At 49.3% G+C, this 1079437-nt stretch overlaps 392 protein-coding genes and 1 non-coding gene across 393 annotated transcripts in view; 173 read left to right on the top strand and 220 right to left on the bottom strand.

Annotated features, from left to right (window-relative positions):
* ACHE_60511A (acetate uptake transporter family protein) overlaps positions 1–107 on the top strand; it is a gene marked incomplete at both ends in the record, with an annotated part of 964 nt that extends 857 nt beyond the window's left edge. Inside the window, one exon of the mRNA XM_043281693.1 lies at positions 1–107. This exon is cut by the window's left edge and continues 434 nt beyond it. Coding sequence (XP_043139147.1) covers positions 1–107 — 107 coding nt within the window.
* A 192-nt stretch (positions 108–299) lies between these two features.
* Positions 300–2162, bottom strand: ACHE_60510S (uncharacterized protein; the record flags this gene model as incomplete). The annotated part of the gene is made up of 1 exon (XM_043281692.1): positions 300–2162. The coding sequence occupies one exon, from the start codon at positions 2160–2162 to the stop codon at positions 300–302; it is 1863 nt and encodes a 620-aa protein (XP_043139146.1).
* A 9169-nt stretch (positions 2163–11331) lies between these two features.
* Positions 11332–12980, top strand: ACHE_60509A (MFS transporter; the record flags this gene model as incomplete). Its single annotated transcript, XM_043281691.1, has 2 exons — positions 11332–12611; positions 12665–12980. 2 exons carry the CDS (start codon positions 11332–11334, stop codon positions 12978–12980), a joined length of 1596 nt encoding a protein of 531 aa, XP_043139145.1.
* A 272-nt stretch (positions 12981–13252) lies between these two features.
* On the bottom strand, positions 13253–14533 carry ACHE_60508S (TauD/TfdA dioxygenase family protein; the record flags this gene model as incomplete). The annotated part of the gene is made up of 4 exons (XM_043281690.1): positions 13253–13410; positions 13472–13846; positions 13908–14240; positions 14299–14533. 4 exons carry the CDS (start codon positions 14531–14533, stop codon positions 13253–13255), a joined length of 1101 nt encoding a protein of 366 aa, XP_043139144.1.
* A 912-nt stretch (positions 14534–15445) lies between these two features.
* ACHE_60507A (putative MFS transporter) lies at positions 15446–17483 on the top strand (the record flags this gene model as incomplete). Its single annotated transcript, XM_043281689.1, has 7 exons — positions 15446–15875; positions 15925–16142; positions 16196–16369; positions 16420–16526; positions 16586–17022; positions 17091–17219; positions 17269–17483. The coding sequence occupies 7 exons, from the start codon at positions 15446–15448 to the stop codon at positions 17481–17483; spliced, it is 1710 nt and encodes a 569-aa protein (XP_043139143.1).
* Positions 17484–25586: 8103 nt separating this feature from the next.
* Positions 25587–26039, bottom strand: ACHE_60506S (extracellular guanyl-specific ribonuclease RntA; the record flags this gene model as incomplete). The annotated part of the gene is made up of 2 exons (XM_043281688.1): positions 25587–25967; positions 26025–26039. 2 exons carry the CDS (start codon positions 26037–26039, stop codon positions 25587–25589), a joined length of 396 nt encoding a protein of 131 aa, XP_043139142.1.
* Positions 26040–26760: 721 nt separating this feature from the next.
* ACHE_60505S (zinc-dependent alcohol dehydrogenase) lies at positions 26761–28210 on the bottom strand (the record flags this gene model as incomplete). Its single annotated transcript, XM_043281687.1, has 9 exons — positions 26761–27129; positions 27179–27293; positions 27343–27442; positions 27493–27573; positions 27620–27641; positions 27695–27776; positions 27826–27874; positions 27931–28016; positions 28071–28210. 9 exons carry the CDS (start codon positions 28208–28210, stop codon positions 26761–26763), a joined length of 1044 nt encoding a protein of 347 aa, XP_043139141.1.
* A 4110-nt stretch (positions 28211–32320) lies between these two features.
* On the bottom strand, positions 32321–33931 carry ACHE_60504S (trehalose-6-phosphate synthase; the record flags this gene model as incomplete). The annotated part of the gene is made up of 5 exons (XM_043281685.1): positions 32321–32369; positions 32418–32760; positions 32810–33183; positions 33233–33602; positions 33649–33931. 5 exons carry the CDS (start codon positions 33929–33931, stop codon positions 32321–32323), a joined length of 1419 nt encoding a protein of 472 aa, XP_043139140.1.
* A 4099-nt stretch (positions 33932–38030) lies between these two features.
* Positions 38031–39531, bottom strand: ACHE_60503S (putative nuclear envelope protein Brr6; the record flags this gene model as incomplete). The annotated part of the gene is made up of 3 exons (XM_043281684.1): positions 38031–38390; positions 38443–39347; positions 39414–39531. 3 exons carry the CDS (start codon positions 39529–39531, stop codon positions 38031–38033), a joined length of 1383 nt encoding a protein of 460 aa, XP_043139139.1.
* A 605-nt stretch (positions 39532–40136) lies between these two features.
* Positions 40137–40781, bottom strand: ACHE_60502S (uncharacterized protein; the record flags this gene model as incomplete). The annotated part of the gene is made up of 2 exons (XM_043281683.1): positions 40137–40533; positions 40588–40781. 2 exons carry the CDS (start codon positions 40779–40781, stop codon positions 40137–40139), a joined length of 591 nt encoding a protein of 196 aa, XP_043139138.1.
* An 838-nt stretch (positions 40782–41619) lies between these two features.
* cwc26 (putative cell cycle control protein (Cwf26)) lies at positions 41620–42624 on the bottom strand (the record flags this gene model as incomplete). The annotated part of the gene is made up of 1 exon (XM_043281682.1): positions 41620–42624. One exon carries the CDS (start codon positions 42622–42624, stop codon positions 41620–41622), a length of 1005 nt encoding a protein of 334 aa, XP_043139137.1.
* A 4983-nt stretch (positions 42625–47607) lies between these two features.
* Positions 47608–48744, bottom strand: ACHE_60500S (metallophosphatase domain-containing protein; the record flags this gene model as incomplete). The annotated part of the gene is made up of 1 exon (XM_043281681.1): positions 47608–48744. The coding sequence occupies one exon, from the start codon at positions 48742–48744 to the stop codon at positions 47608–47610; it is 1137 nt and encodes a 378-aa protein (XP_043139136.1).
* Positions 48745–49740: 996 nt separating this feature from the next.
* DSK1 (serine/threonine-protein kinase) lies at positions 49741–51695 on the top strand (the record flags this gene model as incomplete). The annotated part of the gene is made up of 5 exons (XM_043281680.1): positions 49741–49916; positions 49983–50782; positions 50836–50908; positions 50970–51207; positions 51258–51695. 5 exons carry the CDS (start codon positions 49741–49743, stop codon positions 51693–51695), a joined length of 1725 nt encoding a protein of 574 aa, XP_043139135.1.
* A 446-nt stretch (positions 51696–52141) lies between these two features.
* Positions 52142–52674, bottom strand: ACHE_60498S (MGMT family protein; the record flags this gene model as incomplete). Its single annotated transcript, XM_043281679.1, has 3 exons — positions 52142–52292; positions 52352–52478; positions 52560–52674. The coding sequence occupies 3 exons, from the start codon at positions 52672–52674 to the stop codon at positions 52142–52144; spliced, it is 393 nt and encodes a 130-aa protein (XP_043139134.1).
* Positions 52675–55126: 2452 nt separating this feature from the next.
* On the bottom strand, positions 55127–56782 carry ACHE_60497S (carboxylesterase/lipase family protein; the record flags this gene model as incomplete). The annotated part of the gene is made up of 1 exon (XM_043281678.1): positions 55127–56782. One exon carries the CDS (start codon positions 56780–56782, stop codon positions 55127–55129), a length of 1656 nt encoding a protein of 551 aa, XP_043139133.1.
* A 2579-nt stretch (positions 56783–59361) lies between these two features.
* On the top strand, positions 59362–60520 carry ACHE_60496A (uncharacterized protein; the record flags this gene model as incomplete). The annotated part of the gene is made up of 5 exons (XM_043281677.1): positions 59362–59382; positions 59442–59668; positions 59719–60065; positions 60117–60417; positions 60478–60520. 5 exons carry the CDS (start codon positions 59362–59364, stop codon positions 60518–60520), a joined length of 939 nt encoding a protein of 312 aa, XP_043139132.1.
* A 1473-nt stretch (positions 60521–61993) lies between these two features.
* On the top strand, positions 61994–62509 carry ACHE_60495A (uncharacterized protein; the record flags this gene model as incomplete). The annotated part of the gene is made up of 1 exon (XM_043281676.1): positions 61994–62509. The coding sequence occupies one exon, from the start codon at positions 61994–61996 to the stop codon at positions 62507–62509; it is 516 nt and encodes a 171-aa protein (XP_043139131.1).
* An 897-nt stretch (positions 62510–63406) lies between these two features.
* ACHE_60494A (ferric reductase family protein) lies at positions 63407–64569 on the top strand (the record flags this gene model as incomplete). Its single annotated transcript, XM_043281674.1, has 2 exons — positions 63407–63516; positions 63567–64569. 2 exons carry the CDS (start codon positions 63407–63409, stop codon positions 64567–64569), a joined length of 1113 nt encoding a protein of 370 aa, XP_043139130.1.
* A 104-nt stretch (positions 64570–64673) lies between these two features.
* ACHE_60493S (uncharacterized protein) lies at positions 64674–65661 on the bottom strand (the record flags this gene model as incomplete). The annotated part of the gene is made up of 2 exons (XM_043281673.1): positions 64674–65336; positions 65404–65661. The coding sequence occupies 2 exons, from the start codon at positions 65659–65661 to the stop codon at positions 64674–64676; spliced, it is 921 nt and encodes a 306-aa protein (XP_043139129.1).
* Positions 65662–66029: 368 nt separating this feature from the next.
* CYB2 (L-lactate dehydrogenase (cytochrome)) lies at positions 66030–67637 on the bottom strand (the record flags this gene model as incomplete). The annotated part of the gene is made up of 3 exons (XM_043281672.1): positions 66030–67109; positions 67164–67477; positions 67535–67637. 3 exons carry the CDS (start codon positions 67635–67637, stop codon positions 66030–66032), a joined length of 1497 nt encoding a protein of 498 aa, XP_043139128.1.
* A 1724-nt stretch (positions 67638–69361) lies between these two features.
* ACHE_60491A (molybdopterin oxidoreductase family protein) lies at positions 69362–72505 on the top strand (the record flags this gene model as incomplete). Its single annotated transcript, XM_043281671.1, has 4 exons — positions 69362–69636; positions 69691–69924; positions 69977–71721; positions 71772–72505. 4 exons carry the CDS (start codon positions 69362–69364, stop codon positions 72503–72505), a joined length of 2988 nt encoding a protein of 995 aa, XP_043139127.1.
* Positions 72506–72685: 180 nt separating this feature from the next.
* Positions 72686–74005, bottom strand: ACHE_60490S (CorA family magnesium transporter; the record flags this gene model as incomplete). The annotated part of the gene is made up of 1 exon (XM_043281670.1): positions 72686–74005. The coding sequence occupies one exon, from the start codon at positions 74003–74005 to the stop codon at positions 72686–72688; it is 1320 nt and encodes a 439-aa protein (XP_043139126.1).
* A 363-nt stretch (positions 74006–74368) lies between these two features.
* On the top strand, positions 74369–75055 carry ACHE_60488A (molybdenum cofactor guanylyltransferase; the record flags this gene model as incomplete). Its single annotated transcript, XM_043281669.1, has 1 exon — positions 74369–75055. One exon carries the CDS (start codon positions 74369–74371, stop codon positions 75053–75055), a length of 687 nt encoding a protein of 228 aa, XP_043139125.1.
* Positions 75056–75093: 38 nt separating this feature from the next.
* ACHE_60489S (molybdopterin molybdotransferase MoeA) lies at positions 75094–76452 on the bottom strand (the record flags this gene model as incomplete). Its single annotated transcript, XM_043281668.1, has 1 exon — positions 75094–76452. The coding sequence occupies one exon, from the start codon at positions 76450–76452 to the stop codon at positions 75094–75096; it is 1359 nt and encodes a 452-aa protein (XP_043139124.1).
* A 310-nt stretch (positions 76453–76762) lies between these two features.
* ACHE_60487S (uncharacterized protein) lies at positions 76763–78011 on the bottom strand (the record flags this gene model as incomplete). The annotated part of the gene is made up of 3 exons (XM_043281667.1): positions 76763–76864; positions 76918–77680; positions 77743–78011. 3 exons carry the CDS (start codon positions 78009–78011, stop codon positions 76763–76765), a joined length of 1134 nt encoding a protein of 377 aa, XP_043139123.1.
* A 4515-nt stretch (positions 78012–82526) lies between these two features.
* On the bottom strand, positions 82527–83632 carry ACHE_60486S (DUF3431 domain-containing protein; the record flags this gene model as incomplete). The annotated part of the gene is made up of 2 exons (XM_043281666.1): positions 82527–83154; positions 83223–83632. The coding sequence occupies 2 exons, from the start codon at positions 83630–83632 to the stop codon at positions 82527–82529; spliced, it is 1038 nt and encodes a 345-aa protein (XP_043139122.1).
* A 554-nt stretch (positions 83633–84186) lies between these two features.
* ACHE_60485S (Rab family GTPase) lies at positions 84187–85323 on the bottom strand (the record flags this gene model as incomplete). The annotated part of the gene is made up of 2 exons (XM_043281665.1): positions 84187–85190; positions 85278–85323. 2 exons carry the CDS (start codon positions 85321–85323, stop codon positions 84187–84189), a joined length of 1050 nt encoding a protein of 349 aa, XP_043139121.1.
* A 911-nt stretch (positions 85324–86234) lies between these two features.
* On the bottom strand, positions 86235–86777 carry ACHE_60484S (uncharacterized protein; the record flags this gene model as incomplete). The annotated part of the gene is made up of 1 exon (XM_043281663.1): positions 86235–86777. One exon carries the CDS (start codon positions 86775–86777, stop codon positions 86235–86237), a length of 543 nt encoding a protein of 180 aa, XP_043139120.1.
* A 9-nt stretch (positions 86778–86786) lies between these two features.
* Positions 86787–87933, bottom strand: ACHE_60483S (uncharacterized protein; the record flags this gene model as incomplete). The annotated part of the gene is made up of 3 exons (XM_043281662.1): positions 86787–87084; positions 87138–87786; positions 87837–87933. The coding sequence occupies 3 exons, from the start codon at positions 87931–87933 to the stop codon at positions 86787–86789; spliced, it is 1044 nt and encodes a 347-aa protein (XP_043139119.1).
* A 3637-nt stretch (positions 87934–91570) lies between these two features.
* On the bottom strand, positions 91571–92682 carry ACHE_60482S (short chain dehydrogenase/reductase family protein; the record flags this gene model as incomplete). Its single annotated transcript, XM_043281661.1, has 3 exons — positions 91571–91882; positions 91938–92523; positions 92585–92682. The coding sequence occupies 3 exons, from the start codon at positions 92680–92682 to the stop codon at positions 91571–91573; spliced, it is 996 nt and encodes a 331-aa protein (XP_043139118.1).
* A 1708-nt stretch (positions 92683–94390) lies between these two features.
* Positions 94391–95905, bottom strand: ACHE_60481S (cytochrome P450; the record flags this gene model as incomplete). Its single annotated transcript, XM_043281660.1, has 1 exon — positions 94391–95905. The coding sequence occupies one exon, from the start codon at positions 95903–95905 to the stop codon at positions 94391–94393; it is 1515 nt and encodes a 504-aa protein (XP_043139117.1).
* A 1738-nt stretch (positions 95906–97643) lies between these two features.
* On the bottom strand, positions 97644–98425 carry YKT6 (palmitoyltransferase YKT6; the record flags this gene model as incomplete). The annotated part of the gene is made up of 4 exons (XM_043281659.1): positions 97644–97679; positions 97745–97829; positions 97887–98347; positions 98405–98425. 4 exons carry the CDS (start codon positions 98423–98425, stop codon positions 97644–97646), a joined length of 603 nt encoding a protein of 200 aa, XP_043139116.1.
* A 463-nt stretch (positions 98426–98888) lies between these two features.
* ACHE_60479A (RNA helicase SLH1) lies at positions 98889–104891 on the top strand (the record flags this gene model as incomplete). The annotated part of the gene is made up of 1 exon (XM_043281658.1): positions 98889–104891. One exon carries the CDS (start codon positions 98889–98891, stop codon positions 104889–104891), a length of 6003 nt encoding a protein of 2000 aa, XP_043139115.1.
* A 333-nt stretch (positions 104892–105224) lies between these two features.
* ACHE_60478S (uncharacterized protein) lies at positions 105225–106937 on the bottom strand (the record flags this gene model as incomplete). Its single annotated transcript, XM_043281657.1, has 2 exons — positions 105225–106061; positions 106110–106937. The coding sequence occupies 2 exons, from the start codon at positions 106935–106937 to the stop codon at positions 105225–105227; spliced, it is 1665 nt and encodes a 554-aa protein (XP_043139114.1).
* A 2319-nt stretch (positions 106938–109256) lies between these two features.
* ACHE_60477A (uncharacterized protein) lies at positions 109257–109508 on the top strand (the record flags this gene model as incomplete). The annotated part of the gene is made up of 1 exon (XM_043281656.1): positions 109257–109508. A coding segment is annotated over one exon (252 nt), but the record flags the coding sequence as incomplete, so codon positions are not given.
* A 3706-nt stretch (positions 109509–113214) lies between these two features.
* On the top strand, positions 113215–113820 carry ACHE_60476A (uncharacterized protein; the record flags this gene model as incomplete). Its single annotated transcript, XM_043281655.1, has 1 exon — positions 113215–113820. The coding sequence occupies one exon, from the start codon at positions 113215–113217 to the stop codon at positions 113818–113820; it is 606 nt and encodes a 201-aa protein (XP_043139112.1).
* A 2082-nt stretch (positions 113821–115902) lies between these two features.
* On the top strand, positions 115903–116599 carry pfy1 (profilin; the record flags this gene model as incomplete). Its single annotated transcript, XM_043281654.1, has 5 exons — positions 115903–115930; positions 116002–116017; positions 116122–116206; positions 116273–116407; positions 116468–116599. 5 exons carry the CDS (start codon positions 115903–115905, stop codon positions 116597–116599), a joined length of 396 nt encoding a protein of 131 aa, XP_043139111.1.
* Positions 116600–117011: 412 nt separating this feature from the next.
* On the bottom strand, positions 117012–117679 carry GOT1 (Got1 family protein; the record flags this gene model as incomplete). The annotated part of the gene is made up of 5 exons (XM_043281652.1): positions 117012–117311; positions 117390–117405; positions 117460–117508; positions 117565–117591; positions 117649–117679. The coding sequence occupies 5 exons, from the start codon at positions 117677–117679 to the stop codon at positions 117012–117014; spliced, it is 423 nt and encodes a 140-aa protein (XP_043139110.1).
* Positions 117680–118453: 774 nt separating this feature from the next.
* Positions 118454–119017, bottom strand: ACHE_60473S (uncharacterized protein; the record flags this gene model as incomplete). The annotated part of the gene is made up of 1 exon (XM_043281651.1): positions 118454–119017. The coding sequence occupies one exon, from the start codon at positions 119015–119017 to the stop codon at positions 118454–118456; it is 564 nt and encodes a 187-aa protein (XP_043139109.1).
* A 337-nt stretch (positions 119018–119354) lies between these two features.
* ACHE_60472A (DASH complex subunit DAD4) lies at positions 119355–119803 on the top strand (the record flags this gene model as incomplete). Its single annotated transcript, XM_043281650.1, has 5 exons — positions 119355–119357; positions 119418–119474; positions 119528–119572; positions 119641–119725; positions 119775–119803. 5 exons carry the CDS (start codon positions 119355–119357, stop codon positions 119801–119803), a joined length of 219 nt encoding a protein of 72 aa, XP_043139108.1.
* A 399-nt stretch (positions 119804–120202) lies between these two features.
* On the top strand, positions 120203–122695 carry ARP5 (actin-related protein ARP5; the record flags this gene model as incomplete). The annotated part of the gene is made up of 5 exons (XM_043281649.1): positions 120203–120398; positions 120471–120791; positions 120847–121787; positions 121836–122612; positions 122666–122695. The coding sequence occupies 5 exons, from the start codon at positions 120203–120205 to the stop codon at positions 122693–122695; spliced, it is 2265 nt and encodes a 754-aa protein (XP_043139107.1).
* Positions 122696–124361: 1666 nt separating this feature from the next.
* ACHE_60470A (uncharacterized protein) lies at positions 124362–124983 on the top strand (the record flags this gene model as incomplete). The annotated part of the gene is made up of 3 exons (XM_043281648.1): positions 124362–124511; positions 124563–124666; positions 124734–124983. 3 exons carry the CDS (start codon positions 124362–124364, stop codon positions 124981–124983), a joined length of 504 nt encoding a protein of 167 aa, XP_043139106.1.
* A 1171-nt stretch (positions 124984–126154) lies between these two features.
* On the bottom strand, positions 126155–126684 carry ACHE_60469S (uncharacterized protein; the record flags this gene model as incomplete). Its single annotated transcript, XM_043281647.1, has 2 exons — positions 126155–126338; positions 126407–126684. 2 exons carry the CDS (start codon positions 126682–126684, stop codon positions 126155–126157), a joined length of 462 nt encoding a protein of 153 aa, XP_043139105.1.
* Positions 126685–128092: 1408 nt separating this feature from the next.
* Positions 128093–129496, top strand: ACHE_60468A (uncharacterized protein; the record flags this gene model as incomplete). Its single annotated transcript, XM_043281646.1, has 1 exon — positions 128093–129496. The coding sequence occupies one exon, from the start codon at positions 128093–128095 to the stop codon at positions 129494–129496; it is 1404 nt and encodes a 467-aa protein (XP_043139104.1).
* A 2141-nt stretch (positions 129497–131637) lies between these two features.
* On the bottom strand, positions 131638–136304 carry nte1 (lysophospholipase; the record flags this gene model as incomplete). Its single annotated transcript, XM_043281645.1, has 2 exons — positions 131638–135862; positions 135943–136304. 2 exons carry the CDS (start codon positions 136302–136304, stop codon positions 131638–131640), a joined length of 4587 nt encoding a protein of 1528 aa, XP_043139103.1.
* A 1627-nt stretch (positions 136305–137931) lies between these two features.
* Positions 137932–138297, top strand: ACHE_60466A (uncharacterized protein; the record flags this gene model as incomplete). The annotated part of the gene is made up of 1 exon (XM_043281644.1): positions 137932–138297. The coding sequence occupies one exon, from the start codon at positions 137932–137934 to the stop codon at positions 138295–138297; it is 366 nt and encodes a 121-aa protein (XP_043139102.1).
* A 1263-nt stretch (positions 138298–139560) lies between these two features.
* Positions 139561–139892, bottom strand: ACHE_60465S (uncharacterized protein; the record flags this gene model as incomplete). Its single annotated transcript, XM_043281643.1, has 2 exons — positions 139561–139619; positions 139679–139892. 2 exons carry the CDS (start codon positions 139890–139892, stop codon positions 139561–139563), a joined length of 273 nt encoding a protein of 90 aa, XP_043139101.1.
* Positions 139893–140102: 210 nt separating this feature from the next.
* Positions 140103–140335, top strand: ACHE_60464A (uncharacterized protein; the record flags this gene model as incomplete). Its single annotated transcript, XM_043281641.1, has 2 exons — positions 140103–140223; positions 140289–140335. 2 exons carry the CDS (start codon positions 140103–140105, stop codon positions 140333–140335), a joined length of 168 nt encoding a protein of 55 aa, XP_043139100.1.
* A 366-nt stretch (positions 140336–140701) lies between these two features.
* On the bottom strand, positions 140702–141165 carry ACHE_60463S (uncharacterized protein; the record flags this gene model as incomplete). The annotated part of the gene is made up of 2 exons (XM_043281640.1): positions 140702–141066; positions 141144–141165. 2 exons carry the CDS (start codon positions 141163–141165, stop codon positions 140702–140704), a joined length of 387 nt encoding a protein of 128 aa, XP_043139099.1.
* Positions 141166–141686: 521 nt separating this feature from the next.
* On the bottom strand, positions 141687–143600 carry ACHE_60462S (putative MFS transporter; the record flags this gene model as incomplete). The annotated part of the gene is made up of 4 exons (XM_043281639.1): positions 141687–142302; positions 142357–142424; positions 142486–143147; positions 143213–143600. 4 exons carry the CDS (start codon positions 143598–143600, stop codon positions 141687–141689), a joined length of 1734 nt encoding a protein of 577 aa, XP_043139098.1.
* Positions 143601–146970: 3370 nt separating this feature from the next.
* ACHE_60461S (uncharacterized protein) lies at positions 146971–147922 on the bottom strand (the record flags this gene model as incomplete). Its single annotated transcript, XM_043281638.1, has 2 exons — positions 146971–147491; positions 147544–147922. 2 exons carry the CDS (start codon positions 147920–147922, stop codon positions 146971–146973), a joined length of 900 nt encoding a protein of 299 aa, XP_043139097.1.
* A 334-nt stretch (positions 147923–148256) lies between these two features.
* Positions 148257–149185, bottom strand: ACHE_60460S (GILT family protein; the record flags this gene model as incomplete). Its single annotated transcript, XM_043281637.1, has 2 exons — positions 148257–148767; positions 148827–149185. The coding sequence occupies 2 exons, from the start codon at positions 149183–149185 to the stop codon at positions 148257–148259; spliced, it is 870 nt and encodes a 289-aa protein (XP_043139096.1).
* Positions 149186–150452: 1267 nt separating this feature from the next.
* On the top strand, positions 150453–152349 carry ACHE_60459A (hexokinase family protein; the record flags this gene model as incomplete). Its single annotated transcript, XM_043281636.1, has 2 exons — positions 150453–151093; positions 151143–152349. The coding sequence occupies 2 exons, from the start codon at positions 150453–150455 to the stop codon at positions 152347–152349; spliced, it is 1848 nt and encodes a 615-aa protein (XP_043139095.1).
* Positions 152350–152929: 580 nt separating this feature from the next.
* Positions 152930–154465, top strand: ACHE_60458A (MFS transporter; the record flags this gene model as incomplete). The annotated part of the gene is made up of 2 exons (XM_043281635.1): positions 152930–153409; positions 153458–154465. 2 exons carry the CDS (start codon positions 152930–152932, stop codon positions 154463–154465), a joined length of 1488 nt encoding a protein of 495 aa, XP_043139094.1.
* A 123-nt stretch (positions 154466–154588) lies between these two features.
* On the bottom strand, positions 154589–155776 carry ACHE_60457S (MBL fold metallo-hydrolase; the record flags this gene model as incomplete). The annotated part of the gene is made up of 2 exons (XM_043281634.1): positions 154589–155372; positions 155421–155776. 2 exons carry the CDS (start codon positions 155774–155776, stop codon positions 154589–154591), a joined length of 1140 nt encoding a protein of 379 aa, XP_043139093.1.
* A 777-nt stretch (positions 155777–156553) lies between these two features.
* Positions 156554–156990, bottom strand: ACHE_60456S (uncharacterized protein; the record flags this gene model as incomplete). Its single annotated transcript, XM_043281633.1, has 2 exons — positions 156554–156804; positions 156861–156990. The coding sequence occupies 2 exons, from the start codon at positions 156988–156990 to the stop codon at positions 156554–156556; spliced, it is 381 nt and encodes a 126-aa protein (XP_043139092.1).
* Positions 156991–157170: 180 nt separating this feature from the next.
* Positions 157171–157659, top strand: TOA2 (transcription initiation factor IIA subunit gamma; the record flags this gene model as incomplete). The annotated part of the gene is made up of 3 exons (XM_043281632.1): positions 157171–157211; positions 157291–157438; positions 157513–157659. The coding sequence occupies 3 exons, from the start codon at positions 157171–157173 to the stop codon at positions 157657–157659; spliced, it is 336 nt and encodes a 111-aa protein (XP_043139091.1).
* A 382-nt stretch (positions 157660–158041) lies between these two features.
* Positions 158042–159325, top strand: ACHE_60453A (uncharacterized protein; the record flags this gene model as incomplete). Its single annotated transcript, XM_043281629.1, has 3 exons — positions 158042–158201; positions 158258–158300; positions 158356–159325. 3 exons carry the CDS (start codon positions 158042–158044, stop codon positions 159323–159325), a joined length of 1173 nt encoding a protein of 390 aa, XP_043139090.1.
* Positions 159326–159395: 70 nt separating this feature from the next.
* ACHE_60454S (uncharacterized protein) lies at positions 159396–159779 on the bottom strand (the record flags this gene model as incomplete). Its single annotated transcript, XM_043281628.1, has 3 exons — positions 159396–159540; positions 159592–159647; positions 159702–159779. The coding sequence occupies 3 exons, from the start codon at positions 159777–159779 to the stop codon at positions 159396–159398; spliced, it is 279 nt and encodes a 92-aa protein (XP_043139089.1).
* Positions 159780–162775: 2996 nt separating this feature from the next.
* On the bottom strand, positions 162776–164242 carry ACHE_60452S (aldehyde dehydrogenase family protein; the record flags this gene model as incomplete). Its single annotated transcript, XM_043281627.1, has 2 exons — positions 162776–162886; positions 162953–164242. 2 exons carry the CDS (start codon positions 164240–164242, stop codon positions 162776–162778), a joined length of 1401 nt encoding a protein of 466 aa, XP_043139088.1.
* Positions 164243–164512: 270 nt separating this feature from the next.
* Positions 164513–167360, bottom strand: ACHE_60451S (DUF323 domain protein; the record flags this gene model as incomplete). The annotated part of the gene is made up of 6 exons (XM_043281626.1): positions 164513–164579; positions 164631–164712; positions 164767–165894; positions 165965–166180; positions 166329–167008; positions 167065–167360. 6 exons carry the CDS (start codon positions 167358–167360, stop codon positions 164513–164515), a joined length of 2469 nt encoding a protein of 822 aa, XP_043139087.1.
* Positions 167361–168415: 1055 nt separating this feature from the next.
* Positions 168416–169661, bottom strand: ACHE_60450S (DUF92 domain-containing protein; the record flags this gene model as incomplete). The annotated part of the gene is made up of 3 exons (XM_043281625.1): positions 168416–168721; positions 168777–169421; positions 169476–169661. The coding sequence occupies 3 exons, from the start codon at positions 169659–169661 to the stop codon at positions 168416–168418; spliced, it is 1137 nt and encodes a 378-aa protein (XP_043139086.1).
* Positions 169662–169893: 232 nt separating this feature from the next.
* On the bottom strand, positions 169894–171388 carry ACHE_60449S (uncharacterized protein; the record flags this gene model as incomplete). The annotated part of the gene is made up of 2 exons (XM_043281624.1): positions 169894–170321; positions 170374–171388. 2 exons carry the CDS (start codon positions 171386–171388, stop codon positions 169894–169896), a joined length of 1443 nt encoding a protein of 480 aa, XP_043139085.1.
* A 1852-nt stretch (positions 171389–173240) lies between these two features.
* ACHE_60448S (putative pyruvate formate lyase activating enzyme) lies at positions 173241–174405 on the bottom strand (the record flags this gene model as incomplete). The annotated part of the gene is made up of 2 exons (XM_043281623.1): positions 173241–173951; positions 174010–174405. The coding sequence occupies 2 exons, from the start codon at positions 174403–174405 to the stop codon at positions 173241–173243; spliced, it is 1107 nt and encodes a 368-aa protein (XP_043139084.1).
* A 5981-nt stretch (positions 174406–180386) lies between these two features.
* Positions 180387–181426, bottom strand: ACHE_60447S (uncharacterized protein; the record flags this gene model as incomplete). Its single annotated transcript, XM_043281622.1, has 5 exons — positions 180387–180528; positions 180584–180754; positions 180825–181019; positions 181089–181266; positions 181315–181426. 5 exons carry the CDS (start codon positions 181424–181426, stop codon positions 180387–180389), a joined length of 798 nt encoding a protein of 265 aa, XP_043139083.1.
* A 463-nt stretch (positions 181427–181889) lies between these two features.
* On the top strand, positions 181890–183200 carry ACHE_60446A (uncharacterized protein; the record flags this gene model as incomplete). The annotated part of the gene is made up of 1 exon (XM_043281621.1): positions 181890–183200. The coding sequence occupies one exon, from the start codon at positions 181890–181892 to the stop codon at positions 183198–183200; it is 1311 nt and encodes a 436-aa protein (XP_043139082.1).
* A 167-nt stretch (positions 183201–183367) lies between these two features.
* ACHE_60445A (uncharacterized protein) lies at positions 183368–184159 on the top strand (the record flags this gene model as incomplete). The annotated part of the gene is made up of 1 exon (XM_043281620.1): positions 183368–184159. One exon carries the CDS (start codon positions 183368–183370, stop codon positions 184157–184159), a length of 792 nt encoding a protein of 263 aa, XP_043139081.1.
* A 1377-nt stretch (positions 184160–185536) lies between these two features.
* Positions 185537–186868, top strand: ACHE_60444A (F-box protein; the record flags this gene model as incomplete). The annotated part of the gene is made up of 1 exon (XM_043281618.1): positions 185537–186868. One exon carries the CDS (start codon positions 185537–185539, stop codon positions 186866–186868), a length of 1332 nt encoding a protein of 443 aa, XP_043139080.1.
* A 4816-nt stretch (positions 186869–191684) lies between these two features.
* ACHE_60443S (uncharacterized protein) lies at positions 191685–191944 on the bottom strand (the record flags this gene model as incomplete). The annotated part of the gene is made up of 2 exons (XM_043281617.1): positions 191685–191867; positions 191915–191944. The coding sequence occupies 2 exons, from the start codon at positions 191942–191944 to the stop codon at positions 191685–191687; spliced, it is 213 nt and encodes a 70-aa protein (XP_043139079.1).
* Positions 191945–193053: 1109 nt separating this feature from the next.
* Positions 193054–193376, bottom strand: ACHE_60442S (uncharacterized protein; the record flags this gene model as incomplete). Its single annotated transcript, XM_043281616.1, has 2 exons — positions 193054–193235; positions 193277–193376. The coding sequence occupies 2 exons, from the start codon at positions 193374–193376 to the stop codon at positions 193054–193056; spliced, it is 282 nt and encodes a 93-aa protein (XP_043139078.1).
* A 555-nt stretch (positions 193377–193931) lies between these two features.
* Positions 193932–194789, bottom strand: ACHE_60441S (uncharacterized protein; the record flags this gene model as incomplete). The annotated part of the gene is made up of 2 exons (XM_043281615.1): positions 193932–194452; positions 194531–194789. The coding sequence occupies 2 exons, from the start codon at positions 194787–194789 to the stop codon at positions 193932–193934; spliced, it is 780 nt and encodes a 259-aa protein (XP_043139077.1).
* Positions 194790–196762: 1973 nt separating this feature from the next.
* Positions 196763–197122, bottom strand: ACHE_60440S (uncharacterized protein; the record flags this gene model as incomplete). The annotated part of the gene is made up of 1 exon (XM_043281614.1): positions 196763–197122. The coding sequence occupies one exon, from the start codon at positions 197120–197122 to the stop codon at positions 196763–196765; it is 360 nt and encodes a 119-aa protein (XP_043139076.1).
* Positions 197123–197360: 238 nt separating this feature from the next.
* ACHE_60439S (uncharacterized protein) lies at positions 197361–197654 on the bottom strand (the record flags this gene model as incomplete). Its single annotated transcript, XM_043281613.1, has 1 exon — positions 197361–197654. The coding sequence occupies one exon, from the start codon at positions 197652–197654 to the stop codon at positions 197361–197363; it is 294 nt and encodes a 97-aa protein (XP_043139075.1).
* Positions 197655–198749: 1095 nt separating this feature from the next.
* On the bottom strand, positions 198750–199225 carry ACHE_60438S (uncharacterized protein; the record flags this gene model as incomplete). Its single annotated transcript, XM_043281612.1, has 2 exons — positions 198750–198978; positions 199017–199225. The coding sequence occupies 2 exons, from the start codon at positions 199223–199225 to the stop codon at positions 198750–198752; spliced, it is 438 nt and encodes a 145-aa protein (XP_043139074.1).
* Positions 199226–201153: 1928 nt separating this feature from the next.
* Positions 201154–204025, bottom strand: xlnR (putative C6 transcription factor; the record flags this gene model as incomplete). Its single annotated transcript, XM_043281611.1, has 3 exons — positions 201154–201297; positions 201354–203650; positions 203701–204025. The coding sequence occupies 3 exons, from the start codon at positions 204023–204025 to the stop codon at positions 201154–201156; spliced, it is 2766 nt and encodes a 921-aa protein (XP_043139073.1).
* Positions 204026–204777: 752 nt separating this feature from the next.
* Positions 204778–205972, bottom strand: ACHE_60436S (uncharacterized protein; the record flags this gene model as incomplete). The annotated part of the gene is made up of 4 exons (XM_043281610.1): positions 204778–205281; positions 205343–205617; positions 205719–205734; positions 205919–205972. The coding sequence occupies 4 exons, from the start codon at positions 205970–205972 to the stop codon at positions 204778–204780; spliced, it is 849 nt and encodes a 282-aa protein (XP_043139072.1).
* A 6805-nt stretch (positions 205973–212777) lies between these two features.
* Positions 212778–212995, bottom strand: ACHE_60435S (uncharacterized protein; the record flags this gene model as incomplete). The annotated part of the gene is made up of 2 exons (XM_043281609.1): positions 212778–212905; positions 212959–212995. The coding sequence occupies 2 exons, from the start codon at positions 212993–212995 to the stop codon at positions 212778–212780; spliced, it is 165 nt and encodes a 54-aa protein (XP_043139071.1).
* A 3164-nt stretch (positions 212996–216159) lies between these two features.
* Positions 216160–218623, bottom strand: ACHE_60434S (anoctamin family protein; the record flags this gene model as incomplete). The annotated part of the gene is made up of 5 exons (XM_043281607.1): positions 216160–217416; positions 217463–217894; positions 217972–218260; positions 218320–218473; positions 218542–218623. The coding sequence occupies 5 exons, from the start codon at positions 218621–218623 to the stop codon at positions 216160–216162; spliced, it is 2214 nt and encodes a 737-aa protein (XP_043139070.1).
* Positions 218624–219697: 1074 nt separating this feature from the next.
* ACHE_60433S (putative vesicle-mediated transport protein (Imh1)) lies at positions 219698–223374 on the bottom strand (the record flags this gene model as incomplete). Its single annotated transcript, XM_043281606.1, has 4 exons — positions 219698–219740; positions 219802–222766; positions 222836–223265; positions 223366–223374. The coding sequence occupies 4 exons, from the start codon at positions 223372–223374 to the stop codon at positions 219698–219700; spliced, it is 3447 nt and encodes a 1148-aa protein (XP_043139069.1).
* Positions 223375–224359: 985 nt separating this feature from the next.
* ACHE_60432S (putative short chain dehydrogenase/oxidoreductase) lies at positions 224360–225144 on the bottom strand (the record flags this gene model as incomplete). Its single annotated transcript, XM_043281605.1, has 2 exons — positions 224360–225039; positions 225111–225144. 2 exons carry the CDS (start codon positions 225142–225144, stop codon positions 224360–224362), a joined length of 714 nt encoding a protein of 237 aa, XP_043139068.1.
* A 2447-nt stretch (positions 225145–227591) lies between these two features.
* ACHE_60431S (putative gamma-tubulin complex component GCP4) lies at positions 227592–229943 on the bottom strand (the record flags this gene model as incomplete). Its single annotated transcript, XM_043281604.1, has 1 exon — positions 227592–229943. One exon carries the CDS (start codon positions 229941–229943, stop codon positions 227592–227594), a length of 2352 nt encoding a protein of 783 aa, XP_043139067.1.
* Positions 229944–230807: 864 nt separating this feature from the next.
* ubaA (E1 ubiquitin-activating protein ubaA) lies at positions 230808–234146 on the top strand (the record flags this gene model as incomplete). The annotated part of the gene is made up of 5 exons (XM_043281603.1): positions 230808–230813; positions 230868–230956; positions 231022–231107; positions 231168–233949; positions 234008–234146. The coding sequence occupies 5 exons, from the start codon at positions 230808–230810 to the stop codon at positions 234144–234146; spliced, it is 3102 nt and encodes a 1033-aa protein (XP_043139066.1).
* Positions 234147–234404: 258 nt separating this feature from the next.
* Positions 234405–235730, top strand: ECM4 (glutathione S-transferase family protein; the record flags this gene model as incomplete). The annotated part of the gene is made up of 4 exons (XM_043281602.1): positions 234405–234542; positions 234608–234776; positions 234832–235097; positions 235149–235730. 4 exons carry the CDS (start codon positions 234405–234407, stop codon positions 235728–235730), a joined length of 1155 nt encoding a protein of 384 aa, XP_043139065.1.
* Positions 235731–236371: 641 nt separating this feature from the next.
* Positions 236372–238586, bottom strand: ACHE_60428S (calcium-binding mitochondrial carrier protein; the record flags this gene model as incomplete). Its single annotated transcript, XM_043281601.1, has 9 exons — positions 236372–236891; positions 236950–236982; positions 237032–237135; positions 237196–237257; positions 237321–237545; positions 237816–237940; positions 238010–238217; positions 238307–238387; positions 238457–238586. 9 exons carry the CDS (start codon positions 238584–238586, stop codon positions 236372–236374), a joined length of 1488 nt encoding a protein of 495 aa, XP_043139064.1.
* A 626-nt stretch (positions 238587–239212) lies between these two features.
* On the top strand, positions 239213–240230 carry ssn8 (cyclin-dependent protein serine/threonine kinase regulator SSN8; the record flags this gene model as incomplete). Its single annotated transcript, XM_043281600.1, has 3 exons — positions 239213–239372; positions 239426–239635; positions 239692–240230. The coding sequence occupies 3 exons, from the start codon at positions 239213–239215 to the stop codon at positions 240228–240230; spliced, it is 909 nt and encodes a 302-aa protein (XP_043139063.1).
* A 6716-nt stretch (positions 240231–246946) lies between these two features.
* On the top strand, positions 246947–247655 carry ACHE_60426A (DUF4452 domain-containing protein; the record flags this gene model as incomplete). The annotated part of the gene is made up of 2 exons (XM_043281599.1): positions 246947–247216; positions 247341–247655. 2 exons carry the CDS (start codon positions 246947–246949, stop codon positions 247653–247655), a joined length of 585 nt encoding a protein of 194 aa, XP_043139062.1.
* A 2432-nt stretch (positions 247656–250087) lies between these two features.
* Positions 250088–250611, top strand: ACHE_60425A (transferase family protein; the record flags this gene model as incomplete). The annotated part of the gene is made up of 2 exons (XM_043281598.1): positions 250088–250184; positions 250265–250611. The coding sequence occupies 2 exons, from the start codon at positions 250088–250090 to the stop codon at positions 250609–250611; spliced, it is 444 nt and encodes a 147-aa protein (XP_043139061.1).
* A 3005-nt stretch (positions 250612–253616) lies between these two features.
* ACHE_60424S (proline dehydrogenase family protein) lies at positions 253617–255076 on the bottom strand (the record flags this gene model as incomplete). Its single annotated transcript, XM_043281596.1, has 2 exons — positions 253617–254424; positions 254475–255076. The coding sequence occupies 2 exons, from the start codon at positions 255074–255076 to the stop codon at positions 253617–253619; spliced, it is 1410 nt and encodes a 469-aa protein (XP_043139060.1).
* Positions 255077–255719: 643 nt separating this feature from the next.
* On the top strand, positions 255720–257431 carry ACHE_60423A (Zn(II)2Cys6 transcription factor; the record flags this gene model as incomplete). The annotated part of the gene is made up of 5 exons (XM_043281595.1): positions 255720–255759; positions 255806–255826; positions 255885–255986; positions 256035–256256; positions 256305–257431. 5 exons carry the CDS (start codon positions 255720–255722, stop codon positions 257429–257431), a joined length of 1512 nt encoding a protein of 503 aa, XP_043139059.1.
* A 46-nt stretch (positions 257432–257477) lies between these two features.
* Positions 257478–258819, bottom strand: ACHE_60422S (NAD(P)/FAD-dependent oxidoreductase; the record flags this gene model as incomplete). The annotated part of the gene is made up of 2 exons (XM_043281594.1): positions 257478–258560; positions 258610–258819. 2 exons carry the CDS (start codon positions 258817–258819, stop codon positions 257478–257480), a joined length of 1293 nt encoding a protein of 430 aa, XP_043139058.1.
* A 407-nt stretch (positions 258820–259226) lies between these two features.
* Positions 259227–261089, bottom strand: ACHE_60421S (L-glutamate gamma-semialdehyde dehydrogenase; the record flags this gene model as incomplete). Its single annotated transcript, XM_043281593.1, has 4 exons — positions 259227–259399; positions 259449–260398; positions 260447–260919; positions 260970–261089. The coding sequence occupies 4 exons, from the start codon at positions 261087–261089 to the stop codon at positions 259227–259229; spliced, it is 1716 nt and encodes a 571-aa protein (XP_043139057.1).
* Positions 261090–262820: 1731 nt separating this feature from the next.
* Positions 262821–263280, top strand: ACHE_60420A (uncharacterized protein; the record flags this gene model as incomplete). The annotated part of the gene is made up of 3 exons (XM_043281592.1): positions 262821–262944; positions 262996–263108; positions 263182–263280. 3 exons carry the CDS (start codon positions 262821–262823, stop codon positions 263278–263280), a joined length of 336 nt encoding a protein of 111 aa, XP_043139056.1.
* A 353-nt stretch (positions 263281–263633) lies between these two features.
* ACHE_60419S (syntaxin family protein) lies at positions 263634–264443 on the bottom strand (the record flags this gene model as incomplete). The annotated part of the gene is made up of 1 exon (XM_043281591.1): positions 263634–264443. One exon carries the CDS (start codon positions 264441–264443, stop codon positions 263634–263636), a length of 810 nt encoding a protein of 269 aa, XP_043139055.1.
* A 642-nt stretch (positions 264444–265085) lies between these two features.
* On the top strand, positions 265086–266496 carry ACHE_60418A (putative TRAF-like signal transducer; the record flags this gene model as incomplete). The annotated part of the gene is made up of 2 exons (XM_043281590.1): positions 265086–265607; positions 265672–266496. 2 exons carry the CDS (start codon positions 265086–265088, stop codon positions 266494–266496), a joined length of 1347 nt encoding a protein of 448 aa, XP_043139054.1.
* A 488-nt stretch (positions 266497–266984) lies between these two features.
* On the bottom strand, positions 266985–267057 carry ACHE_t60001S. Its single transcript has one exon. It is a non-coding gene; the product is annotated as a tRNA-Lys (tRNA).
* Positions 267058–267477: 420 nt separating this feature from the next.
* On the bottom strand, positions 267478–270007 carry ACHE_60417S (Het-C domain-containing protein; the record flags this gene model as incomplete). The annotated part of the gene is made up of 4 exons (XM_043281589.1): positions 267478–269443; positions 269503–269661; positions 269721–269868; positions 269920–270007. 4 exons carry the CDS (start codon positions 270005–270007, stop codon positions 267478–267480), a joined length of 2361 nt encoding a protein of 786 aa, XP_043139053.1.
* Positions 270008–271241: 1234 nt separating this feature from the next.
* On the top strand, positions 271242–272162 carry ACHE_60416A (phytanoyl-CoA dioxygenase family protein; the record flags this gene model as incomplete). The annotated part of the gene is made up of 1 exon (XM_043281588.1): positions 271242–272162. One exon carries the CDS (start codon positions 271242–271244, stop codon positions 272160–272162), a length of 921 nt encoding a protein of 306 aa, XP_043139052.1.
* Positions 272163–272360: 198 nt separating this feature from the next.
* Positions 272361–273780, bottom strand: ACHE_60415S (class I SAM-dependent methyltransferase; the record flags this gene model as incomplete). The annotated part of the gene is made up of 3 exons (XM_043281587.1): positions 272361–272600; positions 272659–273375; positions 273742–273780. 3 exons carry the CDS (start codon positions 273778–273780, stop codon positions 272361–272363), a joined length of 996 nt encoding a protein of 331 aa, XP_043139051.1.
* A 1172-nt stretch (positions 273781–274952) lies between these two features.
* ACHE_60414S (putative importin beta-5 subunit) lies at positions 274953–278180 on the bottom strand (the record flags this gene model as incomplete). Its single annotated transcript, XM_043281585.1, has 3 exons — positions 274953–276723; positions 276773–277302; positions 277362–278180. 3 exons carry the CDS (start codon positions 278178–278180, stop codon positions 274953–274955), a joined length of 3120 nt encoding a protein of 1039 aa, XP_043139050.1.
* A 3139-nt stretch (positions 278181–281319) lies between these two features.
* ACHE_60413A (putative mitotic spindle checkpoint protein (Mad2B)) lies at positions 281320–282210 on the top strand (the record flags this gene model as incomplete). The annotated part of the gene is made up of 1 exon (XM_043281584.1): positions 281320–282210. The coding sequence occupies one exon, from the start codon at positions 281320–281322 to the stop codon at positions 282208–282210; it is 891 nt and encodes a 296-aa protein (XP_043139049.1).
* Positions 282211–284296: 2086 nt separating this feature from the next.
* Positions 284297–285595, top strand: ACHE_60412A (uncharacterized protein; the record flags this gene model as incomplete). Its single annotated transcript, XM_043281583.1, has 1 exon — positions 284297–285595. One exon carries the CDS (start codon positions 284297–284299, stop codon positions 285593–285595), a length of 1299 nt encoding a protein of 432 aa, XP_043139048.1.
* An 82-nt stretch (positions 285596–285677) lies between these two features.
* On the bottom strand, positions 285678–287040 carry ACHE_60411S (putative sister chromatid cohesion protein Dcc1; the record flags this gene model as incomplete). Its single annotated transcript, XM_043281582.1, has 4 exons — positions 285678–285839; positions 285887–286053; positions 286103–286860; positions 286922–287040. 4 exons carry the CDS (start codon positions 287038–287040, stop codon positions 285678–285680), a joined length of 1206 nt encoding a protein of 401 aa, XP_043139047.1.
* Positions 287041–287402: 362 nt separating this feature from the next.
* Positions 287403–289003, bottom strand: ANP1 (ANP1/MMN9/VAN1 family protein; the record flags this gene model as incomplete). The annotated part of the gene is made up of 4 exons (XM_043281581.1): positions 287403–287741; positions 287789–288108; positions 288170–288852; positions 288939–289003. 4 exons carry the CDS (start codon positions 289001–289003, stop codon positions 287403–287405), a joined length of 1407 nt encoding a protein of 468 aa, XP_043139046.1.
* A 547-nt stretch (positions 289004–289550) lies between these two features.
* Positions 289551–290876, bottom strand: ARC1_2 (putative cofactor for methionyl- and glutamyl-tRNA synthetases; the record flags this gene model as incomplete). The annotated part of the gene is made up of 1 exon (XM_043281580.1): positions 289551–290876. The coding sequence occupies one exon, from the start codon at positions 290874–290876 to the stop codon at positions 289551–289553; it is 1326 nt and encodes a 441-aa protein (XP_043139045.1).
* Positions 290877–291371: 495 nt separating this feature from the next.
* On the bottom strand, positions 291372–292776 carry ACHE_60408S (pepsin-like aspartic protease; the record flags this gene model as incomplete). The annotated part of the gene is made up of 3 exons (XM_043281579.1): positions 291372–291505; positions 291568–292331; positions 292394–292776. The coding sequence occupies 3 exons, from the start codon at positions 292774–292776 to the stop codon at positions 291372–291374; spliced, it is 1281 nt and encodes a 426-aa protein (XP_043139044.1).
* Positions 292777–293994: 1218 nt separating this feature from the next.
* Positions 293995–295074, bottom strand: nbp35 (Fe-S cluster-binding ATPase; the record flags this gene model as incomplete). The annotated part of the gene is made up of 2 exons (XM_043281578.1): positions 293995–294941; positions 294990–295074. 2 exons carry the CDS (start codon positions 295072–295074, stop codon positions 293995–293997), a joined length of 1032 nt encoding a protein of 343 aa, XP_043139043.1.
* A 1898-nt stretch (positions 295075–296972) lies between these two features.
* Positions 296973–300104, top strand: CHO2 (phosphatidylethanolamine N-methyltransferase; the record flags this gene model as incomplete). The annotated part of the gene is made up of 4 exons (XM_043281577.1): positions 296973–297144; positions 297246–299829; positions 299887–299977; positions 300048–300104. 4 exons carry the CDS (start codon positions 296973–296975, stop codon positions 300102–300104), a joined length of 2904 nt encoding a protein of 967 aa, XP_043139042.1.
* A 1781-nt stretch (positions 300105–301885) lies between these two features.
* Positions 301886–302905, top strand: MTR3 (3' exoribonuclease family protein; the record flags this gene model as incomplete). Its single annotated transcript, XM_043281576.1, has 2 exons — positions 301886–302021; positions 302085–302905. The coding sequence occupies 2 exons, from the start codon at positions 301886–301888 to the stop codon at positions 302903–302905; spliced, it is 957 nt and encodes a 318-aa protein (XP_043139041.1).
* A 274-nt stretch (positions 302906–303179) lies between these two features.
* ACHE_60404A (uncharacterized protein) lies at positions 303180–305053 on the top strand (the record flags this gene model as incomplete). Its single annotated transcript, XM_043281574.1, has 2 exons — positions 303180–303332; positions 303458–305053. The coding sequence occupies 2 exons, from the start codon at positions 303180–303182 to the stop codon at positions 305051–305053; spliced, it is 1749 nt and encodes a 582-aa protein (XP_043139040.1).
* Positions 305054–308304: 3251 nt separating this feature from the next.
* ACHE_60403A (uncharacterized protein) lies at positions 308305–310407 on the top strand (the record flags this gene model as incomplete). Its single annotated transcript, XM_043281573.1, has 1 exon — positions 308305–310407. One exon carries the CDS (start codon positions 308305–308307, stop codon positions 310405–310407), a length of 2103 nt encoding a protein of 700 aa, XP_043139039.1.
* A 574-nt stretch (positions 310408–310981) lies between these two features.
* On the bottom strand, positions 310982–312975 carry ACHE_60402S (proline--tRNA ligase; the record flags this gene model as incomplete). The annotated part of the gene is made up of 4 exons (XM_043281572.1): positions 310982–310992; positions 311068–312323; positions 312398–312567; positions 312625–312975. The coding sequence occupies 4 exons, from the start codon at positions 312973–312975 to the stop codon at positions 310982–310984; spliced, it is 1788 nt and encodes a 595-aa protein (XP_043139038.1).
* A 283-nt stretch (positions 312976–313258) lies between these two features.
* On the top strand, positions 313259–315268 carry CCT1 (chaperonin-containing T-complex alpha subunit TCP1; the record flags this gene model as incomplete). The annotated part of the gene is made up of 6 exons (XM_043281571.1): positions 313259–313301; positions 313362–313409; positions 313465–313550; positions 313622–313726; positions 313788–314822; positions 314882–315268. 6 exons carry the CDS (start codon positions 313259–313261, stop codon positions 315266–315268), a joined length of 1704 nt encoding a protein of 567 aa, XP_043139037.1.
* A 539-nt stretch (positions 315269–315807) lies between these two features.
* On the bottom strand, positions 315808–318088 carry ACHE_60400S (WD40 repeat domain-containing protein; the record flags this gene model as incomplete). Its single annotated transcript, XM_043281570.1, has 3 exons — positions 315808–317213; positions 317265–317375; positions 317428–318088. The coding sequence occupies 3 exons, from the start codon at positions 318086–318088 to the stop codon at positions 315808–315810; spliced, it is 2178 nt and encodes a 725-aa protein (XP_043139036.1).
* Positions 318089–318741: 653 nt separating this feature from the next.
* On the top strand, positions 318742–324305 carry RRP5 (putative rRNA biogenesis protein RRP5; the record flags this gene model as incomplete). The annotated part of the gene is made up of 3 exons (XM_043281569.1): positions 318742–319200; positions 319252–323712; positions 323778–324305. 3 exons carry the CDS (start codon positions 318742–318744, stop codon positions 324303–324305), a joined length of 5448 nt encoding a protein of 1815 aa, XP_043139035.1.
* Positions 324306–324497: 192 nt separating this feature from the next.
* Positions 324498–325612, bottom strand: ACHE_60398S (uncharacterized protein; the record flags this gene model as incomplete). Its single annotated transcript, XM_043281568.1, has 2 exons — positions 324498–325506; positions 325575–325612. 2 exons carry the CDS (start codon positions 325610–325612, stop codon positions 324498–324500), a joined length of 1047 nt encoding a protein of 348 aa, XP_043139034.1.
* A 756-nt stretch (positions 325613–326368) lies between these two features.
* AIM6_2 (uncharacterized protein) lies at positions 326369–327777 on the top strand (the record flags this gene model as incomplete). Its single annotated transcript, XM_043281567.1, has 2 exons — positions 326369–326637; positions 326700–327777. The coding sequence occupies 2 exons, from the start codon at positions 326369–326371 to the stop codon at positions 327775–327777; spliced, it is 1347 nt and encodes a 448-aa protein (XP_043139033.1).
* Positions 327778–328010: 233 nt separating this feature from the next.
* On the bottom strand, positions 328011–329081 carry ACHE_60396S (urease accessory protein UreD; the record flags this gene model as incomplete). The annotated part of the gene is made up of 1 exon (XM_043281566.1): positions 328011–329081. The coding sequence occupies one exon, from the start codon at positions 329079–329081 to the stop codon at positions 328011–328013; it is 1071 nt and encodes a 356-aa protein (XP_043139032.1).
* A 943-nt stretch (positions 329082–330024) lies between these two features.
* Positions 330025–333701, top strand: ACHE_60395A (cohesin subunit IRR1; the record flags this gene model as incomplete). The annotated part of the gene is made up of 2 exons (XM_043281565.1): positions 330025–330508; positions 330562–333701. The coding sequence occupies 2 exons, from the start codon at positions 330025–330027 to the stop codon at positions 333699–333701; spliced, it is 3624 nt and encodes a 1207-aa protein (XP_043139031.1).
* Positions 333702–334702: 1001 nt separating this feature from the next.
* Positions 334703–336694, bottom strand: SRP1 (karyopherin alpha; the record flags this gene model as incomplete). Its single annotated transcript, XM_043281563.1, has 3 exons — positions 334703–335614; positions 335692–336201; positions 336458–336694. The coding sequence occupies 3 exons, from the start codon at positions 336692–336694 to the stop codon at positions 334703–334705; spliced, it is 1659 nt and encodes a 552-aa protein (XP_043139030.1).
* Positions 336695–337314: 620 nt separating this feature from the next.
* ACHE_60393A (telomere-binding alpha subunit central domain protein) lies at positions 337315–339341 on the top strand (the record flags this gene model as incomplete). Its single annotated transcript, XM_043281562.1, has 4 exons — positions 337315–337575; positions 337632–338535; positions 338607–338997; positions 339053–339341. 4 exons carry the CDS (start codon positions 337315–337317, stop codon positions 339339–339341), a joined length of 1845 nt encoding a protein of 614 aa, XP_043139029.1.
* Positions 339342–339745: 404 nt separating this feature from the next.
* On the bottom strand, positions 339746–341429 carry ACHE_60392S (CCCH zinc finger protein; the record flags this gene model as incomplete). Its single annotated transcript, XM_043281561.1, has 4 exons — positions 339746–340578; positions 340734–341070; positions 341146–341289; positions 341355–341429. 4 exons carry the CDS (start codon positions 341427–341429, stop codon positions 339746–339748), a joined length of 1389 nt encoding a protein of 462 aa, XP_043139028.1.
* A 426-nt stretch (positions 341430–341855) lies between these two features.
* On the top strand, positions 341856–342785 carry ACHE_60391A (putative translocon-associated protein, alpha subunit; the record flags this gene model as incomplete). Its single annotated transcript, XM_043281560.1, has 3 exons — positions 341856–341927; positions 342000–342433; positions 342494–342785. 3 exons carry the CDS (start codon positions 341856–341858, stop codon positions 342783–342785), a joined length of 798 nt encoding a protein of 265 aa, XP_043139027.1.
* A 340-nt stretch (positions 342786–343125) lies between these two features.
* Positions 343126–344055, bottom strand: HNT3 (DNA 5'-adenosine monophosphate hydrolase; the record flags this gene model as incomplete). The annotated part of the gene is made up of 2 exons (XM_043281559.1): positions 343126–343880; positions 343959–344055. The coding sequence occupies 2 exons, from the start codon at positions 344053–344055 to the stop codon at positions 343126–343128; spliced, it is 852 nt and encodes a 283-aa protein (XP_043139026.1).
* Positions 344056–344339: 284 nt separating this feature from the next.
* ACHE_60389A (RNA helicase) lies at positions 344340–348523 on the top strand (the record flags this gene model as incomplete). The annotated part of the gene is made up of 3 exons (XM_043281558.1): positions 344340–344576; positions 344650–348190; positions 348243–348523. The coding sequence occupies 3 exons, from the start codon at positions 344340–344342 to the stop codon at positions 348521–348523; spliced, it is 4059 nt and encodes a 1352-aa protein (XP_043139025.1).
* A 1724-nt stretch (positions 348524–350247) lies between these two features.
* Positions 350248–352392, bottom strand: ACHE_60388S (cyclin family protein; the record flags this gene model as incomplete). The annotated part of the gene is made up of 3 exons (XM_043281557.1): positions 350248–351036; positions 351096–352187; positions 352381–352392. 3 exons carry the CDS (start codon positions 352390–352392, stop codon positions 350248–350250), a joined length of 1893 nt encoding a protein of 630 aa, XP_043139024.1.
* Positions 352393–356176: 3784 nt separating this feature from the next.
* On the top strand, positions 356177–358247 carry ACHE_60387A (putative C6 finger domain protein; the record flags this gene model as incomplete). Its single annotated transcript, XM_043281556.1, has 2 exons — positions 356177–356920; positions 356982–358247. The coding sequence occupies 2 exons, from the start codon at positions 356177–356179 to the stop codon at positions 358245–358247; spliced, it is 2010 nt and encodes a 669-aa protein (XP_043139023.1).
* A 1067-nt stretch (positions 358248–359314) lies between these two features.
* Positions 359315–361174, top strand: ACHE_60386A (putative DNA-directed RNA polymerase III RPC4; the record flags this gene model as incomplete). The annotated part of the gene is made up of 1 exon (XM_043281555.1): positions 359315–361174. One exon carries the CDS (start codon positions 359315–359317, stop codon positions 361172–361174), a length of 1860 nt encoding a protein of 619 aa, XP_043139022.1.
* A 1075-nt stretch (positions 361175–362249) lies between these two features.
* On the top strand, positions 362250–362594 carry ACHE_60385A (uncharacterized protein; the record flags this gene model as incomplete). The annotated part of the gene is made up of 1 exon (XM_043281554.1): positions 362250–362594. One exon carries the CDS (start codon positions 362250–362252, stop codon positions 362592–362594), a length of 345 nt encoding a protein of 114 aa, XP_043139021.1.
* Positions 362595–366605: 4011 nt separating this feature from the next.
* Positions 366606–367397, bottom strand: ACHE_60384S (uracil phosphoribosyltransferase; the record flags this gene model as incomplete). The annotated part of the gene is made up of 2 exons (XM_043281552.1): positions 366606–367033; positions 367094–367397. 2 exons carry the CDS (start codon positions 367395–367397, stop codon positions 366606–366608), a joined length of 732 nt encoding a protein of 243 aa, XP_043139020.1.
* A 374-nt stretch (positions 367398–367771) lies between these two features.
* ACHE_60383A (FluC/FEX family fluoride channel) lies at positions 367772–369007 on the top strand (the record flags this gene model as incomplete). Its single annotated transcript, XM_043281551.1, has 1 exon — positions 367772–369007. The coding sequence occupies one exon, from the start codon at positions 367772–367774 to the stop codon at positions 369005–369007; it is 1236 nt and encodes a 411-aa protein (XP_043139019.1).
* Positions 369008–369890: 883 nt separating this feature from the next.
* Positions 369891–372495, bottom strand: ACHE_60382S (C2H2-type zinc finger protein; the record flags this gene model as incomplete). The annotated part of the gene is made up of 3 exons (XM_043281550.1): positions 369891–370032; positions 370085–372311; positions 372363–372495. 3 exons carry the CDS (start codon positions 372493–372495, stop codon positions 369891–369893), a joined length of 2502 nt encoding a protein of 833 aa, XP_043139018.1.
* Positions 372496–380566: 8071 nt separating this feature from the next.
* Positions 380567–381584, top strand: ACHE_60381A (intradiol ring-cleavage dioxygenase; the record flags this gene model as incomplete). The annotated part of the gene is made up of 2 exons (XM_043281549.1): positions 380567–381185; positions 381238–381584. The coding sequence occupies 2 exons, from the start codon at positions 380567–380569 to the stop codon at positions 381582–381584; spliced, it is 966 nt and encodes a 321-aa protein (XP_043139017.1).
* A 1953-nt stretch (positions 381585–383537) lies between these two features.
* On the top strand, positions 383538–385397 carry ACHE_60380A (fungal specific transcription factor domain-containing protein; the record flags this gene model as incomplete). The annotated part of the gene is made up of 3 exons (XM_043281548.1): positions 383538–383631; positions 383686–384889; positions 384941–385397. 3 exons carry the CDS (start codon positions 383538–383540, stop codon positions 385395–385397), a joined length of 1755 nt encoding a protein of 584 aa, XP_043139016.1.
* Positions 385398–385545: 148 nt separating this feature from the next.
* On the bottom strand, positions 385546–387330 carry ACHE_60379S (uncharacterized protein; the record flags this gene model as incomplete). Its single annotated transcript, XM_043281547.1, has 2 exons — positions 385546–386331; positions 386383–387330. 2 exons carry the CDS (start codon positions 387328–387330, stop codon positions 385546–385548), a joined length of 1734 nt encoding a protein of 577 aa, XP_043139015.1.
* Positions 387331–387595: 265 nt separating this feature from the next.
* Positions 387596–389119, top strand: ACHE_60378A (acyclic terpene utilization AtuA family protein; the record flags this gene model as incomplete). Its single annotated transcript, XM_043281546.1, has 5 exons — positions 387596–387659; positions 387717–387791; positions 387845–388664; positions 388713–388916; positions 388969–389119. The coding sequence occupies 5 exons, from the start codon at positions 387596–387598 to the stop codon at positions 389117–389119; spliced, it is 1314 nt and encodes a 437-aa protein (XP_043139014.1).
* A 377-nt stretch (positions 389120–389496) lies between these two features.
* ACHE_60377A (uncharacterized protein) lies at positions 389497–389715 on the top strand (the record flags this gene model as incomplete). The annotated part of the gene is made up of 1 exon (XM_043281545.1): positions 389497–389715. The coding sequence occupies one exon, from the start codon at positions 389497–389499 to the stop codon at positions 389713–389715; it is 219 nt and encodes a 72-aa protein (XP_043139013.1).
* Positions 389716–389993: 278 nt separating this feature from the next.
* Positions 389994–390879, bottom strand: ACHE_60376S (M50 family metallopeptidase; the record flags this gene model as incomplete). The annotated part of the gene is made up of 3 exons (XM_043281544.1): positions 389994–390248; positions 390300–390662; positions 390715–390879. 3 exons carry the CDS (start codon positions 390877–390879, stop codon positions 389994–389996), a joined length of 783 nt encoding a protein of 260 aa, XP_043139012.1.
* A 3158-nt stretch (positions 390880–394037) lies between these two features.
* Positions 394038–397827, top strand: ACHE_60375A (putative cell division control protein Cdc25; the record flags this gene model as incomplete). Its single annotated transcript, XM_043281543.1, has 3 exons — positions 394038–397004; positions 397059–397543; positions 397800–397827. 3 exons carry the CDS (start codon positions 394038–394040, stop codon positions 397825–397827), a joined length of 3480 nt encoding a protein of 1159 aa, XP_043139011.1.
* Positions 397828–399116: 1289 nt separating this feature from the next.
* Positions 399117–400196, bottom strand: RRI1 (Mov34/MPN/PAD-1 family protein; the record flags this gene model as incomplete). Its single annotated transcript, XM_043281541.1, has 2 exons — positions 399117–400096; positions 400172–400196. The coding sequence occupies 2 exons, from the start codon at positions 400194–400196 to the stop codon at positions 399117–399119; spliced, it is 1005 nt and encodes a 334-aa protein (XP_043139010.1).
* Positions 400197–400847: 651 nt separating this feature from the next.
* Positions 400848–403349, top strand: ACHE_60373A (putative microtubule associated protein (Ase1); the record flags this gene model as incomplete). The annotated part of the gene is made up of 4 exons (XM_043281540.1): positions 400848–400964; positions 401030–401082; positions 401137–401351; positions 401401–403349. 4 exons carry the CDS (start codon positions 400848–400850, stop codon positions 403347–403349), a joined length of 2334 nt encoding a protein of 777 aa, XP_043139009.1.
* A 643-nt stretch (positions 403350–403992) lies between these two features.
* On the bottom strand, positions 403993–406060 carry MSE1 (glutamate--tRNA ligase MSE1; the record flags this gene model as incomplete). The annotated part of the gene is made up of 6 exons (XM_043281539.1): positions 403993–404584; positions 404635–404801; positions 404854–405525; positions 405584–405621; positions 405679–405751; positions 405806–406060. The coding sequence occupies 6 exons, from the start codon at positions 406058–406060 to the stop codon at positions 403993–403995; spliced, it is 1797 nt and encodes a 598-aa protein (XP_043139008.1).
* A 309-nt stretch (positions 406061–406369) lies between these two features.
* On the top strand, positions 406370–407927 carry ACHE_60371A (putative DnaJ domain protein (Mas5); the record flags this gene model as incomplete). The annotated part of the gene is made up of 6 exons (XM_043281538.1): position 406370; positions 406435–406458; positions 406511–406569; positions 406624–407089; positions 407140–407317; positions 407369–407927. Coding segments are annotated over 6 exons (1287 nt in total).
* A 319-nt stretch (positions 407928–408246) lies between these two features.
* ACHE_60370A (transcription factor domain-containing protein) lies at positions 408247–410101 on the top strand (the record flags this gene model as incomplete). Its single annotated transcript, XM_043281537.1, has 5 exons — positions 408247–408658; positions 408714–408789; positions 408840–409265; positions 409324–409470; positions 409525–410101. 5 exons carry the CDS (start codon positions 408247–408249, stop codon positions 410099–410101), a joined length of 1638 nt encoding a protein of 545 aa, XP_043139006.1.
* A 367-nt stretch (positions 410102–410468) lies between these two features.
* On the top strand, positions 410469–411232 carry ACHE_60369A (putative DSBA family oxidoreductase; the record flags this gene model as incomplete). The annotated part of the gene is made up of 3 exons (XM_043281536.1): positions 410469–410581; positions 410631–410796; positions 410849–411232. The coding sequence occupies 3 exons, from the start codon at positions 410469–410471 to the stop codon at positions 411230–411232; spliced, it is 663 nt and encodes a 220-aa protein (XP_043139005.1).
* Positions 411233–411248: 16 nt separating this feature from the next.
* Positions 411249–411605, bottom strand: ACHE_60368S (uncharacterized protein; the record flags this gene model as incomplete). Its single annotated transcript, XM_043281535.1, has 1 exon — positions 411249–411605. One exon carries the CDS (start codon positions 411603–411605, stop codon positions 411249–411251), a length of 357 nt encoding a protein of 118 aa, XP_043139004.1.
* A 17-nt stretch (positions 411606–411622) lies between these two features.
* ACHE_60367A (IlvD/Edd family dehydratase) lies at positions 411623–413709 on the top strand (the record flags this gene model as incomplete). Its single annotated transcript, XM_043281534.1, has 3 exons — positions 411623–412201; positions 412282–412436; positions 412494–413709. The coding sequence occupies 3 exons, from the start codon at positions 411623–411625 to the stop codon at positions 413707–413709; spliced, it is 1950 nt and encodes a 649-aa protein (XP_043139003.1).
* Positions 413710–414517: 808 nt separating this feature from the next.
* Positions 414518–415015, top strand: ACHE_60366A (uncharacterized protein; the record flags this gene model as incomplete). The annotated part of the gene is made up of 1 exon (XM_043281533.1): positions 414518–415015. The coding sequence occupies one exon, from the start codon at positions 414518–414520 to the stop codon at positions 415013–415015; it is 498 nt and encodes a 165-aa protein (XP_043139002.1).
* A 364-nt stretch (positions 415016–415379) lies between these two features.
* On the bottom strand, positions 415380–415940 carry ACHE_60365S (acyl-CoA thioesterase; the record flags this gene model as incomplete). Its single annotated transcript, XM_043281532.1, has 2 exons — positions 415380–415806; positions 415861–415940. The coding sequence occupies 2 exons, from the start codon at positions 415938–415940 to the stop codon at positions 415380–415382; spliced, it is 507 nt and encodes a 168-aa protein (XP_043139001.1).
* Positions 415941–416265: 325 nt separating this feature from the next.
* Positions 416266–417897, top strand: ACHE_60364A (pseudouridine synthase family protein; the record flags this gene model as incomplete). Its single annotated transcript, XM_043281530.1, has 2 exons — positions 416266–416508; positions 416560–417897. The coding sequence occupies 2 exons, from the start codon at positions 416266–416268 to the stop codon at positions 417895–417897; spliced, it is 1581 nt and encodes a 526-aa protein (XP_043139000.1).
* Positions 417898–418655: 758 nt separating this feature from the next.
* On the top strand, positions 418656–420286 carry ACHE_60363A (uncharacterized protein; the record flags this gene model as incomplete). Its single annotated transcript, XM_043281529.1, has 3 exons — positions 418656–419159; positions 419191–419362; positions 419943–420286. The coding sequence occupies 3 exons, from the start codon at positions 418656–418658 to the stop codon at positions 420284–420286; spliced, it is 1020 nt and encodes a 339-aa protein (XP_043138999.1).
* A 659-nt stretch (positions 420287–420945) lies between these two features.
* RPL32 (60S ribosomal protein eL32) lies at positions 420946–421692 on the bottom strand (the record flags this gene model as incomplete). Its single annotated transcript, XM_043281528.1, has 4 exons — positions 420946–421054; positions 421111–421232; positions 421306–421430; positions 421653–421692. 4 exons carry the CDS (start codon positions 421690–421692, stop codon positions 420946–420948), a joined length of 396 nt encoding a protein of 131 aa, XP_043138998.1.
* A 330-nt stretch (positions 421693–422022) lies between these two features.
* Positions 422023–423341, bottom strand: ACHE_60361S (Gfo/Idh/MocA family protein; the record flags this gene model as incomplete). The annotated part of the gene is made up of 5 exons (XM_043281527.1): positions 422023–422537; positions 422592–422878; positions 422927–423150; positions 423221–423246; positions 423299–423341. 5 exons carry the CDS (start codon positions 423339–423341, stop codon positions 422023–422025), a joined length of 1095 nt encoding a protein of 364 aa, XP_043138997.1.
* A 523-nt stretch (positions 423342–423864) lies between these two features.
* Positions 423865–424739, bottom strand: ACHE_60360S (uncharacterized protein; the record flags this gene model as incomplete). The annotated part of the gene is made up of 2 exons (XM_043281526.1): positions 423865–424466; positions 424526–424739. The coding sequence occupies 2 exons, from the start codon at positions 424737–424739 to the stop codon at positions 423865–423867; spliced, it is 816 nt and encodes a 271-aa protein (XP_043138996.1).
* An 875-nt stretch (positions 424740–425614) lies between these two features.
* On the bottom strand, positions 425615–427325 carry ACHE_60359S (MFS transporter; the record flags this gene model as incomplete). The annotated part of the gene is made up of 7 exons (XM_043281525.1): positions 425615–426133; positions 426183–426537; positions 426589–426874; positions 426931–426990; positions 427044–427101; positions 427157–427177; positions 427227–427325. The coding sequence occupies 7 exons, from the start codon at positions 427323–427325 to the stop codon at positions 425615–425617; spliced, it is 1398 nt and encodes a 465-aa protein (XP_043138995.1).
* Positions 427326–428356: 1031 nt separating this feature from the next.
* Positions 428357–429783, bottom strand: ACHE_60358S (translation initiation factor 4B; the record flags this gene model as incomplete). Its single annotated transcript, XM_043281524.1, has 3 exons — positions 428357–429321; positions 429380–429661; positions 429726–429783. 3 exons carry the CDS (start codon positions 429781–429783, stop codon positions 428357–428359), a joined length of 1305 nt encoding a protein of 434 aa, XP_043138994.1.
* Positions 429784–431067: 1284 nt separating this feature from the next.
* Positions 431068–431866, top strand: ACHE_60357A (uncharacterized protein; the record flags this gene model as incomplete). The annotated part of the gene is made up of 4 exons (XM_043281523.1): positions 431068–431143; positions 431218–431331; positions 431383–431499; positions 431559–431866. 4 exons carry the CDS (start codon positions 431068–431070, stop codon positions 431864–431866), a joined length of 615 nt encoding a protein of 204 aa, XP_043138993.1.
* Positions 431867–432075: 209 nt separating this feature from the next.
* ACHE_60356S (uncharacterized protein) lies at positions 432076–434316 on the bottom strand (the record flags this gene model as incomplete). The annotated part of the gene is made up of 3 exons (XM_043281522.1): positions 432076–432135; positions 432185–433449; positions 433500–434316. 3 exons carry the CDS (start codon positions 434314–434316, stop codon positions 432076–432078), a joined length of 2142 nt encoding a protein of 713 aa, XP_043138992.1.
* Positions 434317–434845: 529 nt separating this feature from the next.
* ACHE_60355A (uncharacterized protein) lies at positions 434846–435817 on the top strand (the record flags this gene model as incomplete). The annotated part of the gene is made up of 2 exons (XM_043281521.1): positions 434846–434915; positions 434982–435817. The coding sequence occupies 2 exons, from the start codon at positions 434846–434848 to the stop codon at positions 435815–435817; spliced, it is 906 nt and encodes a 301-aa protein (XP_043138991.1).
* A 243-nt stretch (positions 435818–436060) lies between these two features.
* On the top strand, positions 436061–437666 carry ACHE_60354A (uncharacterized protein; the record flags this gene model as incomplete). Its single annotated transcript, XM_043281518.1, has 3 exons — positions 436061–436408; positions 436516–436746; positions 436797–437666. The coding sequence occupies 3 exons, from the start codon at positions 436061–436063 to the stop codon at positions 437664–437666; spliced, it is 1449 nt and encodes a 482-aa protein (XP_043138990.1).
* Positions 437667–438542: 876 nt separating this feature from the next.
* ACHE_60353S (uncharacterized protein) lies at positions 438543–440001 on the bottom strand (the record flags this gene model as incomplete). Its single annotated transcript, XM_043281517.1, has 4 exons — positions 438543–438622; positions 438671–438844; positions 438905–439738; positions 439797–440001. 4 exons carry the CDS (start codon positions 439999–440001, stop codon positions 438543–438545), a joined length of 1293 nt encoding a protein of 430 aa, XP_043138989.1.
* Positions 440002–442387: 2386 nt separating this feature from the next.
* Positions 442388–443529, top strand: ACHE_60352A (putative oxidoreductase, 2OG-Fe(II) oxygenase family; the record flags this gene model as incomplete). The annotated part of the gene is made up of 3 exons (XM_043281516.1): positions 442388–442662; positions 442722–442788; positions 442855–443529. The coding sequence occupies 3 exons, from the start codon at positions 442388–442390 to the stop codon at positions 443527–443529; spliced, it is 1017 nt and encodes a 338-aa protein (XP_043138988.1).
* Positions 443530–444095: 566 nt separating this feature from the next.
* Positions 444096–447884, top strand: nrps6 (putative nonribosomal peptide synthase; the record flags this gene model as incomplete). Its single annotated transcript, XM_043281515.1, has 1 exon — positions 444096–447884. The coding sequence occupies one exon, from the start codon at positions 444096–444098 to the stop codon at positions 447882–447884; it is 3789 nt and encodes a 1262-aa protein (XP_043138987.1).
* Positions 447885–448745: 861 nt separating this feature from the next.
* On the top strand, positions 448746–457604 carry ACHE_60350A (FMP27 family protein; the record flags this gene model as incomplete). Its single annotated transcript, XM_043281514.1, has 4 exons — positions 448746–453344; positions 453410–457342; positions 457396–457493; positions 457550–457604. The coding sequence occupies 4 exons, from the start codon at positions 448746–448748 to the stop codon at positions 457602–457604; spliced, it is 8685 nt and encodes a 2894-aa protein (XP_043138986.1).
* A 1190-nt stretch (positions 457605–458794) lies between these two features.
* On the top strand, positions 458795–459046 carry ACHE_60349A (uncharacterized protein; the record flags this gene model as incomplete). The annotated part of the gene is made up of 1 exon (XM_043281513.1): positions 458795–459046. One exon carries the CDS (start codon positions 458795–458797, stop codon positions 459044–459046), a length of 252 nt encoding a protein of 83 aa, XP_043138985.1.
* A 2038-nt stretch (positions 459047–461084) lies between these two features.
* On the bottom strand, positions 461085–462390 carry ACHE_60348S (uncharacterized protein; the record flags this gene model as incomplete). Its single annotated transcript, XM_043281512.1, has 6 exons — positions 461085–461363; positions 461414–461763; positions 461820–461845; positions 461896–461957; positions 462025–462143; positions 462213–462390. The coding sequence occupies 6 exons, from the start codon at positions 462388–462390 to the stop codon at positions 461085–461087; spliced, it is 1014 nt and encodes a 337-aa protein (XP_043138984.1).
* Positions 462391–463381: 991 nt separating this feature from the next.
* On the top strand, positions 463382–469217 carry ACHE_60347A (putative TFIIIC transcription initiation factor complex subunits Tfc3; the record flags this gene model as incomplete). The annotated part of the gene is made up of 3 exons (XM_043281511.1): positions 463382–463448; positions 463642–464717; positions 464769–469217. 3 exons carry the CDS (start codon positions 463382–463384, stop codon positions 469215–469217), a joined length of 5592 nt encoding a protein of 1863 aa, XP_043138983.1.
* Positions 469218–470422: 1205 nt separating this feature from the next.
* On the bottom strand, positions 470423–471376 carry ACHE_60346S (ubiquitin-conjugating enzyme E2; the record flags this gene model as incomplete). Its single annotated transcript, XM_043281510.1, has 1 exon — positions 470423–471376. The coding sequence occupies one exon, from the start codon at positions 471374–471376 to the stop codon at positions 470423–470425; it is 954 nt and encodes a 317-aa protein (XP_043138982.1).
* Positions 471377–471595: 219 nt separating this feature from the next.
* On the bottom strand, positions 471596–473283 carry PFA3 (DHHC family palmitoyltransferase; the record flags this gene model as incomplete). Its single annotated transcript, XM_043281509.1, has 2 exons — positions 471596–473019; positions 473085–473283. 2 exons carry the CDS (start codon positions 473281–473283, stop codon positions 471596–471598), a joined length of 1623 nt encoding a protein of 540 aa, XP_043138981.1.
* A 689-nt stretch (positions 473284–473972) lies between these two features.
* On the bottom strand, positions 473973–475658 carry ACHE_60344S (rhomboid family membrane protein; the record flags this gene model as incomplete). Its single annotated transcript, XM_043281507.1, has 3 exons — positions 473973–474035; positions 474095–475125; positions 475181–475658. The coding sequence occupies 3 exons, from the start codon at positions 475656–475658 to the stop codon at positions 473973–473975; spliced, it is 1572 nt and encodes a 523-aa protein (XP_043138980.1).
* Positions 475659–476891: 1233 nt separating this feature from the next.
* Positions 476892–477344, bottom strand: ACHE_60343S (serine palmitoyltransferase small subunit family protein; the record flags this gene model as incomplete). The annotated part of the gene is made up of 1 exon (XM_043281506.1): positions 476892–477344. One exon carries the CDS (start codon positions 477342–477344, stop codon positions 476892–476894), a length of 453 nt encoding a protein of 150 aa, XP_043138979.1.
* A 1203-nt stretch (positions 477345–478547) lies between these two features.
* Positions 478548–480583, top strand: ACHE_60342A (uncharacterized protein; the record flags this gene model as incomplete). The annotated part of the gene is made up of 2 exons (XM_043281505.1): positions 478548–479444; positions 479492–480583. 2 exons carry the CDS (start codon positions 478548–478550, stop codon positions 480581–480583), a joined length of 1989 nt encoding a protein of 662 aa, XP_043138978.1.
* Positions 480584–482123: 1540 nt separating this feature from the next.
* Positions 482124–486005, bottom strand: pld2 (putative phospholipase D (PLD); the record flags this gene model as incomplete). Its single annotated transcript, XM_043281504.1, has 5 exons — positions 482124–482810; positions 482861–485121; positions 485180–485323; positions 485375–485726; positions 485799–486005. The coding sequence occupies 5 exons, from the start codon at positions 486003–486005 to the stop codon at positions 482124–482126; spliced, it is 3651 nt and encodes a 1216-aa protein (XP_043138977.1).
* A 2889-nt stretch (positions 486006–488894) lies between these two features.
* ACHE_60340A (uncharacterized protein) lies at positions 488895–489804 on the top strand (the record flags this gene model as incomplete). The annotated part of the gene is made up of 2 exons (XM_043281503.1): positions 488895–488986; positions 489063–489804. 2 exons carry the CDS (start codon positions 488895–488897, stop codon positions 489802–489804), a joined length of 834 nt encoding a protein of 277 aa, XP_043138976.1.
* Positions 489805–490400: 596 nt separating this feature from the next.
* Positions 490401–491516, top strand: ACHE_60339A (uncharacterized protein; the record flags this gene model as incomplete). Its single annotated transcript, XM_043281502.1, has 1 exon — positions 490401–491516. One exon carries the CDS (start codon positions 490401–490403, stop codon positions 491514–491516), a length of 1116 nt encoding a protein of 371 aa, XP_043138975.1.
* A 3369-nt stretch (positions 491517–494885) lies between these two features.
* On the bottom strand, positions 494886–495598 carry ACHE_60338S (uncharacterized protein; the record flags this gene model as incomplete). Its single annotated transcript, XM_043281501.1, has 3 exons — positions 494886–495061; positions 495111–495296; positions 495352–495598. The coding sequence occupies 3 exons, from the start codon at positions 495596–495598 to the stop codon at positions 494886–494888; spliced, it is 609 nt and encodes a 202-aa protein (XP_043138974.1).
* Positions 495599–497510: 1912 nt separating this feature from the next.
* ACHE_60337S (uncharacterized protein) lies at positions 497511–498008 on the bottom strand (the record flags this gene model as incomplete). Its single annotated transcript, XM_043281500.1, has 1 exon — positions 497511–498008. The coding sequence occupies one exon, from the start codon at positions 498006–498008 to the stop codon at positions 497511–497513; it is 498 nt and encodes a 165-aa protein (XP_043138973.1).
* Positions 498009–498933: 925 nt separating this feature from the next.
* cyn1 (putative cyanate hydratase) lies at positions 498934–499523 on the top strand (the record flags this gene model as incomplete). The annotated part of the gene is made up of 3 exons (XM_043281499.1): positions 498934–498954; positions 499000–499451; positions 499502–499523. The coding sequence occupies 3 exons, from the start codon at positions 498934–498936 to the stop codon at positions 499521–499523; spliced, it is 495 nt and encodes a 164-aa protein (XP_043138972.1).
* Positions 499524–499601: 78 nt separating this feature from the next.
* Positions 499602–501061, bottom strand: ACHE_60335S (acyl-CoA dehydrogenase family protein; the record flags this gene model as incomplete). Its single annotated transcript, XM_043281498.1, has 4 exons — positions 499602–500107; positions 500157–500246; positions 500296–500523; positions 500581–501061. The coding sequence occupies 4 exons, from the start codon at positions 501059–501061 to the stop codon at positions 499602–499604; spliced, it is 1305 nt and encodes a 434-aa protein (XP_043138971.1).
* A 263-nt stretch (positions 501062–501324) lies between these two features.
* ACHE_60334S (putative protein kinase) lies at positions 501325–503604 on the bottom strand (the record flags this gene model as incomplete). The annotated part of the gene is made up of 1 exon (XM_043281496.1): positions 501325–503604. The coding sequence occupies one exon, from the start codon at positions 503602–503604 to the stop codon at positions 501325–501327; it is 2280 nt and encodes a 759-aa protein (XP_043138970.1).
* A 1017-nt stretch (positions 503605–504621) lies between these two features.
* POL3 (DNA-directed DNA polymerase delta POL3) lies at positions 504622–508038 on the top strand (the record flags this gene model as incomplete). The annotated part of the gene is made up of 3 exons (XM_043281495.1): positions 504622–505005; positions 505057–507239; positions 507300–508038. 3 exons carry the CDS (start codon positions 504622–504624, stop codon positions 508036–508038), a joined length of 3306 nt encoding a protein of 1101 aa, XP_043138969.1.
* Positions 508039–508260: 222 nt separating this feature from the next.
* ACHE_60332S (uncharacterized protein) lies at positions 508261–508487 on the bottom strand (the record flags this gene model as incomplete). Its single annotated transcript, XM_043281494.1, has 2 exons — positions 508261–508390; positions 508447–508487. 2 exons carry the CDS (start codon positions 508485–508487, stop codon positions 508261–508263), a joined length of 171 nt encoding a protein of 56 aa, XP_043138968.1.
* Positions 508488–509286: 799 nt separating this feature from the next.
* ACHE_60331A (uncharacterized protein) lies at positions 509287–510081 on the top strand (the record flags this gene model as incomplete). Its single annotated transcript, XM_043281493.1, has 3 exons — positions 509287–509382; positions 509439–509597; positions 509668–510081. The coding sequence occupies 3 exons, from the start codon at positions 509287–509289 to the stop codon at positions 510079–510081; spliced, it is 669 nt and encodes a 222-aa protein (XP_043138967.1).
* An 814-nt stretch (positions 510082–510895) lies between these two features.
* ACHE_60330A (uncharacterized protein) lies at positions 510896–511793 on the top strand (the record flags this gene model as incomplete). The annotated part of the gene is made up of 3 exons (XM_043281492.1): positions 510896–511039; positions 511095–511334; positions 511392–511793. The coding sequence occupies 3 exons, from the start codon at positions 510896–510898 to the stop codon at positions 511791–511793; spliced, it is 786 nt and encodes a 261-aa protein (XP_043138966.1).
* Positions 511794–513882: 2089 nt separating this feature from the next.
* ACHE_60329S (uncharacterized protein) lies at positions 513883–514428 on the bottom strand (the record flags this gene model as incomplete). Its single annotated transcript, XM_043281491.1, has 1 exon — positions 513883–514428. One exon carries the CDS (start codon positions 514426–514428, stop codon positions 513883–513885), a length of 546 nt encoding a protein of 181 aa, XP_043138965.1.
* Positions 514429–515292: 864 nt separating this feature from the next.
* On the top strand, positions 515293–515646 carry ACHE_60328A (uncharacterized protein; the record flags this gene model as incomplete). The annotated part of the gene is made up of 3 exons (XM_043281490.1): positions 515293–515433; positions 515485–515552; positions 515601–515646. The coding sequence occupies 3 exons, from the start codon at positions 515293–515295 to the stop codon at positions 515644–515646; spliced, it is 255 nt and encodes an 84-aa protein (XP_043138964.1).
* A 311-nt stretch (positions 515647–515957) lies between these two features.
* On the bottom strand, positions 515958–517236 carry ACHE_60327S (putative C2H2 finger domain protein; the record flags this gene model as incomplete). Its single annotated transcript, XM_043281489.1, has 3 exons — positions 515958–516180; positions 516241–516902; positions 516979–517236. The coding sequence occupies 3 exons, from the start codon at positions 517234–517236 to the stop codon at positions 515958–515960; spliced, it is 1143 nt and encodes a 380-aa protein (XP_043138963.1).
* An 843-nt stretch (positions 517237–518079) lies between these two features.
* FIG4 (phosphatidylinositol-3,5-bisphosphate 5-phosphatase) lies at positions 518080–521112 on the top strand (the record flags this gene model as incomplete). Its single annotated transcript, XM_043281488.1, has 1 exon — positions 518080–521112. One exon carries the CDS (start codon positions 518080–518082, stop codon positions 521110–521112), a length of 3033 nt encoding a protein of 1010 aa, XP_043138962.1.
* Positions 521113–521185: 73 nt separating this feature from the next.
* ACHE_60325S (Tti2 family protein) lies at positions 521186–523131 on the bottom strand (the record flags this gene model as incomplete). The annotated part of the gene is made up of 4 exons (XM_043281487.1): positions 521186–522184; positions 522241–522692; positions 522752–522920; positions 522973–523131. The coding sequence occupies 4 exons, from the start codon at positions 523129–523131 to the stop codon at positions 521186–521188; spliced, it is 1779 nt and encodes a 592-aa protein (XP_043138961.1).
* Positions 523132–523371: 240 nt separating this feature from the next.
* CCA1 (tRNA adenylyltransferase) lies at positions 523372–525376 on the bottom strand (the record flags this gene model as incomplete). The annotated part of the gene is made up of 2 exons (XM_043281485.1): positions 523372–524246; positions 524302–525376. 2 exons carry the CDS (start codon positions 525374–525376, stop codon positions 523372–523374), a joined length of 1950 nt encoding a protein of 649 aa, XP_043138960.1.
* A 445-nt stretch (positions 525377–525821) lies between these two features.
* ACHE_60323A (TRAPP III-specific subunit 85 family protein) lies at positions 525822–528141 on the top strand (the record flags this gene model as incomplete). The annotated part of the gene is made up of 2 exons (XM_043281484.1): positions 525822–526902; positions 526958–528141. 2 exons carry the CDS (start codon positions 525822–525824, stop codon positions 528139–528141), a joined length of 2265 nt encoding a protein of 754 aa, XP_043138959.1.
* Positions 528142–528371: 230 nt separating this feature from the next.
* On the bottom strand, positions 528372–529996 carry ACHE_60322S (uncharacterized protein; the record flags this gene model as incomplete). The annotated part of the gene is made up of 2 exons (XM_043281483.1): positions 528372–529481; positions 529538–529996. The coding sequence occupies 2 exons, from the start codon at positions 529994–529996 to the stop codon at positions 528372–528374; spliced, it is 1569 nt and encodes a 522-aa protein (XP_043138958.1).
* A 339-nt stretch (positions 529997–530335) lies between these two features.
* ACHE_60320A (putative vacuolar sorting protein SNF7 family protein) lies at positions 530336–532002 on the top strand (the record flags this gene model as incomplete). Its single annotated transcript, XM_043281482.1, has 5 exons — positions 530336–530385; positions 530466–530712; positions 530788–531009; positions 531062–531256; positions 531322–532002. 5 exons carry the CDS (start codon positions 530336–530338, stop codon positions 532000–532002), a joined length of 1395 nt encoding a protein of 464 aa, XP_043138957.1.
* Positions 532003–532119: 117 nt separating this feature from the next.
* Positions 532120–533507, bottom strand: rad18 (E3 ubiquitin-protein ligase RAD18; the record flags this gene model as incomplete). Its single annotated transcript, XM_043281481.1, has 3 exons — positions 532120–532753; positions 532816–532936; positions 532988–533507. The coding sequence occupies 3 exons, from the start codon at positions 533505–533507 to the stop codon at positions 532120–532122; spliced, it is 1275 nt and encodes a 424-aa protein (XP_043138956.1).
* A 919-nt stretch (positions 533508–534426) lies between these two features.
* Positions 534427–536201, top strand: ACHE_60319A (uncharacterized protein; the record flags this gene model as incomplete). Its single annotated transcript, XM_043281480.1, has 8 exons — positions 534427–534483; positions 534546–534601; positions 534654–534901; positions 534957–535135; positions 535201–535500; positions 535566–535590; positions 535648–535800; positions 535864–536201. The coding sequence occupies 8 exons, from the start codon at positions 534427–534429 to the stop codon at positions 536199–536201; spliced, it is 1356 nt and encodes a 451-aa protein (XP_043138955.1).
* Positions 536202–536621: 420 nt separating this feature from the next.
* ACHE_60318A (glycoside hydrolase family 125 protein) lies at positions 536622–538382 on the top strand (the record flags this gene model as incomplete). Its single annotated transcript, XM_043281479.1, has 3 exons — positions 536622–536755; positions 536832–538051; positions 538114–538382. 3 exons carry the CDS (start codon positions 536622–536624, stop codon positions 538380–538382), a joined length of 1623 nt encoding a protein of 540 aa, XP_043138954.1.
* A 149-nt stretch (positions 538383–538531) lies between these two features.
* Positions 538532–540074, bottom strand: pex12 (ubiquitin-protein ligase peroxin 12; the record flags this gene model as incomplete). The annotated part of the gene is made up of 2 exons (XM_043281478.1): positions 538532–539940; positions 540017–540074. The coding sequence occupies 2 exons, from the start codon at positions 540072–540074 to the stop codon at positions 538532–538534; spliced, it is 1467 nt and encodes a 488-aa protein (XP_043138953.1).
* Positions 540075–540463: 389 nt separating this feature from the next.
* ATP25 (RsfS/YbeB/iojap family protein) lies at positions 540464–541408 on the bottom strand (the record flags this gene model as incomplete). The annotated part of the gene is made up of 1 exon (XM_043281477.1): positions 540464–541408. The coding sequence occupies one exon, from the start codon at positions 541406–541408 to the stop codon at positions 540464–540466; it is 945 nt and encodes a 314-aa protein (XP_043138952.1).
* Positions 541409–541660: 252 nt separating this feature from the next.
* Positions 541661–543298, top strand: NMD3 (ribosome-binding protein NMD3; the record flags this gene model as incomplete). Its single annotated transcript, XM_043281476.1, has 2 exons — positions 541661–541722; positions 541783–543298. 2 exons carry the CDS (start codon positions 541661–541663, stop codon positions 543296–543298), a joined length of 1578 nt encoding a protein of 525 aa, XP_043138951.1.
* A 187-nt stretch (positions 543299–543485) lies between these two features.
* On the bottom strand, positions 543486–544595 carry ESF2 (RNA-binding ATPase activator ESF2; the record flags this gene model as incomplete). The annotated part of the gene is made up of 1 exon (XM_043281474.1): positions 543486–544595. The coding sequence occupies one exon, from the start codon at positions 544593–544595 to the stop codon at positions 543486–543488; it is 1110 nt and encodes a 369-aa protein (XP_043138950.1).
* Positions 544596–545139: 544 nt separating this feature from the next.
* ACHE_60313S (coenzyme A transporter) lies at positions 545140–546472 on the bottom strand (the record flags this gene model as incomplete). Its single annotated transcript, XM_043281473.1, has 2 exons — positions 545140–546120; positions 546176–546472. The coding sequence occupies 2 exons, from the start codon at positions 546470–546472 to the stop codon at positions 545140–545142; spliced, it is 1278 nt and encodes a 425-aa protein (XP_043138949.1).
* Positions 546473–547351: 879 nt separating this feature from the next.
* ACHE_60312S (DDT domain protein) lies at positions 547352–550876 on the bottom strand (the record flags this gene model as incomplete). Its single annotated transcript, XM_043281472.1, has 7 exons — positions 547352–548423; positions 548486–550155; positions 550218–550234; positions 550300–550402; positions 550469–550612; positions 550684–550749; positions 550874–550876. The coding sequence occupies 7 exons, from the start codon at positions 550874–550876 to the stop codon at positions 547352–547354; spliced, it is 3075 nt and encodes a 1024-aa protein (XP_043138948.1).
* Positions 550877–553250: 2374 nt separating this feature from the next.
* On the bottom strand, positions 553251–555056 carry ALG8 (dolichyl-P-Glc:Glc1Man(9)GlcNAc(2)-PP-dolichol alpha-1,3-glucosyltransferase ALG8; the record flags this gene model as incomplete). Its single annotated transcript, XM_043281471.1, has 6 exons — positions 553251–553775; positions 553826–553965; positions 554017–554510; positions 554575–554768; positions 554825–554903; positions 554965–555056. 6 exons carry the CDS (start codon positions 555054–555056, stop codon positions 553251–553253), a joined length of 1524 nt encoding a protein of 507 aa, XP_043138947.1.
* Positions 555057–555662: 606 nt separating this feature from the next.
* Positions 555663–560309, top strand: ACHE_60310A (uncharacterized protein; the record flags this gene model as incomplete). The annotated part of the gene is made up of 1 exon (XM_043281470.1): positions 555663–560309. One exon carries the CDS (start codon positions 555663–555665, stop codon positions 560307–560309), a length of 4647 nt encoding a protein of 1548 aa, XP_043138946.1.
* Positions 560310–561054: 745 nt separating this feature from the next.
* Positions 561055–562633, top strand: ACHE_60309A (putative lectin family integral membrane protein; the record flags this gene model as incomplete). The annotated part of the gene is made up of 7 exons (XM_043281469.1): positions 561055–561146; positions 561211–561277; positions 561333–561403; positions 561453–561633; positions 561687–561881; positions 561930–562452; positions 562506–562633. The coding sequence occupies 7 exons, from the start codon at positions 561055–561057 to the stop codon at positions 562631–562633; spliced, it is 1257 nt and encodes a 418-aa protein (XP_043138945.1).
* Positions 562634–563406: 773 nt separating this feature from the next.
* Positions 563407–566045, bottom strand: ACHE_60308S (putative PHD finger domain protein; the record flags this gene model as incomplete). The annotated part of the gene is made up of 3 exons (XM_043281468.1): positions 563407–563728; positions 563785–564609; positions 564670–566045. The coding sequence occupies 3 exons, from the start codon at positions 566043–566045 to the stop codon at positions 563407–563409; spliced, it is 2523 nt and encodes an 840-aa protein (XP_043138944.1).
* A 2819-nt stretch (positions 566046–568864) lies between these two features.
* Positions 568865–570514, bottom strand: CDB4 (curved DNA-binding protein (42 kDa protein); the record flags this gene model as incomplete). Its single annotated transcript, XM_043281467.1, has 5 exons — positions 568865–569067; positions 569128–569928; positions 569998–570102; positions 570167–570250; positions 570475–570514. 5 exons carry the CDS (start codon positions 570512–570514, stop codon positions 568865–568867), a joined length of 1233 nt encoding a protein of 410 aa, XP_043138943.1.
* Positions 570515–571025: 511 nt separating this feature from the next.
* ACHE_60306A (endonuclease/exonuclease/phosphatase family protein) lies at positions 571026–571907 on the top strand (the record flags this gene model as incomplete). Its single annotated transcript, XM_043281466.1, has 1 exon — positions 571026–571907. One exon carries the CDS (start codon positions 571026–571028, stop codon positions 571905–571907), a length of 882 nt encoding a protein of 293 aa, XP_043138942.1.
* A 309-nt stretch (positions 571908–572216) lies between these two features.
* Positions 572217–572441, bottom strand: ACHE_60305S (uncharacterized protein; the record flags this gene model as incomplete). Its single annotated transcript, XM_043281465.1, has 1 exon — positions 572217–572441. One exon carries the CDS (start codon positions 572439–572441, stop codon positions 572217–572219), a length of 225 nt encoding a protein of 74 aa, XP_043138941.1.
* Positions 572442–573693: 1252 nt separating this feature from the next.
* Positions 573694–573957, bottom strand: ACHE_60304S (uncharacterized protein; the record flags this gene model as incomplete). The annotated part of the gene is made up of 1 exon (XM_043281463.1): positions 573694–573957. One exon carries the CDS (start codon positions 573955–573957, stop codon positions 573694–573696), a length of 264 nt encoding a protein of 87 aa, XP_043138940.1.
* Positions 573958–574762: 805 nt separating this feature from the next.
* ACHE_60303S (uncharacterized protein) lies at positions 574763–574960 on the bottom strand (the record flags this gene model as incomplete). Its single annotated transcript, XM_043281462.1, has 1 exon — positions 574763–574960. One exon carries the CDS (start codon positions 574958–574960, stop codon positions 574763–574765), a length of 198 nt encoding a protein of 65 aa, XP_043138939.1.
* A 2376-nt stretch (positions 574961–577336) lies between these two features.
* On the bottom strand, positions 577337–577516 carry ACHE_60302S (uncharacterized protein; the record flags this gene model as incomplete). The annotated part of the gene is made up of 1 exon (XM_043281461.1): positions 577337–577516. The coding sequence occupies one exon, from the start codon at positions 577514–577516 to the stop codon at positions 577337–577339; it is 180 nt and encodes a 59-aa protein (XP_043138938.1).
* A 1517-nt stretch (positions 577517–579033) lies between these two features.
* Positions 579034–581412, top strand: SNF5 (SWI/SNF chromatin-remodeling complex subunit SNF5; the record flags this gene model as incomplete). The annotated part of the gene is made up of 2 exons (XM_043281460.1): positions 579034–581025; positions 581080–581412. The coding sequence occupies 2 exons, from the start codon at positions 579034–579036 to the stop codon at positions 581410–581412; spliced, it is 2325 nt and encodes a 774-aa protein (XP_043138937.1).
* Positions 581413–582550: 1138 nt separating this feature from the next.
* ACHE_60300S (uncharacterized protein) lies at positions 582551–582739 on the bottom strand (the record flags this gene model as incomplete). Its single annotated transcript, XM_043281459.1, has 1 exon — positions 582551–582739. One exon carries the CDS (start codon positions 582737–582739, stop codon positions 582551–582553), a length of 189 nt encoding a protein of 62 aa, XP_043138936.1.
* A 144-nt stretch (positions 582740–582883) lies between these two features.
* ACHE_60299S (uncharacterized protein) lies at positions 582884–583300 on the bottom strand (the record flags this gene model as incomplete). Its single annotated transcript, XM_043281458.1, has 1 exon — positions 582884–583300. The coding sequence occupies one exon, from the start codon at positions 583298–583300 to the stop codon at positions 582884–582886; it is 417 nt and encodes a 138-aa protein (XP_043138935.1).
* Positions 583301–583771: 471 nt separating this feature from the next.
* ACHE_60298S (sister chromatid cohesion factor PDS5) lies at positions 583772–588403 on the bottom strand (the record flags this gene model as incomplete). The annotated part of the gene is made up of 2 exons (XM_043281457.1): positions 583772–587926; positions 587987–588403. 2 exons carry the CDS (start codon positions 588401–588403, stop codon positions 583772–583774), a joined length of 4572 nt encoding a protein of 1523 aa, XP_043138934.1.
* Positions 588404–588886: 483 nt separating this feature from the next.
* On the bottom strand, positions 588887–590473 carry MRR1 (MFS transporter; the record flags this gene model as incomplete). The annotated part of the gene is made up of 2 exons (XM_043281456.1): positions 588887–589794; positions 589849–590473. 2 exons carry the CDS (start codon positions 590471–590473, stop codon positions 588887–588889), a joined length of 1533 nt encoding a protein of 510 aa, XP_043138933.1.
* Positions 590474–592498: 2025 nt separating this feature from the next.
* ACHE_60296S (putative PHD and RING finger domain protein) lies at positions 592499–594690 on the bottom strand (the record flags this gene model as incomplete). Its single annotated transcript, XM_043281455.1, has 2 exons — positions 592499–594081; positions 594138–594690. The coding sequence occupies 2 exons, from the start codon at positions 594688–594690 to the stop codon at positions 592499–592501; spliced, it is 2136 nt and encodes a 711-aa protein (XP_043138932.1).
* A 596-nt stretch (positions 594691–595286) lies between these two features.
* RPL43 (60S ribosomal protein eL43) lies at positions 595287–595982 on the bottom strand (the record flags this gene model as incomplete). The annotated part of the gene is made up of 4 exons (XM_043281454.1): positions 595287–595350; positions 595519–595683; positions 595858–595888; positions 595964–595982. The coding sequence occupies 4 exons, from the start codon at positions 595980–595982 to the stop codon at positions 595287–595289; spliced, it is 279 nt and encodes a 92-aa protein (XP_043138931.1).
* A 2004-nt stretch (positions 595983–597986) lies between these two features.
* ACHE_60294A (uncharacterized protein) lies at positions 597987–599454 on the top strand (the record flags this gene model as incomplete). The annotated part of the gene is made up of 5 exons (XM_043281452.1): positions 597987–598188; positions 598245–598392; positions 598449–598521; positions 598572–598696; positions 598746–599454. 5 exons carry the CDS (start codon positions 597987–597989, stop codon positions 599452–599454), a joined length of 1257 nt encoding a protein of 418 aa, XP_043138930.1.
* A 1755-nt stretch (positions 599455–601209) lies between these two features.
* ACHE_60293A (uncharacterized protein) lies at positions 601210–603450 on the top strand (the record flags this gene model as incomplete). The annotated part of the gene is made up of 1 exon (XM_043281451.1): positions 601210–603450. One exon carries the CDS (start codon positions 601210–601212, stop codon positions 603448–603450), a length of 2241 nt encoding a protein of 746 aa, XP_043138929.1.
* Positions 603451–603679: 229 nt separating this feature from the next.
* ACHE_60292A (cysteine-rich PDZ-binding protein) lies at positions 603680–604146 on the top strand (the record flags this gene model as incomplete). Its single annotated transcript, XM_043281450.1, has 3 exons — positions 603680–603823; positions 603883–604006; positions 604061–604146. 3 exons carry the CDS (start codon positions 603680–603682, stop codon positions 604144–604146), a joined length of 354 nt encoding a protein of 117 aa, XP_043138928.1.
* A 243-nt stretch (positions 604147–604389) lies between these two features.
* MRPL17 (mitochondrial 54S ribosomal protein mL46) lies at positions 604390–605543 on the bottom strand (the record flags this gene model as incomplete). The annotated part of the gene is made up of 3 exons (XM_043281449.1): positions 604390–604689; positions 604752–605425; positions 605498–605543. The coding sequence occupies 3 exons, from the start codon at positions 605541–605543 to the stop codon at positions 604390–604392; spliced, it is 1020 nt and encodes a 339-aa protein (XP_043138927.1).
* Positions 605544–605973: 430 nt separating this feature from the next.
* On the bottom strand, positions 605974–607764 carry ACHE_60290S (CAF1 family ribonuclease; the record flags this gene model as incomplete). The annotated part of the gene is made up of 5 exons (XM_043281448.1): positions 605974–606359; positions 606410–607046; positions 607102–607331; positions 607384–607476; positions 607524–607764. 5 exons carry the CDS (start codon positions 607762–607764, stop codon positions 605974–605976), a joined length of 1587 nt encoding a protein of 528 aa, XP_043138926.1.
* Positions 607765–608175: 411 nt separating this feature from the next.
* pex26 lies at positions 608176–609562 on the top strand (the record flags this gene model as incomplete). The annotated part of the gene is made up of 2 exons (XM_043281447.1): positions 608176–608633; positions 608692–609562. The coding sequence occupies 2 exons, from the start codon at positions 608176–608178 to the stop codon at positions 609560–609562; spliced, it is 1329 nt and encodes a 442-aa protein (XP_043138925.1).
* A 1767-nt stretch (positions 609563–611329) lies between these two features.
* Positions 611330–612470, top strand: SFC1 (putative succinate:fumarate antiporter (Acr1); the record flags this gene model as incomplete). Its single annotated transcript, XM_043281446.1, has 4 exons — positions 611330–611396; positions 611449–611546; positions 611605–611803; positions 611857–612470. 4 exons carry the CDS (start codon positions 611330–611332, stop codon positions 612468–612470), a joined length of 978 nt encoding a protein of 325 aa, XP_043138924.1.
* Positions 612471–612967: 497 nt separating this feature from the next.
* Positions 612968–614158, top strand: TWF1 (twinfilin; the record flags this gene model as incomplete). The annotated part of the gene is made up of 4 exons (XM_043281445.1): positions 612968–612986; positions 613042–613673; positions 613734–613985; positions 614042–614158. The coding sequence occupies 4 exons, from the start codon at positions 612968–612970 to the stop codon at positions 614156–614158; spliced, it is 1020 nt and encodes a 339-aa protein (XP_043138923.1).
* A 290-nt stretch (positions 614159–614448) lies between these two features.
* On the bottom strand, positions 614449–614775 carry ACHE_60286S (PHF5 family protein; the record flags this gene model as incomplete). The annotated part of the gene is made up of 1 exon (XM_043281444.1): positions 614449–614775. One exon carries the CDS (start codon positions 614773–614775, stop codon positions 614449–614451), a length of 327 nt encoding a protein of 108 aa, XP_043138922.1.
* A 302-nt stretch (positions 614776–615077) lies between these two features.
* ACHE_60285A (uncharacterized protein) lies at positions 615078–616340 on the top strand (the record flags this gene model as incomplete). Its single annotated transcript, XM_043281443.1, has 4 exons — positions 615078–615088; positions 615147–615681; positions 615760–615828; positions 615897–616340. The coding sequence occupies 4 exons, from the start codon at positions 615078–615080 to the stop codon at positions 616338–616340; spliced, it is 1059 nt and encodes a 352-aa protein (XP_043138921.1).
* Positions 616341–616835: 495 nt separating this feature from the next.
* On the top strand, positions 616836–618222 carry ACHE_60284A (alpha/beta fold hydrolase; the record flags this gene model as incomplete). The annotated part of the gene is made up of 7 exons (XM_043281441.1): positions 616836–616914; positions 617019–617071; positions 617130–617237; positions 617289–617398; positions 617450–617780; positions 617830–617881; positions 617939–618222. The coding sequence occupies 7 exons, from the start codon at positions 616836–616838 to the stop codon at positions 618220–618222; spliced, it is 1017 nt and encodes a 338-aa protein (XP_043138920.1).
* A 1277-nt stretch (positions 618223–619499) lies between these two features.
* Positions 619500–620210, top strand: ACHE_60283A (uncharacterized protein; the record flags this gene model as incomplete). Its single annotated transcript, XM_043281440.1, has 1 exon — positions 619500–620210. One exon carries the CDS (start codon positions 619500–619502, stop codon positions 620208–620210), a length of 711 nt encoding a protein of 236 aa, XP_043138919.1.
* Positions 620211–628063: 7853 nt separating this feature from the next.
* On the top strand, positions 628064–628743 carry ACHE_60282A (uncharacterized protein; the record flags this gene model as incomplete). The annotated part of the gene is made up of 2 exons (XM_043281439.1): positions 628064–628360; positions 628477–628743. The coding sequence occupies 2 exons, from the start codon at positions 628064–628066 to the stop codon at positions 628741–628743; spliced, it is 564 nt and encodes a 187-aa protein (XP_043138918.1).
* Positions 628744–629504: 761 nt separating this feature from the next.
* Positions 629505–631328, bottom strand: ACHE_60281S (uncharacterized protein; the record flags this gene model as incomplete). The annotated part of the gene is made up of 1 exon (XM_043281438.1): positions 629505–631328. One exon carries the CDS (start codon positions 631326–631328, stop codon positions 629505–629507), a length of 1824 nt encoding a protein of 607 aa, XP_043138917.1.
* A 435-nt stretch (positions 631329–631763) lies between these two features.
* ACHE_60280A (Zn(II)2Cys6 transcription factor) lies at positions 631764–634088 on the top strand (the record flags this gene model as incomplete). Its single annotated transcript, XM_043281437.1, has 2 exons — positions 631764–632399; positions 632454–634088. The coding sequence occupies 2 exons, from the start codon at positions 631764–631766 to the stop codon at positions 634086–634088; spliced, it is 2271 nt and encodes a 756-aa protein (XP_043138916.1).
* Positions 634089–634561: 473 nt separating this feature from the next.
* ACHE_60279A (uncharacterized protein) lies at positions 634562–635836 on the top strand (the record flags this gene model as incomplete). Its single annotated transcript, XM_043281436.1, has 1 exon — positions 634562–635836. The coding sequence occupies one exon, from the start codon at positions 634562–634564 to the stop codon at positions 635834–635836; it is 1275 nt and encodes a 424-aa protein (XP_043138915.1).
* A 2031-nt stretch (positions 635837–637867) lies between these two features.
* Positions 637868–640162, top strand: ACHE_60278A (ATP-binding protein; the record flags this gene model as incomplete). The annotated part of the gene is made up of 5 exons (XM_043281435.1): positions 637868–638285; positions 638347–639095; positions 639198–639505; positions 639555–639991; positions 640053–640162. 5 exons carry the CDS (start codon positions 637868–637870, stop codon positions 640160–640162), a joined length of 2022 nt encoding a protein of 673 aa, XP_043138914.1.
* Positions 640163–640605: 443 nt separating this feature from the next.
* Positions 640606–640893, bottom strand: ACHE_60277S (uncharacterized protein; the record flags this gene model as incomplete). Its single annotated transcript, XM_043281434.1, has 1 exon — positions 640606–640893. One exon carries the CDS (start codon positions 640891–640893, stop codon positions 640606–640608), a length of 288 nt encoding a protein of 95 aa, XP_043138913.1.
* Positions 640894–641886: 993 nt separating this feature from the next.
* Positions 641887–642863, bottom strand: ACHE_60276S (uncharacterized protein; the record flags this gene model as incomplete). The annotated part of the gene is made up of 2 exons (XM_043281433.1): positions 641887–642037; positions 642106–642863. 2 exons carry the CDS (start codon positions 642861–642863, stop codon positions 641887–641889), a joined length of 909 nt encoding a protein of 302 aa, XP_043138912.1.
* A 2715-nt stretch (positions 642864–645578) lies between these two features.
* On the bottom strand, positions 645579–646340 carry ACHE_60275S (uncharacterized protein; the record flags this gene model as incomplete). Its single annotated transcript, XM_043281432.1, has 1 exon — positions 645579–646340. One exon carries the CDS (start codon positions 646338–646340, stop codon positions 645579–645581), a length of 762 nt encoding a protein of 253 aa, XP_043138911.1.
* A 1439-nt stretch (positions 646341–647779) lies between these two features.
* On the top strand, positions 647780–648946 carry ACHE_60274A (uncharacterized protein; the record flags this gene model as incomplete). The annotated part of the gene is made up of 3 exons (XM_043281430.1): positions 647780–648006; positions 648075–648507; positions 648557–648946. The coding sequence occupies 3 exons, from the start codon at positions 647780–647782 to the stop codon at positions 648944–648946; spliced, it is 1050 nt and encodes a 349-aa protein (XP_043138910.1).
* A 145-nt stretch (positions 648947–649091) lies between these two features.
* Positions 649092–649817, bottom strand: ACHE_60273S (GNAT family N-acetyltransferase; the record flags this gene model as incomplete). Its single annotated transcript, XM_043281429.1, has 1 exon — positions 649092–649817. One exon carries the CDS (start codon positions 649815–649817, stop codon positions 649092–649094), a length of 726 nt encoding a protein of 241 aa, XP_043138909.1.
* Positions 649818–651271: 1454 nt separating this feature from the next.
* Positions 651272–652534, bottom strand: ACHE_60272S (uncharacterized protein; the record flags this gene model as incomplete). Its single annotated transcript, XM_043281428.1, has 1 exon — positions 651272–652534. One exon carries the CDS (start codon positions 652532–652534, stop codon positions 651272–651274), a length of 1263 nt encoding a protein of 420 aa, XP_043138908.1.
* Positions 652535–652987: 453 nt separating this feature from the next.
* On the bottom strand, positions 652988–654666 carry ACHE_60271S (glycosyl hydrolase family 79 C-terminal domain-containing protein; the record flags this gene model as incomplete). The annotated part of the gene is made up of 4 exons (XM_043281427.1): positions 652988–653487; positions 653538–653791; positions 653841–654353; positions 654401–654666. 4 exons carry the CDS (start codon positions 654664–654666, stop codon positions 652988–652990), a joined length of 1533 nt encoding a protein of 510 aa, XP_043138907.1.
* A 1141-nt stretch (positions 654667–655807) lies between these two features.
* Positions 655808–656179, top strand: ACHE_60270A (uncharacterized protein; the record flags this gene model as incomplete). The annotated part of the gene is made up of 1 exon (XM_043281426.1): positions 655808–656179. One exon carries the CDS (start codon positions 655808–655810, stop codon positions 656177–656179), a length of 372 nt encoding a protein of 123 aa, XP_043138906.1.
* Positions 656180–656894: 715 nt separating this feature from the next.
* ACHE_60269S (Zn(II)2Cys6 transcription factor) lies at positions 656895–659102 on the bottom strand (the record flags this gene model as incomplete). The annotated part of the gene is made up of 4 exons (XM_043281425.1): positions 656895–657142; positions 657198–657697; positions 657743–658405; positions 658459–659102. The coding sequence occupies 4 exons, from the start codon at positions 659100–659102 to the stop codon at positions 656895–656897; spliced, it is 2055 nt and encodes a 684-aa protein (XP_043138905.1).
* Positions 659103–660887: 1785 nt separating this feature from the next.
* On the top strand, positions 660888–663189 carry ACHE_60268A (uncharacterized protein; the record flags this gene model as incomplete). The annotated part of the gene is made up of 10 exons (XM_043281424.1): positions 660888–660942; positions 660998–661219; positions 661275–661471; positions 661529–661709; positions 661771–661947; positions 661999–662211; positions 662273–662480; positions 662532–662653; positions 662736–662925; positions 662982–663189. The coding sequence occupies 10 exons, from the start codon at positions 660888–660890 to the stop codon at positions 663187–663189; spliced, it is 1773 nt and encodes a 590-aa protein (XP_043138904.1).
* Positions 663190–663568: 379 nt separating this feature from the next.
* ACHE_60267S (uncharacterized protein) lies at positions 663569–664472 on the bottom strand (the record flags this gene model as incomplete). Its single annotated transcript, XM_043281423.1, has 7 exons — positions 663569–663645; positions 663698–663788; positions 663845–663975; positions 664033–664147; positions 664199–664270; positions 664322–664387; positions 664449–664472. 7 exons carry the CDS (start codon positions 664470–664472, stop codon positions 663569–663571), a joined length of 576 nt encoding a protein of 191 aa, XP_043138903.1.
* Positions 664473–665085: 613 nt separating this feature from the next.
* On the top strand, positions 665086–666461 carry ACHE_60266A (putative oxalate/formate antiporter; the record flags this gene model as incomplete). Its single annotated transcript, XM_043281422.1, has 3 exons — positions 665086–665353; positions 665412–665504; positions 665554–666461. The coding sequence occupies 3 exons, from the start codon at positions 665086–665088 to the stop codon at positions 666459–666461; spliced, it is 1269 nt and encodes a 422-aa protein (XP_043138902.1).
* Positions 666462–667567: 1106 nt separating this feature from the next.
* On the top strand, positions 667568–670794 carry ACHE_60265A (PT repeat family protein; the record flags this gene model as incomplete). Its single annotated transcript, XM_043281421.1, has 2 exons — positions 667568–667817; positions 667898–670794. The coding sequence occupies 2 exons, from the start codon at positions 667568–667570 to the stop codon at positions 670792–670794; spliced, it is 3147 nt and encodes a 1048-aa protein (XP_043138901.1).
* A 625-nt stretch (positions 670795–671419) lies between these two features.
* Positions 671420–674083, top strand: ACHE_60264A (uncharacterized protein; the record flags this gene model as incomplete). The annotated part of the gene is made up of 2 exons (XM_043281419.1): positions 671420–671522; positions 671616–674083. The coding sequence occupies 2 exons, from the start codon at positions 671420–671422 to the stop codon at positions 674081–674083; spliced, it is 2571 nt and encodes an 856-aa protein (XP_043138900.1).
* Positions 674084–674226: 143 nt separating this feature from the next.
* Positions 674227–676275, bottom strand: ACHE_60263S (nuclear export protein Noc3; the record flags this gene model as incomplete). Its single annotated transcript, XM_043281418.1, has 1 exon — positions 674227–676275. The coding sequence occupies one exon, from the start codon at positions 676273–676275 to the stop codon at positions 674227–674229; it is 2049 nt and encodes a 682-aa protein (XP_043138899.1).
* A 219-nt stretch (positions 676276–676494) lies between these two features.
* Positions 676495–677162, top strand: NIP7 (ribosome biosynthesis protein NIP7; the record flags this gene model as incomplete). The annotated part of the gene is made up of 3 exons (XM_043281417.1): positions 676495–676932; positions 676984–677085; positions 677139–677162. 3 exons carry the CDS (start codon positions 676495–676497, stop codon positions 677160–677162), a joined length of 564 nt encoding a protein of 187 aa, XP_043138898.1.
* Positions 677163–677631: 469 nt separating this feature from the next.
* On the top strand, positions 677632–678877 carry DCN1 (defective in cullin neddylation 1 family protein; the record flags this gene model as incomplete). Its single annotated transcript, XM_043281416.1, has 5 exons — positions 677632–677715; positions 677811–677854; positions 678101–678174; positions 678222–678396; positions 678445–678877. The coding sequence occupies 5 exons, from the start codon at positions 677632–677634 to the stop codon at positions 678875–678877; spliced, it is 810 nt and encodes a 269-aa protein (XP_043138897.1).
* Positions 678878–680125: 1248 nt separating this feature from the next.
* Positions 680126–680446, bottom strand: ACHE_60260S (uncharacterized protein; the record flags this gene model as incomplete). The annotated part of the gene is made up of 1 exon (XM_043281415.1): positions 680126–680446. One exon carries the CDS (start codon positions 680444–680446, stop codon positions 680126–680128), a length of 321 nt encoding a protein of 106 aa, XP_043138896.1.
* Positions 680447–683725: 3279 nt separating this feature from the next.
* STE50 (adaptor protein STE50) lies at positions 683726–685253 on the bottom strand (the record flags this gene model as incomplete). The annotated part of the gene is made up of 3 exons (XM_043281414.1): positions 683726–684705; positions 684766–684927; positions 684989–685253. The coding sequence occupies 3 exons, from the start codon at positions 685251–685253 to the stop codon at positions 683726–683728; spliced, it is 1407 nt and encodes a 468-aa protein (XP_043138895.1).
* Positions 685254–686848: 1595 nt separating this feature from the next.
* Positions 686849–687520, top strand: ACHE_60258A (uncharacterized protein; the record flags this gene model as incomplete). The annotated part of the gene is made up of 1 exon (XM_043281413.1): positions 686849–687520. One exon carries the CDS (start codon positions 686849–686851, stop codon positions 687518–687520), a length of 672 nt encoding a protein of 223 aa, XP_043138894.1.
* A 381-nt stretch (positions 687521–687901) lies between these two features.
* Positions 687902–690608, bottom strand: cdc48 (AAA family ATPase CDC48; the record flags this gene model as incomplete). Its single annotated transcript, XM_043281412.1, has 5 exons — positions 687902–689974; positions 690038–690287; positions 690358–690410; positions 690471–690498; positions 690559–690608. 5 exons carry the CDS (start codon positions 690606–690608, stop codon positions 687902–687904), a joined length of 2454 nt encoding a protein of 817 aa, XP_043138893.1.
* Positions 690609–691401: 793 nt separating this feature from the next.
* On the top strand, positions 691402–692091 carry ACHE_60256A (gamma-glutamylcyclotransferase family protein; the record flags this gene model as incomplete). The annotated part of the gene is made up of 1 exon (XM_043281411.1): positions 691402–692091. One exon carries the CDS (start codon positions 691402–691404, stop codon positions 692089–692091), a length of 690 nt encoding a protein of 229 aa, XP_043138892.1.
* Positions 692092–692175: 84 nt separating this feature from the next.
* ACHE_60255S (uncharacterized protein) lies at positions 692176–693123 on the bottom strand (the record flags this gene model as incomplete). Its single annotated transcript, XM_043281410.1, has 2 exons — positions 692176–692926; positions 692975–693123. 2 exons carry the CDS (start codon positions 693121–693123, stop codon positions 692176–692178), a joined length of 900 nt encoding a protein of 299 aa, XP_043138891.1.
* A 515-nt stretch (positions 693124–693638) lies between these two features.
* Positions 693639–695633, bottom strand: ACHE_60254S (uncharacterized protein; the record flags this gene model as incomplete). Its single annotated transcript, XM_043281407.1, has 1 exon — positions 693639–695633. One exon carries the CDS (start codon positions 695631–695633, stop codon positions 693639–693641), a length of 1995 nt encoding a protein of 664 aa, XP_043138890.1.
* A 1029-nt stretch (positions 695634–696662) lies between these two features.
* ACHE_60253A (Mpv17/PMP22 family protein) lies at positions 696663–697626 on the top strand (the record flags this gene model as incomplete). The annotated part of the gene is made up of 4 exons (XM_043281406.1): positions 696663–696818; positions 696885–697160; positions 697217–697483; positions 697531–697626. The coding sequence occupies 4 exons, from the start codon at positions 696663–696665 to the stop codon at positions 697624–697626; spliced, it is 795 nt and encodes a 264-aa protein (XP_043138889.1).
* A 411-nt stretch (positions 697627–698037) lies between these two features.
* ACHE_60252S (uncharacterized protein) lies at positions 698038–698205 on the bottom strand (the record flags this gene model as incomplete). Its single annotated transcript, XM_043281405.1, has 1 exon — positions 698038–698205. The coding sequence occupies one exon, from the start codon at positions 698203–698205 to the stop codon at positions 698038–698040; it is 168 nt and encodes a 55-aa protein (XP_043138888.1).
* A 296-nt stretch (positions 698206–698501) lies between these two features.
* On the top strand, positions 698502–698861 carry ACHE_60251A (uncharacterized protein; the record flags this gene model as incomplete). Its single annotated transcript, XM_043281404.1, has 1 exon — positions 698502–698861. The coding sequence occupies one exon, from the start codon at positions 698502–698504 to the stop codon at positions 698859–698861; it is 360 nt and encodes a 119-aa protein (XP_043138887.1).
* A 43-nt stretch (positions 698862–698904) lies between these two features.
* On the top strand, positions 698905–699499 carry ACHE_60250A (uncharacterized protein; the record flags this gene model as incomplete). Its single annotated transcript, XM_043281403.1, has 3 exons — positions 698905–699229; positions 699280–699414; positions 699468–699499. 3 exons carry the CDS (start codon positions 698905–698907, stop codon positions 699497–699499), a joined length of 492 nt encoding a protein of 163 aa, XP_043138886.1.
* A 171-nt stretch (positions 699500–699670) lies between these two features.
* On the bottom strand, positions 699671–700332 carry ACHE_60249S (uncharacterized protein; the record flags this gene model as incomplete). Its single annotated transcript, XM_043281402.1, has 2 exons — positions 699671–699988; positions 700045–700332. The coding sequence occupies 2 exons, from the start codon at positions 700330–700332 to the stop codon at positions 699671–699673; spliced, it is 606 nt and encodes a 201-aa protein (XP_043138885.1).
* A 287-nt stretch (positions 700333–700619) lies between these two features.
* Positions 700620–701154, bottom strand: CAR1_2 (arginase, catabolizes arginine to ornithine and urea; the record flags this gene model as incomplete). Its single annotated transcript, XM_043281401.1, has 2 exons — positions 700620–700866; positions 700919–701154. 2 exons carry the CDS (start codon positions 701152–701154, stop codon positions 700620–700622), a joined length of 483 nt encoding a protein of 160 aa, XP_043138884.1.
* A 2499-nt stretch (positions 701155–703653) lies between these two features.
* Positions 703654–706887, bottom strand: ACHE_60247S (Na+/H+ antiporter Nha1; the record flags this gene model as incomplete). The annotated part of the gene is made up of 1 exon (XM_043281400.1): positions 703654–706887. One exon carries the CDS (start codon positions 706885–706887, stop codon positions 703654–703656), a length of 3234 nt encoding a protein of 1077 aa, XP_043138883.1.
* A 1149-nt stretch (positions 706888–708036) lies between these two features.
* On the bottom strand, positions 708037–710475 carry mvp1 (sorting nexin Mvp1; the record flags this gene model as incomplete). The annotated part of the gene is made up of 5 exons (XM_043281399.1): positions 708037–708246; positions 708303–708896; positions 708967–709109; positions 709173–709898; positions 709962–710475. The coding sequence occupies 5 exons, from the start codon at positions 710473–710475 to the stop codon at positions 708037–708039; spliced, it is 2187 nt and encodes a 728-aa protein (XP_043138882.1).
* A 394-nt stretch (positions 710476–710869) lies between these two features.
* ACHE_60245S (uncharacterized protein) lies at positions 710870–714548 on the bottom strand (the record flags this gene model as incomplete). Its single annotated transcript, XM_043281398.1, has 3 exons — positions 710870–711598; positions 711650–714444; positions 714497–714548. The coding sequence occupies 3 exons, from the start codon at positions 714546–714548 to the stop codon at positions 710870–710872; spliced, it is 3576 nt and encodes a 1191-aa protein (XP_043138881.1).
* Positions 714549–714938: 390 nt separating this feature from the next.
* On the top strand, positions 714939–717782 carry ACHE_60244A (uncharacterized protein; the record flags this gene model as incomplete). Its single annotated transcript, XM_043281396.1, has 2 exons — positions 714939–715103; positions 715155–717782. 2 exons carry the CDS (start codon positions 714939–714941, stop codon positions 717780–717782), a joined length of 2793 nt encoding a protein of 930 aa, XP_043138880.1.
* A 792-nt stretch (positions 717783–718574) lies between these two features.
* amdX (putative C2H2 transcription factor (AmdX)) lies at positions 718575–722152 on the bottom strand (the record flags this gene model as incomplete). The annotated part of the gene is made up of 2 exons (XM_043281395.1): positions 718575–722011; positions 722071–722152. The coding sequence occupies 2 exons, from the start codon at positions 722150–722152 to the stop codon at positions 718575–718577; spliced, it is 3519 nt and encodes a 1172-aa protein (XP_043138879.1).
* A 2419-nt stretch (positions 722153–724571) lies between these two features.
* Positions 724572–726171, bottom strand: RRB1 (ribosome biosynthesis protein RRB1; the record flags this gene model as incomplete). The annotated part of the gene is made up of 3 exons (XM_043281394.1): positions 724572–724596; positions 724649–725909; positions 725973–726171. 3 exons carry the CDS (start codon positions 726169–726171, stop codon positions 724572–724574), a joined length of 1485 nt encoding a protein of 494 aa, XP_043138878.1.
* Positions 726172–726908: 737 nt separating this feature from the next.
* Positions 726909–727973, top strand: SPG1 (Spg1/Tem1 GTP-binding protein; the record flags this gene model as incomplete). The annotated part of the gene is made up of 4 exons (XM_043281393.1): positions 726909–727350; positions 727407–727699; positions 727749–727823; positions 727875–727973. The coding sequence occupies 4 exons, from the start codon at positions 726909–726911 to the stop codon at positions 727971–727973; spliced, it is 909 nt and encodes a 302-aa protein (XP_043138877.1).
* Positions 727974–728402: 429 nt separating this feature from the next.
* On the top strand, positions 728403–729677 carry ACHE_60240A (wax synthase family protein; the record flags this gene model as incomplete). The annotated part of the gene is made up of 2 exons (XM_043281392.1): positions 728403–729133; positions 729182–729677. The coding sequence occupies 2 exons, from the start codon at positions 728403–728405 to the stop codon at positions 729675–729677; spliced, it is 1227 nt and encodes a 408-aa protein (XP_043138876.1).
* Positions 729678–730001: 324 nt separating this feature from the next.
* ACHE_60239A (uncharacterized protein) lies at positions 730002–732041 on the top strand (the record flags this gene model as incomplete). Its single annotated transcript, XM_043281391.1, has 1 exon — positions 730002–732041. One exon carries the CDS (start codon positions 730002–730004, stop codon positions 732039–732041), a length of 2040 nt encoding a protein of 679 aa, XP_043138875.1.
* Positions 732042–733885: 1844 nt separating this feature from the next.
* On the bottom strand, positions 733886–735386 carry ACHE_60238S (uncharacterized protein; the record flags this gene model as incomplete). The annotated part of the gene is made up of 5 exons (XM_043281390.1): positions 733886–734198; positions 734254–734650; positions 734708–734818; positions 734878–735148; positions 735198–735386. The coding sequence occupies 5 exons, from the start codon at positions 735384–735386 to the stop codon at positions 733886–733888; spliced, it is 1281 nt and encodes a 426-aa protein (XP_043138874.1).
* Positions 735387–736264: 878 nt separating this feature from the next.
* Positions 736265–737601, bottom strand: ACHE_60237S (NAD(P)/FAD-dependent oxidoreductase; the record flags this gene model as incomplete). Its single annotated transcript, XM_043281389.1, has 2 exons — positions 736265–736454; positions 736505–737601. The coding sequence occupies 2 exons, from the start codon at positions 737599–737601 to the stop codon at positions 736265–736267; spliced, it is 1287 nt and encodes a 428-aa protein (XP_043138873.1).
* A 508-nt stretch (positions 737602–738109) lies between these two features.
* ACHE_60236A (aromatic ring-hydroxylating oxygenase subunit alpha) lies at positions 738110–739508 on the top strand (the record flags this gene model as incomplete). The annotated part of the gene is made up of 4 exons (XM_043281388.1): positions 738110–738449; positions 738502–738973; positions 739027–739252; positions 739314–739508. The coding sequence occupies 4 exons, from the start codon at positions 738110–738112 to the stop codon at positions 739506–739508; spliced, it is 1233 nt and encodes a 410-aa protein (XP_043138872.1).
* A 1546-nt stretch (positions 739509–741054) lies between these two features.
* ACHE_60235S (uncharacterized protein) lies at positions 741055–741565 on the bottom strand (the record flags this gene model as incomplete). The annotated part of the gene is made up of 3 exons (XM_043281387.1): positions 741055–741096; positions 741152–741413; positions 741465–741565. 3 exons carry the CDS (start codon positions 741563–741565, stop codon positions 741055–741057), a joined length of 405 nt encoding a protein of 134 aa, XP_043138871.1.
* A 1081-nt stretch (positions 741566–742646) lies between these two features.
* On the top strand, positions 742647–743795 carry ACHE_60234A (putative sarcosine oxidase; the record flags this gene model as incomplete). The annotated part of the gene is made up of 1 exon (XM_043281385.1): positions 742647–743795. The coding sequence occupies one exon, from the start codon at positions 742647–742649 to the stop codon at positions 743793–743795; it is 1149 nt and encodes a 382-aa protein (XP_043138870.1).
* A 1706-nt stretch (positions 743796–745501) lies between these two features.
* On the bottom strand, positions 745502–746755 carry ACHE_60233S (fungal specific transcription factor domain-containing protein; the record flags this gene model as incomplete). The annotated part of the gene is made up of 2 exons (XM_043281384.1): positions 745502–746622; positions 746683–746755. The coding sequence occupies 2 exons, from the start codon at positions 746753–746755 to the stop codon at positions 745502–745504; spliced, it is 1194 nt and encodes a 397-aa protein (XP_043138869.1).
* A 1347-nt stretch (positions 746756–748102) lies between these two features.
* ACHE_60232S (FGGY-family carbohydrate kinase) lies at positions 748103–749987 on the bottom strand (the record flags this gene model as incomplete). Its single annotated transcript, XM_043281383.1, has 3 exons — positions 748103–749158; positions 749213–749773; positions 749847–749987. 3 exons carry the CDS (start codon positions 749985–749987, stop codon positions 748103–748105), a joined length of 1758 nt encoding a protein of 585 aa, XP_043138868.1.
* A 322-nt stretch (positions 749988–750309) lies between these two features.
* Positions 750310–751492, bottom strand: ACHE_60231S (NAD(P)-dependent alcohol dehydrogenase; the record flags this gene model as incomplete). The annotated part of the gene is made up of 3 exons (XM_043281382.1): positions 750310–751236; positions 751303–751425; positions 751487–751492. The coding sequence occupies 3 exons, from the start codon at positions 751490–751492 to the stop codon at positions 750310–750312; spliced, it is 1056 nt and encodes a 351-aa protein (XP_043138867.1).
* A 475-nt stretch (positions 751493–751967) lies between these two features.
* On the bottom strand, positions 751968–754030 carry ACHE_60230S (uncharacterized protein; the record flags this gene model as incomplete). Its single annotated transcript, XM_043281381.1, has 7 exons — positions 751968–752303; positions 752360–752547; positions 752605–753142; positions 753207–753310; positions 753369–753575; positions 753627–753725; positions 753781–754030. 7 exons carry the CDS (start codon positions 754028–754030, stop codon positions 751968–751970), a joined length of 1722 nt encoding a protein of 573 aa, XP_043138866.1.
* A 1375-nt stretch (positions 754031–755405) lies between these two features.
* Positions 755406–757452, bottom strand: ACHE_60229S (glycoside hydrolase family 32 protein; the record flags this gene model as incomplete). Its single annotated transcript, XM_043281380.1, has 2 exons — positions 755406–755526; positions 755582–757452. The coding sequence occupies 2 exons, from the start codon at positions 757450–757452 to the stop codon at positions 755406–755408; spliced, it is 1992 nt and encodes a 663-aa protein (XP_043138865.1).
* Positions 757453–759100: 1648 nt separating this feature from the next.
* ACHE_60228A (uncharacterized protein) lies at positions 759101–759937 on the top strand (the record flags this gene model as incomplete). The annotated part of the gene is made up of 2 exons (XM_043281379.1): positions 759101–759203; positions 759264–759937. The coding sequence occupies 2 exons, from the start codon at positions 759101–759103 to the stop codon at positions 759935–759937; spliced, it is 777 nt and encodes a 258-aa protein (XP_043138864.1).
* A 20-nt stretch (positions 759938–759957) lies between these two features.
* On the bottom strand, positions 759958–761145 carry ACHE_60227S (uncharacterized protein; the record flags this gene model as incomplete). Its single annotated transcript, XM_043281378.1, has 5 exons — positions 759958–760196; positions 760250–760324; positions 760381–760507; positions 760562–761010; positions 761073–761145. The coding sequence occupies 5 exons, from the start codon at positions 761143–761145 to the stop codon at positions 759958–759960; spliced, it is 963 nt and encodes a 320-aa protein (XP_043138863.1).
* Positions 761146–761488: 343 nt separating this feature from the next.
* ACHE_60226A (NADP-dependent oxidoreductase) lies at positions 761489–762785 on the top strand (the record flags this gene model as incomplete). Its single annotated transcript, XM_043281377.1, has 5 exons — positions 761489–761664; positions 761713–761828; positions 761889–762059; positions 762114–762245; positions 762298–762785. The coding sequence occupies 5 exons, from the start codon at positions 761489–761491 to the stop codon at positions 762783–762785; spliced, it is 1083 nt and encodes a 360-aa protein (XP_043138862.1).
* A 389-nt stretch (positions 762786–763174) lies between these two features.
* ACHE_60225S (uncharacterized protein) lies at positions 763175–764193 on the bottom strand (the record flags this gene model as incomplete). The annotated part of the gene is made up of 2 exons (XM_043281376.1): positions 763175–764028; positions 764079–764193. The coding sequence occupies 2 exons, from the start codon at positions 764191–764193 to the stop codon at positions 763175–763177; spliced, it is 969 nt and encodes a 322-aa protein (XP_043138861.1).
* A 2350-nt stretch (positions 764194–766543) lies between these two features.
* On the bottom strand, positions 766544–767845 carry ACHE_60224S (uncharacterized protein; the record flags this gene model as incomplete). The annotated part of the gene is made up of 4 exons (XM_043281374.1): positions 766544–766967; positions 767027–767443; positions 767516–767682; positions 767750–767845. 4 exons carry the CDS (start codon positions 767843–767845, stop codon positions 766544–766546), a joined length of 1104 nt encoding a protein of 367 aa, XP_043138860.1.
* A 1556-nt stretch (positions 767846–769401) lies between these two features.
* ACHE_60223S (sugar porter family MFS transporter) lies at positions 769402–771221 on the bottom strand (the record flags this gene model as incomplete). Its single annotated transcript, XM_043281373.1, has 4 exons — positions 769402–770159; positions 770212–770597; positions 770653–770853; positions 770920–771221. The coding sequence occupies 4 exons, from the start codon at positions 771219–771221 to the stop codon at positions 769402–769404; spliced, it is 1647 nt and encodes a 548-aa protein (XP_043138859.1).
* Positions 771222–775311: 4090 nt separating this feature from the next.
* On the bottom strand, positions 775312–776121 carry ACHE_60222S (uncharacterized protein; the record flags this gene model as incomplete). Its single annotated transcript, XM_043281372.1, has 1 exon — positions 775312–776121. One exon carries the CDS (start codon positions 776119–776121, stop codon positions 775312–775314), a length of 810 nt encoding a protein of 269 aa, XP_043138858.1.
* Positions 776122–777138: 1017 nt separating this feature from the next.
* ACHE_60220A (TLC domain-containing protein) lies at positions 777139–778604 on the top strand (the record flags this gene model as incomplete). Its single annotated transcript, XM_043281371.1, has 3 exons — positions 777139–777264; positions 777325–778062; positions 778122–778604. 3 exons carry the CDS (start codon positions 777139–777141, stop codon positions 778602–778604), a joined length of 1347 nt encoding a protein of 448 aa, XP_043138857.1.
* Positions 778605–779218: 614 nt separating this feature from the next.
* ACHE_60221S (uncharacterized protein) lies at positions 779219–779912 on the bottom strand (the record flags this gene model as incomplete). Its single annotated transcript, XM_043281370.1, has 3 exons — positions 779219–779266; positions 779318–779699; positions 779767–779912. 3 exons carry the CDS (start codon positions 779910–779912, stop codon positions 779219–779221), a joined length of 576 nt encoding a protein of 191 aa, XP_043138856.1.
* Positions 779913–780452: 540 nt separating this feature from the next.
* On the top strand, positions 780453–781495 carry ACHE_60219A (uncharacterized protein; the record flags this gene model as incomplete). The annotated part of the gene is made up of 3 exons (XM_043281369.1): positions 780453–780682; positions 780758–781430; positions 781493–781495. 3 exons carry the CDS (start codon positions 780453–780455, stop codon positions 781493–781495), a joined length of 906 nt encoding a protein of 301 aa, XP_043138855.1.
* Positions 781496–782024: 529 nt separating this feature from the next.
* On the top strand, positions 782025–783555 carry ACHE_60218A (chitin deacetylase CDA6; the record flags this gene model as incomplete). The annotated part of the gene is made up of 2 exons (XM_043281368.1): positions 782025–782241; positions 782306–783555. 2 exons carry the CDS (start codon positions 782025–782027, stop codon positions 783553–783555), a joined length of 1467 nt encoding a protein of 488 aa, XP_043138854.1.
* Positions 783556–784026: 471 nt separating this feature from the next.
* On the bottom strand, positions 784027–786139 carry ACHE_60217S (uncharacterized protein; the record flags this gene model as incomplete). Its single annotated transcript, XM_043281367.1, has 2 exons — positions 784027–785723; positions 785779–786139. The coding sequence occupies 2 exons, from the start codon at positions 786137–786139 to the stop codon at positions 784027–784029; spliced, it is 2058 nt and encodes a 685-aa protein (XP_043138853.1).
* Positions 786140–786544: 405 nt separating this feature from the next.
* ACHE_60216S (tethering complex subunit PEP5) lies at positions 786545–789777 on the bottom strand (the record flags this gene model as incomplete). The annotated part of the gene is made up of 8 exons (XM_043281366.1): positions 786545–786922; positions 786975–787373; positions 787422–787925; positions 787977–788312; positions 788365–789222; positions 789285–789581; positions 789644–789712; positions 789763–789777. 8 exons carry the CDS (start codon positions 789775–789777, stop codon positions 786545–786547), a joined length of 2856 nt encoding a protein of 951 aa, XP_043138852.1.
* A 282-nt stretch (positions 789778–790059) lies between these two features.
* ACHE_60215S (uncharacterized protein) lies at positions 790060–792129 on the bottom strand (the record flags this gene model as incomplete). The annotated part of the gene is made up of 2 exons (XM_043281365.1): positions 790060–791243; positions 791331–792129. The coding sequence occupies 2 exons, from the start codon at positions 792127–792129 to the stop codon at positions 790060–790062; spliced, it is 1983 nt and encodes a 660-aa protein (XP_043138851.1).
* Positions 792130–793235: 1106 nt separating this feature from the next.
* Positions 793236–798805, top strand: ACHE_60214A (uncharacterized protein; the record flags this gene model as incomplete). Its single annotated transcript, XM_043281363.1, has 2 exons — positions 793236–797542; positions 797599–798805. 2 exons carry the CDS (start codon positions 793236–793238, stop codon positions 798803–798805), a joined length of 5514 nt encoding a protein of 1837 aa, XP_043138850.1.
* A 5239-nt stretch (positions 798806–804044) lies between these two features.
* ACHE_60213S (TIP120 domain-containing protein) lies at positions 804045–807265 on the bottom strand (the record flags this gene model as incomplete). Its single annotated transcript, XM_043281362.1, has 3 exons — positions 804045–804461; positions 804519–804857; positions 804908–807265. 3 exons carry the CDS (start codon positions 807263–807265, stop codon positions 804045–804047), a joined length of 3114 nt encoding a protein of 1037 aa, XP_043138849.1.
* Positions 807266–807510: 245 nt separating this feature from the next.
* ACHE_60212S (ribonuclease P Rpr2/Rpp21/SNM1 subunit) lies at positions 807511–808083 on the bottom strand (the record flags this gene model as incomplete). The annotated part of the gene is made up of 1 exon (XM_043281361.1): positions 807511–808083. One exon carries the CDS (start codon positions 808081–808083, stop codon positions 807511–807513), a length of 573 nt encoding a protein of 190 aa, XP_043138848.1.
* Positions 808084–808276: 193 nt separating this feature from the next.
* Positions 808277–810878, top strand: ACHE_60211A (RNA lariat debranching enzyme; the record flags this gene model as incomplete). The annotated part of the gene is made up of 3 exons (XM_043281360.1): positions 808277–808579; positions 808641–808742; positions 808809–810878. 3 exons carry the CDS (start codon positions 808277–808279, stop codon positions 810876–810878), a joined length of 2475 nt encoding a protein of 824 aa, XP_043138847.1.
* Positions 810879–811234: 356 nt separating this feature from the next.
* ACHE_60210S (RTP1/Tango6 family protein) lies at positions 811235–814947 on the bottom strand (the record flags this gene model as incomplete). The annotated part of the gene is made up of 3 exons (XM_043281359.1): positions 811235–814022; positions 814077–814636; positions 814912–814947. The coding sequence occupies 3 exons, from the start codon at positions 814945–814947 to the stop codon at positions 811235–811237; spliced, it is 3384 nt and encodes a 1127-aa protein (XP_043138846.1).
* Positions 814948–816270: 1323 nt separating this feature from the next.
* On the bottom strand, positions 816271–816594 carry ACHE_60209S (uncharacterized protein; the record flags this gene model as incomplete). The annotated part of the gene is made up of 1 exon (XM_043281358.1): positions 816271–816594. The coding sequence occupies one exon, from the start codon at positions 816592–816594 to the stop codon at positions 816271–816273; it is 324 nt and encodes a 107-aa protein (XP_043138845.1).
* A 992-nt stretch (positions 816595–817586) lies between these two features.
* Positions 817587–819052, top strand: zpr1 (zinc finger-containing protein ZPR1; the record flags this gene model as incomplete). Its single annotated transcript, XM_043281357.1, has 2 exons — positions 817587–817715; positions 817775–819052. The coding sequence occupies 2 exons, from the start codon at positions 817587–817589 to the stop codon at positions 819050–819052; spliced, it is 1407 nt and encodes a 468-aa protein (XP_043138844.1).
* A 799-nt stretch (positions 819053–819851) lies between these two features.
* On the bottom strand, positions 819852–820292 carry ACHE_60207S (uncharacterized protein; the record flags this gene model as incomplete). The annotated part of the gene is made up of 1 exon (XM_043281356.1): positions 819852–820292. One exon carries the CDS (start codon positions 820290–820292, stop codon positions 819852–819854), a length of 441 nt encoding a protein of 146 aa, XP_043138843.1.
* A 5875-nt stretch (positions 820293–826167) lies between these two features.
* ACHE_60206S (uncharacterized protein) lies at positions 826168–829878 on the bottom strand (the record flags this gene model as incomplete). The annotated part of the gene is made up of 1 exon (XM_043281355.1): positions 826168–829878. One exon carries the CDS (start codon positions 829876–829878, stop codon positions 826168–826170), a length of 3711 nt encoding a protein of 1236 aa, XP_043138842.1.
* A 7442-nt stretch (positions 829879–837320) lies between these two features.
* Positions 837321–837833, bottom strand: ACHE_60205S (uncharacterized protein; the record flags this gene model as incomplete). The annotated part of the gene is made up of 1 exon (XM_043281354.1): positions 837321–837833. One exon carries the CDS (start codon positions 837831–837833, stop codon positions 837321–837323), a length of 513 nt encoding a protein of 170 aa, XP_043138841.1.
* Positions 837834–838802: 969 nt separating this feature from the next.
* ACHE_60204S (glutathione-independent formaldehyde dehydrogenase) lies at positions 838803–839973 on the bottom strand (the record flags this gene model as incomplete). The annotated part of the gene is made up of 2 exons (XM_043281352.1): positions 838803–839566; positions 839634–839973. 2 exons carry the CDS (start codon positions 839971–839973, stop codon positions 838803–838805), a joined length of 1104 nt encoding a protein of 367 aa, XP_043138840.1.
* Positions 839974–841042: 1069 nt separating this feature from the next.
* On the top strand, positions 841043–841240 carry ACHE_60203A (uncharacterized protein; the record flags this gene model as incomplete). Its single annotated transcript, XM_043281351.1, has 1 exon — positions 841043–841240. One exon carries the CDS (start codon positions 841043–841045, stop codon positions 841238–841240), a length of 198 nt encoding a protein of 65 aa, XP_043138839.1.
* Positions 841241–842794: 1554 nt separating this feature from the next.
* Positions 842795–843536, top strand: cyp5 (putative peptidyl-prolyl cis-trans isomerase; the record flags this gene model as incomplete). Its single annotated transcript, XM_043281350.1, has 3 exons — positions 842795–842806; positions 842857–842922; positions 842973–843536. The coding sequence occupies 3 exons, from the start codon at positions 842795–842797 to the stop codon at positions 843534–843536; spliced, it is 642 nt and encodes a 213-aa protein (XP_043138838.1).
* Positions 843537–846578: 3042 nt separating this feature from the next.
* On the bottom strand, positions 846579–848901 carry UBA2 (E1 ubiquitin-activating protein ubaB; the record flags this gene model as incomplete). The annotated part of the gene is made up of 8 exons (XM_043281349.1): positions 846579–846852; positions 846909–847365; positions 847420–847875; positions 847925–847989; positions 848042–848166; positions 848230–848466; positions 848579–848749; positions 848842–848901. The coding sequence occupies 8 exons, from the start codon at positions 848899–848901 to the stop codon at positions 846579–846581; spliced, it is 1845 nt and encodes a 614-aa protein (XP_043138837.1).
* Positions 848902–850223: 1322 nt separating this feature from the next.
* On the top strand, positions 850224–851514 carry ACHE_60200A (queuosine 5'-phosphate N-glycosylase/hydrolase; the record flags this gene model as incomplete). Its single annotated transcript, XM_043281348.1, has 2 exons — positions 850224–851046; positions 851096–851514. 2 exons carry the CDS (start codon positions 850224–850226, stop codon positions 851512–851514), a joined length of 1242 nt encoding a protein of 413 aa, XP_043138836.1.
* A 379-nt stretch (positions 851515–851893) lies between these two features.
* On the top strand, positions 851894–853156 carry ACHE_60199A (M20 family metallopeptidase; the record flags this gene model as incomplete). Its single annotated transcript, XM_043281347.1, has 1 exon — positions 851894–853156. The coding sequence occupies one exon, from the start codon at positions 851894–851896 to the stop codon at positions 853154–853156; it is 1263 nt and encodes a 420-aa protein (XP_043138835.1).
* A 495-nt stretch (positions 853157–853651) lies between these two features.
* On the bottom strand, positions 853652–855068 carry ACHE_60198S (uncharacterized protein; the record flags this gene model as incomplete). The annotated part of the gene is made up of 2 exons (XM_043281346.1): positions 853652–854822; positions 854884–855068. The coding sequence occupies 2 exons, from the start codon at positions 855066–855068 to the stop codon at positions 853652–853654; spliced, it is 1356 nt and encodes a 451-aa protein (XP_043138834.1).
* A 2605-nt stretch (positions 855069–857673) lies between these two features.
* ACHE_60197S (SDR family NAD(P)-dependent oxidoreductase) lies at positions 857674–858641 on the bottom strand (the record flags this gene model as incomplete). Its single annotated transcript, XM_043281345.1, has 3 exons — positions 857674–857831; positions 857890–858274; positions 858333–858641. 3 exons carry the CDS (start codon positions 858639–858641, stop codon positions 857674–857676), a joined length of 852 nt encoding a protein of 283 aa, XP_043138833.1.
* Positions 858642–859106: 465 nt separating this feature from the next.
* Positions 859107–859492, top strand: ACHE_60196A (elongin C; the record flags this gene model as incomplete). Its single annotated transcript, XM_043281344.1, has 2 exons — positions 859107–859230; positions 859305–859492. 2 exons carry the CDS (start codon positions 859107–859109, stop codon positions 859490–859492), a joined length of 312 nt encoding a protein of 103 aa, XP_043138832.1.
* A 504-nt stretch (positions 859493–859996) lies between these two features.
* Positions 859997–861476, bottom strand: SEN54 (tRNA-splicing endonuclease subunit SEN54 family protein; the record flags this gene model as incomplete). Its single annotated transcript, XM_043281343.1, has 3 exons — positions 859997–860439; positions 860494–861272; positions 861358–861476. The coding sequence occupies 3 exons, from the start codon at positions 861474–861476 to the stop codon at positions 859997–859999; spliced, it is 1341 nt and encodes a 446-aa protein (XP_043138831.1).
* A 5393-nt stretch (positions 861477–866869) lies between these two features.
* Positions 866870–867676, top strand: ACHE_60194A (uncharacterized protein; the record flags this gene model as incomplete). Its single annotated transcript, XM_043281341.1, has 4 exons — positions 866870–867066; positions 867117–867238; positions 867292–867415; positions 867478–867676. The coding sequence occupies 4 exons, from the start codon at positions 866870–866872 to the stop codon at positions 867674–867676; spliced, it is 642 nt and encodes a 213-aa protein (XP_043138830.1).
* Positions 867677–870846: 3170 nt separating this feature from the next.
* On the top strand, positions 870847–871488 carry ACHE_60193A (uncharacterized protein; the record flags this gene model as incomplete). The annotated part of the gene is made up of 1 exon (XM_043281340.1): positions 870847–871488. One exon carries the CDS (start codon positions 870847–870849, stop codon positions 871486–871488), a length of 642 nt encoding a protein of 213 aa, XP_043138829.1.
* Positions 871489–871930: 442 nt separating this feature from the next.
* ACHE_60192S (nucleotidyl transferase AbiEii/AbiGii toxin family protein) lies at positions 871931–872530 on the bottom strand (the record flags this gene model as incomplete). Its single annotated transcript, XM_043281339.1, has 1 exon — positions 871931–872530. The coding sequence occupies one exon, from the start codon at positions 872528–872530 to the stop codon at positions 871931–871933; it is 600 nt and encodes a 199-aa protein (XP_043138828.1).
* Positions 872531–874240: 1710 nt separating this feature from the next.
* ACHE_60191S (uncharacterized protein) lies at positions 874241–875702 on the bottom strand (the record flags this gene model as incomplete). Its single annotated transcript, XM_043281338.1, has 2 exons — positions 874241–875371; positions 875424–875702. 2 exons carry the CDS (start codon positions 875700–875702, stop codon positions 874241–874243), a joined length of 1410 nt encoding a protein of 469 aa, XP_043138827.1.
* A 2127-nt stretch (positions 875703–877829) lies between these two features.
* ACHE_60190S (uncharacterized protein) lies at positions 877830–878633 on the bottom strand (the record flags this gene model as incomplete). Its single annotated transcript, XM_043281337.1, has 1 exon — positions 877830–878633. The coding sequence occupies one exon, from the start codon at positions 878631–878633 to the stop codon at positions 877830–877832; it is 804 nt and encodes a 267-aa protein (XP_043138826.1).
* Positions 878634–881145: 2512 nt separating this feature from the next.
* Positions 881146–883534, bottom strand: ACHE_60189S (uncharacterized protein; the record flags this gene model as incomplete). The annotated part of the gene is made up of 4 exons (XM_043281336.1): positions 881146–882392; positions 882488–882846; positions 882913–883340; positions 883391–883534. 4 exons carry the CDS (start codon positions 883532–883534, stop codon positions 881146–881148), a joined length of 2178 nt encoding a protein of 725 aa, XP_043138825.1.
* Positions 883535–883651: 117 nt separating this feature from the next.
* Positions 883652–883834, bottom strand: ACHE_60188S (uncharacterized protein; the record flags this gene model as incomplete). Its single annotated transcript, XM_043281335.1, has 1 exon — positions 883652–883834. One exon carries the CDS (start codon positions 883832–883834, stop codon positions 883652–883654), a length of 183 nt encoding a protein of 60 aa, XP_043138824.1.
* Positions 883835–887794: 3960 nt separating this feature from the next.
* aclA (putative ATP citrate lyase subunit (Acl)) lies at positions 887795–889319 on the bottom strand (the record flags this gene model as incomplete). The annotated part of the gene is made up of 2 exons (XM_043281334.1): positions 887795–888808; positions 888879–889319. The coding sequence occupies 2 exons, from the start codon at positions 889317–889319 to the stop codon at positions 887795–887797; spliced, it is 1455 nt and encodes a 484-aa protein (XP_043138823.1).
* A 1304-nt stretch (positions 889320–890623) lies between these two features.
* ACL1 (putative ATP citrate lyase, subunit 1) lies at positions 890624–892708 on the top strand (the record flags this gene model as incomplete). Its single annotated transcript, XM_043281333.1, has 3 exons — positions 890624–890766; positions 890828–891134; positions 891185–892708. 3 exons carry the CDS (start codon positions 890624–890626, stop codon positions 892706–892708), a joined length of 1974 nt encoding a protein of 657 aa, XP_043138822.1.
* Positions 892709–893110: 402 nt separating this feature from the next.
* ACHE_60185A (Rpp14/Pop5 family protein) lies at positions 893111–893800 on the top strand (the record flags this gene model as incomplete). The annotated part of the gene is made up of 2 exons (XM_043281332.1): positions 893111–893354; positions 893430–893800. The coding sequence occupies 2 exons, from the start codon at positions 893111–893113 to the stop codon at positions 893798–893800; spliced, it is 615 nt and encodes a 204-aa protein (XP_043138821.1).
* A 48-nt stretch (positions 893801–893848) lies between these two features.
* ACHE_60184S (GTPase GPN2) lies at positions 893849–894997 on the bottom strand (the record flags this gene model as incomplete). The annotated part of the gene is made up of 3 exons (XM_043281330.1): positions 893849–894502; positions 894555–894655; positions 894709–894997. The coding sequence occupies 3 exons, from the start codon at positions 894995–894997 to the stop codon at positions 893849–893851; spliced, it is 1044 nt and encodes a 347-aa protein (XP_043138820.1).
* A 199-nt stretch (positions 894998–895196) lies between these two features.
* ACHE_60183A (WD40 repeat domain-containing protein) lies at positions 895197–896384 on the top strand (the record flags this gene model as incomplete). Its single annotated transcript, XM_043281329.1, has 3 exons — positions 895197–895206; positions 895266–895521; positions 895583–896384. 3 exons carry the CDS (start codon positions 895197–895199, stop codon positions 896382–896384), a joined length of 1068 nt encoding a protein of 355 aa, XP_043138819.1.
* Positions 896385–896541: 157 nt separating this feature from the next.
* On the bottom strand, positions 896542–897779 carry RKI1 (ribose-5-phosphate isomerase RKI1; the record flags this gene model as incomplete). Its single annotated transcript, XM_043281328.1, has 3 exons — positions 896542–896984; positions 897032–897564; positions 897745–897779. The coding sequence occupies 3 exons, from the start codon at positions 897777–897779 to the stop codon at positions 896542–896544; spliced, it is 1011 nt and encodes a 336-aa protein (XP_043138818.1).
* Positions 897780–898048: 269 nt separating this feature from the next.
* On the top strand, positions 898049–899788 carry ACHE_60181A (NEDD8-activating enzyme E1 regulatory subunit; the record flags this gene model as incomplete). The annotated part of the gene is made up of 2 exons (XM_043281327.1): positions 898049–898423; positions 898475–899788. The coding sequence occupies 2 exons, from the start codon at positions 898049–898051 to the stop codon at positions 899786–899788; spliced, it is 1689 nt and encodes a 562-aa protein (XP_043138817.1).
* Positions 899789–900204: 416 nt separating this feature from the next.
* On the top strand, positions 900205–903201 carry ACHE_60180A (putative ubiquitin-protein ligase (Asi3); the record flags this gene model as incomplete). The annotated part of the gene is made up of 2 exons (XM_043281326.1): positions 900205–900678; positions 900733–903201. 2 exons carry the CDS (start codon positions 900205–900207, stop codon positions 903199–903201), a joined length of 2943 nt encoding a protein of 980 aa, XP_043138816.1.
* A 479-nt stretch (positions 903202–903680) lies between these two features.
* ACHE_60179A (uncharacterized protein) lies at positions 903681–905104 on the top strand (the record flags this gene model as incomplete). Its single annotated transcript, XM_043281325.1, has 2 exons — positions 903681–904215; positions 904275–905104. The coding sequence occupies 2 exons, from the start codon at positions 903681–903683 to the stop codon at positions 905102–905104; spliced, it is 1365 nt and encodes a 454-aa protein (XP_043138815.1).
* Positions 905105–905525: 421 nt separating this feature from the next.
* ACHE_60178S (CFEM domain-containing protein) lies at positions 905526–906135 on the bottom strand (the record flags this gene model as incomplete). The annotated part of the gene is made up of 2 exons (XM_043281324.1): positions 905526–905857; positions 905916–906135. 2 exons carry the CDS (start codon positions 906133–906135, stop codon positions 905526–905528), a joined length of 552 nt encoding a protein of 183 aa, XP_043138814.1.
* A 1862-nt stretch (positions 906136–907997) lies between these two features.
* ACHE_60177S (putative DNA polymerase delta subunit 4) lies at positions 907998–908661 on the bottom strand (the record flags this gene model as incomplete). Its single annotated transcript, XM_043281323.1, has 2 exons — positions 907998–908141; positions 908200–908661. 2 exons carry the CDS (start codon positions 908659–908661, stop codon positions 907998–908000), a joined length of 606 nt encoding a protein of 201 aa, XP_043138813.1.
* Positions 908662–909543: 882 nt separating this feature from the next.
* Positions 909544–910889, bottom strand: ACHE_60176S (arrestin C-terminal domain-containing protein; the record flags this gene model as incomplete). Its single annotated transcript, XM_043281322.1, has 3 exons — positions 909544–909786; positions 909855–910739; positions 910812–910889. 3 exons carry the CDS (start codon positions 910887–910889, stop codon positions 909544–909546), a joined length of 1206 nt encoding a protein of 401 aa, XP_043138812.1.
* Positions 910890–912073: 1184 nt separating this feature from the next.
* On the bottom strand, positions 912074–913474 carry ACHE_60175S (uncharacterized protein; the record flags this gene model as incomplete). The annotated part of the gene is made up of 5 exons (XM_043281321.1): positions 912074–912405; positions 912462–912869; positions 912933–913054; positions 913110–913346; positions 913398–913474. 5 exons carry the CDS (start codon positions 913472–913474, stop codon positions 912074–912076), a joined length of 1176 nt encoding a protein of 391 aa, XP_043138811.1.
* A 246-nt stretch (positions 913475–913720) lies between these two features.
* ACHE_60174S (FAM50/XAP5 family protein) lies at positions 913721–914984 on the bottom strand (the record flags this gene model as incomplete). The annotated part of the gene is made up of 3 exons (XM_043281319.1): positions 913721–914035; positions 914106–914646; positions 914713–914984. 3 exons carry the CDS (start codon positions 914982–914984, stop codon positions 913721–913723), a joined length of 1128 nt encoding a protein of 375 aa, XP_043138810.1.
* Positions 914985–915323: 339 nt separating this feature from the next.
* Positions 915324–916409, top strand: fip1 (cleavage polyadenylation factor subunit FIP1; the record flags this gene model as incomplete). Its single annotated transcript, XM_043281318.1, has 3 exons — positions 915324–915467; positions 915524–915576; positions 915644–916409. The coding sequence occupies 3 exons, from the start codon at positions 915324–915326 to the stop codon at positions 916407–916409; spliced, it is 963 nt and encodes a 320-aa protein (XP_043138809.1).
* Positions 916410–916946: 537 nt separating this feature from the next.
* HSP10 (GroES family chaperonin) lies at positions 916947–917595 on the top strand (the record flags this gene model as incomplete). Its single annotated transcript, XM_043281317.1, has 4 exons — positions 916947–916949; positions 917115–917339; positions 917457–917515; positions 917568–917595. The coding sequence occupies 4 exons, from the start codon at positions 916947–916949 to the stop codon at positions 917593–917595; spliced, it is 315 nt and encodes a 104-aa protein (XP_043138808.1).
* Positions 917596–918088: 493 nt separating this feature from the next.
* On the bottom strand, positions 918089–920817 carry ACHE_60171S (uncharacterized protein; the record flags this gene model as incomplete). The annotated part of the gene is made up of 2 exons (XM_043281316.1): positions 918089–920146; positions 920203–920817. The coding sequence occupies 2 exons, from the start codon at positions 920815–920817 to the stop codon at positions 918089–918091; spliced, it is 2673 nt and encodes an 890-aa protein (XP_043138807.1).
* Positions 920818–923919: 3102 nt separating this feature from the next.
* On the bottom strand, positions 923920–926193 carry ACHE_60170S (uncharacterized protein; the record flags this gene model as incomplete). The annotated part of the gene is made up of 5 exons (XM_043281315.1): positions 923920–924029; positions 924088–924524; positions 924574–924878; positions 924984–925717; positions 925779–926193. The coding sequence occupies 5 exons, from the start codon at positions 926191–926193 to the stop codon at positions 923920–923922; spliced, it is 2001 nt and encodes a 666-aa protein (XP_043138806.1).
* Positions 926194–930310: 4117 nt separating this feature from the next.
* Positions 930311–930694, bottom strand: ACHE_60169S (uncharacterized protein; the record flags this gene model as incomplete). The annotated part of the gene is made up of 2 exons (XM_043281314.1): positions 930311–930552; positions 930604–930694. The coding sequence occupies 2 exons, from the start codon at positions 930692–930694 to the stop codon at positions 930311–930313; spliced, it is 333 nt and encodes a 110-aa protein (XP_043138805.1).
* Positions 930695–932462: 1768 nt separating this feature from the next.
* On the bottom strand, positions 932463–934111 carry ACHE_60168S (uncharacterized protein; the record flags this gene model as incomplete). Its single annotated transcript, XM_043281313.1, has 3 exons — positions 932463–933396; positions 933461–933871; positions 934041–934111. The coding sequence occupies 3 exons, from the start codon at positions 934109–934111 to the stop codon at positions 932463–932465; spliced, it is 1416 nt and encodes a 471-aa protein (XP_043138804.1).
* A 697-nt stretch (positions 934112–934808) lies between these two features.
* ACHE_60167A (uncharacterized protein) lies at positions 934809–936227 on the top strand (the record flags this gene model as incomplete). Its single annotated transcript, XM_043281312.1, has 4 exons — positions 934809–934957; positions 935019–935081; positions 935130–935998; positions 936049–936227. 4 exons carry the CDS (start codon positions 934809–934811, stop codon positions 936225–936227), a joined length of 1260 nt encoding a protein of 419 aa, XP_043138803.1.
* Positions 936228–937300: 1073 nt separating this feature from the next.
* On the top strand, positions 937301–939462 carry ACHE_60166A (uncharacterized protein; the record flags this gene model as incomplete). The annotated part of the gene is made up of 4 exons (XM_043281311.1): positions 937301–937404; positions 937464–937904; positions 937966–938665; positions 938725–939462. 4 exons carry the CDS (start codon positions 937301–937303, stop codon positions 939460–939462), a joined length of 1983 nt encoding a protein of 660 aa, XP_043138802.1.
* A 658-nt stretch (positions 939463–940120) lies between these two features.
* On the bottom strand, positions 940121–941146 carry ACHE_60165S (haloacid dehalogenase superfamily protein; the record flags this gene model as incomplete). The annotated part of the gene is made up of 3 exons (XM_043281310.1): positions 940121–940822; positions 940900–941059; positions 941133–941146. 3 exons carry the CDS (start codon positions 941144–941146, stop codon positions 940121–940123), a joined length of 876 nt encoding a protein of 291 aa, XP_043138801.1.
* A 3097-nt stretch (positions 941147–944243) lies between these two features.
* Positions 944244–944504, top strand: ACHE_60164A (uncharacterized protein; the record flags this gene model as incomplete). Its single annotated transcript, XM_043281308.1, has 1 exon — positions 944244–944504. One exon carries the CDS (start codon positions 944244–944246, stop codon positions 944502–944504), a length of 261 nt encoding a protein of 86 aa, XP_043138800.1.
* Positions 944505–945072: 568 nt separating this feature from the next.
* On the bottom strand, positions 945073–950265 carry TAO3_2 (cell morphogenesis protein PAG1; the record flags this gene model as incomplete). Its single annotated transcript, XM_043281307.1, has 1 exon — positions 945073–950265. One exon carries the CDS (start codon positions 950263–950265, stop codon positions 945073–945075), a length of 5193 nt encoding a protein of 1730 aa, XP_043138799.1.
* Positions 950266–952184: 1919 nt separating this feature from the next.
* TAO3_1 (cell morphogenesis protein PAG1) lies at positions 952185–953166 on the bottom strand (the record flags this gene model as incomplete). The annotated part of the gene is made up of 2 exons (XM_043281306.1): positions 952185–952993; position 953166. Coding segments are annotated over 2 exons (810 nt in total).
* A 2266-nt stretch (positions 953167–955432) lies between these two features.
* Positions 955433–957577, top strand: cprA (NADPH--hemoprotein reductase cprA; the record flags this gene model as incomplete). The annotated part of the gene is made up of 2 exons (XM_043281305.1): positions 955433–957217; positions 957281–957577. The coding sequence occupies 2 exons, from the start codon at positions 955433–955435 to the stop codon at positions 957575–957577; spliced, it is 2082 nt and encodes a 693-aa protein (XP_043138797.1).
* A 647-nt stretch (positions 957578–958224) lies between these two features.
* Positions 958225–961889, top strand: ACHE_60160A (DDB1/RSE1 family protein; the record flags this gene model as incomplete). Its single annotated transcript, XM_043281304.1, has 5 exons — positions 958225–958319; positions 958394–959061; positions 959127–961036; positions 961086–961532; positions 961587–961889. 5 exons carry the CDS (start codon positions 958225–958227, stop codon positions 961887–961889), a joined length of 3423 nt encoding a protein of 1140 aa, XP_043138796.1.
* Positions 961890–962152: 263 nt separating this feature from the next.
* ACHE_60159S (uncharacterized protein) lies at positions 962153–962719 on the bottom strand (the record flags this gene model as incomplete). The annotated part of the gene is made up of 1 exon (XM_043281303.1): positions 962153–962719. One exon carries the CDS (start codon positions 962717–962719, stop codon positions 962153–962155), a length of 567 nt encoding a protein of 188 aa, XP_043138795.1.
* Positions 962720–963074: 355 nt separating this feature from the next.
* ACHE_60158A (CENP-S family protein) lies at positions 963075–963747 on the top strand (the record flags this gene model as incomplete). Its single annotated transcript, XM_043281302.1, has 4 exons — positions 963075–963107; positions 963176–963299; positions 963395–963428; positions 963621–963747. 4 exons carry the CDS (start codon positions 963075–963077, stop codon positions 963745–963747), a joined length of 318 nt encoding a protein of 105 aa, XP_043138794.1.
* A 940-nt stretch (positions 963748–964687) lies between these two features.
* ACHE_60157A (uncharacterized protein) lies at positions 964688–965122 on the top strand (the record flags this gene model as incomplete). The annotated part of the gene is made up of 1 exon (XM_043281301.1): positions 964688–965122. One exon carries the CDS (start codon positions 964688–964690, stop codon positions 965120–965122), a length of 435 nt encoding a protein of 144 aa, XP_043138793.1.
* A 21-nt stretch (positions 965123–965143) lies between these two features.
* ACHE_60156A (uncharacterized protein) lies at positions 965144–965878 on the top strand (the record flags this gene model as incomplete). Its single annotated transcript, XM_043281300.1, has 2 exons — positions 965144–965696; positions 965748–965878. The coding sequence occupies 2 exons, from the start codon at positions 965144–965146 to the stop codon at positions 965876–965878; spliced, it is 684 nt and encodes a 227-aa protein (XP_043138792.1).
* A 4202-nt stretch (positions 965879–970080) lies between these two features.
* ACHE_60155S (uncharacterized protein) lies at positions 970081–970821 on the bottom strand (the record flags this gene model as incomplete). The annotated part of the gene is made up of 1 exon (XM_043281299.1): positions 970081–970821. One exon carries the CDS (start codon positions 970819–970821, stop codon positions 970081–970083), a length of 741 nt encoding a protein of 246 aa, XP_043138791.1.
* ACHE_60154A (uncharacterized protein) lies at positions 970420–970827 on the top strand (the record flags this gene model as incomplete). The annotated part of the gene is made up of 1 exon (XM_043281296.1): positions 970420–970827. The coding sequence occupies one exon, from the start codon at positions 970420–970422 to the stop codon at positions 970825–970827; it is 408 nt and encodes a 135-aa protein (XP_043138790.1).
* A 3326-nt stretch (positions 970828–974153) lies between these two features.
* Positions 974154–974978, top strand: ACHE_60153A (uncharacterized protein; the record flags this gene model as incomplete). Its single annotated transcript, XM_043281295.1, has 2 exons — positions 974154–974596; positions 974657–974978. The coding sequence occupies 2 exons, from the start codon at positions 974154–974156 to the stop codon at positions 974976–974978; spliced, it is 765 nt and encodes a 254-aa protein (XP_043138789.1).
* Positions 974979–976023: 1045 nt separating this feature from the next.
* On the bottom strand, positions 976024–977367 carry ACHE_60152S (putative extracellular protein; the record flags this gene model as incomplete). Its single annotated transcript, XM_043281294.1, has 1 exon — positions 976024–977367. One exon carries the CDS (start codon positions 977365–977367, stop codon positions 976024–976026), a length of 1344 nt encoding a protein of 447 aa, XP_043138788.1.
* A 1182-nt stretch (positions 977368–978549) lies between these two features.
* MUS18 (UV-endonuclease UVE-1) lies at positions 978550–980784 on the top strand (the record flags this gene model as incomplete). Its single annotated transcript, XM_043281293.1, has 2 exons — positions 978550–979149; positions 979204–980784. 2 exons carry the CDS (start codon positions 978550–978552, stop codon positions 980782–980784), a joined length of 2181 nt encoding a protein of 726 aa, XP_043138787.1.
* A 1362-nt stretch (positions 980785–982146) lies between these two features.
* On the top strand, positions 982147–984549 carry ACHE_60150A (phosphatidate phosphatase App1 family protein; the record flags this gene model as incomplete). The annotated part of the gene is made up of 1 exon (XM_043281292.1): positions 982147–984549. One exon carries the CDS (start codon positions 982147–982149, stop codon positions 984547–984549), a length of 2403 nt encoding a protein of 800 aa, XP_043138786.1.
* A 2154-nt stretch (positions 984550–986703) lies between these two features.
* ACHE_60149S (T6SS phospholipase effector Tle1-like catalytic domain-containing protein) lies at positions 986704–988254 on the bottom strand (the record flags this gene model as incomplete). The annotated part of the gene is made up of 3 exons (XM_043281291.1): positions 986704–987050; positions 987105–988025; positions 988080–988254. 3 exons carry the CDS (start codon positions 988252–988254, stop codon positions 986704–986706), a joined length of 1443 nt encoding a protein of 480 aa, XP_043138785.1.
* A 1084-nt stretch (positions 988255–989338) lies between these two features.
* ACHE_60148A (peroxidase/cytochrome P450 family protein) lies at positions 989339–994301 on the top strand (the record flags this gene model as incomplete). The annotated part of the gene is made up of 12 exons (XM_043281290.1): positions 989339–989423; positions 989483–990084; positions 990148–990312; positions 990371–990479; positions 990533–990622; positions 990674–991016; positions 991071–991919; positions 991972–992448; positions 992502–993006; positions 993065–993295; positions 993350–993626; positions 993682–994301. 12 exons carry the CDS (start codon positions 989339–989341, stop codon positions 994299–994301), a joined length of 4353 nt encoding a protein of 1450 aa, XP_043138784.1.
* Positions 994302–997920: 3619 nt separating this feature from the next.
* ACHE_60147S (adenosine deaminase family protein) lies at positions 997921–999814 on the bottom strand (the record flags this gene model as incomplete). Its single annotated transcript, XM_043281289.1, has 4 exons — positions 997921–998115; positions 998172–998689; positions 998738–999610; positions 999661–999814. The coding sequence occupies 4 exons, from the start codon at positions 999812–999814 to the stop codon at positions 997921–997923; spliced, it is 1740 nt and encodes a 579-aa protein (XP_043138783.1).
* Positions 999815–1000823: 1009 nt separating this feature from the next.
* ACHE_60146A (acyl-CoA dehydrogenase family protein) lies at positions 1000824–1002460 on the top strand (the record flags this gene model as incomplete). Its single annotated transcript, XM_043281288.1, has 3 exons — positions 1000824–1001430; positions 1001484–1001709; positions 1001755–1002460. 3 exons carry the CDS (start codon positions 1000824–1000826, stop codon positions 1002458–1002460), a joined length of 1539 nt encoding a protein of 512 aa, XP_043138782.1.
* Positions 1002461–1003993: 1533 nt separating this feature from the next.
* Positions 1003994–1005106, top strand: ACHE_60145A (proteasome inhibitor PI31 family protein; the record flags this gene model as incomplete). The annotated part of the gene is made up of 2 exons (XM_043281287.1): positions 1003994–1004180; positions 1004244–1005106. 2 exons carry the CDS (start codon positions 1003994–1003996, stop codon positions 1005104–1005106), a joined length of 1050 nt encoding a protein of 349 aa, XP_043138781.1.
* A 558-nt stretch (positions 1005107–1005664) lies between these two features.
* On the top strand, positions 1005665–1006976 carry ACHE_60144A (serine/threonine-protein phosphatase; the record flags this gene model as incomplete). Its single annotated transcript, XM_043281285.1, has 6 exons — positions 1005665–1005826; positions 1005907–1005948; positions 1006031–1006136; positions 1006190–1006723; positions 1006776–1006848; positions 1006904–1006976. The coding sequence occupies 6 exons, from the start codon at positions 1005665–1005667 to the stop codon at positions 1006974–1006976; spliced, it is 990 nt and encodes a 329-aa protein (XP_043138780.1).
* Positions 1006977–1007281: 305 nt separating this feature from the next.
* ACHE_60143S (MFS transporter) lies at positions 1007282–1009002 on the bottom strand (the record flags this gene model as incomplete). Its single annotated transcript, XM_043281284.1, has 5 exons — positions 1007282–1008549; positions 1008598–1008657; positions 1008707–1008764; positions 1008821–1008841; positions 1008892–1009002. 5 exons carry the CDS (start codon positions 1009000–1009002, stop codon positions 1007282–1007284), a joined length of 1518 nt encoding a protein of 505 aa, XP_043138779.1.
* A 529-nt stretch (positions 1009003–1009531) lies between these two features.
* On the bottom strand, positions 1009532–1011284 carry ACHE_60142S (putative carboxylesterase; the record flags this gene model as incomplete). Its single annotated transcript, XM_043281283.1, has 4 exons — positions 1009532–1010146; positions 1010200–1010737; positions 1010786–1011064; positions 1011118–1011284. 4 exons carry the CDS (start codon positions 1011282–1011284, stop codon positions 1009532–1009534), a joined length of 1599 nt encoding a protein of 532 aa, XP_043138778.1.
* Positions 1011285–1011727: 443 nt separating this feature from the next.
* ACHE_60141S (uncharacterized protein) lies at positions 1011728–1012720 on the bottom strand (the record flags this gene model as incomplete). Its single annotated transcript, XM_043281282.1, has 3 exons — positions 1011728–1011826; positions 1011876–1012496; positions 1012553–1012720. 3 exons carry the CDS (start codon positions 1012718–1012720, stop codon positions 1011728–1011730), a joined length of 888 nt encoding a protein of 295 aa, XP_043138777.1.
* Positions 1012721–1013254: 534 nt separating this feature from the next.
* ACHE_60140A (uncharacterized protein) lies at positions 1013255–1014490 on the top strand (the record flags this gene model as incomplete). The annotated part of the gene is made up of 3 exons (XM_043281281.1): positions 1013255–1013417; positions 1013499–1013689; positions 1013756–1014490. The coding sequence occupies 3 exons, from the start codon at positions 1013255–1013257 to the stop codon at positions 1014488–1014490; spliced, it is 1089 nt and encodes a 362-aa protein (XP_043138776.1).
* Positions 1014491–1015463: 973 nt separating this feature from the next.
* Positions 1015464–1017632, top strand: ACHE_60139A (putative RNA binding protein MSSP-2; the record flags this gene model as incomplete). The annotated part of the gene is made up of 6 exons (XM_043281280.1): positions 1015464–1016437; positions 1016495–1016585; positions 1016640–1016729; positions 1016792–1016886; positions 1016945–1017221; positions 1017300–1017632. The coding sequence occupies 6 exons, from the start codon at positions 1015464–1015466 to the stop codon at positions 1017630–1017632; spliced, it is 1860 nt and encodes a 619-aa protein (XP_043138775.1).
* A 522-nt stretch (positions 1017633–1018154) lies between these two features.
* ACHE_60138S (FAD synthase) lies at positions 1018155–1019084 on the bottom strand (the record flags this gene model as incomplete). Its single annotated transcript, XM_043281279.1, has 1 exon — positions 1018155–1019084. The coding sequence occupies one exon, from the start codon at positions 1019082–1019084 to the stop codon at positions 1018155–1018157; it is 930 nt and encodes a 309-aa protein (XP_043138774.1).
* A 443-nt stretch (positions 1019085–1019527) lies between these two features.
* ACHE_60137S (uncharacterized protein) lies at positions 1019528–1020292 on the bottom strand (the record flags this gene model as incomplete). Its single annotated transcript, XM_043281278.1, has 3 exons — positions 1019528–1020065; positions 1020123–1020166; positions 1020230–1020292. The coding sequence occupies 3 exons, from the start codon at positions 1020290–1020292 to the stop codon at positions 1019528–1019530; spliced, it is 645 nt and encodes a 214-aa protein (XP_043138773.1).
* Positions 1020293–1020534: 242 nt separating this feature from the next.
* On the top strand, positions 1020535–1022946 carry dbp4 (RNA-dependent ATPase HCA4; the record flags this gene model as incomplete). The annotated part of the gene is made up of 1 exon (XM_043281277.1): positions 1020535–1022946. One exon carries the CDS (start codon positions 1020535–1020537, stop codon positions 1022944–1022946), a length of 2412 nt encoding a protein of 803 aa, XP_043138772.1.
* Positions 1022947–1023656: 710 nt separating this feature from the next.
* ACHE_60135A (amino acid permease) lies at positions 1023657–1025502 on the top strand (the record flags this gene model as incomplete). The annotated part of the gene is made up of 5 exons (XM_043281276.1): positions 1023657–1023979; positions 1024029–1024230; positions 1024278–1024319; positions 1024364–1024512; positions 1024563–1025502. The coding sequence occupies 5 exons, from the start codon at positions 1023657–1023659 to the stop codon at positions 1025500–1025502; spliced, it is 1656 nt and encodes a 551-aa protein (XP_043138771.1).
* An 825-nt stretch (positions 1025503–1026327) lies between these two features.
* Positions 1026328–1027737, bottom strand: sclB (putative C6 transcription factor; the record flags this gene model as incomplete). Its single annotated transcript, XM_043281274.1, has 1 exon — positions 1026328–1027737. The coding sequence occupies one exon, from the start codon at positions 1027735–1027737 to the stop codon at positions 1026328–1026330; it is 1410 nt and encodes a 469-aa protein (XP_043138770.1).
* Positions 1027738–1034434: 6697 nt separating this feature from the next.
* DBP10 (ATP-dependent RNA helicase DBP10) lies at positions 1034435–1037230 on the bottom strand (the record flags this gene model as incomplete). Its single annotated transcript, XM_043281273.1, has 1 exon — positions 1034435–1037230. One exon carries the CDS (start codon positions 1037228–1037230, stop codon positions 1034435–1034437), a length of 2796 nt encoding a protein of 931 aa, XP_043138769.1.
* Positions 1037231–1037707: 477 nt separating this feature from the next.
* Positions 1037708–1038606, top strand: RFA2 (putative replication factor-a protein; the record flags this gene model as incomplete). Its single annotated transcript, XM_043281272.1, has 2 exons — positions 1037708–1037803; positions 1037860–1038606. 2 exons carry the CDS (start codon positions 1037708–1037710, stop codon positions 1038604–1038606), a joined length of 843 nt encoding a protein of 280 aa, XP_043138768.1.
* Positions 1038607–1038728: 122 nt separating this feature from the next.
* VPS15 (ubiquitin-binding serine/threonine protein kinase VPS15) lies at positions 1038729–1043656 on the bottom strand (the record flags this gene model as incomplete). Its single annotated transcript, XM_043281271.1, has 3 exons — positions 1038729–1043202; positions 1043256–1043376; positions 1043443–1043656. 3 exons carry the CDS (start codon positions 1043654–1043656, stop codon positions 1038729–1038731), a joined length of 4809 nt encoding a protein of 1602 aa, XP_043138767.1.
* Positions 1043657–1044325: 669 nt separating this feature from the next.
* Positions 1044326–1047638, top strand: ACHE_60130A (uncharacterized protein; the record flags this gene model as incomplete). The annotated part of the gene is made up of 16 exons (XM_043281270.1): positions 1044326–1044447; positions 1044506–1044643; positions 1044693–1045217; positions 1045265–1045545; positions 1045648–1045735; positions 1045792–1045834; positions 1045894–1045914; positions 1045981–1046029; positions 1046136–1046220; positions 1046287–1046305; positions 1046439–1046453; positions 1046563–1046591; positions 1046792–1046867; positions 1046919–1046953; positions 1047024–1047087; positions 1047192–1047638. 16 exons carry the CDS (start codon positions 1044326–1044328, stop codon positions 1047636–1047638), a joined length of 2037 nt encoding a protein of 678 aa, XP_043138766.1.
* A 3293-nt stretch (positions 1047639–1050931) lies between these two features.
* Positions 1050932–1052203, top strand: ACHE_60129A (putative C2H2 finger domain protein (Ezf); the record flags this gene model as incomplete). Its single annotated transcript, XM_043281269.1, has 3 exons — positions 1050932–1051942; positions 1052004–1052077; positions 1052155–1052203. 3 exons carry the CDS (start codon positions 1050932–1050934, stop codon positions 1052201–1052203), a joined length of 1134 nt encoding a protein of 377 aa, XP_043138765.1.
* A 2700-nt stretch (positions 1052204–1054903) lies between these two features.
* idi1 (isopentenyl-diphosphate delta-isomerase IDI1) lies at positions 1054904–1055904 on the top strand (the record flags this gene model as incomplete). Its single annotated transcript, XM_043281268.1, has 3 exons — positions 1054904–1055222; positions 1055276–1055614; positions 1055669–1055904. 3 exons carry the CDS (start codon positions 1054904–1054906, stop codon positions 1055902–1055904), a joined length of 894 nt encoding a protein of 297 aa, XP_043138764.1.
* Positions 1055905–1056877: 973 nt separating this feature from the next.
* Positions 1056878–1057569, bottom strand: ACHE_60127S (DUF3237 domain-containing protein; the record flags this gene model as incomplete). The annotated part of the gene is made up of 4 exons (XM_043281267.1): positions 1056878–1056916; positions 1056968–1057035; positions 1057092–1057301; positions 1057356–1057569. 4 exons carry the CDS (start codon positions 1057567–1057569, stop codon positions 1056878–1056880), a joined length of 531 nt encoding a protein of 176 aa, XP_043138763.1.
* Positions 1057570–1057927: 358 nt separating this feature from the next.
* Positions 1057928–1059901, top strand: ACHE_60126A (MATE family efflux transporter; the record flags this gene model as incomplete). The annotated part of the gene is made up of 2 exons (XM_043281266.1): positions 1057928–1059043; positions 1059095–1059901. 2 exons carry the CDS (start codon positions 1057928–1057930, stop codon positions 1059899–1059901), a joined length of 1923 nt encoding a protein of 640 aa, XP_043138762.1.
* Positions 1059902–1063471: 3570 nt separating this feature from the next.
* Positions 1063472–1065130, bottom strand: ACHE_60125S (allantoate permease family MFS transporter; the record flags this gene model as incomplete). The annotated part of the gene is made up of 4 exons (XM_043281265.1): positions 1063472–1064068; positions 1064119–1064433; positions 1064485–1064822; positions 1064884–1065130. 4 exons carry the CDS (start codon positions 1065128–1065130, stop codon positions 1063472–1063474), a joined length of 1497 nt encoding a protein of 498 aa, XP_043138761.1.
* Positions 1065131–1070299: 5169 nt separating this feature from the next.
* Positions 1070300–1071136, top strand: ACHE_60124A (uncharacterized protein; the record flags this gene model as incomplete). The annotated part of the gene is made up of 1 exon (XM_043281263.1): positions 1070300–1071136. One exon carries the CDS (start codon positions 1070300–1070302, stop codon positions 1071134–1071136), a length of 837 nt encoding a protein of 278 aa, XP_043138760.1.
* A 2490-nt stretch (positions 1071137–1073626) lies between these two features.
* On the bottom strand, positions 1073627–1074569 carry ACHE_60123S (DUF3632 domain-containing protein; the record flags this gene model as incomplete). The annotated part of the gene is made up of 2 exons (XM_043281262.1): positions 1073627–1074093; positions 1074176–1074569. The coding sequence occupies 2 exons, from the start codon at positions 1074567–1074569 to the stop codon at positions 1073627–1073629; spliced, it is 861 nt and encodes a 286-aa protein (XP_043138759.1).
* A 400-nt stretch (positions 1074570–1074969) lies between these two features.
* aspf1 (major allergen and cytotoxin AspF1) lies at positions 1074970–1075542 on the top strand (the record flags this gene model as incomplete). Its single annotated transcript, XM_043281261.1, has 2 exons — positions 1074970–1075053; positions 1075114–1075542. The coding sequence occupies 2 exons, from the start codon at positions 1074970–1074972 to the stop codon at positions 1075540–1075542; spliced, it is 513 nt and encodes a 170-aa protein (XP_043138758.1).
* Positions 1075543–1076768: 1226 nt separating this feature from the next.
* Positions 1076769–1076987, bottom strand: ACHE_60121S (uncharacterized protein; the record flags this gene model as incomplete). The annotated part of the gene is made up of 1 exon (XM_043281260.1): positions 1076769–1076987. The coding sequence occupies one exon, from the start codon at positions 1076985–1076987 to the stop codon at positions 1076769–1076771; it is 219 nt and encodes a 72-aa protein (XP_043138757.1).
* Positions 1076988–1077320: 333 nt separating this feature from the next.
* On the bottom strand, positions 1077321–1077692 carry ACHE_60120S (uncharacterized protein; the record flags this gene model as incomplete). Its single annotated transcript, XM_043281259.1, has 2 exons — positions 1077321–1077620; positions 1077687–1077692. The coding sequence occupies 2 exons, from the start codon at positions 1077690–1077692 to the stop codon at positions 1077321–1077323; spliced, it is 306 nt and encodes a 101-aa protein (XP_043138756.1).
* Positions 1077693–1079437: the final 1745 nt, after the last annotated feature.

The raw sequence follows: 1079437 nt of genomic DNA, 5'->3' as shown, positions 1-1079437 counted from the left end.
ATAATGCGTTTGCGGGATTGGCGGATAATACAAATAGTTTCTTTGTTGTGCCGGTCGTGCACTTTCCTTGGAGTGAGAAGGGGAGGCAAGGAAGGAAGTCGGAGTAAGTGGGTTTTCCTTTGTTGTATGGTGTGGATGTAATGTGTTATGGGTATAACCCGCCTGCGCGCAGGTATGATGTGATTCGATTTGATATGGCATGGTATGATGTGGGATATGATTGACTTTTATTTACTTAATACGGGAATAATATAAGACTTTGTCATGAATATATATCACTTCTTTCATATACGGTACAGCTAAGTCCCATTAGCCGGCTGCTTAAACACCTCCCCGTCAATCGTCGTCGTTAAAGTCCCATTCGCATTAAAAATATTCGTCATCGTATCAATCTCCAAATGGAAGTCCCCTGGACCAGTCTTCTTGGTGCCCTTCTGCTTACCCGTCGACACGATATCCGAGAACCAGTCAACCCGGTTCAAAGTAACAGAGACCGGCGTTAACTTAACCTTCTCAGAACCACTGATAAAGCTCCATCCATCGTCAGAGTAGTTGTGATACGTAGCACCGACGGTCATAATAGATGGGTTATTGTGGCCGTAGGCGATAGACACACTCGCCGAACCAGACTTCTTCCCCGTGAGCGTGTAATTCCCGGCACCAGGATACGACCGCTCGGGTGTCTTATCACCAGGTGTATAAGGCGTACCCCACGGAACCTCATCAGACACAGTTTCGACATCCTTCTGTTCGATAGGTTCCCGACTAGTCAAATGCGCAACCATAACCCGACTCGTCCGCCCACCCTGCTCCGTCGAATTCGGACAGGGAAGCGGATTCCTGCCCCCACACGCAGGAGCCTGCACCAGGTTCTGAAAATAAACAATCCTCGTCCCATCAGGCGACCATCGCGGATCCGCACCAGCATTCCAATTCGGATCATTAATGCTCCCTGGGCTGCCATCCCCAGCGGCATTGATCTTCTGCCCAAAGTAACCCCCTCGATCACCGTTGTGGTCGAGAAGCCAGGGTTCGAAGAACCGTCGCGCGCCATTGTTGCGCGTTGATGCGGTGATGGTTACAGATGCCATGTCTGTGACTGGGGGGATACCGCGCAGACCCGCGAGGAACATCTGGCGACCTGTTCCGCGGGTGTCGAGGATGACTTGCCATTTATCGTCTGGGGAGACGTCGATGGGGTCCGCGTATTCAGGGTGGCTGGTTAGTCGGCGTACTTTTCCTGTCGTTAGGTCTGCGGCGAAGAGGTCGATGTTGCATGATTCAACTGGGCTGCCGACGTATGTGACTTCTTTGCCCGAGCCCGTGAAGCCGCGGAATTCGCCGACGGTGATGATATTGGGTTCGAAGATAAGGTTGCTACCATTCACAGAGAATGGTAGTGAGGCGTGTTTGTCAAAGAGGACTGTCACGTTGACAATGTCATAGCGAGGGGCGCGAGGCGTGCCGATGTTCGGGGAGGGGTTGAAGCGCAGTCGACCGAAATATCCATACTCGTCGATCTTCCCGCTTGAGATTCCGAAGGAGTTGAAGCCGATGTGTACGTTGTCTGGGTGGATTCGTAGTTCGCGGATCGTGCCGCCAGGCCCGGATCCATCGGCTTTGTTGTCCCACCGGATGGGGTAAATATGGACCTTTTCGGGTGTGCATTTCTCGCTAGACAGGAATTCCTCCCCGCAGCTCACGATGCCTGTCTCAATGAGAATCCGCTTCCCGTCCTTGAATGCCTGCGGATACGAAGTTCCCAGAGTGTGGTTCCTCGGCACGCCGCAGGTAATGCATTTCCATGGATCGCCGTTAGGAAAGGTCGTGTTGTCGGTTTTGACTAGGATCAACTGGACACCCGTGTAGATGCTTGCTGGATTAGGGGAAGCCGGGGCACCGGTGAAGTTCGAACTGGCAACGACGTGCTTGCCGTCTGGCAGGAAGGTTCCGCTTTGGACGGAGGAGGTGCGGTCGAGACAGCCTGTTCGGTGGGTGCAGGAGCCTGGCTTGGTGTTGGGAGCGACAGGGGGAAGAGGCAGCTCAGTAATGACGATGGGCTCGGGTTGTGGTGCAATGTCATTTCGGTGGTTGAGGGCTGGATTGGCATTGGATGCAATGGCCCAGGCGATAGGGCCTAGCAAGGTTGTTTGGAGTCGCATTTCGGTGGTGATACGCCTTGACTATCTTCAATCATGTTGAGTGATACTGCGGGCTCTTATATTCTGGATCAGGGTCCAGAAAATCATTTTTCATTTTGCATGTTTCAAAATACGCGGGTAAGACACTGGATGTTCATGATGATTCCTCATTTAGAAAAGAATACGAACACGAACCCGATCCCGAATGGATATGTGCGGAGTTCGTACTCGTACCGTTTGCCAGTTATGGTGTAAGATAGGACTACTTTCCCGATATGGTATTGTGTTGCAATGCCCAGGTCAGTCCTTGGGAAAGCCTCTATTTTTCCATTGGATTTGAGTGCTGACAGTCGACTGGCAATAGTTGTTCTGGGGCCACAAATAACCCAGGATGCATGCTATTAAACAGAAGTACGATCCAGATGGGATTCTCTGGTGCCGCTAGTGCGTTGGTAGTGAAGCCTGGGTTGAGCAGGATGATGGTGCTTTTATGTCGTGCGTATTAAATGCATTGGTCCGTGCATCGGATTAATATCATCGATTGATCGATGGCTTGTTCTGATATAATTGATGGAGGGAGGTTTCTTCTACTTCTTTTCTTACTTTCCTTCTCTTCTAGGGATTCGGCTTTTGCCTGGTGGTTTTTTGGCATTTCAGAGATCTTTTACATTGTTTGCAGTATGACTTATAGAGGGAATAGAATGGGTGTACGGCATGAGAGTGTTTCATATCAAGCGCGGAGTACGTATGTCTACATGTTTGCTGTTTGCCCCAAGTACCAGGTATGAACAACCACACCTCCGCGCGTAATATCTTCATGGCCATGTCCGCCATTCAAATCCTGCTTTCCAGGTGTTTAATTTGAAGCAATGGAAGCAAATGGATCAGGAGACCCTTCACTCGACCACAGGGTATAAATACCCCTTCAGCCCAAGCCGAAGAATTTCATAATCAACAACAACAACAACAACAACAACAACAACAACAACAACAAACTCTTTTAAAACAAACCTACTATCTTCTACTTTCAGTCCAGCACTACATAACACAATGCCTTCATTGTAGCCACCCTTTTCCTCGCCGGTATCTGCCCTCGACATCCCCCCGTCTCCGATTCCTATTCCCGACAAAAACCCTGCCAGCCGGACGGTTTCATGGGTAACTGCGTGAGCAAGACCTGCATTGTAAATATTGTCAAATACAAGCAAGCTATAATATGGGACGGTGCAAACCGGGCTTACAGCAATTGCCGGGCGAGCCCCAGGGCACTTGCAAGCCTAGCAAGTAATGGTTTCCTGAGTGAGATGTACGCTAATCTTTTTTAACGCGTGAGAAGGTGTTGGAGGCTGCATTGTATTTAGGCGATGATATTACATTTGTTGCATTTTGCTTGTCCAAGAAGTTCGGTCGTATTTTGTAGTTTATATGTTACATCTTTTTCGATTTATCTGAATATAAGACTTAGTACATCTTGGTGACGGTCTATCAATGTCATCTCAAGGGAGATATGCAATTTCGAATGCCTCAGGCATATTCCTCAAGAATGATCATCGGTCATCCCGCATTCGCCGACTTCTCCAACTCCAACCACGACGTTCGAAGCCGACCATGTCCTCTCTCTCAGCAGTTTCAGTTCTTGTCTTCGGCGCAACCGCCCTTCTGACAGGAATATGTACCCTGCTTTTTCCCACCACTATGCTATCAATGTTATTATTACCAGACGCATCGCTCCCAGCATTACGCGCGAATGCGTTAGCCGCCATCGCAATGGGAATATATTACACCCTGGCATTTGTTCAAGATAATCGGGCGTTCTTTGTCGCGACCGTCCCGATGAGGATTCTTACTGCGGTTGTACTTGGGCTACAGGGAGGACCTTGGATGTATGTGGCGCTTTGGGAGGGATATGGGGCGTATTTTACTGGAGTTGTGTTGGCGCTCGAGGAACGCGATGGGAACGAGATTACTAGGGAGAATAAAGAGGGTTAGAGGAATTGTGTTTAAGGGGTCCTTTACGGTTGTTATTTTAAACTGGTGATTGCTTAAGGGAGATTAATTGAATCCCGCTTGTTCTGGTGCAAGCGGATTTTATGGTGATTGGAGGGAGGGTGACTCTTTGATTGCTGACACCTTCTTTTTGCTATAGTTAACAAAGATTTTAATCTCAACCGGGTGGCTCTATCCTTGTCTCTTCTAAAGTTGCTTCGTTGACATCCAAATTTATCTGCTGATTTGTCTTGAATCCAGGGGAAAGTTCAGATGTCAACCATTATTATTATTATTATTTAATCAAGTTTATTGTCCATACCGAGCCCTAGAGCTATGATAGACCATGATCCGTGGACTCGAGGTCAGTGGCTATTCTACAGTCTCTTGTCCCCATAGGTTCCTGAGGCGTTAGCCCCCTTCTGTCATCTTTCCGATCCTTTTCCTCGCCCCAGACCGCCTGTATGCGCAGGGCTTTTGAGCACAGTGCTCTCCTTGTGTTTTGGAGCAAGATGGGTGTGGCCTAGGCTGACTCTCAGCCTTGGGCTACCCTCCCTGCTACCCCTCTCCTGTTCTAACTGCTTCTTCCAGTGCTTCCAGTCCCCATTCGTCATCTCTTCGGGCCCTTTCTGCCGTCTGCTGTAGGTGCGCCCGGGGTAGAGCTATGCTGGCGCTGGCTAGGAATTGTAGCAATCCCCTTGTAGCTTTGGGCTCTCCTAGGAGTCGTCCTTGTGGGTATTCTTCTGCCGTAGTGGGCCTCATAACTCCATCTGTCTCCAGGTCCTTGTAGAGCCTGTTTCGTTGGTGTCGCCATTCCCGACATTCAAAGAGAAGATGGTGTATTGTCTCCCTTGATATACCGCATCCCTCACAGGTTGCATCCTCCCGGACCTGGATCTGATGTAGGTATGTTCCTATGGCTGCATGTCCTGACTTCAGTTGAAAATAACGGCTTGCTAGGTGTTTGGGAGCTATTGCAGCTGCCGGGTCGAGCCGCCAGTTCCTCTGTGGCCTGTATGTTCGTTGACCTTGTTGGGATCGCTGTCCAAGTTCTTTGCTGAGCCATCTCTGCCTTTGTGCTATAATGGCTTCTGTTCGGGCTCTACAGGTGAAGGCCAGGGATATCTCTCTTGGGCCTCTTCCTGGTGGCTTACTGGCTGCCTGTTTTGCTGCCTGGTCAGCTCTCTCATTCCCTTCTATTCCTGCATGTCCCGGCACCCATTGGATAGTGGTTTGGCAACCTCGGGCATGTAGTCTCTTGGCTATAGCATGTGCTTGGATCACTAATGCTTGACCTGGCCCTGGCTGGGTGTGTTGCATCCTTGCAATGGCTGCTTGGGAGTCCAACAGGATAGTGACTGGTCTTTGATCTCCCACTTTCTCTACTAACTGGAGTGCTCGCACAACTCCCAGAAGCTCTGCATCAAAGACCTCATATCCCTTGCCTAATGGGAACCCCCGGGTCCTCCATGTTCCTCCCGGCTCTCGCCAAACAATCCCTGCCCCACTTTTGCCATTCTCTAATCTTGATCCATCTGACCAGATTGCTAGCTCTGGAGGGAGAGATTGCGCTGCTGCTAGGGCATCTGGACCTGGTAGCATCTCTATTTGGCCTGGGAACTGGCTACTGGTTGTCTGTGTTGTGCTCTCAAAGCCCCCAGATGGGTCCACTGGTAGAATATTGGCTAGTTGTCGAGCAAGGTGTTGTCCCAGGGACCATCGGCCTCGGTTGTTTCTCTCAGCCCATTGTCGGTTCCCTGGGGTCTGTTCCCCAGGTTGGGTGTGCTGATCCCCTTCCCGGAAGCTCACTGGGAGGATCTCCTTAGCTGGGTGGTTCTCCGGTAAGCTGAGCAGCCGGGTAGTGTATTTCAATTGTCGGGCCTCCAGTAGGGCCTCTGCTGGTGCCAGGCCCGCTTCGCGAGCCAGTGGCCCTACAGGAGTGGATTTCAACATGCCGGTGATTGCACGGGCCTGTCGATTGATCATGAGCTGTATACCCACTAGCCGATCCTTCTGGCCCTGCCACCAGAGCTCTGCTCCGTACAGGGCTACTGATTGCACTGCTGCTACTTGAACCTGACGAGCTAGCCCTGGGGCAAGTCCATGACTCTGGCATAGGCGTTGTACTCTGTTTTCTGCAGCCCGTGCCTTGCGCATACAGGTCTGATAGTGGGCTTTGAGATTCAGCCCAGAATCAAGCCAGACACCAAGCCATCGCGTTGCCTCTAAGTTGAAGGGCACACAGTGGCCATCTACCTCCACTTGTGCTCGTTGAATCTGATCTTTCAGTTCCCGGCCCCGTTTGCGAGTAAGTAGGACTGCTTCTGTTTTCCCTGCATCAAACTGGACCACATTACCATGCCCCCACTCAATGGCCACCTTGGCAGCTTCTTGCAGCTTCTTGCGGACCTCTCTAACTGAATATCCTGGAGCGAGCAGGCCTATGTCATCTGCAAATGAGAGACACTGGATACCAGTCACTCTCCTCTCAATTGCATCAAATACACCGCTGAGGTAGATAATGAAGAGAATTGGTGACACTGGCGAGCCCTGTGGCACCCCTGAGTTAACTGGGTGTGCTGGGCACTGTGTGCTGTCAATCTGTAGCTGTACCCATCTGTCGGTCAAGAAGGACTGTACCCATCGGATCAGATCCCCATCTAGGTTGAATTCAATCAGTCGGGCTATCAGTCGGCTTGGGTTCACATGGTCGAATGCTCCCTTCACGTCAAGAAATAGTGCTCCCATAAGTTGTTGGAGTTTCCAGGCTTCATGGGTGTTCTGTATTAGACATGCCACTGCGTCAATTGCACTCCGTTGCTTGCGACTTCCCATCTGTCCTGGGTGTAGTACTCCCATAGTCTCACAGTGGTGGGAAATAGCATCTGCCGCTATCTTTTCAACCACCTTCCCTAGGCAGTTTAGTAAGCTAATCACCCGGTAGGCCTTCACAGCTGTGTAGTCTGGTTTATTAGGTTTCCTTAACAGAATACCCTTTGCTACCTTCCATACTGGTGGATGTAGACCCAACCGGAAACATTGTCAGGCCAGAGCAACAATTCTAGGGCTGTCCCATTCCCACAAGAGCCGGAGGGCTCGAAAATTCAAACGATCGATTCCTGGAGCCTTCTGTACTGCCTGGTGAAACAGAGCATGTCTCACTATTTCTTCATCCACCTGACTATGCCAGGACCCTTGGGAGATCTCAACTTCCTGGCTATCTCCTGGTACCCGGGGGAAGGCTGTTTCCCGAATTAGGGCCTCCTTTTCCTCAAGGGAGCTGGCTAGCTGCCCCTGGGGTCCATGCAGGGTTGGCGTAGTTGTAGCTGTTCTGGGCTTTGTGTATTTCAGAGCTTGCCAGCATCTCACAGTGTCCACAGAGCCAGGGTGGGTAGCTGTCCCTTCCAGGAAGGTTTCCCAGCAGGTGCGTTTCGCTCGTCGGATGACTCGATAGTAGTTATTTCAGACTTCTCTCAATTCTGTTGTAGAGATCTCTTGACCCTACCATGCCCGTCTTGCCTGACTGTAGGTCCTACGGGCCTCTTTAATCTCCGTTCCCCACCAGCGTTTTGATAGTGGAGTCACCTGTAGCTGTTTTGCATGTCGATTTAATACTGCTGTCAGGGCCTCCTGGATCCATGTGGCTTCCCCAGCTAGGTCTTCTGATGAGCAAGAGTCCCCCAAACAGGGTCTAGATTCTGTTCTTGCTTGCCAATCCCCCTTGGCTTCTTCCAGGGCTTGTGGGTTGGCTTGAAGCGTCTGGATCTGCCACCCTGTTACATCCTGTGAGGGCATTATGGGTATTCGCTCCAGAGAGGTCCATTCCATGACTATCAGTTCATGATCGGAGCCAGTTGGGTGTTCTTGGTCAATCACCCATGTTTCCAGAGGCCCCATACTAACCGTGGTTAGAGCCAAGTCGATAATTGAGATCCCTGGAGTTCTTTTCGGTCGAGTGGAAACTCCTAGCTCATTGTTGATGTAGAGACCTGCTTCGTCTATCAAGTTCTCTAGCGGTCTGGCGTTCACACGGGCTCTTGCTAGAGGGTTCCATAGTGGGCTATGGGCGTTGAAATCTCCCACAAGCAGGCATCTTCCCTCAAGGACTTGGTCCCATTGCACATCCTCTAGTGCTCTTCTCTGTCTCTCATTCCCCCCATGCCAACAATGGCTGATTCCTAACCAATTGTCATAGCAGTTGATTATCCTGGTTCTTCGTGCTTTTTCCCGGGCCCGATTTAACTCCCATACATCCATTACCATGAGGTATGGGTGATCAAGGAGATCTGTTCGGGCCTCCACAATCATTTCATTCAATATATCCCGCCGGATTGCTACTGCCACTCGCCGGTCTCGAAGAGATCCTGCTTCTGGCCAATATATCTGATATCCTCCATGTCGGAACTCCATATCAATATATGGTTCCTGTAGGCATGCTAGTCCCACCCCTAGCTCCAGTCCTGCCTCCAAAGCCGCAACAGTGACTGCATAAGTCTTGCGGCAATTATGTTGGAGTAGTCGCATTAGTGGGCCATTGACTGCCCTGGGGTGTCAGTGCCCCTCATCTCAGTGTCCTCTTGGCCTGTTGTCAGGCTGGGCCCCAGATATTGCTGGGTCTGGGGGCTGTTAGGAGCTGAGCTGCTCCGTGGTCGTGATTGGTGCTGGTTTCGGTTGACCACACTGAAAGCGAATCCTGGTGAGCTCAGAATAGCTGGTTCCACACCGGTCATTTGCTGAGGTCTCTCAGCCAGTTGGGATATGTCCTTAGACTCCACAGTTCTCTTTCTCAGTTCCTTCCTCACTGCTCGCTTGGCTGGGCAATTCTCTACTGTTGCGGGGTGTGGGCCTCCACAGGTGCCACATTTGGCCGGGATGTGTTTACAGGCAGTTCCTGGTTTGGCTGGGCAGTCTACCACCCGGCAGACATGTTCAGTGCCCTCATGGGGCCCCGCGCATATAAAGCAGCACGGTGGGTGGTCACCACAGGCCTTGAAGCTTCGGTGGCCTAGCTGGCAGCACCTGGGGCAGACTGTATCCACTCCTGTTTCCCAGTATTGCTCCGTCTTATATCGGGACCCCCCAAAGCGAATGCCGTTGATAAGAAGCCTTCGAGCCTCCTCTAGTGAGCCAACTGTAATAACAATAGTTGAGCACTTTTGGTTGCTGGTGTGTAGCTCTTTTGAGCTCCGGAGCCATGTTGGGTTCCTCTTCAGCTGGTATTCAGTCCCCAGCTCAATCTCTTCACGGGCCAGAGCCAGGCCACAGGTGAGATAACGTTTAATTGGGACCCCATGGACCTTGACACGGTACCATTGCTCAGGTAGCTCGACCGATATCACTGCTGGATCCGCCTGCCGAGCTGCGGTGACCAATAGGTCTTTATAGTCAGGTAGGAGCATAGAGCCTAGGGTACCTTTCTCCAAAAGGATTGTGATCGCTCCAGTGTTGGTATATCCTGCGTCCACTACCCGGATGAATGCTGGGAAGTGTGCCTTTGCTACTGCTCGGTTGATGGCCAGAATGATATCCTCTCTCGATGTCAACCATTATTGATTTATCATCGATGCAGGCACAGGCTATATGATGCCTGGCCTCCGGCTCCGTGAGGCCAAAGAGGCTCAGAAAAAGAACCCGTCATGTCCAATCACTGACCTTTTTCACGTGAACAGTCGCATGATCATTGATTTGTGTCCATAACTAACCTCTGGCGTTGTAGGAGAATGCGGCATAGTTATTACCGACGCGATTCTCGAAAGCGGCGCTGATGTTATCGGAATTTACGTTATGGACGGCGAGCGAAGCCTTTGGGAAAGGGAGCCAGCACCTGATGGCTGGAGTACGTCAGATCCTGGTTTTAGACTAGGTTCATTGCTGCTCTATACCTGAGTCTGATGAAGCCACTGCGCAAAAGTATTCTCGAAAAGTCGCATATCACCGCGTGAAGCTGGCGGATGAAACCAATGTGGATCCATTATTTTCCAAGTTTATCAAAGACCTACGATATCCCATACGGGGACTGGGATTTGGCACCGGCTTCGCTGTCGTGGGTTCGTCAACGACCGTTCCAGCCACTACCTTCCATCACATGTTGTATTCCACCCCCAGAAGACAGTCCTAGAATTGCAGAGGACAAACCTCTCCGGGAGTATATGTTTGTAGGGTGCCTTAACGGATAGGTTGCCCAGAAGGTATTGTCACCTTATAATTGTCCGTATCATCCTCACGATCCTAATAGATACTTACGACCCGAATAATTGCAGAGCCACGACACCGCTGCTCACAACGCCGCAGTGCAGCACTCCATCAACTACCGCGCTCTCTCCCTGCAGTTTGGGGATCCCGCGTGGGATGCTTCTTGTTCGAGTCAACACGCTTTCTCCGAGGTATATCCGCACGTCGGGTGGGGAGGAAGAAAGGCTCAAGAAAAAACTCGGGCCTGGAAACACAGTGGGTAGGGGAAAATATGTTGCTAAGGTTGAGTACTGTAAATGAGTATCGGGCTCCGGTTGTCTTTATGCTAGGTGGTGGCAGCAGCTACATGACCGGTGCGGATTTACGGGTTGATGGAGGACATTGCGCGTGGTGAGGGCTGGTAGGGCTGACTTTACTAATATTTTTACTCTGTATTAAGCTCATCTCAACTCTATAAAGGGAATGAAACATGAAGGACGGCGAACGTACAGGATTTCGGGATTTTTAGCATGCTTTCTCCGAGATTATACGGATACCGTGGGATTTCAGATCCGTGCACGCTTGCCGGTGTATGAAATGGAATCTATCTGGTGCAGTATCATTCCACGGCCGACATATGAATTATCTTCCCATTCGCGTCGCAACCGAGGTATCTTGCTTTATCGCGGACTTTATTACCTTAAAGACATGAACAAGTGCTTAATGGAATGATTCTAGAATTATCTCATTCGGGTCCGATATGATATCACTGCCAAAGTCCGATCCTGATTGATAATTTTATATCCGTAAACCCGACATCAACCGCCATCGCCGAATCTTCAAAGGGGTGGGGGCTGGCGGGGGCTTTCCAGAATGATCATTGAAAATTTTCGCTGCAGATAATGCCGGACCCATAATAGCTTAGATGGTTCAAAGCCCGATAGCGAGCCGAGACTTGAGCTTCTTTTTTTAAACGAATCAATTCCCTGAAACATGGACAATCAACCTACCTGTCACCCATCCGGCGCAGACGATGGCCTCCGCTTCGTCAGTAACGCATCATCCTGCGTCCGAGGCGCCATATGATGAATCGAAGGGCAACCACGCGCAAGGCGCCGACGAGAATGAGCCTGAGCCCCTGACTCGAGCAGAAACGTCGCAGTCGAATATCGGCCCTCCGAAGTCAGTATGGCACGAGATCATCTTCGTCACTATCGTGTGTATGGCGCAGTTCATGACCCAGGCAGCCCTGGGCATGGGTATCGTCCCTGCGCACATCATCGGGGCTAGTTTCGGCACAACAGATCCTGGCGAGCTTTCCTGGTTTCCGGCAGCGTATAGTTTGACGGTTGGCACATTCATCTTGGTCTCCGGACGCATGGGCGACATGTGGGGCCACCGGCTTATGTTCGTTGCTGGATTCCTATGGTTTGCGCTCTGGTCGCTACTGGCTGGATTCAGTGTATATTCGAACCGGATTTTCTTCGACTGCTGCCGCGCATTCCAGGGTATTGGGCCGGCGATGCTGCTTCCCAACGCGGTGGCAATTTTCGGAAGGACGTACCCGCCGGGGTTGAGAAAGGCTATGGCGTTTAGTTTGTTTGGTGCAACGGCTCCAGGAGGATATATTGTGGGAGCGGCGTTTTCGTCGATTTTCGCGCAGCTTGTTTGGTGGCCGTGGGGATATTGGGTGTTGGGGATTGTGTGCGTGGCCTTTGCTGCGTTGGGATATATCATTATTCCCTACTTGCCGCATTCCAAATCTGAAGATGATCATTTGCCTGTGATGGTCCAATTGGACGTCTTGGGCGCCACGGCGGGTGTTATCGGTCTTGTGTTGATCAACTTTGCATGGAACCAGGCGCCGTTAGTTGGGTGGAGTCACCCATATGTCTACGTCTTGCTGATCATCGGCTTCCTCTTCTTGTTTGCATTCGCCATTGTCGAACGCTCTGCCAAGTGCCCTCTACTCCCTCGCTCGATCTTCACTGGTGACCTTGCCTGGGTACTTAGTTGTATTGCGGCAGGCTGGTCTAGCATGGGTATCATTGTCTACTATTTCTACCAATTTATGTTGGTGATCAAGGGTGATACGCCTCTTCTTGCGACGGCCAAGTTCTCGGGTGCTGCAGCTTCGGGTGCGATTGCATCTATCACAACTGGTATTCTGCTTGGTTATGTTCCACCGAGCGTTATCATGTTTTGCTCCATGAGCGCGTACACGATTGGCCTTTGCCTCGTTGCAACCTTGCCCGTCAACCAGATCTATTGGGGACAAGCGTTCTTCGCCAGTTTGATCACCCCTTGGGGAATGTAAGTGTTCGAATCCTTTGCCATTGAAGAGAAATTGATCTAACAATGAACAGGGACATGTCCTTCCCCTCAGGCACCCTTCTTCTTAGTGACGCCATGCCACGCAAACACCAAGGTCTAGCCGCCTCCCTTGTCAGCACAACCGTGAACTACTCCATTTCTATCGGACTCGGTTTCGCCGGCACAGTGGAATCACACGTCAATGACGGCGGCACAAACACATTGAAGGGATACCGCGGAGCACTCTATATGGGTGTCGGCCTTGCCGCTGGGGGTCTGGTGATCTCCAGTTGCTATGTCCTTGTGAACTGGCTGAAGCATCGGAAAGAGAAGGGGGAGAAGGAGAACGAGAAGGATGCTAGTCCATGAGGCTTTCATTCTCTCTGACGCGTTGTTTAGTTACCACATAATACCCGTATATAATATCTTTGAATAGAGTCAGAATATGTTTAGATAGACGAAATAATGATCATATCTTCTGCATGCCAGATAGCTGCATGAACGTATTCCCTAGTTTGGAAGACCTCCAGTTAAGTTCGCTTCCCGGATACCTACAACCAGAAATAGTTCATCTCAAAGGAATGTCAATCGGGAGTGATCCCCATCGTTCTGGAAAAAACACGCTCGGTTACGTTAACTACCTATGCTTCCTGCTGCTCCAGTGCCTCCCGCCGGCTTGTGCTCTTCGGATCAAAGTAGGGCTTCTCCCCTAAGCCAACTACACGATGGCCCGTTCTCGGACCAAGACCATCGTAGTCGAACGTCGCCGCATGGTAGACGCTGCGGTTATCCCAGATAGCTATACAACACCATCGCGTCAGCCCCTGGTTTGACATATGGAAGGAAAATATACTGCTTACCCAAATCGTTCGGATTTTGCCATCTGAGACGAGCCTGCAAATCATGATTCTCGACGATCAAGGTCACAAACCATCTGAGCAAATGATCGCTTTCCTCGTCAGAAAGGTCGTTGATTTTGGCAACATGATGTCCCACAGCAAACACGCTCTTCCATCCCGTCACTGGATTAGTACGGATGACAGGATGAATGGCCTCCAACACCTCCCCTACATTCTCTGGCGCACCCCGAGGGCCACTGAATATCTCAAAGTCGTTCTCCTTGGCAACCTTGTTGAACTCGGGTTGGGCATATGTTGCCGTCAAACCATCCAAAAATTTTCGGTATGGCTTCGAAATACGATCGTATACCTCGTATCCAGAGGCCCAGAGTGTATCTGACTCGGCTGTTCAGTACTATACATCTTCACTAGCGACGCTCGGGTTGACTTGACTTACCGCCACCAGTCTTGGGCAACTGCGTCAAACGTAACACTGTGTAATCACTAGGAATTGGCTCAAAGGTGATATCACTGTGCCACTGCTTTCTGCCACTCTGCCCTATTTTACTATAACGATCCCTGTACAGTTTCCCATTATCCTTGGAAGTGATGACGCTGATCTCGTCATCCTTGGCAGCATGTTCACGGCTTGAGTTGTGGATTGGGTGCACGTGGAGACCGGATGTACTGGGTTTACCGGAGAGAAGACCTAGGCGCTGGAGGAGTTCCTTCTGCAAGTCATCGTCTAGGTCATCTTGCTTGCGAAAGAATACGACACCACGTTGGGAAACTAGAGTAACTTATTAGTTGTGCTTTTTATTGATGTGATTTTGAGTGCATTTACTTACTGGTGATTGCAAGATCCCGGAGTAACTCATCGGAATTCGGGGCATGCAGCCACTCTTTCAAGTTGGCTGTTGGAAATTCCCGGCCAATGACAGTGGTAACGTCGAAGGAGTCGAAGGAGTCCAGGGCGCCACTCAGCTTCAATGATTCCCTTTGCGGAGACTTCACTGCTGGGGCAGCATCTTTCACGATTGGAACCACTGGGGTTGGGGGGTTGTCGACAATAGCGGGAGCCATCGGGAATGTGGTATATATCTAAGGTCTGCGGTGATATTTGGTTGACTGGATCTATTGAGCCATACATGGAGTTCTGACGACCTCTATTTATATGCACTACCGGTGCATAAAGTTGGTATGTAAACTGTGCCGTACTTCCGGACCCCTCATGTCAAGAATATATATCCATACAAGCGCAATTGATATTGAATTACACGCACGATAAGTGTTTGAAGCAGGGAATGCGAAGTTGCAACCATGACTGGGGATTATGCAATATCTCGCCATTCCATGCTGCTGTTTGGAATAATACGCTCTCTTGTCCGATGGCCGATCAAATCATATGCTGCTTCAGTTACGCAACCCTTGGCATCGCTCACATGACTGAAAGGCTCCTAACAAATGTTCTCTAAAGTATGTCACCATGGTCTAGTTAAATTGTGAGATTGGGTTTAAGGGTCTTTGTACAGTGTGGAAAGTAAACATTTAAGCTGCCCTAATTGCATGGTCGCTTGTGCCCGCCAGTTTAACACTAGGATTGGACCCTCCACCCCTCTCCCAAACGTTAGTTGTTATCTCTGTCCAATAATGTTAATTGAATACTACTACTCCGTACCAGATGTAACTGGGATTTTGCCTGCGGGGAGGATGATATACACCGTGCTTCAGTGTCACGTCTGGTATCGTCTATCCCAGCCACATGAATCGCTTTCTACAACTCGGCAGGTCATGTATTGCTTTGGTGTCTTCTGAATGATGCAAGAGCTTGCCAATAACATGCAAGACGCTAGCATGGGCTAGATTACCCTCAACAAGGTGACTTCGTTCTGAATGCGATAAACTTACGAGTATATAGTTGTATGCCATCGTCCAATATGGCTCATTAGTACATACCCTCCAGAAACAAAACCTTGTTTGTCCGACCTTTCAAAGATGCCTACAGTCTACCTCCCCAGCGCATCCAAGAAGACAGCTACCCAAACAGTCTCGTCATTGTCGAATGAGACAGACCGATCCAGCGACCGAGATGTCCCAGCTCTGGGAGAGCAAGGAAGCGGGCGCAGGTTCTGGTTCCAGAAAGGCAAGAAATATGACCCTGACGCCATTGCAACCCAGCCATCAGTCTATGACAATCCGGACACTGCGAAGGAATACCGACCAAGGGATGATTGGGAAAATTTGCACCGGTTCGATCCGTCGGCAAGATGGACCTGGGGAGAGGAACACAAATTGATCCGCAAGATTGATCTTCGGATCATGGTGTTTACCTGCATTATGTTCATGGCTTTGGAGTTGGATCGCTCAAATCTGCAACAAGCATTGACCGATAATTTTCTCGATGACTTGGGTCTCACTACCAATGGTTAGACAACATCATCAGCCTCGGTTAAGATCACTTGCTGACTCTCCAGATTACAACTTGGGAAATACTGTCTTTAAGCTCTCCTTCCTCTGCGCTGAATTGCCCTCGCAACTTGTCAGCAAGTGGATGGGGCCAGATAGATGGATTCCCTTGCAGATGACTCTGTGGTCAGGGGTTAGTATGGCCCAATATGGGCTCAACGGGAGGTCCTCCTATCTTGCCTGTCGGTCCCTTCTCGCAATTATCCAGGGAGGATTCATACCTGACGTAAGTTTCGCAGTCCACTCTCACAAATCCGCCTTGCTAACTTGCTGCTACAGGTAATCCTATATCTATCATACTTCTACAAGTCTCATGAGCTTTCCATTCGGCTTAGCTTCTTTTGGACAGCTTTACATCTGGCCGACATTCTATCAAGCTTTTTAGCATTTGGGCTGTTGCATCTACGTGGTGTCAATGGCCAATCAGGTTGGCGATGGCTATTCCTCATCGAGGTAAATCACAATGTCTAGCATGCTCGACTGGAACTAACAAAAGCTCCAAGGGTCTCATAACGTTGGTAGTCGGTCTTTCTGCATTTATCCTCATGCCGCCAGGACCTTGCCAGACTGCCAGCTGGGCCCGGGGCAAGAAAGGCTGGTTCACTCCACGGTGAGTCTTCTTTTATGCCCTAACCTATCTTCCCTATACAATATCTTGACGCCCACCAGCGAAGAAACAATAATGATCAACCGTGTCATCCGTGACGATCCAAGCAAAGGGACAATGCACAACCGTGAGCCAATAACACCTAAGCTCTTGTGGAAGAGTTTATGTGATTTCGACCTGTGGCCATTATACGCCCTGGGCCTCACGTTCCAAATTCCCCAGCAGACACCCCAGCAATACTTGACACTAACATTGAAGGGCATGGGCTTTGGCACGTTTGTCACTAATCTCCTCACAATCCCTAGTCAAGTCGCACAAATCTTCACCATGCTGGCATTGACGTATGTGTCCGAGCTACTCGGCGAGCTAACTTTGACCGCCATGTTTCCTCAGTTCTGGGCTTTGCCGTTTGTTGTATACTTGTATGCGGTTGATATCAATTATATCAATAAGTGGGTCGCATGGGTTATCATGACATTGTTTTTATCGCTTCCTTATGGTAAGTTCTGGTCTAGTACGGCCTTTTGGATTGGCGAAGTTGGAAATTAAACAAATTGATTGCAACAGCACATCCGATCCAGGTTGCGTGGAATTCAAGGAACTCGAATACTGTTCGCTCACGGACTGTATCTGCTGCCATGTATAATATGTGTGTGCAGGCCTCGGGTATCATTGCTTCGAATATCTACCGAGAAGGTAGGAACACATTTGTCTCATCACTGGGCCTTGATCTAACTGGAAATAGACGATTCACCTCGTTATAAGAGAGGAAATCGTGTTCTTGTCGGCTTGGTAGTTATGAATATTTTTATTTACCTGCTAACCAAGGTATACTATGTCTGGCGTAATGCCAGTCGCGATAAGAAGTGGGACGCGTTGTCAGAGGACGAGAAGATGAATTATTTGGCTACGACCAAAGATGAAGGGAATAAACGGTTGGACTTTAGGTTCGCGCACTAGAGATAGATTCCTCCATATGCCATTTCGAGATTTATCACGATGACCCGCCTATATCCTATTCTCCGAATGAGACCATGTATCGCTGTTCAGAGTCCAATTTCGCTCTTCGGGAGAGGTATAATGTCAGATATATGAATTCACTCATACATTGACAAATATGGCCTTAATTGGTATTCTACATCTCGGGTACGCCATTGTTAGTACCAGGACGGCTGGGTACCATGATAGACCCTGTCTTATGCGTCGACCCGTCTCAAATTCATAGACCTTCAAGAACTGAAAAGGCCAGTAATTGCCATGCTTCAAATATTCCAAACGGTCTCATTGCTGAGCATGATGATGATCATGAGCCACTCTACGGCCGTCGTCCAGCAGATGTCTTTTGGAAGAAGATTTGCTTTTTATCACTCATTCCTGACTCTCACCAACCTGCTCTTCTCTGAGAGTTAGTTATTTGAGTGAAAGCATCTACTAGAAGCTCACACATCAGATGGATTTCTTTGACAGTGAGCTGGATCGAAGCACGAAGCTGCACCATTTCGTTTTTAGCAACCCTCGCAACCTCGCCTGATGTTTCCATCCAGTATACTACACGGTGGAAGTCGTCATGGATGAGTGAGTCTGACAGGAAAGATGATTTTATTGCGTTCCTTTCCTCGAATTCAAGCCATCTTTCCTGTGTTTATTCAAGAATGAGTTTGCGCGCCGCGTAGTATCTGAACGCACTTGGCTTGTTTTCCAAGATATGCATGGCTCTCTGAATTTTTGAGCCGTAACGAATGATGAGTATCTTTGGTCTCGATTTGAGATGCAGGAACCATGTGATTGATCTCGACTTCGTAAATGTGCCTCTCATTTTCCATCGTCAATTCGGTGTCAAGCCACGGGGGCTGGCCACTGTAGAATGCGACTCCCGACTCATTGAGTCTTATAATTATTATAGACAATGATGTCTTTTATTGATGGAACAGCAATATCTTCTGAGAGACGAGCTGGCGAGCTCCTGTAGGCAACATTGGTTATTGATTCATCCAGAGGCCCCCGTCTCCTGCATTGAGACATTTACTCGTACCATATCCCGGCTTTCGTGCTTGCGCATATAAAAGTTACAGTCAATGTGGGCTAGCAGGGTACTCATTTTCCCGAAATGTGTCATTCAATCCAAATCTTCCTCGCCAACCCGGCAACTTTATCTCATTGGACTCTGCACGCCGTATTAAAGTAAAGCCCATTCTAGTGTTCTGGATTAGTCTTTTGCCATATTTGCCTACGAGTTCATTGGTTATTCATTATCTTTACCACAGATTCATCGTCGGGTCATGGCTTGATCAGTGGCCTTGCGACTACGCTTTTGTAAGTACTGCTCCCCAAAGATCCTGCCTTGGCTGTAGCTCTACTGGCAATATTTATAGGCTCCTTACTGGCATGGGTGCAGCTATAGCCACGGTTCGCTTGATACCAACTAGTATCTTCCGCCCGGTAGGCTAATAGCCTAAAAGAAAAATTTTTATCATTTGATGTGCATGACATCTTTTCCAAAGGATTTGCCAACAAGGCTGAATAGACCCGTGCATTTGCACAAGGAACCTTACTAAGCCACTGGCTACCAGCGATCCAAGTTCTTACTGTGCTTACTTTCCTCCCCCTTATCCATTTCCTTTGTCGTTCCATTTTCATTTTGACAAATGGACTGCTCATGATGGAGGAGGCAGTTACACCCGGATTTGGAGGTTCAACACCATCACTTCCCGTGGAAGTTGCTGCACATCATCTTTTCATATTTTGACTCCCTTGAACTGTCTATCTACCGAAAATGATGTCCCTTGATGCTAGTCTGCAGGTCGTGGAAAGCTGTTGCTGAGATGTCCATGTACTCTTGCCTTGCGTATAAGAACCACCTTCGCGACTTCAAGGCTATGAGACAGGCGGTTGAACAGATGAGAGATAAGTCGCATCTCCAACGATATATCCGTATATTGGACATGTCCCCGCTGTGGACCCTGTAGCGGCAGAGCTTCTATTCCTCTGGCCTGCTAGCCTACAAAGCATCACAATCACCCAAATGATGCGGTCGCCCTATAGCAGCGCCTATACCTCAGTGGTGATTCAAGGGTTCTTGGACATACATCACGAGTCTCTAAAGGCCATCAAACTGCCCGCTCTGCCAGACGAAGGCTTACCTGACTTGTCAGCCTTTGCCAGTTTACAGAGGCTCAAAGTTCATGCCTCATCTGTGGTTAAGAGGACACCATACGAAGCTTGGAGTAAGCTGGCAGCGCCCAGCCTTAACTCGCTCACAATCGACTTCTTCGGTACCATGTTTCTCGAGAGGGAAAAACAGCTTGCGTTCACTATTAAGTCTGTCACTCTTATGTGCAAGCTATGTGACATCTTCCTTGAATTTCGTCACGGCCGTATAACAGAAGCACTTAAGAGGCGCGCTTTTCCGATGAGTCCGTTCGAGATTGGTGATAACCCAATATGGCCCTGGCCGTTGGGGCATTTGGAGGAAACTTGGTCCGTTGTGGCGTCTTATGGCATGCATCTAACCTACAGTAAGCCGCGGCCGTCGCAAGGCGGGTTGTTGCATGCATATCTTTCGCCTGCTGCACTATACTTGCGCGATATTATGGTTTCCTTTCTATATTTCTCTGGAAGCGAAGTGCACGTTGAAAAAGTTGCTGCTAGAGTGAGATGGTCAACGGCCGACGTACGATTGATAGGGTCGGAGCCGATTCAGGCTGGTTTAATTTCGAGGAAGTACCGTAACCGGGATGTATGGTATCGGGATCGCGATTGAGATCGATGAATCTTCCCAATGGTGTAGACACTCATTTTTGCTTCTTTTCGGCATGGGGCTTGTCGGAACTAGTTTATCAGGTTATCTACGGGAATGACAACTGGCTAAACGCATCTAGAGAAGTCACCAATTTAAGCCATAAGTGACAGCATATTTCGAGCCAACTCTTCTTTTTTCTTACAATTCATGCCAGTAATGGCGCCTGATGCTACGTAAGCCGGTATGCTTAACTTTCATTTCTCTTACATTAACTGGACAAACAATATGAGTGCTTAGCATGCTAACCAGACCCATTAACTGTCGTAACGCTCTGCATAACCGCTGTGCTGAGATTAAATGCATGATGCACGAGTCTGTCACTGAAGCTAGCTATGTAGCCTATCACAGAGCCGCTTGGAGAAACACAAACAGATATTCAAATTTCAATATGTAAGTTAATGGAAGTGGTATTATGAGGTTGTGGTTTGCTCCACCGTATGTCTTCAAATTTTGCCCTCGATCTTCCATTCGTTATCCTCCCGACGAGGCCGTTCTACCACTAAATCGGAATGACTCTCACTAATATGCTTTCCGCCATGCCTGAGAACCTCGGTGAACGTATTCTTCAATTTCATGGAAAGGAGAACACCTTGAATCAACAAAAGCTTCATATCCTTAGGCGTGCTACTATGCATCCGGACACTAAAAAGCCTTTCTCGCGTAAGGACTCTGACAAGACGATGCAAGCCATCATCATGTATGAACACCTTGCGAGGTACGAATCAATTGAACGTGTAAATGACGCTTGCTTCCCACGCCTGGTCCTCATCCCTAATATATACTAGGTATGGACGTGATGAGCTTCGCCTCATGAATAAACTCGACAAAAATAGACATTGGACAGACAACTGGGGTTATGGGTGAATGTTATGACAGATGTTCTCTGGAATGAGTCTCCTATTTTAGCTTCGTGTTTTTAGACATGATTCAGTGAAATCAAGTTTTATTGTCTTAATAGACCAAACAATCAGGGTAGCCTTCATCCTTGACACGATCCCGAGAAGAATTAGTATGGATTACCCGGTTACCAAAACTTTGGGCCCTGCGTTTCCCCTTGTCACACATTCAAATTTGATCTCAATGCACAGCCATCCTTCAACGGGCGCAATATCCCATCACAGCCTCATCCGACTTGGCGTCTACTTCGGGCCAGTTACCGGTAAGTACATTAGATCCCGGCATTCTTTGCATGTTTAGGGTTTCTCACGGTATCTATCTGAAACTACTATAAGCGAACTCAGACCACTAGATACTGTTTGCACTCTGACACGGACTTTTGTGTTGCATGGACTTCCGGTCTTCCGCATCTGAGTGCCCAACGTTGGAAAAAGCAAACATGCTAGGTAGGGAATCGGAACCAATCATCATGTATATTACAGGAACCAGGCAAACAATCTTGAATACTCGGAACGGTCCCCTGGACTGATTATCTGTCTGGATGATTACTTTACAAGAATCCCAGAATAGCGTGCATGGTATCTGACTTTTGAACTAATTCAATTGACTATTGCGGGACCTTCTGGAATTGAGATGGCGACAAATGCAGGTTCCCGAATGTCAGTTATCATGAATCTATTGTTTGTCCCGTTTATAGGTCTATATAATGTACACTCTCCTCTCCCCTCGTTTATTCTTTCCTTTTCAAATAGACATACATCCTCCATTCATCTCGAACTTCAGCCTGCCCACTACTGAACCGGTCTATACCACTTATATCTTCTTGTCACCATGCCTACAAGTAAACGCAACGAAGCACCATCCGCACGGATTCTCCGAGAGTTGGGGAAAGAGAACGCATCACTTGAACAAAGACTCGGTGTTCTAATGCGAGCTGATCGACACCCTGAGCATTATCATTTATCGTCTCTTCAGCTCAGAGAGGTTCGGGAGACAATCAAGCAGTACGAGAGCGTTTTGGTTAATCCTTGATACTTATTGTAAGTATAACCCGCTCGCTACTTCTTTTCTTTCTTTTACTTCTTCCTAGCTAACTTGAAAGGTCATTTCTGTTCAGGATTTGGATCCATCCGATGCGCGCGATCTTGCCTGAAATCCGGGATTGGTACCAACCGTCAATCCGCGGACATCGCATGGCTTTTCTGACGGTCGGATTACGCACATGTACTGAGGGCGAGGGAGAGGAGGGAAGATATAGCTTCGACAGGAAGCTTGGGTTATTTTGTTTGTTGATGTGAATTAGGGTTGTTATAATATGATAGACTTTAGAACATTGGCTAGTAGCCTTCTAGTTAATGCCCTTTTTATGAATAGTTAGATTGCATTCATTTTGCATTTAGGGGGACAAAGGGCCCACTACTTCCGTACTGAACTTTCTAAATACCTGTATCAATTCTGTTTCTCATTCGCCAAGTCACATCCTCTCTAGCTACCTCTTGAGTTGGTCACAATTCAGTGTTCCTTTTGGCCTGTATCCATGTTTGTACGTATGTCAACTACTGATGTCCTCTAAATATCCCTTCCCCAAGGCCTCCCTCACCGGGTTCTCAGCTGATAATACCATTCGTTTCAAACCTGTACCTGTTAACTTACGAAAGTAGCGATATATGATTATGACTTAAACAAACAGCCGCTGTGCTTCACGCTCCTTTTCCTCATCCGTCGTCTCAGGACATCATCCTCAATATTTTCCGCATCCCTCCAATGCCCCGTCACAGGATTAACATCATTGGAAACATCCGCGCTCGATATGGCCCGAAGTAAGCGGTACACCGAGAACATGCAAAAACCCAGCCGCATACCCATATCCAACATTGCGCATGAGAAATTGCGGGGCATTATCCGATAACTAAAACAACAGAGCAGGAATCAGTATCCTTAACCAACCCGCAGCTATTGATGCAGAAAGTCACAGCGATTTCGCTGACGATGAGTGTCCCGTACCGAGTATATCTTCGGATCATGTTCTGTTGGTAGAAGGAGTTCTTGCATACGTGCTCTGGCGTGTGGGGGTGCGATCTGCGCAACCTGGAGAAAAGGAAGTACGTGTATCAGCCGATCTACGATCCCTTTGTCGGCAAAATGCGAAAATAAAGTCTTGGACGTATCCGGATGTACAAGGAAGACTAGGGAATTTACGAGGACCGATATTGGAAAATTCAGTGGCGGCGAAGATATTTTTATAGTTCTGAACATTTAGAGTATCGGCGGCAGGAATTCAAAAGAAAGATGGAGCTTGCTGTTCATGGGAGGCTGTTATCGCGCTCAATAGTATCAGGCTTTCTTTACAAGCGTCCATGCTCATTATTGGCAGAGACTCGGTAGGTGCACCGGTAATATCTCCGGTATACTTTCTAGAAACGTTAATTGATGTCGAGATAGACGGAACGATAGATGGATCAGATGAGTTCGGTTAAGGAACGTCAGCATACAGTACTCAGGATATCGCCCAGCAGATCCATATCAACGTCAGGATTATCAATTCTGAGCATGGTGACTGTGAGAAGCCTTGCCGAGCAGAGATTCATCCTCAAGGTCATTGCTCTATATCAAACAAGCATTGAGACGCGCAACATATCACATGGCGTCCTTGCATATCTTCATTGTAATGCTTTTTGGAAGAGCAACATCCGCAAACGTATCGCGCACTGACTCCGAGCGTACTATTATGTTATAAAGACAGCGCAAGGCGAGATGCACGCGTTCATTGATGGGCCATTGAAGCCATAGTGGCAAAGTATAGATATGGCGTGGTTCGTGGTGTGAGGTCTCAGTTTGGCACTGGGTCTGTCCGCGGTATAAGATCGAAGTTGTTCCAGTGTTTTGGAAAGATCTGTTCAGCATTTTCAGATCCAGAAGTATAGCGTAAAATGCCAATATCAAGATTTTCCTAATTCCATTTGCCGGGACGCTACCATTTTGAGCCGGCTTACATTCGGGTGAAACACTGCTACTCGATGTTGCAGTCAAGCTTGTTTAACCGTTCTCCCACGTACGCCATGTTTCCGAAACATGATGGTCGCCAATTACCCCTCCTCGCAGCCTTCGTTGGTGATTCAAAGGATGACAACACAGGATGATTTGAAAAAAAGGGCGGCTCCGAGAAAATGTCTTCGTGTTACTTGACATCTGTCTGTCATTACTATCTCTGAATCCGCGTGGGGCTCATTCCATGCGATCCACACACATCAACTAGCATAACAGAGTACACAACAATAATAGCAATATATATGGTTGATGGCCGGTGTTCGTGCGTAACCCGTTCGAGAGACGGACTTCGCTTTTGGCGCAGCAGTGGGTGTAGTATTGATCGGTGCAGGGCACGTCGTCTGGTGCTAATTGATTATCGGGGAACCAGCATTGCCTGTCATCTTCTGCTGCCAAGGCAATTTGGCTTGCGAATTGTAAAAAGAATCCCAACCAGATCAAACAACGCATCTTCGAGAGTATGCCGGGCCTCAGATATCACAAGGAATCGGACTGACGTCTATTAGAATAATCCACTAGATATAGCAGAGAAATGAAAGCAAGAAAGAGAATAAACAAAGGAGAACTACTTGCGCGGCTGCGAGCATTCCTCAGCGCAGCCTCGCCAAGATAGACAGAAAATTAAAAATAAAAATAAAAGCAACTTGACGATCACTTGGATACGAGGCTTTACATATCACGAACAGATGCAGCACACGGCAGTCAGCAAAATAGAGATATCTCCATCGCGATAGACCCGGAAAACAAATAATGTCATACATTAGCAGGCGCGGAGTATGGCATAATCGTGCCCAGAGGCATTCGCGTGGAGCATTATCTTGGCTGCTTCAAGTAAGTTTGCGTGGAGGATAATGTCATCTATCACATATTTTCATGAAGTAAATCGTACACTATAAGAGAGTTCACGTCGCTGGGACGTTTCCAGACATTCAAGAGCTTAACATATATTTCACCGCGGACTGCAATCTCATATTGGGAACTTGAGTGCATATTCGGGCCATATTACACAGCCCGTTCTTATGCATCTATTATTCAAATATGTCCAGCGGTTCCGAAAGAGCCATTAGTGTTTTCGTGACTCACATAACTTTTCATTTTTCGAAGGTGACCAAAGCATGTAGAGAAAAACGAGCAGATGGTCTTGGACGCTTTCAATTCATCGAAGGACTATTGTGGTTTAAAAAAGGGTTCGGCATGCTGGCTGAGCGACTCAGAGCCACGCGACAATTTGCCGTAGTACTGAACCTTGAGCAATCCAACTGATGCAATAGTATCGAGCCCATATAAACCATTCATTCCACTATCTCTGCTATCTCACTCTACTGGCAAGCGACAAAGTTATTCCCACTAGCCCCCGAATGCGTGATCAACCCCGCCAACTGCCCATCCTCATTGAAAATCACCCGATCAGCACCTGGCGAACCACCGGAGTACGTAGATCCCGAGCTCAAAATCGGGAACTCATAATAAGTCGGGTCCACCGGGAAGTCAAAATCTTCGTAGTTGTTGTAGACGTGTGGGTAGCTGCTGCTGCCGGCGTGGCCGCCCTGCTCGACGTAGTTGTAGCCAGAGTTTTTGGCGGCAGAGACGTCGCTGCTGGAGTAGCAGTTGCTGCCGCAGGTGTAGTCGCAGACACGTTTGAGGCCTTGAGGGGCGGCGAGGGAGGTTTGGATGAAGAGTAGGGTCGTGAGGGTGAAGGACTGTGGTGGTGTTGATTAGTGAACAAGATTGGGGTTGGAGAGAGGCCTGCGGCGTACCTTGATGAGCTGCATTTTGGCTGGGGATTGTCAAATTGCGCAGGCCTGCTTGTTTATGTATTAGAGTAGGTTGTTCCCGATCAATGCACTATGCAGTCATCGTGATGCCTGGACTTCGTGTCACAATGATCAGCAGAGGATGACGGGGTTTAAGTATGCGAGCACCCATCTCCCAGCGTCCGTACCCTCCGTATCCTAAGCTGCCCAGACTACGGTGTACAATTAGCTATCTCGGATATTTAATAAAGGTTACATTGTTTTCGCGCATCCCCGCGGCCATCACAATTGGCTGCTCGGTTGCTGTAGATCCCCGCCCGGGTGTAGATCGGCCAATCGTCAAGTCGGAGGATCGTGTCTGATGAATCGATTGGCGGGCAATTTGAGAGTTTCCTAAAAGGGTCCTTCGAGGTTCAAGATGTTATTGGCCAGGGTGAAATCGACCCCGGCCCCTGAAAATCTACTTGCATGTATATCGGCCAATAACAGGCCAATTCTGTATCACGCTTTGCGGGTTCTCCGGATATCCAGGCGGATATCTCCGTCTCCATAGTTGTGCCTGATACGGAGGGATATCTACTCCGTTTCGTCTTGCATATTCATATTAAACCTTGGCCAATGTCTCAGCTGCTATGACCTATCAGCCATCGGAGTACCCCGTTGCACCTCTTTATCAACACTATGCTATCTAATATGTGATGTACCGCACGCTGTCGGTATCAGACAAGCATCACACCCACTACGGAATTCGCAGTACCGCCCTCCCCTCAACCTCAAACCGCTGCAATTTCGCAGCAACCTCATTTATCTGTCTGAACTCAAAAATTTCATACTCCGTGCTCACTTTACCCTCCGCCGCCATCTTCAAGAGTGCCTGCATCTCGTCTTCTGTTCCCACTGCGCTACCCACAATGTGGTATCCGCGGTTGACACAGTCAAGCGGCGACAGAGGAATGTGGTAATCCGGGCGCGGCAGACCAACGCAGACGAGGGTCCCGGCGGGCCGTAGGAATTGGACGCTTTGCTCATAGGCCTTTTCGAGACCGACGACCACAATGACGGCATGGGCGCCTGTATTGTCGGTTAGGGAGGTGATGCGGGATTCCGCCTAGCATTGTTAGCATCGTCTTACATATGGTGAAGAGTACCGGGCGTACGTTGTCTTTAAAGTCAATGAAGGCAGTCGCGCCGGAGCGCATGCAGATCTCTCTTTTCGATTCGCTGTCAACTGCGATGATCCGGTAGCCCAGCTCCTTACCAATTTGCACTCCCCTGCACATGGTTAGATATGGAGTAGCACTGGAAGCCAGTGTAGACATACAAATGTCCTAGTCCACCACCAGCACCCATGATAACCACCCAATCGCCTGCTTTGCATAGCTTTTCCAGCTTATTCAAGGCGCCGTACATCGTCAGTCCAGCTTTACATGTTAGTCTATGCCAATGAGACTCTCAACATATAATGACATACCGCATAGTAAAGGCGCAGCAGCCTCCGGCTTCAGATCTTCCCGGATAATAGACACAAAGTCCGCAGGCGAAACAACATATTCTGGACTCGTCAATGCCAGTACAATCAGTTCAAACATGAGACCTACGTTGAAAGGTTCCAGGGACATTCTACCAGTCATTAGTGCTCGTCTTCACCAAACCAGTGAGCCGCAAAGACTTACTCTTCCCGAATTACTTTGTTTGGCACAATTCGTATACTGTACCTGGCATGTCGGGCACTTCCTGCAGGTACTGTACAGCCATCTACTGCAATCAGCAAGGATCTCGTGTCATCAGATAATTGAATACACACTTTACTCCAACTTGCTTCCCCGCCATCTCCGGTGCGGTATCGGGACCAACTAATAGCCTCAACATGAGCTTCCAGTACACAGGCCTGAAATAAATAACGACAAACCTTTAACCACTCTCCCAATTCCTTCATGTCCCGGAACATTTGTAGTCATGAGTAACTCGCCGGTGAGATTATGTAGATCAGAGTGGCTGTCGATCAGTACCTATCGACAAGGAAAGGAACAGGTTCATTGCAATGCGTACCAAAACCCAGTCCATTCCATCTTGATTAACACCTCACCAGATCCCGGCTCCGGGACAGGGACATCATGGCGTATTTCCAGCTGTGCGCCGGGGCGTGGATGGTCGATGCACGCGGCGGTTTGGTACTTGGGGATTTCCATTTCTTCAATCAGCGGCGGTAGAGTTCGCTTGGTTCTCTGTACATATGTTAATCAAACAGGTTTTAAAGCGTTCGTTTAACCTGTAAACCCTTCCACGGTTCAGCTGAGGTCATTGTGGGGGTTTTCCGAATGCTACTCCAGTATTCTCAATTTGGACGCTGATTGGCTCAATCCATAACTCATCGCGTGATATTTCTGCCTTGGTATTCTGGCAAAATAAGCAGACGGCGATCAACTTCTTCCTAAGAAATTGTCGGTATCCGCTATTGACAAGAATGGATTATCAGTATTATTCAAAGTGTAAATGCGTAGGTATTCTTCCTGCCTTTTATGTCTCCTTTCTTACAGCCATTAGCCCTAATTTCGCGCATCCCCTTCAGCCATAGAAGTTACGATCAGAGGTATTCCTCTACTTCTTTCCCTGCCTTTTCCTCATCCGGCTCAATTTCATACGCGGCGCGCGAGAACGCCAGAGAATGAACGCCATTGTGTCAGGAACTATAGTACTGATGTTTTGTGGATAACTCACAGCTCATTGGATAAAGAAAATATATATCTGGAAAGTTCTATACAGCTGAACAAAGAACATACATCCCATACGAGTACCAACAGATATATACCAAACAATTACCTTTATTCACTCTATCACACTACTGCTAGCCACCATGCGCTCATCAAGCATCATAACTACTCTCTGTCACATTTGATGGTCCTTACCTCCGCGACACATGCGCCCATGGATCAAGTGGCTGGGACAACTACGGAAAAAAAAAAAAAAACCCAGCAAATATGACCTAGCGCGAGACAGCCGCGCTGTAAATGGCACACTGCAAAGATTTGCTCTAAACAGAGCATATCGTCATCCATATGCTCAGCCTAGAGGCTGTTGGACATCACTTGAGCATTGCTGAACAGGATAAGCGGTCCTGGCACATAGAGACCGTCGCGTGGTTCGCTTATCAATGCCTCAGTGAGTGCTCATGGCTTAACTTGTCGGGGGTATGCTAACGTTATTAGACTATATATTGGAGTTTTACGGTGCATTCCGTCATTCTGAATCGCATGAGCTAAAGGCCATAGCGGAGGCCAGCAGAACGGTCCATGAAAAAGATCAGAAGACCATCCAAAAGCAAGAGAACCGTCGAAATGATGGAGTGTCTATGGAGGTACAGCGTGCGACTCAATGCTTTCAGTTGATAGTGAGTAAAATATTTCGATATTTAATGTGTTAGAATTTCTAGGCTACGAAAGTGTTTTGAGGAGGCTGCTGTTCTCTCACCACTGACGCGTTTTGACCCCAATCAAGCCGGGTCAAGTTTAGATCTATGTGTCCAACCCACGTCCTGATCCGTCATTGAACTGGGAGCAGACAGATCCGGATGCAGCCAACCTATTGGGTTTCCCGAGTCGCATATGATGAAGATTTGGCGGGAGTGTTAATCTATCCAACTGCTGTCGTTCAGTGTGGTCCTTGAAGCAACCACACAATGCCAATATCAATCTTTTGTATCTCCTTGTCAAATATGTTTCAGTAGCAAAGAAGTCATCCACCCCCTGTAAATTTCTTCAATCACATCCTCCATTTTAGCCGTCCCCCCAATAACATGATGTGTCTTCCGGGCGTCTTTCAGATACAGCGCTGTGGTAGTCCTGTTGGACAAGAAGCCTTTGCCAGTTCCATCAGAAGACCGTGCATAATAAGATATTTACGGAATTTCTTGCGATATCAAAGGAGAGCAGGAACTTGGGGTTTTCATACAGTTTACCCTTGTGCGGCAACATCTATCGGATCGAGCGCGACGACATTTTTCGTGTCGTCGGGTGTCTCCAAGGGACCAGTCGACAATCCGAGTCTGTTCTTTTCGCACCAGAGAACAATATACAATATAAAATTAATCCATTCAAATCCATCGCGATTGGAAATCTAAAACTAAAGTAAAACCCAATATTTGACCTCAGAGGGACCCGAAATGAGGAAAGCGCGTTCATCGCTCCGTCGTTAACGGTAACATCACACACAAATAGAGCTGTATAATATCCAATCATCATCAGTCGAATAGTTGGGTTATTTATATCCTTCCAAAAAAGGACTAGAAATAGCAGAAAAAGGAAAAGCGCCGGAACAAAAACAAAAGCCGCCAATAAGCAAGCACGAGCAAGGTCTATATTCCGGTTGGACCAATCATGTGTGAACCTACATAAAGTAACACAGACATTTTGGAAGCATTGTGCGCTCATGGCAATGCAATTTCCGGCGAACTGCCCGAGAGGTTGTTCTTCAGATGGAGGGATTTATTCTTTCCGCGCCTAAATACGGTGTTGTGGAGCCTAGGGCTATCAGGAATGCTAAGCGGTTCTTGGCGTTGGCCTTCAGTACAAGGCATCAACGAAGGGAGATTTAACTATGGGTCGATACAACCCTAGTTGAGATTTCTATTGACATGATACGGGCTCCGACTTCAGAGGGATGGAAGGTATGCGAATGCGGTCATAGCGATGTCGTATGGGATGCATAGTAGACAGCGCTCGATATGTCCTGTTTTCATCACTAGTCGTGCGTAGTGAGATACGGCGGCATGAAAAGAATGGAAAAGAACATGCACTTCAATTCGCTCAGCCAATCGCCTATCGGACAGTCTCTGTAGTCACCTCTCGAGAAATGCCAGTCATCGCGCGGATCGTGTAGCCGTAAGGGAATACTAGGTGTATCAAGAGAAGTAATAGTGGAAAGGGTGGAATAATCATGTCACGGTGTTTGACTTCAGAGGACTTACTCATAGCACTGCCTGTATGGAGTAGACAAGTACTCCGTATGTAGTTCCATCATCACCAACCTAATTGTCACCACGCTATGGATGACGACAGGTATGGTCGTATCTTGATCAGACTCCAACGGGAATTGACATACCGGATTGTTCTTTCGCTCAGCTCAGTCCAATCATTTCTCGAAGTTTGAAGTTATACCTGCTGTCAGACTTGAACAGAAGTTCCGTTAATCAAAACGCCATTATTGCGGAAAAGAGGCTTAACTTCAGATAGAGATTTGACTATGATCATGGTGCCCTCACAGGGTGCCGGATTCTGCCATCACTAGTCAATGGAGTCTCGTGGATTCTAACAACAACTTGAACAGATGTCACGGTATCCAACAGAGTACTGATATCCTATGGTGCTCACCCTCAGCCGAAACTGGTCATTCCTTGAGGACATACCTGATCTTCAGTGCCGTTAATACAAATTGTCACAATGTTAAACTGCTGCCACAGCGATTCGGATTCAGAAAAAGGAAAGCAGCCAAGATCATAGAAGCATCATATTAGATGGATCTTCTGGTCATCACTAGTCGAGTAGGGTCATGGATTCAAGAATCCAGTGTAGCACGATGTCAAGTCGTTCGTTCACTCACCTGACCACATCTCTCCACACGTTCTGCGACTCAGAGTATTTGTTCTCGCTAGCTGATTTTCTTCGAGGAGAGGAGCGCCCAATTCACCATGCCAACGCCATTGCACAACCAAACTAATGCCATAGGAGGTACGCCGAAGTTTGGGCCATAGGTCATGCCAGCCACGCTAAGAGATTAGATACCATAGCCCGTCTTCGCATTAGGATGGATTTTCTTCGACGAGCACAACTCTTCATTAGGGGCTCAGCATTCCATTTGCGTACTAACGATACTAGTGAATCTGTCAAAGAATGTAAGTGAGTAGAAGCTGTGTCATGGGAAAAAAACGGCATGAAGAGGACGAAGGTGATGATGACGGATCTAAGGCTATGGGGCTGAGAAGAAAAATGGTGGGAGGGAACGAAGGGCCATGGTAAGAAACTCTTTTTCGCTTGGAAAGGAGGGATGGTGAGAGTTGGGGAAAGTAAGCGCGTTGACCTTGTTTATGTGGGGAGACTCGCTTACAAGGGCTTGAAAAGGTAACCACAAGCAGGCCGTAGCCTTCTTTTTGGTTGTAATATCGTTGTTTGCAGGGTTTGTGGTGGTTTTCCAAGAGTACAGTGAATTTAATGGTCTAGAGTACTATACACTGACAACTATCAAATGCCTATTGGCTTGGTGGACAAATCTAGTCTATGTACAAACAAGCCCATCCCTACTGATAATCACAGCCTTTTCGACAAGTTCTCAATGAACTTCTTTCCCCATTCAGCACTAAAACGGTCAGCATGGCCCATCAACTTGTCGTCGTGTAAAACTCACCTCGTGTTAGTATTGATAAATTCACTCAATTTCTCATATCTCTCCTTACGCTCCTTCCCATCCATAGTCACGGCCTTGTGGATTGCCTGCGCGAGTTCAGCTGTATTTGCCGGGTGCAAATTGACGCTTCCGCCTTTCATGAATACGGATGCTCCGGCGAACTCTGAGAGAACTAGGACTCCGTGGCGCTTCTCCTGGCAGGCGACGTATTCGAAGGAGACGAGGTTCATGCCATCTCGTGAGGAGGTAAGCAGACATACATCGGCGACGGAATACATCGCCGTTAGTTCATCGAAGGGAATGGAGCGGTGCATGTATAGAAGGGGGGAGCCGTCAGGGGTCGCTTTCGGGTGTTAGTATTCTAAACTTCGTAAGGACCTACGATAACATACCATGCTTCCCGTTAATCTTCCCAGCAATCGTACTAATCTCCGTCTCTAGATCCTGATACTCCTTGACATCCTCACGACTTGGAACTGCCACCTGAATCAACAGAACCTTATCCTTCAATTCCGGATGGTCGTCAAGGAACCGATCATATCCTTTTAGTTTGTGTGTCAATCCCTTGATATAGTCAAGTCGATCAACACCGATAATCACATGGACGTCCTTGTATCTTTCCTCCAGTTCCTTGATCCGTTTCTGTACCTCAGGCTTGCTCAAAGTATCATCGAACTTCTGCGGATCGATTCCAACGATGAAAGTGCCCGCCTCGACCAACCGGTCCTTGTACTGAATCCTATTCGGTACCCCGGTTTGAGCACCCCTGTCAAGTCAGTTCAGTCCGATCGAGTCATGGTACAAAGGATACTCACAACAAGTTCACACAAGTCCCGATAAAGTTCTGCTTATATTCATCCGTATGGAAACCAATCAAATCGCTCGACAACAGTCCTTCAATCATGGCATTCCGCACCGGAAGCGCTCTCCAGAAATCGCTTGCGGGAAACGGCGTATGTAGCGAGAACCCAATCGCACAATTCTTTCCCTGCTTGACTAAACGCTCGCGGAGAAGCTTAGGTAGAAGCATAAGGTGGTAATCGTGCACCCAGATTAGATCTCCCTTTCTGGCTTCTTTAGCGACTGCGTCGGCGAAGAGCTCGTTCACTTTTTGGTACGCGTGCCATGGCGCATCGTCGAAGGTCATGCCGGATTGGTAGTGGAGGATTGGCCAGAGAATGGAATCTATACCGTCAGCGAACGTGCTAAATCATGCAGGAGAGAGACATACTAGAAAAGTTGTTATAGTGCGCGTTCGCCAGCGCATTATCCAGGAAGATCCCCACGGCATGATGCTCCGCCAAGCTCTTCGATACCTCCTCACGGTCCTTAGGATCATTTACCTCGATACCAGGCCATCCAAACCAGCTGAATTGTGTCGATTTGGTCAGACCGGACAGCGATGTAACGAGACCGCCACTTGACAAAGAGGATTTATAACCGCCATCTACCCGTTTCACTGACACAGGGAGACGATTAGAGACGATAATAAGGCGTCTCTGCTCGGGTGCCATTGTCTCTACGCGCGTTTATTGTCGACTGGTATATACCTTTGTCGTGTTAGATGAGGATGTGGGCGAACTGAGAGATGCCAATGCGATGCGACCTGCCCTATTATATTTTTTTTTCTCGCCTCTTCCATGTCACCTTGTTCCGACGTCAGGATGAATAAATACTCAATGATTGACCGGCTACTGCCAGGAATAGTAGAGGCGATGTTGTAGTCGAGGCGACGTCATATCGAATCATCGCCAAACACGCCAAGAAGTACACAAGCGTTCCCAATTATCTGAAACGAGTAGCCGGTACCAGGGGTATGACTTTATTTAGTATGATCCCTTGGGTCAATTTGTATATACAGGATAGAGCTGTCTTTATCAGTATCTGTTATGTGATGTGGTGGGATGCATTGTGGGGAATATATAAAACGGGTAAGCAGTGGCCACACCATTGCAATTTGACTAGAACCACGAGAGATTGATCACAGTGAAAAAAAAATACCATTGACTAGACTAGGAATTTAACGAACTTCTCCGTATAAATCGGCGACGGAATTTGGTGGTTGTAGAACTCCCTGTTCATAGGCAAACATCGCGCTTTAACGCTAACCGCTGCATAACCCCACGGCCATGACAATCCCCATAAACCAACCATCCACCTGTATTCCATTCATGTCATGGCCTCCCTCCTAAAATCGACTAACAATATATTCTGCAAGCCACCTCTTCAACCCCTCCGTTTCCCGACCACCGGCTGGAAAACAGTCCCCGCATCGCTGATCCTCGACGAGGAACACATCTCCGAATCCCAGGAAGGACATCATTACCCCGTGAATATCGGTGGTGTCTTTCAATCCAAATACAGGTAATCGGGAAATTGAGATTTGGGCACATTTCAACGGTATGGCTTGCGTGGGATCTGGAGTAATCATCCTCTCTTGACATTGGGGAGAATGGATAAGTTAACGTGGTTAGGGGTCACGGATATGTGACGCTGAAAGTATACAAGCGCGATCAATATACTTTCGACGAATTTCATACCTACAGGTATCTAATGAGCAAAACAAACTAATGGCATCATGGCTACGCCCATGTGCGAACGGCAATAGACCTGTTCACAATTCCTCGTCCCGGGGGCAACCATCATTGTCTCGTCCAGCAGCCTATGTGGGAGTTTCAAAGACCTATTGTACCGGAACTCCAGACAAAGGTTCACTGAAGACTTACTGACAGGCGGTCTAATGCAGGTGTTACTGGCGCTTGACTATCTGCACATCGAATGTAAGCTTGTTCATATAGACATTAAGGCGGATAACATCCTCCACGAATAGAGGGCAGAGGAATCCTCGGCAGCTTCACAGAAAAAGAAATGAATGATCCCTCAACCCGAAAACTTGTCCATGGTATGCCGGTTCATGTACCCTGACGTTTTCGATCGACCGAGGATATTCCAATCGCAGTTCTCAGTGATTTCGGTTCTGCTAAGCGAGGAGATGAAAAGACGAATAATGACGCACAGCCGAATGTGTACAGATCACCAAAGGTGATGCCGGGGACTGAATGGAGTATCCGGCTGATATTTGGAGTGTTGGCGCAATGGTATGTCTACACAACTCATTTGATGGCAAATGGTGAAGTTTCCACCATTTCAACGTTGACACCACCCCTGGAGCTAATGTAGAACCCGAGCTTAAATGAAAAGGTATGACAATAAACACGCCAATTTCGGAAGCCCTCGAGCTTGTTCATAGATTTGACCACGCTCTTCAAGTGTATCAACTAGAATGCAGAGTTTCCCATGCATACGCTGGTCTTGCGTTGCCGTACCCAGACACAGTGCCTGACTTCGGGCTACATTTCCCTTTTTCATCACATCTGCCATCGCAAAGTAGAAGGGAGCTTATGGTCCATGTTTCAGACTACCTGATGCATTTTTATAAAAGAGATCTTTCAAATTATTAGTGGCTGTTGTACAAGTGCCTTCTAAGCAGTTGTTGAGCGATTGCCAAGCAATTCTCAAGCACTTACCTTTTTAGTATGGATTAGTGGCATAGCAGGATTCTTTTCTTTACATTTAGAGTCTTTAGGCAAGGACAGAGAAGACTCAGAGGCTTCAATATCGCCCTAAGTCTGGTAGAGAGGAGGAGGGCTGTTAGCAAAACTAGAACTAGCAACATACCCAGAAAGCTCTGATTCTAGCAAGCTGCCTGTCCATAGCAACAGCGACGTATAAATTTCCGGCTTAGTCGAACAGCGGTATACGGTCGAGCAGCAAGAGATGCTTCAAACGTGCAAATGCGAGAGAGAGTGCAGGTGTAAGGTGGAGAAATATCCTCTTTCCCACACCTCCATTGGAGCAGTGAAGCAAATGTTCGGGGCAATGGCCAGTTTATTTAAACGGCTTTTTTTTTTTTTGTTAACTCTGTTGTAATTCGTCTATAAGACCAAAGGCGTTTAAGATATCGATGAGGTATAGAGCCGCTCTCGGATTGCATTTTCGGCTTAGCTTCCAATACCACCTCACTGCGACTATCAGTGCGTGTCATCGAACAGTGGCATGACTCGTCGAAACAAAAGTTTGGAGGTGACTCGATGAAGTATAAAACTGTGCCTATTGCCCCGTCGTGAATGTCCTATTGTTGGATGTTTCTGAATCATATGTAAGACATCAGTTATGCCTTCTTGAACAAACGCTCTTTCCCACCAGGCGCTTTCAGAAATGCCTTGAAGAGGCGTAATAATATGTGACACGGGATGGCCGGACTGGAATTCGTGTATGAGGGATCTTTCCCCGGAACCCTAACAAGGGCCATTGACACCAAAGTCCAGTATCCCCGTCCGGTTTCTTGATTTCTTGTAAGGATAAAGGGCTATGGGTCTTTTAATGTCCGCTCCGACCCGGACGGCAATACTCAGTACTTGTTCGTGGTCTCTACCCCTGAAAGAAATGTCCACCATGTTGTAAGTACTGAGTATAGACTTGACAGTAACACCACACAGGTCACTTTTATCTCCTGGCTGTTAGAAGCCAATAAAATTGCAAGGAATTTTGAACGATGCGGTTTTCGCCGCGTTTTCCATGGTGGTTTGGCATTGCTTGTTCGGGTGACAGATCAGTAATCTCTCCATTTATTGTGCACGGAGATGCTGACGTATATGCAACATAGGAATCAAGTCGTTTTGGTCGAACGAAACACCATGCCACCGTCCACATGATCTCTGGTAAATATTCCCGTCCTTACAGTCGGCATCTATAACACTTGTTGTGCTGTTGAGCATACTATCTCCTAAGATGTCTCCATGAATTCGAGGATGCAGATGGAAGTTCAGTCCTGAAACTTCCCACAAGGTCAAGCAATTATCTGCGCCTGCCCGGCTTGGATTCGTTGCTCGTTACGGCCAGGGGCAATTTTTCCATAGCCAAGTAATACCAGCGCGGGTATCATTTCTTGCAATTTGCTCTCAGCAGCTTCATGTCATCATAGCTCTGTTTCGGCTGAGAATAGCCGGTTTCTCTATTTTTTACCATTGAAAAGGCCGTGAAGAATTCCATGAATCCCAAGGAAAAGCCGTTGAATCAATGATGGGATTAATGTGGTGTCTAAACGTGGACTCTTGATTTTGGTAGATGGAATGTGTGAAATTAGACACAATTCTTGCCAAATTAGTATCAGAGCACTTTTTGGTCGATTGGTTAGGTCTAGCAAAGATGGTGTACAAGTTTCTGCGTGTGAGAGGATAGTGACAAAAGCATTAGCATTTTCTACGGGCCTATTTACTACATACGGGTGAGGCGATTTGGTTATGTTGTGCCATTCACTATATATCAGTAATACCAGCCGGTGCTTGGTCGATATATAAGACGAAGGTTGTGCAGGTGGGGATGCCCCCATACAGCTGGGATGCCAGTACTTGTAATAGGATTTTATCTCTAAAGTATATTCCACTGTATACACAGAGAAGCCCACGCGAATTCTATAGCCCATGGTGGCCAAAAGCTTGAAAAAAATACATTTGACAGAAAGGTATAATATAAGATAAAAAGTGACTATAGAGTAAAACGAACGCCATATAAACCCCTACCATGCTTCACATTGTGTCGTACAGAAACGCGTCAGAGCAGATTGCGCCGTTTGACAGGACTAGGAGACCGCAGTTGACTCTCCCGATCGCGATTTCGACCCGTCACATAGTTCATCCTGGGGTGCTCCAGTAGCATTGAGCCATTCTGCTTTTCGTCCAAGTTCGGGGCAGGTGCGAGCTTCTGCTCCTGATGGTCGAGATATCCATATCCAGAGCCGTTTTGATATTGCCCTTGTGATGAGGAAATGGGAGCATATTGGGCGGAGCCCTGGCGCGAGAATGAAGGGGGATGAGGATGTGGGTATTCGTGCTGGTTCAGACGGTTTCTGAAGGAGCGGAAGGACCAGTTGCTGACGACGGTGACGGTTGATATCGTAGCGAGAAAGAAGAGCTGCAATCGTTAGCATAATCCAGAAGGTAGTATGGAGAAGGGGTGAACGTACGATTGCCTTCCAGCTGATAGGATCAATGAAGCTGTTAATGATAACCGCCATCGTATGTGCCGACACTTTTGCCCGTCCAACCTTGGCCGGATCGCGGTTCATACAACGCTCCCAGTTCTCGCACACCGTTTCCAATGCCGGTAGTCGATCGTTTCCAGCGCACCTGTTGTCCACATAACTTTTTGCGCATGTAGCCATCTCCGCCAATATCCCATCTGACACTTCCTCTGCAGCCTGCTCGAATTCAGCCCGGATGGCTGACACGAACCCGAAAACCACGTAAACAGCCAGCGAAAATAACGACAGATTCACGACCAATTGCGCCCACCACGACAAAATGCTCGGAACGTAGGGATGCGCTTCGAGAAGAGCGAAAAAGTCGGAAAAAGACGACATTCGTGACACGGACGACTCTTGCTGATTTGATTGTCCCGCATGTTGCACCTGATTTTGCTGATTGCTCTCACTGCTGCTAGGCCGATCATCATCCTCATCGTCACTATCCCGTCGTAACCGCATATCCAACGCCTTATCCCTCCTGCGACGCTTCTGAACCCGTCTTGCCAGCGCATTCGAATAGTGGCTCACCCGCGGAATCTCACCGCGGCCGGGACTAGGCGCAGGCGCAAACCGTCCGTACATACTGAACAGCGAATTTCGGTGTGCGCCGTTCTTCGCGGGCGTCGGCTCGGGGGTATCTTCGTTATCTGCGTTTTCTGGCGAGGACATGTTTTCTGCGCCGGAGGAGAAGTCGAGATCGAATTTGCGGGGTGTCATGAAGGCGGGTTGGTTGAAGACGGATTTGGGGGTTCCGGGCGGTTGAGAGAAGAGGAAAGGTTGGGAGTTTGGTTCACGGAGGGCAGGCATGGATTTCTTTTCGGGGGAGTCGAAGGTGCTATGGGGGCCTGGTTTTTTCAGTATCTTGTTCTTAGATGGTGGTTTGGATGGAGCTGTAAACATGGGTCACGCACGCTTCCTCTGGTTGTCATGTTGCATGCTGAGCTGGTAGAATGGAGAAGTGACATCGCCAGGAGCTCTGGTTTGCCATTCAAAGTCCATAGGACTCTCTCCGGATCTTTTGTCCATCATGTGCGATGGCTGGAGAGTGCGAGGGACCGGAGGTGGTAATGGTAGGAGTGTGGAGGAAGAAGCGGCGATTTTTTTTCTGTTTTGGTTTGGGACGGAGTAAACAATCACCACTCAACTATCCAGTATGGACAAAGAGCATAGCAACGTCTATATTTTGGGTTCAAGAATTACAGCATTTTATCCTGAATTATTCTCCAAGTTCTTGTCGATTGATTTGAGCACAATTTGGGTCATGTCAGGAGTTGCGCTGCCTGTTGCTGCAGCCCACCACATTCGTAAAAAGCTTCAAGATTCCCCAAATGGTCAAGTCGCTCTACTTTTCACAAGATGCCACAGACGATCGATCAATACCGGAAGCTCACATATATCAATATAACAGACGACTTCATGTCGAAAGATTCATTATGGTATAACCAAGACTAATAGTAAGATAATAATAGCAGGATGCAGTCTAGGAATGGAAACATCGCAGAAACATCATCGAAGTCATCATCAGCGCCGACGAGAAATCACCAAAACCAGAGCACTATCCACAAAATGAGCAAACCAACCAACTCCATGCCGTGCCAAAATGCAGATGAAAAGGGCAAAAGACCATGACCGGATCATGCATGGACGTGGACATAGTCAACCAACTCGAAGCCTTCGTCCTCCACGGGGTATCCCATGCCCATCTCGCCATCATGCGACACAACTTCATACTCTCTGACCAACTTCTCTGTTTCCTTCGTCTCGAACTTCTCGAGCGCCTTGTCCACAGCGTCGCACAGGATCGTCTGGCCGGATACTTCGTATGGGACGGGGGCGCCGTCGTCATCTAGAGCGGTGGTGTCGACGTGGCCAGGGATAGCGTTCGTGGTGATGGACTCGTCGGCGGATGAGTCGGAGGACTGGCCGTCATCATCGAGGACCTCGCGGGTATCCCAACGCATGGCCACTTTGGCGCCGTTGGCGATTTTGTTCAGGTTGTGTTGGTTGTCGCGCTTCAACGCTCGGTTCATGCTAGTATGGTCAGCTCGGCCTTGCTCCCTGGCGGTTGCTGATAAGGACACGTACCCCGCGTAATGAGACCAGGGCAACGCCGGACGTGCTGTGAGATCGATGTATCGTTCAATGGTCGGAAAGGATGTCGGGCGCGGCAGGTGTCTCGCACTGCGGCCTCCATAAGCCCATTTGGCTTTCTTATCATGGTAGCGCTTGACTTCGACGCCGGGACGACGGAAGTCACCGGTGATGGATAGGGATGCCATTATCGGATGAGTACACGATACGGTGTATGGTGTACGGTGTACGGTATAGAGCAAGAGTTGGGGACTGTGTTTATGAGGAGGCAAAGAAAGAGATGGACAGGGGAAGGAACAGCTTTGTTTGCGTAGGACAACAGAAGACAACCGTGGTTCAGTTAACAGGAAGGAGCGAGGAATAACAATGGCCAGATAATATACTCCGGGGCAGTAATAGTAGTAAGAACCCCCTACGCATTCACCTAATCGCATGCGCCCCAGCCAGCACGAGGACGCGAGGTCATCTTATACAACTATTGAGTTACTATTCCCTATCAGTTGGCGCCACAGCAAGTTCCAGTCCGGATGGATAGGACTGTCCGCCACTTTGACTCACGCCTTCCACGGTATTCCTTTTTGAGTCCCCGAGGCTCATCCATACAAAGAGGCACGTTGTAGTCATCGCATTGCGTGACTCAGGGTACGGCAATCTAGCGCTTATCAGGTTCCTTGTCCGGATGACTGACTATTACTCTGTCACCTGCAAGGTGTCCTTCACAGTGGCCAATCTGCTGCTGTTATCGGTGGCCTTGGTTCCCCGTGCTGTACGAGTCTCAGTGATAGCCGAGGTACTCCGCCTGAATGTTCTGGAGTGCAGAGTATACGAATACTTTCTGATGTCATGTCCAGGGGTTGTTAGAGTGAGCTATGCTGACATCAAGCAAGGCTTATTATAATGTGCCTTTCATCATGACATACCGGTATCTACCAGGGTAGTAGTACATTATCTATGCAATTATTAGGTGCCAGCACCTGTAGCTTATCCCGGAGTGCGGAGTACAGAGCACACCGTAAGTCGTGGTAACTATTCATCCATCTGCCACTGGTACTCCAACGACTCGATTCTCCCCTTCTTATTCCTCGACGCAAACCACTCCTTCTCAAACCCATTCCCCCGATCAACCCCATCCCACCGGTGCCCCGGCCGAATCCCATACCGATTCGGCTGGAAACTCCCCTTATACAAAGGCTTCCCCGTAGTACTCGTTCCACCTCCTCCAGTATTGGTCAAGAACGCCGCCGCCGGATCATCCCATCGCTGTCGTGCCTTAAGCTCGTCATTCAGCGACTCATCCTCTACCGTCCGCGCCACCGGCATCGATCGCACTTCTTGTAATTGTTGCTTGCGCTCCTCACGCTCCTGGCGCTGCACATCACCCATAAGATCCTCCTTAGCCTTCTCCTCCTTCTCACGTTTCTCCTGTTCCGCGCGCCGCGCCTCCGCACGCTTCATAGCAACGTTGATAATCCGACCCGATGCATCACGGTAGATAGTCTCCTGCGCTTCCTGCGGCCTGTCCTTATACTTCGCAGCCTCAAGTTTTTTCCGCCGTTCCTGCTCCGCGACCATAGCGGCCGTCTGCTCGGCAGTCTGTAAACCCGCCCTTGCCCCAGACTCCATCTTCATCCCCCCATCGTCCTCTTCCATCTGCCCCTCAATCATAGGCTCGTCCTCATCATCCCCAGCCTCTTTCCGCGCCGCATCGCGTTCCGCCGCGGCGGATGCCAGAATCGCATCTGCTGTGTCTTTGTCCTCTGTCGGTCCACCGATAGTCTTCCAGCCGGATTTCTTCGCGCGTCGAAACTCCGCGCTCCGCGTTCCCGTTACCATTGCGGGCCCTTCTTCATCGTCATCAATGCCGGTATTGGTGCTGCGTAGGTCCGGGGGGTCATCGTCGGCGATTATGAGGCCGGTGCTGGCATCTTCGGTGGGTTGTTTGGTCTTCTTTCGCTTTTTCTTGGGGCGTTCGGGGACGGGGTCTGCGGTGAGGTAATTTTTTGCGAGGTAGTCGGCGAGGGAGGAGGGCATATTTTATTTGTGGTTCGGGGGGAGTGTGTTGGTTTGTTTTTTTTTTTTTTTTTTTTTGGATTGGGACTCGTCTTGAGCTTGTTGCTATCGGAGGATTTGATAACGGAGAATCAGTTCGGCCGGTATTTGTGTATTATATAGTTGCAGAGTGATACGGCTAAATACATGTAATGAATGAGGTGGTCATGGACCTATCCCACTCTGGCAAGCACCGAATGCTAATATTCGTCCACAGCCAACATGACAAGGATGGGAAACCTTTTGGAGCATTTCGTAATATGGTATTTCTGAGCCTGTTGTCGTCTATGTATAATGTGGCCCCCTTCGAATACCTCGGCACCCAATCTATAGTTTCCTTCAGGGAAGCTATTTCTTGTACCAAGACTCGTATGGCTGTATACCTCCATTGTGTGGTGGCAATCTACAAGCTCGCGAGTGGATGAGTTCGGAAGAACGTCTTTTGATGTGCTACATTCTAGTATTATGTGTGGATAATGGGGAAAGCTGGTCTTCCGCAGCTTCAACTTCCCAATCAATGCACGAGCCACCACGGTATCTTGCTTGGATTCTCGATGATAAGAAGATCAGGTCAGATGGGTTAAATTCAGTCGCTGTACGAGCACACATTCATTAGCCTGGTCCTTGATGCGATATACTTAGTTGCAAATGGATCTCCAAGACAGGAGTACATTGATTATGCAACAAAGCACTCTGCTGATGGTCAGAAACGCTACAACGGAAATGAATATTCCTCAGGAAGACAGAGGAGACCGATGATGTGTTTGAATCGGTATTTTAGTTCTTAAACGCAATCTTTTAGGGAATAGACAAGCAGTTTATATGGACTGCCCAAGAACTGGGGGACTAGCTTCGTCAACTGCTCCTGTTACGGGATTCTGGAAAGACGGTGTGATTGTAAATGCATCCCCTATCCTATTCATCACCCCTGCCAATATGGTATTGTAGTTAAGAAAGCTTGAGTAGGGCACTCTTCAACCTCTGCTGCTATCACTAGACCTCACTTTAGTATCTCATAGTGGTAGATGCTGCTATTCTATCTTGTAGCTGTAAAGGCACAACCCGCGAAGAGATGATAGCACATAGTAAAGACGCACCCTTATTTGTAACATGTGGATATCACTGGAAACAGCCAATCCCCGACTCAGAGTTCTACTTCCATAATGTATTGAAATAATACCTTGCTTTAGCTGAAAGCCATCTGCCGTGATGACTTAATGACCTTGGATAATAGATTCCATGGCCCTCAATCCTGGGTAGTGTGTTTAACTAGATCGTCTATCTCTAGTGCTCCGTGTGCTAGCACTCGATTCCAGAAGACAAAAGCTTAGGAAGGATCAAGTGCTCGCGCGTCTGTTGACCTGTAGCTGCGTCTATAAAAAACTACTGGCAATGGTGGCAATGTGTGGATATTATGGTGTCAAGCCCTGAGAGGTGGTAGACGAGGATGGTCAAGTCTTAGCTCCATCGCTTGCAGACATAAGATTTTGTTTCAGGGCATCATGGAACGGAGTTTACTTCGCGTAGGCCCATTTCGAACTCTTCCGTTTCCCGTTGCAAGTAATGGGTGGGTAGGTTTCTCAGCGCGAAAAAAAAAAAAAAAAAAAACGGCGGCCACCTCTTGTTATACATCATGCCTCTCAGACTTTCTGACGAAATCAGTCAAATCAGAAACCTGCGACTATATGTTATCACATGGTACTCGACTCCTGAGAGTACCATCTAGCGTACCTGGACGAGGTTCCACCAACACACGTCTCTCAGGTAGTTACACGCTATAGGCCAGTCTTGTAGGCAATAGGCAGAGACTTGTTCCGTAGATATGATAAGATGGAACCAGTGAACGGTGACTGAAATTAACAGTGCATCTTGCACTCGGTCTGTTGATGTAGGATGATATGGCGGTGCTTGCTAGGGAGAAGACCGTGTTGTTTGGCCTCGAAAGGTACAAAGAACAGAGGTATCATGCTTCCTATTGAGTATACAATGCTGTTAAAAGCTTTCACTGATCCTTATTAACAATTGGAAGCTCATTTGATGAAAGGACGAATAGGTTTCAATTTTTCTGGCGCATTCGCACGGTGGATAGAAATGGGTCCCGATGGCGCATCATTCAACGGGGCGGCAATGAAGGCCCATTGTTGCTTTCCAGCCAATGTTTGTAGTCTCGTCGGACCTGTATGAAGCTTCCTGGTGCATGTTCGTAGAACACCCAAACAATCCGACTTTTCCAAACACTGTAGGGAGCCTCCTATGTCTTTGACAGGCAACTCGCTAGACTGATGTCAGAAATAGCTGGTAGAATGGCCAATACTACTCAGACATTCCACGAGATTTTGCGATCTCTACCATAGCTTGAGCACCATCACAGAGCGGTCACAAACCGACACACATGGCTATTCTAAAATCACCAAGTGGCATCTTCTCATAGTTCAAGAACAACATAAGGGAGCACTATGCTGTAGGAAGGCTCATGTTTGCCAGAGTGAAACCACCGGGAACATCAGCCTTGCGACAACCCGCGAAGTACACAACTAGCATGAGGCATTACGAACAAGTGGGAAGCCAAGAGGTCAGACCGATACCTGGCAGCTGGATACGAAACCCGATCTGATTCTATATCCAGCCCTCATTCAGTCATTCAAAGGTGCGGGATGGACAGCGCGCTTATAAAGCATTCTCTGCTATTAGCATCGCGACATCCATCGACCGAAGTTCGTCATATAGAAAAGCCACGTACAGGACCCAGAAAGTCATTAAGAACAAGCAAAATGAATCACGATAAATAAGAGTAAACATGCCAGTCTTTAGTTTCATCCATTATTTTTGAACGGTGAAAGATCTGTTGCGAAGATTGGTGGCAGTTCTCTTTTACCTATGTTTGGAGATGCGCCAGATTGGGGATTGTCAGCCAAGAAATTTCCTAGCAGATAGGGTTTTGATCATAGGATAGCCCGAGAAGAACGGGCACACTTGCTTGGATAGCCTCTGTGTTATAGAAACGGGCCAGCAGAAACAGACAGACAATTCACTGGCAGGTATGTGTCCTCCACGCAAAACTGAGCCAGGCGTGTGCCTGGTACGCCAGGCAATTTAGACTAGACAGACAATTTGAAGGCAATGCCACTCTCTTTCTCTCTCTCTCTCTCTAGAACGTTCGAAATATGCTCCAAGCAATGAAGATTGCTTGGAACATTACACTTCATTCGTAGATGCGAAGAGGTGCACGGCCACTATGCCTTCGGTTCAAACCTTTAGACAGTATACCCTTATTCGTGGACCTCATGGCGACGCATCCACTAGCGGGTCCATATTTGACAGCGTGTATAACACGCGTGTTGAGTGTTGTAGAGGGCACGATGCTAGAGCCGTTCATTCATTGAGGGAACAAGCCAGTGGGCCGCGGACGACATCGTGCGACAATATGCTCATTTCCAAACATTCGGCTTCGCTCCTGTGTTGTTGACCATAAAACCAGGCTCTTCTTAAAGGGCCAGGTTTGTCAAGGCGAGAACAGTCCTCATCCAGAGGTATAGGAATGATGATGTTGTTGTGGGCACCGGGACATTCATGAAAACGCAACTTGTCGTATAGAGGCGAACGTCAAGGCGAATCTTCAGTTGTTGGAGGAAAGGCCCAGTTTCTAAGTTTTTTTCTTTTTCTTTCTTTCTTTTTTTTTTCATTATTGAACGGTAAAAAGCATATCCCAAAGAACAGCTCAACTCTCCCGGCTTTTCGTGCCTGGTGTGGCATATTGTCGGTATAGCCAACCAACCCATTCGCAGTAGATAGGGTTTGATCATGGCCCGACCCCAAATTATTGCGCGCACTTGGGCTTTCTCTCTGAATAGCTCGTTGATCTGAATGGGTCAACATAGAAATAGACAGATATACGTGAGCCATGTTTGTTTCTCTAGGTGGGATTGAGCCAGGCGTGTATCTCATCCGCCAGGACACTTAGACAAGCAATGCTCAGAAAATGCTGCCGTAGAGAGTGCGCATCTATCCCTCTCGCTCGTTATCTCCAAAACATTCAAGATATGTCCCAATCCACGTGGAATTTACTTTCCATGTTTCCCTCTGGTTTTGAACGGGACTGTCCGCCATTGCGATGATGGTTATTTGTCACTGTTTCAGAAACCTGGTTACTATCAACATTCTGAAACAGGAAAATTGAGATAGGCCTGTGCTTTGGAGAGATGCAAAGGGTGCATGGGGTCATCAGGTGAAGACCAGTAGTGCGTCTTGGTTTTCAAACACTAACATTAACATGGCATCTTGCTAATTGATCTTGTGCAATATTGCTGTTATTTCTGACGTTTTATAGACATTATATGCTCATTCGTGGCTCTCATTGCGGCTGCTTCGCGAGAAATGGGTGGTGTTCGTTATTTATAATGAGCCCCGTGTGCGTGCTGGATTTTTGAACAGGATACGATATCAGTATCAATCGTTTGTTCAGGGCACCGGGAAGTGTGTCTGTAGACGGCGTTGTGCCACGTTATGCTAGTTGGGTTTTCGTTCCAGTCTTTCTGGGGAAAGATCCAGTCTCTTCATTATGTATCAATATTGTCAAGGCGAGAACAGTGAGTTATGATACCACGTTGGGCTGCTTGTAGCAGATAATGGAGGAAAGTTGATATGGGTGAGGGAAAGTTGTATATAAGCCCCATGGAGCTTTGCTTTGATGTAAATCTTATTGTACCAATAGCAGTGAATACAGAGCGTTGAAATGAAGATGAAGCAGGCTTTCAAGGTAGTATTCACAGCATCTACCTAAAAGACTAATAAAGGCGACTCCCAGGATAGAAGAGAATGCAATTTTGATATACACATAGCCCATTATATACAAACTAGTGATTACAGTACAGGCGCGTTCGGAACTTCATTCAGTCAATGTACGGGCATCTACATCCTACAGTCATGGGCATGCGGTGGAAAACCGGGAGGCAACCGCAGGGACGCTTATAAGTCCACCACAAACGGGTGATTGCCCAATCTCCCCGAGTTGCGATACATACAAGCCGCGTTCACAAACCACCCACACCCTCGATTCTCACCACCCCACACCTTAGCCCAGACGATGCCCAGCACGCCATACACAACGACACGAGCAGCGTCGACCCACGCCGTCGGATCGAGGAGATCACGAAACAGGCCGCAGAAAACGGAGACGAGACGGCCGTCGCGGGCGCGCACCCGTCTTGTAGCGCAGAGCCGCTCCCATGCCTGTTGTGCTTCGTCCCAGTAGACGGGTTCGTTGCCATAGGCCTCGTGGAGGTGGCCGAAGACGTGCAGGGAAGGGCGGACGCGCCAGGCTTCGGAGAGGAGGTATGGGCAGCCGGTGGAGAAAACGGGGGAGAGATCGAGGTGGCCTTGCGGCGGGGTATGGGTGATGAGAATGTCGGTTTCGGGTGGTACAGTGCCGGACCAGGCGTCGTGGTGGGGAGAGTAGGTGAAGGCGTGCTCTGGACCGAATGGGACGATTGCGGGAATCTGAGGAGCGCCGTAGAGAGTTAGGGTGCGGACGGCATTATTAGACGTAGAGGTGGTACTAGTGGATGATAGGGAGATGGCGCTAGTGGGCGATGATGGTTGGGGTGGGAATGAGAGGGTCACGGAGGTGTGCTGGAGGTAGTGGATATCTCCCCAATCGATTCGATGACTGTCAAGGTCTTCGAGAGAGTGCAGAGACGCTGTCGATGATGACACTGCCGCAAAAGACGACGAGGACGGATGATCGCGATCCTCGTCCCGACGAGATCGGACGTCAAAGTAGCTGTCGTGGTTCCCGCAGACAACGACCTTTTGAGGATGAGGGAGTTGTTGTAGCCAATCTACCGCTTCTTGAATCTCCTTGATACTGCCATCGTTGCACAAATCCCCTGCGTGGATAAGCAAGTCGCCGTCAGGGATGTCGGGATATTGTTGGGAATGGGTGTCGGAGATGCACACGACGCGAATAGGCCGGACGCCAGGAGGAGGCAGGCGGGGAGGCCCTCGCAGACGCAGGAGTGCCTGGTGAACGGGATAAAGGAGAGCAGTGAGAGGAGAGGCGAAGAAATAGTCCGGAAGTGGTCGACGATGGAATGGAGAGGACATTTTCTTGCTGGGTATGAGAAGAGGGGAAGGTGAAGTGAGGTCGAAGTTGAAAAAGAGGAGTGCAGGGAAGAGGAGAAAAGAAAAGCACGTGAGAAGAGGTCAGTGACAGGGAATTGACCCCATCAGGACAAGGAAACAGGTTGAATGGTCAGGGTCAGTGAAGGATCATGCAGTGAACTGTTTGGGTGAAGAAAAAGACGCAGTGGGAGATTTTGCCGACGGAGGTTTATATGGCCTCAAATGCCAACTGGCATGTACATAAGAACCATATTATGAGAACTGCACAACAGGGATTGATCTATTTGAAGATTATTCTCGGTCTTTTTACACCATTCTATGCCGTTTTCTATATGCAATGCCCGTCCAGTGCATAATACCCTGTCCGTATATGTACTCTCCACGCTGCTTTCGGACATTCCAAGATTTCCTAATTCAGACATCTGGACATTTATATTCTGATCTCACAGACTCGTAGCGATTTTCTATTCTATTCTTTTAATCTGTAATTCTACAGAATTCGAGTCCGGTCTTAGTACCCTCTGTATACCGTCCCATACAACCAGTTGCGTCATATCCACCACTGCTGGTCTGTTCTCACTCTTCTCTTCTGTACTCACGAGGAGTGTACTCATTCTGATATTAATCTCACTCACTTTCCTCTTTCTACAACTATTCTCTGCATATTATTATTCTCTCTCTATATCTATTCTTATGCTGTGCGGTCACTGACCAACCAACCCCTCCAGATTCGCTTCTCCGCCCACACCGTCTGGACTCTTCGCTTTCTTCCATCTTCTCGCCCCATCAACGTCAACTTTTCTCTTCCTCTTCTCCCCTCTTCTCTGTATTATTTCTTCTATACCCATCACAATATCTATTTCTGCTTATCCTCATTCTTTTGACTATATATCCCTTTTTTTCCCGTATCCCCCTGATTCCTCCGTCGACTCGATCCTCCTCCCTCTACCCGACCTCCCCCCTCCCGCCACCAAAACAATGGACGGCGTTGACATCACAAAAGCCGTCCTCAATAAAGGAAAGCAAATGGCCACTGTCGCGGCTTCTGCTGCCAATGGCAATGGTGGAAAAAAGCGCAGAAAGGGAACCGATCTGAAACCCATCGTCACCAATGATCCCAATTCCCCGGCCGTCGAGCAGCCCACCTCGGCTGAGTATGTTTTTTTTTTTAACCCTCCCGCACCCATCATTGATGTGCATTTTCTGACCCAACTATACAGAGCCGCCTTAGCAGATACCGCGTCGCGCTCCTCCTCCTCATCATCCGAAGAAGAAGAAGTCGAGACTACCGCCGAAGAAGAGGATTCCGAAGACTACGTCAAGGGTGGTTACCACCCTGTCAGTGTCGGAGAAACATACAACAATGGTCGCTACGTGATCATACGGAAGTTGGGCTGGGGTCATTTCTCAACCGTCTGGCTGTCGCGCGATAATATTTCCGGCAAGCATGTCGCTCTTAAAGTCGTTCGCTCCGCCGCCCATTACACTGAAACCGCCGTCGATGAAATTAAACTGCTCAGCCGCATCGTCAAAGCCAATCCCTCTCACCCAGGTCGAAAACATGTTGTGAGCTTACTTGACTCTTTTGAACACAAGGGTCCCAATGGCACCCACGTCTGCATGGTCTTCGAGGTATTGGGTGAGAATCTGTTGGGTTTGATTAAGCGCTGGAACCACCGCGGCATTCCCATGCCGCTGGTTAAGCAAATCACAAAACAAGTACTCTTGGGTCTGGATTACATGCATCGGGAGTGTGGCATTATTCATACCGACTTGAAACCGGAGAACGTTTTGATCGAGATCGGCGATGTCGAGCAGATCGTCCAAACTTATGTCAAGGAAGAAGCCAAGAAGGAACAGAAGGAGAAGGAAGACAACCGCAACGGCAGACGGCGACGCCGCACTCTTATCACGGGAAGCCAACCGCTACCCAGCCCGCTCAACACCAACTTCTCCGAATTCAAACACAGCTCGCAGCATTCCCAAAGTAGCCTCAGTGCGATGATCGAAGAGTCGCCTGGTAAGTTACTTTTACTATGCCTGCTTTCGGCATAACCTGTTAATGCGTCATAGATCCATCAGCGGACTCTGCGAAGGATGCGCCAATTAATGAAGATGAAAAACAAAAGCAAAGGGAGAAGACCACGTATGTGAAAACACTTTTGCTTTTGTCCCCCACTAGTGCGACTGACCAGATGCCTAAACAGAGATTTGTTGGAAAGAGAGGTATCCGGGATCTCGCTAGAAAAGACGCCGTCCAAGAGCTCGAATAAAGAACCTGAAGGTGAGATGATCATCTCAGTGAAGATTGCCGATCTGGGCAACGCATGCTGGGTCGGGCATCATTTCACCAACGACATTCAAACTCGGCAATACCGCTCGCCTGAAGTCATCTTGGGGTCCAAGTGGGGTGCGAGTACGGATGTTTGGAGTATGGCCTGCATGGTAAGTGCCAGTGAATCAGTATGAAGCCACATTCATACTAACAGAAACAGGTCTTCGAACTTATCACCGGAGACTATCTATTCGACCCTCAATCTGGTACCAAGTATGGCAAAGATGATGACCACATAGCTCAGATTATTGAGCTTCTGGGGTCATTCCCCAAGTCCATGTGTCTCTCCGGGAAGTGGTCGCAAGAGATCTTCAACCGCAAGGGCGAGTTAAGAAATATCCACCGACTTCGCCACTGGGCACTGCCGGATGTGTTACGCGAAAAGTATCAGTTCTCGGGCGAAGAGAGTATGCGAATTAGCGACTTCTTGCTCCCCATGTTGGAGCTGCCTCCAGAGCAGCGCGCCAACGCCGGTGGAATGGCATCACACGAATGGATGAACGAAACCCCGGGAATGGACGGAGTTACGCTTGATATTCGCCCAGGAAGTAGGGGAGAGGGGATTGAAGGATGGGCAAGTGAAGTGAAACGGAGGTGATTTTTTGACTATTCTGCGATTATTTTGAGCGATCTCGCGATGAATTGAAATTTCTTCAACGCTCTTGATCTCCGGCCGGCTTTTGTGGATTTATGTTCTTTATTATCTTTTGGCGTTTTACCTGGGTTACTTCCTTTGATACGCCCCCACTTTGATCTCATAGACTCCGATTATCCCCGAATTATCTTGGAGATTGATTATGAACCCTCCACTGTTAGACGCAGCCGTCTCGCAGACCATTTTACACCGCGATGCCATTTCTTTCTTTTTCTTATTAATTCTTGCGTGTTATTTATCTTGTTTGGTCGATTTCTGATTACGGAGTCACTACCAGTGGGATCTGGTGAGGAGTACTTGTTCCTGGGCAGTGGAATACGGACGCTTGGGTCTTAAACGAAAGGAATGGAACGATGCGCGTTGTACGAATTGTACGAGACTTCTTCTTCTTATCCCTCTTCTTCCTCACTCGCATCCTCCGGATCAGGAAACCATCCGTACCGGGCTAAATCTACGTAGAACTCGCCCATGGCGTCTGTATCTACCTCCACACCCTCCCCCCAAAGGACGTCTGCTTGTCGCTCTGCGCCGCCGGGTTCACTGCATCATTAGCCCATATTCAACCAGGACAGTAATAGAGATACACGAGAAAGATATACCGATGCGAAATCATCCCCTTGGAATTAATAACCCTCTGCCACGGCACATTCCCTGCATGGAAGTGCTCCCCGGATTCCTCCGCGGGGAGATGTTTCAGTGCGATTCCGACCTGGCGGGCTCGTTTTGCTGTCCTCACCCAGCCCCAGTTAATTTATTGATCTGATAGAGCATACAAGCAAACGGAAGCGAAGGTAAAAGAAGGCGTACGTTCACCGAGATATAATGCTATATGCCCGTAGGTTGTTACTGTGCCGGCGGGGATGAGCTGGACGGTCTCGTAAACGGCGTTGGTCCACCATTCGGCTTCGTCGGAGCGGGGCATTTGTGTTGATTTTGGTTTTTTGTTGTGAGATATGTGCAGGTAGTTGTTGTAATTGCAGGGGGTGTATGTGCATGGGTGTCGAGTTGGATGGAATGTTAGCGGATGGTCCTCGTGGGGTTGCGTGGGTATATCTTTGTGTCGGGGTTATCCTAGTAGACAATGTTCTAGGCCAGCAACCCTAACACCATTCGAAAAGCTTTCAGGTAACAGGGTATATAGTTTAGTGAATACCCTTTTTAAAGGATATGCCTCCTTTTAGAATGTATGTATTCACTGCCGCTGCTACAATCAGACGGATTACCTCCATCATCCTCATCCATTCTTCCTACATACAACAATCTGATTGCAGTCCTGCCAGGACGAACTTTACAGACTAATGTTATTTCGCAGTTAGTAATAATTTCAATCAATCAATCAACTGAGAATCTGTTTTATTTCTACGGGAAGGGGTCATTACATTCTCGCTCGCATGGCTGTTGTGTCCTCGAAGTACCAGATAGAGGCATGCCACAAGGAAAGAACATGCACATGGTGACCACAGACAGAGGTATGGCGAAAGCGGCGACACTTCAATTACTAAACCCAGTCAACATTGTTGCAAGTTCTACATTTTCAGAAACAGCAGTATAATTTTGCAGCAAGAAAGCAGATTTGTCGCGATTTTCGGACACAAGGTACACTGTCGATAACATACAGCAACAGACTAAACATACGGAAGTACTTTCTGGTGTTCCTATCTGTTTCAGAATACGACCAGGATGAAGAATGTCGCGCACCATAATCCAAGCACCAGTCAGGCCAAGTCTACGAACACAATCCATATCGAAACCAGGTCGCTTCATAAATGCACCTCCAAGATCAGTTTACGACGAGCAGAGACAAAAAATCGCGGCAAAATAAATCACAAGAATATTGGCTGGACATGTGAGTGAAGCACAAGCTAAATGCGAAAACGCCCGAGAGTTTGTGCTGGGACGATGAGCATCTCAACCAACCGTGGTGATATTTTCGGCAAATCTCGCCATCGAAGTAATGTCAAAGCGAAAGGCTTTGTTAGTATTCTAATCAATATACCAGAACTAACTCAAGCTCACAACACTAATCTTTACCATATGTTTGCTTAACAATCGCACCACGTTCAAAACGCATTGGAAAAACGTGGAAGAGATCACCACTAAAATACCGCTAAACAAGTGTCAGAGCCTAAGGAAAATGGTTGAGAGCTTGCCGAAGTTCGTGCGGAGAGAAAAAAAGATAATCACCTCGGCACTAATACGTGTCTCACAGGACAAGAGAGGAGTTAGCTGGATCAGGCAGGCATCGACTCGGCTATATGGGAGGATCTCTAACCTTTACAAAAATCAATTTTATTGGAAGTAATCACTCAGCGGAATGCCGACTTCTTGCACCCGTCTGCAAGAGAGCCAAGGTATATGTGACTTTCCAGAACATGGCAAGCTACAAGTCACCAGCACTCATTCAACATGAGCCATAAATGCAATGCAGCATCATCAACTCAATAGCATACGCTATACTGCCTCAGATCTCCAGGGTCTGGGATAGCATAACTTGTCTCTCGCTTTCACTTGGTGGACAGGTCGCTAATGTGACTGCTGTGACTTTTCTGCAAGTGTTGACAATGTGGTGCCCCGAAGCAGAGCTAGGATGGAAAGTCCGCTTTGGAAACCACTTTCCAGACAATGTGTGGAGATCGAGTGATAGCAGATAACAGGGGATAGCAGGGAATCCATGGATGTCCTGTTATCTTCGGACAACCTGATTTCTCGTAGTTACATACGTTGCTTTGAAGCGATGCATGTAGCTAACTAGCATTCGAAAGCTGTACTTGCGATTCTAGAAAGCTTGAAATTGCCGCAGTTATCAATATCGGCACATGATTTTCAGTTATACATGGGAAAACCTGGGATGTATGCGGCACGCTATAACGAAATCGCACCTAAATCACCCAATGCCGGCTCAGATTATCCATGATATGTTCTACATATGAACCATCGTTGTTCTCAACGACTAACGGACAAGTTATAGTGCACGTTAATCGCTTGGTCTGGAGGTTTAAGTAAGTGGAAGACAGATCAGGGCAGCGCAGAATTTGTGTAGGCCTGTCACATAATACCCTTCAGGTTCAATTACAAACACGAAATGTTAGAACCGTGGAAGCCGTGCTGCTGCATACTTCCTACAGGTATGGTACAAATTGAGGTGATTCCTTGCAATAGCTTAGTTCTGCACAAATATAGGTATGTACTCATTTTATGTTCAAACAGGGGAGGAGATAGGTCGAATTGGGAGTATGATGTGGGTTCCTAATATTTGAGAAAGGTCTAACCAGATGTACATAAATGGCTGTACTATCATACAATGGTCATACATACAACCCCACTTCAGCTATGGTCAATAATTGATCTCTCTCTGTACTTAAACTCCGAAGAAACTAGTAAGGTACCTGCTGATGAAACCACTCCATCAAAAACTCCACCTGCTCCTCCTTCGCAATATTCACATCCTCAAACGCATTTCCCAACTCCATAACCACCTTCGTCCCCTTCTTATCATTAGGGGTCCACTTCGGCAACTCCCCCCTCCCAGTGTACGAGTCACCCTTATTCGGATCCAACGTCTTTGCAAAGTTCGCCCAGTATGCGCTCATCTTCTCCTGGATTTTGTAGTCCGCGTCCGTGAAGGGGTATCTATCACTGTTCGCGTAGAGAGCGTTCAAAGCGTACATGATCTCGCTCTGGTGGAACGCGCCCTGCGACTGGCCCGGAGGAGCGTGCGTCCAGTAGTATGTGTAGAACGGGGAGGAGGCGGACTTGTACCACTCTGTTGCGTAGGCCCAGGAGCCGACGAGGGAGGCGTCGCGGGCTGCTGCGTTCCAGGATCGATCGGCCGTGGCGTTTGTGCCGTTGGATGGGTAGAGTTTGAAGTAGGTGGAAGAGAGGTTGCCGTATTTCAAGGAGCAGTATTCGTTGTATTCGGAGACGGAGTAATCGGTGGTGGTCATCGCGCCGGATTCGTCTTTCGTGTTGCCTGTGATGACTGGGACGTCGTTGGCAGGGCCGTCGTGAAGGGTGTCGATGTATTTAGAGGGGAGGACGTAGTCGTCGAGCACGGGCTTGAAGATTAGGGGGTATTGAGCGGAGAGGGCGGTTACCCAGTCGATCCAGGTTCCGTTGACGCGGTCCTGGGAGCCGTTTAGGAGATCTTCCATGGAGAGGGTGCGGAGTTCGGCGATGCTCGAAACGTTGTGGAAGGTTGTGTAGTTGGTACCGTGGGCGATAGCCGCGGACATGTTCACGTACGAAGTAGCGAGACCAGCCAGGAGGGGATCATAGGGGTATCGGATACCGGACTCAGAGATGCCACCGTGGAAGTAACCCTTAAAAAGAGGGGAGTTTACGGCGTGGTAGACCTGGGAGGAGCCAAAAGATTGACCCGCGACAACCACGCGGTCTGGGTCACCACCGAACTTGGCGATGTTCTTCTGCACCCATTTGAGGACTTCGAGTTGGTCGAGGACACCATAGTTACCGGAGGTGCGATGGCCGGTAGCCTGGTAGCCCTCTTCATTCAACTCAGGATGCGCGAGGTATCCGAATGCATCGTCGCGGCGGTTGAAGGTGATGAGGATAACGTCCTTGAGGGCCATGCCACCACCATACCACCAGGCGTTGTCGCTGCTCTCGTCAGAGCCTTGGTTCCACACCATGACTGGGAGTCTGGCATCCGCAGAGCCGGCGTTGGTCCAGAGGTTCAGACTCAGACAGTCCTCGCTGATGTAGGAGCTGTACCCACTAGGACACGCAGGGCCAAACGAGGTGGCTTTCAGTGTTTCGTTCCATGGCTCGCGGGGTTGAGGTGGCTTCCAGCGATTTTGGTAGCCAGTATCGGCAGCGAAGGGAACGCCCAAAAACGCGGTCACGTTGGATTCGGAGATGTCGAAGAATTTCTCGAGGGTCGACTCGTTGAAGTACTTGAAGCCTTGCACGGGACCGTAGTTTGTTTGGATAACTTTGTCCCACAGTTGGGCTTGGGCGACTGCAGCGCCCAAGACAGCAGAGACAAGGCCTTTAGTCACAAGGGAGGCCATGCTGGTCTAAAGAACGAATGAATTGCAAGGAGTGTGATGGGAAGACAGATAAGGTGGCGATCTTCCGGTATATATACTCAGCCAGCGATGCACGATTGTACATAATCACCCGAAATAGTACCTTGAAGAATGGGCTAACAATGGTCTCGGAGGTAATGAAACTCGGACGATGACGACGACAAGCCTAGCTCTATGAGCATAGTATACCAACCTCTATAACCGTCACTAGGGCCATGGACTCTAGTATAATCGGCGTATGAAGTCGTCACCCCTGACGATCGAGCCACCGGAATTGACGCGGATATGCAAGTCCCGGTGCATAATGCAACGCTTCGAACACATGGAAACATCTTGAACATTGCTCATGACAGCAAATATTGCCGATAATTAGTGCTTATGGGTCCCGAATCTCCAATCGCTGTTGATCCCCGAAGCCCCATCGAACCGTGGGTGTTATCTCCGATCTCCCGAATCGGTGTCGGAAACTGTGTGAGCCTGTACAAAATCTTCAATGTTTTGAGGTGGCCCTTGATAGAAATTTGAGGCAAAATAACGGAGCAATTACTCCTTGAAGTAGAGGAAATGAGAAGGCTGTGTATGTCTATAGTGCATCCATGGACTCGTCGGCGGAAGTTCTTGGAATCTCGGCGATGAGTGAAGGCTATGGCTTTGTTTGGTATGATAAAATCGTGATTGCCTGTTGCTTCGGACACTGTAGTCGGAAGGGAGTCACTGGTAGACTGCTTGAGGCAGAGTAAAACTGCACAGTTTATTCAGTGGGAGATCAAGATAAGATAGGTCATTTTGCCGGGCTGATCCGCCTTCCCTATGTGTAACAGTGTTTCTCATGTCTCTATTGTTTTCTCTTCTCTTCTCTCATGCCTAGTGCTCTATATGCTGTTGAGCATCTAAATGAAACTACTTTTATTATCTTCGCAAGTATTACCCCGTGCTATATAAATTCCGTACAACAGACCAACTTTTTGCACACCCCAGAACTATCAAGAGAGCAATGAAAGAGTTCCACAGAATCTACGCCAGCTTGGTCATGGCGGGAGAGAAGTATATCGGTATTGACACGCAGCAGGCTGAGTCGCCAAACAAACCATGAGACTCTCAATGGCAGTCTCTGGACGAACTGACCATTCGTATACCAATGCATGAGGAAAGTGGTTTCTTATATTTGAGCATGTGGATATGCTCAAACTTGGAGGCGCGTGGTAATTTGATCGATGTTTGACGTTCGCTTTTCACCGATGAAGTGAACAAGTAGAAGTGCTAAATAGTAGACAGTTTTTCCATGGCGTAGAATTAGGGAGAGGGATATGCGATGATAAGTGCCACGTCAGACATGTAAGGCTGTGAAGAAGAGGGGAGCGCAGGATTAGACTAAATATCTGACGCAGTGGTTCAGCAAACCACCAGTTCATCCTAGCCGCTGTTCATAAGAACGCCAAAAATCCTGTCTTGTCTCCTGTGACTAACATGCTGGCATCGACATGTTGTTCACGAGTCGACGTAGTCAGAGAGTACTGAGTCTCTTCTTGGGGCGATGAACTTGTAGGAAGGTTCTCTTTCAGCAGATGGTCATGAATCTATCTGCTTCGTGTTGTTCTTGTCAAGTACTGTCTCACACTATATGTATTCCCCACGGGTAGACTGTATGGAACCTTTTCACTCCACGACAGATCTATGCTTCATGCAAATCCCTGATCGCGACCTGTGCCGGAGCACCACTGACCTCCTTGTTCTCTTCGACAATGCCACCACTTGTGTGAGCACTAGTCTCGCTCTTCCTCTTTTGCATCGCCCGTCTCCAAAGCTTCGACAATACAGGAATGTACCCATGCCTCTCTTGGTACCGCATGCAAAAGTACGATATAATGATAATGATCCACTAGAAATTGTATGACAGCACCGAAGCGTACGTCGCCGAATTGGTCCATCCCAGCAGAGCATTAAAGATACCCCAACCTCCCCCTCCGCCCAATTCAGGGTTGCAACAATTGACGTGCCAGACACTTTGGCGGATGTCATATGAGCCAGGTCCGGAGCCCGTCTCAGAGGCATCGCCGCCGATGACATGGTTCTAGGTGTTGTTCTCAAAGTACCACACTGCACGAGAGAATAGGCCAGCAGCGACGAGGTAGACGAAGCAGGTGGAAAGGATGAGGAAATATTGGAGGGATGCTGAGCTTCCGCCCCTGTAATCGGTCAGCACGAGCCCAGGTAATCAAGACATCTTTAAGGGTAAGGGGACAATTCATACTTATACATGATATGTTTAACTGCAATACCGGCACAGAGTCCACAGAATACCGCTAGAGGGAACGACGAGGCTGGCAAGCCCAGTCCAACACCCCCGACATACACAATGGCCGAAGAAATACCTTTTGAGAGTTGCCAATATTGGCGCGTTTGCTGGTCACTACTTCTGGATTGAAAACCATGAAATGCAGATCGTTGAGGTCGATGGAGTCTGGACTGAGCCCGCGAATGCCTCCATGATATATATTTCTTCGGCGCAGCGGTATAGCGTACTCGTCACGACGAAGAATGAGACTAATGCTAATTATGCAATGGTGGGCAGTATGGACACGGTGAGTCTCCTCCCTGTTGTAAAAGTTGTTCTGGGTCATACTGATATGATTCTTGTCAGTCCCTATTTGACACGCTCCTGGACACGTTAAATTATAATGTCACTGGGTGGCTAGTATATGATTCAACGAACGACAATGCGGAAGCGAAGACAGTTTCCGACTTCGATAAAGTGGTTTATAATGACTACGGACTTGTCCTTGCTGACGGTATCAAGCGATATGGGGATGCGGATATCACTATCACTTTGAACCTGACCATGGACAATCTTGGAGATGGGGCAAACTAGTGAGTATATCTATCATAGTACTAGTTGACCTCTTGCTAACTACCTACAGTGCATTCTTCAACGGAAAGTCGTACGTTATGCCCAAAGTCCCAGTCCTATATTCCGCTCTCACGACAGGCTCCGCAGCCAACGATGCCAAAATCTACGGCACAGACACCAATGCCTTTGTTCTGAGCAAGGGCGATGTAGTGGACATCGTGCTTAACAACGACGACACAGCAAAGCATCCCTTCCACTTGCATGGGCATAACTTCCAAGTTCTCTGGCGCAGCAGTGAGAGTGAAGGTTATTTCAATCACAGCAACGTGACATTTGCATCTGTGCCTATGAGGCGGGATACTCTTGTTGTCAATCCTATGGGGAACTTCGTCATTCGCTTTGTCGCGGATAACCCAGGTATGCCATTTCACCATGCTCCCTGACCCATATCATAATCAACCTGTACAGGAATCTGGTTCTTCCACTGCCATATCGAATGGCACATGGACGCCGGCCTCGCAGCCGTCATGGTCGAAGCACCCTTCTACCTCCAAGAGCATATGACCATTCCTCAAAACCATTACGACGTATGTAATGCCAGCGGAACGCTCACCGCGGGAAATGCTGCCGGCAATATGGTCGACTTCTACGACCTTGCAGGCGAGAATAAGGAAGTGGCTCCGCTTCCGGCCGGATTCACGCCGCGCGGAATTGTGGCTCTTGCTTTCAGTTGTGTGGCGGCTGTTCTCGGGTTGGCGTCGATTGTTTGGTGAGTTTGATTACTATCGAGAGGTTTGCTGCTCTTGAGGATGGCGCTAACAGGTGATAGGTATGGTATTGCTCCGGTTACGGCAGGTCGGGTTGCAATATAGAGGGATAGGTTATTTTGACGGGGGACGGCGTCGCCGCTGGCCAGTGTATGGCAGGGTTGAGGATGTATTTCGATATCAAAATATGCTATTCTAGCTAGCAGTCAATCTAATTTCATATAATCTCATTTCTACTCGCGTAGCCGACACATCCGAGCAGTATCAATATTGAAAAAACACAACCTCCATTGGAATGCCATTACCAGACTGCGACACATGACTCACCATGTAGAAAAATCTGCTATCACTACCCACGCGTATTCGTTTAAAAAACTGACATGGTGCACTCCGTACTTAGGGTTGATTGATAAGATCGGAAACGTCAGTGCTAGCTCCGCCAAGCCAGGTTAAGCTTCGCAAACCTATCCTGAATCCGGTATAGTGTGCCCACGGTCCCCATTAAACCCGAGATGAGATGGATCTTTGTCGCCTGCATAGCCCTATGCCTTTTGATCGTGAGCGGGGCCGGATTCGCGTGGTGGGTGTCAGAGTATTTTGGGTGTTCTCCGAGGATTCCGGAGGAACATCTCATCAATGTGAACGGAAGTCAATACGTGGCTGCCACCGCCGGAGCCGATGGAAAGATTGTACTGGTCGTCTCGGTCTAGCTAATTTTACCAAGTATGTTTTCGCGTGGTGAGATTGATCGGCCATCACTTCCTGTTGTGGCAGAGGGGCCTGGCGATGCAGGGAGCTAGGTTCAGCGTCCCATATCATCCTTCCGGGTTTTCGCTTACTCCTAGGTAGTAAATATACAGTGCGGGTATAATCGTACTTAGCTAGTACGGCTATAGTTATCAATCTAGTAGAATATTCTCTACAAGGGAGGGGGGAGACATGGCTCGGAGCTCCCGAGATGACGTTTTTTACCCATGCAAAATTGGTCTGGTCACCTTGCTATTATCCAAGATGTCATCTTAATTACAGTCTGACTCCGACAGTCTTTTATGTTCAGATGCCGCGACAGCCCCCTTATCTGGAGTGGTGAGGACTAATGACGTTGTCTATATGCGTCTCCGGTGGATGTCACTCAATCAAATCTCGGCACCATGCGAAACCAACATGACTAGCTTGTTGACTTTTTGCGCTCTCGGCTACGATAATAGAATACCATGGTTTCCCGGTGGTCTTGTTCTTATCCCACGTCAGTCTTTAGTATCTTGATTGTTGTCCTCGCATTCCGTAGTACGTGCGGAAACAGCCGCCTGAGTGCAATACGAAATACGTATTTCTGCAGCTGGAAATCTGTGGTATAATGTTTTCTACGTTTGTAGCATTCCGTTCGGCGTGGAGAATCTCTACAAATCCTGGCGTGCCGTTCCCTTCCGCAACGTATCAATATAAGTAGGGTTAAGATCGTCCCCCGATCAATAATCTTGCACGCCTCACTATCCAGAAACATGTTCCCCAAATCAATCATCCTCTCGTTATTCCTCACCAGTATTCCCGCCCTAGGCGGCCAAGGCGGAAGCCACAATGCCGCCGACAGCCTGGACGAATACTGCTTCTACACCATCTACACCACCCTCTCCGAATACACCTTTACCGGAAGCACAACAATCTCCTCCGGCGATGGCACTCTCCTCCGACGATGGCTCCTCTGGCGGAAAGTCTCATGGCTTGACTGACAAGAAACGATCCCCTCGAGTAAAGCGCAGCCATCATGGAGGAAGTTCCGGCACATCCACCGGGCCGTGCAATAGCACCGTGGAAGTGACATCCATGTACGCTAGTGCGAAGGCACGGTGTAGTGAGACGGGGCTGAAGGCTACTGTGCCGCACTGGCAGAGTTTGCGTGCGGAAAATAGTCTTAAGTTGATGGATCTGGCTGGGGTTGAGGCGAATCTTACAGATTTGTATATTGGGAATTTGCCGGAGATTGATCTGGATGTGAATAGTACGGAGACTACTGAAACTATTCAAAAACCAGTTTTGTCCAGCGAGGCTTACTATAAGAGGGCTTGGAAATCTTATGTTGATGGTCCTCGTTGATTTGTGTAATATACAGCTGACTATTTTAGGTTACTCATGATTATGCCCTGGCAAAAGACAAACGGTTTGGCTTGGGGCTGATGGGGTACTGGGGAGGTGTGTTGGTCCTTGGAATGCTTGCGAAAATGTGGGGTTTCTGGACTAGCAGACGGCATGCTATTTACAAAAGTGACACGGAGGGCAGCAGCACATTACAGTCCGCGTCGCAGAGGAAGCCTGGCCTGTTTGCTTCTGCTTTGCATTATCTGAAGACCTATTTTGCTATACCCGCCAGCTTTATTCCGTTCCTGTCGCATCATCATCAGCTTTATTATAGCCACACTATACCGAAGAGACTTGATCTTCTGATAGTCTTTGGGTTCTGGGCTGTCTGCATCATATTAGCTTGCGTTGACTACCAAAGCTTCTCTGGCAATATCCAGTAAGTCCAAGTCATAATCACTATCCTCACAATAATCACTGACAGATAAAACCAATCAGAAAACCCAGCGTCATTCAGCAAAACTGGCAATATTCGTCCGACCGTACCGGAATCCTCTCATACGCCTGTCTGCCCTTTCTGTGGCTCTTCGGAAGCCGCAATAACATCTTTCTCTAGGCTACTGATTTCAGCGTCCAATCGTTCAATATCTTCCATCGACATGTTGCGTGGGCGTGTACGATTCTCGCAGTGTTTCATTCGATTAATTATAGTGTTGTTTTTGCTTATTACGGTATGTCATCTAAACCTGATGTCTGTCTGCATACCATACTAATATGATCTGCTCGTTAGACGGCAGATACGCATCGGTTTGGAAGCAGGAATACTGGTACATGGGCATCGTGGTGAGTCTCTTTCGCAACATTTTCTATTGATGCTCCCAATCCTAATTGTCTATCCAACAAGCCACCGTCGTAATGGCCATCATGCTCGTCCAATCCATTACCCTCCTCCGCCGCAAGTGGTACGAAACATTCCTCGTAATCCACATCGTCTTCGCCATTCTCGTGGTCTACGCTCTTTTCAGGTACATCCCACACCATACACTCTATTTATTACAATCCTAATGCATGACAGACACACAAGCTTCGACGGCACAAAATGGAACGGCTATCTCTGGCCCATGGTTGCGATATGGGGCTTCGACCGCACCGTCCGGCTCGTACGGATTGCATACTGCAATCTCAATGTTCGAACCGGGAAGTACTTTGCATCTACAACTTCTTCGACTGTCAAGTACTGCAAGGACAGCGATTTAGCCAAGATTGAAATGTATCCGGCTCAGACCACCCTGGTCCCTCGACCAGGACAGTTCTACTACATTTATCAGCCGATGTCGTTGAAGGGCTGGGAAAATCATCCGTTCACACTCGGTGCTTATAATGCCGACTGCAGAATGAAAAATGAGGGAAGTCAGCAAAGGTCAAAGTTGATCTTCTACATCCGGCCATACGACGGCTGGACCAGGCGTCTCCGTGATCAATGCTGTAAGACAGACGGAGAAGTCCATCCTACTCTGCTTCTTGAGGGTCCGTATGGACATGCAGCTCCAGTTCATACGTTCGACACTGTCCTGATGATTGTGGGTGGGACTGGTATCGCAAGCGCAGTGCCGTATATCATCGATCATGTTTCGCGCGCATCCAAGCCACAAACCAGGACGACAAGGATTCGACTCATTTGGTCCGCGAGACAGAGAGGGATGTACTATCAAGTCTTCTGTGATGAGTTGGCTCAAATATTGGAAAATCCTGACATTTCGACTACGTTCTTTTGCACTACCGACATGTCTACGTCGGGGCGTGCTTTTCAGGGAAGCGTCTCAGAGAAGATTCCCAAGACTGGTGCTGTTGATACCACCAAGCCTCTCAGTACAGGGATTGAGTTTCTTCCGGGTCGTCCTCACATCCGTGGGACTGTTATGGCAGAAGCGCGGGCCGCGCAGGATAGTTCGACTCGGTTGGCTGTCTTAGCTTGCGGCCCGTCTCCGATGGCTGATGAGTGTCGGGAGTCGGTGTATGAGGTTATGAAAGGGGAGTACCAAGATATTGAATACTATGAGGAGGCTTTTGAGTGGTAGATGTATCTCTCGATGGGGGTTGTTTTTTTTTTTTTTTTTTCACATGTGTTTGGAAAGAAAATGTATTAAATTAGTTGTACGACTCGAAATATACTGAACAAAAGTTACTTCGTCTCAAACCCACTCTCAATCTCAAGCCACGTCCCAAAATTCCTCATCTCCGGATGTAAATTCCTCAACGCCTTAATATCAGCCCCGTAACCTCTGTCATAAAACCAGCGAAACATTTCCCCGAAATCCGGCATCAACCACAGCAATATTCTCGCCACAAATTCAAACGTCAAGGGAACCTCATTGCCTGTCTTCGCTTTGAACACCCTCCCCATCTCCCCGAATGTAAGTTCATCACCCGCCAGCGATAGACATTTCCCTTTATATATCTCTGGATTGATAAATGCCTGCGCACCGAAGAAGCCTATATCTTCCACAGAAATAAGCTGCAACGGCTTATCTTTGACAGCAACCTTCCAAGCCGTCGTAAAGACCTTGCCAAAGAAATCCGGCGTGAAATTATCCATAAACGCCACAGGGCGGAGAATCGTCCAGGACATGTTTGTACCCCTTGCCTGCTCGACAAGGTAGTGTTCGATATTATGCTTGCTGATGAAGTGCGGGATTGGAGTTGGGTTATCGAAGGAGACCTCGTCGCCGCCACGGTCGACGGAGGTGTAGACGAAGAGTTTGACGGAGTTTTTCAGCGCTGCGTCGACGAGAGCTTTGCCTTGGTTTTCCTCGGCAGTTTGGTCGGAACTCCCTGGGTTGGGGGACTGTTGGCTGTTGATTATTGCGTGCACTTTGGAATGGCTTTTTTAGGTATGTTATGGTGTGGCATACCTGGACACTGAACACACCCCAAACAGGCTGTGAGGTGACTTTTTTCACATTCGCAAAAATACCCTCCGGTTCGTCCAAATTGCCACCCACTAATTTAATCTTCGAAGGATCCTTTTGCTGCAGTTTCTGCGCACTGCCAGACGAAGTATTCCGGGTTACAGCGAGGATCTCGACGTCTGCGTCTTGGGTCAGGAGGGAGTTGATTACGCCTCCGCCTTGTTTTCCGGTGGCACCGATGATGAGGATCGTTTTGGGCATTGTGGTTTGAATGTCATTTATGGTTATTTAGAGATGTTGGTGGTGGGAGTAGTATATATATGGTGGTTACGGCATGCATAGTTCATGCAGATTAGCTTATCTGTTTTCGGTAGTGATGAGGTCATTGGGTGGGTGATTGATAAGCTCGGGCTTAGGGTCGATGCCGATGGGGTTCGGGGTCCGAGATTACCAATGGGACTGGAATGGATCAAAGTGCAGACTGTATCACAGACTAGAAGGAAACAGACATTATCTATCTTGTTTTAATCGAAAAAAGCAACAATCGATATCTGGGGAAAAAGTAGGATGGATCAGATTTATTACTGAAATCGGGTATTCGATTAGGTATATATACAGAGTGAACATGATTACAGCTTAGCCTTCTCACTAAACCGCGGTGCCTGCAACGGATCATACGCCCCCATGCTCAGCGAATCCGCCGGCACGGGCGCATGATGCCCACCGGTCAACCCCCGAACATCAATCAAGCTGGGGTTAAGGTCTGCGATGGAGCTTGCACCGATCAACCGCATGTTCATTTCCATCTCATCCTTCAACAGCTGCATGGCACGGTCGACACCAGCCTGCCCATACGCAGACATGGCGTACAAGAATGGTCGCCCGATACCGACACCTTTTGCGCCGAGACACAGTGCCTTGAGGATATCAGTTGCGCGACGGACACCACCGTCAACGAAGATCTCAATACGATTTTCCCAGTTGCGAGCGCGGAGCGCGGGCATCACCTCGGCTAGGACCTCGATACCAGAGCGGGAGGTGTCGAGTTGACGACCGCCGTGGTTGGAGAGGACGACACCGTCGCAGCCGGCCTCGACAGCGCGTAGGACGTCTTCCACGCACTGGACACCCTTGAGGATGATGGGCATCTTCGTGATAGATTTGAACCACGGGATGTCTTTCCAGGAGAGGGCAGGGTCGATGAAAGAGGAGATGGCGCGGGCAGCGCCCTGCGAGCGGTCAACGGTGTCACCACCCTGGGATTGCACGTTCGAGCCGACGTCGGAGAACTTGGAGCGCATGTCCTTCTCGCGACGACCGAGTTGGGGCGCGTCGACGGTGATGAAGAGACCCTTGCAGCCACGAGCTTCGGCGTGCTGCACGATGCGCTTTGTGATGTTGCGATCCTTGTTGACGTACAATTGCAGCCATTGAATCTGCTCGCCCTTGCGGGCGTCAACGATCTCGTCAAACGAGCACGATGCCAACGTCGGGATCATCTGGATGGCGCCGTGGTCGTGCGCTGCGCGGGTCAACACGACTTCTCCTTCAGGGTTACCCAGCTTGCCAAGTGCTGTTGCTGTCACGTAGAACGGAACTGATGTCTTGCTGCCTAGCATTGTTGTACTCATGTCGACGTTTTCCACATCCACGAGGATCCGTGGCCGGAACCAGACCTTGTGGTATGCCGAATGGTTTTCACGCATAGTCTACTATTGTCAGTAATTCGCCCTCTTGCATCATTTCTTGTAGAAGCAACGTACAATCTCATCATCAGCACCACTGGAATAATACCCCCACGCAGTCTTCTTCATCACACTCCGCGCCACGGTCTCAAAGTCGAACAAGTTATAGCATGCCGCCAACGGGGGCATGCGCTGAATGCGCTCCTGACGCGCTGTCTCTTCAGGGTCATGCGCCTTCTCCTCCTGCTCCACAGTCGTCATGTCGACTTCGCCGAGGTGCTTCGAGGAATCGAGGTACTTGTCGAGGGTGTCGGGAGGATGAATAGGGTCGAATTCTTCTGTCGCATCTTTCCCTGCATACTTCAGGATAATCTTCTGGCCACCGGGGTGTTCTACAAGTCCAATTGTCAGTAATGACCGGCATAATCCCTGTTCTCATAGATGCTCACCTGGCAAGAACTCGGTGACATCGTAGGCCTTTCCATGGACAATGACCCAGCAGGAGTCCTTGGAGTTGTGCTCGGCAACTTTCGCGCCTGTAAGCTTCGACATGATCGCAGTATCTGTACAATAATAAAGAGAATGAATGGCTACCCGGAAAAGAGTAGAAGACTCCAATTTAAGGTCGCGCAAATGGAAATCGGCGGGCGGTGAGTGGCTGAAATCGCTCTTTTCCGCCCGGGGAAATTTGCGGGGATCTCGGGCGATAGCTCTCGGCCGATTCTATCCCGAGATGAACTCCGACTACATGTGCTTCTACACCAACTATGTACTATGAGCATAAATTACTTATCTACTAGTTCAGGAATACATTCATCTATCCGGAAACATGGAGGAAGCCTAATACTCATGCAGACTCGTGAAGATGGTCGCATTCCTGCCTCAGGCAGAATCACATGCCGGTGGCAATGCCCTAGGTTTCTGTTTTCGGCAGAGATGCCATCACCCGGCTAGGGTTGTCACGGTCAGTGCTTTCTTCACTTCACAATAGACTGCACCGCACCAGACATTGACTGAAACATACCGTCTGTCTCTGTTCTGTACCAATTGTTGTTGGCTAGAGAGTGCTTCGCAGGCAAGGCTTTATATTAACAACCCTCCGACGAGGCTCCCGAGCTCTTGGAGCAGCATAATGAGAAAGGTGTTGACCATGGTTTCGCCTCTGTGCCTTGAAAAGCGCTTGTTTTTATACTTGCGTCTTAAACATTACTCCTTTGCCTCCTGAGCCTTTTTGTATCCGATTTCGATTTCTCCTCCCTATCGTTCTTTCCATAACACCCCCCCCCCCCCCACGAGTCGTCCGTGTCTCGCTTTTCTATCCTCACACAAATATTTAATCGACTTCGAGGTCGAATAACGCTCTATATTATATAGCAAAAGTTCGAGCTTGCCCTCTTGTTGATGTCGTTGGGACATCGTACGACCGAGGAAATATCTCTTGGCCATTCGTGGCCGTCTTCGACTCTTTAATAGAAAGTTAGAAATCGCTTGAATCCCTCGCATCCTTCCAACGGTGTCTTGACTTCCTGCTACTAATGCTTCTCTCTATACTCATTCGGTCGTTTTTCATATTCTCCACGCTTCTCGTCAGCGGGAAATATGCTCGTAGCAGCGTGAAATCACTGCTCACTTTGGACCTGGAGCTTGCAGACTGATAAAGAGATGGTAAGATGCTTAGCTATTTTGTGATGGATGGTGGAAAGTACAAATAAAAGGTCACTAAATAGGGAGGAAGATGCTCTTCTGAAAGATCCACCGTGTAGCTTAATCATATTGGTTGTTTAGAACAACCCTACGGCGGAATAAATATCATCGTGCCGCGTTCCCTACCCATTCACTATATCCCAGCAGTTTCTTCCTAGCAACGTGAAACCTGACCAACAACGAGTCTACATAAACCATTCAATGTCTAAGCACCTTTTGACGCCCAGAAATATACATTTATTTCCGGTTTTGGAAACCATGAAGCATGTATGATGTCATGTCAGGGTCAACGCCAGACTACCATTTCGAATCTTTCAACACCGTTGGATATTCAATTGAATCTAAATCTGGAATTTTTGACTAGGATTATATTAATCCCGCTTCTCGAAAGACAGGCACTGTGCCCATTCCAGGTGCGGCCGCATACAAGTCATCGCCTCGCCTTTTTGACGGGAACGGCAACTATAGCAAAGTAATTCGGAATTAGAAACTCTCAGTCTGTCTGGGATTTGCAAAGTCGATAAGCATGGCTGAAAGAGTAACAGAGACGCGCGATTCAGTCCAAGATATCTATGGTCCTCGCACGCCGTACCAACACCAATGGCCAACCCGGTGCGATGTCCACACCATTGACACGCCTGAGAAATGGGTCCAGAGCGCGTGTGTACTTTGCAGGTAAGGATGTGCTCCAAATGGAGGCTACTTACTCCTTGAACCATGTTAATGACTTCTGTAGTAATGGATGTGGCATGGATATCGGCGTGAAAAATGGAAAGGTTGTTGGTGTCAGAGGCCGCACAACGGACCGCGTGAACAAAGGAAGATTGGGACCGAAGGGGTTGAATGGGTATGTTTTGATCCTTGGAAGAGGAATTGTCACTATGTTAATATTGATGATCAGATGGATTACTGTCGGCCACCCAGACCGACTAAAGTACCCGCTCATCAGGCGAAACGGCAAGCTCGAGCGCGCAACATGGAATGAGGCAATGAGTCTTATTGTTGAAAAAGCCAAAGAAGTTCGCTCTCGTTTGACAAATCATGGCATCGGGTTCTATACCACCGGGCAGCTCTTCATTGAGGAATACTACGTCCTTGCTATGATTGGAAAGGCGGGTCTAAACACGCTGCACATGTAAGTCATTACACAACTCGAACTGCTCCGCATACATCGCTAAATGACTTAGGGATGGTAATACGCGACTATGTACCGCAACTGCTGCAGCAAGTATGCGCGAGTCATTTGGCTGTGACGGCCAGCCCGGATCGTACGCCGACGTGGACTACACAGAATGTCTGTTCCTGTTCGGTCACAACGTCGCAAACACTCAGACAGTCCTTTGGTCTCGTATGCTAGACCGCCTAGACGGTCCAAGGCCACCGAAGGTAATTGTGGTTGATCCCAGAAGGTCTGAGACGGCTAAACGCGCAGATGTTCATCTCACACCCAGGAGTGGAACCAATGTGGCCCTTTTGAACGGGATACAGCATCTTTTGTTTAAACATGGCTGGGTAAACGAGGGGTATGTCTCGAAGTACGTTGTTGGAATAGACGAGCTTCGAAAGACAGTCGAAACGTACACGCCAGAGCATGTGCAAGAGATCACGGGAGTTCCTCCAGATCAACTGATGGAGGCTGCCAGAATAATAGGGACAACGAGGAGTCTCCTCTCGACGGCTTTGCAGGGAGTGTACCAATCCAACCAGGCCACCGCAAGCGCGTGCCAGATTAATAACATCAATCTTCTCCGTGGACTAATAGGCAGACCTGGTAGCGGCATCCTTCAGATGAATGGACAACCAACGGCACAGAATAACCGAGAGACAGGATGCGATGGCGAATATCCAGGATTACGAAACTTCCAAAACCCAAATCACGTGCAAGATATCGCTGATATCTGGAATATTGACTACATAAAAATGCCACATTGGAACCAACCCACGCACATCGAGAACATGCTCACATATATCGCGGGCGGTTCGATTGAGATGTTCTGGATTTCAGGCACCAACCCTCTAGTTAGTCTCCCGAATCTGCCTAAGGCCCGTGAGCTCCTTACAAAGCCCAATTTGTTCGTCGTGTGTCAGGACATATTCATGACCGAAACAGCGGCTATTGCGGATGTTGTCCTGCCCGCAGCGCAATGGGGAGAGAAGACGGGTGTCTTCACGAACGCGGACAGAACAATGCACATTTCACTAAAAGCCGTGGAGCCACCGGGAGAAGCACGTGCAGATATGGATATCTTCCTCGATTTTGCAAAACGAATGGACTTCAAGAACAAATATGGTGGCCCACTGGTCCCATTCAACGGTCCCGAGGAAATTTTTGAAGCATGGAAGCGCATGTCCTTTGGACGACCCTGTGACTGTAGTGGGATCAGCTATGAAAAGCTTCAGGGAGGGTCTGGCATCCAATGGCCGTGTACGGAAGCGTACCCGTTTGGCAAGGAACGACTATTTCAGGATGGTGTCTTCTTCACAGACCTAGAATACTGTGAAAGCTTCGGCCATGATCTCGAGACAGGAGCCCCATTGACGAAGGAGCAGTACAAGACTTTGAATCCTGCGGGACGGGCAATCTTGAAACGCGCGCATTACAGGCCGTCGTTGGAGGAAACAAACGAGGAGTATCCATTGAATCTTTCCACGGGACGCAATGCTCTCCACTTCCACACGAGAACGAAAACAGGGAGGAGTAAACGACTTCAGGAGGCTGACCCCGAGCCGTGGGTTCAAGTGTCGACTGAAGATGCAGAAGCGTTGGAATTAAGCGAGGGCGAAATGGTTGTTGTCAAGTCTAGACGGGGAGAGGTAGAATTACCGGTCCGGGTTGGAAACATTTCTCAAGGCCATATCTTTATTCCTTTTCATTTCGGATACTGGGATGCAAAGGATGACCGGTCTAGAGCAGCCAATGAGTTGACGATTGGTAAATCGCCCCTTCTCCAAGTTATGTGACATCAACACTAATTAAAGTAGAACAATGGGACCCTGTCTCCAAGCAACCAGCCTTCAAATCTGGCGCCGTGCGCATTGAAAAAACCGTCCAAAAAGAAGGCCAAGAGAAGCTCCACGCCAAAGAACAACAGACAGCCGTCGTCCACAGTGTCGAGATGAAGAAGAAACAAACAACCAGCATCCCCCAACAACCACAAACCGACCAGGACAGCCCACCTCGTGTCCGCAGACTCGAACTCTGGCTCGGTGCCACCTTCGAAGCCATGAAAATGCTAATCGACTTCTACGACCACCTTATACCGCGCCTCATCCACGACTTCGACGTGCAGTCGGGCCTACTAGTAATGCACCGCATCGCAACAGAAACCTGCAAACGCTTCAAACCCATAGTTGAGAAATACCACGAGAGTAAGCAATACGGCCGTTCCGTCTCTCAGCGTCTTTTGGACACCATCATTCCCAAAGATATCAACAAATCGGATCCCTACGAGGCATTGGCAGCTTTGCAGTCGCTGCAGCTATTCCTTACGTATATCGATGATCACTTAGTTGCATTGCTGCCGGCTAGCCAGGCACTCTGGGACAAAGACTTTCTGGGCGCTGTACAGTTTGGGCAAGATTCCATTATGAGGCAGAAGGCGTGGGCTTCGAATCATATCAAGACAAAAAGTCCGCAGACGTTGCTTGTGCCGATGACTATACCGGAGGATCTGAACTCTCCGGATTCGAGTTTGGCAGGGACTTTAAAGTGTTAGTCTAATAGCATTTCATTATAATAGCAGTATTTTGCTATCTCTATTGTAATGAGGATGGCTACCGTGTGAATTATGAGGATCTACCGAACTGCTATTCATATTTTCGTGTGAAATGTCCACTTGGTGTATGTAAATTATATCTAGCAATGCCTTGACAAATCATTGCCAAGTAGCTCGGATTTATAACCGTAACTTGTTGATACGTCGTAACTTCCGCATTCCATACCATGAAGCCGAGAGCACGCCAGTAATTGAGAGCGAGACTATTACGGAGAAAGCATTTGCAGTCTCCTCGGAATAGTTGATCACATTCATGCCATACCAACCCGCAACAAGAGTGGCCCACGCGAGAGCCAGCATAAGAATCTCAATCTTTGCTTCCAACACCATAATCTGGTTCCGTCGCACGCTCAGGGTGGACTGAATTGTTTCTTCTGTGCGATGAATATTGTCCATCAGACTCGCTGCTTCCTGGACAACGGCGTCGCTTGCTTTGAAGTAGGCCTCGAATAAATACTCGACATCCTGGTGATCCTCCAACGCATGGGGCTTTCCGGCCTTCTTATCGGTCAGGTACATGTTGGCCATGTCTTCATCCTCATTTAGTACTTCCTGCACGACATCCCGCACCTGGCGTGCGCGTTTTTCAATACTTGCGAGCTTCCGCGTAAGGTCGAGGATTATGCGTAGTTTACTATGGATGACATTTTCTTCCTTGTCCAACGTATCCAGGTCACTCTTTTTCAGAGCATTTGAGAGTTGTTGCTCGATCAACATGTATTCTGCTTCGAGTACTGATGTTACTGATGCAAGTGCAGCTTCTACCACCCGTAGCTCGTAGGGCTGGATCAATGCCAAGCCCAATCCATGGCCGCCACGTAGCTTTCCTTCGAGGTTGTGACTGAAAACGCGCGACACACTATGGTCATCGCCATCAGTGATGCCTCGTGGCCCGTTGCTGTTGCCATTGTCGTGGCCGGGATTGGGCGATTCGGCAATATGAAACAACAGCACCTGATCATGCTGCACCAGTAACCGCAAGTCAAACAGATGGATTACTATTGTACTTTCCCGGACAAGGATGTACGGGAACCCAATGGACGGCAGGTCAAAGACGCGCAGATCACGCGTACTCACGCCATACATGTCCGTAATCCCGAGTTTGGTCAGCTTGCTGACGAGCGCTGCAGCGCCATTACTGTTATACAGTGTGTACTGCATCAATGCGTTTCCATTCATTGGTCGTTGTGAGAGCTGGAGAGATAAATCATAAATCCGCCCTGAGCCCGGATTTTTGTCCTCTAGTCTGCCAGCAGTGTGAATTGGTTGCAAGTAACCCGTGCGTTTATTGTGCAAAACCCGCCAAGCAGTAGTGTTTCCCATGAGTCGTGATGGGCCGGCCATCACCGGTCGCGGAGGTTGTATATTGCATCGTTGGATGATCTTGGACCAGGTCTTGCTTCGACTTGGGCGGATGAAACATGGCGGATAGAATGACATTGCACTTGAACAGGCCGGACAGGCCGGATATACGTTGACTGGAGTCCTTGATTGCAAATGTTACGAAGAGGAGTGCAGACACTGAGTCTGAACTTCGTATTTACATTGGGAAAGCGGTGGTGGGCGGCCGGGCTGCTCAGTGAGCGTAAAGCGGCGTGAAGTCAAGCCAAAAACGGAAAGAGAAGTCCATGGATGGCCTCCGAGGAGAACATCCAAATAGGTGGTGTTAAGTATTCCTTGTATACGGAATACTGCCCAGGTTCATCTCCTACTGCGATCTTACCAATCAACAATGACGTCATCGTAGCCGCATACCATCGTCTTCGCCCATCCATTCTCTTACGGGACAACCATCCACCAACCATGGCAACTCTCAAGCCTTTATTACTCGCGGGAGGACGGTCCTCGCGTATGGGCACGCGCAAAGAGCTTCTTTGTATAGAGGACAACGAACCCATGTACAAGCGATTGACCTCTGTCCTGCGCGACGCATGTCCTGAGTCCGACACAGTATATATATCGTTAAGGGACCGGAGCGCTGCGCAGGCGCTTTGCGATTTTGGCGATGTACCATGCCCACATGGTGATATGCTAGAGCTGGATGTCAGGGGGTCAACAATAAGCGTCCAGGTAATTCACGATAATGACCACGGCAGTCCCCAGGACGAAAATGCGGACATTGGACCGGCAGCAGGACTCCTTTCTGCACATCGCCATGATCCATCGGCGACATGGCTGGTAGTGGCGTGCGATTACCCATTCTTAACAACTGCAGCGTTGCAGTCTCTACGACAAGAGTCTAAATCCAGCAGGGCACCTATTACATGCTTCACTAATGCGGAAGGATTCAACGAGCCTCTTCTCGCCATCTGGACGACAGATGCCCTGCATACCCTCCACCAGAACGTCGAACAAGGGATATTTGGTCCGAGTGCAGTGGTAAAGCGCCTACGTGGCAGGACACTACGACCGGAGCACGAGCAATGGCTATTTAATACTAATAACTGGGAAGAGTGGCAGCAGGCAATGGACATGAAGCGGATGCATTAAGTTTCTCTACATCTATACACACAAACGAAATTTGGTTGTCATTCGTTGAGGAAGACATCGACAGTATCCCCCTCATGCAGTTCTGATTTGCCTTGGGGAATATGAATCCAGCAGTTGGATTCGAGGAATGGCTTAATCTTTCCTGGGCTGTGATCGTTTATGAGCATGACGTCTGATTCGCTTGTTGGTTGGCGTCGGAATATGCCCGGACGAAAGACATCTTTGTCGGATGGACATTTTGATACAAGGGTACCAAATCTGTTTGTGTCATATTTGGTGGTGCCGTTGGTTTGCGGTTCCTCGTGGTCTCGTCGTATTGTTGCTTTAATTGCAGATTCCGGCGAGTTGCCTTGAAGACGTTCAATATACGGCAGGACAAGGAAGCGGAGACAAGCAGCACTGGCGACGGGATTTCCGGGCATGCCAAAGAAGGCTGTCTCGGGTCCATCTGCATCAGGTACAGGAATCTTCGCGAAAAGAGCCGGATGACCAGGACGGATAGGGATTTTGTGAAAGATGACTCGTGCAACAAGATCTTCCAATGCAGCCGGAATGAGGTCGAATCGCCCTGTCGATACCCCGCCGGTACTGATGATGATGTCGTATTTGTTGTCGCGCAGATGACTTTCCAGCGCCGATACCATCTTCTCAGCTCCATCATCTAGCACCCCCAGAAAATCGACATCAACACCCCAATCCCGCAAACAAGTCGTGACATACGGCCCGTTGACATCGTGAACTCGACTGCGTGCATCCGCTGACAATTCATTTCCTGTCGAAAACACCCCAACCCTTACTCTCCTTGTCACCTCGACTTCTCTAACCCCAACAGCCGCCAACGCCATGACATGCCTGGGTCTTATCCTTTCCCCAGCTCTAACGACAGCATCCCCCTCCACGAAATCAGTCCCCGCCACCCTTCTATTTTGGCTTGCATCCACCGGCTTGACAACCTGTATATACCGATTCCCCGATGGCCTCTCTCCCTTCCCGACCAAGACCTCCACATCTTCTAATTTGACGCATGCATCAAACGGTCTATGATCACCTTCAATCGCTTCCGGGAATCTCGCGCCCGTCATGATCTCCACGCACGGATATACCGAAGCATCAGAGTCGGGCTCGCCAGAGATGACCATGGGTAAATCGCCGGCGGCAGTTGTGCCTGCGACGTGGAAGATGATGGGTGTCGATGGGGAGGCTGTTTTGGTGGCGGCGGAATTCAATGCATAGCCATCCATGGCGGAGGTATCATGCTTGGGGTTCGAGGAGGGACTGTTGTATGTGCAATTCGAGACGCGATTGAGGGCATCGCATAGTGGTACTCTCTCTGTTGTTGGTGGTGTATGTTGTGCCTCGGTAATGAGGAGGCCTAGGGCTTCGTGGTAGGATGGCATAGTGCGGTGTCTAATAGTAGCGTAGCTCAATGGAATTGGAAATGGTCAAATAAAGCATAACGCTCTTTTCGACAATCAGGTCACATTTCGAGGTCACATTTCGTCAATATGATGTATTCATGCCAAACTATTTTAGCCTCGCATGGGAGATCCGTGGCCTCGTCCTTCCTGGCTGTTTTTTCCGGCCAATCAGATAACCGCCCTGGATACAAGTCACCTTCCCGATCCGGACTCTATGCACATCTCCACGTCAAGTATCCACTGTGTCCACGCATGGTACTTTGTACTACTATTAAACATTGAATACTTCTCATAGAACTTGATTGTACCGCATTTCATGTTCCAGACTCGCCAATGTGAACGCCGCGATCCCGTGCAGGCTGTTATAAGCCACCGGTTCATTGACATAATACTACAGCGGTTAGCGCCACCGGGCTCTCAGTTTGGATACGGATAGGAACTTACCTCGTAAGTCGCGCTTGAATTCAAACTACACACACCAACAGTGCCGTTGAACCCAAGCAATCCATTGCCCTCATCGACCACATACTCCCGCAGCATATGGTTATAGCATTTCTCCGCCATCCCTGTATATTCCTCCTCGGGAGACAACAGTCCGAGACGTGAACCTTTGAGCAACCCATAAACAAGCATTCCTGACCCGCTCGTCTCAATATAATTACCTTTTGCGTGGGGGAGGGTCACCACTTGCCACCAGCAGCCGTTGTCTTTGTCTGCAGCGGAGAGAACAGCTTTCGCCAATTCTGTGTATCGTTGACGGATATATGACTCTAACTCACTAGGGAAGATATCGTGCGAGCGTACAATATCGAACACATCAACAAGCGCCATGAAATACCACCCTAGCGCTCTACTCCAGACATACGGACTTCCCCCAGTAACGGGGTTAGCCCAGGATGCTTTCTTGGTGGAGTCGTAGCCGTGGACTAGCAATCCACTGCCAGTGGTGCCTTGGTCCTGACAATACGCCCACAATAACTCCAATTGATGCATCACATCCCCGGCGACGGCCGTAGCATTCCCAGGATCGAACCGCTGCGTATACTCTACCAGAAACGGAAGGAGGGAGTATGTACCGTCGAGATAGCTCCAGTTCGGGTATGTATAGAACCAGTATCCGTCGTATTGGTTTCGGGGTTGGAGATTAGCTGACTCGCGGAGGGCGTGCAATGCATTTTTGATTGTGGTGTTTTGCGATTTGTCGTACCTATATATACGCGCTCTATTAGCATTCGTTCTCGTTATATTGGGAAAAGGAAAGGAGCGTACAAATGCGTAAGCCCATCCCCCGTCGCAAATCTATCCAGCGGATACCCCGTATCTCGCGTCGCATTGGTCAGATAGGGGAGTAATCCCTCCGAGCTAGACACTAGATATCCCTCCCAGTCCGTCTGTGTATCAGCGCATGCGCTTTCAGTCGTTTCATGGTAGTCCAAGGCGCGCAAGACCGCAGTCTGGAAAAAGCCGATTTTGAGGTAATCCGAACTCCCTGGGGTAGTGGTTATGGCGTCCTTACGCGCGATGACACTGTCGGCCATGCGTGTGGAATATGGGGGAGGGCATGTTGACGCGACATTCTCGACTAGGAGCAGTATACAAGTAGATATGCTGAGTAGCATGGCTGCGGTTTTGGTGGAGTGACTTTCCGGTAGCGAGCTGACAGGTAAACAAATGGTCTCCAACTGTTCGTTGCCTTGCGAATCTGGCAGCAATAATAGGGGGCTTTAGCGACGCTTTCACGACTACAATTTCGAACACAGCTGTATCCGGATATAGCAACAGGTCTTAATATATCTTATTGAGGGGCAGTGAAGATGAAGTCGTACAAAGTGTTCAAATCGTTGCAGCCCTGTGCAACATCTTCCACCGCACGGCCTAATCCAACCACACTTGGAGTCGCCAACCTATATCGCGTTAGACCCACGATCAACAGATCTAATCTTAATGGCAGATCTAGTGGGGTTGCGATGCCACTGCTAAAGTGCCTCATAACACCGGGAAAGTATCACGGTTCACAAGGCCGTTGCGGGGCGCTAAAACGTCTGATCCTGGCATCTATCGGACCAGATGAGTAGCAAGCTATATGTAGTATAGCTATCAATGGCCACCCGGATCGAGTCGGTAAGTTGGGCTACTCTTCCGGAAAAAAAAAAAAAAAAAAGCCCTGCAAGGAACATACATTATGTGTCGATCACATGATACAGTTAGGGTTATCGGTCAATGTAGGTCCCTGCATTCCGAGTTATACACAGTAGCGAGGCTACAACATCCAGAATGGGTATATTACACTACGGTGCTAACCATTACCCATCGTCAGGAGTCAGTATTGTCTAGGACCGGTGTTTGACACGGGTCGAAAAAACGCAGAGACGTTAGACCATCGTCCTGCTATCCCGACTGACCCGTATCTCTTCCTGGGCGAACAAAGAGACCTAGCAGACTGGTTGTTTCCGTCGCGTATAGCGGGATTTAGACAGGTTGACTCTTGCTCCATGGTGTACGAATCGTAAGCCGTGTGTTACATCACGATAGCTGCGAACTATGTATACCCAAGTGAGTTATTCCCGCCGCCAACACGGCCCAAAAGGTAGTATGATTGAAGAAAGAACAAAAGGATAGACATTCATCAACAAGGAGATGTGCAGGTAAAAGGGCATGATCAGCAATTCAAAGACCAGAGTTCGGGAATTCGCAGCGTCCTATGTTTATAGTGAGTTACGAATAATGAAGAACCGCTTGATGGCTTGAACTGTTGTTTCTTTGACTCCGTGCAGGTAATAGGTTGTCTTCAGACAATGCTAAGTGGGCGGGTATCGTTCTACTGGGCTTGGGGTCGAAGAATTACGAGACCAGCTGATGAATTCTGCTCGACTGCTACACAAAGCACCGCACTAGAAGAAGCACATTATACTGTAGCCTATAGCCCTTTAGTGAGATAGTTCCTCTCGTACACAATTGCTTTGATTGGTGTATCGCCCATACAGCACTCACCTGATCTCTACAGCATGCGAGTAAGTTTGAACTCCAGTGCAATGTGAAATATCGCACGGGCCGCAATCCATGAACCAGGTATCAAGCGGCGCTGCATCAAGCGAACAGTGCTTTTCCTACGAGTGAGCCGCAGAAACTCTAAGATACCACGCAAGCAACCCCCGATCCCAATATGGGGATGGATGTTATTCGCTAGTGAGCCTCCATGCTCTTCAAATGTAACCTTGGAAAGGCACGACGCTTGCTATTTTCTCACAACATTCAAGATCCATGCAGAACCCAATCAATCGACTTGGTGTTGGCTTCTGAGGAGGATTCAGTTTCTTCGGTTCTTGATTCTCAATAGCACGCTACTACAGGATGTTCGAGATGCTACACTCCATGTCAGCTATGGATATGTATGAAGCATGCGATTCTCGTCTGTATACCTGCTCTCGTCAAGATACAGAGTACACTTTCCTGTGTTGTGCTATCTTGCAGTCAGATCTTTCTTGTACAACTTCAATCACGAAGCCTCAAGACGATATTGAAAAGTCAATCCGTGTGAGACCGGTGTGTCACGACGTCGATGTACAGAAATTTCCATAGCTAACATACATAGTGCTGATCATGGCGACGCTTATTGGTGACAACGTCGTGCGTAAGTTGTGGCTCGAAGCTTAACGCAAAAACACGGATGAATCAGCATCCGTAGCACTGTGGAATCACGTCTACAACAAGCACCCCTTCTCTGGCACGGAATTGCTTGTTACTCCAGAGTCCCCTCCGCAGAGCAGCGGGCGTCGACGGGTTGATATCACATTACGGTACATCACACAGCAAAACATTCTTGCGACTCTAGCCTTTCAAGAGGCCAAGAATAATGCTGCAAGCCGTGGACAGATTACTATATTTCGGGTTTTTATGTTTGTACTGCAATTATTATTAGACCTTATGTTTATTTTACTTTTACTATAACATGGTCCTGTTCTTAGTGATTTATACACCAGAACCGCAAACAATCAGGCCTTTAATACCAGCTTCAAGCTTGACCAGATAGAGTTGAGCGTTACGTGTCTTTTCTTTATCAGGTTTCATGGGTTAAATTTTGAAATGTGAGGGACGCTCCATGTTGAATTTTGCGGACGGGACTGAAAACCTCGAACAAAGACCCTGTTTGTTTAGTCAATGTATACACAGGACAGACTGTCGAGCTTACATTATAACTGAGATTGAAACGTCTGAGAACGGTCGTTCCACATTAAGCAACAGTTCATACCATGACGATCCATCTGGTGATGCGTCCATCTCCGACTCAAGAAAGTGCACCCGACGCACATAAATATGGTCGGCAGACAGAGCAATCCTGTTGATATTAGCCGATATTCCTACCCTTAGACTGTTAGAGTTGAGCGGTTCGTTGCTAATTCGCGATACATAGGAATAACCCTGATAATGTACTCTGTCGATGAAAATATTCCCCACAAAGCTGAAGTTCAAACTCAATTGTTCAAACTCACGCTCAACTACACGCTCACTTATTTGGTCCAGCTCATACTCATCTTCAAAAGCAAACTCACTATCAACCTCACTCTCGCCGTCACTCTCCTCCCCACCAAGACCCAGACTCTGCAACTGCTCAATCAACGCATGACTCTCCTTACGCACTGTCAAATACTTGCACGGCCCAACAAAATCCAAAATCATACCCTGAATCTTCAGCAGTAAGCAAGTCAGCAGCTCCTGCCTGAAACTAACTGCCAAAAGCTCTTTCGTATAGCAGCTGAAGGGGCCTTCCCGGACGGAGCAAGCAGTCATCCTATGTCTTTATTTACTTTGCGGATTGAATTTTCATATAGATACTTGGTTGCATGAGCAAACCTCCGCAAGTCTTTATCACTTGGTGTCTCAGAAGGACCGTAGCTAGCGTCCAGAATGTTGCAGCAGGTACAGTGATACCAGGTAGGCTTGCTTCGTCTTCTGCAGCATTTTGTGCATTTAGGAAACCCCTCACACGCTGGAACTGTGGTTTGATTTTTATCCAGATCTGATAGTCGGGTGAGCTGGTCTTGCCTCTGTAAATAGGCTGCCCTTAACAATGGGGGACACGTGCCAAAGATGATATCCCCAGGGATCGCTGGTTGTCCGCAGAGCAAACACGAAGGCTGCGGCAGGTGGATATTGAATTCATGCCAGGGTATTGTAAGGCTATGAATGCTCTGAGAGCTTGCTAAAGGGAAAGGGAAAGCGAGAAAGCAGAATTATAGTGGTCGTGTTTTTCTTTGTTCCCTTACCGATTGGACCACAGCAGGTCAGCAGGATCAAGGTAACTATAGGACTAGCAACTTGTAAGTTGTAATTAATGCTAGCTATATGTATTTGTTGATTTGGGGGGGGGGGGTTTGATTGCCTTTTATAGATAATGCAGTAAAAAGTACTGTTGACTGTTATACTTGTCTTACTTGAGATGCACGCTGCCATGTTTGATTGACAATAGCGCCCTAATCCTTTATTTTTTGACTTCATTTGACAATGAAGAATAGATAGAATAGATTTCGATTTGCTTCTCTCTGCAAGAAACTGTGGCCCAGAAACTGCTTTGGGAAAGACAGTACATTACATGCATATGCTTGATTGATCGAGTACATAGGTCGCACCGAGCGCGCCTCTTATACACCCAACTCGTCATTCCCAGGAGGTTGTATCAATGCCTATTCTCATCCAAGCATGCAAGCGCCAGTTGTACGGGCCCATGGAGCTCAGCATGCGCAGAAACAACCACTGAGTCAACGAAACCTTTGTTGATTGAAATCCTGCTATTTTGTTGTCTATCAAGTCTCCGAGCTGATCATCAAGCTACCACACTCTACAAGTTCACATCTGCGAATTAATTGACGACCTCAGTGTCCATCTTTTGTACGTTCTTCGCGCCTTGGGGCATGTTATCAGCTTTTTGTGCGCTCTGACAATCAATAGCAGGTATCTCTACTTTCTCAATCCTCTGTAACAAACACATCCATAACAAACCTATATAATTAGAAGTCGTAAATATTATCATAATATCCCCTAAGTCGGGTGTCTAACTACCAAAAATAAGCACTCCCATATACATCCTGATAACACTGAAACGTATCCGGACAATAAACAGCCTTCTGCCCAAAAATAATATGCCAACTGTACTCCATCACCCTCGCACTAAGATCATCCGGCAAATCTGTCGTCAACACCCAATTATAATATCGCTCATAGTCACTCTTCGGCCTCTGCAGCACCTGATCCCTCGACACAGCAAACTGCGAACAACACGGCGCCGCCACGACCTCGGGAACGTCGGTGTTGTTGTGCAACTCTTTCCACGCCTGTGCGTAGAATTTCTCGGCGGTTTTGCCGGGGCGGGGTGGGTTGCGGAAGGGTTGGATTTCGTCCGGGCAGCCGGGGGATTCTTGGCAGCGGAGGTTTGCGAAGCCGTTTTTCTGGATGAAGTCGATTTGCAGGGAGCGGACGGATTCGACGTTGCTGTAGGAGAGGGTGTCTGTGTGCCAGGCTTGGGGCCAGCCGTCTTTGTGGCTGTGCAGGAAGATGATTGTTGCGGGGAGGTCGTGGTAGTGTTCGACGATGTATTGGAGGTAGGCGAGACTTTCGCGGCCTTTGTTAATGGGGGTGTGGCGCGAGGCGAAGGGGTCATCGACGGTGTAGATTACGTTGCGCCATCTGCAATTACATTTCCGTATATCAGATTTGTCCCTTTTTAATCAGGGACCACGGTGGTTGTAACTCACTCGTTCAAATCGTTGCTCACCCACGACGTATCCTCCCACGACATCTTCGCCATGACAATTGTGCGGTCATTGGGCACGATGATCGGCGTCGTCTCGTACTCCGGCTTCTTCGACAATACCTTCCTATCGCCCGGCTTCGTCCTTAAACCGCCCACCCCTGGCCGTGCTCTATCGTGATAGCTTTCCGGAGCAGCAGGAGCATCCTCTTTCGCAGGATTATTGTCCGGAATCACGGGCGTCTCGGGGACGAATTCGTTGGCGAGCGAATCAGCGGATGCAGGAGCGGGTGAACTGATCTGCCAGAACGGCTGGACGCGCGAATCATCCTGGACGTGGTCGAGATGGCGCTTGATGAGGATGATGGCGAGGATCAGCAGTGCGGCCGAAGCGACACGGTATGTCAGAGTCATTTCATATCTTGTCGCAGAGTACAGCTAGTATATAAAGAAAGTAGGAGTGAGGAAAGGAAAGGTGTAAAGAAGAGTCGGTCGGTCGCAAAAGAAAAATCTGGCAAAGACGGGTGGAAATTGGCAACGCCGATCAGTAGGGGTCGAGACAGCGACTATCTATGGTAGGCAATATCCGATACGAAGAATTGGTTATTTGTGGTCTGTTTGAACGAGGTATATTACTTGTGCTTTGCCTCTACCTCTGGTCGAGTGACGATCGTATGCGGTGATGTCTCTCTATTTCAGACGTTCCGGATATATGAGGGATGACACGTGCTCCAATCGAGCAAGTCACGAACAGTTGTACGAGTACAGCATGTACTTTCGTATCGGAAGATATCTCTGCTACTACTATGTACAGGATACACCTACGAAATGCAAAGTAGAGGTCAGTAACGAAGTGACGTATTCCATCCATATTTACCCAATGCGGAATCTGCCCACCAGCATGGTGGAACTTCCACAATACCACTTGACGCCATACCAATGCAAATCATTAACCATGCCCATCCCCGTCAACAACACCTTCCCTTCCTTTTACTACCCTCTCCCTGCTCTTCCCCATACGCCTCCAGCGCAACACTACTCGACGAAATCCCCAACCAACTCCTCCTCTTCGCATCCCCCCCAGCACCACCCAACCCAGCAGGCCCCAACCGAAAACCCCCATTCCCATCAACCCCAAGCTTCCTCGACGAAGCCGACCCCTCCGCAGCAACCACCGCCGGAACATCCTCCACACCCTGCCTTCCCCTCCCTCCCCGATTCCTCAACCGCACACCACCACCACCGCTACCGCCAAAAGACATAGCCAACGCCCCCGACGACCTAACTACCTCCCGCCGATTCCGCTGCTCAACCAACTTCCGCGCAATCACACGAAACACCTCCTCAATGCCCTCCCCATCCTTCGCACTGATCTCATGACAACAGTCCCACCCGATATCCTGCCCCCAGAACCCGCTGCTGCGCTTACTATCAGCGCTCTGCAGGAACAACGTGCTGCTGGAGCGATGATGCATGAAACTCGTCGTCGACGTCGTCGGCGTAGCAGTAGCCGTAGCCGTCGGCGGCGGGGTGGACGCCTGCGTGGGATACAACTGCTCCGCGACGTACGCGATCGTGCGCTCGAAGGGGACTCGGCGACGAGAGGGGTCCAGCGTTACGATATCCGATTTCGTCCCGACTACGTGGATGACAATTCCTTCCCCGCCGTCGCCTTCGCCGAAGGCTAGGTTGTCTTTTAACTCCTTTAGCCATCCCGCCATCTCCTCGAAGCTTTTCTCGTCGGTGATGTCGTAGCATAGTAGACAGGCGTGCGCGCCGCGGTAGTACAGGCGGGATATACTCCGGAAGCGTTCTTGGCCTGCTGTGTCCCAGATCTGCAGACGGACGATGGTGTCGGAGGTGCGGTCGAGGATGCGTTGGGTGATGAAGGAAGCGCCGAGCGTGGGGGTTGTGGTTGTGGGGGAGAAGGTGTTTTGGACGTAGCGGTGGACGAGGGAGGTTTTTCCTACGCCTGCGGGCGTAGCGGGCAGATCATTAGCATGGTGGTTTGTTTTGGTTAGGGGACGGTGTTTGAGGGGATAGACGGGAGGGGAGATACCTTGGGAACCCAAGACGACTATTTTGGCCTCGAGAGAGGAGCTCATGGTGCGGTTGGGGTAGGGAGCATGTCAGTATAGTTTCTGTCTGTTAAAAACCCAGTATTTCCTAATGCAGGGTAAGATACAGAGTAGACTGTGGTTGATAGAGTGACAGGTGAAGTCAAGTTCACTGATCACTGATCACATCAGTGACTGCCAGTTGTTGGACCCCCCATGGTCAGGCTGACTTGTCTCACCCTTACTCCGCGCGCCTGAATTCTCGTACTTGCATTGGCTCTCTCTTTGCTCTTAATATATACATACATCTTCATGTCTATCGAGGTAATGTACTATACTTACAAACTACAAACTACGGATACCGCAACCAGCCGACCCCACTGCCCGAAACATTTCATGCCTCAGGAATCAATAAGTTACATCCATTACAACCCCTCTTACGTTCTTTACATTCCAGGTCTCAGATCCGATCAGATCTCACGGTGGTCCACGCATTCTCCACGACAGCCACTACGGTTACATTGACAGCGAAAATCAGTAAATCATGAACTTGAACATCAATGCATCATATATTCAGTAATCAAGCTATCCAATCTATCATCACTCGGGTATAGCTTCCAATATTCCAACTGTACAGCAATCATAAGCAATAAGATTTCATCGCAAAAAATATTAAACAAACCAGAGTGAATCTGGGAATGACAAGCTTGTGCAAGATACCAGCGATGCACCATCTATCATGCCAGCCACAAACAAGTAAAGGGTATCAGGTATTTGCCAGCGAAAACTGTAAGAGATCCCACTAAATGAAAAAGAGATTTCAAAGAAAAAAGAAAAAAGAAAAGAAAAGCCATTAAAACAAACCACAGCACTCCCATAGGTGAATTGTACATTCAGTGTCATCACACTTTTCACATAACAAAACAAACTGGAAAAGAAAAGGGCAAAACGAAAAACCATTAGGCCTCCTGCTGGTGCTGAGCAGCCCCCTTCTCAGTGGCAACCTCATCAGTAGAACCACCGGTACCACACGAGTCGCCGCTGCCAATACCAAACTCGTTGTTCATAGCTTCGACCTCCTCGTCGGACAACTTGGGCAGCTCCTTGGCAGCCTTGACATAAGACATGTTCTCGACAAATCCCTTGGCGAAAATCAAGTCAATCTCTTCCAGACTGCGGTTTGCTGTCTCAGGGTAGAAGAAGTAGATAACGGGAATAAACGAGGCGTTGAGGGCTGCGAAAAAAAGATAAGTTCCCCACTGGATCCGGTCAACCATGACAGGCGTGATCATGACGACAGTGAAGTTGAACAGCCAGTTACTGCAGGTGGAGACAGCGTTGGCCTTCGCGCGGGTCTTGATGGGGGAGAGTTCAGCAGGGTACAACCAGGGGAGAGGGAGCCAGGTAGCACCGAAGCAGGCCATGTATAGGAACAGACCGAACACAGCACCCTTCTTGGCGCCGTCACCACTGGGGATGAGACAGGCGAAGGTGATGGTCATGGAGATGAACTAAATCCAGGAACCGTAGAGGAAGAGGTTGCGACGGCCAATCTTCTCAATGAAGAACCAGGAGAACGTGGCGAAGATGGCGTACACAATCATGTTGACACCACCAATGAGCAGGGCAAAGTCATGGTCTTCACCAAGCGAGTTCTCCAGGAGAACGGGCAGGTAGTAGATCACTGCATTGCAGCCACTGAGTTGCTGGAAAATTTGGGAGGAAGAACCGATGAGCATGCGACGGAAGTGTTGGGAACGGCCACCCGTAATCAGATCCGAGAACTTGGTCTCTTCGCCAGCGCCAGATCTATTCAAGTTAGCTTGTATCCTTTTTGTTCTCATGTTTTTGGAATGACTCACGCTTCAAGGGATTCCAAAACCAGCTGCTTCTGAAGCTGGGTCTCGTGGTCATGGATCTCGCGACCACCAAGGGCAGCCAGCACCTTCTCACCCTCCTCAACACGACCACAAGAGATCAAATACCGAGGAGAATCAGGGAGATACCACATGCCAACAATGATAATAATACCAAAGAAGATCTGGAAGGCAATAGGGAAGCGCCACACCAGGTCCGATGGTCCATAGTGAGCGCCAAAGTCAATCCAATAGGCGATCATAGTACCAATGGCAATGACACCACCCTCAATACAGATCAACAGACCCCGGTTGGTCGTCTTGGAGCACTCAGCCTGATAGGTGGGAATCGTCGACGTATTCATGCCGTTGCCGATTCCAGTGATGACACGACCGATGAAGAATTGTAGGAGAGGAATGTGGCCAACAAACGAGGTAACCTGGATAATCACACCAATGATCATAACGATGGCGCCGGAGAAAATCATCCATCGACGTCCCATCTTATCACCGAAGATCAGGGCCCAGATGGCACCGGCCAAACAACCCAGTTCGTAGACGGCGGTGACCAGGGCTTGCATAACACTGTCGTCCTTGGTTGCGGTGAAAACGCCGTTGAAGGCAGGGTCACTAATGATACCGGACATGACGCCCTCTTTGGTGTGTTAGCTATCTTCAGTTTCCTGTTAGGATGGAGAGATTCACGGTCATAACCGAAGAGTAGGAAACCCATGGTCGCGATGGTCGAAACCGTCAGCGACAAGGGCTTGCCCGACATGCCAGCGAATGTCGGAGGAGCCATGGTGAGAAGCTGTGCCAGCAGACTAGGTCACAAAGGCAAGAAGGTATGTGCACAGCACAGTTGAATTCAGGACGATAGATCTCAGATCTCTTCTGAAAACGGACAATTGACTTGACAAGAGGAAGTGTGAGGGAAAATCAAACAAATACAGCTCAGGAAGAGGCTGGAGAAAAGGGGGACGCAGGATATATCTACCCCAGGCGGGTGGCTTCAGACTGTGGCTTCTGTATTGGAGTATCGATGCAGTGTACTTGTAAGTAATCCACGCTAGTCCCCTTTTGTGCAACCGACAAGTGGATCCCAGGCACGGTGGGTCTCGAACATGCGTCCGAATGTGACACGACGGTATCCAAGCAGCGCTCAGTCCGGGGCTCCAGACGAATCAGGTCGTTTGTCTCCCAACACAGCTGCCCTTTTCCCATTCACCATTTCTCTCCCTCAGAGGCAACGTCGTCATACTCTTCTTCTTCCTAGGCGTAGAGCATATGGAGCCCCGTGGCTACCCGACCAGTGTGGGCCATTCTCCAGGTTCGCTTGAGGGTCACCTGTACGGAGTATTGTATTGTAATACAATAAATATTGAGACAGATTCAAGGTCTGTTATGTTTTGTCTCATTTATTCATTCTCCTTCACTCTCGCCAAAGCACTTGAGTCTGCAGTAATTGGAACTGGTCTTGGTAATGCTTGGTCGAAACAAGCCTCGTGTATAGATGGATTTCCCGTCTTGTCGTCTTGTCCTCGAATCCCATGCACGGCTTCTCTCCGTACAGGGCCCAATCTCAGGATACAACCATCGGGAAGCCGTCAGCCTCTTCGCCCGATCCGCTTAGCCTAGCCAAACGAGGTAATATGCATGCCAATCACGTCTCATGCTAACAGTATTACATTACGTACAATACTACTTCCTAAAACGGCAACGGGCTGTCCGGGGCCGAACGTCACGAGAACAGATGAGCCACCTCCATATGGATTACCCCGGATCCTTTGTGGGTGGGGAGGCATAAATTATGATGTCTTCATGGTACGGAGTTGCATTATACAGTACTTGTACAGAGTACGTATAGGGCAGAGTGGTATCTGACATACAGAGCACATGCAACAACTTGCCCCGTACTTCATCCCCACAGCTAATCAACTGTTAAACTGTTGGTCCACTGTCGGTTGCTCTCCGTCTAGGGATAATATGGAGATGATGAGATGATGAGATGAGTTCCATAGGCAACACTTTAGAAATTCTCCTGCTTGTATACAGGGATACCCGCAAATCACCAATGAATGAATTCTAGACTTGTCTCATAGAGCCCATTCCAGCTACAAATTCCACAAACAACAGGCAAATACAAAGTCACTGTGTAGCTGGCTGCAGCGAAGCTCACCAAACAAAATACCAATACCAATACCAAATACCAAATACCAAGAAACAATTACCCATTATTCCCGTGAGCAGCTGACCAAACCTGCATCATCATCCGTGCAACAGAAGCAAAAAAGAAGCCTCCCTTTTCCTTCTCGGTTTCGTTTCCATTGCGTGACGCCGGCTGAATCATGGATTTCGGTCTCTTTACGGAGTACTCTGTATCCGTACTCCGTCGGCATCTTCGTAAAGAGCCCTTCCTTTTGAATGATAGTGGGAACACCGGTGTTCACTGGGCTCATCCTTGTAAACCTATTCGGCTGTTTATTCGTGCTTGGCGATGGGCTAAGCTGGTTTTTCTTTTTTTTTTTTTTTTTGCCTGATATATTTGGGGCGTTGCGTTATTTGCATGCGCCAATAGAACTGTCGTGCCGAGGTGTGGGATATTGGATTTCGAGGGTCGGTTTGTTGGGAGTAAAACCGCGTGCTTAAGGTAGTACGGTGATACTCATACTATGTTTAACTGCGAGTACTGTGAAGTAGCACTATGAGTAAGATCTCGTGGCAGAGTCAGCATTTACGTTGTAGTTTGTCGCATCCTTACTCGTTCCCGCGGGTTTGTGGACCGTCGGGTGTCGGAGAAATTCCTGTCATCCGTTTCCTCCGTACAGCTTCCCAAGTATTAAGTACTGAGTATGTATGCCTCCATGCATCTACAACTGTCGCTTCGCCACGGACAATCCTCGATGTCAGACAACAAGCCGAAATCACGGCTCCTCCGGACCAACTGACGCCGCCGGCGATGACAAAAATGCGCCGCAGAGATAATCCTCCTGCAGGCTGACGTGAGAATAGAAGCTCGAAGAACTCAAGATAGAGAATGAAAAAATCCAAATCCTAGACATATCCTATCACAGTGAGTAGCCGCCGCACAGCATTCTGTGCATAGATAGTACGAGGCCTGTACGAGGCTGTACAAGAACATGGTCTGTAATACCTTGCAGGGTGAGCAAGTTAACCGAGGACTCGGATTCCACGACATGGTTGATTTCAAATCCGTTCCTTTTTTTTTTTTTTTTTTTCAGATTCATTTCCATTCCATGGACATGCCACCCTGGAAATGGCAAAAGGAAAAAGTAGTGGGAAATCTGCTTGGCGAAAAAAAAGAAATGTGGGAAAAAAGGTCGCATCCATGGAGCAATCAATATCACTAGGCAACGATTGTCACTTGTCACCCCAGAGTTGTACTCGTATCCGATTGATTGTCACATAAAATAGCAATCAATCACTGGCAGTCAATTCCAGCCCCGAGGTACTCTGTACTCAACTCGTACTATGTACTCCGTACTGCGGAAAGGCAACCGGTGCCCCGAAAAAGAAAATAATAGCCCACATTAAGTTGTATCCATATAAGACAATCATCATCATCACGCGTCCGTATCTCGACTCACGCCGTACGAGTCCAGTACAAGTACGTACCCTGCAAGCCATGCACCAGACCCATGACATGACACAAGAAGCGCCGCAAAGAAACCGCAATGATCCGGGCACCAACGGCCATCGGTCATGGTCCAGTTCGAATCCTAACCAAGCTTAAGTCCTTCACGGACACGGTCTTGGCTTCAGCCTGCCGGCACGGGAGCACAGTTTGTTTTGAGTGTCTGGGCCGTGTTCAATGGGTTTAGCTTTGATGACCGAACAGTGGACACGCAGGCTGGTATTGACTGTATTGAGAGCGTTGAAGGTCGAGACATTGTGCGTGTAGTTTGCGGTTCTTGGTCAGTTGATTGTCAGTTGTTCTGCTAAGGGGAGAGTAGAAAAATATCTCGATGAGATCACGTGTTCGACAAGCGAGAGATCGGCGCAGAGCGGCCCAATTGCATTCAATTACACTGTAATGAAGGCGATGTTGGCGGCAGAGCTATGTGGGACAGCGCACTACTTATATATTTACGGGTTTCTTTATCTACCCATGCTCAGGGGTCATCTGACGCGAGATGCCATATAGATAGTCCATATAAATAGTGCCAACACTCCTTTGGCCAGGCCCAGACCCGGCGATGCTGCGATGCCGCTGGCAGCCATACCAGATTCAAGCAAGCGGCTTACGGACGGCAGATTGAGCACCCGCTCCTTTGTCGACACGTTTGGTAGCTTCCATAGGTCCAATGTTATCTAGCTGACTGCAGATGGAAAAGAACCTATTGTGGGCCAGACCAATCCGTTTTTCCAGGAATAATGGATTACTATGAACATGGTGTGGTATCTTATGTACATTCATTTCAAGCGGCATTCCAATCCGCCAGTGCATCATCGCCAACCTTGTCCTTGATAGTCCGCTGCGTGAGATCCCACAGCGCAGACCCCAACTTCGGATCAGATGCCTGTTTCGACTCCTTTCCTGGCTGGCAGCTGTCGGAGAAGTAATACCCGTTCCATCCTTTCTCTTCGATTTCGGGGCTTGTTGCAGCCCACAGAGCACTGAACGCACCTTGCTCGGGGTCTCGGCCAATCGCCAGCATCATTGTTGTCAAAAGCTTTCCGAATAGTCCGGGATATGCATCTTTCCATTGCTGCTGCATTGAAGTGTTGACCTGGGCTATTGTCAGCTTAGGCACAACAGAATTTTTCTATTGAGGCGTCACTTACAGCGCCGGGATGCACGGAAAGCACATAAATATCGTCGTTATTGGGCTTGATCACTCGATCCAGAAATCCATACTTGACTCCCAGAATAATCGCCAGCTTCGTCCGTCCGTACAGCTCGAGGTTCCCGACTTCCGGGTCATTGATTTCTTCCATCGACCCAAAATGCACCACCGACGGCGCCATGCGATGCTGTTCAGACGTCTCCCAAACAATCCTTGGAGCAGGAGTTTCAGGCAACTTGGATGTCTTCCGCAAAAGCGGATACAGCAGGTTACACACGTAGAACTGTCCAAGCCAGTTAACCTGAAAATGGCGATCAATTTTGTCATGTGTTTCGCCATATTGGTTCACGTTGATACCCGCTGAGAGGATGAGCAGATCCAAGCGCACTTCCCGCTCCCGCAGACTTGTAAAAGTATCCTTGATTTGCTTGAAATTGCCCATATCGCATTCCATCCATTCGATCTGCGCCGTTGGGCCGGCTTCTTGCTTGATTTTGTCGATAGCATCTTGGCCTTGGTCTTCTTTACGGTTCACCATGATTACTCGGGCGCCGTTGAGGACGAATGTGCGTGCGACTTGGTACCTACACGTAAACAATGTTAGCGTTTGATCAATTGAGTAGTGAATAGATTGCTGAAGCTAACCCAATGCCCAACGCGCCGCCTGTGATCAGTGCGACTCGACCGCCGAGGTCGTGCATCTCCTTCTTTGGTCCGATCACTGGTTTCAAGATGGATTGCATTCCGACTTTCTGTATCTGTATAATTCGTTCTTGTTTGTTCTTGCAATTGAAATTGACGGAATGGACAGTGTAGATATATATTTGGTGAGCAATGTCAATTGTATACTTCACGCCAGGCTGATGTCATAGCGACTTCAACGCAACGCAACGACATCAAACCTGAATATGGTTGCAATCGTAGAATCAATCAGTTGACTCATTTCAAAAGATGGAGAAGATAGCAGTAAATATAATCATAATAGGTGGTGCCAGCATAGGTGATCTATATATCCGGATCATGGACAGGTATCAGTGTGCCAAATCAATAGTCGCTAACATTCCACAGTATCACAATGTGGCTAGGAGCACAATTTCTTCTTCCTTTTTTCTTTTCTTTTCTTTCTCCTTCCATTTTTATCTTCTCTCTCTCTCGCTCTCGCTCTCTATTTCTGATGTGATTCTACGCTCCTCGACTATAAAGAGGACCGGGCATTGACGAGAGTGTGTTTACCACTCGTAGACGTAAGTGTAGGTAGGTTGCGTTACTAAAGTAATGGAAGGAGGTAGCCGTTAAAAAACAGATAGCTTCATCATGTGACAATATCGTCAATGAGTACTCCGTAAAAAGAAAAGAAAAAAAAAGCTATACTTTCCAAATAGGAGAACCCACTTAACTGGGCCACAGATATAGACTGCATGTTTATGTTTGTTTTTCCGTTAACCTACTTCAATAATACGTCTTCATCATATAACCTATACCATTCTCGATCATAAACACACACAGGAGCAGAAAGATAAGAGGGAGAGAGAGAAGCGCGGCTAAAGGATAGAGGAATTTTGGTGTTGGATAGGCAGTAGTATACATTGGACCATACATGTTAACCCTGATGGTTGATGATCATCACAACAGAGGCTGAGACACGAAACCAATTGGTTCTTTTTGTTCATAAACGAAGGCTCAACCACCATACATCAGAAGTGACACTGAAAAAAAATTAAAAGCCCCATATTACGATGCCGCTCGTTCAACTGCATGCGCGCCAACTTTTCACTTTGTGAATCTCCTTCAACTTTCGATAGTGTCCTTGATCTGCTCATGCGATAACTGACCAGATTCAAGAACGCGTTTTCGAGCTTCTGAGAGAATTGGGTATTTCTTTTGGAGGCATGTTTCGATGCATTGAGTTGCTGTAGGAGATGTTTTCGAAGGGAAGAAGAAAAAGAAACAAGAAAAGGAAAGGGGAACGTCAGTAGGGCGCGATAAACTGTGAGAGTAGGTGGTAAAGTACGGCACGCTTCATGGTTTCCAAAAGCGGAAATCTAGATGGGATTGAATCCAAGCAGCAAATGCGATTACTACGAAACGAGTCTACAGTAGGGTCTGCTGCTAAGTATCGTGATATTAACGCGAAATGATTGCTGAGATGTAGTCATAGTGAATTGACAGTACACCCAGCACGATATATATTCCGCCGCTGTAAGGCTAACTTGATCAACCACCATGCTCCAGCTGGATTGGGCTCGCCAATAAATTCAACATGTTGGCATGTGAATTATGTTTACAACTGATTGGTTCCTACTCTGCAACTGCGGAAGTTGCTCAAATCTAATTTCATGCTCCATTTTCTTTTCTTTTTTTTTTCTAAATACGGCCATCTTGCCTGCTGTTCCCATAGGTAGAGATACATAACAACAAAAGGAATAATATTGCAAAGATCATCATGGTTTTTCAGGCAGACCGCCGGCTCACACTCGTTTCGAGATCCGCCATAATCTTGCCCTCGTCCTTCTCAGCCAATAGCTGCTCTTCTTGGATTATCTCGCGACGCTCTGGACTTCGAAGGCGGAACTCAGCATTCACCATGGGGATGCTAATCACCGAATTTCCACTTTCCTGTTTCTGTCCCTCATTGAACTCAGGACCGGGAACAATGTCGTAGCCCCAGACACATCTAGCGAGAACGATAAACAGTGAAGCACGTCCTAACCGCTCACCCGAACAAGCCCGGCGACCGAATCCAAATACAGCCACGCGCGAACCGGGTCTCTCAATCCACCGCTCAGGCCGAAATTCATCAGGACAGTGAAATCGATCTTCATCTCTGTCAAGACCCCAGTTATTGGCCACAATGATGGATCCTTTCGGAATGCGGTATCCCATGTATTCATCATATTCCGTTGTAGTACGAGGTACGCCCATAGTGACGAGAGGGTAATAGCGGAGTACTTCGTTGATGAAGCCTTTCAAGTACGGTAGATTCTGCTCGTCGTCAAAGTTCGGGAGTCGCTGGTCGCCAACAACACTGTCGATCTCGATTTGCATCCGTCTCATTGCCTCTGGGTGGAGTGTGCAGGCTTTGACTAGAAGCTGAAGGAGGATATGTGTTGTTATTGAACTGGCGAGGTAAAGTTCGAAAAGGAGGCATTGCAATGCTTCAGGTGACAAGTTTGAGGCTTCTTGGCGATGAATGATATGTTCGACCCAGTTCCAACCTTGTCGTTGTTGTAGTGAGGTATTCATGATTCTTTTTATCTCCTGGTTGATCTGCTTTCCCTTCGCTTTCCACGACGCAAGAGGCTCGGGAAGGTGGTTTAGGAAGGGGAAAATATCGAGCAGAGAGTCTGAGAGTGCATTTGCTTCGACAAAAAGACGCAGAAACCGGTCGAGCTCTTGTTTCTCTTGCGCATCGGGATGAACGATGCGTTTTCCGAATAGCAGAAGGTACGTAATACTCGACGCATACCGCTCGAAATGCGTCTTGAAACCCTCCGGCCGGAAGACCAGCTCATGCAACACCTGCTTGCTCTCCAAATCCTGAACGCAGCGGTACGAGTCCGTAGCATTCTTGTTCAACACAGCATGTTGTAGACGATGCAAGGTCCTCAGATTCGGACCATCGGGCTGTGCCGCCGGAAAATGACCTTCGAACATGCATTCATTGAGGAATGTCATCCGTGGACGAGAGCTGTAGATCCGGCCTCGCCTTTCGTACAGGTCTCGAACGACATCGTAGCTACCGATGCAGATGATGGGTATGGGACCGACTTTGATCGTGATAAGAGGACCGTACTGCTTGTGCCACGCCTGGATGACTTTCCACGGAACTGGGCTCCAGAGCTGATGGATGTTTCCGATCAGAGGTAGGGGTCTAGGGCCGGGAGGAAGACGTCGTGAGGCGAACTGGCTCAACATATGCCAGGAGATTAGGGCGATGAGGAGATAGATGACTATTGGGACAGCCATTTTGGATGGTAGTGATCGTGATGAAGATAAAGATAAAGATGGTGAGGTTGGCACTGACAATTTAATAATACAGCAGCACATTCACTCGTATACTTCGTATACTCCTCGTATGTCACGCTAACCGAATAGGGCTAGCGCATCTGCAAGAAACGGGGTCTACTGACCGTATTTGGTATAGTACAAGGCCAAACGCATAACTATGAGGTTGGAGTCAAAATGTCAGCAAACAAACAATTGCTCTCTGGAACATGGACACTCACTTAGACTCCGTATCAATAAGGGGGAGCTCGCCTCATTCGCTGCCAGTTGATTGTTGGTGGCATGTTTTCGATTACCTGTCGTTTGATGACGGTTTGTCCATTTCATGCGTATTGAGAGCTCTCAATGTGTAAGTGAAACCTCTCATCTACTGAAATGTTTCTCTGAACTGGGAGCCTATCCCTTGGGTTTGTGTATTGCAGCTGCTGCAAACCATTATAGAGCACCCAGAGTGTGTTATATGTGACATGTTAGCATTCTTCCTGAGGACTCCAAATATCTGTTAAAATTGAATCCCAGCAGAGATATTTCTAACCTCAATGACACCCTCACAATTGTTGACTACAGCAGCAATGTGCGCACGGCTTCAGCGGTAGAAGAAAACAGCGAGGCGCTCACTGCGAGATATTTGCCCTGCAATGAAGACCAATCCATAGCTCGGTTTTATGTACAGTCGCTTCGTTCTCTGACGATCTGGCCACCGATCCGTCAAATTGTGCTTGTGTCGGAAGGAAAACTAACTCGGAACAACTGCAAACGCTTGCTGTTGCTCGAGCTACGATTGGAGAAGAACGGGCTTCACGCCTGTTGTCCGCAGCCACCATTCAGAAACTCCATCTGGGTACGTCTTATAGATGGGGAGAGGAAGTCGCCATAGAGAACGGACCTGCAATTCTCCAGGGCCTGAGTGCAGCCAACAGTACCGTCACAGACTTATCCATCGACCTGGAATACTACCCATGGGACGGTTTGGAAGACAGAGGAAAATGTCATCTCCCCTTCCACGGCTCGGCTTCCTGGGCAATTTTCCAAAGCTCAACTCCAAAGATACCAGCACCTTTGCTCCTCGGCTGGGGCTGGCAGTTGACGCATTCAATCGACGTGACTAAGGTTCTGCCATTTGCCGTCCAGAACCTGTGTCCGCGAACGGACGATGGAGGACGCCGGTCCAGTAAATCATACAAGCTAGTGATAACAGAGTTCGTAGAATATAATCTGCGCAGACTAATATCGGACACACCTAATCTGAAGAGGATCTGTCTGCGACTTTTTCGGAGAACCGGTGAAGTTCAGTGGCATAAGAGGCAATAGGCTGTGCGGGATGTGTGTACAAGGGAGAGTATCTTTTTCAACGTGGTGTTGGATAACGTATCCATCGATGTGTGGACTTTTGATCGCTGTCCATTCCAACAGAAAGCTCCATGACATTCAATGGATCTCTTAAGGATTCTCGGATGCCTACTCTCGGTTTATACAGAACAGCTGTCATTCCTATCTCCATATGCCAAGTCTGTAATTACTGTCAAGTGTGAAGAACATGTGCATTATTAGAACTTGCGTAACATATTTGGTTCCGAAATGCAAAAAGCGAGGGTACATCAGTCTAACAATATCTGATTCGTAACATCCAAAAGACTAGCGCCAGGTTGATATCATTAGGGAGCGAAAGCGACAAGGGTTGAAACTGCTCATAAAGCATTCACATAATGGTGCAGCACGAGTTTTGCTTTTTGGCCTGTTGAATCTGTGAGTCACCTGCCCATATACTTGAAATATTGCAGGATAGAGAATAAAGCATACCTGAGTATAAAACATCTTGCTCTGTGCGCTCAGACCATCACTCTTCTGGACAAGACTGTCAATCTTCTCGCCTCGCTCTAGGACACTATATCAAGTCAGCAAATTTAATCCTTTTCTCCGGAAAGCAACCCTTGTGACATACCCCTCAATAGTCTTGTGAAGCACAATCTTCGTCTCATCCAACTCCTGCTGAATCTTCATAATGCTGTCCGCCTGACCAGGGTCCTGGAACTTGACAATGTAGTCCTTCAACTGCGGCAGCGGGCACGAGTTCTCGCGCGCAGACGGGTCCGAAAAGCTCGTCCGGGGGTATTTAGCCAAGAACTCATCGACAACCTTCGACAGAAGCTGGTGCGCAACGAGCGCTGGGTAATCGCCGTCCGAAATGATGATACCAGCCACGCCTTCGGTCCGGCCGTAGGCGTGGAACGTGTACGACTTCTCCTCAATGTCAAGTCGTTGGCCGGGGTTCGTACGCTCCGCCACCGTCTTGCAGAACAGCATCATGAACTCATTGTAGCTGTCACGTGTGAATCGCGAAAAGGAGCTGAGGTCTCGTTCGCCGCAGAGTTCGAGGGCGGGTTTGCTGTCGTTTCGCAGGACCTAGGCGCAAGAGTAATATTAGTAGGAGTTTTCTTCTTAAAGCGCTATGAGACATACACCGATGTAGAAGATCTTCATGGTGGTAGCGTGGGCGCTGTTCAGCCGTGAGATAAGGAGATTTGGTAGTTTGTCGGTGTCGGTGGGGGGTAGACACGCTGTATAACAATAGCAGAAAAGAGCGCTCCTGTGCTAGGGATCTCGGTATGTTGGGAAACAGTATTAGGGGCGAGTCAGAAAACAGAGCGGCTCCTTGGGAGAATAGGTGGCTTCAACAGAGGTATCATGGAATGACAGCAACGTCGCCTTGTTCGCCGCTCTCCGCATCACAGCCTCAGGGTCGTCAACGCCTTGTGGCCTGAGGCGGGATGGCCCACCGATTGTTTGCCCCAGGCAGAACCACCTCGTGGGCGGTCAAGAATTCTGCCCGCGATATCCAATATCTAGCTGCTGAGACTCTTGCATATTCCTCTCTAACTCTTTTTCCTCTTTGTATCAACTTGGTCTACAGTATACTCGTGCGTATAGAGAGATGAAAGCAAAGATGGATGATGTGGGCTCCTCAGAGTCCCAGTGGCTGGTCCAGCTGGCCGCAATGCGCGAGGCTATTGCAGATTTGAAGCTTCCCAAGGACCCCGCCCCAGAGCAGCTTACTTACGGTAGCGATTTGGAGTTGGACCTGGATGACGATTATTCATCCCCCGGAACGGTCGATGATATTTGGGACGTGATCAGCTCCGATGACGAGACCAGCGATGACCTTGACGATATCAATGGTGTACCTCTCCCCTCGACGACAGGCTATGATCAAATCTGGTTGGAAGAGAAATGCTATGATTTAGCTGCACGACAAGGCCTTGACCCGGCCGATATTGCTCAGCAAATTACTGCAGTGCTTGCATCGGACAGCGGCGATGACGAGCTACAAATGTCCTTGGCTGAAATAGTCGGATTTGATGATCTGGAATTGGTCATAGATCTGATCGCCCACCGAGGAGAGATTCTGGCAAGTAATGGTAAGGGATCTCAGGCTCAGACAGATGGGCTGGCAGCAGGAAAACTGCAAACCAAAGCAGAGCGAGAGCAGGCTCTACGGCAACAGGATTACGAACACAAGAACGCCGCCTTACTACCAGCCCAGACGAGATCGGAACCGAAATATCCTCACGTCTTCAAACAGCACGACTCGCGTAACACCCTTGCGCTAGGAGGAAAGAGGTACGGACTGCCACTAGGAAGCGAGCAATCGGAGGAGAAGAATTATACCGAAATCAGTGTCCCGGCAACTAAAGTAGGCACATTGGGAGTCAACCGGAAGCTTGTGCAGATTGCGAGTTTGGATGGGCTATGTCAGGGTACCTTCAAAGGATACAAGACCCTGAATCGGATGCAAAGCTTGCTCTACGATGTAGCCTACAAAACGAACGAGAACATGCTCATCTGCGCTCCCACCGGTGCAGGTAAAACTGACGCCGCCATGTTGACAATCTTGAGCGCGATTGGCAAGAATACTGTTCCTAACCCGGCCGAGGAACCGACTGCGACTGAATTTGCTGTCCAGGTGGATGATTTCAAGATCGTCTATGTTGCACCGATGAAGGCGCTGGCGGCTGAAGTCACGGAAAAATTGGGAAAACGACTTGCCTGGCTAGGAATCAAGGCTCGTGAACTTACTGGAGATATGCAGTTGTCGAAACGGGAGATCATGGAGACTCAAATTATTGTGACAACCCCTGAAAAATGGGACGTTGTGACACGGAAGAGCACGGGAGACACTGAGCTGGTTCAAAAGGTGCGCCTGTTGATTATCGATGAAGTTCACATGCTTCACGACGAGCGTGGTGCAGTTATCGAGTCATTGGTAGCTCGGACCCAGAGACAAGTTGAAAGTACCCAGTCTCTTATCCGCATAGTTGGTCTATCCGCCACTTTACCGAACTATATTGATGTTGCCGACTTTCTCAAAGTCAATAAAATGGCCGGTCTCTTCTATTTCGACCAGTCATTTCGACCTGTACCTCTCGAGCAGCATTTCGTTGGTGTCAAAGGCAAACCAGGTTCCAAGCAATCGCGTGAAAACTTAGATGTGGTGTCTTTCGAAAAGGTGCGCGCCATGTTGGAACAAGGGCATCAAGTCATGGTTTTCGTCCATTCCAGAAAAGATACAGTCTTGACTGCTCGCATGCTGCGGCAATTGGCTATTGAAGATGGTTGCGAAAATTTATTCAGTTGTCATGAGCACGAGGACTATTCAACAGCTCTCAGGGACATGAAGCACGCTCGTGCGAAAGAACTGAGAGATCTGTTTGCCAGTGGGTTTGGTACTCACCATGCGGGAATGAGTCGGAGTGACCGTAACCTGGTAGAACGCTTGTTTGGCGAAGGTCTGATGAAAGTGCTCTGTTGTACGGCCACTCTTGCTTGGGGTGTTAACCTTCCGGCTGCTGCTGTGGTAATCAAGGGGACGCAGTTATACAACCCGCAAGAGGGTAAATTTGTCGACCTCGGAATCCTCGATGTCTTGCAGATCTTCGGTCGTGCTGGTCGTCCGCAATTCCAAGATACTGGTATTGGATTCATTTGTACGACACATGATAAATTACATCATTATCTCTCAGCGGTTACCTCGCAGCAGCCAATTGAGTCTCGTTTCTCCAGCAGGCTTGTTGACAATCTGAACGCCGAGATCTCGCTTGGTACCGTCACTTCTGTTGCTGAAGCGGTTCAGTGGCTGGGATACTCCTATCTCTTTGTGCGTATGAAGCGTGAGCCGCGCAACTATGGTATCGAGTATGAGGAATTGCTGGACGATCCCATGTTGGTTCAGAGACGTCGTCAGTTAATTATTCAAGCTGCGCACGTTCTCCAGAAAAGCCAGATGATTATCTTTAATGAAAAGACTGAGGAACTTCGAGCGAAGGATGTCGGGCGTATTGCAAGCCAGTACTACGTTCTGCAAACCAGTATCGAGATTTTCAATGAGCTTATGCGCGCCCAGGCCGGTGAAGCTGATGTGCTGAGAATGATCAGTATGAGTGGTGAATTCGACAATATTCAATCCAGGGACAATGAGGCCAAGGAGCTTATCAAGTTGCGTGATGAGTCAATTGCAACGGAGGTAGCAGAGGGAGTCGATACCCCTCAGGCAAAGACGAATATCTTGCTCCAGTCCTATATCTCCCGCGCTAGAGTTGAAGATTTTGCATTGGTGTCTGACACTGGCTATGTGGCGCAGAACGCGGCGCGTATTTGCCGTGCTCTCTTCATGATTGCCTTGAATCGTCGTTGGGGTTACCAATGCCAGGTGCTGTTGTCCTTGTGCAAGTCTATCGAGAAACAGGTCTGGCCTTTCAACCACCCCTTCCATCAATTTGACCTGCCTCAGCCCATTCTCAAAAATTTGGATGAGAGACTGCCTTCTTCGTCCATTGAGTCGATGAGGGAGATGGAAACTGCGGAATTGGGACAACTTGTTCACAATACCCGTATGGGAAAGACACTGTCTAAGCTCGTTGACAACTTCCCGACTCTCAGCGTCGAGGCCGAAATTGCACCTCTGAACCGGGATGTCTTACGCATTCGCTTGTGCCTTTACCCCGAGTTCATGTGGAATGATAGGCACCATGGTGCTTCCGAATCTTACTGGATTTGGGTAGAGAACTCGGAGACATCAGAGATCTATCACCATGAGTACTTCATCCTTAGCCGGAAGAAGTTGCACGACGACCACGAGCTGAACTTCACCATTCCTTTGTCCGACCCGTTACCAAGTCAGATTTACGTTCGTGCTATTTCAGACCGATGGTTGGGCGCAGAGACCGTGACGCCAATCTCATTCCAGCATCTGATCCGCCCAGACACGGAGAGCGTATATACGGACCTTCTCAACCTCCAGCCACTGCCAATTTCTGCCCTTAAGAATCCGATTCTTGAGGAGCTCTATGGGCAGCGTTTCCAATACTTCAATCCTATGCAGACCCAAATCTTCCATGTTCTTTACCACACCGCAGCCAACGTTCTTCTCGGATCACCCACCGGTAGTGGAAAGACCATTGCCGCAGAATTGGCTATGTGGTGGGCATTCAGGGAAAGGCCGGGGTCAAAGGTTGTTTACATTGCACCGATGAAGGCACTTGTCCGCGAACGTGTTCAGGACTGGAAGAGTCGTCTCACAGGACCTATGGGCCTAAAGCTGGTCGAGTTGACTGGTGATAACACGCCTGACACGCGGACGATCAGAGATGCTGATATCATTATCACGACTCCTGAAAAGTGGGACGGTATCTCTCGTAGCTGGCAGACAAGAGATTATGTCCGGAAAGTCAGTCTCGTGATCATTGATGAGATTCATTTGCTGGGTGGTGATCGAGGTCCGATTCTGGAGATCATTGTGTCTCGTATGAACTACATTGCTTCGCAGTCGAAAGGCTCCGTTCGTCTTATGGGAATGTCGACCGCTTGCGCTAATGCGAGCGACTTGGGAAACTGGCTGGGTGTCAAAGAAGGACTTTTCAACTTTAGACATTCTGTTCGACCTGTTCCGCTCGAGATCTTCATTGACGGCTTCCCTCACCAGCGAGGCTTCTGCCCGTTGATGCAGTCGATGAATCGACCCACCTTCCTGGCGATCAAGAATCACTCCCCTGAAAAGCCGGTCATCGTTTTCGTTGCGTCCCGTAGGCAAACACGGTTGACCGCGAAGGATTTAATCAACTATGTTGGAATGGAGGATGATCCGCGTCGTTGGGTCCGTATGTCCGAGGACGATCTTGAGTTGAACCTTGCCAGGGTCAAAGATGATATCCTCCGGGAGGCGCTAAGCTTCGGTATTGGGCTGCACCATGCTGGTCTGGTGGAGTCTGACCGTCAGCTGTCTGAGGAACTATTCGCAAACAACAAAATTCAAGTTCTCGTGGCGACGAGTACTCTTGCATGGGGTGTCAACCTTCCCGCGCATCTTGTCGTAGTCAAGGGAACGCAGTATTTCGACGCGAAGATCGAAGGGTACAAGGATATGGACTTGACCGATGTCTTGCAGATGCTTGGTCGTGCGGGACGTCCACAGTTCGATTCGTCTGGTATTGCTCGTATCTTTACGCAAGACTCGAAGAAGGCATTCTACAAGCACTTCCTGCATACTGGATTCCCCGTCGAGTCTACTCTGCACAAGGTGTTGGATAACCACTTGGGAGCTGAAGTTTCGGCGGGAACTATCACGACAAAGCAAGATGCTCTTGACTACCTGACTTGGACATTCTTCTTCCGTCGGCTGCACAAGAACCCGTCATACTATGGTCTCGAGATATCTGCAGAGGAACACAACACTATGGCTGCCCAGACTATAGCGCAGGACTTCATGATCGACCTGGTTGACAAATCCCTTGGCGATCTGGCAGAGTCATCATGTGTGGTCTTCGACTCCAATACCGGAGAAGTCGACGCCACTCCTTTCGGCAAGATCATGAGTTACTACTACCTTTCGCACAAGACCGTCAGATATCTTATGACACACGCGAAGCCGAACCCAACGTTCCAGGATGTTCTGAGCTGGATGTGCTCAGCGACCGAATTCGACGATCTGCCTGTTAGACACAACGAGGACCTGATAAACGCAGAGCTAGCTCGCAACTTGCCTCTGACGGTCGAGTCAATGGGCGATCTCCCTATGTGGGATCCCCACGTCAAGGCCTTCCTGCTGCTCCAGGCATACATGTCGAGAATCGATCTCCCGATTTCCGATTATGTAGGTGACCAGACATCCGTCTTGGACCAGGGTATCCGTATCATCCAGGCATCCATCGATACAATGGCCGAACTGGGCTACCTTCCCGCTTGCCGGATGTTGATTGCTCTGCTGCAATGCATCAAATCAGCCCGCTGGCCCGAGGACAACCCGCTCTCGATCCTCCCAGGCATCGACGTCGGCGAGAAGCCCCACCGTGCCATTCCGAAATCTCTCGTTGCGCTCTCGTCCCTTCCCGCGGGTGCTATCAGCTCATTAACCAAGGAAACAAGACTCCCAGTTGCACAGTTCAGCAAGGCTGCTTCCTTCCTGCCGCAGCTCTCGCTTTCCATCTCGAAGGTGTCCTCGACTGGTATTACCGTCTCCCTGAACCGCCGCAAACGCCACCCCGACTCTGAGTTCCGCATCTACGCGCCCAAGTTCCCCAAGCCCCAGACAGAAGGATACTTCCTCATCATCTCCACCGCCACACCAGACGGTAAAGACGGCGAACTCCTCGCTCTTAAGCGTGTATCATGGCCGCCCCAGAATGGCTTCGGATCTAGATCCGGAAATGGCCAGGGCGGTAGCAACAATAACAGCAACCGCGACAAGAACAACAATGGACCCTACGTGCGATCGTCCGTCAAGTTTCCCGAACAGTTGTTGGAGGAGTACATGGCTTCTGGGAAGGGTGTTAATGTGAGAGTTATTAGTGACTCGTATCTGGGGATGGAGTGGAGTCTTGATAATGTGGAGGTTAAATTGGATTCTGGGAAGGGGAAGCAAATTGTTGAGGAACCGAGTGTTCCTGAGAAAGCTTAATTGTTGAGGTCATGGATCTATGTATTGATTTGATTCGATAGAGTGCAGAAATATATGTGTTTCGCTTGGTGTATTGTATATATCCTGATGGTGGCGTGTACTCAACAATTTATGGTAAAATCCGGGAATCTTGGAAGAAAAGAATGAGAGACAAATGAAAAAAATTGAAAGACAGGGAAATGATGGCTCTACCATCAACAGTGAGAAGAGAATAACCAAAACAACAAGAACAAGAAACAGGCACAACAGGGTATGATATAACGCAACAAACAATACAATGTAACTCTCCCCCGCCTCCCAAACAGCCGAGAAACAACAAAATGATATACGAAATCAAGCACTCAAAACACTCTCAATCCTCACATCCTGCGACGTCCCCGGCCGATGTCCAAAATACCCATCCATAATCTGCGGCGTCTTCCCTTTCCTCTCACTGACCCCAAGCCCATCAGGCGTCAAACGGTCATTCCTGGGCCCGATAGGAACGAGAATTTGTTTCTTCTTGCTCTTGGAGACGGAGACAGATCGCGCGACTGAGATTTCGATTTTAGGGATGTTTTCTATGTCGTTTTCTGGTTCGGGGTCTTGACTTTCGGCTTTGAGGTCGATTTTGTTTGTGTTTTCGTTGTTGTTTTCGTTGTCATCTTTTGGCGTTGATGCTGGGGAGAGGATGCTGTTGATTTTGTCGCGGGTTGCATCGAGCGGGGAGAGGACGGGGGAGGATGCTGTGGAGGGATTGTGGGTATTGGGGGAGTGAGGTTCGAGATCTGTGTTAATAGAAAATTGTTTTTGTGGTTTTTGGTTGTGGTCGTTGTCGTTGTCTGAGAAGGGGTTGGTGTCTTTGAAGACTGTGTCTTTGCCGATGTTGATAGAGACTCTTTTTTCTGGACCGTTGGACGCGATGTTGGATGAGACTTCGGAGGCTCGTGATTTGAATGACATTGGCGACGGCAAGGGGCTATGAGCGTTTAAGAGGGATTCTTGCTCTTGGCCTGCTGGTGAGGTCTGGCTCCTGGCTAATGGACTCGGTCCGCGGGGGATGTTTGATGTGCCCAAGACTTTTGATGCTTTGCTGACTTGCGTTGTTGGAAACAGAGAGAAACTTGGTGTTCTGGATCGTGTTGGGGAAGTAGTTCGTCTGGGTCGTTGAGTATCTGGAGATCCATTTATCTGCACTCTTTAGCACCATTGTGTCATACACAAAGGCAACAAACATACCCTCGACGACGCAATCACCTCATCCATAGTTTTACTCCTCCTCGCCTTTCCCTGCCCAAACAACCCCCCAAACATAACACTATACCTCTCCATCTGCGCATCGGGAATCTCAACCTCTAGCATAGGCGCCGAATCATCTCCCTTAGACCCATCATCACCCTTGGCTGCCGACTTTGCGTTCGCGCTCGCGTGTGAACTTGCGTTCTCTGCTTTAAATTTCCGTTTAGCCTCTAGACATGACTTGATTTTTCCACCCGTTGGACCCCCGAAACAATTACCCTTGTCCTCGACGCCTGAATCGGGCTCGCCTCCGCATCCCGGGGGCTTGTGCTTGTGGTTGCGAACCTGGTTTGGGGCGGCGTTCTTGTGCTTGAATAGGCCGCCGATTTTGCGCCATTTGCTGGGTTTGCGCTGAAGGGGGCGCTTGGGCTTTTCGAGGGCCGGGTGGTAGCGTCGCTTTTCGGATTGGTGGTGCTGTTGTTCTGCCTGGGCGCCGTTTCTCCGATGGACGAGGCGGGGGCTTCCCAATGCGATGCCAATTAGGTTACTCCCGTCAGACTCATAACCGCCGTCATGAATGACGGGAGGTAGTGGCAGGTCGTCCATCGATGGAATGGCTATCCGCAGGTTTGGGCGTCTGTCGCGGCCCTCTGAGGTTCTGGGACGCTGCAAACCCAAGAGTGATATAGTTCGGGGGTCTGAAGCATTTTGATCGCCCATGGTGGTCGCGGCGAGAGTCTGTAAGTCGTTCCGCTGCACTGCATTTGTATAGTGAAGGACCGGGCTGGATACGTCTGGTGCGTGGTGGCGGTGTGGTCTTCCCAGCATGTTGCAAGTTAATTGAATTGCTTGTACCGGACAAGTAGAAATGAAGGCGAGACGCAGTCTCGGGTGCGGATAGAAAATAATAGAAAAGAATGGAAAAAACAACCCTCCAGAAGGTGTTTTGTTCAAGAATACACAGAAGGGAAAGAGAAGAATTGAAGGCATGGTGTAGAGGAAAAGGAGTGGTATTATAGAAGAAGAGCATCCAGACAGCCCGCAGTGGAGCCGGCAGTCGCAGATGTTGTCTCGGATTTTTAGATGAGACACAGGGTCAGCATCACGGGCCAACTGCCGGGAAATAACGCTGCCGCTAATGTTTCGGATAGGGTGATCAACAGTGCCCTATTTCGCGATCCATGGTGGACTTTATTCATTGCAATGCTATTTCAGGCGAGTTCGGTGTACTGTTCAAGGAATACTCCTGAATGCCTATTATCCAACTATTTGACGCTTCATAGGTATTGATTTAATATGTATATGCGAAAACATTCTAGTAGAATAGATGACACTATTCATGTTGATGCCGATCTCCAAATTGATTGAGTGCAATAGAACCTTCTCTCCGTCTGCGATTCAAGCTCATATCTAGAACTATATCTCGACTTGCAAGTGAGGAACACAAGCAATTCAGAGCGCAGAATACTCGGGCACGGCGTCCCTTTTATCTTATGGTGGAGGAGCGATCGCATCGCGCTTATTTGCTTGTTCTAATGTCGAGAGTATTGCCTTCATACCCGAGAGGCCCGCACGCCTCGGACAGTTCCTGGTAACTTTATATTTAATGTTATCACATCCGGGAGCGTCTCGCTGTGTGAGCTGGTCAACACACGTTTGCCAGGATTAACGGGCTGTCTCATCTTCCACATCTACAAAGGTGATCAGTACGAGTTGCTTTATGGTTTGTATCATTACAGATGCAATGTACTCGAGCTTTGTGGGTATTGATCTCCCCTTCAAGAAGGAAAAAGGGTCCCGGCCTTGTTTCCATCCTCGGACTTGTTGCTTTTCGTAGAGCTCCCGTCCGTAAGAAGCGGGTTCTCTTGCTTGCAGGGTGAGCATGAAGTCCCATTGGATTCGAGTGCCAACAAACCTGACATCAAAGAAATTTCCAATATCATCAGCAGAGAGTTCATCGGCTCGGTCGACGTGTCGTCTGGTGTGGTCTAGTTGGCCGCGCCTGTTCTAGGCCGGCTCGTCGTCGAAGTCAATGCATACCGTCAGCCCAGAGGTCGGCGCTGCGTAGGGAGACACGGGTGATGGCTTTATAAGACATGATACTATGTCATTCGGAAACATGACGTATGAATACGCACAAAACCGTAGTCGGGAATGGATTTGATTCTCTCCTTTCCGCTGCTTATGAAACGTTATATAGCGCTGGTCTGCTTTCCAATGCGTTCTCCGGCGTCTCCAAGGAGGGCCATTACTTGATCTTCACAATTGCAACATTTTGCGTGAAAGGGCTGGTGGGCCGATCTTTAAGCCAATTTTCTGGGTGTTGCGGGCAAGGCTATTTAATTTTGAACCATATTCCAGCTTGTGAGTAAGAAAAATATATGAAAATCTGGGCACGGGATATCCGGCTTCATACAGGTTTGCATACGGTATCCTTTCTTTTTAACCGTTTCAATCCCATCAAGATCGACAATGAAAGTAAGTGGAATCTCGTACTTGCTGCCTTCGGTGTATCAAATTCTTGTCTATCACTGTATATGTGAGATAGACGAAGCTTTATCCGGCAGGGACATATCAAATGTCTGATCAGGCCAGGCAGGTACTGTTGGCCATGCCATTCATGGAAACTTGTCAGCAGGTGGCTGACTGCACAATCAGGGCATGCAGCCGGATTATGCTCTAGACCGTAACACGATGTACATCGCCAGAAAGATCCCTTCAAGCTCGCCGCCTTCGCCCACGGCACGACTGGTGTCTTCCGTGGCTGCGCCCCATCCGCCTCGTTTTACCTATTTGACTATAACAGCTGGGCCCCCTGCTGCTTGCAGGCTATGCTGTCGTGGCCACCGACTACGCAGGGCTCGGCAACAACATGGCCAGGCACTAGTATATTGCTAGTGCCACAAACGCGAATCACGTTTACTGTCTGTCGCCGCCGCCCGCAAACCTTTCCGAATGACCTGACCCGTGAATGGGTATCGATCGGCCACTCTCAGGGCGGCGGCGCTGCCTACGAGTTGTCAGAGTATAAATTGGTTCAGGATGACTCCAGAGGCTACCTAAATGATGTCTCCATTGCTCCCATCACCAAGCTCTACGTATCGATGGCTATAGATCGTTGCCGGCTACTCTCAAAAGGTGCTCCAGGAATACAACATCCTCGGAGAGGTTGGCTCGGTGGTGCTCGGCGTTCAATCTGTTTTCTCCAACTATACGGCACCCTTCCTGGGTCATACCATGCGCCAGAGGATTGAACTAGCCAAGATAGGTCAATATTGTGGCATTTCGCTCTCCGGCCGCGCCAGAAACCTGCCTATGCCGGGTCTCATTGGCAAGATCAGCGCTACCGATGTCACGGTTCTTCAAGAATCTCAGAAGATTAATGCCTGCTCAAAGTAGCAAGGCCTCCAAGCCGTTGTTACTGATCCAAGGTGAGAATGATACCATTGTGTTGAGTCAATGGTCATCAAGGCGCACAACGCCAGTTGCAGTGCCGGAAACCCTGTGCGTCTGAGTCTCTATCCCGGACTGGATTATCCTGCAACAGTAAAGGCATCTGCACCTGAATAGCTGTCATTCATTGAGGGTCTTTTCTTTTCGACTATCAACGTCGATGGCTGTGTAAATGAAACATTTATACCTTTTTGATTTAGAGCATGCAGCTACTCCCGCTGATTGATGTCTAACGTATCGTAATCAGACATGTCAGATTTGGTCCAAAAATAATCTGCTGTTATTTGTACTGTATTCCAGCGCCATATTCATTAAGAGTGTTAGCCAAGTGACTTGCCTTTGCAGTGACCACAATCCAATATGTTGTCATTTCCAAGTGCTGACTGCCGTGTATTTGCATAAACCAGAATGGTAGTGAGCCTGTTAGATTAATATAGCAAATTCGATTGAGCTATCTGGCTACTAAACACAAGTAACACTGAGCCTCTGGGAGGGCTAGGAAGCACCCTCCACCATGGCCATATAGGGATTCCTGCCCGACCTGGCTATATCACGTCAGGGAGAAGACCCCATGTGGGCAAATCTTGAACAAAATGAGGCATATGTTGTCGGAAATATGCACGACTGATCTACCACATTCAGAATAAACTGCGACAATTCGCTCAGCGGAGTGATGATTTAGTCCTCTCATGGTTGGGGTTCATTAACGGCCTGGAGAACAGAGAATGCGACTATACTGCATCAATTGACCATGACCCATTCACACAGTGGCGGCATAACCTGAAGCGATATAGTTGAAGTTAAGTGTAGAAAATTGGCCCATCATAACACTGCCTTCGTTGTTGACTAAGGAACGAAAAGCGAAGGACAAAGTTCATTCAATTGGCGGTCAATATGACATTACCATTAGCCATGCTAAAAGGTGGCAATAAAACGTTAGTATTTATGCACCATCGAAGTTCCATGGCAAACATGTACTATCACAAGGTAGAAAATAGGGCTTGCTGTCTGCTCAGTCGTACTCGTACCGTAACTCGCAATTACCATTGACAATTCATGCACCAGTACCACTTCATAAATACAGTCCCTCATACAGAATTTACTAATGGAAACTAATCTAAATTCTCTCTGCTTCTTTCCAACCCTCTCCAGCGCAGATAAGCCCGGTCCTGACTTCACATTTCGTTCGGAAGCCAGTCCCGCCGAACGATAGTGGGACGTTATCCACGGGCTCGGCACGGGATAATCTGAATGCGCGTTTCTTGTTTTCCTTGTTGTCGAAACATGTTCTGTTGATTATGAGGGTCATGGGAATACTTGCCGATGCAAGCATGGACTCAGCGATTTTAGATACGTAGCCCCAGTCCTTTCTTGCATATTCAAGAGTAAGCGCTCTTCCATCTTCACCTGATACCCTTAAAACCCAACCAATACCAAAGATTATCGCGTCGGTACATGTTAAGTAAATTGCGCTTATGCAGCAAACCTGATGGTGGATTACTAATGCATCTTTCATCAGCATTGTGACTCTGACAGCCACCATCGCTACCATAATTTCCATTGGTGTGCAAGCTCTGGATCATGTCGAATCCCATGCCACTCCAGAAGCCAGTTTTGTAGATGCTTTCCCAGCAGTGACCAACATTGTATTTGCCTATGGTATGTTTTTATATAGCACGTGATGCTTTTTGTTTGATCCTTCACTGATTTGAATCACAACCAGTGCCTCACAAATTGTTTCTCGGATTTATTCTGAAATGGAAGACCGCCGCGACATTCACAAATCTTTGGCTATGCTCCAAGTAATGGATGCTACGACGTACGTGGTCATTGGGATAGTTATCTATTGCCATGCCGGACCGGACGTAGCATCACCGGCTTTCGACTTATTCACCTAATGGAGAATTCTCGTAGAGCAATAAAAGTATCCTCGCCGAAAAATTTTGCGGACTGTAGACAAGTTTTTAGCAGCGGCCTCAGTTGTGTGCGGACAGTGAACTCTCTGTCTTGTGGCTGCGGAGGTTTCTCTAACCTCTTGATTAAGAAGTAGAGCAGAAGCGGACGAGCTGCTAATATAATACACTACCGTCAATCAGTAATGGGTACTTTTAGAAAGCATCAACATGGCATGGCATTTACCTGGTGGTACACCAAGTTGAGATGGCTTGTCATGGTGGAAACAATACGGATCGTTGAATGTGCGGCAGTTTCGCAGATTCCTTCAGTGTCACTGAGAATGTCAGCCATGTCCCTTAACGCGGCATGTAATATGTAATGAGTCCTTGCAAAAGTCTGCACAGTATCTGGAACTTCGTGAACTATTGAACTGCCCAAGTCAGGATTATGTGACCCAGATGACACTTGTGTTATGATGAAAGGGCAGCCCATATAGATCAAAGTTGTTGTGTAATAGATCTCAATGTGCACATTGCAACAGAAGAATGGCCCATCATGGTCAAGGTTTGGCAATGGATCTCAGTAGGAAGGCTGTTTCAACATGAATGTAGATAATTGTGGGTAGTGGCAAGTTGCTGAAGATACTGTTTTACTGGCCCTCTGACAACGCTGCGAAGATCTAATCACTTATGATGCCTCTGTTGAATATTTGTCAGGAAAATTGCAGCAATGGAGTATGGTGAGTTGGTCAATCAGTCCATCAGTCGTAGAGCTGACATATGGAGTTTTCAGTTATACCATCAATTCTTACTACATCGAGTGCCACGAACTCGTTCTAGTAAATACTGCGAGTAACTAGCACCTGTGCTTATCTATCTGTAAGCTTTTATTGGCTATGGCAAAACCAGACTCAAATCAGGATCACGATTAATGCGTCTAGATATTGTCCAGTGCCACGAGTATCTCTGTATCTGTACTATCCGAATACCAGTGGAAAAATAGCCAAGTCCTGGTCAACACAGGATCTCAACAATGAGAAAAGGGTGATTACAGTGATGCATAACTGAGAGATACTTTCAGTAAGATCAACATGGCTGCAGTGTGTCAATGATCCAAGGGGTTTACTTGATCTGTGCACTTTTGAGGTGACGATCTATCTCCTCTACATGTCGAAATGTTTATATTATCGACTGAGCTGAATGTCGTCGCGAGTAAACAGAAAAGAAACACAGTTCTTGGTTCTTCATTTGCCATCACATCTATAGACCTCACCAGCGCCCTGCATACTATCGCCAATTTCCCCAGAAGATCTTCAAACGCTGCATGACTCGAATGACTGATCTACCTCCAACTCCAAGCGGGGATTGTTAATACAACTGACAATCCTCGCTTTCACGCTGCAAGAAAATGAATCAACCTCGGAGGAACCATCCACCCCGCAAAAAACCTCTCTTCACCCCGCAACTTTATACAGGAATCGGCCTCCTTTTGGACCAATGTAGTATGGGATATGGGGTTAGTAACACGCATGCAGATGGGTCTGGAAGTATTTCATTTGCTACACTGTATGATTGAAAATCGTTGATTGTCGATGATGACGCTGCACTGCAGTCCTTTACGGGCTACAAAGAGGTATATAATAAAGTCGATGTTCTGAATGAGAGTTGGATAACTATTGGCCTTGTTTATTGCTTATATTTCCCCTTTAACAATTGCTTCACGTCAGCTCCACTGAATTCACAAATCAAAAGCCACAATGAAGATTTTCTCCTTCTTCGCCATGGCGGCCATCACCCTGGCCCAAACAACTCTCTTCCCAATCTTCAACGCTGCCCCGACAACCCTCCCTATCACCGGTGCAGAAGGCAGCATTGTCTCCGCCGACTCCTCGGCAACCACCATCGCCATCCAATGCGTCAAAGGCAACGACCTCTGCCAGCTCAACCAGGCCGTCACCGTCACCGAGGGCCTTTCCACGCATTCCATGAGTGCGGTTTTCTCAACGCACACACTCGCTCTAGATGGGGTGCTTACCATGATCGAAGACTGCACCATCACATCCAGTACCGTCGGCGCGTCGTGCACGGTGTCGCTTACTTTAGAGCTGACATCGCCGCCAGCAACATCATCGGGATCAATGACTGCTTCTGCCTCGGTTTCCACTACAAGCAGGAATTGGGAGACGAGTTGTGGATTACACGGTATCTATTATAAGCCGTTGACGGTCACGGCGGGGATGGAAAAGTTAAATGTCCCCACTTCACAGCCAACGGATGCGGGGGCGGGAGCGGGGGGGGAGGATAATCTGGGGATCGGGAGGGCTCTGGCTGCAGCTGTGGCTGCTGCGGCTATGTATGTATAGTTATTGTTATGGTCTAGTTCTATAGCTACGAATTTATTTGTATCTGGGACGGACTGTTTATGAATGAATGCCTTTATTGGATAATCCCTTCTTGAGGACTTTTCTTCACATGGTGGCTCAGAGCCCATGCTTTACTCCGAAGTCCGAGTACCGATGCGGTCCCCTACTACGCCAGATTGATTGGTAACATTCAAGGTAGGCCTTTGGATTACTATAATAATGTATGGGGCTATCAGATACGGTTCCTGGTTGGATTTTGCAAATGATTTTGTGAGCGAGGGAGACCAATAACCGAGTTGCCCTACCAGGATTAGGCCATAGAGTAGTAAACACGAATAAGGATAAGTCCTGACGGAGATGCCGGGTCGATACCAGTGGGTTGGTATAGTGAGAAAGGACGAGAATGGAAGGAGACAACAAGAACAAACAAAGACTGGGCAAATACTGACTGGATTCTAGATACTGGTTATTGGATCATACTGGAGTGCGTATTTGATTGGTTGATATGTCTGCCGTACTACTGCAAAAAATCGATATACGGGAATTAACTGAAACCGAAATAAAATTCCTCTGGTGATATCCCGGGACACACCATTATAGTATCTTCATAGTGAAATACTGGATATAGACCTCGCACTCATGGCTGAGTTGCAGACAATTTTACGAGCTCAAAGACTTGAAAACATTTGCACTGAAGGTAGCTCCAAACCTTGGTACACACAAGCTCATGCTTGACTGACTGGGGTATTCTCATAAAAGAAGTCCCTGAAGCGCTGACCAATCTCATCTCCATTTTGGTAGAACCAGGCACGTCCAAGTGTCTGTCCGGTGGATCTGCTTCTACTGCCGGCTACTGTTGCAATTGCTTTGCCGGGCGCATAAAGAATGTTACTGGGATCCTGGATCCAAATATAATATCAATGAAAGAAGAGGGAAGGAACGACTTTTTTCAAAAAGATGGGTCACCTGGGACATGGATGAACTGCATTGCTTCCACTGCAAATGAGCGTTGCTCCCCTATATCTTGCCATACTCTTTCTAGTAGCCAGTCTAGTAGAGGCGAGAATATTTCGATCATAAAGGTTTGGACATAATTAATTGCCAACACTGTCCGCAAGACATAGACTAGAACCTTCTGTCCAATCTTAGATGATTCCGCCTGAGAACAGAGGGTGACCTGGAGATTCTGCAACTCACTCATCTCTGCTATAACAGACTATGCAGGATCATAGAATGTGAGGGCATTGTTTGGCCACCCATCGATTCACCAAAGATATCGCCATGCTTCCATTGATCGTGCAGAGGCATGTCGATATGGAGGCAGCGGATCATGTGGAGATGATGGGCCAGCAAAGTTTTTCGCATGCCTGCGATGGTCTTATTTAAAGCATTGGTAGCATAGGTGAGGCATGTACTTCGGTACGGAGAAACGTTGGATTTGAATTGTAGTCCCGAAAGGGAAAGGCGTCATGATCCGCAATGATAGCACGTGATTCAATATCGAAAAGACCAATTGAGCTCTTTTTGGACGTTCCAAGCGGCTTTGACCTCAATCAGGAGAACAAGCGGTAAAGAAGGAAACCATGGTTAGCTCGACCGACAGTCACTAGCAGTGGGGAGCTTAATCCCACCGCCTTTAGAGGCCGAGAGTAGGATACCCGTCATTATGAGGTTGGCAGCATTTGTTCATACGGAAGAAAATGGAGAGTAGATAGTGCAAGTAGGGTATCTGTATTGTGTAGAATACAAAAAGAGCATTGCTGCAGTCTATACAGCGGATGGTTGCAGATACCGTCGGGGAAGAGATAACTGTACAATTAACTAGTTGCCCCTCTGTTGTTTGTCCAGCACAGGCCACCCCACCTCTCCTCCTCTTCCACTCTGGTCTCTTCCTCCTTCACCTCTCCCTCTCTCTCTCCCTCTTCAACGCTTAAACCCACAACAAAACTCCTTCCGCCTTCTCTTTTCTTTTCTGCCCCTTTTTTCCTCTCTTTCTTTTAAAGCCCTGTCGGTGGTTCCCTCCATCTGTTTCTTTCTCCGGTCTCTATCCTGTCCTATCCTCCTATCCGAACAACCGTCATCATGGGTGCTCACTCTGCGATCTGGCAAGGTACGATTGATTGTTTTGCTTCAGCATGGATTACAACACTGTGATAGAAATTGGATGCTAACTGCTCTTAGGCTATGTTGACTCCAGGTACCATATCCCGCAAAACCGTTACCCCGCTCCCGTCACCTCCGTCCAAAACCGCATCCCATGAGATTCATATCGCTATTCTGACACGCGACTTTCTTCTACAGCTTGATGGGCTCCGGCCAGTTTGACAAGGCCGCCATCCTCAGCCACGACTGCTCCGGCGTTGAGGCCTCTTCCCCCGGTTTTACGGTATGCCACCCGCTCGGTCTCATCTCGACCATTACCGGAATCCCCATCACATATTAACGAGTTCAGATCTCGCCCCAGGAGATCAGCGCTCTTGCCGCTGGCTTCGGCGACCCTAGCTCCGTCCAGGCCAGCGGTTTCACCGTCGGTGGTGACAAGTTCTTCGCCATCCGTGCTGACGACCGTAGTCTGTACGGCAAGAAGGTAGCTCTTCATCTCCTACCCAACACCGCGTTGACCAACGAACGTACTAACAATGTGCAGGGCAAGGAGGGTATCGTCGTCGTCAAGGCCGTCTCCTGCGTTATTGTCGCCCACCACGGCGAGGCCGTGCAGACCCCCAACGCCGCAACTGTTGTCGAGAACCTCGTTGACTACATCAACAACCCCCGGTAGATGCAGCTTTGTGGGAAATGAAAATGAAATGAAGATTTAAAGCAGTTGCTCTTGCGCTGTTTATTGTGTCAATATGAATTACGATGGTGGTTCCTTTTCTTTGTTGTTATACAGAACCGTAGATATTCAATGGTACTGAAAGCAGTACATTACAGCTAATCCAGATTCCTTTTGGAGCTTAGGCACTCAGTGTCATCCAATCCATTTAACGAGGAATACAGAAATATACATTAATGATTACTATTCTATGCGTCACGTCATCTCATGCAATCCACCACACCCATTTGCCATATCAACATTCAGGTGCTCAGTGGCCGTGTCAATGCATACATACAATACAATCTATCCACTCCATACAGCTCCCACCCCAATCCGAATGCAATGCCTTATACCTCCTAATCTCCGACTAACACTAAACCGGCAACTCAGCATTACTCCTCGTCCCCCCCGCCAAAATCTCCAACCCCCTGCGAATATAAGGCCCCACAACCGGGATATTCCCTGCAAACTGCCCAATCGTAATCAAGAAGTCGCCGAAAAGGATAAACAGACCGTACAGCTCGACTAGGAAGCCCGTGAGCGGCCAGCGCAGGAAGATGAGGAGGATGCCGGAGGCGAAGGCGATGGTTCCTTTGATCTTTTGGCGGCGGGTGAAGAAGGCGAGGGTTTTTTCGAGACCAATTATTAGGGAGAGGCCGATTAGGAAGAGGATCTGTTTGTTTGGTTTCTCGGTTAGGATCGCGTTGGGTAGGTTAGGGTGAGTTGGGATGGGTTGCTATGGGGGACGTACGTTTCCCATGGCAAGTCTGGGGACTTGTTAGTTCTCTGTTTCCCAGGATTATGAGGCGATGGGAACGTACAAAGCACGATCGAAGAACATCAGTACTCCTCCGAAGAGAAACAGTCCGCCTATTCCAGGAGTCAGGGACCCGGTCAGATCAGATAACCGCAGCGATTGCACCTACCAGCCGAACAAAATACAGCGCCGACTTCTATACCCAAACCTCAGTTAGCCATAATCTGTGATATTCCAGAAGCGAGCCACTGACTCTGATTCTCTGATAACCACATGGTAGGCATTTTGTCGATTTAGAGATCCAGATCCAATCCAAACAAGGCTGAGCGATATGCGAACGACACGAACGGGAGCGGCCAACGCAGGAGGTAAAAGGAGTATTGAGCTTGACGAAGTATAATAACGCAGCTGCGATTATAAGGAAGACTTCCTGCGCACGTCCTGCAAATAAGCATGCAATGCCGTCGCAAAGAGCAATATTATTGACTTTCCTATTCTGCCACGTTCCTTCTAGGTGTGGAAGTGCTAGTCTACATGAGGAAGGCGGTATGTACGGCTTTGGTCAAAAGCGCACACTGCAGTTTCTTATGCTCTGTTCAACATCTGTCAAGAGGGATTGGGAATCGCCAGTTCTACGCTGAAAATGATGAATTGCTTAATTGGATGATAATATGCGCGCGGCAATAATTATTAGACTAACATTATAGCTATTATTCCCTCAGGGCTCGACATGATACCCCTCAAAATCTCAACATATGACAACGCCGCGACGACAGCACCCTGTGTGCTGTAACTGATGTTCCAATTCGGTGGAGCATCGGTACTAGTCGAGTGCAAAGCACAAGGCGAAGAGCAATCTTATTTTTTCTTAGGTCACGAATAAGCCGGAGCGTTTTCTTGAACCTGTCTCGAGAGGGGCACGGTGGGTGGAAAGGGCTTGACTGTGTTGATCGTACATTCTTCTTAATTATTAGCTTAGCATTAAATATCAATTCAGCAAATCTCTCAACTTACCTGTTGTCGTGGATTCCCGTAGCACAGAACCGGTAGATAGAACACTACTTGAGCACAACCTGCGCCCCCCTAGCCTCCAAGTAACTCTCCGGCACACCCTGCGCCAACGACCGAATCACCCCAAAAACCTCCTTATCATGATACCGCAGCCTCGTCTTCGGATCCGTATACGCAGCCGGCAACCCCGTAATATCACAATACCGCTTCTGCTGTGCAGGATGCAACGACGGCGCAGACTCGATGTTCGTCCATGTCACGGATGGCCCTGAGCCCGAACTCGCCATCCTCGCATTCCTCTCCAAAACCAGCGTTGACAGGTTCTGCGCTGCCTGCGCGATATTCTCTCCGCCCTGTGCTCCTTCGGCTGGTGTTTCTGTGCCGGTGGTTGGTAGGAGGGGTGTTGTTGCGCCGGAGTTTGCTTGCGTGGCTAGGACGGATGCGGTGGCTTCTTTTCTGGAGTTTTCGGAGAGGAGTTGTTTGACGTTTTTGTTGCGGCGCTGCGAGGGACGCCAGGTGGAGGAGCGGAAGGGGCGGGGGATTTGGGCGATGTCTAGGGTGTCGAGGAGTTTTTGGTGAGCTTCTGTTTCGGCGGGGGTTGGGTTTGGCATTTTGTTGGGTTCTGTGAGGTGGAAGGATGGAATGGATGCAAGGTTGTTAATGGGATGGTTGTAGAGAAGGGATTCGCAAAGTTGGTACGGTAGATCGGAGGATGAGGTTGTCACTGTAGTTCAAAGAAATAGTAATGCTCATAGCAGCAAACGAATCCTGTTGTAACAATCGTAAGTTTATGAGAGTATGCAGATCAAAGCTGAAGGTATTTAGATAAAGCGCGACAACTCTGTTCGTCTCCGATGCAGTCTTTTGTATAGCTTCACGTGACCGTCGGGGTGGTGATGCGGTTCGGCAACAACAAACAGACCTCTTTCACACCCAACAAGCGATAAGATGGTAAGTTGGCTACTGGGTACTGTTCTCTTTCTATTGAATCGCGTTGCTGACACACAACAGGAGAGCCCTCACGAGCACCAGCAGACCCTGATTCTTTCTCGAATAATCAACAACATTGTATGTCGGCGCTGAAATCTACACTGGCAGTCCAGGACTGACAGGTTCTACAGGAAAAACTCAATGAATCTGTGACGGTTATGAACAAGAGCCTCCAGGTATGCTTTTTTTTTTTTTTTTTTCGGCGCAATATATGCCTATTTGGACTGATGCTAACTGCCAACAGGAGGTCAACATTCAGAACATGAACGTGGAATTAGTCGCGCAGATGTTCAAGAACTACCAGTCGAACGTGCTATTCCACTTGGAAGGTATGTCCAGAGTCTATCTGTTACCTAGATTACTAGCTAACCTGAATAGCCACGGAGAATCTGAAGGAGCCGTCATAATGCCCGGTCTCGCGTTGTATGTTTGATATGATTTGTTACGAGGCATGACGGATAGTAAATGGGGATTCAATCAATAGGAATTTGCAAATACATATTTATTTTCTTCAGTTGAATTGCTCTTAGATCCCAATAGAATGATGCTGTATCAGTAGCGATATCTCTGATTGTAGTCTTGGCGGCATCAAACGATCTCCGGATCTTTTCCTGCGGAGCGCGGTGGACTTCAACCTTTCAACTCCCCATTGTCATCATCCTTTCTTCCTTTTCTTTTATCCGATCAGCCTAATTCCCTATATTCTCGCAACTGCGACCGCCTGCAATGCGCTTATGATCATCTATTCCCGACAGCTTCTTAATCCCTCCGACCTACCTCCGATTTGATACCACCCTCCCGTCGCCATGACCATCACGTCGGTTCAGACGGTCCTCCCCAATCGCCTCACGATCGATCCCTCCGAGCGGAAAGCCGCGAAACCTCCTCCGCAGGTATACAATGCCAAAGACCATCCGTTCAAGGGATACCACCCACCGCAGCCAGAGGGATACCGGCAGAGCAAGGCAAATCCGGACAGTAGTGCAATAGTTATCGATAATGGTGGGTTGCCTTTCTTCTCACAGCCTGAATATCTGGATATCTTGTGAAAACTAACAAGTGAATTGTGTACAGGCTCGAATCTTATCAAAGCTGGCTGGTCCTTCGATAAGAGCCCACGTCTAGTCTTTCCCCCTGTAATGGCACGATACCGTGACCGAAAACTCAACCGAGCATGTCAGTTTATCGGATACGATTCGTACGTCGATGCCACGACAAGGGGACAGCTGCGGAATGCGTTTGACCCTGGTACGAGCGTGGTTGGTAATTGGGACGTTATGGAAGGGCTGCTGGACTATACTTTCATCAAGCTGGGTGTTGACGGCGCGAGTGGCGGTGTTGATCGGCCTATTGTTATGACGGAGCCAATTGCGAATCTCAGCTATCCGAGACGAAGTACGTTTATTTCCCAGGGTGGGTGATATATATGAGTGTGACTGACTGGTGGTAGTGATGAACGAGATTCTTTTCGAGTGCTACTCTGCGCCGTCGGTCGCCTACGGAATCGATTCGCTGTTCTCATACCGGTATAATAATGGGAGGAATGGGTTGATTGTTGATTCGTCCCATACGGCTACGCATGTTATTCCTGTCCTCGATTCCAAACCTCTCCTTTCGAACTGCTCGCGACTGAACTGGGGTGGTCTGAACGCTTCCGAATACCTTCTCAAGCTTATGCGTCTCAAATACCCGACGTTCCCTGCGCGGATGACGGAAAGCCAGATGCAGGATCTCGTGCACAACCACTGCTACGTGTCTAAGAACTATGACCAAGAGCTGAGCGGGTATCTGGATTGGACAGGGCTCGAAGATCGGGACCACGTTGTCCAATACCCCTTCACGGAGCATGTCGTACCGGAGAAGTCAGAAGAAGAACTGGCGCGAATCGCAGAGCGGAAGAAGGAAAGCGGCCGTCGACTGCAAGAACAGGCCGCCAAGATGCGTTTGGAGAAGCTTATGAAGAAGGAGCAGGAATTGGAATACTACAAGGATCTACAACAAGGTCTTGCCTCTGAGTCGAAGAAGGAAATTAGACGCATCCTAGAAGCGGAGGACTTGAAGGATGAAGCGCATCTAGATCGGTTGATCCGGGATCTGGAACGCTCCATCCGACGATCGAGGAATAAGGATCTAGGTATCGAGGAGAATGAAGAAACGGCGGAAGAGATGTCCTTCCCATTGTTGGACGTTCCGGATGAGGAACTGGATGAAGCAGGGTTGAAGGAAAAACGACACCAACGGCTGATGAAATCGAATGTTGAGGCACGGCAACGTGCAAAGGCAGAGAAGGAAGCTGAAAAGGCTCGTCGCCAGGAGGAAGAGCGATTGGATCGGGAAAAGCGTGAGAATGATTTCGAGAATTGGATTGGCGAACGGCGACAGGCCCGACAGGTATGTCCATCGATGCAATGTATGAATGACGTGTCTAATGACGGCTAGAACGTTCTGCAAAAAATGAAAGAACGCGATCGGATGAAGGCCGACCTTGGTAACCGCAAATCCCTTGCCAGCCAAATGCGAATGAAGACCCTCGCAAACCTAGCCGCAGAAGGGCCGAGGAAGCGACGCCGAGGCGGAGACGAAGACGACTTCGGCGCCAACGATGAAGATTGGGGAGTCTACCGCACCGTCGCAACCGGCGACCAAAGTGACGAAGAGGAAGAAGAAGACCTAGGCGGTGCCCTCACCAACCTGGAAAATGAACTCCTCGAATACGACCCCGACTTCACCGAAAACCACACCCTAGCAGCCCAATCCGACTGGACAAAGAGCATGGTGCATGTCTTCCTGCGGGGTCCTTGGCCCTTTGACCCCGAAAGCCAACGCGAGGCACACCAGCTGCACCTAAACGTGGAGCGCATCCGGGTGCCAGAGGTGGTGTTTAAGCCGTCGATCGCCGGGATCGACCAAGCGGGGCTGGTCGAGGTGGCAGCGGATATAGTCAATCAGCGCTTCTCGACGGGCGAAGACCGACAACGGTTGCTGCGGGATGTGTTTTTGACAGGTGGGAACACGGTCTTTCAGAATTTCGATGAACGGTTTAGGCAGGATTTCCGCGAACTTTTGGCGGATGATACGGAGTTGGTTGTTAGACGGGCTGGGGATGCGGTGCTGGATGCATGGAGGGGGGCGGCGCAGTGGGCGTCACAGGGGCAGTTGGGGAGGGTGTCGATATCCCGGCAGGAGTATTTGGAGAAGGGGAGTGATTATCTGAAGGTGAGCACCGTGCGTTCGAGTATGGAGATTTTGATCGAAGCTAACTGAGCCAGGAACACGAACTGGGCAACATGATGTCGTGAAATTTTACTCTGGGTGATACCTGTATGAGCACTTTATTTCCGAATAGGACAGAATAATGACCAATGGCAAAGTCACTGAGACGCATGCAGACATCCAGAAATAGGCGTAGTCTCTTCTGTATCACAATATCGGCGTGCTACCTGCCTCGAAGTTTCACGATTGTTTGAAGAATAGCTACTACTGTCGAGAATCACCCAGAATCACTTGACTACGCCCCATCTAACAGTCCCCGATAACATCCCACGGCAATTAAAAGGCGAATGCAAGTCCCGCAACGGTACTGTACGCCTGTATGGTTCGATGCATACAACGCTCTTCAGGATACCCCGGATGGTAAGTATTATGTCGATCGGGAAATACATGGTGGCTGCAATACATATTATTGACTCTGGGCGTACTTGCGGGTCCAGTATTGTTCGGGATTCGGGACGTGCGCCAAAGTCTTAAAGGATAAGTAGCTACGTACACTTGTTTGCTAGGATAGTAATCGGTCTCCCCCTAGCATACATAGCCAAAAGCATAAGCATGAGCTCCGGTTGTCGGAATACACGGGAAGAATATACCCAACCGAGTCGACAACCAATGGCAAAAACAACACGGCACATGCGATGACTCAAACTTGGGTTGGGTACTATTCCACAGAGTACTCCTGTTTGTAAAGCTATGTATCGAGTAAGTCAGTCCGAAAAAAAGTCCTTTTGATCAGGTGGCCTGCATGCCGAGCATTCCGATGTGCATTGAATAAGCATTTTCCCTGCTAGTTATAGTACGGGTGATATAGTCGCCTGATGATCATGAGATTGTCTACAGGCATGTCCGAGTACTGACAATCCCGTTAGTATCATAACAAATATCATGATACTAGCATTCACAGTATCAATATCTACAGTATGGTGTGGATAAGGTCACCGAGAAACCCCCGAGGAGAACCCCACAAGGCTGAACTCCGTCAGGTTCTCTCAAAGTATACAGAGCGCGGTCAATTGACCTTTTCGCTATATAAACCATACTCATTTGGGTAACTTCCGCGGGATGCCGCAATATCTTGTTTGTAGCTCTGTCCTGCGGTTGTTCCGGGGATTGAGCTTCCATGATGATTGGTCGTTGATATCGATTATGGCATAGATGTAAATATACAGAGACCACAACTAAACAGCAATGTCGGAAAAAAGAAAAATTTTTAAACCACCCACCCCAAATAATGTCACAGTGCTTCAACGGATGTAGTAAGACACTGTCAACTCGTAGTACTCTCCTGGTCCTGCCCCTCCGGAAATCCGCAGATCCTGATTATTCGTGACATCCGGGATATACAGGATCCATGCATCGCACTCTATTCGACAGTGAGGGGAACCTGTAGTACAAGGGCATACGTGTGATGATTTGGCAAAGCTAGTTCTGTACTCTAGTCTCTCGAGGAATGACCTGACCCGTGGATCCGCCACTGTTTCTGGACTGACGCAAAAGTCGGATCACAGCCCGATGTGATGTTTGTTTGATGTGACTCGGCTGCTGTACTAGCACATAAATTGGGTGGCTTTTCCTGCTTTCCCTCGGTTCTTTCTTTTTCTTCAGACATTGGAGTCCAGCCAGGTTCGGTTGACCTTGATACCCCTTGATACCCTTGGTTTTAATACTCAGCAGAGTATACTTGTACAGTGCAAAATGGTGGCCATTTCCAAAACAATTCTTCGTCCTTTCCAGCTCATCACTCGTGTTCTGCAGTGGTGCAGCGCCGTTATTGTGATGGGTATCACGTCCTACTTCATCCACAAGGGGCCTCGTGGGCAGCACATCATCTACCAGGAAGTCATCGTACGCCCTTCCCTTCCTATACTGCTGAGCTATGGATGCTAATTTGTACAGTCCACCATGTCCGTCGTCTTCTTCCTCCCCGCCTTCCTCTCGCCTTTTACTCCCAAGGTTGTCTCTGGCTTCGTATTCTTCATCGACGTCATCTTCTCCTACCTGTACGCCTCCCCCTCCTCCCCGTCCATCCTGTATGCAAGTATGTGTATTTGCTAACAAGACTCACAGCTGGTTAACGGCTTTCATCTTCGCGGCCCAAGACTACAACTGGCTCAAGTGCACCTTCTTCTCCCCTCCCGGCCTGGCCTGCTCCAGGAAGTACGCCAACGAGGCTTTCATTTTCCTCGCTTTCATCTTTACCTTTTTCGGCATGTTGCTTGAGATCTTGTCGCTTTGGTCTCAGCGTGAGGGCACCCCGCACCGGGAGAAGGACGGCCATGCGGCTCCGGCTCCGGCTCAGGCGACTTCGACGGTTTGAATTGTTTGCTATATCTGTAGCTGGCTGGTTGACTGGTGGGTGGGCAGTATAATTGTCCAGTGGAGGTGCGTTAGCTGCAGCTGCATGCGTGTGAGCGTGCATGATGGCTTGGGCGTTTAGTGCCTTTAGGTGTGGTTTATTTTGTTATGCCGTCGTCTTATCGTCGATATCCCTATATTTTCAGGTAATGCTTACGTCGATTCATGACTACGACTATACGAAGGAATGTCATCGTGGAGGATTGACTGACTTGGCCATGTTGATTTTATATTGGTTCGATCTAATACTAATCTAATATTCCTGTCGTTTTCTTGTTTGATGCTTTTTGTGTTGGACATAAATACTTTCTACTGTAAATGTACTACAGACTATCGTGAGAATAATGACTTTATTGTACATTCTCCTTTACTCTAGGATAAACCTGATGACCTAATAATATGTAATTACTACGACCCCTTGCTTTCGACAGCTGTATCCTATTTGTATGCGAACCCCCACACTGCGTACTCCGTACTCTGCCTCGGAATTCCCATATTCGGAAGGCAAAAGACATGTACTATGATGGTCTCCTGGGATAGTTCCGTTTGCCGCTTCCTTGTTTCTTTTTATTTCCTCTGCGGTATATTCGGGATGGCTACATTGTTATTACATGTTTATGACATTCAATCTGGTAACCTGGAATCTATTTCCATAATACTCCTCATTGGCTGTTGCCCCTGAACTATTCTCTTTTTCCATGGTAGTAGCCCTAGGTTATGATTGTACCATGGCATTGTTGAAGTATGCCAGTACCGTTGTCCATGCAAAAATAGTGGACAGTAAATTTACAAGCGGTTAAATAGAAAATGTCAGATCAATTGTACACTAATTGATGACTCCGAGATATATCAGTCAGACCCGTCAGGTCTACCGTCCACTTCATTTCAACGAATGATTCATGCACTCAAGGTTTATTCATCGACTGCACAAAACTTGATTGCACAAGGATATTATGATCCCGTTTATCACCTCCATTCCCATCCCCAACCGCACCAATCCTCCCACCCACTGTCACATCATTCATCAACCCAATCTCATCATCCCCGTACGCTGCCACTGTCCCCGATAAAAACCCCCAATTTTCCACAGCCTACTCGACGACGCAGAGTTCGATTTCCCCCTCAAACCCAGACTAGTTAAAACGGATTGGTAAACTTGCCGCGCAAGAGGCACTAGTTGTGGTAGACAGGCGCAGACGATTGCAATGCACGGCTCGATCGTGGACCAGCAATACCGGGCCCATGAGCCAATTGACGTCGGCTGCGTTCATGAAGAGGGAAAGGTAGTAGATTCGGACAATGCTGGCGATGCAGGCACTGCATGTGTTAAGAGACTGGTTAGCTTGGGCGGGTCAATGTATATACATCGGGATTGGGTCGCGTACAAAACGCCGACAGCCATAATCCCACAAATAGCCATCTTTTTCCGAATGCTCATTTGCGGCGCCACGATCCGCGGGAAGGGGATCAGGAGGACGATGAAATCGCTTAATATGTTGATAATCCCTAGCGCGAGAAAGAGCTGGTTGGCATTGATATATGTCCCTTTGGCGCCGCTAAACTTATTCCAGAAATAAGATACCGGCCGGCAACAATTTGCCATAGTGAACCAGATCGTGAGCGGATAGGAAATCGTGATGAAGAAGCCGAAGCAGATGGTCATTTTGAGGATCGGATCGAGTGGTGTAAAGACATGGCGGTAGGACGGATGGGAGTTTTGGTGGAGGCGCAGGCGGCTGCGTCGATGAAGGTGTATGTATATAGGACCTAGATATTGATGGTGTGAGTGGGATGGGCCTCGTGTAGATCATTTGGTTGACTGACTTTGAATATCATGGTCAGTTTAAGGTGTTCCCCCAAATGTGTTTTCCGGCTCCTGCGGCGCCGCCTGAGATACTCAGGCTGGCTGTTGCACCTAAAAAAACCTATTCAGGCAGCTCGTCAGCAGAATACCAGAGAACCAAAATTGCCAGTCATCAGCCATCAGAGCATTCCGCAGCGATATCCTGGTGACGAATCGCAGGATAACAGCTACAGCCGCTAGGCATAGAAGAGCAATGACTGCGGCATTGTTTTCACCTACACGGCTGTCCACTACGTCAATGCTATCCAACAGCGGACCAGAAATGGCTAGAATAGCTGCTTCCAAAGCCATGCCATGTGAGAGATATCGTTCCGTGGAGCACGCGACATTTCGCCTTCATACATCCACCCCAGGTCACTTCTCGTACATGTATATTTTGTGCGGCTAGATTACAGCACATGCCAAAAAAAAAAAAAAAAATACCAACTATGGTGCTAATAACAGCGGCAACACTCGAAGCAATACATAAGCCGGTTTCGGAGAGTCACACTAAGCAGGGTACGTATATTATATACGGACCCTCTTCTCTCGTCCATGGCTCCTAGAGCGGCCCTTGTTATTTGGATATACATAGCGCAAGTACTCATTTGACGGCAAATGGAGCTGACAGCTCAAAGGAACCCCCGCAATTGCTGAGCGATCTTCCGTTGGCGACTGCAGCAAGTGCTGTGGCAAGCGCTAATGCTCCTAGGCCTTTCTTTAGTCCAACGGTCTCCAGGACGGGATGCGACGTTCACAAAGTCCCGATCGGCACGGACCGGAGTATGATCCCATATGGTCAGATTTCATGCTAACCTGGAAGTATCGTGGGACACTAAGCGACTATTTGGTGAGGGAGAGGGGCACGGCATATCCGGAGCTGTCAGCACAATCCTTTGAATTGATTAGCTGGGAATGAGCGAATGATTGTTTTCCGAATACGAGTCATGGAACGGAAGACAAAGAAAAGAATAAGCGAAGTTGTTCATCATCCCGGACTGTTACAAGCCTAGAAAAAATACCTCGTCTATCGAATGCCCGGGTATGTTGTCTTTCCCATCCGGTTCATTAGCTATCGTACTTGTACATAATAGGGGAACTAATTCATCAGAACTTCCTATGCGAGTACTAGCTGTAATTAAGATAAAGACATAACTAGCGGTTCCCCTGTCTCGTAGCCGAAAACTTCGTCTGCTATTATCAATTTCCGCAAAGAACAAGACTCACAATGGGTTCGATATTAAACTACAATGACACCTCAATCCCAGCCCTCACATCACTGGAACGTATCGGCCCCAAAGGCTACCTCCGCTATGTCTTCCCTTTCCAGCTCGTCGAGGACTATAACATCGATGAAGTCGCCACAGTCTTGAGGACAGGATACGACGCCCTCAAAGACCGCATTCCAGTCGTCGCCTGCGAGGCCATTCCCGATGTCAATTTGAAGCAAGCCGGTGTCCTGAAACTGCAGAGACTTCATGGTTCAGACATCGAAGATATCGTAGTGAAAGATTTACGAAACTCGGATGCCTTCCCGCAACACTACTCAGAGCTCAAAAAGAAAGGCTTTCCCGTGGCCGCTTTCGACGCAGACATCCTATGCCGCCGGTCCGTTTGGCCAAGTCCAGGAGAGAGACTACCAACATCCCTCGTACAAGCGAATTTCATCCGCGGCGGCCTGGTCCTCACATGGTGCATCTTGCACATGGTTGGCGACGGAACATCATTCTACACCTGGACAAAGGTATGGGCCGACGAATGCCGGCGTGCGCTACAGGAATCCATCGAACCGGTCCATCTCGACGAGGCCATTTGGTGCGACAGAAGTCGCATGATGATACCATCTGGCCGGAATCCTGGGTCCCTGAAGACGCATCCAGAATACACTCTCCTTCCCTTCACTCCGGCAGGTGCACCGCCGAAGATGCTCTCTCCTCATCACCGCGGTCAAGTCTTTTATTTCTCACCTGTGGCGCTCAAAGAACTCAAGGCAGAGGCATCCCCGGCTCGCGCAATAGTGCCGTCGGATCAGTCCTGGATCTCTACCAACGATGCCCTCTCCGCCCTACTCTGGCGCACAGTCATGGCGGTACAGTCACCGCTTGCCACTCTAGAAGGCGATCCAGTATCCGTCTTCAACATCGCAATAAACGGCCGCAAATGCACAGACCCACCCGTCCACCCAGAGACCCAAGGCTGCTTCCTCGAATACATCGCCGTCTCTCTCCCTATCCGCGAAATCCTGGGTTCGTGCAACCTCGCCGACTTAGCAATCCTAATCCGCAAAGCTGTCCTCCGCGCAGACAATCAATACACAGACGACGTAATGTCTCTCGTCGAGCAACTCGAAGACGTTGACAGACTAGTTCCAACTGCATTCCTCGATGTGCCTGGGTTCAATTGCATTCTGAGCTCGTGGGTAGGGTTCGAGTTGTATGGGTTAGAATGGGGCTCGTTGCTTGGGAGGATTAAGGCCGTGCGGACGCCGAGTGTGGGTGCTATTAATGGGTTGCAAATTGTGCTTCCCCTATTGCCGGATGGGGGTGTCGAGATTTTGATGGGTGTTGAGGAGGGTTGTTTGGGGAGGTTGTTGGAGGAGCCGTTATGGATGAAGTATGCTGTGGCGAGGTAGTTTTCATTTCCTGGAGTTGATATATATCTAATTGCTTATCTTGAATGTGACACCCAACTGATTCCAGTGCATCAGTATCATCGATATCTACGTATACTAGGTGAATACAAATACCTCGGTCTATGGCAATTCACTGCCCTTGCTCGGGACAATCAATTAAGTATCTATCAGTTTTCTGAGCGAGATTCCTGAACACACACACACACACACACACACACACACACACTCTCTCTCTCTCTCTCTCTTTTGTCCCACCTTGGCATCTAAACCCCCATCAAAATAGGTCACTTCATCCATCTTCCTTTCAAATAATCCGCTCAGTGATTCCATCCAAAGTCATCAATTCAATTTCCTACTCAAACTCCGTGCCTATTCCGTACAACACAGTTCCCAAAGTCCCAAACCTCGTTTGAAATGGCAATTCCCATTTTCCGAACAGACATCATGCTGGTTTCATCTACAGAAATGGACCCCCAAGCGAATTGGGAGCATGCTGATATCGCTCCAAACCCTGTATCACCGAGAAAGCGCATGGCGTAGCCCAGCATGAATAACATGCAGAAGCGAGGGGCTGCTAGCATGTGCCCACGGACCCCATCAGCCTTGGCCCTTGAGTGATAGCAGACAATCGGTCAGTCCATGGAAACATGTTGCAGCTGGGAAGTGCATCGGAAAGCATGTCAGAAGTCCCGGGAAATGTCCCCAGCGCATCTGGAGAGGCGCTTTTTGGACGAGGTGTGATAGACTGGGTCCTAATAAAGCTAAAGGAGAATGCAGAGAAAATTTCTTGCACAAGCAAGAGAGACCATACCCTCTTTAGCCCGATTTCGAAACCACGGAATCTGGATCCCTCAGAGAGAGCATGTGGTATACCAAGCTGTGAAGAACTGAACGAACAACCAGCACTAGCGATGGTACGCTAGCCTGTTGTACCTGGAATAAACAGACAAAAACCAGATACAACATGAATAGTAAGGCAGTCGATATGCAAGGTCTCTCCGAGGAGTTTTTTATCTGCAGGAAGCCTGGAGCGTATCCCATAAGCAGGACTTTTTTGCGCATGTTAGAAACCATTCTCAATGATCGGAGCATGGTGTCTGGCATGTTTTATGGCGCGGTGTCCGGTTTATTCGACAGTGCCTATTTCCTTGAGGATGTTGGCTTGTCCATGGATATGACAAGCTTGGTGGCGGCGTCGAAAGATAAGTAACGGCGATGATCATTCGGTTAGAATTCTCCTCCGACAAGGTGTTTGTCCTTAACAGCCGTCTTTTTTTTTTTTTTTTCTTGACTCTTTGATCACGCCGTATACTCTCCCAAATGAGCTTTTCTTTTTGCTGCGTCAGCAAGGAATGCATTGCTATGGCTCTTTCACGACTGGGTTTTCAACACATCATCCGTGAATGATAACCCTCGCGATTTGACAATGTACTCTGAGCCACATTCAGCGCTGGCTCAAATTCGAGCCTGGACTACAGTCAGGTTGGGGCGGTATTTATATCTGCTCCTTCGGACACGAACACAGGGCATTTTGTTCAATGCTTGAATGAGACCCAGCGCATTCTGCGAATATATGATTATACGAGCCGTATAATGGAATGCAAACATGGCAGGTAGCTCAAGTCGACAGCCGAACAAACGATACAAGATGCAAATGCAGAGGCAGAGAAGCCAGAACAGCAGGGTCTACAGGTACAGGTCCCTGAGCAGTCGCACGTCAAAAACACGGAGCAGACGGAGAACGATACCTGTATAGAACAAGCACTAGATCAGAGCAGCATTTGAACTATCGTGTGCCTTACTTGGGTATATATGTGCATATAGATCTCATATGGGGTGCAAGAAATGTCCATTCTCGACCCAGCTACGAGCGGAACACAGATATGTTGCCGTCAAGGTAATCATTGCTAGAGCTGGTCTATTTACCATGTACAAATACCACTCTATCACACATACAAATTGGTATCATGTCTTCATGCAATCAGCTAATCAATCAATGTGTTGAACAAAGTCAAGTCAGTCAAGCAGTGCCCTAACTCCGCGCTTGCATATATCATAACAGCATTTCGCCAGTACGCTGTACTGGACAGGATATTGATGTTTAGAAAGAAGCAGGGGGATAATCGGTAAAAGAAAGGGGATCAAATACTAGCCCTCCTCGGCGCCATAGTTCTCTGCAACTTCTTCTTCTCCTCTGTTTCCTCGGGGATAGGCAACGATCCTTCATTCCTGAGTCTTTCCAGGTATTGTTTTCCAAAATTGTACCCGAGTTGGTAGATCTCGTCGAACTTGCCAAATTCCAGTGTTCCGTACGGGTCGATCGGTGGCCGCATGTAAAGACATCCAGGCATCGTCTTCGCGCGTTCAAGATTCTCAATAGACGAGACATAGGCAAGCCGAGCCTGGATTTCAGAGAGTGTAGGCGGGTTTGGAATCGAGGAGAACGGGTTCCAGCGGTTGACGACGCTCCAGAAGCCAGATAGAGAGTCACCATAGGCTTGCGGGGTGTTGTCATCGATGGAGCCAACGTCGACAGCGAAGATGACATCCGCGCCTAGGCCTTTCATGTGCGAGACGGTAAGGTTGTCGATGTAGCCGCCGTCGACGAGCATGCTGCCTTCATCGCAGATCGGGGGGATGAGACCGGCTAGTGTCATTGAGGCACGGATGTATCGCCACACGTATCCCGAGGAATGGAACTCTGCCCGTGAGCGGCTGAGATTGGTCGTGTTGCAGTAGAATTCTAGCCAAAAGTCTTCAATCTGGCTATCGCCAAAGGTTTTGAAAATACCACGGTTGAACTCGTGGCCAGTAGTGTAAGAAACAGTCGGATAGGTTAGATCCAGCGCAAATCGCCACATACTGCCCATACGACCCGCGAATTTCTTCGCTCGACCGTACATCGGAACGACATCTGCATCGCGTGCATACAGGGCACCGATGAACGAACCAATCGACGTGCCACCAATAATATCAATAGGAATACCCGCCTCCTCAAGCGCCTTGATCACACCGATATGCGCGATACCTCGAGCACCACCTCCACCAAGCACAATACCAACAGACCGACCACAGAGCCGTCGCGCCAGACGGTGAAAGTCACCCTTGAACGGCGTGTGCGCAGAGTAGAGAGGTGTCTGGCGAATTCGTCGGGAGGTGTACTTTTGGATTTCCGCTTGAATGACCTGGACACGCTGCTTTAGAACAGTACCCAGGTGCTTGTTTGACTGGGGATGGGATGGTTCGGTCGTCAATCGGAATGCCATTTGGATGTGGTGGTGGCCTCCGTTGACCCACACCCGGTTCTTCAGCCACCGGCGAGTTAGTCCTGGAGGACAGTATCGTTCAGCATGTAGCAAGACGAGCTCCTTGCGGGCCGTTGTTTTCATTCCCAGTAGGAACCGCTCGTATTCTCCGATGTTAGGTGATGCCTCTGCCAGACCAACCAGCAGAATACAGTCCGCTTGCGTAATGCATGTTTGAGTCCACGGCGCATTTACATTGGTGTCTGCGATGTACAGCACCATACCATACTTCTCTTCCAGGTCCGCCAGGTACTGAGACAGCTTGAGCTTGCCCATCTTCGTAAACGCATGTCGACCCAGGTGGTTCAGGATAGCCGCCTGGTTTAGCGACGTCACTCCATTGGTCACACCAATCTGATGAAGCGCATGCAGCAAACGGTGTCCGAACTCCACCACTGGAACCCCAGCAGTCACTGGCAAGATACAAACCGTGCGAAGGTTAATCGTCGACGTCGCGGTCTTGACACTACCGGCGTTGCTCTGCTCCATACCCTTTTCTGACACTGGGTGCTCGACCAAGTCACGCATCCGCTGCGCAATCAACTTGGAGACCTGAATCGTGATACCTGGGTGCTCTTGCGCTAGACTATTGAACAATGATCTGGGGAATTTGGCCAATTCAGTAGCGCGAATGGCATGTAGCGTGGCAGGACGGGTCGACTCTGTCATCACTTCCAACTCGCCCACACTCTCTCCTTGGCCATACTCGCCAACCACGGTCATCTTGCCATCCGCGCCTTCCAAAACAGACCGCAGACGGCCATTCAGCACAAGATAAATCGCGTCACTCTCGTCACCTTGGTGGTAGATGACCTGTCCAGCGTTGACCTGCACCCACTCAAGGGCGAAATCGATATGAAGCAACAGTGGCGGCAGCAGACTGGTCAACCGCTTGGCCAGAGTCATTTGGGCGATTGGATGCCGTTCCGCAATCCTCTCCAGGGATGAACGCGGGAGGAAACCCACATAGACATCAGTCTTGGCGACTACATCAGTGTATGACCGGTAGGATGCAACAGCACCCACGTATCCCTGGATTCCACCGGGTTTGATCATGTATAACGATTTCCGTGATTGCTTCTTCCGCTTATTGCCCTCAGCCGCGCCAGTAACAGCGAAGCTCCGCGTTGTGCCAGTCGTAGTGCGTTTGAGCGTCGGAAATGGCTCCTCGGACGATCTGGACATGAATGTCGGTCTGGAGGTTCCAACCAAGTCTTCTCCCTTGTCGCTCACGGGAATTCCTACGTCTAAGAATCCGTCGACGACATAGTATAGTCCGGGGTGTCGCTCTCCCTGCTCAACCAAAACCGATCCCTGCGGGAAGTAGACAATTTCAATATCGCTCCGAAGCTCCTCTTTCAGGTTGACAATAGGCGAAGTACCACCAGCGCTAGTCACCGACATCGACATCATCGACTCCGTTTCGCCTTCTCCAGCGCCCTCATACGGATCAATGAATCCAAATGCATTGCTGAACACGGCCTTCTGACGCCGGGAATCATACGAAAGAAGTCTCGGGGATGCATCGCCTGAGTGACTACTCTTGCGAAACGCGTCACGGGTACTACCACTGAGTCCAATGCCCTTCATAATACAATCAAGAATGGCATCCCGGAACAGAACATCCTCATCAATTGACGATTCCTTTCGGTGGAGATGTGGTGGCCGGAAAGGCGATTGTTCTCGTTCTGCCAAAGGAGTCTGCAATCGTGGGGCCAGATGCTCATATCGCGGTCCAAATCTAGAAAGCTGAATAGTGGACAACAGATCACCAGGGCTGACACCTGTGTCGCGTTCACTAGTCATATTCAAGTTCTCCTGACCAATCACCGAAGCAGGACGCCGTGAAGACGCTATTTTGGCATGGAGAGTAGCCTCCTTCCGTAAACTAGTCGTGGAGATACGTCTTCGCCCGAGAGAAGGATTATGCAGCGCAATTCCCTTTGTGATCTCCTCTGGTCCCAATCGATCTCTTTCTTTAATGAATTTGTCCTTCAAACGATCCAATGCGGTGCCTCGCATCTCATTGGGTAGATCGTAGTTCGTAAACTTGGCCATATGTTGCTCAATGCCCAACACTTCGCTGCTGAGACCCAGATATGAATGCGCGGTGGCGAAAGTGACGCGCTGCAGACGAGTAAGAATGACCTGGATAATCTGTGCAGTTGCTCGAGGATAAACTCTTGTCAAGCGGCGGAATGCACTGGCGGGGATTATAGCAATCGTCGTGTCCACCATCGCACGCGCGACGATATCTGGATGGACCGATTTCCGCCTCTTCTTCCCCGGCAGTCTCCTGGGCCCTCGCGGAGAGTCTTGCGCACTCTCATCCAGATTCAACGGTGGCACGGTTGGTAACTCTCCACTACCGTTTAAATGAGGAGTAGAATCACTGCGTCCTCTTGACATAGCCAAGGGACTATCCAGCGGGATCGATCCATGTGGACTGGCAGGAAATGAATCGGGCTCGCGAGATGCGCCTGCGCTCATTGGAACATTACTAGGGGTGCTTGATCTTGTGCTCTCTGATGCGCGGAGTTGAACATCTTCGGTGAACAGCGACAGAATCGAGAACAACGACGACATGGATGCGCCATTCTTGACCTCTGTGAGCAATTGATACCCTTGTTTCCCTCCAATGTTGTGGCCTTCCTCGTCCGACGATTCATTATCCATGTGATGCACGTCCTCATCGATTCCCGGTTTGCGATCCCGAATGGATTTGACAAAGATCTGCACCAATCCATCCACCACTAAGCAGAAACCCTTTTCTTCCTCCAACATGAGTGTCTCTCCAGCGACCAATTTCCGCGTCTGCATCGTGCGGGTCAACTCGTGGAAAACGGGTCGCTCCAGATATCCGAAGACTTTGATCGCGCTGAGGAACTCATCGAGGTAATTGGCCAAACCGGGCTTCGAATCGCCTTCATGGACATCGGGGAAGAGGTCGAGTTGGGGTTCTTTCCGTTGTGGTTCCGGAGGAAGACGGCTGTACATGTTCAGGAACCGGTAACGAATGAACCAGCTGATGGTCGAGACGAGGACCAACAGAATTAGAAGTCTATAGTGCATTATATAATTAGCCAATCCGATTCAATTACCGGTCGGAATTGGATAAGAAGAAAAATAACTACGACTTACAAGGTCGTGAAGTTCATGGTGAAGGTCAGGCTCATGGAAAAGAGCGTAAAGAGCCATGTTGGCAGGGTGATGGTGCAGAAGGTGATGATCCAGTAAAGTATGCTCGGGACAACCTGAAAAAAGAAGGTAAACAACCAGCCAATCCACCCAGCCATGGTTGAGGGCGTTGGAGGCGATGACAGAGGCGGGGGTGGTAAATGGGAGGCAGCAATGCCTGTCACTCCCGATAGACTTGCGGTTATGGCAGGGGCTCGAGCAGCGCGCGAAAAGGCCGAGGAGAAAGTAAGCTGGTTCGGAGGTTCCTGCACTGAGGAGGAGGGCAGCAATTGCGGCAGATTGTCTAGGCCTCCGCCGTCGGCCATGGTGCCTCGTAATCCCTGTTTAACCGAATGTGAGGGTTATTGTTTTCCCTGGCAGGTGGACCGAATGTGCGAGAACCGGGCGACGAAGGCGGCAATGACGTTAAATCCTGGCGGAACTTGGCAGTCCAATCTCGCACTCCACAGCTGGTCGAAGCAAGCTCAATGTCTCACAGAATTGATCATGACCCTGGCCCTCATTGCGGCCAACGTGCGTGCAGAAGGAATATTGGCTGGTGGGTGTCTGTCAACGGCCCGCGCAGACAGCCGAGCAGCAGCCAATCCGGGCCGGCGATCAAAGCGTCCGGATGGAGATCGTAAGCGATGGAACGGGAGTCTATTCGGAAGAACTTTCAAATTGCGCGACAGAGGAGGGTATGGAGAGTTGGAGGGTTGGACGGAAGGTGAGATGGGGGAGGACGGTCAACCGCGACAGCCGGAGAGCGTGAAGGCGGACAGGAATGTGATTCGTTTTGCGGTGGCTGGGAAGGTTCAGCTGATCGGGTCACGAATTGATCAGTTGTACATAGTACAGGCAGTGTTCAATGTGCTGGGGTGACTTGGGTTGTTGGAGACTTGGAGTACTTCAATGACTTCTGAGATGTGAGTATTCTGTCTCAATTGTCCCGTGACTCGCGTGATGCAATCGGCAGTCAATTCCGGATCTCACCAGCATTTTCCTCAAATATGCAGTCTCATACTACAGGGTAGTCTAGTACTACTAACCAATCCTCTTGTCTTGTGCAGGTAGCTGTCTGTACTGATTGGCCTTCATCTTTCTGGTCTGTTGTGGCCTCAGGTGTCTATTATCACGTGCTACAATTAATGCCTGAGGAACACTAGTTGCCTACGGGACCCGCAGTTCTCGGTTGCTCCCGCTGGTACATATCTAGCTGCCTCCACCTATCTAGTACATACTCTTCTATCTTCTATGTACTCCCTACTTCCACACTCATCGATCATTTCTTCTCCGTACACTGTCCTTGACATGTGAAACTCACGTTTCCAGGAAGTATCCTTATCGATACCACGCTACCTATTCCCGTGCCTTTTCCATTGGCTATGAAGAGCGCTCCTGAGCTCGAACGTTGTCTCCAATTTCTGCAGCCTCAGATTTACCAACTCCTGAGCACCAACGGTTTTACCATTAGGGCCAGAGTGGTTCCATACGTGGTGGACGATCCACTTTTTTCTTAATGTACTAAAACTAGCATAAATTACATGTCCCTGTTACACCCCAGAGCATGCTCTTTGTGATATTACACGGTAATAAACACGCCCTACGCTTGTTCGGCCGCACGAGGGACAAACTTTTGGCCTCTTTCAAGCCCATAACATCTTCGACATCCATGTGGAAATACGAGATGTTGACCTCTGTTTCAGTGCTTCGTTATTCCCGATGCATCGGAAGACATTACCCTAGTCGCCTGGCGGATATGGATCGTCAGGCAGGCTTAGCGCAATCTGATAAGACCATGGGGGTATACGTCATAAGCTCACCGTTACGCAAGGCAGCATCACCAAGCACGAGTCCAGCGGCTTCAATTCAATATACGAACAGCTGCGCATTCTAAAGCGTAACCAGGAGAGTCTTGAAAGGTTGGAGCAAAAGCGGAGCATACTCAATACAATGCTGGGAACAATCGGGGATGTGATCGCCACATCTGGTAAGGCGATTTCGGGAAAGCGGATAATGGATTGGGCATTGATCAGGCTGGTCGAAAAAAGCTCAAGTTCTCTTTGCGTCCAACAAGATGTTCGCCGTCCCAGAAGTCCAATCCCTATCACATTATGGCGCCATCGCGGATCCCGTACCGCCCGGGTTCCCGATTGCTCGATTCGACTCCCTGGAAAGGGCTGGTATGCAAAGCTAGGCCGGACAACTGGCGTGACGTCTGGACTATGCAACAAGGCTCTGACCTATTACAACTGGAAGGAGAAGAGCACGATCCAGTATGGTTACCGTGGCAAAGTGTACACACGACCAATATATTAAAGGGGTTCGTGATCGTGAGCAAAAAGACGTCGGGCAAGCAGGCCATCTTCTCTGAAGACAGTGACTCGGGAGCGTTTGTTTTGGACCACGAGGGTCACATTTGTGGTCGTCTCTGTGGAGGCCGTAAGCGATGTTTATGACCGGGATAAATACTTTGTCAATGCCGTACTGGTTATGAACATGCCTGAACTCATCAACTCCATGAAGCTCAAAACCATGACTAGATGTGACAACGGCGAGGTTCGCTATGCTGGAGATTTCAGCCTTCCCTAGGGTCATGAATAGTCTGTCGAGGTGATCTAGCGGATCTCTTCCCTGTTGAGAGAGTCCCTCAGTAACCTATTTGTTTACAGAGTGATATGATAACTGTACAGCAGATCAGTGGGTCCCGGCAATTCTGACAGGATCCACATCTTTGCGGGGATGTTGAGCATGTCATTGCATATAGAGATACTTCCTTTGAGAACTTCCCCGCGATCATCCATCTATCTAACATTCTGTCTTCGTAATTCCTCCCCTCATTAGTTCGTGTTAGCTGCTTGATTTTGACCTTTCCTTCATCAGCACGGTTTGCATAGCACCAGGAAGTCGTTGAAGATACTTCTTTTTCTCGGCCAAAGAGCTACTATTGAAGCGTTGACAATGGACCATCAACACAGCGTCCTGGGAGCTAAGTGCAAATCGCTCACAAGAGCTCTCTTTATTTTGATCAGGGAGTCTCAGCTGTATTTCCAAGACCGAAAGCGCGGTACGTGCAAGTCGTAAAAGCCAGTTGGCTATCCGAAGGACTGTTGACTGACATAGCCTTTCTCGCCAGATCTCCACCATCATGAGCCGTGTTATCAAACGTCCAAACTACAGGATCGTTGAGCCTCAGGAATTATCCCTCCATATGATGTACTGGCTGTGAGGCCGGCTGATTTTAGGTGATTATAAGTCGACAATCCGCCGCCGATCCACCTACAAAAGCGAGGGTTGAATTCCTATCCCGTATAGAAGCAGAGAACTATGAACAAATCATTCACCCTTTATATCCGTTACTGTGACATTCCACGTGTGTTGCTGTCGTTGAAGGTGGACTGGTTGGTAGACCACTTTGGCTAGTTGAAGCGGAGGATTCTGAAAAAGTTCGGCATACTCATGCATAGAAGGGTTGGCATCAGTCTCCTGCTGCGCCCGATTATCCGCCTAATTATCGTTCTATGTGTCATTATTCGGATCGGATACCGACTTGTAGAATGCTTGTTGAGGATGTGCGTAATCTCATTGGTCGTCAAGAGCAGTATGAGTCACTGCATTTTGCTGCTTGCCCAAGTAGTAGCCTGCAAATCTCGAGCGTAAGTATATCGTGGCCTCCAAGAAAGAACAGGAAGTAACTTACTCGGCATGCACAAAGAGAAAAGCACGGGTAATGCAGCCAATACCGTCGCAGTGATGAAAATGATCCCATTGGTACGCTTATACGCCTCAATAGCGCCCTTCCTGGTTGGATCATTCCAATCATAACCAGAACGAAGAATCTGAATCGACCCATAGATCTCCTTGAGCGTTTTCTTCGATGTCGCCGGCGGGCATTCCTCCCGCATGTAACCCATCGTCTTCCCAGTCCAAATACCAGAAGCAATAGCGTCCCCCACGAAGCTACTCAGGAAACCTCAGAGAGAAAATGCAGCGATAACAGACGCCATGTCTTGATGAGGCACGGAAGCCTGTAATTCAACCCGTGCACCTATCACAATGAACGCGCTTCCTCCTATAAGGATGTGGGCAAAAGCCAGGACAGCAGTGCTCTGCGTGCTTCTGTTATGTCTGCCAATGCATATAGCACGGCCAACGAGCTTTATCAGCGTCCTGAATACCATGAAGCCTTTGTAACGGTGGAACTTGGCTTGCAGGAGACCGGCAAGAGGACTGGAAACGCAGAGCGTGAGTGCCATGATCGCCAAAAATACCGTCCAGATGTAGTTGGACCAGTTTCTGATGATGTATAGATAGGAAGAGTAGTAGGTCTTACCTGCTGCTGTTGCCACTTGCATGAAGAAGCTGGTGAATAATGCAGCAAGGAACGCTCGGTCCTTGATGATACGCTTTGTCATGATGGGTCGTGGTGCGATGAACGCTTCTAATAGAATCCATAAGATTAACAGGAAGCACCCAATAACTTTCATGGTAACCATGCTGTGATTGGACCAACCGTGCTGGGCTGATTTGGCGAGCGTAAACGGAAGTAGGATCAGGTAGAAAGCGAATCCCAGTAGTATGATCTACGCATTGCAGAGTTCTCAGATCCCCGATGACAGCTTCGCTCAGCAAATCAAGTCCTGGCCTCCCAAACGAAGTCAAGCAACCACCAACGACGTAGGCTTCCAGGTTGGTACAGCTGGCAACAATGGCAAATCCTACATCATACGCCAACAGAACCACCAAATATGCTGTCGGCCGAGATATGATATCCGCAATCTTGCCGATAAATGGCTTGGATACTGCGTTGATGATCTGACTCGCCGTATTGACTACTCCAATTTGCGCGTGTTGGCCGAACGACGGAGGTCGCCATGACATCGAATTGTGGGGTGATGCCTTGGCCCAGGGCATAGGTGAACATGGTCAGGCCGATGGAGACGACGATGATGCCGCGCAGGACCTTCCCTGGTTGGCCAGACTGGTTCAGAACCTTGTTGAAAGCTTCGACCTTGCCAAGTGCGATATTCCGGCCTTCACGGATGGCCGACTGCTCGGGGTGTTTCTCGGGATCATGGGCTTCGGGATCTGAGGTGTGGATGCCCCGATTTCGTTCATCTCAATGTCTGCATTCTTCCCTTGAACCGGTTTCGATCCGGATGCACCGTGACGCTCGATGCTTGACATCTTATGGATTTGAATAACACAGAATATAGAAGCTGAAAGGAGGAACTGCCATATGTACCGGGTAGTGCCCTATTATATATCACCGAGTTGAAGAAGTCGGCAATCGCCGATAAGATCCCTTCAGCCTTATGATCGAACTCCATAATAAGCATGCCGACATCCGACAGACAAATCATCGACTGCATAACAAGTATAGTTTGCCAATTTGGCCGACATGACCATACTGAAACAAATAGTCAACTAAACGCCGATGCAAATGCATATCCAGGGGAATATGGTGGCAATTGAATCAATGTTGCACCAAAATATTCTGCCGCTTGGTTCAGATATATTTCAATGGCTCACTCACATGCTTGAGGTCAGGCACGATTATTCTGTTAGCGCCAGCCCAAGCTAGAAGTTTTGGCCGTGTAGTTTATTTTCGAGCTGGGTGATCGACACTTAGACTCTTCGAAACTGCGGTGTGGTATGAAAAAATATATATTGAGAATTTGACTTGAGATCCACTGACGCCATCAAAATTATAGAAGATAAGTGAATTTTTCCTCTTGTACGTGGTCCACCCCATGATCGCCCATTAGAATCTCGCGTTCCTCACCATGAGTCTCCATCTCAATATCCATGCCATCTCCACTCCCTGCTCGATTAGCCCGCCGCAAGATAGTCCGTAGCGCAAACGCCAGGACAGCAACCAGCAGCATGAAAAACGAGCAAACCGCCATGCCCCGTATGTACCATGGTCCATCACTCTCGGGATACAACCTCGTTCCCAGAAGCGGACCACATTGGCCAATAATGTTTAGAATCGCGACGCTAGTACCCTTTCCTTCGTTGGCGACGCGGTTGTCCATCGTCCAGGCGAGGATTAAGGATATGGCGGAAAAGAAGCCGGACGTAGCTGGATAGACGCAGAGATAGCGGATGACGACGTGGGTTTTGGTAGATAAGTGGGTGTGGAAGTGACCCGTTGCTGCGATTGCTAGGTAGGATGTGAAGGAGAGGAGAGCGTGAGTGATTATGTATGGACTACGGGTGCGATTGCGGTCTGAGAAGTATGTGGTGACCAGCACCACGACGAATGCGACGAGGAACGGAGGTGCTGACAATGCCTGAGAGGCAAGGGACGAGTATCCCATACTGTGACAGCATGTTAGCTTTCTGGCGGGCGTTCAGTGGTTGAAAGGTACGTGCTCCTGAATGATAGTAGGCAAGAAGACTGGCATGGAACTAAACGCGATATTGCAGCTGAAGAACATGAACTAAACAAAGTATCAATACTTTTGCTATTTGATTTAGTCGGGAAGATACATGAGCACTCACGGCTGTAATGTACGCCTTGGGGTCCGCCAGTGTTTTCTTAACCTCTTGCCAATTGAATTTCCCTTTCTGCGAATCTTGATAAGCTCCTGTTTTACGGTTACGCTGCAGTCGTAACTCGGCTACCATCCTCTCTCGAGAAGCAAGGAAATGGGCCTTCTCAGGCGAATCAGGAATCAATGCCCAAGCAAACACAGCAACCACGACACTCGGAAATCCTTCTACCAGAAATAGAGTTCGCCATGGTGCTATTGGCCCATCATGACTGAGCTTGACAATAACCCACGCCAGGGTGCTGGCAAAGGAAGTAGCCAAGGGAGCTGCGGAAATAAACAAAGCAATCCGAAAGGCGAGCTCCTCGCGCTTGTAGAATAAGGATAAGTAGAAAGGGACACCGGGACCGAACGCGGCCTCCGTAGCTCCAAGCAATATCCTTAGAATTAGCATGCCCCAGAACGAAGTCGCGAGGGACTGGAAAGATGCCACAAGGCCCCAGCCGCATACGCACAGCGAGACGTAAATATGCGGCGGAACGAGGCGGTACATCAATGTCATCCACTCGAAAAGGACGTATGTTATATAGAATGCGGTAAGCAACCATTCATATTTCCAAGATGGTATATCCAAATCGTTTGTGAGACCAGCGATCTTCGCGTTTCCAATGTCTATTAGCCCGATTGTTAGATTCACTCTCGAAAGTACAAAGAGTTTAGTTATAGGAACGACTGACTTGAGCGATCCAGAAAAGAGAGTAAATACAAGAGCGCCAGAAATGGCACGAGTTTGCGATCGAACTTTTTCACCACCTCCGACTCTTCTGCAGCCGAGTATTCCAATGAAGACCCCGTCCTAGGCGGCTTGTTTTCTCGAATTTCCGGCCCAGAATTGTACCCATTATAGCTCTCATCCCCGTCGGAGAATATCTCACTGATATCCGTGTTATCGGCGCTCCCAAAATCAGTCTGCACCCTCAGGGATCCCTTTTCTGGGCGCCTCGAGTGCGAATAGGAGGGCCCGTCATCTGTTCTGTCCGAAACGGGGGTATATCGAGCGCTCGAGGAGGGCGTCGCCGAGTCGGACGCGGAAGTGAACTCCGCAGGCTGGACGGCCATTGTCATGTCATATGTGGCTGTGAAAATAATACAATCAATGAAGCACTATTGTTTTCGAATGTGCTATGCTTTCGCTGCCATTATCGAAAGTCGGCGTCGGAGATACCAAGCTTATCATGTCCAAACAAGGAAGCCCATATCTGCACGTGACCTTGGTATCCCGGAGAGTTGTAAATCCGAGCCGGACAGTAAATACAACCCTCAAAACAGTAACAGCCTTCTTTCACTGCGCCAACTTTCTTTGATGAAAATCTGGAGGACGAAACCTTTGCAATGGAACCTTATGAATTCGGTGTCCACCTAGGGCAGACCTCACGTCTTAGACAGCCAGCAGAGCCAGGACCACTCATCTCCACTTAGATTAGCATTAGCAGGCGCTAATCTAGCCGAATTTACGGATCTAAGTCCAGTCAAGCTTACAGTGCCAAATTGCGAAATCCGATGCCGACGCTGTGTCAACCATCCACGTCCGTCAGTCTGGTTCCACATGACTTGCTGCGAGGTCCTAAGAGCTAGCTACAAGTCATCTGAGAAGCCGACTTTTAAGGACTTGCGGAAGTTTGCAGATGCAATCACGTCTTTATACGAGCCCCTGAGAGAAGAACGTCGAGATGCTGCATTTGTTTTTTGAGGGACTCTTCAGTGGCTATATAAGAGACGTCATGGCAACTAGCTTCACGCAGGATTTGTTGAGGCGGTTAGCACTGGAAATTTAGCTCATGATCGCGAAGTTTGTCAGTCCCTGCTGGTACTTGATTGTTTTTGGTGAGACACGTTGGCTGCTTGGGCAATCCAGGAATGACTGCAAAATTCGGTTTAAATGGCTCAGCTTGACTCAAGATGTATATATTACCCGGACAAGATACCAAGGCAACTCCTACATATTGAGAATTGATAACGCTTCGTTGAAAACACCAGGTTTCCCTAATTAAGAACGCATTGAACTGCTGGATCGTGTCAGAAGGATCATTCTATCGATCGACCATATGGGCATACACCATGTACAGTTCGTGGACCGAGGGGATCCTTCACGTGATGGTTCACCGTGGTATGAAGTCCGCGAGGTCCAATATTTGTATAAGGATGCCTACCTTAACTTTGTGTGTGAGTTATTTTACCACAGTTCGATGCACAGCAACTAAAACAAACAGGACTTGTTTCTCAGAAGCATCCGGAACCGCTCCGATATTTCAAAACCACACAAGACATGGAGCTCTCCTTGTCCGCCAAGATCCAACCCGTAGAATGACTACCATTTTCGAAGGTATCCGCGCTTACATCACGTGAAGCTTGATATTGAAACCCAGGGCCTCGTCGTCTGCTGCTGCCATTCTAGCCTATCGGGATTTACGGATTCTCAGGCACCTCAGGAAAATTCAGAGCATTCACTAACTCGATAAATCAGCGCTCGATCGTCAATCACACCTTCCGGCTCTATTTTCCAATTAATCATAGGAGTTTCATCAGAGCAGCATAGGTTCGAAGAGTCAAACGTATGGACGGATCGGGCGCGATGCCCATACTAGTGGTAGGTCCGGCACACCCACTTTTTCTCTTTAAGGCTATGTGTGGCTAATGGGTGAACAGATTAAAACCTCGCTAGGAAGGACGATGACCTTCGGACACCATGTCCCCCGCTCGCTTGAAGCATTTCTACGACTACCTTCCGTTAGTAAAGAATGGGGATGGGGCTATCACTGGGATTTTCCACAATGGACTATCCGAAAGCCTCCAAATTCAGAAGCGGAAAGATTTCAGTATTTGGCGTGACCTGCAATGAGAAGTAGTACCGCAGCCAAGCCCTAAATCCAGAGCCTACCCCTATCCACTTTGATGCACCCCAAATTCCTCGCTGTAATCCAGGGTTGGCTTGGTATATAACGAAGGCCCGACTTGAAGATTTTTGTAGAGTGCGTATCTGCAGAGATCGCGAAGAGCTCTATCAGTCATGTCTTGGTCTTTCGCTTTATTACGAGGACATCTTGAAACACTCGGGCAAGTCCGTTGGGACCATGATCTGGAGCACGAAGTCCTTGCACCTTTTCGCGTCGAGAACGTGGTCGTGGGTGGAAAGAACTACATCAAAAATGTTCCAGAAGGTGCAGCATACACTGGGAACTTTTTGAAAGAGAGTAGATGGCAAGCGTACCGCGTTATGGGACTTTGATCTGGTGGTTTGGCCATATGGGCAACAGAATAACGATATATAATGACTGATCTGTTACTAATCTTACGATAATAACGAATAGGATAAAACCAACGATCTCTGCACGTATTCATTAGGTTCATTGTGTATCAGACAGAGAGAGAGAAAGAGAATAAATACCGTCTCCAAGAATCTGCTACTGAGGCCTGTTATTTCTCATCCAAATGAACATCTGAACCAGGTCCTGCCCCTCCGTAGAGTACAGGTCGATATAGTCCGAGCGCTTACCCAGATTCTCCGACCCAAAAAAACGGCTCCAAGTGGTCACTGTCCCGTATAAACCGCCAGGCCCTACCCTGGTACAAAAGGTGATAATGGCGTACATCAACCCGAGATGCGAATTCTCGGGCTGCTCTAGGTACCGCACACAAGCATCGAGGGCCTGGTCTTCCGCATTTTCCACATCAGCAGGGCCGGCATCGATCGCCTTCGCCTCGTGGAAAGCAAGAACAGCAAGTCCAAAAACCCACGCACACGTATTTAATTAATGGTCAGGTCGACCCGACGCCGGCCACTGCTTTCTGGGAGAACTTGGGCGTGATGACCCGCTCCCTTTCCCAGAAGACGTCTTTGGTCCAGAGGTAGTTTCATATGACTACTGAGGCCCATTCGTCCGTGGTCTTCCTCTGGGCTCCGTCAAAAGTCTGCTTGTATGCTTTTCGCGAAGAGGTTGGAACCCACACACGCACATGGGCTGGGAAGCTGCCTAGTTGCCGCAATGGAGAATATTCAGCCAAATTTCCGTTAATTTGGGTTATCTCGTGATTTTCAACAGAATGATGGGTGCGTCAAGATGTTGGAGAGTACGGTAATCATGGAATGTATGTGGCTTTGGAAAAAGCCGATATATATATTAGAGTGACGGAAAACAGAAGTAGCTTGAAGTGGTCAACAGCGATTATGCGGAGATATATAGATCAAAATGATATAAGTTATAAGCTGATAATGAGTTGTATAAAGCCCAGGTAGAGAAGAGGAAGATAGTTTGAATACGGAGAATTGTCTAGCTTTAAGAGGGAGGGGAAAGGGCAAATTCGCTGCAAACAAAGCAGCCTTCTAGACGTGAATACCTGCCATATCTGCAGATTATCATAGAACTGAAAGACATTTATTATCCGCGTTGCACTGTAAATTTTTCTGCATCTCCTCGTCACTATGAAAAGCCATGACCTACTTAGATAAGTAACCAGGCCGATACGAATCAATAACCCTCCCACTCCTACTCCTCTTCTCGCCACTCTCCCCCCTCCTATTCCAAACCCTGTCCCTTTCTCTCTGCCTCTCCCGATCATCATCAAAATGCCTCTTCCTACCCCCCGAAAGCTGCGCCGCTTTGTCCCTCGCATAATCAAACATACTCTCCAACTCGGGAATCAGCTCGTGGTCGAAGAATCCATTTGCCCGCAGATACAGGATCGTGTTCTCGGCCGTGTCGCGAAGGAAGCGGACGGCGTGGAGGGGCTCGACGTTGTCGCGGCGCTTGATGCGTTGGTAGTCTTCTTTGGCGCGGTGGTAGACGGCGAGCATGCGGGTGACGCGTTCGTTGAGTTGGGGAGAGGTTTTGCTGCTGCTGCTGCTGCTGGTAGTAATAGGGCTTGAGTGGGTTTCGGATTTGGTAGGTTCTTCGTGTTTGATGCGTGGGCTGGTGGGTTCGCGTTTAGAGCGGGTGGTGTAGGGATTGGATTCAGATTCTGTAGCAGTATCAGCAAAGAGGCCTGCGACGATAGCAGATAACTAGCTTACCTCTCGTACTCAACACATTCTGCAATGCGACATGCTTCCCCAGCGCATCCTTGACATCCTCAGTCTCATCCAACCCTAGAAACTCCGCCAGATACAACTCTACAACCCCCGTTTGAATCGGATAACACCCCTCCATAGACAACTCCAGCAAAGCCTTGTCGTAGATAGTGATCTGGCAATCCTCAAGTGCTTGCGAGCGGCGCTTGATCAGTGATATCTGGCGGTAGAGAGCGTTGACTAGCAGAGCGTATTGATCGGGCTTGTGGAGAAGGTCAAGCAAGACGGGACTTGGTGAGGCTCCTTGGTATTTCTGGACGAGGGAGTCGACGAGGGTTTGGAGAGGGGGATTGCAATTGGGATTGGGGGGTGAGGCGGGCATTTTGTGGGTTTGGGGATGGGATGAGAGGAGACAGGATGGAGGTCAAATTTGTATTGTTGAGATGGGAGGAGAGACATTTGGGCACTAAGCTTCTAGAGAGGAAGTGAATGACTGGCATAACAAAGAGTGTGGTATTTCAGTGAATGTTAAACACGCCATATTTATCGAGGATAAATCAGAATAGATGCTTGCAGAGGAGCTAGCTCTGTCATTATGATTATGTTAGGAGCAATCAAGCATAAACTATATCCGCTATCGTATGCAGAGACAAAACCAATTTAGTGCCCATTAGCCATAATTCATCATCAATCATCAATCGAAAGCAGCCTGGAGATCAATTCTTCCCCTCGTATCGCTTCTTCACCTCTTCAGCAAGCGAAGACACCTTGCTATTTTCCTCACCTTTGCCACAATCCTTCCAGGAACCATCGTCCCGGACGCACCAGACCGAATCATCCACTCGAACAGTACAGCTGGTAGTCACGCCAAGTTCTGCGCTGTGAAGAGCACTTTTCCGGAGCAATGCAATACCGCTGAGCGGCGGGTGCTGACCATCACCCGGATCATCTTCTTGTTGGCTTGCGCATTCATTCAGGGAATGAAAATCGATGCCGTGCTCCAAGGCACATTGTTCGACGAACTCTCGCTCGGGGATGCGGGAGTATTCGCTGATGAGGCAGGTGGCAAAACCCAGGGATCGGATTGTAGGTGTGCGAGGAGTATCGGGAGTGATTTCGCCGGCGTCAGGGGGGAAGGGGAGGTTTGCAGCACAGAGGATGAGGATGTCGCCGATGCACTCTTCGGGGCCGTGTTTGCATTCGATTGCGGAGGATTGGTTGGATACACTAGACACCGATTCAGTTATGGACTGATAAATGAACCCCATGAAAGGCTGACTGCTCACCTGGCGATGAAATTCAGCTCGAAATCCACCAAATCGCTGACTTGCTCCATTGCCGGCACGACCAGCTGCCGTAGACAATCCCGCGCGTCCGGGCATTTGCTCATGACGTGAGCTTCCAGAGGAACCTTTTGACTGTCGGATAGCTTGGGTTGTGATTCCAGACCTGTGGAGGCAGAATGGAAGAAATCATTTTCGCTTCCAGATTCAGGGAATGTCTCGTTGATCCAGACGTAGGCGCAGAAGCAGAGAAGGAGCGTGGCCAGGCTGCGTCCGAGGCCTGCGATAACCCGGTGGCGTCGCCTAGTTTGGAAGGAGACGGCGGTATCTGTCGTAGGGACGTCGTAAGCGAGTTTTTCCATAGTGAAGGTCGTTGTTTATTTCCGTTGTGGGTGTGCTGTGTTGGACAGCAGGTGGTTGAAGGAGGGAGAGCTGCAGTGGTGAGATCAAAGACGTTGCGGAGAAAACACCTGACGCCAACCACCGGCAGACACTTTGGTTGAGATTTCAAATCCTGAGGCTTCCCTGCAGACTGGTAATGTCATCTATGTACATTTAATGTGAGGTTGCATTGGCGGAGTAGAAGTATATAGCTCTCTGGAGTACTACTATGTAGATAGTAGAGGATGGCTGCGATTTACCCGATCGGGAAATGCGCATCTCGCTGTTCGATAGGAATTCTTTGACAGCTGGTTGACAGCAAAGAAGTCGGAAGTACTCTATATAGAGCTTGGAATTATATGCCTGCTCTGCTATAACTACCAATCCCAGTCTTCTCTGCGCTCGCCCGTCCAGCGTCACATCGTCTCGTGCCGATCAAAGGTCGTATCTGTTGTCCTCCGTCTTCCCCGATATCTCACTTGTTCTTTCACCTCTTTCCTCAGTTCTATTCTCATATTCTCACTTCTCTGCCTCTATTGTTATATTATATCCTTATCCTATTTTCCCTATATTCTCTCTGACTATAGCGATATCGCAATTCCGATCTCCGGCTGGGCCTGATCCTGATCCGATAATCTGATAATAATAATAACGTCTTCGACGCCGTCCGTTGCGATATCTGTTAAATCATCTAGTTCTTGCTCTTTTTCTTCGTTCTCGCGACTATTGAGTCCGTCGATAACCGGCGACAAAATTCAGTCCCGAATTCCCCTCGTCGGTTAATGCTGGTGCGTGATACGAGAGTCTGCAGTCCACAACGGACAGGACTACTCTATGCCTTCCCCACGATCTTTCTATCACCCTCTGCTGCATAATCTGTCTCAATCATTAGTAGAAGCGAGATGTCTTCTCCTTACTCCCCTGGCGGAATTGCGATTGCGCTGCATACGCGCGTCATTGCATCAACAACAATGTGGTTTCCCCGTTTACGGTTACAGTTGCTAATCAACGTTGTATAGACCAGGCGACGGTATAATAATTGACACGAGTCCTTCACATTACAACCTTTGTTACTCAGTTAGCTGGGGTGGCGAGCTCTGTCGCATCCTGCGAGACTCCATTACTCCTCATCCGTTCCGTCGCATACTCCCCGAGCCAAGACCATTCCGCTGCGCCTTCACGAATCTCCTCAATAAATTACATGGTATCCAAAGATCAGCTCGACTCGATTTCGATTCCGGAACCTCTATGATGGCATCAATCCCGCCCATTCGCACGGACATCGATAATGACGAAGCACACGAACATCTGCATGATGAGGATCCAATTGAGGATGATGAATATGAGGAAGGCTCGGAGATAGATCCGGCCGAGAGAGAGCTTCTGGCGCATCATCGGATGGTGGATGAGTTCTTATCACCCCTTTCCCTCGATGAGGCCGTCCTATATCAGCTTGCCCGGCGATTTTCCACGGTATACCGCCATCTGGCCTCGACATCAAGACAACAGTTCCTCCCAACTCCGGTAACTAGACTGCCCAATGGTAACGAAACTGGTCGTTATCTAGCAATTGACGTCGGAGGGAGCAATTTGCGGGTTGCTTTCATTGAATTGCTTGGTGAAGCCGCAGATGCGGACATTCGCTCTACAGACGCTTCTGAGAGGTCGCGGGATACCATTCGCAAAGCACAGAGACAGCGGGTACGACGCACCTTAGAAAGGGCATGGCCAATCCAGGAGCATTTGAAGCTAGACAAAGCAGAAGATTTGTTTTCTTGGATCGGAGACTGCATTGCAGAAGTTGTAGCTGAGAGTTTATCCTCAGATACCATGAAAGGTGATGTTCCTCAGGAATTGGACATGGGCATCACCTTTAGTTTTCCAATCATGTGAGTGTTATTCGTTGAGGGTCCAGTACTGTTAACTAATCGACAGCAGGCAAGAATCCCTTGCAGAGGCTACGCTTATGCCGATGGGTAAAGGATTCGCCATTACGTCTGACCTCAACCTTCGTAAGATCTTATTGAACGGGTATGAGAAGCACACGAGGCGCCTAGACGATGATGACGAACCTTCAAGTAAACGTCGGAAGCTCTTTTCCTTGCCCAGACTCAAGATCGCCGCTATCACAAACGACACAGTCGCTACGCTAGCATCGCTTGCTTACGCCGTGAAATCCCTGCCCAATAGCCGGGTTGCTATGGGCATCATTGTGGGCACAGGTTGCAACGCGACGATTCCCATGAAACTCAGTGCTCTGCACGAATCTAAGGCCAAGCACGTGCGATCAACTAGTCCCGAAGCAGAGGAAACAATCGTAAACACAGAATTGACCATTTCGGGAGCAGCATCGCCATTGAAAGAGCTTGATATCATCACCAAGTGGGACACTGATCTAGATCGGGAATGCGCTCGCCCAGGGTTTCAGCCATTTGAGTACATGACTGGAGGTCGGTATATCGGCGAACTTATCCGCCTTATTCTTTATGACTACATCACGAACCTTGCAGGGGTCTCAGAAGGCGACCTCCCTGCTACCCTACTCCAAGCTTACGCTCTCACCACCACCTACATATCCAATAATGTGGCTCGCTCACGGTCCGACCCGGACCTCGCCGATGAACTGAATCAATCCATGCCCCCGCCCGAAAACAGCCAATGGGCCTGGGATGCAACGACTGCCGGAGTCTTCCGCAAGATCGCCAGAACGGTACAACGACGATCCGCTGGTCTGATCGCTGCCGCCGTTGTTGGACTGCTAGCATGCGCCCGAGAGATCGAACTCAAGGTGGATAGCAAGGAGAACTCGCCACAGAATTCGCAAGCCGCCACTCCCGAATATAACGGCAATACACACTTGCCCTCCGAAGTAGAAGAAGGTTCTAAGGTTCAAGGCCCGATTGTTCCTGTCCTTACACCAACCCCGGCAGATTGGCAATCTGGCCCGGAGGAATTGGTTGTTGCGTATACGGGTGGTATCATCCAGAACTACCCCAACTTCAAAGAATCATGTCAGCAATACATCGACCGGTTAATCATGAGGACCGGCCCACAGAAGAGCGGGAAGTCGGTGTTTCTGCGAGAGGCATCGGATGGTGGAGTAATTGGTGCTGGGGTGTTGGCTGGAATGGTGGTGGACAGTTAAATGTTTTCTTTTTCTTGCTTATCCTTGTGACGACGTGATGACTTTTGATGATGTATGTCTTCGGATACTAACAGCGGTGGTTCTCTGTTAATGTTTGTGTTCTGGCATAATTTTATGAGACTTGACGATTTTAAGTGTCTAAGCTTTCTTGGCTTCTACGGATCCTCGGTCCTTAGTCTTTAGTATACCGGATTTCCTGAATGACCAGATGTCTTCTCTTTCCTGCTCACGCCAGTACAAGACGCCAAGATCAATAGCCCCCTCTTCCTGTATGATTTTCATTCTTACATGCTTCAATGCAGTTTTCTTTTTCCTACGGCTGCCAGCATTACGAGTGCAAATTCTCGGTGTCGGTCTCGGTCTCTGGCCGGAATACGGCACCGGAGTTAATGTCACACTAATTCCGATGCATTTTTTTTATTATATCTGGCTGTCCCGGTCAAATTCTGAACCAAATCATCCATGATGAAAGAAGACATTCTCAACCATGCATCAGGGTCGAATACTCCGTCGTCGTTGCCCAGGGATGAGAAGTCCGAAGGGGTAGATCTGGAACGGGGCGAGCATCCGGAGTTGAAAAATGCCAGGCCGGATAAGGACGAGCATGATCCATATCTCGTATGTCTTCGTCTCACATTTCAAGAGGGTTCGGTCGGTAACAATCGAGCAGGTAACATGGACCGGTCCCAACGACCCCGAAGACCCCAAGAACTGGTCGTATAGGAAGAAATGGGGCGCCACAATCACTGTTTCATGTTTCACGTTTATCTCGCCAGTGAGCTCGTCAATGGTAGCGCCGGCTTTGTCGACTATTGCTGCAGAGTTCAATGTGGATGATGAGATTGTCTCGCAATTGATGCTGTCCATCTTCATTCTGGCGTATGCAATCGGGCCGTTGATCATGGGCCCGCTGTCGGAGATCTATGGACGGGTTATAGTGCTGCAGTTGGCGAATTTGTTCTATCTGGTGTTTAATATTGCTTGTGGGGTCTCGCAGACGAAGGTGCAGATGATTGTGTGTCGATTCTTTTCTGGGTTGGGAGGGAGTGCGCCGCTTGCTGTAGGTTATACACATCCATGCTATACAACAGAACTGACGAAGGCATAGGTCGGCGCAGGCCTTCTATCTGATTGCTTCAGAGCCGAAGAACGCGGCAAAGGCATCGCAATATACAGTCTCGCACCCCTCCTAGGCCCAGCCGTAGGCCCAATCATCGGCGGCTTCATCACCGAAAACACAACCTGGCGCTGGGTCTTCTACGCAACCTCCATCGCCGACGGCGTCATCCAAGTCGCAGGCCTCTACTTCCTGCGCGAGTCCTACGGCCCTAAAATCCTGCATGAGCGCGCAAAGCGCCTCCGCAAAGAAACAGGAGACAACGCCTACCAGACCGAGTCCGAGCGCCAGAACAAAAACCTCCCCCAACTCCTCCGCGTCTCCCTCGTCCGCCCCTTCCGCATGCTCCTCACCCAGCCTATCGTCCAGATCATCGCATTGTACATGGCCTACGTCTACGGCATCATGTACCTGGTACTCTCAACGTTTCCGTCCCTCTGGACAAGCCCGGACTACTACAATGAGTCGATAGGCATCGGCGGCCTAAACTACATATCCCTAGGCCTAGGCTTCTTGCTCGGCTCACAGTTCTGTGCACGCGCAAACGACCGCATCTACCGGCGTCTAAAGGCCCGCAACAACAACACCGGCAAGCCCGAATTCCGCGTTCCTCTCCTCTACATCGGCTCCTTCCTAATCCCCACCGGCCTGTTCATATACGGCTGGACAGCGCAAAAGCACACACACTGGATCGCGCCAAATATCGGCGCTTGTCTATTCTCAATCGGCAACATTGTCTCGTTCCAATGTATGCAGACGTTCATGGTTGATTCGTATACGCGGTATGCGGCGAGTGCGTTGGGGGCGGCGGCGTTTTTGCGGTCGACTTGTGGGTTTGCGTTTCCGTTGTTTGCGCCGTATATGTATCAGGCGTTGGAGTATGGGTGGGGGAATAGTGTGCTGGCGTTTGTGGCGGTTGGGTTGGGGGTGCCGGCGCCGGTGCTTTTGTGGTTTTATGGGGAGAAGTTGAGGGTGCTGAGTCCGTATGCTGCTGGATAGCTTTCACTTTCTTGCATCTGCTACACATGGGGCATATATAGATTAATCTGTAATAAATAAACATAAATAGTTACAGGAGTATCTCTCATAATCCGTCCGTGTCTTAAGGCAATACGCTGCACCCTAATCTCGCCCGGCCACCTCAACAGCCCTCCCAAAATCCCTCAAAAATAGCCAATATCCCTCCTCCTTCCACCCCCTCTCCCTCCAATCATTAGCAGACTCTGGAAAATACTCAAGGACTCCATACAGAGACATATCATGCGCCGCAATCACAAAGACCCTCGGATCGGAATCGAAACTCTGCACTGCTTTAATGGTATCCCTCGCTACAGCCAGATCCACAGCCATCGTCTCCCCAGACTCTGTCTCGGATAAGGTGTGGAAGGGGACTTTGTTGGGGTCGTTAGGGACTTGATCGTAGTATCTTTGGTAGTGCTCAGGGATTCTGGAATGGTTGAGAGGGTGGATTGCGTGGAATGTCGAGCCGGAGCAGGGACAGCCGAAGCCTGGTATTTTCATAGATAGTGGAAGAGAAGCGCCATGACCGCCATGAGGCCGTAGCTCAGAGGCGTGGTGGAACGAATCACCTGCGAAATGGATGAAACTGTCGCTAGTCGTGCGTGCTAGAGCATTAACATGGCCTACTGCGTGCCCTGGCGCGGAAATGAGGTAGAAACTTCTATCTCCAAAGTAATCGATAGCCTTTAGGGTACCGATTTCGAGATCTGAAGTGCTGAAATCTAGTTCTCTGACTTCGCGGCCTTCGAACTCACAAGCCAAGACCGGAGAGGCCTTGTTTGCTGGGTATCCGGGAAAGTAAGACGTTTTCACGCCCGGGCCGACAAGGAGGGATGTTGATTTGGGAAAGAGAGAGGGGTGGCCGACATGGTCGAAGTGTGCATGACTTATCTCATAAGCATCTATAAACCATGCCATGGAAGAACTGACATACCTCCATATCACAGCCTCAATACTACCCAACCCAACGCCATGCTCCGTCAGCGTCTCCGAAACATCTTTACTGGCTTTTACATATCCCCCAAGTCCCTTGATTAACTGGGCAGTGCTTGGAGGAAAGTCGTTATCTGGGTCTTTTGGACAGCCAAGGTCAAATACGATTCTGCGTTCTTTGCCTGTTGTGTGGTCTTTATGGGTAACGAGAAAGGCGTAGGCGACGAGCTGGAAGTTTTCGAAGCCGGTGATCGTTGGGCCCATGAAATGGGCCGTTGGGAGGTTGGAGTCGAAAGTAGTGTCGATTATGGAGACTTGGACTGTGGAGTTGGAGGGGGGGATGTGTAATTGAGACATTTTGGGCGTTTATATGAGATTGGATGTTGGTGCAGATACATACTGGGTGGTGGTTTTTATTGTCTCGGAGGATATTCGTCCGTGATATAATCATTGAACCGTATTACACTATTGGATAGTTGCAGAGCTCCTCTCCGCAGAAGCTCCCCGCAACACCCCGCAACACTTCATATGTTGTAGTATATATACCGTTTCATATCGTGTTTCTCTGGCCGGGCTCGGGGCTTGAATGTACGAAGTATGGTTGTTACTTGTAACGACAAATCAGGAAGGCCAACCAAGGAAGTTTTGCTTGTCAATGTCGGGGAAGAGGTCTCACTAGCTTCTGTAACCCAGCTTCATCTTTCTTGAAGACATGGTGGCCAATGGTTATAGTCTAGCATGTAAAAAAAAGTTCCCAACAGACATCGGTTTTGAGTGATAGTTGAGCTATTGGCTTTCCTGTAAATGCTCTTCGTAGCCAATTCCCATCCATTTTCATCAGTACTCCGATGCGAGGATTGCTTTTGGTTATTAGGGTTATGCATTCGATATGGAGCTTTACAGTGCGTTCAGCCAATGCGAAAACATTTATACATTTCAATGCCGTACGAATTGGGGCCGCGGCACGTTAGTATACAGCATGGCCAAAGACTTGAATACGTATGTCACTGGGTTTAGTATTTCCATTTCTCTATTAAGTTCAGTATATAAATTGTTCTACCTGGCGATAATGATTCGAGCCACTGCTAGCTCATCACAAAACCCCCAAGGAAATACATGCGGATGGCCAGATGATCAGATGTACCGGAACATGTTGTTCCTAACACTCCGCTTCATGGTACTCGGTTTCCCATCCTCGTACTCAATTCCAGATGCTCCACCTCCACCGGACATTCGCTCAAGCTTCTCGCGAAGTTCTTCATCGGATTGACCGACCGATTTGGCTTGTGTTGGTTGTTGTTGTTGTTGCTGCCGCTGGGATTGTGTGTTTGCCGAGTCTGATGCTGAACTCTCGGACATATGCTTGTTTAACAGTTCATTTTGATCTTCTGTACCGGGTTAGCAGTGCTCGCTATACTATGCATGTCTGGACTGAGCATACCTTTCTTGATATTGTCTGATAATCTTTGTGTTGTCGATGAGAGTGTTCGGGCAGTATTCTTCAGTGTCCATGTCGGTACGCCTCGCACTAAGGAAAGTAATGGCGCATTTGGTCTCATATTCGCCAACATCTTCTGAATGTTGTTTATCTGATCGAAATCTGTGGCGTGAATTAACTGATGTCACTTCCTGCCTCAGGCAGAGACCCACGTGATACAATATCACGTGTGATCACCGCCGGGGTCCATTTTCTCCAAAGGCAACTGCTCCATCACATTAACACCTCGGTCTTGTCCATCGGCACCGTCACCATGAGCTCGCAGGCGTACTATGAGCTCTACCGTGGGAGCAGGTATGTCGCATATTCGATTACAGAATAATGAATACGATTATCGTTCGATGCGCAAGGCTGACTCACATCTTTCGTTTAGCATCGGGTTGTCCCTCACCGATACGCTCGACGACCTGATCAACGAAGGCCGGATCGAACCCCAGCTGGCGATGAAGATTCTCTCGACGTTCGATCGTGTCATTACCGAGGTGCTGGCGGATAAGGTGCAGGTTAAGCTGTCTTTCAAGGTGCGCTTAGTCTCCAGTCGGAGGTGATGGTCTGCGGGAATAATAGGAAGGCTGACACACTTGGTCATGAATAGGGACACCTTGATACCTACCGATTCTGCGATGAAGTCTGGACATTCCTTATCAAGGACGTCAACTTCAAATTGGACAACCAGAGCACCGTCTTTGCGGATAAGGTGAAAATCGTCAGCTGCAATAGCAAGAGGCCTGGAGAGGTTTAAACTGCGTCAAGAAGCAGAAAGATACCGTGGCGTTCTTGGGCTTTTTGATCTATATTTGTGATTCTCTTTGAGGTTATGGTCGCTTGGGACAGATTGGCTAGCATTTCGGATTTCGTTGGCGTTTTGATTTAGCGTTTGTTTTTGCTTTGTTTTACTATATTTTAGTCTTTGAGAAAAACCAGATACCCAGAGTATTCAAACACACTGCAATAAAGGTTGATTGACAGCGACCCTATTATACCCTTAGACATTCTCATAACACTTCCTGATTGAGTCATGCGGAACGGAACGTCATCCGCGGTCCGATTTGATCTTCAACCGCCGCGAACGCGACAACTTCAACCGCCAGTCACCACTACGGAGTACTGCTGCAGAAGTCATCATGCCACGGACTCTGCCGTGGCTGACTGGCGACAACAAGGCTGGGGGAACAGGAGGCTCCAAACGAGAGATAAAGCCGCAACCAGACTTCGACTCCAACTTGGATCGCACGCCAAAAGCGACTCAAAAAGCTTCTAAGAATGAAGATATCTTCCGATCTTGTGAGTATAACATTATAGCTTTTCGCGACAACTACCTTACTGACTACACTTTACAGCTAGTCCTCCCGTACCACCCACCCGACAATGTCCATCCGAAGAGTGAGTCGCAGCGTACAACCTAGCGGAACCCGTCACTTTCTAATAGTGATAACAGATACCTAATCGAAGGCTTCGACAACGACGACATCTACATGATGGTTGAAGATGAATTCTACGCCGTCGCGCAATCCTTCACCAAACACCTCCATTTCGCAGAATACGTCCGACAAGCCAAAGAAGCCAAATCGCAGAACGGTTCTAGAATACAGGATCTCGCGCGCCCCACGGACGGAGTGACACCGATAAGCGAAGAGACCAAGAAGAAGAAAGAGGCAGAAAACCTTGCTGAGAGGCAGGAGAAGGGCTTGGGGGTGTTGGATAATAATGAGGGGTCGCGGGAGGGTAAAGAGGATGACGATGATGTGTTTCAGGATGATTCTTGGGCGGGGACTTCGTTGTATGATCTTATGATGAGTCCTAGGAAGTCGCGGGCTTTGGTGGGTGCGCAGAGGATTAAGTCGACCACCAGGGCGGCTGCTGGGTTTGTGCAGTCGTCGCAGAATTCGAGTGCTGGAAATAGGATGACTGCTCCGGGTTCGGCACCGACTTCTCTAGGTAGAGAACAGGAACGTCAGGGCTCTATTGAGGAAACGGCATCCGAAGACGACGATCTGGACGTGCAACCGACTACGACATTCAAGCGAAGAATCGAGGACATAGAAACACCAAAGACCGAGAAATCAGATGAATCCATTACACCGACACCGAGGCGTTCTATGTCACATGCACCGAATAATCCCATCAAGAAACCAAAGCCAGAGCCAGAAACGAAACCAACACCAACACCGTCTATCAATACTGCTGGAAACAAGAAAAGACCGTCACCGTCACCGTCACCGTCAGTACCCAAACCAAGGAGAAGAATGCTTTTTGATGATTTCGACAGGCTGCCAGAGCCCACATTCAATATTTCCATGCAAGAACAGAAAAGAAAGTCGTCGTCGTCGATAGAAAAGAGTGCAAATGGACGTGATGAGAGCAAGAAAAAGTCGCGGCTTAATGAAGTGCCAATGTTCGTGCTATGAGCTGCTGCGGAGTGAAGGTCGCAGAACTTTTACTCGATGTTTATTGCAAGCGTGAGCCGCAAGGAACCGATTAGAGGTCGTCATTCGATCGCGAGAGCCGGCCACTCATTCGCCGGACGTGGTGTCTGAACTTCTCTCGTGCCGATGGGAGGTCGATAGTGTTCATCACACTGTCATTGTCCATGGTCGAGCCAAGGCTGTGCGATGTCAGCGTGCTGCGACGAAGTCAGATCATGATTCCCATAAGACTCTTAACGGGAACTTACTCGTCATCCGAGAAGAAGACCGGCGTCTTCTCTTTGCGAAAGTTCGTTGGAGGTCCCTGCGACTCATTAGCTATAGGCCTTTTCATTTGAGTTGAAGGCAAGCGACGTACAATTTCCAATCCTTTCGGCACTTGCTTGCGCTGGAATGGCGACTTGAGGCAGCGGCCGATTTGTCGGAAACATTCCATTTTGCGATTTGTGTTATTAAACTGTCGTGAAATCGGTGATGGTAAAGACCGTAATGGTAACGAGTCGTGGAAGCTGGTATTTATCGGATATAATCAGGCGACAGCAAATCAAAAGAGCGGAACTGAGAGAACGTCTTTGTGGGTATGATAGCTCTGCAACGATGGATATACCAAACGAAGGACAATAGGTTCAAACACCTATAATAAAGCAAAAAGCAAGAATACCAAAACGAATGGATATCGAATGTTCTATGACACAGAAAGAAGATACAAACACAGACCTGTTCAATGCCCGGCGATGGGAACATACATATATGTATAGCAGCCAGCCAGTCCAGCCAGCCGCCGTCATCCACGATGGGCAAATGACGATCTATGCACGCGCGCGCGTACTATGTACAGATACAGAACATTCGCCGGCTAAGTTGACCCAGCACCGACCAATTACAGGCCCTGACGATCCGTCATCAGCCTCGTCTCGCCTGTCTTGTCCTGTCAACCCGCCTGATCTTCGTGTCGGAACGCACGTACTTACTGTATTTGCAGTAGCGCCGCGTTGGTAACACATTCCTTTTGGCCCTTGACACTTTCCCCTGGCGGCTGCACGGTCAAACCGGCAAATCCGGCAAATGAAAGAGGCTGATCCCCTTAAAAAAAATAAAGAATTCAGGGTGCCTTTTTGCTTTTTATCGGTTTCTTTTTTTATCGTGTTCTTTTCTTTGTTCTCTCGCGCCGGATATCCACAGGGGTGGTCGAAAGGCTGTTGCGGGCTTGAGGCTATTGGAAGCCTCTTCTGCACATGCAGCCGTGCATACCGTTCAAAGAATCCAGACTAGTATCTATCTCACTGCACGGAGTATGACGGTACAGGTACACTGTACAGGGGTATGTACGTTGCGTCGACGGATTCCTTCATGCGGTACGGAGTACAGAGTACGCGCTACTCTATATTGATTCGGGGAGTAAAACCGTTTCTTTTTTCTGCTGCAGCGGTTAAACAGCAAACGGAGGTGCATCATTAATTAATGTTTTCTTTTTATGGCTACGGAGTACGTAGATCGCTTTTCTCGGAATAGTAGCAATAGCGTCTCGTCTCGGGGCAAACTTGCATAGGAGTGAAGCATATACAGTCAACTACCAAGACAATTTCGAGTTCTACACTGTACAGAAAGTATACAGAACACACTGCCACTTGTATTTATTGAAAATGTCTTGCAATGGAATGAATGCCACGAAATTCGATGATCTGTCTTCCATACCACTCCTCTGCACAAGTCCCCATCCCTTGCAGCGCAACTATGTCAACCTCAGATAGTGCAACAAAGCCGTACATTCCTCAACCTGCCCGAATAGGAGTAATGTGCTAGACGCGCTACGAAAAGGGTAAACGGTGCTCCATTATGTCGATTACGGAGTACTCCGTACAGAGTACGGGGCTCTATCCCTCCAGAGTAGTTGTAAGCTATTGTGTAACTCTATACTTGTACTTGTACGACACTCCTGCGCATCCGTTTTGATTATCACCTTAATTTCTGCAGGGATACTCGTATACTTGTAGCAACTTCAGGGGTCGTAGGGAAATCTCCCGGATACCCCGGGCTCTACTGCCTAGAGGCTGGCATGGAATGGTCGATCACACTTAAAACCCCGTTTTACCCCAAATTAGCTGTCAGTAATGGCCTAAAGTATGGTCCGGGAGGCGGGAGGTCCGCATTCCGAGTTTAATAGTTTAATTTTAAGAGGAAGAATTGCTAGATACCATATTCCGTACAAGGGAGGTAAGAAATGATCGGTATGCGTCAGATATGTATCTGGGAATTCTTGATATTGACAGGTCGCGTCTGGTTCGCGGAATGACAGTGGTCATGAAGAATGAATGATCGTATCTGTCTGCCATTGATGCATTTCTATCTCTGATGACCTCTGATAATCAGTTGATAATCAGCTGATTTGACTGATCAAGGATGAACCTTCAGCATATCAACAGCCGCTGGGTTATACGCCTGGGGATTGAAGATAGAAATGCATTGCTCTGCACAAGTTTTTACGATTGAACCATTTCGGAGAGATCCCTCTTCACTCAACTCAATGATAACTGGGATCGCAACTAGTCATTCTTCGTACCAGACTGAAGAACAAATGGAACAGAGACAGATGTCTGGTCCACGAGAAATCGCATCACAGCAACCTCATTCTCGACTTTCTCCTCGGGGGAAAAATGGCGCCGGGCTGCGAGAAGCGTATAATGGTGGCATCCTTCCGGTACTTCATCCGCAAGAGATTTTATAAGAGCCTTTTTTGAGTATAGTAAACTCGGTGGCATTGCCTCCGCTCATCTGAGGATGAAGTCTGCGATCGATCTCAAGATGTCAAGCTCAAGAAATAGGGAGCCAGTTGTCGGATTTTTCTTCGGCTTGTTCCAGGATATATCGTCGGGGCGCATTTGTAGGTGCATGTTTGCGTTGTAAGCCAAATGAGATAAGTTAATGTACAGGAAGGAATGTCTAGTTGATCTTCGATGGCAAGGCGTACTTATAAAAGGGAGGCGGGGGAAAACAGGACTTCCTAGTGCGTTTCTTCAATCGTAGTCTCGGCCAACAGCCATCTAACGAGTCTCCCAGGGTGGATTATGGGAGCAAGATGGAGACTGGACAATACAGTAGGGGAGCTATAACTTGCATATTCAATTTGTTTTACCAGCTCTTTGACCGATGACATTAAGCCAGGATAATATGGGCCAGACCTAATACATAATCGCTTCTACACGGTCAAGGATTGTGGTACTGTCATGATTGGTGGTCTTCATTGTTGTTTCCATCGTTGTTTTCTATTCTCGTTGCATGGTGTCTTTCTGTTCTATGCTCCTTCAGCGCTTCATAGCGATCAGAGTCGACGAGTTATTTCGAAAGGATTGTTTATTAGCTTTGTCGAAAAGTAAACATGACTATACGTCGGACGCCGCTAATCCCCTTCCCCTCATGAACAATTTTGTCTGATTAAGGATGAGCCTTGATATGGTGGCTCTTCAACTTGACAAACTGCTCGAACCCGAAGCGACTCAGCGTAACGCCCCGTCCGGAGTTCTTCCAGCCAGTCCATGCAAGGTCCTATACATGCCATATTAGCCTTTACTCCACTTTCTCAGTCAAAGGAAGCTGTGCGAGGATGCTTACCGGACTAGGATAATCCGACCGGTTAATATAAACCGTGCCAGCCTCAACCCGGTCAACCAACTTCTCAGCACCCTCAATATCCCTACTCCAGATACTAGCCGTAAGACCAAACTCGCTATCATTCATGTACCGAATAGCGTCGTCATCGCCCTCAACCTTCATGACAGGGATAACAGGACCAAAGGTCTCCTGCGTCATAACATCCATGCCATGGTTGACGCCGGTCAGCAGAGTAGGCTTGACATAGTTACCCTCAGCGGGCGTATTCTCGAAAGTCGCATTTGCAGGCGTCTCATCCTTAGCACCCTTGGCGACAGCATCTGCGACATGCGCGAGAATAGTCTCCTTCGCGCGCTTGGAGATAACAGGACCGACATGCGTCTTCGCATCAAACGGGTCACCAACAACATAGTTGCTCAGGACCTTTTTCACCTCCTCTACAAACGGCTCGTAGATATTCTTATGCACATACACGCGCTCAATAGCACAGCAGCTCTGTCCACTGTTAAAAACAGCCCCATCGACAATCTGCTCCGCAGCCCAGGGGATATCCACATCATCCCGCACGTACGCAGGATCCTTCCCTCCAAGCTCCAGGCCCACATTCACGATCCGATCAACAGCGGCCTTCTGCACAGCAAGACCACCAGCCACGGAGCCCGTAAAGCAAATATGATCCACCTTCGGCGACTGAATCAGCCCCTCCAACAACGAAGGCTCACCACAGTGTACAAACTGAATCACATTCTTCGGAAGCCCAGCCTCCTCGAATGCAGATTTAATCTGCTCCACGATGGTCGGTGTCTGCGGCGACGGCTTAAGGATCACGGCATTTCCAGCCAGAATCGCGGGGATCAGGCTGTTGACTAGGATCAACCAGGGATAGTTCCAGGCGAAGATGATAAACGCGACGCCAATAGGCTGCCGCTTGATGAAGCGTCTGAAGCCTGCTTCTTCTTCGCCGGGGACGACTTCATTCAGGACGGAGTTGCTGACGCGGTTTAGGAAGTGGCTGCGCTTGATGGCGGTTGCGATTTCGACGGGGGAGAAGCCAATTGGGCGGCCCATTTGTTCGGTGAGTTCGCGGGCGAGGACATCTTTCTTTTTCTCGAGGATATCCATGGCACGGGTTACGAATTCCTGGCGCTGGGCGAGGGTGGTCGACTGGGAAAATGACCGGAAGGCCTCCTGGGCGTCATCGGCCACTCGTTTCAGGTCATCGGCCGTGACACCGGTGCGAGTGACGACCGGCTGATTCGTAGAGGGAGAGATGGTAGTAATTGTAGACATTGTGGTTTTATTCTGGTAATCCAATGCTGAGAGGTATGTACAAGTGTAAAGAGGGAGCGGGAGGTAACTACAGAGTACGTTACCGGAGCTCCCCCGCTGTGGCGGGGTAATGGCGGCGGCTGGCTGATAAGGCTTGATAGGGATCTACAGCTACGATAGGGCCATACAATGCTAAAAGATACAATTCCGGTTCGTAGCTCATGATACGGAACGATAGTTGCACTAACGTGTAGTCTAGGTAAACACAGCTTCAACACATTACAGGGATGCTTAGATATCGCGCACCAAGCGTGCTCCTACCCAGGCGTAGGGGTAGTTATGTTGGTACCAATTCACACTGCAGCAAGTTAGTGATGCCAGATCGCTTAAACGCCAGGGGAAGACTTACAAGGTTGTCCTTCCTGCAACTCGGGGGTGGGTAGCCCAAGAGCCACCCTGGATGACATTGTGCTTTCCATCGAAAAAATCCGCTGCTCGAGTTAATTCACTCGAATCTAAAACCACAAGATCAAGCAAGCACTTACAAGTATATCCTGGATAGATTTCCATAGACTTGAAGCCGTCATGAGGAGCCAGCGGTGTGCTCGTCCACTCCCAGACACCTCCCAGTTCACTCTGGCCGGCGAGTTTCTCGCCGTTCTGAACGACGGGCGTCGGATGCCAGTGCTTGAACCCAACATTGCAGCCGTCGAGATCAATATATACTGGCTGGGAGCTCTTGGTATAGCCGTTTCCATTTACGACACCATTTGCTCCGTTGCTGTAGCCATTTGCCATACTGTGTTGCCTCTCTTTCTTCAACCGAGCCGCGTAACTATAGATACTCCTAGCCTCCTCAAAAGTCGGGATCCTGCAACCCGTCCACGAAGCATACTGGGAGAGCTCATCATACGAAGCAATCACCGGCCAGTCCTGAGCAAGCTCTAGAGGTACAGAGCCATAGACAGTGCGCACTGCAAAGTTGGACATCAAATCCTCCGTGGCAGCGACGCTACTTCCATTGACTGCTTCAGGGATCGGGTAATTCTCATTTCCATGCGTCAGAGTCCAAGATGCTGGCACCTCGCGGAGTTTGTTGGCTTGCAGATACTTGGCATATTCGCCGTTTGTCACAGGGCGGCCCTGTGCTTCAAATGCATGTACTGTCACGATCCGCGAGGGCTTCTCATTGTCCCATCCGAAAGAAGCACGGGGTACGGTGCTCTCGTCAGGATCGTCCAAGCCAATGGGCAGAGTCTGCTCGGGAATAGTGAACCACTTGTTCGGCTTCGCTTCGTTCCTGGCGTCGAGGAATATCTTTTCAAAATCCGGCTGGCCGGCAGCGGGAGGGGGAAGTGTTCTTTCGCTCTGAAGAAGCATGTAAAGGAAGGTTTCAAGGTGCATGATCTCGTGTTCAAAGCCGATCCAGAGAGCTTCGGCAAGGCATCTGTTGTGGGCCAGATCCTCCCGTTCCAGAATTGATTTCACTCGGCTCCTGACTCTCTCTTGGTAATCCAAAATCTCACCGAGAGGCGGCCATTCGTCCGGAATTTCGCTGTGGGAGTGACATTGCTCAGGGTCTTCCACATCCGGGTCGATGCCGCGCTCGAAGATCACCTGATAGCTCTTGGGCTCAGTGGGTTTGCTTCGCAGCGCCCGCGTCAAATGAATATCTACGTAGTTTGTTAACTATTACATCCCCCTTTTTTTTTTTTTTTTTTTTTGCATACAGAAACCACTTACCCGAAAATGTGGGGATATGGCCCAGGTAGAAAATGAGCGCATTCCGCAGCTTAATGGGCTTGGATAAGAGATCCTCGCGAGGAATCATGGACTTTGTTACAGTGTCCCACGCAGTCCATAATGATTGATAGTCGCTTAGGCTCGGGATTGTATGTGCAGCATACTGGGAAGGGTGTGTCGGTAAGTCAAGCGCTGCTGACGAAAGCACGTGAATATCTGTCAACGAATCATAAGAGTCAGCATGACCATGCATGGATTTTACTGAGCAATACATAACAGATAATTTATGCCAGGCATTCTTGCAGATAACCTGCAGGGCCACGCATCCCCGCTGCGGGGTTCTGGCACAGGCTGATTAACTTACGGTAGTCATCTGAGCGATTCGCCAGCTCTGCCCCCTGGATCAGACCAGCAGCTCTCCATAATTGATCTCGCTCCTCGGGGCCATATTTAGTCGCTTCTTCAAAGACAAGTTTTTCGCCTTTGGGCAACAGAGTCCCGTTGATAGTGACATCCTGGGTAGGAGAGTAAAAGGCCTGGTGTCGTCCTGTGACAGCATCAAAATGGGTCACGATCTCCCACTCAGACGGTTTGAACGCTTCATATCCCAACACATCGTTCGCATGTGCCAGACCGTTCTCATAGAATCGACGAGTGATGCCCTCCGAGTCATTATAAGCTCTATATACTTTGTTCGGGTCCTTGCAGCCATCCAGCCCGATAATCATCACGTCAGATGGCGTCATGAGCTTAGCGAAACGTCGTAGAAACTCGGCTGCTTCTATACGACTAAAGTTCCCAATAGACGAGCCCATTGACATAACCACTGTTGGTCGTGTCCGATTCTCGGGGGCGCTTAACCAAGTGATAGCATCGTCGTAGGTACCATGCAGACCGTGCAATCCCACATGTTCGTATTCTTCGGTCGAGACTTCGGCAAAGGTACGCTGGAGCTCAGACAAGGACAGATCGAGCGCGAAGTAGTCGACATGCTTGCCCGCACGCTCAAACTCCTTGAGCAGGATTTCAATCTTCCGGAGATTTCTGAATATGTTACTCTGCCTGATCTTTCCCGGAACCATTGGTGAAAGGTAACTTACCCACTTCCCAACTCCAACAATTGCGCATCACTCGGAATCCGCTCAACGAGCCTTCTAGCATTATTCGTCAAGACCTCAATCTCCGCGTTGGTCAGGTAGTATTCGTCCAAGTAGGTAATGCGCTCAAACAGCTTGAGCCCTTCGGCGTCGTAAAGCAGCATGGTGGGCATTGACCGAGGTGTACCCTCAGGAGGATTGATGCTCTTGTGGATATCATTTGCCAGAGAGAAGCTGACGTTGCTCTGGCGGATATCGACAATGGGGACATCCGTTGGTAAGCGTAGTGACGGAGACATTTTCAAAGTGGGCGTGTCAATTGTCAACGAGGGGAAAGCGGAGAAATTCGACTTCAGGTACAGATCATATATGAAATTGGAACCGGAGAGGACGCCCTTCTTTATACAAGACACAGGACGCAGGACAGGTGATCTATCAGAAAGTTCGAGTTCAGACTTTCATTAAAACCGAGTGGAGCGGTACAGAAAATCATGCAGTTGATACACGGGAAACTCCAATCAACGGCAGTAACAGATCCACAAGGGAGGAGAAGGAGCCGGAAAGAAGAGAGTTAGATACAGACGAAGGGGAAAGAAAAGAAAAGTAGAGGAAAAGTATTCCGTCCAGGAAGGAGCCCTTTCCGGATATGGCCAGCCAAGTCCGAATGCAAACATCATGACACATGGGACCTTGGTTTGCAACGAGAACTTGCTCTACACTACCATCCGGTCTGTTCCTGAAAGCTGAACAGTCAGCTGCGTCAACATTGATATAATGCCCCGCAGAATGTTCGGCAGTGGCATAAGGGAATACTACCCTGTCTGGTATCAGATTGGCGGTTGCCGATGCACCGCGGCCGGTGAAGCGTCCGTCTCCAGCCGATATAGTTTTATAGACCAGTAAGAGCAACAGGACATGTTTTCAACTCTCAACAGACTTTGCAGTGCTCCACATAATGGCATTGGTGGTGAGCTGAATATGTAGAGAAGCCAATGACGTGAGGATTGCGCAGTGTTTGCAGTGTTTGAAGTGTTTCGCTGACTTGGCTCCCCATATTTGCATGTATTGTCGTGTTTGTCGCGTTTATTTTGTTTGCTCTGTTTGTGATTTTGGGTAATTTATTTTGAGTCTTGCTGATTACAGAAAATAAAACTACCATTGTATTAACAATTGGCCGGATGGTGTAGTTGGTTATCACGTATCGTTAACAGTTCCGTAACTGATTCCGATAAGGTCCTGGGATCGAGCCCCAGTCTGGTCATTTTTTTTAAGTGTTTGTTTTCTCGATTTTTTATTTTTTAATCCCCTCCTCCCATTCAGTCAATCCAATTCAACCTCAAGACTTGTTACTGGACTATATCCACAACAAACTAGCAACGCCCATTCCTCCCAAACTCATCAACACAGCCATCAACATATTCACCCCGTTATTATCCAACCAGTCCCTTCCACTCTCCACTCGCCGACTCTCATGCTCCTCATCATGTGCCCTTCCCGCCGATTCTCCAACCGATGACTGCGTAGCCCGACTACCCCTCAGCGTTGCGGTGTTGGCGAGGGTTTCTGTCTGGCGCAGACGGAGGTTCTCGGACGAGCCCTGTAGGCCGGAGGATGCTTCGCTGGTGCCGCCTGGTAGGGAGGAGGAGGGATGGATGAGGACCTATACGGTCTTATTAGCTTTGCCCAACAGAGATAATGAGGATACGAAACGGTACCTTCCGCCCACCAGTCCCCTCAACGACCTTGCCCGTCCTCTTATCTACAACACTCGCCTGCAATAATCCTCCGAGAACGCTATCAAGAAGACTACCCAGCGCGCCCCAGCCAGTCACGGCCAGAACCCACAGCAGCCGCTCCTTCACATAGAGTTCATCACTGCCGGGTAAACGAAACGGCAATAACACCGCAGAAGTTACAGCCACCGTGAAAGCCCCCAAAGCACCAGCCTGCAGTCCCTTCGCTGTTACGCCGCCGTTTGTCCCCGGTGGCACGACGCGGAGGGAAAGGGAGGTAATCAAGCGCGGGGGAGATTTGGAGAGGATTCCTAGTTCGGAGGAGTAGGTGTCTGCGGCGACGGCGGCGTAGTTGCTATGCGTAGACAGCGTTAGCACATATATAATCCAAAGGTATGGTATGGGGCCATACGCAACTATCCCAACAGCCACCACATCCGCGATAGGCGTCATCCGTCCAAGACTAAACCCATCGTCCCCAGAACTCTTGAGTATCCAAGTATGCCACAAAATCAAAACCGACGCAACGATCGAGTTCGCCAGGACCTGTATGTGATTCCGTTGACCGTCGCCGCCCCCGCTCCCGGTCGCGGAGAGTGTTTTCCTGGCTTTGATGTCATGCTTCACCTACTCTCGTTAACTTTTCTTATCAGATAACATAGTAGACACAAGTATCTGTACCTTCGTAGCCTTAGTCCCTCCTATATAAAACACAACGAGCAGGGCGAACGGCGCTGACCAGGGATGAACGGCATGGGCGACAGCTGTCAGCGCGGCGGCGATGAGGCCCAACGGAGTGAGCGACTTGCGGGACCAGGCGCGGTAGACGAGGAGGGAGATGGCTGGGATGGCGAGGATGGGCTTCATATCGCGTTTTCTGGTGGTAAAATATAGCAGTGTTCAAGTTGCCCCCGGGGGCAGAGAACCTGGTGTCGTAAGAGGAGAGGTTGAGAGAAAGTGGTGAGATTCGATGAGATCAGATTAAGTTATCTGTGATCTATACATAGTAGTACAACACATGCATAGTAGCATAACACATAGGCATATTTATGTTTCTATTCATTTATTCATAACTATATACAGGGGTATCATTCGTAACTCATAACTGATGAACATGATAATAATTCATCATCTCGCTGCTCTCCAGCAACGAAAACGACTCAAACCGCAAACCTCGTTCCACAGCAGGCTTTCCCATCCTCGACAACGAATCTGTCGCATTCGAAACCTGCTTATATTCGTCCCATAATGCGCGCCAGTAGCACGCTTCAGCTGCTGGTGTCAGATATCGCTCCCGGAACGTGCGCACGTTGTTATCGGCGATGCGCTCAGCGGCTCGGGGGTTCTGGAGTAGTTGGTTCATCTTGCTGGGGAGATCTGAAAAATCGCGCTCGACTTCGACGTAGTTTTGTTGCGGTCCAGACGAGACCAGGAGGTAGTGATAGTGTTGGATGAATTGGAGTTTATGCGCGAGCACGACGGAGCGGCAGGCTTGTCGGTATTTGAGCGATGCTGAATAGGAGCGACCTGTTTGAATCAGCTTCTGTCCTAGGATATAACCAGGGCGGAAAGAACTTACCCTCAACATGTGCAATGAACTTATACCGACAATGATCCTCCAGCGACATGCAGTTCTCCTTGCTGCTCCAGTCCAGTGCCTTGACATCGCTCCAAGTCTCATTCCGCGCCGTATCAAGTAACGCTCGTCTCAACTTCGGCGCAAAACTCAACTTCCCCCGCCAGACAAGCTTCTTCTCCTTATCTTCAAAGCCCAGTTGAGATTCCATATCCCGCACCCGGTCAACAGCCTGCGAATACGGCCCGATGTGCTGCCTCCAGTGCTCCCAGGCCCAGAAACCGAAATCAGGCATTAACCACGCGGACTGCTCAGAGGCCTTTCGCGCAAGTACCCAGATCGGATGGCTACCACCGTAAACATCGTCGACGCGATCTTCGACCGAGAAAATGAATTCGATGGTTTCGGTTGCACGTTCCGGACTAGCTGTTAAAGCGCGGTACATTGACGACAACGCCGCCAGAATCTTGCGACGGTGGTCATCGTTCTTGGCCCGCGCAGCGACAATATACAACTCCCCATGCTGGATAATCGCGCGCGCCATCCCCGGTTCCAGTGAGACAGCATCCAAATCCTCTTTCGTAATACCCCCCTGTGCGCGCCAGTAATCCCCGGCACGGACGACATCCTGAAACAAACCCGGGAAAGCAGAGTGGCACTGTTCCCGCCCAAGACCCATGTTGCGATCGTCGCGGCCGTATTCGAATCTCCACCTCGACAAGGCGGACTGCTGCTGGTGCTGCTGGTGCTCGTTTTCAGCGGGGGATGGGGCCGAAGATGCCAGGCAAGTTAGACAGTCGGCGCATTGGAACGTCGTCGAGGTTTGGCAGGTACAGTGGCCGGCGGGAATCATCTGGGTGATTAATGGATGTACATTGTCGCGATCCGAATTCATGCCAAACCACATGGTGAACATAACGATGCCCCAGAAGCACATCGTAGAGGTCCAAAGCATGCGTTGTAATGACCATGAGTGGCGGGTTGGATGGCCCAAATCGAAGAGCCGATAGCGTTTCATTATATGCACCGATATTATTATGCCTTTGAATAAGAAAGAAACAGTTGAAAAAGACCAAAACAATCGCGGCCAACCCGTCCCAAAGTGAATATAAATACACGGTCACCGATCTACATGGTGGTTTGGCTGTGTGTCGATGTTTACTCTTTCGAGTATACAAGCACAAGGCTGAGCCGAGCCGCACTACCGCTTAGGGAAGGTGCCTTGCCCCGGCAACTCGACGATCGGGTCAGTGACTGTCGGGTGTCGTAATGTTTCTTCTATTCTTATTTTCATGTGGCTCGATTTTCCACGGTTCGTTTGACTCAAAAGGCAGTGTGGTTTAAGGGGATTCTTGGCAATGCGCTTCCATGTGCGTACACCTGGCGAAGACTTTTTAGGCGAACTTGGCGCTCTGCTAAGTTTTTGGGTGAAAATCCTCTACGGACGGCGCCATATAGTATCGCCGTAGCGTGAATCTTGTATTCTCGCTATGCTACCACGAAAGGGTAATAGTAGCGAAAGAGGCTGAACTTGCGACTACAGTACAGAGTACTACGTATTATGTATATAATATCGGACGTGGTGTCCGCGCTTTGACGCCACCAACCCTGTTCATCATAATGATCTACATTTGTGACGCGTGGAGGAACTGGAGATATCAGCTTGGGTTGTAACGTTCCTTGTGGTCCGTGTATACCCAATCTGGAATATGTACAATTTGTTACAAGCCGTTGGCCCTCGTTGCGCTTGAGCTCCTTTTTGGTCTTCAGCCGGGCTAAGCGATCCCGTAGTCTTAGGCGGAAGGTTCGCCTGGAACTGTTAGATAGCCAACTATCAGACAATCGAGCATTCGCAAGTCATATGGCCAGACAATCACATTGTAAATGCTAATCAACGAAGCAACATGCGGGGCTAATAGGTCTAGATTCATCAATATCAACCAGTCAAGGAAGCCGGACTATAGGCTATAGGTCTAGGTAGTCAGATATGGATTGATCGAGCAAGCATGAACACTCCTATTTCTACCACAACAGATCTTCAGAAACCGGCTAACTCGACTATTCCACAGGGGCATCTGCGTCGTGGCCAAATCCAAACTGTTAACCTCTAATACCGCCCCAAAGTTAAGCAAATCCGATCCAACCTCCTGCATGGCAGCGGATGGATTCAGATACGTGCTTTCCTGGCAAACGACAAACGCATTTCGGAATATCGTCCACAGTAAACTCTTGGGGCCGGCAACGAAAGACAATATCTTCTAGCATAGGTAGCATGTGAGTCTTTTCAGCGATACGAGAGAAATACATCAGGATTTCGGATACCATTCGTTTCAGATATCCATCATTGACCATCTCTGCCATCCATCTGCTCTTCGGAAGTTTGATAGCAACCCATAGACAATCAGTCCAGGCTGAATGAAAAAGGTCGCCGTTGTACCCCTTCGCCATGTCCTGGATTGTCGGGAGAAAACTCTCATATTCGAGCAGTTCGTCCAAAGTGTGCCGGGCAGGATCAATCAATCTTCGTGCCACTTCCAACATTCCCTTCTCCAGAGCAGTCTCCAGTATCAAAAGCAAAATTTTTGGCCATTACTCTGGCACGAGTCCAGTTTTTTGCTTTGACAATCACTCTAAACTTGCTCTCGATGATAATCAATCATGTCGAGAACTTGGCGGCCCATATTTTGGTCAATCAGGTTGTCAAAGACAAGAGTAGTCTTTATTCCCAAAAAGGATCAGCAGAAACTGTGGGTCAATTGAATGCATCTGGTCTGAGTATGCATCCTATTGGTAATCGATCGGTGGCGAATATTAGAGTATTGCAATGCCCAACATATTGCCGAAGAATATTCATGGACGATAGAGATAGTTCACAGATGAAAGGCACTACTAGTTTCATCCACTTCGCAAAACCGCCACAAACCTGCCGCGACGGCAGCGTCCCTCACACTTCCCAATTCCTCGTCTTTTATAGCGCGATTGATCTCTGCGTATCTCACTTCTTCTCTCTCCCCACCCTGCGTATTCTTCGCGAGTCGCTTCTTCTTCCCCACATGCGCATCCGGATGATACTGCTCCATAATATGCACATACAAATCCTTGGACACATTCTCTGCCAGCCAACGCATAATTTCCCGCCCCTCGTCTTCCTTCCCGGGCATGACGAGATGTCGCAGCAGGACACCCTTCTTCGCGATCCCGTCTGATGTAAATGACAAATCTCCAACCTGATCATGCATGGCCTTAATACTCTCCATTGCGGTTGCAGTGTAGTCATCCGTCTTCAGTAATCGCTTCGATGTGCTATTCTTCCATACTTTGAAATCGGGAAGGTAAATATCGACAAGTCCGTCAAGTAGTTCCAGGGATTCGAGCGAGTCAAACGACGAGGTGTTGTAGATAATCGGTACCTTGAGGCCCATATCGCGCGCGGCAAGAATCGAGAGCGCCACCTGGGGGACGACATGTTCCGGCGTGACAAGATTGATATTATGCACATTTCCTATCATCTGAAGCTTCATATACCACTCCGCGAGTTCTTCCGGCGTAAGATCGAATCCTTTACGTTGATGTGCGATGTCCTAATAAACATCCCGTCAGTATGCGTCAATCTACCAAACCACACAAGTGGAGACATACATGATTTTGACAAAAAACACACCGCAAATTACAGCCCGAAAAAAACACCGATCCACTCCCATGATATCCCTGAATACACGGCTCCTCCCCCCGATGCGGTGCAATCACATTCACTTTCGCCGTTTCCGCCCCGATCAAACACACCCCTGTAGTCTCATATCGGTTGACGCCGCACTTTCGCGGACAGAGATTGCATTCGCGGAGGTGCGCATATGCCCGCGACCGTTTCTTCGCTGCGTCGACGGAGGTTAGGAGTTGGTAGCGGGGGATGTAGTCGTCGAGGAGAAAGGCGGGGGGGATGCCGACGAAGCGCTTTGGGATTATGGGGGATAGAGGGCGTGGCCGAAGAGGGCGGGAGCGGGAGAGAAGATGGACTGGTCTGCTTATGGTGTTCATGCTGGGAATTGGTTTGAAGCCATCGCAGTTGAGAATGAAGAGTATAATGTTGCTGGAGTATGAAGCCGGAGTAAAGGAAGGCAAATCACTTATCGCCGAGACGCTGTCATCATACATATTAGTAAACAGAGTTTTATGCATCGAATAGTCTGCGCATAGGTCAATGCATTCGTATAGATGCATAGTTATACGTTTACCAAATTAGCACAAAGATTAGCAGCCCTGAACACTTGAATTAACGGCCATCTATGGTATCTCTTTACAACTTCTTTCACCACCGAGTGGTCCACTACACGCGTTTTCGCGTGTTTTCTACCCTTTCTTTAAACACCCACCATGCCACCAAAACGCTCCCGAACCTCTCGAAAACCTTGCGAACAAGAGGCTAGAATCCTACTAGCCATTAGAGAGATTCAAAATGGCACTATTGCGTCTATACGCGGGATTGCAGAACATTTTCAAGCCCTAAAAACTACCCTACTACGCCGCCTGGACGGGCAGCAATTTCGCGCTGATACTCGCACTAGCAGCCATAAATTGACTGAAACAGAGGAGTATTCACTTACACAATGGGTACTCTCTATGGATGCATGTGGAGCAGCACCTCAGCCTGCTACTGTGCGAGAAATGGCCAATCTTCTCCTTGCAAAACGTGGTTCTGCTACTCCCCTTGGCCCAAATCGGGTCAAGATTTGTTAAGCGTCGAGCTGAGCTTCATACACGATATTCAAGACGCTATGGTTACCAACATGCCCAAAATGAGGATCCAAAGGCCTTACACAGGTGGTTTGGCACCGTTCAACATGTTATAACCGAAAACGGTATCTTGCCAGAGGATATATATAATTTTGATGAGACAGGCTTTGCAATGAGCCAAATTTTTACTGCTAAAGTGGTTACTCGTGCTGAGTACTATGGTCGGCGAGTGGTTTACAGCGTGGAAATCACGAGTGGGTGACTGTAGTTGAGTCAACTAATGCATCTGGATGGGTGCTTCCACCATGCATGATTCTCAAAGGCAAAAGCTTTATCCAAGGATGGTTTGATGATCTTCCAGGAGACTGGCGCTTTGAGGTCTCTGCAAATGGGTAAACTACTGATGAAGATAGACGATTGTTTCAAAAGCTCTTTATTCCAGCCACTACTTAACGTACGAAAGGAAAATATCAACTCATGATTCTTATGGCCATGATAGCCATCTTATACCACAATTTGATCAAATCTGCGGTGAAAATGCTATTATATCACTCTGTCTACCAGTACATTCATCTCATCTCCTACAACCACTTGATATAGGGTGTTTTGCTATCTTAAAACACACCTATGATCATTTAGTGGAGGACTAAGCACGCACAGGTTGCAACCACATTGATAAGCTAGATTCCCTAGCAGCATATCTTGAAGTGTGCAGAGAGACCTTTAAATCAAAGAATATCAAAATAGCTTTACAGCAGCTGGTTTAGTACCAGTTAATGCAGAGCATGTGTTTTCAGAGCTAAATATATCTCTACGAACGCCTACACTCCCTGGTAGCCGACCAAGCAGCAGATCAAGCGTTTTCACACCAATTTCACACCAAGAACACCACAAAATATTGTTGAACTACACAAGAAAGCTTCTTCGATCAAAGCATTCCTAAATCAACGTCCAACAGCCCTCCAAGTCCTACAAATCCAGCGCTAAATCAGCACATTAGAGGTTGCCAGCTTGCAATGCATATCGCTGTGCTATTAGCAAAGGAAAATGCTAATCCATGAACCATGAATGAGAAAAAGCTGCAAAAACGCACCTGTTCGAATCAGCAGATACCCTATGAAGATGGTTTAACTGTGGAAGAGGCCTCGCAACTAATACAATAACCAATTCCATCAATTCAGCCAGTTCAACCAGTTACACAGCCAGCTAGACCTCGGCATGGGTACTTAATGGGTAGAGGTCTCTGCCCATTACCCATGCCCATAGGCCCATCGGTACCAATGTAGCACCCATTTCCCGCCCATGGGAGTGAACCCACTACCCATGGGTAACCCATCGAATACCCATGCATGCATAACTTTTCAAATTAGAATGTATAATTTGCTGATTCAGCTTAATAGGTTAATTAGTTACGTATCAAGCATCTATGGTCGAGGTCTCTGATTCCTGTGAAATGAAGCTATCTGGGATCCTATATAAGACCGTCGACTACCTTATAGAGTATACTAAGCGATTGCAATGATTGCAATAAGAGCACGCCATATAATATCAGCGAACAGCTGATGATCAATCGACAGGCCCGTGCTATTACTGGCATGTTGAAATCCACTCCTGTAGGGCCACTAGTTCGCGAAGCAGGCCTGGCACCAGCAGAGGCCCTATTGGAGGCCCGACAGTTGAGATATACTACCCGGCTGCTCAGTTTACCGGAAAACCACCCGGCTAAGAAGGTCCTCCCAGTGAGCTTCCGAGAAGGGGATCAGCATACCCAGCCCGGAGAGCAGACCCCAGGGAACCGGCAATGGGCTGACAGCAGCAACCGGGGCCCATGGTCCCTGGGACAACATCTAGCTCGACAACTAGCCAATATCCTACCAGTGGACCCATCTGAGGCTTTGAAAGCACGACACAGACAATCAGCAGCCAGTTCCCAGGCCAAATAGAAATACCACCAGGTCCAGAGGCCCTAGTGGCAGCTCAATATCTTCCTCTGGACTAACAATCTGGTCAGACGGATCAAGACTAGAGAATGGCAGGTGCGGAGCAGGACTTGCATGGCAAGAGCCAGGAGGTGCCTGGAAGACCCGAGAGGTCCCAATGGGCAAGGCACATGAGGTCTTTGATGCGGAGCTTTTTGGAGTCGTTCAAGCACTCCAGGTAGCAGAAAAGGTGGGAGATCAAAGACCAATCACTATCCTACTGGACTCCCAAGCCGCCATTGCAAGGCTGCAACACACCCAGCCAGGGCCAGGTCAAGCATTAGTGATCCAAGCACATGCTATAGCCAAGAGACTACATGCCAGAGGTCACCAACCCACTATCCAATGGGTTCCGGGACACGCAGGAGTAGAAGGGAATGAGAGAGCCGACCAGGCAGCAAAGCAAGCAGCCAAAAAGCCTCCAGGAAAAGGCCCAAGAGAGATCTCTCTGGCCTTCATCTGTAGAGCCCGAACAGAGGCCATCACAATACAAAGGCAAAGATGGCTCACTAAGGAGCTTGGACAGCGATCCCAACAAGGTCAACGAATATACAGGCCACAGAAGAACTGGCGGCTTGACCCTGCAGCGGCAATGGCCCCCAAGCACCTAGCAAGTCGCTATTTTCAGCTGAAATCAGGACATGCAGCCATAAGAGCACACCTACATCGGATCCAGGTCCAGGAGGATGCAACCTGTGAGGGATGTGGTATGTCAAGGGAAACAACACACCGTCTTCTCTTTGAATGTCGGGAATGGCGACATCAACGAAACAGGCTCTACAAGGACCTCGAGACAGACGGAGTCATGAGACCCACTACTGCAGAAGAACATCCACAAGGACGACTTTTAGGTGAGCCTAGAGCTACCAGAGCGCTGCTGCGATTCCTCGCCAGTACCAGCATAGCTCTACCCCGAGCACACCTACAGCGAACGGCGGAAAAGGCCCGAAGAGATGATGAATGGGGATTGGAAGCATTGGAGAAGGCAATTCGAACAGGAGAAGGATAGCAGGGAGGGTAGCCTAAGCTGAAGTCAGCCTAGGCTGCACCCATCCTGCTCGAAACACAAGGAGAGCACCACGCTCGAAAGCCCTACGCATACAGGCGATCTGGGGCGAGGAAAAGAATCGGAAAGATTATAGAAGGGTGTTGCCTCAGGAACTCATAGGGACAACAGATTGTAGAATAACTACTAGCCTCGAGTCCATGAAGCATGGTTTGTCATAGCTCTGAGGCTCGGTATGGACAATAAACTTGATTAAATAATAATAAAATGATATCAGCGAGGCATCAATCAGGCATCAGTTGGTATTGTTCGGTAAGGAACCTCTATATTCCGACACCGTTAAATGAGTCATGTGACTCACTAGCGCGGCATTGCCCGATGATTGCCCTTTTCCAGTATGGTGCCGTACGTCTACTCCCCTCTCTTCATCCCCTGCAGCTATAGGGTGGCACGGGTCATCTGAACAATTGAGACCTTCTTATTGTTGCTTAATTGGAAATTGCGCGATCCACTTTAACTATGAGGCTGGCTGCTGCTTACTATTGCAGTTATGGGTCCCTTTGTCACGGGCTCGGTAGCTAGTAGATAAAACGAATGATATTCATATCTAAACTAAATAACTAGTAGCCATCGACGAGACTATCGAACCTGGAGAGGAAAAGAAAAAGGAGGGATTTATCCACAGGCGAAAAGGGGTTTTATCCATGGGCTGTGTGGCCACGCTAAGTGCTTCTTTGTTTGCTCACCTGGATGGCAGGCATTTGTTGACATCAGTTACTGAGGCAGCATTGAAGCGTTGAGCCATCACAGTGTCGCTGCTCTGAATTTAGACCAGTAATGTAATTTGCTTGGTGATTTGCATGTCTCTGAAGGAGCTCATCTGGGTAGTGGTCAGTATAGTTCTGTACTGAGAACCAGAGGAAACAAAGAAGATACCGCGAGTTTGAAGAGGAGGAGACTCAAATTCTTCCAGCTTGGCTTTTGACTGTAGTAAACCCGTCACTACTGCTTTTCACTTATTGTATGATAGGTATGAATTGAACAGGGAGAAGATGTTAGCTAGGGGTTTGTTGTCCTTTATACCATCAGACTCTGAGAAATCAGCCTTGGACACTGCCCCAGAGAACGTGTGTGTGTATCTATTTAACGTCGAGGGTCGGGTATCTCCACGCTTCCTCGGAAGTGGAAGAAGAAAATCCCTGGTCCCGAAGCGGGACATTACGACGGGCAGATCAGAACTGCCTGTAACTACCATCATCATCTAAATACAGGTAGTCCCCCGCGCGGGGGCTGCTCGGGTTTTCATGGCTGTCAGACAGCAAATTGGGCTTTGGGTTTGAATGGGAAAGCAAGAAGAGGAAGAGGGCAAAGAGAGGACAGACAAAGGGAAATAGAGAGAAATGAGGAAGGGGGAACCAGAGGTAAGCCTCATGGTCCCTAGATTTGATGAGGCTGACAGTTTAATAGCGTCGGTACTGTATAGAACTGGGATCTTCAGCCAAGCTGAGAAGGTGGTGGCACCAGCCTTTGTGCTGAGGATCTCTGCCACAGACTGGCGCCCCCATGGGTGTGCTGCTGCTTTGCGGCCTGCACAGCAGTAGTAGGAATAGGAGGGCTCCTTTCTGCAGCTGCATGCGCATGTCAGTAGGGCTTCATTGTGTTCAAAGCGCTCATGATATTCTGCGAAGTCGCCGTAGCCGCTCCTGGCAGTCAGGAGGCAGCGGTGTGTTTTTTTGAATGACCTGTTACAACCAACGCCTAGACACGTGCATTTATCCGCTAGGCTATGAAGACCTCTTACAATGAGTATCTGCTCATCATGGCCCAAGAACAGTATATATGGTAGCGTACTATGCTAGGGGGCGCTGCACCGCGCCTAACATGACCATGATAGTGAACTCATCGCCATCAAACTCACCATCTATCTCAACAATGACGAACTATCAGCTAACGCAGATCAATTACATCAGGATCTCTTGAGAGTTGCTCATGGATTGAGAACAAATGAAATGTATTCAGAAGCGTCTTAGCGATCAATATTTCAGGATAGGGCCACTTAAATGACTATCAATAGCAAGCTTAAATTTGGATTAACGTGTAAACAAAATTTGTGATTCAAGATATATGTCAAAATATGCAAAACCCAATGCAATAGAAAAACAACAAAACAAGCAATAAACGCCAAATGCATGCTAGTTATACAAAAGGTATCATAATAAAATGTAGCCCACGACTGTAGGCTGTCTGGATGTCGGTTTAGTCACAAGAGCAGCAGCTCAGGCAATCAGATCAGGAACCAATCACTTCCCTTTGTATTTGAAAGTGCCTGATGCGTGATCATAAACATACGCGTACTCGCCAGGGTCATAGCCCCACCGGGGATCTGCAGTGTTTTTGTGGCAGACGCTGATATCGTCGTCATTGTAAGCTTTACAGTAGGGTCTGTTGATGCTGCATCAGTATATAGGCCTCTATCAAGCACGTTCAAGTGTCGTACCCTAGTTGAGCTCCTGCAAACTTCTTGATAGTGAACCATGTTCCATCCTCGGCGCCAGCTTTGCCTTTGTCGGCTGGATTGAAACCCTTGATCCTGTTAGAGGAATAGAATGTAGAAAGCGCGGTCGCCTGCTCGTCCTGCGACTTTTTGTTCACCGGGAATAGATAGGCACTATAATGGACCATAATATCAGCAAACCCGGCTCAACTCATCAAATGCAGTGGATCTCAATTGAACATACCCTTGTCCACCCCCAACCGTTGATGCAAATGGAAATTCTTCAGCGGAATTCCAGTCTTGGTTGAGACCCCATATAGTAGTGGGTGGAAGGGCCTTTATTCCGTGAGACAAGGGGTTTTTAAAGGGCTGCTTGGAGGCGGCGCTTCCAGTGCCAACATAACGATTCTTGTCGCTCAACTTTGCTGCAATCTTTTGCCTGCATTTTCCAGACCAAATCAGCCAATTTGGCTTTCGACCGCCATGTCACATATGTTTCCCCACTCACATAATTGGATCTTTTCCTCCACACAGCATCGCCCAGCAGTCAGCATCGAAGGTGAGAGCATCCTCACCGCGGACATTGAGCGTTGCTTCAATTGGGTCACAGTCGCTGTTTCCAGTCCCCGTTGCTCGTGTCTGTAGTTCGCCCACCGGGGCGGCAATGGTCTGTTTGAAGCCCGCAACTGAAAAAAGAGCCAATAAGCCTGCGCAGGTTTAAAATGCAGGCTCACCCAATTTATCGGAATCTTCAGCAAAATGCGCCTGGTCTTCATCTCGGGCGAGGCATTCATTGTTCGATAGGGCTCTATCACCAGGCAGCATGCCTGTCGAAAGATTAGGCATATTCCCCAATATAAACAGGTGCTAGAACTAGTGGGAAAAAAAAAAAAAAAACTTGCTATAGCTCTGGGTCAAGTTATGTTTAGGGTACATCACCAGGGAGTGGAGAGTGGGGGCCAGGGCACCCCCAAGGCTGACAGCCCCCACTAGACTGGTTCGGCTGAATCTCAACCCGCCTGGCGCGTGCTGGGCCCCTCCTAGTGATTTAGTTAGTTTTATTTGTTTTGATTATTTATTTTATCTATTTTAACTAAACCCTGGGGCGGTACAGCGATCAAGTAACGCGAAAGAAGATAAGATTTAGCGTATGCAAAATTTTCTTCATTTCTTGGCGCGATTTCGCGCCAAACATACACATGTATACTCTCTAGTTCATTTACCCCGTTAGACACACAATTTAAAGAGCTCAAGTTGCCTAATTTGTCCAATCTGAAGCTATTCAAACACCTGATATTCTCTATCAGCCATGCCACCCAAGCGAGCCTCCCGAACACCGCAGCCAGCCCCCCAACGCGTATATGACCTTCGGAAAACGCACATTCCTCGCATATCCCCCCCTCCGGAGGAAGGCTATCAAGGGAGGAAAAATACCAATGGGGTATATGTTCCTCGTGCTGCTGCCACTAAAGCTGCAGCCATACGTCGACGAGCAGCTGCCGCTCGAGCTGCACGTGCAAATGAAGAAGCCGATGCGTCTCCTGGGCTGCCGCAAACACGTTTAAGAACTCTGAATAGACGCTCTACAACCCCCCAGGCACGCCGTTCAGCTACTCCTGGAAAAAGAGTGCAGTTTGCACTGCAAAATGCCCAGCCGAAGCCATCATCTGCAGCCAAATCCAACGCGTCATCTCAAAAGGAAGCCTTGCACCGTAGGGCTGCCTCTACGAGTACTGAGCCTGAAACCACTGAAGCAGATGAGGCATCAGAGGCCTCATATGATGAAGAGGAAGTATATGAAGAAGGGGTGAATGAGGATCATGATGAGAATGGTCCAGAAGACGAAGAAAGTGGACAAATGGATGATGAGGGGAGTGCTGATGAGGATGACAATCTACCCTCCATAGATGACCGGGATGTTGATACTGAAGAGGAGGCCTCTGCCCGGGCGCTCTATGATGCCAAAGAGAAGTATAGAGAGCTTATTGGACGACGTGTTCTAGATGAAGCCCGGCGCCGCTATCCAGAAGGCGTACAACGGCAGCCTCGAGAAGTTGAGACTTCAGATTTGGAAGCAGCATTAGAGGATGCCATGAGAGCTGCAGACTATCCTGTAGGCATCATCCTGAATATTCGCATCAACAAGAAGCCATATGTGAAGAAGAGCTTGCCTGATAGTCAGCGCCGTTCCTTCAATATGGAGGATGTTGAAAAGGCCTTTCTAAGTGCCATTGCTCCAACGGTTGGAGAGGAAGAGTATCAAATCATGGCTCGGAGAGTTACCGTCAAACACTCTTCTGGGCGTGGTGGCACCACCCACCATGATTTTGATGATTTTGACACTGCTAACGGCAGCCATATACTATCAATTATAGATAAACACCATAGTCGCCATCGGACAGGCATGATTGAAGCCCATTTCGATATAAACGTCCAGTGTGATGCCATCTTACCAACACCGAAGCGTTCACGGCAGCCAGAGCCCCCTTCTTCAGACATACCGAGCTCCCCCCTTCCTTCCCTCCAAAAAAGCGCCAAAATCGATCAAGTCGCCTGCAAGAGCAGCATAGTACTCGGCTTGATACCATTCGTGTTGCTGGCAACTTTCAACGCCAGTTGATGGACCGTTGGCGTTGTCACGATCCAAATTGCACAAACAAGGATAACTACTGCTTTCCTGATCCAACCGAGCGTACAAAGCACTTTAATATCACTGCTGTACAGCATGAAGCATGGGCAAATGCTATATCAAATGGTGAAGCTACTATTCAAAATCCTCCGGTCAAAATGCTTCGCTATTGGGAGGAGCATCAGGGTGCTTTAAATAGACAGTCCCGCCAACCAGCCCGCCAAACTTTTATCCAACAAACGAAGTCATCACTTGAGCGATTAGCTGAAATGCAGCAGCAAATGCATGAGCGGATGTTGGAGGCTCGTATGTATGATCAAATGGATGCCCTGGAGGAAAAACAGGAGCGCAGGGAGGAGAGAAATGAGCGAAGGCGTATGGAGCAAGAACGACGTGAGCATGAGCTGGCACATGCACGCTTGATGTACATGCCTCCCCACTATGCAGCCATGCCATACAGCCATGGCCAGTCTCCCCGGCCAATGATGCCTATTTCAGGCCAATATCCTGCAGCGCAATATCCTCGCGCTCCAATTACTCCTCAGGCGGCCTCTCGGGCATCCCAAAAACGCCGTTCTAGCCCAATTGATGAGACAACAGATGAGTATGAGCTGCTTGAGTCTTTTTTCTATTGGAAGAATGTCAACACGCCAAATCCACGCCAAAAAGAGAAGTGGAATCAAGTGAAGGAGATTGTATTTCAAAATGATTGGACGATACAGGATTTAAAGGACATGGAGGATGACGCCAGCCCCATGTATCAGCGTGCTATAAAGGCAGGCATCTCAGATGGCTTCACTCGCCTTATTCAGCGGGAGCTGCAGGCATTCAAACGTGATGTTCGGCGTCAGAAAGAAGCTCATGAGGAAGAGCTTCAAGCTATTGCCACTTTGGGTCAGCTAGGCCATCAAACAGACATTGAAGGATCGGAATTTATGCGATATACCTGATCTATTCGCTCGGCTTCATAGTCAGCTAGAAATCGACGAAATTCATCAAGCTTTTCAGTTTCAATATACACGCCTGCAGCAGCATGTTGGAACTGGCTCCTAGCATATCGACCGCAACGACTATCTCTAATAGCCATCTCCAAGAATTCACCATAGCTTTGACATGTACGGCGATAAAAGGGCCAGTTTCGCTTCATCCATGCCTTTAAGACCGAGAATGTCAACTCAATCGGGTTATAATCAGGCGAATATGGAGGCAGATAACGGATTATATGGCCAGATGATTCTATCAACTGTGTAACCTCCTCTTGTACATGAATGGCGACGTTATCCATCACTATCACCATAGGCCGCCCATGACCATGCTGGTTGACAGCAGGAATCAGATGATTCTGGAGCCAATGAATGAAGTTTTCAGCGCGATAATAACCTTCTTTTATCCCAGTACATGGAAGCCAATCATCTAATGACATGGCAGCGCATATACTCCAGGTTTTGCCTCGTTGGATGTCAGTTTCATAGCGAGCTTCATGCCCGATAGGGGCATAGGCATGATGACGCCAACCAGTCTTCTCATTGAAGATAGACTCATCTATAAAGATGAGATCTTGAGCGCCAAACTGCCTAATATCATCAATATAGGCCCGCCGGAGCTCATCACTGCGGTTTAATGATATTCGCTGGAGTTCTTTTCGAGTCCATCCACGCCGTCTGAATACGCGGGAGAGGGTTGACTGATTAATATGCACCCCTCGCTCATTATATAGCCACCAAACGAGCTCATCCTGCTGGTGCCAACCCTGACTCAAGAGATATTCAAAGAGAGCCTCCTCATCCGCATTTGACAGCTTCCTTGCCCGGCCTAACTTCCGCAGCTGGGGGGCCGTATACTGCCATATCGGAGTAGGTTGGATTGCATTTTGTACACTGTACGGACAGAAACCTGACACTCCTCGCTTATATCCTGGAACTTCCATCCAAGCAGCATAAGACGTAGTATTCGAGCACGTGTTTCAGCAGGTAGACCATGAGAGGAAAGGGCCGCATTGCTGGGGGGTTCGTCTGGAAAATGATATTTTCTGAGAAGTGAGCAAACTAACCACCGAGAAATCTATATGTATGAGTTACCTCGGCATATTAAAGGCTTTATTAATTCTAAAAAGAGTATAATATGGCAAATAGAGTGCAATCAATAAGTTGGAGTAGACATGTGTGTGTTTGATGTGAAAAAGTGCCAAGAAATGAAGAAAATTTTGCATACGCTAAATGAGCGGTCATGCTCAAACACCAAAACCCACACATCACGATCAAAGACCGTCCTCACTTGATCCAATACTTTTTTTTTCATTACACGCATAAACTCCTACGAGATACAATATGACACGATTCTTTCGCATTCCCGTGGAGATTCTCTATTCCATAATTGGTCTCCTGAGCCCATCTGATCTTTCGTGCTTATCTCGGACGTGCAAACAAATCCACCAACTAGCCACCCCGCGTCTTTGGAGAAGCTACCGCAAATACAACCAGCAACCTTACAACCCATTCCTGCGGACTATACTCATCAACCCAGGCCTAGCCAACCACATTGAAGAACTTCGCGTGGCGGATGTAACCCAAGATGACCCTCGCGAAATCTCAGAGGAAGATATCCAATTGTTCCAATCAGCAGTCTCAAAGCTCCCACTTCCTGCCGAATTCAAAGATCGCCTGAAAGCAGGGATCAGAGAAGGATACAGCGATCCTATGCTTGCTGTTATACTCTGCAAACTACCCAATTTGAAGAATCTGTTCCTAGACCGGCCTGAGAGCTGCGAGTTGATATGTGAGCTGCTTGACCACGCCGATTCGTGCGAATTTTCCAGCCTTGAAAACATCCGACGATTCTCCATAGAAACTGAAGACTATGCGTTTCCCGTGGGACCTTGTCATGAGTATGGGGGCGTTCTTAACATGACACACGAGGTGCAAATCGTGCACCTAAACGATGATAGTATGAGTCCATCTCGACTCCGAGATGGCTCATCTGCAGTTGAGCATCTTCACATACTCGAGAGCGGTATGGGAATGGATGCCATGCGGGTGTTTACGCAGGGCTGCAGAACGCTCCGTACGTTCAACTATACCTTTGGGAAAGTCCGTGATCTTGAGGAACATTTCAGGCCGCAGGAGGCTGTGAAAGAGCTTCAGCGCCATATAGACACGCTTGAGGAGCTCACGATGCTGTACAACGATGACCATGTGAAGCTGCCTTTGTACGATTTGACGGCTCGCGAATGGTACATGGGGACAGAGCTGCGGCAATTTACCAAGTTGAAGAAGCTTCGAAGTGGTATGCACAGTCTGCTTGGGCTACTGCATCCACAGTCAGACGCGATGGAGGCGTATCCCACAAATCCTCAGGCTGACAAAGAAAGACCAGAGCTGGTGGACGTGCTTCCGACGTCAATAGAGCACTTGACTATCTTGTACGCTGATGCACGGATTATTCCTCACTTACAAAAGGTTGGGGATGTCCGCGAGAAACAATTTCCCAATCTGGAAAAGGTTATTGTCGGATTTTGCTCCGAGTCAACGGAGAAGGACGTTCAATTGGAAATTCCAGGGCTGGAGTTGGCAGTGCTATATCAGACTCAGGAGGAAAGAGAGGCCTATGTAAATGGCCGAGAGCGCTATTCGTGGGTTGGGTCTCCGGTCTTCAGGGACTGATTTATATACATGGGGTTTACTTACCCTTCGGCGACTACTAGCTCAATGTTCTCTGTCAATCTGGATAAATTCCACATGCCTCGGTAACCGAGGAGCCTCCCAAGTTTGCAATTAGGAAGAATGGAACTGTGTGTCAACAATGATATTCATATCATGGGATGTTGCATTTCCCAGCCAAAGCCATTTCCCGAGACGATGATTGGGGCGGGAGAGGGTGGAAAGATGCTTTTGGAACACTTTGTCATCATGAACAGCGACTTTGTGCTGGCTCAGCTCAGCGCCTTTATGGCACACAATGCCATGAAAGCAATCAAGACAAACAACTGCTTAGCGAGGCTACACACAACCATATAAGATTTCTTCGTGTAAATAGACTTTTCTTTTCTTTTCTTCAGATTCGATATTCTTGTCGACGGCTACACCAGTTTAGATAGAAATATCATTTCGTTAGTATCTACTAGTCCGAGCCCGTGACAGAGGTGAGTAGGGCCAGACCGGGGAGTAGGGACGGACTGGAATGTAGGTACAGACTAGGGAGTAAAGATAGATTTTAAGTGGGAGTCACCAAAAGGGTTCGCACAGCTCGATGGACAGATGAGATTATTCACGGAATAAAAACTCACTAAGAAAGTATGGAGTTTGCTAGCAACTCACTTGGCAAAAGGGCCAATCTACTAGCACAAAAAAGAATGCGATTCTATTATGGCATGCTATCATTGAAATACGCCACCTTGCATTTGAGAGTGATTGTGACAGTCGACATTTCCGTGGCTGATATCGACAAACGCCGCCATCTGAGCAAACCAAGAAGGTACCCAAACATCATATAGATAAAGCCCCCTTTCCTGTAGATAGATTTCCTCGTCTTTTCTTTTCCAGATTCGATATTCTCGTCGATGGCTACAATAGTCTAGATAGGAATTCAGTTCTTTATTATCTACTATTCCGAGCCTGTGACAATTGGAGAATATATCTAGTGACTTTGTTATAGAGACGCCCTGTCGGAGAAATGAAATATAAGAACCCGACCTGATTGACATCTAATGACCATAGTGCTCGATGTAATAGCTGAGCATGACAGGCGGTACTCTGACGGCAGCCAGATCATGTTCTGACCATTGCTGGTGATCCATGTTCCATAAAGTTCAAACCATAAGTGTGATACTGAGGTGTCTCACATTTCTTCTGGATATTGGATGTTTCTCTCCATGCAATAATTTCCAACTTACCTGCGTCAAATATCCCAAAACGGCCTTGGCCTTCCAGGGTTTGGAGGTAGGCTCCATTGCCGGCATCCCGGAGGGCCAACAGCTCAATCAACCCTATGTTTGTGTAAGTTGAAGTCTAGTATGATCACCCAGAAAAGAATGGTTTCGCTGGCTTTATTTAATCTCTTTTCCTTATTATGAGCAAGTGACTTTGTGGGAGAGTTGGGAGAAGAAGCGCAAGCCGGGGAGTGATTCCTGGAGAATACATGGAAAGCCTTCAGTCCTCTATCGATTACATCAAGGACGTATGATTAGGCTCCTTGAATTGTGTTTGATACAGATTGCAGGAATGGATACCATTGGAAGTCAAAACAGTAGTGGCTGCTGGGATAGGGGGATTGCGGCATGGACAACCAGTCAAGGCGTCATACTTAGAATGGCAGCCGTCAAAGTCTGTCTTTTTTCGGGAACATTATCTCCTGCGTCGGTGTCTCCCGACGGTTGCATGGTGTCGATAGTTGAAGGCCTCCACGCCAGCGTAAGCGTCTTGGTCGCTGGTACTTTGGGCTAAATGTGCATTAACCTGAAAGCCCCCGACACGCAACCAGAATTTACGCCAATACAACTCAGAGATGTCACAATTGAGGCGACCCGTACGGCAGAACGGTATTTAGGGTTCTGGCTTGACCCAGCGCTAACCTTTAGTGCGCACTGAAAAAAGATGGTGGCCAAGGCTGGTAAAAGCCTCGCGGCATTACGAGGTTTGTCCGGCTCAACGTGGGGCACATCGCTTTTGGCGATGAGAAAAGTCTATCAAGCGGTGGTTATACCACAGATGCTCTATGGAGTGGCAGCGTAGTTTCAACCTGGGATCATGTCAGCCAAGGAAAGCAACAATATTGTCCGCCAATTTGTCTCGGTACAGAAGAGGGCCGCAGTAATGATGGGGGGAGCGTTCCGGACAACTGCAATGGCGGCGTTGAACGTGGAGCTCTATCTGCCACCAATGAAGGTACAGATGGAGCGAATGGTGAGAGAGACTGCAGTGAGAATCCGTACCGGACCAGCCCACGGGCTGGACGGCATCCTCAACAGCCGACGGGAAGATGAACGCATATTAGGGGGATGGATCCTCTTGGAGGTGCAAGCCAGGAAGAGGGATGGATGCCTACTAGCTCCCCCAAAGATATTAACCAAGAGTGCTGTCTTCTGGAGGGTGTTGATTTGGACGGCCAGAATGTCTCTGGATGGTGGTCTGAAAGGAACTAGTTCTGCTTTCAGGTCGCGGCTATGGAGCTCACAGAGTGGACGAAGTTCTTGGCAAAGTGGTCACCACAACTTCCCCATGAGTCTTTGCAATTGAGAAGCTCACAGTTAGACACACTCCTATTTACAATTTGTCAGATTCGACACACAGCAGTTCACCGGCAGCCAATCACAGCAACCAGCGTCAGTTTGCTGGCCCTCGCAGCTAAGAGACTGGCAGAAGCTTTGCAAGATCCTTTACGCACATCACAATTGGAAGACCTTCACATCGACATACAAAACAAGATCCAGGCAATGGAGCTGAACAAGAACGCCCTTGAAGATAATCACGCTCACGAGTTTAGAGCCATTCAGCTCCAACGAAAAGAATTAGACCAGAAGGAGGAGCAGCTTAGAGCCAAAATTATCAACAGCGACAAAGAGAACAAAACCCTCACTGGTCTTCTGGTTAAGGAATCAATTAGAAGGATATTTAACAACAGAAAAAGCGCCCTTGATAATGATTCAGTTGGGCTTGAGGCGGAGGGAGGATGACCGAGCAAATAATATCATCAGTCCAGGTTGTCAGCTTCTATGAATAGAGCAGACTATGGCTCGCTGACCACGACATCATTACCTAGCAAAACCGGCATGGTATCACTTGTATATTTTTAATTTTTTTTGTTCTGTCCAGGCATGCATGACTAATGTAAGCGCATCAAGCAGTATAGTGAGGCAGAAAGTGTTCCATACAGTGCTGTTAGAAGTCTTGGAACTTGCTAACTTACGACTCTTGACTGCCTTCGCATAAGCCCAATTAGTTGCCCGACGGGCCACCCATCCAATCAAGCATCGCCTACCCAAAACCAGCACGGGTAGCGCCCGGTGGCCCATCCATCAGAGAGTTTGCATGGCTATCAAGACGATGACAATGTAGACGGTCATGGATGCCAACCATGTAAAGTTGCTGTGGAGGAAGTCTCTATACTGATGCTAGTGCGTCACGTAGCCATACAAGGTAAGCAATATACTTCGTAGTTCGATCATATACTGTACATTGTTAAAAAAAAAAACGCTTTAAGCCAGAATAGAGATTCGTCAACAATCACTGAGAATTGCTTGGATTACTCTTTATTAAGATGACACAAGTCCAGCTTAGTGTTCTGATGCTAGCCTTCCCTGAGTGGAACCTCGCACAACTGTTCCGTGACACCTCTCTGCATGATTTAAAAGATGAACTTTCTGTTCAAGCAACTTCGCCCTACAGATATTACACTCAACCCCTTTGGTTGGCCAGGGAGGATTGACATGTTTTCGTAGAAAATGCCTGGTGAGTGAACCGGGTGTTGCATGTTCCGCAATCTGATTCTTTAGCGGGAGATTAGCATTCCCCAGACAAAGAAAGCAGAGCTTAGGTCGCTCTTCTGGAGACTTGATATGCACGGATTCCATTGCTTGGCGCAGGGTAATCTCGGTCTCATCCTCCAAGAAATGCTGTTGCCGTTTGGCAGGAGGACAGGGTTCATCATCGTCAGGTACAGACTGGCAGCGAGATTGGCTGGACCGAGGCGTGGGCCGCCCCTCTTCCACAGGGCAGAATGCAGTATCACATTAACCACATTGATCTGATGCTGATACTCCGCTTCAAGGGTGGCACCCGGCATGCTCAAGGTGGCGTCAATCACCGTTAGATGCTGTGGAGACATAAAAACCCTTGTTCTCCAGAGCCCCCATTACCTTGGTATCCACCAGCTGTCACGGGCTCGGGATAGTAGATAATAACGAACTGAATTCCTATCTAGACTATTGTAGCCATCGACGGGAATATCGAATCTGGAGAAGAAAGAAGAAGAGGAATTCTATCTAGACAATGAAGAGGTTTTAAAAGGAGCATTGGCGACATGACTGGGTAGTGTTTGTAATGTATCATCCATTGCCGTAGTGTTGAGCCGCCATATATGGGCTGTCATATCTGAGCAGTCACACCAGCTTCCCTGCCAGTTGACATTCAAGTCGATCACGGGTTGCCCATTCTGATACCATTCTAGATTCTCCCAGATCCGTCGGTTCCGCTGTTGTTGCTTCTCATTACGAAGTTCACAGACAGCTTTGTTATACTTCCGCTTTGCTTCCATCATCCAATCCTGGAAAAGTTCCAGCTTTTCCCATAGATGACAGTGGTGCTTGGAAAGCGCTCCTTCATCAAGGTTGCAAAAGGCAGCTTGACATGCCATACTGGCATGGTCTAACTTGGCTTTGTGGTCATCCCATTTCCGCTTGTGTTTGTTTACTGTGTCCTGCCGTGCACGAACCACAGGAAGCCAATTGAGGGATTTTGATTCTTCAGGAGAGAGCTTATACAGTCAATTCAGGTCAATTGAGGCGCTCAACGAGCATGCAAATCGCACTAATGGTGTTTGAGAACCTGTTTTGCGAATAATTCCCTGAACATCAAGATCAACATCCACTTCATAATGTTGGACGAAGGTGCGGATATCTGCATGCTGTAGAATGACGTTTTGGAGGGCATCAGTAACTTCTTCTATCTATGGGGTTAGCTACTCAACTAGCTGAAGGGCTCATGAATACTCACCACTGCTGTTGAATTCCTTGGCTCCAGCATATTGAAGGAGGTACAGCCTGGTAACTTGATCAAAGCCTGTGATCTCGCCTCCTCAATGCATCCGTGATCACACCACAGACGCCGTCAGCCTCTTCTCCAAGGCAATTCAATATCCAGCAGTTTCCCACTCGACCTGGCAGAAAATGTATTTATCTAGTATTTCATCCTTTAGTTTCAGTTCCTGCTGCCCCTTGCCATCCAAAACCCCAATGCTGTAGAGTTTCTCTGGGCTATCCAGTACTGGCCCAGTTGTAGAAATTTTCTTGAAGCCTTTGATATGAAAGAGCATACTCAGCAAGCATACATGCAGACTGAGGACCAGAGTTGGATCAAAGACAATTTCTGGAATCTTAAACTCATTCCTATTCAACTCTGTCAGCCTGACTGGCTCCTAAGGACTACAAGAATAAGAACACCTACACAGCCTTCTTCCCAAGGAATCTCTCCATGAAGTCCAGCTCCAAGAAAATAAATAATTGAGGGCATCTGCCTTCCAGATCACAGATCAGGGTGAGCACTATATCCCAATAGTGAAGGTAGAGGAGCGCCCCTGGATGGCTTGCAGTGATGGCTGCGAGCTGGCAGAAGAAAAGGATCTGAATGCACTGCCAGCTGCAGTCAAATGTCATCTCAGTAGTAGTCAACAGAACACATGTGAACTCAGCAACATCTTCAATATACATGTTCTCCTTTGGTCGTTGGTTGAGCTCAAGGCTCTTCTCTTTGGCAATAATGGCAATGACCTAGACATTCATTGGCGGCTGTTCCTTCTTCGGCCAGAGCAGAAGGGAGATTATATACTCACATCTTGCACCTTGACAAATATATCTTGGCTCAGTCCTGATGCAGTCTCCTGTTTCAGAACAAGATGCCAACACTTCCAGAATGACTCAAGTGAACTCTTGTATCTAATGCCTGGGCAGTGCCGACCATTCTTGCCACGACGGATGTCACACCGCCAGCCAAAAATACATACAGAAAATGGATCGTCTCATCTGAGTCTGAGATCCATTGCCAGTGCTGTACCGGGTCGACACCAATATACTGACAATATCTACCAGGAAGCCACTAGTGAGCTTTCAACATGATTTGGTGGCCAAGAGAGTTATTTACCTATTCCAGTACATGTAGGTCTCATCGAGTCTTTCCTGAGTGGTGTCGCTGTACCGCTTCTGTTGAAGCTGAGAGATATTCAAGCTCTCTGCTTGGGCCAAAAAGTGTTCAGGAGGCAGCTGGCCCTCATCATTGGAGATATCGTCATTGGACTCATCTTCATCTTCATCTTCATCACCTGAATCCTCACTATCAATTTCCGGTCGCTAATGGAGTCACTATCAGAGCTGTTGTCTGAAAAGATCTCAGTCAGGTCGGAGCTGGCATCAGTCAGATTCTCTTTGTCGTCAGATCCGACTGGTTGGGAGTGAGGTGCCATGGTTGACACAGCCTGCAGAAAGCTGGCAAACAAAAAGAAAGTCTGAGTAGAAGATAAGAAAAGTGAGAATAATAGTGGTTCTGTGGATGAAGAGACCTCAAAAGAATGGGAAGTGCTTCAAGAGATGCTCATGGGAGGATGGAAGCAGGGAAGAACACAGTCGGCACAATGGGATTATAAATTCGAGAAAACATGACGGTCAAGGGGAGCCAAACTGGCTATCTTTTGCGACCGCAGCGAGAGCGATTTGATAGATGATGTTAACAAAATAGCAACAAAAGTCCCATTTGAGACTAGCGTCAAGAGGCCTGGCGTGGAGGAAAAGCCTGTGGCCGTGGGAATACCCTCCCCTGATGCCAAGACGGGAGTTGGTTAACAGCACTCCTAAAACAGCCGCCGGAGTAGCCCTTTTTGGCCGCCTGCTAACCGTCACATCAGTAATAGGACAGGTTAATTGCTTTTTGCTCATTGATTTGTAAGCCTATACAACATTAGGCATCCAAATATTTGGTCCCTGTCTCCGTCCTAACCCGGGAAGGTAATCCTGTCAGATATCTACCAGGGAACGATCTTCATCTCGTTATCTACAAACTCCCAGTAAGAGCCCCCATCGTACTTGTTGGTATCATCGGCAAGGAGATGAACGGCCACCTCTGCTCCATCCTCAGGAGATCTGCCATTCGGCCAGTAGTTGGTGAATGCAGTCTTGAGAGCGCCAGGAGCGCAGGCGTAATATCGAATACGCGGCTTGCCGCTAGTCCCATCTGTGTCAGCTTCAACGCGGTCATTCTCAGCAACCTGCATGTGGACTGTGAGGCCGTTCATTCCGATCTTGCTAGCACCGTATGGCGGGGAGCGGCCCATTTTTTTGGTCAGGGAGTTCTGGATGCTACCCAGACCGGAGGAGATGTTGATGACCTTGGGAGCTGAAGACTTGTAGAGAAGAGGAGTAAACGCAGTGGTGATAAGGGCAACAGAAGTAATGTTGACATTCAAGATTTCATTGTAGGTGTTGCGGGCTGCTGAGAGATCATCTTTGGATGGAAGACGAATGATACCGGCGTTGTTGATCAAGACTGTTTAGGAAGAATTATTATTATGATGATAATGTGATGATGTTGTGGTTGGAATAGGGAGCAATGAGATTGGCTTACCATCCAGTCTACCATAAGTGTTGGTAACATGGTTGATGACTGCAGTGATCTGCTGGTCATTGGTGACATCCAGCTCGACCAAATCAATCTTAGCAGTCACACCTAGATCTTTGAGCTTCTGGACCGCCTGTTGACCAGCATTTAGATCCCGGCTGCAAAGGATATAGGTGTTTGTTGGGTGGCGCAGACCAGCAACCTGGAGGATGGCGAAACCCAAGCCTTGGTTGGCACCGGTACAGAGAATCACTTTTTCAGACATGGTTGAGAGAATATTCGCAACTGCTTAGCTTAGACAGGTGGAGAGAGGAATGAAATAAGGAAGAGGCTGGGTTGGTTGCTCCTTCGCATGGAGGACTGTCTCTTTAACAGCAACTAAGGAGAGGAGAGGATGAAAGTGGCATGACGGAGTTTAGCGGAATTAAGCCAGGAAGGGACAGACGGAGGAGGCGGAGATAGGCATATACGCCGTGCAGGGGGACAAAGATACGGAATCGAGGCTATTTCAAACATCCCATGCAGGCCAGATGATCAGTTACCATATCCAGAACAGTCATGGATATGCAAATATTAAGCTGGATATGGTAAGCCACTTTTTACCCCATAGATGTCAAATTTATTTCTCACAAGGATCAGGATTCAGGATTCAGGAGTTGGCATCTCCACTAACCCATGATATAAAGACACAGCAAACGGCTGTCATGAACCAGTCAAAATGTCATCTTAATCACTCATCACTAGCCCGTGGGCCTGCTGAGGTCTACAGCCAGCTAGACGGCGATTACCAACATGTGGAAAGTGTAAGGATATAGGCCATAGGGCAAATGCATGCCCTGTTAAATAGATCTTTGAATATAACGACGTTTTGGTTATAAAAATCTACTTCAAACATAATAGTGGTGGCGGGGTGATCCACTCGGTGGTGAAATACGTTAGCCCTTATTCCGCCAGTGTACAACAAGTCATCTGCATCTGGTGGCACATAATCTTAGAATCTACCCTTCTACCCCCCCCCCCCCCCAAGCAATGTAATAAGTAGAAGAGACACCGTTTGTTATCACATGACTCATTGCTAGTATTTCGATGAGCTCTTTCACCAATCCAATTACTAGCCGACTAGTTATCCAAGCGGTCGAACACCAACTCACCCTCCTCCACAACAATGAGCACAAACACGCAAGAACCAATTCATACATCGAGTACCTACCTCCTACCTCCCAAAGAAGCCTTAACTGAGCTAAACTAACCACACCACCAGCTTCCTCGACTCCGATATCATCATCATCGAGGCAGAACACTCAAGCTGATTTTTCAAAATCCACCACAAACTCCTCAGCTCCAAATGCAAAGCTATCGCCTCAGCACTCGATAGATTCGAAGAAGGCCAGAAAGGAGCATACACCTTCGAAGACCCCAGAAGAAAGAACCGTACGGTCCATCAAATGGACCTACAAGCAGATACCCAACTATTTTAACTTTTCCACCCAAACCTGCTGCACAACCACTAAAGACGGAGAATGTCCAAGTCAACGGGGAGGGGAAAGTTAAAAATACCGTGGCCACAGCAGCGGCGGCGACATAGCTAGACCTCGCCTCCGAAAACCACCCCCTACTAGCACACATTCACCTCTACATCTTCTGCAGCATCTACCTCATCACCGAGCTCCAGGATATGGCCTCCAACAAGATGACGTAGTGTTATGGATTTGAAGATGCCAGAGGCTCTGGACACGCAGCTTGCAATTGTTTCTTCGTTGCGTTTAGCATTTCGCAAGCTGCCGCCGCATGATCCGCGTTCGGATTGGTTGGCTCAGTATGCTTCGCACTGTGTTGATAAGTTGCGGATGCAGGCTTCATTTCATGATTTGTTGGGAGAGTCGCCGGTGGTGTTGAGCTCGAGGATGGTGCTCTTACTGAATCCGGCTTCACAGGCGCTATGGGATCTTAAGCTTCCAAAGAATAAGTATCTACATTCCGATCCTGATGCTGGTGATGGAGATGGGATTGACTACTATAACAACTAGCTTGGGAGCTGGTCTCTATTACTTAGGGGAGTCAAGTTGCTACAGGCAAGAGATTGAGGCAGAATGCCGTGGATATCATTAATTATTCAACTCCTAAATACTATCAGTCAAACCATGAGCTATGGCCTAGGTCTAAATCAATGCCTCAATCTCACTATCCTGCGTAGCACTCTCCCCCATTCACCATCTCCTCATTCCCCTCCCTATAACTTTACCTCTTTCCCATAACCTGCTTAAACGTATCAGCATCCATGTCCCCCCTCTTAACCATATCTGAAAACTTTCTAACAGGCAACACACCCTCCAACGGCTTCAGCGGCACGTCGAGATCCGGCGCAACAAACAAAAAAGCGCTCAATCTCCGCACACCAGGAACACGACGGACACGATGTCTGGCTGCGGAAATATGGCCACCGCTCAAGATGACGGCGCACCAGCCTGTCAGGATCACGGTAGCGTCGCCGGACACGGGCACCCGGGTACCGAGTGCGTTTGCGTCCTCGAGCTTGAGACCAGAGGTTCCGATCTTGGAAGATAATTGTGAATGGCGTGGTCCGTGTGCGAACCGCATCCGTTGTCAGATTGCGGCGCCGCGGTGTTGGGGTTATAATCACAGTCTGAAGTTCATAATCCAAATTTTGTGTGCCTGTCTCAATTCCACGCCCGCAAGAACATTAAGTGAGTCCAGCACATTGGGGACACAATTATTGCTAACGGTGTCAAAGAATTCAAACACTTCGTTCAAACCATGGTCAGACAATGACTGCTGTAGCAAAGCTGGGATTAATGCGTTCCGCTTCGGCGAGAGATCAATGGTGAACTTCTGGTTTGAGATGGTCTTGTGCATGGCGCTGGTCTTCAGGATGCCGCGGAGGGGGTATGTTGCGTTGAGAGCGGTAGCATCGTGCTGGTGGGTGTATAGATATCAAAAAGAGTGCGGATAGAAGTAAAGGCGCCTTGACGCCCAGATCGACAGAGGCAATGGTGGAATTGAGGCCCAGAAAGCGGATGGTGGGGGAGGACGGGGCAGTCACATTGGGGATTGCGCCTGCGGTGATTGGGAATGCCTCGATACGGTTGGGACTAACATTCGCAGCAGCCATGATGCTTTATACGTGTTCAGTTCAGTAGGTTGTAAGAAAGATGAGGGGGGTGAATGGGTGAGGGGCACTGACGTCTTTATGTGTGACGGCTCAGCTCAGCGCCTTTATCGACAAACACCGACACGTCAAACGATGCTACGCAACTCCTACAAATTCCGTCATGTAAATAGGCCTTTTCCTCTCTTCTCTTTTCTTCTCCAGATTCGATGTTCTTGCGATGGCTACACTAGTTTAGATAGGAATACCATTTCGTTAGTATCTACTAGTCCGAGCCTGTGACATAACATCGAACCTCGCCTTTCTTTTTCAACACGCCTACTTTATTGGTTCGATCCAACGATCATGAAGCCATAGTAGCGTGTCACCCACATTGACCGACCGACCGACCGACCGAACGAATCAGATTGATACCGATAACCGACTGATATGAAGACCCTGCCCAGCATGGCTCGACTGAATGACACCATTTCCCGTCCTAGGGCAAACCGAAACGGGACGAAGGTCCTATTCCTTTGTGTCTGGTGGTTGATAACTTCAAGTCAGCTTGCAGTCTGGGAGACAGCACTGGAGAACTCCTGGAAAGTGTCATCCCTGATGCTGTCACAGATGTACAACTTCTGGAGCTCAGTTATCAGTTTGTGATAGAGCTCATCCTTACAATCATCTTCAGCCACGCTAGCTTTAGCAGCAAGGTACAAGAACTCAGAGAAGAAATCATGGAACTTGTCACTAACTTTCATGTGCAGTTATTGAAACTGGTACTTTGCAGTGGCAACACAGTTTGGGTTGCTATAGATTGTCTTCAGATGGTCAAGCATATCCTTTGAGTCAGTGTACAAATTCATAGCGTTGTCTTGCATGTGAGCGGTGATATGCTTTTAGGCCTTCACAGCGGCTAGCCACATATGCCATTCAAAGTTGGGAAGTGTCAAAGTGGTCCCGCGTTGGCAGCGAGTTTCTGAGTCATCAGGAGCAATTAGTCTTCAAATCAGGCTCCTTTCCATCAGTGAGCATCAGGGAATCAGGAATCTTGGTTGACTTGCGGTTGACAGGCGTTGGAGAGGATTGACAGCCATTGACACCATCCATCACCAGTCAAGCAATCTGGCTACCAAATGCATCACGCTCAGCCTTCACTTCAGCAAGCTGATGCTTGACAAGCTCCATTTCCTGATGCAGTCCATCTAAGCCTTCACTATCTGTCTGTCTCTTGAGTTGGCTCTTCATTTCGACCATCTCACAGTGCAACAGTGCAATCTCTCTATCCTTGACTTTGCCATGGGGCTCTTCTTCGGCGAGCTGAGCTTCGCGTTCATCAACACATCTTCAAAGCATTGGCAGATCGATCGGAGCTTCTCGTACAACCACTCAGGCTTCTCAGCAGCATATTGCAGGAACTTATTGAGAGTTACCAGGTGTCGTTCTTCATTCTCGTCTCCATCAATGAAGACAGAGGATCGTCGGTTTTCTTGGTCGGTGTTGTTGTTCGCTTCATCTCGGTTGGTACCATCATCGTTCGTCTCGTTTCGGTTGGCCCTAGGACGGGAAATGGTGTCATTCAGTCGAGCCATGCTGGGCAGGGTCTTCATATCAGTCGGTTATCGGTATCAATCTGATTCGTTCGGTCGGTCGGTCGGTCGGTCAATGTGGGTGACACGCTACTATGGCTTCATGATCGTTGGATCGAACCAATAAAGTAGGCGTGTTGAAAAAGAAAGGCGAGGTTCGATGTTATGTCACAGGCTCGGACTAGTAGATACTAACGAAATGGTATTCCCATCTAAACCAGTGTAGCCATCGCGAGAACATCGAATCTGAGGAAGAAGAAGAAAAGGAAATCTACCTAGGCGATGGATGGTCTTTATAGACACTTGTGCGATGAGGCTTAAGCCCTTGTTTGCCCAGATTGCTAGTATGGCGTCGTTTGACATGTTGGCGCTGTTTGTCTATATTAACCGTTTGTATGACGTCGAGTCGCCACACATATGATGAATGAATTAGTCCCCAGCGAGCTCACGACACTGCCAAACAAATAGAGAAAATGTGGACAGCAGTAAGCAAGCAAATTGGACAAGCCTAGGACCAGCAGAAGAAACAAGCAAACTGACAATGACGGCCCATTGACTTCGATGTTGGTGATAAGGTGTGGCTCTCCCTTCACCACTATTGAATGGACCGACCAAACAAGAAGCTTGATAGCCAGATGGCTGGACCATTCCCAATACTTAAACAGGTGGATAACTCCTACCAATTAGAGCTCCCTGATTCAATGATGATACACCCTGTCTTTTCACCTGACAAGCTACGACGAGCAGCCGATGATCCCTTTCCTGGACAGATAAGCGAGCCCCTGAACCGATTGTGGTGGCCGATGAGCAGGAATGGGAGGTGGAAGAGGTGCTTGCTTCACATTTATATCAAGGTTGATTGCAGTATCAAGTAAAGTGGATAGGATTTGATGAGGATCGGGCGTGATACCCAGCTTCCAACTTCAAGGGTTCTCCACACCGCATACGCGACTACCACCAGCGATACCCAGAACGATCAGAACCACCTAATCGCCTACAGGAATGGCTACGAGCATGGGAGGATGAAATCGATGATAGAGAGGACGACCCAGGTGATGACTTCTGCCTGAGTCTGAGGACAGACTCCGTCTAAGGAGGGGGGTTATGTGACGACTCAGCTCAGTGCCTTTATCGACAAACAACACCGACACGGCAAAGGATGCCATGCAAGAAATTAAGACAAACAGTTGCTTAGCGAAGCCACACAACCCTTACAAATTTCATTGTGTAAATAGACCTTTCTCCCTTTTCTCTTTTCTTCTCCAGATTCGATATTCTCGTCGATGGCCACGCTAGTTTTAGATAGGAATATCATTTCGTTAATACCTACTAGTCCGAGCCCGTGACAATATGTCCCGTTTGGGCGGTATGGTGAAGAAAGAACTGGGCCATCCCACTTTCATATTCAAAAAGGAGGGGGATCTTCATGGTCCCCTGACGAAGAGATAGCCTCTTCAAGGCCTGGGAGCTTTGGATGGTGTTAGGGCTGGGAAATGGTTGTAGAGGGCCTAACCGTTACCTGGAGATGCATGGATATGCAAGTATGCCCTGACTTGCAGAGATTGACTGGTATTAGAAAAATGGCCGATACTTGCTTGAGGAATGGTGGTATGAAGAAAAAAATCAACAAAAAGGAAAAGAGAAAAAGTGCGAATGCCGCTGATATATACTCATTACATTGAATTATGTTCTGCTGATGCAGTAGCCAACAAAAGATAAAGTCATAGTTACCCTGGTACTCAGATACATATACATATGTGCGATATGTGCGTAAATATACAGGAGATGGTTCAATCAAAGCTATAAAATACAGTGTTCAAAACTCTCCAAACTCCCGACTGCCTAAACCAGTGGTATCACATCGCAGTATCTAGAAAAACAAGAAAAGAAAGAAAAACACAAGATTGAAACAGATGACAGTAGACTCCACATCACAACGCAAGTCCTCCGCCATCCCCAGACCAACGATAGAGCGACAAGACATCCCGCCTTCGTTGCTGCTGCTCACCAAAGTCCTCAGGTACTCGTCCCCGAACCTGTGCGAGAGCCGAGCGCATCACCTTACGGAAATTTCTCTGCAAGGCATTAGCAAGAGATACGACGACGACAAAACCAAGGGAATGGAACTAACCTGATATTCCGTATTCAACGTCACAACACAAGCCTCATGCGCGCGGACAATAATCTCACAAGCCCGTACAACACTCGGACTAGCATCACCCTGTAGCTTATCCGCCGTCAACAGCAACAAGAAACTACCTTGCAGAAGATATATTCCAAAGAAGAACGGCATGAAACTCAGGTCTGGATCATATTCGAGGATATCCGCCACTGCCTCTGCGCCGCTGACTGCATGGCCTAGGGCTGAGATAAATGAATCGGACGAGATCCAGAGGTCGTTATCGTCTAGTAAATTGATGGGATCCCATTTCCCTGTAAGCATAATGTGGAGGACATGCATGATGTGCGTGCCGTAGGCGACGACTGTCTTCGTGTGCACTATGGACTCACTAACTCGCGTTCCGACGGCGCTGCTACTTGATCGGCCGGATGGGCTGACGTGGTCGAGATGCGTACCGTCAACTGCCGTGGGCTCGGATTCTGTCCCTAGGACTAGGTTGCTGGTGTAGCGCGCTTCGAATTCCTTTAGGCTCCGGTTGTACCCGTCAAGCTGGCGGGTGATCTCCAGCATCTGGGCATTGCATTCGTTGCTATTGCGGAACGTTGGTCCAAATCGGGGATGATTCCTTGCGTGCTGTAAGTCGACTATCTCTCCTAGAATGGTCATCAAGGGAAGGAAGTAGCCGAACATGCTGTGGCCAGTGCATTCCAACGGCGGCCCTGGCGTACGGTAAGCGGCATTGGTAAAGTCTCCCGCCTGCCAGAGGTCATCGTTCATCGGCTGGAGTAGCCTTGCACATTCCGTGTCGAGTAGAGTCAAAGGACGGTTATAGCAAAGCGCCAAATGGCGATCTGTTGCATATAACAACCACCAAATCCGTCGGCGCTCTTCTCGCTCTTCTTCCGTAACGTCGACCCCATTTCCCATGGGCGTGACTAAAGGCGGTTGCTGCTGAGCATTTTCTGCCATATCACGACCATCTTGTCCCTCTCCGTCTTGTCGTGAGTTGAGATCATTGGGTGGTAACTCACGACCGAGTCTGAGTTCTCGCGCCAAGGCCCAAGCTGCAGTCCACCATCGCATGCTAGCTGCTTTGTACTCACTCGCAGAGACAACTGTAGCTAGATGCACATAGGTCGCGACATCATCCACAGCTCCTGTTGCGCTGCTCTGTGCGCCTAATTGATCCATAGAGACGCCAAAACCGCCTAGAGCGACGCCATTAATGACCATGTTGGCAGCATAATTGGGAGACGTCTCTCCCGCAGCGGGACCGTGTATTAAAGGCCGTAGCAAGCCAACGGTAAGCTCAAGCAACTTCTGACAGATCCTCCCTCGTGCTGACGGGGGTGATGTCAGGAAAGCAGCATCGCTCGTCTGCGCAGCTACCCAGAGCATGCTAGCTAACAGGGCGGGACTACAGACTCGTGGTTTTGTTGGGTGGAGGAATGATTGTTTCCGGAAGACATATCCCACCACATATGGCGACTGAGGCGAGATATGAGAGGAAGAAGAGCTGGTGAAATAGACATCCATAAGGTCGCAAGCCAGTGACTGAGGTATTATAGATGCGATATGAGGTAGCACTGGTTGTAGCACGGGGTATCGTAGTGAGCTAGGGAATGGGTGTATGCTGAATGATGGGAAAGTGGCTGGAGATGGAGGAGGAAGAGGTAGCCAGCCAGGCGACGGAGAAAGTCCCATGAATGGGGCCGAAGGGTTTTCCGCAGAGCCAGCGAGACGAAAATGATTGAGAGACGACTGATTCGGTTCTTGTGAGTTCATCAGCGGGTATGCAGTTTCTGTATAACCGAATCCATTCGGTGGCAGCATGCTTGTCGATGGCGAGCGGGGGTTCGTATTTGATGGGTGAAGCATCTGTAACGGTCTGAGATCAGAAACAGACATGGGCCGGTTCGAATCGTTCAATGTACCCTGTATCCCATCCACAGAAGCTCCCAAGTGTGACTGCTGGGCCTGAGCCTGGGTACCTTGCTGCACTTGATTTGAATTCTGTATCCCAACCATGCCTGGTATCTCCGAAGTTGGTAAATGCGATTGCGCCGGCATGCTGGCATTCCGAGCAGCATCGAACGTCGTCGTAGTCTCCCGCGACGAAAATCCATCCTGAGAATTCTGCTCCCTTGCCACCACACCATTATTCACTCTGTCCGTATCCATATCACGATCAGACGGTGGATTCGCAGCTCCCGCGGTGGCCGCAGCCGCAGCTACAGCAAGATCCTTCTTAGACGCTTTCCCACGTTTCTTGCGCGCTCGAGCATATTCGCACGTTAAGCCAAATTCTGCGACATTAGCTCAGCTCACCACTCTAGAAAGTAAAGAAAACACTTACCAACGCAATGCGCACACGGGTTCTTCCCATCACACTTCGTCCTCAACTGATTACACTGATCACACGCTCTGCTAATCCTCCTCCGAACAGGACCCGAGGCAGACTCCATAGACGGCCTTTTGCGACTCACACCTTCCACGAGGGAATCCTTTCGCGACAAATCCCCAGAACTTGATGCGCCATTGGCATTGTGCTCGTTATTCCCAGAGAGCGACGGGTTCCGGGGGGATTTCCCGAACGCATACTCCGAGCTTTCGGCGAGGATGTCCAAGCCGGAAGGTGGCGCGGGGGCGTGGTTGAACTGTTGGAATGAGGCAGTCGACATTGTCACATGTGACCGAAAGGTTTTAAAAGGGGGAAGAGGTCATGCTGGTCGTATCGGGTTTAGGAGAGGAAGAGCGCGCGCTGCGGCGCAAGTGGTGCGACGGGTGGACGGAAGTCAGGTCGAGGGTTGAGGTAGGGGGGCAACGAGCATCGTAGGAATGGGCTGCTCGTCTGCAAAAAGAGAAGTAGGAGACAGTACAGAGTAAGTAAAGATATTCAAGAATTAACGTACGATTGAACGGGTGGAGTTCAGGAGAAAAAGAAAAAGACCCCGAACGGAAGAGTGAAATGTGGAGAGGAAAAGGCGGGGAAATTAGATCGAGATATCTCCGAGATGTCCGTAGGGCAGAATGCATTCTACAACTGTATAGCATATCTGTACAATTATTATAGACCGTTTAATTCAATAGATATGGCATTGGCCCTTCCTGTATATAGACCAGGCATATACAAAACTCGCAAGTGATAAGAACTCAGCAACAAAAACATGTGAAAGATATCAAACGTTCGAAACTAGGATATTGTTCAATGCCATAGAAAACAGATACCAGCAATAGTACAGCTACAATTCCCCTTCCTCCCATCCATTCAAATCCGACCAGAAAACACAAAAACACACAAAACACCACCCACCGAAACGAACGAGAGCTTCAAACTGATCCAATAAACGCGCAGAACACCGAAAAGCAAGGAAACGAGGCAATAGTCGCTAATGGTATGTTATTATCAACAAAGACCCGAACCAGGCCATGTTCACGAGACAACGGGCAACCCGTGTGTTGGCTCTGTTTTGGTGACATCGGAGTCATGCTGACCCTCATCGCCACGGAGGCGTTTGTTCTGGAACTGGGTGTTGGCCATGTAGTTCGGGTCCTCGTTCGGGTGTTTCCGCATTCCCAGACCGGCGACTGCTATCCGGTTCAGCGAATTCATATCGTCGTTCGATGCGGCCGCATTTTGGTGGGGTTGGGGCTGCTGCTGAGGGTTCCCTGGAGGAGTAGGACCAGCAGGGTTCTGGTTGGATACACCCGGTGGTACCTGCATTTCCGTTCGGGGTTGGCTCAGATCAATGTTCCCTGGAAGTTCGGGCACTTCGCCCTGGGTGTCGAGTAACCGCGATTGCAGGTTGATGATGTATTCTCTGAGCTGGTAGTTCTCAGTCTGTAGTGTTTTAATCCCCTCGGACATGTTTTCGAAGTCCTTCACCTGGTCCTCCAATTTGCGAATGTAGGTTTCCTTTCGTTGACGGAATGCTCTCTGCAGAAACACACAATCAGCAAGAGAGCCAAGAGCACCAATGGAAATGCATCTCCCATACCTGTGCAGCACGGTTCTGAGCAGCCCGCTTGGAAGTCGACAATGGCCGCTTGCCATAGCTCTTGGGAGACTCGGGACCGGACGGATCCTGCTGGGGAGGCGTTTGAGGAGGACCGGCAAGCATCGAAGCACCGGAGATAGCCGGGTCAATGTTGTTCTGGTCGCGGGGGCTAGCGTTCGGCTGCATATGCGGAGGTTGCGCAGGTGGAGGTTGCGGCGGACGGGCCTGGGGATGGGACAGGTGCTGCTGGGCTGCTAGAAGCTGATCATGGAGCACTATCGCGAAATGTTAGTTCTGCAAAGACGTCCGGGCACCGGCTGGTTGGGATATATCGGATGGAATGCGTTGTCCCTCTCGCGAACAAGGGGCGACTCACCCTGATCCGCATGGTCCTACAATGGAGTCAGCATCGCCTCTGCTATGGTCAAGTGGCAGTGGTGAAGAACCCCCGCGCGACACCGCCATCGCGTTGCGCAGTAAGCATCAACGCGTAGAGATCGATGGCGGGGCCACGGTCGCAGAAGAGGAATCTCTTGTACGGGGAAGGAAGAAGGGTGACGATGACAAACAGCTTACCTGAGCAGAGGTTTGCATGCTTGGATGCGGCGCTGGGGCTAGTGCAGGCTGCATAGTAGCAGGAGTTATCGCAGAGCTATTATAGAAAGCCAATTCGACGACGACGACGACCGGCAGGAACCAGCTGAATTCCTGCGTTCAATAACACAAAAACGCGTATGATATCGTGAATACAAGATCCAGTTGATACTGTAGACGGCGATGAGGTAAGCCTATACAGCAGAGAGAGAGTGAGTAGTAATGGATTAGGTCAGGCAAGGCTGGGGAGGATTAGTTAAAATATGACTGTACAGGAGAAAGAGACAGGAGGAGAGTGGCGGCAAGCGAAGTCTTGGCGTAACATGCCGTGGTTGCAGATGACGAGGCCTCGTTTTTTGGGTCGCGTGTCACGTTCCTGCTGATTAATGGCCTTGGCGGTCATGTGACTAAAATACAGACGGAAACGGCCTGTGTAAAGTTTCAGTCCGCGTCACTAATTTCAACTACCTTACATGACTTCCCTATCCATCGAAACGTCTATGGATTTAATAAAAACCAATGTACATGCGATTGGAATATAGATTCTAATCAATTGATTCAGAGGTGCTATATTTGGTACCTGTATGAGACAGCCAATAGCTACCTGAAGTTGTTTGCCGGCAAAAATATATATATTTGTTGCGGAATAAATTAGGGTCACAAATCTCACATATAGATTGTTCTTCAGCACTTGCTGGCTACTGATAAAAAGATACAATGGAAAAATAAAAGGCAGTGAGATGATGAAGGCTCAACATTACTATATAAACAGTTTCTGGATGCTTGTTGAGTACTTGCTAATCAGTTTGCTGCTGTTCCTGAATTTGAATCCGCTGCCTCATAAGTGTAACGGGCTAGGCCCGAAAGGCACCTCGAACCATAAATGGTTCTCGATTGAAGCTATTCACAAGAGCGTGCCGAAGTCAGGTGATCGTAGATCACCTGATCACGAGTATATAAATCCACCGCCAGCGTGTCTTTCTTTCTTTCTTTCTTTCCTTTCCCCAACGAGTTCTTTTGTACATATCTATATATTAGATAGCAAGGCTTCGGCCCATTACATTAGAACTCGTTCGCCCTCATCTATCTACTTATTTATTGAACAACGGATTACGCATCGGATTGAACGCGCAACGGATCGTACATCGCACACTGGACACACTGGACACACTGGACACACTGGAAACACTGGACACACTGGACACATTGAACGATTGGACATACCGGATAACTGGATACATTGGACATCGGATATCAGACATCGAAATTCACGGATAGTTGAGCTATTTACAAACAAATCAATAGTCAAGTCAGTCATATGACCACATTTTCAGCGGAAATCAGCGACCACGAGTCAAACGACCAAACCGACGGCAACATGGGAGACAATATACACTCAGGAGGGACCACCACTCCTGTCCCACAAGATCTTGTCGCAGTTATTGCAGGACTTCAACGACAACTGCAACAAATGGAAGAACGGCGGATTGAAGATCTTCGTCGTCTCAAAGAAGAGTTGACGAGCCCACCCAGAGAGCCCTTGCCACAACCGACTATTGAAGAGATAGCCCCCCAACCAATGGCGGACCCTGTTAGGAGACCTCGACCCAAGCTGACAGACCCAGAAGTCTTTGATGGTCGAAACCGAAGTCTCTACCGTCCGTTTCGAAGCAAGCTGCGCGCTAAACTTGAGGTCGATAAAGAAGCCTTGGGCAATGCCTATGATCGTATGTGGTATGCTTTTGGCCGTCTAACAGATGGGGCTGCTATGCAGGTGCTGCCCTGGATGGAGCGGTTTGCTAAGAAAGGAGCTACTGAGAGCCAGCTGGACGGAATGCTTGATCAAATGGACTTCATCTTTCTGGACCGGAATCTGGAGGAGAAGGCTGTACGAGACCTTGCAAGCTTGAAACAGAACAACAAGCCCTTCACAGTCTTTCTCACTGAGTTCAACCGACTACTCATGGAAGCTGATGGCCATAACTGGCCTGAAAACACAAAAAGGTCCTACCTAGACAATGCATTAAACCGTGAGATGAACACACGCCTTGAAACTGTTGAAAAGAAAAATGGATTTGAAGACTATTGCCGCCAGCTACAGCAGATTGCGGACCGGATGGAGAAGAACCAATTGCGGTACTCACGGAACAATAAGCATACCACCTCAACTTCTCCAGCTCACCCTGTGAATACCACCCGTGCTTCCTCTCCACCCCAAGATATGGACTGGGAACCCACAACAACAACTTCTGCACGCAGCCAACCTCGACGCGTGGCTAAGCATGTATCACGAGAAGAAATGGAACGCCGCAGACAAGAACGACGTTGCCTTCGTTGTGGTGACTCCACGCATTTTATCTCCCATTGCCCCTACGACAGTCCTAGGAACAGTACCCGCATGGCTCGCTCACACATTCATGGGCCGGAACTCGAAGATGAAGAAGAGCAGTTGAGGGAACAACCCAAGCTGGGAAAAGAATAGCTCCTGCAAAAAGTCTCTTGCAGGAGCACCACCAGCAGTTGATGGATCTACCTACATGGCGACCGGCCCCAGCAGCTCAGATAGACCTTCAGAAGGAGTGGAACGACTTCCGAAAAAGAGTCAAGTTTGACAGACCTGAATTCAGAGTATCCGCATTAGTCAATGGAGAACAGGTCAGCAGAACGTTAGTGGACACCGGTTGTACTACATATGGTATGGTTTCTGAGAATTTTACCCGAAAACATCAACTGGAGCGTGTAACCATCAAACCACGAACTATCGACGACTACAAGGGCCCAACGGATGATTGTATAAGGGAGGTAGCGAAAATCTCATTGAACGTGGGGGAAACCACCAAAACACTGCATGGCTGTATGTTGTTCCTAAACTGGGTAGGGGACTCGACATGATTTTAGGCCTTGCATGGATAGACGACCAACAAGTGTTTATCGACCCGAATGGTCCGAAATTGCGCTTCACAAATGGCATTGTTGTTAGTAGCATGGAAGATCAACCACAAATGGATATCCAGCCCATCGGGGCGAACGCTTTTGCACTATGGAACCGACAAAAGAAAAAGGACAGCAGCGTACAGATTTTCGCCGCAAGTTTAAAGGACATTGAGAAAGCATTACGACCCAAATTGCTGACAGACCCCCGCACCAAACTACCACCTCATTACCATAAATTCCTATCAGTATTTGACCGGAAGGAAGCTGACAAGCAACCACCATATCGAGGACCAAATATCGACCATAAGATTGAACTCAATAAGAACGCTGATGGAACGACCCCTGAACCTCCATGGGGCCCCCTTTATAATATGTCAAGGGATGAACTGCTTGTGCTACGGAAGACATTGACAGAGTTGTTGGAAAAGAACTTCATACGTGTTAGCAATTCGCCTGCTGCAGCACCTGTATTGCTTGTCAAGAAACCTGGTGGAGGCTTGCGATTTTGTGTTGACTACCGAGCACTGAACGCCATTACAAAGAAGGACCGCTACCCCCTACCACTAATTAATGAAACATTGGAAAGAATTGGGAAAGCAAAATGGTTCACCAAGTTGGATGTTATTGCTGCTTTTCACAAGATTCGTGTCGCTGCCGGCGATGAATGGTTGACCGCATTCCGAACTCGATTTGGGCTGTTTGAATGGCTTGTAACACCATTTGGACTAGCCAATGCACCGAGCACCTTCCAACGCTATGTTAATTGGGTCCTACGAGATTTCCTAGATGAATTTGCTTCTGCTTACCTTGACGACATCTTGATATTTACGGATGGAACATTGTCAGAGCATCAAGAGCATGTCTGCAAAGTATTAGGCCGTCTCCAAGAGGCTGGCTTACAGATTGATATTGATAAATGCGAATTTGAAGTGAAGTCAACAAAATATTTAGGATTCATTATTGAGGCAGGAAAAGGTGTCAGCATGGATCCAGCAAAGGTTGAAGCAATCATGAACTGGGCTGCCCCTACCACTGTGAAAGGTGTCAGGTCATTTTTGGGATTCGCGAACTTCTACAGACGTTTCATCCGAAACTATTCTGAACTTACAACTCCACTAACAGCGTTGACTCAAAAAGATAAACCCTTTGTGTGGGATGATAAATGCAAGGAAAGCTTCCAACAGTTAAAAAGGATGTTTACAACGGCACCAATCCTCATGCAATTTGATCCAGACCGCGAGACTGTCGTCGAGACTGACTCATCAGGGTGGGCCACTGGTGGCGTACTTTCACAGTATGATGATGATGGTGTATTACGACCTTGCGCGTACTTTTCCAAGAAAAACACTCCTGCAGAGTGCAACTACCAGATTCATGACAAGGAACTTTTGGCGATCATCAATGCATTGAAAGAGTGGGAATCAGAGCTCATATCAGTGGTAAATTTCCAGATACTGACAGACCATCGCAATCTCCGTTATTTTACTACCATGAGACGACTGAATGAGAGACAGATGAGATGGGCAGATCTATTGAGCCGATACAACTTCACACTTCATTACCGACCAGGGAAGCTTGCAGGGCGCCCTGATGCACTGTCTCGACGAGAGCAGGATGTTCCTGTATTGGGTGATGAACGGCTAAAGCATCGCGAACAACGACTATTCGATCCTGAGATCCTCAAGGACGGACCAGTGGAAGGAAGCAGCAAAAGAGGACTAGTTGAAGAACCCCATCCTATTAATGTGTCCCGGATCCTTCTAGCACCAGTCGGCATGGAGCCCTATAACAGTGAGCCAAGCGCACCTCAAGGATATGAACAGGCGAACGAACCTACCAATCTCAATAGTGAGCGACCATCGTTGGAAGAGCTACTGGATATGACTCTTGATGAACATTGGGCTCGGGTAGAGCCACTAGATGAAAAGTATGGTCGTATACGAGAAGCAGTGCAAGTAGGAGCACATCAATTCCCACGTGAACTGGGGATCAAAGCCTCAATCTCAGAATGCTCTATTGAACCGAACAACCGCTTGTGCTACCGAGGCCGGCGATGGGTCCCTGACATTGAATCTCTGAGGACAAGGTTGCTACAAGAAACACATGACTCAGTACTTACAGGCCATCCAGGGAGGAGCGCAATGTATGCTATCCTGGCACGAAGGGTCTACTGGCCTGCAATCTCTGAGGATGTCAGACGATTTGTACGGAACTGTGACAAATGCAGTGCCAACAATGTATGGAGAGACCGCCGACAAGGCCTACTGAAGCCTCTACCAATTCCAGACCGAAAATGGAGATATATTGCAATTGACTTCATCGAGAAGTTACCAATCTCAAATGGTTATGAAAACATCATGGTTATTGTCGATCGCCTTGGAAAAGGTGTCATCCCCATACCCTGTGAGAAGATCGACACCTACACAGTAGCACAGAAGCTTATTCAGAGTTTCATTGGCTATCATGGCATTCCAGCCAGTATTGTATCAGACAGAGGAAGACAATTCACCAATGAGATGTGGAAGCGTTTTTGTGAGCTACTGGGGATCAAACGACAATTATCAACTGCCTACCACGCTGAAACCGATGGCCAAACTGAGCGAATGAATGCTACTATTGAACTATTCTTGCGCTCATTCTGTGATCACACACAATCGAACTGGGCGTCATTGCTACCAATGGCACAGCTTGCAATATGCAGCCGGGATGCTGCCTCCACAGGTGTCAGTCCATTCTTCCTTGACCACGGCTACCACGTCGATCCCTTTCAGTTAGAAGAGGATGTTGAAATCAACCTTTCAGCACCAGACCTGGGCACCATGCGTGAACGAGGTGAACGAATTGCAGCCAAGCTAAGGGGAGCTCTTGACATCGCCACAACAGAACTGGCTGTCGCCCAACAGAAACAAGAAGACTATGCCAATCGTCAAAGAGATGTCGCCCCTGAATACCAGGTTGGGCAGAAAGTCTGGCTTGACCTGCGCAATATACAAACAGAACGCCCTAGCAAGAAACTGGGAAGCAGGCAGGCAAAATTTACTGTGTTGGAAAAGATTGGATCCCACACCTACCGCCTCAACACACCAGGCACAATCCACAACGTGTTTCATACAGCGCTCCTCCGCCCAGCGGCAATGGATCCCTTCCCTAGCCAACGGAAAGATGACTACCAACCTCCTGCAGAAATGATCAATGGGAATGAAGAATATATGGTCGAACGAATACTAGATGAGCGTTTTCGACGGTGGGGACGAGGCGAAAGACATGAGTTTTTAGTCAAATACATTGGCTGGCAGGAACCGGAATGGAACGATGCGAGGAACATGGAGGATACCATAGCATTGGATGACTGGGAAACCTACAAAACGATGAATGGGATTGTTGTCCAATCGGCCTTGAGTATACCAAATGAGCCACCCCACGCCGGGGGGCGATCGCGGAGGCGACGAGGAAGGGGGTAATGTAACGGGCTAGGCCCGAAAGGCACCTCGAACCATAAATGGTTCTCGATTGAAGCTATTCACAAGAGCGTGCCGAAGTCAGGTGATCGTAGATCACCTGATCACGAGTATATAAATCCACCGCCAGCGTGTCTTTCTTTCTTTCTTTCTTTCCTTTCCCCAACGAGTTCTTTTGTACATATCTATATATTAGATAGCAAGGCTTCGGCCCATTACAATAAGTTCCAGCTCTAATTGCTCATTTTGAAGCTGTTTCAAGCGAACTTCTTCTTCTTTCCTTTTGACTTCTGCCTCCAGGTCTCGTAATTCTAATTCTTGACGGCGTTGTTCAATTGTCAGTATGTTTGTTGAAGCCACTCGGCGAAGATTCCGTGATGAGGTTGTAGATCTAAGTAGTTATCAACTAGTCAGTAACTGCTCAAGAAGCACTTGACATGAAAGTATACTTACTCATTATCAGCAACCTGAGAAGAAGAACCTCTTGAATTTTCATGTGAGATTTCAAAATTTTGACTGCTTGCTTGCCTCTCTGATTCAGCTGTTGAAGATAATCGCTGACGTTTATGGCCTCTTCCTATATTAAATTAAGTACTTGTCAATTACTTAAGAAGTACTTATATAACTTACTTTCCCGACTCATGTGTCGCAGATAGTTTGCCTCCATTGTAGAAGCTCGATATGAATGATGAATATTGAACTGCTGAAAATTATGATATTGAAGAATATCATCTTTGTCAAGTTTTGCAGAACTAAGATAGTTAGTGTTGTATCAAGCAGTTGATGAGTAGTTGGTAAGTACTTCCGAGCTGCTTCAGCCAAAGTCAAATATTTCCCTGAAGCATATGATTTTTGGTGTGATTGCTCAACAGCATTTGTATGGTTTCGTAGAATATTAAAATAATGTGGCTGAATTTTTGAGCATGATTCATTTAGACCTGCCTTAATAACTGCACTCTTTTTTTTGTATGGCCCAGGTCTGGACTGCTGGCGATTCATATTCTATTCGATAGTTAGCAAGTACTTATTGAGTGGTTTATTACCACTTCAATACTAACGTATCAGTAGTTTAATCAACTCATCATACTCAGCCTCTGACTGGCAATCTAGGAGACTCATCATGCGACTCCAAAGGCCTGATCCTTTATTTTTAGTCCCAATTGCCTTTAAAATTGAGCGTTGAAAATGAACACGACAGAATATGATAATATGCTGTAACTGCCATGTAGGATCTTGGTGTTGAGGATCAATTTCAGAAAGATATTGCCCAAGCCCTGATTACTTAGTAACTGCATCAAAAGTACTTCAGGAGTGCTTACCTGTGTACTGTTTTGTGTCCATATCAACAATAATACCATGAATCCCAGATCCATGAATTGGATCAAATAGAACTGGTCGTCCAGAAACCTTCTCAATAAGATGGAATGCTCGCTTGAAAAGTAAATAGTAACCTTCAGTAGAATCCTCACTGGTAAAGACTCGAAGTAAAGTTATGACTAGTTGCCAAGTGGTTAGCAAGTAGCTCTCAAGCAGTTATGCAGATACTAACTTTTGCATTGATCTGGCATGAATGTTGCAAAAAGAACCTCATTCATCTCTTTGGATCGAATTCGCTTGAAAGACATATCAATTTCAAATGAAGATAAAGTTGATAATAAGTCAATCTGATCCTTGAAGGCACAAAATACCATTGTACCTTGAGAATCATGATATTTCTCTTGAATGTATTCCTAGGCACTTCATTAGCATTCTAATAGTCATTCAATGAGGCAATGGATGATTAGAACCACTTACATTGATTAGCGAATCCCGGTTCTGTAGGAATAGCAACCCATTAATATCCTGTCCATTAGGGTATGAAAGAAGTCGTTGTTTCTGGATAATTGTTGCAATTCGGTCTTTATTACAGAAGCTAGAGTGGATCTCTGCTAATGTAGAAGCACCATACTGCTGACAAAATGCCTCTAGTTGTGGACTTCGAAGAAATTGTGCTAACACTAGTTAGTATGTATTATTCAATCACTTGAGAACCAACCACTTACCTGTGGTCAAACTCGGATCTTGTATTTGTTGGATAATCCTTTTAACCCCTTGTAAAATTCGTTCTGGTGCCTTGCTTGGTGGTGGAGGTGGATGCTGGTGAATTCCATGGGATGTAAAGAGGATATATGGACATTCATTGATATCAACTGGCACTAAAGCAGTAAAAATAACACCACAGGAAGTATGCTGTAGTCTGCCTGGCCCCTGAAGGTGATCTCGATCTTTAACCAGTTAATAGGTGATTGACAATCACTTAAAAAACACTTACCGCAATACTTTCGTCGGGATGCTAATGATTCAAAAACACCACATTCTTCAGTTGGTGGCATAATATCATGATTAAAAAGGTCCTCAAGGAACTGTAGATCAATTGATGTATGGCCTTGAATAGATCCTCGATGATGTTTTGTTAAAAACTCATTGGATCCATTACTACAGCCAATATATGGTGGAAATTCACCATGGACATTCTATGACTAGTTAGAAATCACTTGGAGCATTGTAAAAAGATTTAACCAACCATTTGGGTATGCCGCTTAAAAACTGGCTTGCAAGTTGGAAGCTGGTCAATGCATGCATAACCCTTATTGAAAAATTCATTTTTTGACCGATAATAGCTAGAAGTACTTAGTAATTGCTTCAAAGCTGTTTAGGAGATGTTTAAATACCTGTATGCATTTCGTTTTCCAATATTTGCCTCCAGGATTTGGATATTCCTCTGAGTATTTCGAATCACATCCCAACAATCCTCATCAACAAATGTATGATGATAGGATTGAAGAAATGGATTCAAAAATTCACATGCGTAGATACCAGAGCATTTCCAAGTCCATCTTTTAACTAAACAGTTGAAAAATGGGCATTTGACTGGTCTCCTTGGTCCATGTTGTTGACGCCGTGAGTATTGAATCTGTAACTGATTAGCAAGCACTTTAAAAGCAATTAGAAAGTACTCAACAGTACCTCATGAACAAGCTGCTCCATTTCATTCTGTGATCGCCCTCTAGATGCAACAACATATGAATATCCATGAATATGACTTGTCGGATACTCTGGTAAGTCATCAATATATTCAATTTTTGATGTCTGGAGAGAATGGCTTTTTGAATTTGTGAGTTGTACAGGAATGCCCTATTTCCGCATTGAGCCGTTAGCAATCAGTTAACAAATACTCAATTAAAATAAATACCTCGACATTGGGATCAGTCTCTGGACTTGATGAAGTAAAATCTTCTAAATTGAAGATTTCAGGCTGAGGATCCATAGTAATGAGAAGATCAACGTATACTTTGAAATCACATACAACTGTAACATAAGAAGAAAATTGAAATTGAAATTCAGAGTAATGGGTATTGTATTTGAATAAATCGCGTGTCACGTCCTCGCTGATTAATGGTCTTGGCGGTCATAAGTGTCACGCGTCCACGTTTTTGAGGTGGCGTGATCTGTGGACACTAACATGCCATAGTGTCATACTTGTGTACGGCTTAGTCATCTGCATAGCAGCTCACTGCAGCACAGGCGGTGCATAATCCTCCCAAAATTTTCCATATGCCTGGTTCCCGGATAGTACTTTGTACACAATAATGTCACTCTACAGTTACAGAGACAGGGGTAGCATCGCAGCTCTTACTGTCTGATCCTGGCATGCCGGTTTCGGAGATTCGGAATACTAATACAAGCTAACCATATCAGGAAATGTCTCTGTTCACTGCTATCTACGAGTACGACGAAACGAGACGCGTACTTTATTAATACATAAACAGTCTCTAATAACATGGAACCAGCTCACTGTTGTTTCTTACCCTCCTTCCCAACCTGTGCCTGGATAATGCTCTGACCAACCCGCGCAGACTCCAACCATCCCTTCTGCCGTCTCCAGAATCGATCGGCCGGATCCGTCTCATGCAGACTCGACTTCCGAGCATCATCTTCCAACGTCTTGACACTGATCTCGTCAAGCTCAGAACCCCGGATATCTATCTCGTCATCAGGTTCATCGCCCACCACGTCAGTGCGCAGCGTCGACTCCAGGTAGCGTTTGCGCATGAGGTAATGGTTCGTGCGGTCCTGGCGGGAGTTTGGCAGTTCTAGTTTATCCATGGCTGCGCGAACAGCATACCGCACGATGAGATAAAGGTGTTCGGAGAAGAATATTGTCAGCAAAAGCGCCCAGCCCTTGATGACAGATGGTTCGCCGTTCGGACCTGGGTGGCCGTTGCTGAACATGTAGATGAGGGCAGAGCTTGTGATACTGCCAACCCACGACAAGAAGCCCAGGCTCTCGAGCCAGGGCCCGATGGTGTCCGCGCGCAATGGCAGAGGCCGACGACATTCCATGCAGATCTTGAAGAAATCCGAACGAAGCTCGACCCAATTGTTGGCCAGGAAGGAGACAGGAACAAGTGGCCAGACGGGGGAAAAGAGAGCCAGATAACCAAACTGGATGCACATCTCACGCAAGTCATCGGTTACGTCGTAATCCGAGAGTTCAGCTTCGTTGCGAGCTCGGGTGAGGAATTTGACCTCGTCCACAGGGTCGTCGAAAGAGACAGATTGGTCATTCTCGCTTTCTGAGTCGCTTCCGGTGGCATCAATTTTGCCCTGTTTCTTCTGATATTCCTTGTACTTGCGCAAAAGGTTCTGCTTGAGGTACGGGACGATCGTCTCCATGGCAAAGCCCACAATCTGCGCAGTAACGGTGAAATAGATCACTTGTTTACGTAGACGGTCGGGATCAATGCTGAAATTGGCAGTACGAGCCGTCGTTGCGTGTTCCTTGGACACAAACGGACGAACAGTCACTTGGAAGATATCGAGGTAGGGGACAATGAGGCTGGCGAAGGGCACGTAGACAAACGCGGTGAGAAAAACGGGGAGGTAAGACGTGATGAAATTAATGACGAAAATCTTCTGTGTCAGGGCGATATCATATGTATCCTTGGTCTCGTAGTTCTCGTAGTCATTAAGTTTCGTAGCGACGGCCGTTAGAACCGCACTCATGGTTGGCACGAGCGAAGAAAGCAGAATAGTGGGAATAAAAACCTGACAATTAGTCTGCTGTAGTATGATAAACGAATAGCTAACTTACCAAGTACGTCTTGAGAGGTCCGTTATACACCTCCGAGATGAATATTTCAATCGCAAAACACGTAGCGATGATCACTCCCAGAGCAACAGCGGACAGCAAAGCGAACGGGATCTGGAGCAGCTGGCGACACATCCGCTTCTGAGCCGGAAACACGCCCCGAACCTCACCCGTTCCCTCATCGCGAACTTCCTTTTCAGCCATGAACTCTCGTCTCTTCGTCCGCACGACAGAGACGCCCTTGGTCTGCCAACGACAACTAAGGTCGACCTCCTGGCGCTTCCAGTATTCAATAAAAACGATACACCACAGTGAGTTGATGACAGTGTAGATAATCGAGAATGATCCAAGCAGCAACCAGCAAGAGAATCCGAACAAGGCTGGAAAAACCAGGAATCGAAAGTACGATTGCAGAAATGCAAAGTATAGAGCCACCTGCACCAGTCAGTTCACCTTGCATCACCCCGCATTGCACTGCATTACATTGCAAGCGTAGAGTCCATCGCACGTACACTTTCACCAAGCTGACCGCGAATCTGATCCAGATCTTCTGGAGACAAGAACGTCTTCCTGCTCCATTCCCTCATACACCGATTATTGGTCTGTTCGTCGTGCAACGAGAAAATCGCATCGATGTGCTTCCACTCGCCATGACCCGGAGAAATTCCTGCACCACCTTCTTCCTTTGGCACTGTGATCATATGGTAGATTACGCGAAGGCGCTCGGCTTCTGTCTGGGCTTCTGCGGTGGAAGCTGATTCGGGTTCGGTGTTGCGGACGCCATGGAGCCAGTCGCGGACACTGTCGAGTCAGCACCCATTATCTGTTAGCATTGCAGTAAAAAAAAAAAAAATACGCACCGAGAATGATAAACCCCACGCTTGACGCTCTTCTTCGTCGCCCGCACAAACACCAACAAAGTCGATTCATCCCCCTGACGCACCTCGGTCTGTAATCCTATCTCAACCAGCGTACGGAGCAGCAATTCCAACTGCTTCCCTGCCTCCGATGTATCTGTAATCGTCAATATTCATCACCTTCTGTGATCCGACCGACCATCTTCGAGTTTCTTAAAATCTTACCAGCATCGCCAAATCGATAGCGGATGACGTAGTCCACATCATTGTTGTGGTGCACGGCGTGGTCTGCGGAAGCAGATGCCATTATCGCAAGAACCGTCCACCTCTCAAATACTATGAAGGTAGAACACGATGTAGCAGCTTAGGAATCGCCGTCAGAGAAAAAGGACATGGGATGAATGAAGTCGGTCACGGCAAGCTTTGGCCATGATCGAGAAGACGTCATCAGGAGAAAGCTTGGCGGGGGTTGTGCCCTGGTTCTAGACTCGATAAGGTAGGATCTGCCGCTAAGTCGGATAGATCGAGATCGTGTCAGATTCGGCATATCGAGGAATGCAGCGCTGATAGAGATATCGATGCGGTTAATCCTCTACATTGGCACCAACAGCCTCCGACAATTGACCCAACCTCTCCTCCTCCAGCATCATCTTCTCTCACTCCTCCCAGCCCTCCGCTCCAACCCTCGTAAAACCGAACACTCTTCTCATTCTCCCTCAACACATTCCACTCCAGCCTCTCACCCCGAATCTCAACAACCTTCTTCGAATTCAACAATTTAAACCCATACTGTCCGTCCCGGACACTAGACAGACTGCACGTACACTGCTCGAAGTAGATCCCCCGGTGCGGCGCGCCAGGATGCGTAGTTGTAGTAGAAAGAGGGCCATGCCGACGGGGGGCTGGGATGGGGCTTTCGGGGGTTGCGTGGGCCGTTATGAGGGCTGTGTAGGCGCTGCCTGGTTTAGGAGAGGGTTTTGAGGAGGGAGTCTCTGGAGTTGCGGTGACTTTGTGGAGGGAGGATTGGTGGGAAGCTAGGTCGAGGATGAATTGGTAAATGATAGGGGCGTCTGGCGGCCTAGTAAGTATGTGTCCAGCGGTGTATTATTTGATGGATTATACACTCGCCCTCCGGCGTCGCCAGGCGAATGTCTGGTTGGTCAGACATGCTTGGTAACTGGTAGACATATAACGTCAGACTTGATATTTCGTGAGACTATCGAGCAATGTGCATCTATTTCAAAGAACTTTCTACGTTAATCGTAACGCCGGTTGCGAGACGTGATGAACCACTGTTATAATCAAATATGCTTCAATGGACACAGTAAAATATACAGAAGACAACAATAGAGTTACAATGACATCAATAACCGTAGACAGCTCATCTGGACGCGATCGCGGACATCCATCGTTGTTCATCAGTCCTGTTATCGTTAGCTTCCACTGTTTCTACTCTGCTGTAGTTCGTTTAGATGGGAGACTCACCGATCAAAATGGAGCAACATCGCCAGCACAGGAATAAGCTGTTTTTGGTAATTCTTATCCCTTTGCTCCAAAAACTGCAAAAGCACGTTCTTCAGATAGATGTAGTCGATATTCGGGCCAGTAGGCGTTTCAGTTCTCCGAACAGACGGACTACGGTCACTAGACGAGACAGGCGTCGCAGACGGCCGTCTTGACCCCGAGTCCATGGACGATCGCGACGACCGCGGCCCTTGACCCAAACGCGCTTCATCCACCAGAGCCCGGTTGGATTTGCGCAGCTTCTCGAGCCGACTGTTCGTCTCCTCGACTGACCGACGCAGCTCAGCTTTCTCCTTCTCCAAGTCGCGAACTTGCTTCTCGCTCTCATCGAGGGAATCGCGCAACCGCGTCATGGCCTGGCGCATCTCGTTCAATTCGCTTGTCGACCGTTCCCATTGACCTTCTAGTTCATCACGACGACGCCTCCAGTCTTTCTGCGAGTGCTCCAGATCTTCTTTGTCGTTTTCGGCAGTGCGCAGGGCCTTTTCAGCTTCGCGGACCTTGCTCTTGAGGTCTTCTAGCTCTCGGGCCCGACGACGACCTTGTGTGCTGGCGTCCTCCTCAGCGCGGTCTCGCTCCTCAATGGCTGCTTCCATTCGTTCCTTGAAGTCGCGGACCTTGCCCTCGGCGCGGCTCTCGATGTCGTTCAGCAAGCGGCGCATCGTCTCGCCTTCGCGGGTGCGCTCACTCAGAAGTCGATGAGCATCGGCCAATTCTTCCTCCAGGCTTTCGCAGCGCTCGCGTGCCTCTTTCATCTGCATACCCATTTCCGCACCTTGGTCGCGCATGCTGTTCATTAGACTTTGGGCGCTGGCATGTTGAGCTGTCTTCAGTTCGATCTCCTCCTTCAGACTGTTGAGTTCCTTGCCCAGCTGGGCGGCTTGTCCCTCGACATCTCGGAGCTTGGTCCGCGCTGATTTCAGTTCATCTTGAGCCTTGGAGAGCTCTGCTGACATCTTCTCCCGCGTCTCAAATGCCTCCTGCTTCTTGCTTTCGGAGTACCTCAAGTCTGACTGAGCAACTGACAATCCTTCTTCAGCCTTCAAACGACTATCAGTCTCCTGTCGGATCTTCTGGTTAAGTGTTTTGATCTCAGAATCTCTGTCGGATATGGTCGACTTGAGGTTCTTCAAATCTGCACGCAAACCATCATGCTTGCTTTCCAAAGATTTCAAGTCAGCCGACTTGCGCGAAAGAGTATCCTGCGTGAACCTGAGTTCAGATGACTCGGATCGCAAGTCCCTCAACTCCGGTTGTAGTTTCTGAAGAGTTTCCCGTAAGTCTGTCATATCCTTGAAGCGGGTAGCAGCTAACTGCTGTGCCGCGGAAAGGTCCGTTTCAAGCGTTGCAGCTCTCGATTTCAAGATCTCGAACTCTTCCTTCAGACCCTTGTGTGCCTTCTCGGAGTCTGCTGACTGGGAGGCAGTGCTAGTGCGCACTTCGGCCAGCTCCTTCTCCAGCTTGGAAATAGTCTCCTCGAGAGCTGTCTTCTCCGCTGAAAGCTCCTTGATCTTGTCCTTTGATTCAACGTGCTCCTGGCCGATGTTGAGCAGATCGTCTCGTAGTGACTCGATTTCTTCTTTCAGGTCTTCCTCGCCCTTGAGCTTGTTACTCAAACGGTCGATGGCTGCTTCCTTCTCTCCAAGTTCACGCGTGAGAGATTCGATCCTCGCCTCCAGTTCGCCGAGTTTCTTAGAGGTTTCGTCAGACTCGGGCTTGGATGGTTTGGTTCCCTCGGGCACCGGAGCAGCAGCGACTGGTGCTGGTTTAGTTTCCTCTCCAGCTTTACCGCCCTTCTTCTTCTTTTTGTTGTTCTTCTTCTTCCCACCTCCGGTATTAGGGGCAGAGGCAGCTGTTTGAGCAGCCTGGGTCTCTAGCTCTGCCTCTAGAGCTGTTTCCGGTTCCTTCGAAGGTGCCAGGCTCTTTCGGAGCTCTTCAAAGTCTGGCTGTTGACCCTTGGTAATTTTGTCCTTGGTCAACTGCCATTCTGCGTTGTCCATCAAGTTACCATCAAGGAAGGTAACGAGACTCTGAAGCTTGTTCAACTCTTCTGTCTTCTCACTGACGTCGGTCTTGAGACTCGAAACTGAAGCTTCGGTTTCCTTGAGCTGGGATTGGAGCTTATCTACCAGACCTTGCAAGACACCCAGTCGCTTCTCACGGTCCTGCTTTTCCGTCTCAGATTCCTCGAGCTTCGAGCTGAGTTGTTTAGACTGATCATCGTTGCCCTCGGATGTCGAGGCTTGTGTGCGAAGCTTCTCTAGTTCTTCGGTCTTCTGTGTCAAGCCTGTCTTGAGCTTCTCGACTTCAGCGTTGGCTTTCACCATCGTAGTCTCTGAGGTTGTTAGTTTAGCCTTCAAGTCGTCGATCTCCGTCTTCTTGGACTTCTTAAGTTCTTCAACCTCGGTGTCCTGTTTGTCCTTGGCCTCACGCAATTCTCCCAGCTCGCGAGTCGCGGTTTCCAGGTTCTGCACCATGCCTTCGGTAGACTCGCGCGCAATAGAAAGGTCACGTTTAAGGTTCTCCGTCTGCGATTTGAGTGTTTCAACCTCCTCCTGTTTCTCCTTCAGCTCGGACTCGATACGTGGAAGTTCGTTATCGAAGGAAAAGAATTCTTCGGTTTCGCCCTCTTTCGTGGTATCCGCATCTTTCGCAGAATCACCAGTCTCTCCTCCCTTCGACGGTGCGTTTTCGTTCTTAGACCTCTGAGCTTCCTCCAATTTCTTCTTGAAGTCATCTCTCTCGGTTGTAATCCGCTTAAGTTCCTCCGTAACCATATCCCCCTTCAAGGAAATCTGGTTCAAGTACTCCGTGAAGGCTTTCGGTTCGCTGATGGACGTCAATGGGGTATTCTCTCTTAAGGCTGCTTCAAATGGTTCGATCGAGAGAACTCGTGAATGCGCGGTTCGGTAAGCTTTCAGGAGGTCTATCATGCGTCGCATATCATTAGCATCATCCCCTTATCTCCCCCATCACCCAAATACAATTGCCCTACCATGATACCGCGTCTCCATCTTATCCAACCTCCTCAACTTCGCCCTAACCTCCGGAGGCAATTCCGACGGCGCCTGGTTCTGACCAGTCCCCTTATCACCAGCAGCCGCCTCCTTCCCACCCGACTCTACTGTAGACGCCTGTTTCTCCCCGACATTCTCATCCGCAGCGCCATCGCCCCCCGTCGCAGGCTCCGGCTGCGGGGTCCCCGATCTAGGCGGTGTATCATCGTCGCCGATAGCAAAATCTGCCTCGAACTCTTTCGGGTCCGGGCCGCGGACGGGCGTTGCGGTGTTGCGGCGGGGGCGCGCAGGTCGTCGGCCGGGGCCTTGGGGCAGGCGGGCGGAGTTGGAGCGGGAGAGGGCTTCTTGGCTTGATTTCTGGCGTGCTTGTTCTTCTGCGATGCGCGAGTCGATCGCGTCGCGGAGGCGCTAGATTTCATGGGAGATTTGTGGTTAGATGGAGTGTTCAAGTAATGCATATATGGCCGTCCGGGGTCGGATTGAACTGGCCAACTGTCCAACAACGTACCTGAAACATGGCCGTGGCAGGCCTGTGGACTGGGACACAGGAAGATCAAATTAAAGAGAGACTGAATATTAGAGGAAAATGCAAGTAAAGAAAAAAAAAAGAGTGAAAAGGGGATAGTAGAGAGGGAAAGAGAGAGTTGGATAAGTGCCGCAACGGAGATGTTGTTCCGTCTTGGGAACACTTCGGCGGCTGTCCGTCGATGAGCGCGGACCAGTCTCATTCCGTGTAGCGCTGGATATCGTTAAGGGTGGTAGGATTTTTTATATTCTTGCTTTTACAATTTCATGCTTCAGCTTGCTCATTTAGGGGTATTGGTCGAATGTGCTGGTCTTCGAGTTCAGTGGCATATAACTAGGCGGGAAATATACATATAGAGTAGGGTATGGCATCGAGCAGACAACCCCAGAGACAAAGAAGACTTGGGCAAAGCGACTTTGAGCATCTTTGGTTGTAATAACAATTCAAGTCAACCATAATCACTTTTCGATTCTACATGTCTTTTCCCAATACAGAGAAAATAAGAGGTTTCGTCTGAATTTTTAACCAAGTCTTCCAGACACAGTCACGAATCGTTGCATCCTTTATAGACATGACACTACATGATCAGATGTTGAGTGCATGCTGTCATCAATTGTGTGTATTGCATCTTCATCAAATTCCAGAAACTCCCAATCCGGCTAAGCAGTAGCATATTAAAATAGTGCATCTCGGTATTATTATACACGAAAGAAAATGGAAAAAGAGAAATTTTCATATGCATCCACTTTTTGACTTTTCGTCGTCCCAAATTCCCATATGTTACTCCTTGTTTGGGGTGTGAACCAAATATGCAAGCCGTTAAGTCACGTATGCTCCGAAGGACTGCACTTTGCATGCGTGATCCTTTCACCAGCAAAACGATGTATCCCTTGCTTTGGCACTACCCCTAGATCACGGATACGGATTGTTCTTCTCAAATCCCTTGTTATCGTCTAGTTGAACAGTCATGGCAGACTCACCATGCAGTGTGGCCACCATCGATGAGCATCGTGCTTCCAGTCATGAAGCTGCTAGCATCACTCAGAGTGAAGAGCGCAGCACCCCGGAATTCCTCTGGCGTAGCCAGTCGCCCGAGCATGTTCTCAGCTTCCCAGACGGCCCGCGCAGCGGGGTTCTGTTGGAAGACCTGCTCAACCATCGGTGTGACAATGTGCCCCGGACATAGACTGTTCACGCGGATACCGTGACGTCCCCATTCCATGGCCAGGGAACGGGCGAGCTGGATAACAGCAGCCTTAGAGGAGTTGTAAACGGGAGAAGTCATGCCCTTGTTGGCGATGAGGCCACTCATGCTAGCAATGAGCAGGATTGAGCCCTTTTGTTGGTAGTTGAACATCTGGCGGGCTGCAGCGGTTGCAGAGTTGAAGACGCCGTTGTAGTTGATCTGCATCACTTCGTTCAAGGCCGTTTGTGAGTGCTCCAGGGCGCTCTGTAGGTAGTTGATTCCGGCAGCAGCAATCAGACCGTCCAGCCGCTGGTTGTTACCGGCAATCTCGGAGAAGACGTTGTTGACTTCGGCATCGTTGCGGACATCGAGGCGGCGGTATTCAAGCAGTCCACCGAATTCCCGTTCTCCATGCTCTTTAGCGGCCATGAATTCGGGATCCGGACTCTCGAGACGGTCCAAGCAGTAGACTGGATTCAAGAAGACTTCAGTTAGCCTTTCTATCCTGTCGCTTCGAAGCTCTGAACGAGATATTAAGTACCTTTGGCGCCGGCCTCCAAAAGCGCTTCAGCCATTGCAAGACCCAGACCTCTGGCACCGCCGGTGATAGCATATACCCGGTCCTCTAGGTCAAATTCTTTGAATCGATTGCCATTCTTGGATCCTTTCACCGAAGCCAACTTGGTCTGGATAGGACTGTAGGGACCGGGGCCAGTGGAGTGTAGCCGGGTAGAAAGAGAGTAAGAGATGGCAACAGAAGGAAACTTCGACCGTGCTGGAGCCAGCACACGGGAGAGTGCGAAAGACATGGTTATGGAGAGGGTATAGAAGAGAGGAGACTACGATAAGGAGCGGATATCGGTGATAGAAAGTGGAACGGAAGAAAAGGAAGAAAATAAGCAAAGAGAAGAGTTGGATGAAAGATGATGGCTCTTACCATCCGCATCGGGGGGTACCTGGGGTTTATAGATCCGGGGAAGGACAAGATGTAGGACTGACCCAAACGAATTCAGCATGCCCCAGAAAGGACCGATAAGCCAGGGTTAGGAAAGAAAAGAAATAATAAAAAAATAAATCGTCCGCGTGATGTCCTAAAAAGGGGTCTAGAGCTGTTCTCACAATGACTTCAAGAATCACTTCAGCGCCAGCATCCACGGAACAAACATCGTCTGCGGACAGACAGATTCGCAACAAACCAAAGAGGTATGCGCGTTTGAAGACATCGTGAGATGTTCCATGTTCCGATTTTACTTTTTTTGTCCCTTTGTCGCTGAAGACGGTAAGAGCGAAAGGGTCACTTGACCGAGGGATGGCGGCCGATCCTTGGTCGATGGATCATGGAATGGTCCACATTGGGGGAAACGGGATTCCCGAGTATGGGGGAGCCGACAGCTTCGCTAACTGTCTAGAGTACAGAGCGGGTACCGCAAAAGTCGGACAGATCTGAATCTCTTGGTCAGCTGCCCATCGGTCCCGACAGCGGTCTGGCAAAATTAGCATGTCGGAGAATTTTTCTCTTTATCTAGGACCCTAGAGATGCACAAACCCACTTGGTGTCGAATCGAGACTCTATACATGTATGCATGTGTGCCGTACGAAGGCCGAGGGGTTGTCCTCTATTGCTGTTGTCGCAAATAACTCAATCCGCGCAAGAACCCCAGAGTGGACCGTGGGGAGCTTCCCCGGTTTTTGCTCCGTGTCTTCCACCGGAAAGGCCTTCCCTGCCAATGACAGCTTCGGCATCGTGGTCATGGTGTAATCTGGCCTACCTTGTCCCATCTGCAACCTATTTTTGACACAGAGCAGACCAGAATTCAACCAGAACCTGGGAAACTGTCAAATAGAACCCGAGCCCAGTGTATGTAACTCCTCCGGTTCCCGGACTCCGTATTGTACTCCTTACTCCTCCTCCACGCTCCCACATTCATAATCCTCCAACACCCCATATTCTCAGAATAGTACAGATTAGGACGGTCATGTGTTCATCTGAAAACAAATGTCGGTGGACTTGCACAAACCCGTCCGTCAAAAAGGAGAAATGGGAGGGAAATAGCGATGTTGCCACAAGGAGTCTCGCATTTCCGAAAAGCGACATCCCGAGCGGATGTTGGTGGAGTATCGTGGCCGGAGCATTCCAAGCGTGTCGCAGAATGGAGACGTGAACGTGATCATAAAGACAATAGTTTTTGTCCTCCTTACACCAATAGGAGCAGGAAGTCAGTCAGCTGTTCTCAGACATAGACATTAGCCAGTTATCCCAGTCATGTTGAAGATCTGTTAACCGTGTGCTGGACTCTCTTCAGGCTTGCTGGTTTCTCGGGTTTCCTCTTTGGGACAGACCAAGTAACCTTGTTAATTTTAATTTTGATTTCTTCTGCAGGAGTGATCATGTGCAGTCTTTGCTTTTTCGAACGCCCTTCTGGAAGGTCATTTGAGCATAAGAGATTTCTTAGCGGTATGCAGGAGTTGAAGTGGTGGTGCTTGGGACTTATGCGAGGCGAGTTGGCAAGTCATGTGCTTCTGTCTCCTCTCCCTCTATCTTGACTATCCCGTCTATCTACCTTCTTGCCCCATATTCTTCTACTTGTAAATTTTGCATTTCCTGCTTATGTCTACTACGAGACGACAAGAATCAGATCAACATTCAAACCAAACGGGTGACGGCATCGTGATTCGAAAATCAACTAATAATCAAACTGAGCCTAGCTCTAGGCAAGAGACAGAAACACAGGATGGGCGTGCAAGTCCTCCATGTCCTACAAGCTAGCTATTGATTTAGTCTGAAGATCTGCAGAATCGCTGCAGAGACAGAGAAGAGCAGTATGATCAATGGAACGTGCTGAGATGATCAGGAATTTTGCAGATGCCTCGATTGGACATACAATGAGTTTGAAAGTAAACATTACATGACATACATAACCGTGCTGTATCCTGGTTTCGTGGATTTCATGAAATAAGCCCTTGAATAGCGAAGGGGGCGGTGTAACGAGCAATAATCAACCGCCAGGCACAAGTTCCAGTATCAAGCTCCGTCGTCGTTGACGTTACCGAAATCCAGCTTCATCAGCAACTGATCAACACCAGCTGCTTTGCGTGGTACATAGTGGTTAGCATTCGGCAACTCCGTACCTCCAATGCCATTATTGTTTAGCGCTGACGACCAGTTCTGATTGGGATTTCTCGCGAGGTCGAACATCCGTCGTCCCTCTCCAGACCGGCTGTCATCGATGTCTCTTAACCGCGCTACAACGTTCTGGATTCCTGCTTTGACTTCCTTCTGTGTGCCATTAAGTTCTCGTAGGACTTCACGCTCTTCGCTAGCGTAGTCTGCCCTCTCGTCGACGACTCCTTCGTCGGTTTCCAGATCCATGTTGCGCTGGATACTTTCCAGCCGGACGACCAGGGCGATGAAGCGGTCAACTCTTGTAAGGAGAGATCGGAGAGCACTTGTGAATGGCGTATCAGTCAGGAACAATGACTGGACGAGAGAGGAAAGATGTCGACGGTGTGCGACTGTCAAAGTTTCTGGGTCGTGGGCAGGTGTAGCATTATGAGTTGATTGACTCAAATCGTCCACAGCAGCAAGATGCGCAGGTGTGAAGCTGGTAATTTCCTTTTGCTTCGACGATGATGCCGTACCCGGTCTGGAACTTGCCCTTGACCCCACGTGAGATGGACCACCCTCAATCCATTCACGGAAATGTTGCCAGGAACAATTGATTACTTCTCCTTGGAAAAAGCTTCCGATCTCAGACAGTACATAAAGGGCCGCACTGCTTGTCGCCCAAATTGGTCTCATTTGAACTATTCGAGCATTGTCTCGGTCTCTACCCCTCTTCAGTCGGTTTTGACCGGCACGCGTACTGCTCCGCGGAGGCCCCCACGGGGAAGGATGGCATCTTCGGATGGATGTGTGTTTCCAGAGATCACTAAGACGTATTTGGGCGCGGCGTATCCCAAGAAGGTAGGAGTGAATTTTTGAATAGACGGAAATATCGGTTGTCGATAGGAATAGATCCATTGGCGGGCGTACTTGGATAGTTAGGAATGTGGGGATAGGGAATAGCAAGTCAGAGAAGGAAATATTGGAAATTTCATCAGCCAGGCCATATCCAGCTGTATCGCGTGAATGACCACCCTTCTTCTGGTCGTCAATAGATAAATGTAATAGATCTCGGGCAAGATCAAGCTTATCGTCCCCCGAATCTTCCGCGTTTTGTAAAGCGTAAAGCTCTGTCCATGCCTTGGCAAGAGTATTCGCCAAATCTCCTGGCTTGAGCCCAACTAGTCCTCCAAGAACTTTCCCTCTCCGATGTCGCTCACTTGTGCGAGCGTCTGCAAGCGCCACGAGAGCAGTTACAAACTCGCCGCGTTGCAACAACATGAAATCATGAAGGACAGATAGCATCTCGAGGATCTTCGGCAGCGGAAGTAACTTGGAAAGTGTACTCTGTGATAATGCTAGTCGTATAGCGTTTACGGCGTTGGATAGCTTCGAACTGGACATGGGCGACTCTAACGCCGCAAGGCTCTCGATATGCTCCGCATGCAAAGTAACGGGAGATGTTAGTAGACTTGTAGACCTGCCCGTTGAAGACGCTTTGCGCTTCGCTCTAATATGATTCAAAGATTTTCCAATGAACAAGATGGATGATGCTGTGCTTGCAGAGATAAATTTCGGTAGCCGGTCCGCATGCATCGCAAATTGCGTTACGCCAGAATCGTCACCGTCGTTGGTGTTGGTGTCATCCTCCTGAATGAAAAAGTCGTCTTTGCCAAATGTCGGCAGAGTTCCATGCAACAGCCACATCGAAAGCTGCCTCATCCATGCCCGTTCCGCTGCCGTAACCAATTGTAACGCCATCTCCTCCAGGTCAGCATATCCAGTTTGTGACTCCGCTCGAAGGTGATCGATCAGCGCAGCACCCGTGCAGCCTCGATAGGATTTCTTATGCTCTGGATAGACGAATCGAGCCACTTCCCATAGCCATTCCAATCGTCGGGTCCATGGAGCAAATTCGCCCACGATTGTCGACAATGGCACGATACCGTATCCGCCGACATATCCGCTATCCTCGACCAAGATCGCCTTCTCCACCTCGAGTATTTTCTTTTGGAATTCAGCCAGATGTTCCGTAACAATCGCAGTTGATACGGCTCGGCAGATGACAGATGGATGCGACGAGGAGATTACCGAAGTATGGTTTCGCAGTCGGACATGCAACCGGCTCAGTCGCGCGAGGGATGTGAGGAGGGCTTTCTCGGGAGGTGCCAGGAGCGGAAAAGCATCTTGAATGACGCCATCCTCCTCACCCTGGAGGGCGAAGAGGGGCGACGGCTGGCCGGAGAGGGAAAGGAGGATCTCGTGGAGCATTCTATTTCAGATTCTCTATCGATTGGTTCCTGCGTTAATTGACTGGTGCGGTGTATCAACCGGCGACGCAGGACCTACTCCAGCGATAAATTGTTATCAGCCTTTGACTTCCGACGTTGCCAGTACAATAGTCCACGACCCAGAAGTTCGTATCGGCACATATGAAAGAACAGGTTGAATACCTGCGTCACGGTTGCCGTTGTCGTTATCGCGTGTAATGAGCGCGTCGGAGATGCGGCGGAAGTCGAACTGAAGCAGTAACGGTGAATTCCTCTTCACAGCAACAGCGCAAACAAGGGATCAATTGCCAATGCGTGTTCTCATAATGGCATCCACCTCCCACACCGTCAGCAATAGAACATATATCGCATATAGCAAAAAGATAAGTCTCTCTTAAGGCTGTCGTGGGGCAGTTGCTAATCAGCACGTGCCTCGGGCTGAGTCAGCACGTAGCAACTGGTCCCTCTCTCTTACGTCGCTGTTCTCTTTTCTCTCGCTCTCCATCGCTTTCTCTCTTCTTTTGTCGTTTTACCATTTCTTGTCGTCTTTGCTTTCACGCTCTCCCACTGTTACTCTTGTATAGTATCTCCACTGATCTCGAGTACGCTATAACGTCGTACTGTTGACCACTCTTACCCCTCTTCGTTCCTGTGATTCGAATAGCTCCCCCGGGAAGCTCTGGACAACTAGATATACATCCCTCTTTCGTAACGCCAGGTGGAAAGTCTTGCTTGGAGGCAAGGCTTTCTCTCGGAAAAGCCGTTCACCATTCCTTCCAGTATCCCTGTTCGTGAAGCTTCGCAGCTGGGAAAGCGAAGAGCATCGGGCGACGACACGGCATCTACACCAGAGACGAAAAAAATCATGACGGTATGCTGGACGGTCTAGTTGGTATCAATAGAATTAGGGCTGACGATGTGGTAGGACGCTAAGATGCAAGTGGACAACCCACAGGAAACTGTGGAGGCGATCAAGCACGGGGAGATCGACGAGTCTCTTTATAGTCGGCAGCTGTAAGTGTTTGGAAGCTCCATTGGTGGCGGGAAGGACCAGTTACTGATGAGGTTCTCGCTTATAGGTACGTGCTTGGTCATGAAGCTATGAAGCGTATGGGCTCTTCGAATGTCCTCATTGTCGGATTGAAGGGTCTGGGTGTTGAGATTGGTAAGTCGTCATACGGCCAGAGTTGAGATTTGCATTGTCCTTCTAATCGTTTGAATGCAGCCAAGAACATTGCCCTCGCTGGTGTCAAGTCCCTTACCCTCTACGACCCCGCTCCCGTTGCCATCTCAGACCTCTCCTCCCAGTTCTTCCTGCAGCCCCAAGATGTCGGCAAGCCGCGCGCCGAAGCGACTGCTCCAAGAGTAGCGGAACTGAACTCCTATGTCCCCGTCACGGTCCACGGAGGCGGAAAGCTCTCAGACAACCTCGAACAACTTAAGCGTTACCAAGCGGTGGTTCTCACCTTGACGCCTCTGAAGGAGCAGCTTGCGATTGCCGACTTCTGCCACAAGAACGGTATCTACCTCACGATCACAGACACGTTTGGTCTTTTTGGATACCTCTTCAATGATTTCGGAAAGAACTTCACCGTCGGCGATCCCACCGGTGAAGAACCCGTGAGCGGAATCGTGGCGGACATTGCTGAGGATGGTCTGGTGTCAGCATTGGATGAGAGCAGACACGGTCTTGAAGATGGAGACTTCGTAACGTTTACCGAAGTCAAGGGTTTAGAGGGCTTGAACAGCTCTAATCCTCGGAAGGTGACCGTCAAGGGCCCCTACACGTTCAGCATCGGTGATGTTTCCGGCCTTGGCTCGTACCAGGGCGGCGGTATCTTTACGCAAGTCAAGATGCCCAGATTTGTCGACTTTGAGTCGCTTGATCAGCAAATCAAGAAGCCGGAACTCATGGTTTCCGACTTCGCCAAATTCGATCGGCCGCAGCAGCTGCATATTGGTATCCAAGCCCTGCATAAATTCGCAGAAAACCATGATGGCCAACTTCCTCGTCCTCACAACGAGAGTGACGCTCAGGAGGTTATCAAGATCGCAAATGATCTTGCATCAAGCCAGGAGGAGAAGGTGGAATTGGATGACAAGGTTATCAAAGAACTGGCCTATCAAGCCCGTGGTGACCTGAATCCCTTGGCTGCGTTGTTTGGAGGTCTTGTTGCCCAGGAAATCCTCAAGGCTGTGTCAGGCAAATTCAACCCAGTTAGTCAATGGCTCTACTTTGACTCTTTAGAGTCGCTCCCTGCGTCTATTACTCGGTCCGAAGAGAGCTGCAAGCCGCTTGGAACCCGCTATGATGGACAGATCGCCGTTTTTGGAAAGGAATTCCAGGAGAAGATTGCCAATACCAAGCAGTTTCTTGTTGGCGCAGGAGCTATCGGTTGCGAAACCTTGAAGAACTGGGCCATGCAGGGTTTGGGAACTGGTCCCAACGGCAAAGTCTTTGTTACTGATATGGATCAAATCGAGAAGAGCAACCTCAACCGGCAATTCCTTTTCCGTACTAAGGATGTCGGAAGATTGAAGAGTGAATGCGCTTCTGCTGCCGTGCAGGCCATGAACCCTGAGCTGGAAGGGAAGATCGTTACACTCCGGGACCGTGTTGGACCAGACACCGAACACATCTTCAACGAAGAATTCTGGGAGGGCCTCGACGGCATTACCAATGCTCTGGATAACGTCGACGCAAGAACCTACGTTGACCGTCGCTGCGTCTTCTTCCGGAAGCCCCTGCTCGAGAGTGGAACCCTTGGCACCAAGGGCAACACTCAGGTTGTCCTTCCCCGGATCACCGAATCCTATTCAAGCTCCCAGGACCCTCCGGAGAAGACCTTCCCCATGTGTACTTTGAAGAGTTTCCCCAACCGAATCGAGCACACTATCGCTTGGGCTCGGGATCTTTTCCAGACTTACTTCGTTGGGCCACCGGAGGCTGTCAACTTGTACCTGTCTCAGCCTAACTACATTGAGCAGACGCTCAAGCAGGCTGGCAATGAGAAGCAGACCCTGGAGAACCTCCGTGATTTCTTGGTTACAGACAAGCCATTGACCTTCGATGACTGCATTATGTGGGCTCGCCACCAGTTCGAGGCCCAATACAACAATGCAATTCAGCAATTGTTGTACAACTTCCCCAAAGACTCGAAGACATCTACCGGTCAGCCTTTCTGGTCTGGTCCTAAGCGTGCGCCGACGCCTCTGAAGTTTGACAGCACGAACCCCACCCATTTCGGCTTCGTCGTTGCGGCCGCGAACCTTCACGCCTTCAACTACGGCATCAAGAATCCCGGTGCGGACAAGGGATACTACCGCAAGATTGTGGATAACATGATAATTCCCGAATTCACACCTAGTTCCAGCGTCAAGATTCAGGCAGACGAAAACGAGCCCGATCCGAATGCTCAGCCCGCTGGACCCAGCGATGACAACGACGAAATCCAGAAACTCGTCAGCTCTCTTCCATCGCCTAAGTCGCTTGCCGGCTTCCGCCTCACCCCAGTGGAATTCGAAAAAGACGATGATACTAACCACCACATCGACTTCATTACGGCTGCTAGCAACCTCCGTGCGGATAACTACGAAATCCCTCAGGCGGACCGACACAAGACCAAGTTCATCGCGGGTAAGATCATTCCTGCTATTGCCACGGCCACTGCGCTCGTTACTGGATTGGTCTCGCTGGAGAACTACAAGATCATCGATGGCAAGGACGATATTGAGCAATACAAGAACGGTTTTGTGAACATTGCTCTTCCTTTCCTTGGCTTCAGTGAGCCCATCGGCAGCCCCAAGGGCAAGTACATGGGTAAGCAGGGTGAAGTGTCCATTGACCAGATCTGGGATCGCTTTGAGGTCGACGATATCCCATTGCAGGACTTCCTCAAGTACTTCTCCGATCTGGGCTTGGAGGTGAGCATGGTTAGCTCGGGTGTTAGCTTGCTCTACGCTAGCTTCTACCCTCCAGCGAAACTGAAAGACCGTCTTCCTTTGCCGTATGTATCTCCTTCTTTCTTCCTGTGACTTGACTCTGGCTAACATTTATTTCTACAGGATGAGCAAGCTGGTGGAGACCATCAGCAAGAAGCCAGTTCCCGAACACCAGAAGAACATCATCTTTGAGGTGACAGCTGAGGATCAGAACGAGGAGGATGTTGAGATTCCGTATGTGATGGTGAAGCTGAGGAAGTAAATCACACGCGCTACAGTTGAACGCGTATTAATGTAACGAACGGGTCTCCGACTTTTCCTATGAGTTTTGTCATGTTTTTTATAAGCACATAGCAATTATATTTGAGGTTCTTGATAAATCCGTTTTACTCCGTACTTATCAGTGGAGACCCTGCTTTGTCAGGGTTATGCGATCTCTCCGTAATCAACGTCATCGCCTCCCCCGCCGCAATTATTTCAAGCCTTAATCCCCGGCCACTACGTTATTCTCTCTTTTCTCATGTTCTCTGCACTTCTCCGAACCCAGCAGGTTTCTCGTCATATCACACATCCTCGGGTTGTCTCAGCAGGGTTCCTTGCGCTATATCCGACTCGCTCCATCACCCCTCAGTTCACTTCAGCAACACGCAACATGGCAGTAAGTTCCTCCCCCGAAGTTCGAAGTCAATTTCCTATGCTAAGCTTCCTACTTGTACCCTATAGACTGGAAGCTCTGGCAAGATCACAGACTGGGTGAACCCCAACGACAAGTCCGGCGAATTCAAGCGCCAGCAGTCCGTGTTCCGAAACTGGATCTCCAGAGAATCTGGCGCGGAATTCCCCCCTGAGAAGGGCCGCTATCATCTCTATGTATCTTACGCTTGTCCTTGGGGTATACCATCCTGCTTACAGATCCGAGGATGAATGCGATCGCTAATATGCCGCAGCGCACCGGACATTGATCACAAGAAAGCTCAAGGGCCTCGAGGACTTCATCTCGTACACCTCTGTGCATTGGCATCTAGGAGAGAAGGGCTGGCGCTTCGTGACTGCCGATGAGAAATTGCCTGGAGCGAACACCACCCCGGACCCATTGCACGCCGATGTCTCGCACCTCCGCGACATCTACTTCGCGCAGGACCCGGAATACGCGGGCCGGTTCACAGTCCCTGTGCTCTATGATAAGAAGGCCAAGAAGATCGTGAGCAACGAGGTATTTATCTATTACACAAAACCATCATTCTCGGATAACTGATCGCAACAGAGCTCCGAAATCATCCGCATGCTCTACTACGAATTCGACGACCTCCTGCCCACTCAATACAAATCCATTGACCTCTACCCGCCCTCCCTCCGCCCCGAAATCGAATCCACAAACGAATGGACCTACAACGACGTCAACAACGGCGTCTACAAATCTGGCTTCGCAACAACCCAAGAAGCCTACGAGCGCGCCGTAACAACCCTCTTCTCCTCTCTCGACAAGATCGAATCCCACCTCTCGTCCTCGGTAACTCCCGAAAGGCCCTTCTATTTCGGCTCCAATATCACAGAGGCGGATATCAGGTTGTTTACGACGATTATCCGGTTCGACCCTGTGTATGTGCAGCATTTCAAGTGTAATATCCGGGATATTCGCTCTGGGTATCCGGCTATTCATCGCTGGGTGAGGGGCTTGTATTGGGATGTTCCTGCGTTCCGGGAAACAACGGACTTTGAGCATATCAAGTTCCATTATACGAAGAGTCATAAGCAGATTAATCAGTTTAGTATTACGCCTGTGGGGCCGGTGCCGGATATTCTGCCCAAGGATGAGGAGGTTAGGGCGGTTGCTGCGCGGAAGTAATAATCATTCGATGGAAAGAAAGGCTGGATACTTCGGAATGTATGCTCGAACTGATAGACAGTTTTTGAATTTCTATTTACATAGCTCTATCTGGGTGAATGCTGCCACACAGCAGTCCTGAATAAGTACAATACAACGCATCTCAAACAAAGACAGATAAACCATCCTCCTGAAGTTTTACAGGGACATTAGAAGCAAATACCAAAAAACGAAGATGTCAAAAAGTATAAAAAAGAGGGGGGAAAAAAAAAAAAACTCCGCAGCATGCATACATTCGTTCCCACACGACGCCTCGCCATGCTAGTGTGGTGCTCAATGTCCTGACCTTTTTTTCAAGATACCTTCGAGGTATCGATATATTATAGATCTCAAGATGAATGCTCCTGATAAGGTGATGCGGAGCTTGCGGGATGTCGAAAATCATGTCGCAAACAGAACGAGAAACAGATCGTGGATCGTCAGTTGTAGCCGTGAATAAGGCAATGGGCTTTATGGGTATCTTGACGAGAATATTCAAGGTCAGATCAAGTATAGAACAGAAGAGAGAGAAAAAAAATGAATAATGAAGATAAAAGCAGAAAAAACTCCGGTTATGTGCAATAATAATGTAGAGCTGTACCAGTAAGCTCGAGCGCTGGCTATCACTTCAAGCCGAGGAATCTCTTCGAATTTTCATATACAACGTAGCTGATCGAAACCGCCGGTACAACTTTCAGGAGATTGGGCGTAATTCCCTTGTAGAGCCCTCGTGGGCCTTCGGTTTGAAGTGTTTTGCGAGCGACATCGCCGATGCTATTATACGTAGCAGGATGGAGAATTGTTCCCTGAGCTTGGAGTCTCGTCCGGAGAACATTGAGTGGATAGACGACAGATGCACCGAATGCTCCACTGAATGCGCCAATGGCTCCTGTCGTGAAGTTGTTCAGAGGAACATCGTCCTCATGGCAATGGTTGAGACGGGCCTTTCGGCCGATTAGGGCCCGTTTGAGGTATTCGAATGTGGTCAAGTCGATCGCAGCGTAGGGGAACATGCCCACAAGGCCGAGGGGCAGTCCGCGGAAGAATCCGAGTATGCCGTTTGTCTTAATCACTTTTTTTGCCGTCGCTGCTATTAAGCGGTTTCCTTTCAGACCACCTTCGACCGTTTCGCATTGCATCCGACTGTCGAACCGATCAGTTATGAAATTCGAATGGACGGTAAAGGCCGGGTAGAACTTACAACTTTAATGTGTCAAGAGGGTAGACGAAGCATCTACAAATAATTAGACTATGATGCAATTGCCAATATAGCGCGAACTTACTGAGCAACCATTCCACCGCATCCTCCTGACAGGAACTGCGATACCGGCATGAGCTTTTTAGGGTCATTGTGACCTTCAAGTCGAGCAAATGCACGTTTTGCGGACTGTTATATGTTAGTTCATCCGCGACCGAAAGGTTATTGTTCTTGGATTGGCAATCAGACCTCATAGGCTCCAAACTTGATAGCCGATTCGGGCATGACCTTGGCCACGTTTAACCCGTTCCCTGTCCATCATCAGCACGTCCATCCAACCAGCCAACCAGAGGTTATCACGCATGTAAACTTACCTGCGAACAAACTCCGGATTCCACCTGCACGCCACAGCTCCTTCATGGCATCAACGAGCGTCCTTGATGCACTTCCCGCTGCTTGCAATGGAGCACCCTCTTTCGCCGCACGCACGGCCGTTGATTTCACGCCAGTCTGAGCGATGAGATAGACTTTGAGTCGGTCCAAAGGCGCGGTGGCTGTTCTCGATACGACGCCTGCGATACCACCCGCAACGAAGTAACCTAATTGAGGAGTGTTTTCGGTCAACTTCCGTTCATAATATCGAAAGGACATCCACATGGCGACACTCCTGGGTATGGGCAGCCATTCCAGCTCGAACTCATTGTCTAGAGGAACAGAGACATCTTTTAATGCGACCGTTGACTTTGAGATCTCGCCGGATTCCGCGTGGGCTATTGGGATGAGGGACGCCAAAGCGTGCAGAGGAAGAATATTGTACAAAAGGTTCTTGATGGCCAAAAGATAACGTCTAGGAAACAAGTGGTCTGTACCTAAACCCTGCAGATCATTGATGTTGACATCTCCTTCCGGGTTTAGATTTCCCGTGGCCGTATAGTATGAGAGAATAGCGCGCAGGTCGGGGGATGAGCGAGAGGGCATAAAGAGTAGGAAATCCCTAGAGGTCCCATTAATGGTTCTTAGCCAATGTCGAACAATTGTTTGGAAGAGTCCGGTATCTACCCACCTCCATTCCTCATAGGTGATAACGCCATCTTTATTCTTATCCACATCCGTAAAGAACTCGTTCAATTTGGCGCTCGAGACGGTCACCCCGGACTTGGAAAAGGCAACCTTGAGATCGGCTTTATCGATTTCGCCGTTGTTATTGCGGTCAATGCTTTGGAAAAGTCTCCACAGTCCGCTCTCCGTATGGTCGACAAAGGCCCGAAATTCTGAGGACGATTAGGTGGATAAGGAAAAGCTGGCGGGAAGGCCAGTTACGCTCGCGCAAGGCGACAAAGGAACAACGTGGTGACCTTACCAGAGAAGTCAATGTGTCCATCCCCGTTGGTATCGACAGCCACTAGAATACTCCGTAGCATATCATCCGCATTTTTAAGTGCTGAAGGAAGGAAACCATCGAGTCAGTCAGCTGGCAACGGAGATCGGAAGTAATGACGGCGAAGCTCACGGTGATCGATCTTCTTCAGCCCCCTTTTCAACCCATTGAGATCAATATGCCCTTCCTTCCGGGCGCCCAAGGTCTCCCACAGCTTAGCAATTCTCTGATCACGGTCATTTTTCGATTCGTTGGGTGTCATATTCGATATTTGAAGCTTTTCCGATGTTTGCTTATCACACGCCCGTCATTATTTTTCTCGGGAGAGAAAGGACGGTTTCACGATCGTAGGATGTCCCTGTCGCAGCAGGGGAGAGCCGGGAGCGGTGTGGTAATGAACTGTGCATCGAATCTAAATAGCTGAGTCGACAAGAAGGGAGGATCTGCTTATCCCAACTGCACCCCGGAAGTTTCCATGAGAAATCAAGCCGCGATGATTTGCTTTGCGCTTGACGACATGGTCGGATAAACTATAGTCACCGGGCCGGCGGCACGGGACCTGAAGGGCCCAGCCCTACCATTCCCGATCGGGCAGGTCTTGAGAGAGCCGCCCGATCACCGCTCTGGCGTACATGTGTTTATCCGGAGGAACAGCCCACGTTGATGAGAGAGGCATACCAGTTGAAGTAGCCCTGGAGGCTCTTGTCAGTATCAAATTGAACAAGGTGAGTTTCAGTACTGTTGGTATTGTCATGTCATGGAACTGACGGAGAATGTCTAGACCGCTTATTCCGCAATTCTCCGGAGTATACCTCCATTATCATGAATAGATCAGTGCTCCCTATTTGAGACTGATTTAAAGGGAAATATACGGTCTCTGCTACCATTATGGCTGCCAATTATTGGGCATCGACCCAGCGTCGACATTGGCTTTTCACCCGAGAGAAATTGGCGGAAGTGCGCGACAAGCAGCGCGAAAAGGACATGGTTGCGCATACGCAGTTCCCTTTGCCAGATCAAAGGATGCTCAACATATATTTCAGTCAGCGTGAGCTCTGACAGAATGATGCAAGGTTTTGAGTTGAATCTAATGCTTCACAGAACTCACAAAGCTCGGGAAGAAGATGTCAACCAGACAGCAAGCCCTAGCCACGGCCCAGATCTACATCAAACGATACTACACGAAGAACGAGATTCGACATACAAACCCTTATCTTGTGCTTGCGACTGCGTTCTACCTTGCCTGTAAAATGGAGGAGTGTCCTCAACACATTCGGCTTGTAGTTGGTGAGGCTCGAAGTCTCTGGCCAGGTATGTATTTCGATGATTGTCTTTATTCACAAGCAGCTATTACTAACAGTCCATAGATTTCATCGCACCGGATGTCTCCAAAGTAGGAGAATGCGAATTCTCCTTGATATCCGAGATGAGCTCACAGATGATCGTGCATCATCCATACCGAACCCTCACCGAACTCCAACGAGAACTAGCCCTCACCTCGGACGAAGTCGCCCTCGCATGGTCGGTAATCAACGACCATTATCTCACTGATCTTCCACTACTCCACGCGCCCCATGTCATCGCAGTAATGGCCATCATCGTTGCTGTCGTATTCAAACCCAGTCAAGCCGGTTTTCACGGCTCTGCAGCGCCAGCTTTAGCCGGTGCCATGAGGGAAGGTGGTATGAATATGCTCACAGCACTGGGCGATAAAAGTGGCAGTGGTCCTCCTCCCCGAATCCAGAAGCTTATCGGATGGCTTTCCGAGAGCGAAGTCGATATTCCTGCTGTTGTCGAGTGTACGCAGGAGCTTGTGTCTTTGTATGAGCTTTGGGAGCAATATAGCGAGAAGAATTGCAAGGAGCTTCTTGCAAGAATGGTCAAGACGCAGCACCTGGACAAATGAACCATGTTTGGGAGCGATTGGTGAATCGATTAGGGAAGATCCATAGCCAGATCCACGGTACTTCGACTTAAGCTGTGATTCGTAAGGCACTGTTACAGCCACCACGCTATTTCCTTCTCAGATCACATGGCCTGGTTCATAAACTCAGGCTACGGACAATTGAGTTTATCAAGTCCTTATGGTCAGCTATTCCTTGGTTCCTAGCCGGCGCAAATGTCCTACTTGCAAATTTTATAGTCCATGCAAGCAGATCTAATTGGATACGTTTTACACAGGAGGACTAGTAGCCTCACAAGGCTCAGAGATAACTGTACTATTCCACAATTGGTAAATGGTGTTGTGGGGCACGTTTTGCAAGGATAAGGTTTAGCGTTATCGAATACTCCACATTTGTAGCCCGATTGGGTAACATGCATTTCTTTCACGGTTCCCAGCCATCAAAACAGTAACCAGCTGTACGACTCAGGATACTTTACGGATTTTTAACAAGTACCGCCCGTTCCGAAAGAATTAAAGAAATAAATAAAGAATAAGGTTGGGGTGAAACGCTATCTTCTTAGGGTATAAAAATAGCAAAGTAAAGTTCGAGGCTTCATGGTGTGCTGGCAATACAATTTGTTGGCAGTCAGCGGATTGACTTCCCATACGTTGGCTCAATGTGTTGTAGTTTTCTCCCCAAATTGGCATATATAGTAAACAGTAAGGTATGTTATTTGGTTTATTCTGATTACAGAACTGAACGCGACATAGTCTGTTGGCGAACATGCCCACATAAATTGACCACTTGCATGTAGTACTATTTATAACGTCCTATGTCTCTTGGTTCACTTGAATAAAGACAACATCAAGTCGAGACCCTTTAAGTATCCGCAGCACCCCGCTGGCTCTCCTCCACAACCAGCATCACAGCTTATGACCATTCTGCACTGCGCCTAAGTCCCACATAGGGCGAATCACCTTGTTTATTTTGTGGGGAATCAGTTTTCCTAATAATAAAATGTTTGTTTCGCTGAATGTATGTTTGTTCATTGAAGATAGCTACATTGAACTTGCATTGACTCTTATTCGGAGGTATCTCCAGGTTTATGTGTTGACGTAAGATCAAAGATGATGTCTGCAGTAAATTTGCGGGAAGCAATTCCCAATAGACCTCCGGGTTACACGATTCACACTAGCAGGCAGTCGATTGGTTTTGGCTGTAGCTGAGAAGAGACTATCCTAATCCCGCTTTGATGACGCGGCTCTACACATGAAAGCAGCAATATTGACGGAAACACTGCTACATAGGAAAAATGAGAATAGAAAAAGTAGTAAAATGCCTATACGGTATTATTATACGCTTACTCTGTGCCATGGAATAGAGAAATAAAGTGCGTTGTATTTTACGTTAAATTGAACACGTCGCTTCGGATATATCATATATATAGGCGGCCAACCCCTGAGTACGAATACGAACACACAATTGGACCATACCAATCCATCAACCGCGCAGAACCAACCAAAACCAGATGGGCCCGTTGCATCATGACGATTCCGTGTAAGCCATATGATACGAAGCGCGGGACTCCGCAGAAAATCATTCTACATCTAGACCTCGCTGCGGGCGGCTATAGGACCACCCTACGGTGTACTCCGTACTCTCCGATATTAGGGGCAGGGACCCCTCGGTGAAGGATAAGGGGCATTCATATTCATCTTCATCAGGGTGTTTGTCATCAAGATACTTGTATAAGCGCTAGACCAGTCCAATCACAACACCACCACACGTTTCGGATTCTGCAACCCCCGTCTCAAGTATATGCTGATGCCCGTGTGCATACGCCACAAGACGCATACATCCGAATCTCAAAATCAAGCACAGATGCAAGGCTGTTCTAGGTGTAAGGGTTAGTGTTTCAAGAAGCGCACTGATGATGTATCTGTGCAGTGCTGTACAGAGTACATGTACGGAGTAACTCGGAGTGACGCTGGAAAGGCCATAAAACGTCGTGGCCTTTAAGGTACATTTTCATGGCATTCCCGTCGGTAAATTTCTTGAACATGTAAAGTGCAAATACACTCATGAGCAAATAGAAGAGCCGTAAAAAGCATATCAAAATAGGCTAACCAAAGCAGCTGTCAGAGCAGGATGCAAAGTGCATATTGAGAGCCAAGGAGCAGATAGAGAGATTGAAGGGCATGGCAAGGATAGAGACTATTGAGAGATTCATGAAACAATGAAAGAAAATTGCAGATTGGCTCCCAGAGAATGAAGAAGGAACTCGAAGGCGTCGACAAAAACGGCAATACCGGGAAAAGGCAAAGAGAGAGACAGGGACATAGGAGTAAGTGAGCAGAGGATAAAAGAAAGACTAGAAAGTGAACAAGAAGAAATAGGCGTAGAAAATAGGAAAAGAATGATATTTTGATTGGACGGAGGCAAAGGTGCCCAAAAAGGAAAGAGCAGGTTACAGGTCGGGTGGCATTGTTCTATAGCGAAGCTATCATGAAGGTTGTGCGGAGTGATAAGGATCGATCGGATAAATAGTTGGCCCCGAGTAGCGAGGCCAGGAGATTCTTAGTCACATATTGTAGATCAAGCACTCAATCAGCTGTGTATGCGCACATACGCTCGTTAGGCAATATATCTCTACCTTCAGCTAATCCTCTCCATATAGAACTCGTCCGTCCGGAATAATCGACTCCCGATTTCCCGCTACGATCCGAGAGACCCCGCTTCATGGAGGAATGGAAAAGCCAAAGGCCGCGGGAGCAGAAGCCAAACAGAAATACAGACAAAATAGACATCTTTCGATAGCGAAAAATGGCCCTATAGACTTAGGATGAAGAAGAAAAAGAAGAGAGCGAATATGGAGGGCAGAAGCGACAACAGAAGTGCTGGACAGTCACGAATGGCTTTTCGTACTGGTGGCGTTTCCTACCTATATACATAGTTGAAGTTGATCCTTTCTTTCTCGTCCTACTCTTTCGCTCCATTCTCCATTACATAACTATCCACTATAATACCAGGTGCTTATCAACGCCCAACCTGATTAAAAGTCAGTCTTCGACAAGTTTTAAGGATCTAACTTCTAAGCAAACATTGGACTGCTATACCGGCGCCTACAACTCGGCTCCTTCCCTAGAGAGTATAACGGCGCCTACAACTTGGCTCCTTCCATAAAAAGCTGCAATTAATTAAGCATTAACGTACATGCCCACCATGATTCAACTTCCTCTTCACCACCATCAGTGTCCTTTACCCCTCCATCCTCTTCACCTTCATCTCTTCTCTCACAGTCATCTACATTACTCTCTGCCACACGACGGCAATACACTGTACTCATCATGCTAGGTCCACGTACCTTTCAACATAGCAAACTCAAGTGTATGTGCACCCAAGGGAAAAGTCACTGGGGTCATTGACTCAAATTTCAATGATTCTCAGATCTGTGAGGATTGCGAGCATTCAATAGCCATGCGCCTTGACTATGGTTAGTTCCTTATACCTCCTATAAGTTGATGGTCTATGGCTAATAGTTATTGTACACTTAGCTCCCCCGGGCCCTTCTGCTTCCAGTGCTATTACTGGTCCTACTCTCTCCAGCAACACTTCTTCCGGCATCACCATTTCTGGCAACATTCGATCGAAGAAGATAACCACATCTTACAGTAAGTCATGCCTTGTTGAAAGATACGTATGAGTAAACAGATATTTCAACTTGGGTTCATCCCCGGGCGAAATTGGTCAATGAGTTGATAGATCGACTTCATTAGTATCATATCATTCGAGTGCGCGGCACGCCAGCTTCTGGGAAAACAACTGTGATGAACCTTGTGGTCAATCGGTTGCTTGAAAAATACGGCAAAGAAAGGCCAGTTTATGTTCTTACTGAATGGGATGAGAGCACAGTTAGGGGAAACGGCGCTTGGGGTGCATACTTAGACCACGAGACAGGCGTCCACGGTAATCAGTCGCTCACCTGCCCGGCCTACCTAATTATAGATGAGGCACAAGAGTCGTACTGGGATGGCGCACTTTGGGCAGATCTCTTCAGACGTATTGAGTGTCATGTCAGCCCATACATCCTACTCTTTACATCATACGGCTCACCAGGCCGGAACTTTGTGGGCTTCAACGAGAAAAAGCATACAAAAACACCCCTTGATATTTGCCGCTGAAAAGCAGATATCACTACAAGCAGATGAGAATGTCACAGATTATGACCCGTTTCAAGAACCTTAAATTAATTGACGCCAGTTGGTCTGCTACTTGACAGATGAAGCACGTGAAATGGTGACACTAACCATAGAACAAATGCAGCCACATCCATCTTTGACAGAGGACCTAAAGGGGGGCCTGGTTTCACTCAGTGGTGGACACATAGGGTTACTCATAAGCCTCCTAGATGCCCTAAGTGGTGTACCAGTCAGTATAGTAGCCCTTTTTTACCGTTCAGATATAGAATGCCCTCTCACATGGATGTTTCAATAGGACATCCACGACATTCTGCGAAAAGGCAAGATGCTTGATTGGCAGACCATGGCTAGAATCCTTTTCGACCGGCCTCGATTGTTCTTTCGACACCTTTCTAACCAGCCATTTGCTAGAGGCATGCCTAGACCCAATGAAACACAGTCAAGCGATACAATCAGAGTTTTTAGAAAGACTATTCTCTGCCGTGGTCTCTTGAAGCTAACAAAGAAGATATAGAATTCAAACAAGCTCCTGAGAACATTTGTCGCAATGGATGGCTGCATGAAGAGAATTCAGGTCAGGATTCTCACTATGTATTTGCCAGTCCAATACACTGGTACGGGGTACAAGGAGGGAATATCGATAGCGGAAGAATAGATCTTCCTACCCCTATCACGGGACAACGATTGAGTTCAACTAATCCGGCAATCCTCGAATATCAAAAGAGCGGTGACATGAGCGGATGACATGCGCAGGGCACACCAGGAACAACTCGTCGAAAAACGCCACCGTTGTGTGGCCATGAATCATGGGGGCCATGTGTGTGCTCCATACAGACGCCAGAGGATTTGGAGAAGAATTGTGTATGAGGCGATGTTTTGGTAATCCGGGCCAATCAGGGTTCCCGGAGATCTTCGACCCCATTTCCACATTCCAGCCTTTCCAGGCTCATTCCATGATCCATTGGAAATGGTGACAACGGGGTTATCCAGGGTGCTACTTCGACTACTTGTAGACCATTCCGTACGTACTCGTGGGTGATGTCTTCTCCTGTTTCATCTGTTGATCATAATGTCTGGGGAAATGGTTCGGCGCCCGGACACATGGTGACCCAAGTGACTCCTTAACTGTATCTGGAAGAGCACTCCGGGAAGACCGACTCCCGTTGACGCTGAGAAATGTCCGAATTCGGATCAAAGCAGCACCTGAATAGCGCCGGTTCCTGATTCGACAGGATCAAGATGCCTGACAGTCTCGCCACACTACTTTCTAGGAGGCGCTGCAAGGCGTGCAGAGATCTGCTGATCCAAGCGCCGTCATTGGCCGCGGTCCAGGGCCAAGTGGCACGATGATTTGGAACGAGTCCGGCGGGGTGTACTAGCCACTTGCGTACTATCTAGTCTGCCCTGCCACTCTACGGAGGACCGAGTACTTTGTACTGCCTCCTACATAGTATAGTGGAGGGCATACGTGGAAGCATGCCAGTTCTCGGAATAATGCGACATGCCAGGTCAACACCTCTACCCTACATAGTACACTACATTGTACAAGTATTTCGTACTCCGTTCTCCGTACGGAGTGCAGAGAGGATTATTGAAGACATGTCTCCCGTAATAAGGCTCATATTGCAGTCGTATTATCATCTCCACAGTAAATCCAGTCTAGTAATGCTAGTGCATAAGTACGGGGGAGTACGGAGAGTATCGTCATTTCAGGGGCGAGGCACCTACCAGACTAGTCAACGGCCGTAAATAACACCCTGCATGACAATACCATACGTGGATGCTGACGCTAGCGGGCATCGACCGACAGGCGCTAGTCCTCGATCAGAAAAGCCCTGCCTCCACCAACGTCATTAATTACCACTAAGGTAGCCGCCATATCTCCACTTTGCATCAGTCGGTTTCCCCATTGGTAGCCCGATGATAAACTTGCCACTAAGGCAGCCGCTATCTAAATAATGATTGGCTGTTGTTTGGTTCCTAAAACTGGTCGAATACCTTAGCGCAGAACACACAGCAGACAAGAGTGGAGATACAATGACAATACCATACCCGCCTTCAAGGAGACATCAGAATGGAAGATAGGCAGAAGAGACAGGAGGGTGACGGTAAGGTATGGTAACGTGCTGGTCATATTCCTTGCTGGGACCCGCTGGTGACTCCGCCCCAGCCGAAAAGAATAACAACATTACCGGCAGCCCCTCTTGGTGTCGTTCTCTTTTTCCTCTCGTTTTTTTTCCTTTCTTTTTCGCTTCTTTTCTGTTGGTCCCGCCATTTTCTTCTTAATTCGTACGATCTCCATCCCACAACGCTGCCTTTCGTCTCTCTCTCTCTCTCTTTCTTCTCTTTTCTTACCTTTTCACTTCCTCGAATTCCATCCTTTCCATCCTTCGCTTATCCATCTCCTTTTGTCTAATTCTTCCCTTTCTCGGACTCTTCTCCTTTTCTTCTTGCAAATATCTTTCCGTATATTCTAACGTTGTTCTCCCGCTGTATCTTCTCTCCAGTTCGCCTTCAACGCTCGACCACTACTACACATGTTCAATATGTCGACCTTCTTCTACAGCCAGCAACACCAGCACCCTCACGTCGCCCACATGCAAAATAACCACCACGGAGGCCGCTCCCGGAGGGGACCCAAGATGGCTGCCCAGAACACTCAGCGCCAGTTCCGCGGTGTCAAGAGCATGAGAGAACTGGCTGAGGCGCCCGCAGTGTCTGCCTTCCGGGCTAGATTCGAAGCTGGGCGGTCTTTTGACTTGGATGACGACTTGGAGTTCTGCCCGGGTCTCCTGACCGAGGATGATGTATGTGCTTCACCGACCAGGATTACCCCCCTACATTTTAGTAGAGAATGGCCTCTTTATCCCTTTTTAAGGAAATATAAACAAAGGGAATTGGTGAAACAGTTTATTGATATTTGTTTTGCAGTTGCATTCCATCCATTCTTCCGCCTCCGACCGCTCGTCGATGTCTAGCGGCTCTCCCGACACCTCTCCCCTCCAACACCAGATCCAGCCTGTTCAGCAGCAGGTCACTCCTTCCATCTCCTTGTCTCCTGCTTCCGCCAACTCCTATGTCCACTCGGGTGTTACTGGTAACCCCGCCCAGATGAACTTCCAGCAGCCATCTTCCGCCAGGACCCGCAAGGTTATCCCAATCGTCAACCCTGCCACCGGAATGACCTTGACTAGCCCTCCCACTTCCATCTCTCCATCCATGATGCACAACCAGCGTCGGTGGTGAGAGCGTCCTAGGTGCTAGTACCAAGCTGGCTTCTGGTTGGGGACGTATTTTGCCCTTGTGGCGCCTCCTGCATCATCGGGTTTCTATCAACCGCGGGTCTTGTTTTTCACTTTGAATTCGTTTCAGTCGACATAAATGTCTCACTATACCACGACTTTACCGACAGATTACTCTCGCCCTCGTTTTTTCACGAAAAAAAAAAGATAAAGCAGTGTTTCATTGTATATACACCCTTTTATTCCGGATGACGACCTCTTTTTTCGCATTAGATTATCTGCGATATCTCGGCTTTCTGCGAGCGACGGCGCCTGCGACTTTCGATTTTGCTGCATTACTCAAACTAAGTGATACCTTGTTTTTTTCGGTTGGCAACCTTGTTCTTTTTGTCTTTTTTCGACCTCGATGAATACCGCGATGATGCTTGGAGCGTGTGACAGTGCGGGGCATGTGTATCCCTAGCTTGGAGTTGTCTTGTGCTCTCTGGCTGGCCACCATTTTACGATTCTTTGCTAAATATTCTTTGGATCTTGGGTTGCTTTACTTGGGCGGAGTGGATTTTGTTTCTTTTGCATTGGGAGATATCTAGAAAGGCGGAAACGATATACGTCTGCATTGCTTTGGGATGTGTTGACCTTTTTGACTTTGCTATTCTTGCTTTTGCTCTTTGCATACCTTTCTGTTTTGGTTTGTTTGTTTCATTATGGATTGGGGATGGGTGACAACGATTGCTCATTACTTTTCCTGCCACCGGTTCCGTGGCAGATGGGTCTGGTTTGTTGTGAGAAAATCCTGGTTGGATGCGGAGTTGATTGATGTCTTTTGGGGGTCGCTCGTTAATCGCGAGTTTAGACCATTTGCACTAAAATTGTGTTGTTTCAATTTGATGTGTCGTTGGTCGACCATCTCTTTCGATTCGTCTTCCGCGTTGACTCGTTTGGATTCTTCATGGTACATTTTTTTTTTTTGTCTATTCTTTTATTTTTTTTCTTTCCTTCTGGGAACTCCCGGGGAGTACGATGCAGTGTATGATTCTTTTATATTATTTCTGGCAAATCTGTCGTTCTCATTGCTTCTCTTTTGTCTATATTGCTTTTTATTTGAAATATGAGGAAGCAATTTCATACATATTGGAATTCGCCATCTGTTGCCTCTTTGCTCGGAATGTAGGGCCTTCTCGTCTCATCAAGAAGCACGGCTTGCAAACACAAGGCCATAACCAGGATATTCAGCTCATGCTTATACGACCTTCATGCCCATCCGATTGCCGCTGCCTTTGTCTCTGAAATCTTGATGTCAACCGCCATACGCAAATCAATAGCCGCAGGTTCAATAACCAAACACAAGTCGCAGGGAAGCAATTGCAGATTGATCCTCGCCAATGATGGCATCGTCTATGTAGCCATCAATGATCGATTAAGTCTGTAAGTATTGTATGTAGGGCTGGGCTGGCTGTTCGGTCCAAACTCTGAATCTCACCGTGCGTCTGCTCGATCAACGAACGATTTGCGCTCGATTGGGTCCAGATATATATCCATCGATTTGAGATTATTGCAGCCGGTTACAATCTCGGCTGGCGTCCCATCTCTGCCCATCTGACCTCATATGGGTTTATCAACACTTCTGCAGTGTTTGAGGCATTCGTGGCCAGCTTGTCGACATTTCTATCTCGTTTTGCAAGGGCTAACTTGAGCTCTAGTGATTCAAAAAGAGTCATTATGAATCGTTCTTTGTTATCATCCCTAATCTAAACAAAGAGAAGTGGCCGATGTGTAGACTTGAGACATATAAATGCATCACTGGAATATAAAAACCCGTCTCTTCCCTTCTCGTCCATACAGCCCATTTCAACACCGCTTTTCATCCTCGATGCCGCTGTTTCTCGATCCTCTGCCACGGGTGCAATCAGCTCTTCTATCACATCCCCAACGAAATTACCGACTCTGATTTTCTTGACCATCTGCGCTCGTCGTTGGTGAATGCCCTCAAGTGACCTTCCACAAGGGGCTGGCCAGCTGCAATGGGCACCAGTACGACAAGGCGGGTCGCACACCGAATGCTTCAACCGGTCCATCATCGTCCATGGTAGCGAAAAGGATCCCGGTATCAAATGGAGCGTTGTTCGACATGTCTCTGTGTCGGTGCAGTCGTTTGTACCAAGCGCTTCAGAACGTGCAGCTGGGAATGGAGTCTGGATAGGGATGGATTCGTGCAGAGACTGTTCCTGTCCGATACACTGCTGACATTGTATGGTTTACACGAGTTTCAAGGTCTTTCCGCTATGCAGGTCCAGCTCAACCTGTTCAATGACGGCGGGTACGGCCTTGGTATCAAAATGGTTCATTGCTTGGCTGATGCACAGGCGTTGATGGCTTTTGCGAGCACTGGGTGGAAAGTGTCGTAAATCGTTCCATTCCATTAATGTATCTTCTCTAATGGGTGCACCCACCTTCAATCCGAGACTCCTAGATGCATGCGCTGCAGGACACATTGATGGACCATCAGCCAACCCCATCTGCATATCCGCAGCTCGTCAGTTCCCTCTACCTCGGTTTGGCTGGTGGCGCGTTGACGATCCCGGATTTTCGCCGTCTTTGATTCCGATGACGAAGAATTCCAAGCCACTGCTGGAAATGCTCGCCTAGATCGGACTAACACCTCCGCCCCTGGCCCCTGGACGACGTGTGACTTTTCCCGCTTGGTCCGGTACACGCAGCCGCACTATCCAGGACCCGAGCTCAGCCGACTCAAGCATCAGACCCGCGCAGATGGCCGTCCGGACATATCCCGGTTGGGCGCATTGCTGGCTCACATCTTGGCACCGATCAACCGGGCTCGCGGCCGTGGCGACTCGACTGACGGAGTTTTCCTTGACTTCACGCTGGGGGCGCGCAGCCGCGTATCGTCCCCATTGTCCAATTCTTTCATCGGATCGCCGCTGTTCCTCACACATATCTAAACGTCCGGCTCTACCGCTTGCACTTCAAGCGTAGGCGAAACGGTGAATCAGATCCGGCAGACGATACTTTGCTTCACACCTGAAGCAATAAGTGCCATGTTGCATGATGCCGCGCATGAGACCTTGCCACAGCGACTATGGCAGGCGCTTTTGGTCTCGCGGCATACATTGGCGTCTTGGTTACGGCTTGTTCTATTTCAGGTTGACTTTGTGAGTTCTGGACAGAAACCGCGATATGTGCATGCGGTAACCGAAGACGGATGGTTGTCTTCAGGTGATGGATTCGGGGGTGGATGATGGGGGGATAAATTTCGCTTTGTATCTGGATGCAGAGGCGATGGAAAGGCTTCTGTTATATGGACAGGTACATGTTGATCAGATAGGACTCAATTATTGGTTATATTCTACCTTTTTGATCAAGGCAACGAGGTCATAGACTTCCTTTTGGGCCCCATCACTGGTTTCAGAATGGATTGCATTGTGTTTTTTAGTCTGATCCTTTCTGTTGATAGTGCTCTTGTCAATTGAATGAAGAAAATAGGTATGTATTTGACTGTCAGTTGTATATGGTAGCAACTACGATGCATTGCCGACTCAGCGGTGGAGGGGAATAGTTAACTTATCCAAGGAGCAATGCAGTTCATTGAGGCTCTTTGGCAGTATCCCTCTCACTCCTTTGCTTCAAGTCAATATTTCCAAGATGACTGATGCCGATCATTACAAGAGACTTTGGGAAGAGTCCAAGGCCAAGCTAAAGGAGCTTGAGGACCCAAGACAGATGAATGCTGTCACCTTTACTTCTCAAAGCCTCTCCAATTTCAAAGGGACTCGGCCTTTGCTACCCAAGGACCCTGGACAAACCCAGCAAACCGCTTTCATCCGATTTACCTTCGCCAGTGGACTGATTTTCCGCGTCTTCAGCAGGAGGTATACAACAACGTGTTCGCTGTTTTATAGTCATTAAGAATCCCCTTTGGCGCCATTCACTTCGCGCATGGCTTAAAAGAGCTAGAGCATTATTCTTGTCGCCGCACCTTGGCCAGTGAGAGCGAAGTTCAGATCCTCGGACGTATGGCCATCGAGAACTATATCAGAAACATCCTCGCCAAGTTACAGTCTATTCCAGGGTGATCAAACATATTTCCAAACAATGTCAGAGTATCATTCGATAACCACTTTAAGTATGTTAAGTTAAACTCTCGAAACGATCCAAAACCATGCCATGTTGCATCCATAGCGAGATGAACGGTAGAAACGAACTGCTCACGGTCATAAAATATAAACCACCACACAAACTGTCTCCTGAGCACTTGCGCGCTGGCCATCGTCTGATGAACCCGGTAATGGAAATCATTCAGAACCCAGAAGTACATGCCAATCGTGAGGAAAGATTGCAATATGTCGCAGATATGAAAGTCGCCATTGTTGCAACTCAAGTGTTCGAGGCTAGTTGGACAGGTGTTTTTCTATATAGCAGAGGACGGCTCTCAGACTCTATACTACTTCTTGGTAGAACCTAGATTTAGATATTGAGTCGTTAGAAGCAACGCATGGGGGTAATGTCTGAGTCTCACAGTCAGTTATTACAGTGGGTCGATTGCTCGCACTCCGCCTTATGAGTATGAATACGTCGTTACGGGACCAGAATTGGTGCAATAAAGCTATGAGCTGGCTTCGTACGTGGACAGGTGGCATTGATCAAATCCTTGCAGAGTTCTCTAACGAGTATATTAACGCAAGTCCTTTTAGCTCAGAAAATATTCCTCCCCCATCTGACGGTTCAATGCCGTTCCGGTGTCGAGCACTGCGTTCACTTACTACTTCATCATCTGGTCATCCCATTGCATTCTTCCCCGGCCATTGATTCAGATAGCTACACCAGAATTGAACGGTGAACCCAGCATCCACCCCAGGAAACACGGGAAGAATTGGATTACTGCACGCAGAGCCGTCTTCTTGGCCTGCAGACCAAGGACGAACTAGACCCTCAATGCCAAAACATCGAACGCCACCGCCTCACAGCGCACAGACCGGCACCTAATTGATCAATCCGACCTGGTACGGCTCTTGAAGCAGCAACTAGGCGCCCGTCCAGATCACTACTGCGAGCCGCACAGTCCCCGGGCAGGAAGGGAGCCCCTTTCAAAACAAGTCTAATGCCACACGGCTACACACTCGTCGGCAAAGGCACAACCAGCACCCTATGGCCCGAAATACGTCGCGTAGACAATGTCTACCAAGTCCTATGAGCATGCCAAGGCTCTGCAGTCCCCGTGTTCCTCGGCAACCTCGATCTACAAAGAAACTTTCTTCATGCACCTGAGTACATGTATCAAGCACATGTTGTTGTTATCGTATGCGGATGAGCGGGTCGACCTCTCTCCATTTAATTCTGATGAAGTTTTAGTAAAGGAAGAGAAACGATCGGTACGTGAGATTCGGAAGCATGAGGTGCGGTATCGGAGTTTGTTGCTTGGGCTGTCTAATATTTTGTCGAATTCGAAGTTAGGGCGTATTCAGGTTGTGGGGTTTAATCGGTCAGAGTTGGCTAATAAGAGACTGGACTCGAGTGGTTCTGGGAAGTTGAGGAAACGGTCGTTGGGGGAAGGTGGTTCACGCGAGAAGAGGATTCATGGTGTGTAAAACTCTTATTATCCCATTTCATAGCGGATAGATCAACGTGGTACTACGGGATTAGACGTTAGTTTACGCGACTGCTACTGGTATCTTTGCGGAGTACATAAACGAGTAGCGTCTAGAGTAGGCGTGGCAAGTTGCAGTTTGCGGGGTTCGGGTTATACATCATATCAAAGGACTTCATAGAGATAGGATGTCCGCACCGGGAAGTTTCCCTATTGGCACGTCGTTAACTGCCAGAAGCAAAATCCGGGGAAGATTCTACGATCTGATAGCTTATTTGTGGGGCTGCGGATAGACTAACCATGTTTTAGCGTCTGCGCTAGTCCAAGTTTATCTATTTACTGTCTTGTACAACTTGTTATCTACTAACCACACAAAACCCCCAGAAATCTCCTCTTCACTTCTGCCTTCAACGCTTGATGTTCTGAATCGGTCCGTGCCACTGCATCCTGGTTCTCCATCGCCCGTCTCACGAGATACTGCAAACATTCTCCAAGACTTCCCCACGTCAAGCACTTGTAGACTCCCGGGGACATATTGTTGTGGCCCTTAACTTGCAACAGCCCATAACTCACCCCATCGGCCATTCCCATGAGCTGCCCGTACTCCACCTGGACTGTGGGGAGTTGTGCGCTTATCCGGGTCTGGTGCAGATTATGAGCAGCCATGACACTCTTGTAGTTATGAGATGCTAGGAATAGATCCGTAGGCGGGAACACCTTTTCGTTCTCCCCACCAAAACCGTTGAACCGTCTCGACAGCACACTTTGCACAATGGTATCATATGCCGTATCAGTCTCCTCCTTAGTATCATGGATCAAATGCCTCGGGTCCGAGCCCATGTACGCCCCACGAACCAGCTTCAGACCGAGAATAAATCCTTCACTTCCGGCTGCCTGCATGTGTGCCGCGATAACGTCCGGTGTAGCTTTTAGATAGGCCTGGTAAGTGTTGTACACGACGGCCCTGCCGTCTCGGTTGTACTTGCGCATCAAGTCGAGGGTCCATGAGTAAATTCCGTCGAGGAAAGCGCGTTGTTCGGCGTCCATTAGAATACGAGCATTCTTTTGTACGATGCGGCGGCATATTTCGTCGAGGGCTTCGAGCATTTGGGGTGGTGGGGGTGTGTTGCTGGTTAAGGCGTGTGTGACTTGGGGACCGGCTCCAGTCAACCTACTACCATTAGCGAACATCAGAGCAATGAGGGAGACAAGGGAACTCACTTGAGTGCTAGGTAATCACCTTCGCCAATCATGTCTATTGTTCTCAGTACGCCGTCCGTCCAAGCTTGGATCATTTCGTCTTTGTCGCTTTCCAATGCCTCCATTCTTTCATTGTTTTCTTCCTTTTGTTTTGCTAAGCGGTCATCCCGGGTGGTCTCTTTTGCGTATGTCAAGATAACACCCCGTAGCCCTGTATCCTTAAGTTGTCGAATAGTATCTCGCACCTGACCTTCCACCTCACCGGCACAGAAATGGTCATACAGAGTTCTCTTCAGAAAGCCGTGGATGAACGGATTCCTGTCCACATTGAACAAAGGACCTTTTGCCTTGGCAAGTAACAACAGAATTGACAGAGATGGAACTCGAAGGATCCAATTGGATGATATTGTGGTAACTAGAAGTGACCGTAGTAGCACGTTGGTCGGGAGGATGGAGTGGGCGGGCGGTTTGGTCTTTTGGTCGATTGCGGAAGGCTTGGATGTCTTGTGCGGGAGACCTGCTCCTGGAATCAAAGGGGATGCAGTTGAGCCTCGACGAACTTGGAATCTTGAGACATGGTTCTTGATTGCTGTGAAGGCGGCTGCGATTTTGTTTCTGAGCATCTTGCCGTATTGTTGAAAAGACAATGGATGGAATCAAGATGGCCAGGCGAGGAGGGCTCTTTTTCAATGTATAGTTTCATACATGCTGCGGGGTACGTGGGGACTAGACTAGGCGACAAGGCGTTGCATTGAAGCACTAGGGTACGCGTGATAGCAGTGATAGTCACATTTACCCTGATATGTCAGGTATGGAATCCGACCCTAGTTGCGCTTCGGATTCGCTCCCGAGGGAAGTTCTCTCTTTGGCGGACTCTGAGGGGCTCACTACTCCATAGTGTCACTGATAACGGCTTCTTTTGGTGGTGGGATTGGTTCCGATACGGGAGCTACGCCGAGTTTAGGGTCATCTGGAGAGGGAGCTGATACCCTGATAAGGAAAATGATTGGAGTACCGGGATCATCTTGACCTGATACCAGGGTTCGTCTGTCTCTAATCTGGACACACAGAGAGAGAAAGTAAGAATTGGAGCAGCAGGATGGATCAGTGCAGCGTACTTCCGTATAGATCAAGATACCTGATTCGGTTAGTGCAACCCCGCACATGACCACGATAAGTCAAGGATTCCACAGCGATGCCGTTCACTTTTTCTGTTACATCTACGGCAAAACATTAATCATTACCAGATAGAAGAATTTACCTACAATGAAACTGCGCAGTCGAACCGGTTGCTTGGCTTGCAAGAGTACGTCTGATCCATTGTATCAATGGACCCTGCTAACAGTTGACAGGTAGAAAGCGTCGATGCGATGGTACTGTTGTCCCTGGCTAGCGTCGGCTACATTGAACCAAACTGACCACTTGAACTAGAGGAACGGCCAGCTTGCAGGAACTGTCTGGTGCGAGGGGTCGTGTGTCCGTATCTTACTGAGTCGTCGCAGTCGATCTCATTAAGGTTCAAGATTAGCCGGTGTATGCATGTCTTGTGCTTGGTGTGTGTCAGCAGCTGATGTGGTCTAGGTGACGTTCATTGGAAGTCACGTCGGGGAGATCTACCCTGGCATTTTTTGAGTGTTTCGTCCCGGGATATGAGCTTGTTTTCTACCGAGCATGCTCTGTCACCAAAGGATGGGTCTGATATCGACGATGTCTCTCAAAGTTTCATTGGCGCTATTAGGCCCGAACTTTCAATAAGCCCGTTTGGAGGATGCGGGAGTCTTGAGAAGCAGCTTTTCCAATATTGTATGGAGGCCAGAGGACATCTATAAAAACAAACTAACAGGTTTACAGACTTAGAGGTCATCTGCAAGGTACGAGTTTTCCAAGACGACCAAAGCAACCACTTCCGATCACTGGTTATCCCATTCTGCTACGGACAACGACCATTATACTACGCTGTCCTTTCCCTAAGCGCCAATGACCGTCGCGCAGAGACATGCTTTGATTATGAGAAGGTCTCACTATCATACAAATCCCGAGCGCTCCGGTTGCTTCGCGAATCATTGACCGATATGCACTATGCAAACGAAGCTCTCATGACATGCGTTATTCTGTGCTCTTTAGAGATTGCTTCAGGCTGTCGACCAGACTGGGTTCAACACGCCCAAGGCGCCTTTGCTATCATCGACAGTTTCGCCAACCTCCTTGACCCACAGATACTCTTCTTCGTGTATAGTTACTTTCGCTTCCGGGCGGTTTTCTTCCTGACAACGAGTTCTCGCGAGCAGGCTGATGATAGTTCACGCAACATGTCAGCTCTACAATGTCCTCCAGAAATAGGATTGGACGTTGACCTTGGCTCGGATATTCGGGACAAAATCCAGCCTCATATGGGCTGTTCCCTCAGCTTACTCGATATCATAGCAAAGACCACGCACCTGGTTCAACGAAAGCGGCAATTACGCCAGAGTGGCCGCAGCTCACTGCCCTGCGAGGAGGACTTACGATGCCAGGCCATGTCCATCCGCAGCCAACTGGACTCGCTGACTGAGGAGAATCCATCCGCTAGCGACTACCTAGCAACATGTGCTGAATGTTTCCGCATGGCAGCGGATCTGTTTCTACAACTGGCGTGTGATATTCCGCCATGTCAGCCGGCACTGCAAGAGCAACTTGACCGCTTGTTAAATCGGATTGGGCAGGTGATCCATGAGGGTCAGGAGAGGCAACTGTTTCCCATGTGGCCGCTGTTTCTGGCGGGTTGCCTATCAACTACAGATGAGGATAGGTTACGGGTGCTGGACTACTTCTCTGTTCTTTTGCATCAATGGCCTATCAGTAATATCCCCATGGTACGTGAAGCTACAAAGACAATTTGGAAGTCGCGGGATTTGAATGTGGAAGAGGAGCAGAGTAAGAATGGATTCGATTGGCAAATAATCATTGAACAGATGAATTGGAAGCTAGCGTTGTCATAATGAATTAAACAAACAGTCTTTCAAACTCAATCAAGTCTGTGAAGTATCACAGCTTAGACGTCTTCTTGTTGATATCCGCAAACTCCCTCGTCGCCCCAAGCCGCCAACTAACCTCCCCCTTCCCATCATCCTGCCCCTTACCCTCCTTCCACCGCCACCTAGCAACTTCCTGCTCCCCCTCCTCCACCAACCTCTTTACCCACTCCCCCGCAATCGGCAACATCTTAAACAAATGTCCTGAATCCCCAGACAACATCACAACAGACCCCTCCATCCCAGGTACATAATCAATCACAAATTCCGAATCGTTCGTATCCGCAAACCAACACAACTTCTTCCCCACAAGCTCCCTCCCCTCCAACCCGGGCAATGCCTCCCTCAACAACTGCCGAATCCGCCCCTCGTCCTCAACGGGCAAAACATCGCTCTCCGCAAGCGTCTTGGGAGGCAACGACCGTCCAGACACAGGGTCCGTGTTGACATACCCACCGCCCATAGGACAAATCTTGAGCCAGTTAGTTACTGGGTCCGGTTCGAAGAAGAAGCCCAGGTCGCGGGCGTAGGTCACGGGGATGTTGCGCAGGGCGGAGGTCTCGTCGTCCGTCAGGTGGATGTGTGCTAGGGACCAAGATTTGGCAACGATTTGCTGCGCTGCGGACGGGATCAGGGTTGCTGCTGCGGCGCCGGTGGCGACGATTGTGAGAGTCGTTGGGATTGTGGTGCCGGAGTGCGTGCGGAGGGCTGTTACTTGCTTGGTGTTGGGGTCGTGGATTAGTTCGGTTATCCAGCCGCGGTTCTTTCCGAGGATGAATTTGACGCCGTTGGCTGCGGCGGCTTTGTATACGGCGAGTAGGGCGTTAGAGGCATGGGCGTAGCCGGCTTGGCGGTTGAAGTAGCCTTTCCAGCCGGGGAATTGGCCGTCGTATTGCCAGGCGATGTTGCGGATGTCATCGCGGGTTTTGACGTCCTGGATCTGGCCTTTGTATTTGGGGTGGTCACGGACTGTCGCGAGGAAGCGCTCAAGCGTATCGACTGCTTTCTGGGGCGCGGAGCCGGAGACTAGATGTAGGAATCCGGTCTGGTGGTAGTGAGGTGCGTAAAGGGGAGTTTTCCACGCTTCAATTGCTTTCTATGCGACATCAGCATTTGTATACTTTTAGCGAAGAAAGAAAGCGTACAATCGTCAACTCAGTATACCACGGATCCTCATACTCAGCCCTTACGATCTTATTAAGATCATAACCGGCCGACGAGCGAGGCGGAATCTGGTCATCCTTTTCGAAAACAGTAATATTTGTATACCCATCACTGGCAAGCTGGAGGGCAGTGGATAAACCGAAGACGCCTGCGCCGATAATGGCGATAGGAGCGGATTTGGAGATGGGCATTCTGTTGCGTGTAGTAAATTGAAATTGATGCAATGGTGAATTCTGTGTTGGATGGGGAATTGTTGGTCTTTATATGTACGTTTAGCTAGATCACACCATATACAAAGATTAGTTCGGTTCCATTATCCGAGTGACGATAACCCATGGCGCAAGTTGCGGTGGGAGGATAGTCTATGCGACGCATTCCACGATGCGGAGATGCAACGTTGTCTATGCAGAGGACTAGATTGATTAGCGGGATGGGCAATCTGTAGTTAGATTATGCGATGGACTATTAATTGGCGGTTAATAATTAATGTTTTACCCGATACGGATGGAATGAAGCTATACAACTGAAAACGGCTGACAACTGCATTGCTAACTGTTTGCATCTATGTACATTTAATTTTTCTTTCTAAGCTAGCTAATTACTGATTGCTAGGGTACTTGTATCCATCCAGCAGGAAAAATTCCTCCTTAATCGTCCGAGGACTTGTGAATCGCAAGAGAGCATTCGGACTACCGGCCTTGTCATTTGTTCCACTGGAACGGCTTCCGCCAAATGTTTGCTGTCCGATAAGTGCGGCTGTCGTTTTGCAGTCTACAAATGTTAGGAGATAGTCCAAAGAAGAGGGGAAAGATAAACTTACTGATATAGAAGTTTCCTGCCGAATACCGCAGCGTATCCTCAGCCTCTCGGACGGCCTTCCGATCCGCCGCGAAGACAGCTCCCGTTAGGGCAAATCCGCCGCCGCTCTTGTCAATCTTTTGCAAGATAGATGACCACTCGTTGTCTGGGTAGACGTACACTGTCAGCACGGGGCCGAAAATCTCCGTGTTGAACAGCGCGTGATCGATGTCGTTAGCCCGGTAGACGGTTGGGTGCACGTAGAAGCCCTTCGAGTCATCGTAAGTCCCGCCCGTGATCAATTCCAACGACGAGTCCTTGTTGCTGGCATCGATGATGCCCTTGATCTTCTCAAAGGAACCCCGGTGGATGACAGGCCCCATGAACGCATCCAAGTCCTGGTCGGGAGATCCAATGGTGATAGTCTTCGTTTGCTCCTTGAGCTTGGACAGGAACTCCTGAGCCCGCGACTCAGGGAGATAAAGTCGCGATGTAGCTGAGCATTTCTGTCCCTGGTACTCGAATGCGCCCCGGATAGTGTGGTAAACGGCGCTGTCGACGTCAGCCGTCGGATGAACGAGGTGGAAGTTCTTGCCGCTGGTTTCGCCAACCAAACGAGGGTAGTCGCGGTAGACTTTCTTGCCGATATTCTGTCCGACCTGACTATACAGCGAGCGGAAGACGTCTGAGGAGCCTGTAAAGTTCAGACCTGCAAATTCGCGGTGGGAGAGGACCGTTTGGGTGATTTGTTCGGCGTCACCGGTGACGAACTGGATCACGTTGGGGGGTAGGCCTGCTTCGAGGAGGATCCTGTACACCAGGGTGCTGGCGTAGACGTTGGATGGGGAAGGCTTCCAAACCACAACGTTGCCCATCAGTGCGGGAGCGGAGACTAGGTTACCTCCAATGGCTGTGAAGTTGAATGGCGAGATTGCGTAGACGAATCCTTCGAGGGGTCGGTAATCCACTCGTCTAAGACGAATTAGCACCGTATAGTTCGAGGATATGTAAGAGACTTACGTCCACATCCCCGGGCTCCCACGGTCCGGCTGCTTCTCCAACAACTCAGCAGCCAGATTACAGTTCAAACGGAAGAAGTCCGCCAGTTCGGCCGCGGCATCAATCTCTCCTTGCCAGATATTCTTTCCCTGTCCCAGCATCGTCGCAGCAATCAGATCATATCGGTACTTTCCAGTCACGAGCTCCGCAGCTCGCTGGAAGATAGCAACTCTGTCGACGAACGGCGTGTTTTCCCATTCCTTCTTAGCACCCAGCGCTGATTCAATCGATGCATTGACTTGTTCCGGAGTCGCAAGCGGATAGTTGGTGAATGTGGTAGCGTGCTCGGATGGAATTGGCTGTCCGATGGTATTCGAAGCCGACTGCGCTTTGCCGTTGACGAAGAATGGGCTTTCGAGCGGTAATTGAGACTTGAGGGTTTTGAGTGATTTCTCTAACTGTGCTCTTTCGGGTGATCCTTTGATGTAGTCAAACTGTGCTGGTTAGTCTTCACCCCTTTCTCTGGCTTAGCCATATTACTCACATTCGGTTCATTCCTGGCTGCTGGTAGTCGAAAAGGCACGGTTGTGACACTTCGTGCTTGAATTGATGGCAGGCGCAATGAGCGCGCAATTGGCAGCTTAGGAGGGATTCTAGACAACATTATCGAGTATACCGTGAGCTACTTGAATGTAAGAGGGGGAAAAAGAAAGACAACTTGAGACATTTGACTCGCAGCAGCAGCTCTAATATAGCGAACCATGCAATCGCATAAACTAACCAGAAGTGATCAGATCCGCTAGATAAGATACAAGTGGAACATTCGGGTAGTCCAACCGAGAATCCACTAACCGCATTGTTGCGGATGGCTTTCCGTCACGGATGACCTTCCGGAATAGAATCCTCTACATTATTCTTCATAGCTTTCCCCGCACGGCTTCCTTTTCAGTAGTACAAGTTCGTCCGCTGTAGTCCATCGAACACGACTATTCAAGGAATAGAGGATCTTCAGAAGCGTTCGGGGACCAATGTAACAGTCGTGGTACATTAGTATCAATCCGGCCATATCTGCAGCGTAGAGCTACTTTAGTGGAATTCCATATGGCACGATAGGGATTTCATGCTCCTTGGGCTGCACAATGCAACATGCTCGGCCATCTTATAGAGCTGCAGGCACAGGATGTCGACCCGGGATACTGGAACATAAGAATACTTTTAAGGCGTAAAGTCTAGCCACCTATTTATATTAAATGATAACGGCATTTATTTCACAAATAGCCATTTTCCGTCATGACCTTGGTTCTCACCCCCAGCTATGTCCACGGTGGACTTGAGTTTCGTTATGTCAGAGGCTTATTGTAGAAACACAACAACGCAGTGCTCCGGGCTGCCGAAGGGTTTGATAGTACGAAGCGAAAATAATTGAGTGTCTTTCAAACTTAAGTCTCTTGCAGGACTTCGGAGGTATCTGGCTGTCAACAACAAAAAGATCCAAAGCTTTTTGTTCTAGAAGCCCGGGTTCTTTCCTAGTGCAATCTCAGAGCATTTGATATTCCTCTCGCTTTCCTATTGTGTTATAGCATTCATGGATGTCTTTTGCCAAAGGCATGTCCCAACGGCCATGTAGCAGCAAGGATCGTCCATCCTGAGAGAATCTTGGGGGCGAAACACGATGCTTAACATAGTATGCTTTCACCCGCTATCGAAGCAGAATCAAGAGTATATATGTCTGGGGCATCTTCATATGCCTGTAGTAAAGCACTTAGACAACCCACGAGGCGGATATAGAGCCCACTCTCGCTCTTCAATGACATCTACAACCCCATAATAAGTCGGATATGAATATAGCAGGCCATCAATTGTAAAACGACAATAAAATTCATTCACTTCGTGTACGTTCTCCCTGTACATCTCCCACTGCTATTCTCGGCCATAGACTGATGATGTCATGTTTCTGGGCGGCCTCAACCTCCAGCAGAACAATAAGCCACAACACACCTACTCTCAAGGGGATAAGGGGTAACCTAGGTATAATTGAAGCTTGTTTAACAGAATGTTAGCGATAATAACCGAAAAAGAAGAAGAATCGCATATAAATAGACGTTCAATGGTCAAGAACTCCGTCTGCCCGGCACCGGATGTGTATGTCTGACGTCATGCTTGACACCACGGCGAAGATTCGTAATAATCGATTTTCTCCTGGTTGACCTTGGATCCTTCCTACCTTAAATTGGGCTTTTCGCATAATCCTACTTGTTGCTATTTCTTTGCATACGAAACCCATACAAACTACGCCGTTGTTGGTATATCAACACTAATCCATGATCTATACAGATCCGGGACTGACCATTCACGACGCAGATCTAAAACGTTTTACTATATTCCAACACTCACAATGTCCTTCCTCGCCTCTGCCCGCGCAACTCTCGGTCCCCGTCTCACTTTCCGCCCTGTCCCCGCGTCCCTCTCTGCCCTCCACAGCTCTCCCGCGAGGCTCTCCTTGAAGGAGTCGGATACCAGTGAGTCGAACAACTGTACAAGAAGGAGGCAATGCTAACAATTAGTGTTAGACCGTGATAACCTAAACAACATCTACGAATCCGAAAAGGAGCACCAAATCAAAGATCTGAAAGAGGGAAAGGCACACTGGAAGCAGGAATTGGCGAGTAACAGTGAAGCTTCGGTATGTGCTTCTTACATGTGCTATTGGGTCTAAATGCGTATGCATAGGAATGGCGTATGCTAACAATGCTTAGGTCAAAGCGGACCGTGAAGAAACCCAGACCGACGCCGAGAACATGGAGAAGCTGCAGCAGCGTACAAAGGATTCTCCCAGAAGTGCCCATGGCCCTTAAGTCTGAATGGTTAGGGTGGTTGTTATTGTATCATTGTATTATAGTTTGTTTCTTCTTGGGTCGGTCAGACTGGCATCTTTCTTAGGAGTCTGAGGTTTAATCTCTACGGTTTTCTGGCAAAGGCAGTCTAAACAGAGTAGTATCGGTGTATTGACCTTGTAGAAACGGAGTATCAGAGTGGCGTCATAAAGAGCGTATCAGTAAATAGCAGCATAACGTTCCCAACGCCTATTTCTCCCATACATAACCTCTTCAGAATGAACAAACGCAATGAAAAGCAACTCTCAACGCCGTACGCCCGTCCAGAATCACGTAATAGAGTAGATCGTATCATCAGAGTCCGAGACACGAACTCACTTCAAAATAACAATCAGGATAATCAGAATGATAATCAGACCAACGATTGTCATCAAACTCCAATTATCTCCCGCACTTCTCCGGACCTTGTCCAGCCCTTTTTTCGCACGGTCTAACCGGGTCTGATGTCTGTCCACCCCTTCATCAACCTCATCCAGCAATGCGATATGTCCATCCAGCTCATCACCAATCTGAATACTCAATTGATGCTGTCGTCCGATCGACTCCCCCAAACGGTCCAATTGATCATCCTGGTCGCGAAGCACTTGCGAGTGGTACGCATGTATCTGCTGATTATCCATACCGGATTGATCGACTCCCGGGGGCGATGGCGAGTCACGATATGGCTGGAACAAATTGCGACGGTCGGGCTCCTCATCTTCATCTGCGGCCGCGGCCATGAATCGAACGTTCTTGGAAGGCGGGTGCTGTGGAACGGGCTGTTTCAGGTCTGGCGACGTATTGTTTGCTCTGGCAAAGTCGGAAGCCAGGGTCGGGTCATTGGGTGAATTCAATGTAGTACCAGCACTACCTTCGCCGTGAAATTGAACCGACAAGTCGCGGAATTGAATGCGCAGCTGATCAAGTTGGTCTTTCCAATCCGCCGCGTCCTCATCACCTACCTCCTCCAAGCGCCGATGTTCTGCCTCCGATGCTTCGATTCCTTCTCGTAGAGACTCTAGTGAGCGGGAGATCTCCCCATCTTGACTATTGGGCTCGAGGCTTAGCGAGATAGCCCGTTGTCGTTCCAGAAGCGAGAGCTTGATGTGATCTGCGAGGAGAAAGAGCTGAGATGGGTTCGTCATCGCGGAACCTCGGGATATCGCAGGTTGGCGGGCAGGATTTGTATGCGACAGGTGGATGAAAGGGAGTGAGTGGGTTTGTGACGGCTCGAGTCGCACTGGGCAGCGATGTGCGCGGTAAGGCTCCGATGCAGCAGGAACAAGGGATGGGAGGTCGTTGGCGGAGGGACACGTCGAATAGTCAGACCTGTATATATTATGGCCTCTAGCAGTAAGCAACAAATAACAGATGTAAACCACGACTCTATGGGGAGATAAGATGGTGAAGATGACGCCGGAGATGATGCAGTGCCGGCGACAGTGATAAAGCCGTGATGATTGGCCGGGGATTGATTTGCCGCCTTCCGCTTCCGCCGCCGCCAAAACCCCCCCGCAAGAGACCGGAGTTGCTCCATCTTCCCAACTAACACACCAACGACGCTCTACTGCAAAGTTGCTGCAAGAACAGGGGTCTTGCAGAAGTACGCCTTGTATGCCTCGTTTTGGGTACTTCTGGGTGTTCATGATCTTGTGTTGGCCTCCGCCACCAGCCCTCGGTACCCCTTCGATATAGATATCGACTACACAACAAACAGACAAACTTCTATCTGAAAAACAGCAGGGATTCCAGATCTCAATTAACGCCCCAACATCTGATTCGTGGCGATGAATCTCGAAGAACTCCTCCTGGTGGAGTCGAGCTGCACCGACGAGATCGTTGATCTCCGTGCATTGGACTACGTCTCCGGCTATGACACCCATCTCATGTGTCCGATATGTCACTGCGCCTTAATACGCCCAGTGCGCTTGCAATGTGACCATGTGTTTTGCCAGAAATGCCTGAGTTCCGCCATTACCAGTTCCTCTAGCACAGACGACTTTACATGTCCGACTTGCCGCACACCGACACAGACTGTCTACACGGATGTACCTCGACTTTTGATCAACATGTGTGATGATCTCCGGGTGAAATGTCCATTCTCAGAGGAGGGGTGTATGGAGGTCATGGCTAGAGGCCATGTCGAGTCACATGTTGACAAGTACTGCGGCTACAAGCTTCTGGATTGTCCGAGTGAGACTTGCGATAAAAAGACTCGGAAAAAGGACCTTGACTCGGATGGGAAATGCGTGCATGAGCTCCTTCAATGCTCTCATTGTGAGGAGGAAGTTATGGAGCAAGATTACGAGGTGCGTCATACTCTTGTAACCAACACCCTTTGTGTCTGCACTAACGGAATTCTTCGGGATTTAGGACCATCTAAACAAGATTTGCCTGCGTTTCGAGACGATGTGTCCACACTGTCAGGTCATGACATTGCAGAAGGATTTAGGAGATCATATCGATATTTGTCCAGATGCTATCCATTCCTGCACGGCGTCGAAATATGGATGTCCCGTTAAAATCAAACGAGCCGATATCGCCATGCATGAACAAGCATGTCCTTTGATCGCGATGGGACCATACTTTGAAGCTCAAAACTCGCGACTCAACTCTCTTGAGTTAACGATGCGGCATCTACAACAACGAAACGAGATTTTCGAGGACGGATTCGCCAACATCCGCTCAACCTTGGTCGACGCTTCTCGTGTTCCGCCTGGGCAAAATAGCAGAGATCTTCCGGCCGAAGGTCAACCAGGATCATCCGAATCACAGGAGATGTCCAATGACGGCTCCTCCCAGTCCAACAACCCAACAACCTATCTCCTTTCCCTTCACGAATCTCTCCGAGAGGAGGTCGGACAGCTGTCACACGCAATCACCGACCTCGACGCACGTGCCAGTATGGCAATCATGAACGAGTGTCTACGAATCAAAGAGGACATGGCACATACCAACGCCGCTGTCAACAGCATCCGGATGCAAGTGCAATGGCTCATGAATCCGCGTCTCCATCAAGGACAGCGAACATCCAACGTACGCACCAACGATACGAATGATTCTGGAACTGGGCAGCTGGGCTCGTCCACTGCATCTACTACATCCGCCTCGCCTATATCCGGGCCGAGTAATACATCGAGACCGGGTCTTCGGCCACGGAGACTTAGCGATAGTGCACGGGAGGGGACCAAGCTCTAGCGTTTTCTCCGGCTTGCTTCTATTTGCATTCTTGATCTTCTCTTTTTCTACGACACCTCATGAGTTACGACGATGTATACGATAGATGGCGGTTCCCCGGGTCGGGAGCAGGAGTAATCATGGCATATTTGTACGCTAGCATCGAGTTGATACAGGAATATATGCTCTGTACATATATTGACAATCTTGATGTATTGCAAATGGGATATCATCATTAGAACCTAAGTTTAGAACACTTACCGTATTCTATAATGCTAACTGTTGATCATGGGGACTTTCAAATATATATCCGCCGCTGTAGTTTCAGCAAATTTCTCCCCAGTGGACCTAGCTAGTACCATAACTAAACCGACGAGATGAATTCTAGTCGCTAGTAACAAGAAAAGAAAAGTAAAATAAAAATGGAAGAAAACCAAAAAAAAAAAAAAACTAAAGAGAGCAAAAGCGAAACACAAAAAAAGTGATCAATCGTGATCGTCTTCTGAAGAAGCCGAACGCGGGGGTCGAACCCGCAACCTTGAGATTAAGAGTCTCACGCTCTACCGATTGAGCTAGCCCGGCTGGGCTTGTTGAAAATGGTTTCCCAAAATTATACAAAGCCAAATTCGCTGGGCTATGAATTTTGTGGGATCGTAACAGACATGGAATCAAGAGTTGAAAGTTAATACTTGAAATGAAGTAGTTATTAACGAATCTCCCGTGTATCTCGTACGCTATAACTACATCTACATACACATAAATACAACGTGTAGGTCATCATCATCATCATCTGTATACATGCCAGTCATTTCATGTCGTCGTCAAACCCAACATAAGCCAACATAAATCACTCAGCCGCCCAAATTCATAACGTCCTCACCTATCTGTATACTAGATACAGGATCAAGACCGAAGATTCCCAAAAAAATACCCAAAGAATTTCATCAGGTCATCCAATATCAATCAAGCAAAAAGCAAACAGTGAGCAGCCACGGCACTGGATTAGTATCCATACCCACCATAACCACCTCCATAGCCCGAACCATGATGATGGCTATGGGAGTGGTGCTGGCGCTGCGAGTACGGATCGTGGCTTGACTGGTAATAGCCCTGCGAGTGCCCGTGGCTGGGCTGGTGGTGGGAGTGCGAGTGGCTATATTCATGCCCATGTCCCGAATGGCGGCTATGGGAATGACCGGAGTGTTGGTGGCTGCTGTGGCCGTCGTATCCTCCATGGCCACTGTTGTGACTGTGGGTACTGCGGTGACCACCGCCGGAACCGTAGTACGACGATGACTGGCCGTGGGAGGTGTGCGACGGGTTGTGATGGCTGCTGCTGGAGCCGGAGTACGACGGCTCGTTCGTTGCTTCCTTGGTCAAACCGCCCGGGATGAAGTTTGAAAACTTGTTCAGGTTCGAGATACCCGGGATGGGCAGTTTAGAGATCGAGTCCCAGGGCATTCCTCCTCCGCCGCCACCACTGGATTGATGCTGCTGCGATTGTTGCTGGTGATGCGGCGCTGAGTACTGATGCTGCTGTTGATGAACACCGGTATTCTGACCTCCCATAACAGGGAATCCACCAGATCCGTGCGAGTGGCCGACCTGTCCGCCGTTGTTCTTGCCCGACTTCACACCCTCAGAGCTGAGGACATCGTTCAGGCTCGCGCCTCTGTCCTTCCGGGCGTGAACCCACGATTCAACCGCTTCGAACATGGTGCGATGGGCATCGTTGCGCATGTCCCGAATAGCGGGGTGGTGGAACACACGCAGACAGTCGTGGATGACCTCCTGCTCAGGGACATTGGGGTGTTCCCAGGCGTACAAGACGCGAGGAGCGACATACTTCACGATCGCGGCTGCGACGTGACCGGCAGGCTCGTTGAGAATGTTGGAGAAGTGGTCCTTGGAGAGGAGCGAGTGCGTCGGGTCAGTGCAAGTAGGATCGGTCCAGGGTTCATACTGGTGCTTGCCCGATGCATCGATGACGCCTGCGGAACCAGTCTGGAGCGAGTTGGAAGCGGCGTTGATGAGCGGGCGAATGAACGGAGCCAGTAGTGACATGACGAAGATGGTGAGAGTATCCGAGATCTTCTCCACGGCGGCTTCGAGACCAGGGATCTTCTCGATGATGGAGGTGAGCTTGCGCACGACCTTGTCCCGGAATGCGAGGATGGGGTAAATCTGGGCGATTGTCTTGTTGGGGTCGAAGTCTGACAGCACTGAGGAGCCACCACCAGACAACGATTGCTGGGTTGGCTCCGATCTGCTCGTCTCTCCAAGGTCCCGGGTCGCGTAGCCAGATCGAGAACCCCGGCTCCGGTTGGAAGTCTCCTGCGCCTCCGACTCACGCTTGAGGTTCTCAGCCTCTGAGACGAGATCCCTGGTTCCAGGAATCTTGCCCAACAGCCCCGTAAACGCACCCAAGGAACCACCCGATGAGTTCGCCTGCGCATCACCCAGCGCAATATCCATCTCGTTAACCTCCGACTGGGTGAAATGATCGGTAGCCTCACCAAGCACCGAGTGGAAGAAATCCACCATACCAAAGGTACCAGTCACAAGCGGAAAGACACGACGACCATGGAGGTTAATCTCAGTGCGAACACCCGTATGCGGGAAAACATTATGAAATCCCATCTCGCGCAGCGCAAGCTCACAGTAGTTCGTGTGCGCGCCAAAGTCCTCCAGCGTATGCAGAGCCTGGCCCATGCAGCGCAGCGCCTCAGCGAGATCCTCCTCATTTCCCTTGCGCCCCGAACTGGTATAGATGCGTCCGTAGTGGATGCTGCGAGACAAGCTGTGCTTGACGTAGGCGGCGCTTGTATCCCAGTCGCCGCGCTCGTTGGCGATGTAGTTCTTCATTCCGGTCTGTGGGTCGATGTCGAGCTCGACCTGGCGCACGGGAGGACGGAGGCGCTTGTCGTACTGGCGGGCATCCATGTTATCGGCGTAGTCTTTGGGGTTGCTGGAAGCAGGTAAAGTCAGCGATGCTCGATGTTGTCCGTGGGGAGCGTAGGGACGTACTCTATATGCTCCTCCGGGCGATACACCCCCAACCTATCAGACGTAACCTCAAACTCGCCCGTCGCAAACCGGAACGACATGAACGAGAGAATCCAGACAAGAATCCGAATCGTATCCGCAGGAAGACTCTTAAGCGTGCCGACATCCATAGCCTGGGAGCTGTAAAGCGCGTCAGTTCATCGCACACCCAAACTCAGCACCAGCTGACAATGACGTACTAGTCCCTCAACCAATTTCCAAAATAAACCCTCTTGATCATAATCGACGTCCACTCGTGGCCTTTAATAAAGGCGACGGTCTTGAGCACATCTTCGATATCACCATGGCGCCAGTTCTTGCCCTCGACGGCGGAGATGGAAGCGATGTCTGCGCTTTCTTAGCAAGTCAAACTAAGACTGATTTCGAGTGGAAACATACTGCCAGCACCAAAACCATGGACCTGCGCGGGGAGGACGACCAGCAAGAGGCCCAGAATGAGTAGGGCGTTGAGGGCCGAGTTGGCCATGTTCGTTTTGTTGGTTGCGGTTTTTAAAGCTCAGCTGTATGTATAGTCTGTAGGGCGTGGGAATGCGATCGGAGATGAGTTGTACTATTGGAGATATGCAGTAGCCAAAAGACGACGATGTAAGAGAGACGCTACTAAGAGGACTCGATCTGCAAATGAAAAATACAAACAGACATCATCAGATCAACAGCAGCCCTACTAAGAGGGGTATTACACACTGTATGTTACCAGTATATATTACCAATATGACATGTATAGATTACGTAAATTACACACAGTTGTACATACATACAGTACATACCACAATACACAAATCAAGTGAACATCAAAAATAGAATGACAACTATCGACCAGAGAGATTACTCTGGGGAGAGGGTATCGATAAATAAATAAAAAAGCTCAAGTCCCCTATTTCGATCGACAATCCGCGAATTATTTTTGGCATTGCGCCCTCAGTCCCTGATCTATATTTAACACGGTAATATCCGGGTTGTTGATCATTATGAGCGGACATAGCAGTCAGTCATAAGAGCACTTAGTTATCGCCTACATACTCCGTATTGAGTATTGAGGCCTCTATAGTCTGCGGAGCAGGGTGATTTATATGGGTTCATGGACGCGTAAATAAGGGTTCAGGAGGTTGGTGAACAACAAGTTAAACCATGGAAGCGCTTCTCCTGTCTATCTGTCTTTGAGGAACGCATTGATGTTCATCCATGGATCGTCGTGACCTCTCACTCTATCAAGATCGACTCGAGTCATTGCGATTGCTCTTGATTGACAGTGAGTATTTATAGCAGATTGTTTTTAGCATATGACGATAATAATACTGCTAATTATGAATGTCACTGACTCTTATTACTATTATGTACGGAGTAGTATGGATTACCCCTGGATCACTAATTCACCATTTTGGGCGATACCCCGCCATGTCGCGGGGTAACCCAGTGCTGATAGCTATGGGTATGTCTACGCGATACGGCGCTCTGGCTACTGCTGGTATCGGCTATCAACGGCACATAAGTAGACAGAAATCGCACACAGAGTAGTATTCAACTGTCAGATCATCCATTCCCCTCAACAGGGTTACAATTACTACATTCCTTCAGCCTTCAGCCTAGTAGATATAAGTAAACCCCACTCTAACTTCATCCTCACCATACCAACCAGCTCAACCAAAAAACCAACCCAAACCAAATCAGCCCAACTGAAAGAAACACAAAGAAAATCCACAATGACAAACAAATACCTCTCCTCCCTCCAACGCGATGGCTACGTCCTCATCCCGTCCCTCCTCGACCCCACCGAATTAACCAACCTCCGCAATACCGCCTCCCGCGCCGCAAGTCTTGCCCGCACCGGCTCATGGCCACACTTTCGTACCGTGCCCAAGCAATTCCCACCATGGCCGAAAGACCCCCCGCCAGCGGAGGAGGGCGGTATCTGGGGCGTGCAGCATCTGCTGCATCCCGACATTGAGGGAAGGAATGAGTTTGCGGGTGTATACTTTTCGGAGAAGGTATTGGGGGTTGTGGAGAAGTTGCTCTTACCGGATGGTGATAAGGGAGAAGGGGAGGCGCTGGTCATGGAGTTGTTTAATATGCTTGTCGCGCCTGAAACGAGGGACTTTGAACTGCGCTGGCACAGAGATGATATCCCCGAGACCGCATCGGCGGAGGAAGAAGAGCGTCTACTACAAGCCAAATCCCCACAGGGCAGACAATCGCATGCACAATATAACCTCGCGCTGTGTCCAGATGCCTCTCTAGTTGTCGTGCCAGGTTCGCATCGCCGGGTGCGCACTGAAATCGAGCGTAACGCTGGCCCCTATGAACCCTCTCTACCCGGACAGAAGGTCGTGGAGCTGCAGCCGGGCGATGCGGTGTTTTACGATAGTAATATCCTGCATCGCGGGGTTTATAAGGGGAAGCCGGCTGAGGGTGCGGAGACGCGTTTGACGCTGCATGGAAGTGTTGGGTTGAAGGCCTCTGGGGATCAGAAGGTGAGGGCGACGGCGGTTTTGCAGCATGGGGTTGGCGCGTGGGTGCATCGGGAGGATGCGGCGTTTGAGGTGGGTGAACGGGCTGAACGGATGAGGGCGAATCTGGTGGCTATGGGGACGGGGGAGGGTGTTGGGTATTCGTTGCAGGGGTAGTCTAGCTTCAGAGTACTCTGTATATGATGAGCCATGAATGCATTGATTCAATTCTACCAGACACCAGCCGGGGTATAAGCAACAACAATCAGCCAACAACCAAAAAAGGGTATGTATCCCCGTCAAATCGCTAAAACTGTATATATCAGAAGCATGGAGTCGTAATTCATAAGTCCAAAGAAGAGAAAGCAGCAGTAGTCACCCGTCCACCGGCCGCTGCGCATATACATAATGAAACATCACATGGGTATGCAACGAGGTATTGAGCAACTCCGCCCGAACCTGGTCCACCCATTCCTGAGCTTCCTGCGAGGAATAACCCAGAACCCGTGTCCACAGAGCCAGGGTATAAGGCTCAATGGCGTCGTATAGTGTCACCTTGCCCACCCGTCCGATCTCTTTCAATCGGGGGTTCTTGGGCCATGAACCGACGGGGCACTGACATGAATTAGAAACCTGAGAATAACAAACAGATAGTGTCTCATGTTTGACACACCTTGTAAATGTCATCCGTCACATTGGCATACCCCGATTCCCGCATCCATCCAGCAAGAGCAGGCGCTATATTCATGTGTCGCCCAAACATCAGGCTAGAGCTATCCAGTAGTTTCTGCCACTCCTGAAGCTTCACAGCGTGCTCATGCGTCCCGTCATCCGACCACACCCAAGCCTCGTACTCCTGCACCTCCACCCACCCACCCGGTTTCAGGTGATTATACGCCTGCTGCAGAAACCGCTTCCAGTCCGCAATGCCCCCGCACAAAGCCCGCACATGGATATAATCAAACGCCTCGTCCTGCGTGAAAGCCCAATCGCTCTCAGCATCATCAACAAAGAACCGGCAATTCGGCGGCGCAAAGTTCGGCTGGATGGGACTTAGATCCGTCCCTACGATCTCAGCGTCGGGGAAATCTTCCGCCATTTCCAGGGCCCAGACTCCCGTTCCCGTGCCGATGTCGAGAATGCGCTCCGGCCGTCCGTAACGAGTGATCGGAGCACGGTATAAGTCGCCACCTATTAGCAAACGGAAGAGATGGTGGATGAAGGTGAGTCGGTCCTGTTCTTCTTCGTCGTTGGGCAGGGGGTATAGACCCTGGCGGTAGGCGTGGTATCGACGGCCATTTTCGTAGTAATAGTCACGGACGGAGGAAGTTATGGAAAGAGTAGAATCCACAATAGAGTCTGCGTCGCATACAGAATCTTCATCGCTTGTCTGAGAAGAATTGTTAGCACCCTTTCTCTTCCTTCTTGCTTCAATGTGTGTGATATAAATTAGCAGCAACAAGACAGACCAGATCAGAACACATACGAGCAAATATAAAATCAAAACAGCAAAGCAAATACAGAATAGAGGAATCAATCAATTAATATAGAACAGCCATGGAGCACCTCCGTACGTAAGTATCAGCATCACCATATCTTTCCCTCGTCTCAGCTCCTGCAGCTAGATAACAAAGCGAAAACAAATCATTGATAATCGCAATTTATATCCTTTGATTGCTTGGATGCGCGGTTTTTGTTTCAACTGGCATGGCATGACAAGGGAATTATTAAGAAAGAGAAAAAGTGCGTATCTTACATCCACTTGGATCCGTTCATTGGGATTGGGCTGGGACATGCTCGAACAATCGAGCCACTGACAGAACAGAGAAGGAGAGGGTGAGATGGCTGGGACGATATCAGCAGAGAAAACGAGTGAAAGAGACAGAAATAACAAAATGGAAAAAAAGAAACGAAGGGGAAGCAGGGTGTTAAGCCAGGATATAATACTACAAGCAAGTAAGAAGTAAAAGAGGAAAATAAAAAAGCAGGGATGCGACCCAAGAGAGAGGATGCCGGGTCTGACTGATGGGCGGTGTGCCACCCGCATGGGTGGTATTGTACCGTATTTCATTGGGGTATATATTCTACAAGTAGCTAATATACACATCAAGCAATATACCTGTATGCATACATATTAGTACATGAATTAAAGAACGCATTGAATTAGGATTGACAACCACATCTCGTTACCCCTGGTAAAGAGACATAAGACCCTCGAATACGAAGTACTCCGTACAGGAAGTATGGGGACAAAGTACGTATCATAACCCCGCAGCCTCGGGAATTTGACCTGCAGCCTCGCACCGCAAAGAAACAAAAGAAGCGGAACAGAAGCAGAATTAGAAAGGAAGAAAAAGGAAGGAAACGAAGGAACCAAAGTTAATGTTGGACAGACAAATAATTACCGAGCTAATGGCTTAGTCCTGCATACTGTACTTGGCAGCCTTTACCACCGGGTTCTACCGGGCACTCTGCCCTACTGTACGGACTACTCCATACAAAGAACACCGGTAAGACTCGAGGATCAAAGGACGGTTTCTACCCAGGGGTTTTACTCTCCATTAACCAATCCCTGAAATCCGTCTGAACACGCTCTCTTTCTGAGGTGGCAATCAACCGGGCGCCAGCAAAAACATACATACAGCCTGCAGCGGAACCGCCTGTCCGGCTCCAGCACCACAGGATTCTAGTCTCAGAGACAACAGGCCTTAGCGTTGTCCCTTCCCGAAAAAGAAAAAAAAAAGAAATAAAACCGGTCGTACAGAGTTCTAATGCATTCGTTCCTTCATCCTTGTCCGTCCGTTTCCAAATCCTGCCTGTCGGATACATCATTCCATCCCATATGCTTGGGTATGATAGATCATCATCGAATCATTCAAGAACACGCTTCCAAATCACTGCGTTAAGATTGAAAAAAAAAAAATTAGGTCATGATATAAAGCAAATCAAATCATGATCAATGGTAAATCAACCCAAACTCCGAAGCTTCTCCTGCTCGTCCGGGGCCAAGGCCGCGAATAGCTCCTGGAAGCCCGCCTTGGTCGACGCTTGTCGGAAGAATTCTGCCAGGAAGCCCTGGGTCTCATCGTCCCGCTTGCGCACACCAAACACCCCCTCAGTGCCGCCTTGGCCAAAAGACATAAGCTCTTGCTTAGTGACGCCCAGACCGAGATCAAGGACGTTGCTGGGCATGTCCTCCCATTCGTCATCATCGTCACTGCCCTCTTCCTCCAAGGCGGCGGCGGTGGCAGCATCGATCTCTTTGTTGCCTGATGCGGCAGCCAACTCCTCCACCAGCACTTTGACGATCTTCAACGGTGCTGTCACCGTGGTATATCGGTCTGGGTTCTTGCGTGCTTGCGACCGTGTCTTGATGCGACCAGTGTCCTGGATGATAAGATCGCCCTTGACCTGCACCTGCGACAATCGTGGGTCTTCCAAGTTATACAACTGGGCCAGAGCAATGATGTTTTGCTTGATCTCATCGTAGCCAGCGAAGTTGACCGAATTCTCCAGCCATTTACTGATGACCACGGGGAGTCCACTCTGTCCGCCAATGTCGACCTGCGCCAGGAAATCGACTACTTCGCGGGCACTGATGAGGGTAAGTCTAGCAAACACAAGAATCAGGCTTTGAATGAACTGGGCTTGTTCGGCGGTAGCCAGTCGCTGTGCAACGGCCCGAAGAAGCTGTGGAAGGTACGGTCCCAGTCGCTCGGACCCCGCACGCTCCACCAGCTCGGCCGCCAGTTGGCCGACCTCTGTGGCCGCGTTGTCATCCACCGAAGGTCCCAGCAACCGATCGATAATCACCAACGCCACCTCAACGGCTTCCTTTCCGGATTGCGGGTCACGCCAAAGCACAAATTGGTTAAAGTCGTGCGCCATGATATGACGAACCGCCTCCGTAGCCGGCCGGATCAGTTCGCCGTCGGCGGAGTCTAATAACAACCGTGTGAGCTTAGGCATAACGGTTTCGACGAATCCTGTAGGCAGAGGCTCCAAGGCTCGTTCCGACAACGCACGCAAAAGATCGGTCGCAAAATTCGTCAGAGCATTTTCCTGGGTTAGATTACCCACATCAATGGCACCCGTAATAGAAGGCAGCACCTTTTCGCAAAGGTGAACAAAGACTTCGGGACCCTGCTCGGAAATATCGTCGACAATGTCCTCGAACGCTTCCGTGACGGTCATGGTTAATTGGAAATTAGTGGCCCCATTGCTGGCCACGTTGAAAAGCACGTCAATGGCGGTCGACGATAGAACGACGTTCGTGTTGACCATGATGGTATCACGGAGCGTCTCAGCCAGCGTAACCTTGAGATCATCACTGTCCGTAAGCTCGCGCAGGTCATGCGCTGAGACAAACTCGGATACGGCCGTGATGATTGGGATTTGGAAAGGCACGCTCACATTGGAGGGCAAGGCCGACACAAGATCCTGTAGGGTCCGTAGACAGGCAACCTTAACCACTTCCGACGGGTCATCCACGATGGCCTTTAACGTAGCTTCGAGGTACGAGGCAGCGGAAGGGTGGAAGGCTTCACCCGCAACGCGGGCCAGGATACCGGCTATGATATAACCCCGGGCTCGAAGGAAATCCTGCTCTTGTTGAAGCGAGAATTGAACAAAATTGTTAAAACCATTAGCCAGCTCGGGTGCGATCTGGTGATCGACTTCGCTGAAGTCCCGAAGTAGCTGATTGGCGATGAACAGAGCCGCCTCGCGAGCTTTCCATCTGCTCCATGTTAGAACGATATAAGACAGACAAAGGAGCAGCGACATACGTAGAGGAGTTATCAGCAAAAAGGACATTAATGTAGGCAAGGAGACCTTCGACTGAAATGTTCTTCAGCCACTCGCCCAATTTAATTACCAAGTCTCCGCTGCAGGTACGCGGCGTGTAGTTGGCAGTAACCGACGTCTCCTCAGAAAGGAAGAGATTTACGTCGATATCCCAAAGTCCCTCTTCCTCGGACGTGATCTGAGCATAGGAGCTGGCCAGCTTCAGAATTTCTGGCAGCCATGTACTGGTAGTTGCCGCTTGACCGGCGTTCTGCAATTGCTGCTGAAGTTCCGCCTTGACCGGAGGGGCTTTCAAGAGAGCCTGCAGCAGATCCAGCTCCTCCAGAACCAGGAAGTCTAAGGTGTAAGGCAATCCGTCCACATCCTCCAAACGACCTTGTCTTTCATCAAGAATGTAGAATTCGGAATAGGTCTTCTGGATGGTGGAAAGTTCGGTCCAGATAGTGGTGAAGTAGACGGGACTCTGGGCGGTCAGAAGGCCGGGGAAGACCATTCGGATTTTCATCAGTGTCTATAGAAAGATATGTCAGTTAAGTTCTTTTTAACAATGCATATAAGCATAATGAATACCTTGACCACTTGCAGCTTCAAGGCAATGGCACCCCGCCATTCTGAAGCTACTGCGGTTTCCTTGGGCTCTTCTTGCTCCGTAGGCGCCTGTGGTAAGGGAGCCTTGAGGGTCGAAGTGAAGAATGGAGACCATCCTCCCAGCACCTCGTCCATGAACTCTTTCACAGCGGCCTTATGTTGCTCCATGACCATCTCCAGGGTATCAAAACATGAGCGGAAGACGGAGACGGCCAGGGCCCGCAGAATGGGTTTCCGGGACTCACTGGTCGCGACATGGAACAAAGTCGAGACAAGATCGCGAGCGACATTGAAGAACTGTTCCTCATTGAATCCAGTATCGACAAGATCGTGTAGGACCTTTAAGGCACCGTGCACTGCACCGGCGGAGCTGGCGGGATTATTGAGGATCTGGAGCAGTGACGGGAGAAGTTCCGGCCACTGATCGGGGAAATCGGCGCTAGCGATCTTACTGACCGCGTAACTGGCCGACGATTTGATCTTGCGTTCAGGGATATCCGCGGTCGTGCTGAGCTCAAGCAAGATGCGGCGGATCTGAGTCTTATTGGCGTCATTGATCAGGACTTGGCCTCGGAACTCGTCAAGATGCGGGGACCAGGCGGAGATAATGAAAGTGCGCAGGACGGAGAGGGCGGACTGGCGCAGATGGACGGGGACGGCGTCATGGGAGGCAATGGCAGTAAGGGAGAGAGGGAAGGACTCGTTGGGATAGAGACGTAGCAAATGAAGTTCGGCAGCTCTTCTGGTATCGGCGACCGGCGACTGGGTATCAGCCAGGAGGGGGAGGAGCTCTTGCTCCATGACGGGCGGGATATTGATTGTTAATTGACCAGTCAGCAAGTAAAGAACATAAAAAAGAAAAGAAGAATAGAGAAGAGAAGAGAAAGTGAGGCAATTGACACAGGGAATGAAACAAATCTATCAGAAACCCAGCCAACCTGTGTCTCTCTCCTCTTTCTGTATGGTGGAGGGAAGAAATGATGGATTTGGCCCGCGAATTCTCGCGTTTCTTTTTTTCTGGTGGAGGAGGGGCAGAAAATAACAGGGATGGCAGAAAGCAGGAGGCGGTCAGGAGGCGGTGTGTATGCACAAGTAATTTCATACAGACATACATACCATACATAATTATACCTTACAATCCATACGAGTACGAGTCCATACAGACAGGGATCTGTATTCAGGAGTATACACAGTGACCCCGGAGTATACGGGAGCATAATCAGCAATATATCATCATAGACATTGAATTATAGCGTGGTACAAACAACCTATCAAGATGATTATAAACAAGCTGTACGTACGCTGTAGCTATTCTGATCTGCTCGGAAGTGAATCATTAGTAGAAATGAGAGACTAAGCAGGTACTACAGAGAGACTATGGACGCTACTATTGTCATTCTCTACTCTCGGCAGTGGAGACGGATCTGAAATCATTAATTATTTTTTTAATTGTAAGTACACTTTGATTTTACAATTAAATTCCACAAGGTTCAGACACGACAGTTCCGTTGGGAATGCATACAGTACGGAGTACGTTGACGTCGAGGGGGGCAAATGATTTGTTGGAAATGAAGCTGCATAGTACTTTTGCCATGCTCTGGTATTCATACGGAATACTGCAAATTGCACCGGAAGAAGAGTAGAATACAGCATCATCTCATCATGAAGTGTTGCTGTTGGTCCCTCATGATATGGTGGGGTTAATGACCGAATGCAAACCCTGAGCTGAAAGATGTTGGTTTTAACTTGAACGGGAATAGTAGAGAGGGGTGAAAATACTTACAGTATGGTACGGAGTAATTATGGTACAGGTGATTGATTCACTAGGTTTGCCGCCGCCGCCACTGCAGCGGATCTCAAACAATCCATACACCGGTCCATTGGAATAGAGGTTGTATTTCTGACCAGGATGACAGCATTGTTCTACGTGTTCATTCCCCCGGTATGGGGGAAAGGTTTGCATTCGAAACCGGACGTTATGTCCCTGTCTGCTGTACAGAATACAGACAGCGTCTGGTTTGGATTTGTTCCTCGATGAAGATAAATATAGTCTGCATAACCCATGATGTGCCACGCGATGGTCCAATGTAATGTGCCCATACCGATTTGCATACGTATGGTTTGTATTTTGTACTTGTACCGTTGTACTGAGGCTGCGGCTACGGCTGCCGACCACGCGGTATGTAATGCAGACAACCATCTCTTCATGCTGCTGTTCTCCTGTTCTCCTGCTGAGAACTGCTTGAGATGATTAGAATATATCATTAAGCTATGGCAAACTCCTTTCCATGGCTCTTCTTCTATCATCATTCTGCTGTACGCCGTAGACGTGGATGTGTTAATGTGTTACTGATACACAAATACACAAACCAAAATACACAGTACTACAATACCGTACGTACCGATTGATCAGTGTCTCCTATCGGCCATCCACTTTTGCTTGTTGGTCCTCCCTTTTTTTTTATTTTCTTTTCTTTTCACGGAGAATATTTATTATTGAATTTATTTATGATGAAACTTCTTATAAAAAGAGACGAATAGTAAGAGACAAAAACTAGCAGGAGGGGATGATGCTAACAGAGAATTAATAATCATTGCCAGACAGATTGCAGTGGTAGTCAAGCCAGGAACAAAAACTTCCGATCAAAATTTACCCAAAATTTCCCCAGCAAAAAGACCCAGAAAGGGAAAAATAATCAATTCCCTTTTTTTTTTTTTTTTCCGTCGTCATTTTACAGTATTGGCGTTTTACATCGCTTTCTTCTTCTCGCCTTTTCCTTTTCTTTTTTCCCCTTCTTCTTTTCCTCTGCTGTCTTGTCTGTCTCTGTCTGGCGGCTATCTTCTTGTCTCTCTCTTTTCCATCCTTCCTCTCTCACACTCTCATTCCCTCTCTTCTTCCTTCCCCCGAAAAAAAAATTATATATATATAAAAAGTACCCTCTATCAAAAATCAAACCAATCCAATCAATCAATCAGTATTGACTGTTTCTCCGTTGACGGATCTCTCGCTTTATCCAACCTTCTCTCGCTATCCGCCTTCACTCTCTCGTTTTCTTACTAACCTCACTCACTTCCTCCCCTTCCCTCCTCCTCTTTCCTCTCCTCACTTTATCGACCTTCGGACTGATTGACACGATCCCACCGCCATCCATGCTCTGAGGTTCCGCCTGTCGCGTTCTCCCCCTCCTCTCCTCGTCCACCCTACGTAAGTTCTTCTTTTTCTTTTTTTTTTCTATTTTCCGGTCAACTGTATCTGTTTGTCTATCCGCGTCGCGCATCACGTGTTTCTCTCTTTCCTTTTTGGTCTCTCCCACTACGGACCGGTGTCTGCACACAAGTCTCCGGCCGAACTTCACCTCATCTGAAAAAGAAAAAAAGAAAAAAATATTGAAAAAAATTTCCCTTCCTTCTGTCCTTCTCTTACTTCCACTCTGATTGAATGTGTTAATCTTTGGTTGTGTTGTTGAGCCCTGTTGCTTTGTCTCTTTTTTTTTTTTTACGCCCCTCTCTGCGCTATTCTCAAGCTCTCTCTCCCCTTCTGCCCGTCTTTTCCACACAACCACAATCCACGCCCACTTCTTTTACCCACCAGCACCACCTCCATCTTTCTCTCTTCGTCTTCTCTCGCTTTTTTTCTACGTTATTCTCATTTCTGTATCGATCTGCTTTAGCGTTTTTTTTTTTTTTTTTTGGCTTTTTCTTTGCTTTCCTTGATTTCTTTTTTCTTTTTTGTTGAAATTTTCCGTTTATCACCACCCCTCTTCCGCGACACATGTTCTCTTAAAGAGTGTCCAGAAAACGACCAAAAGATCAGCTGGTTGACCCATCGTTCAAGAAGAAGGCAGAGCGATGATTAGCCTCCGGGTGGAACAGCACTCAGATTCTTCGAGACTCCGTCACAACCGTTCTTCCCGTGGAAACGACGACACCAGAGCCTTCGATGGCAATGCCGATTGCCAGTGAGAGCACTACCATCAACTCCGTTACTACCACCATGACAACATTTTCTACTCCGGTCACCGCACCCAGATCGATGCCCAACAACCAATCTGCGTTGGCGGCATCTTTTACGAATTTCCTCACCGTTTCTATCCATCAGATCCTTTTCCTCCGATCGGTTTATCCGCGAGCTACCTTTTTACCTGTTCGGGCCTACAACTATCCGGTTCGGCAATCCCGCCATCCCAAAGTCTGTGACTATATCAATGAAGCCTCCATCGCGGTCGGCACCGAGATCTTAAAGGGTACCATCACCGCTGTCAGTATCATTATCTCCTCCCTCCGCACAAATCAACCTCTGGAACGATATGCCTTTGATCTCTCGGGGTTCCCCCGTGTTCCCACCGGTGAGGTGAACACCACATTTGAGGACAGAGAAGAGGACTCTTCCAAACCCAGTACCCCCGTTTCCGATCGGGGTGCTCCTTCGCCTCCTACACCCGATCTCGAGGCTCAGTTTCGTGCCTGTCTCGCCCGGCTGGCTTCCGCCTGCGCGCGGTTGACCCCTCTGCCCCGAGATGATGAGTTCAGTTTTACTGTCTGCATCGAAGTTCGAGAAGATGCTCTTCCTCCCGCGGGAACCACCAAAGAAGAACAGACATGGATTGTCGCTGAGCCGGGCAAGGTCCACCTCCGCTCTTGCACGGCCCCCTATTCCGTCTCCAAGTTGAGAAATGGCGAGCCACAACAGCCGCCTCCCCGAGTGTCCAATGGCCGTGCCAAAACAGTGCCGGTACGACGTGTCGAAGCCGGTGAGCTTCGTCTGGAATTATGGGTGGAAGAGGCACGACAGAAATTTAATGAACCGGTGGATTCAGAACATCCGCCATGAACTCCTCTCAAGTCAGTTTGTTTCTGATTTTCTGATGGTTTCTTGTCGTTTCCTCTTTTGCAACCACTCTCGAACTTGTTTTTCTTAACTCTACCCCGCACATGTTATCTTTTCCTCTCAACTATCTCTCTTCTCTCTCCGTTCCTCATTCAAATTTGTTTTTCTGTGTCCTTTTCCTCTTTTTCACTCATACTCGTTCTATGTTTATCTCATTCTTGATTTAGCGTGACCAATGATCGAACATACATGATGGATGAGGGAAATTAAAGGTTATTGTCGTCCAAAACAGTGGCGCACTTATTATAAAATGGGGAGCGGACGATTTTTGGGACTCGCATGGCATTACATAGAGATCTGGTTCATATCTTTCCTCCTTCATCTTCCTCTTTTTTATTACCCTATTGATCCTCACGCTCCTTTACTGCCTCCCTCCTTCAACTTCTCCCCCTCTCATCTATTATCGTCTCTCATATTCTCATCCATTGTTCTTTTTTCTGTGATTGACCGTTGTTTATTTCTTTTATTTCTTTTATTTTTTTTCTTTTCCCATTCATACCATTTCCGATTTGTACTTCTCCTGTCTCGTCTGTTGATCACTCTCAAACTACATGATCCTAGCGAATTGAATACCTAGCAGCTACTACTAGCTACCCGAGGTCGCCAGCATCGCCAACACCCGCGCCGCGCTAGTGGGGAGAAGTCGTTTTTTTCGAGTCCTGTCCGTAATCGATAATATGAACCACCCTCATCCTTCATTGGCATTTCTCGCTTCTTGATCTGTCCGGTTTTTGAGTTCTTTTGATCCTGGAAAAAGAAAAGTGGTTTCGTGTTCTTCATGCATTACAGTAAGTGAGCCTAGAGACACCGTTGATCTACAGACTCGTTGACGATGGCAACACAGGGAGCTCATGGAGAGGCCAGACATTTGTTATGTGTGTGGTTACCGTGCAACTGGGGCAATTTGAGCCAATGTGCCGACAACGCAAGGAACTGGATTAATATTGCATGAATCAGGTTGTACAAGGCTTTTTATCTGTGACTAGAACAATAAGGGGAGGGAAGAGAGCATTAAAAATACTGTCTGTTGGCCTGTACGTTTGTGGTGGTTGTGCGGTGCGATGCGATGTCATGTCCTTGTTGCATCCGTTCCTTTCGCATTGGTCTGATATGTATTTTCGTTTTCTTATGATTAATGGCAACGAGTTATTGACCGACGTACATACTCTAATAACATGAGTTCTGGTCTGGACATGGAGTGTTGGTTCTTTGATAAGGTCACGTGGACGCAGTTGAATGGATCCAGTTCACCTGCATTGCCTGCGTGGACGATGAAGATCAGGCCCAAGGCCCTAGCAGTCCATAGTTATACCTGTACTCTGTAAGCCCAGCCAGACCTGCCCCTAACCTCACAGTATTTCCGGAGCACAGCAGTGTCATCATCACCTTCCCAATATATTGTACCTGCCTATCTCGTCCCGCCTTATTATCACCTGACCCGAGTTTTTTTGTATTTACCCCGCCTTTTTCTTCTTTTCTTCTCGTAAACAGCTGGCTTTCTTTCCAGTTCTTTTCTAGCTTAAGCCCTAAGACTCATCTAAGCCAGCCAATAAACATTCATCTTCATAGGGGGACTCGTTAGGAGGTGGACAGATAGAGTTACGCCATATAGTTACAGTACATAATCTATGCATAACCCTGTGCTTCCTTTGATATCATCATCGCTTGTCATCGCTTTCCCTCGGAGATTCGAATAAGTGGGACAATGACTGGAATGGGCAAGACCAAGACAAAGGAAGGCAAGGAAGGAATGGGAAGGCGAAAATTGGAGATCGGTTAGAGATAACTTACGGGGAAATAAAGTGGGAATATATATCCGGGGAGATTTCCAGGGTCCGGTCCGTTTTATTTTTCTTATCCGTCAGCTGTCAAACCTTCAAACTACTACTATCACTACTACTTCAGACTAGTTTTGTTGAATACCTACTTTGACTGAAGAGCTATACTACTTCTTGGTATAGAATATATTATTCTCTTATTCTATCCTGTCTACTCTATTTCTTTACTTCCTACCCGTCCATCGATCAACATGGTCTTCGCCGCTGACGTTTCCTACCCCCCGAACCCCATCCCCTCAAACATCATAACAAACGGCACAGACTCGCCCACGATAACCGATGGCACTACCAGCACAGCCGCAGACGCAAACACAATCACAAACACAACCCCCCTCCCCCCAGGCGACTCCCCCTCCCTCATCCTAGCCCCCGCAACCCCCACCGAACGCATCACGGTCCTCAAACTCAACAGCGCAGTCTGGAAAGGCCCCCTGGAAGTCTCCGCATATATCGCCCGCGAAGACCACCTCAAGCAGCAGCAACTCACAGGAAACCGCCTCACATGCTGGATCCTGGTCGACCGCACGCAGGAACCCGACCACCGCACGATCTTCGCCTCGTGCGAGTCGTTTAAGAAAAGCGCTGTTGTGGCGTATGGCGGGAAGGTGGAGGAGACGGCGACGCATGGGGTGGGCAGTGTTTATTGTCGGCCCGAGTTTCGGGGGATGGGGTATGCGAAGAGGATGATGGAGGAGTTGGCGATTGAGCTGGAGACGTGGCAGATTGATAAGGTGAAAGATGGGAGAGAGAAGGCGTTGTTTACGGTGCTGTGGTCAGATATTGGGAAGGAGTTTTATAAGCAATTTGGGTGGGAGCCGTTTGACTCGGCGCATATTGAGTTGGTGCCCATTAATGAGAGGGAGTTTAAGCGCGAGTTGCCGGGGGTGGATTTGCCGTGGATCAGGGATCTGACGGCGGAGGAAATCAATGGTGCTATGTGCAGCAAGGAGGTGGTGAAGAAAGAGCGGGAGTTCCTGCGTGCTGCGTCTCTCAAATCCCCCGGTGCAAAGGTCGCTGTCAACCCTGACTTTGAGCATTTCACGTGGCATTGGGCCCGTGAGGAGTTTTATGCCGAACGACTCTGCCCGGAAAAGGCCGCTCCGGTAATAAAAGGCGTCGGCCACGATGGCGCTGGTGTGTATTGCGCCTGGAACCGAAACTTTGGCGAAACGCCCGAGGAAAACACCCTGTTCATTTTGCGGTGGGTTTACGATGAGCCCACGACCCCGGCGCAGACGGAGGCCACTATCGAAGCCATGGCGGCCGTCCTACGACGTGCTCAGCGCGAGGCGCATGAGTGGGGCATGGCAAGGGTTGAGTTCTGGAATCCGGCTCCGTTAATGCAAAAGGCTGTTTCCTTGTTAGATCCAACTGCTGAGGTTATTCATCGCGAGAAGAGCAGTATCGCTAGTTTGAGATGGATCGGTGGTGAACAGGGATTGGGCGATGATGTCGAGTGGTTCTGGAATGAGAAGTATGCTTGGTGTTGAACTACTCGTTGTTTTATGCATAGCCGTTATAACTAGATTGTCGAGAGGAGCTCGAATAGCATGATGTTATACTTTCTTTGGCTTAACGCCGTCGCTGGTTTCTGAACAGTTCATGCCAGTTCCTCGATTTCTTGGCCGTAGTAGCAGCACTGGCATCTGTCGATAGGTTCTTCTTCACCTTTTGTCGATCACCTTCTTTCACATAGCAAATCGACGTCGGATCAGGAAATTTGTACGATCCCTCCTGTAGCTTGTTAGAACTGTAGCAGATAGGAAAGAAGTAGAACATACAGGCAACTTGGAAAATGTAACCTCACTCCTCCACGACTCAGGAAGATGATCTTTCCACGCGTTGAGAAACTCGCTGCGTCCGAGTGCAGACGTTGCAGTGGGCGCTTTGGCTTCTAGATACGTCTCGCCGATCCATTGTATACAACGGGGTTTCTCAATATTAGTCCCTGTCAGTTGTCAGTTACTTTACCCTCTTTCCAGAGTGAAAGAACTCACATTGCATAACCTCCCCAGAAGCAGTAGAATCCTCACAAACCCTCCTCACAACCGCCTCGAACAAACCCGCCGGGAACGGTTCCTCGCCGTTATCATCGAGGACCGACTTCCATAGATCATTCAACAAGAATTGTTTCTCCAGGTTGATCCCCTGCAACACCGCGCCCTCCACGACTCTCTTCCAGACATCAACCTTGACTTTCGCAGAAGGCCGCCAGCAATTGGCACTGGGTGTATTGGTGTTGACATTGGAGCGAAGGACGAACGCACAAAGCTCTATCCAACCTTGTTCACATTGTGCCTTGGAGACGGGGATATCCGCGAAAAGCGCATTCATCGTAATTCTCGCACACTCGCCCTCATCACCATCAACCATATCCACATCCACATCCGCCCTATCCTGACCCCCCGAATAGAACCTCAGTTTTTTGACCAAAAAGGGGATCGCAGAGAACCCTTCCTTCGGCATATATAGTTCCAGCGTCGAGCCGCATTTCGCAATGGACGTCACGGTCTCGGTGTTCATGGCCAGTTCCATGTCCATATCATCGTCGCCATTATTATCAACCTCGTTCTTGTTTTCCTCGATAGCAGCATTGGTACTTGGTCGGAGGATATGTAGTGAATTCGAAGACTGGACTTGTCGGACTTGGTAGGTTTTATTGGGTGTGCAGAGGTGGACGTAGTCGCGGGCTTCGTCGGGCTCGGATTGGGATTCAGTTTGCGATTGTGAGGGAGGGAGGGATTTTAGTTCGAGTCTTTGTTTTTATCGAATGGTTAGTTTGGAATATGGAGTAGTGTAGGGTGTGGGGGACGTACGTGGGCGCTTCATTCGAGGAGATCAGCTCCATTAGTTCCGGGGACAGTTCGAGCAGTCTGAAGCCTTGCTGGGGAGTGGTGTGTGTGAAGGGGATGCTTCGGGCTGCTTGGGTAGACATTTTGAGAATTGGTATCTTTATATGCGAATTGTCGACAATTCTGCTCTGGAGATGAAAGAATTGACTTGACGCGGTGACGCGCCGGTGGATCGGAGATGCACGGACCACTGCTTATATACGGACAAATTTGGGTGTATGAATAACTTCAGATTTCTATGCTGTTTGACAATGGCTCTAGTCATACAACAAGGATAAGTAAGAATACATATAGTGAGATAATAACTTGACACAATAACACCATAAACACAATAACAATGATCCCATCCCTACGGGAGCGTAACTCATAGCCATATTCATAGACGACGGTGACTCAAGAATAGACATCCAGCCTGCTGGAGTGTCTTTGCCACCGGATTACTCGCTCACTGCCTTTCAGCACCAGAGCTCTCTTTCACCGGACTAGCAGCAGGACCCTCTCCAGAACCCTTCTGAGCTTCAACGTTCTTCGGGTCTTGCTTCTGCTCCTTCATTACGGCATCGTGGATAACTGCGCCGTCAACCTCCCACTGCGACTTGGGGTCCTGGAATAAAGAGTTCACGCGCTCGTTCTGTCTAGCCTCTTCTTTTTCTTCTTTCTCGCGCTGTTCTTGCTCGTGGGCCAATTCTTCCATGTGCTTAAGGTCGTCGACGCTTGGTTCGTACAGATGCCAGATTGTGTAGTGAGGGAGTCCAACGACTGAAAAGCCCATGCGGCGGGCCATCTGACTGGTTAGCGCCATGGTAAGCTGAATAATTGGAGCGGACCTACCTTTCCAAATGCTTCCGTCTCGGCATGTCTCTCGAAACTGAAGGCAGGGAAATGGACACCCGCGCGGAATACCTTCGCCTTGGCCAGGATACTGACACCGCCAATACCATCAAGATCCATCTCCATTTCAGAATCACCAAATGGATCACGCAGATAGGCGAGGTGAGGCCGCCATGTGGCATACTCGGCATATCCCTCCACAATGACTGCATCCTCATCTAATGACTCAGCAAGAGCCAGCGCCGTCTCAGACTCCTGCCAGGAGTTCAAATCATACGGCTGCTCTCCGCCCAACCAGTCAGGCAGGGGTCGCCAAACATCTGACATCTTGTTAGCCACCGAACACGAGAACGCAAACGCAACAAACCACTGGAAACTTACTAGGAACGATAACATCCTTATCATGTCTCATAAGATCCTCAATGATAGTAGCCGGCGCAGTCTCCACATCCGCGTCCCTCCAATAAACCCAGCTATGCGTCGGCCGCAAAGTAGCCGTCAACAGCCAATTCCTCGCCTGCCCCATCCTCTTTCTCCGCCCAGCCTGCGCAGCAAAACCATGCCGACTCTCAAAATCCTGCGTCACCTGCTGTCCGAAATCCTTCTGAATCACCGAGATTTCACCAAACGTCATCCCTGGATCCGGATCCGTCTGCATCTCCTCCAACATCTCCGACAACATACCAAGTGTCCCGTCTTTCGAATCTGAAACCAGGAATGCTAGGTCGACGAGGTTATGCGGGTAGGTGAGGTTTCGCAGATGCGAAAAGAACATGGGCAAGTGCGCAGTCGCATCTCTGAGTGGCGTGCACAACAACACCCGCTCCCCATGCTCCCAACCACTTCCTGATCCCTGCACCGCAGAAAGATCATAATGTCGAACGGTCTGGAGCTGCAAGTCTTCGCCGGAGGAGAGGAGGCCCACGGTTAACGTGGGGAGGATCGCGGCTCGCCATGAGGGAAAGATGAGGATGGATATGAACAGGGAGACGCCGCCGAGGAGGATCAGTCGGTTGATTAGCTGTCTTCGTCGTCGCAGGGCTGTTTGTGGACGTGGTTGGAATCTAATAAGTAACAGAAGGGCCAATCAGACTATTGAATTGCGGACAAGGGTTGATAGAATGTGATCTGCAATGGGTTATCGGCTTACCGGTAACTGCTCTGGCCGCGGGGGTAGGCTGGGTAGCCGCTCATCAAGGCCTTGTGCCTGTCCATGTCGCTAACGGTAGCATGCGCCTAGTAGGAGTAAAGCGGAATGAGAGAAGTAGGGATAACGAAGAACCACCGAAGTTCAGGGTCTCCAGATCCGATCCTGGGATCCTGGAGGGTGGCCTCGTCCGTTGCAGATTAAGCGAACGCTTAAAGAATATTGAGGATATTATTGGAATTCAAATAAATGAATAGAGAAATTAGAAATAATGGGGCTCTATTACCCCTGTATATAGGCCAATTAATTGCGGGTAGAGTTAGTCGCAGTCGGTGTTGAAGTCCGATGATGTCGCAGGTGGTCTTTTTGCCGCTTCTGGCGGAAGCGGAAAAGCTCCAAAGTATCACTGCGACAGTTGCACCGGAGGTACTTTGAAGTTTCAGCATCAATACGGGAAGTAGTATAGAACTCAACTTTGTGATCTACAAACGAACAGAGGGATTAAGAATTGAAAATCAAGTTCCATGCTCATCCTAAGCTGCTTTTTACACTAAAAGTGAAATGCGATCCATTTCTCGTATAACATTCAACACGTAAGATAATCAGTAACCAGCTCTACCGAACAGCAGCATTCTTCAAGGTCTTAGCCTTGCAAAGACCACCGGACGCAGTGAGCAGCTTGCCCAGAGCCGGCTTGCCCTCCTGGCCCTGCACAGCTGGCACAGCGCTGCTATCAAACGCAACCTCCAAGTCCTCCGTAGTCGTGAATCCAGGCTGGAAAGTCTCCCACACCTTCTTCTTGGGGTTCAGAACCTTCTCCGGCTCACCCTCACTCCAGCCGTCGAAGGTGACACGCTCACCAGCCGGTGCGTCCTGAGGCGGGCTGACCAGCTCGACGGGGCCGGCGTGCGAGTCCTCACCCTCAGCGACGCGGGGAGAGGCGGCGAGGACCATCGCGCAGGACTTGATGCCACGCATGGTCACGGGTTTGAGGTTGCAGACGGCGACGATCTTGCGGTTTTGCATCTCCTCCAGGGGAACCAGGCCGTTCAGACCGGAGCACACAGTTCGCACGGTTTTTCCTGTGGCTTCATCCAACGAGGTGTTCTCAGTGCCGGGGGCATCACCGCAGTCGATGGTCGAGACATAGAGCGAGTCGGCGTTGGGGTGGTTCACAGCGCGCAGGATATGACCAATGCGCAGGTCAATGATGGAAGGCGATGGCGGGGCAGCAGGTGCGGGAGCAGCCTTGGGCTGCTTAGGCTGCTTCTCCTTCTTCTCTTTCTTGTCCTTCTTTTCCTTCTTGCCTCCAGTGGCCTCCTCGCCCTTGGCCTGCTCAGACTTGCCCTGTCCGACAACAACGGTCTTCGACTCGCCAGCGGCAGCAGGGTTCTGAGCAGCAGCCTTCTCCTTCTTCTTCCGCTCCTTCTCCTCCTTGGGATCAACGGGCTTGGGGAAGAAGCGCACATCGTCCAGGTCAACGCCAACCTTCTCCTCATCGGGGATCTGCAATCCAAACAGGCGGCTGTTCTGCACAAAATCCACATGACGAACAATGTGGTGGTATCCCTTCTCACCAGTACGCTCCTCGGGGGTCCATTTCTCCACTACAGGGCCCAAAAGCGCATACGCGGAGATATCAGCGACAGAGGGCTTGGTACCGAGCAGGGTCGTCCGCGAGGCCAGGTGCCCGTTCAGTTGCGAGAGGATCTGCGAAACAGCGGCCTTGTCATCACTGGTGAGGGCGCTCTGGAGACCCGAGATCGTCGCCAGCCATTGCTTGATGTCGGCGTGCTCGGAGGTGGAAAATTCGGTTTGCGGGAAGATCTTGGGGCTCGCGTGCAGGAGGTCGGGCTCCGTGGCATCAGGCGAGATGGCGGCGGGGTAGGACCGGTAAAGGAGGGAGAGGAGGGAGGTCTCAGGAGCTGAGTTGATGGCCATGTTTGCGAATGAGCGGGTTGGGAGGTTGCTGGTGTTAAGCAGGGGAGATAGAAGACGAGGGGCAGTTGCGGTAGTGGATCGAACGAATCGCGGGGTTGTTGTTCGGACGGCTGCCCGTCGCCCAAGGATCACGATTGGCTTGGAGAGCGTCTTGGGCTATGAAGAGATCCCGTAATGACAGTGGGATCTCAAGAGATAAGATATTGAAATTGTGGAAATAGATATGGGCTTCTCCAATACCGGTACAAAGCAAACAATTCCCTTGGGGCGCTTTTTGCTGCGGGCGGTCAAGGATTTTTTTTCCCTCCTTAGGGTTGCGAGGATGAGTCATCCAGTAGTATGTAGTTAGTACATTTGCATCGATAATGCTACAAGGAATGTTAGAGAATGCGTATATTCGTGCTATTTAAACTCTTGTTTGCAGTCGATGAATATAGAATAACATGCAAAAGGCCTGAAGATCCTTGTATCCAACAATCCCTCAGAATCCGACTACTATTCCCATACAGGAGACGCGAATGAAATGGATGGCCCTCTCTTATCAAAGACAACAAACATAGACTTCATAAACACATCTCCAAGGATCTGCAATGAGGTGTCTTGGTTCGATTGGATACCACCATAGCACACTGGAATGAGATTAGACGTCAGTCAATCGTCAATCATATCAAAAAGAAACTGCAGTACTTACGGTCTTCACCTGTTGTGCTATTCTGGCCCACCCCCGCAAAGTTAATCAACGACCCCGGGACCGTGGCCATATAGCTGTTCCCAACCGCAACCGAAAAGTTTGGGAGTTCCGAGCTGCAAGGGTAAATCCATCCTCCAGCACTGTTGGCATACACTGCACGATCAACCTGAGCGTAGTAAGCGGCAGCAACCTCGGGACTCATCAGCATCAGCGAAGTGCCAGAGTCGACAATCGATGTAGGTGCTGTAGAGACTTGTTCCAGAGGTCCGTTTCCAACCGAGAAGAACTTGGAGTCAAATTGCCAGAAGCCAGCAGACGGATCAACGGTTACGTTGATCAGCTGGCCCGAATATTTGTTGGGGTCGATGGTCCCAAACTCGTATTCACCTTGGCCGTCACTTTTAAGGAGGGCGGTAAAAAGAGGCTCGTCTAAGTTATCGGCGACGTTGTCAAAGAAGGTTTTTTGGGGCTCGGGTTGGACCATGTTGAGGACCGAGAAGCCCAGTCCCACCAGGCCGTTCGAGCAAGTGTCCCCTACGAAGTAGCTGGAGACTTCGGTTGGTAAGCCGACTGCTTGCCCCGTGGCCGTTGCGCCGCCGATGTCAACTGTGTCTTGCCCCACACCGCCGTATGCATACGAGGAGTCGCCGTAGGTGATGTTGAAAGTGTAATCCTTCATTTCTTTGTAAGTAGATGATTTCGAAGGGTCATAAATGGTGTGTCCTTTCGTCTGATCAGATGGAAGCTGTGTGTTCATCACCCAACTGTGTCAAGCTCGTTAGTCATCCATGCTACACGCAGTAAAAGGAGCTCAATTGGAACCTACAAGTCTGCGGAGCCAGTATCAAAGTTCATGACAATCGTCTGTCCACCAATTGTAACTGGCGAGACAAACTGAGCGTCTCCCTGGACAGACACAGCGCTAACCTCTCCGGTTTGGTCATCGTCTGTGTTGGTTTGGCTGTTACCAGAGCTCAAGGGCTTGATATCCAATAGATCATCAATGCCTAAGTCCACCGCCGCAATTCCATATTTCCTGTATGATCTCTGCAGAGCAGTGGCACCATCGAGGACGGAGGCACCTTGGCGGACTCGCTCAATTTTAAAGGACCTGCCTTGTAGTTGCGAGCGAGTCGTAGTTGGTGTGGGCGCAGAGCGCGCCTCGCAGCTAAAAAGCAGAGCAAACACAAAGGACTGTAGGAGCTGCATTGTACCAATCCCGAACTTGTTCCTAGTATATAAGTTAAAATGAAAGATAATCGAAGAGCAAAAAGAAACCAGCCTTTCTTTCCTGAAGAAAAAGATCTATATCAAAAAAAAAAAAAGAAAGAAAGAAAAGTAAACGAGGTCCAGTCCAGACTAGGACACCCGTGTATATCAAAAGGCGTGAAGAGAATGTAAAGAGGCGACCAAGCACCTCCAAGAACGAAATGAGAAGAAAGAAGGAAGGGTAAATCAAAGCATTTTATGAATAGAATGTGCGGAAAAAAGGAAAAAATGACAGGAAGATTTCAGTTAGCCACAATGGAGACAAACCCCTATTGAGCACAAGCCAAGTAATAGACCTGGTTAACATACAATATAATATAAGTATGGTAAGCCAAAGCCACTTATTAGAATGAGGATATCGTATTGCTCCTTTAATATGAATTGTTTTGCACAGTGTGTAGCAAATGGCCCACCTTGGCCTCCTCAGATCCGCAGGGTTAGAGAAGATAGATCCAGCAAGTCCCGACTGTCTGTCAGAGAAAAGGAACGGTAGTCATATTTCTGATACAGAGGACTGGCGCCGGCGCCTGTTGCGGAGATTGAAAATATAGTAATGACAGCCGCCGGCCGTCGCAGACGGCGTTAACGAAGGGAAATCAGAAGCCATGACGCCAATCAGGGTGGATTGAAGCTATACTGGTGAAACAGTCCCAGTTCCGGCGCTGCAACAGCTCGATTTAACATGTTTGAGGAGGAGGAGAGTTGATGATGGTGCTTTGCGGCGGGACAATTAGGGGCATCGTTTCAGATTCAGAACAAGCGTTAGATCATGATTCGGTGCACAAATAACACAACATCATAAATCTAGCATAATGTGAGGAAAGTTATTTGAAATAACAGTCTATCCCAAAGTTGATGTCGGATGAATCTTGCTAAGATAGCAACTCTTCTGCTGGCTGCAATGCTTCCATAAGGGGCAGATTGCGGGAGGTGATCGACATGTCCATACAGTGGCCGTTGGACAATGCTGTGGACGAACTCTTCATTTCAGTTAGACTTGGATGATTCTAGTTGCATGTCCATTCATTCGTAATTGCTGGTATCAGAAATATGTGTGCTATGTCCAAAAACGCCAGAATCGGGAAACTGGCAAAAGAAATAAAAACGCCTTGAGATGCATCCAAGAAAGCTGACAAAGTGAAACGATAAACGGCTTCATCACTCAACCATATCTGCAGGCAGAACCTGATCTGGGTCCTCTCCGATCAGCTGACCGACCGAGCGCACGACCTGTTTGATCGCCTGCGACGCCGGACTATCCGGAAAATTGTCCACAAAGCTCTCGCCAAAATCACAGGCCATACCAACCCGAGGGTCCAAAGGAACGGCCCCCAAAAAGGGAATACCCATCTTCTTCGCGAGTCGTCGACCGCCTCCGGTGGTGGCCCGGTAAATCTGAGACTCGTGGGTGCATTTGGGGCAAACAAATCCCGACATATTCTCTACCAAGCCCAGAACACGGATGCCGGCCTTGCGACAGAAGTCAATTTCTTTGCGGACATCCAACAGTGATACTTCCTGGGGAGTGGTCACCACCACGGCCCCATCAACACCGGACTCCTTCAGAAGCGAGTTCACCGACAGATGCTCGTCTGAAGTACCTGGGGGAGTATCCACAATCAGATAATCCAATTCGCCCCAGTCCACATCTTTCAGGAACTGTTTGATGAGCCCGTTCTTCTTGGGACCTCTCCAAATGACCGCGTCATCCCGGTTAGGCAGCATGAATTGCACACTCATAGCCCCCAAATTATCCGTAACCCAAACTGGACTCCAACCCGCGTTGCTCACATGAATTGTTTCCGCCTCAACGCCCATCATTTTGGGAACGGATGGTCCACAGATGTCGGTATCCATAATTCCTACTGTCGAGTCGGGATTTGCCGCGAAAGCATGGGCCAAGAGGGAAGTAAAGGTCGATTTTCCGACACCGCCTTTACCAGAAAGCACTAGGATTTTGTGTCGGATTTGCGAAAGACGTTCGGTGATAATCGGGATGTCTGGATCGGGGCCTTTGGGCGCGGAAGCACAGATGGATTGATTGGGACAGCCAGCGCAGGCATCCCCTTGGCCTGCCTTTTCGGATTCGGGGCCCGGACAGTGCTCTGCTCTGTGTTAGCAGTTTCACTAGACATGATTGCCAAGCGACATACCTGGTTCGGGGGCCACCAGATTTGGCGCCATCTTGGACGGCGCTGTGATGTATTCAGCCGTTGGCTCCTCAAATGAGGGTGCCATTTTGTTGATTCTTCTGCTACTAATCAAATAAGACACAAAGATCTGATAAAAGTAACGAAGAAAGACCTCAATAGCTACAGTTCACGAATTTGATAGACGATGGCAAAGAGTGCTTGATAAGCATCATGCTGCATTTTTCGGGATGACAAAAAGTCCGGTGGCGATTGGCGGGGATGAGAGCGGTGTCGGAGGCTGCGATAAGATACCGGATTCCTGCACTTCATGTACAAGTGCTACTCCGTACAGTATACGGAGTACAAGTATGTACGTTACTCTGCTATGCCGGGCCATTCTAATGCAGCTGCTATGACCACCGTTTATGGCGCCTTAATGCATATGTATCATCATTTGCAGGAAATGCTGTGCGACGGACCAGGGTGCATTCCTTGCAATGTCTATCATCCGTGGTGCAATGACGCTAGACTACGGTAGTTGAGCATGCGCATTGTTTCTCTGTTGAGAAGAGTCGAATAATGTTATTGCGGAATTGATATTCTCATTAATATTACCATTATTAGTATGATTTCTGGGCTTTCCACATAAGCTTCGGGCTCTGATACCAGAGGCCTGTGAAGATCCCGTGATATCACGACTGGGGCTGTGGCCCCAACGCAACCGGTTTCCCTCGTTCTGGCCGTGTGCTACTCGTGTGCCTCTTCGGATTCAAGTTCCTGGCATGTGCCTGCATTGAGAGGTATTGTCGAGTACCTGGATCAGTTGATGCTAAGGCCATTGTTTACATGTACATTAGAGAGTATAATGTAATTCTTCTACTAGCACCTTTGTATTGCACCTCTACACAATGCGGCGTGGACAGTACTCGACTACCTGTATGTGATGTCACCGGCTCCTCTTCCAGCCAATACCGGAGAATGCCACCTTTACTCTTCTAGGAATGGGTGTTAGCATCCCCCCCCCCCCACCCTCATGCACCTTCAATTGAAATTAATGAAAGATTGACTGAGCGCATACTGTACATAGACACTGAATAGCTACCCCTCAATCATCTCATTTGTTCAGGACATGCTCGAGCACCGTCCATGAGTCTAGTCCTTCTACTCCGGAGTACTTCACGGATACGCATTGCGCGACTGGTCCGACGTGCAGCGTTAGTCTGCTCTCGGTTAGTGCTAGGCCCATTGGCCAATAACAGCCGCGCAGGTCAGAGGTATCCGCAGTTACCGCTACGTACAGGTATGGTAATGTACTTTGAGAATGGTCGAGGCATTCCAGACTCGACTCTTATGAGGGACATTGTTCGTGATCGAGTCAATTCCGTGGTAAATTCAAAGTCAATTATGAGAGCCGCACGATACTAGACCAGCAATTACCATCAAGTGGTGTAACTGCTAGAATAACAATGACGCTGTAGTTGTAACGATGTGACAATACATGTTCTGTCTCCTTCGGCCTGATTCGCTCGCCAATCGTCTACCGCCAGCCTGATTGGTCAATGCCAACCCGGTCTAATTCCGTTCCCCCAGCGTGCACGGGACTCCACCAGAGAAACGAGCCCCAAAGAGACAGTGAGAGAGGCAGAGAGTCAAGAGTCGTTATTAGAGGCAGAGACTCAGAGAGGGTGAAATGAAGCGAAGAAAAGCCTCATCATAAATACCCTCTCATTTCTTGTTTGTAATTTCTTCCCCTTCTCTCTCTTTCCTTTCAGCCTTCTTTCTACCTCAACGTATTGTCGAAACTTGGTTATTTTGTTGAGACAAAGTTATCCATGGTCTCAGAGCTCAGGCCTCTCATTGGACCCTGAAAGCCAACTGTCACATGCTTCTGTTGCTCTCTTCCTCTTCCCTTTTCCCTTCTTTTTCTTCCTCTTTTTCTTCTCTCTTAACTCACCCTCTCATATTGTCCTTTTGAAATCTCTTGCTTCCACAGCTTTACCCGCTATGGATCGTGGCCTTTCAACAGGCACCCATCAAGAACATGATGGACTCCGCGAGAGAAACGTCACCTCTCAAACCAATCCTGCTGCCACCACTGAGGCTTTGACGGCCACGGGGGATGCAGAACCCAAGGGAAAGACTGGGAAGGCATTTGGGAGAACTCCGGGTGGCACTGGTATGTCTTATTCTACCTTCTAGAATAGTTGCATAGCTTCAACCATGCGTTGCGTGGCCTCACCCAGTATCACGCCTGCTAACGGGAATCACGTGTTACAGTGTTTACAGTACCGGAGACTCACGACATGGTTTCTCAACTTCTGTCGCCCTCGGAGCCTAAGAACCTGTCCGATCTGGTTGTGCTGGCCATCCTCGGGGCGCACATCCTGCTTCTCTGGCAACTCCCCGCAGGAGCCAGAGTTCCCGTCTTCGCCGCGGTCTACCTGTTCTGGCGTGCATGTTACAACGTTGGGATAGGTTGGCTCCTTCACAACCAGTCACACCATAACACCTTGGTCCGCTGGGCGGAGAAGACCAAGGTCTTTGTCAACCCGGCGACCGGCAAGAACCCTCACCCTCAGGTATACGACCTCATCAAGCGAGAGTTGGAGACTAAGATCAGGGCCGATTACTCCTTCGACAAAGCCCCTATTGAGTACAACACTTGGCTTGTCTTCAGACGCCTGGTGGACTTGATCTTGATGTGCGACTTTACGTCTTACTGCCTCTTTGCGATAGCTTGTAGTCACCACCCCGTCAGCGAGAGTATTCTCATGAGCACCCTCCGCTGGTCTGCGGGTATCGTCTTGGTCCTGTTCAACCTCTGGGTCAAACTAGATGCCCATCGTGTGGTAAAAGACTATGCTTGGTACTGGGGTGATTTCTTCTATCTCCTCGAGGGAGAATTGACCTTTGATGGCGTCTTCGAAATGGCCCCACACCCCATGTATTCTGTCGGCTACGCTGGCTTCTACGGTATTTCGTTGATGGCCGCAAGCTACAAAGTTCTGTTCATCTCCATTATCGCCCATGCAGCACAATTCGCCTTTCTGGTCCTGGTCGAGAACCCTCACATCGACAGGACGTACAACCCTCCGCCGCCTCGCAAGCGAGCAACGGAACAGGACTCGGTCTCCGCAGTTGCGTCCCACCGATCGGACTCTCCCATTGCGCCAACCTCTGTCGATGAATCTGTGCCCCAAGCGCCATTGGACCCCAGCGCTCCACCGGAGTCAGTCCACAACCTGCTCGGTCCCCACAATTTGGATCTGCACCGAAACACAGATGCCTCTGTGATGCTCGTACAGTTTCTCGTATTCGCTCTGGCTGTCTTGACGCCTTCAACTCCGGGATATCAGTTCCTCTTTGTCGCAAATGCGGCCGTATGGCGTATCTGGTTTTCCGTCGGTATCGGATACTTGCTCAACCGTCAGTCTAATAGTAAAGGGTGGACCCGGCATTTCGTCAAGTATGGTGAGAGTCCGCAAGAGGCTTGGAGCCAGTGGAAAGGCACCTACCACCTGAGCATGATCATGTGCTATGCTAGCTTCATTGCTGCCGTATGGAAGCTCTATACCTTCCCTGCTGATTGGGGATATGGTCTGGTTCTCCTGCGACACGTCGTGGGCGCGGGTCTCGTCGCCTTGCAAGTCTGGACCAATGTCAGCATCTACGAGTCTCTCGGAGAATTCGGTTGGTTCTATGGTGACTTCTTCTTCAATGCGTCGTCCAAGTTGACCTACGATGGTATCTATCGCTTCTTGAACAACCCCGAGCGTGTCCTGGGTCTCGCAGGCGTCTGGGGTGCGGTCTTGATCACTAACAGCGCCGCCATTACTTTCCTTGCTCTGTTGAGTCACATCCTGAGTCTGGCATTCATCCAGTTTGTAGAACGTCCACACATGCAGAAGCTTTATGGCCAGAGCCTGCGTCGCGATGCTGGATTGGTAAAGAGTCTGAAACGGTCTCTGCCTCCTTCCCTGCAGCAGCTGCACGGAAGTGTCGACAAGATCTTCGATGAATCGTTTGAATTTGTCGAAGAACTTCTTGAATCTGCTCGTCCCAAGCTCGCGGCCGGTGTTAACACATTTGTCAAGGACACCACTGCCCTGTTCCAGAAGTACCCGGCCCGTGTGACCATCACGCGTATTGACGCTGACTTGGCTGGCTATGACTTGCATGACTACTCACTGGAGATTGAAAGCACTAACTCGTCTTCTATTGATGAACCCGACCAACCCAGCGGCCGCGAAGGAGCCAACGCGCGGATGCCTCTGGACCGTCGCGGTGACCTCAAGAACCTGGTGTTTGAATATGGTGCTCCGGTTAAGATCAGGTGGACTGCTCCTCTCAAGCACAACAAGAAGGACTGGATTGGTCTCTACAGGGTCACTGACAACACGTCTCGCGAAGTAACCCGTGTCTCGTCCCAGGGTCGTTGGGTGGCTATCAACCAGGGCCACTACGACAACTCGACATGCGAAAAGGGAATTGTCACGAGCGACGAGGTCCATCACGAGAACGGCCGTGAGTACGCGACAGGTGAAGTCGTCTTCTCGGGGGACAAGCTCTTCTGGACTCAGGGTGTCTTCGAGTTCCGGTACCACCACAACGGCAAGCACAATGTCATGGCCATTTCTCGTCCCTTCGAGATCCGGATCCGCCGGTTCAACGAGGAGGACATGCTCCTGCAGAACCCGGCTCTGGCCGAGACATCAGTGGAATCTGCTCTATTGCCTATCGTTCGTAATTGTTTCGATCGGGATCCTGAGATTGCCCCTGAGAGTGTGGACGAGTCGTTTGGCAGTCTCGTGGAGCGGGATGGTAAATTTGCCAAGCGGGTCGTTTTTGCCGTGCACCAAACGTGAGTTCCTTTTGTCTTTCTGTGCTAGAATTCTAGCAATGCTAACCTGATTCACAGATTTGGTATTGAATTGGCCCCTGAAGTAGTTCAGGCCGATGGGAACGTTCGCAACTTGGCATGGCGGGTGTGCAACGCAAAGAGAGTCTTGGTATGCAACTCCTCCTTGGTCAAAACATATATATCCGTTATTGGTGGCTAACACATCCCCCCTTCAACAGGCCCCCTACAGCATGTCGAGGAACGGTGCTACAACCCCGACTGAGGAGAAAATATAAACAGCGCAGAACCTTTTACGATCCTTTTCTTAACCCCCCCCCCAACTTGCACTTCCGCCGCTTATGCTTATGAGAGCTACGACAGCAACCTGATTATATCATTTTTACTCTTCGACTGACCCTGGAATTCTTTCTGTTAGCTCCTGGTCTTTGTGCTTTATAACTGCCTTTAACTCTTTTTTGCCTTCTATGTTCTGATTCGGTTCCGAAGAAAGAAAGAAAAAAAAGGGTCTACTGGAAAGAAATCGAAAATTCAGAAGGATACAAAGAAAGAATACGATGATGCTTATAGATGAGATGATGACTACGAACGTGGAAATAGATTGATATCCAAGATGGTGGGAGGTTGGGCCTTTTGTTCTACTGTACATACGCGAGAAGCAATTCAATCAAGATTCTTCATATGAAAAGTACTCATTCGCATTTCAAACTAGGACTAGGATGCTATTTCTAAACGAGAGTAAACGGTAGCCCTACTATCAAGTAAAACGTCAGCACATGCTACCAGACGTAACAAGTTGAATCGTAACTCGGAGCACGAATGCCTCGTTATCTCACAAAAAAGAGAAACGAGGCAAATCAGCCAAGCCGGGTAATTCATCCCATCCCCTGCCGATTCCACTTCCTCAACATGTCGCCCAAAACGGACAACCAGCCAACGAAGTGATATCGACACAAGTCAAGCGTAACAAACCACAGCCACAGAGAGCCAGCTGAGAACAAAACGCACCAACGACTGAGTCCAACCTCAAAGAACTCCACAACCAATCATCCCTGAAGCCGTCAAAAGAAAGCCATCGGTATGGTATGAGGGAGGAAGAGTATGGATCGCTGGACCATATTTCATCCCGTCTGGATTGCAGCGCGGTACATTGCTCGAGGGGCGGTTCTCCGAAGAGATCATTGAATGGATTGACTCGTTGTCATCATAAAGGAAACGCGATGGGTGCAAGGCACTGCTGTGCCTTGAGTAGCGCATGCGCTCTTACCTCTTGATAACCAAGTAAATTCAAGCAGTGATGACCGTTATCAAGCAGACTGGTTACTATCTCGCTGTTAGTCTCTCTTTCGAAACTCGATATGGCAGGTGGCAATTGAGAATGAGTCGAAATCAGAAGGTTTGGTAAGGTATTTTGTTTTCTTCAACAAGTTTGCAGAAGCAGAACTGAATAAAATTTTCTTCATCATGAAAGGTGACTCGACCCGTGGGAAGGGAGAGGGAGAGAGAGAGAGATAAAAGAACATACCCATTCACTTTTCCCGTCCAAAAGGAGCTGGCGACGATTACACTGTCTACATTGACTGATAGCTTGTCAGTGATGTACAGCAAGGCGATCAATTGAGTGCAATGAAGCAAAATAAAAGCTCGAATTGTCTTCAGATGGTGATGCATGTTTGTTCATGGCTCATCTTGCGTCGCCGGAACAGAATTTGGATAAATTTCAATCATGCAGACAGGTGTGTTCGTGGGGAGAGAAGAGAAATACTCACATTACAGTCTATTAGTACTGAGTCGGTTAAGAGATCATCAAAATAACCAATTCCTTTACCATAAGAAGGAGGGTTGACAGAAAGCAAGTCGAAGCTCTGTATTTAAGGAGGGAAAGTGGGAAAGAAGAAAAATCAACAAGCGAAGCGAAGGAAAAAAAGCGCTTCACCGCCTAGCGCCAACCAAACAATGCAAACTACCCTCCAAGATTTCCGTTTATGGACTTTGACGACGACTCTTTTGCTTGTTAGTTCTAAAGCTCGCCCAGTGGATTAAGATATATTACTGCAATATGGACAGACGAAGAGTCAATGGACCACCTAGCGGCACGAGGCCTGCTGTTTTTGCCTCTTCCATTAAATCCGCATCAGCCACTGCGACAGAGAGACCAAAACGTCAAAGGCAGTCGAATGAGCTGCGAAAGATATGTGAGTATATATAATCCTCCCATTGAAACCGATCCACCATACTAACGAGCCTCTCCAAATTAGTCCTGAAAACCGGTATTATTCCTACGGCCTCCGGCTCCAGTTATGTCGAATTCGAACCATCAGCCTCTCTCGCCGCTGCGCGCTCGTCTCCTCAGTCTTTGATTCCCCCATCGTCTTCCCTAAAACTGGCTTGCACAGTCCACGGCCCCAAACCCCTCCCACGATCTGCTACATTCTCGCCGAATATCGTTCTTACAACACATGTCAAATACGCCCCATTTGCTGCCCGCAAGAGGAAGGGCCATATCCGCGACACGAGCGAACGTGATCTCGGCGTACACTTGGAAACTGCGCTGCGCGGGGTGATTATCGCTGAGCGATGGCCAAAGAGTGGATTAGATATCACGATTACGGTGCTAGAAGCAGAGGACGACCGCTGGTGGGGCGATGCGGCAGATTCGCACGATGCGTCCTGGGGCTTGATGAACGTTCTGGCTGGATGTATTACGGCTGCATCTGCTGCCATTGCAGACGCGCGGATTGATTGTCTTGACCTTGTAGCGGGTGGTGTGGCAGCTCTTGTTTGTGATGAGTCGACGAAGGACGAGGAAGAGCCGAAGCTGAAGCTGGATACGGACCCGGCAGAACACCGGTCAATTCAATCTGCTTGCGTGGTGGCGTATATGCCTGGGCGGGACGAGATTACAGAGCTTTGGCTTAAGGGTGATAGTTCGAAGGCGTCGTTAGGCGATGGTGACCAGCGTGCTGGGCATGAGGCTCTGATAGACGGCGCGGTGGATGCAGCTCGAGGGGCTCATACAGTTCTGGCAGAAGCAGTCAAGGAATCCGCCGAGCGGTTCATCCGTCTGGCTATGGGGTAAGGATATACTCTATGATGGTTGATATGTCAAATAATGAGAATATAATGCCATAAAATTTCTAAGTCATTGCAGGTGGCCTTGTTTGAGTCAACCCTAAAGGGAGGCATCAAACAGTGAATGGCACCACACCAACAACCCTTTCACTGAATGAAAGTGCACACTTACACACACTTCAATCTTTTCAAAATCGCACATCAACGACCTACATTTTGTTTACTCTTGCCTATAACATTTCTAACCTCCTTGACCCTGTTCGTCTCCCGTTCTCTTCGAGATGTCCGAATACACCCAAGAAAGGCTTCGATCCCTACTTTATAGGACTCAGAAGAAGAAAGGACCCCTCATGCCACCACCGGTTTACCCTGTCACTATCGACGATAATCTCGTCTTCCTCTGGAGAGCTATCCAGCACTCGAATTACACGAAGGTCGGTTTTTATCTTCGTTTCCGCCACTTCTAGGATAATAAGACGCGTCCCTGTTGTCAAACAGCCATCAAAAGCCACAAAACCAAGTGCCCTATCCTCAATACTAACTGGGTCAACTACTCCAGATCGACTTCAACCTCCTCGGAAACGATTTCGAACTAGATCGTGAAGAGGCCCTCGAATGCTTCAGAGAGCTGAGACGAGCCATCGAAGACGCAGTCTACAACAATTACATGGAAAAATCCAACGAAAAACGCGAGAGCGCTGGCCTCACGAACATCCTTGGGCTTGCTGTTCGTCGTCGAAGGGAAGCTGCCAAAGCAGAGGCTGCTGCCGCTGCTGCTGAAGGAGAGTATGACGATGATGAAGAGTATTATGAGGAATATGCTGAAAATGAAGCTTCTCATGCTGCTTCGGCGATGGGTGATTTTTCAGCTGCTGGTTCGTCTAGGGCTGGAGCTTCGGAAACTAGAACTTCCAATATTTGCTCTTCCAGCGCTGCTTCTTTGCCCGTCGGTACCGGTACCTCGAAAGCTAGTCCTTCCAACGCCAATACACCTAAAGCTGGTCCATCGCGTGTCAGTACCCCAGTCACTGATAATCCAAAGACTGGCACTTCTGATGCTGGCACTTCCAAAACCGGTCCTACGCATACTAGTCATCAGAGTTCTGGTTCGTCGAAGCAAGTCTCTGGCCAGCCTGCCTCTGGGCCTGGTCCTCTCAACCCTGGTAAATCGAACACTGGCCCTTTCAATGCTGGTCGTCCAAATACTATACCTTCTAGTGCGGCTGTCTTGCAATTCAGTGCTCGTCCTTCCAATGGTAGTCATCTGAATGCCGGTCGTCCGAACGTCAGTCCCCCTAGTGCTCCGCCTTCCAATGTTGGTCCATCCAACGCGAATATTAGCATCTCGAGAGCTGCACCTTTCAACTCTGCGCTTTCCAACATTTCTTTGAACGCTGGTCATCAGAGCACTAGCCATACCAATGCTTCCAAGGCCGTCAATAATTCAATAATGAACTCGGAGGCTGGACAGGCTTCAGAGAGCGTCAAGTTGGCACCCATAAGACTCGATCAGACCGTCAATTTGCCCCTTCCACGGCTCACCAACCCTGCTAGCCTGACATACAGTGCTGGATCTTCAGTCACCCAGCGTCCAAACGTTGGCCCTTTAAGCACCCTCCCTCCCAGCGCCATTCCAGCTCCTGGAACCCTCTCTGCTCCTCAAATCGCTCGATCTCCAACCGTTCCCGCCATGCGTTACTTCCCTCCAAGCGCAGCCAGAGTTGCTGCAGCCACCAGTCTCACTTCGATGATGGTACCCCAAGCCCCCCAACCCTCCAACCAAACCCCGAGCCAGACCGAGGACGGACCTGTGGTTCTCGACATAACCAGTCTCAGATGCTTCTTTGGTGTCGTAGACCAAGGCGTCGGCCCAACTTCGCTTAACGATAAACTTTTCTCCCGACCCGATTTTTTCTTCCCTATCAGAACCCCGACATTCCCTCCAGACGCCTCGAGAGTGAACGAGTCACAAGTACGGGCGCCCAGGCCTTCTTTGCCTTCTTTGTCGTCATTATATCCTGTGCCGTCTACGTTGGCTGGGCGCGCCTCTAGCCCCGCTACGATAAATAAAGGGAAGAAGCGGAAGAGGGCATCTGTATCTAGGAGTGATGTGGAGGAAGATAAGTCTGGAAAGGATAAGGATCCTGCACAGTAGGTCGGTTACGGCGTTTGCTTGCGGGTTATGTTTCTGGGTACGGAGTATTACATGTGCATGCGGTAGGAAAGGACGGGATAGGATAAGATAGACTGGATATGATATGACAGCATGTATGTCTGCCATGGCTTGCGGGATCGGCGGAATAGTTTGCAGAGATGATGTATGTGTACGCATAATCCAATAGAATACCTTTTAACGTATTGGCACTACGCAACTACCGAGGGATGACCATGTGTAGATCGAGCGATCTGAATGTATATTTATTTATCGCGGCAAGGATGGGTGAGATCAATAAGGGGTTGTACCATCCTATCCACCATGTGCTTGGTATTGCAAGAGTAAAGCTTTCTTGGTATGTTGCCCTACAAGTACATTGCTTCGTATTCATTGTCAATGGTTCCGAGTAGGGTGCCCCTGTAAAACTATCTGTGCTCTTTGTTCTGATCTGCCGTACGTTAAATGTCAAAAACACACTTTACAGGGATATGGATACGCGAATCACATCTGCAACGCCTACTATTCGTACTCTACTCCGGAGTATATCGAGACGGTTCAAACAGAGTTCAGAGTAGGCCGTTATGAACCATAATTTGAGGACGTCACTGTCAACTGTGATAGCCGCCAGAAACAAAGATGCAAAGACCAAGTCACATTTACACTAACCAAATGGAGAAAGAGCATACGATATGAAGGCTGAGTATCAATCAGTCTCCAAATCAATGGCATTTGGCACTCACTGGTCCGGTCTTCTTCCGTCGCCTGCTTCTCCTCCTTTTTCTCTGTCTCATAAAAAGTACGGAGTGCGTACGTACTTGGCAGGGCACGTCCCGGGACGTCGGATATCGTAAATAGATCAGAGCAGGCATTGCTCGCTCTAGTACCAAATAGACCAAGCCCCAAGAACTGATCCGGTACTTAGGCGCGGCGATTAGGATCTGTTGGTCGAGATTCCCGATTCGCGGCCATCTACAAATAGAATCAAAGAGATCTGAGCCCAATTTACTTGACTTCGTGATGGGCAAAATAGACGAATGGAACGTTTATTATTATGCATTTTTGTTTTTGCGCATTTTCGTGAAAGTGGCCGCAAAGAATAACTTTTCGGGGCAGCCGGTCACAGTAGTTGAGGTGTATACTGACTCGCATAACACCATCACTATGAACGGACCAATATTCTGTCACGGCTGTCAGCTTGCCGGAAACTCTTCAGACTTGACTATCCATCCTCAAGTGGGAATATGGACTAATACTATTCTGGTGCTATACTTTGTACTCCCGGTGATTCTCCGTGGATAGTGAGGTCCCTGGAAAACTAGTCCGTCTATCCGGGTTTAGGATTGACGAGAATCTAACAGTTCGTGCCGTCCCAATGGAACAGACGGACTAGAGGATTGATCAATAGTTCAACATCGAGATGGGGGTGAATTAATCGTAAATGGGATTGACTCGTGTGCTCGTACTTTTTACTTTCGGAAGCGTTTCAGGGGATCAAAGCCGATGACATCGGTAGTGGTGTTTACGGTAATTTTACCGCGGAGACGGACCGGGACTCCGTTCGGCCCGGACAAACGTTCGTGCGGCGGGCAGTTGGGATGATCGCCGAGGTCAATTGCTTTGCTTGCTTTTCCTCGTTTTGCATGCTAAGGTGCCGATAAACGAAAATACGCTGCTTGAAGCTAGTCATGAAGGATATCCGAAGATCAACTGCTGCAGTATGAAAGGAAAAGCAAGCAGTTCCTCGTGACTGTAGAAGAGGAACTCTCCGAAATTGCCCCGTTAACTGACGGCCCCATACGGAGTATGTTGGTCTTCATTTACCGTCCCCGAAGAACCACCCACTAACACCGTCAATAGATAGATAGATCTCATAGTGAAATCCAGCCTCTTGGCTCTTCCTTGTTAGAAAGGCTGAGGGACCAGTCGTTCGAAATGGGTCAAATAAGAAAAGAGACCACTGGACCAGTCACCAACGCTAATTCGGTAGCAAGCTCGGGACACACGTTCATCTCGCGACATAGCCAACCGAATTGTTTGTTGTGGGACGATCGCTGGTCTGGCTGTGTCAATAGCATGCTCAATTCGTGAGCTCTTCATTTCGAGGCAGTTCGTGGGTCCCAGACTGCAATTTCCCGCAACTGGATTTTTTTTTTTAAATATTTTTGCTTCTCCAATGAAATCCGAATGCCAGTGTGCGGAGTCCCGAATTGGCTCCAATTCGGACTTCACCCCCTTTTAATGGACTCGCCTCTCTTTGTTTCTTTACCTTTTCCCAGCACCACGAGATGCCCGATCATCCAGTACGGAATACGCACTTTTGTCGTATGAATTCTTCGTCCAGTGAGCATCGCTACTATTGCTGATTCCCCGTCATATTGCGCGGTGGTTTTGAATGAATGAAAACCGCAGATCGAATTCAATAGCAGCATGTCAAGTGGAGCCCGGCTGTTATGACCATGCACATGTAATCCATCCTATGGGTACTCTCCAATACTCGACGGCACAGTGCTCTCTATGGCAGTGAAGACGTTAGGGCCTGGCTGCACGTTCCATCGGGTGTGTTCACAATACTCGTCGGAGCACACACTTATTTCAGGCCTCGGGGGATCGGAATAAGACAAGACACGCATGCATAAGCTTTGTGAATTCGGGCATTTCCCGTCTCGAGTATTTCGTCAAGTGTGCTCCGCGGCCACTAGGAGCCCGTCTAGACTAACCTTTACGGTTGATGTGCCTGTACATCACTCTTTCCCCTCTCAGCGTCTCTCTCCATCGGTTCGGCCTTCAGAATTTCTTTTTCTCGCCCGTGATCCCATCACAATGGATCACGGAAGACGGACCAATTCCCAAGCCCCATTTGTGCCCCCCTGATCCAGATGCGACTGTTGGATCTACGAAGCCGGCCCAGGCAGATAGTTTTGAAAGTTAAACTCGTCGTTTCCCTCTTCTCTTTGTTAAAAATCTGACAGCGCTCCTCTCGATCCGAGTTTTTGAATTTATTATTTGCTTGTCTTCGTTGTTACGAATGACACTCGACGTATAACGGTTAACACAGACCACATTTGACGGGATCATGACATTGCATTGCATTTAAAAAGACTTGCGAATCGCCTGGCTTAAGCTTCTGAATTTTTGAATTTTCGTCATTTCTTAACCTAAAATTCCACTTTATATTCAAATATCCCGCTTTCCCAACGGCTTTTCGCATTCCAACGGATAACACCAACATCTCTCATACTTTCTGACCAACTATGGTTGTCTTTAGAAAGCTTTTCCTAGCGGAGAAATATCCGCTGCAGGCTCACAACCAAGGGGCTGCAACGTGTGACGTTGGTCTTAGTACAACGGACAGTCACTCCGAGCTGCACGACACACAGACTCGCCCTCTATCATCTCACACCAAGAGTGTCAAGCCATCAGATTCGCAATTAGAAGTGGATCGCCACTTCGAGAGAATCGAAAAGCAGCTCCAAGAATTGCAAGGCAATCTGCAAAAAGGTCCTTTGTCTCCAAAACGCCCTACGTCTCCCAAATCCCAAGTACCCTCTCGTGCTCCGAGCCAACGCACAACACAAAGCCCTCGACATGTCGACCTGTTAGAGGCCGTTTTCGCTTCCTCGCAGCGGCAGCAAGCGCAGACACCGAACCAAACATCACCACTGTCCCCCTATAACGAAGATGTCGCGGAACGGAACATGACGCGGTTTTTGCAACAACGAAAACCTCGCAAGCGAAGCATCTACTCCCGCTTTGTCTCGGCTTTGTCTCAGGATGATGTGGCAGACAAGAATGCCGGAAAACATAAAGATGATTTCCGTCCTCGATCTCGAGCCACAAGCATACGATTTCGGAATGTTTCGAGTGGTTCTGGAAGAACCACCAAGGGCCACAAGCGTGCCAGCAGTGGTCGTTCGGACATTGGACCGAAGGAGAACAAGACGGCAAGCCCGGCCGCACAGGAAGCTTCTCAGCCTGTTACATCTGCCAGGGAAACCCAGGCACGTGACAGGCCCCGTCTGCGGACGCAGAGGTCAGCACCGAATTTGTCAACTGATCAGCCCGGCTCGCCGCCGAAGGGACCTGCTCCTAGTCCTGCTGGAAGTCTGATTGTTCCGCCAGCCTACAAACAGGGTGATAGCTGGAGCAACACCCCCATTCCGGACAGCCCAACACTGCCGACTCCAGGAAGAAGCGTGAAGGAACCAAGTCCGGACCGGGGAACGCCATCCACAGCAGATCGGCGTCCATCAACGACATCCCGCAACTATTCCCTGCCAGCCCGCCCTACTCCTTCGCGAAAGAACACCCTGAAGCTCTCGATTGACACCGAACTGGCAACTCGCGGGAGACAGGGTAAAGTGTCTCATCGGGCCATCCAACCACCGACCCCCAGCAGCAACGACATGAAATGCAACCCTAGCATTGCTGAGATCATGAACAGCCCTCTGCCGTCGGCTACACCTACCTCTATGTCCCCTCTTCCCTCTGCGAACCCAAAGGTCGCAGAGATCATGGATATGTTTAGACAAGCATACACCTCCACCAAAGCCATCAGTCCCCACCCTACCTTCGAGACATTGCAGGATGCAATTGTTCGTGAGATCAACTCCCACGAAGCCTTCCAACGCGTGCCTGTTCCCGAGCAGGGACCAGCTTTTACACCCTCTCCAAACCAGCAATCGTTTGACAGTGTGACTAAGCCTCCCAAGACTGCTGCTCCCGGAAAGGATGGCCAATTCTCCAAATTGATCAAACCGACTTCCTTTATGAAGCACCGCAGAAACTCTGACGCGCGCAGAAGCATTTCCACGAGTGTTCCTTCGAAGGTTCTGGGCCGGGTTTCTACATCTGGTAGCCGACGCAGACACACCGATGCTCCGCCACCATCTCCTTCTCTCCTCGACACACCACCACTACCCCAAGGAACCCGCAATGAGATGCCTCCTGTCTACACAGACATCCCTCTCCGCTCCCAAACCGCCTCCCCTGGCGCTTCTAACAAGAAGCGTTCAGTCTCCATCTCCAAGAGCCTAGCTCCCTCCCAATCGGTGAACACACTCTCCTCGCACGGATCATCGTCCAACACAGCGCCTTCGGTCTACTGTCTCCGCGCACAGACATCCGCATCATCGGGCGATGGCTGCAACAGTTACTTCTCCGACGATGGCGATGACGATGTTCTTCATCTTCCTAGCCCCGGTTTTGAGCCTCGTCAACAGAACTATGACGCGGCCTCGGGCAATGCGTACAGACCTATGAACTGGCAAACGTCATCTACTCGGAATGTCATCTCTCCCTGCTCGTCCAACAGTGGATACTGGGCTCGCGAGATGCGTTCGGTGGAGACTTGTTGATTTCTCATGTTTCATACGCACACACTCTCTCATCTTTCTCATTTTATGTTTTCGCATATGCATACAAGCGCTCCTTGCTTCTTTCCTTTTGCATCATTATACGGACTTCATTCCTTTCCTTTTTGTCTCTGCATCACCTTGCATACCATGCTACTTGACTTTTCCTATATCATCTAAGAACTACTGTCATCAATCATTCGCAAGATATACTCTCCTTTTTCTTTAAAATTGTTTTCGTGCTGTCCATTAGCGAGTCATCATTTCTATCTTGTATATACACTTCACACTTGGCTTCTCATCTCAGTGATTTGCATCGAACTACAAAACTACATCAAGAATAAAAATTACAACATTATACTTACGAAAGCTGGTTACAGTCTGCTTCTTGCATTGGTAAATCCATAAGGTATCAAACACATTTCACATCATCGTCAAACTCATCAGGAAAACAATTTTTTTGACGTCCCCGGTTTTCTCATTTTCTCTTAAGGACATATAATCCATGACAACCCGTGTCGTAGTATGAACAGAAGGGGGTTCAACATGTATACATGTGGCTTCGGCGAGAAATTGCTTAATAGGAACCTGTTATGAACGTTAGTCGTTATCCATTTTCCAGCAGAAGAGGTGAGAAAATAATGAAGAGGAAGGGGAACTCACGGCCGAACAAACACCACTTCTCTGCCGTACGGTTGCAATGAGGGTTCGTGCACTTGGTGACACCGGGCTCGATACCCTCCGGCTGGTCGAAGGGAATGCACAGCGACTTAGCGCCCATGCTGGGAGCCTTGGCATCCTGAGCGACGCCAGAGTCCTCCTCATGCTTGCGAGCACTCAAGTCCTTAATCTGGTCCTCACACTCCTCAGTGAGACAGTGGGGGATGAGGCAGACGTTCTTGTCGTTGAGCGCAGGGACAAATTCGTCCCAGTTGGTGATGCTCTTGCGGTGGGTGCGGAACTCGTTGTCTGCGCGGTTGAAGAGATCCTTCTGGATGGTCTCCAGCAGGGCCGGGACGGCGGTGGAGAGTTCGGGGATGGGGATGGAGGACTTGCCGTCCTTGCCGGGAACGTCACGGCGGGCGGCGGTGACGAAGTGACCCTTAGACTCGCCAGGACCGAACTCGATACGGAGAGGGACACCGCGGAGTTCCCATTCGTTGAACTTCCAGCCAGGGGAGTAACCCTCACGCATGTCGCTGACGGCGCGGATACCGGCAGCAGTGAGGACGGCGACGAGGCCGTCGATCTCGGAGTAGAGCTTCTGGCGCTCTTCCTCGGTAGTCTTAGCGGTGATACCGACAGGGACGACGACGGTTTGAGTCTCAGCAACACGAGGAGGGAGAACCAAGCCACGGTTGTCACTGTGGATCATGACCATGACACCCAGTGTACGGGTCGACAGACCCCACGAGTTCTGCCAGACGTGGAGAGGTGGCTTCTTCTCGTCACCCTTGGCTGAAGGATCCTCAACGGTGATGTTGAACATCTTACTGAAGTTCTGGCCAAGACCGTGGGAAGTGCCACCCTGAATACCACGACCAGTGGACGGGATATAACCCTCAACAGTCGTAGTGTATGCACCACCAGCGAACTTCTCCTTCTCGGTCTTCTTACCCTTGACGACAGGAACAGCCAGGAGTTCCTCGTAGATGCGAGCGTACAGGTCAAGGATGTACAGAACTTCCTCATCGGCACCTTCTTGAGTCAAGTGAGCGGTGTGGCCTTCCTGCCAAAGGAATTCTCTGGTTCTGAGGAAAGGCTGAGGGTGTTTAAATTCCCACCGGACGACGGAGTTCCATTGGTTGAGCTTCAGAGGCAAGTCACGGTGGCTGCGAATCCACTTGGCGTAGTAGGGGTACATGACGGTTTCCGATGTAGGACGGATGGCAATCTTTCTCTCAAGAGGGGTCGAGCCTCTTTAAAGATATCGTCAGTATAACCATCGAGTTAAAAGCATCAATGAATCAAAGCCCAGGAAGAGATTTCATACGCATGAGTGACCCAAGCGACTTCAGCAGCAAAACCCTCGATGTGGTCCTTCTCTTTTTCAAGTACATCCTCAGAGACAAACAGCGGGAACGAGCAGTTCTTGACGCCAATCTTCTTAATGTGCACATTGAACCAGTTTTGGATTTCCTCCCAGATGGAGTACGAAGCGGGCTAGCAGTGTATCAGTACGATGCGAAAAGAGAATTTACTGAGAGCATGATATCCTACCTTGAGAACAAAGCATCCAGAGACATTGTAGTAGTCCAGCATATCACCCTTGGTGAGAACCTGCTGATACCACCCGGGGAAGTCCTCCTCCTTGGTCACATCGATACCGATCAGAGCAGGGCCATCACTCTTCTTGCCCTGCACTTTGGATGTGGGTTTCTTGGCCTCCGATTTTCCAATACCCTTGTTCACATTCTTCTCGGCCTTGTCAGATGCCTGCTTGGCCAGCTTAGCGGCCTTCTTAGCAGCGTTCTTGGAGACTTCACCCTGAGGAGCGGCGTTATCGGCGGTGCGATCAGGGAGGGTAGGGTTGGTAGCGACCGGGTTATCGGCGGGGGTCTCGCTGGTCATTGTTTCGATGAGGTTCACGAGAGCGAAGAGGATGAGAGATTGTAAAAAAAGCGAGGGTCGCTGAAGGTCACAGAGCGCAAAGGCAGAGCGTCGACTCTTCCCCTCGTGAAAAAGTGGGATGCATCTCGAAAAACTTCACCGCCCCGGGGCCGGCAGAACTTTTAGCGCAACCCGCACGCCTCAACGAACCAGAGGCTACTGAGTGTCGAGCAATCCAAAAAAGTCCCAGCAGTCGGAGCTTTGATATTGTTTTGAACACGTTTTCTCCGTCTGTTTCACAGTCATGGCAGGCATTTTCGAGGCACCGCGAAATGCGGACACTCTCTGTGAGTTCTCACTTCGCCAGGTGTTGGCTCCGAATCTATCAAACTGACCAACTCGCACAGTCTTGGGTGGGCAGAAAATCACCGGTGCGGACGTCCGCGAGCAGAACGGTATGTGACGATGATATTGCCTGGGTCGCTCGATCGTCAAATTGACTTGTGATAGTGCTCGCAACCCAGGCCATTGCAAATGTCGTCAAGAGTTCTTTTGGTCCCTCGGGCTTGGACAAGATGATGGTGGATGATATAGGGGTAAGGACCTTCGAGCCCCGCGCTCTATATTGGACCTTTTGGATCTTTTCTGACATCTGAAATCCTTCTAGGATGTTACCGTGACCAACGACGGAGCGACTATCCTCAGTCTTCTCGACATCGAGCATCCAGCTGGCAAGATCCTCGTGGATCTGGCCCAGCAGCAGGATAAGGAGGTGGGTTCTGGGATCTCAACAGATATTTTCTTTGGATATATATGTCTAATTGGATGGATAGGTCGGGGATGGAACCACGTCTGTTGTTCTGATCGCTGCCGAACTTCTACGCCGCGCGAACGAGCTCATGAAGAACCGGATACACCCTACGACCATCATCAACGGCTACCGGTTAGCCCTCAGAGAAGCAGTCAAGTACATGAACGAGAACATCACTGCAAAGGTCGAGACACTCGGAAGAGACAGTTTAATTAGCATTGCCAAGACGTCGATGTCCAGCAAGATCATTGGGGCCGATTCTGGCTTCTTCGCAGACATGGTGGTGGATGCTATGCTTTTGGTGAAGTCGACGAACCAGAGGAACGAAATTAAATACCCTGTTAAGGCTGTCAACCTGCTGAAGGCACATGGAAAGAGTGTGACTGAATCGGTTCTCGTCAACGGCTACGCCCTCAACTGTACCGTTGCTTCCCAAGCTATGACAACCCGGGTTACCGATGCGAAGATCGCTTGTTTGGATATGAACCTGCAGAAGGAGCGGATGAAGCTTGGTGTTCAGATTACCGTGGACGACCCCGATCAATTGGAGAAGATCCGTGAGAGAGAATCTGGTATCGTCTTGGAGCGGGTTGAGATGATCCTCAAGTCGGGAGCCAATGTCGTCCTCACCACCAAGGGTATCGATGACATGGTTCTCAAGCTCTTTGTCGAGCGTGGTGCTATGGCCGTGCGGAGATGCAAGAAGGAGGACCTGAGACGGATAGCCAAGGCCACCGGTGCCACTCTTGTGAGCACACTCTCCGACCTTAACGGAGATGAGAAGTTCGAAGCAGCCAACTTGGGTCATGCAGAGGAAGTCGTCCAGGAGCGGGTATCGGATGATGAGTGTATCCTTGTGAAGGGAACCAAGGTTCACACAGCAGCTTCCATCATCCTCCGTGGACCTAACGACTTCAGCTTGGATGAGATGGAGCGTTCGGTTCACGACTCTCTGTGCGCCGTCAAGCGTACTCTTGAAAGCGGCAGCATCGTCCCTGGTGGTGGTGCTGTCGAGACAGCACTTCACATCTACCTTGAAGAATTCGCCGTCACAGTGGTACGTATAGCACTTGTCGTTCCGCTTACCATGCCTACAGCTAACATCAACTTTCACAGGGCTCCCGGGAGCAACTCGCCATCGGCGAATTTGCCCAATCCCTCCTCGTCATCCCCAAAACCTTGGCTGTCAACGCAGCCAAGGACTCCTCCGAACTCGTCGCCCAGCTTCGTGTCCGCCACGCCCTCTCGCAGCGCGTACAGGAAGGTGACGCCAACGAGGAAGAGAAGGCCATCGCCAAGAAGAAGACCTACAAGAACTACGGTCTCGACTTGATGAAGGGGCGGGTCCACGACAGCCTCAAGGCTGGTGTTCTCGAACCTAGCATGGGCAAGATCAAGCAGCTCAAGAGTGCTGTCGAGGCTTGCATTGCCATCATGCGTATTGACACGATGATTAAGCTGGACCCAGAGCCGCAGCAGGATGATGGACATGGACACCACTAAGGATAGGTGGGGAAATGGTGTGCATGTGCATTTTTAGTTGATGATTATTTTGTTTTAATCATGTGCTGGGTTAGGGGAGATGACCATAGGAGAGATGGAAGGGTTAATAAGAAAAGAAATTTTATTCACGAGTATAAATTTGAATTTGATATACAAGGCCTGTACGTACATTGGAGATGGCAGTGATTCAACATTACAACAGTGAACACTACGAAGCATGTTTCTTGAGCTTAAGCTTATACGGTTTTCAACTGACAGCAGTTGTTTCCATTGGCCACTGTATTGAACCAAAACTAAGTAGATATCTGAATGTGTATTCCACCTCATCCGTTGAGTACCTTTAACATGCAATGTATCCCGCTTGTATAATTAACACAAAAACCCCACGATAACTAAACGCCCTGCTAAATGATAAAATGAGATGAAACCATGCCTCAGCGCCCCAAATGCTCACAAATATGAAACCGAACCCGAAATCAGTCAGAACAAATCACCCGAAAACAAAACAAAGAGATCCCAACCTCTGGGGGTATTTCTGTTTATTCATCATCTTCATCGTCATATGAGTCTTTCGTATCAGCCCAGCCGCAGTGCCAGCGTCTGCCCTCCGTTTCGCCTCCCATGCGGAGGTCTCGGGCGTCAGACCCTTCCCGCCAGCATCTGGCGCTGCAGTCATCACTGACAGTTACCAGTTCACCGTCTGCTGTCCACGAAACGCCGGAGACTTCTTTCTTGTGGCCCTCGACGAGTGGTGTTCCGGATTGGTAGATCGGCACTGTATCTTCCAGCTTTGCGTACGGGCCTGTTCCTGAGAAACTGCGACGGAGGGCTGAGCGAGGGGTGGAGAAACGAGGTGTTGGTGGGAATGAGTCGCAGTCCTCAGTATCTGCGTTCTGGATGGAGGAGGAATGGAGGAATCGCTCGTCGGTGGGGAATAGGACGGCGCAATTGTCGCTGCTTCCGACGGCCAGCATCTCTGGCTTGTCGCCCATGGCTTTCCGGACTCCGACTTTGAGGTAGAAGGAAGCGACTTGTAGGCGTGGGTGTCGGAATCCGTACAGGGGACCAAGGCCTTCCTTGTCAGAGCCGCCTGAGCGCCGTGGACGGGTATTGTTCAGAGAGAGTTCCGGTGCATGTCCCACAATGAGATGCGATGTTGAGTGTGCGTAAACGGTGCCATCCCGGCATAGTGTGTAAAGTCGCGAGCCGTCTCCGTTGAATGTCATTGAGGTAAGCCCAAAGCGCCTGTACTTGACATGGCTATCTGGTTCTTGCGTAGTAGAGACCGGAAGGACGCCACGCCCACGGCGGTTACTATGAGCAGTACGGATATCCCATAACCTGACAGATGCATTGGCTTCAGAAGCCGTAACGAAGAGGTTCTCGCGGCCTGGGGGGAGAAACGCCAGGGAGGTCACAGTAATGTCGGAACGACCGAGCTGAAGTTCTGATTTGTCGGAAGCAGACCCTTGAGACATGCCGGAGTGGGCCCCGTAGATTGTATTTAAAACCTGGGGATAAATCATTCTGGACGTTGGAGCGGCGTGGTATTCCGAGTCGGAATCGAGTGAGCACTGAACCTGCAAAGAGGGCCTTTCGAAGCCTTTACACCGCAGATCCCAGATGTTGACATTGCCATCGCGACTGCAGGTGGCGAGAACCTTGTTGTTGGAAGCTGGTTGAAATTGCACTCGTTTGACAGAAGAGATGTGGTTCGATAAACAATATATCGGTTTTTGCGTGGCCATGTCGATAACCAGTGCTGTCTGATCCCCTGAAGCCGTTGCCAATAACATATCATCCGAGGAAAATTCAAGGTCCATTAGTGCGTTCATGTGTGGGCGAAATGTAAGGTATGCGTTAGAGAATCCATCTTTGTCGTCTTTCGCAGAATCTAGCAAGCGGACACCCCCTTCTTCATAACCGACTGCAACGAGGGAATTCGCTGGTAGTGTCAGTTAAAGAGCCCTAAATGGTGACTCAATAAGATACTCACTATTGCACGACGCAGTACATAACGGAAGGGCGAGCCGATCGCCGGCGTAGTTAGCACACGCATGGATGTCGTCTGGGCGAGAATAGAAGTTCGATGTCAAATCTTGCCAACCTGTGACATGGTTAAAACATATTCCTAGGTCGTCCGTATAAGGTAAACCAACCAGCTCCAGCATTGGCTCTCATGGTCACTCGATTTGCCATTGGCCCCAACACACTTCGCATGTACAACCCCCCAGATGTTTGTAAGGCTTGCGATCGACTGATAGGCGCAATTGGTTTAGGAGGCTGTTCGTCTTCGACAATAGAGGTCGTCTCATCATCCTGCACTTCACCACTAACTTCCAACTCCTTGACCGACACCCCAATTTCTTCTTCCTGGAGCGGTGCACTGATCCGAACTTTTCTCAACGGCGATGATTGAAGCGGCGAACCAATGGACGAAAAGGAGAGCTTTCGTTTCGTGCTAGGCGTCCGTGTGAGGCCGGAAGGGGCTGGTGCTGGTTCGTTCGGAATTGATCGGCTGGCAGTCGTCTTGGATGCCCTTGCAAAGGCTGGCCCCAGGCGGTTGATCGCCGGGGAGCTCAGCGTCTTCAATGCCTGACGATTCGTCTTCACACCCCCATTGCTTCCGCTATTGAGAATCGAACGAGGCGTAAAGAATTTCCGAAATGATCGGGGGGTGACCGGAGGTGGTCTCTTTGGTTTGCGTCGGATGCCGACATCTGAAGCTATCGAGGGTGGTGAGGACGGAGGTTCTTGCGAGGACGGAGGAAAAACAGGTTCAGATTGAGGGACTTGCGGGAGATCATGGCCGGTATACATGGTGTGCCGCGAATAGCAAGACCTTCAAAAACATCATAGAGGTAAGAGTGAATAGGAGAGAAGTTCAAGATTCTTGGGGGCCAGTGGGCCTTCGCGTGGGATCGCGTGCGGACGCGAACTTCGCGCGCAAGTACTGTAATGAGACGGGTATGGGAGAATGTTGGCCCGAGACGGAACGTCCGTTTCAATTAAGCCCAATTTGTCAACTTATGCTTCTTCTATGTTGTCTATAGAGTAATAGAGCATATAAAAATAGACAAAAGGGGACTGAGGTGCTGTATTAGAGGCATATGGTCACGAGTATATACTACCAGACAAACTGTCACCTTTAATCGTCCAACTACACATACCAGGGCGATTGTATGAGTATATCGATCATCTTTAGTATTCCATTCTTCTTTTCTATTCTCCTATCTCTCTTTTATCGTTTTCCTTTGCCATTGACCTTGTCATTTTCCTTTAAGGAAGATCGCTTATCGATAAGGATCACGTGCACCACCATGTGGGTCTAATGTGCGGGCGGTAACATTTTTTTTCCTCATTCCTCTTCGAACGCTTCTTTGCGCCTGTACATAAAACCACTCAACATTGGAGCTCTGGAGCAGCTCAAAGAGTCTGCGCTAGAGTCTCGAATTCGCCAAACTTTAATTATCATGGCGCCTATCAAGCGCAAGGGCAATGTTGCCGAGGAAGCAACAACCCAGAAGCGCGCACGAGTCGGAGCAGACAAGAAGGATAACAAGAAGCAAAAGACCGACGCTTTGGACGATACCAAGTCGAAATCTGAGGCTACGAAGCCAACGGACCTTTCTGTCTTGCGCGACGACGAACCGGCTTTCCCTCGTGGTGGATCCAGCATCTTGACGCCTCTTGAACGGAAGCAGATTCAAATCCAAGCACAGAAGGACGTTCTGTTCGAGCAGACGGGTTCGAAGAAGTCGCACAATGTCGAGGACGATGACGATGAAGGAAATGATGATATCGACATGGGTGATGCAGACGACACTGCTGCGAAGAAGCCTCGCAAACAACGCAAGACCAAGGCCGCAAAGAAGAAGGCAGACAAGGAAGCTTCTAAGAAGGTTGTTCGAGTTGAAGGATTGAATTTCAAGGTATGTTGGGAAAACTTTGTCTGGTGTCATCATTGTGACTAATTTGAAAAGCGTATTGTCCCTGGGTCCATGGTCTTGGGTCAGGTCTCGAGTATCAACGCCCACGACATCGGTCTTTCGCTCCCTAATAACCTTACCGGCTATGTTCCCTTGACGGCTGTCTCGAGAGGATTGGAGCAGAAGATTGAGAAGGTTCTCAACGAGGAAGACAACGATGACGATTCCGATGACGACTCCGACGAGGGCTCTTTGAATTTGAAAAATTACTTCTACCTGGGACAATACCTACGGGCTCACGTTGTATCTGTCGGGAGCAACCCGACAGATCCCAGCTCTCGGAATAGGAAGCGCATCGAGCTTGCAGTCGATCCAAGGCAAGCGAACTCCGGGTTATCCAAGTCAGATCTTGTTGAGAATACAGCCGTTCAGGCGTCGGTTGTGAGTGTGGAAGACCACGGTCTGGTCATGGATCTGGGTATTGAGGGCTCTGATGTCAAGGGTTTCATGTCCTCTAAGGAAATTGACCGCAAGTTGGAGTACTCGAGCATCAAAGAAGGAGCGGTTTTCTTGTGTATGGTGACTGGCCAGAACGCTAGCGGGAATGTTTTCAAGTTATCTGCTAACCTCCGGAATACGGGGTCTATCACCAAGTCGCATTATCTCAGCACTGCACCTACGATCAACTCCTTCCTTCCCGGTACCGCAGCTGAAATTCTCCTGATGGATGTCACGCCCACCGGGCTGGTCGGCAAGATCATGGGCATGTTGGATGCAACTGTGGATTTGGTCCAGTCTGGAGGAAATTCGCTGAAGGAAGATCTTACGAAGAAATACCGCACTGGCGCAAAGGTCAAGGGGCGTCTTGTCTGCACTTTCCCTGCATCCGAGCCATTCAAGGTTGGCTTCTCGCTGCTCGATCATGTCATCAAGTTCTCTTCCGATGACCAAGGACCTGGTTCATCTGAGGAAGCGCCGACTATCTCAGCAATCGTGCCCGAAGCAACAGTCGTGAAGGTGGACCCTGGGCTTGGTGTCTATGTGAAGATTGGATCTACGAAGCATACGGGATTTATTCACATTTCACGTCTGTCAGACGGCCAAACAGAAAGCGTCTCCGCTGACAAAGGACCATTCAAGCTCGGCACCACACACGAGGCAAGAGTAGTCGGCTATAATACTCTCGACAACCTCTACTTGCTTTCCTGTGAACGCAAGGTTATTGACCAGCCGTTCATTCGTCTCGAAGATGTGACCATCGGCGCTGTCGTGAAAGGAAAGGTCGAGAAGCTTTTGATTGGCCCCAACGGAATCGATGGATTGATAGTGTCCCTGGCTGATGGTATCACGGGTCTCGTCCCATCCATGCACCTTGCGGATGCTGCCCTTCAATTCCCAGAAAAGAAGTTCCGTGAGGGTATGACTATCTCGGCTAGGATTCTGTCCGTCAACCTAGAAAAACGCCAGATCCGTTTGACTCTGAAGAAGAGTTTGTTAAACAGCGAGTCTGCCATTTGGAAGGATTACAAGGATATCGTCCCTGGCGCTCAGTCCCCTGGAACCATCGTGAATATTCAGCCCCACGGTGCTGTTGTTCAATTCTATGGCTCCGTCCGGGCTTTCCTCCCTGTCTCTGAAATGAGCGAGGCCTACATCAAGGACCCTTCCCAGCATTTTCGATTGGGCCAGGTGCTGAGCGTCCACGCTCTGAGTGTGGACGTGTCTCTTGGCAGGTTGACAGTGTCGTGCAAGGACCCCTCCACATTCACGGAAACCTACAAGAAGGCATTCGAAAACATTCGCCCAGGATTGCTCGTTACAGGTACTGTTTTCGAGAAGTCTGGTGACGACGTCCTTCTCAAGCTTGACGAGTTTGGCCTTGTGGCTCGGTTGGACCTTCACCATGTTTCTGACGGATCTACCTCCAAGCAGAGCTCGTTGCTTTCGAAAATTCGTGTCGGCCAGAAGCTCAATGAGCTTCTCGTACTGGACATCCAACGAGCCCATCGGTTGATCAGAGTGACAAGCAAGGCTAGTCTGAAAAAGGCTGCCAAGCAAGGCAGTCTCCGTGACGACTTCGAAGATCTCGAAGAAGGTACTGAAGTCACTGGCTTCATCCGGAATATTACTTTCGATGGTATTTTCGTTGAGATGTTGGGTGGCTTGGTTGGATTGGTCCCCAAGCGTCTTGTCAGTGAGGAGAATGTTACCAAGCCTGAGTTTGGCATGGCTGTTTCTGAGACCGTTACGGCAACTGTCCACTCCATAGACACTGATTTCCGGAGATTCATCTTGAGCATGCGGCCGGATGAGGCGACTAGTGCCGGTCCCAAGAACCAGACACCTAAGAAGGCAAAGGAGCCTCGAGCTTCCGATGACAACGTCGCCGTCGTCAACGCCGTCGATGAGAGTCTTCAAACCATGTCTGACTTCACATTTGGTCGCATTGTCAAGTGCAAGGTTCAGTCGGTCAAAGCAACGCAGGTCAACGTTCAGCTCGCGGAAAACATCCAGGGTCGGATTGATGTCTCCGAGGTCTTCGACAAATTGGACGACATCAAGGACCGCAAGCAGCCATTGCGACACGTCCGCCAGAAAGAAATCATATCTGCCCGAATTCTTGGTGTGCACGATGCTCGGAACCACAAGTTCCTCCCCGTCAGCCACCGCACTGGCAAATACCCCGTGTACGAACTCTCCATCAAGCCCAGTTTCTTGCAAGCCGCCAACCCTCAGCCGCTCAACTTGGAACAAATTCAGGTTGGCTCTTCGTGGTTTGGTTTCATCAACAACATTGCCGACGACTCGCTCTGGATTAACCTGTCGCCGAACGTGCGAGGTAGAATGCGTTTAATGGATGCATCCGACGACCTGTCGCTTTTGGCAGACATCGACAAGCATTTCCCCATTGGGTCTGCCATTGAGGCTCACGTCATAGCGGTTGACACAGAAAAGGGCCGTTTGGATCTTTCTGCCAGAAAGCGCTCTGACAAGCTCTCGCTTGATGATTTGTCTGTGGGCATGGTTGTTCCAGGCAGAGTCACCAAGACTACTGAGAAACAGGTTCTCATGCAACTCAGTGATACGGTTGTCGGAGCGGTCAACTTGGTCGATATGGCCGATGACTACGAGAAGGCCAACCCGACCGTTTACCGCAAGAATGAGGTGCTCCGCGCATGTGTTGTCGGAGTCGACAAGGCTAACAAGAGGGTCTCGCTGTCTCTCCGGCCATCAAGAGTCCTCAGCTCGTCCCTGCCGGTCCAGGACCGTGAACTCGCATCGATGAAACAACTCAAGGTGAACGACGTTGTTCGTGGTTTCATACGCAGAGTTGCAGACAGCGGGTTGTTCGTGGCATTGAGCCACGACGTCACCGCTTATGTCCGTATCTCTGACCTGTCCGACTCTTACCTCAAGGAGTGGAAGGAGGCCTTCCAGGTCGACCAGCTTGTCAAGGGCCGTGTCACCCTCGTTGATCCTGAGCAGAACAAACTGCAAATCAGTCTGAAGGACTCCGTCCTGGACCCCAACTACAAGGCCCCCGTTACGCTTCGTGATCTTAAGCCTGGTCAGATTGTCACTGGTAAAGTCCGCAAGGTCGAGGAATTCGGTGCATTCATTGATGTCGATAATTCCGCCAGAATCAGCGGTCTTTGCCACCGCAGCGAGATGGCTGAGAAGCGGGTGGAGGATGCTCGGACTTTGTTCGAGGAGGGTGATGTTGTGAAGGCCAAGATTCTCAAGATCGACCGCGCACAGGAGAAGATCTCGTTCGGTCTGAAGGCCTCGTACTTCAAGGATGCTGAGGATTCTGAGAGCAGTGATGAGGAAGAGGACGGCTCCGAAGATGGCGTGAGTCTCGATGGCCTTGGCGGAGCTGAGGTGGAAGGAAGCGACGACGAGGATGAGGACGAGGACGATGATGTCTCGATGGGCGGTGTCGACCTGGAAGATGGCAGCGAGGGCTCTGGATCCGAGGAGAGCGAAGACGACGAAGAAATGGAGGACGCCCCGTCGAAGAAGACAGGCGGTCTCGGAGACGGCGGCTTCGACTGGAGCGGCAACGTCAACAACGATGAAGACGAGGCAGCTGCATCCGATTCCGAAGGCGAAGACGACAGCTCACGGAAGAAGAAGAAGTCCCGTAAGCCAGAGATCCAGGTTGACCGTACTGGCGAACTTGACGCAAATGGACCCCAGTCCGTGGCCGACTACGAACGACTTCTGCTTGGTGAGCCTGACTCGTCGCTCTTGTGGCTGAAGTACATGGCCTTCCAGCTCGAGTTGGGTGAGATCGAGAAGGCACGGGAGATTGCCGAACGGGCTCTTCGCACTATCACCATCGGTCAGGACACCGAGAAGTTAAATATCTGGGTGGCATTACTGAACTTAGAAAACACCTATGGTGATGATGAGACCCTTGACGACGTCTTCAAGCGTGCCTGCCAGTACAACGATACCCAGGAGGTTTACGAGCGGATGACCAGCATCTACATCCAGTCTGGAAAGATCGAGGTAAGATATCCCATCCCGTATGTGTGACTTGTAAAGTATCCTATTCTAACGCTATTGTTCTACAGAAAGCGGAAGACCTCTTCCAGACCGCTCTCAAGAAGAAGATCTCTCCGACCCCTAAGTTCTTCGTCAACTACGCTTCCTTCCTCTTTGACTCGATGGCCGCCCCTGACCGTGGCCGTGCTCTTCTTCCCCGCGCTCTCCAGTCCCTTCCTTCCCACACTCACATCGAGACGACCTCCAAGTTCGGACAACTCGAATTCCGCTCTCAGAACGGAGACATTGAACGTGGCCGCACCGTATTCGAAGGTCTCCTGTCCTCGTTCCTCAAGAAGATCGACCTGTGGAACATCCTCTTGGATCTGGAGATCAAGAACGGCGACGCTGAGCAGGTCAGACGCTTGTTCGAGCGTGTCCTTGGTATCCAGAAGGGCGCTGTTGCGGCTGGTTCGGGCAAGAAGCTCCGGCCCAAGCAGGCGAAATTCTTCTTCAAGAAGTGGCTTGATTTCGAGGAGAAGGGTGGTAATGAGAAGACGATTGAGGAAATCAAGGCTAAGGCTGCGGACTATGTTAAATCTTTGCAGCAAGAATAAGGGTTGTATTGTGATTGTTTGATATAGCAGAAAAAGTCCTCTTTTTAATTTGGGACCTGGTGTTATGGGGTATTAGGTACATTGTATATAAAAAGCAGCATAAATACCTTTCTTTCTTGCCTAGATATCAAGAGATGCAGATGTAATCTTCTGAACATGCTCCCAAAAACAGAACGAATAAGAAGGAAAGCGCTATTGTCGTTTCTCGGCCATAAGTCGTCTGTACTGCTCCACGATATTCTTTCTCTCATCGGCCAGTTCTTCTCTCCGCCTTAAACTTCCCATAGCAGTCGGTACGTTTGCAACATTGACCTTGGCACCGCCACGGACCTTGAAGATCTCTCTAGGTTTCGTCAACTGCGGCGGTGCCTGCGCGACATCCTGAGGATTCATCTGCCTATTAATGCGCTCCGGATTATTCAATTTAGCCCAGGGATCTGCGCCATCATAGTCGTCGTCCGAATCATCAGCAGCAGCAGCATTCCCCTTATTCTTCTTCTTTTTCTTCTGCGCCTCAGCCTTCTTCTTCGCCTTTGCCTTTCCAGCCTCCGTCTCCCATTGCTTCCACAATTCAAGCTGCTCCTCCATTTCCGCCTCCCGTTCCTCGCGCTCAGCCTGTTCACGCTCGCGGATCTTCACGTCGTCCTCGCGCCATTGTGCCTGCAGCCGGCGCAGACGCTTGTCGTGTTTGGTGAGACGCTGTTCGCGGATCTTGGGGAGGTCGCCCGGGGTTGCTTTGGTGGATCGCTTCATTTCGGATAATGGCATCTCGCGATCAACTCGTGCGGAGAAGTCGGACAATTTCTCACCAGGGAGGATTTTCGGACCGGTTTGGGATTCAGACTTTGCGGCGGTTGCGCTGGCGATGGCATCCGTAGCTGCACCAGCTGCACCAGCGTTCTTCTTCGGTGTCGATTCATCTTGTCTATCCTCTATACCTCTCTTTCTCTTCTTCTTGCCGCCTTCTGCGCCGTCCGTCTTGGTGGCCGGTTGTTGCTTTTGCTTCGCGCGTTCTTGGAGCTGCATCAACTGACGGAATGCTCGCGGGGTATCATCTTGTCCGGCCTTCTGCTTGGTTTCATATTTCCGTTTTAGATTTTCTTGTTCCTCCTTCTTCTTCCTCCCGGTGGCTTTGGATTTGGCGTTGGGGTCTCGCGCTGGGAGAGGTTTTGCGACTAGTGACGGGGGGAGGTCGTAGAGGCTGTGGGAGGTGGGATCCAGGTTAGTAAAGACATGCGCAGGTGTATACTGGACTGAATTGCAGCTTACTCCTTGTCATTTTGGCGTCTCTTGTGCTTGTGAGGCATTATGGTGGTTGTGGTGTTGTTTAACGGTGCTCGTTGACGTCGGAAGGTTTTTTCTCTTTCTTTTTTTCTTTTTTTTCCCGCGGTCGCAGATCTAATCGTATCTGATAAGGACAGGGATCTATAGTCTGTATTTGAAATATTGTTCTTTATTATAGCAAAATTTAGAAAAAAGAATGTTGATAAGAACGAGGAATAAAATTGGAATCAACTGCCTTGTCTTTTCCTTTGCTCTGGTCTGATAATGCCTTCTTAGCGCTCATACAAGATGCCGTAGAGACAGATCGCTACAACCACTACTGAATAGCCCTTACTACTACTTCGTATCCCGGTCACAACTCCGTGTTCTAGATTGCTCAATCTCCAATATAAGTCTTAATCTCTACACGCGCTCGAGTGCATTGGCCGTTCCTCTACCATTTCCAGAAACGGAAATATCCAAGTGATCCATGAGTTGACGAAATCTTTTGCCTCTCCGACTAACCGAGGATATGGAGAAGGATTCAGCAAGGGGATCGACTGGATTTTCTCTTCTTTTGCAGACAAAATAGAACGACAGAAGTTCTAAGAAAAATCTCTGACTCGACGACGCACTACGCCATCATTGAATATCATGGCCCGGGATGCCTCGCCGTTGTTCGCTTTCCGACAACCTCAGCAGCAGCACCTTGTCGCACGCGACTTTTTCCAATAACAGCCGAGAGACAGACAATTACCAATATTGTGAAGTCCATTGCAGGACTTGATAAATCGGCATTCATGGCGGATTCGCCTGTGGGCGACGAGCCGAAGAAATCGGATTTGCGCTGGTCCGGTCGACAATCTACTCCATGGGTGAGGATCAGAGGGATCTTCGCGTCGTTTTCTTCACGAGCCAAGAGGCCAAGATCTGACACTGACGATGCTCTTCCTTTACTATCATCCTCTGAATCGTCTGAGCAGTTTATTGAACGTCCGCGGAGACGAGTCGGGAAATCCAGAATACTCCGCTGCTTGCTGTACCTCCTCGTGGGCATTTTCGTCATGTTGTGAGTTCTCCCCTGCCAGAAATACACACGAATCTAGACTAATACATAGGGCATGGGTGTAGAGGAATCATCCAATTCGTATCAATCCTCTTTGGCCTCTCCTACTCCTTCTTCCCTGACGAATTCGACCGCGGCGCCACCAACTGGCTAAACCCAGACCACAACCCCAACACAGACGCACCCGGATCGCATTACCCAACGGACATCTCGCGCGACATCATCCCCGTCGGCTGCCACTCCCACAATGACTATTGGAGGCGTGTTCCCCTCTTCTCAGCCCTACAAGCAGGCTGCATCGGCGTCGAAGCAGACGTCTGGTTCATCGACCAAAACGACCACCAAGATCTCTACGTCGGACACACGACCTCGTCACTCACGCCCGAGCGCACGTTGCGAAGCATGTACGTCGATCCGTTAGTGAAGATCCTCGACCGGCAGAATCCGATTACGGGTTTCCATGAAAGCGTCGATCAGCCGCGGAATGGGGTTTTTGATACAGATCCCGGACAGACGCTTATTTTGCTTGTTGATTTCAAGACAGATGGGGTGCTTACTTGGCCAAGTGTGGTTGACGGGCTGGAGCCGTTGAGGGAGCGGGGGTATCTTACTTATTTTAATGGAGAGGAGGTTGTTAATGGCCCTGTTACTGTTGTTGGGACGGGAAATGCGCCGTTTGATCTGGTGACAGCGAATTCGACCTATCGAGATATTTTCTTCGATGCACCGCTTGACTTCCTGACTGAGGGTAGCCCTCACAAGGATAGGAAAGCGAAGAGGCAAGCTGTCCAAGACGGTAGTAATCTCGGCCAGGGTCTCTCCGGTATGCCAGCCGATATCACGCCCGACGTATTCAACTACACAAACAGCTTCTACGCCTCCACCTCCTTTAAGGACACTATCGGGTTCCCGCGGCCCTTCCATCTCACAGCGCAGCAGATGGATTCCATCCGGGCTCAGATACAAGGCGCGCACCGTCACGGAGTAAGGGTGCGATATTGGGGACTACCTAGTTGGCCTCGGGAATTGAGAAATCACATCTGGAGGGTTTTGGTTCATGAGGGGGTTGATATTTTGAATGTGGATGATCTGCAGGGTGCGACGAAGAAGGAGTGGACACCCAATGTGGGTGACTGGTGGTGATTGCTGGGTATAGTTGCTTAGACTTGGCTGTACAAATTTACTAGCTTCTTGTATATAGATGATAACGATATGCTAATGATGCATTGCTCAATCGAGTCTGATACTATGTTGAAACAACATGGGGTATGATGAGTTCCGTCACTCGTAGCCACATTTCCATCTCCCACCAGGAGAATGGTCAAAATAAGGATATTAAAAAGACAAGAAAGAAAAAAAAAATCCTAACCCATCCATCATAAGCAAATCAACGCCTCTTCCCCGAACTCCCTAACCACACTACCCTCCTCCCGGAGAAGGTCACCAAGCCAGCTCTTAGCAGCTTCGAAGTCAGCCGCCCCAAACTTCACCAGCGTAAATCCTGCCCTCACGCGGGCCGCCGTCCAGGTGACATTCGTTTTAGTAGTACTCGAATACGACTCTGTGGCACTCTTGGCTGGCGACACAGACGTTGACCAATTGCGAGCTCCAATCCGCGGCTGTGTTGTAAAGCGGTGCAAGATGAACGACGCCAGATTTTCATAGACGGGGCCGTACAGGATCAGCGTCCCAACAATACCATGGGGATGCGTGCGTTCCCGGATCAGGTTGGGATGGCTATCGTCGGCATCTTGCTCTGCATCGTCGCACTCGTCGTCCAGGATGATCGAGTCCCGTAGCAGCAGTTTCTTCGAACCAGACCCGTCATCTGACCATACTTCATTCTTCCCTTTCCAGAAATGGAAATCCCAGGTCTCACCTCTCGAGCTGCGGCCCTCTGTCACCCAATCTAGGACACATAGACTGCCTCTCTTGCTATCTGGGGCTGTCCCGTCTACGGTAAAGGTTTGGACCTGCTCGTAGCGACTGTCTTTGAAAGGTACCGCAGGATCGGGTAGGTAGCAAATTGCAGCTTCATTGTCAATCCGGACATCTAGCACCTGCCGGCTCATGTCTGTTGCTATGTGTGCTGGTGTCCCCCGCTGCCCCTTGACGCTTGCCGTGGGCTCTGTCTTGAAGATCTTGGTGCTTCCTTGTGGTGTGCTGACCACCATCCTTGTCCGCTGCTTCAATATTATCGATACATCGATATGGTCCCCCGGGAGCAGTCCGCCACCGTATGTGAGAAGGTAGAGATGAACCGGTCGAGAAGGGCATGTTTGCGCGGAGGTTCGAGGGACGAAACCCGGTGTGCGGGCAAGCAATTTCAGAGGGTATTTGTAGGTCAACGTGGTCAAAGTCGGTATCGACGGAGGAAGAAGGTCCAGAATGACCTCTCCATGCCCGGCCTTAGCAACATCAGTCTCGAAGGGTGATTTTATCGGCATACTGGGCAGTAAATCAGTTCGGTACTTCGCAGGTGAAGCTGATTGTATTTGCACAATTCGAGGGAAAAAGATCAACGGGAGAAAGAATTGGGCCGTGGTTAATATATAATTTTTCCTGCAGCAACATAACGTTCACTATCGAGGATCAACCGAAATAGCAAATTGTTGTTATAAAAGAACGTCATGAGCGCCACTTTTTTTGACCTCGCACCGCTGACCGAACAACGCACTTCCACAGCGCACAATCCGACCAGACCGTGGAATGAGTGGTCCAGAATCGTTCAAAAGCAGAAATTGACTGCACCAAGCGGGGATGCGACTGTGGCCGTGAAACGCTTTAGAGACTTGGCTGTGAGTCTTGATATTTTCCATGCCGTAATGGGAAACGCCATTTTGCTGCATCGGCGTGGGGTTTTCCCGATTCCGGAAGGTGCTTCTCCGCATACTATTTAGGGCCGGTCTTGGCACAGCGGCCTTGGCAAAAGTCAGATGATCAGTCATTGTTACACTAGTATTGTGCAGGGTAAATTACAACCACGTGATCTGCTGCCTAGTCACGCCTCAGGCATCATGCGCGTACCAGCGGAGCCCGCTCCAAGCAAGCATCTCCCCTCTTCGAAGTCCCGCCTTGACGCTGCTGTTAGAATCATCTGTTGACGCTTGGGCTTCTCATTGACTCGAAGCATTGTCGGTTGTCTTTTACTTGACCGCTGCTCTTTCTTTTTTTTTTTTTTCAAATACCAGTCGAGTTACGAGACGCGCGCGCACAGTAGAACCTCGAGGTCGGGTCTCTGCGTCGCGTTGTTTGCATTGAAAAGGAAAAAAAGGTACTCGACACCATGACATAATGTACTGATAACGATGTTGGTACTGACAGAAGGGTTCTACTAGGAATATATGACCTCTAAAATTAAGCTGCACGGCCATCTCGCGATCTTAGAAAATGGAGAATGAATCGCGTCTGTCTAGTTCCCAAGCGGACATGACCCAAGATCCGCCTTCCACGCAAGCAACAGACAGAAGAAAGTCCGGTCGAGCGACGCGAAAGCCCGAATTACTCTCGCAAAGTTATAACGATGGAACCGGGTCCAAGCGCAAGCGTGATACTGCCGGCGAAGACGATGAAGATGCTGGCGAAGAGGAAGACCAAGAGATAGACGACGCGTCGGAATCCGACAGCAACGAGGAAGATGCAGACGAGGAGGAACTCCGTGAAAGGAAACGCGCCGCGCGCAAAAAGTCGACCAAGAAAGCGTCGAGCACACCGAAGACGAAAGCAAAGCCTCGGACAACGAAGAAGGTCAAGGTAGCTGGTAATGGGATTGGCGGCCAGTTAGCATTGCGCCCTGCTGCCATTAATGGGAAACGGACAGTCAGGAAGCCGAAGGTGCGACCCAGTTTGGCTGCTGGTGAGCACGGTTTATACGGTACGTAGCTTCTTTGCATTCTGTGCATTGTACGTTTGCTAATGCTCTGTCAGCGGAGGTCTTTGGCAAAGCAAACTCGTCCGATACGGTCGCCGCGAATTGGCTGTCCCGCTACCAAAATGATCAGTCGACTGCCATGCGCGATATGGTCAACTTCATGCTAAGATGCACCGGAACCGACTTGGAGATTGACACATCCGAAGTCGAAGATGTTGACAATGCACCAACGCGTATTGACGATTTGCAGACTCAATACCACCAGCTTGGAATTTCGGAATATCCTCTTATCTCCAAAGCCAAAAAGTTCAGGGCATTCCAGCCGGTGTTGGAAGAGTTTTTCGGCGCTCTGATCCAGACATTGCACCACTCTTCGGTCCTATACAACGATGAGAACTTGTTCGAGAACATTCAGATTTGGATTTCTGCTCTATCCACGTCATCATGCCGGCCTTTCAGACATACATCAACGGTCATTTCCTTGGCAATCATGAACACGTTGTGCGATGTTGCCCGCGAGATAATGACTAGCGTCTCGTCTTCGCGCAAACAGGTTGAGAGTGAAAAGAAAAAGAAGTCTGTGAATCAGGGACGGGTTGACGCCATGCAAACGTCTGTCGAAGAGGGTGAGAAGAAACTAGAGATGGTTGACGAGTTTCTCAAGGACGGCGTTAACATTGTATTCGTCCATCGTTACCGGGATATTGACCCGCGCATCCGTTGTGAATGCATGTCAGCCTTGGGACAGTGGATACGCAACTACAGAGAATACTTCTTTGAGGGCCAATTTCTGCGATACTTGGGCTGGATCTTATCTGACCCAGTTGCCCAGACGCGTGCCGTGGTCGTCGAGCAGCTGCGGGGTCTTTACGAAAATAAAGATAACATTGCTGGTCTGCGCTCGTTCACGGAACGCTTCCGCCAGCGCATGGTGGAGATGGCGGCACAGGATGCGGATGTCGTGGTGCGCGCATCAGCAGTGGAACTGCTTGATCTCATTCGGGACGCCGGCCTGATTGAGCCCGGTGATGTTGACGTCGTGGGTAGACTCGTGTTTGACGCAGAACCCCGAGTTCGGAAGGCAGCTGGCCGTTTCTTCGTCGCGAATGTCCAGGATGTGTTCGATTCTACCACCGAAGAACTCGGTGACGAAATCAATGAGTTGTTCGGTGACGAGGACGAAGATGACTTTGCATCTCCGAAACGTTCATGGATCAAGTTCAAGTGCCTGGTTGATATGCTCCAGAGCTACGATAGTCAGGAGAACGACCGGAAGTCTGACCGGTCTGTTGCTACATCACGAGACGCATTATCAGGCACTTCGATAGACTCGCGCTTTGTGCTCGCAACCGAAGCCATCTACCCCCACCTTGAAGAGCTTGCTCAATGGCAGTCTTTAGCCGGTTACCTTCTTTACGACCACTCGCAAATTGCAGAGGCCACGGACGATGATGCTACTGGCACAGTGCGAAGCTTGTACAAGATGGAGGAGGGGCAAGAGGTGACCCTTCTGGACGTTCTATGCTGCGCGGTCAAACTGCGTGTCCTCGATGTCTCCAAATCAGATGTCGACAAGAGAGGACGGAAGGTCAAGGCACTGACTGAAAAAATACCCGAGCTGCAAGAGGAGATTGCACACAGCCTCGCGCAGATCATTCCGCAGCTTCTGAACAAGTTCGGCTCAGTACCAGAAGCTGCATCGGCAGTTTTGCGACTTGAACACCTCGTTGATCTTGACAAGATCCAGGACCTGCAAAAGGACGCCACTGCCTACACCACTTTGCTGAACGATATCAACAAGCAGTTCCTCACACATTCCGATCAAGATGTTTTGACCGAGGCCAGCGTTGCATTCTTGCATGCGAAGAGCTCTGATGACATGAAAGAGGCGCTGGAAAGCAAGGTCCAGGAACTGTGGGACGACATTATCGACGCACTTAGTACTCTATCCCAAAACGAAGAAGTTCAGGACGAGAGCTCTCTTCCCTCTGATGCCCTCACTGAGCTCATCAACACAGTCACCAGAGTCTCAAATCTTGCTAGCGTAACTGACTGCACGCAAGTCCTGGAAACAGCACCGTCTTCTCGTTCCAAGAGCAAAAAGAAGACTACCCTGGAGGCACCATTCAACACCCTTATCCACCTCGCCAAGCGTGGTCTCCGCGGACAAGAGGAGGACGAGGACGCTGCAAAGGCAGAGACTGAGTTGGTGATCAACAGCATCCGCACCCTCCTGTTCTTCTTCATGTGGAAGGTGCAGTCATTGACAACCGCCCTCAATGCTGGGAAAGTATCATTTACAACATCCTACTTCGAAGCCCTGGCAAAAAGCCGCGAAGTATTCGTCGAAATCCTCGTCTCCATCATGCAGAAACGCACTAGCCTAGACGACATCCGCTTCACAGCGACCACAACCCTCCTCGACCTCCAAACCCTCTTCAGCACCCTCCGCCACGCCGGCCAGACCGCCGAAAACAATGAAGACACTCTCACCCAAACTCAAGGCCTCGTCCACGAAATCAACACCGAAACCCAGAAACTCATCGCCAAGATCCACGGGATAACAGAACGCATCTACGCCAAGAAAATCCGCAAACCCCTCGAACCTGCCGAAGACGACCTGCCGACCTCAGACGAAGACGTCGAGAAGGAGCCTTCCGACGATGAGGAGAACGAGTCCAACGCTGATGAAGATGAGGAGTCGGCGAATATCGAGCGTCTGCGGTCGACCATCTTGGCTGAACAGCGTCTGTGCGAGTTGACCGGCAAGATCGTCCTCGCGATTATTGGTCGTGTTATTGACACTTCGGGGCCGCAGCAGGGACAGCTGAAGAAGAAGTTGGTCCAGCATAAGTCCCGTCTGGGCCCTAACTACCGTGAAGTTTTGTCGTTCCTTGACGAGCGGAGGGCGAGGGGTGGTGCTGGGTCTCGGAGTGCGAAGAGCAAGAAGACTGCCGGAACCAAGAACGGGAACGCGGGTTCGAAAGCACAGAAATCCGCTAAACGGATAGAGGACGACGACGAGGATGAGGAAGACAGTGCTGCCGAGCGTAATGAGGTGGAAGAGGACGAAGACGAGGATCTGCGGGCGAAGGGGCTCGTTGAGGATGATAATGCAGATCAAGAAAATGGTGACGAGGATGACAACAATACCGTTGCTCCTGATCCGGATGAGGATGATGTTATGGGTGACTGATTGGGGTGGAAGTAAGACGGAACACTTGATGCCTTTCCTTTTCTCTTTTTCGTTTATGGGTGGTCTTTCTATCAAAACATTTCCTTCCCCAACTGGACTGTAAGTTTCCCTTGCTCGGTGTCACATACGGATTTCTTGCTAACGGTTTCTTCTAAGCTGTCCTTGATGACTTATGTTTCTACTTTTTCTTCCACTCGTCGCTCTTCAATGGTACATTTAGTTTATTTATTTTCTGTTTCTTTCTTAATCGCTCTTGATTGTTCACGGGTGTTGGTATGTATGTGTATGGGTATTGTAGGCTGATTCCCTGTATATATCCACGGAGTTCCTTAAATTTGCTGATTACTTGCTTATTACACTCTTTTTCATCGTTACCTACGTATACATTTATGGGAAGATATGGATAGTAGAAGCAATAATCGTGGAGCACTTCGACTTTTATTTATTTGCTTCATAGACGCCGAACCAAGCAACTTCCAGGGACTGAGTCCCTTGACGAGCAAAAGGCAGAGGACAACAGACGCCAGGGCTTGTGAAAGCAGACTACCGCAACGACCAGTAAGCAGAGGGGTAAGGAAAACTAACAATTACGCCAGTGTATGAGGAATGACGCTACGGGGCAGATGGCGTGGTGAGGAGAATGGGGAGATACATGATGGGCATGATACACGAATCTATCATCATAAGGAAAAAGATCTCATGGCATAATGGGGACGAAGAAGGAAGCAATTATAAATTGGTCTCAAAACTCAGGGCAGGGAATCAGGGGCTTTGACCACGAAAAAGAATAACGTATCAAAAGATGCCGAGACTGAATGTGCGAATCCATCTGTGTTATCGGTCAAATATCCACGAGGTGGAGTCGGGTGCCAGGAACTCCACGAATCCGGAGATTGAGAAGCTTTCTCAAGTGGCGGGGATATAGTGAGCATACTGAAAGCAGCAAGTCAACGGCAAGAGTTGAACGTTGTTGAAATTAAATTGTGATTGAAATCCCAATTTTACATATCCATCGAATCACCGCCGTTGGCAAAGTTGAATCCACCAGGCTGTTGCTGAGCAGTTCCAAGGGTGAAACCTGCTTGTGTCTGCTGAGGAGCAATTTCATCAATGTCACCACCAGCTTCTTCCTCATCAGAGAAGTACTTCTCGATGATGTTGTATGCCTTCATGTAGATCTCCTCGTTTGCGTTGTTCTGGCAATCGTGAATCTTCTCCATACCGCCTGCCTCTTCAATGAACAGGGCGTAGCGGTTGACACGGGCGTCGCCAGTCTGGGCAGTTTCCTTGTCCATCTCACCAACCTTGAGAATGTTCTCCAGGCCGTCGAGAGCAACCTGGATGATCTTGTTGTCAGGGCAGGCAAGGAGGTCGCAGAGGGGCTTGATACATCCTTGAGAGACAAGGTAGCGGATCTGGTCGGGTTTTTGCAGACCACCGGAGGTGGCGTTGGAGATAGCCCAGCAGGCCTCCTTGCGGGTCTTGAAGTCACCGTTGGCAAGCAAGTTGATCAATGGGGGGATAATGCCAGCGTCAATGACAGCCTGGATCTGGCTGGAGTTACCAGCGGTCACGTTGGAAATGGTCCAGCAAGCTTCCTTGCGGATACCGTCCTTTGTCGAGCTCAAGAGAGAGAGAAGGGCAGGGAGAGAACCGCAGTTGATGATCACCTGAGTCTGGACATCGTCACCGGTCACAATGTTACCAACAGAACGGAGGGCGGGAGTCTGGACGGAGGTAGAGGCGTGCATGAGGAGTTCCACCAAGCGACGAGGAATGCCAGCTTCGATAACGGCCTGGATCTTGTCGTTGGCGCCATCAGACAGATAGGAAATAGCCCAGCATGCGTCGATCAACACTTCATCATCAAGCATGTAAATGAGTTTAGCGAGGACGGGGAGGGCAGGGGCAATCTGTGCAGGCATTTCACGTTAGCGATAGATCCTCTTTTATATGCAAGAAGATTTTCATAAGGTGTAGCTATACGCACAGTGTTCCAATCGGGCTGCGGTGTCTTTCCACGGCAGAAGTTGCTCAGAGTCCATGTTGCGTTGCGAAGCATGCTCAGCTTGCGGCCGTCGCTGATGAGGGTCAACAAAGGACGGAGGGCGCCGGCACCAAGAACGAAGTCACGGCATTGAGGGCTGTCTCCAGCAATGTTACCCAATGCCCAAACTGCTTGCTCCCTAACATCGGGTTCAGGGCTGCTCAGAAGCTCGACGAAGATAGGCACAGCACCAGCTTCGATAACAACCTGGGTCTGCTGGGCAGATCCGGAGGCAATGTTGGTCAAAGCCCAAGCAGCCTCGAACTGAACCAAAGTATGCGCGGACCGGAGGAATTCCACGAAACGGCTCACGACGCCTGTTTCGATAACACGCTCGATGGGAGGGTTGCGCTCCTTGGAGAGCAGCTTCCTGAACTTGGTTGTGCAGGCAATCTGTGACTCAATCTGGTTGGAGAAAACACCCTTGACCATCTCCGGAAGTTCCACATTGAGCTACAAAACATATTATTAGCCAATCTATCCTTGTAAACAAACATGTTTGCCTGACACGACGGATCTCCCGGATGATCGCGTGCCTTCATGACGCGAACAAAACTGGGATATGCAGGGAAAAAAAGCAAGAGGGCGGTGAAAAAGTTCGTTGTTGGGGTGAGTGATAAACAACTCGCAAAGACCCTTGGGAGAGAAGGGTAATAGGACAGAGGGAAGACAATAATATCACAAATATAGAAGAAGATAGCACACATACCTCACTCTCGATGGCACTGGCTTCATCATCGCTCTCAGTGGCGGCCACGCCGCCTCCAACACCAATTCCACCATCCCGGGTCTGAATACCTCTCCTCTTGGACAGGTTCTCCTCTCTCTTTTGCTTCCGAATCTCGACTTGCTGTTCCTCACGACGACGACGGAGTTCTTCGGGCCGGAACTGGTTTCTGGCCTTGAACTGGGTGCGACGATGCTCGGGGATGTAACGCTCCGCCATGGTTGCTTAGGACAGAGGGGTGGGAAACAAAGCCTTTAAGTGATGTAGAACGAAGGGAGTGGCAGGAAAGGTAAAGGAATAAACAACAGGTCAACCCAGCCAGTAAAAGGAAGGCCAACAGAAAAGTATGCGATGACAGGGGAAGAAACCGCGAAGTTCTCGCTCTGTCTGGGCTGAAGCGAGCTCAAAGGAGGGGAAAAAATCATGTGGGATTTCCGCCGGTCACGGGATATATCCCCGCTGATTGGCTGCTTGCGGTAGACGCCACACCCGCCCAAGCGATTGGCGCCAGGCGCGTTTTGGTCGATCGTATATGGTAGGTCCGGACAACGACGGCAACAACAATAACGTTAAGGAGAGTATTAATCTCGAAATTCTTCTGCTGCTGTATTGCTGGACTTGCTGGATATCCTGGAATGTATCTCGGCCAGTGATTATTTGCTCAGATTGACCCTGGTTTGGGAAGCTACACGTGATATTCCTGTTCGCGGGCTGTTTTGGATCTCGGGTGATTACTACGATTTGCCAATATTTATTCGGGAAGAGGACGTATTATGCTCTTTTAGATGTGCCCCTGGCCGTTTGCATCATAGTCATCTCGTCTCTTCCGAATGTGAGCAATGGTACCACCAGGCTACGTGGATATTACCACGGCCCTATACTCCAGAGGCTCCGTGAACGTGATTGGGGTTGTTGTCGATGTCTTTGGCGATGTCTTCAAGACAGGTGGTTCATCCGTGTGTATCACATTTACCCTAAAAGACATAAACCTGGACAACGGGCATTCTTGGGACGGACTGAAAATCAAGTATTTCAATGATGATCGAGCATCATTACCTCCGATCAAGGAGCGCGACGTTGTGCTCTTACAAGGTCTCCGAGTAAGCTGGTGCTCATAATCCTTTTATTATTATACGTGCTGACTCTTTACTCGTAGGTACGGACATTCAACGGGAAGACAATCGCAGTTGCTTCCCAGCATGAGACAGTTCCGTGGGCCATTTACCGGCAAGAGTCGGACGCAAGAACCACCGCGTCACCAATCTCCGGTCCAAAGCCTTTTGAGCCATCTAATTTGGAAAAGAAATATGCACTAGCGCTGCTGAAACGCGCCTCTTCGGTTGATGCCACTGGCCATCTGCGTGCTGTGGAGGCTTATAGGAGCTCTCAAGTGGTTCAAGCTTCTGTGTCCAATCCGAAACCTGGCGGGAAGCAGTTTGCTCTTATCAAGGACATCGTGGCGCGCACATATGTGATCCTCGTTTGCGAAGTTCTCAGCATTAGCGACAATGACAGTGAAAAGGTTATCATCGATGTCACTGATTATACTCCTAATGATGGTTTGTCGGATGGAGGGGCAGATGATGGCGACGGCCGTGAAGGAGACAGCTTTAATTACTTGACACGCCCGAAGAGGAAGCGTAACGGGCCTTTAGGACGTATGACGCTTCGGATAACGCTTTGGGACCCGCATGCTGCCTTCGCTCGCGTAAACATCCGACCAAATCACTTCGTTTACTTAAATAATGTGCACGTTAAGCGGGGTCGTATCTATGATAATTTGGAAGCCAGTATGCATACTGATCGTCATTACCCGGACAAAATCTGTATCACGAAAGTGAGCCCTTCAAGCGACGAACGAGCGCGTGCATTACTAGATCGCAGGAAGGAGTATTGGGCAAAATACTACAGCAAAGAAGATGTCCAGGAAGAAAATTCAGAGAAGTCCGCGGGCTCTAAAAAGGCCAAGCAGAACAAAGGACAGAAAAAGCAGGAAAAGAAAAAGGAGGAAGGCCAGAAGCCGCTTGAGATTAGCAGGAAGATCCGCTTGAATGAACATAGTGAGCCCTTGAGAACCCCTTTCAGCTCTAATAACCCTGAAGGAAAAGAGCTAATAAAGCGCGTATTTCAGTCAAAGCCATGAATGTTTCTGTCAAATGCAAACGACTGGAGGATATTTTGACAAACAAATCCCACGAATATAAAACCCCCGAGGGCATCGAATACCGTCTTCCATTCCAAAACATTTGCTACCGATCAGATATCCGCGTGGTCGACTTTTTCCCGCCCAACCTGGAAGACTTTGCCGTGCCCGAAGAACCCGATAACGGTAAATTAGTTGCATCTGATGGTGAAGAACTTGATATTTCCAGTGATTCAAGAAGTTTCATTAGGTGGGAATGGCGATTTTGTCTTCTCGTCGAGAATTCCACCCCTCCGGGCCCAGGTGTCCCTAATGAGAGGATACGCCTTTATGTCTCCGGACCAGATGCCGAGTGTCTACTGGGTCTAGATCCCGTCGAGTGAGTATTCACCACTAGTCATATATACAGGCATTACTAATCTCTTCTGCTTCAGTCTACGAAGGAAGAAGTCATCATTGCGTGAACTACGAGAAAGGCTTTTCATCCTATGGGGCGATCTCGAAGAACGTAAATCACAAGCCGCCGCTGAAGGTAAAACTGACCCCCAGAGCTGGGGTCCTGTGTCCTCCGTTCCATTTACGTGCTGTATCAAAGAGTACGGTGTGAGATGCTCGCATGGCGATGGTGAAGATGCAGATCACTCTCAGCTTGGTTGTAAGTTTGAGGGCTGTTTCGGTTGGGAGAGGAGATTTGGAATGTTTCAGACAACAATCCATTCATAGGCATTCGTTTGTCGTTGTTTTTTGTCGTATATATACGCGCGTCCTCGTTGTTTCCTACGATGTGCTGCATGCCTTAATTCTTACGGCCAGCGGATTTCAGGAACTGTCTGTTATGGTTTATGCTATTTTCGAGATACCATGTATACTTTGTTTTCTTTGAATCGATCCACAATTGCGACAACTTCGAGAACAATACTATGTATATTGTATCGTCAGGGAGCATTGTAGTTATTGTGCGTGAATGTCAGTGGCTCATGGGCAAGCTGCCAAGCCACAGTATATGAATATGGACACGAACATTTGATATATGCAAGCATTCGAGCATGATATAAGCGGCGCGGGCTGAGAAGACACGACGTCACGGATGAAACCATTCCCTGACCGTGGTCATTGCACAGACATTGTTAAACCTTGGTCAGTTTGACGATAGTTGTATCAATTCCATGAGTTTCCGGTTCGAATCGACAGCTCGAGCCCCAATAACAGTCCTTTTTGCCAGGTTCGCTCTGCGGACAGCGGTGCCCGTACATACACTCTGCATCGTCACATTCCAGTCCGAAGCGACATGGAGTCATGCGAGCAATAGCGGACAATATGAAATAATCATTCTTGCTCAGCTTGCGCGTGTGATCATGATGGCAATTCTCGTTGGGGCATTCGCCTTGCAGGTAGTAAAAGTTACAGAGTTTCAGTTTCTTAAGACGATTCAGGTCTTCTCGTGGAATGCTCTTGAAATCAAGCCGATCGACGCGTTGACCATATCTATTTCGTTCCACTGTCTTTGGACGCAATGAATTGGACGCCTTTGGACGCACAACCTGGAACTCGTCTGTGGTAGGCGTACTTGCGGAAGTCGTAGATACTGTAGGCAAAATGATAGGTGTGTTATTGCTGGCCAGGGTTGTATTGGTGGATGTTCTTGAAAGGGGAACCGCGTGTTGAATTGGCGATGGCGTGAACAGGGGACGAGGCTTTGCGGTTACAGCTGCCTTGTAAGGTGCCAAAGCAGAGGTAATCTTTGCAGTTCGGAAGATATCTGGGAAATTAGCAACCCGATAGGAAGGCTTTAATGATTCCAGATCCTTATCGAATGTGATTCCTTCAATCAATGACACTCGTCCGATAAGATCCCGGTCTGCTAGTATATCTTCCAATTTCTCAGAATATCCGACTTCGGGTGAGCATCCGAGCAAGATCTGGTGGCAGTGGCAGTTGTAAATATACAAGTCGAGCATCTCTGGGAGAAGCCAGCAAGTTAGCCCATGGACTGAAGTGGCGAATGAAGAGAACCGCCATGTCGCGGACATTGCCATCTCGAATCAAAGGATCTTCCAGCAATGAGGGCCATTCCAATGTTATAGAAAGAGAGAAGTCAACTTCCAGACCGCATACCTCTTATCTTGTCGTACGGTTTCCCTTTTCCAATATCCACCAGGTCTAACAGTGGCATAGATCCATTGAAGCCGCGAACAAAATCGTCGAGAACGGACTGCTCATTTATAATCTGCCCACGCGTACAGATGTCGCTTAATCCCTTCACATTCGCATATATCTTGGTCATTATTTTCGGAGCGGAGATACCGGGGAAATTGTCGTCGACATAAGTTTGTAAGGCGGATGAAAGTTGCGACGCTGCATTTCGTCCGCCCTGCCCTCCTTGTTGTAGAAATTCGTCCTTGAATATCATACCGTCTCCGTCGAGGAGCACGACTACAAAAGGTTCACGATCCTAGATGGGAATAACAGGTACGATTAGTTACTGGTTTTCGCCGGGAAGAGGGAGACGGAGAGATAGCAAGCACACCATAATCGTTTTGACCCTCGATAGCTTATCCATCAACTCGATTTCGTGAATCTGAATGTCTCGATTAAAGCGCATTTCCCGCTCATGGTCGAGTTTTTCTCTTGAGAAGGCATCTTCGAGGTCCGTCACGCGTTGCAAAAGTTCCTAAACAGAGAGTTGGAATTAAGCAAAGCTGACAGCTGAAACTGAAGCCAAGACAGGATAGTTACCTCGATAAGATTATTCTTTCTCTGTTCTATGGACACTATCTTCTGATAGCGTTCGAAATAAGCCGAAACTTCCATGGTTGTAAGGCTGGATTTCCGGGGTAGACTAGCTCGCGGAGACGAATGGCAATCGTAGTTCAAATATGGGAGGCAAGAGGGGTATCAGAAATGAGGAAAGATCAGGAAGTATGGACGTAAGATGAATAATATATTTGTCCAGATATGTACAGGGCGCCAGCGTGAATGCGCTTTCTCGGCGCTTGCTTTTTATATCGGGTTCTTTCGTTCCCCGATTTTCTTCCTGTCCCGTTTTGGAAACACCCACGCAGTGCTCGGAGTCAGCTGACTAAGACATCTAAACGCCTACGTGGAGAAAAAGGTCCAAGATTCCCCTTCATTAATAGCTCCGATTCTAATTCTCTCTCTTCTTCCCATTGGGTTCTCTTCCTCCTTCCTGTCCTTTTCCTTTTTGTCCCTCGTCCTTTGCTTCGGTTCTGTTTCGCAATGGCTCGCTTCGGTTTCGTCTCGTTGGCTCTGCTCTCTCTCCAGGCCTTGATCGGCACCAGCTTCGCGGCAGTATGCTCACACCCCCCGGTCTTGTCTCATTTAAATGCCAATTGTTTCGCTAACGTGACTTCCACTAATTAGGAGGCTGCCGAGAATGCCGGAGAGGAAGTGGAAGCGCCAAAGCTGGCTGTCTCGGCGCAGGCGTCCTTCCCTGATGCTGAGATCTTCGGCGTTAAGCTCGTCAATGGCCACCCAACTCGGGCGCTTATTTCCGTCACCAATGAGGAATCCTCTCCCGTGACGCTGAACTTCATCGGTGGTAGTTTGTCGACTCCAGGCGAGGAGCAGAGCGCCATCATCCGCAACTTGACCACCACGCGATACGGCGTCGAGATTCCTGCTGGCCAGAAGGAGGAATTGAGCTACAGCTTCGTGAACGAAATGCACCCGCAGGACTTGAGATTGACCTTGGCTTCCATCGTTTCTGATGCTGAGGGACGTTTCTTCACCATCAACGCGTACAATGGAACTGTCAGCGTTGTTGAGCCTGAAACCAGCATCTTCGACCCCCACATGTGAGTATCAAAGTGTCACTGAGGGCTATTATAAGAAGCAAGACTAACTTTAATGAACAGCCTCTTCCTCTACTTCGTCCTCCTTACCTGTTTCGCTGGTGTCGTCTACTTCTTCTACACCGTTTGGATCGCGCCGTACTTCCCGCAGAAGCGCAAGTCCGGAAAGACCGACTTCTCCAAGAAGTCGTCTGGTGCATCCAAGAAGGAAGAGACATCTCCCGTTGAAACCGCCGGTAGTCCCGTTTCCTCTGCCACCACTTACAACGCCGATTGGATTCCGGCTCACCACATTAACCGCCCCGAGGCCCGGAAGGTGAAGGGTACCGCGCGTTCTGTCAAGAACCGTGTCTAAAGCGCATTGAAGGAAAAATATAGTGTCGCAAGAGGATGAGGATACTCCTGGTCATGGCTCCGTTTGGTTCTGAAAAGGACCTTGGTACATGGTCTTGACCGGGAGACTCGGGGTTGGCTAGCTGGTCTTGGGCAATTGATCGCTGAGAATGTGATCGGCCAGACAAGGTCACTGGCATGTTATATTCGAAATGTGTATATTTACGATTACTTGAGGGTTTCCTTTTTGGTGCCCAGTAATAGATTATCTTTGCGGGTCACTGACTAGCTAAGACCAATCAAGAATAACGCTTCCCATGTATTCATTCTTTGAGTGAGCTAAAAGTCTCCCAACGGTTAGTTCATTGTCGTTTCCATTCGTTGAATTCTTTCTCCAAATGCCCCTTCAATTCAGCAAACTTGTTGCCAAAGTTCCTTCCACAGCGCCAGCAAATATAGTCCGATTGTAGGTAACCTAGTTTCCTAAAATGCCTCCTTGGATCGTTTTTCGGCAGAGGAAAATCAGCAATATCAACGAAAAACGGCGTAGAGAAGCTATTATAATGCTTCTTACTCTTCATCCGCTCGCTATACCGATCCACGGACATAACATGGATATGCAAATGGTTCATCGACGGACCCGAATGTATACCGCACATAATCTCCTTCTCCCAATCCCTTCCCGATGGCAACTCGTCCGGCGGAGGATCTGCGTCAAGCGCATCATATCTCCTCTTCTCCTGCGCAGACTCCTTCCCGTACATCCTCCTTAGCTCAGTCGCGGCTAGAGCACGGATTTTCTTCACCTCCATCCGGACTTTTTCTAGGAATTCGGGATTGTCAAAGGCATCGAACGGGTGGAGACGGGTTTTGGAGAGATCGCGCGGGAGAAGGAGAAGATGGAGCGTCGATTTGGGGTATCGATCATGGATCGCCACAAAGTTCTCATTATGGTATATGACGACGTTCGAGGAGAAGGATTCAGGGTCTTTGATATATGCGCCTAGTGCATCTCGTGGGCCTCCGGGGGCTCGTTTCTCGCTCTGCATGTAATCGTACCATGTGTGTGGGGTCTTGGACTTCTGTTGCTTATTCTTAGGGGAGAGGAGTTCTGTGACTTTAGAATAGAGTGTCAGTAAGTAACTGCATACTGCATGTAGAGTAGTTCATAATCAATCTCACTAGCAGTCCGTACAAGCATCTCTTTTCTCTGCTTTTTGGGGTCGCGACATGGTGACGTCCGCAGTCCGCGCGCTCTTTCCCATTTCAGGACCAGGTGATTTGGACATCATGAATAGTGTATTGATCAAGAGTATTTCTGTAGCAACAATTGATTTGAAGGAGTGTCGAAATTCCAAGCTCTTGCTTAAAACTAGGCTTCTATCGCCTTGCTTATGCGGAGAGCACTATGACTCCCCGCAGTCGGCCGCCCAAAAGAGGCATAGCGCGGACGGCCATTTTTATCGGCTACAGTCGTCACTTTTTACCTTGGCCAGCACTTGTATAGTCCACTCCACGGGCGTCATTTTGAATATACTCACAATTATATAAATCAATTCTTTGGATATATTGCATAATGCCCCCCAAGAAGAAGGGAGACGCCCGTGGAGGGCCCAAGCCCGGGACGAAGCAAGCAAAAGCCACGGCCGAACGAACGGCGGAAAGCACGAAGGCGCAACCTCCAGCACAAGAGCAGAAGAAACCGTCAGTGAAGGAGGTCATTGGAGGTGCATCATGGACCGGAAAATTGCCAGTCAATATGTTGTCGGAGCATTGTCAGAAGCAGAAATGGGAGAAACCGGAGTATACCATGGTATTATTGCAATTGATATACTCGCACCTACTACATAATAGCATTCACTGATTGTGCCATTGTTTTACTGCAGTATAAAAACCGGGATGGATTATTCTCATCGTCCGTTATCCTGAAGAAAGTCGATCCCAAGACTCGAGAAACAATCACCCTTCCTCCAATGGAGCTCCCTCGATCTCATAAGCCTCTCGCGGCCCAACCGACGGCGCTCGAAGCTCGTCATTTTGCTGCTACCTATGCGCTGTATCGAGTTTGCAATATGCGGAATCTGCAAATGATGATGCCTCCCAACTATAGAAAGTTATGGAAAGAGGACTTCTCGGATCTCAGAATTGCGGATATAAAAGAAGGGAAATCTTGGATGTACGAAGCAGATCCCTTCTTGGCTAAGCAAGAGAGAGAGAGCGCAGCAGCCGATATGGAAAAGGAGCGAAAGGATCGCGTGACTGCACAGACGAAAGAGAAAGGAGGCACAGTGCAATTGGGATTCGGGCCGTCCAGTGGACAAGCTCAGAGCAAGAAATTCTGGTCAAACGCGCCAAAGGTCGATATGGGAGCTAAAGTACGGCGCGAGATTGAGACGCTGCTGCGACAACATACTATCTGGAATCCTTATAACGTGCAAATACCCGAGAACGAGCGGAAAACCATTGTTGAGGATTTTGCGCAGTTGGGCTTCCGGCGTAGCCACGTTGAAGAGGCAGCTGCGGCATGTAAAGACCGCGAAGAAGTACTTGAATGGCTTCTAATCTATGTTCCAGAAGATGATCTTCCTCAATGGTGTCTACCAGAGGGCTATTCCGCCGGTGTAAGCTTGGCCAGTGATGACCTTGCTCGGGAGGGTAAAATCAAACGACTCGCATCCGCTGGATATCCAGCTGATCTTTGCTCATATACGTTGGATAGCAAGAAGGGAGACGAGCTTGCGACAGCAGAATGCTTGCAAAACACATTGGTGCACGGAACAAGTCGTCCCTCAGAACCTGCGTCCGAGGATGAGGATTCCTGGGCAGAAGAACAAGATACCTTGGAGGCCATCTTTGGCGAGCGCCACGTTCGGTCTTCGCCTCAGGTTTGTGACATCAAAAGTGAAACTCCAGGCTTGGAGGGATCGGTATCTTTTCGGTTTCAGAGACCTTCTGGCCATTATCCCTCTGTACCCCCGATCATATCTATTTTGGCAAAGGGCATTCCTTCGTATATACGACTCAGTGCGATTCGTCAAGCAATTAAATATGCCGAAGAGGTGTTCGTCGGCGAACCAATGATATTCAATATCATGGACTGGCTGGAAACGCAATTACCAGAGATAATAGAGAACCCAGGGAAGCTACGGGACATATCGACAGTCACAGCATCTCCATCCACTGCCGAGAGAACCTCGGAGCTTCCACTCCGACAGTCCAGAAAGTCACGCAAAGGAGTCGACTGGCAACCGGGCACGCCGCAGAGCATCTTGATCAGAGAAGCGTGGGAATCCAAGAGATCAACCAAGGCCCAACTTGAGATGCTTCAAAAGAGACAAACACTCCCTGCCTGGAATACACAGGATGCCATTATACACGCTGTGAACACCCACCGGGTGACAATCATCTCTGGTGAGACAGGTAGCGGTAAAAGTACTCAGTCTGTTCAGTTCTTGCTGGACGACATGATCAAGCGTGACCTGGGTGCTGCGGTTAACATCATCTGTACGCAACCTCGAAGGATTTCGGCTCTTGGTCTTGCGGATCGAGTAAGCGATGAGCGATGCGGTACTGTGGGTGACGAAGTTGGTTACGTGATCCGAGGAGAATCCAAGATGAAACCCGGGGCGACCAAAATCACCTTTGTCACCACTGGTGTTTTGCTTCGCCGTATACAAACTGGCAGCGGGCCAGACGGCAACGTCGCAAGCTCTCTCGCGGACATCACGCATGTCGTGGTCGATGAGGTCCACGAGCGGAGTCTCGATACTGATTTCCTTTTGGCATTGCTAAGAGATGTTCTTCGATACCGCAAGGATATCAAGGTTATCTTGATGAGTGCAACTCTGGATGCGGATATCTTCATTAACTACTTTGGTGGACACCAAAATGTTGGATTGGTGAATATTCCCGGGCGAACGTTCCCAGTCGAAGACTACTACATGGACGATGTCGTCCGTGATACCGGATTCTCGACAGAACTGACTGAGCGCGACTTCGACGAGGATTCAGCCGTTGGTATAACAAATGACAACTCGCTAGGCAAGGTTCTTCGTAAGGTTGGCATGGGTATCAACTATGAATTGATTTCTGCCACCGTTCAATACATTGATAGACAACTTGGAGATAACCCTGGAGGAATCCTGATTTTCCTTCCGGGTACACTTGAAATCGACAGGTGTTTAGCCGCTGTGGGCAGACTTCCCGGCGTCCATCCGCTACCATTGCATGCCTCTCTCCTTCCAGCAGAGCAGCGGCGTGTCTTCCTCACTCCGCCCAAGGGAAAACGCAAGGTCATTGCAGCTACCAACGTCGCGGAGACATCCATCACCATTGAGGATATCGTAGCGGTCATCGACACCGGCCGCGTGAAGGAGACAAGCTTCGATCCCAAGGACAACATGGTCAGGCTTCAGGAGGTGTGGGCATCGCAGGCCGCTTGCAAGCAACGACGAGGACGTGCTGGTCGTGTTAGGGCTGGTACTTGCTACAAGCTTTACACACGCAAGGCTGAGGCCAACATGGCGCAACGGCCGGAACCTGAAATTCGCCGAGTGCCATTAGAACAGCTGTGTCTCTCAGTCAAGGCAATGAAGGGCATCGACGACGTTGCCAACTTCCTGGCAAACACGATTACACCACCAGAAAGCATTGCCGTCGAGGGGGCATTGGGCTTCTTGCATCGCGTGGGTGCTTTGGATCATGACCGTTTGACGGCCCTCGGACGTTATCTGTCGTTGATCCCTGCCGATCTGCGATGCGCAAAGCTGATGGTTTATGGTTCCATCTTTGGCTGCATAGACGCCTGCGTTACTATTGCCTCTATCCTGACCGTGAAAAGTCCCTTTGTCTCGCCGCGGGAGAAACGCGAAGAAGCTAATGCCGCCAGAGCAAGCTTCTCACGGGGAGATGGGGATCTTTTGACAGACTTCGCGGCTTACCAACAATGGTCTGAGCGCGTGAAGACCAATGGCTACTGGCAAACTCAATCCTGGTGCTCAGTGAACTTCCTCTCCCATCAGACCTTGCGCGACATCTCGTCCAACAGAGCCCAATTCTTCACGTCACTAAAGGACTCCGGGATTCTCCCCGTCAATTATTCTGAAAATAGTAGCAACGAGACTTCATCCCGGTTGAACCGCAACTCTAAGAATGCGAATCTCCTCCGCGCGCTCATCGCGGGCTCCTTCCACCCTCAAGTCGCCCAGATCTCATTCCCAGACAAAAAATTCGCCAGCTCCGTCACAGGTACCGTCGAACTCGACCCGGACGCGAGGACAATCAAATACTTCAATCAGGAGAATGGTCGCGTCTTCATCCACCCAAGCTCCATCCTCTTCTCGGCACAAGGCTACACCGGCGCAGCTGCATATATCAGTTACTTCACGAAGATGGCCACAAGCAAGGTGTTTATCCGTGACCTAACTCGTAAGTGAACCTTATTTAGTTTGAAATAAATTACTCTAACCGTATTCTCCAGCGTTTAATGTCTACTCTCTCCTGCTCTTCTGCGGTTCTATCACCCTCGACACCACAGGACGTGGTCTGATTGTCGACGGCTGGCTTCGCTTACGCGGCTGGGCTAGAATCGGAGTCCTCGTTTCCCGTCTACGTATGGTGTTGGATGACATGTTGGCGGCGAGAATCGATAATCCCAACAGTGGTAGTACTAGCACTACTACTACTTCATCTGATCGTCCGGATGAAAAGGTGATTGAGATAGTGAAGCGGTTGGCTGAGTTTAACGGGCTGGATCAGTGATTAAACCATGGCAAATTGTTTGAAGGAGTTGCAAGCTCCGGCAATGTATCACAAGTATAGAAACACTTGCAAAAAATGATTTCTTTGGAATCCATAGAGGTGAAAGAATAGCCTGGTTGCTATTAGGATGGCTTATTTATATTTTTTAGTTTTTGGTTTAGCGTGCCTATTGGTCATGGGACTCTGAATCCTTCCTAGGGATGTGTTGCCTTAGAGACATTGCATACACACTATTTTACATATTAGCTCACAAGCTCCTATCATCGGGCCTACAACAAACAACCTTAAAGGAGAGAAAAGCGGGATAATAATAGAGACAGCAGTAGACAACCATGGGGAAATGGCAATCATCCATTGAGCGTCGAAAAAAAATTGAGAAGCTTAAGCAATTTACTCCCCCGATCCAGACCCGCGGTAATAATGCCTTCTCTACGTTCGTCCTGGATAAACCATTGACAACTATCCAGATAAACTGCTCCAGACATACGCCAGAATGTTAGCTGGGCTACATAACATAGGTCGAGATCAGAGACGCTGGTTTTCAGAAGTGTTCAACGAGTTCTGTACCCAGTCAGAGTCAACAAAATGTGAGTTCGCAAAACCAGGACAAGAAAGCACCAAGGAGAAAAAGAATTAAGTAATCTTTAGTCAAGAAAGTCGAGGACAACGGCCAGCCATATAATGCGACTGGTCGACTTGGCCATACCTGTATCACTTATGTGGAGGCTTTAGCCAAGGCCACCAGAGAGGACGAGGCGAAGCAGGAATAACAATGTATATTTATTAACATGTTGTACATGCTTAGATCCATATTATCACAAGGGAGAATAAAAAAGGCCTTGAATGGACCATTAGAGGACTGACTTCTATTTACAGCGTTGCGATTCATGAAGATAATAGTTGAGTAAACGACCGGAGCCCTAATTCATCGAGCCGACACGTGACTACAGGGCCAGCCAGAAGGGAACGAGAATAATAAATAACTATTATCTTTATTGATTTTCATACCATGCATCATTCCTTCAAGTAATAACTCATAAGCAACAATAGAAATAATCCGTCCAAAAGGGGGAAATGAATACGGGGGAAAATAGCCGATATTAAGGGAGTGCGATATGTTTCGAGACAAGTTGAACATGGTAGGAACAAGTGGACAAAAGACAGAGGACGGGGAAAGGATGAGGGATGCGAGTAAGATAACACAGGTAATTGATTCATACAAAAATGTTTTTCGATCATAATCTTCGAAAAGCCGGATCGACGAGCGTGTAGTAGTACTTCGTGACAAAAATTCCACCCATGGAAACAATACAGAATCTGATTCACTGTCCCGCCATGAGATTCCTTGTGCCTTCATGATGCAAATTCGAAGCAGGCATTAACAGATGTAGCCGAAACATGCAGCCGCAAATTGAGTAAAGTGAGGTTAGAGACGGCATACTGCAGGGAAGTAATATTCAAACTAGCCAAAGTCGCGTGTTCTTCGTGTCTTCTTTATCAAGTCGAGCCAGCCGATCAAAGGTAAAGGTAATTCATTTGCTCACTTGCGAGTCGCCAGATGATGCCGTAAAAAGCCGACTGATACAGGCAGGAAGCGCAGAGTTAGAAACGAAAATCATCGGTAGGCTGGGTAGAAAAATGAAAGGGGTATCAAAATTTAAACAAAGAAAAGAGGTATTAAGAAATAAGAAAGGAAATAAACCAGCCACAGGCATGACACACTCCTAATAGTGTGCGGCGCCAAAAAACCTGTTGCGCTTGTGGACGGAACTGTCTCTCGATACTTGGGGAAGGCGAAAGTACTGCATTTCCGCCTGAACGAAGAGAGATGCTCGCTTGTATCGTTTGTCCGCATACTTTTCGAAGATGAAGGCATGATGCCCGCCAGGGTTCTCACAGCACTCCAACAGCACGGAGACGAGAGGTAGAAGCTGAGAATAGGTATAACCAGAGTAATGTATATGAGCTGCAGACCAGTCACCCTTGCCAAGCATCAACCGCGCTAGACAATGAGCACCTGCAGCGAGGAAGCTTGGAGGGCTGCTGACAAACCGCTCATCCATAATGGTGAGTTCCAAGAAGTACTTGGCCATAGTGCGCGTTTCCAAGTCGTAGTCGTCGGCCTTGCTGATTCTTCGCAGAAAACTCATAGGGCCAGGCCATCCCAGCTCAAACCGCAGGACGTACAGCATCAAACGCTCGGCTTCGAGAATCCTCTCTGCGGAATAACGTTGCTCGACCATGAAGACAACCTCCCAGACAGATGGGCAGTTGATTTCTTCGTACTTGGCCGCGATGAACAACGCGGTTGCACCCACGAGCTGGATTCTGTCCAACGAGATGATTTTGTTGGATAGGAAACGATCGACGTAATTGACACACAAGTAGAGGGTTTCCGGAAGGAGCCCAAAGCGATGGTGGACCTGCACCAGCCAATCCATGAGAATAGATCGCATCGACCATTGAATTTCAACCTGATAGTCCATGTAATGAGCGTTCGGAAGCATTTTGAGCTGTCGAAACGATTAGCAAGGGCGCACAGGTATATGACTCATTTGAAGAAAGTGCTTACCTCTTGTTCCTTCATAAAGTCGAAGATTTCGTCGCTATACTCAGCAACCATGCTAGTATCCCAGAACTCGTCTTCAACATCCTCCTCCGGGCGGGTGGCGTCGACAATCTCCTTTGCCAGGGCCAATTCCCGTCTTACTTGTTGATTGTACTTGGGGAAAAGTACAGCAGTTATTCCACCGGTAGTGTTGTCTCCCCGGGAGCGATAGGAGCGCGCAGTAACATATCCATCATCCTCCTCATTCTCGTCCTCTTCGTCATTCCAATATTCCTCTTGTTCCTGCTCATTCTCCGTTGGAGGCACTGAATGGGGATGACTGTGCACGACTGCATAAGAATCATGACCCTTGGACTCTACGAGCTCTTGTGCCTTGCAATCGTTTTCGTCAGCTGTAGAAGAGGTTTCCACTTCAGCGTTAATTGCATCTGATTTCATGACGGCACAATCGTCGGTATCATAGTGTTGGTGCAGATTCTCTGGTGGCTCTTGTGCCGTGTTATCTTCCTCCTCCTTGTCGTCGAGTGACAGTGCGGTTGACGGACGCGAAACGTCCTCTGTATTCACGTTCGACGCGTCGGGTTTGGTTTCCTTGGATGCAGTAACTTCGTCTTTGGTTTCATTCATTGACTGGGCGGAGTCTTTGAATATGGCAGTTCCTCGTTTGTTCAGCATCTTGCGGGTGTTGGCAGTCTGCTGCGGTAGGGTTGTCTGTTTACCAGCTGGTTCAAGGGACTTCTGTTGAGCCTTGGACTGGTTGAAGACACCCTTCAAGTTCGACACGGACATAGGACGCTGAGGCGGCTGGGCCAGCACATTAGACTTCCTCTCGGGGATCTTGACTGTGGGCTTTGCAGCGCCTTTGGTGATCTGCTTCTTGCCCGCCAAAGCGACGCCATCGCGACTTCCGTGGACCGGGTTAGCGGTATTGCTGACGTCCCCAAACGCAGCGCGACGCGGGCCATTATTCTTAGGTGCGCCATCCTGAAAAGTTCCAGCGAGAGCAGTGGCGGATTTGTTTCGCTGGTGAACCGTTTTGTTGGCCGTGAAGGCCATCGGGGCGTTCTCGTCGCCGCGAACGCGAATACGTTGTGGCTGTAGTTTCAGAACAAACATGTCAGCTTCACGTGCTTGATCCTGGCATATCGAAAACGTGACAAGATCAAGGGAATGACTCCAGTCACTTGGGGAAATGCGCGTCGATTGTGGTTGAGCCATGGTAAGCATCACCCAACCATACACAAGGCAATCGACCGTCGGATATCCAAAAAAGGGAGAGATCACGTACCTTTGCGTCCATATTGAAGATGGGTCCAGCAGAATATGTCTGAAAACGGTGGACACCTGCCTGGCTGCGAAAGGCGACTTGCTTTTTCTCTCGTTAAACCAAATAAACAACGGCCGCGCCAGGAAGAATCAGACGAGAATTCGATTCAATTGAAGCCCAGCACCATAAAACACCAAGCCCGAAGGGAGAGTGGGATGGAATGAAGTAAGAACGAGTCGATGAAGACGAGACCTGCTCAAGGGGTGTTTATTATGGTTGCCATCGGGGCCTTCATCTCTGAATGAATGCAGCTGCTTCCCTTACTTTTTGCCTTCTTACCGCTTTCGTTACCGTAAACAACGGCCGCGCTAAGCTGCTTCGGGCGTTGCCGTGGCATGCTTATGTCACCCGTCCTGATCGGGAATTGTTTGCAGTGTTTGTGCGATTGAAGCCAAATGACGTCACGCGGCGCGTCTTCCGTCGGCACTTCCCAGAGCCATCGAAGCGGTTAACACCACTACAGCGAGACAAAAACATCGCAAAAATTGGTTTCAGATGCGCTGTGAGGATGCGATTTGATCTTTTTCTTTTTTCCCCGATTATTGTCGCAAAAAGGTGATGAGAATGGAGTTGAACCAAAACCCGCTTCGGACGCGCGGGATCACACGCGATCAACGCCAATTAAACACGAAAACACGTGACCCACGACGGCCGCTTTTCGCCGTCAAGACCGGAGCAAACGCCATATCACAAAGTCGACATTGGATGGTAAATGAGATCTCCCCAGAAAGGGTTCGAGACTAAAAGTCCATTGGCAAATCAATTGCTGGTCAGAGATGGTCTGCGACGAGACTATTGACTCCGTTCCTTGTTTTCTTCGACTCTCGCTCGCTGTCTGCTGGTCTCCGTTTGCACCCGTCATCGCAAGGCAACCACACGCTTTTTGCTCTTTCTGAGTGGGACGCCGGATGTTAGCGGTTGTCCATCATGGGTCGCATTGGCTTGTCCTTTGGGCGGATAAATTGAGAAGAAGAAAAGAAAAAAGAGGGAACCCCCTTCGTTTGGGTTCACTTTATGCTTTTCATTAAATATCTCAAATTCTTTTGAAGAAAAAGAAAGAAAATTTACATTACAACTGCCCTGCGCAGGAAAGGTGTCGCATTTCATTCCATCCAATTCGAAGATGCGCAAAGTTTCGGTGTGTGTGTTGTCTGTCTCCAGTCCGGCGACCACTCATGATGATTCCTCGGAAGACGAGGCGACGGTAGTGAACTATGATGAGGACGGACCAATTCTGCAACACACCAAATTTCCCGGCTATACAAGCAAAAATCATTCTACTCCATACCCTGTACTGTACTGCTACTTGTTCGCGGAAGTTGTGAATCAATGACCTTTTGCGACGAGCAGTCCTGCCTGCTCCTGTCTGACTGGTTGCAATGCACGCAAGATACCCCCCCCCACCGCAAAACAAAGCAGGGCGGACTTTAATTGATCGGATGGACTGCCAGCTGTTCAATGGAGGGGCGTTTGATTCTTTTGCTTCGGCTTTTACCTTTCTCCGCAGGCACCTTGTCGCGTTATCTTGCTCCCTTGCGACCAGTCTCGAGTCGCCACTCACTTGATGGATTATCTGTCGCAATCGCTCATTTTCCGTATTTTGTGCTTTACCGGGACATATCTGGAGATTTCTATGATCATAACGAGGACCCGGGAGATATTCGCCGGGGCTCGGTGTTCTGTGTGGGATTTCCCACCCCCGCCCCAATAGGTAGATCGCACAAGTACCAGAGCATGTCACTTTGTGCCCAAAAGATATTGCGCATCCTTGCGCATGTACGGAGGGAAACTACGAGTCAGTTGATTAGCTATTTAATAGTCAGTTTCCGGGTATCTGCCTCTCTGCCTGCCTGTTGTCCATCGTGGCCGAGGAGGGGTAACAGAAAGCGACCAAGAGTCTGGACGCAGATCATCGAAACGAAGGCCGCATCGGGCGCTGTCGCAAACTTGTGCAGTGGCCATTGAGCCCATGGAAAGTCATCAGGATGATTTTCCCGATAGAAAAGCACTGTCCATTTCATAATTAGAGAAATAGAGAATGTAGCTTCTCCCGTAGGCTCTTTCATCGCATCCCCGGAAATCAAATGGGCGAGATTCGGAGTCCCGCAAACAATCGGTCTGGGAAGACATATCTCTTTTTCGTTATTATCTAGCTACAGGATTTGTTCTCGAATTAACAGGGTGATTCGCATGACTGCTCCTATTTCAACCCGCACTGGGGTTCAATAATTGGCCTTGGTTTCTCGCATGGGACGTTGGGCGCCATTCGACGTGGCCGCGCTGGATCCAAACCCGTCCGTCGCAGCCACTCATGCACCCATGAATTTGTGGGTTCTGCTGCTATCTGCTGGAGAGGAGAAACAAGGGAATGAGAGGGGATTCGAATGAAATGCAGAATTCGCAAAGAAGTGTCCAAGGGTGGTCTGCTTCATTTGCGCCAACTCGAGCATCGCCGATCCGCAATCATGGACTGGAGATATTTCCCTCCTCTCCAGGGCGCTCAATGTGTGTAGAATTCACATAGAAACTAAATTCGCATAATGTAAAACGGCTTTCTCATCTAACAAGCCCAAAATTACTGAGCAGTAGGCCGTAGACCAGGATGCGCATCCGATTTGCGACCAGATGGATTCCGGCGCAAATGCGACAAAGACAGCCCGATGCAGTAATTCGAGTTCTGGTCGAGAAAGAGACTGTTGGATTCGCAGGCTTTAATTTGTTCATTTGGATAATATTACAACCAGCGACTCGTTGGCACTTACTTTTAGAGTAGGTGCGACCATTTATCGGCCATTTCTGTTGTCTTCTTCCCTCGCTCTCTTCCTCATCCTTTCTCACCACCAAACATCAACGCAATCGATTTCTCCAATATCTCTACATTCTACAAAAGCAATTATCTGGTAAGTAGAACTATTTCATCCTTTTTATATCCAATGCAATTTAGATGGTTGTTTTTCTTTTGTCCCCCTGAACTTGTCGCTTCGGCTCTGACCACCTGCTGTGATGCCACCGCTGACATATAATATAAACCCATTTCCCAGCGCTTCGTCTTTCTTCCCTCTTCCTCCCACCCCTCAACAACCAACCTCGACACAGTCGCCCATCAACAGTTCATTGCTATTCTTCTCCGAGTCTATCTTCGATGAGTGCGACTGGGAACTCCTAGACTGGGTTTGTTATTAGGTGCGTATTCGCTCACTGCTGTTCCGTCATCTCCCACTCCCACTACCACCCACCAACACACTCTGGCACAACGCACACCACTTGTCTGCGTCGGATTTGACCATTCATCATCCCGTATTCTTCCTGTGCTTCTTCTCATCCATCTGGCTGATGGATTGATTGCCTTTGGAACCGATTGTGCTAACTTGTGGTCGTCGCTCTTCGCCCCAGGTCCTCTCTCAAGCCAATTTTTCCCTTTCTGGTCGCTTCTCCCGGCTGTAGCGACCCCCCCTCGTGCCAGAACCCGTCCCCCTTTCTACCATCGAATATCTTCAAGAGAATAATCGCGGGTGGTCTAACTACCCTTCAGTGTGCTTTCTGGTTTCTTTTTGTGGTAGGTAGGATTGGATTAACCCTCTTCCCTGCCCTCCCGCTCAGCCGTCGGGTTCCTTTCCCACGCACACAACATACCACTCATACCCATCCATACATCCATATATACTACAGAACAAACTTAATTAACGCTTTTCCTCTCTACATAGCAGTTAAACTGTGGTCGTTAATACCTCGTCCGGACCGTCCTCCCTCCTTAACGATGCAAACTGCTCAGTACGGACGGCCTCAGGAATCTACTTCCTATGTCGCCGCTTCGGCAGAGCAGATCCAAACGACACCCGTACCTAAAAACGTCGCCTTTGAGCTGCTTCTTGATGAAGAGTCCAAGGTTCGAGCACGGATACCCATGCGAGTGCAGATCTATCCACATGACACTACCGACTCCATCGTGACAACCGTTAAGAACTTCTATGGGATCTACGACAAGCAAGCCAGCGGTGTTAGCTTTGAGGATGAGAATGGCATCACTCTCATCGCCAGGTATGAGAATTTGAGAAATAACATGACGGTCTACGTTCGGGTGATCCCCGCCCAGGCATATGGCGAAGGCTATAGTGAGCGCTTCTATGGCTCCTATCCCATCGAGGCCCGTAAACGCCCTAGTCTGGGGGAGCCTTTTCAGATGCCTGCCATGCCATCTACGCATGTAGACCATGCCCAACCACCATCCCGTCCCACTTCGAGGCTGGCCAGGAAGCGCAGCACGTCGCCTTCATCCCGGAGTCGTCGTAGCGCTTCCCAGAACAAGCACTCTAAGGCGGGGGCCAAAAGCAGAAATCCCACCAACGGCGTCCAAGACGATTATGATGACGATAATACTGATAGCGAGGATGGCTACGGGTCTGCCAATGGTACCAAAAAGGAGATATTTGCCAGTTCCGACATCAGTATGGAGAACATCCTCCATGACGGTCGTCGGAAACGGCCAAAATTTGACAGTTCGGTGGGTTTCATGGCGATCTTCTCTTCTTCCATCGCATCCTCTAACCATACGTATATTATAGGAATTGCCCTTGTTCGCTCCCCCTCAGGTGCCTCTAACTACATCTACCTCCTCGATCTCACCGCAGCGTCAGTCGATCGGCCAAGAGGGAGCTGGTTCGCCCTTCGCTCGTCCCACCCAGCGGCCCTATACATACCCACCCTTGCCATCGCCACAGAGCTATGGCCATAATGAACAGGCATACAGTTCTCGAAATGCGTATGCTACTCCCATGGTCCAGGAACATGGCCATCGCCTGCGCGACCGGACCACTACACAATCGTCGGGGCAATTTAGCAATGGCCGGACCAACGGGCCTGGCATCCTACCCACCCCAGACCCCACGATTGCCAGCTGTATCTCTGATGAAGATGTCGCAATGCAGTTGATTCGTCTGGGCGATGCGTCCAACTTCTCCCATGGCCGCACATCCACGTCAACTTTGGACGATGCCTTCAGCGGCGCAGCGGATGCTGCTTCCTCTACAGGCGCGACCAGCGACGGGGAAGACTTTAGCGAAGACGATGACGAACTCCCCGCACGGTCGAGACAGCGGTTGGATTCGAGCCCAATGCTGCCTCCAGGCACCACTAAACGCACCCACAAGCGTCTGGACGACATCCTTCCCAGCTTTGACAGTTCGGATGCCAGCTGGGATGAGGATGACTATCGGAATGATGATCCCGCTGACAGTGTGATCAAGAGCGAGGTTGATGATGACGTCCCCAAGGCGAAAAAGGCCAAGACTCGTGCCATCAGCACGACCTCAAACAACAACAGCACCAAGTCTCGGGGATCCAAGTCGGCAACCGCGCGCCCCAAGAGCACCAAGGCTTCATCTACTGGCAACCCTCGCAAGAAGTCGTCATCGACTACCAACGGCATCCATAAGGCTAATATCGCCCCTATTACCACTACTGTCACCGCCTCTCCCGGGATGGTCAGTCCTGCCCCAACCCGCAAGACTTCGATGTCGTCGGTCAACTTCCAGCATCAGCTCGCTGCCGATGAGGAAGACTTGTCGACCAAGCCGCGCTGCCAGCGCTGCCGGAAGAGCAAGAAGGGTTGTGATCGCCAGCGCCCTTGCGGACGATGCAAGGATGCTGGTATTGGTATCGAAGGGTGCATCAGCGAGGACGAAGGGAATGGTCGCAAAGGCCGTTACGGTCGCCACATGGGCGTCCCGGTTAAGAAATCCATTGATTTCTCTGATACGAGCGAGACTCATACCGCCGTCGCTGCTGTTTCTGCCTCGATGGCAGACAAGAACAAGAAGCGAAAGCGGTAGAGAAGTCGCTGCCATAGGACTGACTGGATTTCATCGCGAGACACTTGCTGCATCTTCTTGTGATCATCGACGTCCCTCCTTTGCATTGCCATCTATCACATCGTTTTCTCTCCTTGAACATCTGGCATGGACCCTCCCTTCCTTCTCAAACCCTCCCGTTGATGGATCCTTGCCATCCACATTTAACACTGCGTCAAAAGTCCGACTTGCGGTTCTTCACTCCTTTCCTCCATCCACGTATCGCATCCAGCAGTCCTCGTCCCATTGCGCATTTGAGTTTACTTATTCATCGTTTACTCTAGCGATCGAATTGAGCGGGTTGTTTATCTGATTTTCTCTTTTGGCGTTTGAGATGTTACTCCTATCTACTGTTTACTTCTGCTGTCTACCCTCCACACTCGATCCTCTCCCCATACATACATGCACTCTTGATGAAAATGCGCTTAGCCCATGTCTGTGTTCCCCCTTTTTACATTGCAATCCAATTTCTTCCTGTTTTATATTTCACTGCCCAGTGATGAACTCTTATACTATAGCTCGAGTGAGGTAGCGACAGCAAGTAGGAAATATATATTGACATATGATTGAAGTTTGTGCATTTTCTAATTTACTAAGAACCTCATCGACTAGTGATTCTTTGTATTTGTGCCTAGAACATTACATAAAAGCATAACTTTTATTCATCTCTTAACACAACTTTTATCCAGATTTGCACTCTTTGCTCTTGTATGTTGTACCAAATCAGGCTTAGCCTAATTGCCCCGCAGTTGCATTTTCCGCCGTACACGCGCGTTTGCGCCTCTTTTATCCGCCGGATCCAGAGAAAAAGAAAATATGAGTCGACGGTCTTTGCAGCGACGTTGTCCGAGATTTTTTTTTTCTTTTTTTTGTTCTGAATTTCAATATCCCCTTCTCTTTAAATACCTGAATCTCTGACAGACGTCGTCAGAATAGCCTCACGGGATAGGGGTGATTCCGCAATCTGACCGATGCAGTCATAACTTTTTTTTTTCTCTCAAACGAGCACCGAATATCACCACACCACCACCACATCACACCATAACACCATGCCACCAAAAGCTGCACCCCGCAGAGGGGCAGCAAGTGCATCCTCCTCATCGCGCCCACAAACCGGAAACGCAAACCCATCCGCACCCAATGCCTCACGACCGACCCCCGCAGGCAGAACAACCGCCGGCGCAGCACAAACTCGCGCACCCGTCCAACGCCTCCAAACCCTCAACAAACGCACCCCGACAGGCAGCATAGCCCCCGCCGCCCGCTCCTCCGCAACGCCCGGACCCAGCGGCGTGCCGGGCGAGCCCGCGAAACCAACATTAAAGTACAAGCCGCGCGCCGTCGGCCGTCGAAGCAAAGAAGAGCGCGAGGCGATTGAGAAACTCGAAGCAGAGCGCCACCGCGAGAGACTTAAGGAAGCTGCTGCTATTCAGCGCGGACGGGGCGGTTCGCGCGGGGGACCGTTTGGGCGCGGACGAGGCGGTGGTGTTGGTGGTGCGGGGGTTGGGGGGCCGTTGGGAGCTGGAACCGGGGGTGGGGGGAGAAGGGGTAGGGGAGGACGGTTTGGGGGTGATGGGGGGAGGGGAGATTCGCGGGCGTCGTCGATGGGGCATCGGAGTCGGACGAGGTCTGTTATTGATATGGGGAGTGCGGCGGCTAGTCGGGATGTGTCGTCTGATGAGAGTGATTCCGGGATTCTGGTGGATATTGACCAGATCAACCTTGATAGTGATGAGGAGGGGTTTGTTGCTGATGATGAGCCGAAGAAGGGGAAGGGGAAGATGACGATGGCGGATGCAGATGTTGATGAGAGGGGGCTGCGGCCGATTCGGGTGGAGAGACATGAGCATGCGGAGCGGGTTGTCAGTGTGAACATGGAGTCTAGCTCGAGTAAATCGGCAGAGCTACGGGAGCAGGCTCAGGCGAAAGCCAAGGATGACGATGCCTTATTTGTGCCCCAGGAGGACCAGGTGGAAGAAGTGCGCGTGAAGGAGGAGCCTACGGACGACGGCGACCAGGTTATGAAGGATGTCCCTACCGCCGCGGCAGATGACACAGCTACGGACGCGGATGATGAATTCCTCCCGGCGCAAAAGGTCAAGGTACGACGGAACTTGAGCAAGGAACCGACGAGCAAAGAGGCGACACCGGCACCGGCACCAGCGCCGGCACCCACCAAAGATGCGAAGAGTTTGCTACGGACTAAAGAGGATATTGAGGAATACGAGCGCCACGAGCAGGATCTAGTGGCGATCAAGGATCTGCTGATCACGGAGCCCAAACCGCTCAAGGAGAAGGAGCCTCAACCGGGAGAACCTACCACTGTGGAGGGTGAAGGAGATAAGCCTGAGACGGCGGCGGAAGAAAAAGAGGGCGAGGAAGAGAAGCCAGAGGAAGAGGAGATTGACGATAAACTCTCCGGCCAGTTATTCCTCATGCAATTCCCTCCTATGACGCCTAATCTGGTTATCCCCTCTGCCACCACCGATGGTGAAGGCGAAGCACGCACCGAACCCACCACCACCACGAACCCAGAACCACAACCAACCGAACCCACCGTCAAACACGAAGACACCAACGACCCCGAAATCATCACCGACGACACCACCCAACCCCGCAAACTCGCCACCGCCAACGACCAACAACTCCCCGCCGGCCGTGTGGGCAAACTCAACGTCCATGCATCGGGCAAAGTCACATTGGACTGGGGCGGAATAAGCTTTGAGCTGGACAAAGCAACAGACGTAGACTTCTTGCAGGAGGCGCTTATCTTGTCGACGCCGCCGACTCAGGCGGGGATGACAGCGGAAGACATCAAGGCGTCGGAAGAGGAGGAGAAGAGAGTTTGGGCGATGGGGCAGTTGAGTGGGAAGTTTACGGTGACACCGGATTGGGCGAAGATACTATGATGGCATGATTGTACAGAGAATAGCGTAAATATGGAAATGAGGTGGTTGGACGTTGCATGGTTACGAATGCCAATGTATGTGCGGAGAAGCAGCGACCTGATATGTCACCTGTTGGTGACGCGGTTTCAGAATGTTGGACTTGTATACCGCATACTTGTACAGGAAGTAGTTCGTGCTCTACATACATACTGGCATACTAGTAGTAGTACGTGGTACGGTACCTGTCGATGAACCGCTGTATGTGCTTGTGCCAGCCGATCAGCTATATATAGCATCGATTCGAAACTCTCATAACAACCAGCCTTATTAATTCCACCAATCACCATCGGATCAGCCATATTTTATGCAGGTTTTCAGAAGTTACATCATCAGCCACAAAATACCGGGTTCAGTAAGAAAATGCCCTGGGCATTTTCCCTAAAGGGAAGCACCGAGGGTCGATGAGCCGTCTCTGATTGGGTCCAGCCACCGGATAAGCTTTGGCTCGCAGCCACGAGTCCCTGACACGGCACATTTCACCCAATCAGCATTCAGCAAATACAATGAAAGCCCACTCAGGGGCTTGTGTGGGTACGCTAGTCTCTGGCCTAAAACGGCTTAGTCCATGCGCTTCTGGCCTGTCAAATACTGCGCCAAGACCGGTGTCGTCCAATAGGAAACTCGGGTTGTTCACCAGTGGACACGGTACGGGGTTTTTCCTCGTCGTTTCGCTTTTTCGCGGGCCCTTCTTCCTCTTCTTCCTGTCTTCTTCGTTTCTTTTCTTCCGTCACTCTTGTTTCTTGGCTGTTGCTTTTGCGTTTTTTGCTTGGTGTTACTGGTTGCTGTCGTTTATTTCTGTGTTGCTGTCGTGGACTCGTGGCTTGTCGCATTGCATTACATCTGCGCTACACTGCCTCTCGTATAAACGTGCTGCCTCCTGAACCTTCTTCTGTACGGAGGTTCACCCCGGACAACGTCGCTACAGTCCGCTGCACAGCCAGCGCGTCCAAATAACAACACCAGTCGTCCTTCCAATTCCCTGCAACGGACGATTTTTCCTTATCGCCTCTATCTGCCGTTATCGCATTTCGACAAGATGAAACCTTCCACCGTCCTCCTCTGCCTCGCGCCCACCGCGGCCCTCGCAACACAACAACCTTCTGCAGTCCAACCCTCCCCCTCAGTACCAAACATTACTCCTCCCGCGCCATTACCCGAGCTCCAACAACACCAGTACCAATACCAACAATCACCAGAATCAGTGCAAGAAGCCGGTGTCGACATCGCCGCCGCACAACCCACAGATGCATTTGACCTGGGGGAAACAACAACGACCAAGTCGCTGCAGGCACGGAGTGAAGGAACACTGGGCCAGTCACCCTGGATCGGAATGGCCATTGGGTTGACGTGTACGGCTCTTGCAGCAGTCATGTTGGGATAACGCTGGTTCTAATCCATGGCTATGCATGTCCATGGCGGCTTGATGCAGGCCATGGACGGGTCGATTGCCCGACTTGCCCTGCATTTTCATCGTTATTTGAGCACTCTTAAGATTTTCGATCCGATTCTCTTCGCCATTTCTGCGAAAGCGCATTGATACCTTTCGATTCTTGAGGCATCGAATCTGCCTCGCGACGCTTTATTGTGGTATATTATTTTTTTTATTACCTGACCTTTTTCTTCTTCTGCATCGTCATCGACTCAACTTTGACTTCGACTTCGACATACCCAGCACCGAGAGTGAACTCGACTGCTACGTGTACATGATTATACCTTGAGCGCCTTTTGCACCTTTCTTCTTCTACTTCTTATATACACCTCTTACACTTTTGCATTTCTTGTGGATCTTGTGTGTTTGAGTTCAGGTGATTCATGTTATTTGATTTCTTGATGTATTTAATATTAATTCAGGCTTGAGGCTTTATACTCTTTTTTTTTTTTTTTCGTGATACTTCTTTTCGGCTTGATTAACAACGCATCTACATGACGATCACAGACGACCAAAGCGCAGGAGGATATACTGATCTGGCCAATCACCATAGCCCATACCATCAAACCATATCCATTACTATCCCTCAGTCATGCGCAGATCATCAGATGGTTCATACTCAACAATCTCTAAATATGTAGTCAATGACTTGGATTATGCTAAGTGTCAGCGTAGGAAGCACATATCACAAATTATGCTTCATGCAACCAATAAATCGCAAAGAAGGCAACCGAAGGGAAATCAACTTCGCTTGCTCTTGCCAGACCCTTTTTATCCATGCGGTGATAGTCGGATTGTTGGCGACGATGTGTACCGGTTGGATAGATCGCATACATAAAGCCCTGGCAGATCCCTCCGGAGAGGCAAGGACTCTATACCTAAAGAGGAAGAAGGCCAAAAGTCCAATGAGTTCTTCATGTCGAAGTGGAAAAATGGCAAGCCCGGAGAAATGCTTGCTGTATTCACCCATTTCTGTTTGGTTGCTGGGATCTTCATGATTAAGGGCCGCTATAAAGACTTCAAGGCTCGAGCATGGCACACGGCCAAAGAGGAAACTACTGGCACCAGCCTGATATTTCAGCAATAATAGGGAGCTGTAAACTTCAGAAGACCCACAAGCGACCAAGTGGTACATTGCACAAGTCCGGTATAAGCTCCAACGGGCTGCGTTGATCGCATTCGATGATTTTCAAGTTGGAAAAGTGCCCAGTACCCTTCGTTATGCCAGTGCATCTTCGTGATTTCGACAATGGCAAGCAACCATGACAAGGGATTTTGGTCTTTCATGGCGAGGCAGAGGGGAACAGATGTTGCTGCCTCTCAAACTTTATGAGCTATCGCTAAATAAAAGCAAGCCTCGGACAGCTTGCGCCGATATTGATGTATGCGGATTATCTTGTCTTTTTTTTCCAGCAGTCCTGGTTGGCTTCATGCGCATGCTTCAAGGGCCCCAATGCCTGTTGTGTATCGAGGGATCAATTACTTCTACTCAGAAATGTTCCAGAGTGTCAACCATGGTGGCGTTGGAAAGTTTTTTTTTTTTTTTTTCAATGGTTGGGAAGAATTTTTTGCTCATCTTACACGTTCAGGTCTATATGTAGCTGTCATAGAACACATCATTATTATTATACTATTCCCGGGAAACATCATTAAAAAGAGCCCAAATAGAGGGATGGAGAATGACCCGATACAAAATTCCTTGGTCAATCACCAGCGAGAAGCATTTCCCGTAAATAGCATCACTGGAGATTTGGTTTATCATCATGCATATTTATTTCCCCAGGGCATACTGCAGTTTCCAGCGCGTTAATTCCTGACCGTATGCCAATTCTATCACTTCGCGCCTTGTGGTGGTGCACTAGCACCTCGCCCCAGCTCAGTTGCGCCCCGATTTTGTGATACCTTGCCACGTCGCCCTTTGTTTGAGCTGACGAGGCTTCAATGTCCCAGATGCCGAAAGAACGAACATCTATACTATCCTTGTCAATAATGCGAGACCATTTGTGGTCGGGGTCAACGAAGGTCATGAAGGAGCAGTCTATAATATATCTAAAGTTGAATATCTATTAGTATCAAAACAGAATGAGAGTTATGTTGGGTTAGAAAGAAGACTTGCAATTTGTTGGCTTCCTCATCATATCGTAGGAAGCTGGGGTGATGTTCGATCAGGGGCAAACTGTCGCTATCTCATATGCCTGTTATTTAATAAGAAAGCGAAGATTAGCAGAACTGTAGTCGTCGTCTCCAACAAAGAGCAAAGAAAGACATACTCCAGTATGTAAGCCAGCTGCTATCGAATGCTGTCCAGCTGCTTACCAGTGAGGTCCTTATAAATGTAATAGAGATCATCTCCTGGCACGCGCGACATGATAATATGATGAATATTGCCATTGGGATAAGGGAAAGTCAGGCCTGCACGCTGACTGGCGTGGGCAATGTATTTCGGGCCATGTACAATTTCCTCAACCTCCTCAACCAGCCTAATTTCTTTAAGGTATTTATTTCTGCCTGCCTTTTTTTTTTTTTTTTTAGGTCGCCTAGGCCGAAATACTCCGTCGCAGACTAGTCGAGTGGATATGTCAGTAGGCAGGAGTCATGACTACTGTATAGTCAGGACTCACTCATAACGAATCTTGAGCAGGATAGGCTCCTACTTGTCGTCGTAATGGGCCAAAGCTAAGACTAGTCGTTGGCCATCCGTGAGGTGCTCCTCAATCATGACAGGTCTACCTTTGATAATGCGGCCTCGACCAGTAAAGACAGAGGCCCAGATTATGACGGATACAATATTTGTATGTGAAGAGAGTAGAAGAGTGAACTAGGAGATAATGTAGAGGAGACGATGTGAAAGGTGAGAGAAGTGAATTTCGTTTTGCCTGATGAATGCCTGAGGTATTACTCTTTGTTTACTAACTAGGGCTTTTTGTTTTCTACCAGCACAACCGTCACAATTTTTTCTCCGTTCGCTCAAATTGCATTCTCACTTGCGTCTGCACATTGAGGAGTAACAGCAAGATGTTGTCTCCTCCCAAGGGCCCTAAGCATCGCACCTTCTATAACCTGAGAAGCCAAATGTAGTCTCCGTTGCCGTGCCTTCGTATAAGGCAAAGAAGATACACGCACTGGCTGAGTGACTCCCTGCACCAACTCCCGCCCTCGCAGGTGGAACATTGGGAAAGATTCGAAGAGACCGTGATGGATAGGGTCAAGCCATTAAGCATTCCACCCAGGAACTTCAACCTGACGCTGACGAATGAATATGGACAAGATACGCGGAGCAAATTACTCGTGTTCTGTGCCCCATCTGGGAGCAACTGGATGTTAATATCTACATGGCCGGCTTTTAACACGGTCAAGGCATCGACAAGACTCTGGTTGATAGATCTAAGTCCAGGGCGTTTCTTCTTCAGACGTATAATCAGGCATAGCTCGCCGCGAGCAAGGAAGAAGATGCTTACTATCCCATTCGGTATGGACTCTCCCTGGTGAGCACGCACCCTCAACTTTCCAGACTTCCCTTCCTACAAAGCTAATTCCTCATAAAGGCCTCTCGCTCCCTTGGGAACTACATAACGAGACAGCCATTCCGGACCGGCAAGAGACAGAACATTGCTGAGTGGGATAATTTGGAGGGCCACTACGACTACGGCAAGGTTGGGATGTTCCTCGAGGACGTTGAAACAACCTCAGCCCAAGAAAAAGCGGACGAGTGAGCATAAATCTCCGTGGGTATGCGCATTCTTATGGTAAATTTGGCAAATTTTTCTCATTTGTGTTCTCCCACTCATAACTACATGCTCAGATAGTCACAATGAAGAATAAAAGTATAATGCAGACTACAAACCCCGTCAAACAAACAGGAACATTCAAACAACAGAAGACCGGTAGAACAAGCTAGCAAATCATATCTTATGTCACTCATCATTCATACCAACCTAACCTATCAACCATCACGTCGCACGCTCACTTCCCAACAGCAACAAACAACCGATCCCCAATATCCCCCAACCCAGGCACAATCATCCCCCTCTCATCACACTTAACATCAACGCCCGCAACCCAAACCTCAACACCCCCATCCCAGCTCTCCTGCACTCTCTTTACCCCCTCCTCGGACGCAAGCACGCTAATCATAATCACCTGCTTCACGCCCCACTCCCGCAGTAGATGGATGGCCGCTTCGGCGGTGGCGCCCGTGGCGATGACCGGGTCGAGCAGAATGGCGGTTTCGGCGGCGGCGATGTTGGTAGCTGTTGGGGTCGGGGTTGTGGTGGAGGTGTGGCGGTGGTAGGGGAGATTGTTGTAGTATTCGACGGGTTGGAGAGTGGAGCGTTCGCGGAAGAGGCCGAGGTGGTAGATTGGGACTGGGGTGGGGAGGAGGGAGGTGAGTGCTGTGCCATGTTAGTCCCTGGATGTAGACAAGTAAGCTTAGTAGAAAGGGGAGGGGATACCATCGGTCATGCCCAATCCCGACCTGAGGATCGGGACGATGGCCAGGTTGGTGGGGATTTCGCGGGTTTCATATTCGATTCCTAGGGGTGTTTTGTCCTGTTCGATTAGCATCTTCATTGAGATCAAATCAAGTAGACTCACTTTCTTCCCCGGAACCGCAGATAAGCTGGCTAGAGCTTCAACGCCCAAGATGGTGGAGATCTCGGTGACGAGCTCGCGGGTTTCGCGGGTGGTGGTGGTATGGGAGCGTAGCTGAGAGAGCTTTGTCTGGAGACAAGGATGGCTGGAAATGTGGATTGTCATTTTGACAGTATATCGATAAAATTGGGATGATCTATAGAGGGGGTGATAAGTGGTGATGGTGAGTTGTAGGTGAGGTTGGACACAGCTTGCAGATGGGGAGAGAGGGGTTTTATACGACCACGTGCAGCATCCCTTGTCTACAGCTTACTACGGCTGTCCAGCTATGCTGGACTGTACAAGCACCAGGATATTCAGCATTACTCTGTATTCTCTATCAATGGTCTATTTAACCCCTCCCTATCTATTTACACCGTATCTTATCAGATATCTTCGGAACCGCCCGATTGCCTGTCTGACTAATCATATCAATCTTGAATTCTTTCTCCAACTCCTCATGTTTATACAGGGCTACAGGATACAAGTCCACCGGCAACATGACATCCCACGACCACGACCGCGACCACGACCATAAAGAAGAGTCCGAAATCCCCCTCTCCGAATCCACCGCGCCCCCTCCAATCGAACCCGAACCTCACCAACGCACCTCCCAACCCCCCGAACCCGAACTCGAACTTCAACCCAAGACCAAAGAAACAGTCCAACCCCTCTCCAAACATCCCTCCACCCACCTCTACACCCTCTCCTATCTAGTCTTCTTTGCCATCTTCGGCACCCTCGCCCGCCTTGGCCTCCAATCCCTAACGTTCTACACGGGCGCACCAATTGTCACGGGCGTACTATGGGCGAACGCAAGCGGCTCGCTACTCATGGGCTTCTTTCTAGAAGACAAGAATCTCTTCCGCGAAGAATGGGGCGAGAACCGAGAGACGATAACCGAGCATGAACGACTGAAAGCGCACAAAGCGACTAAGAAGACTATCCCGCTTTACATCGGCCTGACAACCGGTTTCTGTGGCTGTTTTACCTCTTTCTCCTCGTTTATCAGGGATGTTTTCCTCGCGCTCGCAAATGATCTTCCAGACCCCTCCCGTGATTCGTTTTCGGGTCCTGTTTCGAGAAATGGGGGGTACAGCTTCATGGCGCTCGTCGCGATCCTCCTCATCACCGTATCGCTATCCCTCGCTGCGCTGGTCGCGGGTGCGCATCTAGCGCTTACGTGTGACCGGCTCATGCCTGTCCTTCCATTCCGATTTACACGACGGATTCTGGACCCTGTTATCGTGGTACTTGGCTGGGGATGTTGGCTCGGCGCGGTCTTCATGGCCATCTGGCCTCCAGACCGTCACAGCCCGGGAACCGAGACCTGGCGCGGAGCTGCAATCTTCGCGATCGTTTTCGCGCCGCTAGGCTGTCTCCTCCGGCTCTATCTCTCGCTATTTCTAAACGCCAAACTTCCCAGTTTCCCGCTGGGCACGTTTGCGGCGAATATCCTTGGCACGGGCATATTGGGCATGTGCTATGATCTGCAGCATGTTGGTGGGATTAGTGCTTCGGTGGTTGTTAGTTGTCAGGTGTTGCAAGGGGTTATGGATGGGTTTTGCGGGTCGTTGACGACGATTAGTACTTGGGTTGCTGAGTTGAATGGGCTGAGTAAACGGAGGCATGCGTATTTTTATGGGACGGTTAGTGTTGGTGTTGGGCTGGGGTTGTTGATTGTTATCATGGGGAGTTTGCTTTGGACGAGGGGGTTTGATACCCCGATGTGCTAGTTTGTATAGCGTTTGTATAGCTTCAGTATCTGCAACCTGTAAAGTAGTAATACGTAGTGTCTAGTACCCATACATACTCCGCTCGGTATACGAGTGCTTTAAATGATGGAACCTGAGTATCCCCGCGAATATTTTCATTGTTGCAATTACTTACTTATAGTACAAGGTACTACAACATGCATCAAAAGAAAAAAAAATAAATAAACATAAACATTATCAAGAATCGAATCGAGCCAAATCACTTTAAATCAATCAAATCAAATCCAAAAGCACAAGCATAACATAACACTAGACAAAACATAACACATTGCGGGGACTGCATAAACACATAACAGCCAGGACAAAAACACATTAAATAATCCAAATGGTCCAAAAGTTGTAAGTTAAAGTGGTATAAGGGAGTGACTTGAAGAGTGAAAAAAATGCATGGGAAGAAATGAAGATGTAGAAATGTACAATGAAAAACAAAAGGTATCAATCAAACAAAGTCGACAAGCAAGAAAAAACACAAACAAACATGCTGATGCGCGCAGATAAAGGAAAGCACTAGAAATTAAGTGGGCGTAAATGTCAACGAAAACGAAGAAAAAGCAACGGAACTCCGTCAAGTGCTAGGGGAAAGACCACACAGGACCAGCCGGGTGTCGAGTTGTTGCTTTGGGGGTGAACGTGCCCAAGAAAAACAGAAAATGACCACACCGGACTCCTGTGAGTTCTTGCAAAATAGAAACTCAAGCAAAGCAGAAAGCAGTAAACCGTTGCAAATGCAGGAATATCAGCAGATGGCGTCTGTACGCCACATGCCAATGCTTCCTACCCTGAATCCAAATCCATCAACGACCAAATGCATGAAACGAGTGAAGAAAAAAAAAAAAAAAGGGCACTAATAGGCAGTGCCAACGCTGGCCAACGTCTTGGCCGGCATCGGGTGGATTGGTTGATCCTTGGCAATGCGCAAAGAGTCCTCGTAGCCAACCAAGGCTTGCGAATGCAGTTTGAACGACTCGCCCATGAGCTTTGTGATCCTGTTCTCGTTAGCATCCAATGGATATACAGGAATATGAATGGAAGACTTACCCCCAGACTACGACACCGTCAAGGATGTTACCCCATACACGGGCCACAGTAGAGCTGAGTTTACCAAAGGAGTCCACGGCTTCATTGTCAAACAGGTTGCGCACTTTGTTGTACAGGGCCAACTCCTCCTCGGTCGCTGGCTCTTCGTCATGTTCCAGGCGGTAGAGCCAGAGACTTAGGATGACCATCAGATCCAATCCACACAGCGGATGCTCGACACTCCAGTTGGTCGCAGACGTCTTGGCCACCCAGTTGATGCCCTGGACCGCGGCGATCTCGATACATTCGAAGCACGACTGGATGACCTTGTTCATCTCCTGTCCCCGCTTAACCTTGTCACGCGCCACAGTCATGGCGGCAGCAACTTCGTAGGACGAGTGGTAGCGCATGGCTTCTTGGATCGACTTCAAGTCGACTTCCAAACGGGCGCGGGTGTTGCGGTAGACAGCCATCGAGTTGAAGATCAAGGGATGGCAGTTGTGCGGGGTGCTGAGAGGCACGACGACGGTCTCAGGTTCACACACGTCCAGAGAGCTTTCCCATGTCTCCAAGGCCAAGCGAAGTTTGAACTCGGTGACCACGTCCTGGAGAGCCTCGAAGCTCCTCTTGTGGTTCCAGACCTGCAAGAACAGGGCGTTGATCAACACGCGAGTCGCAAAGGCACTGTAGCGCGTTTGCTCGCCCTGGAAGAGGCAGTCGTGGGCCTCGCGAACAGTGAGCGATGGGCTAGCAGCCAAGTTGCGGCGCCAGGCCTCACCATCACCGCCCTCCCAGTTCCAAAGCGATTCCGACGAAGGCAGTTCCATGGTGTCGAACTCATCGAAGCTCATCGCTGGAGTGTGGTTGTAGGTCAGCGTGAGCATGCCGAAGAAGATGTAAACTGCGTAGTATGTCCGACGGCACGACTCGTCATCGATCCACTCGTCGCGTGTGGGCGGAACTCCTTCCCGCGCATCGCAGCGCACCTTGAGTTGATAGCGGTTACCCGAAACCATGTTTGCCAGCAGACTCTTGATGGAGCAAGTCCATTCAAGACCCTTGGGATCACCACTCCAGCTCTCGAAAACCATGTTGAGGAGGGTACTCTGCATGGCCCAGAGAGGGCATTTCCGCGAGTCAAAGTTGTCCTTGTGCTGCAAAAATTGAGTGACCAGCATCTTCGATCCCACGTGCATCATGAAAGCCTCCTCACGCTCAAATGCGTACAACGCACCGATGGAAAGCACAGCAAGCAGGAGCGGTGGCGAGGTAGACGTGGGCTTGAACGACTCTTGGTGCAGGAAGGGCAGGTGTGCGTGGTACAGGTTGAAGTAAGTGGAGAGGTACTTGTTCAGCGCAGCCGTCGTCGGCAGCTGGAATGCGCTCGGCAATGCGCCGAGGGAGTCAGCGTTTCGTATCCGTTCGACCAACATGTTACGCTCGATATCGTTGGCGACCTGTGGGGCCTTGGGCAGCGTCAACATTTGGCTGGGACCAGGGGACTTGCGATAGTTGACAGGGCTGATGGGACCAGTCATGGAAGGAAACGGCGACAGCGCGTTCGGAGTCGAATTACCCGACACAGGCAAGGTGTTCATGAGCGATGGTCCGAGCATGTCGCCGCTCATGTGCGACATGGGACGGTCAATCATGGAAGGCAAGGGCTGGTGCGAGTCTGCGATCGCGTCGGTGGTCGCGTAGCTGGAAGCCATGGACGATGTGGGATGCTTGACATCGAGGGAATCCCAGGGCATTTGCGGTAGCGTCGCGTTGCCCGACAGATACGACACGGGGTTATCGAGTATCGAACCGCGACCCGGTGAAAACGAACGGTCGGATTCCGCACGATCTTGGGCAGCAGCAGTGCTGTTGTTGTTATTGTTGTTGGAAACGCCCGCGGTCGCGGCGGTAGGTGTGGTGGTCTGGCCCGTTGCGGCAGCTGCGGCCTTATGTTGGAAATCTGTCATCAACATGGCTGCAGTTTCAAGGTCGACCATACCATCGCTGCTTGCCTCAAGCTGTTCCAGGGTGGTTGGGTCGATGGTGATGTTGGCCTTGGAAGGAGCGGCCGGAGCAGGGGAGGACTTCTGAACCCCGGCGTTACTATTCCCACCACGCCTGCGCCCTTCAGCCACCAAAGGGACCCCACCATCTTTGGCGTGAACAGTACGGTCATGACGGAGGAGGAGATCGCGACGGACGAAAGTACTGCGACATTTCATACACTTGAAGGGTCTTTCTTTTGTGTCTTTGGAACTGTTAGCTTGGGTCAACGGGGGCAGTATAAAAAAGCACTTACGAGAACGTTCATGTCTGCTGCGATGTTCACTTCTGCTGAATGCGCGATTGCAAAATTGGCACTTGTATTTCTTCTCTGGTGCGGAGGTCTTTTTTGCCGGCGAGTTGGATGCCGGAGCAGCGTTGGGTGCCATTTCGATAGCGGACAATACCAGTTATTGCGTGAACTGTAGGCAGAACTGCAAAGGAAGGTGCGATATTGTTCCCTCAGTAAGTTCAGACCGGTTCTGGAGACGAGAAGACGACAGAAGTTCGGAAGGGAGTCTGATCATTCCTTGGGAGCGGGGGAGGCACAACAGCAGTAGTAGTATTATCTAGGAGGTTGAATCCAAAGGGGAGTAGAAAGAGTCCAGCCACAGGCGGACAGAGATAATAGTAACAGTATAATAGTAGAAACAGGAAAGAAAATATTCTATCGTAGGGTATTGAGGGGTATCCTTCGTGAAGCCGCGGGGAGAGGGGGAAATAGGAATATTGCGGCGGGATGTGCTGCGGTGGTTGAAGAGGAGAAAAGACGAGATGAGGAGGGGAGAAGAGGGGGATGAGACGGAAGAAGAGGGAAGAGAGGTGGTATTTCAGAGGTCGGAGAAAAGAGAAAAGAAATAGAGAAGGAAAGAAGAAGGAAAAAGGAAAAGAAGGGGGGCTTATGGGATAAAACGAGAGAAGGGAAAAAAAAAAAAAGGAAGAGGGAAAAAAAAAGTGGGAGATGATTCCTGGAGGGGGAGAGGAAGTGGGCAGCGTGCGTGGGCATACTGTATGGACAGTGGCGATAAGAGTCCCTCGGGCGACGATGATCGGGGCGGTCGCGAACAAGTGAGGCGGGTGTGGAGTCCTCCTCGGTTACACTCATTACCGTACGACGAGGGGCTGCCAAGATTACCACCAACACGCACGACACGCGGTACCGCCACGAATGCGCGGCCAATCGTCGCGTTGATAGTAGGTATGGTATTGTATGTATTTACGAGTATCGTCTTGATGTATTATATACAAGTACAGTGTACATGCTCGGATTCTCTTCCTGAGTTTTGTCTATGTAAGGATGTGAGGGACTATTCACCCGGGTGTGAACAGTAAAACATAACCCCTCGGCCCCTCGCGCCCCTCGTTGCCCCTCGTCAGGTGGGTATGTTTACTCAATGGTACTGTTTTCTAGCGTGTCATCTGACAGAACCACAATCTTGGTTCGGCGGGGCCGTACTTATCTGTGTTTTTACTTTGTACTTGTAGAATGCTTTGTACAAGTCTCAGAGTATCTAAACTTGTACAAATATTCTGACTATAGAGAGTAAGAAGTACAATTAATATACAGTAGCAGGGATTCTACAAGTAGTATCCCTGTCTCCCGTACTCCTCTTGTTGATTAATTGTAAGAATGCAAACGACAAACAAACAAAGTTAGGGCTCATCGGATCCGGCTTTCCATGCGCTAGTCCTGATGGAGTTAGTTCCCCTTCATTAGATGAGTACATCGCTCATAATAATATTGTACGGAGTACTTGGACACAAGCAAGTGATATTCTATTGGTGATTATAAGTACGTGACTGGTCTATTTCCTTTTTCTCTTCTATCATATATCGTCTCTTATAGCCACGGCACCAATCTTCAAGGCTCAGCTGTGTCTGTACAAATAGTGAGCTTACTAAGATTGACGTGACCGGTGCCCCTCGATCTTACGTATTCTTTCCATGCGCTCAGTGGACTGCATCGGCGAATAACCATCGCGCACGATCAATAATTCGATTAGCGGGTGATCTCGTCCAGGATGATGTAGCTGCTGCTGCGCGCTGCACAGCTGCCCATTGACGGGATACTTGTACCGCTATTTATGGAGCGGTACGAAGTACACGTCTGTACTTGTACACAACAGCGTGGTGTACTTATACGTTGATGATGTATACAACGATCTGTTCTCTATATCTCCTAGATATTGACGCTCAGATATCTACAACTCTTTACTCTAACAATACTAGTCTACCAGTCTGTAAGTCTACAAACCGGATAAGAGCAGACAGTCTGTGCGGTGGACCCATCCCCATTCCGTCTAACACGGTAGTTACTTGGGTAACCCAATACACCGACATTATCCCTGGGCTTCACTCAAAATCATCGACTATTAGGAGAATATGTGTCGCTGATTTATGCATCTCATTCCCAACATTCTGCACATGTACCTGAGTGTGTACACCGATGTGGCTTCTGCCTTTGATTGGTGTATCTGTACGGAGACTCCGTGGTTGTAATTGTACTTTTACCGTACCCGGGTGTGATGTTCAATGGATCCGGAGTAGACGAGTGTGTTTGTATCGTAGGCTGCATGGACTAGTCGAAATCCATCTGTTATTTTAGACCTTTTTGTGAATATCCACTGCAACGGTATTTGTTCCGGGGTATGTATGGATTTTGCATTGTGTTGGTTGGATATATATCACCGTTCCGTGCACTCTACTCCGGACTCGTACGAGACTTGTACCAACATGCGAAGTCTCTGTTATCTGGTCATATGAACTACCATACAAGCACATCATAACCTGGCCATTAATCTACCTGCGCCGTCTATTCTGTAAATCAGAATCGAACACATGGAAAAATCAAAGGACAACAACTGAAACAACATCAAAACAATACCTCATGGCTGCAACGTGAACCATGTTCCTGCCATTTCCTCCTTGCTTCTTCAATCCCAGGAATGAACTCTCTTTAATCTGAGCCAGGAACTCTACTCTGCGCATACATACTAAACAAGTGGATATCTGAATTATGAGGACTTGTATGGAGCTGCCAACGTCGATCAACGTGTGTTAGACTGTTTGATATGGCGTTCCATACTCTTGGGGAGGCATTCTAGTAGAATAGTTTAATCATTGAGGGGCATGTGGGCTATCGCCTCCATACAGGCAGCATCGCTACCAAAAACCGGGAAGTATGAATACATCCGACAAGATTTTCGTCTATCGCTCATAAACCGGCCCCTCCGTATACAGACGCACTCATGAAAAGCTGCTGACTGCCCCTCACAGACAAGGGATAAGATAGATAGTCAGTCATAGATCCATGGGCAACTCTACCAGTCACTTCCTCATGTCATTCGCAAAAGCAAAAGGTACGGCCCCTCCCCCTTTTCATTGCTTTTTCTTGGACGGATTGTCGCAGATAAGACCCCACTCGCGCATTCGAGAATGTTTCTGGGCCAATCACGAGGGGTAGCGGGGTTCTTTGACTCTGCTTGCGATTGTTGTTCCTGGAAGGAAGCCTGGGAACGTAAAGTAAAAGTGGCTGGCTATTGAGGCGAGGGAGTGATCCGATTGAGTAGCCGGGCTGGGTTGAATATTCCGTTCCGTAGGTCGTAGAACAAGGTTGATGAGTCTTATTATTGGGTGTACGAGTATTTCCATACGGGTTAGTAGTTTCAAGATTTATTCACGAATATGCAGATTCTTCACGCAATTCGAGATTCGAGAACGGATCTTCGCATTCCACTTGAGTGCTCTTCCTTCCATGCGTACAGAGCATTTCTACGGTGTGCTTGTACAGTCTGTATATACAGAACCATGGAACAGACCCGTCACCCCGGATAAGTCCCATGGTTCTTCTATCCAGAGTCCCAGTGGAGTTCAATTGTTATCATAGTTATCATAGCCTGCTTCTAACGACTACAATTGTAAGCCATCAAAATGAAAAACACGTCCTAGCGACACGCGAAAAGGGAACTAAAACCCCCAAACAAACAAAGGGATAACTAGTGTATCATACATTACATACCATACACCACCAATACCAGTACGAGCACTCATACATACCGTACCAGTTTAAATACATAACTACACGCACAAAAAGCGGTCAATACATCCACCAACCAACCTAGGTCCAAAGCAGAGCCAGCCAGGCATAGGGCAAGGCATAAGTAATAGCCGGGCCTCACCGACTCGGAATCGTCGTCGACATGGTGGATTCAGGTTCGGTCTTATGTCACGGATTACTCATTCATAACTGGGATAATACTGGTTTTTCAGTTTGCGGAACGGGGCCGCGGAAGGGTTCCTGAGTTAACGGTGGGTACTAAGTACTTTGTGCGCTTAAGACATGCCTAGAGTACCATGGATACTTCTGTAGAGCACCGTGCAAAAAAGATTGTTATATTAATTGAACCCTGCACGATGGCGGTATGCCATAGCCATTCCCCTCCATCTCCATCCGGTATCCATACCCTTTCGATTCTATTCTATTTTATTCATTTACTTACCTACATGTATGCAGTCAACGTTGACCCTGGGACGGACCGCTGCATGGTCCGGGAGAGTGGATCGTCCCGACTTTTCTTCTCGAAGAACCGAGTTAGTAAGAACAAAGACAAGTAAAATAAGAGGGCTGGACGTGTGAGAGACCAAGAAGCCGGCGGCGTCACCGCTTTTAGCTGAAAAACGTAACCTGGCCGAGTTGTGCGCAAAAGGATTCCTTAGTGCGTGATACAAGAATAATACAATACACGGACGGAGGTCTCGGAGGCTCGGAGCGGACGGTCTGTTTTGGGTCATGGAGAGGTTGTTTGTGATTGGTTGGTGGGGCTGGGTTTACACGTGATTGTGCGTGATTCTTGAGTTGCGTTTTTGGGATGCCAGGTGACTTGTGTGGGTGATGTCAGCAAAAGCCGAGGGATTATGCATAACGTATGTATATTTTATGTTGGCAAGATGAGCTGGAGCCCTAATAGTTACACTGGCATGCTGTTTGCCGTGATAGTCCTATTTATACGATTGATTTGACAGCAGGCAGACAGATAAAGACATTTCAGCATATTGTCTGCTGGCCGTGTCCTCCATAATACGACTCTCTATCATGACGGGCATAGATTATCTCTAACATGTTTATTTGAAAGTGGGCATGAAAGCTTCAAGTCGTAACTAATCTTGCTGACCAGAGAGTGACAATTGTCAGGGTATGTTGCGCAATAGTAACTGACAGTGCCATTATAACATGACGGAGCGCGAAAATTAGGATACTTGTCAAGGTATTTATGTTTCACATGACATAGTAAGCCAAGCGATCCAGCATTTTTCCACAGTTCCTCATCAATGACAGTTCACTACGGTGCTCTACTTTTGTACAGCAGGGCCCTACTGAGACGAAGCGAGGAAAGAGTCGAAACAAAGCCTTAGCGCCGCAGCTGGCCCTGTCAGGTATAAAACGAAGCTCTCATTCGGCTATGATATCCATCGCTTGAAGAAGTTCATCACCACTGCGGGACGTACCACAGTGGCCACACCTCCCATTTAGTCTTCGATCTGGACCGCCGACACTCCCTGCCAGCTAATATTACTGGCAATAGAGGATGGGAAGAACTTCGGGCAATGATGAAGATGGGGCGCATCGTAATCAAAGGAAGCCTCCCAGGACGCATATCTAGTAATACTTCAATCCAGGAAGGCGACTAAGTAGAGTTGATTAAAGTTCTAGATTCATTACTTCAAAGTGCACGGCAGTGTCTTTAACTTCCCTAGGCGTATAAGGATATCCCATGAGTCTAACACATAGGAATATTAGATGTTTGAAGAAACCAGTTCTCCACAGACTCCTCAGCTTCAAACCAAAGAAAAGAGAGCCAAAAATATTTAGGAGAAAAAACGCCACAAGCATAGACACCAATGCATAGTGGTATACTTTCCACAGAGATACAGTGAGCAGATCTCGGCTAAAACCCAGAGAATTCCCTCATTCTGGATTTTTCACCAAGAAGAGATGCTCGAGTAGCTTGGTAGTTGGCATCCGCTTCTGAGGGTCTTTCTCCAGCGTCGACGGAGAATGCTGAATATTCTGGGCACCAATGTCAGGTAGTTTTTTCTTCAGGTATTTCGGAAGCTCTCTTGCACCGGCGCATGAGTGTTTAAACTGCGATTAATACGATTCCAATGAATTCCAATGATCTTTGTCAGCTTCCTCGTCCGTGAGACCCCAACTCGTACAGGGAATATTTGTTCGTTCGCTGCAAGATAGAGTACCTTCACAAAAAGTTAGACTGGACGAAGCTGAGTCCGATGCAGAGGCCAACCTACCAGGGCACTTAACGCCCAGACATCAATACTAGCGTTCCAGGTCCTTTTTTGGATTAACTCCCGCGAAAATCGCAGATCTTAGCTGTGAGCATTCAATGTTCTGCATCTCTTAATTGGTTCTTCAAAAGAGCGAAGTTTTGGTAATAAAAAAGGTAGTCAAAAGCATGTCATGTTGTCATGAAGATCGCAAAATATTAGTGATACTCCTATAGGCTAACAAGATTTCACAGTGTGAAATTCTCTGTGAATATTGCTTGGGCACAGTCTTATGGATTTAAACAGCCTCTGTTTGTAGACAAACATGGCCCTTTATAGCACATGACAGACCTCATTCTCACGCTACTCTTCGCTCCCTCTCCTACACATCAATCACACCGGTCTTCACAACCACTTACAGTCCATGATGAACGAAAAGGCCAATAAAAGTCACATCATTGACAATGACGGCCGGGTAATCATAATACTACAAAGTGCCAATGCCCCATTTGCAATCTGGAGCTATAACGAGCAAGACAGCGAGCCCTTTCACCACACGAAACAGAAACCAAAAGCGAAAAAGAGGAAGACGAGCACCTATCCAATTCTCTGCAAAACATTTGATGCTTGCCTCGCCTGTATTCAAAAAGATACTCACTGGAGGATGGAAAGAATGTTATACGTTTGTCAAGGATGGATTGGTGGAGATCAGAATGGATAGCTGGGATGTCAATGCTCTCATACTTTTCTTCAAAATCATCCACTGTCAGTATCATGATGTATCGCGCGTGCTTGATCTCGACACACTTGCCAAAGTAGCTGCTCTGGCGGACTTCTATGGATGCCCCGAGGTACTAAGCATCTTCAAGGACATGTCGATTAGTAATTCACGAGGAAAATTCCCCAGATCGTACTGTCGAGACTTACTCCTGTGGCTATGAATTTCATAGTCGTTCCGACTCGATGACCTTTTTCAAAAAGCAACTTTTATCGCAACGATGCAAAGTAATGATTGGTTCACAAATCTGGGTCTGCCGATTCCAGAAAGGATTCTCGGTAGGACACCCTGACCAGTTATTTGTATCTATAGACACTGACTGGTACTGCTCATCAGATGCAGTCAATAAACAGCGGCAGAGTGCAATTGTAAATATGTTCGACTCACTTCATCGAAGGATAATCTCTTCGCTCGTTTCAAAATCGGTTGCTTCAGGCGCATTTCGATGTCACTTGGCGCTCTCATGATGGAAATGCATTCAAAGGGTATCCTTTTACCAAAACCCGCTGCTCCGTTTCCGGGAATCCGTCTCTGTGAGCTCGAAGAAAAAAAGTACGTTCTTTCAGAAATCCAGTTGATCGTCCGATTTCTCGACATATCGAGGGTCATAATACCAAGAAGCTTCTGTCTAATCTGCTGCCAGAGCAACCGAATAGCACCAAAAGCAGGTTGGAATTGTTGCCATTTAACATTCAATTTTCGGTTGAGCGCTCATTTATCTCCTATTTGAAAAGAGGGACTATGGCGGACAAAGCTAAGTGATCTTTTGTACGGAGTACAATTCTCAAAAAAGGAATTAAATGGTAAAACATCGGCAATTCTTCAAGGACCATAAAGTTACCATGCTTTGTAAGCGGAGGTAGCAAAAATTCCCGAGTTCCGACATCCGTCCGGGGATTTGCAACCCCAGGATGGGACAGTACAATCGCCAACACCAACGGAACAGTCTATGCTTGTTGAGCCTTTGGCTTGCAGGATCTTCAGGTACGACTGGCTGTTAGGAATATCTCTCAATCTCTGCTATTGGCCAGCTATATCTCTCTCATTCCGAAGTTTCATACTCTTTATGCCTCAACGTTCTATTCGGTCCTCTCCGCTCCTCAAGAATTGGCATTCTGGGTCTACTTGTAGGATGCCGAGCCACTAGTGCTTAAATGCATTACTCCGGCCAAGAGGCTTGTAGTCCTCCCCCGAGCCTGATCGCAATTTTGCCCTTTCGGATGTTTCTAGTCCCACAAAAAACCCGCAGCAGTTTACGCAAGTCCCTCCTCATGATGGGAGGTTTTCAACGAACGAGATGGCTCAGATTACTACCATGGAGGATGAGAATTGTCTATAAAAGGGCTGCCTGATTCTCCCCTCTCTCGTCTACTAGTAGCAGCAGCAACAGCACTCCCACGATGCAGCTTTCCACTCTCCTCACAGCAGCGACTCTCGCTTGTGCGGCGATTGCCCACCCCGGCCCTCACGCTCGCATCCCCCGCGCAGAGGTGGCCCGCCGCGCCGACCTATCTTCAAGGTGCTCTGACAAGGTAGCCCGGTTCAACGAGAAGCGCTGGAAGCGGAACCTCGCCAAGCGTTCCGGCAGCGGCAACTCGACCTTCCAAATCACCACGGAAGCGCCTCACTATCAAACCATCCAGAACGAAACCTGCGTGCTCGCTCCTGAAGTGACAGAGGGTCCGTACTGGTGGCCGGAGTCGCAGACCTTGCGTCAGGATATGACCGAGGACCAGCCTGGTGTTCCTTTGTGGTTGGACGTGGGTGTGCTCGACATGGCAACTTGCGAGCCGCTCGAGGGCGTTTTGGTTGACTTCTGGCACTGCAATGCCACGGGAAGCTACTCTAGCTTCACGGGATTGTCACCGAACACGCCGTTCGAGACACTGTTGAAGCAGCTAAATGTATCGGACTATGCAATGGGCTCGACAGATCTGCACACGGACGACACCACATTCTTGCGTGGAATGTGGCCGACTGACAAGAACGGCATGATGGAGATGAAGACCGTCTTCCCTGGTACTCCCCTATATACTTTTCCAAGTACTGAAGAGTTTTCTAACCTGACTAGGCTTCTACGTCGAACGTGCCATCCACATCCACGTCCAAGTCCACACCGACTGGTCTCTCCGCGGAAACGGCACTATGGCCTACGGTGACACCATCAGCACCGGCCAGCTCTACTTCGATGAAGCACTCGAGCGCAAGATCATGGCGTTGGAACCCTACGTCTCGCACACAGAAATCAATCGGACTACCAACGCTGTCGACTCGGTTTTCTCGCAGGGTCTTGATGGTGGATACAATCCTGTCGTGTCTGTGGAGCCTGTGGATGGTGAGGATGTCACTAAGGGGATGATTGGGTACATTACTATTGGCGTTGACACGACTGCGGTGGAGAGCTTTAAGAAGAGATAAGGGATGTGCTGTGTGCCAGAGACTGAGTATCATGTCTTACTATGTGCAAGTAGTAAACACCACCCATCATCATCGACCGATCACTCAAGTGCTCGGAAATGAGGAATTAATTGCCTTATTCGATTTACGTTTCGAGAAAGAAATTCATATTATTTTGAAGGTCAAAGCACCAACTCAGAAGTCCCCAGGAATGGCGATTGGCGCTCGATTCGTGAAGAATATGGCAAAGTATTGAATGACTAGGTAGCCGACCGCCCGCACGACCATCGCCTGGCAATCCGTAAGGTTAGACAGTACTACAAGAATGAACTCCTGCCTGAGATGGCCTTCGATTCTTCCATCGTGTTGTAAGGACCCTTCTATTCATCCGGTTCCTGGAGTATAGCTGACTTGTCATGTAATTGCAGTAATTTTGGCACCAGTCGAGTGCTGACATGACGATTTGTCTGACATTTTGCTACTACATTGAGGAGTACTATGAGACCACCCACGTCTATTGGGGTGGAAAGCATAGTATTCTCTCAGCCCTCTTAGTGTTGCTTGAAAGAAATGAATGCTAAAATGATGTTGAATTAGGGGGCTCGTTTTTTTCTTTTTGGTTCTTTTTCATACCCGGCCCCAAAACCATGAATCCATGCTCCTTCCCAGATTGGCCGTGCAAATGGACTCATTGCTGATTTCTCCATGACCAGATTCTTTACCTGAACACCCACAATGCCCCAAACTGCGCTTTCCATCCTGTGTGGAACCTGAAAACTAGACTCAAACCACATATTTCAAATGCTCCTCAACAGCAATGGCATAAGCAAGATATGTACCCCCTTTCCAGTGCCCCAAACATCAAAAATCAACTCCCGAGATCGTCATGCTCAATGTGTCCGATATTTGGACTGCCGCCGAAATCCAATGGCAGCCCTCAAACCCCGAGCCCCTTAGCCGGATCGTCGTCAAGAGTATCACCATTAACCAGCAGACCGAAGACGAGAAGAATGCCCTTTAAATAGTTCAATCGATACATCAATCAAAACCCCAGAATCACCATTCGCGCACGAGAACTGATCGACGAGCACATCCTGATGGGAGAGATTGACGAGCGTCCGGCTAAGATTTACTCTTTTCGCTCGACAAAGGGGGTGTTTTAACCGGCTTTTGAGCGTCTCGGTGGACAAGCACCGGTGCGTCTAGCACACCAGTTCTATGCGTAGCAACTGGTGTTCGAACCGCCACTCCGGGAGAATATTGACTGGAAGAAGTTCTGTCGCCGGCCGATCCCTCGTGATGAACAGGCCTAGAAGGAACATCAGGGAGAATTGCTTTTGTATTGATGGAATGAATTGAAATAAATTGACCATTTTCCATTTTCGGAACCGCGGATCCACAACTTCTTTTTTGCCCGAACCGAACCGAGGAGCGTCCGGTTGTTAAATCTGACCACATACCAGCAATCGCAAGAGATTAGCAACGCTCTACAAAAGCCATGGGGACACAGTCCGATAAAACAGTCCGCCGTGCTAAGGTGGGTGTTGCTATCCGCCGGTGTTTCATTCCCCTAACCTAATTTAATACACTAAGGCATGTAATACATGCCGGCGGAAGAAAGTAAAGTGCGATGGGAAACGGCCTATCTGTTCTTCATGTAATACGTTCAACCTATCATGTACTTTCCAAGACGCTGTGAGGCAGTCGAATCGCTCGAGCTCGTATGTCTTACCGCTCATTTCTCAAGGTGTCAGAGCTAACGAGCTTGTTTGCAGAGCGTACACCGAAGATCTAGAGCGCCGGGTCAAGAGCTTGGAGCAGCAATTGCAGCAACAGGTCCGCTTGGGGCGTGAAGCTCAAAAGAATGCAGATTCCCAGGAGCTGGCCTCAATAAGTACTGCTGCGACCGCCATAACTAGCCGTGAACGTAATAGTTATGATGCTACAGGAAATACCTGTGAAGGACTTGGTCAGATGCTAGAAGAAGGTGATTCTAGTCCGGATGGCGACGGAATTGATCAAGCCTCTAGTGTTGTTGAGTCTAATGATGGCAAAATGCGATTCTTCGGTAGGTTCAATTTGCCAGGATCTTAGGACCGCTGCCAAAGCTGACACAAATTAGGAGCATCTTCCGGATTTTGTGCACCTTTTTCCGCTCGTGAAGCTGACGAACAGGAAAGCAAGGTCTGGACAGCGGCATGGCGCACAGCAACACAGCAGAATGCTAGTCGATGGCAGCTGACAAGCTGGATTCCTCGCACGTTACAAGATGGGTTCGACCAGCGCATCTTCCAGCCTTTACCATCCAAGCAAACGGCAGTTCAGCTGGTAGAGGAATTTTTCGCAACCTTCAACCAAGCAACCCCACTATTTGACGAGTCATCCGTCAAGAACCTACTCGAGAGACAATTCTCCTGGAACCCCGACGACAGCCCTTCGTGGTGGGTGTCGCTCAACATCGTCCTGGCCTTTTCGTATAGAGAAAGAGCCCATGCATCTCCAGACGCAAGCAACAACTGGCAATTATGCTTCGGACACGTCCGCAACGCAATGAATGCCGTGGTCGAGCTGTTCATGCGCAATACAGACCTCCTAGCTGTCCAGGGGATACTAGGATTGGCTCTGTTTTTCCAAGGCACGCCAAATTCGCAAGCACTCTTTATGCTTGCAGCTGCCGCGATGCGCTTGTCGCATTCTATGGGGCTGCACAGAAATAACACTTTACGATTGACGGCGTCGCAAATCGAACAACGGCGTAGGACATACTGGATTGCGTTCATCTTAGATGCAGATATCTCCCTTCGAGTTGGCCGTCCGCCGATTCAAGATTTGGAGGATTATGACACACCTTTACCCGCTGAAGTTCCTCATGACAGAAAGGGTATCATCTGTCTCGAGGGGATTGAGATGAACTTTTTCCTTCTCCTTGCGCAGTTTGCTCTGGTCCAACGGCGTCTCTATAGAAGCCTCTACACGGTAGCCGTGCATCGACAATTTCGAGTGAATATAATAGGCGAAGTCAAAGCCTGTGAAAGAGCGCTCCAGGAATGGAAGGACTCAATTCCTCTTCCCATGCAGCCTCAGCGCGCATTCGTTGTTGTCGCACCCGACTACTTCCTACAGCATCTCCTACGGTTACACTTTGCATACCATTTCTGCTACGCCAACCTGCACCAGGTGTGCATGCTCAGGGGCCAGACTGAGATATCCACAAGCCGAGGTGCTGGAGAAGGGATTAATTCGACTATTGTGCAGTCACTTGAATCAGCACGGTCTGCTGTCGAGTTACTGAGCTATATTTGCTTGTTAGGATCTACATATGAGTGGTAAGTCTTTACCCCTATAGTAACCATTGACCCTAGCTAATGCGTCAACAGGAACGTGCTTTACTTCCCCGCAACAGCTTCAGTGGCACTAGCCCTACATATAATGGTATACCGGAATCACCAACATGCCCAAGCAGATCTTTCCGCTGTTCGTGAGACTGTCGATTTTCTCTCCGATGTATCGTCCCGGGAGCCAGGTACTTACGTTGATTATATCCTGGGTGTATGCTCTGATTTACAAAGTGCTGCTGCGCGGGCTCTTACACGGGGCCAGACTGGTCATTCCCAGGAGACATCCGTAGATGACAGTAACGGTAGGGATAAGCGCAAGGATATAAGCAGCCATGTGGATATTACGGCTTCTACAGCGGGCTTTATAAATGACGGTCCTGCGAGCAATCTTGCGAATGGAGCCTTTGAGAACGCGGATTTTGGGGCTCTGGATGACTTGGCTGTGAACTGGCAATGGTCAATGTCTCCGTTTTGGAACTGGCAGGATTCGAATTGATAGCATGTGAACAAAGAATGAATATTATTAACTTCTGAATGACCGTACACGTATATTAATATAGCAACCCGGTATGAACAAGAGCTCATCATTTTTTATATATTATGGAATTCCTTATCCAGAATTATTCATGATAGCAGTTGCCGATTTATAACCAACTGATACCCCGATCATGATAACAATGCGGCACAGGGGGACTCGTCCACTTCGGCGTCGCCTCCTCAACCCCAAGCCTCACAACCGGTTTCAGTAATGTCTGCCTCCCCCAAGGCCCCTCCTCGAAGGTTGTCATCAACGATGAATCCTCATCCAAGTACCCCGGAAGCCCCTTCTTCCATCCCAGAACCACATTGACCAAGACCTCCGAGACATACTGATCAGGCGTGATTTCCTTGAACCCGCACCGCTCATTTGTCTCCTTTACAACTTCAGGAGGATACAACCCAACCTCCTTCTCCAATGCAATCGTATCAGCCGCAACCAACGAGCTGGTAACCTTGTACGACCCGCCCTTAACCGCCCTCTCTCTCAGAGCAATCATCCCCGCCAACGCACCAACCAGTCCAGTTATCATATCAGAAATCGGCAGCGGTGGCAACACACTCTTCCCTTCCTTATACCCCTGGGACCTCCCCATAACATACGAACTACCCGACGCAGCGTCACCAATCTGCTGCCATCCGGGACGTTCGTGAAACGGGCCATTGGGGCCGTAGCAGTTCTCGTCAATGTAGATCATGCCCTTATTGCGTTTTGCGGCGATTTCGAGCATGTTCTTAAGACCGAGGCCTTTGCGGTCGAGCGTGCCAGGGCGGAAGCCTTGGAGGAAAATGTCGGCTTCGGAGACGAGCTCGAAAAGGCGAGACATGTCCGAAGAGTTGGCGATGTCGAGGTCTATGGTTCGTTTTCCGGCGTTGAGGGTAAGTTGCAGTACCTGTTGACAATGTTAGCCCTTAAAAACGTGGGAGGGGTGAGAGGGACGTACGTTGAGATCTGCAAGTCTGCTGCAATTCACTCTGATGACATCCGCCCCGTAAGACGCAAGCATGCACCCGCACTGCGGACCCGCGATAATGCGCACCATCTCCAGCACCTTGACACCCGCCAGCGGTCTCCGATCAGCGCTAGGCAACGACAGCGGCACAGGTGGCGTAGGGCTAGTATATGTCTCCTGAGAAACATTCACCAACGGATGCTCTGCCAACCGCTTCCCAAACTCCGTTTTCCTCCACCCTTCCGGCGAGTAACAGATACTTCCGCAGAGGCCGTGACGTACGTTGTGCATCTCGAGCTCATCGGGACTCCATTGGCGGACGTGTCCCTGGATGTAGTCGTAGTACCCCTGGGGCGTGTCGAAGGTGACGTCGGGGTTGATACCCATTGTTCGAAGGGCCGTGTTCGCGTCTAATGACCCGTGTAACTGGTACCAAACGCGGGGGTCTTTGGTCTGATAGATTGCCGTCGCCCGGCTGGAAATACCCTTACCAAAACCGTGTTCGAAGTCTTGCTCAAATAAGTTGTCCATTTTCTTCGATGCTCCCAGGGCCATGAGATCAGACCCGTTAATATACGTCGTGAACACAGACCCAAGCCAGATACCCGCATGATCGGTATCGACCTTGACATTGTTTTCCGTAACAGGTTTCCCATCGCGAAGTTCGAGAAGCTCATTCGCCACAAGACCGGCCATACCGTGCAAAGCGGCCGCCACGACGGGTGCTTTGATCGGTCCTGGGATCATAGGATCCGGACGACCTTCAAATTGAACGGTGTTCCATGCTGCTTTGTCCTTTGTAAAGCCGGGTGTTCCCAAGGCGAGGAGTTCAAATACCCGACGAGCATCTTCGGGGACTGGTAGGGGGGTTTTGTCGATGAAGGTTCCGGGGCCGTAGATCTCGTCTCCGGGGACGGTTTCGTGCATTTCTCGGCGCATATTGATCAACAAAGGATCAGCAGGAATTGATGAAAATTAATCGAGTAAACGAGTTATAACCCCCTCTTATAGACGGGCAAAATTGTAGGTATACACTAGTTCGGAGAATGCGTTTCCACGTCCCCGTGGAGTTTATGTTCCGTGGTCCGCGGGGATCGTTTCCCCTCAATTCTATACCGACCTTCCTGTATGGAGCAAAAACCTCGGTCCCCGCAGTATAAGTAACCGAATGATTCTTCATTTAGTCTGCATTGGACCACAGAACATGTCGCAGTCTAGCACTAACAACACACGGCCGGTAAGAGTGGCCAATTGCTCTGGTTATCATGGTGAGTAGTCTTCAATGTCGCATCGCATGTCCGATGTTTGCTAATCACGTATAATAGGCGACCCAGCAGAAGAAATGTACCGGCAGGCGACGTTGGGAGACGTCGATTTCATCACCGGGGATTATCTCGCAGGTGAATCTGCGCAATCCCGATACTTGCATATGCGCTGCTGATACGCTGTGCAGAGGTCAATCTGGCCAACAACGCCCAGGCATGGAGGGATGGGACACATCCCGGGTACGAAGAAACTGCCTGGGAAGGCCTCCAACAAACAATCGAAGTCATCGCGCAGAAGCATATCCGAGTCATAATCAATGGCGGTGCTCTGAACCCCAAGGGTCTTGCGTGGAAAACCCGGCTTCTGGTCAACGAGAAGAATCTCGATCTTCGCGTCGCATACTTATCCGGCGATGATCTTTACCCTCTTGTCGGACCCAATATGCCTTCCACTAAAGAGGAACTCCAGCATCTGGACTCCAGCAATTCATCTGCAGTGCCGTCCGAACTGACATATGCCTTTCTGAACAACCCTGATGCAAAACCAGTTCCCATGGTTTCTGCACATGCATACCTAGGTGCCCGCGGAATTGTGGACGGCTTGCGCCGTGGAGCTGATATCATCATCTGTGGTCGTGTAGCTGATGCCAGCCCGGTGATCGCTGCCGCTTGGTTCTGGCATAACTGGTCCGAAACGGATTATGACCAGCTTGCAGGGTCCCTTATCGCGGGTCATTTGATTGAATGCTCCGCGTATGTGACTGGTGGTAATTTCGCGGGTTTCGACAGCTATTCGTTGGATGATCTTGTTGTGCCGGGCTTTCCTATCGCCGAGATTGCTGCAGATGGGACTTGCGTTGTTACTAAGCATTCTAATACACAGGGCATGGTTAATGTTGATACGGTTCGCTGCCAGTTTTTGTATGAGCTGCAGGGGAATACGTACCTTAACAGTGATGTGAGCGCCTATATTGGTGACATTGTCGTCGAGGATGCGGGCAAAGATAGGTAAGGAATGCTGTTTCTCGTTTTTGCTCCGGTGCTGACAGAAAGTAGGGTGCATGTATCTGGCATTCGAGGATCACCACCACCTTCAACCACGAAGCTCGCAGTCTTCTACCACGGAGGATATGAAGCCCAGATCCTTCTCAACGCAACAGGATACGCGACAGCGAAGAAATGGGATCTTCTCGAGAAGCAGATCCGCCATTTCCTTACAGAGAACGTGAAGAACAACCTCGAGACACTGGAATTCCAACGGTAACCTCGCCTTTCTGCCCCATTTCTTATACCCTTGCTGAGACTGTATCAGCATCGGAGTCCCAGCACAGAACCCAGCTTCCCAGGCGGCGAGCACCACCTATCTTCGTATATTCATCACCTCTCGCTCCGAGACCTCCGTGCTGTCAGTGTCGAAGGTCATGAGAGATATCGCCTTGAAGCACTTCTCTGGTATGCTTTAGTCCAACATCTTCGTATACGGACATAGTTGACCAACAGGCTTTCACTCATCAATGGACTTCCGCACTGCCATCCCCCGCCCCTTCCTCGCCTACTACCCAGCACTCATCAGCCAATCTTCCATCCACGAAAAAATCAACTTCACCAGCCCTAACACCAACACCATCCAATCCTTCCCCACCGGCCATCCCCCCCAATACTCCGCTCCCCCTACCCCCGCGACAACTACAACCCCACAAACCCCCAACCACTCACCGGCCCAACCAAACCTCTCCGTATAGGCGACATTGTTCTCGGCCGCTCCGGCGACAAAGGCGGAAACCTAAACGTCGGATTCTTCCCTAGGAACCCGGCTCACTGGCCGTGGTTAAGGTCGTTTATGACGAGGGAGCGGATGCGTGAGCTTATTGGGGAGGACTGGAAGAAGGGGTTCTTTATTGAGAGGGTTGAGTTTGAGGGGATTAGGGCTGTGCATTTTGTAATTTATGGGATTTTGGGGAGGGGAGTTAGTAGTTCGAGTCGGTTGGATGGGTTTGGGAAGGGGTTTGTGGATTATGTTCGGGATAAGGTTGTCGGGGTGCCGGTTGGGTTGGTGTAGGTGGTTGTGGTGGTTATGGCGGCATGTAGTTTGTCATGATGATCGTGATCCATTGTCTTAACAGTCAGATGCAGGCTATTGAATGGTGAGGGTTGAGAAATGTCATATACACAGGTGCTTGAGCTCTACGGAGTACAAGGGTCCTCGATCAGGTACTATTATTGCCTTCGCTGATTTATACTTTGGATTAATGTATAGTCAACAGAGCTGGTATAGGAATTGAGACGAAACATGATCCATAACTACAAACTTTTCATAACATCATCAAACCAGCATGATCACCGGGTGGGTAGAAACTTCTCCGAAGCAGACTGCTGTTCGCTGAAAGACTGCGGGAATGCAGCTATGCCAGCAATGATTCCCACGGCCATGAAAGCCAAAGAGATGAACGACCAGATGATACCCCAGCACCGGGATGAGCCACCATATCTCTCAGCGAAGACGCTGGCATCAGAAGTATTCACCTTGCGAATGATGAGATCGTCACAGATATCCCAAACACTGTACAATGCTGACATTACGCCGATGAAGAGCTAAACTCATTAGTTCCGCGCCGTCAAAATGCAGGAAGAAGGTGCACTTACCACCACCCATCTCAACGCCTCCCCATGCGCAATAAACCAACAAGCCACCAACAAGCCAACCGCAAGCAAAACCGTAACAATGGTCAACCAATCCCTCCGCGCCCACCAGAGCGTGAGCAGAAAACAAACGCCCAGCACAATACTAGCGACCTTGCTCGCGACAATATCGAAACCAGCGAAAATCAACAGCGCACCGATAATCGAAGAACCGAGGTAGCCGGCGGGGAGTGTGACTGCAGACATCCCGCCTTGCATGTGAGTGACTCCACCTTCGTGGGGATCGAGGGAGATGGACTTGACTCGCCCACCGGTGCAGCAGGCGGTTATGGCATGGCCGAATTCGTGGAAGGCGATGACCAGCATCTGTTTTATTGGTATTTTGCATGATTAAAGGAGAAAGCGGCGGGAAACTCACCTTAAAAGGCCACAAAGACCAGCGCACATACGGCAAGTTCCAAAGCAGTGCGATTGCGACGACATAGGCAGCCATCACCCCTAGAGTGACGGCCTGAGTATGGTTGACAGTGAGATCGCGCTTAAGCAAGTGGTTTGCCAGCGTTGGTTCCGATAAAGGAGCCATATTGAAATTCTTGCATTTGTCAGAACTTCGAAGAAAAAAAAATATAAAATGGTAGGGCTGAAGAAATACTTATTTATGGCAGGCACAAGTGGTTGGGCTACGCGGCCGTTTCGCATGCCGTTCCACTGCGCCTCAATAAACATGCCTGATTGGGGCTAGTGCGGTGGCTGGTGGACCTATATTTAGCTGTTAGGCGTTGTGGTGGGGAATCACGTGGTTATCTTGATAAGATCGTGAAAGGCTGTTAGTATTAAAGAATTCTGTGCCCGGGGTATTTTGTGGGTATTGCCAGGGGTTGGGAGGTTATTTGGACGTGTCTTGTTCGAATACATTAGCATGAAATAATAGATATTCAGGTGTATAACCGCCGTACTCTGGTTGAGGTTACCGTTCAAGGGTCTCTGTAGCTTATTGCCCGCAGCATCTTCGCTTTAAATAGTAACCTTCCGTCTTTTAGCAGAATAGAAGGGAATGGTATAGATGCAAATTAATGTTTACCTAGGAAGACTACTGTTTTGCATTAATTTCCTGATAGCCACCAGGGTATATGAAAGCCTCGGACTACGCAAAGTGAGATATATATTCCTGGACTACCACACTTATAACGATATTGAAGACTGCCACATTAAAGACCTCCAATACATGACAATGCCCCGCTTACTGAGATAATTATATTCTGGACTAGACACGAACATGAAGAGCACAGTCTCGCGATACTGGGCTCAGGTAGGGCCAGACCGTTCTACACATATGACTGGCGCTTGTAATGACTTAGTGAATTCCGCGACGACTAGTAATGACAGGCTGACAATGGTATATCAAGCTCATTAATAGTGTGTTCTTGCAAGAAGAGTCATGGTATGTTGCTGTTCCTCGTGATGCAGTCTCTTTTGCAAAATTGGTGTTACCAGAGCACAAAGACAGCCTGCAGCATAGAACTATCGTATATACTATCTATCGATTGGCACTAAAACCTTAAGGTTATTCGTGTTATACAAGAAGCCATAATGACCTAACAAAGGAACAGACTTGATATTATCAGTAATCAGGGCAACACGGCAGGAATTATGGAGAGTGAGGTCAAAGACCCTGAATAAGGAGTAAAATTAGGAGGACATCCAAAAGATGGGTTCAGACTCCGAACGTTAGGACAAGGGGCATCCAGCATTAACCAGCCGAAATATCGCCGTCATTAGACATCAACGCAATGACCATCGGATACGCCTGAGTAGGGCTATCACAAGACATGATGTCAGTATGGAGCCGAGCCACTCAGTACGCAAGCGCGCGCGTGAGAAACCAGAAACGGGGCGGACGTTGAAACACAAGCAGAGACATGTGCATTTCCGACAGGGTCCAGACTGCGGACAAAAGGACGAATGGAGAATTCTGACTCGTTCATGGCCCCGGATTGGACAGTGCTCGATGTCTGTGATGTGGATATGGTCTGTGATGCGTGATGCGAATGACGCAAACCGATAGCTCCGATGTATGTACGCAGTACTCGTACGACAAAGATGTACCTGCAAGAACTCTAAAGAGGAGAATGGCCGCTTCCGATATGACGACAGGCCCGAGGAGAAAGGAGAATTGACCCGAGCTAGGGTATACTCTGGGTAGTGCAGAGTATATCGGAGCAGGTATTGGACTGCGCGAGTCAACAGCGTCCCCTGAATGATCTACGAGCAAGCACTCGGTCCCATTGGCGGTTTGGGATCTTCCATAGTTTGGCTAGTTGAAGTAACAGTAACAGAAGAATCAACGGCGGATGATCATAAGTTCAAATTGATCCCGACGATTTGGTCTGACGTGTTTCTTCCGGCAGATGCATCGAGTACATGCATGCGCATATGTACTTTGACGAGGCTGAGTACGGAGTACAAGTACTTTGATAGATCTGATGGGAATGTGATAGATGGTCACACACAAAGTACAGAGTATTCGTAGACACTCTATTCCCGACAGTAACAGAGTACTTACTACTTTGTCTCCTCTGACCAAAATAGATGTTTATTGTGGGCGTCAACTGGTAATGTTCGATAATTACCATCCCGTACCAAGCTGCCCAATCACAGACCATGCGGGATGCTCCATCAAGTGGACGGGCCATGGACCGGTATTAGATACCCCTATTCTGTATCGACTCATATAAAAGCCCTATGAAGAAAGTTTCCCAGGAATTATTGACGCGGTCCCGGTAGAGAATTAGTGCTCGGGGAAGCGCATCCGGTGGGATTCAATTGGATTCTATCGAGGCGAGATCGAATCACAGCGAGGCTAATAAGAAGAAACCACTCGTGCGGGATTTGGATGTTGGTAATGGTGTATTGTCAGTACTGTATTGTATAGGCCCTGGCTATTCTGTACATAGAGAACAGAGATAAATAAAGGTAAGGCTTATTAGAACCGAAGGTAATTATTGATGAAATATGAGACAGTAGTTCTCGTCTTTTTTATCCGATTATCCCAGTGTCCTTGTAGTGGCAGAAATGGTAATACCGATACCGTCATCCCACCTCCTGTTTTATTTCCCCCCTTCAGCGTTGACCACCTCTCACTCTCCACCACCACTCCTCTACTCTCGCATCCACCCTCTCTCTTTTTGACTTTCATTCTCTCTTCATTATTTTTTTTTCTTCTTTTCTTCTAATATCGTTTCTGTCTTTATTTTTCGTTCTTCATTCTTTTTGCCTACGCGATACTCCGTCTGGCACGCTGCAACCGGGTGCCACCACTTCTTCAACTCGCGATAGCCTCACTGATCTCCCCCTAAATTTACCTTGAACTGACTTCCCTCCTATTGAATCCTTTCACCCGGCCTTTCAGCTGATATCCTCCTTTGAGAAATGCTACAGACACCTCTATAAATTCGTCCAATCTTGTTGATCCACGAGGAGCGTTGAGGAAAGTCGGTCAGCTGCCGGTCAACAAAGGAACCGCTCTCTCCATCGCCGTGACACGGACACATCCACACCATCCACATCCTCACACACAGACCGATGGCAGACGCCCGGTAGATCTGCGCATTGATTGCCGCGGCTGATATTTTGCTTATGCGACCGTTTTTCGACTCTTCATCACTTTCGCGCAGTTTATATTCCCCCACCCGATTAATCCTTCTACCGTAATCTCTAAGAAAGGGAACAATCATTGTCAGAATGAAGTACACCAATGCTCGGGGCTTTTCGCCAAGCCCAGAACCCCCACCGGCTCTGTTCGTACGGGCCATGTACGATTATGATGCAGACGACCACACCAGTCTTAGTTTCCGGCGAGGTGATATTATCCAGGTTCTCAACCAGCTCGAGACCGGCTGGTGGGACGGTGTCATCAATGGCAAGGTTCGAGGCTGGTTTCCTAGCAATTACTGTTCAGTCGAAAACGAGATGAGTGAACTGGATGACGAGAACTCGCACGCCCACGAAGAAGCGGACATGAGTGCCACCGAATCAGGCATGGAGGAGGCCGACGAGGACCAAGATGAGGACGATGCCGACTCAACCGGGAACCCGCGCGATTCGCAGCCGATTTTGCCCATTGAGGGTGTTGGTGGTGCTTCCAGCGAGCAGGAAGAGGCCGCCTTTTGGATTCCCCAGGCCACACCAGATGGTCGTCTGTTCTATTTTAACACTCTCACTGGCTACAGTACCATGGAGTTGCCGTTTGAGAATCCTATGGTGACTGATGAGTCTGGTCCGCACGACCGCACGAACTTCTCCGTGCCTGACCAGTCCCGTCCACCGCCAGAGATGATGGCACGTGGTTTTGAGCGCGACGAGGATGACTACGATGGTTCCGCATCTGAAGCGGAGGGTGAATCTTTATTGTTGGCTTCTCACGACTCCATGTCGCGCAGACGCCGTTCTTTTATTGATGGCGTGTCTCCCGCCACCTCCATGGACTCGTTGCATCCTCCGTCGGCCGCCAAATCCATCAATGGCGCCAGTCGCAACAGCCCCCAGAAGGGTTATGGTATTGCGACCTCCACCAACAACTACTCTGGCCTAGACCAGTTCCCTCGACTCTCGATTTCGGTCGATGCTCGACCACGCTTTGCAGACGACGGTTATTCGCACCTCACCTGGCCGCTACTGGTCGATAACATGCGTCACGCTATTGACGCCTATCGACAAGCACTTCTCAATGGCGACCGCTCGGAGTATGTGAGACGAGCTGAAGATATCTCGGATCACCTTCGCATGCTGCTGGCCGCAGGATCGGACACTACGGACAACCACTCAGGAAACCCGTCTATCATCTCGACGAACAAGGCCTTGTACCCCCACTTCCGGGATATGATGTCCAAATTCTCCAAGCTGGTTCTCTCTTCGCATATTGCGGCGGCTGATTGGCCTGGCCCAGATTCCGTTAACAAATGCCTTCAGGAGGCTGATGGTGTCCTGCATGGTGTTTACGGCTATGTTGACGTAGCACGTCAGCAGCGGGGAGACTCGATCAATCGCATCGTTCCCGGTTTCATGATGGGTACTGGCTCTGGCGGTTTCTGGCAGAACAATGGGGTTTCTGTGAGCGAGTCCGGTCCTACCTCTTTCTTGGACCAGGACGGTAGTGATGCTCGAGTGGAGCCATCCGTGACCCTTGATGCGGCGCATCTAGATCATATTGACATCCTCCGTCGGTCTTTTGTTGGCAGTATCCGTCGACTCGAGGAGCGATTGACCCTTAGTCAGAGGAAGGTTGTGACTGCCACAGAGCAGCAATCCATTGGCGAATCAGTCGCTGCCGCCGCAATCAAGGTTGTGGAGCAATTCCGTCCCTGGCTCTCTGCGGTCGAGTCGTGTAACCTAGCACCCTTGGGTTCTAGCTACCAAAGCAATCCGCAATTGGTAGACTTTAGCTTACAGAAACAGAGAGTCTACGATGCCATTGCGGATTTTGTTCTGGGCTGCCAAGCCGTATCCGCGCCACTGGGTGATGAGTGGGCGGAGCTGCGTGGTGATTCGCTCGAAGATCGCCTGACTGCTGTCCGGAGCATCTCCAGACAACTCGAAAACTTCGTTTCGCAGATCGGATTCTCGCTGTCGCTGCTTCTCGAGCAGGTTCCCGAGCCGACTTCGACCCTCCGCAGCGACAGTCGCCTGGGTGGCGGGAATGAGCCTTTCATGGGCAATGGCGTGCGTAGCCGGGCCAACTCGCAGGCAAATGTCCACCAATCGGCGTTTCCGATAGACGATGGCTCTGAGAAGGTGCGGCGCAATAGGGACAAAGCCCAGAGATTTTTTGGCCAAGCTCCGCCGGCCGCAATCCCTCGCGAACCGATTCGTGAGCCCGCCAGCGCACCAGAAGAAACTCCTTGGTTCTTGAAGATAGACCATGAGGGTGAAGTATTCTACGACACCAAGAACGATGTGCCAACATTGAAGTGCGGAACTCTGGCTGGATTGGTCGAGCATCTGACTCGCCATGACAAACTGGACGCGTCATTCAACAACACGTTCCTTCTCACCTATCGTTCGTTTACGTCCGCTTCCGAACTTTTCGAGATGATGGTGCAACGCTTTAACATTCAGCCCCCATTTGGCTTGAATGACGAGGAGATGCAGCTTTGGGTTGACAGAAAGCAGAAGCCGATTCGCTTCCGTGTGGTCAACATCATGAAGAGCTGGTTCGAGCATTTCTGGACGGAACCGAATGACGACTTCAACATGGATATCCTACGCCGCGTTCATGCCTTCACGAAGGATTCCATCACTACTACCAAGACCCCTGGTTCGCCTCAACTGATGTCGGTCATTGAGCAGCGCTTGCGTGGTCAGGATACCACCGCGAAACGGTTAGTCCCGACGCAGGCCACCGCTGCTCCGACTCCGATTATCCCCAAGAACATGAAGAAGCTGAAATTCTTGGACATTGACCCCACGGAATTTGCTCGTCAACTCACTATTATCGAGTCGCGTCTCTATTCCAAGATTCGGCCGACTGAGTGTTTGAACAAAACGTGGCAGAAGAAGATCGCGACCAATGAGGCGGAGCCTGCTGCTAATGTCAAGTCTCTGATTCTCCATTCGAATCAGTTGACCAACTGGGTGGCAGAGATGATTCTCACGCAAACTGATGTCAAGAAGCGTGTGGTGGTGATCAAGCACTTCATCACCGTTGCAGATGTACTAGCTTTCTTGTCCCCGTTTATTGGTATATGATTGCTGACAGATTCCTAGAAATGCCGTCAATTCAACAACTTCTCTACATTGACCTCCATCATCTCTGCTCTCGGAACGGCGCCTATTCATCGTCTTGGTCGGACATGGTCCCAGGTCAGCGGTCGTACGTCTGCTGTTCTCGAACAGATGCGCAGACTTATGGCAAGCACGAAGAACTTTGGCGAGTATCGTGAGACATTGCATCTTGCTAACCCGCCCTGCATTCCGTTCTTCGGTGTGTACTTGACCGACTTGACTTTCATTGAGGATGGTATTCCATCTCTCACGCCTTCGGAATTGATCAACTTCAACAAGCGCGCCAAGACAGCTGAAGTCATCCGAGACATTCAACAATACCAGAACATCCCGTATCTGTTGACGGCAGTACCTGAGCTGCAGGACTACATTCTTAGCAATTTACAAGCGGCGGGCGATGTGCATGATATGTACGACCGGAGTCTTGAGCTGGAACCTCGAGAGCGCGAGGATGAGAAGATCGCAAGGTACGCTACTATCGGTGGTAGAGACATGGGTAGCTTGATCATCGCGAGTATGGCCCTGCCAGGCCGGTGATCAGCGCCCTAATCTCTGTTGCTCCCCCCCCCCCCTCTTTTCTTTTTTCATTCAAAGATACTGAGAGGTTTTAACTCGCTGAGCGATATCCACACCTCTTTACGGAAATTTTCTATTCCTCGTTTATAAGCTCCGATTCGTTGAAAGGATACTAGAGACTAACCCTTGGCACTTTGTCTTGCGTAGACTATTGTCTGAGTCCGGGTTCCTGTAAAGCGATCAATGCGTTATACCCCACGAGAGCTTTATTAAGATGCTATTCCACATTCTCGTCAGCCTGCCAACGCGCTGCATTTGCTACGGAATCACCGAGGTTATCGCCACATCCCACGGCAAGCCGAGACAAGATTGATCTCGATCAGCCTATCGTGTGTGTCCGAAGCATTTAGCGGCTGTGATTGGTGATGGGCGAGAATCCTGGGCGCTTAGTCGGAGAGGCGATCGGCAACTACTGTCCCCGTCCTGGAGGGAAGTAGGAATGACTCGTCGCATTTAGATGGTCATTCGCTCGGAATTTCCGACGCTATTTGTCGGATCGCTGATCCATTTTCGTCGGCTCGTCCCATATTTGGCCCGCTGTCGTGACAATCGCTCCACGTTCTTCGGCTCGGCCGTGGTCTCGTGGTGTCCAATTCCGATTTGGCCCACTGTGATCTTGATTCAGGTCGGTAATTGTTTCCATTTCTGGCTCACTGCCGTCCTAGCTGCTGTTGGACACCGATTGCAAGTGGACGAGCCAGGCGGCATCCGTCTATGATTAATGATTCCCCACAGAGTTGGGCTACCATTCTACGCATGACATTCCTTTTCTTCCAATCAAATCCGGCTTGATTGTTTATTTACTTCTGAAGCTAAACAACCGTCGACGCTTGACATGACTGTGTTGCCACTTCGCAGCCCACAATGGCTTCATGTGACAAATGATTGGTTTGGATAAATGCTACATACTAATGTGTCTTAAGGGCGTCGTTCAATATACCCCCCTCCTTTCAGAATTGTGCCGATCCTTTTGTGTTATATTTTCTTTTTTCTTTTTTTTCATCTGGACATCAACTGACATCCCGCGTTACGATGTGGGATTGGACATACTCGTTTGATATCCCTGCACATATCACTCCTATGCTGTACACATTTTTACCGCGGTCTGTCATTTGTTTACTTTTGTCTGTCCTTGTGCATCCTATGGGTTTTATTTTCCGATTATGGTCTTGTCATGACATGTGCTACTTTGCTAGCATTTCTTTTCTTGTCTGTATCTATCTCAGGTCTATCATGATTGATTATATCCTGGTCCTTTTGATACTCTACTTTGGTTTGTCTGGTTTGGGTTAGGGTTGTGAATATCATACTATTTTGCAACAATTATTCCATTCTATATTGAATAGTGTAGGCGTAGTATGAAGAAACATATCATCATAATGTTGGAATCAAAATTCGTGAGCGAAAGGAATTTTCATGTAATCATTCTCATATCTCATTCCAATCAGACTGAAGTCCACGCAATCAAGTCTCTGTCTTCGTCGGCTTCTCCTCAACCCCTTGGAAGAGCTTCATTTTCACCTCAGCGGCTAACAACCCCTTCACCTCCTCTGAGACAATGCGCTGGCCATCCCTCACAACCTTATCCAACTGTTGGTCCTGGCTCGAGCTAACCCCGCCTCTCGAACCACTGTTCTCGATCCCCCTCGCGGCCCGCTTGGCCTTCTGACTCAGATCCATCATCTGCTTACTTCCGTAGTCGCGGGTGGTGAAGAGAGGACTCTGGCTGAGCGTAGCGACCCAGTATTTGTTCCAGAGCAGTGAGAGCAGTTCGGTGTCAAGCGTGCTCTTAAAATGCGACACTTCAAGCCCGTAGTACTGCGCAGCGTGCGCGCCAAAATCCTCCACCTTATTCAACGGAATAGCCTGATACTCATCATCCTCATCCCCCATCTTCGGCGGCGTATAGTCCTTAGGAAATGTCCGGAAGGCACCAATATCGACCTTGCCCGCCGAAATAGTTCGTTCTGGATCGATGACCACGGCGACGAATGGCCCACTCAATTGCTGCATATCCTGCGTCATCACATCAATCCCCGACAACCAACAGCCATACCCTGGATGACTATGATACCACCCCACCGCATTCTCCATTCTCCCCGCATCCCGACACGACTGCAAATACCCCACCATATACTCATTCGCCTCATCCTGTGCGTTAACACGAGTCTCCGTCCCCTCAACCGGTAACCGAAAGGCATCCGTCACCACGAATGTGTTGGGCAGGATGTACCCCTGCATTAGGCCCATGACTTCGAGCGAGCCGCCGGAGCGCGCGTGCATGGTCATTTTTAAGAGGGCGACGGCGGAGATGCGGATGTGTTTGAAGTAGTGCGGGTCTTTGGCCCACGGGCGGGAGGCATTGAGGGACTTGTGGGTTTCTTCATCGTATTGATAGAGGGCGTCGCGGGTGGGGTCGAAGAGGGCGATGGTGTTTTCGAGTTCTGTTGTACTTGGTTAGCCGGCGTCATCTGAAGTGGATTGTTTGCTAGATGAATTATCGGTTTGGGTGGTCGTACCCCATGATTTTTGTGCTGTATCCATAATGGTGGCTTGTAATAGAGAATGTATTTCCCTGTTTCTATTAAAGTATTCCTGGGTATCAAGCCAATCGAATAGGTGGATGATGATGAATGAAGCTATCCAAGTCGTTATCGAGATATATAAAGGCGGTGACCACAGTCCGGCAGAAACAAGCGGTCACATTGCTGACTCAGCCGTTACCGCAGCGACCTCCAAACCCCCCAAACAGCGACCGGAAGCGGCAAGTGCGCAGGTTATTATTCCCTCTTTTCCCCTCAGAGCCTCACCTCCTCTCTGTCTATCACTTCGATCCCACTTTCTTCGCCTTTCTTCCTTGCATGATTTGCGCCGGCTGTTTCCGGTCTCACTCACATACACCGCTGCAGGTGGGAACATTACTCCGCTGCACTGTGTGTTGGTTTTCGGATTTCTTGCGCGCGCGCTCCGTGACTTCGATCCCCCGCCCTGTTTTGGTTCCATCCTTCGCTTCCTCGTCGCGGTTGGACTGCCAGGCGACTGTCGCCAATTGAAAGACGAAGTTATTGAGCCCTCGACTGGGGCTTTATTCTATCTTGACAAAGATACCCGGGGGTAATCGCGAGAAAACGACACACAACCAACGCTCGTTCTACTACACCCCTCCCCCTTGTCTTGGGGACGTAATAACGCAAAATGACCGTCGATACGAGTTACTTGACCACTCAGGTCAACAATATTGTCTCTCAGCTGCATGGTGTCTTCGACGATATTGGAGTTCCGGGCCATGAGCGCGACTCGCGCGAGGCAGAGGTAGGTTATCGCGACTTTCTGCGTTGGTGCGTGTGTTGCAAGATTCGAAACTAACAGTGGTGCAGCTATTCAATGCTTTGTCGGATACGTTAAATAATCACCTCAAGCTTGTGGATAAGTAAGTTACTTATGACGCGCGAAACGTCCGAACTTGCTGCTAAGACCGTGACAGTGAGAAAGCGGAAATGGAAGAAGAGGCATACAGCCTGATAACCGCGATGCAACAAATGGAACGGTCACTGGCGGATGAAAGGGCCAATGGGCAGTTCCACTTGGATCGTGATGAGCTGCAAGTCACGTATCCACTCAACCGCTGTCTGGTGTCTTTGCGCGAGAAGCATAATGCTATCAGCAAGCTGCACGCAGAACGCTTCGAGCAGGTCAAAAGTAAGTGATTCTGGATCATGCCCCGGGGGATGAGTGCTAAGAGCAGCAGAACTGGTCGAGGCCCTCGAATCGTACGCGTCCCATCTCGAACCGTCGTTTGTCTCCATTGAACTCCCTCCAACAGCTCCCGGATCCTCCGTTCCTCCTAGCTTCGACCTTTCCCCGACTTATGTTACTGCATTGGATAATGAATTTACGAGAGTTTACGAAGAATACCACCGGCGGCTTGAATTTGTTCAGACTAGCTGCGAGGAAATCATTAAGCTCTGGGCTGAGCTCGGAACTCCCCAAGCGCAAACCGATTCTAATATTTTGAAGTTCTATCGCGACTCTCCTGAACAGCTGGGCCTGCACGAGTCCGACTTGTCCAGCTTGACTGGAAAACGCGAGAAGCTCCTGGATGAGAAGCGAAGCCGCGAGCGCAGACTGAACGAACTGCGCACCGCGGTGGATAGCCTCTGGGACCGCTTCGGCGTTGAACAGGCTGACCGGAAAGCTTTCCTGAATGCAAACCGCGGCTGCGGTCTTAGAACAATCAACGAGTTCGAAGAGGAACTGGACCGTCTCAATGAACTCAAGAGTCAGAATCTTCACCTTTTCATCGAAGATGCTCGTTGTCGACTGCAGGAACTCTGGGACAGTCTTTACTTCTCGGAAGAGGAGATGCTCGATTTCACGCCCGCTTTCTCTGATGTTTCTAGCGATGCCCTCTTGGAGGCTCACGAGGCTGAAATCTCGCGATTGGAGGCTTTGAAGCAACAGCGTGCCCCTATTCTACAACTTATCGATAAGCATCGCAGTCTGCTACAAGAACGCGATGCATTGCAAGCTTCAAGTCAGGATGCCTCCCGCTTGATGGCTCGCGGAAACAAGGGGGAGAGACGTGATCCGGGCAAGTTGTTGCGTGAAGAGAAGATGCGCAAGCGGATCGCAAAGGAACTGCCCAAGGTGGAAGCAGACTTGAGGAAAGAGCTGGAGATGTTCGAGGGTGAATATGGGCGACCCTTCCTTGTCCATGGGGAAAGCTATCTCGATGAACTTGCGCCAGCTCCTGCGAAGCAACCACCGCCGCGTTCGAAGACGCCTTCTGGACCGCCACCAAGTGCTTCCAGGGCAAGCGCACGACCGCAACCGCCATCTCGCCCGGCCAGTTCAATGGCAAACCAGCCGATGTCTCGTCCCGGAAGCTCTATGAGAGGGCCACCTCCCCCGCGGTCTGCCACGAAGACACCAACTGGCGGCCAACCGAAATACAATACCATCGGAGCGGTGCGAGGTGCTGGCGCCAAGTCGCCCTCCAAGATCCCTGCTCGTGTGCCTCTTAGCAACATGCCCCAGGGCAACAACACACCCCGAGTAGGCCCAGGTAACTATTCCTCGAGCACGTTGAACAGCAAATTCGCGTCAACTAGGATGCCACCACCGAGGATGAGGGCATTGACTGCTGGAAACCGTGATGACGGAGGTAGTCTATTCGAACCTCCGCGCTGTAATAGTGCGCTGTCAAACAGCCTTGTGCGGCCAGTCAGTCCAGATGACTACGACCCCAACCAGCATTCTTTTATCAGTTCCTCTAGCTTGTCCCAGTCTCAAAGGTCAACGGGCTTCTCTCATTCTACTCATTCTACTCACTCATCACTGTCCCTTAACTCATCCATGCAAGGATACCCTCGACCAAACCCTTATCTCTCGCACGCACCTCCTCCACCGGCACCTAGACAAGTTTCCAACTCGTCGACAGTCATCACCGGAAACTCTGGTGGCTCAGAAAATTGGGAGACGTTCGATGATGACGGGTCGGAGTCTGAGCCGGATGCCAGCGAGGTGTATTATGCCAAGCTTCGTGCTGCCCATGGGAAGCGCTTCGCCCCTGAAGAGCTGGCTAGTAAGAAGGCAAAGGGCATTAGAAGTGTCAGTCCAGATGAACCCGTTGCCGCTTATGACAGCCATATGCTTCGAGCGGATGATGAGTGGACCGACGATATGGAGCCTTATTGATTGCTCGTCTTTCTTCCAAGTTATAGAGTTTACGACCACGAGATCACTCACAATAATGACGACTCTCATGATTGACCTTGACCGCTATTAATCGGATTTGACATCCTTGAGCTATGCAGGCTCAACTGCTCCAACCCGGACGACTGCAAGCAAGCGTTACCCTTTCCTTTTATCTCTTCCTCTGGCAAAAAAATTCTTTTCATTAGCGATCATATGCTGTCCCTCAGCTAATTGTACAGAATGGCGCGCTCCATATAATACTATGTATGCGAACTACCTGTTTCTCAGCCGTTTCATTGCAACAGTATGGGACCGGCAGGTAATAGAGGGACTTCCTGGCTTTTTTGCATTATTCTTTTGTATGTTTGGGTTGGCCTTTGTCTGTTCAGTTATTTTTCTCTCCTTTTTTTCAGGGTGCTCTTCTGGTTTTGAGTATTTTCCATTGTATGAATGGGACGGCATATTACGTTTTTATTTGTTTAGATATCAGCGCAGCGTACTTCTACTTTATGGAATTCTGGTTTGTTTGCTTTCGTCCACTGCGTGAAGTAGCCTCAAACAGCATTGAATCGTAGATGAGACATGTCAATGATCTATTTATTCTATTGTACAAATATACACCCATTTAAGGTAGTATACGAGCTTACCTCGGCGCAAGAGACCCCATCCACGCCTTATCCTGATTATTTCCATCAGAACCTTCGCCCTTTTCAACCCCTTCTCCCTCCGCTAACTTCATAGTCAATTTCCTCCCCTCATCTAACCTCTTCACAGACTCCTGACGGCCCAAAATCGCCATCGTCTCCGGAATCCCCGGCCCAGGGGCACCACCCGAAAGCGCCCACCGCAGGTAATGATACAATTCCTTCTTGAAACGCTTATCGGCTGCAACGCGTGCTTTCTCAGCATCCTTGGGTTGCGGCTGTTCTTTGTTTGGAGGGGCAGGGACAGCATTACACCCATCATATGAAGAGATATTCGCGCGGTGCGTGTCGACTGTCCAGTGCGAGTCTGGGACGAGGGATAACGCTGCGGCAGCGGTATGCAGAGCGTTCATTGGGATTGGTTCTTTTTCGTTGGCGGGCGTTGGGATGTAGGGTTGTCTGGTTAGAGTTGTTGTGAAGAATGTTGCGTTGCGTTGTAGGAATTCAGGGGCTGTGGTGTAGGATTTTGCGTCGGCGTGGAGGATCGGGATTATGTAGTCGGGAATATTGCGGGATTGGAGGATTGGTTTTCTGATTTTTGTTAGTGAGTGTGGGTTGAGGTTGGTTGGGGTGAGGCATACAATTGGGCGGTAGGTATGGTCTCTTGGACGAGGTTGGAGAGGCGGGTTATCATGTCTTGGAAAGCAAGGTTGTTGCTTGCGGCGGCTCGTTGGGCGTGTGCTTTTTGGAGGAACCAGAGTTTCTCGAAGGCGACGGTGGTGTTGCCGCGGGTGATTTTTAGGTTGAACTGATCAGTTAGTATTGCCGGTTGAAACTGTATGCGAGGGAAGGGGGCGTACGATTTGCTCCAATTCTTCAAGGTTAAAGATGTCCGACTTCTCGGTATGAGACCAGCCCAGGAGCGCAGCAAAGTTGACCAGCGTCTCTGGGAAGAGGCCCTGCTTGTCTTTGAAAGATGACAGGTCGATATCGGCATTCCGCTTGCTGAGTTTTTGTCCAGCCTTGTCGACTAGTAGAGGAACGTGGCCAAAGCTCGGAGGCGTCCAGTTGAAGGCATTGTACAGCGCGACGTGCATAGGCGTAGAGGGCATCCATTCCGTGCCGCGGATGACATGGGTAATGTCCATAAGGTGGTCATCCACCACATTCGCAAGGTGATACGTCGGGTGTCCATCAGACTTGACCAAGATCGGGTCATCCCAGACACGCTCGATCATATTCAATTTGCTCTTTGGGCGGTTCTGTCCTGTCTTGCCGTAGACTAGGTCGTTGAACATGGGGTAATCATTTGCCCGCAATCGAACCACATGTGTCTCGCCCTTGTGCGCTCGCTCTTCGGATTCAGCTGGAGAGATGTCAGCGCATTGTCTATCGTATCCTGCGGATAGACCAGCAGCGTTGCGGTGTCTGGCGAGGGAGTCGAGTCGTTCTGAGGTGCAGAAGCAGCGGTAGGCATGGCCGTTGGAGACTAGGTCGTGGGCGCGGGTACGGTAAATAGCGGTTCGTTCAGACTGAACATGGCATAAAAATATCAGCACTGTCCCACAATGACTCTGAATTAAGTCTCACCTGTCTATAAGGACCATAGGGACCTCCAACCGTCGGACCTGTCCTCCGCGTTAGTATACTTCATTTCACTGCGCCAACATTGAGCAGGGACCAACCCTCATCCCAATTCAACCCAGCCCACTGTAAATCCTCATATAACCGCTGTTCGGCATCGGGAACCGTCCGTTTCTACAACACAGCACGTCAGTATCCCAATTCCCTCCGCAGCTCCGGGCCGCATACCTGATCCGTATCCTCAATCCGCAGCAGAAACTGTCCCCCGGTCCGTTTCGCAAGAAGGTAGTTGAACAACGCAGTCCGCAGAGAACCCAGATGAAGATATCCCGTAGGCGACGGCGCAAAACGAGTCCTGGCGGGCGTCTGCGGGAGGTTCTTGGATTTGCTGAGATTCGCGGCAGAGGAGTAGCTGGCTCTGGCTCTGCACCCAGTGCAGACCCATGAGTGGCGCACAAATAGGCCGGGGGAGGGACGTCTCATGAGGATTTCAGAGAGATAATATACAATAATATACAAGTTCAATTGAGGGAGGAGGGGAGGTTGAAGTCCGATAGAAATGTGGAGGATCAGCAGAAAAAGGCGGAAAAAATAAGAAATTAAAAATAAAAATCTCGGGGCCCGACGAGAAACAACCACTCCTCCCAGCACCGTTTTCCTTTTTGCTGTTTTGTCTCCGTTTCTTATTTTCCCTGTGATTCTCTGTTCCTGGAGAAGTTCAGTTTCTTCTGCGTTCTGAGGTTCATCCTGGTTGTGGTAGTTTGTTGAGCTTGGGCTTTCCCCGCGCTAACCAGTATGTGATTGCCCATTCGCGCGGGCCTAGATTTTGTTGTTTTGACTGACCTTATATTGTCTAGTGGCTGAAGAAATCGACCTCTACGGTAAATCCCATATACTGACCGACGGTGACAGTGACGCTAATCAACTGCGCAGAGGTCCTAAGCATCACCCGCGACGCAAGCAAGGAAGACGTCCGGAAGGCCTATCGCAAGGTAAGAAGATTGACAATAAAGTCATACAAGGTGATATCTGACTGAACTCAACAGTCTGCCCTCGCCAGCCACCCCGACAAAGTCCCCGAAGCCGAGCGTGAAGAAGCAGAAGTTAAATTCAAAGCCGTTCAAGAAGCCTACGACATCCTTTACGATGACGACAAGCGACACCTCTACGATACCCACGGCATGTCCGCATTTAATGGCTCCGGTGAACCCGGTATGGGAGCCGGCCCCGACTTGGACGATATCCTTGAGCAGATGTTCGGTATGGGGGGTATGGGCGGAATGGGTGGTATGCCCGGGATGGGTGGCATGGGAGGTATGCCGGGAGGAGCGCGCCAGAAGCCGAGACGGACGCCGAATGAGGAGCAGAAGTACGAAGTGAGCTTGGAGGACCTGTATAAGGGCAAGACGGTGCGGTTTGCGAGCACGAAGAACGTCCTTTGTAGTTTGTGTCATGGGAAGGGTGGAAAGGAGAGGGCGACGGCGAAAAAGTGCGGCACATGCGATGGACACGGTACGTTGCTCTATTTGTGAGTACAGAGAAATCTTGCTAATGCTGGGTAGGCTTCAGAGAGGTGTTGCAACAGATGGGTGGATTCCTTACGCAGTCATCGGTGCCTTGTACCACTTGCAGTGGAGAGGGCAGCTACTTCAGCCCCAAGGATAAGTGCAAGAAATGTAAGGGGAAAAAGACGACGGAAGAGAAGAAGATGCTGGAGATCTGGATCCCTCGTGGTGCCAGGTGAGTAGCACTTGCATCAAGCAAAGGTTGATCAGCACTAACTCTGAACAGAGAGGGAGACAAGATCATCTTGGAAGGCGAGGCAGACCAGAAGCCCGACCAGGAACCAGGTGATATCATCTTCCACATTGTCGAATCCGAACACCCGACCTTCCAACGTGCCGGAGCTGATCTGACCACCACCATCGACGTGACCTTGGCCGAGGCACTGACGGGCTTCTCTCGTGTGGTGGTCAAGCACCTCGACGGCCGCGGTATTGAAATCAGTCACCCCAAGACCCCGGGTACTGTTCTTTCGCCCGGCCAGGTCCTCAAGGTCCCCGGAGAAGGTATGCCGATCAAGCGTAGCGACTCCCGCGGAGATCTGTACCTGGTAGTCAATGTTCAATTCCCAGATGGCAAGTGGAGCCCCAGTCCGGCTGTGTTGGAGAAGCTCCGGGAGATGCTTCCCAAGCCGGGGCCGCGCATTGAGGCTAACCCCGTGGATGATGTCGACTATGACCCTAAGGGGAACATGGAACAGTTTGGTAGCAACGATCCTCAAGGGGGATCTGCCTGGGAAGACGACGAAGATGACGAGCCGACGACGGCCCAGTGCGCGACGCAGTGATTGTGCTTGGTATCTTGATAAGCTTTTTTAACTCCTCTCTGGCATTACCGGCGTTTTATTTGCTGTTTCTGGGTTTAATGACACTTATGCCAATATATGCGTTATTGGATGAGAAAAAAGGGGTTTGTTTCATGTTTTCAGGATCCGGTTTATATGGGAAGTTAGATAGAAAATAGTGGACGCCAGTAAATGTCTAGTATATCCTCTCAAATAGATACCCTGAATTATCCTCTATAGAAGGGAAGTCATGTGATATCGCCTCCGTCACAACATAACTTTAATACTACCACTCTCCAACCTACGATTCGAACCATTCTCAATGGCACAACCAGTAATTCCACCACATCCGGCTGATTTTGATCCCCTCGAACTGGATATCCTCAAGCGAAGGGAGGCGTTTAGTCTTCCACCAAGAGATGTCTGCGATACACTGGTTAAGATCTTCTTTGAGTGGATAGCACCAATCCTACCTGTGGTCAACAGACAAGAATTTATGCGCAAATATCACAGCCCGAATGGAATAGGTCCGCCGATTCTGCTACTTCAGGCAATTTTTATGGTGGCTGCCAGGTTCACAACGAATCAGCAGAGCTCAGATGGCCGGAGTATCTCCACCCCCCGCGTGTTCCACAAGAAGACGAAGGCGCTTTATAATGCGGGGTATGAGAAGGACCCGGTGACTATTCTACAGGCTGTGATACTATTGGGGATGTACTGGGACGGTCCTGATGGTATTTCTTTTTCATGAGACTTAGAGACTTAGGGGATTGATACTGACCAAACCAGACCTTACAGAGTGTGGTATTTTCTACTGGAGTCGACTCGGGACTGCTTTGGCACAAGCATATGGAATGAATGATAAGCTAGTAGTCTCTCTCCCGATTTTATTAATGATTTCTGACCATAGCATAGGGAGAGATATACGGATCTCAATCATTCAGAGAGAAGCCTGCGAAAACGGATCTGGTGGACGCTATATACACGTGATCGATCTGTAGCAGCCGCTTTTGGCCGGCCACTACATATTGATTTGAGTGATTTCACCGTAGATCCGCTGACTGAAAGTGACTTCATCGAGCGCGATGAGCGATTGCAGATCGAGTACCCATGCGACATGGCCCAAGCTCGATTTTTCATTGAATATGTCAAGCTCTGTCAGCTTATGGACCTAGGGTTATGTCTCAAGCTATCGGCGAGATCGACGCAAGACAATAGACGCGCTGAAGCTGCTCAGTGCGAACTGGGATTGAGTGAATGGCTTGCGTCCTGTCCTTTAGAGCTGCAATGGAGACAATCCAGGCATACGTTCTTGTCAGGTGTTTTATTTTCTACATTCTAGTGGGTTTGAGTCTATCCTCATCGACAATTGAAGGACGGCATGCTAAATGGTATCTAGCACGATTGTATGCCAATTGCAGCTGCTGCAGGAACCGGGATCCTCTAATAACGCCCAGAAATCATCATTCCATGCTGCATCAACCGTCATATCAATTCTAGAGACTCTATACTCTCATGGGCAACTCCAATATGCTCCTTCATTCATGTCCGTAGAGTATCCTTGTGCCATTAGTATTCAGGTCGAACTAACAGTGATTAGAATCTGCCACGCGGTCGTCTCCTTCGTAACCTTACAACATCAAATGGAAGCATCAATGCCTTCACTCTTACACGCAATTAGACTTAAACTCGATGCGAACCTCGAAATGCTAGAAGTGTTATCGCAGACATGGCCCATCGCCAGGATGATGCTAGAGCTATTCCAGGCCACCGCCACTTCAGCACATTTTGACCGGCTGTTGATAGCAGCAGTAGACGACTGTCGCCGTCGCTCTTTGGGGGAGATAAATGACACGAGCAACGGACCTCGATCGTTTCAAAGATCGAGACTTCGACAGGTCGTTCTCCCGCAGAGCAGGGTTGTACTTCAGCTTCTGGCAAGGACCAGTCAGAATCGGATGACTGCAATTTCACGTCCAATGCCGGATGATATTTTATCGGATACAAATGTTGAAAATGAGTCGTATGAATTGCGCTCAGGGGATATTGACTTGAACGAGTCTCCAGATGCATACTCGTCAGCACTCGAAACAGACCCGTCTGCGATTTTACAGAATCTCCAGGAGGTTATTCGTATAGGCAGATCGAACTTGTATAACACGGATTACTCGTTTTGATTGTGAGCCCTTTTTATGTTTCCAATTGCATTCGTGAATGGAGAATGAAACCTCAGGAATCGAGTTTCTGGAAGCCGACCCGAGCTCGGCCATTTGAGTATGTATACCTCGGCATTCCGCGATACTCGGTTAGTCCATCGAGCGGTAAAATGTGCTTTATTGAGCGTATACAGACATAGAGTTATTCGATATTCCACATCTACAACCTCCAGCAGTAATAGTTACAACGTAGTAGGTAAGATCTTATCTTATCAATCTCCGACAATGCCTCGGCATATCAGTCGTCCGCATCGGCACCTGAAGTAATAAGAAAAGAAAACCCCCGACATATCCTGAGCGATCCTCTTCATCTCTCTACATATACAAAATGGACAAGAAGATTACGTGCTATCTCGATTGCGTCTCGCCGTACAGCTACCATGCATTTAGCTACCTACAGAAGAACGCTGCTGCTTTAGCGGACTTGGGGGTGGAAATTGAGTACGTTGTTATCCCCAAGCCGTCTAACACGGGATTTCTAACCAAGTAGGTTCGTTCCCATCTTTCTGGGAGGAATTAATGTAGGGAGTGGTAATAAACCCCCGTGGACTCTCCCTGCCAAAGCCGAATACGCCAAGTATGACGGCAAGCGAGCGCAGGAGTATTTCGGAAATCAATTCGAGGTTCCCCCGTGGTTTCCAATTCTCTCTCTTCTGGTATTCGGCGATTTCCTTAGGTACCAGATCAACGGCTAACACAAACTGATAGCCCCAGCGAGCACTAACCTATATCAAAAAATCAACATCCAAATCCGACTACGAAGCCGCCTACCTCGCCTGCTTTGAGACCATGTGGAAGCGCCAACTCGACATTTCGAAGCCTGAGCATCTCACCACAGCACTCCGCCGCGTCTTCCCTGAGCAGAAAGTCCAAGAGATTCTCACCGGAGCGTCCAATCCCGAAATTAAAGCAGATTTGACAGCCGTCACGGAGAAAGTCGTGAAAGAGCAGGGTGCTTTCGGGTGTCCGTGGTTCTGGGTGAGAAATGCACAAGGACAGGAGGAACCGTTCTTTGGGAGCGATCGATTCCATTACATGTGGAGGTATCTGGGGTTGCCATTTGAAGACGTCAATTTGAAGAGTCGGATCTAGACATGCCGGAGTACCTTTACAAGCCCGGCTTATTAGTTTCCGGACCGAATCCGATTCTGCCGGTTATGCGGGTAAACTCCGGCGTGGGGAAGATCATGTGGGGGAATCGGGGCATTTCAGGCTGTTGTGGCTTCGGGTTCCTTTTTTCTGCTTGGTTTTTGTCAGATTGTGATTGACTGCTTTCTTGTATCTGCAGAGTAAATCCCTCAATTTGGTCTCCTTGTCTCGGTTCAACCATTGTACGTCGGGTTGTGTCCGGAGACTGTCCGACTGCGAGGACGCCATATTTAATCTCACTTGCGCCTTTCTTCTTTGATAATCGATTTCGAGCGTTCAATTGCATTGTACTTGACTTTCTTTTCCTTCCCTTCATATTAAAGCGCGGTCAAAATGACATGCGCAACTAAAACGTCCTGCGAAGGCTGCTCCTGCAGCAATATCAACACCCCCATCAACATCGAAGACTGCGAATCCGAACTCCTCGCCCTGCGCCAACGCACCCGCGACCTCGAAAAGACCCTAGCCTCCGTGACGAAACAAGCCTCTGTAACCCCAACAAAACGTCTCCGCTCCGCCCAATGGTTCGACAATGACGACAACCCGGGCATGACAGCCCTCTACATCGAGCGCTACCTCAACTACGGCATGACCCGCGACGAACTCATGTCCTCTAACAAACCCGTAATCGGAATCGCGCAGTCCGGTTCCGACCTGAGCCCTTGTAACCGGTACCATTTGGAACTGGCGAAGCGGGTGAGAGAGGGGATTCGGAGTGCGGGGGGTATTGCGATGGAGTTTCCGACGCATCCGATTCAGGAGAGTACGAGACGACCGACGGCTTGCTTGGATCGAAATTTGATGTATTTGGGACTTGTGGAGTTGTTGTATGGGTATCCGTTGGATGGAGTTGTGTTGTTGACAGGGTGTGATAAGACGACACCGGCGGCTTTGATGGCGGCGGGGACTGTGGTGAGTTTTTTTCTTTTCTTCTTCTTCTTTCTTTGTGGGGATATATGCAAGGGATTTGAGGTTGATGTCTAATTGGGTAGAACATCCCGGCGATTTGTCTGAATGTTGGGCCTATGATGAATGGCTACGTGAAGAGTGAACTGGCCGGGTCCGGCATGGTACTTTGGAAGGGGAGGGAGATGTATGCTGCTGGGGAGATCAACAAGGAGGAGTTTATCGATTATGTTTCCAGAGGGTATGTGTGCTGCGCGTCCAGCGTCGAGCTGTATGAGATGTATGCTAACTCGAACAGTGCACCATCAGTTGGCCATTGCAACACCATGGGAACAGCATCGACCATGAATGCGCTGGCTGAAGCACTGGGAATGGCGCTTCCCGAGTCAGCTGCAATCCCAGCACCATATCGCGAAAGAGCGCAATGCGCCTACGAAACCGGTCTACGGATCGTTGAGATGGTCCACGCAGACCGCAAACCCAGCGACATCATGACCCGCCAGGCCTTCGAGAACACCATCGTCGTCAACACGGCCATTGGCGGCAGCACCAACGCACCAATCCATATCAATGCGATCGCAAAACATATCGGAATCGATATATCGCTAGACGACTGGGATCGACTTGGCTTCCATATCCCGCTGCTACTCAACATGCAGCCTGCAGGCGAGCTGCTGGGCGAAGAATACTATCGCGCAGGAGGTCTCCCCGCTATCATGGCCGAGTTACTGGACGCAGGCAAGTTGCACGCCGATGTGCTGACCTGCAATGGTCGCACAGTCACTGATAACGTGCGCGGTCGGCACAGCTGGGACCGGCGCATGATCCGCGCCTACAAGGATCCTCTGGTCGCTGATGCAGGCTTCGTGCATCTGCAGGGTAACCTGTTCGACTCAGCAATCATGAAAACTTGCGTTATCTCGCAAGAATTCCGCGAGAAATTCCTTGAGAACCCGAACGATCCGAATGCCTTCGAAGGGACCGTAGTCGTCTTCGACGGTCCTGAGGATTACCACCACCGCCTCGAAGACCCCTCTACCCCGATCAACGAATATAGCATCCTTGTCATGCGTGGCGCAGGACCCCTGGGCTATCCCGGTGCCGCAGAAGTGGTCAACATGCATCCACCAGGTCGTCTATTGCGACAGGGTGTACACTCACTGCCATGTATCGGGGATGGACGACAATCGGGAACCTCGGGGTCACCGTCGATTCTCAACGCCAGTCCCGAGGCTGCCGCCGGAGGAAATCTGGCACTGCTGCGTGACGGCGACCGGCTGCGTGTCGATCTAAATCAGCGCCGCGTGGACATTTTGTCGGTGTCGGAGTATGAGTTGCGACAGCGGAGGGAGGAATTGGCAATACGAGGAGGATACGATAATCCACAGAGTCGGACACCGTGGCAGGAGATGTTCCGGAAAGAGACTGCGCAGCTGAATGAGGGAATGGTGTTGCGCGAGGCTGTCAAGTATCAGCGATTAGCGCAGGGGGAAGAGCCTCGCCATAATCACTAGGGCCCATAGAGATGGCCACGGGATTGCACGATTGACTCTGATTGATAACAAACGCGCCTTGCATATGTATTCTTAAACTAAATAATAATAATAGCACAACTGTGACGCTGTAACTGCACCAACCGGATAGGGCAGATTCCTGAAACAGCCTAGACTCGCCCGTGACTTCATCTGGTCTGTTCGTCAGACCGCCTCAAAATTTTTTTGACTTGCACGTACTTATTTCATTTCCCTCTCCTTTTTCTTTTTTCTTTCTTCTTTCTTGCATATTTCTTTTTTGCTATCATGTCTGTCTATCTCCGTCCATTCAGCTCCCTCGTGGCTCCCATGCGCGTTCTCTGAGGCCCCTCAACCACCGCCGGACTCCTGCATTGCGCTTTGCTACCTTGCAGGCTATCTCACTCGAATTCCGTGTGACTGAGCGCGATCTGGGCTCATTCTCGGCTCTGATAGTGCAAATTTATCACGATCTATCGATTTCCTCCTTATTCTCCGGCCCTTGGCGCACACCGCATTGTCTTGGTTGTGTAGTTGTCTGGATTGCGACAGGCAGACACGGTTACTCTTTCGCATTCCTTCTATAACCTACGGATTTATATTTCAAGTCTGCCTCTTTTCTCATCATGGATGCCTTTTTATAACATACGCTTCTCGGTCCTTTTCTGCCTGCGCGTTTGTCCTTTGTTTTTTGCGCCAAAAGTTATCTGCGGTTAAGCGTCAAAAGTTCTTCAGCGTTGCATTTCTTTTTACCTCACCTAATACTCCCCATCCTTCTACTCGACTTGGATTTATTTGAACTACTGCGACCATGTCTCCAAACCTCTTTCTCTGTCTTCGAACCCTCTTCTGCCCCGCCTACTGGTTCCAGCGCGGCGAGCGCATCAGCGGCTCCATCCATCGCGAAGAGCACTGGGAGTCTCCAGTGCCTGGTATCTACAAATACATCCCTGGCCGCGGCTGGCATCTCATTTACCGCGACGGCAACAAATACGATGAAAAAATGCCCGTGCCACTGATCTACTGCCGTATCCTGCACCGCTACATCTTCGAGGATGAGATGGAAGAGCGCTGCCGCTGGCACCATTTTTCCCTTGAAGAGGGCGCTGCGCCTGTCAGGCGCATGTTCTTCCGTCTCGATGACGGTTACACCTGGGTCGCTGGATGGGATGCCAAGGGGCGTTTCCTGCCTGGGCCATACGTGAAGTGGTCCTTTGACACTGAGACCAACGCCATGCGTCGTGTTTATGAGCCGGAGAGCTCGAATGTCTCGCGGTGCAGCAGCATCGTGCCGTCGAAATTGAATTGATCGAATAACCTTATTTTACTCTGCAAACTGGCGTCTCCTCGACTCAGCGATATCAACGTTTGCGAGCGATCTCGATTCATCCACACTATACCGTCGCAAGGTGTTCAGCGGGAGTTTGTTTTGTCTTTTTCTTTTTGTTCATTCTCCTATTTGTTCGGTTACTATTCTGTTTTGACACATTGCCATTGCATAAAAAAGTTTCTAGCGATGGCGTTTTGGATTTTGCGTTATAGACCTGCTTAAAGGTTGTTTCTTTCAGCGTTGTTATTATTGTTTGCTGTTTTGTATTTGCTACTATAGAATTGGGACGGTCTGGTACTGGACATTAATATAATCATCTCTGCTATGCTGCTGTGCAAGTGAATTACAACTTCGCCTTTGGTTCCTTAACCAACGCTTCCAGTCCCTTCCGTACAGTGCCCTCCATCCCCTCTGCCGCAGGCCTCATCGTCTCCCTCTCCACGAAGACATGCGTATACCCTCCAACAACCTTAACATCTTCTTCCCCTTTCCGGAACACACCCACTTCATACGTAACGCTCGACTTTCCCAGCCTCTCCACACGCAAACCCAACTCAAGAACGTCCGGGAATGCAACAGACGCGAAATAGTCACAGTACGAAGTCGCAATGATGGCAATCTGCTTCATCGCCGGCCCGGATGAGTCGTCTTTGTTGTTGACGGTGAACGGATCCATTCCGCAGTGGCCGATTAGGTATGTGTTGATTATGGAGTCGAAGAGCATCGTGTAGACAGTGTTATTAAGGTGCGCGTACATATCGTTGTCGAACCTGTACTTGTTAACCTGCAAGCACTGGAAGTATAATCGAGTAAAAGGAAGATACCATCTGGTCCGGTATTCCTGATGGAAGGCATAGTCTGCGCGACTGCGCGCCTTCTTGGCTGCGAGTTCTTTAGGGGCCATTGCAGAGTATATATAGAGCAATTGGGAGATTTCCGTCGATTGTCGTGGTTTATGTACTTCAAATGAATACGATAATAGCCCGCGGGGAAACCGAACCGAGGCTTATCTCCGCTCTCCGCTTACATAGCAATTATGCCTCAGGCAGCACAAATTTTCGATAAACCTCAAAAAATACTTTCGCAAACCCCACGAGACATAGCCTTACATTCGTCGCACAACTTCCCCATCTCGTCTCCTCGACGAAAAAAAAAAAAAAAACACCACAACGCCATCCCCCCGACTCGTCGCCTACCTCGCCCGGCGAGGTAAACTCTCCCCGACAACCATGTCGCTCACACCCGTCGACACAACCCTCAAAGCCCCTCCCGCCGATCCAGTTCAGGAACCGCCCAAGGTGGCCATCACACCGTGTGACCCATGGCCTGCGCCGTATTACTACGAGGGCGGACTACGGAGAGTTCGGCCTTATCATTATACGTATAATACGTACTGCAAGGAGAGATGGCGGGGGAGGACGTTGGTGGAGATTTTCACGTCGGAGTTCAGGGATCGGAGGCCGGAGTATTATGTTCGTACACTTGGGTGATTGCTTGAGGGATGGTTGCTGACTAGGTGGCAGAGAGAAGCATTGGAGAAGGGATCTGTGACTGTTAACGGCCAAGTTGCCGGCCCCGACACGGTCATTAAGAACGGCCAGGTGATTTCGCATACGCTGCACCGGCACGAACCCCCCGTAACCGCCAACGAAATCGGAATCATTCACGAAAGCGATGACATGATCGTCATCGACAAGCCCGCAGGTGTCCCGGTACACTCTGCGGGACGGTACCACTACAACACCGTCGTCGAGATCCTGCGCGCCCAGCGCAGTCCGCATTTCCTTCCTAGGCCGTGTAACCGTCTGGACAGGCTCACATCGGGTGTTATGTTTATCGGGAAACATCCCAAGGGCGCGGAGGTGATGGCGGACAAGTTGAAGCAGCGGACTGTGCAGAAGGAGTATGTGGCTCGTGTAAAGGGGAAGTTTCCAGACGGAGTGGTTATTTGCGATCAGCCGGTTATGCAGGTTAGTCCGAAGTTAGGACTGAATCGTGTTCGCGCGACAGGTAAAGAGGCAAAGACCAAGTTCCGTCGACTTGCATATTACCCGCCCCAACCTGTCCAGACAGTCGTCGACGAGGCAAACGGTGAACGTGCGGCAACACCACCTCCGGCCCTCTCCAACGAAGACGAAGGCTACAGTATCGTCCACTGCCTCCCGCTCACCGGCCGCACACACCAAATCCGCGTCCACCTGCAATTCCTCGGCTACCCCATCACCAACGACCCCATCTACTCCAACCGCCGCGTCTTCGGCCCCAATCTCGGCAAGAACGAGTCCTCCGCTGACCGCGACGGCGAGATCATCGATCGTCTGTCCACAATGGGCAAGACAGAACTCCCTGACACAGTTCACTCATACCGCACGCATCTCACCGCCGCCCCAGACGTCCCACCAGGCACAGACCCTAAGTTAGTCAACGAGATCATGACTCGCGAGCACGAAGAAGCATCCATAAGATACCTTCGCCGCAAAGGCGAAATGCTCTCCGGAAAGACATGCGAAATTTGCGGAACAGAATTATACAGTGATCCCGGTGTACATGAACTCGGTATATTCCTGCACGCAGTCGCATACGCTGATCTCGAGGGTGACTGGAAGTATCGTTCTAAGATGCCTTCCTGGGCTCTGCCTCCGCAGGGTTGTGAGGGGCCGCAGGAGGTCCCGGATTGGGTGTTTGGGCCGGAGAGTGAGGAGGTTGTTTATGGGCATGGAGTTGTGCCTGAGAGTTTGGATGATGAGCCTAAGGGGCAGGGTGGAAAGGATGGTGTAGTTAAAGGAAAACAGGGCGTGCCGAGTCTTATAAGGGGAGTTGGGATGGTTGATGTTGAGAAGGATGGGTTGCCGGAGACTTGATTTGGCTTGGATTGCTTGAGCACAAAAGTTTTGCATTACAGATATAGAGATATCCATAGATCTTCTGATGTGATAATGAATTGACGTTTTGCACATAGGGTTTAACTCGGTACAAATTTGCAATACTATACAAGCAACGTTAACATATCAAATCCAACCCAAAGCGACAGAGAAATCATGACCAATGACAATAAAATCCCATGCTTTCCCAAGCCTCCCCTTTTTCATATTTTCCTCCAACTTCTCCTTCAGCAGTTCTGTCATCTCAATATCCATGACAAGCCAATCATGATGTCTCAATATGATAGATAGGTCCTTCAGGAAATGTTTGCGCACGGTCAAAGCCAATCATGATATCTCAATATGATAGATAGGTCCTTCAGGAAATGTTTGCGCACGGTCAAAGCCAATCCAAAGCATTCGGCCCGTCTCCGGCTGAACCATCATGTTCCTAGGGCACGGATCACCATGGCATACGTGAAGTCGATTTGCTCGATGATGCCCGGGAAATCAGGGACGATTCCTTGTTCACATAGGCCTCTGTCCTTGAAGCGGGTATATGCTGCACTCTCGCATTTAAAGGGATCTGTCTCGAGGTCTGTGGGCTGCTGGTTACATTCTGCCGGGGTATGATACTATTTTCAAGGTCATCAAACCATCCTTCTTCAATTTATGTTCTTCGATTCAGTACTGCTACCGTTTTTAAAGCCTGCCATAGACAACGCCATTACCTTGCTACATCTTGCTATATTGCTGCAATGGTCACCTCCCTCATTGCCGATTGGAGATTATGGTCTCTCAACGACAAACACGACGAATACGAGTTACAATCCCCGAAAATCAGTTCCTGGAATGAATGGAAAGACTTCAACCTCGATACAATCATGAACGAATATCGAGACCTCCTGTTGTTCATCAAAATTCTTTACGACCCCATGCCCACTCCTCCACGGCCGATCCGCAATGAAGAGCTGTTCAAAACCAGTTCAAGTGCTTCTTGGACGGACGAATTCGACGTCCTTTCCGCGTGTGCTTCCTGGCTCTGGTCGAACAAGACCTGTTGGGAAACTGTGCCGTCATCTTGTTCGATGAAGGAACTCGCGCCAAGATCATCGACAAGTTCGATCCAGACACTGCGTATTTTGAGCCTGATCTCCCCGAAACTTCCAGGCCGCACCGTTCCCGGTGAACTCAAACCATCTTGGAAGTGGTCGTTGGAGCTGCAGCACGGTAACATCAAGCAGCGGACAGAGTTTCTGAAGGTTCTGGCCCAAATGAATCACTATATGGTAGACTCGCCATGGCTTCCTGCTTACTGATGCCGCACTCGTTGCTATTCGCCGGGTGAACGATCTGGCTGAGGTTGACGACGCTCATCTGCAGCTGTCGAAAACGATACCTTGGACTGCGTACGGCAACGAAAAGGAGCCACAGCTGGCCATGCTTCTTGGTCTCTGGTATCTCGGTATGCTGGCCTCTAGCAATGACAAATGAATGGTTTGGTCCAAGATTCGTCGCAAATGAATTTTTCCCCCCTTCCTTGTTTGGTCTCTGCTATTTTGTTACGCAAAGTTCATATACTTTTGTGGCGTCTCTTGTCTCTGAGGGGTGTGAATTCTATGATTCTAGAGCACCTCATCAGTTCAATGCATAAAGTTTCGATTTTAGGATTATATACTTCCTTCAACTCGCATGACAGACCAACTAGTAAAACTGGACACCAAAAAAAGAATATCAATTTACATCCATGGTGGTTAGATCAAAATCCAGGCATTTCGCTGTCTGATAGCATTGCCCTGTTTCTTGGCTTTCTTCATTCTAGTCATGTAGCCATGCATAGTACACCGTTTTTCAGCTCAGTCCAGCGCCTTCTTTGATCTCTACATCTACCAACAAAGCTGACGCTGAGCCTCGGGCAACATCACTTTCCTCAAACTCATAAAAGGATCAGATTCATCCAGTATCTTCCGTGCCCTTATGAACAACAATCCATATGTTCCGAAAGTAATATGTTCATGACATATACTCCCATGCTTGATCCCCAGTTGACGGCAGACAAGTACCACACCCAGCTATAACCAACGCAACCAAAACTCTTCAAACACAACCCCTTCATCTGTGGGAGCAACGCCTACGCACCTCTGAAGGAACACTCTGCGCACAAGACATCGTCCCTGATTTTCTAGACGTAATTAAAAGTATTGATCCCAACGATTGCAATGAGCAATGGGCGCTGCATCCGAAGCGGTTTAGAGAAGATGGATTACCACTCAATGCTGTTCTCATTGAGTACATTCCCAACATCCAAGAACTCAATCTCGGCACCTATACAGATGAGCAGGCGAAGGCGTTCTATGAGATTTTGCAGGAGACCCATGAGGCGCTGTGATCCATTCAGATCTGTATCCAAGGAGTATGATAGTGCAGATGGATACGGGGAGGGTGCTGTGGATTGATTTTGATCGTGCGCAGACGATGTCATATGGGCCTATTGAAGAGCGTCATGTTTGGCTGGTTTGAGGTGGATAGGGCATTTGAGGGAGCAGTCGATGGGGAAATTGAAGGATAGGAAGGAGGGGAAGCTTGTGAAGGCTTGAGGTTTATTATCACTATTCATGACTTGGGAAGTCATGGTCAATGGAAGGGATCGAGATGCAGTGGCTTTGCGCAGATCGTATAGATGGATGGCTACGCATATAGATGGCGACAAGTAGGGCCGTGGACAGACAAATATCTTGATATCGAGACCAGTTGAACTTTTCCCTTCCTTTGTCGCGCCGTACTGTCATCATTTATAGGCCGGACGCCATGCCATACCATGCACATGTCCGATGGATTTGTATCTCACACGAGAAAAAGAAAAAGAGGAATGGATATTTGGCTTCCACACGACCGTACAAAAATGGAAAAAATAGATTGAGATAAAACACCCGACCAGTACCCTTTATCACTAGCGACCCGTGTAATCCGTCCCGGAAACCGCTTTCCTTTTTCTCTTTCTCGCGCTTTTCTAATTTTTCATTTTGTCGTTCGTCACAGGGGAATAATTTAAGCCTCAGTGGTGACACGGCCCTTGGGGTTGGTGACCTTGACACCGAGAGCCTTGGCCTTGGCGAGGATGTCGACACGCTTGCGGGAGGAGACGGCGTGAGCGATCCTACATTCCGTATTAGTATCGAATTTTGCTGCGTTGCTCATAATCGGTGGACATACTCAGCGGCGTAGGTGCGGTTGTGCATGAGCAGAAGCTCAACGTCCCGGGGGTTGTGGACGAGGAAGGCCTTGTGGCCAGAGGGCATCATGTGCTTGGTCTTCTTGTTGGAGCCGTATCCGATCTATCCATCACATCACATATCAGTATATTGTGTTCGATTGACCGTGTATATCTTTCCGGTGGGTGAATCGTACCGAGGGCATCGGAATGTTGCTCTTGAAGCGTCTACGGACGCGGTTGTCGATACCCTTGGGCTTGCGCCATGACGAAGGGACACACTTGAAGCGGTCGGACTGGTGGCGCCAGAAGGTCTTGGTGCCTATCGATTGTCAGTTGTCGGTCGTGTCTTGCGTGTGATCGTCCAGCTATCGATTGTCCATGTCGCTCTTTTCCTTCCACCCCGCCTGACTGAATGTAAATTCTGCAATTCCCCGTAACCAAGCCAAACCAATATTCCTCAATCCAATAGACTGCGTCGATGGACAAAAACCGATAGACTCAAAATCGAACTGTGCTCGGGCAGGGATTCAGGATCACATACGCTTCTTGACGATAGGGACGTGCTTCTTTGCGAGGACCATCTTCTCAAAATTAGCCTTCTATTGAATTCCCCAATTCACAGAAAAAGAGAACATACCTTGCCGGTGTTGTAGGGTCTCGCTGGCTGGGCGCTCGAGAGTTGTCGTGACGGTTCGAAATCTTCCTCAAAATTTCGCGCGGGAGGTTTGGCCGAGCCCAGTTGGAGCGAGTCTGAGTGGCCCGCCGCGCTAGTGGCTCGCTAAGCGACCACGGTTGCCCGATCGGGATCCTAGGGCTTGAGCGGGAAGCCCTGCCAAGACACGTGATTGGTTGGTTTCTGTTTTGGGAGTGCATACATCATCTAATTACTTGTAACCATGAAATGTTTTTGTCTAATGCCACACTTGATACTTTAATGCCATTTTCTCGCCGCCGTGTTCGCTGCTCTGGATCATCTTCTCCATGACTTCCAGGTCCGCTAATGCCTCCTCGGGTGACATGCGCTGGTGCACCACTCCGCTCCTGTCCAAAATCGAACAGGCAAATGCACGCATCTCACTTGTGACACCCCGGCCGGTGAAAGCGATTTCCCCTCGATCTGTGAGAGTATCGCCATCAAGCGTAATTGAACCCGAACTGTATATGAAGTCGTAAATTTGATCGTTGGATTCCGACCCATACGACAAAGATAAAGTGCCTTGTGTCCCGTTCTTGGCCTCTATGGTTGCTTCGATCGTATTAATCGGAGCAAGATGTGGCTGTTGCAGACTACACTGCGCGGAAACAGTAGCCAGGGGGTTATTATAAGCGCTATCCTTCAACATCAACCGTAGAGCAGCGACTACATGGACACCGCCATCTAGGAGAAATCCGCCTTGGTATTCAGAGTTTCTGCGCCACTCCGTTTCTGGGACAGTTATTATCTCTAGAATGAGGATTAGAGATCGTCGGAGGAACTCACTGTGGTACTTAGAATTAGGCTTGATCATGCTGTGCACTTTGACCCGGAAACTCTTTGGGCACCCTTGATTCGCAATCACGGTCGAGGTTTCCTTGTATTTGTCCATCCATCGCCAGTTCTCTCCCACAGCCCACAGGATCTTCCGGTCAGGACCTGTCTGGGAGCGATACCATCTTATCAATTCAATCGCCGTAGCAACGTCTTTGGCAATAGGTTTCTCGGAGAAAACATGTTTCCCCGCCTGAATGGCCAATCGAATATACTCCGGCTGGATCGTAATCGGGAGACTTCAGCAGATTAGCGACTGTAATAACACTGAGAGATGGCAGATATACGCAATAGTCACAGCCATGATATCGTCACGGGCAAGCAAGTCCGTATACCCCTTGCCCGGCCCCGAGTCATCGGAGTAAATATCGACGTCTGGAACTGGAAATCCTCTTTTTATCTTCTCCACTGTAGCTGGGATATCCTCTGCGAGTTTCTCGGCTGATTGCAGAGAGCGGGAGTAGACGGCTTTGAGGATGCAGCCCCAATCACTGGAGTCTATGATAGATGACTGATAATGACATCGTTAGATGTGAAGAGGAAACGGGATGTTCTTATTTCTGGATGGCTCGCTTGCGTACCAGGTGTTCCTCGCGGGCAAAGTTCCCTGATATGTATTAGCATAGATGTATTTCTCTTTCTCTAATTGAGATACCTACCGCTCCCTACAATGGCCATGCCAATCTTAAAGTCGTGCTGCATGATGGCTGCGAGTTGAACTGGTCTGATGTAAATAGATGACGGATGGAAGAGGGCACGATACGGAATAAAGGTTCCTTATCAGAATCCGGGGTCAGGTGGGGGTCCCGTGATCTGTCAGAAAATCGTGCATATTAGAATCAACTATTGAATGACGAATAGATTGTCTATACTATATCCTTGTACCTCAGGAGAAATAATTCGATCAATGCGAATCGATCTGGGTGTTGTATACATGTAAACGGATACCAAATATCAGAATATGCCGAAACCACAATTTGCGCCAGTAACAAAGTGCAAAACAAGTCAAGATAACAAGAAAATTAGATAAAACAATAAACACGATGCGCCTGTTTCCTGAATATGCTGATCGTATCGTTCATCGCGCCGTGACCCATCAAAACAATCTGGTCATGTCCCATGTCGAGAAGAATAAACGCAGGGGGTATATATGTAATCGATGCAACCAATGCAAACTGGGATATGTCAAGGAGAAAAAAGAAAGCAGAGGGGCAGATAAAGAGAGCTATCCGACCATCGCCCTCAATCTCTCCACCCTCTGCATTGCCTTCTCCAATCGATCAAGCCGCGTCCGCTTCTCAACATCTCTCCGTTCCAACACCGCAACTCTCTCCTCCAATCGTGCACGTGCCTTTCGCTCCTGTGCTACCATTTCATTCGCCTGGCTGAACAATTGTGCCGTCAAATCCTCCAGTTCTGTATTCGCCTGCGATAATTGGTTCTCTGCCGCTTTGCGCAAGTTCTGTTCCCGATTGAGCGCGTTCTGCAGTTGCAATGTTTCTTCGGGATCGGGACCAGGATGCGGGGGGATAACGTGGGATTGGGTTTGCGGAGGCGCTGATGCTGGTGGAGGCGGAGGCGTAGGTGTAGCGCTAGGTCGACGGCCGTACGGGAAGAACGACGTTAGTGCGGTAAAGCGGCTTTGCTGCTGGGGCAGTTGTTGCGGTTGTGGCTGTACGGGGCCATTGGACGCCGGGAGTTGGGTTGGTGATAGCGATTTATCCATGTCGTCAGATGATCGAGAGGATCGCGATGTTCGCGGTGTGTAGGCGCTCGTCTGGGAGCGTAGACGGCGGACTTCTTCGTCGTACTCGGCGAGTTTTTCGACTGTCCAACCGGTATGAATATGATTGTAGACATAGGATAAAAGAGAGGTTTGGACTCACCCGACCCCGTATTTTGCAATTTCAGAAATTGAACCTGCGCCTCCAACTCCTTGATTCTCCGCTGGGCTTCTTCGGCCGCCATTTCGCCTTGCGACAGGACTCCCTCGTGGCCACAAGATGCACAGTACTTCTCAGAAGCTGTGATATCAGTAGGGACGCCGATTAAAGTCGTATTCAGGGCGGTGGTAGTCGTGGTCGTTGTTGTTGTTGACATGGTTGTTATGCGGAGGGGGAGGGAATTAAAAGGATTCTTGGTCGGGCAGAACCACGGAACGGCCCTGGTTACTGCCGGATGGAGGTTGAACGATTATTGAAGGCTGGACACTATTTCAAAATAACAGCGAAGAGAGGGTCAGAGAAGAAAAGGAAGGAAGAAAGGGAAGATGTAAGGATGACAGGCCGGGAAGGCTGACAAGAGTACCGTCGGGGATGGAGACGGCGGGTCTGGTGGGCATAATAATAATAGTGCTGCTGCTATTCTTGTAGATATATAATTATTATTGGATTCTGGCATTTATTATGAGGCAGTCTCCTGAATTGTTCCTTAATCTTCCCATTCTTTATGGCTATTCTTTATAGTCCTGGACTAGTAGAAAGAATTGTCCGACACGTGTGGATCGCGCCGTTGCTGCTACTGTATGATAATGCATCTATACAATGCTGATGTGACGAGTCATCTGAGAGCCATATGTACTCATTCTGCGTATTGTCATGGTCATACCATAGCCTCATAATACGTATCCGTATACCGTAAGGATATAAACTTGCAAAGACCTCTGGCAATATATATCGGCCCTGTGCAGAGTGCTCCGTATATAAATTCTCACACAACCCCAGCCACGCCAACCACCAACGAAGGACAAGACCCTTTATCCCCGAAAAATCCCTTGCAGCATATATTCTCCCTCGATTAAGTTTATCTGATCCCGATCGTGCCTCACATATGTCGCAGAATAAGCGCCGCCGCAATCTGAAACCCAGCCTTCGCATACGCGTGGTTGGTGGATGTGTCTACAATATCCGTCGAAGAAAGCCCTGTGAAGATCGCTATCCTTGAATTGGCGCAATTTACGACCTCCCAAGTCCCTTTCACCCATACGCCCCCAGAAAGACCATAGCAGTCACCCCGCTCATAGCCCCAAACACAATAACCATCGTCTGCCATCCGTTGTTCTCGACCAAGAAACCAGCAAGCAATGGTCCTAGCACCTGTCCACCGGACCAAGCTACATTATACAACCCATATGCTTGAGCTGTACCGCCCTGATGTCCAAACAAACCGGGTTGCTCGCTTTCAATGCTCTCGACGATATAGTGCACTGCAACCATGAGAGACACCATTTGCAGGACATGAGCAAGACCGGCGAAGAAGAGGGCGATGAGTAGGAGGACTTTGTCGTGGGTGCTGTTTGTGGTAATCATTCGTAGAAGGACGAAAATGGGAAAGCTTATGAGGAAGCCTAGGACGGCGATCGTTCGGGCGCCGTAGCGGTCAACGGTGTCGCCTATCACTGCTGAAAGGAAAGATGGTGTGAATAGAGGAAGGAAGCAGAGTCCGACGCCTTGAGGACCCCAGTCGAATGTTCTCATGATATGGAGGGGGAGGACCTGAGATGTCAGCAGCGATACATAAGCCACCAGAAACTAAAGGATATACCGAGTCAAAAGACGCATAGAGACTGGCATTCACGACTGTCGCTGCGAAGACGAGCAGCATATTACCGGAACTCACCAACCGCACTATTCCCGGTAACGGTGATGACTTCGCATCCACAGGCTCACCATCATCTCTGATATGATCCTCGCAAGACGCAGATGGCGATGAAGCATCATCCTCAAAAGACTCGTAATGGGAGGCAGCGCCAATTAATGCGTCCGTCTCTGCCACTATCTGTGGTTGAATCCATTTCCTCGCGCTTCTCTGCTCAATCATGACCAATCTCAGCAGAATATCAATCCCAACCAATGCGATCGCAACCGCAAACACAGCATGATAACCAGCCCAAGACAACCTATGCTCATTAGCCATCCCCATATAACCCCAGTCAAGGCAAAAAGCTCACAGAATCCCTCCCATAAACGGCCCAAATACCGTCCCCACCGTCATCCCCATACTAACCCACCCCATAGCACCCCCAACCTGCTCCTTCCCCACCGTATCAACAACAAGCGCAAGTCCCACCGTCCACACCACCGCGGCAGATAAGCCCTGCAAGACCCGTGCGATGACTAGGGATACGATGGTCCGCGCAAACCAGAACATCACTGTTGAGCCGGCGAGGGACAGCAGGCCGATTATGAAAGGGGATTTGCGGGATGTGCCTTTGTCGGCGAAGTAGCCGGAGATCGCTGTGCTTGTTAGGTTTTGTTGCGATGAGTACGGTGCGGGAGAGAGGTGGGCTTACGGGAGCCGATGAAGATGGCACAGCCGAATGCTGCGAGGAGGATAGACATCCATGCTTGTACTGTCGCTCAGGGTAAGTTATCTATCTTGTCTGACGCAGAGAAGGAGGCATACATTGCTCATCCGGAATCCCAATGCGCGCCTCCAGTACGACCGGCAAAATAGGAACGACCTGAAATATTCAGTCAGCTCTCCATCTATATAAGGACCGAAGAGTGCAATCTCACCATGCCATATATAAAAACATCCTAAACATATCAGCGCCGCCCATTCTCTGAACCCGGACTACAAACATACCGTAAAAACCCCAACCGAAACCACCCAAATCACAAACTTCTTCGACGAGCGAACCTCAAGCTTCCACGGCCTTGCTAAGTCATTTCCGCAACTGTCCATTTTGCACCTGTACAGAGAGAGGGTGTCTGTATCCCAGGTTACTGTGTTTGCCCCGCACACAAGAGGCACAGATTCACGATGAAAAATAACAAATAAAATAAAGTTATAGATGCGGTGCCCGCGGGCTCCATTTGTCTATCTATGTACGGAGTACATAGTTCAGCTCAGCTAGCCCCTCCGTCAGCTCGACTCAACCAGTCAACCTCGGTGAATCATTTGGTTGGCCTCAGTTCCGGAAAAATTAAAGCCTTTGTACTCTTACTATATCAAAGCTCTACTGATAGATGACTAGTTTTCAGCTCGTCAGCCTAGTTCGGTATATCCGTCGATCCGTGTGTATATGCTACTTGCATATGATGCAAGTGACCCTGCAGCGATCATGATGCAGACACTTGTGCACGTGCTTGATTTATTTTATGCAAAGCGGAAATCCACGGCAATCTGTATAGAGTAGAAATGGAACATTTATTGCATGCTGTCTCGTCAACAGGAAGGACATGGAACAAGAACAATTAGGACTCCACACGCCATCTCCCACCCGAACATGACAAGACAGACAACCGAAAAAAGGAAAAGAGACAAGGAGATAAATTGACAGCTGTAAAACGGACGAAATCTCATAAGACAACATAGAATACGAGTTCCTCCATCATATCGGCCATAATGGTCGTCAAGTGCATACATAACATCAAGAGAGCTAGAGTCAGAACACTCAAACACAAAAGAGAATAAATGAGAAACTTTTCGACGTGCCCGGAACTGTAGCAAAGGATTAAAAACCATCCCCAGCCCAGCATGAAAATCGTGAACCAAGACAAGGTCGGAGAATCAGATAAGAGCGCAGATGATCGGAAATGTGAACAAATAGCCACCAACATTAACCAAAACCTCCGCCATCGCAGACAGCAAGAGCCTTTCGGAAAAACACCCCCGGACGATTGAAGAGAAACAACCAAAGTGTGTTCTCCGCGTTCTGGAATCAAATGGCGACACTGTTCAGGGTATCGAAAAAGTTAAGGAAATGAATAGATCTATGCAAGTGCGCGACCTCCACGGCGGTTATTACGCTTTTGCGTGCTAACGGTGCTCCAGCCCTCGTCGTCACCAGCAGCTTCGGCCTCGGCCGGTCCGCTTCTCCAGTTGCCGTTGGATTGAGCGGCAGGAGCCTCCTGCGATGCAGCAGCGGCTTTGGCAGCTTCCTCGGCGGGATCCTGATCAGCGGCCATTCCACTCTCATCCTCACCGGCGCGTCGGAGGATGTCAAAGTTCTTGCCACCCTGAGGCACCTCGGCACCGTCCTTTCCGTTCGAGTCGGGCTTCTCAGCCTTAGCCTGCTCCTTAGCAGCTTTCTGCTTCTCCGCCTTCTCCGCCTTGGCCTTATCATCGGCTTCCTTTTTCTGGCGGAGCGAAATCTGGCGGCGCTCCTCCACCTGTTTCTCGCGAGTAGCAGTGTCGATTGGCTTCGCACCGCCAAACGGGCTTGCCTTAGATTCGGTACTGGCAGCGGGGCTGAGGACTTCCTGCGTAACGGTACGCTTCTGGAGATTCAACTTGGGACGAGTGGCAGGGGCCGCAGGGGCCGCAGGAGCAGCAGCGGGCGAAGGGGGGTTGCTGGGTTGGTCGGGCCGCATCCTCGATCTCCACGAGTTGTCAAGTTCGGCGGCAGTGGGGGTACGTTCCTGGAGTTCACGGCGCGGGGGTCTGGAGCCCTCCTGAGAGCGTCCTTCGCCCCAGGCAGGCGAGCTGCGACGGCCACCCTCCCTAGGAGCACCACCGACGGGAGAAAGAGGACCCTTACGCTCCCAGTTGCCGAAATCGCGAGGCTTGCCGTCAGATTCAAAGTTGCGGCGAGGTGGACGGTCGCTGCCAGCGTCGGAAAGGTTGTCCAAGGCGCGTCCGAAAGTGGAGCGGTCAGGAACACGGCGCTGAGTGGGCTCGGGGCCGGGCAGAGGGCCCTTGCGGGTCCAGTCAAATTCCTTGACATCACGTTCCTTGGCTATCCGTGCTGTTAGTATGCAAAAATTCATCGGAGAATGCCAGATGTAGATACATACGAGGCTCCGCAATGCTGACACGGATCGATCTGCCCTGCAGCGTAGCACCAGACAGGTCCAGGGCCTTCTTCAAACCATCAACGTTGTCGAATTCGACGTAGCCAAATCCCTTAGGACTCTTTGTCATTTTATCCTCCACAATACGGACGTTGGTCACATCGCAACCCGCGAAGAGATCCTCAACATCTGCGGCAGTCGCATCGAAGGAAAGGTTGCCGATGTGCGCGGTGTACGGAGGCTGGGTAGGAAGAGGAAGAGGCTCCCTAGTCGCGAAAGGGCGTTCTATTCAAAATTTTATCCCCGTCAGCCAATGCCGTCTCATGGGGGGTGGGAAGAAGTCTCATACCAGCAGGATAGCCGTTGAAACCCGTAGCAGACGCAGACGGAGTCGGACGAGGGCCCATGGCCGGAACGGCTATATAAACCGTTTAGACCGGAACTTTCAACAAAAGATAGGAGGTGGGGAGAAGAGCGGATCAAACATACCAGCTGCAGATTATCATTTGTTAGCAATTATCATCACCTTTCAGTACATCATTGTGGATGCGACTTACCAGGCAAAGGGAGATCGTCCATTTCATCAGCCCAAGAGCCAAGGGCTAAAATAGTCAGCACCGACCTTCTGTCCCATCCAGTCTCGCAGGAAACTTTTTTTTTCCCTCACTTACTCTCATCGGCCAAGAAAGTCCCTATGGACATCTTCTGGGCCTTCTGCTTGGAGGGCGCTATAACCAGACCAGTCAGTACAACTCCTGCTTCGCATACCGGGTTCGATAGAGAGGTGAGATAGACGTACCCATATTTGTAGCTGTTGGATGGGAATCTGGACTGCGCCGGAGATTCTTTGTGCGCGTCTCGTTCAGACGCAAGAGGGTTGGAAACTAGTGGAAAGAGCGACTCCCGAAAAGGAAGACGACTAAAATTATTTCAGAAAGTGAAATTCTGGTAAGATCTGTTAGGACGACGATGCGCAGAGCAAAGGAAAAGTAGAGAAAGTTGGACGAAGGCAGACAGAGGGGTGCAGATTGGTTGGCCGCTTATGTAAGCCGGGTACAATTTTTGAATGTATGATGTTACGGTTGGTGCGATAGGGCTTGGAGTTGAAGACCAGCTCTTTATTGTAGAGAAAATAAAAATAACTATTTACATTCTGTATATAAATCTGTATATCTCTATTTTTAAGGAAGAGAAAGCCAGTTGTTGGCGCGGTCGATGTGTGGTGCTCGCCAATGACGGGCCATTTAACCGACATAGGAACGCCTGAGAATGTACGGCGGTTTGACGGATACAGAGAGGGACATATGCATGCTTATATTCAGAACTGGCAGGCCAGAGAGAGCCTTATTGCCTTATATGACATGCTGTTTGATTGCTTTATTCTCCGTCTGGGATTTAGCGAACCAGAGCATATAATTGGACTCTTAATCATAACCCCCTGGATTATCTTCCTTAATATTGTTATTTGTTCTTTAGACCTGATCAAGCCAGCATTGAAAACTATGCATCCAGAGACATTTTGATACACTTTTCTCCGGCAATATCAATGAAATGCCCATAATGCCTGCCAAATCCGGTATCTTACTAATAGCACGTGATATCACGTGCACATTTTATGTCGCCAAAATCGACTCCAACGCTCAGCGAAGAACCGATGTTCTCGACAGGGGATGTGATCCAACAATCACAAGATGAGTGGAAAACAGAATCAGAACCCCAACCTTGAAGATGCTTTGTTGTCGTCATTAAAAGTGGGAGCCGTGAGCGGTTAGTTTTCGTCTCTCCATCTGTGCTTGTGGCTCTGGGAGTCAATTTATATATGGTCATGCTTACTCGGGTAGGTTCTGCCGGTCTTGTCTATGGAGGTGCTGCTGGTGTTATCCGCTCTCCACATCCGGTGATCCATTCCCTTTCATGTGGTATTCATTGGTTTGCCTGTGGGACTACCTTCTGGTGTGAGTTCTATTTCCCCTCTCTATTGCGTAGACAGTTACTAAAGCTAGCAGGGCTGAGGAGTAATATCCTAAACATGCACTATGAAGACAAGGCCACCGCGAAACATAGGTCATATGTTAGTGCCCTTTCCGGCGGGATCGCCGGAGGAGGAGTGACCAAACTGATGGGTATGCTTCTAAAACGATAAATCCCATCGAGGCGAGAAATGCTAATAGAGAATAAATAGGAGGCCGTCTACTCCCAGGAACCATTGTATTTTCACTACTAGGATATGTCGGTCAAAGCGCCTACAACGCAATCGACACATGGCAGATGGAGCAAGCAAATGTATCATCAAAACCGTTTCTTCAGCGACTGGCGGACTCGAAGTGGGTTCCTTTGAAGTCGCTTTCGGATGATGATTACCGGGGGATCTTGAATGAAAAGCTGTTAAGCATTGAGGCGGAAGTCGCACTCCTTGACGAGAAGATTCAAGAACTGGAAAAGGCAAAAAGCGTCGGGCCCGAGAGTGTGTCGAAACTGCGGGGTGCTTAGACTGGCCTTTAGCCATCAAAGAATTTGGATGTGGAGGTTAATGGCTCTATGTATAACTTGGAGCATTATCTTGTCTGATGGCATGGGTCTAGCAGAAACTCGCACGTATACAATACATTAATGACGATAGTGACTAACGATGACTAGATGTACAATAATAAATGTAACGCATAGAGATTTTTCTTACAGTCAAGTAGGCGAATCGATCACTACCCTTCCAAAAGGTCGATTGCAACCTCTATCTTGGATTGAATAATACCCAACCATTCCTAATCCAATGTTAATACTGATATTTTCTCGATTAGCGAACGAACTCACCTCAGTGCCATCCAAATCCCCCGACTCGACGCTGTTTGCCAGCCCCGCAAATCCAGGCTTATTGAGCTTGTATGAACTATCCTGGAAGACAATATTCTTGTTACTCTGTACCACCCCGTTGCCCTCCTCTCTGTAGAATTGGCGCTCGAACATGCGATACTTGCCATTCACGATTTTGACTTCGTGGTCGAATGCCGTACTCCCCGATTCCCGAAGCTCCGCGGCGAGTGTATCGAACTTTACAGCGACAGGATGAAGTCTTGACAGAGCATCATACAGCGTTTCAAAACTGAGATCAGACCCAAAAGTTTCATCCATCTGTTCCTCAATAAGGTCAATATACTGTCGCAGAGTGACAGCATACTCAGTCACGTTGAACGGGAGTACGGGACTATCCACCAATCGCGCCGTCAGCAAAGCCCAAATTCGCGCAGCCGCCATGTGATAATGGAACCCAGGGTCTCCAAACTGGTCCATCCAAGCTACCGTGTCAAAGCTGCTGTGCCAATGGAACACAGGATCGTGCTCTCCCTGCTCGAAGCCAAAGTCTCCTGTGGTGATGCACTGGCGTACAAACATCGCGGCGTCACCGCCGCCCTGCGGCCCCAGCGAGCCACCCCAGAGGTCCAGTACCGATTGGCCGGGTATAGTCTGATTGGGAGACGGGATCTGTGCTGTGACTTCGCGGAAAAGTGATCCCAAGAGAGGACTGGCTTTGGTGAAGTAATGGCGGCCCGAGACGGCATTTGGTGCTTCCACGTAGGCTACTGTTCGGTTGCATAACCAGGGGAGATTCTCCTGCACCCATGGCATGGAGCCCCAGAAGCCCATCTCGTGGCCGTCCCAACTAATGAAGACGAGGGTTCGGAGGGGCCGCCAGCCAAGCTGGACGGCTAGGCCAAAACCTCGAACAAGTTCGTTCAGGATCGCGGAACCGCTGTTTGGATCTGCGGCGCCAGCGCCCCATGCGTCGCGGTGGTTGCCGATAACCACTACGTCTTCAATCTCGCCTTTGATGGTGCCGACCACGTCGTAGGCTATGACCTGGCTCTCTTCCATTTCAATGTGCATGTTCAGTGTGATGTTGGATGGTGTGGGGCCAACGTTATATTCGACACCACGGTAGCCCAGCCGGCCGCCCTTCCACGAATCTCCTAATTCGTCAGCTCGAGGCCCGTGGCCGTTGAGAGCTCGCAAGATTGGGATTGCATCTGCGTATGAGATTGGCAGTATTTTTATTGGGTCGGTGGATGATTCATTTGGATCTGTTCCTGTTAGAGGGGCCCGCAAGTCAACAGGGATAGAAAATACTTACGAGTGTGAGGTCCACTCTGCCGAAAGACACTTGCTGGTGCTCGAGCTGGGCCATCTGGGTACGGCATATAACCATTGTCTTCAGTAAATTCCCCATCCTGCTGGGGGTCTGGGTAGGTGATGTACCCCGCCAGGCCCGTTTTGAGAAAAATATCTTCCAAAAGGGCACCTTGTGCCTTGCCGGCTTTGATAAGGGCCAATCTCCCTGTGACGTTGATATTTATGCGGGACAGATCTTCAAAGTCTTTCTCTGTCCCAAAATTCGCATACACTACAGACGCGTTGAGGTTGCAGCTTGGCGAAAAACTCAAAAACGGGGGCACGATTACGGCCTCCCCGCTGAGGAGATTCACGTCCGTGGAGTTCTCAACGAGGCTCGCCTCATAGAGCACGTGTCCTCCTGCATCCCGATCCAGGAGAGCAAGACGGCTATGCTTGGGCACGGTGAAGGGGTAACCAGGGTTATCGACAGGGTACTCCTTGATGTACGCGTCGACGCCAAATTCTTGCCATTTGTTCTGGGTCCAGAGACTTTGAGGAAGGCCAAGGCTCAAGTAATGCGGTCCAGAGGTGTAGTAGATGCTCCATTCTCGGGTTTTGGCGGGGTCTGGGACGGTGAGTAGGAATTCCTCGAGGGCGAATGGCTCATCCCAGGGAGGCTGTGCTCGGGATGAGCGATGCGCAATTTGAGACTTCTTTAAGAGCTGAGTAGGGTGATGGTATATGGATAGCCAGAGCAAACATGCAATGCAAGAAGATACGAGGATGGCCTTTAGCCTATTGCCCCGGGAGGCAGCATCGAGGACTCGTCTCATCATGGTGCAGGAGGTATTCGTGAGTTAGGATGTTGACCGGCCGAAGGTGACATTCGAGACTACATATACATGTACATGTGCATATACATATACCGACCCAGGGTTATACATTTTCCTTGTTTTTTTTTTTTCCTTTTCGAGATATTTGTCAAATATCACATTTGATTCTGCGGTTTGGTCCTGTGACCCACTCAGCTGGAGATACCCACACCATAGATCGACAGCTACCGCCATATTGGGTTAGTTTAATTACTAGTGCATATCGAATCTGACAGTCACACACAGAATGATAGAACGATACGATCTATACGTGTATATTCAGCACAAAAAGTTCACAGCCAGCCACGGAGTAGATATTGCGACATTATAACTAATGAATCAGGGATCTGAGCTGAATCCTGAGTAACCGGTGATCAGCAAGATCTTGTATGGATATTGTGTATTTAAAGAACCATGAGATAAAGCATTACTGTTGAGGACAAGTAGTAATATTGCAATCTTTCCTGCTGTATTGCTTCATTCGATTGTAAAAATGCAGCGGCTTGTTCGCTCCCTCTATACATCTAGTTCCTGGGCTGCAAGGAGCGTTAATATTCCCATAAGTAAGCCTGTTGAAGTCGAAGACTACAAATTCATATGCATTAACATACTGACCAATCGATTGACAGGAGATCAGAGGATCTCCGATATAGTTCCTCTGATCAATGTCTCTTACCCAGAGTGTGCCTCTCAAGCCGAACATCTGAGCATCATCCACAAAGCCCTCAAAGACAAGGGAGTGCTTCAATTGCATCTCGGCTTCGCAGACGACAACAGCCACTTCCTCCAGACTCTGCTCTCAAATCTCAACGAACACCATAATCACGGCCTACCCATAACCCATAGCGCGGAGCGAGGCTGGTTCTGGGACGTCCGTCCCACCCCGGAGAGTTTCCAAAGTCATGGCCACCAAGCTCGATCAGAGACGATGCAGGAGTTTGATTGGCATACGGACTGCAACTACGAGGAAAGCCCGCCACGGTACTTTGCCCTGCAGGTCTTGCAGCCCGATCGGTACGGTGGTGGTACGCTGTCGGTGTTGAAAGTGGATCGTCTCCTGCGTCTGCTTTCCCCGTCTGCGCAGGAAGGGCTTTCAAGCCACGATTACCGGATTACAGTGCCCCCAGAATTTATCAAAGAAGTTGGACAGAAGTACATCAGGGGCAATTTGCTTGCGGTGTATCCAGGCTGCAGTCAATTGCGGTTTCGAGATGATATCACGGAACCCCTGACAGACAATGCAGCCAGGTCATTGGAGGAGTTCAAAGACGTACTTTCTGGTAATCGTGTAGAGGAGCAGACTCTCAACTTGACACCACAGAGTCTTCCGCGGGGCTCGATTATCATGATGGATAATAGAAGGTGGCTGCATGCCAGAAATGAAGTGAAAGATCCTCTTCGTCATTTGCGGCGCGTGCGATGGGATGCGACGCCATTTGGTCCGGCTGGCTTGTCTTGCACATGATGTACAGGTATTCCTTTGTTAAGCGCGTTTATTAGGAATGGATTATTTGTTATTGTGCAGTAGGATGTAGGCAAGCGTGAAACTTACAATACCCCAATACAAAGTTGTAACTGTTAATAAAGCAAGTATACTCTTCATTGTACTACAGGCTGGCCTAGCAACTTATATAAAGCCCTCCTGGACATGGTCAACTTGATCTTTTTTCTTCTAACCAAGAATCTACCAGTCTGAGTTTCAGTCAACATGAGAAAGCCTGAAATAAGTCGCCACCTCCAACAAATCTGTCTGCCCCAGCAGACGAAAGAGTATCTCCTTCTATCAGCAGATACCGATACCAGCACTCACGAGGAGAATCGCCAAAGATATGTGTCCACGCTCAAAAGTTGGTCTTCCTCCTGGCCAAACGGATCACTTGATTCCGCCAGTCCCCATCCGGTGCTGGTGATGAAGCAGCATCTGGATCAACTGAGCCAATTGCATGAAGCTCTATCTCTTGCTATTGAGGATATTATTGAGCGGTGGTGGACGGACGATGGAGCACGGTTTCCGGAGAGAATGCCCTTGGAGGCTGAGGAAGAGGATCTTCTGCGCGTGAGTGCTTCTTTGATATGTTTTTTTTTTTTTTTTGCTCTTTCGTTGTTTCTCTAGAATTCCTAAAATGCATTGATAAAAATTGACATCTGAATTTTAAATCATAGTGGCTGCACCAGAACAGACTACTACGATCATACAAGGAATGTCAAGGATCCTGGAGACCGGACTTCCTTTTGGAGCACGATGCGGACTCGGGCATTGAGAACTTCCGCATCTGTGAGATCAATGCCCGATTCTGCTGGAATGGATATATGCATGCTGCGTTTGGTCAAGAGGCATACTCAGTGTTTGATCTTAAGCAAAGAGGACTAATCAATGCAGCCGACCCGGGAACGGTAGGTAATATGGCTTGCCCTTTCTATAAAGAGAACTGACTCTTTTCAAGATTCTGAGAGGTCTGCTTGGGCAATTCGATAGCAGGCACCCACTGCATATTGTCAAGGGCAATGAGCGTGGTATTGACGTCTACATGTTTGTTGAATTCTGCCAGCGTCTCGGTATCAAGACGCGATTGATTACTCCCGACAGTCTCCGGTTGATTCCCCATCAGGAGGGACATGATGGCTACAAGCTATTCTGTCTTACTCCAGATAACCCCCCTTGTCGTGGAGAGAAAGTCGAAGAGATCCACCAACTCGGGCTGGAGCTTCAGCAGCGCGAACTCCGCACGTTGTCACCCGAGATGAAGCGGCAAATCAGTCTCCGGGGCTTCAACGACATGCGAGCAATCCTCCTCACGCACGACAAGCGAATGCTAGGAATCATCCTGCAAGAGCTGAACTCATTAGTAACGAGAAACATTCTCTCAGCTGAGCAGGCGGCGCGTCTCGAGAAAGGAATCGCACCCACTATCCTCCCGGGATCACCGGAACTGGATGACCTGATCGACTGCTCCCGTGCGTCGGAGCAGCTGAAAGATGAGTACATCCTAAAGCCCGTTCGAAGCGGAAAAGGTGACGGCATCCAGTTTGGCGATCAGCTTAGCCACGCAGACTGGCAAGCAACGCTGGAGGAGTTGCGAGACGCCCAGCTGAAACCGGGGTTAACCCTGTATGTCGTACAGCGCAAAATCTACCAACCCCTGTACGATGTGATGCTCGGATCGGGACAGTCAATGTCATGCCATAAGGTTGGGACATACCACGCTGTCAATGGACGGTTTGTGGGACTGGGGACTTGGCGATGCAGCCCTGGTAGGCTGTGTGCGGTTTGTGATGGGGCTTCTTGGATTACATCCGTTGTTCGTGAGGAGTGATCGTCGTTGAAATGTTGTTTGTTCATTAGAAATTGCTTGGCGCCACTCATTTATCACGAATCATCGATTATTTTGGACTCGCGAGGACTGCGTATGCATCAGTATTATTCCGTTTGCAGTATGAATCAATGCATGCTTACTATGCGAAGCATCACACTTCAGCACAATGACGTCTTCCCTATGCATACAGCAAGTCCAGACCTTTCATAAGAATCTTCCCTGTCACTGCAATGAAGGTCAATCTGCAGGTTCGCGATAATGTACGTAATAGTGTCTAGTTACCATTAAGACTGAGACCGAGGTGGACCCTGGAGTAACACCGAACATCATATCAGATGTGCTTTTTAAGTACTGCAAAAACAAATACATAGCATGCTGCTCATACATGTCCGCAGATAATTAGTAGGGCTGTCTTATTCTCGGGGACGCTGCGTACTCGTGTAACCAGGGAACCATCTCCTTGTCGGACCTGCGACTATGATGTAAAACGTGTAGGCATATATCCGTTTGTACTCAAAAGAATGCCTGCTTTTAGTGCAGCTATACGGAACGTTCTATATGGAGACTTTCTTTATGCGATGATCTATAAGTATGGTCATGTCGCCCACCTGTATTCTAATCTTTTACATCAATCGACCGTCTTCTTTCTTTCTTTCTTTTCTTTTCTTTTCTTTTTTACTCTCGTCCATCTATGTTCTGTCTCTGGTATATTTCTTACACCCCGTCTTATGAAATGAAGGCTTTGACATGGCAACAGGGGTGTCAAATACATGGACATGGGTATAGCATGTAGCTTTTATGATATTCTAACCAAATATTAACCACCCATTCCGCTGCTGATTATTCACATTCTTATATACAATAATATTTCAAGCCTCAAGACTCAGAGACTGACGGCTCAGGCCTACCATCAAGCCACGTAAAGGAAAGACTAGCCATGGCAACACAGGCGATAGCTATCGACATTAGCAGAGAAACTCAAAATAAGCCAGGGCTATACTCACCGAATACTATATTCATCAAGCAAAATCCCACTTTTTCGTAGAGTAAACCAGATATCAAAGGTCCAATTGTCATCCCGAGGCTGTAGACCACCTCGGATGTAGAGAAGACACGCGAGCTGCCACCCTGAGATCCGAAGATAAAGGGATCTTTGGCTTGTAGTTCTCTTACCACGCCTGTAATACATAGTTGGGTTAGGGATCCGTTATAGGATACTGTATAAGTAGGGACCTTACATGTTAATTGAATAGCACCCGCACCACGCACCAGGATCAAGACTGTGCCCAATCCAATCATACAGCAGGTAAACAAAGTCTTCCCATGGGAAGCGTCACCAACCCACGGGAAACGAGGGTTCCCTGTAATACCCATTAAACAGAGTAGGGGAGCTGTCAGAAACCAGCCGATGGCGTTTGGAATGCGCAAGCCACAGCGATCCCGGATAATTCCAAACGGACCTCCCAAAACCATGCCTGGGGCCTGCAAGCAGAGAAACATCATTCCAATTGGCAAACTTCCCCAACCAAAGGCATCTCGGAGGTGTGCGGGGAGCGTAGTATTGAAGCTGGACATGAGACTAGAAGTCATTAAAAGGCTTGCCAATCCGGTCCACACGCGCGGCTCACGGAGCACAACGCGATAGAATCCAAGAGGAGCACTAGAGGGCTTGGCAGGCATGTAGTCGTCGACATATTGATTAGAATTCTGTGGGTTGCCAGGCGAGTCCCCCGAAAGCAAGCCTGTCGTCTCCTCGGAAGCACTGTCGGGCTTTCCAGAAAATGATGGAGGAGACAGAGAGCGCGGTTCAATCATGATCAGACGGGCGATGATGTCGAGCACCAGCACTGTGAGTGGAACTGACCAGGCCGGCCAGTATCCGAACAGCTGAAACATGGTACCCCCAACCATGGGACCTCCTACAATACCGGCAGTCACAAATGACATGGCGATTCCCATGGTTTTACCCATATCTCGCATGGATACTGCATCCGACATCACAGCAAAACCGACCACCCATGCTGCGGATCCCGAAATTGATTGGAAAACGCGTCCAATGAAAAGAATTACGACTGTCCAGTATCGTCAGCTTATGGAGGCCTCATTGAGATGGGAGAAAAGGCGACATACGCGACCGAGCCAAGGCAACCATAAGAGTACCTGCAAAACATCCCGCCAGAGCGATCAAGAGAGGTATTTTCCGATCCTGTGTTTTATCGGCAAAGTGGGCTATAATCGGAGCAGAGACGAGGCCAACGAATCCGTGGACAGTAAACAAAGTCGAGGTGAGAGGTTGTGTTCGCGACGGATCGAGCTGCAAACGACCTTCCAGCATGTAGCTGAGTATGGGAACTAGAAATCCAAATAGGAATGTCTCTTTATTCCCCGGTTAATGAAACATTCCGGCACAATCAGATGAGGTATGAGGATCTTACCTGCGAATAATGCAATGGTCATTGTTGACAATATCAGCCATCGGGAGGAGCGCCAACGATAGCCCCAAGGCATGATTTTACTTCCATGGAGGGCCATGATCATTGCGAGGTTGAATTCGAAAAATTGAAGCGAAATCAAGAGGGCTGAAGAGCTGAATAAAAGGACAAGTTCAGCCGCAGAAGCTATCACATGATCCCCCACATATTCAAGTGCGATTTGTTGATCGTATAAATTACAAGTCGTATTATGGCGCTTCGGACCCACTTCCGACGACGCGGGTGCCCCACATGTTTGCTAACTTTATCGGGTATCCAAGATCTGACCACTCGACCTGATTGGCCTAATATGTTTCAAATCATTGCATTTATTACCCCTGGTATTATTGTACTATGCATGTATTCGAATACGGAGTCAGAAAAGATATGGAGATGTACAAGTAAACCAACTGGCTCCGGTAGACTGCATCCAATTTGACAGCGCAAACACCATATGGCTTTTCCACGTGGCATACATCTACTGCCACTGACCAAGTCAAGCATGGCCAGCATTCAGTGTGCGGAAGGACGATGCTTAATAGTACTTATATGTAATAGATCGGCACATGATTGCGTCGATCATTAATAGATCTTTCCAGATAGGCTGTAAGAATGCATCTGGTAGTCCTTTCACTCTGTAAATTAGCATCCACCTTTGTATATAAATAGTTTAGCGTCATGTTGACTGCTGTTATGGTACTCCGGAGTATTCCAATCGACGCAATAATACGAGCAGCGATAAACTTGTACTCTGTATGTATCATGACAGTCGGTACAAGGTGGAGCATTGCTTCCTTTGGCTCCCCATTGGTCCCTATTGCTGAACATGCACAGTTCAGCTTCTCCACTGACCAAGAATTTCTACAGCTGAGTCGTCAGTTCATAGATATCTCCACCAGCACATTTACTTAATTGTTATCTGCTTAAAAATAGGGGCGTAGCTGAATAAAGTCGGAACATCAATATTTACAGCTGAATTTACAACCCTTTTTATTAAACCTGTATCGCAGCTCGACTATCTCAAGCGTTTTTAATCCCTCGCTCTCCAGCAGAGGGCTATCACGTCATTGGGCTTGGTTATTCTGTCCCCTTCTTTTGGCCGGAAGCCGCTACTATTCACCTTGATGATGCGATATCTCAACATCGCAAGGTGAGGTGCTAGATACCCTCCCGGATGGTAGCTTTAATACGGTTCTCGCACGCGGAGTATAGCAATGTCTTGCTCGAGAAGCTCTGCTGTTAGAGCCATTGGTCCTTTACCCAGAGCAACAGAAGGATGCTGCGACTAGTCAATCCTGATCCCCGCCAAATGCCCTCTCAGCTGTTCTCGTCTCCGTCCGACCCGATCGTTGCCAAACAGGGAAAGCAGAGGTACTTCTTCTTCGGATGAAGTAAGCCGCCGTTGGCGACGAACATCGGGAGCTGGTCGCGCCTTTGCGACCCATGATGAAGCCCAACCATTTCCATGTCGGCATAGCGGACTATATCTAGCGGAGACCGGACGGCCAATTCCGGCCTAGGGCCTGCAGCGAGCAAACCCTTTCACTCGTGACTACGCAAACATCTCCGGCTGGGTGGAGAGTTATCAAAGTTGCCCGGCAAAGCATGCTGACGCGGAACAAGCAAACAATTGTAGCAATGAACGGAAATCGATTTTGAGTTAAGTGCTTCTATTTCGCTACAGGAGAATCTCAACCACATTCATATTGTGGTTCCCGGTGGGCTGTTGCCGGTACAATATTTTCTTAAGGAGAACATAGGTGTTTATGTGGAACCAAATGTGTGGATATGCATGAATTGAAGGAATGACAGGTCCATAATCACCGCGGGCGTGGGCTATAGTATAGTAAGCTGATTTCAAGGCTATAGCATACTTAATGTGTCTTTATTTGGTTTCAAGAGTGCATCATGTAGCTGACGTATTAGGTTGCATGTACAACTACGTACTCTGTATACCCCCTGGAGTTTCAGCACCGGTCAAGGCTACAATCCATGCACATATCCGAGATAAAGGTGTACGTAACAGCAATGGTATTCCTTCTCCATCCCAGGATGCCAGGAGAAATAGAGGTTAGACCGATAAAAGCATTGATGCTTACAGTTTCATCTGCAGTATTGGGATGCACCGGGTTATCCCTGCCTTAGGGTATCAGTGGTATCACACTATATACTACTATATAGGGCTGTCTATCTTCTCATTCGGACTGTATCTACAATCTCCATACCTATCTTTTCAGTGGAACTCTCACAATGAAGCTCGATGTTGCACCTTCGCTTTTTGCCCCCCTTAGGACGATCCGTCTTCACGATCTCTGCAGAGGCTTTCCCGAAGAGAAAGAGAAACTCTATGCTGCGGCCACAGAGGATGGCATTTTTTATTTAGATTTTAGCGAGGAACAGAATGAGTTCGACCTTGCCAATTTGACTGAGGGCATTTACAGTCTGAGTCGGTCTCTGTTCGACCTCGACCTGGAGGAGAAGTTGCAATATGATGTTGACAAGATTGGAGAGTTGAAACTCAATGGGTTTGTCTTACTTTTTTCTCTTTATTACCTCTGCCAATACCGGCTAATTCGTACCACAGATACAAACCTATCAGCCGCAACATTGGAGGCATCAAAGGCCAGCGCGATGGATTTGAAAGTTATGCTGTCCGTATAATCTTGTCATATACTATCCGCCATGATTATCGTTCCCTCAGCTAACGAGGCCTATAGATCCCCCGAAACGGTATCTTAGCTTTCAACCCGTTCCCCCACCCTCCACTTCTAGACACCAACCTGTCTCTTCTCCGCAACTTCACTCTCACTTGCCTCGAAATAGCCCAGTACATCTTCGGCTCCCTATCCGACTCCCTCGACCTCCCAGATTCGCACTCCTTCGACACCTTCCACAGACCCGACGCCCCAGCCCCGGACATCCTCCGTTTGCTCAAATACGCCCCCTCCAGCGACGGAGACTCGGAGTTCCGCGTCCCCCAGACACCACACACCGACCTGGGTTCCCTGACCATGCTCTTCGCCGATTCCCCGGGACTACAGATCAAGCCAGATGGATGTGATGAGTGGCTATACATCATGCCCAAGCAGAATCACGCTGTGGTTAATCTCGGGGACGCGATGAGTCTCTGGACCGGTGGATTGTTCCGGAGTGTCCTGCACCGTGTGGCTTCGTTGCCCGGGAGGGGTATGAATGAACGGTATAGTTTCGCTTTCTTGATGCGCCCGGAGAACCAAGCACCCATGGTACCCTTGCTTGGGCCGTCTTTGCCGGTGGCTGGGGAGGAGGGTATTTTGACGAGTGAGAACTGGATTAAGACTAAGTTTGGGATTTTGAGGGGCGAGACGGCGAATGATCGGATTCTTACTGGGCGGAGGGATGCTAATATTTGATGGTTTCATTTGTGCGGATCGGGAGTTTGGTTCGTATAACTGAGTCTGAGATAGACATAGCTATCTGTTCATGCTTAGAATATGGGACTGCCCAGCATGCATATTTCATTGTTGCTATGCCGGGGTCTACTAGGCTCGCACACTTCTTTTACACACCCTCCTCGAAGGATAGTACAATGTATAATGTACTCCGTATCCAGTAAGATAGCAATTATCCATGGCGTATCTGGCAGAATATCTGCAAGCACACAGGGTGCTAGTATATCGGGATGTCATCACCGCGTAATTCTGCGTATCATTCCTGCAGACAGGATGCGCCATGGGTCGCACAGAAAGATACTTCTATTACGAGGCCCTGCAGTACTTGTGTTACTATTAGGAAGAACCGGACCGGGGCCTTGACATAGATCAGAGAGCTCTGTAGTACATCGGATACAAGGGTAATGTTTCAGAGGCGGGAGAAAGCGTGTTATCAGCATGTACAAGTACAAATACTCTTCGTACGCTAGGCAACAGAAAACTGATCTTCATTTTCACGAAGAGAATAAGACGAAACATAGCGAACAATGGTCGATTTGAAAGATTTTAAGCCGTCAACGTTTCCAAGATTGCCGCATGATGGCTACAAAGTTTCGACGACAGAGAGGATCCACCTGACAATCGCAAGTCACAAGGATGATGGCGGCGTAATCAACGCGGTTCTGATCTTAGCGGTGGCGTGGGGAACAGTGCTGGCTAGTTATACAGATTCGGACGATGTTCTGTTTGGTCTCGCGCAGTCGCAATCGGCTGTGCGGCCATGCCCTTTGAGGCTTCAACGCGAGGAACCAGTTACGGCGGCATTGAACCAGGCGATAGAAATCACCAACGAGTCCAACAGAAAGCTAGATGGGTTCCAGAATGTTTTGATTATTCAGAATGATGGCGGTCGAAGTTCTGATGAGAGCGAGATTCCATTTCCCCTCGCAATAATCTGTCACATTCGAAAAGAAGAGACGCAGATCCAGGCCATATTCGACAGCAAGCTTCTCATACGAGAGACAGTTGAAATCATGTTGTTCCAACTGCGTCACGTTTTCATTCGTATTATACAAAATCCTCAGACGCCTCTGGCTGAGCTACAAGGGACAGGTCCCGAAGGCCTCGAAAAGATCCTCCACTGGAACACAGCGACAGCTCCTCAGCGCAATGAAATACTATGCCATCGTCTCATTGAGCAACGCTGTGAAGAACAGCCATCCGCACCTGCGGTCTGTGCTTGGGATGGCATGCTCACTTACGCCGAGTTGGGTGTACAAGCGTCCAGACTAGCCAGTCGCTTGGTTAAAGCTGGAATCGGGCCAAATCGATTTGTCGGCCTGCTCATGGAAAAGTCTATGTGGACGACCGTCGGGATCTTGGCTGTGATGAAAGCTGGGGGAGCGTTGACCTTGATGGATGCCTCACAGCCCGTGCAGCGTCTGGCCCTGATGTGCCGCAAGGCCCAACCGCGGGTGCTGCTGGTGTCGCCCAAGCACAATGCAGTCGCGGAAGAGCTCGAGGTCCCGGTTTTGATGGTACCTGGTAATCAAGAGCAGGATGAAATCCCGTTTACCACAGCCAATTCACAGATTAAGACCGTCCGACCTTACAACAATCTCTACGCTGGATTCACGTCCGGCTCCACAGGCGAGCCCAAGGGGTTCGTGATGGATCATACGGCGTTTTGCAGCGGTCTCGATGCTTATTGCGAACAATCCGGCTTGACATCTCAATCGCGCGTGTTCCAATTCGCCTCTCATGCTTTCATTATCAGTCTGACAGACCAAATCGCTCCTCTTACCCAGGGCGCCTGTATCTGTCTGCCATCCGAAGACCAATTGCAGAACGACTTGGCCGGTGCAATCCGTGACCTCAATGCAAATTGGGCCAAGCTAACGCCATCTGTCCTTCGCCTTCTGGAACCTGCAGATATCCCTGGACTACAGACCTTGATCACCGTGGGTGAACCTATGGGTGCAGCCGAGGTAACCAAATGGCAACGAAGTGGTATCTCCCTTCTCTCATTATACGGACTTTCCGAGAACTCCAAAGGTGGCATGTTCACCAGTCGCGATGACTCAAGCTGCGATAGTTGTAAGTTCAACCGGCCATTCTGTGCCACGCCTTGGATAGTCAGTCGTCACGATCCGAATATCCTCATGCCCGTTGGTGCTGAAGGAGAGATGCTTTTCGAAGGGCCCTGCGTGAGCAAGGGGTACATAGATAACGAGGAGCAAAATCGTATGACATTTGTGGAGGATCCCGCTTGGCTCAAGCAGATCCGCTCGGATGGTCGTGGCAGGTTCCTGCGGACTGGCGATCTTGTCAGATACAATCCAAAGAACGGAACTTTAAACTTGCTTGGCCGTAAGGGAACACGGATCAAGATCCGCGGCCAACGCGTCGAGCTCTCTGAGATTGAATACCATTTGCATACGCAATTTGACAACACCAAAGAGCCAGCTGTAGTAGAGGTGGTTGTTCCATCTGACGACTCGCAGCGCGATCCAATTCTGGTTGCCTTTGTGCCTGTGGAGAAACCTGGGCCATCACTGCAAGAACACAGCCGACTCGAAAACCTTTTTGTCCGTCCTAGCAAGCAATTCCGCCAAAGGGCACAAACTACCTTGCTGAACCTCAGCAAAGTTCTTCCCAGTTTTATGGTTCCATCAGCCATCGTTGCGACTACAGCTCTACCACGGACGCCTACTGGCAAGCTGCATCGACGAATGCTGCGCGAGAAAGCATCGAAGCTATGCCGCAGAGATCTCCTCGCGTATACTTCTAACGAGACTGCCCACCAAGATCCTATCACGAAACAGGAAACCATTCTCCAACAAGTTTGTACTGAAGTGCTTGGGCTCCCGCTGGACGCCGTTGGAATGCAAGCCAACTTCTTGGACCTTGGGGGCAACTCAATCCTTGCCCGCCAATTAGTAACGCAAGTCCGTAAGAGCGATTTGCACATTACCGTGGCTGATGTGCTCCGGCAGCCATCTCTGTCTAAGCTTGCATTGTGTGATAAAAGCAGCAGTGACAGCGCAGCTTTAGCGCTAGACGATGTCGCCACGGACCCATTCGCAGACTTACGAACTGACCTTCTCTCCAATCTCCCGGCGTCCTGGGACGCTGAAGATATTGAGGACGTTCTTCCGACGCATGAGGAGCAGGAGTACATGGCGGCATGGCCTGAACTTGACTATCATCTGTTTGAGTTAACAGGCCCTGTTGACGCAGACCGGCTCCATCGCGCGTGTCAAGCCCTTGTCACGAACCATACCATTTTGCGTTCCGTATTTATCCCATTTCGTGACACAATGCTCCAGGTTGTTCTGCGCCATGTAAATGCTTCCTTTTCTGCTTACGCCTCGATGGACCAAGACGCGCTGAGCTGTGCTCTTGCCTACCGCGAGGCAGATCTGCAGCAGCCACATCGCGCTGATAAGCCCAAACTGGAGTTCAAACTAATTCAAGATGCACCAGAGCATTTTATCTTGCATTTTCGGATTCTCCATGCCCAGTACGATGCGGTCTGCCTTCCAAGAATGCTATCCGACCTCTGGACTGCTTACGATGGCCGGGACATCGACGTTGTATCCGATTATTCCGATTACGCTCGTGAGTGTTCCCGGCAGAGAAAACCCGCCGCGTACCACTTCTGGCAAGACCTTCTCAAAGACTCCAAGATCACACCGGCTCCGGTCGGGGAGGTGCCAGTACCAGACGAGCAACGAATAGCCTTTGAAGTGGATATGCCTCTCGTCACACCCCCGTCTGGGATAACCATGGCCACTGTGATCAAAGCTGCATGGGCAATTGTCCTGAAGGAGTTCACTGAAACCACAGATGATCTTGTTTTTGGTCAGTTTGTCAATACCCGCAACCTGTCGCTGCCCGGAATCGATGACATAGTCGGTCCATGTTTCAATGTGATCCCGGTACGGGTTCCGCGGACCATGTTATCACGCTCTATATACGATCTGCTTCAGACAATCCAGTCTCAGCACGCGGAATGCATTGATTTTGAGACTATTGGCTGGAGGGACATGTTCCAAAGGCCGGGAGATCCCACCGCCGATCTCCCTGGTTCGGTGGTTAAATTCCAGAACTTCAACCCCGAACCGGAACGACATATAGGCCAGCTGCACTGTCGAAAGCTGCCCCATATGTACTTTAAAATCCCACCATTCAAGACAGTCTATCTGATTGTGTATCCCAGACCGACGAAGATTATATTGGCTTTGAAGTCGTCGAATGCGATGCTCCGGAAAGAGGAGTCGGAGAAAGTGTTGGACCGACTCCGGCAGGTGATGCAAGAGATATGCAGTACATAGCAGTAGGGATGGTGATAGGAGACATATGTGTGGAGTGCAGATTTATATTGAAGGTTGTATAGAATCCTTTGCATGGTATATATTCAGTCTACTGGTAACTATATACGTACTATCGAACTGATCGATTCTCTGCATCACTTGCATAATTCTACTCTGTACATCTATTCTACCGCCTTCTATTGGTCCATAGCGCCAAGAGCCTCCCTAGACTTCCGTTTTGGGTAAAGAGCCTCATCTCTTCCTCAACCTCCGATCTTCCTCTCTCTCTTTTCTTGTTCTCCCTGTTGTTCTGTTCCCTTTCTATCTTCCTTCTTTGTCTCCGTTCCTTCTCTAGAATAATCTAGTCAATTGACGTCTCTCGCTTGACATGCCAGATCTATGGTTCGTTCCGTCGGATCGGCTGTCTATCAGTGGCCTTTCTGGATCCGGATCCTATTCTCTCTACTTGGTATGGATGAATGCTGACCTCTATAATCTCAAAAGCCATGTCCGTCGTCCTCCTATCACGCTCCTTTCTTGTCCCCGTCATCAGCTTCGTCACTCCCCAGGCCGGTGCGCACGTCCGGTCCTAACTAATCCCTAATTATAACTCGCCCACCATCTCCGTCCATCTCCGCCCACTCCCGGTTGTCCCTGGGAAAGGCCCTCTTTTGTGAAGAGGGGGGCAACTTTTTCCAGGCGACTTGCACTACACTTCTTTTTTTACTGCGAAAATTTAACTACGAATCACTGAATCGACTCCTGTGAAGACCATACCGTCCGTCACGACCTCGATGATCTGTCCTCTTTCGCGCGCTTCGTTCGTCCTTTCCGGATCCGATAGATCAGTATAGCTCCCCCCCCTTACTGATCGCGCGAGGCATGATGGTGGCCCTCTTTAATCCGACCACAATTCTCGTCGGATTCCTCCTGCTCTACCTCTCCTCCTTTTTCATCTTCGCCATCGTCCGAATCGCTACGGGTATCTCCATTCAGCGCATCGGTTACTTTTCCCTTCGTCGCATCGCATACGCCCCCAGTGATGGCGTGCAGATCGAGATTCGTGGCCTTGGGTTGTCGTTACACCCCCCATCGTTCGCCCAACCGACATGGATAAGCATCCGTATAACAGACCTGAAGGTGACGTTGGATCTGTCCGCTCTGGCTAAGGGGAAAGGGAGGAACAAGGGTGCAGAACACCATTCCGATGGATCTGAGACTCCCAGCTTGTCGGAGGACCGGAGTGAGCAAGAAGCAAATGGTGCCACTTCACACGCGTCGCGGAGTAAGACCTGGAAGACATTGACAGAGATCAAGGAGAAAGTCAAGCGACTGCACCGTCAGATCCATTGGCTGGCCCTGGTTGATGTTGTAGCTGTCAACACCACGCTTCGAATTCAGGATGTGGGCCAGGTTCAAGTGGGATCTGTCTCCTTGGCCGTTGATACCCGACGCAAGATGGTGGACAGAGGAAAGGTGTTCCGTCGGAAAAAGGATAATTCCCTTCAACGACGCCCGGCCGAATGGATTATGAACATAAATAATATTTTACTGTCGGTGGATGGGGGAGAGCCGACGGAGCTGTTGGACCATGTGGGCTTCAACATCCATGGGCATCTCTATAAGGGTCTTGACGGACTCCGGGACACCTCTGTCGCAGCCAAAATCGGACGTTTACACATCCCATTCGATGATTTGACATCCTTTATGGGCCGAATTCAGCAGTTCAAACGGTCCACCAAAGGGTCCGTGAACGACAGTGACATCGGAAATGAAATGTCCTTTGCCGATTTTGTGGGGGAACTAGACAAACCTGGAAGCCGGGATGATGCCATCGTGCAAACTGTTGCAGACTCGAAGGAGCTTGTCAGCTCTTTATTGCGTGGGATTCAGGAGATCCAAGTTGCACTGAGCTTTTTCAGACTGTCACGGTCAATCGAAGCTCTTTCAACCGACCAGAATCCCATGTACCTCAACATCGTTTCCCATGAAATTGGCGTTGACCTTCATAGAATGGACCAAAAGAGCCCCGCCCATCGCATGTACTTCCAACGTACCGATGTCGCTCACCAGGCCCTTCTCGCCGCGATTTCACTTTCAGTCAGCTTGGACGACAGCTCTGGAGAAACGGACAACATCCTGTACATACCCATGGCCACGACCACGATCAAAACAACCCTGCCCTCGAAGACCGTCAGCTCCTCCGACAACTTCCACCCTGATGAGCGAAACACAAATATCCTTTTTGCAAATCTCGTCATCACGTCACCTTCCTTGGATCTCGAGCCACAGCATGTTTCCCGACTTCTGGGGCTCGTACAGGGGCAGCCATCCCCTTCCCGTGGAAAGAAGAGGGACAACCACCACCTCATATCGCGGCTACTCCCAAAAGCAAGCATCAAATTGTCTGTCCACGAACCCGTCGTTCGGTTTGTCCTTCCAGCCGGAACAGATTCAGAGGCTGCTTCTGACGATGACTACAATTTACTGATTTCCTCCATCTCATCTATCTCGCTCGATATCGAATCATCCCACTCATCCGAAGGAGGTATTCACTATGCACTCGCATCAATATACCGTGTCGCATCGCATCAATTATACTATCAGACTCCGTCTGGTGTCAAACACAACTTGCTCACAACCGAAAATATGGAATTCAAAGTCCACCTGAGTGCGTCTCCGGAAGTTTGCGTGATTGCTTCTGGCTCCTTGAATACTTGTTCCGCGCACATGGTCAACGCAGAAGTGAACCGCGGTATACGCCAGGTGATCGAGCAGTTCAGTGCGGTGCTCCGTCCGAAGAAGAGGATGCCAACACTGGCTGAAGAGCGCAAACCCAGCATCTTACGACGCATGCCCCCTTGGCTGCTTAGATTCCAGTTCGAAGCCACGGGGTTTAGTTTGGAAATCGCTGGAGTCGACGAAGATGTGTCAGACGTTTCCCGCGGTGTCTCCTTGCAACTTCAATCTTGGACTGCGGACTACAAGGCTCAAAAGACAGAACCCAACGTCGTTAGCATCGCCAGGAGGCGGACTCCCAGTCATTCGACAATTGGCGACGAGTCGCCGTTCCGATTCCCTCCAACTTCCCCTCCAAGACAGATGCAGAAGGGTGCTGCCGATGGAAGGCGTTTGGCGATTCACGTCCGGGGATTTGAGGGTTTCGTGATCGAGTCCGACGATTACCTGGAACCTGAGGCTTTCTTCTCCCTTCCAAGATTCGAGGTTTCTCTGAGCACGTTGAGTGACCGCCTGGGTCCTATTTTCCATATAAATTCCATGATCAAGGGCGTCTATCTTCAGTACTCCCTTTATCGGCTCTATTGTCTTGGTATTGCGATGTCCGTGCTCCAGGATGCTTTCATGCAAGGTCCTTCCAACAAACCTGACAAAGAACCTCCATCGGATATCAAAAATGCAGCCTCTCCTATGCCACCACCGCGTACGCCGGGTCCGAGGAATGAGCTGACCTCAATCGATGTGAGGGCTACCGTTGTGCAGGTCAAGGCCACTTTGCCATCAGATCCCAAAATGATGATCCAGATCTATGGGGTAACGGCTGGCTCCCATCGTCTTTCTGCTCCCTTTTTGAGGGCCCAATTAGTGCGATTGCATGCGGAGGCTCCCAAACTGCACGGCATTTGGGCGCGGATTGGGAGTATGAATAATGTCAGAATCGATCTACGGAAGATAAAGTTGAAACAAGGAGCCAACCTAGTTGAAGAGAGGTCTATAGATATGTGGGCTGACTTCATACGGCTGGGAGTTCCGCATCACATGGTGATGCATCGCATATTTGACAACATAATCAACACCACCAAAGCGATCAAACAGCTCCGTCCCCGCTTCACAGGTCACCCTGCAGAGCTTGAAACCGATAGGGAGCCGGAGGAGCCCAAGAAGGTCCCGAGAGTATCACTTCGCAGCAAAGCCTTGCTTTTTGAATTGGAGGATGATGCGTTCGAGTGGAAGCTTGGTTGCATATACCGCACCGGCCTACTCGAGCAACGTCAACGCCTGGCGCGGGAAGAGGCATTCGATTTGAAGGTTCAGAAAATCAAAGAATCCAATCAGCAACGCGGCTCGTCGCGGCTGCGGGCGAAGTCGAGCCACCGGACTCTTCGCAGTGAGCGGACCATCAATGAAGGGAAGCGCAGAAGCAAGAGTGCCGATGGCCATGATAGCTCTAATGGTAAAGGTAGGAAATTCCGTTACGATACAGAGGGCTCAACCTGTCTCTCCTCCGAGTCCAAGATATCAGCAGAGAAGGCGTGGTATCGACTCCAGGAGCACAATTCCACGAATTGGAAGAAGAAGATCGATGCTGCGCTTCGTTTCCAAGATATCTCGGTCAGAGAGGTCAGAAGTCTCTTTTCTGGAGCCGACGAGCCTCCCGAAGATGCAAAGGACACAGAACCTATTCTTGCCATTCCGAACCGGCCTGGCCTAATGTCAGCCCTGATAAGTGACGTGAATCTGGTCATTGACAAACCCTCGTTCCCATTCGATGATTATCCGAAATTCCTTCATGCGATTGGCAAGGGCATGCCCATGTCAATGCAATACGCCTTGCTCATTCCAATGAGCATCCAGCTGGACATGGGCGAAGCTCGCGTTACTTTGAGAGACTATCCATTGGACTTGATTCACATTCCGGCCCTGCGTCCAGGTCAACCCCCAAGGATGCCAAGTTGGTCCCTTCGTACCGATTTTGTCATTGCGGAGGAGTTCCGGGATCAGAAGTCAGCGAGACAGGTCAGGTTGGAACTTGTGCCCTCGAGTCCGCTTCCCGGTGGGTCTATGGCTCCTCCAGTCGAAATTGATGTCTGGCGATCTGTCTCCCCTGTTAAGACATACTCGAATCCGACAATCGAGATCAACACTAATCTCCCAACGAGTATCTCCTGGGGTATGTCTTACCAACCTGTGATCCAGGATATGATGAAGATCATCGAAGGCTTCACCAAGCCCGAGATTGATCCGTCAGACAGGGTTGGTTTCTGGGATAAGATAAGACTCAGTTTCCACTCCCGACTCCGGGTTGTCTGGAAGGAAGATGGAGACGTCCATTTGCGACTGAAAGGCTCTCGTGATCCGTATGTCGTGACTGGCTTTGGCGCTGGCTTTGTGATGTGTTGGCGCAGGGACGTGAAATGGAATATTCATACCAGCGATGACCCGAAAGAATTTATGAGTGTTACCAGTGGCGAATACGTTCTGGCTATTCCGGACTATAGCCATGAAGCGCGATATGCTTTCGAAGCCTCGGCGCAAGATCTGGAGAGCATCTCGGCGTCAAGTGACCTGAAGAATGCGGCTCACTTCAAAAAGGTCGTGATGAAGTTATCCGGCGACGTGAGGTGGGGTGCCGGATTGGTCTTCGAACGCATCGTCGACGGTGATAAACGGTCGAGTGAATTCAGGCCGCATTATGATGTTGTTCTCCGGAATCCCAAGTTTGTCGATCCGGCGGTAGAGCCGGTATGCCACTGCAACTTCTATAATAATGGTCCACACAGGTAGCTGACAGATTTATCTTCATCTAGAACTACGATGCCTACAGTGGTTTCCGGAGTGACTATATCCACCTCAACATTTCAGTTCTGGCCCCAGAGAGTCGAGATTGGTCCGTGGATGGTGTTCAGCCATCAGCAAGTTACAACACTGTGCATTTGACCCCACGATTCTTCACTCACTTCTTCAGCTGGTGGTCACTCTTCTCTGGAGTAATGTCATTGCCGGTTCGACAAGGTCCTCTCTGGCCTGGCATCACCAAGGCAGCGAAAAAGTTTAATCGTCATTTAGCCACCGTCAAATATCAGCTGCTCTTTGCCCCATTGTTTGTTGCTCACATCTACAAGCACAAGGACCGTGAGGACTATGGTGAAGATGCGGTGGTCTCAACGGGTCTGAAAGTTCGACTGGACAGCTTCAAGCTGGATATCCATCAGAGACGGGAACAGACTCACACACAAGCCACGACGGGACCATCAAATGAGACAAAGGCAACTGCGATGCGGATCAACCAAGCTCAGCTGGACCTATTAGCCGCGGACTTCCGAGCTGTGTCGGCTAGAATTGAGGGTACGAACGCCGCAGATATTGAGCAGAATAGAGATGATATCATATCCTCCTTCCAGCAGCCAGTGGCCGCCGTCGACCTGTCTCGCTTCATGATCCCTGACCATAACCTCGACTGGATTGATATGGATGACTTTGTCGAACTCGACTGGATTTTACCACAAGAGTCAAATCCCCGTACACAGATCCTACCCTTGGCCTTCACACCGCGATTCACGTACTTCCGCCAGACGGACCATGGAGAAATTGCGCCGGGCGAGGATGGCTATAGTCAATTTGGCAATGAGCAAACTCATGAATGTGTTATGTCTGAGACCAACGATCCTCGTCGGGTGCAGATGGAGTTGATCCGAGATCGCCTTGCTACCGTTGAGTCGCAGATTCGGAATTACGATCGTGCGATTGGCGAACACGAACTTCGAATGGCAAGGGATGTCGATAATAACCCTGATTTGAAGAGTCAACATGAGCTTTATCTTCGCCAGGCAGAGTCACTTGCGAGAAGACGGAATTTCCTTTCCGGAGGGCTTAGCCGTCTTGAAAAGCATCTCGCCAAGGAAGAAGCACAAAAGAAGCCTGAAAACCTCGCCAGTGGAGATTCATCGCGGAGCGGTACCGATACTGAGTCGACAACTGAAAGCCAAGAGTCCTATCTGGGTGGACTCTACGCCTCTCCTCACGATGAGTTTGCAAGCGACTTCAATAATCGCTTCGTTATCCACAATGTACAATTGAAGTGGAACAACTCGCTCAGGAACATCATCCTGCGATACGGCCACCAAGTCAGCCAGCGACGAGGGTTCGTGTACTACATGTCACGAAGGGCGGTCAAGTTTATCCTTGATATTGTCGCCGAACAGAGCAAGCACAATCCGGGACATCCGAAGTCGTCCAAGCCCCCCTCCAAGTCCGAAGATGAGCCTGAAGCCGAAGATGGTGACGATGAAAGCGTAGAGGAGCGTATTGAGCAACTGCTCAGCGATGCCAAGCGCTATGTGTACGCCGACGATCAGGCGGATCCTCCCGATGCTGCCAAACGAAAGGGTTCGAGGGATGATTCGACTGCAAACATCGCTCCTGAGTTCACGCCCCAAAACAGTTACCACTTGCGATTGATTGCGCCGCAGATCCAGCTCCAAAGCGAAAAAAATCAGAAGTCGGTCCTGCTTGTCGCTGCCAAGGGCATGCAGCTGAAGGTTGTATCTATCATGGATAAAGAGCGCGTTTCAGACGATGTCTCTGGTCTAGTGCAGCGTCGTTTCTCTCTGGAAATGGATGGTGCACAGTTCTTTGTGGCGACTCAGAAGAAACTAATGGCTCACTTGCAATTCTACGCTGGGAACAAATATGGTAATCCACCTGGCTCCGCATGGCCTCCTTGGTTGACGCTTGAGGCGATGTTCGATTTCGAATTGAACCCGTTTGGCTTCTCTCGCATTGTGCAAAAGACCTCGGCCAGCTTGAGATATGACAAGTACAACAACCTTCGCCTGAAGTACAACGACGAGGTGGCCAAGGGAGACTCCAGCATGCATAATGACCGGACCGCGAACGAAGCCAGAATGGACCAGATCTTCGTCGACTTTCCCCATTTCCGCGCCATCTGTGACTCGGCAGAATACTATTCCATGTATATCATCGTCCTTGACCTCTTACTTTACAGCGAGCCTCTGGAGAAGGTTAGAAACGAACGTCTGGAAAAGATTATGCTCACGTCCGACTTCAGCGACCTCAGAGGTGCTCCGGAGATGGTGTTCAAGCTTCAGTCTCGTATTCAGCAGTTAGAGGAGATCAAGGAGCACTTCGAGATTCACGCCAAGCATCTGGACAAGAAAGGCTGGGACGATCGATTGTCGCTTGAAGATGATCTCGCCAAATGCGAGGATGAGCTGTTCTTCCTGATGAAGGCCATTACTTCATCCCAGAGGAGAGCCGAACCCACAATGTCTGAGGTGAATGGCATCTTGCGTTGGAACATATCCGCCTCCGAGGTTGTATGGCATTTGATGAAGGATCAGTCAGAGCCTTTGATCGAGATTCAGCTTCGAAATGCCGAATACGACCGCACTGACAACTCGGATGGTTCCAACCACAACGAGGTCGCGATCGAACGATTGTACGGTTTGAACCTGCTCTCGGATGCCATATATCCTCAGATCATTGTGCCGTATCTCGATCAAGCGCGCAAACTTGACGGACCAGAGCATTGCATGCTCAGGGTGAAATGGCATATGCTGGAAGCTGTCGCCGGAATTCCAGTCCTGGACGACTTTGAGGTGTCATTGTTCCCGCTCAAGGTCCAGCTAGAGCACGAGCTTGGACAGAAGGTCTTCGAGTACATTTTCCCCAACGTCGGCTCGAGTGCTTTCGATAACGGTGGCTTCTCGCCTATGATGATCAAGAATATGCAGCCAATTGACGATTCAGATGACGATGATGAAAGCCCGCAACCTCCACCAACGTCGTACACCCAAGGAGAAGACTATCAACAGGGCACAAGAGGTCCTGGGGATATCGAACTTCGACTCCAGGCCACATTATCCCTATCTGATGACAACAAAGCGCCAAGCGTCCGCTCGAATCAGCGCAAGGGTCTTGGAATAACTCCGCTCACCCGGGACAGCAGCAAATTGGGCGCGGATATGACTCGCCAAACCACCCGGCCATCGACTACTGGCGGATTAACCAAGAAGAGGTCTGCCGACAGCATGCGCATTCTGTCAAAGAACGGCGAAAAGCCCCAGACCAGCTCGGGTGATATTGAAGAAAAAAGCAAGAAGTTCACTCTTTTGCGTGACAAGAATGGCAAGTCCAAGGAGGGAACAGATGATCTCTCCCAGATGATGTCTCGGGCGTCAAATTACATGACTCTTGCCCATATCAAGGTGCATGATGTCGTGCTCTGTTTGAGTTACAAGGGTAAAGGTGACCACAACCTTGAGGACCTGCACGACTTTGTTTTCCGGTTACCGGTGCTCGAGTACCACAACAAGACTTGGTCCAACCTCGACCTTGCCTTACGTCTTAAGAAGGACGTGATCAAGGCTCTGATCTCGCATGCACCTGCCATTCTTGGGAACAAGTTCTCGTACAATCGGCCTTCGAAGCAACAACAGAAGCGACTACGAGAACGCGAGCAGGCGAATAGCAATCAGGTTTTGCAAAACTCTGACAGCGTCGCAAACCCGCCAGCCTCAGACAAGCCTCACAGTCTGGCAAGCTTAGATTCCAATAGCGAATATTCAGACTCGCCGTCTAGGAGGTCGTTCCAGTCTGGTGCTTCACCACTTCAGAGGTCAAATTCAATTGGCTCTAGTATGAAGAGTGGTTACACTCAGGACAGAGCACCGTCGGATTCTCGCTCTATCAATGAAGCGGATGTGGATTCTCGCTGGGAGGTCAGGACCCCTAACTGCTTTTCTGAAAAAGACGGTGATGCTGACTTTCATAGCAATCTCGACGGTTCATCAACCCTCCCAGCCGACCCATGACTTCGGGTGGCGTCGAAATGACTGTTCGGGCTCGTAACTGGGATGGGCAAGACGAGAGGTTAGTACATGCTTCCCATCGGCGATGAACCTTCCCTGGCTAACTTGTTTTTTTAGTCACAAGACTACATTCAAGAGTCTAGGTCGGAAGCTGATGCCTTCTCGCAAGTAACTTCGAAGGCCACTTTCAATTCCGTGCGCATTTGACCGGTGTTATGGACAATGTTTTACATTTAATTTTGCGTCATTTCCCTTCTCCTCATCTCTTCTTAAACATTATCTATTGTAACTACAGCCATCTTTTGCGATGAGATACCCTTATGCAGTGGGATCATATACAGGCGTCGAGTCGTTATTGCGTTGCTTTTGCTCATTTGTTTTTGATTCTGAAAAAAGAGTTCTTCCTTCGCTCTATTGACATCCGTGTGCTCATTGCTTGCTTCTCTTTCCTTTTCAAATTTCTGTTTTCATTTCTATTGCTATTTAACTACATTTTACTTGGTCATTGCCTGTGTAAAGTTTGCATGCTGGATATATCTTGTACAGAAGATCTAGTTAGGGTACAATACGATTGTATAATTGCTCACTTGCATGTAAACAATGTCATCATCCTGGGGTCATGTGCCTGCACACCTACTTCAGATCACTGAACAAAATCACCATTGAAGATGCCCCAATGTCACGTTATCGCCCATCTCTCAAGTCTCTCAGACTTAGCCCACGTATATCCAGACCAGTGCCAAATTTCGCGAATACACGAGTTTCTCCACCCCAGAGGAAGACCAGTACGCCTACTATGACCCGAAGAGATAATACCCCGCTTACCCTGCGACATAATCTCGGGGCGATACTATATCGGTTAAAAGTTGGCTGGGGCGTCAATTCAATAGTATGGTTCGCGAAAGACATTTCTCGGTTCGTCCGGCCATGCTTCATTCCCATGGATGTCAGAACCGACAACCAATGAAATTCTTGGCGGCAATCTAAAGGTATAACTTTGAAGATCACAAACAACGGCGAATGTGCACGAAAACCCGCCCGAAAGGAACTAAGGATATCAAAACATATTTTGCAGGTTACATTGAGCCGATCATGAGGGTCACGCACATGTGCGTGCCGTGGAGGACTCTTTTCAAATACAGGGCCCGTTTGGAGAGCATATATGCTTGGTGTCTGAACCATTACGAGAACCACTTTGGCTGCTGGGAAGGCATCTTGGGGTTGTCGAATTACCTCCAAACGTACTGAGAGCCTTTCTCAAGTTATTACTGAAGGGGTCAGATTTTCTTCATTCTGAGTATCATGTCATACACACAGGTGTGTCTTCATTGACTTCCGTTCATCATGCTCAATATTGATTAAATGTTACCCGGCAAAGACCTCAAATCAGATAACTTCCTCATTGCCTCCGAAGACCCCGCCACTCTTGAAAACTATATCCGTGACCAAGAAGCCAACCCTCCAAATGAAATGTCTGCAGGCCGTCCTATCTTCGAGTCACGGCCTGACTTTGGTCCTTTAAAGAAGGGGGTGAGACAGGTCAAAATCAGCGACTTCAGTGCTGCGGTTTTTGGAAATGGTCCGGTTTCGCACAGAAATGATATTCAGCCGTAGCAGTTTTGTGAACCGAATGTTCTGTTTAAGGCTACGTGGTCGTATGGTGCTGATGTTTGGAATTTGGGGCTTGTGGTAAGAGATCTGCGCAAGGCTTACACAGAAATACTGAAAGAACCATAGCTTCTGGGAACTCCTGGCAGAGATCACTGTTTTTAATGGAAGGACCCGTGGGAGTGATGAGTGCACTCAAGCCGCTCATCTAGCTCAAATGATACGAATCCTAGGTCCACCTCCCCTGCAATACTTGAGAAGACCGATAGGAGTATCTGCTCTATGTTATTTTCCGACAAAGGTATGAGTTTCTTATTTTGCGTTATATCTCAGTTGCTTATAAACGCCTATCTGAGAATCTTCAAATTCCCGGACTTGATCCCCTTAGAGGAGTTCGACTGGTCTAATCTCACTCCGTCTCTGCATGGCGAAGACAAACGATTATTTCTTGAGTTTGCAAAGAAGGTGCTTCAATGGGATCTAGAGCACCGAGCCACGGCAGAGGAGCTTTATCGTGACTCTTGGCTAAGTCTTTAAGCCTCGAGGATCGGAGGCTTCAGAATCCCATGGATTATCACAATACCAGTTCTTTCGTCATTTGCAGGTCTCTTTATGTATTCCAAAGTGAATATGCATGCTAAGTAACTGTCCATATTGAGTGCAATCAATTGCCTTGCACTTGCAAATCAATAGAACCGTGCGTACAGCCTTTTGTGACTGTTTTAATAAGTCGTCTTCTTGGTCTTTAGTTTCCATTACCCCACATGCTTTCCTTTAGCCCCTCTTCCCCGTTCTTCTTTCTTCATTATACTCAGGTTTCCCGAGCCATAGGTTCATCCCGCCAAGCCTGGATAGTAATGGAGGGCAGGCAGAAGCTTACTGTTCTTCATGGTAGGGCGTACAGCAGTGTGGAATGGGTTAGGTCTTTGTGATATTTGCCGGATGCGCACTTTCAGTATACCAGCAAAAAGTCAAAAAAGAGCAAACAAGGTCCGTCATATGATCCGTTATCTTTTGGTCTTAATCTCGCCGAAGAACAGCTCCCGCCTTTCTTCCTCACTTTATACCTAAGGTAGGAGTTGCTAGCCTTTTTCCCTCCATGATACTTTGACTTGCTGAAACAGACTTACTGGCTGCAAAGTGGGGTATCTATAATGTAACCATCTCTGCACAGCTGGGAGTTCCTTCTCTGCTGTAATCCCCAAATTCACATGGAGGAATATATCTATCAACTTCAAATGACAGCAAGTCGCGTTTCATGATTGCCTTTGGCTCTCGCGTTTTCTAGTTCGGGGAAATCGTCCTTTTCCGCTGTGAGAGGGTCTTTCAAGATTTATAGCTGTCGCATTTATCGGCGATGCTCTTATTCCTCGATGGTAGTTCGAGAGAATGGCGTTTTTCTCTAATCAAGATGGTTTCAGATGCACTGTGTGAGACTTGCGAGGTTCATATATCACATCAAATCCAACTTCCCTTAAGCTGTTCTCTCTGCTAGGTCTTCCTTGTACTGGTGGTTGTGGTAACCAGAGTATGGCTTGTGCTTGGGTAAAAGTTAGATAGGAGCTGGTGCTGAAGAGTGGACTATAAGGACAGTGATGGATGATGGCCAATGACTGGGGGAGATTGAAATAGGTAGTGACACCTGTCCTGCTAAAGTCAAATGAATCCAGTGAATTTAGTCCCTTTAATAATGAATGACCTATACCTTTCGTTGCATTTTCATTATGAAAGTGATGCATCCATTTGCTTGCTATCTGAATTATGCACAAGATGGGTATCTAGATAAAGTGACATGGAAACATTGCACAAAGATTGAACATAGCACATATCCAGAACTTGCCCCTCGCTAGATCGAAGAAAAGCAGACATAAACAAAACTCATAAACTCCGGTTGGGAAGACCAGTCCCACCCTCCGTGTACCTGTGGGTAACTGTCAAATATTAGGCGTTTCTCATATAGAGAGATATCTATAATCGAGTTCAAAGTCATGGGTATAGAAGATCGTGACTGGCGTCAAACGTCTAGAAGAGCGTTTTAGGGTATTCATTGAGTAGCCGGAGGCGGAGGTGATTCGCCTTCCGAAGGTGATGATGGGTTCGACTGTTTCTCGCGAACCCAGGGCAGAAGATGAGGTAAGTTCTCCTGGACGGAGCGGAAGCGAGTCCGGGCGGTTGGCGCGGCGATGTCGTCGGTGAAGGGAACGCCTCCCTGGACCCGACCCTCGCGCCAGGCCTCCTTCTCACGACGAAGGTCACTTTGAACCCATGGGATGGTGATGCAGGTCCATACTGCGGCCCATACGAATGGTAGAGTCCATCCCAGCTGCATGTTCATTAGCATGTGCGCGGTCCACGGGACAGGGTAGGACTCACGGTGTAAGCAATTGGCCTGGGTGTGGTGAATATAATCGCGGTTATGGCAGCCGCGAATATCACGGAGCCACCGCCCCAGAAGCAATTCATTTCAAACAACATCCGTCGGAAGTACGGGCTGGACAGGTATCGGGTTCGCAAAGCGTATCGGTATACTTGGCCACCGCCTCCGTCGACGGCGACTACATCTTCAATTAGAACATATAAAGCGGTTGGCATCACTGATCCTTTGGGAGTCGAAGAAATGCGGAACGGGGCTTTGTAGCCACAGGCGCGAAGAACGTCGAGGGATAGGTGAACGCCACCGAAATAGAACATGACGGTTGGTAGGACCATAGCAACAAGGCGGACTACCAATTGAGATGAGCATGATGCGAGACGGGCAGATGTCCGAGAGCAAGCTTACCGTACGGTTCCTCAGGTACCGTCCCACTGCAGATCCGTTAGCCGTTGATCTGCATCTTGATACAAGTAAGACTTACACTATGAGTTCGACCGCGAGGATCAACCAAACAATGGTAAAGTTAATTTGGAAGAAATCCAACTGCAATTGAAAACCAAGTGTTAGCCGTGGCGTTCTGTTTTGTCCCTTTCAAAGTTGTAGAGCGTACCCATGACTTCCTGGCGTTCAGCGGCCGTGCGCGAGAATTTTTCCGGAACAAATTGTAGAGCCGATAAAAGTATTCGAACACGGAGACACCTCCTAACGACGCGGTGACAATGGAGAAGACTGGAGAAAAGCGCCGGACGAGTCAGCGATTAGGACCGGCAAATACACAACGGCGACTTCAAAACATACCGACATTGTGCGACAGATCCGTAGCATACCACAGTGCCCAGTAAAGCGCCAGCGGCTGACCCAAAGTATCAATGATGAAGATTGTCCAGAAGATGGTGATGGACTTCTTCCGGTCTCGCAACGAGTATGGGAGCGGAGGAGGCTCGGAAGGGATCGAGGAAGCGGTTCCTTCTTCCATGAGTGTGGCGATAGACAGTTCTGGTTGTTTATTTGGGTGTGGTAGTGGCGGACGAGAGAAGGACGGGGAGAAAGAGGGACAGGTCAAATGGCGAACTTCATGGCGTGGACAGGAACAAAAGAGGATAGGAAGAAATTCCCCAAGACGCAAGAATGAGCGCAATTGATACTAGTTATGAAAGAAAGACGGAGAGTCCTTTGCCGGAAGCTGACGGAGGCGACTGATCTTCCCCTTTTAGCGGCTCGGTTTCCCGATCGGACCTAAGTCTGATGTAAAGCTAGTGATGTCATGTCTCGCATCCGGTTGAGAACGTTTTTGGACAGTTATATAGGTTCCTCCTGTCAGTGGTCAATGCAGACCAGAATCAAGAATGCCCTGCAGAGGGGGAACGTAATCGTCGTGGCATGGTTGCGGGCTGTACAAGCCTTGCGCATAATATTATGCATGGATTATCCGTCCTCCGTATGCGGACAGGCACGGTACGAGGCTAACTCGACGAGTCTCGAGTCATTGCATAGATAGCCTGTGTCCGTACAGCGGACAGCCCCGTTAGGCTCATATGTTACAAATAGTCTGTGGTTGTCTGGTCAGCAACCGATTTGTGAAGAGGTCTCTTAGTATGAGAATGCCGGTAATAAGAGGTAATCACCATTGGCCAAGTGCATTGCTATATTCTATCCACAAGGCTGTATCCCTGGTAGTAAGTACAATACTTGTAATCAGATGGTCGTCAAATGTTGATGAAAACAGAGTGGGATAGATAGAGTGAAGTGCTGTAGTTATATTTCTTGATACCTGGATCCTCAGGCATAAATATAAAAATATAGTCACGTGTATTCGGCGGCAATGAAACCTCATCGGTTCGAATCGCGCCTTTCGCCATCGCAAAATTTTACTTTTTGCCATCGCCAGCACCGAGAATGATATAGATAGCAACACACCTTTTCGTATCATTTGTTTACTTTGGTTATATTATGGCCATGGATAGAATATGGCCCGCAGTCTCCAAGAACTGATCGATTACTTACTGGCAGAGATTGCTCTCTGTGGTGACCAAGGTAGGTCTTTTTTTTTTTTTTTTGGTATGCTGCAAGTCACCTGCAGGATGTAAATCCTTTGAATGCATCCAATACTAGTATACCCACTTCTAGAGGTTTTACTTTTATCTTGTTTCGTCTCTTCCTCTATTACCTGCCTTACGATGTTGTACATGAAAACTATTCAGATTTCACCATAGCTAACGGACAACAGGGGCTTCTCTACCTGATATTCTAAATTTCACCACCGCATTCTACGCCAAAGCAGCGCAGGATGCATCCCAAAAGACACATACTGTCGACCGTCGCTTCCAGGCCAAGGTCTGGTCCTGGTTAACAAGGCATCCAGAGGTCTCCGTAGGCAAGAATCGTGAGGGAAATCACCTCACTTTTGATGATGCAGAACGCCTCAGCCAGAATGCGGACGCGGATGGCCCGATGGGCGATGCTCCTCGAGTCTTCGTCACGGAGGAGCGAACCTGGCTTGCGGTCGCTGGTCATGAACCGGACGAGACCAAGATTTTACCTACGGAGTTTGCCCTTCTATCTATCATTGCGGCCAGTAAATCCAGTGGAGTTGTCCAAACAGAATTGGTAAGACTCAGTGGCCAGGATAAACGGTCAGTACCGAAGCGGACAGATAGGTTGCAGGCCAAAGGATACATTCAGAAACGGCCCTTCCAGTTCAGGTCTATACGGACAAGTTTGTGTATTTTGCCCCAATTCTCAAAACCAGAGTATATGGCCGAAGCACCGACAAATCGGGGTGCTGAAGCAACGGATCGCGTTATCGATTTCGATGTCTTCACTGATAGACTGTTTGAGATTCTCAAACAACACGGGATAATTGCTCGCGAGGATCTCAAAAAGATTCTTGGTTTCTCTGACCGGTGGCGCTGGAAGGTGCTTTCCCGTGCACTGCGCAAGTTTGAACGCATTGGTGTCTTGAAACGGGTCAAGGCGATGTCACAGTACAAAGACACGATGAACAACTCATATCCATGCGTCAAGCTTCTACGGGAACCTTCAGAAAAAGACCTCGAATTGTTCCACCTTTTTAGCCGCAATCTTATGGGCCAGAAAGAGGACGACGCGGACGAGCCAGACGAAGATCTGGAGGAGGAAGCAGGAAGAAATCAGACTAGTGAAGGCACGCTTGGCATGATCAAACGCGAAGACAATGTTGAGGAATCTGGCCGGGCTCTGCCCATTTGGACACCGGATCGCAATCTTCATCATATGATCTTCAACGTTATTGATGCAGCAGGGGCAAATGGCATCAACAACTTTGTAAGTCAAGCTATTTTTTCACTGCATGAAAGACAAACTAATAGGCGATAGGGTATTGTCCGGATTTGCTTCGGGGGCTTCTTCCGTAGACCTCTAGAGAACGCATTGGGCCGTCTTGTTGAATGTTGGCAGCTTTCGCAACCTCCACACTTGCGCCATTTGGCTATCGTCAGAGACACGGTTCTTCACCGGACCCAAGCCATGTACGTCTACTACTCCGCCACGACCTATAGAAACCTTGTCGAGGCAGGAGAAGCAGCATGGGAGGCTGTTGAATACTCCTCCAAGAATGCCAATGGGCGTATACCGCCCGTCGATGTGGTTCCTAAGCTGGATGAATATGGATTCCCTTTGGCGGGCCCTTCAAAGGAATTAGTCAAAAAAGGCAACGCTAGCCTCCTGGAATGCATGGCTATTGGCAAACCCCAGGATTATAATCGTTCATTTAGCGATCCTGTTGCTGTGCAATTGGAAGACGGCAGCTATGCATTTCAAATCGGAACCCAGAAGCGTGCAAATCCCCCACCGGAGAGAGATAGCCAGCCTAGTGCTCCCCGTGGGCGTCCCAAGAAGGAACCAAAGCAAGAGATCCAAGAAGACATCAACATGGATACGGTCACAGCTGATAACGGAAACACAGAGGCGGAGGTCGTCCAGGCCAAACGTCCAAAGAAACCAAGAGTTAAAGCAGACCGATTTAAAGGCATGTCCGAGAAGGAAAAACTCGAGGCTTTGGGTATGGATGAGACGTGGACCGAGTATAATATTCTCCTAATGGAGCGCCCGAATCCTGGGGTTTACGCTACGCCGCGCGGTCGACGGAGGCCGGTTGGCAAAGCTCGAGGACGCCCAAGAACTAGTCAACTTGTCGTTTTCAGATCCCCAAGGCTGGTGTCGTTTCCATGGTTCATGGAAGAGACCGAGGCTGAGGCTGAGGCCATGGAAGGGATTGCGGAAACCGGGGAGGATGCAGCTCCCGAGACTCCATCTCGACTACCCGGCGGAGAAACTCCTATTGCTACTCCGGTTACCAATGGACCTGCAATTGAGGACACTGCCACGCCTATCACTATTTCAAGAGGAATTAAGAGGGCCTTCCACGAAGGCCAGCCTGTGGATGGAGAACCGTCCCCTGTAGCTGCAACACGGAGGGGACGACCACCAAAGCAAAGACGCAAGAACGACGAGGATAATACAGACATGCAAGATGCCCCAGCCACGTCGCAAGATCAACATGGCCCTAGAAATCGTGATATCGATACAGCCGAACATCCAGTCAAACGCAAACGCTTACCATCACTTGCCGAACCCGAACGGGCTGCCGTGGAGATGCAAGAGCCGAGCCGGTCAGCTGAGAATAAGGCTAGTAGAAGACAGCCAAAGAAACCGCGACATGAAAACGAACCTGCTTTACAAAATGGAACTAATTCTGCTGTTCCGATATCAAAAACGCCTCAACCCTTGAGTCAGTTAGGACCACGGTCTGGTGGCGAAGAAGGCTTTGAAGAACGCCAGACTCTGGCTAATGAAGCACAAATAGTCGGCGCTATGGTTGTTAACCATGATGGACCTTCGAATGTTGATCAGCCACATGCCGCAGCAGATACTACTACAGAGCCCCGCAAAAAGCGAAACAAGAAAGGCCGCACGGATATAGGCGGCTCCGTGGCAGTCCTACGGAAGCAGGTTCTCACAGAAATTGTCGACAAGGCTGGAGGGGCCTATCCAATGGGTAGTGAACTCTGGTATCCATTTGCAACCGCATGGATGAAGACAAAGTACAGAGAAAAGCCCGATATGCGCACTCTCCGGACCTCAGTCAAGCATTTGGTTGATGCGGGCAAACTTCGCCAACTAACCTTCAGTGGCCGCGATGATAAGGGCGTGATGATCACGAAGAGTATCATCACGAAGCCTGAACTCCCGCCAAGTCACCCAACGGTTAGGGACATGCAGCAGAAAATGTTGTCGGCAGGAACGCGATTTTACTTCCCTCCAAACAGCGATATTCACCCGGACATCATTAAGGGTAGTAACGGATTGATCAAACGCGAACATAGACCGATTACCCAGATCCCGGTTGAGACCGGTTTAACGGTGCAACTGCAGCAAAAGCCAAACTACGTCTTGGCGAAGGAAAGGAAGATCCAAAGACAGTTCTGGGAAATGTTCGAGAACGAATTTGTTGAAACCAATGAGCCTAGAGCCGGGCGGTTGATGACAATCCGCCGTCCAGGACATGGTTCATCAGCAAACAACATGACTTCGATCGCTAGGCCCCGTAGCATGGCCGTCGGTGAAGGTATCTTGAGGAGAGCCGGTGAAATCAAAAGGCTCCGGACTGCTGTCTCGTGCTTGCCACCTTATGCTATGTTCATGAACGCCACGCAGACATTCCACGCAGCCAGTGGGACATTCGGGACTGAGCCTGGCGTTGCAGCTCGCCGGCCGGTGCTGCGGAAGAAGCCACCTTCCTTGTCTATCCCTCTTTATACTATGTTCATGAATCCAAGACAGGTGTTCAATGCAACCACGGGGACGTTCGGGACACACGCAGGTGCCGCACCTCGCCGCGGAAGACGGATGTATGACCCACCGGACTCACTCGATGCACTATTTGCTCAGAGAGAACCGCCTGCCTTGGAAACGGCAGAAATCACAGACCCAGTCGACCAGTTTTTCAGAGAAAGCAACGACCTTCTCAGATGGGAGCTCGAGAACGAGGACTTCTTCAATGAGAAGCGTGATCGTCTTGAGTACTTCAACCGAACCGTCCCAGGCTCCTTCGATAGTGAACCAATCAGACGGAACATCCGTTTCGATATAGATCGACGAACAGAACGGGCGATTCCACGCGAGCGCGAGCCTGTGGCTACAAGACGGGCTACGAAACAGGTTACGAAACCAGTTACAAGACAGCCTACACGACAGCCTACAAGACAGGCGACTCGAGCCCCGCCGGAGCGTCGTCTCGAGAAATTGACGGACCTTTCAACACCTGGCTCCCACAAGGCCTCCCCCAAGCAACCCATCCGCCGCAACCGCATAGTGCACACGCTTCCCCCAGAGTTCGTGCAAAGAATGATCGCTTCAATCGTAGCCGTTCGGGTGCTGGCAGGTGGCCTGGAAGCGAAGAACGTCGACTGGCCACTCGTAGCAAAATGTTTCCCAAAACACGAGGGACAGTTCATACATGAGCGCGGCAAATCTATTCTCAGCAGAAACAGGCTGCAGGTCGCCAAGATGCAGAGCGACTTCCAGGAGCGGTTCATCGAGGCGTACGCCACTGATAAAGTCCCGCGCATCGACTACGATAATCTCGACGGCTATGATTGGGAGGGAGTGGTAGACTGGGCACAGGCACAGCTAGATATCCCATCAACAGAGAAACTGCCCAACCTCCCCGCAACCAAGGCCCAATTCGACAGCGTCTTCGAACTTCGCGAAGAACCACCGCCCGCCCTCGAAGAAGTCTACCACGGCATCAACTCGGTAACCCTGAACCGCAAACGCACCCTCATCGCCGGAGTCCCCTTCGCCGAACCCCTCCGCCCCAAGCACAAATATAAACATACCACAACCCGGAACCAGCGCAAAGCAAACCTCGACCGTCTCGAAATCGCCAAAACATGGATCCGCGCGAACATCGTCACTCCGCAGGAATCCTACAACGCCACCGAAGCGCGCAAATCCCTCGAACGCTTCGGCGAACCGCTCATCCAAAACGCTGTCCAAGCACTCATGACCGAGCGCGTGATAATGATGGGTAACGGTGGCCGCATCACGCCGGGCCGGAACTACGATATCACAGAGGTGTTTGTCACGACGTTGCGACGGCGGGCTATCGAAAGTAGTCAGTTACGACGGGCTGCGGAGTTCAAATCCACGATTCTTGATCCTGCGTTCCGTGAACAAGGTAGTCTTGAGGTGAATTATACTGCCGACGACGGCGACATACTAGCCCTGATTAACCTCGCCGCGCACCGCAAAATCATCCTCAAACCGCGCGACCCACCACGAGAGAAATTCGGCCTCACAGATGGCGGTTACCTAACCCGCCTAATCGACAAACAAAAAATGCGCTTCGTCGTACAAATCACCCCCGCCAAAGACAACTATATCTTTGGAAACCCCATCGAACCCCAACTCTCCTCAACACCGCCACCAACCCTCCCCCAAACCCCCTCTGATAAAATCCCCAAAATACCCGTCTGGCTCGACATCCACGGCAACTTCTTCAAGTTACTCTGGGATCTTGTTGCAGGTGCTGTGGTTGGTTGTGTGGCGACGAGGCCGGGTATTAGCGCGGCGGGTGTGGCGAGTATGATGAAGCCGACTGTTGGGGCGTGGGAGGTGCAGGTTATGCTGGAGTGGTTGGAGAGGGTTGGTATTGTGACGAGGCCAAATAGGAAGGGTGGTAGTGATGTATATCGGGGCGAGAAGCATGGGCAACCGGGGTGGGTTGTTGACGAGTGGTGGTGGATGGTGACTGGTAGTTAGAGGCTTGTATTATTTATGATATTGTATTATATTAGCCGAATTGCTATCTTCGTTATCCTATGAATGCAGCAAGACTACTTTGTCGATGCTACTGCTCAACCATCCTAGTCCATTCCACTCAATCAAGGCAGAATGAGAAATTGACAGAAACGCAAACCTTGGCTCTATGGACAAGTGGCAGTGGTAACGATCCAGTAGTAGTTGTCGTTGAATATGTATAAGATTACTTATTTGGCAGAGGAAGAAGGGACCATACACATGTTCGATCTCACCACTATTGCAAATTCACTACTTAAAGGGCTCGTTGCAGCTTAGAAACTTCGCGCTTTCTCAAAGTTTTCCTACACTGAGAAGCAATCATTGTGTTGTGATCTTCTGCTTTCTCCTGTGGTATGGGGCCCAGTGTCAGCTCTTTAATGAGGAATACCTCAGACTAACAAAACTTGAAGCCACACTTCCCTTCAACATCACTTATCTCACCTCATGGCCTCCCTCCCAGCTGCTGTTCAGCTTGATGCTCGTATCCTGTGTACACTACAAGCTGACCCGCGTCAACAATGTCCCCATGGACGTGTGGCCCAGGCACCACCCGAAGGGCTGTTACACAATAGACCGTTCTACCGTGTTTACGATGATCTCTCCCAGAGCCGTTTTCTCGAGAATATTGGCTTTTTCTGCGGCGATGAGAATACCTATTGGGTTCGTCCGGAACTATGATTCTCTCGAAACCTGGTAAACAAGCACCTGGACTGGAATCACAGGGAACCGACATCTTACATATCTGTTTTTGCCTCTCCCGAGAACGCCCTCAGAGAGTGTGAAAGGCGGTTGGCAAATCCTGTATTGGGACAGCGCGTTGCCCGGGGTCAGGTACGAGTGTTGGTTGTTGCAGGACTGGAGGTGTTGCAGAGGGAAGGGGTTTTTCTTACTTCGCTGGCAGAGTTGCGCAGGACGGGCGTGTTGAAACACTATGACTCTTTTGCATACTGGGATAAATGGCTGGTACTGGATCATATTCTGGCTTCGTGTGTTCTGGCAGATGGCACGGTAGAGCAGTTCATTAAGCATGTTCGTCGGGTGTAGAGAATTTTATGTCATTGAATGCTTCATCGCTATATTCTTTAGAGGTAGCATAGAAACAGAAACTCTATGTAGATTCACCAACGCCATCGCCAATACATTCTCAAATTATCCGAAATATAGAATCAAACATCCCCGTCCTCGTCTCTGAATACCCTCCGCATAATGGTGACGATCAACGCGATGAGAACACCGATAATCGCGCGGTCTAGCCAAGGGCTGTCTTGCGCTGCTGTCGCCGTCGTGGCTGTCGCCGTTGTTGCCACGGGTTGGGGTTGAAATTGAAGTTGAGTTTGAGGTCGAGGTTGGGGATGAGGTTGGTGTTGAGGTGCGGAAGAGGGTATTGATTGTCGCTGTGGTTGCGGTTGCGGTTGAGAAGATCCTCTAGACGGTTCTCGTGGTTCTTCCGGTGCGGTTTCTGTTTCTTGTTCTGGTGCTGGTGCTGGTTCTGCTACCGGCGCACTGGTCGACTGCGCAGCATCACTCTCCCGAGTCTCATCCTCCTGCTTCTCTTGCTTCTCACCCTCCCCACCGCCACCCTGACTACTTTCTTCATCAACAACCCCCCTCTCCCTACAAACACCCTCCCTCCACTCCCTCAACACCTCCTCATTCGTCTTCCCCCCATTGCACCCCTCAACCCCACACCTCCACGCGCGACTCTCCCCCGCCAACTCCCTCCTCCCCTGTTCTGACATCTCCAACCCCCCAACCTGCCCTTTCGCATCAATATCCATATAACTCCGAATTGCCAAGAGCGCCGTCCTCACTCCCCACGCCGGCTGCCAAGATTCCTCATGGTGCCCCGAGATACTCAGACAAATCTCGCGGTTGACTTCGAAGCGGCCCGAGGGTGTTAGGAAGCGGAAACTAGGTGGGCGGAGGGGGTAGGTTGGTGGAAAGGTTATGCGGCCGTGGTAGATTCCGGTGCTGAAGGGGGATGGGGCGGGGGGGCCGGTTAGGGTGAAGTGCCAGTCGTGGAGAGAGGAGTCAGAGATGGGGGCGGCGGTGAAATGGGGGGAGGGGTTTTTTTGGAGGTCGGTTGTTTCTTTTAGGAGGCGGCGGGTTGAGGAGGACATTTTTTGTGGTTTTTTATGGGTTTTGATAGGTGGTGGTTTGGTGGTTGTTGAGAGAAGTTGGAGTGGTGTTGGAGTAGATAAGGCCAAGTCGCGGTTGCGGATGACGTTTTTGGAAGTGAGATATACTGGGGTAGAAGTACAGGGGTACAACCAATACAATTACTCCATGCTATGCAATAACTAGGTATCAAAACATAAAATATAGATGAAATGTAATAATCAATCCCAATCCCGCCATTCGTCAGACGCACTATTACTCTGCCGATATCGTTTCGGCGCTGTTTTCGGCCGCCTGGCACCACCACCACCAGGTACATTATTGCTATCCCGATTCAGCAGATGATGGTCCTCCTCCTCAACGTCATCTTCATAGTCGCTGTCCCCCGGTCTCGGGCGCGGTGACATAGGAGCCAGCGTCTTCATCGAGACACCCGTAGCAGGCCGTTCAGGCTCTTCTGGCATTGTTCCACTTCTACCCAGCCACCCCTGGCTATTGTTCATGTTCCGCAGATACAGATCCCGTTGGTATTTTTGCTGCTCAACCTGGTCTTGTTCGCGCTGCTGGCGGATGCGGTCGCGGGCTTCGAGGAATTTGGGGCTTGGTTCCCAGTGCCAGCCATCGCCGGTGGTGTTGCATACTGGTACGGGCCAAAGAAGAGGCCGGTCACCGAAGAGATGGAGGAGGTTTCGCCGCCAGCCTAGGTCGAATGCTCTTGGTACTTTCTCGCTGTCCTCTTCGTTCAGGTACTCCTGGTAGCGATCGTTTTCACGCTGTCGTTCAAGGTCGGCGTAGGAACGGGTTAGAGCCTGTTGCGCAGGTGAGAGGTTGTCCATCGGAACCCCAGTAGATCCGGAATAGATCGACGGGTCTGGCGTTTGTTCCTCTCCCTCCTCCGGCCGGGTTACGCCCGGAATCGCATTCGCGTGCGCATCGAGGATCTGGTGCCCGTAATCTTGTAGACGATGACCAAGACCCTCAGGGCCAAGTCCAGACTCATGGCTATGATGATTCGGACTAGCACCTAGTACATGCTCGTACCGATGACGATCCAGTGCCTTTCGCAGAGGAGACACATACCGCGTCTTTTCCAGACACTCAATAGTCGTCATACCCCGGACCGCCAAACTAATATGCCACCCCGTAAACCCCGTCAACACAAGCCCAATAACACCACCCAGAATCGCCAGCAAAATCACATTCACCGGCAAGATAGCCTCCATATTCTGCGTATCCCCAAAAACCTCCGACCAAGTCCACGCCACCGCAACCGCGAAATCCACCCAACAGAACAACGATGTATAAATCAAAAACAGCAGAAACGCCTTGTAATTATACAACCCAACACAAGTCGCCAACCACGGACAATGGTGGTCCATCTTCAAAACGCACCGCTTGCACGTAGAGCAGTGATGTGCGCGATCCGGCTTCGGGGTCTGGCATTTCTTGCAGAATCGCGATGAGCCCGTCGAACTAACCGTGTACGCCGTATACTCGGGGAGCTCGGTAACAGGCAAGGCACTATATTCATGTCGTCCGCGAGAATTATTCGTCAGGGTCGATCCGGGGTTCGTGAAAACGGCAACTGAATACGATGCGTTAAGGCAGATGTAGAGGAGGATCCCGAGAAGCGAAGTCGGCGCGCCTATGCCCAACGGCCGCATTAGCATACCCCATCACCCTGCCAATTATCGAACGAACGAAACTCACCAATCCACCGATTCGACGACGGCCTAAACCCAATACTTGCCTCGACATAAACCGCCCATGTTGTCAAGCTATACACAAACGCCAATGGGAACGATGACAGCGCCGCACAGCAGTACCGTTCACATCGCAGCGCCCAGGCTTTAGGACGGCGTTTGGGCAACGAAGGGGACGATGGCGGAGACCCGGCTAATGTCGCCATCGTGGATGAGCAGGAAAAAAAATTATCGAATTGTTCTTGGATGAGAGACAAATGACTAGTTAGATTCAATTAAACGTGGATCGTGGGCATCGCGACGGGGGAGAGTTGCATTTCCGGCGAAGGCGTGTTGGGCAACGGAGGAGAGCGGTTGGATTGTAGCGTGGATTTCGGAGGCGGCTGGTTGAGTCGAGTTGTGAAGGAAGCCGTTATTGAAGCCGCGTAATAGCCCAAGTCGATAAAAACAACTGCAAATGAGGCAGCGGCGAAACGAAGAGGATTGGCAAAGATGAAGCCGGAGTGAGCATCGCATGTCGATAGGGCTGTGCAGGCGGAGCCTGTACCGTCATTACGTGCACCGCCTAGTGATCATCGCTGCAACGTGTAAAATACGGTAAAATGGTACAGAAATAGCATGGCACAGCCACTGCTTACTAAGCCTTCTATAGAACTACAGTACTCTTCTGGCAAGAAATAGGACTGTAGATATGGAAAATAGACAAAATATAGTAAATAGATAAAAGACAACAATGGGATATCTCAAAAAAAATTCCACCACTGATATCTCATCCAACGCCGCCAAAATGCCCTATCTCGACTCGTAGCATCAAAATGTGCAAAGATTTCATGATGAAACTATCCAAATCGACAGATTGCAAAATTCAAAAGATATAAAAAGTAGAAAATTTTGTTTAATTGCTCGTCGTAGTTGTCTTGAAATTCAACTGGTCCTGTTCACACCAGTTCTTAACCGGCTATAGAAAATACAAGTCAGTAGCAGTTCAAGCCATACCAGTATGTAAGAGGCACTCACCAGACAACTCAACCGGTAGCACCAGTCGCAATTCGACTTGGGGTATTTGTAAAAGTTGACAATCAACAAGATGAATCCAATCAGCACCGCAACCAGAGCACCAGCTCGCACCAACCACCACGCCCACCATAGTGGCTTGCGGCCCTTGAAGAAGTTGATCGGATTCATCGATGAGTGCTGGTCATTCAACCCTCGCCGACCCTTGAGGTAATCAACAAAGCTAGGACCAGGGGTGGTGGCCTTGTTGTCATCCGGACCAGCTCCGGCACCACCGCTCATGGCGACGTACGGGTTGCGGGCCAGACCTATACGTTCGCGGAGGGCATTAGGTGATCTCATGACGCAAAGTCCAAGAGCAAGACCCATGATGAAACCACCAATGTGGGAGAAGTTATCCAATCCGGGAAGCAGTCCCAGGACGAAAGAGATACCCACACCCAGGATCATGATGACCAGTTCGACGAATGGCGATGGGCGGTCTTTCCAGTTGTACAACAGATCCAAGATGAACAGGGCCAGAATACCGAAGAGAGCACCAGAGCAACCAGTCGAAACGTTGGCTTGACCCGCGTAGTTTCCACCCAGTACGAAACCAAAGATACCACTAGCAAGGTAGACCAGACCATACCGCCACCAACCGATGGTTCGCTCCATGTCCACTCCCATCGTCAATTGTACAATCATGTTGAAACCAATGTGGATGAATCCTCCATGCAGAAAGATTGGAATAATAAATCGGTACCATTGGTCGGGTTCTGGCTTATCATCGAGAGACCCTCCGGGAACGGGATTGGGGACTCCGTTAAAGCCGCACATTTGAGACAATGAGCACTGGTTGCTGGAATCCATCGAATCGGCGACTGTGCTGTTGGGGCAATTCCAGGCGATGGTTGTGTCGGAATTCTGCACACCGTCGATATTCTTCATGCATGGTGCGTACCGCGCTCCCATATAGATCTGGACATACGGCGAGGGACCGATCATCGGGTTAAATGAGGGTTTGGTTTCGATGGGCGATCCTGTGAATTGGGCTATACATCGCCGATTAGTTCAGTACACTGATGCTTTGATTCCAGTCGCACATACCATTCTTAACCAACTCCACGATAAACACCACAATCTGAATTATTGTTAGGAGATACGTCACCCATGGCAGCTTCTTCTTGAAGAACCCCTTCTTCTTCCTCCCCCTCTCCGGATCGATTGGTACTTCCATCATCTCAGGCGATGGGGGGTAATGGGTGGGTTGTCGCATCCATTCCGGCGGTGGGCCATTTGCATAATGACCTTGTTCGTGTTCATTCAGCGGGATATTCTCAGAATAGTAATCGTGTTCATTTGTTCGTGCAGCAGCAGGATATGCGCTGGGATCTGAAGCCAGTGTCTGGTGACTATGCTCGGGATGCCGGAGGTCGCTGTCGGAGGTCTCGAAAGGGGACACATGCGAGGCATGCGAGGCCGGGGTTGCTGCGTTTCGTCTGAAGGAGTCGTGGTCTGCGGCTAAATCATCGTATCTGGGAGGATTCCCGTAGTAATTCGAGCTGTAGTAGTCGTTGACTGCCATTGTGTTAGGCAGTCCGAAGCGACAGGGGTAACTTTTTTTTTTTTTTTTGCTGTGTCTGTTTGCTCCGTCGGTCGATGGGGAGAGGATGGCGAGCCGGAGAAGGACTAGACGTTGTGTTGTTTCCTCAGGATAGGTTCGACAGTAAATGAAGAGTGTATCTCGATAGCAAAAGTACTTGTTGTTAATGGATGCAGGCAATAATGGCCCACGTTCGGTCGCAGGAGAGAGAAGATGAAACTAGTGAAGGTCTCCTAGAATTTGGGCCGACCAAGGATCGTTCAGGAACACCGCCCGAACCGAGGGGAAAGAACGAAAATATCTGATGCTCAACCAAAGGAGAAAAAGCAGAAAATGTGATGGTGAATATAAGTACATAAACACAAGTCATACAACAACAAAGAAAAACAACGTGGTTGGCCTCAGTTAATGTTGCTGACTGATGGTCGGTTTATTTTTGGCGCTGCGCGCGCGGCTCTTGCGCGTTTTGGAGAATGCAAAAAACATAGGGCAGAGAACAGCCACGATGGCATCCACTGGGCAGCAATCTACCTGTCTTAACCGCTGCTCTCCACACCGTACTTTACGATGTTTCACCGGGAGACAGTGTCGCTGTCCCTCTAGTTCGCATACGGAACAGGTCGAAAAGAGCAACATCACCGACGCATGGATGTGAAGTTTACAGGATGCTACTCATATACGAAACGGATAAGTCAGTCTTTCTGGATCGCCATGCCATTAAATATTACAGTTAACGACTTGATTTTGACATACTCCATCCGGCGAAGAGTCGCCCTGTACAGCTGGTAGTATGCGGGCATTAAGCAATAATCGAAACAAGACAACAGAGAAAAGGCAACAGAACATAATACACAAGATCTCTGTCCGGTCCGTACCCAGAAAAAAACCCCCTCGAGCAGAAAAAAGAAAAAAAAAAACTTGAAGAAAACATTCACAACACGAGTCCCGTATGCATGCCCATGCTGCAATTAAAAGAAATAAAGTCCTTTCTCGTTCAGTTCATTATATTTGTGAGCGACATCAGGTCGCTAATAAGCGTCATGGAAAACACCAAAATCGAAAACCAACGCCGTATAAACTCCGTTCGAGCATCGAATGACAGTCTGACACTGTATTAGTTTGTCATCCTAGAGACAGTGGGGTTGACCTTGCTCACCAGGTCTGACCTCATGGTTTACGTACAAAAGAATCCAGGTGCATTCCGGCCGACAGTGGTTAAGAAGTCGGGCTTGAGAACGCCGGCGATGTGGCACCGGCACGCGTCTCGAGAATGCCCAGAACGGCCCCCATCTCCTCGCCGCTGTGGCCCGTCAACAACCACACGAGACGACTGAGCTTGTTGTATAGCAATGCAGGAAAGTAGAGGAGTAATGCCCAAAGAAGAAGAGTCATGAACACCATGACAAAGGTGTTGGCGGCCAATTTCTCGCCTGGCGTCAGGACGTAGATCCCGAAAGTCACTTCGTACCGGTAGTATTCCAGATGGACGCGATCGATGGCGCGACCCAACACGCCTCGACGGGGCTGTGATGTGGAAGATGTGTTGGTGGTAGTCGACATGGTCGAGGAATATTTATTGATCAGTTCGTCGACAGCAGCTGGCGCGTGGGAGGAGATGTGCGTAGAGGTCGAGGGGGTATAGAAGGACTGCATTTCGGTGGTGGCCATTCTCCAGGCGGTATTTCCGTTCGCTTCCTTCCTTCTCTTTCCTGTTTGTCTTCGTTTGCTGGCTGTCCTTCTCTTTCTGTTCTAGTTCCAGCTGTCAAGGTCGCAGTTTCCCCTGGTCGGATAATACGAAAGTCGCGAGGAAGTCGCGCTGGAATGAGGATGACCAGTGGTGGTTAGCAGTAGATGCTCCGAGGACTTTTTAAATGAAGTCAGCTGTGGTCAAGTCTGATTCCTAGCTTTCCCAAGCAAAAGACCTGTGCAGCTTTGTCGGATCGTGAACGACAACGGCAAGGGAGCGAGACCGCAATGAAAACAGAGACAAAAGAAAGAGAAGGAGAAAAAAAAGGCAAAAGACGACCGCTGAATCGGAGAAAACGCAGCAAAATTAGGAAATTAGACCAAAGTAGCTATACAGAATGCGCTCAGAAGGCAGGACTAGTAGGAAGAGGAAAAGTTGGAGAGGAAAAGGGGAAATCAAGAAAAAAGGAAGTTCGGCACTGCGCGGATGGAGACCAGGCAAGTCACCGTCACATCGGCATTTGACCGGTTCAAACCTGGAAGAACAAGTCCCATCAATGCGCACTGTTGTGACATGATATTATTGTCATTCTGAATCTGAGTTTGACATTCATACTACTGATTGATATCGATGTGCCAACCGCCGCTCAATCGAGTATGTATCAACAGGGCTGACCGTGGTCGAGTCTTGAATCATGTTTCTTCCCTACTGCGGAAGGACACCCGGCGGACACCACCACATACAGGGGCACTTGGGAATATATTTCTGGTTAATAGAAGGTCTGTGGATAAGGATATATCCATAGGTCACATAAGACTGTATTTGATATGGTTGTGATACTCATCGAGTCCTGGTCATGTGATCTGGTATAACTCCATATACTCCGGATTGATTGCTCAGGCTCAGCTATCAACATATGTACCGGAACTTCCAGACAATTGAATGCTTCATTCTGGTGCTCGCCTCTCTCCAGTCCTCTCCAGTGTACTCAGAGTACCCCGTACCAAGTACTCCTACAAATACTAATCTGGCGATCGGTGATGTCATATCATGTGCACGCGTGGCCCGTCCCGCATCGAGGCTGTGAGGCTCTCTACCGTGTCTGTCTCTCTCTCCTGACCTGCATCTCCCCCAGTTTTCTTTCCAATCGAATTCCCATATTCTAAAGAGATCACATCATTACCATGACCGACACTGAAGACCCTCTCATTGCGGCCCTGCCGCCGGCCACCGATTATCTCACTTATCTCACCATCCTCGAATACCAACTGACCCCCGCTCGACTACCCACCCTCCATAAACTTCTCCAAGATGAGACCTTGACCACCAATATCGGCTGGGATTTGGTCCAGTTGCTCCTGCCCATGCTGCCACAATCCTCCGAATGTCTGCAAGATATCGCCCGTCTGGGGAATCCGAGAGAAGTCATCCTGCGTGTTTCAGATGCTTTGATGAAACTGCAGCCGGATGACGAAGATGAGGAGGAAGATATTGGGGATACTGGGGAAGGGAGTAGCGTGCAGGAAACACAAGAGATGGATGGTAGTCTTCCACGGCATATCTTGAAGTTCAACTGTCTCATGGCCATGCTATCGGTACTCCATCGTCGCATCCAAACAAAGTCCCCGAGCCGCTTCATCGCTACGTCCCTTCAGGCCGCACTGGAAGCCTATACCCTGATGCCAACGAACGAGACCACAATCGCACTGCTGGAGTTCTTCAGAGACGTCGCCCCTTCGAAGAGGCCCGCGCCCCCGCCGAGAGCAGCTAGCGAATCCAGCATCTTGCGAGTTTCAGAGGCATCTGCCCCCGATCCCGAAGCTGAAGCACAGTCGACTGCGCCTTCGAGCAATGACGAAACTATACTTGTGAGGAAGTTCTTGCAATTTGGTCTGATCGAATTGCTCAAGTCATATCTCTTGAGTTTCTCGAGTCCTATGGACTCAGGCATGTCGTGGGCCATTAGGTTGCAAGAAAAGCTACGTCCGAACTTGTGTATACCGGGGAGAGAGTCGCAGACAGACGTATACACTTCTACAAAGCATCTCAAAGAAAGAGATTTGATTATGGCAAAGATCACTGTAGGTCACTCAATGTTTCCCGTTGAAATCTCCTGCTGACTTCACAGGCTCTGTCTCGAGACTTTGGTTTAGATGACAAGCAACTTCTTGCGATTGTTTCTCAACCGTCCGAAAGCCATCCTCCACCGCTAGACTTTGACGAACCCCCAAAGAACCCCGAAGACATCCCGCTTGAGAGACACGGCTCGTTGTTGCTGTTGGCTGCGCGGGCCGCGGTGGCAGAGCTGTTTTCGTCAGGACAGGTCACGCCGATTGCGGTTTTCCCTGACCTGGCTCAACTGTTCTCAAACTTTGTTGGGGGTTTCAAGACTCCAGATGAGGTGGCATTCGGGCAACCGCAGCCCCTTCTGGACTCCTTACTGACATTGACGGTGTTCTCCATGGAGAATGCCATTGGGGAGCCATCCTCTGAGACGGAGTTCAACAACTTCGTTCTGGAGCTTACGGCCTGTACAGCGCGCCAAAACTACAGCACACTCCGACAGATACCATCCACCATCATCCACAGCCATCCATCCGAAGTGACTCGCTTCAAATTGATCCGAAAGGTCCTAGAGGACGATACCTTACTAACCGCCAAAGACAGCGCTATCGGATGGCTCAAAGACGAAATCTTGGCCACCACAGAGCAAACTCCTGAGTCCAGCATCTTCCAGGACTCACACTACTTCTCCGTCCTCTTCCCCCTTCTCTTCAACTCCACTCATCTCTTCCTCGACGTCTCCTCCGAAATTGTCGCCTCCTGGATCAAATTCTCCCAAACGCTCACGCCATCCATCCACGCCGCCCTAGGCCTTTACTACGTCATCGTCTCCTCCCCGAAACTCCGCGAACGCCTCCAACTCGAAAAGACATATCTCTCCTTCCGCAATCGATTCCTGGAACCCCTCAAATCCCTCTGCCATGCCTTCGAGGCCGATTTGATGGACCACGGCGGCGAGGGACGCATTCAATCTGCTGTAGGCGAGGATATGGTTGAGGTTGGGATGGCACGCTCTGTGGGAGTTGTCTCGCATACACTGGAGCAAGTTGAGGATACCGTCGGGGATGCGTTTGTGCTTTCTGATAAGGAGTTGCAGGAGCCGAATGCGGATGATATTGCGAGGGTTGATGCTATCCAGAAGGAAACTGCACCATAAATAGTGACCTCTTGTATATATGGAGTTATTGAGATACCGTATTTGTTTGGTTAATGCCACTTTATTGCATCTAACATCCCGACGTACAACCGCCTTGGCCATCTCCTACAGAAACCTTGCCATCCAATCTAAATAGAAAAAAGAACGATACATGTTATCATTAGGTACCAGACATCCCTTTTGTAAAGGAAAACATAACATAACCCAGTAAAAGCAATTATAAATGAAAAGCAGCAAGAAAAACCAAAGCCAACGACCACAGACAATAGAACTGACACCCCCCCTATAGTACAAACAACCGCCAGCAGTCTTTGTTTTTCTTTTCATGTAGTTGCTCCCGGGTATGGTTCGTACGAAGATAAACTCAACCCAGCTCAATCACTCCATTCCATCCAACCAATGTATCTCCATGGTTGTAGTTGTGAAGTTGACCAGGTAGCAGGGTCAAGTAGGGTTATCATGTCACATCGTAGCCGGAGAAGAAGGACGAATCGAGGCAGGGCGAGAGATTGTCCGGGGGCCGAGTATATAGAGAGTTCATCGTCAAGAAGAAAAAGGCAGACTATGGTGCGAGATCTCAAGTGCCGGCGGGGGATATTCTTGTCAGGTCGTAGGATTTATCGAGCTGCGGATTCAGCTGACGAGATCCGTTTACATGATAACGCAGCCACCGCCGGGGGAAGCTATAGATATCATTAGCGTCTTTTCTGAAAGGCAGCGGAAAGGGAGGAAGGCTAACCCTTGACAACGGCAGAGTTCTTAGCAATAGTCATGGGAGACATTGTAAGAGTGGGGTAGATTGGTTAAGCGCAGAGCTTGAGGTATAGTAGTAGTAGAGTGGGTCGAAACGCGGAAGATTTGAGTGCGTTGGATGGAGAGAGAAGGTCGAGTTGAGGGGAGTCGTGGGAGATTTATATCGACTCGAGCAGGTAGAGAATGGGACGAGACACAATAGTAAGGGGCCTTCAATTGAATGTACGTATACTAACCTTATATAAAGTACGGCATTTTGTCTGCAGACATGCAGAGGCCATATCCAGTTAGTATAGAACAATATGAATGTGCAGATATTCATGCGTTGGTATTGTTCTTGACATGTGGGTCATTGATTTGAATGCCCTAGAACTTTGACCGTCGGCACTGACAAGGGATTATCTTCAGAAGCTGTTAAAGGCCAAGGGTAATGGCCTTTTGCTGGTGGAAACTATTTAAAAGGACCACATTGTTCCGTCAATAACTTTTAAGAGGCTCAGAAACATCCCAAATTTGGACTGCACTTCTCGTAAGTATTATATCTCATCCATTTCAAATTCAATTCTGAAAAATATTTGGCAATAGAATAATTGACCCATGGTCAGTGAGTGGAACAGATCGGCATGATAATCATCTGCAGTCACCCACTTGATATTGTTCTCGAGAACAATATCATACCATATCAAGAGGTTCCGGGGAAAAGTAATAACAATGTCCAAATAGACGTAATGCATTTCCAAGATGTCAAAAAATATATACATCAATAGATATCATAAAATATGCAAAATCAAGTATAAATCGGCTCCGTCACCTCGTTAAGCGTCAATCCCTCCTTTGCAACATCCTCCTGAATCAAAAACATTAACGGCATCTCAACTAATGTTCCCTTCACTTGGCTGAGCAGTTCCTTGACCTGCTTCGCGCCCTCAGGACCAGGCGGGAAGTTGTCCCGCACCACATGGCCGTACCTATACCTAGCTGGTGCTGCATCCTTTGCTTCTCCATAGGCCTGCTTATCCGCCTTGTGGAAGTAGTACCCGTAGAATTCCTTGTAGGTTGCCCAATCGCGAACCGTGTCGTCGGGTACGGCATGGAAGACCTTTCGGAAGACTTCAGTATTTGTCCGTGCGCGGGTGTTCCAGACGCTGTAGAGTGGATCGGCCAACGGATCGGCGACGAGTTGGCTTTCGGGTGAGTCGAAGTCGACATTGTTGGGGACACCGATAGGTTCGTAGTTGGCGTCTGGGCACTGGGGATCTTGGGGCGGAAGGAGGCCAAGGTGCTTGCGGAATAGTTGTCGTCGCAGGGATGCGGCAAAGCGGCTCGCGGTCCATGGCTTGCCGTTCATCGTGGATGGAATCGGGGTGTAGTCTTCGATGATGACGGCAATCTCTGAGTCGTGGTCTCCCAATTGGGATCTGTCGTTGATGTTGGCGGATCCGCAGATGACGATTCTGTCATCAGCAATCATGACCTACTGCTGTTAGTGATTATTCAAGGGATGAGAGGCAATAAAGGCCATACCTTGGAATGAACATATAGTTCCTCAGTGACGAATGCATCAATCTCAGCCTCAGCAGGACCGTCCCAAGGCACCTTGCGGATATCTTCTCCATTCAGCATATAGCATGAGCTCACGCTATCCCACTGACCAGGCTTGCCAGGCACTTGCTGAGCAGCATTCTGATACTGCTGGAATGGAGCTGATGGATCAAACGCACTCCGAGGAGCACTCGGACCATAACCCCCTGGTCCACCAGTTCTCACATCCTGCTCTTTCCGCGCCTCTTCGTAATTAACACCGCTTCTCTGCTCAGCGATTGCCAACTGACCACTGAGGTTAATGCGGTCGTAGTTACGAAGGTTGTAGAACCGGATGTATTCCATCGGGTTATAACCCTCCTTGGCAATCAGCTCCATAATGCTGTTTCCTCCACGGTTGATGGAGTTGTACTGGAACTCCATGATGGCACGGGTGCCCAAGGTGGACTCGTCGCTCAAGTCTCCCGCAAAGCAGGGCACGCATGGGATCACAACGATAATCTTGTATTTCTGGCCCGCGCGAGCTGCACGCAGAATGCGCTCCACGATCGCAGCACCGATCTTGTTTTTGACTGGCTTCTGAGAGTCGCCTGTGGCGGTGATGAAGAACTGGTTCTCGATGTAAACACAATGCTCACTGTTGCGGATAATAGCAGCATAGGCGTCGGCAATCGAGTGCTCCGTGTCGCTACCGTGACTCCATTTGGAACAGCTGCGCACAATCTGGCAAGACATGTTGCCCCGGGCCTGTGCCTGCGGTCGTCCAAAAGTGGTGAGACGGTCCTGGTATTGATGGATCTGGCCGGCCAATTGACCACGGAGGTTGTTGCTATACTGCATCAGATCGTCCTTCTTGAAACGACGAGGGAGAGCGAGGCCTCTATCAAGATCACCAACACCGCGGGTACCTTCATGATCCTCAACACAACGTGTCTGGTATTGAGAACCTTCCTGGGTCGGCGGAGGCGGGAAGTAAGGTGCTTGGCCCTGTTGACCCTGTTTCTGACTTTGCTGGCTCTGTTGAACTTGGGGCTGGTTGGGTTTATTAGGGGGAGGACCAGGTGGCGGTGGTGGGAACGACTGTCCAGTGTACGTGTATTGCTGTGAAGTACTCTGGGGTTCGTATGCTTGGTAGCTCGGCGGCGGCGATTGATGGCTTGGAGCGGGGCTGCCCGAATTTTGAGGCGGGGGAGTATTTGAAGCGCCGTCTGGTCGGTAGGGTTTATATTCTGTGTGCTGCTGCTGCCATTGTGGTTTTTCATGGGGCAGTTGCGGTTGCTGCGGCTGCCATTGTGTCTGTGGCTGCGCCTGTTGTTTCATATCAGGCGATGCTTGCAGCTCTGGCAGTTGCGGTGACTGATGCTGGGAGTTCTGCTGTGCTTGTTGCTGCCACTGAGGTTGCGACTGCGCTGGTTGTTGCCATTGAGATTGAGCTTGGCTTTGTGGCTGCGGCTGAGGCCGTTGTGGTGATTGTTGCCAGTGAGGGTGCTGTGGAGAAGGTTGTTGTTGCTGCGCCTGCGCCTGCTGCCATTGTGGTTGAGCTTGCTGTTGTGGCTGCTGGGGTTGCTGAGGTTGTGATGACTGTGGTTGCTGCTGGCCAACCCCAGGCTGCTGAGACTGGCTACCCTGACTGACAGCGGAGCTCGGACGTCCATACAACGCCAGTCGCGAGTACCTCTGCTCCTTACGAACTTCATACTTCGCATCATAGATGAAGTTCCAGCGCTCCACAAAGTGCCTTCGCAGGTCCTCGACAACCTGTCCGTGCAAGCTCAGAGCCACATCAGACCATCCCATGCGAGAGGCAGACTTCCGGTCCAATTGGTTCTGCTCCCAGTGCGAGACGTCCTGGAAGTCGAGGACTCGGGCGTTGTTGTAGTCCTGGCCAGGGAAGACGATCTCGTTCAGGTCTGCAGGATGGACGTCGGAGATGCTGTGCTGGTTGGTGTCCCAGCGTCCGAAGCACAGGTCCAGGCCGCCCATGAATGCCACTCGGCCGTCGATCAAGCAGAGCTTCTCGTGGTGTGCCCAGTAGAGAATGACATCGTCGTTCATGCCGTATATACCCTTGATTGCCTCCCCAGGCATCCTAGCCAACGAGGCAGCATCGAGAGAGAAGTTTTGGAGGGACGATGTTATCGAAGCAGTGAGTTCTTGGGCGTCAGGAAGGTGGTCGGGATGACGGAAAACTGCGATGTTGGGGTGGAGGTTTTCCAGATGGTGCTTTGTGTGGGAGGAGGACACTAGGGAGCGACATTAGCATTCCGTGCTGTTCTCTGATGTTGTGACAGGGGATCATACAAGTCAAGGCCTGGGTCACCTCCTTGTACACGATGATATTCACGCGCACCCCACGCTGCGCGGCAGCCTGAAGCATCCGATCGAGTCGATACTGTTCGTTCTTCGCAGGTGGGCGTCGTAGGTACAATTCTGGTGATAGCCACCCTAATCGTAGTTAGCATACTTCATATGTTGGTGCAATGGGATGGAACCCACAGTCCAGAATCCAAATCGACTCCCTCGCATTCTCCAACGCCTTGGACACAGCATAAAAGTAACTGCACCCATCAACATACCACTTCACGTCATTCCCCTGCCGTGCCGGAGCAAAGCTTCCAAACCGATAATCCGTGTCTGGTTTTTGCTGTCCATATTCGGCGTACGCCTGTGGATCGAGCGCGGTTCCGAGACGCTGGGCGAAGTCACTGCCGAAATCTGCCACGGTGCCTTGGAGCTTTCCCAGCAGACCGGAAACTTTATCCTGCTTGGGAGGCTTGCCTTGGGACTGAGGGTTTTGGTACGGGGCATTGGGGGGTTGTTGACCTTGGTTCGTAGACGGATATTGTTGCTGAGCCGCAGATAAGATAAAAAGGTTAGCGGGGTTCTTCATAGGTGTCTTCTTGGGAGTTCAACAACGTACCCCGTAATCACCAGGGTTATAACTCTGCTGCTGGTTATTACCTGTCTGTTGAAGCTGAGCCGGAGAACCCTGATGGCTCTTGTATGTGGCCTTCAGCTTCTTGAAGGTATCTCCGACTAGACCTCTAGCGCTCTCGCCTGCCCCGCTTCGAGAACCGTCTTGCGGGTAATAATGGCCATAAGCCAGGGGATCCTCTCGCTGCGACATATTGCTGTAGAGGCGTGTAGTATCAAGGCTGGTCAGGGTTGTTTATTTCGATAAATCTAACGACAAGAGGAGGGGGAAACAATCGGAGAATGAGAGCGCCTTTTGAGGAGACAGAGACACTCGTGCCCCGCTATCACAGGCTGCCACATTCCGGCCTTATGGATGGCAGTGGCTGAGAGAGTCCTAGTACATGTACGTGGTCTATCGATTTAGTCAATCAGAAACCTGAGGAGGGGCATCTGCGGTGGCGGTGCTGATCTGAATTCCCCTTTGGGCATGATTGACTCGACGTCTTCACTGCTCAGCATACGAGGTGTTATACGCTATTATCAAGACAGCTAGTTATAGTTATATAGAATTCAATAGCCAATGTTACACTCTGACAATTTGTGTTTACCAAATGGCTGCCAGTTTCGGCCTCAGACGACGCCATTTTCGGCTGTCAGTTTGTAGCATGTGATCCATGCCTTTCACCACGGCCAATTACGGTGTATTGACGCTGCGAGAAAGGAGAAAATACAGCTGGATAGAGAAAGAAAAAGATATACTATACAGAAACCACCTTCCTTTAAAGAAGATAATTGGACCCAGACTCCTTGTTTCAGGGCCCCACTGCGGGCGTTCCTATCCTTCTCGGTCTTTTGACAAAGGCTCACCTTTTGCTTCACCATCACGGCTGCAGTCGCCGTTCCGTGAGGGCGCGCCGAAAATGGCCTCATGGCACTGTATTAGAGCCCACGACGCCATGGCGCCCACTCTTTTATTGTGGCCTCTTCCTATGTTTGTCCCTCAATTTTCCAGTCCTCCTGCCATCTTCCTATCTCTCATTTATATTATCATTCTGGGTTCCTGTATTTACAAGCTTCTTTTTCCATATACCAGTTTACACATTATTGCATGAACAAGAAGAAGCTCACTCACTGCTTTATACTTGCTCTTTAGCATTGCCGTGTCTTTGTCTCGCTTTCAACACTCTCCATCTCCATATAACTAAAACCAGTGTTCGTTCGTTATCTAATTCCGTCGAATCCAAGCGATGAAACACCCACGGTCTTGACTGAATAGACATCTGGGAAATAACTGTGGCGTGGATAACGTCACAAGTAGCGGTACCGACTCAGATGAACAGCGTGACGCTGTTTATGAGACGGATTTGACGGAGCCGGACGATACCCCAGGCCCATGGAAACGTTTTCGGGCGGATGAAAGCCACCCCACTTTGGAAATCAGGAGAACCTGATGACGCGGGAGAATTCTACGACGACCCACTTAATGATACTGGGATTGACCTGTTCAAGATCCTGGAAGATTTTGATAAGGCAGAAGGAACAATCTTGCGGTGAGAGCGAGTTAAAACCTGCTGGAAACAGCCTGTTATTCTAGTGGTGGTCGGAACTAGTTTCGGGGTGCTGAAGTCAGACTAGACTAACCTTGACTGAATCTTTAGGAGGCATACAAGCGCTATGCTGACTGCTGAGCTTGGAAAAGAAAGGTTGGAGCTCTCGGATTCTGAACTTTGAGGTGAAGTAAACACTGGAAAATCAAATATAACTAGTTTAAGGATGGGAACTAGTTCTCTCACATAATGCCTGAGACAGTCTTTCCTGAAGCTCTACTTCATTTGCCAATGATTCAATTCGTTCTCTCTCATATGCCATAAGCCTTTCTAGTTGTTGTTGAGATTGAAAATTAGCCATTGCGGTCTGTTGCTGGGGAAGTAGTTAATCTGTTAATGTATGTGTCACAACCTGGCTTCTCTCGTATTGTACCTAGGGTTCTAGTTAGTTGTATTCCAAGACAGGACACTTACCCTAAGTGTCTTCCAAGTAATCATATGCTCAATGCCCCTTCGGGTCTGGTTTGAAGGGCACACAGTGGCCATCTACTTCCACTTGTGCTCGTCGAATCTGATCTTTCAACCCCCAGCCGCGCCTGCGGATAAGCAGGACTGCTTCTGTTTTTTTCCCCGCATCAAACTGGACCACATTGTCATTGGCCCATTCAATGACCACCTTCGCTGCGCCTTGCAGTTTGTCGCAGACTTCTCTAACAGAATATCCTGGTGCGAGCAGGCCTATATCATCTGCAAAAGAGAGAAATTGGACGCCGATCACTCTCCTCTCAATCATACCAAACACACAACTGAGGTAGATGATGAACAGAATGTGTGATACTGGTGAGCCCTGTGGCACCCCTGAGTTGATTGGATGTGCTGGACATGTGTGTTGTCGATTTGCAGTTGAACCCATCGGTCAGCTAGGAAATATTGCTCTTATCCAACTTACTAACTACTCAACAGCTACTCACTATCTTCACGCTACACTATATAAAAAAACGTTCTTCTTGACGCTCCCGAGTGTATTACAAATGCGATATACTCAATGAGCAAGCCTCTTAGTACCCTTATTAAAGCGGCGGCGTCCAGAGGAAATCCACGGTCATTCTAGGAAAAAAAAAAAAAAAAGGACGTATAGATACATATAAACCACTGGTGAGCCTCATGTCAGCCTAGGGAATGGCATACTTGGGGCCAACATGGAGATGGGGATAAGATTGTTGTCTAAATAGGGAGCTCTAAACCGCTTTCGGTAACTGATATACAATAGGTGCTTTTGAGTTAATTGCAAGGCTAACAACCAGGTTGACAGATTGGTTGCAATTTGAGGGTAATAGGGTTTTGTATAGTTATATTTATGAGTCGCTTTACTAGACCACGACTTTAAGAAACTTGTATAATTGACCTTCTTGATACTCGAGAAGACAGGAAAACAGACAGCCATAACAGAATAAAAATAAGGACCTTTATATCTCATTTCCTTGCATTCAACACCGCTGATCATCATTTTTCAATTGACATTCCTGTTTTCCGTTCAAATTACGAAAGCCACCATGCAACCAATCACATTCCTCAGGTTATGCCTTGGTCTTCTTCTCTCGATATTCTTCCTGGCATCACTCGTCCAGAGCTCGCCCCTTCCACAGTATGTTGCAAGCCCTAATTCTAAACTCCTACCCGTCTCGAGACCCATCAAAGTACCTTGTTAATTCAAAATGAAGGGATATTTCCAGCTCCTCTGGAGCATTGGAAATAAGAGGGAAGACTAGAGATCTTTTCAAGGGTGTATTCAGCAAGAAGCCCAAGAAGGGACAGTGCACGAACACTCAGAAAGAACTCCAAAGCAATAGCCAGACTAGTTCTTCGAATCTAGAAAACCTCTGGAAAACCGTCTCTGAAAATAAACGAGCTGCAACAGGACATGTACAGAAACACACATTGGACCCGAATACCGCCCAGAGATTCGCTACAACTGAGTTCTTTGGCTGCACTATTGTCACCGTCATGGATGGGCGCAACGTTTTCCTTGGCCACTTTGCTGAAGAGAACCACTGCGGCAAACTGCTGACCGACCCAGCCACTGTCGAAGATGTTATAATTTTTAAAATGGAAGATTACTTCAGAGAAGGATCTTGGTCGAGTGAGTCCATGGCATACATCTTGTACAAACCACAGGGTGGCAGAGGCCAGACAGCGACTGGATTGGAAATGCTCAAGGCGGAGATGGTCCGAGGCGGCTTGAGGGAGGACAACATTCAGCTCAAGCCATATGCAGCTGTTGGGGGTGCGATGGCGGATACTTCCGGGCCCAAGGGCAAGGTCCTGGTGGACTGGACCAAAAAACAGGGAGGAGGAAATCACTTGGCATACTACGCAGAGTCCGACACGCCTGTGTATCAACAGGACTTTGATGCGCAAGGGAATCCCTGTGCGGGTGCTGCTGAGGAAGAGTGTGAGACCTGAGGAGTTGTTTCTTGTTTTCTTAGGATGGAGTATGAAGTATGGATTGTTTACCGCTTTCCTTTTCGGTTGTATATAGAGCGTATAGAGCCCTTAACCATGTCTGTTATGATTTATCACGAAATACAGCCATTATTAAGACATCCCTAAAGGAGTGTCAATTGAAGAGAAAAAAAAGGTCAAAATAGAAATAATCAAAATATAATCTGCATTATGTGTAGATGAAGGCCGGACCAGGTGCTAAAACAAATCCGCCTCGCTCAGCCTTGGATCGGCAGTTTGAGAAGTACTTAACCTTGGCTCTTCAGCAGCGACCATTCCATCAACAACCATTCCATCAACGTCCACTCCATCAACGTCCACTCCATCAACGTCCACTCCATCAACGTCCACTCCATCAACGACTCTTGAAAAACAAACAAGAAAGAACTATGGACTTAAACAGTACCAGAAAACGTTTTCTCCGCAAGTTCAAAAGTCTGAGCCTTTATCGCCGAAAAAAATCGCCCAGTCCCCACACTCCGTTATGTGACCTGCCATTAGAATTAGTCGAACTAGTGGCCTTCTCGTTGCACCCAGCTGATTTGGGGGCTTTACGAATGGCATGCAAAGCCCTCTATGGAAAAGTGTCTTCTGTGTTTTGGAGGGCCTCATTGCAAAGCATCAGGACTGATCTGTCCTGTGCCAATCTGGGGAAGTTAGAGACGATCTCAAGGGACGCTCAACTACGGCATTATGTGAAACATATGGCTTTTGCAGGTTTTGATGAGTGCCTTGAAAATCTTGGAGAAGGTTACAAATGGGGTTCACATCGCCATCAATCTGGCCATCTCGTCAATCTCCAGGAACACCCCGCTGTGAAACGACTGACAGACATCCTCTGCCAGCTGGCCAACTGCAAGTCATTCGAGATCTATGCTGTTCTCACTAAGGTCAGAGATCAGTCAGATAATGACAATTTTAGACCAACAGACTCAATCACAACACTCCTGGATGTTGTTGCAAGGGCCCATCTTCCTGTCACTGCGCTTGTAGTCAATTTCATGGACATATCTAACTATGCTCCAGACCCTCAGCGACTGCAAGTTTCAGACAAGGAGCAATTCATTGCAATTGGGCAGCACCTTGAAGAGCTGAAGTTGGTATATGAACTTGATGATGATATTGTCCGTGATTGGACATTTAATATTCTCCTTCACACCCCCAATCTTCGCATGCTGCATCTCAAGGGCCTAGGTCTGAGTGGCGGCACAGAACTTATTCATCGTCTTGCATCAGCAGGTCCCCCATGGTTACAATTGCAGGAACTTCATCTAAAATGTATCCCAGCGTCAATTGAGGACCTAATGGTCCTACTCCAGAGATGCCGACATAGCCTCCAGGTTCTCAAAATAGATATTATGCGAATGTATGCCAATGTTGGGGATGTAAAACAAATGCTGAGGACTCTTAGCGACAGCTTTCCAGCATTGGTGTCAGTCTCCTTTGATAGTTTTACACTTGGTGTGATCCGGAGGGATTATTTCATCCACTTTCCTGTTGTTGCCGAGAATCCTTTTGTCGATGAGTTACAGGGCACAAAATTTGAGTTCGCAACCAATAATACGCGTGGGTGGCAAAGGGTTTTTCGTGTGGCTTACTCAGGTCCAAGGATGGACGTTGCTTTGGATATCCTCGCGAGGACAGTGGATGGCGCTCCTGCTAGCATATCCTAGTATAGAAGAAAGAGACAATGAAAGGACAACAAGGAGAAATATCACCACCAGCGTTGTTGATTCGCCTTCCAGCCTGTATTAGGGCATTTGACAAGGGCAAGTTGGTGTTCAAGTCTTTTTTCATTCTAGAGTTTGAGTTTTCAGCCAAATCCCTTTTGGTTCTTAGCTTTTTTATGTATAAGGTATTCAAGACTTAGCAAGATTGGTATTATAGTTGTGACTCCCCTTTATTTGACAAAAACTATTAATGTGGCAAACGATGCCATGCGCGCAATTAGGCAAACTGTGGCTTATAGATGTCATATACATGTATAAGGAAGTGCTGGGAGGAGTGAAGCAGGCCACTGAGCTGGAGGATGTATCAGCTAAACAGCATAATGGGAGCAATGATCAGCCACTTAGTATAGAAAGCTATCTCACTTGGGTAAAGCCAAAATGTTTATCACATGATTCTGTAAAGGCCAAACCTAAGTTCTTTTCTGCTGGTGCTTGCACAGCAGCTTGACAATACCATAATGTCCATTCCTGGCAGCCCATGATAGTGGCGTCCAACTGTAACTGTCCTTCAAATCCGGGCGCCTCGCATGTCTAAGGAGTGTACTTGCTGCTTCACTCCAAAGTATGCTGTGGAATGTAGGGCTGTTATTTGCTTTGCACTATAATATCTATGGTTGAAGCAATCTTTGGAAGCCATCAGAGCCTGACTCAAGGCAGATACCTTTGCGTCACTCTCAAGAAGATCCAGGCTTAACTGATCTAGTTTTGTCACAGCTGCACAGGCATGATGCCCCCAATTTTGCGCTGCATAATCATAAAGTAGATTTTGTTGTAGTCATGCTTCAATTTCCTCATTGGTCAGACAAGGACCACTTTTGAAGGTGTTGAATGAAATATATGTAATGCAAGTCATTGTGAAGTTCGATTCCGCATCAGGGAACCAATATTTCTTCCTTGCCTCAAAAGTAGTCCTGTCTCATGTAGTGGACTAAACGGATGAAGTTGCTTTTTTCATCAACCATGACCAATCCAGCACATACTGAAACCATGTCTTCAACCTGTGGAATGTTCTCTTTGTCAAGCTCTGGTGCTCCTTGTTCCACTGCAAGCGCGTGCTGAAGTTCTGAAATAGTAAGCTGTCTCTTGGCGCGGTGATCCACAACAAAACGCCCCTGTGATGAATCAAGCCCGCTACCTGGATAATCATGGCTAAAATCCTCTTGTTTTTGCGCTATAATATGACACAGGTGTTGTCTACACCTGCTAGCCCTCAAGCCAGAGCCAATCAACTCAACCTCACACCTCAACAAGTGTTGAACTTTCCGCTTGTCCTATCATTTGAACAAACCAATTATAATTGTAGTTATTGTATTGATCGGGCGTAGAAATAGACATTCCAGACCACTCTTATGGTGCATATGGAGACAAGTAGAGCGTCTTGGTTGGAAGAGAAGCAAGGGCATCTTGTAGACCAAGTTAAAATATTTAATAATTTTCATAAAATGGTGAGACCGTTGTAGAAACATAATCAAGACATCTATCTAGTGCGGCCTTGTGGAGTGTTAATCTGCCTTATTCTTGAGGGTCGTGCTCCAGTATACTTGGATTGAGCCCTGGTTTCGACCTGGAAATCGGTCTGAAAATAACCTTGTCACCGCCGACCAAGGTCGTCTCTCATCCCTTCTTAGTTTCAGCAGAAGGTCCACCTCTTCATGGGACCATGGCATACCCCTTCCTAGAGCTACCATGGAGCTCACTGCAATCAGGTGGGTAGTCAAGCAGCTTGATCTGATCTAGGAATGTAACATGGTAGCGCGCCTTCCAACAACCAAGGAAGAAATTGCAAACGTTCATTAAGCGGTAGAGACAGGAAGTGTGAATGAAGCGCTGAAAATGAATCTTCCCCTGCAGTAGATGTAGCAAGACCTTGAACCTGTTTGAATGATTGTTCATGTGATTGCGCGGCTTTCACTTTTTGCCGCCATGTGAGGTATCAAGAGGGCTCTTAGAAGAAGAAATGTCATCCTTGGGACCTGCACTAGCGGTACAGGCGCTACAATCATCTCATCAATTTTTGACGATGAAGTCCCCAACCATGTCTTCAATGCCACGTTGCGAGTGAGGCCTGCCAGCCTTAGAATTAAAGGACTCGTCGCAGACATCTTCTCACACACCTGGGCCCGCACAATTGCTGATAAGATCAGCAAGACCTTCAACAGTCGTGTGGACATATTTGTCAACTGCGCTAGTGACCCAAATCCTGGCGTTATTGGCGAGATGGATACTGATGAGGTTCAGTGGAGCTTGCTCAGCAACATACAGACACCAGTTATGATTGTCGAAGAGTTTGTTCGCCAGCATTACTTTGTACTGAACAGTCGCATCATTTATATTTCATCCATCCGGTCGCGCCAGCCATGGAGCAAACAGCTCATGTACGCCGCAGGCAAGTCAGCTGGTGAGTCGCTATGTCGGACATGGGCACAAACCTTTGGCAGGAAGGAGGAGAGATATTCATTCATGGAGGGGACCACAGCCAATGCTGTGACAGTCAGCTTGACTGAGACAGATGCCGTGGTCAACTGCAGATTGCATAAGCAATGAAAGAGTTTAAGGATGAATCCTTCCCTTCGCAGAGCATACCGCGTTTTGGACAACCTGATGATGTGGCAGATGTTGTCAGACTCCTTTGCAGTTCAGATGCAAGGTGGATCACAGGATGTGTCGTTAGTGCTAGTGGAGGTGGCATTAAAATTGGGAATCAGTGATTCAGTGGTGGACAGAGAGAGCGAAGTCCTGGGCTTAGAAGTCTATGTACACTAGCGGATCACGAAAAATCCCTCAAACGAGCTTCCAATCAGGATAGCTAGGGTGCAATAACACAATGTAAAGTAACTAGGTTAAATTCTGAGAAAGATTTCATACTTTTGCCCTGGGGCTGTATCAGGGCAAGCAGGGAAAAGTCATTGAATGACCAAAAAAAAAAATATGATTACTTGAAATGTACATACTGTGATACCTAGATGCCTATTGCTTTTTCTACCCTCTTCTCTCCTCAAGCACGCTCTCCTGACCAACCCACCATTCCTTTCCGGCCAACTTATGCAAGATTTTCTCATTCCTTACTTCACATTCTGTTGTATACTGGATGCAGCTTGCCGGAAGCTCAATACTTGACATTCCGTCATGCCATTCAGACAGTTAAAGCAGTCGAGGAATTTGCGACTGCTGCTGTGAAAGGACCCCAAGCCTTCTGTATTGGAAGCTTTCAGTAGTGATCACCTCGTCCATTGCATCCTCATCTTCATAGCTTGAGGCGGCCTCACCTTTAGATCTCTCAACAGCCGTTTCCTCAAACTGATTATTTTCAGCTCAAGATTCACCTCCAACGTTCAGTGTGTTATCCAAGACACCCACTGAAGGTGACTGAGAGGTCTGCACGTATGAATTGCCACATACTGGTGTCATTCTAGCACTGCTCTGGCGGCTAGTACCTAAAGCCTCAATGTGATCTTCAGGCAAGCCCAGACTAGTGGTCACTGGAGGGTCTATCGCATATTACTAAAATGTAACAAGCCGCTGGTGAACCATGCCTACCTGGATACCCTTGCTCTGTTCCAACCTGTTCTAAGTTTGAATAACTGGCGGTCTCCATCGCTGGAAACACCTGCTGATGCGACTGCTCCTGTGTGACTTCGTCCACTTCGACAGCCGGTCCATGGTGCACGATTTCACGACCATCACTGTCATTGGTCTGAAATTGTGTCCGCTCTGCCACTGAGTCTACATGTCCAAAATTAGTAAGCTATGAGGCGTGTCCACTGTAGGTCGAACATACCAACTGTTGAGGGGGCGTTCTGGCTCGAAAATACATCCTTGGCGTTCTTGTCCTGGTGGCCACGGGCGTCGTTTGTCCCTGGGCCCTTCTCAGACACTATCGAGCTGTTCTCTACCGGATAAGTCTCCTCAATCTCGATATCAAATTCATTGCGAACTGCTGTTGTACTCCCACTGGAGGAGACCCTCAGATCTTGAGACTGTTGGGAGGTTCCTGGCGTACCATTCCGGGTGGGAATGTTCGCCATCGTAGGGGCACATGGTCTAGGTGGAATGGGACTATTTGGGGGTGAAAGGCGTGCTCAAGCTGAAGGGACTTGGCACGGCTTCCAATGAGAGCTAGAAAAGGCATGTGAGCGCGGTTTAGGTGGAGAAGGTTGATAGCAGAAGTTGATATTCTCAAGGCTGATATTCATTGTTTAAAACGAACTTTAAGAGAATCAAAAATGAGAAGTAGAAAACGAAAAGAGAAGCGATTATGGTATGGGAAGGGTTGATAATCTCAGACGGAAAGATAGGATTTTATAGCCCAAAGCACAAACATCATGCAATAGACCAGGCACAGTGGCACACAGCCCAGACCACAAAATCCGTCGACCCGCATGCTGATCGATGGAAAATAAAAACAGTGACCCAGCCATTTACATCCATAATCACAAGTTCACCCCAGTACAGCCCTATCGATAAGGGGAAATCCAACATAGAGTACACAATCAAACAACGCAGGATCCGCCGGGCACATAATTGCTTCTGAGAGTCAGCCCAAGTCGAGCTGCTAGGAGTAAGAATGGCTCCGAACATCGCAGAATTGCAACAGAATATGTCAGCACGATGAACCTCGAATGTAACTAATCAGGCGTATCAGTTTCCCACTTGAGGGGATCTGAAAACGCACCAAACGGGCCATCAATTCTAGGCTTTGGCCGGGTGACGCAACAGGAATTCCCAAAGGCCTGCTGTCAGGAAGAGCGGCAAAAACGCGGCATTTTGCCATTGGTGTTCAGATCCGGCTACTTTTGCAGAGGTAACACTTGTCGACGCTGGATGATTCGGAGCAAGCACCTGCCGCCTAGCTGGACACAACCATGAGCCGGCCAGCAGGATTCCTTTGAGTGGCGTCCCTCCAGGTCATAACGCGATGACCGCGGGATCATATCATGTCATTCAGTAATATCAGTGGTTCGTACCATGGAGGTCGTTTATGGATGCCTGGTGATTTCACAGGTGCATGTCGACAGTGAAGAGACGGAGGCAGAGCGGTCCTTGTTGTTGTGCAGTCATCTCCGAGGGTGGAGATGGTGGGAATGGGAGTGGTCTGATCCGGTGCGCATGATGGGGGGGGCCGGAGGCGGCATTGGCGAGGGAAGTAAAGGAAATGAGAAGAAGTGGCCGTCAAGCGACGCACCAGCGGTCTTATATAGTCGGCGGACGACGTGAAGGCGGAGACAGGCGGCAGTTCCCCTCATAGTGTAGCGTGTGAGGCTAATCCCAATTGGGCCCACACTAAACCGCATTTGGTGCGCGAGACACCGACGCTAAACCTGAATAGGGGAATTGCCGAAAACGGCTACGGTCTGGTAAATGCCGATTGTACGGGCTCGGAATAGTAGATAATAACAAACTGAATTCCTATCTAAACTATTGTAGCCATCAACGAGAATATCGAATCTGGAGAGCAAAGAAGAAGAGGAATCTAGCTACAGGAAGAAAGGGGTTTTATCCATGGGCTGTGTGACCGCGCTAAGTGCTTTCTTCGTTTGCTTGCTCAGATGGCGGCGTTTGTCGATATCAGCCACCGAGCGGAAGCGTTAAAGCGTACACTTATTGATGTTCTTGGTGGCTAAAATTAAATAGCTTCTTCTCATACATTATCCTTTCCATTTTCATTCTTATAGTCTCCTGAATTTAGTGTGATAATGAAGTGATATCCTCGAATGCTTACCAAGCTCAATTGTGTGCCAACAGTTGCTAACTTGGACTTGAAGACGTCTACCACTAAACGAAACTATACCAACAACAACAACAGCAGCAGCAGCAAGTAAGCGGGAAGAGCTTTAAATTCCAAACACAAGCCAGCACTTCCAAAAGGACCCAAAGTGTTGAATCATCGGTAATGCATTATTCTAGAATGCACTTGATCCATTTTTTCCTGACACCATTCTAGGTAATCAGCGCTCTTCCATCAGCAGACCACCGCATCATAACCATGGTGTCGCAGAGCGTAGTAGTAACACTACTAGTATCTCTATACCGAGGCAGAAGCTGAAAATCTGCTCTGAAGTTCAGGGTTTCCACGACTCGTCCGGGTATCTTCTCGGAAGCGATGCCGTCGTATTCGATTCCATATATCTCTTGAAATCTTTGCTTCCACTCCAGGGCGCTGGAAAAGCTGTTGATTTCTTCCTCCAACGTCACCAACCCGACATCAGTCGAGACGCGCCCGCCTTCAGTGAAGACGCTCCTCGCCCCTCTGGCTTGGAAGACCGGGGCCCGGGTGTTATAGACTTGCTCTTGGAGAGGCTCTAGCAGACAAACCTTGCTGTTAAGTTTATTCTCCCTTGTCTTCAGGGAAGTCATTTGGCTTCTTGAATTGGCACTTTGGGTCTCGAAGAAATCCTTGGACGAGATATCTGTCTGGGAGCTGATTTCGGCTTTCATTGCGGCGTAATCTTTTTTTAATGGCGCTAACCATCTTTCAATGAGGAAAGCTCACGTTGTTGCTGCTGTGGTTTTGAAATAGCCCGCTCCATCCTGTCAGGCCTTGACAGGTCAATCTCGCTGCCGAACATGCTCGAGTTGATATCGTATTTCATGGTTCTGAGTGTGCTTTAATCAATAGTCTTTGATGGTTTGGAGTTTGAGTATGGTTTCCTCTATTGCAATGAGCAAGGCACCAGTGTTTTCAATCTTAGTAGGTGTCATTATGAGCCGTCTGGGAAGAAAATGAAGACCTAGAAGGCAGCAAGATTACTGCTCTGCCCAGGGAGAAGCACTATAGGTTTGTATTCTTCGAATTGGGAGAGTTGGTATTAATAGCGATGAAAAATAATCAGAAATGACAGAGTCGTCAATGCCAAGAAAAAGACTAGGGCATCACAATTTGTAGGATAGAAGGTTAAGGAGGAAGTAAGGGTTGATACATGAACCTCGGCACTGCGAATGAATCATTCTAGAGCGAAGAGTGAATGAGTAATGGCATAGTATGACTGTAGCTCTCGAGTATCGGTCAATTCAGGACTTATTCCGCTATACAAGCAGTGAGGAGAGTGAATGGAGAAGAATTATTTAGGAATAACCTGTTAATCAATTTTAGTTAATTAATCCAAAACATGATATCAATTGCCAGGACTAATGGTAATGTAACCGTATCATCTCCTCATGATCTGCAGCTGTCAGTAGTCTCCGGTATCTCCGAGTAGGACTGTCATGGTAAGTACGATACGATACTTGTACAACGGCTCCAACGGCTTTATATCAACATGACATCTCTCCAGATTGAACCTATATAAAGCAATTCGGGATCCCATTCACTATCTCATTCTCCAGAAATCAGGTGTACCATACTTGTGCTCAATCCGTCGTCATGTCCCTCGCAACTCTCGATGTAAGTCTTCTCCTGTTCATACTCCTACTCCACAGATATAGCTAGAACTCGCGTCAGACATCGCAACACCCCTCCCTCCCTACCGCATCCATAACCCTCTTCAACGCTAAAGCCAGCAAAAAGCTCACCTTTGAGCAAATTGGCCACCATCTCAACCGCTCCGAAGTAGCCGCCGCCGCCATCTTCTACGGTCAGGCCAAAGCCTCTTCCGAAGACATCCACAACCTGTCCTCTCTCCTTGAGATCCCAAAACCGTTGCTTGAAGAACAGCTGGGTGGCTTTCCGGACCGGGGTAGATCCGTGGAGATGCCACCCCGGGAGCCGTTGATCTATCGATTGTATGAGATCGTGCAGAACTATGGGTATGCGTATAAGGCGGTTTTGAATGAGAAGTTTGGGGATGGAATTATGAGTGCAGTTTCGTTTTCGACGAAGGTGGAGAAGGAGACGGATGAGGGGGGAAATGATTGGGCTGTTATTACGTTGAGGGGGAAGTGGTATGTTTGCTGACTGATTGATGGATTGTTCCAGGGCTAACGTGGTATAGGTTGCCATTCTCGAGATTCTAAGCTTGGATGAATATGGTGTGACTCGGTTTATATAGCTATGGTCTCGACTATACATGACATTACATACAAATATTACCACTACATCTTCGACTTCCGACTCTCCAACGCCTTCCATCTCGTCTTAAGAGCCTTCAGCTCCTCTTGTAACGCCAACCCCATCATGATTTCCTCACTCCCACCCCCAACAACATGGACCCTCATATCCCGACTAATCTGCTCGACCCGTGCTCCCTTCCCAGCCCTATTATAACCAGCACCACCCAGAATCTGTTGTGCTTCGCGGACACTCTTCTCAAGAGCCCTAGTCGCCATTACTTTGAGAAGAGCCGTCATACCCCCGATTCTGACATTGTCCACGGGTTGGTCTTTGGTGAGTTCGAGGATGTGCGCGAGTTGTTCCATGAATGCGTAAGCGGGTTCGATCATTAGGCCGAACTTGAAGATTTTGGATTGGATGGCTTGCTTCCTGATCAGGGGGGAGCCGAATGTTTCGCGTTGGATGGCGTAGTTGAAGGCGTCTTCTGCGCATACACGGGCTAGTTGTAGAGAGGCGCATGCGAGACTGAGGCGCTCAGGGTTGAAGTCTTCGTAATTAGCTGATGAGCCTTTCGTCCAATATCAGCAGGTACTCACTCGACATGATCAATGGGAATCCTTTGTTCTCTTCCCCAATTAGATGGTCAACCGGAACACGGACATCGTCGAGCTCAATAAATGTTGATCCTGACATGCATTAGCCCATTATCCAAGTAGCCTGAAGTGAAGTGCCTACCGCTGGCATTGACACCCGAATTGTGCATCCGTTGACGAGTAACCCCAGGCGCCTTCAGAGGAATCACCAACAAACTGATTCCACCCTTACCCGGTCCCCCAGTTCGAACAGCAGCCGTACAGTAATCAGCCCAGATACCGTTGGTAATCCACTTTTTCGCACCGTTGACGATATAGTAATTTCCCTCGCGTTTCGCCGTAGTCTGAATATTCGCAACATCCGACCCAGCTACTCAACGTCAGCCAACATCCGCATTTCCTTTTAGAGCAAAGCCAACAAACTCACCATCAGGCTCTGTAATCCCTAAGCAAAATCTCACCTCCCCCTTCGCAATCCCCGGCAACCACCTCCTCCTCTGCTCCACAGTCCCAAACCTCGCAACCGGCGGCCCCCCAATCGCATTTCCACCACCCAATCCCCAAACAACACCCACAAAACCAGTCCTCGTAAGCTCCTCTGTCAAAATCAAACTGCACCACGTATCCCACTTATCAAATGGCACGGTTCCCGGCAGCGACAGACCACCCGCATCTTCGGGAGTTGTGAGCGGGTGCACAATGCTGAAGCCTAGTTCGCAGTGGCGGCGGCGGACGGATTCGGGAACTTGACCCGCTTCTTCCCATTCTTGGGCGTAGGGGGCGATGGAGGTTTCGATGTAGGAGCGGACGGAGGCGCGGAGATTGTGGTGGAGGGGGTTGTAGTAGGGGTTTTGGAGGGGGAGTTGGGGGAGGAGGGGTGAGCTGTAGGGGGCGGCTGGGGGCTTCATTTTTGTATTGGGTGTTACTTGGGTGTTCTGATTCAATTGGTCGTAGAACGGATAGAAGTGATATTTTGGAGACAGGGGTAAAGCTTTATCTTACTGTCTGATCTCATGCGGGGAAAGCTAAACCGAGGACCGCGGAGTGTTACTGGAATAGGAAATCAGAGCATGAGATGAGTTGAGTTCGTATCACATTTCTAATATATATTAATGTTTCTATGGAGTAGAGTAGTTTTGTTTCACCTTTTCCAGTGCAATTGAATAACAGATCATGACGCTTTCTCCAAAGTGCATAGAATCCCCTCCAAATGCTTCTTGACATGGGAGCAGCGCCATCTCTGCTTAGAATGCGGCTCCAGCATGCCTCTAATGCAGGTCATCACAGACTCTGCGACGGACATTCCCTCCTCGAGCGGTACCTGTCCCATATCGATTTTCTCCGCAAAATCAGATGGGAACACCGTTCGTTGTGTAGCAATGTCAATAGAAGCCGAAGAGCTCCTACCCCGGGTCAATTCACTCAAAACCATCTGGCGTTCCATCTTCGTACCCAGGCGATATAAGAGCTCGAATAGAATGACTCCAAGGGCGTATACATCAAGTCGTTCGTCGATGGTGTAATAATCCTCGTCGGTTATGGATTCATCCGACTCCGAGATTCCGAGGCCGTTGCTGTTATTAGGCGGGCGGTAGAATTCGGTCCCGACGACACGGTTCATATTTTGTGATGGCACTGAGCCTCTGCGAGAACAATCGTCGATATGCGAGATGTCTGCGACGAGTCCGAAATCACCGATACGAGGATGGCAATACCGGCAGTCCAATTCGGGTTGTTTCTGACAAGTACCGCATATCTCCAGGTTGCTATTCTCTGGAGATGACAGAAAAATGTTCGCCGGTTTGAGATCACGATGCACGATGCCTTTGGAGTGGATATACTCGACACCAGAGATGATGTTAAGCATCAGCCTCAAGGACGGAACAAGATGATAGCAGTGACGTCGCGTTCCCTTGTCGCTTGGCTGTGGATTGAGGTAAGAACCAAGTGAAGTAGGATGCAGTGACATTTGGATATGAAGGACAACAGCAGGATCATTCGTCCCATCTCTGGCCCTTCGTTGGACCTGCATTTTCGAAGCGTCATGGCTAAGTCCGTCACTGAAAATATCGCTGTCATTCCCACCAAAAGTTGACAACTGACCCTGAGATGGGACGCTGAACTCGCGGGCGATAGGTTCGATCTCTTCGTCGAATTGAGTAGAAGATCTCTTCGAGTGTCGCGAGGTTGTGGTCGACTGACTCCGCTGTGACATTGTATCTGAATGCGTTTCAACCATAGAACTCTCGGAATGCTCAAATACAACGCCGTAGCTTTGGTTATCCGTTTGGTCGCGGCTGGGCAGGTAACTCTGAGTTTGTTCTTGGTCAAACGCAGTTTGTCCATTATTGGATACAAAAGGAGTCGGTCGATTGGAGATGCGTTGCGAAAAGTTCGCTTTCTCAACCCATGCACCGTAGTATCGAACGACGTTAGTATGCTCTAGTCGAGCCAGCGTCCGGATTTCTTTCATGATGGTTTCAAGTTGATTACCACCAAACTGCAATTGCTCCAGCCGTCTTTGGCTCAATGGAATCTTCTTAACGGCGTAATTCTGTCCGTCAATATGATTCTGCACATGGTAAACCTCGCCATATGAGCCCCGGCCCAAAATACCAATCTCAGAGAACTCCGTTGCGTAACGAGACATGGCAGTGACAGGCGACGATGGTTGAGAACCGAAGAGCGGGAAGCTCACAGGAGAACTCCCGGTGAAAGGCAACGTTCGATGTGGCAATTTCGTGACATCTAACCGAATATCTTCCAGAGGGGTGACATTTCTTCCACCGGAAAACTGTTTGAGACTAAGTATTTCCCGTCTTTGGTCCATGTGGTGTGCATGACCTCCATGTGGACTCTCTGTGAGGAAGCGCATGCTTGAGGACCTGGAAGCCAGAGCTAGGTCCTTTGTCGTACTGATTGGCGACTGTTGCACATGGCGGTCGTTCAAATCTAATCCCTCTAGGGCGGAAACTCCAAGTAAATCAAGGTTGTCGCGGTAGTATTGCCTCGTTGTGCCCAGATCTTCCTTGTCCACACCGCTGGCCAGCACGCCGTGTGATGATAAAAACTGCGATTTGAAGGCGTACATGCGTTTGCCCAAGTACTGTACTTCCGGAGACTCACGGGTGTAACTCCCGTGCGAACCCTCCTGGGCATTCAAGATGTCCGTGGCCCGGCTTAAACAGTAGAACTCCAGCAACGCAGCGGTCATCATGTTTGCGTGACTCCCGGTATCGACATCGGGAATATCCTTTGCCTCTGGAACTTCATGACGACGGTACGAAGAGCTCCTGCTTATGAGGGGAGGTGTCTTGATAGGTCTGGCAGAAGGCTGGGTCGCACCTCCCGCATGGTAGCTTGAGCTTGCAACCACGTCTCGTTCACCTTCATCGGAACTGGATTGAGAGTCGGATGAAGAGAGCTCAGCTGCTGATCTGAACATTGACATGTTGCAGTCAGAGATTCGATTAATTGGTGGGAAGTGTAACGAGTCCCATCGGGATCTTGTCCGCCATATATATGGAGAGAACCCCCACCCCCAATTGCCCAACAGCAAGAGAAGGAAGGCAGCAAAGAAACGAAAACAGTTGTCTTTTCCCAAGGCGAGATACTCAAAATAACATGTCCAGTCCGGCGATCACAGGTAAATGTATCTGCCTGTAACAATTGGCTTCTTGTAATTCGCCAATACCCCAATGAATGAATCAAAGCTCGCACAATATGAAAGAGCCTCTTTATGTAGCCTGGTACGTCTCAAAGTCGTGCTTGGCTGTCAAAAGATGCCACGGTTGTTCGACTGAGTTAGTTGAAAGAAGTCAATCAGCCTTGCTTCCATCGGTTTCTATATGCCATCTGGCAGGGCGTATCCACGCGGGGTTGAATTAGAACATTATGCCTATTCAAGAAAGAGCGTTCATTCCATTATACCATCTATTGTCCTGTAAGAGAGATCTTTCCATAGATCGCTACCCCGCGTCAAATGGAAGGCGAAAAACGCTTTTTCTGAGTCAGAATCATGCCTTGTGGCCTCAGGCATTAAAGCCAGCTACGGTATATACAGAAAGCATCCATAGGTCCATGAACGCGCACTTCTGTCTTCTTCCAAGACACATTCATATGGGTAGGATACATTAGGGCAGCTTGTGCAGCTTATCATTAATAGAGGTCTATAGAAGCACAAAGGCGATGACTTGTCAGCCAACCAATCATAGCAGGCAATATGTGCATAAAATGAATAACTATCTATGCATAAATATGCTTTGCGTCATAAGCAACGCGTGGCACGTGACCTTGTTTCACGCGTAAGGGCGTCACGTCAAGGCGCGAACGCGAAGGAGCGCAGTTGCCCGTGACGGAGCACTTGCGGAACAACAATCGCTAAGGGCATTGGTGCTTCACGACCATCATTATCTTGGGTGCTCCCCTTGCTTTTAACCACCCGAATTTTCTTCTATGAGTTGCAATCATGCCTGAAGCCGTGAAGCGGGTGCTGGGCGATGCTACGAACAACCCCCGCAGTCCCTTGAACACGCCGGCTGCTATCAAAAAGCGCAAACTCGAAGCAGAGGCTACCGTTAAAGTCAATTCATCATCTCAAAATGGACAACGGAAGGCATTTGGGTCGAGCCAGCCGCAGAAGAGTCAGTTTGAAGAGGAGGTGCTGGAAAAGTTGACACAGGATATCAGCGGATTGAAGGACTCGAATTCTGAGAAGGATCAGCAATGGGAGCGGCCGCCGCTTGGGGAGTTCGATCCTGCAAAAGAGAACATCTGCTTCCAGCAAATTGATGCTGAGGAAGGGACGATCATGGGTGGCAAGACAGCAATTCGGCTGTTTGGCGTTACAGAGGTATAGTTGTTGCTTCGAGAAATCAATCACTCTCTGCTAATAGGTTCCAAGGTTGGCCAATCTGTCTTGATCCACGTTACCGGATTCCAACACTACCTCTATATCGCCGCCCCTGTGAACTTCACGAAACAAGACTGCGAACCCTATCGGGCTTTCCTGGAAACCAAAACTGGCTTATTTCAACACGCCATTCAATCGGTTCAGATCACGATGCGGGAGAACATTTACGGATTCCAAGGAAACCAGAAAAGCTATTACTTGAAGATCACGGTGACGGAGCCCAAATACATTACCAAGGTGCGAAGTGCGCTCGAGAACGGCGGCCCGAGTATGAACTACAAGGGGCTATGGAGTAGCTCGGATTCGGGGATTCTCACCTTCGACAATATTCAGTATTTGCTGAGGTTCATGATTGATACAGACATTGCGGGTATGGCCTGGGTGGAGGCCAAGGCAGGAAAATATCACCTACTCCCTTCGAATGAAAAGTTGTCCACTTGTCAGATCGAAGCAAGCGTTGACTATCGTGACCTGATCTCACACCCTCCCAACGGCGAGTGGGCTAAAATGGCACCTCTTCGCGTACTTTCGTTCGATATTGAATGTGCTGGACGAAAAGGCATTTTCCCCGAACCCAACCATGATCCAGTGATCCAAATCGCCAACGTCGTCACTCGGTACGGTGAATCGAAACCATTTATTCGAAACGTCTTTGTCCTGGATACATGCAGCTTGATTGTTAACACCCAAGTCCTGGAGTTCGACAAAGAAGAGAAAATGCTCATGGCATGGCGTGACTTTGTGGACAAGGTTGACCCAGATGTTATCATCGGATATAACATTGCCAACTTCGATTTTCCTTATCTCCTGGACCGAGCGAAACATCTCAAGTGTGCTGGATTTCCGTACTGGACTAGGCTACGGGGTGTTCAATCGCAGGCCAAGGAAACAAACTTCTCCAGCAAGCAGATGGGCAATCGTGACACAAAGTCGACAAACACAAACGGCAGAATCCAACTTGATCTTCTTCAATTAGTCCAGCGTGACTACCATCTGCGAAGTTACACGTTGAACTCGGTCTCTTACGAGTTCTTGGGTGAGCAGAAAGAAGATGTTCACCATACGATGATTACTGAGTTGTTCAACGGAACACCCGATTCAAGACGACGACTAGCGGTTTACTGTTTGAAGGATGCATACCTTCCACAAAGATTGATGGACAAGCTGATGTGCCTGGTGAACTATACCGAGATGGCAAGGGTTACTGGTGTGCCTTTCAACTTCTTACTTTCGCGTGGTCAACAAGTCAAGTTCATTAGTCAACTGTTCCGGAAGGCGTTGGAGCAGCAGCTCGTTATACCCAACGCAAAATCGACTGATGAGCAGGACTACGAAGGTGCCACTGTCATTGAACCGGTTCGAGGCTACTACGGTGTACCAATCGCGACTCTGGATTTTGCATCTCTGTACCCGTCGATCATTCAGGCACACAATCTGTGCTACACGACCTTGCTTAACAAGGCAAGTGTTGAAAAGCTTGGTTTACAGAAAGATGAAGACTACATCGTCACTCCAAACGGCGATATGTTCTGCACCACCAAAGTTCGCAAGGGTCTCCTTTCACAAATCTTGGAGGAACTGCTCACTGCGAGAAAACGTGCAAAGAAGGAACTCGGGGTAGAAACTGACCCGTTCAGGAAGGCTGTGTTGAACGGACGACAACTTGCCCTGAAGGTCAGCGCAAACAGTGTTTACGGTCTTACTGGTGCAACTGTCGGAAAACTGCCCTGTCTGCCAATCGCGAGTAGCACGACTAGTTATGGTCGTCAAATGATTGAGAAAACGAAGCAAGAGGTGGAGGCTAAGTACACTATTGCTAACGGATATTCCCATGATGCTAAGGTCATCTATGGTGATACCGATTCAGTTATGGTGAAATTTGGCGTGACCGAACTTGAGGATGCCATGAAGCTTGGGCAGGAGGCATCCGAATATGTCTCGTCCAAGTTCATCAAGCCCATCAAACTGGAGTTCGAAAAGGTCTACTTTCCATATCTTCTTATCAACAAAAAGAGATATGCGGGTCTCTACTGGACGAATCCAAAGAAGTTCGACAAGATGGACACCAAGGGTATCGAGACTGTCCGCAGAGATAATTGCCTGCTGGTTCAGAACGTCATCGAAACGGTGTTGAACAAGATCTTGATCGACCGGAATCTTGATGCTGCTCAAGAGTGAGTGAAATTCACTAGTCCTTTCTACATCTTACGATCATTGCTAAATAGAACTTCCAGATACGTCAAGGATACAATCTCGGATCTCCTACAGAACAAGGTCGATATGTCGAAGCTTGTGATTACAAAAGCGCTTTCGAAATCCGACTATACGGCCAAGCAAGCACATGTTGAACTCGCGGAGCGAATGCGGAAACGTGATGCAGGATCAGCACCCACTCTTGGTGACCGTGTCGCATATGTTATCGTGAAAGGTGCCGGAGGTTCAAAGAACTACGAGAAGTCGGAGGATCCTATCTTCGTCCTTGAGAACAACATTCCCATTGATACGAAGTACTATCTCGATAACCAACTCGCGAACCCTCTTGGCCGTATCTTCGAACCCATTCTTGGAGAGAAGAAAGCCAACCAGCTCCTTACAGGAGAGCATACGCGTTCAATCTCCGTTGCCGCTCCAACCCTTGGTGGACTTATGAAGTTCGCAAAGAGGACCCAAACCTGCATGGGTTGCAAGAAACCTCTTTCCGGGAAGGAAGAGATGGCCGGGGCTGTCTGCGAGCATTGTCGCCCCCGTCTTGGTGAATTATACACCAAAACTCTGACTAAGGTATCTGACCTAGAGGTCCGGTTCGGTCGACTGTGGACACAGTGTCAACGCTGCCAGGGCAGTCTGCATTGCGAGGTCATTTGCTCCTCCCGGGATTGTCCAATTTTCTATATGCGGATGAAGGCGAAGAAGGATGTGGAGGATTCGCAAAAGGAGCTGGCACGGTTCGACTTTGACCCTGGTGCTTGGTAATTGACGGACTATCTGAGAGATCTTTTTGCATTCTATTTGATCATTGACTTGGTAATTTTTTGTATTTGGGATGGCGCATTGATACTGATGGATTGATGATTTAACCGGCGTGTTGGGATTATGACTTTTAAAACATTAACATTGACATGACATTGTATATTTGTATTATGTAGCTAGGATAATTCTTCGATGATCATTTATTCTATAACAATCCAGATCTCTTCAATCCAATGTAAGCTCCGTGTTAAGCATCGCTGCTTCGATGTCCCTCTCAAGTGTTGTTCCCACCCAGGCACTAATCCCAGCCAGGTCGTCTTGACCACAACCGATGTTCGACAGACGGCGTTGCTCACTAGCGAAAATCAATAATTACATTAGAGACTAATAGACTATAGAAACAAGACATACATGTTGGGATAGTAATTGACGTACTTGCCTTTCTTTAGCATGAGTAGTCCGGATGGATGCCTTCGAGGATTCCTCAGCCTCGCTGGTCTGGCTACTGTTTGATGGTTTAAGCACATAATGACCGGTCGTCTCGTTGGTGGTAGTTGATTGGAAAGATTGATGTTGAGGTTGAGCCTGAAGCTGAGAGTTACTGGGTTGAGTGGTATCTGGAATGGTGAAGTATGGAGTAAAATAGGTATAAACTTGAATAAAGTAACTTGACGGTCAGGACGAACAACTCAATAGTATCAAGAGAATAGTTGAATAAATTCTTATGTTCATATAAATACCGAGGAATATCCGGGAATTGTCTTGGAGGGACAGAGTTGGGAACCAAAATTTTCAGGTTGAAACAAGGCATCTACCAAGGCCCCGGAACGGAGCTAATTATCTGGGTATCGCAGCTCGACATACGAGAAGAATTGCTATTGATTTGGGTGCCAGCTAGGTTGAATTAGGTGTTTACAAGAAAATACTTAATCCGGCTTTCCCGCGTAGGATCCGCAAAATCCTCGTTTGATCGTAGGGCCCCTGGTTCAGATAAGCACGTTGGTGTCATGTCCGGATGAAGAAAACTCGCTATGTTCGGCTTTCGAACGAACAACTTACTTGTACTACCTTGTTCATAGTTCTTGTAGACGTTATTCTAGTCAGAAACTTTGATACATATTCCCAAAAGGAGAAATACTCCACTCACGGTGGGGCTGCCCGAGTCCGTCGAATCCAGGGATCTCGACCTTAATTCGACGACAGCGCTTCCTCAGAATCTGACATCAAAGCCGTATAACCACAACAACATCGATGAATCCGTCAGTTGAAGAATTAAACGAGTGCGAAAATGCAGGTATCCCTGCGCAAGGCACCAAGGCAGAAAATGGGCAACTATCGTGGCCTCAGGTGTGTTCGGGACTGTAATGGCGTAACGACGACCATGTGACTTACAGTAACCAAAGATATGTTTTCAACATGAATTCGTTCTTTCTTCACATTTAGAGATGCTGCAATCGGCCAAAAGTCTCATTCAATCCGATGATAATATCTTGCGGACGATTTCTTCTATGCTCGACAAGACGAATAAGTTGATGTCACAATTCCGCATTGTCAAGGAACAGGTCGACTCCTTCTCCTGGAGCCTATTTTCGGTTGCTTCCCTCTTTGTGCCTGAGGCTAATGTGCAGACAGATGAAGGCAAATGGGAAGCAGTCTGCCCCCCAAGTCGATGATGCGAACTCGACGACAACTTCGGGATCAAATCCTCCAGTGAGAAAAAGGAGAGCCAGGTCAGGAGATTCAAACGAGAACGGCGTGGAATCGAGCAGGCTGCAAGATAGTCACTCGCGAAAGCGAAAGCGCGTGGAAATTCCAGGAATTGATGAGGACTTGCGGAATACAACGCCAGTGTCTGCAGAAACAGAGGATATCTCTGAGGAAGTCCAGAGACGGCTGGAGATTAAGGAAGAGCAGAGAAAAAGACGCAATGCTAAGCCTGAGAAGCGGAAACGTGATAAAGATAGCCTTCTCTCGAACGATGGCAGTTCGTCGCTGGGAGATACCGCAAGACCAAAGAAGAAGCGACGAGAGGAACAGACAGGCTAGGACTGAGAGGACAAATCTCCACGCGAATACTCGAATTGCCGGCGCAATTGGGAAAAAAATGTATATAGTGAAGCCGTTGGAACAAGCGGCGGCCATGCATATTCTCAGGTACGGTTCCTAATTTTAACGACCACATGTCAAACATTAACTTTCTGCAGAAGAGTCACAACTAGGCACATAAATAAGAGCCAATCAATTTAAAGTACTTGACCTGTTCCTGGAGCTTGATCCATGGCCAATTATCCTCGATATCCCGAATGAATCCTCCTGACCTCTGCAAGTTTCGGAGACAGCTAGGCACATCAATAAAGAGCGAATCAATTGGAAGCATTCGACCTACTCCTGGAGCTTGATCCATGGTCAAATATCGTGAAAATCCCGAATGACTCTGCGAGATTCTGCCAGTATGGGATTAGAACAGCTGCCTAGGCGGTTCCTAAGGGGTATAAAAGCTTGCTCAGCACCCCCAGCTGGTTCTCTTTATCTTTTCTTCTCCATCTTTCGTCTCACAGCGGAAGATCGGCGACTCATAGCGTACACAGCGTTTTATCTCGTCTAACATCCCTTTATTGACATCTGTTAGTAGCAGAGCCAGTAATTCCGTCTTAGCTTTCTCGTCATCGTATTTCCTCCCATCGAGACTCGTAGAGAGCCGGTGGTATCCGTTTTTCCAATCCACAGAGACATTTCCTCAAAAGAGAGCCTGTGGTAGTAACCCCCGTATCACCCACTGAGGCTACTCTCTTAAGAGATCCAGTGGTATCCGTATTCCGCCTTATCCTTCTATCCGCTTATTACTGTCAGTAAGTTCATCATGAGCTTCACTGGTAACAAGGGCTTCGGCCAATTCTGCGGTTCTCCAGCCTACGGATTCCAGAAAACACAGTTTAACCGGAATGGTGCTGGCATCAAGCCGAATGGACACGGGCCCACTAACAACAAGGGCGGTCGTAAGAAGGTACGTACAACTTAATTGCATCTTATATTCAGACAGAGACTAACTAGATATATAGGGCAACAATCGACGTGGCAAGCAGTACCCAGCTGGTTGTAACAACGACAGCAACAAAGGCCAGCAAGGCCGTCGGACTCCGAGAAGCCAGAACCAGCAACAGGCTGGCAACTGGACTGGCAACCAGTTCCAGGTTTACGACCAGCCCCAGAACCAGAACCAGAACCCGAATGGGTCGAGACGGACTGCCAATTTCCCCGCTCGGGGCGGCCGCAAGAACAACCGGAGGTTCAATCCGATCGTAAATTCAATCTTCCCTTTAGCATTCATTTCGAGATACATGCTAACATTATTTTAGCCTGTCAACAACAAGGGCTTTCCCACTGGTCCCAGTGGCAGACATGCCAAGGCCAGTCCCTGGGATGGGGACATTATCATGCATGACGCACCGCGCATCAAGAAACCAGGATGTCGCTCTATTCAGGACGTTGCCATGGTTGATGCTTCCACGGTCGTCATGCAGCAGCCAGTCTGGGAGGAAGATCGAGACGTGGCAATGCAGGATGCACCACCACTCCCTGAGGAACAGCCAGTCTACCAGTACCAGTTTGACCTGGGAAGACACTTCCTCCTTGCCTTTGAGCAACTTGCTCTGGAAAAACAACAAGAAAGGGGGCTTCTCGCCCAAGGGCTCTTGGAAATGCAGAGTCTTGCTGCATCCATGCTTCATCTCGCCCCCCCAATGCAACCACAAAGTTGAAGTGATCACTCCGGCCACCGTCATGACAGCTCAGATAGTGGGTCTCACTTTGGCGTAAGCGACAAAGGGTAGCCTGGGCCCAGTCAATTGACAAGGACGACAACAAAAACTGGTAACAACAAACCGATACCGACTATAAGATGACTACCAGTTTCGACAACAACGACGCCAACGACAAACGAATGAACGGACGGAACGGCTACAGTTTGCTTTCCACCTGATGTAGGCACCAGGTTACTGCCGGCAGTGACTACGACCTACACCCACCTAATTAAAGCCCGCTATTCCTACAAAAAGAACTAAGAAAGAAAAAAAAAAGGTGGGACTATCATCACCCAAGTGGTACCGTCATCCTACCACTGAATCCCAAGCCATTAAGCCACGGGCGTATACGGCCATACTACCATACTACCAGGGGTAACACATGAATGATTGCCTGCCACTATACCAAGCCTTATTCGGGTCAAGGCGCTGAACATGAGATCGATAACATCACGTACACAAGGGCACTCCACTCATGGGAAACGGAATAAAGTAATTGAAGAAGATTTACGAAGTGGTTGATCAACTGAACTACAAAAAGGACCTTCACCAATCCCAGGCAAAAACAAAAAAGTGATGAAAAAAATCCACCTGACGACAAAATTAAACTACAAAAAGAAGAAAATCTGTCCGGCCTATCCCACAAATTTATTCCAAGAAATGTTCTCGGACTACCACTTGAGTGCAGGAAAACAGCTGGTCTCATCCCCGAATCCCCGGATAAACAACAACAGAACAAAGCAGCGTCTTGGGTTACCTAGCTCGGTCTGGTCAGATGCTCGTACAAGCCCCAGACCCTCACAGAAGGACTGCTGAGCGTCCCCATAAAGGGATCCGATGGGGACGATATGGCCGGGTCGCTTCTGTGGGACGAATAGGGTTGGGTAAAAAGGGAGTGGTACGTGCAGGCATGGGAGTCTTTGGATCATCGACAATCGACCGAGTTAACCAGGGTCCTCCCGGATTTGAACCACCCCGGAACCCCGCTGCTCAAAGGACTTCACCACCACAAACAAAAAAGGCGTATTCTCCTTATAAGTCCTCCTCGGATTTGAGCTCTTCCCGAGTTCAAAAGACTTCACAAACAAAAAAAGAATCTTATGAGTCTTCCCCTAATATCAGTCGTCCCCGGGGCTCGAAGGACATCATCAAGACAAAAATAAGACACCTAATAACGGGCACCCGCAGCACGAGTTCTGCACGAGTTCTGCGGGTTTCCGAGTCGTTCCGTCCGTTCCGGCCGATCTGTAAATCAAAGAACAACAACAAAGGTTCTCCCCCAGTCTCGGTTCGGTTCAAATCTCCAGGATGCCGAAACCAACACGGCTCTCAACCAGCCCCGGATGGTCCCCGGATCGGCCCGTCTGGGAAAGGACCTGTGCCGCTCCGCTCATCTTGCCAGCCAGTTGTGCCTCAACATCGACAGTCATGTCGTCACATGGGGGCGATGGCCAGTCGGAAAGGAGGACTGAGCCTTATTTATGGGGACGTCAGATTATTCAGTTTGTATGACCGGTCCATAGGGACCGTGTTCTTATTTCTGTATTAGGGGATGGATTTGAGGATCACCACGAGGGAAAGTCCACACACACACACACACACACACACACACACACACACACACACACACACACACACACACACGCGCGCGCGCGCAATGACCACCAAAGTTGAAGGAATTGAAAGAACCGAATTGGGAGAATCGAAGTTACCATGTATCGGGGAAGACCAGACTGTGATTGTTGGTCTTGTTCAAGGTTTTTACCCTAGACGCGAAAAGTGCAGGGGACGTTTCCCTTGATCCTGAGCCCAAATGGGGGGACTGTACTAAATTGGAGTTGCTGAATACATTGCTTTTCCAACCCACATTTTCAATCGTAGAAGCGTAGAGCAACATAAGAGTAGATTGCATAGTAATACATGGATATCAACGCCATCATATAAACAAACCCAATATCATACATCGTCCACGGCATCATCGTCAAGACCACCAAGTCGCAAATGCCCGAGGCATCAGTTTGTCATCCTTTGAATACCTAAATCCCAATCACTCCTTCGAGTCATTATCCTTTTTTCCCCATCTCCATACATCCGAAACATGCTCCTTAATCAGATCCCCATACCCCTTCCCCTCCGCCAACGCCTCCGCCTCCTCTCGTAATCTCCTCTGCTTCCACCCTTCCTCCTCCCCACCCATCCAAACCCTCTCCGCAATCCCCTTCTCCTGCGTCTGCCTCGCCCTCAACCTCTCAATCTCCTCCTCGTTAAGTCCTCCTTCCCGCAATTGTTTCTCTCTACTCGCGCGCACCCGTGCCTGGATCTCCTGCGCGCGCTCACTAGGCAAATCCGAGATGATCGCCGAGGGCCGGGAAAGGCGCGACTCGAGACGCTCCATGATGCTGCGGCCTGTGCGTTCATAGGTCAGGTGGTTTGCGGAGATGCAGAAGGCGCCTGTGAGCAGGACGGTGAGGTGGTCGAGTTTCCGCGGGGGTAGGGCGATGAGAATCGGGGAGGTGACGAGGAAGGTTAGGGCGGCGTAGTTCTTGAAGCGCTGGTAGTCGGCTTCGCGGCGGGATTGAATGTCTTCGACCATTTTTCTTTAGTCTTATGTTTGGTTGATCGGGTTACTGGAAAAGGTGGGTTTCAATTGATCAATGTCTGATTGGAGGATATTTGTGGCTGAATGGTTATCTGTTTATCGGAGGGTCTGATCTTGGACTCTGCGGTTGATGCAAAATTTTACGGTGGGCCATACGGCCGGTTGTGTAGTCACGTGATTTCCGCGTGGTGAAGCATCACAATGCTATTGTCCTTTTCTCCCTCCTCGTAATCTTCATTCGCCTATCTCAACGATTCCCATGCAATATCGGGTTGATACCTGACATTCCGAGTAACCGACAATAGACCCCTTGTGATTGGTCGGAACCTTGCACAAAACAATGCAAAGCTTGACCAAAGCTTAGCGTCAGCCCTGTGGACCCGTGACCCACGTGGTTCCACTGCAAAAATGGAGCTGCCTGTTGATTCTACACGGATGAAGGATAGCGGACGATATCCTGGATTGTGTGGAAACACGTCGATGGCATACAAATGCCGGAGGATCGGGGGAGTATACGGATACCGATGCTTGTCGGAACGGAGAGACAGGAAATGGTATTGAGTGAGTAAAGATAGGTGGGATGTGCCCAACGGGAATGGGTACTGATAAGGCGAGGGCTGGTGGAGTGTTGTTATGGCCAATTATTCGGGCACGAGGAGTCAGCCACATGACATGACCGGTAATGCTCATGGGATTGGGGCATTGGGGCGTTTCATTCCGATTCCGAGGATTTATTCTGCCTGTCAAGTCATTGGTATATATTGAGGCCTGCTCTCTTCATTTCCCAGTCTCTTCTGCCATTGTATATCCCATTTAGCGCTTCCACCATCAGCTTAAAAGCTTTTCTCAACAGACACAATGGGCCTCTTCAACTGGTTCAAGTCTTCCAAGCAGGAGGACACCACCCGACAACCTACTTGGGATCCAAACACCATGGTCATGAGCCAGCCCTCCAGGCCTTCAGCCCCCACAGCTGAGCGTGTCGTGACTCAGAAACCGGTATGCTTGCTCTAGGATTATTTGACCAATGAGCCGTCTAACTGTCAGCAGAATTCGCAGAAAGACATGCAAATGAACCTGCGCGGTGGTGCCGGTGCTGGGGACATTTGCTGCGGAGTGTAAGTCATGCTTCTTCTTCGCCAGGGAAAGTAAGTTAACCATAATAGCTGTACTGGACTTCTGTGCTTCGAATGCTGCGAGGACTGCTGCTAGACGTGATGTTTATACGAATTTTATACCCATTGTACATGTTGACTGTCGGTATGTTTGATGAAATATGTAACTTGGTTTTTTATTTGTATAGATATTTCTTTAGATACTGTCAACACTGCTTTGCTTTCTGGATAGCATAGTGTAGACTTTGGCATGTAGAGAACGAATCCACCGCAGTCCGCTAACTGAAATGTACTCTGGACGTAGATCGGCAACGAAGATCGGAGACTTTTAGCAACAATAAAGAAAGACGACTAAGAGAGGGGAGGGGAGGAAACGGTTGGCAAACCCAGCCCGGAACCAGCCCGGAATTACCATTCCACCTGACGAGTATTGTTGGTATCCAACCTGCCAGCTTCGTACCTGATTGTTCCGTCGTCGTTGTAACCAACGGCCTGAATAAGTCCTCCGCTCACTTCGTCCATGAACTGACCGTAGACGTCCTGCTCATTTATAGAGCAACGCACACTGGGCGATTCGCAATGGGCAACCAAGGCAGCGGCGCTCTTGAAGATCTTGAGGCATCCAGGGCACCTGCAGGAGTAAATTATTTAGAAATGACCTAAAAGTCTAAGGTGAATGGATAAGACGTACTGGACGTTGCGCTTCGCTTTGCTCTTCATCAAGACATGCTCCTCGAATTCCTTCATGGTGGGAAAGGACGAGCTGCAGATACAGATGTACTTCCCAATGAACGAGTTGAAGAACTTTGTGGCATCCCATTTATCGTCCAACAAACGAAGGGTCTGACCGGCCTCCGGCGTTCCAGCACCAAAGGAACCTTTTCCGCGAGCAGGAGACGCTCCCACATTCGACAGAGATTCCTCGTTATCACCAGCATCCGAAAACGCCATCAAGTCACTCATGGGCATTCCGAATGTCGCTTGTCCTCTGCTATCTCCCAACGCGGGCCAGTGTTTTAGCGCAAGCATAGCATCCACACTCGCAGTGGGGTCATCACTGCCTGGCTTCGGCTGAAACGAAATTGCCTCGCGGTTTCCGAGATCGAGAAAGTTGAGCTTCACGCCGCCATCGATGTCGTCAAGATCGGCTGAGTTGGGAATGACAGGCATCGGAGGTCCTTCACCGCCTCTCAGGGCTTCCTTGATCATGAACTTTTTGGACTGCTCCTGAAGCAGACGGGTCTGGCTGATGACGCTGCACTCATTATCTTCGATGTGCTTCATCAGTCCAGCGGCACTCTTGAAGATGACCTTGCAGCCATGGCAGACCAGGTGCTGTTCCGCGCGGTGGTTCTGTGAGTGGTTGAAGCTCTGCGTTAGTACTCCCGAAAACCTACGAGGATCCAGTGTCGTGATGAATCGTGCCTACCTGACGAATGTGAGCGTCACGTCCTCCCTCGCTGCGAAAATCGATTCCACAGATGGGGCAGACGATGTGTTTGTTCTCAGCCTGGAGCTTGTGGATGAGGTGACGCTCCTCGTCTTCAAAGTCGAGATCACATTTGGCACAGTAATCGTGCAAGGGCTCCATTTCCTTGTGCTTTTTCATCTCCTCGACGGAGGCGAAGAGGAATTTACAGTCATCGTAGGTGCAGGGGATCTTTTCCTTTGGACCTGGTCGATACATATTGGGCCGTGATTGCGAGGTGAAGGTGTTCCTGAAGGCGTAGACACTAGAGAGGAAGGTGGATGACAAGAAAAGATGAAGTTGACAAGATGGGGCAGAAGAAGAAGAGACAGAGGAGGGGAAGGGTGGTGAAGAATTCACTGGCGTGTTGGTCTGGAAGCAGTGAAAGCAAGAAAGTTGGAGATTTAGAGAGTGTGCCTGTGACACTCCAATGGGAATAGCTTCATCGGTTCCTACTGTAGGAAAGTGAAAGAATCTGTCTTTCTACTCCAGCCTGCAAATTAAAGGGAATGGCCTTTTTTCTTTTTTTTCTTCAAGGGCAGAATGGCGATTCACCATTCAGGATTGTCCGGTCATGATAACAAATTTAATTCAAGTTCCATTCCGCATTCTACGCATCATTCAACATAGAGGGGGGTTGGGAGGTTAATGAATGCCTTTAAATAGATATACCTCTCGAATTGAAGTAACTGTCGGGTTATTTTGTGCTATGTAGGACTAGACTTAACTATATATATAGACTACAGAGTATTCGGATTTGCCAGTTCTCCAACATATATGAAGTACAAGCCACAAGCAAAAGATGAATATGAGCCACATACAAATATCTACGACTTTACCCTAGACCTCCAAATCTACCTACGTTGTTGTATACATCTGTTTACTCTATTTGGCGACGATGACATCACATCCTTATCGGGTTAGCGCCTGTCTTATCACGTGGAAATATGTCATATACCGTAAAGAGACGCCACTTCCCAGCCTTCGATCGCACGCTATGCTCTGCTAGCCAGTTGAATCGATATTGAATGGCTCTCATTAGCTGTTAGGCTCTGTCCAAACATGGAGAGCTTTGACGAGGTATCCCGCGCCCGGGATCCTCAGGAGGAGTGCGTTGCGGTCAACAATGATCCCTCCAGAACCCCGTCCGTCACAGATGGCAATGCGCCAAAGTCGATATCGGGGCCTTCCATCGCAACTTCAGATACCTCTGTTCTATCCTCTATGGCAAACAAGGCACCTACAGAAAAAGAAGGCTCAGCACATCCAGAGGATCCACAGCAAGAGATCTTCAAGCCGTCTCCGGACCCTTCGCCGTACGCCCCGTCAACATATGATTCCTCTACTGGGATACAGATGAGTGAGGACGAAGGCGCTGGTGGGGAGGATGAAGAGCCCCATATTGCGACGTCTTTTCAGCGAGATTCAACACCAACTTCGGCTCAGAGGCGACTATCCGTGTTCTATGATACTGGGAGTGAAAATATCAACCGCATGCATAAGTTCTCTCTATACGAAACTGCTAGTCGATTTTATATGGTTGGAATGGATTTGTCGGACACCCGGTTCCGGATATTGAAAATCGACCGGACATCAGAAACCGGCGATTTGAGCGTCGCAGAAGACGACATTGTTTATAACAAGCGGGAAATGAGCCAGCTGTTGGATGCCATTGATGATGGGAATAAGAGTTCTGGGGGACTAAAGTTGAAATGCAGTGCATGGGCCTTGCTAGGATTCATCCGCTTTACCGGCGCGTACTACATGCTCCTTGTGACAAAAAGAAGCCAGGTTGCTATGTTAGGAGGCCATTACATCTACCAAGTTGATGGGACAGAACTTATCTCCTTGACAACCTCAAATTTGTCGAAAATCAAACCGGAGAAGAACCACGAAGAGGCCCGGTATATTGCAATTTTGAACAACCTCGACCTCACCCGCTCGTTTTACTTCAGCTACTCCTACGACATCACCCGAACACTGCAACACAACATCTGCCGCGAACGCAAGGCAAACCAGGACGGGCGGCCCGGTAGTTATCCTCAAGATTACAATACGATGTTCATATGGAATAACCATCTCCTCGATCCGGCGCTGTCAAACCTCAAACGACCATGGGAATGGTGCTTACCAATTATCCATGGTTATGTCGACCAAGCAAAGCTTTCGGTGTATGGACGACACGTCTACATCACGATCATTGCTCGTCGGTCTCGGTTTTTCGCAGGAGCCCGGTTCTTGAAGCGCGGTGCTAACGATGTGGGATATGTCGCCAATGATGTTGAGACTGAGCAGATTGTATCAGAACAGGCGGCAACATCCTTTCATTCGCCAGGTCCGGGGCTCTATACAAATCCCCTGTACACATCCTATGTCCAGCACCGTGGAAGCATTCCTCTTTACTGGACTCAGGAGAATTCCGGCGTCTCTCCAAAGCCGGACATCGAACTGAATCTGGTGGACCCCTTCTACTCTGCAGCGTCTCTGCATTTTGACAACCTGTTTGACAGGTACGGTGCGCCGATTTACGTTCTGAATTTGATCAAAGCGAGAGAGCGAACGCCGCGAGAATCCAAACTTCTGAAAGAGTACACCAATGCGATCAATTATCTCAACCAATTCCTTCCAAAGGACAAGAAGATCATCTACAAGCCATTCGATATGAGCCGGGCTTCTAAAAGTCGCGACCAGGATGTTATTGCGACACTCGAAGATATTGCAGGCGACATAGTTCCCAAGACCGGAATCTTCAAGAACGGCTATGACGTAGAATCGGGTCTGCAATTACAAAACGGTATTGCAAGGACCAACTGCATCGACTGTCTTGACCGTACCAATGCCGCTCAGTTTGTGGTTGGGAAACGCGCACTTGGCCATCAACTCCATGCTCTAGGTATCATCGAGGGCACGACCGTGGAGTATGACACTCATGCTGTTAACCTCTTCACGACGATGTGGCATGACCATGGTGACACGATTGCCATCCAATATGGCGGGTCACATCTAGTCAACACCATGGCGACATACCGCAAAATAAACCAGTGGAGCAGCCACTCGCGAGACATGGTGGAAAGCTTCAAGCGATATTATAACAACTCATTCCTGGATGCTCAGCGTCAAGAAGCATACAACCTCTTTCTCGGCAATTACATTTTCTCTCAGGGACAACCAATGTTATGGGATCTCTCTACGGACTACTATTTGCACCACGCAGATCCGCGGTCCTGGTCAAATAGAAAGCGACCGAACTATATCTGTTGGTATACGCCGGAGAATCTGAAACAGAAAGAGCTACCACCTGCGCCCCAGAGGCCGAAGGAGCCTTTATCGTGTTATGATGATTACTGGCTAGAATATTATCGACCGCTAGCCATCTCATCGTTCCCAAAGATCTTCTCTTATAGACTTAATACCAACAAGCATCGATGCCCACCCCTCCGCCCCGGTCTCAGTCCATTCGACGTCTGGATCCCACACGAACAAGTCAACCGCGAGCGACACCCACAACGAGGCGTCAAAATCCAAGAACCGTCCGACGACTCCATGCAAACGAACACATCAGAATCCCAAAAAAACTGGCAATACCAACAACCCTCCGCCGAAAAATGCCCTCCAGCAGGCGGCATCATGAAAGAACCCCGCCCAGCCACCAAAACCTCCCCATCCTACGAATCCCAATTACAGCCTCAACTACCCTCAACACCCAGCAAAGCCCAAATCGCGCAATGGACGCTCGGCCAACTCGTAACAGACTCTTTAAACCCCTCCGTCAAACCCGCCGAAGCGGAGGAATACGCCCGCTACATCAACCATCCCCTCAAAGTGCCCCTTGTCGTGACCTCTGAAGATGAGTTGATCGCTCGTGAGAAAGGAGGGTCGAGTTTGGATTTGCTCGAGTATGCGAATACGTGTAATGTTGAGGAGGGGACGTTGGAGGCGAATGCGGAACAGAATGTGGAGGATTATTTGGAGTTTTTGGACGTTTCGGAGAGTGGGATTTCGGTTGCTAAGGAGGATTATGAGAAGAAGAGGTACAAGAGGTATCGGCAGTGGTTGAGGGGGAAGAGCCTGTTCAAGCAGAGAGTGGATTTGTAGTTTTCTGTTTTGTTTGCAAGTTTGGAGATACCCTGAATTTGTCTATGAAGTCCAATGAATATGCCTTTATGATTCAACAACCGAAGAAACTTCCATCTTCAGGGTCAATATCACCCAGGAGCAGCTCCATCAGAACATCATCCGCATCGACCAACTCCTTTACCTCATTCCCAGTCCTCTGCTTCGCATCCAACTGTCCCTCATCCCCCCCGGCATCCACAGGATTCTCCAACACAAGCTTCAACAAATAAACAACCCCCTTGAGCTCTTTCTTCAGCATCCCCAACGCCTCCCCAGCTGATTTATCACTTTCTAATCCACGCCTCTTCTCTGCTCTTTCAGCAATCTCTCCCTCTTCCTCGAGCGCATACACCCAGCACGCACAAACACCAGCAAGTATCTCTCCACGCCATCTCCACAGTCGCGGGTGCGCGTTCGAGATCACAGCCCGCATTGCTGCTACAGATGCGAGGAGAAGAGGGACGTGTGCGGGACCGAATGGGTTAGAGAGTGTGCTGTACAGAACGGGGATGATTTCTTGAAGGTATTTTGTGGTGTGGATACCTAGTTCTGGTAGCACATTGCGCAGCTGATTCACCAACAGCGTGGAAAGGCGCGGGTACGGGAACGATGCGGAGGCTGCCGAGATGGTATTCGTTGAGCTGATATGGTGGAATGAGGGAATGATGTGGTCGCGGAGGATTCTAATAACACCGGTAATGTATGTGTTTCTGTCGTCTGCTTTCCTGTCCATTGGGACGGTGGGAAGCTGGTAGGCTGTTTTTAAGACAGAGAGGAGGGCAGGATAGGCGACTTCGAGGAGTCTGATGGAGTCGTTTTCCGGTGTGATTGTTGGAAGTGAGAAGAAGCATTGCTTTATGGCGTCTTCGAACACGGAGGAGAGGTTTGTTCGCCGGAGGATGTCGGATTCACTTTCTTTGATTGGTTTGAGGAGTTGTAGGAGGATGTTACAGCCGCGGGACTTGTAGGCTAGGTTCTCGTCGTCTATTAGGGACAGTGTTGGGGGTATGAGGAGCGGGAAATGTCTTTCTAGATACTCCTTATCCGATGACTGTATCCATATTAGCTCTGCTATATGTCTGAAAGTGTTTGCCAAGGAGGGCGTACATGATACTGAGCAATAACCCACTCGAAAACGGTGGTGGCATAAGGATCATGAACCTTCCACGGCTTCGACTCCGGATCCAGAATACTCGTATCAAAACGAGTCAAAGGCACAGGATGGAAGTTCTTGCGGCCAGCATCTGTGATCGCAGGATTCCTCATCTTAGCAAAGAGGGGCTTTATTCTTTCTTTCAGGATTTGCTCAACGATAGACCAGACGGAGAGGCCCCCTTCTGCACGAGATATTGCAGTGAAGGATTGCAGTGCTTCCCTGGCCTTCGTGAAACCTGTGTTTGTCGTCCAGGGGTCGTTATCAGACGTAAAGCTTGCCAATGCGATGACGATGTCCGGCTTGTCGGCAGCCTTCTCAATGGGTAGTAGAGTTGCCAAAGATGAGATAACGGAAATAGCAATAGTTGATTTGACTCGACTAGCCTTGATGATCCGCTTCTTCTCTATTATTGCAGCACGTCAGTTATATCTGTACGCAAGAAGAGGTAGTGAGAATTCCCACCTTCTGATATCCCCTCCGGATCAGAGATATCTCCAAACGCAGGACCAGGAAGCGCAGCACGACTAGACCATACATACAGGTAATTTAATACCACCTCATCTCGATCTGATAGACTCGTCGAGCCCCATTGATCCAGAAACCCTTGGGCGACAAGGAGGTCTTCACTGGTCTGAATGTATTGTTAGAGCGAACCCAGTTTAGCAGGAAGCACGTAGACTTACCTCTGCATCTCCTTTTGGCCTTCGAGATGATAAATCTTGCCATAATGAATCTAATGAATCGGGAAGTGTGATGTTGTCTGGGAGAGTAATGGCTGGGAGGTCGCGGGAGTCGGGTTGTTGTTGGAGGGACTCACGTGCCGCTTTGCGAAGTCCTTCCATGGCTGGACGCGGCGAACGACAATTATCGACAAATTTTTTATATAGTGGCTTAACTAATGATAATTTGTGAATAATATTCTAATTGTGTTGAAGTTGATGTTGTTCATAAGAAGAGAAGATATGTGGGCGGGAGAATAAAAAAATTAGAAGAGCGGATAAGTTATTGCTGCTGTCTATACAGTGGGATCTACTGGGTACAATAACAGACTATTCGAATCTTTTTCATTTCTCCTAGCGAATCTAGTTTGGCGGAGGGATACCTAATTCTTCCCGTTGATTTGAGAGAGCCTCCAAGATCTTTTCCTTCTCTGTGACCTCTGGATGCAGGAGCTGCCACTTGATCGCCGCATCCATGACTTTACTCATCCATGGCCCTTTCGATACCTTCATATGCTTCATGATCTCGTCTCCGTTTGCGATGGGCTTCATTTCGCATACCTCTACAAGATCTTGCTTCACCATGTATTCCAGGAAAGCGTCGTATTCTTGAGTAACTGATGACCGGGTCAGAGTGAACGAGTCGCCTTCCAAGCTGTAGAATGAGGAAGGGTGTGATATCTTACCTTTAGAGAAATCACGTCCCTGCATGACTTCTTTAAGAATACTCAAGACAAACTGAAGCCTCCATTCCTTCCCCCATGACCGGATGTGTAGACCAACTTGCTGTCGAATTTCCGCAGCCGTGCCGCCCAGCCGCTCCTCAAGAAGTGATGATTTGACGCCGATGATGCTCTTCCAATTATTCGACGAATCCCGCAAAAAGTTGATTGTTTTGTTGTCCGAACGAAGACTGTCTCTGGCGACTTCGGATGCGCGTGGTGGAACCGGTTTGGCTTTTTTGCCCGAGGCTACACGTGTCGGGACACTGCTCCAAGGTGCGAATGCAGTGATGACCCATGCATAGTAGGTTTCTGACTCACCACGAATGAGAATGTTCCGTACACGCTCGACGGTGTCACTGCCCTCAGTGCCCGGGTGTAACAATTTTTGAAAGGCATCGTATGCAAGAGCCCAGGACGATGTTTCTGCATGGACATCATCTTGGTGGTTCGCAAATATTGTAGAATAGAGTCCGATACGATCAATGAGATGCAGTGCGCCTCGGGGATCAGGTCCTGTACTTGGTGAGCATCTGAGAAGATTGATGAACAATCCGTATCATTGGCCTACCTTTGAGCATCTTTTCCAGCTCCGTCCCAACTCGCTCCTTGCTAATCTTTAGCTTCAGAGCTTCACTGATCTCGCTATTCTGCATCGCCTGTTCTGTTTCCTCATGGATTCGGTATCCCAACCGGCTGGCAAACCGGATCAAACGTAACACACGCAACGGGTCATCCTTGAAGGTCTGAAATGGTTCTAATGGAGTGCGAATGGTCTTGTTCTGCATGTCAGTCCAGCCGGATCCCGTGAGGTCCTCCACCTTGGACTCATTCAGGTTGTAGAAAAGCGCGTTGATTGTCGCATCACGGCGCATGGCGTCTTCCTGTGCCGTACCAAACTCCATCTGCGGGTTCCTGCTGTCCTCCGAGTATGTCTCCTTTCGCAGATTGACCAAGTCGATTTCGAGACCAAAGATCTTCGTGGTCACCGTCTCCAAGTGTTTCGACTTTTCGGGGTTCGCTTCGATCTTGTGTAGACTGACAATAGCCTCGCTCAGCTCGCCATTCGGGTGGTTCCTCTTGTACTTGTCCAGGTTCTCCGGGATATCCAAATATTCCTTAAGAGCCATACCAAAATGGTATCCTGTCATCGTACTGATTCCCACATCGATATCATGGCTGTCCACGCCTAGCAGCTTGTCTCGCACCCAACCCCCCGTGAACCGCAGCTCGGTCTGCGGGGGGTCCTCAATACCACCTTTTGCGATTTCTTGCTCCCGAATATATTGCGCAACATCGAGAAGGAGCTCTTTGAGGGTGTTCTCGATCGGAGTAAGCTGTACGGTGGGCAGGGCCTGCGCGTCCTGAGTCATGGTGTCGTTGGTGTTGTAGGAAATGCGTCTTCGCTTGTGTATTTGTGCAGAAGGACTCGTCTCGACTTTGCGACGACTCATGGGCTGGTATGCCGCAGGTTGATAGTGTCGCACAGGAATGGGCGTTGTGTTCGTTCTCAGCAAGCAGCGTCTTGGAGGGGCAGGTAAGTGGGACAATGCGCTGAGAACACAGCACTGGCGACACTCAACGAGAAATCGGGCAGTCTGGGGTCTCAGCATAGACTGTAGCCATCGGTAAAAAGTGAAAATCATGTATTTAAGCTCACTTCATGAATTGAAGTTGGGGCAAGAGCAAGAGAAAACATCCAGAATTGTTAAGGAAGCCGATCCAGAAGATCACCGCCTTCTGCCTTTTTGGTATGACTCTTCCTACATTGTGTCATACACCATAAAAAGAAGAGACGAAAGGTGTCAAGGCAGGCAATTGATCTTTCGACTAAATATTGATCTCCCGGTATAGCTATTTCTGGCAATGGTGGATTTGCGCTGTCATTTATGAGCCGCTTGTTTTCTGCCACTTTGACTTGGCCCATGATCTCAACGGCCTCTCCTCCATTCCTCCAACATCACCCCCTCCTATAGCTTCGTTCTCTCGCCCTGACCATCCCATATTCTATTCTCACGGCTTCCGCCAGTCGATGGGATCTGCGGTTTCGTCTTTCTTCTTCGAGTCCTTATCAGAATCCATCCGGTGTCCATGACATCGCCCGGAGATGCTCCTCCGGTCAAACCTCCGCCGTCCTTCTCCCCCGGCGTGCCGCGTGTCGCATCCAAGGCAAGATACCCAGACAAACGCCGCGATTCCTCTCCCGCTATAGAGAGTGCTTCGGATTTGGCGGGGGCGAGGATTGACACCTCCCCGACCCCGCCGCTATCGGCCACGGCCGCTGACCTTCCGATCCGGGCTGCTTCGCCGCACGCGAGATCTGTGAGGTCGATTACCCCCCAATTAACGAGGTCGTCACTGGGCTCGCCGCTAGAAGGACGGTTCGAGGGTTCCGAGGATGTTAGGTCTCTGATCGCGCGCTCATTCTCCCCTGTGGTCGGAGTCTACGCTTCCGCGGATACCGATGAACTGGTCAGGCAGAAAGGTTTCAAGGGGGGTTTCTGGGAGTTGATTCGACCTTTTGGAGAAGATGTTCATGGGAAGGTTGTTATAAGGGATAGCATCGGGGCAGGCCATGGTTGGGAGGATTACGGGGTTCATTTCGTGGATTTAGGGGGAGTGGTCCATAATCGGAGTCCGGGTCAGGATTCATCTCCTTTGGCGCAGGTGGAGGAAGTGTTGGAACGGCAGCTCAATTCAGAAGATGATCCTCTGGGTGGGCCAGTGCAACCAAAAGATGTTTTGGGTATGCCGTCAACGTCCTCGATATACAAATTCTTTTTACATCAACTCCTATCCGCCTCCCCCGTGAGCTCGCATGAGACCTTCCGTCATCCGGTGGCATGCGTGATTGCAATCAGTTCGCGCAATACCGCTCCGCTTGAGTCGCTCAGACAGCTGTATGCAGACACGAGTAATGGCGACAAAAAGATGCCGCCTTGGATTCATTCTGAATTCCTTCGCTACTATGTGCTGGTCCACGATGAGGATCGTGATGATATAACGGAGTCGACTAAGCTTTACGATCAAATGAAGCGGCATTTTGGGCTCCATTGCCATCTTCTTAGGCTTCGAAGTAATCAATGCGTCGTTACGGATGATGATAGCGTTCGGGTACCTGAATGCGAATGGCTATCTCCGTCAGAGCATCTGCGAGGGGTGGGCCAACCAGGTAAGTCAATGAGTTATTTTATTCGGCTACTATATACTGATGATATCCCGCTTAGAGCTCTTAGTCGACTTGGATGCGGACGGTGTCCCCTACCTCTTCGACTCTGATGTTATGGCCATTAAGACATTTGTTCGAGAACTCGTGGCTCAATCGGTGGTCCCATTCATGGAAAACAGAGTTGCTGTCTGGAACGACCAGGTGGCATCCCGAAGGCGTGGTCTTAGTGGACGTTTCATGTCCTTATCACGACGATGGACTGGTTTTGGAGCTGGCTCCAGATCCAATTTCGCAGGTTCTGGATCAGGCGGAGTGAGTGGGAACTACGATGCCGTACACGGGTTTTACAAACCCGATGCTCCTGAGGCAATTCTACGAAAATTGGCCGACTTCGCTTTCATGCTCCGTGATTGGAAGCTGTCTGCATCAACTTACGAGCTTCTACGGTCGGATTATGGCAACGACAAGGCGTGGAGATACCATGCTGGCGCTCACGAGATGTGCGCAGTGAGCATACTTCTCAATCCGCTTGCAATGTCAGGCAAAACCAAGCTTGAGACTATCGATCAGATGCTCGAAACAGCATGCTACTCCTACCTTACAAGATGCTCCGACGCAACAAATGCTTTACGCTGTCTCACTTTAGCCATCGAACTCCTCAAGTCACGCGGGGGCTCAGCAACAGAAAGCGCAACCCGATGGGCCATGCGGGCCATGGACATAGGGTTAGTTGGCTCGATTGGTCAAATCCTCTTCAGCGAAAGGGTTTCAGCATGCTACGCGTCCAAGGTAGGGTTAGGGTCAGGCGTGTGGAAACAAGGGTCAAGACGCAGAAAAGCTGGGATGTGGAGTGTTCTTGCCGCAGATCTCTGGCTCAAAAATGGCAAGCCAGCGCTGGCCTCTGCATCTCTCGAAGAGGCTGAACGTCTCTACGCCGACGTCCTCGACACAGACGGCATATTCCCCATGCCAGAAATGCAAACCTTCATCGACAACTTAAGACATGCAACCAGGGTCCAGTATCTCGGAGCTAGAGGGCTAGATGCCAGCGACAATACAGATGCCAGCACAGCGCCGCTGGAAACGCAAGAAACCGAGGAAACAAGTGAAAAACTCGATAAACGCAGCAACCGCAGATCACTTATGGGTATCCCGAGTTCGACGGATCCTGGGAGTCTCAATCCGCCGCCAGTGACGAGGGATAATGAGACACCGTCGCATGATGATTTTGAACGAGCTTAGCCTAGAGATTTATTTGATTTGAAGGGGTGTATTTCGGCGTATGGTAGTAGGAATATAGTTTATATAATCTTGGGTGAATGAATGCTTTTCATCGAGTATCTGTGCGGATTCTACACTAGTATGCAGAATGTTATCATGGGCGTGGCTCTACTGGGCAGTGATGGGCAATCTACGATCTGACCTCAGCAAGGTACATTGCTGACTTGGGTAATATGCAATAGGATTAGTAGCTAACTCGTTTCCTTCACCCCAAAGGCCAGTCGAAGCTCGTGGTCGTATTTCTCTTTATCAGAAAGCTTCTTCGCGACAAATTTTCCTGCATTCTTCGCCCAGAAAAAGGGCATAATCTCACCTATTTCCTCTGGCTTGTGCTTGGAGAACCAAGGTTGCTGGATGTGCTTATAGAATAGCTTGAAGAGACCTGTCGGGCTGGTGAGAGCCAGAGTATACCAGAATGTCCCTCTTGACCAGGCATCTTCCATGACTCTGGACAGCCGTGGCATCGTTCTGTCTTTTGGCATTTTGCTCTCCTCGGCCGCTAATACGGCCATTAGCTCCGTTCGATGGGAGTCGTACTCTTCTGGGTCCATGGAGTCCACGGCTTTGTTGGTTAGCCAGTATGGCGGCTCAACCATCTCAATTGGCCGGGAACATGCCCATTCGAGGTCGACCAAGCACGTTATATGCCAATTGTCATCGACGAATATATTGCTTTGATGGAGATCCGTTAATGAAAAGACAAAAGGACCCCGGCAGAATTCTCGACGAAAGAATAGTGGTAGTGTCGTTCGCATTCCTGCCAGTGCTGACATCTGATAGCCAGCATCCGGCACGTTCAACACTGCATTAGGCTGGTTTTTGAGGCGGTTGTCGTGGATTCGTAGTAAATCATATAGGTATGATTCAACTGTAGAATATGTGAAGTCACGAGGCATGTCGGTGGGAATTCTTTCGTTTTCTAATCCCTGGATCTCAACTGACACTGGTCGATTTTTTAAACAGAGATACCCGTCACTGTTTATGACGAATGAGCCAATTCGCGGTAGTGGTATTCGGCTGATGCTTAAAAGGATTCGTGAGAGGTCCTGAAAAAAGTTGGTCCGTAATTCTATGTCGTTGTTCTTCTTGAACCAGGTTTTTGAGAGCATGGTGCCTTGAGACTCCTCAATCTTCTCAATCAAGACATATCCAGCACCGATCACGCCATCGAGAGAACTGTGTCTTCTGCTCAATGAGCGGGCATATGATGTGGGCACGGGCAAACCAAGCCAAGCCAGTAATCGACGGCGTAGAAACTGGAACCAGCGGCTTATGAAAGGCAGGTTTTCAATTCGGGTAAACTTGAGTCGCCAGGTTAGTAGATATTATGAGCTGCAGAAGATAGCTGACACTATACAGTTTCACCAGTTGACATAGCAAAGCCGTATAGCTCTGGAATAGGCACATCCGGGCAATTGTCTTCAAGCCATGCATAAGCACCAGCCTCACATTGGATCTTCTCGTCTCCGTTCCCAGGTCGAAATTCCTCTCCAACGCGGTAGGGAAGAGGAAAGCGGATAAGGACATCGTTTCCTAGCTGCTGCCTGTCCTTCCAACCACTAATAGTAACTGGGATAGAGACATTGAAGCTGCCGCAGTACCAATCCTCGATATCTGCCACATGGCACATTTTGGTTGATTTTAAACCCAGATGCTGGGCAACAACTCTCTTCATCCATGCCCGTCTGCTTTCGAGATGAGCAAAAAATTGGTCCCGCTTGTCATAGTAATCCAATTGGTGGAGGATATTGATTTCTTGTGACTTTGCAAACGAATAAGTAATGTCCTCTTTTAGAAGATGGCGGGTTTTTGGCATAATGAAAGATAACTTGACATGGGAAGAAACTGGGAGTGCCCACCCCTAGAGATGGCGGTCTTTATATAAAAAAAATTAGCTGTATCCATTGTCCAATGAGGCCGAGTTCTGGGGTTGTTGGTCGCATACTAACGACCAGCATCACGTGATGACGCTCCTTATCGATAGACGATCACCGCCGGTGACGGGATCATCCTTTATTGTCGTCTGGGCCGACGAAGTCAGAACATCGGACTTGAGGAGAAACGGACATACTCAGACGTTTCTTCCATTCACATATATCCAATCACCCTGCGCGTCGACATTACGGTGTGTCTGCAACCCGAAAATCGATTCAGGATGAGCGAGCTACTCAACTACATACTCACCCATGAGGATGCATTCCGAAAGTACGATACCAGCGCTCTAATATCACGTGCCATATATGGGATAAGCAAGAGCTAACCTTGTTGAATTGGTAAAATCGCAGGAACCGTCTACCCTCCCTCTACTCCGACTTCACTCTACAAAAGACAACGAACCCGGACGGCTACGCGGTCAATGTGGGGGCATGGGAACAAGCATTGATAAAGGCTGCTAGACAGGGGTATATATCTCGAGACACGGTGGCAGGGCAGGTGAAGAGCAGCCACCTGGTCCTGAAGGCGAATGAATCCCTTTTGCGGGATTTGGGGATACCGGAATTGGGGCAGCCGGTTGCGCTTAGTACGGTGATTGTACGTATTTTCGTCTATATGGATGTGCTTCCGACGTTTGGTTACCACGGTCTTGCTCTAACGAGTCACGTCTAGGATGAGGCGATTGTAAAGCGGACCATGGTCCCGTTGCAGGCATACAGAACCAGCGGGGCAAGTCTGCGAAGAAAAGGATGGATTGATCCAGGGGTTTTGAATCCATGGAATGTCATGAGCTGGGGAATGAAGCAGTTGAGGGGAATTGTTGTTGGTTCTGATAGCTCGGACTCCGCGGCACCGTTGCGAGGACAGGAATTGGTCCTTGTCGAGAATTTGCAGGTGAGTGAGGTGCTTGCTCAACAATATTGAACGGAGTCTGATCTCGGAACAGGAAGCGGCCAGACGAGTGGTAAAACAAGCCACGGCTCAGGCCTCGTCGAAAATGGACCTCGTAAATTCCAAGGAGGGGTTCATGAATGAATACGCGGGAATACTGGATGCAGGCGTCGATTTGTCCGAAACGGATTTTGATGTTCTATTGCTCTATTTATCCCGCGACAGCGGTTCCATCGCCTATGATGGCAAGGTGAGTTATCTATGCTTTATATTACACGAATGGGGAATATAAGGAAGGGCTGATATGCCAAAAAGACGATCAAGTTCAGACCAACGCCGGATACACCAACTGAGATCACCCAGCAGGATACAACAATTGCATCTATCAAGACACTCATGTGGACCATGATCAAACAAGCTGATAATTTAGAAGTGAAGATTGCCGAGTTAACTGCGACCGCAAAGACAGCGCTGAATAACAAGAACCGGATCTCGGCGCTTTCTGCGGTGCGCTCCAAAAAGCTTGCCGAGCATAATCTGAAGCGCAGATTTGACACCCTGGCGCAGCTTGAGGAAGTCTATGCCAAGATCGAACAGGCCACAGACCAGGTCGAGTATATCCGTGTCATGGAAGCAAGCACAGGTGTCCTCCGAGGGCTTAACGCTCAGGTCGGCGATGCAACCAAGATGGACGAGGTCGTGGATGAGTTGCGGGAGGAGATGTCCAAGGTGGACGAAGTCGGAAACATCATGAGTGAAGCTGGACCCGAGATTGATGAGACTGAGATCGACGACGAACTTGAAGCCCTTGAGCATAAGGAGCAGGAGGCCAAGGAAGAAAAAGAAGCGGAAGAAACCCACAAGAAGCTTGCCGAACTGGACAACCTAGGCCAGACGACCAAAGAAGCTGCGCGAGCTGAACGGGATCTGGATTCCACACTAACAGAGAGGCTCTCACAAATGTCGGTCGAGCATGACCCCGGCGCTGCCCATTAGCCTCATACAGAGAAGCACTAGCTCTTAGTAATTCGGTATCTAGGGGCTCAAAAGGACAAATCGGCAAGGTCGGTGGTATTGCACCTGATGCGGAAAGGGCCCCGTGCGCATCGAGCATCATGGCAGTCCCATGGGAAGGTTCACATGGCCATTCTGCGTTGGTTGACTTTGGTTCTCGACCCCATTCAGGTTGGGAGGAGCTATTTGTGACTCTCCTGATTCCGGCGCTTCGCCTAGCACAGCTGGCTCCTCCGCTGGTCGCTCGGGGATGGGTGCCGTTTCAGACTCATTCCAATCAATAGGCCCTTGAGAAATCGTGCCACGAACAGCATCATTCTTCTTCCGTGCGTTTTCAATCAATCGTTTGAAGTCATTATCGTGACTAGTTGACCATGCAGCTTTATCGAAATTTTTTTCCATGATTGTGTTGTTGGAATCGTGAGACGGCGGGTTAGCACTACCGCCTTGTGTTCGCTCCCAAGAGTCCAATTCGCGCAACAATACCCATTTCGATTTAGGGGATTTCGAATCGCAATTGGCGTTCCACAGGTTCATCCATTCGGTATGGCGTCTTTGGAGGAGTTGCCGAGGACCCCAGTTGGGAATTCCAAGGTCTTTCAGCTTCTTTCGAAGAACTCCTTCTTTCAGTATAGAATAGTTAATGGCAGGAAGCCTTTCGGGCTTATTATTCGCATTCGCAGCAATGGTTCTAGTTTTTCTGCGTGCAACCGGTGACATGGGCTGTAGAGACCTATAGGACATTCTCAGTTAGGCCAGCCGCAAAGTGATCCATAAGGAACTAAACAAACTCACCCATAAGACACTTTCTTTGGGGGAGCTGGATCTTTGCCGCAAGCATCGGTCTCGAGGTGTGGAAAGACAGCTTCATTCTTCATCCGCCGATTGCATATTGGGCACGCGACCAACCCGTCATCTGCAAACCTGTTAAACCAAGTGCAGACACACCGACCACATATGAACTTACCTGGCGCAAAATCCTCGTCTTGACTATCCTCGACCAAATCCACCATGGCAGGCTGTGGGTGATTATCGACCTGTCTGCTCTGGGACCGGGCCACGATACCCTCCGCACCCACCTCCGACACGCCCTCTCCTTCCACCTGCGACTGCTCGATCTTCCGTTTCTTGGACGAAGGCTCATCGGACACTTCGACGCGGTCAAGCACACCATCTCTAGCCTTCCTCGCCAGGTCCAGTATACTTGGACGAGCGTTCTGGAAAGCCTCCAACAATTCCTGAACGATCCAGTTGCGCCGCAACTTCGTCTCCTGATCAGAACTCCGACACACGGGGCATTTCCCTTCCGTACTTAGACACCGACGTATACATAGAGAGCAGAAGGTATGGCTGCAGGAGGTAATCACGGGGTTGTCGAAAAAGTCCTTGCAGACCTGGCAGCGGAGCGACGATTCGAGCGGCGCGAGAAGCGACAACGGCGTGTCTAGCCAGTCGGTGGAGTCGGGGATGTCGAACGGGGTGTCCATTGAGTTGGTTCACCTCATGGGATCTTATTTTCGACAATTAAATAAGAAATGCTTAGTTGACGCGGGGAAATCCGAGAGGTTTTGCTCCTTGAGCCTGTCGCGACTGGAGATTAATGCTGCGGCGAGCGATGCCAAGACCGCATGACTAATGCGCATTAAGTAACTTAGCACGTGTCGGTGACTATAGCCCTACAAGTACTGCTTTTACTATCCTTTTCTTCAATAGAATGTACATAGCATGTACACACGCTCCTTGAGCTCTTGTATCCATGGCACCTCGGCTTCCACGTCTAGTTCTTCATGCATGCTAACGAGATCTACACCAGGCAACCTGGTCATCAAATTGAAAATCCCTGAGTGTAGGGCGTGTCCAAGTACCACCGGCAATTGAGCATTTTGGAAACAGACATTCCGGCAGTACTTGCTATTTGTATTGCAACCGCTTCCTCGACGCTTGACCTGCCTGTCCATTTCAAGACGAGCCCGAAAGGTAATTGCGCGATGTTGGGGACAGGATAAACGCCGAGCCAGGAGCAATATCATTTTGAGAAGCGAATCAATGCTGTGAGTAAAGTTCCAGGAAATTATAGAGATTCCCTTGTACACGAGGCAGTGGGGGAGTAGTCTTTAATAGTGGATATTGCATCGGCCGCGGCCAGGTATAGTCCGGCCGTAGGGTGGAATCAGAGACCACCCCATTTTGTAAGATAGACAGTCCTTATGAGAGAGAGATGTTATAAGAGAAAACTTGAGAAGAGGTTGGATAACAAAGAGTCGAATGCCCTACGTTTAGTAATTCGCCGTAAAGGGTAAAATTACTTTGATACCGGATCAGGAAAAATTATCTCCGTTCCGAAAGTGGTTATAGACCTCCGACGCGTTGCGCGACAGGAAGCGAACAAGAACACAGCAAACGACCATGGCTGTCGACTCGAAGAAGTATCTAGCTGAAAATGTCCTCAATGAGCGTCGGACCGTATGTCCTGGTTTATATCCGTCACATTTTCTCTTGTCACCTCGAGCTAAGCAGTATGGCAGGTCACTTATCGGTCACTGAGTTGCGCTCTGAAGGTTCACAGCCATGTCGCCAAACGGTGCGTGCCATGGCATACCAATTGAATACTCGAAATGCTAATTATACGAAAGAATGCTATATGACTTCCATCACAATGAAAACTCGAAGAAACCGAATAGCGTGAACGCGACCTACGTCATTACAGGCGTCCAACACCCGCCAGAACCTCCCGCGACAAACGGCGATGCCCACGAGTCCGACGGCGATGATATTATGCAAAGCAGCCCCTATATAAGCAGTTCCATACCGAATCAGGATGCCTCGGCCGATGCGGCTACAACCTCATCTATCATACTGGTGCGCGAGGAGGACTTGGAAGGTAATGCGACTATCGATTCTTCAAGTATCGTTCTCGTAGCTGATACCGGATACAGATGCGAAATCGACGTTCCGGTCAATTTCTTCTGTTCACATATACAGTATCCAGCCCACGGTCTTGCAGGATCTCAATGTCTTGACGGATGTCAGCCGTGAGATGCTGGCTGCCTACGCTCATGAAGATCCGCTGGAATCTGGTAAGCAATGGGGAATGATTCAGAACCAGAATGTCAAGGTATACATCAACCAATCTACGGGACTTGCACTATATATGAGAACCATTGCTGAAATTCATCATAGCGGAGAACAGGAGCACGACCGCCGCCGCCACCAGCGGCATCGACCAAAGCACCTTCCAACACGACAGTACCCGCAAAACGTCCTTTACAGGATGATCCTCCTAAACCCGAACCCTCCAAGCCAACTGACACTGAGTCGAAACAACCGCCGCAGAGAGGAAGCAGCCAGCCACCATCGAAACCTACAGCAAAACCAGCCTCATTGAAGAAGGAAAAGAGCAATCTATTCAGCTCATTCGCAAAAGCAAAACCGAAGCAGAAGAAGGAAGAAGCAACTCCTGTGGCCTCGGGTGCAGAATCGGTCGGTCTAAATAACCGATGTCTTAAATTCAATACATTACAAATGGCTAACTAACAGCAATATAGGCCGCAGCCAGTGGTGCAGAAGATGGTCAGTACACTGCATTGCTCATTCTGGAATGCCCCAACAGAAACTGACACATACCAGTAAACCTAGGCGATGCTTCCGAAGAAGAACCCGAAGAGCTTTTCCCCGATAGCGGAAAACCGGCATCTACGAGTAACCGTGAATCTAGAAAAGAAAGGGAAGAAAGGCTGAAGAAGATGATGGAGGACGATGATGAAGAGCAAGGAAATGATGGTAAGGCTGAATCAAAGCAGCGCTACTAAAGAACTTAAACTTACTGACTTGACTTTTGTGTAGCGGATGAAGAGATGCCCGATGTCGCCGAACCTGAAGAAGAACCAGAGGAACCGGCGCCCATTGACGAACCTCCGCCACCACCAAAGCAGCAAGAACTCAAGGAGGAAGTGACTGTCCAAGGCGGCCGTCGACGAGGTAAACGCCAGGTGATGATGAAGAAGACTGTCAAGGACGAGGAGGGATACCTTGTGACTCGCGAGGAACCATCCTGGGAGTCATTCTCCGAGGACGAACCTGCAGCATTGCCGCCCAAGAAGAAGTCGGCCGTGAATGCGCCCAAGGGCAAGCCCGCAAAGCCTGGGCAGGGCAGCATTATGTCCTTCTTTGGGAAGAAATGATACAGTGCCAATATCCTAATACGAAGGCGATAGATATATATTAGCATATGCACAGTCAATTCCAAGTACCTACATCTTGACATTTCAATAGAGTCCTTCTCTGATGTTTATTGTCCGAAAGAGCAAATGCGGAGAAAATGCGGGGATTGGGGAATGTGCCGACTTCGAGGAAGCAACAACACGAAACTCTTCTGTCTTCTATCCGTTCACAGACTGCAGTACTAAAAACTCGCACGCTTCCCTTACTTGTCACATCACTCGGATAATTCTTTTTTTTTTTTTTCAGCTTTGGTTGGAATACGATGGAAGGACAATAAGCTGACTTCTCCGGATCGCAACTGCATACGAAGTACACGACTCCCAGCACATTTCTTCCTTCCATACTAGAATCCTTTCTGATTCCTGTGCTCCTTCTGCAAAATGGCCATCTCGTTGACGCTTGTTCTGGCACTGGCTCTCAGCTGGGGAGCTGATGCTACCGGAGGACATCATGGTAACACTGCGATTTTGCGGCGAGATTGCCCAGACTACACCTCATACTCTGCGGCTAGGCAGTAAGTACTCTTTTTTCCCGAGTTGTCAAGATAGTATGCCCAAATACACAACAGCTAAACTGGTTGCTCATCGCAGTCCTCCGTACAGCGACGGTCCTTTGAACCTCCCTTTCCAACGACCGGCCCAGGAATGTCGCACCTTCACCTCGCCAGCCGTCGAACAGGCTATTGAAAACGTTACCTCACGTATAGTGGACAAGGATCTGGCTCAGCTGTTTCGAAATGCTTTCCCAAATACCCTCGACACAACCATCAGATGGCACACGAACGGCAATGGCTCAACAACAAACTCGTCCTCGTCAGCGAAGCGTAAGAGGGAGGATTCACAGTGGCGAGGTCCCCAGACGTTCGTCGTGACCGGCGACATTAATGCAGAATGGCTGCGTGATTCTACGAACCAGTTGTCCGGCTACCAAGCTTTGGCTAAGCAAGACCCGAACTTGCACTCGCTCATCTTGGGTGCCATAAACACGCAGGCTGAGTTTGTCATCCAGTCACCGTACTGCAATGCTTTCCAACCACCTCCGCCTAGTGGTTTAAGTCCTGTTTCAAGCTCGCAAAAGGATACTGTTCATCCAGAATACGATCCTTCGGTGGTCTTTGAATGCAAGTACGAGCTTGACTCTCTGGCTAGCTTCCTGGCGTTGGGCACGGAGTTCTACGAGAACACAGGATCCACTGAATTCCTGACAGACCGTTGGTACAAGGCCCTTGATACGCTCTTGTCGGTTTTGGATGTGCAGTCTCAGCCAACTTTCAACGAGCAGAACCAGTACGTTGCCAATCAATACACGTTCCAGCGTCAAACCAACGTAGGCACGGAAACCCTCAACCTGGAGGGAGTAGGAAACCCGTTAAACGGAGGCACTGGCTTGATTCGAAGCGCCTTCCGGCCTAGTGATGATGCGACTATCTTTGGTTTCTTCATTCCTCCAAACGCAATGATGGCCGTTCAGCTGCAGAAGACTGCTACAGTGATAGAGGCCGCAGGAGGGCATGCAGATACTGTCTCGGAGCTCCAGCAACGAGGGAAGAAGCTACAGCAAGCTGTATGGGATCATGGTGTCGTGCATCATTCTGAGTATGGCGATGTCTTTGCGTTCGAAGTCGACGGGTACGGTTCTCAGCTTCTAATGGATGATGCCAACATTCCTTCGTTGCTTTCCCTTCCTCTTTTGAATTTTGTCGACCAGAATGACACCACCTATAAGAATACCCGAAAGATGATCTTAGAGAAGAACGGCAATCCATACTATTTGATTGGATCCGCATTCAAGGGCGTCGGTGGTCCTCACGGTATGTCCTCTCCCTTCCGTCTTCCTACATTTGAACTAATGATATTCTGCCTATGAATAAAGTCGGTCTCGAAAACACCTGGCCCATGTCCCTGCTCGTCCAAGCGATGACTACGGACTCCGACTCGGAAATCACAGAGTGCATCAATCTGGTCCGCAACGCGAGTCTTCTCGGGCTTGTGCACGAGTCTATCAACGTGAATGATATCAAAAAGTACACCAGGTCATGGTTTGCATGGGCCAACTCGGTATTTGCGCAGGCAATTCTCAAAGTCGCCGCAGAGAAGCCATATTTAATCTTTGGGGATGGGGCAGAGCCTTATGTTCTCTGATACTATACACAGTTTGCATGTTATTAATGCAGAATTAATAGCTGTAATCAATGCAATAGGACAATCTAGTCTAATTAATCAAATGCTAAATTAATACATCTGTGGTATCCACATTATAAGATATGCTGTTTACATATAGAAGAAGAAGCTCATATCAAGACCCGTCTCAATCCCTCCGTTCCACTCAACACTCTCCTACCGGTGATAGGACATCGTCCCTTTCCACTTTCCCATTGACCATGTCGACCATCCTGCCCCTTCGAAGTCTCCGTATCCTCCTGAGCCTTCTCATCCTCCGCGTCCTCATCGTCCCAAGCCGCACCAGAACTCTCCTTATTCATAAAATCAATCTGCCGCTGATGCTCCCCATTGAGCCAATGGAAGACACAAACGTAGCAAAACACATATCCTGTCTGGCATGCAGTCGGATTCGCAAGCTCACTCAAGCAAATAGGACAAGTACCAGCATTCTCCGAATCCGCAGTGGGCAGAGGAACAGTGAAAATGGGAAGGTACGAAGTAGCAGAGATAGGCGGTTGGCGGGGACGAGGGGATTTGAGGGCGGGTTTGATATCCTTTCCGCCGGTAGCGGCTTTCTCCTTCTCTTCCTCTGCTTTCTTTCTCTGCTCGATTATCTTTTTCTTGTCGAATGGGGTGATCATGCCCTCGACAACGGGGGCAGGGAGGTCGATCACGTCTGTTGCTTTGCGGGCGAGTTGGCGCGTGAAGTCGCTTGCGTGCCACCATTCGAGGAATTTCAGCGCGAAGATGGATGCTGGGAGAAAGTAACGTAGGGATGCGAGGAGTTGCGGGTAGAGGTTCTGTGGACTCAGCAGGCCCAAGAGGCCAGATCCAGGACGGGAACGTGCACCACCACTTCCTGGGTTGGATTCCAATGTCTTCGCGATGGCGCGATGGTCTGCTGGTCCTAGACGCCGAATCCGAGTCCCGATGAGCCAGAGAAACGGTGACGAGTACTTCGTGTTATCGAAGAGGTATGCCAAGTTAAACGCCAGCACGGAGAAGTAATACGCCGCGTTAACACTCGGGTACACGTTCCTCAAGAACCACTTGTAATAAAAGAACAACCGCTGTCGGAGGGTCGGGTTATGAGGCAACTCATCGCTAGGATTATATCGCGGCCCGCCGCTCATAACCAGCGACGCCTGCGGCGCAGCATGAATATCGTACCCCTCATCCAACTTCCTCTTCAAATACGGAATCCCGACCATAATGAGCAGGTTCTTCCACACGTCCGACGTGCGCAACTTGAGCGTTTCGCGGACGGGCGCGGCGGCACCCATTTGTGCACGTGGGATCTCGCCATTCTTGGTTAGGAGGACGCGTTCACGCTTGAGGGAGTAGAAGTTTTCTGTGAAGGAGCCGCCGAAGGTACGAAGGTAGTAGCGTTCGACGATGAGGGAGACGAGGGCGTAGACTTCGTCATAGGAGTTGAGGATTCGGAGGAGGTAGCGTGGGTGGCGGTGAGTTGCGACGGCGAGGATGTAGCGGATTGAGGGTGGAAGGAGGTCTGATAGCTGCTGTTCGGCGAGTAGCTCTGTGTTATTGAGTCTGTTAGCAATGTCTTTTTGATTGACGAGATTCAATCGACTATCACGGGATGTTGTTCTTACCGAATAGGGACGGCTTGAGCTCGTCAAACTCTTGCTGAAGGCTGGGCAGATACTCCATATCGGTGATGGAAACCGCCACTCATCCTCTTCTAGCGCTGGATGTTGCAGAAGTTATGGACAGAGGGAGATAATGGCAGGGATGAAGAGAAGATCCCCGGACTGTGACTGACGTTGGATTCGGAGCGGAGTTGCAGCCGAGGCTCATCGGAGTCGGTGACGGACGACTACTACTCTCGTAAAGACCATGCAAGGAAAAGCATTTATAGAAATACATTTATGAATACCATTACATAGACATTTGAGTTTATATACAAAAAAATGGTGTCGAAACATTCACGCATCGCAAGTTCTAGAAGTGTGGGCTACAGACACAGCTTCTGGAATCCGAAACCGCTAGATGTTTAAAGCCGTGGACTCTGCTCGCACGCCGTCCTCATATCACTCAGGCTAGCTCTGCTGTGTCGCCCCATTCTCCGCTCCAGATGCATTTGCACCCTCCAATTCACGCTGCTTCTGTCTCCTAGCCCGATCCAGGTTTCCCTGCCACAGACCATCAAGATCAACTTCAGCCCTCTTCTCTTCCGTGAACATCTGTACCACCACTCGAGTGCCCGCATTGATAGCACCAAATCCTTCAAAGCCTTGGAAATCTTCTTGTTCCGCGGCAGGGGCCTCCTCAACCACACCGGCATTCACGCAGATCCAACCGGTAGTGATCCCATCGTCTTTTTCATCCACAATTGCCCCAGATTGACTGGCAATGCGAGCCCGACGGGCCTTCCGTCGAAGTTTGATCTTAAGCTCATTCCGACCCAGCAGCCCATCTGCATATGGTTTCAGCTTGTAAGTGCTCCGTAGCCAGCGACACAAACGATCCGCGGCGACGTTAAGGTGTTTCACGCTGCGGGCAGTACCGATGATCATGATCACATTGGCGCCGAGGGCCGGTGGAGTTTCAAGGTGCCGCAGATCAAACAATTTCAAATTGTCCAGACCTAGGTCTTTAAATGTATATTCGAGAAGAATAGGGAGTATAGCTGGTGGGTCCTCTGGCAGTTCTGGCAGGTGGTCTCGCGAGGATACTGATTGCGATTCGGCAATTGGTGTCTCTTCTTGCAAGTACCATGGAATATGCTGTGGTGGCGCAGGCGTCTCAATATCGACCTGTACATTCTTATCACTTGGAGCTGGAGGATGCGATTCGAGGGGATTTGGTGAAATATCGGATCGAAGGTGAGGCACTGAAGAAAAGGCCCGGGCATTCACATGAGTATATCTCGACGAGGGCAAGCTGTGGCGAGGGGTTGATATGCCGCAGAATGACGAGAATGAGCGAACAATGTCATGACGACAAGCCTGGCACAATGGCCCCCTCATCAATGCTCGATTCATATTGACTTCAGTGTTTCTTCAACTTGCTGGGCGTTGGAATGGTCGAGAATAACCTGATAGGACTTTGCATATAAAGACAAACCATGCAAACAGCGCTGACTCATAAGTTAGTCATGTACAAACAGAGCAAACAAAAAGTTTCCCGGCGGGGCAAAGCAACAGTGACAAATCCAGAAAAACTTGAGTCTTTCTTCATCATCTCAACTTTTGCTTCCATCTTGTGTCTGTCTGTCTTCTAGGGTACTCGCAGACATGTCGATGGACCTGGATGCCCCGATGCCCATTGCGGGCAACCAACAGCCTGTTGCTGCGACGTACGTCGACCACTTTTTTTTTTTTTTAAATTATTAGTACTAACTTCTGCGATTCTACAGTATCCTGTGTTGCAACTGCGGTGCCCCTATTGATGGAACATCTTCGGCCGGTGCGCTTTGCCAGGACTGTGTCAAATTGACCGTGGACGTTTCCCAAGGAATTCAGCGCGAGGCCGTTCTTCACATTTGCAAAGACTGTGAGCGCTGGTTGCAACCACCCACCAGCTGGGTCAGCGCCGCTCCCGAATCGAAGGAACTGCTCGCCCTCTGTTTGCGCAAACTTCGAGGTCTAAACCGAGTCCGGATCATAGACGCAGGGTTTATCTGGACCGAACCCCACTCGAGACGTATCAAAGTGAAGATCACTATCCAGCAAGAGGCTTTTCAGGGTACCATTATACAACAAACATTCGAGGTGGAATATGTGGTCGCTACTCAACAATGTCCTGAATGTGCCAAGTCGTACACTCACAACACATGGCAAGCGTCGGTGCAGGTGCGACAGAAGGTGCCTCACAAGCGGACGTTCCTTTACCTCGAGCAGCTCATTCTCAAGAATAACGCTCACCAAAATACGGTCAACATCAAGGAAGCTAAGGACGGATTGGATTTCTACTACGCGCAGCGGAACCATGCAGAGAAGATGGTTGAATTCTTGTCATCTGTCGCCCCATGCAAGACGAAGAAATCGCAACAGCTGATTTCGATGGATGTGCACACTTCCAACAAGTCCTACAAGTTTACGTTCTCCATTGAGTTGGTGCCTATTTGCAAGGACGACCTGGTGGCTCTCCCAATCAAGCTGGCCAAGCAAATGGGTAACATCTCGCCCTTGACGCTTTGCCACCGTGTGGGCACGGCCGTCAACCTCATGGACCCCAGCACTCTCCAAACAGCAGAAGTCCCAACAGGCACCTACTGGCGCTCGCCGTTCAACACCCTCGCAGATGTAACGGAGCTGGTTGAATTCATCATCATGGACATCGAGCCTGTCGGCCGCTCAAACGGACGATACCACCTGGCAGAGGCAACCGTTGCGCGCGCCTCGGACCTGGGCTCGAATGACCAGACCTACTTCTGCCGCACCCACCTCGGCGGTATCTTTCACGTCGGTGACAGCGCGCTGGGATACCACTTGACCGGAACCAACTTCAACGACCCCAACTTCGAAGCCATCGAGAACAGCAGCCAATACAGCTCCACAATTCCCGACGTTATTCTCGTCAAGAAGCATTACGCCCGCAAGAAGAACAAGAAGACCCGCAGCTGGCGTCTCAAGCGTATGGCTCGCGAGTACGAAGAGGAGGCACTTGCGCAGAGCAACCAGCCCACGAACCGCAAGCAGGAACAGGAGCGCGAGAAACTCGAAGCCGACTTTGAAATGTTCTTGCGGGATGTTGAGGAGGACCAGGAACTGCGTGGTACCCTCGATCTCTACAAGAACAGGAAGAATCCTCGGCCCAATGACGGTGACGGTATGGATGAGGATAGTGAGAGTGACGATGAGGCGCCTAAGATCAACATGGATGAGTTGCTTGATGACTTTGACGAGTTGAATATGGATGACCATGAATAAAAGGAAAAAAAAAGAAGTGGATATAGTCACGAAGCACATGGGGGTTCTGGCGTTACCGTGGTTTCTGTTGTTTTATTGGGAATATCCAAAAGTTAGAGTACATATCCAGCATTGAATCAACGGATTGTCATTTAGATGCAATACTATATCCATAACAGAGTGACCTTTGTACAAACATATAAGAGTATCAAAAAATCTTGCCCAGCACTCTCTTCGTATCCTCCCCCAGCGCAGCAGCCCCATCATCTTTAATCCTATCCCTCGGCGTCTTAACCTCATTCTGCTTAAACAACCTTCGAACATTCCCCTTCTTCTCCCCCTCACCATTCCCTTGCCCTTTCTCTTCAGGCACATCCGCCTCCGGCATCCTCCGTTTCTTCTCCTCATTCTTCCTCGCCATCCCATCAAACACCCTACCCCTCTCAACTCCCTCCACAAAGACCTTCTCCTCCTTCCTCGCCCGCGCATCCTCAACCCTCCTCTTCGCCTCCCTCTCACTCTTCTCCCGCTGCACCTGCTCCATCAGATCCGCCCACTTAAACCCCCGCAGATACTTCATATTCCATACATCATCATGGTACCACCCGCCCTTTTTGCCACCCACGATCGTTGCATTGAGCGTCTCCGCGCAGAGCTTCGCGGTCTTCTTTGACGCGAATTCCACCCAGCCGTCAGAGTAAGTTTTGCGTTTGTTAGAGCGGCGCCGTGGCGCAGAGGCAGAGGGTACGGCGGGGTTTAGGAAGACTTTCGTTATCCCAGTAAAGCTTCTGGATTCTAACATATGCTTCAGAGCGAAGGGACGGAGGTAGGGGGGGAGGGAGGAGAAGTAGATGACGCCGGTTTTGTTTTTCTTGGGGGGTTTGGTTTTGTCGAGAGGTCTGGGTTTTAGGGGTTTGTCTTTTGGTGGGCGGTCGCTGGTTGTTGTGTCGAGGTACTGGGCTTCTTCTCTTTCGCTCTCGCGTTGTTCTTCATCTTCATTGTTGTCATTGTCGTCGTCGTCTTCATCTTCGTCGGCGCTCTTCTTGCGATCCGCTGCCTTGGTTTTACCCTTGCCCTTCCCTCTCGCTCGCGAAACTTTCTCGTCTTCATCATCCGAAACCCCACCATCAGACACCCCCTCCTCATCCTCACCATCCTCGCTACCAGTGTCTAAGAACCCGCGCGACGGCTCCGTTCGTCGCCGCTTCATACCCCGGCCTTTCGTCTCCTCTGCCGCTTCGGAGTCGTATCCGGCTTCGCTGCCTTCATCTTCGTCGGAGATTGGATCGAGAAATTCGTTGCGCTTGCGGGTTGTCATCTTATTTAGGCGCTGCAAAGGAATTGGGACAATAGCAAGGTTGTGTTTGCTGTCGAAATTTCTTGAAACTTTTTTTTTGCTTATCGCCGCGATTGGCGGTTGGTCCGTGCGGGTAGCGATCACATGACTGATATCGCATACAACTAAGTATTGTTGTTGCTCAGAAAGATTCATTACTTTGCAAAAGTAGAATGATGTATATATAATTCGTATAATCCAATGGTAGCAAGGATAAAAATACTTTGTACAGGGTGCTATACGCTGCACCGCACTCATGTACCATAATCTTATCTAGTTTAATGCAATCCTCCACTGTGTACCCCGAGATAACATGTCCCTGCGCATATCCATCAGGCTATGTAGGTATCATGAAGCCTATCCCTGGCCCCTCTCATGCAAAAAGAAAAGAGTCCATAATAACCAAAGACGCCAAAGCTTGGGATCTCAAAAACAATCAAAAAACAAGCGATCAATGAAGTAAAATAGATGGTCATCACCGCTATGTGCAACAAACGGCTAAGTCCCATGCAGACAGGGCCTCCGTTTAAATACCCAGCCACCACTTGAACCGCTCATAAGCAAAGAAACTCGTGGCAGCTAAGGGCACAACCTTGATATACCCAATCGTTAACCCAACGAAGAACCCACGAGATCCGCTTTCCATCCAGATCTTGCGGATGGTTTCAGCAATTCCCAGCCGGTGTCCATCTCCCACGGCGCCTCCGACCTGCATTCGTCGTCGAATCACTTCGAGAGGATACGAGGACGTCTGGGATACAAGACCTGCAAGGGCGCCAGATAAAAGCTCCGCGGCGGCCGTCAATTGTGGCCGTCGAGTGCCCTTCTTGGTCTTACCTTCAGACCCGGGTATCGTGGTGTAACGAGCGATGCCTGGTAGGCGAAGCCAGTCGCCCACCGTGTCGTGCGTAAGGAAGGACATGCCTGCATACGGGAGCATTCCGAGCATGGTTGGCGAGAATCCACGATAAAAGTTAGCCAAGCCAGAGCTCGGGACCACCTTGTTCACAGTCGAGGACATCGTCTGTGCCGTCGCCGTCACCGGGGCGGAAGATACTGTCACATTTGGTTTGCCTGGTGTGGAAGGCGGTGATATCCGTTCGTTATAGATCTGTCTAAAGGTATCGCTCAAGGACGATCGTGAAGATTTTTTCGTCTCGAAGGCTAATCGTACTCGGATCAATTCCAGCGGGTATGTGAAAAACACTGATGTGATCCCTGCCATACTCCCCGAGATAAGCCGGCGAAATGGCGTTTCTTGCTCGTGAGATGTGATGACAACCGCACGAATCTGTTCATAGGCGAGGAACTTGATAGCGGCATAAGGAAAGATACGAAGCAAAGTCGCGGAATGCCCCTTGAAAAGACCCTGTAAACCTTCAAATCGGTAGATATCCCTCATCGCCGACGAAAGACCAAACCAGCTTCCGGTATATTTCGCATATTGAGGATTCGACGCTTGGAACAGGATCTTCACCCGGTCCAAGGGCGCAACCACCGTCTTTGCCTATCACCAGACAGTCAGCCAATGCCTCATTTCTCAAAGCATCATTCGCACTTACAGCACATCCCGCCATGCCCCCCGCACACCCACTCCGTAGCACATAATCCAAACTCCGCCTATTGACCTCCTTTGCTTCCGCACGAGTATCCTGTCTTGATCCCAACGACGCTCCTGATGTCCCTGGGAACTCGTCATCTGCCGCGTTTGCTTGGGCGGTTGCCACCACGGTCCCCTTATTGCCTGCTATAGGCCTCCGGTCTGATTTTGACTGTGTAGCGTGCTCCATCTGAGGAATTGCGGGGTTGCGGACGGCGGAGGAATCAGCACGTTCATGGCCCGGAAAGGCGGCTGACATGAGGGCGAAATCGGTGGAGATTTGTTCAAGTTAGGCAATAGGATTGATCTTGTTTTTGTCCGGGGAAAGAATAATATGGAGTAATGAGGAATGAGGAGTTCACGGGCTACCGGAGAAACGAGGCCATGGGGTGAAGTTCCCGAAGGCAACGATCCTCCCAGGCCACAACGACAGAAAAGATAAGAACTAAGTGAAGGCAGCAAGCCCCTCCAAAATCAGATATCAATAAAAATAAGCCGAGAGTAGCCGTGGAATTGCTGCAGAGAGCATTAGAAGGTGGAAAAAGTTGACTTGAGGCGCATTTCTTCCCGTCGGGCATGTGACGTCGTTCTGCAGATTACGGCTCTGACGTGCCGATACCTGCCGGAACCCCCAGGCCGCTGTCTCAATACCGTATTGTGACGCCCCGAGTGGCGCGGTGGTAGCCGGGATTAATAATCGGCATGTGCTCATTGAGAGGAAATGCTCAAGTGAGGTGCTTCCAAAAACGCCTGTATACCGGCATGCTCCAAGTAACCAAGTAGCGAAAGTTCATACGCGTATGTACATTCCAATTCTCTCTTTCGGTTAGACCATACCCAGCTCCCCAAGTCACCCGTGCAGCATGCTCGCTCTAGTACTCTATATAAAACGATATAACCCAAGACTAAGATGCAGACTACTGCAGTAGACAAAATAAAATATCCAAACAAAAACAAGAAAAGAGAAGAAGTATCATGGTCTCGTCTCTCATGCGCAGAACAGGGTGAAAGCATTTTCGTGGCAGCCCCAAAAAGAATCCGCACAAATTTGCTGTCAGCCCTGTCGCAAAGGGACCCAACGCCTTATGCATTCAAGAAGGAAAAAGCACAGCCCAAAAGTAGAAGGCAATCAAAATATTCAAAAGTTGTACCGTGTGCCTTGTCGCGTCAGAGGTTTGCCCTGTCGATTGGTCGCCTTGAGCTCTTTGGGGTCGTCCGTAGCTCGCTTGGCTCGCTTGGTCGGCCGAGGAACATCGGCATGAAGATGTCCATTTTCCGACAGAGCAGTCGTGTTCTGCCAGGTTAAGCAGCGGTGCTTACGGTCACCAACGTACGTCTTTTTCCGCGTCGATACCCGTTTGATGGCCGTATCCTCCGATTCAGCACGTTCAGCAGTTTGCCCCAGATACTCGTGGCGGTGCTGCATGTACTTGGCGATGATATCACGTTGTGAAACGAGCTCCTTCCGGAGCTTCAGCTCCCGATTACCACGCGAGTCCAGCCAGTCGATGAGTTTGTCAACCGCTTCCGGGTCATCGTAGTAACCCCATTCGCAGGCACTCGAGACGCTGGTTTCTCCTTCCTCAGCCTTCTTGCGCTCGGCGGGCGTCATTTGAAACTCTTTCTGGTACTGCTTCCTGATATCCTCGGGCACGTCGATAAACCCAACCCGCTCCATCTCGTCAGGGCCCTGGACCCAGAGACGACCATTGGCGTATTGAGCTTCGGCCGTAGAACTGTCGGGCATGCCGCCATAAGGCATCGCGTTTCGTTCAAACCACCAATACCTGTTACAGAAGCGATCCTTTCCGAGGCATCGGGTGCGTGGGCAGTCAGCTTCTCTCAGGTCATTGTCGACCACTTCAATCTTCTTTTCAAGCTTTTCTATGGTGGCCTTTTGCTCGTCGATCTTCTTGAGCACCTTTTGGTATTGCTTGGATCCCTTAGGCTGTTTGGCCAACTGTTCCTTCCTCTCGCGCTCCTCATCCTGCTTGCGTTTTCGTTCATTAGCTCTGTCGGTGCCTCCCCGAAGAGATGGTCCTTTCTTGCCATCTTCATCATCAGTATCCATGGCCTCTGAGTCCCCATCAACGCCAGTCATTTTCGAGTCTTCTTGGCCTTCTTCCAATTCCGGCACAGGCGACGGTGATTTCTCAGGTTCTGGTTGGAGAGTCTTTCGCTCCTGATGCAACCGACGGAGCTCTTCCAGTCTGATATCAAAAGTGTCAGTAAAAGAGGTGGGAACGTAACGAAGGAGGAAATAATGACTTACGCAGCTTTCCGGGCCCGTTGATATTCAATTTTCTCCTTACGAAACTCTGTCATTTGATTACTACACTCCTCGAGATAGTTCCGAATAGCTTTGGTCTCCAGACTGAGCATGCAGATGATCTCAAGAGCCTGCACGCGAAGATTGATATCAAGGGTTGCATATTGGCGTTGCGCAGTTTCCTGTGTTGGCTCTGCATCAAGCGGGGCCAGGTGCTTGAGGATATCGTTGCAAACTTTTTCGACCCGAGGACGGGATGACAACTGGTGCAGAAGACCAATCATCACCATTTCCCATCCACCGTTACGGAAATCCCGCTTGCGCAGGCGATCAATCCAACCGTATTCTTTCAACATGTCGGCCGCACGGTGGATCTGGGCTTCCTCTGAGCTGGAACGACTATCGTCTGCTTGCGACTTCAGATTATCCGCCTCCGCCTTGGCCAAGCTGCTTCGTGTAGTCATGCGTGTCACGACCGGTTCCGGCTCAGGACTCTCTTCCTCTTCATTTTCCTCCTCGTCAGATTCCTCGGACTCCTCGACAGGCAGATCCGGGAGGGAGATCTGGACTGCGCCGTTCTGATCCTTCTCGGAATTGACCAATTTCTTGAGGACAGCGCAATGCATCTCCACGAAAAGCTGGCAGTCAACATCGTCTGATGAAAATCGCATGGCCTGGAGGAAATCATCAAATGTGAACGAGTCCAACTGAAACACTTCGCAATACACGTTGAGAGTATTCCACGTCTCTAGTAACAAGCCCACTGAATCTGACCGGATACCATCATGCAAGATGTCTTCGTCATCTGCATCATCGCTCTCGTTAGCGGCCAGAAAACTGAGGGCCGGACGCTGTTTCTGGTTTTCGCGGGCAGGCGCAATGTCCAGATCTTCAATTGGATACTTGATCGGCGGCGGAGAAGGTTGCTTAGGGGTTTCATTCTTGACAACAACAGGTGCGGCACTTTGAGCTTTTTTGTCGGACTCTTGGGACTTTGGAGGCCGAGTGGGCGTGGAAGCCGCGGGAGTAGGTGTGGTTGGAGCGTTGGTGTTAACAACAGGTGTGTCGACAATAGAGGTAACACCATTGCTACCATTGTTATTGACGACAAAGGTCGGGTTTCCGTTCAACGAGCGTTGATACTCGAGAAATTGCGCCTCCCGCGATCGAGCCAGCTCCTGTGGGGAGGGTTTGGCCTTTGGTCCTTTGACTGCGGGTTTCAGTTCCGGTAATTGCTGCGAAGCAAAGAAGCCGAAGAATCCGTCTTGGTCTGCTTTTTTCATGGCCTTCTTTTCGGCGACCTTTGCGCCATATTGCAGATGCTTCGGCACCTCCGTTGGGATTCTGTAGTCGTCCGCAATGGATTGTTTGACCAACCAGGGGGCGCCGCTCCAAGACTCCCTCGTGACGTTGTTCTTGATAAAAGCGCGTAGCATCTGCTTGGTAAACGTCTTCCGATCACGAGTAATGTGCTCTTGGTCCAGCAGAGCCTCTTCATTGGCGCTGTCGGAAACCTTGACCAGATACCGGGCATAGGCGGGAGTTTTCACGGTTCCATCAGGGTTCAGCTGTTCCGCAAAGTTGGCCTTGTCTCTGATAATGCCGTGGAGTCGTGTGTTGTCCGTAAGCAGGATTAAGACGGGTTCACCGGGATAAAAGTCCTGTTTGAATTCCTGACCTCATATTTAGCGCTGCGCCGCGTTGAACATACACCATCTGTATGGCCACTACTAACCTCATATATCTCGTCCACTGTTCAACAGAAGAAAATATCAGCTGGGAACATACCACCTAAAAGAATATGCAATAGAACCTACCCAGATTATCCACCCTAGACACCGTCGAAAACTGTATCCGGCGTAAAATCGGTTCCTTCAGCGCTTCCGGGAAAGCACTATTGACCTCGCGCGACTCATCCATCTGAGACGGGTTGTTTTTAGTATGGAGCAACGGCGAAACGGAAAGACCTGGACTCCCTGCACGTACTTCACTTCTGAGCGCTTCAAAGAATGTCAACCCCGAATGACCTGTAATCTCACAAATAAACCGGCGTTGTTTGTAAAAGTCCATGCGCTGGAGATACGGTTCGTAGTCGGTAAAGACCTCGTTGGTTTCTGGAATTACCCAGACCTATAACAATCGCGGGTAAGCTGTCTGCGATGCGTGGGCGACACAGTGCGGATTCCACCAGTTGTACGTACTTCGGAGCTGTCATCCTCAATGACCGGCCGCGGGAGGTATTGGACGGGTTTTCGCTTGAAGAGCACCTGGTTGGGAAAAATAGCGTAAGCCTTCTGCTCAACCCCTCTTGTTTTCTTCATGGTCTGTCTCCGTTGCACCGGTCTAGACTGCCAAAACGTTCCAAGATCCCAAGGAATTCCCAATGCATACCATGACGCTTTTATGAACAGTGTGGTACGCGCGATTCGATCATAGATTATTGATATCAAGAGTGTTGAGCATGGATTGGTCTTTGGGAAATCATGCGAGCGGTTAGTACAAAAAACCGACGCATGTAGTTCATAAGGCGACGAGATAGGAAAGGGAAAAGGCAAGAGTTATAGATAGATCGGAGACCAGAAATTCGCGAACAGGGGGGAGGAAAACGCATTGGTGCCGGTGCCGGTGCCGGTGCATTGCCCATTGCCTCACGGTCCACCGCGCAGCGGAAGTCGTGTAGAAGCAGTCCGAGGGAAATCCGCGCAACCACGCAACGAAGTGGGAAAAAGCAGGTGGATAATGGTTATACTTACCGATTAAACGCGTCCAATCGCGCTCAAAACCAGTGCGCGAAGCTATGAAGAAAACGGGAGAGTAAGTGGTAGGCGTAAATGTGTGCGTGGATACCCCGTCGTGATAATAGCTTGCAGATTAGATTGAGCTCACGAGAGCGGCGTCAAAAAGACTAAACGGGTTAGTAGATATAAAGTTTAGTAGAAAAGAACGATGATATGATGGAGGAAGCGGAGGTAGAGATGGTGGGTGAGTTGATGCGCTGAAAGGAGAGCGAGGGAGAACAGAAGAAGAAGAAGAAGCGGTCGCCCCCCCAAAGGGAGAAGAGAGAGAAAAAGCGACAGAACAACCCCCGATGAGGATCATTGCGGCAAGTGGGAGGGCCGGCCGGGCCATCACGCGCTCTGATTGGCCGAGACGAGGAGGACAAGACCTCCCGGGCGGACAAAACAGGCAGTATTTTTTTCTGCCCTTTTGGGACTCTGCGCTTTGCCCTCTTTCGCTTTTCCCGTACCGCGCCGTTTGGCTCGCGACTACACCATGTATTTGTACTCGTTGGACTCTGTGAGAGGAGGAGATTCTACTTACTAAAGATTGACTTTGTTTATGCTGGTATACTTTCTTTCTCTCGGTAATTCTACCTGGTGACTTGACAGATCTGACAGCTAACACGCTTCTGCAGGAGTCGCCGGGGTTTAAATGCCCAACAACCACGTAAGATACAATGCATTGTATTTTTTCATGAGAATCACTTGCCCGGATTTAATAACTGAACAATTGAATTGAGTTCCTAGGGTTGGTTACAGGTTGGTTACCCTTTGTTGGATATTCCATCGCGACTCCTTTTCCAGACTAGTTATGTGTGGTCATATCGGATTGACATTGCGGTATTGAGTCGGCTTCATAGCACTCTAGCTATTGCTTCTTTCTCAGCAGGTGCAGAGCAATTCAATCGCTTCAGCATCGCTGCACGGGGTTACCATTACATAGCTATCATTGCATGAAGTGAATTGCATGTCCTGTCTAACGCGTTGAGAGCTCTGCTAGCTATGTCGCAATATATTCACACAGGACTCACCTACTATCAGTCATGCTTAGAAGTATTCACCATGACACTAAATCGTTTGTGGCCGGTCGACACTAATCCTATGCTGCATCCCAGTGGTCCACATCCAGGGTTTTTTTTTTTGTGACCGCGCTTACATTGTAATACATAATCATCCTTTCGCTCTCATCCTTTACCTGAATTCTTCCGTCTGACTTTCACTACTTGTATCCATGAAACACGCTACAAGTGACCATGTGTGTACATGTGCGCCACATATGAGAAGTCCTATTAGGGCACAAGAGCGTTAGCTTAAATCGACTAATTATAAAATGTTTGTTCTAGAACGATATAGCAGTGGCACTAGTGAAATAGCACTGGTTGGCTTCATTTACATAGCAGATAGTTACTGGGTAGCCGTACGCAGGTAAGACATGAATATCCCGTATCCAGCAATATGTATTTAGGGGAATCTCGGGTATCCTGCATAAACTCAACCCACGAGAGACTACTCTAATATGTACATGTCCTTGCCTACTACGTACGGTTGTACCTTCTTAGCTTCACCATTCTCCCAGTGATCTATCTCACAGAAAGTCCTGCATAGTACTAAAAGTGATGCTATTGCGGTCTCCTGACGCAACACAGCCTCACCTGACAACCCTAAATATAGCAGAGCATCAGCACTAAACTCCAAAACGGACGACTAAATGAATACTACAACAGTAACTAAAAAAGTAACCAAATAGGTGTCTTGCATAAACAAAAACAATACGCGCACAATACCTCAACCGTTGCTTCAGAACCATGGAAAAGGCGGGTCTAGCCTGTTCGGGTCTGGCGGCTAATAGACTTCCACGGATCGGGTGGGTCCGGGCTCCTAGGCACGTGGGCCGCCAGACAAACACGTCAAACATCGCCGTGGTACATTACATCATTGCCTAAGCAATTGGAAAGAGAAAAATAATATATATTTTTGAGATCTTAGGATCATGCTGCAAAATAGACCACCATAAATCCAACCCAGCTACCGACCACCCCCAGCGCTGAGTAACTGCTCATGAACATGAGCGGCAGAAATTCGTACCGCCCCAGTCCAAAGATCAGCTGATGCAGCAGTGAGCAGTACACGATCAGTGGGATGGCTACTGTCAGATACAGCAGGGATAAGCGATCGAAGATAAAGATCCGCGGTCTTTCCGGGACTGGTGCAACCCGGTCGAAGACAAATAGGAACAGCACCAGCCAGAAGATCGTGTAGACGGTTTTGATGGGGAATTCTGCGGCTGAAAACAGTAGTGGGAATAGCGACACATGTCCTGCGACCGCAAGGGGACGGAAAGCACTAAAGTACCGGCGGTCCTTGAGGGCGATCAAACTGAACGGAATGATGATTAAAAGGACGGCCTTCTCATGGACGTGCCAGCCGAACAGGAATGAGGCGTATCCGCAGAGAGTGACAGCGCCCACAAAGGTATCCCAGTTGGGATTGAACCATAGCTTAATCAACGGAAGCTGCAGGTGATCAGTATACGTCAACTCAATAAGCAGGTTGGGCAACTTACCACCTGGAAGATAAAAGTCAACGCAAACGTGCGCTCCTTGGTGACCTCCGGAAGGATGGCAAACGAAGTGTCGCCAACTAATCCACGTGTGACACTGGTAAGCGCAGCCTCGTTAACGGGAAGGCCCAAGCGTGGTGCGACTGGTCGAGTTAGCCATATCCATGCCCAAGGCAATGTAAGGTGATACGAACGTGGAATCAAAGCACGGTCCGTGAACGAGTACATAGCCCAGATATTCGGCGCCCAATAGGCATGGCATAAGCCCCTGGAAAATGGAAAGAGCCTGTCCTTCAGCTGGAGTAGCTGATTCCACTGAGCAAATGGCCCGAAAGCCAGACCCAACACACCCAACACACAGAGTCCAAGCTTAAATGTGTTCCCAAACCGGGGTCGGAGGACAGATTTAGGATCGAGACAGTAAGCCCGCAACAGATATACAAACCATGCCAGCGCAAGATAGAGATAGATGTGTTTCAGACATAGTAGGATCGCAAATGTGATGCCACTGTAGAGTAGGGTAGACTGCTTGCGGGCCAGGATGATCGACAGTATCAGAATGCCATATAAAAATCCGTTGTATTGGAAATGAATGTGATCGATGATCAGGAGTCCGGGGGACAGCAGAATCGAGAGGCTAGCGATATGGGCAAGGTGCGTGTTCGGTTGAGGCACGGACTTGACGAACCTAGATCGAGGTACAACCAATTAGTTCGGGATCCCGACGAGTGATCAGAATAATTCAAGCGTACTTGTTCAGCGCATATACCAGAGCAAGCTCCGTGAGAATAACCGTCGCTCTTTGGAAGTAGACCGTCTGCCAAGAATCATAGTTGAGGTTGCTTACAACCAACATGGCCGGGTCTGCATAACGCGCGGCTTGCGACAGAAGCCACTCGAATGCCGCGAAAAATGGCGGGTAATCCAACGTCCATTCCGAGGTTTTCTGGTATCGCCCGACTCAGCATCTCCAATGTTTATGAATATCCCGACTTGTCATACCTCGTAATACCACTCCTTAACCGGCAGCGAATGCGTAATGGCGAGCCAATTGCGATGCACTTCGAAATCGGTAGATTTGCTGTATAGAAGAAGAGAGCTTTTAGCAAGCTATCGTTCACATTCTAGGACGGACAACATACTAAGCGGGGAAGAGGAGGATCTTGAACGCCGTCGCGACGATGGCGCATTGCGCCAGAGAAGGATACAGCTCAGCCATTGAAGCTGTGTGCATCAAGCTGATTCAAACATTCAGCCCGAATCGATACAACGGAGAGTGAGGGTGAAGAGCACGACCAAGGATTAACACAGCTGGACCTCCGTAGCTTGTCGGGGAAGAAAATCGGCGGGTCGATCTGCGGAGGACATCACGTGACGAGCTATAAACTGATGAGGATCTATCGGACAAATAGTTGGCCCGATTACCGAGGCCAGGGGATCTTTATATAGGTCGATATTTACACGTATTTAGATAGTCAAGCACTCAAGCACTTGTTCTACGTGTGGTTACCATAGACTTCAATATTATTCCCTTCGGCGTATAATATACTCTCCATCTTCTGTACGCCATATAGCCTCGTGCAGTCGGATTATCGGCTCCCGATTCCCCGAACCTGAGCTACCCGCTTCATTGGTTATGAGCCCGGGCCTGCCCAAGATATTTGGATATATCAACGCCTAACCAGCGTGCGGCATCCTGGGGGTTCTGTATATCGCTTTACCGCATATATAGACCGACCGATCAATCGACGATTGCGAGCCTCACCCTCGAGACCTTCCCACATGATTAACGGCCAAATAATCTGCTCGGCGAAGCCCATTGAGTCGTGAGAACGCTATCATGGCTGGAAGACCTGAGAACCCGACATTGACGCCGTCGCAAGTGAACGATGAGGATGTTAGGAAGTCTGTACCAATCCGGAAGAAACCAACACAGGAGAAAGGGATCAAGATATATCCTTTTACAATCGACAAGCTGTGCGAGGAAAACGCAAGGTACTGGTTTCATGTGATGGAGAACCAGTTGAAAGCCCAGTTCTCTTGGGAGGCGATTGAGTACTACCATGAGGTAGGAAGGAAGGAATTCAGCACTATTCTGAGGGAGGATGTTGAGTGGTTCAAAATCAACCTGAAGGCAGACATGATTATTGAGCAAGGCCTTCAACCAGTGACCATACTCGATATCAAGGACCTAGACAATGCTGGATTGAAATGGGATCGCCTTAAGGAGATCTTCTTGAAGTCATCCAATGCCAAAAAGGCCATGAAATTGATGAAGATGGCCAATTGGACATGGGATTCCACAAGGATGAACGAGAAGGAAGCATACCGAGAAATAAAACAACTGGGAAAGGAATTTGTTGACATGAACGGTGGTAATAAGATCACCATTGAGGAGCTGGTCGTGCTTTGGTATCTCCGTGGCTTGGGAGATAAATATGCGACTTTGAGAGATACTGTGATGAGCTCGAATGTGACACTAGATGAAGATTATATCCTCAATCGAATTGATGATATGATGCACATGAAGAGTGGGTCAACTGAGAAGGGATCACGGGTCTCCAATCATGGCAACAAGAAGAAAAAGGGGTCCAAATGCTATGTGTGCGGCCGGGCCGGACATTTCGCGAGGGAATGTCAGAGCAAGCATGAGGACAGTGAAAGTGATATAGAATGGGATCAACAAAAGCCCAAAGGTCGACGAGAAGGTCGGCAAGAACATCGGCGAGGAGGTCGACAAGAAAGTCGGCGAGAAGGTCGACAAGGCAAATCATCAAAGCAGAAGGGTCGACTTGCTGGAGAGCAAGACGATGATTCTTCCCAAGAGGAATTGTGCGAGTTCAGTTCATATGCAGCTGAGAGGTCAGAACTGGGTCGTTTCACGAGTGAAAAGGGAAGCCAGGCAAATGGCAGCTGTCCATCAGTATGGTGTTTTGACAGTGGAGCAACAAGCATGTCAACAGGCAATAGGGACATTTTTGAGAAATTGGACATGAAAAGCCGAGGAACACTGACTATTGCAAGTGGAGTTCAAATGCCAATTTTGGGCAGGGGAACAGTCAAATTTAACCTGCCAAATGGCTCTGCAACTGTCCGATTAAGCAATGTCATATATGTACCTGGGTTGACAGAGAATCTTCTATCTTTGGAAGCTCTCCATGTTGCTGGATTTGAATCAAGGGGTTCAATTCGAGGATACACACTACTGAAGGATGGGAAGATAGTTGCTAGAGGACGGCGAATTGGAAAATCGACCTACCTAGATACGGTATCATACACGAATGCTCTGTATGTGAAGCCAGAGCAAGCAAGGAAGTGTGTGGAATTAAATGCAAAGCCTGATGAGAGGACAATATTGCAGCTGCTTAGCAGGCGAGCTGTTAGGGCTGATGATGAAACTGAACAACGCCGTGAGATCATCCATCAACGATTGGGACATCCTGGAAGGAAGCGCTTTAATTGGTGTGTTGAAACCATGGATATGGATGAATTGAAAGTGCGCAAACGAGATAAACTGCTGGATGATGATTGCGAGATATGTGTCAAGGCGAAGCAGGTGAAGAGTCAGAGTCATCTCCCAGTCCCTAGAGCAAGGAGACCGCTCCAACGAGTGTATATGGATTATTGGGGTCCATATGTTGGAGGCGTAGGAGAAGAGAGATACTACCTGTCGCTGATTGACGATTGCACGAGGTATTCATGGGTCTTTATCAAGAAGGACCGGACGTCTAGCTCAGTACAGAATACACTGGAGCTATGGCTGCGCCAGGCTGAGCGAGAGACTGGCAAAATGTTATTGGTCATAAGGACTGACAATGCAAAGGAGTTCCTAGCCCTGGAACCATGGGCCCAGTTGAAGGGCATCCAATTGGAGTTCACTGAGCCTTATACCCCTCCGCAAAATGGAGTTGCGGAGCGATTCAATCGGTTTATCCTTGAAGTCACCAGGGCATTGCTGTTCAATTCTGGAATCAGCAAGAGGTACTGGAAGTACGCGGTAGTTACAGCCAATTACCTGCGGAATCGGACAACAGGAGCTAAGGGTAGTGGTGGTAAGACGCCATATGAGCTATGGCATGGGTATGAGCCAGACCTAACCCATCTGCGAATTTGGGGATGCCGGGTACTCTATCACCAGAGATCGAATGATAAGCTTGAGAGCAGGGTGATGGAAGGAACTTTCCTTCTGTATGGGAAGAGCGACAAACAATATGCTGTATTGCCAAAGGGCGCTGATGAAATTCGATTGGTCACCAATCCAAAATTCCGGGAACGGGAACCTGGATATTTGACAATGGATAAGGATTCTAGTGCATTTGAGGCACCAATGATGGAACCAGCAACCAATGTGAATGATGCGCCAAGGCCAACACCAATGGCTATTGATGTGGAAAGTCAGCAGAGAGATGCTGCACCATTGGGTGGAAAGGAGGCAAGTGATCAGCAAGGTGTCGCAAATGGTCAGTCAAGGGAGACCAATGAATCCACACCGGAGGTGGATGGATCACCGCTGAAATCTGCAAGCAAGGTAGATAATGCGGGTAATGAAGCTGATACTCAGTGGGAAGAACAACGTGAGGTTGATGCCCCGCTGGGAGAAGGACATCAGAAGAAAGTTTTACTTGAAGGGGAGAAAAGACAAGAAAATCTCCCACAGAGTGACACTGGTGCAATTGATGAGCATCAGGTAGAGAGACGACATTCAGGTCGTACACGCCAGCCATCAAGTACATTGATGGAGAGTCGCCAAACTGAGAAGATTTATGGTCGCAAGCGCAAAGCTGAAGGGGAGGACACTGGGAATAGTGATCGTCCAGCTCAGCGCTTGCGAGCACATTTGGCGAGACTTGCAGTAGCTACTGAGCTACTGATTGGAGATCGAGAATATGAGGCTACAGAAGGAGCACGTGCTGCACGTGAGAAAGCTGGAATCCGCATACCGAAATCATACAATGAAGCCGTTAACGATCCGATATATGGCTCAAAGTGGAAAGAAGCTATCCACAAAGAGCTAAGCACCCTAATAGGCTTTGGCACATGGGAATTGAAGCCCCGAAAAGAAGCCGAAGGAACGATCTCATCAACCAGATGGGTGTTTGATGTGAAGCTAGGCCTCGATGGTCGAATTGATCGCTTCAAGGCCAGACTGGTTGTCAGAGGCAATGAGCAATCGGATGATGATTTCGATGAAACGTTCGCACCAGTATTTCGGCTAGATAGTCTGCGGATTCTGGTGGCTATAGCAGCCCTGTTCGGCTTGGAAGCACATGTGCTCGATGCTATAAATGCATTCGCCGGTTCCGATCTCGATAAGCCTAATTGCATGGAAATTCCAGAGGGACTGCAAGACTTTGATCCAGAGGCTACTAGAGGTTTGGTTTTGGAGTTGAAGAAATCACTCTATGGCCTCCGTCAGTCTGCTAATCTATGGCATCGAAAGATTAGCAATTTCCTGAAGAATATAGGCTTTAAATCCATCACTGCAGACCCTAGTATTTTTCTCAACAGCAGGGGTCTGATTATCGCTGTGTATGTAGATGACATAGTGATATTTGGCAAGGATGTCAGGGACATCAACACAGTGAAGCAGAAGCTCAAGGAGTTCCATCCGATGACTGATTCAGGGTTAGTTAGGAAACTATTGGGCATTCGCTTCACATGGGGAAGAGACAGGTCTATACGGCTGGACCAGGAGCCCTATGCACAGCAAATTCTTGAGGAGTTTGGCATGGCTGATTGCAAGCCAGCAAGCACACCCATTGGCCCAAGCGTTAAATTGGAAACACCAGATAGCTCACTGCTTGGACGAACTGAGCATAAGCTATTTCGGAGATTAATTGGGCGGTTGATTTTCTTGGTGATAGCCACACGGCCTGACATTGCTTTTGCGGTCAATCAACTGTCTCAATATCTCGCGGAGCCAAGGGAGGTTCATTTGGCAGCAGCAAAGCATGTGCTTCGATATGTTAAAAGCACTATAGGCTATGGCCTAACGTTTGGTGCAAAGGGGAGCCAAGGGTTATATGCATATGCTGATTCTGCGTATGCCAATTCAGCAAAGAATCGGTCAACTACTGGTTTCGTTTTCTCCATTAATGGGACGCCAATCAGCTGGATAAGCAGAAAACAATCAGTCACTGCACAGAGCTCAACAGAAGCTGAATATATGGCCGTGTCGGAAGCAGCCAAGCAAGCAATTTGGATTAGACATTTCCTATATGCCATAGGGAAAGGGTCTATATTTTGCAACGTTCCGACCACCATTTATGAGGATAATCAGGGCGCCATAAAGATCGCTGACAACCCGGTTGACCACCCGAAGACGAAGCATATAGCCGTACGATATCATGCCATTAGGGACCATATAGGCAATGGAGAGATCCAGCTTGCATATCTCCCTACCGACAAGATGATTGCCGATGGCTTGACGAAGGCTGCCAACCACGTGAGTCAAGGGCGGTTGGTTGAGGACCTGGGCCTTGCTTAATCAAGCAAGGAAAGGATTCAACACATGTGAGAGTTGAAGCGTGCGTCCAACCGCCGCTTATCAAATTGCCAGATCTGTTATTTTGATTGATTTGAGAGAGCGGCGATTGTACGAAGGGGAGTGATGAGGATCTATCGGACAAATAGTTGGCCCGATTACCGAGGCCAGGGGATCTTTATATAGGTCGATATTTACACGTATTTAGATAGTCAAGCACTCAAGCACTTGTTCTACGTGTGGTTACCATAGACTTCAATATTATTCCCTTCGGCGTATAATATACTCTCCATCTTCTGTACGCCATATAGCCTCGTGCAGTCGGATTATCGGCTCCCGATTCCCCGAACCTGAGCTACCCGCTTCATAAACAGGTGGCCGTTCGAGGACTCGAAAGAAAAGAGGCTAAACGCAATCGCTCAACGTCCCCAAATTGCAAGACAGTACAAGAACTTCATGTCTGACGTCGCAGTCCGGCACTCTGTTGCTCTCGCTGACAACCTTCAAGTCCACCACTTTGTTGACATCTCCCCAGCTGCTGTCTCCGTTGCGCGAGAGATCCGCTACTGTGTGATCGCCCTGGTGATTGGGTGGACGACTAAGCAGTTGGTATCTGTGTGGTTGGATCGCAGAGCTCCTAATCGTAAAGAGTAATATACTCTTTTTTTTTGGGTCAGAAGGAGTATAACTACGACGCTTCTGTCTTGTTACGTGTCTCCTGAATCTGGATATCTATTGAAACGACATCATGAAGCTCCAAGCATTGTCATTCTCGGCCTTTGTGGCTGCTGCGACGGCTCAGTCGGTGATTGAAAGCTCTAGTTTTGGACAGAATCCAAGGTTACTTGGCCAATTCCACCCTAGTCATACATGCATGAAGATCCTCATCTAACTTCATCTATAGAATCTCACCTTACAGGGATTCAATCCCCGGTTGGCAGGTTGGAGGGGACGGCCATGTGCCTCAGATTGTGCGTTTATCCAATTGATCCTAGGTTGGCAGTTGGATTGCTAACGCCATGATAGATGTCTGATAAGATCATCCTGACGCCCCCTTACCCAGGTATTGTGAGAGGATCCGCCTGGGCACAGAGCCCGTAAGTTGTCCCTGTGTTCAAGATATGGGTATGTACTAAACAAGAACAGCATTGCACAGCCTGAGTGGACGGCAGAATTTCAATTCAGAGCTACTGGCCCAGAGCGAGGAGGCGGAAATCTCCAACTATGGTACACCAAGGACGGACAGTCCAGAGTTGGCACCTCCAGCATCTACACCGTTGGTCAGTTCGACGGTTTCGCCCTGGTTCTTGACACGCACGGAGGAAGGGTATATTTCTTTACGCCCCAAGTATACCCCAGTTAGAGACTGACTCTGTCCAGGGAGGCAGCATCCGAGGATTTCTCAACGACGGCACAACAGACTACAACCGTCACCGGAGCGTAGACAGCCTGGCTTTTGGTCACTGCGACTATCCATACCGAAACCTGGGTCGCCCCTCTGTCGTGCGTCTCAAGCACACAAACTCTATCTTCGAGGTGACCGTGGACGACAAGCTCTGTTTCTCAACGGACAAGGCAAGACCACCCCGCCGCAACAATAGTCTCATCTCTAACAGCATCCAGGTCTCCCTCCCCGTCGGAAACAACTTCGGCATGTCAGCCGCAACCCCCGAAAACCCCGACTCTTTCGAAATCTTCAAATTCGTCGTGCAATCCATCCAATCCGGCACCAACCCCCCTCCACCACCACCACCCCAACAACAGCAGCAGCAGCGGCAGCAACCCATCGTCGTCCAACAGCGCGATACCACCACCAGCCCCAACCTCCAAGACCCTTCAATCAACCAACAATTCGCCGACCTAGGCAACCGCATCCAACAGATCAACCACGCAACTAACACCATTATCCGCGACATCGGCACCCAAGATTCCAAGGCCGACACCCGCAACGCAGACATCCTCCGCAAACTCGACCAAGTGATCGCAGGCCTCGACGCTAGAATGCAGCGTCTGGAAACAAGCATGCAGACTATCCAGCGCGATCTCGAGGGTAAAGATTACCGGGACCGGTTTGCGCAGTTGCAAGAGACGCTGAAGTCGTCACATCTGAGTCTGAGTGAGAATCTGCAGACGCATTTTCTTGATGGTAAGTATTCACTTTTCACCGCCTGAATAATAGAGTGGTTCTAACGGAAGCAGTCATCACCGCTTCGACGCCGCGTATGGGTTTCTTTATTGTCCTGATCATTTCGTTCCAGGTATTCCTTGCTGCTGCTTACATTATCTACAAGCGTCGTCGCGCGAACGCACCCAAGAAGTTCCTCTAGAGATCTAGGTCGTTTCGATGTTCTTGGAAATGTATGTTATGATTATTTTGCTGTGGTAGAATGATTTCTTGATTTTTGTTTGGTTCTTGTATTTATGTCTTTTGGTCAATCTGTTTCGCTTTACGTTGCTCTTTATCTTGCCTCTATATATCACTGGGTTTCAAAGGAGACTAGGATTCTGGATTGCAGTACATACCAAGCCAATCAAGAGAAAACAGAATTGACGACCCTTTGTATCTGCAAAGAGAGATTATAACGACAATTGAATCAACAATACAACCCCTTCCAATCTATTCCGTCAACAGAACGAAGTTGTAAAAGGCCACGAATTGAAAGAAACAAAAAGGGACAATGAATGCAGCTTTCACTCATAACTGTGACAAGACAAGATTAACAACGATTTATCGTACAAATCTCCGTCTTTCCACTTCCACCTCGCCAGATAAGGCAACTTGTCCAGTGACAGAACCAATTGGTCCAGTCCGATTAGCACGACCAAATGAAACGGGGACCAAGACCGCTGAAACGAGGCATGTTTCCATAACGCCAGAGAAACCCGAAACGCAGAGAAAGAATGGGAAATAGTTGGAATTCTATAGGACGCCCCGAAGGTCCAAGGTGAAAATACCAAAATAAGGAGAACACCAAACTCCATGGCTCCGTAGCGATGCACCTCGAAACAGTAAAGAAAAAAACGAACAAAGGACAAATTATAGGATAACGGAGTCAAGGCATATTGAAAGAAAGAGGGAGAGAACGCAAATGGCAAAACCTCACGCCTCCTGCTGGAAATCCCGCAAAAATTTGAGACGATCTTCGATCGATTTTTGCAAAGACTGCAGCGAATCAAGTTCTGTTTGAACAGATTCGACGGATCCGGCATTTCCGTGAGTAAGGGCAAGCAAACTCATTGCGGCATCTCGGTCATCGGTTGTTCGAGGTGCCACCGTGTCCTCCACGGGCGCGGGAGGCCGCGGCTGGCGCTGGGCCTCGTAAAAGAAGCGGGCGTCGGCGGTCAGGTTGTCGAGCCGCTCCTTCGCGTAAGCAAAGTATTTCTCGGCGGCTGCCTTCTTGGCTTCCATTTCGAAACGGTCACTGGATAAATTAGCGATTTGCAAGGTGAAAAAGAAGGGGCAAACAAGACAACATACCGTTTCACCTTCTCAATGAAGCTTAGCTTGACGCCGTTCTCCGAAACGCGATACTTTTCCCCTTGGTGTGTGAGCTCTCTCAGGTGCGCTTCCTCATCCTCTTCATCGGGAAGGATTTCAATATCGACCAGTCGAGGGCGCTTAATGCTGCGAATGCGCCGGCGATGTTCGTAGCCCTCTTCGTCGTAAACCAAGTAGGCCAGGTCATGGTAGACATGGTTGGGGCACATCCAATACCTATGGCCCTGTTCAGGGTGTTCCCTTCCTGCCGATGTTTGGACAGGCGGGTTCGACGTAATCGGGTCGGTGCAGTCCAAGTGAAACGAACAGGGACAGTAATCGCATTGAATGATAGGTCGGTCATGAAGACTTGTTTTGCCACAAACCATGCAGAAGATAGGGGTTTCCCTTGATGAGTTGGGAAGTCTTTCGTAGAGCCTCCGGAGGTTCGGATCACTGTAGTTTGCGAGTCTGCTTCCCCGAACGTTGCGAGGAGCAATTCGGGGAAATGGTGGCCCAGCTGGTTCATACCGTCCACCTTGCTTTTCGTTCGTTGTGACACCAGCAAAGTAGTCCCTGATTTCGAAGGGCAACTTGAAATCTTGTTGTTCGACACTACGATCCAAAGTTCCAAGGAGTGCACGCATCGGTCTGGCAATAGAGCATTTCGGACAGTACCATTCGCCTTCTGGCGGATTTGCAGGGTCCAGAGGTGGTTCGAGACAAGAGAAATGGAATGATTTCACGCAACCGTCGCAGCATAACAACTGTCCGCTTCGATTGCAGTTATGACAAAAGTCATTGTTTTCTGAGTATTCATCGTCACTGCTATACATTAGAATTGTTCTTCCAAGGGAATCTGACAAGAAGAAAGGAGAAACATACGAAGCGGCTATGCGCTGGTTATCGGGGGCCTCGCTAGTCTCACGAGAACCCGATTGACCCCTGCCATTCACCGGGATTCCATTAGATCGCGAACCATAGCCCCGAGACAACCCAGGCGATGCAAAGTTGGATAGAGCCAGCGAGCTGCGGACTTTGCTTTCTGGTACATTAAGCTCAGGGAGTTTCGGTTGCAAACGTTCCCGCTTTTCTCTAACGGCTTCCTCTGTGAATTCAGGGTTGAATTCCATGGCACGCTTTCGTTGAGTAGATGCCTCTGTGTTGCTTGGAAATGCTGAGCGGCGAGCCGGGGGGAACGGAGTCTTTGGCTTGGGTTTGAGCGCTGTGAGCTTGGATTGCTTGCCTTTTGTGCGAGAACGAGTGTTGCTTGTCGCAGATGTCATTACTGGCGCAAACGTCTCAGCGTCAAGTGACTTTGCGGATGATAGCGACGACACGCTACTGGCGGATCGTGTCCGAGTCATGGCAGGGGGTTGGCCATCGGAGCCATCGGAGTCATCGTCGTGTTGAGATTCGTCCCATGCGGCGCGTATAACTGTTTTGAACGCGGATGTTTCGCGCCGGGTAGGATTTTCTCGACACATGCCGTCTAGGATGGATAATGTGGATGAATCTTTAGAGGTGTTTTCCCACACGTTTAAAAGGGCGCGAACGACAGGCTTGTTGCCCGTCTGGACACCTTGGCGGAGAGCGTCCTCAAGCGCGTCCTTGATCCGTTCAACGTCAAACTCAGTAGAAGATGGAACTGGAAGTGCTGAAAAAGTGGCAAGATGGTCTTTCTTCTGAGCTTTTTCTTTCGGCTGAGCGGGCGCAGCCGGGGTCGGTTCCTCAGCAGGAACATCGGGAGACTTTGATTTTTTGTCGCCCGCATCGCTATTCTGCTGAGGATTTTGTCCAGCATTTTGCTCCTCTTTGTGAATACCGTTTTGCATCATCTGTGTCGCCTCCTTGAGAGGTAATCTAGGGGTAGCTGGCTTGGACGGTTCTAAGCCCACTTTCCGCAAATCCGCGGCTGTTGGCATTGACCCTAGGGGCCGCATGGTAGATAGTACAGGATTCGTGTCGCTAGACATGGCGGACCATGGTGAATCCATATAGCTTGGGACCGGAGGTCTCACGGGCGGTTCGGTCCATCCTGTTTGTGGCGCGCTGGAGTTACTCTCAATTTCGGCTGTGAATTGCTCGGGATGCGACTGCGAGCCCTGCGGCGGGTCGGACGCTACTCGCGTGTCATGTCCTGTCCGTCTTAATTTTCGAGGTCTTGATGATTCCGCTGCCGAGGAAGGACGAACAGTAGCCGGTGCAGGCGACTCGACGGGCGTCGATGGACGTGACGAGGAACGGAGTTTCCGAGCCATCGCTGCCAGAAAAAGGGCTCGAATTGGAGCGGCGCCTAAGAGACACCAGATTAGCACAGTGCCAAATACACAATTATTGCAAGCTTTATAAAGTGACAGAAATACTTACTAGAAAGAAAAATCCACGCGCAAAGAGCGAGCGTACTCGTCGTCGCAGGGTGGAATGGTGGCCAGCCCGCGCGTTGTGATGCGGGTTTGGAAAAAGAGAAGCTCGCGGAGTTTCGGCGACGGGAGTTTTCGAGGAGCCCAAGTCACACTTCCCAGGGGGGCAAATGACAACAACCGCTAAACCTGCACCACAGAATTCAATAATTAGACGGAGATTCTTCCTGTATGTTCGATGTTCCCATTCATACAGAATACAATATTTTGTTTCTCAATGGAGGCAGCACTCACCTAATGGTCTTTCTGACACTGCTTATTGGAGGGTTCCGGCAAGGAGATCAGCCTCACGGAATCAAGAGGAAATATAGTTTCAGTGAGGCGAAGAATGACTGTTAGAAGCCGTGTGACGGTTTCTGTAGGAGGTTCAGAGTGAACCAAATGAAACTGAACTTCGTATGTCAGTAAGAAGGGTTGGTCTTGATGTTGTAAAGACGGAATGCCAGCAATGAGAACAACAGAACCAGTACATAGTAGATAGACAAACAGATGCATTAAAGAAGCAATAAATAAATAAGAAAAACATGCGCTATTGAAAGAGCAAGCCGTATGACTTTCAAGCTGCTCCGGGAGGGTTTAGGGAAAGAAGATATCCAACGTGGACCCGGGACAAGTGGCTCTCATCGTGCCACAGATGTTGAGTGCATTACTTACCAGGGAGAGAGCTAAGGCGTATTCGAGCCAAGCCTGCAACTAGTTGCAGTTGTAGGTAAGATTAATTTGCAGGTTTCCTTGCCCGAGATGCGCTTCTCGTGTCGAGCAGGACTCCGCGAGGATGCGTAGGATTTGGGTAGAATAAGAAATGCACAGAGAAACAGATCACTCGAGCCAGTCCTCTTCTGTAATTTCAATGGGAGCAACACGATTCAAGTAAAGAAAGAAAGAAGAAATGTGATGGTTTTCGAAGACAATGTCGATGGTGAGGCGAGGAAGAGGAAGGTGATTGAAATTCGAAGAGAAGAATAAGAAGACAGGAAGTGGGAATACAAAATCCACAGAGATTAGTGTTATCTGCCAGAGAGCAGATTACTCTTTTTCTTTCTTTCGTTTCTCCCTTCAGTCACTGTGGTCTGGTGAATGCCACAGGATGCGTGATGCCCTGTTCAGCCAGACCTAAGATGAATGTTCAGGAGAAGAAAAGAAGATGCGATGTAAGTTTCACTTGAGAAAAGCAAGATCTACTTCTTCAAAATGATGAGATACAAGGGGATAAATGAAGAGTGCAAAATGTTGCAGGCAGAGTGGAAATGAAAAGGCGCAAAGGGAGAAGACGAAAATCGCGAATAGACGCGAGAGAAGTCCAAATACAAGGACGAAGTAGCGTATTAATGAAAAACAGCAACTTCAAACGATAGAGAGAAGCAAAAGTAGAGACTCTGAAGATGGTTTGGTTGAAGAGTGCTGGGGGTGCGAAGAGAGTGGGAGGAAAAAAGAGATGGGAAGGAATACACGGGGAAGTGGAAGATGCACTTCAGCCACCACGCCCAGCGGAGGTCAATACAAACCACCACACTACGGGACAAGACGGAAATGGTTGAGGATGATAATATAAAAAGAGCAAACAAGTCTGTAGGAGTCTTTTTTTCTCAGGCTTATACACATATATGATCACTACATCTGTCAGGTGACATGGCATCCATGGCCATGGCCGATGCGCCTATTGTGAGACCAAACAGTAAAGGATACGACCCATGTCCCCAATCACCGCGAAAGAGATATCGATGGTCCATCCAGATCGAATAGAGACTTTTTAGATATTAGGACAGAAGAGAACTTGCATAGTGAACTGTTTTGAAGGTGAATGTATTAGCAACTCGTCGACATGTCTGGGCAGAATAACAATAAAAAAGGATCAAAGAACTCACGCAGAGGCTTCGATAGCATTCTTGGAATTATCCATGTATTCTCTCTTCTGTATTGTGCACCTGTAAATGATCTGGCTGGTTGCGCCGGCATCCTCCGTCGTGTTTTGAATGGAAAGTGCTCGTCGATTTGGAAGATCGAGAACGTCATGATAGCTCAGTAGTCAGAGCATAAGGAACATCTTCCTATATTCAGGCTTCTGTACTCCTTAATCAGGCCAGGGTGTCCTTGTGATCATGTCTGCTGGCTTATGGAGGGCCCGGTTCAAATGGACCAGAGGTCACTGAGGTCCTATACTGCTTCATTAGCTTCTACTATACGGCCAAGTTGAATATTCCAGTCAAAACATAGCCATCAAAGGCAAAGAAGTGCAAATGGTCTTTTTTTTTTTTTTGATGAATTTTTTGGCTCGTAGCACTGTTTTTGCCTGTGACTAATTACGGCACACAAAAATTCCAATATATACTCCATGACACAAAGAAATAACACAAATAAATGAAAAGAAAAGTAATAAACCTCACATTGCTCCCTTGTACCGTTCAATATCTACTCGATTTCCAGAATGCCCGGTAGCAACAAACGCTCCAGATCATTCCTCGCAAACCGCTTATATGGTACCGGAGCATTGACAAAGTCTGCCGTTGCCTTCCTTCCTTTCTCTTCCCATGTTGGTGATAAAAAGGAATCAAAACAAACGGCCGTCGTCCTTTTCATATGGTTTCAAATGGCAGACGCGTGCGTGTATGTGGGTGAGTGGGTATGTGGAAGGCAAATCAATCCCATTGGGAAGTAATTTACTCTTCCTGGGCACTATCGGCCTTCTTGGCGGCGGCCTTCTTCTTCTTGTTCTTGTTGGTCTTGCTGCCGGTGGAACGGGCCAAAGGACGCTCCAAGATCTTGAGGATCTCCTCATCCTCAATCTTCTTGTCGGTCTGGTACTTGGAGAGATCCGGAGCGTTGGGTGCGGCAAGGCGGGTGATACCATTCTTGGTGATGGCTGTAAATGGTCAGCTCTGGATCTTATGTAAATGGAGCTGCTTCAACGGGAGAATCATACCAAGAGTGGTCAACAGACGGGAGACCGGAGCGTTGTCGGAGTCACCGGCAGGCTCGTACTGTCTCAACACACCGTTACGGACACACTCGACCACACCAACCTTGGCGGCCTTCTCGTCGTCGAGCTGGCGCAAACTGAAGGGGAATTGACCGAACTTCTTAACCACCTCCGACAGGGTCTGGCGGGAACTGGGACGCTTGAGGATGTAGGTGGTGGTAGTACGGCGATGCAGGGTAGCGCGGAGGGGCAGGTCCTTCACCTTTCCGGAGCCCAGAGAGAGACCGACCTCGACACCCCAGACTTCACCGACGGCAGGGACACCATCACCACGAACGCCGTTGGCGGGGGAGAGGATGATCTTCTTCTCACCCTCGATCTCGTTGCGGTCGAAAATCCAGCTGGTGGTGTTCTCAACCACATTGCAGTCGTAGGTCTTGGCGACCTTCTCGAGCAGGGTGGAGATCTGGGCTTGCGTAGGGGCCTTCTCGGCGGCAGCCTTCTTCTTCTCCTCTTCGGTACCGCTGGCGAGGAGACCGGGGGGAACCATAAGGCGCAGCAACAGTTCATTGGCGTAGTAGGTAGCGTGGATCAGGTCGGCCTCACGACCGGTGACGACGTCGCCGGCGCCAACGATGACCATGTCGCAAACAATGGTACCGAAGCCGTCGATCTGAGCACCGAGCTGGATCTTGGCGATCTCACCAGCCTTGAGGGTCACCTCGGCTTCCTCCTTCTCGGACACCAAGGGGGTGTAGGGAGTGACGTAGGAGCTAGGAGAAACGGTAGTCGGGTGACCGATACCTGTATATCCGCGGATGACCGGTTAACAACGTTGGCCAGACCTGACAACTCGACAATTAGGGAACGCACCCTTGCTGATCTTCTTGCCCTTGTAGACCTTGGAAATCTCCTCTTCGAGCAGCTGGTCACCCTTCTGGCAGAGCTCCACGATCTTCTCGCCCTCCTTACACCATCCTAAGCAACGGAGTTAGGCTGTTTTGGCCTTCGACTGGAAAATGCCGGAAACAAAATGACGAACCTGCGACGGCCTCGAGGACTTTCTGAGAGATAGCGGCAGCGGTCTTGTACTTGGTCAGAGTGTCGGGGTTGTTGAGGGTGTAGTCTGTAGAGCGCGCATTGATCCACGCGACTGGTTAGCTAGCTTGTCCAACGGACGAATGGGTGATATCATTAGAAGCAAGAGCTCCTGTGACAGATGAAAATGTTCCAAATGCAGCTCTTCCGCTTTCGCTTTCCATATTCTTTCTTCCATTTTTGTTCGTGATTTCACCGATTGGAGACGATTGAAGGTCCGGAACTGCCAATAAGCAGTGTGACTTCACTTACCAACCTCGGGGGCCTGAGTGGCCTGGGTGTTCTCAGCCATTGTGAAGCTTATGGAAGATCCTCGCGCCGATGCGAGTGGCCGTTAAAATATGAAAATAAGTGGAAAAAGGATAAATCGGGGGTTTCCAAAGAGGAAGTAGAGAGAGAGGAAAGAGTCGAGGCACGTTCGGCGGTGGTGGTTTTAGCGGGGTTTTTCCCTATGGAATTTATTTTTGATTTTTCGGTGGGTGAGAGACCACTAGGGCTTAACGTCATCGCCGTCATCCGCCTTCAGCTATTATTTTCCACCTGCTCACTGCACGCTTTTCTCCTCTTTGCTCTGCTTTAATGCTATTAATTAAATATCATAACCTGCATAACCTCTGACAGTTGTCTGTTATCAGATAAACATGGCCCAATCACGGTGTTGCAACCTAGTATGGCCGTTGTCGCTGTTTGGATCGGCTGAGCTGGGATGAATCCTTCCCCTCAGCTACGTATCACCTCGGTTCTGCGTTGTTTCCAAGAAATCACAGACATCATCATCATCATCATCGAGACGTTGCATAGCGATGCAGATCCTCACTCAACTACCACTCCGCATACTTACGCACAATATCCGATACGCGACAACCTCGCTTTTCGAAGGAGAACGGCCGTGGACGGAGCGCAAACAGCCTCTACTCAACGAACTGCTATATAATACTCGAAATCTAGACGCGTTTATCTGTCTTCAGGAAGTACTACATTCGCAGCTGATCGATATCCTCTCCGGGTTGAATCACGGCTCTCAGCATCAGGAACCGGGGCGAGAACAGTGGGCATACGTCGGCGTGGGAAGGGATGACGGAGAAACGGCTGGCGAATACTCGCCTATATTGTATCGTCCAGCCGTTTGGCAGCTGCGACACTGGGAAACTGTCTGGCTCTCTCGGACGCCTGCAGTTCCCTCCAAAGGCTGGGATGCCTCGTCGATTCGCATTGTCACGATCGGTATTTTCACCCACCGCGTCAGCCAGCGGACTATCCTCGCTTTGAACACCCATCTAGATGACCAAGGGTCACGTTCGCGCTTCCAGGCAGCACATATGATACTCCAGAAAATTCGCGAATACAAAGAGAGCAAATGGGGAAACCTCATCTCGGGTGTCTTCCTGACAGGAGACCTGAACAGCGAGGAGCATCAAGAGGCCTACCAGGTACTAACCGCAGCGGATTCCCCTGTAATCGATACAGCCAAACTGGTAAATGTTAAAGAGCATTATGGCGACCGGGTCACTTGGACGGGCTTTGGCCATGAACCGGAACTACCTTCACGCTTAGACTATATATTCTTGGATGGTGGTTGCTCGCCATGGAAGGTTCAAGGATACGCGGTGTTACCAAACCGGTTTGAGGATGGAATATACAATTCAGACCATCGTGCTGTCGTTACGGATGCTGTCTTGAGTTAGCATTCTCGAATTCCGAACTGCTTAGGATGATATACCTCTGGCCCGTATATTATTGCTACTTCCCGAAATCAGTAACGATTCTATGCGGTATTTGGATGCACCGTTTATAACAATATAAAATAATATATTCCAATTTCAATATATACATTCCAGCCCCGGTACGTAAACCCTCCGACAAACACCCCTACCTAACCAAACCTCATGGTCTGTCATAGCTTTAGGGCTCGGTATGGACAATAAACTTGATTAAATAATAATAATAATAACCAAACCTCAACCTGAAATGCCATCATCGGCTCGGAAACCGTCTTAAACGTTGTTGATGATAGGACCAATGACAGGAACATTGTTCAAAACTCCACCCAGTCCAGGGATGCCAGCAGGCTCAACCGCGGAGTTGGAAATCTGAGGGAAAGCACTGCTGGAAGCCGCGATGGTGGATTGGGAAGACGGGGTCGGGGAAGACGGGGTCGCCTGAGGAAGGGCAACGGCGACAGCTGCGAAGATGGAGAGCGAGACGATTGAGAACTTCATTTTGCCTGCGTGCTTCTCTAGATTTTAGTTAGTGTGAAATCTCGAGGATAGAGAGCAGTCGGACTTACCTGGTTGTACAATGGTTGTATAAAGAGTACGGAGTAGATGACGGAGGATAGCGGGCGTCCTTAGTTAATGAGCAGGTGAAGAGGGTAATCTGTCGCGGAATTTAAATCTTTGAATTTTTCTGCCTGTAATCTTGCCCGAGCCAATGTTCATACCCCTGAGGCGAATTGTGTGCTTGTTAATCAATGCTATGGCCAGCTGAAGATTATAGAGACCACCGAGCATGCTCTGGTCTTCATGTTGTAGATCACGGACTGAATCCTACTCCGTACGTACTAACATCCAGAGTTCATGAGTGCGTGTGCTTTCTCGGCTGCAGGATTCCACCCTACAGCTTGGGGGGGGGGGGTTCTCCAGTAAGTTTTGCGATGTTGCTCAGTACGAAATCTAATCCTCCCTGTATCAGCCATAGTGATGATCATTATCAATGGCACAGTTCGCGCCGTGACTTGGGGCGATTTGCATCCCATATGCACCGATTGTGTGATTCGGCTGTTGTTCGGGGAAGGTTAAAGAGACGGATTGTCCTACTGGAAGCATTGCAAGTCAGGAAGAAGAATGGTTTATTGTATTCAAGCCGACCCGGTACTAACTCAACAAGCCTGCATAACTTGGATGCTTCATTTATGATATCATGGCATTAACCGTACCTTTCTCTGTAGACACTTTCACAGCCTTATAAACCGCAAACAAGACCGGGTTATTCGAAGCGTCGATATGAGCGCGGTCGAGGCCAGGAGTGAGAATAGACCCAAGTCCAGGCAGCAGCTGTTACTCCTGGGATTTATAGCGATTTGCATAATTGTGGTCCTGGGCTGAGCTCGCCTGGTCAAAGTGTCTCTGGGAGGCCGATCATGGGGACGATCATAGGGACTGGGCAGCAGATGAATTGCCATCTCTGGATGGGTGGGACTGACATTTCTTCAGTATCAAGGGGTATGAGCACTACTCTATACTCGCTAGAATCACACTGGGACAGTTGTGGATTTGATTTTGTAATCGGAGATGGCGTGTGCATCCCTACGGACTAATACTACTGAACTCAATATTCTTATATGCAGTACTTTCATGTATGAGATATTGAAGGCTGAATTTATATAGTACATTTTTCCGCATCTTCCTTTGATGCAGAACTTGCCAAGCAGAAGGTGTAGGCTGGGACGAAGGCATGACGGCAGCACCAGCTCTAGCTATGAGCAGGCTCGTTGAATTTAATCCCCTTAAGAAGAGTGGGAACAAGCGACAGAACACCATGAACTCCTTTATCCTCATCTCCTTCTCCTTCTTTTCCTCCTTCTCTTTTAGCCATAGGAGCGGCTTCTTCAGCGGCATTCCTGTTCAAGCTGTCACTGGCGAGGTTGACGGCATTGCTGTTGTGGTTTGCTTCGAGAGGGGCGGCAATGGTAACAACCGTGAGGGCCATGATGGAGGCAATGCTGGAGAGTCTCATTTTGTTTGTATGGAGGGTCCTTTTGAATGGTTAATAGTATGCGGGCTTAGGTATGGGGATAGACCTACCTGGTGATGGTCGTAATCATAAAATCGTGGAGGGTGAGTAAAGGAAGAATGAAAATAAAAAGAGAAGAGTACCTGACAGAGCTCATTGCTGTATTTAGGTCAAACTTTTTGATGATACACCTCCTTACATGCCATCCGTGCTCTGACTTGTTTACCCATCCCTTTGGAATGCTCGCGCATAGTATTTACTGCGGCTCATAGAAATCACTGCTAATGCGGCAGTTATAATGGAAAGCGACCAGACTCGGGCTAAGTTCATGACCTCTCCCAGCTTAACGATAAGTTTACTAGGCTTTCAAAAAAGGCTTTCAAAAAAAAAAAAAAAAACATCAATAACGTCTCTATTCAAGCCCCAATCATATATGTCTAAATTGGAAAGGCTAAGACCGAGACATTGGGAATGTAGGGTGGAATTCACTTTGAAGGGGCATTGAATTAACGGCCCTTATAGGATTTCTATTCCGGAGACTTGATAATGCCTGGCACTAGGCCAGCAGTCTGCTAATTACTATCATCCAACGTACGGTATGGTAGACTAACAGTACAGACCTGTAGCACTTTCATTCCAGTAAAATAATTAGTGATACTAAAAATTATACAACATCCCCGTAGATGCTTTCACTAAAGCCCATCTCCAGCTTATCCCCAAGAATCCCATCTTTTTATCCAAGCAAAACGCATGGGCGAAAACCGAGCTAAAGCCCGAAGCACGACTGAGACATCGACTTTACTCGCCTTCAGTTGAGAGGGTCCACAACTTCCATAAGAAGGGGGCTGCCAGCAGGAAGAGACCCCAGATTAAGTCCCTGTCTCTTGGTGATCAAGGTCTTCGAGTTCGAGTCGATGTTGGTAGTAAGGTCGGCGACTCTCTTGGCATCGAACGGGACAGCGATGGCGACAGCCGCAAGGAGGGAGACAACAATTGAGACTCGCATTTTGTTTGAAAGCAGGACTTTATTTTAATTTTGACTTTTAGTAAATTATTACCATCTAGAGTCTTGATAGTTGATCCAAGGAGAATCGACCTACCTGGCGTAGTTGCTCTTTAAAATAGTGGCCCTAGGAAAGAAATGCAGATATTCATTGTTATATTCGCGCCAAATGCCCTCGTTATTAAATTCAAATCCCTTGTATACCCGAACTATCCGAGATGACTCGTAGACCTCAGTCAAATGTAACACCTAGAACTCAATTCAGTGGTTTGCTCGTTAATTCCGAGAATATCACTGTCTATATTTCCGCATCAATCAGAATCCCCAGAGCCCAAAGTACTTGAAAGTAGCCGGACATGGTCCATGCTTCAGCCCACGTGGAGGAATACTACCGTAGTATCGAAGGCGACCCTAGAACATGGCATATTGCTGGTACGGAAATAGGTTCCACTTCTTTTCAATGCAACAAACGCTGTTTTGAAGAAATAAATAAGCAATTGTGGTTACTTAGCATGCAATCCAGTGCTGGCGTTATGCCTGTATAGCCAAAATATAGTTCACAGTGTGATATACATGTCTCATTTCTCTTCAAATGCCTTCATCGAGTTTCAGGACTTCGTAGTTGGCTGTTTATCTGTATATTGATCCGTACAGGTTAGATCTCGGAATTATTGAAACCATGCACAGAGTACATTGCCCTACAGTCTACAGAATACTGAAGAAACAACGATATTGCCAGGATTATACGGTAATTATGCAATAATTTATCGGGGACAAGGGTTATAATTGACGCATTTACTTATCTTGACACTCAACACAGACTATCACCAAGACCCTAGCCCAGCCTTAGGTATTGCCTAAAAATCAACACCAGCATCAAACTCCTGCACAAGGTCTGCAAGCTTTCAAGAACACCCTCCTCTTGGCCGAACCTACCATTTCAGAAAATTATTAACTGGCCTGGTGCTGATGGTGGTGATGGTCGACGTCGTCGTAGTTATAAGAGGATGTCCTTTTGGGTGAAAAAGGGAAATTGAAAAGACAATGAGTGAAGTTCAGTGCTGTATTTATGTTGAATCCTGACGAGGCTCTCTGACTCTGAACTGAAAAGCCTTTTCATCTACAGTGTAGTGCTGTAACTAGTTGATACTTCGCGCCGAATGCGCCGTGATATGTCAATAGTACATTTCCAAGGTTCAGTACGATATCCGACAGACCCATGCACCATATTGTCCTTGTACGGAGTACTTTGTACTCAATTCCCGGTGGTTCCGCCCGCCTGATAGGCCCCGAGGAGATTCTGGTCCCATAAGGCTAAAGTGATAGTTGGAAATAGTGTTGGCGATGATCACTAGTTTGGCCCGACCGCGAGCTACGTAGCGTTAAGTCAATGGCACAGTCCACGCTAAATTGTCATCATTTAGAGTGATCTGCTACGTAGGATCGCCCTCAGGTGGAAGGATTTTGAGGATCTTCAGCTGAGCCATTTCCATAATGGCATAGCGCAGTCACATGGTCCCATATTCATAGCATCAAAGGCCATTTTGATCACTGCCGTGGAAGCATTTCCCGCTTGTTTTCAATGCAGCAATGATGGTTGAGTCATTGTCCAGACTTACATGTCTATTGACCACACTCAGTAACTCCATGCCCATTATTTGTGTGATAGCTGCTGTGTCGGGAAGATCTAACTCAGCAGATCCCAGCTGAAAATATATCAGAATCTTCGAGATGAAATCAAAGCTGGAAATTCTCCATGGCCGCTGGACACATGTCAGAGTAAGTTCGGAAGGATTCGCTTTTTAAGACAGCTGGGGTAGACTTCATATGCTGCTAGCACACAATATTGAAAGGTACATGGGCTCTACAGAGTAGTTCATGAGCACCCCAGGGGCCCAAATTTCGATTGGAAACGGCTTGATCAATTGTTCCCACCGTCTGCTCTGGCGTAGAGAATTGCGCCGGTGATCTCTACCATTTGCAACAGGGATATATCTTCGTAATTATTGCATGGAAACGTTTCGGTCTATCGGTCTCTGATGAGGCCTGGTCAGATTTGAGACCGATAGCATAGCCCACCAAGGATACTCCGTATCTGTTGAATCGGCAATACTTAAGGAAGGTGCTGATACTTTTTCAGCAATCACACCGTAACTTTTAGGCAGATCAATTGACAAGCACATTGTCTGGCGCACCAGCAGCTCCCTCCGGTCCTCGAATGCACTCACGACGGCGTTGTATATATTATGAATCATTAGAGTACCCAAGGTTTATTTACCATACAGATCAAACATTTCCACCAAGCAAGTTTCCACGTACTTCAGGAATCTGCCAACTTTCCAAGCAAAAGCCAAAAGCAAATTCTACCGTTTTTCATCATTAACTACCAATCCCAAGGCCCCCTGATGCTTTACCAGAAGCTTCGCCACCAGCATGGAAAAGGCCTTGTCTTTTGACGTTGGTAACGTCGGAGGAGCCGCTGGAATCGGCAGTCAAGGGGGCAGCAACGGCGATAGCGGCGAGGAAGAGTTGAAGAGAGGTGATGATTGAGATCTTCATATTGCTCGAGTTCAGGTCTTGATTTCATAGAGCAGTTAATACAAGCGCTTTGAGGACAGAGAAGGACAGGCTTACTTGGTAGAAGCTGTTGCGTTTAGGAGCAGTGTTTTTTTGGGAGGTGAGTGGTGGAAGGAAGTTGAAGGGGAGCGAGATTCAAGGCTGTATTTATGTCAAATTCTGACGTGAGCTGAAATATCACTTTCTCTGTAGCTGGCTGATAGCTGAAGTGATACATGCCTCAAAGTTCAATAGTTATATCGCGATCTACTACACCGTAACTTATGTATCCACAGTTTAGAAAATAGTAGTGTTTCTAGTTGCTTCTCAGTACTCGATTACTCCTGGTGTTACTTTCAGAATGATAGTGTGATAGTGGTGAATAGTGCTGATCCTTTGAAGTGATCTACTATTACATTAGCCACTCAAATGCACTGATTTTGTGATAGAGGAAGAGACGTGTTGCACTCTCTCAACTGGAAGGCCCTACACTTCCCAACACGGACTAGCGCCATCACGTGCATATTCATACCGTACCATTCCCAAAGCCGCCAAACACAGTCACATGACTCTATATCCACGTGTAAAATACCGTAATACCGATACAGCCTCAGGCTCACCACCATCACCAGCCGACTTTGCGGGCTCGCGATGGCTTCAAAGAGTGCCCAAAAGGGTTATATTCCGATCAGATTGCTCGATTTTCACGTTGTTGACTCACCCTGAACCCTCTGTCCTCTGCTCTCTCTCCTCGCTTTCCTCAGACGGAAACGGACACCACCAGCTGTAACGACCTTTTTTCTGCCGGCGCGTTTTCTCCCTCTCCTCTCACTCTCTCCTGTCAAACGTTCGTCTCATATCTCCGCGCGAACAGCACCATCGCAACCCGACGAGGTAATCGAGAGAAGGAAATTCAGAACAACAATCCGAAAACTGAAGAGGGAAAGAAAGAAGGGAACACACACAAGACACGCCAGAGACGCGCTAGTCGAGCGTTCCCCCGGTGCGCCGTCCGCTGCTTCGCCGCCTGCTTCCGTTTCGGTCCGGCTGTCTCTATTATATTATTCGCAAAAGGGCATCGGATTAGATTCTGGTATGTTTTGTTCTTTCCCTCTTCTTTACGCTGTCTTTTTTTTTTCTTTGGTTACTCTTCTCAATTCCCTTCGCACCGCTTTCCCCTCGCGACCATTACCCTTTTCTCGGATGATGAATCCTTCGGAACAACTTTGCGACAGGCTGGCTTTCCCCGGTTTCGCCATCGCATCAATTCCGCGTTGAAAACGTGTCGTTGTGGTTGTCGCGATGATTTTCTATGGTTGCGTTGTCATGCTGATAGTGGTCCAGTTTAGCTTGTAGTGCTGCGACTTGTCTGCAGCACAGAAGGATGCTGTCGTAGCCGTCCCACCACGGTTGTCCCTAATCCACCTTTGTTCGCCGAATTGAATTAAATCCTCGTGGGAGTGACGCATCTGGAATCTTTTACCGAACAAGAAGCGCATATACGAAATTGTCTCCGGACCATGCCATCCCCCGACATGGAACACTCGCTCCACGACCTCCCAGCGGACAGTTTTCAGAACGATGTAGATGCAGACATGGAGCAATACGAAGATACCGCCCCTGGGCCCTCGGTGGAACAGGAAACGAACGGGCCGGAAACAATCGCAGAGGGGAAACAAAACGCCAAAGCCGTTCTCGCGGCTTCAGGGGTACCTGTTCCGGAATCGAGTCATGACGCGTCCACACCGAACTCCCAGTCGAATGGCGCCAACGGCTTGACTAAGAAACGTTCCCGCGATGGTTCCGCTCTACCTGTGCGCGTTCGAGAGACTCCGCTAGAGAAGATCCAGCTCGAGAACTATGTCAATCGGGAATTTGAGCATTCAGCAGCGGCGGCTTGGCACAATCCGACTCGTGAATTGCTTCAGCAGAAGCGTGCCGAAAGAGATTATTATCTTGCTGTCCGGCGTGAGACTCAAATGAACCCGGCAGCTGTATATGGTGTTGGCTATGAAGGGTTTGGGAATGTCCGCACGGATTCGCGACATCCTCAATTATTATATCCGGGCAACCGTCGTCGACCAGGGAATAGGAAGACAAGAGAATTGCGCATCCCGCGCAAAGATATGAAGGTCCAAAATGAGCAAACTGAAGACCTCGTACCAATTCGCCTAGATATCGAATGGGAAAAGATTCGGATCCGTGATACCTTTACTTGGAACCTTCACGACCGTGTCGTCTCCCCTGATTTATTTGCGGAGAAGATGGTAGAGGATCTGGGTGTGCCAATGGAGACCTGTCTGCCATTGGTGCGGATGGTTTCGCAGAGCATCCAAGAACAACTCACCGATTACTACCCCCAATTATACATTCAGGAAGACCCCATCGACCCACACCTACCGTACAGTGCCTACAAGAACGACGAAATGCGCATCTTAATCAAGCTCAATATCACCATTGGCCAGCATACTCTCATTGATCAGTTCGAATGGGACATGAATGACCCTCTCAACTCCCCTGAGGAGTTCGCGGAACATATGACCAAAGATCTATCTCTTTCCGGAGAGTTCACAACCGCGATTGCCCACTCCATCCGTGAACAGTCCCAGCTCTTCACCAAATCCTTGTACATTGTCTCTCATCCATTCGACGGCCGCCCCATCGAGGACCCCGATCTCAAATCCTCATTCCTCCCTACTCCCGTCCATTCTCCATTCCGTCCTTTCCAAGCGGCCAAGGAATTCACGCCATACCTGTACGAGCTCAATGAAGCAGAACTGGAGCGCACAGAAGTGTCGATATCTCGCGAGCAACGCCGACAGAAGCGATCTGTTAACCGTCGTGGTGGTCCAGCTCTACCGGATCTGAAGGATCGCCAACGAACCATTCGGACTCTGGTTGTATCATCGGTCATCCCTAATAGCGCGCCATCCCTCGAAGAAAGCAATCTCTTCAAACGCTCAGGCTCAGCCCGCCATCGGCGCGCCATGGGTCAGCGGGATCTTGGCGATGAGTCTGAAGAATCGGATAGTGACGATTCGTCGATTGGGTCTCCTGCGATTGGTCCTAACTTGGCACAAGGTACTGCACGAACGAGAGGCATGAGGGGTGCCGCAACTGCAGCCCACGCTGCTCTGCGCGCCAACCTAAACCCCTCCGCTACACCAGAGCCTCATTATGAGCCCAGGGCTTCAGCACGAAGACAAAACTACAGGGAGGAAAGTGTCGAGGAGCAGGATTCACTCGTCGTGAAACTCCGGATTCATCCAGCAAAGTTCCAGCAATTCCTCACCCGCGGACCTCAATCTTTGCCGTCCAACGCACCCACATCGACACCGGGTCATCTACGCTCGCAACACGGCACGCCTCAGGTCCAGACCCCTACACCAGGCTCCACAACCCTCCCATCCCAACAGCCGCCACGTAGTGCCTCGGGATCGCAAACACCAGCTCCCCCACAACAACTCGGAGCTATTGACGCGATCCATCCTCCTCAACCGGGCGTTCCTGGGGTGAGTATCTACCACCGAGAATATCCAAATCACGTTCCATACTAATTAATCCAGCCCCCACCACCCACCTGGCTCGCCACAGGCCTTGCACAGCTCCAACGCTCATATCCCAATGATTCCTTTGAGGGCGTCATGCGCTACACCGCCGTCGACACCGAAACCATGCTCCCCGTTGCCAACTCCGCAAACACACCCACTCACAGACTGAAGTACCAATACCTCCCCCGTATCCGTTGCCACGACTGCCCGGGTAAACTCTACACACCGGGACCGGGTATGACGGTTGAAAACTTCGAAGTCCACCTCCGCAACCGACAACATAAGGAACGGGTGGAAGAGAGACTTGCAAAGGGTGGTGCACCTGCACCTGCGCCTGCAGCGTCATAATCTACGCATGAGTGAACTCGTTCTCATTCTGCATCTATCTTTTTTATCGCTGCCATCTGCCGTAGCTACAATTTTTTTTTTTACTTTTGCCTGTTATTGGTTGGCTTGGTGTATAGGATTCCTTCCAAGCGGGATGGTTTTGCTTTCTCTTTTTCTCTGTTATGCACTGTTTACCTGTTCATGTTCATTAAACTCTAGTGAAATTGGGGTTCTTCTCTGTTTGGAGAGGCGTAAATATAACCTTCTGGATCTTGACTAGAAATTTCAAACATGGGCATCTAAGCGAACGGATTCTTGGCTTTGACTAGTAATCTCCATGGATTAATCACGGTTCGCCAGTGATATACTGCGACAAATATATAGATCGTACCAGGTACTGTTTATATGGCGTTGGAAGTCATGCTGGAAAGGTGTAACTAGATATGCTCATCCGCTCTAGATTACTAGCCACGTTAAGTCCCCGACCCAACCTCAATCCCACCACGGCGATACGCCTATAGGGGGCTCCGCCGTCTACACACAACCGCAACCATGCCACCACCAACCCTCCCTCACTCCCTAGTCCTCCCCGAAACCGAAGACGACCTACCATCCGCAATACCGGCCCTTTTTCACAGCAACAGAAGAACAAGGCTGGATCAACGCCCTAAGACTAAACACAGCCCTGTCCATGGTCTAGCAAGACCTCCAAAAAGAATCAAGGCAAGGCAGACTAAATGTCCTCGTGCTGTACGGCAGTCTCCGGCGCAGTTCGTACTCGATGCTGGTGGCCTTTGAGGCAGCCTGAATTCTCTTCCGTCTGGAATGTGAAGTGTGCATGTTTGATCCGGAGCGCTTGCCGGTGAAAAATGATACAGATTCTGAACATCACAAGGTCCAGGAGCTGATGGGGCTGAGTACCTGGAGTGATGAGCATGTTTGGGTTTCGCCGGAACAGCATGGGAATTTAGTTAGTACCTTCCCCCTCCCCTTCTCTCCCAATGATATAGCAATAGCTATCAAAAGACAGACGGCCGTCTTCAAAAACCAAATCGACTGGTTCCCCCTAAGCACCGGCAGCATCCGCCCAACGCAAGGCCGCACGCTCGCCATCGCCCAGGTATAAGGCGGTTCGCAGTCGTTTAACGCCGTGACCTCGCTACGCCTTCTTAGCCGGTGGATGCGCATGCTCACTATTCCGAATCAGTCGTCGATTCCGAAGGCGTACACGCATTTTCCGGCGGAGGGGGAGGTCGGGGTTCAGAGGCTTTTCGCTAGTAAGAATCGGGACCGACTGGTGGATTGTATGGAGGAGTTTGTGAAGAATACGGTTCTGATGAGACCGCATTTGGGGCTTCTTGGGGATCGGTTTAGTGAGCGGGAAGAGAGGAGGGGGAAGGCTTATATGGTAGTAACAAAATGTTTATGCATAAGGATTCTAGCATATATCTATGATGGGCAAACCATACCACCAATCTAGGATCCGAATATTTCACTCTACCTCGCCCAAAGCCCGCAACTTTTCAATAAGCCCCTCGACCCTCCCCTGAATCTCACCCCTCACACGCCTAACACCCTCAATCCCCTGCCCGGCAGGGTAATTAATCCGCCAGTCAACATATCCCTTCCCCGAGAAATAAGGACAAGCATCTCCGCAGCCCATAGTAACAACATCACATTCCTCGACCGTTTCGTGCGTAAGGAGCTTCGGGTCTCTGACTCGAGAGGTCGATTCCTTCTTCATGATGGCCTGCATGACAATCGGGTTTATGGAGGGCACTGGGGCGGAGCCGGTGGAGTGCACTTGGATGGTATTGTCATTGGTGAGGTGGGTGAGGTAGGCTGCGGTTATTTGGGAGCGGCCGGCGTTGTGGATGCAGAGGAAGAGGACGGTGGGTTTGTGAACCATTATTGGGATGGATGATTTGGAAGTGAGTTAAATGTTGTTTTATAGTGGTCTTTTCCCTATCTATGTACGGCCCTATCTATGTACGGCCCTATCTATGTACGGGCTGGGATGAATGTCACCCCTGGGATGCTATTAGTTGGAGGGCTTGGAGAAATTGAGAGCGGCACAAGAGTTATGTATAGCATCATAAATCAAGACTAGATTGCAACAGATCAAATATGTAACTGGCGAATATAAAGAAAAAGAAAGGGTATAGATCTCAATTTGACAACAGCAGCACAATATCAAGAACAAGAACAACCGAAATCCGACAAGCAGAAGCAGCACGAAATCGCCGAGCAGACAAACAAACAAATAACAAAGCCCGTCATACATACAATTGTCGCACCCTGTACGGAGTATAGAAGAGAAAGAAGCCACTTTGGACACATAACATAACCTCAATCATGACTGGAACACGGCGCAAACTATTCACCGTCGAGACGATCTCCTCGTCGGTAAACTCGTCGCACTACCCTTCTTAGTTGCCGCAGCTTTCCCTCGTCCCTTCGAAGACTTCGCCGGTGCAGGTGCAGGTTCAGGTGATGCCTCTTCCTCAGCAGCGTCGGCGTCTTCCACTTGCTTATCACCGTCATTGTCATCACCGTTTTTAGATGCCTTCTCTTTTTCCTCTCCGTTTTGTCCTTCGGCATCACTGCCACCTTGCTCGTTCTCGTCCTCGTCACTATCGCCTCCATCTTCTTGCCCCTCCCAATCATCCATCTCCTGATCATCTTCATCGCTATCCCGATCAGCATAACTGACCCCCTTAGTAGCAGTCCCCCGGCTACTCCGTCTCCGAGCAGACGTCTCCTTCCTAGTCTTTCCACCATCATCAGAAGACCATCCATCTTCATCGCTCTTCTTCCGCTTAGGCGCCTTGGACGGTGTAGTACCAGACGTCCTCCGGGCAGATCGTGCCGGTTTCTGGGTATCCGACTTTCTCCTCTTCGTGGTAGAGTCCCCATTCGCATCGTTATGCTCGGGTTTCCTCTTCTTAGCCTGGCCCTGGATACCACCCCGTGGCTTCATGACGGACTTCACGAACCGGTCGAGCACGTCGTCGAAATCATCGGGGAGGAAGTTCTTCTCTGCTACTTCCTGCGCTTCGCGGTGGCTGCTCATTGGCGCGAAGAGAGAGCTGGACACGCCCATCTTGCCCGGGTACGTTTGGAGGATGTTGGTGCCGCCGCTTGCTCCGCCGAATTTGTGCTGTTGGGAATAGATGTCGGCGAAGCGGCGGATGGTTGCTTGGGCTAGGTCGGAGAGGGTGTGGAGACGGGTTGTGATCTCGTCGGATTTGGTGATGCCGTCCCGCGTTTGCTTGACGCGCTGAGCGACGTGGAAAATCAGCGATAGATTCCGCTCGTTGCCAACGGCGGAGAGGTAGAAGAGGATGTAGCGTGCGAAATCGGTAAGATCAGCGAGTTTTGTCGACTCGTCGAGATCCGCAGGCGGGTAGTCAGGGTGATAAGCAAGAAGAGACAAGAGGCGGGAGAAAATAGACTCCATGACCATCTGCTGCTCATTCCTCTTTCCACTGGCTTGTACCTGCTGCGAGAAGTACGCCGCGCGAGACCGCAGCCAGGTGAGGGTGCTGTCTTTCAGGTTCACATCTGGTTCGAAAGCAAGCAGGCACGGAACAATATACCAGCGGTGGCTTAGGTAGGAGTTCTGGATAAGCTTCTTCTTAAGCTGTTCGATAAACCCACTTCTCACGAACGGGATCCGATCCTGAGCGATTAGTGAAATCGAGTTGAAGTCTTGAGGGGCAAGAAGGTGATCGCAAAGACTGTGAGATGCACAGAGCTTGAGCAACGACTTGGCAGCCGCCAAACGTAATCGTGGCTTTTGCGTGGCTGGCGTGTCCTTCTTCTTGGACAGCTCACCCTCATTAGCGACCAGCTTGTTTAATGTGGTATAAACAGGCTCTGCCTGCGCACGGAAAGCATCTTCATCATCGGTGCTCCTCTTGGCCCGGAGACGGTTGACAATAATTTTCAGCGCCCACTCCTTGGCGGTAGTTTCCTCGTCAACGGTATTAGGCCATTTATAACCAGAATCTGGTTCTGGAGACCGATTCGAAAGGAGAATCTGGTCAATAGCAATCGAGACGATAGCATCCTTCTCCTCATCCGCTTCCCGAGGGGCAAGGTGGTTCAACTTGGACAAGGTAGCCAACTTGGTGAGGAATCTATCAGAGCCGTAGGTCCAGTCTGAGACGCACTTCTGCAGCAAGTCCTTCACATACATCTCCTTTTTCTCCGCGGTTGCTATGAGAATAGTAACAGCATGCTTGGCAGCACGAGGCGACGAGCTGTAAAGTGCATAGTTTGCCAAAGCCTGCAAGAACTTACGATCTTTAGGAAGCTTATCGGGAAGCTTCTTCGCAAACCCAGAACAGGCCTTGAGAATTTCCTCCGTACCAGCATCGTTGCTTGATTTCTCCGTCGGCGCTTGTGACTCCAAATCCTTACACATCTCCTGGACTTGTGCTTCGAGTACTGCAGGATTGCGCGACGAGATTTCCCTGAGCATCTCCTGTGCCGGGTTTGCCAGCCCATTCTCGTCCGTCCTCGAAAGGCTCATAATCGCGGGGATGTGGCTCCTGTTGAAGATAAGAGAACTGCTGCGGTATAAGAGCGGCGTCAGAGTCTCGAGGAGAGCAGCATTGTTTGAATTCTGAACTCTCCTTATCAGCTCCTTAATCGCCTTGATGACAGTGCGGTAGTCAGTGTGCGCAGCCATGGCAAAGCGGAACAGCTGATAGTTCCGCCGGTCGTGCACCTTGGCGAATTTCCACAGATCTGCCGACGCCCGCGATGAGTCGGGGAAGGCCTTTGCCAGGGCATCGACCATCCGGCTGAGTTGAGCCTTGACCTTTGCTTCGTCTTTTTCAATCACGCCGCCATTATAGGCCTCACAGGCTTGGAGGTACATTGTCATGAGCGTCCTCATAGACATCTGTCTAGCCTGCATCGCGAAAAAGACCTTCTTCGCCTTGTCATTCAATCCCGCGAGCAATGTAAGAATGCGACGAGCTCGAATCTTATCAGTATCGGTTTCGCCGTCGCCCTCTGAAGCCTGCGACTGTGATTCTCTTTGCTTTTGCGACTGGGTCGAAGTAGTCCGCGAAAACTTAGATTTGATAGGAGGGTAGTGAAGCGGGATGAGGATCTCAAAAAGCACCTTATCAATCGTGACATGGATATCCGGGTCATTGGTGTAATAAGCATCAAAGATCTTCGACGGTCCATCATTCAGCAGAGAGACCACTTGCTCATTGTTCTGCTCGATCTCGCCCGCCGCAACGGCCCACATTCGAGCGATTGCCTTCATCGCATGTTCCCGCACCTGAGGTTTCCGGTCCTTCACTCGTTCTGCGAGGATCGACAGGATCGAGTTATCGGATGAAAAACCTCCGTTGAGTCCCAGCTTGTAGACCACATGAGAAAGACCAAAGATGCCAACAGCATCCACGGCTGCCACACGGACCTTCTCATCAGCGTCACGAAGCATCGTTGCCAGGTTATTGATTAGCGTCTGCTCCTCGCCCTCACTTAAACCCGAACCACCGGCAGATGTTAACAAAATCCGTCCCACAACGGTTGCCCAAGCTCCCCGGACGGAAGCATTCTTGTCGAGACGCCGGCTCAAAAAGCTCTCATAGGAGGACGAGTGGGTCTGAGAAAATGGCTTAGGAGAAAAAGGTGTGAGAAGGACGCTGGTCTGAGGAGTCAATTGCGCATACCCCATTAAGGTCACCTGAGGATATGCAGCTGGATCCATTGGAGGCGGAGGGGGGGGACCAGCAACCCCGATGCCCGCTGTAAGGTCACCGATAGTCTGCGTGGCTAACAGACGTAGGGATACTGACTCTGCTGAAAGTTCTGCCTCCAACTGCGGGACCACGTTTTGTAGTACCTCCGGGCACGCTCTCCAGAGCTCGCGGATCAGACGATGTGCTTTGCTCAACTCCTTAATGTCCTCCCCTTCTTCGTCGGAATCATCGAGGTTGGGTCTCCGACTCGATTTTGTACCGTTCGCACCAGCGCCAGCCGAAGCATCGATAATAACGTTGTTGAAATACTGACTGATATGGCTCGTCATGCGATCCGGACAGGCTTGACAGATTGCCTTGGACATGTTGTAGGCAGATGGGTAATCCTTCAACAGCAGTGTGCCCTGCTTAGCGTCAATCGGCGTATCCTGCTTCTTTCCTTTCCTGCTGGGGTTCTCGAGCGCACGGGGATCCACGCGAAGGAACTGGGCCACAATAACATCCACCACCTCAGGCGCTAGAACAGGTGACTCATCGATAACCGTCACAAGGAGGCGCGTCATATCGAATTCCACGTTTTTAGCGATCTCTTCTCCCGTAGACGCCTTGGACGAACCCGAGACGATATCAAAGCAGGTGGTAAAAAGCGGCACAATCAACGAATCTGGGCGGTCGAGATCTGTCATGAGCACCACACTCTTCACTTCCGCAAGAGAATTCAAGACGTAGATATGCTGAGCATTGTAAGGATGCGACGGGTCTGCCAGGGCCGGAATAATCGACGACACAATGCACGTGAAGATATCCTATCACCCAACGTGAGCACTTCTCTGCAGAAACAGCCCTCCACTCGTGGAATTCCATACCTTAAGCTGATTCCCTGTAAACGGCGCATCCGGCGCGCAAAGCCTCAAAACATCCACAATACAACACCCCGCCCACGCGCGCACCCCCTTATCCTTATGCCCCAATAATTGCGGCGTCGCCAGCTCCTGAGCAACCTTGGTCAACGATTCTGTCTCAACCTCCTCCTGCTCCATCTTCCTCAGCTCCTGCGCGAGCGTCTGCAGCCGCTGCAGCAGATCCGCAATGGGGATCGCGGCCCGACCCACGCGCCAGGTAATCGGTTCATTGAATTTGAGTTTGCGGAGGCCGCCGCTGGATGTTCTTGGTTGTTCTTCGGGCGTTTCTTCGGCTTCGGGCTGGCCCACGACTTGTTCTTCCGTCGTCGTCGTTGCCGTCGTTGTCGCGGCCGAGGGACCTTGACGGGTGCGCGCAGGCATCGTGGACGGACGAACGAAGCGCGGGGATTGCAGCGGGATTGAGGGCGATGGTTGGGGTTTCTTTCTAGTACACCATGTGAGGTGGATGTGTAGATAATAGGAAATGTCGAGACAATAAGATAGACGATGAGAAAGCTGAAATCTAAAGATAGAAGACAAATGAGGGAAAAAGACAGATGAGAAGAAGAGGTGGAGGGGACAAGAGATAACCGGTATATGGGCTGACCGCCTGCTACAAATGGACTGACGCGTCGCATAGCGTGTTTTGGCATTATTATGCACAAATTGCACAATCTGCATAAATACGGGATATTATTTTCTATTTGCTATGCCATATGCACATTATCTATAGACATTAGGTTCATGAGAGTATACCAGGAACGCCATGCTGATGCTGAAGACAGCCCGAGCTAAACCGATAACAGAAGGAAACAGGAACTTTTTTCTTTTTTTCTTTTCGGGTCATGATCGACGAGTAGGGTATCACAGCTTAGGCGTATACTTGCTCATAGCCCGAATCCTGGCTCCATAAAAGAAGAAGAAAATCGGAATCGGAATCATAGCAGCAGTAATGAACCCGAGCAAACTCGACGCCCAGTTCACCCCCAAATTGTGATACATCTGGACAGCGAAGAGCGGGAACGCACCACCAAGGGTACTCCGGATAAGCGTGTTCGCCGCAATCGCAGAATTGGCAAACATTAGATACACATCGATGATGTAGTTGAGGCCCTGCATGAAGATAACCAGGATACCCATACCGATCGGCACACTGGCGATTACCTGCGGCACCCAGCTGACGTGCGGGTTCGAGGTCCAGCCGAACCAGAACAGACCGGCGGGGAGGAGGACGGAGGCGACCATCATGGGGACCAGACGTTCTTCGGGGATGACTTTGCCGTGTTTCTCGAGTTTGCGAGCGAAACGGGTCTTGGTTTGCCAGATGAGGAATGCGACGCCGAAGAGCACTCCGACCAGAATTCCGATAAAGGGCAATCCGGCGACACCTTCGTTCGTCCAGCCGCGGACTTCCTGGAATGAAACGGGGAAGGCTTCGAAGAACAGATACAGGATACCGTAGATGACAGCGAGGTAGATAGTGATGAGCATCAGGATCGGTTCGAGGAAGAGCATTTGCACCGGACGCAGGAGGTACTTCCAGACGATGTCCTTCATTGTCGGCCGGTTCTCGTCGAGGACGGCGTGCAGAGCCCAGTTTCCGGTTTCCTGGCGAAGGCGGGCGGCGCGGCGCTGGTGAAGAACGGGTGCATAGGTTTCAGGAATGACAAAGAAACCAAAGACACCAAAAGCTGCCGAAGCAATCAAGGTGATCCAAGCTGTCCACCGCCAGCCGAGGTACGATTGGGTGATGAATCCACCGACAATGGGACCTGTGCCGGTCAGACCATGCTGAAGAGAGCTTTAAAAACGAAAGGGAAACTTACCAAGAGCAGGACCAACGAACGTGGCCGCAGAGAACATAGCAATAGCCACAGCACGATCCACAGGATTCCAAAAGTCCGCCAAAGCACCACCAACAACAGCCACCGGCGAGCAACCAAACACACCAACAAAGAATCGGCACACCAAGATAGTCTCCAGATTCTGAGCCACAGCAACAGGAACCTGGAAGATAGCAAAAATGGTATAACCCAAGAACAGCGGCAACCTGCGTCCGTACAACTCAGACAGCGGCGACCAAACAAGCGGACCAACAGCAAACCCAAAGACCACCAAACTAGTCGCCAACGTCATAACCTCAGTCGAGACATTGAACTCCTCGGCCGTCACCGCAGTCGCCGTCGAGAAGACACTACTCGCGAAGGTCATCCACATGGTCATGGAGGACATGGTCATGGTGAGCAGCCACTTGCGCCAGAGCGGCATGTTATGAGGGTTCTCTGGGTCGTCGGGGCCATCCCAGCCCACGAGGTTGGGGTCGCTTGCGGGCTCGTCCTTTGGCTTCTCGTCATCTTTCATGGCGTCTTTCTCTGGGTCTTGATCGCCGTCATGTTGTTGTGCTGTTTGGGCAGACTCGGAGGTCTTGGGGACCTCCTCCGAGGAGGGCATCGCGAGGTGGTTCTCGTGACTTAGGCGGGGGGTGGGAGCTGTCGAGTCGAATGTCGCTTGGATATGGTTGTCAGAACCCATGCCTAGCAACTCTAACTTCTTTCGTCTGACTGTTTATTGTCCAGTATTGTTCAAGACACACAAAAGACCTTTGTCTATATTAGGTAGTAACAACTAAACAGTTAAAAAGGATAGATAAAACAGGAAAGGGTATAAAGTAGTGAATAACTACACAGCAGAATCAGATAAGAGAGAATCATAAGGGGCAGTGAAAAGATTTTATACCATCGACTGGCATCATCCAGTGGGCCTGTGAGTAAATAGACCCAACAAACCAGCTTCAGCAGCAGAAAGAAGAAAAACCCCCGATTCCAAAACTGAGCCAAATCCACCAACTAATTCCATACATAGTATGGAAACACCGTTATCTCCGCCATCTCTTCCATTTTTGGAGTGCTAAGTCCGAACGGTTGGAGTCAGCCATGCCGAACACCGATTACACCGGTTGTCCATTAGTAAAGAACGACAACCCCGCGAATCCTCCGCAAAGATGCTAGCGAATAAGAGCAGTCAGGGCTTCCGATATCCGTACGGTGTGCTTATGGAACATGAGCCTTAACTATGCCCTTGTGCTTATGCTTGTAATAGTGTTCTCTGCCCTGCATGGCTTGCTGCTCCCGTAAAGTTTGACGGCGGAGCACGCCAGATGGCGATGGGTCCGCTTCGCGCTCGCACTTCGGGTGTTCCGAACACCGATGGAATCTTCTCTAGTGAGATTTGCACCATCCGCCGCGAATTCGGCAAGTGGTTGGTCTTGGAAGTCCCGACTGGACATTGCAAAAACAAATTTTTAATCGGTTAGCCTCGCCCTGTGCGCCATTGATCCGTCCGAGACTCTGCTACAGATAGGATTGATAATGGTCTCTTACGGAGCACTACAGAGTACAGACTATGTACAATGCTCCGTAGCGTGTTGCACCCTGTATGCTATTCATCTCATATTAACACGTTTCAACGAGTCAGTTACACATCAGCCATGATCGCGCTATGATTCAAAGGCGACAGGTAAAAAAGAACCTTAAGTGCGTGCTTGTCCCGCTGCGGCGCGGCCGACCCAATGGAACCCCGGTGGGAATGGCGGGTCAACTTAATAAGGGAGCCAATACTTGGCTATTTCTTGTTCTGGGTTGCTCTCGGGGTTTTCTCGAACGCGGTGGAAATGAGAAGGAAGGGGAAATAGCAGTCCTCGTCTTCTGAATGGTTATTTCCTTGACGGATGGATGATGTTCTGGAGTGGTTATGGTTGTTGGACAAAAGCCATGTGGCGTTGAAGCTGAAATCACGGGACTTCCCGACATGTACTATTCTGCAGTCCGTCACTATCGAGATGCAGGATGATGGACCTGGCACACCGACTCCGCTGTCACAATTTAGGGTCTTTCTATTGAGCCGGGACCCGTTCGGGCGTGGCTTCTTGGTTCTCCTTCAGCAATAGCTAGTTTCCGTAGCTGGGGGGAGCGAGGATCCAACCCACGATTCTGTACAGTAAGGGTCTTGAGTCTACATGCTGTTCTTAACTGGCCTAGAACAATGCGACAGTAAGGAGATGTACATGTGTCTTTCTGGATCTGCAATTCAACACTTGCCTGTGTGCACAGTGTAGGCAGTAGATAATTACGGATGTCATGATATATATATCGACATCGTGCATCCGAACTCATACACGAATTTTGACGACGACTATTTCAGGTTAAAGAATATATACTGGAATTCGAGAAGATGTATGACTTGAATAGGCCACCCCTAGTCAAAAAAAAAAAAAAGAAAAATATCACCGGCAGTTCGTGTATTCCTAAAAAATGCACCAAGGAAATCATCCCTACATGGTATAAACGCCAGCCCCATTCCAACAGCCCAGTATATGCTAGTCAGGTCCACTGACAATGACCTATTGATAACGCCTTGATATATACCACAAACCAGATATATCGCTAAAGAACACCATTAAATGCAATAATAACCGTTTCATGAACTACCATCCACACTGGATTCGTCCTTTTGCTTTTGCTTCCTCAAGGTCGCAATTGCTCTCTGCACTTCTTCTTTCGCAACTGTTGCAAAATCTGCTTTCGCATCGTCGTCGAGCGTTTCCGATTCCCCCGCTCGTTCGTACAACTTTCGCGAGATGTTTCGATTGATGTCCGTATACTCATCCTTCGAAACGTAGTCCCGACGATAGTACGGCTTCAATGCCTTTCCTACAAGCCTCTGGATGTCCGACTTCACACCCATGGATGGGCCGGGGCGAGTTGGCGAATTGCTTAGCGACCTTGCTTTCAGTAGTTCCTGCGCTGCCCGTGGTATCCGCGAGCGGGATCGGCCAGCGTCTGTGCGAGGAGGAGTCGGCTCGGGTAGATCATTGTTTCTGGAAGTGGACGGGGAGACATCCGGCGAGAATGGTGGAGATGAAGGGCCAGCGGGGGAGGAGAGTTGGAGCGGCGACATGGGCCGGCTCCGGGTATATGGTGGTGGGCTGGCAGTAGATAAACAAGGGGATGACTGGTTGGAGGGGGCAGGCGAAAGGGATGGTGAGGATGGTCCGGATGTGGCATGATCGACCTTGGTGATCTGACCAGACGGTCCATAAGAGATAGTAGTACCGCCTGGAGTGGAGGCTTCCTCAACCTCCTTCAGAAGTGATTGTAGGAAACTGGGTTCGTTCGAAGGTTCGGCGTTGATTCGAGCAGTCGCTTGCGCACTGGCAGTCCTCGAAGACTCGCCATTTTGTGACGCCAAGGCTGCCAGCTCTTGCGGTCTACGGGTGCGTGGACGTTTGAGTTTCCGTTCGGGTTCAGTGGGCTCAGGTGAAGGAGACAGCGTAGGCTCTTTTCGCTTCCTCGCCGCACTTGGATCGTTTTCAATCTCGCGGGCGCGTTCGAAGGCGTTCCACGCCCTCATCTCCTCTAAAGACTCAGGTTCGGGGGTAGGTTCCCGGGGCGCGCGGGGCCGAGAAGGTCGCGGAGCATCGATATCGAGAAGAGCAGCAGTGTCTCTAAATCGGTGGCTAGCACCTTGACGTTCTGCAACCTCGAACCGACGCTGCCATGCTCGAAACTCTCGTTGGTTGGCCTCCTCCCTTCGCTGTTGCTGTAGAGCGCGTTGTGCAGCCCTGTCGTCATCAAACGGGAAATCGAGGTCCAAGTTGAGATGGTCCCAGACAGACTGCCATACACGTGCCCAGTGAAGGGAGTTCATGTGGTTCCTGGTCTGCAGCCTCCGGAGCTGTGCCCTCGTGCGACGACCTCGACGGTCCTGTCCTCGTGGCGATATTACTGACGAATCAGCAAAGACACCGACAGCGCCCTGTTCTTCACACTGATTGCAGAACCATGGGGTCGATGGTACGGCATCGAGCCCGACACAGTAGGTGTGGGAAGGGACATCACAGCAATCGCAGAGAAGCAACAGCTCTTCATTATCAGAGTCTCCACAGATCGGACAAGGCTGGAAGTCGGCAACATCGTCGTCGACATAATCGACAATCATCGAGGGATCGATATCGGGGACTTGGACTCGGTCCTCGACGGCGTAGGACGATTGGATGGGACCTACACAGGCAACAATCAGCATCTGCCATCAAGTATAAAGGGGTCAGTCAACATACCTCCCGGACAGGCACTCAGCTGCACGACATTGAAGCTGCGACGACATATCGGACAACTGTTGGCACGTTCGACCCACGGCTTCAAACAGTTGTTGTGCAGGATATGCCCGCAAGGGAGCAACTGGGCGATCTGACCAGGATCCTCATTACCATCGCTAAGATTGTCCGCCTCGATCACATCGTTGGAATTGTCCTTCCCTTCGAGATCAAGTCTTGGCGCTGGTTCTGGGGTGATGGTACGAGGATCGCTGCTGGCGCTTTCGCCAAGGTCTCCTAAACAGACAATACAGGTGTCGGACATTGACAGAAAGATACGAGCCGAGGTTGTCTGCAGAGGAGGTGAAAGGAGGCATGAAGAGCAACGAGGCGAAGAGAGAATAAAAGGAGAGGGAGGAAGGGAAGGGCAGAAATAAGGCCGAGAGAAGAGGAGAGAGAAGGGTGTGGGGAGAAAGCAGCCGGGCTTTTTGAAGGTGGAGCGTGAATCCAGTCTAACGCAAAACAGTCTGGGCGGGCAACGTGACCGGCCAGTGGATGACGCCGTGGCGGTGACCATCGAGAGGAATGCATACTCATGTACTCGCATACACCCAAGAGACACAAATACAGGTGTACACTCTTTCGGTAAATAACCTACATGCTATGTACTATGTACATACGTACTGGTGGGTTGCCCTTGCAGCTGAGTCCACTGCATTGGAGGAATCTGAAGCATCCAGTGGACTGTCTTCGGGGACCTCGTAGGATGGACAAGACACTTGAAGGGAAATGGATTATTCTACGCACCATCATAGGACAGAAGAGAAGGACGTAAAGGAACAGCTGACGTTGTAGCGGTCGCCAGCAAAAATCTTACGCCAGTCAGATGGCCCAAACCTCATCCTTCCGGGGCACACAGTAAGCGAATGGACTCCCGGTCATTTGAACGCACATTATGACATCGGGTTGTAGAATGAAAAAAAAATCAACTCGTTTTGTCCGAAGATTTGTGATTCACGGTGGTATTCACTTCATGTCTAGTATCTTGATGACGCGAAGACGACTCGTCGACTACTCGATAAGAAAGCGCTGTTCATAAGAGATCCTTCAGATGCCCAGAATCTTTTGAATTTTTAAACGTAAGAACTAAAGAAAATGATCCCATAATCACGTTTAAACCTCCGCGATTTCTCTGAGACGACGGATGGTCGAGCGGGTGGCAGCGGCGGCGGGTGTCCTGCAGAAGCACCATTGGTCAGCAACAGGTCCAGGAACTCATTGTGGCATATGCTCCTGCGTCGTGCTTGTCGCGATATCCTAGTTCAAGTAAAGCCCCGAACCCAAGTAGTATCTCCGACCGCAAAGACAGGATAATTGCTATCTCATGTCCCGTAGGTTCACTTACGAGACAGTGTAGGCACCACCAGCGGTAGTCTTGTTGCAACCCTTGCACTCCCAGATACCAACAGCCTTGCGCTTGACGGTGTTCTTTCCGCAGAAGGTGCAGACGTAGCGGGCGTGCTGCTGGATTTCCATCTTCTTCACCTGCTTACGCAGGGAGGCACCGTATCTGTTATCGAGCCATCGTGTCAACGAAACTGTTCACTTCGGGTTTCTCGTTTCGAGATCTCGATTCTTTTAAAATGTCGACTCGTTCATTCGATTCCAAAGGGAAAAAAATTTTTTTCGAATCGACATCCGATACCGATTTCGTTGCAGGGGGGTCGTCTGGAGCAAAGCCTACCTGGTACCATATTTACCCGTGATTCCGACCTCTGAAATTCAAGTTAGCATTTTTTATGCTCTTCTCCTCGAATAGAGCATCATGGTATCCTGTAGGAAAGACTTACTCTTGGTGCGCTTCGTCATCTTGTCTCTGTGCGGCTGTTGAGCGAAGATGGAAACAGTGCGGTTAGGAATTCGAGGCGGCCGCTTTGAGAGTCGTTGTGGGTGCGCTCGCTTAGGGCTCCGCATCACGTGGTCCCCACCTGAGATCTTTACTTTGTGCTATGGTCGAGCAAAAAAGCCATGAACGATTGAATATTCTTCATCTTGATTCGATATGACACATAAATATCGTCCTTAGGATTGATATGAATACAATACAGATTGTCTTTGGACTATTATCCGTAGCGACACTGGGTTCTCATCACTTTCGCGCCATATCACGTGCCTCACGTGATCATTTCACTATCATGCTTAAAATAGGTTGCTCACCTTCACTCATTATCGTCATCGTAAACGCAACTCGAGTCTTCTTCTATCGATTTTTTCATCTTGAGGTTGTCACCCTACTCAATGCACCAAAATTGTTCGCCTATAGAACTACGTGCTGAGATATGTTGATACGGGATATGACGTCATAATACTTTTTCTTATCGTTCGAAGATAAAATGGCTCCAATCCCTGGGAGGTGGAAGGTTGACCACCAGATAGGAATGCTCCTTTCAAAATCTAAGCCCACGACGTAGAAAGCAGGGATAAATAGAAAAACCCTTGGAGAACTATCCTATTGAGGCTAACAATTCTGGGATTGCCCATTCACCAGCCGTAATCCCAATAAACCATCAGAGTATTGGCTTCTCGGATGGCCTTACTTCGCCAGAAAACTCACGTACAGAGTGCGGTATGCGGCTGGGTGGCTATTAGAGGAAATAAATTTGCCAGACCAAGAGGATCTCATCACGGAGATCAGAAAGCAGCCTAGACGGGAATGATCGAAAACATAGGGAAGCTTATGGAGTAGGTTTTCGTGGCTTTGGAATGGAAATTCGCTTTGCGTTTCAGTTTGAGGTTTTCAACCACCAATAATGGCAGGGGGGGATCTTTCTCTTCTGACCTTATATTCATATTAATTGACCACTTCGATATCCTGGTGCTAAGGTCGATTGGTCATTTTATTTGAAGAAGGGAAAACATCCTGACGAAGCGCCTCGGTATGATACGTGATGTTTAACAACATACGATCAGAAGTATGGCTTTTAGAGGACCAAAGCAGGGTACCGCCGGATAATGGCATCCTTTTGGCAGGCCAATGCCAACTAATTTCCATTCTCGCCGGGCCTATCTCATCGAACACATTCGCCGGCCGAACAAACCTCCTTGGAGGAATGCATGCCGCCTATTTCCAAGAAGACAATGGGTAGAAAGACCAGAGAAACCGGGCTTCCGTTATCAGATATGAAATCTGTCCTCTCGATTCGTCACATTCTCTCAGTAGAAAAATGAGCACCTCGCATTCGAAATCCTGAAGCGCGATCCTCGTCATGCTTGAGACAAGGCCCGCCACGATCAGCCTACCGAGCCAAAAGATATTTAGCTATTTTAGTAGACAGTTGATTTGAAAATACCATATCGGTGTAAAGGACGATGACTCAAAGATGCCATCCAGAAATGCAGTGCATTGGTGGATGTTGTAGCACAGGCTTTTCCGCAGCAATTCCAAATTTGACCTGACAATGCAAGTAATCATTATTGCAGTCTTCTTTCTTGAACTTCTTGCTTCGTTAATCGAGACCGTACTTAAAATAACTCCTGTATATCTTCTTGTGTCTTCCACTGCTCCGTATCTTGTGTTCCTCGGGCCCTTCGGTGCCTCAGGCACATGTAGATGGTGAAGTGTCACCCTATAGAGCTTCACAAAAGTAAATCTATTTTATATAGCCTCTCCTTCAGATTCACTCTGCATAGTGCACGTACGAGAAAGACCAAAAAAAAAAATAAACATGACGTACAAGCCGTCCAAGTCACATGTCCAAAGTATGCCGGCTTGCATTGCCGTTTACGGTTACATGTCCGCCGGGGGAAAACATCGTGAAGTTCCCCCTGTGATCTGAACCAAAGCTCAAACATAATTCTATTCCTTGCCAATCAATGAAGAAGAACATGGCTGCTACCAGGGAATACGATATTGTGCTTCTGGGCCCTACCGGGTACACCGGTAAGCTCTGTGCGGAGCATATCGTTCAGAGCCTCCCTACCAACCTCAAATGGGCTTTGGCTGGCCGGAACTTGTCCAAGGTCGAGGGTGTCGCAAAGGAGCTGAAGGAGTTGAACCCTGACCGCGTGGATCCTGGTATGTGTCGGCTCGTCAGCTAATAAGGATACGGTCTTGTTGCTAACGTGCAGCAGCGATCATTGCCGTCCAGCTCAACCGCGAGGAACTGCAGCCTCTTGCGCAGAAGACCAGACTCGTTATCAACTGTGTGGGACCTTACCACCTCTATTCGACCCCAGTAGTTGAGGCTTGTGCGTCCAATGGGACTCACTACGTTGATGCGTAAGTGTTTGCTATGGATTACACGAATTGACCCCGGGCATGACTGATATGTGTAGTACGGGAGAAACCCCATGGGTGAAGTCTATTATCGAAAAGTATCATGAAACGGCCAAATCGAATGGCGCTATTGTTAGTTGGAAACCGCGTATATGTGGACTAGGTGTGCTAACATTTTCTAGGTCATCCCGTCTGTTGGAATCGAAAGTGCACCTGCAGATATCTTGACCTGGTCTGCTGTTAAGACTGTCCGTGAGAAGCTCTCTTGCCAGCCCAGAGAAGTGGTCAGCGCTATTGAAGAGATGAAGTACGTTCCTGATCCATGGCCCGCAAGACTGATACTGATTGTTTTTTAGAACATCCGGAGCTAGCGGTGGCACTCTCAACACTATTTTAACCATTGTTGAATCTCTTCCCGCCTCCGATCTGATGAAAATCGCAGACCCCTACACTCTTGCCGCTTCTAAACCACCACGCAAAATCCCCAGCGAACCGCTTCTTTCCAGAATGCTGGGCATACGCTCCGTGCGCGATCTTGGCACGCTCACCACCTGCCCCTCCGGAACAGCAGACGTGAGCATCATCCACCGCAGCAGCACCCTCATACCCGAATTTTACGGACCAAGCTTCTTTTCCCGCCAATTCCTGCGCGTGCGAAACGCATTCGTCGCCGCTGCCGTTCACCTAGCCTTCGTGGCCGGAATTGCCCTTATCCTCCTCTCTCCGGTCCGGAAACTGCTGAAACGCTACATCTACGCCCCCGGAAACGGCCCCACCAAGGAGGACTCTGTCAACGATCGCGTTGAGTACCGCGCCATCGCAACGGCAGACCAAGACGTCCCGTCTCCGCAGCGGGTGTTTGGCAAGTTGACCTACGATGGATCGATGTATTTCTTCACCGGACTTCTCATGGCTGAGGCGGCGATGACAATTTTGGACAATGAGGAGAAGGTGAAGAAGGTCTCTCGTGGTGGTATTGTGACACCGGCTACTCTGGGACAGGAGTTTGTGGATCGGCTGGAGAAGGTGGGATGTCGGATTGAGACGCAGGTTTTTGACAACTGATGACTTCTTTCTTTCTTTCTTTTCTATCAGTGACGACTTTACGTGTTTGCTTTACCAGTTTCAGCCATATTCAGATATACAGTTATGTTAGATATCCCCTACCCTCTTGATACGCTGTATGCCTTTGCTATCTTCTCACGAGTAGCGTCAATGCCCAAGGCATCATTTGGGTTCGAAACAGCAAAGCTAGTAGCTCAGACTAGTCGACTGCTTATTGCAATGAACTAATTCTCGGGACCTAGAGCGAGAATGAAAAGGCGATAAATACTGAGTTTTTATAGCTATATCGGTACGTGATTAGCTTAATGTACATATTTGTGTTATGTTTATACTCCGTTTCTCTCCCATTCTCGAGCTGCGCCCACTGTGTAGTTGAGATGCCTGTCCGAGGATTAGAGGCCAGCTCATTCACAAATAAGATGACTATTTTCGCAAGCCTTGCTCTCAGAAGTTGTGAGCATCACCGTATTCAGGTTTTTGGGCCCGGATCCTTTTCGAGACCCGCGTGGGGGCGGTTGCTACTCTCTTTCTAGTTAACCTAGTCTTTACGCATCGTTTAACAAAGTCTATGGCTACAAATTCTCTCGAAGGAACACACCAGTTTCAAACCAGATCTTCCTTGATAAAAGGCGTCATCATGATCCTTGGCCAATAAGGTCAGTCAGGTAGAGAAGACAATCTCGCACGAAGACGGTATCTATTGGTGCTCGCCAGAACTGACCCGGCGTAGCAAAGTGTCATCTTCATGCCTTTGAAAAAACCAGGTCCTGCTGTATGTGGTGAAAAGGAATAGCCACAATTAAAGTCCATATTTTGGGCGACTTGTCCTGTGACATGTTAGTATCAGTCAGAGATGATATCTCGGAAGTGTCATACCGAAGCGGTTGGTTATAAGAGCCTCATTTTTTTTTTTTCCATTCTTGGGCTCCAAAATTCAGTCTATCTTGACTTCAGCTACCGCGAGCATACGGGGACTGCGAAGGGAGATAACTACCAAGTCGAGGTATACATTTTGGTTTGACACCAGATTTGTCAACGTCGAGACCTAGGGCTCTGAGGATCTTGCCAAACTGTTGGCACATGTTCAGCACCACGCGGGACTGAACTCACAAGTCATTTCTAGACACAAACTCCTGTATATTCACTGCTTTGGCTTGCGCTGGTGGCCATCCCACGGCTTGTCTAACCTTGCGCATTATGTCCTCATAGAATTCGGGCCATGGCTCCAACTGCTCCTATGACAGACTGCTTGGGCTGGTAATGACAGGTCGTGCATATATCGGACGAGCTGTCCTGTTACTAGCCAGCTTCACTAAACGATGGAATTTCTAGTAGCTCATGCTGAGGTGCTTGGCCAAGCATTTGCCGAAAGTTTTGTCCTCATGCGAAAAAAGATCAACACAAGCGTCAGACGTGGTGCAGAGTTGACATTTGGTTTTGGTTTACAGTGTGAAGTCGAATATTTCCTCAATGCGATGTTTCGTTGATATGTTTTTGTAAGTGTTCTGAGCAATGTCCATCTGCTTGTCCACTCCTGTTGATAGGGTTTGGCACGTGCGTCTTTGGAAATAGACAAACAACAATAATATCATGTATCATTGTCCAGTCATAATGTAAGGAAGTCCTTTTTGTATAATAAGACCTTTCTTGTAGTGGAACAAACCACAACAAAGTCACATGATCCACGCAGCCCAGTGAATATCCATCTTTGTACTGTCAACACCACCCAACTGCTAAACTCACTACTCATCAGCGATGACTTTGCTAATGCTGTCCAATGAGCTCGTCTTAGAGATCGCGGGCTATCTCAAATATGAAAGCGACATCAACGTTCTCATGCAAGTCAGCGGCCGGCTATACTACGTCCTAAGCCCGTATCTTTACCGCCACAACGCGCGCTACTCCGAGGGATCTGCTCTTGTGTGGGCAATTCAGAATAATGTCGCGCCAGCCGCTCAAAAAGCCATCGAGGGCGGGGCTCTGGGATCTCTTCCAAAATGGTACGGGCCGATATATTCTGAGACAGCTATAAGTTCTGGCTATAACGCTTTTGTGAAGGCGTTGGAAAGCGACTTTGCAGAGCCAGAGAAATGGATTCAGCCAATTCTTGGAATTGATGCCCAAGGAAACGAAGACAGCAAATACCAATATCAACTTGGGAAAAAGAATCCCTTGTTCCTGGCGCTACTTCAAGGCCACGACGCTGTCGCGCAGGTCATGATCAATTACCTGAAGACGCCGCAAACGCAAAGGGATGGTGACAGAGGAGGAATACAGAACGTCTCTGGGGATACGGCCCTAGAAAAGCTGCGTCTACTCGGGATTACTCTGAGTAAGAATGAGATCCATCAGCTGCTCAGAGGGGCATCTGGCAGGGGTGATCTTGCTACGGTGAAATTCATCACAAAGTGGTATTCCAAGGCTATTGATGAAGCGTCACGTACATCTGATGGCCAAAGACCACCATTAACCATGGCAGCATTATCTGGTCAGGTGGAAGTTTTGCGATACCTGCTCAGCTTTGGGGTTGATCCAAACCTCGGATGCGCTTCAACGAAGGAGACACCACTATACTTTGCAGCTTTTTTTGGTAATGCGGAGATTGTTCAAATTCTGCTCGATTATGGGGCTTGCGATTTCCGGGAAAGTCTTGCAGAGGAAGGAGATCACTCACTGAGAATTCTGGGGGCGGCGGGAGAAAGAGGCCATGCTGAGGCGGCAAAGCTTCTGTTGGAACATAGCAACTACAAGAGCAAAGTGCCCAGTAGTTTCTGGAACTACAGCTCTATCTTGATCACAGCATCAACTTGTGGATTCACAGACATGCTTCAATTCGTCCTTGATAACGACCCAGAGCAATACCGTAAGACCCAATTTGGTAAAAGACAGTTCACATGCCCATATTACCAAGGCTCATGTTTGTTCCGGGCTGTCGAAAGAAGTCACAAGGATATTATCGCGTTGTTGTTGGAGTACGGCGCTGATCCATATGGCACTGTGCAACAGGTACCGTTCCTCGAGGCCATCACGAGAGGGAACATGGACATTGTCGAGCTGTTCCTGGAAAAGGGTATCAAGATCAATCATCGGGACAAATATGAATTCTCCGGCCGTCCTTTGTACTATGAAAACACATGTACACTTGGCATGGCTGCCCTGTGCCATGCAGTCCGGTTTCCAGCAATCTTTCGATTGATCCTTGACAAAGGAGTCCGTATCAACGCCAGGTCGCTTGTCGCATTGGTCCTGAGGACAGAGATCGCACGCTCGGGAACTAAGGAAATAACCAATATATTGCGCGGGAGAGGCTACTTAGTTGAAACACCTGAAGAGTGCCAGCTCTACAGGTGCAACATGCCAATTCATGAAACAAGTCAAGATGGTGAATCTCGGCTTTTGCGGATTATTGCGTTGACAAGGCCATTTTCACCGTACGTGGTGCAAGTCTTGCAGGATGCTCTCACTAAAGGCGATTCAGTAACCGTCAATTACCTTCTTGAACGAGGCTGTCATCCGAGCTTGGAACATATTGAACAAGACAAAAGAGCGACAAGCCTGGAACTCGCAGCGCAGGTAAAAGATTCCAAAGCAGCAGGGGCTACACTTGACGTGCTGCTGCACCACGGGGCCGATATGGATGCACTCAGGACAATCCACCAGCCGCGCTGGATATACGCCTACGTCAGAGAAGATGATGAAAGACATCTGACTTCTGCCCGGCTCCTTGTTGAGCGAGGCGCCAACACGGATCCAAAGACTAGCAAATGGATCCAGAACTCCCTTACAAAGTCAGTGAATTCCGATCATTCTCATGTGAGAACTCTCCGATATCTACTGCAGACCATCTGTGCGTCGGGGATCTCCTTGACAGAGTTAAGCATCGCCCTGGCGCAGTTGGAAGATATCAATAAGCGAACGCTTCGCATGGACTGGCGCATCACGAGGATTCTGGAAAATGCTTACTGGCGGATGAAATACCCTGTTCCGTCACCGTGAGACTTGCCTAGGTTTGATTGCTCAATGTGTTATTATCTTAATACATGTCTGCTTTAGGTTCTACGTTATGTACAAAGACAAGTGGTGGCTCTCTCCTTCTAATTAAGGCAGTATAAAGCGGTGGCGTCATACCCGAATCGCATTTCCCTAGATAATTACCACCACAACCTCACCTCCTCTCTTTCTCCCTACACATAACCCCCAGAAACGAAAATATAAAAACAACAAAATGGTCTGCTCGAAATGCCAGAAAAAGCTTAAATCTACCGAACTCGCGACCCCGGGCGTAAAACGCAAGAGCGAAATGTACTACGGCTCGCCCGCGACAAGTGGCGGTTCTAAATCGACCTTGGGGAGTACTGGTGTTTCGAAGGCATGCACCCTTTTTTCTTGATATATGATGCTAAATAGAGATGGTGCTAATAGGAATAGAATAAACTGTTGAGCTCGAAGGCGAAGAATCCGTATGCTGCTTATGCATCTTCGTGTGAATCATGCAAGACGAAGACGGAGCAGGGGAAGAAGTTTTGTCAGCGGTGTGCTTATCAGAAGAATGGTATGTCCCTATAAACATTATGAGGTCGCTATAGCTAGATGCTAACGCGTACAGCCTGTCCGATGTGTGGAAAGAGTCTGGCTGCAAAGTCTTCCAAGGAGCAGCCGATTGTCCAAGGGCAAAAGTTCAATCTGAAGTGATGCGCCTACATTTACTTATTTGACATCTTTTGGCATATATGTCATGGCGTTTGGAGTCTATAAGGGGGATGCTGGCATAACGAATCTTGATTGAATTTTGCAAGTGTAAAGAAAAAACTAGTTATACATGTCATACTCCATAATAGTATATGCATTCAGTGTCCATCGTCAAACGACAATAGCCATTAGACAAGTGAAACAACCTCCGCTCTATCAACACAACGTTCCATGGATATGCAAGCATTACCGTTCGGCCAGCATATCTCTGATGTTGCTCCAGTATTCCCGCAGCACGAACTTCGGGATCTCATCCTTGGACACCCACTTGAAGTCTTTGAGGTTCTGGACGTTTCCGTTCAAATCGGCCTGGCCCGTCATGATCCGGCCCTTCATGAAGAAAGTCTTTTCACCAAGGATTGTTCGGCCGGTCTGGTCGGGCTTCGGTTGTCGGGCGTTGTAGACGTGGTGGCCGACGGGGTGGTAGCCAACCATCCAGGTGTTCATGTTGACTCCGGCAGATTGTGCGAGGGTACGTTCAGCGGCCTATAAGTATAAACCGTTAGATACGGTACAAGTTCATCAGCTAATCAGCTGGGAAAACCCACCATTCGAAGATCCTCACCCGTCTCCACAGGAGAACTAGGCAACTTCCAGTACCCATCCTTATGCTGCACAAGCAGATACAGCGTCCTCTGCAACAACCGGTTCAGACTCTTCTGATCACCCTTGGTATCCGCCTCCGTCACCCGCGGGAACGGCCGCGGAATCTCCTCTTTCTTACTCGTATCCTGCGAAGTAGCATTGGCCGTCTCCTCGGCATCCTTCACCAGCGCCTCGACCATATGCTCCGGCTCCGACTCCTTCGACCCAACCAGCAATTCGTCGTTCCATGCGTCTTTCGAGTACGCATTGTACTTGCCAATGTCCCGTGCGGGGGTCTGGCGCTCGCGCACCCGCCGCTTCCAGTCCTCGTCGGCGGGGGTTCCGGGCTTGAAGTAGAAGTATTTCGTAAAGGGGAGGGCGAGACGCTCGTTCAGGCGCTTTTGGTAGAAGAAGTAGGACTTTTCGAAGGGGGTCAGATCGCGGGTGATCTGGGGCGGGCGGGAGAGGAGGACTCCGGCATTGATGATGTGGCTGGCGGACACGACGGGGTGGACGGGGGAGGCATTGATTGTTGAGGAGGTGGATTCTAGCGGCGTCGCAGCGGCTGAGGTGTAGTCACGGCGGACGAGGGTCTGTTGGCAGCTTCTGCATACTCTCGAGTCGACCACAGAGGGCCCTAAAATGAAGGTCAGTCCCCCGCGCAAAGTTTTCTCAACGGATGTGCAGAATGGAGAGTATTATAACGTACGCAGAGCCAACGCTATGCGCCGGGCACCATTGGATCCCGAAGACATATTCTTTGCCTTTAGCGGTGGTGAATTGGCCGGACTCTATTCTCCCAGTTCAACGCCGATAATTGAGGTTCGCTCAGAAAAGTTGGGCGGTCACCTGTCTACGGCACTATTCCCGAACTGGCTAGTGTACCATGACTGCCCGCCTTTTTCTTCGAAAAAATTCCGCCTCAACTTTCCTCTTCTTCTTTTTCTTCTCCAGCACCCATTCCTTATCATCACTGGAGAGAGATTTTTCTACGCCCGAGTGATCATTTAGCGGTGCTCAGATTGAGTACTTAGTCTACGTTTGCGGCTATTTCGCTAGCGGTACCTTCTTTACAGCCAAGGCGTACTGTTAGATAGATGCTGCGCACATTTCGTTGCCTTGCTGTAGTATTACGGTTTATGGTCTATCATGACATTCGTAGCTCGTCAAAGGGACGGCGTGTTTCTATCCAATGATGCACATCCGTTCTTCGGTGCCAAAAACACGAAGCCGGTTGCCGTACGCTTTCCAGAATTCCGCGTCAAATCGGGGGATCAATTCGCCGTTGTCCACCATTTTCCGGGTCTGGGGTGTCGTGGCTGCTGGGATACTGCTACTAAAGGTGTTTGTAGTCTCTTCGCATTGGAGAAGATCGAATCTTGTGCGCAGGTTTGTAGACTCTGTGGACTCTGCCGGTTGTGTCAACAGGGCTGTTCCAAGATACTTTGAGGTCCCTCCATGACGGAGTTGAGCGGACAGCTTGATGAATATCTGCGCTGTCAATAAACTGTCGTATCCCGCCTCATGATCAATCTTCCGGGAGTGATATTTGGAGTGTTGAGGGTGTACGGCTGTTCAAGTCAGTATGCTGTAGCCGCAATAGTAAGGAGCAGAAACTCACTCATCCTGGGTGTCGACGTCTTCAGCAAACTGTCATTTATCTCTGCCAAAGATGATATCGGGTTGATCGATCCACAGTCATGCGTGGCCATATACTTGGTGTCCATCAAGACCGGAAACATCTCATGAGCTGCGACCTGAAAATCCTCAACACGCTCCGGCAACGGCCCGAAAAAGCATCTATAAAAGTAAATCAAATCCGTAAACAGATTGTGCCCAACAATAACAGGCCGGTGGGTTCTCAACCGCTGCTTCAGTCTGTTCGCAAATTCCTTCAGAGATAACCCGGCTCTCGCGGGAGAATTCGCCATGACACCCATGAAGCAGCCTGGGTCCAGGCTTGATAGATCACTCCCGGCCAGCGCTTCTGCAATCCACCGGAATCCTTTCTGTTTCATCATCCTCTCTTCCTGGTACCTCATCCGCTGTTCTCGGACGGCCTTTTCCCGTGCTTCGTCGAACTCCAAGATCTGGATGAATGCAGGCTTGCCGACTGTCACCAAGGACGGATATTCTGTTTCAATAAGTTGGTGGACGAGCCTCTTCTGGAACCTGTTCAGGGTCGTAGGAAAGAACCCCCTAGGCTTGGGGTCATTCATGCGGGTTGGGGGTGGAATGTTCAAATAACTATCACGGCCCTGGTTGGACTGTCAGAAATGGATGCCTTCAGGGGTTGGGAGATGGCATGTCTACATTACCAAGAGCAAGCCAATCATCAACTAATTTTCGAACGGCTTCCAAGAATTCGAGCGACTCTTGATCCTGTTCTTTGACGTCTATTTTGAGACGACGTACCACCGGGCGATCACGCCGTTCCGTGGCTTTGGCCGTAGCCTCTTTCTCCTCGTCTCGGGAGAGATACTTTACTCCATTTTTGAAGTATGCATCCATGCTAAAGTTGTTCTCCAAAAGGAAATCGGCGGCTATTACTATCAGTGACTGTGACTTATCTAGAACCAAATCTACCAGGCTTACCACTGCTCTGAAAGGTGATATTCCTTTCCACTTCCAATCTGTGATCGATTGCCGGGCTGAGATACATATTATATGGCTTGAGGGTGTATAATCCTGCAAAAATTAGAACCAGCCGTGTTGCGCAATCTTGCCAGACCTACCAGTCGTAACATCCTCATGGCAGATCGTCAATCCAATCTGTAGAATTCGGAATTTATCAGCTGCACTCTTGGTCTCCGAGTAACGATCCTGCAATGACTGCGGTCCTTGGGCTGTTCCTTGCGACGTGATGCCATATGAGATACCGGAGAACTCAAAGTCCAACGAGACAAAGCAGCAGTTCGCCAAGTCATCTAGGATCCGGGGGAGATGGTATGGAAAGTTCTGCACAGTAACATCCATTTTGCAGCCCTAAGCTCTATTGAGGACAATGATATTGGCGAGTAGTAGTATTGACAGGTTCATGTGGAGAGGGAGATGTTTGATAGTGACAGTTCCGCGTCCGGAGGTAGACCGGTGACCATGGACCTTTTTTTGCAGTTAGCTAAGTTCTTAATATTTCTGTAAATAACTCTATATAGGACACTTACTTTTATTCTTTGCTCAATATGCTGGACTCCTGGTGTACTGTAGTCTCAGTCCCGTGACATCAGACCCCAGACTAACCCGAGCCGAGGGAAAACGAAAGCAAACCAATTCCGACCTGGGCGGACACGTTCACCGTCGCGATCCATGCTTCTTTTCTCTGATTGTGTTATTTTTCTTTGAATTGAACAACTAATTCCTCTATAATACAACTCACTTTCATCCACAATGGCCGACGATGCCACCCACCTGTCGGCTTCCCAGTCGCAGCTCTCGTCGTCATCCTCTTCCGCCTCGTCGCTATCCCCGTCGAAGCTCTGCTCCAAAACTTTCAAAAAAGCCTCACAACTGTACCTGACGCGTCGATTACACGAGTCGCTGACGGCGCTCGAACCCGTCCTCACTCCCTCGCAAATCCCAGACGACTCCTATGCGAACGGCGACGCCTCGACACCGCCGATTGCGGCGGCCCCGAGTACCTGGAGGATCAAAGTCTGGAACTTGTACATCACGCTGCTGAGCGCGATTGTTGATTTGGGGCCTGAGGAAGGGAGGAAGTTGTTTGGACAGAAGGAATGGAAGGCTGTCTCGTCGCAGGTGCGTGATGGGGGGATTTGGGAGACTGTTGTGCAGACGGGATACAGGGGTCTTGAGGGATCGGTGGATGCGGAGGTTGTTTATAACTTGTGGGTGCCAAAGGAGTATGAACGCTTGCTTTTGCTTAAGGCTAACTGTAATGTGCAGAGCGACCCTGCTGTTGAACCACTCTCCCTCGCAAGCGCTCAACCAACAGCGTCTCGAAACCTATCTGTCGTCGTACGGCCAGCCGAACCTGGATGTCGAAGGACATCTACGCAATGGCTCCGAGCATCGAATAATCCGACCTAGTGGTGGAACGGACACCCCGAAAGACCTAAACGCCAGGGTGAGAATCATCGAGCTGTTTACTCTACACATCCTTCCCCGGAACGAGGAGTGGGAATATGCAGCGGAGTTTATCAACCTGAGCGAGGTTCTCGATGAGGAAAACAAAGAGGTCTTCCTGCAAACTCTGGACAATCTCAAGGAAGAAAAGGAACAAGGAGAGCTACGCGCAGCAGCACTACAGCGCGAAAAAGATGCCGAGCTGGAGCGACAAATGCGTGAAACCGAACGTCGACGGGCCGAAGAGGAGCGCGTAGGGCAAAACGGTCACAAACAAACCCCTAGCGAAGTAGACTACGGCGTCGAAAAGAAGAACACAAACCGCGCATCCAAAGGAGGCAAAGGAACCCGCTCAACGGACCGACAATCTACCAGCAAAACCGGCAGCTCGTCAGGGCGAACGGCCTTCTCTCCACCATCGGGATCCAAGAACCTCAAGAAACCCGAAAAGTCGGAGTCACGGGCACCGAGCCGTGCCATTGGAAATGTCCTGCGGAACCTGGTGCAGTACATCTCGCGGATGGTATCCGGGAACCCGTTATCACTTGCTCGTCTGGTGTTATTCGTGCTGGGCATTGTAATGGCGCTGAGCAGGCAAGACGTGCGGGAACGCATCCGGCGCGTGACCGGGGCCGGTTGGCAGAAGGTCAAGGGGACTATTGGGATGGGCGTTAAGGTGAGCTATATCTGATATGTTGATAATGGTATGGCATGGTATGGTATGCTATAATATTTCCTTTGTATGTATACACGGCACTCTAGTAGTATGATTATTAGTCTTATGGAATATATACAAAGCTGCATATTTAACCGAATCGCCCTCCAGTCGGAAGCATCCCTGCCTCACGCAGACTGATTGATAAGAATAAGCATTAGCAATGTGGGGTGTCTTTGTTGCAGTAATGCTCCGTACTCCGTAGAATGCATTCGGTATGGATGATATCACACCCTGGATGACACTAATTATCGCTGTGGGAATTGTTATATAGCTAATAGGGAGAGTAATATCTATCTGCACATGCTTCATTATATGAAAGTCTCCGTAGATAGTCCCATGTCCATCTCGGGGTACTCCGTACATGCAGTGCACCGTCATCGTCATGTGCTGATGCGCCTGACAGCTGATTTCATGTGAATGCAGATGAAGATGCGATATCGGATGCTGTATCTGTACAGAGTACTGCAGATATCTCTATCTAGTGTAATTGAAGATTGTGCATAGTAGTAGTGGATGTAGCGGTGCTGCTATCCAACTATACTCGGAATAAGTCTACCCCGTACTCTACAAGCTGATGTACAACCAACACCAAGAAGAATAAAGAATTCCACAGGCAAAACATCTTTAATTCACTCCCTCCGATCCTAATCCTACAATTCACTATTTCGTAAAACCTTGACTCGCAGTCTCACAATCGCCATCCCCATCCATGGCAGACATCGGCACTTTCTCGCACTACCTCGGTTGAAAGTCAAGCCTGGGAAATGAATCTTTACCCAATGACCGGAAACTTCCGTTTTCGCAGAGATCCAACGCCGGAGATCAGTGGGTTCTGGATTCTGGAATCACGGAATTCAGTCAGCTGGTCTTTGCTTGTACTCCGTGCTATGCAGCAATATGTACTAGTTGTAGTAGTATGTTAGAGGGGTAGAAGGGAGCATGTGAACTCATACTGACTCCGGAATTGGGCAGGACGGAACACAGGATGGAAACTATGGATGCGCCAGACTCTATTCCGGAGATCTTATGATTAAATGATATGGTAGTCCCTCTGCCGAGGTGCTGTTGTATGCTACTTTCCTACTGTCCGGTCTACAATTGTGAGAGCACAGGGAACTACGGAGCTGTACAGTACACAGGGAGGACAGGACAGGACAGGATAGCACTTTATATAAAAGCTACTGTAAAACAGATATCTCAGGTGCATCGGGTAAATCTTCACACCCTGGGCTTCCGCTCGTCCAGCCAGCGGGCCTCCGCTTCCCCGTCTTGTTTTCCCTCTCCGCAGAGCGCATCCGCCACTGGAACCGAGAAGCCGCTGGTCTATGATCCTCATTCCCGAGATGCGCTGGTTATTAGTATAAGGGCGCTATCCTGTGAAAGATTGGAGGGGACACTTTTCGCTACTTTTTCTTTTTCTTTCTCTGTTCTCCGTTCGCCGGGTCCTCCGATTCCCTTTCTTATACTTTCCCGTGTCTATATACCTTGCTGTCTGCCGAGGGACAAGTCATCTTTCTATACTTCCGTATTCCTCCGGACGTGGGACTGCTCTACTGTTCTCCCTTTTCTTGCTCTTTCTTGTCTAAAAGAGATCGATTCGCAATTGGAATTGCCGCCTCTTGTCTTTTGTCCTCTTTCTCTTGGAATTTGTCATTCCATTCCAATCCCGCCACTCTAGCTCTGCGCTTCGGAGCTCATTAAACAATCAATTGCGCAATTGAATAATACACAATCTTGAATATGTCCGCAAAAAACGCACAGGGAGGTTCTGGCAAGAAGCCAACCTCCGCCGCCGTAAACTTGATCGGTAGATATACCCTGCGCATCGAAGCAATGGACGTCATACTAACTGACAACAGCTGGTGGTGGTGCCGGTATGATGGAAGCTCTCGTCTGCCATCCTTTAGATACTATCAAGGTCCGCATGCAGCTTTCGCGGCGGGCCAAGGCTCCTGGGGTGAGTACTGAGTCAAGCGTCATAGCCAATTGAGCAATGCTAACGGTTTCCTGCGCAGGCGAAACCCCGCGGATTCGTCGCTACCGGTGTTGATATCGTGAAGAAGGAGACTGCGCTGGGTCTGTACAAGGGTCTCGGAGCTGTCCTGGGTGGTATCATTCCCAAGATGGCCATCCGGTTTACCTCGTACGAATCGTACAAGCAGCTGCTGGCAGATAAGGAGACCGGTCATGTCACCAGCAAATCCACATTCCTTGGTAAGTCGTCCCCGCACACATTGCAATTGACTCGTGCTGACTGACTTCTCTAGCTGGTCTTGCCGCCGGTGTGACGGAAGCCGTGGCCGTCGTCAACCCCATGGAAGTGGTCAAGATCCGTCTGCAAGCCCAACACCACAGTCTTGCCGACCCCCTCAACGCTCCTAAGTACCGCAGCGCCCCACACGCGCTCTTCACCGTCATCAAGGAAGAAGGCTTCAGCGTCCTCTACCGCGGTGTCTCCCTGACCGCCCTCCGACAAGGAACCAACCAGGCCGCCAACTTCACGGCCTACTCTGAACTCAAGGCGCTCCTGCAGCGCGTGCAGCCCGAATACAGCAACACCCAGCTCCCCTCGTACCAGACGACCATGATCGGCCTGCTCTCCGGTGCTGTCGGTCCCTTCTCCAACGCCCCCATTGATACCATCAAGACCCGTCTCCAGCGTACCCCGGGTACGCCCGGGCAGTCTGCTGTGACTCGTATCTTGGTGATTGCCAAGGATATGTTCAAGACGGAGGGTGCTTCTGCGTTCTACAAGGGTATTACCCCTCGTGTGATGCGTGTGGCTCCTGGTCAGGCCGTCACTTTCACCGTGTATGAGTACCTGAAGGAGAAGCTGGAGAAGTCGAATTGGTCGCTTGTGAGGAACACATATGAGGAGTAAATGAATGAAATAAAAAAAATCACGAGAAAAAAAAGAAAGGTGTGGGTGTGTCTTTCGAGCATTTGATACCATTGAGCATGGTGGCGTTCTCGATTGCGATCTGACTTCATATATATTGAGCCTCGATTTGTGAGGATATGCTTGTTTTAGAGGCATCAGATCCAAATTTGTATATATTTCGTTTCTTGTTTGTGTACCATAGGGTCAACTTGGATATTGGATTCACTGTGGTTCTGTAGTCAGCGGTTCTCAATGTGAGATGAACATTCAGCAAAACAATAGAGCAATACTTGATTCAGATAGCAATAGATTCTGTTATTAGACTAATATAGGTATCGATGCTCATGCCCGAACAAGTGTCAAGTTCAACTCCTGAGATCCCCAGAGGTATATTTACCCCGCCGATTCCCCTTCACCGCTTGACCTCCGACAACCACGCAGACTGACACAGACAGTAACACTACACCGCAGACTGCAGACTGCCAGGAACCGTCAAGATGCAGTCCGGAATCTCTGGTGGGCATTAGTGTTCTTCTATACAAGCATACGATATACTAATCAAACAATGCAGTCACCCCCGAACTCCACGACGCCTTCACCACCTTCACCAGCGACTCCTCCCTCTTCTGTCTCCCCATCACCATCACCTCCGAAAGTCTAACGCCTCTCCCTGCAGTCCCCTCTTCATCCTCATTCAACGCTTCACTCTCGCAGCTCTCTACCATCCTCAAACCCCAAACCCCGATCTACCTACTCCTCCGCCGCGATGACAGCTCCCTCGTCGCGCTGACCTACATCCCCTCCAACGCACCCGTCCGCGCAAAGACCCTCTTCGCTTCGACGCGGGCCACGCTCGTCCGTGAATTGGGCAGCGAGAAGTTCTCGACGACCATCTTCGCTACCGAGGAAGATGAAATTGTCGGCGAGAATGCCTGGAAAGAGCGGGATGCGGAGAAGAGTGGGAAGACTGGCGGGAACGGGTTTAGCCGCGAGGATCTGATGGGTGATAAGGAGAGGGAGTTGGAGTTGGTGCGGAGGGCTGAGGAGGAGGCGAGGAGTGGGACGTTGGGGAGGGATATTGGGATTGGGGGGTCTGTGTCTGTGGGAGGTGGCATCCCGAGTAGTATGAGGGTTCAGATGCCTGCGGATGAGGACGCCAAGGCTGCGCTTACGGGGTTGCAGGCTGGCGGTCTTGTGCAGTTGGTAAGTCATTACATTCCACTCTTTGAGCTATTTCCTGTGACAGATAAGCTAATGGTACAGGTGGTTGATGTGAAAACCGAGACGCTCAAGCTGGCCGGTTCGGAATCCGGCGTCGACCCCAATTCTGTCCAGTCTCATATCTCGCCATCTTCGCCTCAGTACACTTATTATCATTACCCTGACTCGGATGCGGTCATCTTCATCTATACCTGTCCGTCCGGTTCGAAGATCAAGGAACGCATGTTGTTTGCCAGTTCCCGTAACAATGCCCTCGCCATTGCTGGCGAACAAGGACTGAAGATCGCTAAAAAGGTATGCATTGCATCTGCATCGTTGAATATAAAATATCATTCTCTAACAAGTCACAGATCGAGGCGTTCGGTCCCGATGAGATCTCCGGAGATCGACTGCGTGAGGAAGTTTTCCCGCCGCAGGACGAAGGACCGAAGCGCGGGTTCGCCAGACCTAAGAGACCCGGCAGGTAAGGGCGAATCGACTTGTTCCATAGATAGCATGGAGGTGGACCGTGAATTGCATATCTCGTATCGTTGTGGAAGACGCCCGTAGATTCTGTAGTCACCTATACATAACTCCGCACCGCACTGCACTAGCTATGGGGTATAACGCAGAAAAGGAACTGTAGATTTGTGACATATCCTCCCCACAGCGACGAACGCTGCAAATACTCGACTCGATCGATTCGATTCGACACGTCTCTTGACACCGCTCGACATCACGCAAGACCCAACAAAACGGAACCAAAACAGGGTCAACGTCATTGATTCCGAAAACTCTTTTTTTGATAAAACAAATCCGTCCTCGAACTTCCCAAGTTTATAATCTTCGGACACCCATCCCGATCCTTCTCCAGACGCGTACACTCGAAGCAATAGAAGGCATCGCTGATTCCCTCGCCACCGCAGACAATGCACTTATTCTGGTAGTTTCCGAAAGAGCATTCGTCGCAGATGCGGACGAGGGTGGTCGGGCGCACGTAGGAATCGCAGACGGGGCATTTGCCATCGCATTTGTCGCAGAGACGGCCGATGGAGATGCCGGGTTGCTTGCGGCACATGACGAGGTCGGGGTGGTGGCGGGACATTTTGGTTCAGTATTCAAAGTAGGACTGTCTAGTTATAGAGAAATGGGGGGAGAGGAGAGAGGTGTTGAGTAGAGAGAAAAATAGAGGTGTCTGTAAAGTAGAGAGAAGTGAAGAGAAGACGTTGAAAAAAGGAAGCAGAACGGTGAATGGCCCGTGCGCGGCTCTTTTTGGATGCGACGGAAGTCAGTTCGACATACTCCGATCTCGACATTCTTACTACTTTCTTTTCTTTTCTATTCTACAACTTCTCTCCATAATATCTCTGTCGCCTATCATTCTTACTACTGGTTATTCCTGTTACCATGGCTGAAGGGTTCGTCATCTCGATCCCCCCTACGAACAGCTAGCTAATCAGTGCCTGCATGGCATAGACTCGCATCAGCCGTCTCAATCCCCGACCAAAACACCATCTCCTCCCCTCCGGCAGAACCCACCCTGAAGCGCAAGTCGTCGATCACCGATCCCGACGCGAAACGTCGCCGCTTAAGCTCCCACTCCCACGGCCCCTCCAACGATGCGGATGCGAATAGCCACGAGAAAGAGAACCTCGAATCCGGTGCAGATGAGCAGGAGCGCAGATCATCTGCAGGGGTAGTGACAACCAAAACCGAGACAGTATCAGAGAAGCCTGCCCCGGAGAAAGACGAAGGGAGGGAGCAAAAACAACGGGGCAGAGGACGACGGGATGAAGAGCGGAAACGCGGTCAGCGGTTATTCGGAGCGCTGCTGGGGACGCTTTCTCAGAGCTCGAATTCGACTGCTCAGCGGCGACGCGCGGATATTGAGCGGAGACAGCAGGATAAGCTCAAGCTGCAGGATGAGGAGTATGATGAGTTGAAGAAGAAGCGGCGGGAAGAGAGACTTGTGATTCGGAAGAAGGAGCAGAAGCTTTATGAGGAGGAAGCGGTGGGTTTTTTTTTGTTTTTTCTTTTTTTACATTCGAGGTACTGTATATGGAGTGCTGACGGATGTTTACTTTTTCAGATGCGCACCCGGCATTCGAATTTGTTAGCAATGGCTCGTTTTTTAAAGACCAGGACAGAGCCGGTATTGGTATGTATCATGAGAACTCAGCACACCGCAATGGTACATGTCTGGATTCTGACATATCTCGTTCTCAGTACTACAAGCCGTGGGAGCTACGACGCGAAGACGAAGGTATCATCCAGGATCAAATCGAGGACGCAGAGAAAACGGTCGCCCGAGAAGTCGCCGAGTTCGAAGCCCGTTATCCACCGCCACAGCAGACCGAAGAGGAGAACCCGCCAGAAACAAAACCGAAACCCCAGGCAGGGCAAGAAGTGGAGGAGGACAAACCAGCGGACCACCCGGCCCCAGTGGCCGAAGTCGAATCAGAACGCAAGAATGAGACCAGGGAGCCCCAGGAGACAACGCATGAGGCATCAGACAGGGTGGATGCTGAAACTAACCGCGATCAAAGCTCTGAAGAGGATCCTCACACTAGGACTAACCATGAGCCACAACCTGATCCTAGCGAAGCCGACCATCCGGACGACGGCGGTGAGGTCGTCGAGGAGGACAATGAGGACACGGTGATTTATTAATTAGTAAAAAAATGTACAAGTTCACTAGTAGTACTGCAGAGAAAATCATGTATTCCTACTGTACAAGTACTCTGTACTCCGTAGCAAGCTGCATAACCGACCAGGCCATACCCGTAACCGAGGCATATCAGGCCGTAGTATTCATTCCCAACAACGCCTCACGTTGCCTTAATTGTCACATCACATTCCCCCCTTCCCATTCTGGACCAATTCCGATGCATAATAGTATATAGCCCTGTTATTTTCCGCTAACCACCGTGATTCGCCTGGACAGTGCAGTACTTTTTTAATCGTATGTATCGTCTGCCTGACGTATTCACGTGATCGACAGCTGGCGGGGGCGTCATCTTCCAAGTTGCTGTTTTGCTATAAATACGCCAAAAGTCGGTGGTGGACAGCGTTCCTTGACCGGTTTTTGTTCTCTTTGCTGTTTTCTCTCTCTTTGATACTCTCCTTTTTTGATTCATTGTTGTTCCTCTTTTCGCATTCTCAATCATGATCGTGGACAAAATCGATGTATTAGGGGATCCTCGGGTCGAGCAGCGATCCGCATATGTCAATGGCAAACAATATGGTAGGTCGGACTTTGTTGTACGGGATATAGGGGAATTGTAGCAGCAAGGGGGAACTATCGTGTCAATGCTGGCATTTCAACGAATCAATGCTAACGGTATACAGGATATCTGTACAGTCAACCGGAATCGGGGGAGAACCGGGGGACAATTGTTCTCGTTAGTCTCCTTTGTCACCTTGTTCCATTGGGAATATCGAATGTTAACATGATGATAGCTCCATGGCTTTCCCGACTTGTCAATGGGATGGCGGTATCAAATCCCCATGTTGCTGGAAATGGGTCTCCGGGTGATTGCTCCAGATTGTCTCGGATACGGCAAGACAGTGAGTGTTGTCGATGCAGATGCATACAGATCGATATACTGACTCGAACAGGACGCTCCCAGAGATTTAACACAATACTCCCACAGACGCTGCGCAGACGATATCAAAGAGCTCGTCCGCCAACTCGGAGTACATAAGATCATCCTCGCGGGGCATGACTGGTACGTCTTCATATCTGCCTTGCTCCGATTAACGATTCTAACACCATGCAGGGGCGCAGCATTGGCATACCGCGTTGCCCTCTGGCACCCCGAACTCGTCACACACCTCATCACTCTCTGCGTACCATTTGCTGCTCCGACACGGAGATACACTCCCCTTGAAGACTTTGTTGCCACAATCGCACCACATTTTGCCTACCAACTGCAATTTCGGAGTCGGCAATTGGAAGATGCTATTCGTACAGAAGGGGACATGAAAAAGTTCCTGTCTGCGCTGTACGGAGGCAGGACGGATGATGGGCAAGTAGGGTTTTATGTAGAGGAGGGTGTCATTCTACAGAATCTGCTTCGGCTGCGACCGTCGAAATTACTGAGTGAAGAGGTTAGTATCATTCCATTCAGGGTTGTATTGGTTGTGCTAACAGTTGCAGGAACTTGACTACTACGCGCACGAATTCTCCCGAAATGGTCTTGCCGGTCCATGTACGTCTCTACCCTTTCCCCCCCCCCCCCGAAGAAAGATAATGCTAACAAAAACAGTAAACTGGTATCGCACCCGCGAAATCAACTACAAAGAAGAACTCTCCATCCTCAATCAACATATCACCGCCCCCGTCCTCTTCATCCAAGCCCAACGAGACTCAGCCCTCCCCGCCCACCTCGGCGCGGGAATGACCAGAACCATCCCCCATCTCACCCACCAGCAAATCAACACATCTCACTGGGCGCTTTGGGAGCGTCCCAAAGAAGTCAATGAGATCATTGCGTGGTGGTTGGAAGAGATTGTCTTCTCGGAACCCAGGCCGAGATTGTTTAAATTATAGTGTGCTTGTGCTATAGGTATAAGTTTCTGCATTTTGTGCTTTGGGGTTTGTTTGCATTTGCGCGTGTCTTGTCTACCTTCATCTTGTCATCTTGGCGTTTGTGTGCATGGGTCTTGTGTTATTATATAGGTGCAACTTACAAGTGTATTGATCTATCATGAGAGAATTGGGATATCTTTGCATTCGATTTCATGGTTCCTGGCTGTCCACCAACATAGCCAAAGAAATGGTATCAATGATATAATGACTTATCGAGCAGACACTCCGCCCTCGTAATGGAATGCGCGCACATAATTCCATATTTCCCAACGTTTTCCCAACGTCTATCCCAGACAATGAAAGGTGACCAGTAAGCTGGAAATGAATATCTAGGGATTGACTCGCCCATCCCTCCATGAGCTTCTTCCTGTCAAGAGAGTCCTTCATTCGTGACACCGCACAGATTAACCATATCCGAAACGCCATGACCCTCGTGACCTGGTGATAAATCTACACGATGCCCTCGGAGAGTTCAAGATGGCGTTCGAACAAACGGAAATTTCAACCGTTTCAGTAAAAGGCGTCGCCTATGCTGAAAATGTAGACACCAGGAGCAAGGGAACGCATACTTCGTCAGAATATATCGCGGCTTCCTAAGACACTATCTGCGATATTTGCCAGAGGATAAAGTCGTACGTTTTGAGTCGACGACGCGAACGTCGACTTGCCGGACAGGACAATTCTGGGTGTCCATGCTGCCCCAGCCTGTATCCTGCGTCTCACGGGCATGGGCAAAGAAGCAAGCAAAACACTTCGAGATCTTGAGGATGTCGACGAGGACAGAACAACAGATGCTAGAATAATGGTACACATTTGGCTGAGTGCACCCCAATTCGACAGAATTCGACAGATACATGGGAAACATAACATGGAGGATATTGAGTACTTTGCACAAATCGTGAGCAAGCCGTTACTTACACCTCAAATGAGTTGCAATCATATGGGCATCCTTACGGTGTATCCAAGAACTAAGAACACCTCGACGACGAGATACAAGGCTCTCAAGACCGTATTGAAAAACTTCAGAGACTGCACGCATTACGGCAAACCATCGCACGTCTCGAAGCTGAGATCGGCAATGTGGGAGCTATACCCTCCCCTATCGACTCGCGACATTCACGCTCGACTTCACACTACATAAGCGACAGGAATGGCTTCTTGATCTCGAATATAGCTCTCGTGGAGTTCCCAAAAAGTACGACACTGAAGCTCGCCAAATCCTCGCAGCAATCGGCAAAATGGATCCGGTGTGCCGGTATAGATGGATTCGTCACATCCGCGAGCAGCCAGAGGAGCGGCAGCAGGACATTGAGTCCTCATGGTCCTACTTTGAAGAGTGGACCCTCACACTTATCCAAGACGCAACGACGATCGAAGCGACAACCATGACCCAGCTCACACGATTACACCAAGCTGAAGATCAGGATCCTCGAGAATTCCATGCTCACCTGGATAGCCTCGAGCAGCATTTCCCTCGACAAGATGAGAAACAGCGAGCCTTCTTCTTTCTTTCGAAGCTCACGACGAACCTCCGTCGGTATATCCAAGGACATGTTATTCACCTTCCCACCAACCGAGATGAGATCGTGTCCTTGGCCACCCGTTTCTGGAACCTTTCGAAACCGGACCGCAAGCGAAAGGCCGAAGGGCCGCCGTCGGATCATATTCCTTCAAAGCGTGGAAGAGGTGGATTCCGAGGATCCCACCGAGGTCAGCGAGGCGGCCTCAACCGACCTTCGCACAACCCGCCGAAGGATAAGGACACTGACTACTCCGCCAATGCACGCCGAAACCCTATTGGAAGGGACGGTAAGCTGTTACGCTGCTATATTTGTGATAGCGAAGAACACCTCTCGCCCGACTGCCGTAAGCAGAACACTACCGCGCAGTCAGCCACTCAACAAGCACGACCACAGAACAATTCGGGAAATGGCCGCGAATCAAAGTAGACCCTGTGCCTTCGATTCGGCCGTATCAAGTGGGGACTGAGTCTCGTTTTCACGTCCGATCACGGTCAAAAACGATACCGAGACCCATGCAGATCTCGATAGTTGCGCTGAAGTTGATGTTGTCAGCTACGAATTCGTCAAAAACCATAGACTTGAACAAGCCAGATTGACGGCGCCTTTGATCACTGCCATCAACCGCCGCAAAACCCCAACGTACGGTATCTGGAGAGTCCCTATTACAGTTGTCGATTCCGTTAGCACCACACGCTCCTGCGAGCGTTCCTGTGTTGCTATAGACCGCGACCCGCGCCTGGAGGGAAGCCCTATCCTACTCTCGATGACAACACTTTGTGATCTCCGCATCCACCTTTCGGCGTGGAATCGAAAATGGTGGTTCGAAACCTCGGCAACCGAGCTCCTTCCACCGCATAAATTGCCAAGGCGTTGAGGAACCACGCCCATGTGTTCGCTGTTGTCAAGATGCCTGAAGAAGTGTGGCTTCCCCATGATGACGAAACACCGCAATCGGATACCGATCTACCTCCGGAACTCCAGCCATTCCGCGATGTCTTCTCGGCAGAACGGTCAAAGACCCTACCATCGCGAAAAGACACCGATCACGCTATCGACCTCGTCCACGACCAGTCACCCCGGTATGGACCGATCTATCCCCTTTCTCCGGCGGAGCTTCGCGAGCCTCTTCGGTATCTTGACAAAAACGTCTCCAACGGACGCGTACGGCCGTCGAAGAGTCCGCTGGTGCTCCGATTCTCTTTGTCTCCAAGAAAGATGGTGGTTTCCGCCTCTGCGTGGACTACCGCGGCCTCAACAAGGTTTCTATCAAAAATCTTATCCCTTGCCTCTCATTTCGGAGATCCTCGACCGGTTGTCTGGCGCCAAATACTTTAGCAAAATCGATGTCCAAGACGCCTATTACCGGATCAGTGGAAGACCGCGTTTCGCACCCGGTACGGCCATTTCGAATATACTGTCATGCCATTCGGACTCACCAATGCACCCGCGACCTTCCAGAACTACATCCATATCGCGTTACGGGGGCTTCTGGACCTCTTTTGTGTGGCATATCTTGATGACATTTTGATCTTCTCGAGCGACCGTGAATCACACACCAACCACCTGCATCAAGTCCTTGAACAAATGCGACAAGCGGAATTGTACGAAAAACCGACAAAGTGCGTATTCTATCAACATCAGGTGGAATTCCTTGGATATATTATCTCCCGAGAGGGTGTCTCAATGGATCCTCGTCGAGTAAACGCCATTTTTTCATGAAAGATGCCGCGAAGCTACCACGACGTCCAGGTTTTCCTTGGCTTCTGCAACTTCTACCGCCGCTTCATTCCAAATTATTCTCGCATTGCCCTGTCTCTCACGGACCTTCTCAAAGGGAGTGTCAACGGAAAGAAACGGAGGAAGGTTCAACTATCCTTGACCCAGAGGGTCGCCTTCCGACGCCTTGTTGCAGCCTTTCAGTCGGCGTTTCTGTTGCGTCATTTTGACCCGGAACGAATCGAGACAGATGCATCGATCCAAGGCATGGCAGGGATCCTGTCGCAACCCGACGACCAAGGGTTGTATCACCCTGTGGCTTTCTGGTCTCGCAAGTTCACCGGCGCCGAAATTCATTACGCAACGCCAGATCAAGAGCTTTTTGCTATTGTGTATTCCTTTAAGCATTGGCGCCATTATCTTGAAGGGAGTGTCCACCCTATCGAAGTTCTTTCAGACCATGGTAACCTCCGCACTTCTATGAAGCAACCAAAGCTCAACGGGCGCCAGGCACGTTGGTGTATGCTCTTTTCCCCGTTGATTTCGTGATCCGTCACCGTGCGGGAAAGACAAACCCTGCGGATGGTCCTTCGAGGAGGACGAACTCTGGCCTGGGGAACGCCCTGGGAGCTGAGTTGTTGACACCGTTACGAGAACGGATTGTCAGTGAAGAGGGTGTTGTTCCCCTCGACGCCGCTGTTGATTCCGGCAAAGCGCCGCTGAGGCAGGCTGCTACTGTTGAAGAAATCAAGGTCGTTGACCTTCTGGCCAGCAAATCCCAGTTTCATCCGCAGGATGAAGAGAGTTTTGATCCTCTCAACACCGCTGTTGATTCCGGTGTGAAAGCAGCTGACTGGGCTATCTGGGAGGACTTGGGTCGCGCCCAATACATTCCCCAGTGCGAGGTACAAGCTGCCGTTCCGACGGAGCATGTATACTCCCCCCAAGTTGGTGATCACTTGGAGAATCTGATCATGCGGTTGCAGACCCATGATGAAGGGACTCAGCGCCCAAAAGCCGCCGTAGCACAAGGGCTACCGGGGCATAAGGGCTGGGATCTCAGTCCCGAAGGACTTGTTCGATTCAAAGGACGATTGTACGTTCCTGCAGGAGCAAACCTTCGTCGGAAGCTTTTAGGCTTGTATCATGACGACGCTCTCGCCGGTCATTTTGGTATAAACAGAACGGACGAACTGCTAAGGAGAAAGTTACACTGGGTAAATCTCCAGAACGATGTCGCTGAGTATGTTCAAAGCTGTGCGGTATGCCAAGGGGCCCCAAAGCACCGCCCTCATGGTAAGCTTGAATCGTTACCGATCCCATCACGACCCTTCAGTGAATTATCGATGGATTTCATCACGGGTCCGCCACCGACTATTCAGAACGGGATCCCCGTTGACACGATTCTGGTGGTGGTCAATCGCTTCACGAAATGGTGTCTTTTCTTCGCCGTCCCATCGACGATTACGTCCGTAGAACTCGCCGAATTATTCCATACTGAGGTAGAATTGCGATTTGGCCCTCCGGATGATATTGTGTTCGACCGAGGGACTATTTTCACCAGCAAGTTCTGGTCGAAGCTCTGCTATCACAGTCATATTCACTTGCGTCTTTCAACAGCGTTTCATCCCCCGACTGACGGCCAAACGGAACGAATGTACCAAACGCTGGAACATTATTTGCGATGCTTTATTGATCAGGAATAATTAACATGGCCGAAACTGTTGAAATCCGCCGAATTCGCATGCAATAACGCCGTCAACGCCACAACTGGCTAATCCCACTTCATGTCACTCCTCGGATACTCACCCGACTTCCACCTGCGAATCGAGGACGGCCCGCTCAGAGAGGAGGTCCCGGCCGCGACCACTCGCGTCGACAAGCTTCACAAACTGCGTCAGAGACTGATCGACCACTGGCAGAAAGCCACCGGAACACAGGCGAGACGCTACAACAAAAGACACAAGGCGATAACCTTCCGACGACGCGATCTTGTCCCACTGTCCACGAAGAACCTCAAACTAAAGACTCCCGCTAAGAAGTTGGCACCGCGCTTCATCGGACCTTTCCGTGTATTGAACCCCCGTTGGCACCCAAGCATACCGACTAACACTGCCGGACCGGTACTCTCGCATCCACAATGTCTTCTATAGCTCACTACTAGAACCCTGGAAGCAGCGGGGAAAGCGAAGCGACAGCGAAGGCCTACCGATGCCCGAGCTCGAAGACGATGAAGAATGGGAAGTCGAAGAAATTAAGGCAGAACAGAAATTCGATGGTGACCTTCACTTTTTGGTCAATTTGAAAGGTTGGCCGTCCGAATAGAACCAGTGGGTTCCGGAAGCAGATATGGGTAACGCACAAGAAACGATCGCGAGATTCAGGCGTTCGCAGAAGAAAGGAAAGAAGAAAGGCCCACGCTCTTGATCTGTATTCTGAACGCCGTCCGAGGGCGTCCGGCACAGAGGAGATGATTGTAAAGGGAAAAGTCTTGGAAATTATTGGTCCTGTTATGTACCCTAAGCGCCGGTCAGATAAGGCACCCCGCACCAAGACCCCGCAATTAGGGCATGGAACCGCCGCCGATCAGAAGGGGGGGTGTTTAAAGGACCACACACACACATTCTGTATCTAGCTTCTCTTCCTCACGAATCAGTTCTGCCCCGATCCTGTTGCTTCGTATCGTAATCAATAGGCATTGTATCCCTACCTGGTCGACAGGCGTCCTACCTTGCGTTGTAGGATATTACACTTAGCTCAATGTGTGTTAATTTCTTAAGATACATGTGACTAACTATATCCAGAAAGTACTTAAACTAAGTCGGTGATGGTGGATTGCGTAAAGATCAACCAATACGTCATGTAAGAGTCCAGGGGGTCGGAGTTGGGCGTTCGCAGGGCCAAAGATGTAATCGAGGCACAAAGGGGGTTACAGTCCGAATATAAGCCATAGCCCAATGATCGCCCTCCATGGATTACGACTAACTACAGAGTAACACGGATTGGCTGGCAAACTTGGCCCCCACGCTAAGCCTTGCTTAGCACCTGTTTCTCGGCAGAAATTGACGTAACTCCTACGGGTAGGCGCTCGCACAGTTTATCCCTCTAGGCAAGACCCGAAGCTATTTGGGACGAGACACATCCTACGCAGGATCCGTTGACTTATAAAGGTATGGAAGGAACCCCTTCTGCACGGCCATCCTGCTTGCTTTACATATCGCCTCATCTACTCTATAGGCCTACAAGAACACAAGGGTTACGGTACATATTCATAGCGTTGCACACGATAATTTCAAACCCCCATCCGCTGAATCCACGGTTGAGATGTGCTGAGCCGCTATGAGAGTGAGACGACGATTCTGGCGCTGGGTCCTGTTCGGCTGGATACTAGACGCTATCTGGTCATGCTACAGAGAAAGAAAGGAAAGGAAGCGACGCAAATTAGAGGCCTCTCGCCCGAGGCTTTCTCAAACGCGCCGCAGCCGGTCACTCACGGTCGGATTCTCCGAAGGCCAGAACATCCAATCTCACAGTCGGCTATTCACAATGCTTCCGTTGGAGATTAGATTACAGATTTATGAATGTGTTCTGGGGCGTCGTACTGTTCATTTCAGGCGCCCGTGCCGCCCTGCCGCACCCGAAACAGTGGTACTTCAACCCTACTGGTGTAAGGTGAAGGGGGAGAAGGACCATCATGTTCAGCCTAGAAATGACTTAACTAAGGACGTGTATTGCGAGTTTGGTATGCCGCCATATAAGCATGCTCCGTCGCCCGCTCTGTTAAGGACTTGTCGCCGAATGTATGATTTCGGACGCACACATTTTGAAAGTTGGGAATGAATACTGACCGACACACCAGATACTGCGAGAGTATTGGTATATTATACTCAAATATTGTGCACATCCGTCAAAATTTAGAAGTTTTACGTGTATTAGAAGCCGTTCTTCCGCCACAGCGTTTTCTGTCTATCCGACGCCTTGAAGTCTCGTGCGAATTTGCAGATTTGTATTGGGGCTCATTTTGCGAATCTCTCAAACACCTGTCAAAATTAGAGTACTGTCAGATCTGGCTCTTTGGACGCGGACCTTCTGGGCTCTTAACTCCGAGTGAGTCATGTCAAGCTTTAGAGCCTCTGCTTATCATGCCGAGGATGCGTAAATTTCGGGTCTTTCTGGCTCTCCAGGACATCACAGACGTGGCAGAGAAATTCAGAGGTGCCCCATTCCAGCTGGGTCTATGTGAGCCCATTGCGATTCCAGTTTTTCTATGCTGTTGGGGCGGAGAACAGTGCGGAATATAATCTTATCTTTATCTACAGTACGTGCTGGCAAGCCTATGCTATATGATGTGGGATCTCTCGGATCGTAGCTCAAAAGGGAAATCGGGAGTCGATTTATTCTGGATGTCACGGGCTCAGAATAGTAGATAATGATGAACTAATATTCCTATCTAAACTATTGTAGCTATCGACGAGAATATCGAATCTGGAGAAAAGAAGAAGAGAAATCTATCTACAGGAGGAAGGGGATTTATCCATGTGGTGTGTGGCCACACTAGTGCTGTCTTTGTTTGCTTGTTCGGACAGCGGCGTTTGTTGATATCAGCAACCGAAACGGCGTTGAAGCGTTGAGCCGTCACAGCCTCATATCCACAGTCAATAAGGAATGGAGAGGCATCTGTTGATTCTGAAGGTAGTGCGGCCGCGGCGAAGTCAATCAAGGGTAGTAGTTCAGACCAGTTGCCTTGGTAGCGGTTGATGAAGGGTCCCAGACGGTTAACAATATGCTGATTCACAATCTCAGTCTGTCCATCAACTTGAGGCTTTGAGCATGATATGCTGTGGAGAGCTTCAGCCTCACTCCAAGAATGCGACAAAACTCATTCCAGAATGCTGACACGAATTGGGGTCCACGGTCAGATACAATAGTTGATGGAGGTCCTCTATGGCGGTAAACATCTCAATAAATATACGTGCAACATCTTCAGAGGTGGCAGCCTTTTTGCAAGGAATGCTGATAGGCCTCTTGTGTTACAACCTGGCTAGACCTCGGCATGGGTACCCAATGGGTAGAGGTCTCTGCCCATTGCCCATACCCATAGGCCCATGGGTACCAATGTAGTACCCATTTCCCGCCCATGGGTAGAAATCTCCGGCCATGGGTAACCCATCGATTCGGGACACCAGGGTGATTATAGGAATGAGACAGACATCACAACTTTCAGTGAGGGCTGGGGGCTAGCCACTCTGGAAGCCCTATCCACCTTGGAATCATTCGCTCTAGTCTCTTTGCCCACAAGTACCATAAGCAAGATCATGGGCGCTTGCTGGCATAGACACTGAAGTGGTAGATAGACGCACATTAAGCGGATGGACCCTCTTGGAGGTGCAAACCAGGAAGAGAGGTGGATGTCTACGAGCCCTTGCTTGCTCCTGGGATTTTTCAGACTCCTAGGAGCCCTGGCCTGGATTCTAAGGTGGCTGGTTCTGCTCTTGAGAGCTAGGAGCGCGCTCCCCCAGACAAAGGGTAATCTCTGGAGCGAATTGAATCTTCATGGGAGCTTAGTTTACCCCCCCCCCCGCTCTGCTCAGCCCCTACTCAGCGATCAGCTCAGGCTGCTCAGGTCGTGCTCAGGTCTACGCAGTGAGCAAAAAGCGGCGAGGGGTGAGCACTAAAACGGAAAGGGAAAGCCTTTGAGGTGTCCAGAAAATCAAGTATGTATGGTTGATGAACGACCAGCTAGAATAGCAGTATGGGGAATGAATGAAAGAAAAAAAACAAAAACGGAAATCAGAGGAAATTTCCTATTTCCTCCCCAAGTGTCCTAGCCCTAAACCATCAGTCACCGTGATGGAAGCTCTGTAAGATAATCTGGCAGCGTATCGGATTATGCATTCTTTAAGATGTAGCCAAATTTGTTTACACTCTTTGCTGTAGCTTCTGTTGATATTGTTGACACTATACTTAAGATTACGTGCATCTAGTAGAAGTTGTCGCTCATGGCATGTTGTCTTGTTTGTCTACCAGCACAGGTGTCCTGCTGCCTACCGTGCACAGTGGCAGTGGCAAAGTGCATGCGCTATCACACTGGCCTGTTTCATGAGGGCAAGCTGCCAATGACATGGCCCCTCGCTTTGGTCAAGTGGGCCAACTAACACCCTCTGAATGGAGTTTCACACCCTGGTGTGAGTGGCCATAGAATATCGCATCCCTTTATAGAGCACCCACGCTAGTCGCGCGAGCGCCAAGATTTCACACCACCTCGCACCTTTTAGGTGCCGTCACCCTACTATCGACCGCATGTAAGCCACACGCCGGCCGGTTAGTAGTTGGGTGGGTGACCACCAGCGAATCCCGGCTGTTGTATGTGCTCACCCTTTTTTTGTGATTCATTGGGTTAGTGAGTGCCCTTGCCGCCCCTAATACTTATGCTGCGGTATCTCCTTTGCATCGAAATTAGGACGGTTGTTTGACCCGGAGTAGATCGTATAAAGGGGCTAGCTTTCCTCCGGAATGAGCACCAAATGCCATCAGTCCAAACCACTTCGTCAGATCCTAAGTCAATGGCTTCTAGCATCAATTCCACGAGCGTGCCACCCGGCATGCTGCCGCATGACCCTTCTGTCGCAGCGTGCAACGTGACGAGAGGGCTATTCGATCTTGATAGTAATCTCTCCGCTTTTCGCATCACAGAACCACCTTGTCGATTCAGATTCCACGGCATCACCTACCGTATTAGGGTTAGCGCTCATGTGTTCTCGTGGCTGGATGACAACAACAATGAAACAGCTGACTCGCCAAAACCTCGTCTTCTTCTTCTTCAACGCGCTCTCTGTGATACGCAACCTGGGTGTTGGGAGGTAGCTGGTGGGGAGTCGAAGGTCAAGATCAGAGCCCCCGAAATGCTCTAGAACGCGAGGTTCAAGAAGAGACTGGCCTGCTACTGTCCCGGGTCACTCATGCTCTCCCGGTTCAGACCTGGAGGAGATTCAAGGGAAGGGAGTGGCACGAATGGGTTGGCCTTCCGTACATCATTGAGGTCTCCAAACGCGCAACTAGCCAAGATGTGCCTCAGCCGGTGATGGAATGGGAGGACGCAATACGACTGAATCCCGAAGAGCACCAAGCTTTTACATGGGCAACAGAGGATGAGGTGCGAAGTGGCAAGTACAAAATGTTCGGAAACCACAAGGAGGCTATCCTCGAGGCTTTTGCGACAGTGACTCAGAATCGCTCGGTGTAATGTCTGAGATCGGTGGATGGGGTGCAAATATGGTGATTTGAATGATGGAAGACACGCGAGAGTTGTGTGAACTCTCGAATCTTGCATAAAACTTCAGGATATTCTCCACGAATGTATCTCCTAGTATCTGCAAAACCAGTCTTCGTTATCGAGGAAACATGCACACGACCAATTTGTACCAACATGGGTGATATTGCGGGAAGGCTGGGGATAGATAGATTAGGAAGGGTGATTTGATGGTTCGAGAACCTCATCTGTACCTAATGCCTGTCCAGTTAACAAGTACATAAAACTATGCCCATTGAGAAAATACTGTATGCTCTGACAGGAGAACTTTGCCGCACTCCTTCGCGGCTCATGCGGCATCGTTCGTAGTCACTGTGATATCAACAGAGACCGAACCCGCAGCTTACCCGCTACGGAATAACTGTCAGCGACGGCGGAAAGACCATGGTTGTACATTGTCTTCAGATACAAAAGCGTGGTCTTTCCGCGCTGCGCGTTGCTGCCTTGGACATTACAGGCACGCTATACCCAGTTTGTTCTAGGGCTATTTCTGTAGTTACGGATATTTGTGCGTTTCATACCTCGGCGCATTTATTATGATCACAGCAGATTTACCGCTGTTGGTAACTAGCTAGGTATCCTGAATCCAGGAAAACAATACAATGGCAAGACCGGCCATCCTTGTTCACGGAACTGCCTCCATACCTTGTCATTTTCAGGCCAGACCCTCCGACGAAGCGTACTCAACTCATCGGTCAGTCTACCGAGTCGTATCTGGTTTCCTCCTGGACAGGGCCTGTTTCTGCACCTAATCTTTTCACGACAACTATGCCGCCGGTCCTAGACTGCCACAGGGGCTCCGATAGCTCGCCGTTTATACATTGTTCCACCATAGTATCCGCTGCCTGCTTCGCAGACTCACGAGAAGCGAGCTTGCCGACAGCTTTGACGATCAGGTGAGTCGCCTTGCCCGTAACATATGACAGGGGAATCTTGGTGACTTCCGCGATCTTGACATCACCTGGGTCCGCACCGCGAACCACAGCCTTTGCAATGGCCCTTTGCTTCGCGTCTTCCACAGCGTCATCTTCGCTACCTTCGCTGCTAGCTAGCATAACAATGATATCCACCTCACCGATGACCTTGGCAATCGCTGCCCCTACAGCGTTTGCGGAGCCGTAATGAGGCGGGATAATGCACTCCGCAAGACCGTGCAACGGGTCCATCTGGATAATCGAGCCCCCACCGACCAGAAGTAGGGTTACCGGCTGCTCCGTAATCTTCATCTTATCGATAGCTTGCTCAAGCATCTTGCGAATACAAGCTCGGGCCTTGGTGATAACCTCCTCGGGAATATGGGCTACCTTCGACTTGTCACCTATATCAGCCTTCCCGCACGCAACCACAATATCCGTGGCTGTCATAACATCCCCTCCAAAGACCAGCGCTTTCCGGGTGATTTCGTGGCCAACCGATTCTGGGCCTACAAGCACGGTATCACCGTCTACCGTCACGATACTCCCTCCTCCCAATCCGATAGAGAGCACTTCCGGCATGGAGAATGCCGTTTTTACACCTCCAACATCGACGAAGTTTGGCGCTGGGCGAGGAAATCCGTTCGGGAGTAGTGCGCAAATATCGCTTGTAGTGCCGCCAATATCCATGACCAGGACCTGTGTGGCTGATTTTGCTTGGTGTTGCTTCGCGAGGAAGGCTGCGCCGACCACGCTGTTGGTAGGCCCGCTGGAGAATGTCTTGATGGGAAGGTTCGCTGCGGAAGTGACATCGGTCAACGTTCCGTCATTCTGGGTGAGGTAAAGCGTGCACTTTAGTTTCATCTGGGCCAAGGCATTCCTGAATGCAGTTATTGTTTTCCTCGCTAGATTCAGGATCGAAGCGTTCAGAATACTGGCGTTTTCCCGTTCCAAAAGTCCGATGCCTCCTATGGTGTGGGAACAGACAACAGATAGGGAGGGGTCCAGTCGCAGCATTTGCTTTCGGCAGGATTCTTCGTGGATGCCATCGTAGTCAACGGCGGAAAATACTCCAACTACAGCCACGGTTTGGATCCCTGCCTTCTGGATGCTTTTGACGGTTGCTTTGATCTGCTTAGGGTCCAGCGGAGCAATCTCCCGCCCATCGATCTCGAGTCCTGGGTTGGTTAGGCTCATACATGATCCATGACAACCATGCGGCGCGCCACCTACCACCAAATAGAACACCGGTCCCTGAATAATCTCCCTCGGCTTTGAGGTGAATTCCGCGAATGGAGGCACCATCCTAGTGAATGGCCCACATAATCGAACGACAGCCACTCTGCTGAGGCGGGTAGCATCTGCCAGGACGACCGCATTAATGAAATGGGTGGTTCCGATCGCGATGCTCAACACCTCGTCCCGGTTTTCGACGCGAGATTCAGCCAGGACCTTCTCGATGGCTGTGGTAATACCGGATGTGATGTTCGGGGTCGTGGGCGTCTTGGTAGAGGCATATACACGGGGTTCCGTGTCATCCACGTTGAGCAGAGCGGCGTCGGTGTTGGTGCCACCAACGTCAACCCCAATGCGATAATGAGGCATATTGCAAAGTCAAGCGTAATTCCAAGTGTCCAGGAGATTCTACGGACCTCCGAGATGTCAGTAAAGAGATTGATAATCTAGCGTTATCTGGCCCACTCTCGGCGGAACCCCGCCGGATCATACGTTTATCTGATCATCAGAGATTGATTATCCGGTTGAAGAGATGAATACATGAGCATGAGTCTAGCTAATTGATCTATTGGCAATGTTTTTGAACTCAAGGGTTGATGGTCAGGGTCAGATATACTCGTCTGTTGTATACCCACTGATATAAGATGCCATGAGCATTGTTATATATGTTCTTCTGGCCACGGGATTGTCCTCGCCACGCTCCATCTCCCAGACGCCGCAGAAAGCATTTGAATACAATATATTCGCTCTGAGATCCAATGCCAAATTGTCGGTGAACGGATGGTGTCTGACTAATTCCCCGAGATGTCGGCATTTTCGCTTACGCCCGAAAATGCCGCTCTCGTCCACGCACGGGAGAATTCCGAGTATTGTACTACTCACATCCATGCAACAGACCATATGGACATCCCTCAGCCTCGGAGACGGAGGCCAGCTCGGTCTTGCATTGAATGTCGACGGCGCAAGATTAAGTGTGACCGCAGTAACCCTTGTGGCCAATGCGTCGCTGCTCACAGTCACTGTGGCTACAAGACGTACAGTAGTGAGCGAGTCATTCAGCATTTTCAGGAACCCCCCTCTGAGCCTACAGGGTTGAGACAGGAAGCGACTACAGTCCAGAGGGGTTCTTCATTTGCCAGCAATCAGGAGAATCAAGCCGATCAATCTTTCGGGACAGAGCCCGGGGCAACAGAGAATGGACCTCGAAACGTCACTGGCAGTGAGGGTGCGCGATTGCCGAGCCAAACGGACCCTACCCTGCATGATATAGCGCAACGTTTACAGAGACTGGAACAAGGCCAAGGAGCACATTCTCTCCGCGATGTCGCCGAGACAGGCCGAGATATTCTCGCGGATCAGTCAAGATTGTTAGGGAGTTATATTGTTCTAAACAAAACCAAGGTCGTGCGATGGAGCTTCCGGATGGCCACAGCCAAACAGGTTCGTTTTCCAATACTCCCTGCCTGTCTAGAACATCACTAACCAAGTCTGCAGCTTCAATCGATTCTAGCTTGCTATGCAGAAGCCACCGGAAATGGTAACGGAACATCTTTCCAGGGCGCCGATACGAGAGTCCTCCTCACTCAGGTCAACGATCTCCTTCAAGAATGCAAGCTCCTGGCGAGAAGTACAAAGCTAGGGCGACCGAGTAGGCAGTTTTCGTCTGCAGATTTCGACCTTTTACCCCTTCCGCCTGAGCACGCCGACTTGACGGTAACGCGGTATTTTCAAACTTTCGAGCTGGTGCATCGAGTACTGCATCGACCAACCTTTCTGGCCGAATACCAACGCTATTGGAGCCATCCTGAAAGCGTGACGCTTGATTTACGGTTCAAAGTGCTCCTAGTCGTGGCAATAGGATCAAGTGTGTCAGCGCCCGGCGACATCGACCCTGGGCTGCGCCATCGTGCTCAACAATGGATATACGGGGCCCAGATGTGGCTTTCTGGACCACTGGAAAAGGACCGGCTCAGCATTACCGCTCTGCAAGTCTATTGCCTGAATATCCTTGCGAGACAAATATTCTCCGTCGGCGGTGATCTTGTCTGGATGTCGATGGGATCGTTGATCCACACGGCCATGCAAATGGGCTTGCATCGTGACCCGAAGCATCACCCGTCCATGTCCGTACTGGAGGCTGAAGCCCGCCGGAGGCTATGGGCTACGATTCTGGAGATGGCCGTTCAGTCGTCGCTGGATTCGGCGATGCCCTGTCGGATCGCCTTGGACGAGTTCGATACAGAGCCGCCTTCAAATATCGACGACGAGGAAGTAGATGGATCAACAACCACACTTGAGTCGAAATCTATGAGTGTGTACACTATGTCATCAATTCAGGTCTATTTGCTCAAATCACTGCCCGCCCGGCGTCGCATTGTCCAGATGCTTAATGGGTTGCACTCGAAGCTCCTTTACACGGAAGTCCTGGAGGTCACCTCAGAGTTAATGGACGCTTACCGATCATGCAGCAGATTCATGAGCAATAACAAGGGCCTTGGTGTCACATCCTTCCACCGGAACCTACTGGACCACCTTGTCCGCCGGTTTATCATACCTTTACATTGGTTTTTTGCCGTCGAAGCTCCAACAAACCCGTTGTATGCGTTCTCTCGGACTGCTATGCTCGACGCAGCCACAACCATCATCCATGCCGAGCCAGACGACGGCTTCTCGCACCTAATGGTTGTAGGGGGCGGTTTATTCCGAGAGAGCCTAAGAAATGCAGCCAATGTGATCAGCCTCGAGCTTATCACTCATGCAGAGACGGAGCGTCTGAACGGGACGCTACACCGCGATTCAAAGTATAGGGCTGTTATCAAGCAGGAGCTAAATAACCTAACGGCCTTGTTCTCGGAGAGACTCCGGCAGGGGGAGACCAACGTCAAGAGTCCGATGTTTTTGAGTATGATAATGGGACAAGTCGAGGCAATCGAAGGCGACATCTCGGAAGAACACGCCATTGCAAAGAGTGCGAGAGATAGTCTGGAGACTTGTCTGGTGCTACTACGGGACTGGGCCAGCAAAGTTCCTTCGCCGGTCGACACAGACACAGGAGACTGGCCACAGCTATCGGACTTCGATCTGGATTTGGGATTCGAACACTTCTTTCAGGGTAGTGCTTTTCCTTGAGTAAGCTTCTGGAAGCGTTCCGATGTCCTCCTGCTGCATTATAGATAGTTTCGAGCAACGTATCATGCTCCAAGTCCATCCGAAGAGTGATACGCTAGAGACGGCGGACACCGTACAGACAACCACACACGCACTTATATTCTTTATTTAATTGGATAACTCACGCGCTTAAGATCGGCATTATGGACAACGATATGTATTATCGGATCCCCGGATCTTGCTTGCACATGTCCGAGCCGTGGCCTTTGATTCTCGGTCTTCGCTTATATCGGACATTTCGAATACGCCGAGAAATGCCGAATCCACCATCTGGTATATAGATCATGAGAGAGTGCCCCCTACTTCAAAGCAATGACACAGCCAGGCTTCGTATATCTTTTTTGATACCGGTTACTCCTTTTCAAAAATCTATCCCAGGTAACTTCCACAACTTGGCCGAGACGTGCATGCAACCGTCCTGACCGCAGCAGACCATGACACCCTTGAAGATTCTCATCAACGGCGCCGGCATCGCCGGCAACGCTCTTGCCTTCTGGCTCTGCCGACTCGGCCACAACGTCACCGTCCTCGAACGAGCCCCCAGACTCCGTGACACAGGACTCCAGATCGACCTCCGCGGCCACGGAATCGAAGTCCTGAAGCGCATGGGCCTGGAACCAGCCTTCAAAGCAAAGTCCGTTCCTGAACGCGGACTACAGGTCGTCGACTCCTCTGGCCGCCGACGTGGCTACTTTCCCGTAAACACCTCAGGCAAAGGGCCGCAGAACTTCAGCACGGAGTACGAGATCATGCGCGGGGATCTGTGCCGCCTGTTTTACGACGCGACCCAGGACCGTGCGAAGTACTTTTTCGGGACATCCGTCAAGAGCTTTGCGAATATGGACGACGGTGTGGAGGTTGAGTTTACAAATGGCCTGACGGACCGATTTGACCTCCTGGTTGGCGCCGACGGCCAGGGTTCCATCACCCGTCGGATGATGCTGGGGTCTGGACCCCACGATGGGTTCTATCCACTTCGCGGGACCTTTACGGCGTATTTTACCATCCCTCGACCCATCCAGGACGGAGAGGACTACATCGCAACTCTGTACCAGGCCTCCGGGAAACGAGGTATCGTGACCCGGCGGCACAATCCCCACGAGCTACAAGTGTACTTCGTGTGCATTGGCAATGGGGAGGGAATCCGGGATGTCCGTCGAGGCGACGTGAAGAAGGAGAAAGAGATTTTGGCGGAGATTTTTCAGGGCGCAGGATGGGAGACGGAGGAGTTATTGCGCGGTATGATGGACGCTGACGATTTCTACTGTGAACGCCTGGGTCTTGTTAAACTCGACTCCTGGACTCGTGGACAGGTGACGCTTGTCGGTGATGCAGCCTACTGTCCCTCTGCATTGACTGGGATGGGGACGACGAGTGGGATTCTGGGCGCATACGTTCTGGCTGGTGAAATCGCGCGACACTGTGGAGAGCCCGGAAAGAGTGCGTTGGATGACACGAAAGGCCTCGTTGCAGCGTTGGAGGCCTACGAGCAGCGACTGCAACCCTTCATGGCGCAAGTGCAGAAGGGGGTCCTTAAAGACCAAGATGGGCCGTTTGACAAGCTCCTTTCCACAACCTTTGGCATCGCGATGATTCACCATCTGGCGGGACTGGCCTCCTTCTTCCAGGTCAATCTTGGCAAATGGTTTATGCGTGAAGAGATCCGATGGGATCTTCCGGATTACGAGGGGTTACACGCGCGGACCTAAGTTGTATGATAGATTTCAAGGGGGTCCTAACATTGACATGTCGATGGATCTCATAAATATAGTGGGAGAGACGTAGGGCTTGGGCCGCATTTATATTCTTAGGGAATAGGCAATTTTGTCCACTTCGAAGGCGGTTTGATTTCTATTCCAATAAAGCCATCATCCACTGTGTCATTCTCATTTAATCATTTTCAGTGTCTACTTCTCTCTCCAACCCATTCCATTCGGATTCGGTTGATCTATCTACTCCGTATATCAATAACTGTCAGAGTCTAGGGTGGAGTGGACATATGGCTCAACCAATGGAGTCGCAAAAGAGGTCTGAATTGCTGTATAAGCCCTACTATTCTGGCAATTTATGGGGGCAAGCTGACTAATTACAAAACAATCGGCAATTTAGATAATCCACTCCGAGCTATGGATTCCGACAATAACTGATGAGGATCTATCGGACAAATAGTCGGCCCGATTACCGAGGCCTGGGGATCTTTATATAGGTCGATGTTTACACGTATTTAGATAGTTAAGCACTCAAGCACTTGTTCTACGTGTGGTCACCATAGACTTCAATGTTATTCCCTTCGGCGTATATTAAACTCTCCATCTTCTGTACGCCATATAGCCTCGTGCAGTCGGATTATCGGCTCCCGATTCCCCGAACCTGAGCTACCCGCTTCAATTGGCACCTGACGATCACGTGCTTCACGTGATATGCAGGAAGTATATGTCGGAATCCATAGCTCGGAGGTGGACTATCTAAATTGCCGATTGTTTTGTATTAGTCAGCTTGCCCCTCATAAAATTGCCAGATAGGAGCTATATAGCAAGACAGACCTCTTTTGCGATTCCATTGGTTGAGCCATATGTCCATTACACCCTGGGTTCCAACAGCGTGCCCCATGTTTGCACTGTTTGACCGCCCGCCGGGCGCCCGTTAATGCCCGCTGGGCAGGCACTTAGGGCCCGTTAAAGCCCGCCGGGCAGGGGAAGACTGCCCACCGCCCGCCACGGGCTGAGCCCGGCTGGGCATGCCCAGGGCGGTGCCGAGGTCTAAGTTGGAAGCAGCAGATGGGGAAGTGACTAGTTTAGTTGGTTAAGCTGTGGGTGTCTGGCTACACTAATGACAATATGAATAGAAATAATTAAGTAATTAAATGAAAGAGCTAAAGGACTGAAATTGCGCTGGGTGATGTTGGGTGATGGCTCACCCTCTGTATTGTGCACTTAGGCCTGCCCCATATATTTTCAATTTACCAAACAACTAGCACATACGACCATAGGGTGTGGAGAACAGGGCTTCCCGCCAGGGATGCGATGCAATATCCGAAAATGGAAGTCCTCGCACTGGGGGTGCTCAAAGGGAAAAAAGCGGGTTGATTATCATAGCCCAGCCAGGCCACCGTATGAGAGAATGCACACCTCGTCGTGAATGCATACCCACCTTCTAACTAGCTAATATGTATATCCACTGATGTATACAGTCCGGGCTCCTTGGGCAATTTGGAGCCGAACACAGTGAGGAAATAGGTCAGGCAAAGCACTTAGGCCTTTGGGTAAATAGCAGCTAAAGAGGGCCCGGGCAAGCCCAGATTCTCAGGACTCCGAATGGAGCCGGGCCCTCAACTAAACATGCACCATAGATGTACTCTGTAGAATAGGTATCATGTCCCGCCACTGGAATGACGTATGACATAATCAACCAATCAACCAATCAACACACATGCTCACATTCCTTGGCGGCAACGGCGGCGGCGGTAGTATATTCCGTACGTCTTCCTTTCCAAACCATGCATCTCTAATGATCATCTTGTCCTCATCTTACTACATCCTATTCCCTGCCAAGTCCTTTTCCGATTGACTTGAAATAGTCCTGAATAGAAAACTAACACGTCTCGCTTGCCTGTATGTGTAACAAGGCATCAGCAAGCCTCTTACAGTATTGTCTGTCAGGCAGGTGCATTTCTCGCCCTTATTAGGCAGGTGCAATCCTTGTTCTCGTCAGGCAGGTGCACTTCTAGTCCTTATCTTACAATGGCCGCTGCCATCACCAGCTGGGTGCTCAACCCAATCCAGTCTTTGACAATGTCTCGACGGCGTACTCGCGAGTTATGGTGCGCTTTATCCGATGATCTTCAGAAGTCATTTCCTATGGAATGTGTTGCAGGCAAAGATAATATCAACGCTCTCAAAAAGAAGATCTGGGACCGTTCACCAGCACGCTTTGAAGATACTATCATTGACTACAGTGATCTCAAGCTCTACAGCCCTGTTGTGCAACTCAATTATGAAGAGGAGTTTGATGTGAAAAATGGTGAATTCCTACATCCACGCCGAATGATCACGTCCAACCCACTCTTCCCTGAAAGCAAGGATCCAAATGTGGATATTGTTGTTGTTGTGAGCGGAGGTGCCACTCCACAAAAACGGAAGTGCTCTGAATCACAAAATGGTGAGAATATCCCATTCTTAATGATATTTTCATGCTTATAGTTAACAATTACACATTACAGCGAATATACCTCGGAAACTGCCCATCACACGGCATCAGTTGATATGCCCTCGAGAGCATACAGTGTCAAAACTTGCGGCCATTTTGGATGACATGAACATAGTCCATGTGCGTGGAACTCCAGCCAGTGGGAAAACACGTCTCTCTGAACTCTTGAGAGACTACTATCGCAAAGAGGGAAGAAAGGCTTTCTTAATCAAGAACTGGGAAGAACTTGATTCCGAGGATCCTTGGGGCAGTCTTATTGAGCTTGTCAAAAAAAAGAATAAGGAACTAGAAGGTGTCTCCACCACTAGTTTCACTGTGACTTCATCGCAATCCGAACATGATCTCTCTTGGGTTTTGACATCAAACACTGTGATTCTTGTGGATGAGGCACAGGCGACCTACAATGATGATGCGCTCTGGAACACAATCTTCAAAGAGAGACTAACCCCTAGTGTTTACAAATTCAAACTCTGTCTTTTCTGCTCTTACGGCAGTCCAGTCACAGGCCCAGATCAAACATTCTTCACTCCAGTCAGGTTTTCTGACCAACAATGCATCTCATTGACGCCACAAAGCCAGGAAGACTCACCACCTATTGGTCTATTTTATGACAAAGAAGAGTTCAAGGATGTTGTTTCACGGTTGCTTACATTTCATTACGAAGAGAGATTTAATTTTGATGAAGGTGCCCTGGAGTATATATTTGCAGTATCAAGTGGCCATCCAGGAGCGGTGACATCCATAGTTGATGTAATTTATGAGGTATGTCCAAATGTCTCTACAATTTTTTATTAGTTGAACTTCCCCAGGGAATATTGGGCATTTTGAGAGGCCGTATTTGAGCAAAGAAGCTAACAGTTTCAGACCTATCGCCATGACATCAAGCGTGGACATATAAGGACCTTGACAGAAGATCATGTCATCTGGTTCCTGGAGGACACTGCCACAGTCTTTAAAAAGCTAAGCGTCAAGCCAGTTAATCGCTCTTTTCCATGTATATCAAGAGCTACAAATGGGATCTCCAACACATTATGCAAAATCGTGGAAGAAGGAAGTATTCCATTTGATATCAATGATCCAAGCATCAAGTTCTGTTATCAGAAAGGTTGGATTCACAGGGTAGCTCTGGATGGTGATGATATTGCAGTCCTGCCATCACGCTTACATGAAAAGTAATTCTTCTTGCATGCCCCTATTGTTATTCTGATCTGACCATCTTAGATACATCGAATATTCAATTGGCAAAATGTCAATAACCCTGCCTGCCAGATTTGACTCACTACCAAAATTATGCAAAGAGATTCTTCGCGAATTCTCCATCAGGATCTTGAGGCGTTCAGCTGAGGGCAAAAAAATATCAACTGCATCACAACCCAGACCTGTGGAAGCCCAATACCAAGATGAATTCTACAGTGGATTCACCCGTGTAGCAGGGCGAGGTGTATCAATATCCAGTGAATGGTCAAGGACCAAGGATGGTCGAGTGGATTTCTATATCCCAGAAAAGAAATGGGCGATTGAATTGTTGAGAGATCATGATAAAGTTGATGAACATATCTCTCGATTCAAGGAGGGTGGCAAATATCATGCCTGGCTGAAGGAGAAGATGATTGAGGATTGGATCATAATCAACTGTGCGACTTCTTTACCAACCAAAGGTGTGTTCTTACTCAGTGTTTAATTTAGCAGCTATGGTTTATTCCACTAACAACTTGACAGAGTTCTCTGAGCCTAAGCTGTGGCACGCTGTGTTCATCAATGATTATTCTGAATTGAAGCTGTATAACCATCAGAAAGTTCTTATGATGACTGTGCATCTAAGGAATTGACAAGAGGCAGGGATAACATGGGTTATTGTATTGTTTACTTGCATCTGTCTTTCATTGTGGTATCTCTGTTAGCTGTAACCAACTTCTCAACTTTCAAGCAATCAGATGAATTCACCTGGTTTCCTTTGTCTCGCCCCTGTGGCTTCTTCTCCTTTTCTTTATCTTCAGGGCCAATATCCTCACCTTATGGCTACCTTTTAGATTGAAAATACTATCTCGTTTCATCTACTAGGCCGAGCCTGTGGCAACAGGGTACAAGTGGAAATAGAGAAAGCAAAAGTTGTATCTGTCTTTTCTGTTCTTTCTCTTCTCCTTGTCATTGAAATTCTATTGATATCTTCCACAATATAGTCTTGCCTTGGATAAATTTGTATAAACAGTGACTACGGAGACCCAGAAAGTTCGAACATCAGAAAAGCATAGATACATACAATCCATAATGGTCACCCCTGCCGACTATTCTCACTCCAAAACGCCAAACCCACCTCAACCCTCGCCGTCCCATAGACCGCCGCACTATCCAAATACTCGCCAGCAAACTCCCTTGCCGAATTCAACCGCCCCAGCGCAAGTTCTACCGTCAGAAGATGAGTCCCATGACTAGCCGCAATAGACGAAGCATGCTTCATATCCGCGAGCGCTGCTGCGAATACGGGAGTCCTGTGCAGGGGCGGTGCATATGCACCTGCCGTTATGCGCTTCAAGTAGCTTTCGAGAACAGGGCCGAACATGTTGCCAATGAATTCTTCTAGTTGGTGGGCGCCGAGGCCGGTGATTTCGGCGAGGACTTGGGCTTCGGCGATTAGATTACTTCCATGAAGCTTATGACGAGGATGTTTCTAGAGGGACTTGATTAGATTGGTCTTGATGGTAAGTATATGTAAGGGCTGGCTGGGTTTACCCGGTAAGTTTTAGGAGGCTGGACGTTCACACGTTCTCGCCCATGTCTATGATGCTGCGTCCCATAACGTTCATTATGAGAGGTTTGACCGTATCAACTGCCTTACTAGGTCCAGATACCGCGAAGATTAGCTTTCCAGCGGCTGCTACAGGACTAGCACCGAATACTGGAGCGGCGATAAATATTGCGCCATTCTCACTGAGACGCCGTGCAGCTAGACCAGAAGTTTCTGGATGGACTGTAGACGTGTCCACGAATATCTTGTCTTTCAATGATTCACCCGCTGATAGAGCTTGATTCAGTAGCTCGATCAAGATATCATCCTCGGAGATCTTTCCTCCAGTCAGTTTGTCGCACGTGGTAAAAAGAATGCGACGTCTCTCACCATAGTGAAAATGATATCCGAATTCTGGACGACCCTTTCAAAGCAATCTTAGAGATTGTCCTTTCGATATAGTGCGGTTGCTGTAACAAAGTGGCGGCTTGTCATTTTCCTGCAAGTGTTTCTGGAGATTCAGGGACATGCTCAGCCCTATTGATCCGGGACCAAACTGGCATGCGATCAGTATACGAATATTCATAGGAGAAATTGCAACATACCCAGCCAACTTTCGGCGCAGACATTATTCTAGCCGTGTATGTGCGATTGCTGAACTTGAAAGCTTTCTGAAAGCGATTTCGAACTACTATCACAATGGATATAGAGAATCCTGCTAAATATTAATCAAACAGACAGCATGGCTGATGTCGAACAAGACGAGTGGAGCTCCACTTAGTACTCAGTGTGCCCTCCACCCCCTCAGATAAGTGAGCTCCGCACGGGTTAATCTACCCTCACAACGGGGCTAGGGTTGGGAACCTCTCCCAGCACAGCAAGCATGGAAGGCCCAATCCCCCACGGACGTCTTCGCTCACAGAAACTCTTGACTAAACTGATAAACAATGACTCACCCTCCTCGAGCAGACTCTTCGATCTGTGCACCAGAGACGGGGATCTCAGCCCATCTGATCATTCTTAATAGGAAGGCTGAGAAGAGCAGACTCCATGAGAGAGTTCAAGATTAACATGCACGATTCTGAGGTTCTTGGAAGTTCGTTGAACGTGTCCAGATGGTGACGGATATCAGTCGTCGCACGCCTCAATGCTCCCCAGATACACAGTAGAATTCCATGACTCGCCACGGTAGTCCACGGTGCTTCATAGCTTACCTGCTCCTGATCTTCACCAGAGATACATGATAGTGCACCGGACAGATCATTGAGAAGAGCAAGGATGCCTTTATCGCTGACGTGTTGCGGTACAACAGGTATCGATCGGCGGGTCGCGACGTAATTCCCTTGTGTTAGATGTGTGGAAGCGGCCATTCCAGCAATTAGGCTGTTGTCCACGATACCACCTATCAAAAGCTGATCGGGGCGGCATAAGCTGATTCTGAGCGAGGAGATAAAGAGCTCGATTGTCCTCCAAAGATGGAATTGGGGGCTGTCGCTCGTGTAGGCCTGGTCCTTGACGATACTCAAAATTGCTCGTATTGCTGTATGGGTCTGTTTATTTTGAGATTGAGTGAGGATATGAAATGCGGCCGGATCGGACGCACTCGGTGGCATTTGGTAGTAACACCGCGTGAAACCCTTTACCAAAGCACCCAAATTTGCAAGAACGCAAAACGCTGCAAATGGCGATGCTTCCAATGCCGCCAAAAGCTCCGAGTCTGGTGCTTCAGTCATGAGTTGCTGCGTAGCTATTGACAGCGAGGTCGTTGCCGGACTGCGAGGCCCATGCAAGAGATCAGTAACCATTGTGAAAGTCGAGTGCCCAAAATGCTCATTGACCCTCTGAAGCCATACTTGGGAGTTTTTGGCTTCCCATAGACTGCTTGGAAAAGGAAGTTCCCAACCAAACTCCATCGGACACATTAATGGCCGAGCATTGCAAGATGTAAACGTTTGAGAGTCCAGGAAAAATAATGCGTAGAGTGACACCCTCGTCGATTCTACATTTATACATGACATCCATCGTGAATATAGCGTTTTTGAATCGTCGACGGGGAGCTAAACTTTGAAACATCCGAAACCGGGAATCTGGCATGGAGATTTCCTGCTGCGATCAACCAATTTCACGCATGGCCTATCCAAGAATAAGCTCAAATCGAAGTACTGTGGATAAGGAAATACTAACATCAACAAGTTGTCGTAGCATCTGCTTCGCCGTCTTGAATTGGGACGTGTCACTTGTGTATGCACCGTACATGATGTATAGAAGCTATGCTTACAGGACCCAGGGCTGACGGATCTCACTCAAATTATAGGAGACCTATCCTAATGTCAATTACACTATGGCACACAGACAGGATGATCGAATTGAATACCATATGCCGAAGCTCATTTTGTCCACTTCCCCACGTCTCTCGACGCCAGTGTGTGCGAGCTTCTGGTTGAATTGAAAACAAACTACCAATAACAGCGGCAGCTTTCACCAGTAGCCTAGGCGCCGAAGACACGGCAAACGTAGGGCGATGTAACAGGGAAAGGAGGGATGGAAATGCTCGAAATAGGCTTTGATGTGTGTTTCTTCGTTATTGTTGTGACCTCTGCCCGTCAGGTTCTCATCAATGTGCATGGTACCCATGCTGCGGTCTCCGCTTTGCAGAACGGCATTGCGCAAAAAGGATGCATACGTCGGCGATAGGGACGAGGTACATTGAGGTAATTCAGTTGTGTAGGAAGAAGCCTCGACCACAATTGCATCCATAGATTCCTGGTTCATGGCCAAAGGCGGTTCTATATCGCCTGCCTGCGGGGTAGGTCCCCACGGCTCCGGCTGTGAGGTCTGGTTCGAAGATAAAAATACGTGGAAACGACCACTGTGTCGTTTGTATACATCTCTGCAAGTTATCAGAGGCGTGATTCATAAAGAACATCAAAACAACAGACCTTCTGGAGAATCGAGCCTGACATCGAGCACATTGGAAATGCTTGAGCGATGCACCGCCATGACCTGCAAGACGTCAGTTCTCGGTTCATTTTGGCGATATCTATGCATACTTACGTGCACGCTTATGCCGCTGTAGGTTCTCCTACGACAGAATAGTTCCTGCCAGAATCAATAGAAGAAGGGCGTTACACTTCGAGTAAACAACTTCGAGCACTGGTCACAGTTAAACGGGCGATCCAAATTTCTAGCCATGGTTGCAGTAGCTTAGTTGACATCTCAACTGCAATACCCCTCTTAACTATTTCTATTGATGAGTCATTTATCCAATCCATCGACAATCAATCGGCTGTCTCAAGGGCGATAGACCGCGATATCCAACTCCCACACAAGCCACCCAAAAGTACTGCAGCACCTTGTACGGGTATCTATCTAGGACTTGTCCATCGATCCGTTCGTCACCATGTCTCCCAAGAAACCATCAGAGTTGGCTACCATTGATCATAGCGACCATCTCTCATCACTCTCCCCTCATACTCCGTACACTCTAGGTAACAAAGTCTCGGAACGAGTCTATACATTTTGACCCGTGGAATGAATTGCCGTCAATGATAGAAATCCGGCCATATGGTACCGAAGCTCCTGTGCAAAATGTTGCTTTCCTGAGTGGGGAAGGCTCTGAATGGACGTCTCCGAGGATAATAGACAAGTCATCTTTTACTTCAACCCAATTATGAAGAAACTGGAAGAGAGAAGTTCTTGGAGACTGTTTCATCAGCTGATCTGCATTATTATCCTGTATGGGCGATCCTACTGACTCACCAGGTGACTGCTCGTGTACAAGTAGTAGAACAGTGCCAATAATAGTACAGGACAATAAAAAAAAAATGAATGAATGAATGAAGTCATTGGCTTCAAATACTTCTTTCAATCCTAATATTCAGGCATAGGAACCAGTCACAGCTGTACAGCACATCTATACATGAACCCCGCATCATCCCACTACTCTGCTAGGTACTTTGTTGCTGTATGCCAGAGCTCCCCATACCAAAGTCCGAGCTCCAGCTTTTCCCTTCGAACCTTATCCCCAAAGCATCTGTCTATCAGCATGCCGAGCCGGTTATTGCGCAGAAACTCACAAAATGCACAGCTAAACTCCCAGAAAGCCCAAAGCATGCAGGTTGACTGGGTGCATGTTTGGACGCGAACGTCGTCCACAGTACCTGGAACACCCATCTCGACATAGATATTGCAACCAAGTCCAGTCCTGAGCACATACAAATAAGCCCCCTTCCTAAAACAGAAGCATACTAATTCGGCGCGATCCGGGAGCTTATCGCCTATCACGCGCCATGCCTATTCGGGATGCTTCATCCCAAAAAGGAAAGTGACATGAGTGTAACAAAATGGCTTATGCATTCTTATCACTGCGTCTATTGTGTAACATTACGGTTGATGGCTAAGTGTATTAACAGAAGAAATAGAGAACGGGTAACACATCATAGCTCGTGAGTCGCAATCAAAACCAAAGCTGGGGAATAGTGCGCCGAGAAAACGAACAGAAAAGAAGCAGGAAAAATGGGCTAGAAAATTTCCAGATCCTCAAATTCCACCATTAGCCCATCCGAAGACCTCCCCAGTCCAGACCCAAACCAGGCAGTATCATTCGGGGAGCTATTGGGCCGACTAGCATACACCCCGACGTGCACGAACTTGTCCTCCACCCCGTAGAAGAACCAGGTCACTTCGCGTAGTTTTTTCCACGTCCCAGACGCAGCTCCCGGTGTGTGCGCATACGGTGATACTGAGGGTACCTGGTACCAAATCCAGAGCGAGTGGCCGATGCGCTCTAACTTGATGCGCAGCGAGTGAAGGGCCGGTGTTGTCGCGCCCTCAGGTAGATCCAACGGGGCTAGACACCAATCTGCGCCATCGGCTGTAGCGCTGACCGATGAAGCATGGACAGCCCCCGAGCAGAATTCTATCCCGGCTTTAACCCATTTACACGTCCGGGCGGGTTCGAGACGTGGTCGCATTGCTGGCGCCGTCCGACGGCCAGCCGGAGAAGAAAGGGATAGCGATTCCGGAGTAGCGCCGGTGAAGATAACTAGGCCGCCTTGATCCCATTCCATCTCCATGTCAGCGCTGACGGTGACTTCGGCGACGACGAACGAATTCCTGAGGGAGGTGAAGACGATGGGCGCGGTTGCAATGTCGCCTGTGGGAGGTTTGCGCCAGAGGTTGGTGTTGGGGCCGGCTGTGAGAGAGAAGTATTCCATGCATTGCGGGAGCGAGAATGTAGATGGGAGATTCAGGGGTGTGAATGAAGAGCCGTCGGGAGGCATTTTGGCTATATTGGTCTTTTACTTTTTGGTCGCTTGTCTGCTATATTCTGAAATTGAAGTTCGGGAGTCTGCTGACGTTTGAATTGACCCGGTCAGGCCGATTATTCAAGGATGCGACTCTGCGCAAGCAAGGGCGACAGCGTTGCAATGGGGTCCGGATGAATCACCACTATGATGAATTAGCATGCGCAGCACTATGAAGGGAAGTCGACATACCGAAGATGAAGTTTTTTTTAAAATCGCGTGTTGTATTGTTACCCCAGTGCTTGTATCGGCTTTTAACGGGATCCCGAGCTGTAGTATCCCGACGCTGAAATAGGAGACCAGGGTGTAGCAAGTCAACTTTTAGAGCAAAACGCTAGAGGATAGATTCAGCAGTTCTTGATGAAAGTAAGAACAAGGCAAGAAAAAGAGCAAGTGAGCTATATAAAGCTGCACTTGCCCCTGTCCGCGAAAAGGGAAAAAAAAAAAAAAAAAGGCCAGCCACAGCGCTGACGGCAAACGACATTAGCAAATCAAGCAAATATCTGCATTTCTTTCTTTATTCCCTTCTGCCTGCCTCTCTCATTTGCAGTTTTCTCGCATTTTTCGCCCGTGGCGGTTCCCTCTTGATGCGTTGGTCGTGCATTTCTTGGACTTTGCCCAATGCCCGTGCAATTCCTGAAAGCAATTCATTGTGCCGATAGACAAAGAGCTGAGCAGATTCGAGAGACGTATCTGGGATCATGACCGTAAGAGCGCATCGCCACCAGTCGAGCTGAACTGGAACTGGGCAGGATGCGAATGAAAATTGCCAATTCACCTGCAGCCAGGCGCAGGCGCGGGGATCACGGGTTCTAGATGGGAGTACACAAGTACTCGAAATAGGAGAAGTAAGCGGTGATCAGGGAGGATCTCCAGTTTTTGTGGTTCATGGCTGTGGCGGTTGTGGTGAGAAATGCCGGTTGCCGCTTCGGAGAAGAATGAAGCCATACAGGCCCAATTAGGCAATCCGATGCCTGGGAGTAATACACGCCTTCACTTTCACTATGTTCCAAGACCCTCGAAAGCTGTCCTGACTAACAAACTTCCAGCCTTCTGTCTATATTTATCTCAATCAACTTTCATACAAGGCATTGTGGCGGTGCGATCGTCACTCGGCTCATTCATCGGGACCCGAACATCGCAACATCAACAAAATACCGGCAGACTGTCAGGCTCCAGATCAACAAGAAACCCATAACAATCGCAGTCTAGGTAAATGGGGACAACATGAAACAATCCAGGGGAGTTCTCAACATCAATACGAATGTGCCTCGTTTTGGCCCCAATTGCACTGCTCTCAGCCTCGGGCGGATTCCATCGCGACTACAAAATCGCCCGAATCTGCACAATGGCCCATTTTTGTTTTGGAAATTGTCTTCATCTTATTCAGGAAAATAAACACTATTGAGCGCATCATGGAATCGCAAGGACTCAACGCCCACTCATCATCAGACGCCCAGTCACCATGGCAGCAAAAGGTCCAAGTGACGGCCTACGGCTTCGACGAGGCCTATCCCAAGGTCTGGCTCATCTTTGAAGCTCTCTGTCTTGTTGCGCTGCTGGGGTTTTTTGTATGGTCGTGCTTCATCCGACAACCACGGGGTGATCCGAAGAAACCCCTGCCTATAAAGGCAGTTATCGCGTCTATTCTGAGCTATTCAATGCAAGTACTCCTCTAAGCAAGGTGATATGTATACTAACCGCAAATAGCGCGAGAATGATGAACATCATAACTCTCTTCCTGGGCATTTTCAAAGCCACCGTCCAGCAGAGCTACGTCGTTGTGTCCATGCTCAACCAGATCTTCTATCTCATTGCCGTCATGCTGGGCTTCTACATCTTCTGGAAGCTTATCCAGAAGCTACTCGAGCGACTGGCAGAGGAAAAACCCAGTAAGGCCTTTGCCCTCGTGGCTATTACCCACTGGATCTTATTGGGCATGTTGTCCGCGCTCTCTGCTGCCGAATGTGCACTCTACATTGCCTTTATCACCAAGGGTATCAACGTGGGTGAAGGGTATATGAAGCTGGCATATGAGTATAACAAGGTCTCTGCGGCTCTGAGTATTTTGTGCTGGATTGCTTCGATGGAAGTTCTTGGGTGGATCATTTTTATTTTCGTCAGCGCAGCACCTGACCGGAGGGTAAGTCTTCACCTTCCTTGCTCAATTGATGCCACGCTAACTGCACCAGGCCGGACTCGCCCCTTTATCCGTGGGAAGCTTCTTCTTCTTCCTCATTAACTTCATCCTTGCCATCCTCCAAATAATCTACGTCCTTGAGCAAAATATGGCCCCGGAATACCTCGACGCCGCCAGAACAATCATCGAGTTCTTCTGCACCATGGGCATCTACACCGGTGTCCTTCTGTGTTTCCGGAAGTGGCACCATGTGCACATCAGTCCGCCGCAGAAGATCCTGGAAGCAGGTGGAGATGAGAGAGAGGTCAGCGAGGAGGACTGTAATTCTTCGCTGCGGTCGTATCATAGTATGGTGTACTCACAGCAGCAGGAGCAGCTGAGGTATTCGTTTCCTCAGGGTGCGGCATCGGCGCAGCAGGTGCATATGTATATGCCACGGTGATTGTATAGGTGATGACGAGATAAGATGTTATGTTAATTATGCTTAAGTTTGATTAATGTTTTGGCCCATCCATATACTTTCGCTCAATTTATTGGTTTCAACACCGTTATTCTAGTTCTATTCGAATGGCAACATAAAATAACAATTACTTACGAGCAACCTCATCCCGCACCTCCCTTAAACTCCTCTTCTGTTCCCCATCCTCCCCAAAATTCCCCTCCTCCAACCACCCCTCCAATCCCCCACCAATGCCCGCCTCCCACTCATCCCTCAACACCGAAAACCAAGCCGTATCCCTACTTCTCCCCTTGACAATCATATGCTGGCGAAACGTCCCCTCAAACGTAAACCCGAACCTCGTTGCCGCCCGTCGCGACGGCCCATTAAGCGCATCGCATTTCCACTCCACCCTCCGATACCCCAAATCCTCAAATGCATGCTTTAACAGAAGATAAATCGCCTCCGTCGCACCGGTCGTGCGCTGCAAAGCAGCTGAGAACATGACGTTTCCGATTTCGAGGGTTAGGTGGGCCGGGGTCATGCGCATGAGAGTTATGTACCCGATTGGCTGTGTATAGGTGAGGCTATCCTTGCGGGCGTCGATTATGGCGTAGAAGAAAGGGTCGACGGAGGTGGATTTGGTGGTTATGGCGGTTTGGAATGTGGGGAGGTCAGGGTAGGGGCCGTCGGGCATGTAGTCCCATAGCGGTGTGATGGAGGGGTCGTTTCCGCCGAGGAGAGGGAAGAGAGTGATGGCGTGGTCTGGGTTGAGTTTCTCGAGATGGACTGTTTGACCTGGGAGGGTAGTTTTGTTTGGTAGCGAGGCTGAGGTGAAGGAGACCAATGGGCCTCGAGGCCGCTCCGGCGCCATTTTTGAAAGTGATAGTGGTCTTCGAATTTTGCTTGGGGATGAGATGAGAACGCGACCTTTATATCGGTAGTCTACAATGACTGAGTTCCGGTTTTTCTGATCATATTGAACCCGCGAGTGTGATTCGACATCAACGCCGAAATCTCGTCATACATTATATCTCCGAACAATGCGCCGAATCGGGTGAGTCACTCGATTGATTTTCTTCCAGGCCGGATCGGCAGGCAAACACAAAATAAGTATATCGAGAGTAAATCAAGGACAGAAATTGTCCGCCCGAAGCTCAAAGCCATGGTGGACGATGCTCAAGCTCCCCCGGAGATCATTCAAATATCCTCATACTCAACACAGCAAGGTACAGAATGGCTGAAATGCATCAATCTTCCTCAACCCTTTCACCAGTATATACGATGCCCGAGCGAATTTCCCAAGACAGCCGAGCTCCTACGCATCCTTATGAAATGCTAAATCACCACATTCCCATACAAGAACCTTTCTGTTCACTACTCCCGCACACATCTCGTGGATATCTGTCCAGAAGCCCTATACGAGAAGATGATGCGGTTATTGCATGGAATTGAGCATATCATTCCACCGCATGATGCGCGGATTAGGGTTCTTTGTGTACATGACGGGTGTCCGGAACCGAACGAGAACAAATGGAGTTCCTAGTGGTGAATATCAAGGATGGTTGTTAAGATATTCTTCGCCTAGGAGTGCGCACTCACTGACAGGTTTCCCAATAGGACTCTCATCGTAAACATCGTGCACCTCCCATCAGGGGAGGAATTCGCTCTTGATGTTGCCTTCGGAGGAGACGGACCCATAAGCCCCCTTTCGCTTGGAAGATTCAGGAACCGCTGTGCAAAATATCGGCCCTCAGCAGGTCCGCCTCATCCACGATACCATCCCCAAACAGCAACTTGAAGCACCGAAGCTTTGGATACATCAATATCGCAATGGGTCCGATAAGGAATGGAATTCGTTCTATCGTTTCGCAGAGCTTGAGTTCTTTCAGGAGGACTTTGAAGTAATGAATTGGTTTGCTAGTGCGAAGACATTGCATAGGTGGACGGTTTTGGTCGTGCGGCTTCTTAAAGAAGGGGATTATCTATTGGTCAAGGAAAGCAAAAGAGTGGAAGTAGCAGATGTTGTGGTAGTTGGGAAGGTCATGCATGTTAATGATGTGGTCAAGGTTAACTTGGTAGAAGGACACAAACTGTTCGCTCCTTTGATTCTGAAGAATGACAACTAGAGAGGCCTTGAGGGATTATTTTGGCATTGAATTAACGACTTATCAGCATCAGGGTATCACGGGATGAGACATGAGCTTGGCTGAATACAGAAGGCATAAAATCGAGTTTGTATACATGCGTCCACGCTCACTTAGCCATATGCTGCTTTTATCTCTAACAGTAGAATGGCACCGCTTAGATACCCCCCAAAAGCGCAACCTAATTCTCACTGTTACTAGCCTCTACATTGTCATTACTAGTCCGCGGCAATGCATTCTTCACATCATCCCAGTTAGCCAAGCCGCCTTCTTCTTTAGCCTCCATCTTCATCCGAACAAACCTCTCCATCTCTCCCCTTTCCTCCGGCGTCAAAAGATACACTCGATCCTCGAGATCCCCCATCCCAAAAAACCTCCTATCGATCTTCGCCCAATATACCATATCAAACGCCCAACTCTTCCTCGCAGCATAATTAACCCAGAAGTCCCCGCTCTCCCAACTCTCCGACATATGACCAGATAACCGGTCACTTTCCTTCAGAACACCCCGTTCAATGGCCGCTTGTTCTTTGTCTTGAAGCACCTTCAAGAATGTCGGCAGGATCTGCTCGTATTTCTCAATCCAGTCGTCTAGACCATCCTCCCAGAGCTCTGGTAGTTCAAGCAAGAGCCAGAACGGAGGACTGTACGCAAATGCAGTGGGAGCCGCGTATGTGAATTCCCAATCAATAACGCCAGTCAGCTGATGGTTAACCCCTGCGAGGACGTTTCCTGGTCGGAGGTCATCGCAAAACAGCTTAAATGGACCAGCATCATCCTTACAAAGCTGATATTCACGTGTGATCTTCCGGAAGAGGCATCTTGCGATATACTTCTGTCGACAATCGTCCGCAGACTCAATAGTGTCGTTGCGCTGAGAGGACAGATGTATCATGTGCATGTTGGCTAGTGCTTGGTAGTAAGAGGATGCTGTTTTGAATGCTCCCGTGGGAAGCTGATCCGGCGAAACGCCGCCTAGTTGGACAAGCTTGTCCATGTTAAGCGTCAGTGGACGATGCTTTACCACCCATGTATCATCAAATTCATCCTCCTCGTTGGCCTTTGCGATACACCCGATCTCCGTAAATGAATGCCTCGAGACTTGAAGCATGATATCGGCCATGTAGCCATATACACACTCGAGCAACTCCTGCGAGACGTTGAGGTCCAGAATCGGCCTCTCCTGACTTGAGCGGCCGGGTATATTAAGAGAATCAATAAAATTTCCCTCATTGCTGATATGCTCCATGATAATAAACGGCCCCAGACCACACGGACTCTCCTCCTCATCCCCATAGTGTAGAACATGCGGTATAGGCAAACTGGTATGAAACGCTAGGTACTGCATTACCGCAACTTCATGCTGCACCTTCTCTTCTGGGAACATCGAAGCACCGAGACACGGAAACCGAATTACCGCTGAGCCTCCGTCTTCAAAGCGCATCTTCAGTATAAGGTTAAACGCGCCCCGTCTTGGTGAAAAGAGCTCGTCGGGAACGCCTCCCCTATGCTGGTAGATAAATTTGCCTATCTCATGGAGAGTTGTGTGTTTGAAAATTTTGTTTTTCCAGGGTTCGAAGATCGAGTCGCTTTGGCTCCAGAGGGCGTTATCGTAGTCCATGCATCGGGTTGGGATAATTTTCTTTGCTGAGATGTACATTTTCCGGACTTGTCTCCATCAATAATGAAACAATATGTAGATTTCGAATGGCAAAGAGGTGAAGATGTATGAGACTGCATTTCAGGGGCAGAGTTACAGCCTCGTTTGCTGAACTGTTCTCGAATTGACCAATCAAATGAACGGATCATATGCATTGTTGTATACCATAGTAAAATCAACCCAGACAGATAATCATACAGAAATCTATAGATATATCCATATTTGACAAAAATTTAGTTACCCCAAAATCAAAACAACCCCCGAAGAAGCCGGCACATCAACCTTAACCAGCCCATCATTGACACTAACCCTCTCCTTCAACCCCATCACATCAACAGTCACCGGCTTACCACCACCAAGCTCAAAATCATAAGACACGCCTCCGAATGTCAGGTTCGAGCGCGCATCTGCCCCAGGTCCCATGAACCGCAGGACATTGGCTGTGGTGTAGCGACTCGGAACGCGGAACGTGTATTCCTTGCTCGGGCGTGGGGTGGTAGAGTTGGCGTACCATGCTTCCAGGTTGAGGGTCACGAGACGCGAAAGAGCGTTGTCGTGGTAGACTGCGTATGCGGACTCCGTGTCACTGGGGAGCGGGATGTTTGTGAGGCGGGTGGAGTTGCTGTTGCCAAGAGCATGAGCAACCATCATCTGGCCGTAGTATGGTGGACGGGTGCTTGGCTTTGCGCCGTCGACGCAAACGGGTTGCCTTGGTGAAAGTTGATGCGTTTGATGTTCTATTTCATTGTGTTAGTGTTTTCTTATGAAGCGTGATGGCGGCGGTGACTTACGTTCGTCGCAGACCAGAGGGCAAAGTCGACCACCCAAAGTGCGCTGCCCATGCTCCAGGTCCAGGCGCCTCCTTGGAGGGCCATGCCGTTCACTTCGTTTAGGGTGTATGGGAGTCCGAGGTAGGAGAGTTTCTGGGCAGCGTCTATGTGGACGGCTACGGAGCCAACAACACCAGTGTGGTTCATGAGGAGACTTTGTATCGACAGGTCTGTGAGTCCGTAACGCTCTTCGTAGTCTGTGTCCATGTAGCTGCAGTTATTAGCATCCAATCGCTTCTTTTGGAGGAACAGGAACTCACTTATGCATAGAAATCTCATGAATAAATCTCGTATCCAGCCCCTTTCTAAATACATCCTGCGGGTCCCACGGCGCCCTACCAGACCAATTACTCCAGATCAAGCTCGGTGCAGCAAACCCCACATTAATCCCCGGGCACTCCTCCTTCATGGCCTTGGCCACAACCCCAGACTTCCAATTCCACTCCCGGATATACTCCGCCATAGTCCAGTTCGGCGGACGAGTGTAACTCGGATATCCCGAGTAGAAGTCCGGCTCGTTGCCCAGCTCCGAAAGACGAAGAGTCGAGCCCATGTGCTTGCAGGCAGCTGCTGCGGCGGAGGACAGTTGGGTAGATTGGTCGGAGCCGTTGTATGCGAGGTTCAATGAGTGAGAGAACTCGAGGCCCGGGATGGCGTGGTAGGAGGAAAAGAAATCAGGGCCGTAGGTTACTTTGATGGGTTGGTCATCGGTGGGGGTCTCGTAGGTTAGGTTCATGGCTTCATTTTGGTTTGGGTTGTAGAATGTGCGGTCCCTGTTTTTTGTTAGATTCATGTAGGAGATACGGATGCAAGGACTTACTGTGTAGTTCCCCCAATCCGGATTTTCGGGAATGCACCGACGGCATTCTTCAGATTGGATAGCAGGTTTCGTGAATACTCATTAGGATGCGTTGCGTTTCCGAGATAGTCGATAGCCGATGAGAACTCAATTGAAAACGACGAGACGCCCTTCGGCACGGGCTCACTGGCACCTGCAGGCGGAGACTGAGGAACAAGCAGCTGTCCAGCAGCCTGCTGTGCCAGAAGGCCTAGTAAAAGCGATCCAGATGCCATTGCCATTGCCATTGTCTGGTAATTGAACGACGTGATCACTACTGGGAGCCGGCCCGACTTATACGACCTATGTCGGAGATCATGGTGGGAGAATGTCGGAGTACTGCCACAAACCCGTACCGAAAGCACATCCGTCCCAGCGGTACTTCGTTCCAAGCCCTTATTCCATTGGCTGTTGTTCTGGAAAGAGCCGGAGCTAGTCCTTGGTCGTTGCCTACCCCATACTTTCCACTGCAGGGGATGGATACTACCAAGATGCACCCCGACCTTGGCAGTGTCCAGTCATATCACCCACAATCCACGGTTCCGAACCAGATAACTGTTTTCTGCAGTTCCAAATAAACTCGGTGGATCTCCACTGTCTATCGGCAAAGACCCGCTGCCACTGCCGAGGGCGAATGAGGGGGCTTCATTGGTTCACAGGGTACGAATATTACTCCGGAGAGTACGGTGTACGAGGAGTACGGCAAAAATTAATAGAGATGCCTGTCTGAATATACCGAGTACTTGTCAGTGCACTCCTAGCACTGAGCCTTCGAACACTTGAGTTTGTCGAACCGGCCATACAACGCCATCCTCCCCCCGGCACCGGTTTCCCATACGGCGCTCTGGCTCCGCTGTTCCGGACATTGGGAGAGGCGTACGGTTGTGTCTGATACCAATCAGGTAGAGTAGTCGGCTAAATTACTGGGAAAGATTGTACGACGGACTGCTGTGCTTGAAAAGAACTACCACATAACAAGTTGGGGCTTTGTGCGGATCAGAGGTGGAAAATAGTGCATACAAAGGTTGGACAAGGCGCATATTGCTCTATCTCAGGGTGAACACAAGCACACGGCATATAGCACATGGCGCATGAACAGACGAATACGTGAATACGTAAGAGAAGAAGTGATTCATCTTCGAATGTTGTTGTAGGGTTGCATTGCAGCTGTATCAGTGTTTCCAGTTCTCAGTTAAAATGGGATATCTGTCCGTCAACCATTCAGGAAAGCCACGCCAATCTCATTGATTGCCTTGGTTCGTTGTTGCAGAGGATTGGTTGTATCTAATAGACAATGGCGCGTGCAACGCTCTGGGACCTTGGGACTATAAATATGCGAAAGGAAACCTCTTTCCCAACCACCAACAATCAGCATAATTATATTGAACCATGACCACCATGGCTACCACCAACAGCCACAAGCCCCCCTATTCAACATCCCACACCCTTAAAGCCCTCGACCAACGCTATAATGCCCAATCCTACTCAACCATAGCCACAATCATGGCCCTCCGCCAAACATACTTCCAAGACCGCTTCACCTTCATGCGCGGAGAAGACATGGTTCCCGTCCTCAAGCGTCTCGGTGCTACAGACGAAAACTTCCGCTACGTCAAATCCATAAGCAACATAACAGGCCTGAATCTCGACTACTGCACAGTTACTCACGGCCGTTACAGCAGACTTCGCCGCACAATTCAGCGTCTCGAGTGGCAGCCCTACACGCTTCCCGTGCAAGAGGACTACTGCCGGCACGACTGAGGTTCGGAGGGGTGATTGAAGAAGCCCTGTTATTGAATGGATTGATGAAGCCTAAAGTTCGGAGTGTTGATGTGATGGCATACAGGATGCAGGCATATGTAGGTATGAATACGCATTCGTATTGTATATATCACCGGACAATGTGGTTCGTCACATTAGAATAGTCTATATGGCTATTTGTCCAAACAGCACGGACACAAACCCCACAGTTCGTCACTGAGTTTAACGTAACTGACGCGATCTCATGCATGACAGCCGTGCGCAATACCATAGAAACAAATGTCCGGCTATAGTCCTGGAAACAACATCGATCGAGTCAAATATGTTTTCTGGCGACATACAATCTTGACCCATACTTTAATGACAGAACAACCTTTGGCAAAGCCCCAAGGGAAGAGCCAGAAGTACTGGGATGTGATTGTGTAGTGGACCGTGCAGCTGTAGGGTAAACTCCCGATACGAACATGGAACTGCACGGCTGAAAGGCTGATTCATTGATTTGATAGGACCTTGTGGACTTAAATGCGTGTTTGACTCGGCGCACCACCCACTTGGCATATTGGATGTCACATCTCGCAAGTGCCCAGCCCGTTTGGTTACATCGTCTTTTGTATATGCATACTTGCTCACATGTCGTGCTGTGGGTATTTTGAACAATCGGATGGATTAACTCCGCCAATAAACCAATTACTGCTGCCATTAATGCAGCACTAGCTTAGTCCATATTAAGTGCCTCCTCAACATGTCTAGGCAGATAGAAATTCCGACTCAACCCCGTCCAGTGCATCCCGTCTAACCGGACGAGAGCCAAGTCCATCAAGTCACAGCCTTTGCTCTGACTGCGTAGTGCCTGTCGCCACATATATACCAGTCGCCTTGCACGGATTGCATGGTCTCTGGAGGGAGCTTGCACGACCAAGAGTAACATGAAACTTGAGACAGTAGCAAAGCCAATTCGAATCCCTGACCGCATTAGTATAAGTGTCATGAGAAAATAGACGCAAGGGGAAGGACGTACAGGAATACCAAAACCCAGACAAGTCACTGCATACCATCCGCATAACCAACCGCAACATAATAGCTGCGCAGTTTTCTGCGGCCTTGACAGTTCCGATATCCGTTTCGCGTGTCATTTCAATAGCCGGGACGGGTTCGATTTCCTCCGCCTCAACAATCTCCGAGATATAATCGTCGACGAGGTTGAAGCTTTCCGGATCGTGCATTTCCATTGTCGGTAGTGGTTCTGTGCCTTCTTCGAAGAGTGGCGGTGGTGTTGCTGAACGGACTAGGGGTCGGAGTAGGGCGCGGAAAATGAAAATTTCGAGGAGAATGTAGGCGAAGTGTAGGCTGGTGGATGTGGAATGTGGTGTTGGGTCGTCGATGGTGAAGTGCCCTGTGTGTGATTTGAGCTGTGCTGGTAAAGCCGAATACCAATCTTTGAGCTTTCGGAGGAGAGTGCGAGCGACATGGAGGGATTCAGAGAAATTTGATGATAAACGTTGTGCAGATCTCAGGGAGCTGTCTGTGTTAGATCTGCGAATTTGGTCTGGATGAGTGACTTACAATAATGCATGCTGCACCTCATCTGCAATATACGATAACCGGCTAAAGTGCTGAAAGGCAAGACCAGCCTGGCGTGCTTGATCGTCAGACAATCGGTCCAAATCAAAATCCTGGTCATCTAGGTTCGTCACATCCCATTCATCGTGTCGGATATATGGCGGCCTGCCCATCAACAGACAGCGCCATTTGTCTTCGCTGTAGATCACCCACCAAAGTCTACGTCGCAGTCGTTTCTCCCATACCGGTAGCCCCATCGGACGGCATTCTAGTGTTAGTCCCAACGACGACGCCAGCCCGACCAACAGCCCTACAAATGACCAGATGAAGGGACTATCTGCGAGTGCGCTTTCTTTACCTTTTAATGGTTTGTGCAGGTAGAGAAGGCCAGCTTGCATCACAGACAAATGAGGAGTGTGGATCTCTTGCAGCAGTAGCTCCAGAACCATGCGCCATAGTTGGTCTGTGGGTGATGGAGTGTAGGCGTTGACAAGACACAGATATTCGTCGAATTTGGCAAACGGTTGGGCGGATGCATAGATGGCGGCTAAGAGATGGACTGGAGTGTTGCGGAGGACCTGCTGATCAGGGATTGGTTGCGCGAGAGAGAGTCCAAACTGCGACCTTGAAATAACCGGTAGCATGGGATAAACAAACTTGATAAAGCTTTGCATGGCATGAGTGTCTGACAATTATGCCTGCCCGGGATGGATACATACAGCGCCACAAGTCGTTGTCCACATTCTAATGAAATCAATGATTCCAATTCCTCCCGAATGAGGTCCCTCTTGGGAAACCCTGTGGCTTCCTTGGAAGCATTATATAGTCCTTCTGCCGTCACCAAGAAATGCACTGGGATTTTCTCTTCAAGAGGCACGCCTCCAGCATTGCGAAAATGGACCTGGTGAAACCGGAGGAAACCACGATCATCGAACCGGCAATGTCGCAGCAGCCATGGATCAGATTCGCCGGACGCACCGATTACCTGAGTTGACAAACCCGGAAGTTGATCAAGGGTTTGTATAGTCTGTCCAAATCGCCCTGGCGTGGATTCAGTGATGAACGGAAGGTCAATTGGAATTCCGGTGGGAAATAGAGGAGAGTCACTGAAAACAGGTGGAACTGATGCAGGAGCAGGAGCAGGTGTTGGAGCTGGTTCTTGTACTGGAAGAGGGACAGAACCCGGAAGCACAGTCGATGGAGATGGCTCGTTTGGTCGATATCGATCAAATGAACAGGGCAAGTTGCGCTGCTGGCATCGCTGGCAAGTATTTTCTGCGTTCCTATCGCACCGCAATTTCTTGCGACGGCATTGATCGCATGGGGGATGACGCTTTGAGCGATAAGGACGTGAATAGTCCATAGTGAACTGCCGCCGAACAAACGGCGAAACAGTGTATTAAAGTTGCGAGGTTCGGCGAAGTCGCGGTCTGTGTCGCCGGAGGGCGCAGAGTGGAGCTCACCTTATACGCTGCCAAACATGGCACCATCGGTATCAAAGGGGACCGAGATATTCAACCGCTATTCCGATATTCTAGAATGCCAATCGACATAAGTGGGATGGTAAAACCCGATCCATCGTCACCAGATATTAAGGGTAAGCACCCGGAAACAGCTAGGTCTACATACCCAGGGGTATGTCTTAGGTGTAATCCCGACATTTGGCGATCACCAAACAACCATATCAAGTCACTGTAATCTCCTTTGGCCATCCCCAGAAACAGTAATCGTGGAGCATGTCTGGCTTTGGGTCGGTAGAGCTGGGTTCTCGGGTAATCTGGTTTGGCAATAGACTCCGAGGTGGTTCGATCGGTCGATGTAAAGATAATTCTTGCACATTCTGCTCTTGTAGAAAGGCACAAAGATACGTGATAGTAGAGTAGTGATAGCCTTGGAGAGCTGTTGAATGGAGAGCGTTGAGGTCAAGGCAAGATTCATCCTTATCAGTGTATCTTATCTCTTATCGATAACATTATCAGCAGCCCTATTATGCTTTTGAGTACATAGGTCGGAGCGCCCCGCGCTAGCGCTCGGAGAGCCCCGGAACACCCTTAGCGAGTCCCGCTAAATCACATGACCCACTACCATTAGCGAGCCCTTTCAAGTACCACTAGTATCGTAATTGAATCTTGTCCTCCTTTTTTATTTCATCAAAACCTGATCTTCCTCATAGCACTTATCTAGCGCTTCTTAAGCATTTATCACATCATGGCTTCATTTCCGAACTCTCCTCTGAATGCAGAAGATCTTGATGTACGTGCTAAGGAAAAAGATTCCTAGTACTTATATAAAGTACTTACATTTACTCATAGCATCAAGTCCCTTTAATTCGTTTAACAGAGGGAGCTCCAGATAGTCTTGCTTCAGACTATATTGAATATACTACATGCTTACCTGATTATCCGAAGACAAGCACCCATGGATATTCCTATATTGTTGAGAAGAAAGACTCTTTAAACGGAAAGGATGGTATTAAGACAATTCTTGATGAGGTTTGTGAAAGGTACTTGTTAAGTGCTTGGAATATATTAATTAAGTACTTGACAGGTGCAATACTCTAAAGATGAGATCTCAAGGAAAAATATATATTGTGCATTTTTAAGAGCCCCAGTGCTAAAAGTTCGATTGAAATGTTCAGGAGTAAAGATATGTGAATATCTATCTTCTGATTTGAAATCAATCACTCATACATCATATAATAATAGCATCTGGTCTCAAATGCGGCAAGCACAACAAGCTGTTGATTTGACTGAGCCAGATCAAAATCGAAGGAACACTTACACGTGAGTACTATACTAATATTTAGGGAGTGCTATTTATGTGCTTGAAAAGTGTGCACTAAGTCTTTTTAGGTTTTATCATTCAGTTCTGAGTCGTTTTGAAAGGCAAAAAGGATGTCTACAACAACTTGATACCTGTAGTCCAGGCGTTCAGTACCATCGGGAACCAGTAAGTACTTATCAAATACTTTTCAAGCACATACGAGATACTTATCTGATATGACTAGGATGTGAACGGTGAATTAATACCCTTTGTTGGATGTGTTCATTATCTTAACAACCCTCGATATCATTTTTACCGCCGGCTTCTAGGAACTCAACTGAATGTTGAGCTCCTAAAAGGGTTATTTGACAATAATATCAATCCCATGCCAGAAGAATGTAGTATGATACTACATCAAAAAACAAGGCGCCTAAAATGTGGTATGTTAATACTTATTTACTACATATAAAGTGCTTCTCTAAACACTTTATGCAGGGATTAACCACCCACAAGGATCTGGAGCCTTACTTAAACTAGGCTGTGAAGTTTATTTTTATCTACTGCTTCCTATTGATCAAAAAACCTGTCCTTACTATATCTTTCTTTCACAAGGTGTTCATCAACATCCACCACCACCATTAACCAAGACCCCAGCACGAATCATTCAGTGTCTTGAAAAAATCATTTTCAATACCCTCACACCTGATATGACAACATGTAAGTGCTTCTAAGGCATTTGACTATTACAAAAAAAGTACTAAACAATTGTTAGCCACATTTTTGAAGTCCCCTGCTCTCCAGCAGTTCTGCCATGATAATAATGCATTTACCTTAGCAGATGTTCATCAAAGTTTGAATAACACTGATCGGGTTACTGCTATAATTCAAAGACAGAAGCTTTTACATTTTCCTGAAGGGCAGCACTATAATGGAGTTGCCTTTGAAATGCAGATCAATCCTCAGATCAAGGTATGTACTTTGCAAGCGCTTCTTTAATGCCTCCAGGGTGTTAAACTAGTATTCTAGGAATATATTCAGGCAAAGTACCAAGATGACAGTGAATTTATGTTAATCTGTGCATTGAAGGAGCAATTAGAGCTCCTTTTAACACTCAAGTCATTTGAGGTTGATATGTCTTATAAGCGGCTCAAGGCTGCTAAATTAAATGAAGTTGTTTTTACAACTTATTTACCAAATCATGGCAAAAGTAAGTACTTAGTACTTGATAGGCACCCTTTAAGCACTAACACATTGAAAAATCACTTCAGTTATTACCTTAGTTCGAGTGTTCACCAATCAAGAGAGCCCAATTGGATACTATCGACTCTTTAAAAGAGTCTTTCAAGTTATTGCCAATGTGACTGGACAATCAGTTTGCTTCTGGCATATCCATCAAGAAGGCTTTCAAGGAATTATTTGTGACATGGATAATAAACAAACTAGTGGTAAGTGAAATTTTATAGTACCTAATCAGTGCTAACATACTGCTTCTTAAGGGCTTGGAAAGTACTTATATGAGCTTGATCCTTCACGTACTACTGAAGAACATCTTCGTAGTACTATAGTCTTTTGCCAGGTCCACTTTCATCGAAATATTGTCAAGGCTGTTGGAAATCATCCCAATCAGCAGGGAGTCCGTCAAAGAATGGCAGGTTTATTAACCTGTAAATGTATGGACGACTATTACAAATTACTTGATTTATTGCAAGGTAAGTACTGATTATTACTTGATAAATGCTATGTTAGCACTTCTATTGACAACAAAACTAGCACATGAGACTGATAATGCTGATAATGTCTTCCACTGGGCACAACACAAGCGAGATCCAGTAATTGCAGCTGGGTTAAATAAGCACTGCTCATTAATTCCATCTGAACATTGGGATTTTATCCGAAACTCAACCAATACTGCAGAGCAAACTCATAATAAATCCTATGCCTTTGGAAGACAGCAATTACTACTGCCTGCAGTAAAAAGGTATTTGGTTTATATCTTCCTAATAATCTATAAGTACTTACAGTTTCCTAGTGCCTGGATTCTTGATAAGCGAGATATTCAACAGTATCTTGGACGTGAAACCTTCAGTATATTTCATGCCAATCGGACAACTAATATGGAAACCCATTATTTGCGTCATATGCAACGGGATTGTAAGTACTACATTAGTATCTAGCTAGTACTAAAAAAGTGCTTGACCAGTGTTTAATATTTGTCCTAATTTATATATATTAGTCTCCCGCAAGCGACAACACTCATTCAGTTCACCTACTATGGATGATGATAATATTCAATTACCAAGCACTTCTGGTATAATACCACCATCTTTAAGGAATGAACAATCATCACCTTCAGTAAGACAATCTTCAATTCGTGAACGATCATGGTCAAGGCAATCCTCAAGCCGTGGAAGAACTCCAACCCGGTAAGCATTAATCAAGCACCTAATAAACACCATAAAAATACTAATTAAGTACCAAGGTCCTCTTCCTCAGCACTTCGACGGGTTGCTTCTGCAAATATAGAAGTTCAACAGGCTCAACTTGATATTGAAAAGGAAAAAGTTGAGATTGAAAGAGAAAGATTGAAGCTTGAACAAGAACGGGTAAAGCTTGCAAGAGAACAGGCTGAGGTTCGACAACTTGAATTGCAGAATTTAGAACGGGAGAGAGAATTATACAAAAAATAGCAAAGAGAATATTACTCAGGTCTGCTATGTACTTTCAAAGTGCTTTTTTAATGTTTAAAAATATGTGATGAATTACCAACTAATAGGCACTTAATAACTGCTCTCCACTAGTTATATTTAATTACTAGAAGAGCAGTCTTAAAGTACTTATGAATCACTAAAGCAGTAAAGGGTTCAATAATGTTAGCTCAGATCTGTGGTCTAGTTGTGATACCATCATGATATGTCTATTAGCTATCAAAAATATATGTATTGAGCTTATACTGAATTTCTATCTGCTAAAGAATAACTTAATATTTTGATTTAGATTTATGAATCTTTCTTTATCTAGCTAATAGATCATCCATTCTGTAAATAGATCTAATACAAATGCGATCTATTACTCTGCATCAGTGGGAAGTGAATTTGGGTCAAAAAGACTAAAGTTATCACAATGCCCCTCATTTTTGCAACAGTCTAAGCACTTAATAAGCATATATCAAGCGTTTAGAAAAATATTTTTACTTACCCTTTGCTCTCAATCCCTTCGCTGCACAACTAGGACATGGAACAGCATGGCCATTGTCCTTGCACCAACGTTGCATGGCAGCACATGATACCTAAGCACTTATCAGACATCAAAAAGGTATAAAACAAGCGCTTTGAATGTACTTACAGTGCCTTTCTTCGTGAGAGGGAATGGCGGCTTGGTATGGCCAGGGGGTGTGGTAGGCTCAGGAGAAGTGGACTCTGAAGGGCTGGGGGCAGGCTCAGAAGGAGGGCCTTCAATAATATTCTTGAAAAACTCTGTTATCCTTTGTAAGTGCCTGCAAAGTGCCTGTGAAGTACTTAGAATATACTTACTAACTGCTGCCTTCACTGCCTCTGGTTTTGGCCGTCCGGTTCCAGGACGCGCAACATTAACATTATGATAGTGTTTCACATGGTAACGCAGGTCATTGGTCCCAGGAAATGCTTTCTAAGTACATATTTAGCATTAGAAAAAAATAAAGAAGTGGTAATAACTTACTTTTCCACGAATACAGTCTTCCACACGACAGAACAGCTCATCAACGTGAATGATAGTCTCCTCATTCTCTCCCTAAACACTTGTTAGCACCTTCCAAACATCTCAGTAACATTTAATTCATACCTCCTTAATCAGAGGTAGCGACAGGGTTCCAGCGGGCACACGGTCAAGATAGGCTTTGTACGCGGGCTTCTTTCATTAATATGCATTTGTTAAGTGCTTCTTAAACGCATGGCTGATATTTCCTTACCACATCTGCAAGCGTAGAAGGCATTATGACGGCAGGAAGGGGGGTTGTATATCAATTGTGTAGGCACTAGGCAGATGAAGGATTTCAACATAAGAAAGAAGGTGTAATTTTGGGGCACGCTCAGTGTTGTGGATCATGTGATTTAGCGGGACTCGGTAAGGGCGTTCCGGGGCTCTCCGAGCGCTAGCGCGGGGCGCTCCGACCTACAACCTCTATGCTTTTTCTGTACATTATGATTGGCTAGGGTCACATGACATAAAACCGTTTTAACGCGCCTTGTGACTACTAATGCGGTCTAATTTACTACAAGGGCTCACTTCAGAATACGGTAGACTATCCGATATTAACATCCAGACAACCAATATCTTCGCCGAACTCATCGCCGAAGTGGTCTCGGTATCATCAACAAATCGAAAATCCGACGCCAAGAAAATGACATCCTAGGACGGAAATCTTTTCTACTCAGGGTTGGAAGCTGCAAAAGGCTGCAATACAACTGCAACATCCTTGATAATCAGGATGGTGGATTTCTAATCACTGATCACGCCATGGTGTCATAGTCGGGATCGAGCTGAATATATATATTCTCTCAGGAGTTCGTTTCTATTTGTTCTTATACTCCAACAGCATCGCGACAATGACCACGAAAGAATGCGACGCGACTCCCGCGGAGGCTTCAGGACCGGTGATTGAAGACGATAAATATCCTGAAGGCGGTCTTCGAGCATGGCTGGTCGTCTTGGGGTCGTGGTGTGCAATGATCCCGTCCATGGGGCTTTTGAACAGTTTGGGAATTCTGCATGCCTGGACTGCTGGTCATCAATTGAGCAATTATACTGAGTCCAGCATTGGTTGGATTTACGGCGCGTATGGTTTCTTTCTGTATATCGGCTCAGCTCAAGTGGGTAAGTGATTAATGGCTTGGTGTTTTTAGAATGCTCTCACTGACATGAATGGCGCTAGGCCCGATTTTCGATGCATACGGACCGAACTATGTCATTATTCCCGGGTCAATTGGCATCGTTGTTGCAATGGTCTGCCTCAGCTTCAGCAAAGGTACGTATCTATATCTCCACCTGCACATGTACATGGCTAACTGCAGTAGAATACTACCAGATTTTCCTTTCGTTCAGTGTCCTCGGTGGCTTCTCTGCATGCCTGCTGTTCACACCCGCCATAGCTGCCGTCGGTCACTGGTTCAACATCCGCCGAGGACTCGCAACCGGCATCGCCTGTACTGCAGGTGGCTTAGGGGGCGTCATATTCCCGATAATCATCCTTTTCGCAGCGCCCAGGATTGGCTTCCCCTGGGCTATGCGGATCATTGCGCTAGTCAGCGCCGTTTTGTGCCTGGCAGCCTGTTTCCTAATCAGAACCCGACTTCCCTTGAACAAAAAGGCCGGTGGTGCTGTCGACTTGAAAGCTCTTAAAGATGTGCATTATGCATCGACCACAGTGGCCGTGTTCCTGGTCGAGTTTGCCGTCTTCATTCCCATCACATACATTGCGTCGTACGCCGTCTACATTGGCATGAACGACACACTCGCTTATGCTCTAATCGCATTGCTGAACCTAGGCGCCATCCCCGGGCGCTTCCTCCCGGGCTTACTAGCAGACAAACTAGGCCGATTCAATGTGATGATCTGCACGGCCTTGGTCTGCTCCATCCTAACACTAGCGCTCTGGCTCAAAGCCGGTGACAACACAGCAGCGATTATCTGCTACGCAGTGCTCTTTGGCTTCTGGAGCGGCGCAGCGATCAGTCTGACGCCGGTGTGTATCTCGCAAGTATGCAAGACAGAGGATTTGGGCAAGCGGAACGGCACGACTTTTGCGATTTCGAGTATCGGGACTCTCACTGGGATTCCGATCGCGGGTGCGATTCAGGAACGGGATCATGGGAGTTATCGCGGATTGATTATCTTTGGAGGCGTGATGTATTTGGCAGCGACGGTGGCGTTTGTTGTTGCGAGGGGATTTTGTCGGAATTGGGTATTGTGGGTGAAATTCTAATACTACCAAGTAGTCAATATTTAATATAAAGATGTTTATCAGATCCAATGGAGAAAAAAGTCGACTCAAAGATTGATCAAGCTTTCCGGATCGCGTTGTTTGACATTGGTGTTTAACTCGCATGCAGGATGCGAGATAATGCCGGCAACGAATGGGAGAGAGAGAGTAGATGAATTGATTGTTGATTGGCTTATGGTATGCTTCATGCTACTTAATCGTGCTACTATTAAGCAGGGGCGTACCTCGATCTTGTTGACCGACAGACCATACTCCGTACAGAGCACGACATCCGGGGATTCCGCCTCTTTGTGTCACAGCTATGATAAGATAATAGTACAGAGAATGAAAGGCAAATCAGCAGGACTCCTCATCTTAGCCCAATGACAAGCAGTAGACTCAGAATTGCCTTTGTGCTTCAGCCGGGCGAGTGGACAGCCTCACCAATCTTGCCCAATCGGGTAATGTGTTGATCATCCGATGAAAGTTCATGTGAAAAGTGAAAAAATCAGAGCAATTGAAGTGAGACAGCTCTACTACTACGAGGACTCTGTGCTCTGTACATTATGTGCGAATATTGAATCCTAGACCTGTCAGTACTAGTAATGCGTAGGAAAAATCTGCATCGGACAGCGAATGAGATGCAGCTGCACACAAGCCGTGACTCGACAGGCTTTATTGACCGACTTTCGCCTCGCCTCATGTATGTATGCCCGTTCTCGCTTCACCGCATTTTAGGCTAGAACTGCACAATTTTGCATGATTTCTGGGGCAACTGCTGTCTATTTTCTGCCTGAGTCACGGGATTGACGCCTGAGGGCTGCGAAGTCACCTGAGAAGATCTTCGCCGGACCCCTCCAACAACAACAATTCTTTCCTCTTCTCACCTTCACCTCTTGTTCTTTTGACACCTTCCTCTCATCTCAATTTATCCTCTCAATTATCTGAGAGGATCCTCTACCACTCTATCCCTACTCTTTTGTACAGTACCCATCTTGTTCATATCTGCTGTTTTGTTTTAATTTTTTTCGCCTTACCCACCCACCTCCGAAACCCAACTGATAGAGATTTACGACTTACGAACTCACGACTCGACTCAATCATCTATCATGGCCGCTAAAAAAGAAAACGTCACTATTGCCCTCCATCGCTCCTCCGATTCCATTCCTCTTTACCTCGCTGGTACCTTTACCAACCCGCAATGGCAGCCCGTCAAGTTGACCGTCAAGCGGCCCCCACAGAGCGAGGACTGGATTTACTCACGCAAGATGAAGCTGTCTCCGGGCCAGTATCAGTATCGGTTCTGCGAGGGGGAGGGGGAGGATGCTGTTTGGTTTCATGATGAGGGTGCGAAGCAGGGTAAGATTTTTCCAGAGTAAAAAAGAAAAGCCTTCAGAGGAAAATGGGCACAGAAGCTAATTGATTCTTCTCTACTGTAGTATCCGGTGACAATGGCATTGTGAACGTGCTGAATGTCGGGGACCTGGCTGCTGAAGAAGAGCCCATGACAAACGGTGAAAAATCTGTTTCCGAACCCGAGGTCCAAAGAAACGGTTCCAACCGTCCCAACGGCACAGAGGCGGAACCGGTGGAAGAGACAAAACCGGTGGAGAATGGCCACTCTGAGGAAGTTCCGGAGGTTCCGGCCGAAGAAGTGCCCACAACAAACGGTACCAACGGTGTTCACACGGAAGAGGCCGCTTCGGAAGAGCCTGTCACGGAAACCGTCGAGTCTACTACCAATGGAACAGAGGCGCCAGCTGCTGAGGAACCCGCCCAGGAACCCGCTGTTGAACCGGTCCAAGAACCTAGTACCAACGGGACGATCGAAGCTCCCACCGCTGAGGAACCTGCTGCTGAAGAGCCAGCTGAGAAGGCCATTGCTGAGGAGAAGCCCGCCACGGAGGCTCCCGCTGCAGAGCTGGCGATTGAGGAACCGGCACAGGAGCCCATTGAGTCGGCTACATCTGTCGAAGCTCCCACCAAGGAAGAGACCCCCGCAGTTGAGGAGCCCGCAGCGGCTACGGAGGCTGCCGCTGAGCCTGAGACTGCTCAGGAACCGGCTGCCGCTGAGGTCGAGGAGCCCGTGAAGGAGGCTGACGACGTCAAGGTGGAAACCGTCGAGGAACCATCCACCGAGGCCAAGGAGGAGCCTTTGCAAGCACCTGTTGCTGAGGAGCCCGTGAAGGAAGCTCCTGTTGAAGAGACTCCTGCTGAGGAGCCCGCCGCCAAGGTCGAGGAGCCCGCCGCTGAAGAACCTACGACTGAGACAGAGGCCCCTGCTGAGTCTGTCGAAGAAACCAAGGAGGACGAACCCACTCCTGCTCCTGAAGAGAAGCCTGTTGCAGAGGAGCCTGTCGAGGCTGAACCTACAAAGGAGGGATCGACTGAGCCCGTTGCAGAGGCACCGGCCGCTAAGGAGCCTGTTCAGGAGCGGAAGCCGGAAGAGCCTGTGGCCAAGGAATCTGCCCCTGCCGCCGAAGAAGCTGCTGAACCAGTTAAGGAGGAAGCTGTTGCTGAAGAACCCGCAGCGGAAGCTCCTGTCGAGGAGAAGCAGGACGATCCTGTTGTCGAAGCAGTGAAGGAGGAACCCGTTGCCGAAGCTCCTGTGGAAGAGAAGCAGGAGCCGGTCGCCGAACCTGTTGTTGAACCTGCTACGCAAGAGCCCGCTGCTGAAGCTTCTGTCGAGGAAAAGCAGGAGACTGCTGAGCCCGTTGCTGAGGTCACTGCTGAGGCCCCGGCCGAGGAGAAGCAGGAGCTGGTTGCTGAGCCTGCTGTTGAGGCAGTGAAGGAAGAGCCAGTGACTGAAGCTGCAGAGGAACCTACCCCCGCGGCGCCTGTCGAGGAGACCCCCAAACCGACTGCGGAGCCCGCAACGGAAGCCCCGGCTGCCGAAGCTGTTATTACGAAAGCAACTCCCGCCGAAAAGGTTGAGACCGCTGAGGAGCCTGTTGATGAGACCCTCAGTGTTGACGCCACCAAGGAGGAGCCTGAGGCCACTCCTGATGCCCCTGTGGAGGAGCCTACCAAGGAGCCCGAGACCGTCCAGGAACCAACTGTTGAGACTTCGACTGAAGAGCCCACCGCTGAGGAGCCCGTACCTGTTGAGGAGCCTGCTAAGGAGTCTGCTGTCGAAGAGTCCGTCGCGGAGGCACCCGCTGCTGAGGAGCCCAAGGAGATTGTTGCGGAAGAACCGGCTATCGAAGAACCCACCGTCGAAGCACCCGCTGCCGAAACCACCACTGAGGCTCCTGTGGCCGAGGAACCCGCTGTGGAGACTACTACCGACGAGGCTTCCAAGAAGGAAGTCCCCGCCCCCGCCGCTGAGACCATCGAAGCCGTCCCTGAACCTGCTGCTGAGAAGCAGGAGCCTGAAGAGCCTGTCGAGGCCCCTGTCCAGACCACAAATGAGGCCCCCTTGGAATCCACTACCGAACCAGAGCAGCCAATCGCTGAGGAGCCAATCGCAGAGGAGAAGGTCGTCGAAGAGCCTGCCAAGGAAGAGCCTGCCAAGGAAGAACCTGTTGCTGAGCCCGTTGTGGAGCAGGTCACCGAAGTGTCCGCCAAGGAAGAGCTTGTTGCTACTGAGCCTGCGACTGAGACTGCTGAACCTGTTGTCGACACGCCGGCTCCTGAAGAACCAGTTGTGGAGTCCGCCCACTCTGAGGGTTCTGCTGTTGAGGCCATCAAGACAGAAGAGGCCGTTCCAGAACCAGAGCCAGCAGTTGAGGAGACAACAGAGACCGCCTCGAAGGACTCTCTGCAAGAGCCCAATGGCCACCCCGTCGAACAGCGCGACACCGTCCCTGAAGCACAGGAGGCTGGTTCCTCGGAACCCACCCAGGAGAGTACTCCGGCTGAAGAGGACGCTAACAAGGACAGCAGCATCCTGACCCCCGAGACTCTTGGCGTTGGTGCTGCCGCTGCAGCCACCGCCGGTGCTGCTATTGCTGCTGGTGTGGCCGTCGCTCACAAGAAGTCCGAAGCCGCCGCGCCCGAAATCAAGGACAGCGAGGCTAAGGCCGCAGACAGTAAGCAGGACGCTCCCGCCGCACAAGAGCCTGAGCCAAGTGCTCGTGCCGCAGAACCGGAACCGTCGTCGAAGCCCGAAGTCGAAGCAGCCGCCGAGTCCACAACTGAGTCTACAACCACCGAAGCAGCCAACAAGGCCGGTGACGTTTCTACTGGGAATACAAATCGGTCAGTGACTACTGCTACTGCAGTTTCCTTGAACCATGGCGACAGCTGGTTGAAATCCATTGTCCGATCCGTGTTTTCCAACCTGTTTGGTGCTCTTTTCTCGCCTTTCCGCAGCAGTGGAAAGACCGAGCAGTAGATACGTGTCGTTTTGTTTTGTTTCGTCGTTTCGTTTGCGTTTTTGTTTAATTCGCAACTGACGTGACTCAGGAAACTGCTCTTGATGACCGTTGTTGGTGCTCCTTTGCTAGCCATAGGCCTCGGTCTGAGCTGGCGTGCTTATACCCGAAAAGCTTGATTTACGGCAAATTATAAAAAGAAGAAAGCTCGCTTATCTCGATACCGCTCGATTCCCCTCTATCTTTTCTATTGTCTATTATCCATTCCTCCTCTCCATCCAGATTGCGTTGTTTGATGTCTTGTCTTGCCGTGTTGCCTGCTATGCTATTGCTGTATGTTTTGAGGTTGTCATGATTGATGATAATGATGGTTCCAGATGATGATATGTGATGATAATGAATTTACTGGATGACCTTCACTTGATTCGTAGGAGCCGGAGTATTGTAGGCTGTATTCGAGGCATTCTCGCCAACCCTAGCATAGCTTGTTCATTCACTGACAGACATGAAAATGTCAACCACAACAACAACCCAAGATAAGACACTTTCTCTCCTTTCCACCTTTGTTTCAGGCTCGAAATGCTCTATTCCCAACTTCATATCAGACAGGTTTATTGGTAGATACGCTCTTCACCTGTATCCAACATGTCGCCTCGCAGCGGCAACGCGTGGGCTGTCATGAAAGCTCGCGAGAAGAAAAAACAACAGCAAGAGCGACAGCAGCAGCAGCCAACGGACTCTGCAAAAGGTACGTGCATCCAGTCTTCTATCGTGGATATCTTTCTGTCTCTAGAGACCTTGCGTCAAAAGAAAAAGAAGTTGACCTCGACCTCTTCTCCAGCATCCACCTCCACCTCCCACAAACCCCCCATCCTAGACTACCCCAGCTCCATCACATCTCGCGAATCATCATTCAGCTCCTCCCACGACGCGAAGCTCGACCAGGTCCTGGCCAGCCACCATGCTCAGGACCAGGACCAAGTCTTTTCCTCGTCCTTCGTGAGCACGACCACCGAAGCAGATAGTCCCAGAGAGAAAGGCCAACGCGTCGAGAACGAGACCAAACATTCCCGTGTCGCGGCCCTGCGCACGAAGTTTAGTCTTAGGGATATTGGGGAGGTTCGGAAGGGGCAGGGAGTTTCCGATTTGTCTAGAGATGAGAGGCCCTACAGTGGCACGACGACGCTTCAGAATAGCTTTGATGAGGACGTTCTTATGCCTGAGAAGCCGGACCCAGGTGTTTATTTGCAGTCTGCGCCTGGTTCTCAGATGTCGTTGGGTAAGAATCTTGATCTGGCTGCCCAGCTGCCTACTCAGGACGATGAGAGTCTCGAGAGGATCAGGAAGCAAAAGGCGAAGCAGAAGAATTCTACGGAAGATGATGCGACTGACCAGATCGACGCTATGATACTCGAGGCAGCTGAAGCGCCTGCTGCTCGCAAGGGACAGTATCTGAATAGCGGACAGGCTGAAGTTGTCAAGACTCAGACTAGTGCTCAGAGCTTGAGAGCTGAAAGGGCTGAATTCACGCCTGAGCCATCCCCGGGGGTTCATGGCGGAAATGTGTCTCGCCTCGAACTGTCGAGCCCTCTTCCACCGCCGTCTCTCTGTCAACTGAAACCTTCCAACTCTCAAGACACATCAAAGATCATCCCAAACACAACAACCCACGGCGGCTCCGCCCCCTCTCCCCCAGACCCAACCTACAACAACACCATAACCCTCGACCAACAACTCCACTCGCACGTCCAAGCCCTGCACCACCACCTAAACAGTGTCGTGAACCGGCTCACAAAGACATTCGAATCCTCGAATAACTGGACGATGGACCAGATTCTGAGGAATGTCGAGGTTCTGTCTGATACGGCGCGGGTTATGAATGCGAGGTCTGCGGGGTTGAGTGAGACTGTTGCTGGGGTGCAGAGGGGGGTAAGGGAGCTTGGAGAGAGGGATGAGGTGCTGAAGGGAGAGGTTAGGGGGGCTGAGGAGAGGTTGATGGGTGTTTTGAGGGAGGAGGTTGGAAGGTTGAGGGTTGATTTGGGATTGGATGCGTTTCCTATGCCTCCGACTGCGCTGGGTGTCCCAGAGATGACAGGCGCGAGGCAGTTGCGTCCAAAGGAGCAGGACATGTCTGGAGGAGGGCATAACAAAGGAACCGACAGTCTAACTGAGGATGGAATGATACAGGTGAAACCAGATGCACCTTTGCCCTCCACGCCCGTTCGAAAGAAAGAAACCAATCCACCACGCAGTGGCTCATCAGCTCGCAAAAATCGAGCCCAAGAATCCTCCGGCAGCCCCGAACCCAGACCTACAGTTGACCGGACATTCTCTCTCGATGCCGTCTCTGAAAACAGCCAATCCACTTTGCAACCACTGCAGAAGCAAAAGACAGAAGGCTCTGTTCCAAGCGAAGAGGGCACAAAAACACCTCATAGAAAAGGCATGTTTGGTTTTCGCAGACGGCGCGATACAGGCGACAACCAGTCCTCGTCGTTTTCATCCAGCAAATTCCTGCGTACGCCACGCCGAAACAAGGACAAAAACAATGACAAGGACAAACCCAGCAAGAAAGTTTCATCCGAAGGTCTCAAGAAGGCTGAACCCGTGTCTGATTCTACAATCGCACCACCCTCCACACCACCAGTCCCCAAAGTCCCAGCCAACCTGGCCCAACCACAACCACAACAACAGCCATCACACCTGCAACCACCAACAAAGGCCGAAAATATGAGCCCAAGCGCCATCCACCCCGCCCTCCGCAACCCGCGCCAACAGCAAATCATGCGCGAACGCGAACAACGCCTTCACCAACAACAAACCAGACTGCAGCAACTCAATTACAATTACCGCACGAACCAACTCCCATTATCTTCAACATCAGCGGCGTTAATTCCCCAACGAAGCCTTCGAGGCTCAAGATCCCACCAGGGTTTCAGATCAAAGGTCTCCGCGGTACCATCTTCGGCTTCGGCTTCGTTGTTTAATGATTCGGGGTTCGGTGCGCGGAGATCACCTTCGTTATCTATGAGGATGGATTCGGATATGGGGTATCAGTGGATTCCGGGTCTACCACCTCCTGGGTATATGTCTACTGCTAGATATATTTCTCCTTCGGGGAGTTGTTTGCCTGAGCCGCCGCGGTTTGGGGCGAGGGGTGGTTTGCAGGGTCATGGTCATGGTCATGGACGTGGACATGGACATGGTAGGCCTTTGGGGTCTCGGGAGGGTAGTTCATCTTCGGTTGTGCCGCGGAGAGGGAGGGGAGCTAGTCCGATGGGTTCTACGCGTGGTTCGGCTGAGGGTTAGGTAAGTGTGGTGACAGAGCAGTGATTCTTGAGAACTGGGATATGGTTATTGATGATGATGACAAACGAGTCATATTTACGAATAATGAAATGCAACATAAGAGAAACAAATATTAACATGAATTCAAAATAAAACATATACAACTACTTCTGCATAACCATCTTTTCAATCCCCACCGCCGCATCCCTAACCTGCGGACAATAATGCAACCGCAACAACTCCCCCTCCCAAACATTCCCCGCAAAAACGTTCGTCGCCTCAATATCCGTCGCAAACGGATTAAACACCCCATCCCCTTTCCTCTCCTCACTATGCCACAGCGCCGACACCCTGCGTGCATTATGCTTGGTGACTTGATTCAGCAGCGCGAGCGTCGCAATCGCAGACTTCTCAGGGACCTGCAGCGAAGTCGTCATAAGACGCTTCGTGAAACTGGCCAGGCGGATGGGCGGGGGATTGCCGTGGGCGCGGGAGATGAGGGTTGACTGGAGACAGCGGAGGAGGAGGACGGTGGGGGTTTGGAAGTTGACTTTGTTTTTTGAGCGGCGGTGGGAGTCGTTTTCGGCGTTTGCTTCGTGGGAGTCGGGGTCTGGGAGGCGGAGGGATTTGGTGGGGTTGTATTCGATGTCGGGGTTTGTGGAGTACGTGTAGAGGGAGCGGTAGAGGTGTTTGATGAAGAAGCTTAGGTCGAGGTGCAGGGTGGCGGCAGCTTTGCTGGCGTCTTGGCCTGAGAGGAGGGCGAAGGCTGTGACGGTGCAGAGTAGGGCTTCGCGGTAGGAGTCGCGGGCTTTGGTGGGGGGTTCGTCTGGGTTCTCTTGTTCTTCATTTTCGGGGCCCTCGTCTTCGGAGCGGTCTGCGTGGCCGATTAGGTCTTTGAGGGCTTCGAGGAGGTCGCCGAAGAAGTCTTGGTTGATCAGGTGCGCGTATTTGGCGAGACCTTCTAGGACAGGGCCCATAAGGGAGGGGATGCGGAGTTTGAGGATGCGGAAGTAGTTGCCAAAGACTAGTTTGAGTGTCTCTGCTTGGTTCTTTTCTCTGGCTTCGTGCGAGACGAGTGCATCGGCTTCCTTCATGTCTTTCTCCACGACCTTGCGCTCCTTTTCGACCTTGCGCTCGCGCTTCGTGCGGAATTCCTTTTTGTGCTTCTTCTTCCCTTGTGGGGCATCATTTTCGGGTTTGTCCACTCGATCCCTCGATGCCTTGGAGGAGAATTCAGAGAGGAGACGCAGGTGGAGAAATGTGTCTAAAACGACATCGTGAATGCGGTATTCCTTGGCCTTCATCATCTTCGACAGCAGGCGGACAGCCTCGAGAGAGACAATACCGTCTTCATCCTTGTGGAATACATCCTCCAGAGTCTCACGGCACTTGTCGAAATCCGCGTCAATCTGTCTCTTCGCAAGACGGTTGACAATGATCTTCAACAACTCATTACGGAAGTTGAAATGCGGCACCGCAAGCAACAGATTGCACGCGCAGGTAATCGCAACACTCTTCAAGGTAGGATCCACCGCCTCCTGGTCCTTCTTCGTAGGTCTCGTAAGTTCCTGCAGCGTTTGCACGAAATTCTTGTATCCGTTCAGAAGGGTCTGCTCGAACTTCCGAATCTTGCGCACTTCCTTCGACAGCTTGGTAGAGTTGTCCTCATCACCGAGCGCGCGAATGCGGTAGCCAGGAATCACGTCCTTGTAGACCGCGACCTGCGCCGCGAGCGCGAGCTTCTTGATCGTAACGTGCGATCCCTTCTCCACCATTTCGGCCATTGTTTTGAACGAACCAATGTGTTCTTCGGGGTCTTCATTGATCAAAGTCGCAAGTTTCGCAAGTTCCTCCTTAGCCTGCACAATCTGCACCTTCAATGGGATTTTCGGAGCCTCCTCCTTTTCCTCCTCTTCATCTTCGCTCATGCCGTCCCATTGACCTTCTCCATCCTCGTCCTCGTCATCGTCGGTCCCGAGAAAACTGTCCGAATCTTCAGGCCCCTGCTCCGGTTCCTCAACCCTCTGCAGACCTTCATCCGTCTTAATTGGCAGTCTGGTTTGTTCCTTTTCCTTCTTGCCCAGTTTGCGCGGCCGGAGCTCGTAGTCTTGCTCGGCATCCCATTCTTCGTCGTGGTAGGAACGAGAGGGGTTCACGATCTCATCGCCGGGGGGACTTAATCGTCGTCTTTTCGAGGAGTGTCCGACAGGCATTTTATTGAATTTCGTGGGTTAGTTGGTGTTGTTGAGCTGAGGTGGTAGCTCTACGTCCGAACTTTTTTTTTTTCTGCCGGCGGCGCCAAGACCCAACGCTAAAGACCGCTAATTCCGCGTCTAGATTTTTTTGCTCGGAGGATCTCTTCTTCTGTCTCTACTTCTACCTTTAATTCCTCTCTAATTCAATATTAGAGATAATTACAAAAAAAGAACAAAATGCGCCAGCTCACAGAAGACGAAACCAAAACCCTCTTCTCCAAACTCGCCAACTACACCGGCCGCTCGCTCAACGCCCTGGTCACCTCCGTCGATGATCCTTCCTCCAACGACCGCTATGTCTTCCGTCTTCACGGCAGCCGAGTCTACTACATGCGCTTGTCACTAGCGAACCTGGCGACCTCAATCCCGCGCGCTAATTTGCTCTCGCTGGGCATCTGCGTCGGCAAGTTCACGAAGACCGGGAAGTTCAGGATCCATGTGACCGCGCTGGAGGTGATTGCGCCGCATGCGAGGTATAAGGTGTGGATCAAGCAGAACGGGGAGATGCCGTTTATGTATGGGGGGAATGTTGTCAAGGCGCATATTGGACGGTGGAGTGAGGATTGTCCGGAGCATCAGGGGGTTGTGGTGTTTAATATGGATGATACCCCTTTGGTATGTGGAAGATCTATAAGTGGTTGTTTGAGACAGAGACTGACAGAACAGGGCTTTGGCGTTACGGCTCGATCGACTGCTGAGACTCGGAAGTTGGACCCAACGGCCATCACAGTTTTCAGACAGGCGGATATTGGTGAATACCTGAGAGAGGTAAGCACTTTCTTAGCTCCTTGGAGGCCGGCAAGCAGGCTAACTCCTGGCAGGAAGATACCCTCTTCACGACTTAAAAGTTCTTTGCATATACAGATCGTTATACTCGACATCTGGTCAATACGGAGTTCGGGCGTCGTATTTGTCTTAATGCAGAAAAGTCCTCAATATACCATGGTTGTGCATGACCCAATATCTCTGTCTTGTGAATCTATATCAATGTCAAACATAGCATTCAAGTACTTCAAGTGTAGCAGTCTAATATAATGCATAGAATGTGTAGCTGAAGTATAAGTCGGTCGTTTCTTGATACCTGCGGAGCACGTGCCCGCCGCCTCAAATCGGCGCCGCAAAGCGATCATTTCACCTCCGCCAACCACTTTTGATTCAACTACCACCACTACTGTGTACTTCCTCATTATCTTGCTAAATACCATACCCAGATACCCTCTCTCACCTCCAATATACTCTTCCTCATTCCCCTGGTTCTCGTCGGTTTCCTGACCTGGCGCTGGCACCATCAACATCAACATACACCCCCCCACCATGCCGCCTTACTCGGGAGTCCAGAAGCAACTAATCACCCAGTTCATGGCATTTACTCAAGCCAAGGATTCTGTTGCTGCAAAAGTATCTACCCTTTCCTGTTGATGGGTGATTGCGGTTGTTTTGGTGTGACTTTGGTCTGTGGTCACGTGCACATGGCTGACGGGGTTTGGGTATAGTTCCTTAAAGCGTCGAGGTGGAATGTCCAGGAAGCTATTGATGCGTGAGTACCGTGTTCATTGGGCTGCTCTAGTTGGCGTTGTGACTGGATTCTGCATTGAAGTTGGTTATATGGGGCGTGGTAGACAAGATAGCAGCCTTCATCTTCGGAGTGCGATCTGACATAAAAAGACGCGTCACGTGCTCTACTTTAGATGTCCCAGGGTGATGCCAATTGCAGACGACTGAGACAGTTGATCGTTGACCAGAGCAGTCTGGTTTGTGTATCTATGGTCACTGACGAGGATAGCTATTTGGACGACCCCCAAGCAGGAAGTACCGGTGCTAGCGCCGCGATCAGCAAGGTCTTTGACAGCTATCGAGGTAAGATGGTCAGATAGTCCAATCCGAGCATAAGCTGACGATGATAGATGACCCCCAAGAGAACCCCGACGGCATCGGCATCGAAGGAGCCATGAAATTCTTCGGAGATATTCAGGTGCAATTGGATGAGGTCGCCTGTCTCGGAATCGCAGAACTGCTCAAATCCCCATCGATGGGTGAATTTACTCGGGAGGGTTTTGTGACTGGATGGAGATCTACGGGGTAAGATATTCGTCGTGCGCTTCCTGTCGCGGCAACTAATGAAGCCAGCTGCGACAACGTCAAAAAGATGATCAATCACGCCCAAGAAATCCGCAACCGCATCCCAACAGACCCTGATCTCTTCCGCCGCGTATACCGCTTCACCTTCCCCCTCTGCCGTCTCCAAGGCCAGCGCAACCTGCAGTTCGAGATCGCCTCCGAACAATGGCGTCTCTTCTTCACCCCCGACAACGGCGGCACGACGTGGAACACGAAAACGACTCCCTGGCTGGACTGGTGGATCGAGTTTCTGGAGGAGCGTGGGAAGCGGCCGATCAACAAAGATCTGTGGGAGCAGCTGGAGGTGTTTATGCGCAAGACGAAGGAGGACGAGGAGTTTTCGTGGTGGAGTGCTGACGGAGCGTGGCCGGGAGCGATTGATGATTTTGTCAGTTATGTGCAAGCGAAGAGGGGGAAAGGCTCGGAGATGGAGGTTGAGTGATCTGTATAGTTAGTTCCAAGAATCTCTCGCTATGAATGAATGCGCCTGAGGTTCCATCCATTTTTTCACGAGTTGATTCACATCTCTTCAGCTGCCTGGAGCTTCGTTAAACCACCTATCTTGGCTGTATAGTTAAGTAATGAATGCGTCCGGGGTGTCCATGCTTTTTGTAACAGGATATTGAGTCATATTCACTTAGTTGTCTATAATCAAACATCTCATCTTCATCCATCTTCATCCATCTCCATCCTTCATTCTCATCTCATCATCCGATACAACCCTCAGCGGACGACGCTGGCCTGATGACACCATTGTGAATCAGGAAAGGACAGTCAGCTGCTGAAGCCGTCTATGTTCCAGGAGGGAAGCCATTTCTGACGAAGCAGCGTCGTTCTTCGAACATGCAGGTTTGATGACATCCCCAGTCAAGAACAAGAGGCAAAATCTGTTACAGTCCTATTGAGGCCCAGTGAGCCCCCTCAGTCTTCTTCTGCATGGATCAGCTCTGTAGCATTTTCAGCGACATTCGACAATATACAACAAAATGAGGTTGAAGTCCCTGAGTACCTGAACAGCATTGAAACATACAAACTTATCGAATCCAACCGCAATGTCGCCTACGATATGTGGCCTTTTACATCACTGCAGATCCTGATAGTCCTTATGATTTTAAGGATGATGCGCGTGCCTGGATCGAATACAGCGATCGAATCCCTGGAGGGCCATCCGCAGCGAAGATTGGGGAGAGATGATGACCAAACTTGGGATCAATAGTACGCTTCGAGCAGCGATCTTGTCCCCGGGGTTTGATGATATCCATGGTACTGCGAGCTGCAAGCACTGGGTCTGAGAGGCCATGAAGATGCGGTCCGAAGCGCTTGACTGTCTTATCGATGATACCCCTCGTTAATATGAACGCAGAAGAAACATAGCAGAGGCTGGAGATCGTGAGAACAGCGCAGATCCTACAGCGAATCTAACAGAAGCCCCTACACCAGTTGATGGTCATACGATGCTTTGGCGCATGCACAAAACCTGCAGCTGACTATTGTACCAACGCCTCACAGAGGCTTAAATTCACCTTCATGGCCACGTACCCAGGAGACTTCAATGGACATCGCAAATACTTCAACCCGCAACGTCAAACTGCCAATCGCTCTGCCACCTACTTGAAGCATATAGCTCCATTGGCTGAGTTTCCCGTCCTAAATGGCAGTGCCAAACTACTTTATCGGCTCTCTCCAAAAATTATCTATTCAGCGATGGTCCTAGCAGCAAGACATGGAAGGAATGGTTTGGCATTACATATGTCGTAGAACACTGAGCCGACTCAGAAGTGACATGAAGAAAATGTGTGCGAAGAATCTGTGGATTGGCCACACGCTTTTGTCCGAGCGTGCTAGGTTTAATGCGGCGGATGGCTATGCCACTCTCCAGTCCTCGGATGCTTTGATGGTTGAAATTGACGGGAATGGCTGAAAGCGGAACAATTGTCTTTTTCTGGATTTTTCTGGACGGGAAGTTGAGGCCAAGTTTGCTAACCTTTGTAAACGGAAGGCTCGGGTTCATTCGGTTGGAGGGCTTATTGAGAGGACTTCTGAAAAGTTGGGCCACGGCTATCCTATCGGTTCTCTCTCCGTATCAATGAGGATGTTCTCTATGGGTAGTGTATTACTTAGAAACAATGTTACTATATCCGCGAGTAAAACATGCTATGTCTGTTGTATGGCCATGATTAACAGTCAATCTATGCTTTTTGACCTCATCTCTTGGTAGCTGTACTGTCCATAGCTGTAGTGTGGCTAGCCTTACCCATGCTTCTAGAGTCGCTTTCAAGACAGCAGGGCGAACTTTGAACCCGTTTTAGGTCACTCCTAAGCTGTCGAGTCTCTCCCTCTACTACCATTCACGTCCATCCGTCCACCTTGCACATCGCTAAACCCATCAGAAGCCGTTGTCTCTTTTTATGGTTACTCAACAGCCACGATCTCTTGCCATCAGTCTGGGGTTCAGCAACTGGCCTTGCGAGAGTCGAACCTTGCTTGGCAGAAACTCCAGTCTTCATACAGTCTGCAAGTCCACGGCCGCGAAGCACCGGGTGCTCAATGACAGTAAGAGTTGTTTGTCTACCTACACCATCCTTTTTATCCCCATCACTAGAGGTAGATCTCCAGATCTCATTGGTTCTTTCTATACTATCGTGAGGGCATGGTTCCTTTCTCACTGTGTCCAATGCTAACTGTCAAGAAGGGGATGGAGATGGCGTGCTTCACGCTGTTACATCTCAATGATGGCCTCCGTGAAGAACTCGAGAGGAAAGACGCAAAGGCGAGTACAGGTTATGGGGGGAAGAGACCCATGTTGAAGGCTTAAGCACCCCGGTTTCATGGAAGGAAACCGCAGCATGTCAGCAATATGGCGCGAAAACAAAAATCCCACAGCCATGCCAAAGCGGAAAATCACACCAGTCAGAGTCCTTGCTGAAGAAGCACCAGACGCCATCGAGGGCCCCGCCATGATTTCCCGTGCGTGCATTCTATATACGGCAGTCAATTGTTGCTATAGGCTGCTGTCCAAGCATTACGTCAAACATGTGAGATCACATTAATCCCAGACCTGACCGAGTGCCCAACACTTATTGGTTGCCAACAGTAGGAAGGCAGAAGCATATGAGGAAACAAGCGCCGGACTATCCATGCGATCTTCAAGCCGACGCTAGATGCTATCCCCGACGAGCAAGTAAATCTACAAGACCACCAGTATGCTGGTGTTTCACGGTCACGAGATGCTCAGTTCCAGCTTGTCGCGACCATCTATAGCGACATGTGGACAGAGTATAAGTTCATATGCGTGCAAAGTATGCTTAGCCTCTGAAGACGCGCTCAGCCTTCATGAACACTATCTAGTCATATCAAATACAATTCATTTGATGACACCTTCCGTGGTTTCCGGAGAACCAGAAGACCCAAGTCCACCAAGCAACACTAGCCGGCCCTCCGAGTCGCCCTCTGAGCAAATAAGGCCTAGCAGAATATGACAGGGAGTCATGCTGATCCAAAGTGCCACCAAATTTGCGTCAGGGACCGGGAGAGCCCACATACATTTTCCTCGGTCGACGACATTGAGCCCCAGACGGTGACTATATAGCTCGCCAGCCACCAAGCACTCTGAAAGGAGAGCCCCCGAGCAGCGCAAAGCCAAAGAAAATATCAACCAAAGACAAGGCACGACCGCTGGAGTCGCAATTCCAGGACGAGCTCTACCGTGCTTTCAGCTTTCGTGCTTCGTACCTGGCTGGTATCGGACAACGGGGCTGTTGATTTTGAATTAAGACACACTTGGGATTTCTCGCAAACAAGACTTGATGGATAAAGAGCACTGCACCCAGTTTCGACTTCGATCAATATCTTTCTAACAGAGATAAAAGATATCATACAAGTGCACAAGGGGCATAGAAAGAGACCCAGAAGCAGGGAATTTGAGTCTCCCTGGGAAGCCTAATATCGGACATCTGAAGAAAAGATGCAAATTGGAGGGCGAAGCACTACCATTGGAATCCCAATACAAAATCGACTCCTATCGACTATTCGGCTGTCAATGGCTATTGTCTGATCATTTCGAGACTTCTCCACACACACACGATGCACCACAGCGTCCAGTGGGAAGAGCCCTGCGACTTGCGGGGCGCTGAGGCATACATGAACTGACAAGACGTCGCAGGGATATGGACGAATGCTACAGGCATCGAACTTGCGAGGGTCTGCTGTTGTTCCTACCATCCGAAGCCATACCGCGCTTTCTATCAAACATGGCGAGCACTTCGTCAAATGATTGTCTCGAAATCCATTCTCTCCGATGAGATGGAATAATTATGAAACGAGCCATTCCACAAAGACACGATTCGTATGAAACCTCGATGATATAAAGGGCAACTGCCAGTGCGAGCTCCTGCTGACTTCATCCTGGTACGCATTGCACAATGCTGTACGAACGCTTTCACGGAAAGACTTCCACGGTCGGAAGATTTGGTCATTCTGGCATTCTCGAGATCATGCGAGTATCTGGGTAAAGTCATCTATCTTACATGCAAACGACACCTTTACTCTTCCATCTCAGAGACCTGTCTTATCTCATGGAACAAACCACCGAGATCTGAAATTGTTATCTCAAGGGTCATAATGCTGAATTCGAAGATATCCCATGGGTCTTACTGTCAAATACACTGCAAAACGGTGCCTGGGAAATGCTCCCCAAGGATTAACGGGGACATGCTCGAGGAGTGCCAAAACCAACTGGAGAAGAGGCTGGTACAGAGAGCAGGACTGCTATTTCAAAACTACTGAAGAATATCGAACCAAACACCAGAAACACTCGATCTGCCAGAAAGTACTGACCGAGCTAGAATGAAGATTTCACATCATATCAAAACCAAAAAGCAATTAGTATAGACAAGAATGAGGGCAGTACATAATGACGAAGACAAATCCATACACATCATCCATTATGGGTGAGGAAATAAAAATAAAACGGACGATAGGTCCCCAAGTAAATATACTGAATAGACAGAAATGAAAAGTAAGATAAAGACAATGGCCAAATATAAAAGGGAAAGAAGAAAGCAAAACTCAATAAATGCACCGCTAGATTCTTTTTGGGTCCCTGTCCGAAATCAATAGATAGATCCAATACAACACCCAACACCGCGTATATATAATGGTCGGTCATTAGAAGTAGATATTCCAAATAAACCGTTTCCAAATAAACCGTAAGAGAGGAAATGGAGAGAAAAGAGCATGATGTAAAAAGGAAAAGAGGCGAGAAGGGTATCTTGGGGTTAAACAGTATAGCTCACAAAACACCACCAGGTAGATTAATTTGGGCTTGTTTGCCCTCGAATCCAGCGCTATTAGGCGCTGACCCTCCAGGGAAGACACCGTTGTCGATTGGATTTAATTGTTTCCGCAGCATGAACATCGGCTTTCGCCCTTCCTTTTCAAGTTGTTTGAAGAGAATAAGAGGCCGCTCTTCCAGTCCTAAACAGCGTTCCTGATCACCGTACACGATATAAAGCGCGTATTGTCTCCAATCGGCTTGGATGTTATACTTCCTGAGGGCCGCTGGTAAGACCTTGTGGCAGGGGTCGTCCATGGAAACGCGGAACGATTTGAATATTTCGACACTGGGTGGATCGTGGCCTGCTCGCGACTCAGATCGCGACGGAGTATCGCGGGAGGAGACCGGGGTTGGATTCAATCGGTCAGACCGGGATGGTGGTGGGACTGGCGTATCTTCAGCATGATCGTGGCCGCTACGACCGTTGGGTTTGTATGCTCGCGATGCAAGAGTGCTGTAATGGGCCCCGGGGGAGGTTGGAGATGGGATACCAGGAGACAATTGGCCGTTCATCGTCGACATATGGGTTGCGGCGCTGGATGGATCCAAGGCAGAATTGTCGTAGGCTCGTCCTTCGAGGATTGAGGGTGGAATATGCGTTGGGGAATTGTTCTTCGGTGTGGTGCCTCCCGTGTACACTCTCTTGGAAAAGGTTCGCGATATGCCTGTTCCAGGTCGTTCGAACGAGAATCCGGGCGAAGTCAGCGGTTGGCTTTCATGGTGGTTATCCATTCCGCCAGGCGGGAGCGGTTGCGATCGGTCCTTGGCCATTTTGAATACCGGCAGCAGGTCTTCCCGTAGTCGACGGTATTCCTCGGCCACGCGGCGCAAATCCGATTCTACCGAAACAATCTTCTCGTCGCGTAACCGGATGGATTGAATGAGACGGGCGATATCTTCTTGGGTGGCATTTTCATTGAGGCTTTGGTCAGCGGCTGTTAAATCCTGCTGTCAGTACTTTGAAATCTCACTCAATCAAGGTGTAAGCCACATACAAAGAGGGATGTAGTGATCAGGGTCGAGCGGAACTTCTTGCTTGACCTTGGTCTCATATACACTTTTCAGTATTGTCAACCGGTGTCCCACACTAGCGATTCCCATTTCCTTTAATTCATCATGTTTAAGAGCAATAAGCGCCTCGCCGACGATTTCATTTTCTAATCAAAATGACAGATTAGCGACATCTCCACTGGTCAAGTCACAACGCAATTAACTCACCTAAGAACGTATCGCAGTATTGACGAAGGCCCAGAGCAGCCAAAAACCTTGCGCATTCCTCTGCACTCCATTCTGTAATGATCGTATCTGGCGCACGAACATCGTCTGAGAGCTTGTTGGCAAAGGACGTCGGGGTATGTTCTTCGGAGAGCGCTTCGGAGTCCGAGTGATCGGCTTCGGAGTCTGTTGCGGGATGAGTGAACTCATCATCCGCGTCGGAATCGTGGTAGACGGTGGCTTGGAGTGACATCGTGGCAGGATTCATGGCAATTTGCTTATCGGGAGGACAGTTTGTGGAGGTAGGTGGTCGGAGCGGACGCAGAAAAAGAAACGAGGAAGTTGGCGCTATGGCCGGGACCAGCAGAGGCTAACCGCGGAGAGCGACTCGGTCGAGAATACGATGTCGTAGATGGGCAAAAAAAAAAAAAAAAAAAGGGAGCCAGATATACGGCGGAGACGCAGTATTCAGGTCGATTCGCAATGGAGGTCAGGACACGGCCGCATGGACGGAGTCACGGAGGGGTAATGGTTCTTTGCCGGAGTCGTAAGGTAGCACGGAGTACGGGGGGGAGCGTCGCCGGGAAGGAAGTCCAAAAAGGAGTTTATAGCAAAACCTAGAGGATCTCAAGAAATCGAGGCTGGTCTGCGAGGGACGCGGAAAGAGAGAGCAGAAGGCGGGGAACTGGCGAGAGGCGCGAGATGATGTATCTAATACTGCGCTGGCAGAGCAGGATGGAGCAAATACCCAAAGGAGAGAATGACGACAGACGCAGACGATGCAGAGGAAGCGCCAAAACGAATGAACGAGGTTGGCGAACGAAAGGAGAGTGAGGGAGAGAACGAGAAGGGGAAGTGGTAAGGTTGAGGTTGCGACTGTCCCAGTTGGAAAGCTGAGATCGCTGCACGTGACTTTAGAGGCAATAAGAAATGAGAAAGAATAATGCAAGAAGATATTCGAATATCAAATAATTTGGTATTTGGTTGAATCAATATTATTTTATTTTATAGAAGAGACTGAGAATAAAAAAAGAAACAGCATAGCCGCCGGCCAACTTCTACAGACTTACCCTCACCAAACATCAGCAATTCCACTCCATTCCATTTGTCCTCGCCGAAATGTTCGTATTAGGTTCGTTTTCCGTTCAGGAGATCACCCAGTGCAAAGTATTTGTTATGCATATTTGGCGAATGCGTACTCCGTATTCCTATTCCGGCATATGGAGCTGTATAGACTCGGGCACGTCTCGGGGCTAAAGGAAATATTAACTGCTAGTTTGGCGCTGCTTGACAGACAATCCGTCAATGAGCAATGCAAACACACTGGGGAACGAGTCCTAGCTTGCTGTCAGAATTCAATAGTGCCGGACCATTTGCTGTGGCGGATACTTGTCAGTGGGCTTTTTTCTCCCCCTGAATCCGCTGATGTACAGCTTGATATACAGGATGTGCTCCACGGAGAGATTGAATATTGATTAGACAATCTCAGAATGACAATCAAATCTATGAATAGGACTGTTGAGGTATAATTGTGATCATTATAGCTCATCCACTGCGTCATTTCATATACTACGCACAAGGCGCATTCCACCACAACTGCAACTAACAGAATATCATTTTCAAATCAATAGAATTGCAATAATAATAATAACAACGATCTCAATAGTCCTCGTCCTCATAAACCTCTTTGTCAAACCCCCAACCCCAATTCCGGCCCTCGCATCCGCAACGAACCGATCAGATCTCTCCGCAACCTCCAACCTCACCTACCACTCCTCCTTACCCGTACATACAAAGTCCAACCACACCAACTCCCAAACCCCTCTACTTGCACACAATACTCCCTCGAAACTCACCAACAAAATGCCCTCCTCCCCAGCCCCCCCAAACCCAAACCCCTCCAGTTCAACAACAACAACAACCTCCTCCGACTCCCTCGAAACAGACCTCCTCGCCCACCTCGCCTCCACCTCCGCCCTCGACGACATCCACACCAACCTCCTCTGCTACCTGCAGCGCATGGGCTGGACCGAGAAAATCCGCACGCTCTCGCTCGAACTCCTCCGCGCCGGACGATGCGAGCGCTTCGACGAGGTCGTGGATGCGGTGATTGCGTCTGCGGAGTGTCGGGCGCATCCGGCGTTTGATCTTTCGGGTGCGAATGGGGCGGGTCGGAATGGCAACAATCAGAATGGGAGGAGTGCGAATGGGAGTGGGAATAGCAATGGGAATGGGATGGTGCTAAGTGCTGATGCAGAGGCGTATTTGGAAAACGTGGATGTGCGCATTCCCGCGGTAGTTGTTGAGCATGGCGTGCGCATGGTTAAGGAGGTGCTGAAAGATGTTGTCGTGTTCGAGGATGGGTCGGCGCTGGATGATACGCCTGATACTGGGAAGGGGGGTCATGCTGGTGCGTCTGGGAAAAGGCTGGATAAGGAGGACTCGGGCGATTCGTCGGGCAAGGGCAAAAACGGCGATGCCAGTCCGGTTAAGAAGACGGGGAAGAAACCCAATCCCGGGAAGAATGTCAAGTGATTGCGGTTATACGTGGAACGGGGCTGTATATGCATTACATTGAGGGAGTTCTTATCTATGAAGCATGGGGTGAGACCGTCACCAGGCGTTTTTGGCTAGGTCGGACGAGGCTGGTTTGTATTCATTCATTCTGGAGTTGAGAGGACTTTGGCGCATCCAACTGTTCATTTTCTTTCTTGATAGATACCATGATCGGCTGCACTCGCAGCAATACTACTATTACTCAGATCAAAAGCGTTGAACTGATGATTTCTTGTCACATTGCTATTAGAGCGTAGAGCTTCTCGATCACATGATATTTAACGTCCACAATTCATAGTACGTCAATCTAACTAACGTAGGAAAACATGAAAATAACTAAATCAAACTACCAAGACCCAATTAATCGTAGAGGCTGTCGTCATTGCCGGCTTCCCCAAATGTATCATTCTCCCCAACTTCACCCGCAGATGGGAAGCGGAAGAAGCTGCTGCCACCAGAGTTCTTCAGGCTCTGGGCAAACGCCTCATACCGGCGGATTTCCACGTCGCTGACAGATTTACGTGCAGATTTCATGGCCTCCTCGAAATGGGCCCGGGTAAGCTCCGGCACGGGGTCTTCCTCTTCAACTTCGTCCATGTTGACATCCTCGCCGGCAGCCTCACGTTGCTTCGTGCGCTCAATGTCAATAGCGATCGACTGCTTGATAGCAAGCTTGACAGCACGCTGGGTGACGAAGCCAATGTCAGCACCAGAGAATCCGTGGGTCTTGCTAGCAATGAAGTCAATGTCCACATCCGGTGCAACAGGAGTCTTCCGAAGCTGGGCCCGAATGATGCTCTCACGAGAGGCCTGGTCGGGAAGAGGAACGTAGACAAGAGTATCCAGACGACCAGGACGGACCAGGGCAGCATCAAGCTGCTCGGGACGGTTGGTGGCACCAATAACGAAAACGTTCTTCTTCGATGTCATACCATCCATCTCAGTCAAAAGCTGGTTGACAACACGGTCAGATGCACCACCAGCATCACCGACGGAACCGCCACGAGACTTAGCAATCGAATCCAACTCATCCAGGAAGACAACGCAAGGCGCAGCAGCACGAGCCTTGTCGAAGATGTCACGGATGTTGCTCTCAGACTCACCGAACCACATACTCAGCAGCTCAGGACCCTTGACGGAGATGAAGTTGGCAGCACACTCGTTGGCAACGGCCTTGGCAAGCATGGTCTTACCAGTACCGGGGGGACCATAGAACAGCACACCACGAGAAGGCGAAAGACCAAACTTGTGGAACTTTTCGGGGTGGTCCACAGGGTACTGAACGCTTTCGATGAGTTCGCGCTTGACTTCCTCGAGACCACCAATGTCCTCCCAGCGGACGTTGGGGACCTCGACCACGGCGACCTCGCGGAGAGCCGAGGGGTTGGAAACACCGAGAGCGTAGCGGAAGTTCTCCATGGTGACACCAAGGGAGTCGAGGACCTCGGCGTCGATTGTGTCCTCGTCGAGGTCGATCAAGTCCATCTTCTCACGAATCTGCTGCATGGCGGCCTCAGAGCACAACGAAGCCAAGTCGGAACCGACATAACCGTGAGTCTCGGCAGCAATGGTCTCCAGGTCGACATCCTCGCCAAGTTTCATGTTCTTGGTGTGGATCGACATGATCTCCAGGCGACCAGTGGGGTCGGGGATACCAATGTCGACCTCACGGTCGAAACGGCCGAAACGACGGAGAGCAGGGTCAATAGAGTTGGGGCGGTTGGTGGCGGCCATAACGACCACGTTGGAGCGAGCCTTCATACCGTCCATTAGGGTCAGAAGTTGAGAGACGACACGGCGCTCGACCTCTCCGTTGGTCTTCTCACGCTTGGGTGCGATAGAGTCAATTTCATCAATGAAGATGATAGCGGGCGAGTTCTTCTCGGCCTCTTCGAAGGCCTTGCGCAGATTCGACTCCGACTCACCAGCCATCTTGGACATGATCTCGGGACCGTTGATCAGGAAGAAGAAGGCACCGGTCTCGTTGGCAACGGCGCGAGCCATCAAAGTCTTACCGGTACCAGGGGGACCGTACATGAGGATACCACGCGGGGGCTTAATACCGATAGACTTGAACAGGAGAGGGTGGCGAAGAGGCAGCTCGACCAACTCACGGATCTGAGCCATCTGTTTCCGGCAGCCACCAATGTCGTCGTAACCAACTTCGTTGAGGTTGCCCTCTTCATCTTCACGCTGAATCGGCTCACCCTCGCAGTGGATGACGGTATCTTGAGCGACAATGCCATACTCTGGGGGATCCACCTCGACTACCTTAAACTCGACTTGTCTCATACCACCACGTACTGTGAACAGGTCGCCCTGTCTCACTGGCCGGTAGGCCTCACGGAAGTATGGGGCAAGGTAGACATCGAAAAGAGAACCGGTCAGACCCTCGACGGTGTCTGCAATGGGGAGAACAGCAATACGTTTGGCCTAACGACAAAAACGTCAGCAATCCACTCTCGGTGCACATTTCAAACCAAACAAAGGACGTACATATTTAATGTCGGGGCACGGGTGAACCGTGATCATATCGCCGTGCTTAACACGGAGGTTATGTCTGACAACACGGTTGATGCGAGCGCTACCGTCGTCGAGGTCGTCGTCCGCCAACACGATAAGAACGGTGTCTTTCCGCATCTTACCCTTGACCAAGACCGTGTCACCGCGGAAGAGCTGGAGAGTATCCATAGTGTTGTTGGAGAGAGCAATAACGGAGTTATCGTCGTTGACGGCATCGGTGACGCTGTGAGAGCGGGGTTCTGATTAGCCATTCCGCCATTTTTTAAGGATGAGAAATCGATCAATGAGCTTACATCAACGAGTTGGGCTTCTTCTTCTTCTTGAGAATTGCTGTCGAGACATCTTCCTGTGATCATGGTGTTAGAATCTTGCGGCTATTCTGGGTGGCGTGTCGCTTCTTCTTTACCTCTTTGTGCTCGGCGCCCGAAGGGTCACTGGAAACTGTTAGCAAATCTGTCTCTCCATGGGTTATTAGAAAACTGGCTTGAACGTACGTCAAGTTGACCCTCTTCTTGTCGTGAATGTAATCCGGCTCCGATGTCATTTTGGATGGCGGCGCTTTGACAAGCTCTTAAAAGCAACGTAGACTCAAAAGGTACCTGTGACGACGCTGGCGATTCCAGCTAGAATAACGTAAAAGAAATGCAAGCAGAAAAGCAGAAAATGAGAGTTAGAGATGGTCCAGTCAAACCAGGTAGTGTTGATGGAAGGGGGAGGGAGTAATAAGTGGGAGAGAGGGAAGAAAGAGGTGGTAAGGTTGGAAGTTGGAGCTGTCCGTTAAGAGATGGTCAGTGACGATACGCTTGCTGGGCCCGGATGACTTAATAAGCGGGTCTCTCTGGCCACCGCCCGCTGGCGGAGAAGCCCATGGAAGCTGGTCGTATTATGTGATTCATCTTTAACTAGTTAGTTATTCTGTGGAAGAGTGAGAGATGCTAATGCTATCATATGAAATATGATCTACGATCTACCGATTGTCAAGAGGTCAAGTGGACTCCAGGCATCACACCTCGAGTGGCTGTTATGTTATGCCGCTGTCTTGCGGCGTAGGATCCGCCTATGCGAGTCAAGGCTGCCTGTGCCGTGAATGCCTGCTATGACCAGCATGGCTCTGCTTTGAGCCTCCAGGATGTCTATGGCTGAAAGGATGGCTGTTTTACTGAACACTCATCAGAGACATGAGGCAACAAGCCTCTGTTTCTGATATAAGAGAGCTTTGTTCAGGTTCATCGCTCTAACACAGATACAGGTGTCTTATGCTTAACTTATTTCAGGACTTGAATAAATCAGACTTCCCTGAGCTCTTCCAATATCCAGAACTATCCAGGTCACGCGCAATGGAATACAAACCGTGGTACCCCTCAGACTACGCCCAAGCACTAAACAACATCCTCACAGAAGACGAAACAACCACCCTCCTAAACCAACCCGGCGCGTCCCCCCGCTTCGTCTACGACCCCCTCATGCTTCCCACAGTCCTAAAATATTTCACCGACATGCCTCAAACCACTCCCATCGCCCGCAACATGACCCAAGCCACGCTCTTCGGCTACCAACTCTACCGCTTCTCCGACCCCGGAATGCCGGTGATCGCGCCATCGCCGGACCCGCAAGCCGCTGTCGAAGGACTGCTCGTATTCGGGTTGAACGAGCAGCAAAGAAATGCGATTTATGAGCTGGAGGCTGGGTTGATGAAGTTGGTTAGTGTGCAGGTGGATATTCAGCAGCGGGTTCCGGGTGAGAGACACGTGTGTAATGTGCGGGCTGTGGAAGCGGGGGCTTTTTGTTGGGCGCATGAGGGGGGTTCGTTGGAGGGGCTGGTTCCTATTGAGGGGGCGGCGTGGTCGTTGGATGAGTTTTTGGTAGGTTCGTTCTATGAGCATATTGCACGGTCTCAGTGTAAGGGGATGGTGGGGGTTGAGGGGGCGTTATCGCGGTCGTCAGGCAAGCGACGGTCGAAGTTTTATACAGGGCAGGTTGAGATGTTGGAATGCATAGAAGAGGATCATGGCGAATGGTTGCTCTAAACATACCTTTATTACATACTTGATATACAATACACACCATCTAGATACCCTGAATACAGCACAGCAAGGTAAATATATAATAAATCAGCCCAAAGTCGACGCCCATAGATCCCAGAACCCCCAAGCGCCCGCCATAAACCCCCCAGCCCCCGTTACACTCCCCGGAACCCCAATCCCCTTCTCAAAACTCCAATGCAGCGCCAACGGCGCCCAAAACAAATTATTCACCAAACTCTTCTTCCAAGCCCTGACCTCCCCCGCCAACACTTCCTCCTTCTCCTGCGACATCAGCGCCGCCTTGGCCTTCCTCAGCACATGCTGCCTCCACAGCACCACGAACTGCAGCACAATATGCCCGAACCACGCGCGCGTGCTCCACAGATAGAATTTATCGATCCCGCCCCAGCGGTCCACGAAGCGTTTCGAGACAATATTCTTGGACGCGAGGTAGCCGATGTTCTCGAGGGCTTGGTAGAGGACATTTGCGATGATTTGCAGGAGTGTAAGCGAGTAGATGAGGCGGTCTGAGGGGGGTGACTTGAGGGTTTGCGAGCCCCAGGTCCACAGCGGGACGAGGCCGAAGAGGCGCAGGGTGTAGCGGGTTTCGGAGAAGAGGGAGGATAGCGCGAGGAGGCGGGATGGCGACGATTGGGTTGGTGGTGTTGGTGGGTTTGTGGTAAGGGCCGTTTTGGAGTGGTTTCGTAGACGCGCGAGGAGGCCTAGGCGGGTTTGGATTGCGATTCCTGGCGCGGAGCCGAGGAAGTGGTACAGGGCGTGGGAGAAGTAGCTGATTGCCGCAAATGCTCGTTCTTCGCCAGCAGCGGTGGATATCAATCTGTTTTATTAGCTTGTCATATTTATGAAATACAGTAGAGGCGCATACCGATCAATTCGTCCGACCAGACGATCCGTCGCTTGGAGCGTTGCTTGCATCTGGCACTGCGAAGGCGCGGGGCTCGCCTTGCCGCTGTCGTCGGGCTGCTGCTCAGCCTGCTCAGTTGGCTCAGCAGGGGGCTTCTCGTTGTCTGCCATGGCGTCGTTGTGTGTGTATGCGAGTCTGGTAGGTGTACGGAGTGGAAAGTCCTATTTATCGGGGATAATCGATAGCCGTTCAGTCAGAGACCGAGGCTCGGAATTCGGAAGGGCGGAACCCGCAGGTTAATATGGACGGTGAAATGAGAGCGTGGGATCATCTTCATTGCCGTCGTTTTACTGTGACAGAATGGAGTATAAGAGTAAAAGAATGGCATGGCCCCCATCTGAGGGGGTCTTGATTTCTATGGATCATGGTACAGTAGAATTGCTTTTGACGTCGTGATAGGTCCTGATCCCACGGCTAATGGGATAACTACGGCCATTGAAATTGCCATTAATCATCATTTTCTTTCCTACTTGAAGCTAATGATACATAAAACAGACAAGAATCATATCCAATAATCATACATCGTCAGTATCACCAAAAGGTTCGTATTTCATTCATTGTCTGTCCAAAACGAACAGTGGATTGTGAACAGTGATCTTCACATGCATCAAGGCCATCCCCGTAACTAGATGATTTTCTGTCCAACCGCATCCACACTCTCATCCGTTGAATTGTCACTTCCTCCGCTCAATGATTCAGCCGCGAGACATTCCATTCGAGACGCGAGGTTCTCATCCGCAGGTGCAGGGCTAGGTTCCCCAAGCTTGACAATGTGACTCGCGATAAGTCCCCGGATGTCGGGATCGTTGTCTCGTGCCAGGAAGTATTGCACATCTCGTATGAGGATGCCATCTTTCGCCATCAGGCCACTACTCAGGTCTTCGAAGTCAGGACGGAAGAACATCGGCTGTTCCTGGATATCGAACTGCTGAGTCCATTCGGAGACGGCCGATGGTCGCGCACTTTCTTCCTCAGGATTATACCTAGTCGCCGGGAGCATCTCATTTATCCTCACTCCCCGGCATGTCGAGCAGATTTTATAACCGCAAGGAAACAGAAACCTAGGCCGACGGGGCGGCGGCGGCGGCGGCGGGGAAGGAGGAAGAGGCTTGGTAGTCCTGTAAGAGGGCTGCTCATGCGCTGCAGGCGGAGGACTATGGTATTCAGGAGAAAGACGCTCTTTCGGGATATACCCAATGGCACGTGCGGCGACTTGCACGGTGGAGTTCTGGTTCTCCTCAGGATCGCGGATATTCAGCACAAACGGGACCCTGCGGATGTTTTGGCCTGGCGGTTGTCGCGCGGGATGGCTGTTTGAGCGACTTAGAGCCCTCCCCCGGAACGTTTCAGGCGGACTTTGGACACCACGGTAGTGAGAGCCGAGTTGCTCATGGCGTCCAGTGTGATGGTCAGGGCTTTGGTGCGGTCTGCTGTAGTCGTGAGACGCCGGACGGACAGGTACAGGCGCTGCAATCTGGTTTTCATCGTCACGGCTGTGTGATCCCTGATGGGAGCGTTGGAAGTGCGAACGGAAAGACTTGGAGCGTGAGACTTCAGGTTGGTGGCGGGCCCTAAGCTGTTGCGGGGATACCCGAGACGTTTTATGCATGTCCGCGATGGCTTCGTGGTAATCCAAACTGTGCATCTCACGGCGAAGCCGTGTAATATACGAGCGATCGATAGCTTGCGGTTGAGATCCGTTGGTCTGCAACTGAGCGTTGTTGTCGGAGCTTTGCTGTTGTTGCGCGTGAACGCCTTGGATGGACTGCGCCCATCCGTTGCTACCAACGTTCGCAGGTGATTGCGAGGTGTTGACTTCCGGCCTGAGCTGTCCAAATTTTGTCTCATTCCTCATGTTCGTGATCATATTCAGCCAAGCTACGTACTCAGCATGGTTATCTTCATCCGACGCAACGCTTTGCTGCTCTGGGACGGTGTTGTGATGCACTTCCACACTCTTATCCTCCTCCTCATCGCGGTATACCGAGGGAGACGGTGATCTGTACGAGTTCTCCTCGGCGAATCGCACGCGTTGGCTTTTCTGTCGAACATGTTTCTGTCGTTCCGGCGTGGACGCTTCATCCTTAGGTCTCCGATCCTGGCTCTGGCCCACAGCTGCATAACCCTGCTCCATATTCTGAGGCGAACGAAACTCTTCCCTGCTCAAAAGAGCCAGTCTCTGCTTAATCATGATCTTCACATTATCCTCGTCATGCGCACCACTCAAAACAGACATGTACGCTTTCTGTTCTAGAAGAGCGCACTTCTTCGGATCAATAAGCCCGTCTTCTCCCACGACGTCCTGCGTGCAGGTCCAGAGCCAACCCAGCTCAGGCTTGTGCCAGCACTCGTCACAGTGGAACATCTCTGACATGCCCTCGATTGGCGTCAGGTCGTCATGTGGGCAGCGCCGTTCCGCTTCGCCCAGAGGCGGGTGGTTGAGGATGAATGTCCGCTGGGGCTGCCTTGGGGGAGACGGTCTGGGTGAGGTGATTGTCGGCAGGGTGGGTGAGTGGTTTGACGTTGCAACAGTGGTCATTAGGGTGTTAGGCTCTGTCGCGATCGCGGTGGGAGGCACACTGTAGTACCTGACAGGGTTGGAGTAGCGTCTCTGGGCCATGGTTCTGTTGAGACATAGAGATTAAAATTGAGATATGATGGATATGAAAGGAAGAGCGCATCTTGGATAAAAAAGAAAGGGGAGATTGAAAGCTGCCTGATTGTGAGTTCTCGGCGACAGTGAAGAGTAGTGAAGTTGTATAGATGTGGGATGGTGAAAGAGGAGCATTGTATGCATTTGTTTGCACAGTATAGCAACAGGATATATATTGATAGCTCTACGTAGCAGTACTAGGGTGTATACAACTGCTATCCTTTAGACTTGATAATACTACTACCGTGTTGTGCTATAACAGGAATATTGATTAGCTATACCTTTAGCGATCTGGTAGTAATTGATGACTCCTGTTTCTTTTTAATGTTCGATATATATCGGAGTGCTCCGTATCCCGACAGCATATACAAAGTCGCCTCCACCGAACCTCGGTTCAGCACCATAATCCCCTCAATAAGCCCATTATAAAGCAGATCTAGCTCCAGCTCCAGCTGTTCTATTGCATAACCTCACAATGTACCTGACCCGGAGATCCCGAAGCATCTGCCGACTCCATGACTGATGGACTAGAAACACTAACTTAACCACGGAAGATTCCTAAACAGCAGCTCTCACCGACTGATGCTGTTTTTTATCTTCTTTTCTTCTTTTTCAATTGCTTCTCTGCATAATCGCAGGACTGTTCTATACTTCCTTACGTGCATCGTGGGTCTGGGGAAGAGGGAGGAGTATATAAATAGTGGCTGACCTCGGCAGGCCAATTGCCTTTTCCCAGCCTCCTCCGTCGTTCATCGTCGGCTGAAACAAATAAACAACCGTGCTCTTTCTTTCTCTTTCTCTCTTTTCCTTCCCATACTCTTAATATTACTTTTCTTATATCAACCCCACTGTTTCTCCATAATTACATCTGATTTCTCACAAATACTGCTGTCTCTGACTTGTCCGCCCTCGTGTTGTCGCCGCGACGACCTGACTAGCTCCGTTATCGCACGCGAACCTCCAACCACCACACCAGACCTCTGAACATCAATCACCATGTCTGTCAAGCTGCAGGATACGATTCAGGAGGCCGTCCAGGAGAAAATCCAGGACTCGCTCCAGGATCAGTCGGTGCGCCAGGAAACCAAGGAGTTGGCGCATCTGGTTGGTGAGCGCCTGACTGGCGGACCGACACAGATTGGCTATCTCGCTGTATGTCCCCTGAGAAAAAAAAAAAGACAAAAAGGCTGCTGTTGCTAACAAGAATGATTTTAATAGCTCTACCTGCGCCAGCTCCAATCGAACCCGCTCCGTACCAAGATGCTTACCTCCGGTGTCCTCTCGGCCCTGCAAGAATTCCTCGCGTCCTGGATCGCGCAGGATGTTAGCAAAAAAGGCCACTACTTCAGCCATCGGGTGCCTAAGATGTCCCTTTACGGCATGTTTGTCTCTGCTCCGCTGGGACACTTCCTCGTCGGCATTATGCAGAAGGTCTTCGCCGGTCGTACCAGTCTGAAGGCCAAGATCTTGCAGATCATCTTCAGCAATCTTCTCGTGCGTCACATTCCATATCACGCATACCAGTCGAGCAAAGGCTAATGAGACCTCAGGTCGCTCCCATCCAAAATGTCGTCTACCTCGCGTCCATGGGTGTCATCGCCGGTGCGCGGAACATCCACCAGGTTCGCGCTACCGTGCGCGCTGGTATCATGCCCGTCATGAAGGTTAGCTGGGTCACCTCGCCGCTGGCCCTTGCCTTTGCGCAGAAGTTCCTTCCCGAGCACACCTGGGTGCCGTTCTTCAACTTGGTCGGCTTTGTTATCGGTACCTATGTCAACACCCACACCAAGAAGAAGCGCCTCGATGCGTTGAGAAAGGTACATTCCCTTTGATCTTCTTGGAAATATCAGTGCTAATTGAATAGCGCCATGAGCGCCACGACCGCCGTAACGGCAGCGAGTATGACGGACGCCGTGGCCCTGGCAGTGAATACGACCGGAGCGACCGCGACTACCGTTAAAATGTACATACGACGATTTCCGGACGACTAGCATGTGGATTCTCTTTTTCAACGATCATGATCGCAAGCCAATCTCATGGAAGAACATATCTTGGATATCTACATGATTTATCCTTAATAACTACACGTCTGATCTCACGACGAGGATATGCTCCGTCTTGTTATTACCCCTTTTACGATGAATGGCCCATTTTGTTTGTTTTGGTCTATAGACCTCGGACTGGTATTCTAGATTCACCACGGAATATCGGATGCTGTTGGTTACTGTGATATAATGCTCAATGCTAATCTGTTACTTGGTATATATTAAAAGTGCCCTCTTGTCTTTACCTTCTGCTTTTCCTCGTTAGTTAGAACACTGTACTACTGTCCTCTGCGTTGCGTATCCCACCGTCCCTCAATTGTGACATGTCATGCCACTCGTACAACAACCCCCTGTTCCCGGTCCATGTTGACAGTCATCTCAACCGTCTCCTCCTGGCAGCTGTCCTCATTGGCAGCGAGTTTCTCCACAACGTCACATGACAACACATGCTGCAGGAACAGCTCAGCACCGTTTACCGCTTCCAAACCAACCATATCGTCTGAAACAGCTCATCGTCTTAGATAAGACATAATGCTGACTGATTGTTCACTTGTCAGTGCATTACTTGGTATTGTATACGGTGACATATTACTTCCGATATGCCCTAAGTGGTGACATGCCAGTTATCGGTCTGCCAATCACATTGCTTCTAGTGTACCAGGACCTTCCAGTTCAATTGGGATACCATATAGGATGTCGCTCTCTCTCTAACCCTCGAGTAATGACACCTAATTATACCTGTACAGACTCACAGAACTACTATTACACTTCCGCAACAGCAACTACCACCATGCCAGACATCTACACCCTCGTACAATCGCACTACGGCGAAATCGCCAAACGTAGAACTACCTCCCCAACCACCCAACAAACCAAAGAAGAAAATATCGCCAAATCCTTCGGCTACACCGCAGACGACCTAGCCTCTCTCCCTGACAAAACGAATCTAGGCCTAAGCTGCGGAAACCCAGTCGGACTGGCAAATGTCAAAGAAGGCGAAACGATCCTCGACCTTGGCAGTGGCGCCGGAATTGATGTCTTTCTTGCTGCGAAGAAGGTCGGCGAGAAGGGGAGGGCGATTGGTATTGATATGAGTAGAGTACATACATCCACCCCCTCCCCCTCTCATCTCGCCCCCTGTACCTCTTAGTACTACTAGTACTAAAGAAAAGTAGGACATGATAACCCTCGCAATGAAAAATGCCCAAAACGCAAACCTCGCAAATACCTCCTTCCTCGAATCTAGAATCACATCCGTCCCCCTCCCCGACTCTACAGTTGACTGCATAATCAGCAACTGCGTGATCAACCTCGTCCCTGCGAGCGACAAACCGTCCGTCTTCCGCGAGATCTTTCGACTGTTGAAATCTGGTGGCCGCGTTGCTGTTAGCGATATCCTGGCGAGGAAGCCGCTGCCGGAGAGTATTAGTGGGGATATGGCGTTGTATGTTGGGTGTGTTGCAGGGGCGAGCTTGGTGCGGGAGTATGAGGGGTGGTTAGCGGAGGCTGGGTTCAAAGGTATAGTTTTCATGTTGGTCATTTTTGAGGAAGTTGACTGACAGTGGTAGATGTGTTGATTCTGGATGCGAAGTCGAATTTGAATGTCTATAAGGCGCTGGAACCGGGGTCGTGCTGTGGGTCGAGTGGTTGCTCGACGAGTACGAAGGTTGATTCTTCGAAGATTGATTTTAATGAGTGGGCTGGTGAGTTGCCTATCCCTACATAGAAGTGTAACGTTGCTAACATTGCGTTCCAGGGTCCTTCCAGGTCTATGCCATCAAGCCTTAATGCCAAACGCATTTTCAAATGTATATAGCAAAGGTACCGTGTTTCAATCAAAACAGACAGACAAAACTATGCTATTTCAGAAAATACGGCTAGTAACACCCAATTCTGAACCCTACACCCCTCCCATTGAAACACTGCACTTCGATACCCGCAACGTAACTTTGCCTCGATTTAACCGATACTCGAATTGCGCTTGTTATAGCGCATGAGTCCAAAGGCAGCGGTGGAGAGTGTTGTATCTGTTCCTTTGACGGTGTCACCGCTGGGTATGTCGGCAGGAGTAGTAGAGAGCCATTGAAGCCAGTCTAGTTGGAAGGTTGATCCTCCGGGAGTCTTTGGGAGGTAGTCGTTCAGATTTGGGTTTGCGAGATCCGTAGAGATTCCGCAGAGCATACTAGATGGCGAAGGTGGAATGCTTGTGGTCCATTGGAGAGATTCAAATGTCCCGGAATAATATGATTGATTTCCAACCAAGCCCGGCGGCATAATCTATGGAAAATAAGTATATTATATGACACAGAACGATCGAAGCAAGCAGAACTGACCTTGGATGATTGCGAAAGGGCCGCACCCGGAGTACCCGGAGACAATTCCGCACCGTTTCCTCCAAGCCCAGTCCTCGGATGTATATCACTCATGGATATTGTCCGAGTCTGAGATACCTCTTCGGAAGAACCAGCATCATATCTCGTACCAGCACCAGCCCCGGTCTCAGTAGCAGCAGTAGCAATCTTCTCTGCTCCTCTCCCTCCATCACTGGCATCGACATAACCCAACAACCCCCTCAACCTCTCATTCTCCCTCCTGAGCCCATCAATACTCGCCTGCAACATCGCAACTTTCCGCTCAAAACTAGACTCATAATTGGAGTTCTCGCATGACCCACTTTTGTTGGACGTATATCATGAGTTTATGAGGGGATTTCATGGAATTTTATGTTAGGGACTGCATAGCACACTAGCTACTGCGATTTTATAGGATGAAGTCTCAAACAAACTATTAGACTTCCACTGAGTTTCTGCGCATAATGAACAAACGTTCCAGACGATTGATCTACCAAATACCTAAACTACACCCATCGCACTCCAAATAACATCACACCCAGATCGCAACGTCAAACTCAGCCCCGAAGCCCCCGTCTCAACGCCCGGATTAACCTCAACCAAATCCATAGCAACAAGACTACCATTTTCATGAATGCGACGCGCAATGTAAGTCCCCTCAGCCAAATCCAACCCCCCGTCAACCGGGAAATGGTGCTGGGCGCCCATTTCGGATCGAGAGAGTCGATATCGTAGGATAGATGGATTGGTGTGTTGTCACCGATATATTCGAGGACCATGTCCATAATTTTTTGGATACCCATTCTGTCATGTTTGTTAATACTTATTGGGTTCACGGCTTGGTGGGTGCACGTACTTTCTAACCTCATGCATATCAAATGCCTTAATGTCCGCATGCGCATCAACATACACAACCGCTGTCCCCTTTCCATTCACGCGTTCCCGAATAGCCCTGGCGACGCCCGTGAGAGTTCCGATTGCTATCGAGTGGTTTCCTCCGAGCGTGAGGACGGGCTTGCCTTGGCGGGAGTAGTCGTAGACTTTTTGGTGGAGGGTTTGTGTGTACCTGCTGACTAGGTCGGAGCTTTTCATCAGCAGTGCAGGCGACGTAGTGCCTTCCGTGGATGTAGGAGTGTTGCATTCGTTGAGGTCGATCTTGTATGAAAAGTGTTGAAGTTGGCTTAGGAGGCCATGGTTAACTAGAGAGATAGGACCAGCTTCGGCGCCAGGTCTTGGCTACAAATTTATTAGAAGTGGACTTTGGATGTATGGATGTCAGAGAGTAGGCTAAAGTTAGCAGCGATAACGCCGAGACTGTTGGGCCTCGTGAGGAATTTCTGGAAGGCCGGTATTCGTTGAGTCATTCTAGGGCTTCTCTTAAAAGTTAAGTAGAACCGCGAATATCAGAAATTTTGCAGTTAGCGCCGGGGCTGGGGTCAAAACCATTAACTTCAAGGATGACGCTACTCACGGCACTGTCAGAGTCACCGTTGGCACATTCTTCCCTGCAGCAATTGAATCGGCCACGGCGAAGTGAGGGATCTAGGGCAACCAGTTAATAAGTTTAACCCACATTTTTACTAGTAACGCGGTCATTGGATCGTTCGTTAAACTGTCCTCGATGAGAATTTAACCAGCTGATCTCTGATTTTTATTAGTGGTTTCCATGGTGTTATATTCTGGATCGTCAGTCGGGTTCTATAAAAACAATCAGCTTATGCTCAAACAAGATATAGGTTGTACTATAACACCCACCTCTCTATCGCCTCAATCGAATCCTATAGGGCGCTGACATAGTAGACGTCTAATTCCAATGCAGTTGCTCTGCTAAACAATCCCAACAAGAATCGTTAAGGAGGATTCATCAGAGCAGCTTAATACCCGCAAATTTTGTGGAGAACCATTGGAAGGAAGTACTAGCAGGCCAAGGACATATGTGCATGTCTTGAAAAGGTAACCGGAAATCACATGGTTCTCTAGGTGAACGCTCTTTTATGTTCTGCTGAATCTTCAGCACTGTCTGGCTGTTTGATAACGATGATATTTATGGCCGGATTAGGCGTGTAAAAGAAATTGTTTCGTACCATTACATGCGTTCTAGATCTGCCAGATTATGTTCTACCAGTCCCTTGGGATAGAATGTCTTGACTTTTTTCTAGATAATTCCCGGAAAGTACATCCAGTGTCGAGGCAATGAAACCACCACTAGGAATTGGTGTTTGTCGAGCCGTGTGAGATATCGCACGGCAACACTGGCCATCGCACTGGCGAGCGAATGGCCATCTTTGTCGAACAGTAGAGGATTGGTGACAGCAATAAAGCTGTCCCAGGAGAGAGATGCTATTCATGATTGAAAAAAGATTCGAGGTCTTGTGAATCACTTTCTTATTGTCGGGTGTCGGGAATTGGTAAGTCCATATCAGTTCCTTCGATGGCGGCTCTCCATTACATGTGGTTAGCCTGCGTGCGAGCCCTGGTATGGTTCTTTCCGTCATTTCTGATGCGGAACAAATCCATGGTCGAATAGGACCTCATAAGCAATTATTTCGTAGTTTCCATCGACTGCTCATTGTATTGGTGCCATAACGGGTAATGTTCCAGCCCAATCCGTTTCGGAAATACATTCACATTATCTCATCTCCAGACAAGATAGACAAGTCAGAACCACCACTCCCAGATGCCATGTCCCATGATACTGGACAAGCAGGAAAGAGCTAAGGGGACCCTCTCTTCTCTCATCGGAGTAATCAACCACGACGGCAAAACATAGAGCAGGCCAGGCAACCAAGGCCAGGTACATGATCCCTGGATAGAGAAACGGACCGGCTCCTCACTTGCATGTCCTATCAGTACCACTCAACGGGTCTGAGCAAAAGGCTTTGTTGGGATGACGCCCTAAGACGAATCCAGGACGCTTCGTTTGATCACTATGTCCATGTGTTTTATGGCCTGGTTGGGTGCATACAAAACAACCTCTTTAGTAGATTGGGGATGTAATCGAGATCTTTCAAACATGCTCTATAAGTCCCTTCGTGTAGCTAAGAGGATGAGTGTCTAACAGAAGGAAAATGGATGATAGATGTTTAATTGCCGCGACGGAGGACATATATATTCACTACGGAAAATACACCCAAAACTTTCAAGGTATAACTTATAGCAGTGAATACCGCATTAGTCTAAAATTAAGTCGAGCCTAAGTTACATACACGAAGGTAAAGAGACACGAAGAAGGAAAGATAGAAAAGCAACAACAATAGTAAGAAAGCAAGCCTATTGAAACACATGCAAGACAGCAAACTGACTTGATAGCATAGCAAAGCAAAATAGAAGCAAAAAGGGACGAGTAGATAAGTACATTAACAGGGGGGTTGGTATTATGTATAAAGCGAGCAAGCAAGCATAAGCGTCTCATCTCATCTCACCTTCATTAGTCAATGAGAGTCAAGGATGACTGGCCAGACAGGGTAGACAAGACAGCATTAGGTGCATGCATTTGTGCTGCTTGAAGCAGGCAGACAGCACACCGCAAATCCGTCAGAGCCAACTCACCCCGTCTTATTTCCATCCAGATTAGTTTCCTTCAAAAAAAAATCAACTCTGCCCCTCTCGGCCCTTCTCACCACCCCATGAAATCGTAGGGCGATGTCTCGAACTCTCCCCATTTGAAGTCGATCCACCATTGCCACTCTCAGAACCGGTCTTAGTTCCATCTGCAAACTGGATCTTGCGCTCGCCATTCTCCTCGCTGTCTGATGCATCGTCTTCATCAACAGCGACGGAATCAGAGTCGGAATCGTCGTTGATCTCACCCAGAGCTGCGAGACGACGGCGACGTTCGGCGGGTGTTTCACCCGTGTCGTCTACGTCTGCTGCGGTGGGCTTCGAGCGAGGTGAGGGGGAGAGACCAGCTGCTTCACGGAGTTGGGCAGGTGGGATACGTTCGGTGCCGTCATCTTCAGAGTCGCGGCGAGTGCGAGGACGAGAAGAGGGTTGTTCTCCGCCAAGTTGGTCGCGACGTTCTTGAGCCGAGCTGCCGCGGGTGAAGCGCGCAAGTGAAGCAGCTACGTTATCACCAGGAACAGGAACGTCGGCGTCAGACGACTCATCTTCCAGATCGCTGGTGCTAACAGATTCTCCATCGTCCTTCTTCTGAGCAGCAGCTTCCTGAGCCTTTTTCATGTCTTGGGCCTGAGCTTCGAAGGTCTGCGATTTCCGGCTTTCACGACGGTTCGCAGCATGCAACTGATCCTCAGCCATATCCTTGACCTGTCCCGGAGCATCGGATTCCTTGACCATATCGTGACGAGCCTTGGGACCCAGGTTCTGGATCTGCTTGATGAACTCGTGCTTGTTCATGCGGCGGCCCTTGTGGTTGACACCCTTGTCCTCGACATCGTCGTTCTCAGCAACAGTGAAACGGAGACCATCGTCGGCAAGCCATTCGTCTTCCTTGGCCTTCTTGTTTTCTTGCGCGTTCTTGGAGGACTCGGGTTTCTGGTCTTCCTTGCCGAACCAGGTTCCCATGCGCGTCAATCCACGACGGACAGGCTTGGGAGCGTCGGGCTCATCGGTTGTCGCAGAGGGAATCGAATACTTCTTGATGACTTCACCATCCTCATCCTCGACGATGATGGTATTACCGAACTGGTATGCGTGCGCAGAGCGACCCTTTTCTTTCTTCTTCTCATCAGCAGCCTTCTTCTGCTTCTTCTTGGCCTCAATGATGGCTTCATCTTCTTCTTCGTCGGCTGACGGTTCGGGACCCTGAGCACGGTCCTTGCCTAGACCAACCCATCGTCCCAGAGTTTGACGAGCCTTCTGCAACGGGTGTCCAGTCTTCTCGCCAACCGCGTGTTGAACGTCTTCGCCTTCAGTCTTGGCGTGCTGCTGCTCTTTAGACTTGGCGATCTTCCCGGACAAATCTTGCTCCAGCTTCTGCCGTTCCTGCTCCATGTGACTCTGTTGATCCTCGCGAGACATGTGGCCAACATCCTCCGTTCTGAGGACATTGCCTTCTTCGTCTTCCATAATCATCTTAGTACCTTCGAGATACACTTCCATAGCGGGTTCACGGCCAAAGCGTTCGCGCTCGCGAGATGGCGGAGAACCTTCACGTTCGATCCTGTCACGTTCTTCCATCTCTTCTTTGTCTTCCTCCTGATCAGGTCGTCGTTGAGGAGCGATGGCAGACTGGCTAATCGGACCGCCAACACTAGAGTCGCGGTGGCGTCTTCTACGTCTCCGAGTGGGTTTGGGACCTGGAGACTCGTCCTTGTCCTCCGCTTTCACACGACGCAGGAAGTTACCTGGAACACCAATTGGCGGCAATGTACCCGGAGGATACTGATCGCTAGACGACTCATCCATCTCTTCAGGCTTCCGGAAAGACATAGATCCCTTGGCCAACGACTGCACGCGCGGCAGTCGGTTCATCCAAGACGGTCCTTCCTCGTTGGCCTGAGTGTACGACAGAGTAATCGTCATGGTGTTGATACGCTTGCCCAAAGTGAACACCGCGATGGACGATCCGTGCACCAATATCGACGAAATGATAATGAAGGTCGTGATGGGCCAAATAAGTTTGATCACAGCGTTCCATTCGGGATGCTCAAGTTCACCTATTCTGGACAGGTCGCTAGCAGGCAGCGGCTGCGTACTGTCGGTTTCCAATTCGGCACGGGCCAGGATACAAGCGAAAACGGCACCGACACCAATGGGACCGAAGTGGCCGGCGAAAAGGGCCTCCCGCCATGTTTTGACGTCCGGTATTACCGGTTTTAAGACCAGCATTATCGGTATCCGACGGAAGAAAATGACCAAAAGCGCAATCACAACAAGTCGCCAAGGCGTGAGGCCAAGGTCGGGGGCATTGTAGTCCTCCCACGGGATGACGGAGCCAAAGTAAACGAAGAACGCCAAGTTCAGCAAAAGATCAATGACGTTGGAGACGTGGGACTCCTCGGTCTTCTCCGTGAACCAACCATCGTTACTGAAACCGACACCGGCAGCGAAACCGATCAGAAGATCGTCCATACCCAGTAAACTACCCGAACCAGCGCAGAACACTGCCAAAACGAAGTAGAATACAAGGAAACTCTCACGATCGATCAGCCCCTTGCGTTCCGCAAACTTGATCGAATGACGCGCAAAGTAACCGATGAGGAAGCCGAAGATAGCGCCCGCGACACACTCGTACAGAATGGTCGTGCAGAACCATTCCAGCGCGACCTTGTCCGAGTCCGGGCGATAGCGTAGAATGTAGAAAGACAGATAGATGAACGGAAACGCCATACCATCGTTACAGCCGGACTCCGCAGACAACAAGTCACGCAAGTGCTTGGGAACCCGCTTGGCGAATTTACCCTTACCGACGACGGACGAAGCCAAGACAGGGTCAGTGGCCGTGACGCAGGCGGCGCAAAGCAGACTCTCAAGCCAATTGAGTGGCGGCACCATCCACCAAATGAACAGGCTGGTGATCAACCAACCCCAAGTCATTACAGGGACCAAAAGCAAAAAGACGGACTTCCAGTGGCGCTCCATGTAGGCCTTGGGCAATTCGACCCCAACGGCAAAACATTGCACAACCAGGACAATGCGCGAACATTCGAGGGTGATTTTATCGACATTACCCCATTCCAGGGGATTAAATAAATTGGCAGCATGAGGCCCGAAGATGATACCACAGATCGTGGCCACCGTCGCCTCACCAATATAGAGCTTCTCCTTGACGAAAAGAGAACATAACATAAACAGGCCGGTGAAACCACCCAGGATCATATAAGCCAAATGCGGCTTATCAATATCCAAATGATCCCACGCCATGGTTGGGCCCTTCTTATCTTACTTCCACTCCTTCTTCGGCCGTGTTTCGCTCGTACGTAGCGCGAATCTAAGATCTCCCGTGGTCCGACAAGGTCGATATCCCGATCTGGGCAGACACAGAAACAATCGATTTCCGCGGCGTATCCCGAAACGCGCTGTGGCTCGGCATGGAGGGGGTGTTTGTTGACGGCGGAAACAGCGAGAGTGCCACTAAAGCGGACGAGCAAAGGCGGTAACCTCGTGGTAGCTGCAAGGGACGGAGGAGGTTATCAGGTCAGATCGAAATCGTATAGCAGCATGCGAGAGGACGTCCAGAAGATTGCCGGAAAGGGTAGTTTGGATAACTAGATCGACAACCCGGGTGAAGTGATCTGGCAGGTCGCAACTCGGGGGGAGGATGGGAAGGGAGAGAGGAGGACAAGTATAGTAAGCAGACAAGAAAAGTCAAGCCTCGCCCAGCGGATGACAAAAAAAGAAAAAGAGAGAAAGAGAAGAAAAAGAAACGGAGAGGACAAGAAAGAGTAGAAGGAGGAAGAAGGAAGAAAAAAGTGGAGGGTAGCCCAGTCGCGCGGGCGAAAATGACGACGGAAACAGAACCAAGGCAGAGGACTTCTCGGCGGGCTCCAGAGGGCGGTCGCGGAGCCAATTAGAGTCACGCTTGGCGAGCGGATCGATTCCAGGTGCCTATTGTGGGACAATTACCGTACCGTAATTTATATCCTCGATTTGGACTAGCGCGAGACTAGAGACACTATTGATCACAGGCCATCTCTCCGTACTCCGTACTCTGCTAGGCCAACTCCAGCAGAATCTGTCTGCGCCTCTGTATTTCTCTATCTCCTTGGATATGTACAGTACAGTATCCGTATTATCCGGTAATACGAATGCCAAGGCCAAGACATTTAGAGTCTTTCTACGCCCGTGCCCAGCCTTGTAAGGCTACTTGGAATCTCACTGATTGGATCTCCTCTTTCTCGGCGCCGCTGACGACCCACATCCGGGCGTCGGAGGTAAAGCTTTCAGCCGTGTTCCGTGACCGGTAAAGTGAATAGCATAAACAGCATAAATAAACATGAATAAACGACTCCGTAAGGCTCAACAGGATATAGCAAACATAACCCAAAACATAGCAATAGGAACAACACAAAATCATACCCCGTCCGGCATCCCGTCCACCTGGTCACTCAACGACCGCCAGTTGTCCGCTTGCAGCTCCGAGTATTTCACTCGTTCCTGGCTCCAGTCCTGGTGCAGCCGGCTAATGTGATACTGGCTCCTCTGGAAGTGCTCCAGTTCCTCGCGCAGACACTGCCGGATGAACACGCCACGTGCATGTTGTTGGACAATCGATTCTTTGTCCTGCGTATGATATGTCAGCTTGCATATTTATTTTTGACAAGAAAGGTGGACGCTACCTTGAAAATAGACTCCTCAACCCGCTCAATCTCCCCAGGCTTCACCGTCCCCGTTGGACGGGCCCGCAGATCCTGCAGTTTTCGCTCGTTGACTTCAATCCTCCGTTCCAACTGAGGAATGTTGTTCCGTGCATAGCGGTCACGTCGGTCAAACAGCTCACGCATGCTGACTAGACAGTCTCGCTGCTGCTTCAGGTCCTCTAATACCCCGTCTTCCCACGCCCGTGCCTCATCTTCCAACAGCGTCTGGCTGTTCGACAGGTGCTTTGCGGTGGACCGGATGCCATCATTGAGTAGAGGCACGTCGCTGCTGTCCAGTATATAGGTGTCCTTGGTTGCTTCAGTCAGTGATTGGAGGGTAAGTGAAAACCGTAGGTGGTCCGCTGCAAGTCCTTCGTTGCGCTTGGCCAGACGCTCCAGCAGCATGCACAGGTTGATGTAGATCTCCGCGGAACGCTTGATACCATTGCGTGCGGTGTCCAAGGTTTCCGTCAGGGTTGGTGGTAATGAGTCTTCCAAATCCGGGGGAAGGACTCTCCCCGTGAACTCATCCTGCACAGAGACTGTCGCTTGTTTCCGCCACACGGACAATTCCTAATAGCCAAGCCAGATTAGCACAGCACCGAAACAATAGTCTGCGGGTCAGTGCACAGATCACACTCACCGTCGGAACCGTCAAGAACATCACCACCAGCTGCTCTTGGCTAAGCACCGGATGCCGTACCAACGCGTTGGTAAACCGTATGAGTCCGCGCCGACGCTTTTCGAGAAACGAGTTTGAATCCGCTGCAAGGTGAGTGCCATTGACTTCAAATTACAGATTCCAGAGGTAAGCCAAGTCTTGCTCTTTTGGCGTTTCTCAAAACTTACCTGAGATTCGTTTTGGTGGCAGCAAAGGAAGCTGCCGGAATGGATACCGTTTCTGCAAACAATCTAATAACCACACAAAGTCGCTGTATCGTCGGACAACCGTACTCCCCCTCCGTGCAGACTTGACTTCGTAGTTGCGATGTTGGAACATGAACAAGCCCTCTTTCTCCGGAAGCAGCGTTACGGTTATCGTCTCCTCCACCGGCGATGTCGTTATTCTCCCGGCTCCTAGTGACCGTCGACGATTGCTGATCTCGCCGGGATTACTCGTCGCAGGCGGCCCTAATCCTCCAAACCCTGTATCACGGGGCAAGCTGCCTCCCCATCCAGACTCTGAACTACTAGGTGCAGGCGCAGGACTTGAACCATTAAGCCGGTCTCCGTTTGAAATCGTTTGTCGGTAAGCCTCTTCGAATGCCCGAGCATCAGACCAGGAATTCGGAGTAGACTGATTGTTTCCAAACCCATTCAATATAGACTGTTCGTTGTCGATCCGACTGTGGCCATGGTCACGATGCAGCTCGGGGGCAGCCCATGGATCCGCTTCGAACGCGCCCAGCGACTCTCTATTCGAGCGCCTGGATTGGATCGAACTCGGCTCTTGTAGGGGATTCGAGGGCTGAGGTGGTGTCGTCGGCCGTTCTTGTTCTGGCTGATCCCGGGTACCATCGGAGTCCTGGTTCGGCCGCAATCCATTAAGATAGGTGCTCTTCGGTTCTGGCAGATCTGCAGCAAGCTCAGTTAGCGTAAACACCCACTAAGTCACGCGAATGAGCAACTACGACTCACTCTTCCTCCTATCATCCACCGCATCAAACGTAAGCTCCTCTCCTTCCTGCGCAAGTCCCACAAGCGCCAGAAGCACACTAAACTCTCCCCTCCCAACCCCAATATTCGAACTCCCACTATCCAACTCCCCCGAAACCACCAAATTCAATATCCTTGCCTGCTCCGACGCGCTCAATCCACTTCCTGCCAGCACCTCCCGCACGGATGTCAACCCAATCCCAGTCCCAACGCGGTCCCCCACATTCAAAACCCGATCGTAGGCATCGATGTAGCTCTCGGGGACATCTGTGTCGGGGAGAAGTGTCTTGACGAGTTCGGTGCGGGAGGCTCGTTTGTTGGTGTTCGTTGTCCACGGCGAGCTGGTGTCGTTATCGTCGGCGAAGAGGGAGCTGGTGGCTGCGCCGGTGGTACCGAGACCGCTGCTTGAGAGCGGGTCGTCGGCGAAGAGGGAGGCTTTGGATCGCTGGGCTGAGTTTGGTGTGGAATTTTCTGGGGAGGAGCCGAAGAGTGACATTGTGGGTGACGATGGTTAGGTGGTGATGTTGTGATGCCCAAGTGTTGACGGCGGAGCTGTTGGTTGGAGTTTAGACCACAGTTACTGCAGAATGTATGGGGTTGGATAATTGTGTTGATCCATGCGAAGGAAAGGATTAAGTGCAAGAGAGCTGCGTGTGCAGGTGACTGGAGCTGGTCGCAACGAGGAGTTGATGATAAGGCCGCCTGGAACTGCGCCGGTGATGTCGTTATGGCCCACCGCCGATGACTACCTAACACATCTACAAGTGCTACACAACAACACTGAATAAATATTCAAGATTTTATTGAATTTATCTCTATATACCATCTGCTATACATGTGTATGCCAAAATCATTATCCAATAACTGTATTAGTACAAATGCATGTAAGGTCATATCCCTCCCTCGCCCGAACTCTCCGATGCCGGTTCGCTGCCTTCCCTGCTGGGTTCCCTGCTAGCTTCTCTACTAGACTCTTTACCAGGCTCTGGCATGGCTCTCACAATAAAATGCCCACTATGAACAAGAAGGTCCTGCCATTCCTTGCTCCCCGTGGCCAAGATGCGGGCCGGGTTCGTGTCGGGAGGAAACCATCTCTCTCGTCGAGTGTGTGCCTTATCGCCTCCCTCAAGCGCTGCGCGACTAGCCCGTGTCTTTCGCATTTTCCTCTTACTGCCGGAACTAGGTGAGAGGAAGCCGCTGAGCTTGAATCTGTATTGTTCAAGACGAAGGTCGAATGCCACGATCGCACGGACGTACGGTGCCAGGTCCTCCCAAAGAGCGCCGGGTCCGCTGTGGAAAGAGGGCGCTAGTCGCGCACTTGGGGAAGACTGATCGTCGCCCCGCATCATTGGCTCAAAGGCTGTTGTTAATTGGGCGGCAGACGCGTGAGCAGCATGGATATCATTGGTGTTTGCAAGTACTTGTGCAGCTTGCGAAGACTCCACATCCACATTATGCGGCCGAAATGTCTTTCCGATCAAGATTTCCATGGTGCTTCCCATTGCGAGAGCCAGTGACGAGTACTCTGGTTTGAGATCGGCATGAAGCAATTGGTGACCTTCAATATAGTTCGCTTTGTGTCTCTCAGGGATTGGCGGTACAGAAGGATCAACAGCATCCTGCAGATGTTAGCCAATGCATGTTAACAATCGAAAAATTTAATAACCTACCAATCTGGTGTCAACCGAGCAGCCCGTGCACAGTAAATCCAAGGCGCTTCTCATATCTGCATACTCGGATTCGTATTGTAATTGTTCGAGCTGCTCGTGTTTCGATTTTGCTGGCGAAAGCGTATGAGAACTCGAGAAAGCCATGTTTTCCGAGTCCTGAATACTGCGCTCCCACCAATCAAGGGATTCCCGTTGAGACTCAACTTCGCTATCCATAGTACCGTCAAGTAACATATCGCGACCAAACCACCCCATGTACTGCTGGTAGGTATTAAGACTGAGCACTCGGAGGGTGTCTCCGTTTTCATCGCAATCTCTCCCTGGTGGCCACCGGTCCATCATCCAGTCAAGGCCGGATTTTTTAGAACCAATGGCCATTTGACACCAGAAATTCAAGTCCATGATTGATTTGCGAAGGTCGCTTCCGGCGGCGCGATAAAGATCGCTGACAGAGTTCCGTTGTAACATATGGCCTTCATTCGCGGCCATCAGAAGCAGATAGTCGACAGCGAGATCCTGAGGCGGAGGCCGGTATCGTAGTATGGCGTGGAATGAGATGTCTTCCGAAGGTATAAGTTTCTCGTTGTTACAAGTTATGATAATTGGTCGCCTCGACTGCTGTATGAGACTCATTACTCCTGACCAAAACTGGCGGTCCTCTTCGAAGAGGATATCGGCTTCCTCCAAAAGAATAAGAGACTGTTTTTGGGATCGCTTTGCATCAGCCTCCGGCTCTGCCTCCTTCGGGGTGGATGGAGTTTCCTTCTTTGTCTTGGTATCGGCAGGTCTCGATTTGAAGAAGCTCAATAACTTGTTCTGTTTTCCACCTTCCTGTTCTTCTCCTTGAGTGCTAGCTTCCGGCAGCTGGCTAGAACCCTCGTCGGCAAAGTGCATTTTGTGCACAATATGATTTCGGGTCATGTCACCGACACGCTCGACAACATCTCGACCGTTCCGGCGGCTTCCTGGGTTGATCTCAAAAACTTCAAAACCAAGTTCCTTGGCCACCGCATGCACAGAGGCAGTTTTCCCAGATCCCGCGGGTCCGCTGAGAAGAATCGCATTGGTCATCCGGCCTCTTTCTGAGCCTTTTGAGCCGGCCATCAAATCACCGGATCGAATAACAGTGCGCTTGGAAGAGAAAACGGTCACGTCCCCAGCGAGCTCGTCCTCTTCTGACTCGAGCTCGCCCATTTCTGACGCTTCGTCTTCACTTGACACAATGAATCCGTCCAATTTGTCCTTCTTCTGGCGCTTCTTTGCCCGTCTTCTCTCTTCCGATTTTTGTTTCGCCTTTTCGGTATCTTTGGACGGCTTTCCCGTATCGACGGCAGAGATAATGAGGAACTTTAGCCAATCTCGAAGCATATGTGCTTCTTTTCCGGTTTGCAAAACTTCCTCTGCGGAATTAGGGGCATATTTTTGGGTCCAGAGACATGTGTCGCACTGTCCGCGGTCAAACGCAGTCAAAAATGTTGCTAATGATGAGTATAATCGGGAAATACCAGGGTGAGCGTCTTTCTTAATAGGGGTATCACCATTTTTGTGTCTCGATGAATGTTCTGAAAGTTGGCTCGTTAGGGCCTTTCTCAAAACGTTCCCGCTAGCAACAAATCTGGTCGGTAACCGGAGAGCTCGAAGCATTGGTTTCTTCACGGACTGCCCAAATGGTCCCGAGAGGAGTATATTTTCTTTGTCATGGATACGAACAGAAACCCCTTTTGCCTTTCTCTGGTCCGCATTGGAGTAAAGGGAGTCTCGATAAGGGTTGGTGCCCGCCCCGGCACCTCGGACATGAACGAAGTCTCGTGGTGGCCATAGAGGATGAATGGGTTCAGGAAATTTAGAAACGCGCGGTCTGAAAGAAGGGGCAGAAATAACGCCTGAGCCTTCTCGAGTTAACGATAGGGGCCGGCGAGGGGTCTCCGCAAGTGGATTCAATGTTGTCGAATTTTCGCTGTGAGATTGGGTAGGGGTATCAGGCTTTCGCGTAGAATTCTTCGAGAAAAACGGGTGTGTGGGCTTCGGCGGTTGGTTCACTGTAGCTCGAGGAGTCTGTTTCGGTGTAGGAACAGAAGCTGGTTTAGAAGCAACACGTTGGGATTGGTATCTTGTTCGGGCATTGATAATGTCGTCTATTATCTTCCCTATCTTTTCCCTGGCGTTTTCATGACTGGCATATTTGATGATAACCAGCTTATTGCCATCTTTTTTGGGTTTTCGAGACCCCTTTTTGCTTTTATCCTTTTTCTTCGGCTCCTTTTCTTCCGGCTGCTTCCCGGTAGGTGAGCTCAACAGCTTTCCGTTTGGATTGAGCCTAAGTGTTCGCTGCCGTTCTGGATATCGCCTTTCTTCAGTTTGCACTGTCGCATCATTCGCAGGGCCTGTCGGGGTAGGGTTTTCTATGGTTGGGGGTTGCGGCTTTGGAGAATCCGTATTGTCGGTTGTAGGGATTTGAGACTTGATGGTCGACACAAGCGTAGCATCGTCATGTTTTGTTACAGGGTTCGATGCTGTAGTGTTCCCCTCTTCAGGGTTTAATGGTGTACCATTTGCAATGCTAGACACGACGTGCTGATCTGTCCTTCGCCGTTTCCTCCTATTCGAATTGGTGTCATCTTCTAGCGTAATATCAGGCGAAGTCGGGATGTTCGATGACTCCGAATTGCCTGCAGGCTGTTCGCAATCTTCATTAACGGTATCGTGATGTACTGCGCCATTCGAGGTATCATGCGAGGGAACACTATCGGCGACGGAGGTCGATTGAGGTGCTGCTTTGGCCTGAACTCCAAAATCTGTCCCGATATGAGTAAATTGACCACGATATATTAGGTCATGGAGACAGACCTTTACAGAAGAACGGATGGATTGTCCGTTTCTCTCCCTGTTCCATCGCCATTTCTTGCGGAACTAGCAGCCATGTATAGATGATGAGTCTTGACTGATCGCCTGGAGCTGCTAGAGGCGACCAGTAATTCCTCTCATAGATAACGAGGAGGAGGTGAATTGACTATGGTCAGGAGGCTTGCCGTCGTCCATTCATACTCGAAATAGGACGCGAAGGCGCGCGTCGTGCCTTTCTGCCGCGGGAAACCGCCTTTTCACGTCATCTTACCGTATCGGCACTAGTGTATAGCGCTAGTCCATAAATGGAAGTAGCGGCTTTCGGAAGCCGGCGAAACGAAAGGCCGGAAATTTTTCGGATTTTGCGATCTCAAAATGGAGTTTTTGAAGCTCGTCAAGTCGTTCAATCCGTTGCGACACTGCGCATTCAGTCTTCCCCGCGGCAATGGATCTTCAGTCTCCTTCGGTGCTGGCCCAGTTGCCGCGCCCTCTGCACGCGTCCACCGGAAAGACTCACATTGGTGATGTCTATAGTTTGGCCGACTCGAAGAAGCGAAAGAGATATGAGGTGGTTGTTGCAGTTGATGGAGAGGCCGTGAATATCTACAATGTATGTATGCCGTATCAATTGCTTCTGGCGCGCACCGGCTAACATCCGCAGGTTCAAACGCCTAAACTCGTCACTTCCTACGCCGTCCCGCCGCAATCTACCTTCTCTTGTCGTCCATGCTCAGTGCGCAGAAAAGTGCCTGGAAGGTCGACCGTGAAAAGACAGACATTCGGTGCCGTCAACCGTCCGGAGCAGCAGATCAAGTCGTTCGTGGAGGAAACTGGCGGGAACGAGTCGAGCGCGCCTGAAATCTCTTCCTCGTCCTTTACCGTGACCGACTCGCAGAGCCCGACGGTCTTCGTCGGTATTGTCCCAACTGGCTCGAAAGCGGATGACGAAAATGATCCATTTGATATTCTGAGTGTTCACCAAGACGGCCGTATTCGGAGATTGACGTCTGATCTCAAGACGCAGCGATGGAACGTTCAGCACAGCGAGATTGCCAAAACAGCCTCCACCCACGAGGTTCATTCGTGCTTCTTGGTGGAATTCGAGGATGCGAAGAAGGCACTCTTCAAGAGGAGACAGGATCTGGCAGCTTTGGCCCTGAGCGATCTTACGAGCTCCGGTGTTGATGAGCCATCTGTGTTGCTGCTCGTTTCGCACCCTACCGGATCTGAGCGGGTTGCGCTGAAGGATGTCAAAGTGCAGATGTTTTCCGTCCCATCTTCTGTTTCCTCAGGAGAGGCCCTTGATGAGAGCCAGCGGTTGAGGCACTTGCTGACTATTGACATTCCCGATGTGACCGATCAAGAGACTTTTGACAGTAGCGGACTGCAGTGGAACTTCCACTCGGGCTCGGCGGGCTTGAACCTGTCTTTCGAGCGAGGATTCATCAATTTCGATCTCTCTCAGTATACGCCTACGGTGACGTCGCAATTTATCCTCGACAACGAACGCTTCTCATCGGTCATGCGCATCTCGCCCCAGTCGGTAATTGGCGCAGGACAGTCGCTTGTCGCGCTGTATGACACGCAGTACCAGTCCGTCCAGCGCAGCATCGCAGTGGACAACGTGCCTCCGACTAGCGGTTCAGCACCAACCCTATTCCTAGGATACTTTGCAAAGCTCGGAATCGCCGTGGCAACAAAGGGAAACACACTGCTTGCATTCGACCTGAGCACATCGCAACCGCCGTCTGGACCTTCTCTCAAGCGCCCTAGAGATGGTCTTTTGATCGATGCCATTGGCCGTGGTATTGGTTCGTCGACAGCACAATGGGACGCAGGGTCCAAGAAGCATCGCACCGAATTCATGGCAACTCTGGGTCTCACCTCGTCGGAGCAAGTCGAACGCTGGAACAAGTTCACAGCAGAACTCAACAAATTCACCCAAGGCAAAGACACAACAGGCTTCGACCGCGCAGTACAAGACTACTTCGGCACCGGCGACTCCAAAACCCTCCCTTCGCCCGGCCAATTCGTCCACCCCGAGACAACCCTCTTCCTGCTTTCCAAGATCTTCTCGATCAAGGAAACCGAGACCAAGGACAAACTCTCCGCCTCCTCATCCCTCCGTCTGACCGTCGACCTGTGGCCCAAGCAAACCTGCGACTGGCTCGTCCGTCTCGGCCAGCTGTCTCTGAGCAACATCGAAATCGCCCTCCGCCGCTCCTTCAAGCCGCGCATCCTCCCTTCCCTGCCCACAGGCTCGTTCGTCCAGGCCCTCATCGACGCAGACAACTCCCTCCGCAACTTCATCCAAGTCATCCGCGGACCCATCCTCATGAACCCGGACGAACTCGCCTACGCCCTAAAACACTTCCTCAACATGGCGCGCTCCCGCTCCTCAGTCCCCGCCATCACCGACCCTACCACCGAAACCAACGATAACAACGACAACACACCACCGCTAGCAACCCTCTTCCTGGGCCTCAACACGACCATCCAAAAACTCCACTCCCACCCGGCCCCAGCCACAACATCAGCCCTCCGCTCCGCCCTTGCCCGCCCAGAACTCACCTCCCTAATCCACCACCTCCGCATCTGCCTCGCAACAGGCGGCTTCACCTCGCGCTTCACCGAGAAACCCCCCGTCCCGATCCTCACAGACCAAACCCGCCCCGCCCTCTCCCTAACCACAATCACAGACACCCTCATTGCAGCAGTCGACGCAATCGGACCCTCCGGCTGGATTGCAGCCGCGGGTTCCCTCTCCCTCTCCGCAGACGGCAACCCAACCGGTGAAGAACAGAGCCTGATCGCAGATATCAAATCCGAGGTCTCTGCCGCTCTCGCAGGCGTGCAAGAAGCCACCTACATGAAGGGCGTGCTCCGCGAATACCTCCGCTTCACGGAAACTATCACAACCTCTAAGCCCAGCAAGCAAAACAACGCCAACAAATCCACAGCCCTCCTCCCCGCCGACGATGCCACCAACCCCCAGAACACAGAAGACGATTCCTCCGCCTCGCTCATCCGCCACGAAAAGATCAACGGCGCAGACCTCCTCGTCTACACGGCCGCCGGCGCCGACGGTACCGGTGAAGACGGGTACATCGACGGCGACGCAGGCGCGAACCGTATGCTGCCGTTGTCGCTCAAGGCGGCATCTGCGGATGTGGGTAAAACGAAGGTAAAGCAGTCGACTGGTGAGGTGAAGAATAGGAGTCATCGGGAGATGGGGTATTTGCGGCGCAAGGCTGTTGGGAAGTATTCGTTTGAGAGGCTTATTGTATAATCTTGTTTTGTTTTTTGTGGTTTTTGAGTTTCGTTTTGGGGTGTATCTAGGTAGATGGTTAAAAGAATGGTACTTGTATATCACTGCTACTACTGCTACTACTACACTGTCCTCGAAATTATGTTCCAAAAGCAATTGCTACTATGTAGCCCGTATATGTTAGGCACTTGCTCCTATTGAAATATATACAGAAACTATATGCACAAGAAAAAAAAAAAAAAAACAGATATTTGCTCTAGTTCCAAACAGCAAACACGCTCCAGTCCATGCTGTTCTGCCCTCCCTCCAAAGCCAATCGGGGGTATCGTATCCCTGTCCTCGGCGCAAATAATCCTCAGGAGGTAGAAACGCAGAAATCGAAAAGAAGGGGCAATCACAAATTCAAATAGAAAGGTAAATGGCAACAAATTCAAAGGCAAAGTTGAAAGGCCTGTAAAAATCAGATATAGAAAAACGGCAAACGCCAATTCGTCGCTTCAGCCAGAGGTCGTTCTCGTTGGCTGTGGACACCATACAAGGTCGTTGATATGACATCTTCATTGCAAGCCGATAAAAGGCAAGGTGGAAGGACGTGAAATCATAAATAGCATATACCCAGAAATGAGTCACAAAAAGCTTGACAGACTCCAAAGATAATATAACAGCAGGGAAACGTAATTGAATCCGGCCATCAACTCCTGTAACAAAAAAAAAAATAATCATTTGAGCGGGTTTCAAGCATTGTCGGGTATCTTGTCTAGGGTATCGTTATAAGGCATTTTTCGACAAATCGTATAATGCATGTGCAGTTCGTTAGCTGCTTCCCATCACCGAGGACGCCTCCGCTCGCTCCTTCAACCGCAAGGCCTGTGCCTCCAGCGAACGAGCCATCAGTTTAGTCACAGGCCAGACACCAGCCCTGTCCAAGAGGCTGGAAGCCGCAATCAAGACTTTGGAGCCGTAGCCCCCTTCCACGACACTGGGAAGACGTTGCAAGGCTGTCAATGCAGACACTGTGGTGCTGTTCTGGATGTTGATCTGCATCTTTGCCTCCACAGTGGACAGTATTTCCTTGACCTTGTCGATCAATTTGCAATCCTCGTCTTCCAAAAGCAGTATACCTGGCACTTGGGTTGTGTCCACCTCATCGCGTCCTAAAATACCCATGTATGGTCCAACACGCTCTTGAACTGTAGTGACCCACTCAGCCAGAACCTGCGAGCAGTCGAAAAGACACATGGCGCACTGAATCGGCAGATCTCGCGAGGTAAACTCAGCATACGTGTTACCCAACCGATTAGACATGGAGATCGAATCAGCCGCGTAGAATGCAGCCTTCCGAAGAAGCTTCTCACGCTTGGATTGACCCGGCCTATATACACCCGCCAACGTTTGCATGGGTGTCTCCTGCGTAGGGGTAGTGGAAATGGAAAGATCGCCTACCCCAAGATCCGCCACGGAGTCACGTCTCTGATGCATCGAATCCGAACCTTCACTGTTGGTGATCGAAGGATCAAGCACATCTGGGGTAATCTCGTCCACATGGTTGAAAATTGCCGTTCCGCGAGCCAGCTCGTCGGAGATGGCATTCCAGTCACGCTGCCAGAAAGCTTCCTTGCACCGTCCCAGGTTAACGAACAACCGGACATAGGCCAGATCCAACAGAGGAATGCTATCCGCGGAAAGAGGACCAGCCCCATACGGATTGGGTCGTTCCAAGCTGTGGACAGGATTGCTGGCCCAGGCAGATTGCCAAGCGCGCAAAGCAGGCTCAATGTGAGCTTGCATGGCATCGGTCTCACGGGTCGTCCACTGCCGACCGAGATGACGCTGGCGAGTTTCCCATATATAGTTGTGCAGGGCATAGATCAACACAAGGCAGCCAAAAGTGCTGGGTTTTGCATCATCCGCCAGGGAATTGGCAAGCAGCCCCGATTGCTCCCGCTGGCTGGCCGTCAGAAGCGAAGTCAGCGCAGTGGAGAAAGGCAGGTGTTTCTTCGCCGCCTGGGCCCCTCCTAGCTTCTTCCATGCTTGCGGGGACTCGGCCGACCACACGTCCTCTTCGCAGGGGAGGTTGAGCTGAATTTCAGAGTTTGTGAGCGCAGGCGCATGGTTGTAGGCGGAGACGACAAAACTGGACAGCACAAAGATGGTATAGAGAGTTCGCTTGCGTTCCTCGACGATCTTCCAATCCAGCCATTCTTTACGCTCCTTGGGTGGACCAGATGATGCTCTAAAGCTCTCTCCCCCTCCATTCCGATCCGGAGTCAAGTGGTCCTGTGGCAGCTGGTGAGGTTCGAGATGGTGGGTCAGCTCGGCCGCTCGAGCAAGGCTAACTAACGCTGCACAGTGTGTGCTGGCGATATCCGCAGACGTCTTGTCGCCACAAGTGTGGCCATACCAGACATTGAGCAGCATGGCCTGCACCAACCAGAGAGGAGTATTGTGCACTGAGTTCTCCCTGGCAGGGTGAGAGCGATTCAAGGCAGCAGACATGTCTGCTTTTCTGCGCTCTTCGAGATAGAGCTGGATCATCTTCTTGGCGGCTTCAAAGAGATCCTTGGAGGCTGCCGTGTCAAACTCGTACAAAGCACCAATAGCGGCCATGGACAGAATCAGACAACCGCCACCACCGGCCACACCGGTGGAGCTCAGATTCAGATGGCCACTCGGGGTGCGCAGGCTGTTGGTATATTCAGGAGCTTGAAAGTTCAGAGTTGGGATGTGCAGGAACGGGGCGTGGGGGTGGAAATAGGTGATGTAGGACGAGATATAACGTTGCATGTCAGAGGTGCTGGGTAACTGTCCGGTGCTGTTGAAGCCCGACATGGACCGGCTCGATATATCACGGCTCGGGAGGATCGGTTGGGAGTACTTGCGTTGGTGGAGAGCGGACGGGCGGGCCATACTGGCTAATAAAGCCTGTCGAGTGGAGTCTGTAAAGGTATCGGTGGAGGTTGAGGAACGGTTGTTTCGTAGGGCACTATTCGCGAAAGGAAGGTGGAAAGGATTAGGAGATTCTCCGCTTGTTGCCATAGAGGATGGAAACATACTCTGCGAATGTCCTCCCAGCATAGGCTGACCCACCGAGGTCATGGACGGAGGGGTGGCATACGTCTCAGCAAAGGGATTATTCTGCGCCATCAAAGATTTGGGGGAGACGGTCTCGGGTGGGATCCCGAGATCGTTCAAGGCGGGATATTCAAACGCAAACGGATTCGCGGCGGGCGCAGAGGCGTGCGTGAAAGGGTTGTGCCAGGCGGAGGACGAGAGTGATAGACGATGCGGGCCGTCCATCATAGCTTCACTGATTCCGCTCTGGCTCCCCGTGCTCATGGCCGATGGAGAGGACTCGTCGACTGCAGAATCGGCACCATTGTTGCCCATTGGAAGCGATGGATCGACGCCGTTCATCATCCAATCAAAGCTGAACTCGTCGTCCATCATGGGATCGGTAGGCTGTTGCATGTGGTGTGCGCCCTGCGTAAAAGGGGAGGGAGACTCATCGAAACCCTGCGGCGATCCGCCAAAGTGCAGCTGCGCTGGGTTGATTGTGCTTCCATGACCCATCAGCATGTCGCTGAAGTTCGCATCGAAACTACCGTAGACGGGGGCAGTCCGCAGCCCACCAGCAAAGTCCATTGGCAGCCCCGACGTTTCCAGTTTGGTTAGTCCATTTATGTGAGAAGGAGGGTGGTGCTGGCCCGTGCCAAACGGGCGATAATCCAATGGGGAACCCAGAGAGGTTGAGCTAAGACTCGGGTGATAGGCATGACCCGGGTGATGCGGTGCTACAGGGGAGGGAGCAGTGGTGCCAACGATCCCAAGAGCAGCCTGGTCAATGTGGCTGATGGTGTTGGCTCTGGGACGGACATTGCTGGGGTTGCTTGCAATGGAATTTTTCCGCACGCGATTGGCGCCAGAAGCAGCGCCAGTGGCAACTCCAGCAGCACCGGTGCTCTCTCTGCGGCCGTTGCGGGGCCGCGAGGATGGAGTCGATGTCATGTGTAGTTTCTGCTGATGGCGAAGCAGAAGATCACGACGGGCGAAGCAGCGCGCACAGTCGGGGCATTCAAAGGGCTTCTCTTTGGTATGCGACCGTTCATGGCGCTTCAAGTGTTCCAGCCGGGCAAAGGACCGACCGCAGGTTGTGCAGACATGGGGACGAGGCTTATCGGTTTTGGGGGGAGGGATATTAGCATTGGTCTGGGTGTTGGATTCGGTTTTTTTCGTGGTATCCCTAGAGGTAACTGCATTGGAGTTAGACAAGTGAAATAAAATCATTAATCGTAGAGCGACAATTGCGTACCAGCTGGCACCTCACTGATACTCGCCAGATCCTCCATTTTGGGGCTAGTGTTTGGATCTTGGACCATGGAGTCCAGTAGCATTGCGTAGCTGGGAAAGGTTCAAAAACAGAATATAGCTCAGAGAATGGTGAAAAAGGCGCAGGTTGGCATTGATCACGAACGAACTACCTAACCGGCCAAATGACATCAAGTCAGCCATTGTCTCAGGATTGGAATGCTGCCTGGAGGCCTTGGGACTTACCAGTTACCGCCACAATAGTAAAAGAGGGATCCCAACAGCGCAAATTGAACACAGTTGCTGTTCACAGATTGGATTCGTCAAACAAAAAGAATGAGATAGCAGAAAGAAAGAGACGTGTCTGGATGGGCTGGAGAGGTCGTAATCAGCAGGGGAAAGCTTCAAAGTTCGCGGAACCAGGGAACGGGCAGGACTTACTTTGAGACGGAGGCGAGACAGGAGAGCGCTTAACCATTGAGTTATAGCAATAGAATAGCGGTACTGAAGTTGAGGTGTGCTGAGAGTAAACGCTGCGAAAGATAGTGATACTCTCGTGTCTCAGTGGTAGTAGGAGTAGTAGTGGTAGTAGTGATAGTGGTCCCCACGGCAAGAATGGGGCAACCGATTGATAAGCCGGGAATATCCGAGCTCAATTGTGTCTATACAGCGTAGCACACAGTACAAGTCTATGTGGCTACAAGAAAAGCAAGGAAAAGAAAGTATAGAGAATAAAAAAAGATGAGAGAAAAAAGAAGAAAAGAAAGAAGAAGATAGCGATAGACAAGCAGCAGACAATCAAGAGATGAGTGTTTCGCCTCCGGCCGACAGAAACGCGGTAATGGTTGATACGGTACCGTGTATGGTCTGGAGTGAGCTGATCGTTACATTCCTGTACTGAGTATGGATCACCCCATTTAGCGTTGACTAGTGTATGCACTAGCATACCTGCCATTTCTGATTGGTCACAAGTGGGCAGTGGGCTCAGAAGCATTGGCCTCATGGCCCGTGACAGGCAACCGGGGGTGGGCCCGTATGGTATGGTTTGGTAATACGGTAATTCGGAAATCGGGATTGGCGAGACCCGGCCGGTTTAGGACGCACGGACGGTATTGTGTATTCTAGTTTCCTGTTTGGTGATAGTGTGTTTTGGGCCAACGGTCGGATGGCCTCCGATAGAGAAGATATGGATAAGAATAAAATTACAGGGAGAATCCAATTGAATTAGATAAACAGTTAGGTATCTCAATTGAATATTATCGCTCCTCTCTTGCTATATTCTATTTCTATAGAACTCAGGCGGGAAGACCTGCCAACTCGTACTTATATGTACCGTACAGGGGTAGAATCCTATCACCGGTGACCAGCCATCCTGGAGCATAAAACAAACCGTACCGTACCGTACCCGTAAAATATGATGTAACATGCTGACTAATCCGCATGCTCGGTTGGCCTAGTTGCCGGCGCTAATCCCAAACAGGATAGAGCCGACCCCAGACCTCGTGACTGACGATCAACCAACTGGCCAATGAGACCCGTATTGTACTCTACGACTATACTATTTACGGCACCCAGGGTAATTAGAACCAAGAAGGGCTAAGGAGGCTAAATTAGAAGGACGTGGTAGCTTTTGTGGCAAAGGAACTGAAATGCGTGGCTGTACGAGAGGACCAGTAAGAACGTTTTTATTTCATAGGGTGACCAGATTTCTCTGCACGGAGCATATTCCGTCCTCGCGTGTGGGGTGTGGGGGATTTCCCTGCCGTCAACTTTGTTTAATAGGGGTACGGAGTTCTGTACTATGTTTGGAGTACTTCGGAGTAAGAAAGACCTTGGCATTCCATGTGTACGGAGCACTCTGTACCTGTGCAGTACTGTTATCAGTGTGGTTCGCAATCCATCCGTCAAATATCCGAGGTGCGTCTTGAATGCGCAATGGCATCAGCCTGCATTGTAAGGTGTATATATACGGCTACGAGTCTGTACGGAGCATGTACTTGCAGTGAAGACGGCATGGATCATTCCGTTGCCGATCCACTGGGCTCGAGAATACCATTACATACTGGTACAAATGCTTGTAGAATAGCAGAAGGCATTATACCGAGTACAGAGTACAGATGGGATTGTTTGCTTGCCATTCTGCCCAGCATAAACTATAATACTATTGTTGACTATGCACAAGTATATGCATGTCATACTTCGTACTCCGTACTGCTCCACCAGTTTGTACCATGCAACTATGCGTAAGTACCTCGTCTGTACTGTACTGGCCATACACATCGATGTACCTGGCCATAGTACAATCTTACCGGAAATGACTCAATAAATGACGCATCTCCTGATTGGTTAGAACTACTGCAAGCTGTATTTTACTGCCCCTCGGCACCCTGCATAGAACATAGACCATTGTACGGACTACTTGTATACCGGATACAGACAGATCTAGAGCGCGGAATACATACGGAAAGGTATTGATTCATCATGTCACGTCTCATGTATATGCATCTAAACACTGATCGTCTTGAACACACTGCAATTTGTTAGCTGTCATATGCACCAAGTAACAAAGGAACAGGACTTACCCAAATCCGTTGCTCCCAGTCGCCATCACCGTTCCCGGCATCTGCGCTTGCCAGTGCAACTCCTTAACCGACTCCATATAGTGCACAAACAGCAACTGCGATGGCACCTCCGGCGCCGCCGTCCGCTGGCTCTCCTCGTCATCCAGCTCAACAGCCAGATCCCACAGCGTCACGGTGTTGTCTGCCGATCCAACCGCCACCACACTATCGTCTGTCGGGTGCCATTCGATACTCGTAATCGGCTCTCGGTGGAAGTCAAACGACGCCACCGGCGACGGCCGCAGCTGGCCTCCCGATCCCGATCCCGTGCCAGGCTTCCAGTGGCGCAGGTCCCAGACTGCCCACTGTCCGTCGTCGGCCCCTGTTGCGAGCAGGTGGAACGTCTGGTTCGACCAACTCATGACGTTGATGTCTGTGTTCGATACATGCACGTCTACTGCGGGCTTGCGCGACTTCGACCGCACGTCCCACACCTTGACGCTGCCGTCGCTGCTTGCAGATGCAAAGACGTTCTTCTCGTTCGGAGACCACTGCAGTTCCTCGACGGACGATGTGTGAGCTGTAAATGGCCGGGTGTCCGTAACCCATCCGCCGCCTTCGGTCCGCGTCGTCGCGTAGATCAATCCGTCATTGTCACCAGTCAATAGCTTGCCCAGCGGCTGCAGGGGCGACCAGTCCAGTGCATAACCCTCAGACTTGTGCATGCGCAGCGTCGACAGCGGCTTCGAAGCCGACGGAGGAAGGATAGTACCCGGGACGTCAAAGCTGGTCAGCTGCGGCGTGACATCGTGGATGACCACCTGTGCGTTTTCCAGCATCGTCGCTGTGAGCGTCTGCGGTGGCTTGTCGGGCGACGAAGAAGGTGTCTGGTGCGCGCGGATGCGGTTTGCGGTGGAACCCAGCGGAATCGACTTGGACTCGAGAATCGGCTCGCCCATGTCGTCGTCGTCCGATTCACTATCCGAATCATTCTCGCCATCTTTCTCCATCTTGCTCAGCGAGCTCATCTTGAGAACCATCAACTCATTGTCCTTAGCCCGACCAGTGTCGGCCTGCGTACCGGTCACGGCGTAGACAGTCGCGGGGTAGGTCTTGCGGTTGTCGCCCAGCGAATCGCGAACAATGTCGAACGACAGACACGGCCACGGCGTGCTCATCGAGTGTAGCATATCGTACGTAGATGGATCGGGGGAGAGGATCTCATCGGGGCCCAGTTTTGTTCGCCCGGGAATGAACGCTTCTTGGTCGACTTCCATACCATCTGCATATTTTTCACTCCACCGTTAGCCCAGCGTGCAGTTTGCATAAAAACAAATAGCAATACCTTTCTCTTCCTCTTCACGCTCAGCATCCGGGCGACCATCTACACCTGCCTCCAGAATCTCATCTTCACTCTCAAACTCGTCTTCGAATTCGTCCTCGAACTCTCCAATCTCGTCCGGAGGGGCGTCGGCAACCGGTCGCTCACCAGCCTTGAGCGACGTGGGATGCTCCTCAACGGCATCAGCTGCTCTTTTGGACATGGTGTGAAATTATGGTGAGACGATCAATCTTAAACGATCAAGAAAAAAATAAAAAGGAATCCCTAACGACTCAAGTCGTGTTGATTAGGGCTTTATGGTGGTCAGGAACTTTTTTTTTTTTTCTGTCGGGCGGAATCAGGTGGAATATACGCTAAACCTATCGCGGACTAGCGCAGATCGGCTGGGCCTCTTCAGAGAATAGTAAACACGATGGCGTACAATAGGAGAGCGGCTAGTACACTGAGAATATAGCATCAGAGACCCAAGAGTATATCATTCCTTTACACGATCTATACCTGCTGTATACATTGTTCAATTTTCACACTGCATGCTCACTGCCTCGTGCCTCACGTCATTCGTCCGGTTTGCCAAGCCTAAACAAACGTGCGGCTTCGAATTGCTTCCCCTCCGAAGAGTCCAGTTGGTATTATTCAACCAGAGACCAGGAAAAACGGGAAAGTACCACTCGCTCTTTTATTAATTTGTATCACCTCCGAATTCGGGATCACTAGTCTGCCAGTTATCGTCGCTCCCTCCTGACAGACGCTGGTGTGTGTGTTAAGCGCCGTCTCCTCTCCGTTTCTCTTCTCCCCCGCCGACGCCGCTCATATCGCCGTCGCCATCGCACGTCCATCATCCGTATCGTCCTGTATCGGAAGGATTGACGGTATTGTTTCAAGTCCGCATCAGACCGCATCTACAGAATCAGAGAGTCACATATTCCTATTGGTTTCAAGATGGATGCGCCGTACCTTGAACCAAACGTCGCGGAGCCGCAGAAACAGCCTGCCGAGGTTCTAGAAGACACAGCGACCACGGTTCACCATCACAGCAACAACGGCTACAGCAGCGACTCGCGAGCCCATTATTCCTCCTATACCACCCCATTATACGACGCCGATCAACAATCCCGATTCAACCAGTCCCCCACATTGAGTACCTATCAGCCACAACTCCCGCCGTCGTCGTCGAGACCGAGTTCCGGGTTGTCGAGTGGAGCTGAGCGACATGGTTATTCGCAACAGTCTCAGGAGGTACAGAAACAGTCGTCTCAGGCCGCGTCGAAGAATAGTGTGGTGATTAAGGTGGGGATGGTCGGGGATGCTCAGATTGGAAAGACGAGTTTGATGGTGAAATATGTTGAGGGGAGTTGGGATGAGGATTATATTCAGACTCTGGGTGAGTTGGCTTTCTTACCTGGACGAGGGTTACAAGCTGACTCGCATGGTGTCAAGGTGTCAACTTTATGGAAAAGACCATCTCGATTCGCAACACAGAGATTACCTTCTCCATCTGGGATCTCGGTGGTCAGCGAGAGTTCGTCAACATGCTTCCGCTCGTATGCAACGACGCTGTAGCTATCCTTTTCATGTTTGACCTGACACGGAAGAGTACATTGAATTCGATCAAGGAGTGGTACCGGCAGGGCCGTGGGTTTAACAAAACGGCCATTCCTTTCCTGGTTGGGACAAAGTATGACCATTTCGTCAACTTTCCCCGCGAGGATCAAGAGGAGATTTCTCTTCAGGTAAGAGACAATCGGCATCAATGGCACTGTACACGGCTAACCTTTCCAGGCCAAACGATTTGCCAAGGCCATGAAGGCAAGTTTAATCTTTAGCAGCACCAGTCACAGTATCAACGTGCAGAAGGTAGGATGCCACTTAACCAGTGACATGAAAGGCTATGTGCTGATCTTGTAGATCTTTAAAATCGTCCTGTCCAAGGCATTCGACCTAAAATGTACAATTCCCGAGATCGAGAATGTCGGCGAACCGCTGCTTCTGTACAAAAACGTTTGAATGAGGAGATGGAGTGTATATTGACCCTGATGATTACCCTCTTTCTCGACTTTGGATGGCTACGCTAGAAGACCTTATCATTAAGGGATTTCCCGCTGTCTCTTCTTTTCTTTTTCTATCCTTTATTTTCTCAGCATTGGGCTGCGTTTGGGATTTCTTCATGTCTTATACTTATCGCTTATTCTTTTGTTCCCTTCTACTGTAATTTTCATTGTTTACTTCCAGGTTGTCGCGGAAAATCTGAACCGGAGTGCTGGATAGTGGAGTTTGGTTTTTATCTTATTCTCAACTGAATAAATATTCCTCCGCCAGGACCCATTTATATCTCGAAATGCCAAGGCTTCTGACTCAGCGTCTTTACATTCAGCTGAACAATTCAGCTTCGACATATTGTTGTTCAATGGGACGAACGAATTGAACTCCTAGGCCATGACCACCGCACACCAGACCCTACAAGATCCCCTGGTGATCAATGGGATCCAGCAACTCTTCACCTGGATCCTCCTGGTAGCAACGCCTAATCGATCATGGCTCCGCTTCGTGAACATGAGCGCCCTGACAGCGTGGATGTTCTGGGTTTACAGTTCTGAGAATCTCCTCGCCGGCACAGAGTACGATGAGAATGTTCTCTACCGAACACTACAAGGCTGTGTGCCTTTACCGCTGGTCATGCGAACAGCCGCTGCGCTCTTCCCGCCTAAAGGTCCTAGCAGCGGCCTTTTAGACATGGCCACAGCTACACGGTTGACTATCGACCCGCGGGCTGTCAGTACGCCGTGGCAGGTACGAGGGATACCATCGTTCCCATCATACTACAAATCGCGTCCACCAGCGCGTGTCCCGTTCATGGTACGACAGACGGTCATCACACTCTGGCAATGTCTCTGTCTAGACCTGGTCTTCTCGCAATTTCGGGCGTGGACGAGTCAGCGAGCGTTTCCTGCTAGTCCTCGGGAGCTGGGGCCATGGGATCTGCCGCCGGGGCCGTGGGCGACATCGGGGGCGTCGATGTTGGTGATTGCGCTGATTGGGCGGTTGGGATTCGACATCTCGTACCGGCTTGTGTCTGTCGTTTATGCTGGGCTGGGCGTTCCGACGGAGAACTTCCCCCCGCTGTTTGGGAGTATTTGGGACGCTTATAGTTTGCGGAATCTATGGGGGTAAGCCTCTGTTTCATGGTCTATGGAGGATGACGGCTGATTGTGTAGGAACTGCTGGCATCAATTCATGCGACTACCGTTTACGGCAACTAGTAATGCGATCACTCGCCATGCCCTCCGTCTCCCTCGCTCGTCCATGCTGGGACGATGTCTCACTATCACGATTGTCTTCTTTCTGTCTGGATTAATGCACTTCCTCGGTGCTCAGGCTGCAAATATCCCCTTTTCTGGGGCGATGCATTTCTTCGGATTATCCGGCCTGGGCCTCTTGATCGAGATCACCGTCCAAGGTCTCTGGGATTATTTTGCTCTCCCGCGACCGCAGGGAATATGGTGTAAGGCTATAGGATTCATCTGGGTCGGACTATGCTTTAGTTTGGTTGCGCCATGGTATTCGCCAGAATGGGAGTATTTGTTTAGTGTGGGCGCCGAGTCTGCGTGGTTTTTGGGAGCGTTTACCGGTAATGTTGGATTGCCGGTGGCGGGTGTCGTGGTTGCATTGAGTGGGATTATTGTCCATAAGATATTCGAGACGAGTTGGTAGATACTTGTACTGTAGTGTTGTTAGGGTATTTATATATATCCCCTATGGTTCCTGTATAGATCCGTGGGCGGAGGTGGAGCCGCTCAGCCCTGCGAGGCTCTCTTTATTTCTTCCTCTCCCCTTCTCTCCCTCTTCTTCTATTCTTGTTGACCTGCTTTCTTTCTCTCTATTCTGTCATTTGTGCGATTTCTTCTCTCGTTCTCTATTGTTGGCTCTCAAACAGTCATTTCTGTGACTCGCCACGTCCATTCGCTCTCCCACCTTCACTGTCAACTGCGATTGTCGAGGGGGGCATATTAACACCACAACTCTCAATACTCTACCATGACAGAAACAGAGGAAGCACCCGTCCTCTCCTTCAAAGAGCGACTCGCCAAATTTAATCAGCCGGAAGAACCCCTTGTCCCTCGTCCCCGTCCGCAGCCAGCCTCGCGACCACCACCCGTACACAGCAAGACGGTCAATAATCCCCCGAGCAATGTCAACGGCTCCGTCGCGGATCGCTCGATCGGCAATCAGCCGGCCCCTCAAACCCCGAAACTAAATATCGAGAATAATTACGGGAATGGCCAGAATGGTGTGAACGGAAATGGTGTCAAGAAAGCAAAGCCTCCGCCCCCGCCATTGCCATCGCGGAGGCCTTCGACTCAACAGCTTCAACCTCAAGCTCCAGCACCCCCGGATCTACCACGCAGGCCGTCATCATTGCAACGAGGAGTTTCTCGAGACTCGGTTACTTCAGACGTCTCATCGCTGTCTGCTGTTTCGGCGAGAACGGCCCCTCCCTTGCCCTCGAGACGGGGGACGAGTCCTAGGCCACCACCGCCACCTCCGCGGCCACAGTCTCAGTCGAACGGGACTACGAATGGAAACGAGGGTCAAAAACCACCATTACCCCACCGACCAGCATCGAATGCCAGTACCTTGAGTAATAGAAGTCGTTCTCCGGCTCCCACGCTGCCTCCTCGACTTCCTCCACGGACACCCACGAGAGAACAAGAACCGGCGGCGCAACAGCAGAATGGGACTGGAGATGTTCGACCTCCGACGAGAAGACTCCCGCCTCCATCTAGGACGATTGATGCCCGTCTGCTTGGATTCGGAGGGTCGAAGAAGAGTAACGGTAATACTGCAATCGGCCATTCGACCGTCCAGGGTCATCCTTCTCCAAATGGGATCCCACCACCAGTGCCACGGGATAGTCGTCCTGATCTCTCCAAGATCGAAGCGTCTAAACCTCGTATAACTGCTTCGCCTTCACCTGCAGTGAATCAGACTACGACCTGCTTGAAATGCCGCGACTTCTCTGCTCCAGACGAGCATGCGGCACAATTCCCACGCCAATCGCTGCCAACACACGACCTGTCCTGGCTAGCGAACGCGCTGACCGCACCATTTCCTTCGCCAACGGACAAGGCCCGGGCAATCTTCACTTGGCTGCATCATAACGTGGAGTACGACGTCTACGCACTCTACAACAACTGCGTGAAACCATCCACGCCACAAAGCACCCTGGCCACAGGTCTAGCCGTATGCGAAGGTTACGCTGGCCTTTTCGCGGCCCTCGCGACTCATGCAGGCCTCGAGGTCATTGTCGTCGGCGGACACGGCAAGGGCACAGGCTACGCTGACCCAGCCCCAGGCTCTGCCCTCCCACCCTACAACCCATCAGGCCACGCCTGGAACGCCGTCCGCATCGACAACGGACACTGGAAACTCATCGACGCGTGCTGGGGCGCCGGTGCCGTCAACGGCGGCGGCCAACCGTACATTAAGGTCTTCTCGCCGTCGCACTTCACCAAAACAAACGACGAGTTCGGCCAATCCCACTATCCAAGCAACCGTGACCACTTTTTCCGCGACGACGGCCGGTCCTCCATCTCCTGGGAGGAATACCTCCTCCACGTCCCCAAACAACCACTCATCTTCACAGACGCTCACAAACACAACCTCGACCCCTCCTCCTTTTACCCCGCAACCAACCAAATCTCCGTCAACAACACCCCCAGTCCGCTCCGCTTCCAATTTAACCTCATATGCCCGCACTGGACCTTCGAACATCACTCCAAGGCCCAACCGGGCCTCTTCCTCCTCCAAATCCACGGCATCGACGGTCGCAAAGAGGAGCGTCTCCCCTTCAACCACGTACGCGGCTCAACACCTGGCGGCGGCGGAGACGTCTGGTACGTCGACATCCCCGATGCGCGGATGTTAGGGGCACCCGGGCAGAAGTTGCAGATTGCCGTGCTGACGAGTTTTGGGGATCGGACGGATGCGCGCGGTGTCACGGTGGAGGAGTTCAAGGCTTTGAATGGGAGGGTGGGGATGGCGTGGGCGTATGTTTGTCAGTGGGACTTGATGTGATTCCTTTTCCATGTTTAGCATTGTCGGTTGGTTTTAATAATACCCTTATTTTTCTGTTCTGTTGGATATAGTGTATATGGCGGTATGAACATACGAAGCCTTTTGCTTCCCAAGAAGCTGAAGTTGCTAGTTGATAGCCTCGAAAAACCCAAGCAGCCTCCCGCGTGGGAGACTGTAGTATAAAAGACGGGATGTACGTGTTGAAGCAATGTTAATGGTGACGCCGGCATGTGGCAGTGACTACAGAGGAAGGCAAAAGGTTTCTGTATGGGAGCTAATCCCCTGGCAAGGGAGAACTCCGCATGTATTGAGAACAGCAAGGAAACACTCTGTAATAGCTGCAAGAGAGCGGGCATTCCACTTGGGTACAACCAGATATTCACCGAAAGGTTTTACATGTTCAGTATGGCGAGGATCCTTATATACCAAAACACAATGTAACCATTCCTATTCCAATTTATGTTCCACCGAGCCAAGTCGGTTGAGTACATAGTATCGTGTCCAATATACTTTCCCTTTCCAACTTGCGCGATAATCCTACCCATCCAGGCCTGTCGAATATTAGCCTGGTATACACTGGCACTACCTCATCCAACCCAAATTAAGGCAGTCGAGTAGTGAGTTGCTTCAGATTATAAGCTCCTGCATCGTAGGGCACTCAGGAGCCCCCGCAGAGTGGCTAGGAGAGAAGTCCAGAGAAGCTTGAGGAATCGCGGCTACCAGTCCAGGAGCACCAGCACCAGGAGCCCGGGTGCATCTCAGGCTTGTCTGCGTTTTCTGTCCCAGCCATATCCGCGGGGGCTTTTGAGAGTCGCTGCGAAAAGGAACTAAATTCTGTCAAATCACTTTAATGGCTCGTGCAGTTTGTTCAAGATGCTTGAAGGGTGGGGTGGGAAGTAAAGTAATATTATCATGTAATTGTTTTAGGGTTAAATAGTTTAAGGTTGTTTTGGAATCCCTGTATAGTAAGATATGCGATGTTCGGCACCGCGTTCATTAACGGGCATGGTGCAGAAAACAGTGTTATCGCCAATGCAAGTGTTTCCCTCGAGCCATCTGGCCATTTCTTGTGGGCTCAGGCATCAGTTTCGTTCGACAATGCGTGCCGCGAGTGATTATGCCAAAGAGTAGGCCATTTAGATAGAAAGTCAAGAAACATAGGGTCATTATCTATTCCGCCCAATGGTTTGAATACTGCTTTTTTTGCCAAATGTTGGGCATCCTCATGACATCTCTAGAGAGCCTAAAAAAGTATCTTGGGCTGTTTTTAAGGGGCCAAATATATCTGGCGCTTATCCAGGGATTTTAGGGTCTGCATGAATCAAAATTGCGACGGCTCAGCTCAGTACCTTTGTCAAAGGCTATCAACATGGCAAACGATGCTATGTAAACAGTTAAGACAAACAGCTGCTTAGCGATGCTGCACAACCCCTATAAGTTTCCTCATGTAAATAGGCCTTCTTCTTTTCTTTTCTCCTTTGTCATGGGCTCGGACTAGTAGGTATTAACGAAATGATATTTCTATCTAAATTAGTGTAGCAGCCTCTTTGCCCGAGGGGCCTGCTATCTCAGCTACTACCGTCCATATCCCGTGGCTCAAATGGAAAAGCCAATGCCACAACTCCGATCACTACAAAAAGCCCACAACAAATGAAAATTGGCACAGAAGAGTATACATCCCCCCACGTAGCGATAAACGGAGCCGAGAGAGACGCAATCCGCCCACAAGCCAGCGTCAGTCCGCACCCGATGCCCCGGTATTTATCGGGCATGATTTCCGGGGTGTATCTGCCACCAAACTCAGCATTCCGCATAGGTTGGCCCTTGATTTAGCATCTTGTGACTCACCCATAGATCACCCCGTACATAGCGTTCAAAAAGAAATTGATCATGCAGGAGAGGGCCAGATTCTGGGCCTCATTCTTCACGGTGGTGAAGGCTCCCGCACAAATGGAGCACCCGCAGGCCATCAGTGTGATTGTGCGGCGGCGGCCCAGAAGAGGGACCTGAACCAGATATGCGCTGAGAATAGGACCCACGATCCCAACTACCGAAGAGATTGACCAGTCACGGTATGTTTGGTAGAGGCTTCCGTCACCGAGCTGGGCGCCGTGCGCTTCGAGATAATACGTTAGGAAGACGGTATACACGGGATATCTAGATTTGGTCAGCTTTTGTTGAAAGCATGATAAATGAGGAAAGAGGAGAATACGCTATGCCAACGAGCAACCAGATGATAATCAGGCAGATCATGGAGCGGGCTTGCTTATTGCCCTGGAAGAGATTTGCTACCATAGAAGGGACCCTTTTCAGATGCTTGGGACTTCCTGCCTGATGTGTATGGAGTTGAAAACTTGACATAGCGTATGTGGACTTGTTGACTCGACTTATTGTGTTGACGGCCGCGACTGCTTCATCTCTCTTGCCTTGCGAGGCAAGCCATTTCGGTGACTCGGTCATTCCGAGGGCGAACGAGCGGAGAATCGACATTACCAGGCAGAGAACACCAATGATGATGTAAAGGTATCTCCATCCCATGTTGTCGACTTTACTGCATGTAACTGAGGTGGCGCCCTGTGGGCAACAGAAGTTGGCTACGAGTGGCCAAGCTGCGCCAGTTAGCTACCTGATCCAAAAGGATAGAACGGATAAAAGACCGGAAATACCTATCAACCCAGTGATTGCGTTGCCAAGTCCCCATAGACACGCAAGACTGCTCAGCAGGAATCCCCACCTGCGAGGTAAACATTCAGCCAGCACCGTCAGATCAATTGCCACTATTTTTCATCAGCAACTTGCCCGAAAAGAAAAGGAAAAGAAACGAAACAGGGCTAACAATTTCCTCCACCAAAAAAGGCTGCCAAAACAACAAACACATTCAAGGCAGCCCAGGTGGGCGAGGCAGCACCAGCAGCCGTGAATATCGACACCCCGAAAATCGATATCTGCCATGTCAAACGACGGCCGGCAAGATCCGCCAGAAATCCGAAGGCTATAGCACCCACGCCCAGTCCTGCATACTGAGTGGCAGGTAGTAGAGTCGCATATCGTGGCGCAAACTCCTTGGACGCTTGCGGCATTACAAGACTGATGGAAACTAGAAGCATCTGAAGACCTGTTAGGACAGCTATTTTTCAGGATATCAATTGCAATCACCTGGTCTGCAATGAATCCAAAACCGCAGGAAGCCATCAACTGCCACTGGTAGCGGCCCATGCCGATGGCTTCGATGGCATCTTGGATGAGGGACACATTGTTGCTTGGAGGGCTAGCTTGATGAGAAATTTCTCCTTCCAATAAACTTGGAGTATCATGAGTCAATTCGGATTTCTTTTCTGTTTCCATACTTATGGAGAGGATGCTAGATGTAAGACAGTCGGCGAGGATGGGTGTTTTAATAGCTCGATGAGAACAGACATCGTCCTGGACGACTTAGATACTGGTTCACGGGCACGGGCCGTATCCGTGAGGAGAACAGCTCCTCGACCCCTCATGATAAGCACATAACATGAGGCGATTGGTGATGAATGGCATCTTGTTAAACCGGATGAAAGGATACATTGAATTAAATGTCTATCTAGCGGGGATTTCTCTATCTGACAAGAAAAGAAAGTGGCAGACCTTGCGCAGAATGGAACAACCTATCAGGGCAGGCTGAAGAACCTCAAGGCACCGGAGCACTGACATAGTTGCTCGTCTGTAATCTGAAATGGCTTCCCCTGACTGCTACTAAGCAGCCATTCTGCCCATCATCTATTACATGCCTGGTATACGCATGTTTCAGAGCCCATAATTTGGAGAAGAGCGTTGGGTGACTTGTTCATCCTGCTCGCTTGTATTATGCGAGTCACTTATAGAACGGCAGACTTTGATATATGGGAACAACCTGGATCACTCCTCGAATGTTGCCTGTTCTCGAAGCCTGATGTTATATCGTTGAGGAAAGGAAATTGTGACCAACAAACCAGAAATGAGAAATATAAGAAGAAATGTGCTCCTCAAATCACAAGGTAGGCTCACGACGCATGATAGACCCAGGAATTTACGCAGGGTCTAGGTGGAGGAATAATAGCTCGTATGGCTGCCCTTCCTTAGGCTACATCTATTGGCGTCATGGAAGCCATTGGAATAACACCACCGACCCTTTTACCGGCTTGCTCGAATATGACTTATATCAGATAATAAATGACTGTACTAGTGACGACCTGAATTGGTATTTTTTACTAGAGCTTACTCTGCTCTTCCGGCGTCAATGTCCGCAAAGACGGTCCTGCGCGGCTTCCATCTCCAGTCTTAACATTCCCCTCTCCTTCTGCTGAACGAAGCCTCCATTTCTGTCTGATAGCATCTGAAACACGATGCTCAAAACGATCAGCTACGTACCGACCAAGGATTGGTAGAAATTTGAAGGCACTGTCCCCGAGTCAGCAAATAAAGAAACCATAAATTGACAGCCAACTTACTGCCCAGCCCCACCGGTGGCAATGAAGAGCCCTTCCAGCATTGGATGGTAGTCGACCACAAAATCTCCCTCCGGGGTGTCTGTATACCAGCACAATCGACGATTCGACCAAGGGTGATCTGAAAATTCGGGCAGAAGCTGTCTAAGACCATCTCGAAGGGCTTTGTCTGCTTCGTCAGGCAGAAAGGACCGAACGGCGTTATTGGAATCACGCTTAGGCGAGGACACTGTACGGCCGTCTTCCATAGCGCGCATGGAAGTGGCAAACCCGTAGCTGTGCCGGGCGACCTTCAGGATGTTAGTTCCCGGTTGCGGGGGAAAGAGAAATATGCCACTGCTAAGGTTTATCATGACAGGGATTTTCTGAATGCTGCGGGCTTCGTCGGGGCTCAATTGGATGAAACCCACAGGTTGACCCGATGCGGACGCTGCATGAGAGAGATCGAGTAACAGGTTGGACCAGGCACCTGTACAGAGTATCACCTGGGATGCAAGTAGAAACTCCCCACTGAGCACAGTCACTCCGAGAACACGCGATCCCGTCTTGCGCAGCGACCGAACCGTCCCCCGTTTTCCGGTAATAAAAGAAACCCCAGCTTGACTGCACTGATGGCTGAGACACCGTACACTGCCTTCCGCATCTGCCCAGCCTCCTTCAGAATTGTGATACGCGCGCAAAGTACGGTAGTCGGCTCGGATATCTGGATACATCTCCTTGAGACCATTCCCATCCACGAACTCGTCTAGCGATTTGCCCTGAGCACGGGTGATTTCCAACGTCTTTTCAATGTATGGGTTCTGTGTAGTCTCCGACAGCATGACAAAGCCAGAATGATGGTAATAGTCCTTGAACTTCGTCTTCCAACCGTGAATAGCCTCCTGGGCCATTTGGGAATACACGGAATCGGCGTACTCGGTTCGAATGATCCGTGATATGTCGACACTGCTGCCATCTGGAACAGGTGGTGGGTAACGATCGAGGACGGTGATATTTTTGTAGCCTCGAGAGGACAGCTCCAGGGCGGTTGATAACCCAAAAACTCCAGCTCCGATGATGAGAATCGGCTGCGTGTGAGACAACGCGGTTGGACTCGCCATGTCAATATTCGATGCCAGGACTGAGCAAGATCGCAAATGTGTGAATATACCAAGTCGATGTAGAAAGAATCAACGAAGGTGCTGTGGCCGTCCGACGACGGTTGATGTCAATAATCAACACGGTCCGTTCTCCGTACTTGCCCTAACCGAGGGCTCGGGAACCGGTGTGTATCTTACAACAGGCCGGAAGCGGACCGACTACCCCGGCTTCTAATTGGGTCAATGCAAGTCGGCTTGCTGGCCGTGCGCCAGGTCAAAATAAGACCGCAGGCACAGAAGTCTGGCGAGTGCTGCCATTACGGAGAAAGGACCTATGTGGGCCCGGTTATGTTCCCCGGACCCGCAAGAAACCACATGTCAGCCATCCAGCAACGTTTATCTATGACGGCTCTAGCGCTATATAGTGAGGCCGATGAAAAAAGCCTGCACATTGTCATTGTCTAATACACGAACAAGCTGAATAAAATACGCCTTGTCCTATCGATTTATTCATTCGAAAAGTGTCATCATGATCAACTGGTTCCAAAGCAAGGTAACTCCAAAATCGCAGCAAGATGACGGCTCGCAAACGATCAAATCCCTGCCGGCGTCCTGGTACAGGTCATCAGCTATGTACGAGCTTGAAAGACGGGCCATTTTCTCTCGTAGGTGGCTGCTCGTCTCCCACAGAGCTCGCTTTGCCGTTCCCGGCGATTATGTTCGAATCACTGAGGCCGGTTTCACTTTCTTCCTCATCAAAGACCGTCAGGGCCAGATCAAAGCGCACCATAATGTGTGCAGGCATCGAGCCTATCCCTTGATAGAGAATGAGCGGGGACATCTCAATATTATTGCTTGCAAGTACCATGGTAAACATGTTGATTTCCTTCCCTTCTACTTTTTTGCTGAGGTATCTCACAGGATGGTCTTACGGTCTTGACGGCAATCTTGCAAAAGCCCCAAAGTACCAAGACGCACCGGCATTCGATAAATCAATCAACGGACTATTCCGTATTCACGTCCATGTTGATAATATGGGCTTCATCTGGGTCAACCTAGACTCCAAACACGCACCAGAAGTCTTGTGGGAGCAGGATTTCGCGTCCGTCGATCTCCAGCCACGACTGCAGCATTTCAACATGGACAAATACCGCTTCGATCATCAATGGGAGATGATAGGCGAATACAACTGGAAAACGCTGGCGGACAACTACAATGAGTGCTATCATTGCCCAACTGGCCACCCTGCACTCAACAGCCTCACAGATATCTCCAAATACTGGGTCGAGACAGCAGGTGGCCACATCCAACACTACAATGTTGACAAGCCAGATCGCGAAGGAATGGGTATTTACAGCACTTACTACTACCCCAATGCGTCCATGACAATCTCGTAAGTCATGTGGCAATTCCAACAGGGAAACTGGTATGCTAACCATGGCAAAGGCCGATATTCTTCTACATAATGCGTGTGATTCCCATCTCAGCAAATCAAACAAAGATGGAATACGAATTCTATCGGCACGAGGAAGCAACGGACGAGGAATTTGCAGAAATAACCTCCTGCTTCAGGCAGATTCTGAGCGAGGACAAGGACTTGTGCACGGGGGCACAGAAGAACCTGAACTCAGGTATCTTTCTCAACGGGGAACTCCATCCTCAAGCCGAAAAGGTAAGCCTGTCTTACTGGAGAATATGGCACGTACACACAGTAACATGCGTCTTCTCAACAGGGACCGCTTTTCTTCCAGGCACTGACACGGGACATCGTGACTTCCCACCATGAACAAGAAGAGCAGCAGGGCGCAGCGATCTGGCCAGCCACTCCCAAGCAGATGACTGGTGAGCAGACTAAAGCAGATATGGACTTTTGTAATAGTCTGCAGTGCGCGGGAGATGATGTGGACCGAGGTCTGCTAGCGTGGTGAAAATGCTTGATATTGTACTCAGTATTGGCTATTAATGTCCAACAATAAGTGATATCCTGAACATTCAGATTCACGTGTGATACGTATTTGTTGCAATACCTTGGCTCGTAGCGTGTCCGATTACATCGACGGGTTCAGGTCAAGATTCAACCAATCGTCAATCGCCCGTCCAAAGTCGTTTGCTTGTAAGAACAAGTCTTCCTGACCACTCAGCCGCGGAAGATCAGCGGGGATCCCGAAATTCAACACGTTCGAACCCATTCCAAGCATGTTTCCGAATGATTCGTGAGTGGGGGTACTCCCGTCTTCATCAGGCGGGTACAGTGGTATCTCTGTAGGCACTGCCTTGTGACCTGAGATCCCAGCCGAGCCAACCTACCAAACTCAGCCGCTGAACTACAGTCGCTTTCCTGATGCTTTGGACTACGCACGAGTGAACCACTGAAAATTGACTGGTCAGCGTGGCCGTTAGGCTGCCCGGCTCTGTCGTACGTCAAAATATCCCATAGCAATTGGCTATTGATCGAGAATGACCGCTTTTCATTAGAAGTGTCTGGTGATGGAATGACGCGAATGCTGTGTTGTAGCGTCCTCAGATTTTGGCACTGCGTTAAAGTTAGCGGCAGAGGGTTTCAGTATAGATATCATGTGCAAATGAAACGCGAACCATTACTGAGACGCTGGGCCAGACAGACGCCATGCGACAGAGGAAATTCATGCATTTTTCGAATCCCCTTTCTGCTTTATGACGGAGAGAATGGTCTTGGACGAAGCTATGTTGGAGATGAATGGTAGCTATAATGACCACGCAGTGAGCGAAAACTGGATCGGACAGCTGGAACGACAACCTGTCGAGCAAGTCTAGGTAATATATGATCCACGTTGCATTGCGAGAAATAGCTTCGAACGACTGCTGGATGAATGCTTGCGGTATCGTGTAGCGGAAATTGCGTAGCCTCAAGGACAGCAGGAATGGGTGGTTCAGTAAACACGGAATGGCCGCATATATGATCTGAGTAAAAAGCCACGGCCCAAAGTAGTCGCGTCTCTGCTGCCAGGATATTGGGTCTTCATCTCTGAGTCTGTTCGCAGCGAATCGATACTTCAGTGGAACGCTGCAATCGATCTCTAAGTGGCGCTGCATCACCCGAGAATAGTCGGACTGCGGATCCCACGGTGGTAAGACGTCGTGGGCCACACGAGAGGCTGCATACGTTCGTGCCATCTGCCAAGCTTGGGCTAAAGGAATGGTGAATTTCATGATCCCTTTACTGAATTGCCCGTTCGGTTGGCTTTTCTGCGACGATCTTGGATCCGAGCCATAACAAGAACTGGTCGGATAACATGAGTGGATTGGATTGCGGATTGGCATTACAGGTGTCAAAATGGGTCCCTGCAAGTAGTTGAGGATTGTAATACTTCCGATGCAGTCGTTCCATTCCGTGGCGTCATCTAGTGCATTGCTCTGGACAAGGCTCTGTGAAAGATGGCTGGCTATATTCAGATTTAACCCGGCTTGGATAGTTCTGCCATCTGCTCATACTGATTAGGTGCCGTTGACAGCTAATACTCGATCAGGAGGACCAACCTGTGAAATCGATCAAACTGAGAAGACATAAGGTTTGCAAGGTTGAAGGCCTCACTTGCCCATCAGTCACTCGGTTTATGGCTATGTATCTGGCTTCTTTAGCCATTGAGCCAAGCTGTTCGCAGCGTTGGGGCGTGAGTGAGCCTGGGGGAAATCGGAAGGCCAGCGCTTGCAATGCGAGGATCAACTCATGGTCTCGCTCCGGTAGAGACTCTGCAAAGGTATCCTTGTTGAACATGGCAAGAGGCTGATTATGACACCAGGTCAGGTACAGATGGCCCAAATCCCTCAGACTTGGCTCGTGCATCAACAAGTCACTTTGGGAGATGTGAGCAACTCAAGTCGGATATAGGAGTGAGATGACATACCTTGGACTATCATCTCCTTGTCCATTAACAATATCCGTTGTCGTATCAACCACGGATATAGGAGATTTTGGAGACTGCGCGTACGGGCGAGAGTTCATCATGCTGGGGCTACAATCGTTAGTGAACCTGATATAAAAGGCTTGCAAGAACCGATACGACACCAACCAATTACCTCAGATGTTGAAAAAGCAGGTCTATCTTCCCTTCCAGATTCTCCATTCTAGATATCTGTGTGCCCGAATCAGCATCCGTCCGAACTTGGAAGCCTCCTGGGCCATTGCAACCATATTTTTATCCTGTAAAAGACCTTCGCTCGGTGACTCGTAAACACATTGTTGACCCAGCCGAGCACAGTAGGAACACACGGGTCTCTCGCCAGGGCATCTTGACTTCTTCCGGCTGAGCAAAATTTTCAGCAAGGCTCCAAAAGTAGCGCACTTGTGGTAGTTACCGGCACGGCTCGCAAGCTTGGCGGGCTCGCTTTGGAGGTCTTGTTCCCATCATGCAGAGGCAAAAAAGACTCCGTAGCGTTTATCTACTTTATTTATTCATGGATATTGGTGGTAAGCCTGGGGGATAGATTTTTAACGAGGTTTTGTGTCTGTTAGAAAGCGGGGTAGCTAGTGATGCGTTGGTAGGAAACTAGAGCCAATCATTGTCTATTTTTAAATAGGAACATACGTTTCCCCCACATTATCTGGTCAAGCCGAGGACAGTGGTAGCTGGTAACATATGTAGCTTTGCGTACTTTCTCGCGGACGGGATTGTCCGGTTGGGAGTTGTCGATAACGTACGGTCCAATCAGTAGAGAAAATGGGGTCTAACTGCTTACACCAAAAGTCGAATCTACTTATTAATATGGAAATATAACTACACACTAAAACCATCCATAGACGAGTTTGAAGTGCCAGACCGGATGCTGCTCCGGACCCACCGAGATCCCAAACTTGTGGACTATAAGCGCCTAAGACAACTATAAGGTTTCGAACTGCATTCTATCACAAGCTGGTGGAATTGCAGGCTAGGGCTACGGTCCGCCATTTCCGGGTCCACTCCTAGAAGAAACACGTGAGCGGCACAGGCTCCGTGTAGACCGAGATCAGGCAGGATAAATTGGAATCATAGCATGAGAAAGGCATTGTTGAATGAATCTGACATCACTCCTGGTAAAACTTTCGAAAAATGGAACATTTTGACGTGGCAGTTGTTGGACTTGGCGTCCTTGGAAGTGCAGCAGCGTACCACGCCGCTCGGATGGGTAAGAAGGTTATTGCATTCGAGCAGTTTGAACTGGGCCATGTCCACGGAGCCTCCCATGATACATCGCGTATTGTCAGGACCGCCAACTGGGAACCCGAATATGTGGCACTCGCAAGATCCGCCTACAGAGACTGGGCTGAACTGGAGAAGGACACCGGGCAAAAGCTGCTTACCATAACTGGTGGACTTGTTTTCCTCCCCAGGAACGCACCGACCCCATGTGGCAACTTGATCAAGACCCTGGACGCCGAAAACGTGCCGTACAAGCTTCTCAATTCCCAGGAAGTGAAAAGACGTTGGCCTCAGTTCAACATTCCCGACACTGTGGATGCCGTGTACACCAGCGACACCGGCATAGTACATGCCTCCAAGTCAGTTGCAGCCATGCAATATTTGGCACGTGCCAATGGTGCAGTTTTGAAGGAGTACACCCCAGTCGACCGTGTGACGCCCAAGGCCTCCGGCGCAGGAATTACAATTCAGACAACAAAGGGAAATTTCCACGCAGCCAAAGTAATCCTCGCAACCGATGCGTGGACAAACAAGCTTCTCGCGCCTTTGAAAGTTCATATCCCACTTTCTGTGATGCAAGAGCAGGTAACCTACTTCAAGCCCGGAAACACGAGTGCCTTCGAACCAGGCTGTTTCCCTGTCTGGATTTGGGGTGGCGATCCAGCCTTTTACGGCTTCCCATCCTATGGCGAACCAACTATCAAAGCGGGTCGCGATACCTCAAACAATGTCATGGCGCCTGAGCAGCGTACATATGTGCAATCACCTCAGTTGCTCGAACAGCTCTCATCATTCATGAAAAACTTTATCCCTGACAAGGAGCGCCATCCACTTCGCACAGTTACTTGTCAATACTCTATCACGCCAGGACGGCAATTGATTATCAGCCCACTAGAAAACAACCGCGACATAGTTGTGGGCTTGGGCGCTGCCCATGCCTTCAAGTTTGCTCCTGCATTTGGTCGCGCTCTGGCAGAGCTGGCAATAAATGGGAGGACTAAGGAGGACATTTCGAAATTTGGGATTCCAAAGGCCGATAAATCTAACAGCAAACTTTGATGTACTTAATTAGCCGTCAAGATTTCATCGGCTCATCATTTTATGGCTTCTTCGTAGATACCCTGTCGTGCCATATCTTTTATGTACTGTCGTCAGGTGGGTTCTTCAAGTTTCAATTCCGGAATGTTATGAGACAAAATCGACTCAAAGAAGAAGAATATGATCGTCATGGCGATACAGCAGCGCCCAAAAGGAAAGACCCTGTTACTACTGCCTTTTCTACGTAGTTCCACCCTTTTATACTGGCTACCTGCATTGTCTGTACAATCAAAAGTTTCGTCACTAGCCCTAACCACCAACTATTAGCTCTGCTAACATCATTGCGGCGCCGCTCTATTTCACTCTATGTCAAACCTATCCACTACTCTGTCTATCCAAAAAAGTCTCATTTTCTTGCTCTCCAGAGGGTTCTTCATTGGTTCATTCAGGAACTCTCTCATTATCCCCCACGTGCCCTGAGTAATTACGAACACAATAATCCAAGAGCCGTTGATGCCTTCCCCATTCCTTCTTAGTATCTTCAAAGGGAAAAAGAAGGAAGAATAGGGCTGGTAGTTGAAGGTTCATTGAAATACGACATCTAGTTTGTTCAATTGCACAATAATTACATGAAGGCTATGGGGTCATGTAATTATGGCCACTCTTTCATGCTGTTTTAGTAACGAATGGCGTAGTTTTCTGTCATATTCATTGTGTACCGCCATATTTCAATAATCCCAACAGTATTTACTTCTTCAGGGCCGTTTGAGCCGGTGTTATGTATTATGCTAAACAGTTTTCAGGGCCATGATGGTAATGTCTCCAAATACAAAGGTGGCTACAATACCTGAAAATGTATGCTCAGCTTCCCTTTTACCCCTTAAAAAATGTCTTTTGCTAACATCATCAGCTTGGAAGATTATCCTGGCCAAAGACAACGTTGAAATGAACACCCCCCTCACAGCTACCAAAACTTCTACGGCAGACAAGCCGTATGTCTTTTGCGCGTCTAAAAGCACAACGAAGGTCGCGGTTTACAATGACGGCAAGTCCTCTGACGTTGCGGTCTATGTCCCTGGGACTAAGTTGGGTGCTGTTACTCTCAATGGGGATATCAATCTCTTTCAGAAACAGCTCGAGCACCCGACTAGTATCTGGACTCTAGTTCAAGATTGTGGCCGGTGTTGAGACTGATATATACTTGTTAAGGACTGCTGTTGTTGAATTATGAGTTTTGCGAGAACCTATTTCTAGCGTCATAGTCTATAACTTCCGCCCTGTAATAGACTGTATTTCCCTTTGAAGTTCTGGGCGCTAGGTTATCATCCCAGCTACCAATTCCCTACTCTATTATCGAGCTTTATCCTCTTTGAATAGCAGCCAATGCTAACGCTCATTGAGACGATATGGCTTTATCATGTGGCTCCCTTTCATCGGCAGCAGATAGTCAAAACTGTCCAATGCCACTCCTTTGGGGGGGGGCAGGCTTTCCGTTACATCCACCATGTCTACTTCAATCTGAATCCAATAGAGAACATTCACCATCATTATTCGTGGGGCTTCTTCTGAGAATACTAAGGATGCGGTTCGCAGCCTTACACTGCCTATAAGCCACTGCTGGCTATAGCACCTTGTAATCGATGTGTTATTCAGCATTAACAACCAATCAACCTGCTTTCGTCAGTGAACCTTCTATAGAGGGTAAATCACGATTTCTCCATTACAGTCTAACTCATCTCTCGCAGTAAATTATCCAGAACGCCCCGCGCCTTTTTAATATCCGGGGCTTCGTCTTCCCAATAGGTTAGGGCCTCCAGTGTACGGTTTAAGTGGTCTCTCAGCCCTCTGGGATGGATATTGGGGAGATTGACATTTCCGCTTCGTGCTAAAGCAATAAAGATCAGTGACGCTGTAACCAGAGCCCGAAGATCGAACCAGATGCCGTGATGGCGATGACGAAGACACCGAGCTTGTAAGATCTTCATGCTACAATCCAGACCCGATTGCACGAGTCCCTGTACCGTGGCAAACCCCTCGCTGCTCAGCGGGGAAGGCATGGTGTCTGTGGCTGTTGACGCGGTGCCGGTAGGATGATGAACGGCAAAAAAGAGGAATGGCTGGTAAAGCCACAGACGAATTTCGAGGAATCGGTTGCTCAGCGCCCAGCTAAGCTCCATGGATATTGATTCCTGTGTATCCAGCATGGAGGATCCCTGCCTCGCATTTCCTAGACTTTGGTCATTATCGTAGGACTGCATGGCTGGCGGCAGGTTTGCGAGCCATGCATCAATCTGTGATTCGAACTCCAGAGCTATTGGGATCAACGGCTTGATGTTTGACCACGTCGATGGGTCGTCTCGGTAAAACGAATTTAGAACGCGATTACCAATACGCCTCAATGCCACCTCCGTAAGGTAGTAGTACCAGCTTTGCTCTTCATTAAAAAGCCTTGTGATATGATTACTTACTCCCATACCGGACAGTCTAGGTGGATTACCATCCGGTGACCTAGCTGCGGGTTCAGAGCTAGTCCAATCTGACGTCCGGTCTCTTTGCTTTGGGTACTCCTCGGACAGAGTTGGTGGCGTGGGGAAGAGAGCTGGGTACTCATATTCCGCTATAGCAGATTGTGGCAACGGCAGCTCGACTCGAATCTCAACTTCTGACTTGAAGCACGACCAATAAAGACTCTGCTCAAGGCGTTGAGCTGCCGAGGCTCCTTGTTGTTCAGCCTCATACGCTGACTTATCAAGCCCATCAATTAGTCTCAAACGCAGTCGGTAGAACGTCGAAGCCTGGTAGAAGTGGTTCCAAGCTGACAGCGGGCGGAAGGTATACATCAAGTAGACTTGACATGGAAGCGTTAGGAGTAGAACCTTAGGAACTGATCAACGTCTGGTACACATACCTCCTGCAAAAAAATGGCATTGTGCACCAATAACCGAGTACCGCAAGAGACCAATTCGCCTGCAGGCCATCATGAAAAAAGCCTCCCCTTCCCGCAATTGAGTAGCGGAACTTGACGTGACGCCTGGAGTGCGCCACCCTAGCCCCTCATGTCGTGACCGCGCTGTTTGGGGGCCTTGCATCGAAGAGATAAAGGGTTGCGAAATACAGCCCAAAGCACATGCTAAGAGCACAAGGCAGGACTGGGCGTCCCACTGAGGACCAAATTCGGCAGCATGTCTACCGGACCGAATGAGTGATTCCAAATCTAAGATCGGATTTTTCGTGTGAACATTTTGAATAAATCGATCAATCAAAGTTGGTATCTGCTCATCTGAAGTGAAACGGAGCCCGTCAGGGAGGGTCCATGACTCTGTTGGCCTGTCTTCTACCACCCCATGAGAGTACTGGAAGAGCGTGGTAATCAATGCACTTTCCCGAAACTGGCCGCTAAAGATTGGCCAGGTGAGAACAGCATCAGCACTGCATCGGCAGGTAGGGATCTGTAGGTAATCTCTCTGCCACTCTTCCGCTCTTATGGGAAAGCCCACATGGCGGTCTTGAGATTGTATCCCGGAGGGCCAGCTTGGCTGTGGCGGTGTGCCTTACACAAATTAGTACACTCCAGCTTTTCCTCTACTACACCTGATGATATAACTTACCCTGTGAGGCAAGAAGACACTGGATGTTGTCGACCGCTTGAGACAATGTGTCCAATCGCTCCATTACTTTGCTCAGCTCCCTGGTCCTCAAAATTCAGTATGGACAACTTTTCAACCCATCTCTTTCAGTAGGCTTCAAACATACGAGTTTTCAGCATCCTGACGCGTGACATACACACATTCCGATTCATTTGCGCGGCAGAAACCACAAGCCGGTTGAGCATTATCGCAGCGGACTTTGCGCCGGCGGCATGTTTGACAGGCTGGCTTTCGACGGGACGGCCCTGTTTTTGCCCTCTTTTTCGGGGGCGGCTGGTCGTCTTCCTGATGGCTTTCTGATATCGGAGAACGCGATTCAAGCTCTGTGTCCATTGGTGCCTTCTAACAAAGTTGGTGGTTAGGGATGCTTGATATATATCCGAGCAGAACAGAAACTCTCGGCTAATTCAGACAAAGCGGGATCGGGTCGGGGAGTCGATTATCCGTATAAATCTAATTTAGAGGTAGAGTTTAATATTCTCGCTTTTATTATATACCCTACAGTGCTTGATCTATCTAATGTGCGGTCATTCTGGTTTTTCCCGGGGCGTCGGATATCGGTTTAAGTACGAAACCTTGTATATACAAGGTTTTAGCGAGCATGGATGGTTCTTTGAATAATTGATAACTATTTTATGTTACTGTGATGTTGGAATGAAAGCCAATGCGATAATAAAATATCTAGAAGTTGATAGCTGTGTCGACAATTGCCCGGTACTCTCGTTGCCTCTGGCACTGATCTAGAAAGACCCGATATTTCGCCGCGAGCAGCGCCCTTTCATGCTCATCTTCAGTGGGATAGGATACCTCCCCTGGTTTGCTCTTTGCGTCGATCACCTCCCACAGATCTACTGTCATGCCCTCAGAATTCACGCTGGCTGCTTTGACACCTAGCATCGCAGCGCCATGGCAAACTGCCGCATGGATGTAGCGCGGAACCACAACGGGCATATTGCATGCCGAAGCAATCAGATTGACCAAGATATCGTTCTGGCACTGCGATCCGGACATGAAAATCGAACTGATCTTGTGGCCGGAATTATTCATTGTCTCCACAATCTGTTTGGTTTGCAGTGCGATAAATTCCAGTGTGCCATAATAATGGACAGCGAGGCTTTCGATCGATGTATCGCTAGACAGACCGACAAGGGAGCCCGTCATATTGGAATCTGCCAACGGAGACCGATTCCCGAATAGGTCTCCGTAGAAGAAGAAATACCGTGCCAGGTCTGCTACACAACGCAACGCCCGCTCAGCAGCCAGTTCGGTGAGTCGGGAGTTGAGAAACTCAAAGATGTTCATCTTGCGGCTCTCGGCACTCGCAAGTGCCTGTCCGAACGCCGGGTGGGTTTCAAGTACATGCTTGAGCAGCTGACCAGTGGCAGACTGACCTCCTTCGGCCATCCAGCAGCCGGGGAAGATCGTGTCCCGGTAGGGGCCCCAGACACCAGGGACAAAGATTGGATCGGGAGACATTGCGATATGGCAGGATGATGTTCCGGCAACCACAGCCAAGCGCGTGAATGCCTCGGTCTTACCATCAAGTGTCGGGTCCGAGCTTGTATTGCTTCCCCACTCCGCTTTCATATCCACTTTGGCGCCAATGGTGCCTATCCACCCGGCGTATGCATCGATCACGCCGCTCCCAATTGCGACCCCAGGCCGCAAACCGAGCTCGCTCGCAGCCTTCTCGCATAGAGTGCCCGAGAACTCGCCTGCATTCAAGTGCCGACCGTTCTAGAAACGATAACATCAGCAATTCATCCATGTTTATGCAGGGGCATCAATTACCTCACCGTTTACACCCCCAATCCGATCAAAACCTTGGCCAGCCAGGTCGGCCAGGCCTATCTCGCGCAAAAAGTCCTCCTGCCAGCCTTTGACACTTCCCTCAACGCCCTTTGGTAGATACCCCTGCTTGCAAACCATGCTAGAGAAGCTCCTGGCATTCCCACCTGTAGCGAGGTGAGTCAGGGCATCGACAAGGTCATAAAACTGGCATTTTGCAAAGGTCTCCTCGGGCATGTTGTTTTTCAACCAAAGAATCTTCGGAATCTCCATCTCGAGGGACATCTTTCCGCCCACATATCGCAAAACTCTGTGGCCTGTGGTATTGATGATATTTGTCTCCTTGACTGCACGGTGATCCAGCCAAAGAATGACGTTACGGTCGGTATTGAAGCTTGGGCCGGTGACTGAAACGGGTTCATCAGTCTCTGTCGAGAAAACGCATAACGAGCACGTTGCGTCGAATCCAATTCCGTGGACGAGGGATGGCGAGATATCGTGTTCATCGAGGGCTCGACGCACAACCGAGCAAATGCATCGCCAGATATCGGAGGTCGATTGTTCCTAGATCACAGCACGGTTTAGCACAGATTTCATGAAGAAAGCAGAAGGGGTAGGGGCACGTCTAGAGACGTACATAATAGCCCTGCTCTGGTTGCCAAAGGCCAATGTTCTCCGAGGCCAGGCCGACAATATCGCCATTGTGGTCAATAATGCAGGCACGCGCGCTCCCTGTCCCCACGTCAATGCCAATATAATAGCCCGTCTTGATTTGCATGGTGGTAAAAAGGCTAGAGGAATGATCACTGTGAGAAGTTGACATATATTCATGAAAAGCCAGCGCTCGTGAGACACTTAAACTATATATGTAATCTGCAGAACCGGGAGCGGACATCTCGCCGTTTTGCCCGCGTCGGCTCCACAGGCACGGCATTTAGGAATTTGCCTAGCAATGGTATCGATCACCATCAAAATCTTGCAGCGCATGCTAAGAAGTAGCTAAGTAGTACAACATTTTCGGCCGGAAGGAGTTGCAGGCTACATAATGTACAAAGACTATACACATCTAACACGAAACAAATGTACTTCCAGATCAATGCTTAGTCTTCAACCCCGGCGATCAAAGTTTTGATGCTATTTCCATCCTTCACTTGCTGAAAAGCTCGCTGGGCGTCTTCGAACTTCACAATATCAGTGACCAAATCGAGGGCTTTGACTTTCTGCGTAGCAAGGAGCTCAATTGCGAGCTTGTAATCACCGGTAGCATACCGGAAACCTCCTTTCACGTTCAATTGCTTGGTGCAAACGGCCGTGATGGGGAAGCTGACTTCATCGCGGCCCATGCCTCCTTGAACGTATGTACCGCCGGGTCGAAGAATGTGTATACCAGTCTTGATGGAAGCCTCTGCCCCTGACGCATCAATCACCACATCAGCCCCGTTGCCAAGTTCATTTTCCACACCCAAGCGCGCGGCATTGTCTTGGACCGAGACATTGTCCGGTAGGAAGCTCGATGTCGCGGCAAACTTCCTGGCGAATTCCAACCTGTTGGCTTGGATGTCTACTGCAATCACCTTCGCAGCCCCGAATGCCTTGGAAACGGCACAGCACAACAATCCGACCGGCCCGGCACCGAAAACCACCACTGACGCACCAGGTGACACATTCGCTTGTCGTACAAGATGCACCGCGACGCTGAGCGGCTCCACAAGCGCACCCTGCTCCAGACTAAGCCTGTCTGGCAGCTTGTAGCAGAGGTCCTCTGGCAGACAGTAGTATTTCGCTAGGGTGCCGTTGTGGGGAGGAGTCGCGGCAAACGCCATTGCAGGGCAGAGGTTGTATGTTCCAGCCTTGCACACATCGCAGCGGCGGCATGGCTCTCCAGGCTCCATGGTAACGCGATCACCCACTTTTAGCGTTGTGACCTTGGCTCCTACCTGTTCCACGATTCCGGAGGATTCGTGGCCCAGTACCATCGGTTGCTGGACTTTGAAGTGCCCAATCTCTCCGCAGTTCCAATAGTGTACCTGAGGAGCAAAGACTGTTAGTGAACGTCAGATTGGTTTGGAAAGTACCAGGATAGATGAGCTTACATCGCTGCCACAGATTCCTGTGAACTTCACCCTCACTTGAACATCGTGGTCATCTCGGAGCTGTGGAATGGGACGATCCTCAAATCTCAGACTTTGAGCCTTTTCAAGGACAAAAGACAGATTCTGTGTAAGATGTATTAGTTGATGACTTCCCTTGGCAGGAGAAGAACTTCGATTCACTGACCTGCATGTTTCCGTTCGTGAGTCGAAGTGCAACGCTTGAGCAGCCTGCCTCAGTACTCGAACGGTACGGAGGGCCTCGTTTAAATATCATTCAAATATGCATACATCCTTCATCTGAATTTCGATGCCTCCATTCAATAACGGAGTTTATGCCGTCTTGTCCGTCCGCGCCCCACAACCCTAGATTGATGCGCGCATCCACATCCTCGTCTAATTTCCGAGGTCACGACTCCTCCACCCTCGCGCGGGATAATCGGCGAAACAGGTCTTATATTCCCGGCCCGAGTTAAGCTCCAGGCTTCTCCGAAAGAGGATCCAAAGACCTACTCTGTGGAGCGAACTCAACTCATTCCGCTTACGCAGAGGGTGTGTGTTCTCAAGCATAATGATAGTGAATCAATTTGGGGTTATTCCATAGCAAAGATGAAATTTACGGTTAATTCCTTCGGCTGAAACTTTTTGATAATCAACCTATGTAGCCATCAACCCTCAGTGGTACCTCTCGCAGAAACCTTCTTCGTCCACTCCCAGTCATCAATGCCCTTCTCCCGAATTGCTTTACTGGCGGCAAACACATTCCAGCTATCGGCGTTATCGAAGAAAACATCCATCTGCTCGAGGCTTCGACCGGCTGTTTCCGGGTAAAGTACGAGCAGAAACGGAATGACGAAGACATTCAGCCCGCATAGTAGTAGAAGTGTCCCATACCCAATGGCCTGGAAGAGGAAAGGCGTAATCATGGTCACCACGCCGTTTCCGATTGACCATCCGACTACAGACCACGCGCCTCCCTTCGCACGTACGGTGAGTGGGAAAATCTATTTTGCCGTCAGTGTGTTTGTAAAGAAAGAGAGAGACGGGGACAATGTCCGACCTCTGTTGGATAAAGCCATGGCGTGGTTAGCCAGGTGGCGCCAAACGTGGCTGTGTAGCAGAAGGTCATCGCTGCGACACCGGCCCCGAATTTCCTTTGGTTTGGTCCGGCTTCTTGGGCATACATATCAAGGATGCCAGCCACTAGCAGGGTAAGACCCATGACAACAGCGCCCCAAACCATGGTTTCTGCATGGAATCTTTAGTCCCAGAACTGCCACGAGAGGGATGTTTGCAGGAACTTACGCCGGCGTCCGTAGCGATCTAGGGTGATGACCGCGAAAAAAACTGAAAACATATAGCTAATATTATTAAAGCCAGCCAGAAGCTTCGACAGATTTTCATCGAATCCCGCCGTGGAGAACAGATCGACGGCATAAACAGTGATAACCCCAATGCCAACAAGCTCCTGCATGATCTGTAACCAGACAGCAAGAAAGACTCGCCATCGCAGCGCTCGGGTATACTCATCCCTGGGGAAAATCATGGTCAGGTATTGGTTAGCTGATGATACTTTTAGTTCGTATTGCACAGCCTGCATGATCTGTTTGGCCTCCATTTCAATATCCCCGGACCGTGTGGCTTGCAGAATATCTCGCGCCTCCTCGTACCGCCCCATCTTCATCAACCAGCGAGGTGACTCGGGAAAGAAATTTATACCAGCCCCAATAATGAGAATAAATACCAATTGCAAGGCTAGTGGAGTGCGCCAAGCCATGGACTCGTTGGGGTTCAGGGAGGCGAAATATTCAATCCAGTAGGCCATCGCCAGACCTCCGATATTCTAGGACGATGAATCGATCAGATTTCGACCAAGACGACTGACGAGGGTGACAAGGAAAACGTACCATGACAAACTCAAGAGCCAAAAACGCTCCTCGAGCTGAGTGGCTGCTGACCTCGGCTGACCAGACCGGGATAACACAGTCGATAGACCCTACTCCAATACCAGCTAAATGTACGGGACATGTCAGCGTCGTAGAAAAAGGCTCGAACAGGGTTGGACTCACCAAGAACCCGTCCAAAGCACATCCAGGTGATATTATAAGCCGATGCCTGCAGTGCAGCGCCCAGAATGATCCATAAACAGCCGAAGATAATAGCTTTAATACGTCCGCATCGATCGGCCAAATATCCTGCCATGAGGGCTCCAATCATTGTTCCTCCGTAGTATACGGCAACGATACCACCTTCTGCAGCAGTGTTCCTAGAACTCCCTGAACTTGGTATGAGAAAACATCCAGTAAGTCATGGCATAGATAGCATACCTTCGAGAGGGAAAATGCCCATGAGCTTCTGGTAATCAGGATTGAGATTGACCATCGACATCACACCCTGGTCATACCCGTAGAAGCAAATCGCAGTGCCTTGTATTAACATCAGTTGGAGGTTAAAGACAATATACTTGCACTGATTTCTCACCAGCAAAGAGGTTGAGTACCCTATACATCGTCGAGGGGTTTTTGAACCTTAGCATTCTGGACTGACTGTATCCGCCAGGGATCCAACTCTCGAATGGCGACGGTTCAGGGTGAGCTATATGCGTATATTCGCTGACCGGGGTTGCATCTTCGCAATTCTCAGATTTGCCTATGCTCCCACCCTTGACCTGCGAAGTTGTCCGAGTCTCGTCTGAGATCTCTTCGACGTGGTCTGCTTCAATGTTTGCCATCACTTCCCAATTGCGTTGCAGTTTTGACCAAGATCCGGTGAGAGCAAGAAAGAAAAAAGTCGGCCATTTCCTGAGTCAATGAACTTAATTTAAGAGAAGGGTCTTTCGCGCAGACGCCGAGTAGATACGCATCTTCCTCAGTTTCACCCCGCTCAACATATTCCGAAGTACATCCATATGAAATTACTCCGCAGAATCGACCGGGCACTTTCGCCGTTTTCTCCGTTCATCGGCCCACATCATCAAACCGACCGCGGTTTAGCACGTCCAGCCCTAGTCAACTGTATCCACAACGCGCCCCATACGACGGGTCAAAAGGCCGTTCGCTCCGGGTTTGGTGGGCCCATTTTGGTGAGGAGAATTCCCCGGACTGGAGATGGCTTGAATTCACCTCCACGCCCCAAATCCCCCTCCTTTTTTACCTTCTCCTAGTGCTCCGAGCTAACCGTCTGCGGGATTCAGAAGTTTCTATCCACTAAGATACTTCTGTGTCTGCTGGCATTGAGCACAGGCAAGCCCTAACGGAAGATAGCGGGTCAATTGACGGGTTCATCGTAGTGCCAAGTCATATCCTGAGGGATCGTACGGGATCGTACGACAACCCATAACAGTGTCTTTTGATTCAAGCATCCCACAAGAGTCAGATACAGTCGAGGTAATGCACATTTGAACAGGGTCTGTGAAGGTAGAATAGATGCATTGGCTGTCATCCCCATGCCCATATTCCAGTCAAAATTCTCTCAGAACAACCACCGGCTATTTGATATTTGCATGAATCAAAGGTGGGCAAATAAGTCAAGTCACGCTTGGGCCTAAGAAGGATCAATTGAGCTCCCACCTAGCTTCGATTATATCATCGAGCACGGGGGCGAGGCCGGCGAAGTCATTGCATCCAAAGCGGTGAAATAAAATAAAAAATAAAAACAAAAATAAACACTACCATGGGCGTGTTATCTACCTTTGGGCCAAAGAGACCGCTATGATCGCCATCCGCTCATTATACAGAGTGGCGCTGTCCCCATGCTCCGAACCGACCTCTCCAAATCTTTTCTCTCCAGATGATAGACGTCTAACTCTTGTACTCGGTATCAATGTTGGAAACTGGCACTCCCATGGAAATTTATCCCTATCTTGGCTGCTACTGCAGTAACTGCAATAATATATTGAAATGCCCCCTTAGAGAGCATCGGATTCAATAAAATTCAAAATGCCATCCTAATTAAATCAATATAGCACCATTATTACTCATCCCATATTGCAATGGTCACGAAACACAAAACGATAATACTCAGCTCTCGCTTCTTGCTTCGCTCGCAAGGCGTAGGAGAACAGTATGAATAGATGTGAGACGACACCAAGCCTTCAAAGAACGCGCTTACCGCGCTCTCTCCGGATACGCGTCGTACAAGCCGTCTGCAACGCGAATGTTGCTGAACGAGACCTCGCCCTCGCCGTTGTGGAAGAAGCGGATTCCGGTCGAGTCGGCATACCAAGGACTAACATCGGATTAGCTTTCGTGCTCAACAGAAAAGAAAAAGCAAAGCAACATACCGAACATAGGTAGACAGCGCAAAGCGTCCGTTGGCGTATACCTCGAGAACAGAGTTGTCGACGGTAATAGTAAGGTCCAGAGCCTCAATGTGCTCACCGCTGGACTCACCAACCTGCCGCTTGCCTTCTTTGCCGTGAGGAAGAGGCGCTTTGTTGTGCTTGGGCTTGCCACCGTGGCCGTGGTCGTGATGAGCCTTATCCTTATCGTCGTTACCAGCGCTGCGAGCGCAGCTGTCATCGATGTCAAAGAGGCGCAGACGTCCGGACTCAGGGGATGCATCAATGCCAGTGGTCGTCTCTGCAGCAGCACTGGTGTTATAGCGGTCGATGATGATGGATTCATTTGAGAATTGGTAGTAGATGGTAGTTGACTCTTCCTCCGAGGCCAGGATCTGGAAACCAGACTGCAAGGCGGAGTCACGCGCCGAAGCTGGAAAGGAGAGTCGGGCCTCAAGGGAGAAGAATCTCGATTCAGGTGATTGTTCGAATGGAACGACGCTTTCCTCTGAAAGGGTCCTGTCCGGCTCTTCGAAGCTTGGAGCACCAGTGATAGCAGCATAGGTTTCCCGCGCAATGTCGATTCCAAGAGTCTCAAGTTCAACACAGTTGCCAGAGTCGCCGGCCACACGCCATGATCCAATCTCCTGCACAAGGTCGTTGTTCACCACATTCGGGATTTCCCGTATGTACAGTTCGCGGGGCAGCAGCAATGTGTTCTGCCAGCCTTGCTGCTCAGCAGGGAAGCCGACAACTCCTCCAAACACATCGCCAGTCAGCCAGATGTAGGTGAGGAAGCGGTCCGGCGCGCCACTTTCAGTGGAAGCTTGAGAGGTACTAGGCACAACCTTTCCAGCACCGGCATATGCTGACAAGCCCCAGTCAAGGACACCAACCATATCGGGATTAAACGCTGCGTTCCCATCTTCAGTGGCCGACACACCGCCAGATGCCCAGAGCATAGCATGGAAAGAGGTGACAGACTCCTGGATTGGGGCAAATGATCCCTCCACGCCAAAGTGCACAAAGGTGTCGCCATCATAGTTGTACCCTTCTCTATCAAGACTGAATGCATTCACAGTCTCCCAGTTGTAGCCATAGACCTTGGACCAATCACCATTGCCCCAGGTGGAGTTGGCCGGCACATTGAACCATTCTCCTAGATACTCCCACTGCTCAAAGTCCGGGCTCAGATTGCGGTACAAAAAGATACCAGGACCAACATCCTGGACACCACCTGAGATCGCAGTGTACCACGTTCCCTCAGGGCTGCTGAGCGCTTGGTCAAGTTTTCCATTTTGGAAAACATATGGGTCACGGAAGGCTGTTACGTCCAGCCCGGCAGGAGGTTCGGGAATGACAGGTGGAATATCCAGCTTGGTAAAATTCTTCCCGCCATCATAGGTGACTGCCAGAGCCTGGGCCTCACTTCCGCGGGTGTAGGGCAGGGTCCAGTGGATTGGGAGCGATGAGACTGCTGTGTACAAGAGTGTTGGCTCGCCATCAATGCCATCAGGAATGACGGATCCATCGAAGACTGCCAAAGGATCATTGGGACCACCAGCAACGATTGAGTAGTTGCCATTCTCATTCACATCATAATAGTGGACAAGGTCGTCTGTTTGGACACTTGCAATGCCAGTGCCGTTGTGGAGATAGCCAACATGAAATAGACCCGTCTCGGGATCAACGTAATGCGCACATGGGTCTCCAATCTGGCCTGCTGGTGGAAGGACGTGGATGTGAGGTCTCCAAGTATCGAAAAGAGAAAGACTGGGGAGGGTTGAAAGATCAGGCGGCGGGGCGTTGTAGTCTTGAGCGGCAGCAACACCAAAGCTCATGGCTAGAGCCTTCGCTGTGGTTGGACGCTTCATGGCGGCGAAGTATTAGCCAGTGGTAGATTGAGAAAGGATATTTGATTATCGAAGTTTAAGAACCATATAACCTATCTGAGCGCGAAGCAGATTATATACCTGGTGTTTCTTCTTTCCACTCAATTGTGTACGTCGAAAAACATTCCAATCTAATGTTGCCGGAATGTCGATGCCAGTATCATTCCCATAAGGCCATAGCCCATTCCAATCGGGGAATAAGTAGCATTCCAGCAGCCAATTATAATTATCAGATCAGTGGTATACAGTGGAATGTGTGAAAATCCGACCCAAGGGGTGTGGACATACTCCGTATTGTTGCACTAGTATGGTTAAACTAGTGAAACACGCAAGGGAATATGGAGACGTTAATGCTCCGTAGAGCTTGCAGCAAGGAAGCATTTTCTGGCGGCAGAAGAGAAAAAAAGAAATGGAAAAGCAAGGAGAGGAATATAAAAAATGACCGTTTTCAATCAACGAGTAGTCTCGCTTATTTTTCTTTTTAAGCTTAAACATGTCACTTTCATCTCATCTCACTGGTTCGAGATGGCGTGCAGCTGCGCATCTTTGTCCTTGCCCTGGATGCCATGGACCAAGCCAGCATATCCGTACAGTGATAACTAACCCCTGACTCCCTACTGTACGTGGGGGTCAACATTCCATAAACCCAGGCGCAAAAGAACCATATCCCGTCTGTCCATCTTATCTATAGATAACCAAAGGCTCCGTGGACGACAGATAAGAGAACTGTGTTCGCATCGCCTTGCCAAGCGGATGTCGGGGTTTTGGAGAGGCATTGAATTGGAAGCTGATTGCTGTCAAGTGAGCCCGTCATTTTCTCTATGCCAGTTCGTGGTATATGATGCCGATCAGATTTACATTCCATTTTACGAGGTTTGGTCTTGCTCGGTCCCTTGCTGCCGGTCTCGTAGACATTTCCATTCTCAGTTATGCCCGCATTGGCAAAGACAGTATCAATTCGTCCTTGTGAGCATAAATCTTCTCTAATAGGGCAGCTTGACGATATGTCGCATTCTTAATGAGACCGCAGATGATGGACACTTGGAGCAAAGTTGATCCAGCGTTTGGGCGCTATTCATGGGTTTGATATTTGAATATAGCGATGTGAGTGTCAGGCCGCGTGACGCAGTGCCTAGATATGCCTAGGCCGACGCCGGAAGCTCCTCCTCCATGAGATGTACGTACGGTGGATCATGTTCCATTGCCTACCACAGGCCCGGGCGATATCAACGGGTTTGGGATTTCTTGCCGGTGATTACATATGGCGTAAAGGCTTTGCTCATGTAGCTAGCTTCCATAATCTAATCACACTTATGTCTTGTTCCTGAGAGATATATAGCTCCCAGAGACCCTTTTTCTCACCAATATGGCTGATGCATCTGGCTTTTCGTGATAGAAGACCTGAAAAATATGGCAGAAACACAGTCGAGAGGTTGCTGAGGATGTTTCGGATGAAAAACAGAAAAAAACTTGCTGCAACATTGCGAAGCTACTCTGCTTTATTATTGGATATCCGCTAGTTAGAGAACCAAAGACGATGCGTGCGGCGGAGTTATGGCCTTAAGTCCGTCCCGCACAAAATCTCCAATTGTAAGGTCAATCCTTTCGCCCAACTTCATTCCTCGATAAAATGGCCAGCCAGTTCCTGACCGAAAATCATGATGATACACACGAAGGAGATGAGCGCAAAGAGCGAAGAAGAGTTCAAAATCGCCTCAACCAGCGTGCCAGCCGTAAGTCACCAAAAAGGATGTATGGACACCGAGGAGATGGCTCACAGAACACCACTATAGGTAAGAGGAAGAAATTATCCAGGCCTCCTGCTCAACAGTGGACAATCTACATCGACCAAACACGGAGAACGGTCCATTTCTGCCACCTTGGCTTACAAGCCCGCCAGACCATCCTGAGGAACCTAAGAGACCACATCAACCAAGCAATGGCCACGTACACACTCTCCTCCGAATTACTCCTGCCAGTCACTCAATGGAATATCATTCGTGCCATGAGCACCAATGCCATTACAATGGGTCTAAACACGGCACTCTTAGCAGAAGATATACTGTCCCCGTTTAATACTTCCAGTCCAACAACCACAAATTTACCACCTAGTTTACAACCAACAGACCTGCAAAAAAGAATTATCCATCACCCCTGGATCGACTTGTTTGCCGTCTCCTCAATCCGGGACGCGCTTTTACGGAATCTGCATCTCTACTCTGAGGATGAGCTTTGTCATGATCTTTTCGGTAGCTCCGGTGACTGTAGTCAACCGACTGGATTATTGATCTGGGGTGAGCCGTGGGATTCGTTTGCGTATGAGATATCTGATGAAATGTTGCGGAAGTGGGGGTGGCTGTGGAGCGGGTGTACTGAGGCCCTCCAGTCCACGAATTACTGGAGGCTGCAGAGGGGCGAGGAGACACTTGAAACTATCACAATGAGAGCAATATCATTACCCAACTAACACATACTTCCAATATAACACTAAACAGCAAACGACTCATGGATCATCTGCTCACTAAGTTCCCACAACTTCGCCCAATTATTCTGATCCATAATATGACTATGCAACTCCTCATCGGCAACTGCATTGTTATGGAGAAAGGCCCCATTATGTTCTTGGATCGTGGGGTCGATCATGCCCGTGATGACAGTTGCGGCGCCTTCAGACTTTGTTGTCCAGGGAGGCAATTCAATGGGTTTACCATCAAGGTCGACTAGGCCTATTCGGTGGCGTCAATGGTGTTCATTAGGATGCTAGGGGCCGAGAACTTACCACCCGAATTGCTGAGTCTCGCAACCATCTCTTGGAATTCCGACGAGAAATGACGTTGCAGACCGGATTGGACGGCTAACGATAGGTCAATTTTCTCCTCTACTGTATTGCATGGCTGGGACTCTACATACCGCCAGGATCAATGCTAAACGTTCGGATTCCCTGATCTCCCAATCTCTCCGCAAGCGCCTTCACGAACATGACCCGGGCAGCGTTCGACTGGGCATATGCCACTAGAGGATCATATGTTCTGCCTTCCTATTGGGAACAATTAGATCAGAGCATACCAAGGGGGGTGCAAAGAAGACGAACAGTGAACCCAACATCCCCAAATTCAACCTTCCCACTCCTAACTGCACTACTTGCAACGATTATAACCGACGATTCGGCTCCAGCAGGCCTCACCTTTGGAAGAAGCAGTTTAACCAACAAAAAGTTCGCCAAATAGTTCACCCCGAACTGCGTCTCGAAGCCATCCTTGGTAGTTCCATATGGAGGAACCATGACACCCGCAACACATATGAGATGGTCGATCTTCGGAACGTCGCGAAGAGTGTCAGCTGCTTGTCGAATACTACTCATGTCTCCGAGATCCATTGCCAGAAATCGGATTTTGACATCGGGTGTTGTGAATTTGATTTTCTCGGCGATGGGGGTGACTTTTTCCTCGGCTCGAGCACTGAGAATGAGAAGACGGGGAGCGGCAGCGCTCAATTGGATAGCGAGCTCGCCGGCGATGGATTCGCTAGATATGCCGGTCACTAGAACTGAACGAGGGATTAGGAGGGTGTATATTGATGAGATACAAACTGGGGGAGCATACTTGTCTTGCCCGCTAAGGAGCTACCATATCGTTGGATGATGGTCTCCGAGGGTAGGATGACTTGGGATGACATGGTTAGTTCGAGATTATTATTGAGAGTGAGTTTTGAAGTCCATTTCGAATGCTTTATAATTTCTCAGGGAATACAACTTGATATGCTACTATACCGAATATGGTTAGTCTAGTGTCAGCAATTCCCGACCCACCTTGAAGTCAGTTTTTATTGGACAACCGCCAAACAAAGTTAGGTGGATCGGTCGGAGAGGTAGTTGCTCCGTTTGTTCATTTGGTGACATCATCTACCCTAACACCGGAAAGATTGTTGCTCCGGATTCGGTGCACCCTATTTGAAAGTCCAAAATCTCGATATTTTCATTTTCATTTTCATTCATGAAGAGAATCTTTGCTAGGAAGCAATGTTATCCCTCAATATTTCATCTTACTCGAACCCATCGGGGTATCAGGTCTCGGACTTGCCCAAGCCGCAACTCGACAACTCAAAAGACGTGATTGTCAAGGTGCATGCAGCGAGCATCAATCCAATCGACGTCAAAAGAGCTGATGGAGCTCTTAAGTTGGCGATGAAGGATTCGTAAGTAGGCTTCTCTCCCTATGCATACGGCAGTGATAACAAAAACAGTTTCCCGTATAAAATCGGATATGACTGTGCTGGTATAGTTACTGAGGTTGGACGAGATGTGAACCGGTTCAAAGCGGGAGATGCGGTCTATATCAGGCTGCCAGAGGTTTCCCGAGGTATGAGATGAGCCACGATCGATGGCACCCCTTTTAATGCAAAATGCTAAATAATACTAGGATCATGTAGCGAGTTTGTTAAATGTGCGGAGGAATATATTGGCTTGAAGCCGCCCTCGTTGTCTTTTGAAGAGGCTGCCTCGATTCCGCTGGCGGCGATGACAGCACTTCAGGCACTTAGGAAGTATCATGGTAGTCTTGCTGGGAAAACAGTATTTGTGCCCGCTGGATGTACGAAGCCCCTAACATCCCACGTTTTGATTCATATGCTGATGATTTTTTTAGTAAGTGGAACGGGTTTATTTGCGTGTCAACTTGCAAAGAATGTCTTCCATGCAGGCAAGGTCATTACTACGGTCTCGACTGCGAAAATTCCGAAGTTGAAAGAGCTGTTGGGTGAGAACACGGTAGATCAGAGTACGGTCCTTCACTTTTATCATTTCCAACTCAATAATTAACATCCGTCAAGTTATCGATTACACAAAATCCGAGCCAAGAGATGTCATTGAACATGGCTCGGTGGACTTTCTCTTCGATACAGTCGGCCTTGCTATGCAGTACCTGTGCCTGATGCGCCCAGGATTCAGCCGTATTATATCCGTCGCAACTTTGCCATCTGGTAACCAGCTCCAGGATTCGTCGCTGATGGACCTACCTCATCGCCCTACTATTCCTATTCCCTTCCGACTGGGACTTAATATGCTCGATCAAGTTCGCAAGCTTAGAGCACGACGGTACGGGGTGGAGTATTCATATATGTTTCTGGCATCCACCGGCAAAGACTTGGACGAGTTAAGGCGCTATGTTGAAGAAGGCAGACTGAGAACAGTTGTAGGCACGGTTGTGGAGTTTCGAGATATAGAGTCGGTGCGGAATGCTTGCGATGTGGTTTATAGTGGAAAGGGTGGTCTTGGGAAGTTGGTGATTCGTGTCGATAAGAGTGAAAACCTATCTTAGGCTTGGCTTTGTTCACAATATCAAACTGTAATGATAATAGAGAATCTTCTCATTCTGCAATCCACCAAATTGTACTGAGACACGCCGTAGAGATTCAACTTGATGGCAACGACTCATGCAAGCAAAAGGTCTTTCTTTTGCCTATCATGTTCAACGTATTGAAGAAACGGATGTGTATATCTTTTTTTCGCTCCGGCTAGTGATAAGTAAGTTTGAATTTACGATTTGCAGCCTGTACATGACTCCTGTTCGATGAAATAGAGGAGAGTATTTTGAATTATTCAAATGAAAAATAACTACTATAATTATATACAATAGCTGTATATAAATGTGATAAAAGCACCCGAAAGGATAATGTAAGCGATGGAAACCTATCAATTTCGAAACCCTCATGAAGAATCTCCTTTTGCCAGTTCAGCTTCAGTCCACTCCCACAAATGTTTTCCCATCTCCTCACTTTGTGTATACTTATTGCACGGCTTTAAATGCCCAACAGGAATATAATATCCTCCGTTGACAAGATCTTCCTTTTTCGCACCAGCAGCTGCCCACAGCTCATTGTATGCACCTTCAGAAACCGATGAACCGAAGAAACGCAAAGTCTTCGACCCCAAGGCAATGACTGATGAACGCTGATTAATGGAATGATATAAATCCGTCAATATAATCCCCGGATGAACAGAAACCGACTTGATCGATGGATAGCGCCGGCTAAGTTCAGCGGCAAAAAGGATGTTCGCAGCTTTAGATGCACCGTATCGAGCATTAGTGTTGATCTTTTTGAGTCTCTCCTGATTCATGATCGTGTCGAATGAGGGGGCAAGATTGTGCCCCACCGACGAGAGCGATACAACGCGAACATCTGAATCAGGCTCCTCTGCTGTCCTGAGTAGTGCGGGCAGCAAAAGTTTTGTGAGTAGGAAGTGGCCTGTGTGGTTCGTTCCGAGTTGGATTTCGTGACCTATTTCTGTCTCACCGGGGGGCAAAGACATGACACCGGCGTTAAGGACCAGTATGTCCAGTCGATGGGATTGGGCGTTGAATTGCTCGGCGGCATTTCGAATCGACTTGATGGACGCTAAGTCCAACGGGAGCCAAATAATTTCTACCTCATCCGGAATGGATGACTTTATTGACTTGATAGCCTCCGCAGCTTTTGATTCCGAACGGGCGCCCATGAAAACTTTGCTCGGATGATGTTTTGCTAGTTGCAGGATTGTCTCCTTGCCAAGGCCGGCATTTCCTAAAACTGATTAGGCATCATAATGCTTCATAAGAATGAATTCAACATACCTCCAGTTACTAGCAGAACCTTACCGGATAGATCCGGGATATCTCGGTCAGGGTTGAAACTGACACCACCGACATAGTTCAACGGATTGGCGAAGGCTGTGACGAATCCCGCCATTTTAAGAGTAATTCCAATGCTCTTGTAGATTCTACGCACTGAAGGACCATATTTATGTTATCTGGAGGCCTTCGCATATATAGTTAGAGCCGGGGCAACCATATTTCCGATTCATGTCGCAAACTTTGCCACAAAAGCTTAGGGTTGACGATCTACACGTAGCGATCAATGACTGATCAGCCACTCGGGGTAATAAACTGCCCGTCTCAGCCATGCTGATTGTTGAGAATTTGAATTTGACGGGAAATACTGCTTCTTGCTGAGCCTTTCGTGTGCGTGTATATAGCTGTAGAGCGAAGCTTTGCAGGCACATTTAGGTGATGGACTTGTAGTATGTCGACTGTGGCACTCTCCGTGACTTTACTCCACATATAGTTATTCAGTGGCTTACTGACTAACAGTGCGTAATCAGGACCTCAATAGACCCAACTTCGGATATGAATATTGTAATCGCACAGTAAAAGTACAGTGAAAACCATCTAAGACATCTCGCGTGCTCGATCATGTTCAGGGTTAAATTGGGATAACTATCTTAATCTCACAACAAAAGGGAAAATACCCTGCCTCGGTAAGCAACGATCCCGATAGCATGATTCTTCATTGATTATTATCCTGACTATAACTTAGACAATTACTCTCTTGAGGAGCCTGTATCTCTTTATTATCAGGCCAGCAAATGGGCGACTACAATAAACAAGACCCGCCATATGATTTTGATATCGGAGCAGGCATATCAGGTATCAATGCCGCATACCGCATTCACCCCAGCTTCCAGGCCTCTGCTATGCAAATCTCGAATTGCGATATACGATGGGTGGAACCTGGATTCTCTTCTGATATCCAGGTATTCGATCCGATTCCGATTTGTTCACGTTTGGAAGGTTACTACGACTACCACCAACCCCTTTCTGCTCGCATTCCAGGCCTGAAAAACTTCGGAGAATTGACGATTCATCCGCAATTTTGGGCTGAAAGCTGTGACTACTCTGGCAAGAGAGTTGTTATCATTGGCAGTGGCGCAACGGCAATAACCCTCCTCCCGAAGCTGGCTGAGAGGGCAGCGAAGGTCACAATGCTACAGCGCAATCCCTCGTATATTGTTTCATTCTCAACCAAATGACCCGGGCCTGGTTGACACGCTTTTCGCTTACGGGTGTCTCTGAAACTGAATTGTGTCCTCAAGATCATCATCTCTCGAATCTTCTCCTTTTTAGGTCGCATAGTTCCTAGCATCGCACAATGGACTCTTCAGCGCAGAACCCTCCCACAGTTGTCCAAGGAAGTTCCCTTTGACTCGTATTTCAAGTCGAAATACATGCCGCGGGATCAGCGCTTATGTGTCTGTCCTGACGGAGACTTATACAAGAGCTTGCACACAGGAAAAGCGGACATCAAAACCGACACGATCAAGCTAGTCACTGATTCGGGAATCTAGTTTGATTCTGGCAATTCCTTGATGCAGACATCATCATAACAGCAACTGGGCTCAGACTACAGACTGGGGGCGGAATTAGGATTGCGGTTGATCAACAACACTATAATTCTTCTGAGGAATTCGTGTGGCATGGAGTTATGCTTGAGGACCTCCCCAACGCCGCGTTTGTGCTTGGGTGTACCAACGCCTCTTGGACCTTGGGCTCTGGTGTTACAGGAATATTCTTCTGCCGTCTCTTGAAATACCTGGAGAGAGAAGTCTTTAGGGCAGCTATCCCAAGAGTGCAGGATGGGTTGCCTTTGAAGGCCGAAAAATGTTGGATCTAAGTTCAACTTATATCACTTGGGCCAAGAGGAATCTGCCAAAGGTGGCTAATATAGGGCCTTGGAAGGCAAGGAGCAACTACTTTTCGGACTTCATATTCGCAAAATACGGGAGGTTTGACCAGTCACTGGAACTGGTCAAAAGGCCACACTGGGAGATGGACAATGAGCATATATGTAGGCTACTGAAAGTTATCAATATATATTTGCGAAGTGTTGAGCTTGGAATTTATGGTTAGGGGCTCCATGTACGAAAGGATTGGCCTTTGGAATCCTACTGTAATGGGACCTGACTTTAGTCAATCACATTCTACTCGCTAGCCTTTTTTTAGTGCCATTGTCTTAGAGCTGCAGCACGAGTTAGTGGTGTATTTATTGCTATGGATATTGCGCTTTATGTCATAATGATAACCTCTGTACGTACTGCATAAGTTCCTGGTTCTTCTTATCTATGCAACTAGAGTATGAGAGGCATCTGCGTTCAGAGTGTCTACATTTGGGAGACGTCGCGAGTTAAGCTCAACCACCAAAATTCTTGTAGATGCTCCATTTTTCTTCCATTCTTAGGATGATGCGGCGTAAGCAACCTCGCTCAAAGTTCCCCAGCTTTTGCATGTGAGAACGGACATGTAGCCACACCTCTCGCCTTAATTACCTCCATATCCGACACCATCTCCTCGATTCCTTTATTCTTTTGTGATTCGGGCCCGATAGTCATCAAGTTGTATCCTTGTGGTTCATACCGGTCTCCGCGCGAACCGGGCAGTTTCCCTCCAAATGCTCTAACCAGAAACGCCCCGGGACCCCATTTTGACCAAAACGTTGGTTGGACGTACCACGGTTGCAGGCTCTTTCTTTCGAAATTGTATAGATGCGTTGCGGGATTTGGTGTGTCGTGCACTAGCTTGACGGCAAGGAAAGAGGGACGCGGAAGTGCAAGGTATCGAAGGAATAACTTTCGTGATGCTCGAACGAGGCTCAGTACGAGAGAGATAATTGGGCCGGGAGACTCAAGGCTAGGGACGTGAGCAAAGGTCTTTTCGGATCATTCTTCAAAACGGAGTATGGAACTTACCAAAGACTCGTCCTCATGGTATTGTCCAAGTCAGCACCCAACATCTGACGCGCAGTTCTCCTTATGAAGCTAGGAAGCGACGACAGGGCCGAATCAACATAGACTCTGACATATTGATCGTTTGTTGCCGTCGGCTTTGCGACTTCTTCTTCATAGTGGACTGTCCAGTCACGCAGTTCCACCGCGAAGTGCAGGCCGTCTGTCCAGCCTTTCGTTTTTGAAGGGAGGGGTTCAAACGGGATTCCCATATCCTCTCCCAAGTTCTTGTGAAAGATACCGAGGGCACATTTCTCAACATCAGTCAGCTTGCGCCATTCTTCTCTGTCAACAACGTTCAGGATCTCGGCGAGGCCATCACCCAAAGTATGGAGAAGATCATTATCGGTTATTTTGTTGGCACGACGGTAACGGTCATGGCTAATGGGGCCACCGGTCAGCGAACAGAGCAAGGCGTTTTATCTTCTCCTCCGAGAAGGATAATGTACATACAGGTAATTCATTCTCGCCACGGCAGACGCATAGCGATCAGAATCTCGAGGCTTGGACTGCGCCTCTCGTAGGAGGATTTCTGTGTCAACAGCGCGCTTCCCCGCGTTACGCCGATTGTTTTGGCCCGTGACTGCGAAAAGCTTGGACATGGTCGGGATACCTCCGGCCTATTTTTGAACAATTAGTTGAATTCCGCAGTGCTGCTCAAGACCAGTCACATGTTCCTTCTCATACCTTGAGCAAAGCGATTTGACGAGCCTTAGCAAAAGCATATGGAAACTCAAGTTCTTGTAACTGGGCCATAATTCCGTGCGCTTCTTTGACCGTCATGCTCGATAAATGTCTATTGCCATGGGTGAATGGAGCCTCAATCTTTGTCATACGGCTGTACCGAAGAAGCGCAACCAGTACTATATAGCTGGTGAGAGCGATGGTGATTGTCAGGCGATGATTGTTCCATAGTTCATGAAACGAGCCAATGGCGTCAAACATCCCTTAAGCGATCACTTGATGGTCTCACTCTGTGTCGTCAACTTGATTAGTATTCAAATTCAGTGTAAAAGGACGTCTTGTCAGTGGTCATCTTACAGTTGAAAAAAGAAAAGAATGCTCTTTTCTGCGCGAAAAGACCGAAAGGTGTTGCCCCGGTGTTTTAGCAATTCTGTATGAATAGGTAATTTGAAGGTGGTCGAGGGTTATTTAAGATAATTTCGTGGCAAGGAAGAAATGCGCTGCAATCCTGGCCCAGTAACCCAACAAAAACTCCAAGGCAGTGACATAATATGTACTGGTCTCGAAATTGTTGGGCTCGGCATTTTCTAAGTTGATAACGATGATATTGTAATCTCGGCGGCTACGGCATATCGGTTGATTCCATTGCTTTTAAGCCAACATGAGCGACAAAACACTGCTTCTTAGAGCGAAATACATGATTCTCGGAATTTATAGTCAATGGGGTCCTAACATATTTCGTACAGCTCGTCCATATATCAAAGTCAACTCATGAGCTGTCCGAATCTACTATGATACTTGGTGGAAAGTTGTCGAATACAGAAAATAACTAGTATCAGGTATTACCACTAGGTCGCAAAAGAACAAAAGGAAAAGAGAGAAAGACAGAAAGAAAAGGGAGAGTACATTCAAAAATATCTGTTCCACCAAACAAGGTCAATCAAGCCCCATAATGAGCATATGGAACCCATAAAAATGAGCCAATTTGCTCCTCCATATGGTGGTTATAAGGAGCAATGAGTACAGTGTCCCTTTCTTTGTCAATTTGGGACCCATAAGACCAAATGAAGAAACCGAACTCACAGTTGCAAGAGCAACTACCTCAATACCAGCAGCAGCGACCCCGATTCCAGCTTTTTGATCCTATGAGGAGAAGAAGCTGGAGGAGCCGTCCGTAGATTGAGAGGCACGAGTACTTGTCGTTTGATCAGTTGCCATTGTTTAACGTAGTGCCGGTATTCGATGTGTCGGTGGTTGTGGGATTGCCGTAGATGATGGTGCGGATGAGAGGAATACCATCCTGAGATAGCACCGACGAATGATATCGTATCTTCCATCGCCATATACTTGGTCACCAGGGTGCGTGTGTCCAATCATTGGATTCCGCTACATGTGGTTTGCTACATATACATATCTGCAAGTTGGGAGGATTGACCTCTGTTGCCTACGGATGAAGAAGACGGAGATTCGTTATTATTTTTCTTATTATTTTTTTTTGATGCGAATCTGTCATGCAATCGAATCATAGCCAAGAAACCAACTAGCATAGATACAACTAATGGAATATTCAACAAGGCCATCCAACCTTGACCAAAGATAAGATTACCAAACAAGCCAATGGTCAGACCAAAATCGATCAACAACCGACATGTACATCACCCCTTCTTCTCAGACTTCTCAGTCTCAACAACCTCATCATGCTGCGCAGCCACCTGTTTCCTCTCCAAAGCCGCCTCGACATCTCCACGCTCCAACGCAGCAACGACAGCAGTCGACTTTGTGGTCTTCCACGCTGGTGTACCGATGTACGGGATACCGTTCGGATCGGTGAAGATGCGCTCCGTCTCTTCGAGGGTCTTGCCGGCTGTTTCGGGGAACATGAAGAAAATGTGGATCAGCATGGTTGTGCAGAAGACGCCGAAGATAATGTACGTCTTCCAGCTGATGTTCTCGAAAGCAACGGGCACGAAGAGTCCAAGAGCAGTGTTGAAGGCCCAGTTGGCTGAGGTGGACAGCGACACAGCCTTACCACGCACGCGCAGGGGGTAGAGCTCGGGTGGGTAGGCCCATGAGGCTGGTCCAAAGGAAACTGCGTAACTGGCGACGAAGAGATAGGTGCATGCAATCAGACCCTTGGCCGGGGCGCCCGTCAGGCTCATGGATTGCTCGGGGGTGTTTCTTTGGTCGTGCGGGACAGGTGTACCGTATGATGCCATGATACCTGCGTTGGCGTACATCCAGACCATCATGAATGCAGAGCCAATCAAGAAGGTCGGACGACGACCCCAACGATCCATCCAAAGCAGAGCTGGGATAGTCATGACAACGTTGATGATGTACTGGATCGAGGAGGCGATCAGATTGGCATCACCGGAGTATCCAGCCATTTGGAAAACGTAATTAATATAGTACACTTGGCAGGACTATTAGCTGACGTCCAATTAAGAGATGGGGGCGTGGCATACTCATAACGTTCATTCCAGTCAACTGGGACCAGATCTGAGTGAACATTCCGATCATAGTACGGTTGAGCATGGTGGGCTTGAACAGCTCGAAATATGTCACGTCCTTGTTTTGTCGCTCGAATTCGCACAGGTCCTGAATCTCCTGCATTTCTGTGATCACAAGAGGGCTGTTGGCGTCACCTTTGCCATGAACCAACGTCAAAACAGAGTGGCATTCTTCCCAACGATCTTTGCGCGCCAACCAACGGGGCGACTCGGGGAGGAAAAGCATGCCAACAAAAAGGAAGACGGCGGGAACCATCTGGACACCCCACGGAATCCGGAAGCTGGCAGTGCTGTAGTCCCAGGAGTTTTTGCCGCCGATGTATGAGCAACCGAAGGAGATGCTGTCATGGTGGTTAGCCGGTGTGCAGTGTGGTACCCGTCAGATGTCCAACATACTAGTACATGATCAAAATACCCCAAGTAATAGCCCATTGTTGTGAACCAACCAGACGACCACGCTTTGACGGCGGCGAGAGTTCCGAAATGTAAACGGGAACCTGGGCAGACTCGATTCCGACAGACAAGCCGTTGATGATACGACCCGCGATCAGCATACCCATGTTTTGTGAAGCGCAAGAGATAGCTGATCCGATGAGCCTGTGTAGAAGTCGTTCTCGTTAGCGTACATGATATGCAATAGGTCCCGTGAGGAAAGAGACTTACCAGATGATACAGCCAATCATAATGGCATACCGACGACCAAGGATATCCGAGAGGAAACCAGAAATCAGGGCACCCAGCCAGGAACCAGCGGGCATAGCAGCAGTGATACCACCCTGTCGCAGCGATTCTGGGCCAGAGCACTCGGCATCATCGTTGAACGGAGGACCCCTGGGACCTTGGTTGAAATAACATTTGTAGGAGTTGGTACCCAAGATGGCCGACATCGACGAGATATCGAAACCAAAGAGGGCACCGCCGACGACGGCGACGGCGGAAATTACATAGATGTTGCCGATGACCATGGTGAAAATTGAAGAGAGCAAGCACAACCAAATGGTCCGGCAAAGGAAATGCCTGCGGATAAAAACAAGACCAAGACCAACGGGAGAAAAAAAGAAAAGAAATGGGAACAGAGGGGAAAAGGAGGGGCCAGCCCGGTTTTTAAAGTAAGAGAGGGAAGGAAAGACAAAGCGCGGGAAGGTTCGATGGGTGACCAGGACTGCGAGTAATAGCATTCACTGTTGACTCTTGGACCGCCATACTATAAAGTGAATGCATATTTTAGAATTAAAAAATGGAATAGTGGCCAAGCTCTCGGCCAGGCCGGTGCTTCTTGCGTTGTTGAGATTACCGAATTGATGGATCTGCTGCTTGCGCAGTGGTTTCTGCAATACATTTTCTGACGGTCTGATTGCTGTGCGCATGGGCTGTACCCTTGCTGTCATGACGATATATGTTCCCTCATAATGACCCTCGATTCATGAGGCTATACGGGAATTCTGAGATGTCTCCAGATCATGTGCTCATCTCCGTTTTTCTCCGCATTTTCCCATTTCTCTCGTTTTAGTTCTGTTCCCACATGGATATATTGCGGGGAGACGTCCTGTGATTGGCGGAGTTGGTAAACATCGTGGAACACGGCGGACCCAAGCGGCCGATAATTCCCCTTAGAGTATAGTGTAGGTGTCATTCTAGTTCCAGGTTCGGCTCAATAGACGAGTTAGGTTAGAGCGTAATCTCAACCAATGGTCGCCGAAATCAACCCGTGATGCCAACTTGGGTCATATATTGCTGTGTATCAAAGCACTTCGGCCATCGGGCAGGTGACTGGTCGTTACCCAAACACTGAGATCCGGCCGTCCAGCTGTCCAATCACCGGTCTAGTTTGCTAGGGTTGCATTAGATCATGCGAGTTGTTCGTATTCCTTCTCAAACGGAACATGTCCGTCTGGGGTTCTCTGTCCGGCGGGCGACCCGGATTTGCCGATTCTGGAAGAGTCGACATGAACGCCGGAGTAGTCCCATGATGAGCATTCCGAACTCTGAGTACGGCGCAGTGAAAGTGATCAACCAATACTTTAGCCGTGGTTTTATCGGGAAATTTGCTACCGGGACTCGTCAGTATGTCAACAGCATGTGGAAATAAGACCCGAATCACGCCTCGGCTTCTGCTTGAGAAAGTAGTCGATTGTGCCTGATTCCAGTTATGGATTGTTCCACATTTATTTCCGGATTGTCAAACGAGCTCCTATATCGTAATTCTTTGCACATGTTTGGGAATTGGACGGGGACGCAGGTACCATTCAAACTTGTCTGAATTCTCCCGAAAGACGCGAAAACATCTGCCGGTCTTAATCCCGATCCGTAAGCCGTACTTTATGCGCATATAAGATGTAAAGAGACGTGTTGGCCATATATCGGCAGCGGCGGACTTGGTCTGGATACCAAGCAAAAGAGTCAGCAAGGGACTGATTGTCACATAAGCAAGAAAAAGCATGGAGAATTGGAAGATACTGGCAGTATTGTTGCAAATCGATTGAAAACTCTAATGGATCTCATCGTGCTGTCTCTGGAAGATCTTTGCGTAGAATGATTGTCGTTCTGATCGAGGGCCCCTCATTAAAAAGAGGATAAACATCAATTAGAATGAGGAGCTGCTTCACTAGAAGCGAAAGAGAAAGCCGAGGGAAAATATTTGATTGAAACGAGGACTTGTTCGTCAGATGAAAAGGGTAGCTTGGTATGTAGGAGGATGGAAGAGCTGCGTGAAGTGAAGACGAGTTGTGGCACAGGACCTGTCCATCCCGAATAGGAAACGGGAGCAGCTCAACTAAACATCCACATCTGGGTGTCCAACCAGGGACTACTGATTTATATAAGAAGCACTCGTGCCCCAGGCTGAAAGGCTCTATTCAAGCCAGCTCTCCGCATCTAAGGTAGGACGAAACAGCAATGCTCCGAGTACAGCGAGGGCCCAGCCCAGATTGTAATCCTATATCGCATAAAAGCTCTAACGGAATCGAGATACCAACTGCCCAAACGAAAGAGCTATCAGAGTCCATCATCACATTTTTGAGTTTCCTTTTCGCAAAAGCTGCTTCTTGACGACCTCGAAATGCGCTTTCTGTACAGTCGACTTCGCGTCCACAAACCAGATACAGAACGAGATGAAGATGATAGTTTTTCAGAACAACCACTTAACCCGCCACGATCCTTTTGCAGATGGTTACCGATGTTTCTCATCGTCCTGCTACTTACCAATGCCATAACACTGCTGGGCAGTCTCTACTGGGCATCATGGAAGGAACTACGCATGAAGACCGAGTCACCGGTGGCTTACGGTAAATGCGAGACGCCCTACTGTGATGTGAGGACTTGCCTAACTCTTGTTTGATATAAATAGCGCAGATACCGCAGCCTCTCGATACAGTCTGGAGACGATTCTGGTGGAATATGACCGACCACAACAGCAACGGAAGACAAGCGCACGTTGACGCGATTTGGAGAGATATTCGCCCTTCACATGGATATATTACCATGGATCGCGACTTGGCCAAACAGAGAGGATGGCCGGAGAGTATGGGTCTCCCGTCAAACCCGGAGAAGGGAATATATATATTGGAGGCATATCATTACCTACATTGCTTGGTATGGCATGTAACTCGTTGATCCATGTTGCAGTGTCTTAACCTATACAGCGCGTTATTCGAGGAACATTCTGGGAAGCAGTCGAGAAGAAGCCCTATACGCTCTCCCCTGGGCCGCAAGTGGACTATTGTTTTGATACTCTGCGGCAGGTATGCGTTCTTCCTCTTACGACTGTAATCCAGGTTTCATACTAATAAATAACAGTACATTCAATGCAATGCAGACAGCACTCCTCTCTTAGAATTCGGGATTTTCACCGCAGGAAATGGCCAGCTGCACCGCTGCAAAGACTGGTCTCAGCTCCGAGATTATGCAACGAGACATACGGCCTGTATTCGAGATGGACCGGAGGGTGTACCAATGGCTGAGCGGTTTGGACTTTGCGATATGGGCGAGGATGGTATTGTCGATTTGGCAGAATGAACCTCGAAGGTTGGTTAGTTTGTAGAAGGAATGTAAACGACTAAATACAATTTGAGGCCTAGAAACAGCTGTGTGGTCGATCGATCGAAGGTAAGTATGTTGAGAAGGTTGAGAAGACTGGTGAGACGAAACGAGAATCCATTACATGATACTACTGAGACAGAATTTGATGCTCAATATTTTCGCTCTCCACTTGCACGCATAAGCCTGACATCCATGTCAAACCTGAATCCTTTATCCCTCATCAAGGAAGTCCACAGATGATAACATGGCAGCTTCCACTGGCCAATGGTTGAGGAACTTTCCAAAATACTTTGGCCAACGTTCGTACCACTGCAGTCAGACGGCAATGGGAAAATAAAGATCTCTTCACAGTATTCAAGTGACTGCATGGAATGTTTGTCAACATGTCAACCTCTCAGATAACCGTTTTCTGACACGACGTCAACTCTCGTGCGTTCTCAAGAATACCTCAACAACATCGTGTCTTTCTAGTTTGCTTCAAGCTCGCAATCCAAGATTCCGACATCCCTAGTCCCCGCTGGCACACCAACCTTTTCGTGGAAACCGAGAAAGATGGCGCGGGGTACATTCACGAGGTCAACGGCGACATCACATCTCCCCAAGGCATGACATACCTTCCAACCTTCCAGAGCGCCCCAGAAACGTCTGAAACTTTCTTTTTGAAAGAGCCGCTGGGATTCATGATGTCTCCCCACCTCGAGCCATGGAGAGCCCTTTTGGAAAGCGTCCCGGCCCCTCATCAGCAGAAGGCGTTTAACATAGCGACGATGAGAACTGAGCCGTTCAAGACGCTTGTGCCCCTCACCTTTTACACGGCGGGGAAGGAAAGAAGGCCTCTTATTAGATGTACTGAATGGACATTGGACCGGGCGATTCCTGCCCTCAAAAGGCTGGTCTCATCAACGAAAGCCACACTGAGTCGGTGTGTTAACCGGGTACAGATGGACAAATTCATGAAATATCTATCTAGGAAACATGCATATACACGAGAGGATGGCTTCTAACGTCTATCCTCGACTAGTCTTTCCAACAAACAACCTCTCCGCATGAGATATGGTAAACGGCTCCGGGCTGTTCACCCCATTCCAACCACGCCGGACCAAAAGCAGCAACATCCTCCTCCGTAGCCAGACCTTTTGAAAGAACCTGTTCCTTGAAAGTGCCTTTGGTATAGCGTTCAGCCTGCAACGTGGACCAATATCGTACCTTTTCGGGCCCTGTAAAGAGCACCGGACTAGCCGAGTATGTTATCCGGTCATCACTGAACCCAGCCTGCACTGCCCAGTACCGCAGACGCCGACCAGCATTTGGATCAGCGCCAGAAGAGCGAACGATAGTACCATGAATATCCCTGTATTGTTTCAGCGACGGCGACTCGGGGAAGATCGTGAATGTATCCCAGTCGCCATCTCGACTAGCAACAAATCCTCCCGACCGGCAAACACGACGCATCTCAGCCAACGCATGCACGGGGTTGGAGAGGTGTATAAGGACCTGGTGTGCGTGGACGACATCAAACGAGTTGTCCGGGAACGGGAGACGATCGTCGACATTGGCAACTTGGAAGGTGCAATTAGCTGGAAGCGATGGTCGTGAAGATGCCTTCTGAATTGCCTCTTTAGCGAAGTCGACTCCAATGACTTGGCCTTCTGGTACGTGGGTGGCCAGGTCTGTGGTGATGCTACCGGGACCGCAGCCCACGTCGAGGATGTGAGCAGTTGGCCGGGACGTAAGCAATGGAGTGAAGTAGCCGCACGAGTCAGAAGTTGAACGGATCTGATGAGCCGCCATCATTTCAGATGTGTGCCCTTGGGTATAATCAGGCATTTTGGAATGATGTACTGTGGGGTCCGGGGGATATGATTAAGTGCTTGGTGGTTGTCGCGAGATGATCATCGATAAGGACGAGATGGATTAAATAGAGTGTCGGTTATGCGGGACGTCTTCGTACCGACATCGGAGTGTTCCAACTTTCACTATCGTTAGCAGCAACACTCATCCGACGCATAATTGTGATCTCAAGCATTAGTTTCCCTGATCCACGAGGCATTGGGGTGGTAGATGCGGCACAGAAGACGGTTGAGTTAGCGTTACTCGGCGTGCTATTTCTTAGTCCAAGCGTTCATTGCGAGCTCATGGATGAAGCTACCAGAGTTTCCAGTACCCAAAACATTGCTATACAGAGTACATTTAACTCGATATTATGCAGTTTATTCATAAAGCCAATTTATTAATGATGAGGATCTATCGGACAAATGGTCGGCCCGATTACCGAGGCCAGGGGATCTTTATATAGGTCGATGTTTACACGTATTTAGATAGTCAAGCACTCAAGCACTTGTTCTACGTGTGGTTACCATAGACTTCAATATTATTCCTTTCGGCGCATATCAAACTCTCCATCTTCCGTACGCCATATAGCCTCGTGCAGTCGGATTATCGGCTCCCGATTCCCCGAACCTGAGCTACCCGCTTCAATTAAGGCTTCGGATCACGGGACTTGGCAACTTGGCAACTGCCCGATGGGGAAACGCCGAAAAATCGAGAAAACCAACCGAACCCCTGGACGGCTCGATAGAGACTGACACCTAATCACTTCTTCTTTTTCCTCCCATTCACCATATCAACACGTGCGAAGAGATTCCAGCTTGGGTGTGTCTCTTTTTGCCTGTTGATCAGGGTTCCTAGCCTCTCTCCCGTTGAGCACCTTCCGCTCTTGACAACGCTCGAGCCGCCCGAGTCAAACCTTCCGAACCCTCCGACCAGCAGAGGGAACAACCGGCTTGATTATCGCATTGGTACTGGAAAACAGAAGGGTCGCTTGACGCGAATTCATCAGCAACCATGCCTCGTCCCCGGAGAAAGTCGAGTAGCTTGGGCGTGGACATCCGGGGTGACACCAGCGCACCGGCCATGTCAACGATGAATCTCGTCAGCCCTGTTGAATCCGAAGCTGGGACCTTTGACAAGGTATGGGACAACCATTGACATTCTATACAGCCATCATCTCCTTGCTCATACCATTGCCAGCAAATTCCGCAGCCTCGTACTTCTCCGGAGAAGCCCAAGTCACAGTCGAAACGTCGCAAGCATCGATCGCTGCTCCGTCGCTCTAAGGATATCTGCTTGAAGCACACATGGCTTCTTCCGCTTCTCATCCTGATCGTCCTCCTGTCGTTGTACTTGGTCAACCCAACGGAGTCCAACCCCATGCACAGCGCTATCTTCCTGTCCTATCCGCAACCGCCGAAGACGCCCGGTGGCCCCATCATGTACGGAAAAGGTCCTAAGGATATCGCTTTCGTGTCCTTCTACACAATTGTTCTGTCGTTCACTCGCGAGTTCCTGATGCAGCGCATGATCCGTCCGTTGGCAGTTTGGTGTGGAATCCGCGGTAAAGGCAAGACTGCACGTTTCATGGAGCAGGTGTACACTGCGATCTACTTTGGTATCTTCGGACCTTTTGGTCTCTATGTGATGTACAGGTCCGATATTTGGTATTTCAACACGACGGCCATGTTCGAAGGTTTTCCCCACCGGGAGCATGAACCTTTCTTCAAGGCTTTTTACTTACTCGAAGCGAGTTACTGGGCACAGCAGGCGATCGTGCTGATGCTGCAGTTGGAAAAGCCCAGGAAGGATTTTAAGGAGCTTGTCGGACACCACATCATCACGCTGGCGCTCATTGGACTGAGCTACCGGTTCCACTTCACTTATTTGGGCATTGGGGTCTATATCACGCACGATATCTCGGATTTCTTCCTTGCAGTCAGTGTTCCACGACCCAGATCATGTCTAGCGAATACTAACAGCAGTTATCCTTGCAGACCTCGAAGACTCTCAACTATCTCGACTCCATTATCACTGCGCCCTACTTTGCATGCTTCGTCGGTGTGTGGATCTATTGCCGGCATTATCTCAACCTCAAGATCCTTTGGGCTATCTTGACTGAATTCCGGACCGTTGGACCTTTTGAACTTAACTGGGAAACGCAACAGTACAAGTGCTGGATCAGTCAGTACATTACGTTTGCGCTGCTGGCCAGTCTGCAGGCCGTGAACCTGTTCTGGCTCTTCTTGATCCTTCGCATTCTCGCCAACTATCTCTTCAACAGTGTCAAGAAAGACGAGCGAAGCGATGATGAGGATGAGGAGGAAGAAGAAGAGCAGGAGAAGACCCAGGCTACTCTTGTCACAGGTGCCGAGCAACCCACTCTTACGGCGCGCAACGTTACCCAGGAGAACCAGGCACCCCAAGTTCTGCTTAACGGTGAGCCTGTCCAAGGAGCCGAGGACAAGAAAGACTCGTGAGAAGCGTCTACTTTTCGTCTTATTAGCGAGCAAAATTCATAGAGATTTTTTTTCAACGACAGCTTCCAATTTATGGAACTATTTTCAACATCATTTACCACCAGCATCATCTATGCTTTGGCAATTCTTCTGGTGGCTCTGGCGTGTTCCTTTCTCTTATTGTGTTCTAATTCTGTTTAGCTAGGGAGACTCGGTGATTTGGAGACCGGTGTCCATGTTTTTACGACATTTACTTCTCTGCAAAGATATTGGCTTGGGTTGGTGTCCTGCATGGCGCAGCTGGTCGAATATAGGATGATGCATGCTTTGTTGTCGGGTGTCTTCTCTGTTGGAGAACTTTCCACAGCAGTTTCCGATAATAATAACAATGATATAGATTCGCATTTGATGACCATCGGGAGCTCAATTATGAGTCGATCTACGGCAAAGTAAAGATTGCTTGTTCATTCACACCTTTTGCATCCAATGCACCGTCTAACTTATATTACACAATTATTTTCAGAGCTTATATCACATGAAACACCCGGCACGTTTATATTCAGAGCATATGTGATTACAGCATCAAACCGGTGGGCGCAGTCACTGGAGTCGTGAGGAGGTCGAGCGCCCGCACTCTACTGCTTTTCGTCGGAGGTCTTTTCAGACTCTTTCCCGGATTTGGGCTGTCGAATCTGTTAGAATCAGATGCGCCATGGCGGTTACAGTCAACGTACCTGCTGCTCGCCTTCCGACTTGGGGGCCTCCTCCTTGGGCTTCTCACCCTCCGGCTGAGCATCGTCACTCTTAGCCTCTTCCTTGGGCTGCTCATCCTTGGACTCAGAATCCTGTTCCCTGGGCTGAGACTCCTCAGGCTTCTTCTCTTCCGTGGATTCAGCCTTGGTCTCTTCTTTGGGCTCCGGCTTCTCCGCCTCGGGGTCGGGCTGGGGGGCAGCCTCACCCGCGGGGGCAGCTTCCGCCTGCTCCTGGCTCTCTTCCTGCGCGGGCTCAGCGTGCTCAGCGTGATTGCCGTGGCCGTGGTCGTCGTGCTTCTCGGGGCGACCGGTCTGCCACAACCAGTACGAAGCTGGGGCGCCCAGGCCGATGGAGGTTAGGAGCCTGATGCGGAGAAAGTGGGTTAGTTCCCGGTCGCGAATCAATGCAATTGGTTCATAAGCAAACTAACCAGGGAAGATCCGACCCCTTGCCCTCAGTAGCCTTCGCGGTAGAATAAGTGCGACGACCAGCCTGCTGTCCGGCTCTCCGAGCAGTCGCGCCCAGCATGCGGGCAGACTGGGAGGTCATGAAAGTGCGGAAAGCAGGGAATGCCATTGTGATTTTTTCCGGGGGCGTCTGTATATATGTAGATTCAACCACGGTAGTAAGAATAAGAAACCACAGGAATGAGGCAATTGGAAAAGATGTGAGAGGATTGCGTGCAACGCCGGCGTAGTATAGAATCGGTTCGGAACGGAATTAACCGGTGTGGCCCAGGCTTGTTTTCCGGTGATGTCATGGGAGATGCCAGGAACGTGGCAAAGAGCCTCAGATTGATAAATGATGGCTATTTTAGTGCCAGAGATTGGGCATTATAAGGCGATTATTCTACATGTCGTTATTTGCTGCCTTTCTCCTGCACCTGTCAGTTCGCTGTAGACATTCTGCACATGAGGTCCGCGTCGTGTTCCGGAGGAGTTGTCATCGACACCTGAATATGACCTCAGGCAGAAATATGAGCTACCCCACGTGCCTCTGATAGCTTCATTATCATCTGTTTGCTCTCTGGCCGGTGCTCCTTTTCCACTGTTTCTTTACTACGCCTATTGCCACTACAATCTAGCTATCTCTCACTCTAGTTAGCTTCCACGCAACATGGCAGACCGACAAGCAACGCAGCAGAGCCTCAACGCTCTGCTCTCCAAGCTCGATGACCCCGATGCGGATTTGAGATACATGTCTCTGAACGATCTCCTTGGCATCCTCACCAGCCCGAACTCAGCCTATCTTCCTCATGACCAACACTCTTCTACAAAACTGGCTGATGGCTTGCTCAAGGCTCTGGATGACCAGCATGGTGACGTTCAAAACCAGGCATTGAAGTGGTTCGTACAAGATCAACCCAGCGGGGACTCCAGAACATCTGAGAGAAAGCTTGGCTAACTGTTGATATTTCTTAGTCTCGGTCCTCTCGTCGTCCGGTTGCCGTTCGAAAGTCTCACGCCGCTCCTCAAGAAACTGACCGACCTGACTGCCTCACAAACCATTGATACCTCCGTCCCGAACACTGCCTTAAGAGTCATCGTGAACGCCCTTCCTCGTCCACAACCCGGACAGCCCGCTGCTGAGGATGAGCACATGGCATACTCGGCAATCTCGAAAGTCTTGATCCCTCGTCTTACCGGCCCCACACCGTCTCCCTCCGCAAGACGCGGTTCTGTCGTACAGGGCATGCTGGAGAAGGATCCTTCCAAGGGCTTCAGCAGTGATGCCATTGATGTTTCAATCCAGGTCGTGACGTGCTTTGGGTCGCTTCTCAGCGAGGCGGAATTAACAGCCCTGCAAAAGTCCGTCATGTCCATTATCGATAACGACACGGCTGGTACCGTGGTCACGAAGCGTGCATTGTCAGCCATCTCGGCGATTGTCCTGCATCTTTCGGATCATCAGCTCAACGAGTTTGTTGGTGAACTTGTGGAGAGCTTCCAATCTCCGCAATTGACTACCGTCCACCGCCGACACTTGATTGCCACCGTTGGAAGCATAGCGAGAAGTGCTCCCGCCAAGTTTGGTCCTCATCTACCAACTCTGGCGCCGTTCGTCTTTTCTGCGGTCGGAGAGGAGAATCTCGAGGTAAATTCGTGACCTACGTTGGTATTGAGTCCTGGGTGAAGGATGAGAATTGACCTGTGCAGTAGCTGGTACAGAGCTTTTCCCAACCGGTGTCCGTTGCTTAGGCGTTTACGAAGGCGCTTGGTCTAGTAGGCTAAAGATGCTCTACAAAACCGATATTGGCTTCAATGTAATAAAATTATGATTTGCTAGGTTTGATGTCCACGGGCTGGGCATCGCATTATGAACGTGATGAGAATCCAAATGATCTTCGAGCAAAACATTAAAGGCTGGGTATTTTGACCTACACCACAGAAAAATACCGGCTACACCACCATACGTGGTTGCTCCGCGTATTGCACCTTCCGTTTTTCCTCCAGGCCTCCTTCCTTTTTGGGCTCGTTCCTTCCCAGTTCCGACCAGAATCCTGCTTTCCTTTGCGGTCCTCTCCCGCCTTAAGAACTTCCTTCTCCCTCCCTCCTTTCTCTTCTTCCTCCTCTCTCTCTCACCATCCTCCTATTCTCGTCCCTCTCCTTATCTGAAGCATACTACCGGCATCAGATCTCATCTTATCCTGCATCTTAGCTTCCATTTACCCTTGCATCAATCGTCAAAATGCACCTGCGTGACGTCCTTGCATTTTCGACCCTCGCCCTGGCAGCGTCTGTGTCTGCTCGCAGCATTCCACAGCCACCCAAGGACAACTCTCCCATTGTCTCTGCTACTGTGGACATCGGTGGCCAAGGCAGCGAGCTGCGGACGGAGAACTTCGAGAATCGGTGTGGTCCTAAGTACGGCAAGTGTGGAAAGGGCAAGTGTTGCTCCACTGCCGGTGAGTTCTTCGACAGTACCCCCTCGAACGAGGAGAACCAAACGTACTGACGGGTCTCTGACAGGCTACTGTGGATCGAGCAAGGCTCACTGCCGCTCTCCGGACTGCCAGATCGACTTTGGTCACTGCGATGCCCTTTCCTCTCCCGAGGGTCCGTCCACTGAGAAGATTCGCAGACCGAAGGTTGGCACCGTGCCCTATGGACCGAACGTCATCCGCTCATGTGTCGTCCCGGGTACCGTTGCTTTGACGTTCGACGATGGCCCTAGGGAATACACCGAAGAACTTCTCGATCTGCTAGAGAAGTACAACGCCAAGGCGACCTTCTTCATTACTGGCAATAACGGTGGCAAGGGACCTATCGATGACTTCGACATGCCCTGGAGCACGTTGATTAGACGCATGCGGCTCGAAGGTCATCAAATTGCCAGCCACACCTGGTCTCATCAGGATCTCAGCAAGATCTCGCACGACCAGCGCAAAGACCAGCTCTTGAAGAACGAGATGGCTCTCCGTAACATTCTCGGCAGCTTCCCGACTTACATGCGTCCTCCATACTCGAGCTGCCTTCCCGAGTCCGGCTGTCTTGATGACCTGGGTAAGCTCGGATACCATGTTGTCTTGTACGATCTCGACACGAGCGACTACGCCCACGACAGTCGCGAAGCCATCCAGGTCTCCAAGGACATCTTCAACAGGGCCCTGGATCCATGGAAGGCCACCGACAAATCCTGGTTGGTCATCGCTCACGACGTCCATGAGCAAACCGTCCACAACCTCACGGAGCATATGTTGCGCAAAATCCGGGACCGTGGCTATCATGCGGTGACTGTCGGCCAGTGTCTCAATGACCCCGAGGAGTACTGGTACCGTGAAGACTCCCACGGCCCTCTTCACGTTGACAAACAGAGCAAAGGGAGCCGTAAGAAGGATAACAAGTCCAAGTCCTCAACCTTCAAGGCCATTACTCTGGACGGCACCTGCGGCGTGAATGTCACATGCGTTGGCTCTGCGTTCGGTCCCTGCTGTAGTAGTGCTGGTTATTGCGGCAACTCTACGGCGCACTGCGGTACAGGTTGCCAGCCTGACTTTGGCCGTTGTTTCTGGCCTGGTTCCGACAAGCTTCTTCCCAACGGTACCACCATCGGAATCCCGGCTAAGCCTAAGGATACGGCAGCTGGATGGTTACCGATAGACAAGGACAAGGATGCTGCAAAGAAACCAGTGAAGTCGGAAGCCGGCTCTCTTCTCAAGACGGGCACTTCTGTCACGACATTGGCTTTGCTTACTTCCGCAGCGGTTCTTTTGAGCTGAACATTCTTACTACACAAGAGACTGATTTCTTTGTTGTTGAATTCGAGTTTGATGGTTTTTTTTTTCTTTTTTTCTGTTTGGATTATTTGGAAGTTGGGATTCAGAATGCACCGGATTAGTCTGTGTTCTTTCGTTTATTTGCAGATTTGTGCAGTAGTTTAGCAGAATGACTAGAAAAGACAAGAAATGGCCTCGCTTGCTTCGAGTGATGGATGCTTCCGGTTATGAACGTAGATGTTGTAAGGTACTCTGTCTTTTTAGATGTCCCATTAAATATAAATATACGGTGCTACCTAAGAGATAAATATACATTGGAAATCACAAAGATTCAACATCGTAAATCGTCTCATCTTGTATCAGGTCGTAGTAAGTCGTTCGGTCACATAAAAATGCAAATATGGAGACAATGCGCAGAGAATCGGACGAATGTCGCGAAGAGCAGCAGACTCATTTTAAGAAAACGCATCGTTATCATTTCCTAATAACCTTCAGCAAAGGCGCAATTCGTGCACGACGACTCAATCCGACACGGTAGGGCACTTTGCTCGTGCCTGCGATGGGAGAATGTTTGCTAGGTCCTTTGTTGTCGTTATTGGTGGGTTTGGTTAATGTGTTCTGACCAGATTGCCCTTCTTGGTTGAAAATATCCGGTGCCGAGTTCAATTTCTTGGGCGTTTTGGGAGCGTTTGAGGTCTGTTCGGGTTCGGGCTCGGGCTCGGGTTCAGGTACTGGGCCTGGCACTAGGCCGGAGGAACGTTGTGTCTTGTCGACTGTGAATGGGTTTGGCGTCTGCTTGTCGTTGTCGTTCGCAGGCTTCTCGACGACAACGGACAAGCTGCTGAGACGTTGACCAGGTGCATATCCACTGATTTCAGTTGATTCCTCCTCAACAGACGCATACGGTTGCTCAGAGGTCTTCTTCCTCTTCCGTCCGCGTTTCTTCAGCGCCGGTTGTGGATTAGGATTACCCTGTTCCTCGTCTCCGCCGGTAATAGGAATCTCTACTGCAGCGAGTGTTTCTTGGTCTCCCGCGGGAGTCGAAATCGAGTCGGGAGTGGGAATTGAGTCCGGTCGATGATCGTGTTGTCGGTCGTCGATCCAAATCACGTCGCCTTCGACGTCTGGTTCGTAGGTTTTCTGTAGCGTGACGGAGGTTGTTTTGCCACGTTTGAGTTTCTTTTTCTTGGGTTCTTTGCGGAGTGGTTTCGGTGGTTCTGTGAAGTGGTTGGGTTCGGTTTGTGAGGGTTCGGGGGGTTGGGGCTGGGTTTTGGGGCCGTCGAGTTGGATGAGGTTGATTTCGTCGTGGTCGGGGTTTGTGGTATGGGGTGTGTCACCTAAGGGTTTGGGTTCGTTGGTGATAGGATGTGGTGTGTTTGTTTCGACCTGTCCGTTGGATTCGTTGAGATGGTCGACCTGCTTCTTGCTCCTTGAGCGGCTAGTCTCCCTAGCCTTTGACTTATTGCTCTTCGAGTCACTAGGTGCAGCGAGTTCATCGTCGTCATCATCCTCCGGTTGCGGTTGGGACTTCCTTGTCTTTGGAGCTTTCTTCTTCTGAATCACCGGGATTTCAACAGCAACATGAGCGGATAGTTCGTCAGCTGTATTTTCTTGAGACTGCCGCTGTGCACTCTGCTGAGCAGTATTCTCGCTTTTCGATCTGCTCACGTTTGGTGATCTTATTGACGAAAACGGCTCTGTATCGTGTGGAGAGTCAAGCGCTGGCTCTTGTAGCGATTTTGATCGAATGGGAGTTTTATTCAATATCTCTGTTTGTATAGTCTCATGCATTGCGGCGTCTGCGTTCGTAAATCCTTGCAGTGCGGAATCGTAGGCATTGGAGGATAGATTTGACTGAGTGCGGTCAAACGTCGAAATGTTGGTGTGGGCTGCTTCAACGTTCAAGGCATTCTCGACCCATTGATTTCGATCCGAGTTATACCACTCAGGGTGTAAAACGGGCACTTGAACCTGCGGATACTCCTCAGGATAACCCAGAGTGCTATAATCAACTCCTTGCAAACTTTGCTGCTGGTGTTGCTGATCTATGTATCCCAATTCTGATTCTGTAAATGGAACAGTTGCAGTCGAAGGAATCTGCTGTCCAATGTGTGGAGTCTCATCATCAAGCAGTCGCCTCTGTGCCATGTCGATCTCGGACATCATAAACGCTATCATTATCTCGTTAGTTGGCCGCACAATCAACCAGGACTAAGGGTCACTTACCAATCGACCCAGATCCCCTCGCAATCCCATTGCCAATCCTGCCCGGAATCCACCTCTCCTCCCTCCTCCGTTGAGACGAGGATATCGACGCCCGTCTCTGCGCATCTTGCGACTGCGACTGTAGGAAGTCATCGAAGTTGACACCGATGTCTCCAACATGGTTGATCTCTTCTTGGATCTGATTATCAGCAACACCATCCTGCAAATTGTCGTCATTTACAACCGAAGCATCGTCCTCCCAACTGCTATTTGCTGGGCGATTCTCTCGCCTGGGAGATACGATGGGGGGCGGAGGTTGAGCCTCGCAGGAAAGAGGGTCGTCCTCGTCGTCGGAGTCCTGGATCACGCGGTTGGGGGCCATTGTGATCAGAGTAAACTATGTGAACATAAGGGTATTGGGAGATATATATGTCGTCTATACAGAGAGGTAGATAGGATGATTGGGTGATTGGATGAAGCTCGACTCGATGCGCGTTTGGTGGGACCATGTGACGCGAAACCACGTGATAATAAGATAACACTTCCATAAAGGGAAATAGTGCTCACAGACACGAGCGTACCAGTGCTTTACGCAGCAACGGATGGTTATTCAGTAACGTTAGCGTGGAATATAGGCACTGTAAGAGCAAATTAGGCAAGAAAAGGCTTTAAGCGTTATATATAAGAAATTGGTCTAACAGCTACCCTAACCTCCATTCACAAATATCTAAATACAGACAGGTATCAATTGCGCGCATGAAAGTAATACAAATCATCACTCGTCACATCACTCCATCGTACTCTGCGGTCGCATCACACCCCTCCCAAAGAACTCGCTGACAACCCCAAACCGGTCCTTCGACCGCTGAAGCTCGCCCTTGAACAGATCATGTTGATCAGCAGATTCCACCTGCCGCTTGCGAATAGCCTTGATGGTAGAGTTTTGCGGTGCGCAGACAGGACACTCAGCATCTTCATCCACCTTGTTCAAACAGCGCTGGTGGAAGGAGTGTTTGCAGAGGAAGTGGATTGTTGGGAGGTCGAGGCCGCCGCCACAGGACATGCACCGGCGTGCTTGAAAGACGACGGGTTTGGTGCCTAGTTGTTCAATTTCTTGTTTTTTGGTTTCGGTTTCAGTGCTGTAGCTTGATATCAGGCGGCGGTTCTGGAGAGCGGTTAGTTATTGGTATACGATGAGAACGGTAATATGCACTAACCGAGGATATCTCTTTGTGTTCTCGCTCAATGTTGTCACTCAGGTATTTCTTGAGACGGCCCATAGTGACCACTGCATTGTTGCTCAGCGTCTGGATGACCTGTAATGGTGACATGAGGCCGTCATCGTCGATCTTCTTGAGCACAACATCGAGTTCACCGCCGGCCTCTTCTAGTATCTTGGGGCTCGAGGCAAAGTACGTCAAAGCGTCCACGTATAGCCGTGGTTCCTCTGGACCATATTTCTTCAGAGCTTTGATTACACCCTGGGTATCCTTGGCAGTGGTAAACGAACGGAAGATGTCAGACCGAAGGCCTTCTTGTTCGCGGACTAGAGTCGAACCCTCTCGGAAACCGGTCAGGTCAGATAGCAATAGGACATTTGATGTCGAGATTGGGATCTATCCAACAGTAAGCAAGAGTTTAACAATTGGAGAGAGAGGACTTACATCCTTGCCCTCTATAAGCTTCTTCGCCTTGTTTTCCCACTCCGCCTTTTCAGTAGTATCTTTCTGCCGTTTGGCTGTGTCCAGATACATCTCGAACAGGGTCGTGAAAAGGTCCACCTTATCTTCTTCCTTCAGGTTTGGTTGACTCGTAAGAGCCTCCAGGAAGATGATGAATTCCCGGGGATGATCCACAAACGCGGAGAATGCTGCCCTTGGCTTCGGAATGAAATAGTCCGCAGTTGATTCGGTAGTTTGATTTTCAGCCATGGATGGGGCCTCGGACACTTGCTCCGTTGTACTTGGGCCGACGTTTATAAGACCTAGCGGAAGGAAGCCTGCCAGACTCTGTAATGTGCTGGTAGGTTGTACTTGGGGTTCGGCAGGTGCCTCGACCTCCGTTCTTGGCTGGTACTTTCCGGTGTAATAGACTATGAAAAGTTCGGTGGTTTTTTGGGGGCAGTTGGCCAACAGAACACGCGCGTACTTCATTAGGTTGTGGTAAGCCTGTATCCGTTAGTATCTGTTCAGTTCAACCATTCCTGGTGGCGAACATACCATTTGAGGCTCAAGTCGCCAAATATACTCGACGGCCTCGGCATATTTCTTCGAATCTTCAATCAATATATCGACAACCATATCATTTTCACCGTACTTAGTAGCCAAATAAGCCGCTTGCTCGTAGTAGCCGCCCTGGCGGCACATGGCAATAGCAGTTTCCAAGTCAAACTTCAACTCTCCAGGAGCCTTGATGAACGAGTCCAACTTTTCTGTGTCTTTTAACTTCGCGTAGCAGTTGAGGAGTAACGTGGTGTGGTCCACTGTGGCCTTCTCGTGGTCATGCAATTCCTCTAGATATTCGATGAGATTGTGGATACGTTGTGTGTCAAGATACTGCCCAGTATCAGAAACTTGCAACATCCAATAGTCTGGAAGGGAAACTCACTTTTCGTATGACTTGTGATGGCTCCGTGTTGTCGATCGCTCGAAGATATTGCTGCATTGCTGTGTCGTAATCTCCCTTCTGGTACAAGAAGTCACCGTATCTGCGGTAGATGGCGTTTTGCTGCAGAGGGTCGACGTCCGTCTTCTGGGCCAAGTTGATAGCCAAGATATAGAGATTGCGTTGATAGAGGATCTCGAGTTTCTGTTGGAGACTCTTTTCCCGGTAACGGTAAAGCTTCCCATCCGTAGTCAAGAGGAATAGACTGCCCCATCCGATGAAAATGCGCTTCACAGAGGATGAGAGTGACTCTGAATGCGAGATAAATTTCAGGTCCGTATCAAGCAGGGTAAAAGTAGTCGTGCTAAAAAGTTCGTCTGTCTGGCTCATGCCCAGCGAGTCTGGCTTTGTGGATCCAGCCCTTGGGGGACAGACAAGTGCGATGTAATCTTTGAAGATGTTGATCGAGTTCTTCGGACTTTCGAATGCATAGCTTGGTCCCCTCCCACGCGGACCATACGTGTATACGGCATCTTCCCTGGCAATCAATATATCGCCAGAATCCTTATCCATTGCCATACATCCTAAACCGCAACCAATATCTTCCAGAACCCGAGCCGGCTGGCCCTGTCCTCTTCCAGAAATTACCAGCGTCAATATCCGATTCGTCGTGGAGATGTAAAGCGCCGTCGTTAGTCCGTCCTGTGTCGCGAGTCCAGTAATCGGTTCCTCCGATTCGAACACAATACGTTGTCGTGCACCGCGATCGTGAATCAAGTCGCCGCGAATAATCGTTACGGATCCGTTAGCAAACCCCACCGCAACCTGGGATAAATCGCTAAGCGCCGTGAAGGCAGATATCTGTACCAATTCAAATTCCTCAGTCAAGCTGCAAGACCCTTTCCCAATCAGTGTAGACGTACCGGAAACTGCCTCCGCGCATTTTGCACCGAGACCGTCGACAAGCACTGCGGCGCCCCGGTCTTCTTCTCGGGCTTATCGAGAGCCCAGACCTTCAATACTGGCTCATTCAGGAGATCCTCTGCAATAGTAACCAGTAGCGACGTTTCATCTATTTGCTTCATGTGCGTTATCGAGCCGGCATCGTGTGCTTTAAACGACTGGGCGATCTTGAATGAGGAGGAGACGATGTGGACGACACCATCGGTGGATCCGAGGAAGAGGTTTGCGGAGCCGGTGCAAAGGGACGAGAGATCAGACTAGTGACCGACATGTTAGGTTTTGAGAGACTAAACGGAGATATGAGGCTAGAGGTACGTACGCCAAAGACGGAGGCGCTCTCCTCCGATAACCTGACCGACGAGACGTCGAAGAAGTTGAACGCTTTCCACTGTCGGGCGTGAGCATGGGATATGACAACTTGACAGGCGTGATACTTACTGATGTCAGAGCCATTTGATCGTGGCCTGCGCCATGGACCGGTTGCAATGATACTAAAGAACAAAATAGGAGGTGATGATTGCGGTGTCTCCAGATCTTCGGAGGTCGGAGTTGATCTGGCGAACTCCGCCGGCCAACACGGCAACGCCATTGCCTAATGTCTGTTTACATTTGTATGAAACGCTTTTTAGGTGTAAGCAAATAAGCAAAAATGCTAAATTTAGATCTTGACTTTTATGGAGATGATCCTATTATATACATATAGATTCTGACTGAGCTAAGATAACTGTCGAAACGCTAATGGGTATCCAAATTCAAAGCAGATCGTTGTGCATCTTCAGACGATGCACCAGGGTTATTGCCGGACCTTCGAAGGTCCCTGTTCCAGTCAAAACTTTCTTGCAGCCAGCTTCCAGCATCAGCGATTGCTTGGCTGAGGTTAAAGCTCTCGCCTGCAAGACCTCCCTGACCTTCTTGGGCAGTAGGCGGCGTTGTCCCCGACAATGTCAGTGGTAATGCGGTCGACTGGGAGGGCTCGTGGTTATTGCCATTACGGTTTGTCCTAGGCTGTAAATCGCGTGGGCTCTCCCGCCCACTTTGGTTCCTATGATCGAGCTGGTCTCTTTCCGGCGATAGTGACCAGTCGGGGTAACGACTCGGAGAACGGTCCGAGAAACTGGAGGTTCTCTGCTTCTTGTTGCTCGACGTTACTCTTGGTAAGGATTCAATATGGGCATGGCGATGGCGCTTTTTTTCAGTGCTGAAGGTAAAAGGGGTGACAGCATCGACTATACACTGCGTACTGGGCACCGCAGCAGCGGCAGTTCTTGAGGGATTGTTATCTGAACCAAGACGAGGTGTGTTAAGATGGTGAAAGGGTGTGATTTTTTGTGATGTAGTCGAGCTTGGAAAGGAAGATCGAGAAGAGCGTCGCTTTTTGGAGGATGTTTTGGGTTGATCCTCCACCTGACTTTCCAAACCGTCTTGAAAAGACTTCTGTGCATGGATTAAGGCTGCTTGGGTGGAAAGCGGTGGGACTGGGCCAGCGTCATGATTATCCTCCGACACACTCGTTGGTGGGGCTGTGTAGTGCAAGGATGGAGCGTAGTCTGTCATAGCAGGATTAGGTGATACTGGCTGGGCTGACGGCAAATTCTCTATGGTCCCATGCGTCGTCCGGCTTTCTAGAAGACCTAAGCGCGAAGTAGTATGGCTGTCAAAGGCACGAGAGCCTGCCATCGACGTGAAAGTGCGCCGGGAAGGATCAATGTACGCATTTTCACGCTTTGCTGACTCCTTTGAAGATCCTGTTGGGGATATAGGCTGTTGAGGCGCTTGCTGACTTTCCTGTCCAAGTGGTTGCTGAGCCTTGTCGGTCTCTGGCAGTACAGATAATTCCTCCGATTGCTTCATTGTCGATGATTTGGATCGTTTCTTCCGTCGCCGAAATTCAAATTTTGGCAACTGTGAAGTTGATGAAACTATGCAGAACGAGGAGTCAGATTGAGCATTATGTGCGGCAGAATGCGGAACGTTCTGTTGCTTGATGGGCGAAGGTCTGGCACTACATAAATGACTTTCGGCGATAGATTCGGAACGGCGAGTTTCTTGTATCCTTTCAATTTGTGATGATGCTGGTTCCTTGGTGTCTGTATTTTTGGGGCTTGAAGGTCTGGGACTGGGAACAAGGGACTGGTGCCGTCGATTTCTTGTATCGGAGAGACGGGTGGACACAGTAGTGGTTGGCGACGTTGGCGGATCGAAGTTTCGAAACCCAATCCTCCTACGGTCCCTCTTCAGCCAATTGTCATCTGTTGGTCTTGCGATGCTGCTGTTACGTAGTTCCGAATTCAACTGGGCATCCCCGGTCCAAGGCACTGTTCTCTTCGGCGTGCCTTGCACGGATGCTGAATTCCGGCTCCGCTTATCCTGCAATGGCTTGCGGGATTTCTGATGCCTCGAGCTCGCCAGCGAGCCCTCACTATGGGCATCTGACAGAGCGACGGAGGTTTCCGTACGACGAGACGACTCGTGCGACTCATGATGGAACTGCTTCCTTGGCCGCGGATCAGTCTCCTGCACCACTGGATCACTGGAATCCTCAGCTGCATTGAGCGCTTTCCGTTTCTTTTTCCAAGGATTCACCCATCCCTGATCGAACGGTCCCTTGAGGGAGGCGGAGAGGATAAAGAGCGGGGCGCCTTGGAGATACGCTTCGGCCAATTTCTCGATCCTCTGGCGCTGTGCATTGCGTGCATCCTCTTCCAATTCATCATCAGAGCCCAGCACACCATCTGAAACTATATCATCTGCGGAAGGCGAGCACACTTCGAGCGAAACTGGGGAGGTTGGTCGGCGGAATGGCATCGGGATTGTAGGAGGGGAGGTAGGAAGGTGGTCGAGGTAGCTCAGCGGCAGTTAGACGCAGCTGCATTTGGCGATTCAAGCAGCTGGGAGGAACGAAAAGGCACGTGGGTGGTGAGAAAAGGGGGAAGGGGGAAAGGTGCTCATCTCCAAAGCAGCAGTCCGTCAACAGGCATCAAAGCCGTTTCTTGAGCATCGCTGGCGGATACGTATTGACTTCGCTCAGAACGCGAAAAAAAGAGAAAACCACTTTACGCGCCGGGGCAACGCGCGCTTATGTAAGCCCATTATAGCCCTCTATTCTGCACTCATTCTACGGGGAAATGGTTCAAATGTGATTGTGATGCCTCTCATATTGTGAAATTTGCAGTTGTTTGTATGCGATCCTGATATGGAAGTGGGATCTCGTGCCGGCGCAACTGCACTATGCGGGAATATGACCAGTCCGGTGTCCTCAACGCCGCGCAAAGCCAGTGTCAGACCAATTGAATTGATTGACCAGGTTTGTTTGCTTAATTCGGCTATATCAAGGATGCCTCCTCACTGAATCCAGATCGCAATTGGTGTCGTCGTCTTATGCCAACTCAACGGTATGCTTGTATGTGATATGAGCACTAGAGTACTTGCTAACTCGGTGTACACCGTAATGTAATAAAGCACCGTGAAATCAACTGAAGGACACTATAAAAGTCTTAGCAATCAGCAAAAAAGGAATATTCCAAATAATCCTTCGAATGCAGTTCTCAAGCCTCACGGTAGTGTACTGCGCAATGCATGTATGAGTGACGCTGGGGTTGCTCCCGACCTCCTTCACAAAAAAACAACTCCGCCGCCGCCTTCGACTTCACTCCGACACTTTCGCGCGCCTTCATACACACCAACCCAGCCCACGTCCTTATACATTTCGTTTTTACCTTACAATAACCTTTATACTTGCAGGTATACCAGCCCGGTTTTGAATGTGGGCCAATTCACCGGGTTCCGGGCCCATGTTCGACTCTGGTGCCATATACGACTACGAACCGCGTTCACTGCACCCTGGACCCTGAATTCACCATCCTGCGCATGCTGTGAATGAGGAATTAACATGCAGAACCAAGCCAGCAGCCATGGGCAATAACAATCCCCCGTGGCTGGACAGCCTAACGGACGACTGGGACCCCATCCCTGGTACTCCAAGTCCAGTTCCGGCTCGATCCATTAACCATTCCCGCCAATCCAGTACTCAGGACTCTCCCAGTCGCATTCCTATTCCCGCTCGCCACCGTTCCGTTGAGCAGTCTCCTGCGGATCCCAAGAAGAAGGTTACCCGACCGTGCCATTTTATCAAGAGAGAACCGCCTACACCCAAACGCCCTCGCACACCCCGAACGCCGGCGAAGCGAACCCCCGTGACCAAGAATAACAGCCCCAGGTCTAGAAGCAGTACTAAGCCGGCGAGAACTCCGAAGTCTGGAACGAAGAAAAGCCCGAAACCCATCCCGTCGTCCAAGTCGAAACCGACGTCAGACAGTCCGAAACCGAATGTGCCCGCTGCGCGTAAACACCTCCACGCAATAGACACGCGCTCGCCCTTGCGGTCGGTATCGAACGTTTCCAGCCAATCTAGTCAGCCTAGTCAGCAGGGTACGGTGCAAGTTCGGCCAAAGGATAACAACAAGACGCGAGAGTCGACCCCAGAATGGCGCAAGAGATTGGTACACGGTGAACTGCCCACGGGCGAGCAACGCGATTTGTTTGCACCCATTGGGTTGGAGAGCGTCTTCAAACCTCCCACACCAGGCTCTGAGGCGGCGCGACACAACAAGGTTCCTATGTTTAAGCAATCGACAGATATTTGGAATTTCAACGAGGGCAGCGAAACGAATATGCACAATCCCGACATGGACAATGCCAATGAGGGCCGTCGGGAAGACACTGGTGACTCAAAGGGCAAGGATCCAGCTTTGCAGGATATAAAGCGCGACAAAGCCAGCAGTCCACGCGCATCCCCAGAAGACGCGTTAAAGGCCAGCAACAGTGGGGGGCAACAAAATCGTAATGCAAATCATTCTTCTCTTGACAACACTCAACTACGCAGTGTGAGTGGCTTGGAAGATCTCCGGAATGAAGGTATCACTCCGATTACTTTCTCGCGGTCGAATACGCTAGACGGCAACGGAACGTCCGAAATTATAAAGTCGGCTTTGAAGCAAGTCACAGACAAGCTGGAGGGTCTCTCGTTGCGTGCTGGAGACCGTCCCGGTTCCAGAGCGAGCGATAGCGCGCTGTTACATCCGCAGAGCGAGGTTCCGGCAGAGGCTTTACCGCCAGGAAATGAATTGCTGGATGTGACGAGCAACTCATTACCTCAAGATCTTTCTATGGGCACCTTGGGTGCCTTTGCCCGTTTTCGCCGCACAGATTTCTTAGGTGAAGGATCCCTGCTCAAGCCACGCCTTACTCCGTCGCCCCTTCCTTCCCAGCGTCTCTCCCCGCAAGCACTCTGGAACTCGCGCATCCGAAGCTCACCTCCATTCTACTTCAAAACGAATCCGTTAACAGATCCACCCACGTTACCAAAGCCATCGTCACCCCATAGCGAAAACTCTGCGACCGAACGCTCTGCGGAGGGCAAAGTCGAGGGCATGCCGTCGTCCGGCAGCCCCTTGAAACTTTTTGGAAACCATGATACTTTCACGAACAACAAACTTCTTCGACGGATGAGTCAATTCGAGGAAACCTTTGGTCACCCGTCCGATGAGGACGAACCGGTATCGCCTTCAGAGGAGGCTCGACGGAAGGGTGAGAACCGAAGCCTGTTGAGCGTGAAACCCGACAGATCATCTTCAAGGCGTTCAAGAATCAGAGGGACAAACAATCCCAAACTTAATCGCTTCGGGGATGGCGGTCTGGATCATTTCGATTTCTCTGATACAAGCCCTTACGAACCCAAGCTGCTGTACCACGAGATGCCAGATTCTGACTACCGCCCCTCTTCACAAAGGAGATTCTCTATTTCTCACCGGCAATATCGACGGACCTCACTTGACGATCATGACCACGAGCACTCTCCAGATCACCTGTCGTCCGCAGACGACGATTCTTTAGACTACGGCGAACTTAATCACAGATCGAAGATACCTTCGACGGAGAAGAACCCAAAGAGGCGTAGGACTATCCTGAAATCAGGTAGTCCGGATTTTGAAGATGAAGGTGGTCGTAATCTGCCAGGTCGGACTGATAATCTTTCGTTGTTGCAAAAAAGCTTAATGCAACACGGCATCGACGACAGTGACGAGAATCATCTGAATCAATCCAGCTCGCAGCAAAGACCACGAACACCTAGCAACTCACAGTCGTCCACGCGAAAGAGATCCTCGTCGCACTGGCACCACCCTAATGATACCCACATTGGCGAAGAGTCGCCGTCAGATATGGCCGTTCCTAGAGTTCAAGTGACTGGCGTCAACGACGAGGTGCGCAGAGGCTCAATTACCACTCAGGATTACCTCAACGAAGCCACAAGAGTCATGGATATGATCCGATCAAAGGGTAGAACCACAGGTGGGCTATCAAGTGTGGAAGAACTTGATATGGAAGGTGAAGAAGATGACGATAGCTACGATGATAATGATGATGATGATGATGATTCCACTCGAGAAGAGTTCTCACGTCCCCCGAGTCGGGAAGGCGTCGATCTGCGTAAGCTCAGAGAGCCCAACGAGCCCAATCCGCGCGTCATGAGCTACCTGAAGAAGTTCCAAGAAAACGATGATCCAGAATTTGGAGTCAGTACATCTGTTGCATCGCTCCACCTAGGTGATGATCAGCAGCCAGGATCGCCATCCCGAGACATTCCTCATGACTTCGATGCGGACAGAGTTGAGCGAAACCAGAATGACGACCAGCAGGAACATAAGCATTCGGTAGGGTCAGTCGACGAGGAAGGTGGCCATGTTACTATCAACACACAAATGTCGTCCAAGAGCATTCCCACTGGTTCATCGCAGGGCTCGTATGCGAAAGGCGTCCTGTCTTCCGACGTGGTGTCGCACTTGATTCCGGAACAAGTCAACGGTCTCACTTACGACCGCTTCAGACAGAAGTGGGTCAAGGAGAAAGCGAAACAAGCACCTGAGAAGCCAAAAGGCGAAGATAGCGAGGATGATCCGTTCAGGGATATTCCCGACCTCAGCGTCGACGAATTGCAGGAGATGATGCGAATGCAGTCCAGTTCTCCGACTAAGACTGACGATGGCCGGCCGGCCGAGGAAGCTAACGACCCCCAGAGTCCACTCAGTGCAAAACGGTCACAAACCCGCGATCGAGCACCATCGGTTATCGCCAGCACTATTGAGTCAAAAGCATCCCGTTTTGCATCCACTGACCTCGACTCCGGCACCAGGGCTACATCATGGGATACTGATCAACACAGAAATGGAGAAACCACAAGTGAGGTTGAGCACGAGATCAAATTGCATGAGGGGCGTCTATCGAAGCCTCCTCGCCGTCAGAGAGCTTCCAATCAACAAGCTCGAGCAGTTACCGTTAACTTCTCCTCGCCTCCTGTCTCTCGTATCGCATACAGCGATGACTACACCCCGACCAAATACATGAGTCGGGAGCTAGATCAAGGAGCCATTCAAGAGCAAGAGAGCCCGGCTGGTGACACGCGCCCTCATCAAGAATCTCAGACTCCCAGCAACCGCTCGACTGGCGATAGCGACAACGATGATGATGCGTTGTCTGTCATGCGACGAAGCACCGAGGGAGCCGTGTCTACGCCCCTCAATGGTCACCAAGAGAATTCTTTGGTTCGCTTCCAAGAGCCTGGACACGACTCGAGTTATAGCTTTCATCTCAGCCCCCTACCAGATTTCACTGTGCATCAGATCGACAAACCGCTGCACCTTGAACTGAGCTATGTGGCCAACCGCACGAATCCGACGTCCCTGCGTCAGGTACATGGGACATTCGCTTTAGCAACAGAGGACCTTGTCAGACACCTCACTGAAGTCGAGCCTTTCGAGCCGTACTGGGAGCACGTCCGGCGTCTGATCCTCCGCGACAAGGGCCTCATCACCCTTCATAAACTGAACGACTTCTGTCCTCGTCTGGAAGATCTCGACGTATCGGAAAATGACATCGGTCAACTCAGTGGCATTCCCGCTACTCTACGCACCCTCAGGATACAGCGTAACTGTCTCACGAGCCTGACGGCGTGGGGTCACCTGGTCAATTTGCAGTACTTGGACGTTTCAAACAACGAGCTGGAGAGCTTGGATGGCTTTGGAAGCTTGATTCATCTCCGAGAAATCAAGGCAAATGACAATAAAATTCGGAATATTGACGGAATTCGCGAACTGAATGGTCTTTTGAGTCTCAAGTTGAGTAACAACTCCCTGACGTCTGTGGACTTTGAGGGAACTGAATTGTAAGTTTTTCACTCGTTTTTATGCGTTTCTACACCGGTGCTTACTGATCGAATAGGACTCGTCTTAATGAATTGGATCTGAGCTATAACGTGCTTACGTCCGTTCAAAATCTGCATCTCTTGCCATCCATCTCCGTGCTCAACCTGAGCTTCAATCGCCTCACTGAAGTTGAGTTTTCAACGCCTATGTACAACCTGCGCTCGTTGAAACTCTCAAACAATAACCTGAGCGCCCTCGATACTGCTGCGTTGCCTATCTTAACACTTCTTTACACTGACCAGAATGCGTTGTCGACGATATCTGGCCTTGAACACTGTCACAAGCTGGAAATCCTTTCTGCTCGGGAGCAGCTAGTCTCAGAGAGAGACAGTGACAAGTACTTTGGCGTCGACCTGGGTCAAGTGAGGGATATCCGCAAGGTGTTCTTATCGTCAAACAAGCTGTCCACACAAAGTGTCTCTCCTTCCGCTCCACTGCTTAGCTTGCAGCTACTTGACATAGCATCTTGCAAGCTCGAGACCTTGCCAGCAGAGTTCTCTCTGAACTTTCCTAACCTCAAAGTTCTCAATCTGAACTTCAACGCGTTGACCGGCATTACTGAATTGGCGGGTATGAACTGTCTTTCCCGATTAGCGGTTGTCGGAAACCGCATTACAAGAATGCGACGACTTTGCCAGGCCTTGAGCTACATAGGGAGGACGAGCAGAAACAGCGCCTGCTCGCTTCAAAAGGTCGACATCAGGGGTAACCCTCTGACTGTCAGATTCTATCCACCACCTGTCACGGGAAGTGGTAAATCAATGGAGAACAAGAAGTTGCACGGCAAGGAAGCAGATCGCGAGCGTGGCCGTCCCCAAGCCAAAACTACTCTCGACCTCCGCGCTGCCCTGGCTGACATGAGCCAGAATCAAAGCGAGGGCATTCCTCACCCAACTCTATGGGGCGAAATAGATGGCGAGGTAGAGGACATGGATTTGGACGCAGACGTAGACAAGGACCGCGATGTTGAAATCAACGATCCTTACACCCTGCCCACTGCAGACGCTGAGGCGGACACGAAGTATTTTTCTCATTTGGATGAGTCAACGCGGCTACGACGAAGGATTGTTGAACTTATGATTTACGCTGGAACGGGCGGCTCGGTTAAATACCTGGACGGATTGGAGTTACGGCCGATGCTCGAACAGGGATCGGATATGCATCATGCTTGGACGAAACTGGAGAAACTGGGCGTGTTGAGGAGAAAGGCGATTACGGACTAATTCACTCTCTTTTTTCTCCTTTTTCTTTTCACCTCTCATTCTTTTTTTTTTTTTTTTCATTTTGATTTCATCTTTTTTTAGCCTCGTGGCATTGCAGCGTCGCATCCCGTTCTTTTTCGCCTTTTCCTTTTTACTTGTTGGATGATATTGGCTGGCTGGATACTGGTTGGTTTGGGTTTTCTCATTTTTCATGACATACCTCTATACCTTTTTTTCTTTTTGTAAAGAGTCCACACATGGAGTTTTGGCTATGCGCGCATCGGCTTATGGTATATTGGTCTTTGAATACGATTCTTCTCAATTCGAGTTCCTCCCCTCTACACTCCGAACAGTGCCTAAGATACTGAACTGTTCACCCATAGTTGAGACAACATATTGCAGCCCGGGGAAACCATCTTAAAGTTATACTACATCTGATTCCTGTTGACCAACCCCTTCATAATAACTAGATCATGCAACCTACATCCTGAAGATAGCCTACTCAACCACTATATCGCCAGACATGCTGTATAGTAGAAAACTCATACACCCAGGCGTGTATCTCCAAGCATAAGACGGAAGCTATTGACAGAAACTAGTAGCCATCGGAGCTTCCAGCGGCCTATAAGGCCAAATCCACTTATCACCATGGATGAAAATCTTTAAGCCAGAATCTATCAAAAATAGCTTTTGCAGCAAGTGGCCTGGTTCCATTTGACCCAGAAAGGGTGCTTGAAAAACTCAAGACACCACCAGTCAGCTCATCTACTAATTCAGCATCTGAAACGCCTCACAATTTTCAAAACTGGAAAAACAGGCATCTACAATCAAACAGCCTTTAAGGCAGCATGTACAGAGTCCTCCAGTTCCAATGAATGAGTATTAGGATACCCTAACCCTAATAATAATAATATTGAATTGATATGTCTGGAAATGAACTGAGGGTATCATGAGAAACCAGGCCTATTTATGTTCTCAATGGCAATCCCATTTTGATTCTCTCGTTCACCTCGCAGCCATGCCAAGCTGATTACAACACCCAAAAACAAATCTGATAGTGAGCTACATTCCTGGGGGCTATGGTAGGCGAGCCCGGGGCCAACCTTACAAGTGTCAGCCAGTCAGCCTTGCCAGTGCCACCCCCACGGGCCATAAGTGCCAGTACGTAATTCCAAGAAAGTTTGGTGGCTATGTCTCCTACCACCCTCTGTGTTACCACGGCAGAACAAAAGCAGAGGGTTATTTTCCTGTATAAGGATAAACCATCTTTACCAGACGAGGGGGTTTACTATTCAACACATAGGATAAACATAGACTTGGTATAATCAATCTTCTTGTGTGACGGGCTAGGCCCGAACGGCACCTCGAACCATAAATGGTTCTCGATTGAAGCTATTCACAAAGAGCTCGTCGAAGTCAGGTCACCGCAGGTCACCTGATCACGAGAATATAAATCCACCGCCAGCACGCTAAGTTTCTTTCCTTTCTTTCCTTCTCAAAGAGTTCTTTTTGTACATATCTATATATTAGATAGCAAAGGCTTCAGCCCATTACATCTTGACCTTCTTTTGTTTCTCCTCTTATTAAGTGCAAGGTACACACAGTAGCCATGCATAAAATGTTGCACACAATCATTTCAGCCAATGAAACAATATCAAAACTCCCAACTGAAATCCTCTTTCATATCTTTTCATTCCTTCCGACGCCCTCTGATCAAGACATTGATGATTTTGATACACAATGGCGACCGCTTAGATTAGTCTGTCTACGGTGGAAGAATGTGGCCGACATGTTCATCTACTCTCATCTCACTCTCCCATCTCAAAACGAGGATCATGGTTCTTCGAGACCGGAGCGATGTCTAAAACAAATGGATCACAAACCACATCGCTGGAAATACCTCCATTCTTTATCTTTAAATGTGCAAAGTGACTCTGAGTGGGGATACTGCATTTCACTTATCAAAGAAGCAACAAGAAAGGGTAGTGTTATTAATCAATTGGCCTTGAGGACTGAAATTCTCTCTTTTGATCAAGCACTATTTGAGACAATTGCTGGACTCCCACTGACCTCTCTTGACCTGAGTGGTATCAGATTTGGAATTGGCTTGAGAACAATATGGAAGTATTTCAACTTGCCTACACTACAACACATTCATCTGAGCCAAGTCACTTGGAGTGACGATATGCTGCATCTGCTAAGAAGCCTGAGATTTGATCAAAATTGGGTCTACTTAGCAGAGGAGCAAATTGTTAAATATCAGCAACTCAATCATCCTGATAAGTGTGAGCCGTTGCTACCTGTTTGCTGTCATCAGAACCTCAAGTCATTGGTTCTACCAGTGCCTGTTGCAGAGCCAGATGTGGCAGATCTCCTATTTCTCTGGCCAGCTCACCTCAAAAGAGTGACATTTTTGTTTATTCATGATACACTCTATGCTGAAAGCTATCCCGCTCCTGTGATTGAGAACCTACTGAATATACACTGTGATTCCCTTGAAAGAATTGAACTCCCGCCTATCCCTGGAAAGGGACTACCAAACTTGAGTGCATTTCACAAACTATCTGAACTGCATCTTCATGCATCCTCTTTCTTCAATACAACACCTCTTGATGCATCCTCTAAACTAGAAACTCCTTGTCTTCAGCGACTCACCATTGACTTCATCAAACATGAGCCATTTTCAAGAAATGTCGGGGGGTCAGTAGACCCTGAAGATTTCAGCAACCACAAAGCCGAATTTCTGGAACACTTCATCATTACCCAGAAGTCAGGGCAGTCAAAAACCTCCCTGAAACAGATATTTCTCCGATTCGGCCCTGACACAATTGCAGAGGATAGTATTGTGTTGGAGTTGTGGTCAGCTGATCTTGTGGAGGAGGTTTCTGCAGTGGCAGCTTCTTATGATATCTCTCTGACATACAACAAACCGGTTTATGTTGAGGGTAGAGGAGAATTTCCAAGGAGAGTCCTGGATCGAACTCAGCACATGATATTTAACCTACTGCTCAAGCCACCAACCCAGGATGGAGTGCATGTTGACGCCATTAAAAACAGCTTAGAGCTTCCTTTTGCAGAGGTTGAGTCTGCTATTGAGGGGATGCTGGGGGATGGTATACTTTTGACTACGGTTGATGCTGATACATTTGATATCATTGACTATTTTCGTGAGTAAGCCCGCGGGATGGACTGAATAGATTTTAGACAAATTTACAATTCTTGTACTAGGTCTTGCAGAATCAAAGGTATTATCACAAGTATGGCTTAGGCACTTCTACTGTAGCTTTGCATCCATCTCGCTTGAAATATGGTCGCGAACGATGAGGCTTGGCCAAAAGGCGACGAAGGGTACAAGGATGGCCGCGACGAGAACACTGGGGGACATCCAATTCGCAATGCATCACGGCATCTCAAAACATCATTTGCTGTTAGCATGGCCCTAGAGTGATTGGATCATACCGGCGGGGAGACCGCAATTGCAACAGATCCCAGATGATTATGAACTCGGACATGATGGCGTTGTCAAGCTGCTGCTTGAAGCAGGCAAGGTCAATGCTGACTTGAAAGATACAGCCTCCGGTCAGACGCCGCTATCATGGGCCGCTGAGAATGAACATGATGGAGTTTTCAAGCTATTGCGCAACCATCAGCAGAGAAAACTTTAGGATTGGTCTTTGCAGGATCATGTGATTAATATTTTGGCTTTGTCAAGTACGATAGCTTTCTACACTAAGTGGCCGATGATCGCTCCCACTAAGTTACCCTGTTCAGCTGATACATCCTCCAGCTCGGCGACCTGCTTCGCTCCTCCCAGCACTTCCTTGTATTCTATTATTATTTATTCAATCAAATTTATTGTCCATATCGAGCCCTATAGCTATGACAGACCATCTTGCATGAACCCGAGGCCAGCAGCTATTCTGCATCCTCTTGTCCCTTTCAGTCCCTGGGGTTATACCCCCTTCCATAATCTTTCTCATTCTTTTCCTCGCCCCAAACCGCCTGTATGCCCAGGGCTTTCGAGCAGAGAGTGCTCTCCTTGTGTTTCGGGGCAGGATGGGTGGGGCCTAGGCTGAATTTAAGTACTGCGACATATGCTCATCCGCGGATACCACTTTGGTATCCACATCCAAATCCGCACGGATTTGGATATGACTCAGGTATCAAATCCAAGTCCAAGTCCGCGCGGATAGGATGCGGATATCCGCATGGTATCCGCATTTGCACAATTCTCGCTAAATTAACTACATTCTGTTGGTACTCATCGGGTCACGTGACTCACCGCCCTCGCTTTCTGCCCGGTAGCTATAGTTAGCCTTAGCCGATAGGCCATCAACCAATCAACCATCCACCACACAGCAAAACTGATGAACGGTCACGTGACATATCCGCTGGTTTGGCCAATTCGATCCCTGTTCCTTCTGCATTTCCTTCATCAACTGTTATCCAATAGTTCTGCCTTGATTCGCCATCATCACGTGAGATTAATACGTTGAGGTCTGCAACACATGGCAAAGCTAGAGAGCAAGTACAAAGCAGTGAGCAAGCTTCTGCTTGTTCATGCAGTAACATGGAAATTGGTATATGGAAAGAATGCTCGTAAATATAGCAACCCAGAATGATAATATAATGGGAACAGAATGAGTGGAAAAGTGAGGGGCAAACCTAGATGGAAGAGGCCACGATAAAAGAGTGGGCACCATGGCGGCCAGGGCTCTAATACAGTGCCAAGAGGCCATTCTCGGCGCCCTCACGGAATGGCGACTGCAGCCGTGATGGTGAAGCAAAAGGTGAGCATTCATCGATCGGAGAAGGATGTAACGCCCACAGTGGGGACCCCGAAACAAGTAGTCGGGGTGCGCGGTCGTAAACACATAAACACATGGCCGTGGTAAAAGGCACAGATCACGTGTTACCAAATGATGACCCAGAATGGCAGCTATTTGGTAAACAGAAATTGTTATGGAGAACCTTTCCTATTAGAAACGATAGCTCGGGATGACGGGTCTATGGAAGCCATTAGGATGGCCTTTCACATAAAATAGTTACGTGGTGCATATATATATTGCGGAGGATACGATCAGATCCCATAATACTCCGTACAATGTTCAATTTGCAAAAATGGTGTTACTCGAATACCATTCTTCGTTACAATTGATAAGCTAGACTAAGGTAAAATGTAAGGTAGTCGTGCAATGATATCGTGAAACATTATCATGGAAGACGCTCGAAGAGACAAATCGCTTTTACACCCCGAAAACTATACCTCCAATTCCAAGCTCTTGAACTGCGTAGTAAACGTCTTACGAACCCACTCCATATAAGTTTTCCACTTATGGCTCTCGCCCGTTATCTCAGCGTTCGGGAATGCCTTGCTGATATCCCGCGTAATCTTGAGGACACCCATGGATGCTTCCTGGGCCTTTTCAATTTCCTGCTTGACGGCGTTGTCCTTGGGCTTGAAAGACAGGACAGCAGTGTAGCGTTCTGACAGCGGGTCGAGATAGCGTTGGGTCTCCTCTGGCGCGAGAGGGATGAGCTTGGAGGTCATCAGATTGCAGATGGTGCGGATGTCTTGTTCGTCATCGATTCCGGCCAAGATGCGGTCGTAGAATTCCGAGACATGGGCGCGAGAGAAGGCGGTGTCGAGCGAGGCATAGAGGGTTTCATAGGCGCTCTGTTCACAGTTAGTTATATATCAAAAGCACTTGATTGTCTTGGAGATAGTACTGACCTTCCGCAGCTCAAGACCGTCGTCAACTTTGTGCTTGAACGGACCCATCTGGACCTGACGGATGAGTTCCGGCTTGACATGAGTGTCACCAAAGACAGCCGGGAGTAGTTCGTTAAGATGTGGAAGGATAATGTTCATCTTGTTGTGAATTGCAGAGTTGAGAGTCGTGAGGGCCAGACGGTGGTTGCCCAGATCGCGGTCGCTGAGCATGTTGACCAACAGCGGCACGATCAACGGTCTCAGAACGTCACTGTAGGTATCGCTCGAGTCCGACAGAGTGTAGCGAAACGCGGAAATCACAACTCCACGGATCGTTGGGTCTTTATTAGAGAGATATTCCTAGGTTATGGTTAGCGACTGGACCCGTGTGAAGACGTAAGAAAAATTACCTGGAAATGAGGGATGTAGGCGACCGGGTCAATCAATGCCAGTCGTCCAACACATTCTGCCCCAATAGCACGGTTGTCTTCCTCCTCCGAGACAACGAGGAGTGCCTGCCACAGCTTCATTGCTGAAGGGGCAACATCGGGACGCACGAGTTCGGGGTGGAGGAGCAACTCTTTCACAGAGTGAAGCAGCAAGTAGCTTTGCTGGCTGGACTTGGACAATCCACCCATGATGATGGGCAGATAGGCCTTGACGTTGCCTGCTGCTGCATTACCAAGAGCAGTAGCAGCAGCCAAACGAACCTTGTCTGACTTTGAATTGAAATGAGTGATAAACAAGTCGGGGGTCAACGAGCATTCGGCGCCCATGCGAAGTCCGATTTCTCCGAGAATGGCGAGAGCAAGACACTTGCGTTGCGCATCCTGAGAGGTTTGCAGTTCTGTCAAGAAATCCTCCATCTTGACACCCAATTTTGAGCCACCGTGCACCAAAAGGGTACCAATCGCCCTACCAACAACGGAGGTGTCACCGTTAATCCCAACATCCCGCAAAAGCTTTTTCATCAGCTCTGCACCGGCACCTTCCTCGCCAATAACCTTGACCAGCAGCAACAGTGCCTTAAGGACAGTACCAACAAGCGAATGGACGACGATCGAACAGACGGCCGAGACCAGGCCGTCATCGACCAAAAGCTTGGCATTGCCTGGAACAAGTTTGGCCAGGATGATGAGAGAGGGGGTAAGAAGATGGAAATCCTCAGCGCTGATGAGTGGCAAAAGACACCCCTCCAATTCCTTCATGGTCTTCTGGTCTAAGTGAGCCCTAGTCTTGGAATTCATAGTCAGACTGCGCAGTGCCTCCAAACTGGCACCCCGGAGAGCACGGTCTGACTTGCGTAGTTGCGCACTGAGTTCAAGTGTCACTTCATTCACCCACGACGCAGAGACATCCGTCTCACGACTGCACAAAACCGCGACATCATCAACAGCGCGAACAGCAGAAAGCCGGGTGGTCTCGTTCCTGAGACGATCCACCAGTATGGAGAGACCATGAGATCGCCTATCAGAGGCGAGGAAGATGGATCCTTTTTCCCCAGCGGTTCGTGCTAGGAGCACACCAAAGACGTGGATGGCACGCTGACGGACTTCAAGGTCGGCACTCGTGTTGGTGATACGGACAAGAACAACGTCGTACAGCTTCTCCAACTGAGGTGCAACGTTTTGAGCATTTGTTGAGATTCGAGGTGGTGTAAGAGCTTTCACGATCTGCTCGACAGCTCCAAGAGCTTCGCTGCTGACTTTATAGTTTCGCTCATCCACCGCTCCGATCACACCAGGGATCAACGCAAGGAGGAATGACAAAAGAGAATCCGAAGTATGAGTCTCAGCAATCGCGGCAATGAGACCGAGGGTTTCGATCTGGAGTGTTCCTGCGCTGACTGCAGTCCCGGACGGTGCTGCTGAACTGCCAGAGAAGGAAGATGTCTTAAGCGCATCCACAATAGGCCCTTCAATCTGCTGTAGATGATCCGCCAATCCACCATAACGGACGAGCGCCAAGCTTTTCAATAGAATCACAATTGCTTGCTTTAGAGGCACCGAGGCTTGCTTCCACATCTTCACGACACTCTGCACGATTGTCGGAACTGAGCGTGCCAGATCGGCCTGTGGACCGGACTCTGGAGTTGATGGGTTGATGACTGGCGAATCAACAGCCGACGGGGTGCCGATGGTCTGGTCGAATGCGATACCGCTGGCATCACTGTCCTGGCGTCTTCTCTTCCGAGAGTTCTTGGAGCCACCGGCCGAATCGAATCCACTCGACGTGACGATGACAGCCCCTTCGCTAGTCTTTCGAATGAGCGCTGTCATAGTGGAGATGACTTCCAGCTTGACACTCTCTTCTCTTTCTTTGTTGAAGCGAGCAATGAGAGCGGGTGCGATTTGCTGGTATAAGGATGCATCGTCCAGTGCCTTTCCTCTACCGTACGTCGAGATGACGCTGTAGAGAAGTTTAGCAGCACATCGCCGGACTTTCCAGCTCATATCATCCACATCGCTATATCCTCCCTCTTCCTCAAAATCCTCAAACTCGTCATCGTCTTCGAGATCAAGCTCAGCGTCCGAGCCATCATCCTGGGTACCGCCCATCTCTTCGTCCTCTTCATTGTCTGCCACGTTGGGATCGTACTTGAGAAATCGAAGGGCGGAGGTTATGGTATTTGAGAGGTATGGCTGCATTTGTTGACTGCAGGAGCTGATCAAAGCTTCCAGCGTCACCAGTGTTGTCTCGCGGAGCTCGTCTGCTTGGGGATCGTGCTCGTCATCTTGGGAGTAGACCGACATTGTGTCGTTGGACATTTCGACAGTTAGTGCCCGAGCTCTGGTATGGACAGTCGAAGTACTCTCTCTATAGACGAGAAACACAGGGCCGTAGTAGCAAACAGCGAGCTGGGTGGAAGAAGCTCTGGCGCTTCCGTCACTTGAATGGGGCCCCGCGCTAGTCTAAAACGGGCAAGCAGACACCGGGACCCAACTGCCGATTTTCCGGGCTTGGCATCAAACAGAAAAAAAAGTATTCAAGTAGGATTGGATGGATCAATTGATCATTGAAGAAAATCAAACAGATCGAGGGATGAAGACGCCGATTGGGATTTTTGCTTAGAAGCCAGCAATGCCTGTAGTCCTCCTTGTTTTCGTGCTTTGGCCCGTTTCTTGCTGCTGGCGTTCTCCGCTGTTTTGCTGGCGGGCTCAGAAGCAGACTGTTCTGAGACCGTCTTGTCTGTTGAAGGTGCTGTAGTCGAGACGGATGCTTCTACAGTCGTCGTCGTAGATTTAGTTGGCGCCTTGGAACGGACAGGCTCTTTTCGAACCGGCTTAACTGTCCGTCGATGACAGCGGAGGCACTTGTAGATTGTAGCTCCGTCCGTAGAAATTCCAGTACGCTTTGATTTCTTTTTCTTGATCTGGATGGTCTTGCTTGTCTCGGGGCTCCTGATAGTACCACAAGCACCGCAGCATAATTCCTGCTGGCGCATATTCAATGACTTGAAGTCGTTATGCAGAATGTGGTTATGGACCGCTAACAGGTGCGCCGCGGTCGAAGGGCTCTCAGAGCTCAGAGAAGAGGCTGAATCTTTGAGAAAATCCAGCTGGGATAAGTATTCACTAACAGGCATTGTGGATTGTTTGTTTGTTTTATTTCTGTAGTGATCTTCAATGGCGTAGTTTTTGTGTAGGGGAAGTGAAGGAAAAGCGGCCCAGACAGTCAGCGGATCCCCAATTCCTCTTTCTCTCTCTACCCTCTCTCTCTCTCTCCCTTCCCTTTCCATCTCCCACAATCCTCTCCTTCTTTTGTCTCTGTTTTCTTTTATGTTATTTTCTTTTCTTCGAGAATTCTCCCATTTTTTTTTTGTCTGTGTGTTTGAATCCATCGAAGGGCCATATCTCGTTATATGGTTGTTTTGCCTTGTTCGAGCTCCGCAGCGTTACTTCGTTTTACAGCTCTTGCCAGTCGGTCATTTGGGCCCTACGCTGGCTTTTTCATCCATTCTCGAGTCTTCAAAAGTACGTCTGCCAAGTCAGGGCGTTCTCGTTCTGGAATTCAGAGAACTTCGCAGAATGGAGGCGCCCAAGTCGAACACCCCCTCTGTCAGAGTGGCTTTTGAAGGATGTGTAAGTGATTCTTTGATGCTGTCGCTTTTATTTCCATTTAAAATACTAACCAAATCTTTAGGGACATGGCTGTTTGCATGAGATCTATGCCTCTGTCGAACGAGCTGCCACTCTTAAGGGATGGGATGGCGTCGATTTGGTTGTAATTGGAGGTGACTTTCAGGCACGTCTTTCTTTCGCTATTTTCCCTCTGTCACTCAATCTTCCTATGGCTAACTCCTGAACGCAGGCTGTACGCAATTCCAATGACTTGGCCTGTATGGCTGTTCCAAAGAAGTTCCGACAGATCGGAGACTTCCACGAGTACTACAGCGGAAAGCGAACCGCTCCATACCTGACCATCTTCATAGGTGGCAACCATGAAGCGAGTAATCATTTATCCGAGCTCTACTATGGTGGTTGGGTGGCCCCTAACATCTATTATATGGGTGCTGCGAACGTCCTTCGCTTTGGTCCTCTACGTATTGCTGGTCTATCAGGCATTTACAAAGGCTATGACTATACAAAGCCTCACTTTGAAAGACTACCTTACAACGAAGGGGAGAAGCGCAGCATATTTCATGTGCGTGAGCTGGATGTCCGCAAGCTTCTGCAAATCCGTACGCAGATTGATCTTGGTCTGTCCCACGACTGGCCCAGAGGCGTCGAGTATTCTGGAGATTATGAAAGGCTTTTTCGCATAAAGAAAGACTTTCGCTACGATTCAGAGCAAGGTCTCCTAGGTAGCCTGGCGGCAAAGTACGTTCTCGACCGTCTGCGTCCCGCCCATTGGTTTTCTGCGCATTACCACATCAAGTTTACAGGTTCTGTTCAGCATGGCAAGTATGCCATTCCCCTTGGGCACAAAGCGCAACAAAAATCTCAACATGATCTTCTTCAGCCTCAGAAGCTCCCTTACATGTTTGGCATGGACGGCGCCTCAGTTTCCCGAAGCTTGAGTGACTTCATCGAAGCAGAACATGAGCCCGAAGGAAAGGAGCCTAAAGTCGAAAAAAAAAAGCAAGAACTAGAGGGAATTCAATCGTCTTCAGATCATCCTGGTAATGAGGTTACGAACACCGAAGCCGCTACGTCTAGTTCCGAAACGTCCACCCTTAATCCTGAAGCGAGGGCCTTCAATCCTAGCTCAGACGAAAAGCCATCCGATGAAGTGGCTCACCAAGTTCCAGAACACGTCACTATCGCGGCAACCTCTACCCAGGGCTCGGGCCAGCAGCAGAATGATGACACCACGAGCCGTATTTCCGCATGGAAAAATTTCCACAATGTAGCAGCCAGCCAGGAAGCTGAGGAGAACTCTCGCTTTTTGTTGGAACAAAGTAACTCCCAAGCAGTTCGCAACATACAACACAATTTGACCTGGCGCCAGGTTGACATCGATCATGACGGGACAAGACGGAGGCTAGGTGTGGAGGGATCTGAGTCTGCAGACGGCCCTGGTAGCAAAAAGCAGAAAATCAGCCATGATGCTAGTATCGTGAAGAACGCGGACGAAATTGACCTGGATCTTAGTGATTCCGACCAGGAGGGCCAAGCTGAAATCACGCCTAGTTTTGAGACCAGGGCACCTGCACAGATCTCGGAGAACACTGGAAAATCCGAAGGAGTGCCTGAAGACATTCGAAACCAACTTCCTGCCAGCTTTGCTCGTCCTTCGTCTGCTTCAGAACCTGCTCAGGACATGCCCGTCAGCGAGCCTCTGCCAGAAGCTATAACAAACACGACCACTCAATTCCTCGCTCTAGACAAGTGCACGCCTCGCAACCAGTTTCTTCAACTTCTAGAGCTCCAGCCGATATCTGAACAGGATGGCGTGCAATCTCAGCGTCCTTACCGCTTGCAGTATGACAAGGAGTGGCTAGCGATTCTTCGGGTTTTTGCCAACGACCTTGAATTAGGCGGCAATCCCGATGATACCCCCTGTCCCGACAAAGGGAACGCCGTTTACAAGCCTCAGATCATCGAGGAGGAGAAATGGATAGAAGAGAATGTGGTTAAGCCCGGTAAACTCGATGTTCCGGAAAATTTCACCATCACCGCTCCAGTTTATGATGAATCGGTTCCTATCACGACAGAGCAAATGCCGTTAGACTATAATAACCCTCAAACCGCCCAGATTTGTGAACTTATTGGCATTGAGAATAAATTCTATGTTAGCGAAGAAGTCAGTCGGGCGCGTGCCGCTGCCGGTCCACGGACGGATCATTCCAGAACAGGAGGCAGCGGTACATCCATGCGACGCGGGTTTGGCCACGGCCGTGGACATGGAGGCGGTCGCGGCCGAAACCGTCGGTATTGATGTGATGAAGCGTTTGCATCCGTCTTTAGACGGTCATCCTTGTTACCATCTCATCGGATCTGTCTTTCCCTTTGCGCTTTTCAAGTCGATTCATGCAGGCAAACCGGATGCTTCGATTTGCGGAGATATAGTACTTTACAGAGGTCGTGATGGATAGTTGTTCGGTGTATCTATATGTTTCTCGGTGTTTATTTCTGGGTTGCCATGGGATGGCGGTTGTGGGATGGGATGTTTACATTTAATCACATATGCACTAAATATCTAGCATGAATAATAATATGACGAAAATCGGTGCAAGGTACCCTTGCATATTGAATTCACGTAACGAGTAGTTTGCGGGTAGGTATGGAGGCGTCCTACTCAATCTCCTCGATCTTGGGTCGTGCACTCCTATCAGCCAAAGGATCAACGCTCAACCCAGCAATCCTATTACCCAGCTCGAATCTCGGCTCGTTTTCCTCCGCATCTGTCTCCCGTGCCCCAATACCCCACAGCAACGACTTCTCCGTCCAGGCCTCAAGGTTCTCAATCAGAACCCGAATATGGCCCCGGACAATACTATCCGTCTCACGACCCTCCACAAAATGCAAAGTCCGGAGCATAGGCGGTAGACTTCCGATCGTGGACCCAGAGCCCTTATCAGGATCATTAGCACCCTGGGAAGGATCTTCTGAAAGAGAGAACCCGAAACCAAGCGCCGTTCCGCGTGTTTCGCGCGCTGTGTCGAGAGCCTTGAGGATATCAAGGAGCAGAACCACACTTGCACGACGAAGAATCGCGAATTCATCACCTGGTTCTAGAGTAAGAGTCGCGAGAGCGAGGTCCACAGCCGAAAATGTGATTGCTGGACCTAAGCCTGCAAGGTTTGTCTGCACCGCAGATGCGAGGATAGATAGGGCGGACGCGCGGACGCGGAGGTCGTCTGGTTCTTCATCCGACTGGGCACCCGCTGCCCAAGCGGAGAGGATATTCGCAGCGTGGGCGTTTTGCTTGGGTGGTTCGGTGTCTTCATCTTCATCTTCATCTTCGTGCCCTTGAAGATGCTTCCCTAGTTCTTCCGCGATCGAGGCAGAAGTGACCTTCCAACCGGGTGCCATGGCATTTTCTTTCTCCCTGCGACGGGTTTCACGTTCCTGTTGCCGCTGTTCCTTTTCAAGTTGTTCTCTGCGAGCCTTTTGTGCTTGCGGTTTGTGGCCTCGTCGTCCTGCAACGGATACCATAGCTTCACCTATTATCTTTCCCGTTTCGCCTGTAAGTGCCTCCCCGAGATCCTGAACGGTACGGAGTAGGGACTCGCCGATTTTCAGCCGTTGGTCGAGAGTCGCGGTCTCGGATTTATCCATGTATCGGTCGACGAGCGTCTTGACAACGGTGCGGGGGTGTCGGGAGGCGAGGGTGCCGATTAGTTTAATTGCGTTTAGGTAGATGAACTCCTCGTTGGCCACTGATTCGGTTTCATTTGTAATGATTGATAGGAGGAGAGTCAGGGTAGATGGGATATCGAGGACTGGTGAGGATTTCTTGATCAGGTTAGAGAGCAATGAGAAACCTTCTGCTTGGACTGGTGGGAGGTGGGAGTTGAGGTGTTTTAGAGCTTGACGGTGGGTGTCTAGGTCGGAGACGTTGGGCAGTGTTTGTTTGGCTCCGATGTGCTCTGGGGATGTTAGGTGTATCTCGAGTAGCATGGATGATGTCGTAGCTGGTGTCGTGAGTGATGATAGTAGGTGTGGTGTCAATAGGTCTAGTTGTGTTTTGATGCTTTCCAGAACTGGTCGGGTTTCGTTCGATACGGCAAATTCTGGAGAGGCGAAGACGGTAGAGAGTAGACTGAATGCTGTAGATAGGGACTCAGTCGAGTCCTTCTCGGTTGAAGATTCTGGTTGTTCTTCGTCTTTGTTGACAATGCTAGCCAAAGATGAAAGAGACACATCTTTCGTCTTTGTCCGTGTAGATACCCGACCAGCTTCGCTGTCAATGATCTGTTTGATGAGCTCAAGAACCCGGATAGGACGACGGGAGAGGGTATCCTTGAAGTTATCCAGCAGCTTCTCTGCTAGTTTGGCGCTGACCAACTTCTGAAAAATAACTTCCGATTCGTCTTTCTCCGAAGGAAGCTGCAATTGATCCAGTGGACGCTGTGCCGAGGAGTCGTTGACGAGCCACGTCTCACTCACGTACAGAAAGATATCTCCAGTTCGCTCTTCACTACTTGGATCGGATCCTAGTAACCTAACAAATATCTCGATACGCGATTGTAACGAATCCATGAGTTGGATGACGTTGAATTGATCCTTGTGAGACGGATCGCGCTTTTTCAACGATATCTGGCCTTTAGAATCCAGTCCGTATGTCCACTTAGCACCTCCGTTCCATAGGAGGTGATCAACGAGTTTCTTGAGCGGCTGCACTCCTACAGAAATACCGAAATATGTCTGTAGCAACGCCATAACGCTCTCATGGATAGCCGTTTGTTGCTGTTCCACGGCGAAAGAGGTTAGTCCCCAGAGTGGGACAAGTATAGGATACACGAGTCTCTTCACGAGTCCTGGGTTCGGATGCTGGAGCGTCAGGGTCTTGAGCCTGTCGATAGCAAGATGTAGCGTGGACCCATCAGTGAGAGTTTGACCTGAAGAATCATCACTTGCATCGCCAGAAGTAGTCATCCATCGTCTGGCAGAATTATCAAGTTCTGCCGTAAGAGCTTTGAAGAGCGGTTCCACGAATATCGTATGCCCTATAGTCCCAGGTGCCCCGTATGCCCGTTTGCCCAAAATTCCACTGCTGACGACATATGATGCGGTCTTTTTCAGATCCTGGTCATCTCCGTCAAGCAATGATAACAGTTGAGTTGCAATCGTAGAAAAGTAAACAACCGGGTCCATGTCTTGCGGGACAGAAGATAGTAGCCGGGAGACGTGCATGATGGCCTGCACGGTGAAATGCGGTCCGTTAGATGCTTGGCCTTGCACTTCACGACCCAGCGAAGGCGCGAATTGGGACATGACGAAGAGGATCGTCTGCAGGACACCTTCCTGGCGCAGAGGAACGCGGGATATGTAGCCGGAGACTTTTACCTTGAACCATGGCGCAGTAACAGACTGGAGAAAGGCCGATAACGTTGACAAGAGAACGGAGCTCGGGGTCCTGTGCTGTCTCAGTATGTGCAACAATTAAAAAAAATCTACACCCAAGACATACTCCTCAATGATCCTGGAAGAAACTTTCTGATAAAAACCCCTCCTCTCTGCGGATATACACTTCGAATTGAACGCTAAATCCAACGACCCGCTGATGATGTCGCTGAGGATCCGGCCACGAACAACAGGCTGTATGCTAGGCCTTGTATCAAGGGTAATATCAGAAAGCGTGAGCATGATATGGTCTAATAGCAACTCATCATGAGGTTTGCCACTTGAAGGCGCATCAGACTGTTTGGCAATAACTCCTGCGGGCAAAACGGAAATCACTCTCTGCTGGAGAGGTATTCCCACTCCGGTTGATAATGATGGGTAAATGCCCTCCAAGGAGATGAGATCCAGTAGTGCATGGAGCATCCGGCGGCGCTTTGCATCTTCTAGAGCAACATCCTCTGTTTCGTGGCTGACTTGTGGCTTCTCTTCCTCTGCTGTGAAGGCTCCATGGATGCGTGAGAGAATGTCTAATGCTTTTCCAATAACAGTAGACCTCACGGCGTCACCCGAAGCTGGATCCGGTAGATTGCTGTTGAATATATCCAGAAGAGAAGTTCCACGGGATTTCTGGATTTCCTCTTATGTTGGTTAGCTCTAGCTGAATTTCATGATAGTGAAGTACTGCATGCCTCTTTGAAGAGCCGGATTCAGAAACTCGCTGGCGGCTTCAAACGCCTTTCTAGTCCGTACAGGATCTCCCATTGTCCAAGACAGGTCGACTATACTCCAGTGAGTTTCGTTTATCCAGCAAATATCGGGCGTGGAGGCGATATACATCACGTGATATATGTCATGCATAAATCTCGGCATTACCAGCCACCGCCTTTTAAATTTGCACTAACCAAATCCGGCCATACCGTTGGTTGATCACGCGCCATCGCGTCGCGTCGTATCAGCTGCTGTTCCCTCAGCGACTTCTTTCTCACAACCAACAACTGCGATGTTGATCCCTCTCAAACGGCGTTGCGAGTGAAAAGTCGAGCTGTCATGTTGAATTCTCGGTCATTACGGTTTTTGCTCTTCTCAATGCCTTATCGAACTCAATTTCTACGATGACGTGCAGTTGTGTTTCCATGTTCATTCCTTCGGTCGCTTGGTCGCAGCTCTCTGCCTGCAGCTGCAGGCGCACTTGTACAGAACCTACCCCCCACATAGCTTTCCAATTCTTGCCCCACGCTTTTCCAAGCTCTCTGAAAGCACTCGTATGTCTCCGGCACCATCTGGTACCGTGTGTTAGGGAGCTGCCTAGGAGGTGGTCGAGAATTGGGAACCTAACCCTAATACGCTGGGTCGCGTCACTGCTGCGGCAGCAGTTTCACGGTTTACGCATGCCGGATACTCTGACTAGTTGAGTCGTTCTTGCTCGGAGCGAGGAGACGAAAAGGTATCTGATGTCCAGAGCCCGTGACAGGGCATTGAAAGACGGTTTACTATGCGTTCTAAGTTCCCAGAAGGGGCACGCGTCGGTTTACCAATGCTGGACGTAGTATGCTGGTCACAATGGGATGTTCGTTCTATGCCTGAGCTGTGAACTCCTGGAGAGAGAGCAGGTGGAACATGTCGGGCACCTCTTGTTTTGGAGGTTGTCTTTGGGAGCTTTTTACGACAATGCAGTGGTTGGTTACGGGGCCAGTTCTTTCCACCCATAATCGTGTTTCATTCTGTGTTTTGCAAACACTGGCCACCATGAATGCAACAATTCTGTCTTGACAGTTGCCCACAAACGGCCAGGAAGTTGGAACGCCGAAGATTCGCTCGTCGGAATCAACTTGTTTTTCGAATGTGCCCAGGCGCTGCTCGGAAAGTTTCGTTGTCGCGAGGTCTTTTGTACTTCTGAACCGAATGGTCCTTTGATCGGCTATTACTCCCTGAGTGATGCCGTCGAAGAATTTTGGCTTGTTGCCGTATTCCGGATGGTGATCAATTTGCAAAAACCGAAGTTTCTCGTGCCATGCGGTTACTGTCACCCCTCCAACCATAGCACGTCTGCTGTCCCGTGCATGTTCCCAACCTCGAAATACCTGGGTATTTTGTACCTGTTCTCCACCTCTTGGGTCCGGCTCCTGTGGCTAGACGACCTCGAATCGCGGCATCAGCCATAGACTCGTGCTTCGAATGAAGATCCCGATCGACCGTGTTAACCATCTCTTTGCAATGTAGGTTGCAAATAGATTGATGGGCGGCGATAGAACGACGAAATTTTATGTTTCGTCACCTCCCTCCCGGGAGAAGGAAGCGGTTTTTGTGGATGTTCTTTGTTCGCTTCTCAAAACGCCCTCCAAGACACTTCGGTGTTGAGGAGAGGAAACAAAAACTTGTCCTTGGGGGTACTGTACCACACACGAGATGATTGTTCCTAGCGGTCTAGGAATGGCACGGATGGCATTATCCGCCCGTCTAACAGTCTTTGGGAGTTGAGGTGTTTCGAGCAAAATCGACTGAGCATATCTCAGAATGACTCCGAGCCATCTTCCCTCCTCTACAACGGACGTGAGAGGACGACTGGCAACGCAAGTTGTGTCCATCGAGCTACTGCGGTCTGGTTGTTCAGTTTCTGTTTCAGCAACACGTGGGCGTTGGTTTTATAAGTTCAAGCTACAAGTTTCTCCATTGAAGCAAAACGAGTTCTTTCGTCTGCAACGTTCAATTTCGTCTAATCTGGCTGACACCTTGTTTGGGAATACTTAGTGGCAAACGGTACCACGTGGGACCTCTCTCGAGTGAGGATCAAAGTCTAGGCTTGTCTGCGTTGCCGTTTGGTCATTGAGTCACTCCTAGACATTCTGGTGCCGTCCTTGGCGAGTTGATTACCGGGCGAAGAAAGCGATACTTGTGCTTCGGTACGAGGATTTGGATGCTATTTGACGGACTCGGTGGGCTGTGGGATATAGTTCTGAGGCACCGAAACCGAGCGTTTCCAGGCGCAGTTGCTGCTCATGGACTGCCGCTTCTTCTTCGGAGGAAGCGGCCTCTTTTTTTCTTATAAGTCTCCCCTTCCCGGTTGCTTTGACATGGCTAACTACCGTCAGTTATCGGCGCATGTGCGAGAAAACGGGGCAAGTATGCGTCCTGATGTGTTATTATGGAAACGCATAGTAGTTTTCAAGCAATTTTCAGCTAATTACAATGAAGTGCTGCAATGATTTCCCATGATGGACATAGCCCTACTCTATTTCCATTAAGTCTCGTAGTTCGTACCCCAAATTCGCCGTCTGACTAAGCGCTTTGTCCCGCCACTGGCGATAACTAAATGGAAGCCCAAGGAACATTCCCGCGCCTTTTTTCTTTCCTCCGGCTTTTGTATAATTTTGTGACAGTCTAAAAGAGTATATAAACGTGTCGCATTACTCTTTCCTTTCGGAGATTTCTCTTTCCATCTTGAGTCTGCTGTTGTTATCTTTCGCGAGTGACCTGACTCTTATCGCCCGCCACCCCGCCTTTTTTTTTTTTTTTTCCCTTTCGCATCACCGAAGTCAGTCAAATACTATACAACTACCAAACAAACACAGACATCACCATGTCCGGAGACACTCAAACGAGCAATGCCGCGGAGCCAGCCTTCCAGAAGCCTGGCGACTTGGTGGAGAGAAACGATGATACTGGTGTTATGCAGTTGGAGAGTCTTTGCATGAACTGCCATGAAAATGTATGCTTCCACGGGTTTCACAAATGTGCTTCGCAATGAGATACTAACAAATAACACAGGGAATTACCAAGCTCCTTCTCCTTCGTGTTCCCTTCTTCCGCGATATCATCCTCGAATCCTTCGAATGCGAGCACTGCAATTTCCGCAACAACTCCGTCAAATCGGCCGGCCAGATCCAGGAACAAGGGTCGATGTACACCCTCAACGTCGAGAACGACGAGGATCTCCGGCGCCAGGTCATCCGCAGTGATACCTCGATTTTCAAGCTCGAGTCTCTCGGTATCGAGATGCCCAAGGGCGACAGTCAGATGACAACCGTGGAGGGTGTGATCGCACGGATCCACGACAATCTGGCCAGCGAGCAACCGTTGCGCAAGGCCCAGGCTCCCGAATTGCATGACGCGCTTGTTCCGATCATTGAGAAGCTCGAGAAGATGATCAACCGCGAGGCATTCCCGTTCGTGATCTCCCTCGACGACCCGACTGGTAACTCGTGGATCGCACCCAATCCGCTCGACAAGGGCGCCAAGTACAAGCGCCGCGACTACCCCCGTACCCACGAGCAGAACGAAGAACTCGGTATCGCAGGCGACGCGGAGGCTGTGGCTGCTGAAACCGCGGAGATCGACGCTGACGACTCCGAGATCGTCGACGGCAAGGTCTACAGTCTTCCCTCCGAATGCCCTGGCTGTGCGAAATCTTGCTTTGTCAACATGAAAAAGGTCAACATCCCGTACTTCAAGGAGGTATTCCTGTGGGGTACCGTCTGCGAGCACTGCGGATACCGTACCAGCGACGTCAAAACCGGTGGTGAAGTCCCCGAAAAGGGCAAGAAGATCACCCTCCGCGTCGAGAACGAACTCGACCTCTCCCGCGACATCCTCAAATCCGACACCTGCGCCCTGCACTCCGACGAGCTCGAAGTCACCGTCGAACCCGGTACTCTGGGCGGCCGTTTCACCACCGTAGAGGGTCTCCTCACTGAAATCCGCGACCAGCTCAAGGGCCAGATCTACGATGTCGACGACACCACCCAGACTGGAGGAGACAGTATGGAGTCGTCCGACAAGGACAAGTGGGCGCGCTTCTTCTCCCGTCTCGACTCTGCCATCGAGGGCAAGATGAAGTTCGTCATTACACTCCAGGATCCCTTGGCCAACAGCTACGTCCAGGATCTGTGTGCGCCGGCCGCCGATCCCCAGATCACTATCGAGGAGTACACGCGGTCTGATGAGGAGGAGGATGACCTTGGTCTGAAGGATATGAAGACTGAGGGGTACGAACAGGACGCCATGAATGAGAAGAAAGACGAGGGTAATGGCGAGCAGAAGCCGTGATCTGATACCCTGGCCTTTTTTTTTTTATTTTGCTATGACTTGAATTGTTTATGATGCGCATGGTGTTCTTAATGTCTCTTTCAGTTCTCTTGAAATCTCTTGACTTCTTTAACGCATATGTTTGCATGACGATGGCGTGTTCTGATGACGGTCCTTTTGGGACTATTTTTTCGAAGCGGGGTCGTTTCATATACCAGCTGAGGTTTGAGGGGTCTATTTATTTGCCTCATAAAAGTATCAACAGAGAATTACATTGTGATCTTCATGTTATCTGATTCCTTAGGTTATACCGGCGCAGGCACTACTTTCAGGCCAACTTGAGAGTTTGTATGTCGTTTTTTCGTCATGAACCCATCTGCGCCGTTCATCTACATTTCAGCCAAAACAAGTAAGATCATGGAGAAAATAGACTATCATATTGATTTCAAAGGGTCAATAATAGAACCGAGCAAAAAATTCTGCCACCCCTATCTTTGCCATATCTCGTTACCGATAGGATCCATATAATCCCCTTTCATCCAGAAAGCTTAACCCCAAGATGTATTCTCGGAATAGTTATTTTTTTGTTTTTGAGTATGCTGAATTATCAGCAACTATAGTGATCAAATTAGCAATCATCCATGTCACTTTGCCTGTCATACTTGTGAGCCGCCCCTGTGCACGAATACAACAGACACAGGCGCTGGTAGTGTCCTCCAGGCTTTCTACGATGTGCTATCACTTTAAATTCTTTGTTAAATTGATTTTAGGTGAAATGCAGTTTTTTGATTTTTTCCGTAGAAAAGACTCCTTGCTACTATTACAGTTTATCAATCTCAAATCCATCTGGCAGCTTTGGCTTCTTCCGAATCCTGCCTGACCGCGCCTGCGTGCTCTCTTCAGTTGCCATCTCAGGAAGTGGGAGGCCATTATCTCCATCATCTTGAGGCTCAGAGGTCTTATTCAAAGGCCGCTTGCATCGTGCTTGCTTCCTCTGTGTTGTAATCTGTGTGAGAGCCAGCTCTTCCTTCAAATGATCATCATCTGAACTATTCAAATCATCAGATAGATCATTAGCCTCGCAGCCCTCTTCTTCTTCTTCTTCTTCTTCTTCTTCTTCTTCTTCTTCTTCTTCTTCTTCTTCTTCTTCTTCTTCTTCTTCTTCATCACTGATTGGCTCAACCTCATTGAGAGATGGCACAGGCTTCCATATCTGATTGAGCATAGCAGTCTCTCCACTAGACGAATGTTCCTTGATCATGAAAATTAAAATGAACACCATTAAGTCCGTCAAATCTGGTTTTTGAGTGTAGTTTTCTCTCCACTATTATATATGACTATGATAGTTTAAGATTATATATAGCTTGATGATGCTTTTCTCTATCTTCCTGTGCAATTTTAAAGGGGATTCGACTGGATTTCATACATAACATTATACTGTAGTCCTTTGCATGAAAATGTACTTAGTTCACATTATGTTATATGCATATCTCACCCTGACTGGGTGAAGCAATCAACCAACATGAAATTACTCCGCAACTACGCCCTATCTACTCTAACATTCATGCCAAATCTATCATTTTAATAGTATTTAATCATAAATACAAGATCATTTCTTATTATTTCACCCAGTAAGTAGGGGAAAGAGCAGAATAATAGTGTCATAACCAAACATGAAAAATTTCGGTTTTAAAACAGGGGTTTGTCAGCTTCATAACTGTCACCTGATGGTCCGGAATAGGATAAATTAGCGAATTTTATGCTAGCGCGGATATCTGTTGGATATCCAACATATACCGTTGGGCATCCAATGGATATTCGCAGTTGGACTTGGATTATCCCCTGTTCAGGAGCTCTATATACATGCGTACGCCGTGAGGGGTAGATATCTTACCAGTAATCCACCGATCGTCCCTCTTATTAACCATATCGCTTATGCGACAGACGCAGCCTGTGACATATTGAAGCATATATGTATGTGTATTCTTCTATTGTCTTCTTGGTGTATGCTTATATCATACATTGCTGTGTCCAAGCAGGTGAGGTTCTTCTGGAGTTGATCAAGTATTTCTCCCCTCAGTTTGATATTTTTCGTGCGGTCGGACAACCTTCCAACAGACTTATCTTCCTCCAAGAAGGGTCGAGCCTCCGTCGATATTCAACAGGTGGATGAGCAGTAGGTGATATAGCTGGACTGGTATTATCTTCAATCCTTTGTTGTGTGCTCTTTACCATTTCCATATCTGCCGGCAGAACTGCTGCGTCATCTTCTGAGTCCTCGTCTTGTAAGATTTCCAGAAATCTGTCCAATTTGGATCCGGGTGTCTCTTTCTCCCCAGTCTGTATACCATCTTTGGAAACATTAGATTGAAATTGTGACTGCAGAGTTTCCATAGAGCCAGCGTGGATTAAGCCAATAGGTCGAACAGGGACATTGTGGCCAATTTCATAGGCACGACCATAATGGATTCGTGCTGTATGAGGAAGGGCAGTTGAGGGATGTTCCGCCTTCATACGTAGAGGCATGAGTGAAAGACCTGCCTCCCCTCGTTCTGGTGGAGGAATTTCCTTGGCTGAATGTATAATGCCAAACAAGTGTTGATCTGGTTGATCCACGCACCCTCGGCCTGCGTATCTTTATGGGGAATTAGCAGAGTTATATTTCATGGCCTGGATGACATGACAGTCCTTGGGGTAATAGCACACTTGGTTTCAATAAACGGTCATTTCAATATCGAATGCGACACTTACGTATGTATTCCTAGGCATAAACTTGATTCAGGACCTTCCTGTACAACCACAAATCGTCGTATCAAAATCGGACCAGGGGCGCCAATGCGGCTACCCTCTTGAGTTGATACATTGATGACACTCATTATCTCGTCATCTGTAAGTATAGGATCATCAGAAGCGACATCATCAAGAGTAATCCATGATTCTGAAGAGAATGGCCCGTCTGGATGAACTTTCGCCGCTCTGCAGATTTTTAGGTAAAAATTCCAATGCTCAACACGGAAATGAAATGTAACCCATTCATCTTTAGTCATGAATGTTTCACCTTTCTTCTGCAAGCTATCGTCGCACGAGAGACACCTGACATACCCTCTTCTATATCTATCTTCCTCACAGTATGAAGACAAATATGAAAGAGGAAGTTGATAAATCTGGTTAAGCCTAGTTTTCCTTTTTGCTAGGTAGACTGCTTCGGCTCTTTCCTGAAGGATGTGAATTGGCTCAAGAGGCAGGTTGCTATGATCGACAGTCTCCTTATGCTTGAGAAAGAATTCAGAGCCAATTCTAAGGGTAAAAACTTGACCTGGTCGAAAGAACAAACATGGCTCGGTTTGTTTCTGGTAATCTAAATCAATGACTTCATTGGTGAGTATGCGAGAACCAAAGGTGTTAAAAAAAAAAAAAAACCATAGTTCTACACCATCGTTGGAGATGGCTTACATCTTGATTTTGGATCAGAGCCAGAGCCACCAAATATACGAGCTTCGACTTTTACATCGAAGAATGCAGAGTAAGCCGGGTTCATTTTTCCAAGCCTGACCGTTTGATGGGCAGATCCCAATGTGAGAGAAGCATTATCTTCAGACGCGTATGCCGTGCTAAATATAGGGATTAATAACTTCAACTAAATGAAGAGAGTGACACTCACTTGTAATAACAAGCCAACTGAACTTGTATGTTGACTGCAGAAAGCATTGTCGTAAGTGAGTTTCTCAATTTGGCTATCTTTATGAAACAACTTGAGTCAGTACTACTAGCACAATATTAAAGAGAACTGAAAGGCGTTACCTGGACAGGCATTTGTAATGCCCACTTGCCTTTCTTCCAAGCGTCTTTGGCAACATTACCCGAACCACTGCCGCTTAGTGAGGTTCGGTATGGTTCAATACTATGGACGAAAGCTTCCATTGCCTCAGTTGCAGAATTGGTGATAAATAAGAGTGAGTTCAGAGTTGCCTGAGCTAGCTGGTTTGAGACCCTCAGGTCTTCAACTTGCAAAAGAACTTTATGAACCACATGAAGCTCTGCAATGAGGTCTTTGTAATCTTTTTCTGAGCCTGTTGCTGATGACAAAGATTGAGACAGTTTGTATGCTAATGATGCACCGGCTAGAAAATCTCCAATAGAAAATCCAAATGACATGATGACCCAAAAATTATTGTTGTGGTGATGGAGTGAGTGGTAAGTCCAAAAGATTATAGTGATGGTTATGTTTTGTTATTGAGAAGACGTGTTTCGAAGAAGTGTATAATAAGGCGCTTTTCAGGTTTATGTGACTGTGCCTCCCATGATGACAGCACACTCCTTGCCAGCCTTGCTGTTTGGCTGCTCTGGCAGTTGATTTGACCGTGACTAGCCAGGTGATGACACAAGAGATGCGGTAAAACAATCCAATATTAGTCCAAAGCCGGCTCACTGAGATCAACCAGGCTGGCGGCAAGGCAGTCTTTCAGCGTTCCTTTTTCTAGTTAAATGCTAGCCTGGCTCCCTAGCGATACAGGTCTACATCTCTCGCTTAGGAACCTATAAATCTACCTTCACTCTATTTTTTGGAATCGCTACTTCCAGCTTTCTGTTCTTCATCCAAGAGGTAGATTTTCTCCTTCAATAATGATCGACACTCGCTCCAGAGATGTAAGCCATGTAACCATTTATTGCGTATATCTTCGCAGGCGCATCTATTACGAATTTACGATTCCTTCCTCTCACCGCCAAAAGAGACCCAAATTGCTTCACATCAGCAATCTTTGGTCGGTTGTTGTGGGCTAGACGCGAAAGGAAGCTCGAATAATTAATGATTCTCGATTAGTGGTAACGTAAGTCACATGCGAGTGGCCACCACATGCGAGTGGCCACGGCCCACCGACCCCCCAAACACATATATATATAATTCAACCACAACCAATCAAAATTCATTTTTCTATGTATCCTGTACCTCAGGGCATCGATTCCTTCTATGTCCTATATTTTTGCAGATTCCACAGCGCTGTGGCGGCCGCTGATTGGCCGATTCATTGCTTGCCGAGGCCGATGCCTCGGCAGCAGTATCGGCTTCTTGAGCATTTAATTCCTCGAATATTTGCTGCTGCACCTGGCCAGCATTTAAGCCTTGATTGTATGGTATCTGCTTTCTAGATCGGGCTCGTTTTTTATGCTGGTGATCGACTTCGGCCTGTAAACGCTGGTTTTCATGGATAAGGAAAGCAGTACGATGAGCCATCTTCTCGAAGCCCTTGCTCATTTGCTGTATTTGGTCCAAAAGTGCTTCTGGGGGTGTTTTTGATCTTTGCCGTAGTAGGGTATTGATCGAAGATGTTTGGCGATGAATATCAATGGGCCTCTGTGGAGTATGAGGCACATAGCCCTCACTGCCACGGCTAGAGGGGGGGGTTGGTGTTCGAAGCTGTATGGTGATATTTTTGAGCACCTGCTCTGGATTATATGGAATAATCCCTGCAGCAACCCAGCTGTTCGATATTGTATCGGTTTTATAGGCTGTAAGACGTGCCTGGATATAAGCATGTAAGAAATCATGCTTATCAATTGAGTGTATACCAGATCGAAGCTTTGATTGGATATACTGCCCATATGCCTTCTTGATTGTGGAAAAACAGCCAATATCGAGAGGCTGTAGAAGATGAGATGAATGCGAAGGCATACACAACGGGATAATCTTGTTTTCTTTGCAGATAGCATCAAATTGAGCTGTTAAATGGCTTCCATGCCCATCCATAACCAAGAGCTTCCAGGCACCACCTTGGCGCTTTTGTATATGCGGAACGAAGTGGTTTTGCAGCCAATCGAGGCTAATTTGATCGGTAGTCCACCCATTTGGGCTCATATGGAATCGCCACTCTGGCGGAGCCGTAGAGAACCAGCCTTGAATGAAGACTTTCCCTTTGAAGATGATAACTGGTGGAAGAGCGTCGTTACGGCTAATACATTCAATGGCTGTTACCCATTCTCGATTGCCAGGTTGTAGAAGCTTGCGTTTTCCATAATATTCAGCTCTTGTGACCACCCGAGAGGTGCTGGTAAGTCCCATTGCGAATCCAGTCTCGTCAAAATTGTAGATATCATCATCCGAGATTCCATATTCCGTTTTTACCTCCCATAATGTGTCAAACCATTGTTGTATAGCCTTTGGGTCTTCATTCAATGCTCGCTGATAGTCGTATCGCCTTGAAAATCGGGTTGAAAGCTCAGGGGAGCGTTTCACAAAGTGGTAGACCCAATTGACGCCGACCAACTGTGGTTGGGTATCTCCGCGCTTAGAGAGGAGAATATTGGCCATTTCACGCACCATATCATGCCGGGGTGCTGCACCGCGTGCATCAAGGCTCAATATCCACTGCTTAAGCGAATCCTCTTCGTTCTGGGTCAATTTATGGCTGTTAGCGCGTGTAGCTGTGCGATAACCACGGCCACTGACGCGGTTGCGGAGCGTGGTACGGGGTACATCGAATTGACGCGCTGCTTCCGTGATAGTACGAATTTCGCGTTTTTTAAGGGCTTGTATAGCAAGTTCGACCCTGCCTTCTTGTTCAGCCGATTTTCGAAGCGATTCAGATCGTATTGGTGGCATGGTGGGTGGTTGAAGATAGGGAGTTGTAAAAGGTGGAGTAAAAATTGGTGGGGTGGCCACTCGCATGTGGTGGCCACTCGCATGTGACTTACGTTAACTAGTTCTTGGACAAAAGTCTACGTAATTCTCCGCAACCACAAAAATATATGTAGTCACCAGAACATTTCTTCTCCACATAAAACAACCAAACATCAATATTTTTACTAGATAATTAGATAAGAGATAGGTGAATAACATATGAATTGAAAAAATAAAACTAAAATCATATTAGTAATGCGTATATCACCCCTTTGCCTCCAAAACTGCATTAACACGGTTCTCCATAGATGTCAAGGCGCAGGGTCAGGTACAGATATATATATATTAGGAATTGACGGACTGGGTAAGCTACAGTCAGGCTATCTACAGGTTCATAGACAAGACGCAGCTCGAAGAGCTGCAACAGGATCGGCGTTAGCGCAGATAGATATCTCTGTGCATCACGTGCACAGGTCACGTGCATAGGTCACGGGTTGGCCCTGTGACAGTACTCCCCTCCTCAAGGCCGAGCTCCGTTGAGGCCAGGCCCAGGCTTATGGGGATACCGGCGGTGGTAGTTCGCGATGACTTCCTGAGCGTGTTCCAGATATGCGGCCGGCTCTTCAGTAGGGTCATCATATCCGGTCCATTTGACTGTATACTTCAGACGAGGTCCCCCGCGACCTCTCCTTTCCCAGCGGGAATCCAAGATATCCTCAACTTGCCATTCTTCAAGTCCATCCACTTCAACAGGTGGCGGCGGTTCTTGTCTCTGGCCTGGGACAGGGTTTCCAGCAGCAGGGCGGAGCAAGCTAACGTTGAACACAGGATGCATCCTCATACTAGCAGGCAGGTCGAGCTTATAAGCATGCGGGTTAACAATCTCAACAATGCGGAATGGTCCCAGGTTCTTCCAATCTAGCTTCTTCTGTGGGCGCAGGGTCCGGATATTGCGGGAATCTAGCCATACATACTGGCCGACTTGATAGCGACGGGCAGGCTGCCTCTTCCGATTGGCCTGTTCCTCCTGACGGGCCTGGGCGGATGTGATCGCGGTACGAACAAACTCAGTGATTAATTCCATTCGACAGGCAAACTCTTCAGCATCTCTGGCAGGACGGTTGGTAGGCAGAACAGGTTCAAATCCCATTCGTGGGTGAAATCCATAGTTCGCGAAAAATGGGGAAACATGGGTAGACTCAGAGCGAGCAGAGTTAGCAGCAAACTCAGCTAGCGGTAGCCATTCAGACCAGTCATCTTGTAGGTAGGATACATAGGCGCGGAGATATTGTTCCAGAACGGCATTGGTCCTCTCAGTCTGGCCGTCAGTCTCAGGATGGTAGGCAGTTGACAGCAGGTTCGTGATTTGCAGGCGGCGTGTCAGGTGTTTCCAGAACTGGGCAACAAATTGTGGTCCTCGATCTGATACAATAGTTTGCGGCAGGCCATGGAGTTTCCAGACATTGTAGGCATACAGGCGGGCCACTTCTTCGGCATTGCAGGTTCCTTTGCACGGAATGAAGTGTTTCATCTTTGTCAGTCGGTCCACTACAACCAGGATCGCATCGTACCCACGGCTTGGAGGTAGATGTGTGACGAAGTCCATGCTAATATCTTGCCAGGATCTTTCAGGGACAGGCAGAGGGCGCAGGATGCCTTGACGGGCTTCTCTGGATGGCTTGATGCGGCGGCATGTGTGGCAATTCTGGGTCCATTGTTCAACATACTGGTACATTCCAGGCCAGTAGTATTCCCGGGACAGGAGCTCATAAGTTTTGGATCGGCCAGGGTGTCCTATGGCTGGCTTGTCATGGCATTGTCTCAATAGCTCGGCTTTTAGCTCTCCATTATCTGGAACATAAAGACGATTTCGATAGAAGAGGTATTTGCCTCTTCTCTGGCAGTCAGCTAGGGTGATCTGAGGGTGTCGTGTGGCGTCCTTATCTAGGGCTTCCAGAATTGACAGTACTGTTTCATCAACGGAATACGCATTATCCAGCAGATTCTTGATATCTTGTGGTGGCTCTGGCACATCATGATTGGTCTCATCAGCGAATCTGACTCTCCTGGTTTGAGCAGGTATTCTGGGTGGGTTCTCAACAGAGCTTTCAGCAGAATGGTCTCGGGCTCTAGTGGTGGCATTCAGGGTGACAGGTGAATTGTCAGGTGCAGGCTCAAGGTTCTCTTTCTTCAGGACAGTCTGGCTTTGGTGTAGCAGGCGCTCATCCCCCTCTTTAGGGAGATCCTCTGACCTCCTGGTCAGGGCGTCAGGCTTCGCTCCTTGTTTGCCTGGGCGATAAATGATCTTGAAGTTAAATCGGGACAGGAACTCAGACCAGCGGGCTTGTCGGCGGTTCAGGAGCTTAGTTGTCATGAAGTATTCCAGGTTCCGGTGATCAGTGATAACTTTGATGGGAGATGGGGTTCCTTCCAGCTCAGGGCGCCATTCCTCGAAACAGCGGATGATAGCCAGTAGTTCCTTATCATAAATCTCATAATTGCATTCAGTTGCTGAGTGCTTCTTGGAGAAGAAGGCCACAGGGTGCAAGACACCATTGTCGTCATATTGGGACAGGACCCCAGCAGAGACATAGTCAGATGCATCAGTTTCTAGGATGACTTCTTTATTCCAGTCAAACGGTCTGAGAACAGGCGCAGTAGTGAAGGCCTTTTTCAGGGCATTGAAGCTTAGTTCGCAGGTAGTGTCCCATTTAAACTGGATGCCTTTCTTTGTCAGGTTCACTAGGGGCGTAATAATCTTTGAGAAATCTTTGATAAACCTCCGGTAAAAGTTCGCAAAGCCAATGAATGCTTGGACATCAGTCACACAAGTTGGGGTCTCCCAGTCAACAATAGTCTTCACCTTGTCAGGATCCATGCGTAGTCCATCTCGGCCGACAATAATACCCAGGAACTTAGTCTCAGGCACCGCAAATTCACACTTGGACAATTTGGCAAAGAGGCCTGCATCTCGCAATTTCTCAAGAACCAGGCGGACGTGGCGAATGTGCTCCTCACGGGTCTTACTATAAATCAGGATGTCATCCAAATAGGCAGTGCAGAAGACATCCAGGTAGTCTCGCAGGGTGTCATTCATGAATCGCTGGAATGAAGCAGGTGCGCCAGTCAGGCCAAAGGGCATCACAAGGGATTCAAATAGGCCTAGTCGTGTACGGAAGGCAGTCAAGTATTCGAGTCCTTTCTTGATTCTCAGGTTGTTAAAGGCGGAAATTATGTCGATCTTCGTGAAATATTTCATCCCTTTCAGGTTATTCAGGGTCTCCTTGGTCAACGGTAGCGGATAGCGATCTTTCACAGTAATGGCGTTCAGGGCACGATAGTCAACACAGAATCGAAGACCTCCTCCTGGCTTTTTGACAAATAGAACAGGGGATGCAGCAGGTGATGAGCTGGGTCGAATAAATCCTTTCTTCAGGTTTTCCTCAATCCATTCTTTCAGGGCCTTCAATTCTTCCCGGGACATCGGATACAAGGGCCCAAATGGGGGCACTTTCCCCTCCTGCAGCTTGATGTCGTGGTCGTAGGGGCGGTGGGGCGGCAGGCGCTCAGCCTCCTTGGGTGAGAATACATCAGCAAAGTCTTGGAATTCAGGTGGCAGTTTAGTTGTTGGGTCTTCTTCGTCAGGTGTGGGATTCAGAGCAGCTTCGATATCCTTGACAGTGACGGTAAACATGCGGTAATTCTTCCGCGCATAAGCAGAGCAGGCAGACAGGGATATAGCAGCAATGTCTTGGTGTTCCAGGCCTTCAGGTCGGGCAGGCAGGTGCTTTGGGCGGGTCTTTCGCGGAATATCATGTAAAGCTCGTATTTTTGCAGGTCTTGTGGGTACATTGCAGTGTTCCTGGCAGTACTTGCTGTCAAACAGGACGGTATGTTCAGCGAAACCGATTCGGGGATCGTGGATCTTTAGCCAGGGGAGTCCTAACACAACAGGGTAATGCGCTAGCTGTGTGACCAGAAAACAAGCTCTTTTCTCTTGGTGATCATTGATTCTCATGTGCATCTGGACATAGTGGGTGATTGGCCCACTCTCAGCTTCTTGGCCGTCGAAAGTCTCCAGGCGGATTGGTCTTTTCAGTGGCAGTAACTTGAGGCCGTGGTCTTGGGCCCATTCCTTATCAACAAATCTCTTCCCTTCAGCACCAGTGTCAAGCATGGCGTAGCTCGTCAGTTCCTTCTCATGTCGGGACAGAGTTATAGGCAGAATCATCAGGTTTGAACGGCAGGTTTCTTCTTCGATAGTTAATCCTTGGGTGGCAGCAGCAGATATACGGATGGTGCGCTCATTCAGCGTCTGGTCGCGACTTAGGCCAGACTCATTCCTTTTGCTGATAGATCTGGAGATGGAGAACGGTATCGTTGCAGTGCAGATGTAGGTTCCGGGCTAGTGGGAGACTGGGAACGAGGTGACAGGTAGGCTGGGCGGACTCCCACAGGGCGATTATCAGGGAGTGGACAGCTTCGGACCAAATGGTCTTTGGAACCACAACGGAAGCATTCCCCACGATCTCGACGGGACATTGTGTGGCGGCGGGCAGAAGACAGGTCCATAGCATCAGTGCTGTTTTCAGCAGACTGGGGTGTAGCAGAGTGTTCAGCAGGCCTGACAGGGTGGGTTGTATGGTTGGGTTTCGTAGCCGAGGCATAAGTCCGGGCGACAGATGAAGGGTTATTGTCATAGTGACGGCGGCGGTTTTCCAGGTCTTGCAAGAAGTTGGCAAATTGGTGGTATTCGCGGCTTGGGGGTTCATTATGCATGAGCATTCCTCGGAGTTCTCGATTGATGGCTTGTTCCAGCAAGGTAGGCAAGACATCCTCAGACATTTCTCCCTCTAGAGCGAGGCGCTGGAACTCAGCAAAGAACATGCCAAACTCTTTGTTGGCTTGGCGCAGGCGGAACAGTTCATTACGAGCATTGTTCACACGGTTCGGGTCACCAAAGGCTCGGTCCAAGATTTGTAGGATTTCTTCGTAATCCTCTAACTGGCAGATTCCCCTTTTGATATATGGCAGAACTTGGGCGTACGGAGCTCCTCTCAGGCGATTGGTCACGTAGGTCATGCGGCTTTGCGGGGTTGGATAGCGGTCATGATTGACATTCATCTTCTCATGGATTTGGGAGATAAATCGGCGAAGATCCTTCCGGTCACCTTCAAATCGGTCCGGGTCAGGTAGGCGTTCAGAGAGTCTGGCAGAGCTGGAAGATGGGGGATCAACCGATGCAGGCGTTCCCACCGGAGCAACTGTATGTAATTCAGCAGCAGGTTCAGGAGTTTGGGCAGGTGTATTAACCACAGGAGTTGCTAGGCGTAGCGCTTCATCCTTTTCCTTCAGGGCTTCAAGATATTTCTGCTGTGATTCCTGTAGCTGTTCCTTCTGGTATTCGATGACTCCCTGGCTTCGGGCTCGGGATTTCTCGTATTCGAGGTTCAGGGCAGAAAGTTCTTTCTTCAGGTGATTTGCTTCCAGTTCAGAGGCTTGAAACTTCTGGCTAGCTTTGTTGGCTTGTTCTTGGGCTTGTGTGATGGCTTCCCTGGCTCCTTCGATGTAGTCGTATGCGTCACGGCAATATTCAAACCATTCAGCCTGATGATTTGCAGCATGTTCAGCAAATGCTTCTAAGCTATCTGGCAAGAACGGCGGGCGGGGGACAGCAGACATCTTGACAGGCGGGCACAGGCGTCAACTCCTAGAGGTGGGAGCTGCGTAATGTCAAGGCGCAGGGTCAGGTACAGATATATATATATTAGGAATTGACGGACTGGGTAAGCTACAGTCAGGCTATCTACAGGTTCATAGACAAGACGCAGCTCGAAGAGCTGCAACAGGATCGGCGTTAGCGCAGATAGATATCTCTGTGCATCACGTGCACAGGTCACGTGCATAGGTCACGGGTTGGCCCTGTGACAATAGACCTTACCAACATATCAAAAAATTCCTGTCCTAAACTCTCCCATGCATCCTCCATGGCCTTATAAAATTGCTCTTTCAATTGCTCTCCGGATCGCTGCCCAAATCATGATAGATATTCCTTTGCCTTTGTGTATGGGATTATAGTTAGTTATGCTTTTTATATTTCATTTTTCATTGAGGCGGTTGAGCCGCCATACCCATTGATTCTTCTTCCCTTTGCCAAGCTCAACCAGAGCATTCATCACTCCATATAACCTTGCTCTAATGCTCATATGTCCAATCCTTGCGCACGTATGCCCATTCATAGCGTAGTTTAGCTATTTTCTCAGTTAATTGAGGTCTGTTTTGTGCTCTCCAGTGGCCATAGCCAGATTCTTTTAACATGCGTGCAATATTGCGTGTAGAAATGGGCATCCCAAGTAATTTGCAGATATCTTCAGTTTTGATAAAGGGATCCCGCTTGATTTATAAAAGAATATAAAATATACCTCCGACGTAGACCAGTTTAGCTGTTAATAATGCTGGTACAGGACGCAGAAGTGTTACAGACCTTATCGTATTAGTCTCACGTGACAATACGGGAAGATAAGGCAGAATCATTGGATATGGAAAACAGGGATTATGATGGCACAGTGCAGTTATATGTGGCACAGGATCACGTGAAGGAATCACGTGACTATTTGGTAGTAATGCGGGTAGTCAGGAAGGTAGTTCAGCACTACCATTGACACTACCAACCCTACTACCACTCACAGGATGGAAGGATATATAAGGACGCTCATTCATGTACTTAACTTAGTTCTTCGCGATCAATACAAGTCATTCAGCATTGGTTACCTTCTAGTTTCTGACTCGTCCGCACTTAACCAACAACCCAGTATACGTACTCGGTTGGCCTTGTTTCTCTATTCGTTACCTTTACCGTTTCTATTTGTTGATTATCTTACGGAGCCTGGAGGGGGCGATATACCCATCAACACATACGACATACCGAACCGGACCCGGAGGGGCATTGAGCATACGATTACTTGGGAGACACTTAGGGTAAGTGTCCAGTCTCGAAATACAACTAACTAGAACCCTAGGTACGACACGAGAGAAGCCAGGTTGTGACACATTGATCGCCAGTCAGTACGAGTCAGGTTTCGAGACTATATTGACTTAAAACACGAACTGCAACCATGTCCAACAACAGTAACAGCAACACTACTCCCAGGTCCTCTCGTGGATCTGAGGGACGAACTCCAACTTATGAAGAGCTCTTTGGGATGGTTAGCCAGCTGCAGGAAAGCATCACTACTTTGGAAGAACGACAGTCAGCCAAAGCTATCAAAGTTCGACCGCCGGAACCCTTTGATGGTACCCGATACAAGTTGCGACCCTTCATCACCCAGTTGGACTTGTATGTCCGAATGAACCGGAGCAAGCTCATCTTCGAATCCGACAAAGTCCTACTTGCAGCAACTTATTTGACTGGACCAGCATTTGATTGGTTTGAACCTACCTTGCGTGATTTCCAGGAGAAGGATGAACAGTACCATAACGACAATACCACTGAGGTTTTCAGCAGCTTCACTGAATTCAAGAAACGACTCCAGGAGAACCCCAAGAGGCTCTCTAAAGGATTGAAAGAACTATTCAATGAATTGAATACATATTGCCCACATCAGAACTTGAAATGTTGGGAACGAACGAACGAAACTTGGGATGAACACCTACGGAAATGCGACCAGCACCCATACATGTGCCACTACTGCGGACAGAACAATGGAGAACTATGGGGATACTTGCGAGACATCACGACCAAACGACTGCGAGGCCCCATCCACAGCTCATGCAAACACGATTGGTGTGATTGTGTGCACTATCGAGAGCACCCAAAGCATAGCCAATTACCTTGGATTGTGTGTTATAGCCATGCATGTGGAGAACACTATGATCGAAAGAAAATGGCGCATTATTTCCCAGAACGACCTAGGAAATACAATGACAGTTGTCCTTGTTGGGATTGGAACTGTGCATGCAGAGGATATCTACTGCATCCAGAGCATTCAAGCATGCACTGGACTGCTTGTTATGAAGACGACTGTATAGTCCACTTTGAACCCAAGGATTACTACCCAAGTCCACGACGCCTACGGCAACCAAGATGGCAAGCAAGCCTATCAGCGACACAGCGAGGATACCACTTGAAGTTTACAACACCAGTTCTCAATCAACTAGCCAGAGTGATGGTTGACTCAGGAGCTACTGGAAATTACATGGATCCTAGATTCCAGCGACAATTGGGGATCTTAGGGATTGAGAAGGCGCAGCCAGAGCCTATCTCAGGACTGAATGGTGAGAATTTGGGAAGTCACCTGACAGTTGAATCGGGATTTGTCCCTATGGCTGTAGCGGAACATGAAGAAAGGATCAATTTTGACGTGACACCGCTGGGACAATACGATATAGTGTTGGGGATTCCATGGCTCAGGAATCACAACCCGGAGATTAACTGGAAAACTGGACAAATGAAGTTTGTGAATTGCGATTGCCCAAGAACAACGAAAGGACCGAGTCAACGGGAGGCCGGGACCTCACCACGATCTACAGGCAGGAGACCTGGTAGATACGTGAAGCAACCAAGAGGTGGGTTGAATAACAGAGAAACGAACGACACAGCGACGAACATTGTTTTAGCAGCCACCAGGGCCTCAGAACGACATTGGCTGATGAACTTATCCGGATGGGCACCGGACACGACCCAGAAGTATTGCGAATACTTGATGGAGGAGGATATATCCAAGAGATCAGCACCGATTGAGGAATATCGCTCAGGAAGAGTTGATGATGTATCATCAGACTCAGAGCTAGGCTCATGGGAATGGATCGACCATAAGGAGCTAGCTGCAACAACTCAGGAACCACAGATTCCACAGGAGTATATTGAGTTTCAGCACTTGTTCAAGCAGCCCGAGCAACCTGAACTACCAGACCACGGACCACACGACCATCGCATACCCCTTATGGAAGGGAAGACACCGACATGCAAGAAGATTTACCCGATGTCAGAACGAGAATCGAAAATACTACGGGAATATATTGAAGAACAATTGGCAAAAGGATTCATCAGACCATCAACATCACCAGCAGGGCACGGAGTCCTATTTGTACCAAAAAAAGATGGAAGTCTACGGCTATGTGCAGATTACCGACCACTCAACGCCATCACCATCAAAGATCGACACCCATTACCACGAGTTGATGAAATGCAAGACCGAATTAGAGGAGCAAAATGGTTTACCAAATTTGACCTTGTGGACGCCTACAATCGACTACGGATCGCCAGAGGAGAAGAATGGAAAACGACCATCAGAACAAAATACGGACATTATGAATACTTGGTCATGCCATTTGGACTTACCAACGCACCAGCATCATTTCAACGATTCATTTATGATGTACTTGGAGTATATCTCGACATCTTCGTGATAGTCTACCTTGACGACATCTTGGTCTTCTCCAACACCTTTGAAGAACATGTGCAGCATGTCAAGAAAGTACTGCAAAAACTTGGGGAAGCAAAGCTAAGATTGAAGTTGAAGAAGTGCGAATTCCATGTTCAGGAAACTGAGTTCTTAGGACACTGGATCACTACAGAGGGAATCCAGATGGATAAGAACAAAGTTCAAGCAATCTTGGATTGGCCAGAACTGAAGAACACCAAGGAAGTTCAGCAGTTTACAGGACTTGTGAACTACTACCGACGATTCTTGAAGGACTACTCACAATTCATGACGCCACTGTTCAAATTGTTGAAAAAGGGACAAGAGTTTCAATGGGGACCAGAACAACGACAAGCGTTTCAACAAGCCAAGGAAAGAATTGTATCTGCACCAGCACTTGTGCAGTTCGACCCAGAAAAGGAAACCACGATTGAAACAGATGCATCAGACTACGCCATTGGTATGAGAATGACTCAACCAGGACCAGATGGAAAACCACGAGCCGTTGCATTCCACTCACGAAAACTAGTTCAAGCGGAATTGAACTATGACATCCATGACAAGGAATTGCTAGCCATAGTGGTAGCATTCAAGACTTGGAGAGTCTATTTAGAAGGAGCACAACACACTGTACTTGTGAAAACAGATCACAAGAACCTGACCTTCTTCACAACAACTAAAGAGTTGACCCGAAGACAGGCCAGATGGGCTGAAGTACTATCACAATACGACTTCAAAATCATCCACTGCAAAGGAAATGAGAATGGACAAGCAGACGCACTCAGTCGACGACCAGACTATGAGATCAAAGACAGAACGATCAATCCAGCGATATTGAAAACAAACGAAGATGGAACCATCAGCTACAACCACCAGGTGTTAGCAGCAACGATGCATACCTCAAACGAACCTCTGGAAAAGAAAATCATTGAAGAGACACAGAAAGATAAGATGATCCAGGATATGATTAAAAACTCAGCAGAAAACGACAAATTGACCACTGATGACAATGGATTAGTGTATTTGCACAACCTCATCTATGTGCCAAAGAGCATGAGAAATGAGATCATCAGCATGCACCATGACACTCCACTCCACGGACATTTGGGAACAGAGAAAACAGCTGAACAAATCATGAGAAACTACTACTTCCCAAACACGCGAAAAGTTGTTCAAGAATATGTGAAGAACTGTGAGACTTGCATTCGAGACAAGGCAGCAAGACATCAACCCTATGGAAAAATGCAATCCCCGGATGCTCCAACACATCCATGGGAATGGGTTACCATCGACTTCATCACACAGTTACCGACATCACAAGGATATGACTCGATCACAGTCATCACGGATCGAATGACCAAATATATCCATTTGGTACCAGCCAAAGGAACCATGACCGCAGCAGATATGGCACAGATATTCCTGAAGCATGTCATCACCAACCATGGAATGCCTCAGAAGATCACCTCAGACAGAGACAAACTGTTCACTTCAAAATTCTGGACGACACTCACAAACTTGATGGGTATAGAACACCGCCTCACCACAGCCTACCACCCACAAGCGAATGGTCAAACTGAACGAACCAACCAAACGATTGAGCAATACCTACGGCACTACATCAATTATGAACAAGATGATTGGGTTAGATTCCTACCCATGGCACAGTTTGCATACAACAATGCAGAGCACTCAACACTCAAAGTAACGCCATTTTACGCCAATTATGGATACCACCCAGTGCTATATGAGAAGCCACGACCACAAGAGTCCACATCAGAAGCAGCAAATGAGACAGTCCAAAAGCTGAAGAACTTACACCACCAACTGTCAAGAGACATTGACTTCATGAACCTACGAGCGGCTATATATTACGACAAGCACCATGGAGAGGGACCTACCTTGAAGAGGGGGGAGAAAGTATTCCTGCTCCGCAGAAATATCAAAACGAAACGACCAAGTCAAAAGCTCGATCATCAGAAGATTGGACCTTTCACCATTGAAGAAAAAACAGGACCTGTGAATTATCGCTTGAAACTACCGAAATCAATGAAGCGCATACATCCAGTATTTCACATCTCGCTATTGGAACCAGCACCGAAAAACGCCACGCCAACGGAAAACATCGAAATCGAAAGCGATGATGATGAATATGAAGTGGAACGAATTCTGGATTACCGACAAGTCAATGGACGACCATGTTACCTGATCAAATGGAAAGGATATGATACCTCTGAAAACACATGGGAACCTATCGCGAACTTGACGGGTTGTCATCAGATGTTGAAGCAATTTCACCAGAAGGAAGCTCAACGTTCTCCCAGAAGGAGGAAGGCATTTGAGCAATCTCTTCCAACATCTGATTAAAATCAGGATTACTAGAAGTCGCAGCTAACTGTTGAACCTCAACAACTGGCGGATCAAGCTGCTCTGAAGACTTCTCATCCATGATCCGCAATAACTCAGCATCATGTTCTGACATTTTGAAACCACGCTCTTTCAAGAACTTCTGTTGTTTACGCAAACGAGCATGACGAGCCAAAGTCGATTTCAATTTCTGTTGAACTTCCTCCAAATGAGATTGAAGCTGCTCCAGTTCATCATCAGCATTTGACAAATCACTCGCAACCTTAGCCTCAGCCTGTTTCAACAATTCCCACTCGCTACCAGTGTGAAATTCTCGACGACAAGGACGACGAAGACGGGTGCAAGAAGCACATTTTGAATAACGACGAGAACGATCCATGACACACTCTTCACCCATGGAAGCACAGAGCTCACAAGAAACTGAGGGAATGAAACTGTTGTCCAAAATATACGCAGTCTGCTCGGAAATAACGGCTTGCCAGTCACGGGGTTGTTTCGAAGCACTAGCTAAAGGGCTATTAGCACGACGCTTGGGCATGATGAATAGGAAGAAGGAAGTTGAAGATGGGCACTTACCTGGGGAAGTGGCACAGCTTTATGACTTTCGAGGACGAAAGCCTGAAAGAGGGGGAGGTAATGTTACAGACCTTATCGTATTAGTCTCACGTGACAATACGGGAAGATAAGGCAGAATCATTGGATATGGAAAACAGGGATTATGATGGCACAGTGCAGTTATATGTGGCACAGGATCACGTGAAGGAATCACGTGACTATTTGGTAGTAATGCGGGTAGTCAGGAAGGTAGTTCAGCACTACCATTGACACTACCAACCCTACTACCACTCACAGGATGGAAGGATATATAAGGACGCTCATTCATGTACTTAACTTAGTTCTTCGCGATCAATACAAGTCATTCAGCATTGGTTACCTTCTAGTTTCTGACTCGTCCGCACTTAACCAACAACCCAGTATACGTACTCGGTTGGCCTTGTTTCTCTATTCGTTACCTTTACCGTTTCTATTTGTTGATTATCTTACGGAGCCTGGAGGGGGCGATATACCCATCAACACATACGACATACCGAACCGGACCCGGAGGGGCATTGAGCATACGATTACTTGGGAGACACTTAGGGTAAGTGTCCAGTCTCGAAATACAACTAACTAGAACCCTAGGTACGACACGAGAGAAGCCAGGTTGTGACAAGAAGGAACAGACAGGAGGGATCAGAGAGAAAGAAAGGAAGAATTCAGAAAAGGGAATCATGGAAAGCCAGTCAAATCTGTATTCGTATAGCTCTTAGATCTCAACCGTCTGTACGATTGAACTTGCACCAACACGAACACTTCCGTCCGCCAATCAAGGGAAATGAATATATACCTTAATCTCCTCCTTCCGATCAAACCTCTCATAATACCTAGGCACCTCATCGATCCGAATCTCCGCCGTCGAAATAAAACTCGGCCTCGCCCGTCCCGCCGAAATCAACTCAACAAGCTGCGGTGCCAGAACTTTCGGATCAACAATCCCAGCTTCATATCTTAGATGCTTAAGAAAGAAATCCGAAATGGCGAACGGCACGTTCTGCGGGATACTATCTCCCAGTGGCGCAGCTGGGGAAGTCTCCTGTCGCATGTACACGCCGATTTGTCCGATACCGCCGTTCTGAGCTACCACGTTGATCATGTTGCGTAGGATGATACCCTCTTCTGACTCGCCGCGGGCGTTGACGGCTTCCATACCAACGCAGTCCACAGCACGGGTGACGCCGTTGGGTTCGTGTTTCATGATCTGTTGTACGGGGTCAGATTCATTGAAGTTTATGGGGATAGCGCCGATTGAGGCAGCGCGCTCAAGTCGCATAGGTTCGCGATCCACGGAGTACACATTCGATGCACCGCGGAGGAGGGCGGAGTATGCGGCAAGGAGACCAACAGGGCCAGCACCGAAGACTGCGACGGTGTCTCCTGGTTGAAAGCCGGAGTAGTCAATTGCGCTCCAGCCGGTGGCGAAGATGTCGCCGGTGGTTAGGTAGTCACATTCGATAGAGGAGTTTGTCGTTTCGTGGGTCAATGGGACGGGAATGAGGGAGTCGTCGGCGAAGGGGACGCGGGCGTATTCAGCTATATTTTCATCAATCAGTAACTTAACCTCAATACGCAAGCAACTAGAGGCAAAAGGAAAACATACCCTGCAATCCACCAAGCTCAGTCCCACCCCCAAACGAATCCAACGCCTCGGGCACCATCTCCAAATGACCCGCGGCAGCATTATCCGGAATGACCACATAATCACCCACCGACAACGAGGAAACCGCGTCTCCAACCTCAGACACGTACCCGATGGCTTCATGGCCAACCACGTACGGGGGCGTTCCGCCCATGAGACCATGGTAGAAGTGCAAATCGGAGCCACAAATGGCGGAGGTGGTGATGCGGACGACGGCGTCGGTGTGGTTTTGGATTGTTGGACGGGAGACGTTGGCAATTGTTACGTTGTAAGGGGTGCCGTTGTAGACCAGGGCCTGCATTGTGGCATTTAGGGCCATGGTAGTGCTTGCGAGGCGCATCTTGTTCTGCGGTTGTTGACGATTTGGGATGGAATGATCATGTTTTGCTGCAGGATGAGGGCAGTGAAATATATAGCTGGTAACTGAGAGGCTTGGATGTTACCCGATATTCCTGATCGACAGTTATGAGGAAAGCCAAGAAATTCATTCCGGCTCTGATGTTTATTGTTTTGCAGTATCCGAAGTTGCACTGTGTATGTTGGTATCCTGAAGGTGGATGTAAGCAGCTCGGAGATAGGACTTAGGGCTGACAGATGGTAAAATAAGCAGTCTTCAAGATAAGCCACACTAGCACATTCCCCACCGTAATCCAGTTGCATGCCCAGAATGTTGATCATGAGTGTTTACTGTCAATCTAGAAAAGAAAACAAGAAAGAAGGTATTTATCATGACCCCGCGGAGCACCACCTCGATCACGGATGATTCAACCTATCTGCCTCTTCTTCAACTTGGTGCTGATTACTGAGTCACGGCTACTATCTCGCTATTCTGCGCCGAAGATGTGCCGGAAATAGTAATACTAGACTTTGATAACAACCCGGAATCGCTGATCGTCAGGATCAAGAGCACTTCGATAATTGGGGCAAGCCTTCACCACTGGTTTCAAAATGTCACTGGCGCCGAACTCCACCTCTACACCACCATAAGGTGAAGCTGGGGCTCTTGGTCTATGTAATTATAACTGAATTAATACAACCTCGTTTCGACACCAACATCAACACCCTTCTATCCGCTAATTCGACCGAGGAAGCGAAGAGTGAATGGTCGTAGACTTTTACGTACTTTGTTGGAAGGAGAACATAGGAGTCAAGGAAAATATATTCTTGTGTTGACCACTCACTCATATCCTTACTCGCAGATCGTGACAAATGTGGAGTACATGTTGCCTGAAAGCCTGGTGAATCATTTTGCCCCACCAGTGACATCTTCTGTTTCCTCTTTTGTGAACCAGTATCTTTAACTAGCAGCCAAGATTGACAGTTTACAGACAGCAGAAACAAAAGTACATTGATTATCCTACCTTTTCACCATGGAAAATGACATGAACACCAAATTTCCAACATCCAGAGCGCGCGCGCAGTCAATCGTACCCGACCCAGCAGATCTGTCCAGAGAAATCTTCTGTGAACCGTTCAAGCGGCGCCAAGATCTTATCGCGCAGTTGGGCGTGGCTCTAAAAACAGAGGATATCTCGGTGCCCCTTATGGACTTCTCTCCATATCTGTGATCTAGACATGCTTGAGGGGCTCGTCAAGAAGGCAGAAGCAGCACCGGACTTTTTTGTGGACTGTGGCCAAGTACACGTGCGAGGATTTCGCATTGCTTTAGCTCCAGGAACCGAAGAATTATTGGTATGACGATGGTACCGGGAAGAAAGTACGGCCTTGGAAAGAGAATGCTGTTGACATTGCGCACGAGCGAGAATTCGCGTGCCCTTTTAGAGACAGCATCCCAATGGAGGCGTGCCATATCTATCGCAACTTCATGGTGAACCTAAGGCCGGAGCAGAGCAACGTGCCAAAGTGTTCTGGGACCTACTTAAGTTCTTCTGCCGCCCGGAGAAACTCGAAAAGTGGAGGGCCGAGCTTGGATTCCACTGGATGGTGCGCCAATGACATCGATTGCGCGACTCTGTTCCTATCACAAAGATCCCGGCCCGTCAGCTGACCTCGAGTCTACAGTGAACATGCAAGATGCATACTCCAGTATCTACTTCGGTATCTCTGGCAGATACAAGCCAATAAAAGCGGGGGATCAGTTCATAGTCAGAACCGAGAACCCGAAGACCCACCCTCTTCCCAGCATCAAAATCCTCGATCTTCAATTTCATCTCCAGAGATTGGCAGCCACGAGCGCAGCTGGTGCAGATTATAACATAGATATCAGTGGTGACGATGAGGATTGAGCCCAAATAAGAGTTGATAGCATGCGGACGCTGGTATGTTGACCAACATCATAGTCTCTCATCCCGCCGCTCTCCCGTCTTGATTTTCATTTTGGGTTACCAGGGAAAATGGAATTTTAGATTCATCTGGTTGTCGCGAAGGCGCAGTGGTGTCTGGTACTTTGCTGAGGTGACGATGCAAGAATTTCCAATTGTTATGGCTTGAGGTGATTGAGATGGTATGGTCATGTTGCAGGATGACCATAGCGATATCCATAGCTGGTAAATGGGAGGTTTGAATCTTGCCTGTTCTTTCTAATTAAAAGCAATGAACGAAGCCAAGAAGTTTGTTCCGGTTCTGTTCTTGGTTTTGTAGCATCCTTAGGGCTGTATGCAGTGTTCGGATAGGGTCTTTCCTGTGGATATTCTAAGGGAGATCATTAGGAGGGGGGTGGGATTACGGACCCTGTTATCCATGGTGTTGGATAGCTTCACAGAATTGCTAGGCTTAAACTTGTGTATGACATTTGTCTTGATGACACGGAATTGCAGGATACTCATACGATAGTGGGCGTTACGGAAGCTGTCACTATAATGAGAGATAGAAAGATGTGATACCGTGTTTCTCTTAGAGGGAATTCCTGACAAATGTAGTTAAGTGCAATATTTCCAAGATAAAATGAGGCATTAGCTTCTAATTTCTGAATATACCAAGCCCTAGCTCCCCGATTCCGCATATGGAAGGTGATGGGAACAAACCACCTCACCGCCTTGGGCGTGACTGGGATTCTGCCGCGTCCGACATTAAGTCCGGCCAACCTGAAGACTAGGATTGATTTCATAGCTTCATTCCGTCTCGATACTTGCAGCTTTTCAAAATAAATATACATCGCAGCAATGTCGGTCACAGTGAGTTGCACCTGAGTCTATTCGCGCGACACAAACACTAACGACAACAGCTCCATACCACCCACGGCGATCTTAAGGTCGAGCTCTTCTGCGAAGCCGTTCCCCAAACCGCACAAGTACGCATACCCGACCAATCGAGGAAATCAAATGCTAACATACCAATCAGAACTTTCTCGCCCTCTGCGCAACCGGCGCGTACAACAACACCCCCTTCCACCGCTTAATCCCCGGCTTCATGATCCAAGGCGGCGACATCTCCCTCGGCGACGCAGCAGGCTCCTCCCCTGAAACCTCCGCCCGACCCGTCCTCCCCTTCGAAGTCCCTAAGTCAGGTACCTCGATCTTCCACCCCTCCGCGCTGAACCAGGAGATCAGCCTCCCCGCCCTCCGACACCATACCCGCGGAATGCTTTCTATGGCATCTCGGCCCGTAAAAGACCGGACAGCGCCGGGGTTCCAGGGTGCGACTGGGACGACGATTAACGGGAGTCAATTCTTCATCACACTTGCGCCTGCGCCACATTTGGACGGGGCAAGTACGGTGTTTGGTAAAGTGTTGAATCTGACGGCGCAGGATGAGGGCGGTGATGTGTTGGCGAGGTTGGAGGGCGCTAATGTGAAGATTGACAAAAAAGGGAGGGTTGTGCAGCCGAAGGAGGAACAAGAGGATGAAAATGAGGCTCTGCGGATCAATAGGGTTACGATTCATGCGAATCCGTTTGCTGGGTGAGCCGCTCTGGAGACTGGGTTTACGTTAAAAGCGCGAAGCCATCGGGATATAATATGGCATGATGCTAGGACAGGTTGACCGCGGGTTCGAGAAAGAAGCGAATCCAACCGCAAGGGCGCACGGCCACTTTTAGCGCTATGGCGGCTGAAAATACCATCGTATTGATGGATTCCCTTCGTTACGCCAACGTCGACGTCCAAGTACAGATAGTTTACAGGATCAGGCGACCGTGGCTGAACAGATACCATCCCAGGCCATGGCTGTATGTCGTTGAGACAAGTCCTTCCCCATGTAAATAGACAGAATTACGTACATGCCTGTTATGCTATAGTTACTAAACCATGTCCAATTCAGAGTACTTTGCAATTGCCACTTCATTCGTGAGATGGGAACTGTATAAATGCGCAACAGTATGTACAGAGTACTGCGTGAAGAAATTGTCTCAGACGTTTTTTAACATATTGAAAACAAGCGTCCAGAATGCTAGATATGTATACTTTCATTACTGCATATGTATTTGATTTTCTCGACACATTGAAGGCTTGCTTTCCGTTTTGGTGCTCACCCCTCGCTGCTTTTAGCTCACTGAGTAGCCCTGAGTAGGCCTGGATATTGTCCTTGGGTATACCCAAGAATTTACCCAAATACCCAACTTTTTACTAATTATAACTAGTAGTTAATTTCCGTGACTTGCATAATTTATGCAACGGTAGTGGTTTTTCAAGTAATCAAGCTAGTAATCTCATGTCCAGTAGCCCTGAATATTACCAAAGCTCAGGTGAATCCTTATTTGTAGATTCATATAATAATATTTTCTTTAATAAACTGATTTCCGCAGAAATGAAGTTCAAATTAACTTTAATTACCGAGATAATTCCATAAATAAAGCAGCGCTATATTCAAAATCGTCAAATCTCTTTGGCCTCAAAAGAGACCAAAGAGGCCTTGCAGGCACCTTTGGGAGGAGCGATTCATCTTCACTCGCAGACCCTTCAGATAAAACACTATTTCGTCTCTTTTGAAGCAGTGCTATCCTCTCCAATCAGCACTGTAGGCTGAGTCTCAGTCATGAGAACTAGGTCTTTTGCCTTGTCAGTTGTCATCTATCTCATCTTCCTCAACAATGTTGTCGAAGCGTACTTTGGTAGAGAAGGACACGACGCTGCACTAGTGATAGTGGATCGATTCAGCAAGGGACCCATCAGCATTGCCTGCAAGAAGACTGCCATCTCTGAAGATGTCGCACGCATGTTCATTGAGCATATTTACCATCATAGGGGGCCTCCATCAACTATCGTATCAGATCGTGGACCCCAATTCGTGTCAGCATTCTGGAACGAGTTCTGCCAGATCCTTGGAGTGAGACTGAAGTTGCCTACAGGCATACAATGCTCAGACTGATGGACAGACAGAACTCAGTAATCAGCATATTGTCAACCGTTTGAGACCTTTTGTCAATCATTATCAGGACAACTGGTCTGAGCTGCTGCCCTTGATTGATTTTGCTGCGGCTGCATTGCCTTCAAAGTCTACTGATGCCTCTCCATTCCTCATTGGCTGTCGATATGAGCCTCGAACTTTGTTTGACTGGAAGCCAATTGAAGAAAACCTTCCCCAGGATGAGAAGATTAGTCGACAACGAGCTCAGGATTCCGTCAAACAGGTGGAGGGAATATGGACGATGATAGGTGACTGTATCAGGCGAGTCCAGGACCAGAAGAAACAAGCAGACCGACGACGTCGTCCTGTTGACTTTGATGTGGGCGACAAGGTATGGCTATTACTTCGCCATTATCATACGGATAGACGCAATAAGAAGCTCAACAGCGAAATGGCCAGACCCTTCCTGATTTTCGAGAAAGTAGGCAACTCATATCGATTGGAGCTGCCCGAGGCAATGAAAATTCACCCTGTCTTCTCACCTGACAAGCTGCCAATTCCCTGTTGGATTTGTTCCTACTTCTCACATCATACTACACTCCTGGTACAAGCTTTATTACCAAATCCATTGGAGGATCAGAGCTGCTATTTGCTGAATCAAGGCCATAGATTATAATGGGAGCATTGTCAAAGGCACAGAATCATAGGCGCTGTGCTCCTGTTTTGGTTGCCAATACCACTCCATCTCAAGTTCAGTTATGGTAGCGTTGTATTCCAGTGGCCGAATAGCAAATGCACCCATCCGCCACATCTTGTACATCTCAGGGGATATATTCAGGCGATGTTCACATGCATCTATGGCTTTTCCGGGATTTACCGGGTCCTGGAATAGCAGCTCTTTCCATGCCGTAGCTCTCCAGTGGGCCAAAAGATTGACAGCAGATCCCAGAATTTCATAGCACGTTGGTCTTGTCCTATGAGGAAATAGGATATATGTGCGCAACGTGGGTTGGTGCTAGTCTTTTGAAAACATAGTGACTGCCATCACGTTCATCGTCCTCCTCAGCAGGACATGGGTCCGACGTAGATAATCTGCTGTCTGTTGAGGGGCCACCATCGGTTTCCTGTTCTTCTTGTAGCCACAATAACGGGATCTGGTGACTGCAAAAGACGTGACAAAAAAAAGAGGCATGGCGAGCATTGTTGACTATAACCTCAAGCTGATCCAGCTCACACACCTGGACACATGCCCAGAATGGAGCTGGGACCTCATTAGTCCCAAGCGCTTTGCTGAGATCATGTAGCAATTCTTGACGTCTCTTGCATGGTACATTGAAGTTCTCGCAAGACTCTTCGGTACCCAGAGCAGTGCCAGAATAAGAGCTTTCAAAGCGCCGGGGGGGGCGGTTCATCATTAATAAAAGGAGAAACAGGTCTTCTCAAATATAATGACTACTTGGAGTAGAAGGAAAAGAAAAAGATATGAATCATACGATGTTAGGCAACAGCTGGAACGTCATGGTCCGTCGTCAAGTTCGTCTCGGAAGAAGAAGAATAGAACTAAGATAACTAATCCATTCTGTTTTACAATTCAGCTATATGTTACAGAGAATAAAACTGATAAAGCAATGGCTACCCAATATCAACCCCAACGTAAATCATTCAATCATCAATCAAGATAGCACCACCATCCGCCTCATCCAAGACGATAGGCTGAGTGCCGTCGTCTCCATTAGCGGCATTGTTCGTATGAATCCGTTTGACATGTAAATCTTCTTGGCCGATTTCTGTCTCCTCAAGCTTGCGCTTCACGCCGGTGGTGTCGCTGACGGTTTCGGGGAAGGTAGGAGGTGCTGGCGTTGGGGCTTTAGGCTTGCGGGGGATGTCGACTGCTTTCTCCAGAGAGATTGGTTTCTCTTCGTTCGACAGCGGAGACCTACTCATGTATCGTTAGTCAGTTGCTTAGACGTACGTAAAAATGCGGCTACTTACTCTTCCGGAGCCTTCACGATCAACTCGAGATTCACGCGCGGTTCATCATCTTCATCAACGACAGTCAAGAAACTTTCGTCTTTTACACCCAGGTCCAGCAATTTCTTCGGTAGGTTGTCTTCCAAATCAGGATCATAGATAGTGCCCAGTTCATTGCTGATAGAAAATTCCTCGCCGTACCCGAGTTGGGAGCGGAGCACATCTTCAACCAAGTTGCTGAGCGTGGCGCGTTTGGGATCCATTGTGATGCGTCCCATTGCGACCGAGCACACTGGGCAGTTGGGGTTGGGTGGCTTCAGTGAATCAGAATTGATGGCACGAGCACCGGAGCGTTCCAGGAAGACCATTTTAGCATTAGCATAGTCATCTTTCAAAACCTTCATAGCCTGTAGAACGCAAAGACCGGCAGTCATAGCGTTGGTAGTGGCGATAGCAGGAATAATGTTACCGGCCATTTCTGTTTTTCAAGTCAGTATGTTCCAGTAAACCCAGCTCTTACGATCGAACTCACGCTTTGTGTCGAACTTGGACTTAGGGTCGATTCCAAAAATCGCAGCTCGCAGGTTGGCAGTAGCCGCAACAAAGTCCAAGGTATCAACGTCGTCCTTATCAAAGTCTAGAATGGGATTACTGTCGCCCACGGCTGTCTCCTGAAGCGACTTCAGTCTCTTGCTCAAGCGATCCAAGCTGTCTTTGAAAACGACGAAGTCTTCCGCCAACGACCACACTTTCTGGTCATTGTTAGAAATGATAGCTTCGATCGATGAAGACTCCGCCTCCAGCTTGTCGAAATCAAGGGACTCTGGTGGCTTGCGAGTCTTCCACATATCCTCCATCCCTCTCAACCTTTCAATATCCTCCTTGAACACCTTCTCAAATACCTTGCGAGGAAATTCATCAGAACCCATGGACTGACGAATCTCCTTCAAGGCCTGTGCTTCTCTGCGCAAGTTCGCAATTTCCTCCGCTATTCGTTGTCAGTAAGTCGACCTGCTTTCGAGGCGGGAGTTACCTACCGTTCTCAGCATCTTCGGAACTGTCAAGCTCCTCTGTCTCATCCTCGCTCCTTCCGAAGAGTTCACTAAGAAGGATTAGAATGTATTGACTGCGCTGACGTGAAGTAGAGCACATACGGAAAAAGGTAGCTTTTCGCCCAAACGATGCAGTGAATCGGTTGGCTAGGTGTACTCCGGATGGTACAGACGGGGAACGACTTCGGAACTTCCTTGGAATTACAATCGTAACATTCAGTTTGGCCCTGTGAATTATCAGCCAAACCGCACAAAGCCCCACGCATCGTGTCGCATCGCATGATGCCCACCTTCTTGATGACCTGCACCTGACCATTGAATCCCGTAGTTCCGCTCTCAATCAGGGGCACATCAGCCGCCAGACACATCCGGTTCACATAGCGCCGTGCATCGAGGTTATCCAGAGCATTAAACACCACATCAAAGCTTCCAAACCAGTCAACATTGAACTGGCTGTCCTTAATGTTGGCATGGTACGCTTCCAGCTTCGCGCGCGGCTGAAACTTGTGTGCCACTTCCTTCGCGACCTATACAGCAAGCAGCGATTCGTCAGACAAGGGAAGATTATACGGTCGCTAGGGGGAGAAGTCGGAGCGGGTAGGGAGGGGTCGACGGGGATGGAGGGCGACGGAGACGCACCAGTGCCTTGGGCTTCTTGATGTGTTCGAAGCGGAAGAGAAACTGGCGATTCAAATTGCTCAGGTCGATTGTATCGAGATCGATGATGTGGATTTCGCCAAACCCGGACAGGAGGAGGTTCTTGAGCAGCTCGCAGCCGATGCCGCCAGCGCCCACGAGCAGCACACGCGACTGTAGATCAGACAGGAGATGTTTAGCAATGTGATCGCGTAAAGTAAAATATGTGAAGACAGTGGTAGAAAAGTTCATAGCTAGGGAGCTACCTCTTTAATGCGCCTGGCGAGAGTTCCGACAGAGCGCTTGAGATAAGTATCTCGCGTCATGGTTGCAAACGGCGATCCTCAGAAAAACGAAAAAACCATCACTTGGCAAGAAAAAGAGAGGTTGTAGAGAGGTTTAAGAATATGGCGAAGGAGAGAGGAGGTAAAGAACGACGAGTTGGTGAGAGGAAGTGGAAGAGGGAAGAGGAAGAAGAGCTCTGGGAAATCCGGAGATAGGCGAGAGCTCCGACACAGCTTCTACCAAGTCACTGACCACACAACTGTCCACCATTAATGGGCTTATTGGAATTTTGAATAAGGGATACAGGAGTAAGCAAGTAAGCCTGCCATTCCTGGCTGAGAACTGCCAACTGACACCGGACTAGGTCTAACCATCCCTGTGAATATCCAGACAGCTATACAGCAACATAGCCAAGGAATCATTTAGTTATTGTCTATGCAAACGAATATCCGGCTTCTTAAGGATCCTTCCCTAGGACCTTTGCCAGCAAACGCACATCTTCTACAGAATAGACGCAGTTTGGAGTACAATAAAGACACAGCAATGAAACGCCCTACAGTCCGGGTCTATAAAAAAGACAAAGATCCATGCACCTACGTCGGCTAACCCTTCTTCTCTAGCCAGACGTCGCAATATGTGCCCAGAGCTCTGGTGTTTCAGGAGACAATGACGATTGAAAGGAGCCGTTGGCCTGCCGTACGAATGTATGGATCCCGTTTGCGCTACTGGCATGTCTTTCTAGGCGAGATATGAGGATATGAGGATATGGAAATGAGCGACAGCATTGACAGCGTCGGCATTCTTTCCGTATCTTCGATATTATTCGCATTAGGTCTGGACGGGGTATAAGAGCTGAGCTATAGCCACCCCATGTCTCGTATCCATGTCCATGTCCATGCTCAGACTATATCCGTGATACTCACAGACCATTTCTATCATTATCATTCTCTTCTGCTCAATAATCTAGACTCTATACCTCCGTATCTTTTTTTTTTTTTAATAAGTCAATTCTCCCACCTGGTCGACCTGTCTCTGCTTAGTAAAACACTGTCGCAGGCTTTTCTAGTTAACGTTAAACAATAACAAAAAAAGAAAAAAAAAAGAACTGTTTCAAGATGCCCCATTTTCCTTGTTTGATGTGTCGCTTCTCTTCTTTTCACTCTTTATACACAAGAATAGCTCCTCGCGGGGAATCTGTGGACATTAATTAAAAAAAAAATGTAAGCCTCTCGATCGCTCGCCGTGGAGAAGGCCGAACTTTTTCTCCCTCCTTTTCACACCCATTACAACGCCCTTTCAATTCCTGATTGTGCGCTCTTTAAGGCGCCCCAGCAGATTATCCCCATATAATCCACGCCAGCCGATGAGAAGACGCACCATGTCGGACGACGAAGCAGATCCCGAGCTCCTAGCTCTCCTTCGCAAATCGCTCGGCCTCGGCGGAGGAGCAGCCAACCCTCGCGCGGCGGAAACAAAGGTCCTCGAGAACGCTGAATACGTTTACGACAACGCCATTGACGTCGCTCTGAATGCGGGCAAGACTAAAGATGTCGCGGAGACCATCTGGCGCACGATGCAGAAGAAAGAGTACTCGACGCACACCTGGTCAGAGCATGAGCTGCACCCCAAGACTAAGGACGAGAACACGGTCGATTTTATTTTCACAATGGACCTATTGAACTTTAGCTTCTGGTCGGACGAGCGCGACGAGAGGAAGCGGTTTGCGATTGAGTACCGCGGGAGGAAGTGGACGGGATATTGGAGCTTGGTTGCGGCGCTGCAGAGGGCGTTGGATGAGGGGATTCCTATCACGGATCCGGAATATTGGGTAAACGAGGGCGTGTGTACGGATGATGTGATCAAGCGTGTGTTCCGGTCTGCGACGGAGGAGCAGATTCCTTTGCTCCCGGAACGGATTCAGTGCTTGCGCGAGGCCGGACGGGTGCTGTGTAAGGATTTCGACGGCAGCTTTACGAATTGCATCTACAGCGCACACTATTCGGCAGCGTCGCTGGTGAATTTACTGACAGAGAGCTTCCCTTGCTTCCGGGACGAAACAACCTTCCACGGCCGGAGGGTCCGGTTGTACAAACGAGCTCAGATTCTTGTCGCGGACCTTTGGGCTTGCTTTAACGGCGAGAGCTACGGGGCGTTCCAGGACATTGAGAAGGTCACTATGTTTGCGGGTAAGTGACATTCCTCAACTTGTATGGAACCAGCAGCTAACGATACCAGACTACCGCATCCCCCAAATCCTCTACCAATTCGGCTGTCTAATGTACTCACCCTCATTGGAAAGCCACATCCGAGACCTCAAGCCCATCCCCAGCGGCTCAAACTGGGAAATCGAACTCCGCGGCGTCAGCATCTGGTGCGTGGAGCTCATCAAGCGCGAAATCGAGAAACGACACCCAGAAGTAAAATCCGTCAAACTACACCCACCACCTTCGAGCGAAGAAGCAAACGCCCTCGAAGATGCCCGGAAATGCACAACCCAGAAACACTCGAAATACAAGAAGAGTGTGCATGAGCCGCAAGTTTCCGGAATTAATGCGATTCTGATTGATTTCTTCTTATATGATACTATGAAGGAGGTTGAGAAGGATGGGAGGGAGACGATTCCTCATCATCGGACGAGGAGTATTTGGTATTGATTTCCTTCTTTATTCTTCTTTGATGACTTCTGTTCTGCATCATATACCCTCGTTTTTTCCTACTCTCGTTTAATGGTGATGCCCTCGGGTTTTGCTTTGATATATAGAATTCTCTTCATATACATACTTTTTGCTCTGGCAGCAGGGTATATTACTGTCTCTGGAAGATGGACGTTGACGCGTGAATATACCAGTTATATCTGCTCCTTCTCCATTCCATAGTATACTTTCTTCCCGGCTCGTATCCGAAACACTCTAATCCGTATGTGGTTAAGGCGTGCGTATAATACTTTACATTACAGGAAACTCCATTGACTCCCCCTCCCTTGCCTTGACATCCATCCTTCCACGTCTACCGCACGTTGCCATTCACTACAAGATGGCACGGTCAAGCTTATCAGATCTTCTCAAGACAGCGTCATTGGACTTGGCTCCCTACGAGAACCTTTACAAGTATTTCCATGCACATCCCGAACTGTCTCGGCAGGAGAGATCTACATCGGAAAAGCTCGCAGTGCATCTGGCCCAGCTGAAAGTTTATGAGCTTCACACCAATATCGGAGGCTACGGTCTCGCGGGTGTGTTTCGAAATGGCGAGGGCAAGACTGTGCTCCTGCGAGCGGACATGGATGCGCTTCCAGTCAAGGAGCTGACCGGACTCCCCTATGCAAGCTCCCTCACCATGCGCGATGCCGATGGGAATGAAAGGCCTGTGATGCATGCTTGTGGCCATGACATGCATATTACATGTCTTCTAGCAGCGGCAGAGACGCTTGTAAAGATGCAGGATGCGTGGAGCGGGACTTTGATCGTGCTGTTCCAACCGGACGAAGAGCGAGGTGGAGGCGCGCAGGCCATGGTTGATGATGGGCTTTACTCAAAGATTCCAGTTCCTGATTATGTCCTGGGTCAGCACGTGATGAGAATGCGGGCAGGAAGCGTTGGCTCGCGCCCTGGAGCTATCATGGCTGCTGCCGACAGTATGAAGATCACAGTCTTTGGGCGTGGTGGTCATGGGTCTCAGCCTCATCAGACAGTGGACCCAGTGCTTCTCGCTGCACACATTGTTATTCGACTACAGAGCATCGTGAGCAGAGAGATCAACCCAAGTGACCTCGCTGTCTTGACTGTTGGAAGTCTCCAGGCCGGGCAGGCAGAGAACATCATCACCGACAGGGCCGAGATCGGCGTTGACTTTCGGTCTGTCAAATTGGAGATTCGGGAACAAATTATCTCTGCGATCAAGCGCATCGTCGAGGCTGAGTGTGCGGCGAGTGGCTCGCCCAAGTGCCCTGTGTTTACCCCGACGAGACGCTTCCCACCTACCCTGAACGACAAAGATGCCGTATCTCAAGTTGCCGCGACATTCGCGACTCACTTTGAAGACTTCGATGATGACGTACCACGGACCAATGTTAGTGAAGATTTCTCTACGCTGGCAACCTGCCGAGGACTTCCTAGCTGTTTCTGGCTCCTGGGAGGCATTGATTCTGAAATTTGGGATAAGGCAGAGGCGGATTCTCGCACGGAAGAGATTCCGGGGAACCACTCGGCGCTTTTCGCGCCCGTTATTCAGCCAACGATGAGAGTCGGAGTGGATGCCTTGTGCCTTGCTGCCTTGACTTTCTTGAAGAAAACGTGAAAGGACAAATGCTAAATGCTGTATCAGGTATTTCCAGAGATTCTAGAGGGAGACCATTCAACAACAGATTCACATTGTCACAAGACTACTTAGTACATCCGGGTATCAACACGAATTACATATCTAGATTGCGGCAAATGCTGCATCTGAGAACTCGCCTAGAACATTCCATAGCCAATGCGCGGAATAAGGACTGATCCAATGAAGCTGGAATGGGTGAAGAAGTGTTCTTATGCATTTGTGATAGTAACGATTCCTACATTGTCTCATCATTGGCATGTTGAGGGCTTCCCACCCAAAGGCTACTGAGCTTCCGATAAGGGTGAGGAGTGACAAGCGAGAGTACTAGGCCAATAGTTGACTACACCTAATCAAACCTGGACAAATGATAGACAGTATCATTCCTTGTTAACACCAAGGCCCTATGAAATAGCGATTTGGTTTGTCATTATGGGTATCTCTAAACTGACAGATGAATTATGCCGAAACGTCGCCCTAAGCCCCAACCCGACCAGTCCCCTCCACCTGCTCAATCCTTCCCATAATATCCGCCTTCCATTCCAAATAATCCTCCTGCCGGTCCTCGCTCAACCAATCCACCCGATCCTGCATCATCGTCCCCAGTCCCGGAAGCAAACCCTTTCTCGACGCGTTCAGCAATCCGCGACCAGTCTTTGGCCGCTTCGCAGTATCCCCTTCACCAGCAGCGACGTCATCGGATTCATACTCCTCTTCACCGTCTAGCTCACCCGCCTGCGGGATGTTCTCGAACCATTCTTGTCCGTGAGCCCAGTTCTGTTCCATGATGAGGGCGATCCACTGGTCCACGTCGGCGCGGTGTCGGCGTTCATTTGCGGGGAATCCAAGGCTGACGAGGGCCGTTTGACGCATCTCGGAGAAGGTCTTCTTATCGAGCTTCTTTGACTCGCCGTTTTGCTCGCCGTCTGCGTCGACTGGGTTTCGCCGGCGGGCAAGAACGAGGAAGTAGATGGCCACGACTAAGGCGTTGATCATTTCTTTGAAGTCCTCGTCTTTTTCCAGATTTCTCACTGTCATGACGGGTTCTAGGAACTCCAGCATTTCCTCGTCCAAATCCGCGTCGGCATCGCTGCTCGATGTTTTCGAAATAAAGTAGAGGATTGAGGACGCGCCTGCGAACATATGCGGCGGAAACGTTTTTGAGATAGGAGGTCGAGACCAAGTACTCGTTCTCGGTGCCGGGGTTGAGAGCGTCTTGCACACAGTCCGGATGGAAGCCATCACCCATCCCGGCGCGTCGGGAACAATCGTTGAGCCCGGAAGACCATTGGGCCTGATCTTCTTCTCTACTCTCTGCGGTGTACGTGTATGCGAGGATGAATCGACGTTGCCAACTGCTCTCTTCAACGGTGTAGGTTTGCTCGGGGTGTTCTGGAGTCCGCGCGGCGTGCCTGGAACTGCTGATATCGAGGGTGTCCGGGCGAGTGTTGTCCTGTCTTTTGTAGGTGTAGACGGGTTTGATCCCGCACGTGTAGGAGTGCCGGGCGCTGAGCCACTAGCTGAGTGTTTGACTGCTGCTGTACTCGAGCCTAGAGACCGATCCAGGAAGCTATACAGCTTTTTGTAGACGCGTGGAGGACAGGGCGGATGGCCTAGTAACGGGGGTAACCGGAGGGCTCGACCTAGCCTGAGGAACAAAACAATTAGCTTTCTCGGATCAAGAGATTCTCATATAAATGATAGTGTACCTCCGGCAAGCAATCTCAGCACAAGCATACGGCCGGGCGATCTCCTCTTCGGGCTTGAGGCTGGCTGAGAAGCTTCGCGATTGCGCGACGAGGCTTGAAGCTAGACTGACGAGCTCTGGAGGAAGGTCATTCGCGTGAGTTGGTAGTAGTGTGTTTAATGCTTGCTCGACTGGCCTATTGTTCATTTTGTCTTTGGGGAGGATGAATTATGCGTGGTTGAATCGGAGGAGAATTGAAGATGTCCTTTCTTGGTACCTTTTTGCCTGATAGGTAAGGCACCTGTCGTCTAAGTTAACTAGTTAGCTAGTTAGTTAGCTATCAGGACGGAATGTCCGAATACCTTTGACTACCAACTGCATTCATTTCTACTGTTACTTTGATCTATCCTTCTATGTGAAAAGGACGCAAAAAATTCGAAGCCATCAAGTCCTAGTATTCCCATTCAATTGTTCCGCAGCAGCACGACTTACATTCTCTTCATCAGCCTCTTGCTTTCCATCTATACCTAGCTAGCACAAGGAGTTGTCATCTCATTGTGGAACTGTGAATTTCCGAATAAAACTATGACTATGTTGGGGATGCTTCTCCAGTGAATACTCGCCTGTTATTCTACATCCCCGGACTCTCAATTTCCTCTCATCAATCGCCCGTCGCACTCGCCTATCTTCGTCATTTTCAATACCAAGGCCTGGTGCAGTCATAGTATTCTCTTCTATGAACAAATATGGTAAACATGCATACAAAGTCTTACGAACTCTAACCCATGGAAAAGCCTATTGGCCATGGCGCTATCTAGCCCAGGGGATAATAGTCTCTTCCCGAAAGATGCAAGCTAGGATTGCTTAATACACCCATTTGCTATTCCTGGAGTCCCGGCTAAGAGAACCATGGCGTGTCATATGGAGAATAATATATACAGAGTGCATACACACAAACCGGAACAATAGCATGTAAGGCGACATCAAACATTGGCGTCTCTGTAACCAACGATGTGACGTTTTGGGAATCGCCTACCAGACGAGGAAGGTGCAGTGGTGCGTCCGTGGAACTCTGAAATCGAGATTGAGATATGGTTCCTTCTAGGCCTTTGCGAAGATACCAGAATCGCTCTTGAAGATCTCTGCGGATTCATGAGCGGGGTGTTATTATACTGGCAAGCAAGCCTATAGCTGCTCGTTTGGGCTCCTCCGATCATAGGGTGCTGATAAGCTCTAGGCACGATGTATGTCTCTAGAAATGTTGGCAGAATACAAAGATGCCCAACCTAGGACCTTCACTTGCAGAATGGTCACTTGATACAGATGTCACAATTGACATGCTAAATGACATTGCCAGTTTCATGAAATTGCTTACCACCACCACCACCAAGATGAATTTGAACGACAGGAGTACAGGACATAAAGAACGCGATGAAAGGTTGTCATTGTCAACTGCCTTTGACAACTGCCATTTGTGATTAATCAAGAGAGGTCTCTTGGAAGAGAATGCTTGTCCTGACGATCCAGATTTTGAGTCGATATAACACCGTGGACATGAAGAGACTGCACATGGAGTAACTGAGAGCGAAAACTGTGGAATTCACATCCACATATCAATGATGAAAGTTTACTCGGTCAATCATCTGATCAGGATTAGTTAAGCCATTTTGCATTTCGAAACGACCTTCGAGACCATAATGCCAGAAGAGCGCCGAGAAGACGAGTTCGCACGTAAAGATAGTCAGCTCGGCGCGAAAGACCTATCAAGTGACATTGCCATAAGGGGAATGAGCAAAGCCAGTACCCTGGATGAGGAAATGAGGTATGAGATACCTCATTCGTAGTTTGACAGGGTTGACCGTCATCGGAAACGGAGTGAAGCAAGAGCTTACAGGCATGTCCCCGTAATATGTGATCGTTTGCATAAAGGTAGCAATGGCGTTCATAGACGCAGCAATCCGAAGTGAGGCTAAGAGAGCCTGCAGATGAGCAGTGCCTGAAGACTTTCTAGCCAGTGGGGTGTCCGGGTCATACGACTTCCGTTATCTGAACCAGTTATCGCCTTTCTAGCTGGGGGGAAGGAAAGCGCATTTTATGAACCAAGGATAATTCAACGCCTTCGCTACAACAAGCAACGGAGACTTACTCAAGAGAAGGGCCGACAACGACGAAAAGAGCGTGACCACAGTGAAGAAATTGAAAGACTCGTGCTAGGGTTAGTAGCTATTGTGGCATTCGCTAAATTCTTAGATATTCTGTGTCTGTGTAGCAGCATGAATGGGGTTATTACATAAAATCCCCCTCAACCGATTAAGAACAATGATAAGAGCGTCAATTTGCATGATCATAGCTCTCAGAGTATCGTTAATATACGGATGGATGATTCTTATGCAGCGAGAGCTTCCGATAGCATTGCAAGCATTATCCCAAACAAAGAGCTCGAACTCAGAAAAGAGGCTTCTCTTGACGTACACTGCGTGGGGATTCCGCCTTAAGGATTGCGTACAATTTTGCAGACCGTGCCAAAACAAGACCGGGATATCTCGAAGATGTTGCCAGCTAAGCTGAGTGAGCGCTTCTGACGTTGCGAGAGGAAATGTGTCTTCCTGTACTCGTCGAGACTGCGTCTTGTCTCCCGCAGAACCATATCTTTAGAAAGGATTTGTTCCAAATGATATTCCCCTTCCGAAAATGCATCCCTTTTCTTGTTATAGATCTGCTTTGAATGAATTTCGCAAGCCACAAATGAGATCCCGATAGATAGGCCACCCAAAGTACTGCATATTCGAGGGAACTAGATCGAGGGCAGGGACTAAATAGCACTCAGCCCGCCATCGAGATTAAGAATGCAGTTATTAGCGTATTCATTTTGCGCCAGGAAGACAGCGGCGTCCGCGACTTCCTGCGGGTCACCGAACCGACCAAGCGGAATCTCATCTTTTAGACTGGTCTTTTGAGCATCACTGAAATCTGTAAAATATTTAGCCAAAGACTCACTAACAATTAATACTGGGCATGATGTACGTACTGGCAATCATCGGGGTATCGATATACCCCGGGACAATCGCATTAGACCGAATAAACACACCCCGCAAAGAGGTGGCCGCCTCAACCGCGAGCGAACGGGTAAGGCCAAGTACACCGGCTTTGGACGCAGCGTATGACACCGCGCCAGTTCCGCCTTTGTGTGCGAGTAGAGAGGAGATGTTTATTATGCATCTTGAAGAGATTTCTGTGGTGGAGTTGCGGTCCTTCGAACGACTTCGGATTGCGGCGCGCAGCAGGGCGCGAGAGATGAGGATTGTGCCTTCGAGGTTAGTACGAAGGGTGTGAGATATAGCGTCTGGGTCAGTTCTAGCGAGAATATTCGTCGTAGATATCCCTGCAGCGTTGACGAGGATGTCGACATCTTTCTATAGAGACATTAGTTGGCCGCCTTTCGTTTCCTCCAAATAGCAGAAGCCGACCTACCATCTTCTCTTCCAACTCCCGTACCCACGGCCCAGACTCAGACACATCCCCGACAAAAAAGCTTACCCTGCGGTCCCCCGACAGCCCTATCCCTGTATATTCTTGTTGATCCTCCTCCGGCGCCCTCGTTGCTAGTATCTCATCACTCCCGTTCCCAGTCTCAACTCCCTCCAGAAACTCTCCTAATCGCGCAGCAGTATCCGCAAGCCTCTGTTTTGATCGACCAACGAGTATAATTTTTTCGACGCCTTCTTGCAGAAACCGATCTGCGATTGCGTATCCGATTCCCGATGTCGCGCCGGTGATCATGCATGTGCGGCCGGAGAGGCGATCGGAGGGTTTGAATCGGGATTGCCGTCGATTTTGGTCTCGCGTTTGGTCATTGGGGCTTGTGGAAGAGGAGTAAGGTCTTTTGAGGAGGGATAATCGTAGAAATGGTGCTTGGACAGGGCGCAATTGGTGTGATGTTCTTGCGGCGGCTCCGCGGAAGCGGGGGAGGGGTTGGAGATAAGACATAGTATTGATCAGACCATCGACAGTAACGGTAAACCAATCAATCCTTTATATGAAGAGCAATGACTATGTTCACTATTTACAGAGGACGAGTATTTGTAGAGTTGGTACAGAGTATACGGATAAGGAAAGACGTCACAGGAATAATTCCGCCGGAGCTTGATTGAGCACGGGCCACATCGGAATAACCCATGGAAACACCGTTTTTCTCCAACTCTTTTCCTTTTCCTCCTCTCTGCATACAAGCAAACAGATAACAGCATGTCATCAACAGCACGAACGCAAGAATACGTGACTCTTGTCTCCGGCGACGGTTTCGAATTCGTCGTCCCGCGCAGCACAGCCTGCGTCTCGGGGACAATACGCCGCATGCTAGATCCATCCAGTACGTCCTTCACCATTCCACGTGCTTTCCTATCACTTGTCAAATGGCACCTGCTAACCAACCTGAACGAACAGGTAACTTCTCAGAAGCCATCACAGGACGCTGTGTTCTCGAAACTCTGAGCGGCGTGGTTCTGGAGAAAGTATGCGAGTACTTCTGCTACAATCAGAAGAACAAGGAGCAGGCGAATGTGCCGGATATGGAGATCCCGCCAGAGTTGTGCTTGGAGTTGTTGATGGCAGCGGATTACTTGGATACTTAGGTTGTGTTTGGTATGTTTGTTTTTTGTTTTGAATCGGGAGGTGGTGCTGACGGTTGACAGGGAAGACGTGTTCTGGCAGTGATGATTTATGATTCGTACGACCTTTGCAGCATTGCATTATTATACAAGAGGACTGGAGTTGCTGGTTTCATACCTTGGATGGCGCTTGGTTTGGTTAATGAAAGGCTATGGCCAGGTTAATAGAGAACGATACTTCGTTTCCCGTTCCGGTCTCTACTAGGATGCAGTTGAACGTCTTGTTCACTGACGCCATCAGAACATCTACACCCGTCCTTCGTCCCTCTTATTGATGGGCGGGTGTTCTAAAGATGATGGCAGATTAATCTCATGACAACTCCCTTTTATTCAGTCCTCATCCGTTCAGTGGGTACCAGGGCCTTATTCCAGGGGAGACATGCACATCTTCTTCTATTCCATAGAAATGGTATCAACTTTTCTTTCTGGGTATCTATCTAATGCAAGTCATTACTTAGAAGAAAGAAACTATTTCTTGGGCCGCGGCCGATTCCCTCCCTTCTTAGGACCCGGCGGCTTCTCAGCATAGATCTTCTCCTTCCCAAACGCCGCATCTGCGACCCTCAAAAAGCTAACAACACCCTGGTCCACAACGGCGAGGATCACATTCCGGTACCCGTGCCGGAGTCGCATGTACAGCATGCGATCCATCTTCTCACCGCGAGGGGGGTCCAACGGTGTGCTTTCGAGGAGTGTGCCAAGCTGGGATAGCGTCGGCATGGTTGTTTGGGTTCTGGAGTTGACAACTGCGATTCGGAAGTCGGGGGTTGGAGGGGCAGATTTGCGGAATGCGGTTGAGGGTTTGTAAACGTGGAAGACGACGCGGAAGGGGGGTGTTGTTTTGCGCCGAGGAAATTGAGGTGTGATGGGGTCGTGATAAGGAATGATGGCGAGTTTGCGGTAGATGTCATCTGGGTTTAGTTAGAAACGACGCGTTTTGTAACCTGATGGAAGGAAATGTTTACTGTAGCTCCGGTGTATACCCAATCCCACCACGGGGCCAGTGGTCGTCACCCCCGTCGAACTATTCCAGCTATGCAGCCAATGCAGGAATCGACCAAATATCCCCAGACCCTGCTGCGGCGCACTCTCCTCGTCTTGTACCTCATCACTCTCATCATCCCATCCCGGGGCCCTGATAACAGTATACCCCAATCGTCTCAGTCCAGTATACACCGAGAACCTCTCCACGGACAAACCCCCTCTCCCAGTAAAGCACGCATACGCCGCCTGCAAACTCATGGGGATTCCCAGATCTTCTTCACCTTCTTCAGCAGTAGGTCCCGTGACAGATACCGGCCACCGGATATCTAAGCTTCCACGTTCTATAAGATACAGCGCTTCTTCGGGTAATAGCCATACCCGGTTCCAGCGATCTGCTCGGCCCATTGACTTGAAGTATTGACCTTTGGGGTTGGGGACGTAGACGCACGAGTCCGCGGGGACGCCTATCCCTGTTCCTGCATCTGCATTCGCTGCTTTCTTTGGATTTTGTTCGTCATCCTTATTCGTAGTAGTTTCCTTCTCGTCTTTCTCTTTGGTCACGTTGGTAGGCGGCGCAGGCCCATCAGGTGCGTAAAACGCGATAACCCGATGCTTGGAATTATGTAACCGCGGATGCGAAAGTGCATTGTGCATAGCCTGTCGGGACGCATCAAGGATATCGGCTTGGTAGAGGGTAGGATTTGGTTCAAAGTCTTTTTCGCCGCGACGGGGGAGGGATGTTTGCGATGAGTCGGAGGGGCTGTACGGTCATTATTGTGAGAATGCGTCCTTCTAAAACTCGGTAATTGGGAGAAGAGCAAGGTAAATGTAGCGGAGAAGCTCACAAGGCAAGGTTATTCAGAAATCTGAAGTCCTGTGTCTCGTCGGACAGGTCGGTTTCGATTTGCGGCGCGGAGTCCTGCGAGGCCGGGAGGTGGGCGGCGGCTTCATCTGTGTCGGCCATTGTTGATGTCTGTATCGTTTCTTTCTCTGATCAGCTGTAATATATTGAGCAGGTTGGGCCTTGGTTGAGAACGCAGAACGCCGAGAGTATGCTGAGTTGAAAAGGAAGAATTTACGGGCTTATCGCAGCGGTGATAAGGTATCCAGGCATGCCGACAACAATTACGACCATCACGTCTAGTTGAGACTCTTACATTTATTTATTAATGAACAGTAAGTTTGAAATCGAAATGAATAATTTGGTCTGCATACATCGCGTTCCCCGGCGCCTGTGTTCTTTATCCCAAATGCTCATCTTACAATAGCTCTTGAAACACCATTCCTAATATGCTCCTTGTAAAATCAGGACCTGTGAATTCCCTCTTCCGGTTAGTTTTGCCGTTTCTGGTATAGCCTCCCGATACGCCGTACTGTAAACACCGCCCGCCTGGCCTCCCAATATAAAAGAGCCCTCCCTCACTGTTCTGACCTCGTCTCCTCCCAAATCTTTTTCTCTTCCCAAACTCCCTCCATTATTCTGCACTCACCCATATTCCTGGCAATTTGAACTTCGCCACCTCCTTTCTTTTATTTTTTCCGGAAATTGCGGCTGCGCCCTCTCACCTCCACTTCCGGTTTCCTATTCCTCGTTTACGTTGACCGGCGTTTCGAGCTGATTCTGTCTCTATTTTTTACAGTGAATTGGTTCATATTCTCCGCTTGCTTTCCTATCTTCTACTAAAAAACGAATTTACATGAGGTCTTGCTTTTCCGACCGCTCTTCATTAATGGTATCCGCCCTTTCGACTCCCTTATCAAAGGAAAGATATCGACTCTAGGCTTGACAGACTCCCAAGGCTGATTACAGCTTACAATCGACCCCATTCGGTGCCCGTCCTGTGTTCCACTTTCGCCCTAACCACGCCGATCCCATGTGTTGCATATGCGGTTGGAACGCTCAGATGACAATGATTTAGCATCCGGGAGAAACAAATCCAATGGCATAAATGCCTCACCTGTGGTTTTGTTGGTTATTTTTGCCACAGACACCGGTGAAATTCCCGCAGAGACGGTTCTGTAAAGTCTGGAACCAAACCTCACTGCCAAGTGATGAAAGATTGGAGTTCTGTCATCAAATTTCTGGTCTGCTACGTCCCATGACACGCTACTGTGGAAAGGACAATGCTACAAGAACAATCATCTGCTGATGCAGAATTTCTTGGCAAATGACGTGCACGATGCTCTCGTGCTCTCATGACCATAATGCTGATTTCACACCTCACTTTGAGCAATACGGGCAATGTTTAGTTGATCCTGCCATTGACTGTTTAGCATTCTGGGATGCATTGAAGCTCAATTCCAGAGTGATAGGGATGCAGCAGCAATTTCAAGGCGCCCAGGGCATGGATTAGGCTATAGCATTTATGCCACATCAATGTGTTCTGTTGTCGAAATCAGAGGTGGTTCAAGCGAATCGAATGATTTGGCTTCCATTGCGCGTGTGATGATGGAGCTGATGCAGAAATATGCCAAAGATGATAGGATCGTTGGTACTGACAAATTTGATAGCTGACGGAGTTGCTTAGCTGCTATTGAAGCTCTCTCTGCGACAACGTCCACTGGCTTATTGGAAGAATTGAAAAGGGTTTGTAGTCCTCTCTTTGATTTTGGAAGCTGCTCATTGGTTTCTAGCAGTGTCTTTTGACGTAAATCCATTAGTTTCCTGGTGATTTAAGTGATCTTGCATGATTTGCTCTGATATCTACGTTTTGATTGTACATGTTACAAAGCATGGACGTTTGTTATATAGCATGTTTGTTTGCTTTGGTCTTTTCAAAATAGGGTACGAACCCCTCACACACACTAGGTAGCTCATCGCTGGCAGTCTCTGCCTCTTTCCTTATATTAGATTTCGTCAGATAGTCTACTAATAGATTCCATTGCTTGAGACCGTCACAGTACGTGCCTCGGTCGGATGAGCATGAATAGAGCATGAACATGGCTATTATTATTTAAATAATAGCCAGGGAAACAAGCAAACAACAACCGAACGAGTTGGTTGAAAGTGACTTCAAACATGCGATGAATGTAGATGAAGGTTGATCTATGTTAAGGGCTAAGCCCGCAGTGCTAATGACTAGCTATCACACAAAAGATTTCGTTGAAGAAGAGAAGGACAGACGTTCGATCGGACAGCGCTATATACAAATGTACATCGTGCGGGGTAGGTAGCCTGGTAACCCTTCTGATCATCCCTCCGAATAACATATCGCTTATTCTACAGGCGCAGCCTGTGACATCTAGACACCATGGAGGTTTGAATACTTCATCGCCCGGACCACTATCTTAGTGCCTGAGCAGCATCGAATGACGCCTCCCTAGGAACAATCAAAGCTTGTTCTTCACCATGAACCTGGATGAGTGCACTATAGAGAGGGTGAGTGTAATGGGCTATGCCCGAAAGCTATTGTTTAGCTATATACAAAAAGGATTCGATGAAGAAAGAAAGAAAGAAGGAGAGAGGAGAAGCTAGTATATAAAGGCTCGCGTAAATGTATGCCCGACGCGTCGGAGGCGTCCAACGGAGTTGTCACGTGCCTGCGAGGACCTGTTCCGAGTACCGCTTTAGGCGTAGCCTATCACAGTGAGTCATCACCCAACATCGCGCAGTGCCGCGCAATTTTGAATCCTTTGAAATCCTTACAATCTACTAGCATAGTATGGCCACTAATCATTAGCTGTCCTCTTCCAATATTGAACTACTTGGCATCTGCACATAGCCACAAACAGACCATAGATGTTGGATTAGATTACCGCTATACCTTATGAGGTTCAGCACTCGCCTAGCTTCATTGCCTTCTATTCGGCTATAAACGGATTAGTCAGATGGGAGAACTCCTGAATTTCCGGGTTCGCGTGTCCACAGATCACGCCACCTCAAAAACGTGGACGCGTGACACTTATGACCGCCAAGACCATTAATCAGCGAGGACGTGACACGCGATTTATTCAAATACAATACCCATTACTCTGAATTTCAATTTCAATTTTCTTCTTATGTTACAGTTGTATGTGATTTCAAAGTATACGTTGATCTTCTCATTACTATGGATCCTCAGCCTGAAATCTTCAATTTAGAAGATTTTACTTCATCAAGTCCAGAGACTGATCCCAATGTCGAGGTATTTATTTTAATTGAGTATTTGTTAACTGATTGCTAACGGCTCAATGCGGAAATAGGGCATTCCTGTACAACTCACAAATTCAAAAAGCCATTCTCTCCAGACATCAAAAATTGAATATATTGATGACTTACCAGAGTATCCGACAAGTCATATTCATGGATATTCATATGTTGTTGCATCTAGAGGGCGATCACAGAATGAAATGGAGCAGCTTGTTCATGAGGTACTGTTGAGTACTTTCTAATTGCTTTTAAAGTGCTTGCTAATCAGTTACAGATTCAATACTCACGGCGTCAACAACATGGACCAAGGAGACCAGTCAAATGCCCATTTTTCAACTGTTTAGTTAAAAGATGGACTTGGAAATGCTCTGGTATCTACGCATGTGAATTTTTGAATCCATTTCTTCAATCCTATCATCATACATTTGTTGATGAGGATTGTTGGGATGTGATTCGAAATACTCAGAGGAATATCCAAATCCTGGAGGCAAATATTGGAAAACGAAATGCATACAGGTATTTAAACATCTCCTAAACAGCTTTGAAGCAATTACTAAGTACTTCTAGCTATTATCGGTCAAAAAATGAATTTTTCAATAAGGGTTATGCATGCATTGACCAGCTTCCAACTTGCAAGCCAGTTTTTAAGCGGCATACCCAAATGGTTGGTTAAATCTTTTTACAATGCTCCAAGTGATTTCTAACTAGTCATAGAATGTCCATGGTGAATTTCCACCATATATTGGCTGTAGTAATGGATCCAATGAGTTTTTAACAAAACATCATCGAGGATCTATTCAAGGCCATACATCAATTGATCTACAGTTCCTTGAGGACCTTTTTAATCATGATATTATGCCACCAACTGAAGAATGTGGTGTTTTTGAATCATTAGCATCCCGACGAAAGTATTGCGGTAAGTGTTTTTTAAGTGATTGTCAATCACCTATTAACTGGTTAAAGATCGAGATCACCTTCAGGGGCCAGGCAGACTACAGCATACTTCCTGTGGTGTTATTTTTACTGCTTTAGTGCCAGTTGATATCAATGAATGTCCATATATCCTCTTTACATCCCATGGAATTCACCAGCATCCACCTCCACCACCAAGCAAGGCACCAGAACGAATTTTACAAGGGGTTAAAAGGATTATCCAACAAATACAAGACCCGAGTTTGACCACAGGTAAGTGGTTGGTTCTCAAGTGATTGAATAATACATACTAACTAGTGTTAGCACAATTTCTTCGAAGTCCACAACTAGAGGCATTTTGTCAGCAGTATGGTGCTTCTACATTAGCAGAGATCCACTCTAGCTTCTGTAATAAAGACCGAATTGCAACAATTATCCAGAAACAACGACTTCTTTCATACCCTAATGGACAGGATATTAATGGGTTGCTATTCCTACAGAACCGGGATTCGCTAATCAATGTAAGTGGTTCTAATCATCCATTGCCTCATTGAATGACTATTAGAATGCTAATGAAGTGCCTAGGAATACATTCAAGAGAAATATCATGATTCTCAAGGTACAATGGTATTTTGTGCCTTCAAGGATCAGATTGACTTATTATCAACTTTATCTTCATTTGAAATTGATATGTCTTTCAAGCGAATTCGATCCAAAGAGATGAATGAGGTTCTTTTTGCAACATTCATGCCAGATCAATGCAAAAGTTAGTATCTGCATAACTGCTTGAGAGCTACTTGCTAACCACTTGGCAACTAGTCATAACTTTACTTCGAGTCTTTACCAGTGAGGATTCTACTGAAGGTTACTATTTACTTTTCAAGCGAGCATTCCATCTTATTGAGAAGGTTTCTGGACGACCAGTTCTATTTGATCCAATTCATGGATCTGGGATTCATGGTATTATTGTTGATATGGACACAAAACAGTACACAGGTAAGCACTCCTGAAGTACTTTTGATGCAGTTACTAAGTAATCAGGGCTTGGGCAATATCTTTCTGAAATTGATCCTCAACACCAAGATCCTACATGGCAGTTACAGCATATTATCATATTCTGTCGTGTTCATTTTCAACGCTCAATTTTAAAGGCAATTGGGACTAAAAATAAAGGATCAGGCCTTTGGAGTCGCATGATGAGTCTCCTAGATTGCCAGTCAGAGGCTGAGTATGATGAGTTGATTAAACTACTGATACGTTAGTATTGAAGTGGTAATAAACCACTCAATAAGTACTTGCTAACTATCGAATAGAATATGAATCGCCAGCAGTCCAGACCTGGGCCATACAAAAAAAAGAGTGCAGTTATTAAGGCAGGTCTAAATGAATCATGCTCAAAAATTCAGCCACATTATTTTAATATTCTACGAAACCATACAAATGCTGTTGAGCAATCACACCAAAAATCATATGCTTCAGGGAAATATTTGACTTTGGCTGAAGCAGCTCGGAAGTACTTACCAACTACTCATCAACTGCTTGATACAACACTAACTATCTTAGTTCTGCAAAACTTGACAAAGATGATATTCTTCAATATCATAATTTTCAGCAGTTCAATATTCATCATTCATATCGAGCTTCTACAATGGAGGCAAACTATCTGCGACACATGAGTCGGGAAAGTAAGTTATATAAGTACTTCTTAAGTAATTGACAAGTACTTAATTTAATATAGGAAGAGGCCATAAACGTCAGCGATTATCTTCAACAGCTGAATCAGAGAGGCAAGCAAGCAGTCAAAATTTTGAAATCTCACATGAAAATTCAAGAGGTTCTTCTTCTCAGGTTGCTGATAATGAGTAAGTATACTTTCATGTCAAGTGCTTCTTGAGCAGTTACTGACTAGTTGATAACTACTTAGATCTACAACCTCATCACGGAATCTTCGCCGAGTGGCTTCAACAAACATACTGACAATTGAACAACGCCGTCAAGAATTAGAATTACGAGACCTGGAGGCAGAAGTCAAAAGGAAAGAAGAAGAAGTTCGCTTGAAACAGCTTCAAAATGAGCAATTAGAGCTGGAACTTATTGTAATGGGCCGAAGCCTTGCTATCTAATATATAGATATGTACAAAAGAACTCGTTGGGGAAAGGAAAGAAAGAAAGAAAGAAAGACACGCTGGCGGTGGATTTATATACTCGTGATCAGGTGATCTACGATCACCTGACTTCGGCACGCTCTTGTGAATAGCTTCAATCGAGAACCATTTATGGTTCGAGGTGCCTTTCGGGCCTAGCCCGTTACACTTATGAGGCAGCGGATTCAAATTCAGGAACAGCAGCAAACTGATTAGCAAGTACTCAACAAGCATCCAGAAACTGTTTATATAGTAATGTTGAGCCTTCATCATCTCACTGCCTTTTATTTTTCCATTGTATCTTTTTATCAGTAGCCAGCAAGTGCTGTGACGGCCTGGTCACGTTGGTTGATTATCACGTGAGGTGTGGTTGTTTGCTTTATTGCTTTGTTGATAAATATGGCGTTACCTCCTTTCTTCCTTCCTCATGTTGATTATTCTCGTCGATAGCTACCTAGGTAGAACCCATGAGTTGGACGTTCCATTATCCTAGTAGAGCGCCGTGACATAATAATCAACATCCTCCTTTTATACCTTAGGGAGAGAAATACCAAAGGCTTCTCCCTTCAAGGGATTCGCTGGTGCCGCAGTTCGGGAGCTGGCCAGGCTATAACAGTGTCTCCATTCAAGTTTCCATCCTCAAGTTCATCCTCAAGTCAAGTCAAGCGCTGCTTCAGTTAAGTTTCTAGAGCTCAGGACTGAAACTTCTGTTGTTGGCATATTCAAGTTCAACTTTCAAGAAGTCCAGTGGTTGCGACTATGCTGGCACCCCTTCAAGTTCTCAAGACTTAAGTTTTTCAAGATTCAAGCTCACGATCCCTTTCTTAAAGATCATGGACCCCTTTCAAGAACTCCGAAACGAATTTTCTTCTACGATCCGCGCCCTCCAGAATGAAATCGAATCCGTCAAAAATGAACCCAAACCACTTCAACGACCAAAGCCATGCCTCCCTGATCCCGAGAAATTCAATGGCCAATCTTTGAAGTTTGATACCTGGCTTGCTTCGATGAAGGCTAAGCTTAGGATTGATGCTCCAGCTATTGGTGATGCAGTGGCTCAGTTCTACTATGTCTATCTGAATCTGGAAAGCAAAGTCCAAGCTCTAGTTCTTCCCCAGTTATCTTATGCAGAAGACACCAACACCTGGGATTACAACACCATCCTTGATCAACTATCTCTGGTTTATGACAACCCCAACAAGGTTCAAGAAGCTGAAGATTATCTACTAGTCCTAAAGCAGGATAGTGGTGAATCTGTGGCAGCCTACATCGCCAAGTTTGAGAGGATTCTTTATGAGGCAAAGGGCAAAGATTGGCCTGATGTCACCAAGATTTCAGCGTTCAGGAAAGGCCTCAATCCTACTCTCCGAGGACGTCTCAACCAGCAGTTGAATCTTCCAAAATCATACACTGATTTCCTTCGTGTGGTTCAACAATTGGGAAGTCATTCTTTCAGCTCAAATTCCACCAATGTTTCCCACTCTCAATCACACCAATCTGGCTCTCACACCAAGTCTGATCCTATGGACCTCAGCGTCATCAATATCAACTCCCTGTCAGCAGCGTCCACCTCCCTAGATGAAAGGAACAGACGACGACAACAAGGATCCTGTGTGAGATGTGGCTCCTCTGATCATTGGGTGAAGGATTGTTCCATGAAGGCACACAAGGAATCCAATAAAATATGGAACCAGCAGATGATTGCAAGGTTAGAGGCAAACCGTCTTGATGACCTTAATGATCTCGATGATTGATTTTTGGAGATGTTTGGACATGTTCATGTGTTTTTCTTTTTCAAGTGTCTCATGTATTGTTGCCTTCTCATGTTTTCTTACCTGTGGGTTGACCATGACATTGAGGACAATGCCTATTGAAGCCGGGGGGTAATGTGACGGCCTGGTCACGTTGGTTGATTATCACGTGAGGTGTGGTTGTTTGCTTTATTGCTTTGTTGATAAATATGGCGTTACCTCCTTTCTTCCTTCCTCATGTTGATTATTCTCGTCGATAGCTACCTAGGTAGAACCCATGAGTTGGACGTTCCATTATCCTAGTAGAGCGCCGTGACAAGTGCTGAAGAACAATCTATATGTGAGATTTGTGACCCTAATTTATTCCGCAACAAATATATATATTTTTGCCGGCAAACAACTTCAGGTAGCTATTGGCTGTCTCATACAGGTACCAAATATAGCACCTCTGAATCAATTGATTAGAATCTATATTCCAATCGCATGTACATTGGTTTTTATTAAATCCATAGACGTTTCGATGGATAGGGAAGTCATGTAAGGTAGTTGAAATTAGTGACGCGGACTGAAACTTTACACAGGCCGTTTCCGTCTGTATTTTAGTCACATGACCGCCAAGGCCATTAATCAGCAGGAACGTGACACGCGACCCAAAAAACGAGGCCTCGTCATCTGCAACCACCGGGTTCGCTCTTTTTTCTTTTTTCTTCATTAGATAGACAGACCTCAATATAACGCTCGTTACTATCATCTCCATCTAGCCTTTTTAGGCGTATTGCCATACGCTGACCCACCAGCCTCAACAATAGAGATACTATCTCATATGGATCACGTTGAGCCTACAATACCGCTAGGCCACCTCTTAGGAAATTCTGGGTAATGGGGTACTGTATCTAAATCAGTTGCGTGTCATGTTCCTGCTGAATAATGGTCTTGGCAGATTACAGTGTCATCCATCGCAGTTTTCAAGGTAGCATGATCTTTTGTACAATGTGTACGCGGCTCATGCAAGCTCAAGCCAATTACATAAGCACTTTTACTCGCGCGAATCCAAAACGACCTTGACTCATCTGCAACCACAACAGTTTTTCCTTGCGTCTTTTCACCCTACTCACATCTTCTCACCTATATCGAATTTCGACATCTATATCGCAGGCAAAGATACTAAGAGTACACAAAATAATATTCAAAAGAAAGATTTGCAGCGGAGATGTTCAGGAATCCCCGACAGGTCGCACCTGACAGCGTATCTTCAGAATTCAGTCAAATACTCAAGCCTCTACCGGTCATATCGTGGGGACAGCTTGCAATGTATCATTTGGGTGTCCCAACTGGGGCAGGCGTAAGTATTTCCTCTCTTATTGTTTGGTCTTGTTCTCACTATCATCGCAGGATCACATGTTTGTTGTCCGAGACGAACATCATCAGACAGCGATTCAGAAGCTCAAAGACTCAGGATTCACTCAAGCCCCTCCTAATCGCCGGGCCGCCCCTGAAATTATGGAGTCTCTCCCAGATCCGCAAGCCGTCCTTGATGAGATTAACAAAGGCTATGAACGCCTAGACCGTTATTGCACGTCATTCCAATTCCCGCCTCACCTTCCGTTCAGCGGGGACCAAATCTTTTTAATCCCCAACTCCTTCGCGCATTTACCACAGGACAATCTCGGCATGCCTTCAAACCTGTCAAGCCAGAGGGCTCAACCAAAGCAATATGAAGTGTATGGCAACTTATTCTATCCGCTTGAAGCGGCATTGGTTGAGAGCTTTGTTAAAGGAGTTATTCATGACATCGAGGAGGTTGGATATTCGTCTTGGCAGTTGCTACTAAACGCCTGGATATCAATGATGCGGGGCTATCTCGAAGTCAACAATGATATTCTTGATAACTGTGCGGATGAGCGGGCAGTAGAATGGTATAGCACGCACTTTGGTCGGATACACGAGGCCCAGTATGGTGGATGGGACCTCCGGGTTTCAAAACGTCTTGGTTCTGGAAAAGAAATGCCAGTGGACATGAGAGGAAATCCTATCTCCTGATATTTTCTACTGCTTGAGGAGGTCGGCGATGAGTTGTAAGACCCAGATATTTAAATGAGAAGAATAGAGCGTTAAATAATTCTACAGTGCGTGATTTGTAACTTATGCAATGTATGTTGGTAGGGTCCGTAGTGTGTACAAACAATCTGGCAGTGGGCATAAAGATTGAGGCCTTCTATTCCCTTAGCAAGAAAGGAAAAAGAAAAACTTCTCATCTTGTTTCTTAAACTAATATATGAATAATGAACGCAGACGGAAAGAACAATGAGTAGAATCAAGGATCAAAAACAGTAGAAAGTCAAGCGGAAGCAACAGAGCTAGCAACAGTGTGAGTCTTTCAGACATGGTAGTTTAAACAATGAGTCACATGGAACAAGCACGTATCTCAAAAGCCATGCCACAAGTCGCCTCCATAACATCTACATAAGCCCCAATTAGTACTTCATTCTGACAAGGACGACAATGGGGCGTACCAGTTATTGAAGATTGCTGGGCAATTGATCTTTTGCTTTAGGGCCTGTTGCATTCCTGGCCAATTTTTCAGAAGATCTGCCAATGCAGCTTTCAACTCTTCAGTATGACTGAAGTCAAGTTCCGGCGTGCCAGGTACAGCGAAAATGATCAAGCGTTCCACATCACGAATATCAGTCTGTGCTTTTGGGCCCTGCCGCTGATACTGTGACAAAATTTTCTCACGCAGAATCCATTCAGGACTGAATGTCTTGACTGGATATCCATTGATAGTCAATGTCCTTCGGCTAGCAGTCTGGAGATTGTACTGAGGCCGCTGTGGCCAGCTTTGGTAATCAAACACCTCAAGTTCCACCAGTTGCTCCTTGCCTCCCGGCAAGCGGAGTCTGTAAGCCGGAATGATGTGGCCAAATTGGTTAACCGGACCGAAATCAGATGGGAATGATGTGAGAAGCTGGGTGGTTAGCCGGTCCGCTGTAATCTGGCGCTGATCCACATGGATCACTAAATCCACATCTTCTGTCCTTCGATTTGGGTCATGGGTCAAAAGGCAGACAGCAGCACCACCCATAATTGCATAGTCAATCTGCAATGTATCCAGTCTTTGCGCCAGCGTTGAGGCTAGGACCTTAATTGCTCGGGAGGGAGAAGAGGCATCACGTTGAAAACCTTATGTAAGTCACTATGAGATGAGGTCACATATTGGAGTAGAGCTTCATAATACAGATTCAGGCTTACCGCAATTGTTCAAAGCGTCAAACAAGGCACTGGATTGTTCGTGGGTGTGAAAGGTTCTTAGGTTGTCGGTTTACTTTCAACAGTCAAGAATGGATCAGATCCCATACTTATAGATATTGTTGTCCGTTTGCATCATTTGTATCTGCTCAAGATGTTCTGAAATATCCAGCGGCAATTGAAACAAGGGAAGAGCGTCATTGCCATAGTCACCTGGCAAGTGCGAAGGATTGTGGAAGGAGCGAGCGGTACAAGACTCACTGTAGTGGTTATTCAAACAATGTGATAGGGCACCTTCCCATTTACTGGGCGCCTAACAAGCAACAAGGTTACCAATGATATGTTTCTTATCTAGGCAAAGCGCCATCAATTCCATTTTTAATTGTTTTAGCAGTTACCTGACAATCAGGTATTTGGACCAGATGAATTGCCAGCTCATAGTCAGGAATAGCCAGTAATGTCTAAAGCAAACTGGCCTATGAAGTATCTAAGTTTCGGAAACTGTGATATCTCCTAGAAACATTAGTAGCCAACCTGTCTCCCGAGGCGCGGCCCACCAGCCATAAGAATGTGCTAGGCTTAGTGCCTCATATCAGCTGGCGGCAAGAACTAACATTCTCATTTGCTATTAGGAAAGGAATTAGGAGTTAGGCCAATTCATTTCTACTTAGCGCCTGAAACAGCAGCGCAAGTCGATTTAAGCCGGGCCTAGCCTGATAGCATAGGCCTTCCATTAGACACGGCCTGAGTCCGATTGGACATAGCGTCTGTAGAATGACTGTGCCGCAGTGAATTTTAGCGCCAAAGTATAGTATATCGTCTTACATCCATTCATGCTGTCCTTGTAAAGTTGGAAGTGTCAGGCTTATCCTTGTCTGGATTGGTTGACATCCTGCTATATTTAAAGAAGATTTGGCATTAGTGTCTCCACCTTCCGAATGGTTCCGGACGATCACGAACTACGCCGTGTTCCTGGCGCAGTGGTTCAGCAAATCAATAGACTGTCCTAAGCGCTGTGGCTGCGATGAGGCTAACTGTGCTGCAATCACTGTGCAGAGCTTGGATAAAATGTCATCACGACAATCAACGCAAGGGGAATGACTCTGAGGTCAGTGCATAGATCCTGCGGAATATGTGTATAGAAACACCAAACCAATCGACTTCATTACATCGGTCCACTTCATCGGCAAATCAGTGGATGTTAATCCTTCTCTGCTCATTCGCATATTCGCCTCGTTCGTGCCCGGTTTTACTTTGTCCGCCCATGCCAACGCTCCTATTCCCAGCACGTTCCGCTGCTGCTTGAGGACATGCAGGTTCAAATTTAGATGATAGGTAACAGTCTGGCTACAACTAATGTAGTCTATTCGACCCCAGAGTGGACTTTAGGATTCTTTGATAATAATTCACTAAATTAGGTTACGGCCTCTATCAACTTGTGTTCCAAAGCGCCAGTCGTCGTAAAAAGGAAAATAATGGATCCCACGTGAAGAAACTCCAGGAACAAATATTCTCAAATGAATGCTCCGGTAATGTACAATTCTTATTAGCAAATGGTATGAAGTCGTTTTAGCGGCCGCGTCTCTGCCCCGCACGAAGGCATCCGCTTTCTCTTCGGTCGACGATCCAATTTAGCCCAATGAAAATCAATAATCAGCGCCCGTCGCAGCTCAGCGTTCCATAGAATATTATCCGGTCGAAGGTCCTCATGCAAAACTCCGAGAGAGCGGATCTTCTTTACAGATCTCGAGATTTCACGATTCAACTCTTCCTCATTGAATTCTGGACAAGAAGGCACATTCTCGGTACTGCTGATAGGCTTCCCGCCCCACCCCATAAGTAGCATATGCCGAATTGCCCCAGCCCCATGGAGGAAGTAGGTCTTCTCTAGGTCAATTGCTCCTAGGAACACAGGAACTGCAGAAGCCTGAGCCTGCTGCAGGACACGATATACCTCGGCTTCGCGCAAGAGCTCCGGCCACCGGCAGGAGGTCGTGCCTTTTCCAACAACAGTGTACCCATATTTAGCATAGGTGACTTTGAATGGCGCTCCTGATGCTCCACAGCCTCCCATTGGCGTACAGTTGCGATCGATGTTTCTATCCAGCTGTTTCTTCACGCCCTGCAAGAAAGTTGTGGAATTAATGGCGTGCCGCCTACCGTCTCCGCCCTGTTTATGGAGCATTACATTCGGGCAGTCATCGTCGAGCTGACCACCCTGCTGCAAGCCCAGTAGACAGCGCTGTGTACAGAAGTCTGCGTCATGCCGCCCATGTTGACCGTCTGACTGTGAAAAATGTCGCGCACCCGCCCGGCGTACCGTCCGTTGGACCGGCGATGAACTGATCTCGCTGAGGCCGCGTTTCTGACCTTTTTGGCCTGGAGCTTCAAAATCCGAATCAGGATCTGAAGATTCATCATGGTATGTTGTGGTAGAAGGTGAGCAGCCAGGCCGAGACCGGGTTGGCGCTCGGCGTCCATCAGCGGTAGGGGATTCCGCTGAGGATGACGACGGCGGCAGAAACTCAGATGTGGTGGACTTGGGGCTAGGATAAGTACGCTTTGAATTCGGGGTACATTGTGGCGATTCAAATTCGGAGACTGGAGACCAAGTGCCATCAAAGCTACCAAAGCTCGACTTCCAGATTGGGAGCTGCGCGTCTGCTTCGTTTCGCCACTGTTGGCTACGAGGACGTGAGCGAAAACTCATCAGACAGAGGACACAATACCCGAGCAATAGCCGTTGCTGGCTGCAGAAAACTCTGTTCATCTTCTGAGTTCACTTCCTCGTTCGGTTCACACAGATGGTAATACAGGGTGCCTGGGTCTTCATAGGGGACTCGCAGAAGAATTAATGCAAGTCCATTAGTCACATATGAATATTCGAGTCCTTCCTGTATCATCACATGGTACTCTTGGGCGATCACCGATCCAACGACCCTTTCAGCTTTCTCGTCCTCGGTATTGGGGACACTGTGAGCCTTGACCACCTGTTCCCAGAAGTCCATGGATTTAAGACCTCCGCGAAGGCTCTCAACAGGTAGCTTGTGGGGAGGCTTGTACTCGACTGTGGTAAGAAGTGTGCTAGTACCGTCGTCAATGCGGTGTATGCAATACTGATCAGGCCTGGAAGACCCGGATCTTGATGGTTGGTTTGTCTGTAAATCAAGGCTATTGGCATGGCTGTCGAACTGGACTCCATCACCCAAACGGAATTCATCTCGAGCGGTAGGTATCTTGCAAAGCTCTGCGATTATGTTCCGTACATGATTCTCAACAGCAGATCGCTCATAGCCCTCAAGGTCCCGTTCGCTGCTTATCGGTCTCCCTTTGACATTTTGTCCTCATACTCCAGCGCAACGAGGGGTGGAAAAGCCCGACGTGCTGTATCCCCTGTCGATCCAAGATGGTTGCAAACAGAGCGATAAATTTCCTCCTGCTGGGTTTGACATTCGGTCCACGGGCGCAGTCTTACTGGGCAACTTTTTCCGATCTATAACTACCGGGCAGAAAGCGAGGGCGGTGAGGCACTTGACCCGCTGGGTACTAACTTAACGTAATCCACCACCGAGTGGGCCACACCACCGAGCGGGCCACCTCCCGACGGTGGTCGAAATGCTGAAGTCAATAACACAACAAGAAAATGCATTTATTATAAAAACTAAGCTCTATTGCGATTCGGACATTGCAGTCTTCTATGCCCAATAATACGACAATCACTGCACCGTGGTGGTGCCCGTACAGGTGGTTGGTTTGTTGCTGAAGCAGGTCCGCCAGGTATGGTAGTAGAGGCTTCTTGGGCATCGTTCTCACTTTGTATGATACCCTGGGCTTCCTGAATAGAAAGACCCCCTGTATAGGCTATCTGTCTATGAGAGCGCTTTCTTTTCTGCTGCTGTTTCTCATTCGCAGCCCTCAAATCATGGTTTTCCTTTGCCAGAATTGCAACATTATTCATGGCCATTTGACAACTGCGGAAAACTTGATCCATAGCAGCCTTTGCAGGAGTTGGGGGGCTATTGCTGTGCTGTCTCAATAGCTTTTTGACAGTGGATTCTTGCTTCTCCAGTTGCTTGAGATTGTGAGGTGTTTTTGGATTGGAATTGGAGGATTGACTTCCAGGAGGTGTCAGGGTCTTCGGATATATATTAAGCTGTGCCAGCACCCTCTCTGGACTGTATGGAACCAGGCCAGTTGCCATGAAGCCATTCTTGATATTATCCATCTTAAAAGCCTCCTTACGGGCCTGTGGGTACGCTGAAAGAAAGTCAAGCTTGTCCATATGATTGATCCTAAGCCGCATCTTTTCTTCCACCAAGCGGCCATATGTGCGCTTCAAAACTGCAAAACAGCCAACATCAAGAGGTTGTAAAAGATGAGATGAATGTGCAGGCATGCAAATTGGCACAATATTATTCTGATTGCATATCTGATCAAATTTGGGCGTCAAATGGCTTCCATGGCCATCAAGAATCAGAAGGCAGTATTTTCCAGTCATGCAGCCATTTGTAGCTGGGATGAAGATATTCTGAAGCCAGGAAAGACCAATTTGATCTGTTGTCCATCCATTCTCACTGAGTTCAATCCTCCAATTATGTGGCAGAGCATCACCCTCATACCAGGCCTGGATATGAGATTTGCCCTTGAATACAATGCATGGAGGTGTCACAACCTGGCTTCTCTCGTGTCGTACCTAGGGTTCTAGTTAGTTGTATTTCGAGACTGGACACTTACCCTAAGTGTTTCCCAAGTAATCGTATGCTTAATGCCCCTCCGGGTCCGGTCCGGTATGTCGTATGCGTTGATGGGTATATCGCCCCCTCCAGGCTCCGTAAGATAATCAACAAGTAGAAACGGTAAAGGTAATCGAATGGAGAAACAAGGCCAACCGAGTACGTATACTGGGTTGTTGGTTAAGTGCGGACGAGTCAGAAACTAGAAGGTAACCAATGCTGATTGACTTGTATTGATCGCGAAGAACTAAGCTAAGTACATGAATGAGTGTTCTTATATATCCTTCCTTCTCCTGGTATGATGTTTTCATAGTATACTTGTATACCTATACCAGGCTGATGGTATAACATCCGTCTTGTATATTAGTATACTCCTTGCATATCACGTGAAACACGTGATCATCAGGTGCCAACACGCCGAATATCAATTTGATCCCTGTTCCTTCTTGCATATTCTCCATGAGCTGTTATCCAATGAGCCTGTCTTAACTCTGTATCATCACGTGAGGCTGATACAGCGAGTTCTGTAACAGGAGGCAGAGCCCATCCCATAGCATTAACACACTCAATTGCAGTAACCCATTCACGATTCCCAGGCTGCAATAGTGTAGGACGGCCAACAGTTTCAGATCTGGTTACTACTTTGGCAGTAGCAATAAGGCCCATAGCAAAACCAGTTTCATCAAAATTGTAGATGTCTTCATATGCAATCCCATACTGCATTATGATGAGTTGTACACGGTCAAACCACTCCTTGATGAGCTTTGGATCCTCGCATTTAGCACACTGATAATTGTATCTTCTTGAGAACTTGGTCTTCAATTGGTCATGACGTTTGATGAATTTATACACCCAGTTCTGGCCAATTGGTTGGATGTTGGATGAACCACGATTGGAAAGAAGTATATTGGCCATATCTTGAACATGAGACGGTCGGGGAGCTGCTCCACATTGGTCCATAGATAGTATCCATTGAACAAGTGATTCCTCTTCTTCTTTTGTTAATTTAAGGCCATTGGCTCGTTTTTCAGCACGATTTGTACTGCCATTCAATTGGCGTTGTAGTGTAGTCCGAGGTACATCATATAGGCGTGCAGCTTCACGGATATTGGTAATTTCTTTCTTTTTTAAGGATGAGATGGCAAGTAGGACCCTTCCTTCTTGTTCAACTTGGTTTTTTATCTTTGCACGCGATTTTGGTGGCATGGTGGTGGTTTGAATTTAATCACAAGATAGTGAGCATCGGAGAAACTGAAAGGTGGCCCGCTCGGTGGTGTGGCCCGCTCGGTGGTGGATTACGTTAATCACTGATGAAAGCTGAATAAAGGCCGGTTGAATAAATAGTCGGCCCAAGTGGCGAGGTCACTATACATATATATATGGTCGACAGGCTCATACATGTCGAAGATCAAGCACTCATACTATTATCAAGGTGTCTATAGGTCTCAATATCACATCCTTCTGATTAAATAAGACTCTTTGCCACATAGCCTCGTGCAGTCCGGATTATCGACTCCCAGATTCCCGATTCCCGATTCCTGAGCTACCCGCTCGTTTCAAACACAGCAATGAAGTCACGTGTCAGAGCTGGAGTATGACGCTCCGAAAAAACAGGCTCATGTTCCTCGTCTCCAATCAAACCGTCCCTTACGATGTAGAGTGCCCATATCCCAATGCACAGGGTTTGCGCCTCATAATCACGCTAGAGGAAGTATCGTACTCGATGGATGTCATAGGCTGTTCTATGGCTGCACTGGATTTTTGGGGCTCGTTGACCACTGGTGGATAACATATTCTTTGGGAAATAACACTCCACAGTATTGATAGTTTTTTTTCTTTTTGTCATACAGGTCATCATTTGAAGGGCTCTAATGACAAGCTTGAGAAGAACGAAGAGTTTATCTCAAAATGTCTGTACAATTTACATTGAAAGCTATGGACGACATGGCACTTGTGGATATCACTCAACAAGAGGCATATTAGACATGGGAACCACACTTTTCGTAACCAAAATAATTACGGTCAGGAAATACGATTCACCATCAAGCCCTTGCAGAGTAGATAATCGTCTAACAGCTCTTTTCCACGCTTTGATCTGCACAGTGTCACAACCTGGCTTCTCTCGTATCGTACCTAGGGTTCTAGTTAGTTGTATTTCGAGACTGGACACTTACCCTAAGTGTCTTCCAAGTAATCATATGCTCAATGCCCCTCCGGGTCCGGTTCGGTATGTCGTATGTGTTGATGGGTATATCGCCCCCTCCAGGCTCCGTAAGATAATCAACAAGTAAAGACGGTAAAGGTAACGAATAGAGAAACAAGGCCAACCGAGTAAGTATACTGGGTTGTTGGTTAAGTGCGGACGAGTCAGAAACTAGAAGGTAACCAATGCTGAATGACTTGTATTGATCGCGAAGAACTAAACTAAGTACATGAATGAGTGTCCTTATATATCCTTCCTGGTCGTATCCATGATATGCTCGGGTCTGATCCTCGATACGCTCCGAGCGTGTCGTTGATATGTTGTCTTCATAGCCATGATAAGTTCTTGGCGTATCCTGGATACGCTGGTGATCACGTGATAGACCTGCCAAATATCAAATTGATCCTTGTTCCTTCCTGCATATCCACCATCAACTGTTATCCAATGATTCCATCCTAACCCTGTATCATCACGTGAGGCTGATACGACAAGGTCTGTAACACCTGTCTCGAAATACAACTAACTAGAACCCTAGGTACGATACGAGAGAAGCCAGGTTGTGACACCAGTCTCATCAAAGTTATAGATATCCTGCTCAACAATGCCATATTTTGCAATAGTATTCTGAACCAGCTGAAACCAATCCATTATTATCTTTGGATCTTCACAAAGAGCACGTTGATAATCATATCTGCGGCTGTATTTTGACTTGATCTCCTTATGACGGTTGATAAAGCGCTGCACCCATTTTGTGCCAATTGAAGGAGCTGATTTCAACCGATTTGATAGTAATAGATTGGCCATTTCACACACAGTGCTGATTCTAGGAGGTAGACCACGTCCATTAGCAGCTAATACCCAGTTCACAAGGGTAGATTCTTCTGTGGTTGTGAGTTTTCGGCCATTTGGGGTGGAATCAACTCTGGAAACACGACCGCGCACACGGTGCTTCAGGGTAGAGTATTTGACATCAAATGCATTTGCAGCATCCCGAATGCTTCTAATTTGATTTTTATTTAAAGCATCAATAGCAAGCAATATTCTACCTTCTTGTTGAACAGCTGAATATGGCATATTGGAGGAAATGTTGGTGGTTGAATTTGATGAAACGAAGAAGTTGGCGGACGTGCCGCTCGCTCGGTGTCCCCGCTCGCTCGGTGTCCGATTACGTTAGCGGTGGAAGCTGACAAAGGATTAGCGCCGCAGTCGCTCCTCCTATGGTAAAATGGGATTTCATTGGTCCGATATTAGGCACCTAGAGAAAGTGGGACTACTGCGGCAGGCTGGCTTAACCTTGCACATTGTGAGATTAGGCATGACTCTGGTAGACAGTGGATCTTGTGACTCGAAGTATAACTAGTAGATGTATTTTGTACGCATCTCTAACGCCGGCTACACATGTGAATAAGAATACTTAGAAAGACACCAAAAAAGAATGACCCAAAACCGAGTTCCGACGACCACTATAAGCTGATTGTAAGACCAGTGCGACAGAAAACCCGCCCCCTAACATTATCATTGGAATTCCAATCTCTTTTGCCGACGCAGCAGAGGTTTCGTGACGGCGGCTGTATGGGATTCCAACAAGCGCGGGTCGATGTTTCCCATCTCAAAGTCAATGGATGAAGCGGGAGTTTCAATGCTTGAGTGACCATCTGATTTGAGAGAAGCGTCTGAGCTGTCAATCGATAAAGTATCGCTGCAGGCTATCCGAGATTTCTTTGGGAGATGTTGCAGTTTAATTTGGACATCATACTTGTGCACAGTCGCCGCATGGGCCAAGAATTCAGTGACTTCGGTGAACTTAGGGACACTGTGGCAAGCTGCCCAAGTGCAGCTGATCCCGTCGCGTGCACAGGTGAGATGAGAATCGATGAGATGGCGACGAAGAGAATCTTTTCGCCTGGAGGGGAATTTATGGGGAGGAGGATTGGATGCTGAACGGCGGGATAAACCGCAACAGATGATGCAAACATCTGTTGGACAATCCAGGGTTTCCATTTCAGGAGTCAATGGCTCTTCAGACATCTCACTTTCCTCAATATCGTTTATATTCCAATTGATTCGGTTGCCCCGCCGATTTGGCTCGCAGAGTTGCATGAGTGCAACCATGTCTTTGGTAACCTGGATACGTCGTGCAAGCAGCTTATCCTCATCAAAGTCCTCCGCTTCAGGTCCGTAGAAATTTTCCACGAGGCGCGCCCGCTCAGGAAAGATGTACTCTGGGATGGGAAGTTCCCAATTTTCACCACCAGAGCTGTCATCATCACTGTCTTCAACATCGGACTGGCCGAGAAGTTGCTTGATCTGTTTATCGACCTCCAGCACGGGCGCATTGTGAAAATATTCCTTTCTGACTGTTTCACGGGTATTGCTTGATAGGGTCTTTCTTAGCTGAGAGAGTTCTTTCTTTACTGCTTCGTGCCTTTGAAAGAGGTGAGGAAAAGGCTCCTTCGCATTCTGGACGGTGCCAGCCTGAGATCGCATCTCCTCCATCAACTCCCTCTTCTCTCTTCGGAGCTCTAAAATTTCCGGGTTCCGGCAAATAGCGCGTCGCTGCGCGTCCGTAAGATTTGACGGAGCTAAAATATCCCTTTTCCTGAGCATGCTTCCGGCGAGCCGAAGGAGACCTTCCTGAGACGGTCGGAGAAGGACAACATGCTGAAGATCACGCTGGATAAACTCTGATTGGTAGTGCTTTTCAAAGACTGCATCACCGGACTGACCGAGCACCCTTTTCCGCTCCTGGCTGGTAAAGGTTCCTGTAGACGGCAAGTTAGATACAGTGAGAGAAGGATTTCATCATTCAAGGCAGATGTATTGTCCGCCAGGTAGCGCTCAATGAGGAGGGACGTACGATTAACTTCATTTGCAGTCCAGCGCCGGTAGTTATAATGACCAATATCATCTTCAAATCTTGCATCTCGACCTAACTCTTGGAGCGCTTCTCGGCTGGAGTTATAAGTCATTGGCAAAGATTTATGAAGTTCATAGCCATATGGAGTGCGCTCAACACGCCGAAGGAGAGGAGTATTTAGCATTTCCGGCTTCCAGCGTAGGGGAAGAGACTGGCTACGTTTCGGTACTTGAAGTCGCCATATTAGTTCTGGTGTCAGCGCGGTATTGAGAAAAGCCCCGTCACGGAAGGCATATGAGATAATTTGGTTGATCGGGCAGTATGCCAGCTGGTAATCTCCATGCATAAAAAATTTGGTTCTGAGAAGGACCATTAGTATTAGAAAAGATAGGTGTCCACAGGATGCAGATAGAAGATGTCCTTACCCATCAGCGCCTTCTGGCCGCCCCTTGAGATTGCAAAACTCAATTATGGCACAAAGGACGTCACGTTTGCTATTTGGGTCTTTAAGATAAAATAACTCGATATCACGGTAGCAGACTGTGTCTGGGAGATCATTCAATAAAACATGTTTGGGGAGGTCGCTCTGGAAAGTCTGGGCCCGCTTGCGTTTGCCAAGGGTCGACTTATCCACTGACGTTCTCTGCGGAAGTAGCACGCCTGGTCGAGTCCCGGTGACGGAGGACCAGAGCTGGATTGTTGCAAATTGAATGAACATGCTCCCGTGACGGAAATATCTTGAATGGACCCAGTGATGGCGGTAGGTGACGCAGAAGACGTCCACGTCCAGTGTGTTCTTCTTCTTCGTACGCCTGGGGATCTTGCGCTCAGCAGGGAATACACGTTCAAGAAACTGTTGTCTATGTTAGTCCTGCACTATCACAGACAAGAAGGCCAGCGTACTCGTCGCATCTGTTCATGGACTTCGCCATTTACGCGGCGCCGGGCGAACAGGCCGAAGTATTGGCAAAGACGTCGCCAGTATTCATCATATGACTGAAGAAGTTTCTTCCGCGATGTCTTGTACATCCAATCAAAGAAATTCATGTAAATTGCTTGATCCTCTGAAGTAGATACTCCACATAGTCCTCATTTAATTGGACGCAATATCTGTTGGTTTTATGTTAATCCTGAACCATACCCGGTATATTCAGTCAAAGAAGCTTACTTCCGCCAGTATCGTTCGATAACAGCAAGACCTTCCAAGGTCTTGGGCTTGAAGTTTGGAGGAAGCCATCCAAGGTTGCGGAAATGTTCCAATCTGGCTCGAGTCTCCGCGCAGAGAATGGGATCGGTCCAGTACTGGTGCTCGCCAGGCCGAGCAGGGGGCACGGGAGGGGGTGCCATCAAGATAGCCAGATTAGATTAGGGAGAAGGGGCTGTTGTGATTCGTGTCACGATCGACCTAGGGATTGGAGAGTCGTCTTGTTGAGTGAAGGATGGGAAGATGGGAGAGAAAGAAGGACAAAGTGAGGGCAGGTGGCATTTTGTATGCTGTCTGACCAGGCCGATCGAAATTGGAGGGGGGCTATATCTGGCTGCAGATGAGGCCATTTTTGGTGTCGCATTGGTCGTCAATTTGGAACATAGAGAAGGCTCGCTGAGGTTGAGCGCGAGCATCACCGCAGGCTGGTGACTAAACAATTGCTTGGCGGGTGCAGAATAATGGTGTAGAGCACGTGGTGGGACGTTCAAGCGGCGGCTTGCCGTTGGGCGTTACGGGTGGAAATGCGGCCGTAAACGGCCTCAGAGATAGTCATTTTCAGCGTCATGTAAAACGAGGACCTGTGAATTCCCTGTTCCGGTTAGTTTTACCGTTTCTAGTTTAGCCTCCCGATACGCCATACTATGAACGCTGCCCGCCTAGCCTTCCAATATAAAAGCGCCCTCCCTCACTGTTCTGACTTCGTCTCCTCCCAAATCTTTTTCTCTTGCCAAACTCCCTCCCATATTCTGCACTACTCATATTCCTGGCCATTTGAGCTCCGCCACCTCTCCTTTTTTTTCTTTCGGAAATTGCGGCTGCGCCCTCTCACCGTTTCAACCTGATTCTGTCTCCCTCTATTTTTTTATACAGTGAATTGGTTCATATTCTCTGCTCCTTTATCTTCTAGAAAAAAATGAATTTACATGAGGTCTCGCTTTTCCGGCCGCTCTTCATTAATGGTATCCGCCCTTTCGACTCCCTCATCAAAGGAAAGGTATTGATACCCAACCAAACTGGGTAAACAAACGCGACAACAACCAGACCCCTGAGATGAGGGAAGTGAGCCAATGATCAAGGCAGGAACCAAGATTTGCAGACCTAGCTGCACTACTCTCCACTAGATCTGGAGGACAGGAATGGCAGTGTCACAAACTGGCTTCTCTCGTACCGTACCTAGGGTTCTAGTTAGTTGTATTTCGAGACAGGACACTTACCCTAAGTGTCTTCCAAGTAATCGTATGTTCAATGCCCCTCCGGGTCCGGCCGGTGATGCATCGATGGATATATCGCCCCCTCCAGGCTCCGTAAGATAATCAACAGGAAAGGCTCTGCCTCTGCTGAGTCGATGGCGTTTGTCTGCCAGGATGAGTGATGAAGATTGAAATCCCCTGCAATCAAACAGGGTCTGGTCGGGAGGGTTTGGTTTAGGAGGTGCTTCAGCCCCTCTCTTGCGTCCACAGATCCTGGGGGAGCGTTATACAGATTCATTAGTGTCACTTGTTTGTCTCCTAATCCCACCTGGACTGCTATCAAGTCCCAGTTGGGTTGGAGGGCCATGTGGCACAAGCTCTGCTTTAAGCTGTAGATGTTTGCGGATATATGTGAGGGTGCGTGGTCTGTGTGTTTAGTCTTCTATTGGTGTGAACAGATTGAAGGCAGGATGATGTTTAGAGAGGCGACGTATGCGGAAAGTGGAGATCCATGGCTCTTAGATCAGAACAGCATGGTAATATTGTCCAAAAGCAAGTTGGAAGGCAGCTTCATGAGGGGAGGGACTCCAGGCCACATTGACCTGAAGGATCCACAACTGTGGGAGTGTCTTGTCATATCTCATTGGATAGGTGTGGGATTTGGAAGCCTTTCTGGATCTGAGTTTTCAGGAATGTTGTTTGTGCTTGATTGGTTGCGCTGGTTGCTGTCTTCTGTGTTTTTGGATGTTGAAACTTTTTGTCGGCCTGATTCAATCCGTCGGATAGCTGCTAATTGCAAGGGGTTCTCGCTGCCTCCACATAGCTATTATGCTTGGAGGGTGGGGTTGCTGTTTCTTCCCTCCTCTGCCTACTTGTCTTATGGAGCCTGGAAGGGGCGACATACCCATCGACGCTTTATCGATTTACATTAGACTTGGATGGTCATCGGAGTATACGTGCACATTGGAAGACACTTAGGGTAAGTGTCCTGTCTCGAAATACAACTAACTAGAACCCTAGGTACGATACGAGAGAAGCCGGGTTGTGACAGAGAAATCGAACTTTTATGACATGCATAGCCAATATGCTGCCTGTTCTAGCAACTGTTAACATGGAATATAGTATATGAGATCATTTTGATTATCTGTTTGTACATAGTAGTTTAAATCTAGCCTTCACATCATGAGTTTTTTTTTTTTTTTTTCACTGTATATTACTGTACTGGGTCCAACAATGAGCAGTGACTATGAATTCACAATCTCCATTTGAATTTAAAGATTATTTCTCAACCGATCATAGAAGATTGGAATTGAAGACACTCACGACTTGCGCAGAGGTTGACTGCCTCAGGCGCTTATGTATAAAATTCGTTGTTTGTCCCGCAATGCAGAGATTACTACATTTCTTGTATCTAGATTCTTTTCCTTTCTTCTGTATGCTTGATGTTTCGTCAGATTGCCGTTTTTAGGTCAATATCATCTTAAATGCCCTAATCTAGGGAACAACTCAAACAACTCAGCCAACAGATGATGGGCATGGTAATAAGGGTTGTTGACTGTGCAAATTAACATGCACAGTGTCAATACTGGTGGTTAGCGGGCAGCTTAAGACAGCATCACGAGCTGCCATTTTGGGCCGCTGGCTTACCGTTTCATTGTTAAAGGGAGTAGAAGGGGACATGGTATATTTATAGCTCAGAGAATTTATATAGAACGCTCCGTATAGCTGCAAGAAGAGCAGGTATTCTACTTGAATACAAACGGATATAAAGACCAGACAAAATAGTTTATAAAAGTTGGGGAATATCCCAGATATATCAGAGGCCGAGCAAAAAAATATATCCTTAACGATCCTGCATTCGACCTTATATATGTAGAATCCATAATGTACAAGCATGCTTAAAGAATCGACTTCTATGTACATACAAGCAGATAAACTGACCTCACTATTTTATCGAGTTATGTACTTGTTTGTATACAACACAGCCCACCGCAATGGTTGTCAAATGCGGAAGACTTCCATTTGTCCGAGCAACTCCTCTCTTGCAGCTTAGGACTACTGCAGTAGTAGCTACACTTTTTGTTCCTCGAAAATGGCCCTGAAAAAAAGGAAAAATTCACAGGAGACTCACAATTATCCGGGTTCAGCCCGCATATTAAATCGAAAATATCCATCCGTCCATCGTACATACAGACTGCATATAGCCCTAACAACTCCCACTCTGCAGTACACATGCAATACCACATCAACAAAACCACACCATTCAACAAACCCAAACATAAAACACAAACCGTCAAAATGAACTACAATCTCAAAAGGCCCGTCCCGACAGTCACGCCAGTATTGACACACGGACACGCAGCTCAACCGTCCCACCTCGGAAACCTCCGTCATCTCGGACGTGCGGAAGACGTCGTCTTTCCCCTGCCCCGGGTCAACGGGTCAACGGTCAACGACGTGCTCGTGCCTGTCAATCAGGGGAGCTTGTGTGGACCGATCGATCTTGATCCTTCCCGGGCGATTGAATTTAGTTTTGATCTTGGATCCGTGTGGGGGGTGCTTATTTGGACGTTGAGGGGGGTGGTAATACAGCGTTTGTATGGGGTCACGTGAGGGGTTGCGATTTGTATTTCTTGGGTTTGCTTATTTTCTGCTCTTTTCCGTTCGCTTTCATCTTATTATTACGGAGTACTTTCGCTGTTATTTGTTTACCGGGACACATAGTAAGTATTGAAGTCATCATATTATCGACCAGCTCAAGTCTAGAAATTTACGGTCCACACCAGTCATCATTTTAATCCGACAAAAACGAGAAAGATATCGTACCATGCCATGCGTTTGAAACAAGCCCAGAAATTAAACAATAGAAAGAAAAACATAGACAAAACATATAACATGAAATGAAAGAAATTAAGCACCGAACTCCTTGACATCCGTCTTCTTCCCACAGAGAGCCAATGGCACAATACCACTGACGTGCATCTCGGGACCGTAAACGTGCATGTCAAGGCCAAGCTCCTCACCAACAGCCTTGATGTTCTTCAGACCCTCCTGGTAGTTGGGACCAGCACGGCGGACCCAGATCTGGACCTTGTGCTCGTTGAAGGTAGTGGCGACCTCCCGCAGAGCGCGGATGACACCCTTGAAGGTGGAAGCGACGTTGGTGAAGTTGGCAATACCACCACCGATGAACAGGACCTTGCCGTCGGGGTGAGTGGGAGCCCGCAGCAAGAGGTCGAAGACGGTACGGGCGTAGTTGAAGGTCTGAGTCTCGGTAGGAGCACCCGAGTACTCACCGTAGTTGGCGAGCTCACTGACGAAACCAGCGGAGGCAATGGCGTCCGCGTAGACGACGGAAGCACCACCACCTGCAACGAGAGTCCAGACACGACCGTTGGGGTTGAGGACAGTGAGTTTGAGCGAGGCACCGGTCTTGGCGTCCATGTCGGAGATGAACTTCTCCTCCTTGCTCATCTCACGACCAAAAGGAGCGGGGAAGTCCAAGGGAGGACCAGCGTCGATGTTGACCTTGTCGCCTTGGGTAACGGAAGCCAGGCCCAGGTTGGCAGGGCTGCGGGCAATGGCCCACTTGGTACCGCACTCGAACTCGGCCGTCTGGTCCAGCTTGGCGGCCAAGTCAAGGAAGTGCACTTCGGCGGAGGTACCCTCAGCGTTGGGGATGACGACCAAGGGGTTGATCTCGAGGTAGGTGAACTGGCAGTCCACGTAGACGGCGTAGAGACGGGAGATGAAGTCGACGAGGACGTTGTGGACACCCTCAGGGACCTTGTTCAAGAGGGCCTTGGCGATCTCCTCGTTGGAGGGGTAATTCTTGAGGTTGACGGGGATGAGCAGCTTCTCAGCCTTAGCGTCGACATCACCAACGTCGACACCACCCTCGTGGGTGAAGAGGATCCAGTCGCCCTACACCATGTTAGCTCCTGACCATCTTATACCTCGTGTGTGTGTGTGTGTGTGTGAATGAGTAACCTACCTCACGAACGGAGTGGATGTTGATGTAGTATTCGGTCTCTTGAGGGTGAGGAACGAAGGGCTCGACGAGGAACTGACGAAGGACACCAGTGACAGTCTCAACCTGGACTTCCTTTGCGGCACGAGCCTCAATCCATTCCCTAGCCTCAGCCCAGGTCTTGTTGAGACCAAGGAGACCGCTCTTGCCACGGCGCTTGATCAATTGATCGGGTTTGGCGACAAACTTGGAGCCGGGAGTGAGGAGCCAAGGATAGGTGACCTCAGCCTGGTCAAGGACATCCTTCACAGCAAGGTCGTCGGGGAAATAGATGGAGGCGAGTCTGGAAGGAGGGTTGTGGGTGGTGGAGGGAGGGAGCGGAGTCGGCTTGATGACGGGAGCACGAGTGAGGTGGTAGTTGAGGATGGCCTTTCCGTCGGCCTCGAGAATGGACTTAGCAGACATTGTGAAATATTAGATGTAGTAAAGATAAAGAGTACAGAGTAGAGGGGTATAGAGGAGGAGAGGAAGCCAGAAAGAGAGAGAGAGAGGAGGTATAGCAGCAGAAGTAGTAGAAGTAAAGAAGAAGAGGGATGAGGAGAAGACAGAGATAGAAGAGAGGATAGAAAGGAGGACAGAGGAGGAGAACAGGCCGATCCAGGAGAATTTGTTACCGTCGCGAAACGGTACAGTTTAGAAAAATGACATGTTTTTTTGGAATCAGTGGGGTAGGCGGTGACCCACTTTGATTGTTGAGATTTACGGTGGAGCCATCACGCTAACCGTTTCAGGGCGTGGGATCACGAGTACCGAGTACTTTCTCTCACATGTATTCATAGGACTATGTGCATATGAACGTGGTCAGTACTGGTAAGAAATGTATGTAATTGTATATAACTGTGCATAGTACTCAAAAGGGACACACTACCAATCAAATAGCATCAATTGATACAAGTAGTGAAGAATTGGTCTCTATAGCTGGTACAGGTGGTGCGCTGTAAACTCTGATATGGTCATGCATAGACCAAATTGTTGGGTTGCAACACAGGGGACGAAACGGAATGAATGGAGCCTGGTATTGCGTGTTTTTTTCTGGCTGGTGGACAGTAATTTCGCTTTTTGCAAGTGTGCTCTTGTATACAGTGTAGCCGTGATACCACACAGTCGGACGAGTCCGTACGGAGCACGGAGCTGATTACTGTTTTGTATCCTACTGTGTTCAATTGATATCTACAGAGTATTTGAAACTCATAGGTACAGATGTTATTACCTCTCAGCAGCAGATACTTGTACAGTAGACCACCTCTGTACCACTGTACTTGTATACTTCCAGAATATAGTACCTTGTGAACGATAAGATAGGCGGTCAACCGCGGGGTGGTTTGAGCCCCAACCAGCGGTGGATCCGCGATTGACACACGGTTTGTTGAGCAGTATCAAATTTACAGAGTATTCGCCAGTCTGTTGGTATGCGGTTATTTTTGTATTGTTCCCCGATATCGTCGTCACTGCCAACATCCCATCCTCTCTCCCTCCTCCATCTTTCTTCTCTCCTGTCCATCTTTTCTTTCTTCCCCCTGACCATCCTCCTTTCCCTCTTCTCTTCTTCTTTTTAGTATCAGGGAAAAACCCCCATCTTTCATCTTTTGTTTTCATCTTTTTACACCTATCTACCTACCCACTTAATATAATCATCAGGTACCTACCCAGCTGTCTACTGCTAGCTCCTACTGCTCTCGTGCTCAATTAACCTCTTCGAAATAGCCATCATGCCCGAGTCCGCTCCTCTGGCCAGCACTGCCAATGGCGTGCAGTCGGCCAACGACAACATCACCCGTTTCAGCCCTCCCAGCCGTGTGCTCTCCCCTCTCTCTCACACCCTCTTCCACAACAAGACACGATGCTTCGTATAGTAAGTCGGCCGGAACAAAACAATCAGCATGAATGTCAGAGGTCAGAACTGACTTGAGCAGTGGTATGCAGCCCAAGGCCGTACAGGGTATGCTGGACTTTGACTTCATCTGCAAGCGGAGCACCCCCTCCGTCGCCGGTATCATCTATACCTTCGGTGGCCAGTTCGTCAGCAAGATGTACTGGGGTACCAGCGAGACCCTCCTCCCCGTCTACCAGGACGTTTCCAAGGCCATGGCCAAGCACCCCGATGTTGACACCGTCGTCAACTTCGCTTCTTCCCGTTCCGTCTACAGCTCCACCATGGAATTGATGAACTGCCCCCAGATCAAGTCCATTGCTATCATTGCAGAGGGTGTTCCCGAGCGTGTATGTTCTGCCTCTACTGCTTCAAGTCGATCTCTAGCTAACGAGACCAGCGTGCCCGTGAAATTCTGGTCACCGCCAAGGAGAAGGGAATCACCATCATTGGCCCCGCTACCGTCGGTGGTATCAAGCCCGGTGCCTACAAGATTGGTAACACTGGTGGCATGATGGACAACATTGTTGCCTCCAAGCTCTACCGCAAGGGTTCCGTTGGCTACGTTTCCAAGTCCGGTGGTATGTCCAACGAGTTGAACAACATCGTCTCTCAGAACACCGACGGTGTATACGAGGGTGTGGCCATCGGTGGTGACCGTTACCCCGGTACCACTTTCATCGACCACCTGCTCCGCTTACAGAATGAGCCTGAGTGCAAGGTCCTATTGCTGCTCGGTGAAGTCGGTGGTGTTGAGGAGTACCGTGTCATCGAGGCCGTCAAGAACGGTACCATCACCAAGCCCATTGTTGCTTGGGCCATTGGTACTTGTGCCGGCATGTTCAAGACTGAGGTCCAGTTCGGTCACGCTGGTGCCTCCGCCAACTCTGACCTGGAGACCGCCATTGCCAAGAACAAGGCCATGCGTGAAGCTGGCATTCACGTTCCCGACACCTTCGAGGACATGCCTGAGTTGTTGAGCAAGGTCTACAAGGACTTGGTCGCCAACGGCACCATCAAGCCCCAGCCCGAGCCCGTCGTCCCCAAGATCCCCATTGACTACTCGTGGGCTCAGGAGCTGGGTCTTGTCCGTAAGCCCGCTGCCTTCATCTCCACCATCTCCGACGACCGTGGCCAAGAGCTGCTCTATGCCGGTATGCCCATCTCCGATGTCTTCAAGGAGGACATTGGTATCGGTGGTGTCATGTCGCTTCTGTGGTTCCGCCGCCGCCTCCCTGCCTACGCCGGCAAGTTCTTGGAGATGGTTCTTATGCTTACTGCTGACCACGGTCCTGCTGTCTCTGGTGCCATGAACACCATCATCACCACCCGTGCCGGAAAGGACCTCATCTCCGCTCTCGTCTCCGGTCTGCTGACCATTGGTTCTCGTTTCGGTGGTGCCCTGGATGGTGCTGCTGAGGAGTTCACCAAGGCCTTTGACAAGGGCATGAGCCCTCGTGACTTTGTCGACACCATGAGAAAGGAAAACAAGCTCATCCCCGGTATTGGTCACCGTGTCAAGTCCCGCAACAACCCTGACCTCCGTGTTGAGCTGGTCAAGGAGTTCGTCAAGAAGAACTTCCCCAGCACCAAGCTGCTCGACTACGCCATTGCTGTCGAGACTGTCACCACCTCCAAGAAGGACAACCTCATCCTGAACGTCGACGGTTGCGTTGCTGTCTGCTTCGTCGACCTCATGCGCAACTGCGGTGCCTTCTCTGGCGAGGAGGTTGAGGACTACATGAAGATGGGTGTCCTCAACGGTCTCTTCGTCCTGGGCCGTAGCATTGGTCTGATTGCCCACTACCTCGACCAGAAGCGTCTCCGCACTGGTCTGTACCGTCACCCCTGGGACGACATCACCTACCTCCTGCCTAGCTTGCAGAAGGGTGGTGCCGAGGGCCGTGTCGAGGTCAGCATTTAATTTCGTTTTATGTGATATCTCTATGTTTTCGTCTTTGTTTGGGCAGCGATCCAGGATATCCTGGGATAATGTGCCGAAAATTTCTTCTGTGTATCGACATTGGAGTTCTGATGGTTTCTTTTCGTTTCTTTGCATGGTTTATATCATCGTATCTGTTTTATACTTTAGTGCGCACATGTGGCATGACAAATAATCATGAATTTAGATTGATTCCAGAAATTTTACTATAGAACCTTGAATGTAAAATGAGAACCGAAAAAATATGCGTCGCCTTATAGATCCATACGGCAATATGATTGGCCGAAGCTCTAGTCCGGTTTCCGTCAGATCTCCGATAAAAGTTCATCTTCAACTTGACCGTACAACACCAACAACCAGTCACTCAATAGACATTGAAACAAAATGGTCCGCATAAAACAACGCTATCTCCTACTCGACATTCTCTACCCCGATCCGTCCTCATGGCCCAACTCAATCCCAGACAACGCAGATCCAGAAACAAACAACCACCTCCGCATCCACTCTCCAACAGCAGATACACTATCCCCCGGCTTACTGGCAAAGTTAATTCGCGAACAAGTCTCAGAGCTTTTCGGTGATTGGGGTGTCGGTAGACTCGGTGGTTCTAATGCGGGTGGTGTTAGCGGTATGCCCCCCCTTCCCTCCCCTCATCTTTGCTCCATAGTTGCGAATGACAATGTTAATAATACTGGTGCAACAGTGAAGTATTTATCGCCCGCAACATCAACGGCTATAATCCGCTGCCCGCGCGCATCCTATCGCCTCGTATGGGCGGCTATAACACACCTTTCGCATGTCCCCGAATACACACCCGGTTCTGGCTACGCATTCGGGAAACGCGCCGGCGCGATGAATAGACCGTGCGTGTTTCGCGTGGTCAGGGTCTCTGGGACGATGAGGAAGGCGGAGGAGGAGGCGATAAGACGTGGGAGGAGGGAGGTTGCGAGGGTTAGGGGGGTCAAGGAGGGGGTCGTGCTGGGGGGTTTGCTCGGAGGGGATGGGGCTGGTGATGATGTTGGGGTTGGGGTTGAGGATGTTGATATGGATGATGATGCCGATGATTCGGAATGATTGATTGATTGTACATATCATGTATATTATTGAGATACCCATAATGCGTTACTTTCGTACAACTTTTATCCCGCTATCTGGTAACGGGCCTTTGAAGTCTTCCAGGTCGTCATCGTCGCCGAAATCTGTCGCCGGAACCGATTGACTCTGCTCTCTAGCACGAGCAGCCTCCTCCCCCAACTCCGCCAACTCCTTCTCATCATATTCATCCTTCGCATCGAGCCACCTCTCCTGCACATCCCGCACATCCATACTCCCCAACCCTTCCCTCACAGCAACTTGCCAAATACTATCATTCGCCCCCTCAGCCGGCCCAAACGCATAACCCCCCGCACGATCAATCTGCCTCAACAGGCTCATCATACTCTTCTTATCCTCAACCGCCAGCGTCTCAAACCCCACAAGCCCAAACTCCTCAATCAACTCGATAATCGCATTATTCAACGGCCCGAACTTCTCATGCGACAATCGCGAGGACTCGGCTTCCAGATGCGGCAGGAGATAGTTTAGGTCTTGGACTTCGGTGTAGAAATCAAGGTTGAAGGGGAGGGGGGCGTAGTTGGAGAGGTTGTCGATTTTGGTGAGCACGTTTAGGTGTGGGAGGTCCATTTGGAGCATTGCGCGGAGGGAGAGGAGGAGTGCGGATATGTACATCGAGGGAAGAGTGAGTGTATAGGAGTCGATCAGGTGGATTACTATCAGCTGCGCTGTGTTAGTAAATGTGCAGTTGATTTCGTGGGGGGTAAGGACTCACTCTATATCCCATTTTCTGGAGCTTGAAGAAGATATTCCGTAACGAGGCGTGGTGCGTGAATAGCTCGACTTGACCGGGACAATCGAATAATACATAGTCCTCTGTATACATTAGCTCCATCCCTCCGCCATGTCCTGGATAGCAGAATGCCTACCTCCAAGCTCCTTCAATCCCTCCTCCAGAAACTCAAAGTTCTGCTCCAACTCCTCCAGCGCATACAACACACCCCCATTCGGCCCAAGCTTATCTTCTCCCATGATCTCCTCAAGTGTCACCAAATCCCGCACGTCCAGCGCACACGGATACGATGTTTGATCGTTCGCAGGATCCAGGTTCACGATTGAGCATTTGCGGCCGATCGCGCCGAGGAACTGGTGCATGCCGTTGCAGTATGTCGATTTGCCCGCGCCCGGCGGCCCAATAACCAGTTGCGCGAAAGGCATTCTTCCGTACAACAAAGATATAACAAGAGAGAAGAATGAAATCAGATCAGTGAAATGCCCGTCTGATGGAGGAAAGGCATAATATGGCGGTGAATGGCGGCAGAAAATGATCTTCAGTTCGATGACGACGGAACAATCTCCAAAAACAACTGCATAAACACCCAAGAGATAGCAAGTCCAGTCCGGTGCAGTGACAACCATGGCGTCGAGTAGGTTACTACTCCATAGCATTTCGTTTCTTGTAAATGACTGCATGCTCACAATTCAGATCAATTCACTGTCGTTTCTCCGCCGTCCGATGCCATTTCCGCCCTCAAGTTCTCGCCAGATCCAGAGTCCACGCAATTTGTCGTGTCGTCGTGGGATAAGAATGTCTATCTGTATGATTTACGCGATGAGAACGGGAGTGTAGGGGAAGGGAAGTTGTTGCAGAGGTTTGAGCATCGTGCGCCGGTGCTGGATGTTTGTTATGGCGCGAATGATAATGAGGTTTATACGGCTGGGTTGGACTGGGATGTTAGGAGGTGAGCACTCTTCTATTTGAATTGATTGTGGCTTGAATTACTTGGAGACTAACGTGGGCAGGATCAACCTAGCAACGTCCGAACAAACCGTCCTCAGCAGCCACGACGCCGGCGTCCGCAACGTCGTCTACAGCAAAGAACATTCTCTCGTCGTCTCCGCCTCGTGGGATTCAACATTACATGTGCACCGCGTCGACACAAGCGCCGACATCCCCCCAGCCACCGTCCCTCTCCCCTCAAAACCCTTCTCCATGTCCCTCACGGCAACTAAGCTCGTCGTCGCCATGGCCTCGCGCTCCCTCCACATTTACGACCTCAAGGCATTGGCCCTCCTCACCGAGGAATCCGGCGAGGTAGTCAATAACAAGATCGAGGTTGAACCGTGGCAGCGCCGCGAGAGCAGTCTTAAATTCATGACGCGGTGTGTCGCCTGCATGCCGAATGATGATGGGTATGCCTCGTCGAGTATCGAGGGCCGTGTTGCGGTGGAGTGGTTCGATCCATCGCCTGAATCGCAGGCGCGCAAGTATGCGTTCAAGTGTCATCGACAGGCTGCAGAGGACGTGGATGTTGTGTACCCCGTGAATGCATTGGCATTCCATCCGGTGTATGGAACATTTGCGTCTGGTGGTGGGGATGGTGTTGTTGCGCTGTGGGATGGGATTGCGAAGCGGAGGATCAGGCAGTACCAGAAGTATCCGTCGAGTGTTGCAGCTGTGGGTTTCAGTGGAAATGGAAAGTATCTTGCTATTGCAATTAGCCCGGGCTTTGAGGACGGGAGCGATGATATCCCAGAGGGGTCAGTCAACATCCATGTGCGGGAGTTGGGAGAGACAGAAGCGAAGGGGAAGGGTGCCAAATAATGACTAGTAATATAGATCTCTTGTCACTTATAATGCTTATTGGCGAATGAATTGGAGTTTTCTTACGATTTACGTCGATGTACCTGATATTCAAACAAGAACGATGGTATCATATATGTACAAGAATTCCTAATCTTTTTTAGAGATGCCCAGGCATCTACTGCTGCGCATGCCTGACAGTCACAGTACCATCAGGCATACCAAAGTAAGCAGCCACCGGCTTCTGACCACCAATGCCCCCCTTAGCCGTCGCCTGAGGACCCGTCGAGCCAAAGAAGATGCCAACTTCCAGCACACCCGCAATTCCCTTGATCGCGCGAGCCAGGTTCTCAACCTCCCAAACGCCATCCTTTCCGCTGCCGTTGTTGCCGGCCTCGACATCACTCTTGATGAGAAGGGGCTTGAAGGGAGCGTCGATGATGAAGAAGTCCTGGTCGCTCTTCAGGGGACCTTCCTTGGGGGTTGCGCTGAGGCGGACCATGGGGTTGATACTGCCGAGTTCCTTGAGCTTGGTCAGGACGCGGCGCGCGGCGATGGGGGCGACCTCAATTGGGATGTATTTCCAGTTCGAGAGGAGACGGGATTGAAGTTTGCGCGAGTCTGCATTGGTTAGCACCGAACGCTCTATACCGGTAGGGCAAACTCACCAGCAACGCAAATAAACTCCTTCGCCTGCAACGCCACGATCTTCTCCTGGAACAAACAAGCACCACCGCCCTTGATCAAATTCAAATCATCATCCACCTCATCCGCGCCGTCAAACGCAATATCCAGCACTGTGCCCTCGGGGATAGAATCGAACTCGATAGGCGTCAGACCAGCCTCTACAATGAGCTGCTTGGACTGAAAACCCGTGGGCACGTATTTGGTCATGGAGGTATCGACGTTGAGTTCCTTGATTGCTTCGATCACATACTGGATCGTCGAGCCGCTGCCGATACCGACCCATTTGGCGTCTTTAGGGTAGTGGTTGTTGACAGCGGTCTTGCCAGCTGCGCGCTTTGCGGCTTCGATTTGGTCGGTCATTTTAGATGTGGATGTGGATGCGGATGCAGATGTGTATGGCTGGATGCGGGATCGGATCTGGGCGCAATACGCGGGAGCGCACGGAAGACGTAGATGTTGGTTAAGAAGAGGATGAAGCGAAGGAAGAGGAAAGGAGAAATATAAAGATCGCAGTCTGTGAAACCAATCGAATCGAATCAACCGCTATTAATACGGGCTGAAAAGAACCAGGATCGCGTTTGCTTCGGAGGAGAATCTTCCCCGAGGGGTTTCTTTTTGGTGGGGGTGTAGCGCAAATGGAGCCAAGGAAGAGAAGAGGGCTAGTGGGTGAAGGGAACTTAGACAGGCAACTTACACCGTGAAAAGACCATGCGCAGTATATGTTGACATTGTCTTGTCTCTTTATATGCTCTATCCAGCAATTCTAACCTCCGGTAACTTGCTATGGTAATCTTAAGCGCAACACATTTGTGATGCTTTGGCGGGGTGCATTGGCGTCATATGATGCCTGAGGCAGACAGCACGTCTTTCAGATCAGGTGATTTCACGTGGTGATAGCTATCGCGCTGCGGAGTACAACATCACTCTATCAGCTCCAGGACAACCATCAAAGTCTCTTGTTTACCTATCGCTGTCTCCCTTTACCGGCTCCACGACAAATGACGGACGCTTTCCCCAGGGCCCTGGCTGGGCCATCCTCGAAAGAGCGCAGGTATGACCGTCAGCTTCGACTCTGGGCTGCCAGTGGACAACAAGCGCTGGAGGAAGCTCAGGTGCTTTTAGTCAACTCCGATGGTCCCTGGGATAATGAGGGCACTGGCGTGTCCGGTGTCGTGGGAGTTGAGACACTGAAAAACCTCGTCCTGCCCGGTATCGGAGGCTTCACCATTGTGGACCCAGCAACGGTTACAGAGTCGGATCTGGGTGTCAATTTCTTTCTTGAGGAGGAGAGTCTGGGGAAGTCGAGAGCTGAGGAGACCTGTCGGTTGTTGAGGGAGCTGAATCCCGACGTGGAGGGAAACTTTCAGACCAAGGTAATGCCATCATATGCGGTTTGTACAGGTCGTGAAGCTCATTGTGTATAGCCAATTGCAGAGCTCTTACAAGACGCAAACTTCCTAGGACTGTATAAATTAGTGATTATCTCTGGTCCTTTGAAACGCTCAACTTTAAATGCTCTCTCCAAGCGAGCCCGTGAACTTGGCATCCCATTACTCTATACACATTCGGTTGGATTCTACTCGACATTCTCCCTCCAGCTCCCCGCCGAATTCCCCATAGTAGAGACACATCCCGACCCCGAGACAACACAGGACCTCCGTCTGGTTAATCCTTGGCCAGAGCTAGCAGAGGCTGGTGCGCAGATCAGCAATCTGGATAGTATGGACGACCACCAACACGGCCACGTGCCATACGTTCTATTGCTTTTGCACTACATCGAAAAGTGGAAAGCAGCGCACAATGGCAGCACGCCGTCGAATTACAAAGAGAAGACAGAGTTCAGAGAGATGGTGCGCGCTAGTGCTAGGATGAACAATGCTGAAGGTGGAGAGGAGAATTATGATGAAGCTGCCGCTGCCGTGCTGAAATCGTTGAACCCATTCAGTCTGCGCAGTACGCTCCGTGAGATCTTTGAGATGGAGGAGTGCAAGAACCTGAAGCCGGAGTCGAATGACTTTTGGATCATCGCGTCGGCTATTAATGAATTCTACCAGAAGTACCAGGTGCTTCCGCTACCCGGATCGCTGCCGGACATGAAGGCGCAGTCGGCGGACTACGTTGCACTTCAGAACATCTACAAGACCAAGGCCAAGAAGGATGTGGAAGAAGTCACAGGAATCGTCAGACGCATCGAGTCGCAACTGGGATCGCGGCCAAGCCCCGTGCCTGAAAAGGACATCGAGGTCTTTTGCAAGAACGCAGCTCACATCAAGGTGGTCCGGGGCCGGAATATCCCGCAGCTGGACGAGGGAGACCAACACCTGTTCAAGACAGTCCGGAACAACTTAAGTGTAATCGAGGGCTTGCCGGAAACTCTCATGCCGATATTCATCGCCTCCCAGATCCTGGATGCAATCGTAACTGACATTCAAGAGGGGAAGCAAGCGGCTGGATCAATCGATGACGAGGGGTTGTGGAGGAGCCAGATCGACCGCTTTGTCGGTATTCTGCGGCGCGACGATCCGGCCGCTGTCGATGAAAACACGCAGCAACGTATAGTGGACGCCACTAAGGAACTCCGACGTACAGAGGGTGGCGAGCTGCACAACATTTCCGCTCTTGCAGGTGGTCTAGTCGCACAGGAGGCTCTCAAGGTTATCACGAGACAGTACGTGCCGTTGGACAACACTTGCATCTTTGATGGTGTCCGAAGCCGCACCGAGACGTACAAGCTGTGATAGGATTTCATGCCACGGACGATACGAAGGCCTGTGACTAGACTAATTGCTAGGAATGAATAACGAAACTGCTATGACCACTATCATTACCCAAAGTAGCTATCTGCAGACCCTTGCAAACAAGACAAACAACCGTACTGTCACATGTCTTGGCACTCGTAAGCGTTCGGATCGGCCTCGGAGACCCTGAGTGGAACTTCCAACTCCGTATCAAACGGCTCCCGGGATGATGCTTTTCTACCATTTGTTTGTGGATTAGTTTATTTTCGCTACATTCTGTTAATGTGATTCTTCTCGCTGGACAGGCGAATGACTCTCCCGCCGTGTATGTCCAGTGGGAGCTCTTCCGCATAGCACAACGGATTCCCGCCAGCTGGTCGGGGTAATCGGACTGCAGCCACCATCATTAATTCACAATGGCCGGCATACAGGACACAGCAATAATGCCCAATATCCCTCCGGCTGCGACTGCGTCGCTGGCAGCCGCGCATAACTTAGCCAACAACGCCTCCAACGTGACGACAACGAGATCCCTCCTATCCTCCTCACGCGACCTCCTCAGCGTCCCCTTTCGCGCCATCTACCGGGCAGATACATACGCTTTCTCGACTCTCCCAAGTCAAGTCGCGAAGTTGGTTGGACTGCAAAGCATGGCCGCACAACTGATGGATGATACTACTGCTTCCGGGGGAGCTCCTGGGGGTGAGACAGTGGCGCGGGCCGCGGCGGAAACGGTGGTGGGTGAAAGTACTGCCGGTGCTGCGGCTGCTGCGGCTGCAGCTGGGCAGGAATCGGGGTTTTATATTGCGGACTTCTTCCATACGTTGAGAAGGCTTAGTGGGTTCTTTTCGTACTTGACGAGTCGGTGGTCGTTGGCTTGTTTTACGGTGGTGAGTGCAGGAGAGCTCATATCTCAGAATGAAGGCGGGGTCTAATTGATCTAGGCTCTTGTTTTGAACAGGATTACTATCTATGCGTCGACGAGACGACATCTGCATTTACAATGGGATCGACGGTTAGCGTTGCGGATCATCCCCATCGTACTTTTCGTATCTCAGATAGTCTCCCTCCTTCGAGCATTACGTTGCCAGACATCACCCGATTATTCACTTATACGTTATGGCTCGCCTGGAAAGGGTATGGCGCTCGACCATGCCGGAGGCGGTGGCTTTTTATATTCTCTGAGTTCGAAGCTTCTACCGTGGGAGTCGGATCAAGGGTCGTGCAGTGCGGTCAATATGGGTACTCCGATCAACGCTTCGGAAATTCCGTATGGATCTTTTGCTCTTCTCTGGCCAGTGTTTCTGCGATTGTGTCTTAGCCACTTTGTAGAGACACTCTCTTGCGCGTTGCAGGGAAGGGCTGTTGTGACGGAAGCGGGAATGTCTATCTTCGAACATTCGCTCGCCTTTGCGGAGGCTGAATCCATCATCAGTCAGTCTATTGGTCTGGGAATATTTGGTCTGCATAAGCACGGACGAGATGATACATCAGTTTCCGCCTCCGCCGCCGCGGCTGAGGGTGGTCGTGCTTCGCTCCATGTACTTACCAGGGCACAAGTTTTGGAGCGGATGAATGTGTCGCCTGAACTGCTTTTGATTGCTCTGATCTCGTGCTGTAACAGCCTGACTTCCAACCTTCTTGATGTCATCGGAAAACAGAGCAGGTACCGTCTGGTTCATACTGCCTTCTGGGGCTTGTGCTTCATGGCTGCGATGGTGCTCGGGCTGCTTGGTAATCCATTGGGCCACGAGGCTGGCTTTATGAAGTTCCCTACGGTCTGCATAGTTGGTTTTGTGCCACACCTGCTCATCTTGTTTGGAATTCTTTCATGCGTTGTGATCTACGGGCTAGCCCTCATCATTACTGCGTTCTCACTTCCTCTCGATACTCCTCAGCCAGTCTCTTTACGAGAGAGATTACAACTCGCGCACGAAAACATGCAAGGCGCGAGCCAGATTCGCAGTATTCGCTTCAACCGACATGAAGATTTCTACACTACCCTTCTCAGGATTGGCTACACAGCTTTGACTGCGGCTAGTGAAGCTGTCTTCCTCAATGAAGGCGGCGGCGTTGTTGCTAGAAAGATGACATGGTTAGAGGAAGATCGACTAGCAGAAATCGAGGCATCCCGAGGTCGATCCTCTGCCCAGAAGAGCTGGAATTCCTACGACACAGCGTTCAAAGGCATGGAGAATGTGAACTTCGACCTACCAGAAAGGCCTCTGGAATGGGAAAGCGGGTATGGTCGCGAGAAAAAGGTTGAACCGCCAAAGAACGGTTCTCGACCCGTTCGATCGCCAGCTGACCCGGGCGGCGTTGGCGCGTTTCGCGGGGCGACTAGGGCTTATCATGTGCTCTCGTTCTTTCGTGCGATCTTTCATCTACTTGTGCGGTGGATGGCCTACGGAATTAACGCTCTGTTGGACAGACTGGGAATCCATGCCCGACCGCAGTGGTTGAAGGCCAGGTCACGGAAGAAGGGATCCCGAACAGGGCACGATAAATCCGTCGAACCGCTGGACTTCTGGATCCTTACGGATGATGGGGAGCTCGAGCTACCTGAAGACAGTGAGTTTGACGTCGAAAACGAAATGCGGAAGCGTGAGCGCACCAACGCAGCGGATTGGGGACAGCCTGATGAGCGCCGACTGGATGAGAGGCTCTACGACTGGTGGAAGGCCGGTGGCTCATGGGGGAATCAAGACCAAAGTCCTGACTACAACCCGCCAGAGACTGATGATCTTGATGATACAACTAGTGTGATGTCGATGTCGACAAACGCCAGCGATTCGGAATGGGAAAACGAATCTGACGGTCGTCGCACGCCGACTCAGGCTGACCCGTTCCCCGACAGCTTCTCCAGAGAAGGGACACCACAGCCAGATGCGCTAATGGATATTCGTTCCCTTGCACGTCTTCTTGATCCTCGCGATCGGGCCAGCAGAGAAGAAGCGCGGATCCTGGCCGCTCACCTTTCTGCCGATCGAGGCGGACGAATCATGACTCGCCGCCAATTCCAAAGAGAGTTGGAACGGGAAAAAGCACGGATTTTGTTGTCTGCTCGTTTACCCCAGCTTGCCTCGGTACAGACATCCAACGATAAGAGAAAGCCAACACCAGACGAAGAGTCCGAAATGTTGGAGAACCTGATCCTGTCGCGACGAGCAGAGTCATTCACACCTAATACAGAACCCAACGGGCAGAGCTGGGAAACTGGTGCTTCGGGACTTGGACCAGATGGTCCGCCGTGTGTGGTCTGCCAGACGAGTCCTCGCTCGATCATCGCTTGGCCATGCCGGTGTCTCTGTGTATGCGAAGAATGCCGTGTCAGTCTTGCGATGAACAACTTTGGCAGCTGCGTGACTTGTCGACAGGAGGTCGCTGGGTTTATGCGATTATGGGTGCCGTAGTCTTCTCTATATGTAATTTAGTCGGCGTTGGTGGGAATGAATGCATATTGTATATGAACTTAGGGCAAGCGTATATTTTTTCCAACTCGAGACTGTAAGACTAGTCCATATTGGAATAGTATTTGCTTTTTCTCTTATTGCATCAAGCTCGTCCAACCCAAATATTGCCAGCATGGAATTCTTCATCTGATGGCATTCACCATTCACATCAAACAACCCGAAGCATTTGGCATAGCAACCATAGGTACAGTAAAGAGTGCAAAAAGAAGTTTATGCCTCTTCTCATTCACTGTTCACTGCTCCTGCAGTAAAAGAACTTTCTGTTCACACTATTCCTTCTGTCCTCTTTCAATTCTCTTTCTCTCTCCATCGCCCTTCTCATTCTTAGTGATTTTCCCATCCTTCTTGCACCCCATCGTTAACCACTTTGTCCAAAATAGCCCTATTTTCTCTAATACTTACTACCAACGCAATTTAACATGCCTGACAACATCAAAAACAACTCCCCCAGCACCTCAGCCCCAGACTCTATCTCGCACGGCTGGGAGACCGTCAACAACGGCCAAACTACCACCGCCGCTTTCTCCTCCCCCTCTGAGTCCAAAGCTGAATCTGACTCCGAAGGCCCCACTGTCGAATACATCGAAGATATCGTTGAGTACACTGGCGATGGCGACGACGGAAAAGACGCCGTGATCTCAGGCCCACTCGCTGAACGTCGCGTTTCTGATGCTATCACTACCACTCCCACGGCCGCGGCTGTTGCCGTTGCCTCCGAAGCTGTTACTGAGGATGCTGAGACTGAGGCTGAAGATTATGATGGCGACACGGATGCGTATGCGGCGTTGCATTTCTGGAAGAGCGAGGCCGCGAGTGGTTATCGTGGTGGCGCTGCTGGAAAGCGCCCTGGCGTGGAGGAGGGCAAGTACACTCAGGCCGGTTTGACGGCTGAGAAGGTGTTCGAGGCTATGTTGAAGCGTATACAGGAGATGATGGGGATTCATGAAGCTAGATGTTCATCTCCCTTTCATTTCCTTATTTCCTTAGATTAGTCAAAGCTAATAGAAAAACAGGGAAGGAAGAGTACGATCTCGAACAGGACAAGAAAGAAGACGAGTACTGGAACAAGTACATGGCCGGTAGCTCCAGCCCTGCCCTCGAGCCTGACTCCCCCGGCGTTGAGGACTCTGGTGCCCCCGCCCGTCGCCAACAGTACGTCCAGGCCCGTCAGAACCGCTTGAACTCTGTCCGTGAGGGTAACTCCAGTGCCAGTGCTACTACTAGTACCCCTAGCCTTCCCATGCCGTCTCCCCCTCGTCAGACTCGTCAGAGCTCTAGTGCCACTAACGCTGGTATCACCCTTCCTTTGTCCTCACCTGGCCGGTCCAAGCGCGAGACTTCTACCCGTGATACCAGCGCCAGTAAGATTGGCATTGGCGTCTCGATTCCCTTCCCATCTCCCATCACATTCCCAGCTCGCGCGAAGACATCAAATAGCGAAGCCTACGGCAAAGCCCTCGCATCCTTCGACGCCCTCTGCCAGAGCTTCGGCGACTGCGTCCAGCCTCAAGAACGCGAGAATATGCGCGCCGCCTCCAACGAGGCCAGCAGCTCTAATGACGTCAACGTCAACATCAACATCAACATTAACATCAACGGTAACGGCAAAGGCAGCAGCAATGCCACCAACGTCAACGGCGATGTCAACGGCACTGGGACCGAGAACGACAATGACAACGACTTCCCTTGTGACTCCACCCGCACCAACGAACCGGACCAGGAGTACGACGCTGACGGTGAATCCTCTGACCCTCTTGCTCTCGACGCGATGATTCCCCACGAGCGCGCGAATCCTAGTTCTCCTGAGTCTGAGGTTGATAGTGGTTACGAGGAGGGTAACTGAGTTGCCATGGTTTGGGGTGAGTGTGGTCTGTCGTGACTGCGATGGTAATGGTTAGGGTTGTTTGCGCAGTGGTCTGGATATGGATATGGATACTCTCTTGCGCTGATGGTCCCTGGAGTTGGGTAGATGGGTGGCTGTGCTAAAGAATCGTGGGTATTTGGAGGACTTTAAGAGCTACGTGTTTTGTGTATGAAAATGTGAATAATGCCGATACGGATGGCCGCTTCTCAGTGCTGCATGTACCTACTGGAAATAGAACGTCGAGGAATACACGCACTCAATTTAAATAAAGTGATTAAGGAACGATTTTCAATTACTACATAGCAATAAAGAGTGTAACCCTCAGGCAACAGAGAATGATAATGAAACCGTAAATATCGGTACACATCCCCTCTTCCATCTATTACCTCAAAATTCCAGCTTACACAGCATAGACAGCGACAGCAGCAACAGCTGCAGCACCAGCAAGAGAGCACTTCATGTTCGAAGCAGCGCCGGTGAAAGCAGGTGGGCTAGCCGAGCCGGAGTAGCTAGATGATGCAGAAGCCGAGGGGATAACGCCCGAGGAAGAGCTGCCGGTGACCGCAGCAGATGAAGAAGCGATAACGGACGAAGGGGCGTCACCGACAGCAGAGGAAGAGGCAGACGACGCGGTAGCGGTAACTTCAGAGCGGCCAACGTTGCCGCCAACGGGGGGGAGGGAGATGGGGTGGCCGGCGGCGGAGCACTCCTGGACGACGGCGCTGGAGACGGCTGTTTCTTATTAGCTTGTATCCATTGAATGTGGCTAGATGGATGAAAGATGGCGCACCGGACTGGTCAGCCTCACTACAGGCTTTCTCCACGCATGGAGTGATTTCCTTGGGGAGCTGGGGCTTGGCGCAGTGACAGGCGAAGTCAGTCAGGTCGGAGCATCCATCGTTGGTTAGGGAGCTGAGAAAGCATTGGAGCGAGCAGGAGGGGACATTGGGGATTTGAGCGTTGGCGAGGCCAGTGACGACGAGGGCAATGAGAGCCTGAGTCAAACGCATATTGACAATATTGGTTGATTAAGGATAGAGGCTTGAAGTGTCGTAAAGTGACAGTTGGATGGTATGTAACGAATGACTGACTGTTGCTGGACTGAAGGACTGAGAAAGGTCGACGAGAGGACTCTTTTATAACCGAATCGGCCTGTTCCTGGCTAATCGTGTTACCCAAACAGCAAAGTTAATCTCATCACATGTAGCCGTGTTTTTGGAAGGCTAGCAGCGGCGGATTCTTTCACCCTTGCACAGGTTTGAGGCGAGTATTGCCGGTCCACAGAATAGGAGGATCTTCAAGCTGCAGCTAATTGAATGGAAGCATGGTCCTCACGCCACCCTCGTTCAACCTTGATACCGACATGCAGGACATGGATAGCAGACAAAGGTCAGTCAATAGTCGATACTGGACTGCAGTAGGAGAAGTCAAATCGACAGAGGTTTCTGGGGCTCGAGCTCCACAGGATTCTGTTTCCTTCTCAAAGGAAGGTACATGAAGTCGGTACTGTGACTGAATGGTCAATTCCGGATACACCATCAGTCGGTAGAAGCTGCAGTGAGCACCCCAAAGCGAAACCAAACAAGACACTCCGTACAGCCCAGCTGAGGATCGAGAATCCGGGGAATAGGGACTAATTTCCAATTAAAGCTTGCCGGTTGCACAACATTATCGTCCGGGTTATCCAACCGAGCGAGTTAGAATGCACCGTTAAGGCCCTGACGAAGCCATGTTACAATTTCAATGCAACTGTACAAAGACTCGTATATAGTGCATGCCACTATACCTTGAGAGCGAATCAGTCAAGAGAGCTCGAGGGTTGATCCATGCGTATTGGACATGGATCGTGATAGTCGGGGCTTTCTTTGTACTCACATGCAGGAGAAAACCGTAATTTAACATGATTCTCGTTCTTCGTTTGTACGGCCACCATCAAAGCTCGAAAACGTTCTGAACGTATCGTATCCGGTACAGTATCTCCTCTTGATGGTAAAAATTTCAAGTTCCCGTGTCTACGCAAGAATCGAACTGCCTATGTTGGACAGACTCGCTTTTCTGGAAATAAGCCCGCGACAACGTATGTAGGCGATAGGTCGACAGGGTCGACGCAGCGAATGTAACTCCCATAAATAGATAGCTGAATGCATGTCGTCGGACATCAGCGATCCCCACGAATGGCCGATGAAACGCTCGGGCTGGCCTAGTCCTGGCCTTTGTTGCCAATCCTTCGTTGGGGTTTGTTTCCAGGATGTTCCAGGGCACAGTATTGTCCGGTATCTTTGTCTAAGGGTGGCTGCAGCGGCTTCCATCCCGCATGGAGCTGCATGTGTTCTGTTGAGTTGTCCTGTTTGTCTTTGGGCGTTTGAGGGCAAACGGAAAGAGCTTTGAGAATGCGTTCGGGTTAACGCAGTTAGATTTCAATAATTGCGCCCAGGGGATTCTTTCACCTTAAGACGAGGCGTTCTTGGACCTTCTAGCGCCTCTCTGGAAGCTATGGGGGGCAAATTCCGTTGCTGATCAGTTGCTGATCATTTAGATAGCTCAATTCATGATCCACTGAATTGGTTTCGACGGAAAGAGGAGATTTGACCCTCCGTGGATCGAAATTCTTTTTGACGGTCAAGAGATGTTAAAGAAATGTTGTTCGGAGGATGAAAGACAAGACTACAGATAACATACCATCACCATGAGAACGTTCCGTAATCTTCTACCAAGAAAAGGTCCAATCAAAGGCAGATTCTAATCAACGAAGCACGGCTATGTACAATATCCCCCAACGCCGTCCTTCGTGTATATAACCATAACGCCAGTTCATCCGACACCGATAGTGTACAAGTCCATGTTCATCTCCATCTTTGAGGTGGAATAAAGATCACGACATAAGTTCGTCCATATACGCCCTCTGCTTCACATCATCCTCATGCTTCAACAACACCGCCAAAACCTCCAGAGGAGGATTGAGGTTCAACATATTCGCACGTCTCCAGCGCTTAATTCGAGCGATTCCTATGCACGGCTACAACAAGTTAGTCATGACCGATAGTAAACAAACCCCAGTATAGAACTCAACATACCCCATACTGGCTCGACAGATCAAAATGCCTCAGAATCTTCTCATGAAGACCAAGATTTTCCTGATGCACTCTCGGCGCCCTTCTCCCCTCCTCCTCACTCTTCCAATACCTTACCAAATCCTTCTCCGAAACCTTCAACGCTTTCTTATCCTCCTCTCCCCATGGCGTCTCCTTCGTCTCAACCTTCGCCTGTCCCCGAACTGCAAGTTCTGCTGTATGAGGCTTCGATGGCTCTGCGGGGGTTACCGGGATCTGCTGCGGTTCTGCGACGTCGTTTGATGGCTGGGGCTTTTCGGGCTTGTGCTCCTCGGGGACGACGGAGGCGGCTGGTTCTAGAGTTTTTGCTTTTTGGGATGTCGGGGTTTGGGCTATAGGTTTGGTGACTCTGGCGCTGGAGCCGAAGGAGAGGGTGGATTGGTTTGCGGCGGAGGTGTTGCCGGTGCGGCGGCGGGTGGGTGGCATTCTGTGGTTGGTAGTGGTATGCTGTAGCTGTCTGAGAGTGGTTGCAGTGTCGCCTTAGTATGCGTTGTAATGGATAACGACGACTGGAGAGAGAAGGTGGATGGTTTCGTCCGGATCGGGCTGTGGGGAAACGATGTCATTGGGGTTGTTGCGCCGGCAACAGCAACAGGTGGTCGAACTGGGATCTAGATATTAGGAAACAGCAACTCATGAGCTTTTATACCTTGTTCTCTCTCATTATTTTCGTTCAAATACAGCGGTAGTAATTCTCCACTAGGTTATTTTTCGCAAAGGGAGGTGCATCAAAGGCCCGGTACGAAATATATAAAACGACCAGCCATTACCCTATATGTACAGATACCTTAAATACAAATTAAGAGCTATGGTATTACACATGTCTAATTGGCCTGTAGACACTGTATGAATATCAATAATAACATGAGGATCCTCAATACCTCGAAGCATCCAAGATATCTTAGACACGGATGCAACCCACATATCATCACACACGAGGACATTAAGATAGAATCTCAAATAGTAATCCCCTCTAAAAAATCCAATGAGACCTCCCCAAGCAAGCAAGTAACCCCCGGTTATTTATTGCCCTTCCACCAAAAAATAACACAAAACGGGCTTCCCTCGAATAGATATCACAATAGATACCATGCAATTAGAACTCCAAAACTCATGCAATCGTTATGTAAGAATAACAAGAATGTCATGCCCGGCGCGTGTCGGTTAGCCAGTGTTCAAGCTTCTATGGAAGGAGACCGGCTGTAGATGGCGGGTTTGGAGCCCTCTGCTTCGATTGTTACCATGCAGGTATGCGGAGCAGAAGCGACTTCTTTCGCTTATCAAGAAATTGGTGGCATTCGGTAATCATCAATCGATTAGAGGTTTCTTTTGATTCCCAACAATAGCCACGCCTAGTTGGCTGAGAGCGTGAGGATCCCCGGGGCGCACGATGGAAGGTAATGGCAGCATAGGGTTATCGGGGTTGACATGGACTGCGTCGCGTGCGGCCTGTTCGATGGACTCCATTTCTTCTTTGCAGCCAGCGTGGTCGAGAGGGCAGACTACAATTGGCTGTCGGATAAGGATGTCTCGTGCGGATGTTAGATGAGCCTACGCAAGAGTATTTTAGTCAACGTCTCGCTACATGAATCCCCTGGGAATGGATTTCGGGGTCTTACCTTCACCGTCAGGTAGTATTCAATTTTGTAAAGGCTTGCAGTGGTGGTGAATCCGGTAAGCGCGTATGTTGGAAAGGCCGCTTTCCCTCGAGGCAGCATGCCATCAGAGTCTCGCATGTCCCTGGCTGGAAACACCAAGCCCAGATTGGTCAAGAAGCCTGTCGGGGGCAGCTTCACGCCAATAACCTCGGTTTTCTTTGTCAAAGTCTTGACCTTCCGCTGTGGTTCATCCCCTTCGTGATTATAGATGATCTCTTCTTCTATTCCGATGGTGATTTTGTTTATTGTCACCTTTTTCGCCTTTCCCATCCAGCTCGGGTTTGGGGACAATTTCACGTATACGCTCACTGGGTCCAATGGCCCGTACGACCACCGCGGTAATGAGATTCCCAAGGTCACTAGGTGATCCGACACTCGCTCTGCCGATTCAGGACGATTGTACATGCCAAATGTCGAAAGGGTATCGTAACGCTCGAGCGGTACGGGGAATGAATATTTCCTCTGATCTGAATGGCCCTGTTGTACCATCACCACCATCTCGTAGAATGTCTCCGCAGTCCGACTGGGAAGCTGTAAACTGGCGGCGGGGACTCGTCTCGATGCGTCTGCGCTTCCACGCCCGAACGGTATGAACAGCACAAAGGGCAAATCCATTGCGATAACCTCCTCGTATTCTCGACCCGCCGGACAGCGAAACAGCAGCATTTCCTTGCCCACAACGTCGTTAATCTCTTTCCGCGGCGGGGCCAGACGTTTCTTGGTGACCGAATCGGCGGACGGGTGGATGGATTCGCGACGGTGAAGCGATATGGTGACGAGAGATACGTTGACTGGCGCTGTAATGCCGACACTCGGTCTGATCTCGACTTTCCCTTCGATACGAGGCTGAATGCCGGGAGGGGTTAGTGAACACGCTCTCTCTTGTCCGCAATCCCACCGGGGAACCTTGAAACGTACCATAGTCGCAGATATTCCTGGATAACCGATCAGAAAGTTGCCGTTCGGCGGTCCAGAAACTCGCACGAAGGCGGCCATATTGACAGCGCTGCTGCTGCACCACCATGGGCACGCAGCTGCGGAGAATAGGACGAAGGATGCGCCCCGGGGGGTTGACGGCGATGCGGATTGAAACTCAAGTATCCGGGGACCGTTGAGAAGTTCATAAAGGCCGTACGGAGGACAAGTAAAGGAGAAAGAGGAAGTATCCAGGAAGAAAGCGCTACAAGAGCGCTGATGCCCGCTGGACTTGCGATGACGCAGGTCTGGCTGTGCCAGGGGCCGAACGGGGAAACAAAACGACGACACCAAACTGTCAGATCAGACGCAGGCAATAGCTGAAGGATATCCCACTGGCAGAGAAATTCCGGAAAAGGTGACAGGCGCAGGAGCCAACTAGAGTAAGAGAACGCCGGGGGTGTTGGACGAGAAGTTGGTCTTGTGTAGAAAGGCGGCTGGTTTGCGTTTGTTTATAGATGAGGCTCTCCGAAGCGGGGAGTCTTTGTCTTCATTCCAACTCAACCCTGTGTTCTTATACTACAAGTTCAAAGCTATACTACTGCATGCACTAATATTCTATTTTCCTGCAGATTCTTCCATTTGTGTCCCCGACACAATCCAATTCTTTTCCATTGACTTGTCTAGCGGCCCAAGTACGGCTTCAGCTCGGAGTTGGCGAGCAATGCACTACTCGTCAATCGATCTCGAATTGGCCTGTTTCACTGATTCTAACTTCAGGCTGGTCATACAGGGAACCTAACATGGCAACCAAGCATACAGCTAAGCAGAACGAATTTTCATCTCCCGTGGTAGACTTGGGCTCAACATAAGGAGCATGCATTTGCCGACAGTATGGAAACGAGATCCTGGATGAAGTATGAGGAGCATATGGCATTCAGTATTCTCTCTCTGCACTTATTCCATACCCCGAGGAGCTATCTGCTTCTCACGACAAGAGAACAGCACGGCATCTACGAGCAACATTCGGGAAACTTTGAGGGGCCGTGCAGTACTAAAGCAAGGGATTTTCACTTGGCAGATCCAGGGTCTGCTCAAATACCAGCAATCAGTACGGAGTAGCTTGATTATGAGATTATTCTCAAGGGCACCGGCTATAGATACACTTATTATATACTGACTATATACTTGCTATGTGGGATTTCATGAAATGACCGAAGGACATCGGGCCTAGATATAAAGCAGGACCATATTAGATCACGACGTTATACCCTCCTACTACCAAACAACGAATTCCTCAATCCCGAAGTCCCAAGCGTATTTCCTGACGAATGATTGACCATACCTTGACCAGAAACTTGAAAACTGAGGTTTTCCCGACTTATAGGGCCATGATCAGGGTCTGGAAAATAGCCACTAGTAGTAGGTGATTGACTGGTAGGAATACCACCGTGAAACCGTTCAAACATTGCGTTGCCCTGCGGTAGAATCGATAATGTTGTCGAGGGACGCACGGAACCTGGCACGGAGCCTGGACCTGGGAGACGTGTTCGATGTTGAGGTGTTGCCGCGGGCACGTTGGGTGTGTTTGCGACGGCTGCGTTCAACAATTAGCGACGCTTAACAAATGACAGAAAATAGATAAATGAAGACCTGGCCTAGGTGTTCCCATTGGGCGGCTTGGTGGTGGCATTGTCACGATGTCGTCTCTTCGTCCCTTGGAACTGCCAGTACCACTCCGTTGGTATCGATGAAGTTGTTCAACTCCTTCTTGATTAACCGGGTAATTTCCATATTGCTTCGACGACGGAGTCTGGGGGTCCCGAGCCATGCTCATAGGTCTATTCGAGGCTGAGGTTGACACTCCGTTCCGTGAGCCAAGCGAGTTCAAAGCCTGGGATACCGAGTCCGACGCAGCTGTTTGCATCTGGGATTTCATGGCTCGTGACTTCAAGAGGTTGTAGAGGTTCGTGATCTGGGTAAACTTCCTGGACTTGTCGCGGTACATCTCGAATAGCTCTTGGTTCTTCTTTTTGAGTTGTTCTTGGGCCGTTTGCATGTCTAGAATCGTTTAGATCAGTAGCGATATTTCGACATTAGTCACTAGAATGGACAGAGACCAACCTGAAAGTCTAGCCTGCAAGGTCGAGATCTCAGAATTGGCATTATGAATCACCTTGTCCATCTGCGTATTCAAAGTCGTGTACTTCTCCGTAAGCGTCTTCCCAAGGAACTCCTGGTAGAAACTGTCACTCGTCAGCCATGACTGCTTCGAACCAACCCCGTAGATACCACACACACATCTCTTGAGTCGTCTGATACGCCCAGAAGACTAACGCCCGACCAGCACACTCCATTATAGTGTTCGGATCAAGCCCACTGAGCACGCTGGTTTTGTAGTCCTCAGTCGGGTTCAGGATGGTCGAGACCGCGTCGTCTGGGTTGAGGAGGGTAGATTGACATGCTGGACAGTTGCGACCACCGGAGGTAGACTGTGAGAGACCGAGTTTATCTGCGCAACGAAGACAGAAAATGTGTCTGTAGGGTCAGGCTGGGGAAGAGGGCTCAGTAGAGGAATGGCTGACTTACGAGCAAGTCGTGACAACTGCTCTCTCTTTCAGTTGAGTGCGACACTTGAGAGAATTACACCTGAGATAGAAATCCATAGCCGCTGATTAACTTAGTGTAGCCTTTGGTGTCCTGCGATGATGGGAGATGTAGGAAGAAAAGCGGGAGGGTGGTGAAGCTCTAGAAGACCCCAACCAATACGGCATATTGTGACGGATACGGAATAGGCACAAAAGCGCTTCAATTGAACAGTGTATATCGTCTAGATAATCCATAAAGAATATATTCTTGGAATGATAAAAACTGTCCAAAATAAGTCTAATTATCCCTCACCAATGCAGACCCTAAAAGAAGAAAGTATTCCCCTGAGCATCGCGCCTCGTCGAGGTCATCTTCTCTTCAAACTCCTCCCCTGGTTCATATTCATGCCATAAGCTAGCAGGAAAGATATGCTTATTCCGCTCATACCATCGTCTATCAACCACCTTCGTTAACGCAGGGTCTTTATCAGCACCTTCCAGTTGCTCATCATTTGGTCGTGATAAAGGGTCATCAGTCTCTGGCGCTGGGGATGGTTTATTGGTGTAGTCGAACAGTAGCCCGCCAGACTTCGAGAAGCTAGGCACTCGATTGGCGATAAAGTAGTATAGCTCGTAATGCTAAAATTCAGTTAGCAAAGGTCCCTTTGAGCTGTATGATCTCACAAAAACAAAAGAAAAGATCACTTACATGTGGCACAATTACTTCTCCCTTAACCAGCATCAAGTCGTCGACGCTGACCCTTGCCCATTCCCGACGATTGTCCTTCCGACCTTTGGCTGCTCCTTTCCAGGCACCTTTTCCACCTACTCCCAGCTCGGCTCCAACCTTTCGACACCGGTCAAGGAACAACCATACCGGATCTCCTTTCTTAACCCTCACGGAGCCAGCGGGGATATTCGTGCCGTCGTAGAAAATAAAGGGTATCAATATCTCCGTGTTCTTAACGGCCTCCTGCATCGCCAAAAATTCCTTCCGAAGAGCGTCCCGAGTCTGTGCCTCTGCTTCCAACGCAGCCTTTGTCATCGCTTTCGGGGGTGGTGGTGCATTCGGGTTTGGCGCAATGCGTCGCAACTCTTCTATAGGCGTCTTTGAGACCGACCGCGATTCCCGCGGCGTAGCAACGGAGTCATCACCGGTATCATCGTTTTCATCATCGGCGAACGAAAGCTTGCTCTTCGCTAATTGCTTCTTTTTCTTCTTCTTCGGAGGTGCCTCAGACGGCGAAGCACTGTGTCTTTGCGATTAGTGAACCGGTACGAGGGTGAACGGGACGAAATGGTAGCCTTGGACTCACCCGTCAGTCACATCACTTGTAGAAGGAGTTGCGCTTCTTGAATTACCAGATGTCACTCTTCCCAACGACTTGTCATGTGCCTCCCGCTCTTTCTGCTCGAGGACCTCTGCGCGACGTTTGCGAAAGTCCGAAAGATGGACGAGACCAACGGTCTGCGACTTGAGCAGTTCTTCCGCGGACGCGGTTTGGCTGGTGAACGACCGGCCGGCCGATGACTGGCTCTGTTGCTCTGTTGGTGGCATGATATGAGGATTGGAATATGCCAAAATCATACCAAAAAAAGTGATGAGTGGTGTTGAGGAATTGTCGCATTCGTCTTGACGTATCTCCGGTGGCAACACGTGACCTCCAAAGCTTTCAAGGACGCTTTATCGTAGGTAATTTATCAATTTTTGGAGTAACGAGATGAGGATTTAATGAAATTTATAGTAGTATATAAGTCAACTATCAAGTCTGTAATTGTATCAACTGTTTTTTCTTCAAGCGTAGTAGGCAAACAGGCCAAACTCGGCACCCCGTCGCCTGCGCGATATCTCCGCCGCTCGCAGCTGTTTCTATCATTCTCTGCCCCTTCTCAGCTCCAATTCCCTCAGGTGTGGTACTCAGACACCATGGAAGAAGAAGACGACGATTTCTACGATCCGACAGACGTGGTTCCGCCCACTCAAGCGCAAAATAATACGCAAAACCCTCCGTCCAATGGTCACGAAACGGGCGATGCGGAGGAAGAAGAGATAGAAGTGGAAGATGACGAGGTTTGTTGACACATGTGTGCTTCCACAAGGGCTACTGGACTAAATAATCTTTCTAGGATGAATTCAATATCATTACAGAAGCACCACCAGATGCGCCGCCACCAGAGATGTGAGTAGCTGCCCTTCCCTCAACCATGATCATGCGCCTTGTTCTAATCACACACCTCGTCTTGCAGACCACATCCTCGCCATGCAAACCTTCGGAACGATTCTCAGCGACCTTCTTCGATAGACGCGTCCGTGTCAAAATCCGTCACGCCATCAGCAACCCCGAAGGTAGAGTCCGCAACCCCAGTGCTCGTCGCTGCCAGACCAGCCGTGCCACAAAAACCGGGCTCAGCATACCCACCCGTCCACGCGTCGAACATCGATGTCAATGTGAACCCAGTACACCCAGTGACAGGAAAGCCGATCCTCTTGACAGACATGGACAACGATTTCCCTGCCGATGATAAACCATGGCGGCGACCAGGATCCGACATTTCGGATTACTTTAATTACGGATTCGACGAGTTTACGTGGGCCAGCTATGTTTTGAAGCAACAAGAGCTACGACGGGAAGTGGGAGACCAGAGGAAACAGCTGGATGACATGCAGAACTTCATGAGCATGGGAATGCCGCCAATGCCTGGTGCTCCCCCACCGGGACCTGGAGCTGGCGGCGCACCACCGGGAATGCCGCCAATGCCTGGCATGCCGGAGATGTCTCCCGATATTATGCAGGGCATGTTGACGGGCATGATGTCTCAGGGTCTGGATCCGTCATCGATGGACCCCATGTCCTTCATGCAACATGCGCAGGCAATGATGGGCCCACAATCCGGGGCCGCTGGTCAGCCTCAAGCTCAGGGATTTGGGGGACAAGGTGGTCACCAGATGGGATATGGAGGATATGACCAACGGGGCGGATTCGGAGGTCGCGGACGGGGACGAAGATGGTAGAATTTATCAGTTGTGAATCTTGCTTCATATAATTCACGGTGACGGGACGGATATCGCGGCGTTTGAAATGCATTTGCATCAATCTAGGATATAGCAATTGAGATTTTTTGCTAATGGAACTGCTTGCCTTTTGGATATCGTCCATTGCCATGTCGTGGAACCGTCTAGCATTTCGTTCGGGAGAAAGGAGCCGGCGTAGTTGTATGCTGTAGAGAAACCTATGCACGCGACCTTATACAGTTCAGCCTCCAGCTCCCTGATGCCGCTAGAAACAAGTAGACCATAGACAATTTGCTCAAGAGAGCATTGATCCGTAGAAAGACGCAATTGTTGTAGTTGAGGCTTACCCTCGGCAGTGATGCTGGAAGCTGCGGTCTTGGCATTCTGGAAATTTCTCGCGAGTCGAGATCTTCTTCCACCACTTCTTCTTCTCCCCCGGACGCTCTTCTTCTCCTCCACGCCTCACAATCTTCCACTCTGCCTCGTCTTTGTTGAATTTATCGTTTCTACCCAGTTCGCTGCACCTATTCCGTCAAAATGGTACGTGGTCCTGGTAGCTGGTGAGCTCTGAAGATCGGGTTCCATCTCCGACTCACCCGGGCAATTTTTCTCCATTGCGGGGAGCTCATCGCCATGTCGTCTTGGCTATACAGACGACAATTGTTGAAGACAATGCGCTAATACGCTTCCTTTTCTCGAATACAGTCTGTCCTCCGTAACGTTAAGAGCCTTGTCCCTCTCTTCGACCGTGTCCTGGTCCAGCGCGTCAAGCCCGAGACCAAGACTGCCTCGGGTATCTTCCTCCCCGAGAGCAGCGTCAAGGAGCAGAACGTTGCCAAGGTTCTCGCTGTTGGCCCCGGTGCCGTTGACATCAATGGCAACAAGGTCCCCGTTAGCGTCGCTCCTGGTGACCACGTCTTAACTCCTCCGGTACGATAGTTCCTTACTCAATGGCCGATTCGGGTTCTCTGTGCCATGGGTTGCGTGGTTTTGCATGAGCATGAGCACCTGGTTTGTTTTGGGATGTAGTTCTGACATGGTTTGCAGTTCGGTGGTAGCCCCGTCAAGGTTGGCGAGGAAGACTACACTCTCTACCGGGACTCTGAGTATGTGGCTCTTCTCTGGTTTCTCACTTTTCCGTTATTGACTTGCGATTAGGATCCTTGCCAAGATCAACGGCGAGTAAATTCTTCACGAAATGCAATAACGTTTTGTCGCTTTCGGTTTGTTGCCTTTCCTAGCTCGAGCCGGGCTGAAATATCGCCCAGGTGAGAAGGATAAAGGCGTGTATTATACGATACAGTTATGAGTTTCGAACGGTGCACCTCATCAAAAACAACCAAAAAAAAAAAATCCTTATACGCCCGGCGGATGGGTTCGGAATTGGTCCATGAGTACGGAGTATTCGTGGACCTCTTTTCTTATCTAATCCCTGCATTTATCTTTTTGGTTTAAGCGTGAAATGACTTGTTATTTGCATTCATGTATGCTCGATGTATTTATGTCTAGCAAGCGGTCTGTCCCATACAGTTTTGGCGGGATAAAAGCGAGTAATTGAAGACATGATAATCTCCTCTCTTACGTTCTTATACTTGGTTTCAGTAAGAATGAGCTGATTGCGTCAATGATAGTTCTAATATACTCGGTAAACGTATCTATGTATATATCTAATATCATAATTACACAGCATCGAACTTGAGCGCCCAGTCACATTGCCAGTCATCCATTATAGCCTCTACTCTCTGCAGCACCCTCTCCCCAATGAGCCCTGCAAATAGACGTCTTCGCGACTCAGTTGACATCTCCGTAAAGCTCGATAGTGCTAGAACCGTGTCCTGATCATAAGCTAAGCCTAGCTTCTCTTCTTCCCGCCTCAGAACAAGCAAAACAACCTGCGCAGCAAACGGGTTCAATCCAGCACGACGGAGGCAAATCTCACTTTTCGTCTCAGTTTCAATCATCGCTGGATCAAGCCTGGGCTTGTTGACGCCCGGATTGATAGGTGTGAAGCCAATACTCCGCGGCGCACTGGTCTCCGGTAGTTGAAACGAATGCTTATAAGCAAGCCCAAGGATCCATTGCGCCATAGTCTCCGGTGCAGATGGCGCAACTATCAGCGGGATAATGGTTGAATATTCCGAGATGGAGTTGCAGAATGCCGTGAGCGATGAAATGGATGCCAATGTTCGCTCGTCGGCCGTGAGCTGCTTCTTAGCTGTTCCTCCAGCGTGGCTGACGAGGACGTAGAGGCGTTCATATCGCGGGGCTAAGACCATGATGCATTCCCGGAGAGGTGAATTGATACCCTTGATGCCGTCTAGATGGGGATGAGTGGGTTTGTGACCGGGGAGGTATAGCTGTGTCGTAGCTTGGGACGTTGTCAGGATTATACCCGTTGATGGAGAGATGATGATGTCTGCTTCGTGTTGGAGGTCGTGGTTGATGATGGTCTTATTGTCGTTGTCCCGGTATATGAGCGTGGGTGGTGGATCTGTTATATTTTCGAGGGTTCGTGTCAATCGGAGATGTGACTTGAGGAGTGATGTTGATAGGAAGAGCAATGGGGGTTCTTGGTTGTTCCTTGAAAATGGGGGAATATGATGAAATGCAGGAGTGTTTGCTTTGATAGCAGCTCGTTCCTCGCCTTGTATCACTGGTTCTGCGTATTCATCCGATACCACGACCATGGGCTCTTGAGGCTCCGTTCGATCGATCGGCTGCTGACTCTTTATTGCTAAATAAGGACTCTCTGCGTTGACTCGTCGCTTAGGCGCTATGCCTCTTGTTTCCATAAAAGCAGGTAAAGAGCCCAGTGCGGTGAATGGCGATGATGAGTCTGCGCCCTGGCTTTGTGCTGGAGGTCGCACTGCTGCTCCCTTTCCTCCATCTCTGTGTTGCTTTTCTTTTAGCTTGTGATCATCTCTTGCCTTCTTCCTTTTCTGTTGACGATTTGACGGTTGATTCAGAAGTTCTTGTGCTTGTTGGCGGCAAGTCTCGGTAAAGAGCGCCGGTCCTCTAGGTATGGATATCGCATTATTGAAGCTATCGTTTGCTCTGGTAGGTTGCTTATTTGCTCTCGTGTTCGACTCGCACCAGTTCCTTTTAATAACCGTACTCTCTGTATTACCTCCATGGCTGGTCTCAGCCGCATTTGGCGTTTCTAAAATTTGCCCTTCAGCGAGATCTTGGGTTCCTTGTTCAACCTCAACCGAATGACCAACGCCAATGTCTCTATCGTTCACTGTCTCTTGATATGTGAAGCAAGGATCCGACAGGAGATTAGACGGAAAGGATGTAGAGTGTCGACGTGCACTGGAACCACGGTCAGGAGCGAGTTCAACGTCGAGCCCTGTTGAAACCATAGCTTGCGCGAGCCTCCAAGTCGAATCTGGCGGGTTAAATAGATCTTCTGTGTTTTCCAGCTCTCTGAAACCAGAAGACGCGTGCCCAACGGATATCGAGCATTCTTGAAAAGACCTCACTTCCTCTTCGCGTTGCGCATTGGAAGACTCCTTGTTTTCAAAACCCCGTGCCCTTGTACCTCCCTCATCACCGAACTCTAAGGGTATTGATACCAGCCTGCCCGCCTTCTGTAAGCAGAGTGGTGATTCGTATCGTTTTGTAGGATTTGAGGAAGCGGGACTGGGCAGCATCTGCGGCTTCAGGCTAGGCGATGGACTGTACAACTCGTCGAAGTCGATTGGAGTGAGAGGAGGACCCGATTCGCGAAACGCCTGCTGGAGGTACAATCAGTTAGCAGATAGGTATAATTATTGATCCTCTGGAATAATACCTGATATGCCTGTGAATAAGCCTTGAGACAATCCATAGCTGGGCCAATATCCCCACACTTCCTAGTGTTCTGAATCAGAAGGAAGGACTCTTTGGTACAATTTAGTCTCTCCTTCTTGGCATTTTCCTCGACCTCGTGGCCGATATTGAAGCTTGTATAGGACTTTGGCAGGGAATATGGCAGGCAGGTCTGCAGCAACGACAGTGCCTCATTTCCCCGGCCCGAGTGGACAGAGCTCGTTAGGGTCGTCAGATCCGATTCATGATGGGTCGTAAGGACAGGAAGCTCGACTTTGAGAAACTCAATTTTAGGTGATGATGAAAGGCAGTCGTCCCAATTCATTTCCACGTGCTCTGCTCTCATATGAATCACCGTTGAGAGAAGTCGGGCGTCATTCTTGCTCAGATTGAGCTTTTCGCTGTTAAGCTCTCGCTCGATGGACTCCCAAGGAGTCGTGGTGTGACCATTTGAAGCAGGCGAAGGTTCATCTTTGGAGGCAAAGCTGTTCTCGAGTATCTGGTCGATATATTCTAGAGGGTTGACAGTGGAGGATGGCGTTGCCATTCCATGAAAACGGGCGTATTCGAGAAGGGATGGCCCTTGTCCTTGATCCATAGGGAGTTTAAGCTGCGGCGTTAGACGAAGCAATCTCAACTTTCGGTTCCTGTGTGTGTCCTATGAGGCCAGGCAGACCATACGTAATACCATACCATACAGGGGTACAGCAGCTGTGGAGATCTCCCCAAATAAAGTTGAGCTGGTGTGGGTCACATAATTTTCCACTAGCGGCTCATGTACATACCATGTCCGTCAAACACTCTCCATTTGCCTTCCACACAACTTCGTTCTTCGCTCTTTTAACCATCACTCGTTTACAAAATGTCCGCCATGCACTGCGCGGTTAGTAATGGGAATGACACAAAGTCGAAAAATTCTCATCATGTCGATGACTTCAAATGCTAGCAGAAACGACTCTGAGATTCTGGACTCCTTGGACCGGGTAGAGGTTGAAGGACGCTAAATACCCAAAACCCTTACAGACGAACATTTCAACAGCCTCGTACATGAACTGTTTGACCTTGATATAGAGACGGGAAAGACCCCTCCTTCGGTCACCCGATTCTTCCTACCTGCGACGACGATGCCTCAGGGGTCTCGAGCAGCGCTGCTGACCCGATCGACGATCGTTTCACCAATTAAAATCAAAGCAGAGCGGAAAGGGTTTACGGCTATTCCGAGAACAATACGTTGAAAATCGAGGCTACTAAAACCCATAACTTCGATGTTCCGAATTATAATGAGATATGGATTCTCTCGTCCGGTGGGCTTCCCCAAGTATGCATGGAAACACTCAAACAGATGACTGTCTTGCTGTCATTGAGGAATACGGTGAAGATGGATCATGCAACGAGCAAGCGGAAGAGCCAATATATGATCCGATTGCTGGCCGAATCGAGTATCTTCATAAGTTTTCTGAGGGATTCATCTTCTAATGCATTTAGCCTCGTCTATTGAAGTTCAAAGTAGCGCATAACCGCCTTTAAAGCTTCTCGCGCTTCACGCAAGGTGGGTGGTCCAGAAATACTGGTAGGAACAACAGTGGCCAATGAGGAAAAGTGAGACAGACAAAACGAACATGATGGATTGATCATTTCAACATTGTTACCAACACAATGGGCAATTCCAGCAAAGCCCACAGGAACATTATTTTTGTTGACCAGTACTAGTGACATAATGGCTGAAGGAGATCGCAACCGTGGCTGTCTTACCGAGTTTCGCTGTGGTCGCTGCTGTTCGGTAAATTAGAAGCTTTGGATTAATCATGCTGACGGGAGAAATACCACTCCACGATGTGCCTGGGTTGGTATCCATCGACGATGGTGGGACTCGTTACGAGGCAGTAGACCATCCAATGCTCAGGGAGGTGTCGAACTGGTCTGACTGGTCAAGCTAGGAGTGAAGCCAGACTCCGTTGAGCTAGTGGCAATCTGTCGTGAATAACCTGTCTGGTAATTCTTTGTGTTCTTGTCGAAGGGAGCGGTAAGCAAAACTAATGTGAGGGAACCTCGGGTGAAGGGTGAAGAAGAAATGGAAGAACAGTTGGAACACGTACCATGGAGCCTAGCATCAGCTCAGTACTAGAAGGGGTCTGGACAGTAGAACCACTCCTATTGATATGAGACACATTCACCGATGTCCCAGCAGCGATGAGATTGTGCTTCTGCTTAAATTTTTTCCAACAAATCTGCATATGTGATAGTCTCACTTGCTGTAGTATCACCGCAGCTACTTGCAAGAGAACACGCTCTCTTCTGAATCATGGCATCTGTTGGAAATGACCCCTGCTTTGGTAATTCCGAATCCAGTTTGCTAGTCTGTTTTGGATGGCTAAGAACTTCCATCCGCTCTTTTTGGCCTGGGAAAATGAAATCAGCCCTCTAGCTTCCAAATCTAAGCTCCTGTGGCGCAGGACTTGGAAAATGTACTTGATATCGTCAAATGAAACTCCTAATTTTTTTTTCCTTGATAGGGGATGAACTCTGCCTCCGTTCCACTCCAAACACTTCTGTTCAGATTCATTCATTTAGCTTGCAATGGCATTTCTGTAAGTCCCTAGGGCAGTTAAAGATTACCTGCTGTATCCTGCTGTGTTGCTTCAATATTCTGCCCACTGTTTATGTAGAAGGATTAATGGGCTTGAGGCTGCCCACCTGGATGAGCATACAAAGAATAAGGCTAGTCTGCTGTTGGAGGTAGCAGAGTGGGGACCATTGAGAAACTCAAAACTTAGAAAAGAGGTATCCTTTGATGTGTGACTGTGCTGTCTTAGATAAAACTGTATGAATTCTTTTTCTCTACACCTTGGAAGGTCAGAGAAAAAGGACAAAAACATACAATAGCCGGGATTAGCTGGTGATCACCCACCCGACTGCTAACCGCCCGGCGTGTGGCTTGTGTACGGTCAATAGTTGGGTAGGTATCCCTAAAGGGTGCGCGGTGGTGTCAACTTATGGCGCTCGCGCGACTAGTGCTCTATAGAGGGGTGCGATACTCTACGGCCACTCACACCCGGTGCGAAACCCCCCGGTCCAAGCGCTGGCATCATCAATCTGACGATCAATTGGAATCATCTAGATCATGTGCGGGTGAAGTTCCAGTCCGCTTCTGTGTTCGATCTGGGGCCAAGGAGCTTGCTCAAGGCTCCCAGGAACACAACCGACTAGCCTGTGAGATAGGCTGAGATCCACAGGTGATTGAAAGCTCCCATGACCAAGCCTCATATCAGGTTTTAGTTTCAAGACCATCGAGTATAGATACCATCTTCAATAATCTCTAGTTTTATTCCCAAAGGCGTAGTGTAACTGTGTATCAGAGCTGACTGGATATGCGCCTTGTCAATAGTGTCCATAAAAAACCTTTTCCAGATACGTGTCTATAAGTCCCTCTTCTCATTTATCGACTCACCTGTGACTCTAAGAGTATTGCCCTGCTTGTCATGGGCTCGGTCTAATAGATAAAATGAAATAGCATTCTCAATCTAAACTAGGTAGGTTGGTAGCCATAAGACAAGAATATCGGCCCTGAAGAGGAAAGAGAAGAAGTCACAGGGGTAAGACAAAGGAAACCAAGCGAATCCATCTGATTGCTTGATAGTTGAGAAGTTGGCTACAGCCGATAAAGATATCACAATGAAAGACATATTATCTCTGCTGATCCTCAAATATGTAGATGCACAGACATAATAAGAGCTTTCTGATGGTTATACAGCCGCAATTCAGAATAATCATTGATGAATACAGCATGCCACAGCCTAGGCTCAGAGAACTCTTATCAAGTTGTTAGTGGAATAAATAATGGATACTGAATTGAACACTGAAAACACACCTTTGGTTGGCAAAGAAGTCGCACAGTCGATTATGATCCAATCCTTGATCATATTCTCTTTTAGCCAGGGATGATATTTTCCACCCTCCTTGAATCGAGAGATATGTTCATCAACTCTATTGTGATCTCTCAATAATTCAATCGCCCATTTCTTTTCTGGGATATAGAAATCCACTCGACCGTCCTTAGTTCTTGACCATTCACTGGATATTGGTACGCCTAGCCCAGCTAGGTGGACAAATCCCCTGTGAAATTCATCCTGATATTGGGCTTCCACAGGTCTGGGTTGTGATGCAGTTGATATCTTTTTGCCCTCAGCTGAATGCCTCAGGATTGTGATGGAGAATTCACCCAGAACTTCTTTGCATAATTTCGGTAGTGAGTCAAATCTGGCAGGAAGGGGCATTGACATTTTGCCAATCCAATATTCAACATATCTAAGATGGTCAGATCAGAATAACAATAGGGGCATGTGAGGAGAATTACTTTTCATGTAAGCGCGATGGCAGAACTGCAACATCACCACCATCCAGAGCTACCCTGTGAATCCAACCTTTCTGGTAACAGAACTTGATGCTTGCATCATTGATATCAAATGGAATACTTCCTTCTGTAATTTTGCTCAATATGACTGAGATTCCATTTGTAGCTCTTGATATATCTGGAAAAGAGCGATTAACTGGCTTGCTTCTTAGTTTGTCAAAAACTGTGGCAGTGTCCTCCAGGAACCAGATGACATGATCTTCTGTCAAGGTCCTGATACATCCACGCTTGATGTCATGGCGATAGGCCTGAAACTGTTAGCTTCTTTGCTCAAATATGGCCTCTCAAAATGCCCCAATATGAGGTTCAACTAATTCAACTAACAAAAATTGAAGAGATAATTCAGCACATACCTCGTAAATTACATCAACTATCGATGTCACCGCTCCTGGATGGCCATTTGTTACTGCAAATATATACTCCAGGGCACCTTCATCAAACTTGAATGTCTCTTCATAATGAAATGTAAGCAATCGTGAAATGACATCCCTGAACTCTTCTTGGTCATAAAATAGACCAATAGGTGGTGAGTCTTGCTGGTTTTGTGGTGTCAATGAGATGCGTTGTTCGTCAGAAAACTTGACTGGAGTGAAGAATGTTGGATCTGGGCCTGCTGCTGGACTACCGTAAGAGCAGAAAAGACATAGTCGAAATTTGTAAACATTAGGGGTTAGTCTCTCTTTGAAGATTGTGTTCCAGAGCGCAGCATCATTGTAGGTTGTCTGTGCCTCATCCACAAGAATCACAGTGTTTGATGTCAAAACCCAAGAGAGATCCTGTTCTGATTGTGAAGTTGTGGTGGGAGTGTCCTGTGCTTCATCATTCCATTTTTCAACAAGTCTGACAAGACTATTCCAAGGATTATTGTGATTAAGTTTTTCCCATTCCTTGATCAAGGAAACCTTTCTTCCCTCTTTGCGATAGTAGTCCCTCAAAAGCTCGGAGAGACGTGTTTTACCGCTGGCTGGAGTTCCACGCACATGGACTATGTTCATGTCATCCAAAGTGGCCGCAAGTTTTGACACTGTACGCTCTCGAGGGCATATCAACTGATACTCTGCGATGGGCAGTGTCCGAGGTATATTTACTGTAATGTGTAATTGTTAACTAAAAGCATGAAAGGATCATTAAGAATGGGATATTCTCACCACCTTGTGATTCAGAGCGCTTCCGTTTCTGTGGAGTGGCACCTCCGCTCACAACAACAATATCCACATTTGGATCCTTGCTTTCAGGGAAGAGTGGGTTGGACGTGATCATTCGGCGTGGATGTAGGAATTCACCATCTTTCACATCAAACTCCTCTTCATGATTGAGTTGCACCACAGGGCTGTAGAGCTTGAGATCACTGTAGTGAGGTATGGTATTTTTGATTTTTTCCCTGATTTCTTCCCAGATCTTCTTTTTGAGAGTGTTGATATTATCTTTGCCTGCAACACATTCCATAGGAAATGACTTCTGAAGATCATCGGATAAAGCGCACCATAACTCGCGAGTACGCCGTCGAGACATTGTCAAAGATTGGATTGGATTGAGCACCCAGCTGGTGATGGCGGCGGCCATTGTAAGATAAGGACTAGAAGTGCACCTGCCTGACGAGAACAAGGATTGCACCTGCCTGATGAGAACAAGAGTTGCACCTGCCTAATAAGGGCGAGAAATGCACCTGCCTGACAAACAATAATGTACGAAGAGAGGTTGCTGACGGCCTTGTTACACATACAGGCAAGCAACATGTGTTAGTTCTCTATTCAGAACTATTTCAAGTCAATCGGGAAAGGACTTGGCAGGGAATAGGACGTAGTAAGATGAGGACAAGATGATCATTAGATGTATGGTTTGGAAAGGAAGACATATGGAATATACTACCGCCGCCGCCGTTGCCGCCAAGGAATGTGAGCATGTGATATTAGTGTGCTGATTGGTTTATTGGTTGATTATGTCATACGTCACTCCAGCTGGGGAATTGATAGGGACACACACACACTCCCGCTTTTGCTAGGGACACTCCAGAATTAACGTAATCCACGGCCGAGTTGCGCACCTTCTCCGCCCCCATCAAATAATTCTTCATGACCATATTCTTCAATGCGGCTTTTCTCTATTCTTCATACAAAAATGCCTCTTTCTAAAGAAAATTGAATGCAAATGGCTATCTCAGCCATTCAGAATAAAAAGATCCAATCAAAACGAGAGGCTGCATCTGTTTTTGGAGTGTCTGAAGCTACCCTTCGCAATCGGCTTAAAGTGTTAACTGTTAAGGGCTAAGCCCGTAGTGCTAATTAATGACTAGCTATCATACAAAAAGATTTCGTTGAAGAAGAGAAGAACGGATGTCCGATCGGACGGCTCTATATACAAATGTACATCGTGCGGGGTAGGTAGCCTGGTAACCCCTCCGATCATCCCTCCGAATAACATATCGTTTATTCTACAGGCGCAGCCTGTGATATAAAGGAATGAAATCACAATCAGAAACACGCGCCAGTGGCCACAAGTTAACAAATTTTGAAGAGGAAGCTCTTGTCAAGCAATTGCTAGATGCAGATAAACGAGGTTTTTCAATTCGACCACAATATTTGCATGAGATGGCGCAGATTTTATGTCACAACCTGGCTTCTCTCGTATCGTACCTAGGGTTCTAGTTAGTTGTATTTCGAGATAGGACACTTACCCTAAGTGTCTTCCAGATAGTCGTATGCTCAATGCCCCTCCGGGTCCGGTTCAGTAAGTCGTGTGCGTTGATCGGTATATCGCCCCCTCCAAGCTCCGTAAGATTATCGTCAAGTAGAAACAGTAAAGGTAGCGAATAGAGAAACAAGGCCAACCGAGTACGTATACTGGGTTGTTGGTTAAGTGCGGACGAGTCAGAAACTAGAAGATAACCAATGCTTGATTAACTAGATTGATCGCGAAGAACTAAGCTAAGTACATAAATGAGCGTCCTTATATATCCTTCCATCCTGTGAGTGGTAGTAGGGTTGGTATATTGACTGGTAGAATAATGGTATATGATATACCATTCATATATCGTCTCGTCGATCATCCGTATACCACTGGGTCACGTGATGTCAGCCCCAAATAGTAACTCAACCCCTGTTATTCCCGCATGTTATCATGGTTTGTTAACCAATGATTCTGCCTTGCCTCCCCGCATAATCACGTGAGACTAATACGTTGAGGTCTGTAACATTTTACTTCACAAACGTACACAAGATTCTACTGCAACTATTGGAGTCAATTGGGCCTCCTCCTTCATAAGACGCCGTCCTGAATTACGAACAAGATATAATCAGAGAATTACATATCAGCGTGCAAAGCAGGAAGATCCAAAAGTCCTAAATCAGTGGTTTGAGACTGTACATGCAGCTATTCAAGAACATGGGATCCATGAAGATGACACCTGGAATTTTGATGAAACTGGCTTTGCAATGGGACTCTGTACAACATCTAAGGTAATTACTGCAGTAGAACGCAGTGAAAGGCCTTGTACAGTTATCCAGGGCAACTGTGAATGGGTTACGATCATTGAATGCATCAACTCAAAAGGGATTTCCATACCACCAGTGGTTAACTGGTTATCTTAAAAGGGAAAGAACACCAAGCTCCTTGATATCAAGAGCCTAATCTTCGTCCAGCCTGGAAGCTTACAAATAGCACCAATGGATGGACAACAGATGAGATATGCCTTGAGTGGCTGAAGCAAGTGTTTGATCCTTTTTCCAAACCATATTCAACTGGTGCAAAGCGGTCGCTTATTCTTGATGGCCATTCAAGTCACCAAACTGCAGAGTTTGACAATTTCTGCAAAGAGAATGCAATTATCTGTCTTTGTATGCCTCCACATACATCTCATCTTCTTCAGCCACTTGATGTTGGTATTTTTGGGCCGCTTAAACGCGCGTACGGAAAACTAGTTGAGATGATGATGGTGGCTGGAAATAACCACATTGATAAAATGGTATTTCTGCATCTATATTCTCCTGCACGTGATCAGGTTTTCACTGGAAAGAATATATGCAATGTCTTTGCAGGTGCTAGTCTTAAGCCATTTGATAAAGGCCGGGTTCTTAAAAAAATTACTTTTCAACTTTGTACGCCGACACCACCTCTTATTGAAGCTGAAGGGTCAATTTCCTCTGCTTTGCAAACACCTCAAAATCCTCGCCAAATTGATCGCAAGGTTCGGAGCCTACAGAGAAGTCTTCAAAAGAAGAGAACACTTTCTAGCAGTCCAATCTCTCATATTCAACATCTTGAAAAGGCAGCGCAGATGGCAATGAATATGAACCTTCTTCTTTTACAAGAAAACAAAGTTCTGCGTGCTGAAAATGAGCGAAAGAAGAAGAAGAAGGCAAGGACACATGGTTCTCTAGGGACTGATCTCTTTATGTCTGTACAGGAAGGTCGTGAGCGCATTCAGCAGCTGGATACACAGCTTAATGCACAGGTTGATGAGCCTATACCTGTAACTCATCAGCGCGCTCCACCACGCTGCAGTTGCTGTGGGACTGTTGGACATACTATCAGAAGGTGCCCTAGTAAATAGTTATTCATTCCATCTTTTAAATGGCCTAATTAAATGGTGTTTGTAGTTGAAAAGCTTCAAAAATCATGTTGATTGCGGCGAAGGTGCGCAACTCGGCCGTGGATTACGTTAACAACTAGTTAGGTTAATTTGGGAGTGTCCCTATCAATTCCCACTTCGGGCCACCCAAACGCCACTGGTCAGGTGATTTTTGGGTGGCCCGAAGGTAAGTTTGATTCGTTCTTATCATATGACTCTACATTTATGGCGTATGCTTGAGTTGAGAGCCCGGTTCCGCTCAGAATCCTGAGAATCCGGAGCTCCCCCGGCCCTCTTTGGCTGCTACCTGCCCACAGATGGCCCAGGGCGGCCCTACGGGCTCAGACGGACGGGCCATGGGCGGTGCCGAGGTCTAATCTTAACTACAGGAACGCAGCTGGAATATACAGCTGTATTGGCTCCCTGGTCATGAAGGAATAGGCTGCGGCAGCATTCAACAGATCATATGATACCCAACTATCACATTCGCAGCGATGAGACTTGGATGTCCAACTCAATCTGTCGGATATCTGTTGGATATCCAACAGTATATCAAACATTACGAATATGCCGTGACCTGGAGGAGACTGCATACATTATGCATTCTTTGCAGTATTTTTGATGTATCCAGTGTGTAACAACTGATCTCTTTGAAATCAATCTGGATACTATTTCTTTATTTAACTAATGCATAATGGTGGCCAAGCAGTTTCTTTATTTAATGATTTCTGAGAAAATGAAGCTGGGTCCCACTGCAGAGAACTGTGGCTCCGCGTTTCTGTGCCCTTTTCAAGTATGGCGCCGTCCACTCCCCTCGGAAATGAATTTCTTGTTATGATTCCAGATGAAATGCAGCTTCTTTAATTTTTTCTGCAGAAAGGAGTTCTCACTACTATTACAGTTTATCAGTCTCAAATCCATCTGGCAGCTTTGGCTTCTTCCAAATCCTGCCTGACTGTGCCTGTGTCCTCTCTTCAGTTGCCATTTCATGAAGTGGGAGGCTATTGTCTCCATATCAAGGTGGCCAAAGGTGGTTTAGCATGCCATATTGGCACGGTCTAACTTGGCTTTGTGGTCATCCCATTTCCGCTTGCGTTTGTTTACTGTGTCCTGTCATGCACGAACCACAGGGAGCTCATTGAGAGACTTGGATTCTTTGGAAGAGAGCTTATACGGTTGATTCGGGTCAATCGAAGCACTCAACGAGCACGCAAACCGCACAAACTGCGTTTGAGAACCCGTCTTGCGGATAATGCCCTGAACGTCAACATCGACATTCACCTCATAATGTCGGACGAAGGTGCGGATATCTGCATGCTGTAGGATGACGTTTTGGAGAGCGTCGGTAAGTTCTTCTATCCATATGGTTAGCTACCCAACTAGCTGAAGGGCCGATGAAAACTCACCACTGCTGTTGAGTTCCTTGGCTCCAGTGTATCGAAGGAGGTACGGCCTGGCAACTTGATCAAAGCCTGTGATCTCACCACCTCGACGCATCCGCGATGCACCACAGACACCGTCAGTCTCTTCTCCAAGGCGATTCGATATCCAGCAGTTTCCCGCTCCACCTGGCAGAACACGAATTTATCCAGTATTTCGTCCTTTAGTTTCAGTTTCTGCTGTCCCTTGCCGTCCAGTACCCCAAGGCTGTAGAGTTCCTCTGGGGAATCCAATACTGGCCCAGTTGTAGAAATGTTCTTGAAGCCTTTGATATGAAAGAGCATACTCTTACATGCGGACTGAGGACCAAAGTCGGGATCAAAGATGATTTCTGGAATCTTAAACTCATTCTTATTTAATTCTGTCAGCCGACCGGCTCCCAAGGAGCTATGAGAATAAGAACGCCTATGCAGCCTCCTTCCCAAGGAACCTCTTCATGAAGTCCGGCTTCAAGAAATTAAATAATCGAGGGTGTCCGCCCTCTGGATCTCGGATCAGGGTGAGCCCTATGTCCCGATAACGAAGGTGGAGGAGTGGCTTGCAGTGTGGCTGCGAGCTGACAGAAGAAAAGGATCCGAATGCGCTGCCAGCCGCAGTCAAATGTCATCTCAGTAGTGATTAAGAGAACGCGTGCAAACTCGGCAACATCTTCAATACACATGTTCCTCTTTGGCCGCCGGTCCAGCTCTAGGCCTTTCTCTTTGGCAACAATGGCGATGATCTACACATTCATCACTGGCTGTTCCTTATTTAGCCAGAACAGAAGGGGAATTATATACTCACATCTTGCACCTTGAGAATTATATCTTTGCTCAGTCCTGACGCCGTTTCCTGTTTCAGAACAAGATGCCACGACTTCCAGAATGAGTCAAGCGAGCTCTTGTATCCAATGCCTGGGCAGTGCCGACATTCTTGCCGCGACGGATATCGCACCGCCAGCAAAAAAATGCATACAGGAAACGGACGGTCTTATCTGAGTCTGAGATCCATTGCCAGTGCTGTACCGGGTCGACACCAATATGCCGACAATATCTGCCAGGAAGCCACCGGTGAGCTTTCAACATACCCTAAGGGTCAAGAGAGTTACCTACCTATTCCAGTACATGCGGGTCTCATCGAGTTTCTCCTGAGTGCCATTGCTGTACCGCTGCTGTCGAAACTGGGAGACATTCAAGCTCTCTGCTTGAGCCAAATAGTGTTCAGGAGGCAGCTGGCCCTCATCATCGGAGATATCGTCGCCGGGTTCATCTTCATCATCCGAAAACTATCAAGTTCTGGGTCGCTGGTGGAGTCACTATCAGATCCGTTATCTGAAAAGGTCTCGGTCAGGTCGGAGCTGGCATCGGTCTGATTCTCTTTGTTGTCAGATCTGGCCGGTCGGGAGCGAGGCGCCATGGTCCACACAGCAAACAAAGGAAAGTCTGGAGTAGGAGATAAAGAATAGCGAGGATAACAGCGGTTTCGTGGACGAGGACGACGTACTTCAAAAGGACGGGAAGCGCTGCGAGAGATGCTCATGGGAGGAAGGATGGAAGCAGGGAAGCACACGGTCGGCACGATGCAACCTTAAGATTCAGTTAAATAGACGGCTGTACTCTTCTTAAGTGGACTACAGTTCCATATATCTGACAGGCACGAAAAGAAATAGAATTATCCAACCCAAGACGCCAATCCGCAACAAATTATCGACCGCTTAACCTCAAACCTTTCCAAAATCGAGTTCGAGGTTTTGTAAAAAAAAATATACATAAAAAGCACAGGACGTCAAGCCCCAAAGCACGCTCAGCCATGCACCTATCATGTCAGTAAATTATCAAGTATCAATTCATACGTTGAGTCTCCCATCGCCCACGGTGGGCGGGCCCAACACGGTTTCCTGCACCTGTTCAGTGACTCCCCCCAGTCTGCTAGCAACACCCAGAATACCCGTCTCGACATCCCCGAGTACCGCCGCGAGATCGTTGAGAGCAGAGCTCGACGCCCCAACGGCAGAATCGTCCCGGCTCCGGGATGCCACGAACTCGTGGATCTGGCGGTTGAGGGTGACCTCGACTCCGTGAAGATGGTCTTCAATCTCCTTCATGTGTCGCGTGTACCGGTCGAGGACAATGCCCATTTCATCGGAACGCTGCGAGAAATAGTCGACCAGGTTGACGGGCACCCCGTTGACAGAGGTAGCGGTGGCTGGGTCGCTCTCAACGTCGTCAGGGAGCGCAAGTGTGTTCTTGCGCGTAGACCGGAGCGACTGCTTTTGGTCCGGAACAGACCACCACCCAGCACCTCCTGTAGACTGGTACTGCAAAGGCAATTTGAGGGTGTCAATGGCGCGGAACGCAACCTGGGCCTCCGCTGCATCGCGAGTTACCAAGCTGCGAAGATGGTCGATATCAGCTGCGTCGTTCTCGAGTGCCCGTTGCATGGTTTCGAGTTTCCCTTCAACGAATTCCACGTCGTTCGGTATTGTGGAACCCTGGTTGGCGATGGTAGGGATCAGATCCCCAACCTCGTTGCACATGTTAATCTGATTTAGGACGAATGTGTCAAAGCGCTCGAGCTCTTTCCGGATCTCATCGGCACAGCTTTCGTATTTGGTAGTCGGGAGAAGGTTGCTGAGGTCTACCTTGACCCCAGGAACAACTGTCCCAGTTGCAGTAGATTGTTGCATTGGTTGTTGCGTAGCACCCTGGTTTCCGAACAAGGAAAGCGTAGGCTTCTGGGCCTGTTGTTGCTGTTGTGGTTGTTGAGTCGCAGTGCCTCCACTGTGAGACAAGATATGTTAGTCTGCGATTATTTCCATGATTTGCGCCTTTCAATGCTACTCACAAGAGTCCACCACCATGCGTCGTCGAGCTCCCAAGACCTCCACCGAAAGGAGGCTTGGCCTGTGTCTGTGTTGCGGAGCCACCTAGGTTTCCGAACAATCCTCCGCCGGTGGTGCCGGTCTGGGTGGTGTTGCTCCCGGCCCCTGATGTCCCTCCAAACAGCCCACCAGACTGAGGCTGCGATGTAGTCGCCGTGGTGCTACCGAACAGACCTCCACTGGGCGCGCTGCTCTGTTGTTGTCCTCCACCCAATCCCGAGAACATATTCGATCCCGAAGATTGTTGCTGTGTGTTTCCGCCAAACAAACCGCCGGCAGGCTTAGGCGTAGTCGAACTACCCAAATTCCCGAACAGTCCTCCGGATGTGCTTGTTGTACCGGGCGTGCTTGTCGATGTCGATTGAGCGTTGCCACTGTTAGGAATAAGAATAGTTGTTAGCCTTTCGCTGCTTGGCGGCGATCAAAACAAGAACGTTGCTTGGTTTTCTGGAGATACGCGAACGCCAGGTGTGTGACACTGGCATTTGGTGCGATGCGACTCAATAAAATAGAGGATTGGAAACATGTCTGCATGATACTTACAACAGAGAATTCGCGGAGCCCGTATTGACAGACAGGCCAGTCGAGGGTGTCGAGGGTTTGGCGGAGAACATAGCTGTGGCTTTCCGGGGCTTGCAGAGCCACAGATTCCGGGAATGCGCGAGGAATGAAATGCAAGGAGATTTGCTCCCTTCTTTTCTGCCCTTCTACCCTTAAAAGTGAAAACGGGTGCTTTGCTGGTAGCTGTTGCTGGGCTCTTTCGGTGATGCAGTCGAAAAACAAAAGTCGCAGATCGGAGATGTGCGGAGAAATGATCTGCCGGGCCCCCGGAGAGTTTGACCTCACCTCACAGCTTCAAAATCGCCGAATTTGGAGAACGTTTGTCGTCCGATTTTGTTGTTCTCCTGGTTTGAAAAGACAATTTGTGGACTGGGTTCAGAAAACCTTGGAATGATATATTGGATTGCTGCTCTTTGGGCCGCTATCTGCAATATCTGTGCTCTATCAAAGAGTCCGTAGTCAAGGGGTCTTTTGGTCTTTTGGATAGTTTCACTACGGTTTCCTTTCACTTCTTATCTGTCACTGAGATCTGGAGCCTGGCTTTATCTTCTGTCTATGATTTAGCGTAATCTTCTTCAGCTTTCCTGCTTCCTTTTCAACTTGGCGCGCTAGCTATCCTAGGATATTTCATGCATTTTGGCTGCAAAGCTGTCCTTTCCATAACATTACTTGATTGCCAGTGACAAAGGGATTTCCCCTACGGCCCAAGGGAGAGTTCCTACGGGTGGATCTTGCCAAACTGAGGTCATCATGGTTGAGGAAGTGTCTGACTGGAAGCCCATCTGCGTGGCTTCGACGCAGGGCAATGACAACCCCCGAAGTCCCGGTTCTAATGGAGAGAGGCCTGCCTGTGAAAATTCAGACTACTCCGGATCAAACTATTTCAAAGGCGCAGAGTGGTTTGTTCTCCATAACCTTCCTTTCCAGAATGAACTGTTGGCTAACATGTTCGCATTGTAGGTCGCCCGATGGCGCGACTCTGTTGACTGATTCAGCAGACCACCATATCAGAACATTTATTCTGTAAGTTGTACCATCTCAATCTATCAGATCCCGCTAACAGGAAGCTAGACCGCCGGACCTCTTGGATGAGAGGGCGTCACCACATCGGTTGTCTCCGTATTCTACTTTACCGTCAGCAGAGCCCACATATGCTACCGCTATATACCCCTTTTACTCGCTTCAAGATCCGTCCACTACATTGTTTCTCTCTTCAATCCGGGATCATCCGATCAAACTCGTGTCTGCTCTTGCTCCAACCACGATGGCAACTTATTCCCTGATTCATCCGACCACGGAGGCCTTCATTGCGCCACACACCATCATATACCCTTCTGCCCTTGGAGGAACACATTTTCTCACTGGGTCAGACAGTCTTATTTGCTTGTTTGATGTTTCCAGGCCTGGGAGTGACGGCCCTGTCTCATGGATGCCCACGATTCCTAGCAAACGAAAGCAGATTGTGGGTGGAGGTATCGGTATGAAAGGTATCGTATCAGCGATGGCAGTCAGCCCGGTTGGTGATGGTATACTTGCCGCGGGTACCTTCACGAGGCAGATCGGTCTTTATGATTCCAATGGATCCGGGCAGCTTCTAGGCACTTTCAGCGTTGCCAAGGCGGAGGCTAACCGCGAGATCGGTGGTCGAGGTGTCACGCAGCTTCTCTGGAGCCCTTGTGGAAGATATCTTTACGTCTCTGAACGAAAGAGCGACGGAGTGTTGATTTATGATATCCGAGTAACGGGGCAACTCCTTGGGTGGCTCCGGGGCCGCAAGGCATTCACGAACCAACGCATGAAGATAGATGTCGTACCTTCAGGTGACAGCGGCTCCCATGAAATCTGGGCCGGGGGAACAGATGGATTTATGAGGGTCTGGCGGAACCCGACCCATACGGTTGGTAGTAGAGATCCTGATTGGGAATGGAAGGTTCATAATGGTAAGCGCCTTGATCACACCTTGAGAATATCAATAGCTTATATGATACAGACTCTGTGACCAGTACTGTACTTCATCCTATGGGAACTGTGGCAGCCACATGCTCGGGGCAGAGACACTATCCGGACGATGCAACCCGCGACGAGAGCTGCTCTCCTTCAAACGTGGGGATTGACAATACCTTGAAAGTCTGGTCGATGCCATTTCTTGAAACCCTATCAGATGGCTAGATTTGTCGAATTCAAGATCTGTGTGACTCGAAGGAATGCTGATTGGCCAAGTCTCAGCCCTAAACGCCTCATCTTTTCGAGAATACTCTACAAAGGCGGATTTGCCTCGATTGTACACTATGGAATGCGCAGTAAGTGTAGGCTCACGTACCTGTGGGTATTACCCTTTGTTTAAATATCTAATTCTGAACATTACATGGTGGACCTGCGGAAATTTGAGACATTTGCAACTTCTCTCTTTATGGTGCTTCGGTTTGATAACGTCGAGTTACCAATTGACGCTACTCCTACAAAGTGCTAAATGGGTTGAGCGAGATCAACTTGTTTATGTTTTTATTGAAATTGGCAGCCCCCATGATCTGATGGAAGGGCCCAAGCAGGCTATGTCAGGTCACTCCTTGCGTTTCATAATGATCTATTCTGATATGGAAATCGAGTCGTCGCAATTTTGGCGTAAGTGTCAGCAACTGCCTCGAACCTCGAAGTTCAGGTGGCACTAGAGAGGTTGGAGCAGCACTTCACTGCTTGTGTCCCACCGGGACCTCGCCAGAGATGATGAATCTAGTGCTCTCCGTTCTTCTAGAATATCTGGCGAAGAATTGGCGTTCTGTGTCCTTACCTATGGAAGTTATCGAGTGTTTAGTCGACGCAAACATCTTTCAAGCTGGAGCCCTGACAACGATGTTTATGAAGTTTGCCTCTTTCCATCGGAACTTCAAGGTGAATGATTGTTGATGTCGCGTCTATAGACGACGCGACTAGCGCGCCATTCACTGCTATAAATACTCACAGCCCTAGGCGATTTTTCCTCGACTTCCTTTCCTCTTTAAACGCGCTCTTCGCCACCTTTCTTTCTCATCTCTCTCCGTTTCCCTCCACATCAGCTTCATCTTTCTTTCACTCTTGCCAACCTCTACGAATCAACTTCACATTCACAGACTTGTTCTCATCTCGGTATATCTTAAATCGATATTCTTAACCCTATCCTTCGTTCTTGGATCTTGGAAATTCCTTTCTTTGTCGAGAGGATTTTTTTTTGAGCTCTCTGGTCTCTCGTTACGTGCTTCCTCATTATGTACGACTGCAACGAGCTTTTTGACGACATGGACGTGAAGCATCAAGCCCCTGTTGCCAATGGTGAGGTCAATATTTACTGGGAAAACAATACGGTGGAATCGTGAGTTGATAACCTCGTGGCCGTCGCTTGGTTGTTTGCTTTCTAACAGAAGGCAATAGCTCCCAGAATGGCGCACATCTGGCTGTTGATGGCGGACAATCAGACGGCAGCGAAGGCAGCTTCGACGACACAGACTATAACGGCTCCCCGGGTGCAACGCAGGTGATTCAGTCTGTGGAGGATGGTATCCACTCTGGCGTGCCTTTTGGTGAGGGCTTGAAACGGCTGGAAGAGGAAGCAGCGCCGCATCATCATCCTATCGATTATGCTACGTCGTCCTTTGGCGGCAGCTCCAATTCTCCACGCGGACTGTTTACTCAAACCTCAGCGAACCTTCCACTCTACGAGGGAAACCAACGCTTCACAACCACACGGGGCCACAATGGTCATATTGCAATTCACCCTGTCTATCCTCACAATTCTGCATTTACAGCTCATCCGCATGGCATGGGACATGCCTATTCCAATGAGCGACTGAGTAGTAGTTCGGATAATACCAAGTATGCACCCTTAGTCAAGCGACAGACTTGTGGGTTATCACTGATATTGACCATCTCACAGCTTTCTCATCCCTGACAAATCGGAAATCACACCAGATCCTCGCCCCTCTTCTCATCCCATTAATGACGAGGATTCGAATTCCAATGGCTCCCGCAATGAAAGCCCCGCCGGCTCTACCGGTCGTCGCAAGAAACCGATCGTCATCAAAACAAACTACGCATCTGCCACTCCCCCTGATATGAGTGCAAGACTAGCTGTGTCGACAAGCAGTGAATCCTCGGCTGACGACGGTTGTGAGACTGACGAGGAAGATATGCCGTACCTCACTTTCGTCGATCCGGTCGTTCCTGATTTTGTGCCAAAGATGTCAGACCTCTTGAATGTGAAGTATAGCAATGCCGACCAGAACACGATCTTTGAGACTGCCGAAGCTGCTAATCGACTTACTGGCGGTGGCAACGTTCCTAAAGACAACACACTCCCTCGCACCCAAGCGCAGCGAAGGGCTTTCGTCAAGGCCGTGTTCAACGCGGTGAAGAGCACTGAGCATGCGGAGGATAATCCGGGCATGATCAGGCCGTTCGCGGAAGGCAAATACTCGGATCGTCGAATTGAGGTTTTGGCCTGGAACATTTTGCATACTTGCGTTGTCCGCCATACGACCGGTGCTTTGTTGGCGCCGTTCGAGGTGAAGAAGAAGGGTACCACCGAATTGGCCACTTTCGCTGACCGCATGGCGAAGGTCATTGAATGCCTTACTGTAAGAGCGCCCTTTGAAATCTATCTAACGCTACATAACACTGACTCCTATCTCTCAAGACCCAGAAAACGATTTGCAAACACTTGCTCGACCCTTACTATCTGTTCCAGTTTGTCGACGATCCGGTCGCCTCTCAGAAGCGTGTCCTTGCGAACAAGAACCTTAACAAACGCAAAGGCGATATCATGAATGCTGGCAAGCGTATTATGAGCAAATCCAGCATTGCCGGCTCGCCACAGAGCAAAATCGACGATTCTTTTGCCAGTGAAACACCGTCGAGCTTCGGACTTCCCCATGAAATGACTCCCTCCAGCAGTCAGGAAGTAAACGATTCAGAGCAGACCATCACCCCCGACGGAACCATCAATGAAATCATTATGGCACGCAACTTCAACACGGCCTCTCCTGCGGCTCGTCGCGCCTCGCTCAACCTGGGACCGGGTGGTAATATCACTCCTCATCACATGCCCCGCAATACTCAACAGTCGTCTCCATCTCCCGCTCCCAAGAGTGGCGCCGCTGCAGCTCATATTCGCAGGTTTCATGAACGTCGTTTGTCCAACCTCGCGGCTCAGCGTCGGGCTCAGAACGCCCGTACCCCAAGTCACTCTCGTAACAACTCGATCGATGGCTCTCTGACCACTAGCTTCTATGCTCCCGAACAGCACCATTTTACAGTTGGAAGTACGCCAGGAAGGCTCAGATCTGAATCTACGAGTACGACTGCCAGTCACAAGCGTCGCGCTTCTGAAGTGGACGATATCGAAGAAATCGCGTCTCCGAAGAAGCGGCATTGAAGCGAGACAGCTTGATCTAATATTCACGATTTACGACTTCAGCTTTATGTTCAACTTTCTTGTCGATACCATTTAATCTCCGATTGGTCCAATTATTTACGATTGGCACTAGGCGCATTTACGCTGGCCTTTATGCTGGCGCAGCCATCTCTGCATTACGTTACGCAACCTACGAATTTCCTTCAATATGGCCCACGAATCTTTTCATCTTTAATAAAAACTCAGGAAATTTTCTGTTCATTACGGTTTGGGTGGGATCTTGTTCACTTTTTGTCCATACACATAATGTTCTTGGTCGCTGTCTGACGGCTTCTGATACCGTTTAGACTAGACTATTTTTACAAAATATCTTATCTTTTCGTCTTGTTTTTCTTGTTTCATGGTTACTTGGTGGCATGTTCCGTTCTATTTCTTTTCTTGTTGATACTTATTGGAAGCGTTGATATGGCTTAGCCCTATCTTGCTGTACTACCAAAAAAAAAATGTCGTTTGGTTGTTTCTATTTCCTATTTCTCATTGATATTGTTGGGCAAATTGTTGTAATTTTAATCAAACAAAAATCTAGATTGATGTTTTTATCTATTCTCTCACAGAATCCTGCTCGGGGTATCTATGATCATTGTACGCAAAGAAATCGAGCACTTGGAGGTGACCTCGTTTACTCAACGGGCTGAATCCCGTATTTCCCATAATCAAAGTCCACCAAGCTCCTCACCAACTCAGCCCATCCATCCCCAATTGTCCCGACCTGCCCAGAATCCCCCAACCGCCCCTTCTTCAACACGTCCGCCTCCTTCTCCGTCTCCGTCTTCTCTTCCTCTTTATGCTCCCCCGTCAACCCAGCCAACACCTCCTCTTCGCGGCCCTTATACGCCTCCAGCAGACCCGGATGTGGACACCAAATAACCCTCATCCCAGCTCTCCGCCCAGCCTCAACACCCGGCACCGCATCCTCGAAAACAAGACACTCCTCAGGCTTCACCTCCTCCTCACCCTTCACCCTCAACCCCGTATTGATCGTCTCCAGCGCAAGCAGATAAATATCCGGAAGCGGTTTACCCCGTCCCTTCCCGATCCGCGTATCATCGCCCAATACCTTCTGCGACGCCGGGAAAACATCAAACAACTCCTGCAGATGCTCCGTCTTCATCTGGTAGTTCTTGCTATGCGAGGACGTCGCGAGGGCGAGGTGCACCGGGTTATCCGAGTTCTTTGTTGATGCTAGTCTGGCGAGAAGGGTCTCGACGCCGGGGAGGGGCGCGGATTCGGGGAAGAGCTTGGCTTGGAGGGTCGCTTGCTTTTTGAGGTATTCTTCGGGGGTTATGGGGAGTTTGGCCCAGTCGTGGAAGATCCGGCTTGCCTGGTGGTGTTCAATCAATGTTAGCTTATCTATCACGCGATCTGTGGTTTGTTAGGTGTGTATAGGCGGTGATGTACCTCCGGCTGCGGCCGGCCCTGTAATTGTGCCTTGATGTTCCAAGGGAGCAAGGGCTTGCCATATTCCTGTAGGATTGTGTTTGTGACGAGGGTGTATTTATCCTCTGTGTCGAGGAGGAGGCCGTCCATGTCGAAGAGACATGCTCGAACACGGGGAAAACTGGCGGAGTGTCAGATCGTCGTTCAGAGATATATTCTGCTCCACGGGGGCTGTTGCTGGGATGGTAACGTACCTCGGTGATGCCATCTTCTGTAGGTCGGTAGGTGTATTATTCAACTATGAGGATTGTAGAAGGTGGTGTCGAGTACGATTTCAGGATTGCGGGGGATACGGTGTTCCTGAAAGGGTATAGTGTCGTGAATCTTGGCATTCAGGGCAGGAAATGCAGCCCTACACCTGTATTTCCCACGGGGTACAATACGACGACAAATAAAAGAGTGACCTTTTTTTTTCTCATGAGGGATTTTGGGCGATGTCCAAAGAGGTCGCATGTCGGTTTGCCGATGAGGAGCCTCGTCGGTTTCAGAGGGTACTTCAATAGCCTTCCGTTTCCGATGGATTCGCGAGTACCTGAATTCCGTACATACTGGCTGCTGTCATAATGAAGAAAACGATCCATAGAAAGCGTTGACCCTAGAAATATTTATGAATTTGCCGGGAAGAGAATACAGCTACTCTTCCTATCGAACACAGCAGCAAATAACGCCAACGCCAGTCAAATAAAACCGCCATGGTTGGAGACTCAAAAAGTAGCCCTATCGACCATTTTGGCGATATCTGGCTGAAGGATCTTCCTCCCATCATCAAAAGGTACCAGTATAAAGGGGAAAGGCAATTTCAGGAGGGATTGGATGTAGAATATGACCGCCTGCAACATTATGGGGATGCCAGTGAATTGTTACTCTTCGAAATCGACCAAGAAAAATTCTCTTGCGATTTTCTCAACGCCAAAGACACACAAAGTAAGTCTTGGTCTTCGTTCAGTGCTATTGAATGACTTTTACTCTTGGAAATGATGTCCTACGAGCACGCCGTTGCGCAGAACGCATTTGACAATGCGCTGATCCAAGCTCTGACACCGATGGGTCTGGGACAGGCCTTGCGGCCATATGCGGGCGTGATCATCGAGGGCGGCAAAGACGACAGGAAAAAAGGAGATAATGCATGGGGTTCATCGCGATGACCGCGCGGCCGTGATCAAAACTGACCCACTGTGGTACTCGAGGTTGCCGTTTCCGAACCTCAATCGAAGCTTCAATCAGATGTTCGCTTCTGGTTAGGGCAAGGCCAAGGCAATGTCAACATCGTCTTCACGCTGACCGTTGACTGCCAAAAACCCAGAATATGGATTGAGAAATGGGAGTCGATGGGTGATCGGGAGCATCGTACTCAGCAGGTCACGGTATACCGGGGCGCAAACAACCGCGTCTACATAACCGGCTACCCTCTTACCATCGAATTTCTACGACTATCTCTCCGTGATACCAGCAGCCCCAAAGAGGCAGACATCAATTCGACCAGAGTGTTCTCGAAACGATGCCTGTTTGGGATGCTCAAAATTTTGAAATTCGAGACATTGGCTAGCTTCGTCTTTTCTAAGCCCATGACGCTTCTTTCTTCTTTTTCTTTTTCTTTTTCTTTTGTCTTCTATTATCTGCGCTTAGTTCTCTTTTCTTTTCTTTTTTTTTTTATTCGGTCCTGACTACCATGAGGAGATCTGCTTTCTTTACTGAAGTAAATATGTCGTTTTTAATTCATGACACGTCCAAAATATATCAGCGTAAAAGATTCCTCGTAGCACCATATTCAAGCATTCTCACTTCCGAAAAAGGTCAGCAGCGGGCCAGTAACTCTAGTGACCGTACAGAGACCCGTCCGATTACACATCTACATCAGGGAACGCGTGTTCGAACTGTGCATTTCCACTGGCGCATTTGCTAGAGAAGATATCCATTGGGGCTGTCTCCCGGCTGAGTAAAAAGAAGCTAAATGGCTTCATTCTAGCCTGTTTGATATGACTATAATCAGAAGTCCTGAATTCGGTGTTCCGCTCGATGGTGAGCTATGTTACCTTTCGCATGCAGCAACCATCCGACTAGGATGGTCAACGCGTATACTCCTATACATGTTTGACGGGGCATTTCAGTGCTCTTTTATCCCGCAATCGTTCCTTTATGTAGTTGGTCCATGCTCTGAGAGGTTGCCTATATATAATCTGTTCGATAGATATTTAGCAAGGCAGGGTCTTACCTCCTGTATATTGAATATATAGGTTGTTTTCTCACGTGGTGTTCCGCTATCGTAGTCAACAGAATCTGTATAATTTTTTTTTAACGAGACGGGGAAAGTCGGCTTAGTCCGGTGGACAATAATCGAAACTATAATCCTAATATAAAAAGTTAAATTCTCCTGGTTTCTGATATGCAGTCATCCACTATCACACAATCAGGCTACCGAAGATTGTCTGGAAAGCCAGGCACGAACACCAAGTCTTATGCGAGAATCCCAGCCCCTGCAATTTTTTCTGAAGGGTGGGAGCAAAATTTGTCGCAAATTGAAGTTCGAATGACATGAAGCTATAGTTGACCGAGGACAAACATCAACGACATACAATGGCATCACGATGAAGTAATTTTATGGTAGAGGATAGGGATATTCAAGTACCGGACAATCGTATATATGTAGAGTCAGATTCAACTTCATAAGTTCACCAGCATCCCAAGGGCATCAACCGGGAAAGATAGACAAAGTGGCGTCGAAAGATACGCTTCCAGCAACAGAAAACAGAAACCATGGCCAAAGCATTCTGGACAGTCTGCAGTCGGGAACCCAAAAACGTCGATACCAGGGTGTAAGGAAGCTCTTGGATGTGGTGAGGCGCCAAGAGGCCCTGTTAGTGAATGATTGGGACGACACACAAAGCCAGTACTTGATCGTTTTGCACATTGATGAGCACACCCTGCTACCTGAGATCCTCTGATAACCAAGACCATCTGGAACTGGATACTATCATCGACCATTATAAAGAGTTCTCGGTGACGGAAAACACATTCCTGCTCAAGATGGGCCTAAGCCCAATCTACGAAAGCCTGCACCGCAACCTCTACGACATAGTCGGAGACAAGCTAGATCTCATGGGATTGAAATGACACACCCGATCCACAGGCTCCACTGAGGTCAACATTCGATCCTGCCGAAAGCGACCAGATACTGACATGCAGCCGCTCCCATCTCCGAAAAAAGGGAACAAAGGATTACCATCGCTCATAATGGAGGTGGGATATTCCAGATCTCGCACGAAGACCGACGATGATATCAAGTCCTGGATAAGATCAAAATCGGCATGGCCATAACGGCAAACTGGCGCGTCCCAGAGTTCACAACCCGGAAGTGGGTTGAGGAGAAAGGCAACAATGGAATCGAGGCACCCCTGGACCAAGAAGTTAAATTTTCGAAAAAGAAAGGCAGTTCGGATGTTCGGGTGACGAGCGGACCACTGATTATCGAATTTGAGCATCTTTTGCTGCGCGTCAAAAGGAGCCCCCAAGAGGTCGATATCGACATTGACGATAATGACCTGGAGGATTGGGCGGACTATGCGTAGGGAGAGCAGGGATTTTGGTAGGTGTGAGACTTGCTTTCCCCGACGATGCTCATTCTCATCCATTGTGTGAGCTATGTATGCTGAGATTCACATGGGATTGGATGGCTCCATGATGAACAACGGTGACAATGTAGTTATCCTATTCAGATGTATCCTCTACGTGATTCTTGTTAAGATGGCACCTGCTTTATAGAATTATGCCTTGATGCCCTGCTTCAATCTGCTGCAATTTCAATTTACTATTTACCCTATTCCAACCATTCACCCATCTACCTACACCGTTTATGAATGTACATAGAGTTATAAATTGCGGCGAGATGGGTACAATATGACAAGACGTAAGGGTAACATGTATATTTCTTGTGAAGACAGACTACTACACACTAGGTATCTCAAAAGATAATGGCAACATCATAGATAGCCATAGAGAAAATGAAAGGGCATGTCACGTAAAGTGGGACTATATGCACACATATGATAAATGAAATCTCATCAAAACGCCTGACATCACGCAGAAAACGCCAAATAGTACAAATAAAAGCAACAAAAGAAAAGCCAATCCCAACGGCTAGTGTCCCGGCGACGTCGGATTGCTCGGCAGATACTCAGCCGGTACCTTGGGCACACGCGGAGACCCAATCGTCTGCACCATAGCGCGTTGCTGTGCGCGGATCATTTCGCGCTGACGCTCCTTCTCGCGGTTTGTTACGGCGCCACCTGTAAGTCGTCTCATTCCACTTCTGATCATGGACTCGAGGGAATGTGACCCGTCTGTCACGCTCCGTGTTGGCGGTCCCAGGGGATGCGAGATTGCCGGTTTGTTGATGATCAGGCGATCGTCCATGTCAGACATACTCTCTTCGGGCTCGTCATCGGAGAAGAAAGCTGATTCGTTGAAACCGATGGAAGGGGTCAGATTTTGTGGGTTGGATGTTGGCGAGAACAGATGGTTTACCGGGGACGTGACGGAACGAGCATGGGAGGCTGGACGTGATGCTTGAGTAGGCGCGAGAGGTGGCGTGCTTGTCACGTTGCTACTATCGATGCGCAGGTTCGGCGGTCGAGACTCAGCCAAGCCGTTATGGAATGACGACGATGAGGCTGTCCGCGCGAGAGACTTGCGGAGAATAGGTGCCGTCTGTTGATCGTAGCGATTCTCGCTGGTATCCACATAACTACCTGAGAACCCTGACAACATGGTGTCTGAAGCAGGTGTCATTGACGAATTGATTGTCTCTGTCTCCTCAAAGAAATCGTCCAGACTGTCCAGCTTCGACACAATGTCCCCCATATTGCCATCCATTTGCGTATCAATCGACTTCATCGTATCAGCCCGCATGGGAAAGAACGAATCATTGTATCCGTCCGCGTGGAACTCCACCTCAGTAGGAGCGGTTTCTTGCGCTTCCATGAGGTCAACCTCTGCGCAGGTGTAGAACACAGCGTGGACGTTGTGTCGCGTAATGCTTGACTGTGTGGCAGGCATAGGGATCGACCAGCCCGTCGGCTCGGGTATACCATACAAACTCTGGATACGCTCGTATTCTTTGCGAATAGCCCGTGACGACGAAGACGACGCCATACTCATCCGAAGATGATGTCGTTCCATGGGATTACCCGAGACAGTCATGATATGATCCATGACCTGCAGAGCCCGAGGGCAGAGATCCGTCTGCAATAGACGCAAGAGAGGCGAGATGAGATCAGGTCCGTGACATGTGACCTCCCCCCTTCTCATATCAATGTCCGGTATCAACGCACAGAGGACATTCATTACCTTTATCCTGAACCAGTCGGTCGTGTTGGTCAACAAGCCCATGAGGAATATCAGACCGTGAACGTCCTGTCGCGGGAAGTAATACGACCGGATCTCGGAAATGATATGGTTCAGGAAATCGCCCTCTGCCTTGTATTGCCCATTAGCGAACCCTAGAAGCGAAGCTGCCAATCGTGGACAGTTTTCGCTTTCTGCCACGCGAGCCAACATGGTGGCACGAGCAAGAGTCTTCGGGTCATCGACCTCCGAATCGAACTGATGGAGGAAATGGGCCAGGTTGGCGAGGATAGTAAACAACAACCGAGATCCGTCGCCAATAAGTTGGTTATTGGGAAGACCACTCAACCGATGCAGGATATCCAACGTCCGACTGAGAGACTCTGAAGACTTCAATCCCTTGTAGACCAGATTTTGAAGGCCATCAAAGCCACCTTCCCATCTGGGAGGTTGACCCTCGATAAGCTGTGTTACCACTACCGGATCGCTCATGTCGATATTGTCCATGAATTTCTCAAGCATGCCGATACTTTCAATGAACTCAGTCTCGTGAATCGTGTTCAAGCATGCGCAAGTAGTCCAGAAGAGCTGGGGATATCGCAGCAAATCAGCCGGCGACAGAGAACTGATTATAATCTTCAGCGTCGTAAGGATTTCCATGGAGAATGTCTGGTAGTCAGCCTCCTCGTCCGCAATGGTGTTGGAAAGACGAGCAAGCATGTCCGCAAGCATTCTAGAGTCCAACGACGTCGAGATGCAGCGGAAAATTTGGAACGATCGACAAGCAAGATGACGGACAGGACAGGAAGTTGCCCAGTTAAGTGCCTCCTTTGCCCAGAGATCATTGACACCTTCGTAAGCAAGGCTGAAGAAATCAACAACTTGACGGGTCACCGTAGACATTGACAGCGGCACTCGACTCGCCTCATCAATATCCTCCTTGTCGCTGTTATCCTCGTAATCCCAGACAACCTTTGCATCACTCTTGCGGATGGATTCCACGAAGTCTTCAACAGCCTGACGAGTTTCCACAGGCGCATCGTCCTCAATCTTCGCAGCCACCAGCTCATGGATCAGATGTACCAGCATTTCCCGAGCCTGCTCTTGCACAGTGACGGTGTAATGATCCCAGAGAATGAGGACAACATGGAGCAGCTTGACAACATCTTCCAAAGCCAGTGTGACTGGAGCAACCATCAAATCGACCAGGAAGATCAAAGCTACCTGACCAAGCGACAGACCTGCTTGCTTATTACCAACTGGCAACACCGCACCCAGATCCGCGACATACGGCAAGCTCTTGGTATCCGGAGGAGCAGGGGTGATCTCTTTCCTTTCCTGCACCATATTCTTGGGGATGACCTGCATCAGGAAGAACTCGATCACCTTTGACCCAGCGAGTGTCCCAGATAGGAATACAACAACTTGCTTGGCGTATTCGACAAAGTTCTGCTCTTTGCGTTCGAGGCAGAGGTTGATGATGAAATCGAGCACTAGCTGCACATTTCCGCCATGGGGGCCCGTAGCCAGAGCCTGCCAGAGGGCTTGTACCTCATTCGGTAATATGGTGCTAGAGCGGATGGTTATCTCGAACAAATTCGCGAGCAGCATATACGACTTGGCAGTCGGACCACCGTTGGGATCAACCTGGAGTTCCATTGTCTGCACCCACGGCAGAATAGCAGCGACCATATTCCGCTGGCTGTCAGGGCGAATATTCCTAAAGTGCAATGCGAACTCGGAGAACAAAGTAAAAGCCAAGTCTGAGTGCTGCTTTGCTAGTCTCCTCGACGTCTCGAACTGGGCAAGTTTGTAGACGGCCGTGGTCTTGTCAGAAATGCTGATGTCGAAATCTTGGAGTCGCGAACTCTTCTGCTGACGTTCTTCCAGAATCCGAAGCAGCTTAGCAGACTTCATTCTTATCTCGCGCTTCTGATTGCCGAGGGTAACGAGCACAGCACCGAGGATTCTCCAGAAGTTGAATTGATAATCGGTATTCTCTATGAGAACCTGAGTGACCACTTCGAAATAGCTCTCCAAAGCCTTCGGGCGCTCCGTAACATAGCACATTTCAATCGACCGCTCGAGCAGGTACGAATGCTCTTTGTTGTGGATGATGAGGTTCTTGAGTGCCCGTCTGCCAATCGCGTGCCACTTATCGCTGATGGTGTTGAAGATAATACCAACCCACGACAGCATACGTCCAACGTCGAATTGTAGCACCACGCCGGTTTCTGTAGTGATACTAATCGGACCTGCGCAGAGTGACGCCATGGCACTCAGAGCGGCCGCCCGTAAATTCTTTTTCTCGATTTCCATGGCGGCAGCAGTGTTACGCATTTCGCCTTCGTGATGGGCGAACTTCCGCATGTGCTCCTCCCTTTGGGAGATCTGAGACTGATTGGGAGAATATCCACACCAGTCCTCCATCAGCGAAAAGGCAGACTTTCGTGACTCGAATGGTATCCAGCGAGAAGAGTCTCCTATTCGGTTGATAGCCTCGAAAAGCTCTTCCATCAACCCACAGTAATGAAACCGTAATCGCTGGAATTCCCAGTCATTCTGGACCTCTGAATCGCTTAGGAATATGCGTAAGTCCTTGGTGTAGGTAACGAGGTTGTTGACGATCCAGTCGTCATTGTACACCTCAGGTTCACGAAGGAAGTGAGAGGTCAGTTTGTAAACATGCGTGACCTCTGTTCGTAATCTGTCCGTCTTTCTGCTGCGTCGAGGACTGCTTGGGGATCGGTAATGTACACCGATTCTCATCTTGGCTTCTTCGTTGCAGGTCGTAACGGCGTACTGCAATGATTCAAGCAGGGTACGGTAAAGGTTCTTGTTGATAGAACCCAAGGCTGCCACGATGGCACTCCGGATGGAGTCGCGTTCAGCCGAAAGTAAGGGAATGACAAACGCGAACAGGCTCCGGGCTGAACTGATCTTATCCTGCGATTGCTGTTGACCCTTGGACGATTTCCGAGCATGCTGGGCATTTGCCAATTGGCTCTGCGACTGCGCACCAACACTGTTCAGGGTGGTGCACGCCATGACCAGATACAGCTTCCACTGTTCGACTAGAATTTCGGCTGTCATGCTGTTACGACCAAATGTACGAGCCTGTGTAACGTCCACTGGACCATAGTAAGGAGGACGGGGATTCTCAGCAAGTGCAGTGATCGTCTTGTGCATCTGAACCAGCCTTGCGCAGACTATTTCTCTGCCCAGAGTGACTGCAAAAGGGCACGTCTCGAAGCTGATGCGAACGATGTTTGGAAACACCTTGGACCAGAGAGTCGAATCATACGACACCTCGCTGCTGCACAATTCGATCAGAGTGTTCTGCAAAGCACTCTTTCGCTTGCCTTTTTGGACGCGACTCCTTTCGGCGACTGTGAGTTGTTCGTCATTGACATCCAAGATATGCTGCGAGTCTGCTTCGAGAATTCTAATGATTCTCGTATTCTCTTTGCCCAGGGCGTTGTCAAATTCCGTGATCAGCCGAAGCACCGTAATGGCAAATGCACGGACCCTTCGCGATTGTGAGCATAAGAAGAACAGTCCATGAGACTCGATTTCTTCGACGTGCGCAAGGACGGTAGAAAGGTCCAGTTGCAATGCCCGGCTTCCGGTACTAGACTTATCCCCAAGATCTGTCCCCGCGCCCTTGGTCTTCTGCTTGATCTCCTCTATCCAGATTCCCAGCAGTTCAACATAGAGTCTCAGAGTGGATTCAATGTGCCCCGGTCCTAGCATGCCTTCGTCTGACATTGTAGAGTATCTAGCGTCGAAGTTGAAGATGAACCTGGCAAATCCAATAGTAACTTGCTGAGCGTGCGACTGCCGCGCGATAGCCTTGAGCGATTCGGCAGATGACATCGCGATGTTTGTTTGAACGTGGGCGGTCCCGGTACACAACAGGTTGATTAACGAGTTGAAAGGAATATGGTCAGACAGGCAACGAGGAAGTGCCTGAACCGCAACATACATCAGATCATAGAAACCCTGCTTTTGATCTCCGGTATTGATATGATCGTCACGCCGCGTGAAACCAAACGCTTCTGAGATGGGTGTCTTTGGGGTGGACCCGCCAAACTTCTCGTCCAGAACAGCCTGTCCACCAAAGGTATTATCACACAAGAGTGTGATTTTGCCCAATATCTCACAAAAGCGAACATAGAATCCTCTAATGTTGTCGCTCAGCTTAGCGGTATTGAGAGGACGCACGGGTGTCTGGTCGTCAGTAGTCTCTGTAACACCTGGCACACGTGGATCAGCAAGGACTTGGGGCCGGTGCAGAGGGGATGAGGTGGCAGAGATATCAGTAAATGGGTTAGGAATCGACCCCGTAGGGAAAGGAGGACACAGTTGGTCACAATTCTCTAGGTCTGTCACGATCGATATGAAGGAGCGAATCCCGATAACCATTTTCTCTGGTTCCATCTGTTCGATCTTCAAGTCTTTATTAGACAGAAAGATGTCCGAGTTGATCAAAGGAAAAATGATGTTGCGAATGCAGACGTCGGGATGCTTGAACCCAATCATGCGGATCAATTGGATTAGAGGTTCAGCGACGGCTGGTTCGGTAGTCAAGTATGTCCTCTTGCCTGGAGGAAGGGCTATCTTCGCAACTTCTTCGACTCTACGAAGAGTAGTTGGCGGAGGGTCTGTGTGGCGGAAGAAATATGTCCAAAGTAGACGACACATGGCTTGGAGGGCGGGGCCCCTTGTAGGACGATCCTTCAGTCTTGGGGGGAGACTCATGATGACCGCAAGCCATTGTGATGAAAAGGTCTCCTTGGACGATACGCAAAGAAGCAACACGTGTAAAGGAAAGGAAGCGGCCCAGTGACGGGGTTTAGTGAGCATCTGCGACAGTCGAGATTGCACGAGCTCTAGAAACTCTTTCCATTTAGGTAGGGATAGGTCACAACCAGGATTTGCGGCCACAGGTAGAAGTAGCTTCTCGAAGATGTAGCAATAAGCCTGCTTGATGCGCTGCCCATGAGCATTGCCAAACTGACGTGCCAGAGATCGCATGAATTCACATGATTTCGGCCATGTATCTGGTTGTGTTCTGATTTTCAAATGCCTCATTCCCAGGATTAGGAGCTCGATTCTTGCCTCCCCTTCTTTGGATGGACCTCGAAGGGCCTCCTCTTTCTGAAACCGCTCCAACTCTGACAAGAAGCGATTCGAGACGCTCGAGAAGTTGCTTTCACTCATAATGCCGAGCAGCTGACCGTATATTCTCCAGTTCGCCATTCGGAGGGGGGACGCTGAGATCTGATCCGGATCCACGGTCTTGAGTTGACCAAACACGATATCCTCCAAACGGTCAGCCATATCGAGCGTTATTGAGGCGAGGTTACTTTGATTGAAAATCTCAATCAAGACCCGGCATACGAGGTAGACCGAGACCGTGGCGCGTCGCTCGGCCAAGTGTACATCTTCTTGTCTGGATAAAAGGGTACTAGGAGGGGCGGGCGGGTCAGAATTAGCAGCTTGTGCTTGTTCGGCAGTCATCTGTACAGGTTCAGTATTCCGTCGGAGCAGTGCAGAAGGCTCTGGGGGTGAGGGCTTTGGCTAGTTGTACATGGGTGTATTAGATTTGGGAGTCATGGTTCTGTTTGGCTTGTTCATTGCATACCTGATTTGCTACGTGCTTGGCCGTAATCGCTGCATCCCCTTTGGCCTTTCGCCAAAACATAATAGTATCAATCAGAGGTTTTGGCTTTTGTCGCGATATATGTCCGAGCGCTGAGATCAATTGATCGAATGTCGGATCTACTCCTGGGCCGCATACTTCTTCAACCGGGGCTTCCAATTCCCCTAATTTCAATATAGCCTGGTTTATTTTGTTGTCCGCTTGGCCAACAAACTGATCATTATTAGCAAAATTCACGCCCTTAATCCTCAAACGGAGAAGTATATCTCACCGAGTTGAAAAGATGGTGCAAGGCATATTCGCCCACCGTTCTCAATTCAATGTAATGTCTCGAATGCGAACGACTATGCGAGCGGTCCTGCCATGTTCTCCCATTTGAGTTCATCCTTCTGTGAACATGGCTTGCCGGACTGCCATTGACGATGCTCGGAACATTTTGATCCTCCGATGATCCCTGTAATCCATGGCTCGAACCGTTGGCTCCGGGGCTTTGGTAGGTTGACTGCATATCGGGCTGTTCCAGACGTCCGAATGACGGGAGTTCCTGATCATGGGCGCCAGCGCCACTGCTAATACCACCACCACGACCCAGCGATGCGATCAGTTCGGGACTCAGAGGACTATTCGAGGTCGACGAAGCGGCAAAGCTCGGGTTACGGGAGTGTTGGATTCCATGAACAATCGACGTCTGGCGGTGATGGCCGTAGGAGGAGTTGGATGGGCGTCGTTCTAGTCCAGCATCGTATCCTAAATTGGGGCGAGAGGGTCCAGAAGTCTCGGGGCTCTTGGAATGGGATTGACCACGACGGTTGTTCTTAGGTTGTAAAGACGAGGTATTCACGGCGGAAGGATCCAACGCTCTCCCTCTAGTAGTCGCAGCAGAGGCTTCCCGACTATGCACCGCGGATGCGGGAGTACTCCTTGAAACGAAACGATCCGGTGGAGATGCGAGGCTATGGTGCGACACAGGGCTCGAATCGTCGGGTATGAGGGGCATCGGGGTATTGGACTGCTGGACGGGGCCAGTTTTGATAAAAGGATGCGAAGCCACTAGAGAGCCATTGCAGAAGCATGCGAGTCAGTGATAGCCTTTTTTTTTTTTCTTATGTGTCTCTGGCGGGTGATTTGCAGGCGCGTATTGCATGAATGCCGAGAAGGATGATTCATGGTGGAGGGGGAAGATAAATTGGAGGCTGAACAGAGCTTCACTCAAGCCACTTACTTTTGATAAGATTATTAGGGGCCTGCAGTGTTGATTCTTTCGATTTTCAGCACTCCTGAAGCAGTATTATATCCCAACGGCGCTCAGCTCACTGCCCGGAGCTCCCGCTTGTTAGAGTTGTCGACTTGAAGGACACGATCGAGTCGCACATTGTCGCTCAACAGTCGACGGATAGCATAAAGGAGGAACTGCTATTGATGCTCGGCAGAGAATGTATCAGATTTAAATCGTATGAGGAATGTGAGAATCCCCTAGAAAGAGACGATGATGAAGGAGGCTGGTTGTTGTTCCTGAAGGGCGACCGGAAAAGAGGCGGAGAAGAAGTCGAAGCACGGGGATCATCCAGTTCAGGAGAGGTCAGGGAGAAGTATTTTGTATTGATATTGCTGAGTATATCTAGGAAATAGAGATATCTAGACTTTCTTTTGGATATATCTTAGTATTTCTTTAATTGTTAAGTAGTGTGATCTATTCATCTAGCTACCAGGGGTAGTAAAGCTCCTATCAGGACACATTAAGGACACAGTGAAAGCAAACCTATACAAAGTTCGAGAGACATTTAAAGCTCGAAACTAACTGTATAATAAGCCCTGATATATCCTCCGTTTCCAGAAACATGTGGGGTGCTTTTAATCTTTCAACTGTTCAACGCTCACGTGCTGCAGACATGTCCTCAGCGTGCAGCGCAGAGTACGGAGTACAGAGTACGGGATATGCCATTCATACTTGATTCGGCAAGATCAATTATGATACTGAATAGATTCTCAGAAAAATCACAAAAACATGGGCGAGCGCATAGTGTAAGTACACCTAGGCTGAGTCGAGGTGATGGACTTCATACTCCGTACTCCGTACAGGGGCAAACTCAAAGCACCCAAGCACCACAATATCCGTTAAGCTATCAACCGTACAACATGATTGCTCCAATACGAGCACGCTAGAACACGCACCAGTTGCTATCCATACAGACTACGGCATCTCGTATCCCCAGACGATCTCTGCGGTGATCCTCGGCGGCATTTACATTTGGACCAAGCTGTACTCCGTATGGAGCACTCCGTACGACCTGGTACATTCAGTCGAGTCTTAGAATATTCCGGTTCGAGTGCATGCCATAGATAGAGACTCGAAGCACCTTTTATATCCTTCTCGTCGATGATACATGGAATTCATGGCCGCTCCCTGTGCGGAATCTGTCCGTCCTCTTCCGTCCACGAAATTCCCACTATGCCTCCGAAACGACCGGAATAATGCTTCGATCATATGTAGGAAAACCTTACGCTTTGTCCTGTACTCTGCCGTCATTTCCCGGCTGCATTGAGACCCCGTCTGTCTGTCATTCGGAATATCTCATCCGACCGTACTCATAGATACATTCATGACGGCTCAACATGATCGATCTCCGGAGTTGAATGTGGGGTAAAATCGAGCAAACCTTCGGAAGGCTGAGAGAACACCTCTCTACGGAGCATCTTGCCTCTTTCCTCGTCCCCCGGCTCTTCGTACACAGCGTGGGCGAAAGGCGGAACTCGGCTAGAGCCATAGTTCGGCAGGCTGTTCGGGAGATTTCCCTCATGATTTGACCGACAAAGATGGAAGCGCCTCATTGCCACCCCCAGACTTGGACGGTCTTGTCCAGCTGAGGAAGACCTCGTGCCAAATTTTTAGTCGACCAAGCGCCGAAATCTCCTTCCGAGTCGACTGTTTTCTCGGGCTGACGCTCGGGTTGACTGTGGTGGCCCCAATCCCCCACCAGAAGGAGGATGTGGTTATATATAAGCGAGCGTACACCGTAGGATTCCTTCTGTAGAGGACATTCTGTTCTTTATTTTTCCTTTCCATTTTGTCTGTTTCGAGTTGTATGAGTGCAACTTCCCGAGCAGACATACAGATCCCGTGACCGCCTGGAACAGACACGCACTGTGGGATAATGCAACAGCCCTCATAATAGCGCCGGCTCTCTTCCGCTATCACACCACGTCTATCAAGTGCTGTCCTTTTCTTCGCTTTCTTTATTTCTATTTTTTTTTCAGCTCTCCTTCTTTCCTACTCTGCCATCCCCTTTACTGAGTGCCAATTGTTGCGTTCGAGGGGCCTTTGATCTGGATATCTGGGAGGTTTTGTCCTCTCTGGCCTCTTCTCTCTTTCTCTCTTATCCTCTTTCCCCGCCCGGCTTGTCTTCAGACTCCCCCCGGCATTCTTAGCGCCAGGGGAGTTCATTCCCTGGTTGGATCGCTCGCCTGATTCGATTCGGTACAATTGTCATTATGGCACAACTCGATATTCTCGACGTGGCCGTCCTGGTGGTGCTTCTGGTGGGTAGCGTTGCCTACTTCACTAAGGGTACTTACTGGGCGGTCCCTAAGACCTCTGCTGCGACTCCGGCGACGAATGGAGTTGCAAAGCCCGGCAAAACTAGGAACATTGTGGAAAAGATGGACGAAACTGGCAAGAACTGTGTTATTTTCTATGGATCGCAGACCGGAACCGCCGAGGACTATGCGTCTCGGTTGGCTAAGGAAGGATCGCAGCGCTTTGGCTTGAAGACTATGGTTGCTGATCTCGAGGATTACGATTACGACCAGTTGGACACTTTCGGTGAAGACAAGATCGCATTCTTTGTGCTTGCGACTTATGGTGAGGGTGAGCCCACGGACAATGCGGCCGACTTCTACCAGTTTGTCACTTCCGACGACGTGGCTTTCGAGAGTGGTGCCTCCGCTGATGACAAGCCTCTGTCTTCGATGAAGTTTGTCGCCTTTGGCCTTGGAAACAACACCTATGAGCACTACAACGCTATGGTCCGTCACATCGATACCGCCCTCACGAAGCTGGGTGCGCAGCGCATTGGTGCTGCCGGTGAAGGTGACGATGGCGCGGGTACCATGGAAGAAGACTTCCTGGCCTGGAAGGAGCCGATGTGGGCTGCTCTGTCGGAATCTATGACCCTGGAAGAACGTGACGCTGTCTACGAACCGGTATTCTCTGTGTCGGAGGAAGACTCGGCCAGCCCTGATGATGAGAACGTCTACCTCGGTGAACCGACTCAAGGCCATCTGGAAGGTCAGCCCAAGGGTCCTTTCTCTCCGCACAACCCGTTCATTGCCCCCATTGTTGAATCTCGCGAATTGTTCAACGTCAAGGACCGGAACTGTCTGCATATGGAGATCAGCATCGCTGGAAGTGGCCTTAACTACCAGACTGGTGATCACATCGCGGTGTGGCCGACCAACGCCGGAATTGAAGTCGATCGGTTCCTCCAGGTCTTTGGTGTCGATGACAAGCGTCACACGGTTATCAACATCAAGGGTCTTGATGTTACCGCTAAGGTCCCTATTCCGACCCCCACCACCTACGATGCCGCCGTCCGCTACTACTTAGAAATCTGCGCTCCCGTGTCCCGTCAGTTCATTGCGACTTTGGCTGCTTTTGCTCCCGACGAGGAGATCAAGGCAGAGATCGTGCGCCTGGGTAGCGACAAGGATTACTTCCACGAGAAGATCACCGATAAGTGCTACAACATCGCCCAAGCCCTGCAGAGCCTCACCTCCAAGCCGTTTACCGCCGTCCCCTTCTCGCTGATCATCGAAGGCATCAACAAGCTTCAGCCTCGCTACTACTCTATCTCGTCTTCGTCTATGGTGCAGAAGGATAAGATCAGTATCACTGCTGTCGTCGAGTCTACTCAACTGCCTGGTGCTTCCCACATTGTCAAGGGTGTTACTACGAACTATCTCCTGGCTCTGAAGCAGAAGCAGAACGGTGACCCTTCGCCCGATCCTCATGGCTTGACCTACGATATTACCGGCCCTCGCAACAAGTACGATGGAATCCACGTGCCTGTCCATGTCCGTCACTCCAACTTCAAGCTTCCCTCGGACCCGGCGAAGCCGATTATCATGGTCGGTCCCGGTACCGGTGTTGCTCCTTTCCGTGGTTTCATTCAGGAACGTGCTGCCTTGGCTGCTAAGGGCCAGAACGTTGGCACTACGGTGCTGTTCTTTGGTTGCCGCAAGAGTGATGAGGATTTCTTGTACAATGATGAGTTCAAGGTTCGTTCTCCTTATTTTTCTCTCCGATACATTTATAACGGTTGGCTAACATTCTACTTATAGACCTACCAGAACCAGCTTGGTGACTCCCTGAAGATCGTCACGGCCTTTTCGCGTGAAGGTGCCCAGAAGGTCTATGTCCAGCACCGGTTGCGCGAGCACGCCACTCTGGTCAGCGATCTCCTCAAGCAGAAGGCCAACTTCTACGTTTGTGGAGATGCAGCTAACATGGCCCGGGAAGTCAACCTCGTTCTTGGTCAGATCATTGCCGAACACCGTGGCTTTGGACCTGAACGTGGTGAGGAAATGGTCAAGCACATGCGCAGCAGCGGTAGCTACCAGGAAGACGTCTGGTCATGATATTCCATTGCATTGGCTCCATTTATTCGAGTTCCTTTTTTATTTTTTTTTTCCCTGATACATATATGTTCTTTTTTTTTTTAACCTTATCGTTATTTCGGAACCCTTCTCCCATCTGGATGATATCGCATATATTCCCCCACCTGGTTCTGTGCCATACATTTTCTTTTCTCATTCGCGCGGACTATGTATGCCTCATTTCTCACGAGCTGTGACGAAGTCTTGGTTATTTCTATGAATTTTTGGAGTGCGTCATGAGCAGGATAGACAGTGATAGTACAGCAAGATTGTAATCAAAAGCATTTAACAAGCATCAGTAGCACCTATATCGTACATTGTGCTCGTAGCATAGTGTATAGAGCTCGGTCATTGCGGAGTTAAGCCCAGCTTCGTCATGGAAACTTGCTCGGAGCTCCCGCAGAGAACTTCCTTCGACTCTTCCCACAGCAATCTCACCCTCTATTCCATCGGATCCTGATGGGAGCAAACAACCACTGAAGACATGTTGATTTCCTTTTTTACTTCCCATTGAGCTTTTCACCTCTTATCTCTATTCGATTAAGCGGCGCTCGTGACGTCTCCCCGCAGTGGTTCTCCACTACCGGCACCTGGATTGATAACAACGACTGCCATCCAACGCCGAGAAAATGGCCTATGTCGTTCCAATCCATCGAGCCAGCAGCATACGGCATGCGTTGAAGCTGCAGTTCCTGAGACCGGAGGAAGATTCCTTGGTTGTTGCGTTGGTCTTGCCCCTCTCGTCCCTGGGAAGAGTCGTCTCGACCGGCTGTGCTAACCATACGCGTGCTGAAATAGGAAAGCGAATCGACTGGAATTTCACTCTTTGACCCCTGATGGACTGGCTCTCACTGCTTCGCGGGTCCTTTATGGCCGGGTGACGATGCTAGCTCGACTCCCGGCCCCGGCCAATTCCCCTACCGATCACCTCTTCGTCGGAACCGATCAATACAATTATTTTACATTATCGTGGGATAGCGACAAGAATCAGGTCCGCACAGAACGAAACTACGTCGATATCTCCGATCCATCGGCGCGGGAATCCCAGACGGGCAACCGATGCCTGATCGACCCAAGCGGACGGTTTATGACGCTCGAGATCTACGAAGGTGTAATCGTGGTCGTTCCCATTGTGCAATTATCGACAAGGAAGAAAGGGAGGAGTATGGCGGTGGAATCTGGTCCCGAAGCGCCGCGCGTCGGAGATTTGGGACCACCGACGCTTTCGAGGATAGAGGAGCTGTTTGTTCGCTCTTCGGCCTTTCTGCATGTGCAGTCGGATAAGCCGCGCATGGCACTACTATACGAAGATAACCAGAAGAAGGTCAGGTTGAAGGTTAGGGAGCTTCATTATACAGCAGGCACGGCTAGTACGGCTACCGAGGCAGTGTTCGAGGAGCCGGAGCATTTTGTTCAGGAGTTAGATTTGGGCGCTTCTCACTTAATACCTGTTCCCGCTCCACTAGGTTCGTGCTTTTGCATTGCTCTAACTATGGGGAAGTCATATTGGTGCAGCTGCTAACGGGTACAGGCGGTCTGTTGATACTAGGGGAGACATCGGTCAACTATGTGGACGTCGATAATAACGAGACAATACCTCGACCTCTTGATGAGGCGACTATCTTCGTCGCATGGGAACAAGTAGACAGTCGACGATGGCTGCTAGCGGATGATTATGGAAGGCTATTCATTCTGACGCTTATCCTGGATTCGAACAACCAATTTGAAAGCTTGAAGCTAGATCATTTGGGAAACACATCCCGAGCTTCTGTCTTAGTCTATCTTGGTGGAGGTATTCTATTCGTTGGCTCTCATCAAGGAGACTCTCAGGTGGTTCGACTTGAACGAGACTCGCTCGAAGTCATTCAGACATTGTCGAACATCGCTCCTATCTTGGATTTCACGATAATGGATCTTGGAAACCGGACAAGTGAAAGCCAAACGCATGAGTTTTCGTCGGGACAAGCTCGGATCGTTTCCGGCTCAGGTGCTTTTGACGACGGGACCCTGCGAAGTGTACGCAGCGGCGTGGGCATGGAGGATCTGGGTCTTCTGGGCGACATGGATCATATTACAGATTTATGGGGCTTACAATCGGGGACTACAGCTGGTGACTTCCTTGACACGCTACTTGTTACGTTTGTGGACGAAACAAGAGTGTTCCGCTTCAGTCATGATGGCGAGGTTGAGGAGTTAGACAACTTCCTCGGTCTAAGCCTTTCAGAAAACACGATTCTTGCTGCCAACCTATCAGGAGGACGGATATTGCAGGTTACTGAACGGAAAATCTTGATTGCTGAGATTGAAAGCGGAATGGTGACTTTTGAGTGGACGCCACCAAACGGGCAGATTATCACTGCCGCGTCTTCCAACGATGACACCGCGGTCCTTGTGACGGGTGGCCGGGGGTTGACGGTCTTTAATGTCAGAAACGATGCACATTCCATTACCCAGAAAGAGTACAGCGCAGATACTCAGATCTCTGGTGTTACAGTGCCGTCTTCGCCCACCGGAGTTTGTATTGTGGCTTTCCCTCAGTTAGCGCAGGTCTCAGTTCTACAATTGAAGGATCTACAAGAGCTGCAGACAAAGTCACTTGGACCTGCTGGTGAAGCTTTCCCTCGGTCAGTTCTTGTCGCCGATGTCCATCAGCCAGGTGTTCCTATTCTATTCATCTCGATGGCCGATGGCGCGGTCGTCAGCTTCTCATTCAACGTGCGAGATTATTCTTTGACGGGCATGAACAGGTCGATTCTTGGATCTGAGCAGCCTATATTCAAGAAGATTCCTCGAGGTAACGGGTTGTACAATGTGTTTGCAACATGCGAAAATCCAAGTTTGATCTATGGCTCTGAGGGCCGAATCATCTACTCCGCTGTCAATTCTGAAGGCGCCTCGCGTGTCTGCCATTTCCACTCCGAGGCGTATCCTGAAGCGATTGCGGTTGCGACTGCCAACGACCTGAAAATCGCGCTAGTGGACAAGGAGAGGACAACACAAATCCAGACGCTGCCGATAGGAGCTACTGTCCGCCGGGTTGCCTACTCGCCACACGAGAAAGCATTTGGTATCGGTACCATCGAACGAAAGCTGGACCAAGGGGTGGAGATTGTCAAGAGCCGATTTGTGCTTGCTGATGAGATCCTCTTCCGTCGTTTGGATGCCGTTGACCTAAAGGAAGAGGAGTTGGTGGAGAGCGTGATTCGCGCTGAATTTGCCGCCGGCAAGGATGAGACTGGGAAAGACGTTGTCAAGGACCGATTCGTTGTCGGTACGGCTTATTTGGACGACGAGGGAGATGAGTCAATTCGAGGACGGATATTGGTGTTTGAGGTTGATAATAGTCGGAAGTTGACGCAGGTTGCCGAGCTCCCTGTCAAGGGTGCTTGTCGGGCTTTGGCTGTGATGGGAGAGAGGGTTGTTGCAGCGCTTGTGAAGACGGTGAGTATCTATGCTTGCCAAGTTGAATTGGTTGCTGACTCATATCCAGGTGGTCGTCTATAAGGTGGTAAACAACAACTTCGGATCGATGAAGCTCGAAAAACTGGCCAGCTACAGGACCTCGACGGCCCCAGTGGACGTGACAGTAACAGGAGATCTCGTTGCGGTGTCTGACCTGATGAAGAGTGTCTCCATTGTACAATACAAAGAAGGCCAAAACGGCCTCCCCGGCACCATGACCGAAGTATCCCGACATTTCCAGACCGTGTGGGGTACAGGCGTTGCCTACATCGCGGAGGATACTTTCCTCGAAAGCGATGCCGAGGGCAATTTAATTGTCCTCCGTCGTAATGTTAATGGCGTGACAGACGATGACAAGCGCCGACTCGAAGTGACCAGCGAGATCTCGCTGGGTGAAATGGTCAATCGCATTCGACCGGTGAATATCCAGCAGCTGGCGAGTGTAACTGTGACTCCACGGGCTTTCTTGGGAACGGTATGCCTCCCCTCCATTTTATTGTGTCCATCTTGCTAACGAACTCTTGAACAGGTCGAAGGCTCAATCTACCTCTTCGCTGTGATTAACCCCGAACACCAGGATTTCCTCATGCGCCTTCAAGTCACAGTCGCCGCCTTCGTCGACTCGCTTGGTGGCCTTCCATTCAACAAGTTCCGCGGATTCCGCAGCATGGTGCGGGAAGCTGATGAGCCGTTCCGGTTTGTGGATGGAGAGCTGATTGAGCGGTTCCTGGACTGTGATGCGCACGTGCAGAAGGAAATTGTGTCGCGGGTGGGTGGGATGGATGTGGATGGGGTCAAGGGGATGATCGAGGCGTTGAGAAGATTGCATTAGTTTGATTGATTATTACGATTGCGTATGAAGGCATTGAGATAATTTGACATTCATTATTGTTTGATTAAGTTCTATCAGTAATACAATACATGCGTCCACCAGTTGATTGCATACGTCGCACAGGAGAGTACAAGTCCAATGACTCATACGTTGAAGAAAAGCAAAGATCCGGTGATTAAAACAAATCGAAGACCGAAAAGTCTGCGCGCATCGCAGCCAGGAGGACAAGCAGTAAACCAGACGATGCAAGAAGAAGAAAAAGGTTACTTCTTCTCACCCTCCTCCTCGCTCCAATCCAACATCTCCAACAACTGCGCTTCGGTCAGATTATGACTCGGCTGCTTCTTCTGCCTCCTGCGCACATTCTTCCCCCACTCCGGCACCCCATTCTCCTTGGCAAACCGAACCGCCTCCCCTTCCTCATCATCATCAACCTCGTCGTCCGTATTCTCCACCTCCCCTAACACCCTCCCACCCTCATTCTCAGCAGCAACGGGCTTCCCACTCCGCAAACTATTCGCAGAAACCTTTGCCTTCTTCCCCTCGCTATACCCTGTCGCCTCAGCCTGCTGCTTCTCCTTTTCCTCGCGGCGCTTGCGCTCGCGGTCACTCGACCAGCGGAAGAACCGCTCGATATAGGGCCGGATGATGATGTAGAAGACCACGGAGCCGATGACTTTTGTCCAGCGGGTGGTGGAGACTTGCGCGAAGGAGTTGTAGAAGTTTGTAGTGAAGCGGTTGAAGCCGGCTTGGACGACGCCGAAGATTTGGCTGAAGAAGTCGTTAATGGCGTCGTGGACGAGGTCGTTGAAGTCGGGTTCGTCGGCCATTTTGGTCTTCAGATGGGAAAGGTTTCGTTGTAGAAGGAGGATGTCAAAGTATTAAGCTCCTGGTGATAAACTCGGTAGTGTAGGAAGAACGAGGAATCCTCAATCCATGTGAAAGTAGATAACAGATTGTTGCTGTGCAGAAGAAGGAAATATTTCAACTTTTGGCTTCAATCTGTCTGCTTGCCTTTTCAGGTTAGCGCCGGTCTTCTCGGATAAACCGGCATATCCATTCTCCGCTTTGCTGACATGGGCCAATCACATGCCGTCTTGAGAACGCGTCTCGCGTCTCCAGAAAGGAAAGATATCGTTCTCTATTGCTTCTATCAGAGGATTAAAACAAGGGATCGTTATTACAATGGAGCAAGACGAGAGAATTGGGTTGGAAGAGGTATATTCTGTCTTAGTTGCAATTTCCTTATATCAATAGCTTTTTTGCTGATATTCTACGGAGCACAGCGCCTCAAATCCGCTTTATGGCTCTCGATTGGGAAGATTGTCGATGAAGAAACCATCAAGTTAGGAGTGAATGCTACGCCTCAGTTTATCGGAGCTTTGACGGAGATGGTTTGGGCTCAAATTGGTGTGTATATCTTGCCCGGGTGTATACCACGGTGCTGGTGCACTGTCTTGCTTCTACGTTTTTAGACCTGGGATTGATGACAATACAATGAGCAGAAACCGCCAGTCAAGACCTTGAATCCTTTGCCAAGTGAGTGCCGCCCTTCTACGTCTCCAAATATTCGGGACTGGCAACCATATCACTCAATCAAGCGTGCACGCCACTCTGTTTCCTGCTTTCCGGTTATCAGGTGCCGTTACTCACATGGCATCATCATACTATGAAACAACCTCGACGTCAAACGAGCGCGCAGTAACTGACATTTCGGATTTTCCGTTCTAGGCATGCCGGACGCTCGACAGTCAACGTCTCTGATGTGCTGCTGCTTGCTCGTCGCAATGAGGGATTGGAATCTATCTTGCGCACGTTTATTAATAAGCAGCGCGAGGACAACGAGAATGATGCTTGATTAGCTGTTGTACTGCGTCGTTCTACCTCGGACGGTCATGGCTACTGTGACTGTACAGAGTACAGGAGTAAAGTTGGCGGCGATGGACGGACTGCCAGCTAGGATTATTGAATATACACTTCAGTGCAACTGCTGGTTTGTCTAATTGGCTCCATCTTGAATTCTAAGTGCTAACAGTTGCCAGTACAAAGTGTATCTCTACATGAACCGATACTATTTGCCGCGGACCTATGACGCCACTTCTCCGCTACAGCCCCAGATACTCTATACAGTATCTCTGGGACCACACCGGAATAAGACACTTGGCCAGATGCATAACCTGCGTACTCGTTTGACATGGCGAAATATGCATCCCCGATCCTTGGAAGCTCGTTGGCAAGACGAAAGCAGCGGTACATTCCAGTTGCTTGTGTCTCTTGATCCAGCCAATCAGCAACACATGGTCCGATGAACCAAGATCCGAGCTTGTCTGGTTGATAGCTGTCGAACCAAGCTTCCAAGGTCGATTGTTCAACATCGGGTCGCTTTGGACCAATGGTTGTTGCGCGTGCTGCGGAGATTGATTCGCATGGGTGATTCTACTACGGCTTTGTGTTTGGAGCAGTCAATTTGAGTTCGGAAATGTTGTTTTGGACGTCATTGCAACATCTTCTGTTCATGATGCAGTGTTCCACTTGCTTCAAAGTTAGTATCTATAAAATCCAGAGTACCTAGGGTAGTTCCAGTCTACTGTTCTTGTACCAAACGCTTCACTTAGCCCAAATAATCGCGATGATCGGGAGAAGTAAATCAAGCCTAAACCTGAACGACTCCACCCAAACCCAAGTCGAAAGACCTACAAGGAACCTCCAAAAAATGCGAAACAGCATCACAACAAATAGCGTTGACACACTACGGACAACACTGAAAGCCGCGCCATTGATGAAGTCGGTACGGTTTCATGGAGCTGGAGATATCCGGGTCGACGAGATTGATGAGCCGTTTTGTAGAGAAGGAGAGGTTAAGATTCGACCTGCTTTTGTTGGGATTTGCGGGAGTGGTATGTCTGTTTCTGGCTGTTCTGAGGATATACGCTGACGATGCAGATCTGCATGAGTATATGAGCGGACCGATTCTGATCCCTAAAGAACCCCATAATATCACAAAGACCAAGTTTCCTGTGACTTTGGGGCACGAGTTTGCGGGTACCGTGGAGGAAGTGGGAGACGGCGTGACGAATGTCGCTCCAGGACAGAGGGTGGTGGTGCGGCCGACTATTTATGACGGTTGCTGTAATTCGTGTAAATTGGGAATTGAGTACTGCTGTGAGAATATCGGGTTTATCGGGTTATCTGGTGAGCATCGCTCCCTCTTTTCCCGACAGCATAGAGGCTAATGAACAGGCTACGGCGGCGGAATGGCCAAATACATGACCGCACCAAGTAGCCACTTCTATCCCATCCCTGACAAAGTCTCCCTCGAAGCCGCAGCCTTGATCGAACCACTAGCAGTATCCTGGCACGCAGTCAACGTTTCACCCTTCAAACCCGGTCACAACGTACTGATCGTTGGCGGCGGCCCAATTGGGATCGGCATCTTGCAGGTGCTCAAACTGCAAGGCGCGAAGAACGTCATGGTTTCTGAGATGACGGAGAGTCGTAAGAGATTCGCACTCGAGTACGGTGCAACGCATGTCCTGGACCCGTCACAGGTTGACGTGGCGGGCAAAGTGCGGGAGATTACGAACGGGATTGGGGCGGACGTGATCTATGACACGGCTGGTGTGGAGATTGCGCTGAATAGTGCTATCCGTGCTTGTCGGACGCATGGGAGTATTGTCAACATTGCGGTTTGGCAGAAACGGCCTGCGATTCATGTCAATGATCTGATGTACCATGAGATCAAGTATGAGGGTGCGACTTTGTATGATGAGGAGTCATTTCGGGATGTGATCAGGGCGTTGAGCTATGGTAAGCCCCTGCAGGCAGTTGAGAGACACGCATGCATTCTAACAGTATCAGGTCAATTGCAACCGGAGAAGATGATCACCGGGAAGATAAGGCTGGACGAGGTGGTAGACAAAGGATTCAAAGCCTTGGTAGGAGAGGAGCGTGAGAAACATTGTAAAATCCTGGTGGACGTGCAGAATTAGTGCACAGGATGCATACTTGTATGTAGTAGTAGTGTGTGTGTGTGTGTCTCTATTTAACGTCGAGGGTCGGGTCTTTCCACGCCTCCACGGCTCCTTGGGAGCCTCGGAAGCGGAAAAGCCCTGGTCCCGGTGCGGGACATACGACGGGCAGATCGGAACTGCCTATCTCCTAGCTAAACTACCATCTATCATCTAAATACAGGTAGCTCCCCGCGCGGGGAGCTGCTTGGGTTTTCACAGCTGTTAAAAGCAATCTAGGCATCTTCGAGTTTTCTTGATATGGAAACAAGGAGAAGTGAGAAGAAGAGGGGGGGAAGAAGGGGAAGAGGAGGGGAAGGAGGAAAGGAGAGGAGGGAACCAGAGGTAAGCCCTAGAGGTTCCCAACTTTGACACATTTAGCATCTTAATGGCGTTTACAGATGGCAGTATAGAAATGTGATCTATCCAGCCAATCTGCATATGCAGTGAAACCGGTCTTTTTGGTGAGGATATCCACTACTCGTTGTTGGCCCCAAGGATGTGCCGCTGCTTTGCGACCCTCTCGGCAGAAATAGAAGTGGGAGGGCTCCTTTTTGCGGCCACATGAGCATGTCAACAGGGCATTGTCATGTTTGAAGCGCTCATGGTACTCTGCAAAGTCGCCGTGCCCGCTTCTGGCTGCTAGGAGGCGGCCCAGAGCTGCTCGGGGAAGATGGAGCTCTGGTGGCCGCTTCTCTATTCCTATACCAAGGTCCTTATATCGTTTGGGGGCCTTCTCTGCCCAGAATTGTGCAAAGCATTGCCAGTGCACTGTCTGGGCTGCCCGCTTGGCGGCTGCTATTGAGGCAGGTGGTAGAGGGAACTCAAAGGGAGCATGGCAGCCCAACTTGGCCTCCTTATCCGCCTCTTCATTTCCTTTGATGCCTGTGTGTCCAGGGACCCATTTCACCTGTACTGTGCCTGATTGTATGCCAGGTGCTCTGGGGCAGTGTGGCCAAATCTGGGCGGCTTTTTGGAAGTTCATGAATGTTGATTGACTTGATCCTTTGGGTTGGCCTTGGAGTTGCTGTACTGCTTCCAAGTTGTCTAGGCAGATGTATATGTCTGTTGCGTATCGGGTTCTGGGGTCTTTGAGGGCCGCCTGTAGGCCAAGCAGGGCCGCGTGGGCCTCTGCATCAAATACCTCCTGGTTGGGGAGCTTCCTGTGCCCACAGAGGATCTTGATCGTACTGGTGCCCCAGTAGCCTACCCAGCCAGCGCCTGCAGCAGTGTCCTCCTTTTCTTTGGACCCATCTGTGTATATGACCATTGCTGAAGGTGGGATGCTCTCTAGCCACTTTTTAAACGCTTCTTTGGACTGTGTCTTCGGAATTGCAATTGGCCGCTCTTTGGGCTCTGGATTTATATCCCAGGGGCTCATCAGTAGTGGATCTATCTGTTCAACGAGATGGATGTTTGCCGGGTCGATGGCCCGGCGGAAGCGGGTTTTGATGTGTCGGCTTTTTTGGTGCATGGCCCGGCGGTACAGAGGGTGTCGGGCATCCAGTTGTTGAACTCTGACTTCTAGGCCGCGCCGTCTCTGGTTGAGGAGGAGTTCCACAGGCGGTATAGCCGATTCCCGGTGAAGTGCTGCTGTTTGGGTGGTCCTGTAAACTGGGAGGGTCCCTAGGAGCGCACTGCGGAGCACCTGATCCAGGCAGGCTAGCTGTGCAGCTACCCCATTAGATACCAGTTTTTGTTCACCTGAAATGCTCTGCCTTGGTCTGTGCCGTCCTGGCCACCATGCCTCAGCCCCATAGCATAAGACTGAGACCACACAGGCAATTGTTGCTTGCCGCAGTAGGGGGCTTTGACTCCTCGTACAGTGTTGGCCAGGGCTTGTATGCCATTAGCGGCCAGTTTTGCCTTGGCTGCCAGTGTCTGGGTATGTATTCTGAATTTGAGCTTCCGGTCAAACCAGATTCCCAGCCAGCGTGTCGCCTCATTGAGTAGGGGAGGTTTAATCTCCACTGTGCCCTCAGGGGTTTGGATTGAGCAGGTGGGGTTGTTCCTCTTCCAACCTCTGGTGAAATGCTGGAGCTCTGTTTTAGCCAGGTCAAAAGTGAGTCCTTCTCTACGGCCCCAAGCTATCAGGTCTGTTGTGATGTTTTGTAGCCTGGTGGTGTTTTCTTCAAGGGACTTGCTGACAACTAGTTGGCAAATATCATCTGCATATCCAAAACGACCTCTGCGGGCGATTGTTGGACCTATCTTGAAGACAGGTTCAATGTACAGCATGAACAGGATTGGTGAGACTGGGGAGCCCTGAGGCAAGCCTGCTGGGACTGCAAAGGTTGAGCTCTGATGCCCGTCCAATTGTATAGCTGCTGTTCGGTCTTGGGTGAAGCTTGACACCCAGCGGAGCACTGTGGCAGGCCATCCTTGTCTGCGGAGTCGATGGTTCAGCCTGCCTGACAGGACCGCATCAAATGCGCCTTTCAAATCCTGTCACGGCGCTCTACTAGGATGATGGAACGTCCAACTCATGGGTTCTACCTAGGTAGCTATCGACGAGAATAATCAACATGAGGAAGGAAGAAAGGAGGTAACGCCATATTTATCAACAAAGCAATAAAGCAAACAACCACACCTCACGTGATAATCAACCAACGTGACCAGGCCGTCACATTACCCCCCGGCTTCAATAGGCATTGTCCTCAATGTCATGGTCAACCCACAGGTAAGAAAACATGAGAAGGCAACAATACATGAGACACTTGAAAAAGAAAAACACATGAACATGTCCAAACATCTCCAAAAATCAATCATCGAGATCATTAAGGTCATCAAGACGGTTTGCCTCTAACCTTGCAATCATCTGCTGGTTCCATATTTTATTGGATTCCTTGTGTGCCTTCATGGAACAATCCTTCACCCAATGATCAGAGGAGCCACATCTCACACAGGATCCTTGTTGTCGTCGTCTGTTCCTTTCATCTAGGGAGGTGGACGCTGCTGACAGGGAGTTGATATTGATGACGCTGAGGTCCATAGGATCAGACTTGGTGTGAGAGCCAGATTGGTGTGATTGAGAGTGGGAAACATTGGTGGAATTTGAGCTGAAAGAATGACTTCCCAATTGTTGAACCACACGAAGGAAATCAGTGTATGATTTTGGAAGATTCAACTGCTGGTTGAGACGTCCTCGGAGAGTAGGATTGAGGCCTTTCCTGAACGCTGAAATCTTGGTGACATCAGGCCAATCTTTGCCCTTTGCCTCATAAAGAATCCTCTCAAACTTGGCGATGTAGGCTGCCACAGATTCACCACTATCCTGCTTTAGGACTAGTAGATAATCTTCAGCTTCTTGAACCTTGTTGGGGTTGTCATAAACCAGAGATAGTTGATCAAGGATGGTGTTGTAATCCCAGGTGTTGGTGTCTTCTGCATAAGATAACTGGGGAAGAACTAGAGCTTGGACTTTGCTTTCCAGATTCAGATAGACATAGTAGAACTGAGCCACTGCATCACCAATAGCTGGAGCATCAATCCTAAGCTTAGCCTTCATCGAAGCAAGCCAGGTATCAAACTTCAAAGATTGGCCATTGAATTTCTCGGGATCAGGGAGGCATGGCTTTGGTCGTTGAAGTGGTTTGGGTTCATTTTTGACGGATTCGATTTCATTCTGGAGGGCGCGGATCGTAGAAGAAAATTCGTTTCGGAGTTCTTGAAAGGGGTCCATGATCTTTAAGAAAGGGATCGTGAGCTTGAATCTTGAAAAACTTAAGTCTTGAGAACTTGAAGGGGTGCCAGCATAGTCGCAACCACTGGACTTCTTGAAAGTTGAACTTGAATATGCCAACAACAGAAGTTTCAGTCCTGAGCTCTAGAAACTTAACTGAAGCAGCGCTTGACTTGACTTGAGGATGAACTTGAGGATGGAAACTTGAATGGAGACACTGTTATAGCCTGGCCAGCTCCCGAACTGCGGCACCAGCGAATCCCTTGAAGGGAGAAGCCTTTGGTATTTCTCTCCCTAAGGTATAAAAGGAGGATGTTGATTATTATGTCACGGCGCTCTACTAGGATGATGGAACGTCCAACTCATGGGTTCTACCTAGGTAGCTATCGACGAGAATAATCAACATGAGGAAGGAAGAAAGGAGGTAACGCCATATTTATCAACAAAGCAATAAAGCAAACAACCACACCTCACGTGATAATCAACCAACGTGACCAGGCCGTCACAAATCCAGAGTTAGTATGGAGGCGCTGAGACCCCGGGCCCAAGATTCTTCAATATCATGCACCAAAGCTGCCGCCAGGTCGGTAGCTGAACGGCAGGGGAGGGCCCCAAATTGTTGGGGGTGGAGGACCTTGTGTTTGATGGCTGTCCAAGCTAATCTCCGGGCAATAAGGCGTTCCAGTCCTTTCCCCAAGGTAGAGAGGAGAGCAATTAGTCTGTATGAGCGTGGGCTACTGTAGTCCTTCTTCCCTGGCTTGGGGAGGGCTATCAACAGGGCTTGTCGGAAGGGAGTTGGGTGCCATCCAGTTGCAGCACAATGTTTGTACAGAGCTGAAATATGGGGGCCAAGAGCAGGCCAGGCCTTCTTCAGGACTGCATTGGATATCTCGTCTTGCCCAGGTGTGCTGCTCTTGGCTTGGAAGATAGCTTGGTATGCTTCTCCAGATGTGATGGTTGGAAAGGGGAGGGTTGCCTCCGGATTGTCACTATTGTCAAAGGGGATGTCATCTGCGCAGGCAGCCTTCTGGAGGAGGGTTTTTACCAGGAGCTCTGCTTTGGCATCAGGAGTGGTGTGGACTGTTTCTCCATTCTTGAGAGGTGGGATTGGGAAGGATCCCACTGTCCTATTCCACTTGATTGCTCTGAAAACATCCTGGCTGTCAGTGAAGTTATCCAGTTGTGTTCGCCAGTATTGCCGTTTTGCTTGGCGTACTGTGCGGCGCAAGGTTCGTTGTGCCATTTCTAATTCAGTTGGGGGGCTATCTGGGTCTCGTGAGGCTCTTCGAGTGCCACTGTTGCATCCTGGCAGTCCTCATTCCACCATCTATGGCCTGATGGGTGAGCATGGGCTCTTTTTGTGGATGCTTCCAGGGCATTTGTGATTACTTGTGTGATTGCAGAGGTGTACTGGTCTAGAGCTTCAGGTGTGAGGTCGAGCTGTGCTGGTGGCGGTTTGCCCAAAGCTGTTGCTTCCTTATGGATGACTGAATGAAAGATGTCTTCCTGCATGGTGGCCATTCGGAGGGGCGGCACAGGCTTTGTGTTGTTGATAGGGTGCCAATGGACAGTTGTGGACAGAGCTATGTGGTCTGCTAGGACTGGGAACCCTGGTGCTGGCTCTGTGTGTGTTCCTAAGCAGACCAGAGGCCTATTGGCCCAGGTGAGGTCAATGGTGTTGTTATCATGTGTTGGGGTGTTTGGCTCGAGCATCAAGGTCATCCCCTGATGATCTACCCATTGCAGGAAATGCTCTGCTCCTGCTGAGTTGATTGTATTGGTCTGCCAGGATGAGTGGTGGAGATTGAAATCCCCTGCAACCAAACAGGGCCTGGTAGGGAGGGACTGGCTTAGGAGGTGCTTCAGCCCCTCCCCTGCATCCACAGATCCAGGGGGAGCATTATACAGATTCATTAGTGTCACTTGTTGGTCTCCTGAACCCACCTGGACTGCTGTCAAGTCCCGGCTGGGTTGGGGGCCATATGGCACAAGCTCTGCTTTAAGCTGTGGATGTTTGCGAGTATATGTAAGGGTACGTGGTTTGTGTGTCCAGTCTTCTATTGGTGTGAATAGCTTGAAGGCAGGGTGGTGTTTAGAGAGGCGTCGTGCGCGGAAGGTGGAGATCCAAGGCTCTTGGATGAGAACAATGTGGTAGCCTTGTTCAAAAGCGAGTTGCAGAGCGGCTTCATGTGGGGATGGGCTCCGGGCCACGTTGACCTGGAGGATCTGCAGTTGTGGGAGAGATTTGTCATATCTCATTGGGGTGATGTGGGACTGGGAACTGCTTCCACAGCAGGGTTCACAGAGGAGGCATCAGTGCCTGTTTGTTTATCCTGGTTGCTGTCCTCTGTAGTTTTGGGTGGCAGAACTTGTTGTCGACCAGATTCAATTCGTCGAATAGCTGTTACCTGTGTCTTGGGAACCCGGACCAAAATGCCCTGCTTGATACTCGGCCGTACAGGGCAATGTGCATGGTCAGCAGGAGCAGGTCTTAGGCAGTTGGCACATTGTTGGGTGCTTTCTTTGTGACCCTCTTCAGTGTGGTCTTTAGCTCCACATAGCCGGCATTTGGGTCGTCGGGTGCAGGTCCGGGGGTTATGGTAGTCCCAGCACCGGGCACATTGTTGGACTTTGGGGGTTATGATCTTGCGCCTAATGCGGAGGTTCTTGCCGAAAAAATGGACCCAAGGTGGGATCCTGGGGGCAGAAGTCTCTGGCACTGCCAGGACCATTGTTGCTGTGTTGTCTGTATTGAGAGAATGTTCTTGGCTCTTCCTGGACCAGTGTAGCTTTAGGGGCATGGTGCCTGTCTGCAGCTTAAATTCTTCCTTTGCTGCTTGCTCTGATATAGTGACAACAGAACCATCATAGCCAATGTATTGTTTGATGGCACCGGGGATGACAAAGATTGCCCATCTCTGTTCTAACTCAGCATTAGAGCCTTGGATTACCTGTTGTATATCATCCTTATTGACAAGTAGGATCTCTGCATTTTGGACATCTTTAGGCCCAATAGCGAGCCCTGTGGGAACATGTTGTATTTCCTTGATAGCGTCAGTGACTGCTGGATCTAGGCTACTGCGAAGCTTTTGTAGAGTCGCATGCGGGCTGGCATGTCGGGCAGGGTGGTCTGTTGGGAGTCGAAGGAAAAGGCGAAGAGGTCTTGCTGGCTTAGGGGCTGAGACCACAGGTTTTTTTTCAGTAGTGTTGTTCAGTTTGGGCGCGGGGATAGCGTCTGCATATGTTTTGGGGGGCGTAGCTGGGGCTGGGTTGGCTGTGTGGCCTTGGTTATTTGCATTGGCACCGGGTTGGGTGAAGTAGTTGTGCACGAAGGTCTGGAGGGCCTTGCCAAAAGAGGAGGCCCTGGGGAGGCTTTTCTGTTTCATAGAGGAGAGCTTCTTGTCCAGTAGGTTGAGGAACTCCAGTATCTCCTTGTCTTCCTCTTTTTCTTTTTTGGCCCGGGCTTGTAGGGCGATGCTGGCGGTTTTTCCAAGCTCAAAGTCGAGTTGTTTGTTTGGGCATTGTGGCTCCGGCGTAGCTGATGACATCTGGGTTGCCATTTCATAGTCCATGAACAGAGGTGTTGGGGGTGGAGGCGAGGCATTTGGCTCGCCTGTGCCTCCCTCCATCTGGTTATCTGGCTTTTCGAGTTTTCGGTGTTCGCGGGCTTTCACTAGCGCGGCTAAGCCTTGTTCCCGGGGGCTATCCCCGTAGCGGGGACCGCCTGAGGCGTGGCCTCTGGCCGAGTGCCTGGTGACAGGCGGCATTACTCGTCTGAGGAAGTGACCGATGGTTGAGTGTGGTTGGTTGATGTAGTAGTAGTAGTAGTTGCTATTTTACGTCGGAAATTCGGTCACATGTCAACTAAGATCACGTGCCGCGGGGGTCCCGGAACGGAACATACGACGGGCGGAGCAAAACCGCCTATCTGGTAGCTAAGCTGATTCTATCATACACTGGCGAAGACTCGATACTTGTATGTACTCCAATACTCTGTAGGAGAATAAAGAGGACGATCACATGATAATCACGAGGCAGTGATGTGGCTAAGCATGACATGCCCGATTAGGAATGGCTGTGTGCAAGTCATAGTGGGGACAATCATGGCCAATAACAACCAGGATCCACATTAGTTTCAGCAATCCTTGGTCACGCTCCACACATCCACCAATAGCAACCCACTGCCAGCCTCAAAAAAGGCCAAGTGACATCACTGGGCTGTGGCTCGTGGTGCCAAACCGTCCATGATTTCCCGATTGAGCAAAGCATCGGCCCTTTTTGGCCATGGATCGTCCCGAAAAGGCCTGTGGGTGGGCCGTTGTGTAACCGGGGAACCCACTGTCTCTCCCCCTGGGACCCTGCCAATGCCAATCTTGTTGCCTCGTCAGACTCTTGAATTTTCGCTGCCTTCTTACAAGTATCTCCTCAACTATCTCCCTTCTCTATATCTTATCCTCTCAAGTATTTTGTGTGGAGTTGTCTTCACTAGTACTACTCCCTTTATCGATATAACCCCCCTGCGTTGTTTCTTTACACGAGTAAGACAACGATTCCAGCCACCGGAAACCCACCAGAATGGGATTTGGAGGCTTTGTGCTTCGCTTTTTCAACCTCTCCATCCGAGTACTGCAGCTACTCGACGGTGCTGTTATCCTAGGAATCTTTTCCTACTTCCTCGCCATCCAAACCAAGCATAATGTCGAAATCCCACAGTGGATGCGGGCCGTTGAGGGTCTGAGTGGTGCGGCCACACTATATGGATTACTGGGATCCATTTTCACCTGCTGCTTAGGAGGCGTTGCCTTCTTCGCCTACCTCGCCATGCTGCTCGATGTGCTCTTTGTCGGAGCCATGATTGCCATCGCGGTGTTGACCCGTGATGGTCCCCAGAGTTGCCAGGGACAGGTCGATACACCGTTGGGTTCGGGAGATAGCAATGATGATTCCGCGGCTGGACTGGGCTTTGGTATGGCCTGTCAACTGCAAAAGGTTGTTTTTGCAGTCTCCATCATTGGAATGTGAGTTTCCGCCTCAACCCCTACCATCTGTTACTACTTGATGCTAACTGACTGCAATAGTTTCTTCTTCTTAGTCTCCATCGGCTTGCAGGCCCTCTACCGCCACAACCACAAGCGCGAGAAGCGCTTCGGTCCGTCCCCTCACAACAACTACACCTACGGCACCCGTCGCGGCCGTGGTTTCTTCTGGCGCCGCAACAAGCATAACCCGGACAGCAACGTCAACCCCGACGACGCTCTCCCCGGTCACCCTACGCCGCAGGATGTCGAACTCGGTACCAACACTGAGAAGTCGAACGGTAGTGGATTCTTCTCGCGCAACAAGAACAGCACTGCTGGTGCCAACGGATACGGCAACTCGGCATATACGGGTAACTATTAAACTGACTCAACCCGAACGGTTTAGCCCGATGAGAAAAAGAAATTAATGATAATTTCGAAATCAATATTTGTGTGATTTCACTTACTATATATCTCCTTTGTTGATCTGCCGGTAATGACCGGCTCGGTTTGGAGTCTATACAGTGCTCCCGTCCCGTCACTTGGCTATGGCGACGGGAGTCTAATGATTGATGAACTGAGATACCATTCTGTCGTTGATTTCACGGTGATTTGCTTGATTGTGTATCATACTTGGTTAGCTTAATGTATGCATGGATGCGTGGGTGCATTGCATGCATATTCCTTTGTTGGCTTGCATTCCGACTTCTGACATGTCTGTACCTGCGTCTGAGATTGAGGTCCCGTAAGCTTAGTCGTGGTGAATTTTTCAAGGGTCTCGGAATGGTTCGTATTCGCTATCCTATACTTGGACAAGTATTAAAGCATACGTGGACGACTTGTGAAGCTTGTAAGGGGTGTTTACCCCTTGCTATCTGTACTAACCGGGTCATACTGTACGACTGCATACCAGGATATTCTCCAAGGCTTAGCAGGGCCGAACTGGCGATTTGTATCTCGCCGAACGACTTGATTGCTTCAGATTGTTGAAATTTGAATGTGAAGTCCTACGCTGATACGCTGAGTGCTTACGAGAGTACAGAAATAAGAGAGCCAGGAGACTGGGCGGTTTACGGTGGATCCTGTCGTGCGAACAAAAGTAGACTTCTGAAGTGAAGTACGAAAGGAAACAATTGAATTATGAAATGCATTTGTTCAATTGAATACAATGTGTCACGCAGACACCATTAAAACATCCAAATCAAGGAGACAAAGACGTCGACATTGCAGAACTAAAATACAACAAGCCACAACCAAACGAGACCTGTCCTTCAATCCCAAAACCCAATCCAAAGACACTGAAAAGCGCCATCCGTTTGTTCGTAGAAAAGAACGAATCGCCTCGCACCGGGCAAGAGAACCGTGATCGTGTTCAGGGCTGGAAGTAAAGTCAAGCAGATCTGGTGCGAGAAACATGTAGAAGGGGGCTAAGCCCAGGTGATCTTGCCATCGCGGCAGATAGTACCCTCAGCGACAGGACCCATGTCGATCGGAGGACCATTGGCGGTGCAGCGGGAGAAGCTCTTACCATCAGGTGAGCAAATGATGCCACCAGGAGGACCCCAAGCATGCTGAGGCTTAACACCGTTGCTGTGGCCGTGGCCATGTCCCTGTCCATGACCGTGAGCGGCCTGGCCCTGGGGACCAGTAGCACCGTGACCTTGAGCTGGAGCGCCGTGGCCCTGAGAGCCAGACGAGCCCTGGCCCTGGGGACCAGTAGCACCGTGACCTTGAGCTGGAGCGCCGTGGCCCTGAGAGCCAGACGAGCCCTGGCCCTGGGGATCAACAGCGCCGTGACCTTGGGCTGGAGCGCCGTGGCCCTGGGAGCCAGACGAGCCGTGGCCCTGGGGAGCAGGAGCACCAGCCGGAGGACCGAAGCGGGGCTCAGAGGCGGCGTCACCAAAGGCGACGGCATGCTTGTTCTGGACACCGCCATTGTGCTGATAATCAAGGATAGAGCTGGACATGGGGGCGTTGGCGTTGTGGCTGGATGACGACTCGCTTGAGTCAGAGCTGGAGGTAGTGCTGGAGCCAGAGTCGGAGTCAGAAGTGAGGAAATCCGCGTCACCCTCGCATTTGTAGCCCTTGCCCTCGACAGAACCCTCGACGGATGGGCCGGGCTTGGGGAAGTTGACATCCTTGCCCTCGGTGGTCTCACACTTGCCGGGGCCATTGACGTTGGCAATGAAGATGGGAGGCAAGCTGTCGAAGCTCTGGGCGTCACTAGAGTGAGTAGTCGCGTTGTGAGCGTCATCATCGGCGGCGTCGATCATCTCACGGTTTTGGCTGCCGCCCTCGCTGCCAATGTTGACCTGAGCGCAGTTCATGTACATCTCACGGTTGCCGACCTTGTTGAACCAGCTCCAGGCAAGCAAAGCCTCACCAGAGGGAGCGTCAGATGGGACAGTGAACTTGTACTCCTTGTCGATGGGGCAGCCACCAAGGATGGAGTGTATAACGTGGAAAGACTTGCCCTTGTCGTACGACAGCGAGATCTGGCAGGAACCGCCCTTGTGAGTGGCACTACCCGCGAGCTTCAAAGGGTAGCTGCCGCCAGGGTTGTAGTTGGCAGTCGCGTTGAACGGGTCGTTGGCGTAGCCCTTGCAGGGGAAGTCAGAGCCATCGGTGGACAGAGGGTTGGTGTACGAGTAGTCCTTCTTGCCATTGTTGTCCTTGTTAAGGGGACTGCGAATGGGGAAAGGCTCGCTCATCTGCATGTGAGCAGAGGCAGATGAGGCGAGGATGCCCGCCGCGAGGAGGAAGTTCTTCATAATGAAGAGTAATTCAAGAGTGTTTTGAAGGAACGATTAGTTGGTCGATGCCTTCCAGGGCATTCAAGAAGATCGTTGGAATATGAAAAGGAGAGACAAAAAGAGAATGTCAATTTGCAAGAAAGAAGACTGAGAGCATGTCAGTGAAGGTGTATTTATACCTTTCTAGGTGGTTAGGGCATTGAGCAGAATGACTGTGAATGTAGATGCATGAGACAGCAGTAAATGGTCACAGTGCCCATTGTAAGACTCCATGGGCTCTCATATGATTCATAAAGAGAAAAATACCCCACTTACAGTGATTGTTTGAAGCCAAATGAAGTGAATGACCTCTTCCGTAGGAAGATGCTAGACAGTACAGAGTACAAAGCTCGAAAAACCAAAGGAACGACAGGCAGAGAAAACAACCTATGGTTGACTCTTCAGGGCTTCACGAGAAAAACAGGATCTCTTTAAGTATTTACTTCCCACTGGCGAATTCCTTGCTATGTTTCTGACACGAGTTGCTGATATGGAATGGCAGATACCAAAACAAGCAGTCCCTTTTGGAATGCAACCAGCCGAGCATAATAAACCGAGCGCTTCTATTTCCATTTCCCCTACCATGCCGTCGACGTCAGCCTTTGAAGCGCCTATCAACCGTTTATACGTTCCTCAGGGATTCTCTCAGCGCTTATTCGCAGCATTGGAGAATCCAAATCCCGGCTACTCCCACAGATGACGAGCAGTTCGTTGTCATTCGGGACCAGATTAAGTTATCGTCGGTGCATATCCGATCAGCAGGGCATTGCAGAATCTGTCAGCAACGGAGATCATTCTCTGTTGTGCTAGCTGGGGATCCTGGGCTCTACGGGTGGTGACATACTGTATAGTGGTGGACGAATGAGGGCGCTGGGGCTGGGCGGTGTTCTCCCTACATTGCGGCTGGCGGCGCCCAGAATGGGTTCAAACTTAATTATAGATTAGGTATAGACCTCCCCGGAGCTCTCGGTAAAGAGTCCCTAAACTTGGGCTTTACAAAACACGTGCTTTCGCGTCTTCCGCGTTTTTCTGCGTCATTGCTATAACCTCGTCTGTCCAACTACCTGGAATGGCGGCGATACCTGCTAGACCTGTACTCCCAACCGTCCTACTTTCTGATATTCTACTCCATGCAACTATTTCAGATTATAACTCCGCTGGATGTTCTGTCTTTCCTCCCACTGCCAGAGGTCCGCTTGTTCGCTTGCTCTGTCCCGTCCGCATACCACCGTCCGTTGTCATGACGCCCAGGCATTTTCCGCCACTTCCACTTCCCAGTCTGGCTTTCGCCACGCTCCTTCGTCATGGCAGATGACGCGCTCCGTTACCGTGGCAAGCTCCAGAAAAAGCTTGTCTGCTGTGCCTGCGCCATGGCCAGATCTGGTCTCTCGCACTCTTGTTCGTCGTACGCGCCTTGACAGACTGCATTCCGCTGCCCGATTATCGAAGCTCGCAGGATCGGCAATTCCAACCCCATACTCATCTGTCAGACTATTTTCGTCCAGGGCAGCCTGTGGCGCCATGAAAGCTGAAGATCCGAATGGTAGTGCGGCTGGCATTATGGGCGCTGAAGACGCGTCGGTTCTGGACAATGGTCAAAATGAAGTCCCTCCCGGAATGCCCGTGCAGGATGGCTCGTTAGACCCGGAGTCTGAGGAAGATGTGCCCCTCGAGCCGGAGGAGCTGCAGGATGCTCTAACTCGGCCTCCGCCGGTCAACAGTAACTATCTTCCACTCCCTTGGAATGGACGGTTAGGATATGTGAGTTCCTTTAATTGCTCAAATTTGCTCCGTCCATGTCCTGATAAGCATTAGGCCTGTTTGAATACGTATCTACGATATTCCAACCCGCCAGTATTTTGCTCACGGACATGCCGTATCGCTTCGATCCTGGAAAACCGCCATCCGCTCCAAGACCCCTCGCAACCGCCCCATCCAACCAAAAACCGCCCTGACCGGGAGCAGCCTGCAGATGTCGCCCGCGGCCAGGCTTACGTTGAGTCATTGGGTCTCGCCAATGCTCGCGATCTTATCAAAATACTCAAGTGGAACGATAAATACGGCATCAAGTTCATGCGTATGAGCAGTGAAATGTTCCCTTTCGCCAGTCACAAGGAATATGGGTACAAATTGGAGCCATTTGCTGCAGGCGTAATGGCTGAAATAGGTCAAGTCGCAGCTGACCTGGGCCATCGCGTCACAGTCCATCCTGGTCAATTCACACAGTTGGGCTCCCCGAGAAAGGAAGTTACAGAGAACTCATTTCGCGATTTGGAATATCATTCTGAAATGCTGCGGCTTTTGAAGCTGCCGCCACAGCAGGATCGCGATGCAGTCATGATTCTCCATATGGGCGGTGTGTTCGGTGACAAGCAGGCAACTTTGGACCGGTTCCGGGAGAGCTACGCCAATTTGTCGCAAGATATAAAGAACCGACTAGTTCTTGAGAATGACGATGTTAGCTGGTCGGTTCATGATCTGCTGCCCATTTGTGAAGAGCTCAATATCCCCCTCGTCCTGGATTACCACCATCACAATATCATCTTCGACTCGGACCAGCTTCGCGAAGGTACACTAGATATTATGGGTCTTTATGATCGCATCAAAGCGACTTGGATGCGCAAGAATATCACGCAAAAGATGCATTACTCAGAGCCAACTGCAGGTGCAATCACAGGTCGCCAACGGCGGAAGCACAGTCCCCGTGTTGCTACTCTTCCCCCTTGTGATCCGACCATGGATTTAATGATCGAAGCAAAGGATAAGGAGCAGGCTGTTTTCGAATTGATGAGGACGTTCAAACTACCAGGTTATGAATTGGTCAACGATATCATCCCATACATCCGGACCGACGAAAACAAACAGTACAAGCCGCCCCGAAGGTCTCCTAAGAAGAATGGGTTTGTCGACCTGGAAGCTTTGGTTCCTCCGGAGCCCAACTTTCCTGAAGAGGAAGTCGGCATGGGTGGTCCTGAGCGAAGAGTCTACTGGCCTCCTGGGATGGAAGAGTGGCTTCGACCAAAGAGGGTCATTCGAACAAAGGCAGTCCAGACTGGGCCCAAGAAGAGGAATAACAAGAAAGCGGCCGAGACCACCACTAATGAAGATGGTGAGGCCGAAAATGGTGCAGCTGAAACTGCTACGCCGGATACTGGTGCGCCGGAAACGCCAGCCCGGAAGACCACGGCGCGGGTCAAGCGTACGGCTAGTGTGAAGAAGACTACTACTACCAGGAAGCGCAAGGCATCAGAGACGCCTGTGTCGACGCCGCCGGATTCGAACGATGAGGCTACGGAGCCATCTGACCCACCCGCACCTACTGCGTCGCGAAGAGGCCGTCGAAGTGGACGTGCAAAGAAGGTGAACTATGCGGAGGAAAGTGAGTCTGCTGGTTGATCATAGTGGGTGACAATGATCGATTTTTGAGCCTTAGTCTGTGCAGACAAGTCTTGTCGAGGATTGCCTAGGACCTGCCAACGTGCAAGTCTATCATAAGACCATCGCTTGCTGAGAAGCTAGCATCCAGTCAGCTCCCCTGGATGCGAGTGACATTGCGTTCGGCCGTTGAGCCTAGGACAAATTCCTGTCCCAATTGGGATGTCATTTCAAACCGCGAATCACTCATCCGGGACCATCATGTCATTTATTCGCAGTTAGCTACAGCTTATATAGAGCATCTATCATCGGTAGACACAGGATCTCCTCGTTGAGATGTTCACCGTAGGAACGTCAACTAGCCACAATGTCGTACTGCGCCACAGTAAAGCCACGTCCTATTATGGCTGTGGCTGACGTCCTGATGCGCCTATATATGATTTTGCAGGGACTAAGGCAAGATCAGAGTGAATATAAGCGAGCATGCAGCAATATTACATTCTTCTGGCTTAATGTCGAAAATATAGGGTTGTATGGTGTTGAAGTCTAGCCGTATACGGAGCCCACAGCCTTATATATATATATATTCTCCGCAGCCGCGGGCTAGACCACATCCACTCCACTGACAGCAATATTCGCTTCATCGCTTCACTTTTGATCCAAGAGACACGTCGCTGATTCATTGGATTTCCACAAAGGTACTCTGTGCTCTCTGAAATTGCAGTAAGTATTTGACGTTTCACTGGTATCATCTACACATGAACACCACGTTCGCTGCATCCTGGAATTCATGCTGCCTTGTCACAGATCACCACTTAACTACACACAAAGGAGCTGACAATCCTGAACTCATAGGAAAAGATTATTCTTAGAGAAAGCACACTAGGAAAGAACTGCCCACGTTGGTCTCCTAAAGTTCCTTCCCGCAGTCGACCTCCCGTTCTTTCCCCACGACCTACCTACGTCAGACGCCTTCCTCCCCGTCGTTTGCTACCTACCACTTTTTGCTCTCCAGTACGAAACCGAGACCGAGATCTCTTACGTGAAGGGAAATTCTTACGCTTCTTCCGTACCCTTTTTGGGGCCGCACGCGAGTCGCCGTGTTCATTCGCACCTTTGGGGATTCCGCTACGAGACGCTCCCCGCTTTCCGCCATCGGGCGCAGACACGATTATACCTGGGCGTCATCCAGCAGATAGCGCGGCTTGATAAAAGACGGAGACTAGGGAAAGGGGGATCGTTTCGTCTCTTGTTGGGAGTAGGTGTCGGAGACTGTTGAGGGGTGTAGGGTCTGAACCGGCCGCAGCAGCAGCACACTGATCTCTCACAAAACAGAGGAAAGCGTGTGGGCTGCTGAATGAAACAGAAAGTGTGAAGGAACAAATGTCGGGATTATCGTCGTCATGGGGGTTTGGGGATGCTGGACGGGAGCCTGGTGGACGCCGCAAGAAGGTCTACGGATATCTTAAGGCTGCGAATGAGTTGCGCCAGTCATACACATCGCAGCTGGCTACGTCGATCAACAACGTTCGGGAATACGGTGATGAGTTTCATGACACCCCTGGTGCATTTCCGGATGTTGAGATTGCGCGGTCTGGTCATGAGGAGATGGTTATATTCCCCAGTTACGCGAGGAGGCTTTCTGGGAATAAAGCGGCGGATGTTCGTCGACGGAGGGGCTCTAGAAGTTCTACTGATACGATTGATGCATACCGCGGGGAAGAGGATGAATTCGAGCAGTCGGACCCGCTTGACTGGGAGGAGTATGAGGTCGAGAATGCGGTTGTTGCTGTTGATGTGCGAGGATGGTTATATTCACCTCATCGCGGGCCGATGACGCGGAAGAATCGTTTGATGGTTGCATTGGCGCGGAGGCTAAGTGGTGTCCCTGCTCCAGGCAATCCCTCGACGGATAGTGGCTATGGGAGCGACAAAATCACTTCTCAGGGAGAAGATGAAATTGTCAACAAGGAAATGCAGTCTATGATCAGCAAAGCAGAGTCGGAAGCCGATCCAGCTTGGAAGAGCGGCGCGCGAAATGGCAGCGAAAGCGAGTGCCCAGGGCGCCCTCCACTACGGACAGCGACCACCTCAGCCACGGGATCTGCGCAAATGACCAGAGACGAGCTGTCTGTCGCGAACGCACACCTCATGGAACGATTGCGACCTTTCCTGGCGAATCCAATGATGGACATGCCTGTGACTGTTTTCTTCTTTAACGACGAGCAGAGTCAGTCCAGGAGTGTCATTACGGATGCCTCGGGCCATTTCATTCTTCGTGCTGCGTTACCGTTCGTCCCGACGCATATCCGTGTTTTGGCGTCTGAAAATCTGTCTGCTGCCAAGGAGATCAAGATTATCGAACCGAGCGGAGTGAGTCTAATTAGTGATATCGACGACACAGTGAAGCATTCTGCCATTGCCAATGGTGCGAAGGAGATGTTCCGAAATACTTTTGTTCGAGAATTGTCAGATCTGACAGTCCGCGGCGTCGACCAGTGGTATACTCAGTTGGCCAAATTGGGCGTTGAGATCCACTACGTCTCCAATGCGCCATGGCAGCTCTATCCTTTGCTGGAACGGTTCTTCAAGATGGTTGGGCTTCCGCCTGGCTCAATTCATCTGAAGCAATACAGTGGCATGCTCCAAGGTATCTTTGAGCCCACGGCAGAGAGGAAACGGGCGTCATTGGAACGTATTTTGAAAGACTTTCCCGAACGAAAATTCATCTTGGTTGGTGACAGTGGCGAGGCTGATCTTGAGGTTTATACCGAAATTGTTTTGGCGAATCCGGGGAGGATCCTGGGGATCTTCATACGGGACGTCACCACGAGTGATCACGCATTATTCTTCGAAAAATCGGTTGGTTACCTGGAGAAGGGCCCTTCCCGAAGCCGAAGCACTGGCCAGCTTGTTCGAGATCAGGATTCTGATACTGTGACGAACCGACCTTCACTGCCGCCGCGCCGGCCCACTGGGTCATCGGCTTCTATCAACGACGCTAGAAGCATTGATAATGGCGATCTCATTGATCTCCGGGAGGAAGGAGACGAGGACCAGGTATCTCAGAAACTGGGGACAGGCCGTCCACCTCCTACGAAGCCTTCGAAGCCGCAAACATTGCGTACAGCATCGACCACCTCGGATGTGACCGATTCTCGGACTCAAGAAGCAGGTCGACGTAAACCTGTACCTCCAGTTCCACCGCGTCGTTCCGTTCCGTCCGTGGCAGACAATGCTTCGAGACATGCATTCAACCCAGACCTAGCACGGACTCAATCGTCTGATGTTGCAGTACGTTCCAAACCACCGGCACCTCCACCCCCGCCTCCACGTAGGACGAACACTGGTACCTCAATCCCATCATCCGTCAGCAGCAAGAGCTCAACACCGACACCACCGGTACCCCAGAGACAACAGCAGTCATATCCCGTAGCAGCAGCTTCTGCAGCATACCAATACGCGTCGGACCGAATCTGGCTACCATCACCCTCGAATGTCCTGCGGTCTGCAGCGACTCCTATAGCGAACCGGACGAGTAGTAGCAGCGTCAATGAGCAGGATTCAAGTTATGGCTCGTCTGGTCCCTCTGCGCCTCTGCCGAACAAGCGTGAGGAGCTCTGGCGCCGGCGCTGGGAGCGGGCAAGTGAAATTCTGCAGCAGAAGGGAGTCGTACTTGGTAGCTGGCGGGTCGGGAGTGACGTGCAAGAAGTATGTATATGGCTGGTTAAGGAAGCGATGAAGGAAATGTGGAGTGGCAATGCAAAGGGTGGATTAAAGCCTTGACACCGGAAGTTTGTCTTATCTACCTATTTTTAACGCTCCGGATCCAATCGGCTTCTGGCCATTTGATCGGTGAAGGATAAGCCATCGTGACTGACTCGTTTCATGCAATTCATTCTCTTCATGTCTCTCGTGTATGTTTTTACATACATACGGTGTGCCCTGTATATACTAGCTAAAAGCACATGCATCTGTTCTGCCGAGGCGTCCTGTATATATCTATATCGTTTTGTCTCTTCATAAATTGAAGAGTTGATTTGTAATGAATGCATGTGGATACGAAGGCGTCTTTGCCGCTTAGCTGTCGATTTCATGTTCTGCAGATGGCATGTACGTTGCATAGAATGTATGGTATGTGCGGTGTGGCTGGTAGATATTCCGTAGGGTACAGGGCTACGTACCTACAAATAGTGCGTTCTTAGAAATGTGTTCCAGATATTGGTTGCGTCTTACTGCTAATCATGGTCACTGGCTATGTTAATTGATATTTGGAGCTAGATGCGGCTTTGAGAGACAAAGTACGCCAATTGCCAGTACTCCGTACCCTTCACGTCTTGCAGAGCTATACTCCGTATAGAGTATGGCTACGCTTCTATTCCCATCCCATATCACATGCAAAGGCTTGCAGAATTTGAAGGAGTGAAAAAATCTCGCGCTCTTGCTCTTGCCCGGATGAGCATAGCGGGACACGTATCGGTCCATACCGAGGCGTTGTTTCTACGTAATGTGACCCATATGTGAGTGATGGATATTGTATCCGTGGAAATATGTGAGTATAAAGAGTGAAAGCTGCAACTGTACTCCGGAGACTCCGAGGGAATTGAGTTCTATTCCGTGCTTACTCTGGATGTTCTGGAGTAGCCATTCCTGTAGAGACCACGTACTCCATGATAAGACATCTTTCTTACTCGACGAGAAGGTTCTTGGCGACAAGATGTTAGCAACTTCACTCCCATTCCTTATTAAGACGAAAGTATAGTTATCATATTGGTATCCGGCAGAAGCTCCATCAGCTCAGATCAAAAATAGATCTGTACTTCCGTGGCTTGCCATGTCGATCGGGAATTGAAATTTGAAGACAGTAATTGGCGCCTAGCAGACTGGAGACATATATGCACAGCCAATAACGTGTACGGTGTTGCATCCCTCATGCACGTCGCTATGAGTGGTATCCTAAACAGGCAAGGGATGTGTCAGTGTCAATGATGCGATCAGCCTTGACAAAGACTCGCACGAACTCTTACCCAAATGGACGTCAGCCCGTGCGGGGTGTACAGAAAACTCTGCGGTCGAGATTGAGGGCTGACTGCTGTATACGCCCTGCTGCAAGTAGGCGCATAACAATGGCGAGGCTGTACACGTAGTACGGGTGTGTCTTGCTCGCGCATGTGTGCACTCTGTACCCTGTACTGAGTACTCCATGCTCCATGCTCCCATGCTCCATGTTCCGTACCACGGACCAAGATAACACCCGCATATGATGGATTCGTTCGGGAACACTTCGTAATGTTTGGTGCGGGACGTATTCCGGGTTCAGCTCGGGCTTGGGATTCAGCTACGCCAGGTATGCGCTACAAAGTGCACAGGACAATTCGCGAACCTCTTGCTCATCACTGGTAACCCACGCCAACCATTGGCCTAACAAAGTACTCGGTTGACGCACTCCGTTCCTAGCTGCAAAAGTGGATCAGCGGCTCGGCCCTGCACGGCTGCGTTGTTCCGTGCTCTGTGTGGCTGACGGGTGCAGATTGAGATATTTCAAATTCAGCTCGTTAAGAAGAAAAGGATTGATTACTGTGGATCCTGCGTGGTTTGTTTCTGTTGATTTAGACCGGAGGCCCGAAAGTCCCGCGATCGATAACCTAATACCTACCACTTGTTACAGTACAGTACTCGACAACTTACTCTCCTGATTCTAGTCTAATATGCACAATTGAAACTATCTTTGCTCTGCATAGAATTGTACTATTGACATGGACTAATGGATTTTCTTTGTTTACAAACCCACTCCGCTGTTCTCTTTACAATTCCTAACGAATACGATTGGCCATTTCGCTTCGCAGGATCACCATACATGCACCCTGCATCGGTCGAATCTCTACCAGAAAGTGCCATCGCTAGAATAGCGCTAATATCTCGAATCCACACCACTTCAGCTCAGCCCAATACCTTTGCAGGCTCTAATCCGCCATGAGCAGTGCCATTGGCCTTCTCCGACCCGCCGTTCGAGTCCTTGGACAGGTTTGACGCTTGACTAGCCGCGGTGTTCCGCAGTTTCTTCCACGTATAGGCGAGGTTTGCGACATTTGGAAGGTTGGGATTGTCTCCGCCTCGCGGGGGAATCGACTCTTTGTCCAGGATACCGGCCTTGACCATTTCTTTGACGCTAGGGTGGATTACGGCGTCGTGAGGCAGATCTCGTGGGGCACCAAGATTTGGTGGAAGCCGGCGCGGGACCCATTTGCCGTTCTCCAATTCTAGACGCGTGAAAATGGGGAGGAATTCTGTTGATTTTCGTCAACAGCCGGCCTAGTGAATAGGGGAGTGGGAAAGCTTACCAAGGATCCACCAGCAAAGGACCATCAAGAAGAATGTGCCGTGTCCAAAACTGAGCGTGTCGTGGGGCTGGTTTGTCTTCCTCCGCAGCAGGAAAGCATTGGTTCCGGGAGTCTCTTTCCCAGGGAAGGCGTTTTCAGCTTTCGATACGTCCTCGACATTCAGCGTCTGGAAAGATAGTTTGCTCTCCGAGCCTTCCAGATTGAGGACTTCTTGGATCATCCAGTTCAATGGCGTGTCAGACAATAGGTGCTTCTGACCCGGTTCAAGTCCGTAGCCACCTCCGATATCACTGTGGTTACCGGCGAACCAGACCTCCTTAAGATCCACGGGAGGGCCGTCCTTATCCATAATAAAAAGAGCAGGCTTAAACTTGAGACGTCTCTCGTGAATAGACACTGCATGCCGGATGTATCGAGCAGCTGGACTCGCAATGACCTTGTAGGAGGTGCGGTAGAGCGGGATTTCGAACTGACCAACACTGTTGACGCAGTCGAACAGACCCAGAAAATGGATTCCCACGTCTGGCCGGGAGAAAGTAATCTTGAATTTCTCCATATACGCAATGAGCTGCTTATCCTTTTCCGTGGGGGGATCGTTTCCTTTGGCTTGCTGGTAATTGCTAAAGGTATCCCAAGCGAATTGGACCATTTCGTCCATTCCCTGGGATAAGAGACCAATGCTCTGAATCATTTCTGCAAGAAACCGTGCCGTGTATGCACCACGCGAGAATCCAAAGATGTAGATGTGATCTCCGGGTCGATAGAAGCGCATAACAAAGCGGTACCCATCCAGGACATGGCTTCGGAATGACGAGCCCACCATGCAATCGACTGTGGTGAGGATGGCGGATTTGATCTTGGGAATAAGATTCAAACGCGTCGAGCTGGATCCTTGGCCTTTGACATAGGTACCGATTCCAGCTACGCAATTGATTAGCAATCAAAGACATTCTCATCGCTTCAAAGAGGACATACGCTGGTAATAGTGGTATTGGCCCGGGGTGTGTCTCTCGAGCATTTGATAAATTTTTACAATATTGGTGTCCGACTCATTGCCATGGAACTGGTTACCAGTACCATCGAAGCAAAGGACAATGCGACGAGGGCCGGATTCCTCACCGGGTTTCCCTTCGTCTGTTGCGTGAGGCATATTGAGAAAATCAGTGCTCGCAAAGTGACGAAATTTGGCAACTTCGGGGACTTGGGATTTAAGGGGGAAAAAGGCTCCTCTAGTATATATGGAAAATTTCGCACAATTTTTCTGTCACGCCCGAGGCTGGCATGCGTTCGACCACTGATTTGCATACACTCAGCGGCAAGCCGGGTGACTTGCTCATATTGGTCTGCATTTCATTTATTATTTTTTTCCTCGGACTTTGTTTATTTCAGATGTACATGTATTCTTTTCTGTAAGCTGGCGGATTAGTATTGATACGCACATGCAGAATAGCCCACTTCTTTCTGCATCACAGATTCAGCTGAGATGCACATGGCTGGAATTGGCATCTGAGCACCGCACTAAAACTGGAAGATTTACCGGCTCATATGCAGTCTAGCGCAAGATGAGCTGGCTGGTTGATGGAGACATTGGCCGGTGCTTAGGATGGTCTGGGCTGTGATTTGCTGGGCCTCCCCGATTAATTGGGACTCTCATGCAATGTAACATGTCTGATGTTCTCTGCATATCAAAATCCTCTTTAAACTAGCGAGTGAAAGCCCCAGAGCTAACCATGGATTGCCAACTTTCCCCTCATATCCGCTGGCACTGGAGCTGATTATGGCGCAAGAAAGGACTTAGTGTTTTGTAATTTGGAATATCTCCTATGGACATTGGCTGGTTGATCGGACTTTTGCGTGGAGAAGGTCTCGGATGCTGGTAATGCAGCTGAGCTCCAGGCGCTTTAATGAGTTCATTCGAGGTGAGGATCGTTACGCTCAGCTGTGGCTTGCAGCGGGACGATTATGATCCATACTCAACATGGCAGGACCGCAGATAGCATTGCCATGATAATGATTTCACATGGCGTCTTTCGTAGGCCTGTCTCGGAGATACGGCCTGCATACGACTATCATAGAGACTTATTTAAACCTTAGGATTCCTCGTCTCTGTCCATTCTATCTTCAGCCATTCTCCCTTCCCGGATTCTCAGTCAACTCGGCCAAAACCTGCTCTCGCCGAACTTATACCTATTGATTCCCCTTTGCCATTGTTTCTTATTCTTACTTAGACAATCATGGGGTTGTTCAGCAGTGCAACCCCCAAGACATCCTCTTGGAATCCCCTCAGTTGGGGTTCGAGCCCGCCTCCCTCGTCAGGACGTGAGTCAATCCTGCTATGGCGTCAAGAAGAACCTTGACTAACTGGTTGCATTATCAAGTCTCCTCATTCCTTCCCTGGGGCTCTTCGAGCAGCAGCTCCTCGTCATGGGCATCGCTGGCCATGGGCACGAAGGACCAAAGTTGGTTCAAGGCTGTACTTGGGAAATTTGGCTTCACCGGAGTTCTGGCCACGATTCTCAGTTTCTTCCTCTATGTCATCTACCTGAAGGTTGTCAAGAAGGACACCCAAGGGTTGATCGATTTCCTCAAGGAGAAGATCGCGCAGTATCTGTTCAAGGTCCCGGGGTTGAACAAACTTCCGTTCGTGAAAAATCTCTTGCCACTCGGTAAAGGAAAAGGCTTGATCCATATTCCCAAGGGAACGCACTCAGCGTTGGGTAGTATTGCTGGGACTGCTCCCGGAATCGCGTCCAAGCTCAACCCTACCAACTGGAAGATCTTCAACAGGCACAAGATTGCCGAAGAGGAGGATGACCAGAAATACCAAGCTGGTGAGCCATACGGTGACCCGAACGTCATGGCCACTAGTCTCGTGCAGGACCTTAAGTCTATGGGTCTGAAGACCGGTGTCAAAGATCTTCGTACGTTGCTTGAAGTCGCCAAGTCCAAGGGAAAGCCTATTGACGACCGACAGATGACTGTGAGTCTTACAGAGAACGAAACCGACGTAGAGAATATCTACTAATGTTGTCTTCGAATCCAGATGGAAAAGATGATTGCGATCGCGGCGTCATTGCCTCGGACATCCAAGGCGCGCAAGAAGCTGTCGGGGCTCATTATCGACACTCTGTGGCAAAGCTTGCAGCATCCTCCCCTGAGCTACTTCGGCAACCAGTACCAGTACCGGACTCCGGATGGAAGCTACAACGTATGTTGAACACATGGTGCTCGATCACATATACAATTGCTAATCAATCCGAATTCAGAACCCTCTCCAGCCGGACTTGGGCAAGGCTGGAAGTCCTTACGCGAGAACCGTCCCGAAGTTGAAGCACTTGCACGGTGTCCCGCCGGACCCTGGTCTTCTGTTCGATCGTGAGTCCTTTGTTCGAGCTTTGATCTTTTCGTGCTGCGCTAACATACTGCAGTCCTCATGGCTCGCAGTGACGAGTCTTTCAAGGAGAACCCTGCTGGTGTGTCTTCGGTTCTTTTCTACCACGCAACCATCATTATTCATGGTAAGTTGATATAGCGCTCAATGGTTTTGGATGGCTGCTTATCACTCTCAGATATTTTCCGCACCAACCGCTTCGACCCTAATATCTCCGACACCTCTTCCTATCTCGACCTCGCCCCCTTGTATGGCTCCAGCCGTGAAGACCAGCTGGCCATCCGGACAATGAAGAATGGTCTTCTCAAGCCGGACACATTTGCCGAGAAGCGCCTGCTGGGAATGCCCCCAGGGGTGAACATTATGCTCATCATGTACAACCGTTTCCACAACTATGTCGCAGATGTTCTGCGGAAGATCAACGAGGGTGGTCGGTTTACCGTGCCTCCCACTAAGACGAAAGAAGATGAGGAGAAAGCCCTTGCGAAGCAAGATGAGGACCTCTTCCAGGTGGCTCGACTGTAAGTATTCTGCTCCCGATCACTAGGCTTTTCGGTGCTGACAAAACCTACCAGTGTCGTGAACGGTCTCTATGTTAACATCTCCTTGCACGACTACCTTCGTGGTCTGACCAACAGTCACCACTCCGCGACCGACTGGACCCTTGACCCTCGCGTTGAGGTGGAGAGACACTTTGACCCCGAGGGCGTCCCAAGAGGTATCGGTAACCAGGTGTCTGCAGAATTTAACCTCCTGTACCGATTCCACTCTGTCATCTCTCGCCGAGATGAGAAGTGGATGAACGAGTTCCTCCAGAGCCTGTTCCCAGACAACAACAAGCCCCTCGACCAGCTCACTCCTCAGGAGTTCATCCAGGGTCTCTTCCGCTATGAGCAAAGCATCCCCGATGAGCCCTCCAAGCGCGAGTTTGGCGGATTGAAGCGTGACGAAAACGGTAAGTTTAGCGACGCTGAACTGGTCAACATTATGAAGGAGAGTATGGAGGACCCCGCCGGATTGTTCGGTGCTCGCATGGTTCCCAAGGCGCTCCGTATCATCGAAATCACCGGTATCCTCACGTCGAGGAAGTGGCAGCTCGCTTCTCTGAACGAAATGCGTAATTTCTTCGGTCTCAAGCGTCACGACACTTTCGAAGATATTAACCCTGACCCTGAGATTGCTGATCTTATGCGCAAGCTGTACGACCACCCCGACATGGTTGAAATGTACCCTGGTCTCTTCCTTGAAGATGCCAAACCGCGCATGGATCCTGGCTGTGGTGGTTGCCCTCCGTACACTGTCGGCAGAGCTGTCTTCAGTGACGCTGTTACTCTCGTGCGATCTGACCGTTTCCTTACTGTGGACTACACGGCCTCGAACCTCACATGTTGGGGCTACCAGGAAGTCCAGCAGGACTACGACATGTAAGTTGACATCCCATATCTGTTCTAAGCTCCTGCTAATTTTCCTGTACAGTCTTGGTGGATCGATGTTCCATAAGCTGTTCCAGCGTGCTTTCCCGGGCTGGTTCCCCTACAACTCCTTGCACACCACGCAGCCTATGTTCACTCGCAAGATGAACGAGGAGATTTCACGGGAGATTGGAACCATTGACCAGTACACCCTGGACGACCCCTCTCCTCCACCGAACCCCACTGTTGTGTTCAGGCACTCGGCTGTGACCAAGGTGCTCAACGACCAGGCCAACTTCCATATCACATGGACCAAGTTCCTGAACGACATGATTCCCGGCAAAACTTACAACAGCTACATGCTGGGTGGTGACCAGCCCGCGAACACTGCGCAGAGAAAGCTCGTTCAAGATATCATGTTCAGCCCTGCCGAATTCATGCAATTGCTTTCGTCAACGGCCAATTCCGTTAGTAAGGAGCTGCTTGAGGCTGAGACTCTTAATCTCGGGAAGGACTTGAACCAGGTTGATATCGTCAGAGAGTATGTGTTTCCTTGTCATCGCCTTGGAGATGTTATTGCTAACCTGTCAATAGTGTTGCGATCCCCTTGAACGCTCGTCTCCTTGCCGATCTGTTCTCCCTGGATCTAAAGACCGATGAGAATGAGAAGGGAAGCTACGACGCGGCAACATTGTACACGCATCTTCTCAGTGTCCGTACCTACGGCTTCAACAACAACGACCCAGCTATCGCCTTGAACCGTAGAAAGGCGGCTCGCGAGGGTGCCGAATCCCTGACTGAGACTACTCTCAACCTTGTCAAGGGAAGCCCCAAGTCGATCGTTGATGCTCCCAAGGGGATCATCTCGAAGGCTACTGGTGCTGTCACTGGAGCCGTTACTGGGGTCGCTTCGCACATTCCTATAGTCGGTGGTCTTTTTAAGCACGGAGGAAAGAAGAGCCATGCCAGCACTGGTTCTCTGCGCTGGTACGGTCAGAATGTCGTGAGGGAGATTATCGCCGCTGGAAAGAGCCCCGAGGAGGCTGCTGAGATCTCTTGGTTGAGTGCTGTTGCTGGTGTTGGTGCGCCGGTTGGATTGGTACGTATCCTGTATTTGTCTCCATGGGAAAAAAATTGCTGAACTAACTTTTCTCTAGTTTGCCGACGTTCTCAGTTTTTACCTCAAGGAGGAGAATTCCAAGCACTGGGAAGACATTCAAAACTTGGTTACCGGTTCCAACACCGAGTCCGCTGACAAGAAGCTGCGACAATACGTTCTCGAGGCCCAGCGTCTCACCAGCACCCAGCGAAACCTCCGTATCTGTGTTGGCGAGACCACAATTGACGGACAGAAGTTTAAGCCAGGTGATATTGTTGTCTGCTTATTCGTGAGTCTTACCGTTTCAAAAAACTCTTGAAAAATTGCTAACGATTGTGACTAGGGTCCTGCTTGCAAGGATCCCGAAGTGGTTCCCGACCCCGAGGCATTCAAGCTTGACAGACCGGACAACGCTTATATCCACTTCAGCTATGGTCCTCACGCATGCCTTGGCCGGGAGATTGCGTTGGCTTTTGTGGTGTCACTCATCAGGCTCTGCGCTGGTTTGAAGAACTTGCGCCCGGCTCCTGGTGACATGGGAACTCTGAAGAGCATCGACGTCGGCGGGGAGAAGTGCTACCTCAACGACAGCTGGTCGTTCTTGACTTTTGACCCGACCAGTAAGTTCTCTCACCGTACGGACATACTCATACATGTTACTGACATTTCTCGTAGCTTGGAAGGTCCACTACGACGGCCAGGGCAAGGGCATCCACCACGCCCCGCAGATCCCCATTACCGCAGGTCGCGATCTAAACGCTTTGTCCAATGCCCTCAAGAAGCAGCAAGAGGACTTTGTGAAGGGCGCCTCGAAGCTTCTCCCCAACGGCAACAAGGCTTCTGAGACTCCCCAGAATGCGACCAATGGTATATCTCAAGCCAACGGTGGACAAGCTGGAGCAAGTGTTCCTGTCCCTGACGGAGCCCCGACAGCGGATCCCGACCAGCAGAATGGTCAACAGCTTCCTCAGAACGACCAGCAGGTTCCAAATGGTCAGCAGGGCCAGCAGAACAACGGCCTTCTGCACAAGGTTGTCTCTGACGTTGCCGCCGTGCCCAAGAACGCGATCGGTACTGCGCACGATGTCACCCATGACGTTGTCGGCAATCTCCCTGGTGGTAAGCAGGCTCAGAACATTACGCATGGAATCGCTGACAACTTGATTCCTGGAGGACATGGTCTCCTTGGTGGGTCGCATCAAGACGGAGAGCAACAGCAGCAACAACATGGTGGACTGCTCCCCAATCCTTTGGACGCCGCGAAGCAGCTTCCCTTGAATCCTTTTGGCCGGTGAGCTAGGAGGAGGGTAAAAATGATTCTGGAGATACTTGTGTCTATTCTTAGGGCTTTACGCGTTTTAGTGGATGGGATGGTTTAATTAGGTAGTAAAAGTGAATCGACATGGTTGATTTTATGATTGAAACATTATCAGCAACAAATTGCTCAAGCCTATCGCTATGGGACCATCTTGGTGGAGGTGACTAAGTCATGAGCAGAAGATTCTGCCTTGCAGGTCTCCTGATGTTCGAATTGCTATGCGTTCGAACTAGGGATTGGCCGTCCAGGCAGATGTCTACTGTGGAGACTGGCCTCAGACGCCGATGCGTCTCGTGTCCATTCATGGGGAAAGTCGTAAGCTTGGCCCATGTCTGGATTTTTGGTCTTTTTATTTGTTCTCTTGTGATTTTACCTGAGTTTCTGTGCTGGAATTAATGCATCTAATGTTGCGTTTGAGAGGTTATCATTGTCAAAACGCTATAGATTCTTAACGTGACACCAAGGTTATAAGGGAAATAGCGCATATATTAGGAACTATCATAACGCTTTGGTCGGGTTGGCTAAACAGGAGCCTTCCACAGAACCATCCGAGTTCGAATCTGGGATGGCACCTGGGAGGGTGCCCTTCCTTGCCAACCCGGCTTAACAAATTGGTATGGACATGGGTTTTTTCGTGTCTGTTTCGGTTTCTGATCCCTTTATCTCGTATTTCTCTCTCTCTCTCTTTATTTTCTTTCTTCATTTACATGATTTTACGAATTGAGAGCCTCAGTGTCTCAGGCGTATCATGACCCCAGGAATATTGTGGTGCTTATTGAGTCTGTTTGCCGTTTTGGGTAATATCAACATTTTTCAGTCTGGCGCTTAGAATTGGTGATAGTCTGGTTTCACGGTAACTACTTTGGTCTCTTCTCTTTTAGGCCTTTGTAATATTCTCTATTCTAAGCTAAACATGTTTATATATCACTTCTCGCAAACAACTACTAATCATGGTACCATTTGGCCGTACGGTCTAACTCAGCTGCCAGGCCTCGATACCCCGACGCAAGCCAGCGACTACGACTATCAGAACGAGTTTGAACCCGAGACAGCGCGAACTAAAGGAGGGAAACGGGAAAGGAAGGGAAGGAATGGGAGGAAACCGAGGGAAGCAGGGAAGGATGGGAGGATGGGAGGATGGAAGGAGGAGCGACCGCCAGACGATACCCAGATGCCTAACGATTACGACCGCCGAGCTTACTTGAATGATCACGACTGACTCACCAGACCGAGTTACGAATGAGACACATTGGAGGATAGCCGAGGCAACCACGGCTGCCTCTTACGGGTTGAGTAGACTACGCCAAAGACCGGTACCATGTTTTATATATATCTCTCTTTCTATCTTTCGTCTATTCTCATTAACTTCTCTCAGTCTTCCTTCTTTACTTGCTTCTCTCTCTTCGGAGTAGAAGTAGGGCTAAGCATGACCGCATGTCTTGGCGAAGAGCTAACTAGTGGGGATAAAAAGTGATAAGAATCAACGAATATATGGTTGGCCCGAATAGCGAGGTCAGGAGATTCTTATAGTCGATGTGCGCACACATATAGTAGATTAAGCACTCAACCAGCTGCGTATGCGCACATACGTTGGTTAGGCAATATACATAACTCTACTTTCAGCTGGTCTTCATATAACGTAATCCACGGCCGTGTTCGTCACACGGCCGAGTGACGAATTTTCGCCTCACCCACTAACGACGCGTCGATACTCTTCATCTTTTCCTACCATATCCTTCAAAATGCCTTTATCCCAAGAAAATAGCATGCAAATGGCTATTTCTGCATATAAAAACAAAAAAATCAAATATTGAAAGCTGCTGAGATATTTGGTGTATCTGAGGCTACTCTTCGCCGTCGACTTAAAGGAAGAAAACCACGTGCAGAAACACGTGCCAGTGGTCATAAATTGACAGCTCTTGAAGAGGAAGTTCTTGTAAAGAGTCTGCTCAATGCAGATAGACGAGGCTTTTCAATTCGGCCTGAATACCTACGTGGAATGGCGCAGATTTTACTTCGTGATCGTACACAAGATTCAACTGCAGCCCCTGGTTGAGGAATTGATGGTTGCTGGAAATAACCACATTGACAAGGAGGATTTCCTGCATCTATATCCTTCTGCACGAGAAAAGGTCTTTAATAAACAGAATATCGGCAGCGGCTTTGCAGGAGCTGGTCTTAAGCCGCTTGATCAAGACAGGGTTCTTGAAAAGATAACTTTTCAACTTCATACACCAACACCACCACTTGTTGAAGCTTCAATATCATCTGCTTTTCAAACACCTCAGAATCCTCGCCAGCTTGATCACAAGATCCACAGCTTGCAAAGAAGCCTTAATTCAAGAAATCGCAAGCTTTCCAGCAGCCCAATGTCTCATATTCATCATCTTGAGAAGACTGCACAGATGCAAATGAGTATGAATGTTCTTCTTCATGAGCGAATCAAGGTTTTAGAGGCCGAGAATGAGCGGAAGACTAGAAAGAAGGCAAGGAGACATGCTAGTCTAGGGAATGATTTACTTTTATCAGTACAGGAAGGTGAAAATCGAACTCAGCAGCTTGGTTTGCAGCTTAATGAGGATATTGGCGATTCTACACCTAGGCCTCGTCAGCGAGCTCCATCACGCTGTAGTGGCTGTGGGACCATTGGACATACAATACGAAATTGTCCTAATAAATAACTATATATTCAACTAGTTAATAGTCAAATTTAATGGCATTGGTGGTTGAAAGCCTTCAAAAACATAGTGGGCGAGGCGAAAATTCGTCACTCGGCCGTGGATTACGTTAGACCTCGTTTAGTCCGGAATAATCTACTCCCGATTTCCCTTTTGAGCTACGATCCGAGACCCCGCTTCAAAAAGGGGCGTGCATCACATGATCCACCACTTTTTCACTTTCTTCTTTCTTCTTTCTTCCTCTTCTCTTTCTTCCTCTCCCTCTCCCTCCAACTCTCATCTGAGGGTCAACATGTTTCTGTTCTTGTTTTGCTTTGCTTCACGCACTGTCTGGATATGATTTATACCTAGAACAACAGTGCTGACATCAAGGGTCTAGTGAACGATTAGCGTCGGAAGAAAACTCCCTTGGGCTACGATTGGGTTGGTCTCCCTAATAAAATTTCAGATGAAGTTGAATAATTGCTAATGCCAACTTACTCTTCAGCCAGTTGGCCACAGCGAATACGAGGCGTGCTACCGGGCTCACGTCTGCAATTCACGATTGATTCCAGCTCGACGAACGAGTGAATGACCATGGTTGACAAGAAGTCAACGACAGTTCCCCCAGATACCAGAGATCATGACGATCTACTATACGGACACTGCGCGCGGCGCATTGGAGCGTGCCGACAACAGCGACGTTGCGGACGCATTACAGACCACCATACAGTACTTTTTTCCAAGAGGACATTTCCGGGCACGAGAATCGAGAAGGTAAGAATATCTTTCCTTTGTTTCTTTATCGTATCCAGACTTGCGTTTGCGTTTGCTTTGGTTGTTATCATGTCTTGTATTATAATCTTACAATTATCGTATTCATATTCCTCTCATCTCATCACCTGAACTCCTGTATGTAGTTCAATACGATCGCTCCACTTAAGAAGTCGGATACTTGCTTCCAAACTCCTTCACAATCCAAGCGCAGAACTCCTCCCACTGGTCGTTCCAGTTGCGGATGTACTCGGCCTTGACACCATTGCCATACTCTGCACTGTCAACGTCTCGCACCCAGTCCTCATTGGACTGGTCTTCAAAGTTTGACCACCGCAGACTGTTCTGAGCCAAGGCGCCCTGTTATTCGTTAGTAAACTGAAAGACACATTGAGGGATAGAAAAAAAAATCTCACCAAACCAGCAAGACCAAGATTGTCAAAACCTTGGATGGCTTCATAAAAGTCATAGCTCAAACCTGCGACATCCTGACCCAGAATAGCCGGATCATCATTGCTGATTGCAGTGGGAATACCATGCGCAATCATAGCGGGCAGCGGGTGGTGCAGGATGTCCGTGTTCAGACGAAGCACTTCATTGGAAATGGGGCAGACTTCAACCATGATATCCTGCTCAACTACCTGCCGGATCAAGTTCGGGTGCTTGTACAAGGAGAAGCCGTGACCGATCCGGCGGGAGTTGAAGAGAACAGCGTCGAACAGGTTGTTATCCGTTGAGTTTCCGTCTCCAAGTGTCTCTCCGGCGTGGAAGAAGTACGGAATCGTGAGGTTGAGTTTCTCGGTTTGTTCGCGGAACCAGACGAGCTCTGGTGCGAGATCGGAAAGGGGGCGACCGAGATCTTCTTGGGCGACGAGGTCGTAGCCGCTGAAGAGTTCGGGGAATTTCTGCTTGCGCTCGAGAGCGATTTTCATGCCTGTCCGTGTCAGTGATTTGCTTCCAGCGATTGATGAACTTGACATACTTCTCGTGATCTTCGCCCGATCCTTGCCACGCGCGTCCGACCAGATAACCCGGACACCCCAGAAGTTCTGACCCTTCTCGGTCGCCTTGAACTTGTTGACTTCGTCAAGCAGCACATCCCACCAGACGTCCAGGTCAGGGTCAATATCTTCAGCGCCGTCGTGGACGAGCTTCCCACTCGATCCACCACTGCGAATCTCAACCCAGTTGATACCATCATTCACCAGATCCGTGAACAGCTGCTTGTAGAAAGCTCTGACAACAGGTTCATACTGAATAAGTGTATCAGCTGGCCCAAAACAAGCCTGGAATCGTCTCCAGACCTCATCGACACCAAGTTCATGACGCTGAGACTCCTCCGGCGGGACGGTGGTCTTCTCCTTGATGAAATCGAGGAAACCTTCCACGCCACCAGGGAAGTTATCAGCAGCCTGCTTAATCGGAACCTGTGTATCAGGGACGTAGTGCGAATCGCTGATCGAGGTCTCGTTAGTCGGGAGTGTGGTGTTAACATGCGCAAAGGTGATGCTAGCATTAAATCTAGCCTCCTTGCTATCAATTGGCTGAGATGCGGAAATTACCATCCCCTCCGTGTCGAGAATCGTCCTGACGATCTTCTCGTACGGCAGCATGGCTGACAAGTGCGCGTGCAGCAGGGAACCCTTGGGCATGCGCCTGACTACCTGCCAGAGAGTGGTGTTGGCGATGCGGTCCCGGGCACGGGGGAACATCTCGCCGGCGAATTGCTCTTCTTCTGCATCTTGTGGTGGAGCGGGAATGCGCCAGTAGTTGTCGATTTCGTACTGGCGGATTGCTTCGACGATTTGGTCCGCTTCCCGGGCGGTTGGGGAGAGATTCTGGCGGAAAAGGTGATCTATGGCTGTTAGCCTTGGTGCACACAGAGCTTGGACGATGAGAACCAACCTTGTCGATGCGTCTTTTCCAGAGTGATCAACTTCTGGCGGTCCCTCAGGTGCTGCTGCACCAGGGTGCTGTTGACATCTGGCTCTCCTTCGACAAGTGCCGCAGAGGCGGAGAGGGATAAAGTCGCTACCCCGAGGATCGAGAGAAGACGCATGGTGCTGGGGCGAAGATCTTCAACTTGTTATGGTTCACGTTCTTACGAAGACCCCCGGGGCATGCTACGATAGATATATTCATTTACAGAGCACTAGTCCTCATATGCGATCCCCGCTAATCTAGAAGATCAACTGTAAGGGCCGGCCCGGCGCGCTCTCGCAGTTGTCACACGAGCATCGCTCGATCAGCATTCTGTTTCCTCATAGCTCTTCATTCCCCAATGTGCCCCGTGTTTCTGAGACATCGTTGCATAGTACAGAGTACGCAGGATACGACTCCAGTTCCGGACAATCCCTTGCACCATCCCTTGTGATATTGCGATGCGCATTGGAGGGTTATTCTCCGTGGACTCGGGAACGCACAGCCGATGCGACCTAAGTTCAATAGTTGCCGCCCTATAGGGAAATCAGTAAACAGACTATTGGGGTGGATAAAGATTAATTGTTTTCTTTCCCCTGACTGGGCTGAGACCGACTTTTGCATTTGCGAGTCAGAAGTTCAGCTTGAATAATGGGGGTGGCTGGCTGAGTAATAGTGGAATGTTTGTTTGGGCTTCTTGGCTGGTTTGTATGGGGTTATAGACCGAGGAGATGTGATCTGTTCGATCCGAGGATATATATAAAGGTCGACCTTAGTTCTTAGAAGTTCGTGTCTTGTTCATTGCTCGATTTTTCAGTACTGTGTACTTGTATGCTAACGTTGAGCGACTCTGGCAGGCACCAGTAGTCAGCATGTACTCCGTAGACTCATAGCCATGGCCTGTCTTGCCCTATTCACATTCTGCTCCGTAGTAGCACTCTGTACACCCTGTTTACTATGGGATACCCTCGGGCCGCGGCTATTTCCGGATATGGAAGCTCCTCCTCCGCAAACCTTGGCACTCCCCGATTTGTTATTTGCAAGTCTTCATTGGCTTTTGTATCTATACTTTTTATATATACCTACTCTCTAATTGAACAGCTTCTCATCTATACTATCCCTAATACCCAAAGAGAAGAAGAAGCAAAATGGCCAAAACATTCACCCGCGACGAAGTCGCCCAGCGCAACACCGACGACGCCGTCTGGTGTATCATCGACCACCGCGTCTACGACCTAACCGACTTCCTCGACGCCCACCCAGGCGGTAGCGTCGTTCTGCAACAAGTCGCCGGCAAAGATGCCACCTCCGACTTCTACAACCTGCATCGCCAGGAAGTCCTCGACAAGTACAAGGACACCCTCTGCATCGGCACCGTCGCCGGCGAGACTCCCCAAATCCACACCCCCGAGCCGGGCAGCTTGAGCGAGGTCCCGTATGCGGAGCCCCTGTGGCTACGGAAGCAGTTCAAAAGCCCGTACTACAAGGAGAGTCATAGGCGGTTGCAGAGGGCTGTGCGCGAGTTTACGGATCGGTATATTACGCCCGAGGCGCAGGAGAAGGAGAAGGATGGGACGTATATTAGTCAGGGGTTGATTGATCGGATGGCGGAGACGAATGTGTTGGCGATGAGGCTTGGGCCTGGTAAGCATTTGCATGGGCGGACGTTGTTGGGGGGTGCGGTTCAGCCGGAGGAGTTTGATTATTTGCATGATTTGGTGATTGCGCAGGAGTTGGTCAGGGCTAATGCGAGAGGTGAGACTCAATTTCTTTGTTCGTTGATGGAATGCGGATACTGACAATAGCAGGCTTCCAAGATGGGAACATGGCTGGTATGGCTATCAGTTTGACGGCTGTTCAGCAGTGGCTGCGGAATGTTCCTCTTCGTGAGCGCATCACCGAGGAAGTCTTGTCTGGAAAGAAGAAGATGTGCTTGGCCATCACGGAAGCTTTTGCTGGTAGCGATGTCGCTGGTCTCAAGACTACGGCAACCAAGACCCCTGACGGAAAGCACTACATTGTCAACGGCACCAAGTATGTTAACTCTATCTCTCTAGGCGACAGAAGCTAACGACCCAGGAAATGGATCACAAACGGCATGTTCGCCGACTACTTCGTAACTGGCTGCCGCACCGAAAAAGGCTTCTCAGTCCTCCTGATCCCCCGCGACGACAACGTCGAAACCAAGCAAATCAAAACCTCCTACTCCACCGCAGCCGGCACAGCCTACGTGCAATTCGACAACGTCAAGGTCCCCGCCGACCACCTCCTCGGCGAAGAACACAAGGGCTTCATCGTGATCATGAGCAACTTCAACCACGAGCGCTTCATGATGGTCTGCGGCGTGGTGCGCATGTCGATGACCGTCGTCGAGGAGTGTCTGAAATGGTGCAACCAGCGCATCGTCTTCGGCAAGAAACTCGTCGAACAACCCGTCATGCGCCAGAAACTGGCCCGCATGATCTCTCTCTGCGAATCAAATCAGGCTTGGCTCGAATCTATTGCCTACCAGATGTGTAACATGACCTACGCCGAGCAAGCTAGCAACCTTGGCGGTCCGATCGGTCTCCTCAAGTCCTTTGCCACGCACTCCGCGCAGGAAATTGCTGACCATGCGACGAATATCTTTGGTGGTCGTGGTATCACGCAGACGGGTATGGGCAAGGTGATTGAGATGTTCCATCGGACGTACAAGTTTGATGCGATTCTGGGTGGAACGGAGGAGATTTTGGCGGATTTGGGTGTCAGACAGGCTATGAAGAAGTTCCCGAAGGCTATGCTGTAGCCTTCTGGACGTTTAATTTGTTATTATTGTTGTTTATTGTTTCTAGTAAATAGTACGGCACAGGATTGTATAGGAAATAATGGTATTGTTATTTTTATGCAACCTTGTTTCTAGAAATGATCGGCATAACCCTAGTTGGAGCTGCAAAAAAAGTACATGTTCTGATTGCGACTTTGATACCAATGAAATAGAAATGTAATGTGTTATTATTTGAACTAGCATAACCTGCATTGATCATATAGCAATAGCAATGCTAGCAATATATCATGCCATGGGTATTAATATATATACTGCACTCATCTACTGCTGGCCCGGACTCTAGTCCCTATCCTCGTTCTTGTCGTCTTCATCGTCCGTAAAAGGCTCAGTGTCATTCCCATCGCCATCGATAATTACAGTATCGACAGTTCCAATTCGTTCGCCCTCACCGTCAGAAGCACAAAAACTTCTTCTTCTTGGCACCATCAAGAGGCAGCCAATAGCCCACTTCATCCAGATCTTTAGCTTTGATCTGCTCCGCGGGATAGAATCGATTATATTAGGCCTCGAACTCGTTAAGCTTGTCTTCCAGTGTAGGCAGCGCGTGGACCATTTTGCGAAATGCCATCTTTCGTGACACTTCCTGATCGTTGATTACTCTGGCCAAATGTTGATGAATGAGCGGTTGCTTGCTACCATGCTCTTGCGAACCTCACGCAAGACAGCGCCCATGCGATCCGATATGCCTCTGGAAACGCGCTTCGTAGCTTTATTCTTGAACAAGCCAGAGCACAAGAAATCTTCCCGTTCCTCGCGCAGAGGTTCCAGGAGGCCATTTTTTGGACAGTGGAATGGTCGCGTTGTTGGGGGAATCATGATGGGCAAAAATATGGTGATTTATGGTGATTGAAAAAGCTGGAGGAGAGAATTGCTGGTGGAGGACAATTCTGTCCAGTAGTTGTCAGTAGTTGTGATTCATTGAGTTACCATGGGTTTGAACAGGCAGCTAAACCATGTGGCTTTTTCGATGTCATTCTGATGCTGAAGTGTTCCGGAGATACTCCCTCATTTCTGATACTGCGTGCGATAGCCAAGATGATATAGTAATTCAGCATGAGCAAAGTATTTGTATCGAATGTTTAGAGAGCGGTAATTTAATTTGGACTAGTGTACTCTGGATATAGGGCAAGTTAGAAAATATTTAAGCAGCGCGCAATGTATGTGTGATGGTTAGCTCACCGGCGTTTACCCCAATCAGGAATCGAGATATAGACATATGTGTAGGAGCAAGAGACCATGAAAACCATAAAAGTAGTATAGTTTACTGGCTTCAAAATTATGGTGGTAGTAGCACTTGGGAAGAGGCTTGAACATAGAATGGAAGGGAGGACAAAGGATATCCAGTTGTCCCAATGCGGAAAGTAGCTCTGTTTGCATTTTTTGCCTGGTGGATCAGACACGATTAGGATTATCATTTGGCCGATCTCCGCTGACGTCGATACTTTGGATGACATTCCCCGCAACTTCTTCGCCATCAAACAACATCGCAGAAATATGGCAGGAAATGCAGATTCTCTCAGCGCCGACAACATTGTCGGCATCGCGACCAGCGCGTTGCGCAGAGATGGCGGCGAGCAGCCGACTCTCAAGAACCCATATGAAGCTGTTGCTCTCGTCGGTCATGCTTGTATGATCGCTGTTGGCTTCAGGCTTGTTGGACTGGGCGAAGAGCACACTCTAGGTTTGCAACTCTATCTTACTGGTGCTTAATATGCACGGGCTAACTCATCTCCTCGAATCGTAGAATCGGAAAGCTCGTCGCTCCCGACAGAATGGAACGTTAACGACAACTACGCCTTCCGATATGCCCATTCACAATCGTCGATGCAGTATCTACTCAAGATTAGCCGGATAGGAAATAATGCGCTGGTGTATGCCTTGGCCCTAGGTGATGACCGGACCACGTCCTTTGATATCCCCGTGAAAGACTACATCTCCGCATCTTCGCTTCCGTTAGCCTCTACGGCAGATCTCACAAACGCGTTAAAAGAAGTATTCATTTCAACGTCTCGGTTGGACGATTTGATAGGACTATTCAAAATCAGTGTGATTCAGAAACTGGCGCCCGGGTTGTACAAGGAAGGATATGAAGATACTACTCAGAGCTTGCGAGAAACACAACAGGAGAGGCCACCGCAGTACGACCCGTTGCGGGACGATACTCAGCCCCAACCTGCACGTCCGTATCCATTTGACGACCCCCTGGCAGCAGGCCCTCGTCGACCAACACCCGCTGGAGATTTTGCTCCCCCGGGCTTCGAAGATGAGTTTGAAATTTACAGACCACCTCGCGGCTGGCCTACAGGGGGTGGAAATCTGGGAGGCTATGGGGACAGGGACTTGTATCCTCCTGGACTAGGCCCGAATGATCCTTTACGAGGCGGCGTTGGCCCCGGACTCGGAGGGGGCGGGGGCGGCGGAATGCACCCGACTTTCGATGACTTGTTTGGTGGCCGTCGCAATGGACAGGGTTATGATCCCCAGGCACCCCCGGGGTCGCGATATGACCCTGTTGGGCCTGGGGGACCTCCCTTTGGTAGTGGACGAGGACCATCTGGACGCGGTTCGGGCGGAGGATTTGGCGGGTTTGGCGGTGACATCATTTAAGCGCGCGGCTAGCATGCGTACAGTAGCGCGGATAGCAGTACAAATTGATATGGTGGTTCTAGTGATATACATAGTAATTTGTATTGTGCATCCTGTATCCGTACTCCGTAATATAAAACACAATACATAATAGTAGAAAAAAAGTGGCGTGTGGCTAGTGCCTCAGCCCAACTTCACACCCAAAGAGCGGGCGGGCCAACCAGACGCGGCCAGCAGAACCTCTCACGCTCCCTTCGCACACCACCACCACCACCACCACCATCACTTCAACTCCATCCCCTTATCCCAGCCCCAAGTCCATCCCATTGCTATCTCTGATATCCCCATCCATTCCATCGCATTCTGAGCGACAGGTCCTCTCTCTTTTGGACATTGTCTTTTGGAGATCACCCCTCTGGGTAATCCTGTATCGCGAAAAAGGAAAAACAAAATCCCCCTCCCAGTTTTCCGCCCCTCCTCCTCATTTCCTCCCTCCAAACCAACTGCTCAAGTGAATCTCGAAGACTTGTCCACTACCGCTCTAATTTGCCATATTCGTCAATTAATTGTGCATTCTCAATGGATACCACCATGGAAATCGATACGGCGCGGTCGCCCGAACCTCACCACCTCTCGCCGATAACCGACCCCGGGTCTATACCGACACTCGATGGCTGGATTGAGAGCTTGATGACCTGCAAACAACTCGCAGAGGAAGATGTGCGGAGGCTGTGTGATCGGGTGGGTTTTGCTGTTCTCATCTAGAGTTGCAATATATGGTCATGGGACATCAGTATTGATCGATCGGGATTTATTTGCAGGCAAGAGAAGTATTGCAAGAAGAGTCAAACGTTCAGCCAGTGGTATGCTATTCCTGTTTCTGTTCTGTTCTTAGTTATGGGCGCTAGGAATGCCCTGGTTGAAATTGAAGCTGACACGTGCCAGAAATGCCCAGTGACGGTCTGCGGTGATATACACGGTCAGTTCCATGACTTAATGGAACTGTTCCGTATTGGAGGCCCTAATCCCGACACAAACTATCTCTTTATGGGTATTTATATGTTTCTCAAGGCTTATACGGAGCTGTATACTGATCCTGACCAGGTGACTACGTCGACCGTGGTTACTACTCTGTGGAGACGGTCACTCTCCTTGTCTGTCTTAAGATCCGTTACCCCCAGCGTATCACCATTCTCCGAGGAAATCACGAATCCCGCCAGATCACACAAGTCTACGGTTTTTACGACGAGTGCTTGCGCAAATACGGCAACGCCAATGTCTGGAAATACTTCACCGACCTCTTCGATTACCTCCCCCTCACCGCCCTTATCGAGAACCAGATTTTCTGCCTTCACGGCGGTCTGAGTCCCTCGATCGACACTCTCGACAACATTCGTTCCCTCGATCGCATTCAAGAAGTTCCCCACGAGGGACCCATGTGTGACTTGCTGTGGAGTGACCCCGACGACCGGTGCGGCTGGGGCATTTCTCCCCGAGGTGCTGGATACACATTCGGGCAGGATATCTCGGAGGCATTTAATCATAACAATGGCTTGACTCTGGTTGCACGAGCACACCAGCTGGTGATGGAAGGTTATAACTGGTCGCAGGATAGAAACGTGGTCACGATTTTCTCAGGTATGCTCTGCGCTGTCGGCCAGCGGTCAGAATTCATCGCTAATCTATTTAGCTCCTAACTACTGTTACCGCTGCGGTAACCAAGCCGCAATTATGGAAATTGACGAGCATCTCAAGTATACATTGTATGTCCTCTGACAAAATCCCATTGTCAATCTGTCAATCCTCTGACTTCGATAGCTTGCAATTCGATCCCAGCCCTCGTGCGGGTGAACCCATGGTCTCGCGACGCACCCCTGACTATTTCCTGTGATCCGATAAACGAACTCGCTTTCTCCTCTAGCCAGTTGAGGTTCTCACCCTTCGATAGGGCTCCTGGAATCGGGAATGCATGCACGTGGCAGGTTGCCATTCTAATTGTATGTCCGTATTTGTTGATACCATTCATGAAAATAAAAGAGTTCCGCTTGCTTCTCTTGTAATAGAATGACAACTGTCCCATTGCATTGCCCATATGGACCAGAGTACAAGGTACACGACTTTGGACTTCTTTATGGAGTGGAATTATATACATTAGTCTAATCTATTCAATATCATTACCAGTCATGACACATAAGTTTATGCCTGCTCCTGCTCCTGCTCCCACTCTTGCTCCTGCTCATTAGAAGCTTTCTTAACCCTCTTCTTCCCAATAAACCCACCCAGGAACATCAACACCGGCACCCCAGTCACACCCGTAAGAATCGACAACGCCCAAGCCATCGTACCCCAACCAGCATCATCACGAATAAACCCCGCAAAAAAGGGCCCAATAATACTCCCCGCCGCCCACGCAGAGTTCAAGACCCCATACGCCAACGCCATCGCACCCCCCTCCCCAAAAACATTCGGCGCAGCAGCCTCCTTCTCATTCACAACACACGACACCTCCACCATAACCGGCGGCATAAGACACGCCACACAGAGTCCCGCGAGCGCCAGCAGCGCACACAACAACACCTTATCGCCGATGGTATTCTCATCGACAAACCGCAGACAAACCAATATGGGCACTGACGCGAACAACGCGCCCGAACACACAAACCGGCCTGCTAAGGGCCATTTGTCGACGATCCAGCCGACGACGGGGTCGAGGAAGGAGGGCACTGAGATGGCGATGAAGATTAGGCCCTGGGCCGTTTGTTTCCAGAGGAAGGTTTCTTCGACGAAAAGCGGGAGTACGCTGTCGAAGGATGTTACAGCGAGGGAGACTATCAGGTATGTCCAAATGGAGACCATCAAGCGCGAGGAGTTAAGGAGCGTGCGCAGGCGGCCGAAGCGGCGGGCTGATGGTGTTGGTGGTGGCGGTGGTGCTGCTGCTGCTTGCGTTGTCGCCTCTGGTTCGGGTGTTGGTGCGATTGATCTGGGTGCGATGTTGTTGCTTGGTGGCTTTTCGGCTGAGACACGTTCCTGGCCTTGATCCTCTGACAACGACACTTCTTCTGCCTTGAACCAAGGAATCGCATCTTTTCTCTCAATCATAACCACCCGCGCCAGGATATCAACCCCAATCAACCCAAACGCCAGCCCATACACACTATAATACCCCCCTTTCTGATAAAGCACGCCTCCAATCAGCGGCCCGCACATAAGTCCCAATGTCATCGCCATGCCCACATACCCCATTGATTGACCCAGGGTCTGCGAGTCCATGGTATCCGCGAGCAAGGCGAGACCGGCTGTCCAGACGACTGCTGTTGAGGCACCCTGGAGAATACGCCCGGCAATCCAGAGACCCAGGCTTGTGCCTATGCAGAGCAGGGCCGTGGAGATGGCGAGGGCAACGAGGCCGAAGAGCAGGGGCCATTGGCGGGATTGGATCCGGTCAGCTAGGTAGCCGGTTAATGCTGGTTTTGTTAGTATGACTTCGTAGTAGTGTGCTTAGCGTCACTCACGAGAAGTAGCGAGAAGAGACGCTCCGTAGAGTGCTAGTAGAATCGATGTCCATTGTTGTTCTGCGGTTGTTAGCATGCATACAGCTACTGCACGGGTATAGATGCATACGCTGATCAGCGTCAAGCCCAACTCTATTCTGAAGAGCTGTAGGTGCCACAGGAACAATCTATACAGATCAGTACTTCATACATCTACTCGTTCTCTGCATAGTAGTGGACATACCATTCCATACAAAAACATATCCTAGACACCATTGTTAGCACAGTCCAGACCGGAAATAATATTCGACATACCGTGAAAACTGCAAACGCAACGACAAACAGAATATAATTCTTGTGTGCTCGCCAGTACAGCATAGCAGGACGTTTCTTGCCCTTACCGGGAGTAAGCCATGTCGCCACCATGTTATGACGGCGCTAGTATCTATACAAAAGACACTAATCGTAGGTAACAAGATGAAGAAACCATGAAAATTCAAGCAGAATGCTTAAACACGACATATAAATATCAAAAACGAGCACTGGAAAGAATGAAAATGAAAAGATTGAAATGTATAGGACAATCGGTGCCCGCGGGTCCCGAGTCGGATTTCACGATGATGTTTTTTATCCGTTTTGGGTAAGCGACGGAGATCGCAGAGACCGAAAGAAGAAGGTCGATTGAGAAATTGACGGTACGGGTTTCCCGCGGAAGTGCAGTGAATTGTACTCTGTACTCTATATATTATTGTCTAAGCGAAAATGATCTAGCAGGACGTGATCTCTTTCATATTTTGACGAGTTATGAGTGATTTCCGGGCCTCGTCCCATTGCCGGCGCTGCTCACATTCTGGTATGTTTCTTCTGATAGATGCGCGTCCGCGAGATCGACGGCTAGTATGTAAATCTGTTCTATGCAAGGTGCCTAATATCAGGGCCTAATGCCATTCTACAGCTACGACGTGAAAGCCACAAAAACCCTCACCAAATCACCCAAAGACACCTCATCATAGTTGAAAAGAATAGACCTGCGCTGACTCGCTTCACCGTACACCTCCGTGACCTGTTCAGCAATGCGATTGTCCGCACTAGGCCCGTATGTCCGCGCTGTGAAGCCGGTTGTCGCCTCGCCGGGCTTTATCGCGGACCATGGTGCGATCCCGTGACAGTATTTGAATGTGTCCTCCGCGAAAGCGGTTCCGACGCTCTTTTGCTCTGGTGTGAGAAACTCCCGGAAATTCTGGAATAGATATGCCACGTCCAGGATGTGAGAGGCACGATTCTTCCATGGTCCGTCCCAGGGGTTACCCTCGTTGAAGTAGTATACGTATGCAGTTCCGGGCCAGCCGCGTGCTAGTGTCAGCGTGGCTGCGAAGAAGAGGACGTCGTTAAGGTAGTTGAGGATTGCGGGGAAGGCTTCTTCGTCGGGCTGGTTGGGGTTGATGTTGTATTTGTCCAGGATTTGCTGTGCTATGGTCGGGTGAGAGGATAGGACGGTGTTGATGGCATTGGTGAACTTGCTTGCGCAGCCTTGTTTCGTGTGGGGGATTAGGAGTGCCATAATGCTTGCCTGGTGTTGTTAGCAGGGCTGTCGGATCGCGGGCAGGGGTGTGTGTAACTTACATCCATCTGCGTGTCTCCCACGAGTAAGCTGTCACACCAGGTCTTTCCCCTGGGCATATTGCCCCCCTTATCACCAACTTGCGCATGGGTAACACCAGAAGGTACGATGTTACCGTCCAACGCAGGTACAAACCGAACAGACGGGGGGAGCTTGCCAATGAGGTCCTGACCGGGTGTCTCCAGCAGGACATGGATTCTTTCTTCTGGGGTCGCATTCGTCAAACCCAGTGCCGTTATTGCCTGTTGGTAGTTCTCCTCGTGCACGTCGTACGGTAAAGCTGGGATAAGGAAGAAACTCCCGCTCATGACGATGGCGCGTTTGAAGAGTGGTTTCTCGGAGTGCAGATGGTATGTCACCGATGCCGCGCCAGCGCTCTCGCCTGATACAATCACATTGTCCGGGTCACCTCCAAAGTCTTGGATGTGCTTCTGTACCCATTCTAGTGCAACTCTTTGGTCCCGGAGACCGTTATTGGCATTGTAGCCTGCTTTGCGGAGTTCGTCTGAAGTTAAGAAGCCAAAAGCGCCCAGTCGGTAGCTTCAAATGTCAGTGAATATCCCTCAAACAATGGCAGCCGAGTCCTACTTGATCGAAACAGCAACAACAGGCAGCTTTTTCTCCACTGACAACCGGACAAACCGCGCATAATCAAACTGGGGCCACGAATTGGCACCGATCATAAGACCTCCGCCGTGAATAAAAACAAAGACTGGAAGCTTCGAAGATGCAGTGGTACCAGCAGGAACAGCGATGTTCAGATTCAGACAGTCCACTTCTGATTGCTGGAGTTCCTTTTTGGGAAGGGTGTGCTGAATTGCGCTGAGTTCTAAATCACAGCCGAATAGAGGGGAGATGGCAGTTGGTCTGTCAGGTTCAGGTTAGTGATATATCCAACAGTAGAACAGGGTTAGACGTACCCGTCTTTGGTTGCGTCGAGTATATCGCCATCGCGGCTCTCGACGATTTCTGCATCTGCGAGTCTGTTCTTTAGAGTCGCGTATTTAATTCCAAGATATTGGGTGACACCATTTGCATCTTTGCCTTGGATCTCTCCCAGTGCGGCCGTTTTCAGAATTGCTGCCATGCTCGTACCCTGTGAAGTGATACGTTATAAGGAGAAAGATTGGATGTTGAACTAGCAGTTGAGGGAAAGGACAATTGGACAATTGTATGGTCCCCTTTGGGTATTTAACCGTTGAATAGGAGCCATGGTTATGGAAGGGCCCAGGGGGATTTCCGATATGTATCGGAAGCGTAACTTGGCCCCACCGTGGGGTATTGATGTACTATGTAGGAGTACGGAGGATCATAGTAGCTATAGAGATACGGAGGCACCGGTAACCCGATTTGTATTTAGAGTCCTTACAATAAAAAGCTGATGATCTTAAATATTGGAAGCTGGATGTTCGGGGGATTTATCCACGCGCCATGGGGCAAGAGGTTGATATGCAGTAAGGCAAGCATTATTCGTGTTCTATAGAAACTCATTCTTGCATGGAATCAGATGCAGATATAACCAATACGCCGTCACTGGAAGTTCATGCTGTAACTACCCGTCTTTGGATCTTGAACGAAGTTGAAGTTGTCCGTTGACAGCCCAAACGGTTTGAGAATACCATTTCCCAACTGCAAAGTTAGCTATGCGACCCAAGATTGACGAGTCTGACTGACTTACATCCTTCAGTTTGCCCATCATCTCCGACATCTCCTTCTCCCGAGCCTGATTTATCCTCGCAGGAAGCTCCCGAAGAGCCTTCTGAACAACCCGTTTGTCATCTGGGGGCAGATTATCCATCGCAGCAAGTGTTTTGTAGTCCTCTTCTGCTCCTTGAAGATTTGCCCAGTTGCTTTGTTGGGACCGTGCTTTAGCGCGTCGCATGAGAGCTTTGCCTCGTATCCGTGCGACATCGCGCTTTTGTTCATCAATCTTCCGCAACCGGCCTAATTCTTCTTTCTCTGCCTCTTCATCGTCTCCAGAAATCTCAACCACGGCATCTTCTTGGGGCTCGGCAGATTCCTTCCCTTTCGACTTATCCGTATCCTGCTGTGCGAAGGGCGGGATCACCCGGTCCAAACAATGAAGACATGCCGTTGCAGAATCGACCGCTGCCTTCCAGTCCCCCAATTTCAGATAGCACGCGCTGATATTACTCCGGAGAACCGCAACTTCGTAATCGAGATAGTTCGGGCACGACGCGAGGGCACGGTCGTAACAGGATATCGCTTGGTCGTAGCACGCAGACGTAAACAGCTTATTAGCCTCCGATTTAATTGCCTGAGACTCTTCTAGGAGACGCTATAGTATCACTTATGTGTCAGCATTCAGCATTCAGCATTCAGCATTCAGCATACTGCATGGATGAGAGTAGGACGTGTGAGGGGCTTGCAGCTCACGGCTTCTTCTTCAGCGGGGAATCGGGCATCATGGAAGACATCCTCTGCTTCACTGTCAGTGTCAGCTGAGGACTGCTGGTTCGTATTCTTTCTTGGAATGCTTGACGTAGCACTGGTGTCCATCATATTGCGCAGTGAGATCTGTCTGGTTGGAGGGAGCTACAATATTCTGGTGGCGGTCGGCGTCGGAGGTACTGGACCACCGATCATTGGACCACTGAAGATAGTGCACTTTTTCTAGGGCATTACCAGGGGAGGTGAATCGTTCATTAGAGTAATTGTGAGACAATACTATAGAGTGCAGAGTGAGCTGGTCTTTCCACACTGAGATCCGATGCAGTCTTGATGCCTTTGTGCCTGAAGCTTGATCTCTAGGAATAGCACGTGACATTCCTCTATCCGCTTTCCCCGCACTGCGGAGAACTTGTTACCCGATCTGGTCAAGCAGCAAATGCCGTCTGCAGCGCTTCCTTCACTAGACGCGCATTCGGGCTGGCGTCGGATAACTGCGGTTAGCATAACCCTCGGGAGGCTCAGAGAACCATGCTGGAGCCGGTATATATACTCCCTCACTGCTGGTTTTCTGTGTCTACCGGTCTCCACTCGTCTCATACTTCTTTCCCCTCTACATTCTCGAACGGACTTCGCTAGGTCGTCACAATGAGTCTTTCGTCTGGGTTATCTCTTCCGTTTCGACGCTTACATGCTTCCAAGCCGCTATGTTCGGTTCTCCGCACGCAGTCGCCAGCTTTGCTCTCGAGAGCTTTCTCGACGACTTTGAAACTGGATGCTAGCTGGGGTTTTATTGGGTTAGGGCAGATGGGTGTGTTTCATGCTCTCAATTATACGCGGGACATTGGTCCACAGCTACCGTTTGCTAGAGTCTAACGTCAGCTTCTTCCAGGATACAACATGGCTAAGAACCTGCGGGCTAAGATTCCTGCAGCAGATACGCTGGTCATCCGTGATGTGAATGAAGGCGTGATGGAGAGATTTGTGAAGGAAGCACGCGAGACTGCGAAGAGTGCCGGTGTTGCGGAAGACGCTTACAAGGTCGAAATCGCGGGTTGTGCAAGAGAGGTGGCTGAGAAGTCTGTGAGTGCGCTTCATCTACGGATTGCACGGCTGCCTGGGAGGTTCTAACCTGTACTCTACGGGCAGACAGTGACGATTACCAGCCTTCCAGAACCTCAGCACGTTAAAAACGTCTTCCACTCGATTCTGAAACCCGGTGACCTTCCAGCCCTCGAGAAAGAGCGATTGTTCATCGACACGTCCACGATCGATCCGGTTTCGACTAAGGAAGTTGCAAATGCAATTCATACAGTAAGCGCAGGACGCTTCGTCGACGCACCCATGTCCGGAGGAGTAGTGGGAGCTCGTGCTGGCACGTTGTCTTTCATGTTCGGTGCATGCTCGACAGATGGGGAGCTCGTAGAGCGGGTACAATCGGTCCTGTTGCTGATGGGAAAGAAAGCCTGGCACCTTGGTGGACCAGGAGCTGGCGTCTCGGGGAAACTCGCCAACAATTACATTCTTGGAATCAACAATATCGCTGCTGCAGAAGCTATGAACCTTGGAGTTCGCTGGGGTCTCGATCCAAAGACACTGGCTGATATGATCAACTCCTCTACAGGCCGTTGCTGGCCAACAGAAGTGAACAATCCTGTTCCCGGGGTGGTCGAGACTGCAGCAGCATCACGTGGATACGAAGGTGGTTTCGGGATCAGCTTGATGCACAAGGACTTGCGTCTGGCACTCACGGCTGCAAAAGAGTCTGGTACTCCGCTCGTTCTGGGTGACGAGGCCCAGAGAGTGTACAATGATGTCGAAGAAGCACACCGAGGCAAGGACTTCTCCATTGTATACAAGTGGTTACAGGAGAAATCCCAGTAGTACGAATTACAAACTACGAATAATGCAAATTATCTGATCTAATATGTGCATTTCCTTCTATAGTACCTTGGGATGGTAAATAGTGAACAGTGAATAGCAACGTCTTGCACATTTACGAAAACCTCATCCAATGTTAGACTATTATTAATATTCCTCCGAGCTAAAGAGCGAAGTGAATTGGCGAGTTCCCATTGTATTATCTACTGTTGTGTTCTGCGTTCATTTTGGGTCCGACCCTCGCACCTTCCCAAACGAGCGACTGCCTGGTAGTCAACAACCGAAGAGCCTCCCTCCTTCCCAACTTGGACAGGAGGCTCCTGCCTTCTGTCCATCATGCCTGCCGTCTTCGGCCCTCTAAAAGCCCTTCTTCTTCCGTCTTCTCTCCCATCCTCTTCCTCTTCTCTTTTTTCCTCTCTTCAACCTCTTCCCATCGTATCCCTTCCCCCATTCGTCTTCTTTTCCCTATCTATCATCTCCATTGATGCCAGAGCTGCGTTTGCTGCTCATTCTGTCTCTTTTAAACTTCTTCGAGGCCATATTGTCTATTCTCATCATCGAGCTCTTGCTCTCGTTCTTTTTCGAAATCCTTGTTCTCCTGTCAGGAGGTTCGACTGCCTGGGTCCAAGGTACCTCGCTTTTGCTGGCTATCCCCCTGTGGTACTTCTCTCGGCACTAAGTAAGTTGATGACCTTGTCTCTCTGAGCCCATCTGGCTATCCTGTCTCTGGGTTGTTATTGACAGACCAAGACAGTCGTTCTCCGTGCTCGTTGGAGCGTCTGCTATTCCATCCGGTCTTTTCGAGGTACGTCTCGTTTGTCTCTGAACCCTGTCTCTAAGCCCTGCTAGCTCCATCTTGATAACCCTGTCACAAATTGTTCTTGTGGCCTTTTCTGTCGAGTTGCAGATCTCAATTGGCACTTCCTTTGAGCACATGGCTAACCATTAGGAAGATCCTCTATTTAGGACTGCAACCATGCAACTCCCGACTCAGCAGCAGACTGCCTCCACTGATTCCGTCCCGGCTTCTAATGGCCAACCTGGACAGTTCCCGAATGAGAACCACGCTCCGTACACTCCGGGTTACCAGCAGATCCCACCTGTCAACAATCGTGATGCCAACGGACAGACCCTCCCACACCTCTTCGCTGGTCTCAGCCTCCACAACCAGCGTCCAGGTGCCAAGATCGGTCCCATGAAAGGCAACGTACCTATGGCAGTTGCTCCTTTCGATCTCTCTGGACCTCGTACGATGTACAATGGTCAATTTGTTTATCTTCCCAACGGAGCCCTTGCCAACGGACCCTTGTTCAATGGCATGCCCCAAGTCCCTTCTTTTGCTCCTACTCTTCCTGGACACGAGCAATTGGGCCAATTTCCATACCTGTCTACTGGAATGTACCCAAGCGTGAACCCTGGCTGCTCCGTCGTCCCGGGGGCTATTCCGGGGTATCCTCTCCCATATTTGGTCAACGGTGAGGTCCAGGACCAGACGGGCCAAAAGAAGACCTCCTGGAGCTCCAGTGAGGAAAGCAAGACATCTGCTCCAGCGTCCTCTGAAGCCCAGCCAGAGTACTACGCCAACTCTACTGTTCCCAGTGTGGAAGGTTCCAACATCCCGAACTATCCATACAGCATTCCTCAGCAATTGGGTCCAGCTTGTCTGCCATTGCAGATGATGAAGACTCCAACTGGTTATGCCTTGCAGGATCTCGAGGCGTTGACGCAACAAGAGCCGTCGATCCCACGGGCCGTCCCTGCCATGTGGACCAATCCTTCGGAGATGACCCTGGCTAAATGTCTCGAGAATCGTGAGGGCATCACCAACGTCTACATTCGTGGTTTTCTCCCTGAGACTACGGATGAGATGCTGCACGATTACGCATCTCGTTTTGGAAAGATTGACCGCTGCAAAGCAATCGTGGACTTGGACTCCGGTCTCTGCAAAGGGTATGTATACATTTTGCCAGTTCCTTTCTCTACATAATGCTGATTCCAGGCTTGCAGTTTCGGCTTTGTCCAGTACTTCAATTTCGAATCTTGCGAAAACTGCATTCGAGGCTTTTTCTATCTCGGATACCAAGCTAGCTTCGCTCAGGTAAGAATACCCAATGGCTCCTTTTCCTGTCGACCGTGCTGACGTGATTCAAAGAAATCCCGTAATTCACGGCTCAAAGACCTGGAAGACAAAATGTCAACCAACATCTACTGCACCAACCTTCCGATTGACTGGACCGAAGCGGTAAGCGAACAAAGATCCAATCGAACATTGCTTATGAGCTAACCTGGAAATGCCTCTTGAAGGACCTTCGCAATCATTTCGAACCATACCGCGTTGTTTCCGAAAAGATCAGCCGTGACGAAAAGACCGGAGTGAGCAAGGAAGTCGGTTTTGCACGGTAGGTACCATCCACCCGGTTATTCAGGGCATGCTCGGTGAGCTAACACTGTCACTAGTTTTGAGACACGAGAAATTGCAGAGAAAGTGTTGGGCGAATTCCATAACGTGGTTGCGGGGGACGGCGTCAAGTTGCTTCTTCGCTTCGCAGACACGAAGGCCCAGAAGATGTTGAAACATCAGAGCAACGAACGCCGTGCCTATCGTGCTGGAGAGTATAGTTACTCGGTCGAGGTTGTCCAGGGTTCCACCCCGTCACCTTCGTTGCATCGTCTCCGGCAAACCGCTTCTCATATCAGCCCTAACTCCCAGCTGAGTTATACATCGCCACTTGGAGTAGGTTCCACTTGGACTCCCGCAACTTCAATTTCCCCGTCGTACGTATACGGAAATGTCTGACATCTGGACATTAAGTGTACTGATAAGAAAAGCAGCTGCGCTCTGGTGAAAAACCCCGCGAGCGGCACACGGTTCAATCCTCGGTCGACACGCAACAGTCCTAATGCCCTCGAAGATACCCCTGTCTACCGCGGACGGCTGCCTTCTGTGAACGGTAACGGGTTGTCCGACAACATTCCCGCTGGCTCTGGTAAATCCGTCCTTCCGAGCACTCCGTGTTCCCAATCAAAATCGCAGTCCAAGTCCGAATCATGCAGCCCTCAAAAGCAGCACACCAGGTCTGGGTCCGCGTCGCCGTCCTCCTCCCGTGAGGAAGTTATTGTGTGTTCGCCCCGTTCGCTTATCTGAATCGACTCTTTTCTATGTCATTATACCTTCCAGTCAGCATTCCGTATTTATATGTTAGCTGCTTCTCCCGTTGTGCATGAGTTCGTTCCTACACAGGGAAAGATGCTGCTTTTTACCCGATTTATGATAACAGCAGTATTCCAGTCATATATTCTTGAGCGTGACATTTGCCTTATGTTTCTTGTGAGCCGATTTCTTCTTTGTGTTGTCTGAAGTTGTTTTCAAATCTGATTTCCTGTTGCCATTGACTTTGTTTGACATTGATCACCATTATTATCGACTAATGGGGCTGTCGGAGAAGATATTGAAGGAGATATCTTGTTCTTTATCTGTCTATTGATGTATGTTTTTCCTGTTGTACCCCAAAAGAAATGCAATTAGTCAACATGGTATGCTTCTAACTCCACCCGATATAAAACGAACCACCCAGCAGCAACGCTCCCAACTAGATACACCAATACCAACATACTCGGTAACGATCTAGCCTACAGCCTTATCCCGCTCATCACGGTGCCTCCGTGGTCAATTGCGGCCCAACCGTTCCTCCAAGTCCTCAGTTAATTCGTAGGCAGGCCGGAAGCGTGTGGCCCCTTCCGGACTGTCGATACATAATCTAGGATTGGGGTAGGTGTCTGTGGTACCACCGAGACTGGTGTAGCCCTGATCATAGAGAGAACAGTACTCGAAACCAAGATGACGGATAAAAGACCAGATCTCAGCGTAGTGCCAATCGATAACGGGATGAATGCGGACGAAGTCGGGCCATCCTCTATCCGTACGATCGAAATGCGTCAACTTGGCGCCATGAGGGTCCGTACGACGAGTCCCAACAAAAATCGCCTTAACAGCCGGATTCAACGCCAAATAATCCTCAAAACTCGACCTCAGCGTCGTCCGCGGCGGATCAGTCGTGTATTTGATAATCGAAAGATGATATTCCCTCGCCGAAGACTTCACAAACTCCTCCACATCCGGGAAAGGATCCGGCGGTAGTGCATAGATAGCGGGGATCGAGACAAGCCCGTCTTCTTCAGGAGGCGGATGCGGATGCAGACTCGCGAGAAAGAGAACTAGGAGCACGAGACAATCTTTCCCGCCGTTATATGAGAGGGAGAGTTGCGAAAGGGGGTAACGGGAGAGAGCTGTTGCGAAGACGTCGAGAGAGGTGCGGGTTTGGCGCTGGACCGCGGTGAGGAGGGAGTCGGGGGGATGGGATTCGGAGAGGAAGGAGTGGATGCGGGTATGGAGGGATGCGATTACGGTGGAGAGGGGTTGCTGGTTTAGTTCTTGGTTTTGGGGTGTGTCTCGTATCGAGTTCTCGGATTGGAGATGTGGTTGTGGTTGTGGTTGTTGAGGTGGTTGGTTCAGATGTGCGGTGCCATTGGAGTTGGGAAGCACTGTGCTGTTGCTGTTGCTGTTGCTGTCTGTACTGGGGTTGGAGATTGCTGTCATTCTGTTTCTTTCCAGGATTCCGGTTGGTGTCTTGTCTGGTTGTATGTGGTTCCTTTTTCTTTTGTTCGGAGGTTAGGATCAAGGGCGGTGATGGAATCTGTCAATGGAGGCGGACGAGGAGGGGGGAGAGAGAGAGGATAGGATCAATTCTATAGCAGCAACATGAGAGAGTGAGTTAAGCAGATTAACCAGGAAAGAATTCCGAGACAAAGGCAGATAAGGGAGAATCGCAGCGAAAGCAGGATGACAGGTTTCTTTGCGAGAGAATCTTCTGGGCGCCGAAGCCGCCGTTAGCCCCGCATCCCGTGAAATCAGCGCCGCGGCCGAGGATTACTCTTTAGGGTATTCTACCAGATAGCAAATAGCAGAGGTAAGTATAACGCTTGTAGTTATCATTCAAAAAACACCAACGCCGAGTCGCTACTAGGGATATAGGCAGTCAATTATCCAAGCACTTTCAACTTTTTCTTCTTCTTGCCCTCTCCGTCTTCACCCTTCTTCCGCCCTTTTTGCCAATCTCGCCAAGTCGATATTCGCTCCTCCCGCGTATCTTCCCAAGCCTTATCTGAATCGCGTTTCCGTTTCCGCTCCTCAATCTCCTCTTCTTCCTTGCGCCGCTCTCGCCCTTCTTCCTGGAGCTTCGCCTTAGCCTGTCGCCGGCGTCGCGCTTCTTCTTCCAACAGCACGTGGACCGTCTTCTGTCGCCATTCCTTCTTGAATTCGTCGGTCTTTAACTCCGGGGAGTCGAGGGTGTATTTGTGCTCGCGGATGAGAAGTCGTCGCGCGTCGGCGATACATTCGTCCAGGTACGTGCGTGATTTCTCTTCCAGCAACGCAGTCTGCGCTTTCTTGAGACGATCGAAGGCATCCGGCGCAGCAGGGTTCTTGGTTTTATCGGGGTGAATGAGGAGGGACTTTTTGCGGTATTGGATTTTGATGTCGGATTCGGGGACTCCAGGTTGGAGGTCTAGGACCGCGTATCTGATCAGGTCGATATTATTAGCAGCGAACGAAGTAAACCGTAGATACAGCACTTACGCGTCTAGTTGGAATGCCTTGCGAATGCGATCAATCTCTGCGTCCTGTAGTCATTGTCAGTTGATGGTTCCTGGCGGAATAACACCACGGGTATCTCCAGTGCATACCTTTGTAAAGTCCGACGCTTCCTTCTCCAGCGCATCCAATGCATCTTGCTCCTCATCAGGCATCTTGTCAATAGCTTTCTGAAATGTAGAACTCCAAAATCAGACCAAACGAAACGTTGGAGTCTGCAGCGTTGGCAGAGAAAGCACAGATAAGCGCCGAAGCGCGCCAATCTTATCGGGAACTGAGTCAGCAGGTGGGCGGTCGAAAAAATTGCTTCACCGCCCGCAGATGGAATATTCAACTTTATCTTAACTTTTTCTCCAAATACAGAAGACGTCGAAAAGAGCACGGCAGAGTTTCTACCATGGCTCCCGGGAAGCTCAAAAAGCCACAGCAAAAGGATAAGTCGCTGAAGCGCAAGCGCGGACAGGAAGAGCTGTCGTCACTTGTGCAGCGAGTCGAAGAACTCGACATCAAAGAATCGTTCAAGACCTTCTCTGATCTCCCTCTCTCTGAACCTACGGCCTCCGGACTGGCTGCTTCGCATTACAAGACGCTTACAGATATCCAATCTCGTGCGATTACCCATGCGCTCAAGGGTCGGGATATTCTGGGCGCCGCAAAGACCGGTAGCGGCAAGACGCTTGCGTTCCTCGTCCCCGTCCTCGAGAACCTATATCGCAGGAAATGGACAGATCACGATGGATTGGGCGCGTTGATTCTGTCGCCGACTCGCGAATTGGCGATTCAGATTTTCGAGGTGCTTCGCAAGGTTGGACGGTTCCATGCGTTTTCAGCGGGCTTGGTTATCGGAGGGAAGAGTCTGCGGGAGGAACAGGAGCGATTGGGGCGGATGAATATTCTCGTGTGCACGCCGGGTCGGATGTTACAGCACTTGGATCAGACGGCGTTGTTTGATACATTCAATTTGCAGATGCTTGTGATGGATGAGGCGGATCGTATCTTGGACATGGGTTTCCAGCGCACGGTGGACGCGATCATCGAACATATCCCCAAGGAGCGACAGACGATGCTTTTCAGTGCGACGCAGACGAGAAAGGTTTCGGATCTGGCGCGTTTGAGTCTCCAGGACCCCGAGTATGTGGCTGTTCACGAAGCGGCCGCTTCTGCTACGCCCTCAACGCTTCAGCAGTACTACGTCGTTACACCGCTCCCGCAGAAGCTGGATATTCTGTGGAGTTTTATCCGAAGTAATTTGAAAACAAAGACGATTGTGTTCATGTCGGCAGGGAAACAGGTGCGGTTTGTCTACGAGGCCTTCCGGCATCTTCAACCTGGTGTTCCGTTGATGCACCTTCATGGTCGGCAGAAGCAGGGAGGACGATTGGATATTATGACCAAGTTCGCGCAAGCGCAGGAGGCTGTTTTGTTCGCTACGGATATTGCGGCGCGTGGGTTGGATTTCCCAGCTGTGGATTGGGTCATTCAGTTGGATTGTCCGGAGGACTCTGATACGTATATTCACCGTGTTGGACGGACTGCACGGTACGAGCGCGATGGTCGCGCGGTGATGTTCTTGGAGCCTAGTGAGGAAGCGGGCATGTTGAAGCGACTCGAGCAGAAGAAGGTGAAGGTGGAGCGGATCAACGTCAAAGCCAACAAGCAACAGAGCATCAAGGATCAACTACAAAACATGTGTTTCAAGGACCCAGAGCTGAAGTACTTGGGCCAGAAGGCGTTCATTGCCTACGTAAAATCGATCCACCTGCAAAAAGACAAGGAAGTGTTCAAGCTAAAGGAGCTTCCGCTGGAGGAATTTGCAGGCAGCATGGGTCTACCCGGAGCACCGCGTATCAAGTTCATCAAAGGAGACGATACCAAGGACCGCAAGAATGCCCCACGAGGCCTCAACAACCTGTCCAGCGACGAGGACTCCAAAGACGAAGGCGGAGAGAAGAAGCAGAAGAAGAAGGACGAACAGCAAGTACGGACCAAGTACGACCGGATGTTCGAGCGTCGCAACCAGGACGTTCTGGCGGGCCACTACTCGAAGCTCATCAACGATGACGGCACGGCTGTTGGTGAGAAGTCTGCTACCGCTGACGCTGACGAAGACGACGATTTCCTCTCCGTCAAGCGCCGCTTCGAAGCCGGCGACAAGGATCTGGATGTCGGCTCCGACAATGAAGAGGAAGGAAAAAGCAGGGACGTCAATGTGGTCCACGTCGACGGCCGCGACGAGAATGCCCTCGTCATCGACTCGAAACGCCGCGAGAGACTCCTCCAATCCAAGAAGAAACTCCTCAAGTTCAAGGGCAAGGGCACAAAGCTCGTCTACGACGATGAAGGCAACGCGCACGAACTCTACGAAATGGAAGACGAGAAGGACTTCCAGGCCCGCGGCGACGCCAAGGACCAAATGGCCAAGTTCCTTGCGGAGGAAGCAGAGCGTACAAGACAGGCAGATGTCGAAGACAAGGAACTGGCGAAGCAGAAGAAGCGTGAGAAGAAGGAGAAGCGCAAGGCTCGCGAGCGCGAACTCGAGGCGGAGGAGATGGGCGTCGAGACTGGTGTGCAGCTGCCTTTCGTTCCGATGGAAGATCTCGGTGGCTACAGCGGCGACGACAGAGATCAGGACGCGCAGGAAGAGAAGGAGAAGCGCCCAAGCAAGAAGCGCGTGCAGTTTGCCGAGTCCGAGAGCGAGGAAGAAGAGCCACGGCCGAAGAAGAGCAAGAAGTCCGACAAGAAGGCAGCGCCCGAGAAGATCGAGACACTGGAGGATTTGGAATCGCTTGCCAGTGGATTGCTGGGGTGATTTGTGGTGTATATTGTGCGGTTTTTGGTTATTTCATATACTTTGTTCACGTCGATGTCGAATGTTTTCTATTTGTTCGAGCGAAAAAGGTTATTTCAGCATTGATTTTTTTATAGCATTGTACATAGATAAAATAATTCATTCACCCTTTTCGACCAGCACCCAGTGTATGCACTATACAATCCAAATGAGGAAGGTGGACCTGATCAGGACAAGGTCAGATTAGATCACGGACTGTTCTCCGATTGGCCAGTCTTTTGGACCCTTGACCGGCAGTAGGGGATCTGATATAGCTGAAGGATCATAGTAGATGCTGGGTGATCTATACCGAAGCCAAGTTACTTGTACCTGCATATGTCGATGCCGCTGTTGTGAACCGTGGTACAGGCAGATATGTATGTCCTCTACTCATAGCCCTAGCTCGACTTCCCTCTATTTATGGCTGATCACAATTAAGGGTCCTTCATAATCACCTCAGTCGGAACTGTCCGTTCTCAAGAGCTGACAGGGAACCAAACAGCCAGTCACATGCTTTCCTTCCCGAATCACGATCTCCTCATCCCCACCGGATCTGACACCATCGCTGTCAACCACCACTACTATCTTTAGCGCGGCACTTCTTGAAATTTCTTCAATTGACAGGCTTAATATGATTGTCAGGGTCTGTACGCGATCCATTGACACCGTATCACCCCCAATCATCTGCCAACATGACAGTCCGCGACGTCGAAAAACAGTCCTCCGGTCCTAGGGCGGCGGAGATTTCTCCAGATCTCCACAATCCCAGCAATCATGTCAGTGCAGATAAGCTGGCTCGCAATTTGTCGGCGCGCCAGGTGCAGATGATCGCTATCGGAGGGACCATAGGAACTGGCTTGTTTCTAGGAACGGGCAAGGCATTGGCGACCGGTGGACCGGCATCGATGCTGATTGCATACGCTATATGCGGAGGAATTGTCTTCACGACGATGCTGTGCCTGGGTGAGATGGCGGCTTTTGTTCCGGTTGCGGGGTCTTTTTGTACTTTTGCGGGGTGAGCTCTCTGCTATACGATAGGAGAAAGACCAAGCTAACCATGCTAGGCGGTTCGTTGACGATGCGCTTGGATTTGCGTTGACGTGGAACTACTGGTTTAATGATGCTGTGTCGACGGCGTCGGATGTTATATCGCTACAGCTGTTACTTGAGTTCTGGACGGAGAATTTTCCGGGCTGGGCTATTAGCTTGATATTCCTCGTGGTTGTTATTGCGTTGAATATCTTGTCTGTCAAGGTTTATGGAGAGGTAGGTCTCTCATCTCTGAGTTGGCAGGACAAAGCTAACTGCAACAGGTCGAGTATTGGCTTAGTTTACTCAAAGTCGTGACTATTGTGGTATGTCAGCCTTCCTATTAGACGGATGGATCTAACGCAAGTAGATTTTTATCATTCTCGGAATCGCCGTCAATTGTGGCGGTAACACAGATCACAGATACATTGGCGATAAGTTCTTCTATACTGGTGATGCCCCCTTTGTCGGTGGAATTGGTGGCTTTGCATCGGTTTTTGTCACGGCCTCTTTTGCCTAGTGAGTCCCTCTGTCCCGCATACTGGTGTCAATTTGACCGACACTCTCAGCGGCGGTACCGAATCCATCGCCATCACAGCCGGAGAGACAAAGGACCCTTCCAAGAACCTCCCCCGGGTTGTCCGCAACGTCTTTTGGCGCATCATCCTCTTCTACATCGTCTCCATCATCATCATTTCCCTAAACGTCCCCTACACCTACCCCGGCCTCGCCAACGGCAAAACCGCCACCAGCCCCTTCACAATCATCTTCACGCAAGCCGGCTCCGCCGTCGCAGGAAGCTTCATCAACGCCGTGCTCATGACCAGCGCCATATCCGCAGCAAACCACGCACTCTTCGCAGGCTCCCGCCTCCTCTACTCCCTAGCCGTGGACGGCTATGCCCCTCGCTTCTTCGGCCCCCTCAACCGCTTCCAAGTCCCCTGGGTAGCAGTCCTCTCAACATCCGTAATCAGTGGCCTCTGCTTCGGAGCAAGCTACATCGGTGCGGGGCAACTCTGGTCGTGGCTGCAGAATATCGTCGGCGTCTCAAACCAACTCTCCTGGGTGTGCATTTGCATATCCTCGCTCCGCTTCCGCTCCGCTATCAAGCACCAGAATCTCGAACATCTCTTACCCTTCAAGAACTGGACGTATCCGTACGGTCCTATTATAGCCGCGGGGCTGAATATCGTGCTTATATTAGTGCAGGGGTGGAGTTGCTTTAGTCCGCGGTTCAAGGTTGTTGATTTTGTGTCGTTTTATGTGGAGATTCCGATTATGCTGGGGATGTTCTTGGTTTGGAAAGTGTTTAAGCGGACGAAGTTTGTTAGGCGGGGGGTTATGGATTTGGTTACGGATCGGTATGATTTGGGCCAAGGTGAGGGAGATGGAGAAGAGCAGGATGTGCAGCAGGGTAGTACGGGTGTATGGAGGCGCTTTGGTGGAGGGGAGAGGGGAGGCAAAATAGCAACGCAGATGAAGAGGGTAGGGATGTGGCTGTTCTTCTAATATACCCCAAGCTATCCCCAACCATAATATAGACTCAGCAAGATACTTCTAAAATCACTGATATTAAACACGATGACAAGTCTAACCTATATCCCAGCATGTATACCATATACACATATCTTTACAAAAACATCTCCAAACGTAAATGCTAGATAAGAGCAGACAGAGCAAATGCATCAATCAAAGAGCGCAGAATCGAAGAAACGCAGGAAAGGAAACGAACAAGTAAACCAAAAACGAATGGACGTCAACCCAACGCCGTCGGTGCCAACACCACCCCGATGACTCCGTAATGCCAATAGCCATAATAAAACGAGTCGAAAGTAAAGTTCAACGCAATTCCCAGAAATAATGAGTCATTGGGTATCCTAAGCGAGCAAGCGCGAGCAGGTGACATAGATATAGGAGGGGAGGTTGAGAGAGGTATGCTGGATGCGGGTGATGTGAGGTGGTTGAGGTCATGTCACGGTAATATGAGAGATAAACCGTAAGGAAATGAGAATGAGAGATCGGCCATGGTCAAACAAAGGAAATAGAAGAGAGTAGACAAAGGGAAGAGATCACAAAGGAAATTATGGTGGACACCTCACATCCAGCAGTGGAGAGAAATCGAGTCGAGTGTAAAGATAGTGTTAGTGCAGATCATGACAACCATGACGAAAACAAGCAAACAGAAATAGAAATAGAAAAAAGAAAAGAGGGACATTAAAACCATCTACAGCTGTAGATCCAGCTACAAAAATAAATCCTCTGTAGCCCCGATCATCAAGCGGAGCGGTGAAGAATGCAAATTGTCAACGAACAACACCCAACAGCGAGATGGGCTTAATCATTGACCATATCATCCAAGGCCATCTTGCGACGCTTGGTGGGCCTTCCATCGCCACTTTCGCCCTCCGCCCCGGACTGCGGCTCATCCCTTGCTTGTGCATGTGTGCTGGACGAAGGCAAGTGGACCGAGTGCCGGTGCGCGGGGGTAACGGACTCTGGCGGTCGCGGGAGAGCCTGCTGATGAGGGAAGTTGAAGTCGGTAGGAGCAGGATGGTAGTGGTGGGTCTGCGTGTGAGGCGAGACAGGGTCCATGATGCTCGGGTGGTGTTGGACCATTGGGGGAGGGAGTTCCTCGCGGGTGCGTGGGGACCAGTTAGATGGAAAGGGGTCGCTCAGTCGGTGGCCCTGGCTCTGAGCTGGGGGGCTTGCGCCAGCGCTTGGCATCGGGGGGTAGATCGGAGGGAGTCTGACTGGGGACTCCAGGTAGGACTCTTGGGGGTCTCGCGAGAGGGGTGATTCGCCCATGGGCTGGCGACTCATGTACGGCGAGCCGCCGTAGACGGGTTGGTATGTCGGCGAGGAGGTGGTTTGCGGTTGGAAGGGCTGATTCGCATAGGACGATGGCGGTCTTCCCATGACTGGGGGCATGCGGCTTCCTCCGAAAACGGGACTAATGGGTCCAGCCATAGGGACGTATCCCGGTGGCGGAGGAGCTGCTGCTCCCAACGGCTGTATCGATCCCGCGGAAGAGAACCTCCTGTGTCCCGGGTTTCCGGGCATTGTCAACGCAGGATCAACCGCTTGAGGAGTGAACATCGAGGTCGACCATCTCTGCGGCGGCAGTCCCATTGATCCTGGATGTGCAGGCATTTGCAGGTCCGTCACGGGTCGGATCTCGCGAGAACCAGTGGTTCTGTGTAGGGTACGCCTGGTCTGCGAAGCCTGGTCCCCTGATGCAGACTGGTCGAACCGCGTGCTATACGGTCTCAGAGAAGCCTCCTCTGCCTTGAGCGGCGGCCGTCCTCGTTTCTTGTGCGTAACGTCAACGCATGTCGAGGATTTGCCAGACAGAACGCATCGTCGGCACGGCCGTGCCGAATCACAACCCAAGTGCTTCTTTTTGCAATTGACACACGCAGATGCCACATGAGCCTTTGTACGCCTGGTCGGTTTCTGGGTCAGATTTCTCGACGCTGATCCTGGCGAGGTAGTAGTCGGGATGACAGGAGGCGGATACGACACTTCTGGCTGCGAAACGCCTTGCGGACCAAACGACGGCGGCCATCTTGGAGCTGACGGATCATGGTAAGCAAGTGGCGGCTGTGTATGCTCCTGGGTCGACGCAGTCATAGCACCCGACACACCCGTGGTCGTGATCAACGGCTGAGGAAGCTCTGGATGTCCCGAACGTCTTGCATGGCCCGAGATATCCAACGGATCGTCACCACCAACCGAGCCGGACATAGGGCGAGGCAGTGGAAGGGCCCGAGGGCTGTACCCTCGAGCATGAGTTGAACAAGATCGATCCAACGGGAACCTCTCCGGGCTCGAATCAAACCTGGGCAGTCCGAACTGGGGCGTCGTGACGAAGGGGGCAGGCGGGAGAATTAAGGATTGCATCTGGCAGCAGAGCACAGGAGAATAAACGAGACACTTTTGACTTGACACGAAGCGAGGAGAAGAAGGGATGTGTGAGTTCACAAGATGCTGACAGGAAGGACAGTCACAGCATATCCGGCCCTCGCAGCGAAATGTCTCCGTATTTGGCAAGTAATTCTCAAGTTCCTCCCGTCAATAAATCGAGAGTTTTCTATCCTGATGCTTCGGAATCGAGGAGACTAAAGGAGCTTATAATATATGTCAGTCTGAAGATCCACGATTGGAGCAGTCACATAAGGAAGGGTCCGTCGGTCAGCGGCCAGACGCCCCCGGATCAGGATGACAGTATATAATGACTATGTATGCACTATTTTCCCTATCTGGAGCTCCGATGACCTCCATGCCGGCGTCGATTTATTGCAGCACAGGGCGATCAATGGAGCTAGGGAAGAGACAGCGCAGAGTGCAGACCAGTAGTGGAAGATAATAAAAGAAGCACGAATAATTAAAGAAAAAAAAAAAGACCTTACGTCCCCAAAAAGGACGGTATACCTTACCTTCTCGAAGCGAAATAAATGCACGTTAATTGTCTTTATAGGCGAACACGTCCAACTCTGTATGCGCAGAATGCAGCCAAAGAGCAAAAAAAAAACGGTGAACTATACCGGGAGGCGCAGGATATCGGTGGCACGAGAGACCTTATTTTATGATTTTCCTAAAAAGAGGAAATTAAAATGATAATATAGAGCAAAAGAAAAGCCGGAAGTAATCGGAGAGATTGGTCTGTCTCTCTTTCCTTAAGCAAGAGCCCGGTGGTCGGTATATCTTTAGGATATGCGACAAGGAAAGAGGATAAGAAAAGGGAGGATCTCCGGCACAGTGTTGGCCTCTGGCAATGTCAGCTGTCGTCTTGCAGGTTATCGACAACGCTTATACCTGCAGCAAAAACGAGCAAGGTCGAGAAGGGAGGGGAAAGGCAAATGGATGGTCATACATCCATTTCCAGTAGAACGGACAAATGCTAAGTTTAAAGTATAAGAGGAGTAAGTGGCCAAAGTCACTGCGACTAGCAACCGATAGACTTGATCTCCATCCGGGCAGATCTCGAATGGGGATCCTCCCCTCCTCCTCCTCCTCCTTGGTCCATTCAGGAAGTACGGCTGTTGTATTGTAGCTTATGCGAAACTACTTTTTCTCCCGTCTACCTTTTCCTGCTGTCCTCTGTAAGTGGATGAATAGGAGGAGTCAGAATGCCTCCAATCCTCCGGGGACCCAGTCCAATAAGCTCGATCTTCAGACGGTTCCATACCGGAAGTGGGTTCGTTGAGGGATCGCCAAATAGTATAATTTTGAGAAAAAGAAAAAGTAGAAAAAATGTATTATTTTCTTTTTCCTGAATTATTCTGTAATGCTCACTTTTCCCCTTCAGTAGTGCTCCGTACAGAGTAAGTAGTAGTCTTCCGGCATTGGAGAATGACCGATTCGGATGAATGGCACGGTCCAAGTTAATATTAATGATACCCGTCGCAAAAAGTGGACTAGTAGATGAAAAGGGAGAGGGGCTAGAAGAAAAATAGAAAGAAAAGCCCGGGCCATAATACTGTATAGTAAAGAGGTCCGTATGTATTTGACTTGGATTATGGAGACGGAGACGGAGGCCACAGCAAGCACACCCACCTCCACGGTGGAAGGATTACATGCGTACAGTATCTCTCTGTACTCCGTACCCCGTCTACTATGCAGGCGGTCTCAATTAGGATGGTGACATGAAGCAAGTCCGCATGGAGAGCAAATCAGCAAATCAGGAGAGCTAGACGGGGGGGAGGAAGAACTGCTTGAAGCAAGGCGAGAGACACGGATCGACGCCGGCGCCCGCCGGCCATTGGCAATAGTTCCTCGGCAAGGATGAGCATTCCTGGGTGATCTGGTGAAATAGGAGCATTACTTTTTTTTTTTTTTAACCCTTCGCCATTTAATTCTCTCGTCACAGGTCACCGGGCATACTTCGACCAGGGAACAATAATAATAATAATATCCTGGAGTTTCTCCCTATTCAAACCATTCAGACCCGAGTGATATCCACTCGTCATGAGTGAGAATTTGAATGGTTCGGTCCATAGACTGTTGCTCTAAAGCATATGCTTAATTTTCTTGGATTTTCCTTGAATCCCTTCAATCAGCAGCGAACTCCTGGTCTCGGAACATTCTGATTGGAGCGCTTCCCCTCGTTTTTTTTTTTTTTTTGTTGGAGAATTGGAGGGTTGCGTGTATCTTTGTCCGGATTCTGTTGCAATAGGATGCAGCATCGCAGCTCTCCCGGTCACTCGGAAACTCGTTGTCCTTTGTCCCCCCAAATTGCTTTGCTCAATATGCGGCTCTCCATTCCATGCGGGTCTGTGGTGACTTCTACTTCGTAACCACGCTGTCTACGGGTACACTCGAAGGAATGACATGAAGGTTTTGACGATCTGATTCCTTTTTCCGAAGCATGGCCGTGAAAAATATGGGACGCTGGGTACATATGTCACTCTCGGAGGGACAAACAATAGGGAGACCCAGGGGCATGGGTCCCCTATGATCAGCCCCCTAAGACTCACTTCGGCGTCTTCCCACCTCAAGATTTGTCGAGTCAATAATACATTAATCACCCCAAAAGACGCTGCCCGACAGGTGGATTGGAGAGAGTTTTTGTGTGACTGTGACGCCAGGACGATGATAATCGGCCGAGCAAGACCATTTTATTTCTCCGCAGCGGTTCCGTGGTGCGTTGCTGAGAACGACCCACCATATTGTAGCACTGCCGGGTTGGTCTGCCTGAGCATCTTTGTACTTGCTGGTATTCCGATGTACCGTACCGCAATCGCATCATTTACAGGGTATCAAGTCCCTAAATCCAACGGCCTGGGTAAAAGGTCTTCGGAAAAATTAGCAAAAAACAAAAAAAAAAAAAACACAGTGATGAAAATGAGACGCAGAGCTTCATGGGTCCCAGCAAAGCCTCCACAGCGTAAAGCCGGTTTAGGCATGGTACAGTAGGATTCCAAATCAGTGTCAAATCCAGAGGGATCCGACAGCTGCAGGCGCTTAGTCCGGATCACTTGGTGTCACATGAGTTTTGAGTTGCACCGTTCGCCGTTGTCAGATTCAACGGTGTACTCCGTAAGAAGGGTCTTTCTCCCTGGTGGTAGACTACATACTCCGTACGCTCATCATTGGGCTCATGATGCAAAAGGGGGGCAAAAATGGGAAATTGAGACGGTAGGAAAATTTCTGGCGTTGTGATCTTCCGGAGAGAGGGGACCATGATCACCCACTGGTTAAGCTGACTCCGATTACCGGTTGAATTCTCCTCCCTAGCTCCTTCCGGACATTATTGTCAGAAATCGCGAAATTTCATGGGAGGAGAGAAAAGACTCTTTTTTCCGACTATTGCACAATAACCCATTCGGGCCGCCTGATAAGATCCACAATCCACTGGCGAAGCACGGAGCAATGGAGCTGATCGAGCGGAAGGGCCACAGCGATCAACAATAATGAATTGAGTGACGGGTTCGCTAGAGCTAAGGGTCAACGGTCCGTCGAGCAATCCTCCTCATGGCTGCCGTGTGCATTAGGAGTCCAGTGCACGTAAATCATGTTTTGTAAGAATTTCGCGGGATGAATGTCATTGGTAATACTCCTGATTCAATCGGTTTACGCCGAGTCTTTCGGAAAATTGTCTTGTCTTGTCATTAACGTCCTTTTCTTCATTTTTTCCGTCTTCTATACATGTAGCAGAATGCTGAAGGAGAAAGAAAGCGAGATTCTCCGATCATCACCGCGGTAAGAAATAATTAAACAATCTTGCTGACTTTTTGCTCTGCCAAGTCTGTCGGTCAAGTCATCATGCGTTGGATGCCAACCTTTCTGCAGAGAGTTGGAGCTGAAGATCGTCATGCATCCACATGCCCAATATCCATGGCTGGCTGTAGCCGGTGCCAACCATTGCGGTGGTTTCTTTTCTTTCTTTCTGCGCAAGGGAGAACAGAGCATACAGAGTCCTCCGTACAGAATACTGAAGCCTTCCTAAACCGGTTTAGCACTCCCTAACCTCATCGGGAAACACGCATCGCCCAGACGGGAAAGGATCGATACTATTGGATTTGTCATGTAAGCCGCAACTATCAAGACGCTATTGTGACGAATTCGTTGGCTTCAGCCCCGGGGTTGGAATGGATTGACACTGCCTCTCAACGCCGATTCTCGCCCAGCCGGATATTTCTCGAGTTAATTCAGTCCTGGGTTAATCACCCTAGTCTCCCCGATGGACCCAGCTTCGCTCCGGATGGCGGATTAAGGGGGGAGGGTTGGAAATTCACCGTCCCTGATGTCAACGGAATGTCTACCATGAGTCCAGAAGGACACTACTTTGAGTAGTATGGTGTGATACAGACTATTGGATTGTACTACGTGATGGACTCGACCCGGAGAGATGCTGATCCTTATCCTTTTCCGCAGACAAATCCTCCGAAAGGGTCCCATCACGGTTGAGTCTGCTTGGCCAAATTACTACGGAGTATTAAGAGAAAGAAAGTCTGGAACGCTTTGCGCCCCTGGTGCTATTATGGACTCGAAAATCGGAGTGACTGCGCCGTAACGTCTATGCCGGTGTACTGCATGCATGGCGTTGCTTCCCTGCTGATTATCTGAAGTGTGAGTCCGTACATACTTCGCCATCCTAATGTTGGATGGTAGCTCAGATCATGCACAAGTGGCAATAGCGCAGTTCGTGGCCGAACTAGAACAACCCGGCACATGGACAATTGGCCATGATGTGCTCACATGGATGCGTCCAAGTCCAGCAGCATCTACTCCCAGTTCATGAAAAGCTAGTAGCGTCGGTGTGACCATGGCTACCGTGCTAGGCCTTGTCCATTACTATGCAGAGCTCTGCAGCTGAATTGAACTCGCGAATGAAAAAGAAGGCGAAGTAAGGGCAAAACCTGAGGGCTCAAATCGCAAGCTGACGGTGAACATCGCACAGGAGATAGGCGCGCTTGTGCTGAAACGACTTTCCTCCAACTATCCTGACAGACGTCCACATATTCCGTTCACCTATACGTGCATGCATATTGATGATCCGATGCAACATAGCTGGCATACTACGAAGTTATATCAATGCAACTAGCAGATGTATGGAGATGTAGCATCGCATATGCATTGCATGAACCCGCAACATCCTTGCGCGGATCTCACCTCACGATGCTTGGGAAGAACGAACCAAACCACCCTGGGGGCGTCGCCAATCAAGCGGCCCCCGTCATCTTGCCGGACCGTGCTGCTTCCGTCAACCACCGACTGAATGGCAATAATCACGGAGCGGCTGTGTTAGGAGTCCGGAGTACTCCGTACACAGTACGAAGTGCAGAGTACACAGAAGATCTCCCAGACACTCGGACCGCACGGGCCTGTCAGTCGATCCGGCCCGGAGTATACATACATACCTGTAGTCTTTACCTTTAAATACATCTGCCTGTTCACGGCACCAGCTGTGCGACTCGCCACACACTCGGAATCTATTGCCGGGCTGAAGTTGCAGCAGACCAATTGAGAAAAGACACCGTCGTATCCGATAATAACAAGGAACAGCCCCAGAATGCTCCCGCGTCAAGCGATAGTTATTCGGGCGAGACAAGCCTCCAGGGCGAATAGCGAATAATTCCAAGAATGGAATAAACGACAGCTTGTCAAGAACTAATGGCCAGTTACTTACAGAACATGTCGAGTTATTGTACAAGTACGGGAGTCCATGCAGTTCAATATACGAAAGCAACTGTCGGTGAGGATGTGACTAGTCCGGTTTACGAGTTGTCAACCTCCCCTCAACTCAGCATTCCAGAATCTAGATTTATCAATTCATTCCTCACGAGACCGTCTCATTTGACTGATCATGTAATTGACGATATTATAATGTTCTTTCTGGATTCTAGTCTACATACCCGCATCTGACCTCTATTACAATCCAAGTACGGAGTACATACAACTCATCCCCCACAAACTATTTGTATCCCCCATGGAAATGCGATACATCTCAGATCCAGATAAGCGAAGGGAAGATCCCTGTTGTTGATCATGTTCGTCTTTATGCAACTTACTCCATCGGCTATTTCGGATAAGTTGCTTTGTCTTGATTGTTGGTTGAGCTCTTGCATTATGGGTATGCATGCAGCGGCCGGTGGCAGCGTGAACAAGAGTATATGGGGAATAGCATGATGCCAGATGGAAATAGCCAGGCTATTCGAGCCAGATCCTGTTGAGTCCAATGTGCGTGAGGTATTATCAGTCGGCTGATAGTGCTTGCTAAGGCCTCACATCTTCTCCGTGAGTTGCGAGCCTGCGAGCCTTTCGATTTAACGATTTAAGGCATAGTGCTCCGTAATACTACGAAGGCGCGTTATACCACCAAGGCCTACGAAATACTATTAGGTATATCTACTAGAGCAATTGTCGCAAATGTACACTTTTAAATCTATCCACAAACACCAGGTATATCCCAAAGTATATACAACCAAAAACAACAAGACTACCTCTTCTTCGAAGGTCTTGCGTTCTTCTCTTTCCTCTTCTGCTGAAGTTTCCTCGCCTTGCGAATATCATCCGTGCTCTTAATCTCACTCTTCCCGTTGGACGCCGCACCGCCCGCCTTCGCCATACTCCTCTCCTTAGCCGCATCAACCTTCTTCTTCTTCTTCTGGTAGTCATCGCGCAACGGATCCGCAGCCTTGGGCGCCTGATCCTTGTTATGTCTGAACCGTCGTCCGCCCATATGCGTCCCAGCAGCGAGATTGGGTGCCTCGGCCTCCCCAACACGCGGCAGACGGCCAAGTCGCTTACCCTTCTTCCACGCATCGAAGCGTCCGCTACGGAACGACGCGGCGATCTTGGCGCCTGATTCACCGCGGACGAGACGCGAGCCCTTGGAGCCGTCTTCGTCATTCTGCCGAGCGACGTATTTCTTATGCCGCTTGTCCCAACGGAGTTGGGTGCGTGGTTCGCCGATGCCCTTGGCGCCTTCGTCGCCGCCGAGGTCCATCATTGCGCTGCGGGAGGCTTGCGCAAAGTTGACGTTTGTGCCGGAGTGTACGCCGTAGCCGCGGTCTTCGGCGAGGTTGGCGTTGGTGGGGGTGTAGGACATGAAGTACTCGGGGTTTTGGAAGGAGGCGGCGGTGGGTTTGGAGGTGTCGTTGGGTTGTTGTTGTTGTTGGGAGTAGGAGGAGAAGGTGACTTCGAGGTCGGAGTCGGAGGCGAGGGACATGTTATCGGGAACACCATCTGCTTCGTCTTCGTCCTCGTTCTCGGGGGAGGCGTCTTGGTCGGTTTTGCCGGCTGTGGTACCTTCTTTGAGAGAGCTGTCGACGAATTCTGATGCTCCGGTATCTGTCTCTGCACGCCTCTTCTTGTTATCCCGGGAAGTGCGGATGCGCTTGATTGTGTCGATTGTCTCGTCGCTCTCAGCGGTCTTGCCGTTTCGTCGGTTGTTCGCTTCGAAGATGGTTTCCTGTGGGCGGTAGCCTCCAATCCGTGCGAGCATTTGCTCCCGCACCGCTTCGAGGTTACTGCTTTCGTCATTGAAGAGGACGTGGATGGAGCTCCAGTCGTTAGATGTAACCACTTCCTTCGCCCGCTTGGCACTCTCCAGGGAGGCAGAGTTCCTTGTGCGCACGTAGAGCTTCTCACCCTTGGCGGCAACTCCCCGCTGGGCACTGATATCATCATCCTCGTCCAAGACTTTGCCCACCCACTCGCAGCTCCGCGAGAGGCCGTCTCGGGGCAGCGCACCGACAACCACGTCCTCTGCAAAGTTGGCTTTCCCGGCATTTTCCCGACCAAGGACCAATTTCCGTCCCAGGAAGAGCTGTAGGTCGAGAAGATAGGGGGCGTCCGCATCACGGACCAAGCTGTAGCTCCAACCCTTCTTACCCGCACGAGCCGTACGGCCGACACGGTGGACGAAGATCTTGGGTTGAGAGGGGAAATCGTAGTTGATGACGTTGGCTAGAATGGGGATATCGATACCACGGGCGGCGACATCGGTGACAACTAGGATGTTTGAAACACCCATCCGGAAGTTCTGGACTTGGATCTTCCGTGCTGTTTGGTCCAGAGAACCATATGCGTAGGACACTGCGAATCCGGCTTCTTTCAGGAGATTCGCCAGATAGTCAACGTGGTGCTTGGTCGCTGCGAAAACGATAGTAGAGTGCTGAGTGGGCGACTCCTTGTTAACAGCGTTGTTGAGCCGCTCACGCTTGCACTTTTTAAAGTTGTTAGATTCTCCTTCCTCATTAAACGGTTGAGCAACGCCCGTCGGCCCGGTTGGCATTTTGATGACTTCGTGTAGAATGTAAAGCAGAGCACCCTCTTTATCCGCACTCTTGATAGAGAAAAACGCGCTCTGCAGGTCCGGAGAGACCTTACTCTCAGTGTCCAAACGTATAAGAGTAGGCTCCTGCAAACCAGCACGAGCAAACTCAACCAACGACTTGGGTAATGTAGCAGAGAATAGCAGCGTCTGGCGAGTGAAGGGAAGACCGTGCAGAATCTCCGTCAACTGAGCAGCAAAACCCATTTCGAAAAGACGATCGGCTTCATCGAATACCACATACTTGATACTCGATAGGTCAAGCTCCATTTCCACCTTCAAATGCAAAAAACGGCCGGGCGTGGCGATGACAATGTCAGGGTTACTAGCCATCATAGAGAATTGGTCCTCCAAGCTGTCACCACCAACCAGCAAAACAGACTTCAGGTCTGTCCCGCGCCCCAGCTCCTTGACAACCTTCAACGTCTGCAGCGCCAATTCACGTGACGGAGACAGAATCAACCCTCTTGCTCCAACCTGGGTGCTGTGACTCCTGAGTTTCTGAATCATGGGGATAACAAAGGCGGCCGTTTTCCCCGAACCTGTCCGAGCCATACCAACCACATCCTGATCGTCCATAATCACAGGGATCGTCTTGCGCTGAATCGGAGTTGGTACCGAGAAACCCTTACGGGTGATAGCCTTTAACAGATTCGCATTCAAGCCCATCGCCTGGAAACCACCACCTTTCTTTACGGTACGGCCCTTGAGGTTCGCGCCTTTGCGGTTCGCGGATGTCTGCTGCGCGGCAATGAACGCCTCATCGTCTTCATCGTCATCGTCGCCGTTGATCTCTGCTCCCAAGAAATCGAGATTCTGCGTTGGTGCCTGTTTCTGTTGCTTCTTCGGCGCTTTCACGGTTTGCTCGTTGTCGGAGTCGCTGTCGTGATGGAATAGGGCACTGGTAATGTCAAATTCGTTCTCCGACTCTGCCGGAGATGCCGCGCGATGCGGCATTTTGGTTTATATCGGTGCGACACTAGTTGTTGTGCTGTAATTGTATGCTGAGCGAATCAATCGTCTTGCGAAGCGGAAAACTCGTTCTCGGTCGACAGAGATTTAATGCGTGTTCGAATCGCCAACCAAACTGTATGAGCAGCTGTCAGCGAGGACGATAGCTTTTTCAATGCAGTTATAGCAACTCACAGAACAAAATCCTCCCTTTGCAAAGCTCCTCGTCTGGTCTTTATCTTGAACTTTTACTTTTTCGGCGATGGAAAAAAAGTCCCGGGCGGTGAGGGAGCAAAGTTCCTCCGAGACTCCCTCAAACTAAGCAAATGCTGCAAACAGAATAAACACTCCCCGCGACGCGTCTAACACGTCCGGCGTCCCGAATTGGTAAAATGGCATCGAGCTCTGTTTGCAGTGCACATCACTATATTGCACACTTTTAATAACGGATAAAATGGGTAAGCTTTGTTTCTACTAGGACTTATGGAACATGCTGACAATGCAGATTACGGTAACTCATTTGGAGGGGGCGGCTTCATGCCTGGCGAGATGAGCGCCAGTCCGGGAGGAGGAGGAAAGGTACTGACCCTCACTCCCCTTAAGCATGAAGGCATGATGCTAATTCTAATGCGCAGGGCGACCTCAACAACACCACTCTTCGGCCAATCACAATTAAACAAGCTCTCGACGCCTCGCAACCCTACCCCGAAGCAAACTACCAGATCGACGGTGCCGACGCCTCCTCCATCACCTTCGTCGGCCAAGTCCGCAACATCAGCACGCAGACCACAAACGTCACCTACAAGATCGACGACGGCACCGGCGAGATCGAAGTCAAGCAGTGGATCGATACGAGCACGGCGCAGGACACCATGGAGACGGATGATGGGAAGGGCCCTGGCGCGCCGGGGAAGGACCAGGTCGAGTTGAATGGGTATGCGAGGGTCTTTGGGCGCATGCGCGCGTTTGCGAATAAGCGGTTTGTCAGCGCGCATTGTGTGCGGCCGTTGGGGAATATTAATGAGTTGCATGTGCATTTGCTAGAGGCTGCTGCTGTGCATTTGTTCTTTGCTCGTGGGCCGCCCGGTGGTGCTGGGGCTGGGGCCGGTGCTGGTGCCGGTGGTGATGCTGCGATGGGTGGTATGGATGATTATGCGGCACAGGCTAAAGGGCTTCCGGCCATGTCGCCTGTGGCGCGCAGGGTGTTTAATCTGCTCAAGACTGAGTTTCAGAGTAACGAGGGTTTGCATATGCAGGTGATAGCGACGAAACTGGGACTTCCAATGGCGGATGTGCAACAGGCTATTGATGAATTGCTTTCTGCGGGTGTGATTTTCTCCACGGTTGATGAGTATACCTGGGCGGTTCTGGAGTATCATTAACGTTGTCCGGTTATGAAAATATTCCCATTGATCATATTTATCCATTGACATGCATCCATCTATCCGGGGTAATAAACGAGTAGAAGAGAACTTGAACAGATACTCATTATCATTACAGGTCACTATTGAAATACATACACCATCCCAGCCCGATCAGCACTAATCACCATCCCATACGGCACCCTCAACACCGCCACATCCTGAATAAAGTCCAAATGACTCTTAAGCAACTGCTGCTGCTGTAGACTAATGACCGTACTCCGTGGTGGACGTCCACTCGCCCCTTTCCTTCCGCTCTTGCTGCCGCCCCCTGTCCCGATCCCGCCACTACCTGCTCCAGCGGAGGAATTACTGCTGGGCAGATACTCTGCCGTGATGAGCATATTGGGGCTCGGCTGCGATAGCTCGTACCGTGGCCTCCCTGTAAACCCGTTGTTTTCAGACACGGGGTCCAGGCCGCTGACGATTGACGAGAATTCCGGACGAGCAAGATCCCAAAAGCGGATTTTGCGGTCACAACCCGCGGAAACAATAAACCCGCAGCGCGTGCTGTGCGTGTTGTCTTTGCCGTCGTCGGGTGAGTCGTATCCCACAGCTAGCGCGCAAATACCAGCTGGACTAGCACTATTCGGGCCGGAGGGCTCCATTCCTGATGACGGTGGACCGGTTGTTGCGAAGCGGCTTAGCATTCCCTCTGGTCTGTCGCCGTCGACGTGCCAAGCTTCATAGTCCTTGGTGTTGGCAACCGTGTGGGCGTGCGTGCCGTTGTTTCTGGTTGTACCCGTAGCCGGGGAATCTGCACGGTAGACTTCCCGACAACGGATCTTTTCAATGTCCCAGATGGTGATTTCGTTGCCATAGCTCCCGCTGCCAGAGACGCATACCCATCGTCCCCGCCCTTTGGTTGGATGAACCTGTAGTCGATGGATTGGTCCTGAGCCTGAGAGACCCCATGCCTTGAGGCGGACGCGGAAACGGAGATCCCAGAGGTCTAGGATTCCGTGTGTAGTACCCACGAGCAACCAATTGTGCTTGCGGTCGCAGCAGAATGTGGTCGGTGTACCGTGGTGGACGGGGTTGTGTAATGAGTAGATTGGGAGCATGGTTTTCATGTCCAGGGCTAGGATGCGGCATGTGTTGGTTGCGATTAGCAGGGTTGATTGTGCCTCGGCGCGAAAGTGCTCCATCCACACGGCGTATTCTGGCGACCCGTCCTCAGCAGTAGGAAGTTGGTAATCACGGACGAGTTGGAGTTTGCCGTACCGAACGGTATCATTAACATTATGATAGTCAACTTTGACAGCATGGATACTCCCATCAGTGGCTCCACTCAGGAAAGTATACGTGTTTTCGATGAACGTTAATGTCTTCACTTTCGCCCCCGGGGCATGGCGATGGGTCTGGCGGGAGCGTGGGGTCAGGTTCTTTTCCAGACGGGTGGTATCCCAGATCTTGACAGTGCCGTCGTCCGACGCAGTCACGAAGAATGCATGGTCTGGAGCCACCGCGACGCGATTTACAGCAGCGCTGTGCTCACCGAATATGGCAACAAGCCCGCCCTCTGGTTTCCAGACCTTGTTCGCATCTTGGCCGCTAGCCTTCTTGATTGGGCGTCGCGGGTCGACTTCCTTAACGTACGGCCCCAGATCGAAGAAGTCAGTGGGATAGTTTTCCACAAAAACATTGTCAAGCAATTGCAAGACCGTAGGATCATCTCTCCCGTAGGAATGATTAGCATGGAATTGTGGCGGCTCGAACTCGAGCGGTTTCCTCTCATGGGTGAGCGAAAGGGGTGATTGCTGTCGTTCCCGTTGTGATGGCAAGTCAACTTTGCCAACTGCATTAGCAGAGCTCATGCTAGTCTCTGCATCGGCCTTGACTTGGTCCTTCCGGTTTAATAGACTCATAGCACTCGATTTTCTTTGCACACCGCCCAAGTTCTTCAGAATGGGATCAGCATCAGTCGGTGACAATGAGCTATTATCCTGGGTGGGACTGTTTCGGGTCCCTAATCCTCTTTGCTCAGTGTCAGAGGAAGGTGGTGACCCAGGAGCACCTGGTGATGAGGCCATTGGGGATGACGCAAGCGAAGATTCTCCCCGAATGTTGTCATGTCGTGGGACTGTCAGCGTAGCTGTCTCTCTTTGCGCTTGACTTCTCGACCGCAAGTGTTTGCGTCGATTATTAGGTACATTGTCAATCGTAGTAGAAGCATCCAACAGCGCATCGGTGATGGTATGCGGCCTCTGTTCCCCATTCCTAGCGCTTTCAGGCATGCTCAATGAGCCTCGCCGAGGGTTGAGATTCTGGTTCTTATCGAAGAAGACTGTCTGCGGCGTGACCCCGTATTGCGTAAGAGGGACGATGTCGTTCAAAGTCGGTTCGGCAGTTGAGTCTTTGGACTGGCGCATCGATACTCTCCAAATGTATTCGCGGAGTGCGAGCAGTTTGAATTCATCTTCTGAGCTCATTCCCAGACCTCTCAATCGAGACAGCCACTGCTCATCTTCTTCATTCTTTGGCTGCGAATTCATCGAGAGTCCAGCATGTCTCTGGCTTCGAGCAGTATAACCATCACCGCTGCCTAGGCTAAACAAACTCTCACGACTGGTCGACTTCCAGAAGACGCCTCTCTCAACCTTAGATGCCCAAACGAAAGCCATGTCATACACGTTCCTCGGAATCGGCTTCTTCAATGCATCAAGGATTTCAGCTTCCATGAATCCCACAATATTGACCTTGAGAAATGGTCGAATCATCGGCGTGAGGATGGAGTATTTATCAGCAATAGATAAAAACCTAGTCGAGTTGACAAGGAAGTGCACGGTGGCTTCCCGGATCCAAATACTCGGGTGGACTAAGAATCGCAAAGTGATGTTGAGCAAATCCCACGTCGTCGACCGCTGAAACAGCCCGACATCTGCCATTGCGGCCAGAGAGCGAATGACTCTTTCCACCACAAATTCTTCCGGTTCTGTCATGGATTGAACCATCAGTGGCAGTATGTACTGCTCCAGACTGGTACTTCCAACGTAGGTGGCAACACCAATGACGGCCTCGAAGAAGGCGCATTTTAAGATCCAATCCCGATCATTGAGGTAGGTGTTCAGATGGCTCAGGATCACCTCGTTGGTCTTATAGTTGCCGAAAAAAACACAGAGACTAGACACTGAGCCCAAAAAGGCGCGGCGGACAGACGCATCGGTGTCCGTGAAGAGAGCTTTGGTATGGGCCTCGAAGTAGTCGAGCAGGTCAATCCTCGCAACGTCGTACAGGTTGTGATAAGTAGCATCTTCGGTCCATCTTGGCTCGGATCCAGCTGGAATTAGAGCTGGTAGACGCGCGTCGGATCGTAGAACTTGGATCATGTCCAAGAACCTGAGAGAGGACTGCGCCAACGATGCAATGCAAGATGCATAGGCAGCTCGAACCATGGGGCTGGGGTTGGAGCTAGAGCCGGACACAAAAGGTTGAAGCCTGGGGAAGATATACTCGGAAAACAAATAAGCGTTAACCGGGGATACCACGTGGACCATTTCGAGAAGCTGGGAGAGAGTACGGATAGCAGCAACCTTCACCGCGTCTGTCCGGTCATTCAGCAAGATCATAACATAGGGAAGAATGCGATCCAGCTTGGCCTCGTCTGACAATCTCTCTGCAAAAGCCAGAAGAATGTCACAAGCTTTGATACGAGCGGACGCTCTGGCTGTGTTCCGTAGGTTAGATACCACAAGCGTCAGAAAGATTAACACGCCATCATCCGTTTGTAACCCTTCAGATTTTGAGGCTGGATGGCCGTAATGCGGCAGATCCAGCTGCACAGGAAACATGTTGCCGGTAAGCCTGGAATCGATCCGGCCAGAGCCATCTTCGGGCGACTTGGACGACTCCCCCAGGAAGTAAGAGATTTTATCAAAATCCAAGTAGACGCGCTCTATCCTATCATCAGATTCTCCCCTATTCGCCGACTCAGCATCCACTTGCGCCCTGCCAGAGGACGGATCGGTCATCAGAGACATGTACTGATGCAAGAAGCTGTAGAAGTACTCCGGGAAAGCTTTGTTCTTCCAGAAATTCAAGTACTCGTCTGCGGAGTATCTCGATTCCGGATCGAGCTGGATCATATGAAGGATCAATTCCCGAATCTCCCGGTCCTCAATCTTGGCTAACTGGCTATGTTCCGGGCTATACTCGCCTTTTCGATACTTGTACATTTGGCTGAGAGTGAATATTGGTGCTTCCAGGAACAGTTCTGCAATCACACAGCCAGCGCTGAAGATGTCCATGGCCCAGTTAACATGTCTGCTGCCCGGTTCTTCTCCGGCCTCAAGAAACCGCTCCGGAGCTAAATAGCATGTCCGTCGCCCAGAAGTATCGAAGTAAAACGAGAAATCCGCTGGGTTGTCCTCTGGGAGGAATGTTGGCTTGAAAGAGGACGAAAAGTCCGAGAGATAGAGCCAATTCCACGACGTGACGAGAACATTTTCCGATTTGATATCACCGTGGAAAACATCCAGGGAATGGCAGTCCCGGAGAGCACAGAGCAACTGGAAAGCAATCCATTTCTTCTCAATGTCTTCCAGGAACGGACGGGTGCTGTCCACGTTAGTGGGGATAATCTGAAATACTAGAATCAAGCACGTTCGTACCTTATCCGGTCATACAACGAGCTATGAATAAACTGCCGAACAAGATAACCCCCTGTACCAGTTTCCAGGATCCTCTGGTAGCTCAGCGAATTTGGCACATCCGCAAGCAACTTGCGCTCCCCTATCCTTTGTCAGACAATTTCCACTCCACAAACACCCAAGGAAGTAAAAAAAAAAAAGGACATACGATTAATAGCCTTGATATACGGCTCCAGCTTCATACTCGGATAAGGCTTCATAATTACCTTTACAAAAACGAGGCCATTCCGCTGCCGAGCCCGGATGCTCTTCATGAACCGGCCCCCACCCATCGACTTCTCATACACCAGGTCGGACAGCTCGGGCACGTCGATCCCGGCAGATCCCGCCGAAAGGGTTGTCAGGGAGTATCCTTGTCCCATGGTGTCGAGAGCACTTCATCTCACGGAGGTAGAGTGGTGGATGGTAGTGGTCATCATCCACATTGAGACTAGCAGGAATATGGTCACTTTGATGGATACAGTGACCAGGTCCGCGGGATATTATTGAGCCAACGACACCTGTTGTCGTTGAGTCGTGCTTAATGTCGGATACTTGGAGACGAATGAAGTTAGACGACGACGCGTGGGGATAAAATCACGTGGGAAATTGAGGCGGTGAGGCGAGGTGGTGACGGTGATGGCATTCCTTGAGATCGATCAGTCTTAGGAGAATCTTATACGTTATGATCGATGGTCTATTGCTTGTATCATTGGAAGATAAGTGACTGATAAGGCGTCTTGGGGTCGAATACATATTGGTGGTGAAACTAGAAGGACACTTCATCATCACTTGGTGGAACATTATTGTGCTAACGCCAGAGATATAAGCATTGCATGGCGTGCATTTCCTTGGTATTTATTTCAATTAGGTAAACGACTGATATCGCATGCGTTTATTTTGCTACCAGGATATATCTTATTGTATTCACCAACCCGATTCAACTTTCAAGTAGCGGATATATATCTATGGTGAGCGGAGCTTGTTTACGACCGGGATCTCCTGCTAATAAACACAGCGTATCAATTGCCACTGAGATAAATCGAGAGCTCATGGCTTCTGACAGCCTGGGGTCTTCTTATATATCCACCCGACTAACCGAGAAAGAAGCTCCGGATATCCCGATCATCGAGGACGATGAGCCACTCGTTGATGTGGTTCGAAAGCTATCCAAGTAAGCTCATTCGTCACTGTCACTGTTACTATCAATTTTCTGACTGAGCTATCACCAGTTACTTGAGCCATGCGATCCCGGATGTCTCTTATACATTTGAGCAATTGAGATCATCCCCTCATGGTCATGATATCCGGTTGCTTATATATTCCCTTGCCGACAACTCGCGCAATCCATTAATCATCGCTGCCTTGATGTATGATAGAGCATACTCTATCTTTACAGTGGTTAGCTGACATGCGCAGGATCCTGAAATGGCAATTCGAAAACACGGCTGATACAGACTGGGGTGTGAACGAGAGCCGTGGATTTGCCTGCGAATATATAGCCTGGCAATTTCTTTGTCATCTGACCAAGGATGAAGAAATCGAGTTTCTATTGTGGGAGCTTCCCAGTCCCCAGCGCAGCTCCACTTCTTTTTCCCTGGAAGAGAGAGACAGAACATTTAGGACTGAAGAACAAGGTAACTCGCATGACATAGAAAGAGCACCGCTGCGGAGGTCTTCGTATATCTCCCGCTTTCTTGGAAGAAAAAACGAGGATGTTCCATCAGGGCGAGAGGCCGGATATGTTGAGGATCCTTGTTACGAGAGGCTTTCCCTGTTCTTTGGCTTGAATGCCCTTGAGATTGCGACTATAGCTCAAGCGAAAAAATTTCTTAGTCAGAAGGTTGTCCAAAGAATCATCGATAATATCTGGAAGGGCGAGATTGTATTCTGGGACTTGCTGAGTGTGCACTCGAGAAAGAGACCACACTTCTTCAACGAGAAGTATGCCCTGACACTACTGGATACTGTTACAGACTAACATCTTATAGAACGGCAGACCCATACTCACGACTAAGAGTTCCCGTGTACCGTAAAGCTTTCGAAGCAGGATTCTTCGTCTCGTTTCTGTGTCTCTACTATGCCGTCCTGGTCGAGAGAAAGCCAACAGGGATAGGCGTCTTCGAGGCTCTGATGTACATCTGGATTACGGCATTCGCATACGATGAATTGAGCGGAATGACCGACGCAGGAGTGGCGTTCTACCAGATGGACTTTTGGAAGATCTGGAATTTGGGCATCATCGGCACGGGGCTTGCCTTTGTTATTGCAAGTGAGTCATTCTGCCTGCAGCATTCAGCAGTCTCGTGCCCAGCTGAACTGTGCTCTGTGCCATCGGACCGGCCGTGTCAGATTGCTCACTAACGGGCATTAGGAATTGTGGGACTGGCAAAGGAGAGCGATTCTATCACGGACATTTCTTTTGATATCCTATCCTTGGAAGCATTGTTTCTTGTCCCGAGGTATATTCGACTGGGACAAGGTTTCGTACTTCGTATGGGTACTAACCGCGATACAGAATCTGCTCGCTCGTTAGCCTGAATTCTTATTTTGGAAGTCTGGTATGCCCGACGGAGTGCCCGAACATTTCTGGATTGTCCACTCACACTTCTATGCATAGATACCGGTGTTGAAGGAAATGGTATCCGACGCCTAGTTACATCACTAGCGCCCGAAAGGCAGTAAGGCTGACTGTCGAACCCTCTAGACCAAAGCGTTCTTCCGTTTTATCCCCGTAGTAATCGTGCTGTACCTAGGTAAGTGAGCCGTACAGGGTATACACTCAAAACTCTATACGTGCTGAGCCACGATGCCACACTGTGGAGAAGCTAAAGAATACAAACCATTGATGATCACTTGCAGGGTTCCTGACAACGTTCACGATGCTGGCGCGAGACCGACTGACTCTCCAACAAATGTCATGGATCCTGGTCAAGGTGTTCTTTGGGTACGCGATGAAAAAAAAAAAAAAAGCCACAGATCCCAAAATTGCGAGAATACTAACGCAAGGCAGATCAAACGTCTTGGGATTTGTGCGTTCACTGCCCTTTTCCTCTCGTAGCATCTCTTCCTATCGTTCAAATTCCGGGCAAAATGGTTGGCTCTGGATGCACGTTGAGCTCTTCACTAACGGTGGCTTAATGCATGATTGATTGGTCCACATAGGATATTGCTCATGATGTAAGTGCATATTTCATTGAACGCTTTCATTGTCATGCATCGGGTTTTGAATTTGTCCGGAGTTTGGTTGGCTGTCGTGTGTTGTTGGAGATGGCGCTAATGTGCTTAGATTTCCCCGATCTTCGGCTACGGTTTGATGTGAGTGCGCCACTTTCTACTTGTACAGTAGAGGGTGTTACTGTTATTTTAATTTTTCTTTGAGAAAAAGAATATGGTCGCATACGGATTTGATCACGTTTCTTTTCTCGAATCCATCGTGGCGTGGACTGTGCAGTTGGAGATTTCCGGGGATGCGGTGGCCAGTCCTTGGAGGGGAAAACGGCTAATGATGCTCGCAGGCTGATTTTCGTCTCTATGACCAATTTGCTGTTAATTTCCTCTTTGGTCAGTTTGATGAGTATGAGTTTGGAGGGTGTATGTCGCTGTTAACCCGTGGCTATAACGGAAGTAGCTAAACCGGGATAGGTGATGTCGCATGCCCGCGAGGAATATCTTTTCCAGTGAGTAATAAGCGGAAGCGGAACTAAAGAATTGGAATTCAATGCACCAATCACTGAAACCGGGGTCTAGATTATCCATTTACGTGTTGGAAAGCAGCAATTCTCGACGATTGACCTACTTCATGCCGCCAATGGTGAGTACAAGTAGACTGTTTCGAGTCATGTAGATGATTGCTGCCCCATCTCGCCTGTCAACCTGTCACATTTGGGAGCCTCTAACGATTACAATGCAACATAGAACTTGATCCCCCTCTTGTGCATCCGACCTCTGCGGCTCTTCCTCTCTGCAGAGTCTATCCGACGCGTTCGCATTCTCCTACTCCGTGCAACACATTTGCCCTTCGTCGCTCTAATACGGGCCTACGAAGCCATCCGACGGCACCGTCCCCTCACCACCGATACGACAACTACCACTAGACGAAGGAGCACAAATACCAGGAGATGCTGCTACGACCACGACCCGCTTATAGACAGGGACGAGGGCCCGACGGTGTTAGGGCCTGATCCTGGTAGGGCATCCAGGACTAAGACTAAGACGGGAGGACAACCCGAAGCGCGTGGACCAGCGCCGGAACAGACCGGTCGAGATGTGGTTGAACTGGCGGATGTGATCGACGAGGTGGATCGGTTGCGCATCCAGGTGGATCGGGTGGTTGCGCTGATGGCTGTCCGGAGGAGGCATTAGCTGTGTACGAGTAGAGTACAGAGTATAGAATGGGTGACGGTAGTGGTAGTGAGAGTGGGTGATACGACGATATGGCAGAATGACTCGAGGCTGGAAAAGAAAAGAGAAGAGGGGAAGAAATGGCCGATGGTGGAGAGCGGACGGGACACAGGGGATATGGGCACGCACAACGCACAACCGTGGATGCCGTCCTCCATAGCGTACCATGGATACTCATAGATCACTTTGATATTTGGAATACTCTACAATATAATGCACAATTCAATCATATCATAGATATTCAGGACTCCGTACAACGTGCTCTACATAGCATACGTATTGTAAGCACCAGAGTGCTCTACCAAAGTACTATGACTCCTTCCTAAATAGGCAACCGCTGGTTGCAGACAGCTGCCACTGCCCTGAATGAGTCAATTCTTGTTATTCGTGTTATTTCTCAGTTAACAGCCAAAGATACACAATTAACAATACGAATTAACCAGAATAATGCATTTGGCGACACGCACTGCCAAGACCCTTACCAGACTGTCGGGACAGACTATACCCATTTGGTGAGGACGGTGCATCAGGGCAGAAACAGAAATTGAAATACTTACAGCAAAGAGATCACAGTGAATATGCTTGGAATAATCTGTATATACTTGCATATAATACAAGTATTACTGGCTGTCAGTCTCTGTTAAAGTGTATAGCCATCACTAGTAAGCTGTATAGGGCACCGTGGCTGTGATCGCCTGCCCTAATGAATCAATCGCAACGCTTTCGGACGACCCGTAATAAAATTCCCTTCTGTCGTTCACTCCGGCGCTAAATCATCGTGCATCGTCTGGACCCGGTTCTGGTGTCTGTCACTCGCGCCTATCTGTCTGGCTCCAGCTGTCTGGTCATCCCTCTTCCTTTTCCTGTCTGTGTTGTTTTCCCTCTCTTCGGGGATCTTCCTTCCACTTTTTTCTCTTATTATTCTTTTTCCCTCTTCTTTTACTTTCTACAGTGATTTCCGGTTTCTTTTCTGTTTTTATTTTTTCTATTATAACGTACTCCACATGCGAATGTAACACACGGGCGAATGTAACACGAAATCGCTCCGCCGCGATGTTAACTCCAACATTTCCACCAATGCACTAAAATTCCATTAATACTATTCAGAATCATCTTCCTCAGACATCTCTACTACTATCTGACAGGAACGCGCATTGTGTCCGGCCTTTCCGCAATCGCCACAGCGCCGCGCGCGTGTCTCAGTCCGTGGTCGCCGACCAGCCCTAATGCGTGTTTCCTCCTTTAGTTGCACCTCAACCTCCATTTGATCCCCTAATTCCTGAGCTTCCAGTATAGAAAGCGACCCTCCTTTCCTTAGACGTGTTTTTTAGCCCTCCGGCGTTTGCTAAGGGCCTCGTTTGCCGCCCGAAGATCATGAATCTCTGCTTCCATCAAATCCATCTTATGCATTATTCTCGTCGTGCCTTTCGCAAGGATGTCAACAGCATTCAATATTGATGTTGGAGAGCTATCTTGGTGATGAGAGATTCGGCGTTTTATAAGGTTTGTCTGGGATGATGCTTCAATTGGGTTATTTGGCGTTTTAGAGACCCAGCTATGGGAGGTACTCGGTCGTGAATTTGATGGTGTTGGCGTTTTGAATCGGACATCAAGCTTAGATATTACCCTCTCAGGGTCAAAGGGGATAAGTCCAGCCCCTCGAAAACCACCTTCAATATTTTTTCCTGTCATGGTGGCTTGGTACGCGGCGTAAAATGCAGGAAAGAAATCTTCTTTGGTGACATGGGTAATATGCGCCCGCATCAGCCCTTCAATATGCTTACCATAAGCAATCTTCAAAGGGCTAAAGTATCCGACATCAAGAGGTTGAAGGACATGGGACGAATGTGCAGGCATACAGAGTGTAATAATGTTGTTATTCTTGCAATAAAGCTCGAAGTCGGTTGAGTGGTGACTCTCATGGCCATCAAGGATCAGGAGACGATAACGACCGATTGTTCGGGCCTTTGTGTATTTGTCAAAGTGCTTGATCCATTCCAAGCCGAGTTCATTTGTTATCCAACCGCTTTCTGATGTAGCGATAACCCAATCCATTGGTAGTTGATTATTCTGATACCAAGAAAGAAGGTGATATTGACCTTTGACAATGATGTATGGCGGGATCGCCCAGCCACGAGCATTAACTCCCTGGATCACTGTGACCCATTCGCGATTGCCAGGCTGTTTTGCTTTTGCCTTGCCATGTCGTTCAGAGCTTGTGACAACCATTGTAGTCGAGATCACTCCCATCTGAAACCCAGTTTCATCAAAGTTATAGATATCTGCTTCCTGGATGCCATACTTCGCAATTGTGTTTTGAACAAGTGTAAACCAACGACCAATAACTTCTGGGTCTTCGCATAGAGCCCTCTGATAGTCATATTTCCGATTGAAACGAGTTGTGAGCTCTGGGTGCCGTTTGACAAAGGTGCTAGCCCAGTTTACCCCAACGCGTCCCGCGTCGCGCGTTGTGAGTAGTCTGTTGGCCATATCTTCCACACCAGACAACCGAGGAGGAAACCCTTTGGAATCTAGATCAAGTATGTGTTCGACAATTGTTGATTCCTCTAGATCAGTGAGCTTCCGTGAATTGGCTGATATATTGCATCGTGATCGCATGCCACCCCGGCGGCGACTAAGCTTCACATGATCCACGTGATAGATCCTGCCAGCGGCTCGAGCGCTTAGATTTTTATCATTTTGCATAGCTTGAAGGGCCAATATTACTTGGCTTTCATCATGTTTCTGAGGCATCGTTGGGTGTGGTGAAATTTGTAGTAGAAATCGGAAGTCGCGGCGGAGTGATTTCGTGTTACATTCGCCCGTGTGTTACATTCGCATGTGGAGTACGTTATTTTATTTGTTATTCTTATTTTACTATTACTATTTTTTCATTCGTCCACCGCTTCTACACACCTCCGTTTCTTCCGATTCTGCCTTGTCTTTTACAGACCAGGCAGTCACTCCATCTCTTCATAGGCGTCATCTTCTTACTCTCTTCTGGCTGCTTTCCTATTTGGTCTTTCGTTTCATCAGCCACAGTCACCCATGTTCGCCGCGGTTGTGCCCGTCTAGCAGCGTTGCTGTTGACCTTGGTGGCTTTATATACGCCTCTTTCCCTCGCCTCTGATCCGGTGGCTTATAGATTTCAATTTGTATATATCATCCTTCTATTACTTCTTCATTACTTTTTTGCTCCTCTTGCTTGCCTGGGTTGCCTATCCAATACAGCAACACACTACGCTCGCTTCAACATGGATTGGTCCCCCAACTCCTTCTCTCCATCTTCGCCTCGAGCCCGCGCCTGGTCCGGAAGCCATATGGCCTTCGATCCCTACGCTTCCTCCCTACCCTCAGAATCTTCCCCAGTCTCCGCTCGTTACGCTGAGTACCCTCTTGTCCTTGGGTTGGGCATTGCTCATTGTGGATTCGAATCCCACCCTGGTCACTTGAGGCTCTGTCCTCCTTCCGAACCATACACCACCCTCCCAACAACTGGCTGGTCCATACCTTCCGATCCTCTACAACAGGGACAAGAGCATAACCTGGAGACTGGGCAATATCCGTCGACAACGACGACCACAACATCATCATACGAACCCTATCATGAGATCGCATCCCCCCTCAGTCTGTACAGCGCCCAAACACTCAATGCGTCGCCCAGCTACAGCTCTGTTATGGAGCGGGGAGACCATCACAGTGCCTTGTCAAGCCAGTCTTTTGGGTACTGGTCGACCACACCCCGCTCGGACATCACTACGCCACCAGAGACTTTCATCAAGGACGAGCACTGGAGTCCACCCGTGATTCCTGAGGATAGGAATCCATTCGAAACATCGACAATGATGATGATGCCTATGCCGCAGGTCGTCCTCAACGATGGCCTTTCCGACCCACAGCTACCGGAACACACCAACACCACCAACAGTGACCGGTCATTCGTTAAACAAGACCAGCAGATCAAGATTAAACAGGAGCCTCGAAATACCCCCGAGACCCCTAATACTGAACGACAACCCACACAATCATCCTCGGACACCGACAGAGACAATACCAAATCCCCTCCGGTATTGAAACCACGCACGACCACCGTTCGCGCTACCAGCGGCCTTCAGTGCTCCATTTGCGGGGCTTGGTTTACCCGGCGCTCCAACCGTCGCGAGCACGAGAAGAGACACGACCCAAGTCGCAAGAGCGTCTATCAATGTGAGTTGTGCGGTCGAACCTTCGGAAGGAAGACGGATCGGAAGCGGCATATGGAGAGTGTTAGTGTCCCTAGCTTTGAATCAGCAGTTGATCCTTACTGAAACTCGGGATGTGCTACAGATTCACCAAGGACTACGGAAATTCGGTTGTGACGGATGCGGTCGTCGTTTCACGAGACACGACACGCTGTCGAGGTGTGTACAAATGGCTCTTCACTATTTGCCTCAACATCATATGAGCTTGGGCACTGACCAAGAGCTGCTTTTTTCAGACACAGAACCGATGGCTGCAGCCGAAAAGGCCCCAAACTCTCCATATGAATTTCTCGAACTAAACGATAGAATTGGGCCGGACCCCTCGTCCGCGGCCGCGGCTGAGAGAACCAAATGCCGAAATTTCACTAACGTCCTTTTGGTGACTTGGTACGATCATCCGGAGGGTCGAAATCATTTTGCATTTGAATATAGTAACGACCTACATTGACGGGATTTTTTTTTTTCTTCTTGGTGACCACTATGGTGACCCGCAAGACGGCGCACTAACAATCTTACCTATCTTCCGACGTTGCTCCGAATACGTACGGAGTACCTCGGCAAGAAACTCACCACGATCTATTTGTCTTCATTTTGGAATGAGATACTATGAAAGACGGGTCCATGGAATTTATGACCTGGGAAGTTGTTTACTTTTTGTCGATTGAGTTGGTGGCATGATTTGGGTTATTCTCTGTTCTTCTGTTCGCGTTCTCGTTTTTGACAGCCGTTTTTGGAAACTCTTCTAGATTCAGCATATTTTGGGGGATAGAGTTAGGCGTTGGTGCAGGGGCCCAAATGATCGGCCCTTGATTGAGATCATCTTGAGGCTAGAGGTCCTTTTTCTTTTTTGTTATTCTTGTTTCGCTTCACATTGGTTGACAGCGGAAGAGCCCCAGAGGCTGCATTGTCACCGATTTGGATAGCATGTTATGGCCTGGTGCCAGACCAATTTTTTGTTCATGATTCACAATTTGATTTTGATTTGAATAGCATTGTGCCCACGGCTTTCATACTGTATTTGTCAACAACCAATTGTTTCAGGTCGACTCAGGTGATGGGTAAAGGATGGATAGAGTGCCTTGACAAATGTTGGGTCCTTCGGGCTCTTAGCCGTCCGGGAAAGATTTAAGATCCGTCCGTCGCCTGGATGGGTCCTAACCAAGGTTTGCGAGTCGTGCTATCCGAAGATGGTGCGAGATGGATCCAACTCAGGGTCAGGCCAGAACCTATCGATGAAAGTCACGTCCAGGATCGACGGGCATTCGCGACAGACGCCGGATAGAAAAGATTTTCAGATCCATCCCCGTACTCCCGTACTGCTTACCGGAAACGTCACCGCGAGCAGACAGGACAGAGACCACCGGTTCTTGCTTTCGTGGTCACGGTGGAGAAGGAGAAAAGCGCCGATGGACCAGTCGTTAACTGCCACACGAAGCGATGGGCCGTCGAACAGGAGGTGAAAGGCATTATTCGACACCCAAGAGCCCACAACAAGAGCATTGAAATGATTTGAATAAAAAAACCTCGTCCTTTTGTTGGTTTAGTCGGTTCGGAATACGCAGTCGAACTTTTCGGAGGGGATCCACAGGCTTTCCGTTAAGTGAATCCGGTACAGAAACAAACGCCAATCGCTATCTCCGATGGAGCCCCGGAACGCTCCTCCGTCCTGAGCTAGTCATGCTCCAGTCTCTCCACAATGGGGGACCTCTATCCTCAACAGGGTAAGAAACCTTCGGCGCGCGCGGTTTTCTGACGCTTTTCAACACTACTCTACCTCCAAAGGCGAGACCGGATTCGCGGCTGACGGATCCCATCCTCCGTGCTTGTACTATCAACGGAGTACAGAGTACAAAGACCTCACTTGTAGAAAACAGGAATAGAGGGTCGACGGAAAACTGGAATTCGATCCGCGGCCCATCTCGGGATGCGGGAGTTATCAGAAGATGAATTTTATGCGCAGAACAAGCGCACGATGGTCAGCATGGTTCTTTGTTCGTCCCCTCTTTCCCCCCACCCCTCTCTCAGCGCCAGCGTCTTCTCCCCGGGCAGGTAGGGGGCAGCAGTTCAGGTACCGGAACACACAGGCCATCGTGGACCGTTATCCGATGATTTTGCTGAAGCCTGAAGATCGCACTATCGAGTTAGTCTCCGTACAAGTACCATAGTGCTACTGTGCTGCGTACAGCGTTTTGTACAAGTATGTACTCCGTACTTCGTACGAATGCCAATTGCGTATACGTACGGACCGGAGTAACTACGGGTATCCCTCCTTAGTCTGTCCAATAGTCAGCAGACGAACGGGGCGAGTACTCTGTGGACAAGTCTGACCGGGTGTTAGTCTAGTGTTCCGATCCGGGATTTGGAGTTTTCCCGTCATTCTTCTATGGAGTATCGTCTGTGTTTCGTTGTATTCGTACTTTTCGGCTGAGCTCGAACTACCTGGTCTACCGGATGTTCTGTTCTACGGAGTATGTACGGAGTACACGACATCGTACTCATGACATGTGAACCGGACTCAATTGATCCTGTTGACGATCTGAGCTGCTAGATAGAATAACTCTGAATAACCCTTCTTCCAGCGTCGGCTCTGTATCTCGCAGTACAACCTGTCAGCGCAAGTACAAAGTACTGTACTCCGTACGGAATGTTCACGCTCATGATGACAATGGAGTATCACGATGATAGGCCAATGCCGAAGTCACACAGCATAATCACAACAGCCAACACATATCACTCTTAGCAATACTGCCACTTCCCCTCAGCTGAACGACTGATGTTGCATTCATACCAAACCTGCCATTGGATATTCCCAATACAACCAGCCATTGCAGCAGAGCGGATGAGATACTATTTGCCAGTGACAATATAACAAGCACAGAATAATCACGATTGTGCTACACAACGTCGCTGTTTGCCCCCTGAACCCTGGATGTGATTTTGCCGGTGTTGACCGCCCCGAAATGCGGGCGGATTTATTATTGACTGATGGCCCTCCATCTCCCCGAGTCTCACCGTACCCCGGATTCAGATCGAGAGGAATTGATTTTCAAGTCACTCAAGTCAAAATCGAAAATGAGTGGTACCGAGACCGTGACGCGGATCACCGCAGAGAACGTGGCGACGATTTTCCCCGACGTGGACACCTCGCTCGCCCGTGAAGTTTTCCCGACGGCTTCGACGACGACTGCGCGCGAGAGCAATGAGCTCGAGGGATACGATGAGGAACAGGTGCGCTTGATGGATGAAGTGTGTATCGTCCTGGACGATGACGATAAGCCGATTGGGAGTGCCAGCAAGAAGACTTGTACGTCCCCAATTCAACCAAAAATCCTGGCTTTGGCTAATAAAGTATTTTAGGCCACATAATGGAAAACATCAACCGCGGCCTCCTCCACCGCGCTTTCTCCGTCTTCCTCTTCGATTCGAACAAGCGTCTCCTCCTGCAACAGCGCGCTGCCGAGAAAATCACCTTCCCCAACATGTGGACCAACACCTGCTGCTCGCATCCGCTGGGCATTCCCGGAGAGACAGGCGCGGAGCTGGACGCGGCTATTCTGGGCGTGAAGCGCGCGGCGCAGCGCAAGTTGGAGCAGGAGCTGGGGATTCCGCCGGAGCAGGTGCCGTTGGAGAAGTTTGAGTTTTTCACGCGCATTCATTATAAGGCGCCGAGTGATGGAAAGTGGGGGGAGCATGAAAGTATGTCACCCTTCGATTCAGGATTGGTTTGTTGGGACAAGCTAACGTGAACAGTCGACTATATCCTCTTTATCCAGGCCGATGTCGATTTGAATGTCAACCCCAACGAAGTGCGCGATGCGAAGTACGTGTCTGAGGCGGAATTGAAGCAGATGTTTCAGGAGCCCGGGCTTATCTTCACGCCATGGTTCAAGCTCATCTGCGACACGATGCTGTTCGAGTGGTGGAGCCAACTCGGTTCGTCTTCGCTGGACAAGTACAAGGGGGAGACGGGCATTCGACGGATGTAAAGCATTCAGCGGATGTAATCTTGCATACATACTTGCATACAACCTACATACGTACATATATAATCAGATACCAATCCAGTCCCGGAAAATTCATTGCGTCTTCGCATCCGTAACCAAAAACAACACACAACACCCCAAAATCACACCCCCCACAATCGTAAACATCATCTGCGTCTTCCATCCACTCTGTACCAGCGCCGCCCGCCGACTATACTTCCACACCGTGCGCACATAATTCGCCAACCCATTCGCCAAACACGCCAGACTAAGCACCCAAAACACCAGCCCCAGCGGCAACGCCATGCGCTTCTCGAGCCTCGTCGGGGGGTTCCGGAAGTGGAAGGAGATTATGATCGCGGAGGAGACGATGGCGAGGTACATTGACAGCCGTAGCCAGGAGAGAAAGGTGCGTTCGTTTGCGCAGTGGTCGCGGGCGTCGGAGGTGGTGTTTTCGAAGAGGAGGGGGGCTGTTAGGGGGGTTGTGAGGAAGATATGTTTTTTGGTTGTGTTGGGGTGGTTGGTTTCGGGGGATGGGGTGTTGTTTTCGTTGTTTTCGGAGGAGGGGGAGTGGTATATTCTGTTGTCTTGTTAGTATCTTCGTGGCTTGGTTGGTGGAGGGAGCAGGCGGAGTACTCGTCAACTAGAACGGGGCGCGAATTGAAGAGGTTGATTAGTGGGTTGTAGGGGGTTTGGAGAGATGGGTCTTCTGGGTTTGTCATTTTGTATGTCTTTTGTATAGATTGATCGAATGAGTTATGTACAGAGGAGGTAGAGTTGAGAGTTGGAGATGAAAGATGACGCTTATCGATAATTGATATGACGCACGTGATTTAATCGGCGACTAGAAGTATGGTTGAGATTGAGATGGATGATATACATATGTACATTTCTTTTGAATGGCTATATCTATATGCAAACGACTATATACAGTCTACAAATGCGTTGACTTGGACGCTCAGTACCGTTGCGGAGATTACTGTACAAACTTGGTAGTATTCCAATCCGATGCAAACTGGCTCGTTAGCAATTCTTCCTTCCTCTTCTCATAATAAAAGACACTCACATTCCACGCATCAATCTTAAGCAGCGACGAGTTCGCCGTCTTCCCGACATTCGTCAAGACCCCGACAGCTACACCATCATTAGCCCTCATTCACCAGGCGCATCTAACTCCGAAGGAAACATACCCACAATATTATTCACCCAATAATACTTCTCACTCCCCGTCTCCAACAGAATCCTCAAATGCAATTGCCCGGACGGCGACTTCGGCCCTGACGTCCGAATAAAGATATCCTCCCCATCGTTCGTCCGGAGATTATACCGCGTGTCGGCGGAGAAAATACCTGTCGCGGGGTCTGTGGTGCCCCAGTCTGCGCCGACGTTGAGGATTTGGCCTGAATATACGGTTAGTGGTTTTAAGGGTTATACGTAGGGTGTATGTGAGGGACCTGATAGACGCGGTCCGGTAAAGTTCCCGCCGACTATGGGGATTGTCTTTCGGATGCCGGCTGGACCGTTGGGGCCGGGGTCTTCCAGTAGGTTACCGGCGCATTGGACGTAAGCTGTGTAGAGGTAGGAGAGGTTGGGGGTTGATGGTTGTGATGCAGTTGTGAGGGGGAAGGAAAAGATGGAGAGGAGGGGGAGGATGTGGTTAAGGAGCATCTTGCTAACAATTGACGAGTTGACTAGTTAACGGTAGTAGTAGTTCGGACTAGAGGGGAGACCTTATATATGTTGGCATCCGAAAATGCCGACAATGACATTAGGGCATCTCATAGTGGTGCGGGGAGAGCAAGATGCGGGGTTAATATATTTGTAGGCAAAATAGCCAAAATAACACAGTATATCCCTGTCCTCTCATTGGTTAATCCATATGTGCTCGTCCTCGGCTCGTCACGTTATCCCGACCGCATTTCTTATCGTCACTTCGGTTCATTATTGACTCATCACCAAGAGTTCATGACAGGAAACCATGTCGGATAGAAACTGATCGCATTACTTGAATAAAGCCTTCGACACTATGGCTCCCAACGATCGCTCCGGCGACCGAGTTCACCACCCACTAACCTCCGGCTACTCAACCTCCCCTCTTGCCGAAACCGTCATCGCCCGCGACATCCAAAACTACTACGCAGACGACCAAGGGTCTATGCTCACGAGCGACGACGAAGACTCAGAAACAGGCACCGTGCGCCCGTTGAACGGCAGCGAACCCGGGACGAACCCTCACTCGTTAGCGGGGTCTTATCGGCGACCTAGCTTTTTCACCACCGTCTCTCATGCGACGGTCGTTCCGTACCATGCGGATCGGGAGGGATTGACGCGCGGAGAGCGCGATCAGGCGATTGAGGAGGAGAGACGGTTGCTGAATGACAATCATGTCATTGAGCGTGGGTATGGTGGGAGGGGGATGAGTCTGCCGCAGAAGATCTCGGGCTTTTTGTCGCGTCGGTCCGCGGAGCCTTTGAGACGCCATAGTGCGCATGCCGCGACAGAGGATACATCGTTGCTCAGACCAGACAACGCTCAACCCCAAGAACTAGACCAAGAAGAGATCGATCGCAAATGGGAGGAAGCAGTGGCTGCGGGGCAGATAAGGACATCGTGGAAGCGCGAAGCACTGGTTATCAGCAAATATGCCGCGCCGTTGGTTGTGACGTTTTTGCTCCAGTATTCGTTGACTGTCGCTAGTATCTTCACAGTGGGTCATCTGGGCAAGAGGGAGCTTGGTGCAGTCAGTCTGGCGAGCATGAGCGTGAATATCACCGGATATGCAGTATACCAAGGTCTGGCGACGAGTCTGGATACACTTTGCGCGCAAGCGTATGGTTCCGGGAAGAAGAAATTGGTCGGTTTGCAGATGCAGAGGATGATCATCTTCCTCTGGATGTGTACTATCCCCATTGCGTTGCTGTGGTTCTTTGCGGATAGGATCTTGATGAGAATCGTTCCGGATCAAGAGGTGGCTTATTTGGCAGGATTGTATACCAAGGTGCTCATCTTGGGGGCCCCGGGTTATGCTTGTTTCGAGAGTGGGAAGCGGTTTATGCAAGCACAGGGGTTGTTCTCTGCATCTCTTTATATTCTCCTTATTTGCGCGCCGCTTAATGCGTTCATGAACTGGCTCTTCGTTTGGGTAAGTCTTTAAGCTCTTGGTGTTGGCGAAGGGTGCTGACAATATACGTAGCACTTTGGCTGGGGCTTCGTTGGAGCACCAATTGCGGTCATGATAACGGACAACTTAATGCCCACCCTACTGTGCCTCTACGTCTACTTCATCGCCGGCTCCGAATGCTGGAACGGTCTCTCAAAACGCGCATTGTCGAATTGGCTCCCGATGATCAAACTAGCCCTCCCAGGACTCATCATGGTCGAAGCAGAATGTCTAGCCTTCGAAATCCTGACGCTCGCTTCCTCTTACCTGGGCACAGACGAACTCGCCGCCCAATCAGTCCTCTCCACCCTCGGCAGCATCACCTTCCAAATCCCCTTCCCCCTCTCCATCGCAGCCAGCACCCGCGTCGCAAACCTAATCGGCTCGACCCTCGTTGACTCCGCTCGCACCTGCGCAAAGGTATCATTCACCGGCGCAACCATCGTCGGCCTCCTCAATGTCCTCCTCCTATCCTCCCTCCGCACCTACCTCCCCCGCCTCTTCAGCTCCGACGAACAAGTCATCGACCTCGTCGCAGCCGTCCTCCCCCTCTGCGCCGCTTTCCAACTCTTCGACGCCCTCGCCACAAACTGCAACGGCCTCCTCCGTGGCCTGGGTCGACAGGCCTTTGGCGGCTGGGTGCAGTTGTTTTGCTATTATGCCGTGGCGATGCCGATTAGTTTCGGCACGACGTTTGGCTTGGATTGGGGGCTTTATGGTCTTTGGACTGGTGTTGCAATTGCGTTGGGGTTGGTTTCGTTGATTGAGGGGGTGTTTTTGCGGAGGACGCGGTGGGAACGCGCGGTGGAGGATGCTATTCAGAGGAATTCGTTGGCTTGACGCGCTGCTATTGAATGTTGTGGTATATGAGATATGAGTTATGTTGTATATCTGGTTATATACATGCATTGGATTGTGAATAAGACAGTATTGTTTGTGTACGAAATTGCTTCAGTTCCTATCCTTCGTCCACCTGCAGACGCGGTTGGGAGACACTCTTGAGGATGTTCTCCAGAGGAAAGTGCATTATGTCCAAGATCCGCACTTGCCAATTACTTATACGAAGCGAAGCGATCTTTCCTTGTCAATAACACTCCGTCAATAATGGCTGTATACCTCTCATTCGACAAGCACATCGACATTAGCAACTTTCCATGAAATTTAGAGGAAATACGATTCGTGACTGTAATTGAGAGCATGGCTAGCAAGTTGGCTGAAACGCTGATTCATGGGTACGTTTGCCTGGACGTTATCTTCTTGGGTTGATGCCCAGAAGAGCGTCTACAGAGGACTAGGCGCTCTCGTATGGAATTGATATGTTACTAGTGCTTGCCTGGTTTCGGGCAACACAGCGGTTTTTCCATCTGGCCATTGTTCTCAGGATTCGACAGCTTCAACAGTGGCTTTCTGCTCTGTCTTTAAAAGTCTTTCCGCTAGTTAATACGAACAGAAATATTTGTTCAATTTATTACTGTGTAAAGCCATAAAACGCCTGTATTGTTGCATCAGTTCACTTGTTCTAGTTGTGAGTGTCTCTTCCTCCAAGAAAAGACCCTTTGAGTAAATTCGGAGGATAAGGTTGTAGGAGACGTAGTTCATTGTTTCAACCTGATCTATGATTTGAGGAAAGCCTGTTTCGTCCATTTCCTTCCTCACCATTGCCAGTTCCGGACCATACCAGGCGTCCGAGTTCGTTGTATGCCTTCATGAATAACTTGTTGTCCCTACCGCGATACTCAGCTTTTTCTTTTCTTTTTTTTTTCAAGAACAGAAGACAAGTCTTGATCTTAGATCTCAAGGATGGTGACTACCATTGTTTTTCTACCTCCTGTTTTACATGGTATTAATCATCTTCGTACATTCTGCTCCACTGCCCATTAGTCCATTTTCACTACTATCGTTGGCATGCTAACGAGACTCAATCATTCGCGCCGAATCAGCATCATTTTTAATTCTTCATATTTTATTTTTGATGGCTAATCAACCGATCTCCGGGTTCACCGAAGAGGTCCTCCATTGAGCGTAAAACAGACATCTGCGAGAGCCTCTGAAAAGCAAACCAAGCTAGAAACTCGGTCATTTGTAACCAAGGGCTCCCAGCCAAATATAGAGTATAAAAATTGGCAAGAATGTGAGCAACAAATTCATCATTTCTTGCGCGAACTGAAAACTTCCAGAAGTCTCAGGCTTCATCAAGACCAGGTACCTTCAAAAGCAGTCAGTTTGCTTGGGTAGTCTAAATGATAGTGTTAGCATGAAATGGAGGCAATAAGATGAAGAGTGACTCTTACATGGCTAGGCCGAGTGCTAGACTTATGAAGCACCAAGAAATATTTCTCTGCAGTGGTGTTATCGCTGTGCAGGTGGATGACATTCTCGTCAGAACTCTGTACTCTAAGCTTGGGTTATGCTAGAAGTTGAAGAGAGGTTAATGAGAGAAATAATATCAATGAGTTTTGACTAAGTTAGGTATCAACTCCTACGTCACAAGCGCCCTGCTTCATTGTAGGGCTCTCATGTCATTCCCACCATGAGAAGTTTTGAACGGTTTTACGGACGCCGTTCAGCAGTAGTTCGATGGTGCTCCATGCGGTAAGTTAGATGTATGGAGTATACTAACCACTATAGATGCCCCAAAATCTCCAAAGATGCCGTGCAATCTAATTAGTTACACGACTAAGCAGCGTTTTCTTCTTACAACATGTTATGCTCTGTTTGCTCTAATACTTTTCGCGACATTCAACAATATGGATGCCATATAGGCAAACCAACACGGGATATTAACCACAACCAACACCTCCTGAGTATAAGTAGAGAATCTCTCGCGCGAGGCCGCTGAATCCACGCTCACAATGATTATAAGGCAGTCAGTCGCGGTGCCTTCAAAACCCACAACGACATGTAACATGAAGATCTCTGCTTACCGCGTGACCATAAAACCTGGTGGTGTTGAATATTGATTTATATATATATATTTAAGACGCAACGCATTGTTGGGGTACTCGTGTACCACAACATGACGATTTTGCAGTCGTATTTCCTGCTTCTCTTTGACATCTATAAATATTAGTCTTGGGCCATGAAAACCAGATGAAACAAGAGGCATAGCATATATAAACTGGCGGGAGATACATATATTGCAACTGCAGAAAACTTGCATAAAGAATTTGAATGCCTTGCTAAAACACGGCCGGTATTTGCTAGGGCAACCTCGCACCATTCATACAACTCTTTCTAGGGCATTGTATCCGCCACTTGTTTCGGCGGCCCTTTTTTAATAGGTTGGAAAGCCATTGGCTTTTTTCATCCTCTAATGTATGCAACCCAATAGTTGATACACGCTGTTGTCATCATATAAGGTCTCGAACCAGTTATTCACGACGAGACGAGGGCAACTTCTCTATTGCAGACCTGCTTGTACTCTATAACTTTCAAACGCAGGCACGATATGTTGCGTCCTAAAATCACATTTATCAATACCCCAGCTGATTCCTAGTTGCCATCGTGCTAGTTGTCATGGTGTGGGTTTTAAAGGCACCACGACCTGCCTTGTAATCACCGTGAGCACGGATCCAGTAGCCTTTCGGGAGCCAAAAATTACCAGAGATCCTTCCTGTATATTGGAGGTAGTCGTTGATGAAAGTAGTATCCCGTGTTGGCTCGCCCATATGGCATTCAACTCGTTGGTGGGTGTCACGAAAGGGACTAGAGCAAGCAGAGCATAACATGAGTCGCGGGTGGTACAACTCAGAGTTGTACTATCTTCGACAAATGGAGGGCATCTATGCTGGCTATATACTCCATATGGTCCCTTTACTGCATAGGGTAGATACTAAACCGCCGAGGAACATTTGCGAATGCACTCGTGGCATCTTTCACTGTCTTGCCTTTCAATGCGGCGCTCACGTCAAGTGTGGCTTCGACAAACGCACTATTCATGATGTCAGCTCTGTATCAGGGTAAGGGGAGAGAGGATATGAGAGCCCTACAATGAGGCGGGACGCGTTGAGCATGTTTCACAAGATATGTCTCCCATTTTACTGATGGACGGGAGTTGATATGTCAACTATAGTAGCCGTATATTGCAGTAGATTGATGGACGCATCTAAATTGGGCTGGCTTGGCTGGTTGATGGATGCTGGATGCTGGATGATGAGTATGGATAGCGGGAGGCAAGAAAGAGTGTTGTATCAGAAATAAACTGAACGGTCATTTGTAATGTGAATGGAGTGAAGACCCGGCAAATACCAGTCCTAGAGCCCCTCAGAAACAACTGGGGTGAATGGGACTCATTGCCCATTGCATCTAAATGTCGCATTTGAGAATATGGCCAAACTACTACCGTATATAGAAAGCTCCTGTACTCTGTACTAACTTTTAGACGACCAGCGTCTACCAACTATGTCTTTATTAAGTCTGGAATATCCATCGAGAATCCTTGTCACCCTGGAAATCTCCCTCCGAGTCCCCAATATCACCAATCAGAGCATTCAAACCCAAACGTTCTCTCTCCTCAGCCTTAGCTGCATTCTCCCGCTTCAGAACGATCCACAAAATGCCAACGACAATGATGTTAGCTACGAGATACCCAAGCGCAAATCCATGTCCTAGGAAGTATCTCGGCGATGTCTCGGTACGGTACAGCTGCGTTCCCAACACGGAACCAAGGTTTCCAATGGAAATCTGCATGGCATTGGCGATGGCACGTTTTGTTTGCCCCGAGACGTTGTTGGCCGGCCAGGAAAGGACGATGGCCACCGCGGGGTAGACGCCTGCTGTGGCGAAGAAGGTGCCCAGGTAAGAGACTCCGGGACGGTCCTGGGCGAGGAGGAGGATGTAGCCGATAATGGCGATGCCGGAGGAGCCCATGATAAATGGTGCACGGAGGTGGACGCGCTCAGAGAGTACGGCGACGATGATTGAGAGGACGAATGCCACGGCGTAGGGTGGGATGGTGAGTAGTTGGGCTTGAGCGGAGGAGTATCCGAGTTGTTGGATAATGGTGGGCTACTATTGTCAAATTCCGAACCACTACACATGTAGAAAACTCAACTTACCATGAAAAGTGAAAGAGTATACAACGGAAGCGCCATTGTGTGAAACCCAAGTCCATATAACCAGACTTTCGGATCTTTAAAGGCGTCCATAACAGCAGACCAGCTGAACTTCTCCTCCCGTGTGGAATCATTGTCATTTTTCAGACGGTCGTGGATAAATTGTCGTTCTTCTTCTGTCAAGAACTCGGCGGTTGTTGGGTAGTTGTACACCCAGAAGTATGCAACGACGGACATGACAACGGTCAACAGACCTTCCAAGATAAAAATCCATCTCCAACCGTTGTAGCCACCAACGCCTTTCATATGCGCAATGCCCTGAGCAAGTTAGTATCCAGTTCAATTTCTTCTGTAGAAGGCGAGACTAACCCAAGCGAGGATTCCACCAAAAGCACCAGCCAACGAAGCAGCACTGAAGAACAGCGCAACGCGATAGTGCTGCTCATTCCGCTTATACCACATGGACAGATAAAACACTACACCGGGGAACAATCCACTCTCGGCGATACCCAAGGCTGTGCGCGACGTGAGATATCCGGCGTAGTTGTTGACAACACCCAGTAGCGTGGCGACAATACCCCAAACCAAAGTGAGGGTGGGCAACCAGATCCGGGGTGTAGTCCGCTTCAGCACGATGTTGCATGGGATTTCGAACAAAACGTAACCGATGAAGTACAGCGTTAGACCGGTCAGATATTGGTCGCCAGCTATTTGGAGTTAGTCCACTGTACACTGGTCCCGAGAATCGTTATAACTGGCAGCGCATACTCATGTCAATATCGTCTGCCATTCCTTCGAGGCGCGCATTGCCAACATTACTGCGGTCCAGAAATGACAAGAGGTACAGAATCGTCAATGGTGGAAGTAATCGCAAATCGAGTTTCCGTAACAATGCCTTCTCGTTGATGTTGACCTGGTTCTCTGCCGCAAGAGTGCTTGCGGCCGGCGAAGTCGATTTCTCATCTTTCTGCTCCGGTGAGACCTGCCATCCGTTCTTTTCTTCGATTTCTGTCATGGTCTTGATGCTAGCTTCGGCAGGCTCTAGATCGGCCACACCCAGCTATTGCGCAAAGCGAATTCGGGATGTTCCAAAGACAATGGAACCAAAAATTGAGAACAGAGTCAAATGTCAAAAGAAAAAGAAAATAGTTATAGGAAAATAATATTTAGCTCTGCATGGCAGATAGCACACCATTCCTGACGCGCTGCACGCGATAGGGTTAAAACGGTCCTTTTGCATCACCATGGTAGACACCAATTGACCCTCGTAGAGACTGCTTATTATCTGGTGCTTGGAATCGGGGCTAAGTTTCAACATCAGACCGTGATAGGAAAGGATCAAAGTGAAAAACCGGCATCGTGACGCGTTGGATATGAGCAATTCGGAGACTGCGATGACGAGATCAGATAGGTGGGGTTCAACACGTGCTCCTATTTGTATGCTGTAGTTATTGGTTATGCAGGGACTTATATTCAATCCCATTGAGGTTACAGAGTACTACTGACTCGATTAACTCGCCCGAGAAACTGTGCACTTGTCACTGGAAAGAGCAAAAGACAATAATAGAAGCTGTGATCCGGTCACGTGATTCTGTAGCACCTCCAACTTCTCTTTTATCAAGTGTATCCGCCACAAAGCATCTGGAACTGGTCTGAGTGACTTCTGTCTTGTTGACTTTTGTGACAGTATCTGTAAACGTTCAATCTAGCCCCAAGTACCACACAGTCAACCGCAATACTTGTCTTTGGAATGGATACAAACGCCGCTACCAGGTGGGTTATATTCAGATACCCTAGTAAAAGCAGCGATAGTAGCTTAATCCTTGCACCAAAACGGCAGGCACCAAGACAGACACCAAGGCCAGTTGGTATAAGTTGGATTTATGTCTTGGTGTGTATTCGCATTTACCAGACCGTCGCCGTTTTCGGCAACCCCCCCGTTCGGGTTTAGCGCCGATGTCTCGCGCACCCGATGCGATTTGGCGTGTACCCGATTAGGCTTAGCTTCACACGCTATACTCTGAGGGGTTCTGCCGTCCGTCTCCGTCTTCACGTCGTCCGCCGAGTATATAAGATAGCTGGTGCGTCGCTTGACGACCACTTCTCATTTCCTTTACTTCCCTCGCCAATGCCGCCTCTGGCTCTCCATCATGCGCACCGGATCAGACCGTTTCGGTTCCCACCATCTCCACTCATTGGAGATGACCACACAACAACAAGGACCGCTCTGCCTCCATCTCGTCACCGTCAACATGCACCTGTAAAACCGCCAGGCATCCATTAACCGCCTCCATGGTACGAACCACTAATATTACTGGATGACACGATATGGTCCCGCGTTCATCGTGTTATGACCTGGAGGAACGCCACTCAGAATCCTGCTGGCCGGCCCATGGTGTGGTGTCCTGCTAGGCGGCAGTGCTTGCTCCGAATCGTTCAGCGTTGACAAGTTTACCTCTGCAAATTCAGCCGGATCTGAACACCAATGGCAAAAATGTCGCGTTTATGCCGTTCTTCGTGACAACGGGTCTTTGGGAATTCGTGTTGCATCCGGCCAGGGCCTGGAATTGATGAGCCATTTGGCCCGACAAGTGTTACTTACGCAGAGTCAGCTGAATTTGAATACCAATGGCAAAAATGCGGCATTTTTGCCGCTCTTCCTGACAGCAGGCCTTTGGGAGTTCCTGTTGCATCACCCGTCCAAGGACTAGAATTGATGGGCCGTTTGGCACGTTTTCCGATTGCTTCAAGTGGGAAACTGATACGCCTGATTGGTTACATTCGAGGTTCATCGTGCTGAGATATTCCGTTGCAATGCTGTGATGTTCGGAGCCGTTCATACTGCTAGCAGCCCGACTTGGGCTGACTCTCAGAGGCAATTATGTGCCCGGCGGATCCTGCGTTGTTTGATTGTGTATCTCTATTGTTGGATTTTCCACTTATTGATAGGGCTCACTGTTCCTGTTGTCTCGGGTACTGACTTTATCCTGACTCTGTACAATAGTAGCAGTAACTAAGTACAGATTAGTGCGGTTTATGAAGCTGTCAAACCGAACTTGTGCTCTCGACGTGTTCTTGGTGAGGACACTTCTGGATTGCCTGGAAGCTTCTCAAATATCCTTACAAATCTATCTCTCTAAGCCCATTTGAACATGAATGGTATTGTTCTTTGCTAAAAGACCGACTTAGTCGCCTGGACGCCTTACATCGGATCGGGATAACCCATGGAGATGTTAAGGACTGTCATTTTCGACTTCCGGGTGACATTTATGATACAGTCTTATATGACTTCTCCGAGTCATACACGTTCTCTGAGAAGCAGCCTTTCAGGATAAATTCCGGTAAACCTCGGCCCTTGAAACGCACATCAAAGGATGAACGTGAGCGTGCTAAAATCCAGATTGAACAACGGTAGGGAATGGGCTAAACATCCTTGTATCATGACTAATGCGCACCCAGAGTCATCCCCCGAGATTTTCGTTCCCACCTTATTGAACCGAGTTCACAAAATACTGTTGATGATGCACTGTGGCAGTCACTGGACAAAGAGGAGGAGTTGGTTATATTGAAAGTTTGTAATCGCCCAGATTGTCGGTTTTTACTTCAAACATTCAAGACATACGGAACTGAGTATGCTAGATTTTTCAATGCCAATTTTGAATTCCATTTTTCCTTTCCTGGAAGCAGTTCGTCCAAAGTCTGAATCCGCAGAGGCCGGCTTTTGCATCATTATGAATCGGTTTGGGCGGTTTGCAATGGTAAACACCAGCCCAATTCAATTATCTTTGATTATGACGCGCAGTTTAAAACAGTAGATATGCGATAGATCCCACATTATGCTTTGCTTGGTACCAAAGTGGTGGATTGTATCATTGAAAGCGATTCACGGTTCAAGCTCGAGTGATACAGTATTTAATAAGAAGCTCCAGGAAGCTTGCTTCTTGTATCATCTCGATGTCCTGGGTATGTTTTTAGTCGTGGCGAGTTCCTAGGAGCAGGCAAGAAGGAAAGAGACGTTCAACAAAGTGAGAGCATATAATACAAGATGCAAAGTTGGGCCCTTTTTCTAAGGGAACCTTAATCAAGTAAAAAAAGTCCTCAATTACCCCATGTTACATGATATTATTATGTTATTTAATCAAGTTTATTGTCCATATCGAGTCTTAAAGCTATGACAGACCATCTTTCAAGAACTCGAGGCCAGCAGCTATTATACAGTCTCTTGCCCCTATGAGTTCCTGAGGTAATACCCCCTTTCTATAATCTTTCTGATCCTTTTCCTTGCCCCAGGCCGCCTGTATGCGCAGGGCTTTCGAGAAGAGTGCTCTCCTTGCGTTTCAGAACTCAAAAGCGCTGTGACGGCCTGGCCACGTTGGCTGCTTATCACGTGAGGTGTGGTTGTTTGCTTTGTTGCTCTGTTGATAAATATGGCGTTACCTCCTTTCTTCCTTCCTCATGTCAATCATTCTCGTCGATAGCTACCGAGGTAGAACACATGAGTTGATGTTCCGTTAACCTGGGTGAGCTCCGTGACAAGCGCGTGGGCTTGACCGAGCGTAGATACGGTGGTTTCCCGGGAGTTTAATGATATGAGGCCACATTTTCTGTCACTGCTTTGGGGACTGGAGATACCAGCGGGGGGTATTCAGCCTTAAGATCATTGCCATGCTCGTCTGCTAGGCGCACAAGGCAATAAAGGGCCAATTTGATGGTAAGGCCATTCTCAGCACTCCATGGAATTCTGTTGTATTTCACGAGCCCAATACGAGCTTTCAGGGCAGACTCATGAACAGATTCATCAATTGACATGTCCGTGAATTTCTTCGAGATCTCCGAAGAAGATATCACCCGCTGGTGTGAGGGTGCTGGCCAAGTGCGCACAGGTTTTGGCGAGGTTCGAACTGGGTCAAGTGCCAAATGGAGTTGCATAGCCACAAGCTCGTTTTCGGTGATAATAAAGACATATCGGCATTTGTAAACAGCGCCACAATACTGGACTTGCTCGAAAGGTCTGACATCGTCTCTCATTGGCGCATCTCGTAGGAATCATCCACTGTAGTCTGGATAGTAGCGATGGCGTTGGTTGGCGACCAATTGAATTTGGTGTCACCAAGTACAAGAGCTCTAGCTCTTCCATCTGCGTTCAGGATCATCTTATGCCCAGCGCCCCAGTCAGGGTAGCATCCTAGACTCTCCAATACTCTTCCGCTGGACGTGATAAACAAAGGATGAAGTACTGCCGATACGGGGCCTGTGATGGACATGCATATAAGATCGCATAGCCCACGTTCATCATCATCATCATCATCATCATCATCATCATCATCATTATTATTATTCATAAACGCATCTGTCAGCCCTATAGGCCGAGTGGCGGCAGGTCCTGCGGGGCGGCCGGGTAAGCCGCCGTAGTGGTAATCTATGTACATCGTCGCCTTTCTACAAACATCCTGGTATGTTATTCCGCATGTTGTATATCCCGTGCTGCTGGTTGCTTGATGTCCATTGCTGTGACTCGGTATGTGGTTGGTAGAGTTTGAAACTGGCCTAGAAGGCCTGTCTCGAGCATGAATCGCACTGCTTTCGGTACTAAGTCTGGCCGTGTTAGGTAGGCCCGGTAATCCAGCTCCCGCCTTGACCCCTGTGTAAGATGGCGCATCCACACATTCAGCTGTGTATATAGTTTTGATACTTATTAACATGGAGGTTGTTCCTGTGCCATTGCTGGTTGTTCGGGTTGAACAAGTGTCATCTCAGTCTCTAGCTAGAGAAGGTTCTTTTCTGAAGTTCTAAGTGATATGAAGATTGCTGAAAAGAGGGGGTATTGAGGCGTTTGATTCGGTGACATAAGATAGTTTCTGGACCATCGCGCGTCAGGAGCGGAACGGTGATGTATCACCCCGCACGGCTAGTGACCAACTAGTACCGTCTGAGACGAGCGTTCGGCCAACGCCGGGAATTTGTTGTGGGACCGGATAATCAAAGAGAATTTGCATTTAATGTGCGAGGGGGCTTCTGATCCTTCCTGAATCTCTGTATGTTCGATTTGATTTCGATGCACCCGTCAGCTCTTTGGGATTCGTCGCATTCTCTACTCAAGATACCGGATCCAAAACATAGTCCCACCGATATTGGAGGGACTCACGTTTGTACCTGCACCATTTGCACCTAAGGATTTTTGACCATGGGCAACGGCAAGGAGGCCGGTGCCTATTATGCACCGACAGGCGGATTGCCGCCACAGACACGACTTCTCACCGACCGCGCCATGTTCACTGAAGCCTATACGGTAATCCCGAGGGGCACATTCAGCGACATCGTGACGAGCTTCCTGCCCTTCTGGGACAAGACGCGGTTGTGGGTTATTGCACGTCCGTTGTCGGGCTTTGCCGAAACCTTTTCGCAATACATCATGGAAGTGCAGCCGGGGGGCGGTAGTGACCGCGCCGAACTTGATGACAGCGCAGAAGGTGTGCTGTTCGTGGTCGAAGGCCAAGTGACCATTACTATGGCAAGCGAAACGCACACGCTCGCCGAGGGCGGGTATGCCTATCTGCCGCCGAAAAGCGGCTGGACCCTACGCAACGCGGGCGTGACTACCGCCCGTTTCCACTGGGTACGCAAGGCCTATGAATATGTGGACGGACTTGATATACCCGAGCCGCTTTTCCTTAACGAAAAGGATATTGCGCCCTCGCCGATGCCAGACACCAACGGTGCTTGGGCAACCACGCGCTTCGTTGACCCGAACGATCTGCGTCACGACATGCATGTCACAATCGTGACCTTTGAGCCGGGTGGTGTCATCCCATTTGCGGAAACCCATGTCATGGAACACGGGCTTTATGTGCTGGAAGGTAAAGCCGTGTACCGGCTCAATCAGGACTGGGTGGAGGTGGAAGCAGGCGACTTTATGTGGTTGCGCGCCTTCTGCCCGCAGGCCTGTTACGCGGGTGGCCCTGGCAGATTCCGCTATCTGCTCTACAAGGACGTGAACCGCCACATGAAGCTATCGCGATAGGTAACGTGGCGAGGGCAGAAAGGAAAATGCGGCGAGCCGAGGTTCTGCTGTGAAATGATGGTTTCCAGCAGCAGGCTGGAGCAGACTGACATTAAACACAAAGCGTAGAGCGTGGAATGCTTGGTGGGGCGATACTCTGCCCATTCCTTCTCTGTTGAAGAAGACACGTTCATTATCTCCAGTCATGATATACATCCGCTGGCGCTCATCATTACCATCATAGTTACTTTTCTGGAGCGGCTTGTCCTTCTTATCCTTGTTGTCGTTCTTCTTGTTTTAGCTGATCTGGATATTGAACCGCTGATTGTTTTTATAATGTGAGCTGACAGCCACTTGGTCGTGGTCAGAACTCGTCCAAATCCCACTGTCGAATGGGTCGACGGCCTTGAACACGAGACCCTTGTAATACCGCGGCAATCCATGTACCGTGACAGGCTAAGTCAACTAATATACTTAGAATGATGCCTAGATTTCTTAACATTAATTTTGAATACTTTAGTTCCTTCAGTTAACCCTAGCAGCCTTTTCGCGCCGTGCGCAGAGGTACTGATTGTAGTGGAAGGAGAGACTTCCTCGGGCTCGATTCACAGATCTTCGGTAATTCTTCATATGAGGTATCCACTTTTTGACGCTATGCTTGGCCACTGTAACCTAAGCTTCCTCAAGCTCAAACCAAATGCCTTACCCGTGCGGAGGGTACTATCCAAACTGGGCATGTTTGATATGAGGAGGAATCGGAGAGCGCTTGTCAGAATTGCAAAATATGCGGAGCTTCTGCACATATTTGACCAATGCGATGCAGAGATCGATTCATGTTCAGCTCTAGGTTTAGTTCAGAGAAACCAAGTTAGCGGAGTGTTGTTCCGCATCAGGAAAAAGACCCCGTGGATAGCCAACTTGTCCCAAGTGCTATTCGAAATATGGGACTCGCTTTGAATCCGGATTTTCTGGTGACCTATACCACTAAGAGCATGACTCTGGCTTTTTCTCCAGTTCCCCGCTCCCCAGGCAGCCTTCTATTCCCCGCAATTTTGGATACGGAAGCTCAACCCAGGGATACATAAGAACGCCGGAATTTCTATGGCCAAACATTCAGCTTGCCTCGAGCAGAAAACCTTGAGGTTCAACTTCAATATTGCCCTCTTGAAAATTACAATCTTCGCAATGGCAATTACCAAAGAAGGCTCCCTTGCCTCATCAGAGCACCTCGAGGAGAAACCTCAAACTGTATGCTCATCTCCTGCGCTGACACAACCTGATAGTAAAATGCCCCAGCCTTGGATTAAGGCACACAATGCTAGATATCCTCGTTGGATGGTAGGTCGCCGGTTGCTGTGGATGGCTTCGTTATTCGGATCTCTTGGAGATGCACTTTTTGGTTTTGATCAAGGTACTTGAATCCCTTCCTAAAAGATTCGTAAAGCCTCACTTACATGAGTCAATAGGTATCATGGCGGGGCTGCTCGTCAACCCTACCTGGATCAAGCGATTCCTTTCCACGAGGGGAGGTGCTGATGATACTACAAACAGTGTCGACCCTTCGTTAACAGGTCAGTTTCAAAATACGCCTTTGCTAGCTTATCGAGCGAGAAATCATCTGATAAATCATGAATTAAGCATCGTTGTCGCGTGTCTTCAAATTGCCGCAGCAATTTCTGCGCTACCTTCTGGAACTCTGGCGACAGAATCGGTCGGAAACGGTGCGTTCGCGCCGGTGGATTTCTCTATCTTATTACTGCCATTGTGCAATGCCTTGCCACGAGTCTGGCTGCTTTTGTAATTGGGAGGACTCTGCAGGGATTCGCAGTGGGCATACTGTCCATGACAGTACCGATCATTCAAGCCGAGATTGCTCAGCCACACAGTGTAGGTGTATCCTGGTGCTCCATGGAGAGCCTGAGAGGACTAGCTTAACGAAGCGGTATATTGCCTAATGAACGTATGTATGCATATGCATTGAGCGCTTGACTAGCTATACTGTCGCAACCTGGCTTCTCTCGTATCGTACCTAGGGTTCTAGTTAGTTGTATTTCGAGACAGGACACTTACCCTAAGTGTCTTCCAGATAGTCGTATGCTCAGTGCCCCTCCGGGTCCGGTTCAGTAAGTCGTATGCGTCGATCGGTATATCGCCCCCTCCAGGCTTCGTAAGGTAATCAACAAGTAGAAACGGTAAAGGTGATGAATAGAGAAACAAGGCCAACCGAGTACGTATACTGGGTTGTCGGTTAAGTGCGGACGAGTCAGAAACTAGAATGTAACCAATGCTTGATTAACGAGATTGATCGCGAAGAACTAAGCTAAGTACATGAATGAACATCCTTATATATCCTGTTTCCGTATACCATATTGTATACCATTCATGAGGGGGTTCGCCACTGAGGAGTTGTTTTCCCCTTAGATCACATATGATACTGGTAAAGCAGTGAAAAAAGGACAATCTCATGACTAATCTTACCACCACCATGTCATTTTCCGCTGCTTGGCCTTTTCAACAGCTTTTTTCCAGCTCATCCATGAGTCGTCTCGTGCCCTGCGCCAGTCTCTTGGTCTCCTCGTTGATGTGAGCAGTTCGACTGATTTCAGCGAACCGCTCTTTCCACAATCCCCAGCGCTCCAAGGAGAAGCCCTGTTCTTTTTCCCGCAATGGACCACCATGATCCCCTGAAGAAGATACACCCTTCCTACTCAAAGCTAGCAGTATCTCACCACAATGCGCGACCCAGTCAGCTGCAATGCTGACCAGGGAGTCGAGCTCCAGTCCAGGCGTGAATGATGCCTCAATTTGAGGGGCAGTTGTATGGGCATGACGGTAGACTGCCCTACCCTCTAGGGCAGCAGCAAGTGCTCGAATGGCAAAGAGCTCTAAATTTGCTGAGCCATCTCGGAATATACGGGCAGCATATGCATTGAGGTTGCGGTTACGTTGACATTCTTCCTGGTCGGTCAATCCAATAACTGTAATTGTGTATACATATATGATTTAGTCGATCATCTTTGCGATGGAGGGACAGAGGGAGAGGGGTGAGAGGATACGGACCATCCCATTCTTCCTGAAAAGTCGGCCCCAACAATGGTAAATCTTCCCATAGTTTATATTCAGCATCCCAAGATGACAAATAGACCACTGGGGTACGGGATGGGAATGAGCGAAGGCATTTGATAAGAGCTGCCAATTTGTCCTGGGCCGGATGTGCGTGGGGAATTTGTTGAGCGGTCCTGTGGAATCGACCCCAGAGATGCCAAAGGAAACTTCCTGGGTCTTCTTTTTCTTCGTCGTCCTGTCGATTTACAGGGAAGAGATTATCGATTGATTGAGCTGCCGCCGCCGCCGTGATATTGCTCTTTGGTTGGAGATAATCATTCAGAATGTCGAAGATTTGCTGCTCAATGATCCAGGGATCATCATCATCGAGGTAAAGTGAAAGAGCCATGGTAAGATGCTAAGTGTCTGTAAAGATCAAAGGACGAAAGGCCCTAGATATTTATTATTCGGTTTAGTTATAGATTTATAGGTAAGGCTGATTTTTTGTCTGGTGTCTGAATAGGCGTGTATGCGGGGTTGGGGCGGAGTTTTGGGGCGGCGGTGATCAGTATTCTGCTGCTCTGCTATTTCACAGCCCCTTTTAGGGGGGCCAAAGTCCAAACTAAACTTTTGTCAATCCACAATGGATATTAGGCTGTTTTACAGCCTAGATATTTCTTGCAAATGCATTCTAAGGCTGATTCTAGAGAGTTATATAATGGCTTCATCGACCCTCTCATCTTCTCATCAAACAGCGTCAAACGGTGAACTCAAGTTGGATTCAACCAAACCAATACTCTACTCTCACTATGGTCCTCTTCAAGAACAGTTTTGTTGTACTCGCTCTTGCGGCCACATCTGCTCTAGCCTCCCCATTGGTTGAGCGTGAAACAGTATGTTTTGTTATCATTTCCTATGCAACATTGCCAGTTGCCTAACCTTTCTTCATTTAGACCTGGAAGTGCAAGAACAGCGGAAAGGTCCTGAGTTATAAACAGACTAGTGCAGAGAGCAATCTTCACCATGCACCTCTCTCTGACGGCAAAACCGGCAGCAGTTACCCCCACTGGTTCACAAATGGTTACGACAAGAAGGGCGATGGTTCTCTGAAAGAAGGTCTTAAAAACCCCCTAGTCAAGTTTGGCAATGGGGAGTGTGACAAGCCCCCGAGCCACAGCAGCAACGGCTCTGGCAAAGGCGACCATTACCTGCTGGAGTTTCCGGTTTTCCCTGACGGCCACGAGTACAAATACAACTCTAAGAAACCAAAGGAGGATCCGGGCCCTGCTCGGGCCATTTACACATACCCTAACAAGGTCTTTTGTGGTATTGTTGCCCATACTCAAGGCAACAAGGGTGACCTTGTCCTTTGCGATAAATAGTCAGATGTTCAGTTGGAGGCTGTCTGAAATATTTTTTGTGCTTGTTTCAATTGATACCTGTCTATATGTTATGTAATTCAGCTTTTTAATCAATGAATAGAAAGAAATTGTACTGGGTGATACCTCATAATTTCAAGGGCCACGTTAAAATATCAGATCGACTCGTTAAGCATTCTAACATCCCCGCTGATGTTAGCATGATAGGTGGGAGGTTCGGTTCAGTTGTATACGCAGCGATTGTTAACCCTGACTCGCTCAAAGACTGCTCTGGTGAAAAACTTCACTGTTCAAAAAAGAATCCAAATGTTCGCTCTTCTCTGATCGACAGCGAAGTCAATCAAATGGTACTGCCAACTCGGTAAAAATGTAAATGACGAGCAAATTGCTCAGCTCAATCGGAATCTCCAGTTATTCGGCACAGTTGACAACGGACAGCGCGTCTTGGTCAAACGGCCTTTTTATTTTTCCTCCACAGCCACGGGGCGCTTCCTTCATCTCTTACGGAAGCAGGATCCATCCTGTTACCTGTACAACAGCTTGCAGTACCTCTCACAAGCTCCCTTTTCTCATCGACAGTCACTGCTTTTGACAGCTGAGGAGTTCCTTCGAGCTCTGACATGGACCCACTATGAGAAAGCCTGTTCGGCCAACCGCGAGGGGAATTACTGCCGGGGCCGCACTCCAGCTGACCGTCGTCGATTGCTTTTCCAGTCTCGCAACATATCGTGACGGCAGAAACACCCCCCTGGATGTGAAAGAGTGGCGACATCAAGGGGAGCGCAGAGCATTCGAGCTCCCAGAATCCAGTCACGCAGGGATTAACTGTGATGAGGATGGAGATGAAATGTACATGATGTCTTGATTGTGGTCTTCTCAACTCAGCCAACAGTGATGTCTATGCAGTCAGGATGGAAATATATATTTAACACGATGCGAAGCATGTACATTTTCTTGCAAAGAGCTACAGTACAACATTAATCTACAGACAATCAAAGATGCATAATTTATACACTCCTTGGCGGTTAACGAGTCTCGGCATTTTTATAATATTTGCAGCCCAATGGTTAACCGCGGCTCTCGTACGGTTAGCATTAGACACCATACTAAAGGAAACAAATAAATACATACTCTGTATATTATACATGGTCAATATACGGGGCTGTATCATTGATCGGTGCTGGATGAAAACAGATATATCGCTTCTTCTGACTCTTAATAAAATATACCTATGCCTCCCACCGCTTCCCATTGCCTTCTTTTCCTCCAGCCTGCTTTTGCTTCTTTTTCTGCTCCTGTTCTTCTTTCTTTTTCTTCTTATCTGCGTCCATCTTAGTGTTGAGTTCTTTTTTGAGCTCCTCGGTCATGATTGTTTTCTGAGCCGCGTGCGCAACCTTCAGATAACTGGTCGCTTCCAGAGTTTTGGCATCCACAACGGAAAAGTCCATCTTGCTGCATAGCGCGTCGCATCCCCATGCCGTCTTGCTATCTGTTCTGCATGGATTATAGGTCTTGCACTTAGCCTCCCCTGCTGGGTGAAGCCATGCAATGGACTTAGGTTGAGGGTTCTTTTTACCCTTCAGCCCCTTCATTTGGTTGTTCAACAAGTATGTATAGCTCGCCATGACTTCACCACAAGCGCCGTCGTTTGCATGCTGGATGTTCTGCCTTGAAGTGTCCTTGTTGTTGCTTTCTCTCGCGCCCTGAAGAGCCTCCTTGATTTCAGCGGGGACGCTCGAGCGGAACTCTCCAGTGCCAGGGTATTTGTTCCTGCTGTTCTGTCAGTCCTCGTAGATAAGGGAGTAGTCGCCAGTGGCTGAAGATGCTAGGTAAACCTCTTTGCCTACTTGTAAAGCAGTCATGATGGATGGTTGTTTGTTTTTTAGTGCGTTGTGGAGGGTAGCTTGCATCTCTTCGCTGGCTTTGTGCGCGATGGCGACTAGTTCCTCTTTCTCGGGCTCCTTATCCAAGGTAACGATGGAACTCCATAGATATTGCTGATAGCCAGGCTTGTAAAGGAGGGATTTGTCTTGTTTGACCTGCAAGTTGTCTTTGTCGCTGTCGCTACAGTCATCTTCGTTCTGCAGTTTATCGGCTGCGAATACCAGGCCGACAATGAGGAAGAGGAAGAATAGGAATCAGGGTACCATCATAGTGGCTGATAACGCCCCATGTATAGAAGTATATACTAAATATCAACCAAATAGCTTGATAAATAGGACAAAAAAATAATGCTTGATCTATACCATTGCTACTCAAGACGAAATACACATACTTATAATTCCTTCCCCTTAATATAGCCATGTAGTTCTGTAAGATGAAATACTTGCCCTGCAATGGCCCCCAATTTCAAACGGCCCCAAATGTGACCCCGACCCTGGCGATTTCAGCCTCGAGGGCTCATCCCGCAAGCCTACCCTGGACATAGTGTAATATACTCATGAGCATAATATCTTTCTGGGGCCAAGCAAGGTTGACAATTGCTGCTGCTTTCTATAAATTGACCATCATCACCAGTTCTCTGGTCGAGGGCATTGCCTATCAATATTGCACATCAGCATGGCACTGCCGCTTGCATGCATAGTGCCTGATTCAGGCGACGAGAATAGTCGATCCAGTACTTTTAATAACCCCTATAAACAAATCTGTGATAGTTTGCCCGCAGCTTGCATTTGCGAATGGTACTCCTGGCCGATTATTTACGGCGTTCCCTACCACAGCTGAGGATGAGGTTCGTTTCTGAAATATGACAGCAGAGTAGGATGGTGCAATGGGGCCTGCACATACAGAACAATGCGTAAACGTTAGAAAACGAAGCGATTCGGGCAGTGGAAGATTTAATAAACATGATCAGCATTGTCAACATAGCCCTGCTAAGTTGTGGCGCAACAAGGCGAATTTCAGACTTGCAAAGCGTGGCAAATTGTTCTCGTTGTACTTCAAATTATTCAGATAGACCAAAATCCCTTGCTTTTCACAGCTATTCGAAAGGTATAATAATAATGTCCCAGAATGCGAATGTTATAGTGACTCTCAACTGGTATAGGATTCCCGACTTGAATGTCTTAGCACAGCGCGTTTCATTTGTGTCGGCGATCATAAACAATTGAACACATTAACAACAGTTTAACGACTGATATGGACTTAAACCAGAAAGAAAAGTAAGTGGCTGCTAGCTCACTGATGCTTTTTATTTTGATGCTAAGAAAATAGGACTTTCTCTTCATTACCAATCGACTGTTGGTTAGGCGTCTTAGGCTATCTAGATGAATTGAGTGATCTTGCATCGATTTCGGCAGTATCGCGGGGTCTTCATGCATTGACTCTACCCTTGCTATACAAAAACATTTCTTGGGAGTGGAATTCTGTTCCCCTATCTCGCATCTTACGCCTATTTCGAACAGTCATTCAAAATCCAAATCTCGCCTCATTTATACAACATGTCACCCTTTTGTCTGCACAGAAGAATGTGGAACAGCACAATTGGAATAATGAAAAAGTCAAAGACAACTGGGAATGGAAAAACAAAATATCCAAATTCAACGATGTCATTGAAATCGCACAAGGAGTGATTAAGAAGGCTGAATTTCCTGAAGAAGCAATTCCAAAGTGGAACAGTGCCATTGAAGATGGCAATGCCTATGCACTAGTCGCTATTCTCCTCTCCCAGCTACACAACTTGGTATCTGTTCGACTTGACTATACATTTGTGTGGCAGTCAGGCTTCCCTGGCCTAATGCTAAGACATGCCCTGTTCTCCGCCCCAAACGGTACCATGTCAAAATTCGCCCATCTTGCTACAGTTGACTATGGCAGCAATGTTCCTCTTTCTGGGGAGGAGGAGCCGCTGTATGAACATTATCCTGAAGGCTATCCTTCTTGCGACCCGAGCCAATTC

Source organism: Aspergillus chevalieri, chromosome 6 (genome assembly GCF_016861735.1).
Source record: "Aspergillus chevalieri M1 DNA, chromosome 6, nearly complete sequence".
NCBI classification, from domain to species: Eukaryota; Fungi; Ascomycota; class Eurotiomycetes; order Eurotiales; family Aspergillaceae; genus Aspergillus; species Aspergillus chevalieri.
The sequence above is the reverse complement of the archived record's forward strand: the minus strand, read 5'-3'. Positions and strand labels throughout refer to the sequence as shown.